Here is a 1,153,433-nt window from a genome sequence, read left to right as displayed (position 1 = left end):
GAGTCCTATGGGACTCCATGGGAATGGGGATTAACAGAATTCCGTCTCGGAATTACCAGGTCACCGGGGTTGTAATGCCCCGGTGATTCCGGCAATCACGGAGGTGGAATGGTATTACGGGTCCGGTGGAAGCCTGTCAGTTTTTCCGGCACGGCTACCGCCGGACTCGTAATAAGGCCCATTATCTTCTTAGAGCTAGACATACAGTCACTGTCGTCACTGATCATCGCAATCTACAATATCTGAAGACCGCTAAAGCGCAATCATCACACCAACTCCACTGGGCTCTCTTCTTTGCAGAATCCTACTTCGTCATCACCTATAGACCCGGAGTACGCAATGGAAAAGCGGACGCCCTGTCTCGCATGAGTGAGGGAGAAGAGGCATTCACTATACATGACCCTGTGGCCATCATCCCTGAAGGCATGATTGGTGCAACCACCACTCTAGACAACTTAAAATGTGACCTGCAACACTTGATGAGTCCACCAGTGCAACAGGAATGGCTAGTGAAGGGAGACCGGTATACGATCCTGGACAGCCTACCATACTACCAAGGACGATTATACATCCCGGATAAGAAATTACAAAATCAAATCATTGCAAACAATCACGATTCATTAGTAGAAGGGCATCCGGGAATAGCCAAAACCAAAGCTAAAATAAAGAAAAATTACTGGTGGACAACTTGGCGAAAGGACATTGTCCAGTTCATCGCAACCTGTGGCACCTGTGCACAGCACAAGTCCCAAAAACAAAGTCCCGCAGGTCTGCTACGTCCTTTAAAAGTACCCCCAGCACCTTGGCATATGCTATCAATGGATTTTATTACAGACCTTCCCTCCTGTAACAGATACAATACCATATTAGTCGTCGTAGATCTGTTTTGCAAAATGGCCCCCTTTTTTCCCTTAAAGGTCTCCCAACTGCTTCTACTCTGGCTACTGCGTTTTTGGAACATATTGTCCGACTACATGGGTTCCCATCAATATTGTTATCAGACCGAGGAACTCAGTTTGTCTTTGCATTCTGGAAAAGCTGTTGTAAAATTGCCAAAATCAACCTCCGGTTATCTACAAGCCATCACCCCCAAACCCATCGCCAGACCGAATGGACTAACCAGACCCTCGAGCAATACATAAGGTGTATGCTGCAACAAACCATGGATACCTGGAAGGACATCCTTTGGTTAGCAGAATACGCATATAACAACTCCATTCCCACCAGTACGGGACAAAGCCCATTCTATATAGTGTACGGTCGACATCCACTGACATCTGTTTTCGACCCACTCGAATCATTAGAAATGCCCGCTGTAATGACCTTACACAAAACCATCACCCAGGTTTTTAAGGAAGCAGCAGGGCATCTAGCCAGAGCCAAAGAGAAACAGAACAGTTTGCGGATTGACGCCGAAGGGAAGCTCCCAACTACCAAGTCAGAGACAAGGTTTGGTTAGCATCCAAAAATGTCCCCCTGAAAGGACCACGGGTTTTCCATCCCAGATATCTGGGGCCCTATACTATCAAGGCTGTGATCAACCCTGCGGCCATGAAATTAGAATTACCGGCCTACATGCGGATCCACCCAGTGTTTCATGTCTCCCTCCTAAAACCATTGAGACAAGATACGCGGATCGATACTCCACCGGATCCCGAAATAGTTGAAGGAGAACCATAATATGAAGTTAAAAGGATCCTAGAATCTAAGATGGTCCAGTTCAAGTTATACTACCTTATAGACTGGAAAGGTTATGGACCCCAGGATCGGACCTGGGAACCCAGTGAGCATGTCCACACTCCACGATTAATCAGGCAGTTCCACCACAATAACCCCACTAAACCAGGGCCAGGGGGGAAACCACCCATGAGAGGGGCCTTGAGGGGGAGTGCTGTCATGCCCACAGGCCTCAGAACACAAAAACCACACCATCTAGTGATGGGGAAATGGGTCACTTGACCCACTTATGTCGCTTTGGGACCTATAAACACAGGGTCCTGGCTGGTCTCAGTCCTGGCACCTTTGGTGCCAGGCTCATATAGAGATGTGAGCAGGGACACTATTTCAGTGCAGGAGTGATTTTACTTTATTTCAGTGCAAGAGTGCTTTTATTTTACAAGAACTTTCCAGGAGCTGAAAGCCTTTATTCCAGATAACATCCTCATGTGCTGACTCATCGGGTGTGGCAGGGTGTGGCAGGCAGGCTGAACCTGGTCGGCGTGGCTTCAGAAGCTCAGCTATATGAGCTGCTCCATCCTTACAGCCGGTGCTTCACGTTACTGTGCACTCGTGTGCAACGTGACGCTCACCACCGCTTGGACCAGTTTACTTACCTTTGAAACCAGGCGTTCTCCTGCATACTCACCCCCAGGAAACCGGTGCTTCATCGCTTCATCTGCAGACTCATCTCCTGACATCCAGTTATCTTGATCCAGACGCCACAACACTGCACTCGGCATCCACGAACTCGGACCCTGTGAAGAAGAAGAAAGACAAGCTTCATTCCTCATTCCCTCCGGCTGTCGCCTCAAGCTCCGCAGCTTCTGCCAGGCCGGCAACATCACCTGCAAGGGAAGAAAGCAAAAGAGCAAACATCAAAAGTGGAACGGACAGCAATACAAGACAACAAACTTTACAATACAACAAAAACAGACAAGGAAAGACAAAGGCAAACAGGAACACTTACCTGACGTATAGTGGCTTAATCGCAGCAGGACTGGACTACGACGTGCAAAGGACCAGTGAAGGAACTCGGTCCAGATCATACAAGCACCCCTGCCAGAAGCAGCAGGACTGAGTGCTCACCAAAATGAATCAAAAGGTGAGCTTTCCTGGGACAGCGCATCCCACATGTACCACGGTTTGGGAGAAGGGGTCTGGAAGGGGATCAGGTGCACAAGCTGGCATACTCACACCCCCTATTCTCCACGCAGGACCAGTCCCAAGCAGCATCACCTATTAACACCAGTCACACCCGAGGGACCTCACCCCCAGGAGGGCTGCAACCGTGCCCCAACGCATCCGCAGAGACCAGGTGAGCGTAACAGACTGTGAGTGATTGAGAAATGACAACAAAACCCCATGAAGGGAATCTGGTAGCCATCATCAGGATAGGCAGCAATCCTACCTTTTGGATGGGTCCTTTGTGGGTTCTCTGAGGACTTTGCAAATGGTTCCCTTGGATTGCTCTGACTCTGCAGTGCATACCCAGGTGCACACACATTTCCCTACCATGGCTCACCTTGGTCTCCAGTTTGCAGGTAAGCTCTTGAGATGGTGGCACATTACTTTAGAGAGCTTGCCCTGCACACCTTTTCTTGCCAGAGCTACCTCCTCCTGTTCAGTTACTGTTACGCTCACCTGACTCCCACGGGGGCGCTGGCCTGGTTCGCGCTGCTGTGACCTCGTCTAAGGTGATGCGCAGGGTTCGGAAGACGGACTGGACCGGGCCCCAGATCTGGGTTGTCTGACTCGCAGAAGTATCCTTCTGTAGGTGAGAATAGGGGGTTGACTGTCTGCGGGGTAATGCAATCGGCCTCCCACTTACCCCTCTCACCCTCCTCAAAACCCTTCTGTGCTTCCCCGTAGCGTCTCACCTTAGGGTCTGGAAGGACGAGCTCTCCATCCTGCTTCCGATGCAGGGGCGCGTTGGTATCCAGTTACTTCACTGGATTTTCGGATTGGTGAGAACCAAACTTGCTTGGCTTCCAGGTAAGTTTTTTGATAAGAGGTTCCCCTTGTGTCCATGCATTAATGTACTAATGCTAGTGTCTTTTTCCCCATAGGGGCCGGGGTACGGAATGCCGGGGAACAGGCACCGACCCGAGATGAGAGGTGAAATCCTTGTAGAAATCAGGTCAGTCTTTAATGAGCGTTTTTTGGTAATGTCTTTTTATTCGCTCATTAACGCTGATGTCTTTTTTTCCCCTTAGGGGCCGGGGTCCGGAAATGCCAGGATGCGGCGCGGACCCGAAATGAAGAGGGAATGAATCAACAGGTAAGTCTTAACATGGAAATTTAGCTTTCCTTATTCCCTTCTCTCTCTCACTTTTTGTTCTGGTCTTTTTCTCCCTAGGCGCTGGGGCGTGACTGCGAATCCGGATGATCGCTGCTGAACATGGAGGCGCCCTGTAAAGGTGAGTGGAATGCGGCGCTGCAGCGATCGACGCGGTGAGCTTTTAAATTAAAGTCTTCCTTTTCAGGATTGTCGGCGAGATGTCTCCGGGATGCGGATTTAGCAGGTAAGGACTTTTCCTTCTTCTGTTCTCTTCTTCTCTTCCTTTGCAGGTGATCCAGGATGCTGGCAGGCGTGGCAGAAGTCAGGATACAGGAGCAGACACAGTGAGCGTCCAGCTGCTAGATGCAGAACAACGCGAAGCACGTGTGGCTGTTCGGGTGGGGTTTAAATAGCCTTGGAAGAAGTTCCAGGTATGTATCCTTCCTCCAACCAGGTATGTATCCTTCCCCGACCACGCCCGGATGGTAAATTAGTCCCACAGGTAAAGTAGTTCCTTTCAGGCCTCAAGGATGCCGGGATCCTGCAGCATGGTCTGCATCAGGTAAGTGCACCCAAGCACTCCCATAATGAGCCTGGCGCCTATGGCGCCAGGACTGATGTCTTTTATGAGCCTGGCGCCATAGGCACCAGGACACTGTCCAAAGGGCCCCTATATGGGGTTGCTGGGTCCTTCCTTGGGGACTGGATGTCCGCTTTCCGGACGCAGGGCTTGAACCGGCTCCCCGGGAGCGGGCATCATGACAGTTACAGGGCAGGTCAGACGGGTGCAGCATTAGTTGACTGTTCTGCAAGGGTCTTTTGCCTGCTTTCATTGCATCATGGCTCCCTTTCGATCCCTCCCCCTTCTCACACAGGGCTGATATGCTCAGGTAGGTTCTTACATCTGGGCCTTTAGAATCCAATAATAGCTGCTCCTTCTCCAACTTGCACATAGGCATTAAGATAGTGTTTGGATAGTAAAGGGATGATGGGCTCTTCAGGGAAGGACATTACATCACCAAGTCAAGGTACACATCAACCGATGGAGGTGGTCTCCACAGCATCTTCTCTATACTTGCTCCTGGAAGTTCATTTCTCTAGCTTTGGAGCGCTGGTAGGCTGGCAACCCTGGGCTGCAGAGAGACCTTTGAGCCTGGTGATGAAGGTGGTAGTCTGGCTTCATCACAATGTCTCTAAGAGCCGTCCGTGTACTGACCTGTTTATTATTTTCTCCCATTCCTCTTTCTCCCGGGGTTCTGGAATTCCTTTCATGCTTTAACAAGTGATGGATGTTCCAGAACTGAGGGTTGACTATAGGGCATGCCGTTTCCACACTGGACGACTGGTGACCTGAAATTCTTGCTTGAACTTAATTTGCATGTTAGAGAGAGATACTTGACCATCCCTGTTCAGAACCCAAGGAAAAGATGATCTCCTCTAGGACTTGCAATAACCACAGGGACCGCGTAATATTAGTCCCACTTAATAACTATTGTTGAGCGACTCTTGGCATTGTGTAGGAAGACAAACAACAGGATCTCTCATCAATACTTGCCTGCTCCTCGCTGAAAACAACGGGGCCTTGCAAAGCAGCTACGGTTCCCCCTAGCTAACCTTCCATGTTGGCTCCTGAAACCCTTGCTACAGGCCTAATATTAGGATCCCTGGCGTTTCTAATGGCTGTTCTTCCTATCCTTCTCCTTGATTCCTCTGCATTGAGCTTAGCCACTTCTTGCTACCTGCCCTTACGCTAAATACCATATCATGCCAAATGTCCTTCCAGCGAGATACAGAGACTCCATTGGTGCAACCCCTACATCACCGAGTAAAATTAAGGCCCAATATCATTGGCTCCAAGTTCAGCTGAGCTAATCAGTAGATAGCTAGCACTCATGTTTATATTTGGACCATGCACGACTAGGTGTCTCACTTAAATTGTTATATTTAAAATATAAGTTCTGTAGACCATTATTGCCTCAGTATGTGACTCAATAAGTCACTTCGCCAGCAATTGGATTATTTGCTCAATCTGGCAATATCATTTAATAGCGTCTAAGAGGTATATTGGCTGAGAGGTGTATATCTTGCTGCAGGATCATGCCGGAAAGATTAAGTAAAAACATGAATGATTCCATCAATTCTGTATTTTGAATGTGCCTTCCTGCTGCGATCATCCTCTCATCATGATTTACATCATGCGGGATCGCCAGAGCTCAGCCCATCCCCTAAAATAAAGCCTATACAGCAGCTTAGGCTGAGAAAGGCTTAAGCAGTAAAGTGGCGGAACAGGGCACAAAACACGGGCGCAAGAGTGTGTAAGGATCGGCAGGCAGCTGCTGGAGCACCCCTCCGCCCTGGGAACGGCCAGACTTTGTCTAGCTCAGCTTTGCGGTGACCAGCCCGCCTCATGTAGCCTACAGAACTTAGAATACATTCAGGGAAGATGTGAACAGTGACAGCCAGTTCCTTTGCAAGTCCTGTGAAGGTTGAGTAACATCTCCGTGGGTTGCAATTGGAGATTTCCATACAAATCTAAAAGTAGCCCTTTATTAGTATTTTGGTTCTATATGCATTTTTATTACCCCCAATCAACAATCATGAAACTCATAAAAAGCAATGCCACGTTAGAAAAATAATTCCGATGGTTACACCAAACATAAATCAATACAGTAGCGAACACATGCTGGTATCACTTTAAAAGTCTTGTAAAAAAAAGTGTGTATGTTCCCAAAAATGTATGTCATGCCAAAAATTAAGGTATCTCTAAAACACCAACGATGACGCAGTGCAGGCAATGGAGGAGATCTAAAAGCCCCAGGCTTACTCAAGATGGCCGCCTCTGCAGTGACGTCCTATTCTGGGCAGTAGTAAAAGGGGGAAAGGTGCTGGTTTTGCTAATTTGAAGGTGCTGAGGAAGATTCTGCCTTTTCTTCCGCCTGAATCCCGTGCCACGTTAGTGACCTCTTCCATTATGGGGCCAACCATCTTTTCTGCTCCAGCGTTTGCAGATTCTGCAAAACTCGGCAGCTCGACTGACTCTGGGGACTCCGAGACATCCCTCACTCTCAGGGTCTGATGTGCCAGCTTTCACTGGCTTCCGATAAGGAGGCGGATTGAGTTTAGGATTTGGTGTATCGTGCACCGTGCCATTCGCAATGTTGGTGATAATTATTTCCGCTCTAAACTGATCCCTTCTAGGCGTGCCAGAACTCTCCGATCTTCTTTGCAAGCTCTGTTGAGAATTCCGAGATATCACAAGGTTCGGGATGGGTGGACGTTCTTTCTCAGTCCTAGCCCCTGCCTTGTGGAATTCACTTCCTGTGTACCTCCAAGATACTGCTGATGATCTACAGTTTCGCAAGCTTCTGAAAACGTATCTTTTTAAAATTCTTGGTGCGTCCCTGGCCTATTTCTCCTCCCTGTCCGTTTTTTAGCATCTACACCATACCATGCCATAATGGGAAAGGTTTACAATTCGCTTTGACCATATTTGTACTGCAACTGGGACTGACATATTTGTACCCATCCCAGGCGTGTTTCTATCATAAAGGCAGAAGCAACGATCCAAAAAGGGCAATGAAATTAGTGTTCTGGTCAAAATAGGAATTGGTCGAACTGTCCTTAGAAGATACTCAAATCATGAAATAATCCACTGGAAAAATCTACTTGAAAAAGCCAACAAGTACTTTTTAAATTCAATAAATTGGACAAGAAGGTCTGGGAGCCCGCCTACTGAGAATCAACACGTTCTGTGGGTAGGTTCCCTCTCAGGACGGTCTACAACCAAGTTCTGTGAAGGGTGCAGCGAGCTACAGCGTGGTTGTAGACCCTCCTAAGAGGAAGACATTCCATAGAACAGGATATTTGACCCATGTTCATTTTCCGTAGAGGAGCTCCTACATGCCTGTTTTACTTTAAAAAATTGCTGATCAAAATTTAAAGTGTCTTAAAAGAACACTTGGAAAAACCCAATGTTCTAAAAAGTCAAATGAAGAAAAAAAATGGAATCTAGGCATCCGTCTTCCCCCTCTGTTCCATGTGCAGTTTCTGAGCTCAGCATAGTGTCCGCTGGCAACCAGTGTATAGTGGAAATTGGGGCGCAGCCCCTACCATTACGCACAGGGTGTCATGTCACGCATTCTGTGAGTCACAGAGCTTCAGTTTCGGAGCGCTGTGCATACCAGAATGACTTGTTGCCTACAGGGACAGAGGCCTTGCAAGCCTTCATTTGGGGCACTGTCCCCAATAGAGGACTACAAGGCCTCTATCCGTGCAGGCAACAGAGGAAGAAAGAGAACGCGGCCCATCTATATGAATGCTCTGCTCCTGTGTTGCCATGGGCATGACTCAGGAAGGAAGGGAACATTATTTTCCATCCCTGTTAATGTAAGTGGGGAAACGAGGGGGGCAAAGTGTACATGTCTGTATGGGTGTTGTTTGATAAATAGACTCCACAAAGGATGCACAACAGATCTATTTCAAAAGATTTATTTGGGACTATGTAGAATGCTGGGCAACTAAAAAAGGATCAGAACCAACACGTCTTAGTTAAAAACAAGTGTTACAAAAGTCTCTCATGGACTATCTGTGGTTTAACTCACAATCTCAGGTACAGAGGAGTTGATGTGTTAAATGAAGTCTTGGTGGGTGAGAGTCCTTCTCTGGGAGGCTGAGTGAATATCATTGCCAAGAGGTGCGGGGTAGTCAGGTTGCAGCTCTTGGTGGCCAGAAGCGAGGTGGGCCAGGAGAGTTTCCTGGCGATTTGGTTATGGTTCATCTACCTGGCTTGGGGTCCTGATCCCATGACAACTCAACCACAGCATACTTCTATCCTCATCTCGTCAACAGTTACTGGTGCCTAAAGGCCTTTCACTAGCCCTCATCTCTAGCCCTTGAGCTGTCTGACCTCCTCAATTTAGCCACATGCTTGCTGCTCACACGTGCTGTCGTCTGTTGTCATACTTTCTGTGTGGCATTGCTCCTTTGCCTCAAAAGGACTTCCCACGCCCCCCTCTCACTTCCCACTTCTTTTTCTCTCCTCCAAATAGGTTTTCTTCCTTCAGCCAACTTCCCAACTTCCTCTCTTCCGATGGGTTTCTAATTATCCTATTCTTCAACTCCCCCGACCTCTTCTGCTTCCCCCTCCGGGCTGTTCACCACCTCTAACCACTCTTGCTTTCTCTTCTCCTCAAACCCCTCCTGCACCATCCAGCTCCTGCTACTCCTCCAACTACTATTCCCCCAACTTGACCCGCACACCTAGGGCGTCAATTCCTCAAAATGCTAGAGGTACTGGAAGTAACACCAGAAATCAGATGACAGCATCAATTTTTTAATTTGAACTTTGTTTGGAAAAACAAGCATTGCCATATAAATGGACATGAAATACATAATAGTATAAACAGAATTAAATGAATCAATAATTACAAATAAATATCAATACTATGGTTCCTAAGAAGCATTAAAACGAATACTGTTCTTTCTGATTAATAATGATGTAGTAAGAAAACAGGCAACAGCATTACAAATGAAGGGATCCCAAAAGAGGAGCAGGCCAGGCCTAGCTAAGCAACACTGAGGCTCATTAAGAGGTTTCCGGTATTGCCGGCGGCACACCGGAAACCTGTAGTACTGTTTCGGCCACTCGGTCTGCCAGAATAATTGGCAGATTCCAAGTGTTGCAAAAACGCAGGTGAATCCCAATTCCATGGAGCCTGATAGGACTCCATGGCGGGTCTGGGGGGGAATAGGAGGGTTGGTATTGATGGCACCGGTGTTACCGGCAGTTTTTGTCCTCTAGGGTGGAGGATATAACTCCAGCTCTTTGCTTGGGGTATAGCCTCCACATTACTGGCAAACCTGCAGTTGGCCAGTCCGGAAAAGTGCCTGTACATGTTATTACCGGCACTTTATTTCCAGATCGGCTAACTTATAATGAGGCCCTGTATTATACAATATTTCCTTAAGGCAGGAAATAAAAATGCTTATGTTAGTGCCCCCTACATATGACAAAACAACACAATGCAAAGTAGCATCCAACCTTTTAATATTACATGTACAGAGAGTACTCTACATTTAATTAATATTCGAAAATTATTTATTTACAATGGAACTAGTCCTAAACAAAGGTAGGCGAGTGGGCGCCACATGAAATCCTTGGCCATATAGTCTTGTGGTGCCAGGAAATAATACCTTTGCACCAAACCTCGTAAACATTTTTTTTGTTTTCAATGAAGAACATTTCTGAATTCGGTTTCATTTGATTACACAGTTCACATTAGAAGGAATAAACTCCGGTCTTGTGAATTAATTATCCTGTCCCAAAGCACTAAGATCCTTTCTGATACTATTCAGGCATGCTCTTTGTTATTGACAGTTTTAATATTTCCTTTAAAATGGCTCGAGTTAGACAATGCTTTTAATTGCTCTCAATTGCTTCCCAGAATAAGAGTGACTGCACAGCCAAAATATCTGCAAGATATTAGACATTTAACTCTATTGAAATTGGGACATTCATCAAACGCTGTAGAACATTACTCGGAACCTTTGGCATATCCATTTGGCGGATGTGAAAGCTGGGGTTCTCGGCAAGGCACAATTCCCAAATCCTTTTAGCCCACTAACAACTGGATAGAGTAGGGCAAGGCAGGAAGTCCCTGAGGGAGTATAGAGAGACACAGTCGAAAGCCTTTTGGTTACCATCATAGCTCATCTAGTGATTAGTGAAAATCACTAGAACTACCCTGGGGCTAAGAATGTCTGAGCTAGGAAGCAGGCGCATTTAGATGAGAGAGATGGGCCCATTGAGTCATAAATAAAACCACTGAGAGTAGCAACTGTGACACAACTTGGGTGTGTTTTTACAGTTGCAATATTATCATATATTCACCCAATGTGCATTAGAATGTCTTCTTACAGGGGCAAAGCAGGCATTATTCGACATAGGCAACATGAGGGTGTTCTTGCATTGGCAATGCTGCATCTATTGGCACAGAAAGCATGACAGCATCTTCTGCAATATCTATGCTGGAACTAACAGCACAACCAACAAAGATTCATTTTTATAATGGAAATATTGGCATGTAATAAAGTTTCTTATATTAAGAGAGGCACTGTACAGGGTGGCAGAATAAAAGCTATTGAGAAAATGTTTCCCCTTTACGAGTTATTGCTTCGTCTTTTTCCGAATCCACCAATTTCCACATAAAAGAATCATTCACTATTTAAGAACCGAATTGCAAGATCAGAATGTTCAATAATGAAACAAGCCTCGGAATAACCAGGAAGAGATTTCAAGTTGGATCATGAAATGGTGCATTGGACATCGACTGTTTCACAGGGGTTTAAAACTCTTTTAGAGCTCTTACCTCAGGTCCAGAGAATCACTGATGTGAGCTGACAGTAACACGTTTTAGAGAGAGTTTGATGAGGAAAATTAAGCTTTGAAAATTTAAGGAACTCTGTGCGCTCCTCCTGCTGCTATGCGCTTGGTAAAACAAAGAATCAAGGATATTCCTGTCACAAGAGCAGTGATATGGTTAACAGTTCTTTCCATTGTTTTAGCGGGACCAATCATTTGCGGATGTAAATGCCAGGTTAGTAGGGGTATGATTATGATTGGTCATTTATAATGCACTTAATATCCACAGGTTTCTAAGCGCGGACCCAGGATCGCTTGCTTGCTTGCTTCTCCAAGGCGAGCGCGTTGCCCTGAGCTATCCTCCCGCGACAATGCAAGTATATACGCTACCAGACCACCATCGATTACAGAGAATACGTGGTTTCATTTACACCACCGGGAAGACTGAGATGCATATGAATCTGATGATGACATTAAGGAAGAAATTGCCACCCTGATGAGTATCAAACTTTAGATTGTAGTAAGGGTTGGTCTGCGTAGAACAGGTCGCCATGAAACTCTTGAACTTGTGACAAGGCAATGTTTTGAGTGTGTGTTGCACTCTTAGTTCAAAAGGGGGGGATGTGCGTGCAGATTTGTTTCTTTTCATTCAGTCCTAATCTTTCATCATAACAATCGGTCCTTAAAAACCCACATAACCGCTTTCTATGTAATCTAATATGTACAGACATATTGCAATGCTTGATTTATTGAGGTATAGTGAGTTTCTTTGTTTTCAACTTTCTCTCAAGGACTACCTACATGGTTTGATTGGAACATAAAAACTGTTGGGTCAGTTGTGTGCCGGACACACTATCAGTGTCAAGTTGTTTTGCTTTCCCAAATCTCAGTAATTTAGATATGTTTGTTACTTAAGGGGTTCCCCTCTGCACTTAAAAAAAGTCTGGAAGGCAATGTGCTTTTTTGGAACACAAGAATTCATTCACACTCCATTTAGATTTTGAATTAGGCACTTGTATGTGTCTTTATTATCTCAATTAAAGATTACAGACTTAAGAAAAACAAAAGCAAAATACAAATACAAATGAAAAGAAAGCAGAAATTGAATACATCTTTTTTTATCTTTATTGAATATAGCTGAATAAATCAACTTTTTCAATGTTTAACAAAATTAATTTACATAGTTAGTACATTGTAATCAGCATATATGACAATAAAAATGGAATAAAAAGGTTAGAAGATAAATCAAGAGAATCATAAAATTAAAAAAAAAGATAAAAAAGAGGAAGGGAACAATTATACAAAACTCAGCCAAAAACAAAAGGAAAGTGTGACAGTTCAAATACCATCTATTTAGTAATTAGACATAATCATAACTCCTAGTTTCCACTCAAACATGAATCCATAAAGGAAGTCTCTTGATTGCTCAGTCAAAAGTATGCCATTTACTAATTTAGCATAAATTACACAGATTTTTTTTTTTTAAACACATGGACCATTCCGAAAATGACTTTCCCCAAACATTACAGATTCAATCATTGAATTTGGAAGTTCCCATTATGCGAATCCCAATAGAGAGACATAATTCTCTTTCAATTTTATTGCTGCCAGAAAATTATGCATGGCAATATGAATGCTTGTTGAATTAGTAGAGAGTAATACCGACCAACGGGTGTCAGGAGGTATCGCACTAAAGTAGGACATGTGTGAATCAAAGTATTTCCTTCCTGAGTCATTTACAGCTGGACATTCGGCTATAATGTGTTTAAGAGTTTCCTTGACAGCCAGGTTTCGACAGAAGGTGCAATAGTTCTCATTCGAAGGCAACAGTCTTCTTCTAGTCAAAACGTCACACGTCGGAAATAAATTGAACCGCAGACGTAAGATAGTAGTTCTTACTTGTGGCGATGGAGACTGATTTAAATAGGAGGCCAACACTTTGAGCCTTTTGTGTTCAAAGGCCAAAACTTGGTAATCTTTATATGAGGTAATCAGTGCGCGTATTGATCCAATCCCATCTAAAGATTTTTTCTTTCGCTCGAGTAGGATTAATAATGAGAACCTCCAAAGTCAGATCAGCTCTAGCCAAAATATTGTAAACATACGAAACCCAAGTTTTAGCAAATGAGTGTTCCGAGGTCAACATATAGGTTGATAAAATAGCAAGTATGTTATCAGGTCTTACAGAGGTCAAGCACTTGCGAAACAACGCACAAAGCCTCCAATGATATACCGCACTCAAGGATGCCAGACCTAATTCGTGTCTTAACCAAGGACCAGGTACACATTGAGGGAGATGTAAGACACCTCTCCAGTATTTCGCCTCTAATCTATGCAGAACAATTGGAGTGACAATATTCTTGGTCTCAAGGCCATACAATATAGTAGGCACTACTTTTTGTCTCCAGTAGGAGATTGCAGGCCTGAGGGTAAATTTGCCAAATTTATATAGGATCATTTTTGTTTGTGAAATAGCAGTTAAGATCTTTTGATCTAGTGTCCTGGAGTGCGAATCAATGGAGGGTGAACCATCAAACAGAATTCCTAGATAAAGATACTTTGGAACCACATCCACTAACCTATTGTCAATTTTCCACTCAAATTGTGTTCTTCTAGATGGTCTTGGGGCGTATACGACCACTTGTGTTTTGTTTAGATTAATTACTAGCTCATTTGCAGTCAAATATGCATTTAGAGCAGATAGTAATTTGTGCAGGCCTACCGGCGTTTTGGAGACCAATACCAGGTCATCTGCGTACCAGACGGCTTTAATGGTTATACCGTTCATTTTTGGCGAGTCTGACAATACTTGAAGGAAAGTTTTGCTGACATCATGAATGAAAAAGATAAAAATGGCCGAGGCCAAGACGCAGACCTGTTTCAACCCTCTAAAGGTTGGAATCGCGGCTGATAATAAGCTAGATATGGATGATCGGACCATTATGGTCGTTGACGAATGTAAGGCATGAATTATGTCACACAATGTTGCTGGACAGTTAGCCAAAAATAGCTTTTTCATTAGTTTGATTCTGGAAACAGAATCGAAGGCTGTATGTAAATCAACGAAAGCAAAATATAACAGTTGTTTTGTTGATTGAGCCTGAGCTTTTAAGGCATTGAGAGTCAGTAAATAGTCGTTCCTAAGCCAGCAACAAAACCAGTCTGACAGGGATCACGTCGCTTACAACTATCAGTCCACAGAGAGAAATCTCTTAATATCAAGCGAACAAAAATCTTCCCTGGAGCATCAAGCAGTGCTAATGGACGATAGCTAGCGGGGGATTCCCTGTCGCCCTTCTTAAAGATTGGAACCAGAAGGGATGACTGCCATGATGTGGGAATTTTTTTCGAGAAAATTATTTGATGGAATACATTATTTAATATCGCAGCCCATTTAGATGGATTTTGTTTGAGCATGAAATTGTTTAAACCATCGGGCCCTGCTCACGCGAAGACGATGATTACTTTATGAAATCTTCAATAATTATAGGTGAGCATTCTAGGTTCCAATGGTCTAAAGATGACGGAGAATAGGTAAAGTCAGCATAATTAGGGTCTGCATAGAGTTTCGAGAAATGATCTAGCAATTGCGCTTCGGAGACACCACATAATTGAAGAGTGGTTTGCGATTGATTCGTTGCGCTATTAAGCAGCAACCAAATTTGAGCAGAGTTTTTATTATTTGCAGAGCATAGAAATGCTTCACTATCCTGATGATAGAGCATGGCCCTTCTTGCTCGACACCAATTTCGATATCGACATTTAATTTTCCGACGACTGCATTCTTGTTCATTTAATGGGAGCTTGAGAGTAGCTCTTAATTCTTTCCTATAGGTACATCCTACTTTCTGAAGAGTTTGGTCGTATTGATGTTTATGTTTTAGTGCATTGGGAGATCTTCCAATGTATAAAGAACCAAATGAAGGGAGAATATCTGTGTAAAAGTCACGCTTCGAAAGGTGTAAACCTTGAGTAACAAAATTGAGAGCATTTAGCGAGGCATCTGACCACTTAAAACTCATTTTAGCAGTATTCACGTTTAGGACTTGCTTTGACCAAAATTGTGGTGGTGGGGTATGTTCACATGTTTCCTGCCATTCAAAGATCAGCATGTGATGATCGCTGATTGATTGAGGCAGGATTTCAAATTTAACAGCCCTGTGGAAGAGGCTATTTGAAATACAGACATAGTCAATGATTGAGTTGGAAGTGCCTCTCTCCCACGTCACTTCAGGGGGGATGTCACCCCCAATTGCCCCATTGGCCATATGCAGGTTATGGTCTTTAATAAAATTAAGCCATCTCACACTCTCTAGTTTTTGACAATTTGTTTTAGATCTTATGCAGTTGAGATTTAGGTCTCATCGTAGCATCTATAGAATGATCGCAAGATATCAACTCCAATACCATCGATAGATCTCTATAAAAAATTTCATCAGTCAACCCAAGAGGGTTTCGATACAGATTGATTAAGGCTATCGTTTGGGTGGCACAAGTGATTTTCACTAATTGTATAAAATTATTAGGAGATGCCCACTTAACAATTTTTAGTCCCTTACTGGTTCTTACCGCTACTAAAAGGCCAGAAGTAGGTCTCCCTCTGGCGGCTGTTAGAGCTGGTAAAAGAATGATGACATGATCGTCCCATACAGGAGTCGTCACAAGCCAAGTTTCTTGCAAGGCCACTATATCATATTTGTTAATGTGATGAGATGATGACCATTGAAGATGAGAGTGGCCTCTAGTGTTCCAGGATACGAGAGAATAACATTTTTGAGGACACTCTTTTGATGGTTATGTTTGATGTGTGGCAGAAATAGACTGGGTGGGAATGACTACTGGGCCACAATAAGAACAAGTACAGACCGCCGGGCAGTTTGGTAAAGAACTGCAGGCTTGTGACTGATCACATTTTTTGAGCCTCAGCTATTAGTCGTTCTGGATCCTGCGCAACCAAAAAACCCATCTTGAAAAGTTTCATTTTTTCTTTCCATATTGAATTCAAGACTAGTCTGGATTTGATCCATAAACGTACAATTGCAATATTTTGATTGCACACAAATTCCACTTGGTCGATATCACTTGAAGCAATATCTTGCAAGTTATTTACATCCCCAAAAATTTTTAAGATACTAGACCTACACAGATCATATATTTCATAAGGAGCATCTCTGCATTTAAGAACTAGAGAATGGCAATTAGAGAAGGTGTTTTTAGAGAAAAGGTGGCCAACTCGAGCAGACTCCTTTTTGTTTGTAGGTTTTAATGGAACTTTATAATGTTTGAATGCGGTCCCAGATTCAGGGCCAAAACTTACTTTTTTCCATGCACTCGGCAACTCATTTGAGGGGTTGCAGTTGGACTTAGCCCCCATTGTATTAATGTGGGAATTCACTACAAGCTTGTGGGACAACAGACCAAGATTTGACCCACTTAGTGCATGTGCAGAAGGAATTGAGGTTGCACGCTCGATTAAGTAAGCCTCTACTGCAGCCTTTATCGATGTTACTCGATCTTGGGTACCAAATTCATTTGAGGGGGGGTCCCATGTCCGAGCACACCTGTATGACTTGGCAGTGTCTGACATCGCTTTCCCTGGTTACTGGGGCCTGAGCTATTGAGGGGGCCGGGAGAGTCACCGGCACTGGCACAGTGTCAATGATCTCTGTGAGTGGTGCATATTCAGTTGGGAGGGAAGAGAGGCCAGAGCTTATGGTGGACACCGGCTTTTCAACAGGCATATGGGGAGAGTTCTGTGGGTGTACCGTTGGCGGAGCTAAAGGCAGTCTGATAAGATGGAAAAGTGGAGCTGAGGGTTGTGGTGTGACCTGGGAAGGATGCGCCCCGCAGACTCTCTTTCTGAGCACCGCTTTGGCTTTCGGCTTATTCAATCTTATGCCGGAAGGTTTTGACATTTTTTGAGAGTCAACAATGGTAATAGTTGGCAGTCTGGTAGAACGACTATTTTTAGGACTACTATCTAAATTGATCCAAGAATCGTTAGCAGTCAAAGCATCTGAAACAGGAGAGTGGACAGGACGATTGATATTAGCAAAATCAGGTAATGCTGAGTTTGAACAAGGCCGGCCCTTATCGCCATTTAATTCTAGCATAGGATTGTCTGGGCCCACCGCCACATCAACCTTTTCAAATAGAAATTGGGGGGGTTCAGATTGATAGCAGACAACATTACAATCCCTTCCGCAATTTGCTTAATCTGACCAGCTTGAGATGAGATTTTTATGTCAAGAGATTCAAATAGCTTATATAGGCTGGCTATGGTGGTGTTTACAGCTGCCAGGGTTATTTCAATCAGGGCCAGGTTTTCCAAAGGATTGGCAGATGTATCAGTCGGTAAACAACACCACGGCGTAGGCAATAAAAAAGAGTCATGAATGGAATGGATGGTGGAACCCATTATGCTTTGGATAGCATCTTCAAGTGGGTGATCTTCATGTGATCTGCTGAAATTGCCCTCACTGGCATGTATAGAGATAGTGGAGATATTGAACACATCAGACAAATCAAGGACAAGGGCGGAAACCTCATTTACTGTTTCTAAGGTTCGAATGCCAGGTACTCCAGTTCTTACATCCTGGCATACAGAATCTGATTGGGCATTAGCCAGAATGGTGGCATCAGAAACAATAGGTGTACAACTGGGGTTATTCGTACTCAAAGGGACTGACATAATAGGCTCAGTCAAGGGAGGCACAATGGAGGTATCACCAGGCATGCATTCCTTACGTTTGGCGCAAAAAGTGCAGATATCTTTATTCGCCAAAGGGGTTCTTAAAATGGGAGTCAAAGTGATGGATTTCTTTGACACGCGTAATAGCTTCTTTTGTTTGGGCGTAATAACAGAGGTAGTAAGCGAGGCGCTCAGGGCGTTAAGCATACTTGTTTTCAAAGTATAAAGACAGTAACGCATAAGTGACCCTTTGCTTATGTATGGATAGTGTGGATGCAGGTTATAATAAAACAATTTTCAATTTTTAAATAAACAATAAAATCACTTACAAATGATTAAGGCTATAAATTTCCCAGTCTCAGCCCACAGCGCCGCGACGAAGTGGCAAAGCGGGACTTTACCGGGGATTTCTCCGGAGCATGCACGCAGTGCGTGCGCGCTCACAGTTTTATAGTGACGTCCACACGTTTTGAAAGCACAGCCTAAAATCAATGAAAAAAGTATTATATGAGTTTGTTTTAAGTTTGTTTTAAACGGATGGTTAGAGTAGTTATTTGCACGCCGGTTCACCTTCTGGTAGTTGAAGTGTGCACAGTGCTGCAATCCAATTCAAAACAGAAAAGTTCAGAGGTCCATGGACAGAAAGGCAGCATCTGCGGGCAAAGCGGGACTTTACCGGGGCTTTCTCCGGTGCGCGCGCACAGTGCGTGCGCGCTCACAGTTTTATAGTGACATCCACACGTTTTGAAAGCACAGCCTTCTGGTAGTTGAAGTGTGCACAGTGCTGCAATCCAATTCAAAACAGAAAAGTTCAGAGGTCCACAGACAGAAAGGCAGCGTCTGCAGGCAAAGCGGGACTTTAGCGGGGCTTTCTCTACATCACCGTTAGCATTGTTTTGAAAAATCTCATCTCTATCACGCAATTCACTGGAAACTCCAGGTTGGAAGAGAGTAATTCGGCAACAGGAACAGGCTGAAGGAGCACCTCTGCTTCTGTCAGCCCAGCCGAAGTCCAAAGGAAAGAGTAGCTTGATTTTACTCTATCCGATTTCTTTTCACTATAATGTCAACCTAGTATTTTTCCAGAGAAGTTCACTGTCAGTGAAGTTCCACAGCTGATTGGGTGTTGCAACCATCAAACCGCACTGCTTTGTAAACACCCCCTGGTTTTCTCATGAGAGCCGACAAGCTTTGCTTTCAGCTTCTTGTGGAATGCACAAAAATGTAGTCTGCACTGTAAGGAACTCATGGTGGCAACAGTAAAGACAGACACAAGTGATCACAGTTCAAGGGTCTCTATTAAACTGTAAATGCAGGGTGGAAAAATGCATAATCTAAACCTAAATCTAAGATGGGAGCAAGCTTAGACCATGAAATGAAAAATAAGGCAGTCATTGTGGCTTCGTGTCAAAATAAAAGGGCCTATACTAAAGAAAGAAAAACCTATTGCCAATTCCTTACAACTAATTACAGAAAGAGTGTGGGATAGAGTTTCGATAAAGAAAGAAGTGTTCAAAATAATAAGTCAGGATGTGATTGCCAGGTTTCAACCCCACGTTTTCAGCATGGGACAAAGTGGGACCTTGGAGCACTGCACACGCTCAAGCTTTCTCAGCACGAGCTGACAGTTCTGTTCCAGCTATCAGGTTCTTCAATGGTAAAGTCTCTCTTTCAATAAAAAGTCTCTTTTCCTCGAGGGCCTGATGTATTCCACAATAAACAAACAAAAAGTTCCTTTCCAACTGGACTTCGGGTGAGGACCTTTCATCCTGGGATCTCCCACGACCAGGCTCTGACCCACTTGACAAGGGGGACAATTCACTCCCCCAGTCTTCCAATACTTCATACTTTCACAAGTCTTAAGGTCTTTTTAAACAGTTTTTTGGGCTCCACCCCTTTGTATCGGCTTCCCTCCGCCGGGTTTACTCTTGCCAACTTTTACCAAAAAGTTCACAATGGGGCTTTAGACTGTGCCCCTTCTCGTTTGCATCCCTTCACCGGGTTCACTCTTGCCAACTCTTACGAAACACACTGTTCATATACTGATTTCATCACGTGGGATTAATTTCCCTGAGCTTCACAATCATCTGTCGGTCAAAGACTTTCGACGATACAGAGGATTTTACAAGACCCCTGTATGACCACTTTGACTTCTCTTTGCCTCTTACCAAGGCCTTCTGGTTACGGTAGTCTCTAACATTGGGTAATTGCCAAGAGTTTCCTGCGTGAACAGCCACATGGTTCGGGACGCCTCTGATGCTGGTTTTCCCCCTCTTTTCTCTTTTCTCTTCCTTTAAACCTTTCAAAGTTCAAATGAGCTCTTGCTAATTTTTGTTCACACAGTTCTTCAGTTTCTTATCGACTCTCCCCTCGACTCACCGGCTGTGATGAACTGCTTGGCTTTCCTTTTCTTTGGAGTCAAGGTTGGTACCACTGAGGCAAGCGTCCCTCCCCAGCTTGGTAATAAGCGGAGAAGGGTCTTGTGTACCATTGACATCTGCTGCAACACACACTGGTCTTATTTCTCTGTCTGCAAAGTACGGGCCTTAATCGGAAAGGGCAAGGTCACTTCTCTCCTTGGTCACCCTCTCGGTATACGCCGTCTTTTGCCTCCTCTTGAACTGCTGTGCTGAGTTAGCTCTTACGTAGTGCAGTCTGCCTTGCTCGTCCTGTGCTCTTGTGCTCCACCTTTCATCCCAGGTGATCCTCCCTCACTGGCCCACCCCCAGGAACTGGATCCAATAGCAATGGCCATGTCCTGACAGATCCCCAGGGACTAGCTAGGGAGACACCTTCAGATTTCTCACAGCACACACAAACAAGCTGCCTTTCCACGACTACAACAAACGCACACTATACTCAGCAATGGGCTTTTATTTAAGCTTGGGATCAAATACTCGTTTGTGTTCCCAGTATGCATTTCACCTAGACTCCATATTGGAATCAAAGAAGTTACATTTTTTAAATGCATTGCGCACGTGATCTGGATTAGTGTAGACTGGGAACTTGTGCAAGAACGGATAGAAAAATACTAGCATGTGTGTGATTGGAAATGGCGATCTTAATCATCTTTCAGGCAGGGAGGATAGCTCAAGGGCAATGTGCTCACCTTGGAAACAAGACAATGCAGGGCAACACATGTTCAATCCCCGGGTCTACGCTTAGAAACCTCTGGGTATTAGGCACGTTATAAATAACAAATTATAATTATAGGAGCCTTTGAGAATAAACTGAGAAAGAGAAAACATCTGCATCGACATTGTACCTCTCACTCCACCAGCATGGACTGGACAGGGGAGGAAGGGCTGCTCCCTGGGACTGCTGATTGCGTTTGTTTCTGGAAAGTTCTTCTGTGGTTTTGGTTAGATCATGACAGCCTGTCCCATAAAGGTGAAGGTCGGGTGGTTGCTGCAGGATTAATCGGTTAGAGTAAACATGTATCACTCTTGATTGTCTTGCAAGACAATATAGCTGTCTCTGTCTTTGGTATGTCCTGCAAATTATATGTCAGCTTTGTTTCTGTGACACTGCCACCAATCTGGGTGGAAAACCCCTATTAACAAAATATCATTAGCTTTGTCATCAAAACGACTTATAATAAATCTTAAGAAAATTGCAGTATTCAGATTCACATGATAGACTTTTAATTGGTGGACAAGTTGTCTCATGCTACCCTCATATGCCCCTCCAGCTGCCACCGCTCTCAGGCACATAATGAAGTTAGTCATGGGAATTTATTCAAGTTGGCTACAGTATTCCACAAAGATCCTTACAGCTCAGCTGGCTGTCCGCTCCCTTCCAGACATCAAAACCCAAAGCTTAAACAGTCCCCAGGTCTATCTCCATGCTTTCCGCAAGCACCCGTCTGACTCTGCCACATTTATTCTTTCTCATTGTAACACTGATTTTCGTTTGTATGCATATTCTCCTTTACACACTTTTTGTACACCAGATAGGGCAGGCGTTCAGGTTTGTTAGTTTAGGGCATTTTGATTTCACAGACTCAACTAGGACTGTTTTTTTTTATATTTGATGGTAGAGACTACTCTCATCCTAGCTATAGGGCAAAGTAGAAGTTTTTCCAAACCCTGAAATTTGAATAAAGGATTTACAAACTGTGCCTTTTGTGTCAGTGTCATACTTGTGATACCATGCCTGCCTTACACAGTGCTGTGTAAGTCCAGGGGCTGAATAACCCCCAGCAAATCCACACAATACAGCACAGAGTTCTGGGTTTTAAGGGATTCCTGCACCCTGTTTTCCACTATTCTTGGGGTTTCTTCTCTTGAATTGTCAGTCTTGGGTTTAAGGGTCCCTGCACACTGTTTCTCAGAGTTCTCAGTGTCTTTTCCCTTGGCTCTTAGTGCCATACTAAGAGCTTGTGGGTGGATTCCGTAAGCTTGGCAGTGAGAGGCGAGCCTTCCAAGATGGTCTAAAGTCTGAGGGTGACCGGAAAGTCAATACCAGTCCAATTGGTCTACCCTTTGTGTACCATCGACAGAGTATAAAGATACGCGTTGTGTTCTTTTTTTACTATATGTGGAAAGTGAGGTAGTACAGTTATGTGGTTACTGATCAGAGATATCAACCATGGTACATTCAGTAAAATGTCACTTTATCATCATTTAGATACTTTCTAAACACTTGCAAGTCAAACTGATTTGCCCAGGACAGTACAATTTGATTCATTTAAAAGCTGGAAAATAGCAGTTTGACCAAACGCAAGTTAATTTCCAGCGTATTGTGGAGCCTGTTCAGTTTAGTAATAATCCATAATCATAATGGAATTATATCGCTGGTATCTAAGAGTCCTTCCAATTTTGGCAAATGAGGAAATACAATGAGATCTCATGATTTGCCCGGCACCAGAGTATTAGGCAAAGATAGGAAACCATGATGTGCTGAAGGGGACACAAATCATGGTTTGGTAGGCCTCAGATGGAACGATTGTGAGAACCACAGACTATAGGTCTGGTAAGGGCTAAGGGCAATGTGTAAGTTGATTGTGTATACTTTCTAGATAACACTCTTTATACTTTTCTGCACTTTGCAGCTTATTTTTCAGTCGGTCCAATATACAAATCATTAGTGACATATGATAATGGTGTGTAATTTAAAGTAACCCAGGGTAATCCCGACGTGGACCCCTTTCTCACTGTGCCTTAGAGATGCTCAGCGGCTTCACCTAACCAAGGAGGCCCAACAAGGCTGAAACATGTGTCAGGGGGTTTTGATGGTACTCTTGTTCAGAGGAGAATTGCCTAGCATTTCGGTGCTGGACTGCCCTTGTGGGTGGGGCAAAAACTGATATGCAAATATATTTTCCTCTATGAGGGATGCAGTGAGCTCAAAGGTGGTTGTAGACCCTCCTGAGTGGAAGAAATTCGATAGAACTGGGTATTTGACCCATATTAGTTCTCAGTAGAGGTGTTCCCACACTCCTTTGTAATAGTGTTATTTATAAAGCACTTTACATAGAACACATTTACATACAATATCATCCAGCCACAGTTAGTACTCATTTATCTACCCCAGAAGGATGAATGGCTGAGTTGGTCTTGCCGGGATTGGAACCAGCGACCTGCAGACAACACACAGAGGAGCTGTTTTACCAGCCTGGTTGGCTTCAGGATATAGGAGCTTGTCATGCATGCATGTAAGTTGCATTTGTCATGGCATCTGGAATGTGTATTCTCCCTTTCAAGGTGCAGTTCTGGAAGTACATGTCAATGAATGCAATGGCTCCAACATGTGTTGCAGGTTTGGGTGGGACAAGAGATTTCTGCTTAGGGCTGTGTTCGGCAATACGGCTATATGACTCTCCAGATGACACTGCAAGATGAAATCTTTGCTATATTCAGTGCCCTAGTGGGCAGTCCAAAATATATGACTGTGCAATGTACTGACAACTGTGTTCTTTTTTGTGTGTGTTTTGGTGACAAACCTTTCATAAAAATGTTCTCATACATAATATTTAGTACATTTATCATATCACAAAACATTTAAAAAGTTCATTTTCCCTACAACATTTCAAGTTTCATCTTTGCTCAATTTTAGCAATTCTAACTCGGTTATATGTATTAATTATACATACAATTTTAGCATATAGCTTATTGTCTCATATTACTGCAGTTGGTGAGCAGGTAGGTGCAAGTGGATCTAGGAAACGTGGCCTAAGCCCCGCCCACCTGTCAATTACTTTAAACTGGTGGTGATTTCCTGTTTTTCTGCACTTTTTCCCTACTTAAGCAGCCCCCAAGCCTCTTTTCCTTCGCAGTTGATGAGCAGTTGCAAGTGGATCTAGGTCACATGGCCTAAACCCCACCCTCCTTCTTAGCCCTGCCTCTTCCTTTTTGCTCTTAACTCTTACATCAAGGGCATCTCTCACCCAGGTGTCTGAAGTGAAGGGCAGATGAAGGAAAGCGCAATTCCTATTTGGACCGCGAGGACCCAGGGCCCAAACCCCTGCTTAGACAACAGGTAAGCACGTTCTGACTTGTGTTTTCTCCCTCTGTCTCCAGAGGCCATCCCCATCACTAGCCAAGGCCAACATCAACAACATCACCCCCCATCCTCTGAGGCATGGACTCCTTAATGCAGCAACCTCACCCACATCAGCCCCAAGCCCATCAGCACCCCCTCACTGTCCACAACACAGAAGTTGATGCTCGCCAACGTTCTCTCAGCTATCACCCATGCAGCAGACACCACCCCCCCATCACTACACATGACCTTGAATCCATCTTCATCACAGAGACTAGGTTGACACCCACCTCCATCCACATTCTAGATGTCATTGTCCCCGAAGGTTACAGCATCCAACACAGAGACCAGCTGAACAAAACAAGCAGAGGCCTCGCAGTCATCCACAAGACCTTGTGGCCCTGCGCCAGACGTGACATCGGCAACATTGGTTCCTTCAAAGTCCTCTCCTGCCATTTTCCCCTCTCCCTGACGGCCACAGTCACCTTTCATTTGATCTACACACCACCCAAATCCAACACCGCCTTCATCAGAGATATCACTGACCTGATCACCACCATGTCCCTCATGAACACCAAAAACATCTTCCTAGGCGGCTTCAACCTTTCAGGCAACAAGGCCACCAAACCGATGAAGGAAGCTCTCCTCGGCCTTCTCAACGTCCTCAGTCTCACACAGCACCTGAAAGACCCAACACGCGAGAAAGAAGATCCTCAACCTAATCATCAAAGCACTGTCTTCCCTCCGCTACAACTCTCCTCTCCTGCTTAACTGGTCTGACCACCTAGTCATGCCTTTCAACATACTGCACACCACCCCAGTCAAGCACTCTCAGCAGAAATCCATCAAACCTTCAAGAACTTCCCTGTGGACTCCCCTCCAGAAGACCTCGCCATCCTCCACCTTACATGGGCTGAACAGCCCAACCAAACTGAAACTCTCTACTAGAAGCACTCAATGCCACCCTCTCAGCCTCCATCGACCAACACGTGGCTCTGAAACAACAAACCTGCAAACCAAAACCATCAGACCATTGGGGTCATTACGACCCAGGCGCTAATTGCGCCAACTTTACCACCATGGTGTAAACTACGTTTACACCATGGTGGATGGCGGATTTACCGCCCCATTCCAAGGTGAGTGGGGCGGTAAATCCCCATTTCCCATTTTCCCTTCCCCATTCCCATTTTTGCCCCATAGGGCATAATGGGAGTGGGGAAGGCGCTAATTACGCCACCGTAAATTACGGTGGCGTAATTAGCATCATATCGTGTGATGCTGAAAAACCCTCTTTATACCAATAGTCTTGAAAAAATAGACCTAGTACTTATTTGTTTTTTTATAATATCAAAAATAGTTTATTTTAATAGGTTGAACCACAACCCAACTAGTTCTTTTATAAAACTAACTCTAAAACAGTATTTTCAGTAAAAAGGACCCCACAACACAACATACAGTGGATACATTTACAATACAAATTACTAGTTTCACTCACATCCATTCCTGTAACATGACAATACAATACATCAACATATAAAATTTATATAATGATTTAAACATTTCCAATCACTGAGTGTTATTAACTCAGAATAAACAGTCCCGACATGTTTCAGTTCCTCTTGGCACCAAATGCATGAACCTTCTTCAGGGGAAGACACTTTTAATTTTTTCTCCACCATGTAATCCAGGGCCCCAACAGTACTCTTCAAACCGTACTCCTATAATTATTCAATACACAAAGAAAAATAGGGTATCACTACAGATCAACATCATCACAAATACATAAGTCAGCTACATAATGCTACCTATATTCCAGTAACATTCAAATATGTACCTATATACTGGCAAGATCAATTGAACCCAATGGTCACTACATACCTCACAAGTAGGATTGCTGCAGTGTAGGTGTGCCACAGTGCACCCAAATGTCCTCCGACCTCTTTCAATAAGTCTGATCCTGTTCTATAAATGGTTCTTTGGTAACCATGAACCCGATTACAGCTGAGAAAGGAACAACAAACAAACAGTGGTGTGAACAACACAACCACTATTCCCTCACTTCATCACAAATTCACGTGACCGCAAAAACTATATAGTGCTCCGATGAACCTACTCATCTAAGTAGTGACCCCACGTGTATTCCTATCATTCACTGTGGTCATACCTTCCATCACAACCCTATAGTGCTTTTGAAACTACAACCTTCACCAAAGCATTATCACTCATTTAAAACAATATATGCATATATACCTATTACGCCATGCCACTACTCCTGCGTGGTTGAAGAGATTGTTTACATATTCTTCGTCGCTGTTAAATTGTCCAAAAAATTGTAACCTACAACAGAAGAAACCTGATCAATGTTCTAGACAAAAAATATATCACAAGTATTTTTGTAGCACGCTATGCCCAATACAATGTAGTTTACTTAATATCAACCATTATTAGAAAATCCAAATAAATGCTCGTATAAAACGATGGCCCATCATTTAATACCCAATTAGTAACGTCTGCAGTACAATGTACTAAATATCAATAGTTGTAACCTTAATTGAGGACGGAAACTTCACCCAATGCAGTTCCGGCAACCAGAGATCGATTCCAGTAAGGGCGGCGGTTCGGCTGCTAAACCCATGTTTTCATAATGAGAAGCAGTTCAAGTAAACAAATGCTAAGACACAAACGAAGGACTAACCTTCTTTGTTTCATAGAACGTCGTGCATCCTATTGCTGAGACATAAACGAAGGACTGACCTTCTTTATTTCATAAACATAGTAAACAGATTAACTCGATCATGGGTAATCGACCGATAATGTATTCAATAACAATGCATAAGGACGGGAATTACACCCAATGCAACTCTGGAAACCCAAAACAAAACTAATCCCCCAGGCAGACCAATTGTGTCTGGAGTCAACTCTATCCTTGAACCCTTGTCCAAATTTGTTGATTTCTATTTAAGACCATTTGTGGTCAAAATGGATAGTTACCTAAGAGATACTTCGGATGCTATCAACAAAATTGAAAATTTACCTTTCACCGCAGGCCAGTTCTTATTGATTAGTCTGGACATACAATCCTTGTATACAGTTATTCCTCAAAGGGCTACTTTAGAGGTTATAGAAGAAACTCTACGAGAGAGGGTAGATGGTCATCCCGTCAGTAATGCCTTCATTATGTGGTGTGCAGAGTTTGCTTTGACTCGTAATTTTTTTCAGTTTCAAGGAGCATTCTTTGAACAAATTGAAGGCACAGCCATGGGTGCTGCCATGGCACCCAATCTTGCTAATCTATATGTGGAATTTTTTGAAAAAACGGTCATTTATCCAGTCACCAACCCGTATAAGAAACATCTTTTGAAATGGCTTCGGTATATAGATGACATTTTTATACTATGGGAAGGAACAGCTGTAGAGGCAGAACTTTTTGTCGAGTGGTTAAATGCACAGAACCCTTTCTTAAGATTCACTAAAGAGATCAATGCACAAGAAATTAACTTCCTAGATATCACCATATTTCACCATGAAGGCCACCTTAAAGTTAAACCTTACAACAAGAGAACTGACAAAAATGCTCTTCTCCATTTCTCCAGCCACCATGCTAATCATATCAAGGAGAATCTGCCCTTCGGGCAGTTTTTGAGGCTAAAGAGAAACAGTAGTCTGGGGCAGGATTATAAAGAAAGTGCAGCTCTGTTGTCAAGAAAATTGTGTAATAAAGGCTATCCTGCTGAGCTGGTAAAGAGGTCTTGCAAAAGAGCTTTTAACAATAATCGAGAGGCCTTACTAGAGAAAAGACAAACAGATGATAAAGGTGATCGGATTGTATTTGTCAATACGTTTTCGAACTTGTCATACAAAATCAAAGGCATTATTAATAAGACATGGAAGAAAGTGTACAATGCTGAATCGATTCCACCTCCATTGGTGGCTTTTAGGAAAAGCCAAAATATCAGACAAATGCTCATTAGGAATGACATATCCATCAAACGTCCATTAGCACCCAGGCAAACTACTTTATGGGGCCTTCCGCCTGTTAAGGGACATTTTCCCTGTGGAAAATGTGTGATGTGCGCCACGACGAAGGAAACAAAATATATTATGTTAAATCCTGATATTAAGTGGGTTCTTAATGAAATGACCAATTGTAACACGGAAAATGTTGTCTATTTAATTACATGTCCTTGCGGATTACAATATGTAGGCAAAACCAATAGGAAATGTCGTACTCGTATGATAGAACATCGAAGTTGCATAAAAAACCGAGTACTGCTAGCTCCTATGGTTAAACATTTTGTACAGATGAAACATTCCCACGAGGATTTCAGTTGGGTGATCTTAAAGAAAATTTATGGCAAAAATAAATCAGAAATAGATGATAAACTCATTCTATTCGAACAAAAAATGATTTACAGGTGCCAAAGTCATATCATTGGTCTTAATGAAGAAATTGACTGGCTGCATACTCAGAGATAAAAGGACATTGGGTGGTGGTACATCCCTATGGAGATATAGATATATCTGATGGGTCATTAGTGAGAAATATGAAGAATTAGTAAGATACACTATGAATAGAAATGGTTTTTTCAAAAATGACACTGTTTTAGACTTTGAAAATATAATGTGATGAGTCGGATATGGTTCAGGTATTGTAATGTATTTGTGTAATGTGTTGTATGGTTGACTTCACTTTGTGTGGGCAACTTTGATTACCTAGAAACTATTACATTCAGAACTTGGTCTAATAATGGTCCCCTGGTTATGTTTTAAACCCCAGGTTTTTACCTGTCTAATGGACTAGACTTTCTCCAGCATGTAATTCTGGGCAAATTGTAATTGTGGTCACTAATTGGCCTTCCTTGGTAGGTGTATGTGAGCGGGTTTATTGTACTTATGAGAGCAGTGGGTTAGCAGCCGAACCGCCGCGCTTACCGGATTTTTGTTTTGGGTTTCCAGAGTTGCATTGGGTGTAATTCCCGTCCTTATGCATTGTTATTGAATACATTATCGGTCGATTACCCATGATCGAGTTAATCTGTTTACTATGTTTATGAAATAAAGAAGGTCAGTCCTTCGTTTATGTCTCAGCAATAGGATGCACGACGTTCTATGAAACAAAGAAGGTTAGTCCTTCGTTTGTGTCTTAGCATTTGTTTACTTGAACTGCTTCTCATTATGAAAACATGGGTTTAGCAGCCGAACCGCCGCCCTTACTGGAATCGATCTCTGGTTGCCGGAACTGCATTGGGTGAAGTTTCCGTCCTCAATTAAGGTTACAACTATTGATATTTAGTACATTGTACTGCAGACGTTACTAATTGGGTATTAAATGATGGGCCATCGTTTTATACGAGCATTTATTTGGATTTTCTAATAATGGTTGATATTAAGTAAACTACATTGTATTGGGCATAGCGTGCTACAAAAATACTTGTGATATATTTTTTGTCTAGAACATTGATCAGGTTTCTTCTGTTGTAGGTTACAATTTTTTGGACAATTTAACAGCGACGAAGAATATGTAAACAATCTCTTCAACCACGCAGGAGTAGTGGCATGGCGTAATAGGTATATATGCATATATTGTTTTAAATGAGTGATAATGCTTTGGTGAAGGTTGTAGTTTCAAAAGCACTATAGGGTTGTGATGGAAGGTATGACCACAGTGAATGATAGGAATACACGTGGGGTCACTACTTAGATGAGTAGGTTCATCGGAGCACTATATAGTTTTTGCGGTCACGTGAATTTGTGATGAAGTGAGGGAATAGTGGTTGTGTTGTTCACACCACTGTTTGTTTGTTGTTCCTTTCTCAGCTGTAATCGGGTTCATGGTTACCAAAGAACCATTTATAGAACAGGATCAGACTTATTGAAAGAGGTCGGAGGACATTTGGGTGCACTGTGGCACACCTACACTGCAGCAATCCTACTTGTGAGGTATGTAGTGACCATTGGGTTCAATTGATCTTGCCAGTATATAGGTACATATTTGAATGTTACTGGAATATAGGTAGCATTATGTAGCTGACTTATGTATTTGTGATGATGTTGATCTGTAGTGATACCCTATTTTTCTTTGTGTATTGAATAATTATAGGAGTACGGTTTGAAGAGTACTGTTGGGGCCCTGGATTACATGGTGGAGAAAAAATTAAAAGTGTCTTCCCCTGAAGAAGGTTCATGCATTTGGTGCCAAGAGGAACTGAAACATGTCGGGACTGTTTATTCTGAGTTAATAACACTCAGTGATTGGAAATGTTTAAATCATTATATAAATTTTATATGTTGATGTATTGTATTGTCATGTTACAGGAATGGATGTGAGTGAAACTAGTAATTTGTATTGTAAATGTATCCACTGTATGTTGTGTTGTGGGGTCCTTTTTACTGAAAATACTGTTTTAGAGTTAGTTTTATAAAAGAACTAGTTGGGTTGTGGTTCAACCTATTAAAATAAACTATTTTTGATATTATAAAAAAACAAATAAGTACTAGGTCTATTTTTTCAAGACTATTGGTATAAAGAGGGTTTTTCAGCATCACACGATATGTAAAGATCACTGTTGAGTGGGGAATGTATTTTCTGTCTCCTTTATATGATGATAATGTTGGTTATCCCCTAACCGTGAGAGAGAGGGAATGTTAAAATAAGGGGAACGGTAGACCTTTGTAAAGATAGGTAATTAGCATCATGGCAGGTTAGCGCCATGGATTTTAACGGCTGCTAAGAGCAGCCATTAAAATCAGAATAGGCGTTAAGGGTTAACGACGGCGTTAACCCTTAACGCCTGGGTCGTAATGAGGCCCCATGTGTTGTGCAGAGAAAAGGGACACGGGCCCTTTAAGTAAAGGAGAGGGACAGAGGGAAGGGGGGCGGGGCAAGGGGGAGGGAAAGCGGGAAAGTTAAGGGGTCGGCAGTTACTGTTGAATAAAGGAGTTGTGAAGATGTACACCCGTGTCGCTGCGTAATTTGTAGGCTGGAGGCCTCACAACAACTGGCGACGAAGACAGCCGGACCTCGCGCAGGAAGAAGACTGCCAGGCAGAGAGAACGCGAGGCAAGGAGGAGCCAACGCACCCGAAGAAGGCATCCGGAGTAGCGGAAGGACCCGACGCCGACAACAGCCCGAGGACTGAACGCGAGGTGTGGAGGAGCCTACGCGCACAAATAGAGCAGCCGGAGTTGCACAGGAGCCGAGGAGGAGCCCTGCAGCCCATGGAGGAAAGAAAAGGAGACGCGCACCGCCGAAAGCGAGGAGGAGCCCAGCGGGTCGCTGAGCAGCGCCCTGGAGTTCGAGAGGTGCCAGGTGCACACGCAGGTACCGAACAGACCCCACAGGCCTAGGCGAGGGAGTGAAAGGCATGACAACGTATAAGGAGCCACTTGAAAGCGAGGAACTTTATGCTTATGCGAATGCTTGATGAGCCACTTGAAAGCGAGGAACTTTATGCACATATGAATGCTTTAATGAGCCACTTGAAAGCGAGGAACTGTATGCACGTGCGAGTGGTTTAACGAGCCACTTGAAAGCGAGGAACGAACTTTATGCACATACGAATGCTTTAATGAGCCACTTGAAAGCGAGGAACTGTATGCACGTGCGAGTGCTTTAACGAGCCACTTGAAAGCGAGGAACGTCGCGCACGTGCGAGTGCTAGCAAGAGAAAGGTGCGACAGCGCGGAACGGCCCACCTGAGAGTGAGGGAAGTGAAACACACGCGAGCACCAGCAATAAGCCACTTGAAACCGAGGAGTCACTGGCACACGCCGGCACCAGCCACACAACCAGGGAGTGGTGGAAGCGCAGCAGTAGACACCACGGCACCTGCCACGCCTGGTGTGACTCCCACCAATCCAGTCTCCTTCCTACGCCACCCAAACCCATTCTCGCAAGAACCGCAAGAAAACCAAGGGCAAAGGTGGCAAGAATGGATGGACGAGTTTGAGGAATTCATGAGGGCAGTAGGAAACCAAGACGCCCCGAACAAACTAGACATGTTCACAAACTTAGTTGGGAAAGACATAAAAAGTGTCATCAAGACCATCCCTGCAGCAGAAAGGAATACATACCAAAGACTCATTGAAGCCATCAACGGTCGATTGATAATAGTCCCGAACAGAGACTACGAGCGCTACATCTTTAATCAGTGCACCCAGCTACCCCAAGAAACAATCGGCCAATTCATATTGCGCCTGCAAAGGAAAATAGCGTACTGTGATTTCGCCAACTTCAACGACGACGAGGCCATCCGTCTGAGAGTGATAGAGGGATGCCTGTCATCGATATTCCGCAAACATCTTCTGAAAAAAACACTCCCTCTGAAAGAAATAGCTGAACTCGCCAGAGTATATGAAAGAGTGGATGCTCAGGCTGCACACATGGAGAACCCGAGAAAGATAGACTCCGTCGCAGCCGTCACCACCAATCAAATGGGCCGCCAACACAACAACACATACAGACAAGACCAATGGAACAACGCAAGACGCCCACCACCCGAAAGACAATGTTACCGGTGCGGGTTTGAATTCCCCCACAGAGGCCAGTGCCCCGCAATTGGCCAAATGTGCATGAGGTGCGGACAAGAGAACCACTTTCAGAGCATGTGCCGGGAGAAGACACCCCCGCTATCAGCGTATATACCACACAACCAGCAACCGACCACAAGGAAGTTCGAGCCACTGAGACCTCTTAACCCAAGACCATACTCGGAACGAGAATACGCCAAGCCCGCTGGCAACCCCAGAACACCAAACAATCCTGGATTCATCAGAGCGGTCGAAAACCTACAGGTGGACCAAACCGATGCACCGTACGCCAACCAAGAACAAATATATCACATGCAAACATACCCTGAAGAGGAACCCCGAAGGGAAGATAACACCAGGGACCCATACGAAAACCCACCAGTCGAAGAACACCCAACAGAATACCTACCCTATGCGGAATACGACCGATACAGCAGGGAATATGTCCGACTTATCTCAGAGGCCTCCGACGACAGCACGGCACCCAGAGTGACGGTACACCTGGGAGGAATAGACACACCATTCCTGGTGGACACGGGCGCAACCGTAAATGTCATGAGTCACCTGGCATACAAGCATCTAGCAAACAAGTTTCCCCTACAACCATCTTACGCCCACATATTCCAATGGGGCGCAACACAGCCACTGACCTCGAAGGGACAATTCACATGTGACCTCATACACAGGGGCAAGAGAGCACCGACCGCGATACATGTCATTCACAGCCCGGCAATCGGCAGATGCCTGCTGAGCCACAAGACTGCCACAGCCCTATGCCTCATCGACATCCACTACGACGCATCAGAGGTGATCCAAGGCGTCCCGCCCAACTCCCACTTCATACAGGCCATCCACCACAGTGCCCCAAACATAGAAAACCTGAAATCGGCCTACCCGGCCCTATTTGAAGGTGTGGGCAAACTGAAGGAAACTTCATCAAGCTACACATCGATCCGAAGATACAACCAGTACCACAGCACCCCAGGAGAGTAGGGTTCCACCTACAGGCGAAAGTATCTCATGAGTTGCAGACGCTACTGGACAATGACATCATAGAAAGGGCAACAGGACCCATGCCGTGGGTTTCCCCACTTGTAGTCCCCAAAGCAGATGGACGTCTCCGCCTCTGTGTGGACATGAGGATTCCCAATACCGCCATCCAACGGGAAAGGCACCCCGGCCCGAACATAGAGGACATGCAAGCCACGAAATTCTCAAAATTGGATCTCAACCAGGGGTACCACCAGCTAGTGATTGACCCCGCATCAAGGCCCATCACAACATTTACCACCCACGAGGGCCTGTTCCGTTACAAACGACTTAACTTTGGAATCTCGACCGCTGCCGAGATATTTCAGGAAACGATCCACAGACTGATTTGCTCCGTCCCTAACGCATTCAATTACAGTGATGACATCCTCATCTTTGGTGTCACACAGGATCAGCATGACACAGCCCTAGACCAAGTGTGCCGCATTCTACAGGACGCCGGACTGACACTTAACAGCCAGAAATGCGAAATCAACACACGCACCCTATGCTTCTTCAGCCACATTTTCTCGGACCAAGGAATCAAAGCAGACCCGGACAAGATCCGCGCCATTTCCAACTTGCCCAGCCCACAGGACGCCTCTGAGCTCCGCTCATTCCTGGGCATGGCGGGATACTGCGCCCGCTACCTTCCACGATACGCCTCACTGACATGCCCACTGCGGCAGCTACTAAAAAAGACCAACCCTTCCAGTGGACGGACCAATGCCAACAGGCCTTCGCCACAATAAAACAAGAGCTAGCTGCCAATCGCCAACTGGCATACATCAATCCGAGATGGCAAACAGAAATCATTGCGGATGCTAGCCCAGTGGGGCTTGGTGCCATCCTAGCTCAAACAGATCCACAAGAGAACTCCAAAACCCATATCGTGGCATACGCCAGCCGCGCACTCAACTCCACCAAACAAGCATGCTCACAAGCAGAGCGGGAGAGCCTGGTGGCAGTATGGGCGTGCGAAAAATTTCATCATTTTGTCATCGGACAAACGTTCACCCTTGTTACGGACCACCAAACCTTGCTGGCCCTATTTGGCAACCCAAGAATAAAGATGCCTCCACGCATCGAACGATGGGGCATCCGCCTCCAGGAATATGACTATACCATCATTCACAAGCCTGGGGGCGACGCAAACCCAGCAGACTATCTATCACGACACCCGGAAGAAGCACCAGACACCGCAATGCAAGGAGAAGCCGATGGATACATCGCATACCTATCACACAATGCCCTTCCCCCGGCCATCACTGCCGAACTATTTGCGGAAAAGAGCAGAGCTGACCCCACCATCAAGGCGGCCGTCCATCTCACCAACACCAACAAGTGGCGACAGGCGGCCAACCAACACTTCGAGTCAGGAGAGTGGGGGAAGTAGACAGAAGAGACTTGGCCAGAATGGAAAAAATACACAACGAACTGGCCACAACAAGCCAAGGCACACTGCTCAGAGGGAACCGCCTGGTAGCACCCAAAAGTCTTAGAAAACCACTAGTCATGATCGCTCACGAAGGTCATCGAGGTGCGGCAAACACGAAAAAGATACTGAGAAACCAGGTGTGGTTCCCCCACATGGACACCATTGTGGATGACATACTAAGACACTGCAACCCTTGCCAAGTAAATGCGGCCGGCTCACCACCCTGCCCCCTGCGCATACTTCCGCTCCCTGATGGACCTTGGCAGCGAGTAGCACTTGACTTCTACGGCCCACTCGAAGAGGGGGGTCACCTGCTGGTGGCCATAGATGAGTACTCCCGATTCCCACTGGTAAAGCACGTACAATCCACGGCCTTCCACCACGTGGTAGGCCCAATAGACGAAGTATTTAGCGAATGGGGCATCCCCAACGTAGTGAAAACGGACAATGGATCCCCATTCCAAGGACAAGAGTTTAGGAAATTTGCGGCGCACCTCGGATTCCACCACCAGAAGATCACACCACTATGGCCCCAGGCCAACGGGACGGTGGAGCGATTTATGGCGAACATTAAGCACACATGCCAAAAAGCAGCAACAGACCAAGCCTCGATGCCACAAGCCATCTCACAAATGCTACGAAGCTACCGGCATACCCCCCATGAGGCAACTGGGTACACCCCAGCCGAACTTATGATCAAATACAAACCAAGGTCCAGGCTTCCACAACTCGAGGACTACACGCCGGAGGAGGACGACGAGATACGACAACGAGAAGCGGAGAAAAGACAAAAAGCTTAAGAATGGACTGACCGGAAGCGGAAGGCCAAGGAACCCCTGATCCCCATAGGAGAAACAGTGCTGGTCAGGCAGGCCCAACGCCGGAAAACGGACTCGAAACATCGGCCCGAGCCCATGATAGTGACGGAAGTGAAAGGACCCATGATCACCGCCCTGGGAGACCAGGGTGAAATAACCCGAAACGCGTCATACTTCAGACGAATGGTCCAAGAAGATGGACATGAAGACATGCCTCTTGAGGAAGAAGACCCTATGGACCCAGAGACCCCTCCCGATCCGCCCGAGGCGCCGCTACCGGCAGGCCAGGAGGATGAAAGGGAAGAGCGAGCCGAGCGACCCCACCGGCTAGCCAGACGACCCACTCAGCTCATTGAAGAAATGTAAAGACGGACTTCGACGATAAGTAAGGGGGGGGTGTTGTGCAGAGAAAAGGGACACGGGCCCTTTAAGTAAAGGAGAGGGACAGAGGGAAGGGGGGCGGGGCAAGGGGGAGGGAAAGCGGGAAAGTTAAGGGGTCGGCAGTTACTGTTGAATAAAGGAGTTGTGAAGATGTACACCTGTGTCGTTGCGTAATTTGTAGGCTGGAGGCCTCACAACACCATGGTACGTGCAAGAACTTAACCTCAGTAAAAGAGTAATCAGGAAAAAAGAGAAAACCTGGCACCACTCCTGGACCGCATCCAACCTGGTGCTCCTCAAGGAATTCCGAACAGCCCGCTGACAACTAATCAACACAGCTAAGGTATTCTTCTATCAAAATACCATAGCAGAAACCGATAACAAAAGCAGAGCCCACTCCAAAGCGGACAAGCATTTCCTCAACTCGCCATCCGACCCTGCCATACCACACTTCATCGAAAAATCCAGTGCCATCAACACCTTCTTCATCGACAAAATCATCAAGATTCGCCAGCACGACACCCGCTCTGCACCCACAGACTCGCCTCAAGTCCCTCCTCATGAAATATTTACACCCTGGACAACATTCAAAACACACTCAACAGAGGACCTCGTAGAAACCATAACCACCCTCAAAGACACATCGTATACAGACGTCATCCTCCCAGCATCCATCCTGAAGACCCTCCCCGCAGAAGCTCTCCTCCCCTACCTGGAGATCACCAACAGCTTCCCAACTCAAACAGGCAAGATCCTCCCTCTTCTAAAGAAACCCACTCTGGATCCAGACAACCTATGTAAATATCACCCATCTTTCTTTCCTAGGTACGATCATCGACAAAGCGGTATCCACACAACTGCAGGAACACATCAACAACAAACCTACCAATACCGGTTCCTATCCAGATGCAGCACGGAGACAGCAACCATACAGGTGGTCGACAACACCCTCAACATCTTTGACGATGGCCACCCCTGCCTTGTGATTCTACTCGACCGGCACAGTAGACCACCAGGAACCTACGGACACCCTAAAACAGTATCAGCAACCTTGTCCTACGCTGGTTCAAGTCCTACCTCACCAACCGCCAGCAGTTTGTTCAGATGGACTCCTCCATATCGCCAATGCTAACCGTCACCTGTGAAGTCCTGCAGGGTTCCATTCTCTCCTCAGTGATCTTCAATCTATACATGGAGCTGATGGGAGCCCCCGTAGCCACACACAACATCCACTAATACGCTGACGACTCATAGCTATACCTCAAGATTGACTCCATCAAGGACATCCATGGGCTCAAACCTGCCTCTCGCTGATCCAGTCTTGGATGTCCAGTGCATACTTGAAGCCCAACCCCTCCAAGACCGAATTCGTACTCCTCACCAACAACACCGACCTGGCTATCAACCATGAACTCTGAGGGCTTCACACCTGAGCTCACCTCCTGTGCCAAGTTTCTCTGGTTCCACATTGACAAACACATCTCCTTCAAGGCACACATAGCTAAGAAAACTCAGGCAGCTTGGTATCAGTTCTCCCTCATTGTCATGGCCCGCTCCCCCTCTGCAGTGTCCTTCTCTCCCCATGCCGCATTATCCAGGCTGTGGCATCTACCGTAGCGTTTGGGACACTGCGCGGTTCGCCGTCATTGTGCACTACAACTCCCAAGAATCCTGGGGCTTCAACCACGTGACAGGACACGTGTCCGATCTACGAACGCTACCCAGAAGTCGCCTCTACAAATGCATACATAACCTGCCGGGTGACGCTCCTTAACTGTAGCGTTTCACCTGGCAAGTAGCTTTTACAATTACCTCGTTTCTGATGGATTTTCTGACATCTCTGCTATAGTTGTTTTAATCTGGGCTTTGCTTCTGCCTAATTCCTGTCTGTGTTTGGCCCTTCACCCCTTTGGCCTGATCTCCTGGCCCCTCAATTGAACAGTGCTCAATCCTCGTCTGGTTCTGGTACTCTATCCCTTCAGACAGAAGACCCCATTCTTCTGAGGTTATTTCCAAAACCACTGATGATGGTCTACAAATGAGGTTTGAACCTTTGTGATAGACTAGTGAAAGCCGAAAGGGCACTGAGACAAGATCAATCTACATTGACTTAAAAAAAAAGTGGACATTCCCTTGCTTATCATGTAGCCACTGTAACAATATAGTGAAAGGCGACTACATTCTGCATCTGCAAACAGGGAAAATAATTCCACTTAAAAATGTTGCTACCTGTAGAACGACAGGAGTGATTTACAGTATAAAATGCCCCTGCGGGCTTCTATACATTGGACAAACATCACGGTCTTCCTGTGAACGCTGGACTGAACACAAATCAAATATTCACTGTAATACTGTTAAATCCCTGGTTGCCAGACATTTTGGAGCATTAAGACACTCTGTTGCCTAAATACAGTTTAACATCCTGGAAGTCGTGAGAAAAACACCAAGAGGTGGGGATTAGAATACACGGCTAACACAGAGAGAGAGATGTATTGGATTGATTTATTAGATACAATACACCCAAAAGGTTTAAATGAGAACTTCTCACTGAATTGCTTTATTTAGGCCTCAGAACCATGGCCTTGTATACACGTGTCCTTTTTATCTGTGTATGCCAAATATTGTCATGGGTTAAACCAGGAGGTTGATTCTTCCAGCCGATCAGTCCTGCATTGATCCTTTTTGAAAAGCTACTCTACATGACAATCAAAGGAACGTGTTTGCTTTCAGCTTCACATGTTTAAAATCTTGAAACCTGGTATGCCCTATGGCATACTTGCCATTGTCTATACACAATGGCTCACACAAGTGGCATCAGTGTGGCATTAGCATTGTATTTCTGATATGCAGTGTGGTATGTTTTGTTCTATTTTTAAGATCCACACTTGTTAAACTAAGAAGTTAAGACCCTAGCTGATGAGCTCTGTACATAGAAAACATCCCCCTTTTTCTAAGCTACTTTTAGCACTTACTTTTACCATTCATGACTAAACTAAGGAATGAGTCTGCTTACATTTTGACACGTTCAATTTCTTGAAACCTTGTATGCCCTTTGATATACTTCTCATGGCACACCCACTATGGTCTACATAAATTGTGTAAGTTTGGCATCAGCGTTGAAACTTTGACATACAGCACGGTATGCTTCACCCTTAAGATCCATATGAGAATTCTATGAGTAACACTCACTGATTGCCTTCAGAGCGATTAGGTGATTTTTTCGTGAGTTAACAGAATCTTTAGCGATGTCACGGGATCGCATTCTGCGATTAACACTAGACGGTTTCCAGGACAACAGGGTTTACCATATAAAAGTCCCTTTCAAGCAAGTGTAATGCACCAGCTGTTGACGGTATGTGGCACCTTTTTTTTACGTATATAGAAGGTCACGTGACTTTTCACGTGATTTGCTACTCCATCTTGGACCACTAAAGCAGGAACATCACGCAAAGCAGTGTTCGGACTCCTTCTTCGTGTACTCTAGGTAAGATATCGACTCTAGCAGTAGATATAAGAAATATATTACTCAAGCTTCGTATAGAGAAATGTTAAAATTAGTAACTACAGCATGCTATTTGTGTTACGCTCACCTGGCTCCCACAGAGGCGTCGATCTGAACTGGACAGCTGCGGTCTCCACCAATGTGACGCGTAGGGCCGAGATGACGGACTGGACTGGCCCACCTAGCTTCGTTTGCTTGGCCTGTAGGAATATTCTTCTGCAAATGGAGAAAGGGAATTAACCACCCGTGGAGTTGAGCGCAAATCCCCCCACCCCCGCTGTTCTCCCGACAGATCACCTTTGATGTCCCCTCTTATAGTCTCACCTGATGGTTTGAAAAGATGAGCTCTCCATCCTGCATTGAGCGCAGGGCACGTTGATAACCAGTTGCTTCACTGGCTCGAAGGAATTGGTGAGTTCCAGAACAATATTGACTCCGAAAAGTATGTAGTTCGTAAGAGTTCACATGTCTGACTTTCACTCTTGTCCGATTCCTTGCAGTTTGCAGCTTGACCCCAGCGAAGAGTTCCTCGTGGTAGCTGACGAAGTTCAGGTAAGGATTTGGCTTATCCTACACAGTTCAATAAAATAAGGCCAGAATGTAACCTGTTGCTTGCTCCCTTATTCAGGTGTGGAGAGAAAATATGAAGTTCGGGGAATAATGCCTCCGGCGGTAAAATTAGGTAATTCTATTGCGGTGAGAAGAGTTCCCCTTGTTTGTCCATTTGTCTCACCGTGTTGTCCTTTTGTTCCCCTTAGGGGCCGGGGTACGGCGAGGATGCAATGGAGACTGCGCCGACACGTGAAGAGGAATAGTACCCCCAGCGGTAATCAGGTAAGTCTATGGGGGTAGTTACTATTGCCTCTGTTTATTCCCTTGGCTCACCTTTGCTGTTCTTGTGTTCCCCTTAGGTGCCAGAGTGCGGCGGGAACGTGCAGAAGGATGCGGTGGATCGTGAGGATGCTGCGAAGGCCGGTGAGTTCAGCGCGGCCCTGCAGCAGGCGAGGCGGTGCGGGTAAAATGCTTCTTTCTTCCAGCTCGAAGGCACGGTGGATCCGGAGTTCAGGTAAGGATCGAAGGTTTTGCTCTTATTCTAACCTTTTCTCCTTCAGTTCCTCCCTTTTTCTAGGAACTGCAGACTCGAGGCGGGCATGGCAGAAGACTGGATGCAGGCTTGCAGACACAGTGAGCGTTACGCTGCTGGATGCAGAATAACGCGAAGCGTGTGCTGCTCTTCGGCGTGGTTTAATTAACCTTCAAATTAGTCCCAGGTAAGTATTCCTCCCCAGCCCCACCGAGTAAAAAATAGTCCCTAGGTAAAATAGTCCCTTCCAGGCTTCATTTGGCTTGGAGCTCTGCAGCATGGTCTGCATCAGGTAAGCTTGCAGCATGGTCTGCATCGGGTAAGTTCTACTCTATGAGCATGCCGCCTATGGCGCCAGGACTGACTCTCCATATGAGCCCGGCGCCATAGGCGGCAGGACTGCACCCAAACAGCCCCTAGCAGGGGTTTTTGGGCTTGCTCAAAATAACTTGATGCCTACTTCCGGGGTTGCTGGACCTGGTCTGGTTCCCCGGGGGTAGGCATCATGACAATTTGATAACTCACTTCCATTGTAGTGTAACGACTAGAGTCTTGTATGGAGAAACCTTCAAACGAGTAACCGCAGTGCGGTCATTTGAAAAACACTTTTTGAAATTTTAGATACAATAGATTGAGAACGGGCATTTCGAAATTCGACCTCCTACTGCAGCAATAGACTTACCTCAAATTGTACACTGTCCTCGTACTTTGCGAAATCTACATACTTACTGTGGCGGTATACTTTCACTAAAAGGTGGGTGTGATTGATGCATTGCATTCATTTGATCCTAGACTTAATATATGTCCCTGTAATGATTGCATTTTGAGGTTGATTCGTAGGAGTACTCTTGTCAGAACAAACTATGGGTACTGGGAAGTCCAATTGAGTCAACACGCCATGGAAGCCCATCTTTGAGCAACCATCACCATAGCTCTCTAACAGTTTTCAGACGCTACTTCTACACGCAAAGTAGGCACGCATTCTGCATCTGCTGGATTACGATACAGGCAGGACATACAACACAGTGATTCGTTCACTGGTGCTATAACTCTATAAACAACAATGATGTTTCAAGAACCAAACTCAATATAGTCTATTTTTAAGGCTAATACAGCCATTGTTGAGGCACATGGATATCCACAATGTTCAATAAGGCTTAGATGTACTTGTTTTTTTACAGTTGAACGAAAGTATTCCATTAATTATGTCTACTCATTAAGTTAGTAATATGTACTTTGTTAGTAATTTGTCTAGTAAACCAATTGGGCGTTGTACTGACTAATATACTGTAACAATTGTGCAAATTATAGAACCCTGAATGGTCTTTTTCTATGTACTCTTTCAGAATCATTTTGCTCCTGAAGAAGGGGCATGAAACCACAAAATGCATTGAGCTAGAAAATCTCACAATCAAGTTTCTCCCGCTGGCTACAGGGGTTAATTTGTTTTATGTAACTTTCTTTTAGGATTTGAATTAACTAATGTGAAAGATTTTCATTTGATTGTGTGCAACTTAAAAATACACAAGTAAAATTGTGACACTTGTAACAAAGTGTTTGACTGTCTATTCAGTTTGTTTGGTGTTCAGGGGACGGAAGTGTCTCTAGAGTTAGACACTTTTTTGTATTTTGTGTGATTCAGACCCTGTGTCAGCATCTGGATTCCTCCCACGCACGCAAAGTAGCCACCTACACTAGTTCATCCCTTATGTAAGTTTTTGTAGTTAAACATAGGTGTGTGCATATAGGTCCCCGATGTCATGACTCACAGAAAGCGCCCCTTCTGGACTTTCTGGTCCTTATCGCAGCGGGGCTTGCATTCATTGATACTTCCAACATGGCCGTCTAACGTGACACGCCTCACACCAGCTTTCACGGCAGACGTAGAACGTTCTACAAATAGACCACGCCCCCGCGGCCCCGCGCGTCTCAACGCTATCGCTAGTAGTGACTAGACGTGTGCTTCGTAGCTTGTTGAACTGTTCCTCTGCCCTCGGTTCCCGGATCTTTATTTGCCATTCCTTCTTCCTTCTCCTCTCCAACCTGTTCCTGGATTCCGCGTACCCCCTTTGTGTATGCTTCCTCTTTTCCTGGACGTCCTGAACATCCGAGTATCCTGGAACGCTGAACGCACGCTGGAGTCAGAAGAGACTCGTGCAGGCTTGTACAAAACCCGATCCGTGCGCAAGAAGATTTCCCCCACGGTGTCCTGCAAAACGAATTTGGAAAAGGCCGTTCAGGATCTCATGCATGGCATGCAAGAATTAACGACTGAGGTGCAGAATTTAAAGGCGGAGAATGCCGCATTGAAGCAACTTGTTCTGTCCTGCGATTCTGCCACAAAGGAGAGTGTTCTACTGGGTGGCATTGTAGACAAATACGATGGGTCTGCAAAAACCCTTCGTGGATTCCTTGACTCCTGCTTGGTGCATTTTACTTTTAAGCCCTATTATTTTTCAACTCCCAGGGAAAAGGTGAGCTTTATAATCTCGCACCTCGCCGGGAATGCATTGACTTGGGCTACTTCTTTAGTCAATTCTGGAGATACCCTCCTGGATGATTATGACAGGTTCATACAGGCCCTCAAGACCATGTTTGACCGCCCAGAACAGGTCTATAGTGCCCAGGAACGCCTACTTGATTTTCTGCAAGGATCCCAGGACATGCTGAAGTATGTCACAAGATTCAAACAATTGGCCAAGGAAGCGGATTGGTCTTCAGAAGCAAGTTTTACTCTTTTCCGAAGGGGGCTAAACGAAGAGATAAAAAGACGAATTAGCCAGAGTGGCCCGTCCAAGCTCATTCCAGGCTCTTATGGATCTAGCCATGCAGATAGACTTTCGTATCCAGGAAAGGAAGGCAGAGAGAAAAAAGACCAAGATGCCCTTCCAGAAGAGTTCCCTTGAGACTTCATTGAAATCTGATTCTACTCCAGTCTCTGATTGCGATCCTGAACCCATGCAAATAGGGGCCTTCCGTGGACCCATATCCCCACAAGAAAGGATGAGGAGGATCCACACGGGCTTGTGCATGTATTGTGCCTCAGATAAACACCTGGTTAGAGAATGTCCTCTAGCCCCTCCACGGCGTTCGGGAAATGCCTGCTCCCGATCCTAGATGGAGCGAGGTTTCAGGAGAGAGATGTTTGCTCCACATCAATTCCATCCTTGAACTCTCCTGGAAAGAACAACTTAGTGGTTCTACAAGCCTTCTTATCATTATCGAAGAAGGAGACCTACCCCATCCTGGCCTTGGTGGATTGTGGGGCTATGGGAATATTCATTGATCAAGATTGGGTCTTTAAGCACCATATCCCATATGAAGCACGGAGTATTATGCAACCTGTGGAGGCGATTGATGGAAGACCTCTCACTTCAGGACCCCTATCCTTACAGACCAAGGAAATCCAACTTTCAATAAACCATCACCAGGAATTGATCAAATTTGACATCATCAAGTCAACCCATTACCCCATGGTACTGGGCATGCCCTGGTTGCAGAAGCACAATCCTTACATCAATTGGGCAGCAGGATCTTTGTTTCTTGGTTCAGAGTTTTACCTGACACACTGTCTATCCCCGGATCCCTCCTTGATACCTTCTGAAAACACTCCAACAGATCCACAAGGCCCTCTCATGGTTTCAAATGTCGTACAGGTTACTAAAGTCTACCAGGACTATGCTGATGTGTTTTCAACTGCTATAGTACAGGCCTTCCCCCTCACAGGCCTGAAGACTGCACAATAGATACAGAACCTTCGGCAGTAATTCCCTTTGGGAGGATGTTCATTCTCTCCGAACTGGAAAAGAAGGCCCTTAGAGAATACTTGGACACCAATCTGGAAAATGGCACCATAAAACCATCTAAATCCCCAACTGGAGCCTCATTGTTTTTTGTCCCCAAAAAAGACACCCAAGAGCTTAGACCTTGTCTTGATTATCGTGGATTGAATCAATGCACCCTCAAGGACCGCTACCCTTTGCCCTTAATCTCAGATATCCTGGAAGCGGTGAGAGGAGCTGTAATCTTCACTAAGTTAGATCTCAGGAGTGCTTACCATCTAATCCGTATCAGGGAAGGAGACAAATGGAAGACAGCCTTTAGAACACCCTTTGGTCACTTTCAGTACTTGGTCATGCCCTTCGGGCTTGCAAATGCCCCCGCAGTTTTCCAACGCTTCATGGATAGGGTGTTTTCTGACATGTTGTTCCTATTCGTCATCGTTTACCTAGACGATATCTAAATTTACTCCAAGGATTCTCAAAAGCACGAAGAGCATGTTAAGGCAGTTCTGCAACGGCTACGTGAACATAAACTCCTGGCTAAACCCGAGAAATGCCTTTTTCATGTCACTTCTGTTAATTATCTAGGATTCGTCCTTAGTCCAGGAGGGATAGGAATGGATCATTCAAAGGTAAAAGCCATACTATCTTGGCCTACCCCCACTTCGGTGAAACAAATTCAATCCTTCCTGGGGCTTGCCAATTTCTATCGGAAATTCATACCATCCTTTTCTGAGATAGTTCAACCGACCATTACCTGATTGAAGAAAGATACCCCCTTCCTCTGGACCTCAGCCCAAGACCAAGCATTTCAACGATTGAAGACGGAATTTACTCAAGCGCCTATCCTTGCTCAACCCGATATTAATCGACCATTCCTAGTGGAGACGGACACCTCTAACTACACCATAGGAGCAGTGTTAAAGCAGGAATTCGTGGATAAACTAGAACATCCCATTGCTTACCTCTCACGAACCCTGACTTCCAGTGAGACCCATTACTCCGTCTTGGAAAAGGAACTGTTGGCAATCCGCCAAGCCTTCACTGAATGGCAGCATCTACTTCTGGGAGCTAAACATCCTGTCCAGGTCCGTACGGACCATCGAAATCTTCAAGTGCTGCAATCTATGGAATGTAGAAATAGCCGTCAAGCCCGTTGGGCCTTCTTCTTCACCCAGTACCAGTTCCAAATCCATCATGTTCCCGGATCACAGACGTCCTCACTATGAAACTCTTGTAGATCGGGCATACCCATACCCAAGTGATTCCCAGATTTAAAAATATCTGCCTCAAAAAAAAACACAAAGAACAAAAAGTAGGATATTTATTTAGTTTAGGTATTTGAAAAAGCATAGAGCAATTTGCAGAGAACATTTGATTGGAGGGGGAGAACCTTGGAAATGATATGCTTCTCAACAGACTGCAATTTACATCCTAGGATAGCATAGCTAAAACCAGACCAAAACTAAGCACCCTGGAGCACTCTCAAGCAACTAATCTCCTCATTTGGACACCAAGGCCCACTGCGGACACTGACAATTGGATATTGTCTCAACATAAATAAAGATCACATACATGGACCCAAAAGATTTTCAAGAGCAAAGAAGGGGCTAACGACCAACCCCACAAACCAAGACAAAACATAGATGGGACCCTTTTGAGTTACTCTCACCAATAAGCCCCAAGCAAGTGTACAATCCCTCAGGCAAGGAACTCAAGAGATCGGACAATGTTGCGCCAGACTCCCGTTCCCTTCCTATAAAACCGTACCTGGTGCAAAAAGCCAGCTGACTCCATGCATAATATGCATACTATGCAGTGCCACTGGACAAGCTATCTAGTAGGTAGTTTATGGTGCTTACCAATTGTTTTGTTAGTTTTATCATGCATTCTCTTAACCCGGAGTTATGATGCACAAAGTCATTGTAGAGAGTCCGGCTGTCGGCTGTGCGATCGCTTCCGATCATTCCAAGCACCGCCAATATGCAGACCTTATAGATTTAGATGACATCTCGCACCACAGTGTTTCCGATTGTGATGCCAGTCAAGTTAATCTCTTTAAGCCCGAATATCTCTCCCCTGTAGTTCCTCCTGGGATTAACATGATGCTCACTGATAACGATATGTCTGTGGGCACCAGATTGTCTGTTCAATTGCCCTCTGTTACTTCAAAGCCCTTTTTTTGGGGTCTTCTTTGAAGTTAGAAATGGCTATTTGAATTCTGACCCATTAATTCCATCACCGGACAGTGTAAAGGAACACTAACTATGCAAGTCACCCCACCCCTTCACCCCTTTTGATTGGTGATGCCAAGGGAACCTCTGCACTTAATTCATGTGCTACAGGATTGTCCAGCTTGAAATGTGCCCTTCTTAATAGAAGATTCTTGGTGCAACATGCTCCGAAATATCAGACATGAAACTCATCTTGACTCTGGTCTTCCGATTTTTGTGACTGGACATGGCTACATGAGGCCGCTACACAAGCTGCTTTGCCTGCTACCCCACTAAGTTTTAAGATCTTTCAAGCTGATAACTGTAATGTCTGGGGGGATGAGGGGATGTTGCCATTATTGCACGGAATTCATGGAAATGGTATCTGTCGGATGTAGTTGAGCTAGATAGTTTAAAGTGCAAACATCTTAAGCTCAGTGTTGAATTTAACACTACTGTGTCTTTTATTGTTCTTTATAGACCACTGCATAACACGCCATGTTTTGAAGAACAAATTCTGTCAACTTTTTAGTGACCTATTAAAAATCTTGTTGTACATGCCGGTTCTTGGTGACTTTGATGATTGGGCTTCTAACAACACCGATATAGAAGCTAGTGCTTCAATATCTGCCTTCTGTGAGAAACCAATGGGTGTCTCACTTACTAGTCCCCAGGGATCTCTCTCTCAGGTGGCCAGGGCACGGCCATTGCCTTTGGATCTAGACCCTGGAGGTGGACCAGTGCGAGAGGATCACCTTGGTGGGGGGCCTTCAGGAGTGGGGGTGAGGCAACCGATGGTGAGACGCGGTATTCCCCCCTTTTCTGTACCCATACCCAATCCTATTTTATAGGATTCTCCAACATCCCAACCCCCCCCCCCTTCTACACAAACACTTTGCCAAGGAAGAGGGCGACTGGGGGTAGAAAGGCTAACACTTACATATCTCATTGTACATGTCCCGCTAATCAGGTAAGGCAAAGCCAGGCATTTGACTTTAATCACATACATCGGATACCCATTAGCTCCCCCACACGGATAAAAGGCGTAACATAGAGACACACTCTGAGCAAGTTGAGACCCGAGAAGTAGCAGATCTTCCTGGGGCAAAAGTGAACCGACTGGAGCAGGATGACCGATCGAGGGACCAGAGCGAGGGATTGAGAGACCCTGAAGCTCCCTGCAGGAGATTGTTGTCTCTGGGAAACCGTGAAGGATACAACAAGAAAGCCAAATCCCAGATAAGAAAAAACCTGCATTATGTTTCAAGGACATCAGCGACCCTTCCGGAAGAATGACAGAGTTGGGGAGGCGAGGCAAAGACTGTGGTATTAACTTTGACTCGTGAATCAAAGCCGCAGAGACACGAAAGGAATGCACACAACCGGTGAGTTAGTGAAAGACATGAAAGGCTGGTTTGTGTTTAAAGAAAGGTTGAAGCCGCAACAGTGTATCTTGCAATTGAAGGTTGCGCACATGCTGATGAGACACGTAATGAAAGAAAATCAGTAATTAACTTTAAAGATTCCTATAACTGCGACGACAATGATACAGAGTAGCGGAGAGGTCTGGCGAAAGGAAGTAGCCGACTCAAAGGTCTCCACTAAATATTTGATGTTTTGTTATGAAGCAGCAAAGTGAACGAACTCTGAAATGGTGAAAGGGTAGATGCTTCAAGAGAAAGATTTCTTTGAACCTTTGTGCTTGTGGTATGGAACTACCAAGACCAAGCGACACTGGGGCAAATAACATAAATGGAGAGCTGAAGTGAAAGTTGAAGTGGTCCTGCGGAGGTCTATATTCAAAGCCTTGCACATTCAAAAGTCTTCAGTGTAAGGTCCGAGCCCGCCTGAGGGAGTCCTTGAATATTTGATTTATTTATTTATACATTCATACTGCGCCGAAGCCTGCAGGCAACAGGGCGCAAACATTTACACAAAGGGACAACATGATAGAGACAGGACGGCTAGATGCTTCAATACTTTATTCTTAGGAAATCTGTGGAATCTATTTAAACAATGCTGTCTTCAGGGCCTTTCCAGAAAGCCAGATAATTACCCTCTGATCTGGCGGTATTGGGTAGTCCATCCAATAGTTGGGCTGCCATTACCGGGAAAGATCTCCCTAGCCCATTTGTGCGTTTCAACACTGGGCAGACAATCTGGCCCCTATATTGTGATCTCAATGATCAACCCGGTATATATGGGCGGATCAGATCTTGTAAGTAGGCCGGAGATTGCTCGTGGATACTTCAATGGACCAGGGTCTTAATTGTCAGCCAATGCAGGGCTCTTCTGTCTGCCGTTATATGCTCTCTTCTAGTTCTCTTCCTTATGATTCTCACTGCGCTGTTCTGGATGATTGACACCTCGCGATGCAACCCTTATTTGCTGCAAACATTAAACGTTTTTCATAATCAACCCTGGATAGAATAATGGCCCTAGCAATAGTTGCACTGTTTTGCTCATTCACTAACGGCCTGATGTGACTGAGCAGATGCAAATAATATTGACAGCTATTGTTTAAGGTGTGGACATGAGACTCTGCATTGAGTGATGCTTCCAAAGTAGTGGCCAAGGTTTTACCTTTTCTTGAACCTTGACAATTGGATTTCATCCGTGCCTCTATGGTGTTATACACTGTCTCTAGATTATGGGCATCCATCTTATAGTTAGCACTCCGTTCCATCACCAGCTGCATCACCAGCTGAGTATCATCAGCGTAGTTCGTGAAGAACATTCCTGTGCCCTCGAGGACTGTACAAAGTAGCCTAAGATAGAGATTGAAAAGTAGCGGGGACAAGCTGTCCCCTGTGGAACTCCACAATCAATAGATGCCAAGGCCGAAAAGGCCTTGACCCAGTGAATGTTAGATCTTCGATTGGTAAGAAAAGATAGTTCCCATCTGGTAGCCTTTGAAGAGAAACCACCCACATGCAACAAGGACCAGAGAAGTTGTTCATGGTCTAACAAATCGAAGGCCACGGACAGGTCCAAAAGCACCAACATGCCTTCCCTGCCCTTGTCCATGATACTGAACATATGGGTCTGAAGATCGACCATAGCTGTTTTAGTGCTGTGGGCCAGCATAAATCCAGATTGTTGCCTATGCAAGATATTTGCTTCCACGTATGCTTGCAACTGCAGTGTAGCAGCTTTATCTAAGATCTTCAATAGAAAGTTGCAATTGGTCGCAGGTTATTGGGGTCCTTGTGGTCCAGGTCAGGTTTTTTGGCTAAGGTAGTAACTGTAACAATTTTAATAGATTCTGGTATGCAGCCATCACAAAAGTAAGCATTGACCAGATGTGTGAGAAAGGGTATGAAAGTGTCCTTGTTTTCTAATATAATCCTATGGGGTAGGATATTCTCTGCACATGACATGGGTTTCATGGTGGATAAAAGGGACCTCATGTCCCCTGTTGTAATATTAGAGAATAAAAATAATTCTGCCCCCCCTGCTCATGTAGGTTAGTTAGTTAGGGGAAGTGATTCCCTAACAAATGTGAATAAAGTTTGGGGAAGGGAACTCCTGAAAGTGCTCTGATTGTGAGGTCCGAGCCCGGCTGAAGGAGACCTACGTGAACTGTTGATGTGTTGAGAGGTCTGAGCCCGACAGAGGGAGACCTACGTGAACTTTTGTTGAATTGTGAAAGAACGTTTGGAAAACTGGGATAAGTGACTTTAACGTGGAAGGCCAGGCACCCACGTTTTCAACTGCCTTTTTTTATAACCTGAGCCAGAGTGTGTCATCCTGTCTACGGGGGCCTCCTTACTCTGTGCTGTCCAATGTGGGCAGAAGACCTGACTCAGCCACCTTGATCTTTTATGTTATAACACTGACTTTTCTTTGCATACACATTCCCCTTTACACACCTGTTGTATATGAGATAGGACAGGCATTAGGTGTTGTTAGTATAGGCCATTTTGATTTGACATAGACTGACTAGGATAGTGTCTTCTTTATTATTTGATGGTAGACACTTCTCCCATCCAAATCTCAAAAATGTAATAAAGGTTTTGAAACTTGTAACTCTTGCATCATTGTCATACTTGTGATACTATGCCTCCCTTACTCTTCTCTGCCATGGGACTTAACAAGTACATGGAAGTTCCCACACACAGGGATGGGAACATCTTGGAGCTGGTTGCTTACTCACAATCTTAGTATGTCCCATTTATCCGTGGTCAGATCATTTTCTCATCTCTTCTGACCTCTTGTTACCCATTTATTTGTTATAACATTTTGGTAACGCCCAACCCAGGGGTATCATGGCATTTGTACAGAAAGGCAAATTTATAACACAGCGAAAACGGGCAGGTTCAACAAGTATGGTATGGGAGGAGGTTACAGATAAAGGAACAGAGTGTCAATAGTCATATTTATGGAAAAGCCAGGTGTTCACCAGTTTCCTGAGGTAGATTAGGAGGGTTCGTCTTTGATGAATGAGGGAAGAGAGTTTCAACGCCTTTTTGAATCTCGGAATGGCAACAGTGGTGCTGTTAGCTGAGCGAAGGGCACACAAGTGGTGTTTGTGAGATGTTATTGGATAGGTACTTAGGGCGAGATTGTGAACACACCGATGTGGCAGTGTCAGAGTTTTGCACTCTATATGCGCTCTTATAGGTAGCCAGTGGACTTCATGCCTGGTGGCAGTGATGTGGTCGGACAAGTGCAATCCCAAGGCCGCATGAAGAACTTTGTTTTGGAGGAGTTGCAGCTTGGCTAAGTTGGCTCCCGGGTGTGCCGCTGAGGAGAAAGCTGCAATTAGTCAAGCTGATTGATGATTATCGCTCTAGCAAGCGTGAGGGAGTTGGTACGAGACGGGGATTGCATACTCAGGGAGATTAGTTTCGAGGTGTAAGCTGTAGAGTATGCAAGGACGTCAATGTGCATAGTCATGTTCAGTTCAGCGTACAAATGAACTCCCAGGGTTTTGACTTGTCTGAGGACAGGGATGGAGGTGCCATCAATGGAGAAAGATTAGTAGGTAGGGGCCAGATTGCTGAGGCGAAAAGGGGACTCAACAATCAATAGTTCAGTTTTATCGTCATTTAAGCACAGATTATGGGTGGCCATCCAGTTTTGGATGGTGGAGTAGATCTTGATGATGATTGAGTCCTCAGAGTGGATTCCAGTGATGGGGATGAGGATCTCTGTTTCATCAGCAAAGATGGTGTATTTTATATCAAGAGTGTCAAGGATGTCTAAAAGAGGCCTAGTATAAGTGTTGTAAAGGGTGGGGGACAGGCAAGAGCCTCGAGGAACACCCAGAGGCGCTGGGATGGGGTCAGCTGTAGGATTTCTAATGCAGATCCTTGAAACGTGATTCCCCAAAAAGGATTTGACCCAGGCAATAGCCTCTGACAAGAAGAGGCAGTGAGAGTCGAGGTGCTAACAAAGTGCGCCATGGTCGGCCAAGTCAAAGGCAGCAGAAAGACCAAGGAGGAGAATTATAGCCAGGTTAGCCGAGTCCCGGATGCTGTCTAGCTGCATTTTTAGTTCTAGAAGTGCGGTTTCAGTGCTGTGCTTCAGTCTGAACCCTGATTGTCTAGCACCTAGGAGTTGCGGTGATTCTAGGAATTGTTGGATTTGTGAGTAAGCAATGTGGTCAAGAATTTTAAGTAGAAAGGGGACAGTGGTGATGGGTTGGTAGTTGGTGGGTAGTGAAAGATCGAGAGATGTTTTTTTGAGGAGTGAAGTGACCCAGGTGGATTTGATGATGTTGGGAACAGTGCAGGTGTCGAAGGAGGCATTCACACAAGTTGTGATGATTGGAGATAACGTGGGAGCACACAGCTTAACAATGCGTAGTGGACATGAGTCACCCTTGCATTTTGAGGGTTTGAGTGTGAGGATGGTCTCCAAATCATGCTCTTCAGTGACTTGAGAGAATGAGAAGAGGGTTTTGCCTGTGTCATTAGTGTTCGAGGCAGAAGGATAGGAGGTAACGGTGAAAGCGTTGGCAGCTAGTTGAGTTTTTTTAATAGAGATTTTATTTTGTAGTAAGTTGATTTTGTTGGCAAGGGCATCCTGAATAGTGGTGGAACATTCTTTGTCGACCCTAGCTTGAGTGTTGGGGCCGACAGGGTTTTCCAACTCCCACAGAATGGAAAACAATTCTTTGAAATTAGAGCTGGTGTTAGACATTCTGGTATTATACGGGTTTGCCTTGTGGGTAAAGACAGCCAACTTGTAGCCTTTGGTGGCTATTGGGGGGTTAGTGGAGGGGAAGGCTCTTTTGTTTCTGCGGAGTGAGACAAATTTGTCAGGGAACCAGAGGTTGGTGGGTTTGTTTGGTTTGGGAATTTTGGATTTGACTGTGGCATGTTGGTCCATCCTGAGGAGGAGGATCTGGTGATAGTGGTCGGCGATAGCTTCAGGTCAGTTGTTAGCAGGAGGTGTTGATAAGAGAAAGGAGGAGAGGGTGGACATAAGCAACTCATGTGTTAGTTTACGAGTGTTGCGGACCAAAATCAGAGTGGGAGTGGTGGTAGATGGAATGCACCATGACAAATTCAGTAAGGAAATGTCCTGACCAGGCTTCATGGGAGATGGTGGAGATTTCAAGGGTGATGATGTCGGTGAGGATCCTGTCTAGTGTGCATCCCTTACATTGAGTGGGTGAGTTGACTAGTTGTGTAAAGTTTTTGTCTTGTAAGGCTTGGGCGAGCAGGGAAGCGTTGTCGATTGTGTCATTGTAACCCATATTGAGGTCACCTAGGATGATGAATTTAGTGAATGGTTTGACTAGTGGTGTACTCATAAGGGGGATATCAGCATCTGGTCTACTTGTTGAGTTTGGTTGTTGGTACAGGAGGAGGAGGTTGTAGGTTGTCTGTGGATTAGTGGACAGTTTCAGGAGGAGAGATTTGTATCCTGGTACTTTGGGCAGGCTCAATGCTCCTGACGAGGAGGGAGGATTTGGCGATGAGTGCCAAGCCACCTCCAGAAGTTCCAAAGCTGTCAGTCCTAAATATAGAGAAGTTGGCTCGGATGGCAATAGATAGGTATGGCCCAGAGGCAGAGTGAAGCCATGATTTTGTGATGGCAAGTACGTCCAAATCATGTTCAGTAATGAGGTCAAGGATGTCAATAGCGTTGGCACCAAGAGAGCGTGCATTAATCAACACACATTCGAGGGAGGAATCATTGAGAGTGGGGTGAGATAGTGGTGGGGTGATGGGGTGGTGAGGGCATTGGCATAGAGGGGGTAGATAAGGGAAAGTTCACGAGGCAGGCCCAGAATTTCTGGCCGGTCCCAAGGAATATGTGGGTCCAGGATAGCTGTGAGTGTAAACGGAGTTCTGGCACATAGTCTTTGGAGGCGTTCAGCACCAGCACACGGCTGGGAGTCAATGGCTAGGCATTGTTTGTGCTGACAAGAGGTCCGGTGACTCATCCTTTGGAGGGCATGGTTCTGAGGTTGGTAGCGGTTAGAGACAGATGTGAGGAGGCTGGTATGATCCTAGCTGACAAACACATAGCTGGGCTAGTTTTACAGCTACATAGGGTCAGCAGTAAGGAAGCAGGGGAATCCGAATCGGGTGTGGGCATGAAGGAGCTAAGTGTAGAAACAGACCCCAGAGAGGCAATAAGAAGCGGGTTTGGGTGGGCTTCTAAATTGGGTGTAGGCAGCAGAGTACAGTGTCCTAGACATAGATAGTTCAGAGCAGACTTTGAGCAAAGGTGTGTGCAAACAGCATCTTGCAGAGGAGCTGGCCTGGATGGGCTGGGCAAGAGGGAGGAAGGGGCGGTAGGAGGGGAAATAAGAGTGGGTGAGTTAGGAGTGAGATCTGGGTTGGGTATTGTGTGGGGTCAGAAATGTGAGGCGGACAACTTAGTAAAGGTTTTTCACAAGGAGCCATTTTATTAAATCATAAGGGTTTGATAAACGCCCCACTATCCCTAACCTAAATAGGATTTCCCTGCCTATTAAAATAAACTAAAGGAAAACACTCTAATAAAAATAATCTGTCCCTCACACTTAAACATACATCAAACGCATAAAGGTAATATATGGCAATTCAAATGTAACAGACATAACAGTTACTTTCTTCATAAATCTAATAACTGTGTATCCTTGTGACCTGGGTTGGATCTGCTTCCCCAGATTCAAAGCAGGATTGTCAATCAAAAGTTCACACAAGAAAGTTCTGTTTTGTAGCAAAGTTTTGATCATAAAGTTCTTCTTGCTCCAAAAGTCATTCACTTGGACTTTAACCAACAGTTCAACCAAGTGACAAGTCTTTATCTCTCCAAGTGTAGACACAAGGTGTCACAGTTTCTTCTTCTTAAGAAAACTAAAACACTTTCATAATTCTTGTGTACCCACAACAAGGTCTTGTCAGGGTGACTCCACCACAATTTATTAAACACTTTAGTATCCTTACCACTTATTCTTTTTCACAACTTTCAACCTCAATGTAGTACTTCAATGATTTATTCCTGGTCCATTAACCTGCCAAGACTACCACTAAAAGATCCCTATCCTGGTATACTCGCCTGCCAGGACAAAAGCTCCTAATGCTACTACATGTACTCTGTGGTAAAGTTTACTTCAAACCTTTTGAAAAAGTCTTTGACTTTCAACAACATCACAATTCACAACTTCTTCGAGGAAAACATGAGACACATTGGTGCTGTTTGTTCCACGGTTGTATTTGCCACAGGCAATTAATGTTATTCTCCTCCCCTCCACAATACTTTCTTCCAGGAGGGCTTCTCTCCTGCCACTCTTGTTTTCCCACTTTTACATCAAACAACTACTGGCAATGGACCTCATTCTATGTCGGCCGGTCTTGTAAAGAAATGCTGGTATTCATGGATACCGGCACTTTACCAAACCGGCCACCTAGGGTTTGCTGGTGGGGCACCTGAGTTACCTCAAGCTAAAATCTGGAGGTAAGGCAGGCTTCCTACCGGCAAAAAACAACATCATCACTGACACCGGCAAATCTGGTAATGGTGGCAAATCCCCTCATGGGGTGGTATGGGACTGCATGAATGGGGATTAACACTTTTCCACTGGCACCTGTAATCCAGTGGCAATGCTGCCAGAAACAGTAACATTTGCTGGTATCCTGGCAGCTCTACTGCAAGGATACCAGCAATGTTGGAATGAAGCCCAATGTCTCTGTACTACACTTGCCCTTCTTTGGCTTAGGTATTGCTTGTTGATATCTTCCTCAACTATTGCCTCTTCCTTGCTCTGGCAATGGTGGTTATGATTAGCTTGCTTCGATGTTGCCCACTCTTTACTTTGGCAATGTTGGCTTTGCTAATGGGTATTTCCATTTTGATTTAATATTGTTCTTTCTTTGCTTTGGCAATATTCTTGGCTTGGATAATAGCAATTGAAATATTTCCTTTCTTGTTCTTTGTCAACGTTGTCATTTAGAAAATATGGTTCTCTTTAATTAGTTCAGCATCCAAAATAAAGATAAATCACATGCGGTCGACTACGGAGCGTTCTGAGATTTCCTAGCAACTGTAAACTCACTGGATTCCTTATACACGTTTTCTCGATCCGCTGGTGGATCCAACTCTGCTTCTTCTGATGCTTTCTGTATGATCGACGGCTTTGGTCATTTTCCCCAGTGGTCCACGCCTATTGGGAAAGGAGCTCTTCACCCTCCTAAAGTGTTCCGGTGCTTTCTCCACTGGGAAAGCCTTTCGAAACAGTGCTTCCCGCTGCACGAATCTGCAAACACGAAGACTCGCTCAGAACCGGCATCCGCTTCAAATACAGCGGCGGCTCCAGGATTTTCAGCTTTCCACTCCTGCTGAAGTAACTACGGTTTGCATCTTCTGCCTCTCCACCTTCTAGTTCTAATGGCCTGCACTTGAGAGGCCCTTATATATATTCAAAGGTCCCATTCAGGTGTGCGTCATTAGAACCACTAGACTGCACCTTGCAGTTTAGTGCCTCCAAGTCCATCTTCCTCGTCCCAGTACTTAGAGCATTGTGGGACTTGAAGAGCCCAATGTTCTGGTTCGCGTTTTCCTCAGGAATACAAACTTCAATTTTATTGGATTTACTCTCTTTATTAAAAAGATCTCTAGAGAAGGGTTTTAGAGGAATTAATGTTCTGTTTAGATTTTAGGGAAGATTATACTCATCAGAATTCAGGGTATTAAGGTTCTTATTTTCAGATATATTATTATCCTGTTGGTCACAAGGGGTTTCACGACCATTAATGTGGGTAGCTTTATGAAGAGAAACCTTACTCTTACAGCAAGTAATTAAATATTCTGGTATCATACAGATCTCCTTCTTTGAAGAAGATACATACGTCGTATCTCTTAACAGAATCCTCTTGTTCCTTTGGGGGCCTTCTCCCTCAGGTGATCCACCCGGCTAATACCACTCCCAGGGTTAGGATCAGGTAGCGGCTGCTTCTCCTGGCCACCTGGGAGGAGACAGCGGCTGACTTCCCCTGGCCACCTGGGAGGAGACTTTAAGTAGGGATACTGTGAGGATTCCACAGGATTCATCACAGTAACCAAGCGTGGACTCGGATAGGGGGATTCTGCATGAAGGTCTTGATATGAAGGACATTCGGCGGATGATAGGGAATAGGAGGGTGCGTGAAGCTGGTAGGGGTTAAGATGAAAGACGGGGGTAGTAGGTGGATATGCAGGCGGATGTCAGGTGCATACAACAAAGCTTGTGGGGAGGTGAACAAAGTGTTGCAGGAAAAGTAGTTGTGCTGTGAGCACTGAGGCAAAGTTCTCAAGGAGTTGCAGGACAGCTGTACTGTGGTCAGGGTGAGGAGGCTAGCAGCTTTCCTTCATAAGGCAAGTGGTGGGGGTAGAGGCAGCACAATTCAGCTCTTACCTAGATATGCATGCTGATGTGGGCCAGGCTCTGTGAGAAGCAAGGTTTTGGCGAGTGAACTGTTCGGGAGTAGAAGGGGAGAGCACAGGAGCGGCGGCAAGGCAGGTGCAGTAACACAGCATTCAGCGTGTTTAGGGCCAGACAGCAGATGATACTGGCCTTGTAGTGGGGCCTTTGAGGGAGGCTGGCTTCGCCTGCCAGCTCCCATGGGCACAAACAGTAAGAGCTTTGGTCATCCAATCCAAAGGATGTGGAGGTGGGCTCTTGTGAGAGAAAGGCTGCATTGCAGAAGACTCTGCAAATGCGGCGGCCATTTTAAAAGGGTTTTTGGCATCAGAGCACGCTGAATCAAATACAGAGATTGTAGAAACAAGCCCAGCAGGGATTACCTTTGATGCAGCCACAGTAGCATCTCTGGAAGCAGAGTCGTAGTGCTGGTGCTCCTCAATCTTCACAGGAAACAAGGGCTAGACAGGAGGGTGCTCCTTGCCGAGTTAATTGCCTTTCCAGAATTACTCAGAGTATGTATCTTAAGTAAGGTCACCCCTGAAGCATTTGCTAACCTTGCTACACCATTACTTCTGAATAGGTCTACCTCTTTGGATACTGAGGTACTAGTGTCACAATTTCAGGAGATTACCTTAACAGTAATAAATACCTTTGCCCCTGAAAAAATTAGAACTGTGAAAACAGAAGTCAAGAATAAAAACTGGTTTAGCAGTAATATCATATTACACAGAAACGTAAAAATATCATGTGACCAAGCATGGTGCAGGGATCCCTGTGTAGAAGCCAAAACTGCATACCAGCAGGCAGCTGTTGCCTACAAAAAAGCTATCATACATGCTGAGAAGTAGAATTTTAATAGCAGAATTGCTAGCACTATGTCCCGACCTAAGGAACTGTTCTCCATTCTTAAAGAGCTTCAGGGCACTAAACATTATGATAGCAAAGACCACTGGAGTGATAGCTGGCGTGAATCATCCATCCATATTGGTTTAGCTAGGAGAATCGACTCTCACCTTCAGAATATCAGATCCCAGCAGGCTGGTGTAGTGAAAGGGTGGGAAAGCCAGCACTGTAAAAGAGAATCGGCCAAAAAGACCGAGATTAAAAGACCAAATGGGAGATTTGGCCGAATTTCGTCCGTTCGAAAATACTGAACGGCCGAAAAGTTCAACCAAATCCCCCATTTGGTGGTGGGGGATGCGGGGGTGTCCCTCGCACTCTTGCTCGCTATATTTTGAGTGCGGGTTGTAGGGGTGTCCCCCCAGCCGGTCCTGCAAAAATACATAAAAAGAGGAAAGGACCTTGTGGCGCTGGTTCCCAATCACAGAAGTGAAAGGGAACAGGCGTCGCAGGGACACAGCGAGTCAGCAGCAAGGTAAGTAGAGGGCTGGGGGCCAAGTCAGAAATGTTCAGAGAAGAAAAGACTGAAGGTTATTTCAGAAAAATAATTTTCCGTCTTTTCTCCCTCGAACATTTCCATCTCAGGCTTTCAACCCCGATCCCTGTAAAAGCAAGAGGTCTGGTTCGGGGGAAATGCCCAAGGCCAAGAAACTGAAAAGCTCACAAATGTAAAAAAAAACACTGCTTTATTAACAAGATTTTGTAAAACAGGTACAGTAATGAACATCTCAGGAATTTCCAATGCTCTCGACTGGTTACAGGTTTGTCAATGGTTTATAAAGGGTTATGATGTCAGAAATGACAAATTATTCCACAAAGGTAGTCTGGGGTTGGTTACTGGGGTAAACTACATATAGCATCCATACAGGGTTAGTGTTCCGATTGTTTACACATTATCTGGTAGCTCAAACTGAGACCACCTCTTAAATGTCGCAAATAAAGGCATGTCAAGTTAGTGCATTATAAATGGGTGATGCAACGAAGTGTGAATTGGCACGGGGGCAAGTAGGGATTGGTCAATGAGGGTCTTCTCAGCTTTGGTGCCTTGGAAGGATACCAGCCCATGAGCAACAATTCAAGGTGATGAGAACAGACCCAAAGGTGGTGCCTGTACCAATAAGGTTACCATCTCCAATCCTCTAAGCCTTAAATCAGGACATTTAGCTTTCAACTTAGTATTACTTTGTATCATTTGTCCTAAAATGGATGGCAACGATGTTCTCTGTCTGGTTTGAATGAATAGGCTTTGTCCCTCAGTCTCAGATCACGTGTGTAGAGACCACAGGCTTGATTTTCTGGCTCAGCATTTACAAGGATTTTTAGCCTTTATACATGCAGGTGTCCTACTTTCCCTGTCTTCTGGAGACTTGTTCAAGCTACGTTTTGGTAACATTCGTCTGATTTTGTGTGTCTCTGTGTTTCCTGCAACATTTGTTTCTTTATTAATCTAAGAAGACTGTTTCCAATTGCTCCATTGTCTGCAAGTGTATCTCCTCTACAATGTCCTCAGGGTAGGATCTTTATGGTTGTCTGAGTGAATAGCGTTTCTCGCATCTGCAGTACAGTGGTGATGGGGAGAAGGGGGCCAGGTATGATGTACACCTTTCATTCCTGTAACATCGGGACGAGGGGGAGACTGGCTCAGCAAGGGCCACATTCATCTGCCTCTCTTCACTGGTCTTCAGAATAACCCGCTGCCACTATCTCTTGGGACCAGGGCCTCAGGAAGAACAGATACTACTATTCCCCAATTTGAGTTTTGTCAAGTCTGAGATAGATATTCACAAGATCGTATTAGGCCTTAAATCGACCACCTACAAAGGTGATAGCTTGCCCTGCAAGCATTAATAAGGGTTCTATTAGCTGTCTTGCCCCATTAATAACATTTATAGTTAACTCGTCTTTTGCTACCTCAAGCGTGCCCATGAGCCTCGAGGAAGTATGGGTGACTCCCTTACTTAAGAAGGTGACACTTGATCCTGGGGTTGCAGGCAACTACCGTCCTATGACTAGCATCCCTTTTCTGCTAAAAACTATGGACGGCTTGCCTGCAGCTCTAGGAAAACATGGAAAACCATGGTCTCCTTGGAATACAGCAATCAGGCTTTAGGAAATCGCATGAGACTGCATCGATTGAGCTCAGGGCAAGTATCACTCAATTTGTAGAAGGGGAGCACACTGCGCTACTCATGTTACTAGATCCGTCCGCAGCTTTCGATCTTGGCAATCACCCACAAAAAGACTTGTTGGCCTTGAAAACTGCTCAGAATCTGCTACAGCATGGATCAGTTCCTTTCTCAGGCCTACAACCTCCAGGGTGTCAGCTGCTGACTTCAAGGCCTGTCTATGCGCCATGCGGTGTTCCGCAGGGATCGTGTTTATCCCGTGCACTTTTTAACCTATATATTTTCAACCAGTCTGTAACCTTCTGGACAAAGTGGGGGTAAAATATGCCAACTACATGGATGACACTGAGCTAATTTTGGAATTAACTGGTGATTATGAAATGGACTCCTGGACAATAAATCATGTGAATTCACGAGTACAAACATGGATGGCAGTCAACTCCTTGGCCTTAAATGACAGTAAACCGTAGCTGCTCTTAGTTGGGTCTGCTCAGAGATGGAGGAAACTTGAGAAAAGGTACAACCAATTTGTTATCGCTGACTGTAACATTCCAGGGGCATCATCTGTTAAAACATTGGGAGTTGTTCTGGATTCTAATCAATGAATAAACATGTTGCACACCTTAGATTTACCTGTGCATACATGACCAACTTGGCTTATTTTGCTGGTGCTTTAATACAAGAATCGACTATTGATATGATATGGCATTTATAACGTGCCTATACACAAGTATTTCAGGGCGCGACGAGGCATGGGGGGAACAGAGGGAAGACAGACAGCGATCTTACTAGGCCAGGTGACATTGAGATCGCGCAAATGCAGGTGAAGGGGAGAGGGGGAAGGGGAGAAGTGCAGGGGGAGGGGCAGTGCAGTACATTGGATTGACAGTAAAATACATAGAATAAATAAAAGCATTAAGTAAAAATTGCGGCCAGCTGGTGGCAAAGTTAAGTGCAGACATCAGGTGTCAAGTGCTGGGCTTTTGTATTGGCCTAATGGCTTGTACCTCCAAAACTAATCTAAACTCATTGCAAACCATACACAGCAGCGCAGTCAGAGCTGTAAAATGTCTCTGAAGGATGGCACATGTCACTGAGGCCAGGAGAGAGAGAGATCTGTTGGCTCCCGGTGTGCCATAGAATCTCACTATTCAGGCTATGCCCCAGGTTACCTTGTGAATCGTATACAGGAAGCAGTACCTTCCAGACTTCTCAGATCCAACAGGAATAAGAGACTCTGGAAGTAGGCAGGTTTAAAACTAAAGACTGTTGGTTGGGACAAGCTTTGATTACTACACCCCAGAGCTTTGGAACAAACTTCCACCATTCCTGCGGGATGTTACGAATTTGAGTAGCTTTAAGAAAGCCATAAAAATGTACTTGTTCACCTCGAATGACTGAGTGGCTTCTTGCTGTAACCTTCTTGGCCTACCTGGGTCTTTGAATTATACTTATCTTTCTGATGCCTTTTACAATGTTTCCTCATGCCCAGTTTGTTGGGCGCATTGAGGCCAAGCAGCCTCTTGTAAGAAATTTAAATAAATAAATGCTGGCCCAAATGCTGCACTATTTGCATAGCAGAGAGGAATGTGTGTGCTGATGACCGGTCAAGCGGCAATTCTAAAAACACTGGTGTTTCATCCTCTGACAAACGTACACCCTCATGCAGACTTTCGGAAAGACTGTTGTGAGGGAAGGTGGAAGTAACCCATAGTGTTAAAGGACAGAGCTGCAGCAGGAGGAAAGGGAGGACCTTCAGGCAGGAAGAGCCGTTAGGGAGAATAAAGTGAGAGAAAAATGTATCCTGTTGTCCTTGGTCATTTTAGTGCAAATAATTGATGTGTAATGCAAGGGAGGCATGCTATCAAACAGTAAGATGGACATAAGTGATCACAGTTCAAGTGTGTTTATTGAACTTCAGTTTGGTTTGAAAAACGCCTAGCTAATCCTAAATCTAAAGATGGGAGCAAGCTATGACCATCAAATAATAATAACGCAGTCCTAGTCGAGTCTGTCAAAATCAAAGGGCCTATTGCCAATCCTTACTTCTAAATACAAAAAGTGTGGGAAACAATGTTATGCAAAAGAAAAGTGTTCAAGAAATGATATGTCAGGATATTCAGCCATTGCACGGGATTTTGCTTGACCCGTCGCAGGTCCACTTCGATTCACAATTATTTGTTCTCTTTCTCACTTTCAATTTTGCCACTTCTCAGCTGGATACCTTACAGAGACTTTCGATTGAGCACCCACGTGGTGCTGGACCACTCCGTCAAAGATATTGTATCTTGCTTTTAAAGTTCAGTCACTCATTAGCAGTTCAACTTTACTTGCGTCTTTTATCATAAACGTTTTAACAATGTTCATTCCAGCGCTTGCCATACAATGTTGCTGCTTGCAACCTTGTCTTCAACACAGACCGGTTTTGTAATGGTCTGCCCATGTCATGAGGCATCGATGGTCTGTGTGGCAGCGCTGGAGAAGTATTTCAGTTTTGGCTCGTTTTCCCTGCAAGATGGCGGCTAGGAACGTGGAGCCCGTTTCAGTCTCTCAGGTGCATGCCATGCATTCGGGCCTGTACCCTGGAGCTGTCGGGATTTGAACAGAGCCTCGTCCAGGAGACCGACATGTAGCTACTCCGCTTAGCAAGCGCATTGCGAGTTCGTATTTCCAGCTCTCCTGCCTTCCTTAATTGTACTTTATTACTCTGCCTCTCTAATATCAGATCCTTTATTTCAGATCTCGCACGTACTGCTGCTTGTCTCGCGCATCTTCCAATGCCTCCCTTCAGATACTGCATTTTGGGTAGGAAGTTTGCGTACCCTTTACCTTGGTAACCTGACTCTGTAGGCTCATTATTAATTTTCTCTTCTTTTGCCCCCGCCTGACAGAAATCTATCAGCGTCTGTGCAGAGTATTACATGCCGTATATATTGTATCCGGCTGATGGTGTAACCACCGCTCTAATCAAATCCTCGTTGCTTCTAGCCATCCTCCTCTACAGTCACGGCGCCCAATGCCAACGGGTAGGCTACGGAGTCCACTACAGCATAGGCTTCCTCTCTTTCTTTCGTTACTCAAACATTCATGCTGCTTTCTCTCTTCCTCTCGTCCATCTAACCACAGACTATCTACTTGTCAACTTATGCTCACACTCCTTACCTGGCACAGAAAAGAATACTATCAAGATTTTTACTATTTCCACAGGACCTCAGGGTAATTCAGCTTCCATCCGGAAAGGTGCTTGCCTCATTTAACCTGGGTCCCTCTTCTTGCAGTATCCTGGACCTAGACAGAACACGCCAGTCCAGCATCCATCGACATAGACCACACAAGCCGTAATAGACTTTGAAGTTGAAGACATCAAGATCCCGGTGGCGGAGGCGTCACAGGGTTTTATTCCCCAGAGGGTTTCCCTGGAAACCCTGTCCTGTCCTTGCTAGTCATAGTAGGACGATGCAGGGCAACCAGGAGGATTCTCTATTCTTCTCGGGCTGCAAAAGTCCAGGTTTGTGCTGTATCCTTTGCTGTACTCTATGCTCTGTTGTCCTAGCATTACAGATAGCTATGCCAGTAACATTATACTAACTTAAGTATAAAGCGGCATAGGAACCAGTCACTAACATGGAACAGCAAATGCAGCAGTTAATGTCCGCATTTCAATCTCTGACTTCGTAGGTCCAGAACCTCAAGCAGGAGAATGCTACATTACGGCAACAGATGGGTCGATCCCCTCATAGTTCAGAATTAAATTCCGGACCCCTACCCAGCGGAAGATTTGATGTGAACCACCATAGGCTTAAGAATGTGTTGATGCCTGCATGGTCCAGTTTACATTCAAGACCGCATTCTTTTCCACCGATCGAGACTGGACCGGGCATGTGATAGCTCACCTTACGGTCCAGCTTTAGCTTGGGCCACCCCTTTATCACAACAAATAATCCAATATTGGATTCATATCCCGCATTTGTTAATATCCTGAAAACAATTTTCGGCAGGCATGAGATCACAGTAGCCACTCAAGAACAATTACTGGACTTTCGACAGGGATCCCAAGTCATTTTGTTTTACATTACCCGGTTTAAACAATTGGCTACTGATACCTCCGGGCCAGATGATACCTTGTTGACACTCTTCTACCGAGGGCTCAACGAAGATCTGAAGGACAAGGTATACAGGGTCCCCAGACCATGAAATCTGGCTGAAATGATAGCACTAATTATGCAGCTGGACTATCGTTTGCATGAAAGACAAACCGAAAGGCGTAAATAACCGATCCAATAGACCCTTGTCGGACCCCACATTGTACCCTGCTAAACACCAAGGAGTTGGGAAAACTCTTCTGCCCGAAGAACCCATGCAATTAGGGGTAGCACGGGGCTCATTATCCTCCGAGGAACGTACGCGAAGGAGGACTGGTGGGCTCTGTATGTATTGCGGGCCAGTGATCACTTGGTCCGAGAATGTCCAGTTGCTCCCCCTAGGAAATCGGGAAACGTCATCACCCGGCCGTAGAGGGAACCACAGTGTGGGTTAGTTCTGAGGGTTCCCCATCTAGCGGGCTGGCCTCTCACAGTACAGAATTTTCCGGATACATTAATGGTGGTGGTGTTAGTCACATTTTCATGGGGTAAGAAACTAACCACAGAAGTACCAGCTTTCATTGACAGCGAACCCCAGGCAATTTCATTGATAGCAAATGGGCACATTTACATAACATTGCCCGTTCTTCTAAGGCCATTGCTATCCCAGTGGAAAGTGTGTACGGTAGCCCATTGACCTCTGGGCCTATCTCTGAGAACACTTCACCCCTCCTTATGGTGATGTCATCGCATACAGAAGAAATACGTTTGGATATTATAAACACGGCACACTACCCTGTGATTTTGGGGTTAACATGGTTGAGAGAACACAACCCTTTCATCAACTGGTCAGCCGGAACAATAGTCTTGGGTTCTGAATATTGTATAAAGTATTGTCTCTCTCAAGGTGCAGTAGGATTTCATGTTCCTTCAACCCCACAGCCCAAGCAACAGGACACTGCAGTTCTTCATCAAGTACAAGGTATCCCCGCCCAATACGACCAGCACAAAGAGACTTTTTCCATTGCAGAATATTTCGATCTCCCGCCACACTGTAGAGACGACTGTGCCATAGATCTAATACCAGGTCAGCCTATCCCCTTTGGTAGGATGTATATCTTGTCGGCCAGGGAGAAAGAAGTCCCAAAAGAATATCTGCAGACTAATCTTAAAAATTGACTTATTACCGAATCCACATCTTCAGCCAGGGCTTCATTGTTCTTTATTCCTAAGAAAAATACTACTGAGCTCCGGCCGTGTATTGATTTCCACTCACTAAATCAGATTACCATTCCAGACAGATACCCGATGGCACTCATACCTGACATCCTGGAAGCTGTTAAGGGATCTGTTATTTATATAAAGTTGGATCTCCAAGGAGCGTACCACCTCATCAGAATAAAATCCAGAGAGGAGTGGAAGACCGTGTTTCGTACTCCCTTTGGTCATTTGAATACCAGGTGATACAGTTCGGACTCTCCAACGCCCCAGCGGTATTTCAAAGGTTCATGGATCATCTGTTTTCCGACATACTATTGCATTTTGTCCTAGTATATTCAGATGATATTTTGGCATTCGCATCTGATCCGGAATTACATACCCATCACGTGCTGGAAGTATCATACCTTCTTAAGACCAATCACCTCTTTTGCAAGATTGAGAAATGCGAATGTAACCAAAGCCGAGTGTCGTATTTAGGTTATATACTTTCTAAAGAAGGCGTCGCCATGGATTCTTCGAAAGTGGCTGCAGTTTTGGATTGGCCTCCTCTAACCTCGGTCAAGGGCATCCAGAGATTCTTGAGCTTTGCCAATTTTTACAGGCGCTTCATTCTGGGTTTTTCAGATATCATATGTCCTCTAACTCTTCTCCTTAAAAGGGGATATGTTTTGTATGGTCGGTCCTCGCCCAACAAGCCTTTGATGATCTGAAAAGAAGATTTACTTCTGCTCCCATTCTATGTTCCCTATACCAGAACAAGAGATTCATTCTGGAATCAGACGCTTTGCACTTTGCTTTGGGAGCCGTGCTTCTTCAAGAGGACAATCAAGGAGTGGTATGTGCTATCGCTTACCTCTCTAAGAACCTTACCGCATCAGAGATTAACTACACAGTACTCGAGAAAGAACTACTTGCCATAAAGAGGGCCTTTGCGGAATGGAGGCATCTGCTGCTGGGAGCCAAATATCCAGTTGAGATGAGAACAGACCACCATAACCTTAGTGCTCTTCAGTATGCCCAGGCGCGCAATAGCCGTCAAGCCTGTTGGCCCTTTTTCTTCTCCCTACAACATTGAGTTCTGCTTTATTCCATGCAGAATCAACCTCAGAGATGATGCGTTATCACGAAAGGAGCCTCTTCTGTGCCCAGGTTTTGCCCAGAACCCATCTTCCCAAAGGCAAAGTTTATTCATGCCATACAAGATTTCCTTAAGCACATACAAGCTGCGTCCCAGAACCTGGAAACGGACAAACCTGCATTTATTTGTGCACATGGTTTGGTGAAGGATCAAGGATGTTATTTCCAAGGCCAAAGGGTCTTTGTCCCTACCGAGTCACTGCAATAGGAGGTACTCCGACTGTCATGACTCCGCTGCTGCCGGCCATCGAGGAATGGCCAATACCACTGAACTTATACAAAGAGGCTTTTGGTGGCCCTCCCTACTCGTTGACGTCAAGGATTACATTTCCTCCTGTGGGTATGTTTATAAACCAAAAGTCTGCGCAGATTCCCCAAGGGGGCTTTGGTCAAAATGCCACTACCGAACTACCATGGCAGATCGTCTCCACTGATTTTATAACAGATCTGCCACCCTCTCAGGGGGCCACGTCCATTATGGTAACTATTGACACTTTGCCCAAGATGACGAGCTTTGTGCCACTACCTAGTGTACCCTCTGCTTCCTGAATTGCATGGGTATTCATTGAACACATCTTTGCCAAGCATGGACTCCCTGACGCCGTCATCTCTGATAGGGGTACTCAGTATACCTCCCGCTACTGGAAACAAGTCTGTTCAATCCTTCACATCAAGCACGCTTTGAGTTCAGGATTTCATCCACAGACGAACGGTCAGACCGAGTAACTCAATCAGACCCTGGAGGGGTATCTCTGGTGTTACATCTCGGTGGCCAAGGACAACTGGCTGGAACTGCTTCCACTAGCAGAATTTGCTTATAATAATGCTTCCTGTGCATCACTGAAGACCAGTCCTTTCTACTGTACTTACAGATTTCTTCCCTCCTGTTTTCCTACTGTCCGGCCAGTCGCATCACCCTTCCCTGATGTGGACTCTCTTATCACTGGTATACAACAGGGTCATGAGGCTGCCAAAGCAACCCTTCAGGCAGCTCAGGAGTGCATCAAGTACTTTGTGGACCAGTGTCGATCCCTGAAGACTGATATTTCCGTTGGTGATCGCGTTTGGCTTGCTTCCCAATTCCATCCTCGTCACCTGATGCCTTCGAAGCTGTCGCCCGATACTTTGGCCCTTTCCAGGTCTTGGACACTAGAGGACCGGTGGCATTCTGGTTGCGGCTTCCCACCTCTTGGACTGGGATTCACCACGTATTCCATGTCTCCCAGCTCAAGAAAGATGTTCCGAATCATTTCCGCCGAGCGGGCAGGGATCGTGCCCCTCCGGTGTCAACGATTTCAGGCCCAAAATTTGAAGTCTCTGCCATCTGCGATTCCAGGTATCGCAGGGGACCCTCCAGTACTTAGTGGATTGGAAAGGGTAATCTCCATCAGAGAGGTCCTGGGAACCCACTTCTGTTATTCATGCTCCTCGTTTGGTCTGTCATTTTCGTGCTCTTCATCCCAGGAAGCTAAGGGGGTATTCCCTTCGGAGAGGGCATACTGTCATGAGGCATTGATTGTCTGTGTGGCAGCACCGGAGAGGTATTTCAGTTTTGGCTTGTTTTCCCCCCAAGATGGCGGCTAGGAACGTGGAGCCAGTTTCAGTCTCTCAGGTGCATGCCGTGCATTCGGCCCCGCCCCCTGGAGCTGTCAGGATTCAAACAGAGCCTTGTCCAGGAGACCGACGCGTAGCTACTCTGCTTAGCATGCGCATCGGGAGTTTGTATTTCCAGCTCTCCTGCCTTCCTTAATTGTACTTTATTACTCTGTCTCCCTAATATCAGATCCTTTATTTCAGACCTCACATGTAGTGCTGCGTGTCTCGCGCACCTTCCAACGCCTCCCTTCAGATACAGCATTTCCAGGTAGGAAGTTTGCGTACCCGTTATCTTGGTAACCCGACTCTGTAGGCTCGTTATTCATTTCCTCTTCTTTTGCCTCCGCTTGACAGAAATCTATCAGCGTCTTCTCGCCCACTGTGCAGAGCATTACAAGCCGTATATTTTGTATCCGGCTGATGGTGTAACCACTGCTCTAATCAAATCCTTGTTGCTCCGAGCCGTTCTCCTCTGCAGTCACCGCGCCCCACGTCAACAGGTAGGCTATGGAATCCACTACAGTATAGGCAGTCTCTCTTTCTTTCTCTACTCACTCAAAAAACCATGCTGCTTTCTCTCTTCCTCTCACCCATCCAACCACAGACTATCTACTTGTGCACTTATGCTCACACTCCTTACCAGGCACTGAAAAGTATACTATCAAGACCCTTACAATTTCCACAGGACCACAGGGTAATATATACATAATTCAGCTTCCATCCGGAAAGGTACTTGCCTCATTTAACCTGGGTCCTTCTTATTGCAGTATCCTGGACCTAGATAGTACACGCCAGTCCAGCATCCATCGACATAGCGCACACAAGCCGTAAAAGACTTCGAAGTTGAAGACATCAAGATCCCGGCGGCGGAGGCTTCACAGGGTTTTATTCCCCAGAGAGTTTCCCCGGAAACCCTGTCCCGTCCTTGCTACTCACAGTAGCATGGTGCAGGGCGACCAGAAGGATTATATATTCTTCCCGGGCTGCACAAGTCCAGGTTAGTGCTGTATACTTTGCTGTACTCCGTGCTCTGTTGTCCTAGCATTACACCCAAACTCATCAGCTGTGTTGATTTCACTGAAGCTGCTTTGTTCTTGGAGCCAAGGACAGTACCACGGGGCTGGTGGTTCTCCCTGCCTTGATTATTGACCTGGGAGGGCCCCGGGTATCTCTGACACACAATGCAGGATTCTTTAGCCTGGTTTCCTGTCTTACTCTTCCTATTCGCAAGGTTTCTGGAAAGTAAAAGTTCCTTGTCAAAAAGGTCAAGGGAACTTCCCGCCTTGTGATCCCCTTCTGTTTTGCTGTCTTTCTTCTCTCGTTCAGCTGCCATCTGGAAACTGCTGTTTCCTCGTGTGCTTTGCCTCGCTCAGAGTGTGCTCTCGTGGTCTGCCTTTTATCCATGTGGGGAAGCTTAATGGAAGTCAGGTGTGTGTGGCGGTCAGTAACTGCCTGACCTTGCCTGACCATTATATTGGGACACGTCAGGTATACTGCTCGGGTCTGTTTTCTCCCATAGCGGGCTGTTCGTGGGAAAGTGTTCATGTTGTAAAGGGGGGGGGGGCAGAGTTCCTAAATATCCTGCCTGGTAGGCTGGGGTAAAGGTGTTATAGGGAAGGGGATACTGCGTCTCACCATCCGGCGTACCACTCCGTGAAGACCCCTCACCCAGGTGATCCTCCCACACTGGTCCACCCCCAGGAACTGGATCCAAAAGCGATGGCCATGTCCTGGCCACCTGGATGACAGATTCCCAGGGACTAATGGGACCAGTAGAAGGGACACCTTCTGGTTTCTCAAATACCCTTCCCCCTATGCGATGGACCATATCTGTTTCACAGCGAAACCGAGAAAGGAAATCGACGTTCCCCTGGTCTTTACATTTTCAGTGTTCCACAGTGAAACAGTAGGGTTGCTGATCTAGGAACCATTGCACAACTCGAGGGTTCGAGTCCTTTTGTTGGCTGATCCACACTAATGGAAAGTGATCTCTGACGGTGTTAACTTCCTTCCTAGTAGATAGTATCTTAGATAGGGGATGGCCCATTTGATGGCAAGGGCCTCTAATTCTAACAAAGAGTTTTTTTTTTTCATGTGAGACGATTTTTCAACTAGTGATTAGGATAGGGTGGTCTAATCCATAACAAACCTTTTTCTTATTTATTTATTTAATTACATTTTCAACACAACAAATCAACCAATAACAACCATATTGTGAACAATCTTATGCATCTACATTTCTTTATCAAATACCCTTCAACCTACCCAACTCATCCCCCCATAACTGCCTGTACAAAGTACTAGTTTATTATTGTACTACCATGCTATCCACAATATTGTCTTGTGCATCTGGAGTATCACCATCACTCGTTTCTTGATTAAACAATGTGTCTGTCAGGGCTATCCATTTAAGGATGTCTGTACTCAGTTCCTGTTTCTGCTCCCCCAGTGCTTTCTCCCACATTCCCATCTCGGATGCTACCCATTTCTTCAGATCTTCCCACCATCTATCTATATTTGGCATCTTTTTAGTTTTCCACTGCATAGCTATACTACGTTTGGCTAGTATATAAATCAAGTCTTTAATCTTGGCCATCGGCTTCTGCTTGTTGTTTCTCTTAAACTGGCCTTGCATACATGCTTCGGGGAGTGAACATCTAAATTACTTCCACCCCGGGGTACTTTGCTTGACACCTCCCTCAAAAACACCTGCACCACTTGACATCTCCAAAACATATGTGTCAATGCTGCATTCTCTTCCGTGCATTTGGGACATGTCTGCCTTCTTGCTCCTCTGAATTTCGCTATTGCAGCCAATGTTAGATATGCTCTCTGTGTGATATACAGTTGTATTAACATCCATCACAAACATGTGACAAAACTGCTCCTAACCCTGTAAGGGAGGTGTCAGTTTGTAACACAAACTCTTTCGAAAAAATCTACTATCTTTAGGATCGGGTTCTGGCACAGGGTTTGTTTTAAGCTGTTTTAAAATACACCGTCCTCGTCAGTCAAATGAATCTTCTGGGGTTCGGCATTCTTTAATTTGTCTGTCAACCTAGCTGTTCTGTCTGAGAAATTAGGGATAAACCTATGGTGCTAGCCTAAGAATGCTCTGAGGTCTCTCTTGGTTTTAGGCATGGGGGTATTGAGGACGGCTTTCACTTTTTCTCTTTGAGGCTGGACACTGCCATACCCTACAAAGAAGCCAAGGTATTTCACTGCTGATTGAGCCATCTTACATTTGGATGGATTGGCAGCTAAGCCAGCTTCTCTGAGGACTCTCAAATTAGTAAAGAGATGGAAAAGATGGTCTTCCCAAGTCTTACTATAAATGGCTATGTTGTCAATATAAGCCTCACAGAAATTGGAGTAGGCCTGTAATATCCTGTCCGTATGCCACTGGAAAGTGGCGGGCCCTCGGTAGTCCAAAAGGGAGGACTTTGAACTGGAATGGTCCCGGGGGCGTCGAGAACGCTGTCCTTTCCTTATCAGGTCAGAATACTGGGACCTGCAAGTACCCCTTGGTTAAGTCTAGGCTTGATAGGAAGGTGGCATTTCCAAGTTTATCAATCAATTAATCGATGCACGGCATAGGATAGGCATCAAAGTCGGAGATGGCGTTGACCTATCGGAAGTCTATGCAAAATCTCCAAGAATGATCAAATTTTGTGACCAACACAATAGGGGAGGACCATGGGCCTGAAGAGGGTTCGATAATATTTGCCCTTAGCATTTTGTTCACTTCCTCAACCACTGTCTGTCTATGCACTTCCGGGTGTCTATATGGTTTCAAATGGACCACTTTTTCCTTTGGAGTTTTGATATAATAAGTGCCATGCACTCTCCCTGGTTTCTTGCAGAATACATCGGGGAATGTCCTGACTAAATCTTTTAAGACTTATTGTTGTTCACTAGATAGCTCTTGGGGAATTCATTCAAAATTATCTATTTCCTCCAGTATCAAACAAGACTGTATCGAGGCAGTGGTTGCGGAAGGATTTTCTTTCCACTCTTTTAAGAGATTTACGTGGTAGAGGCAGGTCTTTTGTATCCCGTCAGGTTGGGCTATTTTATAGGTACAGGGCCCTGTTTGCTCTAATACTTCATATGGCCCATGCCGCTTTGAGACAAGTTTATTTTCAGAGGTAGGTAAGAGGACTAATATGTTTTTTGTCCTATTGAAAAAGATCTAGTTTACCTTATTGTCATAGGTGGACTTTTGTTGTGCTTGGGCTTTTTCCATCTGAGTATAGACTAGATTTCAAACACGTTTCATATGCAATCGCAATCGGATAGCTGTTTGTGAGAGGGAAATAGGTGCTTCTCTTCTTTCTTCCCAGGTCTACCGGAGCATGTCTAGGACATCTCTTGGTTCTCTGATATAAAGTAGTTTGAAAGGAGAGAATCTGGTGCACGCCTAAGGGGTCTTTCTTACTGCAAATAGGGCCCAGGGAATCATGAGATCCCAGTCTTTCCCATCCTTGTCTACCAACTTTCCTAAGATTATCTGAAGTGTTTTGTTAAATATTTCTACCAATCCGTCCATTTGGGGGTGGTAAACTGAGGTTCTTAAGGTGGATGCATGGAGCAATTCCTTGACTTCACCCGTGAGTTTGCTCATAAAATTGGATCTCTAATCCATTAGAATTTCCTTGGGGAAACCAACACTGGAAACATATGGCAATACATTTTTTTAAATGTGTTGGGTTGTGTTGTTCCGCATGGGAAAAGCCTCTGGATATTGGGTAGCATAATCAATGATTATGGGGACATATTTGTTACCCAGTCTAGAGGTTTCAAACGGTCCAATGGCATCCATCCCAATTCGGGAGAAAGGGACGTCCATTATTGGTAGAGGGTTCAGAGGGGCAGGCAAGTACACATGCATACTGGTTTTCTGACATATTTCACATGTCTGAATGAAGTTCTTTATATCAGCTTGGATAACTAGCCAGTAAAACTTCCCACTGATGTGCCCCTGGGTCTTAGATTGTCCTAAGTGTCTCCCTGTCAAATGAGAATGTGCAATCCCTAGCACGATCTTCCAATGGGTTTTGGGGATTACTGAGTTTTACTTGGGTCTTCTCTGGAGGTTTCCTTTCTATACAGTAATCCTTGCCTTGGGAAGAAAATTGACTTCCCTTCTCTATTCCTTCTTCTTCAGGAATCACCTGCAAGAAAACCTCAGCAAGTGCAGGATCATTTTGCTGGGCGAAGGCTAGATCAGGAAGAATGGTAGGTTCTTCTTTCCACTTTGTCTCAGTGGTAAATGGTTCATCAGCTTCCCCAAAGCCTAAGGTACCTCTCTCAGTTTCTCTGGTTCACTCTCTATAAAACATGGAAATAGAGCCTTTTCAAGAATTCCCTGTGCAATTTTCCCCACAATGTTCTTCAAGTGAAGTTTCACCATGGTTCTGTAGGAGAACCTTTATGTCTCCCCGGAGGTTGGGATCTATGACTCCCGCTAGGACATCGACCGAACTTCCAGGCCAGGCCAAATTTTGGAGCCAATCTTATATAACACCCAGGAGGGGGTATTAGGACTAAGTATGTGGAAATTATTCCTCTTTTCCCTGGAGGGATAGTAGCTTCTCTGCTGCTACAGATATCAAAGCCTATAGATTCGTTCATGGTGATAGAGGCATACAAGGCTCTATAACGAAGCTTCTGGAATTTTAGGGTTCCCCAATTTGTCTTCTCAATTGAGTCACATCCCACTTCTTACACCATCTGTAGGGAAGGCATGGTATCAAAAAGTAAGACAGACACAAGTGGTCAGAGTTCAAGGGTGTTTATTGAACTTCAATTGGGTTTGAAAAACACCTATCTAATCCTAAATCTAAAGATGCGAGCAAGCTACGACCATCAAATAATAACGCAGTCCCAGTTGAGTCTGTCAAAATAAAAGGGCCTATACTAATACACCTATTGCCAATCCTTACTTCTAAATACAAATAGTGTGGGAAACAATGTTATGCAAAAGAAAAGTGTTCAAGAAATTATATGTCAGGATATTCAAGCCATTGGCTTCCCTTCCCCACGTTTTCAGCAGAGGACAAGCGACACACTTAAGCTTAACACTCTCTCTGGCTTCTTTATCAAGAGGATGCAGTTCAAAACCTCAACACCGGGCCTTCTGTGCCAAAGTCTCTTTGCCATTCAAAGTCTCTTATTTCAGATGGCCTGATACACCATGACAAACATTAAAGTTCCTTTCTTCTTAGGATTTCACACATACAACTTCTCAGGTGATTTACTGTTCACTCCTGGCCCCCCTCCGCCGGGCTCAGACCCACTTTAACACAAAACCTTAAATTGGTGTCCCTTCGCTGGGCTTGGACCAGATTTATTTACTTTTCCAAACTTTCTCTACTTTATCAAAATCGAAGACTTTCGACTGTGCACAGGATTTTGCTTGACCCGTTGCAGGACCACTTCAATTCACAATTACTCATTCTCTTCTTGATATAACCTTTTTCTCACTTTCTCTTTTGCCACTTCTGAGCTGGATACCTTACAGAGACCTTCGATTGAGCTCGCATGCGGTGCTGGACCACTCTGTCAAAGTTATTTTAACTTGCTTTTCAAGTTCAGTCACTCATCAGCAGTTCAACTTTACTTGTGTCTCTTATCACACATGTTTTAACAATGTTCGCTCCAGCGCTCGCCAAACAATGTTGATGCTTGCAACCTTGGCTTCAACAAAGACCAGTCTTGTATCAGTCGCCCCAACTCACGGCTTTATAAATTTTGCTGATGCTGCTTTGTTCTTGGAGCAAAGGATGATACCGCGGCGGCTGGTGGTTCCCCCGCCTTGATTATTGACCCGGGAGGGTCCCGGGTATCTCTAACAAACAATGCAGGATTCTTCAGCCTGATTTCCTGGTCTTACGCTTTGTATTCGAGGTTTCTGGAAAGTAATGGTTCCTTGTCAAAAAGGTCAAGGGAACTTGCCTCCTTGCGATCCCCTTCTGTTTTGCCGTCTTTTTTCTTTCATTCAGCTGCTGTCTCAAAACTGCTGTTTCCCCCTGTGCTTTGCCCTGTTCAGTGTGCTCTTGTGCTCCACCTTTTATTCATGTGGGGAAGCTCTATGGAAGTCAGGTGTGTGTGATAGTCAGTAATTGCCGGACCTTGCCCAATCATTGTATTGGGACACGTCAGGTACAATGCTCGGGTGTTAGTCTGTTTTCCCTCATAGCCAGATATTTGTGTGAAAGTGTTCATGTTGTAAAAGGGGCAGGTGGAGTTCCTAAATATCCTACCTGGTAGGCTGGGGTAAAGGTGTTATAGGGAAGGGTATACCGCATCTCACCATCGGGCGTCCCACTCACTGAAAGACCCCTCACCCAGGTGATCCTCCCGCACTGGTCGACCTCCAGGAACTGGATCCAAAGGTGATGGCCGTGTCCTGGCAACCTGGATGACAGACCACTGGGGACTAGTGGGTGAGACACCTTCTGGTTTCTCACAGTAACAACTAGCGACGAGGATAAAAACAAAATGAACCATTCGTCCAACCGGCGTGCAGAGCAGCTGTCCTTTCATGGGCCATGCAGGAGACTCACTGCTGTCATCCAGACTTCCCCGCTCATCCTTGCTGGAGAGTGCCAGCGTCCTTGCACCAGGAGGGTGCATACCGCAGGACCCGCCAATGGCAGACCGAAGCCCCCCTGTGCAATCCATGTGTCCTTTATGGCGAGGTGAGCCGGCAGCCTTGCACGCTCACAGAGTACCAAAGCCCATCCCGCCCAGCTTGCACGTTCCTCAGTAAGCAGCGAGACCGTTAAGGTCTTGGGGAAGGCCCCACCCATGTGCGCCCGCCAGGCCCCAACCCACACCACGAGGAAGGAAGGCAGTGATGGTGGCGCACATTCTCAAGAAGGTAACGAAAAAAAAAGATGAAATAAAAAGGACTGCATAATGGAACAGTCTGCAACATTACAGCTTCCTCACCACGCTCAGAGGGCGTAAGGCCCAGGGGTGATCACAGCATGCGGAAAAGAGCAAAGCCCTCTAAGCCGATCCGGAGCATCCAGAGGCCCAGCATCACCACAGAGAACCCAACCATCAACAAGCAGCATGACAGGGGCTCACAGGTAACACCCCTACCGAGTGTGCGGCACCCATCACAGGCCCCAGTGAAGCCAAGAGACCTGCACACCGGTCATCATGATGGACCCAGCAGGGGAGCATGGTGCAGCACAACAGTCCACCAGCAGCATTGCATTTCTGAGAAAGCCCAGCCCCTTCAGCCTCCAACCGCAGTGTCAGACAGAGGATCCAGATGGACTGCGTGGGCCGAGGATTTCATCAAGGCGGCAGGAGAGGAGACGTCACCGGTGTGGAAGGACATCTTCATTAACCTTGTGGGGACTGAGGTCAATGGTATCATCAAGACCATCCGAGTGGAAGATGGAGCCACATACAACACCCTGGTGGTAGCCCTAGACAGGAAACCCATAATAGAGACAAATAGAGACTATGGGCCTCATTACAAGTACTCCGGTCCGGAATTAACACTGCCGGTAAAACCATACCGGCACTGTTTCCATGTCTGCCCAATCATGACCCGCGGCCCCGGTAATAGCACCACCCTCAACCGCCACCGCGGAAATAGGGGTCCCGTTAAGTCCGTCTGCACGGAAACCCCTCCGTTACCGTCAACACGAAACACTGTGAGCATCACAACTAGCGCGGACACGGAAATACCGGCAAAAAAATGGCGTAAATACCGTGATCACGGTTGCGGAACTGCCGCCACCGCGAACAAGGCGTTATACACTGCCTGCTGAACTGAATCAGGGCACAGGTGCACCAAAACAGCCCAGCTGGACCTAGCAGGCCACTGGGAGCCTACAAAAGGGCCAAACCCAGCCCAACACAACACAGAACCATGCAGGCAGCAGGTCTAGTAGCACTGGGACTGGGCCTACTCAACCAACAGGCAGCACTGCACATGGTGGCAGTAATGGCGCAGAGGAGGAGGCGTAGGCGGAGGAGGCGCAGGCGGCGACCAGCCAACCCTACAGCTATGGCAAACCCCATTGCCCAGCCAGCCCGACCCCACCGCCAGCCAGCAATACCACGCATCAGGGCCTCACCCTGGAACCTCACCCCAGGACAGATACACACACTATACCGGCTGGACCGTGCAACAATCCTGCACATCACCGCCATGATTGAGGACAACATCAGCAGCCAAATTGACATCCCCACCGCCACCCCCCCCCCTCTTGAAGGTTGTCTCAGTACTGCATTTCCTTGGCACTGGCACCTATCAACACACGGTTGGTGAGCTGCACGGCATATCACAACCCTGTTTCTCAAAAATCCTGGTACAGGTACTGGATGCCCTGTTGCGCCATGTGTCGGAACACATAGCCGTACCCCGCACCCTCCCCGAGGTCATTGCCACCAAGTTGGCCTTCCATGCCATAGCAGGCATGCCAAATTGCATAGGCGCAGTTGACTGCACCCACGTTGAGCTGACAGTATCACGTGCAATTGAGGCGGTGTTCCGCAATAGGAAACAGTATCACTCTTTGAATGTCCAGATGGTTTGTGATGCCATGCAACTGATTACACACTGCTGCGCACGTTTCCCAGGCTCATCACATGACTCAATGGTACTGCGGAATTCAACGTTGCCACGGTACATGGAACGCTATGCCGGACAAAGCACATGGCTATTGGGTGAGTACAGCTGACAATGCCACAACCCTGTCGAAGTGGTGTGTATGTGTCCAGGCCAAAGAGCATTGTGAGTGTGCCGCTGTGACCGCACATGCATCACCCCCTTTCCATCTACCAAATACACAGCGGATGCCAAACATCATGAAGGAAGACATGACAGGCCACCACAATGTGCCTGTGCACACGCTGGCACAGCCAATCCCGTCACTGTCCCATGAACCTTGTGCCACTGCAGACACCCACCCTCAATTGAAACACTGCCTCAAAAGGCACGAGAGGCGTGTAAATGAGACGACGTGTATTTACTACTTCCGTACAGTGGAGTCACTCTGCCATGTGTGGACAGCACTGCACCGTGACATGCACACAATCAAATGTCACCCGCAGGGCACAGTAAACATGCAAGTTAATGTGTAGGCCCATATCCAGTTAGCGACATACATCGTGATGCCCGAAACATACCTCCATACACTGCATGGTACATATGCATGAATGAATGATGATACAAGAATGCACAGCAGCAGATGAAGACATGATGCCACAAACACTGACATGTTCCCCCATCTACATCCCATGTAGGTGATGCGGGATATGCACTCATGCCATGGATGATGACACCTGTACGGAGACCAAGGAACAGGCATGAAGAGGCATACAATAGGGCACATATCCGCACACGTGGAATGATTGAGAGGACATTTGGACTGCTGAAGGCCCGTTTCCGCTGTCTGAGCAGATCTGGCGGATCACTGCTGTACAGCCCAGTGAAGACGGGTAAAATCACGCTCGTATGTGCCATACTGCACAATATATGCCTGCGCAGGAACATCCCAATGCCACCAGACGCAGATGAGGAAGATGGGGATGGGGATGGGGATGGAGATGGGGATGGGATGGCACCGCCTCCCCCTGGGGGTCCACATGATGGCCAGAGAGCACGGGATGCCCTGATTCGCATTTACTTTTGAGTCACAGCACATTCACAGAAATGCATGAACATGGTGACGACAATGAATTAATAGTTGCACTGCAAAATAAATGATCAATGTCCACACATGTATGTCTTGATTCGAAATGGTGATGTATTAATGTAATAACAACAGGGAAGGAGGTGCATTGGTTAGGGAAGCTGTACACCCGGGGCCACCCACCACCCAAACGTGCCCACCCCCACCCAGGCCCCATTGTTCAAACCCCCAAAACTACCTACCCCACCACCGAAACGTGCCCACCCCCACCCAGGCCCCATTGTTCAAACCCCCAAAACTAGCTACCCCACCACCCAAACGTGCCCACCCCTCTCACACCCTTGTAGTCCACATGTGTCTGCACTGCCCCACTCACATGCCATCACTTCCGTGTGCGCTTCTGTGCCTGTGCAACCTTGGTCTGGCAGTAGTGGAGCTGGATGGGGTGGTTGTGTTCGATTGCGCAGAATCTGGGATTGAGGGCATCCGTGCCAGATTTGCCTGTTGGCCAACCAACATGGCCTCTACAAGCCTGGAGGTGTGGTCTTTGCCCTCCCGCACATGGCGTGCAAGGGTTACTATAGTGCTTGCGAAGCGTCCGATGGACCTCGACAGGCGACGCACTGAGGCGCTATAGCTCTCCCTCTGCAGCCTGGATTCCTCTAGCTGCCTCTCCACAAGCTGGGTGAGGGTAGCCTGCTGCTCCTCCATCCGCTGCATGCGGGCATTCAGTTCGGCCATGGATGGGGTGGGCGACCTCATGGGACTCCTCAGTGATGTGGGGCTGAACTCCAGCTCATGGAAGGAGCCCAGGTTTTCCAATGTGGGCATCTCCCCCTGTGGCCCTGTTTCCGAGTGCTCTTGCGGGGCACTGTTATCGCTGCAGGCCGCCCCCTCTGCAGTGCTGCTGCCTTCGGTGTTGTGTTGGGTGGCCATGATAGGTTCCCGTGGCACCTGCCTAGACTCAGGCAGTGTGGAGACAGTGGGGATGTCGGTGGTGGTGGTGGGAGGCACATCTGTAGTGGCTGGTAATGTGGCCAGAGGTGCAGAACTGCCGGCAGCATCCTCCTGTGTGGTGGCCGTGGCTTGTGTACTTGCCGGTGCAGATTGGCTGGCCTGTTGTGCAGTATCACTGTCACTTGAAACGGCTGTGGGGACACAAAGGGCATGCAATTAGTGTTGTTGTGGTGGCAGATGGGTGCATCACATGCGTCATTAAGATTGTACATTGAATAGTGTTAGTCACATGCATCTGATTGCTGCTGTATGCATTCTGTGATATTGGTTGCCATACGGATCATGATGGGTCCTTTGGCCCACACATGCACTGCCTGGGGGGGGGTTGTTAATGGGTCCTTTGGCCCACACATGCCCTGCCTGGGGGGGGGGGGGGGGGTTGTTAATGGATCCTTTGGCCCAGTACTCACAGCTGCATATTTTCATGTGGCATTCATGTTTGGGCACTTACCGGCATCTGCAGGTGGGCTCACTCCTGCCTCAGCCTCCCCGATCCCATGGATTCCCTCAAGGTGGAGGACGCTGCTGCAACGCTCCTCCCATGCTTGCAGCCTCAGTGGGGAAGGGGGTCCTCCGCCTGTCCCAATGCTGCGTTGGCGGTGCGTGGGAATGAGGTTGCGTACCCTCAGCCTCAGGTCGTCCCACCGCTTGTGGCAGTCCTTCACGCTCCTCACTGTCACGCCCAGAGCGGTGCACTTGCGTGCAGCTTCGGCCCACACCTCCTTCCTCCGCTGCTGTGTGGCACGCCGTTGGTCGGCGCTGAACAGCATCTCCGCATTGTTCACAATGTGCTCCACCAAGACGGTTAGCTCCGCCTCGCTGAAGCGCTGTTTGCGCTGCCTCTGAGCAGGAATCCTGGCAGACAGGCTGGTGGTCCCTTTTGGCTTCTCAGAGTTAGGATTGTGCTTGTGCTTACTCTGGATGGCAATGGATTGTGCTTTTATATGATGGCCGCCTCTCTGTTTCCTGTTTTGGCGATCATGGTATTTCCGGTTCCGTGTCCGTGGCGGCGGAGGCGGACACGGGTTTTGTGCCACTTGTGGCTGCGTTATTTCCATTTCCGTGGGGTTTTCCGTGACGGCGGTAACAACGTTTCCAAGTCTGTGTGGTGCGCGCGACCGACAGCGTGTAATCGGACGGTTTTTCCGCAACCTTGCGGACACGGAAACGTTTTTACCGCCGTCACTGATTTTGCACGGTCCCGGACTGGCAGGTTGTAATGAGGCCCTATGAGTTCATCATACGACTCTGTCAAAAGTTAGTCCACTGCCAATTCTCAGCTTGTTCGGATGAAATAGTGATCCGGCTCTGTTTCATTGAGGGATGCACACCATTGGTGCTGCAAAACAGCTTCTAAATAAGTCCCTGATGATCGACGAAGTGATTGAGATGGTGAGGGTACATGAGAGGGTGGAGATTCAAGCATTGGCCATAGAGACACCAAAAAAGAAAACAGGGAGAGATGACGCAGTACCAGCTTTCACCAGCATCAGAGACATAGGAGGGGGCGCACCAGACCACCACACCCCACCAAGAAGGCCACAAACGGAAGGATACCCGCAGATGAGGTCAGGGCCATGCCCGCAGAGACTGCGCTACTGATGCAGTCAGATTTTCCCTCATGCTGTGCCCTGCCCAGCAATGAGTCAACGATGCTCAAGGTGTGGCAGGGAAGGCCATTTCCAAGCAGTCTGCCAGGAGGGGAGACCATTCCCGCCAACCAGTCAGCCCCAGTGGACACAACCACAATTCTACCCACAACAGCCAAGGGGAATGGTGAGGGGGATGGAACAAGGCATTCCCATTTGGACAGGACCCAGAATTTCCAGACGAATTTGTCAATCTCGTACACGGGGAACGAGATAGCAGTGAAACACCAAAAGTGCTAGTGATGATGGATGCAGTCACACATAATTTCCTCATAGACACGGGGGCCACTATCAGCATTATGGGGGAACATTTCCTCTTATCAGAAAAACCACTCAAGACATGACACCATCCAAGGCGAGGATCTTCCAATGGGGGGCCAGGTTACCACTCCCATCATTGGCACAATTCCAAAAGACATTGTCGTTTAAAGGAAAGAAAATCGAGATCATCATCCATGTGCATAGGAGCCCAGTTGGGGGAAAATGCCTGCTTAACTATGGCACAGCGAAGGTACTGTTACGCTCACCTTGTGTCTCCGGAGGCATTGGTGCATGGTTGCAGCCCTCCCGGGGATTAGTTCGCCCTTATCTGGCTTCTCCCTCTGCACTAATACAGTTACTGCGGCAAACGGTAGCGCTGCTCAGGACTGCTCCTGTGAGAACATAAGGGGACGCGAGTATGCCAGTCTGTGATCCAGGTCCCTTACAGACCCTTCCACCCAGGATGTGATTCCCGTTGGTTGCACTGCCCCTAGAAGGCTCATCTGATTATCTTGATGATTGAGCTCTCAGTCGTGGTACTTATGGCAGGGATGCTTGTCTGACTGGGACCAAGTTCCTTCACTGGTCCCTGCGCATGGTAGTCCAGTCCAGCTGCGACTAATCCACTTCTCTGCAGGTGAGTGTTTTTGTTTGTCTTTGTCTTTCCTCGCCTGGTGGCTTTCGTTATGTTCATATAGTTTGTTTTGTTTTCAGCCTGCTTTTGCTGTGTTTGTTTAGTTTGTTCCTGTATTGTTGTCTGCTCCTTCTTTAATGTCGTTCTTTTGCTCTCTCCCCGTGTAGGTGGTATTGCGGGCCTTAAAGCAATTGCAAGCAGTTGCGGAGCTGATGATGGCAACCCGAGCGAACAAGGAATGAACCCACGATGGTCCGGTAACAGGTGAGTGGTCTCTAGGGATGCGCGCATGGTTCGAATGCGGCGCGACCCTAGGCTGATGAGTGATAGCTATCTAACCTTGTCTTTCGTCTTCTTCACAGGACCCGACTCCGTGGATGAGGAGCGTGGCGTCGGGATCAAGATCGCTGGGTTCCAGAAGGTGAGTATGCAGATGAGATGAACGCCGGATTCCAGGAGGTGAGTATGCAGGATAAACGCTGGGTTCCAAAAGGGTAAGTAAGCTGGTCCAAGCGGCGGTGAGCGTCATGTTGCATGAAGAGGCAAAGTAACGCGAAGCGCTGGCATTAGGGATGGAGTAGCTTATATAGCTGTGCTCTTGGGGCCACGCGCACTAGTCCTGCCCTGCTTGCCATACCCTGCCACTCCTAGAGTCTGCACGTGCAACCTGGGTGTGGAGAGCCACACCATAACAGTATGCTCATGGAAAGTGTTCCTGAATAAAAGCATGTGGAAACGTTCTTGTGAATAAAGCACTCTTGCACAAAAATGAAGTGTTGCTGCTTACATCCTTTTATGAGCCTGGTGCCAAAGGCGCCAGGACTGAGGCCAGCCGGGTCCCCTGTGTATATGTGCCCTGTGACCCATTACCCCCATCACTTGATGGTGTGGCGTCTGTGTTCTTGGGCCAGTGCTCATGACAGGTACTCGGCCTGATGAACATCACATTTTAGTACAATAACACAGTGGTATGCAGTGGGGATCAGTACGTCAACAAGTTTGTGTGCCACCTGCAGGTTTCACACATCAACAAGGTGATAATCAAGGAGGCATTTCCGAACTTTTTGAAGGCCTAGGAAAACTGAAGGACACAATCATCCACCTACATATCAACAACCAAGTCAAGCCGGTCCTGCAACACCCAAGAACAGTAGGATTTGGTTGCCAGTCAATTCGTCGAAAAAAATTGGTCGACCAGACAAATGGTCGAAGCAAATTGGTCGAAAACCATTTCGTCGAAATTTTTTTTTTTCTATTTTAACCCTTTATTTATTTTTTTTTTTTTGGGGGGTCCCCCCCAACCCCCCTTTTTTGCCTTAAAAAACCTTTTTTTGCCTAAACGAACACCCAAAAAAATATATATAATTTAAAAAAAAAATTCGACGAAATGGTTTTCGACGAAATTGCGTCGACCAAATGTCATTCGACCAATTTGAGGTCGACGAATTGACTGGACACCTAGGATTTCACTTGCAGGAAGCCATGTCACGAGAACTGCAACAATTATTGGACAATGACATTACAGAACACGCAACAGGGTCCATGCCATGGATTTTCCCACTGGTCGTGGTATCCAAAGATGGAAACAGACTTCGGCTCTGTGTTGACGTGAGAGTGGCAAACACTGCCATGGAGAGAGAAAGGCACCTAGGCCCAAAAATAGAGGACATGATTGTGAATCTAAATTTAGACCTCAATCAGAGGTACCATCAGCTGGAACTACACTCTGACTCCAGAGGGATAACAACGTTTGCCACTTACGATGGTCTCTTTCAGTACAAGCGGCTGAACTTTGGAATTTCGTCAGCCACATAGATCTTCCCGGAGACCATCAGGCACTTGCTCCTCCCCGTCAAGCTGGCTTTTAACTACTCCGACGATATCCTTGTGTACGGCATCACTCAAGATGAACATGACCATGCTCTCATGGACATGTGCACCATCTTGAAAGATGCAAGGCTCACCCTGAACTATGAAAAATTCAATATTAGCAAGGACAAATCGAGGTTCTACGGCCACATTTACTCGGGGCAAGGGATGCAGCCTGACCCGGAAAAGCTGCATGCCATCAATGAACTACAGGAACCCGCCCATGTGGCAGAAGTCAGATCCTTCCTGGGGATGGCCAGGTAGTGTGCCCGATAGCTGCAGAGGTACGCCATCACCACTGAGCCGCTGAGGCGACTGTTTCAGAAAGAAGAGCCATTCAGATAATCACGGGACTGGCAGAAGGTGTTTGACACAATCGAATTGGAACTGGCAAATGCTACGCACCTGGCATATTTATATCTACAATGGCACAAGGGACTGGTAGTAGACACCAACCCAGTTGGTCTAGGTGCCATTCTGGCACAAAGTGAGAAGCCGGACACCCCTGCAAGCTGCATTGTAGCATATGCAAGCAAGTCCCTGTCCCAATGGAAGGCGCAACCTCACAGGCGGAGAAGAAGAGCGTGGCCACAGTGTGGTCCTGCGAATACTTTCACCACTTTGGGATCGGGAAGAGATTTACCCTCGTGACGGACCACCAGGCTCGCCTTTCATTATTCGGAAATCCAAGGACCAAGATGCCACCCAGAATAGCGAGATGGGGCATTCGCCTCCAAGAGTACGACTACGTCATCACGCACAGATTAGGGGGAGACAGCAACCCGGCTGACTTCATTTTGAGACACCGAATGCCAGACAATCTGCCACCAAGGGAAGGTGACGCGGAATACTTGTGTTATGTCACAGAATAGGCCCTACTGCCATGCCATCAAAACAGAATACCTGTCCAGAGTGACGCGAGCCGGCCCGTCCACCAGATGGGCCAAAGAACTCATCGCCTCAAACAAAGGGAGAGACTTCAAAAGAGTATTGCATCATCAAGAAGGGCTAAACAGGCAAGAGTTAGAATGCATGGCAAAGATCAACACCGAACTGGCAGTGTTAGAACGGGGGATTCTGTTAAGAGGCTGCTGCATTGTCATCCCATCATCCCTCCAGAGGGGGTTGGTGAAGTTGGCAAACAAGGGTCACCGGAGAGTAGAGGCAACCAAGAAACTACTCCCCACGGTCGGCATGGTTTCCGCTCATGGATGCAATGTTGGGGGACGTAGTAAGAAACTGCATACCATGTCAGTGTGTGACAAGAAACGACCCGCCACTCCCCATGCAACCAAACTGCATACCCGAGAACGCGTGGAAAGGAGTTGCAATGGGTTTCTACGGGCTACTTGAGTCCGGGGACTACCACTTGGTAAGGTTAGATGAGTTCTCCAGATTGCCCATCATCAAGCACACGTCATCCACATTGTTTACCCAGGTTGTAGGGGTAATAGATGATGTATTCAGTGAGTGGGGCATTCCCGTCACAGTCAAGACAGACAATGGGCCGCCATTGAATGGCCAGTACTTTTACAAGTTAGTGAAACATATGGGGTTCACACACCAAAGGATAACACTGCTATGGCCACAAGCCAACAGAATGGTAGAGCGATTCATGTCATCGATCAAGAGGATCATCCAAAAGGCGACCATTGAAGGCATGTCGATCCAGCAGGTCCTATGCTGCATGCTACACCATTACAGGAAAACACCACATTCAGTGACAGGAGTACCACCTAGAGACCCAATGAGAGCATATCCGGCCAAGACACACTTACATCAAGGGACCCAAAGACCCCCGAGAGAACTTGAAGACCGAGACCTTCTAGAAAACGAAATGAGAGACACACAAAGGCAAAAGAAGCAACAAAGGAAAGAACAGACTGGGAAAGCGAGGGTGAAGGAGTTTGAGGAAGGAGAAGAGGTGCTTGTGAAGCAATGGATACAGAGGAAGATTAATGCAAATTACAACAGCATGCCCTTCCGGGTGACCGAAATAAAAGGGACCATGGTAACAGCAGCCAACACCCAGAGGGCAGTTACAAGGAATGCATCCTTCTTCAAGCACTCCATGCCAGATGGAGATACCAGACAAGAACACTAGAGGAAGAAGGAGGAGAGAACAAGGACGATGTCTCGGCACCAGTGGAAACAGGAGAAGAGACTGATCCAGAGGGGCGACCCAAGCAAACTATCAAAAGGCCCTGCAGACTCATTGAGGATGTGTGACAGAGCCGTAAGGAGATATGTGAGGGGGGAGGTGTTGTGAGATAAGGTGGAAGTAACCCAAAGGATTAAAGGACAGAGCTGCAGCAGGAGGAAAGGGAGGTGCCTAGAGAGGAAGCAGCGTTAGGGAGAATAAAGTGAGAGTGAGAGAAAGACGTGTCCTGTCGTACTTGGTCATTGTAGTGCGAATAACTGATGTGTAGCAAAGACCATGCCAGCCAAGTCTTGCCACCTAGCCCCTTTAGTGCTATGAAGGCATGTTCTGCTGTTCATAGAAGGAACATGTTTGAAGGTGAGACTGGTCTGATAACTTCTGAAGAAGAGTTTCACATCTTACCTTACAAACCTTTACCAGGAGAAAACAAGTTTGTGATAGTTGGCCATCTTTGAGAAATGTGTGCCCCACCTCATGCTAGTCACTAGCCCGACACATCTATTTTGACTATTTAAGAGCAAACTCGAAGGCAATCATGCCCAACCCTTGCTCCGACCCTTCCCCCTCCCAATAGCACAGATGTCAGATTACCACAAGTGTTTACAGCCACTCTTTGGCTGCCACATATGACGGCTCAATGTGTGAGTACGACTTAAGATCACACAAAACAGAAGTACTGCAAGCCAGTGGATAGAGTTTCATTTGGACAGTTCTTAATGGCACAGTGTAAGTTTGTTTTTAAACGGGTGACAATACCTTACTAACGACCATGTCGACATCTGTTCTTGATAGGACAATGTAAATAGTTTATTGAAACAAAACATTATTTTTCATGATGAACTGTAGGACTAAGGATTTTAAATTAGATGTTGATATTAAACGTAAAAGATGGTGATTGCTGAAGAAGTTTGATTATTTTTGTGTTTTATGCTTTCTATTGTGCTTTTATCGTATTTGTGGTCTATATTGGGAGGTCTGCTAGATTTATTCTGATTGTATACACTGAAGATTCTTTTGATTTTTTTTCTGTTTTCATAAATTGCTAAAGGTTTGTAATAAACTAAATGCAAAAAAAAATAATAATAAATATATATATACTTTCTTGGATTCCGTTTTTCCCACTTTGCTGGGATAGAGGAGATCCACCCCCATCCCCTGGCAATTGATGGACCTTAGCATACATTGTTGGAGGGTTGGTATTTCATCTCTTACTCTTTATTGCCCAAGTCTCTTTGGGCCTCATTACGAGTTTGGCGGTAAGTGGAAAAAACAATGAAACAAAATTACTGATACTTTGACCACACTGCCAAATTAAGGGACACCGAAAATGGGTTTATTGCTCTGGCAGAATTACCCCAGGAAGAATTATCGCTGGCAGAATTACCAGCGTTACTAATTACCTGGGGCAAACTCCACCTGTGGAATTAGTGCCGGAAACAAAAATGGTTAATTCCTCCATATTACAAGTGGAAAAACTGCTGAAATACCACAAAAAATAGGTACTAGTTCCGGAAAAAACACAGTGTAGTTACCTATACCAAAAAGGGGGGGGTAAATGCACACAGGGGATAGAAATTAAGCTACAGGTGCACCAAATTATCCCTAAAAAGGGTATGCAAGGCTCTCACCATCCCTGAACACACTTCCCATGCAGTCACTAGCAGTAGCAACTGCGAGTTCCAGGACCTCATACTCTATATTGTACTACAGAGGCATGCACATCAGCACCACAGTGCAAGCAGCAGAAAGTGGAGGGGACACTTTGCAAGGATAGAGCCCATTCCCTGGGCCTGGCCATCACCCTGGGCACTAACTGATGGGCAGCAGATACCACTCACTGACTTAACAAGGATACCATAGCAGAGGTACTCTGCCTCATGCAGGCAGATCTACAACGCAGGGTAAGCATAAGAACAGCCATCCCACCACTGCTGAAGCTTGTGTCAGCGCTGCACTTCTTTTTGGCACATGCATTGTCCAGCACACTGTGGACATTCTGTATGGCATGCCGCAGCCCATGTTTTCCATTGTGATTGGCCAGGTGCTGGACGTGCTCATGCAGCATGCACCCCCAAACATCTCCCTGCCCACCACTCCTGCACAGGTAAATGCAATAAAGGCACAGTTCTATGCAGCTGCCCTCTTCCCTAATGCATTACAGCTCTGGACTGCATGCATGTGACATTGGTGGTCCCCAAGCAAAGGAAGAAATGTTCTGGAACAGGAAACAACAACATTCCTGTGGAAATCGTTTTGTGTGTGTTGTAACGCTGTGTGTGCAGCTTGCACTACATATCCCAGAAGACTAATAGGGCACCTACTTATTGCGTGTTCAGGCGCATTAGCGCTGGTGCATCAGTAACAAGCCGGTCTTCGCTGGTTCGCGCTCTGATGTCGTTTGGCCTACCACTCTGTCGCCTATGCACTAAAGTACATGAAGTCTCTTAACTTTTACACCGCTAATTGTGTTGAGTGCCTAGTGTGTAGTTTTGAGTGCTGGGTCGTTGCTGTGCTGCCATACATCATCTTAACCTGGGCATTTTACCAGCAAATCTCATCACTGAGATTGTGGTTCCCCTTGGAACCAGGTTTCGGCTTTGTTGAAGCATCGTCGGTACGCCGGTATACTTGCAAAATATATGGCACTAGAGGAATGCTCATTAGATGGTGATCTATGCTTGCCTAAAAATACCACCATTGAGCTAGAGAACTGTGCAGGTGGAAGCGCTGGCGGGGTAAGCACTATTGAGATAGGGATAACAAGTCCAGCGGAACCAGCTTAACTAAAGGCCAGTTTTCTGACACATCCAGCCCTCCCTGGGTGGGGCCACTTGTAGAATTGGCTCCAGGGGTAGTGAGTATGGGCGCAGTTGATCCTTCGCTAGCTCCCTTTTCTGATATTGCCCAGGACTGCGGCCTGCAGAAATCAGGAACATTAGATGTTGCCCCATCTCCCTTGAAATATGCCTTACTAAATACTGTTACTCATGATCAGGCCACTGTTGTCAGGTGTGGGACTAGTAGTGGGACAATTTCAGGAAATTACATCTATAGTATTTAGTACTTTGGCATCAGAGAAAATGAGGGTTGTTAAAATTGAGGCAAAAAACAAAAACATGGTTCAATAGTGAAATCATTTTGCACAGGGAGGTGAAAAGGTCTTGTGAGCAATGATGGTGAAGGGATCCTTGTATAGAGACAAAGACTGCATACCAACTAGCTGCAGGAGCTTACGAAAATGAGATCCTACAGGCTAAGAAGGAGAAATACAATGGCAGATTTGCAGGTGCTGAATCAGGACCCAAGGAATTGTTCTCCATTCATGGATGGAGTGCAGAAAAAACATTGTTAGTGAACATCAAGGGAGTGATGGTTAATTAGAAACTATTCAGCTTGACTTTGCTAGAAAGATAGCGCTTCACCAACAGAACTTGAGGACCTGTCAGTCGGGATTGCAGAATGATCCATCATTCATTCATATGAAGGCTGGTAGTTCAGGCAATATGCAGACTAGCCCGCCCAAATTTGATTTTCAACAGGTAACAAAGGAGGATATTATTGGGATAGTTGATTATTTCAAGAGCTACATCATGTAAAGGCAATGTCTGTCCAGCTAGGATAATTAAGGGGGCCATGAATTGTCTCGCAACTATGATCACAGACATAATGAATTAATCTTTCTCCTCTGCTAGGGCCCCTATGAGCCTGAAAGCGGTCGGGTGGCCCCTTTGCTTAAAAAGGTGTCCCTTGATCCTGAGGATACAAAAATGACTGTCCTACAACCAACGTCTGAGTTCTCTTTACAATTGTGGACAGGATGGGTTACCTACAACTTCAGGAACATGTTGAAAACAATAAACTGTTGGGACAGTAATAGTCGGGATTCAGGACATTTCATGGGACTGAGACAGCATTGATTGACCTCAGAGCCAATCTTACTGAGATCATAGATAAGGGTTGAAGTGCTCTGTTTGTGTTGCTTGATCTATCGGCAGCTTTCGACCTTGTGGGCTTAAGAGACTGACGGAGATCACCAACTTCTCTGATTGAGTTACAGCCTAGATTGGGTCTTTCTTGGGCCCAAGACTCTCTAGGGGTTCGACTGCAGAATTTAAAGCCTCACCTGTCCATGTGTCATACGGTGTGCCACAGGGGTCTTGCTTATCTCCCATGCTGCTCAATCTATATACATGCCCATTATATGACCTTCTGGAAGAGGCAGGGTGAAATACATGAGTTATGCAGATGATACCAGGCTGATTCTTGAGTTAACTGGCAATTACAATACTGAATCTGCTGCTATTGATTCCATCTATTTACTGGTAGAACTGGATGGCTTTGAACACTTTTGCCTTAATTGACAGCCTGAAAAAGCTAGAGGTAAAGGTATGAGCAATTTGTGATTTCAGATTGGAAAATCCCTGTGGTTTCGTCTGCTAAGACACTAGGGGCCTCATTACGAGTTTGGAGGTAGCCATGGAGCTATTAGCTCCATGGCTGCCTCCAGACCGGGCTCCTTTTCCGGGTTCATGCAATGGGGATTTACTGGGTCATTCCAACATAAGAGGACCTGGTAAATCCTCCTTGCAGAAACCATTCCCCATTTCCATTTGAGCCACCATATGGCTCAATGGGAATGGGGATGGAGGTAACAACGGGCACATTATGAGTGTCCCGTTGTTACCTCCTTCTTCCCCTCGTGGGACCCGGAAAGCACGCCTGGTTTTACCAGGCGTCCAATCCGGGTCCCGCGAAGGGAACCTCATAATCAGCCCTGACCGAATGAAGGGGGCCGCTCCCGTACCGGCCCCCTTCATTCTGTGAGCGCCAGCCTTATAATGAGTCCCTAGGAGTTGTTCTCGATTCCAGTCTGAATATGAAGAAGCACATCTCATATCTTAGATCCATCTGCACATATACTACAAAACTAATCAAGCATATTAGACCATACTTTTTCTGCTGGTAACCTGGCCTATCTGGCTGGAGCTCCAATTAACACCAACACTGATTATTGCAATGGTTGTTTGCTGGCACTCCCAAACCCAATTTAAGATCTTTACAGACCATTCAGAATGGAGCTATTACAGCGGTGAAGGCCTTAAAAAGACGGCGCATGTCACAGAGGCCAGCAGAACACTTTATTGGCTCCCTGTGTGTCAGAGTATTGCATAAAATCTTGACTCTGACACACAAATGTTGCACAGGTAATGCCCCCAAACATCTTGACCGCTTGCAGGAAGCTCCAATATATAAGGTGCTCAGATCGAATGGAGCCAACCAGTTGAAGCAGGCATGAGTCAGACTTAAAAACATTGGGGGTTCGAGTTTTGATCACTGTGCCCCAGAGCTTTGGAACAATCTGCCTGATAATTTATGTGATGCCATGAATCTATTCAGCTTTAAGAAAGCCATAAAAACGAATTTCTTGAATTCTAATGATTGAGCAAGTTTTGATGTTCTCTAGGTTTTACAGATGATTACCCTAATTTTCTTTCTCTTATGAACTTTCTTTTGTTCGTTTGTCTGTCTTGTTTTCTGTGCACACTGAGGCCTGATGGCGAGTTGCACGCTTTTTTACAGATGAGTGTGAATACTCTTCTCAAGATGGAGAGACCAAATTGAAATATTGGCTGGAAAGATAAATTATTGTCCAAAATATGGCAACAATAGGAACACATTGAAGGTTAGCATTCTCTTGCTCTTTTTACATTTCAGTTTAATACAGCTCATAGACACAATGGGTAAATATCAACAACACAACTAAATTGTGCCCAGATGGATAGGCAGATGGGGGAATATTTAGAATATGCATTGTTCTATTTGTTGATTTAAAATATTCTTTGGAATCTGCAATACAAGACATTGTATCATTATGAGAATGTTTTCATAATGCGAAAATTGTATCTCTACAGCAGAATATGAATATGTATTAATCATGATATGAGACTTATCAAGTTTACTTTTGAACTTTCTTTGGAGATTAAATTGAAATGTATCGCCCATTTGAATCACTATTGTTATAACAATCGTCTGGTTGAATATTTAAAAGTATCTTATGAATTGTACTGAGAGTTCAATGAGCAAAGTGGTTACCTATTCCAGGATAGCTCACTTGACCATTGTCTATATCAAGAATGTGGCGTTTACGCCATAGTGTGCATGGGACGCAAGCTCCCTAATAGGGAACTCAAATTCTGGATTCATTGTTTCACAACCTAGATGCCAAGGTTGTAGTTTTCTCCCCCGCACCTAGAAATACCCACATTCTATATCTTAACCAATCACAAGTAATCTAACCAACCACTAAATGTATCTAATTAGGTGTGCATAGTGCCAATGTTGGTTTAGTTCAAATGCTGCGTCTGACCTGGAGCTGGCATCCAAGCAGTAGTGCTTGCAGAAGGCCGAGGGCATAGCCCATGTAGTCGCCTTGCTAATTACCAGCCATGGGACGTGCCTCTGGAAAGCAACCGCCGTGGCTTTAGCTCAGATTGCGTGGGCATACATATTTGCTGGAAGAGGTTTGTGCTGCCCCTCATATGCCTCCTTGATGGCCGTAACCATCCACCTTGCTATGGAAGCCTTGAAGGCTTGACAGCCAGGCATTGACCCAAAGGGGACAAAGAGGGCATCTGATTTGCGGAAGCTCTTGGTCCTGTCCAGGTAGTATCTCAGAGCACTCAGCTGCCTCACATCCAGGCAGTGCAATACCCTCTGAACGTCATCCTTGGGGTCTGCAAAGAACGTTGGTAGCACTGTCTCCTCAAGTAGGTGAAAAGAAGAGACAACCTTAGGTAAGAATGTGGGGTGAGTTCTAAGCACCACCTTGTCCTTATGAAAAGTAGTATAAGGCTCTGAAGCCACCAGCGCCTGGATTTCACAGATCCGGCGTGCCGAGGTAAAGCCCACCAGGAGGGCTGTCTTAATGGTGACTAGCCTGATGTCCGCTGATGCCACAGGTTCAAATGGTTTAAGTGCCAGGGCGCCCAAGACCACATTGAGGTGCCACAATGGCCGTGGTTTCTTGATTGGCGGATAAAGCCTGGTCAGGCCCATCAAGTGCCTTTTAACCACCCCATTAGAGAGTGAAAATAACTCCTCCTACGAGTTTCAATGGCCACCAGATAGGTGAGGCATGTGTCTACCTGCACCCCTGAGTGTGCGGGGTGCGCAGAGAACGATAGCACGTCGTCCAACGGGCAAGTCAACGGATCAACCTCCTTTGATTCTGCCCAGTGACCTTGCCCTGACTAGCCAGTCATCTAGATATGGATAGATGTGATGCTCCTGCGCCCTGAGAAGGGCTGGAACAGCGTTCTGTTTTGGCTGAATTGAGGCCAAAGAGTAGAATTTTGTATTGTAAGTGAAAACCCATGATCCTGAACCTCAGCAAGGACCGATGGGGTTGCCAGATCGTGACGTGTTGGTAGGCATCCTTCAGATCCAGGGAGCACATCCAGTCTCCCGCACACAATGTCTCAGCTATTAGCGCTGGGGTAACCATATCGAACCTTTGGAGAGTAAGGGAAAGATTCAAGGTGAAAAGGTCCAACATAACTCTCGGGCCAGCCTGGTTCTTTTTGTGTATGGTGAAAATTCATGAATAGAAGCCCAGACCCCGCTGAGCGGCTGGGACTTCCTCCAGTGCCTGACTTTCTACAAGCAAGCCTATTTCCACCAACGGAGTTGTTTAACCAATCTGTGGGAGCAGAGGGGAGGAAAGAGAAGGAGGGATAGGGAGCCGGAAGCCCATGGATACTATGGAAAGGATCCATGGGTACGTGAACTGTGTCCGCCAGTGGTGAGCGTGAAGGGCAAGCCTTCCCCCCACCAGAGACTTGTGGATCCATCACGATTTCTCGCCCTCTGAGGCTGGGGCTGAGGAGGGGGACTGGAAAAAGCCCTTGTGAGCCGCCTTGTACTGCTTGCGCCTCTGCTGGCTCGTGGATCTGTCCGGTTGTCTGGACCGTCTCTCAGGGAAGCCCCTGAAGCCTACGAAGTATCGACCCTTGCATGAGCACCGTTGCACTTGGCTTTATGTCTAGGGCTGGACTTGGTGAGGATTGATAAAACTTGCCAGTCTGCAAGCTATTCTTTCTCTTATTGAGTTCCATGTCCGTTCTTGAATGGAGCAGATTGCCCCCTTTGAAAGGAAGATCCAGTATACGTTCCTGGACATCAGGGTTGAACTTAGTCACCCTTAGCCAAGCCGTCCTTCTCATGTCGGTAGCAATACAGATGGCATGACCTGAGGTATCAATGTGAGCCACTGTGGACTCCATTATTTCCTGTGGCACTATTTTGGCTTCAGCCAGCCCAGCCTTGAAGCGAGCCTGGCTCTGCACAGGGAGTTCAGGTAGGAAGTCTGTGATCCCCCGCCAGAGCCTCTAGTTGACCGCTGCCAGCATGGCATCCGCATTGGACTGGCGCAGATGGAGAGTGCCATTGGAACAGATTTTCATTCCCAACGCCTCCAGGATCTTCTCTTCCTTACCCAGGAGTGCTGAGGCTGATGTAGCCGAGGACGATTGAGGCTTAGAGTACATTGATGCTGCAACTATCACTGATGTGTGGCTGGGGGTACGCCAACAGTAAGAGGGGGTCCCCTTCTGTTTGTCTAAACTTAGTGCTGAGATGCTGATTGATAGGCTGGGTAGAATGGGGCTTGAGCCATCCTTTTGTTGGCAAGTGCCACCATGTCTTTCTGCAGTAGGATTCCTGTTTTAGCCGTGGGGCGTAGACTGAAAACCTCTGCCAATACCCGCACCTCCGGTTGTTCCACCTGTGGCTGTGGGATCCCCAAATACTTAGCCAGACCCGCCAGCCGTTCATGAAAGGCTTTGGCTGATGGAGTGTCGGGGTCCTCCTCCTCATTTGTGTCCACCATTGTGTCTTGCTGGGGCTGATGCAGCCGAAGGAATGCTGGGCGCAGGAAGCTGTGGTGTACTGATTATCAGTGCCGGAGACTGGGACAGGCATGGGAGCTGGTGTCGTAGGGACTGTTGCAGGCGCCTTGGGCTGCGCTGGACCCAGAGGAGCTGGACCCAAAGGCAGCATGCCGTGGGTGCTAGTGGCTGTATCAGAGGGAGCATGTCCCTGATCACATCCCTAAAGATGGTACCCTTCTGTGGAGACCTCATGAGAATAAGAAACTTCTCAAAGAACCTGTCTTCACAAGCCAGAGGAGTGCTTGATGGAATAGGCATAGGTGAGGGGCCTTGAGGTTGCTGAAACCTGGGCGGACCCTGTCTCACTATATGGGGTGAGGTGTATCTGCTCCACCAAGTCGATGGGTATGCTGTGGGCCAAGTGACAGGAGTTGACCAGTCCCACCTGGAAACTCGCTCCCCTACCTGGTCCCCAAAGGGAAATGGTGTCGGGTGAGCTGCCATTTTGTCTGGTGTGGTGGCCATTTTGCCTTGCTGCATGCCAGGTGCCTGTGTCGTGGTACTTGCTGCACTGGGTCTGGCTTCCTCCAGTACATGGAGCGAAGGAGGTTGAGGCCTACCCTGCACCTCAGGATGGAGCCTGGTAGGCGGAGTGCCCTCAGCTGTGGAGCCGGTAGTGCTGCATACAGGCACCATCTCAGACATCAGTCCAGTGTTCGGACGTAGCCCCTCGGGTTGAGACCCGGTAATAGAACCTTGCAGTCCCTCAGTGGAATCACTGGTAGGATCTTGTATCCCCTCGGCCACCAGCTGGAGAAGCCTAGTACTTGTTCTGGTCGTAGAACCTGTTAGGTCCCTCCCACTAGTGCGCTTCCTGGGAAAGGAGTCATCTTTGAGGGGTGCGGAGCAGAACAGCACACCTACCTTGGGCCTGGACTTCTGCTTCACAAACGCTTTTAGGTTCTCTGAAGGTGACATTCCGAAGAGCTCCATCCACCTGGCTAGTCTGTTCTTGAGGGCTCGCAGTGTCAGAGCGTCACAGGCGGTACAGCCGTCCCAGCCGTGATCAGCTACAAGGCAGCGGAGGCAGAGGGCGTGGGGGTCGGATGTTGGGAAGGGACCCTCGCAGGCTGGACACCTGCTGAAGCCCTCCGTCATCGACATGTGCCGGGGAGGAGTGTGGCACCAGAGGGCAAAGCGGTACCTGACAATTGAAAGAGAAAAGGAAGACCAGGGTACTTCTCCGTGGATGAGTGTGTGGAATTACTAAGTCAGAGGCATAACCCAGGAGCGCTGGTGAAAGCAGACCGTTCCTGTCGATGCAGAAAAGAGGACTTGGGAGTGGCGCCGGTGGGCAGAGTCAGGGGAGCACACGCTCTCAGGGCCGTGCCCCCGCGCACCTCTAAATTTGAAGTGGAAGAAGATTTTTCTGGTGAAAAAGGTTTCGACTCCCGTCCCTAGTGAGGGACGCCCAAACAGTATGGACGAAAGGGGACGGGACGTAGGAGTATGCCAAATTGCTTAGCATGCTTACATGCCACAGTGCATTGTAGCTGAGGATGGGGGCTGCCAGGCAGCAATCCTTCTGTGGGAATGACTGAAGTTGAAGGTTTCTGACTACTGGCCGACATAATATTATTTTATAATTCATATACAGGAAGGAACGATGCTCTGTTGATCACAAAAGAAGCTCCATCAGAGAAATCCGATTGGAAGGGAAGCAGTGAGCTTCTAATAATGGGGTGAGTTCGAGTGACATTCTGACCAGATTGTGGAGGGGAGAAAATGCAGCAGCAAACAGGGATAATACCAGGTAGGTGGTACGGCAAGCTGTGTTAAGGATGTGACCACGATGGATGAATTGCTAGAGTGGAGACAGAAAATGTGAGGGACAAACGCATGTTAGAGGCGAGGGAAAAATGCTAGCTAGAACGCAGATGAGAGATAGGTTAAGAGGGTCACTCAAAGGCTATTATTTTGGTTTTGAACACATCAATATGGACTGTTTCGTGGATCTTCTTGGGAAGATAATTTCATCCAAGTGGAGCAAGAAGAGAGAAAGAAGCAAGAGCAAGCATAGTAGTAGAGGAGGCAGAGCAGAGATTACGAGAAAGCTTGAAGAGTTGGACAAAGGAGGATAGATACGCTGGTGCCTTACCGTGGATAGGTTTGCGAACCAGGAGAAGACATTTAAATCTGGACCTGTTTTGCATCATCAGCCATCCAGCGTGGTGACGGTACGTGGAAGTAAGTGTGAGTTCAAAAGAGAGTCCTGGTAGCAAAGTTAATGATCTTGTTAAGAGGACAGAAAGCATAGTTGGAGAGACCAAAGAGGATGCTGGCACAGTAATCCAGTTTAGAGAAGAAAAGAATGGTTAAGAGATGCTTGGCAGTGTTGAAAGGAAGGATGTACCACATTTTTTTAATATATAGGAGGTTTCAGGCAAGCTGCTGTTGCGGTTTTTAAGTTGATGGTGTGAGAAGAATCCTATAGGATATTGAGCTTTCTAGCTGAAGAAGAGTAAGGGAGAGTGTGTTGTGAGGGAACTGGATAGGCAGGTGAGAGAGACTATTTGGCGTGGAAGGGCAGTGTTTGGCACCGTGGTGTTGCTGTGCCGCTTTTTGTTTTCTCCACGACATGCCACATGCCTGAGAATCCTCCCACCACTCTATAAGTCACAGCCCCTGGCCCCGGCAGAGGGGAAGCCCGGCGCAGGCGGAAGAGCAGTGTTTGGCACTGTGGTATTCCGCAACAAGGCGCTTATAGTAATTGCATCAACAGAGCCAAATCAACTTCTATAAGGTGAGTGGTGGCTGAAGCAAAACTGTGAGCAAGACTCGGAGCAGCGAGCTGTGAGAAAGTAGATTAGCAGACAGTTAGTGCATCCCGCTTGTGCTGGGAGAGGGGAGTTTGCGTGTGCTAGTTCCCGCTGCCTCAACTGTGTATGTTTTGTTTGAGAGAAGTCTATATATGGGCCGTTGTTGGGCGGCCCCCTCCGGATCACCGGGTGTGCCTCTGCGCGTGTCAGGAGCACCCGACACGGACCATCTGTGCTGCGCTCATGCATCAGACAAAGGAGTGGGGATCACCCTACTCGCTCCGGGGCACCGGAGCAACCCACGCGGCTGGGGCACCCAGCACACTGTAGCACCGGCTCTGGGGGCACCCAGGCCAGGCTTGCACCACTAGCCATGCTCACATGGCCATAGCATACACAAGGGACGGTGTTGCCCAGCAGGGTCACCATCCTCGTGCTGGGCCCCGTCCTTGGACCCACAGCACGGGGTGTGGCACCAGCTCGGTGCTCTGCAGAAACGACACCGGAGTCAGGATCACATCCACTGATGAGCCGGAAGCAGCTCGCTCTTTTTATTAACCTGGTCACATGGTTCCCCCATGTGACCAGGACAACAACCCTGGGAGCTACCATGTCTCCCAACAGGGGTGACATGCAACACTCCTCCTTTTTCATAACAACAAAATAAATGGAACACCACAACATGATACACACACTAGCACTACAAACCATAAATCACACACACACGCACCATTTATTAACCTGGGTGAGTGGGTCCAATATCACTGAACGGCACCAATGAGGGTTCCTGGCACCACATAAAGTACTCCACGCATACAGACGTTCACCACTTTATCTTGCCCACTGACTGGGCCATTTTAAGCACTTCCACGTCTGCCGGCTCCCAGCCTTCTTGGGGATGTCTCTGGTGTCCTTCTTGCGCACCCGTGGAGTAGCAGGCAACCAGTTTACATCCTCACTAACGTTCATTTAGGACGGTCACCCCAGTCAGAAAGGCCTGCAAATCCGCACCTGGGGAGGCCCAGGGGCCACATCGGCCAGGTCCACAGTCTGGGGGGGGCACCCGTGACGGGGTACTGGTAATAGGGCAGTAGGTCTCTCATCATGCTGTTGGGGCTGCCAGCACGATGACACTGGTGCAGTGATACCCCCGTGGCTCTCTACTTTGTTGTTGTGCGGCCATGTTGTGCGACCACAGGGCCTTGTGCCTTCCCTCTCCAGGGTACCCCATCTGACCTTGATACCATAGGGCTGGAAGCTGGCGGACCGATGAGTGTTCAGGGCCGGCAATACCGCACCTGGAGCCATCTCAGCCATGTTCCTGGATGGGGTAGGCTCACCGTTGGAGGGTACTGGGGTGGGATGACGCGCCACTCCTTTCACTTCCCCTCCTTTCCCGGGGCTATTGGTAGGGAGGCCCTGTTGACGGGTTGTCTGGGACCTGTAGCATCCTCCATTCGCGACTCTTCTGTGGGTCCCCTCTCTGGGGACTGCCGCCAGCAGCTGACCAGGATGCTGCACCCCACACTCCGGTCCTTTTTGCAGTTTCCATGGGTGCCGATTGTTTGCTGGCCCCTGCCCTCTCTGTTACTGCTGGAGGGCCTACCCTTCCTTCGCCCCTACCGATGCATACCCACTGCTCATTTGGGGTTTGGTCATGCTTCCCTTCTGTGAAACAGGGCACAGACACCAGCAAATCCTCCCTCCCCACACCAACCTTGCTCACCAGGACTGACCCGGGCATTGGTGGGACACGGCTCCTCCTTGCAGGCTCACTGCAGGCCTCCCTATTGGCGCCATGTGCTTGGTTACCCTTGGCCACGCCCCCATCCTTTGTTCTTGTTGAGCCCGCCGCAGGGCTCTGTTACCTTCACTGTTTTTTTTATTCACTTTTTTTTCCAGCCCTGGAGCGGGCCGCCACACGCGCACACATGGCCTCCTTTTCACGGGGGGCGGATTCAACCCTTTCTGTTGCAGCCGTCACCACATGAGGCATCTCATTGCGGTGCCGCCAGGCATTTTCTTTTCCTTGGAGGGAGGGGGGGTGCCAGGTCCACCTCTTTTACGCGGCTGATGCTGCTGTTCCATCATTCGCAGCCGAGGCCGCAGGGAAGTCCTCTCCATTCTTTGGAGGGGGTAGAAGGGGCCCGCCTCCGCCACTACTGTGTTCAATATGGGGAGCGTGGGCCTCCCGCTCTAGTTTTTTTTTTTCTCACCATCGGCGGTCCGGGAACTTTCCTTCGTTCCACCGGAGCCTTTCTTATTTCACCAGGGGGGAGGGGCGGAGGACACTGCCGCGCGGCTCTTGATACTGCGGCTCATGCACCACCCTGACAACAGCACATGGCTAGACACAGCTCAAGCAACCTTCATGAAGCCCTTCAAACCAAATGGAGCGAGAGCTGCTCTCGGATGGGAGTTATGCATACAACAATTTGAGTTAAACCTGAAGTCACACAAGGGCCCTCATTACGACCCTTGCGGAAAGCGACTGACCGGAGCGCCACAGCGTAAATAGCGTTTCCGCCATTGTACGAAGGAGCAAAGTGCGGCCCATTCCGACCCATCGGGCACGAGCACCACGCCACGGCGGAAGTGCAAAGTCCGCGATGGCGGAAATGACCCCAAAACGGCCCACACCGCCGCCGTACGGCGCCCTAGGTGCAATACCGCCACCCCTCTTAGCGGTCACCGCAGTGTGCGCCTACCGGAAAGTACGGTGCCCGGAAATATACGGAAACGGAAGTTAAAACATGGGCCCGGAACGGGAAACATCCCGGCGTACACCTATAAAAACACCAAAACCACACAACCACTAAAATCACTACCCTGAAACACACCCCAACCCGTCAACCACCCTAGCGAAACCACGAAAAATGGGAAAAGTAGCGAAGAAAGCGTGCGACCGCAAGCGGCAGGTCCACTTCTCCCGTGAGGAACTCACCGTGCTAACAGAGACCCTCCAGGAGAATGCAGCCGTCGTCTTCTCCACGCAAATGACCAGGACGGCACTTGCAAACAAGAAGGCCATATGGGCTCTGGTGGCACAGCGGGTAAGTGCGGTGGGGACCGCACCCCGCACCCCACAGCAATGCCGCAAGCGATGGGACGACCTGCGGATACGCGTCCGCAGCATACTCTCTGCCAACCGCAACATTGCCACAGCCACCGGGGGAGGTCCTGAATCACCCATCAAGTTGACCCCCTGGGAAGAAATCTGTGCCTCCACCATCGGAATGGAGAGCATAGAGGGAGTCGGAGGGATGGAGAAAGGAGTGCAGACATCCGAAGATTCAGGTAGGTGGGCCAGATAAAACAATGCCAAATCCACAAAGTCCAACCATGTGAAGTACCATGCGTCCACATAGTGCAACAGAAACACATGTCCAGGAGAACGTCCACACACATCGGCCTGAAAGCGCACGTCAAAACCCACAATAAATACATAAATAATTAAAAACCCCTAATACACGCACTACACGTGCAGCAGGCACACCCTAACTGCAGGCTGCCAAACAACTGCACCCTCACTCCACACACAAATCAAAGCACCTCCAAGACCCCGACCCAAATCACCCTCAGGCACCACCCCAATGCATGTGATACAATGCCATTCCAATTCCCACTGACCCATCAATAACCCTCGCCCTCCTTTACTCCACCACAGGGTCCGATCCAAACGACGAGCTACAGGACACCCCTACCAGCACACCTGCAAAGAGGGCCAAGACCAACGGCCAGAGACCCTCCACCTCAGCTGCACGCATCAAGACACGGCAGCAGCACAAATCAGGTGGCAGCACAGAGGAGGGAACATCAACAGGCACCCCAGCAGCCAGCATGGCCACAACACCACCACCACAGGTCCCCCCAATGGATGCCACAGAAGGCACTGCCTCTGGTGGCAGCAGCACCATAGGTGACACCCCATTGATGGCAGCATGCTCGGACACAGAAGACGGGGATGTCGAGGTCAGATCCATCCATGACCTGTCCCAATCCCCCTGTCTGTCCCCTCCCGTACAACATGAGGATACCACGCAGGTGCAGCCACAAGACGACGACTGGCCATCCCCCACAAGCCCTGTGGCAAGGCAACATGAGGACAACAGCCCCTCTGTGACACCACCGCAAATGGCCATGGCCCAGCAGAGGCAACAGTCCCTCGACAAGTTAATCGTCCAACAGCAGCAAATGGCCACACTCCTCAAGGGCCATGCCGATGAATGTGGGGGCACCAAGGCAGACATAGAAACATCAACAGAGACACTTAGGGCAGAAATGGAGAGAGGTACAGAGACGCTAAGGGCACAAATTGAGAGTAGCACCGAGAGCCTGAGAGTCCAAATGGAGAGTAGCACCGAGAGCCTCAGGGGGGAACTGCATGCGACGTCCAAAGACGTATGTGCCGAACTTGCCGCAGTGCGCCGTGTGCTCACTGAGCTCTCGCAAACCCTTAGGGACATGCATGGACGTGAGCAGGCAGACACATCATCCGTTGCAAGTTCCGTCCAGGGCAGCCCCCAACGTAGATCTGGAAGGAACCTGCGCTCCACAGGCAGGGGTGCCCCTGATACCCGCAGAGGGGGCATGCAATAGCGACAGCCCACTGACAATGAGCATCTTTGGACACTGGTGTTCGGGTGGGAGGTAGGAGGGTGGAGGGGGTGTGTTGGGCTCACTTGGGTGGCGGGTCGATAGGGTGTTCAACATGATATCACATATGCCATAAAAAGTGCACGATCAACCAATGAGAAGTGTGGACATTGATCTTTGTGTACTAGGCCATCATAGGCGTACAGTCCATATTGTGCATGTCCCAGACACACGCAGTGCCACGAGTCCCGTGTCCATGCATCAGCCACCAGGCGTGAGTGCTAGAAGCATACATCAATGAGATGCTGACGAATGTCACGGCCCTCCGGTGCCTCGCAGACTCCATGAGGTGCTGCCACATCCCCACCCTCATCATGACCATCATCAGGTGCTTGCAGTTCTGCGTCAGGGGGCATGGGCACATTTCTACGTACGCACATGTTGTGGAGCATGACACATGCCATGACCATCTTTGCAACCTTCTCATGGCGGTACAGGAGTGCCCCGCCAGACCTGCTGAGGCAGCGGAAACGAGTCTTCAGTAGGCCGAATGCCTGTTCTATGACTACACGGGTACGTGAGTGGGCATGGTTGTAGTCCTCCTCATGCTGGTCCCGTGGGTTCCGGACTGGTGTGAGGAGCCATCTCTTCAGTGGATATCCAGCATCACCTGTATGTGGACGAGAAACGTATGATGTGGAATGCCATTGATACGTACGCACCCCCCCCCCCCTTCCTGGCAGGTCATTGACAAATCACATACCCCACATCATCATGCATGTAATGAGACTCACCGAGTAGCCAGGATCTGTTCCCTGCGTGTCGTTCCATGTAGCGTGGTATTGTAGAGTTCCTCAAGACCATAGAATCATGGGTTGATCCAGGGAATCGGGCACAACAATGTGTAATGATCCTGTTGGAGTCACACACCATCTGTACATTCAGGGAATGAAATTGTTTTCGGTTGCGGTACTGGGCCTCCATGGCATGTGGGACGACCAATTCAACATGGGTGCAGTCGATGGCACCAATGCAACCCGGTATGCCGGCAAGTGCATGGAATCCCACTTTTGTGTTGGTAATTTCCTGCTCCGAGCGTGGTAGAGAGATGTAGTCGTCTGCGTGCTTCAGGAGGGCATCGAGCACTTGCAATAGTGTCCGTGAGAACAGTGGCTGAGAAATGCCATGCAACTGTCCGACTGTGTGCTGGTAGGTGCCTGTGGCCAGGAAGTGGAGTACAGACACCACCTTCAGTAGGGGTGGGATGGCGGTTGGGCTATCTATCATGCTGACAAGGTCAGCCTGTGTCATGTCCACAATGGCGGCTATGGTGTCCCGGTCCAGACGGTAGAGGGTGTGGATCTGCTCATCAGTGAGGTTGAACGGATGTGCTCGGAGGCGTTGAATTGCGGGCTGCCTGCGTGGTGGTAGTGGCTGTGCTGGTGGGCCTTGCTGGCCCTGCCTTGGCCTCCTCCTCCTCCTGCGTCTCCTCCGTGCGGCTGGTTGTAGTTGGTGTTCGTCTACTTCTTGGAGTCGGAGCACTTGCAGTGCTATCAGGTCCCCCAGGGCCAACATCGCGAGTCCTGCCGGTAGCATTTCGGTGTGGTTGTGGGAGGAGACTGGCTGTGCAATTTATGTGTTTTCAGGCTGTATGGCCTCCACCTGTGGTGATTGATTCCACCTGTGCAAACTGCTCTCCCCTTTGGCCGAGCACGTCCCGCGCACAACGCTGCAATTCGGGGAATTGTATCTTGCTATTGCAATCATGTATTAGTACCCGATGGCCGTGTAAGATTGGTTGATATGTTCATTCTGCTGTGGTCCCATTGTTTCACATACTATCTGTGCAGTCGCGAACAGACTTGTGAGGGGTCAGTGGGACGTAGTACTCGAGTAACGGTGGGCCCTCATGCATCACTGTACCGAGTTGCAACGACGGGCGGGGCGTCCCATTCGTGGGTGAAGGCAGTTGCCATTTTCACACACAGCCGCACTCGATGGGATAATTAGTGATTTCAAACGGCCACAGATGCCTTTTCGACGTGATGTTGCAAATGAGGAATTCGAAGGGCGGCGCTTTCGGTTTCCAGCTAGCGGCGAGGAGATGCCCACAGGTCTGACTGCAAATGTAACGTTCTATTGTTCTATGTCCTTGAGACAGGGCCCATGGCGAGGGAGCAATGATTGATATGAATAGTTTGGGATGCGCAATAGCTACGTGGGCGATGAGGCCGTCCGTTCCCAAATACATGTTACTTCACAACACTGGAATTACGGCCTGGGGCACTGTGGATTTAGCAGGCTGCATAACGCACAGACTCAATGGATGTTTCTAATGTCATGTGAGTAATTATTCAGGCATTTTGATCCCGGGATGAGGGAATGATGGATGGATGCATGGGCAGGTGATTTGATACAGAGTTTGCCATGTACAGGGCTTCTTGGGATCTATCCGCCTCCCCTACGCTATGTGATGCAGGGCTGCCATAGTGGGACCATCGTCCATCTGGCCTTGTTGAGCCCTCCCTGTCTCGAGGCGCCCTCAGACACTCGTTTGCGATGGTGTTTGCACCTCGATATAGATGGTTATGAGTCGCAAGTGGTTTTGGGGTGGTGATGTTCCTTTGGAGTGGGCTGGCATGCATATGGCTGTGGATTTCGTGTGATCATTGAAGTGAGTTGTTGGTATGTAGTTCTGATGGCCATTCTGTTCTTTTTCTTTTCTTTTGGTTGACAGGTATCTCCTCCCCTTTTGCCACTGCCATCTGTATGCCACTCCTGCAGATGGATTTTACTCCCGACACCTGCTGCTTCGTGTTAATGAGTGGAGCAGCATTACGATCTTATGGGACGATCGCCAATGGGCCACATGCCCTTACGCAGTACTGGTGGCTCGGAGCAACATTTCGGCCTTTCAGCTGGACTAGTGCCTCCCCATTGGGACGGCCCTGCGGTTCTGTGCGCTTCCATGTTGCCTTTTCGGACGTGAATGTGGCTCTGTGTACCATGGGGGAACAGGGCGACACACAGGTAGTGGCTGGTCATTTCTTGCGGAAGCAGCCCACAATGGTGATTGGTGTTTTGGATTTCATGGCCTGATGGCTGTATGTGCTTGGTGATTTTGATGTGCATAAATATCTATTCTGATTTGGCCCGTGTAGCGTTTTTCTTTGCAAGTGATGTGGCATATGCCTATTTGGGGGGCGATGTATTGTGAGGAGATCTGCATTGGGTTCCAGCTTCGGGGTTTAGTTGCGTGGTACTGTGCTGTGCGCGTTTGCCTACGAAGCCCAGTGAGGTCAGGGATGGGGGCTGCCAATATGCCAGTTTGAATGTTGTCATGCTCAGGGGCGGGGGATTGGGTTTTGTGTAACAGATGCCGGTCAGCCAGGTGGACTGGTTGAATGATGTGGTTTTCGGAATATTGCTGGTCACAGGTGCCTGTGTTTGCGTGCGTTTCTTGGTGGGGGACTGTGGTCATGTCCATTGGGATGGCTTCTGTATTCGTGCCATCTGTGCCCTGCAGCTCCCATTGGCCCCTCTTGTGTTTCTTTTGTTCGTTGGCATGCATGGGTGACTTGTACATTTCAATGGTTGCATTGTGGCTTCGTTGCACCTACGGGGAGTTGTACTTTGTGGGCAGGGAGCGGTGTACAGGCACTCAGTGGGGCCGTTTACGGTTGATTCGCGATGCCGTACTTCTCGCCATGGCGGAATGGTACATTCCGCCATGCCTGATGGCGTTAGGTACATGTCCGCTAGGGTCGGAATTGGCGTACCGTTGCACCATGGTGGTGTTTGCGGTTTGGCATGGCGCGCGCGCGCGTGCTTGGTGCAGTTAGCGTTGGCGTTCACTACGGTGTCGCTAATGGCTTCGTACTTTGTGGTGACGGGTCATAGTCGCACCGAGCGCTATTCGATGGCGGTATTGCATTTCCGCCATCGTTTTTCGATTTCCGCCAGGGTCGTAATGAGGGCCAAGGTCTTGGATCCCGAGGAAAGGCAGACATTCCTAATGCTCAACCTAGGGACTCTAGCATTGAGACTCTTCACCGCCTTACCGAACAGAGGCACCGAAGACAACTATGACACGGCCAAGCTAGTATTACCAAGAATATTCAAACCCCAGCTTAGCCATGACTTCGAAAAAAGATGAGCCAAGCACGCCAACGACCAAAAGTAAAATATCCATGACTTTCACAGCCGGCTATGGTAGACGGTGATTGGGTGTGCAAGTCATAAATGGCCTCTTGTCGGACAAACTCTGCAGGGTCATCCTATCAGAAACAAACCTGCCGCTAGATCAGATCCTCACCATGGTGCGGCAATGAGAACGAACTGATGCCCATGTGGCCGAGATGGAGTCCATGATCAGTCGACTGCCTCTAGACACAACCCTCAAAACAGCATGGCCATCATAAATGCATTTTGACAAGGGGGAGACAAGCCAGGCCAAAAGCCTGAACGACCAGAAACCTGCCCGTGGTGCGGAGGACCCCGACACAAAGATGAACCGTGCCTCGCTCAAGGAGTCACATGCCACAAGTACGGGAAACAGAACCATTTTGCAACAGTGTGCCTAAGTTCCTGCAGCCAGAAAGATAACAGAACCACCAGAACAGTGGTGAAAAAACACCCATCGAAAGAACAAGCAAGAGAGCAGTTGCAGAGGGAAATACCCCACCGCCAACTCCAGCGAAGAAAAAGAGGACAGGCGCGCACACTAGAAGTGGTTGAGGACGACAGTGACAACGAGGAAGAAGAGCAATCAGGAAGGGAATTGTCCCCAGACAGGCTGTATCAATACAGAAAGCCAAGGAACGAGAGGGTGCACATGATTTAAGCCATGAAACAGCATCAGAGCAGAGGGACTTGTAAGGAACTCCTGGTGGCAACAGTAAAATCAGACACAAGTGATCACAGTTCAAGGGTGTTTATTAAACTGTATGCAGGTTTGAAAAATTCCTATTCTAAGCCTAAATCTAAGATGGGAGCATGCGTCGACCATCAGTCCTTGTGGCGTTGTGTCAAAATAAAAAGGGCACATATTAAGAAACCTATAGCCAAACCTTACAACTAATACAAAAAGTGTGTGGGTTGATTTTCCAGGGAAGAAAGAAGTGTTCTTAAATAATGTCAGGATGCTATAGCTTGGATCTCCCTTTCCCACGTTTTGAGCACAGGGTAAGATGGGATCTTGAAGCACAGTAAACACTTGAGCTTCCCCCAGCACAAGTCAACAGCTCCGTTCCAGCTTATCAGGAGCCTTGATGGCCAAGTCTTGTTTCTCTTGAAAGTCTCTTGCCTTCGATGGCCTGATGTAAATAACTAATAAAAGTTCCTCAACAAAAATGAAAGCTTATTTCTTAGTTTCACTTTGGGTGAGGATTTGTCACCCATGGGTCCCCCTTTCCGGGCGTTGACCCTTCTTTACTTTCAGCCTCTCTTCTCTGGGTTCACTACGGCTTTTCCTTCGCTCACAAATCTTAATGTCTTTTTAAACAGTTCTAGTGGCCATCCCTCGGCCGGGTTCAAGCTTGTCAAGACAGTGTTTCCTGGGACTTTAGACTTGCCCCCTTCTAGTCGACATCCCTCGGTTGGGTTGACACTTGCCAACTTCATCCTTACATTCACTTTCAAGGTTTGCAGGATTCACTTCCTGGCTTTCTTTATAGTTTGTAGATCAAATGCTTTCGACTGTACAGGGATTTTGCTCGACCTCCTGTATGACCACTTTTACCTATCTTGGTGGCTCTCCTACGGCCTTCTGGTTTCTGTAGTTCTACTCAGATGGGGATCGATCAGAATGTCCCTGAGTAGCAACCACGTGGTGCCGGTCCCCTTCTGTAGCTGGTCTCCCCTTTACAATTTTACAGTTCTTTGAACTTTCTCACTTTGCGACTTTCATTGACTACAGCCTGGTTCTTATCGGCACTCCCCTCGACTCACCGGCTGTGATGAACCGCTTGGCTCTCCTTTTCATTGGATTCAATGCCGGTACCATGGAAGCAGGAGTCTCCCTCGCTCCAGATTATCGGCGTCAATACGCTCTGTGTACCATTGACATTTGCTGCAGCACACTTGGGTAATTGTCCTCGGTCTTATGTTTCGATCAGCGGAGGGTTTGCAGGGTTTTGTCGAAAAGGGCAAGGTCGTATCTCCCCTCTTCAGCCACTCGATTTTTGCCGCCTTTCTCCTCCTCTTGAAAATGCCGGACCTGGATAGCTGTCTCGTCGTGCAGTCTGCCTTGCATGTACAGTGCTTTCTTACTCAGGTAAGCGGCTCTGGTGTTAGTCCGTTCTCTGGTGTGTCATGCAAACGTGTTCATGTCGCAAAAGGGGGAGTGGGTTTGAATGTCCTACGTGGTAGGATGGGGAAAAGGTGTTGAAAGAAGGGGGATACAGCGTCTCACCCGTCAGTGTCCCACTTCCACTCCCCGAGGACCCCCCCATCCAGGTGATCCTCTTTCACTGGTCCACCCACAGGAACTGGATCCAATAGTGATGGCCGTGTCCTTGCCACCTGGATGACAGATCCCCGGGGACTAGCTAGGGAGACACCTTCAGTTTTCTCACAGACCCGAGGAACAAACACCCATCTCACATGCATGATCGTAGCTGACGGCACTCTGATGAGAATGATGATCGACACAGGAGCTACCGTCTATGTAATGCCCGTCAGCAGATTTGAAAAATTCTGCCGCTGCCTGACGCTGCAACGAAAGTCTGTGCAGCTATATGCGTACAGGTGTACAAAACCCATACCAGTGAGGGGCTTTTTCAAAACTGCAGATCATGCGTATACGTGGTCGACGCCAGCATTGAGGCACTCCTCAGCTGCAAGACGGCCAAAAAACAGAAGCTGATACATTTTCCCTTAGTAGTGCATACAGGATGCATCAATCGCCTATCGGAAAAACACAACAAGTTGATCCAGGGCATTGGCTGCTTGAAGAACCGCACAGTGAAACTGCATCTGGAGGCCACCGTAGAACCAAGGGCCGTCAGACACAGGTGTGTCCACTTCCACCTGAGGGCTGCAGTGGAAGCAGAACTCAAGAAACTTGAAGACCTCCGCATCATTGAAAAAACAACTGGACCGACCCTTTGGGTTTCCCCCATGGTAGTCACAGCAACGCCCAAGCAGCCCCAAGCCATGCAAATCTGCATAGACATGCGACTGCCAAATGTGCCCATTGGGCGAGAAAGACACATAACACTGACAATTGATGAGCTTATTGTGAATCTCACAGGGGCAACCACATGCAGCAAACTAGACCTACGCTCTGGATACCACCAGATCCGGCAAGCCAAAGAATCCAGGTACATCACAACATTTTCATCACACCTAGGGTTGCAGAGGTATCAGAGGCTCAACTTTGGGATTTCCAGTGCCGCCAAGGTATTTCAGCATGAAATCAGGAAGGTGCTGCAAGACCTCCCCGGAGTAACAAATGTCCGTGATGACATCATGGCCTACGGAAAAACAAAGAACACGACTCCGGACTCGCAGCTGTACTCCAACGCCAAGAAGATTCCGGATTAACACTGCACGTGGAGAAGTGTGAGTTTGGGAAGAAACTGCTCAGCTTCTTTGGCTATGTATTCAACGAGAAAGGAGTGTCTCGAGACCCGAACAAGGTGGCTGACATCAAGAATGCAAAAGCACCCACCAATGCCACTGAAGTCCGCAGTTTCCTCGGGAAGGTCACTGACTGCGGAAGATTCATCCCTAGTCTAGCCACCACCGCAACACTGCTTGCGAGAGCTCACAAAAAACCAACATTGCCCAGGAGTGGGAAGACACCCACAAAGCTGCATTCCAACAAACTAAGGACTCCCTATCAGGGAATGCAACTATGGATTTCTTTGACACGGCCCGCAAAACGAAACTATTAGTTGTCGCCAGCCCAGTAGGACTGGGCACCATCCTGACCCAGAAAGATCAAAAAGGGACAATACATTCCATAGCTTTTGCCAGCAGGGCCCTAGCACCCACAGAGAAGAACTATGCACACATCGAGAAAGAATCGCTGGCCATCCTGTGGGAATGCAGACACTTGTACGTGTACATTGTCGGCAACCCAGTCAAAGTCTTCACTGATCACAAGTCATTAGTGCCCATATTCAAAGGATCTGCCCCCACCCTCCTGCGCGAATAGAGTTTGGATGCTTCAGCTACAACAATTCAACCTGGAAGTCCAATATAGCGCAGGAGCTGACAACCCTGCTGATTTTCTGTCATGACACCCAAGGCCAGCAATGCCAAGAGTGTGAGGCAGCTCAAGAAGCAGAGGAACAGGTCTGCCTCGTCGTAGCATGTGTCCGGCCAAAGGCGATGCAGCTGCACGTGGGTGACAGCCTGCCAACGGCACTTGCCTTCAGCTCACAAAAGAAGCCATTCTAACAGGGGAATGGAAGAATTACCTGACAGCCATCACTCATCACACAGCCCAAGCCCAAGAGATGCTACAAAGCTTATTCTGCATACAACACAAAGTGTGTCCCCAGAGGGGCTAGTGCAAAATGGCCACCAGATTGTAGTACTAATGAGTTTGGTAGAAAGGGCTCTTCACCTGGCCCACAAAGGACACCAAGGAGTGGTCAAAACACAAGCGTTCTTAAAGTCCAGGCTATAGATGCCACAGATACAACAGAAAGTTATGGTCGATACCTGCGCATCATGTAAAGCAGCCCGTCGCCTGGGACCTCCAGAATCGATTGCCAGCCCTCCCCGCAGCCAACAGAGATAGGACACAGTCAGCGTGAACCCATCTTCTAGTGGCAGTGGACGAGTTCACCAGATACCCAGAAGTGGAGCCAGTACGCTCAACCAACGCCACATCAGTAATAACGGTCCTGCAGAAGATGTTCACCATCCACGGAATCCCATCCATAATCAAGAGCGACAATGGATCGCCTTTCAAAAGTAGAAAACTACAAACATTCCTCGACAGTGTAGGAATTTTACATCATTGCATCACGCCATACTGGCCCCAAGCCAGTGGGGATGCAAAAAGGTTCATGGCATCCATCAACAAAGTGGTGCAAATCGCCAAGGACAAGAACAGACTATGGCGCTCTGAGCTGTAGCGATTCCTTCGATTATACTGCCAGACTCCACACTCCTCTACCCAAGCAAGCCCGGCAGCACTCATGTTTGGCGTTCCCATCCATGTAGGGCTCCCACTCCACCACACCTGGAGTCCACCACCGATTGACATGGAGAGGGTGGAACACAGCGACCAAGTGCATAACCGAAATGAGAGCCTGGCGCGGCAGGCCAACGTAAGCACCCACTAGATAGGAGACACATCATTGGTGAAGAACAGGACACCACCCAGAAAGCTGGCCCTCACCTATGAGTCGCAGCCATAGACAATAATCCATAAGAAACATAGCATGGTGACGGCATCCCAGGGGAATAAAACTGTGACTCAGAATGCTTCCCATGTTTCGAAGAGTGCCAGCAACCATGTGGCAGGAAGCCTCAAGAAGTGCTGTAGATCAGAGTGGCCAGATCCCAACAGAGACAGGTCTACCACAATAAGCCGCTGAGTCACCGCCGAGTGATGCTCAACGCCCACTGGCTGAGGACATTGAGGAGACAGTCAGCCCCAGCACCAGTGCCACCCTGTGAATGGAGAGCAGCCATCGCCACCCTCTCTGGCAGCAAATGGCCCCATCCACCAGGCTCAGAGTGTTCGTGCTGCTGGAGATTTATCGACGAGCCGATGAGCTGTACAACTGTAACAAAGGGAAAAGTTGACTTTTATGTTCCTAAACTGAGGTCATGTTGCCATCCAATTTGGGAATGGAGGTGAGGTAGTCATGTGCCCTGATGCAGCAGCATGATGAGGAGCGTCATGCCATACGTGGGGAACGTTAATAAGGGCAAAAGCCCGCCAATGGGACATTGAATCCCTGCCAGCATATTGAGTGTCAGTGTTTTATTCGCAACGGGGCTGGTAACCCTAGCCCCTTGCACAGACCATCACACTGTGCACGGGCACGGGCATGGGCTGCTGGAGTTCATGTACCCATAACACGCGTGCCCAGGTTAACGAGCCTGCACAGTCCTGGCTTTTGGAGTGGTCTATAATAAACTGCCCCATGGAGCACCTCTGGTAAAACATCACGTATTTCTCGGTGGCCGTGTCTGTTACTGCTGTAAATGCAGCTGGGTGTTGAGGAACTAATAACACCAGTAATGAGTGTGGGCCGCTCTCTTCTTGGTGCTATCAGTGGTCCAGCACGCCTGTTACCCACACAAGTGCGAGTTCTCGCAAGGCACGTTGGTTGTCGAGCCTCGCCGAGGCGTGAGCTCGCAGGGGTGCCTCCAGCACATGGGCAAAGCGTGATACGGCGCAGGAATAGGGCGGGTGTTGCCCGATCCCCACTCTGTGCCCGGAGAAGCTGCTGCAGCACTCTATGTTAGCCTGCTCCGCTTGTGGGCCACTGTGCTTATCTGTCCCCAGCTGAGTGTTGGCTCATCTGTCAAGGGTACATGCTATGTTGCTGGGGCTGCAATGCAGCAGGCGTTCAGTGTGCCGTTGCTGCTATTGTGTTTAGCCATTTGTGGAGGTTTAGTGGTATAATTGTGCAGGGGCCGCTCTCATGCAGATGTTGTCAGGGGGCCAACCCGTGTTGCCACGCGCACAATAGTGAGCACTCACAAGGTTCGTTGCCAGTAGTGCCTCAACGAGGTGGGAGCCCACAGGGACACCCCCGGTGTAACGTCACTTTTTCCTATCTGTCAGAAAACCCTATTGGTAGGAAAATCTGACAGGAATTGTAATGTCATTTTTTGCTACCCGTCAGAAAAACCTACCGACAGCAGGCATTGGGCAAGCCACCCAGGGGTAGGAAAAAGTGACGGGTTAGGAAAATCTGACAGCCTGACCTGTCATTTTTTCCTACCCGTCAGAAAATCCTACCGTGAGCAGGCATTTGCCCTTGTACCAGGAAATTGGGGTAAGTGGAGTAAGGGGTTATAGAAACAATTCCTCTTTTTTCAGTTTGATGACATACCGAAGTGGATTGAAACCTCTCCTGATGCAAGATCCTCACGGAGCTCGGTGGAGGTTTCCGAATGCCCAGCTATCGTGTGTGTGCCGAGGGGGCAATGTTCAAGGCGCTTTAGGAAGTAGCAGCCTATAGAGAGATGGGGGCATTGCTTAAAGAGTCGGGGACTGAGACCCGTGAGTTCCCGGCAGTATGCTGTTACACGTGGATGGGGTGCAGAGTGCCCTGTTACGGCAGCCCAAACACTGATGTGCTTTCTTTTTTTTTTTTTTACAACTTTATTTAACTTTTCACACAGATTAAGCAGTTACATTTCCGACATTCAATTTCGGTGAACATAATACATATATTGGCTGATTTTACCTTACATTTACATCAACAGGGGCAGATGAATCTGCCAGGTATTGCTTGTACCGTGCCCATATATTCCTAGGTTTAGAGGGGGCCATTACTGAGTCTATATACAGTTCTTCGGTGTCGTTAGCCCACAACATGTCACTGTTCCAGTCCTCTACTGTTGGCGGCCCAGCATTTTTCCACCTCATCAATATGACCCTTTTTGCTAACAGCAGACTTAAAATGAGCAGTTTTCACCAAGTTGGGTTCATTTTCCCAATCGCACCTAATATACACACCTGTGGTGTCCATTCGTCCGGTTGGTCCGCCATCTTATCTAGAGCTCCGCACACCCCGGCCCAGTATTGCGTCAGCTCTAGACAGTCCCACAGCATATGGTATATGTTAGCATTTTCAGAGTTACATCTTAGGCAATTGCCAGAGAGATCAGGGTATAGACGCTTGAGTTTCACTGGCGTGTAGTGGGTTCTATGGATAATTTTATAGTGGATCAATTTGAATCTAGAGTTGCATGATATCAGCTTAGTCAGTGCACAGATCTGGGACCAATCCTGTCCTTCTATCGGCTGGTCCAGATCCCGCCCCCAACCGGCCTTTGCAGCGCAGGGTGGTTTCGGACGTGTTTGCATTATAGTTTTGTAGAGAGTGGAGGCCGTGACCTTCTGAGTCCCCCCCCCGTGAATATGTAACCAAGACCTATGTTTATTTCGGGTTCATTCGGGAATGATGGGTAGATCCGTTGTGTGGTTGCTGCAACCTTGTCGAACTGCTGTCTGTGTGTGTTTGTGTTTCCTACCGTGTCTTTAATCTCATCCCACTTCAAAAAGTGTTTATCCCGAAACATCTGTCCCCATTGTGTGATGCCTCTGGCAGTCCAGTGCATTGCCACTGCACTGTCTACGGGGAAGGGTGTGTGGGGGTCACCCCATATTGGCATGCTCGGGTGGTATAGCTTGCTGGCTCCAAACATATCATTTATTTTGGCCCATGCAGTGATTGTGACATTGGATGGATGTATAGTGTTATATCGTTTAGGTGTGGGCCTAGTGATTTTCTGTAGAGCCAGTATCGCCTCCTGTTCTCTCGCAGGAGGGGTTGGGGGCCAGGGTTGAGGAAGCATGTAGCCCAGTCGGCAGCATATTGCGCCTGCGCTGCCAGGTAATACAATTCCACGTCGGGGGCCATTAGGCCGCCTCTGGGATACGTATCTGTTAGCACTAGGGGTGTACCGAATAGTGTAATTACTATTCGGCCGAATACCGAATGGTTGGTCCAGCTATTCGGCCGGAACCGAATAGTGAGCCGAATAGTTGCTTTTTTAAACAAATATGTTTTAGAACATAATAAACAACATTTCATTAAATAAAATCAAGAGACATTCTATTGCATGAGTATTCATGTTTATTAAATGGGCATATAGATCTCACTAAGTTTATTAAAAGCTTGTTAAAAGATAAAAAGAAAAAAAACATAATGGGGAAACGCTCATGCAAAGCATGAGCATTTCTATTTTGACTAGGTCAGTGCCGCCAGGTGTCTTTTCAGACCTTTAGCAGCATTGAGCTTTCCCTGAGGCTGCCAACATTCTGGCACTGACATGGCAGCTTGATGTATAAAAAGAAATAAAACAATAATGGGAAAACGCTCATGCAAAGCATGAGCATTTCTATTTTGACTAGGTCAGTGCCGCCAGGTGTCTTTTCAGACCTTTAGCAGCATTGAGCTTTCCCTGAGGCTGCCAACATTCTGGCACTGACATGGCAGCTTGATGTATAAAAAGAAATAAAACAATAATGGGAAAACGCTCATGCAAAGCATGAGCATTTCTATTTTGACTAGTTCAGTGCCACCAGGTGTCTTCTCAGACCTTTAGCAGCATTGAGCTTTCCTTGAGGCTGCCAACTTTCTGGCACTGACATGGCAGCTTGATGTATGAAAAGAAATAAAACAATAATGGGAAAATGCTCATGCAAAGCATGAGCATTTCTATTTTAACTAGGTCAGTGCAGCCAGGTGTCTTTTCAGACCTTTAGCACCATTGAGCTTTCCCTGAGGCTGCCAACTTTCTGGCACTGACATGGCAGCTTGATGTATGAAAAGAAATAAAACAATAATGGGAAAACGCTCATGCAAAGCATGAGCATTTCTATTTTAACTAGGTCAGTGCAGCCAGGTGTCTTTTCAGACCTTTAGCACCATTGAGCTTTCCCTGAGGCTGCCAACTTTCTGGCACTGACATGGCAGCTTGATGTATGAAAAGAAATAAAACAATAATGGGAAAACGCTCATGCAAAGCATGAGCATTTCTATTTTAACTAGGTCAGTGCAGCCAGGTCTCTTTTCAGACCTTTAGCAGCATGTCAAAATGGGCCAGTATTTTAGCCAGAGTGGGCCACTTTGATTAGTTGGTTCAGTATGCAACTAGTAGTTTTGAACAGTGGTACTGAACACATCTTTTAAAAAGTGGAATTTGCAACACATTTTACCAAAAAATGCCCACTTAGGTATATTTATAAAGTGCCATAATGTAAACAACCAAGAAATCATAAAAACGAGCATTTGAAAACCTTTCGCTTACTGATTCGCCCATCATAGGCTTCCCATTGTAAGCAGCCTCACTGCTTGTTTTGGTGTTGAGGATAGTGTTCTGATGCCAGCTGCATTATGCTGAATAGGTTAACTGCTGCCACTGGCCTCGGGTCGTTGACCTTCATTAGCCTTCATTTAAAGCCCTCCACGCCCTTCACGCCTTCACACCCCAGGAAGGTGAGCCCCCAGTATGCACACATTGTCATGCAGTTTGGGAAAAGCACCAGGTGTCCCTGCCTTTGGTGCCTCTGGTGCCCTGCTGTGAAGATAGCAGGGCTGTAGCCCCCGCCTCTGACGCCCTTTCATCCTACTCCCGGGTTGTGCAGCTGCTGCAGGAGCCCTGGATTGCCGACGTGCAGACAACGTTCCCGGAATGCCCCAGGCCACCTGACTGCCTGCTGTTGTGTGATCCCGGGGGAGGGGCTGCGGGACTGGCACTGAGCTCACTGCCAGAAGCTCATGTTTCATCGGGCTGGAGCAGGCGCTTCCAATGAGAGGGGCCTGGGGAGGCTCACACTAGAGCCAAGACCTGCACAGTAGCCCGTCTGCTCCTTGCAGGATTACATGTATGCGGACAAAGGGGAGCCTATTCGGCTTCGAGTAATAATTAATTAATTATTCGGCCGAATGCCGAATAGCTAATTTAAGCCGGATTTCGGCCGAATAATTACTCGAAGCCGATTTTCGGTACACCCCTAGTTAGCACCCTCCAGCTCAGCCTCGAGTGGCCTCACCATACAAACGCTATGCATGCACTATTGATCCTGGAGAATAGTGCGTGACCCGGCCACACCGGTACTGTACTGAACAGATAGAAAAGCTTAAGCAAAATGATCATTTTAAGTAATGCTATCCTCCCCATAATTGATATAGGAAGGGCATTCCAGCGCTTTATTTTGGTGCAAAGTGCATCTGCCAGTGAGCTGTAGTTCAGTGTTCGGGACAGTTGAGCAGATCTGGCGACAGCAGCGCCTAGGTGGTAAACAATGTGTACTGGGCTCCATATGAGGCCGTGGAGGTTTTGGGGCTGCATGGTGGCATCTGTGAGCGGGAATATCTCTGACTTATTGGGGTTTAGGCGAAGACCTGAATATTCGCCGAACTCTTTCACTGCAGCCAGCACCTTGCCCAATGTGCGGTCTGGGTTCTTCAGGTATAACAAAATATCATCCGCATAAAGCGGTATAATATGTGGCTTACCTTCAAGCCATATCCTGAATGTGCTATAACGGGATCTGAGTATGTCCGCTAGGTGTTCAATAACTAGGGTGAAGAGTAGCGGGGAGAGTGGGCAGCCCTGCCTGGTGCCCCCCAGTAGTTCAAGTATGTCCGTGAAAGACCCATTAATTCTAATCTTAGCGTATGGCCGCGTGTAAAGAATTTGGATCCACTTTATGAAGTTTGGGCCAAATCCATAGTTTCGTAACACCCCGAACAGGAACGGCCATGAGACAGTGTCGAATGCTTTCCGCATGTCTAGGGAGACCGCTATTCCTTGGGTTTCTGGGGGTATCGTGGCAATGATTTGGTGGCATCTCCTTATATTCGTTGCCGTAGATCTGCCCAATATAAACCCAGCCTGATCTTCATGTATCATATATGGCATCAGTGGTGTAAGCCTTGTTGCTATTATTTTGGCCAGGATCTTGGCATCAGTGTTTATTAGGGATATTGGTCGGTATGACCCACAGTCCCCAGGGGGCTTCCCTGGTTTCAGCAGGAGTGTAATTATAGCTTCCCTGGTGGTTTCGGGGAGTTCTCCTGTGTCCAGTGCCTCCATCCATACAGCGTGGAGCCTGGGAACTAGTTCACTACTGAACTCTTTATAGAACTCAGCACCTAGCCCGTCTGAGCCCGGCGCTTTCCCGTTGGGGAGAGCTTTTATTGCATCAAGTATTTCAGGTTCGGTGATGGGTGCCTCCAGTGATTCCCTAGTGGTATCCGCTAAAAGGGTTGTGGGTATCTGGGCTAGGTAGCTCTCAATCTCGGCATCTGTTACAGCACTTTGCGGAGAGTATAGGTCTTTATAATAAGCATAGAAGGTCTCCTTCAGTTTGTCTTGGTCAGTGGATACCGTGCCATCAGGCATCTGTATGCAGGGTATGGTTGTGGGGCCATTCTCTAAAAGTACTGTTCTTGCTAATAATTTCCCCGGGCGTTCCCCTTCCCCATATCTACGGGCTGCAGCTGGTCGATCAAAGTATCTGACCTCTTGTTCTGCGGTCTCAGTGTATTCGTCTAATTTGGTCTCTAATTCAGAGCTGGGGTGACGGGGAGGATGCGTACTGTGATTGCAGGGACGATATTTGAGTTTCTAGTCTAATTAACCTATTCCTAATGTCTTTGAGGATTCTGCCCTCCACGGATATTGAGTGACCTCTGATGCAGACTTTTAACGCCTGCCATAGTATAGACTGGGTCGAGACAGAGTGTTCATTGTTATCGAACTAGTCCTGTATATATTGTTTCATTGAGTTGTTATAAACCAGGTCTTTCAAGGCCGCAGGCTTGAATCTCCAAGGTGGTCTGGAGATGACCCGACCAGGGATTCTTATTGTCAGTTGTATCGGTGAGTGGTCTGAGTACGTTCTTGGGTGTATATGGGAGTCTGTGACCCATGCCATGCTGTCTCCCTCTATTAGCCATAAATCTATCCTGGAGTGCATGGCATGGACTGTGGAGTAATAGGTGTATTCCCTACTGATAGGATTCAATGTCCTCCAGGCGTCTTTTAGTTGTAGATCAGCCATATGTAGGTGTATTGCTAGCGCTGCTTTAGTCAGTGTTCTAACTTGCGTAGATGTGCGATCAAGATGTACTAATATTGTGTTAAAGTCCCCGCCACATATCACCCGGGCTGTCGGGTATCTTGCCGATTTTTCAAACATAGCATAGAAGTCTGGTTGGTCAATATTCGGACCATAAAAGTTCAGAAAGACAAATTCTTTATCATACAGATTGCCATGAAGCATGACATATCTCCCCCCCGGATCACACTCAACATCAACACATTCAAAGGACAGTGTTTTATGAATCAGAATTGCTACCCCTCTCGCCCGGCTGGAGTATGTCGTGAAATACTGATGTGAGCCCCAATTCGGCATCAGTTGTCCTCCTTGTCGCGGACCAGAGTGCGTTTCCTGTAGGAAGACCACCCTGGCAGCATGCCTATTGAGGTAGGCCAGGATCGTCCTCCTCTTAATCCTAGATCCCAGACCCCTTACATTCCAGCTAAGCATATTAATGTTGCCTTTGTCTAAGCTAGCCATTGTCAATGGGGTGTTCACAGCCATGTGGCCCCTTATAATCTGCCATTGTGAGTTGGAATGTCGACATGTTTGATATCGGTGTGCTTTTTCTTTTATAACAAAACCCTGTAACTCCCGTGTATGGCCCTCCCCCCACCCTCACAGTTCCCCAAACTTCAACTGTGCCATTAGATATCCATCCCTCCCCACCCAACAACATTTCGAGCACCTGCTACGGGGGGGCTGCGGCTTCTCCAGAGCCCAAGCCAGCTTTACTTATAGGTATCGTGTCCAGTTTACACACGTTGCTCTCGCTCATCTTAACGACTTTTGGGACGGTGTTTCCATTGCAGATTAAACATGTACATTCTACTTTAGCATCCCAGATGCGGGCCTCCAGGGTGGAAGCCTCTGGTGTTGCTGTTCCTTTTCACTTCAAGAACAGGTGAGAATATTTAGGCCTCAGTCTTGTTCAAATCGCCCACACTTTAAATCTGTCCCATGTTTGGAGGAATATGCGTTTCTATAAAGTTCGCCGCTTCTTCAGGAAATGTGAAGAAATATGACTTGTTTTGATGCTGGATTTTGAGCCTGGCGGGGTAGAGCATTGTGTATTGAACTTGCCGTGCGCGTAGCATTTTCTTGACTCCTGTAAATAGTTTCCTTTCCTGTTGGACCGCCAGGGTAAAGTCTGGAAAGATGCGGATAACATTTGCTTCCCATTTGAGCTCCTGTTTTTCTCTGGCGGTTTTAAGGATCAGGTCTCTATCCCTGTAGTTTATCATGCGCGCTATGATGAGCCTGGGGTATGCCCCAGGTTTTGGTTTCGGGGCCAGTGATCTGTGCGCCCTCTCGACTATGAACATCGGTGACCATCCGGGATCACCCAATAGTGTGCGGAGAAGGTCTTCTACTGCCTTCTCCATTGATCCTTTCATGGCCCCTTCTGGAACGCCAATAATGCGGATGTTGTTTCTCCGGATCTTGCTTCCAAATCTTCACATTTGGACTTCACCGTTCCAAGATCAATAGCCATTGTGGATACCGTGGTTTTCAGGGCCTCTAAAACGTCCTCAGTGCCAGATATCCTAGATTCCGCCTCTGTCATGCGAGTGGTTGTCTTGTCAAGTTGTGTTTTAATGTTGGCGACACTTGCCGTGATCCCATCCAACTTGTCCGTGAGTGTAGCAAAGCCCTGTTGCATCGCCTGAAAAACGGCCTGGGGGTCCATCATTGTAGCCGGGGGTGCCTGCTTCTCATGCACAGGCGTTTTCAGGGTCCTTCTCGGGCTCCGTTTCCCTCTGCATCGCGGTCGTGTATTTGTCGATGGTTCCTCTGCCTTTCTTCGGGCCAAAGTTCTTGGGCATCGTCTCCGGAATGGGAGAAGTGGGTTATCCAGGCGCTCAATGGGAAGGCCGTGTTAGTTCCAACACAATTCGCTCTGCGCTATATCTTCTTGCCGCTTCCGGCACCCCGGTGCCCGTGGCGGTGGAATCAGTGCCCTGCCGCAGCTTTATTAGAAGGGTCAGACGTTTCTCCCCGTTCTGTTATATATGGACGAGTGGAGCGCTAGTTTCGGCATGCACAGGGTCAACAGCTCCTGGGGATCGAGGCCTGCGCAGGCGGTACAGGGAGGCCCTCCCGCGGCCCGCCGATAAGTGAAGCTCCAAGCTCTTAATAAGCTGAGTTTTTAACCACCTGTCCCGCCATCCCCGAGCCCGCAGGGGATAGCTGGGCGGCTCGCTGGTTGTGTGGCATGAGCAGATTTACACGCTGGGAGCAGGAAGGGCCTACCTCTTCAAATGCGGTCCGATCTTAGAGCAGGCCGTCAACCGTCCGGGCCTCCTAGGCGAAGAAGGCGGCAGGGGGGCCAGCAGGGGGTCCATGATGTCCGGGCAGCCGCGGCTCTCTCCTGCTGGATGGATGGCAGGAGCGGCCCGATGCCGCCACACCCGCCGCCACGGGGCGGGGCTCCTCTCTCCTCCCGCCGGTCACCGATTCCCGGGCCGCCCGCGGATCATTCGGGCCTCTATCTCTGGAATCCCCGCACCGATCAGCCTGAAATTTTGTGTGGGCAGTCTGAAGATATTGTTACCCGTTCTCCGCAAAAATCGCTGATAACCGGTGTCTGCAAATTATCTTTTCTGGCTTTGCGGCCCTGGGTCTAGCCGGAGCTCACACGAGAGCCGCCATTTTCTCTCGTGCGCAACAGCGCCCTCCCACTGATGTGCTTTCTTCAAAGAGGTGTTTTTTTTGCAGGTAATTTCTTAATGGGGGCGGGTATGTTAATGGCAAAATGAGGAAAGCAAATTATTGTGTAAATATAGACTGGGGTGTGAGAAAATCTTCCCTCTAACAAAAGGGCCCTGCCTCTCTGACTTTCGATCCTGATGAGACTCCTGGCCCAGCCCAGATCCCCCATGAATGAGGGTCTTGTGGAACGCCAGGCACCCCCTCCCTTCTCCCTGACAGCAGCATGATTTGCGCTTTGCTCTGCCCACCTCATCTTACTGCTGGCTGGGGGAGATGGCTCATCCGGGCAGCACTGAGCCTTGACCACATCAAACAAGATCTAAGGTGGGGCACCCCCTCATCCACGCCCTGGGCTTGTTTAAAATGGTTTAGGTGGGTAGACACTGCCCTAAGGGCCCCCTCCTCTGCCCCTACTGTTTCCTCTGTACAAAGATGCCTCTGCTATTTTGGCGGCCCTGACCACACTATTTAACTATAAGCCATGACTGAGCATGCACACACATTGCACACTTTATTTAGTATTCATTTTTGCAATTACATAGCGCTACAGGCTTCTGAGCACTGCTCATTACCAACAGAGTATGCTGCTCATTTATCGACCTCAGCAGGTTAAACATCAAAGCTTTCTCTGAATACGGAACATGAGGGAAGAAACCTGGGCATGTACTGCAGTGGGGGCAGGGAGGGGGGTGAGCGGATGGATGCAAGCACGCGCGCATGTGTGAAAGAGCCTAGGGGGCCATGGAGAAACATCCACAAGGGCTGAGAGGCCAATGTGGGCATGTCTGCATACAGACTGGTGCAGCAGAGTTCCACTAATGGCAGCGTTCCCTCTGGCCATTTTATGGTCACAGTAAAAAGAGTTTCCTGGGGGGGGCAAGAGGGGCTGGGGGTGGGTGGGGGTACACACAAACATCACAGAGGCAATATGCCCTGGTCTTTCTACAGCACAATCTCAACCATGGAAGTGACTTTTGAATAAGTGGCCATAAGTAAGCAAAATGGGAAACAAAAGCAAATGTAAGTTATTTAAGAACAATCTTAGCTGGAAAGGCAGCAGCAGTACTACTCAGGGACTCTACACCTTTCACCGTTCAAGTCAGCAAACAAAGAGGGCTACTACTCCCCAAACCTGTGCATGTAAGCATTTCCCTGCCTCCCACTATCCAGCCTTGCCTCTGGACAGCCCCTCACACCTTGCCCCAGTATTCAGCCAATGTCCTTCTGCCTCCTGCCATCCTCTTCACCCCAGCATGCCCTCCCTTTTATCACACTCTCCCATTTGCCAGGCGCCCCTTCCCCTTGGAGCTGCCTGCATCCCCCCCCCCCCAAGCCGGTGAATCTCCATGGTTGGTGGGGGGCTCACCACTAGGTGTTAGGTGTGGGGGCCACTAAGAGGCCAATGTTGACAGGTCTGCATTCAGACTGGTGCAGCAGAGGTCCACTGCACACTTTTAGTATTAATTTCTGCATTTACATAGCGCTACAGGCTTCTGCATTTTGGAGCTCGTAGTATTTATTATATGTCAAATTTGATATGGAACTCCAAGTTCCAGGATGCAACGCTGTAGAGGAGGTTCCAAATATAGCCTGCACTCCAGCCACCCGTTTTGAGATGCCAGCAGCATACTCGCCAAGATATGTGATGTATGAGGAGCAAATAAACCAGCAGAGAGCCACAGGAGGGCTCTGTCCAGTACCCATCAGAAGCACTTGTATACCTTTTGAAGCACAAATAACTAGACAACCGTGGGCTGCACGATATCCATTGAGGCAACCATACCAGCAACTGACACAAAATGAAGATTACTTACAAACTGTCCCGGAAGAGTCCCAAATGGCTCTCATTGGAGGCGAACACTGACATCACAAGGGTCCAGACAGACTCACAGATGAACGAACCGGCAACCAAAAGGTGATAAACAAAGACAAAATGTTGTGAATAAGGATGTAATGCGCATAAAAGAAGAAACAATGTTAAACTACGTAAAAATGTAACCAGTTGAACAGAATGGGAGAATATTAGTGGCTAAATGCCTGTAAATAGGCTTACAACACAAGAAGATAAGGAAACGATACTGCTTGCAATGCTTAGTAGGAGGATAGAGCGGCAAGCGGCAACTATATATCTACCTCAAGCAGCACACTATACAAGTGCGACTCTATTTTACACAAGCAGAAGTAAGCCTAGGATGATAGAGGACGGAAAGGCCGGATTCATAAATTAGCTCAAAGTCAGACAGAAGAGCGGAATCGAAACTCAGCAAGAAGCAGCTCATGGCTAGGAATTCGAGATCAACCCAAGGAAGGGAGGAGATCAGCAACTCCGAACAATCGAAACTTAAAAGTATAGAAGCCTGTTCCGTCAAGGTCAAGAAAAGGAGGCCCAGGCAGGTGGCGAGGCTGAACAAAGGATCTAACACACAAATAGAGAGAAATTGAAGCCGATTCACGGTGAACTGACACGTGACCAGCCTGGCACGGAGAGGTGCCGACATCTGATGTCATCCAAACCCAGAGGAGGCCATAACTTTTCTGGATAAGAAGTTACAGTCCGAGGCCACTCTCAGCCAACTAATTGGCACATAGGCCTGAAACTAGTGATTGATGGAAGGGAGGCAGGGTGAATCTTGGGCCATCCCGCACCTCGGTGTCTATTCTGCATGCTGCTAATTAAAGTGGAGATTTATGTCTAGGGGTGTAACCGACCCAATCACGATGGACCAAATAATCTAGGGCCCTATAGTAAGTAGAACCAATAAGACATTGTACTTTTAATCACGTCTATCACGAGTGATGTAGAGAATGGGCATAGACGCCCACCCGATAAGAGTTATCTAATCCCCACACTCTGATACCATATAGAGATATAGTACCTATACTTAAGTTACCTTTCCCGACCAATAAGATTGCATGTCAAAATTATGATTTTTACACGTCAAGGATGACGAAAATTTGCTATAAGAGTTATTGTGTATGAAGAATTTGGAGGTTGAAGCGAGACAGGAGATCGCATCACTGTTGATTACCATTTGTTTCCCTGTTTTCTCTACTTGTCATTAAACACACTTCCCTTTGCCAAACCATTGACTTGTCCTTATTGATTGGTGTTGGAGTAAGAGATTCCTGCACCCCATCCTCCTCAAGGTGCAGCTATCTCGTATTAAGGTGCCAGAGGGCGAGCGAGCTCTGAATCTCATGGGCCCGTTCAGAGGTCGCTCCGCCCTCCAGTACAACGCGCGGTTGGCTAAAATTATAGGATCATCCTACCATTTCATACACCATGAGGAGAAACTGTACGATTTGGTCGCAGAACAAGTGTGTTGATAATTGTCCAGTAATCAGGGTATCTGCAAAAAGAAATATGTTTTTGGAGGGGACACCATTGTGTTACCTGACTGGCATACTTTTGTGTTCTTCGCTTGTGTTTGATCCGGGATCATGACCTAATCGAATCCGAGTGATTAGCCTGCGGTTGAAATTACTGCGGGCAAATCGTTCGCATGAGAAAGGTGCGAACTACCAAAAGTTTACACCTTTCTCATGCGAACACACTTACATGCTACGGGGGCTGCAGGGGTTTCCCCTGCAACCCCCGCTCACTATACTGCAAAGTATAGTGAGCGGGGTGTTGCGGGGGACACCCCTGCAGCTCCCGTTTTGTTTTTTTTATTTTATTTTTATTTTTTTGCGAGTGTATTGCAGGGATGTGTCCGCAAAACTCCGCTCACTATACCACACAGTATTGTGAGCGGGGTGTTGCGGGGGACACCCCCGTAGCCCCTGCAGTCTTTTTTTTATTTTATACTTACCTATAATTCTACCACCAAAGGTCCGAACCTTTGGTGTTCGAACCTTTGGTGGTAGCATTTTTAGGAAGTTTTGACCATGCAAACATTTGCATGCAGTCAAAACGTCCTAAACCGACCTAATCCTGTTGAACGTTAAATAATGAACAATGTGCGCATAACTTTTAGTTTCTTCTTCAGGGCAAGATAGCTCTGGGAGCTAATGCACTCCCTACAAGCGATCAGCTAGCAACCACCTGGTCGTGCATTCACATCTTGTTTAGTTTAGTTTAGTTTATTATTTGTAATGTGCTCCAGACCCAAGGGTATTCAGGCGCAAGGCATAAGGATATTCAAAGCTTGGTTACAACATGTAAAGTACATTTGTGTGCAGGTGCCAATTGGTTACATGTGGGCACAATAAGGTTACAATATATACAGGCATATACGATGCTTGTATACAATATACGATATATATGTCAGGCTGCACAATGCTCAACTCTTGCATTCATTCCAGATACAATTATTACAACTGTTACGATGCCCAGTGCCTGTCACAACAATTCTTAATTAACATCATGCTTCATTGCACCCAGAGCTTGCGTTCTATCTATGCTGTGCCCTGTCTACTGGCACTGAAATCGCTCGCACATCAGTCGCCTGCCTCTGTTTACTGCCCTAAATTCCTTAACCTTGTGCCTTAACCATTGGACAACCTACACTATTCACCACGAGGCGTTTTGAGACATGCTTGACCTGCGGTTTGGGAGCCGCTGTGCAATGTTTTATGTGCTCCCTTATGTGGGTACCTCACCAAATGCATTCTGGTATCTGTGATCCGGAGCTAACTATCTCAGTAAACAGAAGTTGGGTCAGTGCTGTGTTGGGTTGTGCCAGGATTGGTGAAGGCTATGCTGGGGTGACCGGTGTGCAGTCATAAAATCGGGAAAAAAATGCCAAAAGTCAAAAAAATTGAAAACATAATGGCGAAAAAAATAAGTCGAATGATTAATTTTTTTATTTATATTTCTTTTTTGGCTTTCGCATGTAAAAAAATAGGTAAAAAAAAAAAAAAAAAAGGGGGGTTGGGGGAACCCCCCCATTTCGAATAAAAAACGTAATTAAAAAGAAATTCTGTTTTTTTTTCGGCATTTTCTTTTGTTTTGATTTTTTGACTTTCTACTTTTTTGTTTTCGATTTTATTACTATAAACCAGGTTGACCTAGGTGAGTGGGCATTGCAGCGAGTGAGCTGCGGTGGGTCAGTGCTGTGTTGGGGGTGGTTGAGGTGCTGGCTTGATCTGGGACATGTTGGGTGCCAGTTCTAAGCTACAGTTGGAGGGTGGAGTGCTTGGAGGAGCTAGGGTTGGTGGAGGAGGTCCTACAGTGACCTGGTTTGGGTGCAGCACTGTGGTGAGTGGGCTGCTGGGCTGTGCTAATGTGGGTGCAAATGGCCTCATTTATATGTTTGGTGTTCATTCAGTGGCCCCTATTCATCATTACCATTGCCACCACTTAGTCCCATGAGTGCACCATGGGATTACAAGTGGTGGTAATGTGGTGTAATTCCCCGTGTGTGTAGTGCACAGGACTTCATGGAGATTTGTGGTGGATTTACCACCAGCGGTTTTGTTGCTGGAGGTAAATCCTCCACTTTATATCCAAATGTATAATTCAGTGGTTTGTGAAAAATGGCAGTAATTCTGCTACCGCCCAAAAGGTGGCAATAATGGAATTACCACTTTTTGCCGTGCCACTGAACTTGTAATGAGGCCCTTAAAGTGTGCTGCTTTTAGCTCAGTTGGGTGTGTGTTGTGCTCGGTCGAGCTATGGGATGCTTGTGTGTGCTATTGGATGCGTGTGTGAGCTAGGGTTTGCTCAGTTGATGCAGTGGGCGGGCATCAAAAAGATAAATCTAGGGTGGTGTGTGATGTCTTGAGAGGAGCCTGTACTGGGATGTAATTGGGTGCTTGGCTATACAGCTCGGGTGAGTTTATGTGGGTGTGTGGGCTGCTGGGGTGAGTTACAGTGGCGTGCTTGGATGAGCCACAGTGAGGTTGTTATTTGCTCTAGTGTCCTAGGGTGGGTGGGTGATGTGCTGTGATAAGCTATGTAAGCTTGTTCAGATGCTGGGTGGCTAGGTTAAGTGGGCTGGGTGCTGGTATGAGCTTAAGTCCAGAAGGGTGATGAGGTGAATTAAGGTAGGCGGGTGGGGTTGGTGGGAATAGCTCTGGTGGGTGTGGGGCTAGGGTGAACTAGAATGGATGGTTTGCTGGGGTGAATGGGATTGCCGTGCCAGTCTGTGTCATGCTAGGCTGGGGCGTTTTACTGGTGTGAGCTACGGTCGGTGGATGTTGTACCTGATGAACTAGGTGGGTGGGTGCTGTGTTGTGGTGAGCTAGAGTGAGTGGCTAGGGGCTGAGACGAGTTAAAATGTGTGCAGTGTTTGGGGAGCTTATGGTGGATAGGATGCTTGGATGAAGGGATGCTTTGGTCAGCTTGAGTTGACAGATGGGGTGCTATAGTGATCTTGTGCTGGAGTGATCTAGGGTGCAGGGGGTGTTGCTAAGAGCTAGAGGAGGGTGGTTGTACTGCACAGGTGAGCTAGGGCGGGTAGATTGTATGCTAGTAAGAGTTAGGGTGAGTGGAATTTTTTTTGTGGTGAGCTATGTTGTGAGCTAGGCTGGGTGTGTGGTGAGCTGGAGAGAGGAAAGGTCAGGAGTGTACTGATGAAAGCTGGGATTGGTGTGTGGATTGGTTTGCTGAGGCATTTTATGGTGCCCTGGGTGAGCTACAATAAGTATTGTGCTAGGGCAAGCTAGGCCGGGAGGTGTATGTACTGGAGGGAGCTAGGGTGGATATGTATTGTGCGGGGATTAGTTAGGGTGGATGGGTGGCGTGTTGCGGAGAGCTACGGTGGGTCCGTGTTATGCTGGGGAGCTAGGGCGGGGTGACGTTGTTGGGTAAGCTTGTGTAGGATGAGGCAAAGTGGTTTGTTGAAGTTTGGTGGGGTGTGTGAAGTTGGGTGAAGTGTGAGGGAGATTGTGTCACTGGGGAGAATGGGGCGCTGGGGTGAACTCATGTTTTCTGGGGGCTTTGGTGGTGGTTGGATAGGTGGGCTGCTGGGATGAGTTATGTTGAATGAGTTGTGCTTGTTTTTATTGCATTTGCATTGGGGTGAATGCTTGGCTGAGCTAGGGTTCCTGGGTGTGGTAGGTTGTGTTGGGGTGAGGTAGGTTTGCTGGGGTGAGCTAGGGTTTGCTAGGGTGCGCAGGGTGGTTGGGGTGAGCCACACATGTTGCAATGATGTAGCCGGGCTGGGAGTGATCAGGATGTCATAGGGTATGGGGTTGGCTAGGGTACAGGAGTGAGCTTGGGTGGGTTCTTAGGGTGTGTGTGTTGGTGTGATGCTGCAACCAGCAGGGGGGATGCTAGGTGAGGAACAGTGGGTAGAGGGTTAGGTGTGATCCTGGGGTAGCAAGTGTGGGTGAACTATTCAGATGCTTGGGTGAGCTTGGGTGGGTGGACTCCTGGGGTGAGCTCTGGGTGGGTTGCTGGGGTACGCTGGGTTGGGTGGGTGGTGTGTTACCTTGAGGTGACCAAGCGTGTGTGAGTGGGGTGTTGGGGTAAGCTATGGTGTTCTGGGGCTAGTTATGAAAAATGGGTTGTTGTGCCTGGATGGGGTTGGGTGAGCAGGTGACATGGTTGGGTGGGTTGAGAGTATTGCCACACACTTGAGGAACTGCGCCACACTTGGTATTAATGAACTGGTTTGCGTTTATTGACTTGCCCTTTTAGGATAACATGTGTTTCGACACACTCGTGTCCTTTTCAAATCAGGGCTAATATCAAAGCTACATCAAGTATTCAGTACATACATACAATGATATCAACAAGTCCAATTAGTGTGTATGGTTGGGTGGGTGCTGTAGATGGGGTGATGTGAGGTAGTGGGGGGTTGGTTTGGTTGAGGAGAGGCGATGGATGGGTGGAATTAGGTGTATTAGTGGGGTGATTGTGGCCGGTCTGAGATTTCTGGGTGAGGGTTTAGGGTGCAGTTAGGTTGTTGGGACATGCTGGGTGGATGAAGTGAAGTGGGGTGGGGTTGGTTGTGGTGAGCTTTAGGCTGGCATGTGCTAGGGTACATGGATGGAGGAAGGGCAAAGCTGAGGCAGGTAAATCCTACCGAGAGCAATTTTTGACTGCGTACAAGGAAAGTGGGGGTACATGTCAACGGCTAGGCACTGGGCACATTTCACAATCTACAGGATGACCAAACCGTGACCAAAAAAACTCTATCATGTTGGATTATTCTATGCATTTCAGAGTGCTACTCCATTGCTGTAAAAGATGTCCCTGAAAATCCCACTCCACCATGGGAGTGGCAACCACTTCGTCTCTCCAAAGAGGTGTACCAGTGAAGGACATTTGCAATGCCACAACTTGGTCCTCACTCCATAATTTCTCAAAACATTGCTGATTAGACACCCTATCGGGCAAGGACGCTTACTTTGGAAGTGCGGTTCTGCACAATATCATGTGTTAATTAGACTTCCACAAAAGAATCCACTTCTCCCAACTCTATCTCCAAAACTGCTATCAGAGTCTATTAAAGATGAGGAATCTGTTGGAGGATACAATCCATTAGAATAACAAATTACTTTCCCCATGTAATGTTTTTTCTGAAGGATGTTCCTCCCACGGGTCCCTCATCATCCTCCCAGCCTACCCCTCTGACCTTTGGTGAATTTGTTATCACTTCTCTCTTTCATCGCCCGTGTGGGTTATTTAATTCTTCAAGATGGCTGAGCAGAAAGAGGGAAAAACTAGGAACTGAGACAGCTTGCGCAATGTGTGCAATTATACTATCATCGTCCCGTCCGGACGTTGGAATGGTAACTGTCACGGGATGCTGAAGCTGCACAGCTCCCCCTGCTGACAAAATATTTTCAGAGACTGCATAGGAGGATACCAATACATCAAATATGAGGAATCTGTGAGATGAACATCCACTAGAAAGAACATTACAATGGGTAAGTAATTTGTTCTTCCATCCGCTTGCATCGGTAGAACCAGGTAGTAAAGCTGTCTCTGTGAAAACACCCGGAATTTCACCAGACCAAACTACTGTTCAATGTCTTTAAAATCCTTGTAGATGGAGGCCACCAGGGGGCGCACAGGCAATGGCTGCCTGATCGCATCGCTCCCGCCGGATCCGGTCTGCCAGAGGGAATTGAGCCCCCCCCTGAGACCCCCCCGGGGCCCCACCCGCATTTTCTGGCCGATTGACCCCCCGGGGCACCCCCGCAGCGAAAGAACGGAGTCTGCGGACCCCGGGAAGCCCGAGATCGAGACCCGCGGGAGCCGCGGGAAAGCAAGATACGCGGCCCGCCCCGCCGCAGAACCAGCAAGGCAGTGCAGCTTTCCGGCGTTTCCCCCAGACGACACGCAGTAGAGGCGGGCGGAGCGCAAGCCAGAGACCAGCGCCGGAGGCGGGGAGCGGAGACGGGACGACGTGGTCCCAGAGCAAACCCCCGTCGGGGTTCGCCGGAGCCCCTCCTGCGCCTTCGGGCCCGGCCACTGCAGAGGACGGGCCCCTCCTCCCCCGCCGAAGCTGAAGATCCACGGGCGGCGGGAGCGGGCCCCCATGGGGAGGCAGTGGATTCATGCCGGGGATCGGAGGTGAGGGGGTGCGCTCGAGCGCCGGCCCCCCCTCCCGCCACCAGCAGCTACCCGGGTGAGTGGCCCCCGCCGAGGGACGGTGGGGCGAGTGCCCGCCTGGAAGGATCCCCCCCCCACTGTGGGGATCAATCCTAAGTGCAAGGGGGACAGGGGGACAGGAGCAGCAACCACCCCCGCCGAGGGTCCCAGAGGGGAAGGAAGGGAAAAAAAAAAAATAAAAAAAAAATAAATAAATAAAAGAGAAAGGACGGGCCCCGGCCGGCCACAGTGACCCCGAGATAGGGTGTGAGGCCCCCGCCGGACGACGGTGGGGCGTGTGCCCGCCCTCAGTGAGGTGAAGCTTGCTCCCCTTCCCACGGAAGCACCTGCGGCCCGTGCCGGGGAGGCCTCCCCTCCCCCCCCCCCCCCCGAGGGGGGCGCAAAAGGCGGACCCCCCGCCCTCGGGACATACACCGGATGAGCTGGAGAGAGACTTTGCAGGGGTTCCGCTTTCAAGAAGCCAAGAGGGGCAACAACGGTTCGGGCCCCAAAAAACCATGGCCCAGTCGGAGGATGCGGCTCCCCCCCATCAGGTATGGAGAGGGGCTTCGCCTCGATCCTACAAGAAATCAGGGACATGCGCTCTGACATAGCCCAAAAACTCGAGAAAATGGACCAGAGGGTGGAAAAGGTCGAAGACAGATTACTCCAGGTTGAGACCAACCAATCCTCATCAGTGACCCAAGACATACAATTTAAGGTGAGGCTGGAGGCCCTGGAAAAGAGAGAAGAGGAGAGAGCCCGACAGATGGACGATTTTGAGAATAGGGAGAGAAGGAATAACCTCAGATTCTTCGGGGTGCCGGAGTTGGAAGGAGAGACAGAGAGGGACGTCATCAGAGCAGTGCGGGACATCATCACCCTCCTATTCGCCGATGAGATGACCACAGAACCTATATTCGACAGGGTGCATAGGGCGGGGGGCAGACCGGGGGGCCCCCGGTCGATACTGGTCAGGTTCCACTACTACTCGGAGAAAATTAAGGTGCTGGAGGAAGCCAGGAAGGCCAGAAATATCACCTACAACAATGCTCAGGTCTCAATATTCCAAGACCTTTCCGCCTACACGCTAGCCAAGCGGAGAATGTGTCGCCCGCTCACGCAGTTACTCAAGGAGAAGGGAGTGCGATACAGATGGGGCTACCCCTTCTCCCTGACTTTCGAATACATGGGCCAAAGAACTACCCTGGTTACTGAAGAGGACATCCGGGGTGCCCTGCTGGAATATGCAACGGACACGAATGACCGGAGGGGCCCGTCGGGGCCGGAGAGGGCAGGACCTAGTGGACCCGGCCCGTCGGGGGAAAGGAGGAGGCGAACCGGCGCACGAAAGTTCAGGAAAATGAATACGCCATCACCAGCTAAAGACGGGGAGAGGAGAGACCCGGATGACTAGGAAAGGGATCGCTGCACACAGGTTGGGACAGCTCAGTCAGGAGCAAGTGGGTGTACCGATTCCTACGCCCCGACGAACAGCAAGTATACGGGATGTATTGAAGGGGCGGGGCCCTGGGAGGCCCGGGGGGCTCAGGAGGAACAGCTTCCAAAACGATCGGCCCGGCCAGGGGAGCGGGCTGGTGGTTCGGCCAAAAGCCAGATATGGCGGGACAACTTGGCTGGACGCCGGGGAGGGGGGAGGGGGTCAACGCGGGAGTTTGGGGGTTTCAGTTTGGGGGGGGTCCGGGGGGCAGTTGGGGAATAGTTACAGGCCCTCCGGAAGGGGTGTGGAGGGGGGGGGTGCATAGGATCCAACCATGGGAGTATCCAAACAAAGGTGGTGTAGGTGAGCCGACACGGAGAACGGAACCGCTAGATGACGGCTGAGGGTCTGCCAGCCCTGGGGGTGGGCACTCTCAATGTACGGGGCCTGAACACCCCCACAAAGAGGTCCCTGGTCACTAGAGAATTCAGAAGGGCCGGCCTTGATATCCTCTTCCTGCAAGAGACTCACTGGGCAAGAGGAAAGGAACCCACGATGAGGGGGGGAGGTATAGGAGAGGTGTTCTGCGCGTCCCACAGGTCCAAGAAGAGGGGGGTGGCCATCCTTCTGGGGAGAAACGTGGGCTTTGTAAAAGAGGAAATAGTGAAAGACCCGGAAGGCCGATACCTGCTGGTGCGAGGATCCCTACAGGGCTCACCGCTCACCCTGGCGGGGATTTACGGTCCCAATGAGGGCCAGGCCCAGTTTTGGGAGCGAGTGGCGGAGAAACTCAAGCTCTTTGTCCGGGGGGGGTTGGTAGTGGGAGGTGACTTCAACATGGTAATCGACCCCGACTTAGACAGAAGGCGTGTTGGCCCTCAGCTCCCCAGGCCCACGGACGTCCACATGGCCCGGTCCTTCCAGAAGGTTAACGCAGAGTTGGGCTTGGTGGACACACTCCCCTCCCCCGGAACGGGTACTCCTTCCTACACATATTATTCGTCCACCCACTCGTCCTTTTCTAGAATTGACTACATCCTGGTGGACGAGTCCCTGCACTCGTATGTCTCAGGCCACAAAGTTGACCCCGTCCCCTGGTCGGACCACGACCTGGTTCGAACCACCAGAGCAAGGGGCTGGCTAAACGACCGCAGAGGGAGATGGAGATGTAATGATTCCCTGCTGAAAGATGAGGTCCGTGCCCAAGAGGTGCTAGAGGCTATTACGGAATTCTTTGAATTTAATGACAATGGCGAGGTGGGCCCACACACCCTATGGGACGCCTTCAAGGCCACAATAAGGGGCTTTCTCATCAAAATGAGCGCTCAGGCCAAAAGAGTGAGGGAAGCCCAGGAGAAAGCCCTGAGGGGGAAAATTGCCCAACTGCAACCGGTGGGGCCCCGAACGGCCCCCTTGGACCACGGTCGGCTCGAATCACTAGCCGACTATCGGCTCCAGCTGCGAGACCTCCTCTTACACAAAACGGAGCGAAGCCTCCAACTGGTCAAGCAGAAGTATTACGAAAAGGGGGACAAAGCGGATAGAATCCTAGCCTGGAAACTGAGGGAGGTCCAGAGGGAAAGAATGGTAAAGGCAGTGAGGAGTGAGGAGGGGACCATGGGCCATGACACTCCCCACATAGGAGAGGCCTTCCGGAGATATTTTGAAAAACTCTATACCTCGGAATGTGACGGGCGGGACGAGGAGATAGAGGGGTTTCTCAACTCGGTTCGGATACCGGCCCTGTCCGGGGAGATGGCCGAGGGACTGGAGGGGCTGGTGACAGAGGAGGAGGTGGGCAATGCTATTAGCGGGATGAAGGCGGGGACCTCCCCCGGGGAAGATGGCTTCACAGTGTCCTTCTATAAACGGTACCGCTCTACTCTGGCCCCACACTTAGCAAAGGTTTTCAATGCAGTATTAGAGGGGGGGACCCTCCCGGACTCCATGATGGAGGCCATAATTGTCGTCCTTCCCAAGGAAGGTAAGGACCCCACTGATTGTTCCTCATATCGCCCTATATCTCTACTAAACACTGATGTCAAGGTCCTTGCCAAAATCATTGGGAAACGGATGGAGAAGATCCTGCCGACACTGATCCATGGAGACCAGGTGGGGTTTGTGAGGGGTAGGCAGGGCTCAGACAACATCCGTAAAACCATAAACTTGATCCACCACGCCCAGAACTCCGATCTTGACGCGAGCCTCCTCTCTCTGGACTCGGAGAAAGCGTTCGACCGGGTCGAATGGCGATATATGGAGCTACTCCTGCAGAGAATGGGATTCGGTGCACACATCAGGGGTTGGGTGATGGCTCTTTACAGAGCTCCGAAGGCCAGGGTACAAGTGAACGGCAGGCTGTCGAGCCCCTTCTTCCTCTCACGGGGCACGAGACAGGGGTGTCCACTGTCCCCCCTGTTGTATATCCTAACGATGGAACCCTTGGCCATAGCGGTGAGGTCGCTCCCGGAGATCAGGGGGATAATGAGAGGGGAGGTGGAATTTAAGCTTTCCCTGTTCGCCGATGACATCCTGGCGTACCTGGTGGACCCCGGGGCCTCCCTCCCCCCCCTCCTGTCCCTGGTGAATACATTTGGGCACTTCTCGATGCTGAAAATTAACGCTTCCAAATCGGTCCTTCTCCCCATGCGGGTAAACGACCCAGCTCTGGACCCCGTGGGAACCTTTCACGGCATCACAGTGGGTAGGGTTTCTATTCGCTACCTGGGAGTCCTCCTCATCAGAGACCTATCCCAACTATCCCCCGCTAACTATGACCCGGCCCTGGCTAGCATTACCAGGGACCTCAGGAGGTGGAGCTCCATGATCTTGTCCTGGTACGGCCGCATGACGGCAGTAAAGATGAACGTGCTGCCGCGCCTGTTGTATCTCTTTACCTCTCTCCCATCCAACATTCCCGACCACCTCATGAGGACACTACAGAATGCGGTCCGAGAGTTTATCTGGCAGGGTAGGACCCCGAGGACTGCGAGGGCGGTCTTGACCCTGCCGAGGGAGGAGGGAGGGTTCGGCTTGCCTGACTTCCAGCTCTATTTCCGAGCCGCCCAGTTGCGAGTCCTCCTGGAGCACATGAGGGAGGGGATGGGCACCTACTGGTCTTACCTGGAGGACATGGATGCTCACCCCCTCAAGGTACGCGATCTTCTCTGGGCTCCACACAAGTTTATCCCGAACAGATTGAAATCCCATCCCACCTTGGGTGTCCTTTGGGCAGTCTGGAGGGAAGGCCCCCAGACGGCGCACCTAACGACGTGGCCATCCCCAATGTCCTCTCTCTGGGGACACCCGTTCAGATTAGGTAACAGGGGTTTTTCCAAGGCACAGGCATGGTCTGACGCGGGTCTGGAGTGGGTGGGACAGCTGTTCCGGGAGGGGGAATTCCTGCCCTATGAGGACCTAAGGGACGCCATTGGGCGGGGGTCTCTTTCCGTGTTTGAGTATCTACGCTTGAAGGGAATCCTCGGCGACCAATCATGGGGAGAGAACTTGAGGAGGCAGTTGACCCCCTTTGAGAAGTTCCTTGATATGGCGACCTCTAGAAAGGGAGCCGTCTCCGGAATGTATAGAATCCTCAATACTGTGAAATTGGTAGAACGGAGGGGCTTTCGCTCATATTGGAACGATCTCGCAGGGGAGGTGATTTCGGAAGACGCTTGGGCAAGGATCTTCAAAATTGCTTTTCACGGTAATTTGTACACGGCAGATATGGAACATAACTTTAAGATTCTGCAGGGATGGCACAGGGACCCTGTGAAACTATCTAAAATGTTTACGGCGGTGTCCCCCGACTGCCCGAGGGGCTGCGGCCAGAGGGGCTCACGAGGCCACATGTGGTGGCACTGTCCGAAAGTGCAGGCATACTGGGCAGAGGTGAGGGGCTGGATGGCTGAGGTCACGGAGGAACTGCTTCCCCAGGCCCCCCTGACGGTGCTGTTGGGCCTCCCGCCAGAGACCTCGGACCTCTACAGGTACCCCAGAATGTGGGAAACGATGCTACGGGCGGGGAGAGTGGCATTGGCACAGAAATGGAAGAGCCCGGAGACCCCATCCAAGGCTGACTGGCTAAAGAAATTGAAAAACTTGTTTCTAATGGACAAACTAACGGCCATGGTGAACAACGATTCTGGGTCATTCCTTGAAAATTGGCAGGGGGTAAGGGAGGCCTGGGGATGGGATGTGCACTGAGGCCAGGGGGGGGGGCCGAGCGGGGCCCGGGGGGACTAAGCCGAAAGACTGGACCATAAAGTACCAGGGACCCCATGGGCGGAATGGGCGCCCACGGCCCGGGGACATTCGGTCGGCCGTCGGCCGTCAGAGAACACCGACGCTCACACTCACCACCAAAGTAATGGACGCAAAAGAAAAGTCCAAATCTCCCTATGTCATGGATCAAGTTGGTAAAACGAGGGGTGGGGGGAGGGGGGGTTCGAAGAGGGGGGCGGTTGGGTGGGTGGGGGGGGGAGTTTGCTGGGCAAGTGCACCGTGAACAACTGATGATTACAAATATTGCCTGCTTGTTATACTCTTTAAAATGCCAATAAAACCAAAGTTTAAAAAAAAAAAAATCCTTGTAGATTATTTGAGGGTGGCCTACCGGGTACCCCTTTGTTTTGTTTACAATGGATACAGCCTTCTGAAGTCATAAAAATGCCACTGTATTAGTGATGCCCCCATACAAGGCGTTTTGAGGCACCAGAGTCTGTGGAAAAGGGTGTTGCGCGATGTGCTCAGAAAGCGTTGCATCAGATTCTAGCATGGACACCGCCTCATGTTCCCACAATGTGCGTACTGTCATCCCCAGGTCTTCCAATGATACACTTTATCATAGTTCTACAATACAGGTGCCCGTGAGCTGTTATTGTTAGTGGATTTAAATCATTTTATGGGTTGCATTGGGAGCAACCGTGATAAAAGCAGCCATTGAACTTAAAGGCGCTGGGTAACCGGTCAATTACAGCATAGCCATCCAAATAATATGGGCCCAACTTATGCCTGCTGCCTGCCCGTAATGCTGTTTGTACGAAGATACCCTCACTTTCCATACAGTAGGCACTGTGTGCACAGCGTGGAATAATATTTTCTGAGTACGGTGGTAGAGGTCGTAGGCATTAAGGCAATGGTCTCTGGTATGTTCAGCAATCGCAGCATAGAACCCAGTATTCCAGGTATGCTAAGCAACCCCAGCATAGGGCCCAGTGTTTACCAAGTAACCCATAGCATAGAGCTCAAGACAGAACTAGCATCCCACATCAGTACTCAAGGTATGCTTAGCAACCACAGCATAGGGCCCAGTACTCCAGGTATGCTCAGCAACCGCAGCATAGGGCCCAGTGTTTAACAAGTAACCTATAGCATAGAGTGCAAGAGGGAACTAGCATCCCACATAAGTAGGCACAACCCAAAGAACACCAAGCGCCCCCATAACAGAGTCCACAATTAACCCAACTCCCCACAGCAAGGATCAAGATAAACAACGAATAGCATTGTGCACAAACTTTCAGCACCCTGCAACAGAGCCAACGAGTTACCCAGAAATCTATATCATGAGACCAAACTATAGCCTGCAATGAATAGCACCGTGCACTAGCTACATCCAGCACTGCGAAACAGGGCCCAAGATATACCCACCAACCCATAACATAACACCCAAGATATAACCTGCAACGAATTGCATCGTGCACAAGCTACATCTGGCACCCTGCAACAGGGCCCACGATTTACCCAGAAACCCACACCATACCAAACCCATACCATAACACCCAAGCTATAACCTGCAACGAATAGCCTTGTGCCCAAGCTACACCCAGCACCCCGCAACAGGGCCCACGATTTACCCAGAAACCCATACCATAACAAACCCATACCTTAACACCCAGCTATAACCTGCAACGAACAGCATTGTGTCGAAGCTACACCCAACACCCCGCAACAGAACACACAATTTACCCAGAAACCCATACCATAACAAACCCATACCATAACACCCAAGCTATAACCTGCAATGAACAACATTGTGTCCAAGCTACATCCCGCCTCCCCCGGGCCCACGAGTTACCCAGTCACCCATACCATAACGCCCATGCTATAACCTGCAACGAACAGCATTGTGTCCAAGCTACATCCAGCACCCCGCAATAGGACCCAAACTTTAGCCCGGGCCCAGAATGGCCTGAGATTTACCCAGCTGGCAGCAACCCATAGCACCAAAAATAGAGCTGGGGAATTACCAGGGCACACTGCAAACCATGTATGCAGTCAGCACTCAAACAAAACATGGGCCAATTCAGTTATCACACTTTTTTGCTATTTGTGTAATACTGAATATTGAAAATAGGTTTTGCAGCAGTGCATATTACATATTTTATTTCCTCTCAGACAGACAAAGTGCTGTTTCCCATGTTGGTGCCTGCATTCGAGCAGTGTGGCAATCAGAGCTTTCTACTGAATTGTGCTATTTACCTTAATAACAAGAGCCAATAAACATGACTCCACTTTTCAACTCTGGGAGATGGGAGGTTTGCTGGCGTCATTTATGAGCTGCTCTGTGTAGAGTGTAGCCTTGACAAGGAAACTAATGCACGACGCATGCACAGACAGCCGGACTTATCAGGAATATGTACGTGTATGTGAACTAAGTGCATTATTATCACATTAATAATGCACTTAGTTCACATACACATACATATATATTTGGGATGGATTCTTTCATATGTTTTGCACATTTAGTGCTTATTAGAATCCTGGGAGCTTATAAATACAGTGTCCACTGCATTTCGTCCGCTGGGTTCGCGCTTTTTGCATCTGTTTTTGAGTCGCTCGTAACGCGGCTTCACCTTGTTCTGTTACTTTAGTGAGCCTGGCTCTCGTCAAGTTACAAAAACATCACCCCGGGGACCCCAGAAAGACAGGCACACCACATTCCTGGTGTCAAAAAATCCTATCTGTTAAGTACTGACTGAGCATGCGCACGCATGCTCAATCAGCAAGATAGGATTTTCTTACAGATAGGAAAAAGTGACGTCACACCGGCCGCCGGGTAAAGCGTAGCATGGCAGGGGAGCAGAGGGGCGTTTTCTACCTCATGGGTTTGGTAGCTGCAGTTGTCCCCCACCTCTCCACCCACAGAGAACCTGTAGTTCCACTTTCTGTCAGGACGCTGCACCGGGGCACCTGCAGAGCCGACCCGCGGTGTGCTCAGGGTCGAAGTCTACGCAGCACTCCCTGCTTCAGTGTGCCGCCATCTTGGCCACCTAGGATCCAGTCAGATAGTGCCATGTTCTGCCTGTGCTTTCATATGCGGGTCCCCTCATTCGGCACCCAAAGTGTTCCCACGTGGATTGCAGTCTCAGCAGGGGTCTGGTGTACAAAGTGCACGGCACTGCGGCTCGGGTGAAGACGATCAGGCAGGAGCTGTACAGAGTGCATCCTTACTGCATGGTGGTAAGCCACGCCCCCCGTGGTGAGACAGAGTTAGGTCTGAACATTGTCCAGCCAGGGTATTTGACAGTGATGGTAGTTGGACTGAGTGAGGGTGGCCATGGAGTCGATGGGGGGAATAGAGCAGTTTTGCTGCATACCATGATCTGTGTTGCCCCTGGGTTTAGAGAAGATGGTTAGTGTCATCCAGCGATCAATGTCAGTGAGGCATGCTGCTAGGTCAGGACAGGAATCCAGAAGGTTCACGGATACAAGCCATCTTGGCATAGTTTACAATGTGAGGGACTCCCTAATCCTAACACTAGGTGAAGGTATCAATGCTCTCAACAATGAAAAGGCAGAAAAAGCACCCCTACCAGATAAGGTGCCTGTTGATTTTTATAAATCAGAAATCTCTGATTTGGGCCCCATATCTCACAAAGCTTTTTAACACGGCCCTCGTAGAAAATCTTGTTGCCCAAAAACGGACAGCAAAGACAATCCTGGGAATTACTGCCCAATATCAGTGCTTGATGCAGGGGGGAAGATATTTGCCAAAGCACTACTGATTCACCTGGAGGCCTGGATGGAAGGAAATAACATCTTACACCATCTGCATGCTGATTTCCGGGCAAGTATCAGCACAATTGATCAATGCCTAAGGTTGGGCCTCTTACGGGACAAATATGTAATTTTAAGAAAAATGGGACTATGCTATATTTGTTGATTTAAAAACGGCCTTTGACAAGGTACTCAGGGTGATGCTATGAAACACGTTGAGAGATATGGAGATCCCATTGGCCCTTCTTAGGGCAATACCAAGTCTCTCTACAGGAAATTAGGCTTTCGTAAGCTGGAGCACCTATGGGAGTTCGCAAAGAGAATCCCTGTTCAAATGAGTGTACGCCAAGGATGCGTACTGGCTCCCAAATTGTTTTGCCTTTTTATTAATGGTATAATTTAAAAACGAATGAACTTACCGTGTGACACCAAAAATGGCTGGGGATAATAGTCACATTTTAATGTTTGCGGCCAATGCTTTACTTTTATCTGTGACTCTGTGTGGCTTGGAAAACCAACTGCTGGCATTTGAAAATGTTTGTTATCATAATGGTCTTTGTATTAATCTAAATTAAAAAAAACTATGATCTTCAGGAAAAATAGAACCAAGAGAATTAACAGAATCAGCCTAACACTGAAGGGGGAGCGTGCTGAGCAAGTAAATGAGTACGATTATTTGGGTGTCCGATTTACAGAAAAATGCAACTTGACTTTCCAAGGCAGACATTACACTCATCTGCCTTGGCGGCACCATCACCAGGTTTTCCCAGGACCATGGCAATGGGGCAGTGAAGGTATCCTTGGAAGCATACTCGGCTCAGGCAAGACGCGCGGCTCTTTATGGGGCAGGACTGTGGGGAGGAACGAATTGTGGCAGATTAACCGCAAGTGAAAATAAACTCATAAAAAGCTTGCTGGGGCTCCCCAAGCACGCTGGTCTTACTAGAGGTTGACGCACACAGAAGTGGGCCATTTTGAAGGTTAAAAAAACCTTCTCTACTGGGTTGGGGTCTCCAGGACTTGCTGAGTATATATCAGAACTGGAAGAAATTTTGTGACAAGATGGAGGTCGATCACTCCCCTGGATGAAATATTTAAAAGATACATTTTATTTGTTGAGTCTTAGTGAGTGTTGGCTAGCACCCCATTTTATCGAACGCACACTAAACTACAGATCAAAGAGGCTTTTATGTATAATGAAGTGGACCTCTCACTGATATTTTAAGCAATGAGAGCAGAGAGCAGCAGGAAGTATTGCGACCAGAAGCATACCCCTGGTTATGAAAGCTATTTGGATGTTTCTCCAACATTTCCCAGGACCCTATACCTTAAGCTGCGGTTTGGCACGTTACCACTGGCTGAACTAATGCACAAATGGAACTGCGAACCTCCTAAAAAAAAGCCCTGCATGTCAAAATGAGATGGAGAATGTTATGCACTTTCTTCTATTCTGTCCCCTATATCATTATGCTAGGAAGAAATCTCAAGTCGCTATTCAGGTGCAGATCAAATACAACTGTAAACAACGCCCTAGCATTGTGTAAACTCTAAAGACGACCTAGCAGTGCACTCAGTTGTGAACTGTTTAACGAGTGCATGGAGGGCAAGATTGCATTGTTTTATTAATGTTTGTCATTTGTATATTGTCGGGGGTATAAAATGGGTTCCCCTCTGGTAAAACAGTTTCTGTGTATCAAAGAACTTATGATCACACCTAACTCCTCATTGAGCCTATTATTTTTATAAGATGCAATGTTTGATCCTGTGCCTAAGAGATCTTTTATTTTATTTATTTCAAAATATCTTTGAACTATTTTGAGATGAACTTCTTATGGTCCTGGATTACTATTCATATTAGCATTGTGCCTAATTTATTTTTGATACTCTGTACTTTTTTGCCCCATCCGTAAGAGATTTTTATGAACAATTACATGAGCTTTTTATGATGAACTATTTATGATCATATTTTAATTACTGTTAACTTTGAACTGTATTTAAGTGAAACATTTTTTGCAAACTGTTTTGATAATGTATTATGGAACCATTTGCTTGCAGTTGTGATTTGTATTTTCTTGATCTGTTGACCAAAACAAAGCTAAACTGACTTGACTATGTAGCAGGTATGAGGGCGTCCTGACTTATTTTCCCTGGAGATCCTCCTCTTAGGTGGCCAGGGAAAGGCTGTCGCTATCGGATCCTGACCTGGAGGGTGAATATGCGAGTGAGGACCACCTGGGTGGAGGAAATTGTTCAGTGGAGGTAAGGCACCCTTGGATGAGACATGGTATCCCCCATTTCCCCGATTCAGGATGATGCCGGCCATATTGTAGTTATTGTGCCACACGGGATGAAGCAGATCTACGGACTGCTGGATGAGAGCAGACCTCTCCTGGAAGGTGCTGTTAAGATGGATTTCTGAACTCTGACCTGGTGGGCAGAGGTTCAGAAGGCAAGCCTTGTTTCTTGGAACAGGGTAACCTTCTGGACAAGCCAGACCAATCACGGTAGCATTGGCAGCAGTCAAGACTAGGTCTCAGGAGGGGTGAGGATGATCGAAATCCCATAATGAGCACACACAGCAAATGATACCACTAATTACTCTCAGTCAGGTGTATATTAAAAATATGTATACATTTATTAAATGCCTTTTAGGTAAAACACAAAGTAAATATTCAACAGTGATAACAAAACCAACACAACACTAATCTAGCAAACATGTATACAGTAACCAATGGCCTAAAAGAATAGTACACAGTATTGATCCACAACCTGTAAAGAAACCCTTTTATTCTTTTTCTTTTTTCAGGTAGTATATATGCCAAGAATTGGAGTGCGCTACTCACCCCTTTTTTTTTACATGTAATTTGTGGAGATCTGGACTCCAGAGGCTGCAGCACTGGGGACATTTTTCCCTGCAGTGGAGAGTCATAGTTATGGTTTTTCCCCCTCCCCCTGCTAAGGGTAAGATGTGTGCTCCTGGAGGGGAGTCTTTCCTTGGTCACCTGAAATGAACTAATGATTTCACTACAGCTCCCATAATTCTTAGAGACTGCATTAGTAATTTAATTGGATTCACCTGAAGTGAAAGGCAACACAGCCTCCCTGAAGAGTGTTGGGACATGAAAGCGCTAGGAGGAGAACAGCAGCCCAAATGCAGCATAAGGGATCCAGCCCTGTGAATATTTGAAGGAGGAGAACAGCAGTACCAATGCAGCATAAGGGATCTAACCCTGTAAATATTTTTGCAACAATTGGGATCTAACCCTGTGAATATTTTTGCAACAATTGGGATCTAACCCAGTGAATTGGACACTTTGGGATTTAACCCATTTATTCTTTTTCTTTTTTCAGGTAGTATATTGGCCAGGAATTGGAGTGCGCGCCTCACCCCTCTTTTTTTACCTGTAAAGAAAGGGGGGTCACACAGTGCGAATATCGTTTAGGCAATCCTTCACAATTCAAACCCCAACTAAGAGGCAGTCCAGTCCCTAAAATGAGGGAAGCCTTGAGCTCAAAAGTACTTTCAGTGCTGGTGCACGTGATGGTATGGTTAAGTCAAAATGGGGCCTCTACAAGGAGGCTGTAGCGTATCTGGAAGGTGGGTGAGGCAGTGAAGAATAAGTTCCCACTATTCGAGGAGCGTCTCCCCAAGAGGGCAGAACAGGATCCAAGAGTTGGGAATAGCTACCTGGATAAAAAAGAGTGGCCCTCAGGGGATACTTGGGCGTAAAAATTGATGGATACGCCAGGGGCCACCGATAAGGGTAGCAAGTACTCACTGACCCTAGGCGCACTGCGGAGCAAACTTGGGCAGTCGGGTCCACTTTGGTCGCAGGTTCAAATCCTGCAGTTGCGCAGCTCTGCGTCTTTCAGGGGCTGCGATCCAGGAATGATTCAGTGGTGGGATACTGGCAATTTCTCCACTCCTGATGAAGGGATCAGGCCAGTTCTGCTGCAGCGAGTCTTAGGGCACAGGGGGGCATATTAGCAAGGCACCCTTTCAGTTCATCACCACAGCTGGGCAACACGGTGACCGTGTATGCTCGAGTTCAGGGGTGCTCTCCTAATTCCAGACCTAGGAATGCTAGGTGTACGAAACCCAGCGGGAGAGTGCCTTATACCCATAGCTTACAGTCTCCAAAGGTGCAAGTAAAAATTTGAGATGGCGGTGGTTCCAGGGCAAAGGGTCCTGTACAAGCTGTTCAGTTCACTAGGCCGTCCAGGTACACTTCCGAAGAGGCTCACTTACAGGTTAAATTGGAGGTGCTGAAAATAGCTAGCCCCATTATTCCAATGGGTCGAAGCGCCCTTGCAGGCTTTTAGGTTGTATCAGAAACAGGGGGTCCGACGGGACAACAGCTGGCTCAGGGTGCCAAACCTTCCAGTGGGTCCCCAGCAGTTCCACAGATCTGCTTCGTTGATTCAGGATAAGTTTGGTGTGAACTCAGAAGATTGACCTGGAATGGGTGTAAGATGCCTTCTCTAATCCAAAATCTCCTTTGCGCCAAAACTAAGAGAAACCAATAGGCGATCTGCTCACATGCAGCCATCCCAGACGTGGACCAATCACGGACCCTGGTGGCCCCAGTCATCCCAGCACACCAGATATCCTGGCACCCAGGATGTGTATTGGAACTAGACAGTTCCAGCCCACATCCTGGAGGCACACACACAAGGCATGCAGAAAGCTTCGATTTGCGCTGGGGTCTGCATGACCAAATAAGGAATTTTCCAGGTCTGCTCAACCTGGGGAAGGCAAAGGGACAAGATGGCCAAAGGACAGAACAAAGGACCTTGTGGCATGGCCGTGTTAGGCACTGGCCACTGTCCTGGGCCAAACACGATTTGGGCCCTTTAAAAAGAGTTGAAAACACATAGAAAATAACAGCTGCCACCAGCTCTGTCCAAGGCACACTTGTACATTCGCCTTAAAAATGAAAAAGGGACCCCAGCGCACTGTACTGTAAGGCACTTTGTGCACTGATAAAATGTCACTAAAGAATAGCAACAAAATGAAAGACTAAGGGAAATAGAGGGCCTCATTATAAGTTTGCCAGTCCAAGAACTACGGTACTGGTAAGCATGCCGGTACCGTAGTTCCCCGGACTGGCAACTAAGAGTTGTGCAGAAAGGCACCCGAAAGCACAGCTTGTCGGATGCACCGGCACCGTTATAAACGGTGCCGGTGCATCCAACCTCCCCATTCCCATTGAGCCCTATGGGGCTCGAATGGGAATGGGGAGTAATGGATTCCGGCCCCTGGCAATGGGGACATACAGGGTCCGCCAAGGTCGGAATGGCCCTCTACGTCCCCATTGCCAGAGGCCGGAACAAATGCAACTCTGGAGGCAGCCGTGCCTGCGTGACAGGCACAGCTACCGCCAGGGTTGTAATGAGGCCCAAAGTCTCCCAGTACTGACTGTCTTAAGGGCATGTCAGTTTTCCCATAACAAAATGAGCAAAAGTCCAGCGGAGTACAGCAGAAGGCTGGGCTCCACTGGCAAAAGTCAAGCTAGGATGGTCAGGCAACAGCAAAAAGTTGGGGGATACACAACCGGAGGGAAAATTACCCATAAATGGAAATCTTTCCTAACAGACAGTGTGGCAGATGGAACATCTAATTTTCTGCACCTACAGTAGTATGCATCATGATGTGCATTATACTGACTACCTCTCTACTGCTCTCCTAATACCCTGCTTCAAAAGAAAAGAAAACACATGATTTATAACTCTTTCTATTCTCTGGTGTGCTTCCAACTGTGGATCCACCATTAAGTAGTGCCTTTGACTGCCTTCTGGCTAAAATCGAATTAAAGTGTGCTACCAACTGCATCCAGCACCATTGTGTCCTGCATTTGAGTGCTTTTGGCTAAAATCGAATTAAAGTGTGCTAACAATTTGTTAATGATCTGTAAATCTGGGCATTTCCAGCGTACTCACTGATTTCCCTGCCCCATGGTGCTTGCAATCTCCCCTATCTTTCCTAACAGCTTCTCCATCTCCTATCCTCCCGCTCTCACAAAGTGTGGAAGGAAGAATCTAAAAAAGGCACTCCTGAGTTCCAAACCTGGTCTGCCCATCACAGACCCTACATCAATGCTACATCCAGACAGACCATCACTGACATTCTCTTTGCTGTTCCTTCTTATGACCTATGGACCCCCCATATGGTCTCTGTCTTCTCCCCTTTCTCCTCCTTGCCCATAACTGGCAACACCAGATGGGAACTGCTCTTGGCGCACTTTGCATCTTCCAAATGCACCATTAATGTCTATCATAATGGCCCTATCATAGCCCAAGGCTCTCAGCCCGAAATCCACCTTCTTGACAGGCACCTTCCTTCTCTCTTCAACACACCCCTCTCATCCTATCCCTCCATCCCTCCCCCCAGTGGTCGCACCCCACTCCTGTGCCCCGCTCACAATCTTTTAAAAGGAGGCAAGCAGCTTCACTTTGCTACCCTCAATTCTCGCTCTACCAGCAAACACTTCTCAGACATCTGCCACCTCCTTTAAGACCTTGACCTTAACGTCCTTGCTCTCACTGAGATGTGTTTTAAGGACAGCCACGTCACTGCTTTTGACCCTCTTCTCCCTGAGGGTTACACGATCCTGTCCAATCCAGGCCTAGTGGTGGAATGGCTTTGATGGTGTCCGGTCAAAGGTTCGAATCCAAAAGGATCGAATGCCATAGGGTCGAGTCAATAGGACCTAAAACAAAAGGGTCGATTTGTTTTTTTTAATATATATAGGAAAAAAGGGGTTTTACCACAAAAAAGGGGGTTGGGAGTGGGACCCCCCAAAAAAATATCGACCCTTTTATTTTCGGTCCTTTTGATTCGACCCTTTTGTCATTCGATCCTTTTCATTCGAACATTTGACCTATAACCGTTTTGATCTTCCCTGAGTGGGATCCTGCCTCCATCATCCCCACTCAATCCTACTCATCTTTTAAAAGCCTCGTCTACAGGCTGTCTGTCTCACCTACTTTCTCTCGCTACCATCTACAGACCCCCCAGACCGCCCGCCCTCTTCTTCTCAGAATGGGCCGATCTGTCCTCCTCTCTTCTTGCCTCCTCCCCCAAACTTACCTTCCTTGGGGATGTAAACAGCCATCTTGGCTCTCTTAATGTGGCCACTGTTCTCTTCCATGACCTCTGCGACTCTATCCCTCTCTATCCTACCCTCTGGCCCAACCCACTCTGCTGGACACACCTTGGATGCTCTCATCTCAGACATCCCTCTCTCTACCCCTCGACTAACCCTCTCTCCTGGTCCGACCAATCTCTCCTCTTTTCACCTTGACCTACCCTGTCCCCCGACGTCTCTGCTTGCACTGCCAGTCTCCTTCTCTGTCATTTGACCGATGAAATGTGTGTCAGTCGTTGCATTTGCCTCTTCCTTCATCCCTCCTGCGCCCACATATTAGACTCTCCTGACTCTGTTCTAGCTAACCTCCATCTCTCTAACAACCTGGACATCCTTACCTCCGTCATGAGGATTTGAAAGAAGTGAAAAGCTGCAGAGCAGAAATAGCAGGCATCTAGCTCATCCTCTGACAAACTGGCCTGAGGCCTACTACAAAGGCAATACTGTCCCTCCAAACTTCTTCAAGAAGAGGTCTCATGTTGAAGCCCGCATCTCTGGAGCCACCAATAACACGGCCAAACTCTTTAAAATCTGCAAGGAACTTGCCAACTCTACTGCAGTCTCCTCCTCTCTCACAGGCCCTCTGCTCTGCACTGGCTGCCCACTTTTACTCCAAAATTCTGCATGTCCTGTCCTCTCTGTCATCTGCTCCTCTCCCCCATTCCCCCTTCTCTCGCCTCCTTTGGCCCCCCATACACTCTTTTTTCCAATTGAACCAGATGAGATCTCTAGAGTTGTCTGCTGTATGACAGTCTCCACTAAATAGGTGCTCCCCTGCTCCTCCAGAACCGTCAAGGGCAACATTGCCTCTCTCACTCCCGCCTTGGCTGACCTCTGCAACCACTCATTTGCCTCTGGCTCCTTCCCTCAACCACTCAAGCACTTTCTTGTGCACCCTCTCCTAAAAATGCCAGCGGCTGACCCTTCTTGCCCAGCTAACTATCGCCCTATCTCTATATCCCCTTTTTTGGGCAAACTCATGGAGAAGCTGGTCAGTCCCCAACTGACCCTCCACGCAAAAAGGCCAGCTGCCCCCACGACCACCATTCCGGTTTTAGGGCTGCCAGAGGCACAGAAACCGCTCTCCTGAACACCTGTGAAGACCAACACTCTAACCTGGACTCTAAAACTCCCTCTGTTCTGATCCTCCTCGAACTCTCTCCTGCTTTTGACACAGTCAACCACTCCTTCCTCAAACTGTCTCCATGATACTCTAGACAACACAGATTGGGCACTGCCGTGGCTGACCTCCTTCCTTTCAAACAGACCTTCCCAAGTGCAAATGGGCCCTTTTCTCTCCTCCACCTCACTCTCTACCTGTGGCGTCAACATCTACCCACCTGATCTCCACTTTCTTCCCTCATTTCCAGCGTTATACAGATGCTTTCAAGCTACCTTCCTCTACCTCCTCCCTCATGCCTGACTGCTATTCAGGGATGGTGCTCTGCCAATTATCCCTGCCTTAATGCCAGTAAGACAGAGATCCTTTTCATCGGGATACCTGCTCCTTGTCCCCCTCGACCCCCCACTCTCTGGCCTCACACCCTCAGTCCTCTCCCCTCAACTACTTGTGGGGCCAGAAATCTTGGGATCATCTTTGACTCCTCTCTCTCTTTCTCTCCACACATCATGGACCTTGCCAAGAAGCACAATGTTCAGCTCCATCTCCTCAGGGGCATTCTAACTTTCCTCACCTTCCCCTAGAAGCTCAACGTCTCCAGAGCCCAGGTTCTCTTTAGTCTAGACTACTGCAACAGCCTCTTCCTCAACCAGCCACTTTCCTTTCTTCGCCCCTTCAGCAAATCTAGAATATGACTGCAAGACCTATCCTTGGCCTCAAGCCCAGGGACTGCATCTCTCCAGCCCTAAAATCTCTCCACTGTCTCCCAGTGACCGCAAGGATTACATTCTAGACCCTTTTCAACCTTCACAAGGCTGTCTGGGCCCTGGGACCTCTTTACATCCAGCTTTCCCGCCCTAAATAACTTCCGGCCAGAGTCATCCGGTCTTCTGGCTCCAACTCTCTGCAGGTCAAAGGCTTCTTCAAACTGAGAGGGGGCGGAAGATTCCTTTCCTCTGCTGGCTCCTCCAACTGGAACGGCCTCCCCCCACCGCTCAGACCTGAGCCAGATCTTCTTAAGTTCCGGAAACTTCTCAAGACTTTCCTTTTCTCCTCTTCCTTCCCCCCCTCCCTTGCTAACTCTCCATCTGCCACTGCGACTGGAGCCTGGTTCCTTCAGAGTCATACAGGGGCCAGACGACCCCTACCAGTCCCCCAGCATCCTTTGCTAGCACTTACCCTCGGCTCCCTTCCCCAGACTAGCCCAACTTGGTCCTCCCTGTCCACCAATCTTTCGCCACCTTCTCCTGGCACTTGCCCGCCCCTACCCTTGGGGGTACCCCAATCCTGCACTTTTCCCTCTACCCCCTCCCCTTTGCACTTCCCACCTTGTCATGCACTTGCACGGTAGGATTGCCACAAGGGCAATATAACCGTTTTTGTTCTACATTTTTTATTCCTATGTCCCCCGCCACCCATCCCCCATCTTGTGTTGTGGCACCTGGAAACACCTGTGTATAGGCGCCATACAAATGCCCAATAAATAAAAAAGCGTATGTAGCAGGAAACAAGACTGAAGGAAGAGGGAACCAGCGTGACCAGGCAACACTGAAGAGTTAGGCCCGGGCCAGACACATCGGTGGTGGGAGTGAAGGCATGGAGAGGTGCTGTGGAGACAGAGCTAGGCGCCGCACGAGACAGAGCTTGTGGCAGCTGGAAGCCTCGCTGGAACGCTGTAAGCACCGACTGGTGAGTCAACCTAGGCAGGGGGACACCCGGACAGCAAGCGAGCATGTCCGACCTGTGAGAACTTTAATGAATGTCGATGTACATGAAAACAAGCACTTTTGAATACTGATCCGAATGAAAGCAGTTTTGTGAAATCTCACGATATAAAGGAACAGTGTAATTTGAGAGAACAAGCATTAGCAAGAGCCATACGAATATGCGAAAGTGCAGCAAGTGAATAGTGGCAAACAACAGTGATAAAGCATCATGATGATGTGAAATGAGAATAAACCAAGTACCACTGTAGAGCTGAAACAGTGGCAAAGTGCATATGAAAGAGAAGCAAGTCAGGCGTGTCGGTTGCATGATTCTGTAATTGGTGGACCATGTGGTCTGACAACTGCGCCGAGACCAAAGACACCGACCTACGGATAGCCTCTTTAGATACCTGCAAAGAAGAGCTTTTGATTGGATATAAAGGAAATCTTGTGTGAACTGAAATGAAGGAATTTTGTGAAATTGGTAAAAGGTTACCAAACAAAGAGCTGGGAAGTAGTACAAAGAATCGTGTTTTTGGAAAAGGTTAAATACTTGAAAGCTCGGGGGAGGAATCCACTTTGCATTCTGAACTATTTTAAACCTTGGGGAAGGGAACCCCTTTACAACCAAGAGCTGAAAGAAGTTGGCAAACTGTTATTTGAGCACTTATTATTTTGATGCTGACATCCCCACACATAGCATACAAATGGATGTGAGGGCAAGTATAGGTTTTGGACACAGACAGATATTTACTTTGGACTTCCTGACATAGACTATCCTTAGTTTCGTTTAGGTAGGGGAATCCCACCTTAGCATAGGGCAAGTTAGGCCTTTTTCCACCCCTCTTTTTGGTTTAATAAAAGTGTATAGCCCACACTAGTTCGGTTGTCTGTCTACTTCATGATGCCTTCACAAATGGTGTCAAAGTGGAATTCTCTCAACTGATATAAGTTGGGGATTCCATGCACTAAGGAGCAAAGAGAACCATTATGCTTCTTGTAGTCCAACATCCTGCAGGAAAATAAACTATTGTGAAGGTTCAAGCCCAGGAGAGAGTCTCAAAAATTCAAACCCTAATTGCCACTGAGTGTCAGATTCCAGTTACGTGTTGGGATCTAGTGTATGACTGATAAATCCTTCAACACTCTTACCCTTGCTACTTACCAATTAAAACAGGGTGGCAGAATCCTCCTAAACATTCAAAAACTACAAGTATTCATTCGACAAGGGGCATTACATTTATTTGTCCAAAGCGGACAATTTGTTTTTTTATTAAGCATATAGCGTAAATAAATACAAACTTTTGCTTTAAAAGAAAAACATTTTTGTGTCTCGATTACAAGGCCAAACCAGCTGCAAGGTTTTTCCTTTTGTTCCTATAGCAGATCAGTCCGTGGATTTCAGTTCTTTGGTTGTTTTTTTTCCATCCTTGGTTTGGCCTAGGCTTTGACACATTCATCAGGTTATGCTTATTCCGCCATCAAGACATCTTTTTCCATTTGTTGACGAGTCACTTGTTTATTTTCTAGTTTGTAGAAATATGCTGAGTGCTCTTGTGGTTTTTTGATTCGGATTATCATACAAAGTCAACCACCACAGGTCTGGGTCCAAGTCACAAGTCGGAGTTAATACTGGATGTAACAGTTGGTCTCTTGCTGATCTTAACTCAGGACAGTACATTACCAAGTGTTGTAAGGATTCTTCCTCCCGCTCATAAAACCGGCATGTGGTGTCACTTACTGTGGCATAATTCTTCAGATTTATTTTTGTTCTTATGATATTCAGTCTGAATCGTAGGATTAAATCTCGATGAGTGGGGTTCGCACTCTTTTTCAAGTAGCCGGGCAGGATTTTTGGTACTGAAATGAGGCTTTTTGAGAGGGTGTGAAATTTAGAGCTAGCGCGGGCACTTTCTGTTTGCACCCAGTCGACTGAAAGTAGCAAAGTCTTCACCCTCTTAGGGTTGTTGCATAAAGTGGATTCTGTTATATGCAAGTTTTTTAATATCTCCTTACATTTTTCTTTCCAGATCGTTCAGGGCCAGAATGGAGCGTTTTCTTCCTTTAAAATTACATATTGTGGTGGACAGTCTTTTGCTAGTATCTTTCTGAATGTTGACAGTGCTTTCCATATGATTGAGACCTGCATGGAATAGAGACCCAGTTTGTGTCTAATTATATTCATTGGAACGCATTGCGGTAGCCTCAAGAGTTTTCTCCAAAATCTGGCTTCAATCTTTTCCCAGATTTCCCACGGTATTCTGAGAGCAGTGTCACCGGCGTAAGCTATCGACGGAATTACTTTTGCGTTGTAGAAGTCTACTGTTGGTTGAATGGAAAACATACCATATCTTCGTTTTAGAATTAGTGCTTGTGCCGTAAGTTGACCCATTTTATGTTGTAGATGTTCTATCCATGGTTGGTCATTCCAATCGGCACTTATTATAGCTCCCAAATATTTTGAGCTTGATGTTATCGGGATGGGTTCATTGTCAACGCACCTTTTAAAAGGCTTTTTCACTCTTCCTCTCGCTGTTTTAGTTATTATTATTTACGATTTGTCAGGATTTATTTTTTGTTTATTTTCTTTAACATAGGCATCCAGGGCTTCGAGTTTTTTCTGCAGACCAATAGGGTCTTATCCAAGATGATCAAATTCTGCATACAGTAAGTGGCCTATTGCTGAGTTTTTTCCAATACGTTTTTATTGATTTTCAAAGGTAACAGCAGAAGCATTTCAAATTCAACCTTTGGGCAAGCGCCCACAACAAGTCAAACTATAAGCCATTATTCCCTGTGTTTATTCCCCCCCTTCCCCTACCCACTTAACCCAATGTCTCGGGAGATACAGTCTGCTTATTCATGCTATGTGGCTTCGGGCATCTTCAAACAGGATTTTATCCGCCAGTGGTTAACCGGCTTTCCCAGTTCCCGATCCATTCGATCAATGTCAAGGCCTGTTTTTGGGCCGGGCCAAAGGCACCCGAGGGGTCTCAGGGCGGGTCCCCTATTTTGCCGAACACCTCTTGAAATTGCAGCCAGTCTATCTCTATCTGGGCGCTTGATCCGTGTAAGGCCGCCGTGAGCCTTTCCATAAAGTATATGTCTTTGGCTATTATCACCCATTCTCTCCTTGTGCAGAGGGCAGGCCTCTTCCACGTTCTAGCGCGGGCTGCTCTGGCTGCCAACAGTAGGGAGTGTGAGAGGTCCGGCAATTTTTCCCAGTGTTCATCCTTTTGCTGCAGACCAAACCGTATCAAAATTGGGTCCTGTGGGAATTCCCCCTCTCCCGCCTCTTTGAGCCAGCTGAGGACTTCTGACCAATAAGTTTGGACCTTCCCACACAACCACCACATGTGCCAGTAGTTGGCTCTTTCCCCACATCCATGCCAGCACAGCGGGATTACCTCCGGGAACATCCTTGATAGCGTGATCGGGTCGTACTGCCATCTATGTAGAAGTTTAATGGCATGCGTCTTGTATTGGCAGGAGATCGATGTTTTAAATGCCCTACTGCAGAGTCGCCCCCAGAGACCATCCCCGATTCTACAGCCCAGGGCCCTTTCCCATTTTCTTCTGAGGCTTTTAGTGGTTCCCTCCTGGGGGGCTAAGACGGCGGAATAGAGGAGTGAGATGAGCCCTTTCATTGCTACCTGGGTATCCAAGATTTTCTCGACTGGGGTGAGATTTCTTTGTAAAAGGGGTCTTAGTTTTGGTTTCATTAGGATTCCCTTAAGTCTTAGATAGAGGAGCGGTGAGAACCTGCCTATTCCCAGTGCCTTTTCGAGCTCCTGGATACTTATAAAGGACTCCCCACTAACCAACTGACCAACTCTACAAAGGCCTGCGTCAAACCAGGACTGATAGTGTTCGTGGCCTGGGATCTCTTCCAATACTGGCATGGACCAAATGTGGCTCAGGGGGGAGGGCCACATGGTCATCTTATCTCCATGTCCCTTCCCTTCCAGCACCTTCCACATTGTTACTAGTATCAGGTGTTCCCTGATTTTTCTTGGGAGTTTTCTCATTGGGACCCATAACTACTCACCCACCGTGACAGGGCTCAGGAGGGAGTTTTCAAGGAAGACCCATTGCTTGTTGGGGTCCTCTCTGAGGTGGGGGACTAGAGCCCTGAGTTGGGCTGCTCTGTGGTAGGTTCGCAAATCTGGGAGGGCGACCCCCCTCTATCCTTGGGGAGGGTGAGGGTCTCATATCCTATTCTGGGTCTCTGGCCCTGCCATACGAATTTCATTATGCGCTTTTTGGCTTCTTTAATGAGTACTTCTGGGGCCTCCAAGCGGAGCATCTGAAAAACATACAGGAACCTAGGGAGGAGATTCATCTTTATGGCATTTATTCTTCCCATTCACGAGATTTGCCCCCTTCCCCATGTCTCCATGTCTTTGAATAATTTATCAAACAATGGGGGGTAATTAGCCTGGCTTAAATCCTCATGGGGCCGCACAATGTTGATCCCCAGGTATTTTATCCCTTCGGTGCAAATTTGGAGACCCAGAGGGGTCAACTCCGTCAGGTTCCTATCTGTATCTGGGGCAAAGGGGAAATTCATCGACTTGCCTACGTTTACCCTGAAGCCTGAGAAGTAACCAAAGCGTTCGATGACCCGCAGGGTGGCTGGGACTGATCTAGTAGGTTCCCTCAGGTGGAGCAGTATGTCGTCTGCATAAAGGCCGAGTTTAAAGGTCTGACCCCCGGCGTCAATACCGCAGACCGTCGGGGAGTGTCTGAGGTATTCCGCCAGTATTTCCATGGTCATGGCAAACAGGAGTGGGGAGAGGGGGCAACCCTGCCTTGTCCCCCTTTGGAGGTTAAATATACGTGACAGGCGCCCATTAACCGTAACTCTAGCTGAAGGGTCTGCATATAGAGCCCTAATGGCTCGTCTGATTCCCTCGCCGAAACCCAGTTTGACAAGGACTCCATGTAAGAACCCCCAGTCAACCCTGTCAAACGCTTTTTCAGCATCGATAGCCACCAAGACAGGATTGTCCCCCCTCGGAGCTGCTTCCCTCATGAGATGCAGGGTTTTACGGAGGGTGTCCGCCCCCTGTCTCCACTGTATGAAGACCACCTGGTCGGGGTGCCGGCATATGACTGTCCAATCCCGTAGCTATGATCCTGGTGAACAGTTTCGCATCCACATTCAGGAGGGAGATTGGTCTGTATGACCGACAGTCTGCTGGATCTTTGCCCTCCTTCGGGATCATCGTTATTAATGCTTTGCCAAAAGATGGGGGTGCCCTCCCTGTCATCATAATGTTGGTAAATAGGTCCGCCAAGAACCCCGCTAGCAGGCCCCCAAAGGTCTTATAAAAGCCTGCGGTAAACCCGTCTTCCCCGGGGGCTCTACCCAGCTCGAGTCCTGATATCGCCTTTAGTACCTCCTCTCCCGTTATTGGGGCATCTAGGGCTAATGCCTCTGAGGGATTGATCACAGGCATTGTTACCCCTCCAAGGTATGCTCCAAACGCTTCCGCCTCTACCTCTCCTTCCCTTCCATAAAGAGTCTCGTAGAACCCAGCAAATTCCTCCATTATACCCTCGGGATCAGTTTTCACCCCCTCTTCCCCGCTTGAAATCCTTGCCGCCCATCTATCCATCCGCTGGCCCTGGAGTTTGGCAGCCAGCATAGCATCGGCCTTATCTCCTTTCTCATAATACCTTTGTCGCAGGTGTTGGAGGCCCGCAATGATTTTGCCCATTTCCCGTTCTCTCAGCTCTTGCCTCTTCTCTTTTGCATTTCCCAGATCCCTTTCCCTCTCTTCGTCGCACTTCCCTTCCGATCCCTCTAATACTATTATCTCTGCCCGTAACCTATGGGCGAGGAGGGTCCTGGTCCTTTTTTTGGAGGCCCCCTCTCCAATCAATTTACCTCTCCAGGTTGCCTTTGCCGCCTCCCATACTGTCTCTATGTCAACCTCGCCTGTGTTATTCAGCTCAAAGTATTCATTAATCGCCTTTCCCATCTCCTCCTTAAAAACCAGATCTCTAAGTAAGAAATCATTGCATTTCCATAGGGATTCCCTGGACTTCAGACCTGATATGCTGAGGTCTGCCCAGACCATATCATGATCCGACCAGCTAACCGGGCGGATGTCACAAGACTCCACTCTGCTCATGTTCTGGTGCCCTATGAAGAGGTAGTCTATTCTCGTTCTGGTACCATGAACCGCTGAATAGAAAGTGTATCCCTTCCCTTCCGGGTGTAGCTCCCTCCATGTATCTACCAGCCGATAGCCCCACATCAGTTCCCGAAATTTCCCCTGGGGTCTGCCCCCTCTGCTGCCTAACGGAATGGTCTCCCCACTGTGGTCCAGCTCCCGATTTGCCCACATGTTAAAGTCTCCACCCAGTAATAGGAGCCCCATAGTTTTGGTCATTATCTCTCCCATTACCTCTTTGAGAATTTCAGCCTGGCCCGCATTGGGACAGTAAATGACTGCCAGAGAGACTCTGGAGTTGTGGAGGTTACCTGATACGACCATGGCTCTGCTGTCCTCCCTCCCCCACCTGGAAACCTCTGTGAGCCTCTGGTTTCTCTGTAGGATGATCCCGCCCCACCCTGCTTCGTGAGGGCAGATGCCCAGAAGGATTGGCCCACCTGTGCTCCCGGAATGGCCCTCTCCTCCCCCGTGACCGTTCTGGTTTCCTGGACAAAAAGAACATCCAATTTAGCATTCTTCATTTCCCTCCCCAGGAGTGAGCGCTTTGCTGGAGAGTTCAGGCCCTTTACATTAAGTGAGCCCATCCTCAATGCCTCAACCCGGCCCCTATTTTCATTGAGTGCCATTGGGTCCTTGCCTTGTGTGCACCTTCTTCCCGGACCTGTGCATGCTGCCCCGTTCCCATGTGGCTTTGAGACTGTATCGATCCCAAGAATTCCTAACCCCAACCTCCTCCCTCACCTCCTCCCCCCTCTCCCTCCTCTTCGTAACGCCTGCCAACGGGCAAGCCACCAGGGTGAATACGAGTCCATCCACCGCAGTTCCCTTGAAGAGCGCAGTGTCCCCGGCCGGGGTTTGCTTGATTCACACTCTAGATCTCTCTCGTGGCGAAACTTTGTCCACTTAATCCTCTTCGGCTTCCATTGTGGGGGTGTTTAGTTTCTTAAATTTCCTTCTGCCCTTTTCTTCTTTGTGGACAAAGGGCCCACCGGCTCCCTCCTGGTGTCCGGGGTCGCCTGCATGTTCATCTCGTTTCCGTCCTCCAGGGGATCACCCTTGAGTATCTGCGGCACTCGGGAGGCTTCTTTGCCGCTAGTCACTCTATAGTCCACTCCTGCACATTCAAATGATAGGGCGAATGGAAAGGACCACCTATATCTTATGTCCTGCTTGTGAGCCACTGCGTGAGTGGGCGACACTCTCTTCTGCGGGTAAGCGGGAGGGCCGAGAAGTCCTGGCAAATTCTAATCGTGTCTCCTTCGAATGAGAAGCTCTCCAGCCTTCTTGCCTTCTCAAGGACTTCCATTTTCTCTCTGTAGCGGAGAAAGCACACAACGATGGACCTTGGGCTGCCCCCCGCTCCACCTCCCCCTTGGTGCGCTCTTTCCAGCTGGACTTCCTTGCTCCCCTCGAGTGCAAAGAGTTGGTTGATGAGGCCTTGGACTTTCCTTCCCTCGTCTGCAGCCGTCTCGCCTCTCAGCTGGGTCACCCCTGTGATGCGTAAATTGTTTCGGCGTTCCCTGTTTTCTAAATCGTCCATCTTCAGGATTATGTCCTCTTCTCTGATTTCTAAATCTGTTAGCCTCGCTTCGTACTTCATGTCCAGCAAATCTGTTTGGAGGTGGTTGTTTTCCATTCCCTCCATTTTTTCTTCCAGCGTGTCTACTCTCCCCCTGAGATCGACTATTGAGGCTTGTATGTCCGTTCGGATTGCCCTAATCTCCTGAAATATATCCTTGTGGTCGTCCTTCGTTAGCGCTGCGGGTGGGGGCTATCACCGGAAGGCATGGTGTCCCTGTGCAATTCGCCGAGGGGTGTGTGGGACCGGCGGAAACGTTGGAGAGAGCGGATTGCGCTGGTGGGCTGGGCCTGCTCCAGGGCTCCGTCCTCCTGGTGCACCCCGGAGTGATATGCAGGAGCACCTCAGCCTGTCTTGAAATTCCCCCTTTTCGTCCTGGTCTCCCTTTGCCTTCGGGATGGTGAGCTTGCGGGTGGGGGGGGCCCCCGGAGGTGGCCCGGGATTTCTCGAGGGACGCAGTATTTGCAGCTGAGGCCTGCTTCGCCGGGTGTGTTACCACTTCAATGTCTCAAAGCGGCCCGCCGTCCTCCAGGGGGTGAGGCCAGATGGACTTTGTGGGGTATGTTACTCTGGCTCGAGCCCAGAGGGCACCAGGGAGGGGGCAGGGGGATTAACCAAACCTGGTAGGTCCTCACAGAACTGCTCTCCCCCCTGCACTCCTCACCTTCTTCCAGCCTCCCCCGAGGCCTGCAACAAGTCAGTTGTGCCCGCGGGGCCTGTTCGCTGGGCCTGGGCTCCTTCTCTACAGGCTTCACTCCTCGTGGGCCTCAGTGTGGGGGAGGCATATCGAGTGACTCCCTGTGTGCTGCCGTTGGGGATCACCCAGGAGCCGCCTGGAGGCCCCACACTGTAATGGCTCTTGGTGGTGGGGGCTCGCCCCGGGCCGCCTAGAGGCCCCACAATGGAATGGCTCTTGGTAGTGGAGGCTCGCGCCGGGCCGCCTGGAGGCCCCACACTGTAATGGCTCTTGGTGGTGGGGGCTTGCGCCGGGCCGCTTGGGGGCCCTACACTGGAGTGTCTCTTGGAGGTGGGGGCTCATGCCGGGCTGCCCCCCCGCTATCGGGTTCGTGTGGTGGCAGCACACAGCATGGGACGTGCTCCGGGGCCCGTGTGGCGTCTGCACATAGCGGAGGCGTTCTCCGGAGTCCTCCTCTCGAGGCTGTGGGCAGCGGGGGGAGCACCCAAATCTCCGGTGCTGGGCCGCGGCTGTGGGGATGGAATCTCGCGGATGCGAGTTCCGCGGCGGGTCTCCCAGTGGCTGGGGGCGCAGTGGATCGTGCCACCCCGGGAGCTCGGTCGCGTGGGCTCCAGTACAGCGAGTCCTCCGCCGCACTGCGACCGGGGCTCCGGTTTAGGTCAGGGCCGTGCTAACTCCCGGGGAGCGCGTAGCTCGCCGGGCTGCTTCCACGGGGCTCGCGCCCTCGCCAGTACCGCTCCAAACTCCCGGCCGGGGATTAGGTCGGATTGCTAGGCCCTGCGGTGGTGGAGGAGCGCTGGTATTACACGTCCAGCATGCTCCGCGCCCCCTGGCGGTCTCCTCGAGCCGATCTTTTATTTCCAGAATATAGAAATTGTAAAGGATAGCTGCCAAGGGGCCCCTTGCTTTAGGCCTCTTTTTGTTGAAATTGCCTTGGATAGAGTGCCTTTTTGGTTTAACCGAGCTTGTATGGAGGTGTCGGTATACAGAGCTTTGATTGCGGTCACTAGGTCTTTCGGGCATCCTTTCTGCTCCATCTTGGTCCACAGGGTTTGCCTATCTACTCTATCGAAGGCGGCAGCCATGTCTATACACGCAAGGTAGAGCTTTTGATTTTCACAAATGGTTTTCGCCTTCAGTAGATTAAGTATGAGTAAATTTAAGCCACAATCGACTTTCTCGACAAACCATGCTTGCTGGGGATCGTAATTTCCTGACTGTTCGATCCATTCTTTTAGTCTCTTTAGGAGGATGCCAGCAAAGATTTTGCCTATGACGTCCAGCAAAGATATTGGGCAATAGTTCTCGTGCTTGGCTCTATCTCCCTTTTTATGTATGGGAATGATTATGGCTTTTGTCCATGTTTCTGGTACTCGTTTGTCATTGATTCGTGTGAATAGAGCGTAGCACATGTCAGCCCACACTTCTGGAGCTTGTTTTAATATGGCGTTTGACAAGCCGTCAGGCCCGGGTGCCCGGGAACTGCTAGCTTTATTGATTAAGATGGTAATTTCAGACTTCTCGAAAAGTATGTTCCATGCGGTCTTGTCGAAATTTCCTTGGATCTGAACTTCTTCATGCATACCGTCACTGTAAATTTCTTGAAAATGTTGGATCCATTTTCCGTCGTGGATAGGGTTGATCTGTTCCACTCCTTGTGAGACGCTTTTCTGATTCATTAGTTCCCACATGAATTTGGCATTTTTATTGTGGCTGATATCAGCATTTGTTCAGAGTCTCTCTGGAACAATTGAGCTCGATGAGATTTGGCCCAATTTCAGTAAGCTCTTTTTAGTGTTGATCTTTCGGCAAATGCACACGGAGTAATCTGTTTTTTTAGTACTCCAAGTTTCACTGCTAGTTCTGATTTTTTTTCCGATATTTTGGAGTTGTATTTATGTTGTCGAGCAATTGTGGGCTTTATGTTATTGCCTTGTTTTTCTCTGAAGATGGTCAGACAAGCTTCATATTCGACACCTGTGTTTGTTGCTGACTGCCAGCTCTCTATTGCTTTTTTAAGAGTCGGTATCATTTTTGGTGCCAGTCTCAATCTGTTTAAACCGTTATTCACTTGCACCTTATAGGACCAGCTTTTTTGATAAGCCGGACCACTTTCATGTTGGTTGATTGGCAGTGAGCATGTAAGAACAAGTATTTTATGGTCGCTTTTTGTTGTTGATATTATGTCCATAAAAGAGATGTTTTTAAAGGTTCCTCGATTCACAAAAAAAAATCCAAGGTCGCACTTAAATTATGTGAAGTCCATGTTGCTGCTCCTTGGAGATCGCCAGTTACGTTTCCATTCACCTGCAAGAGATCCCAGCTGTTCATCTGTTAACCAGTTTTGCGTACGCATCAACTTATGCAGCTTTTGACCTATTTGTTCGACTTGAGTTTTCGTTTTTATGCAGTCTATGTTAAGGTCGCCGCATATGATTATTGTGAGATTTTCAAATTCAGCTCTTAGCTCATCAATATGTTGAATCACAGTGTCCATAAATTTGTCGCCGTCTTTAGCTTTGATGTTCCAATAAAGGTTAATTATGATTTGAAACCGCTTTTCACAATGTGAGAGTCCACTACTTTGCTGTTGAATTATGGTTATCTGTATAAGTGGTGAAGGAGTCCCAACACGCAGTATATTGCCTTTGTAATCATTCTTTATGATAGTCAACAGTCCTGCGGAGGGTCTACCTTTTTGACCTTTGTATCCTTTGTTCAAATGGCACGTGGCCCCACTCATAGTTGGAGTCTCTAGGAGCCAACATTCTTGGATGCATATAATATCTGACATCAGTAGTTCTTCATTTAGTTGTTCCAACAGGTGTCGATAGCCTTGTGTGTTCCATGACGCTATTCAGAAGTTTTTAGTGGCATCTGGGCATTCGGTCTAAGGATTATTTTTTGGAGCTAAGGTCCCAGCTAACCAATCCCATGGTTTTTCTGCATCCATTTTTGTCACGAGTACGGCTTGACTAGGTCACTACTGTATGATCCACGGCCTTACTTCCAGCACTTCCTTTTATTCTCATTCGGAGTGCATTAGGGCCTCGCAGAACAGTTGGAGAAAACCTTATTGGTTTAGCATTCTGGTCGTCTTCAGGATAAAGTTCCCTTGGTGGGGTATAGGTCGATGGATGTTGTGAGATCTTAATCTGATTTATTCCATGTTAATCATTTGCAGATTCATGTGGTTTAATATCGAAACCAAGTGCTCTGAGTGCATCAGCAGCTGTCTATATTAAGTTTGTGACTGCTTTTGGGAATAAGTGGATACAGATTCGGTCAGTTTCATCTTCTCGGGGGGAAGGCCACAATTTTGATGTCTTTTGGCTCTATAACGCGTAGTTGTGGTATGCTATGGAATAGTTTCATAAGGTTAGAACTGTTTAGAATTAGACCATCTTTTGGTTTCAGTACTCGCTCAATTACGAGTTTATGGCTGGTCTGCCTCTCCTCTCTTTTTCTTTGTTCTTGAGAGCGAATGTTGACTTGCGATCAATCACTTGGAACTCTTGCCTCTTTTCTTGGAATTTCACGTTGTGGGGGATCTCTCTTTTTATAATGATGTTGATTTGAGTGACCCAACATTGCTTCAAGTAGTTGTTGTTGTCTGATTTCGTTTGAGTTTTTCAGTTCCAACAAGTCCCTTTTTTCTTGGAGAGTACAGAATGAGGGAGATGTTATCTCTCTTTGGTTTAATTCCTCACAGACGTCTTCCGATTTCTGGGTCTCCTCTAGGCCCTCCTGTTAGGCGATCCTCTGCACACCAGGCCACGACACATCAGAACACTGCCCACATTCCCCCAACATCTCCTCCCAAGCTTCGAGGCTCAAGTGATTCGGTGAACCCACAGAACCGAAAACTCCGTACCAGTGTACGGGCTCGATTGCAACCCTTTCTGCATTGGCAACTGCCTTGGAGAACGTATAGCAGAAAGGGCGGCCTTACGTCCTCACGCCAGTCACGTGATACACTACGGCGTTCCCCATGTGATCTTGGCGGCCGTCACATGATCGAGAGAAGTCACGTGACCCAGGGGCGATCAGTATAAAGGTCTGAGAGACAGAACGCTCATTGCTTCTCAGCTGGCTTCGGACACTGTTTGGCGTTACAACTTGCTCCTTGTTACCTTGATCACGGAACTCTATCTCGGACTCCCTCGGACACCCCTTGGTACTTTTGCTTGGAACTCTTTACCTGTTGCCGGATATTCTGACTGCACCTCGACTTGTCTTTGGATCATCCCTTGGTACCTTGCTGATCTTCTACGCCTTTTCCCTACTGGGGATTCAAGTCAAGCCCTGACTCCCACAGGTGGCTACTCTTCATCCACGCTGAACCTGCGGTTCTACCATTCCAGGGATTGCCGCATCTAATGAGCCTCGAACCTCCCTACTAGGTCACCTGGGTCTCCATTACACCAGATAGGTAAGACACTTTAGTTACTTGTTTACCTCATTGTATTGTGCTTGCCTGGTACTTAACCTCATTCCCTCTTGACAGCAGCATCGGTGTTCCAAGAGGCTCCGTGGATCCGAGAAGACATCTCTCACCTGTGGCCTCAAAGGTCGTACAGCGGGTTTCTATTTAGTTCCCCTGTGCGTCACTTGGGGACGGAGGTCTCATCGGTCTACACGACACTCAAGTCAGAACACCTCCTGACTATCGAGTTCTAATGAGCTGTTACAATCATGTACAGAGAGGAGCAATAGGGCGTCTTGGTCCTCACTAGTATTGATGTCGGCTTCTTCAATATATGCAGTTGCTATTTGTGTGACAAGATCCTGTTCTTTCAGTTTTTGTCGTCCTTCGTCTTCTTTTTGAGTGCTGATTGCTTGGGTGATTTTCTCAGCCTTTTGAGATGCATCAATGAAAGGTTTCAAATTGCGAATGAAATAGCGGGTTCCTTCACTTGAGGTGTGTTTAAGCAGCAATAGATTTTTTGTCTTCTTATTTTGTTTCCCAACTGAAGTTTTTTGTTTTTTAGTAGGTTTCTCTGCAATTTTTTTCGGTCTGGAACCCATTTCCTTTTCTTTAGGTTCGTTAGAGATCTCTGGGGTGAATAAAGGAAATAGTCCTTTATTTTGATTTAATTTAGATGAGTTTTCGACATGACCTGTCGTAGAATTTATTATCACTGCGTGAATGGCCAGTCTTGGGTCAAGTCCAATTTTAACTGTGTTCTCTGGTTTTTCCTTTCTACTGGTGTTTTGAGGTTCCGTTATCATTGCTGTTACCGTTATTTTTATCTGAGTGTTTATATCCGGTATTTTTTTTGCCACTTCACTGGCTTTACCCAGGCAACCCCAGGTGTTTTCTGTTGAGGTACTTTTTCAACAGTTTGGCCTTGGTACTTACGTCGGGTTTCAGAAGAGTTATTGTATCGCTGAAACAGTGAGGGAAGGCCTTTTTGGCCTCTCAAGCATCTTCCATTAGGTCAATGAGTGTTTTGAAGATAACGTTTTCCGTTTCTTTCTCTCTGGCTCCCTTTTCTTTGATGGCATCGATGTAGGATTCTACGTATATTAGTTTAGATTTTATTAGACGTTCTTTGCAGTTTTCCTGGAGAGCTTCATATAATTTGAGAAACGGTGCCATGGTTATTGTCATCCTAGATCCAACTGCGGCCTGCATGTTGGCACGTGCCTCAGAGTTTGCTTGTAAAATTGCTGGAACAATATTGTCGTGGGCAGTTTCTCTCTAGCCCTGTTTTTTGATAACTTTTATTAAAGAGAACTCATTTTCTTCGGCCAAACTTTCAATTGCAATTAGGTCAACATCTGCATCCTTTGTTTTCGGATTTACTGTCTGTTTCTGAGGGCCGTTTTTTGGTGCAATGTAGGTGAATGGTCAGGATAGAACTGTTTCTTTTGAGTTGTCGTTGCATTTATGGTTTTGGATTTATTTTCTGGGGCCATCTGTGAGATGGATAGGTATATGTCCACTTCTCCAATGCATCGTTTAGGTCTGGTTGGGTGGGGAGTAGCGGTTTTCGTGGGACTACTAAACTCTGCCACGGCCTCAACTTCTGCAGTTGGACTGTTAGGTATTTGACCTTGACTCACATCTTGTGTGTTCGAGGCTTGAGATTTGATGATGGCTATTCCGGCCGCAGTTGACTCTTTCTCTTGGCAGGGAGGGCTGCATGGGATATAATTTCCTATGGGAGAGCTCAGCGGCTCCGTATTCTTAGGCGTCGTCTGTTTCGATGCACATTTAATTAGTTCGCTGAGTCCCGTTGCTTGAAGTAATTCCTGGTCAGTAACTTCAAGTTCGGCCCGTTCTGCATCGGGTGTCATTGAGCTGAGTTTTCTATTCGGGTCTGGGATTGCTTTCAGTGAGGGACATGGGTCTTTCTTATTAAAATGCCATCTGATCGACTTTATATCCGAAAGATAATTTGCTCTTACTTTACTGGGCAGAGTTTGGAAGATGGGCCACATTACGACCCAGGCGGTAATCTGCCGTCATTACCGCCATGGCGTAATGATCGCTTACGCCGTGGGCCGTTGGCGTAAAGAGCGCCACATTACGACCCATCGCGCACGAGCATTACGCCATGGCAGTAATGCAATTAACGCCATGGCGGAAAAGGCCCCTACCGGCATCGTAGGGCTAGCAAGGTGCACTTCCGCCACCGTAAGTAGCGGCCACCGTAATTAGCGGCCACCGTAATTAGCGGTGGCCGCAATTAGCGGTCACCGTAAAAAGCAGAACCGGAAATAGCGTCATCGCGGCGGAACGGGAAACAGCACGTCGGCCATCTTTAAAAACACAATCCATTGCCATCCTACCGAACAACACCAGATCCAACTCTGACACCTGTCCCAACCAATCACCCACCCATCCAACTACCCAAAAATGCCTAAAGTTGTTAAGAAGGCATGTGACCGCCAGCGCCAGGAAAGATTTAGCCGGGAGGAACTCTGCATGCTTGCGGAGACCCTGCAAGACAACACAGCTGTCGTTTTATCGCCGGAAATGACCAGGCCAGCGATAGCAAAAAAGAAGGCCATCTGGGCCCTGGTGGCCGAGCGCTTCAGCGCGGTGGGGACCGTACCCCGCACCCCACAGCAGTGCAGGAAGTGCTGGGATGACCTTCGCAAACGGGTCAGAGCCGTCATCTCTGCGAACCGCAACCTTGCCCTGGGCACCGGTGGAGGTTCGGAATCCCCACTAAAACTCCAACCGTGGGAGGAGATTTGTGCAACCACGATTGGCATGGAAGGCATTGAAGGCGTCGGAGGGATGGAAAGGGGAGTTCCGACATCAGGCGATGAAGGTAGGTGCCTCAAACAAGACATGCCATAGTCACTGCAGTCCATTCATGTGTAGCACAAGGTTGCCCTAGAGTGTAAATGCCACACATTAGCTCCACACTGCCCATAGCCACATGCGAGCACCACCCTGTATACACTGCTGGCACCCACATACCTGCATCCACATTCCACACAAAAAGGAGACAACCTGCATGGCCCTGCCTGAAATCTGCCTCATCTACTGACCAGAATCATGTCAATCATTGTCATTCCAAAGTCTGCAGACCCATCAATAACGCCCTCCCTCTTTTGCTCCACCACAGGCACAGATTCACACCCCGAGGACCAGGACACCCCTGCGACGAAGAGAGCCAAGAAGGCCAATAATACCATCCCCGCACCCTCAACCTCAGCTGCAGTGAGGCAGACCCCACAACAAGCAGAATCCACTGCAAGCAAACCGGACGGCCCACCGGCAAGCACCCCTGTAGGCAGCAGGCCAGCAGCAGCAGCTCCACCTGTACCAACATTGCCTGCCACAGAAGGCACCGGGTCTGCGGCCAGCAGCAACATGGGTGAAACAGCTGCAATTGCTGCATGTTCAAACTCTGACATTGAGGAGCACGAAGTCAGAAGCCCCACTGACCTTCTACATTCCCCCTGTTTGCCAAACGCCAGCCCCCATGAGGATCACACACAGGGGCACACAGAGGAAGAGGAGTGGCCTTCTACCCCATGCCCAGTCCTCAGGAGGGGAGCAGCCCCTCCATCACACCACCAGCACTGGGCATGGCCCAGCAGGGGCAGCAGTCCCTCGAGGACATCATGGAACGGCAGCAACAACTGTCCACGATGCTGACTGAGCATGCCGCGGAATGTGTGGGGGCTAGGGCAACCATTGAACAGGCCACGGAGACCCTAAGGGCCGAAGTAGCGCAGAGCACTGCCACCCTGAGGGATGCCATGCAGGCCAGGTCTAGGGACATCTGTGGTGAACTTGCCGGGTTGCGTTGTGCGCTCACCCACACCCTACAGGACGTGCATGCACGGGGGCAGGCAGGGACATCCTCCGCTGCCAGTTCTGCACAGAGCAGCCCCGTCCGACGTTCCGGACGTAACCTGCGCTCCACAGCCAGGGGTGCCCCGGGGGCTGGGAGAGGGGGTTGTAACAGCCTGTGGCCACTGTCACAGGCATCTGTTGACACTTACATGGGGTGTGTTGGGGTGTGCAGGGGGGAGATGGGAGGGGGTGTGTTGGGGTGTGCAGGGGGGAGGCGGGAGGGGGTAATTGGGGTGTGCAGGGGGGAGGTGGGAGGGGGTGTGTTGGGGTGTGCAGGGGGGAGGTGGGAGGGGGTGTGTTGGGGTGTGCAGGGGGGAGCGGAGAGGGGGGAGTGGTTGTGTCACGACGTTTTATGATTGAAATACACTTTTAGCTTTCCCGAAATGAAATGTGTGGACATTTTCATTGCATATGTGTGCTTTATTGGTGTACAGTCCACAGTGTGCATGTCCCAGAGACACACAGTGCCCCAGGTGCAGTCTCCATGTGATACACACCAGTCGTGTGTGCTAGAAGCAGTGGTCGATGATAGTTTGGCGCATTGCACGCCCCTCTTGTGCATCGCCTCCTCCATGGGGTGCCGCCCCATCTGCACTCTCCTCATCCTCATCGTCAGGTGGTTGCAGTTCTGCGTCAGGGGGCAGGGGCACATTCCGTCTGACGCACATATTGTGTAGCATGACACATGCCATGACGATCTTTGCCACCTTCTCATGGCGGTACAGGAATGCCCCACCAGACCTGCTGAGGCATCGGAACCGTGCCTTCAATAGGCCGAATGTCTGCTCTATGACCACACGGGTACGTGTATGTGCACGGTTGAAGTCCTCCTCGTGCTGGTTCTGCGGGTTCCGGACTGATGTAAGGAGCCACCTCTTCAGGGGATAGCCTGCATCACCTGTATGTAGGCGAGAATGTATGTGTCAGTCATGTCGTCTGATCAAGAACATGATGTGCCACCATGGCTTGCATCCAACTGTTACTTTGGCTCACTTCTACATGCACTAATTGATTCACGCAATGCAACCAGTATATGCTCATGGCTCCCATGGCCTGTTTTGCATGCCATCACCCAATGTATGCAGAGGGGTTGAGTGCATTGTGAGTGCCCATCCACTGTGTCCGTTCATGCCGTTTGGTTAGTTGGCCTGGCACATGTCCTGTGATGGCAATGCGCACATCATTGCAACATTGCTGTGGGCCTCATCATGACCCCAGTGAGCAATGCTGATGTAGACAGGGACATTTTGGGGGCCCTGCTGTCTGTGTAATGGTGTGTTGATGTTTCTATCCGTCATGTGCCTCCTTCGTGGGCAGTTATGGGGGACAGGCCTATCGGTTGATGGTGTTTGGTGACGTGCATGTAGGTGCTTTTCATTGTTGACAATGTGGTCTGATTTGGTAGAATGCACTTGCAGATGGTTGTGTCATGGTTGGGGGACAACCTCATTCACATGGTAGGGCTGCATACATTGGCTATTGGCTTTACTGGTGTTCGGTGGAGTATGGGTTGCTTCAGGGTATCCTCTGTCTCCGTTCTCTCTGCTACTCACAGCCAGGTGGAGTATGCATCACCCCCCCTTTCAGCCAGGTGGAGTATGCATCATTCCCCCCCCTTTCAGCCAGGTGGAGTATGCATCATTCCCCCCCCCCCTTTCAGCCAGGTGGAGTATGCATCATCCCCCCCCTTTCAGCCAGGTGGAGTATGCATCATTCCCCCCCCTTTCAGCCAGGTGGAGTATGCATCATTCCTCCCCCCCTTTCAGCCAGGTGGAGTATGCATCATCCCCCCCCCTTCAGCCAGGTGGAGTATGCATCGGTACGTCATTCACCTGCCCACTTCCATGACATTGGACTCACCGAGTAGCCAGGATCTTGGGCCTGCATGTCGCTCCATGTAGCGTGGTATTGTGGAGTTCCTCAGGGCCATAGAATCATGGGTTGATCCGGGGAATCGGGCACAACAATGTGTGATGATCTTGTTGGAGTCACAGACCATTTGCACGTTGATTTAGTGGAACTGTTTCCGGTTGCGGTACGGTACCTCCATGGCACGTGGAACCACCAATTCCACATGGGTGCAGTCGATGGCACCAATGCAACCGGGTATGCCGGCTAGTGCATGGAAACCCACTTTGGTGTTTGCAATCTCCTGGGCAGTCCGTGGTAATGAGATGTGGTCGTCTGTGTGCTTGAGGAGGGCATCGAGCACTTGGATGAGTGTTCGTGAGAATAATGGTTGTGAAATGCCATGCAAGTGCCCCACTGTGTGCTGGTAGGTGCCTGTGGCCAGGAAGTGGAGTACAGACACTACCTTCAGTAGGGGTGGGATGGCGGTTGGAGTTTCTATCATGCTGACGATGTTGTTGTGTGTCATGTCTACGATGGCGGTGATGGTGTCCCGGTCCAAACGGTACAGGGTGTGGATCTTCTCAGCAGTGAGGTTGAATGGATTGGCTCTGATGCGTGGGATTGGGGGCTGCCTGCGTGGTGGCACTGGCTGTGCTGGTAGGGCTTGCTGGGCCTGCCTTGCCCTCCTTCTCCTCCTGCGTCTCCTCTGTGCTGCCTGTTGTTGTTGTTGCTGTTGTAGCACTTGCATTGCTATCAGGTCCTCCAGCCCCAACATAGCTAGTCGTATTGGTATCATTGTGGAGTGTGACTGGGTGTGGGAAGGGGTGGGGTGTGCTCTTTTTGTACTTCCTGAGTCTGTATTGCCTTCACCTGTGCTGTTTCTGTGCACCTGTGGCAGCTGCATTCACTTTACATTGCCCTTTACTGTTGGTTCGCGATGGCGTAATTAGCACCATGGCGGTAAGGTACTTAACGGGCTGGGTGATGGCGTTAGGTGCTTGTCCGCTTGGGTCGGCATTCGTGTACCTTTCCGCCATGGCGCTAAGTACGGTGTGGGAGGTCGCGTGCGCGCGCCCTTGGCGCAGTTAGCGGCAGCGTTAACTACGATGCCGCTAATGGCATCGTAGTTAACGGTCACGGGTCATGATCGGACCTGGCGGAAAACGATGGCGGTAACCATTTACCGCCATCGTTTTTCACTTAGCGCCAGGGTCGTAATAAGGTATTTTATTTACTCCAAGGCTGCCTTTTTTCACAACTGCTGGGCCAGTTTGTAGATTGTTTATTGACGCAGTTAGCTTCAATGGTAATTTCGTGCTGCTGTTTGTGTTGCTCACAAGCCCATTCTGCAAAGAAAGCTGTGTGATTCTCGAGGGTTCTTGTTCCTTTACGAGGAGGCGCATTGCCTTGAGCTTTACTACAGTTGAGCTTATTCTGAGGATGGTCAAAGCCACTCGGTAATTCTTCCATAGCATCCAAGTATAGAGGAGAATTTAAACTTCCACAGGATTCTCCGTCTCATTTTTTGCAGAGATTGTGGGAAAGTGAAGAATGCCTCTTCTTGCAGCACACAGAAGGCATCCTCACATTCACTCACTAAATCTGGATCGCCAGATCGCAGTCCCATACTTTGTCCTCCCCCTTCTCCTCCAGCCACAGAGCGCGCCACCTGCTCATTACTCAGGACAATGGTGTTTGGTTGAACGCACACGGCCCCTCTAGCCACACCCCCCCACACGCTTTGCTGGTGGTGGCTGGAGTCGGCATTCAGAGGGGCCGCTCGCGGTTCCTGAGGGAAAGCACGCGCAGGCAGTAAGGAGTGGGGGGTCGAGTCGGCGTTCAAAGGGGGACTATTTTCCCTTTCTGATTCTGAAGAAACCCCAACCAAAGACATCATGGCCACTTCAGAAACCGTGTTGGTCCAATTGGCAGCCCACTAAAACAAGCCGAGGATTGGTTCCAGATGGGGCTGGAATGATTGATCGCGACCCAAGAAAGACATAATGTTCCACAGGGGGTTCATCAACCATACACGAGGGAGATGACCTAGGAAACATTTTATTAAACTTTGAAAGACTAGCCACCCAATTCTGATGGAGTGATGATTTAAAACTATGTTATCTGGGTCCTTTATTGAAGGGGTTACAAACCTCCTACCAGTTATTGAATCTACCAGGAATGGCTACCTTTGCTGAAATCAAGGATGGTCTTTTATAAAGAGTGGGACAGACTAGCAATTTTTTTTTGCACTCGACTTGGAAGCATTAAGTTGAACCCCGGGTAAAAACCAGTGGAATTGGGAGAGCGAATTAAGAACACAATGTCCTTATGGTTAGGGAGAAAAACTTTACCTGAGGTATTGGGATCTCTGGACATAGAGTAGTTTATCAATTCCTTATCCCATTTTCTTCAAAGGGCTGTTCTACAACTTAATAAACCAACATTAGCTCTAGCTGTTGAAACTGCCCAATACTTTGCATATGCCAATAAACATTTCCATCTGTTAGACTGGGTTGAAGAGAAAAGGGAAAACCGAGGGCCCCATCACCATAATCTCCAACCAGGAGAATAAATGAACGCCACCAATAGGTCCAAGGAGTTTAATAGTGGGGAAAAGGAGAAGACAGAATGACAACCAGAAACCAGAATGCGGGAAGAAATAAGGAGAGGGGAAAGTAGACCTATTAAACCGATCGTTCCCATATGTTTCTCCTGTAGAGAGTCTGGACATCTGGCATGAAATTGTCCACAAAACAAAAAAGGAAGAACCCATGGAGATTGGGTGTATGGTAGAGGAAGAATGGGAAAGTCCATATCCTTTTTTTATGTGGGATATCGACTGAGTCCACTCACGAAACAGCCTTGGTGAATGGTATCCCAGTTCAAGCCTTGGTAGACTCTGGCAGTAAGCAAACAGCAGTACGAGCTGATCTTCCGAGAAGTTGAGAAATTACCCTTTGGTAAGAATCACCTGTGTCCAATGATTGCCAGTCCCTTCCCCACATTTCCAGTGAAACATCCCCCATTAGATAGAACACACACACACAATTTAGGTACTGGGATGAGGAGGAGGCACACAAGAGCAATGCAGAACTCCCAAGCCGGCAATGAGCAGTCTAGTCCTTTTTGGACCAATCAACCTGGCTGCAGGTTTAAAAGCAGCAAGAACTGTGACAATTGAGTCAGCTGTGGAAACAGATCTACGTACTGCTGTACAAGAGCATACCTCTCCTGGAAGACGGCATGGCAAACATAGTGGGCGAGAACCCCGGTAGGATGCAAGGTGCATGCAGCGGGAAACAAGGCTGAAGGAAGCTGGAGGCCTGTGCTGGACTACGGAGAGGAAACCGGCATGACCAGGAAAAGCTGCAGAGAGGCCTGAGCTGCATGAGACGAATCAGTGGTGGGAGCGAATCCACAGAGTGAGGCGCTGCACAAGAGAGAGAGAGCTCGTCGGGGGCCCGGAAGCCTTGCGGAAACGTTGTAAGCACCGACTGCTGAGTCAACCTAGGCGGTGGGGGACACCATGAAGGCAGGCTAGCATGTCAACCTAGGCAGGGGGGCACCGGGACAGCATGCAAGCATGTCAGACTTATAAGAACCTTTATGCCTTAATGAATGTCGATAAACATGAAAGCAAGTACTTTTGAATACCGATCCGAATAAAAGCAAGCATTTTAAATACTGATCTGAATGAAAGCAGTTTTATGAAATCCCACAATATAAAGGAACTGTGTAATTTGAGAGAACACACATTGGCAAGAGCCATAAGAATATAAAGGAACTGTGTAACATGAGAGAACAAGTATTGGCAAGAGGTAACCAAACCAGAAGAGCTGGGAAGTATTACAAAGAATCGTGTTGTGGGAAAAATTCAAAAACTTGAAAGCTCGGGGAAGGTAACCCCTTTGCATTGTGAACTATTAACCCTTGTGGAAGGGAACCCCTGTGTGCATTGTGAACTATCTCAAAACTTGGGGAATGGAAACCCTTTACAACCAAGAGCTGGAAGAAGCTCTGAACTCTTATTTGAACACTTATTATTTTGATGCTGACATCCCTACACATTGTATACAAATAGATGTGAGGGCAAGCATAGGTTTCAGACACAGACATTTACTTTGGACTTCCTGACATAGAAAATCCTTAGTTTCATTTAGGTAAGGCAATTCCAATTTAGCATAAGGCAAGCTAGGCCTTTCTACACCCCTCTTTTTGGTTTAATAAACATTTATAGGCCACACTTTAGTTCAGTTGTCTGTGTCTACGTTATGATGCCTTCACACAAGGAAGAAGAGTATCTCTGTTTCGTTAGAGTTTAACATCAGATAATGTCAAGCCGTCCAATATTTAATGGCAGGGAGACAGTTGGAAATTTTGATGGAGAGTTCAGGAAAAGAGAAGATTTAGGTGTTCTCTGCGATGAGTTAGTGCGAGAACCCAAAGGAGGAGATTAGTGCCCCAAGAGCAGAGGAGTAGAGCATAAAGAGGAGGGGATACAGTTAGAGGAGTGAGTAGAGAGGTGGTGTTGTTCCAGGAGACAGAGAACTGGCGAGGTGCAAGGTAGAATTCAATCCAGATGAGGGCTTGACCGTGAATTCCAAGAAAAGAGGGCATTAAAGAGATCACAATCTAAGGCAACAGACAGGTCAAGGAGAATTAGGATAGGGTGGAGTGCTTATCAGAGGCGATGAAGTTGGAGACATTCATGAGAGCAGATTCTATAGAGTGACAGGAGCGGAAACCTGCTTGTAGGGGGTCTCAAAGATTGTTGATGTCTAAGAAACGTGTAAGACAGTTGAACATAACCCTTTTGAGTACTTTAGAGTAGTGCCGAAGGAGAGACAAAGGGTAAAAGTTAGCCGGTAGGTTAGGGACTGCCCCCCCTTTTAAGAAGAGGGATGACTCTGGCAATTTTAAAAATGGAGGGAAAGCAAGCAGAGTCGAAGGACAGGTTGAAGAGTTCAGCGAACTGGACTAGTTAAGAAGCAAGAGAGTCTGCCGAGGCACAAGAACGGTTATCCTTCATCAGTAGAGATACAACTTCTTCACTTTAAATGTGACTAACGTGTGATATAGAGGCAGAGGATGATGGTAGAGTAGGTGAAATGAAGGAGGAGGTAATGTGAGGAAGGTCTAGGGAGAGTCTCTAATTTTGGAAAATGTTTGCAGTGAAGTATTAATCAAAGTCATTAGCTGTGAGAGTGGAGTTGATAGACATAGGTTTCGGAGCAGCGGGAACGGAGTTTAGGGTGCCCTGTAGCTGGCAAGGAAGTTAATGAGGGTGAGACAGAATTCCCTTTTTGCTCTATCAAGGGAGGTCTCGAGAGAGTTCAAAGTGGAGAGGTAGATTTCCAGGCCCTCATGTGAGTTGGAACGCCTCCTTTTGCGCATTTGTCTGCACGCATGTGCGGAGACAGTGTGTGAATGGGGTGACCTATGGTTGAGGATGCTGGGATTTAGGGGTGAAAGTTAGCAGTGGAGAGTGAGAGGAGAATGAGTCATAGTAGGGACTAGAAGCTAGAGAAGACAGTGTTAGTGGAGGACGGTATCAGGTGTGAAGGTGTAGTGAGAACTGTAGGTCCGATAGAAAGGGAGAAATGGCAGGAGGTTTAAATGACTTTTTACCAATAGGTGAGGCAAGTGGTAAGGAGTGGTCAGTGGGTGGAAAGGGAATGGTGGTGGAAACAATGCGTGATCAGATAGGGATGGTGTGACAGTAGTATTAGTGGCAGAGAGAGAGGTGGAGATGAATTAGAGATCCAAAGGGTTACCCCTATGTGGGTAGGTAGGTTATGGATAGAGTGTGGGTATGTTCACTAAGAAAAGACTGAAGTTCAGATTTCTGAGAAGTGGTTGGGGAGGGAAGGTTAAAGTCACCTAAGAGAATGAGGTGATGGAACGAGAATCACGGAGTTGCCCAGGTTCATCAAAGAATGGTCCTGTGGGACCAGGAGGGGCATATATGGAGATAATGTGAACCAAGTGAGGCAGAGCAATAGTAGCGATGGTGTATAAAAAATACACCAATAGTAGAGATGGTGTATTCAAAAGTAGTCAGTGATAAAGGAAGTTTTGTTGCATACAGTCACAACATTCCAGATTGCTTCCTGCATGAACTGAACATTGCAGAGTATAGCAGTAGAGTATCAAATAGAGAGAGGCGAGGTGGATAGGTGTTAGGAGAGGTTTGGTTAGCTTGTCGGCTTTGTTTGTCGTAAGTAGGTAGTGGAAGGTAGATGGAGTAGTGGGAGTTTCAGGATGCAGGTTTTCTGAAGATGAAGAGGCCAAGAGGCGGGCTGATGGCTGGTCTTCATCCTTCCCTGTTGTGCGCTTAACTGGGATGCACCTGGCTGGGTGCCCCCTAGGGAGTTCAGAAGTGATGTCACATGCTCTCGTCACCTGATCACCTAGTCCATCAGTGGATGACTCTCTGATTTCATCACTGGTGTTGCTGGGATGAGGCGATTTCTTCCTGATTGGTGTTCCTAGGGGAGTCTCTTGTGGTCTACAGCTGCAAGGAAGAAGGGTGGCACTGCTTATCCATAACGTCTATTGAACCTTGCACAGTATCCCTTATTGTCTTCAGGTGTAGATATTTTCTATGTGCTTCTGGCGCTGTTCAATATTGTTGAACTTTCTCCAGATCCCTTCAAGGGTGTACTGAGGTATGCCCTCAGGGGTGTGCACAGGGCTGGGAGTCTCGCTCATGTACCATTCTCCCTGACCACCTGCATCCACTGGTCCAGTACCATCATCACCAGTACCTATATCTGTGTCCAGCTGCTGGAGACATTGGATCGCTATAACAGAGGAGGAGGGGGAAAGAAGAGAGTGGCTGACAGTTTCATCCCATGGTTGGATGGTGTGATATTGGAGTGGTCACTTGTCTCCTTACGGACCTGCAGGCTTGTGGTGCTGGCAGCAGGTGTGGCTGCGGCATCAGCAGCAGTGTTGGCCGTGATGGTGTCAGTGCCCACAACTGCTGGGATGGAGCCAGTGTGGCTGGTGGGTGCGGCTGGCATGCTGTCTTGGCAGGGGTATTTTGGTAGGTGCCATGACAGTGGGGTGCATGGGTAGAGGCAGAGGTGCCTGTGGTTGGTGTTGGCCGCTCTGCTTTTAATGGCATGTCCTATAGCCTTTGATGTACTGGACCCAGCGTCATCTCCCTGGGTGGGCTGTAAACCCGTTGTGTGATGAATGATATGCAGTCACTTATCATGCAGACTGGTACATGGCAGACACTCATGAATTGTGGAGGATGCTAACCAAGGGTAACAGAGTTAGGGGATTTCATGTGCAGGACTACCTAATCATTGGTACATATGGTCCCTGAGGTGCGCACATCTTGCAGGATGAGAGAGTTGACTTTCATGTGTCATGGTCTTTGTTGTGATGTCCCCCTTGTAGTTTGCACTGTGGAGACAGCAAGGAACTGTACCATCATGGACACAGTATTTTATCTGGGCCTGTAAACAGAACATGCAAGAATGGACAAGGGCAGAGAGACATGGGTCTTGGCCTACCATTTACGCAAGCCTTCCTCAACAGATGCATTGATCAGGTGACATTTACATGAGTCAGGCCCCTTATTGGCACTGGTGTTTTATATGTGGGTTGATTGGTTGTGGTGTGTTTTATGGAGGTACGTGAGCAGAATGGGTTTCAGTTGACCGCATGGTCATTGGCTGCCCTTATAGCTGCATCTGCAGATTGCATGTGGTCACATGTGCATAGATGCAATGGTACGTTTGTATACTCATGTTGCCCTAACATCGGTCCCATTGCCTTTTGAGCAGGGTCTTGGCTAGACCATTTGATATTGCAGCCTGGCACATGCCTCGGCAAGGGAGTCTGGTCATGCATTCACATTAGAAAGGTGACAGTCATATTCACCGGTATCGAATTGACAGGCTGCTCTATACCATCTGCTCCTCCAACTAACCCAGTGCCAGTCATGAGGGCTGCTGGCCTTTTCCACCCAGGACGTGAGGTCGAGTGAATCGACTGTGGCAGCTGTCTCCTGCTGGTGAATTGAGAGTAGGCTCCGGACCCAGGCCTTCAAATCATTCCACTGCTTTTGACAATCTTCAGGGACCAGCAGTACAGTGCCAACTGCTACAACCTTCTCCCGTATCTGTCTAGATGGCATTCTTACTCTGGACAGAGAATGTGCACTGTTTGGTACCAAATAGCTCTTCTGCATGGTAGACTGCCTTGCCCGCAATCACTCAGAGCTCTGCCTCACTAAATTTGGGTTTTCTGACCTGCATTACAGGTACCTTCCTTTTGCCTTTGTCACTAAGCATGTTTGCTACAGCTTTTGGGGTTGTATGGCAACAGGAAATGGGCGATTCAGAATGGAACAGGTTTTTAAAGATGGAAGCTGCTGAACTTCCCTTTTGCGTCATGTTGCTATTTCCGCTCAAGGCCAATTCTACCAGCGCAATTACAGTTAAAGGCGATGGTTGGGGTGCGCACACGTAGGCTCATACTTTGAGCCAGATGCCTTGGAGGTAATTTTAATTCTATATGGCGGAATGTGCACCAATTTTACCGTTGTACTCATAATGAGGCCCTTTGTCTTGAAACAGGCGTCAATTCTAAAGTAATGTCTGTTGGGACAAGCAGGGCTTTGTCTCTCACTAGTTAATGTAATCCCTCTTGGCCTTCGAATTCAAACGGCTATTGTCCTTTTCTTTGAGGACAAGGAATATAAAGTAGATTTTTTCACAGATCGCTACAAAGTGCAGTCCCAACCTCATGCTACACACGATTAACACCTTGATCAGACTTGCAGATCAGATCAAAGTAGAGCTTGCAGCACACGATCAAATCTTCTTGACAAATACGGCTATTGTTGATGCTACAATAAACTTGCATCTATCAACAAAGAGGTTGACTACTTAAGAACATTTAATCTCCATATGAAATGTGATAAACTGAAGGACATTACCTACGTACATATCCGTTCCCGAGATCAGACTACAAGCCTCCACCCTATAACCCTGGACACGGGGCAAGATTACAAGACAATTTGAGATGAAAATGGGTTCTTTTCAAACACCTCAAGTTCTTCCAACAAAGAGGTTACAAATCCCAATGGTTCAGGGCCACAGGGTACATCTACCGGGCCTTTTTAGGGACAAGGTTCAGCGTCAGGACGCCAAACGTCTATACCAGACAGGACACAAGTGCAGAATCAGACCAAACAGGGCAGATCGAACCAGCAGAACCAGGCACTTTAGATGAGCGACAACAGAATTATCCTCCCTAGCTAATATGCCCATATTCAATTTTTCTTTGCAACAGCTTACTCCTGCACAGACAAGTGTACTTTCACAAGGTTTGAGATTTGTCTCTACACAAAATAACAACATGGATTGGGTAGAACTAGAGTTACGTGGCTTCTTTAGAATTTCTTTTTCTTCAACTTTATTATGCATTTAGTTTTGAATACAAACCTTATGCACATTTATTACATCATCATTTCATAAAGTTACATTTACAGCTTAAAATAGATAAAAGAAGAAACAAAGTTAAATTAATATGATGTACTCATCAGCAGATTCCTATTGCTCCAGGGTTAATCTCACCTCAATTTTCCTCATTGCCTCCCTCCATACGTAATAAGCTGCGGCGGTTCTCACCATTCATTCAGCACGAATCAAGGAGCTCCAGAATTGCTCTGACTCAATATAAGCATCAGAATTTACAAATGCATTATAACCCTTCCAATACTCGAAATTTAGAGCTGGGCAGGTGGTTAATAAATGACGGCTGTCCTCCACGTATTTGGAGCACAGTCGACAAATGCGCTCCTCCACTGGGGTCCCCTTCCAAGCCCCAATGTATTCAACTGTGGGCAAAATGTTCAGTCGAAGGCATAGGATAAAAACGCCTCAGGACCCGTGGGCAGGGCTTCTTCAGGTAGGACCCGAGTGCATCCGGCTCTAAGGCCTGATGAAAATATTCGTTGTATCTTAGTTTTGAGGCAAGATGGTCGACACTTTTTATTCGATCCCATATCCTCGACTGCTTCTTTAAAGTTAAGTCCACCACAGCAGAACTGGTTAATAGAGAAAGAGGAAGATTAAGGGTATCAAGACATGTGACTGCAGTCAGTCTCATCTCCCTCACAAACCCATTTCAGTCAGGCCCACTGGCCTCCTGCCCATTAGGGTCATCAAGGGATTGGTGTTCACATATGGGGACGTCAGTTTGCAATAGAGCAATGTTCTTTGTAAATACCAGATGGATTTCAATGATACTAGGCCATACTCCAATCAAAGTCTTCCACTGGTACTGACAAGGGGACATTTATAATAGTTTGTAGAATTTTACCCTCAATTTGGTCCAGCCAGCCCACTTGTTTTAGAGGGAGTACCACTAGGCCATAAATCATGCTTGGTATGATAAATTCTCGATATATTTCAACCATGTCCTCAATGTTATGGCCGCACCGATTTGCTATGTAGTGTTTTACGGCCAGCACATTTACGCCAGATTTCTTACGTAAGTATGTTGCCCTGGTATGTATTTGATGATTTACACTTTATTGAGAACCCCAGGTATTTGTACTCATCGACAACAGCCAGCTTTTTGCTGTTTAGTTTCTACAGGAATAGGGTTTTTCTAGGAAATCTACCTGCCAGGCACATGACCTCCGTTTTTGCTACATTGCTCACCATATGGCTGTCCTTTGCATATTGGACTAGGGCATCCAGCGATCTTTGCAGACCAATCGGGGTGGTATCAAATATAATTGTATTGTCTGCATAGGTCATGCTCAGCACTGCAAATCCATTTATTTTTGGGGGAAATTCTGTGCTCAACAGAGCAGTGTTCATGTCAGCGGCATAGAGGTTGTAGAACGCGCCCCTGCTTTAGACCCCGGTTTTCAGGCTGTTTTTACTTAAGATTCCTTGCTGGCTCAGGCGAATTGACACTGAGGTGTTCATATGAAGTGTCTTGATGAAATGTAACAGTTGATCTGCTATCCCCCAGCACTCAAGTTTGTTCCAGAGCTGTGGTCAGACTACTAAATCGAAAGCTTTGCTGAAGTTCACAAAGCAGCAATATAGATTATTCTTTTTCCCTTCCTGAGCCTCAGTCATAAAGTGGTGCACAACACATATATGGCTGATGGTGCTGTGCGATTTTCTGAATCCTGTTTGGAAGGTTTTCAGCAGCCCCTTTTCTTCAGTCCTTCTAGTATGACGTTTTAGCAATATAGCAGCAAATATTGTTCGGCTGACATCAAGCATGGCCAATAATCAATAGCTGGCAGCTTCAGATCTGTCCCCCGTTTTAAATACCGGGACTAAGATTGAGCAATGCCAGCTATCAGGGTATTTGAAGCTCTTTTCAATCCTACTATATAGGTTCATTAGTATTTTTGCCCATAATTTAGGGTTAGCCTTAGGTATGCCGTCCGGGCCTGGCGCTCTTGAGGCTTTTAAGTTTTTAATAATATTTCCTATTTCCTCTATGTTCAAAGCCAACCCATGATTTTGCGGGGCATATCTGACCATGCTTTCTGTCCCCAGTTTTTTATCTGTGTATATTTCTTGTATATGCGCGTCCCAAGCCATCTCGGTCACTGGGTTTAGGTCATTGGGACATGTTACTTTGCGATATTCGTTAAAGTAGGACCAAAACTTCCTGCTGTCATGTGCTTTTAATAGGGTGAAGACTATTGGCCTGTTTACACAGGACAATTCTTTTTTTATGTTGTTTCACCCTATTTTTGTGGCGGATTGAAAGTTGCTTTAAGCTACTCACTTTTTGGACGCTGTTTTGGCGAGGGTTGTTATGGATTGCTGCTCTCTTGTAGCTCGGTTTTTAGTTTAAGGATGAAAGCATCAAAAGGTGCCAATTTGGTGTGTCCCCTTATTTCAAAAGGATTCTTATTTAATATTTGGAGGCAGTACATATGGCACCTAACTAGCGCCTCCATGTCCCAAATCGGTTTCAGGGCCCTCCCCCTCCTCCTGGTTCTGTTCAGCCTCTAATTGGCTATTTGTATCTTTTATTTTTCCAGCAGACCATCTAATACGATTTCCCACCCCATTGATTTCAATGTCAGGGTTTATATTTGGCAATTTACGACAGGTGGATTTTTGCAGGTCCATTGACCATGTCAATGTAGCATGGTCGCTTAAGGAACCCGGGGAGTTAATTACCAGGCCACAAAGATGTTCTATTGCAGGGTTCACTATATAGTCAATGAAAGACTTTTGAGAGCCATTTGACCAGGCGTAACTAGGAGTCGCGGGGTCCGACATGGTCACCGGAAGCAGGACCAGGTCGTGTGACTTCAAAAACTGGCTCCAACTACGGGCCCTGTGGCCACCCCTCCAGTCTAACTGGTGAAGGTCTTTTGCATTTAGATCACAGGCTAGCATGATAGGATTTTAAAAACGTAGGGAACTTTTTGAGAAAATCACTCTTTAACCTCCGCGACTTTAGATCTGTGTTACAATTCCAATAGTGTCGCAATGGTGTGTGCAGGAAACGGAGACTCAGAATTCCCCTACTCCGATTGTAAGATTAGATAAGGAAGGCTGCACACATCTATTTACTGCGCCACACTTTGATTTGAATGAGTAACAATGCTTATGTTGAAAAACGATTTATTGAAAGCCCTTCTTCGATAACATGTGTTTCGGCACATTCCCTGTGCCTTCCTCAGATCGGGGCAATGTTTGTTACAATTAATATTTAGAAAACATATTCTGACGTTGCAAACATGCAAGGAGACCCGGGTAGGGCATGCAATTCAATTCAAAAGACAGAGATTGTGCAACATTTACGCATAATAGTTTGAAAAATAAATGGAGAAAAAAAATAGATATACAGTTAAATATGAAGAAAACAGGTAACAAAAGTTCATTTTGAACACGTATAGTCATGTCCCATGTCAATGCATAAAATCCATATACCGTTGAAAGACAATCAAAAGAATTTAATTGAACCATTTGTGATAAACATGATGAAATGTAACATACCAATCGGCCATCAATGAATTTTTCCATGGAAGGGGAGTTGAGGTAGGGCCCGAAAATGGATTGAAAAGAAAAATTAGACGAAAAAATTAGAAAAGATGGAAACACGAATAAATAAATCAACATAGTAACATACGTTACATCGTTGTGTGATTAAAATATCGCTCACCTGTCCACTGAATTTGTCGGCTATATATTAACGTAGTTGGCAGAAAAAGTCCCATCAGACTTTGTGCATATTTCTATGGGGATAGAAGTAGAAAGGATGGGTCACTTCACTTTTTACCTCGCTTGCACAAATCCCACTATCCTAGGTTCACCTTCCCACCATTCGGTTATAAATTGAGATCGCCGACCTATAAGTGCAATCACAGTTTTTACGCGCGTATCCGTTTAAGGATCTAACCTAAAAATGACTGGATTATGGTTAATCTTGTTGATTTGTGTTGCGGTGTGATAACATACTGTAGATCCATATAAGCGCAGGTTGATGTGGTATGCTCTGTGTAAAGGCATAATGGCGTTTTGTTGGCGCTCCAGATAATGATACCGAACAAAATGAAAATCAAATACTATACGTTATACATGTTATTTCGCTGGCGGGTAGGCTGTGAAGCCTCTTAGGACTCACCTGAATATTTTCAAGTACTCTGCATCACGCGTCGGCTTACTCTGGTGGAAGCCACCATGAACAAGCTGGTGTATACATAATGTTACCATAGTGAGAGTTAGTAGTCCTATCTCTACTTCTGTGATAAAAAACCATCGGCCATGTTTAAAGGTCAAACACTTATGTTATTGCTAATCCGTGTGTAAGTATAGCTAAGCTATATTCCTTGTGGAGAGACCCATTTTTATATTAAGTATTGAAATACATTAACTCTTTTCTTACCTACTTCACGAACCACGCAATGCTCGTCATACCATTTCACTATAATTTCGCCAATTATCTTTTGGATAGCTTTTGTGTGGATCCCTGTAAAGGGGGGGGGGGATCATAGACATTAATAATCAAAATGATGTACCCACAAGAGGGCGAAAACTTAGCACACAGCATATAAGGAGAGGATTCATATGTTATAAAAGACTTGAGAGAGTAATTAACTCTGGCCCCTATCGCCAACCCTCCGCTAGCTCTTCCATGCGGAGAGGGCACAGCGTAGTTCTGTACTAATAAGTATCCGTCAATGTTAAACATTTTTGTTAGCCATGTTTCTTGGATGATGATCCGTTTTTAATAACATGGCAAGTTCCATGGAGCTGGAGATAAAGAACCTAAAGCCCCTTGTGTTCCAAGATAGGCATGTCATACGGGTCACTGTGGGGGACAGTCAGTTTCCCCCCCTCTGGATGCACTCAGGAGCCCAGTATTCCACACCTATATGCGCCTCCAAATGCTGTCCTTTTAAAATTAGTCAATGCTTTTAGCGCAGCACGTTCAGCTGTCGTAATGTTCGTGCTCAGCTTTGATGCTATAGTATTTTTTGGAAAATATGCAGACTGTATTTGTTGTCTATGTTTACCGCAAATCGTGAGAGAGAAGCCCCATTCTTCCAGAATGCCCACCTGTGCTTTCAACAGAGCAACCATTAGTGGAGTCGAGAATTTGATTGTGCCCCAATTTTTAATCGCACCCTACTTTAGGTAGTTCAATTCCCAAAATGTCCGTTGAAGTAATTACTCGCAAGGTCAGGATTTCTTTAAACAGAGCACGAATGTTAGTGCGATTTAAAAATGGGCTAACGTTTGTGGGGTAAGTCTCTTCCAATATGACCCATTTACGCAGGTCGTTTAGTTACTCAAGTCCGTTTTTCCGCAATTGACATGGAAAGTTGAGAACATACTTGATCCTTTTGCTTGGGCGCTATTGACATTTCCTTGAGTGGCTTATTGCTAGTTGTAGAGTTTCCTGGTGCTTCAGAGTAGCATGAAAGAGTGCTGCCATCAGCAGGGTTTCCCAAATTGTCCTTCTCTACCAAGGACACATGGGAAGATGGTTTCGCCCATTTCTCCATGGGTCCCCTGCAGTGTGGTTTGCCAGCAGGTGCCATCCGCTTGATGATTCATCACTAATGTTTTTGTGATTCGCTGGCAGTTGCATTTTGTTTTGAACTGCTGGTTTGTTGATCGCACCTCATGTTGGTCGAGATTAGTTTTCTTGGGCTGCCTCCGATTGAATTTTACGTCCGCCGCCATTATGGCGGCTATCTGGGAAGCATTATCCTTTTCTGCCATTCCTGATTGTCTTTGCGGCGGAACATGGATTTCCTCAAAATCCCAATCATCAGCCGATTTAGACAGAAAGGAGGCCTTGTTTGCCATTGGAGATCAATTTGTACCCCAGGCCTTCTATCTTTTGCCCAGGCAATGCTTTGCCGAATTTCTCGATCATGCTCAATGACAACCACCATCTGTGTGCTGTAAATCTCCTCCAAGCAGTTCAGGCTCTTATTCGAGAGTAGTTGATGATCGAGCAGTAGAGCATCAACTATGCTGGCCATTAGTTGCTTAAGGCCCACTTGCTCAGTGTTGATGTCTGTAATTACTGAGGTAAGAGCATCGACCCTTGCGGTGAGGGTTTTTAGTGCCTGCTGTACCAAGCATTCAATGCCCGCCAGAGCAGTTTTATCCTTGGTTTTCTCTTCGTCATCACTTTCACTGAAGTCTTGTTCTGAGTCCTGCATCTCAGAGGAGGAGGAGTAGAGCGCGCTCAGATCAGGTGTTGCAGAAAGAGCAATTCCAATGAAGTTTTCCCTTTTTTCACCCACAGGCTGATTTAGTTCCTCACCCAGGGAGGCACGTTTAAGATCCATGACCATGTTCAATAGTAAATGGTTATCGATTGTAAGGGATACCGCCAAATCGGGCGTTTCAAGAGGACGAGTCTGCGATTCCATGTCAGATCCCCGTTTTTCCCTTGCATTGAAATAGCCAGTAATTTCTGGTTGTTGTTCCCCAATTTTTTCTTGCCGGTCTTTTGTAGTGTTTTATGTTTGTACCTGTGTGGCAGCAGGTTGTTTCGGACTGTTTTGCCTTTTCCTTTCGGTCCCACTGCAAAGACCATATTTGCGAGTGGAGGCTCGGTTCATCAATGTGTCCTTAATGAAATTTACATGTGCTTGCCTTAGTGGCCCGTGGGTTTCACTATGCGAGCCACTCGAGCACACACCACCAGGCATGAGGCACTCTACCACAGCTCCTATGCCGTAAGCACAGGGAAAAGAGGCCCAGCTCCAAGCCAACAAGCCACCACTCAGTCAATAGGTAGGTTTATGTTTTTGCGCATATCTTTGCCCTGCTCGTTTAAATCTCACCTTTCATGAGGTGCAAGTACGAAATCCAGGCAGACCTTTCTGCCTTATCTGACAGCACTGATTAACAAAACCTCCCCTGCGCAGTCTTAGGGGTTTTGCAGAAGAGCTCTGCCTCGAGGAAACAACAGTGTGGACAGACTCCTCACATTGTTCACGCCGACTGCCACAACTCAGCCACAACTCTGCTTCTTTAGAAAGATCAGACTGATTACATTTTTTGTGATAGAATGGAGCCTTAACAGACTTCTTCCACCCAGTTTTGTCTGCTTTCAGAATTTACACCCCTGATAAAGAAACCCTTGCAGAAATTCTTGCCTTCGAAAGAACGTTGCTTAGAGGGTTACCTAGAACTATACGTCCGGGTGTTCCTCATAATCATAACAATTTAAGTCTAGGAGAAACAAGGGCTCTCAAACAACTCCAAGAATGTTGAGACTTGAGAATGAAGCCTGCCGACAAAGGCGGAGGCATTGTTTTGATGGATGGACACCTCCAACTATGTCAATGTCTTACTGAAGAATTCCTCTCACTATGCCCCCATAAGAACGGGCCCTACGGATTCCATCATGCTTATACTGCAAGAACTGTGCATGGCAGGCGGGGAAGGTGGTTTCTCAGCAAGCGATGATGTTCTGGACTCCTAGGGATGTGCGTACACTGGTTCTATACACACTCCCTAAAATCCACAAAGATCAGGTCAACCCTCCAGGACGTCCCATTGTATCCTTACATGGGTCATTCCTAGAGTCTTGTGGCAAATATCTTGACTATTTCCTACAACCTCTGCTTGTGGAAAGTGGTTGCATTTTAAGGACACCGGGCCACAATCAGGTGGCTGGAGGGACATCCATTTCACAGCTCCTTTAGATCTCTGAGTTATATGAGATATGCATTGAACACTAATATTCGCCAAGAAGACACTTTGGAGGTGACTGAACATTCTTTAAACCAGCATCCACAACCCCACAAGGTCCCGACTACTTTTCTGATGGAGTTGCTCCGTATAGCCTTATGCAACAATTTCTTTGCCTTCGGCAAGGATCTGTTTATGCAAATTAAAGGCATGGCTATGGGGGTGGTTTTCGCTCCCAGCCTAGCGAACATCTACATGGTGGCCTCTGAAAACAATTACATCTTCAACAACCATCCCTTTTTGACGCACCCGTCGTCAACTGGAAGCACTACATTGATGTCCTGTTTATTTGGCATCGCGATTCAGCCACTTTATCAGAATGTATTGACCGACTGAACACTTGTAATTCCAACCTCCAATTTACCCATTACTGTGACGCGAGGAGGTTTCTTTTTTTTGGATCTACTTGTGAAGCATGATCATGGCACCTGTATTCAGTTCTTTATCGCAAAAAAACAGATAGAAATACTTGTCTCCTTTTTAGCAGAAAACATCTGCAAGCTTTACGGGAGAATCTTCCTTATAGTCAACTGTTATGGGTAAGACGTAACTGTATCTTTAAAGATGATTTTACTTTCGTGCCAATGATCTAACATCTAGACTTCAGGATAGGGGTTACCCGTTCAAACTATTACATAATTCTGCCAAATGGGACTTCTTCACAGGCCATGATGTTTTGCTTAAAGAAACACTCTAGTGCAGATCGACTAGCATGTATTACCTTTTCACCTGTCACTGCAAGACTCAACAGCCTGATCAAAAAACACTGGCATTTGGTATGCAGCACTGGCTGCACCTGCAAACCAACGCCGTTTGCCCTGAAGTGGGGGCCGAATGCCAGGGACCATTTGGTGCACTCCCGACTGACAATGGATCCACCCCGTACGAACACCTTGGAAGATTGTTGCAATGTGCCACAGCAACTTGTTTTGGGCCATTTCCTGTGTGGGTCCTGTGCCGCATGTAACACATGCCTCACAAGTCAAGTGTTTTGTTTTAAACTTGTGACTTGGACATTGAAATCACACACTAATTGCAATACCACCAATGTGGTATATATTATCAAATGCCCTTGCCCCAAAGTTTATGTAGGCATGACCACCAGGCGAGTGTCCACCAGAATTGGGGAACACAGAACCCAAATTAGAACAGGTACTGTAACTCCATTAATTCAGCTCTACTAATCTTTGAATCACACAGAGCACGACCTTCAATGGAGTGCAATCGATGGGGTTTTCCGAGATGCCCAAGGGTGTAGTACATATAACAGGTTGTTTCGACTGGAGCAAAAATTGATTTTATGGCTTAAATCACATGAAGATGGGCTCAATGATGAGATTACGTGGAGTGCACTTATGCAAGTCAGAGCCCTCGCAGTGGGTAGGGAGACAGAGATGCACTTTGGCCTGGTGTTGATATCTGAACCAGTGTGTTCTCATCCTGGACTGCAGGCCTACCCTGACAGTGTATCCATTGTGGAGAGTGGCATTCCATTAGTCTTAGCTGCCCATGCTCACCACCATTCTATCAGACACTTGCACTGGGCTTTGCACCTCAACCATTCCATCAGACACTTTAAACATGCCAACATTTTGCCACAGCTGGGAGGGAGATTTTGTGACAGAAATCGGGACAAGGGAATGTTCCCATTGGATTAAATTGAGGTCACAAATATTTTAGGAGGGAGAAAGTAAAAATTCCCAAAATTTTGGATGAAAAAATCGGAAGTCTCACGCCCAAATCGGGAGGGTTGGCATGTATGCACTGGGCTTTGCACCTCTCCTTCAATATACCCATGTTTGGTCACTGCCTGTTGCTGTAGAGTATGTATTCAGTTATGCGCTGGCTATTGAACTAAACTTGGTGGCCCTCTTCCACTACATCCATGGCTGATGACTGCCATCTCCCTGGCAACACGCTTGTAGCTCTGTCTGGCTAACGAACTTTGTGTTCACATTCTAAGTCCTTATGCTTGATTTTTGTACTGTGGGTAAGATCGGATTCACTGAGAGGCAACGCATTACAACATTCAATACAAGATGACTGAGAAAATGCACTCAGACGCGGTCCGATTCATGTCACTTCTGCATCATGTGACTCGCGCGTCAGAAACAGGAAGTGTACAAAACCCGCAGGCAACCGTGGCAGGTGTTTTCACTGCTTCGTCTTGCTGCAGCGATTTGAAGTTTTTGCAAATGCAGGTAAGGAGCAGTCAGGGTGGGACCACTACGCAGGCACGCTCCGGCGTACCAGCTCCATTGCTTTTAAATTCCAAAACTGCACGAAGCAACAGTCACCTTGAAAATGTTGGGTGACATGGCCATCCCAGTTTCTCCCCTTTTATTTTTCAGTAAATCTTTGAATACATTGATACAGGAGAGTGTTAACCAGCCAATGTGAAGAATTATTGGCAATTTGCATTTCTTCACGCAGGATCAGTTTCAATATCGTTTTGTATTGCAGTTGATGGAATGTGCTGAATCTAGGTAAGGAACAAGTTACTTACCTGTAACTGTTGTTCTCCAGCATGGGTCTGGCATGGATTCACATGCTCATGAATATTCCCCGTCAGGCTGGGAATCCTCGGTAAAGAAAAAACCAGTATCAGTTTCGTTTCTGATCTGTCTTTCGTAGTAATAACCAATCACTGGTCTCTGCGTCATACTGACCACAGCCAATGACTGCCCTCTACCTAAGCACCGCCTCTGGCAGCCATCTTCAGATTTGGAAGCACGTGAAGTGGCAGTATGACCAAGTGAAGAGCCGCAGAGGGGTAGGCGGGACGGTTCGCATGTGAATCCATGCCAGACCCATGCTGGAGAACAACAGTTACAGGTAAGTAACTTGTTCCTTCTCCAGCATGGGGTCTGGCATGGATTCACATGCTCATGAATAAAGAATACATAGCAGTACACACATGCACAACCACGGGAGGTGGCAAAGGCTCAACATTAAGCATTACATCAAACTCAACATTAAGCATCTTACCTCCTCACCAGGCTCACCTCAGGCGAACAGATTGCGCAGCACTGCTTGGCCGACCCTGGACTCCTCCCTGGAATCCCGATCGACGCAGTAGAATTTCGTGAAGGTGTGCGTCGACCTCCACGTAGCAGCCCTGCATATGTCCAGCAGGGGCACACCAGAAAGGAACGCCGTGGTAGCTGCGATCGCTCTGGTGGAATGGGCTCTCGGACGGCCAGGCAGCGGTCGGTTTGCCAACCGATGACAGTACATGATACAGCCGGAGAGCCATCTGGAAATGGAAGCCTTCGAGAGAGCCTTCCCCTGATTGACAGGTCCAAAGTTCACAAAGAGTTGTGACGTCTTCCGAAAACACTTTGCGCGGTCCACGTAGAACTTCAGCGCTCTAGCCACATCCAGCGAGTGCAAAGTCCTCTCAGCCGGCGACGAATGCGACGGGAAGAACACAGGCAACACCAAGGGTTCATTGAGATGGAAGTCCGACGGTACCTTGGGCATGAAGGAGGGGTGCGTCCTGAGCACTACCCTCGTGTTGTGAAAAGTCAAGTACGGGGCCTTGCAGGAAAGGGATCTCTCCCACCCGTCGTGCGGAGGTGATGGCCACAAGAAACGCTGTTTTCCACGACAGAATCTTCAACGGGGCCGAGTGCAGAGGCTCGAACGGAGGTCCCATGAGCTTGGTCAGCACCACGTTGAGCTCCCACGCCGGGGCCGGAGCCTTCACCGGCGGGAACGATCTGAACAGCCCCTTCATGAACTCTTTCACCAGACGATGAGACCACAAGGACGTCCGGCCCGTGGTTCTGGTGTATCGGGAGATCGCAGCAAGATGAATCTTGATGGACGCGTGTGCCAGTCCAGCTTTGGCCAGCGTCAGCAGGTACGGCAGTACCTGGGGAGCCGTAATCCGTAGAGGGTTAATCTTCTGTGCGTGGCACCAGACAGAGAACCTCTTCCATTTGTGTCCGTAGCATTTAAGAGTCGAGGACGCCCTGGCCTTTGCAAGAACCTCTCTGCAGTCGGCCGGTATATCGTATCCTCCAAACTCTAGCGCTGCAGGAGCCAGGCCTGCAAGTTCAGCGATTTCGGGTCGTGGTGGAGGATGGCGCCTCCTTCCCTGGAGAGTAGATCCGCGTCCACCGGCAGCTTGATTGGCGGGGACGCTGACAAGTCCAGAAGGTCCGGGAACCATATCTGCCTCGGCCACGCAGGTGCGACGAGGATCATCCTGCACCGTGACCTCTTGAGCTGGTTGACGAGCCGGATTAGCAGTGGCAAAGGAGGGAACGCGTAGAGGAACAGGCCCTCCCAGGGGAACGAGAAAGCATCGCCCATGCTCCTCGCCTGGGGAAACCTGCTGGCGAACCTCCGGCACTTGGAGTTCGTCGCCGTCGCAAACAGGTCGATCTGGGGTGTGCCCCACCGTCGGAAGAGGCGATCCACTAGATCCTGCCGTAGTTCCCACTCGTGGCACGAGCGCAGCTCCCTGCTGAGTGAGTCGGCGATGGTGTTTTTTATCCCTGCCAGATGAAACGGCACCAGAAACATCCTTTGGGCGACGGCCCAATGCCACAGGTCCTGCGCCTCCTTGGACAGTGCTGGGGACCTGGTTCCGCCCTGTTTCCTGATGTAAAACATGGTGGTGGTGTTGTCGGTGAAGATCCTCACCACCTTGCCCTTGAGGGACGGAAGGAAGGACCTGAGGGCCCAGAACACTGCACGGAGCTCCAGGACGTTGATATGGAGGCACTTCTCCGTCGGGAGCCAAAGGCCTCTCGCGTGCAGATTTTCGGTGTGCGCTCCCCACCCTTCCAGGGAGGCATCCGTGGTCACTGTCTCCTGGTGGTCTGGGGTCTGGAAGTCCATGCCCACCGTCAGATGCGCGCGGATGCCCCACCACTGGACCGCTCGGCGGAAACTCTCGTCGAGTGTGATCCTCTCCTCGAAGTCGCCCGTCGTTTGGATCCAGCGCGCGTCCAGGAACTCCTGCAACGGGCGCATCCGGAGCCTGCACATGGGAATGAGGTAGATGCAAGAAGACATCATTCCGAGGAGGGACTTGATGGACCTCACCTTGGCCGCGTCGGAAACCAACATCCGCTGTACCTTGCCCAGGATGGACCTGGTCCTTTCCTCCGACGGGGAGGCCAGAAGGGACACTGTGTCGAGCTTCGCTCCCAGAAACAGTGCGTTTTGCGTGGGTACCAGGTGGGACTTGGCGTAGTTCACGGAGAATCCCAGGTCCGTGAGAAGTTGGACGGTCCTTGCCGTGTGAACCACGGCGAGCTCCCTCGTCTTGGCTCGGATGAGCCAGTCGTCCAGGTAGGGGTAGACGTGGATCCCCTCGCGGCGCAGCTGCGCCGCCACCGGTGCAAGGCCCTTGGTGAATACCCTGGGTGCCGACCGTAGTCCGAAGGGGAGGGCTTTGAACTGGTAGTGACGCCCTTGGACCACAAACCTGAGGAATTTTCGGTGCCCCTTTAGGATGGGAATATGGAAGTAGGCATCCTCCAAATCCAACGACGACAGGAAGTCTCCTTCCTCCAGCTGACCCAGGACGTGCTGGAGGGTGACCATCCGGAACTTTTGCGCCTTGATGAACTTGTTCAGACGTCGCAGGTCCAGGATGGGGCGCCATCCCCCCCGTCTTCTTCTTCACGAGGAAGTATCTCGAGTAAACTCCAGAGCCCCGAAGCCTCTTTGGGACGAGTTCGATGGCGCCCTTCCTGAGCATCGCCTTTACCTCCAGGAGAAGTTGAGGGACGTGAAGTTCTTTCCTGGCCACGGGGGGGACGCGCGGACACCTTCTTTGAAACTCGAGCGCGTGGCCCCGGGCCAAGGCGTCCAGCACCCAACGGTCGGTGGAGATGGACTCCCACACGCTGACGAAGCTCGCCAGCCGGCCTCCCACCGGGGTGCTTCGGTGGGGGCCCGACCCCACGGCCGGTTCAATCCTGCTTCGACGAGGCTTTTCCGCCTTGACCTCCTTGGCGACGACGGCGGGGTCCGCCAGACTTGCCTCGTCCTCTGTAGGCCTCCTGAGCCGACGAGCGGGCCGCTTGACGGTAGGTGGAGAAACCGCCACCGGAACTTTTGGAGGCGCCCTTGCCTCCGCTGCTCCGAAAGGGCGTCCGTCGTTGTTGCAGAACTCCAAGGGCCCGGGCCGTCTCGGTGTCCGCTTTAATGGCCTGAAGGGAATCGTCCACTGTTTTCCCAAACAGGTTGTTCCCATCGAAGGGCATGTCCAGGACTCTGGTCTGAACGTCTTGACGGAAGTCCGTAGCCTTGAGCCATCCACGCCGCCTAAGGCAAACGCCGTTGCCCAACTGGCGGAACCCAGTGTCGGCGATGTCCGTCGCAACGGTAATGGCGTGGTCCGAAGCCACCTCACCTTCCTGCAGGATCTCCAGGGCCTCTGCTCTCTTGTCGTCCGGCAAGAAGTCCAGCAGGGGAGCCAGTTTATACCAGAGCTCCCTGTCGTAGCGGGCCACGATAGCCAAGGCGTTGGCCGCTTTAATCGTCGTCGCCGCAGACGAGATGACTCTGCGTCCCATAGCGTCCAATTTCTTTCCCTCGCCGTCCGGTGGGGAAGTCGATGTGGAGGCCGCACCCCGCCCCCCCGCTTTTTTCCTGGCCGCCGCGGACACGACGGAGTCCGGGGTAGGCTGCGCCCGGAGGCACAGGGGGGCCGTGTCCGGGACCCGGTACTTCTTCTCGTACCGGTCTCTTCTAGCTGGCGTCGTGGAAGGGTTCTTGAGGAGGGTGAGGCCCTCATCCCAATAGAGGCACTGAGAGGACCGTCTTCCTCTTGGCCTCACGCCGCTGATAAAGGAAACCTTCCTTCTTCTTCTCCTCAGGGCAGAGTTGGAAAAGCTCGGATGCCCTGGTGATCATGGAGTGGAACGATCCAATCTCGTCGGGCGGAGAAGCCCTGGTGGGAGGCGACGACGGTACATCCTCGTCGTATACCTCGTCGTCCGTACCCGTCGCTGCCGTGTCAGTCCCCGTATCATCCCCTCGGGTGGACGGGGAGGAGGGCTGGAAGGGGCGCGACGGCTGAAAAGGAGGCGGAGGGTGAATCCTTCTTTTCTTGGTAGGGGGAACACCAGAAGGTCCCGGTTCTGGGTCCCCCGACGGGAGAGGTTCCGTCGGCAACGGTAGTCTCGTCCTTATCTCTGAGCATAAGGACTGTATAGCCAACAAAATGGCCACCGAGTTGTCTCGCGGCGCCGGCAGAGGGGAATCCGACGGGCGATCAGGGGCCCCGTCGGTACCCTCGACGATGTCGTCACCTGCGTCGGGATCCATCCCGACGGGCCGGTCTTCTTCCACGCCGAGGCCGTGGCTTAAGACTTTGACCAGCTCCTCCTCCGAGGTTGAGGCTGAATCTACGACGACGCCCTGCCCCCCCTTTTTCTTCCCCACGGGGGATTTCACGGGGGTCCTATCGATGGGCACAAAAGAGGACTCCCTCCGAGGTGGCAGGGAGACTCTGAGCCCCGAGGTCGCCACCACTGGTGTAGCCTCCACAGGCTGAGCCAGGGCCGCCGCGACAGTTTCGATAGAGGGCTTGGCCGGATGGATTAAGGCCTTCACCACCTTAGGTGCGCTCACCGCCTTATCCTTGAGGGGGGGGACACTGCCTCGCTCCCCCTCCGCCTTCGAGCTCGACCGGGGCCTCTCCAGGAGCTTCGCCGGGTGCTCGGCCTTCCTCTTACCCGACCCAGAGCGTTGGCTCGTGGTTGATGGTGCCGGGGAGGGTGCGCCCTGCCTGGCGCCCGTAGAGCCCGACCGTTCGGCGCTCCCGGTGCCAGCGGACTCGCGGTGCTTGGCCTTATGTTGGACCCCCGTCGCCGGGGCGTCCTCAAAGGTCTTAGAAGACCGCTCGGCTTTCTTCCTCTTCTTCTCGCCGGACGGGCTCTTCCCTTCCAGCCAGTTGGCGAGACGTTGATGGCGGTCCTTCATGGTCTGCTCCGACATGTTGCCGCAAAACGCACAGTCCTTCTCCACGTGCGTCTTGTCCTCATGTAGGCAGTAAAGACAAAAAGAGTGTTCGTCCTCCTTAAAGACGTTCTGCAGCTGGCATCCAGGGCAGACCCTGAACAGCTTTCCGGGCGTCGAGCTCCCCTTCATCTGGGCCATGACCGGGCCTGAGAAACTTCTGGAGTCCTCCAAAAGCGTAGCTCGACGAAATCTTCACCCTTGAGGGGCGCAGACGAATCCGACACGGGTCCCCGTTGATCGGATGGAGAATCGGTGGAGCTTGAGGCTCTTTTGACCGAAAAAACGAAGTTTTTGAGAAAAAACGTGAAAAAAATAGCACTAACGCTCGAGAGCAATAGCACGAGGATCCCAACACATGAACGTGCGGTAAAAATCTGAAGATGGCTGCCAGAGGCGGTGCTTAGGTAGAGGGCAGTCATTGGCTGTGGTCAGTATGATGCAGAGACCAGTGATTGGTTATTACTACGAAAGACAGATCAGAAACGAAACTGATACTGGTTTTTTCTTTACCGAGGATTCCCAGCCTGACGACGGGGAATATTCATGAGCATGTGAATCCATGCCAGACCCCATGCTGGAGAATATGTATATACCATCAGTGGCTGAGTTTCCATGGGATGCTTTCTTGTAATACACACCACCTCATTGTGTTTCTGGATTTGGCTCATTTGGGCTTTTCTTTTTGCTTTGATTACAGACAATCCATGAAGTGAGTTGGGGACCCAAACCATGCTTGTGAAACATGGTTGGTACAAACATTGGTTCAGCTTTGGAGAAAAGGTCTATAAAGAATACAGTATTTAACTAAGTAAGGTTAAACTTCAATTGTTGTGTTAGTAACGGTCTCTTGTAAAATAGTCCTGTTTCAATCAATGTGAAAGTTTTTGCACTTTAGATAAGCGTACAGCACCCACCCAAGTGTTCACTTTTCTTTTCTGCTGCCACGAGGAAGGCTCGGCCCTTTGCCACACGGTTGGCCGATGAAGCCGAAACTCGAGTTGGTATTATATTGGATGCTGTATTTCAGACACCTGCTCTAGGTGCTGGACCAACACACAGGTGTGGCCTAAGGTGTATTTTTCTTGAGGTCTTGCTATTTGGCTTTCCTTCTCCTTCTTTGCACATAATTTGTTTTAGCCTGTTTGCTTAGTGCACAGGCATCGGTAGGCACTTTTTGGTTGTGCAGATTTCTTCTCTGCTCGCTTTGGTCCTTTCGGGTTGGGTATTGTTTCATTGTGGTTTGCATGAATACGTTTGTTTTTTTTTTTCATTTCAGATGAATGTGCAATTTCATGTCAGAGTTAATTTTCAACATATGTTCTTTAAAATATTTGCCGTTTTATTTTGATTACTGTAAACAATTAAAATAGGTTTCTAAAAATAAACCTCAGCTGAAGTACTATAAACTTTGTGTGCAGTATCAGACCTGTACTGACCTTTGTGTCTTTGTCTCCCACAATACAGCAGTGCAGTTTACTTAAGGTTCAGTGGTAAAGTGTCTTGGGATAATAAGATATGTTCTGCCAACATGCATTAGGTTTGTTTTTCCACGTTATTCCTGATAACTCTCAGAACTAACAGACAATAGAGCATTGTGCTGCAAAAGATTTATTTTTCAAACTTACCTTAGTTGGATTCCGTAATGAAGTTCCCTGCCTGAGCCTAGGGGTAGAGGTTGATGTAGCCATGGAGGCCAGATGCCACCACCGCTACACAATGCTGGGCCCATGGGGTGTCTGAGAAGGATGTCCTGGGCTACCCCCACAATGCCCAGAGAAGCTGGTTGGGGCGAAATTAATTTAAACGAGAAGGTTAAGTGGAGAAATATCGGGCGATTGAGAAGGTGGCAACAGAGAATGGAGAATAAAGGAGGAATATCATGAGTGAAAAGGAGGTGGGGAAGAGTTAGGAGGTCAAAGAAATCCTCAAGGGAAGAAAGAAGACCTCCAAGAGAAGGATGGTGAAGATATTGTGAGTGTAGGAGGCGACTGAACGTGAAGACTGAAAGGTTGCAAGGGAGGACCCAGCACTCCATAAAGTTGATGGGTGTTAACGGAGGAGGGGTGTAGATAAAGGCACGTGGCAACATTTCAAAGAGGAGCAGCGAGAAATAGAGGAGGGTCAGGCGTGTAGGGAAGGTTCCATTAGGTAGAAGGCAGTTGTGACTCATCAAGGAGGTAAGGATGGGGTATTTATGCCATGACCCGAAGACAGGATGATGGATAAAGCAAAGTAGCCCAACCTGTTTCGAAGGTCAGGTGGCCAACCTCATGGTCGCAGTTCTGGCACTCATTTTTACCTCACCCAGCCACCAATGCCACTATCCAGGTCCAACATGAGGGTGTATGCAAGGCCCAGACTGAGACAAAGAAGATTTTAGGAGTCGAGGACAGCAAGCAGAAAACCTGAATCTACGGAACGAAGAGCCAAGAAAGAAGAACAAATTACTTAACTCTTGGTGTTCTTTCTGATTTATGTTCCTCCCACTGATTCCTCATTCATGATAATCCCGGTGCAGCTGTTCTTAAGAACCTTTTCCGCCATGATGGCATGGCGTCTGGGTCAGTATATATTTAGGGGCTGCGCATCATGACCTTAATTCCACCCTTTTTCCCTAGCACTCGGACGCAGAGGGACCACAGAATAAAAGGTGTACCAACTATCCGTCAAGTGAGGCAGGTTGGGAGGGCAAAGAAGAATATGTGCGAGGAACATTAATCAGAAAGAACATTGAGAGGCAAGTCATTTGTTCTCTTTATGGTTTCCTTCCTTCCACAGATTCCTCATCTATGATTGACTCCTATAAAGGTGCATTGATCTGGAGGAAGGAGGAGAGCAAGAGGACACAACCTAAACCAGAAACTTTTTGGAGGACCACCTGCTGAACTGGCATCCTGCTCCAAAAGGGAATCCAAGCAGTAATGCGTGGCAAAAGTGTGCAGAGAAGCCCACATAGCCACTTGGCAAATGTCCAAGACGTGGACCACCCTGTGTAGGCTAGAAGTGACCGCCAGACCTCTGGAAGAATGAGCCCGGAGACCTTAAAGCACATGTTTTCCAGATAGATGACAGCTTGCACTTGGTCTAGCTGATAGAATCGCTCCTCTACCTTGGAAGCGTGGGGTGGAGGAAAAAGCAGTGGAAGACAGATATTTTGAGAGGGATGAAAATCTGAGACCACTCCGGAATGAAGGTCTCAATCTCAATTTCTTGGAAGAATATTGGACAAGGAGGTTGAACAGACAACACCTGGAGCACACTCTCCTGTCTCACTGAAGTGATGGCAACCAGGAAAATCACCTTAAGGTGAGCAATCTAAGAGAACATGCATGCAGGGGCTAAAACAGACCGCCCAGAAGAAATGTCAACACAAAATTCAAATCTCACGCTGGAACCGTAGACTGGCGTGGTAGACATTGATTGCACAATCCAAGCACAAATTGCATAACACTGGGAACTGCAGAGAAAGAGCCTTGCTCAACACTGAGAAAGTAGCCAGGTAGCCCTTCACAGTGCTGATATGCAGGGCTGTATGGGCCAATGATGGCAAACATTCTAAAACAGAGGATACAGTACAGGATAGTGCCCAGATCCCACTCCTGGCACCAAGCCAAGAATTTAAGCCATCTGTAGGCATAAATAGACTTCGGCCGGATTCACAGAAGCTTTTTATAATGGTGCAACCCCATAGGAAAATGCTCCATGAATCAGCCCCTTAGTGTCTGGCCTCCGAGCTGAAAGGAGCACATACAGGATGTAGTTCAACAAGTCATACTCCTTGAACCTAACCTCTTAGCCAACAAGCATGAAGGTTCCAGCTGCTGAGGTTTTCGTACAGGAGGACCCATTCCTCAAACTGGAAGAGCAGATCCAGTTTCATCGGAGAGCACCAGGGAGGGCAGATAGACATGTCCAGCAAATCCTGGTACCAGGTTCTCTGAGCCAAGTCCAGAGCAATTAAGATCAAAGGGGACCTGAATAGGTGCAGTCTTCTGAGAACCAAAGGAATGAGGTGAATCAGCGGGAACGCATAGTGACGGTCGAACATCCAGTTGACAGTCAATAACCCACCCCCCCAACTTGCCAAGAACCACAGTTACATTGCTTCTCTGCATAGCGGCACAGATCCCATACGACTTCACTTTTACAGAAAGGACGTAGGCAACCTGGGCCAGTCTGATTGCCCTCTATTCCATCAAGTTGGTTTTCCCAAGACTCAAGAAGACCACAGTCCCCTCATCGTAAAATTCAACAGATGAGTGCCACAATCCTTCAAGGGTGCATCAGCGACCTTACTTGAGGCCAGGGTTGCCAAAGCAACACACCCTTTAACAGGGTTTCTCGCCTTACCACCATACAAGCTCTTGAGAAACTCAATTTGATACCTTCAGAAGATCTGACATGTTCCCCTGACATTTAGACCACTTGCAATGGAGGGACCACTGAAGCAATGCAATTCGTAGTCTGGCCTCTGTGACCACCAGAATGCAGGAGGCCACAAGACCCAGCAAGTGGAGGAAGGCTGAGGCAGCAACTTGTCCCTGGGATTGGAAGACTTGTACCATCTGGGAGATATTCACAACTCTGTCCTTGGGCGCAAAGGCTCTCCCCAGGTGAGTGTCCAAGACCACCCTGATAAATCGGAGAGATAAGCAGGATGAAACCTGAGAGTTTTTGAAATTAAGTAAAAAGCACAAGCTGTGCAACAGGCTGCATTTGTGGAATAGATGTGTCAATGCCTGGTCTGGGGAGTGAGCTTGGACGAGCCAGTTGTCCATGCAGGGAAAGACAAACTCCTCCTCTCCTGTGGGTGCCGCAACCACTGCCAGCAGCTTGGTGAAAACCTTAGGTGCTGAAAAAAGATCCATCTGCAGGATATTGAACTGGTAAGGATGTTGACCCACAGCGAAACTCAGATACTTCCTCTGTTTCACATGAATAGGCACATGGAAGTTAGCATCCAGAAGGTCCAGTGACACCAACCAGTCCTGCAGATCGAGGGGTAGGATGATCTTGGTTATGTAAGGAAGGCATGGTATCAAAGCAAGACATACACAAGTGATCACAGTTCAAGGGTGTTTATTAAACTGTAAAATGGGTGAGATAAATGCCTAATCTAAGTCTAAGATGGGAGCAAGCTAAGACCACCAAATAATATAACAGTCCTAGTGTAGTCTAGACAAATAAAAAGGGCCTATACAAAAAAATAACTATTGCCAATCCTTACCGCTATGCTACAAAATAGTGGGGGGTAATGTTTCAGCTAAACAGATGGAAGTGTTCACCAAATGATAAGACAGGATGTTATGGCTGGGGTCTCCCTTCGCCATGTTTTTGGCACAGGACAAGGCAGGACTCTTGAGCACAGCCCACTCCTGGGCTTCTGGCACAAGCTTACAGTTCCTTGTGTCTATATCAGGGCCTTCTGTGCCCAGGTCTCTTCTCATGCAAAGTCAAAAGCAGAGGGGCCTAATATTCCAAAACCAATAAAACAAGCAGTTCTTTCTGATAACCTTCACGATGAGTGATTATTCTTCAGCCAAAACCAAAAAACAATAGCTCCTTCCGCTAACCTTCACGTAGGGTGATTAGTATTCAGCTTTGATCTCCCTCAGCCGGGCTCCGATCCTCCTCTTAGTGGTTAGCCTGCCTCAATCAGGCTCAGACCAACCATTCACTGTGGATGTCCCTCAGTCGGATTCATACTTGTCATCACAATGTTGCTCAGTTAGCTTCTTTACACTTTTTTGTTGACATCCCTCAGTCTGGTTCACTATCGTCTTTCAATCAAGTTCCTTATTTGTAATATTCAAAAGTCTCAATGTCTTTTTAATCAACCACCTTTTGTTAGGTCTCCCGCATCCTGGCTCAGACCTTACACTGCACTTGCCAACTTTAAACAAAGACTGCCGAAGGACGATCAGGTCTCGCTGGGTCACTTTGTTCAGGCTCAATGTATTATACGTGTAACAATTGATCTTCACAATTCGGTCAGTTGTAATTCAAACTATTGTAGTTCGAACAATTCGTATACAACCTATGATATGGCATTTATGACACGCCTATACACAAGTGTTCCAAGGCACGACGAAGCAGGGAGGAACAACAGAGGGACCACAAAGACAGCGATCCTCCTAGGCGAGGTGTCATTCAGAACGCATAAGTGCATGGCACGGGGGAAGTGCGAGGGGGAAGTGGGAAGGGACAGTGCAGTACATGGGATACTAGAATAAATAACAATAGGTAAAAGGTACGGCCAGCTGGTGGCAAGTGCAAGGGTAAGTGCAGACAAGTGCTGGAAGTGGGACTGAAGGGATACAGAAGGCAGTCACCAAGTGCGGGGGTTGCCCGGAAGGCAGTGCAGGAGTGCGACTGGCGAGAGAGGGGACCTGGGCCCGAGATCAGAGGGTGACCAGGTAGCCAGTGCAGTTTCAGTTTAGCCAGGAATTCTGCAGGGGAGAGCAGGAGAAAAAGCAGAAGCAAAGAGAAGAACAAGTTACTTACCAACTGTAACATTCTTTTAATTGGATGTTCCTCCCACATATTCCTCATCTTAGATATATCCTTACCTTCAGTTTTGCTGCTTCGGAAAAGATTTCTCTCCACCAGAGGGTGCTCCACTCGAGGCTACAGCGTCGATGTTCCTCAGCAGAATCTGCCAAGCGCTGACGTCATCCGCTGTATAAATGCCTCGAGCGCGCCCGTTGGCCTCAGTTCTGTTTTTTCGTATATTGTAGCCAATGAATTGTAGTTAATGGCATGTCTCTTTTGACCCAAGCCTTAAAGGAATTTTGAGTGTAAACCACGTAAATTGTACTGTGGGGTAGGCTGGGAGGGTCGATAAGGAATACATGGGAGGAACATCCAATCGAAAGAACGTTACCGTCTTCGAATGGTTTGTGTCCTCCCACATATTCCTCATCTAAGATATTCTCCCAAAGCAGTTTTGTATTGGAGACGGGAGTACAGAGATATTAGTCATGTACCGAATGAAGTACTGATTTAGTAAAGAGACCTCCCTGTCAAGAAGTCGAATCTAGGGCATAGTGTTTTATACATGTGTGCATGGATGACCAGGTGGCTGCTGTGCAAATATCTTGCACTGGGACACCCCTTTGAAGTGCCGTTGAAGTCGCCATGCCCCTGGTTGAATGAGCCCCAGCCCATCTGGAGGATCTTTCCCAGCCAATCTATAACATTCAGCCATAATTATCCATCTAGATAATGTTTGCTTAGTCACTGCCAGCCCCAATTTACGGCCAGTGTATCACACAAAGAGTTGATCACACCGACGTAATTTTGCCAATCTTGAAATATAGAAACTAAGAGCCCTCCTAGGATCTAATCTATGTAGCCTTTCCTCCTCCTTACTTGTGTGAGGGGGAGGGTAAAAAGCAGGCAGTGTTATTTTCTGTGAAAGGTGAAAATCTGAGACAATTTTTGGCAAAAAAGAGGGTTTGACCCTAAGAACAACTTTATCTTTATTAAAGATGGTGTGAGGTGGCCCGCTAGAAAGTGCCTGCAACTCACTTACCCTGCGGTCTGATGTAATTACCACTAGAAGTATGGTTTTTAAAGTAAGGAGCCTTAACGGAAAAGAATGTAAAGGCTCAAATGTGATGCATGTGAGGAACTTTAGTACTAAGGTTAAGTCCCACACAGGAACTTTAATCAAAAGGTATTTAGAAGTAAGATTCTTTCTCTGAGGAGCGCTTTAAAATAGATTACGCTGCTAAATAACCCTTTATCGTGCCAACCTGGAGCCCCAGATTAGCCAAGTATAACAGAAAAGACAATATTGTGGGAATATTACACTTAAAAGGGTCCACATTCCTATCTCTGCACCAGTTACTGAACTTGTTCCAACGACACCGGTACAGAGATTTAGTTGCTGGCCTTCTGGCCGAAAGCAAAATCTCCATGACGTCATCCGGAATGTCCCAATGCTTGTATCTCAGCCTCTCAGAAGCCATGCATGAAGGTTGAGTGTCTTAACCTCTGGATGGAGAACGTGACCTTCCTCTTGCGAGAGAAGATCCTCTCTTTGTGGAAGACGTATTGCAGGGCAGATGGACATGTCCAGAAGGTCCGGGTACCACGTTCTCCTGGCCCAATCCGGGGGAATTAGGATCATGGTTTTCCTGAACTTTCTCAACCTCCTGATTACTTGAGGGATCACAGGGACTAGAGGAAACACGTACAGGAGTGGAAATCCCCATTCCACCACAAATGCGTCTCCTAGAGCTCCTCTCTGAGGAAATTCCCTTGAGCAGTACAGTTTGCACATTCTGTTAACACTGGTTGCGAACAGATCCACTTGAGAGGTTCCTCAAAAGGCGAAGATCTCTTGAAGGACTTCCTGAGCTAGTTCCCACTCGTGGGAGACACTGCTCTGCCTGCTCAGAGCGTCCGCTGCTGTGTTTTGCTCTTTGGCTAGATGAACTGCTGAGAGAGATCCCTTCCTGTATCGCCCAGAACCAGAGCTGCATTACTTCTCTGCACAGTGACCCTACTCCTCCTCTGTTGTTGAGGTAGTACAGGGCCGTGTGGTCCATCATTATCAGGACATTCTTTTCCCGTGCAGAGGGCAGGAAGGCCTTCAAAAGCTAGTCTGATTGCCCTCAGCTCTAATAGGTTGATGTATAGTTTGGACTCCGATGGAGACCAACGACCGCTGATTGTCAACTTGTTGGTGTGAGCTCCCCACCCTGTGAGTGAGGCATCCGTCACTACCGTTATTTCCAGCCATGGTTGCCAAAAAGATTCTCCCCTGAGGATATGTTCTCTGCAAGCCCACCATCGAAGATCCTGTGCTACTCTGGCTGGAACTTGCAAAAGATCTGACATTTCCACTGAAAATTGGGACCATTGAGTCATGAGGGCCCATTGAAGGGATCTCATCCTCAATCTGGCTTCTGGCACCAGAAAAATGCAGTATGCCATAAGACCGAGCAACCTGAGAAAATTGAAGGCCGGTAGAAGCTGCGCATTCTGGAATTTTGTTATAATCTGCAGAACGTGGTGAGCTCTCTCTTCGGGAAGCAAGGCTTTGCCTGAGGAAGTATCCAGGACTGCTCTGATAAACTGGAGTTTCTGTGATGGTATCATATTTGTATTTTTTAAGTTCAGAGAAAAGCCTAGCCTGTGAAGAAAGTGGCAGGTCTTAGATAGATGCTCCTGGGCTTGTGTGGGACAACGTGCCCTGATCATCCAATCGTTCAGGTAGGGGTAGACATGAATCCCCCCGCCCCCCTTCTCCTGAGACACGCTGCCATCACCGCCATCAACTTGGTGAAAACTCTTGGGCGGAGGTCAATGCGAAAGGCAGAACTCGAAACTGATAGTGAGAATTGCCAATCATGAACCTCAGGTACTTCCTGTGGTTGAGATGCATTGGCACATGAAAGTAAGCATCCTGAAGGTACTATGATACCAACCAGTTTTGGAGTTGGAGAGCATGAAGGATCTGAGAAAGTGTGACCATCTTGAACTTTTCCTTCCGAAGGAACTTGTTCAAGTTTCTCAAGTCCAAGATGGGTCCTAATCCTCCGTCCTTTTTTGATATGAGGAAATATGGGGAATACCAACCCTTGTTTCTCTCGGCTACAGGTACATCTTCTATTGCACCTTTCTGTAGCAGGGTTAAGACTTCCTGCAACAGGAGCGGGTCTGGATGTTTGGCAGAATGGTATCCCAGTGGGTGATTCTAACCAGGTTACTCACCATAGTGACCACCTTACTCCTAGTCCATAGCCCCCTTTCTGCCATACTTATGGGACATATCTCAGTCCTGTGGGATGGGACCAGAGCACTTTGTAAAAAACATCCAAAAAATGTTTTCAAAATGTTGTCCTTCCTCTCCTTCTTACGCGGGGCCCGGCAAGGGCTGTAACCCCGCCCACCTTGGCTCAGCCCCGGGCATCGCCCATCAGTCCTTTTCTATCGCCAGGTCCAAGACCTATTAGTAATAACAGAGGATCCTTATTAGAGGGGACGCCGGGCGGGCGTTTGGAGGAAAGGAGACTATGACTAGGAGTAAGGTGGTCACTACAGTGAGTAACCTGGTTATACCCGTACGTCCCGTCCCCTTTCCTCCATACTTATGGGAGATTCCCAAGCACTCCTTACAGGAACTACGGGTGGATGGAAAAAAAAAACCCTATTGAAAAAGGTTCTTCAGCACAGCCTGACCAAACCGAGCATCAGCTCTTGAGCTCATGTCAAGACAATAATGCTTGCAAAAAGCAGATGGGGAGGCCCAAGTAGCTGCCCTAGCGATGGACTCCCAGGGGACATACTTCTGAAAAGCAACCGCAGCTGCCTTGCCCCGCAGCAGGTGCGCATGAATACCCTTAGGAGGCTTCAAACCCTGGACGGTGAAGGACTCCGTAATGCAGGTGGCGATCCATCGAGAAGTAGTCGCCTTAGAGGCCTGCTTACCCCAAGGGTTACCAAAGGTCACAAACAATTGAGAAGAACTCCTAAGCTTGGCTGTTCTGTCCAGATAGAACTTAAGAGCTCTTCTGACATCAAGACAATGCAGAACCCTTTCCGCCTCTGAGGTATGGTTAGGAAAAAAGACCGGCAGGGAAGATAGACTGGTTCAGATGGAATTCAGATACCACCTTTGGCAGGAAAGCAGGATTCGTCCGTAGGACTACCTTATCCTTGTGAAAGACCAAAAAGGGGTGCTCCACCAACAAGGCCTGGAGCTCACTCACCCGCCTTGCTGACGTAACAGCGACCAAAAAGGACACTTTCCAGGATAGGTACTTGAGGTCACCGTGGCAATTGGTTCGAAAGGCTTATGGCACAACGCCGTCAGGACTACATTCAGGTCCCATAGCGGGTGCGGACTACGAGCTGGAGGATAAAGGCGTGTCAAGCCTGCGAAATGCCTCTTAACCATTGAGTTACACAGAGTAAGAGCATTGACTCGTAAAAAGGTAAGCGGAAACCGCTGAAAGGTAAATCCTGCATGACAGGACATGGACACCCGACTCTGCTAAGAAGGATACAAAGGACAGCACCGTGTCAATTGTAGCCTCCCTTGGGTCCAGCTGCTTGCTCAAACACCAGTAACAGAACCTGAGCCATTTGCTTCCGTACTGGGACCTAGTCGAGGGTTTCCTAGCTGCCTGGATAATACGCATGTTATCTGCAGACAGGTTAAGATGTTCTAAAGACTTGAACTCCGGCACCATGCCGCCAAGCTTAGCGATTGTGGGGAGGGATGCCACAGATGCTGCTCCCCCTGATGAAGAAGATCAGGGGTCACTGGTAACCTGATCGGCGGGTACACCGACAGGTGTTGAAATTCTGAGAACCAAAACCTGGCCGGCCACCACGGGGCTATGAGTAGAAGGGAACAGTTCACTGAGTTCTTCAACTTCAAAATTGCTCGGTGAACTAGAGGCAGAGGCGGGAAGGTGTGTAAGCTCATGTTATGCCATGGAATCTCGAGACCATCCCCCAGAGAGGAGGCACCCAGCGCCCCTCTGGAGGCATACTGAGGAAGCTTCTTGTTTACCGCCGTAGCGAAGAGGTCCACTTCTGGTGTTCCCCAACGCAGGAAAATCCCTGAGAGGACCTCCGCCTTTAACTCCCACACGTAGCTGACCACTGTCCGCCGGCTGAGGGCATCCGCTGTGACATTCAGCTGGCCCGGAATGTGCACTGCAAGCAGCCAAACACCATGAAGTACAGTCCACTCCCAAATCTGGATGGACAGGTCCACGAGAGGGGGAGACTTGGTTCCCCCTTGCTTGTTGATGTAATACATCGACACCACATTGTCCGTACGTATGCGGACCACCTTGTTGGCTATGATCGGTCTGAAAGCCCTGAGCGCTAGGAAGATCGCCAGAAGCTCTAGATGATTTATGTGGAGGAGCTTGTCCTGAGGCGACCAGAGATCTGAGTCCTGAAGAAGATCCAACGTCTCACCCCACCCCAGAAGGGAGGAGTCCGTTGTGATCGTCACCGTAGGGGCTGGGTCCTGGAACCGCTCACCCACCGACAGGTTGCTGAAAGCTGACCACCACTCCAGGTCCACTCTCATGGAAGCCGGAATCATTATCAACATGGAATCCGGGTCCACAGCCTGACGCCAAGAACTCCGAAGAGCCATCTGAGCCCACCTCATCTTGCGACGGGCAAGAGGAAGAGCCAACACGCACAAGGCCATGAGACCCAGAAGCCTCTGGAACCACCAGGCTGACATGCTCTCCGACTGCACAAACATCTGACACGTGGCGAACAGATCCGCCATTCTGTCCCCGGTCAGGTACACTCTGCAGTCGATCGTGTTCCAGCGAAAACCCAGGAAAATCAAGTCCTGCGAGACAGTCATGGAAGATTTCCGCCAGTTCACTGACAGCCCAAGATGGAACAGGAGCTGAAGGAGGGACTGAAGATTGCACATGGCTTTCAACAGGCAAGGACTGCGTAATAGCCAGTGGCCCAAATACGGATACACATGGATACCCTGCAGACGAAGATAGGCCGCAATCACAGACATCTTTGTGATGACACGCAGCGCTGAGGCCAAAAGGAAGCACTCGAAACTGGAAGTGCTCCTCTCCCAAAGAGAAACGGAGACATCTCGTGGATTCCAAATCAGAATATGCATGTGCACATCCTGAAGATCCACCACGTTGAGCCAATTGCCCATCTGCAAAGAAGACCGTATCTGGCCGGGCGTGATCATCTTGAATTTCTCTTGGGGTAGGAAAAGATTGAACTGGGAAAGGTATAGGATGGTGCGCAGGCCAGCCTGGTTGGGTTTGGGCACCGTAAACAGCCGGGAGTAGAATCCCTCCCCTCACTTCCCGAGAGGAACAGGTTCTACAGCTCTGCGGTCCAGAAGTTTCTTATTGACGAAAAGTCCAGAGTGTGGTTTTTCCCAGACCCTGCAGACCTCAGCCAGAACGTCCTTCTGCAAGAACAGGCCGGTACGCTCCAGAGGAGACAGGGTGAACGCCCCAGAAAGCACGCCCTCCTGCAGAGCGGGTGCAGAACATCCAAGAAGCACATCATGTCTGTTAAGACGGATTTCTGAACTCTGTCCTGGTGGCGCAGAAGTTCAGAAGGCCAACCTAATTACTTGGAACAGGGTAACCTCTGGACGAGCCAGACCAATCAAGGTAGCGATCGCGGCGGTCAAGACTAGGTCTCAAGAGGGGTGAGGGTGACTGAAAGCCCGCAATGAGCACACAAAGCAAGAGCGCTTACAAACTACTCCAAACAGTTGTTATATCAAAAATATATACACATTTATTTTAAGGCCTTTAAAATAATGACCGTAGCGAGAAAATATTAAGCCAACACATACCATATCAACATATATATATACAAATACGACAGTCGCAAGCGTTATATGCACGAAATGTGTAGTCCACCTGAAAGGGAAGGAAAACAGGCAGTGCGATAATGCTTTAGACTCAGTTCGCCTTCAGAGGCACCTAACTAGATGGAAGTCCGAGCCCTGTGAAGAGTGGAGCCTTGTGCTCAAAGTACCTGCACACGCCGGTGCCAACGGGCAAAAGGAGAAGCTCTTCGGAGGAAGTCAGGCAGTTCGGGTTAGTGCACAACAGAAGAACAGGTTCCGCGACTCAAGCGCAGCCTCCACAGAGAGCAGAAGCAGAGCGTGAGTACGGACAAAAGGGTGCTGTTTTTACACAGCGGGGAAAAGCAATGGGCTACTGCAGGAGGGCGACCAGATCCTAGCTATACTACTCACCGGTCCCCGATGCAAGCAGACCCAGGCTTCTCCACGTTAGTTTCAGCAGCTGGCAGGTTCAGAAGAGCCGGGAATGCCTCGTCGTCGTGTAGAGAAAAAAGACGTCCCAATCGAAGAAACCTGCACAGTTTTGTCACCACAGCAGGGCAACGGAGCGGCCGTGTGTATCTGAGCCAAATGTACACTACTCACTTCAGACTTGGGAACGCCAAGTGTACGAAGCGTGTGAGAGTGACCAGGACTCGAAATACAACACAACCTGGCGGCGGTTACAGAGCAAGACTCCCTTGTAAGCTGGTCAGTCAACTGGATGGCCCAGAGACGCTTCCGAAGGCTTACTGGCAGGAGATGATGAAGTCGCCGAGAATAGCTGTTCCTGCTATTCCAAAGGTCGAAGCACCAGTACAGGCCTTCTGGTTCGATCAAAGGAGGAAAGGGTTTCACAGGACGACAGCAGTGCAAAGGAGTCCTTCAGCGGGTCACCAGCGATTCCTCAGTCCAGCCTCTTGGTTGCAGGATACTTGGCTCCTGTATTCCTTCGTTCGTGAGAACTCAGGAGATCGACATGGTAGTGGTGTTTCCAGCCCCCTCTTATCCACGGTTCCCTTCGCGCCAAAACGGAGGGGAGCCAATGGGAGATCCGCTCATCAACACACACACCATTCGTGGACCAATCACGGACCACGGTGGTCCCAGGCATTCACACTACCCTAGACTCTCTGGCACCCAGGATGTGTATTGGGACCAGACATCCCAGCCCACACCCCGGAGGCACACAAAAGACATGTAGAAGCCCGCGAAAGCATCCGTGTTTCGCGGGAAAGTACATGCCCAAATAAGGAAGGCCCCGGGTCGCTCGACCTGGGGAAGGTGAAGGGAGCAAGACGGTCAGTGGACAGGACAAAGGAGCCTCGTGGTCTGGCCATTTTGGGAGCCAGGCCACCATTTTGGGTTCAGCGCGAAAAATGCGCTCCGAACGCCAAAAGGAGCTCAAAATACACAAAACGATCGCTGCCACCATTCCAATCCCTGAATGACTTGCACCGATCAAATACAATCCTAAACGAGTATCTAGGGCCTGTAGAAGGCTAGAGACCCAAGAGAGCTGTAACTTAGCTTACAGTGCCCTCTTGTGTCATGTTGCACTAAAGCCGCAACATGATAAAAAACTACGGGAAACAGCGTTCCCCGGTACTGACTGTCTTAAGGGCATGTCAGTTTCCCCATAAGAAAAGGAGGGAAAGCCCAGAGGAGTGCAGCAGAAGGCTACACTTCTCTGGCAAAGTCAAGAACAAGGTGAAAAACAACAGCAAAAAGTTTAGGGGTTGCCACATGGAAGGAAAATTACCTACAATTACGAAATCTTTCCTAACAATGTCCAGTACCTGGTCATGAAAAGCTCTAGTAGAGCGGGGCAGGTCCTCGTTGTCCTTATCGCCCTGCGTGTCATCCGACATGTCAGGATCCTGCTGAGCCGTGTCAGGTGCTGCCTTGTCCACAGGGGACAATGGAGGCAACGGCAGGAGAGTAGGAGAAGGCACCGTAGGTAAAGGGGGCACCGGCGAAACCACCGGAGGAACGGGTGGAGCCGGAGGCGCAGGTGGACATATTTCTCTGAAAAGCGCTTTGAAATATTTCCTCATGGGGTCGGTACGCATAAGCGTCTGAAATTTGCCGAAAAAGCCTTCCTCCGAGGACTGCTTTGGAACTGGAGGAGGCCTCTCATGAGGTGGATAATTCCGGGGACATAACGGGGAAGGTTGCCACAAAGGCCCATCACCCGAAGTATCCACGAAAATCAAAGGTGTCGACCCCGCAGGCGACGAAACATTGTGCGGAAGGGGCATCCGAGTGTTCCAATCATAGACTGGCCGATAAGGATGCGCACAAGGAACCCTATGTTCACCCGCTGGGCTAAGCTCTACACCTGAGGCTGATGACGTAGTTGTAGGGGTAGCACCCAAAATTGCCGCCGCAGTTTTGGCGGGAACGGCCGCCATTGTGTCCTCACCTGAGGGGAACTGCGGCACGTGAGGAAGTGAGGCAGGGGTCCCCATCAGTGGATCAGGGGTCTTAAGTTTAGCCTTAACATAAGGAACCTCGGCAGAGCCGGTACTATGAGGCCTGGAATGTTTCTGCGACATACCAACTGCCAAATTAGCCTTCCCAGGAAGGACCTCGGCGCTGCCGGTAAAAGAAGAACTTTCCTTCTTTGCCCCCTCAACAGATCTGGTGTCACCGCAAGAGCGAGAATGGTGAGAAACAGCCTTCACCGATAAGGTCTTGCCAGACCTCTCAGAAGAGTTGGTAACTTTAGCCTCTGCACGAGGGAACTCAGACCCTGGTCTGGTAACAGCCTTACAAGCGTGGGCCTCAAACATCCGTTATGTAACACCAAGGCCTCGGGGCGCACCCCGGTCTTATTCTTGAGGGAAGCCGAAAGAGAGGCCTCAGAGCGAGCTCCGGTACTCCACGACTCAGTAGAACTGGATCTACAAGTAGCCCCCACAGGAGGGGCCTCGGAGCGTACTCCCTCCGGTATTCACAGGCCCCTTACGGAGACCCTCAGAGAAAACTCAGATAGAATTATTAGGCCCCACGGGCACCTCGGGGGAATCCCCGGTGACAGACCGATCAACGCCCCTCCCAGCTCGGGAAGAACCCGGAAAGGTGTCTCCCGGCCAGGGTGCTCTGAAAAGTAAAGAACTTATTGGGCGCTTCTTCTTTTCGTCGATAAACTCTTGAAAATGCGATGGGGGAGTTTGTCGAATACCTCCTCCCACCGCTCCAACTGACGTTGAAGAGCCCGGACAGAAAGGGAGTCACAGTAAAAACAGGAGTCCCAACGGTGATCCGGACCCAAACACTCTAAACAAAGAGGATGGGGATCCGCCCTCGTGAAGCGTCAGTGATACGATGAACAATCAGGAAAGTCTATTTTGAACGACATAGGTAGTACACGATCGCTAGCGAGAGCCAGAGAGAAAAAAGGGAAGAAAAATCTTCTGCGGATGCAAGTGCGTCCAGTCCCGATCGAGCGAAGAAAAGGACTGATGGGCGATGCGCGGGGCGGAGCCAAGGTGGGCGGGGTTACGGCCACGTGTCGGGCCCCACGTAAGAAAGAGAGGAAGGACAACATTTTGAAAACATTTTTGGGATGCTTTTTACAAAGTTCTCCAGTCCCGTCCCACAGGACGGAGAGATGTCCCATAAGTATGGAAGAAAGGGGACGGGACGTAGGAATATGAGGTTTCTTTTGAATAGGAAGGAAATATCTTGGAATACTGTTTCCAGTGCCCAAGCATCTGCAGTAATGCCCCGCCATTCTTCCAGTGGCTGTGAGATCCTGCCTCACACCGGGGTCTTGTGGGTCAAAACCTCAGAGTGGCTTTACGGCAGCTGCAGCAGTGGCTGAAGGGACAGTAGCCATTGCTGGGGCAGATCTAGTAACCTTTCCTCGCCCCCAAGAAAATTTCCTTTGTCCTCTTTGACTGGCCTGTCCCATAACTTTTCCAAATGAGGAATAAAATCAAAAGGGACAACCCCTCCAGGAAGATGAGCCTGTGTAGGGGCGTTGTTGAGGTTGTCGTGTAGCGGGACTGAGTGATTTTGTTGCCACTTTGGAGGTCTGCAGCTTCTCCAAACTTTCATCCGCCTTGCTGCCAAACAACCTCGAGCCGTCAAATGGCATATTGAGAAGCCTTGACTGCACATCCGGTGCAAAACCTGACTTCCTCAGCCAAGCAAATCTGCGTAGTACCGTACTAGACACCATGGACCTACTGATACTGTCAGCCGTGTCCAAACCTGGGTGAAAGCATTCCCCTGATGCCTCCTTTCCATCCCTTACTATGGATAGGAACCTGTCATGTTCCTCACCTTCAGGTATGTGTTCAGCTGCTGCTGTCATACAGTCCCACAGGGTGTATGTAAATATTGCAAGGGTGCAAGTTACATTTGTACATTTTAAAGCCATGCTCCCAATGTTTCGGGACCATGCATCAATCTTCTCATCATCCCTATCTGGGGGAATTGTAGGATATACAGCATTTCTGGTAGAAGTAGCTGCCTGAACTACAAGACTTTCAGGTGATGGATGTTTTCTCGAATATTCAGGATCTGAAGAACAGAGCCTTTATTTTGAAACATATTTATTTACTGCAGGAATAGATTCAGGGTTTTCCCATGCAGTGTTCACCTTCCTTTGTAAAGCTACATGAAAAGGAAGTATGGGGTCTTGCTGAGGTCCCCCTGAAAGAATGTCATTCATATCATCCTCCTGATAAACATGTGAATATCTGTTCTACCCCATAAATTTAGTTCCCCTGTTCATCAACTTTCTATATCCTGCATGAGCATGCTCAGCCAGGTCAGTCTTTTAAAATTCATATTGTGGAGATGTGTCCAGTCCACTTGCTGACTGCAAGCATTCATGCAAGTCTGCCATCTTAGATTGAGGGTCAATCAACTCCTCAGGGACTTGTTTTGTACCAAATTCCACACCAGCAGGTGAAACATTTACTTCTCCTGATGAACTTCCCTCATAAATGGAGGAGATGGTTCTAAAGAAATCCGGTCTACTTTCAGGATGAAATACCTTCTCAGGTGGCACAGACTTCGACACAGATGCCGATTTTGTAACCGGAATGAACGAAGACGTCGCCAAAAGCGTCGTTGACGTTGTAGTCATCCAGAGGTAATCTTCGACACCTTCGAAGGAATTGTCCACACTGTCGACACCATCGAACGAGTCATCGACACCGTCGACTGTGCAATCGACGTAACCTTTTAGGGATGGTTTGTCGACACCCTGTGCTCGACTGCCTTCGATAGGGGCTTTGAGGAAGTTTTAGACAAGGGTTTTGATGGCGTATGAGAGTCTGACGCCATTTTCCGAGTTCTACCCCCGATTTTTGCACCAGAAGGAATTTCTTATGAGGCATCAGGGAAGATTCCCTGGACAACACCCTCAGATTTTTTGTCAGATTTTCTTGTCTTAGATCTTCCCCTGTCACTTTTGGTATGAGCAGGGGCATGGCCTTTGCTAGACTTTTTTGAGGGGGCTAGACCACATTCTCAAAAATCTTCAGCATAGATGTTCTGAAGGCTTCCCTCTTTTTACGAGAATCATGTTTTGACGGACATGTAATAACTTCCTCAGACGACGTTGAGGAAGAGGAGACCAGTGTCTTTTCATCACCTTTTTTGAGGAAGAAGAAGAGGACTTCCTGGATCTACTCCTCGACCTAGATTTTTTGTGACGTTTTAACGAAGACTCAGCCAAGTCTTTTCTCCCCCTCGAAGAAAACTTTGAGGATTCTTCTCCCACCGCCAGTTTACCTCGCCGTTCCTTTGAGGCCTTATGGGTCATCGATTGACAGTAACCACACTCATCTATACAGTGGCCGGAACCGAGGCACCAGAGGCAATTCCGATGGGGATCAGTGAGCAGCATCTTTCTCCCACATTTCTGGCATTTTTTTAATCCAGTCTCCGGCGTGGAAGGATTAGATGAAGACAACATTTCTACTAACTGAAGCACCGTTTTCTCGATCCGAAGCGAAGCTAAAGGAAAAACGTAACTGAGGCCAACGGGCGCGCTCAAGGCATTTATACAGCGAATGACATCGGCGCTCGACAGATGCCGCCGAGGGACATCGATGCCGCAGCCTCGCGTGGAGCGCCCTCTGGCGGAAAAAACATTTTTCCGAAGCAGCAAAGCTGAAGGTAAGGATATATCTAAAATGAGGAATATGTGGAAGGACACAATCCATTCGAAAGGTTTTGAGGTGTTTCCGGAACTGAGATTATTCTCCTCAAGTTTCAGGAGGCTGTTCCAGAAGGAGGCTCCAGCCAAAGAAAGATATCTACTACCAACGTGTTGCTTGAAGAAGCGACAGACCCTGAGGGAGTTGGAGGCGGATGAGCGAAGAGCTCGAGAAGGAAGATATTTAGGAAGAGAGAGTTGAAGGTATTGAGGCCCCAGAAGGCCTTGTGGACAATGCAGAGTTTTGAACTTAATTCTCGAAGCCACTGGAAGCCAGTGCAGAGATTTCAGTCCTGGAGAGATACGAACCCTGGGCTTGAGGCCAAGGACAAGTCTTGCAGTCCTGTTCTGGATGACTTGCAGAGGGCGGAGAGTAGAAGCAGGCAGATTTAGAAAGAGGCTGTTGCAGTAGTCCAGCCTAGAGAGAACCAGAGCTTAGGAGACAGTGAGCTTCTGGAGAAAGGAGAGCAAAGGAAGAATACCTCTGAGGAGGTGCAGCTGGTAGTGTGACTTCTTAGAGACGTCGGAGATGTGAGGAGAGAAGGAGAATGTGGAGTCAAAGATTACCCCAAGGTTTTTAGCCTCACAAGTGGGGGCAGGAAGAGGGCCAAGAGAGGCTGACCAGAGTGTGACAGGAAAGGAGGGAGCGGGTGTTCCGATGTACTTGCATTAAGGCAGAGATCATTGGCGGCGCTCCACTCCTCGATGGTGGACAGGCAGTCGGAGATGAGAGAGGGAGAAAAGGTGGCCGAGGTTAGCCAGAAAATGAGCCGAGTGTCATCCGCACAGCACTGGAAGTTGGGACAGAGCGTGGCAATGCGGTGGGCAAGAAGTGCCAGGCATTGGTTGAAAAGCCAGGGGGAGAGGATAGACCCCTGGGGAACACCAAAGGTGGAGATAAAGATAGAGGCGAGGAAGGACCCAAGTTGAACCTGGGAGGGTCGGTCAAAAATGTAAGAGGTCAGCCATGCCAAGGCCTGACCGGTGATCCCCAGGTTGTCACGGAGACGGTTCAGTAGGATGGCATGGTTAACCGTGTCAAAGGCAGAGGAGAGATCAAGTAAGATGAGGACACGGGGTGTTGGAATCGAGGTTGGAGAGCAGGTCTTCACGGATGTTCATGAGATCAGTTCCCATGCTTCTGGCGGCTCTGAATCCAGACTGATGGTCACAGAGGCAACCAACAGATTCAGAGTAAAGGTTGAGCTGGGAGATGGCCAGTTTTCCAGGAGTTTGTCCAGGAATGGAGTGATGGAGATTTGGCGGTAGTTAGCCAGGCTGGAAGGGTCGGCAGAGAGGAGTGGTGTGAGGGACAGAAAGTGGAAGGTCTAAGGAGATCGGAACATCCAGAGTGTGCCTTGCAGAGTGAGTCGGGCCAGAGGAGAGAATAGAGAGAGAGAGAGAGTCGCAGAGGTCGTGAAATAGTCCATAGGAAGGACAGGAGGCATCCAGGTGGATGTTGAAGTCTCCAAGGAGTAGGAGTTGAGTGGTCGAAACCAGGAGTGAGGAGGAGAGGTCCGCCCACTCGGAGGAAGGAGGAGATCTGACCAGGTGGCCGATAGATAGTCACCACGATAAAGGAATGGCTAGGAGAAAGAGAGTCTGCAGATGAGGCATTCAAAAGAGGAGTAGGCCTTGCGTAGGAATGACAGAGGCAGGAATCCACCCAGGGAAGATCAGGGCTACACCCCCTCCGAAACAGTTGGATCTGGGCGCAGAGATGATCTTGTAGCCATCAGGGCGGAGAGTGTCAAAGCTTGTGACAGAGCTAGCCGTGAACCATGTTTCGGTGAGATAGAGGACATCGAGGTCAAGTTCCTCCAGGAGGCGGCAGATGTCGGAAGAGTGTTTGACAGCCGAGCGAGAGTTGAGAGTGGCAATATGGAGAAGGTGGGCGTCCTTGAAAGACTTCCGTGGAGGGGTACAAATCAGAGGTATGCCCTGCAGAGGTGTGGAAAAAACCAGGGGGGGGGGGGCAGAAAGGGAAGTAGGAGAGGGCAAGGTAGCCAAGGCGGAGGCAGCAGGGGGAGGCGAAGAAGCCGTGGAGGGGACGGAGGGGACAGCAGCAGAAGAAAGGAAATTGATGAGGCGCGGGAAGCATCTATCAAAGAGGAGAGGGTTGGCTTAAGGACCTTGGACCAGGACGGTACCATTGAAGTAAACATTGAGGATGACCTTAGAGGAGTGGAAGGAGGCCAGGAGGGCCTGCCACTGTGTGCCACCATTAATGGGAGAAGAAGAGAAAGGAGAGAGCACCAAGACCATGTGTAGAGTCCATAGGTCTAGTGAGGGGACGACAAAGAGGATGTCGGTGAAAGTTTGCCTGGAGGAGGCACTGGTATAGGTGTCAGCGATAGGGAGGCCTGGGTTGGAGACCAGGATGTCCTTTTCAAACTTTTTCCTACCAGATTTAGTGAGGAAAGCAGGATAGTCGATAGAGAAGCAGTTAGTAAAGATAGGACAGACAGAGCACCATAGAGTAGGTAAGGATAGGGAGAAGGGAGAGGGAAGGGGAGAGCACTAGGGAAGGACACAGGGCAGGGTGCAAGCAGACAAGACCGAGAGGCGAGGAAGTTGAACAAGACGACAGATACTCAGATTTTAAGAGACTATCACAATGCAATTTTGAACAGTGGGAAAAACACACCCAAAATTGAGAGTCCTGAATAGGGGGGAAAAGGCCTAGGTTTCACAATGCAATTTAACAGTTTCAAATGCAATTTTAAACAGTGGGAAAAACACACCTAAGTTTGAGAGTCCTGGTGGGTGGTGTTTCTTTACCAATTCTCGGTCTACTGCCGGGACGGAGGAAGGTTTCACCCAGGCTTCAAGCACAGGGGCCTCTACTGCTGCGTTAAAAGACAGCAGGGTCTTTATTTTGGCTCTTCATCTAGGATGTGTGTTAGTTCGAATGTATGGATCCGACAACCACAGCCATTAGAGCTGGAAGGAGGCCTAGGGTCTCCCCAGAGTTGGTGTCAGCAGATTTTCCAACTCCAGAGAAATGTCCAGGCCACTGGCTTCTTGTAGGCTTGAAGCAAACTCCAACAAACCCTCTCCCTTTCAATATAACTCCTTCTCTGGGAAGTCTGTTACCTCCCTCGGGCATGGGGGTTTCATCTCAAAGGAAACTGGGTCACCTTCCTCGCTGAAGTTTTGACCCATCTTCAACATAAAGGTCCCCCTACGAAGTGGGGCATATTCTAGAGGAGCTCCGATGTTGCAATCCATGATACCAAAGTAGAAGGGGTGTTGCTGGACGCCCAAAAGCAGAGCGTGTCAGCATTGGGATGACTCTTTGCCATTGGGGGCCGAGACTTTAGGCATGGAGTTGCAGTTCCTCGCAGAGTCCCTCCTGTGTTGGCCAAATGCAGTGGGCCTCGATTGCCCAATTGGCGTTGGAGCCGAAGGTCAAGCATCTTCAGCCTGAAAGCTTCCCACTCATTCCTCCAGAGTGGATGATTAGGAGGAAAATGGTACCTATAGCACTGCTTCCGGGAAGTCCTTGGGGTGGTGACTCCTCTTCTTCAAAGGGGAAGAAGAGTGGTAGCAAGAGGAACTGCTCCATGAGTGGGAACTCTGGCTGTGCTTCGTCTGCTTTCGGGACGAGGACCTGTCTACTGACCTCCGCTCTGTGCCCTGTGACCTTGATCGAGATCGCTCTGCTTTGCCTTTTTTTCTTGTGGGAAAAGGTAAAGAGTTTAGCTGCCCACTTCCGGAGAGCCTTCAGGTCCATGGATTGGCACAAGCTGCTGTCTTGAGGTTGTGTTTCTCCCCCAAGCCATATAGACACATTCTGTAGGGGCCAGAGATCTACATCTGTCCACTGCAATCCCTGCAGGGCTTGAAGCCCGAGTCCTTCTTGGGGTTTGGCATTTTTCTGCAAAAACAAAGAGGTCCCCGAAGCAAACAGTGCACAGAAAAAGGGAACAAATGTCACAGGGTGCGCCTCCACAATTCGGGTGGCCGACTTTCTAATATTTTGCAGGACATCTGCCCATACAGCGGCGATGACATCACAGCATCATTCACCATTGCCCACCTCCAATTGTTATTTTAAGCAATTGGTGAATGACTGCCAACGCGCCAACACCTGGTTTAATTCCAAAGCTAATGGTTTGTCATTGGGAGGTGATGGCTAAGTTTTATAACTGTAAACATGATCATCACAACCCCACGAACAAATCATTAGAATTGAAATTAAGCCTTGTGTCAGTGCCTTAACAATCAGCATGTCTGCCAAAGTGGTGGCAGCAACAGTACGCTCAATCTGCAGGCACACAAAGGAGGTCTGGTTGGAGACTTCTTAATGAACAGAGTCATGACTGCCATCCTGCGTGGGACAAAGTCCTCCAAAACCGGACAGTCCTACAAATATGGGAAGGTTAGCTACCTCAATATGTACTGGTGCAAAGTCATGATGTTGAAGAAGGAAGCTGACACCAAATGCCTACCTATCCCTATCTCCATTTCTATGAAGGGGGTTTCCCCTGCCTCAAAGCTAATACTAAAGGGCCCATCAGAATGTCTTGTCAAAAATAATTCTACCGTCCCGTTCACAGCCCACTTCTATCCCTCACACTATAACTAAAGGATAAACTAACAGAAAGTTCCTTCTTCAGGAGAATGACTCCCTTTTCCTGTTGCCCGGATAGTGTTGAAAAGAATGCTCTCTTACAAATAAGAATGCCTCCCTTCCTCTGGCTTGTAGGGTTCACACAACCCTTTATCCAAGGTTCACCTCCAGGAAAATTACTCCCTTCTCCTGGTGTAACTCTACACATTTCCCAATAAAGTTAGGGGGATGACTCCCTTCTCCTGGAGTCTCCAGCACAACTCCCAGTTCAGGACAAGGATAATGCCTCCCTTCTGCTGGTATTGCTTGGCACAGTTCACAAGTCCAGAGGGGGAATGACTTCCTTCCCTAGCGTCTTTATAACATCTCCTAGTTTGGTATCAGGAGAATGACTCCCTTCTCCTGGTAATGTTTGGCACAGTTCTTTCTTAGTGCTTTCGGCTTGATGTACACTTTTGTCACTCTGGTTTGTTCTTAGCAAAGTCCCAAATATTGGTGGGGTCCCAGACCCTTCTCTGAATCTTAGTGGTGCTGTCTTTCCCACTGTGACTAGGAAGATTTCCTTTAATACTCATTATCGGCTTCCAGATCCCAGACCGTTCTCTGGTGGTCAGTGGTTCGCTCTTTCCCACTGCGATGAGATGGAATTCCTCTAATGCTCTCAGTATTCGCTTTCAGGTCCCAGACCCTTCTCTGGTGGTCAGTAGTTTTTCTCTTTTCCACTGCGACGAGGAAGATGTCCTCTTATGCTCTCAGTATCGGTTTTTGGGTCTGTGACGAATCCTTTGATGTCGTACCTTCTCTCCTAGGGGGAGCCCCTTTCCATGAGGCCAAGGAGGTGTGGCCGTTACCCGATAGTCCTTCTTGGGGTGGTACCCAGTGGGTGGATCTCATGGGTAGGGATCCCCCCTGTGGGACTTGGGACGACTGTCCAGGATGATTGCGGTATGCCCAAAACACCCCTCCCCCATCCTCTTACCCTACACAGAGTCCCATAACTCCACACACTTCCATGTAGCTCTGTAGGGTAGATGACCTGACCTCCCTAAAAAGTACTTGGACGAGGAAGAGTAGGGACTACCTATGTGAGTCATATGCAGAAACTCGGATGAAGAAGAGTGCGGGTACCCGGTTGAGGATCAGAACATCAAGAATGAGACAAGGAAGAGGCACAGAGCAATGCGGAGTGCCCTGCGGAACCAACATGCACTGCCTAGACAACTTGAAACAAGTCCAAAAGGGAGGAAGGACTTCCCGAATTGTTAGACTATTCCTGGAAAAACAGGAAACTCAAAACGCGCTGGAAGAACAGATGCCTGGAGTGCAGTGGTCACGACACTTGGCTGCCGACAGGGGCGTCCCAGACGGATCTGCCGTGGTCGGACAAAAGGAGGCAGAGACCATGGTAGCCAGCCAACTGGTATAGCCGGCATATACAGAGTGCTGGAAACTTGCAGCCAAGAACACTGCGAGGCCATCGCAGCCCCTGGAGAGATTGTGCGAAGCCCGAGCAAGGAGAAGCCCATGGACAACCGGAGGTCATCAGTAAGAAGCATGGAGAGGTGCGAGGAGCCGGACAGATGGTGGGAACCCAAAAGAACAGAAAAGTCACAAAGAAAGGGTCCGGGACCTGCACCTAAAAACAAAATGCCTCCGAAGTAATCTTCATAGTCACAGTACTTGGCATGGGCTGCGAGACAAAAACCAAGAAAGACCTGGGGAAGGAAGACATTCCCCCAGGAGTTGAACACTGTAAGAAAGGCCAGGCGAAGGGAGTCATTCCCCCTTGTGTTTGTGAAGGGAGTCATTCTCTTAGCATTGCGAGAAGCCTACAAAAGGCCCGGGGAAGGGAGTAATTCCCCTGGTATTGTGAACATTGTGAGAAGCCTGAAAAATACCAAGGGAAGGGAGGCATTATCTTGATATTAAGGTTTTGAGTTGGAACCTTGCTTTATTTGTGAACCGAGACATTTTCAATCTGGAACTTTGTGTGGTACTTTTTAAAGGAACTGCAACCTGGGGAAGGGAGACATTCAGACTACTGGCATAGTAATCCGCTCTACAGAAGGGAGCCATTCTTCTGCATTAAGACTCACCAACCTTTTAGTTTAGTTAGAAGTGTAAGGGAAGGAAATGGGTTTTGACACAGGACGGTGGACATTTGGATATGGACATCCTGACATATCCTTAGTATCAAGTTGAAGCAGTGAAACCCCTTTTAGTAATAGGGTCAGATAGGGGTTTTCCTCTTTTTTTCTCACAAATACAAGTCTTTAGCAACAAGTATGCCATTTGTGTGTCAGTCTCCTCCTTCTACATCTTTACAGGCCCCACGCCCTTCTCTGGTAGTCAGTGCTTTTCTCTTTTTCCACTGTGATGAGGAAGATTTCCTCTTATGCTCTCAGTATCGAATTTCGGGTCCCAGACTCTTCTCTGGTTATACCATGTACTGGGCTTCCCACTACGAAGGGGAGAGAGAGAGAGCTTTGTGAACCAGCCTCCCTCCTACCCTTACATCCCTTCTAGACATCCTGTTACCTTGTGTGGGATCGTGGTATGTCACAGGGACTTCCTAGAAACGTGGGTCCTCTCTTTGGCTCTGTTGATTCACTACCACGGCTCCTTTGTCTGTGCGTTTCTTCTTTTGTCTGTTCTGCGGCTCTTCTCTCTTGGTTGGTCTACTAACCACGTTTGCTCTTGCAAAACCCATGGAGGACTCCCATGGCACTTTACTGGCGTCCTCTTGCACTTGTTCACCTCTACACCTGCTGGCAGACCCGGCGGGGTTGGACACGGCCACACTTGACATGGCTGAGCTCGACACATTTGATAGTCCTTTGTTCCTTTTTATACATTGTATAACGTCCCTCCCATGCGGATTGTAAAAGTCCTTTGTCTCGGTTAAAAAGTGACCTTCATTTCTCCTGTGTTCTTCTTCATCCTAGTACTTTTGGCTTCAGGATTATCTGTGGTATGGCAACAGTACATGAGTTGACTTTCAATGAAGTGGCTCTGAACAGTGGGAAGGGCTAGGGAATGTTGGGTAGTGACAACATTCAATGGGCTGTACCCCAGTTTATCATCCTTATCCCCAAAGGGGGAGCCCCTCACCATGAGGTCCTCCTGCATTTAACCACCCCTAGAGGGACTATTGGGTAGCGACTGTACCTCCCTAGCTCATGGAATAGGGCTACCCATTGGAGAGAAGTGACGATACCTTGTGAATCGTCACAGTGGGTACAGGCATTGGGACGAGAGGCGCAACACCCCTTAGTGGGACAAAAGTTGTTTCAAAAGAACAGCTGCGCTTGGATAGGATTATCATAGAGGAAGAATCCGTGGGAGGGAATCCATTAAGCACCCAAAACGGTGACTGAGAAGAGAGAATATATCCTGGAATCATGAATATTAATTTTATTTTTTCAAAGGCTGAATCAGTGGGAGTGAAACATAATTCACAAAATGTTTTCAGAATAGTAATGGGCGATTAGGATAGAACAGAGGTAGCAGACGAGGACGACAGGGTTATGTGTGGGGCAACAGGTATGTTTTGAGGATCTTTCTGAAAGTGGTGAGGGAGGGTGCAGTGCGGATGTAAAGAGGTAGGGTGCTCCATGCTCTGGGTGACTACTAGTTAAATGCTTGTTTTTGTGGGCATTTTAGTTTGAAGAGTGGACTATGCAGAAGATGCTGGCTGGCTTGTCTGGTGTTTGTGTGGGTGATAGGTTTGAGTTTGTCATGAAGGTAAAAAGGCGTTTGTGGTGGATATCTTTGATTACAATGCAATCGCCCCTTGAATGGCAACTCTTTGGGGATACGGGAAGGCAGTGCTGCTGGGCGAGAGCTGGGATGTGTGCATTTTTGGGTAGGTTGAGAAGGAGTCAGAGTACTGTGTTTTGTATGGCTTGCAGGGGGCAAGCGTGCTGTTGAAGAGTCCAGTGAGGAAAGCATTACCCATAGGCCAGCTTGGACAGAACTAGTACTTGCACTGAGGTGTGGAAGTCATGGAAAGGGAGGGGGAGAGTGTGTCTAAATTTTTATTGTTTATATACAACAAGACAGTGTTCCAAAGCGCCAAGGCATCTTGCGTTTAGGTTGTCGTTGTAGATTGAATGCTTTTGTGATAGCAGCTATGTGGTGTGTAAAGAAAGGTGTGGGTCTATGATGAAGAGATTTGACAGGTGTGGAGAGGGATATGTGATAGTTGTCCATCGTGAGTGTTTTGATCCAGGGGATGAATTCAGGTTTGTGCTTGGGGGGTGGCAATATGAAACCCAGAGACTTGCTGAACACAGACTGCTGTTTGGACTTCTAGGCAAAGAGATCCTGTTGTTCATTTACATTTTCATTAATAGGGCCTATTGTGTAACAATCCCTAGTAAAATAATGCTTAAATCCGATTTTCAGTGTCTGCTTTTTATTGAGCCAGCTTAACTGTGACAGTTCTTAACATGATTTGTTGCTTCAAAGACGATATCAACTGGATCAATAAAACAGTGTTTCTGATCGTGCATCAATTTGAACTAGCACGTGGCTTTGTTTGTACGACTTGGAATTTTTAATAATGTCTCTTTGAATCAATGAAACTTAAGTTCCCACCAAGCATCCTTCTTGACTTCGGATACATTTCGATTCAATGACATTGGCTCTAGGAATCAATGAGACTTAATTTCCAACATGTATCACAAGTGAACGATCAATGTTTGTTCTGAATACGTTGATCTTGACATTTGAGAGACTGTCTAGGAAACTGTCCTTCATTCTCTACCTTGCAACATGTCATGAAGTCTCTTTCTTACTCTCTTTGTTAAAGGAACTACACTTGCTACCATGCATTAGCTCACTTCTTGATATTCTGGTTAGTCTTGGCCTGAGAATTATACCTCATTTCCAAGCACCCTTTATTCATTCAAGACTTCTCTCTCTTTCTCCCAGTTAAGAGACTATAGTTCTCATCATGCTTTAACTTTAGGCCTCGTATTATCTTTACTCGGAGACTGCGCAAGTATTCCTCCCTTTCCCAGCTCATAACATGAATTCAAGTCTTTCGCCCTCACACTTACTGTTGAGGCAACACCATTGACCAAAATGCATTTGCTTGTTCGCATTTGTGCTTGTGCTCGCCATCTGTGAATGAGGGATGCCTTGGTGTGTTGACCCATCTCCTGTGGCGGGTCAGAAAGACAGAGATGTGCGTCTTCCATTTCCAAAAACTATTTATCAAATGAAAATGTGCAAATGGCTAAATGTCCCTAAACTACACGTTTTCCCTACCTAACACAAACGGTATCCGGTAATAAAATCGCAGCAAAAATGTCGCCGGTAAAAAAAAATGGAGGCAAAAATGCTGTGGATTGACCCGGTAAAGGTGTAGCCCATTATACTATTTCAGGGGAGCGGGTGTTGTGGGAGTGTTCCCCGCTCCCCTTTAATGGTATATTGGGTCCAGGGGTTGCGGGGGTGTCCCCCGCATCCTTTAAATTATTGCAGCGGCAAAACCACAGCATTTTTTCTGTGATATTTTGTATTCACAGCCTTTTGTGCTGCGATTTTAAGACATGGAACCACACAAACTAACTAGGGTGCTCATCAGTGAGTCCAAAAGGAAGATCTGTCCTCTGTGCAAAACGAATCTATTCTGTCCCCAACACCATCAAAACCAACTAAAGCACAGGAAAATGACTCCCTTCTCCTGTGGTTGCTTTTCAGCACAGTCACTTTAGTAACTTTTTCATAGATAGCTCTTGGCAACTACTTTAATTAGTTTGTACAGTTCAGAAATGGAGCTTGTCAATTCCCCTATCGTGTCTGGTTCCCCCTTCCAAGGTTATTCTTCTCGCTCTCCTTGTTGATCACTTTTTCTCTATACAATGTCCAGTTGTTTCCCTGGCTGGGCCAGATGGAAACACCTCTAAAGGGGTTTTCACTTTCCTCTAACACTTGATAGTTACTGGGACGAGTATGAGGGTTGCAAGAACAATGTTCACTTCTCTCCACCTCTTTAGTGTTACTGGGACAAGCATGAATACTCCAGTAATGATTCTCTTGGTTCTCTAGTGTTCTTTCCTTATTAGTACGGGTATTAAGGTTCATATAACGATTCTCAGCTTTCTCTGTTATTCTGTCTTCACTGAGGCAAGTAGGAGTACTTTCACATAACTTCCCACTCTTTTTTGATAATCTTGACTTCACGTCCTCACTGGGAAGAGTATGCTTCTTCCATTCGTTATTTTTGGTATCCCTCCTGGGTCTCCTGCCTTCCCAGTTACCTTCTTCTCTTGCGGTAAGCGTTACCGGGTCTGCCTTCAGGATGGGATACGTTCCTCCACTCGTCAGGTCGGCTTCTTGGTTCTCGGTTTCTCCCGCTGTACCCGCTCCATGCTGTGAATGGGTCTGTGGTCTCAACACTCCACCGCCTCACGGTCACAGCGCCACCAAGGCTTTCTTTGCGAGCCTGAAGTTTCCTTCTCAGCTTCAGGTTTCTCTCGTGTTGGCTTTACACACCAGCTTCCTTCTAAGCTCTGAAGCTGCGTGTCCCGGTCTCTCTCAGTTCTACCCGCACAGCCGATTCGAAACTCTCAGGCTTCTCCCTCTTCAAAAAGGACTCCTTGTCCTTTATTTATGACGCATTGCTAGGTCTTCCCTGGCGGGAATGTCAAAGTCCTTCTTCGCCGTTTCCCTGAGCACTCTGTATTACTCACACAATCTTCTACTTCTCAGTATTACATAAATATTCTCTCATATGTTGGTTTAATGTTTCTAAACCACAATAGCAAACATCAGCTTGCTCCTTATGTCTACTTCAGGTACAAGCAGCTAGTGATGGGTTGTAGGCGATGATTCAGGGTGTTCCTCTTCGGAACAGGAGCCCTTGGGAGGCGGGGTGGGGGTCGTCTCCCTGTGAGGTCCTGCTTGCCTCTACCCCTAGGGAGCGTATCACGTATTGGGCTCGCCGTACAGGGAAAGGCACCCTCTGGGGAGAAGTTACTGAATTCCACGATTCATCACAATCCATGATTTTCAGTGTAGCATGGCATGCTTTCTAGGTCTTTTACTGGTCTCAGTACTGAAATGTTGCCTGACTGCTTCAATGTTCCTCTTCTCTTCAGTCCTTCCTCCTCATGTTCCTGTACTTCTCTTGCGGTTTTGTTCACTGTCTACCTCTCATTTACCCACAAGCAAACTCTTGATGCCCAAACTGCTCAGGTGTATGCCCAAATGAGGTTTGCAGTGTTGGCTTCTCTTCTGCTGGCTTAGGCTTTCCCAATCTTTGCGAGCACTGCTATGATAGCTTGGAACCTTGCCAGCGTGACCCATTCTATGCTTCTCAACATTTATTGGCGTTCTGTGGCTCTTGGTACAACTGACTGATACCCCTTGATAGTGACGCCTTTGTCCTCCTGATCAACAATTTTGAACTTTTAACAGCAACACTCTCGGTTTGGTTGCGCTTGTATTTCTTTCTTTTTTTAGGACCTGCAGCCTAACTGGGTCTGCCATGTGTTGAAGAAAACAGGCATTTGATTTCCTACAGTTGCTTAGGCAAAGCGATAAAAGAGGACACACTTTGATTCTTTCTGTGGTTATATATACTCTCTATATACGGCAATGATATTTGTGATGTCATGTTTGATGTCCTGGGTGTTAGTCTTAGCAGTGCATGGTGGAGGCGAGAGTTATGGTTGCTTAGCTTACCATAACTGGCGAATTTCAGAGGTTTTTCGATTTTACTTGTAACCATAACATCCTTTTAACAACGTTTTTTTTACTGAATTTCATGTTTTTAGTAGCACAACTTAACCATGACGTCCCTTTAATGTAGTTTTTTCATTGAATTTCATAGGTTTTTATTAGTGCAACTTAACCACAACGTCCCTTTAACAGAGTTTTTTCATTGAATTTCAAAGGTTTTTATTAGTGCAACTTAACCATAACGTCCCTTTAACAAAGTTTTTTCATTGAATTGCATGGGGTTTTTACCAGTGCGTGCTATTTTCCTACAACTTACTAATATCATACTTACCCAATATAGCAATATGTGTCCAATTTACCAAGTGTCACCTTAAAATTCTGCCATTTTCCCACCTTCTAGAATCATTTTTAACACTTCTATACACTTTTTGCAACTTTTTCAACTAGTTTTGCATCCGTGGACGTCTATGAACAACTGACTTCCTTGCGGACCTTCCGCACAGTGCCACATGACCATATGCTGGAGCGCGGCATGATGACTTGTCTGAGAACACGTCCGAACCTCACGATAAGATCCGTGCTTCACAGATTTTCGGAACTGCATTTTCTACTGATCTAGGAATTTTAAAGGTTTTAACTTCAAAATTTCCCTTGCACAGCTCCAACACCTATTCCTACTCATTATCCATTAACAATCTAGTACACAGTACATACTTTTAGCAAAACTGCTATTTATCTTAAAATGGCATCAGCTGTAGCCATCCCTCCTCCCCAAGAGCCACCACCACTGCTTTAATCACGGAGCATAAGAAACACTACCCCCTACCTTAGAAATAACACACGCTCAACATTTTCCCCTGTCCACCTAGCCCTCCATATTAGTGTTTGGTGCCTCTTCCCTCATTCCCTCCCCGCATTTCTTTCTTAGCTCTCCTGCCAAAAACAAAATACATCCAAAAACAAAAGAAATGTTCCTTTAGGAACCACCTTTCACAGTTAAAAAAATAGAACTAAAAAAAAAAAGTATAGGTTCCATCTACTTTATATTTCTCAGTAAAGTACATAGACTCAATTAGATTTTCCAACATTTCCATTTGCATTTTGTGTTATGCTAATGGGAATATTGTGGCGTTCATCCTCCGTTCCAGGGCTGGAAGGGTGGATACCGGCCCGGCAGCCCAAGTGAAGCAAGGGTGGATAATGAGGTCTCTCGACCATTATCCCCCATTCCAGCCCCTGCAATGGGGGATGAAGGCCATTCGCACCTTAGCTTCCCAAAGCGGGAACCCGGGGTGCTGAAAAAAAAGGATTTTTCTTCATACACGGGGACGACGCCTGTGGCGTCCCAGTGTAGGAAGGAAAATACTTTTCCAAGATGGCCACCATGGAAAGGGAAGGCAGGGTTCCATACAGGGCCCCTCTTCACTTTCCATGGAAGCCTGTAGAAGGCGAAAAGAGAACCCTATGACCTTATTACCACAAGCACATTTTTCTTCCCTTTCAAATCTATCCCAATTTCGAATAACTTCACCACAAAGCCAGTCCCAGGTGGACATGGCGACTTTAACCCCATATGTTGTCCCTCGTGGTCATGGCCAGTAGCCAGATTGTCCGGATCATGACCTTATTCCATGACCTGGACAATCTGGCCACTGCCCATGACCACAGGCTACACCTCAGTCACCAAAGATATATCACTATTTTTTGTACCTTCATTATGTCAAATGTATGCACATACAATCTTCATATAACCTAGCCCCCACTTGACAAAATCCATTCAGACTTTACGAAAACATTTATATCTAGATCTATAATCTTCTTGCAAACCTTTGTATAGATTTGTCAAATGACACCACATTTATAAGCCTCATTCGGGATCAGGTCAGGGATATAATCGCTAAATTTCATAAATGTTCATTAAGTAGCGCCAAAATTATAAGAAATCCAGAAATTGGCCCCAAACATCTGAAGTGTCCCCGAACTTCTCAGGACTGTTCCGAACATTCAAACTGTTCGCAGACTTTCGCAGCGAAAAACACCTGTTTTTTTGCTTCTTGCAGCCATATTCCACCCCATCCTCATCACCCTTCACCTCCCCAGAGATTATTTGATAAGTTTAACAAGTGCTATGTTGTGTTTTTTTAATGTTTTTTACGCGTTGTCCGCGGACACCGGCCAATGTCAGCGAATCCAAGATGGCGGGCGTTTCCAAAAATCTGACGCACCTCACGCTTCACCCCAGCCAATCAGCGAACACGTCACATGTCCGTGGACATGACGCAAGCCAATTAGCCAATCGGTGTCCTGTCCGCGGAGCAAACAGGGAAATGTGTCAGCGGAGCGGACATAGATATCACATTTCTTTAGACCTACTTTTTGGTCATTTTAAAGAAAACTACTGGACGGATTTCCGGGACCAAGCCGCTGCTCCTGCTGCAAATTTGGTGCAAATCCATCCAGCGTTTGAGCTGTAGGCGTGAGCAAAGTTTTTCCCCCATTCACTATGGGAAAAAAAGAAATTTTGGGACCCCCCTATAACTCCCCCCCCCCCCCCCCCCCAGACCAAACCTCACCAAACTTTGCAAAATAATTCAGAGTGGGCCATATACTTTATTTGCAAAGTTTGGTGAGGATTCGTCCAGGGGGGAGTGAATTTATAAGCTGCCCAAAAAGTGCTCTTCCTATGGGATTACCAACTACTACACGGCCACTACCGTGGGCCGTGTAATATATATACATATATATAATTTGAGGCATAGAGAAATAAAGCACACAAACTCATACCATTGTTTGGTCAAGAGCTAAAATGGGATTAGAATGTAGGTGTCCAACTTTCCAGACTGCAACTCTATGCCAATTACAAATGACATTTAAAGTAAATTGTTACCTGTAAAATAAGTAAAATGCATTACATATCTCCTCAATAGAACATATGAACCATAAATAGGTCTCCAAATGTTTGAATCAGAGAGTACATTTCGCTAACCAAATGTCACTTGGAAACTTTGAACTAATCAATTGTGTCATGGTAATGTACTTACAGTTAATTTTGGTACCTCACACAGTGATTGTTTTGTCGTGAATAGTGTACTTAATTAAAAGACCAGACAACGGGAAAGACCATGACAAAAAGCTAAATTGTTAATTTGCGAAACATTCAGCAGCAAAACTGTATTAAGCACAAGGACACAAAAGTACCAGGACGGACACCGTGTAAACTGAGCAACATGCAATCTAAAAACAGAACATCCATCAGAAAAGGCGTCATCACTGAGCCATATCGGATATGTGAATAAACGTCTCTAGAAGAATGAAAGGTTGACTGCTAACGTGATGTTCTTTTGTGTTTTAAGAAGTGGCAGTGTGAGACCAGTATAGGAAGCAATAAAGATATTGCTAAGTGTCTGCTACACACAACGTAGCTAGGCTGTAGTGTAGTAAATTATAGAAAAGAAACTTGATTTGTACTAGAATATTTAAGATTTGTACTGGCTCCTTCGATGGTGTATCTTGACACGATGCTATTGTGATGATGAAAAACTGAAGAAAGGTGAAAGTAATTTCAGGCTGAAACATACTCAAATTGGTTTGCTGCCATAGACGTGGTATATCTATCGTGATACAAGGTATCATCACTAGGTCAGTCACTTGATCCACCCTGGGATGTACCCATCTTCTATTAGGAGAGTAGAGACAATTACTTGGTGCGGTTGCCAGCAAAGGGGTATTTATTTAAACTGGCAATCTTGCTCAACATGATCAACCTCAGTGGACTTGAGGTGTCTGGAGAGATTTTACAGCACAGAGATCAGAGACATGGTGTTCTGTCAAGAAATATTGACATTATTTTGCCAGGCTAAGTTAATCCCCCTACCCTGGGACTTTGCACCCGCCAGTGTTTCTTTACCTGTTCATTTCCTGGTGCAGGCGCTCAAGCCTGGTTCTGTAGATGTTGTCTTGAATACAATGTCTTCACAGCCATGCTTTTGTGTGGTTCTGTTTGAGACTGTGTACATGCCCATCAATAAGTCTGTGTGGCTCTGTTTGCCTTTATAGGAATAATGATGTGACCTGCCTATTGCACCAAAATCGATGGACTTGGGTGTACTGTTGCAGTTTTTGTTTGGTTAACGGCTTCCTGCGATTTCAGGTGCTTAAAACCCAATACTAACTCTGAAAGTAGTTTCACAGGGAAGTCCAATGTTGATGCATTAGACACCCCCAGTGGAAATCACATCAGGATCAGTATTCATGTTACGCTGGGTCTGAAAATTAACTCGCAGGAGTTTCTTTTTGGTTGTTTGGAATACTTAACCTCGAGTTTTTCTTCATCATTGCCGCCCCTGGTTCTCCTGGCACCAGGCAGGCTGCCTTACCCCTTCTTGCACCATACTCAATTGGCTACACGAATAGTAGCCGGTTACAGGCAGATGACTAGATACAATAGTTTGGACCAACTGCAGGTTCAGATGTCAAAGAAGCAAAGTACAATCATCATAGTAGAAGAAATGACTGCAAAATTACCACCCAAGTAGATGGAACCTATCCTGGTCACACCCTTTGATTAAACAATGCTGTTAGTGAGATTGACAATGTACACACGCCAATACAGGCAAGCTAATTATTCAAAAAATGTCGGAATTCCTTCCAGATAGGAACGTACTGTGGCATTGGCAGAATAAAACACAAAATGCAAGAAACTGGAAATGTTTTCTAAATCAATACCTTTTTAATTGATGTTTTAAAGAATTACTTCTAATATATCTTTTTCACATAAGGGTATAGGGAATGTTTTCTCATTCCATCTGTAAACATTGAAATACAGATCTGGGAAACCAGGGAAGAGACACAAAAAGTGCATTTTACAAAATCATCAACTAAAATATATTTTACAAGTATAACTTTTCAAATTTATATTCTACCGACTGCATCTTCAGTTTCAAAAAATATCTCCATATCTAATAGATTAAAAAAAGCATGAAATACTTTCATTACCGATAAGACGTAACATTTCAACCCATTTACATGCTGTTGAACAAACAGCGCAAGTAGTCACTCAATTCTTAAACGGGATGCTCTCGACTTCAGGCAGGAGCTGATGCTATTGTCAGGAAGGGTAGGATTTTACCTACCTACGGAAATGGGGCAACAGCACGCCCTCAAATCTATCAAAAGGGCCAGTTCTTCCTTCATACAAAGAAGGGTTGCGGTCCAACAACAGCCCACATTATCAAGTTTTCCTTCGGTCTGTGATCTTAGGATTTCACGGCACCTCTTCCAAAAACGATGCACGTACTTCCTTGACTTGAGTTTGATATCCCCAGACTTGAATGCTGTATGGGGCTGTTTCTTTCCATCCCTTTTACAGAAGCTGAAGCAGATTCATGTACAAGGCTATCAAGTTAACGTTGTTGTTGCAAAAATAACAAAAATACACACAAGTCACTATTCTAGGTATCTGTATTTCGAAGTACAGTGAAACTTGTTATTTAAAGATGACATTAAAACAATAACGTGTTTTCCCCCTCTATCCAGGATTCGGATGTGTTTAGGCTTTTTATGTTATATTGTAATATTCTGATTGCCACAAATTTCAGTCCTCTCTTCTTCATCTCATTATTAGAATGATTAGGGCAATAGACATGGTAAAGTTCTTGCAGACTTCATGGAACCGCTGCAGCCACTTTCAACTTTCACATTTCCATTGCTTTAAATGGTGCACCTGCATGGAACAGTATTGTGTGACCTATTGAGATAGGCAAGATATTTTCTAAAGAGTCGAACATTATTTGCAACAAGTCCAACTTCGATTGATATGAAATATGATTTTGGAATCTTTTCCAATTACCTCTTACCCATAATTAGAAAAATTCATAATATATTCCATATATTCAAGCTCTGCGTTCTACTGCTTTCATTTGCAGAGGGTATAACACTGACTATCGCCAAAAAACTCAAAGAATGTGATAAAGTAAGATGTTTAAGATTGCTAAACAAAACATTTTATTGACATTTGTATTAGAAAGCTAGATAGATCTCCAACTGGAACGGAGCCTGTTCACATCTTCAAGGCACTCCTTAATTTTATTGTATTAAATTAAATAATCTCTCTCTCATGTATATATATATATATATATATATATATATATACATACACATACACACATACATATACACAGATACACACACCCACACACATATACACACATACTACATGTGTGATTTATGCCATGTTAACAGACATGTATGAGATTAAATTGCTCTCAAGGAATGTGCTAAATTGGTTCTATTGATTGGTGGTTGCTTGTCTTATCTAGTTTAAACTGATCGGAGATTTTGGACCACATTCTCAAAATGGTTTCTGGAGCAAAGGTAAGATGTGCTAGCTAATCATATTCATTTGTGCAAGAAAGGGCATAAGAATGTGCACATCATTGACACAGGCAGCACAAAGAAGGAGGTGGTGAGGGTCACATTCCCGTGTGCCTGTTTGAAATAGATGCAAGGGGATGCACAATGCTTGAAACCCTGTCATGCATTTTTTTTAAAAGAGAAACAGCAGAGGTATGAACCACTCCTGTCCGGATTGCATTTGTATCCCTCCAACCGGGATAGCAATGTTTTTTCTTCTTCACAGTCCACTGTGAAACACACACCCAAGCTGTAATACATCCATGCCGGGAGCCGAAACAAAAGTATGCAAGTGGCTAGTCAATTAATTATTTGCACTACAGCACAGCCCCCTGGAATTACACAAGTCACCTTGGAGTATAAGGTGACCTTCACATTTCTAAAAATGGTGCATCTAAAAACAGTGCATCCTCTAGGCCGTTTTTCGATGCCCCATTTTTTGAGAATCTTAGTGTTGTGTTTTCTATACGGTGCGCTTTCAAGTGCGACATCCCTTTACCGGAGTGCCTTTAAGAGAAAAGATTACAGGAAAGAGACAACATAATGTGGATCTTCATGAGAATGGAAGAGTATGTTGAATAAAATTTGCAAACATGAAATTACAGGCGTAACATTTTTCTACTTAACTAATTAGTATTTCTAGGAATTTAAGATGGATACCAGCAGGCCATTGTCAACGGAAGGCATGGACACAGCTCTGTACTGCTGACATGGTTTCTCATTTGAAAATGTATTGCAACCCTACAATATTGAGTTCGGATTTACCTATTAGGAAAAGCAGTTAAATTATTTGGACCCCAAAAATCGGGGAAAGCTACTTAAGCAAGTGCATTTTTTTCCAATTAGGCTGTGTCTGCAGGCAGAGTGGCAAAATGTTACTTTGGACAGGTCAGTGCAAATGATGACACGGACCGAAGTAATACAATTAGATCTAGTGCACATTTCAGAAGAGGCCGGAAGACCCTGGCAATCATGGATATTAAAAAAAGCCAAACAAGGACCCAAATCCCCAAAGCAAAATCAGGAGCTTGTCTATAAGCACCCATTTTTGTGCCCGTCACCTTTAAGACCACCTGTAGAAATAAATAGCCTAGTCAATAAATAACATACAAGTTGTAGTCAAGATAATGTAATCGACCATAGGAGCTACAAGAGCAGTGCAATGCAAACTGACAGAAGGTCACACTCGTTAACGATCCCATTAGTGATACTTGGTACTGACGGCTGTCTTATCCAAGCTGTACAGTCCTCTGCCCAAAAGCAGCAGGCAACTATAAAATGTAATGGTGATCTTTGTTAACAGGTTTCACTGTATTCCCTCTTTTGGAAGTCAACACATTTGCAGATCCTGATGTACAGTACCAGGAAGAACTACATTGTAGGAGAAATGCATAAATTCATTTGGAGAGCTATATGTCTTTTGGAAGTCAAAGACCTCTAAAATGAGGTTAGTTGCAGCCCTGGACATGTCACAGCCCAGGCGTTTTTCTGTATGCCAAGCTATTTCTCTCCTAATTTAAACTATTGTTGCCTTCTTCAGCACCTATTAAAATGAGCCCATACTTGTTACACTCCAAGGAGCAATATTATCTAAACTAAATGTGGTGAATACATCTAAACTATGATGGAAGGGAAATAAAGGTTGGCGGTGTAAGATAATCATAACTTGAAAGACGTTGCAACTCAGTTTTCTGGGTAACCACTCAGGGTTAATATGCTTGCTGGGAAATTAACTGAACCTTCGAGTTTAACATCTTTTTTACTTGAAAATGCCCATCTACTTTTCCAAGTAACAAGACTTCTGACCTAGTTCCCAAAAAAGCAAGATTAAAACAAAGATGTTCTTTATAAACTTGATAAACAATTAAACCGGAGAATTCATGTTATTCGATTAAATGTCTCGTTGAAAGCATCTGCTGTCAAGTGGCTGGCTATAACACCTCTTTAATTTCCCTACAATGACCACAAAACATCCTTGTCTGATGATAGGTAATGACTCTGGTGCCCTTATGCTAATCCCCACGCTTTACGCTCTCCCTACTGCAAGGTTAAGGATTTAACTTCCCAAGCAAACACTGACCTAGTCCACACCCTACCCTCAAACTCACGCCTTTACTGTGGTTTTGTAATGTATCCATGGTGAAAATGGCTTGCCAACTCCCAGCTTTCCAATTTGAATCACATTAACATTACTCCAGTCATTTAGCCCCTATCATACAATTCTCTTTTGTATGAATTAAATTAGAAAGGTTGGTGTGGATGTTCGGTTGTTGTGGACAGTGTTTTAACTTGCTCTGAAAGTACACTGCTTTTCTCAGCAGCACACATCACCCATATATTTGGTGTGTCAGAGGCTACTTCTGCTTGGCTGCATGGGGGAGACATCGATTTCTATTTAGGCTCCAGCATATCGCTATGGACAACTAAAACAGCAGTTTTCTTGAAAATTATATGGTAAAATGCCATCATGTGGCCCACCAAATGTGCTTAAGAACTAGCCAAATATTCAACAGATGTTTTCGGTACAATTAAACTATTCATGCAGAAATATAGCTGGAGTTCTTTTGCACTGTTGGCTCCAGGTAGCCATGTCATCAGGGTAAGAAGGAAAAGTGTCCATTATCAAAATACACAAGCAGCTACGGGCAGGTGATACATAAGATCCATTCAAAGGATTGGGTAAAAAATGGCAATCTTCTAGCCTTTTCCAAACATACCAAAGCAGAACAATTCAAAATGCAGATACTAAGATTAGGTCAGTGCCTACAGCAGTCAGCAGGTACAAGTATTGATACAGTGTGATTTCATTAGTGCAATCTATAAGTGGATTCCCAGTTTGTGAACAGTTTCAATGGACTCTGGTATACTGTCCTTTGGTTTTCTTTGACATTAACTGAATCGTTTTTTGTGTTAAGATAAGCTAAGTATCTCTAAAATCTATACACATAAGGCAAAAGGCAAATATATATTGGAATCGGGTCGCATTTTCAACAAAGCAACCTTCTCATTGGTCAGTCCATGTCAGGCACCTCTAACCATAATTGCAAGCAGAATCAAATGTAGATTTCAGAATGAGCAACAAGAGGCAATTCTGGTTGTGTCAAGACCATATGTCGAACAGGTTGTGCAACTACCAACGATAAAGATCTATATTTTTTGTCAAAAGGATTACATAATGCAGTATAACCTGAAAAAGTAAATGTCATTATATTTAACCCTCTACAGACTGCAGAGTGCAAACATCAGATTCTACTAACTCCCTACCTTGTGAAGAAAGAATATGAATTAGTAACGTTTGTGATTGAAGAACTGGAGATGGGAAAGAAATGTAGGGAACCCTGAAGGTCAGCGCATTGTGGTATCCAGCGTATTGTCAGAAGGCAGCCACTGATGTCAGCTGTGAGGACTTGCTGCCAGAATGCCTGTGAGTGGTTTTACATTATAGCCTTATAATATTCACCAAGAGTGCACAATTTAACGTTCTGATGGCTATGGGAGCTCTAGAGGAAGCCTTCACAATTGGGTTACATTTTAAGTAGCCAAAATAGCTAAATGTACCAATCCATCTCTTTCAAATGAATAAATGAAAATCAAAAATCACTTACTGGAGGTTATTTTCTACAAGTGCTAGTTTGGGGTCCGAATGGATTTTTCCAAGGTTGCTGTAGGGTACGATTGCTTTCATACAAGTTAGTTCTATTATGGCCCACAGGGGTCACAAGGCTTACAGTCTGTTGTAGCAGAATTCTATGTACCTGATTCAACTGGACACACAAGTATGACTGGAGATACCGCAAGACACACTGCCAAGCTAATTTTCAAAACTGCAGCCATTAGGCACTCAAGGACACGGCAGTGAAAAAGAGTAATTTACAGGAAATCAAAGAGGTGTTAGAAAGATGAGGAGCTGTTAAGGTGGGGCTGAAACATGTAAGAGACTTACTTGTGTTTATTTTAGATTAAGGCGTGAGAACCAAACTACACTTTAACAGGCTTTAGAATAATCTCTCAAGTTTATCCCAAACTGATCCACAAAGACTGATTCCTGACGGGATTGACTGGCTTTTTTCCGATGTATGTGTATACACACACACAAATACACACACACACACGCGCACATGTGCGTGTTGGTGTGTGTGTATATATAAATAGAACAATATATACACACACACACACACACACACACACACACACACACACATAAATACACACACATACATACATCTATATACATATATATGTATTTATAAATATATATTTATTAATATGTATATATATATATATTTTAATTTATGCTCATTTCATGAAGTGCTGTGCTTAGAACTGTTGAGTTCTTCAAACTATATCTGTTCCACACAATGAGATCATTCGGTCTCTAGAAGAAGGGACTCCTATGCTCTTTTGTGCTGCTTTGTGTGTCCAAAACACTTTGGAAATATGCAGGTAAGTCATAGGTGGTCAGTCTGCTCCTGGAACACGGCACGATCGTGCCACTTGGCATTGCTGTACTTTGAGCACTTTCTATTGCGGGTTCTTCAAGATACGCCCAAGCCTGAAATCATACATGTGTCGACACAGGAATACCAGGTCTGGGTCGGTATCCTCTGGCACATTGCGGTGGGCAGGTGTGCAATACTCTTCTGAAGGAGGAACAATCGCTGCTCTCTGGCCTGGCATAGCCTCGTCGCGGCGCTTTACCAAGGCACAAAATCTGCAAAGAAAGAAAAGTGTGTTTACCATACTAGACCTTTCCACTGCAAACCTGATTTCAAAGAGGGCCGCTAGGCTCACTTTATTGCCTATTCTTTATACACAGATGCTAGCTAAAGGCCCCTTGGTATACTCATGCTCTTACCATTGTTGATGTACATTTATAGACGCCAAATTGTGAAATGATGCACTCTTTTGTAGTCACTACTTCTTGGAGTTTTTTTATTAGGACATAATGGAATTTCCAGAATACATTTTCTGGTGATTTGCCAGAACTAGCCCTTTCCCTTTACCCATCCATTGATAGTGTCGTCTTCTGCTGAAAATGTTTTAATCTTTCACATTCTTTATTTCCTCAGAGTGTTTGATTATTGGGCCTCTTCATTGGACGTGTGTTTCAAACCAGAGAAATTATACCAGAGTTCAGTCACATAGGGATGCAAGTATACTTCTCCTGATGCACCCAATTATTCTTCGGGCTCTTCGTTCGCCAACTGTGTCCCTGGTTATGGTATTTCAAAGAGACTATCAGATGCACTTTAAGACCTTACCTTCCTCACCTTACGTGTCTCAGGATTTCTGTGCCTTAAATGCATGTCTGTAAACTTGTCTGCAATTGAAAAGTTGATATACACTGGACTTGGTTTTGATGATTTTAATCCCATTAATGTTTACACTCAGTCTTTTACTATAAAAGGTACCATTGAGCACACCCCACTGAGGACATTCGTTTTACTGAGTAGAGGCTCCTACAATATCCTTCTACTCCTCTAACTACCGTTTAATATCACCTGAAAATCAAACGCAGGTCTGAGACTGCCACTCTGTGCAGTGGCACTCAGGCGTTGCTAGGGGGGGCTTAGGGGGCTATAGCCCCGGGCCTTTTGGTTATAGCCCCGGATAGAATCTCAGGGTCTACAACCAAAAGACTAGCTAGCCCTGAGTCCCGGCAGTCCCGACATTAGTGTAGCCCCAGATCTTTTTCAGACCTAGCAACACCCCTGGTGGCACTTGAACAAATTGCCACTGAGCTTGCATTCCACTATAGACCATCGTCTAGTTAGAAGAACAAGTTACTTACCCCCGGTAATGTTATTTCGACTGGATGTTCCCCCTCATCTTTGACAATTGTTGTCCAGAGCTTCAGCTGCTTTGGAATTTTTTTCTTTTCGGCAGAGGGCTCTGTGTGTTGATTCGATGTCCCTCGAAGGCTTCCGTCGAGGGTGATGTCATTGAAGGGCTATATAGCACGCGCAGCACCCGTTGGCCTCAGTTCTGTTTTTCCCTCCTCTTGCAGCAGAGATACCTGTAAAACACAGGAGTGACCGTACACCGCCTTGCTGGAACGGAAGCTGTAATAGCACTGGAAATTCTACTGAGGAGTAGGATGGGAGGGCGGTGAGGAATACGTGGGAGGAACATCCAGTCAAAAGAATGTTACATGGGGTAAGTAACTTTCTTCGAATGGATTGTGTCCTCCCACGTCTTCCTCATCTTGGACAGACTCCCAAAGCAGTGTTATGCTTTGGCATAGGGAGTAGAATTGGAATTCATAAACTTTCATGGATAGAATGAAGGACTGCCTTGCCAAAAGAACCATTCTGGCCAAGGGAGTAATCCAGGGAATAATGTTTAGTGAACGTGTGTATAGAAGACCACATTGCCGCTTCACAAGTTATTTTTATTGGTACGCCCCTCTGAAGGGCCGCAGATATAGCTATGCCCCTGGTGGAATGAGCTCTTAAACCTTCAGGAGTGTCTTTACCTGCAAGCCTGTAACATTCTGATATTGTGAGAATTACCACCTATTTGGAAACAGCCTGACCTAGATTGTGTCCTGTATATCAGATAAACAGTTGGTCATCAACTCGCAATTTAGACATTCTGGAGATGTAAAAACTTAACGCTCTCTGAGGGTCCTACCTATGGGCTCTTTCCTCTTCCTTACCAGGATGAGGAGGGGGATAGAAGGAAGGAAGAACAATTTTCTGACTTAAATTAAAGTCAGAAATTATTTTGGCCAAAAAGGAGTGTTTGACCCTTAATACAACCCTGTCCTTGTGGAAGATGGTAAAGGGTGGCTGGGATGAAAGTGCCTGCAACTCGCTCACTCTACGGGCTGATGTCCGAGCTACCAATAGTATTGTCTTAAAGGTTAATAACCTTAATGGACTTGTGTGCATAGGTTCAAATGGAGCACATCAGGAATTTTAAAAGCATATTAAGGTCCCAAACCAGAACCTGGAAAGGAGATGGAGGGAACACATTAGTGAGTCCCTTTAGGAATTGAGTCCAGTGGAATTTTTAAGTAGGAACATTTCTCTGACTAGCGCTTTGAGATGGCCAGCCCTGCCAAGTAGCCTTTAATCGTACCAATCTGAAGACCCAAATTAGCAGTAGCCTTTAATGGTACCAATCTGAAGGCCCAAATTAGCTAAGGCTAGAAGAAAGGATAAAACATCCAGAGTCTTACATAGAAAAGGATCAACATTCTTTTTGCTGAACCAGTTGCAAAATGTATTCCAATGGCAACGGTACAAACATTTTGTTGCTGGTCTTCTGGCCGAAAGCAACACCTCCATTACGTCACCTAGGAGGTCACAATCCTTGTATCTCAGCCTTTCAGATACCAAGGGTGAAGGTTGAGAGTCTTGACCTCGGATGGAGAACCAGACCCTCCTCTGGCGAGCGAAGGTCCTCTCTTTGTGGAAGACGCATCAGAGGACAGATGGACATGTCCAGAAGGTACGGGTACCACGTCCTCCTGGCCCAATCCGGAGCAATTAGGGATCATGTGTCTCCCAAACCTTCTCAACCTCCTGATTACATGAGGAATGACGGGGACTAGAGGGAACGCATACAGGAGTGCAAACTCCCAGCCCACTACGAACGCATCTCCTAGAGCTCCTCTTGGGGGAAATTTCTTGGAGCAATATCTTTCGCACTTCCGGTTGACCTTGGTCGCGAACAGATCTACTTGAGGGGTTCCCCAAAGGGTGAAGATGTATTGAAGGACTTCCTGAGATAGTTCCCACTCGTGGGAGACTGTGCTCTGCCTGCTCAGAGCGTCCGCCGCTGTGCTCTCCTATCTGGCTAGGTGAACTGCCGATCGGGAGATTCCTTCTTGAATTGCCCTGTAACAGAGCTGCATTGCCTCTCTGCACAGTGGTAGTGACCCTACACCACCTCTTTTGTTGAGGTAGGACATGGTCACTGCATTGTTTGTCATTATCAGGACATTCTTTCCCCATACAGAGGGCAGATAAGCATTCAGCGCAAGTCTGATTGCTCTCAGCTCCAAAAGATTGATGTGTAGTTTGGAATGTCAGATCGTTGGCATGGGCTCCCCACCCTGTGAATGAAACATCTGTCACTACTTTAATTTCCAGCCATGGTTGCCAAAAAGGTTCTGCCTTCAGAATATTTTCCTTGCAGGCCCACCACAGAAGATCCTTTGAGACTCTGGTTGAAATCTGAAGTTGGTCCGACATCTTTCCCGAGAATTGGGACCATTGTGTTCTTAGAGCCCACTGGAGGGATCTCATTCTCAGGAGGGCCTCTGGCACCAGAAAAATGCAGGATGCCATGAGGCCGAGCAACCTCAAAGAAATCGAAGGCCGTAGGATTCTGGGCACTCTGAAATTTGGTAACCATCTGAAGAATGTCTTGAGTCCTCACCTTTGGTGGCAAGCTCTTTCCCAAGATGTATCTAGTACAGCTCTGATGTACTGGAGCTTTTGGGAAGGTGTCATATGGGACTTCTTGTAATTGAGGGAGATGCCCAGTCTGTCAAGAGAGTGGCAGATGACTTTGGGATGATCTAGGACTTGTTCGGGAGAATGTGCCCTGATCAGCCAATTGTCCCGGTAGGGGTAGACAAATCTCTCTCCTGAGATTCGCTGCCACTGCCGCCATCAGTTTGGTGAAAACCATTGGGGCGCAGGTCAGTCCGAATGGCAGAACTCGAAATTGATAATGAGAACCGCCAACTGCGAACCTCAGGTATTTTCTGTGCTCAAGATGGATTGGCACATGAAAATAAGCATGCTGAAGGTCCAATGACACCAACAAATCCTTGATTTGGAGGGCCTGACGGATCTGAGAAAGTGTAACCATATTGAACTTGTCCTTCCTGAGGAACTTGTTCAAGTATCTCAAGTCCAAGATGGGTTTCAGTCCTCAGTCTTTTTTGGGGATAAATAAATGTGGGGAGTACCTTCCCTTGTTCCTCTCCGCTACAGGTACTGGTTCTATAGCACCTTTCTCTAGCAGGGCTAAAATTTCCTGCACAAGGAGTGGATCCGGAATCCTCAAGGAGTCGCTATCCGGTGGATTGTTCTGAGGTCTTCTTATAAAAGGAAGGCAGCCCAAGCATCCTGTCTCACCATTCTTCCAGATGCTGAGACAGTCTGCCCTCCCGGTGGCTCAAGACCAGAGTGGTTTTGTGGCGGCTGTTGCAGAGGCGGATGGGTAAGGAGGCTGCTGCTTCAGCTGGCTTTGCACCTCTACCTCGTCCACCACAAGGAAATCTTCTCTGGCCTCCGACTGGCCATTCCTCTCGCCCTTCTAGCTGAGGAGTAGTAGCGAAAAGATCTACCCCTCCAAGGTTGCCCACTAGGACAAAAAGGCTGAGGTTGCCTAATAGCAGCACTTAAAGAATTGGCTGCCGCCTTTGAGGTCTGCAACTTCTCAAGGCTCTCATCAGTCTTGTTGCCCAAAGATGAGACCCGTCAAAAGGCATGTTGAGAAGCCTAGATTGCACATCAGGTGCAAAACCTGATTTTCACAACCACGCAAATCTGCGCATAACGGTGCTTGTAGCCATGGATCTGCTGATGCCATCTGCAGAATCCAATCCTGATTGAATGGGCTTACACATGATCTCTTTGCCGTCCTTAGAAGCCGTCCCTTTTATCCCCTTCGGGAATATGCTCTGCTGCCATGGAGATACAGTCCCATCAAGTATATGAAAACTTTGCGAGAGCACAAGTAGAATTGGCAGATTTCGGTGCCATGCTCCCTGCAGAAAAGACCTTCCTCGCCCATCCATCTACGTGCTTGTTATCCCTATCAGGAGGGATGGTAGGGTACGCTGCCTCTTTAAAAGTAGCCGTAGCTGCCTGCACCACCAGACTCTCCAGAGTGGGGTGTTTCAACAGGTAGCCGGGGTCGTTACTGGAGGGGCAGTATTTTTTTGTCAAGTTCTTGTCGACTGCCGGATTAGATTCCGGAGTCTCCCAGTTCCTAGCCACCCATTTTTGCAGTGCCACATGAAAAGGCAAAATAGGATCAGTTTGTGGGCCCTTGTCCAGAATGTCTGTGAGGTCGTCTTGGTCATAGGCCAACGGGGGCCTACTCCAACCCAAGTATTTGACCACTTTCGACACAAGTTGTCTATAAGAAGAGTCTGCATGTTCCCCTCGTTCTGGCTTTCCGAACTCAAGTTCTGGCGAGGTGTCAACTGCACTTGCTGTTTGCACTTTCTCATATAGGTCTTGCATTCTGCTTTCTTCAGATATAAAGCTCTCTGGTACATTGGGTGTACCATATTGTAAGCCAAATGGGGCTTCATCATTGTTAGAATGCTCTTCCTTTTCAAAAATAGAAGAGACTTAAAGAACTCTTTCTTTGGGAGTGGAGCATGTATTTTGTCAGGTTTTGTACCAATAGGCTTCAACGTCGTTGAAGTCGTCGTATTTTCTTTATTGGCGCCGATTTTTGAGGGGCGCTTCATACTGCGGATGTAGCTGGCAAGTGTGGCGCAGCTGGCGTCGAAGGTTTCGGCGTCAATGTCTAGGGAGTCGACGGTACCGCCGGCGTCGACGATGACCTTGACTTCTCCCTATGTCTCGCATGATCCTTTGATTTTTCGGATCAAGGCCTTGAGGGCTCCCGATGCGGATCCGGCTTCTTTCAAAGGCTTGGTAGGAGGATGGCTTTGTTTTTTGAATATATTTAACATTTCGGCCCTGAAGGCTTCCCATTCAGGCAGTGTTGATTTTTTTGTAGGACATGCAACCCTCTCAGGGGAAACGTCAGACAACAAAGTCCACGAAGGCGAACTTCAGTGCCTTCTCTTCAATTTCTTCGAAAACTAAGAAGAGTGGTGGGAACCACTGCTAGACCTAGATAGCTTTGCATTATTCCTCCGAGGAGAGTTGCCTCTCGACTCGTCGGTCGAAGGCCTAGCGGGCCTGGTAGTTGATTTCTGGGGGATTTTTCCTACCATAAGTTTCGCCTTCCATTCCCTCAAGACTTTTCCCATCATGGATTGGCACTTGGAACAATCAGAGGCATTGTGGCCCTCCCCGAGGCACCACAGACAGATACGATGTGGGTCAGTTAGTGACATTTTTTACCTGCAATCCCGGCATTTCTTGAAACCGGACTTCGGCGTTGACGGTGAGAAAAAAGAAGGCATAATTATTCAAGGTTTTCTTAACGAGACGGCACTAGATGAGGTGCGCCGAATTTCATTCGAAGCAATCGCTGTAGCGGAAAAAATAGAACTGAGGCCAACGGGTGCTGCATGTGCTATGTATGCCTTCGATGACATCACCCTCGACGGAGGCCTTCGAAGGGACATCGACTCGACGCCATTGACGCACAGCGCCCTTTGCCAACATTTTTCTTTCCGAAGCAGTTGAAGCTGGACAACAAGTGTCAAAGATGAGGAATACGTGGGAGGACACAATCCATTTGAAAGGTCTTAAGGACCTTTCTTTTCCCTGTTCAATTCATCTCATTTTGAATCTGCCAGTCTAGTGTAATTCATTTAGTTTAACCAGCGATATGAAACTTGAACAATGTTAATGTTAAAGGATATTTGTACCTCGCGCCTCTGAAAAAGGAAGAACGGGGGGGTTAGTTAGTGGGAATAATCTGGAAAGTGAAAGATAGCAGTGATGTGCTATTGGCAGCCTCAGCCCGGTGGGTCCGTTGGCTGGGCTTGGGGTGTTTTACGGTCGATAGTCGTGTGCTGTTGTGCAAGTCTATGTGTGGTTTGTTTTGTTATTACAGTGTAGTGAAGTTTGTGCGGATTGCTGTGTTTAGGCTTGTAGTTGTGTTTGGTTAGAGTTTGAGAGGTGTATGCAGAGGGCAGAAGTTGTTAGTGGATTGTTTAGTTGGCATTGCTGTCCTTGCAATTGTGTTTAGGTGTGATGCTTGCTATCATTCACTATTCCATCCCAGTGTGGCACTTGTCACTCATTTTCATTTTAGTGTAGCACATGCTGACATTCATAATCCTGTCTAGATGTGACGGAAGCTAAAATTAAGGATGACATCTAAGTGTGGCACAAGCTAACATTCATATTTCTAGCTAGATGTGACAGAAGCTAAAGTTAAGTATGACATCTAAGTGTGGCACATGCTAGTATTCATATTTCTATCTGGATGTGACGGAAGCTAAAATTAAGGATGACATCTAAGTGTGGCACGTGCTAACATTCATAATCCTGTCTAGATGCGACGCAGGCTAATCTTGATCATTCTCTATTAGTGTGGCTAGTATGTTAGTATGTAATGGAATGCAACATTTACAGTTCACCCAAGAGTGGATTTAGGTTGGTGGTCATAAATCTTTCCAAGTATGCATGGTGTAAGTCTATGGCAGTCTACATTATGGAAGGTAAGGTAGAGTGACAAGGGTTTTCTGGAGTAGAGTAATTGCTCTACACCCCACCCATGCCACACTTGGTTTTGTTGGTGTCTTTCGGCTGCTGGCTTCCTTTGCGGACACCGGCAGACACAGCTTGGAGCCGCCAGTGGAAGGAGCTGCCCTTTGCCTTTGGGCCTTTAGCCGTAGGGCTGCCAGGCAGAGGGCTGCCTTGGTTGGTTCAGTTAAGACCAGACAGTCAGCCAATCACGGGAGGAGGAAGGTCCGGGAGCCGGGCAGAGGGAGGGGAAGGAGGAAGCCGGGGAGCATGGGGAACGGAGCAACACGAGGGAGACTGAGGCCGCATGGGGACATGATTATGGCCACAAGGTGGCAAGAGTGGAGTAGAGGGCCCCTGCAGCTTGCCTGGGGTCGCTGTGCTGGTAGTGGCGTTCTCCCATGGTGAAGCTGCAGGCCCAAACACAGTGTAATGCCCGAGTGGCCAATCACGGGAGGAGGGAGGTCCGGGAGGCGGGCGGAGGGAGGGGAAGGGGGAAGCCGGGGAACGGAGCAACACGAGGGGGTCTGGGGCCGCATGGGGACATGATTGTGGCCACAAGGTGGCAAGAGTGGAGTAGAGGTGCCCTGCAGCTCACCTAGGGTCGCCGTGCTGGTCCAATCAAGTCCATGCGTTCTACAAAACACTTCTAAAATGTAGCATTTCAAAAATAGCAGTATGTTGTAATGAGACTGCTGGGAAATGTAGTTTCCAGAAACACCTTCAAGATGAGAAGCAAACTAGAATGCCATGTGGGAAAATGTGGGAACAATAAAAGGAGCTTTGTGACTTCGAATTCGGGAAGCCTTTTAGGCCATGACTCAGAATACTGAGACAAAGGTGGCAGAACTTTTTACCAATTGCCTGTAGAATCTGAAGACTACCACAGAAGGAAGTCACACAGGCATCCAAATTGTGACACTCTTCTTCTTCTATGGTGCAAAATAATCTAGATTAGCACCTGGCGAGGGGGTGTGGTGGCCTCCCAGCTAGTCAGGAGGCTCAGAACGGGGTCCTTACCACACGGTAAAGCCTCTGTTCGAGCCTCCTCTGAGCGAGAGGCTGCCATCTTCCCCGGCCGGGACTGAAGTAAGTGCACACCCGCGGCCCCTTTCCCACACACCCCTTTCCACATTTCTAACCTCCACCCCACCCCACTTAACTGGTGCTCCCTTGGCTCTTACAGGCACCGAATCCCCATCACGGCAATGGCCGCCATGGGAAGGGAGATGGGACTACTTGTAGTTCCCATCTCCCATTTCATGGTGTCCATCTTGGATTGAAGTTTTGTAAGCATGCCTTATTTCAACTTGAAAAGAAATTAAACGAGTAGCATCCCAGTACGACATGCAGGGATGCTAATACCAATAAACCCCTCGCAGGAAGGGCATTACCACTTAGGTAATGCCCCAGGGCTATCGTTAAGGCCTGAGCGTTGCAACTGGCGCCCTGTGGCATTACCTGACCGGTAATGCGCTCACCCCTGCACAGGGTTTATTGCTTAGTTCTCACAAACCAGTGATTCTGCTTCCTCTCTTACAGTTAGTTTCAACCAAACAAGAGTGGACTACTGAAGAGACATCCTGAGAACAGTGGCGAGCAAACCAATCATGGCGGTTCAACCATGACACTATACAAGGCAGCATAAACCCATACTATGATGCCTAGTAGCAAATCCTAGCTCACTGCCTCGTGGTCAGCAATACAGGTGTCCCTAGGCCCTCAAGCCCTACAACCACAATGAAGAAAGTTCCAGCACGGATGCCTTACCTTCCAGTGCTGGGAGAGCTCCCATGTCATAGGAACATCGGCTAGATAAATTCCAAGTCTACTTTAGGACATGACGAGACGAAAGAATCCACCATTCTGAACGGGCTAGGCACTGAAGCCCTGTGCATCTTTAGTAACTTGCCAGATGCCGCCAAACCAGACAATGGTGGAGAAGGGGGGTCTAACGTGAGCACCCAGAAGAATAGGAGATTGCATTGGCAAAGCTCAACAAGCAGTTTGGAGGGGGGGGGGGACATAGCCCTAGAACGCTAATACTACTATTTCTTCAGAAGCAACACAAGGGGAAGTCTGTAGAGAATTACATTGTCGCACTCGAGGCCTCATAGCCACTTGCAAATTCACTGGATTAATACCTTAGAGACCAACTAATGCTTCACATATCAGAACCCAATATCCAGCAATTTTTCTTTTATTTATTATAAAAGTGTGAAAATAATGTAAAAGGTTTAAGTCACTTACTTGTAACTATTGTTCTCCAGCATGGCTCTGGCATGGATTCACATGCTCATGAATATTCCCTGTTGCCAGGCTAGGAATCCTCGGTAAAACAAAAAACAGTTTCACTTCCACTTAAAAACGGTATTGCTCCACTAAACCAATCACTGTCCTCTGGGTCATACTGCCCCATCCAATGACATGCCTCTCCCCAAACTCCTCCTCTGGCAGCCATGTTCAGATTTGGTAAGCACGTAAAGTGTTAGTATGAGAATGAAGAACCGCAGAGGGGCCGGAGGCAGGGGCTGCATGTGAATCCACGCCATCCCAATGCTGGAGAACAATAGTTACAGGCAAGTAACTGAAACCTTCTCCAGCATGGGGTGTGGCATGAATTCACATGCCCATGAATAACATATAGATAGCAGCAACATTACACAACCACAGGAGGTGGCAAGGCTCAACAGAAGCAATAACCCTTACCTCTGAAACAGACTCACCTCAAGCGAACAGGTTGCGTAGCACTGCTTGGCTGACTCTGGACTCCTCTGTGGAATCCCTGTTGACGCAGTAGAACTTTGTGATGTTGTGCGTGGACCCCCATGTAGCAGCCCTGCAGATGTCCAGCAGGGGCAGACCAGACAGGAATGCCGTCACAGCGATCGTTATGGTGAGTGGGCTCTCGGATGGCCGGGCTGTGGTCGGTTCCCCAACCGATGACAGTGCGTGATGCAGTCGGAGAGCCACCTTGAAATGGAAGCCTTGGACAAGGCTTTCCCATGGTTCACGGGACCAACGTTCACAAACAGTTTTGAAGTCTTCCGAAAACCCTTGGAGCGTTTCATGCAGAACTTCAGGGCATGAGCAACGTCCAGCGAGTGTAAGGCCCTTTTCGCCTGTGACAAAAGCTTTGGGAAGAAAACAGGTAACATCAAAGGTTCGTTGAGGTGGAATTCCAACTGAACTTTCCGCATGAAAGAGGGGTGCGTATGCAGCACCACCCTCGATTCATGGAAAGCTAGGTACGGTTGCTTGCAGGATAGGACCTGGATCTCACCCACACGTCTGGCAGAGGTGATGGCCACAAGGAAGGCCGTCTTCCACAAGAGAAACTTGAGTGGGGCCTGATGCATAGGCTCAAAGTTGGCACCCATGAGAGTTGACAGAACAATGTTGAGTTCCCACGCCGATACAGGAGCCTTCACCGGCTGGAAAGATCGGAAAAGTCCTTTCAGAAACTCCTTGACGAGTCAGTGGGACCAAAGCGGAGATCTGGTGAAGCAGGAGATAGCCGCCAGATGCACCTTGATGGAGGCGTGCGCCAGTGCAGCCTTTGCTAGTGACAGCAAGTAGTGATAGCAAGTATGGAAGGATCTGTGGGGCCGGGACCCTCAGAGGGGTAATCTTCTGCGACAGGCACCACGTATCAAAAAGCTTCCACTTATTGTTGTAGCACTTCAAGGTCGCCAACGCCCTGGCCTTGGCGAGGACCTCCCTGCAGTCCGCTGGCAACTTGTACCCTTCAAACTCTAAGTCTGCAGGAGGCAAGCCCTCAGGTTCAGCGATCCTGGGTCGTGATGAAGGATTGCGTCTCCCTCTCTGGTGAAAAGATCTGGCACCACCGGCAATTTGACTGGGGGGTGACGCTGGCAGACTGAGAAGGTCCAGATAACAAATCTGCCTCGGCCACACCGGGCGATGAGTATCATCCCTCATTGACACCGAGTGTGTTGATGACTTGTAGTAGGAGAGGGAACGGAGGAAACGCGTACAGAAACGGCCCTTGCCACGGGAAGGAGAACACGTCCCTCTGGCTCCTCGTCTGGTGGAATCTGCTGGCAAACCTCTGGATTTTGGAGTTTGCTGCTGTCCCAAACAGATTGATCTGGGGTCTGCCCCATTTGATGGTCCACCTGATCCTAACAAAGCTCCCACTCGTGGCAGGAACGCAGTTCCGTACTGAGGGAGTCTGTGAGGATGTTCTTGACTCCCGCTAGGTGGAAAGGGACAACAAACATCCCCTGTCCGACGGCCCAGTGCCACAAGTCCTGCGCTTCCTTGGAGAGCACTGGGGATTGAATGCCCCCCTGCTTCCGGATGTAAAACATGGTGGTGGTGTTGTCCATGAAGATCCTCACCACCTAGCCTTTCAGAGACGGTATGAACGACTTGATGGCCCAGAAAACTGTCCATAGCTCCAGAATGTTGCTATGCAGATCCTCTGGCATGCAAACGTTTGGTGTGCGCAGCACAACCTTCCAGGCAGGCATCCATGGTGACCGTCTCCTGGTATGGGGGATTTTCAAATCACATGTTCTGGGCGATGTTCGAGTGGATGCCCCATCACTCTATGGCCTGTCGGAACTCTTCGTTGATAGAGAGAGCTCTTGTCCTTGAAGCTTCCGGACACCTGTATCCAGCGGGCGTTCAGGAATTCCTGCAGAGAGGGACGAGGTAGATGCAGGACGACATACCCAGTAACGACTTGATGGCCCGCACCGTGGCAGTCTTCGCCGGTGACAGCCATAGCACCTTTCCTTGAATGGCTGCCAGTCTCTCCTCCAAGGGCGACGCTAGGCAAGGCACCGTATTGAGTCTGGCGCCCAGGAACAGCGCATTCTGTGATGCCTTTAAGCAGGACGTAGGATAGTCCTTTGATACATTTTTTATTGAGTTTTTGTCCGTACATACAAAACATTCAATATTCAAACAAACAAGAAAAAATAACTGTGCATACGTATGAGAGAGCATCATGAACAGTTACTGCATGCATATATATAGATATATATGTATATACGAGGAAGGGTTATAAGTCTATAAAGTCAACTTCGGCACATTCTTGGCTTTCACACCCGGGTGTTGACAGGTGGTCGTGTTGCGTTTTGGAGTGATGGCAAAGTTGCATGCTGGAGCTCGTTAGCTCGTTCTCTGCATGCTTATGACGTTTGTTCCCATTTTCCCCATATTTTATCCGCCTTGCCCGGGAAGCCACGTGCTTGGTATACTCAGCGTTCCATTAGGCTGATGGCATCTACATCTGTGGTCCATTGGTCATAGTGTGGGGTTGTTTCTGATCCCCACAGTTGTGCAATGTTTCTTTTGGAAATTCCTGTGGATGTTGAGAGTAGCAGCTTCTCGAAGCGAGACATTTCCCCTTCCTCTTCAATCCCCAGGAGGAGGAGTTTGGGGCTCGGTTGGTATTGGGCGACCCATGACCCTTGAGTCTTTCACTGCATTGCCGCCAAAAGTGCTGTATTCGTGTGCATTGCCATAGGATGTAGTAGAAGGTTCCTTCTTGTTTACAGCGTAAGCATTTGGGATCGGTCGCTTTGCCCCACTTGTACAGTGCTAGTCGCGGGTAGTATATTCTGTGAAGTATCTTCAGTTGAATGAGCCTGATTCTGGCCGAACTTGCAGTGTCTCTAGGATACATAAGGGTCGAGATCCATTCTTCGGGTAGTATTGGGCCTACATCTCTTTACCATTTCAACTTCAGACTCGATAATTCTGTCGTGGAAAATGAGGAGATGGCATGATACATGGTGGATGTGACTTTATTTTTCACACTATCTACGACTATATTTCTTTCTATTGGTGTGCATTCCGGCATGTCTGTCAGCCGATCCCTTTGTTCAGAGAGTGCATGTTGCAGCTGTCCATAGTGGTAGCACTCGGTGGCTGGAAGACCGAATGTGGCGGATATCTCGGCAAACGACATGAGTTGGTTGTTCAGATATATTTGCTGTAGGGTTTGTATACCGGCTGCTGGGGAGTTTACTGAGACCTGTGAGGTGGATGTTGTTCCAGATGGGCTGTACTGGGGTGATTCTGTTATCCCAGCAGATATGTTTGTGGGCTTCTTTCCATATTTGAGTTGCCTGCGCCATTATCGAGCTCTCGGGAGGGTGAAACGTTTTGCCGTAGAGGCTTTCGATCGGGGACATGTCATGTCGTGCAGCAATTTCCGCTTGTATATGTGGAAGTTTCGGTTGCCATGAAGTATATCGGTTACCATCACCATTTGGGTCACCCAGTAGTAAACTTGGATGTTGGGGGAGTCCTATTCCCCCCTCCCAGACTGAGCGTTGGAGGGTTTTGAGAGCTATTCTTGGGTGTTTCCCTCCCCACAGCAGTTTACGTGTCGTTTTATCTATTTTGCGGAATTCCTCTGCCGGGATGTGGACAGGGGCGTTTTGGAGGACGTATAAGAACCGGGATAGAGCCAGCATCTTCAAAAGCGCTGCTCTACCTAATAGTGTTAGTGGTAGTGCTTCCCAGTGGACCACATCTTGGGCAAATTTCTTGACTAGTGGGTGTAGGTTTTGGGAGACGTAGGTGTCCAATGTATTGGCGATTATGATAGAACAAAGAGTAAGTAGGAGAGGCCAAAGAAGAACCCACTTTGTGGAGGAACTCTGGATTATCCCCTTGGAAAGAGAAGAATCCCTGGAGGATTCAGGTAAGCAGACCTTCTCTTTCAAAAATAGGGGGCTGGGGGATCCCTCCCAAAGAAAAATGGGTCCCAAAAGACCTTGAGTGGGAGACTGACCCAGAACCAGATACTATTTCACCCCAAACATGTGAGCCAAACAGAAGTGAAACGGAGGGGGTGTCCTTTGTCCAAACAGGTTTTGAGAACTGTTGCCAGGTAATGGGGGACAGCCAAGGAGCCAGGGAAAAGGAGGATTGGCCAACAACTCCCATTGTGAGTTGCACATTATTTTATTTTTTACGAATTCCCAAACTCCGGCACAGAAAACGGCCCAATATCGCAGAGTGTCGGAGTTCAATATTAAAAAAATGACCACCGGGCTGTCAAATAACTCACACTTTGTTTGCACCTTGGAGGAGAAATGCACCGGTTAAGGTGCAAGGTCACTGTGAATGATCAGCTCTGGTGGATACTGGATCCCAAGCCACCCTCCTGTCAAAAGGGACCTTTGGACAACTAAATGCAGGATTTGGGGGGTGGGGGGGGAGTGAGGGCCACCAAATTCCACACACAACACTTCCCAGACAACTCCAAAATTTCAAGGGAAATGATATTTCTGAAGGGACTGCGTATCTGGACATAAAAATTGTACGCACCAGCTGAAACATCCGGTGATCGTTGTGACTCCAGAGGGCACACCTTGTTTACTGGGGAACGATCTCCTGAGGAGTTTATCACCTCTGATCTACTAGACTAACCGCCCTATCAAATTAAAAATGAGTACCAATTATGTAAGCCTGAATGGTACCCGTCACGTAATTGATCAATGTTGTGAGAATGTACAGTTCCATTTAAAAAATAAACAAGTCCCAGACATCACTGTCATCTCTGTCGGAGAACAAACAGGAACCCTTCTCCATTCTTGAAAATCAACCTTCCTCTCAGTTTTAAGTGGCAATCCACACTGGAAGGGAACAGCCTAAAGATTTACACCAGTCCAAAGTCAGAAGAAACCTTGAGTCCCGTGAAACCAGACAACGAAGAATCTGCTCAAAATCTGACAGACATTCAGAAAAAGGGCAAGAAGTTGTTATTCCCCTTTCAGGTAAATGAGGGGGACGAACCAGTGCTCGCCAGAGTATGCATGAATAATGGAAGGAGCTTCATCAGCGAGGAATTATTCAGAAAACTCCCAAAAGATCAGACCATTCCCACATTTAAATTGATTGACAATTGGGAAGCAGGTCTGGAAACCCTAAATTCCAAACATTTCCTGCCTAGCAGGTGTATGCTAAAAATGTCCATTGGCACGAAATGCATAGACCATAATTGTGGGGATGTGAGTGATGTATCTGCCACCTTTTATCTGGGAACTGACATTCTGAACCAATTCAGAATCAATTTGGACCCAATTAATAATAAAGCCTGGTCCCGACTTGGGAGTAATCCCATGGGCTTTGACAACACTGAAAAAGCATTCCAGTCAGCTCAATTGCTGCCTTATGCAGTTGAAGATCAAGAGCGAGAAGAGGTTACCTAGGACTGGTGAAACAACTTACTCTTCTGCTCAAAATTAAGCGAGGACAGAACCTCAAACATCAGGAAGCATATATCAATTTAAATTCCCATCTCCATCAACAAGGGTTATATTTAAATCTAACACCTGTAATAGACTTAGAACGCCATTCGAATATTGGTGGATAACAGTGACCTTCGAAGTATCACTTTGGGCGCAGACACCTTTATTGGAATGGTGGTTGATGCCCAACATTCTACTGATTTAGGTAATTCAATCATGGGACCAATCCCAAACGACTGCTTCGACATCAGAGACTGTATTGCTCCAGAAATGATTTTTACTAGGCATGGGGAGAATTTCCAAGAATACTCTCTTCCTGACCCTACGGTGTGGAAGAGGTGACCAGTGGCATTAGGAGGGAGGAGGTGGTCTTCAGAGTCAAGGACCACTTTCTCGAATCCCCTGTCCAGGTCAACAACATCAAAAGAGATATCTCCAACCAACTGGAGAATACCGCTAAAATTGTCAAGCCCGAGGTCTTTCCAGGTTTCAAGTAGATGATTGAGGAAAGGATCAATCTTGCTGAGGCCTCTGAGACTGAGGAGCAAAGACAAAAGCTAAAACAGGTCTTCCTTGAATTCCAAGATATCTTTTCAGTGGACTCATATGACTGGATGCACTTCCATTCATTCAACTAACATTCCCACGGACCCCGAGATGGCTCCAGTATGTGTGCAATAATAGCGGTTACCTCTCGCGTCCATGGAGTAACTCACAGAGATTATTCAAAATTTTGAATCCTGTGGCAGAATTCATCCGATCCACAGTACCTTCAACAACACGGTACTGGGGATCCTCCAAGCAAACAGCCAATGGAGACTATGTGCAGACCTGAGGGAGTTGAACAAATGGGTCCACATGTCAAGATGGCCCCTTCCCTACATCGATCAGGGACTGGCCCAGATCCAAGTTCAAATGTGTACACCACCATTGACCTTGACCAACAGTTAGTGGACAGTACCCGTGAGTAGGGAAGACCAGTAGAAGCTTGCCTTTACCTTCGGGGCAGAAGTACACGTGGACCCGAACCCCCTTTGGATACATAAACTCCAACAATGATTTCAAAATCTTCCTACATAAGGCCATGCACGATTTGGGCGAAAGGGGAAACCTGGCCTATGTGGGCGATGTTTAGATCAAGAGCTCAACTATGGAGGACCATATAGCAGAAATGTTCTATGTTCTTACCCAGTTGCAGAAGGCCAGAGCAAAACCGTCCTTTCAGAAGGCACAGTGGTATGAGAGCTGAATGAATTTCTTAGGGCACGAGATCACACCCGAGGGTCTTAATCCCCAGGCAAAGACAGTGGAAGCCTTATTGAAATTAAAAAGGCCTTACCACTCTGAGAAATAAGAAGCCTTCGTGGACTTGCTAATTATAGTCGAAAGTTAATTGAAGGCTATGCAGAGGTCACTCGACCCTTGGTTCATTTATTAAAGGCCAGAGTCAAGTGGGAGTGGGTTCCCGATCAATCTGAGCCAGTTAAACAACTGAAAAGAAGCCTTGCCCAGGCTCCTTGTTTGGGTTACCCCATAAAGAACAAGGAGTTCTTCTTGGAGACCGGGTTCTCAGATACTTGCCTAACAGCGGTATTGTACAAAAAGCATGACAAGGTCAACAAAGTCATCTCGTACGCGAGCAAGACTTTGTCCTCTTTGGAGGAATAATTCAATGACTGTGAGAAGGCACTCCTGGCAACTGTGTGGGTGCTGAGAAATTATTGCCCATTCATACAGGGGGAGCACATCATTGTCGAGACTCCCCACCAACCCTAGCAGTATCTACAAAGTGACAGAATCCGGGCAGGGAACGTTAGTAATTCCAGGATTACATCCTGGATTCTGTCCATGCAAGGCTTTCCTGTGGAGGTCAGATACGGCCAAAACAAGAAGAGTCCCCTAGTGAAAGGGCTGGCGGACTTACATGATTGTGCTCAAGAAAACTATCTTAAGGACAAAAGTCTAATGACCATTAGCAACATGGAGGCATACTTAAGCACACAAGGTTTAGGAAGAAGACACTTTTCGGAGGATACCCACAGTTTGTGGATGGGTGCTCCTACCATGTTGATAGCCAAAGAGAAAAAGAACTGGTGGCTGGCATTGGGAATGCCTGGGTGAATGATACCCCAGAACCCTTTGCTGGTTATAAAAGAGGACTCCAAAGTAGTCAGGTTGCAGAGTTGATAGCCGTTTATCAAGCCATCCTCACTGCAGTGCACTACCAACTCAATGAACTAGTCATAATCACTGACTCTGAATATGACAGGAATGGGTTTGTGGAGCACCTGATTAACTGGAAGAATCGAGGCATGCTTTGTGCCAACAACAAAACCCTAAAGCATGTCAAACTGATCCAGTCAATCGACAATCTCGTGGCCTCCAATGAGATGACCATCTATTGGAAGAACATAAGTCATTCCAAGATAGAGGGGCCAGATAAGACTGAGAATTAACTGGCTGACCAGCTGGGTAAAACAAGAACTCTGCAGGGGGATTTCATAGAAATGGAATCCCTGCTGGGTGAAATTCAAATGGCAGCTGTCACGAGGTCACAAACTGGGGATAAAAGCGAACTCTCAACATCCCAGTGGAGTAAAGATACCCCAGATGCAGATTTGATCACTGCAAGAAAGGGGACCCCATCATTGGGAAAATGTATCAACACATTGAAGACCCCGGAAGCATTCCTCTAACAGAGTTGGATAAAGAGGATCTCTGGATGTTGATGAAGTTTTCCGAGATGTTCTGGATCCAAGACGGTTTGTTGGTAAGGAGAGCCCCATCTGGCTGTGACCAGTGGGTAGCACCTATCTCATTCCGAAGCCTGATGTTGAACCCCGCCCATGACGTGCCTACTGACGGTCATAGGGTGTTTCATACGACATTGGAAAGTTTGCACAGGGGTTGCCTAGTGGCGACACATGGGCCAGGACCTATACACTTACCTAAAGGGGTGTCTTGTGTGTGCTCAATTCCAACCCAGTTCACTCACACACAGAGCTCCCCTACAAAAAAGGGGAATGACACTGCCTTGGTCAGATGTGCAAGTTGATTTCATTGGGCCAGTGATTCGCCCTTTTAGAGGAAACAAGTACATGTTGACTGTGACATGCTTGGGTAGAATGTCTTCCAGCCATTGTAAGGCAGCGACAGCTGCTGCACTAATGATCAACCACATCTTCTCTGGTTTCGGCCTCCCGCAAAGGAGTCGGACCGAGGAAGCCATTTTACCAGTGAGGTGATGGCGAAGATGTGGGAAATTCTAGGGGTAGAAGAAATCTCCACATTGCCTACCACTCAGCCTCAAGTGGGGGTGGAGAGATACAACAAAACAATTGTGAGTATCTTAAAGAAATGTGTGGCAGACGCTGGACCCAGTTGGGACATCCAATTGCTGCTTGGCCTGATGGCTATTTGGTGTACACCATCTTCTGCAACAAAGAGGTCTCCATTTTAGCTCATGACCGGATGAAAAATGGTGTTACCACAGCATCCACTCTATAGAACTCAGGAGCAGACACTGATAAATGCGTCCACCAATCATGAGTACATAGAAAATGTAAGCAAGCACCTTCAGCATGCTTTTCCTTATGCTCAACAGAATTTAGAAAAGTGGGCTGAAGGAATGAAGACCTACTATGATCTAAAAACCACAAAGAAAGAGTATAAAATAGGTGACAAGCTTTACCTGTACAATTTTCAAAGGAATCAGCCCAAGGCGTGGAAATGTTTCCCATCTTGGCATGGTGCCTTTGACATTGTAGATAAAACATCACCTGTTGCTTACAAGATCTGCATACCAAAAGGAGAACTGACAAGAAAAATGGGTCCAGATCAATCAGTTGAAAAGCTGTCATCCCAGACATACTTTATGACTGATTGATGAGCCAAATGAAAGTCAAGCAGAGGAACAATCTGAAGAATGAAAAGGAAGGATGAAAAATCAGATGGAAATATATATGTATAGGGAGTAATTTACTTGGTGTTATTGAACAAATGAAGAACATAAAAATAATTGGTTTGTGAAATGGAAATGTCACGTTATAACCATGTGTTGTTGTTGTAAATTCTATGTAAATCTTGCCGGAGGAAAATGTGTGTAAAAAGTACTGAAACTCCTTTTCTCTCATTTATTAGAGAACTAACCTCCTTAACTTCCAGCGTGGAGGTGAGTGCAGTCCGGTGAAAACCCCAGGGACCTGGAAACGAAGGTAGAAAGGGGGTGCTGTGCCAAGCCCTCCAACCCAAAGATCGAAGGGGAGGCTGGAATGCCCACTCCAAAAAGAAGGAAGAAAAGGGGGTGCCATGCCAAACCCCCAACACAGAGATGGAACGATGAAGGAAATTATGCCTAATGAAACCCCACTCTGCCCTGCTATTCCCTAAAAAAGAGTCATGGAAGAATGGGGGGCATGTGGGGTTCATTTAAAGGCCCCAAACAGAAGGCCCTTTCATATGAATAGCAAGATCTTAAACACTGAAACAAAAACGGCCTAAGCTTTGTTTTTGTTTTTCAAATAAAATTGGAAAGGGGCCTACCTCTCACTACCAATGGATAAGCAGCATTTTAATTTACAAAAGGAGGAGGAATCAAAGATCCCCGTCACATGGAAAACAGGATTTTTAAACATTGAAAACAAAAACAGCATGCACATGTGTGCAAATAAAAGGGTTTTAAGAATCACTGCTCACAGAAAAATGTCGGAAAAGCAAAACATGATGTGTAGGTGGTTGACAAAGAGCGATGTATATTATGTTTCACTCACAAAACTCCAGTGACATTTGAAGAGCCACTTTGTCTTCATGAAAAAATGTTAGCCCAAGGCAGACACTTTGCTTGCTGTGGGCAACACTTCACAAGGAAACTCCCACTCCCAGCCTGGATGTCACATCTCCCATCTAATGACCAACCGCAATAAAATGCCCTGCTAACGGTGTCAAAACTCAGTGTTCTCACGACCGGCTGGCTCTGAAAGCATGGACTTCAACAAAAAGTTACCTTTGGCTGGGGCATGACTAATATGTGTGAAAATGGGGGCACCCACTTCAAAGAGCAAGCTTCCAAAACAAAGGAGATTGATAAAAAATAACTGGACACAGGCTGACCCAGTGACAACAAGTGGCCAGGAGCAGGACCATTTGTCCCACATGAAGATTCACAATTAATTTAAAAGGACTATTATCATGTATGCCTTTTTCTCAGCAACCATAAGGCGGATTGATTTCATTTTTGTACTTATTTTTTAAGTCATTTCCAGGTGATTTGGGGGATATAAAATCCATCTACCTGTGAATCTTGGAACTGTAAGGGCCAGTTACACTAGGTTTCTGGCTGATTTGAACATGCTCCCAATATGAGAGTTGGTGAGCAGGTGGAAAATGAAATTATGGATATGCTTAATAACTTACATATTCATAACTGTTGTGCTTTTTATGGAAACGGCAAAAAGGTGCCACATAGCCGAGCTACATGGTACGGATTTGGTGGTTGGTGTCATGGGCATCAGGCAGGTAGTTGGGGCAAGCTGGGTGGAGGCTTGGGAGGCCTGGCATGGGCACACGAAAAACCCATAGCAAATCCCTCCTTTAATTCCTTCCTAGTGTTTGTAGTAACTTCCCGATTACCACTTCCTGTTGCCAAACATGAAGTGCATGATGCTTCATGAGCTCTCTAGTGTTTGGGTGTGGCTGGCTATATAAGCCACACCCAAGCTTCTTCCATTGGTTCGTGTTGATTACTGTGAGCTGTATCAGCAACTCACTTGCCGTGCTCTGGATCAGCCAGCTTCTGCTTACCTGCGCCGGATCATCCTACTTCTGCTTATCTGCTCCGGATCATTCTGCTTCAGCTTACCTGCTCCGGAAGAACCTCTGTTCTTACTCCACGCCGCAGCTATCTCCAGTCAAGAGGGGACTGCTACACCGGCATCTGTAAGAACAAAGAAAAACTGTTAACACGCGCACATCAGTAACGCTACGCATACTAACTGAATCTTCTCGCAACGCAGCAATCCAGGTCAGTTGTATGAGTGCACAAACCCCTGCAAAAGAAAGAAGAGACATTATTCATTGCGCTCGCCGCAATAACGCGGACACTTATTTCACTGCGCTTGCGGTGCATACTTACCAAAAGCCTTTGTGTATACTTACCCAACCACCAAGACTCCCATAGCGCTAAACCCGGACTCGAGGCACTAATACCACATAATTTCTCCTGCAAGGGAAAGGGAGAGACATTACCAGGCGCGCTCAAATTGAAGGCGCTGCGCAAACCTACCAGCAGCTAGCTTCTACACGCAGCTTTACTCACCCACAAAAATACCAGCAAACAAAGACAATACGGACAATTTTGGACACTCCACATTCTCTGTGCAACGTTCACTTGTGGGAAGGACTTTCTAGCCAGTGAAGAAACTGGCACCTTGAACACGGCCTCGCTGTGAAGGCATAAAACAGCGTTTGGCATCTGAACTCAGCCTACAGACATTGGCACCAATCACATGAGTGAATCGCGCCCCTGCGAATGCAGGATGGAGTGCACACCATACTAAAGATCAAGGTAAGCCCATAGGGGGAGGTCACAGCACACAGTAACAAGAGGGGAAGGGCCCAGAGGAATCAGGTGAATTCACGTCCGAGTGTATGCCTTGTATTTGACAGGTATTCCTCCGGGGTGAAACGGGGGAAGTGAAGACTCGGGGTCAAGGGAGGCTCGTCCATCGCTCCTGCAGAGACACAGGTGAGTGTGACAGTCGGCTTATATAATTCTCCATGATTAGCTGAATAAGAAAATATGTTTCGTATGGCTAGTAAAATAATGAAGCTGTGATACATACCTAGTTTTGCCAAAAAAGTTGTAAGGAGAACAACGTGCAATGACAAATGGAAACTGCCATATGTTGCTCAAGACCCCTAAACCAATCGAGACTCTGAGGCTGGGTTTGGGAGGGGAGAGTAGGGTAACTGCCAAATCCTAGTGGCAGGGATTATAGCAGGGTTCTTCCCCAAGATTGTTAAATGAGTGGTGCCATCGCTGCTATATAAGGGGGACTGCACTAGGACAGGTGAGAGAAAAAGGAGACACACAGACAGGAGACAGAGGGCTGCTGAAACATACCATCTGACAGTAGTAGGGAGACACCGGAGGAGATTGCTGAGAGTGCATCTGGGTGGAGCTGTCTATTTATAGAAAGGCCTCAGAGCTGACTGGGTCCTATGGTGGAGAGCGGAGGCCAATTTTGAGAATGGGTGACCAGACCCCTGCCCTATCTTTCTAGAGTGTCCTGAGATGTAGCTGGCTTTCCTGAACCTTAAACAGAGGCTTGCTATGCAAGTAGAACTGAGCCCTGGTAAACCAAAAGGTGGGCGAGTCTGCTTGCCTTGAATCCTTTCCCTTTATAGTGGGCGGGCAAAACCGTGTAGATCCTTAGTCTGTTTAACCAAAAATATTAATTTAATTAATTCCCCATTTTGCAGAACACTACGGGGTGAATTTTGTTAAAATTCAAAATTAGCAAAGCTCACTTCCCAGTGTGTGCTGAAAACTATAGCCTATAAATCAATTGTGTAATCCTTGGTGTCCCGCTGACTGCGACCTCTTTAAGGAAGAGGGGTGTCTTTGTTCTAAAATCAGTCCAACCTTTTTATCCAGCTTCCCAAACATAGGCCTTTCAGTGAGGGGGTCTGAAATCCAAAATACCCATCCTTCATCCAATGTTTGTGTCTGACTTCCCAACATAGACCAAAGCAAGGTATGGGGGTTCTAAAAAAACAAACTGATACATCACACTGTTTATTTTAAACCAAAAGTGTGGGCAAAATCATAATTACTAATCTTGAAATCCTACTGCTAGCCTTTTAAGCCGACAGGAAAATCAAAATCGCGCAACATCACAAGATAATTGCCTTTGTTATTGATCAGTGTACTTATTTTGTAAAGTGAAATTCGCCGAAAGTGAAGAATTGTGATTGTGTTCTTTTTAACTCATTTTTGTGATTTATTTATGCTGAGAAGTTGATTGTGTTGTGCCACGGATAAAGTGGTGTTTGCCATTTTCGTGCTCATTTCTATTACTTTAAATAAATACCAATATATTTCCCGAACACCAGCCTGGTTCTTGGCTCATTGTTAGCTCAGCAGAGAGGGATCCAAGGGGAATGCTGTGTCTGAGATAGGGCTGAAAAAAGAATCTGTTAAACAGTTTGATGCATAACCACTTAAGTGGGGAGGGAAGGTACTCTGTGTGTTGAGGGTGGCTTCTCAAACTGTTACAGCAACTATATACACAATAAAAAATAAAAACAATTGTGTGTTTAACAATGTATTTCAAAGTTTTCCTTTCAGGGTGATGAGGGGGGTATGGGTGGTCTGCATTTTTTTTTAACTCTTTTTCTCCATCCTCTTGTCCTCATTCCTTCATTTAACTTCTATGTTAATGATTACATTTCAAGGTGTGGGGGGAAGAATTATTGCTTGTTTTCAATGTATTGTACTACTTGTGGATAGGATGTTTCAGTTGAAATGTAGTCTACAGTGTGTTTGTAAGATGTTAAATTGAATAAACTAGTTTGAAAGAACAAGTTACTTACCAACTGGTAACGTTCTTTCGACTGGATGTTCCTCTAACATATTCCTCATCTTAGATGTATTCCATCCAGCTTTAGCTGCTTTGGAAATGTTTTCTCGGCAGAGGGTGCCGTGCGTCGATGTCGTCAAGTCTAAGTCCCTCGAAGGCCTCTGTCGAGGGTGACATTGGGTATACAAGGAGCACGCGTGGCGTCCGTTGGCCTCAGTTCTGTTTTTCCCACGCTTGCTCTGTTGTATAGGTAGCCAGGTATCAGCCTTGCAAGAGTTGAAGTGGCAATAACCCGGAAAATCTACAGAGGGGTAGGATGGGAGGGCGATGAGGAATACGTTGAAGGAACATCCAGTCGAAAGAACGTTACCAGTTGGTAAGTAACTTGTTCTTCTAATGGATTGTGTCCTCCAACGTATTCCTCATCTTAGATAGACTCCCAAAGCAGTGTAGAAAACTCTCTGGAGGAGCAAGTAGATATTTAATACTATTATATGGCCGAATATAGCACTGCTTTACCAAAAGCAAACTCCTTAGACTGGGAAGCATCCAGATTATAGAATTTAGAAAAAGTGTGCAGCGATGACCAAGTTACTGCCTCACAAATAGATTTTATGGGAACACCTCTTCGAAGGGCTGTTGAAGAGGCTATACCTCTGGTGGAATGGACCCTTAAGCCTTCTGGTGGGTCTTTTCCTGCCAATCTGTAGCATTCTGAAATGCAAAGCACAATCCAACGTGATATGGTTTGTTTTGACACAGATTGACCCAATTTCCTTCTGGTGTAGCCAATGAAAAGTTGATTATCTACTCTAAGCTTGGAAAGCCTAGGAATGTAAAAGCTTAGAGCTCTTCTCGGGTCCAGCCTGTGCAATGTTTCCCCCTCCTGACTGGGATGAGGTGGAGGGTAGAACGTGGGCAGAATAATTTTCTGATTTAAATGGAAATCAGACACAACTTTAGGTAAAAATAACCAGGTTACTCACTGTAGTGACCACCTTACTTCTACTCCATAGTCCCCTTTCCTCCATATTATGGGACATTCCTCCGTCCTGTGGGACGGGACCGGAGCACTTTGTAAAAAGCGTCACATTTTTCAAAAATGTGTACTTCTGCTCTTTTTACGCGGGGTACCGCACGCGGCTGTAACCCTGCCCTTCTTAGCTCCGCCCAGCGCATCGCCCATCAGTCCTTTTCTATCGCCAGGTCAGAGACCTTTAAGCAACAATAGAGGAACCTTATTAGAGGGGACAGTGGGCGGGCGTATGGAGGAAAGGGGACTATGGACTAGGAGTGAGGTGGTCACTACGGTGAATAACCTGGTTATACTCCTACATCCCCGTCCCCTTTCCTCCATACTTATGGGAGATTCCCAAGCACTCCTCACAGGAACTACGGGTGGATGGAATCCCCCTACTGAAAAAGGTTTTCAGCGCAGCCTGGCCAAACTGAGCATCGGATCTGGAGCTCAGGTCCAAGCAGTAATGTTTACAAAAAGCTGATGGGGAAGCCCAAGTAGCCGCTTTTGCAATGGTCTCCCAGGGGACATACTTTTGAAAGGCAACAGCAGCTGCCTTGCCCCGTACCAGATGTGCATGAATCCCTTTAGGAGGCTGGAGACCCTGAATAGTGTAGGACTCCGTAATACAAGCAGCAATCCATCTGGAGATAGTCGCTTTGGATGCCTGCTTACCTTGCGGGTTACCAAAGGTCACCAATAGTTGAGAAGAACTCCTAAGTTCAGATGTTCTGTCCAGATAGAACATAAGAGCTCTTCTAACATCCAGGCAATACAAAACCCTCTCAGCTTCCAAAGCGGGGTTTGGAAAGAAGACAGGCAGAGAGATTGACTGATTTAGATGGAAATCCGAAACCACCTTTGGAAAACCAAGAAGGGATGCTCCGACAAAGCTTGGAGCTCACTCACACGCCTTGCCGAGGTAACAGTGACCAAAAAAGACACCTTCCAGGAAAGGTAGCCATTGGTTCGAAAGGCTTATGGTACAAGGCCCTAAGAACCACGTTTAGATCCCACGTCGGATGCGGTTTGCGAACAGGAGGGTAAAGACGCATTAGACCCGCAAAGTGCCATTTAATCATTGGATTTGACAGTGAAAAAGAGCACTGGTCCGTGGATAGGTAGGCAGCCACAGCCGAAAGATAAGTCCTGCATGACAGGACATGAATGCCCGACTCTGCTAGATGAGACACAAAGGACAGCACCGTGTAAATCGTAGCCACCTTGGGGTCCAGCTGCTTGGCTAAGCACCAGTGACAGAACCAAAGCCACTTGCTTCTATACCGAGACCTCGTCGAGGGCTTCCTGGATGCTTGAATAATACGCATGTTGTCAGCAGACAGGTTGAAATGTTCTACAGATCTGAACTCAGGCACTATGCCACCAAGCTGAACGATTGTGGGGAGGGGTGCCACAGCTGCCGATCTCTCTGGAAGTATGATCGGTGCACACACTGACAGATGTTGAAGCTCTAAAAACCAGAACCTGCTGGCCACCACGGAGCTATGAGCAGAAGAGAACAGTTCACCGTGTTCTTCAGCTTGCAAATCGTCCGATGAATCATAGGCAGAAAAGCATAGGCCCTCATGTTGTGCCATGGAATCTGGAGAGCATCTCCCAGCCCATTTCTGGAGGCATACAGAGGAAGTTTCTCGTTTGCCAATGTTGCAAAGAGGTCCACTTTCGGAGTGCCCCAACACAGGAATATCTGTAAGAGGTGTACAGCCTTGAAATTGTGACTTATAAGCATGTTAACCAGATAGTTCAACTTTCTTACTTTGAATAATGACATGTTTCAACCATATCAAATTTAATTAATGATCAAATCGAGCTTTTTTAGCATTTCTGGCAACTTTGACATTTTTAGTAATGTAAGTTACATATAAAACAAATGTATCTTTAGTAAAAGAGATAAGTATTTACTAACTAATATTCTCATAACATAAAAGTGCCCAAATGTTACCCTATTTGAAAAACAACCCACGAAAATAACAATGAGGTAGAAAATGATATAAAAACACCATATGAGCCTCTTTAATATGCAATATTCTTTTACTGCCTTTCCCGACTCAAAATGGCCAAAAATTACGTGAAATCATGTGACGACGTCATCGAGCCGTGCTTGTTCACGTGAGACGCGAAGCGAGGACGTCATTACGCCTCGTTTTTTGTATAAATAGCAAGCGCCTTAGTAGCAATATGGATCACTCGCTCAGGAAACTCCGTGAATGCTTATCAAGGCATATGATTCAAGAAAGAACAAAAAGGTAAGGATTCTTTCACTTTAGAAGCTGTTGAAGCATTATGCTTTCCCCAAGCCCTATACTCTAAATGCACCTTAAAACTTTATTATTTATGGAAACAAAATTTTTCTCTCCCCTTGCCATTTTAGACAATAGAGACACAAGGGATGTCTTAAATCAAGAAACAACTCTCATAAAGAGGAAAAGGATACCACATATAGCCAGTACCAATAAATGAACAATAAGTAGAATTAACAATTTGGGTGAGTCACATAATCCTTTACTATTTTGAATAAAAAATAAGTCATAACAGTATGACTAAGAATGCATCGATTTATTAAGTTCAAAATGCCTGTTTCTGTTCCTTCATAGATAAGAAAGCACACAGCTTGTTCTCCCCCTTTTTTTCCTTTTTCTTTGTTTAACAGTTAAAAAAAGTTCCATCTCCTGAAGAACCACTATTAATAACAGTGTCGAGCTAGGAACTATAAAGCAAAACTGAATCATTAACCAATGTGCTGAAATGAGCTAGGAACTACAAAGCAAAACTGATTCATTAACCCATGTACTGAAATCATAAACTAAGCAAGAATGAGTTGTTACAAGGTGTGAAAATAACACTGAACTAGTACTGTATTCAAACTGCAGCAAGGATTGCTTTGTCACAAGGTGTGAAAATAATACTGAACTTGATTGAATTGAAGTATAAATATAATTAGTGAAGTTAACTCTATAAGACTCATTCAATGAACTGAATTTAAGTTGGATAATAAAGAAGATTTAAAGAACCAACTTACGTTTCAGACTCACCTGTGAGTACTTTTGGCGCATTTGAATAAGTTATTCCCATTTTTTAAATTTTTTTTCCATATCTGTAAGAGGACCTCAGTTTTCAATTCCCACTCGTAGCTGACCATTGTTTGTCGGCTGAGGGCATCTGCCGTAACTTTCAGCTAGCCCGGTATGTGTACTGCCACCAGTCAGACACCATGCTGAGCCGCCCATTCCCAAATCTGAATGGCAAGATCCACAAGAGGAGGAGGCTTGGTGATCCCCTGCTTGTTGATGTAAAACATGGACACCACATTGTCCGTGCGGACACAAAACACTTTGTTGGCAATGACCGGCCTGACCGCCTTGAGTGCCAGGAATATCGCCAGAAGCGCCAGATGATTTATATGAAGGAACTTGTCTTGGGGCGACCAGAGGTCGGAGACCTGAAGAAGATCCAACGTCGCACCCCACCCCAGAAGGGAGGAGTCCGTCGTGATCGTCATCATCGAGCAGGATCTTGAAAACCCGCACCCACCGACAGGTTGCTGAGAGACGACCACCACACCAGGTCCACTCTAATGAAAGCCGGAATCGATATTATCTTGGAGTCCGGATCCACAGCCTGACGCCAAGAACTCCAAAGAGCCATCTGCGTCCGCCTCATCTTGAGCCGAGCAAGAAGAGCCAATATGCACAAGGCCATGAGGCCCAGAAGCCTCTGGAACCACCAGGCCGACATGCTCTCCGACTGCACAAACATCTGAAACGTGGCCAACAGATCCGCCATTATGTCCCCGGTCGGTAGACTCTGCAGTCAATCGTGTTCCAACGAAAACCCAGGAAAGTCAAGTCCTGAGAGACCATCATAGAAGATTTCCGCCAGTTCACAGACAGCGCAAGGTGAAACAGGAGCTGGAGGAGAGACTGAAGACTGCTCCAGGCTTTCAGCGGACAAGGACTGCGCAACAGCCAATCGTCCAAATACGGATACACATGGATACCCTGAAGCCGAAGATAAGCTGCAATAACCAACATTTTCGTAAAGACACGCAGTGCCGAGCTGAGGCCAAAAGGGAGCACTCGGAACTGGAAGTGCTCCTCCCCCTCGGAAAACCATAGGTATCTCTGGTGTGGATTCCAGATCAGAATATGCATATAAGCATCCTGAAGGTCCACCACGCTGAGCCAATGGCCCTTCTGCAAAGAGGACTTTATCGGACAAGGAGTGATCATCTTGAATTTCTCTTGAGATAGAGAAAGATTGAACTGGGAAAGGTCTAGGATGGTGCGCAGGCCAGCCTGGCTGGGTTTGTGCACCATAAACAGTCGGGAGTAGAAGCCCTCCCCTCGCTCCCCTAAGGGAACGGGTTCCACCGCTTGGAAATCCAGCAATTTCTGAATTTCGGCTCGGAGGGAGGACGACCCTGACTGCTGGAAGGGAGGATTGATGGGTGGGGAAGGGGTAAGCGGAAGCCCCCCACAAGCGACTGACGAGACCCACCTGTCCTCGGTTATTGTCTGCCACACCTCCCAATGAGACGCAATGCATCCTCCCACCGGGGTCTCGTGCGAGTGCAGAAAACCCTCATTTAGCTGGTTTCTCGGTGGCAGCACCACCTGAACCTGAGGAGGAGGCTGAGGAGCAGGAGAAAAAACGACTGTTGCTGCCTTCGGTGGGAATTTCCCAAAGAGGTGTCAACCCTGCAGGATTTCAATCTAAAAAAACCCTCAAACCAGAGGTAGGCCGAGGGTTTGACAACGATCTCTGTGTCCTGAAAGGAGGTTTTACCAGGACAGACAAGGACTTGGCGGTCTGAGTGCTGTCCTTAGTTTTGGTCAGCTCCACGTCTGTTGTGGAATGAAAGAGCTCTTTGCCATCAAAAGGCAAGTCCAAAACCTTATCTTGCACCTCCTTAGAGAACTTGGTGGCGTGCAGCCAAGCCTGACGAGAGGTATCCAAGCCAAGCATAAGGCCCCGGCCCGAGGTGTCGACATGATGTGCCGCTGCCACCAGCAGATCCTGTGGCAGGACCCTGGCGTCCGACAATCCCGCTTTGAAATCTTCCAGCTTTTCAGCGGGAATAAACTCAAACTCCCAACAGACCTTCCACATTTTCATATTCGCCCCCCACTAACACCAGTTCTGCATTGGGTTCACGCAGCTGCAGTGCTGAGTTAACGAAAATCTTCCTCCCAAGGGAATCGAGAAGCTTGTCCTCTTCGGCCAGAACCTGTGTAGCCGTCGTAGAAGAGGATGACGCAGGTCTGGATTGCAAAGTGGCTGCAGCCACTACCGTGGAGGAGGGGGGCAGACACGATGCTAAGGCCACCTCTTCCGAAGAATGGAGACTGTAACGTGCGTCAATCTTCTTGTTGACAAACAGTCCAGAGTGTGGTTTCTCCCAAGACTTTACGGACCTCGGCCAAAACGTCCTTCTGCAAGAACAAGCCGGTACGCACTGAAGGAGATGAAGTGAATGCCCCCGAAAGCACGCCCTCCTGCGGAGCGGATGCCTCGGGTACTGAAACATCCAACAGACTCATCATGTCCAGCACCCGGTCGTGATAGGCTCTGACAGAGCGGGGCTGGTTCTATAGCACCTTTCTCCAGCAGTGTTAAGACTTCCTGCTGTAAGAGCGGATCTGGAAACTTCAAAGAGTGTCTCCCAGGTGGATTGCTTTGAGGTTGCGTTAGAAAAGGAAGGCAGATAACCATGGGCTATTATTTCTAGAGCCCAAACATCTGAAGTAATGGCTCGCCATTCTTGCAGATGCTGGGAAAGCCTGCCTCCCACTGGTGTCTTGTGTTGCAAGTCCTCAAAGTGGTTTTGTGGTGGTTGCTGTGGCCGCTGATGGTAAACAGGCTGCAGCTGGGGCTGGCTTTGCACGTTTTCCTCGTCCACCACGAGTGGCTTTTTTCTGGCCTCTTTGACTGGCCATTCCTCTCGCCTTTCCATATGAGGAGTAATAACGATAGGATCGTCTCCTCCAAGATTGTCCTGATGCACAAAAAGGCTGAGGTTGCCTAATAGCAGCTCCTAAAGATTTGGTAGCCGCTTTTGAGGTCTGCAACCTCTCAAGGCTCTCATCAGCCAAAAAGGTGAGACCTGTCAAAGGGCATGTTCAAAAGACGGTTTTGCACATCCGGTGCAAAACCAGACTTTCGCAACCACGCAAATCTGCACATTACCGTGCTAGTGGCCATGGACCTGCTCACATTATCTGCAGTGTCCAACCCAGACTGAAGGGATTCCTGCATGGCCTCCTTTCCATCCCTAACAATAGCTAGGAATCCTTCCCTTTCTTCCCCTTCTTCTATGTGCTCCACCGCCATTGCAATGCGCTCCGAGAGTGTACGAAAATGTTGCCAAGGCACATGTGGAATTGGCCGATTTTAATGCCATACTCCCAGCTGAAAATACCTTGTGCACCCAACCATCCACACACTAGTCGTCCCTATCCGGAGGGATGGAAGGGTATGCCACCTTATTTGAAGCTGTGGCTGCCTGGACCACCAAACTCTCGGGAGTAGGGTGTTTGGGCAGATAGTCGGGGTCGCTAATGGAAGGGCGGTATTTTCAAGTGAGGGACTTATTCACCGGAGAAATAGACTCCGGTGTCCACCACTTCTTGGCCACCCTATTTTGTAAGGCTACATAGAAGGGTAAAATCGGATCTTCAGTGGGGCCATGATCCAATATATAGGTCAAATCATCCTGGATGAACTGAGTTGGTGGTCTAGCCCATCCTAAATATTCAACCACCTTTGTCATTAGCTGTCTGTATGAGGGACTGGCATGTTCCCCTGGTTCTGGCCTGCCAAAATCTGTTTCAGGTGAAGGGTCAACTCCACTTGCATAATGCAAGGTTTCCACCAGATCCCTCATTCTGCTTTCCTCAGAAATCAGGCATTCTGGGACTTTGGGGTGCCATATTCCAGTCCAAAAGGAACATCCTTCTCCTCAGATCTCTCCTGTTCTTCAAGAATTGAAGTTAAGGATTTGAACTATTTTTTTCCTCTGAAGAGGTTTAAAAATCTTTTCTGGAAGAGGTGTATCAGTGGAGACTGAAGGCTTAACACCCTTTGCAGCTTTTTCTTTTGCTGTTATTTTGACAGCTTCTGGCTGAATTGGAGCCTTTGGAACATTTGGCGTCGAGGGCTTCGGGGTCGACAAAGGCATCGATGGCACTGACGAAATGGTGGTTGTCGACGGAGCGGGCTTCGAGGCGCTCTTCGAAGGCTCGCCCTTCGAGGTGTGTCGGATTCCGGACGAGGTGTGTCGGGTTCCGGACGGCGTCAGTGACCTTGAATGGTCGATCACCTTTTCTCCTTCGATCACCTGGGCTCGAGGGCGTGCGAGTGTCGGAACGGTAACGCTCCCGGACGGCTTCCGAAGAAGGCGCGGACCGAGGCTTAGCCTTTTCAAACACTTCCATCATTTTTATTCTAAATGCTTCCCATTCTTCGGAGGAAGAATGTTTTGTGGGGCATTTCATTCTTTTGGGGGATTCGTCTGAGGACAAGGTGGAAGGGTACCGGTGGCGTCCTTTTTTGGACTTTTTCATCGAAGACGAAGAGTGGTGTGAACCACTTTGGGACCTAGACCGATGCTTTTGTCTTTCGCGTCAAGGAGATTTCTCCTCACTGGAGCTCGTCTCGACGCTAGAGGCTTTTCGGTCGGGTTTTCGACCTACCTGTAGTTTTCCCTTCCTCTCTAGTAAGGCCTTCCCCGTCATTGCCCGACACTTCCTATATACCTCCATGTCATGGCCTTCACCGAGGCACCAGGCATTCTCGGTGCGGGTCTGTGATGGACATTTTCGAACCAGAGGATTTACACTTTTTGAACCCCGAACGCGGGGTAGTCTGGGTCGATGAGGACATTCTCGAATATCGTCTTCAGTAACTGCGTCACAAAACTACTCGAGGCGTGCAGAGTCTCCGAAGCAACACTTACTACGAAACAACAGAACTGAGGCCAACGGGCGCCACGCGTGCTACTTGTATACCCAATGACGTCACCCTCGACGGAAGCCTTTGAAGCACTTCGACTCGACATCGGCGCCCTCTGCCGAGAAACAATTTCCGAAGCAGCTAGAGCTGAATGGAATACATCTAAGATGAGGAATACATTGGAGGACACAATCCATTCGAAAATGTTTTTACAAAATAAAATAAAAACTTATTGTCAAAAGTCAGACAAAGCAGCAGTTCACGTCAATTAGCAAGTAATCAGATGGTGTTTTCAAACAAAGGTTTCAAAAAGACCCTTCACAACAATATTTCTACCAATTACATGTGGGAAGAGATGGGTTCAAGTTCCTGAATTGCAGACTGGTCTCAAATCCCATCTTCCCCAATTAAGCAATGCGTGTGCTCCTGGCCAAATGCTTTTATCACACTAGGCCTTAACTGGCAAAAGTCTGTGGGCCTCATTTGAAGTACGGCGGTGCTTGGAAAAACGGTGGTAATGCAGTCGCATTGCCACACCTCCTGCAAAATGATGGAGGTAACTTCGCCGCCTTACCATCAGTGGTGATCCCATGGAGTCCTATGGTCTCCATAAATGGGGATTAACAGCGCCATACCACCACCTCTAAGCCAGCAGTAATTCCGCTGGACCAAGTGGCAGCAACAGCAAATCTGTTTGCCAGTATTTAGGCGAACTTACCACCGGAATACCGCCAAACTTGTAATGAAAGCCATAGATATTCAGTTCACACTGTCCGCTATTTAAAAAAAGACTCACTCCGGATATTTCCACAGGTAAACATTACCAGTGGCACTTCATATACTGGTCGTCATAGTTTATTTATTTGTCTCCTGCCTTACTCATGGCGAAATGTTTTAATTTAACTTCCCATGATAGCTTTGCGTATTGAGTACTCATTCTACAATATAATTTTCTGTAACACCACCAATGTCAATATTTAAGCAAATAAGAGGGGGTCCACACACTTCGCCGCCAAGGGCCATGCACATCTTTGGGCTGGCCCGGAGTTTGAGCTAACATTTTTTTTAAAAACATTTAGCAACATAGGCAGTTAAGTTCGTTTTTTTTTTTTTTTTAGGTAGTAGCTTAGTGAGAAAAAGAGCTCGAATCTGCCAACTTGTCTAAACGAAGATATATTAGTTCACTCATGGTCATCTATTCAAGTTGCAAATATCACAATTGTTCCTAGAGGACACTACATGTACTCATATTCCATTTGCTACATACACAGAATAACCATGTAAGTTAATTTGCAGCTAAATAGTGACACAAAGCAGCCAATTCCAATTTTATCGAATATTAAATGCAGTTGAATGCAAAGAGCTGAGGTAATAGTCTCAGTTGATTAGACTTGCCGTGCTACTGTCATAAATTGTCAGTAAGACAAGCCCGCCACCTACCGGCAATACTCTGCAAATGTCAGCACATAACACTTCTCTTCAATGCAGGCAATGCTGTTCTCATCCTGATGGCGTGATGCAAAAATCTCGTTCTGAAAGGAAGAACAGAAAAGAATTTCAGAAATTGCCATAAAACGGGTCCTGCCCTTTTACCCAACAAAATCATTGCTAATTAAAAAGAGACCTATGCGGAGCAGTAATGTTCGTTTATCCCACATGTAATAACCAATTTAAACGTGCTCTTATTTATTTTATTGTTACGTTTAGTTTTGTAATGCACGCTTAATTCAAGTGCAGCTGCATTGAAGCGTGGAGGAGGGTTGCGAGAGAAGGGGGAGGAACAAGGCAGGAATGGGGTAGTCAAGGTGACACTCAACAGCAAGAGGTGTGTCAAGGTAAACAACAAAAAAACAGCCACCAGGAGGTTAGAGTATAGTTGAGGTGGAAAGGAGGCTTTCATTACTAATCACAACGCTTGAGAAAACATTTCTGGTATAAAAAAAATAAAGACAGTAGAGAGCATGGCATTTAGAGTGAGGAGACAGGCTCAAAATAGTTAAACAAGCAATCCGTTGCGCATTAGTGCTACGAGTTACAGATAAGACAATTTCAGGCGGAAATACATATAGGGGAGGGGAAGACTAATGACACCACAAAGACTGTCCTGTGTATATGGGGGGCTTGATCCTATGAGAGAAATCGGTGAACAGGAGCTGCAAATTCTGAGCTCCATGTGAAATGAACAATGTGTAATTCCGTGAAGGAACGATTATTTATTTGGGTTATATTCTCTGTCTATATTGTTAAGACGGATTTCTGAACTCTGACCTGGACGGCAAAGGTCTGGCCATGCCAGCCTAGTTTCTTGGAACAGGGTAACCTCTGGACAAGCCAGACCAATCAGGGTAGCGATGGCGGCGGTCAAGACTAGGTCTCAAGAGGGGTGAGGGTGACTGAAAAACCTCAATGAGCATACAAAGCAAGGACACTTACAAATTACTGTACACAGGTGTTATATTAAAAATATAGACACATTTATTACAAGGCCTTTGTAATATTGACCACAGTAGAAGAATCACAGTAACACTATATAAACCAACACATCACAATCAATACAATATATAAATACAAGATCAAGGGGGTCTAAAGGGTAAATGCACGAAGTATGTCGACAACCAGGAGGGGAAAAAACAGGCAGTGCAAATAGTCTTAAGGCCCAGTTCCGCATCAATTATACACCTAAGAGGCAGTCCAAGCCCTACGAAGAGAGGAGTCTTGTGCTCAAAAGTACATGCTATGCAGGTGCACGCGCTTGTGCCAATGTGCAGGATAGGGTCTCTTCCAGGGCCTCTAGCAGCTCCGGAAGGTGGATACGGCGATGCAGAACAAGTTCCTACAATTCAAGAAGGGCCCCCACTGGTGGCAGAGGCAGTTCGAGAGTGCAGGATGGGGTTGCTATTTCACAATAGCAGTGCAAAGGATAGCGACCTGCAAGGGCCACTCGTGCGTAAAAATGGGCTCTTGCGCTAGGGACCACCGGTTGGAATATGGAGTACTCACCGGTCACCGACGCAAGCAGACTCAGACTTCGCCAGTACGATCCACTTCTCTGGCAGGTTCGAATGTGGCAAAAAGGACATCTTGGCAAGAGGGTCACAAAGGCAGCAAACTTGCACAGGTCGTTGCCGCAGCAGGGCAATACGGTAACCGCGAAAACTCCGGTCCGGGCACACTCGTCTCACTTCAGACCTGGGAATGCCAAGTGTATGAAATTCAGTGTGAGGTGCCGTGGACAGAGTTTGCAGTATACCAAGTTTCGAGGGCCTCCTCGAAATGGCGGCGTTGACAGAGCAAAGGTCCTGCATAAGCTGGTCAGCCCACTGGTTGGCCCAGGGACACTTCCAGGAAGGCTTACTTGCAGGGTTTGCTGAAGGTGCCGAGAATAGTTGGACCCACTATTCCAATGGGTCAAAGCGTCTTTGCAGACCTTCTATGACAATCAAATGCAGAGGGGTCTCACGGGACGACAGCGGGCTGATGGTGCCAATCCTTCGAGCGGGTCACCAGCGGTTCCTCGACTCGGCTTCTTGTTGCAGGATACTTGGCTCCTTTCCTTCGTTCGGTGTGAACTCAGGAGATCAACATGGTAGTGGTGTTGTCAGCCTCCTCTTATCCAAAGTTCTCTTTGCGCCAAAACTGAGAGGACCCAATGGGAGATCTGCTCGCAAACACTCACTCCATACGTGGACCAATCATGGAGCACGGTGGTCCCAGGCATTCCAGACACTCCAGACTCTCTGGCACCCAGGATGTGTATTGGGAACAGACATCCCAGCCCACATCCTGGAGGCACACACACAAGGCATGCAGAAGCCCACGAAAGCATTGGGTTTCGCGGGAAAGTGCATGACCAAATAAGGACTGACCCGGGTAGACTCGACCTGGCAAAGGGGCAAGATGGTCAAAGGACAGGACAAAGAACCTCGTGGCATGGCCATTTTGGAGCCAGGTCACCTATTTGTGCCAAACGCGGTTAACTTGGCAGGAAAGGGTTAAAAATAATGTGAAACGATAGCTGCCACCAGTCCGGTCCAGGACATATCTGCACAGTTCATAAAAAGTTCAGCCAGAGTATCTAGGGCCTTTGGAAAGGACTGTAGACCCAAGTGTGCAGTATAAGATACTTTGCACACTTGTTACATGTTGCACAAAAGCTGCAACATGAGGAAAGGACTAAGGGAAACAAAGTCTCCCAGTACTGACTAACTGTCATGATGCCTACCCCCGGGCATCCGGATCAAGCCCATCAGCACCGGGAGCAGGCATCCAGATATTTATTAAAACCCCAGCAGCCCCGGCTGGGGGCTGTCTGGGTTCAGTCCTGGCGCCTTAGGCACCAGTCTCATAGACATTACTTACCTCATGCAGACCATGCTGCAAATGAATCCAAGCCAACGTGAGGCCTGGATGGGACTATTTTACTACAGGGACTATTTTTTACTTGGGTGTGGTTCTGGGGAACTTCTTACCTGGGACTACTTTGGAGGCTATTTAAACCACGCCCGAACAGCAGCACACGCTTCGCGTTATTCTGCACTCAGCAGCGTAACGCTCACCGTGCCTGCAAGTCAGCATCCAGCCACGCCCGTCTTGAATTCGGAGCTCCTAGAAGAAGAGGAAAGAAGAGGCAAGGTTAGAAAACGAACATTATTCAGTTCCTCACCTAATTCCGGATCCATCACGTCTCCGAACCTGGAAAGAAAGTTATTTCTGCACGCGTCGCATCGCCAGCTGCAGCGCCGCACCATACTCACCAGTCCTCACAGCATCTTTCGATTCGGCGCTGCCTCCATCATTTCTTCGCCGAACTCCGGCACCTAGGGGACAAAAAGAAACAACAATGTGAGCCGAGAGAGCCAACAAATACAATCTCTTTTACCACCATAGGCTTACCTGATTTACCACCGGAGGCATTATTATTTAACTCTCCACATCCTCATACGCTGCACCCGTAAACAGAGAGAAAACAACACGAGAAATACATGCATCATTTTACCGGACAGCGTCGGGTAATACAGACTTTTACAAGCACGCCATCAGCTGCCACGAGACCAACTTCTCTCGGACTCAGCTCCAAGATAAGATAGGAATGGGACAAGAGTGAACATCGGACATATTGAACTCTATGAACTGTATACTTGCTGGTCCTCGCCAGGAACCTCAGAGTCAATACTCATCCGGAACTCTCCCAACGCCTTCGAACCAGTGAAGTAACTGATATCTACGCACCCCTGCAATCCACGCAGGATGGAGAGCTCATCTTTCAAGAATATAAGGTGAGATTACTGAAAGAGAATTTCGGAGGTTATTGGTGGGGAGAACAGCAGGGTGCCATCACTACAATCCACGGGTGGCTAAACTCCTCTCTCCACTTGCAGGAGAATACTTCTACGGATCAAGCAGACGAGATTAGGAGGACCAGTCCAGTCTGTCATCTTTGCACTATGCATCACGTTGGTGGAGACCGCAGCTGTCTGGGTCCGATTGGCGCCCCTGTGGGAGCCAGGTGAGCGTAACACTGTCTTAAGGGTATGTCAGTTTACCCATAAAAAGTGAGCGAAAGCCCAGAGGAGTACAGATGAAGGCTGTGCTTCTCTGGCAAAGTCAGTCAGGTATGTTCAAACAGCAGCAACAAGTTTGGGGGTTGACACATGGAGGGAAAATGACATACAATTATGAAATCTTTCCTAACATATATCAAAACAGGCGAGACATATGAAGCACATAAGCAAAGTCCATGGCGCTCAGCCTCGGGCCCGGAGTCTGGGAGGGGATGAAAGCAAAACAATCTTATTAGTTTGAGATAAAGGACGGGGCGGGGGGAGAAGTCCTCACAGACATTACCTCTACCAAAAACAATGTAAATGCAAGGGTTTACAGTGTGATCTGTGTCCAAGGAGTAACGGCGAATGTGGACTATAGAACGTAGAAATGACGCCTGGTTCGATCAGTCATTCATGTAGTCGCTCTGCGAATATGATGGGAACATCCACTGTATGATATGAGCAGATTCTGAGATATGATGGAGATGGGTTAGGGGACCCATTTGGGTTAATATATTAGGAAAGGAGATCTGTTTGGCGATGTTCATAAGCCGTCCTCTAATTTGCTGCAAGGATGAAGAACCAAGTGCACTATCAGAGGCTAAGTAGGTGACGTTAACCCAGGTCATTTACTTATAGGTGGAGAGGGCATCTTTTCAAAAGATATCACTTGACTAATTTGAATTAGTAATCCGGATTGCCATTTCCTATCCAGCTTCGTTCCGAAAAGGCACTGCTTCTCTGCGTTTCACAAAGAAATAAAATGGCTAATTTTAGCCCTGCTCCCAGATTTTCTTAAAATGCTTCCTCTATTTTAAACCCATGTCATTCTCACATTTGTCCACATATAACCAGTGCAAGGCTTCAAGCTCTCTGTTCGGGATTTTCTGTACGACACTTGTTTTTGCGATTTTCACTTCCGTTTCCACTTTAGCCACCTGGTTAGAAATACTGCTGCAGACAGTCTGCAGGGAGAGGGGGTGGGACTTAGCCTAAGCAAGTATCCCGGACCATTTAATCTGTAGTGCTTTCCTTAGACATCCCTTCTGTGGTTATCTGGAGGCAAAAGTTTGCCATTTGGCATTCTGGGCTGTTGCAAACAGATCCACTGATGGAATGCCCTATGCTGCAAAGATATGTTTGAGTGAGTCTGTGTTGAACTCCCACTTGTGCTCTTGAACAAGTAGCCCCTTAAGGCCGTCTGCTAGACTGTTGTGAACCCCTGGTACATGCTGCGCTTAAATTAAGCTATATCTTGTGGTGTACTAGTGCCACATTCTTTGTTCTAGAAGTGACGGGGGCCTTGAGTGTGTTTTCCCCTTGTTTATGTGAAATGACAATGCATTACTTACCGTAAAAGCATTTCTGATGGTTGTATCTGCTTAGATTCACATGCTGTGCATAGGTCCGACATCCAGTGGTCACTGCGGAGTATTGCATTTTGTTTTTCGTAGTCGAAAAGGGGACGTCGACAAGGCGTGTCTGTAACACTATCCCTATAGTGACGTGCATTGTACCCACAATCCCTCACGCGTCGAGGTCCCTCTGTTTGTATTTTTCTGCCCTGAGGGAGCCTTCTAGACGTGAGTGAGTACAGAAAAGAGAGAATATATAAAAAAGGTGTCTATGTTCCTTCCATCCGAGCGGGGAGGAAGGGTGGGCGCATGTGAATCTAAGCAGATACAACCATCAGAAATGCTTTTACGGTAAGTAATGCATTGTCTTCTGATGTTTGTTAATCTGCTTAGAATCACATGCTGTGCATAGACTAGCGAGCAGTACCCAGAGTTGGCGGTGGGTTATGAGAAGGAACAGTAGAGAAAAGATGTCTTAATACTGCCTGTCCCACCTGGGAGTCAGATCTAGAGTGTGTATCTAGACAGTAGTGTTTTGTAAAGGTGTGCACAGAACTCCAGGTAGCCGCTTTGCAGATGGACTCAAGGGGAACATTTGCAATGAATGCTAAGAAGCCCCAGTGCCTCGAGTGGAATGTGCTCTTGGCTTGAAGGGTAGTTCTCTCTTAGCAAGAGTGTAACAGAGAGTGATGCATAGAACAATCCATCTAGATATAGTGGACTTTGAAACTGCATCTCCTTCTCTTCCTGCTGCCACAGAGACAAAGAACTGATTAGTCTTTCCCAGTGGTCTGGTTCTTTTCATGTAGAACATGACTGCTCTGCGTACATCTAGTGTATGCAGACTTTTTTCTCCCAAGCTGGAAGGGTTTTGAAAGAACGTTGGTAGTTCTATAGACTGGTTTACATGAAATTTTGAGATGAATTTTGGTGCAAACCTTGGGTGTGTGCGTAGAACCACTTTATCTTTGTGAACTGTTACGAAGGGGTCTAGTACAGAAAGAGCCTGTAGTTCACTTACTCTCCTAATGGAGGTGATAGCTATTAGGAAAGCAGTCTTAAGAGTGAGGTCTTTAAGAGTTGCTTTGTGCATGGGTTCGAAAGGGGGGCCCATGAGTCTAGAAAGTACCACATTTAAGTCCCATCCGGGAGCTGGGTTAGCTATTGGAGGGTGTATTCTTTTTACCCCTTCCATGAAGGCTTTGATAACTGGTATCTTCCACCACGACACTTTAAGTTGGGAAGTGGTGTATGCAGAAAGTGCCGCTAGGTGGACTTTAATAGAATTGAACACTAGACCTGAATCCAGTAAATGGGTCAAGTATAGGACAATGTCAGTAGGAGAGCAGTCAATTGGGTTGATGCTCCTATTTGTACACCAGATGACAAATCTTTTCCATTTAATTTTGGCATTGTGAGTTTTCCATAGTTGCGAACAGGTCTATTTCCGGAAAACCCCATTGCGTGAAGACGTCTAAGACGATGTTTTCGTGCAATTGCCATTCGTACTCTTCGGGCAGTGGGAAGTCTCTGCTGAGCTTGTCTGCTAGCAGATTGAGTTCCCCTGGTACATGTTGCGATAGTAGAAACATGTTGTGTCTGAGAGCCCACTTCCATATATTCTGGGACAGTTTGGACAGTCCTGGAGAGTGAGTGCCCCCTTGTTTGTTGAGGTAGTACATGGCTGTGGTGCTATCTGTGAGGACCATCACTGTCTTTCCTTGCAGGTGTTTCTGAAAGGCTTTCAGTGCCTTGAACACTGCTAGAAGTTCCAGCAGGTTTATATGTTTGGATGCTAAGCTCGGAGTCCACGCTCCGTGAGCAGTCTGATGGGATAGGTGAGCCCCCCATCCTGTGAGGGATGCGTCTGTGGTTAGAGTGGCTTCTACCGCGGGTGTGGCAAAAGTCTTCCCTATTAGCAGGTTTTCTTTTGTCCACCACCTCAGCGAAAGTACTAAGGCATGCGAGACCACCACTAGATCGTCCCATTGTCCGCTGGCCTGACACCACTGGCTGTTGAGCCACTCCTGCATTGGGCGCATGCGCAGACGCGCGTGAGGTACCAAATAAATACATGACGCCATCATCCCTAGCAAGCGCATAGCTTTGCGTACCGTCACCTCCCGACCTGTTACATAATGGGGGATCTGAAACAGCATGTTTTGGACCCTCTCGTTGGAGGGGAAGACGAGGCCGTCCTTTGTTTGAATTAGAGCCCCTAAAAATTGTTTGGTTTGGCTGGGTTCTAAGCTGGACTTCTTTTCGTTGATGGAGAAGCCCAGTTGGTACAAAAGGTTTACAGTCTTTTGGGTATTGGAGAAGCATGTTTCGTAAGAATCCCCGGTTATGAGCCAGTCGTCGAGGTAAGGGCATATTGGGATGGATAGCCTTCGCAGGTGGGCCGCTGCTACTGCCAGTACTTTTGTGAATACTCTTGGAGCAGAAGCTATCCCGAAGGGTAGTACTCTGAATTGGTAGTGTTTGTTCTCTATCTTGAACCTGAGGTATTTTCTGTGTGCTGGCAACATTAAAATATGAAAGTATGCATCTTTCATGTCTAGCGTTGTCATGTAATCCCCTTGTGATAACAGTGGGATTACTTCCTGCAAGGTCACCATACGGAACTTTTGTGGTTTGACAAAGTTGTTCGCTGGGCGCAGATCTAATACAGGGCGCATGGTTAAGTCCTTTTTGGGTACAAGGAAGTACACTGAATAAATACCTTCTGTTACCTGAGATAGGGGGACAGGTTCTATTGCTTCTTTTTTCAGCAGTTCTTTTACTTCTTGTAAAAGAATGGTGAGGTGCTCCGGTGATCTGCGTTGGTTTCGTGGGGGTTTGTACTTTGGGTAACCGTTGAATTCTATGCAGTATCAGTGGGTTATGGTTGATAATACCCATCGGTCTGACGATATTCCCTCCCATGCAGATAGGAACGACGTTAGCCGGCCCCCGACCGGTGATGCATGGGAGGGGACCCGAATCTTCGGGTCATTTGCTGGTATTGGGCGTGGAACCTCTGGGGCTGGAGCCACGACCTCTTCCTCTGCCACGCCGTTGGCCTCTTTGACTGAACTGGGTGTTACCCTGGTTAGAGGGCCAGTTGGTAGCAGAGTAACATTGTTGTTGGTTTTGCTGCTGTCTTTGGCCACGAAAGGAGCGTCTATTACCATAGCCTCGCCTGTTAGGGGGTCTAGATATTTGATCAAGAGTCTTGATGGTATCAAACTCTTTCTTAGCATGTTCTAGTGCCTCATCAACTGCCTTCCCAAACAGATGCGTCTGTTCTATGGGTTTATTTATGAGGGAGGCTTGGGTTTCGGGTTTAAAACCTGAATTGCGTAGCCAAACGTGTCGTTTGAGAAGTATTCCCTGAACCAGGGATCGGCCAGCAGTCTCAGCGGCATCTAGGGAGTTCTTAACGATGCCCTGGTTTACAAGTGTTCCCTCTGATATTATAGTTAGCAGACGTGACCGCAGGGGTTCAGGTGCGTCCTCTGCCTCGCTGCGCAGCTTGCTCCACTGTGCATCTGCGTAGCTAGCTAATAGGGAGTTGTTATTAGCAATTCTAGTAGAGAAGGCGGCGGAGGTCGTGATTCTCTTCCCAAGTGCGTACAGCTTCTTGCCTTCTTTGTCAGGTGGTGCTTCACTAGTGGATAGTGGTACCCCTGCTCTTTTCCTTGTGTTGGTAACTACAAGGGAGTCCGGAATAGAGTGTCCTCTGATGTATAAAGGGTCAGAGGATGAAGGGCTGAAGAGCTTTTCTATTCTAGGGTTGACCCCTCTTACTAAAGCTGGATTAGAAAGGGAAGGAGAAATTCTTCTCTTAATAGAAGCCAGGAGTGGAATAGACTGGCTAACAGGGGCTTTTTCTTTAATAACTCTTTCTACAAAGTCTATGTCAGGAAGAGCTTCCCCTGTGTCGAGCTCAAAATGCGCTGCTGCCTTGCGCAATAGTGCATTGAGGGAAGGTTGGTCATCTATGGGAGAGGAGTTCCCAATATGTGAATCCTTGAGAGGAGAAGGGTGAAAGGAATCAGGGTCTGAGTGCACTGATGGGGATTGCCACGGCTGCACTGACGGGGATTGCCAGGGCTGCGATGTAGCTGTATCCTCTTCGAAATTAGTGTAAGGATCTTCTTCGAACCCCTCTTCCTCAAGTTCTTCTTCTTGCCCACCCAAACACTCCTCATCTTCCTGAAGGTATTGCTCCTCCTCAGTGAGGTCATATACATCTGTGGAAGTGGGAACCAGCCTAGGAATCTTGACTCTAGGGTCATCCTGGGGCCATTCTCTTTGTCTTTTGTGAGTGGGTGGGTCTTGGTTTCCTAGAAACCTTTCCATTTTCTCCATGCAAGAATGGAGTCTTTCAAGGGTCTCATGGGGTACCCCTGAATAGTCTAGAGGGGGGAAATCTGTGTTTTCACCTTCGAACCGCTTCGAACGCTCCCACAACGTCGACGAGAGGTTACCGTCTCCTTCTGAAAAGCCCTCCGGTAGTTCAGAAGCGTCCTTAGATGAAAGGGGCAGTTCTTGGCTACCTTTGTGCTTTTTCGTCGCGGTATTCGACGTTTGTTTCGTCGTCCGCGCACGTTTGTCTTCGGAGACAATTCTCGCTAGGCTCTCGACAACGAGTTTGTCCGTCGAGGGCTCTGGTGTCGACGTTGTGTGCGTTGCGCGTTGTACCTCGACGGCCGCTCTATGGAGCGTTACGTCGGATGTTTTTGGGGTAGCGCCCGTGTTAGATGAAAGCCCAATCGCTGGTCGCGGCTGCGTTTGCGGGTGGGGCTTGAGACCTTTACGGTCTGCGGTAGACGCCGGAGTGCCCTGCGTCCCCTTCGGCGCTGATGGATCCTTCGTTCTCGACGAAGAAGAGCCGTGGGTTGTATGTTTAGCCTTATGGGGTTTATGTGCGTCCTTGTCGCCGGGGTGTTCATCCCCATATGCAGGGCGTGAGCCGAGCCCGTTGGGGCCGGGGACGGACGTCGAGGAGCGGGAACGCTCCTTCTGGGGGTTCATGACTTCCGTAACGGACGTCGAGTTATCGCCCTCCTCGTCACTTTCAGTAACAGTGGCAGCGGGTGAGGAAACTGACTTCGACATCGCGTAGTCCGCCCACCTTTTAACCCTTCGTTCTTTAAGGGTTCTAGGTTTCAAGAGCTTGCAGGCTGCGCAGCTGTCCTCTTTGTGATCGAGGGGCAAGCAACGATTACAGAGCTTGTGCTTATCCTTCCAAGTATATTTGCCCCTGCAGCGTGGGCAGAACTTAAAAGGTGTCCTCTCCATAGCTGAGGCAATAATAGCTGGCGATAACAACCCCAAGGGAAAGAAAGGGGAGAAAGAAAGACATTCTCAAAGAGAAGATAAAAGTTCGAACCCCCACTCTCCCTACTGTATGTTGGCCGTCGAGGCCAGGCCACGTGTTCGGCAGCGCCGAAGGATCTCCTCCGCTCTTCCTCTCCGTCGAAAATCTGTTCGGCGGAGAAACAGCTTCACAGCTAACGTCGAGGGGAGGGATCGTTAATAATATATTAAGTATAACAAAGGACCGAGGTCCGTGGCAAGTATTAGCAATGTCTCTCTAGGAGCTCCGCGAAAGGCGACCAGAAACTGGGCGAAAAAAACAATCTGAGGGACCTCGACGCGTGAGGGATTGTGGGTACAATGCACGTCACTATAGGGATAGTGTTACAGACACGCCTTGTCGACGTCCCCTTTTCGACTACGAAAAACAAAATGCAATACTCCGCAGTGACCACTGGATGTCGGACCTATGCACAGCATGTGATTCTAAGCAGATTAACAAACATCAGAAATAGAAATATAGCAGTGCTCAGGGGCGACCAATCTATAAAGGGAGAGGGTGCGTCGAAGAACCGCCCAACCAGTTCAGTGAAAACATTAAGAACTTCCTTAGCTACAAGAAGCAGCTGAAGGAGTACTCCTGGGCTTGTTTGAATTGTCAAATGGAAATGTGGATTCCCTTTGACAGTTCGTACTGCAGCCCGAATGCCCAATGGGTCATGTAAGGTCAGGGAATGTTTGCTTCTCCAGATTTGCATGGCCTATGGGGGATGCAGGCTGGCGTACCGCAGGTATGAATCTGCATATGGCCCGCTCCTGCCCCACCCTGCACATTCTGAGCTGATGGGGTGTACTCTAAGGGTCTCTCCAGCTCATGCTGTGTGGTTCCTCTACATGTTGCACCCGTCGCGTGATCGGGTATTCCTGAAGGCGGTGGAGAATATTCTGTACGGAGCCTGCAGGTAAGAGGTAAAAAATGTGTGTGGCTGCAAGTGTAGGAATGGGTGTATGTTTGGACAAGTGAATGTGGATGAATGCGTGTGGGCTTGCTGCATGAACAATGGACCCCCTCCCCCTGCATCCCCAGATCAGAAGCCTGCTCATCAGCACCATGAGTGGGCCACTAATTTGTGAATGTGGGGTGTATTTTCTGCTCTGCATCAATGTTAAAGCAGACATAAGTGTTAACATGGTTAGACTGAACTGCATTGCTGCATCCAATCGGGTTATGTTTCTGACTCTAGAAGGGAATTTTTTACTGGGCATCAAAGTTAAAGTAAACACGATGAGTAGTTTAACATGGCTAGACTGTACTGCATTACTTCAGTCAGTCTGATTACATTTTTCAGCCTGTGTGTCTAAAATTCGATCACTGGGACGTGGTTTTTCAGACGCCTGGTTGCAGGAGTGCAATGTCCATGCACCCTTGGTAGCAGTGTTGGTGCGTCCAGGTTGTTCAGAGGATAGAGTAGTTAAGAGGACCCAGCCCCTTTCCACCCCAAGAATAGGGAACTCGGGGAGGGGGAAGGATAGAGACTGGTTGCTCCACCTCACGAGCTCACCTCCCGGTATTAACATGGCGCAGAGGCAGTGAAACACTGGGCCAGGTAATGGATGGAACAGCAACTGCAGCAGCAGCAACACCCAGGGAAGCCAATCTGGGTGCAAGGTGGTAAAGCCAAATGATAAACTGAAGGAACGGAGGCAGGGGAGTAGCACAGAGAAGGAATCGGGTCGAGGAAGAGGACGACACACCCAGCACAATTGCAGGAGGCGGGAGATAACAGAAAGGCAAGGAGGGAACAGCAAGGCAAAACAGGGAGGGGGGGCCAGCCACAGTACAGCATGATCAGAATGGAGGCAAAGGCCGAAGGGCAACAAGCCGAGTATACATGTCGAACAACCAACAATGGAGCGTTGAGACGCACCGGGGGACGATGGGGTCAGCTGCTTATAGTAGCACGTAGCGGCCATTACTTGGGTCGTTGCCATGGTTCCATGAAGCCTCCGACATTACATTGGTACGCCGTGTAGACTCAGCAGGAAGGGACTGATGCACTTGTGACATCCGCTGAGGCACCCAGAGACCCCGGAAACGAGAAAAAGCCTGGTGACACCACTACAGCCCACCTGAGCTAAGTGAGGGCGGCGACGGTGTGCGACACTGTGGCATGGCATTTCTACTTGACATCAAGTTTAAAGGAAAGTGGCTAAACTGGACTGCACTACTGAAGCTAATTTGGCTATGCGTTCTGCCTCTGGCATGCCTTTTTCTTTACTGGTCATCATGGTTAAAGTAAACATGCAAAGGGAGTCCCTCTGCCAGCTAATAAGTCCAGTTTTCGAGAGTCTTTACCCAGATTCTTTAGCTCACTATCTCTTTCACAGACGAGAAATATCCATAACATATCAGTCTTTGTCCTGCCCTGGGGCAGTCCAGCACCGAAATGCCAGGCAATTCTCATCTGAACAAGAGTATCGACAACAACCCCAGACACGTGTTTTGGCCTTGTTGGGCCTCATCAGTAGGGTGGAGCTGTGCCTATCTAAGAGCAGTGAGCAAGGGGTTCACGCCTGGATTACCCTAGTAACTTAGGGTGAGACCCAAAGTTACTTTAATTATGCAAAAACAAGGGTGGGTCCTGCGAGTCCCCATGCCGGCAATAAATCCCGGTTTCGAAAGTCTTACCCAGATTCTTTAGCTCACTATCTCTTTCACAGAGGAGAAATATCCATAACATATCAGGCTTTGTCCTGCACCGCAATGCCAGGCAATTCTCCTCTGAACAAGAGTACCGACAGCAACCCCAGACGTGTTTTGGCCTCATTACTGATAGCATGATAACAGTTATGTCGACATGCCTAGTTTGCTACAGTCAGTCTGGCTACGTTTTATAACTGTGGCATGGCATTTTTACTTGATATCAAAGCTAAATTAAACATAAGGAGTGTTACTTGACTAGACTGGACTGCATTATTGCAGCCAGTCTAGTGATGTTTTCTGCCTGTGGCATGGAATTATTTGTTTACGGAGCAAGAATGATAAAGCAAATAGGATACGTTTTGTTACATGGCGAGATTGGACTAAATTACTGCAGCCAGATCTGGTTATGTTTTCTGCCTCTGACATGGCATTTCATATACTGAGAATCATGGTTAAAGTAAACATGACAAACATTATGTAGCTAGACTGGCCTACAGTGATGCAGCCAGTCTGGTTAAGTTTTCCCACTGTGGCAATCGCACATCTTTTACTCAGCATGAGGGCTAAAGCAAACAATGGAAGTGTTATGTGGCTACAATATCCTACGTTGCAGCAGCAGGTCTAGTTATGTTTTCTGGCATGGCATTTTAGAATGAGCATGAAGGATAAACCAAACATCATAAGAGTTGTTACGTGGCTAGAATGGCCTGCATTGCTGCAGCCACTCTGGTTAGGTTTTCTTCCTGCACCAAGGCATTCTTTTTCTGGGCATCACAGGTAAACCAAACAGGAGTGTTATTTTGTGGCTAGACTGTCCTACATTGTTGTAGCTAGTCAGGATATATTTTCCAACTGTGGCATGGCATTTTTACTGGCAAAGCCAACTGGAGCATGTCTTATAGGATGATTCTGGCATCTATTGGTGCAGCCTGCATGAACAAGTATAGGTACAGCCAGCCTGTAAATGTTTTTTCATACTGGCATATATTGTGGGCAAAGTCATCATGAAATCATGAAAATGAGTTTTAAGATGCTCTCTATGCTGTTGGCGACCTGCATCTATTGGATTTTTTCTGTGTTACCCTACAAAAACCAATGGCTTTTGACCCAATATTCTACAGATGGTATGCTGTAAAATGCACAATTTTGACCCATTATTTTAAAAATTGCCATGGGTGGAGAACTCCCCCTGGTTCAGGCTCCTTTCCTACACTTGGTCTCTTACGCATTTTTGTGCGAAAGATGTATGTCTCTCCAATTAATAAATTCACCAGCCGACACTGGGAGTGATATTTTCTGTATTGCCGAGAACACTCTTCTTTTGAATGCGGGCCCAGAAATAATTAAGTGCTTTCGCTATGGCTAAAAGCTCCAACACATTCATGTGTTGCTATCCCTGCAGTTGTGATCATGGACAGTGAGTGGTGCGTGTACGTCAATGGGCTCCCCATACAGGTTGCATCTGTAGTGGTGGTTATTTGTACTGGCAGAATGTCAAAAGGCCCGCCTTTCACCATGTCTGTTTCTGTCTACCATTGCATACTGTTTACCACCCTTTGCGACACTACCAATAAACCCTCCCATTCGATAGATACTTGAGACCATTGGTCTGCGAGCCATTGTTGAAGCATGCACATGTGAAGCCGTGCTAGAGGCAAGATGTAAATGCACAAGGCCATCATTTCCACCAGCTTCCTGTCCTGCAGGATGGATAACATGGAATCTGTGCTTACAATGGCTGCACCCCTTCTTGAGTGGGATACGCTATTGTGTTTTTTGGTTCTAAAATTGTTTGGAAGGGTATTGGACATGATATTGTCTCGTTGATAGAAAATCCCAGTTTGTTAAGTAAATTCATTGTTCTTTGAGCATTGCATAAGCAAAGTGCCTCTGTCTAGCATGTTTTGAGCCAGTCGCCTGCCCAGTATATGCTGGGATATTTTGGTGACAGATGCGCAGCCACGACCGCATGCAATTTGGTCAATACATGAGGTGTCGATGCAATTCCAAAAGGAAGCACCTTGAACTGGGAATAGCATGAACCCACTTTGAACTTGAAAGATGAAAGGATGCATATTTTATGTCCAAGGTTGCCCTGAAATCTTCATTTTGTAGAAGAGGAATTATCCTGTGAAGGGAAGTCATCCAGAATTTCTGTGGTTTTACGTACTTGTTTGCCGGATGCAAAGCTAGAACTGGCCTTTTTGGTTTGTCTTTTCTGGGTACCATAAGTAAAGAGAGCAAGTGCCCCGGTTTACCTGCTGCAAAGGCACTGGTTCTATGGTAGTCTTCAATGGAAGTGTTTTGATCTTTTCTTGTAGAAATTTAAGATTATCACACTGCATTTTCCTTTCGCACAGTGGCAGATTGTGTGGCTCGAGGCAATACCCCTGTGCCACATTTTCTAGCACACACTTGCCGGAGGTTATCCCCCGCCCATGCATGGGTAAATTATGTAAATCTCTCACCTGTGTGTGAGGCATCGGAGGGGGGTTGTATTTTGTTGTCACTAAGAGGAAGAGCCCCCTACCCCCCCACAGGGGGTTCTCCTCTTCCTTTTTCCCCCTTTGATTATGGTATTGAGAAAATCCAAAAGTGTAGGTTTGGGGTTGGGTTGAAGAAAACCATCAACTACCAGTAGCCTGGGGTGTTTGAGATGTTGAATGAACAATGAATGAAGTGGAAAGATGGGACGTCCGACCGGCTGAGGACCCTATTCCCTCAATCTGGCCAAGAGATTTGAGTATCATGGTCTTTCTTTGCTGTCTCAAGTGCCTCATCAACCTCTTTCCCAAAAAGGATGGAATCACCCAGGGATTTATCGAGGAGGGGTGCCTGAGCTTCGACTTTGAAACCAGTACCTCCAATCCATGCGTGATGCTTTATTACTGCTGGCCCTGCAATTTGACACCCCGATGTTTCGGCTTTGTCGAGTGAGTTTTTAATGATTGCATTAGCTGTCTGTGTGCCATCTTGTAAAATATTTATAAATGCTGGTTGAACCTCAGGTGAACTATCCTTACCTAGGGCTTCCGTGTCATCCCATTGTTATCTATAGTAACGGGTCATGAGAACTGTGGCATTGGCTATTTACACAGTAAAGCTGGCAATGTTGCAGCCTTATGACCGAAAGCTTAATCTTTCTACTCTCCTTATTAGAAGGTAGTCGGTCATTGACAGCAGAGTAAGTCCTCTTTCTAGCGGTAGTGACCACCAGTGAGTCTGGTGGTTGATGTCCTCTAATCAGATTCTCGTGTTTAAAAGCCACATTTTTTTCTACTGCCCTTTTAATGAAGGATTTATATTGAAAATGATGCCCAGTAGTTGACTAGGTCACTGGGTAATCCCACTCATGTTTGGTGGGCATGATGTCATCATCTGGATGTAGATAGTCTTCCCTCCACCCACCCCCACCCCTTTCCCCATATTGATTCGGATCGTCTGCTACATCTTCTATATTTTGATATTGGTCTTGAGAGTCTGAGAAAGTGTCAGGAAAGTGTTCTTTTGTTTCAACCTCTACATGTTGTCTTGCGTCTTGCCAAAGGTGCCCTACCTCTAAATGTCTTTTCTGGGCCCCGCTTTCATGTTCCTCCATGACGGAGACCATTCTATTGATGGCACTCTTGAAATCTGACATAGACCATTGGTCTTGGGACTTTGGGATATTGTTTGATGCTTTGGAAGCAGAACGTGTAGCAATGATACCTATTCGGCATGGAGTCTTTACCTCAGACCGACGCCGAACGTCACCCTCGGTTCGACATGAGGCACCGACCTCTGTTCGACCTGGTGTGTCTACTTCTTTTCAATGTGGTGTCAACTTCCATGGGGCCTGGGGGAGATCTTGTCACCCTAATTCTTGTATCTGCTGCATGTAGAGGATAGGGAGGGAATAGTCTCAGTGTATTTGTTCAGTTGGCTGGATGTGTTTTTTAGTTAGCCCTTTGTGTGGCCGAGCAGACTTGTGCGTGTACTGCACAGAGTGTTTGTCGACGTTGCAAGCCGCTGAAGAATTCAACAACCCCTTGCAATTCGAGGTGTGCTAGACAGCCTTGGAGTATAAGCTATCTGTGTGATGGTGTTTGTGTTTTGGCGATGGGAATTAGCAGCATCATGGTCGCCAGGTATTTTCTCGTGAAGAGGAGCTTGGAGCCAGCTGCGAGGCCTTTGCATGTAGGCACTTCAACACGTGGTTTAGTTGGTTGATTTCTCGCCTTCGAGAACCTGCACTTTTGTCACGTCTCCAGTTGCTCGTCCTATCAGGAATCACATGATCACACGCCCCACACCACACCTACCCACAAGAGCAGTCCCTGCACACAGAAAGAACCAGCAGTTCGCCTGGCGTAGGAGGACACCAGCCTGTAGCCCCGGCGTCTACCGTCCTTCGTTTCGCTGGCAGTTGCCATGGAAGCGTACTCACGGCTGGCCACGCCCATGGAGACTCCCACAGCAACCCCGAACATCCGGCGTCTCATGACCACGTGATCACGTCACGTCTCGCACGTCCGTGGGACAACATCACGTGACTGCTTAATCAGTTTTAAAGCATCTTGACAACGCGGGTACAGCGCTTCACAGCTGACCTCTTGAGGTTTTGTTTAGCGCTCTGGTTTACCTGCTTTTGATCACAGACTTTGCAACCTCGGACTGTTCTACGGACTTGTCTTGCCTGCTCCTCGGATTTCTGCCTCTTGGATCCCGCCTTGTTTCCCCAGCTCCTCGACCTTGGAACTCTCTCTTGGACTGCCTTTGGATTATCCCCTCTGAACCTTGAATCTTGGAACTTGGTTTTTTACCTTCTTGCCTACTGGTCCATCCACATCAGACCCAGGTGTGACTCACCCACGAGCCGTGTAGAACGCCTCTTTCACCACCATCAGCAGTCTGTGGCTCTCGCCACGCTTAGGACCTCACCTACAGCACTCCTGGGTAAGCCTTGTTACTACTGATTGTTACCTGTACCAATTGCATTGCTCCTGTTTAACCATCACCCATTGCCTTACAGTGGTCAGGGGGTCCTTCTGGCGTTCCTGCTACCTGATTGACGGCTCAACACACCTGTGGCCTCAAAGATTGCACAGGCAGTGTATCATTTCTGTCTGTGCAGTACTTGGGGACGGAGGTACAATAATCTGCACGACCATCAAGATCAGAACAACTTTCGCACTGGCCTCGTTCTGTCTGCAAGGTCTAATTTAGCCAGCATTTTTTAGGCAATCCAGTAGTCTCTTTGGCTTAAATCTCTGACATGCTCGTAAATGGTCCATGGTGTGGACTCACGGAAGACAGGTATTACAAACTTTGTGCGTGTCTTTCAGTGCAATTTTGAGTTGCACTCGGTCAGAATTTGAAAGGGCGTTCTCCATTTAGGGATTGCAAATCGATCGAAATCACTAATAGGAAATGGGAGCAGGTCTCAAGAAAATATATATAAATTCGCCCCGCCCCACTTTCCCTACTGCATGCTGAAAAAAGAAGATCAGTCAGGCCTCAACTTTTTCGGCTTTGTCTGGTGTCGTTCATCAGAAAACCTGTGATAAACGTGCGTCGCATCGCCGGATTATGGGATGTTCTTTTTGAAGTTGCGGCCAACTGGAAAATAAAAATAGGACGATGCTGACGCATGGAGGATCACGGGTCCCTGTACATGTAGTTAGGGATATTGTGACGGGAACACCCGTGTCGACACCCTGTTTTTAATTTGGAAAAAAAAAAGATTTACTACTCTGAGCCAACAACTATATGGCGGCCTATGCAAAGCATGTGCATTGAAGCAGATTCACCACACAAACACACACACACAATTGTAGGGCCAACTTAAACAATTATGGTGATCTCTTGAATGGTCTTTGAGATGTGCCACAAATCCTAATGGGCAGCTGTCTAAAATGACTTAAGGAAGATAAACTGACATACTTTAGGCACAAGAAAGTTAATTGGAGATGGCATGTGCTGGATATTGGGTCTTGTTTGCTAAGCAGATTCTGGATCACTATGCAGACTGCTCAGTTCATTTACAATAGAGACCATCATTTGATGTGTTCCAAAATATGACACACTGGTTACACTTATTTTCAAGTCTTGCCATTAAAACATAACTTTGTGTCAGCCAGATACTTCATGTTCAGTGATTTTTCTTGGATTAAGGAGGAGATACTCATTTTGTAACACGCTGAATAATATCAATAATCAGTTCATCTTAGTTCAGTCAAACATTTGCATTTACCTTTTGGTTTGATATTTTTACATTTGGTTAGAGGCATTAATACTACAGACAGGAGATGAACTCTAGTCAGACGACAGCATCATACATTTCTGTAGATTTATTATGCGCATCTCATTGGGTGCTCAGCCATGGTCAATTGTTTTAGGATTTATTTGAGGTAGACCTGCTCTTTACATCAATTCAAATGCAAATGAGAGTGCATACACAATATTGTTTTTATATATAGTCCAGACTTTTAAAGTTTGCAAACCCTACACAATTTATATCAGGAGTCATAAATGTGGCTGTTCCCAACGTGGTTTTGTCAAAACAAACACCTTGAAACCCTAGGAGTAATATTCTACTTATACACCAGCACCTCCTTTTGCATAATCGCAGTCCACTGCCCCCAGAAATCAGTAGTACATTCCTGGAGCTTCTGCCCAACTAACAAAACTCTGCTAATAAAATACTCATTATCGGGCACTGTAATCTAGGTCTTAAAATCTGTGAAAACAAGGCAGCACAACTACTACTCAGCAATTCGACTTTCCTGGATTGCAGGTACCATACTGCGGGCCTCATTTGCAGTGGTGGCCATAGTTTAGTTGCCCTCTTCTAATGGAACCTCAACATCCAACAGCTATACGTCTCCTTAGAATTTGGGATGGGCCATTTGTAGTCACCAACCAATTGGTAAAACCAACTAAACCTCTAACTTACATCACCACTCAGTGGCAGGTATTGGAGACTCCACCGCTCCACACCAGAAACCAATTTTAGTTGTAACATGCTGTCACCAACAAACAGCCCTGAAACATGAAAGCCACATCCTAGCCTCACTCCAAGAACGAGAAACCATAAACTGAAATGTCAAACAAATGGTACAAACTCGTATTAACCAGTCTCAAAAGCTTTTGCTGCAATGGCGGGGCGGGCGACTTCAGAGCCGGCCCTGACATTCAGTGGTGGCTGGTAAATTGTTTCATTGGAGGCATACACATTTTCCATAAATCTTTGCAAGCATGAAATTGGAGACTAAAGCATGACAATCTAAAGTCTTGAGAAGACGCTAAAAGACCAAAATATATATGCAAGAGAATACGAAAGGGCCATTCATAGAAGGAAACAAAAAGTATTCTCAGCTAGGCTCAGAAGAGCTAAAATCAACATCAAGGAACTCTTTTGCTTAACCACAGAACTAAAGCAATGTACACCTGGGCAATTGCCCAGCACCCAACAATCACAGGAGAGAACAGAACCAATTGCTACCTGCAGAAAAAATACTGATAAAATCGAAGCCATATTTGTATTAGTCACCCACTACCGAACCACTTAGGAGTATGGCAAACAATCATTAGCAGACTTGGGCAACTTCATTCCAGTCAATGCATCTACCATTATCAAGTTGTTCATGAAAAAGAAAGCACCAATCGGTTTGGCTTAACCATGCCCTGCATCCAGAATGAAAAAGAACACAGATGCTGTCATTACCAAGTTCCTACAACGCCCCTCCTGAAACAAGCTGGCATCTGGCCCTTGTTAAACAAATGTTAACGCAGACCAAACAGTCCCACTAACCTCCAACCCATTTCCAATCTACCTTTCAAAGATAAGATCTTGGAGCAAGTAGTTACTTCTCAAGTCTTGTATTACAGTGAAGTAAACAATCTTTTTCATGACAAGCCTTTCAATTTCAGACAGAACTGTGGTACTGAGACAACTTCGACATCAAATAAATGCTTCCAACCTGCTAGATAAGAAGTAAAAGGCAGTCCTAATACTTCTTGACCCCTCAGCGGCCTCCGGTACAATGGGCAATCAAATACTTCTCACAAAACTACACCAAACATTTTATTCAGGGTACAGCCTTCAGTTGGATGGAATAACTCCTTGCAGGGTGTTTTTAACTTTTACAAACTGGAAACTCGGTCTTCCTCATCACTGTCTAACAGCAGAGTCTCATGGCTCACCGATATTGCCATGGTTGATCATTGCTTACCTTTTCTCCTTGGCAGACATTCTAGAAACACACAGTGTGCCAAACGCTACTCCAAAAACACAGAACTGCTACAAAAGTGCAATAACTATGAAGTCAACAATATATGGCAATTATATGTCCTACTGCCGCTCTACCCTCTTGACATAACCCTGACAACCACTGCCCTTAACATTACTACTGCAACCTATACACTGGACCCTGTTGTCCATCCCTTAAGTATACGCAATGTTAAGCTTGGTCCTTGGCATGTATCTATGATCAGATATATCCTCCATGCTCTTCGAATGGCAAATGTCTGTACTGTATTATATGTTGTATGCACATGTATGTACCTGCCTGCGACAGGCACTGTAAGCTTCGAGACTTCTTGTACTGCTGCGCCCAGCTACCTAAGGATTTGGTGCGCATTATCAAATCAATAAACAAACACACACATCTCAGAAGGCTTTGTCAAGCATGGCAGAAAATAGTGTTTTATTCCAACCAAAACTGACAACATTGCTACGACATAAATCCTTCATATCTCATTCACCTTACCAAGCAACCAAGGACCTCCACTCGTAATTTCATTCAGTGCCAAAAATCCAGGAGTCCAATTTAACTATACCAAACGTTTCAATGTTCGAATCAATGCCCCGACTAAAAGGGCCAATTCCAGCTACACCTTCTGGAAAAAAGTCTTCAAAAACGGGGAACAAATCACAATACGGAGGTACAGTCTCCCTTAGTCTTCACAAATATCAGATGAAACCGATACATCCCCCCCAGAACAGGGCAGCCAGATTAAACTTTTGTCCAAAAGAAACACAATATCGACTAGGAAAAAGTATCAAAATACTCTACAACTCTTATCCTGCACTGTGAACATGCACGACAACGAGTCAGGTGCTAGTAGAATACTCCTAACAGGCCCTAACACGAAAAAGGAAAATTGGACACAGAAGTCCAGCTGTCCAAGGACCTACCCTGCGTTATAACCTCACCCTGATGCTGAAAGAATAACAAAACCCTGATCAATTCTGTACTCAACTAAAATAGAAGGACCAGTCGCCTCTACACTATGGCCCTCATTATGAGTGACCCAGTCTGGAAAAAAGTGCTGGTAACAACGGTTACCTGCACCTTTTCTGGGCCGGGTCACTCAGAGTCTGCCGATAGGGGCTCCTGCCGGTAGTTCAGACCCCTACCAACAGATTTTTCACTGAAGGACTGCCACCGTTACGAATGGTGCCGGTGCTTCAGTGTTCCCATTCCCATGGAGTCATGTGGGACTCCACAGGAAGAACAAGTAACTTGCAAACTAACGTTCTTTCGACTGGATGTTCCTCCCACGTATTCCTCATCTTAGATATATTCACCAGCTTGCTGCTTCTTTTGGAAATTTTTGCACCAGAGAGCGCTGTGCTCGAGGCTGCATAGCTTGGTCCTTCGAAGGCCGCTGTCGAGCGTCAACTTCATCCGTAGTATAAAGGGCTCGAGCCAAGCTCGTTGGTTCAGTTCTGTTTTTTCAATGTTATTGGTCGCATCAGTTGTATTTTGTGTCCGCAGATGTCAGTCTCTTAAGGAAGTACAAGTGCAACAAGCCTAAGAACTGTACGGAGGGGTAGGTTGGGAGGGTCGATGAGGAATACGTGGGAGGAACATCCAGTCGAAAGAACGTTACAGTTGGTAAGTAACTTGTTCTTCGAATGGATTGTGTCCTACCACGTATTCCTCATCTTAGATAGACTCCCATAGCAGTTGTAATTTAGGGAGTACCATAGTTCTTCAATTATGGACAGAATGCAGGACGGCTTCTGCAAAAAGGCCTCCTTGGTAAGAAGTGGTGTCTAAACAATAATATTTTGTAAAAGTGTGCATTGATGACCAAGTGGCCGCAGCACAAATGTCTTGCACTGGGACACCCCTCTGAAGAGCCCTGGAAGTTGCTATGCCCCTGGTTGAATGAGCCCTTAAACCATGTGGAGGCTCCTTACCAGCCAATTTGCAACATTCAGATATTGCTAGGATAATCCATCTGGATATAGTTTGCTTGGACACACCAAGGCCCAATTGGTGTCCAGTGTAACCGACAAACAACTGATCTGTTGGTCTAAATCATTCCAGTCTAGATATGTAGAAACAGAGCCCTTTTAGGGTCTAGTCTGTGGAATCTTTACTAGCATGCGGAGGAGGATAAAAGGATGGTAAAGTGATTTTCTGTGACAGATGAAAGTCCGAAACTATTTTAGGTAGGAAAAAGGCTTGACCTTTAAAACAACTTTATCCTTGTGGAAAACCATGTGAGGAGGCTTGCAAGAGAGCGCCTGCAACTCACTCACCCTTCGGGCTGAAGTTAGAGCCACTAGTGGAACCGTTTTTAAAATAGGGGCCTTAAAGGACAAGAATTTAAAGGCTCAAAAGGGGCACACAAGACATGTTAAGACTAAATTTAAATCCCAAATGGGAACTTGGAATGGTGTAGGAGGGAATGTATTTGTTAACCCTTTAAGAAATTGGATAACTAAAGGCATTTTGAAATATGAAACTTCTTCTGAGGAGCGCTTGAAGATAGATAGCGCTGCCAAATATCCTTTAATAGTTCCAACTTGGAGCCCCGAGTTGGCTAAATGTAATCAAAAGGAAAGCACCATGGGAGTGGTACATTGAAAAGGATCCACATTCTTATCCCTGCACCAGTTACTGAATTTCTTCCAACGACACCGGTATAAGGATTTTGTTGCTGGCCTTCTGGCCGAAAGCAAATTCTCCATAACGTCATCTGGGAGTTCCCAATCCTTATATCTCAACCTCTCAGAAGTCAGACATGAAGGTTGAGTGTCTTGGAGAACCCGACCTTCCCCTTGCGAGAGAAGATCCTCTCTTTGTGGAAAACGTATTGGAGGGCAGATGGACATGTCCAGAAGGTCCGGGTACCACGTCCTCCTGGCCCAGTCTGGGGCAATTAGGATCATGGTTCTTCTGAACTTTCTCAACTTCCTGATTACATGAGGAATCACGGGGACTGGAGGAAACGCGTAAAGGAGTGGATATACCCAGACCACTACGAACGCATCCCCTAGAGCTCCTCTTGGGGGAAATTCCCTTGAGCAATACAGATCGCACTTCCGGACGGCCCCGGTCCAAACAGATCCACTTGAGCGGTTCCCCAAAGGGCAAAGATCTCTTGAAGGACTTCCTGAGCTAGCTCCCACTCGTGGGAGACTGTGCTCTGCCTGCTCAGAGCGTCTGCCGCCGTGTTCAGCTCTCCGGCTAGGTGAACTGCCGACAGAGTGATTCCTTCTTGCAGTGCCCAGAACCAGAGCTGCATTGCCTCTCTGCACAGTGGGAGTGATCCTACGCCTCCTCGTTTGTTGAGGTAGTACATGGCCACTGTGTTTTCCGTCATTATCAGGACATTCTTTCCCTGTACAGAGGGCAGAAAGGCCTTTGGCGCTAATCTGATTGCCCTCAGCTCCAAAAGGTTGATGTGTAGTTTGGACTCCGATGGAGTCCAACGACCGCTGATTGTCAGATCGTTGGTGTGGGCTCCCCACCCTGTGAGTGAGGCGTCCGTATCTACAGTTATCTCCGGCCATGGTTGCCAAAAAGGTTCCCCTCTGAGGATATTTTCCTTGTGAGCCCACCATAGGAGATCTTGAGCCACCTTGGACGGGACTTGTAGAAGATCTGACATCTCTCCTGAAAACTGGGATCATTGACTTGTGAGGGCCCATTGAAGGGATCTCATCCTCAGTCGAGCCTCTGGCACCAGAAAAATGCAGCATGCCATGAGGCCTAGCAACCTTAGGAAGTCAAATGCTGGTAGATGTTGACCATTCTGAAATGTTGTTACAATCTGCCGAATGTGGTGAACTCTTTCCTCGGGAGGCGAGGCTTTCCCTGAGGTGGTGTCCAGGACCTCTCCGATGAATTGGAGTCTTTGGCTCGGAATCATTTGTGACTCCTTGTAATTGAGGGAGAAGCCCAATTTGTGTAGGAAGTGACAGGTCATGGCCAGATGTCCCTGGGCCAGTTCGGGTGAACTTGCCCTGATTAGCCAATCGTCCAGATAAGGGTAGATGTGAATCCCCTCCCTCCTGAGCCTCGCTGCCACTACCGCCATTAGTTTGGTGAAGACCCTCGGGCGGAGATCAACCCAAATGGCAGAACTCGAAACTGATAGTGAGATCCGCCAATTGCGAACCTCAGATAGTTTCTGTGTTTGAGATGGATTGGTACATGAAAGTAAGCATCCTGAAGGTCCAATTAAACCAGCCAGTCCTGAAGCTGAAGAGCCTGAAGGATCTGAGAAAGGGTCACCATCTTGAACTTGTCCTTCCTGAGGAATTTGTTCAAATTTCTCAAGTCCAGGATGGGTCTCAATCCTCCATCCTTTTTGGGAATGAGAAAATAAGGGGAGTACCAACCCTTGTTCCTCTCCGCTACAGGTACATGTTCTATTGCACCTTTCTCTAGCAGGGTTAAAATCTCCTGCACAAGGAGCGGGTCTAGAATTTTTACGGAGTTGGCTCCCGGTGGATGATCTTGAGGCCTTTGATGAAAAGGAAGACCGTAACCATGGGTCACTATCTCTAGTGCCCAGGCATCCGACTTAATGCCCCGCCATTCATCCAGATACTTGCGTGATTCTGCCTCCCACCTGGGTCTTGTGGGTTAGGGCCTCAAAGTGGCTTCACAGCAGCTGCAGCAGTGGCCGAGGAAGTAGTAGCCGCTGCTGTGACTGATCTAGCACCTCTCCCTTTTCCACCACAAAAGGGTTTTCTTTGTTGTCCCGTCTGACTTGCCTGCCCTCTGCCTTTTCCAAAGGAGGAATAGAAGCAGAAAGGGTGACTCTTCCAGGAAGATGACCCTGAGTAAGAGTGCTGCTGAGGTTGCCTTATAGCAGCGCTGAGTGATTTTGCTGCCGCTTCGAGGTCTGCAGCTTCTCCAAGCTCTCGTCCGCCTTGCTGCCAAACAACCTCAAGCCGTCAAAAGGCATATTGAGTAATCTGGATTGTACATCAGATGCAAAACCAGATTTTCTTAGCCATGCAAATCTATGCAAGTCTGCGCTAGATGCCATGGATCTGCTTATACTCTCTGCAGTATCCAGTCCTGACTTGAGGCACTCCTCCATATCCTCCTTCCCATCCTTTACTATCGCCAGGAAACCATCCCGCTCCTCACCCTCTGGGATGTGATCAGCCGCTGCATCTAAACAGCTCCACAGGGTGTAAGTGAACCTAGCTAATGTACAAGTCACATTTGTAGATTTAAGGGCCATACTACCAGAAGTAAAAGCCTTCCTCGCCCAGCCATCAATCTTTTTGTCATCCCTGTCAGGGGGCATAGAGGGATAGGCCGACTGTGTTCGCAGTCGCAGCTTGAATCACCAAGCTTTCAGGCGAGGGGTGCCTAGATAAATATTCTGGATCCGAGGGAGCAGGTCTATACTCTCCTACAAATTTCTTATTTACATCTGGTAGAGATTCAGGTGTCTCCAAAGTTGGCATAATTCTCTTTTGAAGAGCTTTTTGGAAGGGAAGGACTGGGTCTTTCTGAGGTTCCCTCATCAATATTATATCTTAAGTCGTCTTGGTCATATCTTGGGGACACTGACTTCCACCCCATAAAATCTATCACTCTTCCCATGAGGTTCCTATACCCCTGTTCAGCATGGTCTGCGGGGTCAGGCCTTTCAACATCTACCTCAGGTGAGGTATCTAGGCCACTGGCCGATTGTAGGCAGTCATAAAGGTCTGACAGGTTTGTTCCTCAAAAATAGACAGATTAAAAAATTCTTGCCTGGGCTGAGGGTGGACATTTTTTTCTGGTAAAGGTGGAAATGACATAGCTTTAGCCATAGTTGTCGTCTTGGGAACCGGTATGAAAGATTTCCCAGACAAAGGCATCAACGGAATCGACACCGGCTTCGACACACTCGAAGGAATCCCTGAGGTTATCGAGGAGGGCTTCGAAGGTATCGACGCCATTTTTGGCTTCGACGGCGTCATCGGACGCGTTGAGTCGATAGCTGACTTCGACGATGAGGATGCCATTTTGTCCTCAGTCAACCTCGATTTATGCATCAAAGGTTTCTGTATAGTCTCATGAGGTGCTGGAGAATCATCGTCCGAGGACGCCCTCGACTTTTTGTTGGATTTAGCGCGAGACATTTTGGATTTCCCTCTGTCACCTTTAGAGTGGACAGGTGCATGCACTTCACACAACTTTTTTTGAGGGCGTCGGGGCCACAGTCTCAACATTTTTTAGCATTGAAGCCCTAAAGGCCTCCCCATTTCTTTGGGGAGTCATGTTTCGAAGGACAAGAAATTAACCTTCTGTCGGGCAAGGAAGAAGAAGAGGACGAAGATCTAGGACGTCGCCTTTTTGATTTTTTCGATGACGAGGAAGAGGACTTCCTCGAGCGTCTTTGACCTCGATCGCCTCGACTTATGACGAGATTTAGTTCTCGATTCTCTCGAGTCTTTTAGCCTTTTTGCAGACTTGAAAGACTTCCCCCACCGCTAGCTTACCTTGGCGTTCCTTAAGAGCCTTGTTCGACATCGCCTGACACGACCCGCACTCGTCGACACAGTGATCAGGACTAAAGCACCAGAGGCAGATGCGGTGAGGATCCGTAATGGACATCTTTCTTCCGCATTTGAGACACTTTTTAAAACCTGTCTTGGGTGTTGTCGGGGTTGAGGAAGAAGGCATTTCTCGATGAGAAAAACTGACGCGCCGTTTCGATACATGAAGCAGAAGCTCGGAAAAATGGAACCGAACCAACGGGAGTGGCTCGAGCCCTTTATACGACGGATGACATCGAAGCTCGTGGGCGGCCTTCGAGGGACCAAGCTACGCGGCCTCAAGCACGGCACCCTCTGGCGAAAAAAATTCCGAAAGAAGCAGCAAGCTGGCGAATATATCTAAGATGAGGAATACGTGGGAGGACACAATCCATTTGAATGGGAACTTTCCGTTTCTGCACCGCGCATAATATCCTTGTATTACCGGGATATCGGGCGGCTCAAACAGAAAGCTGAGGTTGCCTACCGGCAACCTTAAAATGAGGGCCTATGACTGAGTTTGCACTGAGAACTAACCCACCCGCACTCACCTAAGACTATTCTCTTGGAAGACATCTCACAGCATTTCAATCGGTCAAGTCTATACATGTGCATTTGTACTTTGTTGTCGATCTCTCCCTTTTCTCGCTGTTCCAGCACCCTAAATGCACTCCTTGTTTCTATGTGGCACATGTATAAATCAAAAAAATAAATGATCGGAAATCATGTTCATCTTAATTTTTTAACCCAGCCCAATAAACAAGAATCTATTATCTACTTTACGTGGTGACATTAGCAGAAAAGTAAAAATCACTTTGCCACTAATCACATGGGAAAAGTGGAATAGAAACATAGTTCTTGCAGAGAGAATGGAAAGTTATGTGGTTTGGTGTGCTTCTAATATTTGGAGTAAGTGAATTCCATAACGCTGACATGTCACCCCATAGTATGCATTCTTTACCTGCACAGGAAACTGTCAACTCAAGACCTAGAAGCTAAAGCCTTGGCTGCAATATAACACTTCAACCAATTTAAAATCCTACTACCAATAGCGATGCAAAAAGACTGCATACCTGATGCATGCTGGGATTCCGTCCTCCCTGAGTGTGTTCTGGTCTGTAGTACCAGAAAAGACTCATCATCAGCTCTCCTGCAAAGACAAAATTCAAGGTAATCAGACAAAATTAGCAGCTGGAGAACATGTCATTTTTACACTGGACAATCTTTACAAAGTCCCATTTGTTTATTACTCAACATTAAAATATCAATTGTTTACATGCATCTTGTTTTGTTACCGCTAAAAGTGTGAGACACTATATTCCGTATCGTATAGCAGCCACAGTGATCACATCTGCACAAACTAAAGGAGAAGACAGTGCACTGGACGGTCAAGAACACAGGACATAAGGGGCCTCATTACAAGCTTGGCAGTCCGGAAATAAGGGTGCCGTTAACAACGTACTAGTACCCTTTCCGGACTGCCAGAAGACGTGTATGCTTGCAGGGGACGTTGCTCCCAGTAGTTCTGACATGCCAGGGGCATCGGCCCCTGCAGGCATTGTTTTCAAAGTAGCACTGGCATCGTTTGCAACAGTGCCAGTGCTTCCGTGTCCCCATTACCATAAAGTCCTATGGGTCTCCACGGGAATGCAGACTTACACTTTCCCCGACCTGATCTCTCGGGCCGCCGGGACTTGTAATGTCACGGTGTCAACGGGATATCAGGCAGCGAAATAGTGTTAAGAGTTCGGCGGCAACCCATCGGTAGCACTGGCAGGTTACCACCGAACCCGTAATGAGGACTAAGGTCTGTCATTACTATATACTCCTTCCAATCTGCAAAGTCATGTGAAATTTAAAAATCCAACAGCAGTCTGGAAACTTGTATAATTGAAAGACATGATGGAGCATCAGCTGACCTGGTTATGGTGTAGCAGAACCAGAAACCCACCAAAATGAAGGTTACTAGATCCCTCCAGCGTCAGTCTCGATAACGCTGCTCAGTAATCTTGCCTCTCTCAGATTTAAAACTTGTGCTATATGAAATGTCTATCAACCAGATATTAATGGCCATGGCACCTGCAGCAAATACCACAGACATACGCGTACATGCTGGTTGATTATCTATGCCATGTCTAGTGCCGACCCACAGTCTATATTAACACACTCTGATGACACCTAATTCATCATTCCGGCTATTGCGACACTGACATGTGATGCATTCCTCATCACAAAATCCCCCCTGTTGTCACTATGTAGGTTATCTAGTAGGTAGTTGTGAAACCTTTGAGGGACTCTTCTTGCCACTCGGCTTGGGCATCTCCATTGATTTTTCCCCCTTCATCTTCCCTGGATGTGTGCCCCTCTGGTAGTCGATGTATCAACCAGTAGCCAGGTATCGTCAATGCTGCCAAGTCCTTCATGCCTCACCATCATCTACTTCCACTTGACCACGATGTACATTTCTGTTCCCAGTTCCTTGAGCTAGCTCATGTTCTTCGTGATATGGCTCTTTCCATTGCTTGCACGGATCATTGATCCTTTCTTGGCCATCACCATTCATGGTTGTGATTAAGAAGGCAAACTCAATTTGTGGGGAGGGTGTGTATTTTTTGTACTTACACCCGGGCTCCCACATTGTTTTATTAGTGTTTTCAGCTATGCACTTTCTCAAGCAATTCTATGCATTTGCTTCCAATGTATCGTCTCCCTATTGACTGTCTGTGCTCACAGTGTGTGGGAAGACTGGTCTGTACAGTCCTGGTCCTGCTCGCAAATATTCCCAATGGAGACACCCGTTAGATGGATGCATAGTCATTCACTATGCCATCAAGAACCTGCTGCGGGCAGGAGTGAGGGGCCCTCCATGCTTATGGGTAACACTGCATCTCCAGTGGCTCTTGGCCAGCCAGGTGTAATGTGTTTATGATAGATGCCATAATCTGCCAAGAACCGCTTAAAATGAGCACTTTGAAACCTCACTCCATTGTCGGACCTCAGATTTTATCAAACCATGCACAGCAAACAGATGTTCTAGCACCGAACTAACAACATTTGCCACTGTGAGAGTGATGGTGATGAATTCTACTTCTAGATAGTGAGGAAACTCATCAATAATTACCAAGAAGTGCTGGTGGTCCAAAACAGTGTACAATCCATGTTGATAGATTTCCATAGGCATCCACTGCATAGCAAGGATTCAATTATGGGCTGTCTGCCTGGCAAGTTACTGGCCTGATACCACAGGTAGCCTTTAATTGCAGCTTCTCTTGCTTCCTATCCATGGAGCCAAGCCTTTTCCCACAACCGGGCTATGGCTTAAACCCCCAACGCTTACCACAAGGCTGCTGCAACTTTCAGAGAAATCTAGTCACAATGTTGATAGGCCGGGAATTTATCATTTTCCTCTTAGTTTCCTACAGCCATTCCCAGAGGTATTTTAAAATGTTCGAATTATAGCCAGGAAGAACCCGACACAAATGATTAAACAGAGTCTCCATACTCCACCCCAAGTTATCAAAAAAGTATTTCACAAACCCCTGATACCGTGCCGAACCCGCAGCACAAAATGGTTTCACCCAAAGAACTCCCTTTTTACCCAATTCCTTAGTCGTTCCCCCCCAAACACTGACCGTACTCACCTTGCTCAGCCATTTGTTTCAATTCTACTTCTCAATCTTACACAAAAGACAGCATCTTATCAAAAAACACTTTGCCGGCCAACATCTCTGAGATATCCCCACCACTAGAGCATAGGAAAGACGCAATGCTTTCCACTACAGCACTGCTGCTCTCTTCATCACTAGTACGGCCTTCTCTACTACAAAACCGTCTTTTCCTGACTACAGGAAGTTTCCCTTCACTACTTCGACTAGCCAAGAAAATCGAGGCGAGGGCTCCGCCAGCACAGCCAATACAAAAGAATGTCAAGGGCCTATTTCAGAACGGTATCTACGGTTGGACTTACCATAAGATGCCACCCCACCTTCAGGTGAGGGCTCCAGACAAGCAGACGAAAGGGATTCAGGACAAACCTCATAATGGACATGCGAGGTAGGATACCACCACACCTCTAAAATATCAAACTAGGAACAAACTATATACAATGGACTTACAGCATAGAACAGTTAAATCACTCTGTCAAAAACAGACTTTTCAATCCCTGCAACCTCAACTAATTTCACACACGCACTCCAAGTCTACCCTTACCAAACCCCATAAATCAAAGGAACTACAGCCATTTCCCCTCTTGCTTTACACCCCAAGCGTGCACTCACGGGAACCCGAAGCACTCCGATGTGATGCTCCGTCAAGTCGTCCTGCCCAGCTGTGCAAAGGCAGCACGCCTGCAGGGAGCAGACGGACCATTAACCAATACAGTTTCCGCAACCCTCTCTTTTTCACCGTGAACAGACGACTGGTCCCCGAAGTGAGGTGCCGGAGCAGAGTGGTGCAGACAGAAACTGCCAATGTCTCAGAAAGCCTGGGCTCCAACCGGGCTCACCAAATTTGTGGGTGCGGGCCTTTAATCACCTTAATCCAAGCGGGACCACCACCGGAGAGTGAACATATACTGGAATTCTGAAGCTTGAATTGTTTAATAGCAAACTGTGCATAACTTGCAATCATGCAACAGCGCAGTTAAAGTACACCAAAGATTGTGCAATGGCAAACCGAGAGGATGCTGGAAATGTGCAAACTAGTATATGCTGTGTCAGAGAGTGTGCTGATTTGAACAGAAGACACGTTTAGTCATGAAAACTAAGCACTTTATTATCCTACAGGGAGTAAAGCGGTGCAGGAAAGGCCAGCGTAGGGAAGTCACTAGCTGTAGAATGGCTGACGATAAAGAAAATAAATAAATACATCAAATTAGCTTAATGCAGGTGGGACCTTTCCCAGAGTCCTCTTGAGGGATAGTGGGGGTGGAATGTTTAAATCACCAAAGGAAACTTATAAGTGTACTGCAGTCTTTAAAAGAATCAACATTTAGTATAGAGTCACTCACAAGGTTCCAGGGAATGTCCTCGTCATGGGTGGACGTCTAGATGAACCTGTCCTTTGCCACTGGGTTGTGGTTTTGAGGGGGTCCAGAACCCTTGTCAATAGTCAACATTGGTCTAGACCTTCATGGCCAACACGTCTCAGGCTGGTGGAATGCCTGAACTTCCTCCTAAGGCTGAAGTGATAGTACCTTTTCAGATCAGACTCTGAGTTGTGGTCTCAGAGGAGAACTCTGGTAGAACCTGATCTGCTGGTCAAATCCCTTGGGCACTCCCTTGCTGTCCCCCACCTACAATATCCTCCCTCACCATCAGTGAGATTGCAATGTGTTCTATCTCCCCTTTCTTCTGGTTCTAGAGTATGCTCTGGACCAGATTGGCCCACCAGAAATTCCTTAGATTTTTTTTTCTAGTGGTACATGCCCAACCCCTTAATTCTTCTCCCCCAGCCACTAATGATAAGGGCCTTCAGTTCTTCCGGCTCACTGCACTAGTCTTACAGAGGGCTTTCCTTCATCCTCCCCACTCGCTTTCTCTCTCAATGTTGTCCACTCCGCTCCAACCTCCTCACAACTCTTCTCCACCTGAGGGGGTGTTTGGTTGTGATTGGACCCTGGATTGAGGGTTATGTGGCATGCAATGGGGGCTGAGGTTAAATGAGGCCTTCCTGACGTTTTGGATTTCAGAAGGGCTATGGGCAGGTCTGGGTCTCCCTCCCTTGACGTAGAAGCCTCGTTATTGCCCGTGAGTTTCGGTTCATCTGCTTTCATATCATGCAATTCTGAAGTCCTAAAATCTCTCGGAAAGCAAGGGAAGATATTCGCAAAAATGACTCTTCCTTTGTAATGGAGAAATTGCAAGTATGTAACCCCTGTGAGGCAGAGAGAATTGGGCAAGTTAATTTCTTTGTTCACAGATTCCACGCAATCACTTTTACATTGTTCTGACACATCTTTGTAACTGAGACTTCCGCAGGCTGCGTGAGAATGCTTCACAATTAAAAGTGTTGCTGTAGGGTTAGTGGGTGAGTGGGCCTTTAGTTTACTGTCCCCTTGGGGTTTCAACCTATCAGTAGGGGTGGAAAAGGTAGAATACCCCTCTGACTGACCCCTACCTTAATGCAGGGACGTAGTTAGGGTGGTCTAGAAACCCCCCTTACCCCTCCCCCATGTACCTTCTCCAGGTCCAGCATCAGATAGCTGGGACAGCCCTCAACCCCTTTGAACACATCACCTACTATCCCCAGGTTTAGGCAGGGAATTTCATCATAACTAGTATTATGAACATGAGAATCTACTGAAATTGTGTATACTGAAATACTATTTTATTTGTCTATGTGTATAGTGCACGCAAGCCCTGAGGCACCTGAGCACTGGAGAGAACCAGTTATATGAAGCCCGGGGACCAAAGAACATAATCAACATACATAGTGCTTACAAGAGAGTACAAACATCAGCGTACAAACAATTACAGCAAGTGGCAAGGGCAACCGGTTGGACAAACAGCCAAGCCTTTAAGGATTTACGGAAGGCCCAGAAGGATTCCTCCGCTCTTAGTTCTGAGGGGGGGCAGGAGAGGAGCATGCCATTGCTGGACCTCAATGACTGGGAAACTGGACCCACTAGCCTTGGCACGTTTGAACTCAGGCTGCACCAATCTGAGTGTACAGGATCTGGTGGGCCTAGTTGTGGGAGATTTGTAATATTTTTGAACTAGCTATGGAGGGTGGAGGGGGGCAGATTTGGTGATACACTTGTGGGTAATAGAGAGCATCTTGAACACTATTCTCTCATGGACAGTTAGCCAGTGAGATTCTCTGTGGGCAACTGCAATGCGTTCTGATCTAGGGAGGTTCAGGGCAGCGTGCAAAGCATTATTTTGAATAATCTGGAGTTTCTTTATTTTTTGGGTCGATGTCCCAGCAAACAGGACATAGCACTAGTCAAGCCTTGCACCTACTACAGCTGGCAATTGTCAGGCAACTGTCACTGGAGAGGAATGGTCTTGCAGCATTTAGTAGATTAGTTGAGTAGGCTGCGGATGAGGCTATGGTGTTGACTTGATGGGTAAGGGATAGAGTGGCATTGAGGTATACCCCAAGTGTTCTGATGAAAGGAGAAACTGGGATCAGAGGGCCATCGATATGAAATGCTGAGCAATGAGGGTACATTTTTGTCAACACTGCGTCAGGGCCAATGATGAGAAGTTCTATTTTTTCACCATTAAGGCAGAGGCCATGGGTCGCCATCCAAACTTAGGTGGTGGCGCAGATGGAGTTTAGCCTAGCAGCATCATTGGTGTAGGAACCAGAGAGGGGGAGGAGAGGTTGCGTGTCGTCAGCGTAATTTGTGTATGCTGCGCCTAGGGAGTCTAGGAGGTCGAAAAGGGGTTTACTGAATACATTGTAGGGCATAGGCGAGACGCAAGAACCTTTGGGTGTACAACAGTTGACAGCAGAGGGGGTTGCACATGCATTCTCAGCAAAAACTTTCATTACACTACCTTCAAGGAAGGAGGCGATCCAGGATGCGGCTTCCTGTGAGATGTAGGCTGAGGATGTGAGGTGGTAGCAAAGGATGCTGTGATTGACTAAGTCGAATGCTGCAGACAAGTCTAGGAGGAGCAGCAGGGCAGGTTTCCCTACATCCCTGAACTTGTCCATCTGGTTTTTCAAGTCTAAGAGTGCACACTCTGTCCCATGCCCTGGGCGGAAACCAGATTGGTGCATGCCGAGAAGAACAAGTTACTTCTTACCTGGTAACGTTCTTTCGATGGGATGTTCCTCCGACGTATTCCTTATCTTGATAGATCATCTCCAGCTTGCTGGCCTCGGAATTTTTTTTTCAGTAGAGGGCGCTGCGCGTCGATGTCCCTCGAGCCGATGTCCCTCGACAGCCTCTGTATCGGCGCCAACATCATCATGCGTATAAATAGACTCGCGCAGCGTCCGTTGCTCAGTTCCATTTTGACGTTAACAGTTGTTTTACATGAATTGGTTAGTGACCCAGAAGGAGCGTAAGCTGTAACCACAAGGGAAGTTTTACTGAGGGGATGGATGGGAGGGGCGATAAGGAATACGTCGGAGGAACATCCCATTGAAAGAACGTTACCAGGTAAGAAGTAACTTGTTCTTCGAAGGGATTGTCTCCTGCGACATATACCTTATCTTGATAGACTCCCATAGCAGTGGTGTGTAACTGGAGGTGGGAGTAAAATAGCCTTGTTTCCCTTCAAGAGTGAACAGAGTGCAACACAGCTTTGCCAAACCTAGTCTCTTGGCTAGAGGAGGAATCCAGGTTGTAAAATCTTGTGAAGGTATGTGCAGACGACCATGTGGCAGCCGCACATATGTCTCGAATCGGTACCCCTCTTTGGTCCCATAAGGGAACTTGGAATGGTCTTGGAGGTTAGACATTGGTTAATCCCTTCAGACATTGTATTACTAAGGGAAACTTGAAATACAATGGTTCCTCTGCAGTGCGCTTGAAGATCGATAGCGCTGCAAGATAGCCCTTGATAGTGCCAACCTGAAGGCCCGAATTTGCCAATAGAAAAGATAACACCGTTGGTGTACCACATGAAAAGGGGTCGATATTCTTTTCTCTACATCAGCTGCAAAATTTGTTCCAACGGCAGCGGTATAAAGTCTTTGTTGCTGGCCTTCTTGCCGAAAGCAACACCTCCATGACGTCATCTGGGAGGTCCCAATCCTTGTATCTCAACCTTTCAGATACCAAGCGTGAAGGTTGAGGGTTCTGATGTCTGGATGGAGAACCTGACTTCCCTTCTGCGAGAGAAGATTCTCCTTGAGTGGAAGACGAATTGGAGGGCAGATGGACATGTCCAGAAGGTCCGGGTACCACGTTCTCCTGGCCCAGTCCGGGGCAATTAGGATCATGGCTTTCCGGAACCTTCTCAACCTCCTGATCATTTGAGGAATGAGAGGGACTGGAGGAAACGCGTACAGAAGTGGAAACTCCCAGTCCACTACGAACGAGTCCCCTAGAGCTCCTCTCGGGGGAAATTCCCTTGAACAAAACTGATCGCACTTCCTGTTGATGCTGGTGGCGAACAGATTCACTTGAGGGGTTCCCCAAAGGGTGAAGATCTGTGAAGGACTTCCTGGGCTAGTTCCCACTCGTGGGAGACTGTACTCTGCCTGCTCAGAGCGTCCGCTGTCAAGTTTTTCTCCCCGGCTAAGTGAACTGCCGACAGAGAGATTCCTTCTTGGATTGCCCAAAACCAGAGCTGCATCACCTCTCTGCACAGCGGTAGTGATCCTACGCCTCCTCTTTTGTTGAGGTAGTGCATGGCCACTGTGTTGTCCGTCATTATCAGGACATTTTTCCCCTGTACAGATGGCAGAAAAGCCTTCAGCACTAGTCTGATTGCTCTCAGCTCTAACAGGTTGATATGTAGTCTGGACTCCGGTGGAGACCAACGACCGCTGATGGTCAAGTCGTTGGTAAGGGCTCCCCACCCAGTGAGTGAGGCATCAGCGACTACTGTCATCTCCGGCCATGGTTGCCAAAACAGTTCTCCCTTCAAGATGTTTTCCTGGCAGGTCCACCACTGAAGGTCTAGAGCCACCTTGTCCGGAACCTGAAGGAGGTCTGTCATTCTCGCTGAGAATTGCGACCACGGAGTTCTCAGTGCCCACTGAAGAGATCTCATTCTCAGGTGAGCCTCTGGCACAAGGAAGATGCAGGATGCCATGAGGCCTAGCAACCTCAAAAAGTCGAAGGCTGGGAGACGTTGGGCACTTTGAAACTTGGTGACCATCTGCAGAATATCTTGAGCCCCCACCTCTGGTGGCGAGGCTTTTCCCAGGGAAGTGTCCAGGACCACTCCAATGAACTGGAGTCTCTGTGATGGTATCATCTGTGACTTCTTTAAATTGAGGGAGAAGCCCAGTTTGTGAAGGAAGTGGCAGACGTAATCTAGCTGGATCTGAGCTTGTTCCGGAGATGCAGCTCTGATCAGCCAATCGTCCAGGTAGGGGTAGACGTGAATCCCCTCCCTCCTTAGACTTGCAGCCACTACCGACATTAGCTTGGTGAAGACCCTCGGGCGGAGGTCAGCCCAAATGGCAGAACTCGAAATTGATAATGAGAGACGCCAATTGCGAACCTCAGGTATTTCCTGTGTTTGAGATGGATTGGCACATGGAAATAAGCATCCTGAAGGTCCAGAGATACCAGCCAGTCCTGGAGCTGGAGGGCCTGAAGGATCTGAGAAAGAGTTACCATCTTGAACTTGTCCTTCCTGAGGAACTTGTTCAATTCTCGTAAATCCAAGATAGGTCTCAGTCCTCCGTCCTTCTTCGGTATTAGGAAGTAGGGGGGAGTACCAGCCTTTGTTCCTCTCCGCTACAGGTACCGGTTCTATGGCACCTTTCTCCAGCAGGTCTACAATTTCCTGCAAGAGGAGCGGATCTGGAACTTTCCGAGAGCTGTTCCCCGGTGGATGACTGAGGAATGCGTAGAAAAGGCAGGCAGTAACCTTGGGCAACTGTCTCCAATGCCCAAGCATCTGACGTAATAGCCTGCCATTCCGTCAGATGTTCAGTTAGCCTGCCCCCTACTGGTGTCTTGTGAGGAGAGTCCTCAGAGAGATTTAGAGGCGGCTGATGCAGGTGCCGATGGTGAAGAGGTACATGCTGCCGCGGCTTTTGTATTTTTACCCCGTCCACCTCGGGTGAATCTTTTTTGACCTCTTTGAACCGACTGTCCTCTGCCTTTTCCGAATGCGGAATAAAAGCGAAAGGACTTAACTCTCCAAGAGGTTCCTGAGGGGCGATATGGCGTTTGGCAGATTGCAGCACCCAGGGATTTTGCTGCTGCTTTGGATGTCTAACTTTTCTAGGCTGTCATCCGCCTTCTTACCAAACAAAGAAGAGCCGTCTAAGGGCATATTTAAAAGTCTGGCTTGTACATCTGGAGCAAACCCAGACTTTCGCAACCACGCAAATCTGTGGGTTGTAGTACTTGCCGCCATGGCCCTACTGATGCGGTCAGCAGAATCAATGCCAGTTTGAAGGGATTTGCATATTGCGTCTTTACCATCCTTAATGATGTTTAGAAACGTTTCCCTTTCTTCTCCCTCTGGGAGGCAGTCAGCCGCTGATGAAGCACACTCCCAAAGTGTATGGCTGAACCTAGCGAGCGTACAAGTAGCTTTAATATATTTCAACGCCATGCTACATGCAGAAAAAACTTTCTTAGCCATAGTGTCGTATCTTTTGTCATCCCTGTCCTGTGGAACAGTAGGGTATGCCGATCTACTGCCTGATGCAGTTGCTGCTTGCTTGGACAACCAGACTCTCTGGAGTTGGATGTTTAGACAAAAATTCCGGGTCAGTAGTAGATACCCTATATTTGGCTGATAACTTTTTGTTAACCGCCGGGATAACCTCAGGAGTTTCCCAGTTAACCAATATTTTTCTTTGTAATGCAGCGTGAAATGGAACCACAGGATCCTCCTGTGGGCCTTTGACTAAGATGTCTGTAAGGTCATCCTGTTGGAATGCAGGTGATGGTGTAGACCAACCCATGAATTCTATAATTCTTGCCATTAAAATTCCCCTGGGTCTGGTTTGGCAAATTCTATATCTGGGGAAGTATCTAACCCACTTGCCTCATGTAGGGATTCTCTAAGGTCCTTCAACCTATTTTCCTCAGAGGTAAATTCCTCTGGTTCTGGTGTTGCAGATCTCTGCACCCCAAAGGGTCTTTCTTGATCTGAATCCTCCCCTTCCTTACAGATTGAAGACAAAAGTCTGAAATGATCAGACCTTGGAAATGGCTTAAATCCCATTTCCAGAGCAGAAGGGGTTAAATTTGTTGTAATCGGTTGGGAAAACATTGACGTAGTCGGCGCGGACGTTAAAGGCTTCGAAAACACCGAAAAAGGCGCCGAGAAGATTGGAAGTAGCCTCGAAGAACTCGAGAGGATCGGGATCCTACCCGAGGTTGTCGATGACCTCGAAGTCATGATAGAGGCTCTGGGTATGACCACTGGCTGTGAGGTAGCGACGGCCGTGGGTTTGCTCTTTTTCGGCGATGTCGAAGACGGCGTCGATTCGATCGACTTATGCGTCGATGAGCCCTTTGATAATGGCATCGATGAAGCAGATTTATGCGTCGAAGGGACCTTCGACGATGGCGTCGATGGCACAGTGCCTTTGCTCGAGGGTTCGTGACGCTCTCGAGTAGTTTCTTTCGCCAGGTGCAACGACTCGCGGCGTTTAGATTTTTCGTGTCTTTCACCCAGGGTATCACCCTAGGCTGTCTTCGAGGGGGTCGAGGCTGCTTTCTTGAAGACGCTAAGCATCCTTTTACGGAATTTCTCCCACTCAGCATGAGAGCTATGTTTTGTGGGGCAGGCGACTCTTTCCGGAGAAGACGAGGAAGGGGATCTTCGACGTCTCTTACTTGAATGCTTGGATCTCGAAGAGTGGTGGGAGCTGCTTCGAGACCTAGACCGAGAATGTTTCCTGTGTCGGCGAGGAGACGAATGTCTCGACTCTGCCGAGGAAACTTTCGAAGGAGTTTTAAATGTCTTACCTCTCTCAAGCTTCCCCTTACGCTCCTTTAAGGCTTTCGCCGTCATGGACATGCAGTCCTCGCACTCCGAACATTGGTGCTCCGATCCCAGGCACCACAAACGGAAAAACAGAACTGAACAACGGACGCTGCACGAGTCTATTTATACGCATGACAGTGTCGCCGCTGATACGTAGGCTGTCGAGGGACATCGGCTCGAGGGACATCGACGCGCAGCGCCCTCTACTGAAAAAAAAATTCCGAGGCCAGCAAGCTGGAGATGATCTATCAAGATAAGGAATACGTCGGAGGACACAATCCCTTCGAATGTGTTTTTTCTAAATGATGTTGTATTTGGATGTAGGCCACTCTGTCAAGTATTTTTACGAGGAAGGGGACTGTGGTAATCGGCCGGTAGTTATTTGGCGAGGTCGGGTCGAGTGTTTTCTTTAGGAGGGGGGGGGGAGTACCCAAGCTTCCTTAAGGCCGGAGGGGACCACACCAGTAGTGAAGAATGTATTGATGATGGTCGTGATGAGCGGAGCTAGAACTTGAGCACATTCTTTAATCAGGGGGGCCGGCAGACGTCCCCTTTACATCTAGATGGCTTAAGGCTTCTTAGGATGCGTATTGTTTCTAGGGGGGAGATATTGTGGAAGCTGAACAATGGGATACCGGGGGCGAGAGTAGTGGGCGTGTAGGTGGTTAGGCAAGGGTGAGGAAGGCTGACTTGTTTTGGAAGTATTTTTTTTTTAGCAGGTCATTTTTGAAGATCATGGCATTCTCAATACTGTCACACCATGACAGTATCTTTGGTTAGATAGGAGGCCTCTGGGATAGGGGTTTCCAGTCCTCTGAGGATAGTAAATAATTCCTTACTGTCTGATATGGCATTGGAACGGCCATAGGTGATATTTTTGGGGTTTTTGGGAGTGGGGGTCGGAGGGGTGTCCCCCGCTCCTTTAAAATAATGCAGGGGTTGTGGGGGTGTCCCCTGCAGGTTCCATGCCTTAATATTGCTGCAAAAATATGTCAATATTTTTGTATGTTATGTTATGTTACTTTGCATTTATATAGCGCCTTATATACCATTGGTATGGTCTGAAGGCGCTGGTAGGTTGAACGCCCTTGGGAACCGAAGTTCAGGTCAGTAGAGAGAGTAGAGAGAGTCAAAGGTGCGTGTGAGCACCGGATATGTGTGCAGCTGGTGCTGTATTCGTGTAATAGCTGCTTCTTAGCGGTAGGCATGGTGGTTGAGAGGTCAAGAGTATGTGTTCGTTCTGGCAGGATTTATCCAGACCGATTGTGGCTGCGTTAGGCCTGAGGAGAACGCCTGGCTGGGGGGTGAGTAACCAGCAGTGTTTAGAGTGATGGGGAGTATGAGGCAGATGTTGGTATGAGAACAGTTATACCGAATGGTGTCATAGTATCTCTGTGTTCTAGCTGAATGGCGGTGTAAAGAAGAGAGTAAGTGTGGTGATGAGATATGGTGGGTTACATGCTCATCAAACGTTCCATGCGTTCCAAACCGTTCCATGTAAGTGGCGCAATTCTATGCACTCCAGTCCGCTCCACGCACTCCAGTCCGCTCAGTGTATTTCTAAGTTGTTTTATGCACTTGATCCACGTATTTCACCCGTACCATTCACATTTTTCCCAGTACCTTTCACATATTACACCAGTACCTTCCACATACTTAATTCGTTCCATCCACATATTTCCTCCTTTCCATCCACATATTTCACCCGTTTCACCTACATACGTCACTCGGTCCATCCACATACGTCACCCGTTCTATCCACATCCATCACTCGTTCTATCTACATACGTCACCCATTTCATTCACAAACTTCACCCGTTCCGTCCGCCCTAGGCACTCAACAGCTCTACGTAGTCATCCGCTCTACGCACTCGTCCGCTCTACGCACTCACCCGTTCCCATGCAGCCCACCGCTCTCACGTACTTATTCGCTCTTACACACTCGTCTGCTCCAAACACTCGTCTGCTCTACCCACTAGTCTGTTTTACGCATTCATCTGCTCTGCGCACTCTTCCGCTCTGCGCACTCTTGCGATATTTTTGCGGGGATATTCACACATGGATTGCATTGGCTATTTTGGTATTAAAGGTAGAAGCTTTAGCTTGGATGATAGCATATTGTTTGAAGAGGTTCGAGAATTGTAGTTTGGTGGCTTCGGAGGGATTAGTTTTCCAATGCGTTTTGGCCAGTCTATTTTCAGATCTGAGAGTTGAGCTCTTGGGATGTACCAGAAATTAGTATGGGCTACTGCTTTGGCATTTTTGAGAGCTAATGGAGGAATGACATTGATAGTAAAGGTCCACTAGTAGCTTAGGGTCAGGGGTGTCAAGAGTCTCTAGTTTAAGGGTGTTGAGGAATGGAAGGAGGTTCTCTTTGGCTAATGTGCGATAACTACAGTCAAGCGCGGGTGATCACCTAGAAGAAGCACTTGTGAGGAGGGTTTAATGTTGTCACCTAAGATGCAAAGGAGGTCTTTAGCAAATGTGAACATGGGACCTGGTGGACGGTATACGAGATGGTGATCGAGGGGGAGGGAGGTGGTCAGTTGGAGAGAGTTATTTACTGGTCTAATATTTAGGTACTCTTTTGCGATGAAGGCCACTCCGCCTCCTCTAGAGTTGAGCCTATCACTCCTATAGATAGTGTAACCTATTGGGAGGGCAAGGGACAGGGCTGGGTCTGAGGCTGTGTGCAGTCAGGATTCTGTGATGGCTAGGCCATCGAGGTTATTCACCGTTAGGTGGTCTTGGATGAATAGGGCGTGCGCGGTCAGTGATCTCGTGTTAATCAGTGAAAGTGAGATTGGGACGGTGGGAGATTATGCTGCCTGCCTTTGACCTACGTGTGGTTGGGAGGGTGGATGAGAAGGAGTCACTAGGAGACCTGTATGACTTAGCCTTAACTGGAGAAGCATGGGCGACATATGCAAAATACACACATTCCTAACAACACAAGCATCGGTCAGTGAGCCTTTAGCAGGCTGGGCATTGGGCGAAACTGGTGAAATGCAAACATTTCTGTCAACACCGGCATCAGTCAAGGAAGCATTGGCAAAAGGAGCAGGATGTGGGATGACAGCTGGATAGTGTTACTGTAGACAAGGTGATATTTCGTAGCATGGGCAATGGTACTCACAGTATTAGAGTTGATAGCAGGTTGGTGTGATACACTGTAGACTTTGCTTTTACTAGTCAGTCTTGAGGTAGGTCAGCCACGTTAGGTGCAGCAATTACAGTGGAGGCAGTGTTTGAAGAGTGTGGTGCCCCATTTGGATGTTGAGGTTGCATGTAGTAGGTGTAAATAGTTGTGGATCAAATTTGAGCTGGGCGAACCGGGCAGGCCTGCTGATGCTGTAACGGGCGCCCTGGCTCGTTTAGCACAGCCGTGAGTAAGTGTTGGAAGTCTTGAACAGATGCGATTGTTAGGCTGCAAGCTTTGGATATTCTGAGGCTTGTGGAGCTTGGAGCAGCTTGATCGCAGGAGGGTTGGGTATGTAGCGCCGCTGGGAGGAAAGGTGAAAGAGGTATTGAGGAGTGCGCCGGCAACGTAGCAGGAATAGTAAGTGTAATTACAGGCTTCCTACAGGAGTGCAGTACATACCGTGTTAGCAGTGCTGCCCTCCATGGTCTTGACAGGGCCAGACAGGGTACCAGTGGCCTTAAGTGTTGGCCTTTGGCGGGGGCCAGCAGAGCCAGCATGCTTCCAGAAAGTCTGGGGTTTTGGGGCATCGTCACCCTATCAGAGCGTGGCAGAGGCGGGCTGATGGTAAGGCCTGCACCTCTGTAGAAATGTGAAGACGCAGCGGCGGACATCTTATCCCGATGGCGTTCTTCGGGACTATGAAGCCTAGCAGGGCTTGTCAATTCCTTTATCTGCTCTTGGCCCGGGTGGATCGGGGCATGTAGGCACTGCAGTGTCTTCTGGGGAGTACAAATACTAAGTGCAATGGCAAAATGCAGGGGTTGTAAAACTGGTGATATACTGTGATTTTACAAATTGTTGCAAGTACCAGGGATGATAAAAGTGCAAACTAGGCATGTACTGTCGTTGGGCTGTACAAACAAATTAAACTGCGATTGTCACTCTCAGAATATAGTAGGTTGGTCAAACTGGAAATATACTAGGATAGATGCAATTAAGAATATATTTTTATTTACTGGGGTTTTGTAGTGTGCTGCATGAAAAATTGCTACAGAACACCTTGGATAAGACGTGGGTAGCGGTCGGGAGATGGAAGAAGGAAAGATCAGGCAGGGGAGCAAAGGCATACAATTAGCTAAAAAAGTTGTATTCCTGGATTTAAAAAAGTGCATATGAAAGGAAGTGAGGCTTTTGTACAGAATCCTGCTGATCCATGCTTAAAACCAAAGTTCACAATATTCTACTTAAGATAACAAAGCCTTCTAAGAGACCTGTTCATACAGCTAGAGGGCTCGGTGAGGGCTGTTACCGGCCAATTACGCACTCATGACGAGGGGGTGGAGTCCAGGGGGGTGATATCTATTCACACCCCAGGGTTTGCCCGGGTGCAAACAGCTAAAACACTTTTTACGGGAGATGGGCTCCTCACATATTGCTAGAGACCAATCTCCTATAAGAAACAAGATGGCCACCGCCATAGGAAAAGGGCCACGCTGGGACCAGAGCACAAAGCTCCAGTCCAGCAGGTAAGTCGGGAGGGGTGGCAAAAGGGAATGGGATGCCTTTGGGGTGAGGGGCCAGGGGAGGGATGTGGGGAGGCAACAGGGGGAGGGCTCCATGTTGACTTCCCACAATCAAGATGGTGCCACCAGGGGAAGGGCCTTGGGTGGCTGGAAGAGTCGGTCGGTAGACTGTGTTCACGCCCACATTTCCAGCCACCAGATTAGCTGAGTGCCCTTCCCCAGGTGTGAATGTTCTTTAAACCTAGAATAACCTTCAATGATCGTCCTAGTTAGCTCTTCCAGTAGACATTTTAAATGTTTAGGGACTGGAAGAGCGCATCTTGTTGCCAAATTGTTCTTTCTTGTATTTGCCCTGATCACTAGGTCTTTGATTGTTGAATATAATAACCGTCTAGGGAGCTAGGGTCGCATTATGCCCTGTAGACATTTTTTAAAAGGAAAATGTGCGATGGAATGGCATAAGATGCAATGGTTTTAGATGAAATGACCATAAACCGGGGGCAACCACAATTGTCAACAGGGAAGAATAGCTGAGAAGGATTGTCATTTTTGTTGTTGTTGCAGAAGAACAAGTTTCTTACCAACTGTAACGTTCTTTCAATTGGATGTTCCTCCCACGTATTCCTCATCTTAGATATATCCTTACCTTCAGCTTGCTGCTTCGGAAAAATGTTCTCCTTTCCACCACAGGCTGCTCTCCTCGAGGCCGCGGCGTCAATGTCCCTCGGCGGCACGCGTCGAACACGGACGTCATCACCTGTATAAGAGCCTCAAGCACGCCTGCTGGCTTCATTTCTGTTTTTTCGTATATTGTAGTCAATTGATTTTGATTAATGGTGTGCCTCTTTTGACACAAGCCTTAAAAGAACTTAGAGTGTAATACACGTAAACTGTACTGTGGGGTTGGTTGGGAGGGTCGACGAGGAATACGTGGGAGGAACATCCAATTGAAAGAATGTTACAGTTGGTAAGAAACTTGTTCTTCAAATGGATTGTGTCCTCCCACGTATTCCTCATCTTAGATAGACTCCCAAAGCAGTTTTGTCTCGGAGGTGGGAGTACAGAATTTTTCTAATCATGTACATAATGGAGTACAGATTTAGCAAACAGACTTCCTTGAGAAGAAGTCGAGTCCAGAGCATAAAGGTATGCATGGATGACCATGTGGCTGCTGCACAAATGTCTTGTACAGGGACACCCCTTTTCAGTGCTGTCAAAGTTGCTATGCCCCTGGTTGAATGAGCTCTCAATGCATCAGGTGGTTCTTTTCCAGCCAATCTATAACATTCTGTTATAGCCAAAATTATCCATCTAGATAATGTTTGTTTGGTTAGAGCCAGTCCCAATTTGCGTCCAGTGTACCCCACAAAAAGTTGATCACACTGACGTATTTTTGCCAATCTTGAAATGTAGAAACTAAGAGCTCTTCTGGGATCTAGTCTATGTAGCTGCTCCTCTTTGCTTGCATGAGGAGGAGGGTAAAAAGTAGGTTAAGTTATTTTTTGTGACAGATGAAAGTCCGAAACAATTTTTGGTAAAAAAGATGGTTTAACTCTAAGAACTAAAAGATAGTGTGAGGAGGACCGCTAGAGAGCGCCTACAACTCACTTACCCTGCGGGCTGATGTCAATGCTACAAGGAGTATTGTTTTCAAAGTAAGGAGCCTTAGCGGACAAGGGTGTAAAGACTCAAATGGAATACATGTGAGAAATTTTAGCACTAAATTCAAATCCCACACTGGAACCTGGAAAGGTATTGGTGGAAATACATTGTTTAACCCTTTCAAGAATTGAATTATTAAAAGGTATCTTGAAGTAAGATTCTTCTTCTGAAGAGTGTTTAAAAATGGATAGCGCTGCTAAGTATCCTTTTATCGTACCAACCTGGAGCCTCCGATTAGCTAAATGTAACAGAAAAGATAAAATTGTGGGGATATTACATGGAAATGGGTCCACATTCTTTTCTCTGCACCAGTTACTGAACTTATTCCAATGACACTGATAGAGATTTGGTTGCTGGCCCTCTGGCCGAAAGCAAAATCTCCATCACGTCAATCGGAAGATCCCAATCCTTGTATCTCAACCTCTCATAAGCCATGCGTGAAGGTTGAGTGTGTTGACCTACGGATGGAGAACATGACCTTCCTCTCGCGAGAGAAGATCATCTCTTCTTGGAATACGTATTGGAGGGCAGATGGACATGTCCAGAAGGTCCAGGTACCACGTTCTCCTGGCCCAATCCCGGGCAATTAGGGTCATGGTTTTCCTGAACTTTCTCAACCTCCCTATTACCTGAGGGATCACAGGACTGGAGGAAACGCATACAGAAGAGGAAACTCCCATTCCACTACAAATGCGTCTCCTAGAGCTCCTCTCGGGGGAAATTCCCTTGAGCAGTACAGTTTGCACTTCCTGTTGACACTGGTCGCGAACAGATCCACCTGCGGGGTTCCCCAAAGGGCGAAGATCTCTTGAAGGTCTTCCTGAGCTAGTTCCCACTCGCGGGAGACTACTCTGCCTGCTCAGAGCGTCCGCTGCTTGGTTTTGCTCTCCGGCTAGATGAATTGCCGAAAGAGAGATCCCTTCTTGTATTGCCCAGAACCAGATTTGCATCTCCTCTCTGCACAGCGGCAGTGACCCCACTCCCCCTCTCTTGTTGAGGTAGTACATGGCCACTGTGTTGTCAGTAATTATCAGGACATTCTTTCTCCGTACAGAGGGCAGGAAGGCCTTCAGCGCTAGTCTGATTGCCTTCAACTGCAAAAGGTTGATGTTTAGTTTGGACTACGATGGAGACCAACTACCGCTGATTGTCAGATCGTTGGTATGGGCTCCCCACCCCAGGAGTGAGGCGTCCGTCACTAATGTTATCTCCGGCCATGGTTGCCAAAAAGATTCTCCTCTGAGAATATGATGTCTGCAAGCCCACCATTGTAGATCCTGTGCTACTTTGGCTGGAACCTGCAACAGATCTGACATTTCCCCTGAGAATTGAGACCATTGAGTTCTGAGAGCCCATTGAAGGGATCTCATTCTCAATCTGGCTTCTGGCACCAGAAAAATGCAGGATGCCATTGGACCGAGCAACCTGAGAAAATCAAAGGCCGGGAGATACTGGGCACTCTGGAATCTTGTTACCATCTGCAGAATGTGGTGAGCTCTCTCTTCGGGAGGCGAGGCTTTGCCCGAGCAAGTATCCAGGATTGCTCCAATAAACTGGAGTTTCTGTGATGGTATCATGTTTGACTTTTTTAAATTCAGAGAAAACCCTAGTTTGTGAAGTAAGTGACAAGTCTTGTACAGATGATCTTGGGCCTGCTCCTGGGAACGTGCTCTGATCATCCAATCGTCCAGATAGGGGTAGACATGAATCCCCCCTCTCCTGAGACTCGCTGCCACCACCGCCATCAACTTGGTGAAAACTCTTGGGGCGGAGGTTAACCTGAATGGCAGAACTCGAAACTGATAGTGAGACTTGCCAATCGCAAACCTTAGGTACTTTCTGTGCTTGAGATGGATTGGCCCATGAAAGTAAGCATCCTGAAGGTCCAATGATATCAACCAATCCTGGAGGAGAGCCTGAAGGATCTGAGAAAGTGTGACCATCTTGAACTCTTCCTTCCTTAGGAACTTGTTCAAGTTTCTCAAGTCCAAGATGGGTCTCAGTCCTCCGTCCTTCTTTGGGATGAGGAAATATGGGGAATACCAACCCTTGTTCCTCTCCGCTACAGGTACATGTTCTATTGCACCTTTCTGTAGCAGGGTTAAAACTTCCTGCAACAGGAGTGGATCGGGATGTTTGACAGAGTTGTATCCCGGGGTGATTCTGAGGTTTCTTTAGAAAAGGAAGGCAGTAACCTTGGGATACTGTTTCCAGTGCCCAATCATCTGAAGTAATGCCCTGCCATTCTTCTAGATGCTGTGAAATTCTGCCTCCCACCAGGGTCTTGTGGGTCAAAACCTCAGAGTGGTTTTGCGGCAGATGCAGCAGCGGCACAGATGCCGCTGCTGGGGCAGATCTAGCACCTTTTCCTCGCCCCTGAGGACATTTTCTTTGACCTCTTTGACTGGCCTGTCATCTTCCTTTTCCAATTAAGGAATAATAACGAAAAGGACGACACCTCCAGGAAGATGAGCCTATGTAGGGGCGTTGCTGAGGTTGTCTTATGGCGGCACTGAGAGATTTAGCCGCCGCTTTGGAGGTCTGCAGCTTCTCCAAACTTTCATCCGCCTTGCTGCCAAACAACCTTGAGCCGTCAAAAGGCATATTAAGAAGTCTGGTTTGCACATCCAGTGCAAAACCAGACTTTCTTAGCCACACAAATCTTCGTAGCACCGTGCTAGTTGCCATGGACCTACTGATACTGTCAGTTGTGTCCAAACCTGATTGAAGGCATTCTCCAGAAGCCTCCTTTCCATCCCTTATTATGGCTAGAAAGCCATCAGGCTCTTCACATTCTGGGATGTGTTCAGCTGCCGCTGACATGCACTCCCACAGGGTATATGTGAACCTTGCCAAGGTACAGGTTACATTAGTAGATTTCAAAGCCATACTCCCTGATGTAAAAATCTTTCTAGACCATGCATCCACCTTTTTATCGTCCGTTTCTGAAGGGATTGTAGGGTATGCAGCATTTCTTGTGGAGGTGGCTGCTTGTACTACCAGACTTTCTGGAGTTGGATGTTTACTCAGGTTTTCTGGATCAGAATCTATATTTAGAAACACATTTTTTATTTACTGCCGGGGTGGCTTCTGGGTGTTCCCATGCAGAACTAACCCTTCTCTGCAAGGCAATGTGAAAAGGGAGAATGGGGTCTTGTTGAGGAGTTCCTGATAGTATATCAGTCATGTCATCATCTTGACAAACTGGTGAACTCCTACCCCACCCCATACATTCTGTAACTCTATTCATGAGTTTTCTGTAACCCGCATCAGCCTGCTCTGTTGGGTCTGGCTTGTCAAATTCGTACTCTGGTGAAGTGTCCAGACCACTTGCAGTCTGTAAACATTCTTGTAGATCTTCAGTTTTTGATTGAGGATTAATGAATTCCTCTGGAACAGATCTTGTGCCAAATTTAACACCAGCAGAGGTGACTTCTTGCTCTTTTGATGATTCTCCCTCATAGATAGATGACATGGTCCTGAAAAAGTCATGTCTACTCTCAGGTTGAAAAACCTTTTCTGGTAATGTGGGGTTTTCCCTTATACAGGCTTGGGCGTTGACATAAACGTCGATGGCGCCGCTGTCATAACCACATTCCTCGACGGAACCTTCGATGGCCTCAATGTAATCGTCCAGGGGGTTGCGGAAACTGTCGAAGGAGCTTTCGGAGTTATCGACCATGAACTCGACGTAGCTTCCGTCGAAGGAATTTTCGACTCGAGGGCCTTCGAAGTCTTCAATGGCGTCGATGTCGACGGCATATGATGTTTTGATGCCATTTTGTTTCCCTCTACCTTTGATTTATGCACCAAAAGGTCTTTTTCATGAGGTAATCGAGACGATTCCCTCGATGAAACCCTCAATGACTTTTTATCAGCTTTTCTTGTTTTGGACCTCCCTCTGTCACGTTTTTCGTGAGTAGGGGCATGGTCTTTAGCCTTTTTTGAGGGGGTCTGGGGTCTCAAAAATGTTAAGCATGGAAACTCGAAAAGCTTCCCATTTACACAGGCAGTCATGCTTTGATGGGCATGCTATCACCTCCTCCAAAGACGTCGAGGAGGATGAGGGAGATCGATGCCGTCTTTTCTTTGCCTTTTTGGATGACGAAGAAGACTTTCTCGATCTACTCCTCGACCTATGCTTTCTTTGATACTTTTTCGAAGACTCGGCCGAGTCTTTCCCTTTCGAAGTAGACTTCGATGAACCCTCCCCCATCGCCAGTTTACCTCTGCGTTCTTTCAAGGCTTTATGGGTTATCGACTGGCACGAACCACAGTCTTCAATTCGGTGGTCGGAACCAAGGCACCAAAGACAATTTTTGTGTGGATCCATCAGAGACATCTTCTTTCCACACTTCAGACATTTTTTAAATCCCGTCTTCATCGTGGAAGGGTTTTAAGAAGATGACATAGCTTTTTCTTCACAAAAGATTAAAGCGCCGTTTGAAACGATCCAAAGCGAAGCTAACGGAAAAACGGAACTGAAGCCAGCGGGCGCGCTCGAGGCTCTTATACAGGCGATGACATCGGTGGTCGACCAGTGCCGCCGAGGGACATCGACACCGCAGCCTCGAGGAGAGCGCCCTCTGGTGGAAAGGAGAAACATTTTCCCAAAGCAGCAAGCTGAAGGTAAGGATATATCTAAGATGAAGAATACGTGGGAGGACACAATCCAATCGAAATGCTGGTCCAGTTATGTGTATTATTTTATATGTAATTCAGAGAGATTTAAAAGGCAATTATCTTAATCAATGAGAGACAATGTAGAGAGAAAAGGATTAAACCAAAGAGGCGATGGCTGGAAGGTTTTGAATTAATCTTAACCTCTAGCATTGCTCTGGGCAACCCTTCAGACCATCGACAAGCCCTCACAAAAGGGAAAAGACCATATGCAAATCAGGCTTGGTCCTACCCCAAAAGGGAGAGCCAGCCCAAACTGCTTGGTCACATCCCTTCTGCACGAAACCACAAATATCCCCAGACATATTTCGGCTTCATGTCTGGGGTTGCTTGTGTTTCCTTGCAGAGGGGCCTTGGCCTAGCAATTCGGGCTTGCTGCACCCATTGGTGGCAGTACCAGACTGATTTGCATATGGCTGGAGCCCTTTTGCAATGGCGCACACTAGCTAAAAAACGGTGTTGTGGAAGGTTGCCCAGAGCAGTGCCAGTGGTTCAGATTTATTCAAAACCTTCCACCCATCACTTTTTGGTTGTAGTTTGTCTCCATACGTGTGAGGGTATGCCCAAACAAAGGGGTACCTTGCTAACTGTGCCATAGGGAACCAAGCTGCACCTCACTGATTAGGCCTAACCATGTCTGGCGTTGCTTGTGTTTGTGTGCAGAGGCGACCTGGCCTAGAAATTTGGGCTGGGCTGCTTCCATTGGTGGCAGTACCTGACTGATTTGTAGACCTGAAGCCCTTGTGCAATGGCAGAGATGGCCAAAAAAAACAGTGTTGTGGAAGGTTGTCCAAAGCAGTGACAGAGGTTCAGATTTATTCAAAACCTTCCACCCATCACTTTTTTGGTTGTAGAGAGAAAATGATTGGCAAGATGCACACAAAGGCATTCAGGAAGACTGGTTTTGGATTTGCTGGAGTCTTGAAAAGGGCGTTTAGGCAGCTTTCTCAAGAACATCAAGGCAGTGCTGTTAACAAGGCACAAATCTTGCAATAAAAAACCATGCCAGCTAGCACCTTCAGGAGGCTATTTGAGTGTCACTAATGAACAAAAAAAAGTAATAAAGTTTGTAATAAACTACAATAAAAAAATATATGTTTATCTTTTCAAGTTTTTCTTTGCAATCCCATTTTATTTGGCAGATGTGCTTTATGATTTCGGTAGGTAGGTGGAATATGGACAATACAAGCATCACCTAGAGACACCTTGTAGGCATTGGTTAGACACCTTATCTGTACAATGAAATCAGTTCAGACAATTTAGTGCCCTGTAGGAAAAGAACAACATTGCAATGTTAGCCCCCAATAAAAGGTACTTTTTAATCAAGAGTAAAATCTTACTGTAAACCAATTAAGACGCTTGTCATTGTTAAATCATTTTGGAGAAATCCCTTAATGGCTGCAAGCTCTTCAAGAAGTTTTAACATGGCATGTATCAAAATTAATGGACTCTCTATTTATAGATTTACATCTTGCCAACCTTGAATAGCTCGTTTGAAGTATTTAAAATATTTAAAGAAATGAGCACTCCCCTCAAACTAAGACAGCCCTTAACCCCTACTCGGGGTATAGTAGACAACTTGACCTAAGCCTTCATATAAACATTCAAAGCTCCAGATGAGCATTGATGGGGCTTTCCTATCACAACTCCTGTGAACATCCCTTACATGCTTGGCTTTAAAACATCTAGACCCACTAAAAATCACTAATACTGTGAATGGCATCTAGAGATCAGGGGACGAATGTCTATCTGGCCTGCGACACTCACTAGAACAACATTAACCCCCTGGCTAGCCTGCTATCCCTCATTTGCAATGCTTCATTCAAGAAAGGCACAATCTCAAATTCTTCAAAGATGCAACCGTCTTCCACAAATAATCTCTAGATATCAAAGACCCCAAAAACTATTAATCAATCTCAAATATACCATGTGCTCTTAATATTTCACCCCATATAATGATCGACCCGAGGACTAATGCAGCTGGTCTTCAAATTTATGCTTGGCTTCAGGAATGGGGGGAGGCGGTCTGTTCAATAGCAAGATCAAGGGTAGTATAGCTGTGTGGCAATGCGCTCGTCTTGTCAAAGTGACGCGACGCAGCACAACACAGTTCGAATCCCGGGTCTGTGCTTAGAAACCTCTTCAGTATTCAGCGCATTATAAAAAACCAATTACAATATAATATAATCACAAGCAACAAATCTGAAATTATTATTGAAAGATATGCATACAAAAACGTTGTGGCTAAGCGTAAATCGGAATAAGCCTCTCTAGCCTGGGAGGAACCATCAACTGAGGCATCTAAGACAAACTCTAGGTGTTTTGGCATCTGGTGAATCATGACCTAAGCATCAGAACATAGAAATAAGACAGTAGCAAGTGTTAAGGATATGGATTGGGTCATGCATTTTGCCAACTTGTTTTCTAACCATATTGGTGATCTTCCTACTACTGCTAATACTAATGATACCTCAGACCATTTAGATCATGCAGAATACAGTGGTCAGCTTCTCATCTGCACAATCGCAGAAAAACAAGAGGCCACAAGGAAACAGGTCTTAACAAAAGCCCAGGTTCTGATGGAGTCCTAGTGGATTTGTTCATAAGCTTAGAAAACGTATGGGTACCTCTGACAATTGGCTGCAATTCTATGCTAATTTACCCGACGCCTGGAAATCGGCAATTATTTCTCTGATATACCAAAAAGCACCGAGAGAGTTATTCATGTCCTACAGACCCATTTCTTGCCTTGATTCTACTTTTAAAACTGTTGGAAGAGCCATACTGGCCCGATTACAAACATGTGTGGACACAAATGGAATTCTGGCCCGTACCCAACTGGGATTTCAGGAGGGACTGGCACAAACAAACTAACTATGAATGTGTATTTAATTGTGTTGAACCGTATTTACTTAAAAAAGAAATGGTATGTTTTGCCATCATGGATCTCAGGATTGCTTTCAATAGGGTTAATCAAGTTGAACTTTGGCAAAAACTAAGGTTAATGAATTGCCCAGAAGAGCTCATTAGATTATTATCCTACTTGCACACTAACAATAAGGCTTGTGTACGTTCAGGCCCAAACGGAAACTGCACTCCATGGTTTCCGGTACATACAGGGGTATGGGAAAGATGCATTCTGCACCCTTATTATTCTCGTATTTATATAAATGATCAGCACCTTGTCGAGGGTACTCCTGATGTCTCGCGCTTTGGTAATATATCCATTCAGGTTTTGTTGTATGCAGATGAGTCATTTGTAATTGCTAGAACTCAGTTAGTGCTTCAAAATTTGATGGCTGTGTACGTTAATTTTATGGGGACTTTGGACTTCTCAGTTAACGGTTCTAAATTGGAAGTTTTGGTATTTCGATCAGGCCAAAAAAAAAAATGGCCAGTTTTCAAAGCAGATTAAAATTTGCACGCTCTATGATTATTTGGAAATTACTTTTAATTCAAGGTTAAATGGTGCACAGCCTATTACAAAATGGCACATGAAAATGTCGCAAGCAATAGGTGGCTTATTTAGATTTGCTAGAGAATATAAAGCATAACGGATTGAGATGCCCTTAAAAGTTCACACATCTAAACCTAAGACCATCGCCCAACAGGGTGCTTGTTTATGGGCACTGTCTAGCTTGAAATACTTGCAGACTAAAGAAAACCAACATTTTAAAACTCTCCTTGTCCTGCCATCCTCACCTTCCATCTTTGCTGTCCATGGAATTAGGAATGTCCCACCTTGAGGATAATTTATTGAGGGAACTTGCAAAGTGTGGTTTAAAATATGGTCTAATGAAAAGGTGTAACTGTTTTAAACAATATTAATTCATATAAACTTTGGTGAGACAGAGACCTAGCTACATAGCGCTGCCGGACCGGCTCTCACGCTAGCCATCCCACCAGGATACTCCATCAACAGGCAAGACCGATTCACCACCGCAGGTGGGGGTGTAGCACTCATAATGAAAGACCACTTAGAGGCTAGACAAATCCCATCTAACCTGGAAGCTAACATCAATGCCCTCGCAATAAAAATCTCCATGTCCCCTAACATCACCATCACCCTAAACCTTGTCTACGGCCACCTGACCCACTACTTGATTTCCACAAGAACCTCACACCTCTTAGCGGATAACCTAAAAACCACCAAATACTGGGCGGTGTTTGATGGCTCGTTTATATGGTTCTTGGATAAATAGGATATTGGTGAAAGTTTGGAAGACAAGGAAGAAGCCAAAGGTGGAAGAATGGATTAATGATGTGGTGATTTTATCAGATTTTGAATTAGTCATGTATAAGAGGAAAGGTAAAGAAGAGGCGTATTGGATCTTGGGGAGATCTTTTATTGATTTGTATGGTAATGGTACATTGCATATATGAATGATTAATCTAAGATGTTTACTTGTATCAGTGTTTGTCTTGTTTGTTGTAATGTATGTTTTTGTTATGTATGTTTAGTGTTTGTATGTTGGTAAATTTGAATTTTTTCTTTTGTATTGGATTGTTTTCATTTAAAAATGTATTATAACCCCAGTGTATATGAGTTTCGTTAATCTATGATCATCTCTTTATTTAATTTCCTGGGGTATGACGAATTCTAAAAGATGTATGTGTTAAGATATATTGTACTTTGTTGATTTTAGATGTATTATATCGTACATGTACTGTTTGAATAAGATGAAGGCCCTCATTACGACCCTTGCGGAAATCAACCGACCGGACCGCCATAGCGTAAATAGCGTTTCCGCCATTGCACGATGGAGCAAAGTGCGGCTCATTCCGACCCATCGGGCACGAGCACCACGCCATGGCGGAAGTGCAAAGTCCGCGATGGCGGAAATGACCCCAAAACGGCCCACACCGCCGCCGTATGGCGCCCTAGGTGCAATACCGCCACCCATCTCAGCGGACACCGCAGTGAGCGCCAACCGGAAAGTACGGTGACCGTAAATATACGGAAACGGAAGTAAAAGCATGGTCCCGGAACGGGAAACATCCCGCCGTACACCTATAAAACCACAAATTCCACACAACCATTAAAAATACTACCCTGAGACACATCCCAACCCGTCATCCACCCTAGTGAAACCAAGAAAAATGGGAAAAGTAGCGAAGAAAGCGTGCGACTGCAAGCGGCAGGTCCACTTCTCCCGTGAGGAACTCACCGTGCTCACGGAGACCCTCCAGGAGAATGCTGCCGCCGTCTTCTCCACGCAAATGACCAGGACGGCACTTGCGAACAAGAAGGCCATATGGGCCCTGGTGGCACAGCGGGTAAGTGCGGTGGGGACCGCACCCCGCAACCCACAGCAATGCAGAAAGCGATGGGACGACCTGCGGATACGCGTCCGTAGCATACTTTCTGCCAACCGCAACATTGCCACAGCTACCGGGGGAGGATCGGAATCACCCATCAAGTTTACCCCCTGGGAAGAAATCTGTGCCTCCACCATTGGAATGGAGAGCATAGAGGGAGTCGGAGGGATGGAGAAAGGAGTGCAGACATCCGAAGATTCAGGTAGGTGTCCCAAATAAAACAATGCCAAAACCACAACGTCCAATCATGTGAAGTACCACGTGCCCACATAGTGCAACAGGAACACATGTCCAGGAGAACGTCCACATACATAGGCCTGATAGCACACTTTAAAACTCACATCAAATACATAAATAATTAAAAATCCTAAAAACACCCTCTACACGTGCAGCAGGCACACACTAACTGCAGGCTGCCAAACAACTGCACCCACACTCCACACACAAATGAAACCACCTCCAAGGCCCCGACCCAAATCACCCTCAGGTACCACCCCAATGCATGTGATACATTGCCATTCCAATTCCCACAGACCCATTAATAACGCTCGCCCTCCTTTACTCCACCACAGGGTCCGATCCAAACGACGAGCTCCAGGACACCCCTACCAGCACACCTGCAAAGAGGGCCAAGACCAACGGCCAAAGACCCTCCACCTCAGCTGCACGCATCAAGACACGGCAGCAGCACAAATCAAGTGACAGCACACAGGAGGGAACTCCAACAGGCACCCCAGCAGCCAGCATGCCCACAACACCACCACCACAAGTCCCCCCAATGGATGCCACAGTAGGCACTGCTTCTGGTGGCAGCAGCACCATAGGTGACACTGCATTAATGGCCGCATGCTCCGACACAGAAAACGGGGATGTCGAAGTTAGATCCATCCATGACCTGTCTCAATCCCCCTGTCTGTTCCATCCCGTACACCATGAGGATACCACGCAGGGGCACCCACAAGACGACGACTGGCCATCCCCCACAAGCCCTGTGGCAAGGCAACATGAGGTGATCAGCCCCTCTGTGACACCACCGCAAATGGCCATGGCCCAGCAGAGGCAACAGTCCCTCGACCAGGTAATCGTGCAACAGCAGCAACTGGCCACGCTCCTCAAGGACCATGCCGATGAATGTGGGGGCACTAAGGCAGACATAGAAACATCAACTGAGACACTTAGGGCAGAAATGGAGAGAAGTACAGAGACACTAAGGGCACAAATGGAGAGTAGCACCGAGAGCCTGAGAGTACAAATGGAGAGAAGCACCGAGAGCCTGAGAGTACAAATGGAGAGAAGCACCGAGAGCCTGAGGGGGGAACTGCATGCGACGTCCAAAGACGTATGTGCCGAACTTGCCGCAGTGCGCCGTGTGCTCACTGAGCTCTCACAAACCCTTAGGGACATGCATGGACGTGAGCAGGCAGAGACATCATCCGTTGCAAGTTCCGTCCAGGGCAGCCCCCAACGTAGATCTGGGAGGAACCTGCGCTCCACAGGCAGGGGTGCCCCTGATACCCGCAGAGGGGGCTTGCAATAGCGACTGCCCACTGACAATGAGCATCTTTGGACACTGGTGTTCGGGGGGGAGGTAGGAGGGTGGAGGGGGTGTGTTGGGCTCACTTTGGTGGCGGGTCGATAGGGTGTTTAACATGATATCACACATGCCATAAACAATGCACGATCATGCAATGAGATGTGTGGACATTGATCTTTGTGTACGAGGCCATTATAGGCGTACAGTCCATATTGTGCATGTTCCAGACACACACAGTGCCACGAGTCCCGTGTCCATGTATCAGCCACCAGGCGTGAGTGCTAGAAACATGCATCTATGAGATGCTGACGAATGTCACGGCCCTCCTGTGCCTCGCAGACTCCTTGAGGTGCTGCCACATCCCCACCCTCATCATGACCATCATCAGGTGCTTGCAGTTCTGCGTCAGGGGGCATGGGCACATTTCTACGTACGCACATGTTGTGGAGCATGACACATGCCATGACCATCTTTGCAACCTTCACATGGCGGTACAGGAGTGCCCCGCCAGACCTGCTGAGGCAGCGGAAACGAGTCTTCAGTAGGCCGAATGCCTGTTCTATGACTACACGGGTACGTGAGTGGGCATGGTTGTAGTCCTCCTCATGCTGGTCCCGTGGGTTCCGGACTGGTGTGAGGAGCCATCTCTTCAGTGGATACCCGGCATCACCTGTATGTGGACAAGTAAGGAATTTTGAGGAATGCCATTGCTACGTACGCACCCCCCCCTTCCTGCCAGGTCATTGCCGCATCACATACCCCACATCATCATGCATGAAATGAGACTCACCGAGTAGCCAGGATCTGTTCCCTGCGTGTCGCTCCATGTAGCGTGGTATAGTAGAGTTCCTCAAGACCATAGAATCATGGGTTGATCCAGGAAATCGGGCACAACAATGTGTAATGATCCTGTTGGAGTCACACACCATTTGTACATTCAGAGAATGAAATTGTTTTCGGTTGCGGTACTGGGCCTCCATGGCATGTGGGACGACCAATTCCACATGGGTGCAGTCGATGGCACCAATGCAACCCGGTATGCCGGCAAGTGCATGGAATCCCACTTTTGTGTTGGTAATTTCCTGCTCCGAGCGTGGTAGAGAGATGTAGTCGTCTGCGTGCTTCAGGAGGGCATCGAGCACTTGCAATAGTGTCCGTGAGAACAGTGGCTGTGATATGCCATGCAACTGTCCGACTGTGTGCTGGTAGGTGCCTGTGGCCAGGAAGTGGAGTACAGACACCACCTTCAGTAGGGGTGGGATGGCGGTTGGGCTATCTATCATGCTGACAAGGTCAGCCTGTGTCATGTCCACAATGGCGGTTATGGTGTCCCGGTCCAAACGGTAGAGGGTGTGGATCTGCTCATCAGTGAGGTTGAACGGATGTGCTCGGAGGCGTGGGATTGCGGGCTGCCTGCGTGGTGGTAGTGGCTGTGCTGGCGGCCCTTGCTGGCCCTGCCTTGCCCTCCTCCTCCTCCTGCGTCTCCGCCGTGCGGCCGGTTGTAGTTGGTGTTCGTCTTCTTCTTGAAGTTGGAGTACTTGCAGTGCTATCAGGTCCCCCAGGGCCAACATAGCTAGTCCTGCCGGTAGCATTTCGGAGTGGGTGTGGTTGTGGGAGGAGGCTGGGTGTGCAATTTATGTGTTTTCAGGCTGTATGGCCTCCACCTGTGGCGATTCATTCCACCTGTGCAAGCTGCACTCCCCTTTGGGCGAGCACGTCCCGCACACAACGCTGCAATTCGACGAATGGCATCTTGCTATTGCAATCATGTATTTGTACCCGATGGCAGTGTAACATTGGTTGATATGTTCATTCGGCTATGGTCCCATTGTTTCACATACTATCTTTGCAGTCGCGAACAGACTTGTGAAGGGTCAGTGGAACGTAGTACTCGAGTAACGGTGGACCCTCATGCAACACTGTACCGAGCTTCACCGACGGGCGGGGCGTCCCATTTGTGAGTGAAGGCAGTTGCCATTTTCACACACAGCCGCACTAGATGGATTAATTTGTGATTTCAAGCGGCCACAGTTGCCTTTTCGACGTGATGTTGCAAATGAGGAATTCGAAGGGCGGCGCTTTCGGTTTTCAGCTAGCGGCGAGGAGATGCCCACAGGTCTGACTGCAAATATAACGTTCTATTGTTCAATGTCCTTGGGACAGGGGCCATGGCGAGGATGCAATGATTGATATGAATAGTTTGGGATGCGCAATAGCGACGTGGGCGATGAGGCCGGACGTTCCCAAATACATGTTACTTCACAACACTGGAATTACGGGCTGGGGCACAGTGGATTTTGCAGGCTGCATAACGCACAGACTCAATGGAAATTTCACATGTTATGTGAGTATGGAGACAGGCGTTTTCATTACGGGATGAGGGAATGATGTATGGATGCATGGACAGATGATTTGATACAGAGTTTGCCATGTACAGGGCTTCTTGGAATCTATCCGCCTCCCCTGCGCTATGTGATGCAGGGCTGCCATAGTGGGACCATCGTCTATCTGGCCTTGTTGAGCCCTCCCTGTCTCGACGCGCCTTCAGACACTTGTGTCTATGCACGTTACCAATCCCATCAGATGGATTCTGTTTTAACAGACGCATGCACAGGTACACTCGTTTGTGATAGTGTTTTCACCTCGATATAGATAGTTATGATTCGCAAGTGGTTTTTGGGTGGTGATGATCCTTTGGAGTGGGCTAGCATGCATATGGCTGTGGATTTGGTGTGATCATTGAAGTGAGTAATTCAAATGTAGTTCTGATGGCCATACTATTCTTTTTCATTTCATTTGGTTGACAGGTATCTCCTCCCCTTTTGCCACTGCCATCTGTATGCCACTCCTGCAGATGGATTTTACTCCCGACACCTGCTGCTTCGTGTTAATCAGTGGAGCAGCATTACGATCTTATGGGACGATCGCCAATGGGCCACATGCCCTTACGCAGTACTAGTGGCTAGGAGCAACATTTCGGCCTTTCAGCTGGACTAGTGCCTCCCTATTGGGACGGCCCTGCGGTTCTAGGCGCTTCCATGTTGCCTTTTCGTACGGGAATGTAGCCCCTGTGTACCATGAAGGAACAGGGCGTCACACAAGAAGTAGCTGGTCATTTATTGCGGATGCAGCCCACAATAATGAAATATATTTTGGAGTTCATGGCCTAATGGCTGTATGGGCTTGGAGAATTTGTTGTGCATTAAATTTCTATTCTGATATGAACCGTGTAGCGTTCTTCTTTGCAAGTGATGTGGCATATTACTATTTGGGGAGCGATGTATTGTGAGGAGATCTGCATTGGGTTCCAGCTTCGGGGTATAGTTGCGTGGTACTGTGCTGGGCGCGTTTGCCTACGAAGCCCAGTGAGGTCAGGGATGAGGGCTGCCATTATGACTGTTTTGATGATGTCATGCTCAGGGGCGGGGGATTAGCTTTTGTGTAACAGATGCCGGTCAGCCAGTTGGATAGGTGGAATGATGTGATTATCGGAATATTGCTGGTCACAGGTGCCTGTGTTTGCGTGCGTTTCTTGGTGGGAGACTGAGGTCATGTCCATTTGTATGGCTTCTGTATTCGTGCCATCTGTGCCCTGCAGCTCCCATTGGGCACTCTTGAGATTCATTTGTTCGTTGGCAGGCATGGATGACTAGTACATTTCACTGGTTGCATTGTGTGACTTCATTGCACCTACGGGGGGTTGTACAATGTGGCCAGGGAGCGGTGTACAAGCACTCAGTAGGGCCGTTTACGGTTGGTTCGCGATGCCGTACTTCTCACCATGGCGGAATGGTACTTTCCGCCGGGCTTGATGGCGTTAGGTGCATGTCCGCTAGGGTCGGAATTCGCGTACCGTTGCGCCATGGTGCTAATTACGGTTTGGCATGGCGCGCGCGTACTTGGTGCAGTTAGCGTTGGCTTTCACTACGGTGTCGCTAATGGCATCGTACTTTGCGGTGACGGTCATGATCGCACCGAGCGCTATTCGATGGCGGTATTGCATTTCCGCCATCGTTTTTCGATTTCCGCCAGGGTCGTAATGAGGCCCGAAGAGTAAAAAAAATAAAAAAATAAAAACCACCTCTAAAAGTATCCACGTAGGAGATTTCAACCTTGGATACGACGACAAAAAGGACAGACCTGCCAAAGCTCTCACTGCAGCCCTTCAGGAATTAGGCTTTGACCAAAAAATAAATGTGCCCATGCATAACAAAGGGTGCACCCTTGACTGGGTAGCCGACCACAACTGTGATATTGTTATCAGTTCTATCACCAACCACCTTCTCATACACATTCCCACCACGATCACCAAGAAAAAAAAAAACCAATCCCCCCCCCCACCCCTGGCAAGAAGTGCTAAAAACCTCAAAGACAAGATCCTACCCCACCTCTGCACTCTCACCAGCAGCCCTGATTCCTCAGACCCTTCGGTGCTAGCAGATATCTACAAATCCACTATCAGCACCGCAATAGACATTGCTCCTCTCCAGAAGAAAAAGGCCAAAATAGTGAAACACTCCAACACCTGGTTCTCTACAGAACTAAAAGAGCTCCGTTCTCAGAAAAGCAAAACGCTGAACACCTGGCAGAACTCACCTACCACTGCCACACTATCCTCATACAAAAAACTTGCTTCACAATATAAAAAAAGCTATAGTCACAGCCAAATCGACTTCCTATAATGAAAAGATTACAAATGCCAGCTCTGAATCCAAAGAGCTTTTGGCCAGCCTCCAAATCGCAAAATATCATCAAAGATCAAACCTGGTGTAACACAATACAAACCGCCCTACTAAAGAAAATCAAACTCCTGCTAGAGAAAATTCAGGAGCACCACAACCATCTGTCGCAGCACATTAAACTAACCGCCAGCACAGAGCAAGTGATCACCTCTAGCGCAGAGCCAGTGACCACTAAAGACCCCATAACACCGTTTAAATTCAGGGAAATTACAGAACTCGAAGTAATCGAGATAATGACCAGAATCAAGCCCTCCAATTGTAAAGGTGACGCTTGCCCAGCCAAACTAATCAAAGACTGTGCAGAAACACTTGCCCTGTTTCTCAAATCCTTCATTAAAGCTTCCTTCAATTCCAACGCTGTCCCAGACAGCCCAAAAGAAACCTGGGTGCGTCCATTTAAAAAAAAAAAAAAAAAAAAAAAAAAGAAAAAAAAAAAAACACCCTGGATCCTGAAATTGCCAATAACTACAGGCCCGTTACCATCGTCCCTTTCTTGCTGAAGATTCTGGACAAAGTCGCCTAAACGCAAATCCAGCAATTTCTAGAAGCAAACCACATCTTAGGCAAAAGACAGTCAGGCTTCCATCCAGGACACGGGACTGAGTCGGCCCTACTCGATCTCAAAATGCAACTAGGGGACATCATGGACAAAGGCAAACCGGCACTTCTCCTCCTCCTGGACCTGTCCGCTGCCTTTGACCTTGTCAACCATGATATCCTAGGTATGCACTTAACAAATGAGGCCCACTTCTCTCCAGAAGCCATCGCCTGGGTGGCCTTCTTCCTTAATGGGAGACTAATGAAAGTCTTCTCACACACCGCCTGCGCCTCCCCCACTACTTTCCATTGTGGAGTCCCGCAGGGTTCATGTACTGCCCCTACGCTATTCACCCTGCCATCTTCAATGATCTCGACTGTCGCAACATAGCGTATACCAACTACACTGACGACACTCAGGTTCTACTCCCTCTATCTGGTACGTATGAAGATGTGTGTGCCCTAACCAAAATCTACTTAGCCATTCAGACATGGATGGCTGCCAAGGGCCTCTGCTTAAACGGGGACAAAACAGAGATCATCATAGTAGGTACCAGCGAAACCCTCAACAAGCTCCCACCTCAATACAAAACCTTCAACATTGACAACTCCACCATCACAGTCTAAACAGCTGTAAAAACCTTAGGAGTCTACCCTGACTCCTCATTATCCATGTCCCGCCAGGTCAATGCTATAGCCTCCTCTGCCGCACTCACCACCAAGGTGATCAACGCAGTTAAGCCTTTTCTCTCTAACAAAAACTGCCTATCCATTGCCAGAGCTACAGCAGGCACCAAATTGGACTACTGAAATGCCCTATTCCTGGGCACCTCTGCAAAAAACCTCAACAAGTCACGCAAAATAATGCCCTCAGGGCGGCTCTGAGCATTCCCAAAAGGGAACACATCTCCCAAGCTAGGAAAGATGCACACCGGTTACCGGTTAAGGAACGTATACTCTTTAAATCACTGGCCAGGTGCCTCTCATCAGATGCCCACCCTACCTATAAGAAAGAATTACCCTCAACTCCTCCAATAGACCCACCAGATCCCACCTCTCTAACCAGATCTGTGTTCCCACCTTCAAAAGCACAAAAGTGGGAGGGTCCAGCTTCGAACACCCCGCACCAAAAAACTGGAATGCCCTGCCCATCACACTAAGGAATGAAAGATCCTACACTACCTTCTGCAAAATGTTATTGTTTTGCTAGGATACCTAACCAATTTGCATAAACATGCTGTTCAACTGTAACCATAGTATCAGCACAACATACGTATGCTCTTCTGTTCCTCTTCTGTTTAACTGTCTATATAAGATTTACATTCATGTATGTTATTGTTACTGTTCCAAGTTAAGCACTCTGTAACAGCACCACGATGCCCCAGGGCCGCTGTGCGCTTTACAAATGCAAATAAATATGTCCAAACCATGGCTTTTTTTGTAAAGAAAGGTTTGACTAAGATAAATGCTTTTGGCCGATTCATGACTCAAATTAACATCACTAAGTTGGTAGGTGTTGAAACCATGGGGAATCTGATATCCTTTTTATCGATTGAACAAGAAGAGAGAGAACTTGTAAAAATAGCTAATCGTGCATATATTGTGTTCTCATCTTTATAGAGTGCAGATTATTTATTATGGTCCAATTTTAAATTTGAATGGGTTGTGATCACCTGGGCCAGGCTCAATCTATTACCTATAAGTGCAATAACTCCCGTGCTAATCCCCACAGTCGCTGTGATTGGTGGCCTGGGCCCTTATGTGTCCTTCTGGGTCCTGGCCTTCTGTCCGATCTTCGCAGCATCCACCTTCCCCTGTACTTGCTTCAGGTACCACTTGGCCTGTGATGTCCCATAGGTCTGTACTTTCTTATGGTCTGGCAACCCCTCTACCATCTAGTGGTCACTTACCTGTTGCATTTGCAACTGGCTCTCTGGCACGTACCTGTTGCCATTGCAATTTGCTCTCTGGCATGATGTTTGAACATTAAAAAAAGAAATTGGTCTCACTTTTAGGAAGTATGGCTATTAGACAATGTAGACCAACACTATATTTACTTTTATTAGCTGACACACGTTTGATTGCCTGCTGCCTCCTTGTGCAGTCGAGGAAGGCACTCTAAGAGAGAGGCTGATAACCTGTATACCGTAGTGTTTTTATTAATTTTTTCTAACTAAATGATTACTCACTTTGTTGCATATTAAACTTATTGTTTCAACAATCTATGCATGTCACATGAGAACTTTATTTAGAATGATTACTGCTGTATATGGACTTATACCACTCATCATAATCATTTATTTATAAAAACCCCAGAGAAAGCAATGCATTTTGGCACAAAACGCTTACAGAATAGATCTTTGATCACAGAGCGGAGTACATGGGCTCTTTACAATAGGGTGAGAGAATGTGATTTGGAGACCAGATGTTGCAGGGCAAGGTGGAAACAATTCAGGGACAAGGACAGGGCAAAATATCATAGGAACAGGATTGTGGAGAAGTGCTGAATTCAGTATGGAGGGATGACGGATAAGTGCTGTAGGGAGTCCAAGAAGGGTAGGGAGAGGAAAACAAGGAGATGCAGTAGTGTAGAGTGCTAGGAAACAGGTTATTCAGAAAGGTGATATTTGAGGTTGGATTTAAATAGTGGCAGAGCTGGAGCAGAATGGAGAAGAGCATTCCACAGTAGGGGAGCATAGAGAGAGCGGAAACGAGAGGGAGCACAGGGGGCTCCAGTGGCCGGAAGGAGGTGAGCTGAGGATGATCTTAATGAGAGGACTAGGGTAGTGAGTGAGATGAGCAGATAGGTAGGGAAGGCAATGAAGGAGATTGGCACAATAGTCCGATCTAGAAAGGACTAAGGAGGAGATTAGCTGTTTAGTAGTATTGAAAACAAGAAGATGACAGATTTTTCTGATATTGATGAGGTTGAGCCTGGCTTCTGTGCCAGATCTGAAGATGTCCAAGAGCAATTGGAGTCATGTTTCAAAGCTTCAAGCTGCTTCAACCGTGCTTGATGCCCTTCATGCCAACATGTCCAGAGGTGCTGCTTTTGACACTCCAACCAAACTCTGCCCCGACCCATTGCCGTAGACTGGCTTGAGCAACCCAACAATAGGCTTGACCTTAGCAAATGCTTTGTGAGCGGATTCGACCTGCTGGAACCCACCAAGTCGCTGTCAACCACGCTGATTCAACTCAGCAGAAGCAGCCACCTCGCCGTCAACATGACTGCTGCTCGAACCATTGGACTTCATTCTAAGTTTGCTGGTCCGGAAACCTGGCTGCAGTTAGCTCACCGGCACCCTTGTTTCCAGACCGGCAAGCTACGTGTTTGCCTGCCATGGATGCTGTGCCCACTGTCATATGGGAATGGGGACTTACAATTTACCAGCGCCTGACTTCCCAGGCCGCTGGACTTGTAGTAGCCCGGTGGCACTAGGAAGTCAGGCGCTGGTAAATTACGGGATCCGGTGGCAACACGCCGGTAGCACCGGACCCGTAATGAGGCCCATTGTCTTGCCATCTCAAAAGCAGACTTGACCCTTCTGGATCCTGCACCATCTAACCGACTCGCCCACCAGTAGGATCCTATCATATTGAACCACCTCGACATTGGTGCGACTCCAGTTAAAGCACCAGGCCCTGTCTCCCAGTCCACTATTTTGGCCATAGTGACTTAAACCCCCTTCTCTGTCTTTTTCGTCTAAGACATTCTTGAACATTGACATTATGCCAATTAAGTGCCTGAACACCCCTGCTCATCTATCCCAATTGCCATTCTACAACAGTCTGCAATCTGAGTGTTTTCTTTAGAGGGGTGGATTTTTGCTAGCGTGTTTGGTTAGTTGATTGCATTTTATTGTTTGATTAAAAGTCTATATTTTCATAGAACCTTGGTAGAATTTAGTTTTTATGTTGGACCCATTGTACATGAAGTTTGGGTTGCTACTGTTATCAGCTCACACCCCTGCTGAAGAGTATTGTGTCCCCTCTCCCTATGCTTCCACAAAAGGAGAAGGAAGTATTCATTCCAGGCTGTTTTCATTTCACCGTTCTGATTGGGATCACTGCTGGGTTGATAGTAGTGTGAGGTTGGGGAAGCGGTTTAGCCCCTCCTCATCGCTCTACTCCTGCAGAGCAGTAGTAATTTCCTTACAAGTGCTAACTGGATGCAGATATAAATGCATAAAATAAAGAAAATAGTATTCATTCATCGAAATAAGTTATGCCTTATAGTGGTATTGCCACTTTGACGCCTACCTGTGAAAAGCGCTAGAAGTTATTTGAGATAAAGGGGTTGATTGAATCCTTCTTAATGCAAAATAAAACACTATTACTTGAGACGAACAAGTTACTTACCAACTGGCAACGTTTTTTCGACTGGATGTTCCTCCAACGTATTCCACATCTTTGACATGTAATGTGCACAGCTGTGGACATTACATGTCAAAGATGTGAATACGTTGGAGGACACAATCCATTCGAAGATCTAATGCTCATCTTTGTAGTTTTGAAGCACCAAATAGATTTAGATACTGAGGGGTGGGCGACCATTGATTTTCTAAAACTGAATACTCAATTTTCTTTGTTGGACCATGCTAATCCATGGGTCTGTGCATGAATTAACCATCATATCTAACTCTCAATTTTATTTGTTGGACCATGCTAATCCATGGGTCTGTGCTTCAATTAACCATCATATCTAACTCTCAATTTTCTTTGTTGGACCATGCTAATCCATGGGTCTGTGTTTGATTAACCATCATCTCTAACTCTCAATGTGTGTCTTCTTGTTCAGGCTCTAGCAATATCACAATTTAATTCAGGAAATGTGGTATGTTCTGGCCTCCATCCATCCATCCATCCACCCTTGCTCCTCTGAACGTTACCCATCATACTGCAGCCTGAACAGTCAATCACCTTACCATCATAACTGATGGTCTCTACTAGTTATCATTGGGGGCTAAGATGAAATTCAAAAGACCAAAAAGGAGCCTTTCATACTTCCACATAATGTTATCTTACTTCGAACTGCAGATTTCAGTTGGCTCCTGCAGACTACGGCATCATGAGATATTCCTACTGGATGTAATGGCTGTCTGACTTTGAATGGATCTTTCTCAGGCTCTCTGGTACCCAATTACATTATGAAAAACCTGGTCTTGTCTGATTTTTTGGGAAGTCTGTGAAAAACAGGCTATGTTCCCACGCATTTAGTTGATAATCTATTGGAGTTCTGAACTGCTTTCTTTGTTTAAAATTTTTTCATTTTATATTTATTGCTGATGTATGTGGAATTGGTTTATTTTGCATTGGTAGTTAAGCGTTCAGATGTAATGTTTTTAAGTCTTTTTCACACAACAGAACACATTTGAATAAATCAAAAACAAATACAAATTAATTTGGTTTCCCTGAAATTGAAATAGTATAATTTCCTCTATAGGGATGATGGATAGAAGAGACGTAGCATGTACATTTGTTATTAATACCATTCACACATTTTTTCAAGTTTTTCTTTTAGCAAAATGCATTTTTGCCACAATAAATGAAATACCCAAAGCGAAACAGCAGAGTTTGTTTGTTTATTTATTTATTTATAATGCGCTCCAGACCCACAGGTTACCGGGTGCAGCAGCAAGCATATGCGAGACTTACAATGTTACATGAATAAGTTTACAGTATGACAAAATTACATGAATGTACAAATAGCAGTTACACATTTACAAGAATGTACAATTGGCAATATACAGAGAGCATTGCAATAGTCGAGTCGGGAAAGTATTAGGGCTCTGGCCAAGATCAAACAACTAGTATTGGATAGGAAGGGCTTGCCTGCTCTTATCAATTTACAATTGTAAGCAGTGGTGGAGGCTAGGGAATTGACCTGTTTGGTGAAAGACAAGGTAGAATCAAGGTAGAAACTGAGTGTTTTTACTTCCCTCGAGACTTTGATAACATTTCCATCTATGTAGAAATGACCATCATGGTGATTCTAGCTCCTTCTGTCCTTTTTTGCCATCCTTCACAGCTGCCGACAGGTTGGGAAAGCATCTATAAAAATCACAGTCCCCAAGAGTTTTGGAATGGGAATCTGTTCGCCACATATCTTGATTCATGGTCCCCACCGCTATAAATCGAGCATCACCAACTACCACACTTTGCCCAATAGATTTTCACTCTATACCAGTGGGGCTGAATAATGGCATATGTTTGCAGGACTGAAAGGTAGTGGTTGTGAAAGAAGGTGAGCAAACACTAAGAGAACAGGAATCTCCATCAAGTTAATTTGTTTCTTTTTCTAACATCTGCTCTCCTTACTCGTCAGACTGGGAAACACATAAAATAGATTAGAATCAATGGAAGCTGGTGACAGCATATGGCTTAGGCAGTTCGTTTTCGCAGAACTTCTTGATGAAAAGATGCAACTGAGATATGGAACCCTTCTGGAGGAAGCATCTCAATAGTACTGTTTACAAAATGCACAAAAAGGTGTACCACCTATATGTCCTGAATATCTCAGAGAATGGGAAATGTCTGAGAAGCCACTGATAATGCATAAAGATGAGAGAGAGAGCGCGAGAGAGCGCGAGAGAGCGAGAGAGCGAGAGAGAGAGAGAGAGAGAGAGAGAGAGAGAGAGAGAGTGCGTGCGTGCGTGCGTGTCCGTCCACACCGTTAAACCCACTGCTACCAAATTTTCCATGGATTGCTCATTTGTCTGAGGCAAGATTGTAGTCTATGTTTGGATGCAAAGAATTCACTCCGTAGCCACCCTCATTAACTGATGCTTACCCCGATTTACCAAAGTGCCTGAAGATAACTACTGTTTACCGTTCGAAAGCACTTATTAGAGCATTTTTAAAGGGAATTAAAAAAGAAATGTACATTCTTTTGATCACGCCACTCCAAATATGGTAAATGGCAAGGTTACAGTTTACTTAAGCTCATTCACGAGAAGAGAACACAATCAATCTATCTTGGACATTTAAGTGACTGAAACAAGCAGCACAAAAAACGAAAATTTCTTAGAAAAGCTCCAACTGATGCAAAGCGAAATCAATATCAAGGGCATCTGAAACACAACAACAAACAGCAGCAGCACGACTAGCCGACCAGAGCAACTTTCTCCAGTGAAAATGAGAAACCAGAGCAAACTGAAGCAAGTCTTGTCGACAAGAGGACAAAGCAACATCCTCCAAGGCACATGAGACACCACTCTATCAGGACACAGGCAACGCTGGGTACCCCAGCTGGTGGGGGGATAAAGTTCGACAAGGCAATAAAAGAAAGTCCACTGGAAAATAAAGTATGCAGCTATGGCCCAAAGCAAATGCTTTTGGGATTCAATATAGATCCTTGCAGCTGTTAAATAAATCATGGAGCCCAATAACCAAAACTAAACCAAAACATTTACTTTTGTATGGTTTATGTGTGGACTCTTCATTCTGCACTCATGACAGCCAAGATTTTTCACTGAAAACCACAAGAAGGCATGCGCTAACTTTTCAGGAATCAAGCCCCCAAGTTCAGCAGGGGTGAATAATGCAGACGAGAAAGGATATATGTATTTGGGACGTGAGGGTTGGTCAGGATCTTAATTTCTGAGGGAGGGAGATGTGAATACTAAATCTACATATACCAGTTTTAGACTAAGGGAAACGTGGAGAAACGTACAATGACATGAATTTGAACTTTCTAAAATTTGCTTTTAGGAATTAGGGGAAATGTATACAAGATTGTGTTCAGCCATTCAGTTAGAAGGAGAACATCTCCTAGTGAACTATAGCCAAGATCCTGACTGTACATATTGCTAACATTTAGCATTTTGGTGTCTGAGTTTTTGCAGGAGGCAAAACAAATTGAACAAAGTGTTTCAGAAATGACTATCTGTGGCTAACATTTTTGTAACACCTGTAAAGAACACATGGTGGGAACAGTAAAGACAGACACAAGTGACCACAGTTCAAGGGTGTTTATTAAACTGCAAAAGGTAGGTTGGAAAAACGCCTAATCTAAACCTAAATTTAAGATGGGAGCAAGCTTCGACCGTCAAATAATAAGGCATCCATAGTGGAGTCATGTCAAATAAAAGGGCCTATACTAAGTAAAACCAATTGCCAATCCTTGCGCTAAATACAAAAAGAAGTGTGGGTTAATGTTCATAAGAAAGAAGGAAGTGTTCACAAAGGATAAGTCAGGATGCAGTACTTTTGGTCGGTATCCAGTCATAATTTCGAATACAATATATTCGAAAGTAAAAATGTCGAAAATATTTAGTCGAAAAACAAAAATGTCGAAAAACAAAAATGTAGACTTTTTTCGATTTTATGTGTTAATAATAAATATTTTATTAAACTTTTTTTTAAAAATAATTAAAGGTATTTCCATGGGGGGTGGGGGTGATGGGGAGGATGGGGGGGGTTGGGGATAGGGGTTTGGGATGGTTTTTTAAATAATTAATTAATTTAATATTATATTAAAGATTTTTTTTAAATAATTAAAGGTATATCTATGGGGGGTGGGGGGGATGGTGAGGAGGGGGGGGGGTTGGGGGGGACCCCCCCATAATAAATGTTACTATCTGGGTAAAAAAAAAAAAAAAAAAAAAAAAAAAAAAGTGTTTTGGGTTTTCAATTTTTTTTTCGACATTTTTTTTCTCGAAATTATGACTTTTCCTATTATATGTATGTTTTTTCGACTTTTTTACATTCAACATTTTTTTTCGACATTTTTGCTATTCGACATTATGTTTTCGACTTTTTGACTATAAACCCTTTTGGTCTTCCTTCCCCACGTTTTCAGCATGGGACAATGTGCGACCTTGGAGCACAGCACACGCTCGAGCTTTCCCAGCACGAGCTAACAGTTTCGGCATTCGGTGGTCAAGTCTCTTTTTCTATCAAAAAGTCTCTTGCCGCTTTGGGCCTTATGTATTCAAATAATGATCAAAGAGTTCCTTTTCACATATACATTGGGTGATGTCTTTCAACTCCGGATCCCCCTTTTCCGGGCACAGGTCCCTAGAAAGTTCTTCAACGATAACAGAACCTCTGATAGTTATTTCTCTCGGTTTCGAGGGACTGTCAAATTCACAATATCAAAACAAAAGTTCAACAAAAAGTTCTTCTTTGTATTTGGTTGGTAGTTCTTCACCCCTGGGTTCCCCCTCTTCTGGGCTCAGACCCCTCTCTAATATCACTTCTCTGTCGGTTTCCCTCTGGCATGTCAGGCATTCAAAAAGACTTTCCCTCTTTATTTTTCATTGGTTGTACTCACAGGTCGTGGGTGTTTGGCTTTTCACCCTTGGATCCCCCCTCTTTCAGGCTCAGATCTGACTGTTCGCCTCCCTCAATTGGGTTCATTCTTGTCAACACACTATTTTGGGACTTTAGACTTCCATCTCCTCTTTATTGGCATCCCTTGTTTGGGTTCACGTTTTGCAATCTGTTAAACGTACCTTTTCTTATTCAACTCTTTCGATGCAGGATTCACTTCCCTTAGCTTCATAACCGTCCGTCGGTCAAAGACTTTCGACTGTAACAAGGATTTTTACAAGACCGCTGTATGACCACTTTGACCCTTCGCTCGCCGTTCCCAAGGCCTTCTGGTTTCAGTAGTTTCCATAAATCAGGTAATTGCCCAGAATTTCCTAAATGAGCACCCACATGGTTCCGGGCGCTTCTGTTGGTTTTCCCCCTTTCACGTCAATAGTTCTTTTTAACCTTTCAGAGTACAATTAGCTGTTTGCTACTTTTCATTCAACACAGGTCAGTATCTTATTGATTCTCCCCTCGACTAACCGGCTGTGATGAACCACTTGGCTTTCTTTCTTGTTGGAGTCAAGGTTGGTACCACGGAGACAAGCATCCCCAGCTTGGTTATCAGCAGAGGAGTGTCTTGTGTACCGTTGACATCTGCAGCAAGACACGCTGGCTATTGTTCGCTTTCTTACGACTCCTTCTGCAGAAGTTTCACGTGCCTTGGTCAGAAAGGAGACTATGGACTAGGAATAAGGTGGTCACTACGGTGAGTAACCTGGTTATACTCCTACGTCCCGTCCCCTTTCCTCCATGCTTATGGGAGATTCCCAAGCACTCCTTACAGGAACTATGGGTGGATGGGAAAACCCCTTACTGAAAAAGGTTCTTCAGCACAGACTGACAAACTGAGCATCAGATCTAGAGCTCAGGTCTAGACAATGCTTACAAAAAGCCGATGGGGAGGTCCAAGTAGCCGCCTTTGCGATGGTCTCCCAGGGGACATATTTCTGAAAGGCAACTGCAGCTGCCTTGGCCCGCACCAGGTGTGCATGAATACCTTTAAGAGGCTGCAGTCCTTGGACGGTGTAAGACTCCGTAATGCAGGCAGCGATCCATCTGGAGATAGTTGCCTTAGAGGCCTGCTTAACTTGTGGATTACCCAACGTCACTAACAGTTGAGAAGAACTCCTAAATTCGGATGTTCTGTCAAGATAGAACTTAAGAGCCCTTCTAACATCCAGGCAATGCAGAACCCTTTCCACCTCTGAAACTGGGTTCGGAAAAAAGACTGGCAGGGAGATTGACTGGTTCAGATGGAAATCAGAGACCACCTTTGGCAGGAAAGCAGGGTTTGTCCGTAGGACCACCTTATCCTTGTGGAAAACCAAGAAGGGATGCTCCACCGACAAAGCCTGGAGCTCACTCACGCGCCTTGCTGAAGTAACAGCAACCAAAAAGGACACCTTCCACGACAGGTGCTTGAGGTCCACCTTGGCCATTGGTTGGAAAGGTTTATGGCAAAACGCCGTCAGGACGACATTTAGATCCCACAAAGGGTGCGGACTACGAATCGGAGGATAAAGGCGCGTCAAGCCTGCAAGCACTGGTCCGTAGATAGGTAGGCGGATACCGCCGAAAGATAAGTTCTGCAAGACAGAACGTGAATTTCTGACTCTGCTAGGTGGGATACAAAGGACAGTAGCGTGTCAATTGTAGCCGCCCTTGGGTCCAGCTGTTTGTTTTAAACACCAATGACAGAACCTGAGCCATTCGCTTCTGTACTGGGACCTAGTCGAGGGTTTCCTGGCTGCCTGAATAATACGCATGTTATCCGCAGACAGGCTAAGATGTTCTAAAGACCTGAACTCAGGCACCATGCTGCCAAGCTGAGCGATTATGGTGAGGGGTGCCACAGCTGTCGCTCCCCCTACTGAAGAAGATCGGGGCTCACCGGTAACCTGATCGGCGGATACACCGAGACAGGTGTTGAAGTTCTGAGAACCAAAACCTGGCCGTCCACCACAGGGCTATGAGTAGAAGGGAACAGTTCACCATGTTCTTCAGCTTGGAAATCGTCCAATGAACCAGAGGCAGGGGTGGGAAAGCATAAGCCCTCTTGTTGTGCCATAGAATCTCGAGAGCATCCCCCAGAGAGGAGGCACCCAGCCCGTTCCTGGAGGCATATAGAGGAAGTTTCTTGTTCGGCGCTGTCGCGAAGAGGTCCACTTCCGGAGTGCCCCAACGCAGGAAAATCCATGAGAGGATCTCCGTCTTCAATTTCCACTCATAGCCGACCATCGTCTGCCGACTGAGGGCGTCTGCCGTGACATTTAGCTGGCCCGGAATGTGTACTACAACTATCCAGACACCATGAAGAACTGCCCACTCCCAAATCTGGATGGATAGGTCCACGAGAGGGGGAGACTTGGTGCCCTCTTGTTTGTTGATGTAATACATTGACACCACATACATTGACACCACATTGTCCGTGCGGATACGGACCACTGTAATGGCAATGATCGGTCTGAACGCCTTGTGCGCTAGGAAGATCGACAGAAGCTCCAGGTGATTTATGTGGAGGAGTTTGTCCTGAGGCGACCAAAGATCAGAGACCTGAAGAAGATCCAATGTCGCACCCCACCCTAGAAGGGAAGAGTCCGTCGTGACCGTCACCATAGGGGCTGGGTCCTGAAATCCCGCCCCCACCGACAGGTTGCTGAGAGACGACCACCACTCCAGGTCCACTCTCATGGAAGCTGGAATCATTATCAGCTTGGAGTCTGGATCCACAGCCTGACGCCAAGAACTCCAAAGAGCCATCTGAGTCCACCTCATCTTGAGACGGGCAAGAGGAAGAGCCAACGCACACGAGGCCATGAGGCCCAGAAGCCTCTGGAACCACCATGCCGACATGCTCTCTGACTGCGCAAAAATCTGACATGTGGCCAACAGATCCGCCATTCTGTCCCCGGTCCGATACACACTGCAGTCGATCGTGTTTCAGCGAAAACCCAGGAAAATCAGGTCCTGAGGGACCGTCGTGGAAGATTTCTGCCAGTTCACTGACAGCCCGGGGTGGAACAGGAGCTGAAGGAGAGACTGAAGATTGCTGGCGGCTTTCACCGGGCAAGGGCTGCGTAAAAGCCAATCGTCCAAATACGGATACACATGGATACCCTGCAGACGAATATAGGCCGCGATCACCGACATCTTCATGAAGACACGCAGCACCGAGCTGAGACCAAAAGGAAGCACTCTAAACTGGAAGTGCTCCTCGCCCACAGAAAAACAGAGATATCTCCTGTGTGGATTCCAGATCAGAATATGCATCCTGAAGATCCACCACGCTGAGCCAATCACCCATCTGCAAGGAAGACCGTATCCGGCCAGGCGTGATCATCTTGAATTTCTCTTGGGGTAGGAAAAAATTGAACTGGGAAAGGTTTAGGATGGCGCGCAGGCCAACCAGTTTGGGTTTGGGCACCGTAAACAACCTGGAATAGAAGCCCTCCCCTTGTTCCCCAAGAGGAACGGGATCCACAGCTCTGAGGTCCAGCAGTTTCTGAACGTCTGCTTTTAGGGAGGGCGACGCCGACTGCTGGAAGGTAGGATTGAAAGGTGGGGTAAGGGTAAGCGAAAGCCCGCCCGAGAGACTGACAAGACCCACCTGTCCTCGGCGATGGTCTGCCACGCCTCCCAATGAGACGCAATGCGTCCACCCACCGGGGTCTCGTGCGAGCACGGAGAACCCTCATTTGGCAGGCTTTTCAGTGGGGTTACCACCTGAACCTGAGGAGGAGGCTGAGGAGCGGGAGAAAAACCGAGTCCGGGTAATTTCCGCCAGAGGCAGCAACAAAGGGGTATCCACTCTTCAGGATTTCTGGTCTAGAAACCCCCTGAAGCCGGAGGAGGGCTGGCTTTGCGACAACGGTCTCTGGGTCCTAAAAGGGGTTTTAACCAGGACAGACAAGGACTTAGCTGTCTGGGTGCTGTCCTTCGTTTTGGTCAGCTCCACAACCGTTGTGGAATGGAAAAGCTCCTTACCGTCAAACGGCAGGTCCAACACTTTGTCCTGCACCACTTTTGAGAACTTGGTGGCATGCAACCACGCCTGCCGAGAGGTATCAACTCCCAGCATAAGGCCCCGAGCCAAAGTGTCGACTTGATGTACCTCGGTCTCCAGCAGATCCTGGGCCAAGACCCTGGCATCGGACAATCCCACCTTAAAGTCTTCCAGCTTCTCGACCGGAATGAACTCCTCGAACTCCGACAGATCTTTCCACATCTTCATATTCGCCCCCGCTAACACCAGTTCCGCATTGGCCTGCCGGAGCTGCAAGGCAGAGTTAGCGAAAACCTTCCCCCCCAAGTGAGTCGAGGAGCTTGTCCTCTTTCCCCAGAACCTGAGTAGCCGTCATGGAAGAGGATGCCGCAGGCCTGGACTGTAAAGTGGCCGCCGCTACCACCGTGCACTTGGGGGCGGAGATGATGATAGGGCCACCTCTTCTGAAGAATGCAGCCTGTATCGCGCGTCAATTTTCTTATTGACAAAAAGTCCAGGGTGTGGCTTTTCCCAGACCCTGCGGACCTCGGCCAAAATGTCCTTCTGCAAGAACAGGCCGGTATGCTCCGAAGGAGACAGGGTGAACACCCCCGAAAGCACACCCTCCTGCAGAGCGGGTGCCTCGGGCACTGGAACATCCAACAGGCACATCATGTCCAGTACACGGTCATGAAAAGCTCTAATATAGCGGGGCTGATCTTCGCTGTCCTGATCGCCCTGCGCATCATCCGACAGGTCAGGATCCTACTGAACCGTGTCAGGCATCGCTTTGTCCACAGGGGACAATGGAGGCAAGGGCGGAAGGGTAGGGGGAGGCACCATAGGCAAAGGTGGTGCCAGCGGAACCACCTGGGGAGCAGGTGGAGCCGGAGGTGCAGACGGGCATATCTCTGTAAAAAAGACGCTTGAAATACTCTCTCATGGGGTCGGTATGCATGAGCGTCTGAAATTTATCGAAAAAGGCTTCCTCCGCAGACGATTTTGGAGCTGCCGGAGGAGGCCCCTCATGAGGAGGACAATTCCAGCGATGCAGAGGGGAGGGTTGCCAAACAGGCCCATACCCCGAAGTGTCCACAAAAATGAAGGGTGCCGAACCACAGGCAACAAGATATTGTGCGGAAGGGGCATCCGAGCGTTCCAGTCGTAAACTGGACAAAACGGATGTGCACAAGGAATCTTATGTTCACCCACAGAAACAACTCCTACAGCTGAGGCCAATGGCGTAGTTGTAGGGGAAGCACCCAAAATAGCCGCTGTGGTCGTGGCGGGAACGGCCGCCATTTTGCCGTCACCTGAGGGGTACTGCGGCACGTGTGAAAGTGAGGCAGGGGTCCCCAACGGTTGATCAGGGGTCTTAATTTTAGTCTTTACATAAGGAACCTCGGCCGAGCCAGTACTATGTGGCCTGGAATGTTTCTGCGATATACCAATAGCTGAACTAGCCTTCACGGGAAGGACTTTGGCACTGCCGGTAAAGGAGGAACTTTCACATCTTGTTCCCTCAACAGTTCTGGCGTCGCCACAAGAGCGGGAACGGTGAGAAACAGCTTTCACCGATAAGGCCTTATCAGGCCTCTCAGAAATGTTGGTTTCCTTAGCCTCTGTACGAGGGACCTCGGACCCAGGTCCAGTCACAGCCTTACCAGCGCAGCCCTCGAACATGTGTTCGGTAACAGCAAGCCCAACCAAGGCCTCGGGCGGACCCCAGTACTTTTGAGGGAAGCCGATAACGAGGCCTCCGAACGAGCTCCGGTACCACACGACTCAGTAGAACAAGGTCTACAAGCTGCCCCACAGGAGTGGCCTCGGAGCATACTCTGGTACAATTATTAGTCCCAGAAGGCACCTCGGTGTAATCCCCGGTGATAGAGCGGTCAACGCTCTTCCTGTCCCGGAAAGGTGTCTCCCGGCTGGGGTGCTCTGAAAAGTAAACAACTTAGCTTCTTTTCGTCGATAAAAGATTGAAAATGAGAAGGAGGAGTACGTCGAAACATCTCCTCCCACCGTTCCAATCGACGTTGAAGTGCCCGGACCGAAAGGGAATCGCAATATAAACAGGAGCCCCAACGGTGGTCCGGACCCTAGACAAAGAGGATGGGGAGCCACCCTTGTGAAGCGTCGATGAAACGAACAATCTGGAAAGTCTAGTTTTAACGACATAGACAGACTTTTACATGATCGCTAGCGAGAGCCAGAGAAGAGGAAAAAGGAAAAAAATCTTCCGTGGATGCAAGTGCGTCCAGTCCCGAACGCGCAGAGAAAAGGACTGATGGGTGATGCACGGGGCGGAGCCAAGATGGGCGTGGCTACACCCACGTGCCGTGCCCCGCGTAGAAAGAGGAGGGACTAAAATGTTTGCAAAATTTTGGATGCTTTTACAAAGTGCTCTTGTCCCGTCCCACAGGACGGAGGAATGTTCCATAAGTATGGAGGAAAGGGGACGGGACGTAGGAGTATTGATGTTTCCTTTTCAGAGTTGTACTTTCATTACAAGATTTTTGCGGCCCTCTCTAGGGTTGCAGGTTGGGATATACCCATTTTAATGCTTGCTGATGATTATGTTCTGTTAGCAAAAACTGAGATAGCCATGAAAAACGTCTAGCTGTTTTCTATGAGGAGGGTAAGGTAAAAAAATGCGTAATTAATGGAAATAATACTAAGCGGATGATGCTAGGGAAAAGAGGAATACCTACCTGTGCTTTGATGATAATGGAGAGCGTCTTGAAGGAGTTACTCACATTGACTTCCTGGGCAACAAGGAGAAGACTTCAGTATCCTAGGTCAATGGATGAGAATGAAAAGGCAGGAGGAGAGGGGAACTTCACAGGTTGACTAGCCCTTGGATGAAGTGAAGACAACATTTTCTGCATGTGCTGTAGATACTGGAGTATTGAGTCGTCAAATTTTTTATTTGGAGTCTGTATTAATATTTGTTTTTTCATTTCCTTTATATCGTTTTATTTATTAATTGCTACTCATTTGTTTGTTGTGTTTATTCAGAGGTCACGTCATCTAAGAAGCAAGAAATTAATTTGCAGGAAACAATTACAAATGGAACCACAATGTAATATATTTAAATTTGTTGACTAAAAAAGTTCAACCGATCACCAATTACAATTTTTGGTACAAAATAATTATAGTGAACAGATCATCTCTTCTGGTCAACACTACTCTCAAGAAATATAATACAGCAAATGTGACTGGTTACTATGTGATGCATCCTGTGAAGATCTGTCACACTTCATGTATTTTTTTTTTGTCCTGCCTATTCACACATTAAATCAAAAACGTTTCTGATTTTGAGGGAGGCTGCATTTACTCATTGTTGACATGCCTTATGCATTTTATTAAGAGCGGAACGTGCATTAATCAGGTTAATATACGTACCATCGTGATCAGTATTTTGGTGATATCATGCTGATTTTCATGTTTTTTATCTGTGTGTACTGGGCCAGATTCTCAAAAAAGAGCATTTTTGGCTTGGCCTCATACACACTAATAATGGGGAATATCAGTTGTACCTGATACTGTGCTGTGAAGCTATGTATGCAGCTAATGGACAGAGACATTTTGACAGCAGGTCTCCCAATATGCCTCTGGTCACCCAATTTTCTCTGAAAGTTTTCCAACCAAGTAGTCATTCAAGCAGAATACGTCTTAGAACCAAGGCCAAATGCCATTATTGCAGATTTCTGCACATTAACAGAGGTCCACTCCTGTCAACTTCTGCAACATGCAGAGACTTAGCACAATAATAAAAAATGAGTCACCTGCATATGCTCACATGGTAAGGTGGGCGTATTCCCTAATTCGAAAGCCCGCTCCCTCAGCAACCAAAAATCTATACAACTTATTTGTAAATAGATTGACAAAAAGCCTTGGCTCACCCCACGTAAAACACTAAAGGAGCACATATCCAATGAGATACAACGTTAATTTAATGTGTTAAAGTCTTGCACAAGACTTGTATGTTTTGAATTTAGGTTACTTTTCATTCATGTGTATGATGAATAGGATGAGTGAACTGTAAGTGGCGATTCCGCCTCCCCCTTCCACTCCAACATACAGATACTCTGGCAGCTACACGAGAATGACATTTCCATGCTGGCATAAATGCTGTGTATTCCTATGAATCCACCTGCATTTCACACCAGCGAAAAAGCACACAGATTCCATTGTAAAAACTGCCTGCCATGTACAAATGGTAGGCGGTTACTCCATTTGCACGACGGAGTGCAAAAAGGTGGAGTACAGGCGATAATGCCATCATTTTACTCTCCCTTTTGCACTTTGACATGCAAATGTTGGAAATTATGCCGAGGACTTGTGTACCGCAAAGTTTAAACTTTACAGGTACCCTCCAGGTAAATCACAGGGAACTCGAAAATGAGCTTAACTATTTCATCAACCTGCCAGGATCAGAAAATCTTATGCTAGTTGCATTCTGATGTTAAAGAGAAATAACCTTCAGCAGTTCCTTGGCTTCCATCCATGTCAAGAAAGCTTTATTACCAATTCACAGCACAAGTGAGAGATACTGTGAAAGTCAGAGCAGCAAGGAAATATTACACCCAGCGGCTCATTTTCAGGGGCGGAGGGGGAGGAATGCAATATAAACATTCGTAAAAGCTTTGCATAAGGCTTACGCTAATCCCAGTTTTCATTCATTTGTATGGTGGAGAGGCGAGGTAGAACGCAATTTGTGTTTGAGGTTCCCTTCATCTTTGCACCAGCATAGATTTTTATGATAAAATTGTGGTGGCACAGAAAATGTTTACGTTGCAGGGCAAAATTACGCATTTCAGGAGCACGAGCTCTGCAGTGTCTGCATAAGAGGAGAGAACGAGTTGGCAGACCAGGCGTTGGATGCATTTCTGGATGAAGCCAAGAATGCCAGGGTAGTTAATGCACTTTACCTCTGTTTTTATTGCTCCTTTTTACCCCACCGCTGTACTCGTGATGAGGCCCATTATCTGGAACTACAAAAATAAAATAAAGGAGCGGATGGGGCATTCCAAGAGAAGCACATCAATCAGCTGCTACCCTGTTTTTCCTTGCAGAGTACAGATATTCTGAGTGAAAGCACTGGATTACAAAAATGTTATCCATGTTAATTCAGAAATGAATTTAAGCAATTTTATGTAAGAGAAGGTGTTGGAACAAGTTACTTACCTGTAACTGTTCTCCAGCGTGAGTCTGGCATGGATTCACATGCTCATGAATATTCCCTGTCGTCAGGCTGGGAATCCTCGGGTAAAGAAAAAAATCAGTATCAGTTTCGTTTCTGATCTGTCTTTCTTAGTAGTAACCAATCACTGATCTCTGGGTCATACTGCCCCCAGCCAATGACTGCCCTCTCCCTAAGCCCCGCCTCTGGAAGCCATCCTCAGATTTGGTAGCACGTAAAGTGGCAGTATGACCAAGTGAAGAGCCGCAGAGGGGTAGGCGGGAGGGTTTGCATGTGAATCCATGCCAGACCCACGGTGGAGAACAACAGTTACAGGTAAGTAACGTGTTCCTTCTCCAGCATGGGGTCTGGCATGGATTCACATGCTCATGAATAAAAGTATACATAGCAGTACACACATGCACAACCAAGGGAGGTGGCAACGGGCTCAACATTAAGCAATACAACAACTGAACATTAAGCATCTCTTACCTCCTCACCAGGCTCACCTTAAGCGAACAGGGTGCGCAGCACTGCTTGGCCGACCCTGGACTCCTCCCTGGAGTCCCGATCGACGCAGTAGAATCTTGTGAAGGTGTGCGTCGACCTCCACGTAGCAGCCCTGCAGATGTTCAGCAGGGGCACACCACACAGGAACGCCGTGGTAGCAGCGATTGCTCTGGTCGAATGGGCTCTCGGACGGCCGGGCAGCGGTCGGTTTGCCAACCAGTGACAGTGCATGATGCAGCCGGAGAGCCATCTGGAAATGGAAGTCTTCGAGAGAGCCTTCCCTTGATTCACAGTCCCAAAGTTCACAAACAGCTGTGACGTCTTCCGAAAACTCTTTGTGCGGTCCACGTAGAACTTCAGTGCTCTAGCTACATCAAGCGAGTGCAAAGTCCTCTCGGCCGGCGTCGAAGGCGACGGGAAGAAAACTGGTAACACCAAGGGCTCATTGAGGTGGAAGTCCGACGGCACCTTGGGCATGAAGGAGGGGTGCGTCCTCAGCACCACCCTTGTGTCGTGAAAAGTCAAGTCTGGAGGCTTGCAAGATAGGGCCTGGATCTCTCCCACTCGTCGTGCGGAGGTGATGGCCACGAGGAACGCTGTCTTCCACGACAGGAACTTCAAAGGCGCCGAATGCATAGGCTCGAATGGGGCCCCCATGAGCCTGGTCAGCACCACATTAAGCTCCGACGCCAGGGCTGGAGCCTTCACCGGCGGGAACGATCGGAATAGTCCCTTCATAAATTCCTTCACCAGGCGATGAGACCACAAGGACGCCCGTCCCGTAGTCCTGGTATATCGGGAGATGGCAGCCAGATGTATTTTGATGGAGGCGTAAGCCAGTCCAGCTTTGGCCAGCGACAGTAGGTACAGCAGTACTTGAGGGGCCGTAATCCACAGAGGGTTAATCTTCTGTGCACGGCACCAGACAGAGAACCTCTTCCACTTATGTCCATAGCACTTGAGAGTTGAGGACGCCCTGGCTTTTGCAAGAACCTCTCTGCAGTCAGCCAGGATATCATACCCTCCAAACTCTAGTGCTGCAGGAGCCAGGCCTGCAAGTTCAGCGACTCCGGGTCGTGATGAAGAATGGCGCCTCCTTCTCTGGAGAGAAGATCCACGTCCGCCGGAAGCTTGAATGGTGGGGACGTTGACAAGTCTAGAAGGTCCGGGAACCAGATCTGCCTCGGCCACGCCGGTGCGACGAGGATCATTCTGCACCTGGACTTCTTGAGCTGGTTGATGAGACGGAGCAGCAACGGCAACGGAGGGAACGAGTATAGAAACAGGCTGTCCCAAGGGAACGAGAAAGCATCGCCCATGCTCCTCAGCTGCGGGAACCTGCTGGCGAACCTCTGGCACTTGGAGTTCGTCGTTGTCGCAAAAAGGTCGATCCGGGGTTTGCCCCATCGTCGAAAGAGCCGATCCACCTGGTCCTGACGCAGTTCCCACTTGTGGCACGAGCACAGCTCCCTGCTGAGTGAGTCGGCGATGGTGTTTTTTATTCCTGCCAAGTGGAAGGGACCCAGAAACATCCCCTGGGCGACGGCCCAGTGCCACAGATCCTGGGCCTCCCTGGATAGGGCTGGGGATCTGGTGCCTCCCTGCTTCCGTATGTAGAACATAGTGGTGGTGTTGTCGGTGAAGATGCTCACCACTCTGTCCTTGAGGGACGGAAGGAACAACTTGAGCGCCCAGAACAGTGCTCGAAGCTCCAGAATGTTGATGTGGAGAGACCTCTCCTCCGGGAGCCAAAGGCCTCTTGCGTGGAGATCTCCGGTATGGGCCCCCCAACCCTCCAGGGAGGCGTCCGTCGTCACCGTCTCCTGAAACGCCGGGGTCTGAAAGTCTGTGCCTGCCGTGAGGTGCGCACGGGTACCCCACCATAGGATCGCCCGACGGAACTCCTCGTCGAGAGGGATCCTGTCTTTGAAGCAGCCCGTTGCCTGAAACCAGCGGGCGTCGAGGAACTCCTGTAGGGGACGAATCCGAAGTCTGCAAAGGGGTACAGGCAGATGCATGAGGACATCATCCCAAGGAGGGAGTTGATGGACCTCATCCTGGCCATGTCCGTGGCTAGCAGGCGTTGCACCTTGCCCAAAATGGCCTTCGTCCTCTCCTCCGACGGGGAGGCCAATTGCCCCACTGTATCGAGCTTCGCTCCCAGAAACAGTGCTACTTGCGACGGAACCAGGTGGGATTTGGGGTAGTTCATGGCGAATCCCAGTTCCGTGAGCAGCCGGACGGTCCTCGTTGTGTGTTCGACGGCGAGTTCTCTTGTCCTTGCACAGATTAGCCAGTCGTCCAGGTAGGGGTAGACGTGGATCCCCTGCAGGCGCAGCCGCGCCGCTACTGGTGCCAGACACTTGATGAATACCCTGGGTGCCGACTTTAATCCGAACGGCAGGGCTCTGAATTGGTAGTGGCGTCCCTGAACCACGAACCTGAGAAACTCTGTGTCCCTTTAGAATGGGGATGTGGAAGTAAGCATCCTCCAGGTCCAACGACGATAGGAAGTCGCCCTCCTCCAGCAGTCCCAGCACGTGCTGGAGGGTGACCATCCTGAATTTCTGTGCCTTGATGTACTTGTTTAACCGACGCAGGTCCAGGATGGGGCGCCAACCGCCTGTCTTCTTTTTGACAAGGAAGTACCTTGAGTACACTCCGGAGCCCCGGAGCCTCCTGGGGATGAGCTCAATGGCACCTTTCTTGAGCATCGCCCTTACCTCCAACAGCAGTTGAGGGACGTGATTCTCCTTCCTGGCCATGGGAGGAATGCCAGGACACTTCTTTTGAAATTCCAGCGAGTGCCCGTTGGCCAGGGTGTCCAGCACCCAACGGTCGGTGGAGATGGACTCCCACACGCTGATGAACTTCGTCCGCCGGCCTCCCACCGGGGTGCTTCGGTGGGGGCCCGACGCTACGGCCGGTTCAGTCCTGCTTGGAGGAGGCCTTGCCGCCCTGGCCTCCTTGACGACGACGGCGGGATCCTCCTTGCTTGCCGCGACCGCTGTAGGCCTCCTGGGACGAGGAGCGGGCCGCATGGCGGTATGTAGAAGAGCCACCGCTGGATCCCTTGGAGGCACCCTGTCTGCCTCTGGAGCTCCGAAAGGGCCGTTGATGGCCTGGAGCGACTCATCCACCGTCTTCCCCAAAAAGGTTGTTGCAGTCGAACGCCATATCCAACACTCTGGTCTGAACGTCCTGGCGGAAGTCCGTCGCATTGAGCCACCCTCGTCGTCGTAGGCAAACCCTGTTACCCATCTGGCGAAATCCGGTATCGGCAATGTCCGTTGCCACCGTTATGGCGTGATCCAACGCCACCTCGCCTTCCTGAAGAATCTGTAGGGCCTCCGCTCTCTTGTCATCCATCAGGAAGTCCAGCAGGGGAGCTAAACCAAAGCTCCCTGTCGTAACGGGCTACGATCGCTAAAGCATTGGCCGCCTTAATCGTCACCGCCGACGACTAAATGACCCGTCGTTCCATGGAGTCCAACTTCTTGCCCTCGCTGTCCGGCGGGGAAGTGGAAGTTGATGCTGCCGCACCCGCTGCATTCTTCTTTGCCAATGCCGAGATGACCGAGTCCGGCGTAGGCAGGGCCCTGAGGCACAAGGGGGTGGCGTCGGGGACCCGGTACTTCTTCTCGTACCTGTCCCTCTTGGCGGGCATCGTAGAAGGGTTCTTGAGGACAGCCAGCCCTTCGTCCCAGATGTCGTCGAGCATTGGCACTGCCAGCACCGTCTTTCTCTTGGCCTCCCGTCGTTGATAAAGAAAGCCTTCCTTCTTCTGTTCCTCCGGGCAGCGTTGGAAGAGCTTGGACACCCTGGCTATCATGGCGTGAAAGGAGCCAATTTCGTCGGGCAGTGAGGCCCGAGGGGGAGGCGATGAAGGAATGTCCGTTGTATCATCGCCACCGTCGTCGTCTGTCCCTGTCCCCGTCGCCGTATCATCCCGAGGGTCAGGCGAGGGGGATGAGGGGTCCACAGGCCTTGTGGGCACGAAGGGCGGAGCGGGATGGACTCTCCTCCGCTTGTTCGGGGGGCTTCCTGGCTTAGAATCCTCCGTCGGGGTCCCTGGTAACATCGTCCTTATCTCAGTACATAAGGATTGAATTGCCAACAAAATGGCCGCCGAGCTATCCTGAGGCTCTGGCAATGGCTGCGACGGGAGGGACGGTTGCTCCACCGGGCCTTCGTCGTCATCGCCATCCACGCTATCTTCGATCTCCTCAGCAGGCTCCTTCCCCTGGGATCGAACTTTCTCGAACCTCTCGTTGAGGCCCTTCACGGTTCCCACCAGATCCTCCTCAGAGGCTGATTCCGAGTCTGTAATGGCCACCGCCCCCCCCTCTTTTCCCGCCGGGGTCTTCACGGGGGTCTTAACGATGGGCTGGAAAGAGGATTCCCTCCGCGGTGGCAGGGATACTCTGGGCCCAGAGGCCGTCTCCACTAGCGTAGTCTCGGCCGGCTTCGCCAGGGCCGCAGCGACCACTTCGATAGAGGCCTTTGCCGGCTGGATCAAAGCCCTCACCACCTTAGGTGCGTCCTGGGCCTTCGCCTTGGGGGGAGGGTCAGCGCCTCGCTCCCCCTCGGGTCCCTTCGAGATCGACCGGGGCCGCTCCAGCAGCTTACCCGGGTTCTCAGACTTCCTCTTCCCCGAACCAGAGCGCTGGCTCGTGGTTGAACGTGCCGGGGAAGTCGCGCCCTGCCTGGCAGCCGAAGAGCCCAACCTTTCGGCACTCCCGGTGCCCGCGGACTCGCGGTGCTTGGCCTTCTGTTGGGCCCCCGTCGTCGGGGCGCCCTCACAGGACTTAGAAGCCTGCTCAGACTTTTTCTTCGCCTTCTCACCTGCTGTGCCCTTCTCCAGCCAGGCGGCGAGGCGGGAACGACGATCTTGCTTGGCCCGTTCCGAAAGGTTCTTGCTGAACGCACAGTCCTTCTCCACGTGCGTCCTGTCCTCATGAAGGCAGTAGAGACATCGCAAATGCTCGTCCTCCTTGAAAACATTTTGTAATCCGCATCCAGGGCAGCACCTTAACAGCTTGGTTCCGGGCGTCGAGCTTCCCTTGTCCTGGGCCATGTCCGTTGAGGTAGGCCGCAGATCTTACGGAATCCTCCAAGAAACGTAAACTCGACGAAAACTTCACCCTTGAGGGGCGTAGAAGAATTCCGAAACGGGTCCCCATTATTGGAAGTAGAAACGGTGGAGCTTGAGGCTCGATTAACCAAAAAAATGAGAAAATCTCCTGAAAACGCGCGAAAACGCAGCAAAAACGAGAGCTAAAGCACGAGGACTCCCAACACTTGAACGTGCGGTAGAAATCTGAGGATGGCTGCCAGAGGGGTGGCTTAGGGGGAGGGCAGTCATTGGCTGGGGGCAGTATGACCCAGAGATCAGTGATTGGTTACTACTAAGAAAGACAGATCAGAAACGAAACCGATACTGATTTTTTTCTTTATCGAGGATTCCCAGTCTGACGACGGGGAATAGTCATGAGCATGTGAATCCATGCCAGACCCCATGCTGGAGCAACAGCATTTTCTGTGTAAAACATCCATCACCACAGGGAAACAATAAAAAAAGCAGATCCTTTCTCATAGTCAGAGGATCGTAGCTCGGTGCAGGCATCATTAACAAGATACTCTATTCTTGTGAAACCAAAGTGCTGGAAAGCATTGTGTGTAGGAACGCATGTAAAATCGACAATGCAGCTCTGGGGTGTACCAGCCTGAATATTTTTTGCGTTTGAAATTATGTTCCAGATTCACAAACATTCTAGTGTACAAACGCAAACATGCAAGTCTATAGCAATCTATTCAGTGTCGCCGAGACATGAGAAAGATGGTGGCATATGGGATGGTTTAGGGATTTCCACATTCAACCTAACGTTTTTTTTTGAAGATTTTTACTTTGATGACTTGATAAAGTTCTAAGCAAGAACATTTTCCAAGACTCCTTGAAAGAAAGCCTTTTGTCTTGAAAACCAAATATTACTCAGCTCAGAGATGACTTACACCAAACACAATTTCCAATCAACTAAACCATCACTGCACTCTGCTTCGAGAGACACACTAGATAATACACCAGAAAGCAACATGTTTTGGGATTTTCTACCTGTTGTTGGATCCTCCCACAGTGCTGAAATCTTTGCCACATATGGCATGGATTTCTTACGTGGGCCTGACTTCAGGAGGACTGTGTCTCGAACCCTGATAATTTCACCATCCCGCTCCACAGCTTGGTAACTTTTGCGAACAGCAGGCTCAGGTTCGTTCTAGGAGAAATAGATGAATATTACTATAGCACAAGTACACTTGTAGAGCATACATCGGGTACATAAGGCATACATAGGCTGTTCTCCGTTGACAAACATCTAAATTTGACAGGTTGGCCGTTGTGTAAGCAAAACTAGCTGCGACTATCCATTTCATTTCTAGATTTGTAATAAGAATAATGTAAACCACACATTAACCCACAATCCTACGCAAACAGGCCTCTTTTGGCTGTTAAGACATCTGGCAAATGCCAGGCTTTCTTTAAATCACTGCTTATGTATGCTCCTTCAGAAGTCTCCATTGAGCCAGGGGTGAGGTAGCGCTTAATGAAAGAAGCATGAATTTTAGACTGTAGTCTACCAAGCCACCCCCTATAAATCCCCATTGATCAGTCACATGCCAACAAGCAACCTTTTCTGTCTGCCTGGGCTCAACATAAAATAACCTGTATCAACACCAAGGCCTCCAACCTGCACTACATTGGATCCCGCGTGACAAAGCAGGAAAGTAAATCATGTACAATGTCATGCTGCCTTGCAACCATCTGTAGTTATTTTATTGTTTCAAGTAAATAAAGGCAGAGCTTACAATTCTCAAGCCATTGTACCAGTATCAAGCACATTAACAATAGCTACTTCTTGCTTCTACCTTTTGAACTCTTACACAACCAAAATTAGCTATGTATACGTATCTTACCTCACAAGGTATACATACTGTTAAGACGGATTTCTGAACTCTGTCCTGGCGGCGCAGACGTTCAGAAGGCCAACCCAATTACTTGGAACAGGGTAACCTCTGGACAAGCCAGACCAATCAGGGTAGCGATCGCGGCGGTCAAGACAAGGTCTCAAGAGGGGTGAGGGTGACTGAAAGCCCGCAATGAGCACACAAAGCAAGGACACTTACAAATTACTCCAAACAGATGTTTCTAGTAAACCAACACATACCAAACCAATACAATATATATACAAATACAAACGAGTCTAAAGCGTTAGATGCACGAAATGTGTAGTCCACCTAGAAGGGGAGGAAAACAGGCAGTGCGAAATAATGATTAGACCCAGTCCGCCTAAGAGGCACCTAACTAAAAGGAAGTCCAAGCCCTATGAAGAGTGGAGCCTTGTGCTCAAAAGTACCTGCACACGCTGGTGCCAACGGGCAAAAAGGGGAGTCTCTTCGAGCGAATCGGGCAGTTCAGTTCAGTGCACAAATGAAGAACAACAGAGTTCCGCGACTCAAGCGCAGCCTCCACTGTGGGCAGAAGCAGAGCATGAGTACGGAAAGGCGTGCCGTTTGACACAACGGGGAAAAGCTATGGGCTCCTGCAGGAGGGCGACCAGTTCCTAGCTATGCTACTCACCGGTCCCCGATGCAAGCAGACCCAGGCTTCTCCGCGTCAGTTTCGGTGCTGGCAGGTTCAGGGGAGCAGGGGATGTCTCGTCGTCGTGTAGATTCTGCAGCAGCAGAGTTGAGTTAAAGATGTCCCAAACGAAGTGAACCCGCACAGTTTGTTACCACAGCAGGGCAACGGAGCGGCCGTGTGTATCTCAGCCAAATGTACACTACTCACTTCAGACCTGGGAATGCCAAGTGTACGAATCGTGTGAGAGTGACAAGGACTCGTAATACAACACAACCTGATGGCGGTTACAGAGCAAGACTCCTGGGTAGGCTGGTCAGTCTGCTGGATGGCCCAGAGACACTTCCGAAGGCTTACGTGCAGGAGATGGTGAAGATGCCGAGAATAGCTGTTCCCGCTATTCCAAGGGTCGAAGTACCAGTACAGGCCTTCTGGTTCAATCAGAGGTAGAAAGGGTTTCACAAAGCGACAGCAGTGCAGAGGAGCAGTTCTTCAGCGGGTCACCAGCGATTCCTCGGTTCAGCCTCGTGGTTGCAGGATACTTGGCTCCTGTATTCCTTTGTTCGTGAGAACTCAGGAGATCGACATGGTAGTGGCGTTTCCAGCCCCCTCTTATCCACGGTTCCCTTCGCGCCAAAACGGAGGGGACCCAATGGGAGATCCGCTCATCAAACACTCACACCATACGTGGACCTATCACGGACCACGGTGGTCCCAGGCATTCATACCACACTAGACTCTCTGGCACCCAGGATGTGTATTGGGACCAGACATCCCAGCCCACATCCTGGAGGCACACACAAGGCCTGTAGAAGCCTGCAAAAGCATCTGTGTTTCGTGGGAAAATACATGCCCAAATAAGGAAGGCCCCGGGTCGGCTCGACCTGGGGAAGGTGAAGGGGGCAAGACGGTCAGCGGACAGGACAAAGAGCCTCGTGGTCAGGCCATTTTGGGAGCCAGACCACCATTTTGGGCTAAGCGCGAGAAACGCGCTTAAAACGCCAAAAGGAGCTCAAAAACACAAGAAACGATCACTGCCAGCATTCCCGTCCGTGATTCACTTGCACCGATCATTTACAATCCAAAAAGAGTATCTAGGGCCTGTAGAAGACTAGAGACCCAAGAGAGCAGTAACTTAACTTACAGTGCCCTCTTGTGTCATGTTGCACGAAAGCTGCAACATGATAAAGAAACTACGGAAAACAATGTTCCATGGTACTGACTGTCTTAAGGGCATGTCGGTTTCCCCGTAAGAATGGAGCGAAAGCCCAGAGGAGTGCGGCAGAAGGCTGCACTTCTCTGGCAAAGTCTAGATCATGGTGAAAACAACAGCAAAAAGTTTAGGGGTTGCCACATGGAAGGAAAATTACCCACAATTAAGAAATCTTTCCTAACACATACCACCAACAACTGCTGCCAATAGCATATTGGTAAAACTACTTGACCTTGTTTAGAATGGCCTTACTCGTTTCCAACATATTGCAAGAGATGAAATAGTTTCCTAGCAGATTAAATGCAACATTACTTAGCCTTACCCAATCCCGAATGTTAATCTTTGGATGAAAGACTGAACTGGCACTGCATGAATTCCCCCTACCCCCAACTAAGCTGCAGACAGTTTGTTGTAGGAGCTTGCACTCACAATTGGGTAACAATGTTGGTTTTCTGACAAAGAAGCCAGGTCTTGTAAGACTGATTGATGCCTTTAGCAGGTGTCGAAGACATACCATACAATAACACCATAACGGTCTCAACCATCTACTGGCTAGCATTAAAAATTAATGGCGAAAGTTGACTGAGTTATGTTATGAAGCTTTTACACCCTGCCAATCAGTTTTTCATTATTGATACCTTGTCAGAGTAATTGGCATAGTGTGCCCTCCTTCAGTATAACCAGACTACAGTCTGGTGAGAAACAAACAAGGAAAACCAGTCAAAAGTGGGGGGGGGGGGGGTGGCGGTGGGGGGCAGAAGAAGCAGGAATGGGCAGGGATGCACCAAGTTAACAAATTTGAAAGATAAAATGCGATTGTTGTAATAGGATTGTATAATTAGGAGTGCATGCTTAATCGTAGGTGCAATGGATCAGGCAGAATGCCGATCTGGAAAAAAGATGAAAAGAAGACATATGGTAATAAAAAAAACTTTCAGTGTTCGTGTTTTCGGGTACTATGGAAGAGGTACTGCAAATGGTGGAAGGATGATTGTGCAATGGCCCCTTACATGTGCCTCGGAAGCCCTTGAAATGTGTAGGCCAGACTTGTCAGGTAGTGTTATTCCCGCAGCTGCTAATTCTAGGCATAAACACCAAGACAACTATCAGACGTGACAGAGCCATGGGTAAATCCTGTAAAAAGGAGCATGCAGGGAACCAAAATGGGAGAAAGGTTACATGAAAAAAGGAAATGCGAATCACTTTACACAAGTCATGAGTTAAAGGCCTCACACCATGAAGGCGAATCACTGATACGAACTGTGGGAGATGTGGAGCTGAAGAATTAGTATGAATTAACTGCAGTGTAAACACAACTCCACTACCCTAGGTCAAATGCCCGATATAAGCGAGTATGACCCATATAAACAATACCACACTAACAGAAATTCACAGACCTGCTATGGGGGTCAGAGTACAAATAAGTTATGAAACTCATGAAAGTATAAAAGAGGTTATGCAATATAAATAAATAAGATACCCTTGGCTATTAGGCAAACATATAAACTGACGTGAGACTCGTTGATTCCGAAACTTGGCACAAACTAATTAAGTCAATGTTTCTCCTCTAAAACGATAGACACAAGGATCAAGAAAAATGATATAGTAAACATTAAATATGTACATTTTAAATAGTAAATATGACAGGTCCATAGAGTGATAAGTTAATTTACATGAATTATGTATTCAAGTGATCTACAACTTCCGCCGACATATGATATCAATATGGCTTGAATTTTCAGACAGTTTGACTCATTTTGAGAAAGTACATTTTTTAAAAATAATGCCACCTCCTTGTTAATTGTGCAACTGTCACACTTGTTAAGGTATCACTGATCATATGTACACTCCGCTGGTAGTGAGGTGCTACTTTTAGATGCTAAAATGTCATATAGAATTGTATGCGCTGTTTGTTCTGCGTTTTGTCATTAGCGAATTCATCTGTTCTTCATCGGTATGCCCTGCTGAAATTGAGTGGGTTTCTTTGGACCAATAAATACAATGTCATATTTATGGTATGTGCAGTATATGTTATGTTGCTTTGTTACTCTTGTTTTGAATGCATATTTTTAACTTTACCAAATCACAGTTTTCTTGTGTTTTTATGCAAAGTATAAAGATGAGGAAGGCCACATCATTACTTACGTTTCATGTTTTTTATAGACTATTTTAATTAGGTCCATGTACACAACAGTAAACAGACGCACAGGCACAGTAACACAGCAAGAAAGGATGGAAACTCTGCATTATACATTAAAACCAGCATATAGCAATTAATTGAGGTTCAACAGTACCTTCCTACTTCCCGCCAGTAGAGCATTGTGTCTTTCCCCTAGTTACTTGACATAAATCATCAATCACACTGTCCTCTCTTGTACCTTAGCTCTCAGGTATATCCGCCTCCCTCGTGGATAGCATTTCCTGTACCGGGCCCCACATGTCCTAAGGTCGAGAGCCCAGGGGTATTGTCCTGCAGACTCCTGCTCCATATCGCAGCACCATGGCAGGTCATTTATCCATTTGGACAGGGAAGGGGCTCTAGGGCTTGACCAGAGCATCAGTATACACTGTTCGCCAATATCAAACCCATGATTCCTTCCCTACATTCTCCGTTCCCTGCAACATTATGTGTTTTACTGACCTATGCAACTGTATTCACTCTGCCCTTTTTCACTGTTTATTCTCTGTTCTCTCCTCTCCCTTCTCCCTTTCTTTTCGATGCACTTATTCTATCAGAATTGTTCCTTGACCTAGTATGATAGCAACAACGTTTGTCTCCTCCCCCCTCCCACCTCCCATACTTGCCCCCCACCCCAGCACTATCTGAAATGCCGTCAGGACTAGTACAATAGTCGCTTGTTTTGTTCCTCTCCCTCCTTCTCATCCCTTCTCCTCTTGTAAAATTCCAGCTCTACCAGAAATGTCAACAGGCCTAGTACAGTAGTCGCCTGTCTGTTTCTCATTCCTTCCCATCACATACAACTGAGAACACTTAGTGGAACCTTACAGTTAATCATGCCCACCATTATTTCCATAACCTGTGACCAAAAGGTAACTAAATGCAGACGGCTCCAAATCATATGCATGAAACCTGCATTTTCCCCCCTTGCATTTGAGACATCTCCCCTCACCATTGTAATCGAACTTTGCATGAACCACACGAGACAAGTATGCTCAGTGTAGTATTTTAAGCTGGATTCATTTAAACCAGGAGTTAATTGCCCCTTTCTTAGACTGTACACACATTGATTCCCATGTTGCATCCCCCAGCTCCTCGCCTATGTCCCTCTCCCATTTTGCTCTATTTACCAATTCTTCATCTGGGACTTCATTTAAAGCTGTGTCATAGATTGTAGCCACTAATCGTTAATTTGCCGAGTTTACCAGGAGTTTCAGCATGGGGACCACAAGTGGCTCCTCCGGAAATAGTGGCAACAACTCTCCGAATGCCTCCCTAAGCCTATGGAATTGAAACGCCAACCCAAATGTGTCCCCAAGTTTGCTCTTAACCTGCCGAACAGATCGATTCTCGCCATCACCCCTGAATATAGCATCTTGACACAGGATCTAACGTATGGAGGAACCCCTATCTTTTCAAGAACTGCAAACAAATAATCACAAGCCACTGAATCAAACATATTTTCCATATCCAAAAGTGCTGCTATTGCCTGAACCAACGGGTCCACTTGTGCCATTACCCCAAACAATCTCCTCAAATTAAGGGACGTGCCAACGGGCTGATTGGTAGAGTGGTAGAGAGATTTAACAAAACCCTTAAAATGATTGAGGAAATTGGTAGATGAAGATGGGAAGGACTGGGATCGCATGATCCCATGGGCCCTATTTGCAGTAAGAAAAGCCCCTCAGGCATCCACCAGATAGTTTCCTTTTTAATTACTTTACGGTAGAGAACCATGAGATGTCTTAAACATGCTCCGGGAGACCTGGCAGGAGAGAGAAGAGGCACCTATTCCGTTCTCACAGATGGATACAAGATTGCGAGAACATATGAAACTCGTCCGGAGTCTAGTCCACACTCACACGGAGAAAGCTCAAGCCCAACAGAAGTCCTAGGACAAGAGGGTGAATTTCAGATCGTTTTCAGTAGGTCAGAGCCTCGTACCTACCTCTGAAAATAAACTTGTCTCAAAATGTCATGGGCCATATGAGATGCTAGAGCAAACAGGAACCTGCACCTTTAATATAGCCCAACACGATAGAAAACAAAAGACCCACCTTTATCACGTAAATCTCCTAAAGGAGTGGAAAGAAATTTCTTCTGCCAAATCCTTCTCGATATTGTCTTGTTTGGTACCCGAGGAGATAAACAACTCTGACGTATTCCCCAAGAAATATCTAAACAAAAACAAGAAGATCTGAACAACCTTATTATGGCATTCCCCAATGTATTCTGCGAGAACCCAGGGAGAGTACATGGTACTTATTATATCAGATCTCCAAAGGCAAAAGCGGTCCAATTGAAACCATATAGACTCCCAGAAGCCTGAAAACAAATAGTGGTTGAGGAAGTGAATAAAACGCTGAATGTAAACATTATCGAGCCCTCTTCCAGTCCATGGTCCTCCCCTATTATGTTGGTAACTAAACCTGATCACTCTTGGAGGTTTTGCATAGACTTCAGGAAGGTTAACGCCATCTCTGCCTTCGATGCCTATCCTATGTCACGCATTGATGAGTTAATAGATACATTTGGAAACACCACATTCCTATCAACCCTAGATTTAACCAAGGGATATTGGCAGGTCCCACTACATGGACCTGATAAGGAAAATACAGCTTTGACACCCCTGGGACTATTCCAGTTCAAAGGCCTCCCTTTTGGCCTGCATGGGGCCCCCAGCAACTTTCCGACTCACGGACAGGATATTACAACCCTAATCCGTTTTCTGTGGGGCTTATATTGACGACATAGTAATTGATAGTAAAACTTGGGAAGACTATCTTTTCCATCTTATTCTTTTGAACCCTGATTTTTTCTTTGCAAACATTTCTCCTTTTTACACTTTTTGTACAATATATAGGGCAGGCATTAGGTTTTGCTAGCATAGGCCATTTTGATTTGACAGACTCCATTAGGACTGTTTTGTTTATAGTTTGATGGTCGAGACTACTCCCATCTTAGTCATAGGGTAAACTTACCAGGTTACTCACCGTAGTGACCACCTTATTCCTAGTCCATAGTCCCCTTTCCTCCATACTTATGGGACATCTCTCCGTCCTGTGGGACGGGACCAGAGCACTTTGTAAAAAGCATCCAAAAAATGTTTCCAAAAATGTGTCCTTCCTCTGTTTCTTGCGCGGGGCCCGGCTCGCGGCTGTAACCCCGCCCACCTTGACTCCGCCCCACTCATCGCCCATCAGTCCTTTTCTATCGCCAGGTCAGAGACCTATTAGCAATAACAGAGGAACCTTATTAGAGAGGACGGCGGGCGGGCGTTTGGAGGAAAGGGGACTATGGACTAGGAGTAAGGTGGTCACTACGGTGAGTAACCTGGTTATACTCGTACGTCTTATCCCCTTTCCTCCATACTTATGGGAGATTCCCAAGCACTCCTTACAGGAACTACGGGTGGATGGAAAAAAAGAAACTGAGCATCAGCTCTTGAGCTCATGTCAAGACAATAATGCTTATCGGAAGGCCCAAGTAGCTGCCCTAGCGATGGACACCCAGGGGACATATTTCTGAAAAGCAACCACGGCTGCCTTGCCCCGCACCAGGTGTGCATGAATACCCTTAGGAGGTTTCAGCCCTTGGACGGTGAAAGACTCTGTGATGCTGGAGGCGATCCACCGAAAAATAGTCGCCTTAGACGACTGCTTACCCTGAGGGTTACCGAAGGTCACAAAAAGTTGAGGACTCCTAAGTTCAGAAGTCCTGTCCAGGTAGAACTTAAGAGCTCTTCTGACATCAAGACAGTGCAGACCCTTTCAGCCTCTGAGGCAGGGTTCGGAAAAAAGACCGGTAGGGAGATCGACTGATTCAGATGGAATTCAGTTACCACCTTCGGTAGAAAGGCCGGGTTTGTCCGCAGGACTACCTTGTCCTTGTGAAAGACCAAGAAAGGATGCTCCACTGACAAGGTCTGGAGCTCACTCACTCTCCTCGCTGACGTAACGGGGACCACAAAGGACACTTTCCAGGATAAGTACTTGAGGTCCACCGTGGCCATTGGTTCAAAAGGTTTATGGCACAGCGCCGTCAGGACTACATTTAGGTCCCACGGCGGATGCGGACTACGAACCAGAGGGTAGAGGCGTGTCAAGCCTGCAAAATGTCTCTTAACCATTGGGTTACACAGAGAATAAGAACTAATTGGTCTGTAGAAAGATAAGCGGAAACCGCTGAAAGGTAAGTTCTGCATGATAGAACGTGAACACCTGACTCTGCTAGGGAGGACACAAAGGACAGTACCGTGTCAATCGTTGCCAGCCTTGGATCCAATTGCTTCTCCAAACACCAATGACAGAACCTGAGCCATTTACTCCTGTATTGGGATCTGGTCGAGGGTTTCTTGGCTGCCTGGATAATACGCATGTTATCCGTAGACAAGTTAAGATGCTCTAAAGACTTGAACTCAGGCACCATGCCGCCAAGCTGAGCGATTGTGGGGAGGGGTGCCACATCTGCTGTTCCCCTTGATGAAGAAGAACGGGAGTTACTGGTAACCTGATCGGCGGATACACCGACAGGTGTTGGAGTTCTGAGAACCAAAACCTGGCCGGCCACCACGGGGCTATGAGTAGAAGCGAACAGTTCACAGAGTTCTTGAGCTTCCAAATTGCCCGATGGACTAGAGGCAGAGGCGGGAAGGCGTAAGCTCTCATGTTGTGCCATGGAATCTCGAGAGCATCCCCCAGAGTGGAGGCTCCCAGCCCCCCTCTGGAGGCATACTGAGGAAGCTTCTCGTTTACCGCCGTAGCGAAGAGGTCCACCTCTGGTGTGCCCCAACGGGAGAAAATCAATGAGAGGGCCTCCGCCTTCAACTCCCACTCGTAGCTGACCACTGTGCGCCGGCTGAGGCCATCCGCTGTAACATTCAGCTGGCCCGGGATGTGTACTACAAGCAGCCAGACACCATGAAGCACTGCCCACTCCCATATCTGGATAGACAGGTCCACGAGGGCGGGGGGGGGGGGACTTTGTTCCCCCTTGCTTGTTGATGTAATACATTGACACCACATTGTCCATGCGTATGCGGACCACCTTGTTGGCAATGAGCGGTCTGAACGCCTTGAGCGCCAGAAAGATCGCCAGAAGCTCCAAATGATTTATGTGCAGGAGCTTGTCCTGAGGCAACCAGAGGTCCGAGACCTGAAGAAGATCTAACGTCGCACCCCACCCCAGAAGGGAGGAGTCCGTCGTGATCGTCACCATGGGGGCTGGGTCCTGAAACCCCGCGCCCCCGACAGCTTGCTGAGAGATGACCACCAATCCAGGTCCACTCTCATGGAATCCGGAATCATTATCCGCTTGGAATCCGGGTCCATAGCCTGACGCCAGGAACTCCGAAGAGCCAACTGGGTCCGTCTCATCTTGAGAAGAGGAAGAGCCAGCACACACGAGGCCATGAGGCCCAGAAGCCTCTGGAACCACCAGGCCGACATGCTCTCCGACTGCGCAAACATCTAACACGTGGCTAACAGATCCGCCATCCTGTCCCCGGTCAGGTACACTCTGCAGTCGATCGTGTTCCAGCGAAAACCCAGGAAAATCAAGTCCTGCGAGACTGTCATGGAAGATTTCCGCCAGTTCACCGACAGCCCAAGATGGAACAGGAGCTGAAGGAGAGACTGAAGATTGCCCGCTGCTTTCAACTGACAAGGGCTGCTTAAGAGCCAGTCCTCCAAATACGGATACACCTGGATACCCTGCAGACGAAGATAGGCCGCAATCACCGACATCATCTTCGTGAAGACATGCGGCGCCGAGCTGAGACCAAAAGGAAGCACTCGAAACTGGAAGTGCTCCTCTCCCAAAGAGAAATGGAGATATCTCCTGTGTGGATTCCAAATCAGAATATGCATGTACACATCCTGAAGATCCACCACATTGAGCCAATCGCCCATCTGCAAGGAGGACTGTATCTGGCTGGGCGTGATCATCTTGAATTTCTCTTGGGGTAGGAAAAGATTGAACTGGGAAAGGTCTAGGATGGTGCGCAGGCCAGCCTGGTTGGGTTTGGGCACCGTAAACAGCCGGGAATATAAGCCCTCCCCTCGTTCCCTGAGACAATGGTCCTTGGGTTTTGAAAGGGGTCTTAACCAGGACCGACAAGGACTTAGCTGTCTGAGTGCCATCATTAGTCTTGGTGAGCTCTACATCTGTTGTAGAATGAAAAAGCTCCTTACCATCGAACGGAAGGTCCAAAACCTTGTCTTACACTTCTTTGAGAATTTAGTGGCATGCAGCCACGCCTGCCGTGAGGAATCAACCCCCAGCATAAGGCCCCGAGCCGAGGTGTCTATGTGATGAGCCGCAGCCTCCAGGAGATCCTGGGCCAAGACCCTGGCGTTGGATAATCCCGCCTTAAAGTCTTCCAGTTTCTCGACCGGGATGAACTCCTCAAACTCCGACAGACCTTTCCACATCCGCATATTAGCCCCCGCTAACACCAGTTCGGCATTGGCCTGCCTGAACTGCAAGGCCGAGTTGGCGAAAATCTTTCTCACGAGGGAGTCAAGGAGCTTATCCTCCTTTCCCAGAACTCTGAGTAGCCGTCGTGGAAGAGGATGCTGCAGGCCTGGACTGCAAAGTGGCTGCAGCCACCACGGTGGAGGAGAGGGGCGGACAAGACGACAGGGCCAACTCTTCCGAAGAAGGTAGCCTGTATCGCGCGTCAATTTTCTTATTGACGAAAAGTCCAGAGTGTGGCTTTTCCCAGACCCTGCGGACTTCGGCCAGAACGTCCTTCTGCAAGAACGGGCCGGTATGCTCCAAAGGAGACAGGATGAACGCCCCAGAAAGCACGCCCTCCTGCGGGGCGGGTGCCTCGGGCATTGGAACATCTAAGAAGCACATGTCCAGTACCCGGTCATGAAAAGCTCCAATAGAGCAGGGCAGGTCCTCATTGTCCTGATCGCCTTGCGCATCATCCGACAGGTCAGGATCCTGCTGAGCCATGTCGGGCGCTGCCTTGTCCACGGAGGACAATGGGGGCAAAGGCGGAAGTCGGGGAAGGCACTGTAGGCAAGGGAGGCGCCGGCATAACCACCGGAGGAACGGGAGGAGCCGGAGACGCGGGCGGACATATCTCCCTGAAAAGCCCTTTGAAATATTCCCTCATGGGGTCGGTATGCAGGAGCGTTTGAAATGTATGGAAAAAGGCGCCCTCCGTGGACTGCTTTGGAACCTGAGGAGGCCTCTCATGAGGAGGATAATTCCAGGGACGTAACGGGGAAGGGTGCCACACCGGCCCTCCCACCGACGTATCCACATAAATCAAAGGTGCCGACCCCGCAGGTAACGAAATATTGTGCGAAAGGGGCATCCGGGCATTCCAATCAAACTGGCCAATAAGGATGCGCACAAGGAACTATGTTCTCCCACGGAACCAAGCCCTACACCTGAGGCCGAAGGCATAGTTGTAGGGGTAGCACCCAAAATTGCCGCCGCACCTCAGTGCAATCCCCGTTGACAGAGTGATCAACGCTCCTCCCGGCCCGGGAGGAACCCGGAAAGGTATCCCCCGGCCGGGGTGCTCTGAAAAGTAAAGAACTTACTGGGCGTTTCTTCTTTTCGTCAATGAACGCCTGAAAATGCGAAGAAGGAGTTCGTCGGAACACCTCCTCCCACCACTCCAACCGACGTTGAAGTGCCCGGACCGAATAGGAGTCGCAGTAAAAACAGGAGTCCCAACGGTGAACTGGACCCAAACACTCTAAACAAAGAGGATGGGGATTCGCCCTCGCGAAGCGTCGGTGACAGGATGAACAATCTGGAAAGTCTAGTTTGAACGACATAGACAGACTAGTACACGATCGCTAGCGAGAGCTAGAGACTAAAAAAGGGAAGAAAATCTTTTGAGGATGCAAGTGTGTCCAGTCCCAAACGAGCAGAGAAAAGGACTGATGGGCGATGCGTGGGGTGGAGCCAAGGTGGCCGGGGTTACGGCCGCGTGCCGGTCCCCGCGCAAGAAAGAGAGGAAGGACACATAAAAAAAAAAGTGGATGCTTTTTACAAAGTGCTCCGGTCCCGTCCCACATGACCGAGAGATGTCCCATAAGTATGGAGGAAAGGGGACGGGACGTAGGAGTATGATATTAATGAAACCCGCTCTTATTTACCCTTCGGGGACATGTTCAGCTGAATGGGTGACAACATCACACACAATATAGATGTATTTAGCTAAAGCACAAGAAGCATTAATGGCTTTCAGAGCCATGCAACTAGCTGAAAACAGCCTCTTCCCCAACACATCATATTTCTTGTCTGTCAGCTGGGATTGTATGGTTACTGCTTTAGAAGTAGAGGTAGCTGCTTGCACTACCAAGCTTTCAGGAGTAGGGTGCCTTGAGAGGGATTCTCAGTCAGTCAATGGACGATGTTAAGTACTTTCTGACCAGCTCCTTGCTAACTGCAGGAGTGGTATCAGGTTTTTGTCAATTGTCAAGGATGTGATTCTTCAAGGCAGTACAAAAACGGAGAATAGGTTCCTTAGGGGGGTCGGGGGGGTCCTTTGTCCACAACGTCAGTAAGATCATCCTGTTATATATCCTTAGCAGGACAACCCCAACCTAAGTACTCAATACCCTTATTCATCACAGACCTATATACTCCCTCCACTAGGGTAGCCAGCTGGGTCTGTAGTGGCAAATTAACTTCTGGTGAAGTATCAAGCCCACTGGCATCTCCCAATCAAGCAGTTAAATTCTGCAGTCTGGAATGCTTAGAAATGAGTCCTCGGGAAACTAGGGATGCCAAGAGGTTGAAATCCAAAGGGTGGATAATCATCTGCATGGTCTTCCTCCTCGAGAATGTATGCCATAGACTTAAAAAGTCTTTTTATGACAAAGGTTAAAAACCCATTGATGGGTCAGAGGTTGATTTGGATTGCTTTGACGTTGAAGGTCTCGACATAGAGTCTTCGATAGGGAAGAAGAGGAAGCCAGTGGCTTCGATGTTTCTCATGTCGATGGTGCCGTTGACAGCACTCAATAAACCTTCTCCGGCTATCCACAGAGGCTCTTAGGCGTACGAGATCTAGCCTTCAATTACTCCCTTTCGGCCTGACTGGGTGCGATGGGCTCGGTAGCCTTTTTGGGCTCTTTAAATCAATGGCATCTCTTCTTGGTGGAACGGCACCCGCCAGCAGACTTTGACGCAAGCAACGGCACTGTTGCGCACAGTGCCGGTGCTGTCATCCTCCCCATTGAGTCCTATGGGAGTAACAATTGCACCGCCTGATTTACCGGACTGCCAGAGCTGTAATGCCCTGGTTATTCCGGCAAGTCAGGTGGCGGTAATTCATCACGAGTCTGGCGGCAGCCTGCCGATTTTACCGGCACAGCTTCCGCTGGACTCGTAATGCGGCCCAATCTCTTCGAAGGAGTGGATGTTGGAGATTTAGATGCCGACCGATCTACAGTGATGGTAGCCTTCCTCTCCTTCAAGGCCTTGCTGGTCATGGACTGGCACGACCCACAATCGTTGAACTTATGCTTCTCGCCAAGGCATCAGAGGCATATTCTGTGCGGATCTGTGATTGACATCTTTGTTACAGTCCGCACACCTCTTGAAACCGGTCTTCATAGTAGATACTGGAAGATTTTGTAAAACTACACAATAGAAATTTGCTGAGACGAATCGAACCGTTCAAAGCGTGTTGTGCAGGTGGATAAAAACAGAACTGGGGCAACGGGCATGGTGCATGCTATTTATACCAGCGTCAACGTCACGTGTGAGTGCGGGATGGAAGCCGCTTAGGGAGCACCCTCTGCTGTCGAAAATCTTTTCCGGAGCTGCAATCAGGATATCGGTATATATAAAAGATGAGGAATCCGTGGGAGGCCACAATCCGTGGGAGGACACAATTCATTAGAATGTTTATTTTGGACCTAATAGGTGGAAACAACCTTCAGCCGTGGCCACTATACATGTGTTTCAGGCCCCACTGTATATTTTAAAACACTACTGAACCACAAGCCATAGCCTTCGGCCGTGTCCACTGTACATGTTCCCCCAATATGTTTCTTTTCAAGCCATTAGGTGTCCACGGCTGACTTTTGGGCCCACTAGCTAAGGCTTTCGGCTCTGGCCAGCGAGCACGGTCTTCAAATAAATATTAAACCAGAATATTTGCAAATGTTTTCTCGCATCAAAGAAACAAAATATAGCAGCTATTACATTTCTGAAAAGCCTCTCTGCTAACAAAAAACATGGAAGATATCCTTATAAAATTTTTCCGTCAAATATTTTAAAAACTACTGGTCGCAATAACCCCACACTTCCTGCCCTGGAAATCGAGTCATCGCTTTGTGCCCAAGTTGATTCGTACCTGGTCCAATTCTGCCCAGCTGTTTGGGCTGGGCACTTGAGCAAAAATATGATTTTTTTCCTCTATGGCAAAATTAATGGGGACTAGGTCGAAGCTATCTTTGTTTTCTTAACGACTACTTATAGATCTTTTCCAAAATGTCCAGTCTGGGTGGCCCGTAAGGACAATTCTGTTTGCAAAATTTCAGCCAAATCCATCTTATGAGTGAGAGGTTATTAGCAATTCCTTTTTGTATTGATACTCAACCATAGAGCGGCAACGGCCATAAGGCGGCGGTTGCCGCCATGTAGTTGAGGTGAGTGACTTGATACATAGGAAATGGGAAAATTCTATTGCTAATACCTTTTGGCTTGCAGGACGGATTTGGGTGATATTTTACAAACAAACGGTTTATTACCCCCCCCAATCTGAAGGCCTTGAATATTGCAGGTCTCAGAGATACATGAAGCTATCCAAAGAGAGATGGACGCTGTCGAGGCAGGTTTCCCTTTTGGGTCACCAAACGTAACAAAGAGTTGTGAAGAATTTCTAAATTTGCTTCTGTCGAGGTAAAACTTCAGAGCTCGTCTGGGTTGTGTAAAACCCTCGCGGCATCGGAGACCGGGTTCGGGAAGATAACCAGTAAGGATATTGACTGGTTCAAGTGGAATCCGGAGACAACATTGAGAAAGAAAGAAGCATGAGTGCAGCGCACAACCTTATCCTTGTGGAAAGTTACGAACGGATGTTCAACAGAGAGCATGGAGCTCACTTATTCGTCTAGCAGATGTTACTGCAATCAAGAAGGCCACTTTCCGAGAAAGATACTTGAGCTTGGTAGTTGCCCTAGGTTCAAAAGGCTTATGACACAAGGCATTGAGGACTACATTCAGATCCCAATTTGGATGAGGAGGCCTAACCAGTGGAAAGAGATGAAGACTTGCAAAATGTCTTTTGATGACTGGGTTTTGAGGCGAAAAAAAAGAGCAACTTTCTGTAGACAAATAAGCCACAATGGTGTATAGGTATTGCCTGCATGATAAGATCTGGATGCCAGAGGCTGCAAAGTCTTATATAAAAGACAATACACAGTCAATAGAAGCTTGTCAGGGATCAAGCTGTTTAGCTAGACATCAATGACAAAATCAAAGCCATTTGTTCTTTTACTGAGCCCTCGTAGAAGGCTCACGTGCCGCCTCAATTATGCACGTTATCCTCTGAAAGTGCGCCAAGGACCAGAACACAGATATCCAGACCGCCAAGCTGAAGAATTGTGGGAGGGGTGCCACAACTGGTGATTGCTCTGGTAAAGAAGATTGGGAATCTGCGGAAACCTGGTCGGGTTGCACACCGACAGGTGCTGCAGTTCCGAAAACCAGAACCTGACTGGCCACCAAGGAGCTATGAAGAGGAGAGTGCAGTTGGAAGCACTCTTGAGTTTCCAGAGCCACTGATGAATCAACAGCAAAGGAGGGAAGGTGTAAGCTTTCATGTTGTCCCAAGGGATCTTGAGAGCATCCCCCAAGGAAGACACTCCGACACCGTCCAGGGAAGCATAAAGAGGAAGTTTCCTGTTCGTTGAGGTTGCAAAGAGGTCCACCGCTGGAGCACCCCATTGCTGGAAGATCTTGGTAAGAACATCAGTGTTCATCTCGCACTCGTAACTTGCCGCAGATTGGCGGCTGAGGGAGTCTTCCGCAACATTGATGTGACCCGGAATGTGCACTGCCTGAAGCCAGACATTGTGCTGGATCGCCCAATTCCAAATTAGCTAGATCCACCAGAGGAGACCTGATGGCCCCCCTATTTGTTGATGTAGAACATCGCTACGGAATTGTCAGTGCAAATTCGACCAAACTGTTGATGATAGAGGGCTGAAAAGCCTTGAGCGCCAGAAACTGCCAGAAGCTCTAGGTAATTTATATGGGATCATCTGTCCTGGGGCATCCACAAATTGTACACCTCGAGGTGATGCAGTGTCACCCCCCCCACCCTAGAGGGGAGGAGTCTGTAGTAACCATTACTTGTGGGCAGTGCTCCTGGAAGGAGGTTCCCACCGAAAGGTTGCTGTCGGAAGACCACCATTGAAGATCCGCCATCATGGAGGATGGAACTGGATGGAATCATCTTGGAGTCCGGATCCATAGCCTGAGACCAGCAGCTCTGAAGAGCAAGCGGATTGCGCCTCATTTTCAGTCGTGCAAGAGGTAGAGCTAACACGCGAGAGGCCATAAGGCCTACGAGTCTCCCGAACCACCAGACCGACATGTGGGAGGACTGCAGAAAATACGTGCACGTGGTGGACAGGTCTGCAGTCCTGTCCTCCACCAGGAACACTCTGGTACTGACAGTATCCCAATGGAAACCTAGAAAGATCAGGTCTTGAGCAACCGTCAGACTATTTCCGCCAGTTCACCAACAGCCCGAGATGGAACAGCAGCTGGAGGAGTGACACAAGATTGGCTGTTGCGGCTTGTTGGCAAGGACTGCGCAAGAGCCAATCATCCAAATATGGATATACATGAACTCCCTGCAGTCTGAGGAATGCTGCGATGACCGCCATCATCTCCGTAAAAACATGCAGCGCCGATCTGAGAACAAACAGTAGCACTCGATACCGGAAGTGTTCTGTTCCCACAGAGAACCGCAGATATTTCAGATGTGGGCCCCAGATCAGGATATGCATGTAGGCGTCCTGAAGATCTGGATATGCATGTAGGCATCCTAAAGGACTACCACACTGAGCCAATCGCCCTTCCAGAGAGAGGACTTTGTCTGGCTGGGCGTAATCACCTTAAATTTCTCTTGGGGTAGAAAGAGATTGAAATTGGAGAGGTTGAGGATAGTGTGCAGGCCGGCCTGGTTGGGTTTGGGCACTGTAAACAGACCGGAGTAATAGCCCTCCTCTTGCTCCCGCAAGAAACAGGCTCCACTGCTCTGAGGTTTAAAAGTTTCTGTACCTTGGCTCTGAGGGAGGGCGACCCAGTCTGCTGAAGAGGAGGGTGAGAGGGTGGTGAGGGAGGGGCAAGCAGAAGCCCGCCCGGGCGAGCCACAAAACCTATTGATCTTATGTGATTGTCTGCCACGCCTCCAGATTAGATGATATTCGTCCGCCAACCAGAGTCTTGTGAAGCTGATGGAAAACAATTTAGATGGTTTATCGGCGGGGAGACCCCAAGTTGCTGAAGAGGAGGCTGTTGACCGACAGAAAAAACGGCCACCTTGCCTTTGCTGCTTGTGGCGAGGCCCACCAGCAGGAGCTTCTGCCCCGTGCACACAGCGGTTCTGGAACCCTCTGAAACCAGAGTTGGGCCTTGTTTGAGACCCCGACCTCCGAGTATAAGCTGCTTTAGCTGGGGTTTTGGCAAGGACCAAGCTGTTTGCACGCTTGCCTTTGTTTTGGTGAGGTCCTCATCAGTGGAGGAGTGAAATAGAGCCTTAGCTTCGAAGGGAAGATCAAGTACTTTGTCCTGAACCTCGTTTGAGAACTTTGTAGCATGCAGCCACGCTTGGCGGCAGAGGTCTACTCCAACCATAAGGCCCCGAGGGGAAGTGTCAACATGATGGGCCGCAGACTCCAGGAGGTCCCGACCCAGAACTTTGGCATCTGATAAGCCATCCTTAAAATCTTTGAGCCTGTCAGGAGGAATACATTCCTCAGTATTAGTCCGTCGCAGCTGAAGAGACGAATTAGAAAATACTTTTTTCCCAATGGCATAAAGAAGTTTGTCCTCCTTGGAAAGGACTTGAGACGCTAAAGTGGAAGATGTATAGGACGGCTTAGACTGGAGCGTAGCTACTGCCACCACCAATGAGGGGAGTAGACATGCAGTCAAGAGTATGTCCTTTGACGCATGTAGCTTGAAGCGAGCATCAGTTTTTCTGTTCATGTGCTGCCCGGAATGAGGTTTTTCCCCAGACCTTGCGCGCTTCGGCTAGGACATCCTTTTGAAGGAAAAGGCCTGTGCGCTCCTGTGTCGACGACAGAGTACAGGCTCCAGAAAGTACACCTTCCAGATGCTTGGGTATTGGACTATCCAGCAATACCAACATATCCACTACCTGGTCACGAAAGGCTCTGATAGTGCGGGTTGTCGCAATCCTGGTCCGCTTGATCTTCATCCAGCGCGGTGGGAACAGACCCAGTGGGCAGACTTGACTGCGCAACGGGAGTCTTAAGCACAGGTGAAAGTGGAGGCAGCGGTGGAAGTTGAGGAGGGGCCCCTCTGGAAGAGGAGGTGGAACTAACAGAACCTGCCGAGGTGTAGCTGGAGCAGGTGGCGGCTCGGTAGGCTTGGGATAATTGTCTTTGAATAGATCCTTAAAGTATGCCTTCATCGGGTCAGAGTGCATATGAGTCTGGAACTTGCCAAAAAACGCATCCTCAGAAGAAGGCCTAGTCACCAGGGTGGGTAGAGGACGCTCTGAAGGGGCATACCCCCAGGATTTCGAAGTGGCTGGTTGCCAGGACGGTCCTCCACCAGCTGGATCCATGTAAACCAAGGGAGAGGGCGTAAGAGGGAGCGAGACTATGTGGCAGCAGAAAACAAGCACGCCAATCCATGGGAGGGCGAACGGATTCCTATTATCCACATTAGGCCCCTCAGTACCAGCCGTTGAGAACGTTGGTGCGAGAGAGGTAGTCAAAATGGCCACCGAAGACCGCAGGGGTTTGACCGCCATTTTGCTATTGCTCGAGGAGACCTGCGTCACAGGTGTCAGTGAGGCCGTTGTCACCACAGGGGTATTAGGGGACTTTCGTTCCGTTTTAGCATTGTGACAAGGAACATCAGTAGAGCCTGTGCTAGCAGGTCTAGAGAGCTTTTGCGACCCCTTAGAGTCTGCTGAAGAATTAGCCCTCAGTGAGGGAACCTCGGCAGAGCCGGTACTTGAAGATTTAAGGTGTTTGTCTGCCTTCTTTGCCCCCTCAGCAGGATCGGTTCGACCACTGAATTGTGTGTGGGAAGGCTTAGGGTCACCCCCCCACCCCCGTAGCCACAGCACTCATAGGGGCCCCTCGATCCTTCCGGTTTTAGATATAGCCTGTAGGCGGGGATCCTAAGGGGTAACCCCAGCGCTTTTAGTTCCTTTATTGGAAACCTCGAGACGAGTCTCGGTACACTTAGTTCCAGATTTGGAAAACTCAAGAAATGCTGGGCTTTACTTTAGCCCCCAGATGGGGAACCTCTGATGAAGATCCGGTCCTGACAGCCCCTTTACCGGGAACCTCGGAGGAAACTCCGGAGTGCAGGTTAGATCCCTTTCGGGACACCTCAGGGAGAGCCCTGGTACCAGAGCCACTTGGGGCCCTCCCGGAACCAGAAGACCCTGGGAAGGAGTTCCCTGGCCAGGGTGCCCTAAAAAGGAAGGAACTTACTGGATGCTTGCTTTTTTCTTCAATGAACTGCTGTAAATGCGTAGGAGGAATCTGCTGGAACACTCCTCCCACCGGACAAGCCGACTCTGGAGTGCACGAAAGGAGAAGGAGTCACAGTAGAAGCAAGAGTCCCACTGGTGTTCGGGGCCCAAGCACTCCAGACAAGAGTGGGGACCGTCCTCGCATACATTCGCTTGAAGAATAGGACATGAATCCCAGACGCTGCGGCATAGATTAAGAAAGACGACCATGGAACCGGAGCAGGAATATGAAGGACAAGAGAACGAAAAAAAAAAATGTCCAAGATGCAAGTGCGTCCGACGCTGACCGCGCTGAGAAACGTACTGGAGGGCAAAGTGTGGGCAGAGCCCAGGAAGCTGGGTTTGCGGTCACATACGGTGGCCCTGCACAAACATAAAAGAAGGACGACAAAAAAGTTAATTTTTGAATGCTTAAAAAGTGCTCCGGTACCCGTCTCGATGGACGGAATGCCCCACAAGTATGGAGGAAAGAGAATGGGACATAGGCGTATGTGCATCACACAAAGTGATGATTGATAGGCGGTAATGAGAGGGAGTTAGGTAGGGAAAAAAACAATTCAGTGGAGTGAGGGGGGCCTGGACAAAAGGGGGACTGCAAGACTTAATTCTGAGCAATGTTTGTTGTTCTCATGGGAAATGGTGACCTGCCACAATGATTACCGTTACATTATCGCAGGAATAAGGAGTTAGAAAAAAAAAGGTTCAACCTCTGCAGTGCCTACATCTACTGGGTAGGGGGCAATGGGTGTTTGGTAACAAATGAATGGTGTGACATGGCATTTTCTGCTCACCTCGATGGTTGGGAATGGGGAAAGGGTGCAGCACTTAGCCCCGTTACCTACGTGAGATTGAACACAAACACCACCCCCCCTTCTCCCTCCGAGAGGGTATGGGCAGCTGGCCAATCCTGAAAAGGGAGGAGCTATAAGGAAGTAGCTACGAAGGACGAAGTTGTGGATTACCTGTGTGAGGTGAGGTTGGTGGAGATGGAGGCCGATGACCAAGAGACCTGCAGGATCAAGGAAGGAACGGAGTATTTTGGAGAGGTGATGTGGAGAAAGTGAGGTATTGGCTTGAGGGAAATATTGATTCTGCAGTGTGAGTTTGTGAGACCGGTGTTTAGAGAGGTTAATGTATGAAGTGAATGTGTAGGAAATGTTGCCGAGTGGAAGGAGGGTGATTGTGAAGAAGAGTGGATGGAGAGTGGTCATAGGGGGATGAGGAGAGTAGAAGGGGAAGGTGAGAGTAGTAGTGAATGAGGCAGGAGAACAGTAGTAGCAGTGGGAGGAGAGTGATAGCAGCAGGAAGAGGCGAGGAAGGCGCAGAGTAGTAACAGTGATGGGAGAAGAACGGTAGTAGCAGAAGGAGTAGGAGAGGAGGAGTAATAAGAGAAGTAGGAGGAATTAAACATTGGAGAGACAGAAGAGTGGTGGGTGAAAAAAGGTGGCGGTGAAGAAGTAAGGTTAAAAGGGAAGCGATAGGCGTGAGCATAAATGAACAAGACTGAATCCAACTGAGCAAGCACAAGGATGGCACATCCCAACTCCATTAGAACACTAACAACTGGATATCTGGTAGCCTGAGACAGAAATAAACAGTAGGGGTTACTGGTCGGTAGTACTACCCTAGGGTTATGGAAGCCTGGGCAGGAGAGGAGAGTCTAAGGGAGATGAGAGATTGAGGGATGTCCCTGGGGTCTACAAAACATTTAATAAAATCCTTGAACGGCTCGTGAGACTCTTCTGCACAATCAGTGACAATTGTTTATCTGCTTGTATCTTTTAGCAGTGTCTTGTTGTGACAATTGAACTTCTTATCGATTGAACATCTGCAAACACGTCCACGAGGATAACTCTGGGCAACGCACATTCTTTGGGAACAAGGTAATTACTGTGCAACACGTGTTCAATCTCCAGTGAAGCGCTTAGATGCTGGAGAAGTATGACATTAAGCAAGACCAATGAATAAATGGGTAAAATGTTCTTGGTAACACTATATTTACGCAATTCCAGTCCATCTTTCCAATTTTCTTTTACTGTCATACTACTTACATAAACATTGAATTGTTGTCCTTCATTTTCAAAATTACATATCCAAATGTAAACATTTATCATAAACCCGCTGTATTGTGTGATTTCTATTTCCAGTGGTATGTAATCTCCATGTTTTATCCAGAAGCATATGGGATTCAAAACCTATATATTGCACCCTCCACCTCACCTGAGTACAGCTAAATTCTGACTTTGTAATTTGCCAGGATTTCCCACTTCTGCAAAGCAATGTAAAAAATAGTCCATCACAATTTGTTTGCCTGCCCAAGAGTTCAATTTAAGGTAAATCATAACATTCTAAGCACCTTTTATTTATTTATTTTTTATAGGAAGTCTATCTTGGTTGGAGACCTTGAGAGTATATTGATCAACCTCATCAAGACACTCTGAAATCGGTAACAAAGTGCTAATATTCTTTCAGTTTAAAAGTGCAATCAGTAGTACTGTTGGTCTTCAAATCAAAATTGGTGAATTACGTGAGATCTCTGTAGGTTAATTCATTGATCATAATCAGATCTAATTTATCAATGGACTTTCAGTTGGGCCCCTTTTGTATCTGCCATTTGTCCCCTAAAGTCGGGAAAAAGGATTACTTCATCAAATATCATTTGAAGATCACAATCATCGACAGTGGCTGGGTCCAGTCAGATATTAATTCCTATCAAATGATGAAAGTTAGTGGCCACAGAGTCCCGACATCACAGAGTTTCTTCTCTAACTTAAACTAATCAAACTGGTTACATATGTATCAGGGAAACCAAACACAAAAGTAAGCCTGAAAGCATGCCTGAAACAAGTGTAATTTTGGTGTGGCTTGTAGATCAGGGGCTGAGCATTTCAGATTTCTATAGCTGCAATTGTAAATGCTCAAACCTGCCAGTGTAGGATGAAACACCCTTGGCAAAGAGAAGCAAACTTCCTCCAAGGATCTTAGGTTGTGTGCTGTCAACATCTGGTTGCAGAACTTCTGTTCAAATTGTGGCAACAGAGCAGTGTGCCACAGGTGCGATCTGACAAAGTAATGACACAATAAACAGTAGTATGGACACCCTCTCTGAAAGGGGAACTCCAAATGGTGCCAAAGTCTCAGAACCTAATCCATGAGGTCCTTCAGCCCCTGGGCTGACCCTAAGTTACACCAGACACCCTCAAACAGTTCTTGAGAAAGCAAAGTCCAAATGCCAACTTAAAGTCCTTCCCCCATCTGTTCCAGTGATAGTAGTAGTCCTTGCCCTTGTAGTCGTTAAAGTGTCAGTCTCAATGTTTAGCTTCAACACTGCTGGGATATAATGGCCATCTTCTATATATGGCTACTTCTGTGCGAGATACTGGGATATATATTGCCCATCTCACTCTTTAGCTTGTATTTGCCTGGATACTAGTATATATAGTGACAATCTCGCTCTTCAACTCCTCGACTTAATTGGGATGTTGGTGGAGAGACTCTTCTTACCCTCTGGTTCCCCAAAATAGTATTGTATTTTCCTTTTCTCAGCTAAATGGGGCTGCTGGCATGTTGCCTCTCCTGGCTTTCTCCAACTGTGGGCTGCTCACTTGGCTGGTTCTCGCAGTTTCTCTCTGTGTTTGGATCGTTGGTGGAGCATCTCCTGGGTCTCTCCATTTCTCCACCCCCCGAAAGATTACTTTTTGGTCAGGGACTGGGATTGCTTAGGGAGGGCCTCTCCTGGGTTTCTTTGAGTTCTCTTTGACAGGGTTTGGTGTTTTTGGAGGAGGGATCCTCTTGGGTCTCGTTTCAAACCCTTGGATACTCTCTTTATTCTAGCTTTGCTTTGTCCGGGTCTGAAGTCACCGGTGGATCACCTTTCCTGGTTCCCCGGTTCCCCCATCCAGGCTACACTATTCTGTCTTTGCCTGGTCAAGTGTCGATGGCGGAGCTCCTCTCCTGGCCTCCCACTTCCCCAACCTGGTTGATTCTGGCAGAATCTGTCCTGCAAAGTGGCATACCGCTGCAGCTTCCATGGTTCTTCCTTACTGATGGAAGGCTGCTCTCCATCATCTATGTGGTTGTCCTTGGTATCGGGGTCTAAGGGTGCGTATTTGCTTGCTTTATGGCCGGTTGCTGTATCACTGCTTCAGTCTGTCTCCCCGTCTGTGTGCTTCATTCCACAGGCTGCTTTGGCATGTTATACCTATTTAACAAGGCTAGCCCCTCTCGTGATTGGTGGTTCAGGCTTTCCGTTCTAAGTCGGAGCCTATATCACAGAGATGTAATGCGGTGCAGAGTGGGGCAGCCATTTGCTGACTCAGCAAGGCATCTCCGTTTTCCCCAAGATAAGCGATGTCCAAGAGGAATGCTATCAGATCAGTGTGCTGCTTGCACAGTTCAAGTGAGCCCCGTGGGTTTTCCACGAGAGAGTCTGACCATGTGGGTGTAGCTCTGGGATAAGTACTGCCCTGGCTCTATGCATTTACCTAGGTGCGCCATCAAGCTCAATGCAGTTCGCTTAGCTGGTTGGTAGGCTGAGTCAGTGTTGAAGGAAGAGTAATTGGATGACATTTTTTGTTTTTATTTTTGCAGGTCAAAGAGCTTGTAGTCATATATGATTCTTGCCAACCGGTGTGATTAAGAGCAGCGTAGACATTTGGTACAGAGGGTTTCTTAGCGTAAACAAAAGGAATGTTGATAACCCATTGCATAGAGAGTTTGTGGGTGAACAGCTGCAGGCAGTGCCTCACCTGCGACCCTTGGGGCGATGCTTTGGGTAGCGAGTGGACCACCCCAGCTCCCTGGCGCTCAACTCATCCACAGTAATAGAACGGAAATTAGACTTGCCACAGCAGATAAATTGGCCCAACACCCTGCAAATATTTGAAGGCCATAATGGTGAACCTGTACTTGAGATGGAACACTAGTGGTTGCCAGTGCAGATAACATAAAATGGGGTAAATAGGCAGACTGAAAGCGATAAACACATTGCAGCACTTGAGCAGCCACGTTCTGCAACAGTAGCAGTTTCCATGTGCGTGTCAACACACAGACAACCTTGCATAATGTGCATTACTGCACCCCCAACATGTTGAGAATAAGAAATAGCATAATGTATCTAGGTTTGAAGACAACATGAATGGACAAATCCGGTCAAAGAAAATACTTTACGTTAACAACTTCGGCAACAGGCATTTTGATTTATTTGTTGTGCGCATAACCAAGCGGAATAAAACGGAATCAAGCAGGACAGAAAAAGATTAGATTTGTTTTTATGTACACAGACCGAGACACTAGCCAAATAGGGCCATGAGTTTTTAAACGTAAGCAACAGGGACTGCGGGCATGCTATTAACAAGTGACAGATGGCACCACCCGCCCATATTCAGTTTCTTTTCCGAACCCACAATCAACAATTCAAGCTTGTCAGCTACAGGCGGTTTTCCTCCAGCCAGTTAGCAACTTTATTCAGACTGTTTATCAAAATGCATCTCTACTGCACATATGACATCAAACTGATCAATGAATTTAGCGAATGCACACTTGCAGCCATTACGCCCTTTGAAGCACAGGCATATGTGTTCTGCCTCTACATTCGAGATGAAAGGGAGTGTTTCTCCAGTGGTACCTTCCGCTATATATTTGGTCCGAGTTCTGACGTTTCAATGCTGTTTTCTGGGTTTGACAAAGATCTTATAGTCGAGAACAGAAGGACTTTTGCAAACAAGAGAATATTGGCTTTGTGAAAATAAGAGTGGTGAAATTGTGAAAACTAGTACGATCCTGGAACTGTGAAACGCGAGTATATTAAAATGGTGCAATATAAACTGGGAGTAATGTAATTATGCCATTGTAAACTATAAGTATAATGTAATTGTACAGATTGGGATACTGAACAAAATGTGAAACTGCTAGACTTGCAAAATTAGTAATGTGCTGACATAACGCAAACTGGAAGTATAATAGGATTTTACAACTGTGAATGGTGAGCTTTTCAGACTGGGTGTACACTGACATTTTCTAAAACGGTAAGCATACTCTAATTGGGTAATACCAAACGGAGGTAAACGGGTATTCTGTAAATGGGATTATGTGTCAAAACGTCCTGCCCAAATAGACCGATAATCAATGCACGTGCAATTAAAAAATTGCTTGGTTACTGTGAGGACTACATAGAGAGAATATCTCTTGTACTGAAAAAGCACACCCCGGAAGGGAAGAGAAGAAAAACAGAAAAATGCACGGTACTGTTGGGTGAAGAAATTAAATCCGAAATGGTAGACCAGGTTTTTATCTTTTCCTCTGCCCACCACCAACTACCCTAACATAATTTATATAAACAGGAGGGGAATACAGGGTCTGCCCGAGTTTACATAAGTCTGTAAACAGGACAAAGGCTGATGTACGTGTAGAGAGACAGCAACATCTCATTATCTGGAAACGTGACATACTAAAAAAAACATACTAAATAACATACTTTTATAATAAAACGTTTAAAATAATGTATTGGTTGTGTATTCACTGGCTGCCACATATGGTGGCAGAGTGGGCCTGTGAGGACCAGTTAGACAGTTCTACCCAAGAGTTCCAGGGTAGTTCACACCGACTACTGTGAGAGTTTTGAACTACTAAGGGCAATGAAATGTTGTGAAGGTGAACGTGTTTAAGTTTACCATGATGAACAGTTATAGCCGTACACCTACTAGCGGTTCAGAAAGGACTGCAGGATAAAATATTAATAATGGTTATTACTGTGCAATTCTGGCACTAAAACAATTCCACATACATTTCTGTGGACTGCCTTACTTTTCGGGATGCAATTGCAGGGTGGCCCAAAGGGTAAGGGTTGGCTATTAAATACATTATAGATGTTGACACTGGGGTCAATGATGGAGAGAGAGAGCGAGAGAGAAAGAGTGAGAGAGAAAGAGCAAGAGAAAGAAAGAGAAAAAGAGAGAAAGAAAGAGGAAGGAAGAGAAATAGAGAGAGAAGAGAGAAAGATAAAGAGAAAAGAGAAAGACTATAAAAAGGTTTGGCTTTCGATGGCAGGTCTTTGAAAGAAAATACTAAAACACTGCGACTGCCTACATAAATGTGTCTAAGGCGATGATGAAGTAAATTTGGTGTGCCCAGTCTATGCATCTGCACAATAGACTATTCCAGTTCTTAAACATTTGTTTGAGCAAGTCACAAAATACGATGGCGATTTTAAGAAGGGCAAACATTATTTCATGGTGAAGAGGGGACTCCTGTACCGATTGGAACCCAACCCAAGAATTCTTTCATTTGCTGGTATCCTGTTTCATAAAGCAGAAACGGGTCTGCTTCAAGTCTACACAACAGCATCCCACAGTGGCAAAACCCCAAGAACCTATATTGAGAAGGTTCAATGTGCCAGAAGATTAGAGCAGCAACAAGAAGGATTGCAAAAATTGTCCAATATGCACATTTTCAAAGATGTGGCAAAAACACCTCTTCAAATGCTGTCTGCCATCAAACTACATTTTTTAAGATTGGCAAAGGAGCTAGTGGGCATGTAGGATCCCTTCAAGGGTGGGTTTTGCTACAATCTTGTCATCCAAGACTAGGTCACCAAGTACACCAAAGCACTTGTCCTCAGATCCAACCGAGCTGAAAATATCGACTTTCTCATGCCTTATCTCACCAGAATGGAGTTTCTAAGGGGAATCTTGATGGACCAAGGTAGCACACTTATTACCAAAGTTATGGAGTAACTCAAGATGCTTTAGAAAATGTAAATGCGTACATCTATATTTCATCCGCAGAAGGCTTTGTAAAACGTTTCAATAAAATCCACTGAAGTCCTGTTGAGGAAAATGTCAGCCAAAGATGAACGGAATCAGGATTCTTACAACCATGTATTTTGTTTGCTGTGAAGAAATCTCAACAAGCCTCCACTAAGTTCACCAACAGGAAACACACGGCCACTATCTACTGGAGTTTGTTCAGAATACACAAGCAAACATGAGGCTCGTTTGAAAACTAGTAAAATAATATCTACTGAAAGCTCAAATGAAGCAGAAGAACTCAAGTAACCAAACTGCCAACCTCAGATCAGTTAAAGTTGGAGACCAGGTTATAGTGTTCCTGCCAAACAGTGACAATCTTGTAGACCAATGGCATGGTCCTGTGAGAAACCCCAAGGGTATCCTCACTCCTACTCCCCTTGGAACCCCTTTCTCAGGTTGCCAGGGAAAGGCCACTGCTTTTGGATCCTGACCCTGGGGGTGGAGAAGCGAGAGAGGATCACCTGGGTGGAGGGGGATAGAGAGTGGGGTGCCCAGAGGAGTATTTAAGACCAAACTAACCATCCCCCAGCCTTTACAGGCTACTGTAATCCAGCTCCCCTAATTTTTCCACATTTTACCTCCGACAGTAATGAACACAACCCATTTCACCACTCTATTACTGGGAAGAGGAAGATGCCTGCCGAGTACTGTGAGGGTCAGGCATGTCCCTTTAATTATAGTCAGGCAAGCCCAATTGAGAATCCAGACCTGCAACCCGTCAAGTGGTTGCGGGTGTATTAAGGGAGAGCCAGAGAACAGCAGAGATAACAGGGAGGCCTGTGTGTGAGAGACCAGCAGGGGACCCTTTTAATCAGGCGGCAGTGGGACCTTAGGAGGAGCCAGGAAGCCGGTCACCATTCCAGTGGATCTATGGAGCCGAAGGCGAGTTGGGCCGTTAGGCTGCTACAGGTGTGGGAGCCTCCATGTTGGACGCCATCTGGGTCCGCACAGAAGCAGCAGGAGCCGTCAGAGAGGAACGCCAGGCGCTCCTAGCGGGCTGCACACAAGTAACGAAGTATTGAACTGAAAGAAAACTTAAGCATAGGTGAATTATGCATATTGAATACCAAAGTCAATGAAAACTTGAATTAAGAATACTGAATTGAAGAAAACGTTATGGGCAAACCAAATTATGATGAAAGCCAAAAGGGAAAGTGTCCATGTGAAAGCAAGCTGCAGAAAAGAGTGCAAGTGTGAAAAAGTGCCACAGAAAGGTGGGGCATGAACAAGACCACCCAAAGTGAACTTTATGAATAGAGCAAGCACGGCAAGGCCTAAGACTAGCAAGAGGTGTGTGACACGTTATGGCAAAGCGAAGAGGCTAACCAGGAGAAGGCAGAAGAGAATGAAACTGCACATAGAGCCAAGAGGATGATAAAGAGAAGCTAAGTGAATGTGACTCTGTACACGTGAGCAACTGCAGAAGAAACGGTGTGGGCTGAAGAGCCTAGGGTTCCTGGTTGCGCGACCTGTGATGGGTGGACTGTGTGGTCTGACAACTGCACCTAGACCAGTGAGCCCTAAACTGTAAAAGCTAAAGACATGATGAAAAAACATCGAGCAAGTAAAAATAGATTGGTGAGAAGGACTCGAACCAGGTGGTGCTCCGTTCTGTGACCTGTGATAGGTGGACCATATGGTCCGACAACTGCACCTAGACCGAGGAGACATCCTTAATAAAACATACAACGGAAATAAAGGAACTTTGTTTTGTGAACCTAAAGAGTTGAAACCAAGGAATTTTGAGCTGTGAATAATTTGATCCAACAAGAGGGGCTGAGACCCACTCCCCTGCTTGTTGGGAGTTAACAGTGAAGAAAAGTGTTGTGAACTGTGAACCATCAAGAAACTGTGTATTATGAAACAACCCAAGAAGGAGCACTGTAAGTGAACCGGTGATACAATCCAGAAGGAGGATCAAGTTGACCTAGAGTTGTGTTGAATTTTTAAAAAGACTGAAACAAGTACAAGTGGCTGCGTTAAAGTCCTGGGGAAGGGAACACTGAGACTTAAGGAATTGCAAAATGTTGTCTTGAGGACGTAGACTCAAGACCCTTTTCTTTTTAAACTGTCGTGATTGGAACTTGGCGGAAGGGAACCCTGGGGATTGTGTGGAACTGTATTGCATCGAACTTGAGAAAGGAAATCTTGAGACTTTTGTGGAGCTTTCTTGAATTTGGGGAAGGGGAGCTGAAAAGAAAGCTAAGAGCTGGAAGAAGCTCAGAAATGTGTTGATCACTATTCCTTTTATTATTGACATCCCTACACATTGTTCAGCTTTAGTTGCGAGGGCAAGGATAGGTTTTAGACACAGACAGACTTAAGTTGAACTCTGACTCAGACTTTCCTTAGTTTCGTTCAGGTAGGGAAATCCCACCTTAGATTAGGGCAAGTTAGGCCTTCTACCATCCTGACATTTGACTTAATAAATCATGTCATTTTGACCTTTGAATCTGGTCTATGTCTTGCTTCATGACTTCACAGTCCCTATGTCATCATTGAAAAATTGTGGAATGTTACTATCGACTTAGATATCTCGATAACAAGAAAAAAGGCTAGGTGTGTAATAACAACCTTTGAGCAGACAAAAGTATGTGATGGTGGCCGGTACCCTTGCATGCAAAAGATAAATATTCAAGCATTGGCAACCCTAAATGCTTTGGTTTTTATAGGTCATTGGGCCTCATTACGACCCAGGCGGATTTCGCGGTGCTAAATGCACCGCGAAGCATGGCGGAAAGCCGCCGATAGCGCCATGGGGGTTGGCGGATTTACCGCCCCATTCCGACCTTGGCGGGGCGGTAAATCCCCAATCCCCATTCTGCCCTTCCCCATTCCCATTCTTGCCCCATAGGGTATAATGGGAGTGGGGAAGGAGTTAATTACGCCACCGTAAAATACGGTGGCGTAATTAACAACGAGGTCCCGTAGCGCCATGGTTTTCTCCGGCTGGTAAAACCAGGCGGAGAAAACCTCCATGGCGCTACGGGAACTCGTAGTATGGCGGAGAGGTACGCCATGCACTACGCTGGCGTAAAACCCTCTCCGCCAGGGTCCTAATGAGGCCCATTGCATTTTACATTCATAGGCATGACTATGTGTCACTTGATACATTTCTTAGAGCTTGGGCTGTTCTTTATCAAGTGATTATTACTAAGAGAGCTGTTAGCTTCTACTGGCTGATCAAACACCTATAACATCTTTTATCAGCATCCGAGACACCAAGCTTGCAGCTTACACAGCTTGCTACAGAGGCCCATAAAATGTTTCTTTGTACCATCTGGCATGACATTGTCAAATCAGCAATTTTAAAACGCATCTTCAAACTCCAATTACCCAGGTTTGTAAACATTGTTTAAATGGAAAACTGAAACCCCCTAACCATCTTTTTACTATGGGACCAAACGGAAGCACATTACAACTCTGAATGATATACATGATGTAAGGTACCAGGCATAGGAGAGAACATACTGCTTGATAACTCAAGATTGCAGGAAAATGAAAATATTGTGCTGCTCTAAAACCCAGCACCAGTTTACCAGCCAACTTATCAGTAAACAGGAAACAACTATATCACAAAAATACAATGAAAACCGATTCAAGGACAGAGTACAAAAGCTAACACAGAAAGAACTGTTGAACAAATCCTAAAATGAATATTCCTTTCTCTATTTGGGATCATGGGGGGGGGGGCTGACTGTCCACAGGCAAGCCTACTTGGTGCAATCATTGGAAGACAACTGTGCTACTCATGTGCTGATCCTTTCATCTGTTCTAATGTTGTGCTTGTTTGTGGCTCCCACAAACAAGCACATACACTTGTATGTGCTTCCTTGATAGGAAGCACCAGCCCTCTAGATAAGGTGCGTATCGTGCTTATTTACGCATCTAATTATGGGAAATACGGATGATTTTTCTTTCTACTGCGTACCATGTACGCTGTGTTTATTAATTAAAAAGAGCATACTTTCCACCACTAGATGCCACTGTAGCAAGCAAGCTCCTGCCTTGAGGCAGGCAGACCCTTCCCTTGCCAGCCTCTGAGACATGTATCCTAATCCAGGGCTCAACCCACCCCCTTGGCCCTGGAAGACCTTTGCAGAAACGCACGTGTCCTTCTGCTTCGTTTTTTCATTTGCAGAGTAAGCGGAGAGAGGAGGCCACAAACGTGGGGACACCAGCCAGGTAAGCAACCCGTCCTTCTGCTGCAGGCGCTTTTCAATTGCATTTTTATTTTCTGTCTGACAGCCCGGACCGCTATCTGATCTAATCTCGCATGGTCCGGGCTGTCAGAGAAATAAAACCGCAATTTAAACCAGTTCAAAGTATTTTGTTTCTTCCGAAGCAAATCCATCTGCTCGCGTCGGATGATCAACTGCCCGTTTCCCAGAGTCACAGTCCCCCTGAGACACAAGCTGTGTCCCTGATGAACTCCACCACAGTGTTGTCGACGCAGCCTGTGTGTCTCGGGGGGGTGGGGGGGCAGGCTGTGACTCTGGGAAACAAGTTTCCTTTGTCATCAGCAGCACAGCCCGTCCCCCCTCCCTGTGACCCTGTTTCCCCCATGCCCCCATTACTGTGTCATGACTCTCCTCCCTCCCCGTGACTGTCTCTATGCCCCCTTGCCCTCCACCGTTACTGTGTCATGCCTCCCCTCCATCCCCCCAGCCCCCCTTGACTGTCTCTGTGCCCCCTTGACCGCTGGTACCGTGTCATGCCTCCCCTCCTCCACCCCCTTGACTGTCTCTGTTGCCTGTCGCCCCCTGTGACTGTCTCTGTGCCCCCATGCCCCCCGTTACCGTGTCATGCTCCCGTCCCTCCCCTGTGACCGTCTCTGTGCCCCCATGCCCCCGGTTACGTGTCATGCCTCCCCTCCCACCCCCACGACTGTCTCTGTGCCCCCTTGCCCCCGTTACATGTCATGCCTGCCCTCCCCCGCGACGGTCTGCCCCCATGCCCCCGTTAGCGTGACATGCCTCCCCTCCCTCCCCCACCCCCCTTGACTGTTTGTTGCCCCAATGCCCCCTTTACCATGTCATGTCCCCCCGCCCTCCTTGACTGTCACTGTGCCCCCACGCCCCCGTTACCATGTGTCATGCGCACAATTTATTTTGTTGTGTGTTTTTAAAGCGCTGAAAATAAAGTGACTAAATCAGGATATTTTTCTTTTGCATCTTATCGTTTTCCATTCAGTGATATTATTTTGCCCCAACATGCTGCTATAAGGATTTACATGTTTTCATGATGCTTTACTATGCAATTTGGGTATTTTGCAAGTAAACTCTATAGGACTGTATTTTTGTAGGTCTTGACACCCAAAACTTAAATATTTTTAAGTATGGAATGGAAGAAAGTGGCCATGCCTAAATGGAAAAATGGGTTAAAATCCCTGCTTCGCTGTTTAGTGTAAGTGTGTGATCCTGGGCAAATATTGTAATCTCACCCTAACTTCAACTGCAAAACATGGAGTGCTTATGAATGATTACATGTACACCCTTACTACAATAGGACAGTTTTAATAAGTGTAGGGCCACATTGGTGTACGCGGGTGCTCCTCTGCTAGTAGCTCCAATAATGCTGCATGGAAATGCATTCATTTAAACGTTTTTATAAGCCAATACATTTTTTTAACAAAAAGAAATGCATTATTGCTGCACTGGCCCCCCTCCAATCTCCTAACACTGGATTTGACAGGCAGACAATCGCACCAGCCAGTCAGTGCACCAGAAATTCTAGTATGGCAGACTGTGGTAGAACCAACATTACATTTTCTCCCCTGTTGCTTCCAGCCACTAAAGTGGTTTGGGCCGTCCAGAGTACTGCCCCACACTGCAATGTCCTGTTATGCTACAATATTGAGTCTTTCATTGCACACACACCATCTGCCATTCGGACACTCTCGAGGACCTTCAGGACCTGCAAGAAGTGGGTGTTTCAGACTTAAAGGAGAGAGTTAACTGATTGTGACATTGAAGCTGCACTAGAATAGCCTCATTACAAGTAATGAAGTTAAATGCCCTTACACAAGTAAGTTTGCACTCCTCCACCGTCTCTGAAGTTAGGGCTTCTCCCAACATTTGAAGGGTTAGCCCCATCTAAATTGTAGCCTAGGTGCACCCCTGGCTGTGTGCACTTGTACTTACAAGTTATTTTATGGCAGAATATTTTCCGCAAGTGTAATAAAATGGTTAAAGGCAAGCCAGACAACTTTGAGCTACAACTCTTTTTGTCTACGAGTCTGATTTTACGTATGCACTGGGTGTATATGTTGGATACGTTTTACTCTTTTGCAGAGGAGAAAACTAATTTTTACTCTCTTGAAATTGCATTTACTCTCCAATTTAAAGATATCATGCGTAAAATACTCCCACCTCAAAACTTATCTGGAGCACTGGGAAGCACATATATTCCTTTCACTCCCTGGTTCACAGGACGTATGTCCATATGATTCTCTCGCTTTCTGATACTGTAAACGGCTATCCCACCCTTCATAGACACTGTTAGTAATTCTTTCACTCTCTTTGCATTGGGTCGCATGCCCGTCCCAGGTTTTCTGGCTTTCACGCTCACGGCGACTTCTCCAGCCTTGATATGCAATATTCACATCTCGCTCATTCCATATAACCTAGAACTTGTGCCTGTTCCGGTTTCCCAGCTTTTCGTACTGGCTTTGGCAGTTTTGGACCCAACAGTTTACTGTCCTCATAGTGGGAGCATTTGCATCCCTGTTTGTGCTCGTCTCGCTAGTACCCGCACTAGCCTTGCGCAGTGCAGAGACTCTGGCTCCTTGCTTTCTTCTGATCTCAACGTCGGTTGCTGGGCACCCAGACCAACACTGTGCTCTAGTGGTTGCGCCACCAGGAAAGACTATCTTCCGGTTTAGGCTTTCCTGACCGGAGCCTCTTGCTTGGTCATACACGCTTCGTAGCCTCCAGCTAGAGGGTATCACTCCTACTATGCCACTGTTGGCTCTGTGGCTGTGCTTAGCTCTGTTACTGCAGGACATTTTCACAGAGCCTCGCTTCTGCTTACCATGGATTCTCCTCCCTCCGAAGGAGTGGCAGACAGCTTTTCTGGTGTTTCCACATTCACAGTTCTTATAAGTGTACGTAAGTCATCACAATCAAAAAAGGTGTGTCCTTCCTTTACGGCTGCCTTCAGATGTCAGTTCGAATTACCTGAAGCCAGCAGGGTGGAAGGAGGATTGCTGGTGATTGTAGTTAAAACCTGAGAACACACTTTCCAGTCCCATGTAGGGTGGACAATGTAGTCCGTTCAGGGAGGTTCTCATTGGACTGGGAGTCCTTATGCCCGAGAGGGGAGTCAATCCCAGTGAGGTCCCACTTGCCTAGACCCCTAGGGAGGGTCTTGCAGAGCGGGCTCACCTCCCAAGCCTCAGAAGGGGTGGCTCCCCTCTAGGGATAAGGGACACATTTTCCAGATTTGTGTCTCAGTCCACACAGATACCACAGGGGTCTGGAGGTACAATGTGGGAGGAATATCTATGGACTGTATTCCCATTGAGCTTGGTTGAGTCCTTGACCCTCTCTTGTTTAATCCATATACCACAGTGCTCACCATGCTGAGTTATAAAACTAACTGCGATGTCCCAAACAGAGCACTGCGAAAATCTCTCCTATCATTTACAGAAGACGTCCTCATACAGGCAAGAACTCTCAGGGCATTACAACTACTCACTGATGAAAACACAAGCTTTATGAGAAGTAGGGCTATAAAAGTGAACCGGTCGAAGTTCTGTTTAATAAAATAGGCAGAGCCCAAAACTGTAATATTTCTATTTAAGTGGACAGTATTTGGTATCACAATAGTTGACCTACCTTGGCATTCGCTTTAACAAATGCCCAAGTTAAAACTCGACTGCTGGAGAACTACAATACTCTTAAAGACAGCTAAATTTGGCCAAACCTACTAACAGACAGTGTGCTCGTTTGAGCAACCAAGAGCAAGTTTAACTCTATTTTGCTTTGGTGCGCTAAATCAAGTCTAACATTTGTATTATATGTTTCGATTTAATATTCTACATATTGAATCTGTTGCTGGCAAATTGTCTAGAATTGAACCCTAAAAAGGCTTTCCAGCCCAGTTCAGCTTGAAACCATCTTGCACAATGTCATTTTTTGCCGAACCTACATAATCATTAAAGTAAAGATCATTACCCTTCTGTACATTAACAGAGTTTAAGGAATGCAGGCCAGTGCTCTTGTTGAGCATTACTGCCAGGGGCCCTTGGAAATTCTGCCCATTAAAAAGCCCGAGGTGCAACTTGTGAAGAGAGAGCACGTAACAAGGGCTTAGAGTTCTTAGCACACAGTATTGCCCAGGGCTCAGGGCAGTAATTCCATTAGAACCTGGCAGTCAGTGTATTTCCCCCAAAAAGGTTTTTTTAAACCAACAGTGTCATTGTAACATGGCCGCTTGGTGGCCTGTCTGCAGGAGTCTTTTGTCTATGGCAAATCCACGGGTGAGGCTAATGAGGGGTGAAGCTCAATGGGAGGCCTATGTGGGAGCCATTGGAAAGGGGAAGGGTAGAATCAGAGGATGCGGGCACAGGTATCGGAGGAGAGGATCACTGACTCAGTGGCAAGGTAGCAGGGACCCTGGCAGCAAACTTGTGGCACATGGATTCCTGAGTCACCAGGATCCATGGCTACATTGGTGCTTAGTGACTGGGATCAATGGATCCCGATCGGCTCCCAGGACACCAACATTGAACATTGCATAAGGTTTTAACTCAAGTCTTATGCTTTATTTCATAACAGCAAAAATATGAGTATGGAGGAGTTAAAAGCTAGATGAATAAATTGGATTAAGGCTGGAGTTGCTACATTTATTAAATATGGATGGACATGTTTTCTCTATAGAACTTGATGTGCTAAGTATTGAACCAAGCTGCAATTTGAAAACTGGAACCTTCAAGTACATCACTCTGCTCGTTTGAATATATATTTTAACTAGATGTTTTTATCTGAAGTAAACTGATGCAATTTATTAATCTGTATTTGAACACTGTGTTTATAGTTTTATTGCTGTTAAATTTCCCATGGGCAATGTACAGTTTAAATTGCTATGAAGTGTTTTTATTTGATTTTTTAAAAACCTTTATTTAGTGCAGTGACAGACGTACAACCTCTAAACACATAATCTTATAATGTAGCAACAATAATCAACAAAACAGAATACATGGAGCTGGTGCCTAGTATTAGATATGTTATCTCATCTTGCATTCATTGAACCAAAGTCGTTTTCTGCAGATATTCATGGAATGGTTCCCATATGTCCTTGGGTCTGCAGCTGGGTGTAATCAAAGAAATGTAGCCCTCCTCCCGCTCATTGGCATAGGTCATTTTCCTAAACCGTACAGTAACATCAGGGATAGCTTTAGATTTCCAGTACTTCAATATGCATTTTTTTGCATATCAGGCACCCCAAATTGAAAATCTGTTGAATCTTCACAGCTACCTTCCCTATATCCCCAGTAAGTATTTGGGTGGTGATTGTGAAGGAGGGATATCCGTGATATCGTGCAGGGCTTCTGCTACTGAGCCCCAGAACAGGGCAATGAGCGGACAGCTCCAGTACATATGCACAGAGTCCACGGCCGCTGCACTGCATTTCATACAGTCGCTGCTGGTTGTTGGGGCGAACTTTGCTACTCGCGCTGGAGTGTAATGCAGTTGATTTTGTATTTTAAATTGTATCAATCTAAACCGAGCACTGAGGGAAACCTCTTTTGTTAGACGGCACCATCGTGACCACTGTTCATCATTTATTATCATGCCCAAGTCCTTCTCCCATTTCCCCGTGGCATTGTGGATGGGAATTTGATTATCCAGACACGCTTTGTACAGCCTGGATACCAGTCTCCTAGTGTCTCTACTGGTAACTACCATCCCCAGTGGTTCGCAATTGTTGGGTTCGAGAGGGAACGAGGGCCAGCGGCTACGGACCACCGCTCTCATTTGGAAGTATTGAAGTGTTCTTATTGGGTTCCTAGTTTAGCCTTAAAGTCTTCATGTGTGACAAGGGTCCCCTCAGGAAAGAGGTTGTGCAACGTTAAGGACTCCCCAGGATCCCATGTACTTAGGATATCTTGGTCAAACGTCGAGGGGAGGCTAGGACATTTCCACAGGGGGAGCACTCCGCAATATGGCGTCGTCACCCAGAGTCTCTTAAACAATCTTGCCCACGCATTTACTGTTGCTCGAACTGGATCAAAAGTACAAGTATCAGGATGCTGATTCGCAAGTATAATTGATTTTAAAATTTGAGAGGGAAGCACTGTATGTCTCTAGGGCCATGTGTAACGGGAAGTCCTGGGCAGAATATCAATAACCAGCGTACTGCGCCTGTGAGGCGACATAGTAGAGTTCGAAGTCAGGTGCTTGGAGGCTGCCTTGCTCGAAAGGTTTGGACAGTCCCTCCCAGTTCATTTGTGAAACCCCTGCTCCCAAGTGTAACTGATTGCCAAGGAGCGCAATTTAACAAAGAAAGTGCGTCCCGGCCAGAATATTATTAAAATAGTACAACAGTTTAGGAACAATGATCATTTTCAGTATTGAGAGCCTATCATGTAATGAGATGGGGAATCTTGCCCACAGCCCCAGTTTGTCTGCCAGCACCACCAGGTATGCTTCATGGTTATCAGCCAATAAAGATTGATGCGAGCGAGAGACAGGATGCAGAGATATTTACATTTGTGCAAGACCCACCTGAACCCCATAAGATCCGCCGGGACGTGTGTGGCGTCAGTCAGCGGGAACAGCTCCGATTTTGATTCATTAATTCGGTACCCAGAGTAGATTGAGACAGCACGGACCTCCTCCATCAGTGGGACCAGGTTTTGTATTGGATTTCCTATATATATAACTGTTATCGGCATAGAGGGATATAAGTTGTGCTGGGCCAGCTATATGCAAACCTCTGACTGTGGCAGTCATATTATACGTGCAAGGGGCTCAATCGTCAGGGTGAAGAGCAACAGGGACAATGGGCAGCCGTGCCTTGTCCCACAGCCCAAATGGAAAGCAGGTGAGAGCATGCTGCCAGTGCAGCTTCTGCCCGTAGGGCCAGCATACAGTAGGCTAACAAACTGTTTGAAGAAATCCCCAAATCGCATCCGCCGGAGCACCGCAAAAAGAAATTACCATGAGACTGAATCAAAAGCCTTCTTGGCGTCCAGCGAAGCGGCCACAGCTTGAGCTTTAGGATTAATTTGGGTCCAAATTTTTTATTTTATCTGAAATAATTGATTTACCAAAAAGAGGGATTAGGATGAAGGCCTATGACTGGACGAGGAAGTAGGACTAGAAGGTAGGGTGAAAGACTAGGACAAAGATATGGTATTAGGATAAGAAAAAGATTAGGACTAGAGTGAGGGGCTAGGACAAGGGAAAAAGAATGAAAGGCTGGGTAAAAGATAAAGTACTGGAGCAAGTCTGAGCTACTAGGGCGAGGGAATAGGCACAAACACTAGCGATGAGGAAGAAGGATCATGGACAAGGACATGCAACTACAAAGAGCGACAGGGACGAGGGGTGAGGACTAGGACTAGAATAAGGGACTAGAACTAAGCCAAGGAACTTGAACTAGGCACTAAAACGAGACACTAAAATGAGGCCCTAGGATTAGAGACTAGTGATAGGATGAGGACAAGGGATTGGGAAGAGAGGCTCAGACAAGAGCCTCAGATGAAAGACTAGGTGTAGGTTTTAGACAAGGAACTACAATGAGGGTTTATTTCAGGATGAGAAACTAGTACGATGGTCTAGGAGAAGGACCAGGGAGTAGGATCTGGGAGTAGGATGAGAATTAGGAGAAGAGAGTAGGGACTGAGTTGAGAGACTAAGATGAGGGTCTAGAATAAAGGATTAGGAGGAAAAACTAAGACCAGGGACTACAGATTAGGACAAGGGACTAGGATGAGAAACAAGGATCTGGGTGGGGTCTAGGAGGACAGACTAGGACAATGGATGAGGAAATAGGACAAGAGAGTAGGACGAGGGACTACAGCTAGGACAAAGGGTTTGAACAGGGTCTAGGACTAGAGCCTAGCCCCATAACATGGTCTTACACTAGGAACTAGGATGAAGCACTGACTAAATTCGGAGCTATTATGAAGGATGAAGACTAGGGACTAGGCAGGAGGACAAAGGTAAGAGACTAGGATGAAAGATTAGGACTAGAGACAAGTAGGAGGACAAGTGACCACTACAAGGGGCATGGACTAAGAGGCAAGTATGATGACTAGGATGAAGGAAAAGAGAAAGAGACTAGGACGCGGATTAGGGTGAGGGACTAGGACGAGAGAGGAGGAATACAGCATGAGGCAAGGACAACATGAACATTGATGAGGGACAAGGGATGAGGTACTAGGACGAGGGACTAGTACACAGTACAAGGATAAGCTAAATGAACTAGGATGAAGGACAAGGACTACTATCATGGAGGTTGAGACTAGTATGATAGACTAAAACTATCATTAAAGACTAGGACTAGTATGAAGGAGTGGGGACTATTATGAGAGACTAGAATAAGGATGAAGAATTAGGACTAGGAAGAAGGACACGTACTAGGGACTGGGAGAAGAATGAGGGTCTAGGACTATGAAGAGGGTGAGGAATGATGGATTAAGACTAGGAAGAATGACTAGAACAAGAGAATATGGCATGGGTATGATGAGGAACTAAAACTAAGGTGAGGATCTAGGAATCAGTCGAGAGACCTGGGCTAACATGAGGGACAGGGACTGAGAATGGAACTAGGACGAGTGACTGGGACTAGAATGAAGGAGCAGGACAAAGATCAGGCACTGCAAATGTGACTCAGACTCCATAAATGACAGGGTTCAGATTTTCTTCTGTTTACTCATGCACACGCTGAGACATGTTAGCAGAAGAAAGCATGATGAGGGGCACATCACAAAAATAACCTGTGATGAAGCCAATACATGCCAATTGCAATGCCCAATAAATATTCTTATTTGCAACACCTCAATCTCCTATTTGTAGAATTGTTTTTTGCCACGGCCAAATTCAAAAACGGTTTGCCACATCACAAAGCCTGAATCATTTTCTTGTCCTCTGATTTGGCTGCAGGCATGTTTCAATGGCTAATGTATTAAGTCCTGAAACCACAAAGCTGGAGGCTATCAGGATGATATTGTTATACATAGAGCAGAATGGAAGATTCATAGGCCACATCTAAGAAGAGTCTGTAATAGCTTCAAAGAAGGTGGTCTTGCAAAAAAAACAGTCAGGTGTCAACCTCATCTGCATGCTGCCTGGGTTACCATGTCTTAAATAGTGTATCCCAAAGAAAAAGAAGGTTCTCTGGTCATTCTTAGAGCCCAGTGGGCATTTAATAAAAGGTATGCTGACAAACAATAATACAAACACATTGAAATGCAGTCAACCAGGCTTATAGGCATTTCAACACAAAAATGAAGACTGGAGATCTGTGGTGAGCCGGGAGCCCCACGAACGGCGCTGAAATCAGCAGGAGTGGGAGAAACAAATTCTCCCACAGGGCGAACGATGCTAAACCGCCCCAGTTGCCTAGATGCTCGGAGCGACTCTGTGGCAGAGTTAGGAAGACCGCAGCAGAACAAGAGCAAAGCCGCTCTGTCTCGACGCCAGACCCCAGGATTCTAAACCCTGGGAACAAAGGTATTGGGGAAGAACAAGAGAGGAAGAGGCAACAGACTACAGACTAAATAAGAAATTAAATAAGAATGAATATGAAACACAGAGAAACCATGAGTGTGTGTACTGTGAGGAACCTTGGAAGTTGCCATGTGCCACATTTGTCAAAACATTGAAACATTCTAGGAAACAGCAGTGAAAACCCTTCGATATTAAGTCCAAATATAAAGTCCAGCATTCGAAGAGAACAAGAGAGGGCTAAACCAGTGGAAAGGTCCCTGGAGTGGTAGAACCACTTTAGGATGAAATAAAATATAAGTCAATGTGGTAACCCAGGAAGTTACCAAGTGTTACATTTGGTCGAACATTGGAACATTTTAAGAAAAGACCATGAAAATCAATTGATATGAAGTTTAAGTGCAAGGTCCAGCATTAGAATAGATGGAGGGAAAACCAGTGAAAGACCCCAGGAGTGGTGTACCCACTGTAGTAAAAAGTAGAAGCAAGAGAAACCAAGTCCTAACAGAGGCAGCCCTCAGTAAAAGGACAGCATGGAACTGAAAACAAGAAGAACAGTCATAAAAGACTATATTCAGAAGGAAAATAAAACAGAATGTAAAGTCCTCAGGAAGTCTGGCAAATACCAGGAAATATTAGCAGGAAATGTGTACTACAAGCTACCTGAGCTTATGAGAAAGCTTGTGAGCTCACAGTGGCTTCTGGTAGCGATAGACCACAATTCTCCAAGACCAGATGCCTGTCTAAAGAGGTACGGTCCAATCGTTGACAATTGTTCAAAGCAAATTTATATACAAAGGTAGGATTGTACTCCTACCTCAGGTATCTAAGGAAGCAGGGGTTGTGTGTTGACGAGTGGGGTCTGGAAAGTCAGAACTATCATATGATCGCACTCCAAGGATGGCAACCAGAGTTAAATGGGCTCATCAGAGGCTCTGTCAGCAAATGACAGGAGGGAAGGTGCATCCACTTTTCTTCATTGGATACCAATTTATTTTTAGGCTACTGACCTTCTCCTTTCCTGGGGGCAGATGACAGGCTGAACACAGAGTGCTGTTACAGCTGGTCAGATCCTTGCTATAATTGGGAAAATTGTGGCAACATTCCTGAAAGATCGGACACAACTGATAGCCATGGGTTTACTTGTGCTACTCAAGGTTTGTGCATTTTTTAAAACATTTGTTTTGGCAGACAAGGCCCTTGTGGTTAGGTCATAATTGTCTGACGGAGTGACTTGGTTTGCTAATAGGTTAAGATTGGAACATGAACTGACTGACCTTCAATTAATAGTGGGGGGGCGCATGTGCATCACATGTTAAAGCGCTACAGCTGTAGCTTTTAATGAATGCTTCAATATACCATCTCATATCAATGCTAAACTCTAGATTATTCAATCCAGTCTCATACATACCAACTGCAACCCTTTCTATCAGCTGACAACATCAAATCCTGTATCTATGCCTTCGCCTTGTGAGTTTGGAATATGATAACAGCTTTTAAGAAGAGATTCTATGTTTTAACCAATGCTTAAGCACCAAAACATGGCCGCCCCAAAAAAGAGGAAAACCTCGAATTTCTTATTACTTCCAATAACTATAGCAAGCAGTCCCAGCAAAGTAAATTCGTCATTCATGTTATGCTTTGTGAGGGGTCAGCAATGCGAGGCAGACAACTTTTGGATGATTGTTCAAAATATTTCATTAAATGTTATCAAACACCTCACTATCCATACTCTGATGAGGATTTCCTGCCCACCAAAACTAAAGGGAAACAGGCTAACGTAGGATAGCTGGCCCTCACATTTGAACATCAAATACATATTGAAAATATGAGGCAATTCAAAAAAACATCAACAATATTTGGCAATTCAAACAACATCAACAATGATATTCACAGTCTCTTCTGATAACCTCTTAGGAACCTGGGTTAACTACCCTTCCCTAGGATTCAAGGAAAACGCATCTCCAATGTTCAACAAAAAGAAACAAGGAAATCCATGTGTGTAATACAGTCTCAATTCAGTTATTGATGTCTTCAATGTCAAAGTAAGGTTTTGCTGACCAAAGTTCCAATAAACAAAACGTTTCTAATCTTGGTGTAAGACTTTCCACTTCAACAAAATAGCATAAAAGTAATTCCCGGCCACAATGATTTGCCACGACTTCCAGTTGTCCAAGAAGAAGTATCACAATTCAAAGGAAATACAAGTCGTATTTGTTGTTGTTAGGGAAACACAGTTATTTGTTAACAGTTATGGGCCTCTTTACAAGATTAGAAATCACAGTAGGCATCGGTCATTATGACTTCACAGCACTTCTACTTGCACTTCAACAACATCAGAAAGAGTTTACCATGCTTTTTAGAGGGGCAGCCTTTTTTGTCTTTCTTGTCTGTCTGCAATCAATAACAACCTAGAATTGCCTTTAGAACACACCTCTCTTCTTCCAACTGTCTTTGGCAATATAGGTTGTAACATCTTCAACAGTATATTTATAAGCAGCAAATTCCCCCCTTGCCCAACCTTGCCTTTATCCCTTTGTCTATTACATTTCAAGTGTTCCAATGTTAAAGACACAACAAACAACTTTGCCTTGCTTCTATTCTTACGCAATTGATCATTAAGCTGGATACTGTTGCCGGCAGTGCTGGCACAAGGAATCAGAGAGCCAGGTTTGACTTACTGGCTTCTGTATTCCTTTCTCCAAGTGTTGCACAACTTCTACGAATTTTGGCTTCACTTGGGACCCACACCCTTTCTTGCTGAAGGGATCACTAGTCCGGCCACTCAATTAAGGAGCCCCTCTCGTCCCTGAGACCCACAGCTTCACAATAGCAGCTTGCCTCGGTCTCCGACACGATTCTTGATGTGCAATCTCTTCAATTAGGCTCACATGGGGAAAGGCAGCCTTCCTGCAGGCCTCCCGCTCTGCAGCCTCTGGGAACCAGAGTTTGGGGGAACAGGACCCTCACAGGATAAGCAGGTGAAATCTGCTGCATCAGAATCCCAGAGTCCCTTTGTTTCTCCCACTTCTGCCTGGATTGCCAACACTGTACCTTCTTCTGTCTGTTTCTGCTACTATTGCATACACTACAGCCACAGTTCCAGCTCCTTCCAAAGGCCTGCACCCGAGGGGGCCTCTTAGCTTCCCTCAGGTGTGGGCTATACAGCATAATTGCTCAACTACTACTACAGCATGACTCTTCAGTCCTCTTCCTCGTCCCAGTACTTACAGGATTTTTAGTCCCAAACTACAAAATCAGTTCTTCTTAATAACTTCTTAGTTTTAGGTTAGATTTATTTATTTTGGAATCATTTCGGGATAAACCATTATAATCAGATGTTATAGAGGAAGACAGTGTATTTAAGGCAATATTTCTAAATTCTTTCCATTATACCTTTGGGAGTAAGGAGGATTTTTATCCTGAAATACCTTGAAGGGTCTTTCTGTTGTTAAGGGTGGTTCAGGTTTTATGGCATTTGTGCCCGGAGCCACAGATCTTCTATGTGGTTTAGATACAGCATGACAATAAGCCTTTAATTGTTCTGGCAAATTTTAAAGTTTCTCCCTTTTACGGACAAATACTGCGTCTCATCACATGGAATCTCCTGAACACCCTGGGCCTGGTCTCTGCCCAAGTGATCCTCCTGCATTACACCACCCCCAAGGACAGGATCGGGAAGTCTGCCTTTCCCTGGCCACCTGGGAGGAGACTTCAGGCAGGGATTAATGAGGGATGCGTAGGATTCGTCAAACACCTTTCCCCTAAAAACCCAACCTCCCGGTCTAGGTTCCTGTTCCTCTCCATCTGCCCATCCCTGCATTCCTAGTAGGTCCACCAGTTTTCCAGTCCCAGACTGGATCATTGGAAAAAAAGTTTGTGAGACCATGAATTATGAGGACAATTTGGAGGAATACATGGGTTGATCCACATTTTAATGTAGTTTCTCAAAAATTGGGAAGTCGGTACTAACAATAATTTCCTCTGGTAGCCCTGGAATAACAGCAACATTTATTTTAGTGGTGCTTCTCTGAATTGCAATAGTAACAGGGTTCTATAATACATTTCTTCATCTCCATGTTCACATGTGACTCAAATAGGTTTTTTTTTCTTAAGGGTCTTCCATGAAATCAAATTGGGTTTTATAGCCGTTTGTAGACTACCAGAATCAATCAAGGCCTGCACCGGAATACCATTCACCAATGAATTATAATGGGTTTGAAAAATACCTCCTCTCAAGAATGACAATGCATTACTTACCGTAAAAGCATTTCTGATGGTTGTATCTGCTTAGATTCACATGCTGTGCATAGGTCCGACATCCAGTGGTCACTGCGGAGTATTGCATTTTGTTTTTCGTAGTCGAAAAGGGGACGTCGACAAGGCGTGTCTGTAACACTATCCCTATAGTGACGTGCGTTGTACCCACAATCCCTCACGTGTCGAGGTCCCTCTGTTTGTATTTTTCTGCCCTGAGGGAGCCTTCTAGACGTGAGTGAGTACAAAAAAGAGAGAAATATATTAGAGGATGTCTATGTTCCTTCCATCCGAGCGGGGAGGAAGGGCGGGCGCATGTGAATCTAAGCAGATACAACCATCAGAAATGCTTTTACGGTAAGTAATGCATTGTCTTCTGATGTTTGTTAATCTGCTTAGAATCACATGCTGTGCATAGACTAGCAAGCAGTACCCGGAGTTGGCGGTGGGTTATGAGAAGGAACAGTAGAGAAAAGATGTCTTAATACTGCCTCCCCCACCTGGGAGTCAGATCTAGAGTGTGCATCTAGACAGTAGTGTTTTGTAAAGGTGTGCACAGAACTCCAGGTAGCCGCTTTGCAGATGGACTCAAGGGGAACATTTGCAATGAATGCTATGGAAGCCCCCGTGCCTCGAGTGGAATGTGCTCTTGGCTTGAAGGGTAGTTCTCTCTTAGCATGAGTGTAACAGAGAGTGATGCATTGTACAATCCATCTAGATATAGTGGACTTAGAGACGGCATCTCCTTCTCTTCCTGCTGCCACCAAGACAAAGAACTGATTAGTTTTCCTCAGTGATATGGTTCTTTCCATGTAGAACATGACAGCTCTGCGTACATCTAGTGTATGCAGACTTTTTTCTCCCAAGCTGGAAGGGTTTTGAAAGAACGTTGGTAGTTCTATAGATTGGTTTACATGAAATTTCGAGATGAATTTTGGTGCAAACCTTGGGTGTGTGCGAAGAACCACCTTATCCTTGTGAACTGATACGAAGGGGTCTAGTACAGAAAGAGCCTGTAGTTCACTTACTCTACTAATGGAGGTGATAGCTATTAGGAAAGCAGTCTTAAGAGTGAGGTGTTTAAGAGTTGCCTTGTGCATGGGTTCGAAAGGAGTGCCCATGAGTCTAGAAAGTACCACGTTTAAGTCCCATCCGGGAGCTGGGTTAGCTATCGGGGGGGTGTATTCTCTTTACTCCTTCCATAAAGGCCTTGATAACTGGTATCTTCCACCACGACACTAAGTTGGGAAGTGGTGTATGCAGAAAGTGCCGCTAGGTGGACTTTAATGGAATTAAACACTAGACCTGAATCCAGTAAATGGGTCAAGTACAGAATAATGTTAGTGGCAGAGCAGTCAACCGGGTTGATGTTCTTACTTCTACACCAGATGACAAATCTTTTCCACTTGCTAGAATAGCAGTGGCGAGTATTAGGTTTTCTGGCTTCCCTGAGGATGTCCATACATCTCTGAGGGAGATGTAAATGTCCAAATTCTATGATCTCAGGAGCCAGGCTGCTAAGTTCATGGTCTGAGGGCATGGATGCAGTGTCCTGCCCTTGTCTTGTGACAGCATGTTGTACGGGCAGGGAAGTTTCATTGGGGGAGATAGGGACATCTCCATCAAGTGAGCGAACCATGGCTGCCGGGCCCACATTGGGGCTACTAGTATCATGGTAACCTGCTCTTGGTGCATCTTGTGCACCACTTTGTTGAGGAGGGGAGTCGGGGGAAAGGCGTAAACAAATTTCCCTGACCATTGAATCAACAGACCGTTCCCCTTGGACTGGTTCTGGGGGTACCTGGAGGCGTAACTTTGGCATTGTGAGTTCTTCAGGGTTGCGAACAGGTCTATTTCCGGGAAACCCCATTGCGTGAAGACGTCTGAGACGATGTTTTCGTGTAATTGCCATTCGTACTCTTTGGGTAGGGGGAAGTCTCTGCTGAGTTTGTCTGCTAGCAGATTGAGTTCCCCTGGTACATGTTGTGATAGTAGGAACATGTTGTGTTTGAGAGCCCACTTCCATATATTCTGGGACAGCTTGGACAGTCCTGGAGAGTGAGTGCCCCCTTGCTTGTTGAGATAGTGCATGGCTGTGGTGCTGTCTGTGAGGACCATCACTGTCTTTCCTTGTAAGTGTTCCTGAAAGGCTTTCAGTGCTTTGAACACTGCTAATAGTTCCAGCAGGTTTATATGCTTGGATGCTAAGCTCGGAGTCCACACTCCGTGAGCAGTCTGATGGGATAGGTGAGCCCCCCATCCTGTAAGGGATGCGTCTGTGGTTAGAGTGGCTTCCACTGCGGGTGTGGCAAAAGTTTTCCCTAATAACAGGTTTTCCTTTGTCCACCACCGTAGCGAGAGAACCAAGGCCTGCGAGACCACCACCAGATCGTCCCATTGTCCGCTGGCCTGACACCACTGGCTGTAGAGCCACTCTTGCATTGGGCGCATGCGCAGGCGCGCGTGAGGTACCAAATAAATACATGACGCCATCATCCCTAGCAAGCGCATTGCTTTGCGTACCGTCACCTCTCGACCTGCCACATATTGGGGGATCTGAAACAGCATGTTTTGGACCCTCTCGTTGGAGGGGAAGACGAGGCCGTCCTTTGTACGAATTAGAGCCCCTAGGAATTGTTTGATTTGGCTGGGGTCTAAGCTGGACTTCTTTTCGTTGATGGAGAAGCCCAGTTGGGACAAAAGGTCTACGGTCCTTTGGGTATTGGAGAAGCATGTTTCGTAAGAATCCCCTGTTATGAGCCAGTCGTCTAGGTACGGGTAAACCGGGATGGATAATCTGCGCAGGTGGGCCGCTGCCACTGCCAGTACTTTCGTAAATACCCTTGGTGCAGATGCTATCCCGAAGGGTAGTACTCTGAACTGATAGTGTTTGTTCTCTATCTTGAACCTGAGGTATTTTCTGTGCGCTGGCAACATTAAAATATGAAAGTATGCATCTTTCATGTCTAGTGTTGTCATGTAATCCCCCTGTGATAACAGTGGGATTACTTCCTGCAAGGTCACCATACGAAACTTTTGGGGTTTGACAAAGTTGTTCGCTGGGCGCAGATCTAATACAGGGCGCATGGTTAAGTCCTTTTTGGGTACAAGGAAGTACACTGAATAAATACCTTCTGTTACCTAAGATAGGGGGGACAGCCTCTATAGCTTCTTTTTTCAGTAGCTCTTCTACTTCTTGAAGAAGAATAGTGAGGTGTTCCGGTGTCATGCGTCGGTTCCGTGGGGGTCTGTATTTCGGGGAACCTTTGAATTCGATGCAGTATCCGTGGGCTATGGTGGATAATACCCAGCGGTCTGACGTTATTCCCTCCCATGCTGAAAGGAACGATGTTAGCCGGCCCCCGACCGGTGATGCATGGGAGGGGACCTGAATCTTTGGGTCATTTGTTGGTATTGGGCGTGGGGCCTTTTGGACTGGAGCCGCGCCCTCTTCCTTTGCCACGACGTTGGCCTCTTTGACTGAACTGGGTGCTTTGGTTAGAAAGCCAGTTGGTAGCAGAGTAAAATTGTTGTTGGCTTTGCTGCTGGCGTTGGCCACGAAAGGAGCGTCTATTGCCATAGCCGCGTCTGTTAGGTGGTCTAGAAATTTGGTCAAGAGTCTTGATGGTATCAAACTCCTTCTTTGCATGTTCTAGGGCCTCATCAACTGCTTTCCCAAACAGATGTGATTGCTCTATGGGCTTATTTATTAGGGAAGCCTGAGTTTCTGGCTTAAATCCCGAATTGCGCAGCCAGACATGGCGTTTGAGAAGTATTCCCTGAACCAGGGAGCGGCCAGCTGTCTCTGCGGCATCTAAGGAGTTCTTTACGATGCCTTGGTTTACAAGAGTTCCCTCTGATATAGTAGCCAACAGGCGTGAACGCAGGGGTTCTGGTGCATCCTCTGCTTCGCTGCGCAGCTTGCTCCACTGTGCATCTGCGTAGCTAGCTAATAGGGAATTGTTATTCGCGATCCTGGTTGAGAAGGCGGCGGAGGTCGTGATTCTCTTCCCAAGTGCATAGAGCTTTTTGCCCTCTTTGTCAGGTGGTGCCTCACTAGTAGATAGTGGTACCCCCGCTCTCTTTCTTGTGTTAGTCACTACCAGAGAGTCCGGAATAGAATGTCCCCTGATGTACAAAGGGTCAGAAGACGAAGGGCTGAAGAGCTTTTCTATCCGAGGGTTGACCCCTCTGACTAAGGCCGGATTGGAAAGGGAAGGAGTTATTCTTCTCTTTATAGAAGCCAGGAGCGGAATGGACTGGCTGACCGGGGCTTTTTCTTTAATAACTTTTTCTTTTTCTACAAAGTCTATGTCCGGAAGAGTCTCCCCTGTGTCTATTTCAAAATGCGCTGCTGCCTTGCGCAATAGTGCATTAAGTGAAGGCTGGTCATCTATGGGGGAGGTGTTCCCAATAGGTGAGTCAGGGTCTGAGTGCACTGATGGGGATTGCCAAGGCTGCACTGATGGGGAGTGCCAGGGCTGTGAGGTAGCTGTATCTTCTTCAAAAGCTCCTGCGCTAGTGTAAGGGTCTTCCTCAAACCTCTCCTCCTCAAGTTCTTCCTCTCCACCTAAACACTCCTCATCTTCCTGGAGGTAATGCTCCTCTTCAGTGAGGTCATATGCATCTGTAGAAGGGGGAAACAGCCTAGGAATCTTGACCCTAGGGTCATCCTGGGTCCATTCTCTTGGTCTTTTGGGTGTGGGTGGGTTTTGGCTACCCAAAAACCTCTCCATCTTTTCCATACAAGAATGGAGTCTTTCCAGGGTCTCATGGGGAACCCCTGAATAGTCTAGAGGGGGGCAATCAGTGTTTTCACCTTCAAAACGCTTTGAACGCTCCCACAACATCGACGAAAGGTTTCCGTCGCCCTCAGAAAAGCCCTCCGGTAGTTCAGAAGTGCCTTTAGATGGATGGGGCAGTTCCTGGCTACTCTTGTGCTTTTTCGGCGTTTCTATTTCCTTGGGTGCGGTATTCGACGCCTGTTTCGTCGTCCGCTTACGTTTGTCCTCGGAAACAATTCTCGCCAGACTCTCGACGACGAGTTCGTCAGTCGAGGGTTCTGGAGTCGGCGTTGCCTGCGTTGCGCGTTGTTTTTCGACGGCCGCTCTATGGAGCGTTACGTCGGAGGTTTTTGAGGTAGCGCCCGTATTAGATGAAAGCCCAATCGCTGGTCGCGGCTGCGTTTGCAGGTGGGGCTTGAGACCCTTGCGGTCTGAGGTCGAGGCCGGAGTGCCCTGCGTCCCCTTCGGCACTGGTGGATCCTTCGTCCTGGACGAAGAAGAGCCGTGGGTTGTGTGCTTAGGCCTATGGGGTCTGTGTGCGTCCTTGTCGCCGGGGTGTTCATCCCCATAAGCAGGGCGTGAGCCGAGCCCGTCGGGGCCGGGGACGGACGTCGAGGAGCGCGAGCGCTCCTTCTGGGGGTTAATGACTTCCGTAACGGACGTCGAGTTATCACCCTCCTCGTCACTTTCTGTAACAGCGGCGGCGGGTGAGGAAACTGACTTCGACATAGCGTAGTCCGCCCACCTCTTAACTTTCCGTTCTTTAAGAGTTCTTGGTTTCAAGAGCTTACAGGCCGCGCAGCTGTCCTCTTTATGATCGAGGGGCAAGCAACGATTACAGAGCTTGTGTTTGTCCTTCCAAGTGTATTTGCCCCTACAGCGTGGGCAAAACTTAAAAGGTGTCCTCTCCATAGCTGAGGCAATAAAAGCTGGTGATAACAACCCCAAGGGAAAGATAGAGGAGAAAGAAAGACATTCTCGACGAGAAGGTAAAAATTTGAAACCCCCACTCTCCCTACTGTATGTTGGCCGGCGAGGCCTGGCCACGTATTCGGCAGCGTCGAAGGATCTCCTCCGTCTCTTCTCCTCCGTCGAAAACTTGCTCGGCGGAGAAACAGCTTCACAGCTAACGTCGAGGGGAGGGATCTTTAACAATAAGTATATATTAAGGACCGAGGTCCGTAGTAATTGTTTAGCAATGTCTCTCTAGGAGCTCCGCGTAAGGCGACCATAAGCTGGGCGGAAAAAAACAATCTGAGGGACCTCGACGCGTGAGGGATTGTGGGTACAACGCACGTCACTATAGGGATAGTGTTACAGACACGCCTTGTCGACGTCCCCTTTTCGACTACGAAAAACAAAATGCAATACTCCGCAGTGACCACTGGATGTCGGACCTATGCACAGCATGTGATTCTAAGCAGATTAACAAACATCAGAAAAGTCGTTTATAGTTTCTACAGTTTTATATTACTCCTCCTCTACCTCAATCTTGCTTTCCTCATCTACAATCAAGTAACCAATTTCCATAGGTTCTTCTTTCTTATTAGAGGGGCAGTGTTGTGTCAAATGTCCAGCCTGTCCACATGAGAAACATAATATTGCAGACAGTTTTTGTCCTCTAGATTCTTCTGAGCTAGGTTCATCTTTTCCTTTTACCCCATGAATTCTTCTATCCCCAATCCCGTGGTCTTTGGAAATTGGTCGAGAGAAACTCCCTTGATTTTTAGATTTCCCTACCCCATGAGGAGAATGATGTATAACTTTAGGTTTTTTCTTGACAGCTTTGTTTTTATGCAAAATTCATGCACGGTTACTAGCTTCCAAAACATATACATCTAGGAGGTAAATAAGATTTATCCTTTTGTAGAATTGCTTTGTGTAGGAAGGGAGGTACAGAATTAATAAATGTTTCTATAGTTAAGGTTTAAGGATAAGGTATTTTGTATTCTAGTAGCTAATTCTATAAGAGTTTCATCTGGGTTTAGTTCGATACTCAGGAGTTCCTGTTTATAAAAATGTTCTGTCTGACCCACCTTCTTTAGGAATCCCTCTTATTTCAGAAAAGGGTGTTGTACCTTCTGTGTTAAAAAGATGGTAAGAGTTTTGAATTTCTCCTTTTAGCAGGGTAGCCAAGTAACAGGTTTTTAGTTTCAAACTCCAATTCAACTGATGAGCTAATCTTTCAAAGTTGAGAAAAAAATCTCAGGCCTTCCACCTCCCTATAAGGTTGTAGTACTCCCTCTAATTAGAATTGTTCTTTAAGCGTTTAATACCAACGAGTGTTATCCAAGCGTGGGATCAGGATTTGAACCTGTACTGCGGGGCATTGTCTTGCTTCCAAGACAAACGCGTTGCCCCTGAGCAATCCTTCCTAGAATTACTAATCTTTGTGAAGAGGCTATAATTCTTTCCAGACCTTCCTGGAACCTAGCTTCTGCCTCAAGCTGATGTTCAGTCGGTTTTATAAAAAGACCATTTAGCGCAGCCATTATGATACTTCTGGATGGTACTTCAGCAGAAATTCCCTCGAGTTCTTCAGAAGGGGGAGTAAGATATTCCTCACTAGCGTCAAAACCGGATATTGTATCTACCGGTCATGCCGCGCTATTCCTGGCCTTTCTGGGCTGCATAGAAGGGCTTTCGTGTCATCGCGGCGGCCATTTTTCCTCCTAAAATGGCCAATGTGAGCTTCTGCAGAACGCAGAGCTGTGGTCTAGTTTCTACGACTGCTCCGGCTGAAGTAATTTATGCGCCAGAGGAGTCTGCAACCTCGCATCTCAACGCTCGGTAGCCTTGCAGGTTGGTTTGTGCTTCCCAGCTCAGCGCTCCATAGTCCTTGTTCCCATCTTCCTTCTCTGGTTTCCTACTCTTTCCTGGCTGCCTGCTATTCTTGGTCCCCGGTTCTCCCTGTTGCCTCCTTATCCCGATCCCCATTCAAATTTGTGCTTGCTGTTCCCGCTAATTACCTTGTTTTGGACACGGTTATCCATCGCTGCCTGCTGTATTCCACTACAACATCTACAAGATTTTTCCCCTCTTTGGGGTTTTTCCTATTTCTGGCCAGTATCCCCACTGTCAGCCTGCTTGGACTTCTAGTACTAGCAGGGTGGCATCAGAGGAAGCTCGCCCCTTTCTTCATGAGACCTGCACAGCAAAGAAGAAAACCAAGTTGCCATCCAATAAGAAGTCTTCCTCCAAGTCTCTTCAGGTGAGCCCTGTCTCTTTGTCCACAAAACCTGACAGTTTGAGACGCCACCAGACACTTTCATCTGAGGACATGGAGCCTTCACTCCAGGACCTGTTGCAGGGTATGTAGGAGTTGTCTACCGAGGTACAGAACCTAAAGGCTGAGCACACAGCCTTGAGACAATTGGTACTATCCAGGGAATATGTGATGCAGGAAAATGCATCCTTAGGAGTCGTGGAAAAGTATGAGGGAGCACCTAAAACTTTATGTTCTTTTCTGGATTCCTACCTGGTGCATTTTACGTTCAAGCCCTACTACTATTCCACCATCAGGGCTAAGATTGGGTTGATCATTTCCCACCTTGTGGGCAATGCCCTTGCTTGGGCCACCCATATGGTTGCCTCGGGGGACCCAATATTGGGTAACTATGACGGATTCATCACAGCATTTAAGGCTATGTTTGATTGACCCGACCAGGTATTTTCTGCTCAAGAAAAGTTGCTAGAGTTCCAGCAAGGCAATCAGGATATGCTTACCTATGTTACCAAGTTTAAGCAATTAGCTAAAGAGGCTGATTGGTCAGCCGAAGCTTGTTTTACCCTTTTCCGAAGAGGTTTAAACAAAGAAGTAAAGAATGAACTGGTGCGTGTTGCCCGCCCTAGTTCTTTCCAAGCTTTACTGGACATGGCCTTACAAATGTACTACTGTCTTCAGGAGAGGAAGGCTGAAAAGAAAAACCACCATCCTCTCACTCAGAAACCTATTCCTATCTACCTGAGTCCCAGGGAAGCCATCCGAACCCATGCATAGATGCCATCCGAACCCATGCATAGATGCCTTACGAGGTACTCACCCCGGAGGAAAGAAATCGATGAATTGATAACGGCCTGTGCCTCTATTGTGCTTCATCAAAGCATATGGTTTGTAATTGTCCCATTGTTCCTCGTAGGTGTTTGGAAAACGCTAGCTCCCAATCCTGAATGGAGCCCAGCTTCAGGAGGTTGATACCTGCTCCTTTTTCTCAGCCTCACTGGGTCCTTCCCATTGTTCTTCCTTGGTGGACCTACAGGTTTCCTAGTCATCCTCCTCGGGGGAACTTTATCCAGCCCTGGCCTTGGTCGCTTGTGGAGCTATGAGGATCTTTCTAGATGATAGGGCACGACAAAATCAGATCCCCAGAGAGGTTAAACAAATAAAAGCAGTGGAAGGCATTGATGGACGACCATTGTCCTCCGGACCCATTACTCAACAAACCAAGGGACTTTCCTTGTTCATCAATAATCACCGGGAATTCCTCAGCTTTGACATTATCAAGGCGGCACACTACCATGTGGTACTGGGGATGCCCTGGCTCCATCGCCACAACCCTTATATTAACTGGGCTGCTGGATCTCTGTTCCTGGGATCGGAATACTGCCTTTCTCACTGTTTATCTGTGTAACCCGAGACCGAGAATACTACCTTGCCATATTGGGCATATCAGCAGTTGGCAGACGTCTTTTCCAGTGCCATTTTTCAGTCGCTACCCCCACATCATTCTCAGGACTGTGCTATTGATACCGCAGAAGATGCCATTATTCCATTTGGGAGGTTGTTTATATTGTCCACTCCAGAAAAGAAGGGTCTCAAGGCTTACCTGACTACCAACTTGGAGAACGGTACCATCCGACCATTGAAGTCTCCAGCCGGGGCCTCCTTGTTTTTGTGCCTAAGAAAGACTCGGATGAATGATGCCCATGTCTGGACTACAGAGGACTCAATCAAGTTACTCAGAAGGACCGGTAGCCCCTGCCTCGTATATCCGACATTTTGGAGGCCCTCCAAGGAGTGGTTATTTTTTCCAAGCTGGATCTGAGGGGGGCCCATCGCCTTATTCGCATTCAGGCTGGTGATGAATGGAAAACTGCCTTTCGGACTGCCTTTAGCCATTATGAGCATTTGGTTATGCCATTTGGATTGTCTATTGCACCTGCAATCTTCCAGTGATTCATGGATCTGATTTTCTCCGATATGCTGTCCCTCTTTGTGATAGTTTACCTGGACGACATTTTGGTTTACTCCAATGACCCTGCCTTGCATCAAGATAATGTAACAAGGGTATTACAGCGACTAAGCGAAAACAGCTTGCTAGCTAAACCAGAGAAATGCCAATTTCACGTCACCACTGTAAAATATCTAGGTTTTGTACTCAGCCCTCAGGGCATCTCAATGGATCACCCTAAAACCTGCGCTACATGTCTTGGTCAGCACCCGCTACAGTGAAATTAGTGCAGTGTTTCCTTGGGTTAGCTAACTTTTATAGGAAATGAATTCCTAATTTCTCCTCTATAGTACAACCAATTACTTCCTTTTTCAAAAAGAACACGCCTTTTGTCTGGTCCTCCTCCCAAGATACAGCCTTTAAGTTGCAGAAGAGAAGATTCACTGGTGCTTTGTCAACCTGATGTGTCTAAACCCTTCCTGGTCGAAACCGATGCCTCAGAGTACGCCATTGGAGTAGTTCTGAAACAAGTACAAGAAGATACCTGCGAACACTAAACAGCCTACCTTTCCAGAACACTCAGTAGCCTTGCCAGTTGGTTTGTGCTTCCCCAGCTCAGCGCTCCATAGTCCTTGTTCCCATCTTCCTTCTCTGGTTTCCTCCTCTTTCCTGGCTGCCTGCTATTCTTGGTCCCCGGTTCTCCCATGTGCCTCCCTATCCTGATCCCCATCCAAATTTTTCCTGTTTCTGGGCAGTATCCCCGGTGTCAGCCTGCTTGGAATATCTAGTACTAGCAGGGTGGTGTCAGAGGAAGCTCGCCCCTTTCTCCAGGAGACCCGCACAGCAAAGAAGAAAACCAAGTTGCCATCCAAGAAGAAGTCTTCCTCCAAGTCTTCTCAGGTGAGCCCTTGACTCTACCTCAATAGGTGTTTCAGCTTCCACTTCTCTCGTTGTCACAATATCCTCAGGCCCACTGATGTTAAGATCAAGCAGGGTAGGTGAAAGGGAAAGAAAAGTTCTTGTTTTGAGTATTAGGATTAAAGTTAGCTGGGTATAGGATTTTAAATGGTAGTCAGATACTTGCTTAATGTTGGACAAAGGTCTCAGGCGGAAGAACAGTTTTTGTTGCTCGAGGGGAAGGGCGGTTTTAGTCACTATTTGTTGTTTAATCTGAAAAATGGTACACTTCGGTTTTGCATGTACCACAAATTCCTCTCCCTATGTTGGATCTATTATTAATTTCATACGGGAGTTATAAACCCCCACTTCTTTGTGGGCCTCCAGTTTGTATCAAGCTAGTTACATCCCACTACTAATGACATATGTGAGGGGTCAGCAATGCAAGGCAGACAACTGTTAGATAATTGTTCAAAATATGCAATTTTAGTAAATTATAAATGTTATCAAAGGCCTCACTATCGGCAAAGATTTTCCTGCTTATAAAAAACTAAAGGGGAACACTAACAGAATATCTGGCCCTCCCACTTTTACATCAAATACACAAAGAAATGATATGGCAATTCAAATAACATCAATGATGATATATATTCACCGTCTCTTCTGATAACCTTTTAGGAACCTGGGTGAACCCCCTTTCCCTCGGATTCAAGGCAAACCCAGTTCTAATGTCCAACAAAAAGAAACAAGGAAATCCATGTATGTAATAGAGTCTCAATTCAGTTCTTTATGTCTTCAATGTCAAAGTAAAGTAGTGTTAACCAAAGTTCCAATAACAGAAAAGCTTAAAGCTTCTCATGGTGATCAGACTTTCCACTTCACCAAAATAGCATCAAAGTCCTTCCCAGACACAATGCTTTGCCACAACTTCTAGTTGTACAAGAAGAATTATCACAATTCAAAGGAAATACAACTTCTGTAAATGTTACTGAAACACAGTTCATGATTAACAGTTATTTCTCTCTTTATGAGATTAGAAATCACAGGAGGCACCTTTGTCAGGATGACAACACAGCACTTCCACTTCAACTTCAACAACAGTTCACCATGAGGACCTACTCCTTTGCCTCATAGCATTCCACTTCATGTGTGCTGCTGAAGTCTTGCATCTACTGATAACCAAATACACCACCACAGCTTTAGTACTTTGTGTCTTGTTATGACAAGATTTACTTTCGGGTACTTCATCACCTTTAAGGCGGCAAGGCACTCTTCCTCCGAACCTTCCTTTTTAGAAGAACAGCCTCAGTCTTTTCTGTCTGCAATCAATAACAAACTAGAATTGCCTTTAGACCACACTTCCCGCTTCCTCCTACTGTCTTTGGCAATATCGTTGTAACAACTGCAATAAAATATTCATAAGCAGCCAGTTTCCCTTGCCCGACCATGCCTTTATCCCTTTGTTAGCCAGAATAATTACCCAGAAGCTTTGGTGCCACTCTCTTGGTTTCAGATAATGCTTGCACACTTGTATCTTAGGCAATTCTGAAGTTCTACGTGGCTCAGTTATGTTTAAACTGTTCCCTGGCTTTGGGAAAGGCTAGTTTCAGTCTTAATTGGGGAATACCCAGTTGACTCTTGGTTTGGGCAATGCTTGCTCTCTCCAACTTCAAATAACACGGTTTCAACACTTGACTTCTCGTTAAAAGCAATGTTTGTCTGTGTTAATAAAGTTTCAGAGGTTAATCTTCTCTGGGAATCACAATTAGGAACACACAACAACTTCTTCATAGGTTTTATAAAGTTATAAAGGTTAACAATTGCTTTCCGTGGCTTTTGCTCTTCACGCAAGTAAAATAAAATACCTAATCACACGCTACTGCTACGTTTCAAGTGTCCCATTGTTAAAGACTCAAACAACTTTGTCTCGCTTCTATTCTTAAGCAAGTGATTATTAAGCTTGATACTGTTGCCAGCAGTGCTTGTGCAAGGAATCAGAACGCCAGGTTTGACTCACCGGCTTCTGTATCCTTTTCTCCATGTGCTGCACAACTTCTACGAATTAAGGCTTCACTTGGGACCCATACCCGCCCTCGCTGAAGGAGTCTTCGGTCCGGCCACTCAATTACGAGCCCCCTCGCTCCTGAGACCCACGGCTTCACAACAGCAGCTTGCATCGGTCTTCGACATTATTCTTGCTGTGCAATCTCTGCAATTAGGCTCACACGGGGAAAGGTAGCCTTCCTGCATGCCTTCCGCTGCGCAGCCTCTGCACACCAGAGTTTGGGGGAACATGACCCTCACAGGATAAACAGGTGAAATCTGCTGCATCAGAATCCCCGAGTCACTTTGGTTCCCCCACTTGTGCCTGGATTGCCAACACTGCCTTCTTTTTGCTTCTACTGCATACACTCCAGCCACAGTTCCAACTCCTTCCAACTGCCTTCACCTGAGGGGGCCTTTTAAGTCTCTCAGCTTCCCTCATGTGTGGGCTATTAGGTTTAATTGCCTGACTAATACAGCATGACTCTTTAGTCCTCTTCCTCGCCCCAGTACTTATGGGATTATTGGACTTTTAGTCCCCAGCAACAAAATCAGTTCTTTTTAACGACTTATTGGTTTTAAGGGTAGATTTATTTGCCTTAGACTCATTTAAGGATAAACGATTAGAATTTGTTGTTATAGAGGAAGACAGTTTATTTAAGGCAATATTTCAAAATTCCTTTCCATTATACCTTTGGGAGTAAGGAGGATTTGCATCCTGAAATACATTGAAGGGTCTTTCCGTTAAGGGTTTTTGGAGTTTTATGGCATTTGTGCCCGGGGCCACAGATCTTCCATTTGGTTTACATACATCATAATGACAATAAGCCATTACCTGTTCTGTCAAATTTAAAAGGTTCTCCCTTTTAAAGGACAAATACTGTGTCTCATCCCACAGGATCTCCACAGCACCCTGGGCCTGGTCACCTCCCAGGTGATCCTCCTGCAGTGCACCACCCCCAAGGTCCGGATCAGGAAGCGCCTGCCTTTCCCTGGCCACCTGGGAGCAGACCTTGGGCAGGGATTTAGTGAAGGAGCCATAGGATTTGTCACAGCTTGCTTTGACATAATGCACTTCAAATATTATTAGGGCTAAAGTACCACCCAGTGACTAGCCTGGCTGCTCTTTCTATTTGTGCAAATTGTAGGGGGAAGAACCTGTCCAACTCAGAATGGATCTTCTAAGAACTACATAGCGCTATGTATTATAGTGTATTTGTGCAGGTTTTTATTGGAACAACAATATAAGCATGATCAAGTTACCCTCCAACTAATTATACAGATGCAGACCTCTCCAGTTTTCCAGTTGCATGCATGAGAAAGACATCCAGTGCGATTTTTGCTTGGAATTTTGGGACTTATAATCCAACATTTACAAGGGAAAAGACAAACCTACAAGACTCAGAATTTCAAGGTAAAAAAGGAACTGGATACGCTTTCTCGTTCGTCGAATTGGGAAACTTTGGATCTCTGCATACGTTGAATTAATGTAATTTTACTCTTTTGTTCTTTCTTCACATAGGTTAATCACCAGAGTAGTGTAAAAGGATAGCTTGGTGACCCTGTACTCTATGCTCTCCTCGAGTAAAGAGGCCCCAATCCACATTATAAATATCGTTATGGCTTCCTAAACTTGGACTATCAAAATACATTTGTATTCTTTTCTTGGGACTTCCAATTAGAAATACATTTTACCTCCCAGCATCCCCCAGACGACAGGCAGGAAGGGTTCCTCCAGGGGATCCACTTAGCGGAGATTAGCCGGGAGACGAGGGAAGCCTTGGATCGGGAGGTCACGGAGGAAGAAGTGCGAGAGGTGATAAGAGCTCTCCCATCTGGCAAGGCGCCAGGTTCGGATGGCTATACGGCTATTTTTTACAAACTGTTTAGTATACAGCTGACCCCACTCCTCACTTTGTTATGTAACTCTTTTCGTCTCACGAGTAGAATTTCCCCTTCCATGGAGGAGGCCAAGGTCATTAATACTGAAACCTAATAAAAACCCAGAGGAGAGGGCCTCATATCGTCCCATAGCGTTGATTAATCTTGATGCAAAAATCTACACCAAGATTCTGTCCAACAGGCTCGACTATATCCTCCCGGAGATGATACACCCCGATCAGGCCGGGTTTATTAGGGGCCGACAGACCGCAGATAACATCCGTAGAGTGGCCCACATTGTCGAAAAAGTGCAGAAAACGCACACTCCCGCTGCCCTTGTGGCCCTAGATGCCGAAAAGGCTTTTGATCTCGTGGAGTGGTCATATCTTTTCAGAGTAATGGAAAAGATGGGCTTTGGGGGTGGCTTTTTGTCAATGGTCAAAGCCAACTATCAGGCGCCATCTATTAGAGTGATGGTAAATGGGGTCGCCTCTAGAAAGATCCCTTTGCAAAGGGGGACAAAGCAGGGATGCCCTATCTCCAATACTATTTGCGATATATCTGGAGCCGATGCTTCAAGCAATCCGGGAGACGGAGGAGATCCGGGGTGTCCCGTTTGGAGGAGAGCAGCACAAGGTTGCAGCTTTTACGGACGACATGCTGCTCATGCTCGCGGCCCCACGGGAATCATTGCAGGTATGTATGGACCTCTTTGAGACCTTTGAGGCAGCTTCAGGGCCAAAAATTAACCCTTATAAATTGGAGGTGCTGAACTTAGCGTTGGAGGGGGCGGAGAGGGAAGGCCTGAGAGCGAATACTAGCTTCTTGTGGAGCTCGAGTGGGATTCGGTAATTGGGTGTCAAGATTACGGCGAAGTTGGCTGGTTGGTTCTCGGCGAATTTTCCCCCGCTCCTCAAAGCAATCAAGAGGGATTTCCAGCGGTGGAGAGATTTACGGGTGTCCTGGATAGGGCGGATAGCAGCGGTCAAAATGGTTACACTCCCGTGGCTTTTGTATCTTTTCCAGGCAGTCCGGCAGCCGGTACCGGCAAGTTACTTCAGGGAGTTGGGAGCAGTGACTAAGGGTTTTGTTTGGGAAGGGAAAAGACCTAGGGTGAGTGTCAAACTTCTGATGGCTCCTAAGAGCGGGGGTGGTCTTGCTTTGCCAGACTTTAGGCGGTATTACAAGGCAGCACAGTTGCGACTTATCAGGGAATGGCTGAGGGGGGAGGAAGGGTCACGGGACAAACTGTGGGTGCGGATGGATAGGGCTGTAGCGCACTGTGACCTAGCAGAAATTCTGTGGCTCCCGAAACCCTCTAGGCACCGGCACCTGTACGAAAGCTCCATAACTAAATTACTGGCCGATATCTGGGACAGGTTGGCGAGCTCCGCGGGGACCACCTCCTTCCCGTCCCCCTTCACCCCCATATTCAGCAATGGAGACTTCACACCGGGCATGGAGAGGGGTGCTTTTATGAGGTGGAAAGAGGGTGGGTGTCAGACATTATCTGATATGTTTGCTGGGGGGAGGGGGTGTTACCCTTTCACGATTGTAAGAGGCACTTTGCGGTTCAGGAAGGGGAGAGGCTAAGATATGCGCAGATACGCCATTGGGTATTACAACCAGGGGTTAAGAAGGCTGCCACAAGAGATCCCACAACCTTCGAAAAGTTCCTGCTCACCAATGATGGGGCAAGGGGCCTCATCTCCAATATCTATAGGCTTCTGATCGGCGCGAGTGTGGGGGCACAATGGGCCTACATGCGGGAGTGGGAGTGGATCTTGGGGTATGAAATCAGCAGGATGGACTGGGAGAGGCTGTGGAGAAGGATCCCTAAATTGGTCAGGGCCCCCCCATCTACAGGAGGCATGGTATAAGATTCTACTCGGGTGGCACTACACTCCTGCCCGACTTCATAGGTTCTATCCTACACTGTCTGGGCTCTGCTGGAGGGGTTGTGGGATGGTGGGCTCCGCGGAGCATATTTGGTGGAGTTGCCCAAGAATAGTTTCGTTTTGGGAGGAAATACGGGAGGTTCAGGGGCAGGCCTTCGGGCTAGAAGACAAAAGGTCACCAGCACAGATTCTCTTGGGTGCCCGGGGGGGGTCTGGAAGCGGGGGAACCTAGAGGAAGGGAAAAGGCCAAAATTATAATGACACTTGCCGCAATGCTGTTAATAGCCCGAAGCTGGAAGGGCTCGGAGGTCCCTGCGATCCAAGACTGGTTCTGAAAAATGTGGGAAATTGTGGCCTTGGAATGGCCGTACAATGGACGATAAGATCCAGCGCTTTGCGGCGGATTGGGGGGAATTATTGCATGTTCTCAGAGATGATTTGAAGGTGATGTGGTGTCCACAGCGATTGAGACTGCTGGATTTGATTTGACTGTAGACTCTTAACCCGTTCAGAAAGGTGGATAAAGGGACTATGATCGTCGCAGGGGGGGGGGGAGGGGTAGGTGGGCAATGTTTATTCGTTATCTGTTAAAATCAAAAGAGTTTTCAACAAAAAAAAGAAATACATTTTAAAGAAAATATCATCTGCAAACCGAAATACCATCCATTATAGAGAAAAAAATGTGTTTGCACTTACCACAACATAAACTGCTTTTTCACATGATGCCCCTACGGGTACCCAACCATTGGTTGCTCTTCTTCTGCTGATCCTTTGCTGTTTTGGATGAGCACGGCTTCTAGATGTTTTACTGTCCGCAGAATGAACACAGCTCGTATTGCGGTAGCCAGATTTTGAACCGCTCGGTGGTTTGGAACTCTGTGGGCACTCGCGTGCCATCTTTAGTGTGGCCATTATCTGAGGTTCGGAGTTGGGGGTCTGTAGGTAGGGAACAGGCTCTGCAGCAGGAGGCACACTGGGAACAGGACATCCTGAAAGAGGGTGAGCAGGAGACATAGGATGTCCTACTGGTGGAGTTGGTAGGCCAAGTTGGTCCACAGATTTGCAGCTTTCTGTGAAGGAGACAAATGTAAAATGTTCACTTTAGTAACTAAAACGAACACAATATAATATTTTAAATTCAAAACAAGAATTTACACTAGACCTGCGATTAAAGATCTCCCAATTCAGGTTTTTATATAAAGTATCACCACTTTAATTACCCTCCCGGTTAGGTGAAACTTCTGTGGCACTATTAGAACGTGACAAGCACTTGTCTCCCAATCTTAAATTAATCATGTTAAGTCAATTCTTTTACCAAGACCCATTTTCGATTAGTTTCAACCTCAAGTAAAAAAATACCAATACCTAATTTTAATCAACATAGATGAGGCAAGCAAATGTAACCCTCTGCTCTCCTTCCCGGCCACACTGTGTGGAGTTTCATATATTGGCAGTGATGGCACTATACGAAATTCATTGCAGCATATAGTGCAAGAGCGGCTAGAATGGCAAATCTCTACAGGTCTGTCCTCAGCAATAGAATTCAGACTAGAATTATGGTTGAGGACACTAAGTAAGCTTGGATTGCTATTTCCGGTCGGCTCTTCTTGGCCATACAATCAAACTTAACTAAACCTTTCACTTGCTATTGTTCAATTTAGTAAAAACAAAGTAATATATCGGTGATTTTCAAAACACTTTCTCATTCATCAGTATTAAATACATTGTTGGGACGACGTACCAAAGTAGAAACATTTTCCTGCATCCTGTACAAGAACACTCCTTTTTACTCACATATCCTCAACTCTTGAGCCAGGGTTCCTCCAAAGAATGGTCTATACTGTTGGACAAACATTCTTATTGTACCTGAATTACTTCAACACGATAAACACAAGGATAACACTGTGTTTTTCACATTTGAACTTCTGAGCCTTTAGCATCAACACATAACAATGGGTAATATGAGTATAACATATATGATTAGTATTGAAGCAGTGTGTTGAGATCATGTAAAACCATCAACACTAACAACTGTAACAAAGTGTATATTCTATTTGGATTGGAACCTACACCTGAACATCTTGCACTGTATTTCTGCCATTCTTTTGATATCAAGAGCTATATCAGGAGGTGAGAAATATTTACAGCAATACAAATAATAGATTCTATGTTAAGACTGGAGGCTCACATTATGCTTCTCTTTCTTTAATTAACCACATTAAGAAAGCTCAGCAGCAAGGTATTTTGTGCACCTTCATATTAAACAAACTCATTTCAAAAGGTGCACTAAAAATACATAAAACAGAACATTTTAATGAACATCTATAGTCCATAACATTTCCAGAGACAAAGAACGTCATATCCCATGATGCTCCTAAAGGTCATCTAGTGTCCATATGCATGGGATACTAGCCCTCCTATGGGCATGCAGTTGCTCCCATAAACAGTCCTGAAAAAGAAATAACTTGTTCTTTCTTTGCTGCTCACAGCAAGAGACTTATTCAGAACGGTTTATTAATTTGTGCTATTGAACTTGATTATTATATGAATCTTTATGTATATTTCAAGAACGTTTGACTGTTACGTTTTTCCGTGCTAGTTGAGGATTTTATTATTGTCAGGCACTTCTTTGTTTACCGACGCCAGCTGCTTCCTGCTGGTGCCGGTGTTAATGCGCTGATCGAACGTTTTTCATTTGACTTTTACTTGCGGCTTATTTTTCTCCGCTGCGGCGTCCGCCGTATCTCCGCTTACCTCCCCGGCCCAGACTAACATGCTCAGGTCTCGGGGAGGACAACGCGGATCCAACTAAGGCGCGACACTTCCCCGAGCCTCCTGTGGGAGCTCCTGCTTTGCCTGGTCCTTTTTTCAACGCTCTGGCGCCAGCGCGTGGATTTCCGCCTGAAAAATAGCAGTTAGTGCGAGCGCCGGAGCAGTTATTTGAATAATTTCCCTCACAAAAAAAAAGAGAAAAGAGATCCTTATATATGTCTGCTCATAGCAGTCAGTCAAGGACCAGGATCAGACAACTGGAGTGAATTGAGTGCTTCAGTACAACAACAACAAAAAAAACCCGAAATGTATTTATTTACCTGATTAAACTATAAACAACTGGGCTGTGAGAGAAGGCGATCAAGGATACCAGGAGAAAAAAAAAAAACCACAAGAGCAGAGAAGGTGCTTATAATCATGGCAGCACAATATTCCCCTCAACCAAACCAGGAATGGTAGGAAGGTGAGGACGATTTATGTTATATTGACGAAGTGGCTATGGAGAAAAGCGTTCAAAAAGGTATTCGGATTCGCCGTTGAAAACAGCATCAAAAAGGCAGGCATGCTCCTGCCAATACAGCAGCGCCCAGAGAACATGGAAGAGTGCATGAGAGGGGCTTCTCCGACAAGGGGAAAGAAGACCCAGAAGAGGAAGCACCTTACTCAAGGGGGATGTAGGCCGGCTCGTAAGAGCAAGAGCTCTCTGACCCCCCCACCCCCGTATGAGCCAATCGATTCCTGCCACTGCTGCCATTTCTGACGCCTTCTTCAGGCTCAAACAAGCCTTTTGAGTAGAAAGGTAACCCCTTCCTTTGAAAGACCCTCTATCCCCGAGGAGGAAAACAGGGGTGTTAGACCCTCAAGCCGGAGGGAGGCAGACAGGGCGTAGATCAACAAAATACAAGATCGTATGATGGTGACTCATCACACACTTCTTCAGAGGAAGATATTGAGATTTGGGGTTCAAAACCCTCAACCTCAGGGATTGCGGCAGCCCCCATCCCAAGAGGAAACACCGGAGTACAACCTCCTACTAAGGGGATGTTCGCCCCAAAGATTTAATACACCCCAGGTCCACCGACTGGGAACCATCAGCCAGAACAACAGACTATTTGTTTAACAGGCTGCGTAAGCCCCTTGAAAAAGATCAGGGCAAGCCTTCGGGCGGAATGTCCACATCCGGAGATTCCAGACAAAGTGGTCATGACGCCAGAACTGGACTCAAAGATGATCACATTCCTGGCGAAACACGTGAAGGATCCTAGGAAAGGAATCGACCGAGCCTGGAAGTCCTGCCAGGACAAGCTACTGGACGTTGCTGGTCCCCTAGCAAAAATTTTAGACCTTGCTGAAGAAGCCTCCAGCTCTTCGGTCCCAGTTGACCCAGTCATTCTTTCCATTTGGGCTCAAAGAGCCATCTGCCTTCTGGGTAATGCGAGCTGCGCTATCTCTACCGAGCGCAGGAAGGGCATACTCTTCAAGATAGACTCAAAGTTAACAAAGTTGGCAAACACAGAGTCTGGCGCCGTCGCTCAAGGACTACTCTTTGGCGATCCTTTTATGAAGGAAATGTCCAAGTTCGTAGACACCTTTACCGCACTAGATAAAGCCCAGGCTTCCATCAGGAAGGTCTTCGCATCCAAGATTTTTTCAGGGCAGAGGTCGAGGTCGCTCTTCCGGCCACTATGCCTTTGACAGAAGACCTCAATTTCAGCACCAACATGCCTGGCAAGAGCGCACCGATACCTTCTTCCCCTCCAGAGGAGGAGGCAGAGGTCGCTACTGGAAGAGAGGACCTAAGAGCGGAGCCCAACAACCCTCAGGTAAGTCTACGAATAACAGCACCTGTGTCGCTTGTTCCCATTGGGGGGAGGTTAGCACTTTCTACAAGTGCTTGGGACATGTCAGAAGATGCCTGGACCAGAGACACAGCGCCCGGTCTGCGACTAGAATTTTTCACGTAACCCTTTCAGACCAGTTCCCCTGCCCCCATAATAATGTCAGAAATAGATCCGAGAGCGCTAGACAGCGAAATTCACAGCCTATATCAGAAGCGGGCGATTCGCCCCTGCTCGACTCCGGCCGGCTTCTTCAGCCCTATTTTTCTAGTGCGCAGGAAGGAGAAAATGAGGCCCGTGATAAATCTGAGAGCACTCAACGATTTCATAATTTGTCGGCATTTCAAGATGGAAGGCATCCACATGCTCAGGGATCTTCTGAGACCAAACGATTGGCTCATGCGTCTGGATCTCAAGGATGCATATCTTGCGGTGCCTACCCATCAGGCACACGTGAGTTATCTAAGATTTTCTTGGGAACACCAAGATTGGGAATTTACGAGTTTACCCTTTGGGCTCTCTTCAGCTCCCTGGGCGTTTACCAAGCTGTTGAGACCGATGGTTGCTCATCTAAGAGAACAAGGCGTCTGACTGATAATTTACCTGGACGACACTATTCTCATGGCACAATCTCAGGAGCTATTACAGGAACAAACCAAGCTAGCCATTGATTTGCTCCACAGTCTCGGCTTCCTTATCAACTGGGAGAAGTCAGTCCTTTGTCCTTCCAGTAATCTAGAATTTCTAGGATTCGTAGTGGACACCCAAAATTTGCAGCTCTGTCTTCTAGCTGCCAAGATACATTCAACCAAAAGGGAGATTCGCAGGCTCCTTCAGAGGGACTTAATCTCTCTACGGGAGCTAGCGAGAGTAATAGGTCTTCTATCCTCATCCATCCAAGCAATATTTCCGGGTCCCCTTCATTACCGGGAATTGCAAAGATTGAAAGGTCACCACCTGAGGCGTAGCCTCTCCTATTCTCAATGCTCGACATTGTCCCCCCAAGCGAGGACAGAGCTAAATCGTTGGCTCGCATACATGGAGGCCTGGAACGGCAGGGCCATCTTCGGTTCCACCCCAGATATCATCATCGAATCAGATGCCAGTCGCTCCGGTTGGGGAGCGAGATGTGACACTGTAGCCACAGGAGGGACTTGGTCTCTGGAGCTGGAGATGCACATAAACTGTCTGGAGCTCCTTGCGGGATCATTCGCAGTTCCTCCTTTGCCACGAACAAAGTGAGCTGCTGTATCTTACTAAAGATGGACAACGTATCTGCCGTAAGATACATCAATCATCTTGGTGGTACCAAGTCTTGTCCACTAGCAGAACTTGCCAAAGACTTTTGGCATTTCTGCCTAAATCACCGGATTTCAGTCACAGCGCAATATCTTCTGGGTCTCAAGAATGTGGTAGCGGATTGGCACTCCCGCCATTACGTCGATTTCAGCGACTGGAGACTCAGCAGGAATATATTTCTCCGCCTGCAACAGATCTGGGGTCCAATGTTCAAAGACCTCTTTGCATCTCGTCTCAACACTCAGCTCTCTGTGTTCTACAGCTGGAGACCCGACCCAGCAGCCTCAGCGACAGATACATTTCTGCAGCCTTGGACAGGGGGGTGGTTCTCTACGCGTTTCCCCCCTTTTCCACGATAGCGAGGACCCTGGCGAAGGTCCGTCAGGACAAAGCAGAGCTGGTCCTAATAGCCCCAGTCTGGACTTCTCAGACCTGGTATCCAGTTATTCTAGAACTTTCCACAGATTCTCCAATCCTTCTACCCCAGTCTTCGGATCTCCTATTGAATCCGTGGAGACAGGCTCACGCCCTGCTAGTCTCCGGTCCCTGACTCTAGCGGCTTGGAGGATTTCAGGGCAAGATGGAGAACTCCGGGCATGTCCCGCAAGGCAATCCATCTTATTGAGGAGAGCTGGGCCCCCGCTACCCTCAAGCAGTATTCCAACTCCTGGAACACATGGAGGGTCTGGTGCCAAGACCGGGGTTTTCATCCAGTTTCAGCACCTTTAGAAGAAATTCTCAATTTTTTAGCCTCCTTAGTAGAAAGAGGTCTTGCTTACAGAAGGGTGACAGCCTATCGATAGGCGATATCTGCAGACCACAACCTCATACAAGGGGCCCCAGTTGGGGAGCATCATCTTGTCTGCAGATTGCTAAAAGGTGTCTGCCTTATGGTGCCGCCTCCGTCCCGTTATAACAAACTTTGGGACGTTAATAAAGTGCTCAATCTTTTCCTCTCATGCCCGTCTAATGAAGAGCTATCACGTACGGCGCTCTCTGGCAAGCTTACTACTTTGCTTTGCCTAGTTTCATGTAGGAGAGTTTCGGACGTTAGAGCTCTAGACCTAGAGGGTAGGTCTTTTTCCCCGGACGGTATCGTTTTTCACATACGAAGAACTAAATGCGACTCTAGAGTCATTTCTTACCCAGCTTTCAGAGAACAACCCAAGCTATGCACAATTCAGTGTTTAAAGGCCTATGAAGAAGTAACAGCTCCCCTCAGGTCCACGCCTGGTGGTCAGCTTCTCATAGCTATTCGCAGACCGTATAAGGCAGTCTCAGCCCCTACTTTGGCATGCTGAGTGCGCTGGACGCTTGCTTAAGCAGGGATAGATATACTCCAATTCGGAGCCCACTCGGTTAGTGGAGCCATGGCCTCTAAAGCTTTCCATGAGGATGGCTGATCGGGCAGGCGAGTCGATATTCAAAGAGTTCTACTTAAAACCAGTGGAACAGCCTGCTTCAGTGGTGGTAAGTAAGCTTTGAACAAGTATAATGTGACCCTCCGGTCTTGACATAGAATAAAGATTTTCCATAATAAAACTTACTAGAAATTCTTGATTCTATTAAAGACACGGAGGCGAGCATTATCCCACCCAGCGAAGAAAAGCATGAGGCATACCGCTTAAGAACGATTCTAAGCAGTGCAACAAGCTGTTGATCTAAATGCATGCATAGTTTACACTAATATAATGCTTTTCTTTCCCACCCCGTTAAGGGAACTAGGGTTGTCATACGCGTGAAGTAATTACCAGGTTACTCACCGTAGTGACCACCTTACTCCTAGTCCATAGTCCCCTTTCCTCCATACTTGTGGGACATCTCTCCGTCCTGTGGGACGGGACCAGAGCACTTTGTAAAAAGCATCCACATTTTTTTCAAAAATGTTTCCGTCCCTCTCTTTCCTGCGCGGGGCCCGGCACACGGCCGTAACCCCGCCCACCTTGGCTCCGTGCCGCGCATCGCCCATCAGTCCTTTTCTATCGCAGGGTCCAAGACTCATTAGCAATAACAGAGGAACCTTATTAGAGGGGACGGCGGGCGGGCGTATGGAGGAAAGGGGACTATGGACTAGGAGTAAGGTGGTCACTACGGTGAGTAACCTGGTAATACTCCTACGTCCCGTCCCCTTTCCTCCATACTTGTGGGAGATTCCCAAGCACTTCTTTACAGGAACTATGGGTGGATGGAAATACCCCTTACTGAAACAGGTTCTTTAGCACAGCCTGACCAAACTGAGCGTCAGCTCTAGAGCTCATATCAAGGCAGTAATGCTTACAGAAAGCAGATGGGGAGGCCCAAGTAGCTGCTTTAGCGATGGACTCCCAGGGAACATATTTCTGAAAAGCAACAACGGCTGCCTTGCCCCGCACCAGGTGTGCATGGATACTTTTAGGAGGTTTCAGCTTTTGGACGGTGAAAGACTCTGTGATACAGGCGGCAATCCATCTGGAAATAGATGCCTTAGACGCCGGCCTGCCCTGAGGGTTACCGAAGGTCACATAAAGTTGAGAAGAACTCCGAAGCTCGGATGTCCTGTCCAGGTAGAACTTAAGAGCTCTTTGGAAGTCAAGACAATGTAGAACCCTTTCAGCCTCCGAGGCAGGGTTCGGAAAAAAGACCGGAAGGGAGATCGACTGATTCAGATGGAATTCGGTCACTACCTTCGGTAGGAAAGCCGGGTTTGTCCGAAGGACTACCTTGTCCTTGTGAAAGACCAAGAAAGGATGCTCCACCGACAATGCCTGGAGCTCACTCACACTCCTCGCTGACGTAACGGCGACCAGAAAGGACACTTTCCAGGACACGTACTTGAGGTCAACCGTAGCCATTGGTTCAAAGGGTTTATGGCACAGTGCCGTCAGGACTACATTTAGATCCCAAGGCGGGTGCGGACTACGAACCGGAGGGTAGAGGCGTGTCAAGCCAGCAAACTGTCTCTTCACCACCGGGTTAGTTAGAGAATAAGAACACAAGTCTGTAGAAAGGTAAGCGGAAACCGCTGAGAGATAAGTCCTGCAAGACAGAACATGAACCCCTGACTCTGCTAGGGAGGATACGAAGGACAGCACCGTGTCAATCGTTGCCACCCTGGGATCCAACTCTTTCTCCAAACACCAATGACAGAACCTGAGCCATTTACTCTTGTATTGAGATCTGGTCGAGGGTTTCCTGGCTGCCTGGATAATGCGCATGTTATCCGCAGACAAACTCAAATGCTCTAAAGACTTGAACTCAGGCACCAATGCCGCCAAGCTGAGCGATTGTGGGGACGGGTGCCACATCTGTTGTTCCCCTTGGTGGTGAAGATCAGGAGTTACTGGTAACCTGATCGGCGGATACACCGACAGGTGTTGAAGTTCTGAGAACCAGAACCTGGCTGGCCACCACGGGGCTATCAGTAGAAGACAACAGTTCACAGAGTTCTTCAACTTCCAAATTATTCGATGAACTAGGGGCAGAGGCAGGAAGGCGTAAGCTCTCATGTTGTGCCATGGAATCTCGAGAGCATCCCCCAGAGAGGAGGCTCCCAGGCCCCCTCTGGAGGCGTACTGAGGAAGCTTCTTGTTTACCGCCGTGGCGAAGAGGTCCACCTCTGGTGTGCCCCAACACGAGAAAATCCATGTGAGGATCTCCCCCTTCAACTCCCACTCGCAGCTGACCACTGTCCGCCGGCTGAGGGCATCCGCTGTGACATTCAGCTGGCCCGGGATGTGCACTGCAAGCAGCCAGACCCTATGACGCACGGCCCACTCCCAAATCTGGATGGACAGGTCCACGAGAGGGGGAGACTTTGTTCCCCCTTGCTTGTTTATGCAATACATTGATACCACATTGTCCGTTCTTATGCGGACCACCTTGTTGACAATGAGCGGTCTGAACGCCTTGATCGCCAGAAGCTCCAAATGGTTTATGTGCAGGAGCTAGTCCTGAGGCGACCAGAGGTCCGAGACCTGAAGAAGATCTAACGTCGCACCCCACCCCAACAGGGAGGAGTCCGTCGTGATCGTCACCATGGGGGCTGGGTCCTGAAACCCAGCGCCCACTGACAGTTTGCTGACGGTTGACCACCAGTCCAGGTCCACTCTCATGGAATCCAGAATCATTATCCACTTGGAATCCGGGTCCACAGCCTGACGCCAGGAACTCCGAAGAGCCATCTGGGTCCGTCTCATTTTGTGACGAGCAAGAGGAAGAGCCAGTTCACACGAGGCCATGAGGCCCAGAAGCCTCTGGAACCACCAGGCCGACATGCTCTCCGACTGCGCAAACATCTGACACATGGCCAACAGATCCGCCATTCTGTCCCCGGTCAGATACACTTGGCAGTCGATCGTGTTCCAACGAAAACCCAGCAAAGTCAGGTCCTGTGAGACTGTCATGGAGGATTTCCGCCAGTTCACCGACAGCCCGGGATGGAACAGGAGCTGAAGGAGAGAATGGAGGTTGCCCGCTGCTGCCAACGGACAAGGGCTGCGTAAGATCCAGTCGTCCAAATAGGGATACACATGGATACCCTGGAGACGAAGATAGGCCGCAATCACCGACATCATCTTCATGAAGACACGCGGCGCCGAGCTGAGGTCAAAAGGAAGCACCCGTAACTGGAAGTGCTCCTCTCCCAAAGAGAAGCGGAGGTATCTCCTGTGTGGATTCCAAATCAGGATATGCATGTACGCATCCTGAAGATCCACCACGCTGAGGCAATCGCCCATCTGCAAAGAGGAACGTATCTTGCCGGGTGTGATAATCTTGATTTTCTCTTGGGGTAGGAAAAGATTGAACTGGGAAAGATCTAGGATGGTGCGCAGGCTAGCCTGGTTGGGTTTGGGCACCGTAAACAGCCGGGTGTAGAAACCCTCCCCTCGCTCCCCGAGGGGAACGGGTTCCACAGCTCTGAGGTGCACAAGTTTCTGAACCTTGGCCTTGAGGGAGGGTGAGCCCGACAGCTGAAAAGGAGGGTTGAGGGGTGGGGTAGCGGGTAAAGGTAAGCGGAAGCCCCATCAAGCGACTGACAAGACCCATCTGTCTTCTGTGATGGTCTGCCACGCCTCCCAATGAGACGCAATGCGTCCTCCCACCGGGGTCTCGTGCGAGCGCGGAAAACCCTCATTTGGCAGGCTTATGGGTGGCGGTGCCACCTGAACTTGATGAGGAGGCTGAGGAGCGGGAGAAAAACCGTGTACGCTGTTGTCTACAGCGGTTATTCCCCACAGGAGTATCCACTCTGCGAGATTTGCAGTCGAGGAAGCCCCTAAAACCAGAGGAAGGTTGACTTTGCGACAACGGTCTCTGGGATTTGAAAGGAGCTTTAACCAGAACAGACAATGATTTAGCTGTCTGAGTGCTATCCTTGGTTTTGGTGAGCTCTACATCAGTAGAAGAGTGAAAAAGCTCCTTACCATCGAATAGAAGGTCCAGTACCTTGTCTTGCACTTCCTTCGAAAAGTTAGGGGCATGCAGCCACGCTTGCCGCGAGGTATCAACCCCAAGCATCAGGCCCCGAGCCGAGGTGTCTATGTGATGAGCCGCAGCCTCCAGGAGATCCTGGGCCAAGACCCTGGCATCGGAAAGGCCCCCTCTGAAATCTTCCAACTTCTCGACCGGAATGTGCTCCTCAAACTCTGACAGACCTTTCCACATCCACATGTTGGCTCCCGCCAAAATCAATTCTGTATTGGCCTGCCTGAGCTGCAAGGCCGAATTGGCAAACATTTCCCTCCCTAGGGAGTCCAGGAGCTTGTCCTCCTTTCCCAAGACCTGAGTAGCCGTCGCGGAAGAGGATGCTGCAAGTCTGGATTGCAACGTAGCCACAGCCACCACTGTGGAGGAGGGAGGCGGACAAGACGACAAGGTCACTTCTTCCGAAGAATGCAGCCTGTACCTCGCGTCAATCTTTTCATTGACAAAAAATCCAGAGTGTGGCTTTTCCCAGACTCTTCGGACCTCGGCCAGAACGTTCTTCTGCAGGAACAGGCCGGTGCGCTCCAAGGGAGACAAGGTGAACGCCACAGAAAGCACGCCCTCCTGCGGAGCGGGTGCCTCGGGCACCGGAACATCTAAGAAACTCATCATGTCCAGCACCCGGTCATGGAAAACTCTGATAAAGCGGGGAAGGTCCTCGTTGTCCTGATCGCCTTGAGGGTCATCTGACAGGTCATGATCCTGCTGAGCTGTGTCAGGCACTGCCTTGTCCACTGGGGACAATGGTGGCAAAGGCGGAAGAGCAGGGGGAGGCACCACGGGCAAGGGAGGCGCCGGCGGAACCACCGGAGGAACAGGTGGAGCCGGAGGCGCAGGTAGACATATCTCCTTGAAAAACCCTTTGAAATATTCCCTCATGTGGTTGGTGCGCATAAGCGCTTGAAATTTACCGAAAAAGGCGTCCTCAGGAGATTGTTTCGGAACCTGAGGAGGCCTCTCATGAGATGGACAAATTCAGGGACGTAACGGAGAAGGGTGTCACAACGGCCCCTCCACCAACGTATCCACATAAATCAAGGGAGCCGCCCCCGCGGGCAACGAAACATTGTGCGGAAGAGGCATCCGGGCGTTCCAATCATAAACCGGCTGGTAAGGAGAAGAAACTTTCTTCTTTGCCCCCTCAACAGATCTGGTGTCACCACAAGAGCAGGAACGGTGCGCTGTCACCGACAGGGCCTTCCCTGGCCCCTCAGAACTGTTGGTATCCTTAGCCTCTGCACGAGGGACCTCGGACCTAGGCCCGGTAGAGGCCTTATCGGCACGGGCCTCGAACATCCGTTCGGTAACCTCAAGCTCAGCCAAGACCTCGGGGCGCACCCCGGTTTTGTTTTTGAGGGAAGCCGAAAGAGCGGCCTCAGAGCAAGCTCCGGTACCCCACGACTCAGTAGAACTGGGTCTACAAACAGCCCCCACAGGAGGGGCCTCGGAGCGTACTCCGGTGGACACAGGCCCCTTACGGAGACCCTCGGAGAAAACTCTGGTAGAATTATTAGGCCCAACAGGCACCTCAGGGCGAACCCTGGTAACTGAGCGATCAACGCCCCTCCCGGCTCGAGAGGAACCCGGAAAGGTATCCCCCGGCCGGGGTGCTCTGAAAAGTAAAGAATTTACCGGGCGTTTTTTCTTCTCGTCGATGAACGCCTGAAAATGCGAAGGAGGAGTCCGTCCGAACACCTCCTCCCACCGACGTTGAAGTGCCCGGACCGAAAGGAGTCACAGTAAAAACAGGAGTCCTAACGGTGTTCCGGACCCAAACACTCTAAACAAAGAGGATGGGGATCCGCCCTCGCGAAGCCATGGTGACACGATGAACAGTCTGGAAAATCTAGTTTAAAAGACATTGACAGACTAGTAAACGAACGCTAGCGAGAGCCAGAGAGGGAAAAAAGGGAAGAAAGTCTTCCGAGGATGCAAGTGCGTCCGGCCCCGATCGTGCGGAAAAAAGGACTGATGGGCGATGCGCGGGGCGGAGCCAAGGTGGGCGGGGTTACGGCCGCGTGCCGGTCCCCGCGCAGGAAAGAGAGGAGGGACACATTTTTGAAAAAAGTTTGGATGCTTTTTACAAAGTGCTCTGGTCCCGCCCCACAGGACGGAGAGATGTCCTATAAGTATGGAGGAAAGGGGACGGGACGTAGGAGTATTAAGAGAAATGGTATAGAACACTGCACCAGTTCCATTTACCACCCCAAAACAAAATGGTATAGTTGAGAGGTTTCATCATGTCAGCAAAGACAGCATGGGTGGAGCGATATCGGAAGAGAGAAAAGGATACACTGGTGGTGCATAGCTGTATGCCTCATTCCACTACAGGAGTGTCTCCTTACTAAAAGCTCAGTGGGAGGAAACCCAATACCATGTTTCGTCCACCTTGGGTTGGGAGAACTAGTATGAACAAACTTGATTTAGATGTGTGTGTGAAAGAATCAAAGAGAAACAAGAAATTAAAGCCATGGATGATTTACGCAAAGCGACAAGAGAAAAAAGATTGGAGGAAGGAGAGTTTGTGTGGGTTAATTTTCCATCAGTGAAGAGGGAAGCAGGACAGAACTGGTCCAAACCTATCATAAAACATTAAAAATAATTGTTTACATGGCGCTGTTAAGACATTTGATGGAAAGGCATGGAAAGTGAATAGAGTGAGCAAGAGTTCCAGTTTGATGAGTGGCTGCCTGTTGGAGGATGAATGTGTGAGGAGAGATGAGAAAATAAGACAGACACAGAAGGGAATGTCTCAAACCACGTTATCTTAGTGATTAAGTAGGCTGAGTGATCACCTATACATGTAACTGCGAGTGTAACGACGACGCAATCACGTCGTGTTAATTATAGGAGTAATAAGGTTTACTGTACATAGTTTTAGTAGTAGTTTTATTCATAGTTATTTGCATGGGTGATGTTCATATGCTTAGTTGTTATAGATATTCATTTTAAGGAAGGGAGGAGTGTAGCATTCTAGCTTGTTTGTCGTAGGAGAACATGGATGCCTAGGGATTCGAGTTCCATGGATGAAGGGAGTAGAGACAGAGACTGTAACAGCAGGATATCTGCACGCCGGTGGGGCAGAGTTATACATCAAGGATTCTACCAGCAAGCTAGGAGTGGCCTATCCTTCACATTGTAAGTGAAATTTCATGAAGCACTAAAATGCCACTCATCTTGGTGTTTAAGTACTTGGCGGCCTACATTCAGAGAAATTAATACATCATGTTCATGGCACATCGATAATACACAGAGAAATAAGGGAGCATTGCAAAAGGTGGTGACAAAACCACAATGCTCCTATCAATAGCTAACTTGTCTAACTTAGAATAAAAACAACATCTTCATTCTGTGCTATTGTGTGCTGGTGCATGAAGCAAACAAAGTCGATACTGAGTAACATTTTGGAGGCATAAATGATCTGAACAAGCCCTATCCTAGGCTGGTCGTGTCAACATTCAGGTCTGAATTAGATAGAATTGAATGCACCTGGCATGCCAGGTCAGAGACATCACCCAAATAAATACACAGGATACATAAACGTTCTATTCTGTTCAGTGGTGATAATTTTGGTTTTCAGCTTTTTTGTCCTTAAATCCAAAGCAGAGCTGTTCTTGTCCAGTTTTACTTGCAAAGATTTCACTATTCTCACGAAATGTGGGGAAAGATGTGTCTCAAATGGCCTTGTATAGAGAACAGCGAACGAGAAGGTGTCCCATTTTCTACTTTTAATTTGAGTTGGAGAGCGAGTTGACTGCTGTCAGTGCAGTCCCCAGTGGTTTACTATTTCCTTTGTTGCTAAAAGAAGGAGGCGAGGGTTTAAAAACCCATTTCCTAAGCGGAGTGGGGTGCGAGTTGACTGCAGTAGGTGCAGTCTGTGCCGGCCAGGCGAGACAAGCTCTCTTGTCCAGCGGTCTACGATCAGAGACTTCGCCGCACGTTCGGTGATCCATGCAAGTCCAACATCAAATTGAACACACAGCTTATTGGCTGGAGTGTGCGAAGTAGTGTGGACACACCAAGGACTTACGGTGTCCCATAGCCAGCCATGGCCTGTGTCCTTAAGTGACATTGGACGCCCGAGTACGCTGGTGCGTTCCATAAGTGCCGTTCTCTTTTTCCTGCACAACTAGTGATTGCTGTGTTCTACATGCACCTTCCTATTCATTAACTCACCTGCTCTTGATATAGTGGCCTCCACTATGAAGACTAAAATGACATGTAGCGCGGGCTTGTGTAGTGAATCACTAAAAATCAGGAAACAAGCCACGGAGCCCTTTAAAATCCTGCAAAGGCCTTATAGATGCACCCCACACGAAGAAGGGTAGAAACAAATTCGTAACTCCTGGAAGCCACCGTCTACTGCCCAGACTGCGATTACTGGCTACGATTACTGGCTACTTCCACGCCGTAAATCAGACCAGTGCACAACCCATTATAGAGTGCCCACCAGCTACCCACGTGAGAGACAGGACAACGGATAATACCAGTGGAAAATCGACGTGCGGGAGTTGGTGTACTGTGCCGCTTCTGCAAACAATAATTCCACATGCCCGACAGATATTACTTGATAATAATTGTTACTTGCTGCACCTATGCAGGACTTTGAAACAACTCTTTAGGTCCTCCCGTGGCTACCTAAGACATCACCATCAATGTAAACCTGTATAGTAACAAATCTTGAAGCACTGGATGCCAGTCTGGATTTTACAGGTGATGTAAGCTACAGTGGGTCACCCATCAGTAACATTGCCACAGACGTGGCTTCCCTAAAACCCCAGCTTAATAACATCCTCTCCAAAATTCATTATTTGTTCTTTCCACAGCTATGGCCATTTAACAACACGATTTGAAGACAATAACAGCAAAGGTAGCAGACATTATTTTGGAAAATACTGCAGAGGATCTGCACTATGTACCAGAAAACAAAGGAAGAGACAACCCAGGGGGGATCTAACTCCCACATTGTTGGGGCCTTGGAACCCCACTAAATGCACTAGCCATGGAGAGTTCCTTAGACTGTTTGGTCAGTTCACGGGCCTAATACTTCAAGGCTCAGGTAACATCTCTGCAGGTAATGAAGGATGCCTTGGAGGCACTATGCAATGAAATATCAATGATGAAAAGTTCACCCCTAGTAGATACGTCAAGGCAACCATGGAGGGTAACCACCGGTACAGCTAGTAAAAGTGTAAAGCAAGTCAGTTTTTCGAAAAAATCTTGTGGCTGACTGAAAAGAACTTCGGGAGGCGGTAGGTACAGTTTCAAGTTCTTTATTCGTATGAGCCTACCCGGAGACCCCCACACACTTTTCTCCCTCTCTAACCGCCTCCGCTGTCACGCGATGCGAAGTTCTAACAACAAGGACATCGCGTGACAGTCAAGGCGGCACGAGACATAACCAGCCTTCAATTCCCTACACATCTTCCTCCCCAACGAATACAAAAGGACATTACATACCACTATAAACTACATAGTTTTTTAAAAAAATATATTTTTATTTTATTTTGAAGTCAAACAAACACACTACAACTGTTTCAAAGCATGGAAAGCATCATAGTCCAACACATTTTCATTAGAACTCCACAACTCCCCCCCCCTTAAACTAGAGCCAGTTCTCACATGTCATTTACAGGAGCATCATTGGGTAGCACAATACTTAGGCAGTCATCATCCGGGTCCTCTGTACCGTTGTTACCCCGATGAGAGTTTGCCATAGAGGCCACCAATTGCCGCCAGGCCAGTAAGGGCCCTACTTCCTCCTCGCCCCCCCCTAGTGACCGCTTCAAACCAGACTACAGATTCAGCTTCTGCCCACCTCAAGAGGTCCGCCCACCATAGCTCCACCATAGGTCTGTGGGCTGCCTTCCAGCGCATGGCAATCCTGCGCTTGGCCAAAACACAAGCCAGGTCCTTCATCTTGCTTATGTGTTTTGAATGCTGGGGTCTAGGAAAAAGCCCAAGCATGCATGACCAGGCCGATTCCACATCCAGCACCACCCCCCCACCAGCCAGTTTCGTCTTAAACTCGTCCCAAAATCTGTGCACTTCCGGGCAAGCCCAGAACATGTGTAGCAGTCCCGCATTCACCTCCCCACACCTGGGGCATAGCTGCGTAGCTGGTCCCCCAAACTTTGCAATCTTCCCGGGAGTTAAATAAGCCCTGTGGGTAACGTACAATTGAAGCTGTTGGAATCTCGCGTTCCGGACACCTTTTTATGGTACCTCTGGGCCCATTCCCATTGCCCATCTGTCATCGGTCCTCCCACCTCTTCCTCCCAATCTTGTCTCAATTGAAGCAACTCTTTCCCTGCCCTTACTTGCAGGAGCTCGTATATCCTCGATATTTCGTGCCCGCCCTCCGATACATCATACATAGTTTCCAGGGAGGCGTCAGGGTCTTCCGCTAGCACTGTCTCGGGCCATCTTTCTCTAGTCTTTTTCACAAGCCTAGTGTAGGTTATATATTGGCCACCATGTACCCCGTCTCTTCCTACAACTTCTGAAAGTCCAATGCCTCCCCTTCCTGCCGTATGTCCCCAAGAGTGGCCAGGCCTACCTGTTCCCAGTATCTACGGACCGATTCAAGTAGTTGAGAGTCGCTCCCGCACAGCGCCGCCAAAGGGGCCTGCTGGGAGTACGGCTCCGAATCCCCCCCAATCTTCCATGTCCTGTGCCAGATCTCCCAGCCCAGCCTCAGTAGCCGCCCCCTGCCCACCAGTTTGTCTCTGCACAACCACACCACTTCCATCAGAAAGTATGGGGCTGAGTCTCCATGCAGAAGCCTAGCTTCCGCCGAGTCTTCAGCCGAAAGCCACCTGGCCACGTATTGCAGCTGCCCCGCCAGGTAATAGAGTTCAAAATGAGGCAGGCCTAGCCCCCCCTGTCACATGGGTTCTGGAGCTTCCACAGAGCAACCCTATTCCTAGAGCTGCCCCACACGAAACCCCTACACACGCTGTGAAGTTTCGCGAATAGGCTCCTAGGTATCAAAAACGGGACATTCACGAAAAAGTGCAAGAGTCTAGGCAGGACCACCATCTTGAGCAGGGCCGCCCTCCCCATCATGGTCAGGGGCAATCTAGACCAAAATATCATGCTGTTCTTGATCCCCTCTATTGCCTTTTCCGTGTTATGCTTGTGTTCTGCCTCGACCTTTTGGTAAATATTTATTCCTAAATGTCACGGGCTGCCATGGTATTGGCAGGACAGGATAGGCAGCCTCTCTACCGGGACATTCTTGTATCTGCCCAAAGGAAACAGACTAGACTTTCTAGGGTTCACCGATATGCCCGAAAGGGTGGCGTACCGTTCTATTACCTCCAGCACATAGTGCAGGTTTTCTTCTGGATAACGCAAATAAAGGAGCATATCATCCGCATATAGTGATATCAGGTGCCCTCCACTGACAGTGCTTATGCCCACCTCCCCATATTGTTGTCGCAGGCATATTGCCAGCGGCTCTAATGCCAGTATATATAGCATGGGTGACCAGGGGCATCCCTGTCTGGTCCCCCTGCAAAGTTGCCAGGTATCTGAGATTGTGGACCCTGTTTTGACTCTCGCCATCGGGGTGCTGTAAAACAACTGGACCCATCTGAGGTATCCAGGTCCCATTCCGTACCGAGTCGAAGGCCTTGACCGCATCTAATGACACTATAGCCAACTCGCCCGTGTCCTCCTCGGTTTGGTCAATGATATGGTGTAGCCTCCTGTGGTTATCGGTGATGTTCCTGCCTGTAACATATCCCGTCTGATCTGGGTGTATCAGTTTCCCAATCACCTTCTTCAGTCTATTGGCCAGCACAGCCGTAAGAATTTTGCTGTCCTGGTTAAGCATGGACAACGGTCTGTAAGACCCACACTCCACGGCCGGCTTGCCTGGTTTCAAGAGTGGGATGATCACAGCCTTGCGCAGGGACAATGGGAGTTCCCCCTGCTCATAGGCCTCGTTGAAAGTGGCAAGCAGTGGCTGAAGCAGCTCTTGCTTGTACGTTTTGTAGAACTCACTAGGCAGCCCATCCAAACCAGGCGCCTTGCAAGTGGGCAAACTCTGAATCACTACCTCCAGCTCATCCGAGGTGACGGGTGCGTCTGACTCCGCTCGTTCTAGGTCATCCAGGGTGGGCAGTTCTATGTCCTCCAATGTGTCCAGTATGTCTTGACACATGTCCTCCCCCGTGTCCTCATACAAGTGTCTGTAAAACTTAAGGAACTCCTCATTTACCTCTTTCTGAGTGTTGCATATGCAACCTCTCTCATCCTTGATCTCACTGATCAGCGAGCAGGGGGTCTCACTCTTATACAGCCAGGCCAGCAGTCTGCCTGGCTTGTCGCCCCCTGCGTGTATCCTCTCCGTATATTTCCTGTAATTGAGTCTGCATAGCCTATCCCAGAATGCGCTGCAGGACAACTGTAGCTCCTTTACTTTGGTTCTGTTATCATGAGCGGTGCTCTCGCTACGCGTGAGATCCTCTAGCTCCCTTTCCGCCTCCTGGAGTTCCCTTTCGATACCCCCCTGTAGCCCCTTGGCTTGGGAAATGGCTACCCCGCGCACCACCACCTTAAATGCTTCCCACAGTGTGCCCACAGAGCTGACGCTTCCCGTATTTATATCAAAGTATTCTTCGATGGCATCCCTCAGGCCCTCCCGAAACCCCTCGTCCTGCAGAGCCTCGGTCCTGAGTCTCCATGTAGGGATCCGCGGTCTCGGGGGCTGGTGTCTCCAGTCCACCACCAAGGGCGAGTGGTCAGATAGTACTCGGGCCTTGTATTCCGCTCCCTCTATGTCTCTCACTATCTCGGCTGACACAAACATGTAGTCCAACCTTGTGTGCAAGTCATGTGGCGCTGCGAAGTGTGAATACTGCCTATCCGTGGGATGCAGCCTTCTCCACGCATCCTCTAGGCCTAGGTCTTTCAGTAAGGTACCCAGCGCTTTGGCCGCCGGTGCCATTTTCCCTACCCTGTCCTTGGACCTGTCCATTCTGGGATTCACGGTACAGTTAAGGCCCCCCCCCCCCCCGACACTACCGTGCCCCCTGCCAGGGGGCCAAGTTTACTGTAGAGGGTCCTAAAGTAAGCCGCTGTGTCATTATTGGGGGCGTACAAATTTATTATATGCACTTCCCTGTTTTCCAGGAGACCCGTCACCACCACCATTCTACCCTCCGGGTCCACCGTAGAATCAAGCACCCGAAACGGCACATTAGGCGCCACCCAAGTAATGACCCCTCTAGCTACGCCGAGTACGCCGCCCCCACAACATTGCCCTTCCATTTTCTCCTGACCACCTCCAGTCTTTCCCTAGTAAGGTGGGACTCCTGCAGCAGGGCTATGTCTACACGCATCCTCTTTAAATACAACATCACTTTATTACGTTTCAGGTAGCTGTTAAGGCCCCGTACATTCCAGGTCACAATTCTGAGATTACCCGATGCCATCTGGTCGGGCTATCCCCATCGCATCCCTTCCCATAATGCTCCCCGTGCTAGTTTGTTTCCTGGCTCTCTCCCTTCTATTCACAAACAACACCCCCCCCCGTCCCCAACTTCACACCACTGCACACAACTCCCCCCATCCCCCCTCGTCCGCCAACCCCCAACAATAGCCCAGCTCCATCCCTGGATCTCAGGCCTACCCACGTCTGGACCTGTCTCGTATCCGAGGACAAGGACCCCGCGGGGTGTCACCTATCTAACAGTGACCTAAGTGTAATACTATTGGGTACAGAGGGTGCTCCCCAGGAGCTCCCAGTCATCCATTTAGGAGAAGTGCTTTCAACAGGACCCACCGGCAGATACCATGACTTCCTCCCCACAAGCACAATATTGTACTATATTCCAGTCCCAATGTCGTAACTATGGCCTCACGGGTGCCTCTGCAGCATGCTACTTATCTCCAGCCGCTTCTGTCTGGGCATCCAATTCCTGAGGTCGACCCTGCATATCCAGCCACTCCATCGCTTCGGTCGGCGTCTCAAAGAAGAGGGATCTAGTCTTATAAAACACCTTTAACCTAGCGGGGTAGAGCAACATCTAGCGATGACCTGCTTCTCTAAGCCTCCTTTTCACCGTTCCAAAGTTCATTCGACTCCGCTGTACGAGCAGCGTATAGTCCGTATACGCCGTTATTTTCGCTGACCCCCTTTCTATCGTACCTCCTTTCCGGAAAAATTCGAGGATCTTTTCGCGGTCACGATAGTTCAAGATCTTCGCGATCAACGGCCGCGGGGGGGCTCCTGGGGCCGGTCTCCTGGTCAGGGCCCTATGCGCCCTTTCAACCGCAAACCCCTGGGTCAGCTCCCCGCCTGTAATCTCCTGCAAGAGCATGGTTTCAAAGTATTCCGTGGGGTTCGATCCTTCCATTCCCTCCGGAACACCCACTATATGAAAGTTGTGGTGCCTGGCGCGCCCCTCTGCCTGTTCTGTCCTCCAGATTGCCCACTCGTTGCACGAGGGCATGAAGCTCCTTAGCATGTGCATTGCACGCCTCCGTGGTCGGGACAAACTCCTTCTCCAGTTCCCCAGTGCGCTCCGCGATCGTTCGCACGTCCCGACGCAACAAGTTCACCTCTTCTCGGACCACTCTGATTTTAAGGTCTAGGCCCTCCTGCAGCTCTTTCATGGCCAGGCCCAATTTCGTCTCCCAAGCCACCTTCAAGTTGGCAATTGCTGCCAGCATCTCCTGGATAGTAGCCGGTGGGTCCGTCGCCACCGCAGGGGCTCCTTTGCTCTTGCCCCCTTCCGCGCCCGAGGGTGACCTAGCATAGGCCTCCATCGTGGGCTGCTTGGTAAGGGGTCGCACCACCTTGGAGGACATCCTGCTGCGTCGGTTGGGCACCCACGCCCAGCTGTGTCTCCGGCGCTGCGACCCCTTCACAGCAAGGCTCAGCTAATCTCGGGTTCGCTCTGCTGGCACGCCACGATCCAGGGCCTCCTCAGTGGGGGCCCGCACTTATGTTCTTGCCACCGGCCAGACACGCATGCGATGCGTCCCTCTGGTTGGGCTTGCCCCCGCTCCTACCGGCTTGGTCTTCCTCAGCTACATGGACCATTTATGGCCCTTTGTCCACGGGCGGCCATCTTGGGTGCTGCCCTTCCACTGCGTGACCACCACCTTCTTCGAAGTCTAGTTCTGTGGATATGCAGTCTCGCTGACGGGGAGGGCACTCAACATGTGCCCCCCACTTTCATGCACCCTTGGATGCACAGTGGGCTCGAAAGTCCGCCGAAAACCATCACTTCTTCCCAGGATCAAAATCGGATCATCGGGAGCTCCTCCAAGGAGCGTCCTTTCACGGAGCCATCAAGCCACACCCCATAAACTACATAGTTAAACGGAAATGAATGAAAAGAGAATAAAATTAATAACAATTTCAAGAGCAACTCAAAAGTACAATACCTAGGATACATAAGAACTTTTATAAGTCTTGTCAAAAAATTTGGAATAAAAATGTTCCTTTAGATAAAACTTTCTAATACACAGTCACTCAGCCAAACAGGTTTTGACCTTAACCTTTGGGCACCCATACTTGCCATTTCATCTCTCCTGACATTGTTTCCCCTCATACTATCTGCTCGCAGGCCTCCTTCCCCATCCTCACCTTTCACATCAATGGCCCTTGCAATTCTTCCTTTGGACCACACTTCTCCGCCTTCCAAGATGACTACACTTTTCCTCACCACACATTCTCTTCAGACCCAAAAATGTACTCTCCACACATTTGTTCACTGACCTGGGATTTTTCACATACACCAATTCCCCAACTTTCCACTCACGATCCTTCACTCTTTCTCTTATATCAAAACTTTCTTTATTTTTTCCTGCTGTATCTTGATAAGTCTCATTATTTGATCTCGATCTACATTAACTACTTTCGCCATACCAAGCCAGCCTGGACAAAGCCTTGTCCCCGGTTCCCTCCCCTTCATGGACACGAAGGGAGAGACACCTGTCACAGAATGCAGCGTGGTAACATAATTCCATGTCAATAAGTTCAACACCTCCTCCACGGCAGCCTCAACCGCATGGCCATTTGCAATCCCCCTTTCAAATACCTGTTAATTCTCTCCACAAGGCCATTAGCTCTGGGATGGAACAACGCCATTCTGGTATGTTTTATACCATAACTCTTAAGAACTCTTCATCGCCTGCGAAACAAATTGTACGCCTTTATCTGATACTAACTCTGTCGGTACTCGCTCCTTCAGAAAAACCCTTTCCAGAAACAATATCAAATCCTTCGCTGTGACCTCCTTGACCGCATCCCATTCTATCCATTTAGAATTAAAGTCCACCACAACAAACAAATCTTAGCCCTTCACCTAACCCTGCAATGGGACCCATAATGTCCACTGCTAATTTGGTCCATGGCTGATCTGGAATAGTGTTTGGAACTAATGGAGTTTCCCTTATGACCTTGCTCTTATCACTTGTCTGACACGCCATACAATCCTTTACATGCTGCTCAGCCTGTCTCCATAAATATTCAATTCACTCTTGATCTCCCACCATACATCAAACTTCCTATCCAAGTTCTTTTTTTTCAGGCCATCCTTGGATTGTCCAATCCTTGATCACATTCATGTCAGAATCCAAAGTTTCTTCCTGCAACCACCTTTCTTGTCCTATGGCATTTTCTACTTCTGCCACAACTATCTCTTCCTGCTCCACACACTTGATCTCTGCTTCCCCTCCTACTGGTAGCCACGATAGGCAATCAGCCACTACATTTTTCTTCCCAGGTAGGTAACTCACATCAAAATCATAACCTTGGAGACCTGAACCGCATCTCCTTATTCTGGGAGACCCCAAAGCCCATCTGCCACTTTCGAATAGTTGTACCATCGGCTTATGGTCAGACCTAACTATGAACTTCCTCCCCCACAAAAAGTACCTAAAATGGTTGATTGCCCAAAACATAGCTAGGGTCTCATGCTCTATGACAGAGTATCTCGATTCTGCATCCTTTAGTACTCTTGAGGCAAACACTAAAAACCCTTTCAGTGTTGTTCTTATCATACTGTACCAAAGTTGCCCCCAAACCCAAAACACTCGCATCTATCACAAGTACACTTTTGTCTCTAGGATCAAACTTTCCAATTGAGGGTGCTTTACTAATTTCCTCCTTAAATTTTTGTTAAATGCTTCACCACATTCTGGGGACCACACACATCTTGACCCTTTTCTGAGTAGTAATCTCAAAGGTGTAGACACCATTGAAAAACCCTTCACAAATTTATGATAATTTTCGGCAAGTCCCAATAAGGACCTCACTTGATCTTTATCAGTCGGCATTGGTGCACTACTCACAGCCTCCACCAAGGACTTCTTCGGTCGCACCCCCTCTTTATCGATCGTATGCCCAAGAAATTCTACACTCTCCACAGCAATCTTACATTTGCTCCTTCGTACCGTCAGCCCTGCTCACTCAACCTGCACAAAACTTGTCTTAAAGCTTTGCTGTGCTCACTTCTAGAGTCTGCAAAAATTAACATATCATCTTGAAACAGTATAACATTTTTCACTCCGTCCATAACTATTTCCATAACCCTTTGGAATACAGCCGCTGCCGAGGCAAGGCCAAACAGCATCCTGCAGTACTTGAAGACTCCAAAAGTGGTTATGAAAGTAGTATGGGGCTGACATTCTTCCTTCAAGGGAACTTGATGATATGCTTGAGAAAGTTCTATTACTGAGAATATTTTATCATTGTTCAACGTTGACAGTTTGTCACCAATATTTGGCAGTGGATGTCTGTCTATTAATATATTTCTATTTAGGTCTCTTAGATCTACACAAAGTCTAGGCTTTGCAGCAACCACCACCGGTGATACCCACTCCGAACTCTCTATGATTCCCCTTTGCAAAAGTGTCTCAATCTCTGCCTTTAGTTTGTCGCTGAGATTATGTGGTACCGGTCTCACTTTGTGTATCTTCGGAACCGCTCCCACCTTTAGACGTATTTCATGTTCAAATCCTTTTACCATTCCTAATTCCTCTTGGAACAACTTTGGAAACTCTTGGTCCCATTTGTCTTTTACTTCGGCCACCGTAACTGGTTCTTCTGCATTCAGATCCCTAACTTATGTTGTTCGCCCCATCCTAAAAGGGACAAACCTTCTTGTGTGACATACACATCAGACTTGCAACTTCTACCCTTGTATTTTATCGAGGCGTGAAACTTTCCTAGAAATTCTATCTTTACATTCCCATATGCATAAGGTTCAATCTGGTGTTCTCTCAGTTGTTTGACATCTCCTTGTACACAATCTTCATAGGTTTTTTTAGACATCAAGGTCCAAGGAGAGCAACTATCTACTTTCATTGTAACAACTCGTCTATTGATCACAAACACATCCGTTGGCGCCTTTGTTTTGTGTGAAAGTTCCGACACTTCCAACACATGCTTGGCTTGTCCTTGTAGAGGAATAGAATTTTCCTCCTGTTCTGGAACTCTTCCCCCAGACTCTATACTCTGTACTTGTCCTGAATCTCGGCAATCTCTCGCGAAATGACCTCTCTTCTTGCACTTCAAACAGAAAATATTCCTCTCAGGACAAAACAAACTTGTGGATATGTGACGATTGCTGCCACATTTGATCTCTTTAGAGATATTAATCTTTCTCATTCCCTTTAGTGCAGCTACTTCTCCCTCTTGTTTATCACCTTTCGTGGAAGACATGTATTTGTGGGTTTGTTCCATGCTACTAGCTGTATCTACTGCGACCTCTAGCGGCACATCTTCAGATAGTAGTCTCTCCTGTATTTTCATGTTATTGGTGCAGCGAACTAGCTGGTCATGAATGAGAGAGTCTGCAAGTACGCCAGACTTGGAGTCCTTAATGCTGCAATGAAATTTTCCACAGGTTCATGCAGTTCTTGTGACCTCTGGAAAAACGTATGCCTTTCAAAAGTGACATTTTTTCTTTGCCTCAAAATGAATCTCCAGCTTCCTCTCTGCCACACTGTATTGGTCCATCTCTCCATGACCCTCTTGTGGAGGCTCTGGTAATCCATCATAAACGCTACGACTCTCCGTCCCTAGATTATGTAGTAAAATCGCTTCTTTTCTTGCAGGAGCAAATTTGTCTCCTCCTATTGCTACTAAATAGGTGTCAAACAACCTCTTCCACCTGTCCCACTTTATAGCGGGTGTCCCGGGCTCTGATAAGAAAGGTGGGGTTGGGGCCATGCTTGCTGTAGCCATGCCTGCTCTAATTGTACTTGAAGCAACTTCTGTAGCACTAATACTGCACACTAGTTAGTGTGCTAGTCTAAAGTTTCACTTTTGCAGTAGTAAGCTGGAAAGATCCTGGGTTTATATGTTGTGCATTTAATTTATTGCCTTGTTGTACAGAAACGTCAATATGTTCATACTACCAATGGGTTCACTGGAATTGTTACTATAGCAAAGGAAATCCCTCTTTAACACTTCGTTCCTTCTAATGTAATGGTCCTTGGCCGATTGGGCTTGTTTTGCAAAACGAAAAACTGCTGCTGCCCAATCACAATTTGAGAGAGAACAGCCAATGAGGGGAAACGAACACCGTCCTCAACATGTTTCCCATGCCACCATTTGTCGTCCATTGTCCCTCCCCCTCCCCATCCCTCCTCACCTCAGTGATTGTGTCCAAAGCTATCCGTGGAGGGGTGGGGCAAAGTTGTGGCCTCTCAGCCGTGCCACGTAGCCTCTCACAGGCGGCTCCTCCACCCGACTACCGGCACCTGCAGGCTACGTGTGTGGAGCTGTCCTCCAGAGACGCCGCTCTGCACGCACACCGATCGCCTCAGAGTGCGTCGAGGTGATGACAGCGCGCCAGAGGGAGAGACGCAGGGACGGAAGCGGCCTGTTCTGGGGGAAGGTGGCCTTGCGCTGCTCACCGCAGGACCTGCCACGCTGGAAACCGTCTCTTCCACGGTGGGCTTGTCACGTTCAAGGCAATCCCATCCTCGTCGCCACTGAAAAGATCTTTGGGAGGCGGTAGGTACAGTTTCAAGTTCTTTATTCGTACGAGCCCACCCGGAGACCCCCACACACTTTTCTCCCTCTTCAACCGCCTCTGCTGTAACGCGATGCTAAGTTCTAAAAACAACAAGACATCGCGTGACAGTCAAGGCGGCACGAGACATAACCAGCCTTCAATTACCTACACTGACCTATAGCTCGACGGACAGTCAGTGTAGTGCCCCCGCCCAAGCCAAGAACAATTACTAGAGTACAGGGTGGTGGTACAAAGCGGAAAGTAACTCTGGGCGGGCCACTGGAGAAATGGGCATGTCCATTAACGAAGCATATTCCAGTAAGGGTCCAGGCCCGTCCCGAGACGGATCCCCTCCGAGCGGTACCCAAGAGAGTGCCTGGAGGAGTTACAAAGGAAATGGTCAGCTTAGTGGCCTAAAAATGGTAAACAGCCCTAAACCTGTTGATGGTTGCCTCAGCAGGAGAGACCAAGGAACATTGGAAATCTGTCAACCAAGTGTTGTCTTTTTGACAAAGGTTCTCAACCTGTTCTTCCAAACACAGTGAATGAGGAACACAGTTTTTATAACCCCCAACCCAATGGTTCTGCCACTGGAGCCATGAAGTTGGGGGCCCTAGTGAAAATTGAAGAGATTCAGCATACTGTAACCGGTCCCTTTTTAAATCGATCATCGATTGTGGTCCACGATTCCCCAACTGCCGATGATATCCTTAACATACATTCTATAACTTGTACTTCTTAAATGGGATAGTCCAACAAACTGGGTACCGATACAATTCGTATCCTCATACCGTTATCACTGTTATGTTCAAGTGCAGATGTCTTGTACAGCTTGGGTCTTAAATTGACTTTCATTGAATCTTCAGCAGAATTCTGCCATCAATTATGGAGGGCAGCCCGTAAGAATCACAGAAAAGATTCATAAAATGGTCCAGCAGACATCGTCCAAGTTTCAAGGGGGGTGGCCCAAGAACACTGGAGATATTTGGTGAATACCGACAGGCCCTGGCGAGATAAGCATGCTGCTGTGCACATCGGAGCTGGAAGATATCAGACACCCGACCCGATTTGGAAGGGGGTAGGACACAATGGCGCCGCCGCGCTGCTGCATCTGAGGATACAGATAAAGGCCAGCACACTGACTCTTTGGGCTACACACTGGCCTGAAGAATATACATATCGCGTACCCATGGAAGACCTGCGGTGGGGGAAATAACATATGCACCCTACGTTGGCGGACTGGCCTACTGGGAGGACCACGGAAGGGTTTGGTGTGTGGCCCAGAAAGCTCCCCCATCGGCAGCCTGCAGCATCATGCAGAGCCGGTGCTGCATGAATAGACGCCTGGAAACTGCACCGGTAGGGGAGAAGTGCGGCAAGCGAGTATAGCTGCTACTACAGACCAACATTACATGAGCTGTCCGAGCACATAGAGGATAATGGCACACACTGGCCTGGAGACCCTTGGGCCATCCAGCACGCACAACTCCCGAAGGGAAACATGGCAAAACGACGGCTGGATTATCGGGTGCGCAGGACAGGCCCCGTGAATTTGATTTGAAGCAGCCCTTCACCAATGCACTGAGACCTGGGGGGGGGGGTGCACAGCAACGTATCCACCCGTGCTCACGGGTTGACCTCGCCCCGTTTAAACTCGCAGCGCCTGAACAACGGACAAGCAAGAAGGTGAAAACATGTGAAGGGAGTCCGGCTCAGCGGGGACCGCAGCCCCCCCCTCCTCTTCCGGCACAGGCACATGTACGTTTATAGCACCAGGACTTCACCATCTCGTGGCAAGATAGCCCAGCCTTAAATTCAAGGGTAAGGGCTGCTAATTACGGCATTGCCGGGAGGATACTTTGAGCTGTGTTCATTGGCATGTCCCTGTCCCCGGGCGACCTCTCGCACCCCATTTGACCATCACTCTGCAACCTCCTAGTCGCCAAATCCCAGGCAAACCACGTAGGCTTGGACCCATCCATTACATATGCGCAAGGAGTGGAAACAGTGAGGACCTGGCCTGAGGCCATTCTTAGGTGCACATTTAGGGCAGGTCAACACCAGTGCCGTGGGGCACAGTCAGTCGTGGTGTTGGGGATCTGCACGAAGGACACATTTACTGACACAACCTGGGCTCTTGGCACCCCTCTGCGGTGCAAGATCCCCTGAAGTTTGGTCTTGTGGCAGATAACAGACTAGCAGCATGACAAATCCAATGGCCATCTACTGATATCGGCCCCCCGCCACCCGTCTCAGACAGCAAGACCCATACTGTTTTGCTACATTGCTTACCATATTGTGTAGACCGGACACACTGCGGCGACCAGCATAGTACACAGAGGGGGGAGTGAGGGGGAATCCCCCAGGATCTACGTTATTCAAGAAGGCGGTCCGGATTGGCGCTCTTACATTGGGATCAAGCTTTGCCCATACAGCCTTACACAGACGTTCTGCTGAGTGACTGGTCTGGCTCTCCCACCATCTTCGACCACCTTGGGCTCCATGCCTGATAGGCACTTGTAACCTAATATAATGTCCAAGGGACAGCCTTCGAAAATAAAGCAGCACCATTCATCAAGCCTGCGCCTTAACAAATGGACATTAGTAATAAGACATCCGGCGGCCCGGAAGCAAACAACGACGCCACCGTCGCCTCCCACTGACTTGTAAAGTGTGGTAGCGATTATGCAACAGGGATTTGCATCCATAAACGACAAGCTAGAATGCATAAATGTCACCGTCTCCACTATCCGAGCTCAACTGGAAAAGGCCACCCATCGTATCACGAAAACAGAGGAGAATAGGCTCGCCAAAGGATGTCATTGAATCCTTGAAAACACGGTCACGACAATGGCAAAAGACCTGGGCAGTATCAAAATGAAGTGTGAAGACTTAGGGCCGAGATCGCAGCGTAAAAATATCTGCATCATAGGAGTGTCGGAGGATGCTCTAAAGAGTCCCGTGGAGACGGCAGTAGAAGATTTGTTACAAGACTTGTTAGGCGATCCAGGTTTGTCCCAAATGTTCGTTGTGGAGCGAGCACACAGGACTCTGGTGGCTAAACCAAAGCCAGGAGTGTTCAAGAGACCAATCATCGCCAGGTTGATGAACTACCGGGACAGGGATATGGTATTGAAAGCAGCTGGGGAAAAACAGGATCTGAAGATGGGATCGAGTTTGATCCGTATTTTCCCAGACTTCACCCTGGCGGTGCAGCAGGAGAAGCGCTCTTACGTCAGAGTCAAGAAGCTGCTACAGGAGCGTCAGATACCATATGCAATGATGTATCCAACTAGGCTTTGTGTACAATTTAAAAATAAGACCTATTTCTTCACGCTCTCGGAAGAGGCAGCAGCGTTCGTAGAAGCTAAAGTCCACAAGAGAAACGACCACCGGAGGAGGGACAATGATATTGGAAAGATGTGTAGCGTACCCGACAACACTCACTATGTCGGTAATGTGCAAGTATACTTGAGACTGGGGAAAACGGTTTGTTCTCCTAGCGAGGTTGTCAGACAGTTGTTCAATGTAAAATTGTGAGGCGGGTGGTAGAATGTGGCTAGGCATGACCGAGCGGTGTTCACATGCAGACATAGGAAGCTGGCTATGTTGATTTTTCATAATGATCACGTAATTTATTACGAGTTTTGGTAACATGAGTTTAAGTACATGCAAAAGGTTCAAGCCCATTTTGAGTTTTTGATATTTGCAAGCTGAGAGCGCTAGGCGCCACGGAAGCAGTTGCCCCAATGCAAGTGCACATGTCGGTTAATTCAGTAATGGAGGGAGAGGGAGGGACGAGGTTGGGGACGACATAGTCAAAGTTCGGGGTACTAGGAGAGGGGGGAGGCGGGATTCCAGGGAAGTTGGGATGAAAGAGTTTCGAAAACAAACAGGTCGATCACAACATGCTTGGGATTAATTGCAGGATGGTGTGCAGGGTACAATGTTCTTTCATCATGAGGCATTTCAAAGCCTGCAGTTTAAACGTGTTTGACAGTTCATCACATTTTTTGGTGGGGGTTGGGAAAGGGTAGATAAGTGGTTGGGTATAGTTAAAAATAGGTGCAGGGGGGATTACCTTAGTGATTACCTTACTTTTAAGTCCATAGTCCCCTTTCCTCCATACTTGTGGGACATTCCGTCCTTCAGGACGGGACCAGAGCACTTTTGTAAAAATGCATCCAAACTTGTTTTGTCCTTTTATTTTTACGCAGGGATACTTTTTAGAGCGGACCATGGACTAGGAGTAAGGCAGTCACTACTATAAATAACTTTGTTATACTCCTACGTCCTGTTCCTTTACCTCCATACTTGTGGGAGATTCCCAAGCACACCTTACCGGCAATACGGGTGGATGGACAACCCTTTTACTGAAACATGTTCTTAAGAACAGCCTGGCCGAATTGGGCATCGGCCCCGGGCTCTCAGGTCCAAACAGTAATGTTTACAAAAAGCTGATGGGGAAGCCCACGTAACTGCCCTGGTGATGGTTTCCTAAGGGACATACTTTTGAAAGGCAAGAGCAGCCGCTTTGCCACGTACAAGATGAGCATGGATGCCTTTCGGAGGTTGAATGCCCTGAATGCCATAGGCTTCTGAAATACAGGAGGCAATTTATCAGGAGAAAGTTACTTTAGAAGCCGGTTTCCCCTTCGGGTCTCCGAATGTGAAAAAGAGTTGTGAGGAGCCTATCGAGGTAAAACTTCAAGGCTCGCCTGACGTCTAGGTTGTGTAAAACTCTCTTTGAACCAGATGCTGGGTTAGGAAAAAAAACACAGGTAAGGAGATAGATTAATTCAGATGAAAATCAGTAACCACCTTAGGCAGGAAGGATGAGTGCGAAGCACAACTTTGTCCTTGTGGAAAGTGAGGAACGGATGCTCCACAGAAAGAGCCTGAAGCTCACTTACTCGCCTCGCCAAAGTCACTGCAATCAGAAAGGTGACTTTCCAAGAAAGGAATTTCAGCTCAGTAGTAGCCATGGGTTCAAACGGTTTATGGTATAACGCAGTGAGGACCACATTCAAATCCCATTTGGGGTGGGGGTGCACACCGGCGGAAAGAGGTGAAGACCCGCAAAATGTCTTTTAATGACCGGGTTAGTCAATGAAAAAGAACAGTTCTCCGTGGACAGGTAGGCCGCAATGGCCGATAAGTAAAATAGAACATGAATGCCTGTAGCTGCGAGGTGAGACAAAAGATAGAACAGTGTCAACCGTAGCATGCCTGGGATCAAGCTGTTTAGCTATGCACCAGGGGCAAAAACAGAGCCATTTGCTCCTATGTTGAGCCCCCGTAGAAGGTTTCCTGGCCGCTTGAATAATACGCATTTTGTCCTCAGACAGATTGAACTGTGCTAAGGATTTGAATTCAGGCACCAGGCCACCAAGTTGAACGATGGTGGGGGGGGGGGGGAAGGGGGGTGGTGCCACAGCTGGTGAACGTTCTGGTGAAGAAGGTTGGGAATCAGCTACAATCTGATTGGAGGAAGAATCGACAGATGCTGAAGTTCTGAGAACCAGAATCTGGCTGGCCACCAAGGAGCAATTTGATGTGCTCCTGAGCTTGCAATGACCGATGAAGTAAAGTTTCCAGTTTTTAAGAGTCGCAAAGAGGTCCACTTCTGGAGTACCCCATTGGCGAAAAATGTTGGAGAGAACTTCGCTGTTCAATTCCCATTCGTAACTGCCAGCCGGCTGGCGGCTGAGTGAGTCTGCAGTTACATTGATGTGACCCGGAATGTGTACAGCATGGAGTCAAACCTTGTGTTGAATGGCCCAGTCCCAAACTTGTATGGCTAGGTCCACCAGGAGAGGTGACTTGGTGACACCGTGCGTGTTTAAGTAAACATTGCAACAGAATTGTCTGTGCGAATACGGACTACCTTGTTGGCAATCGATGGCTGAAAGGCTCCGAGCGCCAGAAAAATAGCCAGGAACTCCAGATAATTGATTTGGAACTGCCTGTCCCGAGGCGTCCATAGGTCGAATACTTCGAGGTGACCCAGCGTCGCTCCCCACCCCCAGAAGGGAGGAGTCAGCGGTAACCGTCATTTGTTGGCAGGGCTCCTGAAAGGATGCCCCCACTGAAAGGTTGTTGGGTTCTGGAAGATTCTGTACCTCAGCTCTGAGGGAGGGTGACCCAGTCTGCTGGAAGGGTGGGTTGAAGGGTGGGGTATGGGGAAGGGGCAAGCAAAAGCCCGCCAGAGCGATGGACAAAACTCACCGGTCTTCGCTGATGGTCTGCCACGCCTCCAGATGAGACGAGATTCGTCCTCCCACTGGAGTCTCGTGCGACTGACCAAAAATATAATTTGGTTAATTTGTCGGCAGGGAGACTACCTGCCCCTGGAGAGGAGGCTGATGGGCGAGAGAAAAACCGGCCCCCTTAACGCTGTTGCTTACGGCGGACCCGCCAGCTGGGGCTTCAGACCGGCGCACATGGCGATCCCGAAACCCCCTAAACCCAGAGAAGGACTGAGTTTGGGACCCTGACCTCTGTGTACAAGGGGCCTTAGCTGGAGCTTTCGCCAGGAACGATAAAGATTTGGCAGTCTAAGTACTCGCCTTTATCTTTCGGAGTTCCTCTTCTGTGGAGGAATGAAACAACTCCTTGCCATCAAAAGGAAGGTCTAGAACTTTGTCCTGCACTTTTGAAAGCTTTGTCTCATGGGGCCATGCATGGCGGGAGATGTCGATTTCAACCATAACGCCTCGAGCAGAGGTATCTACGTGGTGTGCCACAGATTCCAGTAGATCCTTTGCCAACACTTTGGCGTCTGACAAATTGGCTCTCAAGTCGTCTAGCCTGCCTGCAGGGATACACTCCTGGAAATCAGCTTGCTCCTTCCACAGCCTAAGATTAGCTGCTGCCAGGATAAGCTTGGTGTTAGCTTGACGAAGTTGGAGCACCAAATTGAAAAAGACTTTCTTGCCAAAGGTGTCAAGAAGTGTATCCTCCTTGGAGAGGATTTGGGCCACCGCAGTGGAGGATGCAGATGCCGGCTTGGATTGGAGAGTGGCAGCTGCCACCACCATGGACTATGGGAGTGGACAAGCAGACAAGGCTGTATCTTCTAAGGCATGAAGCATGTATCGAGCATCAATCCTCTTGTTCAGATGCAGTCCAGTATGGTATTTATCCCAGACCTTACAGACCTCAGCCAAGACGTCCTTCTGAAGGAACAGGCCGGTGTGCTCTTGCGGCAATAGGGTAGAGGCTCCCAAAAGCACCCCCTCCTGTGGAGCAGGGGTCTCGGGTACTGGGATAAAAAGCAAATTCATCATATCCAGCACCCAGTCATGGAATGCTCTAATAGGGAGGGGCTGTCCATCGCTGTCCTGGTCCACCTGGTCCTTGTCCGGTGAAGCGGCAACAGGAAGCTGATCCGCTTGATGCGGTGCCTCAGGTTTTGAAGTGTTGTCTCGCTGTGCACCCAATGTTTTCTCCAACTGGGATAGCAGAGGCAGAGGAGGAAGTGCTGGAGGAGGTCCAACAGGTAGAGGTGGAGGAGGTGGCACCACCAGGACCTGCGTAGGAGCAACCGGGGCCAAAGGTGGTTCTGGAGGACTGGGGTACAGCTCTTTAAAAAGGTCCTTAAAGTATGTCCTCATAGGATCAGAGTACATGAGCGTCTGAAATCTCCCAAAGAACACGTCCTCTGATGAAGGTCTAGGCGCTGCATTAGGCAGAAGCCGCTCGAGAGGGGTATACCCCCATGAGTGCAACGAGGATGGTTGCCAGGATGGCCCACCGCAGGATGAGTCCACGTAAATCAGTGGTGCGGAAGCAGGAGGAAGCGATTCTGTATGAGGCAGCAGTGCCTGCGGACGCCAATCCGTAGAAGGGCAGAATGGTTCTTCTTGTCCACATGGTGTCGAAAAAACTGCTCAGCCCCAAAAGGAATGCTCCCAGCACCAGCTGTCGTGAACATTTGTGTAAGAGGTATCCAAAATGGCGGCCATGGACCACGGAGGTTGAGCTGCCATTTTGTCGACACCTGAGGAGAACTGCGTCACAGGAGAAACTGAGGCATCCGTCTCCTCAGAGGAAACGGGGGTCTTAAGCAGTATTTTAGCCTTGAAACAAGGATCCTCGGCTGAGCCGGTGGTGTCAGATCTATGATGTTGACTGGACAGCTTTGATTCTGTCGCAGAATTAGCCACCAGTGTAGGAACCTCAGCCGAGCCGGTACTCTAAGGCCTGTGGTGCGTGACTGCCTTCCTTGCCCCCTCGACAGAATCGGTACCCGCACAAGGGCGTGGGAAGGGGGAGGAATACACCTCAATGACAAGACCTTCAAAGGAGGTCCCTCGATTCTGCCGGTACTGGATTTAGCCCCAAGCAGAGGAACCTCACTTTTTAGCCTGTGACGTAAAGATCCCTTAATAGGGGCCTCAAGTCGTCACTCGATATGGAAAGCTCCAGAAATGGAGACCTCAGGGCGAACCCCGGAATCCAGAGCCACAGAAGAACTGGGCTGAACTTTAGCCCCTAAAAGGGGAACCTCTGAAGAATGTCCGATTTTGGCAGGCCCACTATTGGGACTCTTGGAGGACACTCCATTGTGCCTATTAGGTCCCTTGCGGGACACCTCAGGGATTTCCCCAATAGAAGAGCTATGCGAGCCCCTCCCAGTCCCAGAAGTCATCGGAAAGGAGTCCCCAGGCTGGAGTGCCCTAGAACGTAAGGAACTTACTGGGCATTTCTTCTTCTCGTCGATGAAGAGCTGTAAATACAGTGGAGGAACACCTTGGAAAACCACCTCCCACCGAAGAAGACGCTTGAGTGTCCGGACGGACAGGGAGTCGCAATAAAGACACGAGTGCCAGCGATGTTCCGGGCTTAGACACTCCAGACAAACAGGATGAGGATCTGCCCCTGCAAAACGACGTTTGCATGAAGAACGGGACACGAATCAAATAGCCGGTCAGATAGCACAGCGAGTAGAGCGCTCGCTTTCACATCCGTGCAGAGCCTGCTGACGCAGGTTTGAATCCCGGTAGGGCCAAACTCAGCTTTTCATCCTTCCGAGGTCGATAAATGAGCACCACACACCGTGGGAAATAAGCAGGGCTCAGATACCTGAGGGTTCGTAGCGCTACATAAATGCGCAAAAAACAAACAAAAACAAAACGAATCCCAGATGCTCTGGCATAGACGGAGGACTAGACAACCGTGGAACCGGAGCAAGAAGGAAGGACAACAGGAGTAAAAACAAAAACTCCCAGTGATGCAAGTGCGTCCAGTGCCGACCGCGTGGAGAAAAGGACTGAGGGCGATGCGCGGTGCTGAGCTCCCAAGGGCGGGGTCACGGCTGCTTTCAGTGCCTCACGTAAAAATAAAAGAAGGACAAAACAAGTTTTCTTGCTTTTTTTTTTTTTTTACAAAAGTGCTCCGGTCCCGTCCCAAAGGATGGAATGTCTCACAATTATGGAGGAAAGGGGACGGGACGTAGGAGTATAAAGATTTAAGGAACATCCGGGCTCCTCACTGTCAGTCTGGAATGAGCTTCTAGACGCTGGCACGTTACCCGAATCAATGCGCGAGGCAGTCATTACCCTACTACTGAAACACGGAAAATCACCTGAGTAATGTGGGTCATATAGTCCACTGTCACTTATAAACACAGACATGAAATTGTGTGCAAAGATACCGGCATCGCAACTTACTCCACTGATGCCCTATATGGTACACGAGGACCAAGCAGGCTTCATTCAGGGGCAATCGACGGCATCCAATATACGGAGACTATATAATATTAGGGCACCGAAGGGGTTGCACTGTCCTTGGACATACAGAAGGCTTCGGAAACATTATACTGGCCATTGCTCTTTAGGGTACTACACAATTATGGTTTTGGCTCGAACTTTATAAAATGGGTGCGACTTTTTTACACTCAACATTGTGCCAGGGTATGCGTGAACGGGGTCCGGTCTGCAGTGTTGACACTTGCTGGGGGCACCAGGCAAGGATGCCCATTATCACTGTTATTTGCCCTGGAGATAGAGCAACTAGCGGACCTCATGAGAGCCAGTCATGCTCGTGCTGGTATACGCATAGCTGGCTGGGCAGAATTGATAACACTTTATGCAGACTACATCCTAATGTATGTGAAGAGACCAGAGATGTACCTACAGAGGTTAATAACTGTAGTTCAAGAGTTTGGGACCTACTCAGACCTCCACCTGAACAATAATAAGTTGGAGGTATTTCCGCTGACAGAAGCCACGAAAGAACTCCGTAACCTGATGCGGCTAAGATGGTCCCCCACGCAGGTGAAGTATCTAGGGGTGGAGGTGGCACGCTCCACAACCATGGTACGCTCCCTGAACTATGGCACACTGATCGGAAGCCTGTGTACTAAATTTGAAAGGTGGACGCACCTCCTTATCTCATTGATGGTCCGAGTGGCGTTGGTCAAGATGATTGTCTTACCTAAACTGTTCTATCTATTTAGCACTATACCATTATGGCCGAGCAGGTCCTTCACAAGGATATCCGGAGCATGCTCTGCATTTGTTTGGAAGGGGCAGGCAAGGGTCAGCTGGAGCCGACCCACATTACCATACGGATTAGGGGGGCTAGCCGCCCCAGACAATGAGCTGTACTACCTGGCGGCTCAGGCGTATTACGCAACGCATTGGGCGGAAGACGGACCACATATATCGTGCGAAGGACTAGAAAGGCGAGGGAGGAGCAGAGCCGCACTTCTACACAGGGTGGCAACGGGAGGGCAGAGAAACGGGAACTACCTACACACAGTTCTAGCCACGAGACAGACATGGTGGAGGTTAACCCAAACACTCAATACTATAGCCCAGCTATGCCAGTATGGGATGCTCAATACCTAGGCCCCACTAGGGAAGCAGTACTCGCTACACATTGGTGCAAAGCGGGTATAGCACATTTCAGGGACTTGTACTGTGATCGAGTGTTTGTGTCCTGCGAAGATCTGAAAACACAGATAGGGGATACCCCACTTCAGAAACTGCAGTATTACTGACTCCCATCAGCAGTGGCGTCGGCATGGGCTGGATTCCCACAGGAGCCTGCATCGCACCAGAGCCTAAACTATGCGATCTCCCCAGGTCAAACCAAGAAATCTTCTTCGGCAATATATAAATTGGCATTGACGATTAGAGAGATCCGTGCATCAGACATTAAGGGCGGTTGGGAGAGAGACCTAAACGTCTTTTACAGATACACACTGGCACCAGATATGTAGGCTAATAAAAAAGGTGTCGCAACTCTAGATACAGATTAATTCACTTCAAGGTACTGAATAGAGTACACCTCACCCCAGCCAGCCTAAGCAAAATGTATGCTGCCACTGATGAGAGAAGTCCGATATGCAGTGGTGAGGATGCTGACATAATGCATGTGCTGTGGACTTGTGGAGTGCTAACTGAATACTGGCACAAGGTATGTGATGCGCTAGAGGTGATGGCAGACCAACCGATAAGCTGGGAACCAGCAATGTGTATACTGGGGTATGTGTTGAAAATGAACCTGTTGAAACGTAAGTTTATAAACATTGGTCTACTGATAGTGAAATGTGCTATAATGATTACATGGAAACGTGCTATGTCACCAACACTTGAGGAATGGGAAAGGGATATGACCTGGGCAAATGACAAGAAGCAAGAATACGCCAGTCTACTACCTATTATGAACAGACCCAAAGATAAATGTGGAGGTTTCCGACAATATCGGAGTAATAAAGGCAGTTAACTGAAGAGATGGAAATGTGGTGATGACAATGTTCATAAATGCTAGACACTGTGTACTTGTTCGCAAAAGCTATGCTCTATGTAACCTGTTCATATATTACTGCACTGATTCCGTGCGAATAGCATCTGGCTGTATGTAGATACAATGTTGTTTACTTGTGCGAAGTTAAATAAAGTTTTAAAAAATATATATATTTTGCCACATGGGAAGGGTTCCAGTATAGTAGTCATCTACTTCTTTTAGGTTGCCACCTGGAAGTCAGGTGTTTCCCGACGAACTTGAGTGTGCCACCTATCGCAACAGAACTAAAAAAAAGTGAAATGGTACAGAAGCGCAGTATCTGCCAAGGATCTAAATGGGTTAATTTTTTGAGAAATTGAATGGTAGATCCAGGGGGGATATCCTGGGGCAACATACATGGGGTGAGAACAATAGTAGAACTACTTTGGATTATTTCTTTGGGAATGACACATGTCTTATGGCAGCAGTGGAACTAAAGGTGGTTCCGAACGATTATAGTGACCACAATGTTCTAGCACTCACTATTAGTAACCATAAATCGTCAAAGAATCCCCCACAGTTGCTCTGCTATACAACCGAACCACAATGGTAATTGCACACACTGTAAGTGAAAAAGAGATCTTGGCCGTGTAGCCAGCGGTGTGGGCTGCACTCCCAAATACCAAACATGTGGTATGATTCTCTTTATATGGTCTTTCAAATGACTTTTTCAAAAAATTGTCTCCATTTCGGGTTTTTGTCAAATATGCTTATTTATTTTCACAAGAGAGTTCTGCAATTTAGTGTCACTGTTAGGGCAGGTGCAACAGATGAGCTATCATTGGCCTATGCATTTCAGATTAGTATCCTTCCTCAGGGCCAGCTCGTTTTGGTTAGTACCTTTGTAATCGATTTACCAATTTGAATAATGCCCAACCATTCATGAAAACACCAATAAATCACATGGGTATGCGCAAAATTCCACAAAATGTTCATAACACCATACAACGTGTTCATAGAATCCATCAGTCACATACTCAAAGATAATCAATATCATATTGCCAGATTCCATTTATTAACCGGCAGAATTTGTTTTTATAGGGCCAGTTCAAGGTATCCACCAGTTCGCCATCCCACATTGTCAAAACCCAATGGTCACAATCAATATGAAATGCATAAAGCCAAATTGATGTTGTCATAGTATTGCATATTCATACATTAGCATACACTGGACAGCCAGACACACCCAAAAGGCGAGTGCAGTCGTGGCCCAGCTTGCCAGGGGTGACATTGATTCATTGGGCAGGATAAACGGTAACGAAATTGAAGATTGGTTAATAATTTAGCCATTAAAACGGGAGCTTTCCAAGCAGGGCATTTAGTGACGATTGCATCACAGATGGCACTAACAAACGTATTAGTATGTTTTCCAAAGAGAGAAATGAGATGGAAACTGAGAAGGGTGTGTAGGGATTGGTGGCCCCAAATATGAACTGCGTTTTCAGTCAATGATGATTAAGAGAATGTAACACTGGCTCAAGTGCTGGAGACACTCGATTAAAAATCGCCATTGGCAAATAAGGATAGGTGCACTTACAAGTGGCAATAGTACAAACATCTGGGAGATTTTGGCAAGGGCCAAGGGGGAATCGCATGAGGCAAATTTTAAATCCTATAAAGGAAAGGGACTGCCTTAAGTATTTAAAGGATAAAGACCAAAGCCCTGTACGGGAGGCGGTCTTGCAGTACATACCGGGGGTGGCCCTTGCTGGCCAGTGAGGACAACATAGAAATATTAAAAAAGAAGTTCAGGAATTTGAGGGCCCCTGGTCCGAATGGGCTCGCCAACGTTGTCCTAAAACTAACCCTAGTAGGTGGGTCAAGATCTTAAAAATCTCATTTGACAGAGTATGTCTTACTCAGGAAATCCCAGTTTTGTGGCAACAGTCTATACTTCTTTCGGTTTACACAAAGGGAGATAGGTTGATGCCGGAAAACTAGACTGTTGTCCCTCATCTCTTCTCAACCCTTGTTTTAAAGGCCTTGCGGTCATGGGTGGATGATAAGCAGTTGCTCAAATTCACACAGACAGGGTTTCGCCTGGGAAACTCTACCACTCATAAACTGAGGGCTATGGATGGAACAAGTTACTTACCTGTAACTGTTGTTCTCCAGCATGGGTCTGGCATGGATTCACATGCTCATGAATATTCCCCGTCGTCAGGCTGGGAATCGTCGATAAAGAAAAAAAATCAGTTTCAGTTTCGTTTCTGAACTGTCTTTCTCCTAATCATACTGGGTCATACTGCCCCCAGCCAATGACTGCCCCTACCTAAGCCCCTCCTCTGAGAGCCATCTTCAGATTTGGTAGCATGTAAAGTGGCAGTAGGACCAAGAGAAGAGCCGCAGAGGGGTAGGAGGGAGGGTTCACATGTGAATCCATGCCAGACCCATGCTGGAGAACAACAGTTACAGGTAAGTAACTTGTTCCTTCTCCAGCATGGGGTCTGGCATGGATTCACATGCTCATGAATACAAGAATACATAGCAGTACACACATGGACAACCACGGGAGGTGGCAAGGCTCAACATTAAGCATCTCTTATCCCTTCACCAGGCCCACCTTCAGACGAACAGGTTGCGCAGCACTGCCTGGCCGACTCTGGACTCCTCCCTGGAATCTCGGTCGACGTAGTGGAATCTTGTGAAGGTGTGCGTCGACCTCCACGTAGCAGCTCTGCAGATGTTCAGCAGAGGCACACAAGATAGGAACGCCATGGTAGCATTGATCGCTCTGGTCGAATGGGCTCTCGGACGGCCAGGCAACTGTCGGTTTGCCAACCGGTGACAGTGCATGATGCAGCTGGAGAGCCACCTGGAAATGGAAACCTTCGAGAGGGCCTTTCCTTGGTTCACAGGTCCAAAGTTCACAACAGCTGTAATGTCTTCCGAAAACTCTTCGTGCGGTCCACGTAGAACTTCAGCGCTCTAGCTACATCCAGCGAGTGCAAAGTCATCTCAGCCGGCGACGGGAAGAAAACAGGTAACACCAAGGGCTCATTGAGATGGAAGTCCGACGGCACCTTGGGCATGAAGGAGGGGTTCGTCCTCAGCACCACCCTCGTCTCGTGGAAAGTCAGGTATGGAGGCTTGCATGAGAGGGCCTGGATCTCTCCCACTCGTCGTGCGGAGGCGAAGGCCACAAGAAACAATGTTTTCTACGACAGGAACTTCAACGGTGCCGAATGTAGAGGCTCGAATGGTGGTCCCATGAGCCTGGTCAGCACCACGTTGAGCTCCCATGCCGGGGCCGTTACCTTCACCGGCGGGAACGATCAGAACAGTCCCTTCATGAACTCCTTCACCAGGCGATGGGACCACAGGGATGAGCGCCCCGGAGTTCTGGTGTAGCGGGAGATAGCCGCCAGATGGATCTTGACCAGCGATAGCAAGTACGGCAGCACTTGAGGGGCCGTAATCCGCAGAGGGTTAATCTTCTGTGCCTGGCACCAGACAGAAAACCTCTTCCATTTTTGTCCATAGCACTTGAGAGTTGAGGACGCCCTGGCCTTTGCAAGCACCTCCTTGCAGTCCGCAGGGATATCGTACCCTCCAAACTCTAGTGCTGCAGGAGCCAGGTTGCAAGTTCAGCGACCCCGGGTCATGGTGGAGGATGGCGCCTCCTTCTCTGGCGAGGAGATCCGCGTCCGTCGGCAGTTTGACTGGGGGGACGCTGACATGTCCAGAAGGTCCGGGAACAAGATCTGTCTTGGCCACGCCGGTGCGACGAGGATCATCCTGCACTGGCACCGTCCGAGCTGGTTGATGAGTCACAGCAGCAACGGCAACGGTGGGAACGCATACAGGAACAATCCGTCCCAAGGGAATGAGAAGGCATCGGCCATGCTCCCCGGCTGAGGGGAAACCTGCTGGCGAACCTCCGGCACTTGGTGTTCGACGCCGTCGCCAATAGGTCGATCTGGGGATTGCCCCATCGACGGAATAGCAGATCCACTTGATCCTGACGCAGTTCCCACTCGTGGCACGAGCGCAACTCCCTGCTGAGTGAGTCAGCGATGGTGTTCTTTATCCCTGCCAGATGGAAGCGTACCAGAAACATCCCTTGGGCAACAGCCCAGTGCCACAGATCCTGGCTTCCTTGGATAGGGATGGGGATCTGGTGCCTCCCTTCTTCTGGATGTAGAACATCGTGGTGGTGTCGGTGAAAATCCTTACCACCTTGCCATTGAGGGTCGGGAGGAACGACCTGAGGGCCCAGAACACTGCTCGGAGCTCCAGGACATTGATGTGTAGTGACCTCTCCTCTGGGAGCCAGAGGCCTCTTGCGTGGAGATCTCCGGTGTGCGCTCCCCATCCCTCTAGGGAGGCGTCCGTCATCACCGTCTCCTGTTGTGCCGGGTTCTGGAAGTCCATACCCGCCGCCAGATGTGCGCAGGTGCCCCACCATCGGATCACTTGGCAGAAGGTCTTGTCGAGCGGGATCCTGTCTTCGAAGCTCCCCGCCGCCTGCATCCAACGGGCGTTGAGGAACTCTTGCAATGGACACATCCGCAGCCTGCACAGGCGCACGAGGTAGATGCACGAGGACATCATGCCGAGAAGGGCCTTGATGGACCTCACCCTGGCCACATCCATGGTCAACAGCCGTTGTACCTTGCCCAGGATGGCCTTCGTCCTTTCCTCCATCGAGAGGCCAATTGCGCTACTGTGTCGAGCCTGGCTTCCAGGAACAGGGCGACTTGCGACAGTACCAAGTGGGATTTCGCGAAGTTGATAGAAAATCCCAGATCCGTGAGCAGTTGGACGGTTTCGCCGTGTGCCCTTTTGCTCGGATGAGCCAGTTGTCCAGGTAGGGGTAGACGTGGATCCCCTGTAAGCGCAGCCGCGCCACCACTGGTGCTAGGCACTTGGTGAATACCCTGGGCGTCGACTTAAATCCGAAGGGAAGGGACTTGAACTGGTAGTGTCGCCCTTGGACTACGAATCTGAGGAACTTTCGATGTCCTTTTAGAATGGGGATGTGAAAGTAGGCATCCTCCAAGTCCAGCGACGATAGGAGGTCGCCTTCCTCCAGCTGTCCCAGCACGTGCTGGAGGGTGACCACCCGGAACTTCTGGGACTTGATGTACTTGTTTAAACGACGAAGGTCCAGGATGGGTCGCCAGCCGCCGGTCTTCTTTCTTACGAGGAAGTATCGTGAGTACACTCCGGAGAGGTCGAGGGACATGGTTTTCCTTCCTGGCCACGGGTGGAATGTGGGGGCACTTTTTTAGAAACTAGAGAGTGTGCCCGCGGGCCAGGGCATCCAGCACCCATTGGTCGGTGGAGATGGACTCCCACACGCTGATGAACTTCGCCAGCCTCCCACCGGGGTGCTCAGGTGGGGGCCCGATGCTACGGCCGGTTCAGTCCTGCTTGGCATCGGCCTTGCTGCTTTGGCCTCCTTGGCGACGACGACGAGATCCTCTCGACTTGACGCGTCCTATGTAGGCCTCCTGCAACGAGGAGCGGGCCGCATGGCAGTACGTCGAGGAGCCGCCGCTGAATCCTTTGGAGGCACCTTGCTTGCCTCCGGAGTTCCGAAAGGGTGGCCGTTGTTGCTGCAACAACCCCAAGGCCCGAGCGGTCTCTTTGTCGGCCTTGATGGTCTGCAGGGACTCATCCACTGTCTTGCCGAACAGGTTGTTCCTGTCGAAAGGCATGTCCAGAACTCTGGTCTGCACGTCTTGACGGAAATCGGTTGCCTTGAGCCAACCACGCCAGCAAATGCAAACACTGTTGCCCATCTTGCGAAAACCGGTGTCAGCAATGTCCATGGCTACTGTCATGGCGTGGTCCGACGCCACCTCGCCTTCCTGTACGATCTCCAGGGCCTCAGCCCTCTTGTCGTCCGGGAGGAAGTCCAGCAGGGGAGCGATCTGAAACCACAGTTCCCGGTCGTAGCGGGCCACAATCGCAAGGGCGTTGGCTGCTTTAATCGTCGCCGCCAACGAGATTACCCACCGTCCCATGGCGTCCAGTTTCTGCCCCTTGCCGTCCGGCGGGGTGGTCGAAGTTGAAGCCGCCGCCCCCGCTGCTTTCTTCTTGGCCGCCGCGGAGACGACCCAATCCAGGGTCAGCTGCGCCCTAAGGCACATGGGGGTGGAATCCGGGACCCGGTACTTCTTCTCGTACTGGTCTCTAGGAGTCGTGGATTGGTTCTTCAGGAGCGACAGCCCCTCGTCCCAGATGTCGTCAAGTAATGGCACAGAGAGGACCATCTTCCTCTTGGCCTCACGCCGTTGGTAGAGGAAACCTTCCTTCTTCTGTTCCTCGGGGCAAAGCTGGAAGAGCTCAGCTGCCCTGGCGATCATGGCATGGAATGAGCCAATTTCGTCGGGCGGGGAGGCCCGAGGAGGTGGTGATGATGGAAGGCCCATTCTGTCGTCACCACAGTTGTCATCCGTCCCCGTCGTGGCCATCTCTGTTCCCGTTTCATCCCTCGGATCAGGGGAAGGAGACAAGGGCTGCGAAGGCCGTGAAGGCTGGAAGGGCAGGGGGGGTGGGGGGGGGGGGATGAATTCTCCTCTGCTTGCTTGGAGGGCTTCCCGACGGTCCAGGCTCCGCTGGATCGTCCGTTGGGGGTAAAGGCAACCTTGGCCTCATCTCCGTACACAAGGCCTGGATCGCCATCAAGATCGCCCCCAAGCTGTCTTGTGGCCCAGGTACTGGCTGTAACAGGCGCAACGGTTGGGGATTAGAATCCTCCGCCTCCACGGGTTCCTCGTCGGCACCACAGTTGCTTTCTTCGTCCGCCTCGTCGGGATCCCTCCCGTGGGACCGGACCTCCTCGAACTTCTTGTTCAGGATCTTAGCGACTCCGGCCAGCTCCTCCTCAGAGGCTGTATCTGTGTCCGTGATGGCCACTGCCCCCCCCTTTTTCTACCAGGGTTTTCACTGGGGTCTTATCAATGGGTTGAAAAGAGGATTCCCTCCACGGTGGCAGGGAAACTCTGGGCCCCGAGGTCGCCTCCACAGGCTTCGCCAGGGCAGCCATGAAACCCTCGATAGAGGCCTTAGCCGGGTGAATCGGGGCCTTCATGCTTTGAGACCTTCACCTTGGGGGGAGGGTCACCGCCTCGCTCCCCCCTCTGCTGTCTCTGTCGGGATCGACTGGGACTTCTCCCGAAGCTTACTCGGGTTCTCCGATTTCCTCTTCCCCGAGCCAGAGCGCTGGCTCGTGGTTGATGGCGTCGGTGAAAGTGCGCCCTGCCTGGCAACCGAGGAGCCCGACCGATCGGCACTCCCGGTGCCGGAGGACTCGCGGTGCTTTGCCTTTTGTTGGGCCCCTGTCGCCAGAGCGCCCTCAAAGGTCTTAGAAGACCGCTCGGACTTCTTCTCACGTACCGCTGGGCAACCAGCCAGTTGGAGAGGCGGATACGCCGATCCTTCATAGTCCGTTCCGACATGTTCTTGCAAAACGCACAGTCCTTCTCCACGTGCGTTTTGTCTTTGTGAAGGCAGTATAGGCATCTGGAATGCTCATCCTCGAACACATTCTGCAATCCGCATCCAGGGCTGCTCCTGAAAAGCTTGGATCCGGGCGTCGCGTTTCCTTTGTCCTGGGCCATGAGCATGCAGCGTAGGCCTCAAAGATCTTCCGGAATCCTCTGAGAAGTGAAACTCAACGAAAACTTTGCCCTTGAGGGGTATAGAAAATTCCGAAACGGGTCACAGTTGGTCGGAAGTAGAAACGGTGGAGCTTGAGACTCGATTGACCGAAAAAATTAGATTAAACTCTATGAAAAATCACAAACCGCAGTAAAAGCTCGAGAGTTATAGCACGAGGACTCCCAACACTTGAACGTGCGGTAAAAATCTGAAGATGGCTGCCAGAGGAGGGGATTAGGTAGAGGGCAGTCATTGGTTGGGGGCAATATGACGCAGAGACCAGTGATTGTTTATTGGGAGAGACAGTTCAGAAACTAAACTGATTTTTTTCTTTACCGAGGAGTCCCAGCCTGACGACGGGGAATATTCATGAGCATGTGAATCCATGCCAGACCCCATGCTGCAGAATTATTGTTTCGAAGGGTTTCAGCACGGGTTGGGTCGGCTCTGTACACTATTTGTAGATTTTTGGGTTGCCTTCGATGGTGTGAACCTAGAAAAAGTATGGGTTAAAATGGAAGGCTAGGGTTGCCCCACGTGACTTATGGGTGTATTGAAGGGCCTGCATTACAATACTGGGGGTTGTGCGATACTGGATGACTCGGGCACCAAGACTGCCAGCTTTTTGATCCACAGAGTGAAGCAAGGTTGTCCACTGGCTCCCCTGTTGTATAATATATATTTGGTGGATCATCCCACCGTTTCTCCTCGGTCATCGGCTGTTGCCCCAGAATTGGAGGGCGGTTATTACCATGAATGCTTTACGCCGATGACCTAGTAATGTTCAACCACATTGGTCTCATATGCAACAGAAAAAGACCTTACCATTAACGCGGAGAAAACAAAGTTTGTTGGTAGCAGCCAAGAGGTTCAAATGCCCCAGCTTCATTTACAGTTTGGGGAGTCTGGAATACGTTGTGAAATACCCTTACCTGGGGCTTGAAATGAGCACCAGCCACAATTATAGTTATATAAAAGAGATTGACGGCTAATGCTCGACGCCGGACTCATCTGATTGAGCTATTTGCCAAGCAAACGGCAGGCTATTCTATAGAGTGGATAATAACCCTCTATAGACCGAGTTTCTGTCACATGGTTTTGTATGGATTGGAGGCCTTCGCCATGTGTGATTTAAGTTGGTTAGACAAACTTGAGGAATATTTTTGGAGAAGGTTACTGAAATTCCCCTACCCCCTCGACCCCAGTCGAATACTTGAGGCTGGAGTTGGCTCTAGTCTCCCTTAGAGGTCTTATGTTGGTTAGGCAGGGAGTCCTACACCTGAAAGTCAACTCACATCCCAAATGCTAGCTTTGTGGGTGGCCCCAGGGGGTTAAACCAAGAACACTGTGGAACTGAAATTAATCGGTTGAATGACATTGTACAAGGACATAAATTGGCAACCTGATTTTGCGCGTGGAACTAGGTTTGTTACTCTGAAACACATATTTAAGAACAAACTGGTGCAATGGGACTGGATAAACAACTATGTGCACTTTTCGACCTTAAGTACCTACAAATATTTTTCAAATGTTACCCACAGAATCCTCCACAAGGTACTTACGGCGGTGCCCCACCCCGGGAGTGTGGAACCAGATACTCCGACTACACACAAACCAACTCCCACTCTTGGTATTTAAGGGTTCCTATGGCAATATTCCCCTATCCCACAGGGTTTGTCGTATATATGCAAAGTCCCAGGTAATATTGAGACTGCAAAGCATTTATTTACTGAATGTAAACACCTGGGTCCAGCTTATATGATTACCCTTGGCAACTATGTCCATAATCCTGATACTATAAAGCATGAGGCCTTTTGGAACCATTGTCTTAAAACAGAAACCGAAAGTGTACGTATTGCCTTGTACTGGGTTATGGCATGCTATTATGAAACTCTTAACTGCAGATAGCATGGAATAGTATTGAATTACCCCCTTTTAGACTTTTGCAATATTCTAATACTGTTATCGTTGAATTCATATTTTGTCATTGCACTAGGATTAACCTGTTGGTGACTTGACTTGGAAATGAGTCGAATTTGACAAAATGTACAGGGTAATCGAGTAAGACCGCACTCTACTTTAACAGTGTATTTCCTGAACCGTGTAATTATTAAGTTATGGTTGTAAATACAATTTCAATCCTAGTTGTTTGTAAAGGTTCTTTTAGAACTAAACACAAATAAATTAATAATCATTTGAATTGGTAACAGATTCTGCCCTCTCTGGACTTCTTGTTTGAGTTATGGCTACCATTCTCGATTTCCACAATGAGTTGAGTTGAATTGTTTTGAGAAGGTTTGTTGTTTGGTCTTGTAGTGCCTGTTAGTGGATATAATGTGAGTTATTGTTCTTGGTATGGCACCAGAATTTTAAAATATGCTTTTGGATGTTGAGGAAAGGGGTAATCTGCCCGGTTCTGCTTTGCAACCACGATTTGGTCGTTTCTATGCACACACTGTACTTATTTGTAGAGCTGGCGGTACAGAATGTATGTGGGAGACTTGTCCCACTCTGCATACTCTTTGTTTATTGTTGGGCCCTCACATCTCACTACGGTAAAAGGAGGATATAAGTTAATAGTGCTGTGAAAAAGCTTTAGAATTATATAGGTGGATTGAAGTATATTTGCTTCTACCTAACATTTGTCCCATTCAAAGCTTTTAAAACTCCTTCAAGGCTGCAACAGACTAGTGCACGTTGCATCATTTAGCCCTGAATAAGACCAAATCCAAACTTATAGTCCTAAACAGACACTGGCGTTGAAAAAGATGGATGTAGCAGAAGAAAAAGTTACTTACCAAACTGGTAACGTTCTTTCGATGGGATGTTCCTCTGACGTATTCCTTATCTTTGATGTTATTCATTCCAGCTTGTTGGTCTCGGAAAATGTTTTCCAGTAGAGGGCGCTGCGCGCCGACGATCCTCGAGTCGGTGTCCTTCGACAGCCTCCGTATCGGCGCCGACGTCATCATGCGTATCGCGCAGCGTCCGTTGCTCAGTTCCGTTTTGAAGTTCAGATTTGCTTTGCATTAATTGGTTAGTAACTTGAAGGAGTGTAAGCGGCAACTACAAGGGAAGTTGTACTGCGGGATGGATGGGAGGGGCGATGAGGAATACGTCGGAGGAACATCCCATCGAAAGAAAGTTACCAGTTTGGTAAGTAACTTGTTCTTCGAAGGGATTGCGTCCTCCGACGTATTCCTGATCTTTGATGGACTCCCATAGCAGTAGTGTAAAGAGGAGGTGGGAGTAAAGATGACATTTTTCCCTTTAAAGATGTACAGAATGCAACACAGATTTTCCAAATCTTGTCTCCTGGCTAGAGGAGGAATCCAGGCTGTAAAATTTGGTAAAGGTATGTGCGGACGACCATGTGGCAGCCGCACATATATCTTTAATTGGGACCCCTCTTTGGGGAGCCGAAGAGGCTGCGATATCCCTGGTTGAATGAGCCCTAAGATGTTGAGGGGGTTCTTTTCCTGCCAATTTGTAGCATTCTAGAATGGTTAAAATGATCCATCTTGAAATGGTCTGTTTTGTGATTGGCAGTCCTAATTTGTGCCTGCGTATCCTACAAACAATTGGACTGCTTGCCTTATCCTAGCAAGTCTGCTAATATAAAAACTCAAGGTATGCCTTGGATCCAGCCTGTGTAATCTCTCTTCCTCTTTCCCTGTATGGGGAGGAGGATAGAACGAAGGTAAGGTTATTTTCTGAGTAATATGGGATTCAGAGACCACATTTGGGAGAAAATTGGGCTTCACTTGCAAGACAACCTTGTCTTTATGAAAGATTATATGAGGAGGTTTGCAAGATAGAGCTTGTAATTGTCTCACTCTTCTGGCGGAAGTTAGAGCCACTAGAAAAACTCATTTAAGAGTGAGAAATCTTAATGAACAGGAATGAAGTGGTTCAAAAGGAGGACCCATCAGAAATGTTAAGACTAGATTTAGGTCCCACAATGGAACTTGAAAAGGCTTTGGGGGATAAACATTAGTTAATCCTTTCAGAAATTGGATTACCAAGGGTATTTTGAAATAGGAAGGTTCCTCAGCAGTACGCTTAAAGATTGACAGCGCTGCGAGGTAGCCCTTGATCGTAACAATTTGAAGACCTGAATTTGCTAAATAAAGCAAGAAAGATAACACATTGGTGTATTGCATGAAAAGGGTTCAATATTATTTTCTCTACACCAGCTGCAAAATTTGTTCCAATGGCAGCGGTATAAAGTCTTTGTTGCTGGCCTTCTAGCTGAAAGCAACACCTCCATGACGTCATCCGGGAGATCACAATCCTTGTATCTCAACCTTTCAGAAACCAAGCGTGAAGGTTGAGGGTTCTGATGTCTGGATGGAGAACCGGACCTCCCTTCTGCGAGAGAAGACCCTCTCTTTGCGGAAGACGAATCAGAGGACAGCTGGACATGTCTAGAAGGTCCGGGTACCACGTTCTCCTGGTCCAATCCGGGGCAATTAGGATCATGGCTTTCTGGAATCTTCTCAACCTCCTTATCATTTGAGGAATGACAGGGACTTGGGAAAACGCGTACAGAAGTGGAAACTCCCAGTCCACTACGAATGCGTCCCCTAGAGCTCCTCTCGGAGGAAATTCCCTTGAACAAAACTGATCTCACTTCCTGTTGATGCTGGTGGCGAACAGATTCACTTGAGGGGTTCCCCAAAGGGTGAAGATCTCTTGAAGGACTTCCTGAGCTAACTCCCACTCGTGGGAGACTGTGCTCTGCCTGCTCAGAGCGTCCGCCGTCAAGTTCTTCTCTCCGGCTAGGTGAACTGCCGATAGAGATATACCTTCTTGAATTGCCCAAAACCAGAACTGCATTGCCTCTCTGCACAGTGGCAGTGACCCTATGCCTGCTCTTTTGTTGAGGTAGTGCATGGCCACTGTGTTGTCTGTCATTATCAGGACATTCTTTCCCTGTACTGATGGCAGGAAAGCTTTCAGCGCTAGTCTGATTGCTCTCAGCTCCAATAGGTTGATGTGTAGTCTAGACTCCGATGGAGACCAACGACCGCTGATGGTCAAGTCGTTGGCATGGGCTCCCCACCCCGTGAGTGAGGCATCCGTGACTACTGTGATCTTCGGCCATGGTTGCCAAAACTGTTGTTTCAAGATGTTCTCCCGACAGGCCCACCACTGAAGGTCTCGAGCTACTCTGTCCGGGACTTGAAGGAGATCTGACATTCTTCCTGAGAATTGCGACCACTGGGTTCTTAGTGCCCATTGGAGGGATCTCATTCTCAGACGAGCCTCTGGCACAAGGAAGATGCAGGATGCCATGAGTCCTAGCAACCTCAAAACGTCGAAGGCTGGTAGACGTTGGGCATTTTGAAATTTGGTGACCATCTGTAGAATATCTTGAGCCCTCACCTCTGGTGGCAAGGCTTTTCCCAGGGAAGTGTCCAGGACTGCTCCAATGAACTGGAGTCTCTGTGATGGTATCATCTGTGATTTCTTTAAGTTGAGGGAGAAGCCCAGCTTGTGAAAGAAGTGGCAGACATAATCTAGCTGGATCTGAGCTTGTTCCGGGGATACTGCTCTGATCAACCAATCGTCCAGGTAGGGGTAGACGTAAATCCCTTCCCTCTTTAGACTTGCAGCCACTACCGACATTAGCTTGGTAAAGACCCTCGGGGCGGAGGTCAGCCCAAATGGCAGAACTCGAAATTGATAGTGAGAATTGCCAATTGCGAACCTGAGGTATTTCCTGCGTTTGAGATGGATTGGCACATGGAAATAAGCATCCTGAAGGTCTAGAGATAGCAACCAGTCCTGAAGCTGGAGGGCCTGAAGGGTCTGAGAAAGGGTTACCATCTTGAACTTGTCTTTCCTGAGGAATTTGTTCAATTCTCACAAGTCCAAGATGGGTCTCAGTCCTCCATCCTTCTTTGGTACTAGGAAGTAGGGGGAATACCAACCCTTGTTCCTATCCACTACGGGTACCGGTTCTATGGCACCCTTCTCTAGCAGGTCTAAAATCTCCTGCATAAGGAGCGGGTCTGGAAGCTTCAAAGAGTTGTTCCCCGGTGGATGACTGAGGAGTGTGTAGGAAGGGCAGGCAGTAACCTTGGGCAACTGTCTCCAATGCCCAAGCATCTGACGTAATAGTCTTGCCATTCTGCCAGATGTTGAGTTACCCTGCCCCCTACTGGTGTCTTGTGAGGGGAGACCTCAGAGGGGTTTAGAAGCGGCTGACGCAGATGCCGAGGGTAAAGCGGCACCTGCTGCTGCGGCTTTTGTTCCTTTGACCCGTCCAGCACGGGTGAATCATTTCTGGCCCCTTTACTCCGAATGCGGAGTAAAAGCGAAAGGACCTTCCCCTCCAGGAAGCTCCTGAGGGGCGATTTGGAGTCTGTCGGATTGCAGCTCCAAGGGATTTCACTGCTGACTTGGATGTTTGTAATCTCTCCAGGCTGTCATCAGCCTTCTTTCCAAATAAAGAAGTGCCGTTAAAGGGCATGTTCAGAAGTCTGGCTTGTACATCTGGAGCAAAACCAGACTTCCGCAACCAAGCAAATCTGCGGATTGTGCTACTTGCCGCCATGGCCCTACTGATGCTGTCAGCAGAATCAATGCCTGTTTGAAGGGACTCGCAGATTGCATCCTTTCCATCCCTGATAATGTTTAAGAATGCATCCCTTTCTTCTCCTTCTGGGAGACAGTCAGCCGCAGATGAAGCACACTCCCAAAGTGTGTGGCTGAATCTTGCTAGCGTGCAAGTGGCGTTAATCGACTTAAGCACCATGCTACATGCCAAAAATACTTTGACATGGCATCAAATCTTTTATCATCCCTGTCCTGTGGAATAGTGGGGTATGCCGACTTACTGTTAGATGAAGTCGCTACTTGTACAACTAAACTCTCTGGAGTTGGATGCTTGCTCAGATATTCAGGATCTGAAGCTGATCCTCTGTATTTAGCAGAACGTTTTTTATTTACTGCAGGGATAACTTCAGGAGTTTCCCAATTAGAAGATATTTTTCTTTGCAGGGCAGTATGAAAAGGAACAGGATCCTCCTGTGGACCTTTATCTAAAATATCAGTAAGGTCATCCTGCTGAAAAGAAGGTGTAGGTGTAGTCCACCCCACGAATTGGATTATTCTGGCCATCAGAATCCTATAAAGAGTCTCAGCATGCTCTCCAGGGTCTGGTTTAGCAAACTCTACTTCTGGAGAAGTATCCAAACTACTTGCCTCAAGTAGAGACTCTTGAAGGTCTTTAAACCTGTTCTCCTCAGAGATGAATTCCTCTGGCATAGGTATTGGAAAAACGAACCTTTCAATCACGCATTTCCTGACCATTGGGAGCTGCAGGACGCTGCGCCTGTGCCTGGAGTAAGCGCTGGGAGTCGTCATCACTCGCGCACCCACAGGCAGCCACAGACAAGTACTCGCTTCCTGGAGGAGGCGGAGCTTTGTGGCTCACGTGACCGCTCACGTGACATCCTCTGCCACAAAAGCAGAGACAGCGCACCCTCGCGGCGTTGAGCCCGATAGGAGTAGAGGGCGCCGGCTGTTGTGTGGCTGTTTGGTGGCGTGGTGACTGCGCATACCCCTACACCTGATCCCCACTAAAAATAGTTGCTGGGATGAAATCATTCCTTGCAGCTCCAAATAAGCCGGAGACGGGGTTGAGAACAAGGCTGCAGGTAAGGCAAAGACTGGCGTCACTCCCAGGGGTGACAGAGTAATGAATATCCCCAAAAATCGCAAATGATGAAACAGACTCGCTTACCTTTCTGTAAAAAGCGAAAAAGCGGTTCTGTGGGGGATATTACAGACATGGGGAGTATTAGTCCCCCTATGAGATCAAAATTAGACACTCTTATTAGTACCAAATACGCCGACTCAACCAATGGCCTGTACGGTTCCTTCACTTGGTGAGCCAACACCCCAGACAATCGGAGGTCAAGCTCAACCTACAACACTCAAAAGATCATTAGATCAGGTAAAGGGATGTTCGCACCTTAGTGGGAAGCCAGATGGAAACCACCATTGTGAGAGGGGCACTCCTCCTAATGACTATACTATGAACCCAGCTGATCCCCATCTCCCACTGGAAGATCGACCAGGGGAGGGATAACCTAGACAATATGGGACTTGAGGAAATAATCGAAGGACAGGTTCCTGAAAGTAACCTAGAGGTGAGAGAGGCGTTACCGGAACCTCCTAGTGAAGAGACCCCCTCTTCGGGTGAACTAGGTGATGACCCGATACAAATATCTAATCAAACAGGCATTGAACTTGAGGTAAGTATGGAAGGCTCACAAGAGGTTGGGGAAAAGCCATGTATAAGTACTTCCCCTAAATTACCAAGAGAATAAGCAAATAATCTGGAGGTGGAGAGGGAAACACCCAATTACATGAGCAAGGATCCTCAAGTGTTTGAGGACTTTGGAGGTCACTGGGAAGACCATGAAATGGCCCAATGGGAAAAAGCCATCGTCGATCCTACAACTGTCAAGGAGGGGAAAATATCACAATTGAACCCAAGGGGGTCAAATTTAGAAACTTTTGACATTTTTCAACCTTATAGAGAAGATAACTGTGTTCCCTTAACTAAGGTCAAAAGTATTCAGAAAACACAAGATGGAAACCAGGTAGCCCACCAAGACTCAAAACGAAAAGAAGTCACCGAGAGGGGTTGTACATACGGGCACTTTGAAAAGTTTAATTGAAGTGCCTGTTTGTAATGAGAACTACCCTCCACAGAATTGCCTAGATAAGCGAGGTCCAATGGAAACTGAAGGGATGACCCCCCCAGGTACTCCAGGGACTAGCAGAAACTTGATGCAATCACCTATAAAATTGACTAACTTAAGCCTGGCAAATAAAATCAAGTATGATATCATGATACTGACGGGGAAAATCGAAAGGGAAAAAAGGAGAAGCTTTTCCCTAATAAATGAGAGGATGGCCGCTCTGGACAGGGATCAAACCAAAGGGGGACCCTGTATGATGGATGATGTGGAGACTACTTTGAACTCCCAGTCACCCATCAATCAACTGCAAGAGACCAACTTCGAGAAAACCAAATCCATTTCAGATAGGAGACATCAAGACCCTAAGGGACAATCAATGGTCAACGATCACAATAGGGCATCGGAAATGACAAAGACCTCGATAATGGATGAGATAATGACACCGCCAGCTTTCCTTCAAAAAGATCAAATAATACAACTTATCAGTGAGGCCTGTGCAATCGAGAGAGCTAAGGACAGTGAACATATTCAAAAAGTGGTGATGACCTCATTGAATATTTCGCTGGCTCCTTTTCTGAAACTATATGAAGTCATTAAAGATTCAGTCCAAGAGGTAACCACGACGATTCTGCAAATTAAGGAAGCAAATCGGCAAACGGGTCTCTCTCTACAGAATTTAAACTCAAGAGTAGATAAAGAAGCAGAACAAACTCAGACTTGGCAAAATCGTCTGGGTGACTTGGCCAGAAGGGACGCTAGTGATAAATCACTCCTTATGGAAGCAGTATTAGAAGACTGTAAATGGATGAGATCCCAGCACAAACAAAGTAAATTGGACCTGCAAGTTGTAGAACAGCCTAACCGAGGTAACGGGCCAATGAAATTGAAACAAGGAAAAGTCACTAAGCCCATCGAACCAGAACAGCGATGTGGAGATGTAATTCTTATCTCCCCGAGCAGTAAGGAGGGACAAAAACAAGACAATCCACCCATAAAAGAGCAATTGAGCTTTGCTATCTTCGCAGGTACGGGTAATAACTCCAAGGAACACCAACCTGAAACCTTGCCTGCAAACAATTTTAAAGAAAAGGGGAAAAAAACCAAAAACGAAATACTTAAACGAAAGGTGAATGGATCAAGAGCATTCCTGAGGAATCTAAGAACACCACCGAGAAGGGAAAACCCACAGTGTACCAAGAAGCCAAGAAGAGAACTCGTGATGGGTGTCTTGGATTGCATAGAAGCCGAGGGGGAAACTGCGTCTAAAACATCTGTGGCATCAGCAGATGAAAAAATGGAGGACTTGGAACAATCAGCCGTTTTGAGTGATTTAATCGAACTTCTCTCAAATAACAGCGATGAAGAGGGGTGGGGAAACATCACGCCGTCAGAATGGAAAACAATTGACAACTGGGATAGGGACGAGCTGAATTGCCACTTGAAGGACAAGCAGACTGAGAAAAAGGATCGATCTAGTAAACCTAGGGAAGAAACAGAAAAAAGTACGATTTCGCCTTGGAATGATTATGACATGGAAATAGAATATTCGAGGTTTAAAACACTAGAAGAAAAAAGGAGAGAGTTGGCTCGTAAGGGAAAAACCGTCCACTTTGAACCAAGGAAGCATAGTCCAAAACAAAGAAGTCACAGTAGAGGAAAAGATCGTATGGGCAGTAAGAACAGTAGAAAGATATTAACTGATAAGCAAACACCCTCCACCAAAGACCACCTTGTGAAACTGGGAACTACATCGAAGGGGCCGAGGAAGGTCCTTTTGAATAGATGCTACGTGATGTCTCTATGCAAACAAACTCCAGCGCTCAGAGTGATTTCAGCTGACGATATAAGAATTGTGGAATTCCCAAAAGAAGGAAGGATGGATCAAGTAATATTACATCTCGTCTCAAAGGAAGTAAAACAAAAATTCCTAAAGGCTGAAGATTGCCTTAAACTAAAGGGCTATCGACTGGAGGACGTAGATTGCAGTAGTCAACTGAAGAATCCAAAAGAAACAACAAGGGGCAAAGGGAGACCCAGGGAAGTGGAGAGGGAGGACGGCAATAATAAAAAATATATGGTGAAGGACTATAATAATAAAGAACGAGATATGGAGGAATTGGGGAAAAGGCCCAGAAAACTAAGTGACAAAGTGAAGGAGGTGGAAATAAAGAGTGATATTAAATCTCAGAAAGCAAATGCCACCTCGCTGAAGTTCTCAGATGAGAATTTGAAAAATCTGAGATTTACGGTGGACAACTCGGATAACCCAAAGAAGGGTAATTCTACATTGAACAAAAAAGGCCTGAAAGCGAATGAGCGGCCTGAACCAAAGAACACGAGCACCACTAAGAAGAAGCAATAGAGTGAGGAGGCCCAGCAAAGATCGGTCTCCTGTGCCTCATGGAATACCCGAGGCTTTCAACACTTATTCTCTAAGGAAAGTGATTTCCTGGCTGCCTATGACCTAATTTCGATCCAGGAGTCGTGGCTGCGTGAAGCACCTATGTGTGAAGGCTATGAAGTCTACTTTAATCCGGCTAAGAAAGGCCCTAGAGGTAGACCTTATGCAGGCCTCATGGTATTAAAGAAATTGGACTCGTCACTACAAGTTTTGGAACATGTGATCCCAAATCCCTATGTGCAGATATTAACAATCAACCTTAAAGAAGACACTAAGGAGAATTTTGAGAACATGACAAATAATCAACAAAAAAAAAAATGACGACGATGACTCTAATCAATACCTATTGGAGTGAAAATATGCCGAACCAGAAAAATTATCTAAAAACCATCATGAATGCAATAGATAAATCTATGATTGAAGACAAAGAACGGCTAATTTTACTAAACGGGGATCTGAATATCAAACTCCTTGACAAGAATGGTAAAATAAGAGATATAGAAAATCTACGAGGTAAAGAAAGTCTCTGGACAAAGGAAATGTGTACTCGTGATATGAGGATGTTAAATAGTCAGACCCAAGGTGATCTAATGGGTGCGAATACATGGCATAGCGGTAAAACAGGGGCCTGTTTAGATTACTGCTTTGTCGGAAACAACACGCTACCCTGGATCAAAACATTTACAATAATCAAACAAGCAAATAGCGATCACAGCCTCTTGAGAACTGAACTAGCATGGAATATTACATTACCACCATCGATGAAAAAATGGAAGGAAACAGAAGTATCCTGGGGAAGAAACCGACTGAGACTTAAAAATCAAGTTATACCGAAGCTGGTAAAAGACTTTAAAGAAGCGGGTAACAAAGGCGATGAGACAGTAGAATATAAATGGCTCCTGGAAGCTTTTGTAGTTAAGTATGATCCAGCAAAAGTGAATAAAATTGAAAGAAAGCATGCGTACGATGATTCTGTGGTCACTAAAAGGAAGCAATATAGAGCAGAACTTAAACGTATTAAAAAAGAAAATTCCCCGGTGAAAGAGATTCTCCTGCGGAAATGCCGGCAAACCTATAAAAACTGGCTGCGCTCGACCCGCTTCTTAAGAACTCAAAGATAAGCGGAAAAAATGCTGGCGGCACTATCTACCAACAACTCAAGAAGTACCTGGGACTTAATTAATAATAGAGATTTAAATCAGTCGGCAATTGGTGTAAATCAAGTCTCAGAGGAGGACTGGTATCGGCACTATAATGAATTGTTTAAGGGGAAAACCATGGGTACACCTCCAGAAAAAAGAAATACGAGTTCAGCATGGGATTTTGAGTTCGACAAAGAAGATATACGGATGCTTATTAAAAAGCTCAGCAGTTCCAGGGCAACTGGTCCGGATGGCATTTCCAACAAAAAGCTAAAAGAAAACTGCGGAGATTGGACTGATTTGATTTATGCCCTTTTCAAAAAAATTGCAAAAAAAAGGCAAATTCCAACAACATGGACGGAGGCGTATATAGTTCCCATCTTCAAAAAGGGGGATTGATCTAACCCCAAAAATTATAGGCCAATAGCCTTGTTAGACTCTATTGGGAAACTCTTTGCGGCCATTCTACTAATGAACTTAAAAAAATGGGCCATAAGAATCAACATCCTAGATGAAAGACAAACCGCCTTTATAAGTGGGGTGGGGACATCTCTAAACCTGTTCTTGTTAAACCTTTTGAAAGCTAAGGCTTTGAAAGACAATGTAACAACTTATCTGGCTTTCATTGATCTTCAACAGGCATTTGACAGTATCAACAGAGAGCGACTATGGTCGAAATTGAGAAACTGGGGATGCCCGAACGCCCTGTTGGCAGCAATCCAAGCGCTGTATACCAATACCTCAATCCAGGTCCAAATTACTGCTAATGGAGGGTTATCTAGAAAAATCTATACCACTCGGGGAATCAAACAAGGATGTGCTCTGGCTCCCTTTCTATTTGTTCTCTATATGGCGGATATGAAGACATCCCAAGAAAGGATCCGTGCGTTCCCTCCAAAAGTGAACGGTATGGAAGTCCCGTGGATGTTATACGCAGATGATGCAGTATTTGCAGATCAGACCCCTATTGGTCTGCAACGTAGAATTGAAGCTTTCAACAAATACCTGAAAGAAAATGACATGCAAATCAATGTAAAGAAATCAATGATACTGTGCATGAAATCGAGTCGTGGAAAAAACCTGCAGGGAAACGACAGATATGGATGCTGGATCAAGAGAAACTTGAAGAAGTGGATACTTCCATCTACCTGGGTATTAGGATAAATAAAAATTGCAATGAACAAGCACAATACACCCTTATTCGAGAGAAACTCGTAGCGCTAACTAATCAAGGAATCCTACTGCACTATAGATATGGAAAATTTTCGCTGCAGCCAATTATCACATTTTATAAGCAAAAGGTGGTTGCAGTGTTAACATATGGAGCAGAGGCACTTTTGTCTTTGGGATGGGAAAGCTGGAATCTGTGCGAGGCCTACTTTTGGCGAAGGATCTTACATCTTCCGAATTCACTGCCCTTAGTTCTGATAAGATCGGAACTTAGACTTCAATCTATGGTTTCAATCACGGTGTGGAAATCTTTCATTATTTCGGAAGTGTATTTTGGACAAACCGGCGCAGCCATTTAATGTTTTAGCAAGACCTGGTATGCCCAATGAAGATATAATTTTTCAAGAATGGAAGAAGAGATGTGAGGATACCTTAGAACATCTAGGTATCTCACTGGAAATTCTAAAGTGTAATCCTGACAAGGCCAAAAGAATCCTGCGGGAAAAAGACTGGGAGGAAACCCAGGTCACTAAATTGGCAGGAAACTGGGCTCACAACATCGTCTGGGAACGCAAAGCATTAAATATTCTCCCACCATATCTTCAGAAATTTCCATCTAAACATTATAGAGATCTGCTATTACGATGTAGATTAAATATCTGGCATTCCCGAGAGGTTAAGCTGAGAAGAAGGCTCATTGGAAAAGCATCAGCGATCTGCAGGTTCTGCAAAATGAAGGACCAACTTGAATCAGTGCGACACGTGATGCTAACATGGTTCTGATACCAAAGCGATTAGCGTTTTTGGGCAACTATATAAACATCACGATGGAAACAGAAGAAGAATACTGGGAACGCCTTCTAACAGCGGATAAGGTGGGTCGAACTATTGACGCACTAAAGTTTGTCGAATCCCTAAATCTGGACCAGGAAGAAATGGAAATGGAGGAGAGATAGGAGCCCTAAAGACTACTGGGTGCATCTGTTACGGTAAAAGGCTTCCATTGGAGGGATAACTAAACCGATTGGAACTCACATAATACTTTAGTAGAGAAACTTTGGACTCTTGTTTCTCGGACTCTTATTTGAGGTTTGTTAAAGGTTTACCTATGATTAACCAATAAAACAATAATAAAAAAAAAAAAAAAATTGTAGTTCTTTGCAAACCAAAGGGTCTCTCATTGTCAGAATCCTCCCCTTCCTCATATATAGAGGACAAGGCTCTAAAGTAGTCAAACCTAGGATATGGTTTAAAACCCATTTCTATAGCAGAAGGCGCTAAATTTGTTGTCACTGCCTGAGAAAGCGTCGAGGTTGTCGACGTGCACGTCGCTGACTTCGACAATCCTGAAAAAGGCATCGAAAAAGTTTGAAAAGACCTCGATGCACTCGAGAGGATCGGAATCCTACTCGGCGTCGTCGAGATTGTCGATGGCATTCTCAACGTCATGGTCGGAGCTTTCGACACCTCTACTGCCTGTGACGTAGTGACAGTTGTAGGTTTGTCCTTTATTGGGGTCGACAGTGGCATCGAAGACGGCGTCGATGAAACCGATTTATGAGTCGAAGGACCCTTCGACAAAAGGCGTCGATGACGCAGATTTGTGAGTCGAAGGAATCTTCGACGAAGGCGTCGATGACGCTGTCTTCTTGCTTTTACTCAAGGGTTCATGACACTCGAGTATTTTCTCTTGCCGGGTTCACGACTCGCAGCGTTTTGATTTTTTGGGTCTTCCACCCAGGGTATCACCTTTAGACGTCTCCGAGGGGGTCCAGGCCGCTTTCTCGAAAACACTAAGCATTTTGTTTACGGAATTCCTCCCACTTAGCCAGAGAGCTTTGTTTTGTGGAACAGGTGACCCTTTCTGGGGAAGTAGAGGAAGAGGAGGGAGATCTACGAAGCCTCTTCTTAAGAGTGTTTTTTGATCTCGAAGACTGGTGAGAACTGCTTCGAGATCTTGAACGAGAATGTTTCCTTTGTCAACGAGGAGACGAATGTCTCGGCCGAAGAAACTTTCGAGGGAGTAGAATTTTTAAAGTCCTTACCTCTTTCTAACTTCCCCTTACGCTCCTTCAAGGCATACAGTCCTCGCATTCCGAACAGTGATGCTCCTATCCCAAGCACCACAAACAGATCCTGTGAGGATCCGTTAACAACATTTTTTTCCCACAGTCACGACATTTTTTGAAACCGGACCATGGAGTCGATGGTTCGGAAGAAGAAGCCATGGTGTAATGGTAATAATCTTCGAAGAATAAGAAGGTTTTCCTGAAGAAAGGAACAGAGCGTTACGTTTCCGACCCCCACGAAGCGCGGAAAAACACAAATTGAGCAACGGACGCTGCGCAAGTCTATTTATACGCATGATGATGTTGGCGCCGATACTTAGGCTGTCGAAGGACACCGACTCGAAGGACGTCGACGCGCAGCGCCCTCTACTGGAAAAAAAATTCCGAGGCCAGCAAGTTGGAATAAATAACATCAAAGATAAGGAATACGTCGGAGGACACAATCCCTTCAAAAGAGCGATTTTAAAGCTTGTTAGAAATTGCACAACAATTTAGGACCCGAGAAGAAACAGTCTTTAAAGCAAAATGTGGCAGCTCAGAGCTCAGTGGCCGGTGGAGCAGAGATATAGGGTTTAAACAAACACTGTCCGAGTCAGAATAACAAGGTTACTCACCGTAGTGACCACTTACTCCTAGTCCATAGTCCCCTTTCCTCCATAATTATGGGACATTCCTCTGTCCCGTGGGATGGGACCGGAGCGCTTTGTAAAAGCATCCAAACATTTTTCACAATTTTTAGTCCTTCCTCTCTTTCTACGCGGGGCCCAGCACGCGGCCGTAACCCCGCCCATCTCGGCTCCGCCCCTCGCATCGCCCCTCAGTCCTTTTCTATCGCCAGGTCAGAGACCTTTTAGCAATAACAGGAACCTTATTAGAGGGGACAGCAGGCGGGCGTATGGAGGAAAGGGGACTATGGACTAGGATTAAGGTGGTCACTACGGTGAGTAACCTGGTTATACTCCTACGTCCCGTCCCCTTTCCTCGATACTTATGGGAGATTCCCAAGCACTTAAGGGTGGATGGAAAAAAAACGTACTGAAACAGGTTCTTCAGCACAGCTTGACCAAACTGCGCATCAGATCTTAAACTCAGGTCTAGACAATAATGCTTACAGAAAGCCGATGGGGAGGCCTGTCATGATCCCTGCTTCCAAGGGGTCAGGACTTGCCTCACATCCTTGGAAGCAGGCCCATAACCTTGATCCTGGGTACCAGGCAGTCCCTATCGGGACCTTTTGGACCTTGTCCTGGCACCAGTGGCACCAGGCTCAAAGATGACCGGTCCCGGCGCTGGAAGCGCCGGGCTCATAATGCTTAAGAGTGCTTGGGTGGACCTACCTGCAGCAGACCATGTTGCTTACTTACCAGCTCGATGGTCTTCTGATCCTTCTCTGCCTGGAACTACTTTTCCTGTCTGGGTGGGGCAGGAACCACTCCCTGGAATCAGAACACAGGAACTCTTTTCTTACCTGGGCGAGGCTGTTACCTAGACGCCTAAGCACTACAGAAGGCTATTTAAACCACATCCGATTGATGAAACGTGCTTCGCGTTATTCTGCATCTGCAGCAGGACGCTCACCGTGTCAGCTCCAGTCTTCCTGAGATTCTTCAGCTCCAGTTCCTGTGAAAACGAATTCCTTACCTGCTAGAGATCCGATCCTCAGCTGCACCTGCCAAGACAAAACAACAGGTTAGCAGAATTCAATTCGAGAGCAGCGCTCTTACTTACCAAATACGGCGGCATCTTCCAAAGCCTTCCGCCGCTTTCTTCGGCTCCCCATCGACATCTGCAAAGAAAAGGACTTGATTAAGCATTGCATTCTTGAATTGCTTACCTGCGCGCCGCACGTTCTGAACTTCAAGAAGCGCTGCATGCCGGCATCTGCAAAACAAAGGGAGACATTTTAAGGCGCATTCTAAACCAACCATAAACTTTCAACTTACGCGCTCGCACGTTCGCCGGCATCCATCTAGCAACGCTCTCTGCATCCACGATCTGCAAGGACAAAAGAGACATTAAGGCGTGCTTTTGAAACAAACAGCAGTCATTTTACTTACGTGCACCGCGCTTCATCTTCTTCGTACATACGCGCTTGCACGATTCTGGGCACTTATTCATCAGCGTCCATTGCACCTAAACCTGCAGGACAAAGAGAGACATTAGAAAGGGTGACAGCAACCGGTCATCTTTCCTACTCACCTGCTCGCCGCATCATTCCTCTACAATTTCAATCTTGACACCCTGAGACTGAGCAAGGGACTAAATTACGGGTGCTCCAATAACTATCAAGAAACCGCTCGTGCGGTAAACGGCGGTATCTTCCAACATCAACCTCTGCAATCAAGAGGATTGTCAGTGAACCAGTGAAGTAACTGGTACTTGCGCCCCTGCAAAGACGCAGGATGGAGAGCCCGGCCTTAATATATCTAAGGTGAGCAAGCCACGCCCTGGGTTCGAATAAGAGGACTGAGGAAGGAGAAGTTCAGTCAATCCAGTTCCTAAATCCTTGTTCTTCCGTCTGCAGACACCTCACTCTACACGTCCGGTACATCGTGAGAAGGGGACCAGCCCTAGGAGAAGGCCGAGATCTACGAGTCACACTAGAAGACACGGCGACAGCTCAGTCCAGCCCAGAGCCTCCGTGGAAATCAGGTGAGCGTTACAGAACGCGAAGCCCACCACAAATCCTCCACCCAGGCGCAATGGAAACCTCAGATACTGACCAACTAGCCCAGTTGCTAGGGGAATTAAGAGCAGAAGTACTAGCAGCGCGCCAGGAAACGAACGCCCTAAGGAGGGAGCTAATTGTGTCTAAAGAGCGCACAGATGATCTTGCTAGACAGTTGTTACAAACGCAGGCGGGGCAAACACCGCTTCCGACCCCAGGGGGGGGTAATATCCCAGCGACCTCCACTAATCCGATACAAATTAATCTACCTGGAAACGTGCCTTTGGCTCCACCCGAACGCTTCTCAAGCGATCCCAAAAGGTTTGCAGTGTTCATCAATCAATGTCGTCTGCACTTCCTGTGTAGGCCAGCTGCATTTCCCACTGATCAGGCCAAAGTGGCCTTCGAACTTTCATATCTAAGTGGCAGTGCTGCAGACTGGTCAATTCCCCTGGTAACCCAGGATGACCCGATTCTTCGTAATTTTCAGGCCTTCCAGTCCAGTATGGAAAGACTATTTGCCAGACACTCTCAGGGACAGGCCTTAGATAACGAACTCCTCTCTTTACGACAAGGTAATCAGGATCTTCTGGCATATATTGCATCATTTAACAGACTGGTAGTTGAAGCCAGATGGCCCGAGGATAAAAGGATTACGCTGTTTTATAGGGGGTTGCGTGGAGAACTCAAAGATGTCCTGGCCCAAGTAGTAAATCCTCCGCAAGATTGTTCTGAATATATTGACCTGGTGGTTCAACTGGATCACAGGTTACAGAATAGGAAGGCTGATCGCTCCAGATTCGATACTCGGGTTTTTTCAAGACCACAGAGTTCCGCCAAAGGAGTCGATACCGTAGAACCCATGCAAATAGGAGTCGTGAAAGGGCCATTAACACAAAAGGAACGAGAAAGAAGAAGACAGCTGCAATTGTGCCTCTATTGTGGGAATTCAGGACATTTTCTTCGTGAATGCCCGGTGAAACCTGCTAAGAAGACCGTGGGAGCTTCCGACAAAAGCATCGAAAAGCCAGAATCGGGAAACGACCTCGCCTGACAAGTGTAGAGGTCCGCTTGCCGTGCGTTAAAACCAGTTATTTGACCTCGCATTTCATCATGCCCATGGTCCTAATAAGCCCCGAGAAGCCAGATCGTTTGCATGCCATCAAGGCATACATTGACAGTGGAGCAATCGGCAATTATGTGGATCGCGAGATGGCATCCAGGATGAATCTACCTCTCTGTCCTAAAATGGTTAAAGACGTTATTACCACAGTGGATGGTACGGAAATAGCTTCCGGACCAGTTACCCATACCACCGAGGAAGTGACGTTAGTAAGCCAAAATGGACATCGTGAGGAGATCGTGTTTGATGTGATCAAGGCCCCTCAGTTTCAAATTATCCTGGGAATCCCTTGGTCAGAAAAACACAATCCTCAAATTGATTGGCGAGCAAAGACGATTCAGTTTCCGGAATGTGCCTCCACTTGTTATCTGAAGTCCGACATTAAGCTGGCAGCAATTACATCCGAGGGTCCCCAACTGCCTCCTGAATATCTAGAGTTCCAAGATGTCTTCCAGAAAGAACAAGCCAACTCCCTACCCCCGCACAGGTCATACGACTGTCAGATAGAGCTGGTACCTGGGTCCACTCCTCCATGTAGTAGGATCTATGCTCTCACCGAATCAGAAAATCTCCACCTTAGGCAGTATTTGGACCAATACCTGGCCAATGGATTTATTCGTCCTTCTAAGTCTCCAGCCTCTTCAGCTCTGTTCTTCGTTCCGAAAAAGGAAGGGGATCTCAGAACATGTATCGATTATCGCGCCCTGAATCAGATTACAGTCAAGAACAGATATCCTTTGCCATTGATCCCTGAACTTCTAGACCAAGTCAAGAATGCTCGCATTTATACGAAGTTGGATCTCAGAGGAGCTTACCACTTGGTCCGAATAAAAGAGGGCGACGAATGGAAGACGGCCTTCCGCACCAAGTATGGATTATTTGAGTATCAAGTAATGCTCTTTGGACTATGTAACGCCCCGGCCGCCTTCCAGTACTTCATGAATGACGTCCTCAGAGAACTAATTGACGTGTGTACAGTTGTCTACATCGACGATATCCTTATATATTTGTCCTCTGAGGCCGATCACCGGAAACACGTCAGGGCAGTTCTTGAGAGGCTTCGCCAACATAAACTCTTTGCCAAGCTTGAGAAGTGCGTTTTCCATGTCACCGAGGTCGAATTTCTGGGATTCATTCTGTCACCAAATGGAGTCCACATGGATTCAAGAAAGGTAGACGCTATCATTAAGTGGCCATCACCAACGTCAGTGAAAGGAGTCCAAAGCATGTTGGGTTTCGCCAATTTCTACCGTAGATTCATTCCAGAATTCTCCCGAATAGTTCAGCCCATTACTGCCCTTCTAAGGAAAAACAAATGCTTTGTGTGGTCTACCGAGGCGGAGCAAGCCTTCCAAGAGTTAAAAGCCAAGTTTATCTCCGCTCCTGTTTTGAGACATCCCCGCCCAGAGCTTCCTTACATCGTAGAAACCGACGCCTCCAGTCTTGCGATGGGTGCAGTCCTATCGCAAAGAGTTCCAGAAACAAACCAGTTACACCCCGTGGCATTTTGGTCCCGCAAATTCTCGGCTCCTGAAATAAACTACACCATTACCGATAAGGAACTTCTGGCTATTAAGTCCGCCTTCAAGGCCTGGCGACACTATCTTCTGGGTGCCAGACACACAGTCACAGTGATTACAGACCACCGCAACTTACAATACCTAAAGACAGCTAAAGCTCAATCCTCCAGACAACTCCGCTGGGCACTATTTTTTGCCGAGTTTGACTTCGTCATTACCTACCGACCAGGCAACAAGAACGGTAAAGCTGATGCCCTTTCCCGGATGGGAGTGGAAGAGCACATGGTCAAGCCTGAACCCGTACCTATCATTCCCGAACAAAGAATCCTAGGTCTAATCGGCACACAATCCATCGAAGAAGTTGAAGCCAAAGTTAAACAACTTATAACTCCAGCAGACATACAGAATTGGCATCTTCAGGGAAAAGACTTCACGGTGAAGAACGACCTATTGTACTTCCAAGAACGGTTATATCTACCCTGTGCTAGTTTACAGAATCAAGCCATCTCTTGTTATCACGACTCCCTAATGGAGGGACACCCTGCTATGGCCAAGACCTCGGAAAAGATCAAGCGTCACTTCTGGTGGCCGTCTTGGAGAAAGGATATCAGAGACTTTGTAATGTCCTGTGGAGTGTGCGCTCAAAATAAAAGTCAAAAGGAGAAACCAGCAGGCCTCTTACGCCCACTTGACATCCCACCTCGTCCCTGGCATACTCTCTCCATGGATTTCATCACCGACTTACCTTCATGTTCCGGATATAATACGATCTTAGTAATCGTGGACCTATTCTCCAAGATGGCGCACTTCTTCCCACTGAAAGGTCTACCGTCAGCAGCAATCCTGGCCCGGGAGTTTCTCGAAAACATTGTTCGGTTGCACGGCTTTCCTTCAGTTTTAATCTCGGATAGAGGAAGTCAATTTGTCTCCCACTTTTGGCAGAGTTGCTGTCGGTTGGCTCAAATTGATGTAAGGCTTTCAACCAGTCACCACCCCCAAACCGACGGACAGACCGAGAGGACCAATCAAAGTTTGGAACAGTACTTACGCTGCATGCTGCAACAAACAGAAAGAACTTGGAAGGACATCCTTTGGATAGCCGAGTACGCTTACAATAATTCAGTCCACTCTGGAACCGGAAAAACCCCGTTTTTTCTTTTATATGGTAGCCATCCTCAAACCTCTAATCTGGATCCACCTCAGGATTTAGGGACACCAGCAGTAGACCACCTGCATTCTGCAATCACCCAAGCCTTTAAGGAAGCCACTTCTCATCTGCAAAGGGCTAAGGAACAATACAAGAAAGGAGCAGACCAACATCGGAAGGAGGCCCCTCAATATCAAGTAGGAGATCAAGTCTGGTTATCCACCAAACATTTACCTCTAAAAGGACCGCGCACCTTCAACCCAAGATACCTGGGACCCTACTCAATCACTACCATAATAAACCCAGTGGCAGTCAAGTTGGACTTGCCCCCTCATATGAAAATGCACCCAGTCTTCCATGTCTCGCTACTAAAACCTGTGCAGCCAGAGACCCGATTGACTAAATCTCCAGAACCTATCCTAGTTGATGGAGAACTCGAGTTTGAAATCAAAAACATCTTAGATTCCAAAATCTCCAAATCAAGGCTATACTACCTGATTGACTGGAAAGGTTATGGCCCCCAGGAAAGGTCTTGGGAACCTGCAGAACATGTCCACGCACCTCGTTTAGTCAAGAAATTTCATCGAACATTTCCTAACAAACCAAGACCCCCGGAGAAGTCAAGCTTGGGAGGGGCCTTGAGGGGGGGGGGGGGGGGGGGGTGCTGTCATGATCCCTGCTTCCAAGGGGTCAGGACTTGCCTCACATCCTTGGAAGCAGGCCCATAACCTTGATCCTGGGTACCAGCCAGTCCCTATCGGGACCTTTTGGACCTTGTCCTGGCGCCAGTGGCACCAGGCTCATAAAGATGACCGGTCCCGGCGCTGGAAGCGCCGGGCTCATAATGCTTAAGAGTGCTTGGGTGGACCTACCTGCAGCAGACCATGCTGCTTACTTACCAGCTCGATGGTCTTCTGATCCTTCTCTGCCTGGAACTACTTTTCCTGTCTGGGTGGGGCAGGAACCACTCCCTGGAATCAGAACACAGGAACTCTTTTCTTACCTGGGCGAGGCTGTGGAAGAAGACGCCTAAGCACTACAGAAGGCTATTTAAACCACACCCGATTGATGAAACGTGCTTCGCGTTATTCTGCATCTGCAGCAGGACGCTCACCGTGTCAGCTCCAGTCTTCCTGAGATTCTTCAGCTCCAGTTCCTGTGAAAACGAATTCCTTACCTGCTAGAGATCCGATCCTCAGCTGCACCTGCCAAGACAAAACAACAGGTTAGCAGAATTCAATTCGAGAGCAGCGCTCTTACTTACCAAATACGGCGGCATCTTCCAAAGCCTTCCGCCGCTTTCTTCGGCTCCCCATCGACATCTGCAAAGAAAAGGACTTGATTAAGCATTGCATTCTTGAATTGCTTACCTGCGCTCCGCACGTTCTGAACTTCAAGAAGCGCTGCATGCCGGCATCTGCAAAACAAAGGGAGACATTTTAAGGCGCATTCTAAACCAACCATAAACTTTCAACTTACGCGCTCGCACGTTCGCCGGCATCCATCTAGCAACGCTCTCTGCATCCACGATCTGCAAGGACAAAAGAGACATTAAGGCGTGCTTTTGAAACAAACAGCAGTCATTTTACTTACGTGCACCGCGCTTCATCTTCTTCGTACATACGCGCTTGCACGATCCTGGGCACTTATTCATCAGCGTCCATTGCACCTAAACCTGCAGGACAAAGAGAGACATTAGAAAGGGTGACAGCAACCGGTCATCTTTCCTACTCACCTGCTCGCCGCATCATTCCTCTACAATTTCAATCTTGACACCCTGAGACTGAGCAAGGGACTAAATTACGGGTGCTCCAATAACTATCAAGAAACCGCTCGTGCGGTAAACGGCGGTATCTTCCAACATCAACCTCTGCAATCAAGAGGATTGTCAGTGAACCAGTGAAGTAACTGGTACTTGCGCCCCTGCAAAGACGCAGGATGGAGAGCCCGGCCTTAATATATCTAAGGTGAGCAAGCCACGCCCTGGGTTCGAATAAGAGGACTGAGGAAGGAGAAGTTCAGTCAATCCAGTTCCTAAATCCTTGTTCTTACGTCTGCAGACACCTCACTCTACACGTCCGGTACATCGTGAGAAGGGGACCAGCCCTAGGAGAAGGCCGAGATCTACGAGTCACACTAGAAGACACGGCAACAGCTCAGTCCAGTGCCTCCGTGGAAATCAGGTGAGCGTTACAAGGCCCAAGTAGCCACCTTTGCGATGGTCTCCCAGGGGAAATATTTTTGAAAGGAAACTGCGACTGACTTGCCCCGCACCAGGTGTGCTTGAATACCTTTAGGAGGCTTCAGCCCTTGGATAGTGTAAGACGCCATAATGCAGGCAGAGATCCACCGGGAGATTGTCGCCTTAGAGGCCTGCTTACCTTGTGGATTACCAAAGGTCACAAACAGTTGAGAAGAGCTCCTAAATTCGGATGTTCTGTCCAGGTAGAATTTAAGAGCCCTTCTAACATCCAGGCAAGGCAGAACCCTTTCCGCCTCTGATACGGGATTCGGAAAAAAGACCGGCAGGGAGATTGAATGGTTCAGATGGAAAGCAGAGACCACCTTTGGCAGGAAAGCAGGATTGGTCCGTAGGACCACCTTATCCTTGTGAAAAACCAAGAAAGGATACTCCACCTACAAAGCCTGGAGCTCACTCACGCGCCTTGCTGAAGTGACGGCAACCAAAAAGGACACCTTACACGACAGGTGTTTGAGGTCCACCGTGGCCATTGGTTCGAAAGGTTTATGGCAAAACGCTGTCAGGACCACATTTAGATCCCACGCCGGGTGCAAACTACTAGTCGGAGGATAAAGGCGCGTCAAGCCTGCAAAATGTCTCTTAACTACTGCATTAGATAGAGAGTAAGAGCATTGGTCCGTAGATAGGTAGGCGGAAACCACCAAAAGATAAGTTCTACATGACAGAACGTGAACACCCGACTCTGCGAAGTGGGATACAAAGGACAGTACCGTGTCAATTGTTAGCCCCCCCCCCCCTTGGGTCCAGCTGCTTGTTTAAACACCAATGACAGAACCTGAGCCATTTGCTTCTGTACTGGGACCTAGTCGAGGGTTTTCTGGCTGCCTGAATAATGCGCATGTTATCCGCAGACAGGCTAAGATGTTCTAAAGACCTGAACTCAGGCACCATGCCGCCAAGCTGAGTGATTGTGGGGAGGGGTGCCACAGTTGTTGTTCCCCCGGGTGAAGAAGATCGGGGGTCACTGGTAACCTGATCGGCGGATACACCGACAGGTGTTGAAGTTCTGAGAACCAAAACCTGGCCGGCCACCACGGGGCTATGAGTAGAAGGGAACAGTTCACTGAGTTCTTCAATTTGCAAATCGTCCGAAGAACCAGAGGCAGGAAGGCATAAACCCTCATGTTGTGCCATGGAATCTCGAGAGCATCCCCCAGAGAGGAGGCTCCCAACCTGCGGTGCGGGTGCCTCGGGCACCGGAACATCCAATAGGCACATCATGTCCATTACCCGGTCATGAAAAGCTCTAATAGAACAGGGCTGGTCTTCGCTGTCCTGATCGCCCTGCACATCATCCAACAGGTAAGGATCCTGCCTTGTCACCAGGGGTCAATGGAGGCAAGGGCGGAAGGGTAGTGGGAGGCACCGCAGGCAAGGGCGGCGCCATTGGAGGAGCGGTGGGAGCCGGAGGCGCAGGCGGGCAAATCTCCCTAAAAATACCCTTGAAATACTCTCTCATGGGGTCGGTACGCATGAGCGTCTGAAATTTTCTGAAAAAGGCGTCCTCCGGAGACGGTTTTGGAGCTACCGGAGGAGGCCTCTCATTAGGAGGATAATTCCAGGGACGCAAAGGGGAGGGTTGCCACACAGGCCCATCCCCCGATGTATCCACAAAAATCAAGGGTGCCGAACCCACAGGCAATTAGACATTGTGCGGAAGGGGCATCCGGCGTTCGTCATAAACCGGGCAAAACGGATGCGCACAAGGAATTATGTTCACCCACAGAACCAACCCCTACACATGAGGCCGATGGCGTAGTTTTAGGGGAAGCATCCAAAATGGCCACCGTGGTCGTGGCGGGAAAGGCCGCCATTTTGCCATCAACTGAGGGCAACTGCGGCACGTGAGGAAGTGAGGCAGGGGTCCCCGCCGATGGATCAGGGGTCTTAATTTTAGCCTTTACATAAGGAACATCGGCTGAGCCGGTACTATGAGGCCTGGAATGTTTTTGCGACATACCAATAGCCAAACTAGCTTTCACAGGAAGGACCTCGGCACTGGGGGTAAAGGAAGAACTTTCACCCCTTACCCCCTCAACAGTTCTGGCGTCTCCACAAGAGCGGGAACGGTGAGAAACAACTTTCACCGATAAGGCCTTGCCAGGCCTCTCAGAAATGTTGGTTACTTTAGCCTCTGTACGAGGGACCTCGTACCCAGGTCCAGTAACAGACCTACTAGCACGGGCCTCGAACATCCGTTCGGTAACACCAAGCCCAACCAAGGCCTCGGGGTGCACCCCGGTACTTTTGAGGGAAGCCGATAACGAGGCCTCAGAGCGAGCTCCGGTACCCCACGACTTAGTAGAAGGAGGGGCCTCGGAGCGTACTCCGGTATCCACAGGCCCCTTACGGAGACCCTCGGAGAAAACTCTGGTACAATTATTAGGCCCAGAAGGCACCTCGGGGCAATCCCCGGTGACAGAGCGGCTGACGCTCCTCCCGGCTCGGGAAGAGCCCGGAAAGTATCTCCCGGCCGGGGTGCTCTGAAAAGTAAAGAACTTACCGGGCATTTCTTCTTTTCGTCGATAAACGGTTGAAAATGTGAAGGAGGAGTAAACACCTTCTCCCGCCGCTCCAACCGACGTTGAAGTGCCCGGACCGAAAGGGAATCGCAATAAAAACAGGAGTCCCAACGGCGGTCCGGACCCAAACACTCTAGACAAAGAGGATGGGGATCCGCCCTCGCTAAGAGTCAGTGACACGATGAACAATCTGGAAAGTCTAGCTTGAATGACATAGACAGACTAGTACACGATCGCTAGCGATAGCCAGAGGAGGAAAAAAGGAAAGAAGATCTTCCGCGGATGGAAGCACGTCCAGTCCCGAACAAGTGAAGAAAAGGACTGATGGGCGATGCAGAGCCGAGATGGCCGGGGTTACGGCCGTGTTCCGGACCCTGTGTAGAAAGAGAGGAAGGACTAAAAATGTTGAAACATTTTTGGATGTTTTTACAAAGCGCTCCGGTCCCGTCCCACAGGATGGAGGAATGTCCCATAAGTATGGAGGAAAGGGGACAGAACGTAGGAGTATTAGTGAAACTACGTTTTGGAGGCAGCACCTACCTACATTTGCTGCAATGATTTCAGAGTGCAGCTTTGCAAGCAGATCTGGTTTCTTTTGCTCAGCAATTCGGAATAATTAAAAGTCCTGCCAGACATACAGTTGAAAGAGTAACATCGCCAAATGAAAATCTGGTGTACATGGCATAGAATGTGCAGTTCTTCCATACTTTCATCCCAATCTACAGGAAACAATTAATGGAAGAGCTTTGTACTCTAGGCATGGCGAGAATCCTGGATTAACATTTTTCTAACAGACTCTCGTACAAGTTTTTACTTGCCCAAGTAAATTCTAACCAATATGAGCTAAACAAACAAACTTGACATGGAATTGATTTGGCTAGCTCATTTAAGTTGGGTTGGGGTTTATGTATCTGCCCTAAGGCAACAACCATATTCAAAAGTTCTGTCCAAATCCCATCAGAGAAACCCATTTGCTTTGGCCAGAGCAGACAATCTGACACTTAGAAGCAATATGAAGGAATAGGACTGTGCAAAGAACCTGCAAATCAAGGTATGTTAAGGAGGGAGTGAGAATCTTTGCCATTATTTCTTCATGGCTCAGGATGACCAGGTATGATCAACTTGTCTCATATCCACTTTACAGCGAGAAGGCCTACTAGACAATCCTGAAAGCAGCAATGTCATTTTTCCAGGAAGACTGAACAGAAATCACTAAAATTATTGCTTCATTTAGTCAGGTGCTTGACGTGGAACCCTTGCTCACTGTTCTTAGGGAGTTACAGCTCCACCTCACTGGCGAGGCCCAACCAGGCCGAAACATGCGTCTGGGGTTGCTGTTGGTACTCTTGTTCAGAGGAGAATTTGAAGGCATTTCGATGCTGGACTGCCCTTGGGGAGGACAAAGTGTGATATGTAGTGGAAATTTCTCTTCTGTGAAAGGATGAGCTAAAGACTCTGGTTGAGACTCTAACCCGGTATATAGGCTGGTAGTAGAGAAACTCCCAGAACCCCCCCCCCCCTTGTTTTTGCATATTACGTAGCTTTGGGTTTTCACCCTAAATTACTAGGGTAATCCAGACGTGGAACCCTTGCTCACTGTTCTTAGAGAGGCACAGCTCCACCTCACTGACGAGGCCCAACCAGGCCAAAACACATGTCTGGGGTTGCTGTTGGTACTTGTTCAGAGGAGAATTGCCAGGCATTTTGGTGCTGGACTGCCCTTAGGCAGGACAAAGGCTGATATGTATTGGAAGTTTCTCTTCTGTGAAAGGATTGTGAGCTTAAGACTCTGGTTGGGACTCTAACCCGGGATATAGGCTGGTAGTAGAGAAACTCCCAGAACCCCCCCCCCCCCTTGTTTTTGCTTGGAAAATGTGAGAACATTTGGGCCGCAAGTCAAAGTCTAAGCAGAAAACCTTTTTGATTCTTGAAAGGTTCTCTAATGGTCCCTTGGAGGCTGCTAGGGATGTTCATTAATTGTCTGGCCCGTTTTATGGGTTCCATTTGAATAGTTGTCTATGAACTGTGTTGCATTGTTGGATGGAAATATTTTATATATTTTGAAATTCTATTGCGTTGTGTGGTTTTGAAATTGCTAATATTCTTGGCTTTATGGATGTTATTGCTGTTTCCTTTTATGCTCTGTGTAACGAAAGGCTCAAGTAGCCGAACGTGTTATTAATTTAAAAAAAAAAAAACGAATCTGTGCTTTAAAGAATAGTTTGAATGTGTTGCTGTTATTTCCTTTATTCTGCAATACCATGACATTAGTCTTATTTGGGTTCACCAATATGGTCAAGATCTGGCAGTAGTCTTCAAGGAGGTCCTTGGAATTCTTCCTCAGTGGGTGCCAGTATGACCAAATCGTCTGCACAAAACAGGCATTTTATTTATATCTGGGGCCTAGGATTCATCTAGTAACGTAGGGCGGCCTAGGATTCCTCTAATAACGTAGGAAGGTCATTGATATACAGATTGATCAGGTTTGAGCTGAGGTTGCACCCTGGTCTCTCCTCTGCATTCCCTTTTAAAGGACCCAGGTTTCATTTAATTAATCTTCACTGAATGTGCAAGGGGGTGCTCCTGAGCCTCCCTGCACGTACAGAGCTGTAGAGCATCCTCCAAGAGATGATACGGTTCCTGCCTACATGTGCAGGAACCAGGAAGTGCTCCCCGCTTCCTGGTGCGCAGGAGCTGGAGAACATTGCGGGACCTGGAGTGGATCCTAAAATGGGCCTGCAGGTAAGAAAAAGAATGTGTTGTAGATGTGTGAACGAAAAAGTATGTTGTGTGGGTGTGCTTGCGAATGAAAGAATGAAAGTGTATGGGAGCTCGAGTGAATGTGTATGTATGGGTGCATCCGCATCCCCTAATCAGACCCGCTCAAGGGCCTCCGATTTGGGGTAAGGGAGTTTCATAAGCCTTACCAGCACAGTGAGCAGTCCTTTGATTTGGGGGTACCATCAAGTCAGAGGCCTGCTCTGAGGATGTGTGGGGGGGGGGGGGGGGGGAGGGAGGTTGCATTTTGAACTGGGCAGCAAACATGAGAAGTGTTTGCAATGTTGAAGATGTTTGCTTTAACATTGATGACCAGTAAAAAATGCCATGCCGGTATCAGAAAAAAATAACCAGACTGGCTGAAGCAACGCAGTGCAGTCTAGCCACTTAACAACATTTAGCATGCATGATAAGTGCTATTAAGTAGCTAGACTGCCATTTTGCCACCAGTCTAGCCATTTCTCACTGCGACATAATTTCTTAATGGCTTTTTATGAAAAAGCAAACACAGGGAGTGTAATGGTTCAGACATGTTTTCTTATTGTGGCGTGGTGTGGTGTGTTCTTATGTGCAGGTACTGGCACGTATTGGCAGAGCCAGCTTGGACATGTTTTCACATAGTATCATTACTGGCATTATGCACAAAGCAAATATGAGTATGTTCTCATATGGGAATACTGGCATGTATTGGTGCAGCCAGCATGGAAATGTATGGGCACAGCCAGCGTGAACATATTTTTTATACTGGCATATATAGTGGGGAAAGGTATCATGAAAATGCACTGATAAATGCTCCTTTGCACTGTTTGTGACTTGCATTATTGTTTTATTTATGCGTTACCTATAAGAAATTATTGCAAACAGTTTGGCATTTTGCCCAATTTTTCACAGAAAGTATGCTGTATAATGCACCATTTTAACTTATTATTCAAAACATTTTCTCTGGGCCCTGACAAACCCCCTTGGTTGGTTTGGACTACCTTGCTATGCTCAGTTGTTTGCACTCATTTTTGGCAAATATTTACGCCCCTACAATTAAAAGAATTCACCAGCCGTCACTGGTCTGTGTAGAGATAATCAAAAGTGAAAAGATGCCCAATCCATCAAGAAAAACATTTGCACACCCTGTCACTAATCACCACACTTAATCATGCATAGGCAGGTGTGCCCCTGTTAGAGGTCCAACATACCTCCCACTACTCTGGTAGAAAGGAGCAGCATGGTGCACTGAAGGACGTCTGAGGGACTGAAATGACTAAACATAATAATGGGTATGGGTAGCACTTGCTGGATCCGTTCACTCCACACAATTCACAGGATCTTCCCTGCCTTACATCCCCTTCCCTCCACTACAGATTCTCTAGGTAATACTATCATCATACAAATATGTCGAGGTTAAGAGTGCTCAAACCAACTACCGTGCCTATCAAAATATTTTTTGACAAATGACCTTTTCCCTAAAATCAAGTGACACGTCACAAACCACAATCATGACGAATTACCACCATGAAAAGGTACCTTAATGCTGACAAATTAGAACCATAACCTGGGAAGAAGCACTTGATCCGGCTCATTTAAATTATACAGTAAACTACAATCCAGATCACAACCCGATTACATGCAAACTCTCCTAGCATGAATGTCACCATGTTTAAAAGGAATGTGTAGTGACCTGGAATGGATGTGTGCTGGGTGATTGCATTGAAAGGCCTAGTGGAATGCAGTGATGTGTGTGTGTGGAACCTGGGGGACCTGTTGCTTGGGGACTTGGAGCGAAGGAAGGAACCAGAGTGGATGCTCAGACCCTGCTCTCCCATTTCTAACCTGTAACTGAAACAAAGAATAAAGAAGCATCTTTCCTTTGGCACCTACCTGTGTCAGACTGGTTCCTGCTCCTTGTAAAGGTACTTACCTGGCCCAGGGTACATCAGTAAGCATGATTCATTTAATCAAATGAAAAGGCCAAACGGCTGTATGAATAGGCTATCAAACTTACAGTCCAACACGGCAACCCAAACATTGTACATAAACAGTGATTTTCTTACCTGCTGTAAAAGGCATTTTGTAAGGATAATTGCTGTGTCCTGTGTGTACGTTGCTAATCCTGGTAAATGGCAAATGCACAACTCCACAGAGGCTGTAACTGTTCACCCCATTATCATCCCCAAAGCAGTATCCAGAATTGCAGCTTCGTAGGTGCCGAAAAGGAGTACTCGATGGTAGAGTACTCTGTGAAACCAAGATACCTTCACAGGCTGCTGGCTGCGAAAATTCCTCTCCTTTGGGGTACAGAGAACAGCGTGAGAAGTTATTGTACTGTACTCCACTTTGGCTATAGGAAACATAGAACCCATCCAATGGGGTTATGTCTGAAGATTCAAAGAGGCAGGTACAATCCGTGGGAATGCCCGGAATAGGCAAAGTGTGGAGCTGATGCAATGGGAATGATGGCTGATGAAACTCCTGTTTGGGAGTGGGCGACTTCTCCCCTGGTCGCCCGATCTCAGGCTTCATTGCAGCTTGACCTCCCATTAGCAAAGGCAGTCTGTGATATAAAGCCTCTATACCATCATGATAGTTCGATGAAGGCTCGTTCTGGATGCTATCTATTTTAGCAGCAATTCTCGGGGGCTCCTGTTCGGTTTTCTGTAAATCATTGTTCAGTTCTTCCTGCCACCCATTCCGATCCTCTAAGGGTCCATGTAACATTTCATTTTTGGACTTCACACAGTTCTTTTTGTTTGATTTGGCCCACTTAACTTTTGGTTTGGTGCAGTGGTTCTCAGACCTAAGGTCAGGAGCCAATTTACTCCTCGGTCTCATGGGATGGACTTTTTCATGAGTCAGTCTCAGAAATGCCACAGCATTCAGACTTGCGAGTCTCTTTGGAGCTGGATGATGCACGACTTCATTCTCCCCACTTTTGCTAACCTCTTCCGAAACGTTGTCCAGTGACTGAATGGAAATGTTGCATTCCGTGCTCAATACATTTCTGTTCCTTCGGCCACACACTTTTTGTGTGGATTTTTGTAGCGAAGTGCACTTCTTTTCAGGCATTCCACTGAGACTCTTGGAAATACATTCTGAAGTAACTTTGGTGGGGTCTCTACGAAAATGTCTGGCAGAAACCCTGGGCTCTTCTCTTTGAAAGAGCAGATTATTCACTGCTTCAGCATTCAGTGAGGCCAGCCGACGCTTCCGAGGTTCCGGAGGGTCAGGGTCCAGTTCCTTCACTGAACACCCCGTTCTGCACTTTCGTCGCGTTGAATGAGCCGGGCTCATTTCCATTTTACTATTACCATTGTGAACATTTTCTGGGAAACAACCAGCAGTCGCATCACTTATCCAGCAGGTATCGCTTTGGCTATCATTTGTCATAGAACCCGTTACATCTTCCAGTCTGGTAAGGAGCACTTTACACGTTTTATCCTTTACTGGACATAGGCGTTTCCGTAATGGGTAGGATTTCTGTACTTTTTCACACCTTGTGACTTTGCCCACCCTAGAGTACAGAGGCTTGCAGGGTTGTCCCCTGATGGCTCCTTCAACACTGCGTTCTGCCTCCAGGATATCCATCCTTTCTGCCTCTGTCCACATCACAATAAGGTCAGTGGAACCAACCGGCTCCTTAAGCAGGAGAAGGTGTTTCTTCCATGCGTGGGTCATAGGAGAGGAGTGGAGGGGGGGAAATCACACAATCAAAGCGAATTTCTGCAAAGAAACGGAAAGGACAACCATTATTGACTAAGATCTTCAAAAACATCACATCAAGAACTTTCTGGGTAAAAATAAAGTGCTGTTTATCAAGGTAACATTTAACTTCAGCTCAGCCAAATCGTTTAACTGTAAATAAACTTAATCCTAAAAAACATTTTTAAAAACATGACATACTAAGTAGAGAACATGTTTTGTGTCATGATGGTGCCCTGACCTACCATGCCAATGAATCCAGTTTTTTTAACCACCTCCGTGGAGGCACAGGTTCGGATAGCAATCAACAAGAAACTCACAGAACAAGTAGGCACTAAAACCTTAACAGATGAGGATTAGGCCAATGTTAGAACATAGAACGGAATGTTTAAAACAAAATAACCAAAGTAATCAAGGAGAAAAGTCATCAAGTAGCAGGGGAAATCATAGAAGCAATAGTAAAATCCAGTTACGCTTTCACAGTGACTAGAGAACTATTTTTTATCATTTCCCTTTGGTTTAATGATCTGCAAAGTTTTTTTTCATACATATTTGCGCTATCCTGACAACTAACTATTTGATGGGAAACAACACTCAGACCACTTGTCAAGTAACGAGGACTGCTCTTCAACTTCCAGTCATTCCTTCCTCTTTTTTTCTTGCATAGCAGATACTTTTTCATCTCTCTGATCAGGCACTTCATTCTCAAATTGGCATACAGCCTTCCATTCCAAGCTTACTGGTTAGTCTACGATTCTCTGAACATCACCATGGATAATTCCTGTGTCATTGGTGTGACGGTATAGCAAATTTATGAGGGAGTTTCTTGGTCCCAGTGTCTATATCGTATGACTTGAATGCAGGATATTTCTCCAGAAATCATTAGCCTTTTTACAGGACAAATGCTCAATGAATGTAATACCACGTGAGCAAAGAAAACGGGATACAATGGTTTCGGAATGCTATCACTATTACGAGCACGGTTCTATTCTGAAGTATGGTGAAAAGGAGAAACATAACTGCTGGAATCAGGAAGATTTCTTATTTGCTTCAGACAGACGTGCACACACAACGCACACCTCCAACCTAAAACCTCTCAAAAAGCCCCCTATTCTACAATCATACTCCCCCTCTCAGACGCAAAAACTGAAGAAACAGTACAGGTCGATACTTCATATGAAGTTTTGCTCCATGCAATGGATTGCTCTCCTGGCTCAGCCAAATGAAAGACAAATCTGGAAACTGGCCAAGACCCACCTACCTGTTAATTTCGATCCCATCCTACAACTACTTCTTTGAACTACATGCCCACACTGCAAAAACGTCAACACCTGTCTACGATCTACTATGACCTGTGCTTAGCTTAAAAAAAGAATGCAGGATGTATATAATACTTGACAGAATATATATATTTATCATATATTGTGACAAGGCCAATACCCTGGACTTGTCAAAAGGGGGAAGGTGAAGTCGGGCAAAAAACCCACCAAGAGATAGTCCTTTCCCTAGGGGAAGACCGTTTTCAGAGAAAACCCCAATTCCTGTCTCTGTCCCTTGTGCCGAAATATATCTGTTTAGACCACTTTCATCTCACGCCATACCTCCATTACAGCATAATCGCTAGCGTATTTCATTTTTTTAGTCGCTCATCCATGAAAGGCATCCAACTTGTGTCCTGACCCGGCACATCCCAACCATGCGGAGGTGGGCCCAGATCCCTCGAATACAGTGGAGGACTGCTGGTGCGCGGAGTGTCTTCAGGAGAGAGAGAAAGCACCACCTCGGTAGCCCCACACCGCAGTTGAACGACCAGAGAGGCAGAAGGGAAAGCTATGGTCGGATGCAGCATTCACTAAACATCACCAGAAGCGACCAATGACCAAAAAAAGTGTCAAACCCACTGAAACACCAGGGACTGATACAGGAGATCCCATTCTGCATAGAACTCATCTGTGAGCTACCAGAACAGATCCCAAGCTCGACCCAGGACACTAAGCCACCCAAACCGCCAGTATTTCTATTCTGTAGGAAGTCATTGAAGGGAAAGTGGGCAGGGTATAGACCCATTCGGGCAGCAAGAGAGGTACTGGTTTATGAGTGAAAGGGGTTCTGTAGTGTGACTATGTGTTTTTGTGGCAAGTGAGTAGAGTAAACTAATGTAAGGAGTGATTGTGAAGCAGGAGTTTGAGTGTTTGGATAGCTGGGAGGGAGGAGTGTAGTAGTAATAGGAGGCGAGTAAGTAGTGGGAGGAGGGGAGCAATAGTAGGAGCAGCAGAAGGGTCGTAGTTGAAGGAGGGGAGTAGTAATGGGAGGGGAGTAGTAATGGGAGGGGAAGAGCAGTAGTGGGAAGTTAGTAGCAGTGGGACAAGGAGAGTGGGAGGGGAGCAGAACAGCAGCAGGGGAGGAGAGTCGTGGGAGGGCAGGAGAGTCGTAGGAGGGCAGGAGAGTCGTAGGACGGCAGGAGAGCAGTTGTGGGGGAGGAGTAATGTGGTAGGAAGAGCAGGGTTCGAAATTGCTGCGAGCTATTTAGCTCCTGCTTCTACCATTGGAGAGCTTGGTTAGCTTAAAACCAGCAGGCACCAGGAGCTACTTTAGGCTCCCCATGCGAACTGGTGCCTTTACAAACATGCAGATTTTACATTAACTTTGCTCGTTTTAGAATTGAAATGAAGAGGAGAACACATTTAGGACTCACATAGATATAATGGATCACAGACATAGTGGGCAAAAAGTTAAATTGTGCATGTCAAGATAGATTGCATTGCACTGTGTACTCCATCTTCGTTCCCCCGCGGGAGCTCCTGCCTACTGTGTAATGTCTGACACCAAGGAGCTCATTGTAGCTCCTGATCATCAAATCTTAATTTTTATCCCTGAAAAGTATGGTAGTGGTAGGAGTAGCATAGAGGAGGGAAGTCATAGTGTGGAGCAGTTAAGTGGAGTGGGATGAGAAGTAACAAATGTGTGATCGTAAGAGGTAGGAGGAGTGAAACAGAGGAAGGATAGAAGAGTGGTGGGGGAAGTACACAGTGCAAAATGTCAAGTTGCAAGCTACTAACCAGCCATAAAGCGCCACTTGCAATCTCAATCCTACAAATACACACAGCATACATGTCTTACTAGCCAAGAGACAATTATCACTTGCCAATGGCTAGGGAAGAGTGCAATATATATATATATATATATATATATATATATATATATATATATATGGGATACATTACTCACCGTAATCGTATTTCTGATGCTTGTATCTGCTTAGATTCACATGCTGTGCATAGGCCGACATCTAGTGGAAGCTGCGGAGTATTACAGTTTGTTTTTCGAAAGTAGAAAATGGGCGTCGACACAGGCGTGCCAGTAATACTATCCCTAGTGTGACGTCCACTGTACCCAAGATCCCTCACGCGTGTAGGATCCTCAGATTGTATTTTTTCTGACATGAGGAAGCATGAGGAGTAGCGTGAGTACAGATAATCCAAGCAGATAGACAGAAAAGGTAAGACTACAAGCAATCATGCGCCTTCTCTCGGAGGGGAGGAAGGGTGGGTCGCATGTGAATCTAAGCAGATACAAGCATCAGAAATACGATTACGGTGAGTAATGTATCCCTTCTGAGGCTTGTGGAATCTGCTTAGATCACATGCTGTGCATAGATTAGCGAGCAGTACCAGAAGAAGGAGGTGGGATGTGAGAAGGGTCATGAGCAAACAGGTGTCTTAGAACCGCTTGTCCCACTTGTGTATCTGTCTTGGAATGAGTGTCAATGCAGTAATGCTGAGTAAAAGTGTGAATAGAGCTCCAAGTAGCCGCTTTGCAAATGGTGTCGAGGGGAACATTTGCAATGAAAGCCAGAGTGGCACCAATGCCTCTAGTAGAGTGGGCCCTTGGCGTAAAAGGCAGAGTCTTGTCAGAAAGAGAGTAACACAGCTGTATACAGTTGATAATCCACTTCGAGATAGCGCCCTTAGAGACGCGATCCCCCTCTCTGCCTGTAGCTACGGAGACAAACAGTTGATCTGTTTTCCTTAGCGGTCTGGTTTTATTTACATAGTATAGGACCGCCCTACGCACATCTAGGGTGTGTAGTTTCACCTCAGCCGAGCTTTGCGGGTTCTGGAAGAAAGCCGGAAGCTCGATGGACTGGTTTACATGGAACTTGGATATGAATTTAGGTGAGAACCTAGGGTGTGTGCGTAAAACCAGTTTGTCCTTGTGGATAGTAAAGAAAGGATCCTGCACTGACAGAGCCTGAATTTCACTGACCCTTCTTATGGAGGTAATGGCTACTAAGAAGGCCGTTTTATAAGTCAGGTGTTTGAGACTACTTTTATGCATGGGTTCGAATGGGGGTCCCATGAGCTTAGCTAGCACCACGTTGAGGTCCCATCCTGGCGGTGGGTTCGAAATAGGAGGGTGAAGTCTCTTTACTCCTTCCATGAAGGCTTTAACCACTGGTACTTTCCACCACGAGACCTTGTTATGGGATGTGGTGTAAGCCGAGAGGGCTGCCAGGTGTACTTTCAGCGAGTTAAAAACCAACCCTGCATCCAGCAGGTGGAGCATGTATGTCACAACGTTGGAAGGAGTGCAATCAACCGGGTTGATTTGTTTATTCTGGCACCAGATAACGAATCTTTTCCACTTATCAAAGTAACAGTGCCTTGTATTTGGTTTCCTGGACTCCTTTAGAATGTCCATACACCTCTGTGGTAATTTGAGATGTCCAAACTCTATGACTTCAGGAGCCATGCTGCTAGGTTCATAGAGTTGGGTTCCTGATGCACTGTTTGACCCTGTTGCTGGGACAGTAGGTTGTACCAGGCTGGGAGTCTGATGGGTTCGCACACCGCCATCCTGCGTAGGTGTGGAAACCATGGTTGTCTCGCCCACATGGGAGCAACTAGGATGAGCGTCATAGATTCCTTGTTCATCTTGTACACCACCTTCCTGATGAGAGGAGTTGGTGGAAAAGCGTACGCAAACATCCCTGACCAGTTCATCCACAGGGCATTCCCTTGGGAGTCCGGCTGGGGGAACCTGGATGCAAATCCTGGGCATTGTTTGTTTTCGCTTGTGGCGAATAGGTCTATAGTGGGGAAACCCCACTGAGAGAAGAGATCTTCTACTACGTCTCTGTGAAGGACCCATTCGTGTTCTTCTGGGAGGGAGTCTCTGCTTAGAGCATCCGCTAGGGAATTGAGCTCCCCTGGAACATGTTGCGATGACAGGAAGATGTTCCGTCTGAGTGCCCATATCCATATTTTCTGGGCAAGCTTGGACAGATTTGGCGAACGAGTCCCCCCTTGCTTGTTCAGATAGAACATGGCTGTCGTGCTGTCCGTCCTGATCTGCACCGACAAGTTCAGTAGATGGGGCTCGAACGCCCTTAGCGCTCGGAATACTGCCAGAAGCTCTAGCAGATTGATGTGGTTCTTGGCTACTGAGTGAGACCAGAGACCCTGAGCTGTGTGGTGGAGATGGTGAGCTCCCCACCCAGTCAGGCATGCATCTGTAGTCACCACGGCTTGTACTTCGGGATCGTAAAAGGGTTTCCCCTTTGCGAGATTCTCTCTTGTCCACCAGTGTAGGCTCTGTACGAGTGTTGGCGAAACGACCACTAGATCGTCCCAATGACCACTTGCCTGAGACCACTGTTTCGCCAACCATTCCTGCATGGGACGCATGCGCAGACGCGCGTGGGGGACCAGGTAAATGCATGACGCCATCATGCCCAGTAACCGCATAGCTTTGCGTACTGTTATCTGTTGACCTGACTGATAATGCGGAATTTGCAGAAGTATATTCCGAATTCTCTCTTCCGAAGGGAAGGTCAATCCTTTCTGAGTATCTAGGATAGCTCCTAGAAACTGTTTTGAGGTGCTTGGCACCAGACTTGACTTTTTCTCGTTGATGGAGAAGCCTAATTCGTGGAGGAGGTCGATAGTCCTCTGAATGTTTGACCTGCAAATTCCTGGGGTTTCCCCCGTTATGAGCCAGTCGTCCAGATAAGGGTACACCGGGATTGCTTCCCTGCGTAGGTGTGCAGCCGCCACCGCCAGTACCTTGGTGAATACCCTTGGTGCTGAAGCTATCCCGAAGGGCAGTACCTTGAATTGGTAGTGGCGACTGTCCACCTTGAAGCGCAAGTACTTTTTGTGCGCTGGGAGCATGGAAATATGAAAATAAGCATCTTTCATATCCAAGGTTGCCATGTAATCCCCCTTTTTTAGGAGGGGGATTACCTCTTGTAGCGTGGTCATACGGAATTTTTGGGGCTTGACATATTTGTTGGCAGGCCGTAAGTCCAATACTGGGCGCATTGTCAAATCTTTCTTTGGCACAAGGAAGTAAGTTGAATAGATACCCTTGTTTACCTGGTGTCCTGGGACGAGTTCTATCGCGTCCTTTTCTAGCAGAATGGCGATCTCCTCGAGAAGGATCCTTTGATGCTCTAGGGAGTGCACTCTTTGTCGTGGAGGATGATTCCGGGGACGCTGCAGTAGTTCTATACAATATCCTGCGGATACTGTTGACAGCACCCATCTGTCTGAGGTGATCCCTTCCCAAGCCTGGGTGAAGGTGGAAATGCGTCCCCCTACTGGGGTTGCGTGGCAAGGGACCCTGAACTGAGCGTCACTGTTTTGGTGGAGGCGTGCCACCTCCCTTGTTGGGGCTGCCTCTGCCTCTTCCACGACCTCTCTTGTTACCCCTGCCGTAACTCTGGGTAGACTGCTGGTTGTTATTCCATTGTGTACCTTGTCCCTGGGCATAGTTGCCTCTTTGTGAATTTTGGCCGCGTGGGCGACGAAAATTATTGTTCCCCCTCTGGTTAGGGGGTTTGTTGGTAAGCTGGCCAAGGGATTTGAGAGTCTCATATTCATCTTTGGCATTTTTAAGTGCGTCTTCGACCGCTTTCCCAAACAATAGGTCGGGTTCCACTGGCTTGTCTATTAAAGAAGCCTGGGTTTCTGTCTTGAATCCCGACTGCCGTAACCACGCATGTCTCTTGATAACAGTACCTTCTGCTATCAATCTCCCTGCGTTGTCAGCGGCGTCGAAAGTTGCTTTTAAAATGCAACCAGACACGGCTCTCCCCTCTGCCGAGATCCGAGCCAGCTGGCCCTTTAACGGTTCTGGAGCAGAGGCAATGAGCGCCGCGACTTCTTCCCATTGATGGCAATTGTAACTAGCCAACAGGGTGGTGGAATTCGCAATCCTTGCTTGGTAGGCGGACGTTGAGGCTACCTTTCTGCCAAACCCGTAAAGTTTTTTGCTCTCCTTGTCGGGAGGAGCTTCTGATGAAGATAAGGGCGTGCCAGCCCTTTTTCTAGTGTTGGTCACCACTAGGGAATCTGGTTTAAGATGTCCCCTTATATACAGAGGGTCAGACTGGGCTGCCCGGAAAATCTTTTCAATTCTGGGGTTGACAGCTCTGGTGAGGTTAGGATTCACCAGGGAAGGATCTATTCTTCGTTGGATGGATTTGAGGATAGGGATGGTCTGAGCGACCGGTCTTCTCTCTCCTACAAACTCCTCCGCGAAGTCCCTTTCCTCCTGTACACCGTGGGTGTCGATGTGGAAGTGTTCCGCTGCTCGAGCGAGAACCTCGTTAAGGAGGGGCTGGTTATCAACTGGAGAGTCAGTAACTGGGGCTTCGCTTTGTACTGGGGAATCTACTCTGTAAATTTCCTGCTCATCTTCTCCCTCCTCCAGGTCCTCATCCTCTGCATAGTAATCTGTCCCGGTTTGTTCTTCCATAATTGCAAACTCCTGGTCCTCTTCAGGGAAAACTTGTCCCTGATAACTGGGGAGTGGAGTAGAATATGGAGTGGAGTAAGGCTGAACCTCGAAGGGTTCAGGTCTTTCGACCCGGGGCTTTTTACTTAGCGGGATAGGATCGGAGGAGCCTGAGGGTGTGGCCCCTTGAGGGTTATATGAAAGAAAGTGTTCTGGGTTCTTATCATAAAAATCAGCCAAGGAAGACATCCTAGACATAACCCTGTCTATGTCTTCACTGGACCATTCCCTGGAACAGGGTATTACTTTAGCAGGTGATGATTTATGGGACTTTTCAAGGGTAGACTTGTGTTTACTTGTCTGCCTAGGGTGAGAGGATGGCTTTACAGGGGTGGAAGGCTGTGCTTTCCGCTGTTTCCCCCCCTCCCCGTGCGTGGAAAAATGTTTTCCCTGTCCCTTGGAGGCCCCAGAGACTTTCGACGCCTGGCGCCGAGGGTCTGGAGAGGTATCTGTGTGCTTCGGGCGTGGGGCCTCACTGGTGTTAACCGCGGTCTCGGTAACTTGGAGCGCGGCCTGGGGGTGGAAGTCGTCTTCGTCTCCCGACGATCGAACTTCCGTTAATGTGTGTAGCGAGGCACTCTTGGCAAGAGTGGATGATTGCCTTGCGTCGTGAGGTGATCTCGATCGAGAGCGCCCAGAGGACACCGAGTCGGACCGTTCTTTTTGTGCCTCTTTCCGGGAAGTCGACGTCGTCGAGGTCCGGTTGGTCTTAGTGTGTTTAGTGTGTGTTAGGTGTGTAGCGCTTGCGTCGCCGGGGGTCTTCCCCATAGCCGCCCTGCCGGACGACCTTCCGAGGTCGGGGACCTGCGCTCGCCGGCTGTCTTTCGACGCCATAATGCCCTCGCCGTCCGAAAGTACGGCGTCGCTGCCATCGCTGAAGGCGCCCTCCGCTGCCATGGCCTCCTGCCTGGCGTGGTGGGCCCAACGCTTTGTCGAACGGTCCTTAAGTGTCTTAGGTTTAAACCTACTACACGCTCTGCAGTTCGCTTCGGGGTGATCCCTCGGCAAGCAGAGATTGCACGTGGCGTGCCTGTCGACCCAAGGGTATTTGCGATTGCACTTGGGGCAGAATTGAAAAGGGGTACCCTCCATACGCACCGTAAGGCAGCGGGCTGCTAAGTGTAGGAATATATAAAATGTAACTATATATCAAGAGTAAAGAGTATGTACCACCCCCCACTCTCCCTACTTGTAAGGGCCGAGGCCAGCGGCCTACTAGGCCCGGGCCGAGGCCAGCGGCCTTCCGAGGCCCAGATCCGTCGTGCAGCAGTCGACGGTCGATGACTTCTCCAGCCGTCGTCGAGGTTGAGGGTCGACGTTGGGGTGGGGAAGGGAATGAATAAGAATTATAATTATAATAACAGCAAAAGTATGGCTAAGGCCAGGGAACTCCGCAAGATGCTTCCGACCAGTATGGCGGAAAAAAACAATCTGAGGATCCTACACGCGTGAGGGATCTTGGGTACAGTGGACGTCACACTAGGGATAGTATTACTGGCACGCCTGTGTCGACGCCCATTTTCGACTTTCGAAAAACAAACTGTAATACTCCGCAGCTTCCACTAGATGTCGGCCTATGCACAGCATGTGAATCTAAGCAGATTCCACAAGCCTCAGAAATATATATATATATTACTCACCGTAATCGTATTTCTGATGCTGGTATCTGCTTAGATTCACATGCTGTGCATAGGCCGACATCTAGTGGAAGCTGCAGAGTATTACAGTTTGTTTTTCCAAACTCGAAAATGGGCATCGACACAGGGCATGCCAGTAATACTATCCCTATTGTGACGTCCACTGTACCCAAGATCCCTCACGCGTCTAGGATCCTCAGATTGTATTTTTTCTGACATGAGGTAGCATGAGGAGTAGCGCGAGTACAGATAATCCAAGCAGATAGATAGAAAGGTAAGACTACAAGCAACCATGCGCCTTCTCTCAGAGGGGAGGAAGGGTGGGTCGCATGTGAATCTAAGCAGATACAAGCATCAGAAATACGATTACGGTGAGTAATGTATCCCTTCTGAGGCTTGTGGAATCTGCTTAGATCACATGCTGTGCATAGATTAGTGAGCAGTACCTGAAGAAGGAGGTGGGATGTGAGAAGGGTCATGAGCAAATAAGTGTCTTAGAACCGCTTGTGTATCTGCCTTGAAATGGGTGTCAATGCAGTAATGCTGAGTAAAAGTGTGAATAGAGCTCCAAGTAGCTGCTTTGCAAATGGTGTCAAGGGGTACATTTGCAATGAAAGCCAGAGTGGCCCCAATGCCTCTAGTAGAGTGGGCTCTTGGCGTGAAAGGCAGAGTTCTTTCAGAGAGTGAGTAACACAGCTGGATACAGTTAATAATCCACTTCGAGATGGCACCTTTAGAGATGCGATCTCCCTCTCTGCCTGTAGCTACGGAGACAAACAGTTGCTCTGTTTTCCTTAGCGGTCTGACTTTATTTACATAGTAGAGGACCGCCCTACGCACATCTAGGGTGCGTAGTTTCACCTCAGCCGAGCTTTGCGGGTCCTGGAAGAAAGCCGGAAGCTCGATGGACAGGTTTACGTTAGATATAAACTTAGGTAAGAAACTAGGGTGTGTGCGTAAAACCAGTTTGTCTTTATGGACAGTAAAGAAGGGATCCTGCACTGACAGAGCCTGAATTTCACTGACCCTTCTTATAGAATAGCTACTAAGAAGGCCGTTTTATAAGTCAGGTGTTTGAGACTGCTTTTATGCATGGGTTTGAAAGGGGGGCCCATGAGCTTAGATAGCACCACATTAAGGTCCCACCCTGGTGGTGGGTTTGAAATAGGAGGGTGAAGTCTCTTTACTCCTTCCATGAAGGCTTCAACTACTGGTACTTTCCACCACGAGACCTTGTTATGGGAAGTGGTGTATGCCGACAGGGCTGCCAGGTGTACTTTCAGTGAGTTAAAAACCAATCCTGCATCTAGCAGGTGGAACATGTATGTAACAATAGTGGAAGGAGTGCAATCAACTGGGTTGATTTGTCTACTCTGGCACCAGATAACAAATCTCTTCCACTTGTCAAAGTAACAGTGCCTTGCGTTTGGTTTCCTAGATTCCTTTAGGATGTCCATACACCTCTGTGGTAAATTGAGATGTCCAAACTCTAGGACCTCAGGAGCCATGCTGCCAGGTTCATTGAGTTGGGTTGCTGATGCACTGTTTGACCTTGGTGCTGGGACAGTAGGTTGTACCAGGCCGGAGGTTTGATGGGCTCGCACACCGCCATCCTGCGTAGGTGTGGGAACCACAGTTGTCTTGCCCACATATGAGCAACTAGGACGAGCGTCATCGACTCTCTGTTCATCTTGTTGACCACCTTCCTGATGAGGAGTTGGTGGAAAAGCATACGCAAACATCCCTGACCAGTTCATCCACAGGGCGTTCCCCTGGGAGTCTGGTTGGGGGAACCTGGATGCAAATCCTGGGCATTGTCTGTTTTCGCTTGTGGCGAATAAGTCTATAGTGGGGAAACCCCACCGAGAGAAGATATCTTCTACGACCTCTCTGTGTAGAACCCATTCGTGTTCCTCTGGGAGGGAGTCTCTGCTCAGAGCATCCACTAGGGAATTGAGCTCCCCTGGAACATGTTGTGATGACAGAAAGATGTTCCGTCTGAGTGCCCATATCCAGATTTTCTGGGCAAGCTTGGATAGATTTGGCGAACACGTCCCTCCTTGCTTGTTCAGGTAGAACATGGCTGTCGTGCTGTCCGTCCGGATTTGCACTGACAGGTTTAGCAGGTAGGGCTCGAACGCTTGAAGCGCTCTGAATACTGCCAGAAGCTGTAGCAGGTTGATGTGGTTCTTGGCCACTGAGGGAGACCAGAGACCCTGAGCTGTGTGGTGGAGATGGTGAGCTCCCCACCCCGTCAGACATGCATCGGTAGTGACTACTGCCTGTACTTCGGGATCGTAAAAGGGTTTCCCCTGTGCAAGATTCTCTCTTGTCCACCAGTGAAGGCTTTGTACTAGTGTTGGCGAAACGACCACTAGATCGTCCCACTGACCACTTGCCTGAGACCACTGTTTCGCCAACCATTCCTGCATGGGACGCATGCGCAGGCGCGCGTGGGGGACCAGGTAAATACATGACGCCATCATGCCCAGCAAAAGCATTGCTTTGCGTACCGTTATTTGGTGACCGGACTGATATTGCGGAATTTGCAGTAGTATATTCCGAATTCTTTCCTCTGAAGGAAATGTCAACCCCTCTTGAGTATCTAGGATTGCTCCTAGGAACTGTTTAGAGGTGCTTGGCACCAGGCTTGACTTTTTCTCGTTGATTGAGAAGCCTAATTCGTGGAGGAGGTCGATAGTCCTTTGAATGTTTGTTCTGCAAATTACTGGGGTTTCCCCCATTATGAGCCAGTCGTCCAGATAAGGGTACACCGGGATTGCCTCCCTGCTTAGGTGTGCAGCCGCCACCGCCAGTACCTTGGTGAACACCCTTGGTGCCGAAGCTATCCCGAAGCGCAGTACCTTGAACGGTAGTGCCGACTGTCCACCTTGAAGCGCAAGTACCTTCTGTGCGCTGGGAACATGGAAATATGAAAATAGGCATCTTTCATATCCAAGGTTGCCATGTAATCCCCTTTTTTAGGAGGGGGATTACCTCTTGTAGCGTAGTTATTCGAACTTTTGGGGCTTGACATACTTGTTTGCAGGCCGTAAGTCCAATACTGGACGCATTGTCAAATCTTTTTTTGGCACAAGGAAGTAAGTTGAATAAATACCCTTGTTTACCTGGTGTCCTGGGACGAGTTCTATCGCGTCCTTTGCTAGCAGATTGGCGATCTCCTCGAGGAGAATCTTCTGATGTTCTAAAGAGTGTACTCTTTGTCATGGAGGATGGTTCCGGGGACGCTGCAGTAGTTCTATACAGTACCCTGCGGATACTGTTGACAGCACCCATCTGTCTGATGTGATCCCTTCCCAAGCCTGGGTGAAGTTAGAAATGCGTCCCCCCTACTGGGGTTGCGTGAGAAGGGACCCTGAACTGAGCGTCACTGCTTTGGTGGAGGCGTGCCGCCTCCTTTACTGGGGCTGCCTCTGCCTTTACCACGTCCTCTCCTATTACCCCTGCCGTAACCCTGGGTAGACTGTTGGCTGTTGTTGCTCCACTGTGTACCCTGCCCCTGGGAATAGTTTGATCCTCTCTGGGAATTTTGGCCGCGTGGGCGACGAAAATTACCATTCCCTCTCTGGTTAGGGGGTTTATTGGTTAACTGGCCAAGGTACTTGAGTGTCTCATATTCGTCCTTGCCATTCTTCAGCGCGTCCTCGACCGCTTTACCAAACAACAGATCGGCTTCCACCGGTTTGTCCAACAATGGTGCCTGGGTTTCTGCCTTAAAACCAGACTGCCGTAACCACGCATGTTTCTTGATAACAGTACCTTCTGCTATCAATCTGCCTGCGTTGTCCGCGGCGTCAAAAGTTGCTTTTAAAATCCAACCAGACACGGCTCTACCCTCTGCGGAAATTCGTGCTAACTGGCCCTTTAAGGGTTCTGGTGCAGAGGCTATGAGTGCCGCAACTTCTTCCCACTGATGGCAGTTGTAGCTGGCCAACAGGGTGGTAGAGTTTGCAATCCTTGCCTGATAGGTGGACGTTGAGGCTACTTTCCTGTCGAAACCATATAGTTTTTTGCTCTCCTTGTCTGGAGGAGCTTCGGACGATGACAAGGGTGTTCCAGCCCTCTTACGAGTGTTAGTGACAACCAGGGAGTCTGGCTTCAGATGTCCTAGAGGGTCAGACTGGGCTGCCCTGAAAAGTTTTTCAACTCTGGGATTGACTGCTCTGGTGAGGTTCGGGTTCACCAGGGACGGGTCTATTCTTCGCTGAATAGACTTAAGGATAGGGATGGTCTGGGCAACAGGCCTCCTTTCTCCCACTAACTCCTCGGCGAAGTCCCTCTCTTCCTGGACACCGTGGGTGTCAATATGGAAATGTTCTGCTGCTCGTGCGAGAACCTCTTTCAGGAGGGGTTGGTTATCGACAGGGGAGTCGGTAACCAGGGCTTCCTTCTCTACCGGGGAATCTACTCTGTAGGTTTCAGGGTCTTCCTCTTCCTCTTCTTAGTCCTCATCATCCCCATAGTAGCCCGTCCCGGTTTGCTCTTCCACCATGCCAAATTCTTGGTCCTCACAAAAGGAAGTCTCTCCTTGATACTGTGAGTATGGTTGTACATCGAAGGGGTCTGCAGACCTCATAGGTGTCTCAAACCGGGGCTTCTTACTCGGGGGGATAGGATCATTAGAGCCTGAGGGTGTAGCCCCTTGTGGATATGAAAGGAAATATATATATATCATCATAAAAGTCTGCCAAAGAAGACATCCTCGACATGACCCTATCTATGTCATCACTCGACCATTGTTTGGAACTGTGAATGACTCTCTCAGAAAGTCTAGGAGACTTATTCGGAGTATATTTGCTGGTTTTAGAAATAGCAGCAGACTTGGGCTTGTCTGTCTGTTTAGGAGGAGCGGAGTGTTTCACAGGTGCGGAAGAATGCAGTGGCTGCTTCTTCTGCTGTTTTCCCCCCTCCCCGTGAGTGGAAAAGTGTTTTCCCTGTCCCTTTGTGGCTCCGGAGGTTTTCGACGCCTGGCGTCGAGAATCGGGGGTAGAGTCGCTGTCCTTCGAACGTGAGGCCGCGCTGATCTTGTCTGCGGGCTCCGACTCCTGGAGAGCGACCTGGGGGTGGAAGTCGTCTTCATCCTACGACGATCGAACTTCTGTTAGCTTAGGGAGCGAGGCACTCTTGGCAAGAGTGGATGATTGCCTGGAGTCATGCAGCGATCTCGATCGAGAACGCCCAGAGGACACCGATTCGGACCGTTCTGTATGTGCCTCTTTCCGAGAACTCGACGTCGTCGAGTCTCGGTTGGACTTCGTGTGTTTTGTGTGAGTGGTGTGTGAAGCGCTTGTGTCGCCGGGGATCTTCCCCATAGCCGCCCTGTCGGACGACCTTCCGAGGTCGGGGACCTTCGCTCGGCTGTCTTTCGACGCCGTAATGCCCTCGCCGTCCGAAAGCACGGCGTCGCTGCCATCGCTGAAGGCGCCCTCCACTGCCATGGCCGCCTGCCTGCCGTGGTGGGCCCAACGCTTCGTCGAACGGTCCTTAAGTGTCTTAGGTTTAAACCTACTACACGCTCTGCAATTCGCCTCGGGGTGGTCCCTCGGCAAGCAGAGATTGCACGTGGCGTGCCTGTCAACCCAAGGGTATTTGCGATTGCACTTGGGGCAGAATTGAAAAGGGGTACCCTCCATACGCACCTTGAGGCAGCGGGCTGGTAAGTGTAGGAAATGTATAAGGTGTACCTATATATCAAGAGTGTAGAGTATGTCCAACCCCCCACTCTCCCTACTTGCAGGGCCGAGGCCAGAGGCCTTCCAAGGCCCAGGCCGAGGCCAGAGGCTTTCCGAGGCCCAAATCCGTCGTGCAGCAGCCGACGCTCGAATTCTTCTCCAAGCCGGCGTCGAGTGTCGAAGTTCGACGTTGGGATGGGGAAAGGATGTAAATTAATCGATATTTTAGCAAAAGTATGTATGGCTAAGGCCAGGGGACTCCGGAAAATGCTTCCGACCAGTATGGCGGAAAAAAACAATCTGAGGATCCTAGACGCGTGAGGGATCTTGGGTACAGTGGACGTCACACTAGGGATAGTATTACTGGCACGCCCTGTGTCAACGCCCATTTTCGAGTTTCGAAAAACAAACTGTAATACTCTGCCGCTTCCACTAGATGTCGGCCTATGCACAGCATGTGATCTAAGCAGATTCCACAAGCCTCAGAAATATATATATATATCTTTTTTTTCGCACTGATTGAAATCAGGCAGGATAAGTAGCACTCTTCACTTCTCCAGTGTAGATGAAGTCCGGACACAAAGTTCGAGTTGAAATAGTAATTTTTATTAGTGCCTTACAAACAGCACAATCAAGTTAAAAATCCATCAAGGTTTGGCTCTCCCAAAGTGCAAAGAATATTGTGCGCGTAGGGAACGTTAACGCGTTTCGCGGCTTTTCCTCGCCGCTTGTTCACAATAATGTGTCCCCAACAAACCAAAGAGTTTTAAAACAAAGGCGCAGAGCGAACGGCGACCATTACCGCCGAAACAGATGAGGGACTCCATTGGCAAATACACCCCTTTTGGCATAGACTCAAGGCGGACATGTTAGACTTGTTAAGATTACTGTAATGCTCCGGTTTCACTTATATATCAGTGTCTGTTGGTGTGACTCTCAGGTCCCCGTCAGTTGACTATTTATCCGGTCAACAATGTGGGGGTGGAAAGGAATAAAAAGTAAAATGTATTTATTACCCTTTACGTTCGCCTTGATCTACCGCCGTTAATGGGCGTCTGACAATGGAGCCCCTTAGTGCCGAGTATATGCTTAAATGCCTTGCATCTGTTTCCTACGCGTCATATTGAGCTCGAACGGCTGGCACCTGGAACCTATAGTGAACGTACATATCGTTCACAAGTCATCAAAATGAGGGAAACCTAATTACCCCCATTTGAGCGCATAGATGCTTACCCAGCTCCAAAGTGTAATCCAATGATGGTCAAAAAATGGAATGCAATTTCGCATTGGCATATCTTTTCCGTCCCAGATCACATCATCGATTACATCGAATAGCCTGCTGTACATAATGTGTGCAGCCCTCAGCGGTGCAAATCACTGTCTAATGGCCATAGTGCCAATACATTCACCACTTTAGGGCACACAATCAATCAATAAAGTGCAATGATCACTTCCCCATGTTAAATGCACAGGAGCTCACTAATTCTGTGTAGCACTTTCTTTCGAATATATTGTACAAGCAGCATAATACAATGCGTCCATCTTGCTAAGTGCAACAGTCATTATAAAGTGCATGGTGCAAAAGAAATGTATACCGCTAAAATGTAAACATTACAATAAAGTGCATAGTGCATAATACCGTAATCTGGGACATTGCTCATTTGGACCAGGTGCCTGCCCTCTTGACTCCCCAATTTCCTAACTCGGCATCTGTTTTCACACGCTCTGCACCACTTATTAAAATCAATCTCTGGATTAAAAACAACAATCAATTATCATATATATGTGAGCATAACAATAAACAAACAATCACCAATTAGATAAAATACTGTACAAAAAAAGTTTAAAACCATGTTAACATAAAAACAGACAAAGTTAAAAGGAGGAAAGATCGTAACATATACTCCTTTTAGTCGTAATCCATGGAAAATGAGCATCTTTCAGTATTTACAAACTGGACTGTTCCAAGACTCCAACTAACCTTTGTCTATCTTGTTTGGAAAGTTGTCTGGAACTGGAAGATAGAGAAGAAACAGAGAAAACAAGAAGGAAAAGAACCAACGACAACAAAGAGGCAGGGAAAAACAGAGGAAAAAACAAAGGAAAAGATACATGTAACATTGAAGGGAGAAAGGAGAAGCAGAGATTAATGTGTTCAACTGGCAATCACTGTCCTAAAAATGTATACAGTTCCTCATCTATATTGTGTCAATTCGGGAATTTAATTTCAAAGTTCAATATGCAGCGAGTCTCTGTCGAAGGATTTTTTCCTTATCACCTCCTCTTGGTCCTGTCTCGATTTTATGTATGCCAAAAAACCCAAATCTTCCCATATTTTTTTCATGAAAATCCGCAAAATGTTTGGCCATGGGATAGTTGGCATCATTGTTCACAATTGCCCGTACGCGTTGTTGAATGTGTGTCTTCAGTTTGCATTTAGTGCTGCCTATATACCACTTGTTACATGCACAGGTCGACACAGACAACGTATTCCATTTCACAGGTGATTTTTCTTGATATAGGCACAGTTTGGCCAGTAATCGGATGTTTGAAAGATCCTTGGGTTTTGGCATATTTGCATATGTTACAACGAGTACATTTGAAGAAACCCACTTTTTTGTTGTTGGATAACCAACTCGTCTTGCTGCTGTCCTCTTCTTGAGTCATATAACTTTGAACCAAGACGTCCCTTATGGATTTGTTCCTTCTGAAGGTTATCTGTGGGTTATTTCTGAGGTTTCTGCTGAGATCCTGGTCCGCCATGAGGATTCTCCAGTGATCGATTAGAATGCGCCTAATTTTAGGTGCCTGGGTATCAAAAGTTAAAATTAGTTGTGTGCTGTCTTTCTCCATATTCCTCTTCTCGTTGTGTTCAGTTCCTGCTAGGAGCTTAGAACGTTCCTTAACTCTGGCCTTCAAGTATGCTCTCTCGACTACTCTCCTTGGGTATTGTTGTTTGGCGAACCCTTGAGCAGTGATTCTGCTCTCCATATCATAGGATTTCAAGGTGCTGTTACTTCTTAGCCTGATGAATTCTCCGTATGGGACACTCCATATCAGGTCCTTAGGATGTCCGCTATTTGCATGGAGCGGTGAGTTTCTCCCTGTGATTTTTCTATGGAGTTCACTGGTTAGCTTGTTATTCACTATTCTCACATTCACATCCAGAAAAGTAATCAAAGTGCGGCTGTGAGTTTCGGTGAACCGGAGATTGTTGTCATTAATGTTGAGGCAATTAACAAACTCCATCCATCCTTGTTCGGTTCCTTTCCACACAATGAAGAGATCATCGATATATCTCAGCCAGAGAATGATGTTATCTGTGTGTTTCTGATTCCTATCCGTCCACACCTCCTGTTCTTCCCGGGTGCCCAGTGTGAGATTGGCATAGGTGCAAAAGTAGTACCGATGGCAGTTCCTTGTAGCTGTTTGAAGTATTCATTATTGAACAGGAAGATATTATTAGTTAAACATAAATCTATCATAGACAATACCATTTGCGTATGTTCCAGATAGTTGAGAGATCGAGTCTGTAAGAAATGTTGACATGCCTGCTTTCCATATTCATGGCCGATAGACGTGTATAATGAAACCACGTTCATACTGGCTAATAGGTATTTCTTCTCCCAGGGAATGTACTTGATTCTTGATAGGAAATCCGTAGTGTCTCTTAGGTATGATGGAAGTACTGAGACAAATGGAAACAGAACTTCGTCTATATATTTAGACATATTTTCCAATGCGGAACCTATCAGACAGAAAATCAGTCTTCCTGGGGGCTTCTTCATGTTTTTGTGTACCTTGGGAAGGAAGTAAATGGTTGGTGTAATAGAGTTGGTGATCGTTAGGAACTTGCGACTCTCCTCAGACAGAAGGCCTTTGGCTTCCCACTCTGTAAGTAGTGTCCTGATTTTACTTTCAAGTTCTTTGATTGGGTTTGAAGCAATTTTCATATAGCATTTGGTATCATTTAGCTGTTTGTAGGCTTCTTTTATATAGTCCTTTCTATTCTGGAGGACTATATTCCGCCCTTTATCCGAGGGTTTGATGATGCAGTCTTTGAGTTCATGCAACTCTTGCAGTGCCTGTCTGTCTGTAAATGATAGATTGTCATTCCAGATGCTTTTTTGTTCTTTTCTTCTCAGTTTTTTTAAATCTTCAATCACCAAACTCTGGAATGCCTCTATATTGTTACCAAGGTTAGCCACAGGATTGAATTTTGACTTCGGTTTGGCTGGATTATTTCTAATTTAGCTGGAAGGCTATTTTACCAGGTTTCCCCTTTCCTTCTATCCAAGCCAAAGTTAAAGATCACAGATGGCGTGGTTATTTTTTGATTGTTCAAAGGTAACACCTCTGGAATAGTTTGCTGCAATCTGTCTCTGAAGAGAAAAATCACTTGAAATTTCATGGATGATGATCACACTTGCTTTTAGAGGCACCTTCTACTAAATAACACACATTATTCTACTTTTTGCGTTAAGCACTGATGTTGTCCAGTTTCCTCCAATTTCTGGCGGGCCTATCCTCTGCAGCCTTTGGATACAAGCAGGGTATCTTACACATAAGTACACCCAAGCAGCCATACATAGTATGTCTTGCATGTATGAAAATGTGTGGAAAGGAATCAGCTGTATTGGAATGTGGTGCTGAACTAATTCTTAGACATGCACACGCCATCCCACAACCCCTCCACTCCCCCAGCATTGGTAAACTTAATAGTACTGGCTAGGCTGAATGGATTCCCCATCAGCCATGCTGCCCTCCTTTCAAGTCGCAGGTGGGGAGACCAGCAAGGTGACCTGAAGAGCAAAATGTGCACTCCTTAGGGAGAATACACAGTCCTTTCCATTGTCTCCAACCAGCACTGATCATTTTGATCTTTTCATATCAATTGGTAGTATTTATTGGAAAACTTTGTTTGACCTTAATCAGGCAACACATGTTACGCACAATAAAGTGCTTCTTCAAAGCCAATAACACTTAATTACAAAGCATCTAACGTGCCATTTCAGTGTAATTATGAATTTTTTTATAAGTGCAAGTTTCCGTATTCATTAAAGCTTAATAAAATCCTAATATTCATGCTCCAATTGAGAAGCCTTTGCTTTAAAAAAAGCAAAAAATATTAAGAGATCATCTTCTCCATTGCAAATACGACGATATCGGCAGACTAAAGACCCAATCGACTTTATGTCAGTCATGGGACATTATCCAAGCAGTAATTGTACAGTATCTGTTGCTTCCGGACGCTCACAGAACATTTACAAGACAATTGACAGGATGATCACAATCGTGGATCGCCTGCAGTGTGCCCCACACGCAGTATTCACCATAACAAGCTCATTTGCTTGAGGATAACACTTGTACCCACAATAGACCTTTCAAACCTAAAAATGCGAGGTCATCATTTTTAGATGCAACATTGCTGCCCCACCTTTTTTTACCACCACTAATCAAGCTAGCATCCAGCGGATTAGTGTGTAAACGGTCCCCTGATGAAAATGTGGCGAAACTGCACCTATATGTCGAAACAGGTTAGTCCTGAAATAGCTTTGGTGATGTGATCATGTTCTATGTAACTACTATAAAGATCCACTAAAAAAAAAGACAACGTACATAGAACTTGTTGAACATTGTGTATTCATTGATGTCAGTAAATGTCACCTTTCAGATGCGTGAAATTATGATTGGAGAAGTATGGTTGTTGAATGAATGATTGAAGATTGTTATTTGGGAATGATTGATGTCATTGGCACTTTTTTAGATGTGATTTTACCTGCAATTTAATTGTTGTTCTTCATTTATTTATGATTGATTTTCATTAATAATTTTTGTATGATCCTAAATAAATATTTTTTATACGGATTCATAACATTATGTCCTATGGATCTCCTTTCAGCTCATATTGATGCAGTAGTTTCCTGCTCCAGATTGTGGACACCTTCTGCTCTTCCGCATAATACGTAACACCATTATTACATGGGATTTAAACTTTTAAACTGTCCCCGTTTTTCCATTTCAATTCCATCTGTTGCTTCCATTAAATTCTCGCCGTATTATTCTTCCTTTCCTCTCTTTATAAATAATTCCCAAAATGGTCTTTAAATTATCAGCACTTCATTGGACACAATCAACCACTTTATATTTATTATCTACAGGTTTGTTCATGATTTTCATTATCAACTCTTTGTAGTGCTTTATGCCCAACTCTCATACCACACAGTATCAATTTACAACTCCCTTTCTTTCAGAACATTTTCATTGCAATGCCACTTTAGTGCACAGTCTTGTTTACAGTGGAAGCGATGCGTAACTACACTCTGCGTCATCGACATCATTTCTGTTATAGTAAAGCAATCAAAATGGCGATGAATACACATTTCTGAAACATCAGACGCTATGCTTTGGGAACGCTGAGCCATCAACACGCAACTGCCCAGTGGGCTTGCTTTTCTAAGCCACCATTTGCTATCAACACAAATGCAAACTATTCACTTTTTAAATTCATTTCAACTTTTTAGTTTTAGAACAGCTTTCTGAATTTAATATTTAGCCGTTTAAGTCATCTGTGACACTCCATACCTGTGATTTATACTCATCAGGTAATTTTTTAATTGATTTACCACTCAAGTCTTAGCTACTACCCTTTTTATCCTTTTTTTTTAAACTTTGGTTTTTATTGGCATTTTATGAAATAAACAAAAATCTTGTATTACCCTGTACCCCCCTCCGAACAGCGGGTTGAGGGGCAGAGGAGCCTCCGTTACCTCCGCTATCCAGTCTCTCACTGTCTCCCAATAGGTCTGAACTTTCGGGCATAGCCACCACATGTGGCCTCTGGTTCCTATCTGACCACATCCCCTCGGGCATCTTGGTGACCCCCCCGTAAACATTTGACAGCTTAGCCGGATCTCTATGCCACCCCTGCAAGATTTTAAAGTTGTGTTCCATGTCCGAGGTGAATAGGTTACCATGAAATGATATCCTAAAAATTCGAGCCCAAGCGTCCTCTGAGATTTCCTCTCCCGCCAGGTCGTTCCAGAACCCACGGAAGCCTCTCCTAGCCTGAAGGTTATGGGTATTTAGGACTGCATACCTACTTGATACAGCTCCCTTTCTGGAGGTTGCTGAGTCAAGGAGTTTCTCAAAGGGAGTCAGTTGTCTCCTCAGGTTTGGTCCCCATGAGTGGTCGTTGAGGATGCCCTTAAGGTGAAGATATTCGAAAATGGAGAGGGTTCCACCTCCCAGCGCACCCCTGATGCCCTCATAACTTAGGAATTCACCCTCCCTGAACAGCTATCCCGCCCATTCTAGGCCCGTGTCAGACCAGTGCTGGGACTGTTTAAACCCTCTGGTGCCCGGTTTCAGGGGGTACCCCCATAAGGAGGTCATCGGGGGCGCCCATGGGGTTAGGTGAGCTGTCCGGGGGCCCTCTTTCCAAATGTCCCAGAGAACTCCCAGGGTCGGGTGGGTCATTACTTGTGTCGGGATTGACTTGCGAGGGGCCCACAAGAGGTCACGGACCTTTAGAGGGTGGACGTCCATGTCTTCTAAGTATGACCAGTACGTTTGCAGGCCCTCCTTCATGTGTTCCAGGAGGACACGCAATTGGGCGGCATGGTAATACAGCTGGAAGTCTGTTAGGCCGAATCCCCCCTCTTCCCTCGGCAGTGTCAGGGTGGCCCTCCCGACTCTTGGAGTCTTTCCCTGCCATACAAAGCCTCGGACCCCCTTTTGTAGATCTATAAAGGTTTGGGCGGGGACTCGTGTTGGGAGTGCTGTGAAGAGGTACAGGAGCCGGGGCAGTACGTTCATTTTGACTGCTGTCATCCGACCATACCACGAGAGGATCACCTTCCCCCATCGCCTCAAATCAGATGTGATCTCGGCCATTATGGGGTCGTAGTTAGAGGCTCCCAGTTTCAATAGGTCCCTAGTGAGGAGGACACCCAGGTATTTTATGGTGCTTTTGCCCACAGTTATCCCATGAAACCTATTCAGGGGGACCAGCGCCGGGTCTGCTAGACGCATTGGGAGGAGGGTGGATTTAGTGGTGGTAATTTTCAGGCCCGAGAAGCGCCCGAAAGAGGAAATCAGTGACAGGAGGGAGGATGGGGGGGGGGGGGATCAAGTAGCCTGGTTCCACCAAATATGCCAAGATTTCATCAGCAAACAAGGAGAGCTTAAATTCCACCGCCCCCCTTCTAATACCCCTAATGTCTGGGTGTGATCAAACCGCTATAGCCAGTGCCTCCATCGTGAGGACGTATAAATAGGGGGGAGAGTGGGCAACTCTGTCTTGTCCCTCGGGTGAGGGGAAAGGATTCGGACAGCAGACCATTCACCTAGACCCTAGCAGTGGGAGCTCTGTAGAGGGCGGCCACCCAACTCAGGATGTGCGTGCCGAATCCCATTCGCTGGAGGAGGAGGGTCATGTATCTCCACTCGACTCTATCGAAGGCCTTCTCCGAGTCCAGGGATAGGATGCATGTGTCGAGCTCTGATTTTTGGGCAAAGTGTACCAGATCTATTGTTTTACGGATGTTGTCCGACCCCTGTCTGCCCCTAATAAAACCCACCTGGACCCCGTGGACTAGTTTCTGTATTATTCCCTCCATCCACCTGCCCACCACCTTGGCCAGGATCTTGACATCGATGTTGAGCAATGAAATGGGGCTGTAGGACGCACAATCCCTCGGGTCTTTACCTTCCTTGTGCAAGACCACTATTATGTCTCCCATCATGGAGTCGGGGAGGGTACCCCCCCCTCCAGCACAGAGTTGAAAACTCTTGCCAGATAAGGAGACAGGGAGGAGCGAAATCTCTTATAGAAGTAAACCGAAAAGCCGTCTTCCCCGGGGGAGGTCCCCACCTTCATCCCGCTAATCGCCTTGTCCACCTCTTCCTCGGTCACCCGACCCTCCAGCCCCTCTGCCAAGTCCCCGGGAAGGGACGGGATCTGTATGGAGTCGAGGAAGTCCACAATCGCCCCCGTCATATTCTGAAGCGTATAATGACTTAGAATATTGGCGAAAGGCCTCACTTATATGGGGGGGTGTCGCAGCCCAGTGTTCCGCTGGCGTCCCTCACCTCGTTTACCATCTTGCTTCTCTGGACCTCCCTCAGTTTCCAAGCTAGGATCCTATCCGCTTTGTCCCCCTTCTAATAATATTTTTGTTTGACCATTTGGAGGCTCCTCTCTGTTTTGTGAAGGAGCAAATCCTTTAGTTGGAGCCTGTAGTCCTCCAGTTGGGCAATGTGGTCACGCTCCGGGGTGTGTACCTGAGAGCCCCCCGGCTGGAGACGTGCTATATTCTCCCCTCAGAGTTTTCTCCTGGATCTCCCTTTCCCGTTTCTGTCGAGCTCCTATTTTAATAAGTACTCCCCTTAGGGTCGCCTTGAAGGCATCCCAGAGGGTGTGCGTGCCCATCTCCCCGTTGTCATTGAGCTCAAAGAACTCTGATATGGCATCCAGGACGGCCTGGGCATGAACCTCGTCTTTTAGTAAGGCATTGTTGCATTCCAGCGTCCCCTCCTTTCTCTACTCCAGCCCCCCCGCCAGGGAAATTCTGACCAGGTCGTGGTCCGACCAGGGAACGGGGTCTATCCTGTAACCTGCTACGTAAGGAAGGAGGACTTCATCCATGAGAATGTAATCTATCCTAGAGAAGGCCTTATGAATGGAGGAGTAGTATGAGAAAGAGGAGGCCCCTGTTCGGGGGGCGGGGATTGTGTCCACCATGCCCAGGCACTCATTTGTCCTCTGAAAGCTGCGCGCCATGGCGTCTCCCGCGGGTCTAGGATGCAATGAGCCCACCCGCTTACTATCTCTGGATGGGTCGAGGACCATATTGAAATCTCCTCCCACCACCAATGGACCCTGAACAAATGTCTTGAGCTTGTCCCCTACTCCTTCCCAGAATTGGGCCTGTCCTTCGTTCAGAGCGTATACTGCCGCCAAGGTTAGGGGTGAGCCCTGTAAGGAGCCCCGTACAAAACGGTAGCGGCCCTCGGGGTCCTTCAAAATGGTGTCCTTTTCGATGCCCAGCCCCCTAGCTATCAGGATTGCCACCCCTCTTTTCTTTCCTTTGTAGGATGCATGGAAAATCTCAATTCCTCCCCGTCGCATTCTTGGCTCCTTTCCCCGCGCCCAGTGCGTTTCCTGCACGAAGAGCAGGTCCAGTTTTGCTCTTCTAAACTCCCTGCAGATCAGGGGATCTTTTCGTAGGGGTGTTCAGGCCCCATACATTCAGGGTGCCCACTCCCAGGGCCGGTCGGTCTTTAGCCATAATCGTTATCACTTTCCCCTTTGGGCACCATCGCCGCATCAATGCTCCCCCCCTGCCTTCTGTGTTTTCTTGTTTGGACATTCTTAAAACATTTCCCCAACTGACCCCCCAACTTATTCCCTAACATAGAACCCCCAAATGGCGTTCGAAACCCCTCCCCCCACCCCGGCGTCCAGCCATGTAGTTCTGCCATCCTGGCATTTTGGCCAGACCACCAGCCTGTTCCCTACGGCCAGGCATCTGTTACCAAGCACACTGTCGTGAGACCATCCCCCTTTTAGACCCCCCGGACCGACCCAGCATGATCGCTCTTTGAGGGGATAATAAAATTGACTTCCTGACCCAGCCATCAGGGCCCGATCCGTGGATGGACAGGACTTTTCCCTCCGCCCTTCTGGGCGACCATCCCTTTGACCCAGGGTGATATTCCCCTGCCCTCCCATGATTGTGCCCCATTCGTTGCCCCCCTATACTTGCTGTTCAGGGGAGAGCAGTGATCGGAGCGTCTTTAGAGTCCTCCTTTTTCCCCCGTTCCAGTGCAGCTCGTGGGGCCCCCCCGTTGTCACCCCTCCGAATCGATAGGTTCTTCCTCCATTGATGTCGGTGGAGTATTCAGCTTTTTAAACTTCCTCGAGCCGGTTTTCCTTCTCCTGGCGCTGGACTGGCCAGGGGTGCCCCTGCTGAGTGCTTCAGGGCCTAACGGCCCCCTCCGGGGAGCGGGCTCCCCCACGTAATCCTGGATGGCACCCTTTATGTCTTCCTCCATTACCAGTGTTGTGCGTTGGCCTGAATATTCGAAGGACAGGGAAAAGGGGTATCCCCATCTATAGCGCACTCCCTTCTCTTTCAGTTGTTGTGTCAGGGGGCAGCACATCCTTCGTTTGGCCAAGGTATAGGCCGAGAGATCTTGAAAAATGGTGATTTGGGTGTTGTTGTAGGTGATCACCCCCGCCTTCCTTGCTTTCTCCAGGACCTTGGCTTTTTTGGTATAGTAGTGGAACCGGGCCAGGACCGATCTGGGGCTCCCCGTCCTTCCCCCGGCCCTGTGCACCCGGTCAAACGTGAGTTCCGTTGTCATTTCCTCTGTGAACAGGAGGGTGATAATGTCTCTCACCACACGGATCAAATCTCTCTCCATCTCGCCTTCCGTTTTCGGGATCCCAAAAATTCTAAGATTATTCCGCCTCTCCCGGTTTTCATAATCGTCCATTTGCCTGGCTCTTTCCTCATCCCTCTTTTCCAGAGCCGCCAGCCATGCGGCAAATTGTACCTCCTGAGATGTAGAGGACGATTGGTAGTTTTCCACTTGTAGGAGTCTGTCCTCGATTTTATCTACTCTCTGGTCCATCTTCTCAAACTTCTGGCGATGTTGGATCTCATTTCTCTGATTTCCTGGAGGATGGAGGCGAAGCCTCTTTCCATCGTCATTGCGGGTTGGCCTGCGGCTTCAGGGTGAGCCATGGCCCCGGAGAGGTTAGGGTCCCTAATGTCGCTCTCTGTATCTTGATAGCGGAATGCTTGCAGGGTCTTCCACCAGCTCATAAAGGCCTGCCGATGATCTGCTGTAGGGTTCGCTGCGGTATGGGGGGCCCCTCGGGAGGGGCCAGCCGGTTGTGCGTATCTCAGGTGGGGCTTGTAAGTGGAGGTTGTTCTGTGGGGGATGGGGCAGCCCCCAGGCGGGCACTCGCCCCGCCAACTGAGGACGGGGGCCTCTCACCTGAGTAGCGGGTCGCTGCCGGCGGTGCTCTTCAGGGTGGAGGGGCCGCCATTGGCCAGTTCGCCATCTCCTCCGGGAGTCTTCCGCTGTCAGGCAGGCCCCCGCCTTGTGACACGGCCCAGGGGCCTCACCCTGTTATGCCTTGGCTCGTGAGGATCCAGGTCGCCTCGGGGGGGCCAGCCGGTTATGCGTATCTCGGGTGGGGCTTGTGAGTGGAGGTTGTTCTGTGGGGGACGGGGTAGCCCCCAGGCAGGCACTCGCCCCGCCAACTGAGGACGGGGGCCTCTCACCTGGGTAGCGGGTCGCTGCCCGCGGTGCTCTTCAGGGTGGAGGGGCCGCCATTTGCCAGTTCGCCGTCTCCTCCGGGAGTCCTCTGCTGTTAGGCAGGCCCTCGCCCTGGGACACGGCCCAGGGGCCTCACCCTGTTATGCCTTGGCTCGTGAGGATCCCGATCGCTGGCCCTCCGGATGGGGGCTGTTTATAAAGTCACTGGGTGGGTCCCAGGCGGGGGCAGCACACTCCGCACCTCCCAGCTGGGCCCCCGTGGCCGGATCAAGCCGTGTGGCCTCTCCGGGGTGTGTAGCGGAGTTCGCCACCTCGGGGCTCGTGGAGGGGCTGGTCCGCTTCTTGCCCAGAGTGATGCGTTGCAGGGGGCCTCCGCTCCTAGGTCCTCCCTGGTGATGTCAGGACGCTGGCGTTGTCTCCGGGGGCCGAACCCGCTGCCTCTCGGGGCCCGGAGCCGGATCTGCGTGTCTCCCTCGATCGGGGGCGGGCGGGGGAGCTGCTGCAGGTCCCCGCCTGGGGAATGCCGCTCCGCAGTCACACACCCCCCGCTGCCGGAGCCGGGGGGGGGGGGGGGTTGGTATGCCCGCCTGGGCCTCCTCGCTGCAGGGGGCTCGTCCTCCACTACCGCCGTCAGAGCTGGCGCCCGCCCTGCTGCTTCTCCGTCACCCCCCGAACGCCGGTTCCGCTTGGGTTAGGAGCTCCGTTCTTTCGAGCGGAGGCGTCTCGGGGGGGTCACTAACTCGGCACCACCAGATGGGATCGCCTGGGGAGTCTCGGGGGAGGGAGGGGGCTCATTCCCCTAGAAAGGCCCAACCTCAGCGGGAATTCCGCAATCAGGCAGCCATTGCCTGTGCGCCCCCTGGTGGCCCGGCCCTTTTTATCCTTTTTAAATGTGTTGTGTCTATCCTTTTGACTTTTTTCTTTCTATTTGTTTTTAAGTTAGTCAGCTAAAATTAATGTACTTTCACTCAGAAATATGGAAGTTTGGCGAAAACTGCCATACCTCTTGTCAAGTAAATGTACGCCAGTATACGTGAGTGAATTTACCTTACCTAGTTTGAGCCTTTACCAACAAAATCACTCCCCCCCCCCCTATTTTCATTTTTTCTTTTCCTCAGTCAAAAGTTGAACTGCACACTTATTTTTAGTTTTCTATTCAGTTTACAGAATCTTTGAGCGAAGCCCTACCACTCGTGTTACCTTAAGCACACCCATTTTAGTCACCCATTGACCACCGACTCTCAAATTAGGCGTCCTCTCCAGCTGCTCAATTGTCTCAAATCAAGCTGCTTGTTCATTTGCTGCAGTGTCTCAAATCTAGGTGTCGGTGCATTTACTGCTGAGTTCCAAATGAAGGCTTTTCTCCATTTATCCATGTACCGTAGTTTTGAGTTTCCGACTTAATTGGACCACTGACATAGAGCCTTTGAGGAAAATGGGAAGAGAGGCATCTCAATCTCGTAACAGATGGACCGCGGAGCACAGGAAGTGCCCCCCCCCCCGGAGGATGCCAGTGGGGGAGGTGGTTGCTGCGGACCGGGGTGTGCTAAGGGAGATGGAGTGTGGGCAGCACTTGGTCTGTATGCTGTGAGTGGAAAGGTACCGCCACTGAATAGCCCATTGAGGACCTACTCTTCTGCACACAACAAAGGAGTAAGTGTAGCACACCAGAATATACAAAGAGTAGAGGGCCACGGGCCAGTCAATCAAAATAGTGAGGTGGGATAGGATAGAGCGAGGGTAGTCGCCACTAGCCAACTCTACTAAAAATAAGAACTCACCCATATGCATACACCGCTCAAACTATACACAACCATGCCTCTAAAGCACAACAAATCGCACGCACATCACTACACTACAACACAAACCATGCATAGCCTCGCACAACAGCAAATGACGGCTAAAAACTGAAAATCACACCCATAATCCGCGAACGGTGTAAACCGAACTGAATCTTCCAACAGTACATCACAGCTCCCTTGCGCTTTTCTCCCGCTTAGTCCTACTAACTTACACCACCCTTACCCTCTTGCTTTACAGATCCCCCAGAGCACCAAGAATCCACACAGGTGGTGCCTGTGCACGGTAAAAGAACCTTTAACATAACAAACATACGGCAACGACATACTTAGGTTGAGAATCTGTTCCAGCAGTTTCTTTCTCAATACGAGCAGTTGTGTTTTTAATGAAATACTTTGGCAGCTTTAGGGATGAATTGACAATATCATACCTTGTATTTTCTAGTTATAAAAAAAATAGACTGAACACTTAAGGTTGCTGGAATGTTTTGCAAATCACTCACTTTTCTCCCAGTCTTTTGCACGCTTTGACCTCTATGTTGTATTTGTCGTTATTATTAGTTCTCAATTTTATTTGTTTACTATGACGGCATGAGTTAAATAGGTTGCTTTGTAATTTACTGAAATGTAACCTTTGGATTTTGATTTTTTCTGCTATGTAAAAAGATATGTATCAATGTTCAAACTATTACATTTTTACAAGATTAGTGGGGACTACTATGTTTTAAGTTAAATTTAAGCTACTGAAAACAAAGTTATCTTTTGAAGCATATCCAGGGAGAGCATTTTTTGGTCTTTTCAAATGGAGTCCTCTGCACATTTCATTAAAACAGGGGGGTTCTCTCATAATGACAGTTGGTAAGCTAATCTATCCACTTCTATCCAAAAAAGAACTTTGAATGCTGCAATACTTATGCTTCATGAAATGAAACGTCCTTTTTCAAATGTGGCCAGAGAGTTACCTATTTATGAATGAAAAGGCTGCCAGTTATAAATGAAAGGACAGCAAAAACTATAATAATCACCTGCATGTGATCAGCACCATTCCCCCAGTGCCAAACTCTACAGATGCAGGACTTTGATGATCTCTGGGAACCTCCTTCTTGGTCCCATAAATACATACTTAATCACATGATTGCCCTGTTGATGTAAATGTGTGGAGCTCCCCAGCCTATTTTGAAAGATAGATCAAAATAAGTTTTCATAAGGTCGTAGTTTACATCCTATGAAATCTGTGCTGGAGAGGGGACACGTTTATTTGGCGACCAGACCCTTAAAAGGACCAGTAACCACTTTATGTGTCTCCTTCCCATGGCAGGGGATAAGTGAGGGTGACCAGAAGGATCTACCCCATGCTGCCCCCAGGGCTATCAATGGCTAGCTCGGGGAAACCACCGGCATCCATGTGCAACAAATTAGAAACACCCAAAATAGGACAATATATGTCACAGCGCCAAAACTATGCAGGCTTTTTAGGTGGCGCTAAAGCTTTACCGACAGGCAAAACCTATGATTCAGACACTTCATGCCTTCAGAGTACCCTCCATCTCACTAGTCTTTACATACAATATATATATATTGTATCATTAGATGGTGCCAATCATAACTTAGGAGCCAAAACTAAAAATGGACTAACGTTTCTACCATAGGAAACTCTATTATGGCAAACGTTTTGCTGTGATCTGCTTTGCACTACTTGCTTCCTTGCAATCTCGGCTATATTCCGTTCATTTGAGAAAACGAGTCTTCAATGCCTTACGTTCCTAACTAAGGGCACAAATTGCTCTGAGCTCTCTTAGAACAAAGAAGAACCTGCATAGCCCTGAGAACATGTCAATGCTATGCTCCCTCTGTGTACCCGCTGTGACAAAATCACAAACTGTGGGCCTCAAGACAGGGTAACGGGGAAGCATGGTGTAATAAAAATATATACAAACATGCAGATACAAATTCCAGGCTTAAAATCACGTTAACTATATCCTGCTAAAAGCTTCTGAAAAAGACACAGGCCAGGAAATGTTATGATGTCAGCAGCTGATTTACAACAAGAGTGCAGTAGTCCATAGTAAAGGGCAAGGCACAAAATTAAATCTTTTCTGTTACATAGAAGTATCCAGACACCTTTATTAAAAGAAACACAGTCCAATTGGGGATGAAAAGTAAAGCATTTTAATAGAAAAATAAAAAACCTGAATTGGGGCCTTCTTTGTGCATGTTTTCCATCACAGGACTGAGAATAAGCTTTGTATAAAGAAATATGCAGTGGCTTGAAATGTAAAGTTTTGGCAAGGGTTTGATTGCAAATAAAATGCTATAACAGTGCCCTAATTAAATTAACAATTACAGTGGTGAAATGGGAAAAGATATTCTACATTGGTGAATGAAGCCAGCAACATGGCATGGACAGCAAAATTACAATCCTTCCCCCCAACAGATACAAGAGGGGGGTGGCTTTCCAAGGAGAAACTAAACTTACGACCGTTGTATATGAACTATAAAACCATATGAACCATTCCTGGATTCAATGCTCTTTGTTCTGTTAACACAATCAAGGATACCATATGGCATTGTTATAACAAACATAACGCTAACATCTGGGGAGAAACATTATTTATACACCTTGTGCATAGGAGCAGTCATTCCATATGCCCATATACATCAAATAAAGCAGGACGGGGGGGGAGGGGGCGAAAGAGGGAGAAAAGGCATTGTCCAACTCAATTTGAGCCACATCACAATCCTGGTAGAACCTTATAGTGCACAAATCCACATATTCACAATCCAAGATATGGACATCGCCATATGCTCAAGGAGGTCTATCATCATACTCTGATAATCTTGCTTGTAGAAGAGCTTGCCATGCTTCCAGGTTTGTCATAGGCTCTCTGATCTGTTGCCAAAAGGTTAGAATAATCGGGCACTCGCAAAACATATGTAGAAAATCTGCAGGTTCATTGCCACACCATGGGCAATTCGGGGATGCCCATCTATTACAATGTACAAGCCTGTATGGGGTCATGTAGGTTCTATAGAGTACATTTAATTGTAATAGTTGAAAGTGTGCATTTCTAGAAACCCATTTCAGAAACACTGATGCACAATCCCATTGATCATCTTCCAGCTCATAGCCCAAATCCACTTACCATGCCAGCCTGATCCGCGATTGTGATATAGCCTTGACACTAGTTTCCAGCCATCCTCCAGGTCCTATAAAAGGGACAGTGTGTCACTGTTTGGGTTCTTTAGGCCACACTGGCCTTTGCAGTTTTGGTAAGCCTCAAATATCTTAGAAATTGCCCCTTGCGTGTCTCATAATCAGCCCTACAGTAAGGGGTGTAAAAGGCACTTTTACTCCCTAAAATAGGCAAATACTCCCCAGAAATAAAAATAGGGAGTTAAAATACTCCCAACAAAAATAGGAAACAGACAGTTAGAACCTTGTGCCCCTACTTTTCACCCACACAGCTCAATGGACATGTTTGGACCAGTAGTACCACAGGAAGAAAGAACAAGTTACTTAACAACTGGTAACGTTCTTGCCACTGGATGTTCCTCCAACGTATTCCACAGCTTTGACATGTAATGTCCACAGCTGTGCACTTCGGCAACTTTTTCGGCAGAGGGCGTCTTGCGTCGATGGCGTCGGGTCGATGTCCCTTGAAGGCCTCTGTCGAGGGCGACATCACTGGATGTTATAAATAGGATGCACGGCGCCCGTCGCCTCAGTTTATGTTTTTTCCTCCATAACATGTGACTTGCACAGCTTTGCGGGAACGCAAGCTGCAATAACATAGGAAATTCTCCAGAGGAGCAGGCTGGGAGAGCGATGTGAAATACGTTGGAGGAACATTCAGTCGAAAGAACGTTACAAGTTGGTAAGTAACTTGTTCTTCGAATGGATTGTGCCCTCCAATGTATTCCACATCTTTGACAGACTCCCAAAGCAGTACCAGAAAATGGAGGGGGGAAAGAACTTAGAATACCCAATCAGGTGGCAGAATAAAGAACCACCTTACCAAAGGCCATATCTGGACCATGGAGCGTATCCAGGGACTAATGTTTGACAAATGTGTGGATAGAAGCCCAGGGGGCTGCGTCACAAATATTCCTAATAGGAACTCCCAGCTGCAGGGCTGTGGAAGTAGCCACGCCCCTAGTGGAATGAGCACGCAACCCTTCCGGAGGGTCCTTGCCCGCCAATCGGTAACATTCAGTAACGGTGAGGATAATCCACCAGGACAAGGTCTGTTTGGTAACAGCCTGGCCCAATCAGTGTCCAGCATACCCCCACAAAGAGTTGATCGTCCACTCTGACCCTTGACATCCTAGAAATATAAAATCTCGGAGCTCTTCTAGAGTCCAACCTATGGAGTCGCTCCTCTTCCTTACCAGGAGGAGGAGGAGGAAAGATGGAAGAACCACTTTCTGGCTTAAATGAAATTCAGACACTACCTAGGTAGAAAGGAAGGACGTACCCTCAGTACATCCCTATCCTTGTGGAACATAGTAAAGGGCTGCTTAGATGAAAGTGACTGCAATTCACTCACTCTGCGAGCGGATGTAACCGCAAGCAAGAACATCCTCTTGAAAGACAAAAGTCTCAAATGACAAGAGTGCAAAGGTTCAAATGGAGGACCCATCTGGAATTTCAAGACCAAATTCAGATCCCAAGCCGGCATCTGGAACGGGGACGGTGGGAACACATTAGTGAGCCCTTTAAGAAATTGGGAAATCAAAGGAATCTTAAAATAAGAACATTCTTCAGACGAGCGCTTGAAGATAGACAGCGCCGTCAGTTAACCTTTAATGGTACCTACTTGAAGGGCCCTGTGGGCCAAGGAAAGCAAGAAAGATAGAACCATGGGGATGGAACACCGAAAAGGATCAACATTTTGTCTCCCCTGCACCAGTCGCAAAACGTACACCAACAGCAATGGTACAGGGATTTGGTTGCTGGCCGCCTGGCCGAAAGCAACACCTCCATCACATCATCTGGGAGGTCCCAATCCTCATACCTCAACCTTTCAGATACCAAGCACGAAGGTTGAGAGTCTTGACCTCTGGATGGAGAACCCCGCCCGACCGACCCCCCCCTCCCCCTCCACCTCCACCACCACCACCACCACCACCACCACCACCACCACCACCACCACCACCACCACCACCACCACCACCTGCTGCCCCCCCCCCCGACCACCCGCGCGCAAGAGCAGATCCTCTCCGTAGGGAGGGCAGATGGACATTTCTAGAAGTTCAGGGTACCACACTCTCCTGGTCCAATCCTGAGCAATAAGGATCATGTGGGATCCAAACCTCCGCATCCTCCTTACCACTTGAGGAATGACGGGAACCGGAGGAAACGCATACAGAAGTGGGAATGACCAATCCACTACAAAGGCGTCTCCTAAGGCTCCTCTCGCAGGAAATTCCCTTGAGCAAAATCTCTCGCACTTCCGGTTGGCACTGGTTGGGAAGAGATCCACTTGTGGGGTCCCCCAAAGGGCGAAGATCTCCAGAAGGACTTCCTGAGCCAACTCCCACTCGTGAGAGACTGTGCTCTGCCTGCTCAGAGCGGCCACCACCGCATTCTCCTCTCCGGCCAGATTAACTGCTGAGAGCGATATTCCTTGCTGGATTGCCCAGAACCAGAGCTGCATCGCCTCTTTGCACAATGGGAGTGATCCTACCCCCCCCCCCTTTTTTGAGGTAATGCATGGCCACTGTATTGTCCGTCATGATCAGGACACAGTTCCCCCCGCACAGACGGCAGAAAAGCCTTCAGGGCCAGCCTGGTGGCCCTCAGCTCCAACAGGTTGATGTGGAGTTTGGACTCCGACGGAGACCAACATGCGCTGGCAGTCAAATCATCAGCATGCGCTCCCCATCCTGTGAGGGAAGCGTCCGTTACTACTGTCACCTCCATCCACGGTCGTCAAAATGGCTCCCCCTTCATCAGGTTCCCCTCGTTGGCCCACCATAGCAGATCCTGTGAGACCGAGAGTGGAATCTGAACGGGGTCCGACATCTTGCCTGAGAATTGAGGCCACTGCATCTTGAGGACCCATTGCAGGGATCTCATCCTCTTTCTGGCCTCTGGCACCAGAAAAATGCAGGATGCTATGAGGCTGAGCAACCTTAAGAATTCGAAAGCCGGGAGATGCTAGGCATGTTGAAACTTGTCCACCATCTGCACAATGTGATGAGCCCTCACCTTGGGAGGCGAGCACTTACCCAAGGACGTGTCCAATACAGCTGATGTACTGGAGCTGTTGGGAAGGTGTCAGATGTAGCTTCTTGAAATTGAGGGAGAAGCCTAGCTTTTGGAGGGAGCGGCAGGTGAGACTGAGATGATCCATTGCCTGATTGGGAGAATGCACACGGATCAGCCAGTCGTCCAGGTAAGGGTAGACGTGAATCCCCCCTCCCCCCCTCTCGCCTGAGATACGCTGCCACCACCACCATTAGTTTGTTGAAGAACCTCGGGCGGAGGTCAATCCGAATGGCAGGACCTGAAACTGGAAGTGTGAGTCGCCAGCCACAAACCTCAGGTACTCTGTGCTTTGGATGAATAGGCACATGAAAGTAAGCTCCTGTAGGTCCAGAGACACTAACCAATCCTCGAAGGGCCTGGAGGACCTGAGAAAGAGTGACCATCTTGAACTTGTCCTTCCTTAGAAGTTTGTTCAACCAACCCAAGTCCAAGATGGATCTCAATCCCACATTTTTCTTTGGAATAAAAAAATATGAGGAATACCATCCCTTGTTCCTCTCCGCTACAGGCACCAGTTCTGTAGCACCTTTCTCCAGCACAGTTAAGATTTCCTGCACAAGGAGCCACTCTGGAAGCTTCAAAGAGATTCCCCGGTGGATTGTCATGAGGCCGCTTTAGGAAGGGAAGGCAGTAGTCATGGGCTATTGGTATCCAGAACCCACACACCCGAAGTAATAGCTCGCGACTTCGAGATGCTGAGACAGTCTGCCCCCAACCTGCGAACAATGGAACATAGCCTCATGATTGTTTTGGAGAGGCTGTGGCAGCGCTTGAAGGCAAAGAGGCAGCGTCCTGAGCGGCTTTGGCACCCCTACTTCCCGGGCAACTACGGGTACTTTATCGCTGACCCCTTTGACTGGCGCCTCCTCTCGTCCTACCAAAGGAAGAGTAGTAACAAAAAAAACCTCCCCTCCACTGCTGTCCCCTGGGACGAAAAGGTGGAGGTTGACACACAGCTGCGCGCAAAGATTTCGCCACAGCTTTCGAGGTCTTGAACCTCGCAAGGCTCTCGTCAACCTTGCTGCCAAACAAATGCGCGCCATCGAAGGGCATGATCAAAACACGGGCTTGCACATCCGGAGCAAAACCAGACTTCCGCAACCACGCAAATCTGCGTACAACTGTGCTCGGAGCCATGGACCGGCTAACACTGTCGGCCGAGTCCAATCCCGACTGAAGAGATTCACACATGGCATCCTTGCCATCTTGCACGAGAGCAAGGAAGCCATCCCTTTCTTCCCCTTCAGGAGTATGCTCAGCCGCAAGGGAAACAATTCCACAGAGTGTGTGAAAATCTTGCTACGGCACAATTGGAGTTGGCCGACTTCAGCGCCATACTCCACGTAGAAAATACCTTGCGTGCCCAACCGTCGAAGCGTGTCGCTTGTCGGAGGGATGGTAGGGTACACTGCCTGCCTCGAGGTGGCCGTAGCCACCTGAACCACCAAACTCTCGGGAGTGGGGTGAGATGAAAGGTAGCTGGTAACTATTTGTTAACTGCTGGAAGAGATTCCAGCGTCTGCCAAGCAGCCGCCACCCTTTTCTGCAACGCCAAATGAAAAGGTAACATCGGGTCAGAGGACGGACCTTGATCCGTTAAGTCATCCTGAACAAAAGCTTTTGGAGGACTAGACCAACCAAGATACTCAGTGACCCTTGCCGTCAGTCTCCTGTAGGACGACTCAGCATGAGCCCCAGACTCAGGCCTGCCAAACTCCACCTCAGAATAAGTGTCCAAGCCACTGGCATCATGAAGATATTGCCTTAACTCTTCCAACCGACTGTCCCCGGAAAAGACAGGAGCCACATCAGGCTCAACAGGGTCAAAATCTAAATCTGACCCCTCCTCATCCTCATAGATGTCATCCAGAGGGCTGAAAAACTCCTGCCTCGGGACAAAAGTGGGTCTGGAATCCTTAACAGGCCTCACAGACTTGGAAGTAGCCTTCCTTGGAGGATCCACAGAACCAGGGATCTCCATCGGCAAATTCCGGCCAAAAGGCCCCGAAGGCCTCAAGGGTGCCGATGACTTTGGCGTCGACAACGGCGCCAAGGGCTGGTGTGAAGGCAAAGCTTCGACATCTGTATCCAACGGACATGGCGCCGACAGAGTCAACGCCGACCATGAGCCCTTACCAGGTTTCTGAGGTCTCGCTGGGGACGAGGACCGAGACCTGGAAGCACATCTATTGTGATCATCCTGAACCTTGTCTGAATGGGGCCCCTAAGGTTCCCGATGAGAATCATGCCGAGGACCTGAGCCCGAAGGCGCACGAGCCACGGATCAAGACCGTTCCCTGCCGGCTTATTCCAAAAGGTGCGGACGGAACTGTGCCCTGGGATTAGAAAATCGCCAGCATTTGCTGCTGCAAGGCTGCCCATTCCTCCGGAGACGAGGACTTAGTAGGACAAGCCACTATCCTTTCGGCGACATCCTCCGAGGAGGACAGGGAAAGTGACCGGTGACATCGCTTCCTGCAATGCAGAGACGAGGAGGAATGACAGGAACCACTCTGGGACCGAGATCCCTGGACTCCTTCCAACGCAGAGAGTCGCCCCTCGAATCGTCAGTGGACAAAGACTTACTTGGTTTAGAACCCCTACCTACCTCGAGCTTCCCCTTACGCTCCTGCAAGGCCTTAGCAGTCAGTGACTGGCATTTGGAACAGTCGTCGGTGTCATGACTCTCGCCCAGGTACCACAAACAAATGCGATGCAGGTCCGTAATCGACATCTTAGACTTGCAGTCCCGGCAAGTCTTAAAGCCAGACTGTGGAGTAGGAGAGGGTGAAGAACAAGATATATTCACGAGGATTAGACGAGGCGCGCCGAGTCTCCGAAGCAAACACGTTTACGGAAAAAATGGAGCTGAGGCTATGGGCGCCGTGTGTCCTATTTATAACATCCGGTGACGTCGCCCTCGACAGAGGCCTTCGAGGGACATCGACCCGACGCCATCGATGCAGCCCTCTGCCGAAAAAGTTTCTTAAGTACACAGCTGTGGACATTACATGTCAAAGATGTGGAATAAGTTGGAGGACACAATCCATTCGAACTACTATTACTACCTGATCGAAAGAAGTAAACATATCTTTTAAAGTGCATGAATGCACTTCATAAGGTGCAAAGAAATAATTAGTGCAAAAACATTTCCGTTTTCCAGTTAAAACATATTTTTACTAGTTTATAAAATATACCCATTGCCATTTTATTCCCCCAAAAATCATTTTACTTCCTGCTCTAAAAAATAGGGAGTAAAATACCCCCACTTACAAATCTTATCTGGAGCACTGCCCATAATCATCAACTATTTCTGAGAATTCTCAGAAGACTCAGCCTATAAAAATATCCCCCCCACATGTTGCAAGGCCAAGTTCCTCGCACCTTCTGAAGATTCTGATCTCCTGTGTATTTAAGCTCATACTCGCTGACAAGGGAATATGCATTTCCTGAGCTAAAAATCTTCATTGATCTACTCCATATCTCCCTCCCCAGAGTAAAAAAAATAGGGTGCATCCCAGAAGCACCCTTCGGCAATTCACCGGGCCTCCTTGAGTACTACAGGCTGACTGTTGCCAGATATTTACACCCAGGTATCTAAATGAATGGATTTCCCATTTGATGCCAACCACTGTAATCAACGTCATAAGTACACATCTCTGCTAATAGGAACATACAGGGCTTTGCTCTACTAAAAGAAATGCCAGAGAGTTTAGCAAAGTTATCTAGTACTTCAAGCACCAGGGGGAGATTATGCACCCGCTTCTGAATGTATAGGAAACAGTCACAAGCATAAAAAGAAACAAGATGGCGCACCCCATCCACCAGTATTCCTGCCCCTTCAAATTCTTGCCGTAGGTATATAGCTATCGGTTCCAGTGCCAGAATGAACAGCATTGGCGATAGTGGACATCCCTGTCCTGGTGCCTCTCTGTATGTTCCACGCACAGGAGATATGTCTACCTGTACGAACTCTAGCCACAGGCTCAGAATAAATCAACTTCAGTCATCTAACGAACCCTTCACCAACGCCAAATCTGTTGAGAACTGCATAAATCCATTGCCAACAGACTGAGTCAAATATGTGATAAGCAAATCCTGCAGACCCAATAAAACTTTCTTAAACCAACAAGGTGAATCAAACTTGAGCGTTCCATAAGACTGCTTGCTTGTGCAAATGACCCATCAGCTTGACCTGGCAAGTGAAGTCAAGAATTAAGAATCAAAGTCAAATGGGTAGCCTAAAAAACTGCCCTACAAATATCCAGAATAGGCACACCTTGAAAATCTGCCCACGAGGAAGAAACGTCCATTGTGTAAGAACAGTGAATGCACCACTGGGCATGCCACAACATATGCCAGCACACTTGTCTCCTTTAGCCAATGGATGGTAGTCATGATCACGGACACCTAACCCGACCAACAGCCCCAAAAGTAACTAACTGTACGATTTTCTGAGTGCGCGGCCCTCTTCAATTTATGTTAACAAAACCTCTAACATTTAACAATGAAGATTGTCCAGGTTTAACAGCTCAGGCAGTCTTGATTCTATTAAAGACAAGGAGGCGAGCCTTATGCTTTTACTTCTTTAATTACTGCTCCCACAGCAATTCAACAAACACTTTTTTAAATTTTTTTATTTTTTAAACTTGATAACACTGTTTTACGCTTCCATGCTCTGGAAGCTTCTGTAAACTTAGGGGTAACATAGTTTTTTTTAAAAATAGCATATAAATGATATCAAATCGTTTTGAACTACTAATGTCCACAATCCTCTGTGCCTCTGTAGTCCTGCACCAGTCCCTTTGCCCAATGAGGACTCACCCCTATCCATAAGAAGGGCTCCGACTGCTCTCCAATCCTCTTTCTTTGGCTAGCGACCAATGTTCATAACTCAAAAAACCACAGTCAACATAACTAACAACTATGGGAATGCAGTCCTTCCTCCCGCCGAACTTTGGCGTAGGCTGTTGCAGTAGAACTTTCCCCCCCAAGAACTCCAAAATGTGGGAACACTGAAGACTTATTCATGTCTGCTTCTGGTCTTCCCCTGCAATTAATGGAAGACGAGAACGTAAGGGTGGGCCCTTGCTCAACACAATACAACAGTACAGTTCATGCTTTGTCATGACCCACGAGGGTGGGATATAATGCTTGCCTCCTTGTCTTTAATCGAATCAAGACTGCCTGAGCTGTTAAGCCTGGACAATCTTCATTCTATGACAAGACGGAGGCGAGCATTATGCTTGTTCAAAGTCACTAATAACTCTATTAGCAATCTGTGAGACAGGCTTAAAATAGAAAGTCTTAAAGGTACGTTCATTAGACCAATCAGCTGACTTCATAATGTCTTGCAAGGATACTCCGACGCGAATCCGCTGGATGCCATTGCCCCTCTCACGGAGTGCGCCCCAAACCATGACAAGTCTATTCCTGCCCACTGCATCACTTCTCTAACCCATCTCGCTATGGTGGCTGTCGCTAGTGCGTGAAAGGGCTTCCGACGCGCAATGAGTAACTGCGTCACACCTCTGGGCCTCAACTCTGCCGTAGCTACTTCATAGTCCTTGATGCACTGCGCTACGCAAAGCTTAGCATTATCTGGAAAATAAGGATATGAAATAACTGCAGAGTCCGACTTCGTTCTATTTGCTATGGAGAAGGACACTCCATCTGGGTAAAATATTTTCCTGTCCATTTCTAATGCCTTCACATCCGATACCCGTCTACATGCTATGAGACATAGGAGCATGGCTAGCTTCCCAGACAGTTGAGAGCGAGAAAGGTCTTTATTATCTGGCCACGACACGAACAACTGAAACACTGAGCGTATGTCCCATAGTACCGAGTATTTAGGTTCTGGTGGTTTCTTTAGCTTCACTCCTTTCAAGAGTCTAATCACTGCTGGGTGCTCCCACTTTTTCGTGACCTGCCGAAATGGCTGATCTGTAAACTCCTAAAGTTCTGTAAGCGCAACCTTCGCTAAACCTCAGTGCTAGACAGTTCAACATGTGAACTAGAGGGGCTGAAACGGGATCCACACCGACGGTTGTGCAGTACGACGACCATCGATCCCAAGCGGAACCGTAGCTCCTAATGGTGGAAGGCGCCCATGAACTTCTAATACAGTCCGCAGCGAGCTGCGAAATGCCTGGCAACTCCCAGCGTCGCCCGAAACTCTGCACGCCAGCAAGGTCAGTGTACCCTCTGCTATGAGCGGGTGAGCGTGCCCGACTGGGCTCAGCAGGAGATCCACTACGTGGGGAATCACTCTCGGGAAATCCGTAGAAAGTTCCATCACTACTGGAAACCACGGTTGGGACTTCCAAAATGGGACTACAAGAACCAGCTCTGCTCGGTCTCTCCTCGTCTGTGCTAACACTCGGGCAACATGATAAATGGCGGGACAGCGTATAGCACTCCTTCCGTCCACTTCTGGAGAAAGGCGTCTGTCCCCGCTGCTTCCGGGTCTATCCTCCAGCTGTAAAACTTGGGCAACTGTGCGTTGAGCCTGGAGGCGAACAGGTCCAGGGTCAATGGGCCCCATAGATGCTGGAGCTTGTTGAAAATGGAAGGGAGAAGCCTCCAATCGCTGGAGTCTATCAGATATCGAGAATTCCAGTCTGCTATCCCGTTCTGAGAGCCTGGTAAGTATTCTGCTGATACTGATATGTGCTGGCACAGGCAATGATGCCAGAAATCCTTTGCTAACTCTGCTAACATTCTGGAAGATGTTCTCCCTAGCTTGTTTATATAACGTACTGCCGAAATATTGTCCATCTTGAGAAGGACACAGCAGTTCACTCGGTCCTTGGTGAATGCTTTCACTGCAAAAGAACCCGCTAACAACTCTAGGCAGTTTATGTGGAGCTTGAGCTCTTCTTGGGACCACTTTCCTCCTGTTTGGAGACTTCCGCAGTGTGCCCCCTAGCCTGCTCTGCTGGCGTCTGATTCTACTACTAACTCTGGGGAGTCCCCGAAAAACACTCTGCCATTCCAGGCTTCCATATTCTGTAACCACCACTGTAGCTCTGTCATGGCTTCCTGATTTAGCGAAACTAGCTGGTGGTAATTCGGCCCTTCTCGGATGTATTTATCTACAACCGCTGAAAGGCCCTGTAGTGCAAAGGGCCCGGAAAGATTGCCTGAATGGAAGCGGCAAGTAGACCCACTATACGGGCTAGATTGCGAAGCGAAATAACTTTCCTCGCTATAACCCCTCTGAGCTCCTTCCGAATCGCTCGCACTTTGTGAGCTAGTAATTCTAGGACTGCCTTCTTGGTATCTATCACAAATCCTAAGAACTCTATCCTCTGCGCAGGATGAAGATCTGACTTCTCGGAATTGATGATGAAACCGAAAGATGTGACTATCGTGGATACACATTCCGCTTAGACCCGCAGTTGTGCTGCGCTCTGACCTAGAATCAATATATCGTCTAGGTAGATGATAATCCTTATCCCTCGCTCACAAATAGCTGCTGCTACTGGGCGCATGAGCTTGGTGAAGGCCCACGGAGCGGAGGCCAGACCAAGGGTAGGCAAGTGAACCTCCACACCTCGGCGCCCCACAGGAAACGCAGATATCTCCGATACTGAACTGCTATCGGAACTCTGAGGTAGGCGTCCTTCAGATCCATGCGGACTAGCCAATCCCCTTTCCTGAGAAGATCTCAAAGAAGATGGATACCCTCCATCTTGAAATGTCTGTAAACTACCCATTCGTTCAGGCTCTTCAAATTTATTACGGGCCTCACTTTCTCTCCCCTGCGCACTAGGAACATGTTGCTGATAAAGCCTGAATCCTGAAGTAGCTCTCTTTCTATCGCTCCATTGGCGGCTAGGGTCTGTAGCTCGCTGAAGAGCTGGGCCTTTTCGCTCTGAGATTTGAACATCGGAACAGGGGTACGTGCTTGGAAGGGAGTACCTATGAACTCTAGATGCATACCAGATATTGTCTGCAGAACCCACGCATCGCTGGAGAGCTCGCGCCAAGCCTGTCCAAAGTCTGCCGTCCTGCCCCCTATTTTGTAGGGAATTGGTGTAGTACTCACCGACGGGAGCACCTTGCTGTCTGAAAGCTCCTCTCCCCCTTCTGTTCCTAGGGAAACGGCTCCTTGTTGGGAAAAAAATTGTCTTGCTGCCGAGATTCCCAGTATTGGGACCTTTGATTCTGAGGTCTTCTGTTGGAGTAGGAGCGACCGGACGTTCGACCTCTCCGACGCCCGGTCCCGGAAAAAACACGGCTGGGGAAGATCCTTCTGATGGAGCTCTGCGCCTTCTCTAGGGCAGAGTAAGTCCCCACAAACTGATTCATTTCTTTCGCGAATGCATCTCCGAACACCATTCCCTTCGCTCCTTTGCCTGCCTCGTACGAAGCGAGATCACTTAGCTTACTGTCGATCTTCAGTAGTACTCCGCGCCTTCTCTCCGAAGAGAGTGCGCAGTTTGCATTTCCTAGCAAGCAGACAGCACGTTGGGCCCAGTTTGCTAGAACCTGGGGGTCAACCGGAGATCCTGTGTCAATGGCTCTCTCGGCCAAGTCCATGATCTTCGCGAGGGGTCTAGTGAGATCTAGTACCTTATCCTGGCACCCTCACCAAGCCCCATCTACTCCTTTCCTAACATCCTTGGCGGTTTTCGTCACAAAAGGTGACCATTTTTGGATCTAGGTCCGGAGTGTCTGTGACCTTGCCTGGCAGCTCTGGCCTGGGACATTCTGCTCGCATTTTTTACCTTACTTCTCGGTCGAGAGGCTTTCTGATGTGAAGAGTCATATACTGGGCGACTCTGGGTGAAGGCACCCAGTCTGTTGATCTAGGATGCCTGATCGCCTCTGGATCAAACATATCTCCCAATGGTTCCTCTTCCGGGAGTTGATCCTGCGCTCCAGGCTGATGAGGGGAGACCTCCTTGTCGCCGCTCTAGTCGTCCGGTGTATAACCGGCATCCTCCTTTTCCCCTAAATTGTACACCCTCGGGGCAGGGGGTCGAGAGCCTGGCATCGTTGCCCGTTTCAGAAATGCTTCTTTTAGTCTGATGGCCGGGTCAACTGGCTCTTGAGGTGTTAATTCAACCTCTTCTGGTCTGCTCGGGGGCGTCAGAGCGTCCGCTCTGCCGAGCCTTCTTACAGCCCTTCTGCTCAACCCCCGGATGGGGGTGTCTCCCGGAGGTCCCCTCGCCAGGGCTAAGCGCCCTCCTCTTCCTGGACTGGTCTTGTTCTGCTTTCTGTTTATTAAACATAGCTTCCAAATGATCAAGTCTTTGGGTGAGGGGGAGGACTCCTTCGGATACTGCTTGGGACAATGAATCCCCTAAGACCCTTTTGAAACTCAAGCTGAGGTCCTGGTCCTCCCCGATAGTCTCCTCTACCCACTCATCTGAAGTCCACTCAGGCGATGTGGATCTGGATCTGGGTTCCTTGTACTGTGCCATACTGGAATGGGACCTCAGAGTACACTATATTCTCCTATATAGTGTAAAGGAACACAATCCCTCTTTTTTTTTTAAACCCAGCTGAATGTAGAACACTCCAAATAGCCCAGACGACTCTCCTAGAATTTATCGTTCTACCGTTAGAACTCTTTAGTGTAGCTCTGTATCGCACGTCGCTTCGTACGCGAGGGCTGATGGGCGTGCCCGCCCTCTCGCCATGTCCTAAAGCCCGCGGGGGAAGGCCGCTCGACACACTCGCAAGAGTCGAGCTGAGGAGGCGGGGCCAGGGGCCTGGTGCGAGCACGATCGCCCGCGGCTCCGTCTCCTCGAGGATGTGGAAACCGAAAATAAGCGTTGGTGACACGAAAGAGGAAAAAGAAACGCAGCGTTTAATTTATATCTTTGACACCAAGAATGGCTAAGCGCTACCGCTACTAATATTAAAGTAGGACATGAAAACGTGCCGCGCCTTTCAAATAAATCACAGTACGATCACACAATGAAGAGCAACGCTCGTGAGGTACTTATCTTATGGGAGCAGCAACAAAGTAAGAGGATTGGAGAGCAGTCAGAGCCCTTCTTATGGACAGGGGTGAGCCCTCATTGGGCAAAGGGACTGGTGCAGGACTACAGAGGCACAGAGGATTGTGGACATTAGTAGTTCAAAACGATTTGATATCATTTTTTTGCAATTTATTTTTTAAAACTATGTTATCCCTATGTTTACAGAAGCTTCCAGAGCATGGAAGCGTAAAACAGTGTTATCAAGTTTTAAAACATTTTTTTAAAAAAAAATGTGTTTGTTCAATTGCTGTGGGAGCAGTAATTAAAAGAAGTAAAAGCATAATACTTGCCTCCGTCTTGTCATAGAATGTCCCTGCGTCACTCTCATATACAGAAACCTCAGTGAAAAGAGAATGGATATTGATCGCCCGAGGCATGTGAGAATAAGAAACCACATGGGGATGGAACGAGGGAAGGTGAGCTGCTACCAGCCCCAGTTGGAAACCATCCCGTAAGAATATAGACACGACAGAAGTACTGCTTTCAGAGGAAGGAATTGTCACATTACGCCAGTTGGCAAAGATCAAAGGTCCCCTCAATTCCTGGATGACTGCAGACAAGGAGGAGGAATGCCTTTCTGTTCTAGCCCTGTCCTTTCAAGTGCCCGGGTGCTCAAATTCTACTGCTGAAAGGCACAGGGCAAGATCCCATGAGGACCAGACTGGTCTCCACCTCTAACTGCAACAAGAGAGGAACCACATTTTCCTGGGGCAGAACAGGGCAATCAAGAGGGCCTCTGTTTCGGCAGTCTTTGATCTTCTGGTGTACCATGCGGATGATGGTAATAGAGGGGAAAGGCATGGGCTAGCAGGGTCCACCAGAATGACCTGGCCCAGTAATCCCTGACCTTCTGGAGAACCTTGGGAATTAAGAGTAATGGCGGGTAAGCAATATCTAAATCCTGTTGCCACTGAATCAACAGTGTATCCCCCCTACCCCCACTTCTCCTGAAACCAAGAGCAGAACAGAGGGAGAAGAGGTTTGCTCCTGGAAGCAAACACGTCCACCCTCCAAGAGTGTGTGGGGCAGCAAACTACATATAAATTTTAAGACGGCTACTGTTAAGACAATTTAAAAGTATCTGGTCATTGGAAGAAAAGGTAAGTCAAAATGTTTAGATGATTGTGTTGTCCCACAGAATATGTAGATTAATATCTCAATATCTTCAAACCACTTGAACCAAGTTTGATCGATGAGCCATTTCTGTTGGGACGGAATGCATATTTAGTTGCCAAAAGCAAATATATGGTCACTTTACAGGGCTGTTTGTCCCCATTTTGTCCAAAGTACTTTGAGAACTAGTATAATTGGCCCCCAAGCCTCAACACACTGCTTGATGTTACGTTATACGTGCATATGGAGTTGTATTGTGCAATGGTTGATTTGCGATTTTTCAGGGAAATCTGCTGAAAATGCGTGACGTGGGAGCTTATTACTGCTGCCCAACTGGAAGCGTAGTGGACATGTCAGAGTGCAAATTTATTGGTAATTAGAAGGTTGCTGGGAATGTCAAACTGAAAGCTGTCAATTGACATTGTGCATTGCGTCTATGTGGAACCCAAACATATTTAGGCATCTGGCCTAACTTAAAGTTTTCTCATCTTGGTCGATATTCGTTACAACTTCAAAAAGAATGATTCTGCGAAGAGAATACTGTACGTTTCAATTGTTTACTTTGTATGGGGCATATTTAGCAACAAATTGGCAGTTCGCGTTTTATGCTTGTTCAAGGCAGATAAGTTGTTGCACATAGCAAGTATTTTAAGGCTTGTATTAGATGTTTCTTTCAAAGTTCTAATCTTTTCTTTACATCAGGTTGTTAGGCTGCCATATGCTTCTTGGGTTGCGCTAGTAATGTATTTAGGCATTTGGCTTGCAACAGAAGGAGTGCAAATTCGGTCTCTGCTTCAGCAATAAGAGGAGTGCATATCGGTCTCTGCTCTGATGATAGGACACAAAATGTACATTGGCCATAAAGACATTCCAAGGGAGAAGTCATGTCAGAGGCCCCATTCAGACATGTCTGCTTGCAGACTGGCTGGGTGGGCTTGGCAGTTACACCCACCCACACAGCCTCCAAGCCAATAACAGACTTTGCTTCAGAGTCAATAGTATTTGTTTTTCCTACTGCTAACTGCATCCTCACTTCCCATGTTGGTCATGACTGCCATTCCGCTCATTGTCCCTCCTTTCTAGGACCAGAAACACTAGACGATAAAAGCTGCGTGGAGATGGTAGTTAAGGCAGGTCAGTGCTAGGTCAAAAGAAGAAAAGGGAAATGACCATAATGTGGTGCCTAACAGAAACCAAAGGCGAAGTGCAAATTTGGCATAACATAAATTAGCATTGTATCTACGTGCTGGGTTTAACATACTGCTAAACTAGGTGTGAACTAACAAAGCACTGTTCAACAGGGGGCTACAGTAATAATTTGTTTATTGGTTATTTATAATGCGCCTATACATCAAAATGTGTTTCAAGGCTCAGCATGGCAAAAAGGTGTTAGGGAGGGGGTGAAGATGAGGGTAACAAAAAAAGAAAAAGATCCTACTAGCCCTTGTGACATTTGGATTGTTCAAGTGCAGTTACAAGAACGGAACAGAAGAATAACAGAACAAAAACGGTCCTACTAGTCCATGAGACATTTGGATCATGTAAGCGCTGCTACAATAAATACATAAACGGAACAGAGGAATATGAGAATAACAAAAACAGCCCTACTAGTCCTAGAGGCATTTGGATTGTGCAATTGCAATGCAACATTAGGATGAGTGCACAAATGGGAAAGCGTCACCACATGATACAGCGGTGGGTGGGAGTACAATATGAAAAATTCCCTTCATGGTAATTCAGGTTCTCTTAGTTCAGGATCTCCCTCCTTCACAACTTGTTGGCAACACCTGCATACGCAGGCGGGTCGGAAAGGTTGGCTGCAAAAGATAGCTGTTACTTCAAGAACTTTGAAGGAGGTGGGGCTTACATCACGCGTGCGTCCCTCCGCGTTCCGGGCCCACACTTCACCCCCACGTCACCAATGTTCCACACTCAGTTCCTGTGGTTTCATAAATGGCGGGAGAATTTAAGTATATGCATACTGTAGAGGATGGCTGGGTGGGTGTTGTGACGGAGGGAGAGCCTGGACTAAGAGAGCCTGAATCACCATGAAGGTGATTTTTCATTTCTCTTTTGTCCTGGCTCTCCCACCTTCCCAACTAGTTGGGACCAGACTAAAAAGCCTTAGAATAAGTAAGGGTAGAGGGAGACAGCATGTACCGAATTCAGGCAAACAAGTTGCGGAGCACCTCTTGGCCTAATTTTGCATCATTTCTAGAAGATGTATCCATAGCATAGTGCTTGCAAAAGGCAAGCGGGGTAGCCCAGGTAGCCGCTTTACAGATGTCTACAATGGGAACATGCGAGCCCTTTCATGTAGTAAGCCTTAGAGATGCAGGAGACAACCCATCTAGTGATGGAAGCTTTAGCTGCCTTATTGCCAGGAGAGTGTCACCGTAAGTAACAAAGAGCTGATCTGCTTTTCTAAACGGTTTGGTCCTTTCCAGATAACATTTTAAAGTTCTTACAACTTGTAATGTTTCTTCATCCGCAGATGAATGCGGTCTAGGAAGAAAAAGTGGGAAGACATATCTCCTGGTTTAAATGAAATTCGGAAACCACCTTAGGTAGGAAGGAGGGGACTGTACGTAGGACAGCTTTGTCCTTATGGAACACTATATATGGCTCCTTTGAGGAGAGAGCCAGGAGCTCTCCAATCCTTCTAGCCGAAGTAATGGCTACTAAGAATGCCGTTTTCCAAGTTAGAAATTCCAATTCACATGAGGCCATAGGCTGGAATGGTTTTGCATTAGTGCTGATAGGACCACGTTGCAATCCCACTGAGGCGTAGGTTCACAAATAGGGGGATGCAAGCGTAGAAGGCCCTCAAAGTGCCTTTTAATGGCTTAGTTGGAGATAGAAGGACTTATGTTCTCTATTCAGGTAAGCACCAATAGCTGATACGTAGTGTTTACAAGTGTCTCCTTTGACACCAGTGGAAACTAGATAAGACATGAAGGACATGACATTATCAAGAGACACCTTTAGAGGGTTACGGTCTTGATCCAAGGCCCAGTGACAGAAACGTAACCATTTGTTACGATTATTGTTTCGTAGTAGAAGCTTTTCTAGAAGCTAACATGATGGTTATATTTTGGTCTGTAAGTGGGAAAAGGCTAGTTTTTCAGGAACCAAGCCTTCAGGTTCAGCAATTGAGGGGAGGGGTGAAGCATCTGTACTTTCTGTTGAGTCAAAAGATCTCTCGCTGATGGAAGATCTAATTGGGAAGTTCCCGCTAACTCCAGGAGGTCTGGAAACCAGATCTGGCGAGGCCAGAAAGGGGATATTGGAATCACTGTCAGATTCTGTGACATTTTGAATTTCAGTAATATTGGGAGAGGTGGGAACGCATAAAGTGTTAGGTTTGGCTAACCCAGATTTAGAGCATCTCCCAGGGATTGAAGGCCCTGACCTTGCCTTGATGCAAACTGAGGACGTAGAGAGTTGTGCTGGTTTGCAAAGAGGTTTACTTCTGAAATATCATATTTGCTACTGACGATTTCAGCTCCCATTCATGCAGAGTAGACGGTCACCTGCTTAGTCTGTCTGCTAGGACGTTCTTCTTTCCCTCCAGATGGAACGCCAACAAGATGATTAGATTCTGAATGGCACAATACCAAATCTTCTCTAGTAGAAGACACAGGGGAAGGGAATGAGTACCCCCCTGCTTGTTGACAAAACATTGCAGTGGTATTGTCGGTTAGAATTCTCCCCACCTTTCCTTGAAGTGAGGTAAGAAATGATTTCAGAGCGAAAAATATGGCTCTTAGTTCCAGGACATTTATGTGGTCCTTCTTTTCCTAAGAGGATCAAAGACTGTGAGCTGTTGGACTTAGACAATGGGCTCCCCAACCGTACACTGAAGAGTCTGGTATGACTATGACTATTTGGCAAGGAGGAGGTTGGAAGGGAAAACAGATTAACAGGTTCTCTGGGGAGTTCCACCAGAGTAGTGAGTCCTGAACTTGTGTTGGAATTTGAATTTTCATTTCCTGGGAATCCAAGAGCTAGTTCCAGTTGCGAGCAAGATGCCACTGGACCGTTCTCATATGGAGCCTTGCAAAGGGAACTAGGTTTAAGCAGGAGGAGAAAATCAAACCACCAAGCTGACAGAGTTGGGAACAGAACTTCAGAATGGTTTGTCGATTAGCTTCCACCCCTTCCAGGGGTGAAATGCTCTGTGTAGAGTAGTATTTATGACTGCTCTTAGGAAATGGATCCTTTGTGAAGGAATGAAACCTCTAGGTTGAAAAGAGTGTGGCATGTTAATTGCATCTTCTGAAGCAATTCCTCTTGAGACAGGGCCTTGAGAAGCAGGTTGTTTAGGTTAAGGGTATAGATGAACTGTCCTTAACCGAAGACAGGCTGCACTGACCCCTGAACCATATGAAAACCCTGGGGGCAGAATTTAGGCCAAAGTGAATGTGAACTGGTAATTAGACATTCCTATTGGGAATACCAGGAACTGACGGTGATCTTTGTAGATGGGGGATGTGAAAATAAGCATCCAGTAGATATACAGATGCCTTCCAATCGTTTGGACGAAGAGAAGCCAGAATCTGAAGGATGGTCACCATGTGGAAGGATTTGATTGATAGAAATTGGTTGAGGTCTGAAAGGTCCAGATTTGGACGGATCCAGACCGATTTCTTTGGAATCAAATAGTACCCAGAGTAAAATCCATGACCTACTTCCTCCTGAAGAACCAACTCTATCGCTGCTAAGAAAAAGAGTTTTTGGAGAAGAGGAAGGTGGACTAGCCGGAAGGGCAAGGCAGTAACCATGCTAAATAATATTCAGAACCCATTCCTCTTGAGTAATGGTTTTCCAAAAGAGAAAAGTTGGAAGGCATTCCTGCTACCGGGGATGCATGTTCCTTGATTATAGTAGGAGCGGATGGTATGTACATGCCCAGAAGGAAGTCAAATAGACTTTTGCTCTTGAGCAGAATTTGAGGATGGGGACAGTCCCGACTTTGACTTGGGTCTATAGCTTCTCTTTTTAGAAGAATATTCAGACTTAGCAGAAGTGGCAGAGCCATAGTTTCCTCGAGGACGTGGTTTAAAAGATTTAAAGTTTGTCATATGGCTGTTTCACTGAACTTGAGCTAAGGGGTTTAGCTGCCGTGACACTGGCCTTACATTTCTGGAGGACCTCATCTGTGGATTGGTCAAACCGTGTTTTTCCATAAAATGGAAGGGCAAGCACTTTCTCTGGCTATCTTGGAGAAGGGAAGAGGCTGACAAATATGCGTGCCTATGCATGCAGACCGCACTAGTGACTGCTCTTGATGTTGTGTCAATGAGGTCTATGACCACTTGAAGTTGCTGGATAGCTTCTCTACCCTCTGAAATCCATAAGAAATATTCATCCACTGCCTCCTGAGGGAGCATGTCGGCAAAACATTCAAGATTCTCCTAATTAGGGATATTCAATCCTGGCAAAACTGTACTAGTGTTAACCTGCCTAAGTTGTAAGGTAGAGTTAGTAGAAGAATTCTTGCCCTCAGTCTCCCATGCTTTTGCCTTTTTATCCAGAATTGAAGCTGGAGATGGAGAAGGGCCTTTACCCTTTGTGCAATGGGCAGCTGAGACTACCGCAGATTGAGCCAGAAGAGTGCCCAGGAGTATAAAGGGTTCATCCTTATGCACCTTGTATTTGTTATCTAGGGCCTTGGAGATGTGTGGATCGGAACATGGCTTTCCCCAACAAGCTAGAGCTTGTTCTAGAACAGACAATTCCATGTGAAGTGGAACTTTTGACTGCTGTAATGGCAGTTTCCCAAAAACACCAGATGTTTCAGGCTTATCCTTAGGGAGGATTTCTAGTGCCTGCATGGCTTTAGTCACAATGTCATGAAACACCTTAGATGGTGACTGAGTGGTGTCGTCATCTGAGTCAGAGTCCTTTGAAATGTTCTGTTTCTTGGGTGGAGGAGCAGAGTCCTCGTTGTCCACTGATATCATGATTGGCTCAGGATTAGGGTTAATGGGTTTAGTTTAGTTTGTTTATTTATAGAGCGCGGCCGAACCCTCGGGTAACTGGGCGCATAGTCATGTGGACAACATAGTTACATATCGTTACGTACAATCATAAAAGAATAGGTACATACATTCAATGTTGCAAAGGCAGGTACAATGAGAGTGGCAAATGCAATGGATCGTGAGGACCGGGTTACAATATGGTCCATTTCAAGATACAGTCATACGGTAGGAATTGGTGGAGACAGACAAGTGCGTGGATGAGAGGTGGCGTATTAGGTGGAGAGCCAGGATTTCACCATGGCTCTGAATGGCCAGAAGGAGGTTTCCGATCGGATAGCGAGAGGGAGTGTACTCCAGCATTGTGCTGCAAGAACAGGGAAACTGGAGCCTCCTGCTGTTTTTAGGTTGAATTTGGGGATCTTAAATTGGTGCAGGTAGGGGGTTCTGGTAGGTCTGGAGGTGCTGTGTCTAGAACATTTGTCAGATAGGTAGCGTGGGGCAGTTAGTGAGAGGCACTTGTGTGTAATGACAAGGATTCGTAACTTAATTCTGTCGCAGATGGGGAGCCAGTGGGCTTCTTTGCTGGCCATGGAGATGCGAGTCTTGCGCGGGAGGTTAAGAGCACATCTTAAGGCGTTATTTTGTATAATCTGGAGTCTATTCAGATTTTTTGCCGTAGAGCCCAGGAAGAGTGTGTTACAGTAGTCTAATTTAGACAATATCAGCGCTCTCGCTAAAGTGAGACAACTGGAGGGTACCGATCCTTGAGGTAAAACAGGTGACATTTTGTCTTTGATGCCTTGAGCCAGGACTTCTAGGAAGGGCTCAGAAAGCATGGTTTCCAGCACAGTATTGGTGATGGTCACCATTTGGGAAGGCCTACGTTGAGGGTCTTCTATTCTGATAGGAGAAGTTGAAAAGTCAGCCCTGTTGGTTAGGATTATAGATATTGAAAACCACAGGTCTAGGCAACTGGATATTGGTTAGAAACAGCTGTCGTCCAGGCTGTGCTGGTACCCGAGTAGGTTTACCCAAATTGTCCTCAGTCTGAGGAGAAAATTGTTAGGTGACTGAACCCTCACAGGAGTGCTGAATAATTGTTCTGGTTGAACCGTAAAATATTTGCAAGCATCAAAGTCTTCTGAATCAGAAATTAGAGTAGAATTATCCATCTGACTCTCCGGTACCAAGCCCGAGACAGAAGCCATGGGAGATTTCTTCTGTTTGTGCTTTTTTGGCAAATGTAGTACTGGATTAGATCTCGAATGAGAGTGCTTATGCCTCTTGTGAGAGGACTTATGTGATTTCTTCGGTACCAAGGGGATTGAAATCTCAACTGCAGTAGTAGAGGGTAAATCTTTTTCTTTCGGTACCGAAGTACCAGAGGTTTTACATGCGTAAGCCGACTTGGCTTTATCCGGTGCAGGGGAATCGGAGTGGACCGAATCAACCCCGGAAGCGCAGGCCCCTTTGCATATATCCTTGCCTATTCGGCTTACCAAGGCAATAGAGGGTTTTCCCGGTACCGTCGTTATTTTGTCTGGAAGGAGGAACTAGTGCTTTCCCACCCAGAGGTACTTTCCGGTGAATAGGCAATGGGTTTCCCCCTGAATGGTCCTGTGAAGACCCCAGAACTGAGGTGTCTTTCCTGGGTGGTACAGCCTCCCCTGAAGGTACAGTCCCTGCCTCTTACTGATGTGTGCCTCCCTCCTGTTCAGAAGCAAGTCTTCGGCCATCTTCGGTACCGGTCCCAGCTGTGTCATGGAGAGAAGACGAGTCTGCAGAGACCCCGGGCGAATCCCACAGCAAAAGACAAAAGGTACTCATTGGGTGGTGTAAATACAAACAGCGGACGCAGGCATGATGGGGAATTGGCCGCAGAGTAATGCCTCCGGCAACGGATGCACTGCTTGAATCCTGTTGCATATAGCATGCGTAGAGGGAGGCACCACAAAGTGGAAAAAAATAAAAAAAGAACCAAACACTAAGAAAAAAAAAATTATGAAAAGATGGACAACAATAAGTAACGCCCCGAAAAGGCGAGAGTCGCAGCGCAGCAAAAATTCCGACCCGCCCAACAAGGCGGAAAAACAGGAACTGGGTTTGGAACGTTGGTGGCATGGGGGCCCACCGCGTTGAGGGATGCATGTGTGGTGTAGGCCCCACCCCTTCAAACTTCTTAAAGTGAGAGCTATCTTTTCCAGCCAGCTTTTGATGCAGGTGTTCCCAACTAGTTAGGAAGGAGAGAGAGCCAGGACGAAAGAGAAATATTAATACAATAAGAAATGTGATAAGCGGCTGTACTGTAAAACTGCCATTGTGGGTCACCTGCCAATGGTCTGTTAGGGAGCAGGAGTTCACGTTATCCAGGGAATGAAAGTGTAACTACGTGCTATGGATTTGCTGGAAACTTGCAGCTATGTGCCAACACAGTGTAATGTAAACTGGTAAAATGGTGGGTTTGCTAGCTTCAAATTTACATACCTAAAATCAGAGTGATTGAAACATATTCATCAACTTATTTGGCCATTATAAGGACAATATAGCACGGGTAGAAAAGGTGAACCGCTTCAAAACTTACTGGGATATTTCTGGAAAATCATTTGCATGGGCTAATTGGTCTCCAGATCCTTCAAATCGGCTGTATTAATTCATTGGAAAAGTACGTAACTGTGACCAGAGTCAAAATGAGATTTAAACCCTAAAAAGCTCAAAAACGGACAGTAATTTTTTTAACAATTAAATGCCATCTTTCCATGCTACTCTTCAAACGTCTCCAGTTTAAGGAACATGGATACATAGCAATCAAATGTCATATACAACAAACATCCTTAAGAACTGAAAGCAATCCACAAAGAACCTCAGTTATTCTTAGTGTAATTGGGGATGTGCAGCACAGAAAACAGTTGTATGTGTTTCCACTTCCAATATCTGTTGCAAAAAAGTAAGTGATATTTGTCATAGCCATGTAAAAATCAGCATAAACCTACTTTCCTCACCTGAAACATTTTGGTTCACAAACATAATCAAAACAAATTGGGAGCCAATCATCTGAACAGGTGGTTCCATGTAAATGTCTTTAAAAAAAATAATAATTTTTTAAAACGTCCAGCGTTTGTACGAAAATTCTAAAGGAGCCACCAGCTTTCATAGACATTTTCACTTCATCAGGATGTAAGACCGAGAATGGGCCTCATTGATATTCATATCGGTTTGTGAAGGGCATCTTTTCTGGTCTAAATGTATTGCTGCAGAATCGATTTTGACTTCTGGAACCATTTAAAATGGGGACATTTACAGTATGTCCATGAATATGATTCACTTTTGTGGACTTGCTTTTAACAATGCAGCACTGCGTGTGCAAGCTATGGTTGTTGCAGAGCTGCTCTAATTATTTTGCTATCTAAAACCTATCCAGGTCCTAACTTTTAGGGCTTTTCGAGTGATCTGCACGAAGGACAAAATCTGGTGCACAAACATTCAAACCGCTCTATCCAACAAAATAGCAACCCTCCAGGACAATATCGCCCAAAAAAATAAATAAATAAAAAATAAAATAAAAAATACAGCATTAACAATACTAGCCCACAACCCAGCCTGCCTACTCACAAACCCACTCATTGTTTCAGCTTCACTAAAGTGTCTACCCTAGAGGTTGAAAAAGTCATCCTCACACAAACACTCAAACTGCCAAGGTGACCTTTGCCCAGTTCAAAGATGCCGCCAGAGACCTATCACCCTTCACAACAAAGCTCATCAATGCCTCCTTTTCTACAGGTTCTATCCCTAGTAACCTCAAGGAGTCCTGGGTACTCCCACTCCTTAAAAAACTAACTTTACACCCCACCATACCTACTAATTATAGACCCATCACCACAGTCCCCTTCCTGCTTAAAATGTTAGACAAAGTAGCATACCTCCAAATTCAGAAGTATCTTGAAAAAAATCATCTCTTAGGAGTCCGTCAGTCTGGTTTGAGGCCCCAACATGGGACTGAAACTGCGCTGATAGACCTCAAGACCCAAATCGACATACTTAGGGACAACAAAAAGACTGCCCTGCTGCTCTTACTCGACCTTTCCGCAGCGTTCGACTTGGTAGACCACATAGTCCTTTGTAATCATCGGGACTCGGCTGCGCACTTCTCAGAAGAAGCAATAGTCTGGATACAATCCTTCCTGAATAACAGGACCATGCGCGTCTTTTCCATCAGCATCTGCCGTCCCTATACCTATCACCTGTGGGGTGCCTGAGGGTTACTGTGTCTCGCCTAGCCGGTATAACATATTCGCCAATCCCCTTTTTGATGACCTCTATGATCTTTGTATCACCTACACCAACTATGCGGATGATCCCCAGATCCTCTTAACGTTGAAGGGAGATTATGATAAGGATTTGGTCTAAGCGAACAGGGTTTACTTTATCATCCAGGCATGAATGGCCACTCATGGCCTATGCCTGAATGATGACAAAACCGAGCTCATTATCCTAGGCACTACCCCCAATCTCAAAAAACTCTACCATAAATACACCAGCTTCAATATTGATGGCAACACTATCAAAGTCGCCAAAGAAGTTAAAACATTAGGTTTCTACCTAGACGCCACCTTTTCCCCTCACCAAACAGGTCAGTTCAATGGCCTCCGCCACTGCTTACACCTGTAAACTAATTAGAGCTGCCAGGCCCTTCCTCTCCGCGAACAGCTGCACTACTGTGGCCAGAGCCCACATTCTATCGTAATTGGACTACTGCAATGCCCTATATTTAGGAGCCAACAAGCATATCATCAATAAAATGCAGATTCTACAAAACAACGCCCTTAGAGCAGCGTTGGGACTTGCCAAAAAGTCCACATCTCAGAGACAAGGAGAATGAATAACTGGCTCACAACTAACGATAAAATCTTCTTTAAAACGGCTTCACTTATAAGTGCCTTAGCAATGCCGCCCCTCGCTATCTTATAGACAGATTTAAGAGACATTCGTCCCACGCCTATCAAGAATGGTCAACACCAATCTCTTGACAGTACCTAGATTCAAATTTGTCAGAACCGAAGCGTGTAGCTTCCCAGTTAAAGCCACTCAGCTGTGGAACTCCCTTCCCCCCTGCCTTAAGATTAGACCAAACCTACTCACTCTTCAGACACAAACTCTTCAGACACAATCTCATCAACTGGTTTAGAGAAAACGACCACTAACTACGGGTGCCACCTCTTAGCCCTACTCCATTTTCTCCCACATTGCACATAATGCTTCCCTCTTCCCTTCTATTTGACAGCCAATTGCTAACCTGTATATTTATCTGAGCTTAGCTACTAGACTTCACCATCATTGCCGACAGTATTTCTGTTTGTACATAATATCTATACTGTTGTAATCTGTCGTCCTATCTGTTTTGCAAGGCATAAAATAAGCAGTGCTGCATAGCAATTTGCTATGTAATTCTGTAGTTTTGCTAATCAAATTAAACACTTGTGTAGCAAAGTTAGCTATTTAAGTTGCCCTCTTCAATGAATACACAGCTCGCCCTGCATTCCTATCTAGCCGTCGGTGCTCTCTTCACCTTCTTTTCTCTGTTCTCTTCAAGTGCTAAGGAAGGGAAAGTACAACAGTGATCCCCTCCTCCACTGTTAAGTGCCAAATTCATGTGTAGGAGTGCAAGAATTTATTTTCCAAATTATTGCAAACCAGAAGTAATCAGGATGATACTTGTCTTTGCAAGACAGGATATAAAAGGCATAATAAACGTATGTGTCGAATTTATATCTTTTAAAGACAAGTCATGCAATTCCATTCCTAAAATGTAAGATGTTAAATACATAATTACAGTATTGAGACTGTAAAACCTTGCATCGATCCATGCTTTACAGTAAAGTTTAGGTTAGTGTATCTAAATTTCATAGTATCAGCTATATTTCATTTTGTTGGGGAAGATGCATCATGTTGACTACTGAACTTTTGAATGTATGTTATTACATGATCAAATGCTTTTGATGGCAAACCTATTTCTGTAACCTTCAGGTTGCATACATCTTGCAACTGGTGCTCAACCCATGATGGAACCCATACTCCTTGACATTCTATATGATCACCCTGTTGCTTTATACCAGGTACCCTGAAAGTGAGATGACCAAAGACTACAATAGTCCACCTGGTTTGGCTAGTTATCTGCCTGCTGTGCAATCCACTCTGCTTAGTCTTTCTTTCCTCTCACATAATAAATACACAAAGCTAACAAATGCTTACGAAAAGTAGTGATGAATAGAGCCATCCAGTCTGTAGATCTACAGCAATACCAATCACTGTAGTTAGCCTCTAGAACTCCCTTTGCTTTATGATTGTATTCTATATTACCACCTGCAGGAGACAGCTTATCATATCTATTTGGGTCCATTCATGCAGCTAACATTTAACAGACACTCATCTATGGCTCGCAAAGTCATTTCGCCCACTCAGTCGAGTAGATTTTATGAAGGGCGAATAGCTTTTAGAAGAGATGTTTGTGCATGGCTGGACTTGGGGTGGCAGCAGTGTGCCAAACATAGTGGGTTTGTATTGACATGCACCATTTTACAGAAATCACATTATACATTTGTTGTCCTCCGTTGCTATGGGTCGAGTGCATTTCTCTTGGGTTGAATAGGTAAACTAAGTTAACAGACCTGCAGGTCTAGATGAAGATTAAAGAATTTGCAAGGCCTGATTCCTCTCCCAAATGTCTTATTTCAGTAGTAGGCAAAACTGCTGTATTGTTGCTCCTTTCATGTCTTGGGTAAAAATAACATCCAGTGACATTTACAATATTAGTACAAAATTGCTAATCAAAAACACTTTAAATCACAAACTCTGCTAATCAATTTTTGAAAACTAATTTATGCCTTGGTTTTGTATATAACTACCATTGCCTGTATCCTCCTGTATTCTCTTGTACAGCACTGTAACCAAGCTGAAAATATTCTTCTCTTTTTTTTTCTTCGCCCTGATATCCCTGGGTCTGGCGTGCACTATAAATAATAAAGCAAACAATATTTCCAGGAATGCCAAATCAGAAAAGGTTAAGAGTATGTGACACCCCATCGCACCTAGAAACACTTGTGTACAGGTGCGTTAGACTTTTATCATACTATATCAAAACATAACATCGCAAGACTTTTGAGCTCAAGGGCGTCACAGGACCCAACATCACATGCCAGTTATTCCTGATGACTATACATGAAGTGGCATTGCTGGTGTAACTACAACCTTCAATAACTTTAAGATTATTAAAATAACAAATAGTTACTAAAGCAGACAAAAAGGTTATTTTTGTTACCATCCACATTTTAACTAGTGTGCTGCCTGGACATGCCACAGGTGCAGTCATACTATGCCTATGGGGACACAGAAAAACCAACGTAGGCCAGGGGCACTGCATTGTCTTTATATGCCAGTTAGTCGGATAGTATGCCAGTTATAATCCACATGCTAGGTATAATCATCCTATGCAGAATACAGGCTTTTCAGGCTGGTCTTGAACTGATGATGGCACTTTGCCATTTAATTCAACAACTAAAAAACAATGACTATACCTTAGCATTTACTAGATTACTGTACTTAAGATGGTTATCCTTAGCATGAGCTTTTGAAGCTGCACCTTTCATACAATGGCAGCAACAGGACATGAAAGTATGTGCCTTACTTATGATCACTAGATCAGGACTATGAGGCATCAGTCGGTAGAAGTAGACACTAATTGGATATGAAAGGCTGAATATGGCATATTATGCCAATACTGGGACATGTGAAACTGTACCTTACATACGATTATTTCTGCCCCAGCGGCTTTACTTGGTATAAAATGGACGTACTGGGACATTCGAGGCTGAACATGGCATCCAATGGCAGAGCCTGCATTTGTGAGGCTGCACCTTACATTTAAGGAATACTCCTGGCACATGAGGAAACATGGCATAACATTGCAGCATTGAGGAATGAGGCTGCACGTGTCATGTGATGGCTTTACTTGAGCATATGCATTTTCAGCTAAATATTCTTGGTATGAGAACCAATAACCGTCCTAAGAATGCTACCCCTGAAGACCACCAACTGACATCCATGAAGATTTCCCACCTTTCTACAAAAGGCTTGCAGTATGCACAGGTAGAGTTTTATTGATATATAAAGTCACATACACACAATCATGGCTATGGGATTTGGTTACATTTGGAATTGGTTCGGCCAAAATCAACCACCACCACAAAAGAACCTTCCGACCGACCTGTTTTACGTAGCCTAACAAAAGAGTGACTTATACAGTCCAGTATGCCTCTCTTTAAATTGTTATTGTGACACTGAAATTCAATACTTCTTTACAGCTCACAAACCCGGGAGGCCCCTGTTTCCATTATGTGCATATCCAACGTGCCCAACAAAAGAAACGTGGCAGTGTGCAGAGAAGACTGGACTAATGTCATCAACATGTCTAAGGAGATTGTTGGACCTGCAGGGAGACTGTTGGTTTGGTAGGGTATTTATGATGCTTTCTAGGACCCAAACATCTCAAAGTTCCCAGGGGCATATTAGATTAACTCTGTATCAATGTTTTCCTCCATTTTTCAAAATGAACGGACTTCTTAGATTGGCTACTAGAAAAACAAACATTTGTAACAAAGCTTATCAACGTTATTCTCTTTCTAAATATGATTTAATAAAATTGTAATTAACAAAGAAGCATTGGTAAATCATTTAAAAATGTGAAGAAATGGTGTGACCTTAAATATAATGAGAAGTTGTCTTTGCAAACAAACTTGATGTCGTCAACACATCTAAAACTATCAAAATTCTGGCAAAATGTACAAGTGACAGTGGTAATATGTGCTTTATTGCCAAGAGGCACAAAAGCATTTAATATTCTTGGTTTTAAACTAAGTAACTAACAGGTTTGTTAAAAATGTTAAGTGCTTCAAGCACACTGCTTCAGGGTGTTAGGCAGAATAATATGCAGTACCCTTGGGGAACACTACATGCAATTAAGACTACAAGTGTCAGTACAATTTCACCTTTGGTACAAGCCCGTACTACACAGTAATGTGGTAGCAGGTACTGAGCAGCCAGACTTATCTCAAGAGTAAAGTGAGCAGTAAAACAAGTTACACAAAGGACCAACTAATACAGTGATTCAAACAAACACATACTCAAGGTTTCTTGCTAAAAGAATTTAAATGTATTTACACAGTCAGATTGAAAACATTACACTAGCAAGAGCAGCTCAATATCATATACTAATATACTACAAATACACAACCAATAAGTTGATGAACAAGTTCAGCTCCCCTGAAGTGGGAGCAAAATGGCACTTCAGTTACTTTAAAAGGGGGTAAAAAGACAAGGTCATAAGAATCAACAGCACACATACTTTCATAGGCAGGGCAAAGGGTTTGAGTTAACTACAACCAGCAATTCAGTTCATAGGCCTGGGCCAAAGTCAATGGTTCAGAGTCTTTGTATAGGATAGCACAGTTCTGGTAGTAAACGGTTAAGTCTTTGCCACGGATCTTAGAAGAATTTGGTCGGACGAAAAAGTTAGATGTTGGTTTAGAGAAGGACAAGGCTTTAAAGTCGGGAAAATTTCACAAACTTTCACTGTGGCTGAAAAAAATGTCCGGACCGCGTTTGCACAATACCTTTAAAGTGAAGAAGAGCTGTAACTGAGGAAGTTGTTCCTGGCAGTTCGAGCAGATCTCGCTGTCCTGAGCTTCAGTCGTGGGGACAAGCAGGAGGACGTCGAGAGGTTCCTGCACTGCCCAGGGAAGAGGCCACAAGTTTGGCAAAACATTGGTTTAAGGTGCGAGTGTCTTAAAGTCCACAAACTGGTTTCCTTCCCACTGGCTATCCGGTTTTCAAAAGCACTCTGAAGGAAATTCGACCAGGATTGGGACAGTTTCCAGGTGGCTTGCGAGTTGGTTGTTCCCACCAAACTCAAGGGAAGAAGTTAACCTTGATGGGCTTCTACGTCAATGGAGTTTCAGGCAATTCGGACCTGCAGCAGGGCTTCACCAGTCGTCCAGGAGTTGCAGCAGTCGTCTTCCTTCAGCTCGTCTTTGGTTCTTTTGCTCCAGTGGTCGACTCTGCTTTCCAAGTTCCAGAGACCTGCTTTTAAACAGTTTTCCCCCCATTCATTCCAGCCTGGCAGTCAATCACACAGCAGGGTGGATGTCCTTGCCGGACAGCCAGCCAGCCTATCACACCAGAGTGCATTCAGGTCTCCTAGGAGACTAAGCACAGGGGTCGGGCACCTCCCTCAAATCCTGTCCACCCCAGACACTCAGGCGCTAGAGGAGGGTTTCAACACTGAAGCCCGCCAAAGGCCAACGAACAAATGGACCAAACCTGGTTTGGCGCGCAGAGTTAAACACAAGAAGGACCTTTCCAAAAGGAAATGGCGAAAAAAGTTAACCGAGTCTGTTTTTACAGATAGGTCTTGGTCGCCATATTGAAAAAAATGGCTGACCCGATTTTTAGCTACCGTTGTTTGCGGTCGGGACAAATCATGGTAGTTTGATCGAAACAACTGCCACCAGCCATTTCAAGTAGGAAAGGGTAACATTTGACGGTTACATGAGCGTTTTGACTCAGGGGATGCTAGGCAACCCCTCCAGCACTCTATAGGAAGATAGTGTGTGCTGGGTCTGTACATTTAAAGAGACTAGTAAAGCCAATTTAACTTTACATGCTCTGGGAGGCAGTAATCAGGCCCAGTGATGGCATTTAAACCTTGGGAAGTCTGAAAGACATCCCTGTGCCACTGCATTGAAGGTGCTGTGTGACACACAGAAAAAGATGATGCCCATGGAGTTGTTTTAGAACTCCATATCCAAAGAACACCAAAGTAAAACACACATCAAAATACATGGAAGAGTGGGAAAAAAAGGCTCACACTCTTCCCAGGTAGAAAAATCAAATCCTAGAAATCTAGCAAAGTTGCTGGGGGTCTCAAAAGGTAAGGGAAATTAGCACATTCTTAAGAATTCTCCCTAACACAGTGTATGTGATAGGGATCCGAAAGCATATTTATATAAAACCAGTTAAAAACGACAGTGTGCAATATAATGCTTTATTGAAACAGAATGGATGCTAGAATTGTTTAACAAATACATAACAATACGGATCCTGTTACCAAGATAAATGTGATGTCAAGAATGTCTACCCAAACAATATTATAGGCGAATACATATGTATGTCGGTAGAAGGATGTGTATCAAATAATATGTCCAAGCACATATATGAAGAAAATTAAGACTACTATGCTGCAGAGGTTTCACAGGAACAGTGCCAACTTGAAATTAGGTGTAATCTCATTGGAGATTCTGAGATTTGCTACTCAAACTGAGACTTGTCTCTATATTGGAACAGCTGCATGCACGAGCTGGAATCTTGGAAACACGTTTTAATGAGGTTTTGCACAAAGGGAAACCATATTGTTTTTGCTACTAATATAGTCTAAACAAGTGGCGAAAAAGACTTGGGTAAATAACTCTGTCATGAAGAGTGTGCTAAACTCCTCATTCAATCAGAACACAGAGATTATACTATTTGGACCCGACCACAGATAAATTACGAGATCAAAATCTAAGCTGGAGCTCAACGCTACTCTATGCTCAGTGTCTTTGGGACAAGGCAAACTTGTACCAATGAATGTACCGAACCTACTCCCTAACCTCAGTCACCTTCTCAAAAAAAATCACACCCAAGTTTGCATCGTCAGCATTCAGCTTCACTGTTCTATTGCACCCATACTGTGATTATGACCGATGAATGAGACAGACTCAAACTAACCCTTAGAAAGAGAAACAAATGAGATAATCCATGGCGCTATATTACCATATAATATACGGAGTTCGGGCAGAGTTCAGTCTGCGGCAGTCTCTGGTGGAGTCAGTTGTGAGGAGCTGCAGCTACTGCGACGACCGTGACCCTGTGTTACATGTGTACTGGTATACACCTTTAAGGAAAAGAAGCCCAACCTCCTTTAAAAACCTGCCTGGAGCGCGGAGTTCGGGCAGAGTTCAGTCTGCGGCAGTCCGCGGCTGAACGCAGGCTGAGCTAGGAGTGCTGGGCTTACTGCCCGGGGGAAGGTAAGAACTTTAACTTTAACTCGTAAATCTCAACCCGATGGCTGAGCCGGGGCATCTGACACGTGCCATGGCCAGGCAAACGCTCCACTCTAAAGAGAAGCCGGACACATTTTGTTTAGAACGTGCCCAGCCGCTCGGATTGGACGAGCGAGGGCTTGCCGAAGCAGCCGCTTCCATGGATTCAATCGACAGTATCTCCACTCAAGGGGACTGTCAGCCTAAAGAGGGTGTGTTAGAGGGTTATGAATGGGGAAAGCAAAGCGGGCATTACACAGAAGGAGAAACACCGCCCTCGGATAACTTATGCTTGGCAAAATCGCCCTGTCCCCTCTCGGCGTCATTCCCCCTACGCCAATCACCGAGCAATGTTCCCAGCACCCCCTTCCCACAGGCATTGCCATCGGCCTCCCTAATAGCGAGTGAGTCCGCATCTCGACGGTCTGAACTGGAAGCGGATGACTCGTTTTTGCGACCCCACCGTATAAACAGCTAGTGAAGGCACAACCAGTCGGAGGAACGTACGAACCAGCGGCTGGCGTTGGGAGAAGCCTGCATGAGGAGGAGTGCGCAAACCTACAACCCAGCGTTCCCTCCGAGTTTGAGAGTAACGAAACGGCCGTCCAGATGAACGTTTCTCTTACTGTGTCCAAAGTAAACACGCCAACGTTCCAGCCCTTGTGCGATGTGACAGACCTTGAACTCCTAGAGCATGAGGCGGTGTTGGAACCCATCAAACTCATAAGGTCCAAACCTGAGACTCCTGTGAACAAGCGAGAAGCCCCACAAACTAGGGTGAGAAGGAGCAGAGAACTAATCGACCATGGGAAAGCGATGTCAAGTTGTTTACCGACTCATGCTGTTATAGAAAGGCCGGAAGTCGCTGGGAGAACAAGTGCCGACATCGCGATTAGCTTCAACAAAGCAAAGGCAATCCGGAAAGAGAGATGCGCCGCTGCAGAGCTGCTAAACAACTCTGCGCGTAGTGCACTCGAAAACAATAGCATGGAGCTCCATCAGGCGAATTATACTAACCCGAATCATGTGCTGGACTTAACTGGGCGCGAAGCTCGCCTAGCTGAACGCTTGAAAGCTGACTTTGAGAGGATGAAGGAACGGTTGTCGGTCAGCTTTTCAAATCCTGATTTGGAGCTTATCGACAGACAAATTTTGAAGCCACCCCCCGCAAGGCAGCACAGCGCTTTAGTGGATCTTGACCCGCAAATGTCATATCATGAAACAAGGGAGGTGTCGGAGAAGGCAAATGAATTTGTAATTCCCCCTACAAGTCGACTCCCTTGGCATGAGGCCGTGAGTGGGGTCACCTTTTCTAGCGACTATCAAAATTCGAACACGAAGTCTGCATCTACATGCTCGACCCCCAAGTTACAGGCAACTTTCAATACCGCGAACAACAAGAGGGCTGAAAGTGAGGGTCCTTGTGCAAAGAAGAAAAAGGACCTGGAAAATCTAAATTATGAAAATGAATCGCCGAAAGATGTGGCGGCAGCACTTAAATCAAATTTGTCGGCAGCAGCCTTACAAATACACAATAACGTGCTCGCCGCGTCTTCGGTCGCCCTCATGCCCTTCACCAAATATATGAAAATCTACATGACGCCATTCAATCCAATGGAGGGCTACTCTCCCATATTGTGGAAAAACTAGACAAACAAGACCAACTTATAACACAGTTGCAACATAACCTTGAAATTGAAAAAACTTCACTCATTCTAATGCAAAAGCAAATAAATGAAGGCATGGCCAAAGAGAACCAGGATAAGAAAGAAATGATAACAGCGATTACAGCCTGTCTAAATCAAACATCTACAACAATGAGACTGCTGTTACCCACAGAGGTCTGTAGTTTGGGATCATCACTGGTCACTAAAGCCCCCTTGGAGGCGTCCTCCAGTGAATGCCTAAAGACAAGGATACTCGAGGACTCACGAAAGTCGCTCACAAAAGAAAAAGAAATAGTTGGAACCACATCATCCGAGTTATTAGTGCAGAGGATCGAGGTGTCAATAGAATCGGAAGGCGTGACCACTGAAGCTAGAGCAGAGCAATCATCAACAGTGTCTCTCAAACCTAGCCAAGTAGTGGTGGCAACTGAGCAAAAGATATCGGAACTCAAGAAATGCGCCAACCCAAGCCTCACCTTTGGGATCTTCAATGGGACAGCCAAAAACTTTAGTGGGGCAGACACCAACTCAAATAAAGGAAAAGCAAATACCCCGAAATCAAAAAACATGCAGCCAATAAACATCACTCCGAAAAAACGGAAAGAAAAACAATTGCGAACCTCGCCAACAAGCTAGCAAATCAAGGAAATTCATACGCAACTTAACAACTCCAGTCAAACCGAACCTCTTTGCAAGATCTATTAAAAGTAATGTACCGCAGGTCTCCAAAGGGTCGAAAAGAACTGGCAAAGATGCGGTAGAAACTGCAGAAGAAAAGGGAAATCCCAAAAAATGACAGACTGGAATCGGATGATCTGGTAAGCTTAACGGGAACTCCATCAATTGACCTTTGCAATCTATCTACATACTCAATTGAGGATGAATGGGAAGCAAACCATTCAAATGTGTTGAACAGCACGGTGAGCAGCTCCGACACAAATGAGTCCCTCAAATCTGAGATGTTAGTGCTGGAAAATCCATGGATCTTAAAAGCAAAATCAGACCCTATGGGCACCGTACCAGAGAGAAAGTACGATCATGGCACTACAAAGGCGCCCAGGACCGTTACCAGTAACGCGCGGTCAAACATCAAATTGCCAAGTGATGGCCTGCCTGCACAAGGTAAACAAGGTGGCAAAAACAACCTGAGAAGTCTGAACCCAAAATTAACAGCTGGACAGAGATTAAATGAGGCAAAGAAGCAAAGTTCAAGGGACCGTGAGCCTCGAAATGAGAGAATTCCACGTATCGCAATTATGAACATACTTAAAGATGACCCTGATGTGAATTTGAACAGAAAAAATGCAATGTGTCTTCTACACTCGGTGCCGGCACTGAGAACTGTGACCACTGATGATATTGCGATCATTGAATACATATCTGAAGAGCACGCCGATCAAGTCTACTTACATATATCTTCTTATGCAGTGCGTAAGGTAATATTGGCAGCAAAAGATGAAATATTGCAGCTTGGCTTTGAGATAAGCAAATCTATGACCGAACCACCAAGACATGTATCCCTGGGTGAGAGGAAAGCACCAAACAGGGTGGGTCACAGAGTACCGAACCAAGAGCAACGGAAATACGAATTAACAACTGAGAACGGAACCCCATCCACAGCACTCTTCGAAACCTAACAAACATGGGGTGATTACTCAGTAGCTGACAGCTGAAAAGGAACAAAAAGCGCTTTCATTGGTCTCTTGGAATACGAGAGGCTTTTGTCATCTTTATGAAAGCTTCCCAATCGAGTTGGAAGACAATTTTATAATATGTTTGCAGGAAACGTGGTTAAGGAGCCCGCCAGTGAAAGATGGCTATGTCACTATGTTAAATCCAGCAGGAAAAAATGCCCATGGACGACCGTTTTCTGGTTTGATAACCATGATGAGAATTGGCTGCGACTGGGAGGTGCTCACAAGCGAAAATCCCAACATGTTTGTGCAATGCACGCTATTGCAGCGGAAAGGATGCGGTGGGAAATCACAGCAACACCTCCTAGTACTAAATGTCGATTGGAACCCGGTGATGATCACAACTAAGAAGTTCGCAGACACGGTAGCAATCTCGCTAGAAAAACACATGCAAGAAAAGTCTAATACCATGATCATTATATGTGGCGATATGAACTTGACGTGGTTTGACAAGAAGGGTGGCCGGATGATCAACGCCCGAACTCATACAATCCAGGATAGAAGGAAAGCTGGGACAACATTATGGAAGCCTATGACTGCGACATGGTGAATGGACAAATTGATGGCGACAGGCCACCGAAAAACACATGGCATAACATCGGCAACGCAAAGGTACTAGATTACATCTGGGTATCGAAACACGCTTGGGATACAATTAAAGAAATGAATGTAATCCCATCTAAAAACAGCGACCATGAGTTATTGGCAATATACTTGAAGTTAACATCGGGACAAAAAAAGCTGATATCACCACAAGGCCTCGAAGTAAATAATGGAAAAAATAGGCTACGACTGTCTGCTGACCAAATATATAGCCTCACTGAGAAACTAGATACAGCGAATAGCATGATCGGCAGTAATGTAGATTACGTGTCGCTGTTACCTCGAAAAAATGTCCAGACTCTGTGGAAGAAAAATTCTGAGAAAGTGCATACCCACAAATGGAGTACGAGAGCAAATGATGAAAAAAAGAGACTAAAACGTGACATACGCAACTTGAAAGCACAAGGCGGTAGCGACAGCATTAGCCTGATTAAAAAACGGAGACAATCGTACCGCAATTGGTCCAAAGCATTCAAGTATCAACGTGATCAAGAACGGGGAGAAGTAATGCTGAATCTGCTGAAATCTCACAAATGCAGACACATTTGGCAAATACTTAATAACTGTACGGCCAACCAAAGCATCAGAATGGCAAACGTGGTGACAGAAGCAGAGTGGAACCAACATTTCAACAAGGTCTTCTTAGGTGATGGAGAAGTTGATGTTAAACAGTATGACCTAAAGTCCGTAAAGTGGGACTGTACAGAATCTGCTGATGACATACTATTTGCAATTGAAAGACTGAATAATTCACGAGCAGCCGGTCCGGATGGCATTACTAATGTCATGATCAAACAAGATAAATTGGAATGGTCGAAATTCATCGAGATTCTATTTGCTAAGATCGCAAGGTATAGAGAAATTCCAGCATCTTGGACATCCGCGATCATAGTGCCGATTTTCAAGAAAGGCGACTGGGCAAACCCAGCTAATTTTCGCCCGATCGCCTTGCTGGACACAATCGGTAAGGTGTTTGCGAATTTTTTGCAAAAAAAATTAACCAAGTGGGCCAACACAAGTGGAATCACAGATTGTAGACAAACTGGATTTACTAAAGGCGTTGGCACTGAAAACAACCTAACTTTGCTTAACATATTAAAACTGAATGCTTTGGCAAGAAAAACGAAGCCGTTTATAGCATTCGTAGATCTTCATCAAGCCTTTGATTGCATCGACTGGAAACTGCTGTGGGAGAAACTAAAAAACTGGAAGTGCCCTCATGAGATCTTGTTCCCTATCATAGCATTACACACGGCCACAACCATCCAGATAAGGCTGAACGAAGTAGGGCAATTATCAGAGAAAATGAAGACCCAAAGAGGGGTCAAGCAAGGATGCCCAATTGCAGCTTGCTTATTTAAGCTGTTCATCGCGGACATTCCAGCAGCCCTGAGTGATGTTCGTTGCTTTCCTCCTAAAATAAACGGATCCCAAATAAACTGTCTAATATATGCGGACGATTTAATCCTAGTAGACACCACGCAGATTGGCCTACAACGTCTGCTATACAAATTACACCAGTATATGAAGTTAAACCATTTGTCTATAAATACATCGAAAACAAAAATCGGATCACAGAAAGGTTCAAAGAAAAATCGTTTTACTTGGAGAATTGGAAACACGATGATAGAAGAAGTAACGGAAATTAGATATCTGGGCATAATGATATCTGCCTCGATATGTGAGAAGATCTGGACCAATGATCTGGTTTACCGGATGAATATCCTGGCAACCCAAGGAGTAAGAATTCACAATCTCTTTGGCAAGTTCTCTTTAACTACGATCCGTTTATTCTATCTACAAAAAGTAATTCCATCCATCACCTATGGAGCCGAATCTGGTTGGAACCTTGACTACAAAATGTGGGCAAAACTGGAAGGTCAGTTCTGGAGACATGTTCTAAGGTTACCAAACTGTTTTTCCATCTTGGTAATAAGGCATGAATTAGCTCTGGATGACCTACATACAACTGTGATCTGGAAATCATTAGCACTATTGAGAAAGACGATAATAACGAACAAAGAACCTGCCTATGCGATCCTGGCGATGGACGCCGAGCGAGTTGCTGGGGGAATACTCGCAAATTGGTCTGCGAAGCTACATGAAATCATGTTAGCAGCTAATATTAGCAAAGAAACACTGATAAAATGGCCACAAATAGCAAGAAAAAAACTAAAGAATGGGCATGGGCACGAAACATGGACATTATGGAAAGCCAGGTATCGGCGCCTAAACTTGGGCCGACAATTAACAAAATGAACAAGATGCCGGGATATCTCTTACAGTTCCCATCAAGACACCATCGTGATCGCTTTCTTCGATTACGAATGAATGCGTTAAGAACTAAGGAAATCTTACTAAGAAGAAAGGATCCAGAGACTCGTGACAACCGATGCAGATTTTGTCAAAACGAAATTGAAACTGTGAGACACTTAGTAGTTGCCTGCCCCAAACTTAGATCTATAAGATCTATACACTTTAGCAAATATGCACCGAGAAATGGAAACATGGAGGACTGGTGGTATAGAATCCTGAGTGGGAGCTTGATCCACCTAACGTGCTCAGTGATAAACTTCCTTGATGTGCTCGATGTATAAGAACTAAGGGGGGAAAAGGGCAGTCGCCATGGAGTAGAGGGATGTCTATTACAAAAAGTTTAATAAACTATGTAATAATAAAAAAATAAAAAAAAATTACCATATCTGGTTATGGTATCAGAATATAAAATCTATTGATCTCACATACCTACTGAATAAAGTAGGAACACAAGTACACCTACAATACTACAAACGTTATTTGAAAAAACGATCTGGAGGCAAGTACAACGGAACACATGATGGACCTTCTATATTCTGCACTGCAAAAGTCAGACACACTGGATAACAGTTAAGTTTGGATCTCAGAGATGATCGAGCAGCACAAGTGTGAAGAAGAATACCAAGGTGTGCAACAAAAGTGGTTAATGCACTGAGACACATTGTCGTGGCACACGTAAGGGCAACCGCAGTTCCATTAGGACCACGAAAAACAAACTGAGTTGTGCTAAAAGCTTGTAGAACAAAGACCTCTGGTATGAGGCTATCCTTTAAAATCTTCCAAAAGAAAGTCAGAATGGGCCAGAAAGACAACTCCCAAAATGGCTCTTTGGCTAGAGGCATGCATATGGCTTTTGGTGACCCTGGCACACATCTTTGTGAAAGAGAGATGACCACCAACACAGCTGGTCTCTGGGTTCCGTTTTGAGACTATGTCACATGGGCCCATTATGCAGGTAATTCCGTTTAAACTGAGCTTCTTAGGAACAGGCATTGGATGGAAGCAATCCAGGACAAGGGGGGGTGGTCCTATGTCCACGAATTAACAGTTGGTAAAGTGCATCTTCAAAGTCTTTCGTAAAAATGTTTATTGCCTAAAAAGGTACTTTACTTACTATTTTCACAGTATGAGCATTAAATACTTGTTCTACTAAATCTCATCCCAGACGGCGATCCTTCTTACAACAAAATTCTACACTGTGAGATAGGGGTAGGTCATAGGAGGATCTTTTCTTGCAATTGCCTCTTTGTAACTTCATGTAGACTTTTTCTATATTTTAAATGTTATATATAAATCATACCATCATGTCATAGCTGAAATATAACCACTCTCTGATGACAGAAGAATCCCTCCTCTGAAACACCGCTCTGAAAGCAGTGCCATCTACACCAGCAACCTCCAGAAACAGTGGCCAAAATTGTTGTGGGAGTCTCACTAACCTTTAACGTGTGGATCCCCATTCCCAACAGCTGTATCAGCACTGAAAAGGAGTAAGCAAGTTCCTTTGTAACAGCGCCCTCCTTCAACAGACATGTTGAGACAACCTATTCCCTTATTACAGCACCAGTAATATGTAGTTCCCTCCTTCAGAACATCGTCTCCACACACACACACCCCCACCCAAGCTTACCTCAACAGGTTTGCCCATAGTAGGCAGATCTTACTCTGATAACAGTTCCTGGCACCAGACAGGTGTATCAATGCATAATGAGACATACTATATCTGTTGAACACATGGAAGTACACGTCTGAACACATGACCTTTCACAAATAACCCAAATTTGCATGTTGATCCCAAACATAAAACAAAACATACCTTTTAAGCAAATCGCTCTTATGTTAGTTATCATGCATACCAAGTAAATGGCAGATTTGTCACTTAATAGTAACAAACAGTTCCCAAAAGCACAACTGTGCTATTTCTGATCACTTCATGCTGTAACTCAATGACCCCGGCCTTGCCTTACATCTTAAGGAAACCAAAGATCCATCATTTAAAACCGTTGCTCCCATTCCAAGTGCCATTGTTTCCTACTTTATAAACCGAGCCACCTGTTGCCAGATGGCCCTTACTTAATGCACCATCTCAAAGTATGTACTCCCCAACAACAATGCCAGGACCAGGTTGTAAGACAGTGTATGCCATTCCTAGTTATTCAGCAGATCTCTTCCCTTGCAAGAGGATCCCCGAGAGTGAGGCAAATCTGTAATGAACAAATGACCCGTTCCCAAAGACAAGTGGATCCTCCTACCGTTAACTAGATCCATCACTTGCTTGAACAGCTGGCTTCCTGTCCCATTTACAGGTAATTCAAGTACATGTGGATCCCTTCCCATTAACATGGCCCACCCGTCGTGTCGTTAACAGTGGATCCCTGCCTTGTCATGATTCGTCATCTCGGGCAACAGATACGCTCATTCCCAGCGACAGAAACGACACCGTTTAAAACATTAAGTCACCCACCCGTGAGGGGTGGGGAGCACCCTTTGAATATGAACCCCTCGCGCCGTCGAAATACAGATCGTTTCTCTGATAAATAAATAACCCATATTTAGAGACAGGCACAGAAGTAATGTTTTGGTGGGTTGCCCTCGTGGGCAGGCAGATGCCTCGTGTTTGCAAGATCCCGGGTTCCGGTAACTGCCAATCCCGGAACCCGTTGGTGAAAGGCGAGTAGCGGTCGGTGTTACAGGCTACCCCGAAAATCTCCAGGGGCTTGCGGGTTCGTATCTGCCTCAGTGACAGGCTCTCTCGCCCCGATGACGGGTCCACCACGCCCTCCCGGCACAGACTTAACGAAAAGATGCAGCATTCTGCCCCAGGGCCGGTGGATCTCCGAGCGCCCGCAGATGGTGCAGACACCTGGCCATCAGGGTGGGGACGGGCGCAGAGCACTGGAGACGCATGCGGGGTCAGCAGGCTTGGTAAGCAGGGAGGCCCCGCATCGCTCTTACCTGGCCATGTTCACCCCAAGACCGGTGGTTGCAAGCCCAGTCCCGACCCGGAAGTGCCGCCGCGCAGTACCGAAGCCACTGGAATCCGCTGCGCCACCGCCGACACCAGCGGTCCAACTAAACTCCCCCAAACCCACTCTTCGTCCTTCCTGCTTCCCAACCAATCCGAGAGACGCTCAGCCTCTGTCCGCGCGACGACCCCAGCCAATCGGTAGCGCGACAGAGGTGTCACACAGCAACCAATCCTGCTTCTACTCTCTGCTAGCGCAGCCAATGGACAGGCACCGACGAGTCCATCTCTTCGCAAGGAGGGTCTTCAAGACGACTCACCACTATCTCTCTTCATTACGCATAGGAAGGGTCTGGGGGCAGAAGCGGGGGTAACTGGCAGGGCCACCCCGGCTTGACTCCTGTGCATCAGGCGTGTATCCCAAAAGCAATAGGCGTGTGCACTAGAGCAGCTCCGACCGACATGGACACGTGCATAGCACAGCTCCAGGGGGAGGAGGGCACGTGCTCGAGAGCAACACCAAATAAGAAGGAGCACGTGCAACAGAGAAACTCTCAGAGGCCCCTGCTTCAGAATAGGTTGCAAGAGGATAGCTTTACACTAGAGAACATCCAGGGTCATGTGCTCTTGACCAGTTTCAAAAGAATAGAGTCCCCCGAATGCCAGTCCATGATGTGAGTTAAGTGCTCTGGAACCGCTTGAAGTCGAATGCAGACCATTAAAGCATTCCTAAATTGTCCACCCAACAATTCACAGTAAAAAAAAAAATGCACGCACAACTTAGTATCACACACCACATCAAATGTTACCACACTACGATTCAAATATACACATTCCGCTAAAATGCAAACTCAAGGTTGTCCTCAGTACCATGTACCCATAAGTGACACCCTACATATCCCTTTAAAAAATGGTTGTTTTTTGTTATTAACAATTACGTGCCTCACATGTAAAATCTACACATTATGGCTAGAAAGGGCACGGGGTCAACCTGCAATGACCCAGTCAATGTCTAAGTCGTAGAATCTTGGAATTACCCCCTCCCCCAAACCCCACTCTCGCCCACAGAATATAACTCCTTCGCAGAGAAACCTCACCACTGCAATTTGGAAAAGTAGTTTAGTCTCCTATAAACAAGTATTGAGAGATTTCTCCAAAGCCGTGCCAGCATCAGAACCTTTCAAACTTTTCAATTGAAATGGGAACACACTTTTGAGGACACCCCTGTAACTCTTGACAAAGAAAGCTTAATAGTTTTTCGTAAGCCGTCATTTAGTGTTTCAGATCCCCTGCTGGATCCCCTTTCTTTGTTCTGTTATGTAGTGGACAACATTTCTCTGATAATCTTCACGCCCCGTTTTATTATCACACAAATTCACAGGGAATACAAAAAGCACCATTAGAAACAGTGCATGCTCAAAAATACGTTTTTATACCGTTTCAATACTGGCCTTAAACTACACCAGATCAATGCATAGGTAGTGCTGATATACGCAGTTTTCCCAGCTGAAGGCAAAGTGTGTCTCGAGACATCTTTTTGAAATCAGCTGGCCCTGATCTTTAGACAGTAAAGTTTTCCATATTAAATTCAACCTTCATCTATGGTTCCTTTTGACAAATCGTTAGCGCACATAATCCCAGCAGAGAACCTAAAGATCATATGCAAATGTGTTACTTGTTGGTCAGTGGGTCTAGCTCTAAATGGGTCTGGCTCCAAACCATTCCATCCACAAGAGTAACTCAACAATGAAGACCGTACACTTCATCAGCTCCACGTCAATGGTGTAGTTCGGGGTCATGCATATTCAATACCCAGTATCAGAGTGCCGGGGCAGGCAATCATGCAGGTGACACAATCTCAGTGGCATGCAATGAAGGCACTAATCTTGTTTCTCTTACTTGTGAGGTAACTAGCAAAAGTCTCCCTAGAGTTCAAATGGTTACACAATGGTACACCAGTTGCAGTTATAGCCATTTTTTGGATCTGTGGCTTTGTATTTATTGATAAATCTGACGATCCAGCAAATTCCCCTCACTTGTATTTAAAAATAAGTTGGGTGGGTCTTGATCTCTACAAGTGTAGATTCTTGAAGCAGTAGTCCTGCTAACAGTCAGAATACTCCAGCTGACTTGAATGCAAGCAAGGATGTGCTCCGGCACCTTCTTGAAAGCCTATGACCTCAAGGGCCACGAGTTTGTTAACCGTGTCTGTTTTTTTTTTCTTTTCCTAAATCTGTTGAACGGCCATAGGCCCCAATGGGCGTCCCCCAATTCCTTTTCCTTTCCTATGTTTTTTGTATATTGGGATAAAATATATGAGTTGAAATGGTGCCCATTGGCATATGAATGGATTATAGATTCAGCTGGCTCTACTACACACAGCCATTAACATAGCAAGCACGCTCCATGTATGTGGCACAGATTACATTTAACAATGATCGAGCTGTTTTGGAAGCACTTTCCTATTAGTTGGGTAATCCACTAGCAAAGGTGCAAGACTAACAGGGGGTTACCCTTTTTTATGTTTTATCTCTCCGTTTGTATGCAACACGTTTTAATGGCACCTGAAACTTATTTCCCCAATAATATTTCTCAAACTTATTTTATTGTTAACTAGATCTGCTAATGACCTTTCTGTACTAGATAAATCACGCTTTCCTTCAGATTTAGTAAAATGAGATCCTTCAGGTATAACTCAGAGCTAGACTGGAAGATGTTTCAGAGCAATGATAGAGGTTATAATTCATTGAAAACCCTACAGCCACCAATCTTCTGTTTTGCTAAAGCCATCCTGCATGGCATGAGAATGCCCAGATCTGGGTCAGTGCCTGCTGACAATGACCAAAGAGGCTGAAACAGATCTGGGGTTGCTTATGGTGTCATGCAGAGGAGATGTGACCTAGCAGTTAGGGTTAGACTGCCCCTTTTTTTGCAGTGGGTCCAAGCCTGACTTCCATATAGTATTTCCCCTACTGCAATGGCATGGCAGCCTGAACAACAATAGTCTGGGACATTGCCGTTAGAAGTTATGAGTCATTCAAAACCTTCCAGCTAACACTCTTGTTTTGCTACAACTCAGGGCCTACATTATAGTATTAAAACATGTAAACTCTCAAGAGTGTTTCCAAGGCCAACCTGTGGTAACCAAGCAGAAAGTTTATGCGGTAGCTTATTTTTGAGAGATGTTGTATTCACCCTTTCATGGACATTAACTTCTCAGGGATACTCATAACATAGGCTAGCACACAATTCGAGACAGAGTTGTTCTCTAGGTCATTTTGGTAGATCCATTACCACTTTGTTTCTTATCCACGGAAAGGGTTCCAATTGAAAATGTAATTCTTGTAATTGCTAAATCCACCTTGTAATGCTCAGAGTTGCAGCCAGACTATTAAAAATGAAATCTGTGCTACAAATTTCTCTTTAGAAATAGGTGAATCCCCAATAACAGGTTAAAAACTCCTCCTTTGGTCACTGAGTGGTTCACCAATGCCATGTCCTACACCTCAGGAGTAGGAAGCCCTCATGCCTGCCATCGAAACGTGCTGAAACCCTACTACTCATTGCTGTGAGGACCGGCAACAGTTATAACAAAACAACGCTTAAGATGTGAAATGTACTTTGGAAGATATTCATAATGCATGTTAACTTTTTCTGAAACATTGGAAAATCCCATCCTTGGTAAACACTCCATCTTTTTTCAATTCCGTTAGAGGCACAGAGAGATCCACAAATTATTTAAAAAGAATGTACAGTACTAAAAAGCCTCCAGCTGTGTATTATGCTCTGTCTTAGGCGGCATTCCCGATTACCAAAAGAAGATCCTTTTTAGTTTAACATGCTCCGTTATTATTGCATGCCGTAGGCTAGTTTGTTCAGAGGAGAATTGCCTAGCATTTCGGTGCTGGACTGCCCCAGGGCAGGACAAAGACTGATATGTTTGGGATATTTCTTCTCTGTGAAAGATAGTGAGCTAAAGACTCTGGGTAAGTCTCTCGTAACCAGGACTAATGTCTGGCAGAGGGACTCCCAGGACCCCCTTGTTAATTTGCTAGGCTAAAGCTTGACAGACATACTTTCAAACCTTCTCTTTCCAACTGTGATAGCTAGATATCTGGCCTTAAAATAGAGCAGCACCCTCCCTCAACCGATCACCGTGTTCCTTCCACTTAGCCTTTCCCATATAGCAAGATGTCTGCCATCCTGGCTGCTTCAGATAACTCATTCTAAAAATGGTGCCATAATAGTACTGTGTATAGGGAGACTAGCAAACACGTTGACACAAAATGGAAGGTTGCATTAATGGGCAGGATGCAACAAAACCTAATGTTAGGCAGAATCAAGTCCACGTTTCTGAAAATCTTTGTGTCTTTCAGCATGACTGTCATTTTGTTTACATTGGTAAAGGATACTAGGGTTAGCCTAGCCATGTGAATTTGTTCAAGAGTAACATGCTGACCCGCAGGAACACTCGATTACTTGGCCAAAGCCAGGCAGACCGGTTATCCTGAGCCCTTAATATTTACAATGGTTCACTGCCTTTTACTGGGCCAATGATTCTTTTTATTGTCAATGTTCTTACTTTGCTTCATAAAACAATAGTTGGAATTATTCTTTTAAACGTATCTGATGGAAAAACAGAGACATAAGGGCCAGTTTGTTGATGAAAATGACGTAAAGCATTTCACATCAGAAACGTCTCTCAATGTGCTTTAAAGACCCAGTACTTGTTCTTTCAGTCTTCTCTTGTTTCCACCCCTCTTTTGCTGCCACTCAGACGAACTCTACACACCAACAGGTCATCACACAAGCTAGAGGCCATATGCACCGTCTTAATAGTGGGAAGGTGTGAGAAGCAAAAGGCCAATTCATGTTTAAAGTATTCCAAAATGAATTGAGTTACCTGCATTTTAGCTTTCATAAACCAGCCCTGACCGATGCATACCACACATGGCCCCATTTGTAGTGTGTGTAATACACTCAATATCTTCTGAATAGGAGTGCAACGTTCTGTAAGGAGGATATCCACTGGGACACGCTTATAGGAGAAACAGTGACTTGGCTAATTCCAAGAACATGTGATCAATCTATCCTCCGAATGAATTTGACGGTTGATAATCATACCAGAATATATGACCGTACGTACGACAATGCCAACAACATCTGTCAAAAGATAGGCTGCAAATGACGCTGCTAGCTGTATTCCCTTAAACCTTCACCAGCTGAACAGAAATCCCATGCTTATAGCCAATGGAGGTATCTGGGAAGGCAAGGGTGTAGCAGTTTACAGAGACACGTAATTTAGGGCATCTCACAGCTTTTTTATACAACATTCTCATTTCAGCTGTCAGCACCAACCCAACGCCACACTACAAATTTCAATTCCTCGTTATTCAGATTTCACCACCCATGTTCCAGTAACATGTTACCTATTACCCCATGGTAAAAGGAACCTTCAAGTTGCATATGAGTTCCACAGCAGCAGGGTTCTAGAGCAGCTCCTACTTAACCATGTGCTCTAGAGAAACCACAATAAGAAGAATGTGGTACAGCAGTCCCAAGTTAGTCATGTGCTCCAAAGCAGCTCTTAGTCAAGTATGTGCTCCAGAGCTGGCTCAACTGAAGCATGCGCTCTAGAGTAGCCCCAAGTGCAGTATGTGCTCCAGAACAGCTCCAAGCCAGGCATATGCACCAGAGAAGCTCTGAGCCAAGTACATGTTCTAATGCAGTTATAGGCAGGGCATTAATGAACCACGTGTTGCTGAAAGCACATTGCTGACCACGAAATACAACAAACAACTTCCTTCTAAATAAACTGGAAATAAAAAACAAATGCTACCGTCCTCACGGTCACTTGGTGGGAGCAGGCATGGCAGCCAGAGCAACAAAGCATCCCTCGAGCCCGGCCTGCTAATTGTTGTGTACGTATTACACAACAGGCGCATGCGCGGCTTGCAAGCCGGCGCATGCGCAGTTAACAATAAAGGCGGCGCCCGGCAGTTGGAGCCGGAGCGCCGGAACGAGCAGACGCCTCCGTGTCTGTTCTTGCGCGGCGTCGCTACGCGGCAGCCGCATACACCGGAGGGGCCCCCCCGACACCACGGGCCCTCCGACCATCACACTGGCGACGAGGACGAGCCACGGCCCACTCCCGTGCCCGGCCACGAAACGTCAGTTAAGTCCGCCCGCGTCTTGTACTGACGACGCACCGGCGGCCATTTTGTTTTTCCTTTGATCCGCTCGCCGTCACGCGCGGCGACCGTGGTTGCGGCCCAACAGGGTGCTCGTGCGCCACTCGCCGACGGCGCCAGGAAAAATAAAGATAAACAATCACGAACAATTTTTGGAACCCCCACAGTCTTGCTGGTGCAAGGCTGTGGTAATAAAGAAGAAAGAAGAAGATTTGGAAACCCCACAGCCTTGCTGGTGCCAGGCTGTGGCAAGCAAGAAGAAAGAAGGGGATTTCGCTCCCACCACTACCACAAGGCCATATCTACCACCTGTGAGTACCTAGCAGGAAGAAATGGGTGACGGCGCAGACGATGAGGGCGCCGCAGCCCCAGTTCCCCGCAGAGCCCGCAGCTCCCTAGCCCCCATGCCGGAGTTCGATGCCACTGGGCCCCCTTCCAAGCTAGGACCGAAGTGGCTGCTGTGGGTCAAAAGACTGGACATGTTCTTCAGGGCAGCAGGGGTTGACGACGATGATGAAAAGATTGCGACCATGATCTATTCAGCAGGCGCAGAAGTCCACAAGATCTATGACTCCCTGACCATCCCCGTGGTCAATTACGACGCCGTCAAGCAGGCACTCAAAGACCACTTCTTACCCATGGCCAATGTGGACTTTGATAGATTCGTCATGGGCGCTGAGAAGCAGTTAGACGATGAACCCCTAGACAAATTCTGCGCCCGCCTGAGACACCTGGCGTCCTCTTGCAGATGGGCCGATGAAGAGGAGATGGTCCGCAACCAACTGCTACAAGGGTGCAGCTCCGGTAAACTTCGGAGGCAGGTGTTGAGGGAGCCTGGCCTAACCCTCCAGCAAATTCTAGACCTGGGCAGAGCACACGAACTAGCGGAAGCCAGAGGCGCGAAAATGGACGCTGCCTCGCGACCAGGACACAATGAAGATGCATTTGCAGTAGGGCGGTCGTCTGCGAACAGGCCAAGATGGACGCCGAGAAAGTCTGACACCGCGTCCACCCCAAGCACCGCGCCATCGTGCTCGAACTGTGGGTATGACCTTCCCCACAGCGGTGACTGCCCGGCCAGGTCAAGAACATGCGCCCGATGCGGCGTACCAGGCCACTTTGCCAGGACGTGCCGTGCAGCTGCCCCTGTCACAACATCGAGAGGACCAGAGAGAGCGGGGCGAAGCAGTTCCCGCAGAGTGAGAGGCATCTCCTCCATTGATCAAGGCCTGCAAGACCTGGATCTCGCGGAAGAAGAAGAGGAGGAAGAGGAAGAAGTCTTCTTCATCTCCAGCATCGCGAGAGGTCCCAGCACGAAACGCCAGCCCAAGTGCACCGTCGACATCCAGGGCATTCCCACCCCCATCCTCATTGACACCGGGGCCTCAGTCTGCGTGCTAGCCACCAAACACTACGTAGCCCTGCCAGGCCCACCAGAACTGGCGACGTCAACAGCGAGGATATATGCATTCGGTGGTGACACCCCCTTACCCATCCAAGGTGCATTCATCGCCCCAGTATCGCACGGACAAAACTCCATCAAGGCAAGATTCTTCGTCACCGACGTCAGCCCCCACTCACTACTGAGTTGCGCTGCGTCAGAAGCGCTGGACATCGTGCATTTCACTTTCGGGGTATACCATGCAGATCTAAAAGGCATGTTACACAAGTTCGCGAGCCTCTTCAAGGGCATTGGCAAACTGAACGCTGACCCCATTCGATTGCACATCGACAAATCCGTAAGGCCGACAGCCCTCAAACACCGCCGAATTCCATTTCACCTGAGAGCACAAGTAGAGGCGGAATTGCAGCAGCTAATGGACCGAGACATCATCGAACGGGTAGAAGGGCCCACCCCGTGGGTTTCACCCATCGTAGTGGCCCCGAAGCCGAAACAACCAGGGGCTGTGCGCATCTGCGTGGACATGAGGCTGCCTAATGCGGCCATCAAAAGAGAACGCCACCTCACGCCCACCCTGGACGACATCGTCGGCGAACTCCAAGGCGCCAAAGTCTTCTCCAAACTAGACCTCAGATCAGGCTACCATCAGCTGGAACTGCACCCCGAGTCGAGGTACATTACCACGTTCACGACGCACGAAGGGCTGTACCAATACAAGAGACTCAACTTCGGGATCTCATCCGCAGCTGAGGTCTTCCAGAATGCAATACGAGGAGCGTTGTCTGGCCTGAGGGGTGTCATCAACATGTCCGACGACATTCTGGTCTTCGCCAGATCTGAGAGCGAACACCTTAAAAGACTAGAACGCACGTTTGAGAGACTCCAGGCAGTGGGTCTTACACTTCACCAAGAGAAGTGTGAATTCCTGAAAGATCGGCTGGAATTCTTCGGTTTCACCTTCCATGCGAACGGCATTTCACCTGATCCCGGCAAAGTAAAAGACATTAGAGATGCGCCTCCTCCCACTTCCCCTGCGGAAGTTCGGAGCTTCCTGGGGATGGTCAACTACTGCGGCAGATTCATCAAAGACTTGGCCTCCCTGTCAGAACCATTGAGGGCACTCACCAGGAATGACGTACCGTGGCAATGGACAGCGGCAGAACAAAGATCATTCAACGCCATCAAAGAGGCCCTGTCAGAGCAGGAGACGATGGCCTACTTCCACCCCAGCCGAGAATCAGAGATCGTCGTTGACGCCAGCCCCGTTGGCCTAGGGGCAGTCCTCATGCAGGCCGACGAACTGGGGGCAATGAGACCCATTGCCTACGCTAGCAAGGCCCTCACTGACACGGAAAGGCGCTACTCGCAAATCGAGAGAGAAGCCCTCGCCATCCTGTGGGGATGCAAACACTTCAGGATATACATCCTCGGCAAACCCGTCGTTGTGGTCACCGACCACAAGCCCCTGATTCCAATTCTGTCAGGCACCTCTTCAAAGCCGCCTCCCCGGATCGAAAGGTGGATGCTATCGCTCATCGAATACAGCGTCAAGCTGGTGTACCGCCCAGGCACCCACAACCCCGCAGACTACCTGTCCCGCCACCCCGGCATGAGGGACGCCCAGAATCCAGTCGAGGTGTCTGATGCAGGGGACGCTGTGCACCTCGTCGTTGAATCGGCCCTGCCTGTGGCCCTGTCGAGGGAGAACATTGCGGAAGACTCAAATTCGGACGAGGCGTTCCTGCGAGTGAAAAGGGCGGTTGCGACAGGGGAATGGCGAGAAGTCCTCCTGAACAACGCCAGAAGACACCCAGAAACGCAGAGAGACCTGCAACTGCTGTGGAAGGCTCGACACGAACTCTCAGTGTCCACAGACGGCCTGCTACTGCGGGGAGACCAGATCGTGATCCCCAGATCCCTGGTCACAAGAGTTCTCCAGTTAGCCCACACAGGCCATCAAGGCATGGCCAAGATGAAGGCGCGCCTGAGGCTGAAAGTCTGGTTCCCCGACCTAGAACACCGAGTGACCGAGTTCGTGAAGGCATGCATACCTTGCCAGGCTGCGAGTCCGGCAGAAAAGAGCCCGCCCATCCAAGCCATGCCACGGAGCGACGTGCCGTGGGGTACCGTCCACGCAGACTTCGGTTCGACCGGCAGAGGCCTACACTTCGTAGTGGTGACCGACCAGTGGTCAAGATACCCCGAGGTGGAGCTCGTAGAATCCACCGCCAGCGATCACACCATCCTGGCCATGGACAAAATTTTCGCCACCCACGGCTTCCCGCTCGAGATCTGCTCCGACAACGGCGCTCCTTTCCAAGGACAGCGTTTCGCCAGATACTGCGCTGAACGAGGCATCAAACACCGCAAAGTGACCCCACTGTGGCCAAGAGCCAATGGAGAGGTTGAACGGTTCATGCGGACACTCAACAAAATTTTTCGCATCTCCGTCAATGGAGGGGAAGACCTGCGCCATAATCTGATCGAATTCCTCCGTGAGTACAGGTCCACCCCACATCAGTCCACCGGAATCGCGCCCGCCGAAGCCCTATTCAAGCGCATACCGAGAGGGCTGATACCGGAAGCAGGAGAGCGACGTCCGGGAGTGATTGATGACGCACAAGTGGCAGCGGACAGGGCAGCGAGGAACGAGAAGGAAACAACGAGGCGGAGGCTGCCGGAAAAAGAGATAGCGGTAGGAGATACCGTCCTGGTCCGAAACCGGAAGCCAGAAGGGAAACTCTCAATGACATATGAGACACACCCGATGGGGGTCACCCACGTCAAGGGATCCATGGTCACAGCGGCGAACGCGCGTGGGACAGTGACCAGAAACGCGTCCTTCTTCAAACGCATAGGACCAGCAACCTCTAGAGAGGAACCGGACCCGGGTCGGAGGCAAGCAGCAGATGCACCACCGGAGGACGTTGACACGCCCGGAGACCCTGCGGAACCAGAGAGTGTCGAAATGGGACCGCCCAGGTACCCCCGCAGAGAGGGGCGCCGCCCTCCACAAAGATTCCAAGACTTTATCATGGACTCGGAGACCTGAGCAACAAAAGTCCGTTAAGTATATAATGTTTAGGCCACGTTGGCCCCATGTTTTGATGTTTTGTCGTTTGAGGGGGAAAAGGAGGGATGTTGTGTACGTATTACACAACAGGCGCATGCGCGGCTTGCAAGCCGGCGCATGCGCAGTTAACAATAAAGGCGGCGCCCGGCAGTTGGAGCCGGAGCGCCGGAACGAGCAGACGCCTCCGTGTCTGTTCTTGCGCGGCGTCGCTACGCGGCAGCCGCATACACCGGAGGGGCCCCCCCGACACCACGGGCCCTCCGACCATCACACTAATCATGCATGGATCAACCTCGCACTGGCTCTACTCTTCAAACATGGGCTCTAGGACACGTCACATAGGTTATGTTACTGGGATTTATACTGCTATTTGCAGGGTTTCCAGATACACATATACTCTCGAAAAGAAGAAGCAAGGCATCAGATAGGCATATAGCACTGCAGAGGTGAGGAGAACAAGGTCCACCTCTTTGATCAGTAGCTGTACAGAAACCCTACAGTATGTGGACCGAAGACCTAACCAGGCCACAGAAAGTCGCTGCGTGGGTACCGTGTAAGACTACGTTATTTGCAGGGATACTTGCAAAAGTTGGGCAGGGCGGCAGGGAAACATGGCCGTGGTAAGAGGATGTCCGCTAAAGTTGTGCATGGCAGAAGAGAAATACCCTACCTAGGCAGTACAAGTACTTAATGCTGGAATCTCAGCCATGTCCACTCAGGCGGGTAATGGCAGGGGCACATTGGCCTGGGCATGGCAGGAGTATCCCAGAATGGGGGCATCGTGAGGGCAGCACGCTGGAGTCCCTAAGGCCGGGCGTGTCTTGGTGAACCGCTGAGGAGGCGGGCTGGCTGGGCACGGCCAGGGCTAGGGTGCTCGCAGAAGCTTCACGGCAGTGGGATCTGCGTAGCAGCCGACCATGAGTAATCCAGGCTGGACACGGCACGGCGCCGCTCCGATAGTGCGGTGTCCGCGCGGCCGTGCTGCTCCTGCGCCACTCACCCGCCAGTGTAAACAACGCCTCGTCTTCCCGGGCGGGGGGGAGCACCTTCCGGGGGCCCCCGGGCGGCCGGCCGACCGGCCGGAGCAGGAAGGGCAGCTTTGGGGGAGTGCAGGCGACCGTTGGCGGGCGCCGAGGGGCGGGGCCTGGGAGTAGGTGCGCTGCGCCGCCTCGCGCTACGCCGCCTCGCGCTGCGCCGGGGCTGTATTGCTGGGCTGCACTTTCAGCACCCGCTCTGAAAATAGCTCCAGCGCCGCTGGAAGGGAAGCGCTGGGCCGAGGTGACGTCATCAACATGCAGAGCCGCACGTCACAGCAGGAGCGCGAACCCTGCATTTTCGGACGTAACACGCAGATGAGTCAGAGCGGGCATCCCTCGCGGGCAGTGCAGGCATGGCCGCCGCCACCTGCGCCTCCAGCACTCTCACCTCCCGAGGGCCACAACCACGGGGCATTCATTTGTGGTTCAAGTCAACGGCTTCCTGCTGTGACCAAACCTGCCAATGTGTTAATGAGGGTCCATAACATTAAAGTAGTAGTCCTACTTCAACTTCTTATTGCAAGTACTTAAAATAGGTTCTTTGTTGAGAAGCAGATGAATACACGGATGTTGCTGTGGGTTGGATGGATCACGCATGCATTTGTATGTCGGTTGAGAAAGGATATTGTCACATAGACTGCTCACACTCTTGCTACCCCCCCCCCCCCGATCCTTTCATGCACGCATCACAAAGTCCTGCTGTAAATGCTGACCCTTCGCCCTCGCACAATTCTGCATTTAATAGGATCACTTCTGCACACACTTATTGTAATGGCAACTTGTTTCCTTAGCGCAATCCTGCTTTTAATGGGGATCATTGTCCTGTATACTCTGCCCGATTTAATAAGGACACTTCTGCACACTTTTTTTTAAGGAGAAACATTCTGAAAACACCTATTATAATGGGAACACTTCTCGCGCACACAATACTGCTCTTGCTGCGGACACTGGTGCACACACTTCTTAATGAGGGCAGGCTCCTCTTTTTAATAAGGACACTTCTGCACACAAGTTGCAATAATCTCTTAAGAAAACCAGTCTGCGGTTGCCCAATATTTTCTAAATCAACTTTTATATATTGATTGTCAGAAGGACATTATCCTGAAACATTTATTAACCAGCTCTACCAACCTCAATCAATAATGTCCATTATCTAATTGCGAACTGTTATTGCTCAGCTCCTCACATTATAAGGCCCAACATCATCAGCCTATGCATGTTTTGCTGCAAAGTGCTTCTTCAGGGAAGTTACAGTTAGGCAAAAGGAAATTTAGTAAGAAAAGCAATATGAAATTGACAGTGAGTTCTGCTAAGTTTCATTGAACCTAACACAAGAATGTTGTATATAAATAACATGCTGCCTACTCATAAAATGTGGCATGTGCACTTGGTGTGTTGGTTCATAATAGTCACGTCCAAATGTTTGCTCTATGTACTTACTGCACTGTGTCTTCCACACAGCGCTGCCCAATGGGTCGGCTCTCAACCGGTCCAAGATCCGGCATCAGATGTCTAGCCGGATCTGGGGATCCAGCCTGTCTTAGACCCGGCAAGCAAACCACAAATCAAACCAAAGCGCACGCTGTGCTACGGTATGGAGTGGGGGCAGAGCCACCCACAGCACATTGGCGCCATGAGCACCTTTCTGGCTCTGCCCCTGTCATGCAGCAGAAGACCAGGCCAACAGGTTTCTTAATGGAGGCTGGGACTGCAGTCAGTCTGAGCCTGCGCCATCTTGAAGAGTCACCATCTTTCTGGAGGGACCCGCCATGCCATCATCATTATCATCCTTCTGGAGCTGGTGCCATCATCCATCCAGGCAAGGGTAGCATAGCTCAGTGGCAACACGCGTTGTCTTGGAACCAAGGTGACGCAGAGCAACACAGGTTCGAATTCTGGATCTGCACTTAGAAACTTCTTTGGTATTAAGCACTGCTCCAATGAAATGTTTCTGGTACTGGTAAGCAGCATCATGCCTGCACCCCGTATCCAGGTCACTGAGGTAACTTTGACCCCTCAGAGAAACCTGGGGGCTCGGTGATCTAATCTGCTCTGTGCGAGGGCACTCTGCACACAGAGCAGATTACATCACCGAGCCTGTGCAGATGGGGGGGGGGGGCTCGGTGATCATTATCTTTTCCAAATGGATTCTGGTATTTGTAGTCTATCTTGGAATGTCACAATACATTTTGTCTAACATATTTCAAAGTTTTTAAAAGATAGCTTGAAAAGCACACAAACCATACTAAGGTACACACATAAATATATAACGTGTGTGTGTACCTTACTATGGTTTGTGTACTTTTCAAGCCATATTTTTTATAAAGCAGAGCATTGTTGAAAGTCAAACAGGGGGGTGAGGAGGGGAGATGAGTGCAAGTGAGTCGTGAATATTTGGCCAGGATGTCATGTGGCAAGAATTCTTGCAATCCTGGAGACTGGAGCAGTTATTTTTTCCTGATTGTGGCGATGTGTTGCTTTTCAGGGCACACGTAAAGGGTACATGTGGGCAGACAGTGTCTGGTGCAGTGTGTGTTTATTTATTATTGACTTTTTTTAATGGCAATGATTTTTTGTCTTGTGCACTTTCTTGTAAGGGGAAAGGTCAATTTCAGTTAATTAATAGATGCTGGGATCCCAAAGCGATTTTAAAGTGGCAGTGATAACCTATTTTGGGTGCACCACTCCCATAGAAGTGGTTTGAAGTGGAATTGATATACAGCGTGGAGTTTGCAAAAGAAGCAGCATGAAAGAAATTGCACCATTTAAAAACTATTATTTTGAACTTTTCCTTTGATCGGTGGCCAACTGCAAGCTCTGTCCCCTCTGAACTCCACCTCCCCGAAACTCTGCCAATCTCCGCCCCACCCAGGCTCTTGTGGGATTCCCCGTCACATTTATTCCATTTCCACCACTGCTTCCACATCAATGGCTGCATATAGATATGTGAGCTATTGTGTCCTTTTACACTCATGAGTCATCAACATAATCCTTATGCTTGTCACTTCCATATCAGAGGCTATTTGATCGTTGGGCGCTCTCTTCCTCAGGTAGTGATCCTCTTCCATATAGCAGAGGCTATTTTATGATAAGCATTTTTGTCCATGTATGGTCCATTGGAGATCTCCTTGCTACCTTACATGGATAGCTCAGTGCACAAGTGTCCAATTTTCAGAATAGCCGCTGCCCTATGTTATTTGATATTTGTATAGTGTCTACTGCCATTGTTATGGCTTCAAAGCGCTGTATATATATATACACACAAGATGAACACTATATGAGAAGGACCACGTTAGCGCGAGAGCCCTCTACAATCAAATAGTCACTAATAGCCGGGAAGTGCCAAGCATACGGATTATATTCAGAACGGTTTAGGGCACACACCTCTTGGAGCACCATTCATGAGTGCAAAGAGAGACCAGGGCTGGCCTATCTATATGCAGCCATCGATGGTGAAGCTATAGCGCAATAACAAATGAGCGCACACATTCGGACAGGACTTGTTCAGGACTACAGCACGCCAGGTGCACGTGCCACATTACTGGGCTTGGCAGCATTTGAATGCAGACTTTACATGCACCGTCCATGAGTTAGGTTCAATGGAATTTAGGGCAACTCCCTGTAAATGTGTTTTAATTTCATACTGTTTGTGTGTTAGGTAACCTTTTTGCGACCATGCGTAGTTCTCCTGAAGAACCACTGCGGAGCGAAACAAGCCAAGCCATTCAGTGGTGGTCATTATTTATTCCAATTTGTAGAGCGGAGCATAATGCTTCGGTGTTAGATGCTTGGCATTATCTGTTGAAGGCTGCAGAGCTGGTTCATAATTGTTTGAGGAGTAATTTTCCTACTTATAGACATTATATAAAAGTTACTGCAAAAAATATTGTGCAGGCCCAGACTACCTTCCTCAGCAGAGTATTGCACCTTATTAGCTCACCCTGCACAGGGCGAAGAGCCACAACCTGAGAATAGTCCTGCCGCACAGACAGGATAGTGCAGGGAGTCTACTCACCGGAACTCCTTTTCTTAATTCTTCATTGTCTTTGCTCCAGCAGACTATGGCCTTGGTTACCCCTGGCTAGGGCACAGTACGCCAATCCATGGACAAGCCTAGACGCTCAATAGTGCTGATTTGACCCAGCATAAAAGCATATTGACATAACTTCTACACACAATTCTTTTCAAGCTGCACTTCTCTTGCACACACCTATTGCCATTGCTCTCGCACACATTTGCTGCCACATGTTACTGCCACTTCTCTGCCACTTTTCTTGGACACATTCGTTGCCACTTCTCCATTTACTGCTACTTCTCTTGCACAAATTTACTGCCACTTTTCTTGGACACATTTACTGCCAGTTATCGTGCACACATTTACTGCCACTTCTCTTGCACACATTTACTGCCATTTGTCGGGCACACATTTACTGCCATTTGTCGGGCACACATTTACTGCCACTTCTCTGCCAGTCTTCTGCCACTTCTCGTGGACACAGTTACTGCCAATTCTCTGGCACACATTTACTGCCACTTTTCGTGCACACATTTACTGCCACTTCCCTTGGACACGTGTACTGCCACTTGTCAGGCACACATTTACTGCCATTTCTCTGCCACTTCTCATGGACACAGTTACTGCCACTTTTCTTGGACACGTTTACTGCCTGTTATCTTGCACACATGTACTGTCACTTCGCTTGCATGCATTTATTGCCACTTCTCTTGCATGCACTTACTGCCACTTCTCGGGCACACATTTACTCCCACTTCTCTTGCATGCATTTACTGCCACTTGTCGGGCACACATTTACTGCCACCTCGTGGACACAGTTACTGCCACTTTTCTTGGAAACATTTACTACCACTTTTCTTGCACACATTTACTGCCGGTTATCTTGCATGCATTTACCGCCACTTCTCTGGCACACATGTACTGCCACTTCTCTGCCACTCTCCTGTCACTTCTCTTGGTCACATTTACTGCCACTTCTCTTGCATGCATTTATTACCACTCTTCTGCACTACTCTGGCCCACTCTTCGGCATTTAGTCGGAACGCTTGCACAAACACTTTTCTCCCCACATTCCTAGTTTTAATGCAGACAACTTTGCACACATTTTGTTAATGGCCACACACTCCTGTTTTTCACGTGCACACCCCAACACACGCTTTTTCTTTTAACAGGGAAAACACATATCGACAGCATACCACTTCACGTACTGGCAAGTGTTATACAGGCGATGCTTCTTTTAACGGGGCGTGTTCAGCGAGGTGTCTTTTGCTCGTAGCTTGTTTACGGGGAACACTATTTGTAATGGGTCCATCGTGGTCATTTCTTTAATGGGGGGGGGGAGTGTGCATTAACGCCGCCAGTTCTGCCATCTGCGCGCGCTCTTGCTGCGGTCAGCGTAGGCGCACCGACTCGCACACATTTCTGCCATTAATTCGGATGCTTCTCTCGGAGGGTGCCCTCGGTGCGGGCAGGTCTTGAGTGGTGTGTGCACCCCTCTGCAGCTAGGTTGCTGACGTCCACGCGCAGGCGGCTGCACACATGCCTGCGCACGGTACCGGCGCTTTTCTTGCTGTCGGCACACACTTCTCCTTGATTAAATTCGAAAACTCTGCGCACGTCCTCCTGCTGTTCATTCTGACAGTTCGGCTGCAAACACTTGTGCTTACATCACCGACAGGATTGAACGCCCCAGACTCCCCTGTGGTTCAGAGGGCCTGTGCACTCCTGCTGTTTATAATGTTGATACGACTGCAGGTTATTTATGCACCCTCCGACTTTGGCTGCTTCCTGCGCATGCTGCACACAGACCCGGCCGTTGACACGGTGACGCTGCGCCCGGGCTCGATGTTCTCCTGCGCGGTCAGATGCGCTTTTTTCACAGCTTCTCCCTCTGGCTCCTCGCAGCCCTGCTATATATCCCTCTCCCGCGTGCTGCGCACTCTTCCTCTCTGCGCCTGCTCCTGCGTATGGTGCATTTACTGCTGGCTCCACGCAGCCCCGTTGTTTAGCCCTCGCCTGCACCTGCACACTCCTGCGTCTAACTCTGGGTCCACACTGCCCGCTATGCATACCTCGCATGTGTTGCGCACTCGCGCTTTCCTTTTTGCGCCCGCTCTTGAGTGTAGCCTCGTTATGTATCACTCTAGTGCGTGTTGCGAACTCCAGCTTTACTGCCTGTGCCCCACCCCTTGCTTGTGCTGCTTCCCCTGCTGGCTTCACGCAGCATCGCTATATACCCGTTTAATACCTGCTGCGCATTCCTGCTTCCGTTTCTGCGCCCACTCCTGGCGTAGCGCTGGCTCCCTATCCCTCTAGTCACGTGCGTGCTGCGCACTCCTGCTTTCCTTTCTGTTTCCATTCCTGCTTCTCCTGCTGGCTCCACGCACCCACTCATATTTCCCTCTAAGTAATACGTGCAGAACACTTCTGCTATATTCCTCTAGCGCCTACTGCGCACTCCTGCTTCCCTTTCGGCGCCCTCGCGCTGCACCCACTCCCGCGTGTACCGCAGGCTGCAAGCTAACCTGCTTTTAATGCTACTCCCGCCCTCCCCATCTCGCGCATGCTGCGCACCGCTTGTAATGCTGCTGACACAGTGGCGGAGTTCTCCTGCTACTACATTTAGCCCTATGGCTTACTTGCTCGTGCCCGCACCCCTCCCCCACCCTCCCGCTGCCGTCCGCGGACCACGGTTGGCATAAGCGCGCTCAGGGACAGGGAAGCCGCAGGTTTCTTTACGCAGCAGCCAGAATCCCCGTCTTTCTCTTTCGTTTATGGTAACCATCCCAACACCATGACTTCACCCCCTGAACCCATGGCGCTGCACCTCTGTCCCGCTCCCTGCGCTGTCCCTCTATTCGTCTAACAGGAGCCACGTTTCCTATTGCTGGCCTGATCTCAAGTCTCAACCGACATTTCCGGGTTGAGAAGCGATGATACGAGCCCCACCCTCCTTACCACGTGGCCTTACCGAGAACCTCCACAGACAGTATTGTAGGGGGCAAGGATGGGGATGTTGGCAGGGCGGGTGAAGGGGGGGTTGTAAGTTATGAGGGAGAGGTCATTATCATGGGCTAATGACTGCTGAAGGCCATAAATTGGGGATGGGTAATTATTGCAAGCGAAAATGACCCCTACTGAGGTCTCTAAGGCTATTAGCACATAGTTGTAATAGGAATACATGTTTTGATGTGAATGTGTCTTGGGAGGATAGTCCAGGGGCAACGTGCTCACCTTGGAAGCAAGACGACTCGATTCCCCATCCGTGCTTAGAAACCTCTGGGTATTACGCGCGTGAAAAATATCCTATAATATCATATCAATAGGGGTGAGCAAAATGTTCACCAGGCAAGCAAATAGTGGGAAATCCGCACTGGATTCCACTTCAGCCCAATACGTGAAATTAGCATATCTTTTCCATCGCCACCTAAATTTCAACCGGTTTCGCACAGTGCGTCTTTTCATTGTCATGTTCGTTTCTTGTCGCGCAGCGGGAAACTTAGCACAGGTATTTTTTTTTATCCGTACTACTTTTGTGTAGCGACAAAAGAAACGTCATACAGTTTTCTGATTCGTGATTGGTTTGTGCAGTGACACGAGAAACATTGGGTGTCTTTTATCAATCCGTGCTAGGTTTGCAACACATAAAACTTCTTGTGAGTTCTTTTTCAATCCGTACTAGTTTTATGCAGTAGCACGAGAAACTTTGTGCATGTCTTTTCCGATCTGTGGTAATTTCATGCAGCAGCACAAGAAACTTTGCATGCTTTTCCAAAATACGTGCTAGGTTCATGCAAATTCGCACAGCTTTTTTGTTCGATTCGTAGTAGTTTCGCACAACAGCACACAAAATTTTGCACAGATTTTTCAAACCATGCTAGATTCGTGCAGCAGCATCAGAATCTTTGCATGTTTTTGTGTTCGATTCACGTTAGTTTTGTGCACTGGCAAAGAAGAACTTCATGCAGCTTTTTATTCAATTAGCACTAGGTTCGCACAGTGGCACGAGAAACTTTGTGCCGTTGATTTCGACTAATGCTAGGTACGCGTAGGGGCACAAAAACGACATGGCTCATTTCGGATTGCGAGATGACACAGAAAACTTTGTGCCGCCCCTTTCAGTACGCAGGGGTGGCGGAAGGCAGATTTCAGTGAAATGAATCAAGATCTTTCAGATTTCACTTCTACGGCAGGTGTAATGGAATTTCACAATTTCACCCAGCCGTTGTGGTGAAGTAAAAACATTACATTAATGGTGAGTAAAGTAAATGGACAAGCTGAGTTAGTAAATGTAACGTTTATATTTTGTAGTATTTAAATAAAGTTGTCTTCATAAGTTAAGCATTTCAATTGCAAACTTGGTTATAATGGTTTAGGTGTAACATCAGCATGCATTATGAGTCATGTAAAAGAAGGCAATCCTCTATAAGAAAGTGAAAGTGTTTTCCAATGTTTTAACTTGGTCTTGGTTTTGTTACATATGATTGTAGCAACAAAAGCTCCTCCCAGAGAGGAAGTGTCTGGTTGAAAAAAAATGGTGCATGGAAATTGCCTCGTTGTTTCTCGAGTTGCTTTTCAAGACAGAATGTTCAGAAAATAGTCAATACCAGTAGATATTGACTGCACTCTGAACATTCTGATTGGCTGAGATGAGGACAGTAACAAGCTCCATGTGCTAATGGGGGTTATTATGACTAATTGATCAACCTCAGAAGGATGAAGGTCAGATTCGCTCGTGCTGGAATTCCATGCTTGCTTCTGTAGATTTACCACAGTGCTTTGGTGTCCATGGCTGATCTGCGGAGCTATATCCGGCATAATGCACCGCCACAATGCGAACACCCCAAACCAGCATACTGCACGCCCACGAGCAGCAAAAGATTGATACAAGCATCTGAGTTGAATGTACTTCACGAAGCCCGCCAACACCAAGATCCAAGAGCAGCAATGCAAAGGCCTCTTCCCTCAGCTGTACTATAATAGCAAACGAGCACCGCAAGCCAGGGTTTACTGCTCGCAAATACACTCCGTGTGGTAAATGAGCACAATTTCATGCAGTGAGCCCAACAGCACTTTAGTGCTAAAGTATGCAGTCCCATTCACGCACTTGGCCTTTCATTTAAAATGCCCCGCCAATTTACTCAGCACCCCTCCCATCAACATCTTGACACATGTACCCCGGCCCCAGCACTAACATAATGCAACACACACCCGAACTAAGGCCTTACCCCACAGCAGCATCACAAAACAACAAGTGCCAAAGCCAAGGCACTACACCGCCAGCACTACAATAAGTATGCAAGCCAAGTACTGTACGCCCCTAGCTATACTGTAGGTAGGGGTGTACAATACAATGATATCAATACTTCAGAACACAATACAACTAGTTCCCAAACAAAGCCACTTTCCCCCAGCAGCGTCATAACACAATCAGTTCCAAAACCCCAAACCCAAGGCTCTCCTCACCCAGCGGTGTCAGAGAACAACTAGTTCCCAACCCAAGGCCCTTTACCCCCAGCACTGTTGAAATACAACTAGTTCCCAAACCAAAGCACTTCAACCCCAGCAGTGTCATAACACAACCTGTTCCCCAACCCCAAATCCAAGGCCCTCCACTCCCAGCAGTGTCAAGGAACAACTAGTTCCCAAACCAAGGCACTTTACCCCAAGCAGTGTCACGGTACAACCAGTTTCCAAACCCAAGGCCCTTTACCCCTAGCAGTGTCTCGGTACAACTAGTTCCCAACCCAAGGCCCTTTACCCCCAGCACTGTTGAAATACAACTAGTTCCCAAACCAAAGCACTTCAACCCCAGCAGTGTCATAACACAACCCGTTCCCAAACCCCAAATCCAAGGCCCCCCACTCCCAGCAGTGTCAAGGTACAACTAGTTCCCAAACCAAGGCACTTTACCCCAAGCAGTGTCACGGTACAACCAGTTTCCAAACCCAAGGCCCTCCACTCCCACCAGTGTCACAGTACAACTAGTTCCCAAACCAAGGCCCTTTACCCCTAGCAGCGTCACGGTACAACTAGTTCCCAACCCAAGGCCCTTTACCCCAGCACTGTTGAAATACAACTAGTTCCCAAACCAAAGCACTTCAACCCCAGCAGTGTCATAACACAACCCGTTCCCAAACCCCAAATCCAAGGCCCCCCACTCCCAGCAGTGTCAAGGTACAACTAGTTCCCAAACCAAGGCACTTTACCCCAAGCAGTGTCACGGTACAACCAGTTCCCAAACCCAAGGCCCTCCACTCCCACCAGTGTCACAGTACAACTAGTTCCCAAACCAAGGCCCTTTACCCCTAGCAGTGTCACGGTACAACTAGTTCCCAACCCAAGACCCTTTACCCCAGCACTGTTGAAATACAACTAGTTCCCAACCAAAGCACTTCACCCCAGCAGTGGCACGGTACAACCAGTTCCCAAAGCCAAGGCCCTACACACCCTGCAGTGTCACAGTACAACTAGTTCCCAAACCAAGGCACTTTACCCCCAGCAGTGTCACGGTACAACTAGTTCCCAAACCAAGGCACTTTACCCCTAGTAGTGTCACGGTACAACTAGTTCCCAAACCAAGGCACTTCAACCCCAGCAATGCCATAACACAACCCGTTTCCAAACGTCAAATCCAAAGCCCTCCACTCCCAGCAGTGTCAAGGAACAACTAGTTCCCAAACCCAAGGCCCTCCACACTCAGCAGTGTCAAAACACAACTAACTATTTTACAACCCAAGGCCCTTTCACCCAGCATTACCACCACTTCCATTTAAAACCGAAGGCACTTCACGCTTCAGCAATACAATCATACAAGTTCCCCAATCCAAGGTACTACACCATTCAGCGGTACAGTAGTACACCATTCAGCGGTACAGTAGTACACCATTCAGCGGTACAGTAGTACACAAAGTATCCAATGCATTGCACTCTGTCTGCCTGAAGCAGGACTGCAACACAAGTATCCCAAACCGGGGTGCTGCACTGTAAGAGAGGTGCCCCGCTCCCCCCCAGATAACCCCTTGCCCCTTAGATCATAGCATTATGAACTGGGACAGCTGCTCAGGGGCAAACTGCAACTAGGACTTCCATTGATACGTGTGCTCCTTCTCACGCTTAAACATAGGACCCTTTAATGTGAAACCCAGATCTGGGAATTTTGACATGTATGTGAATTAAGAATTGACATGTTACTGGAAATGCTCATGAAGGTGTTTACTTTTCCCAAATCACACATACTACAGCATCTCGTATGACTTTTGGTTTCCAGGGGGCGGGGGGCGCGGCAAAGTCCCCTTGTAACGTATATGGCCTTCTCTGAAGGGGAGGAGGAGGGGGCTCCCGCGCACTTTGTGCCCCTGGGGAATTAAGTGCATTTAGCAAGTACCTATACAAAACAAAGGGCCTGATTCATGGAAGTGTTTTATAATGGCACAATCCCGTAGGAAAACGTTCCATGAATCAGGCCCAAAGTGTCTATTGGGCCTGAGGACACAGAGTGCTATGGTGATCTGCGTGTAGAGACAGATATGAAAGTCGGGGTGACTGAGCACATCAAGTATTTGGATATCCCCTCAGATGACCGGTCAAGGAATTTTCTTCTGTCACTTTTGTATAAAGAACCTCGCCTTTAAAATAGTGTTTTCTCAGAGGCAAAGAGGTACTCAGAGCCAGTCAGTTACATATAACTTGGAATTAGCCCCAATCAATAAACCTGGTTCTCCTTGCAGATAATTAGCAGAAGGGGTTAATTAGACCAAAACGCCATTGAACTTGATAGTGCAGCATCAGCTCCCATACTCATAATTTCAGAGAATGTTGGATTGTGCAAGCCATTTACCTGTGTGCATCACGCATGGACCAGTGGCTCAATGTTACGTGTGATGATGCCACCTGGCGAGGGTTTGAAAGCCCAGCTTAAAAAATATATATTAATAAATAAATGTAGGTAATTCTTTTTCTGGGAGCGAGGTGTGCTACTCCTCTCATAACAAGCTACATGCTAAAAGTATAGTGCATCCAGGTACCTTTGCTGCACCAGGTCACATGCGCATTTCTGACAGTTACTGGGACACCAAGTCCCTGCAGACAGAGGTAACATCTTAAGTTCTGCGCATCAGAAATAAAATGTAATAATGATTGCCTTATCAGTCTAGAGGCAGTGTAACCTCTAAGAGTACACATTGGAGCAGACAATTATTAAAGCCGTCCCCAATTCAATTGCACGCAAGTGTCAACCCTGTAATCCCAGGCAAGTCATTTCAAGGCAATGTATATTTATAGGTAGCCACTTGTCTCCACTGCTCTAAGTGAGACACTAGTCAGGATTCTGCCTACCTTTGATTCCCCAGGCAAAAAGATAACCCCTCCCTTTATGGCACAGGAGCTCTCACCTGGAGATCACGTATATGTGTACTCAAGCAGAGAAAAAGGTGCAGGGGAACACATCCAAACCAGAGGATATGATCACTGATAAAACTAAATCAAAGGAGGGAAAAGACAAAGGTTCTCACCCTCTTGAAAAGAAAGGTCTCCAAACGATGTTGGGGAAATCCCAGCCACATGGCTTTTCAGCTCCCACAAACAAGCAGGGATGGTTTCTCTAACACTGGGGCTACTGTGTCTTTAGCACTCAAAGGCTGCTTTCTGTGTGTAGACCAGACACATTGGAGCTCATGTTCCATGAACTCATAATTTGACGGTGGGAAGCTGTTAAGTTAGCACTGTAACGTAAACAGCACCCTGCAGCCAAATTTTTATCATTTGCACAGCGGAGTGCAAAAGTGAAGCAAAAGGTGACGTACGCGTGTGTATACTGCCTTTTGCACTCCGCTGTGCAAAGTGAGTAAATGTTGCCTGGCATGCTCAAATTACAGGCAGCATTTCCTTTTAATTGTGAGCGCGCATGGCAAGCAGTGCTCACAATTACAATTAAACCCTGTCTGACATGCTCGCGTGTCGGCAAGGGTGCAACTATGCAATCATTTTAGGGGGCACTAAACCTTCGATTTTTGGAGAGGGGTTAACTTCTGAGGCTTTGGGGGAGGGGCAAGCATACTTGTGTGGGGTGCAAGGGTGCAGAGGGAGGCCAACACACACGTGGTATAGTTATTGCTATATCCTTTTATTAGCCAAGAAAATAAAGAGAAAACCTAACTTTCCCTATCATTAAGAGGGGTTTTCCAACCAGCCTCAACTTAAATACTAACAGGGTTATCAGAATGTCCTCATAACTTAAAGAGTCGACCTGTGTCAGAAGTCCCCATCCCTGTCCCTTACACTTATAACATATCAAAAGGTGTTGCCAATGTTCTTGGTCCCGGAGAATTGACTCCCTTCTTTTGGACTGGGTATCACAGTTACTGGTTGTTATTTGCCTTGCAAGTTCTTTACCGGGGGAATGACTTCCTTCCCCTGATCCCACTACTTCACAAATAAAGGTCAGCCAGTCATATACCATTCTTTATCAGAAAGTTCGCTGTTTCTCCACTCCAAGGGGGAATGACTCCCTTCCCCTGGATCAAAGGTTCCCAGAGCAATACTTGTCCTGTCAAGGTGGATGACTACTTTCTCCTGGCTTCTGGGATTGGTATCTGGCTTTCACTGTTTCACATACAACACCAGGGGGAATTACTTCCTTCCCCTGGTTGAAGGTTCTGCGGTCAGCTTTCTCAACTGTCAAGAGAATGTCTCCCATCTCTTGACTGTGGCTATTCTTTAACCTGGGGGAGTGACTCCCTTCCCCATGCTTCCCAGACCTTTTTTTGCAGATGTAGCACTACCCGGAGAAGGACTCTCTTCTCCTGTTATATTGGTTTTAGAGTCAACTTAACACTCAACGGTACCCAGGGGGAATGACTCTCGCTTTCATTTGTCATGGGTCCCAGACCCATATTTCTCTATTCAGTTTGTGGGAGAGACTTGGTTCACTAGCCTGCTAAGTACTGCCATGAAGAAGAGGGTATTTCAAGTGTTGAGAGGGAGTTGAAGTCTTCTCTCTGGTGAGGAAAACATACTCTTTTCCTTGAGTCTTGGTGGTTGGGGTCCTCAACCTTTCCCTGGTGGCCAGTGGACTTAGCCTTTCAACTGGTATGAGGTGGAGGAGGATTACGAGCAACACAGCCCTCTTGCAACACCCCTGCAGCTTTAGTGGAAGGAGGTCTAGGGTTTTCACCAGCACCAGCTCACAAGGCCTTCCTGTGCCCCCTCTGATCTTTCCCGTCACCCCTCACCTCATCTTGCACTGTGGCACGTTCCCGGGTCTTCTGCTCGATCTCCTCTGCGTCTCTGCTTTTCTGTGGTGGGCGGACAGCGTCCTTCATTGTCCCTTGCCTCAGGATGCCTGCTGGTTGCCCCCTCGTTCGAGATGGCCCCTATGGTCCAGTCTTCTTCGCAACGCAGCTAAGCCTCAGTGTTTTTTTCTCTCTGCATCTCGTTGCGCGTTTGAATTTCACGCCGGTGCCAACTGCGGTATTACCCAAATTGTTTGTTTACAACTCTCGTCCTGAACTTTGTTTTCTCATCCAAGTCCTTCTTCCCTGCTTATCCTTGTTGGTAAGCAGTGGTTGGAAAATCAGGCTGAGTCCATCGTCGATATTACTGGCTCCGCGTGGTAATCCTTTCATCTCCTATTTGGTTGCAGGCGCACCTCGCTATTCTCATGAGAAGGGGCTCCCCTCCAGGGAGAAGTAACGAGAGTAGGTGAATCGTTACAGGGGGCCTCTCACTTCTTGGCACATTCTAATGAGAGTATTTTGTGCAGCTGCAATGCTACAAGTAGTTTACTCTCTCCTTCATGTCTGAAACTGCACACTTAAGGACTGCTGTGAAAATGAGCAAGCTCCTGTGCCCATACCCTTCCAATCAATCCCCTGACATGCAATCATGACCCCATCATGATTTCAATTGCCTAAAAATGTATGCATACGAATGCAGTTGCTAACTATGAAATGCTTTTCATTAGTAATTGTTGGGCATTTGTTAACAGTGCAGCCCGGAGCACCATTTATTGTCTATGTCCTGTCCTGCCCTGCCACAGCACTGTAGGTCAGCCAGGTCAAGTAAACATAACCCAAAATTTGGGGGGTGGGGTGCTAAAGCCGATATGTCCAATTGGTCATTGTGCCACAGCATTTCAGCGGGCAGGGTTTAATTTGAAGACTGCTTAACATGCACATGGTAAGCAGTGTTCACATCTAGAATTTAACTGCATATGCAATGGATCCCTATGGGTTCTGCATGCTTTATGCTGGGGGATGGTGGATTTTCATGATGGCGTAAATGCTGCAGCATTGGTATGGCAGAGAGGAAGGGAGGCGGCGCAAATGCAAGTTGCATTCCACCCCTCCACTCTGCCATACAAATGCATGAAAATATGGTGTGGCGTGATTGAAAGGCGTGCCTTACTTAAGGCTTTCATGCCTTTCAATCACGTTACGCCACTGACCAACCAGAGCCCCATAGGAAGGGGGATCCCACTTGCAAGGCTAAACCAAAGCAGGCCATAGTAAGTGCAGGTCTCATGGAAGAGACCATAGTCAGTTTGGTCATCTTTGACGATGAATTCCCACTAGACCAGCGAGTTGCCGAATTGCCTCTTGTGACTCTTGAAAGAGAAAGGTACTGGATCCCCTGTGGAGGCTCTTTTTCCCACAAATACACATTTATTTTTGGAGCATGTCTTCATTAATGGGAACAAAGCTCCCACACTAGGCGATACAGCTAAGAGTAACACTGGTGTCCAGCGATGGCGGGTGCAATAAGACTTGTTCATTCCTGGTCCAGGCAAATTAGTCACAGGGTTTGACAGCCTTCCCCAAGGCCTACTGGCAATCATGGGGTTTAGCTGGAGAGAGGAGACCTCTAAGTGCTGTGTTGCTGTAAAGGATGCATTTCCTGTAGCTTAGATTTGGATGTTAGGGAATGACATAGGGCCAAAGAAGCAGCAGGGAAAATAGCACTTGAGGCAATGGGACCAGGTGCTCTTCCACCTGGAGAAGGCAAAACAGTGGACACCCCTGTAATATCTTCTCCAGATCCTAAACCCACTGAGGTGTCTACTCCTGCCGTAAAGTGCCCATGGGCCACCAGGGTTCCTACTACAGAACCATTGGATTTAGTGATTACAGGGTTGCGAATGGCATAGAACACAAACCTGAGGTGGAGGACACAGTAGTTTCAGACTGTAAGAGCTTTCCAGAACTGTTATCATCAGCTCAAGGACCAACTCAGGCAGACTTTCACAAGGTACGGAGAGACTGCCCCGCTCTTGCTCATCTGTGTGAACACGTAGAGAAATGGGCTCAGGTGAAGCCCCAGGGATCTCCAGAGCGTATTGGAAGAATGGGCTACTGTTCAATGAGTCCATGAATTTGGAGGAAGGGGCTAGAGAGAAGTTGGTTGCTCCCCCAATGCTACAAGGGGTTCCTACTGGATTTGGCTCACAATATCCCTTTGGCAGGTCACTTAGGAGTGACCAAGACAGCTAACATGCAGTCTGCACATGTTTACTAGTCTCAGATGGGAGTAAAAATAAAGGCGTTTGTCCACTCCTGTCATACTTGCCAAGCATCCAAGGTGACAAAGGGCCCCTTAATTCTATGACCAATGTTTGGAGGGCCTTTTGAGAGGATCGTTATGGACATTCTGGGTTCTTTTGATCCGCAAATCACCTCAGGGAAGAAGTACACTTTGTTGTAGATCACACCACCTGGTACCTAGAGGCAATACACTTGAAAATCATCACATCCCCTGTGGTTGGGAAGGCTTTGATGGGAGTATTCTTTCATGTGTGCCTTAAAGGGGTCATTTCTGACAGAGGCACCAACTTCATATATGTGTATATGAAGGTGATGTGGGAAGAGTCTGGGGTTACTTATATGTCCTCTACTACTTTCCACCCACAAACCAATGGGCTTTGTGGCAGGTCAGAAAAAGGACACATTAAGGACATGTTGCTTCTCTTTAATGGAATTCTAGGGAAATGCCTATCTTTCCCTAAAACTAATGGAATTGCCTACCTATCTATATCAAGTAAGATGCTCGTCTGTCATCAGGAAGTCCAAAAGTAACTGTCCTTCGTCCAAAAACCTAACTCTACCTGGCCCTTCTACTAATGTGAATAACTTAAAAGGGGGCCAAAAGAATGTCTCTCTTCTCTTGGTTGTTTCCTTCTTGCCTTCCTTTCAGCGGCTTTCTCTTTATATCAGTCTCTTGTATCCTGGGGTTATTGATATTCAAATGTCTCTGTTTAGAATATGTGCTTCCTTCAGTTCTCTTCGCTAATGGTCTCTCGAGACTTCCCTCATGAACTTCTGTAGCTCTTCCTTTATGCTTGTGGGGTTTGTAGTGTCTTTAATGCCAGGCTTATGACAATGTTCCTTGGAATACTTTCTACGCTTGGTGTCCTTCACCTTATAGTGTTTATATTCTTGAGGGTTAATCTTCCCTTGGGTTTTGTATGACTTTAATCCAACTATGGTTTTCCCACTCCTGGTTCTTGGTATTGGGTTTTCTCTTTTCTGATTTTGTTCACTTAACAGCCTCTTTTCATAACACGTGTCACACTGGCGTCTCCCTTCCTCCCAGGGTATTTTCCTCCACTTTTTAGAGGTTTCTCATTCAGTGTTATTGCTCAAAAATTGTTTTGGCTTCATATAACTCCAATTGTGCTTGTTTAGTTCTAAACTTTTATATGTGTGATTATGCAAAGGTTGGGATCTTGTCATTTTTTCAAAATGAAATTATCTCAAACATTTCGTCAAACATTTTTTTCGAATGTATTATTTCTTTATTTAATGTTGTTTTGGAACTAAAAAAGTGTTAAAAAAACAGGGGTTGGGGGAAACCCCCTATTAAAAAAAATAAAAAACGAAACATTAGAAAACATTTTTTAAAAAAAAACAGGGGTTGGGGCGGAACCCCCTATTAAAAAAAATAAAAAACGAAGCATTAGAAAACATTTTTTCAACAAAATGATGCAGAGAAAATGGCATTCGAAAATATGTCATTCGAAAAAATCACTATAAACTGCAAAGTTTCCCTCTTTCTCATATGTTGTTCCTGCGGCCTCCCGCCTTTCCTGCTCTCCCCAGTACCTATTCTGACACAGGAGAAGCTCACAGGGCTTGGCACACAGCTGGTCTTCTGTTGCCTGATTGTTCTTCTCTGTATCTGGGCTCATTGGTGTCACGTTCTCGGCTCTGCAGTAGCAGGATGGTGTCTTCAGATGCGCGCAGCAGGGAGCTCATAGCACTCCTTCTTCGGTCGGTCTCTGCATTATTAGCTGGATCCTTCGTCCACCACAATGCAGCTGAGGTCATGCCACCACCTGGTGCAGGGTTTTGTTTCCCGTATGGGCAACAGTTCTCCCATTGCAGGATTCTTCGGCTTTCTGGCGTCTCAATGTGGCGTTTCTTGCCTGTTCGAAAGTCACTGCTCTGCTACGCCTCTACTAGGTGTAATGACGCCAATGGGCTTCCCCTGCTTACCATGCTCTCTCCTCTTTCGAAGAGTTATTCGTCCAGTAATGTACACATCTCTTTTTAAAGAGACATTTCCTTTTTCTTTGTATGGCGGGTTTGTTTGCCGGAAGCCATATATAAGGATGAGAGATCTGTCTTCATAGCTGTCAGTCCCATAGAGGCAGATATGGTATTGGAACTAGGAGTTTCCTCATTCGAACTGGAGTCTTTGTCCCCTAAGGGGGAGTCACTCCCATTTAGGTCCTACTTGGCCTTACCCTTAGGGAGGGTCTTGCTGAACGGGCTCACCTCCCTAGCCTCAAAGGGGGTGGCTTCCCTTGGGGAGAAGGGACGAACACCCTTCCCCTTCAGTTGGTGGCTTCCATATCTGTATTGAGTGGGAATCTGCTGAGAAAATCCACATTTCTTTGTTCTTTTCCTTTTCAATGTTCAACAGTAAAACAAAAAGGTTGGAGGTTCCAGAAACCACCTCATTACACTCAGTTTAGTCTCTTTCCTGAGGCTTATCCAGGTTAATGGTGAGTGGTCGGTAATTAGATAGTATCCTAGGTGTACAATCGCCCATTTTACTGCCAAGGCCTTGTGAAGAGGCAGGAATGAAACCCAGACACAGGTTAGATGTGGTTTTGGCTAAAGACATGTATTGATAGATAAAAGGGGTTGGGAAAATGCCTTGCTGTCTGTGTACTAGATGTGTGTCCCTACCCACACTCAAAACAAAGGGTCTGTCAGTGTCAGAGTGTCCAAAACAAAACCGTCCTGTGTCCAACGTACTATTCTGACTCTCACATTTTAAAGAAATGAGCTCTAAGGTGAAAAGGATAATGTCTTTGGACTTCAGTGTTCTAGAATTGTTCAAACAGGTAAAGAAAGAAATAACTCCAATAAAAAGTCTCTCAGGGATATGGCTCGTTGCTCCAGAAGGTGCTTCCTGTCCCCTGGATTCGGCTTCACTCACCTTTGAATTCAAAAATAGCAATTATTGGGTTCTTGGATTATAACAAAGCTATTCCAAAAAAGAAGCTTCCTAGGTATCTTTGCTCTGGGGGGTGGTTCTCTTCTTCTCTTTTTCTCTCACCCTTTTGGATATTGGTGTCAACTTAAACCTTTATGCTTTCTTACACATGAGCTTCCATATAAAAAGTCTTCACTCCTCTGGATGTTGATCAAAAAAAGTCTTTGTTTCATGTTAAGTGACTTCAATTCAGCACTCCAACTGAGTCAATGCCTAGTCTGGGATGCCCAATGAATGCCCTTATTTATATATTTTTATGACAAGTTCATAGATCTGGATGATAAACCCTTGCATAACACCCCTCTCTTTGAATCCCCCTGACCACACTGAGCCAAGAATTGGGTTTGTTTTGCAAATTAAAATATTTATTGAAAAATTAAACAAGATATATATATCATACTTTTATAAATAAATTAATATTTGATAGCACACATATGAATATGACAGTGATCAACAATGGATAATATTACACTAGCACACTTTTTTAATTACTTATGAGTTGGTATAGAGAGGATAAAGTAGCTGAGAATGCTTTTATGGGTTCAAGGAAAGGCAATGATGGAAAATAATGCAGCACAGAAATAACTGAGATGGTTTCCACAAGAGATAATATGATCACTTTTTCTTTTGACAATTCACTCCCCCTATGCAATATAAGGAGATGGAAGGGGAGCAGATCATTTTCAGGAATACAATCAAATGCAATACCAATTCAGTTCCCCCCTAGCAAGCTTAGAGCCACAGGGATGATTTTAAAACACAGGCAAAAATACTTTGAATGTGATCTGCAAAGAAGTGAAAATATGCTAAAAATGATTTTAATTCCCTATAGGAGATTCAGGGTAGGTGATAGCTACTTAAGATTGGTTCAGGTCAACCCTATCAGTGATTCATGAGGGATTATCAGGTTGAAAACGGATTTCAACAATAAAAGCAAAAGACAGCTATTTTTGACAGGTGAAGAAGTTTGAGCTAGTTTTCAATTTGCGGCACTTTTTCCGAGTGCGTCGAGTGGAATTACGGAATAACTATGATGAGTAAGAAGTTTTGAGCTTGTTGGAAATCTTAGATTCTTAGCTTTAAAATGAAAGTTAAATCTCGTCCCTAGCATGTATGGTTCAAAAGATACGGACGATTTTGTGGAGGTAGATTTTCAGAAATGCAATAATGATTCAGAATGGCAAATTACACTTTCACAGCTTTAAAGTCACAGAATGAACACACGACTTCTAATGCAGTTCTAGGCAGGTTGAATTGGATGGATAAGCTTATTTTAAACTAATAGATGACTATGCACAGTTCTGGCTGGGTACTCACACTATAAATTTGAAATAGGCCGTCAAGATCTGGTCAGGTTGGGACTGGACTTCCGGCAGGTGGTTCTGAAGTCACAGCTATCTGGGTCAGCTCTGCTCTCGGGTCTGGATCTCTGGTTCTGGTCTTGGCACTGCACAGCCGTCTGGTCTGGTCTGCTAGCAGCACTGCACGGCGGTCTGGATCTCTGGTTCCGGTCTCGGCACTGCACAGCGGTGTGGTCTGGTCTCGGTTCTGGATACAGCTCTGCTTTCTGGCACAGGGTTCTAGGCCACAATCAAACAGCTCGCCCGGCTGTTGAATAGTTTGGTTAGGTTGCTGGATTCTGAGGCCTCTGAAGGATTCAGCTAGTGGACAAGGCCTCTCTGCTTCAAGTTCTGGCTTGGTTCTGGATCTGGAGTCGTCCGTCAAAGTGCTTCGCAAGAAATCAGTTTGAAGTGGAAAGTGAATGTCCCTTCCTGGGTCTCATTGGCTCTTTTTATGTCTTTTGAAAATGGGTGTGTGGGCATAACTAAGCCTGCCCCTCACAACTTATCATTGGCCAAGTTCTCCTCTCTCCCTTGATTGGGGGAAGGAAATGGAGTGTCATCGTGATGAGGTATGTTTATGGGTCAGAGGATCCTCCCCTTGTCACTTTGCACACCAATCTATTTTTGATCCAAATGCATATTTATCTATGTACAATTTTTCTAATATTATATGTCCAGTTAACATATTTTCTGTAGCACCAAACCATCCGATCCCTGTCTTTGTAAGATGTCGTGTCCACTTCTGACAGAATTCTGCCCTTTTCATCCAGAACACAACCTCTAAACTTTTCCAGAATTTACACAAATGTGCACAAGGAATATGGGCATCAGATGATGAAGCGTCAGATTTTTAACATAGACATTCCGAGGAACACCCTATTTTCCGCTACTACTCCCCAGAACATACCACAGAGTCCTAACACCTCTTAAAATGTGCACAGAAAAATCACAGGAATGATGATATTATTTTTATAATTTTGACAGTTATGTACTATGAATTATCCATCCTTTTAAAATTATTCTCTGGCCCAGATGGGTGTAGTTTAGGTTCCAAAGCACATGGGGGAATTTCTGTCTGTCCCCGACTCCAGCTCAGGTGGCTCCCAGAGGCAGCGCCCCTCTTTCCTTCCAAGAGGAATCCATTTATGACCCCCGATTTAGCATTTGCCTGAGCCAAGGAAAGTTCATTGTTCTGTTTTCCTGGAGTCCCCTCCCCTGATTCAATCAGAGAGGTGTGATCTCTTTTTGGTGGGGGCAGCAGAATGCAGCCAGGCCTGTGAACAGTAGGTGTTAAGAATTCTCATTAACCAGCAAGGCTTTGAAGTTTCCAGCTAACTCAGGTTCCTTGTCAGCTCCTGAAAGACAGGCCCCCTGTCAGAGTTTAGACCGCTAGCGCCGGTTAGTGTCGAGTACTGCACCCATTTTTGGGAGCTGCCTTGAATTAATACATTACAAAAAAGGATTTTACTTGATAGCATTTACTAACAGTGTATTGCTATAGATTCTGCAGTAGAGTAATTTTGTGGCCATGATTTTAGCAATTTTTGACATCAATTAAAACAGATTTTTAACAGCACCATATTCCTTTGCACTGATTTCGCTCATGGCGCTTCTGGCCCATCACGCTCGCACTGGTGGGTGGCAGGTCAGGCGACCATTTTGGTGTGCGCAAAACTGTGCGGTTTTCCTGGATTCTGGCGCAAATGTGGGCTTTTCAGCCATCTTGGATTTTCTAAGCCCACAGCACCAAATGTTGTAGCATAATAGTTCAAACGTGGGTCAAGACACCTGACATTCAAAAGGCAAGTTTCTTGTCCTTCTCTTCTGAATTATGTGGTCTTTGGGGGGCCCTTCTCAGGACTTATCTTTCATTTCTTGAATATACCCAAAGTAGTTCACAGTTTGGATTTTTATCTTTTTTTTATCGCGATACCTGGTACTTTCCCCTGCTAGGTCTTCTTGTTCTTTGGGTGAACTTTTTGATTAATAACAAAATCATACACAAATACTGGTTGGCCCCTTTTGTCTTGTCAGGATTTCTGGTGTAGTTTCCTGCCAGGTTTTGCTCATTAATTTCTGGGACCAGCACTACCTTATTGGTTGTCCTTATATGCTCCACAATTTGTCCTTGCCTGATATGTATCCCTACCCGGACTTTCTTTCTACACTTGTACCTGCCTGGTATACTCTCCTGCCAGGCTTCCTGGATTCACACTCTTGCAATTGCCTGGTATACCCTCCTGCCAGAGTTTTCCACTTGTGTGCCTTTGCTACTTCCACTCTTGATAGTTCACCACATTAGCATCATTCGCTAATACACACTGTGTGTTGTATATTGACTTGTTAGCTTTTCTGATATGCATATGCGGCACATACTCGCAAACCTCAAACTCCCCTTTCTTTAGAAAGTGCACTTTCACTTTCTCTCTTTCGGGTTTTGTAAACGGATCTCTTTCTCTCTCAGTTCCGTTATGTTTCATTATTCAAATTTGGCATGGCTGCCAAAACACCTTGGTGTTCCCTCTGTTCAAGCGTGGACTCACCAGCTCTTCACTGCGTTTCTTATTCCTTCTACAGCCCATCGGTAACAGTCTTTGGGTGCTTTCTTCCTCAAGACTATATGCTTTCCACGTCTCTGCTTCCCACAGCTCCAGACAGACTCATCTGCCTTGTACGTGGCTCTGGTAGGTGAACTGCAGCTCTCGGACCGCGGCGAATGCCCAGGAGTCTTGCGCTGACATCTGGTGTTCCCTCCGTGTATTATCTTCTCTGTGCCGCCTTTTGCTTCTGAGCCGGATGGCTCCAAAAACCTTCTTCCAGCCCATTGATTGCACATATAGGAGCAGCCTGCTCCCGCCAGCAGCTTCTCTGAGTTTCTTGCGGTTCTTATTTAAATGTCCCAGGTGCAGGTGTGTGCTCCCAGCAACTAGAGCGCAGCCTGTGCTCTGGGTTTCTCTTGCTCTGTATTCCTCCACTCCTCTGCCTCGTCGCAGTATTCAGTTGTTTATGGGAACAGTAGTCTCTTTTTGGCAACCTACATGAAAACGTTGGATGAATGTCCATAATGGAGTTATGACAGATGGTTTTAGCAGGTTTACAAGGCAAGTCGATGTTTGAGAGTTTGCCTAAAGGTTGTAACAAAAGGGATTCAATACTCTCCCTAGAGGGAAAAGGGAAGGAATTACAACAGGCCATTAGGGTGTTGTAAATGGGAGGTTCATCCTGCAAGGGGAAAGGGGGATACCATGTCTCACCCACTGATAACATCACCCCCTCCCGGAAGTTATCTCCCCCCCACGTGATCCTCCCTCATATAGCCGCCCCCAAGGCTGAGGTCAGGTAGTGGCCGTCATCCCTTGGCCACATGGGAGGTGTTCACCGCTGGGAAAGGAGTGATTATACCATCGGATTCATGACAGCCTCCAGCTCTACCGTGGCATAGTACTGCTCTCTGGGAAAGAGGTTCCTCCTGGTGTAAAGGACAGGATGTTTATGCCATCACACTCTTGGGAGAGGACTGCACCCAAGCCAACTTTAGAACCATCAGACTGCAGGAGAAGCTCTTTATTAGAAATGCAGCATCTTATGAACTGGCTCCTGACAGAGAATGTTTTTCAGTGGATCTAAACTAGATTGATCTTCTTTATCCCAAGTTACTTTCCGGGTCTGGGTGTTATTTATTTTGTCAGTAAGTGAGGCAGCCAAAGGAAGGCTCGAGGATCTCTTTTTGTCTTAGGGTTGGTGTTTGTTGCACCGCCTTCACTTTCCCCACCAGAGGTTGGATCAGGCCATTCCCTAGAAAGTAGCCAAGATATTTCACAGCCGACTGTGCTAAATGGCACTTTGGATTTGCTCTCAATCTGCTTTCCTGAGAGCACAGGTGATCAAATAAGGGTGGTGTACATGCTCTGGCCACCTGTTACCGTAGACCACCGTATTGTCTAGATAGGCCCCTAAGAAAGCAGTGTATGGTTTTAAGACTTTATACATAAGTTGTTGGAAGATGGCGGGCGCTCCATGTAAACTAAAGGGAAGGACTTTGAATTGAAACAGGCCTTGGGGTGTAGAAAAGGCTGTCTTTTCCTTGTCCGCTGGATTTAATGCAACTTGTCAGTACCCTTTTGTCAAGTATATTGTTGCATGAATATAGCTGAGCCTAACTTTTGAATTAGGTCATCAATTCGTGGCATGGGGTAATTGTCGAAGATGGAGATCAAATTCAATTTCCTAAAACCTATACCAAAAGCGTCAGGACTGGCTAGGTTTGCAGCCAGGACAATAGGGGAGGACCAAGGACTCTGGGGGCTTGATATGTTCCTTGAGCTCTCTATCTCTTTTGCAATGATTTTTCTCTCGGCTTCAGGGATTCTATAGGGTTTTAGGTTGATAGTATCCCCTGCTGGTGTTCGGATGTAATAGCAAGACATGTTTGATACGAAAATACTTTGGGGAAATGGAATAGTAGGTCATTAAGATCTTCCTGTTGGGAACGAGGTAATGACTGAGAAATTAAGGCGTTTTCCATTTCTGAGTCAATAAGAAGGGCTTTCATAATGACTGTGGTGGTCTCTCTAGGGTTCACCATCCACTCTGAGAAGGTTCACATGGTAGATTTGTGTTTTCTGAAGTTCATCAGGTTGAGATATTAAGTAATTCAAGGGACATTTCTTTCTAGTATTTCCTAGGGTCCATATCATTTGGAGATAATTTTATTTTCACACGTGATATCAGGTGGCATAATCTACAATCAATAGAAGGAATTTGTTTCCCAATTTAGAAGTTTCTTGTGGGCCCACTATGTCCACCGCTATTTTAGAGAAAGCAACCTCGATAATAGGCAAGGGTAGTAAGGATGCCATCGGGACAAAAGATGCTGTAGTCTTTTGGTAGATGTTACAAGCCAGAACATAGTTCTTAACATCAGCAAAAACTCTGGGGCAGTAGAATCTAGGAATTACCTGACTTGGGTTTTCCCCACCCCGTGATGAGTGGCCGAGCGGCCATCAGGTGTGAGTGTGCCAGCAATAGTACGATTCTTCGATGGCTCAGAGGAACCACCAACTGTGTTTAGGATGAGCCATAACTCTTAATGTCTCTGTGATATAGCAATTCTTTTTTTTTATGAAGAATAAAGGTACAGCCTGTCTACACCGAGTCTCTTTGGTGGTTAGCCTACCAAAAGCATCTGTAAGGGCTGGGTTGTTTCTTTGGGCAAAAGACAAATCAGAAAGGGGTGTGACCTCTTCAACCACTTCTCGATGAAGTTCTATGGGGAGGTCGACTTCTCCAAAGCCCCTCTGCCTCCTCTCCATCTCTCTTAATTCCTCTACCTCTTGGGGTATCGGAAACAAGGTGTGTTCTAGGATCCCTTGGGCTATTTTCTCTCCTTCTTTAACTGATTAAGGGTTATTTCCATGGTTATGGAGTAGGACCTTTACGTAAAAAAGCTCTATGGCAAAAGTATAGTGTATCCATATATATTTGCTGCACCAGTCTCCTGACAGTTAAGTTTACAGTTCTCGACGCGTCAGTGCAGGCTCCCTGATTGGCAATGCCTTCAGCATGCAATCTTAGGTAGCACATTCCATTAGTAATTGAGGCTTTGAAATGTGCACTGCAAAGTGCAGCCGCAACTACCGACTATACTTGAATCTGAAAAAAGGAGAAAAGTTGGGCTATTCTCTCATCGAGCAATGTACCAGTGTTACTGTTCAGAGGTTATTATACAAATAATACAAGCACCATACAAATGTGGATGGCAAAGCATGGTATTTATCTAAACGACGAAAAGACTGAACTGCTCCTTCTTGGATCTCCAACTAAACTGAACAAACTAGGGGCCTTATTCACCTCTTTTAACATCGACAGCAATATTATTAAAGTTGCCAATGATGTAAAAACCCTAAGAATCTATATCGACTCAGCACTCTTACTCACAAGACAAACTAATGCCTTTGCATCCTCCACTGCCCATACATGCCAGCTCATCACGGCCTGACGCCCCTACCTGACAACAACTAATTGCATTTCAGTAGCAAGAGTAATAGTCTTATCAAAGCTTGATTTTTGCAATGCGCTCTACCAGGGCACATCCCAACAAAACATCAACAAAATTCAAGTTATGTAAAATAACGCCATCAGATTGGCATGCAACATTCCTAGGAATCAACACATCACAACAACTAGACAGACCATAAAGTGGCTTAATATTAAGCAAAGAATAGATCTGAAGTCACTATCAAGTGCCTCTACAACCAGGCGCCTAGTTACCTATCTGAGACCTTTACATGTCATACATCAACGCGACCTACCAAAACTGCACACTGCATCTCCATCCCAAGATTTAACCGACAACGTACAGGTGGAGTCAGTTCCCCAGTCCGTTCTGCAAAGAAATGGAATGCATTTCCTATCTCCATAAGAGAGGAACCTTCCTTCTCACAATTCCGTATGAAGGTTAAAGATTGGTTCCATGAGCAGGACCTCAACCCGCCCGCTCTTTAAAGTAAACTGCATAACATTCTTTCCGCTATTCAATACCATTTGTAAATATCTGGCTTTCATTTGTGTGCCATATCTATGTCCATATGTAATGCCTGTATATTCATTCCTGTGTAACTTGTAAGATTAGTGCCCAGTTGCCTCAGGGCTCGGCTGCGCTTTACAAATAAATAAAATGCAAATATAAGAGTTAACATAGACATCCATCAGCAAGCATCGGTCAACTTGAATGACATTAACCCAGGGTGACAAAACTAAACAGAAAACAATCTATGGACCTTATGCGCTACACCCTCAAAAGTTCACAAATACACTGAATTAATGGTATTGTCCAACTTGTTTGAATTTAATTGAACGCATGGTAGATTTGGCCGAATTCGAACGAATTGGGTAATCAATACCGAACATGGGGAGAAGGGTTTGCGGGGGTGACCCCCACTCCCTATGTTTGGTAGTGATTGTCTTGGGCAGTGACAGGGTTGTCCCCCGCTTCCTGAGGACTGGAGGCAGGGGACGGGAAACAAAAAAAGAAAGGCGATGTATGGGGGGAGTTAGAGGGTCAAGGTTTGGCCGGATTTGGCTGCAGCAAAATTGTATTCGCGGCGAACAATTCTGCCACGGTCAAATCACGTTGATCCGAATTAAGTGTTTTATACACGTTGATCCATAACTACAAGGTTATACAGAAAACCACGATGATCCAAATTCTTGGTACAAATTCTTTTTACTAATATGCTATCGCCAACATGTTTTTCTACGACCTGTACACAAAGGTCTTGCTCAGGGCATTTACAAAATTCCAGAAGAAGACCCTGATGTCGACTTCCTTCAAAAACGTCCATAGGATAACTGAACTTGAGAAGGAGTGTCCGCCTGTGTTTACTTTATCATAGATCTCCTATCCTTCAGATTTCATTCAAATAAGGAACTTACAACATGTCTTAACGGTTCTGATATGATCATACACCTTTTGATAAAAAGGCTACTTGCAAAAAGAGATATTGTTGTTAATTGCACTAAATGATTCCTTTATCGCGAGCTTCAAAACGTTCTCTAGTAATTGCTGGGCACTTGTTGCCTTACTGAAGAAAGCGCTCCCTTGAGAATCTAGGGCCATGCAAAAACGACTGAAATGTATAGTTTGAGGCTGTAAACCTTCCACGTGCCTGATGGCCACATCCACGGTGGTCCGCGCTTGGGAAAGGCAAGCGGCCCAGTGATCCGCGTTGCAAAGCTACGTGCTGTGTGGTCAACCACATGCTTAAGGGTGGAGGAGACAGAACGGGATAATATGTGGAACTTGACCTTTGACTCTAAAGTGGACCAGCCAAATGCTCCTTTGCATGCTGGGCTTGTGCTCATTTCCACAGTAAGCTGTCCCACTTAATGTGGGGCTTTTAAAGAGCATCCCTCTTCTTTATTTAACCGAGTCTGAAACCCAGTACTTAATACAGCTCGGATTATTCTTGGATTAGAACATGCCTTGAAGCTATATCTTGGAGCAATGTATAGCTTTTGATCTTGCCATTACAGCGCAGGACGGCAAGTTCCAGAAAGCAAACACAAAAAGAACAGCGTGAGGCACTCACAGCTGAAATCAGACAGTCTGACACCTAGCACACACTCAAGAAAACCTGCACACCCCAAACAAATGAGCTTCGGTTTACAGCAGCATAGACGCTGGTTCCTTGTGCAGATTGGAACAGGCAAAGCATAAGAACCACAGATCGCATCTAATGACACCCAATCTTGCATCACAGCACATTATGTTTGGAGGCCAGCTGCATCAATGGCTTCAGGAAAATGCCTTCACTTTTTCTAAAGAGGTATTGAATTGAATGTAGGTGACATTATCGCTGTGCTCTAGTTTTCTGCACAGTAAACAGAGGTCGACTGCCATGGCACATGGAATGGGAAAGCAGTTGATGGGCATGCACCTGTGAAAGGCCTTTGGGTAGGCTGACCAGTTGGCCCCAAGTAAATGGGACACCACGTTTCCAGACTAGGTCTTTCCATTAACCAATAACTGGTACCATATGCACTGTTGTTCAATAGAACTTAATCAACACTGCAACTTTCAGAGTGCATCAAACGAGAGCCCAGGCAGAAGCACACAGGGCTCTTCCTGGCAAGCAACCGACCCCCCCCCCCCCCAAGATTCCTTACAGAACGAACCAGATTCTCAAGTGATTCCCCCAAATTCCAGATAGGCCAGTCCATCTCTGGCAGAAAATGGACGGTGGTTTTGTATTTCTGATCGTGTTTACTGAAAGTAGGCTACACTTCACTGCTCATTATCCATAAGATAATCAGGCATTCCTGGGGATTTTCCTCCACCAACCAATAGCTCGCTGAACTCCAGGCTGGTGCCCCAGTTACATTCTTTTACTATTTTTTTAAGCCCCACCGAGTGTTTGGTATTGGTGGGAGTTTGAGCCCCATCCAGTTATTGATGCATTTTAGGCCTCCGCAGAATCCGTCATCGGGGCATGCGCGGTTGGGTCTTTGGTCCCACTCACAGGCTATAACATGGCGGTTGTCCCTCTAAAAATCAATTAGTGCAGGGTGTTTTCCAGCCACAGTGGTTGATTATTCCCACACCACACTACTGGTAAGTGGTTGTTAGTGAGATAAATCCAAATATGGAGTTTATGTGCCATCCACAGTAGGTCATGTTCGCAAGTAGCCATTGGCTGGTTTAGTCACTCCTAGTCAGTCATTGGGTTAAGTGTTCCGGTCTTAATCAGTTATTGGAGTCTCTCCCATTGTTATATAATGAATGGTTGGTTTAGTCCCTTGGAAACTGGGCGATTTAGTCCTGCATACTCGATTTTCAAAAGAATGGTTGGGGTACAAGACACAAAGGGTCTCATTTCCAAAAATGTTTTCAATGGGACTTCACACGTTAAAATATTTTTGTAAATCAGGCCCAATGTATTATACGAAATAAAGTACTTTTACCAATAAACATGACCAATATATAACATATCAACAAGAAGCTGGTATCACCGCTCGGTGGGTTAATGTGGCAAATGTAGAACCAAGTTTTGAATAATGAGTCGTCTCTCAGAATGTCATCCTTCTGAAGTTGATCCAATGAGCACATTCGGAGCTGGAAGATACAGTTCCAGTCATTTAAGGTCTACGTAGAAACAATACAATAGCTGCGCCTAGCAGTAGCAGCATGAACTGGCCGGATGTGTACTCGCCTGCCAAGCTCAGCCAGCAGCAGGTTGAAGCCCTCCTATGAATTGCAGGGCTGTCTAGTAGGGCCGAGACCAAATCCCCCATTATGGGCAGCCTGCCACCATGGCAGAAGGCCGTGGGTATTCAGCTTCTGTCCTGGGTTATCCCCGTAAGGATCCTACTTCTGCCGTGGCAGGGTTGGCTCTTTGGCAGAGAAGTGTTGATTGTGTGTGGGACTGAGTAGAGGGCACGCAAGCCTTTTCAAAGCTACTTAGACCATGGCACACTGGCTTGGTATGTCTTTCAACCCTACGTTTAACCCCATCTTAATTTTCTGCAAACATATTATCTCTCTGTATTTTTCAATGTCTTTGCAACGCATTACATGCCACAATCAGTTAAACGATCGAAGTGCAAATATATGCACAGGGCCATTTTCACAGCATCCAGTCCTGCGGGTTTCATGTGTTTGATTTTAGACAATGGACCTCATCAGGAGTTGGACGGTATCCCGGCGGTGTCTGCCGGAATACCGTCCAATGCAATTACAGTTAACGGCACTTGGTCCGGCAGTGTTAGTGCTGGATCACAAGTGGTGGTGTAATTCCCAATTTTTTTTTGAGTCCATATGACTCAATGGGGCATTTTTGGCACAATTACCGAGGTGGTAATTGCACAGAAACTGGACGGAAAGTCAATGAGTCCTCCAACTTCCCCCCAAATCTGTGATTGGGCTATTACCACCACATTTTTACAGCACTGATTCCCCCCACGCCCCCCTCACGATGAGGCACAATGACTTAATGCTGCTGAGTCATCTGATAGTATATAAATTGTATGATATATAATGATATTTAAACCGTATTGCAAACATATAGGCAAACACCTCATTAGGAGGTTACTGGTAAATCGCTGGTAGTTCCAGCGGCCTACCTGCAACCCCTGCTTACTGTTTCCGGCGCCAGACGGGCGGCTGGCGGCAGGCGGAGCACGGGTAAGTTCCCATAGGACTCCAGGGTAATGGGAACACTGAAGCACCGGCACCGTTAGTAATAACTTCAGTGAAAGGTCGGCCAGTCCGGAAAAGGTGCTTTTTCGGATTGGCAAATTTAGAATGAGATTAATGCCTTTTGTGACACGTATATTGACCAAGAAATAAATGTATTCAATACAAACCTTTCTTCAAAAACCATCCAGTAGCAGTTTAGGCAAATAACAAGGACGTTCATGATCTTTTCTCCAAAATGTTTCCAAATGTATCTGTAGTCAGTGGCTCGAGACCACACCATCGGTGACGAGCTATTTCACGGCTGGTCTCCCTTTTCACAAACCAATGAATGAGTTTGACCCAATTGATTCAGCGGCTCTGAAGGCGGGTTACATCTCCCAGGATGCATCAGGCTTTGGGGAATTACCATCCTCTCACTGCCGACAGTGGCGTGTAGTCATTGGGAGTTAGAAAGGAATTTCCAGAGCCCACACACAGCTTGCACTTTACCGAGAGTGTGAGGGGCGAAGTCCCCTCTCGGTGTCAGTGTGCCTCAAAGCCACCGCAGCGGGTCTCAGGAACACTGCCAAAACCCATATAGACACTGGCGAATGGCAGCCATGGAGTTCAGCGGATGAAACACTTGCAGATGCTGAGGTCTGAGTGTAATGCACAGGTCGCAGGCTTGGTCACAGCGGGGTCACCTCAACCTTCGACCATTCCCTGGACACTACAAGTAATTGCATTGCGTTGGCAAACAGAAAGGCCTGCTAGAGGCAACCATTGTGTAAGACGCGCTATAAATTGCTTCAGCAATCACTGGAAGTGGTCACCGGGTCGCAACATAAAAATCAAGTTACTATTATCACTATTAGACCCTCAATCATTAATCACTATTTGATGCCAATCTGGGAATAATTGGGGGTTCCACAATGACACCCCAAATTCAACCCAGCACTAAGCCACAAATTGTGCAATAAAACTTAACGTAGCACTAAGACTTTTTATTTTCCCAATATATACTCGTTCAGATTACAGGTTTGTATTTGGATGTGATGGGCATTCTTATAAAACCACTGGGAGGCATAAAGCAGTGCTCTTTAACTGGTGCTCGTCTCTCAAATCCAACTTTCAGAAGTAACCATTGCCCCAGTTACCAGGAATACTCAGGATTGGGAGAGGGGTTTTTCTGACCCAGGCACACAGTCCTTTTGTGATATCTGCTCCCTGGGAAGTAGGCCACATTTGTTTCTTGTGGGGCAAGTGTCGTTTTTGCCTGCTGGTGCCGGCCGCGGCGGTAGCCTCCATTTTCCCTACCTTGGGGCTGGTTCTGGTATAGCAGGCTGCACTAGTGGCTACGTCACGGGTGAGTGAGCAGTGATGTAGCAAGCAGCACTAGTGGCTAAGTCACGGGTGAGTGAGCAATGATGTAGCAGGCGGCACTGGTGGCTAAGTCACGGGTGAGTGAGCAGTGATGTAGCAGCAGCACTAGTGGCTAAGTCACCGGTGAGTGAGCAGTGATGTAGCAGCCAGCACTAGTGGCTAGGTCACGGGTGAGTGAGCAGTGATGTAGCAGGCAGCACTAGTGGCTAGGTCACGGGTGAGTGAGCAGTGATGCAGCAGGCTGCACCAGTGGCTAGGTCACGGGTGAGTGAGCAGTGATGCAGCAGGGAGCACTAGTGGCTAGGTCACGGGTGGGTGGGCAGTGATGCAGCAGGCAGCACTAGTGGCTAGGTCACGGGTGAGTGAGCAGTGATGTAGCAGCCAGCACTAGTGGCTAGGTCACGGGTGAGTGAGCAGTGATGTAGCAGGCAGCACTAGTGGCTAGGTCACGGGTGAGTGAGCAGTGATGTAGCAGGCAGCACTAGTGGCTAGGTCACGGGTGAGAGAGCAGTGATGTAGCAGGCAGCACTAGTGGCTAGGTCACGGGTGAGTGAGCAGTGATGTAGCAGGTAGCACTAGTGGCTAAGTCACAGGTGAGTGAGCAGTGATGCAGCAGGCAGCACTAGTGGCTAGGTCACGGGTGAGTGAGCAGTGATGCAGCAGGCATCACTAGTGGCTAGGTCACGCGTGGATGGGCAGTGATGTAGCAGGGAGCACCAGTGGCTAGGTAACGGGTGGGTGGGCAGTAATGTAGCAGGCAGCACTAGTGGCTAGGTCACAGGTGGGTGGGCAGTGATGTAGCAGGCTGCACTAGTGGCTACGCCACAGGTGAGTGGGCAGTGATGTAGCAGGCCCCACTAGTGGCTAGGACACGGGTGAGTGAGCAGTGATGTAGCAGGCAGCACTAGTGGCTAGGTCACGGGTGGGTGGGCAGTGATGGAGCAGGCCCCACCAGTGGCTAGGTCACGGGTGGGTGGGCAGTGATGTAGCAGGCCCCACTAGTGGCTAGGTCACGGGTGAGTGGGCAGTGATGTGGCAGGCCCCACTAGTGGCTAGGTCACGGGTGGGTGGGCAGTGATGTGGCAGGCCCCACTAGTGGCTAGGTCACGGGTGGGTGGGCAGTGATGTGGCAGGCCCCACTAGTGGCTAGGTCACGGGTGGGTGGGCAGTGATGTAGCAGGCCCCACTAGTTGCTAGATGGAGGTGGGTGGCCGGTGGCATAGGAGGCCCCACTAGTGGTTAGGTCACAGGTAGGTGGGAGGTGACGTAGCAGGCCCCACTGGTGGCTAGGTCATAGGTGGCTGGTAAAGTAGCAGGCCTACTAGTCACTAGGTGGAGGTGGTTGGGCAGTGATGTAGCAGGCCCCACTAGTGGCTATATCATAGGTGGGTAGGCGGTGGCATAGGAGACCCCATTAGTGGCTAGGTCACAGGTAGGTGGGCAGTGTCGTAGCATGCCACACTAGTCGCCACATAGAAAGCTCCACTAGTGACTCTGCCGAAGGTGGGTGGGCGGTGACCATGTAAAGCTAACAGGATTACGCAGCTAGTGGTAATTTGCCCAGCCCAGCGCCGGGAGCGGGCTTGGCTGATAGTCTTGTTTCGCTGGTTCTTTATAAGCCACAGGAAAAGAAGACACGGGATTTCTGTGGATTTCCCAGTAAGTCAGCAGATCTGGCAGCGGAGAATCTGCAAAGTTTCAATTTCTTCGCTGTGACCTTTCCTTGAATGTATTCTTACTCCGTCGCTTCTGCCTGCGTTATATTGTTAGACAGTTTTTCTGTTTGTATCCTTTGCTTTCGAATGACGCCTATTTGCTGAACTTTAAAAATAAACTTACTGACCAAGTCTTCCAGAGCTCGGTTCATTGGGCTCCTACTTATTTGTTTTTAGTGCTGGGAATAACAATATCAGGTGTACAGAGAGACCTTCATGGCGGTTATCCCGCGCTTCCAGGCACTGTAATAACAGCTATTGTCATTCTCCAATGGAATGCTACTCAAGGTACCGATCACAGAAGGCTGAAGGGCTGAGTCAGGCGCGCTAGGGTTTGAACTTGATAACTGCAGGCGGAGCACATATCACAAGCAATGGTGTAGGGCACGAGCTAAAATACAGACAAGAGGAGGCAATGCTAGGCAGCATGACTAGGCAGCTTCCAGGCCTGCTAGGAAGGGATGCTGAACACATGTAGAGTGCGACTGTAATTCCACTCCCCCAATGAGGAAGGAGGTCACTAAAGGGACGCCCCTAGTGTAACGTTATTGTGACGTATACCGCCCAACGCTGCCATTTGCATGGTCTCCAGGCGCTACGGGCGGGCCTGAAAAGGACAGGGGTTGGGATGGCTAGTTAGTGGGATTGAGAGGGGAAACCACCACGAGCTTTGATGTGCTGCTGCGGTTACTGTGTGCTGGTGTGTTGTTAGTTGGTAGACGTTACGTGGCGTTTGGTGCAAGAGTGTGTGTGTGTGTGATTGGTTTAGTTTCCCGCTGGGTGTGATCTGAAAGTGGGTTCCCTAGAGATATGAATTCTGCTTCAACTATAAATTGAACAAATAAAAGAACGTACATTTTGCTGCAAAAACTATGGCTAAATAAAGTACGGAATATCCGAAAGCTAAGTACTATAAAGCGGGGAGCCTTAATCACAAGTAGTTGACGGCTAGGCGAATGAACACGATCCACGCTGGGTAAGACACTCGTTGAAGGCTAAACATACGATTGTTGCAAACGGCTAATTATCTGTGCATATTATTATCCCACTGGAACTAAAACAGAACCTTCACGCGCCAACAAAGTACTAGCCGCGAAAGGACTCACACAAACATACATTCTTTGTTATAATTGTTTTTAAATCATTTTTGGTCTTTAACACAAAAAGCACATCTACATTTCACATAAACAACGGAATTGCAGGGAAGGGGGAGAAAAAAGGCAGGAGAAAGAAAAGAAATTGAAAACATGCCGAATTAGTCTAGAGAAAACGTATCTTCCCGGTTCCACTGGCTGCCAAAAACATACATTCTAAAAAAGTTCCATCTACCCGAACTGAATCCCCTTTCGTTTCCTGAGGCTGGCAGCCCACCTCGACACATGTTTCGGCAGCGCCCCACATCTTGCCCCACAGCACACACAAGTAAACAAAAAAGTGATTCTAGAAGATGCTTTCACACACCACCTCCCCACCAGCAATCACTGTAACCAAAAGAGTGACTCTAGGTGCTTCCACGAACTATCTCTCCACTAGCAATAATGGTAAATAAAACACAGGTTTCAAGATGCCCCTCCCCCACTTACCCACCAGCAGTCACAGTAAAAAAACACTGGTTCTAGAGGTTTCCAGGCACCACTTCTCCACCAGCAATCACTGTAAACAAAGAAGTGATTCTAGAAGATGCTTCCACACAGCACCTCCACACCAGCAATCACTGTAAATAAAAGAGTGATTCTAGAAGATGCTTCCACATACCACCTCCCCACCAGCAATCACTGTAAATAAAAGAATGATTCTAGATGAAGTTTCTACACACCAACTCCCCACCAGCAATCACTGTAAATAAGAGTGATTCCAGAAGATGCTTCCACACACCACCCACCTCCCCACCAGCAATCACTGTAACCAAAAGACTGATTCTAGGTGCTTCCACAAACTACCTCCCCACTAGCAATAATGGTAAATAAAACACAGGTTTCAAGATGCCCCTCCCCCACTTACCCACCAGCAGTCACAGTAAAAAAACACTGGTTCTAGAGGTTTCCACGCACCACTTCTCCACCAGCAATCACTGTAAACAAAAAAGTGATTCTAGATTATGCTTCCATGCACCATATCCCCACCAACACTCAATGTAAACAAAAGAGTGATTCTAGAAGTTGCTTCCACACACCACCTCCCCACCAGCAATCACTGTAAACAAGAGTAATTCTAGAAGATGCTTCCACATACCACCTCCCCACCAACAATCACTTTAAACAAAAGAGTGATTCTAGAAGATGCTTCCACACAGCACCTCCCCACCAGCAATCACTGTAAATAAAAGAGTGATTCTAGAAGATGCTTCCACATACCACCTCCCCACCAACAATCACTGTAAATAAAAGAATGATTCTAGATGAAGTTTCTACACACCAACTCCCCACCAGCAATCACTGTAAATAAGAGTGAATCCAGTAGATGCTTCCACACACCACCCACCTCCCCACCAGCAATCACTGTAACCAAAAGACTGATTCTAGGTGCTTCCACAAACTACCTCCCCACTAGCAATCATGGTAAATAAAACACAGGTTTCAAGATGCCCCACCCCCACCTCTCCACCTGCAGTCACAGTAAAAAAAACACTGGTTCTAGAGGTTTCCACGCACCACTTCTCCACCAGCAATCACTGTAAACAAAAAAGTGATTCTAGATGCTTCCACACACCACCTCCCCACCAGCAATCACTATAAACCATTTCACAGCATTCAATAAATTAATACCAACACGCATTCGTTACAATAATAGAATACTGAAAAAGGCAAAACATTTTTTTACGAAAGATATGAAACATCTCTAATTTGTAGAGTTTAACAATTTAAAAAGCCAGTTTGATTCTCAATATTAGCACTTTTTAGTGCAATAAACTAACCAAAGAAATGGTCCGTCGGGTTCATTAAACTTCGTCCTCCGTTCCTTGTGCCCAGCACAAACAAAAGCAAAGAAAAAACCCACATTGTACAGGTGGCACTGTTGGCAAAAGTGATTCTACAATTGCAAATGACTTTGGAGGCAGACTCGTGCCGCCCACAGAGTCTGTAGTGACGTGGAAGACGCAGCTCTGATTCACAAAAGGATTCACACCGGGATGCACCACCTCTGTAGCACAATTTTCCCGAATCTGAATCCCCACTAGAGAGGCCTTATCAAGGCCTCCTGAGTATTGTTTGTCCTAAACAGAAACATTTCCATTTATGTGATATTTTCACACCTGAAGCGGGCGTGCAAATGAAAAATGTCATTTCCTAGAAGCCGAGCCGGTTAAGGCATGTCGCTCGCTGCCTGTATGCACCCAGCACCCAGGTGGGTGGCTTGGCCAGTGCAATGTGAGACCCTTCTTGCTTGCACGCACTTCAGTGAATGGGTGGGCGTGCTCCCTTGCAGCAGCCACTAGAGCAGAATTGGGGAGGCGCCTGCTCCCGCTTCTTATTTGCAAATTAACCACAGCAGGTATTTGCTGAGATGAATTCAGGAACGATTGTCCATGCTACAAAACAGGAGTGAACAAGGTTCTAGGAGCAGCTGGGCATTGGACTTTATATAAACTCTTTATGAAGAGAAATCAGAATAAAATACGAAACCCGTCAGTCAGGCTTTCAGCGCCCTTGTGTAAGCAGCTATTGATGGTCTGAGCTGAAATGAGATGTGGATGCTGATGAGCTAATGGGACTCCTCCACCATTCAGAGGTGATGGGGTACCAGAGGACTTGACAAGGTGAACACCATGGACGAAACAGACCACCTGTGCCGGCAAAAACGTTCCTAGTAGGGACTTACCCTACAAATAGTGGCACAGAAAAGCATTCAGACCCTAGTAGAAGGTAGCAGTGCCAAGTCCCCTCGACAATGAGATGACAGATTGATCGATGGAGCAGGCTTCTCAAAAGGAGGAAATTATGAGAAAGGTTTGTGGTTGTTGCCAAGTGGTTGAGATGGACAAACGTGGGTTCCGGCCCTAGTACGTGTGAATACTTGCCCTGAAGCATGCGGACCATACGCTTGTCCTTCAGTTACAAGTAGGGTGAAATTGGCTACATCTACAAGGCCTCTAGATGGCCATCGTAGGCTGCTCGTTGGCTGATATTCTAGGAGACTGAAATCCTGGGCTGCTTGAATGCTGATGATGTGACCTGGGGATTTCATTCGCTGTCTGCTTGCAGGGTGGTGTTCTCAGAGAATAAAATACTTGGCTGCTTGGAGAGTGGTGTTCTCAGAGATTGCAATAATGGTCTGCCCGCAGGCTAATTTTCCCAGAGATTGAAATCCTGGGATCTTTGGTGGCTCAAGTTCTGAGAGACTGAACTCATGGGCTGCTTGAAGACGGATGCTCTTGTAGATTTAAATAATGAAATGGCTGCTCAAAGGCTGATCTTCCCGGGGATTGAAATCATAGGCTGCTTGGAAGTGGATGTCCTCAGGGAACTAAAATACTGGATTACTTGGTGGCAGATGTTCTCGGAGATTAAAATCTAGGGCTGCTTGGAGGATGATTTTCTCAGAGTTTGAAATCATGGGCTGCTCGAAGGCTGATCTTCCCGGAGATTGAAATCACAGGTTGCTTGGAAGTGGATGTCCTTGGAGACTGAAATACTGAGTTGCTTGGTGGCAGATGTTCTTGGAGATTAAAATCTACGGCTGCTTGGAGGATGATTTTCTCAAGTGTTTGAAATCATGGGTTGCTCGAAGGCTGATCTTCCCAGGGATTGAAATTACAGGCTGCTTGGAAGTGGATGTCCTCGGAGACTGAAATACTGGGTTACTTGGTGGCAGATATTCTATGTTTGGTACAGAAGACCAATCAACGATGTGAGTTAACCATTAAAAGAGGACACTTGGGAGCTGAGAAGATAAAGAGTAGAATTACTCGACATGTACGCCATAACTCCTTTTGGAGGTGAAATGGCTTCTCAGCAAGGAAAACTGCATCTGTTTACTACGTTGCACAACTGAAGGTCTTAATAAGGAACATGAGATCCATGTTTTTCTGGGCTGATGTTTTGTATTTTCTCTTGGTTACCCATTTTTATATTGTTTGGAATGGGGAAAAAAGTTAAATATTTTACACTATTCTGTGTTTTGTTGAGTAACGTGACCATTACAATGATGACGTTTATCACTCCAATATGAATGAGTTCCCATGTTTCTGTGAATTATTCTATTTATTTGCTGGTCAGATAAAGACTATAGGGCATTAGGACACGTGCAATTTGCTCATCTAAAGTCTCCGCAATGAAGGATAAATCCTGCAAGGGCATTAACTATTAGGATTTATTATACTTAGTTCCCAATATGCTAAATGCTTGGAACCAGTTCCAAGTACCAAGGTATTTTTTTGCGTGATTAGAATGCATCAGCACTGCACATGGCAGGTTCAGGGCACATTTCTGTCTGTCCCGGTAAACGGTTTAGTTGCTACTGTACGACAACGCGTAATCACGTAATGGCCACGTACGTGCATTAACAGAAATACACTGCTGTAGTAAAATGCTGGCCCACGCAACTCAAAACATTCCAGACCGGACATCTGGAAATTTGAGTCCTTACAGGTATCGTAACTCTAATATTCCCTCAAGGCATTTGCATCACGTTGCAAGGGAAACTGCATGAATCTATAAACATATAACATTATTCATGTTATCCCTAGGAGATTCACTTGTTATATTGAAATCCATTGATGCGGGCAAACTTGCTGTAACAACAAACTCTTGAAACAACTTTCTATTCTATCGCGATATATTGTCACAAGGTAAGCGTAATGTTACCATAATCCCACAATTAGCCATGAGTACGTTAACAGCACATTATTCTTGAAGTAATCACCATTTGTATGTGATATTACTTCTACAGCAAAGACTATTACCAAATAGTGGGCAACTCTTTTTGAAACTATTCGGAGTACAGGGTAAGATTTTGAAATAATTTGTTAATTTGCTTGGGCCTTTTCATTAGGATACTCTCAGGAGTTATAAAAGCAAACAATTAACAACATTCTTCAAATGTATTGAATGTTTTACAGACTCATATGGCTTCGCCTGATGGCGAGTTTCCCTCTGGTATTTGGACTCGTCTATGTCACACACATAGTTTGAATTATTGCACTGGGCGTGGGAATCTAACCCGCAGTTATGGATCACGCCCGGGAGTGGGATGTTATTAATTTCAATGGGGATTTTACTCACTTTGGCCAATGCAAGTGCTTGGATGTACCAGCATGGGGATGTTTTCATATGGGCACTTTCGCCACAGTGGCCGTTTTCACCTATTATGGAGTATAATGATTGTACCAGTATAATAATTCAGTTTGTTTTCCAATTGTAATAATGTCTTTATAGTATTTAAGATTTGTATTTTCATGATCTGGAATTTTATTTCTCCGTGTTCCGTTTGTTTAATCCACCTGCATACCCATATTTCTCTCTGGTATGTACAATTCATTTATTTACTGTCCATGTTTATGTATATAATTCTGTACACTACATAACTCATGTGATTTGACTTGTTCAATTGATCATTGACTGATTGATGTTTTTATTATGAATCTGGTTTGTGGTATATTTGTGTGTGTAATAATTTGAACTAAATGATTGCCTTGATAAAGATGATGGGCCTCATTACGAGGTAGGTGGTAAGGGATTACCGGCACCGGTATGGACACAGGTGCCGGTAATCCCTTACCACCCTATTCCGAGATCCCTTAGCGGGTGCCTTCCTTAACGCCTGGTTTTACCAGGAGTTATGGAAGGGACCCGTTAAGGGACTTCAGAGCTAATAATGGTACCGCAAATTGCGGTACTGTTATTAGCCCATCCCCATTGAGCCCTATGGGGGCTCAAATGGGAATGGGGAATGGTTCCCGGAATGGGGACTTGCCAGGTCCTCCAAGGTTGGAATGACCCGGTAAGTCCCTATTTCGGGAACCCGGACCCGGAATGCGGTAAGGGGGTAGTCATGGTGTCAATAGCACCATGGCTACCTCCTACCTCGTAATGAGGCCCGATGTGTCGAAACACGTGTAGGCTGCTCAAGATTGACATGTCTGACTGTTCTAGAAAAATCAAAAAATCAGATTAAATAACCAAGTATGTTTTCTGCATAGCGTTTGTTACTAGTATTCTTTAGTGTTTGGTTTATTCTCTGTGGTATTGGGTAATGCCACTATGCTAGGCTGCAGCTGGCACAAAGATTGACCCATTATTGGTGTTTAGCGCACAGCGACTCCAGTTTACCCACTCACACAATTTCCACTGAACAGAGGCAAGTGTTAGAAATGTACAAATGGCCCAAATGCACATTGTGAATCAGGTCAGATGCTTTATATAGAGAAAAACACGTTTCGTCGAACAAAGGTCCCTCTTACTATTTAAAAAAAAGAAAAGAAAGGAGCAATGATATTACAGCACCACACTTTATAAAACATTGAAATCGGGAGGGGGAAGGTCAGAGTAAGCTCTTGGAAGTATCTTTTTTGCCGGTTCCCTAGTGCTTCCACTAGCCTTCCATCTCCAGAAATCTTTCTGATGTTAAAAAACGGCCATCACTGGCTTTAATTTGCCATCACAGCTTCCTGAATGCTTGGCGACCTGAAGGATGGTTCTTGTTAACTTTAGCCTCGTTCCATGTGGCTTCCTCACAGCCTCTGTGCCGTTTCCAGTCTCATTGATAAGCATGCAGTGCAACGGTTCTGGATTTTTAGCGCACACTTTCTCATCGCAGCTTTTATCCCCGCCGATTTGTTACCGATTATTTTACTGCAAAATGTGGGCGGAGACTCCCCATAACCCTCCTCATACCCATACCCCACCCCTCCCCCACCAGCCCCCAGTCCATATTCCCTTTCCCAAACACCCTCTACATTTAGCTTAAAAAGTCTCGATACCAGTGCGCCTGCTGTATCACACAGAATGCATGCAACACGTCTAAACGCCCAAATCCTTTTTAGTTTTCGCAATTGGTGATGGTTTACTAACTTATATACTACATTATTGCATTTGAATGCAGGTAGGGGAGCGATGGAGTGAGGAATTCGACCATCCGAATGGTGGGTGTGCGCTCGCCTGGGCTATTTTGAAATTTGATACTGTATCTTTTAGCAGATCATCTGAAGGCTTCACCAGAAGCAGAAGGAAGAACTCATTAGACCCTGGCTGCAGGTAAAGTCGGCCTTACATCTTCTGCCAGTGAATGAAGGCCAGGACCTCCAAGAGAGAAGCAAGATCCCGCCCTTAAACATCTCCCAAGGAACAGAGGGAGATACTGGCCCTCATTACGACCCTGGCGGAAAGTAACTGACATGACCGCCATAGCGTAAATAGCGTTTCCGCCATTGCACGATGGAGCAAAGTGCGGCCAATCCCGACCCATCGGGCACGAGCACCACGCCATGGCGGAAGTGCAAAGTCCGCGATGGCGGAAATGACCCCAAAACGGCCCATACCGCCGTCGTACGGCGCCCTAGGTGCAATTCCGCCACCCATCTTAGCGGTCACCGTAATGAGCGGTCAGCGCAAATTACGGTCACCGTAAAAATACGGAAACGGAAGCAAAAACATGGGGCCGGAACGGGAAACAGGACGCCGTACACCTATAAAATCAGAATCCCAACACAACCATTAAAAACCGACCCTGAGACACATCCCAACCCGTTAGCCACCCCATAATAAAAAAGAAAAATGGGAAAAGTTGCTAAAAAAGCATGCGATCGCAAGCGGCAGGTCCACTTCTCCCATGAGGAACTCACCGTGCTCACAGAGACCCTCCAGGAGAACGCTGCCGTCGTCTTCTCGACGCAAATGACCAGGACGGCACTTGCGAACAAGAAGGACATATGGGCCCTGGTGGCACAGCGGGTAAGTGCGGTGGGGACCGCACCCCGCAACCCACAGCAATGCAGGAAGCGATGGGACGACTTGCGGATACGCGTCCGGAGCATACTTTCAGCCAACCGCAACATTGCCACAGCTACCGGGGGAGGATCTGATTCACCCATCAAGTTGACCCCCTGGGAAGAAATCTGTGCCTCCACCATTGGAATGGAGAGCATAGAGGGAGTCGGAGGGATGGAGAAAGGAGTGCAGACATCCGAAGAATCAGGTAGGTGGGCCAAATTAAACAACGCTAAATCCACAAAGTCCAATCATGCGAAGCACCATGTGTCCCCATAGTGCAATAGAAACACATGTCCAGGGGAACGTCCACATACATTGCCATGAAAGCGCCCTGTAAAAGTCAGATTAAATACATAAATAAGTAAAAATCCTAAAAACACCCTCTGCATGTGCAGCATGCACACCCTAACTGCAGGCTGCAAAATAACTGCACCCTCAATCCACACGAAAATGAGACCTCCCCCAAGGCCCTGACCCAAATCACCCTCAGGTACCACCCCAATGCATGTGATACATTGCCATTCCAACTACAACAGACCCATAAATAACGCATGCCCTCCTTTACTCCACCACAGGGTCCGAATCAAACGACGAGCTTCAGGACACCCCTACCAGCACACCTGCAAAGAGGGCCAAGACCAACGCCCAAAGACCCTCCACCTCAGCTGCACGGATCAAGACACGTCAGCAGCACGAATCGAGTGGCAGCACACTGGAGGGGACATCAACAGGCACCCCAGCAGCCAGCATGTCCACAACAGCAGCACCACAGGTCCCCCCAATGGATGCCACAGAAGGCACTGCTTCTGGTGGCAGCAGCACCATAGGTGACACTGCTTTCATGCCAGCATGCTCCGACACAGAAAACGGTGCTGTAGATGTAGGATCCATCCATGACCTGTCCCAATCCCCCTGTATGTTTCATCCCGTACACCATGAGGAAACCACGCAGGGGCACCCACAAGACGACGACTGGCCAACCCCCACAAGGCCTGTGGCAAGGCAACATGAGGTGATCAGCCCCTCTGTGACACCACCGGAAATGGGCATGGCCCAGCAGAGGCAACAGTCCCTCGAGCAGATGATAGTGCAACAGCAGCAACTGGCCACGCTCCTCAAGGAGCATGCTGATGAATGTGGGGGTTCTAAGGCAGCCATTGAAACATCTACTGAGACACTTAGGGCAGAAATGGAGCGAAGTACAGAGACACTAAGGGCACAAATTGAGGGAAGCACCGAGAGCCTGAGGGGGGAACTGCATGCGACGTCCAAAGATGTATGTGGTGAACTTGCCGCTGTGCGCCGTGTGCTCACTGAGCTCTCACAAACCCTTAGGGACATGCATGGACGTGAGCAGGCAGAGACATCATCCGTTGCAAGTTCCGTCCAGGGCAGCCCCCAACGCAGATCTGGGAGGAACCTGCGCTCCACAGGCAGGGGTGCCCCTGACACCCGGAGAGGGGGCTTGCAATAGCGTCTGACCAATGACAATGAGCATCTCTGGACACTGGTGTTCTGGGGGGAGGTAGGAGGGTGGAGGGGGTGTGTAGGGTTCTTCCGGGTGGCGGGTCGATTGGGTGTGTAATACCATTTCACATTTGCAATACATATACACACATTAATCCAATGAGATGTGTGGACATTGATCTTTGTGTACGAGGCCTTTCTTGGCGTACAGGCCACATTGTGCATGTTCCCGACACACACAGTGCTACAAGTCCCGTGTCCATGTAACAGCCACCAGGCGTGAGTACTAGAAGCATGCATCTATGATATTCTGACGAATCTCACGGGCCTCCTGTGCCTCGCGGACTCCTTGAGGTGCTGCCACATCCCCACCCTCATCATGACCATCTTCAGGTGCTTGCAGTTCTGCGTCAGGGGGCATGGGCACATTTCTACGTACGCACATGTTGTGTAGCATTACACATACCATGACCATCTTTGCAACCTTCTCATGGCGATACAGGAGTGCCCCGCCAGACCTGCTGAGGCAGCGGAAACGAGCCTTCAGTAGGCCGAATGCCTGTTCTATGACTACACGGGTATGTGAGTGGGCATGGTTGTAGTCCTCCTCATGCTGGTTCTGTGGGTTCCGGATTGGTGTAAGGAGCCATCTCTTCAGTGGATACCCGGCATCACCTGTATGTGGACAAAGAAGGATGTATGTGGAATAACATTGCTACGTACGCATCCCCCCCCCTTCCTGCCACGTCATTGACGCATCACCTACCCCACATTCACATGCATTAAATGAGACTCACCGAGTAGCCAGGATCGGTGCCCTGCGTGTCGCTCCATGTCCATGTAGCGTGGTACTGTAGAGTTCCTCAAGACCATAGAGTCATGGGTTGATCCTGGAAATCGTGCACAACAATGTGTAAAGATCCTGTTGGAGTCACACACCATTTGTACATTGATAGAATGATATTGTTTCCGGTTGCGGTACTGGACCTCCATGGCATGTGGGACAACCAATTCCACATGGGTGCAGTCGATGGCACCAATGCAACCCGGTATGCCGCCAAGTGCATGGAATCCCACTTTTGCGTTTGTGAGCTCCTTCTCCGAGCGTGGTAAACAGATGTAGTCGTCTGCGTGCTTCAGGAGGGCATCAAGCACTTGGAATAGTGTCCGTGACAATAGTGGCTGTGAAATGCCATGCAACTGTCTGACTGTGTGCTGGTAGGTGCCTGTGGCCAGGAAGTGGAGTACAGACACCACCTTCAGTAGGGGTGGGATGGCGGTTGGGCTATCTATCATGCTGACAAGGTCAGCGTGTGTCATGTCGACAATGGCGGTTATGGTGTCCCGGTCCAAACGGTAGAGGGTGTGGATCTGCTCAGCAGTGAGGTTGAACGGATTGGCACGGAGGCGTGGGATTGCGGGCTGCCTGCGTGGTGGTAGTGGCTGTGCTGGTGGGCCTTGCTGCCCCTGCCTTGCCCTCCTCCTCCTCCTCCTCCTGCGTCTCCTCTGTGCGGCAAGTTGTTGCAGTCGTTGTTGTTCATCTTCTTCTTGGAGTTGGAGTACTTGCAGTGCTATCAGGTCCCCCAGGCCCAACATCGCTAGTCCTGTCGGTAGCATTTGGGAGTGGGTGTGGTTGTGGGAGGGGTTTGGGTGTGCAATTTATGTGTTTTCAGGCTGTGTAGCCTCCACCTGTGGTGATTCATTTCACCTGTGCCAGCTGCAATTACTTTTGGGCGAGCACGTCCCGCACACAACGCTGCTATTAGACGCATGGCATCTTGCAATTACAATCATGTATATGATCCCGATGGCAGTGAAATATTGGTTAATATGTTGATTCTGCTATGGTCCCATTGTTTCACATACTATTTCTGCAGTCGCGGACAAACTTGTGAAGGGTCAGTGGAATGTAGTACTCGATCAACGGTGGACCCTCATGCAGCACTGTACCGACGTTCACCGACGGGCGGGGAGTCCCATTAGTGATTGAAGCCAGTTGCCATTTTCACACACAGCCGCACTACATAGATGTATTTGTGAATCCAAGCGTTCACAGATGCCTTTTCGACGTGATGTTGCAAATGAGGAATTCGAAGGACAGCGCTTTTGCTTTTCAACAAGCGTCGAGGAGACGCCCACAGATCTGACTGCAAATGTAACGTTCTATTGTTGAATGTCCTTGGGACAGGGCCCATGACGAGAATGCAATGTTTGATGTGAATTGAATGGGATGCGCAATAGCGTAGTGGACGATGAGGCAGGACGTCCCCAAATACATGTTACTTCACTACACTAGTGAACCGGGCAGGAGCACAGTGGATTTTGCAGACTGCATTACGCACAGACTCAATGGAAATTTCAAATGTAATGTGAGTAAATATTCAGGCGTTTCTATTCCAGGATGAGGGAATGATGAATGGATGCATGGACAGATGATTTAATTGAGAGTTTGTCATGTGCATGGCTTTTTGATATCTATCCCCTTCCCCTGCGCTATGTGATGCAAAGCTGCCATAGTGGGTCCATCATCTGTCTGCCCTTGTTGAACCCTCCCTGTCTCGACGCGCCTTCAAACACTTGTGTCTCTGCACGTTACTAATCACATCTAATGGATTCTGTTTTGACAGACGCATGCACACATACACTCGTTAGTAATAGTGTATTGAGTTCGATTTATGTCGTTATGATTCGCAAGTGATTTTTTGGTGGCATTAATCCTTTTGAGTTTGCTAGCATGCATATGGTTGTATATTTAGTGTGTTGAATGAACTGAGTAATTAATATGAAGTTCGGATGCCCATGCTATTATTTTTTTCTTTTGGGTGACAGGTATCTCCTCCCCTTTTGCCGCTGCCATCTGTACGCCACTCCTGCAGATGGATTTTACACTCGACACCTGCAGCTTCGAGTTAATCAGTGGAGCACCATTACGATCTTATGGGACGATCGCCAATGGGCCACATGCCCTTACGCAGTACTAGTGGCTAGGAGCAACATATGTACCTTTCAGCTGGACTAGTGCCTACTTCATGGGACTGCCCTGCGGTTCTAGGCGCTTCCGTGTTGCCTTTTTGGTCGTAAATGTAGGCCCTGTGTACCATGAAGGAACAGGGCGTCACACAAGTAGAAGCTGGTCATTCATTGCGGATGCAGCCCACAGTGATGGAAGTCATTTGGGAGTTAGTTTGCGAATAGCTGTATGGGCTTGGTGATTTGGATGTGCATTAAAATTATGTTCAGATATTGACCGTGTGGCCTTATTCTTTACTAGTGATGTAGCATATTCCGATTTGTGGCGCGATGTATTGTGAGATGGGTTCCGGCTTCTGAGTGGAGTTGCGTGGTACTGTACTGGCCGCGTTTGCCTACGTGGAGTTGTGCAATGTGGGCAGGGAGTGGAGTACAGGCACTCAGTAGTGCCATGTACGGTTGGTTCGCGATGCCGTAGTTCTCACCATGGCGGAAAGGTACTTTCCGCCATGCTTGATGGCGTTGAGTACATGTCCGCTAGGGTCAGAATTCGCGTACCGTTGCGCCATGGCGGAAATTACGGTTTTGCAAGGCGCGCGTGCTTGGTGCAGTTAGCGTTGGCGTTCACTACGGTGTCGCTAATGGCATCGTACTTTACGGTGACGGGTCATGATCGCAACGAGCGGTATTCGATGGCGGTTTTTCATTTCCGCCTTCGTTTTTGGAATTCCGCCAGGGTCGTAATGAGGCCCACTGAATCCAGAGGACCCTCCAGCAGCTCCAGAACCTGGACCCAGCCAGCACACAGCGGGCCCTACTAAGCTCTGCAGCAAGCTTCCTATGTGAGAAGTGCCAGAGAGTCTCTGAACCAAGCCAAGGACAAACACTCTCCTTAGCATTGGGCCGTCTGCCTTAAAGGACACAAGCCCAGTGAAGAAGCTAGGAAGAGTGCATCGACAAGCATCTACCGACGTCCGCCTTAAAGGGATAGCTATAACACTAGCTATCCCCAAGAAAAAGAAACAAAAATATAACAGTATAGAGCAGACCAATCTCCAACAGCCGGTCCTGGGGACCCTCAAAGTCTGCCTACTGAATACCCGGTCCCTCAGTAAACACTCAGAGAATATCCATGACCTTATTATATAAGAAAAGTTAGATATGTTATTCCTTACAGAAACATTGCTTAAAGAGCCAATTGGACCTGTATGTTATGATAGGTTATTTATAACGCGCCTAATAGAGGTTTCTAAGCGCGGATCCAGGGATCGAACCTGTGTGGTTCCATGTCATCTTGTTGCCAAGGCGAGCACGTTGCCGCTGAGCTATCCTCCCGAGGCATGCAATAAAGCAGTCCCAGAAGGATACACCTTATACCACCAGATCAGGGATAAAGTGGCAGGAGGCGGAGTAGCCTTAATTGCAAGAGAGTCATTCAGCCTTTTTAAAGACTCAATGTCCTGCACTGGCTGTGAAACACTCCACATTAAATCCTCCCCAACCCCTAGAGTGTGCATCAATTTTATTGTACTTTATAGACCTCCCTCCCTCGTTTCAGACTTTAGCTGTGAGATTACCCAGTAGCTTAATGCACTGAAATCTATTAACTCCTCCTCAATCTTAGTCAGCGATCCCAACAGATGGTATCAAAATCCCCTGGATAAAGAGGCCATCAGCCTCGAAAAGTCTTTAAAAAACATTGACTTCTCAGTTCAGAATAACGAACCTACCACCATGAAGGGCAATCAGTTGGAATGGGTAGTAACACACAACCTTACTATTCAGAACATATTAACCCAGCCATGTATTTGGTCGGATCACTTCAAAGTTATTTTTGAGATCTGTCTACCAGACGCACCCAGCCATAAACATAGTCCTCATATTAGAACTAAGAGTAGAAATTTCAAAGGTATAGGCCCAGAACAGCTAGAACCCTGCCTCCGCCAAATAGGCAAATGCTTTCAAACTGGGGACTCATGCGAGCCATTACTACAATACTACACAAATCATATATCAGAGATGGTAGATCAATATGCCCCTCTTAAATCTAAAATGGTCAGAAAAATCAGCAACCATCAAAGCTGGTTCAACAGCACACTTCGGGACTTTAAGATAGAGAAACGACGACTAGAAAGAATCTGGAAAAAAGATCTCTCACCCGAATCCAAGGAACAATGGAATCGGGCGAATGTCAAATATAGAAGCTGCATCAGAAATGCTAAAGCAGAACACTACAATAAGCAGATTGAGGCCGCACCTAATGCAGCCAGTAAGCTTTTTGACATTCCCCAATCCCATGAGAAACCTAAATCCATGTCCCCCCATATACTCCAACGGAGGAGGACTGCGAAATCGTAAAAAAGGCCTTTAAAAATAAAACTAAAAAAGCCAGAGAAGCCATCATCCTGGCCAGAGAAACCGTTAAGGAATTTGATCTTCCTAATGCGGCCAATTTACATTCCTACGAATCAGATAATTGTAACTTTCAACCAATCTCAAAAGCTGAGATGGTGAAGGTGCTAGCCAGATGAAACCATCCTCCTGCGCTGAAAATCTTATCCCTCCCAAAATTATCGTGGAAAACAAAGAACTGTTTTCCCCAGTGCTATCCAAGATAATCAATGCTTCCTTCCACGATGGTAAGATTTCTAAAGCCATAAAAAAAGGTGACTATTACACCACTGTTAAAAAAACCAGGCCTGGATCCTAAAGATCCCAGTAATATGTGCCATATTACTAATACCAATTTTGCATTAGAAATCATGGACAAAATCTCTACAGGACAACTGCAGGCACACGTGCAAGCCAACAACATCATGCATATGAGCAGCAGTCGGGCTTCCGTGCTTCCCACAGCACGGAAACTGCAATGTTGGATCCTCAAACACGCATGCTGTCCATAGTAGACAAGGGCAAAACAGGGATCCTAATGCTCCTGGACCTAAGTGCTGCCTTTAACCTCGTTAACCATACACTGTTACAACACGTTCTGGAGAAAACAGCGGGATGCTCCAAGGCAGCCTTGGCATGGTTAGCATCTTTTCTCACAGACCGTGTATCCAGAATACATTGGGAAGAGAAGTTTTCAACATCTACCCCTATAAGTGCAGGTGTACCACAGGGTGCTAGTATCTCCCCTCTTCTCTTCAACCTATTCATGAAATATCTATGTGTACTCCTAGAATCCATCTGCGTTCATTTTACTAACTACGCCGATGATACATAGTTAGTGTTTGAGCTGGAGGGAGTATATCAACTAGATACGGAAAAGATTACAACCATCTGATAGACAAATGGATGGAAGACAATTGGATGTGCTTGAATAGCAAAAAAACTGAGCTCATGATTTTTGGCTCCAATCAAGCAAGGGGTAAGCTCGGTAAAGAATTCGAAGAGTGTATTCTTAAAGACTCATGCATTAAGGTGGTCTCCCATGTTAAAACACTTGGGATGATGCTGGAGGCGTCCCTGGGATCAGAATCCCAAACAAACTATCTTCACAAAAATAATGCATATTATATTAGGCTACTGAGAGCTATACGCCCTCTTCTAACAGAAAATAATGCGGCCACAATAGCCAGCACATTATACTGGTGCGCCTTGACTATGGCAACTCACTGTTGCTGGGAGCTTCCAAAAAATGCATCAGTAAATGCCAGATAATGGAGACTAATGCAGTCGGGGTCATAAAAGGGACTGACAGAAGAAGCCATGTGACAGAGGCTAGAAGATCTCTCCAATGGCTTAGAGTTGAGGAGAGAATCCTCTTTAAATCTATGACTCTAGTACACCGATGTTTGTATGGAGTGGCCCCATCTTATCTTAGATCCAAGTTCACACGATATATCCCTAAAAGGGCCCTAAGATCTCAAACATCAGGCAAGTTACAGATACCCCAGGCATCCCGAACTATGGGTGCTGGGAAAACTTTCCCGGTTCGGGCAGCTCAGCAGTGGAACAACCTTCCAGTAACTCCAAGAGCAGAGCCAAATCTTTCAATCTTTAGAAAAAATCTGAAGACCCATCTCTTCAAATAATGTGCCACTCCCTAGCCTTCCAGTCTCCGTTCGCCTAACATAAATTTGTCTCTCTGCGCCCTGATGCCTGCGGGCTACCGAAGCATTACAAACAAATAAATAAAATAAAAAATACAAATAAAAGGAAATTTTCGAGCCAGTCGAGTTCCTCGAGCTGCAACCTACTGCAACGCTGATTGTTACTATGCCGCAGTCGCAAAAGCTAAAACAACTCAACCAGTGCTTCAGAACCGCCGACCAGCACTGAGACAACAATTCCAGACCCCGAGCCGCTGTGCAGCCGTCAGTCCAGCTTTGCTCACCGAACTGTTTGCCTCCTGATACTCACATCGGTCTCCCGTCTGGAACTCTGTTGCAGAAGCTGCATAGCGCACTGAAAACGACTCGACCCTGTCGAGCACCAAGAACTCTGACAGCAGAAGGTACATTGTGGTTCTGTCCACCTGGTCCTTCTTCGAAGGCCCTTAGTGACATTTTATGACCGATTGCTCTCTTTGTGGTCAAACCAAGTATTCTTGAACAGTTGCGATTAATTGTATTTTTGCTGTGCTGCGACTAACCAATGATCCAAGACCTTTCGGCGATAAGCCTGTCTTCCGTCCACGTTTCCAAAATTGGACAAGGTGGTTTATAATTTGCTTGTGTTTCCAATCTGTTTTGATCCCTTCTGGTGTATTAGAAGGGGTGGGCTGATTGATGGTTTAGAAACTGATATTCATCCCTGCACCACATGTGCCCCGGAAGTTTATTAGTCACAGATGGGATGTTAAGAATGACGCACAGCTTATGGGCATTGTTTGGGTATTTACCCACACACTGGCCGCTAATAGCCATGCTTCCGCCAATGGTCACCCTCCAAGCCCCCACTACCAGCCCTTCCCAGCCAAAACGCAGCCTTCTAGGATCTCTTTTTGCTCTCTCTATCACACATCAGACTTTCTGCTGTGCACTACCTGCCATTGATATTTCTGAGCAGTCTTCTGAGAATCAATGGCTTAAATGCTACTGTAAAGGAGCTCCTTGTGTAATAAAAATGTCTTAACCGGAAGACCAACAGGGGCGCGGGCAGTAATGGCCACATGAACAGTTTGTTCTGCTTTCCAATGCCATAATGAGGGCTCCATCGCGGCCAAGACGTGGACCTTCATCCATTATCCCCTGATTTGTAAAGGCCAGGAGAGCTACAGAGGCGGCCTAGCAGTGATTGTGTGGAAGGTCAGAGCTAAAGACCTCTGCAGCTGCGTGGCTCAAGAAGAACAGGTGGAGGGCCCCCAAGAGGAGGCAAAGCCATGCTGATGCTGCGATCGTCGGAAGGGGCCGGCGACTGAAGAATGACACCAGGAGTTGTGGAGTCAGGGGGAGCCTCACTGGATCAGGCCTGGTATCCAAACATGGAGGCCCACACTTCCAGAGCAGAGGAGTCCTGGGCAGACCTGTGCCAGGGTGGTTTGGCTGGTGGTATGCGGCCTCTGGAGGCATAAGAATCAAGGTCCGTGGCCGGGGGAGAGAGACATTGCAGTGGCCTGGCCCTTTTGTGGGGAAGCCCTGGTGAGGACGGAAGTGCAGGCCAACGGTACCTCGGGCCAGCTGGGCTCATCATCAGAGTTTCGCAGAAGTCCCACTGGCCATGTGGAGAGTAGAAACTGGATGAGAGAGAGCTAGGGGACAGGAAGCGTCCCAAGTCTCCACTCAGAGGATGAAGGAGGACAAGCTTCAACAGTCAGGTGCTTCCCAGGGGAGGCAGACTTGGACTTGGACTGACACCCTCAGTTGCTTGGTGTCTGCCAATGCCCCCTGCTTCTCAGCGCACCTGATGCTAGTACGGATTCCCTCCTAGAGAATGAGGGTGAGTCGGACCGCGGCTCATAGGATATAAAGTGCTTCAAAGGGACCCACGCTGTTGCATGGGGGTGCACAGAGGGTGCTAGGCTGAGTCACACTCTGTGGGGTGGGGGCAGATGGATCCAGCCAAGGGACATCCTTGGGAGGCAAGGTGAAGGCAAGCAGATAGATGCTCAACCTCAGTCCTCCGATGGAGGGCTGGGAGCCCAACCAATGGATATGATCAAGGAACAGGTAAAGAACGTTGAAGAGAAAGTAGAGGCCCTGCAGAACAATCTGTTGTCAGTGGAGGTGTTGGGAGGCGAGGATGGAGGTGAGGATTGAAGAACAGGAGCTCAAGGAAAGGGAAACAAGGAGCCAAGTCCCACCTGCTCTCAGTTCTGAGTAGCCCACTGGCCTCTACAGATCATATTGTTTGTGCTAGGTCTCGCTATAAGAAGGTACTGACCAAAAAAAAGTGCCATAGAAGATGAGGCATGCGATACGTGTGTTAGTACCAAGGACTACGATGCAAAACTCTTTTGGGAAATTGCAAATCGTGGTCCATTTTATACATTTAATCAGGAAATTCGGGTCTGTAATTCATCGGATAAGGCTTGGCTGGATCATTTCTCATCCTTATATAGTGTATGCTGAGGGGAAGTGCATTATGGTTCCGCTACCCCGGATAGAACGGGGAATTTGGTGGTAGGTGGCGACGATGCAAGGATCGTATGCACATTGGATGAAATACTGAAAGCTATTGGCTGTCAGCGTTGTAACTGGGCACCAGGACCAGATCATGTCCCGGCCGATTTGTTTGTCATGGTTCTGGATTTTTGGGCCCCTCTACCAACTCAGGGTTTTAATGCAATCTGCACCGGGGGCACGGTACCTCCTTCCTGGTCACGTGCCATTCTCCAGCCAATATATGAAGAAGGGCTATCCCCTGCCTCATATAGGCCATTATCGTTACTGGATTCCCTTTTTTAAATCTTGGGTCATGCTATTCTTGCTAGGTTAAAGGAGAGGGTTATAGGCAATGGGGTTCTCCCATTGGTGAAGTTGAGATTGCGGTCGGGTTTGGGTACAGCCGAGCAGTCCCTTAACCTCGATTTGGTAGTCGCACATTTCATCTATATAAAGCAGGAACCAATGTATCTGGCATTCATGGAGCTGAGCACGGCTTTTGATAATGTCTATCGTGCCAGGTTGTGGTACATGCTCGTATCCATGAATTGCGCCCCTCTCCTGCCCCCCCCCCCCCAACACCCCAGCTGTGGTGAGCCTCCTGGCCAGATTGCATATCTCGACACAGGCTAGTGTCAGGAATGGTACCAATGTGTGATGCACAGGCTCCTTTGCAGTGGAATTAGGGGTGCACCAGGGCTGTGTCTTGGCCCCCCTTCTCTTCTGTTTGCATATCAATGGCTTATATGAACATTTACTCAGATCCTCGGCCGATGTACCCAGGATGGGTGGGATGGCCTCTGCCGGTCCTGATATATGCAGATAATACCGTTTTGATGGTGCGTACCCGAGAGTTTTGCAAAGACATATTTCTGATTATGGTTGTTTCATGGATGGTCTGGATCTAGTGGTAAATGCAGAGAAGTTGGCAGTGATTGCCTGTTGGAGGAGGAGGCGCTTGGTGAAAGTCAGGGCCATTTACTGCAAGAGTGCTGTGATCCCCAGAGTCAATAATTTCGACTATTTGGCAGCCAGAATCTCTTGTAATCTTGGCCCCACCCCTCATGTGAGCAAACAGGCTGTTCGATTTAAGCAGGCAATGGGAGGGGTCATTAGGTCCATGGCCATGTTTAGAGTCAGACCAATTGATTTGCTGTTCCTGTTGTACAATGGTAAAGCGGCCTTGGTTGCCAGTTTTGGGCTGGATTAGTGGAGTTATTCCAATGTCAACTGTATTTAAACAGTGGAGAACCACTTCAAGAAAATGCTGGGCCTGCCGCCCTCAACTCTGAATTTTGGAATACATCTATAACTGGGTTGCAGGCTGATTGGTGATGTGGTTTCTCTGTAGCCCGTTCTTCACTGGCTCGGGCTATAGAGTAATGAGAGAGCAACCTTTACCCATGAGCTTATTAACCTTATGATTGTTAAAGCTACCTGTGGTAAGGTCTCATGGCTGTGCTACATTAGGAAACAAACGATGGAGCTTACTATCATACATTGATTTCCGCCGCTTAATGTGTTATCTCAAGGTTAGTAAGACTGCTGACCAGCCATTTCCATGAGCATTTTGGGCTAAATAGAGAAAGCATGGAGAAGGTGAAACCCAAGAACAGAGAATTAATGCCCATTATGTCCCCAGGTATACAGAAGTATTTATTGTGGGCGGAATTCCCAGTGGACTGTGTCCTCATAACAGGGCACAGTTTGGCTGTGTTTGTTATGGGCGGTGGTGGCAGCTTGGTCTGGGGCTAATCAGTTTTGCCCTCTGTGTGATGATTCATATGAAGACCTTACCCATCTGATTTTTATTTGCCCCGCGTATGCAAGTATGAGAAGTTCTGTGTTACAACCTTTGCCTACCTTGATCTATTTACTTTGGGCGGAATCGCTGCGGGTGGGTTGGTCTCTCTTAACCTATTAGAAATCAGCACTTCATATTGGAAAGCGTTTGCTTAGGAGTATGATTTCATATGAGGATTTGTATGGCCACCAAATATCTTATGACTGGGTCATTTGAATGGCTTTTAAAGATTGTATTCTTGTCATTTACACCAATATGGGTTTCATCTCTTGCATTGTTTTTATGGAATGTTTTGTACATTTTCGAAATAAAAATGAATACTTGACTTGAACAAGGAGCACAGTGTACAACATCGAGAACAGAGAGAAGGGGAACAACATATGTCTATGGGGGCTCCCCCAGAAGAATGGTGAATCGGCAAGAAACCTGGAGTTGCGAGTGGGAAATTTTGAGGCGCTGTTGGGTCCAGAACACTCAAGAGAGGTTTTCTTTGACAGAGTCCACAGAGGTGTGGGTTCAGGGTTGGGACCCAGGTCAGTTGTGGCCAATGGTCATTATTTCAGAGACAAGGAGGATGTTCTAAGAAAGGCAAGGGATCTGAGTACTTTTAGATGGGAGGGAGCCTCCATCAAACTGTTTCAGGACCTGTCGACCTATACACTGGACCAAATAAAGATGTGCAGACCACTGACGGCCTGGCTTAGAAACGAGGGGATTAGATAAAGGTGGAGATTCCCATTTGCACTCTCATTTGAGGTCTGGGGATCAATACGACGTGAAGGAAGAAGAGATGGCTGAGCGACTCCTTCACCAGTTGCAGGGGACAAGACCTCCCCAAATGCAGTACGGACAGCAGTAGATGAATGAGAAATTCAGGAAGGCTTTTGCTCAACTAGGAGTACAGAGGAAAGTGAACACAGCTAGAAAGTTCAGGAAAATGAATGCCTCTTCATCGAAAAGCTATGTATGGGGTCAGGCAGTAGTTGAGAAGGCACACAGATGATTTCTAGATTTTTCTGATATATACTGCACCTAATCATACTTGAGGACAACTGCAAATTAGAATGTGGGGTCAGGGGATACAAACATGTTGTTTTATAAGCTGGAGGGGATGACGAACTGTAAGCCTGGTGGCCTATGGATATCTGGGCACCTCAATTGTTTCTGGTTACCTGAATCCACTGGTTTATTAGTATTGTTGTTAGGATTTTGAGGGCTAGGGATTTGAATGAGGGGACAGGGGTGATTGGGGTCAAGAAAGGGGTTTTCAGTCAATGCATAAATGTTGGGCTAGGAAGAAGAGCATGGTTTGTCACAACAGAGAACGGTCATTCAGGACCATGGGTGAGCTGAAGGTGGCAACTCTAAACGTGAAGGGGCTTAACTTATCACATAAGAGATCCCTGTTGTGCAGAGAATTTCGAAAGCTTCACCTTTCTATAATGTTCGTACAGGAGACACGTTTCAAACAGGGGAGGAGGTGCTGATGTTTAGCAGGGAGATAGAGCAAATGTTCTCGGCAAAAGTTCTGGGCCACTGATAAAAGGGAGAAAGAACGGTGCAGTGGGAATAATCCTAGCAAAAGCCTTGTTGTTGAAAGAAGCCCAAACTAAGAAAGTTTTGGGAAGTAGGCTACTTATGATCAAGGCGTGTGTGGCAGAATCCCATGTCATGCTGGCCACACTCTAAGTCCCCAATGCAGGCCAAATAGTGCTCCTCAAAATACCCGTTTGAAAGTTCGTGCTTAGCCAACGCCAGGGAATACTTTGTGCTACAGAATGAATATTGGGAATAAACCCAATTAAATGAACACTTCTAATTTAATATGCAAGAAGACGAGAATCACATTGAAATATTAGTAAGGACTTAGCCCAGATTTGAGAAAGGCTCTGCTGAGCCGAAACACGTGTTATCAACAAGGGCACTTTTTTGATTTAACATCGATTAAAGCACAGAACTTGTATTTGAATAATTGAATAGTCCTGGAGTCTCCTTTCACAAACAATTATCTAACGGGTTAGGCTTTATACTGTTGTACTCCGGTGAATTGCAACACTATCTATATTCAATGATTTATGAATATTTGGACTCTTTAACTTGACGCTGTTGTCATCAAGAAAATCAGGTATCATAAGGAGTCACCAAGCAGACCAGCTGTGACAAAAGCCAAACTTATTTGATGGATTACATAGGAGCCTCAGTGGTGGAAACGGTTGTATGGTCGACCACGACATGGCAACGACAACGTGAAAGATAGGAGAAAGGGTGAGGTGGGGCTCCAGATGGTGATGTAATGATTACCCTACTCGGTCTTCAGAGACTTCCTGAAGAAGGAAATCATATGGTTTTTTGAAAGCAATAACACAGGGAAGGCGACCCAAAGACATGTGTGGAAAGCAGCGAAAGCTACATTTAGAGGGCTCATTATTGCCGAAGGATCTAGGAAAAAGAAGGAACGGGACTTATAGAAGGGAGATTGAGAAAGGACATCTGCTCACTTTGTGCAAGTCTGCTGAGGAGCTTGGTCATTGTCAAGGCAACCATACTCTCCATAAAAGAAAAGGGGCACAAACTACACTCGTTACTCATTGCTGAGGAGCACCGGAAAATAAAACTGACTAAACAAAAGTACTATGAGGAGGGGGATCACGTGGGTAGTACCCTGGCCAACAGATTCTGTGCAGTCAGAGAGGATTGGAGAGTGGGGCACATAAGAGACAGAGGGGGGGACTTGGTTAGGACTCCAGAAGGGACACTAGGGCGACTTGCAGAACTATACACAGCCCAGTATAGTAGTAAAGAAGAGGTATCAGGCTCTGAAATTGGGGGGTATGTAGGAAAGTTGACGTCTTTTGTTCAGGAGGAAAGATAGGTTAGATCACAGTAGACGAGATTAAAGGGGCCAACATGCTTATGAAACCCAGTAAGTCTCCAGGCAAGGATGGCTTCACCTCAGGTTTCTATAAACTGCTACTGGAGGTCGCAGCCATTTCCTTGGCTAAAGTTTTGAATAATATTACACACACTGGGAACATCCTCCCCCTACTTCCTTGCAGCTATGATAACAGTGATTCCCAAGGCCGTTAAGGATCTGATGCACTGCTCAGCCTATAGGCCAATATTGTTGCTAAATATAGATACTAAAATATTCTCACAAATTCTGGCGTCCAGAGAGGAAGATGTACTCCCGAAATTGGCCCATCCTGTTCAGCCAGGCTTTGTCAAGAATAGACAGGGTTCGGACAACCTCAGAAAGGCACTATCTACTTGCCTTTGCTGTTGTGAGAGAGAAGGGAGCCCTGGAACTCTCCCTCGACGGTGAGAAGGCATTTCATCGGGTTAGTTGGCCTTTCATGAGGGCAGTGCTGAAGAAAAAAGAAACAGAAAGACGTGCTGAGGTGGATTGAGGCACTGCAGAGGTACCAGGCAAGGATGCTGCTATGCCTCCCTCCTGTGCGCGCTAGTTATGGGACCCCTTGCGTTGAGCTTGATGGAAGACCAAAGGATCAAGGGCCTTGTCGTCAGGAGAAAGGAATATAAAATGAACCCGTTTGTGGACGATGCCCTATTGTACATTTATCCAAGCCCAGGGAATCGATTCTGCATCTGCTATGAGAGCTGTCGTAATAAGGGGGACATTCTGGCTTGATAAGTAGGTGGTATTTCCGTCAGGTTCACTGCACACGGAAGAGTTGAGTACCTGGGGGGTTTGCCATTCGTGGTCCAAGAGAGAGGGTTCAAATGCCTAGAGATACATCAAACCGGATGTAGATAGGCGGGGGAGAATGAGGCTCTCGTGGATGGCCAGGCTGAATTGCATATAAAATTACCTTCGTTTTTATTTCTATTTCAAATGTTACCCACAGTTGTCACCACCTCTTTTATTTGAATGGCGAAAAAAATAAAGGCGTTTCTGAAGTTTCTCTAGGGAGGGAGCCAGACCGAGGATTGCTTACGAGACCCTCATCCTCTCCAGAGAGCAAGGGGGAGTGGCCTTTCCCGATCTCATGTAATACTATAGAGCGATGCAGGTACGAGTGATAATGGACCACCTGAATCCTCGGTCCACCAAGCAGTGGCTAGAACTGTTGAATGCTATTCTTGCCCTGGTGTCCCTTGGTGAATGGCCATGGGTGCCACAGAGTAGAATTCCCAAAGGGGTTCTTGAGCATCCCGTCCTAGCGGTACTGTGGAATAGCTGGAGGGAAGGGAGTTATAATGCGATGGTATGAAGCGGGACTAGAGAAGGCGGGCCAGTTATGGGAGGGAGAGAAATTGCTGGCCCCAGAGCAGTTGGGGAAATACCTATAGAATGGAAAACTCCCAGTATTCTGCTACCCACAGTTAAAGTGGGTGCTCTCAGATTCGAGGTGAGGGGAACATATCTGCAGGGAACTGACGTCCTTTGAGATGGCCCTGATACAAAAAAGGGAATCCAGAGGACTCGCTGCCAGCCTGCACATTGAGTTGCACTTGTTGGAACCAGTGGGGGACATTAAAGTGAGTGTCCAATGGGGAAGGGACTTCGACACGGACATCTCTGACAAACATTGGGTGAGGACTTTTTTCGTAAGGTGTCTTCAGAAACTGTGACTAGCGGTTAATTGGCTGATTCTGCCCATTTCCTGTGTTGAGGTCTAGCCTGGGTCTCCCCATGTATTCACAACCCATCCCAAGGATCTAACGGATGCCCATTGTAGAGGTTGGTTAGCCTGCCAATGCACTGCGTACGTGATTCTGGCTGCCCAATCATGCCAGGTTGATCTATATGAGGCAGCTGCCCTATGAATGGATCATGGATTGCGGCCCTCAACGTTTCATTGGGAAAGGCCTCTGTTCTGCAACAGTAGTGCCTAGAAAAGGAGCAGTGGAAGATGCAGTTAAAATAGGGGAAGATGCTAACACTGCACTATTCCTAAGAATCTAAGACCAATGTGGAGGCAGGATAGCTGTCACACACATGATACTCTCTGCCCCACCCTCCCACCCCTGACCCCGTCTCCCCGAGGTCTATATACATATGCCTGCCCAGGGCTGAGCTACAGCAATGCAACTAAAAGTGGCAAGACAGGAAGGTGAACAATGGAGTGCTCCTTTGGCGAATGCTGTGGAGACCCTGCAAGGGTAGCTATGTTTCAATGTACAGGCTGCACTGGGGAGATAGTGTCATAAGCGATGCTCTGAGAGTGGAAGGCTCGGGGATGGAGGCTCTCGCTAGGCTTTGCAGCGCCCCTGCAGTTCTCCCATCTGAGGGGGCGAGGGTGAATTCGCGAGGGTCTACCTGGCAAGAGGACGCCCTTCTTCAGAAGGTTTTGTTTGCATGTGATGCAGAAGGCCGCACAGACATGGGCAAGAAGATAAACCCAGATGCTGAGTGGGAAGTGGTAATCGCATATACATTTTCTGCAGTCATTATATCGTATACAAATTGCTTCCCAATGGGGCAGAGGCCACTGGCAATGGAAACATTCAAGAAAAGGGGTCACCCGGGTCTGGCAGCTGGAATAAAACCGACGACTTATCAGAATCTGCAGATCTGACAGGAGGAGGGGAACAGGCAGACTGGCAGCCAACCTTCGCTATATTCGACTGTTGAATATGTTTAGCTGTGGACCTGCGGTGTCTGCGAGATGGAGAGGTGGATAGTGGGTTGGGTGAGATGGTATAAAGGGGAGCACCACAGACCAGCATGAGAAAACGGATCACACGGGTAGAAACTGGTTAAGGAGCAGAGAGATGTGCACACGGGGCTGAAGAGGGCAAGAGAGACTGGGCAAGGAGGAGCGAGAGGAGATTGGGGTACTGCACACGAATTATGGCGGCAGAGCGACAGAAGGAGAGAGGCAACAACAAATAAGGCATCGGGTCAGGCGCGCAATTCCACTGGGCTCATTTGGCATGAGCATCCCCTCATGGGCTCATTTGGCGTTAGACAAACACACCTCTTTGCTGTTAGCAGTGCATTCGTTGTGTGTGAACGCCGAGGGGAAGGAGACGTGATGGGCTCATTTCCAAGTGAAGGTCCACACACTGCGGCAGTTGTACCTTTTTCCAAGACAATTCGTAAGTCACAAAATAAAACTCCTTTTTTAAGTTTAGTTCATAGCCATAATGTGTACTAGACTGACATGCAGAAAAGAGGTGTTTCTTTTTTGTGGAAATTGAGATTTTTTAAAAATATAAATGTATGTTATGTTACTGGGATGTATACTGTGCGCTGATCTCCAAGTGCCCTAGTAGATCTGAACAAGGGGATGCTGGGTGTGGTTAGTGGGGATGGAGTGAAGGTGCAAGATAGCATCGATCCCTGCCGACCGAAAGTACCCGAAGTATGTGTGCGGGTCTGTTTCTAAGTGTTCTGTGTACAGTGCATAGAGGAATATGTGCCCATACGAGGGCCTCGTGTGTCCATGGTGCTAGAAGGCATTGGCCGGGACTGCGGTGCTAAGTTGCTAGTAGATGCAGAGTTTTGTTACTTGAGGTCTGTTGGGAAGGTTATTTAATTGCCTTGTATGAGTGGCTTAGTTTCTCTGTGTGCAGTGTGTTTTAGATTAGACATTGGGAATGTATCGGCGAGGTTAGTGGAGAGCCTAGAGGGCAACTTCAAGCATCTGTCCGATTTGTCAGTGGCGGCGTCTCAGTGAGGAAGCCCTTTGGGCAACGCCTCAGTAGTGGTGCCCTTTGAGTAAGGTACTGGTGAGGGATATCCTAAGGCAGTCTGGCGTCAGCTGGTGTCTCTGGCACCAGTCCTGGATGAGGGTAGGGTAACACTGAGGGATGTGTGTGGCAAAATAGGGAGCATCCACCAGTGGGTACTAAGTAGAGAGTGGATGAGAAGAATTTCCAAGAAGATTTTAGAGTAGGGGATTCTGTTATGTTATGGTATCTGGTCTTGTACCGTGCACTGCTGCCACTTGCATGGTCTCTTGGTGCTCTGGCAGACCTGTAGTGGAAGGAGAGTTGGGGGGTTGTTAGTGGGATTGGGAGGGAGTAGCGCAAGAGAGCTTTGATTTGCTGTTGGTAGCTTCTGTTCGGAGAAACCAGTCACTGAGTGTTGGTGTCTTTTTGATGGTAGTCGTCATGTGGGGTTGATGTCATGACCCGGTCTCTTACATTGAGAAACCGTCGTCCCTCCAGACAGTCTTGGAAGTTGCCATGGCGTTTATCACAGCATTACGATTGGGGAAGACACCACAAGTCCCAACATTCCCAGAATGGAGGCAATCACGTGACTCACATGTTACGTGCCTCCCATCTTTCCCATACCGTGGCTATTTGAACTGCATTGGAACGCTTCTCTGGTGCTCCTTAACTGGCTTTCTGCTTACACATTAAGACGCACGTATTATTCTTGTTTTCCTGGTTCCGGACTTTTGGATTGTGAAAACTGACTGCTTTTGGTCTTCCCCTTGGTCTGCTTCGTGACGCTGAATTCCCTGCCCTCAATTGCTTCCTGGCTCCCTGATCTACGGACTTCCTTCAAACGCCGCTTTTGGATTTTCCTTATCTGGCAACGTTGTACGTCATAATCTTGTTCTGCCCGGAACCTCCCAAGGTAATTTGGTCCCGGCGTTCCTACTGCGGAATACCCTTGTGTTGCCTGCTATTTGTTTATCTTCTTATATCACTTTCTTTTCCTCTCACGGCATCAACCCTGTTTCTCTCCACTTCTTCATTACACTTCCTACAGAGGATTTGGACGCTTTGCTGCACTGTTTTTCATCAACCAAGGGTGTGTTTCACGAACTGTTGGATCGGGATTTGGGACGCTCTGCTGTATTCCTGATTTGCAACTATCTGGGATGCTTTGCTGTTTGCTTACATCTCATTTCGATTATTGGGACATTAATAGACGTGCCCTCATGCCGTTCGGGTTAGTTTTGTTGGGACTGTCAAGAAATCTGGATTCTGAACACCCTTTTCTTCTATCTTGGTTTTCACTGGCAAGTAGGTTTTCCGCTGTCTCAAATCACATAGCAGGTAAGAGTGGGGTTACAAAGGGAGGTGTTGTGGGGACTTGTACCATCAGAGTTTTGTTGCTGAACTGTGACATTGTTTTTTCTCCCAATTCTGTTGCTGCTCCTGACTTTTCACCCAAGCCCCTGGCCTGATGGGTATAACCTGCAAGTCGCGCTCTTGGGAGGAAGGTTTTTTTGTCATCGTTCTACTGTTCTGCGGCTGGATAGAACTAATTACGTTCCTCATCCCAGACAGGATCACGACAGTTGAGGTCTGATTGTGCATGGGTTTGTGTATACTTATTTTTGTTTGGTTTCATGTTGGGTATTGTGAGGTGTGTGCAGTTTGTGGTGTGGTAGAGGTAGAGTTGGGCTTAATTTAGAGTTTGAGGGTGAGTATGCAGAATATTGAGTTTTTAGTACAGTTAGTTAAATGCAACACATTTCCTAATCCCATAAAACCCATACAGGTCCGACACATTTCCTACCCCAAAACTACAGCTAAGGGGGACACATTGCCTTCACCCAACAATCCAAGTGCGACACATTTCCTACCCCCAGAAATCCGACTAAGTGTAAAACATTTCCTGCTACCAACAATCCATCAATGGGTGACACATTTCCTCACCCTAAATACAGCTATGTGCAACACATTTCCTGCCCCCGAAAAGTTCATCCAAGTGCGACACATTTCTACCCCCAAAAGTCCATCTAAGTGTGACATTTCCTACACTCAAGATCCATCTCTGTGTTACACATTTACTATTCCCAAAATACTGCTAGTTGAGACACATTCTGCTATCCTCAAAAATCTGTCTAAGTGCAGCACACAGATAACTCCCAATACACCCATCAGGTTATCTAGTGGGGAAAGCAGGTAATGTACACAGTCTTATAATATGATAGTGGTAGTTGTGAAGAACCCTGCGGATCCCTCACTGAAACCCTGCCTAAAGTCTCCTCCCCGGTGGCCAGGGGAATGCAGATGCTTCCTGATCCCAACCCTGGGGTGGTTTACTGTGGGAGGAGCACCTGGGTGGAGACAGGGCCCAGGGTAGTGAGGAGATTCTGTGGGATGAGATATAGTATTTCTCCTCTGACAGTGAGACTCTTACCACTATGCCAGAGGAGGTTATGGCTTATTGTCACTCTCAACCTCTAATTAAATGCAATGTGGTAACCCCTAAGGTTGTAGCAACAAAGCATATTATACAAAAAGAAAGAATCATTTTGGTCCATAAATGTCCTCCTCAATACCAAGGGTACAGTAAAAAATGAATGACAGAATGTTATCTTTTCTAAACCATCTTCCTTCAGCAAAGTTAAAACCTAAAGCCCCTCCATAAAAATTACTAAGGGAATTAAATTAAACCCTACAATTACTCAAGAAGTAGAAAAACCTAACTTTAATGAGTAAACTACATGTCCCAGAATCCTATAGGGACTGAGATGAACAAGATGGCTGAAGAGGCAGATGTAGTAGTCAGGCAATTACGCCTAACAGCGTTTACAAGGGGCAGGCAATTGAAAGTAATGGCTCACACCAGAAGCTAATTGCCAAACCTATGGGGCATAAAAAGCTGCAGCAGGAGAGAGGAGAAGGAAGGAGCTGGAGCACGAGTTGGAAGAATGGCAGTAGTAGTAGAAATAGAAGAGCACGAGGCTGGCAATTCACGAGGAAGGGAGATCACAGAAAGGAAGCCGGAGCGTGGAGACAGCAGATTTCACCTAGAAGTTCTGAGAGGGTCCTGTGTTCTCAAATACTGCAATGCCGTGGCTGCATGAGGAGGACGTGCTGCGAGTGGAGTTTTCCCCATGTGCACAGAGTGGCTGTGATTGCAGAGCCGTGACCGTGCTGAAGCCCGGGGCCCCTAGTAGAAGGCAAGCCGATGGACTGAGGAGTGAAGGAGACGCCTAATTGGCGTGGCCAGACCGGAGACACCCATGCTGCAGAAGGGCGTGAGTCTCAAATGTGCTCAAAACAGTAGAAGTTGAAGAAGTCGAGAACATGAAGCAGCCCACAACTGCAGTGTTCTTGGAGCCGTTCAGTGAAGCTCAGCATTCAGATTCACTCAGCAAGCCTGGCTGGTAACTGTGACCATCTGAAAAGTAACTCGCGTGAGTGTAGAAGCGAGTATAAACTGTTTGTCGTTGTGAAAAGAATTTCTAACAATGGAAATGTAGCACGCGCACTAACATTGTAAGCCGTAGCGTTCACGTAAGAAGAAAAGAATCTTATTTCCATTGTTGAACTATTTACTGTTGCCAGAGTGGTCGCGTGTCCCTAATTAAAGAGGCAGCGCCTGCTAAAACAATCTGAAAAACCTAACGTTGACTTTCACAGAAGTTACACGTGAATATAGCATCCAAGGAAGTTCACGTGTAGCCAATTGTTATCCAGAAAGGAGTTTGAAAGCATCTCTGTGATAGTAAGTGGAAATACAATCATTTGCAACCCTTTAAAATTAAAGAACTATCTTAACAAGTGGTTGGGTATGCCCAAATCTGTTTTTCCTTTGAAGACTGAATCTTGTAGTATTCAGAACAATTATCCTTTCATTCCAGAAGGTGTTGTATTTATGGTAAGAACACACATTACCCAAGCCAAGAGGCAAACCCTTTCTATAGTGAAGCAAGTCATATTTAGATCTATCCATCTGATCTGCGAGGTTGTTTTAGGTCCAGTCTACTCTGATACAAGTGTGGCATTACTACCTGTATCTGGAAGAGTGGTAATACAGCTTTGGGTAGTTACCGGAACTAAGAAGATGCAAACAAAGCTGGGAAAGGGAGCTGAGTGTTTGTAATAAATATTAATCTGTAATGCTGAAGACTGCTGAAGTTGAGAGAAAGTCGGTCTTGAGGTAGAGACAGGTTATACTTGTGGCAGTAAGACAGACAGAAGAGGCTGTCCTTTTCTTGAAGCATAAGAAAGAAGAATGCCTTGCCTACCTGTAGAGGCCGAAGTGTCTTGTCTTTATTTGCCTAACAGTTTTGAAGTATAAACTTGAAGCAGAAGTACCTGAACTGTGGTGGTGTATACAACTTAAATCATAAGAACGAAATGTTGCTGTGCCAGGGGTTTGTAGAGCAAGCAGGTTCGTGCAATTTTGTGACCTCTTCCTGCTACCCCTCTACTTTTGTAGAAAATAAATTAATAAAAGCACATCACATGTATGTCTTTGACAGAGAAAGGAATGAAACACCAGAAAGACAAAGTTATTGAAATGATTCTGTATTTGGTTGTACTTAAGCGTAAAACAACTGTGAAAGGTGATATTCAAATTAAACTTACAGTAAATTTGTAAATAGCTGATTAAATGAGTCGTGTAAGAAAAATGCAAAACGCCAAACAGGTAATATTGACGAATACAAAAACACAAGCAACTCAAGATACTTGTCCAGTAGTCACAAGAAAAAATATTGACAAAAGTGCTAGACAAGAACTGGGAAGACAGGGAGATACACAGAAAAGGTGAAGAGGAATAAGTAAAATAGGAAGGATGTGGGGAAACATCAAATGACAGTAGACAAAAACATAAGGGTTCAGGAACATTCCTGTCATCACATTATATTAAAGACACATCATTGCACTATGCATTACTTAAGCCGTTCAGATTTTAAATGATCACTTTGGTGAACACAATTCACATCTGAGAGTAAATTCAAAAGATGTAAACGATGAACAGGTGATGCGGCCCGGAAGTAGCTTCTTTTTCCGTAATCACATTTGCCAAGGCAGTGGGGGAAAGAAATGGGTTAAAAAACGGGATTTCTTATGTTGAAACGCAATGACAACCTACATACCCCTCACTTGTGTTGCGTTTCGGCGGTTTAAATAAACATATTAGTATGAAACATAAAATGTTCCGTCTTCATCAGGGCAGTAGTAACAAGGTCCTGCAAAAGATGGAAAAGTAAAACAAAGGAAAAAGAAAAAAGGAAAAAGGGGCAATGAATGCCAGAGTTCTCAATAACTGTTGAGCTTTGTCAAAGATTAGATGTGAACTGTTGGAATATAGAAAGAGAACCAGAAAAAATCTCCACATTAAAGAAAGTAAGAAAGTTGGTGAATATGTTAATTAAAAAAAAAACACTCTTCCTACTGAGGAAGGGTAAGCGGGAGGAGGGGAGAGAGGCGGGAAAATCGGAAGGAAGTTATATGCAAACCACTTGAATGCGGCCCACAAATGGTCCCGAAATTAAAAGTAGCAATCTCGTAGATAAATATAAAATACCTGTGCTTGTGGGGTGATTGAGACAGTATGTTGTCACATCAAAGCTTGTAAAGGCCCCGAGGGGCACGTGATGATGATGTGTGTGGATGCAGCCGAAAAATTGTCCGGGTTGAAATACGGTCCACTTGAGCTTGGCGATGTGAAAGCAGGGTGCACATCCTAGCCAGAAATGAGGCAAAGAAAAAGCATCCTGTCACGATTTAGTCACGTAAACTCAAAGGGTGTTGACACAGTTAAAACAACCGTGCCGTGCACTGGGTGAACTTACTCAGTCAGGCGGATGTTGCCGCTCGTGGGTAAAATGTTGCTCCTGTCGTGCGGCTGCGAGAAAAGTAACTGCAAAAGTGAGCTGCCTCCAAGCTGCATGAATTTGCTCGGTGAGGAGGAAGGGGGGCGGGGCCTAAAACGCTGCACAATCATTGGTTCCCGAATGTGCTGGTGCAGCGTCACGTCAAGTTGCCTAACCTTCCTGCTGAGTCATGGGTCGGAACAAAGGGGGGGCGGCAAGAATGCCTAGCCCCTATTGGTCCACAGAGTGTGTGAACGCGCACGGCCCCAGCTGTACTCGCCACCGTGGGAAGATATCTAGTGCTCGTGCCGGCTGTGAATCCGTGCGGATTAGGAATGTCTCATGATATAACAACACTGTTTGGGTGATCAAGTGGAGCCAGATCCACCACGCGTGCCGGCTACTGGTCAATGTACAACAAAAAGACCCCGGTTAATAGTAACCATGATTAAGTGACCATGGAGGGGGGGAGAGGAAGGGGAAGGGAGGAAAAGGGGAGGGGAAAGAGAAAGGGGGACAAAAACAGGAGAAACAAATTAAGAAAAGAGAAGGATTAGAGAGATAAGGAGCCTCATAGGGGTGCACATATAATGTGCGTGCACTTAGTAGTGTGCTGGAGTCCCGATCAAACGGTTGCACGGGATTATAGAGGGGCCATACCTCCTACCAATTGGGCAGGAAGAAACCCACAGAATGCTGGTGGAGCATCCTGATCAAAGTAATCCACAAGCACAGGGAAACCCCCCAGTTGGGAGAGGGGGGTTGGAGGTGCAAAGGAGTAGATGGCAGAGCCATCCCAGAGGTCCATGAAAGAAGGAGGATCTAATGGTGATCCAGCAGGGGTCCTAAGTAAGATGTGTATATATGTATATGTGTGGGGATGTATTAGTACTGAGCACTATGGAGCTCATTGAGGCCGTGCTCAAAAGTATCCATTTTGTGGATCCACCTACTTTCTAACCTGAGAAGTTTGGTCTGGATGTTGGGGCCAGTATTCACTTTTTCTAAGACACATCAGAGAATATCGTCCGCTGTGTGGCGGGTCTCCATGTAGTGGGCTACCAAAGGCGATGCTATGTGTTTGCAGCGAATCCTGGAACGATGTTCAGAGATCCTGGTTCCTGCCTTCCGCATCGTTTGGCCGACATAATGGTACCCACATGGGCATTGAATGCAGTACACCACCTGGCTGCTTTTACAGTTCGAGTGGTGTGTTAAATTCCATTGCCTTCCACCAATAGGAAAACTTTGGGTTGTCTTTGTAAACTTGCAGACCGAACAGGATCCACAGGGATAGTGTCCAGTCATCTTATGTAAGTTCCAAGGTCCAGTGCTGGAAGTATCTTGTATGAACATTGAGTGAACTAAATGTTCCTTCATATTTCTGGCTCTCTTGAATGCAAATCTTGGTGGTGGTTCATCTGGCATCTGCAATTTAACTATCGGCCAGTACTTCTGAATCACCTTTTTTACTTGAAACAAATTAGGGCCATGTGTGGTCACGCATGTGATCCTATCCGGTTGTTCCGTGTCCTGTCGTGGTGTATATAACTGTCAGTGGATGTCACATTGAAGTCGGTTGAAGTAGTGGCATTCTGTGGAACACAGAAGACTGTTCTCCTGGTAACAGTAGAAGAAGGATGGTTGTCAAGAGAAAAGCAACAACCCAAAGAGAAGCATGCTGACCATTTTACCAAATGTTCTGCAGAGGTCCTAAACAATTGTAGAGTTGTAAAAGAAGTTGTTAATCTATTCTTTGAACTGTGGAAATAATCTTGGACAGAATTTTATCCAGGATTACCATTGGTGCTATTTTCTTGGCTGGAATTGCAAGGGGATCTTTTCAACTGAAAGCTGAGGAATTGTTACCAGTGTATCTTTGTTTGATTAACTTTTGTTTTAACCTGGAACTTACAAGAACTGGTTTAAGACTTTTCTTTTCTTTTGAACATTTTGAAGAACTGATAAGAACTAGTTTAAGACTTCTCTTTTTTTTGAACATTTGGCAAGTTGACTTTGGAAACCACCGGGGAAGGGATTTTCCCAGGAAAGGTGAAGATCATACAAATATTGTTCAATTAGCCCTTATCATCTTATGTTTTTTTATTATTTGCCTTGAATGTTTTGTTGTTTAGTGTGAGGGCCAGTGTGATGTTAGGAATGGTTCCCTTAATCTTTAGACTAGGTAGGGAAATCCCTGATGGAGTAGGGCAAGCAAGTCTTGATTATCAAACTTTTACTTTAATAAAATGTCTTATCTTGAGAAAACTACAAGCAGTTTTCTGCCTCGCATTAAAGACCCATCACATAGTGTAGAAGTGGCAGGGTTTTAATTGAGCATAGTAATGGCAGTATTCACCACCCATGCCAACTTACCTTAATTGTAGCTGTAGGGTGCTTTGTCAGTCATCCATGATCGAACAGGGAGTGGCACTGCCCTTGGCCTCTGGCCCTTAACCAACTGGCTGCCTGGGCAAGGCTGCCCTGGGAGGACACTTAAAGCGTGCCTCTTCTGGTCACATGACCAAGCACATGGACCAGTCGGAGGGGAAGGGGTGGGCCGGGAGGGAGGGTCACATGCAGGGATGATGGCAAGAGAGTGAAAGGAAGAGTGTGGCAAAAGGAGGAAGGAACGACAAGGGTTCAGAACCCTGCAGGCGGGTGCCTGCAGAACTTTCCTGGATGGTCTTTCTCCGCTGGAGCGAGGATGCACACCACATCCAAAGAACTCCACCCCCCCGCCCCAAACTGCCCACCCACTTCAAACTTGACATTCTACTTCAGGAGGAGGTCCACAAAGGCCAAGAGTATTGGTGGTTCCGCTTCTCCCTTTTCCCAGAGACATCTTCAATTTCCATTTATATCCGCATAGGTAGACTCACTGGGTCTTGATACTGAAAGCCAAGGTTAAGTTGTTCTGCTGTACTGTGTGACGGGCACATCGGAATATCTGGAACACTATCTTTGTCATTCTAGCACCCATTGAGAGAGGTGAAGGGGGAAGCAGCTCTGCTTAACCTTTCTTGATAAACAACCCTATTAATCTTTATATACAGTGACAGTGAAGTTTAAAGTGTCTCAGAAAGCACTCCTGGTAGAATAATCAAAAAATGGCTTCCATGTGCTGCAGGTAATCACAATAACTTTCTTTCCTTTTTGGAATAATGCCACCATATGAGTGTTAAGCTGAAATCTTCTTTTTAATACATTGTACACCTTTTCTAAAATTAGTTTACCTTGGTCTTCCTCAGACAAGCCTTACTGTTGCTTTCTACTCTGATTAAATTCATGTGTGGGCCATATGTGTGACACTAGCAAATAAGTATTTTAAGGGTGTAGAAGTAGGAGACTGACACACAGGTGGCATGCTTTTGGCTGTAGACTTCTATTAAGGGGAAAGTAAAAGAGAAAACCCTGTCTGACCTTAGTTAAAAGAGGGGATTCCCTACCTCAACAAATACTAAGGAGTCTGTCAGTCTAAAGCAAAAGTGGTCACCGTCCTGTGTCCAAAACCTATTTCCGGTCCTTACACTACAAACTTAACTAAGAAAAAGGGATGGTCTTCTTGGTCCTAAACAATGTCTCCCTTCATCTGGAAGACAGCCATAGTCAGTTCTGGGTGGAAGTAAAAATGAAATGTTCTCAAAAAGTGCCAATAAAAAGTATCAAAATGGTTCCTTGGGTTGTTGGTCCAGTAAGGAATTCTGAACAAAAAGTATTGTATGTCCACAATGTTAGGGGAATGGCAGCCTCCCCCCTTGGCCTTTCATATGTTTTCTCAATGTCAGGACAAGCGCCTTTCTTCTCCTGACCTTTATCAAATGCAGCACAATGCCAAGACAATGATTCCCTTCTCCCGGTTCCTTTTTACAATGCAGTGTGTCAAGAGGATGACCCCCTTCTCCTGGTTCTTCATACAATGTTCAACAACACCACAGGGTATTTCTCCCTTTCCCTGGTTTCTTTCCAACTCTTCACAGTGTTCATAAACTTCACAGCCCACATGGTTCACTATCCTGCCAGGTACTGTGACTGCAGTGATGATCTTGGAGGCAGTTTGTTATTTCCTGGAGGCAGTTTGTTATTATGCGTGGGTCACCAACCATTCTTGGCTGTTCTTGTTTCTCAGAACTTGTACCCGGTTCACTATCCTGCCAGGTATTCCTTTTGTTGGGTCCCAGACCCTCTTGTCATTGATTTCCTGTCCTCTCTTGTGATCTAGGCAGCCCTGGTTTCCAGTCTGCCAGGGACTGCCTCGCCTTGTTTGGTCTGTGAAAAACCTGAAGGTGTCTCCCTGACTAGTCCCTGGGGATCTGTCATCAGGGTAGCCAGGACACAGCCATCGCTATTGGATCCAGTTCCTGCGGGTGGACCAGTGAGGGAGAATCACCTGGATGGGGGGTCCTTGGGGAGTGGAAGTGGGACATCGGCGGGTGAGACGTGGTATCCCCCTTCTTCTAATACATCAGGGCCTCTGTTTTAGAGCAGTTACGATTAAGACAACTGCTCCTCGTCCACTCCTTGAGGGCTAAGGGGCAATCCGAAAATATATTTTGTTGCAAAGCGATCATTTCAACAAAAAAAACAAGTATCAACATATTGGCAAAAAGGAAAGCTTAAGAGAGTAGATCATGACTGCGAGGAGGTGAAGATGTATCATAACACTGCTATATGGGAAGCCCAGAAACTATACCCCCACCCCTTTTCCGACAGGAAGACCTTCGCACATCACAAAAGCCAACGGACAAATACCAAAGCCGTTTACCTAACATGTCCCAACACAAGGGTCAGGCAAAGTCAGGCAATCGACCAGGGTCACACACACACCCGACAGCCCTTTCCCTTAGGAATAAAAGGTGGAGCTCGAGCGCACAGTACGAGCAAGATAGACCGCATGACGAGACAGCTATACAGGCACAGCAGCTCAAGAAGAGGAGAAAGGTGGCGAGAACCGAAAGGCTGACAAGGAGAGAAGCAACCTTGCCCTTTCTGACCCAGACCCGCGAGACCTCAGTGGAACGAATCTTAAGACAGCGAACAATAGCTCAAGTGTATTGCAGCAGATGTCAACGGTATATGGAGCGTGCCTACGCTGATAAGCAGGACCAAGGGAGACGCCTGCAACCGTGGTACCGGCTTTGACTCCAGATACAAAGAAATCCAAGCAGTTCATCACAGCCGGTGAGTTGAGGGGAGAACCAATAAGAAACCGAACTGTGTTGAATGAAAGTCACACAGTGGCACATTGAGGAAAATTCAAAGAACTGTAAATTGTGAGAAGTGTAAATTGTTAAAGGAAGACCAGCTGCAGAGGGGATCAGCACCACGTGGGTGCTCACTTGAGAGACTATGGTTAATCCTGTGTTGATTGAAACTACTGATACCAGAAGGCCGTAGGAGAACCGCCAAGAAAGGTCAAAGAGGTCATACAGGGGTCTAGCAAAATCCCTGTACAGTCGAAAGTCTTTGACCGACAAGAGGCCACCGGAAGAGGGGGGCCCAGGGGTGAAGGCATCACCCAAAGTACATTTGCAAGGAATTTTATTTTTGTTATTTCAGAGCGTTTCAGGTCCCTGAGGGAAGAGACTTTTTGTACAAAAGAGACTTAACCACTGACGGCCTTGATACCTGAAGCTGAACTGTTGTCTCGTGCTGGGGAAACTCAAGTGTGTTCTGTGCTCAGGAGTCCCACTTTGTCCCATGCTCAAAACGTGGGGATGGGAGAACCCCGGCTACCACATCCTGACTTATCATTTGTGAACACTTCTTTCTTTCTTGTGAATCCTATCCCTCACACTTTTTGGTATTTAGTTGTAAGGATTGGCAATAGCTTTTTTAGTATAGGTGCTTTTATTTTGACAAGACAACACTAGGAATGCCTTATTTTGATTTGATGGTCGTAGCTTGCCCCATCTTAGGTTTAAATTATAGGTTTTCCACCCTATCTATACAGGTTAATAAACACCCTTGAACTTTGATCATTTGTGTCTTTCTATCCTGGATACCATGCCTTCCTTACAGGTCCCAGACCCTTTTGTGTGCATTTCTTTCTCTGAGGTCCCAGACCCCATTGTATGGTGTTCTTTCTCACAGGTCCCAGAGCCATATTATGGATTTCTTTCTCTTGAGTCCCAGACCCCTTTGTATGGACTTCTTCCTTTCTCCCAGGATCTAGGCAGCCCTGGTTACCCGCTCCGTCAGGGACTGCCACAAAGATGACGACTCTTGATGTCACCTCTTAAATACTGGGTGCAGGTCCCATACCTGTGTCTCAGTGTGGTAATATCCCTCAGATTTGACAGCAATCTGCCCGGTTCCCCAACCCTTCCCTGGGTGCTCACCAATCTTTGTTCATGGCTTCTGGGTCTCTTGCCCACATTAAGATCCCTCCTTCAGCTCTGCAGTGGCTTCTTGCTTTCGGGCAGCATGCTCCATGTAGACAATGCACTCCAGCTCCTTCGTCCAGCTGGCTGCCTGGAATCCTGCTTCCTTCTGCAGTTTAACCACTGTAGACCTGTCAGTGATGCCTCTGCCAGCAGGCAAGCATCCTGTTTGTTGCACTTTCTGCATCCCAGTGGCTCACAGAGCTCCAGGTTCCTCGAGGGAGGATCTCTCTCCCAGTTGGAATTTCCCTCTTTTATTTTAGGTATGTTCTGACCAATAGGAAGTTTGTCTAGACTAGATTGCTCACTACGGTTTATGAAGGGGCTCTTCATTCTTCTGCACTTTTTCTTCGTCCAGTGCTGATCTTGCAAACTCCCAGTGGGCCAGTTGGTCTCTCCCTTGTCTCAGTACATAAGGGATACACATTCCTTTTGGAGTCTACAATCTTCCTCGTCTCAGTACTTTATACACTGCAGATATGGCAAAGGTAAATGGGTACACTAGGGGAGGTGTTGGTGGGAGGAGGTAGAAAGGTGTGTTCGGGTTAGGTGGGCTGTTGCGATACCATGTTCTCCCCAGGTCATCACTAATCCCATAGGGGGTTCCCCTCCCTATGTGTTCCACCTGCTGAGTACCACCCCCAGGGGGACTATCGGGTAGCAGCCTCACCTCCATGGCCTCACGGGAAGGGGCTTCCCCTAAGGAAGAAGTGACGACATCCTGGGATTTGTCACAGTATCCTCTGTTGAATTTAGACAATTCAAGTGAATGAAGTACCTTTACACAATGTGGCATCCATGTCATTAGCGATAATTCATTTGGTGTTATCGGCCCTGAAAAAAACAGAGCTGCTAAATTGAAAAGGTCCCTAATCTTTGTGACTATATTAAAAATGAGTTTGTGGAATTTCTCTCTATTCACAATTGTCAATTTATTTATAGAAAATCGATGAAGTTGTGATATACAATATTTTTATATAGTTTCTATGAGGCGTGTGTGATTGATTTTTCCATAGTTTATTTCTGTTCTTCCAATGGTATATTGTGCAATGCATTTAAAGAAATGTAACCAATAAAATGTACATTCTTTAAAGGACACAAAAAGTGTGTTGTTTAATAAACTAAATGATACATGAATGTATGCATATAAGGAATATTCTTTTTCCACAGTGAGCATATAAAAGCCAATACTGCCCAGACGTGTTCGTAGTGGAGATTAATATGTTTTGTTCAACTTTGCTCTTGATTACAGTGCTTCTTGTATATAAAAATACATACTTCTGGGTCCTCATTGTGCTTCTTAAACATGATTGTATGCCATTATAGGTCATCAACATATGTTTCACTGTTCTGTTATTGGGTTATATACCACGTTCCGCTGCTATTTGCATCATTTCCAGGTGCTCTGGCAGATCTGAAAGCGAGGGTGGGTGAGGTTAGAGGAGAGAGAGGGGAGAATGTAAGATAGCTTTGCTGTTGTGTTAGTACTCTGAGTTGTGCATGGGGGTCAGTTACTAGATGTTCTGTGTCAAAAGCATAGAGGCATTTGTGTCCGAAGGGGAGCTGTGTGTGCCTGTGGACTAGGATGCAGTGGCTTGGGGGGTATGTAGATTGGTTGTAGTGGTGGCATGTTCAAGATGTTTAACATCTTTTGTGCAGAGGGCTCTATGTTCTTTCATTGCCAGAACTGTGAACGCATTCAATTTAAACATGCACATAATTCCCGAAATGTACATCAATTTTATGGGGGGGGGCGGGTTCACCCCCATCCTCCATCCCTCACCTATTTTTACCTGTTGCCTACCCCCTCAACCCCTTATCTGCCCTTTCCCACCCCCCTAAAAATGTCGATGTACATTTTCGTAATTATGTACACGTTTAAATTGCAGGCGTTTACATTTCCGGCGAAGAAAGGACGTCGAACCGTGCAGAGTGTTCAAAAGCCATGTGTGGGTTTCTTAGTTGGTATGCATATTTTGTGTTGGAATGTAGTATTTGAGCAGGTTAGTGCAGTGAGAAGCAAGAGACCTCGATGGGGGAGATAAACCTGAATTCACAAAGCAGAGCAAAACATGACATAGCAAAGCATGCAAAAATGCATAAACAACATCATAGAAGCCATAGAAACACATGTAAAAGACTTTACAACCTTGTGTTCTCTCCATTCTCCTGCCACAAGCCTCTTGCAGACAAGGTCCTCTATTTTTCTTTCACATCGCCACTGTTAGACACCTCTCTCTCTCTCTCTCTCTCTCTCTCTCTCTCTCTCATACATTTTACCCTATGTGCAACAAGGATCTGGGAATTGGTAGGTGTATCTGGATCCACCATAAGCTAGGTGCTAAGGTTTATGGGAGTCGATACTTTCATTCATAGAAATAGATACTTGAGAAATATAGACCCCAGCACCCGGTCCAACTTAATTAGTAAGTAGGTTGGCATGCTGCCTGCCATTACAAACCTCACTCCAACTTGCCCAGGTGCTCTGCTCAGTGGCCATGCCTTTCGGGGCATCGGGCGGCATTTGTCAGCTGTTCAATCGGGGCAGGTGCCAAGATCCCAGGTAGCTTTTCTCATAACTCGGTCCCAGTGTTTTCCACAATCTTCTAATTCATCTCACAAAGTGCACACAGTCCCAGGCCAACATGGAATACCTGCTACCTACCACTCCTCACCTTGTTTTCTGGCCGTTCCATAACTTTAGTTTCAAAATCATGTTGAAAGAGTGTTTCTTCAGTGAAATGATGAGCACAAAAGCTCAAAGGAGGAGTCCGGATACCTCAAAGTTCCCCATGAAGCTGGGTGTACCAATACTCTGCACTAAAAGAGTGCTGCAGATTCAGGAAGGGTAAGGATAAGCATGCTGACAGTGAAAGAGACAGAGAAGGGGCAGGGTGATAGGATGGGTGCATCAGAAACTCTGCATTTTCGAAATTGCAGCATCTCCTGCCCTTTACTAGTTACTTCTCTGTGCCCAAAATTCTAGGAGAGCTTTGTGCCCAAACTATTTAATGCACCCAGGGCCGGAGCAGGGCTGCGCAATTTATCTATTTTAAGGATTTGTCCTTCCAGAGATAGAGAGAGGCTGAAGGGGATTATCATATGGACAAGGTGTAATCTGTCCCCACATGGGTTCTACGGCAGCCAGGAAAGAACTGCCTCACCCATCAACAGCTTTTTGCCCTTCAAAAGAGGGATTAAGGTGGAGAGCAAGGTCAGGTTGACTGGGTTTTACCCTAATGTTTACACCTTTGCACAAGCTAGTATGAATTCATTCTAGGATGAGTGTCAACAATGGTGCTGGATTCAGAGTGAAAGAAAGTGCTACTCAGTGTTAGCGATCAGCGGCTGATAGACCAATACGTAGGATGTGTTTAGGAAAATCTTTTTGTGGCAAATGGCTGTAAGCAGTAGTCCATGCACCCCATGATACAGCACATATACAGTGGTGATCTATCAAGCACTGTTCGCCAACATTCTGTACCACCGTCTTCCCCCTGAAGAAGCTGTTATAAAGTGAAACACTTGTTGAGGACATAGAACGATGTGTAACGTTAAACACAAGAAGCACCCACAAGTATATATTATTAAATATAATAAAGAATGTAACCTTTGAAAATGTAAAAAAAACAGAAACTTCAGGCCACTATGATTGACACCAGTGAGGTTCTTTTCTGTTAGTGGAAACCAAGCAAAGCTTTTAAAAGAACATCTTTATCTTCTTCACCTTATTAATTTATTCCTCCATTGTAGTTGCCCACACACATGCAAGTTACATATTCATAGATGAACCCTTGTGCACTTGCTGGGCCGAACATTGATGGTTCTGGCATCATAAACATTGCAGCGTGTTCATAATGGGCTTAACACATCTACTCAAGTCAATACACTTTTTTGAACCTGCTCCTGAACTCTTCCTGAACTCGTCTGCAAGGCTTGGGACACCAATGCCATAGCAGCTAGCTTAGTGGTTTCGCTGCTGACTGTTAAGAGATCTTGTGGATGACTGAAGGTCAACTGGGCTTGGAATTTAGACCTGTTGCAATTATTTGGTGGCCCTCCGATTAAGCTCCTGAATGCTACTTCAGCTGATTAAGGTTTTCCAGCCCTTGGAGCCGGGTACCTTCTGCAAATATATCAGGACTTGGTTTTGCTAGTCTGGATTCTAGGTATGGATTAAGGTTTTCCAGCCCTGGAACAGGGTACTTTCTGCAAATATATCAGGACTTGGATTTTCTAGCCTGGTTCTAGGTATTGATTAAGGTTTTCCAGCCCTTGGAGCCGGGTACTTTCTGCAAATATATCAGGACTTGGTTTTGCTAGTCTGGATTCTAATGGTTTGTTTATTTGCATATTTAGCTGGTGATGAACTGACATTATTGGGTCGTGCTCACAGCTGGTTTTGTAAAGTTGTCTTTTGGCAACTAGTTGTGACACGTGGAAAGGTTCATAACTGTGTTCAAATTAATTAGTTCATAGTCAAATGTTGCACCTTCTAGTTTTTGCTGTTGTGTTTGTATTTTGAGCTCTATTTAATAATTCCCTGAATTTATATTCTTTCTTGATTTTACACATGTTCCTTTGCGCACATACTGTTTATCATTATTTTAGTTCTGCTGCTTCGATTTGCTGCTATTTGTATTTTTTGTAAATATCAAATCACTGAATTCTAAACTTCGTTTAGTCATACTTTTTATATTGCATAGATAATTTTTAGACTCTTCTGTGTTTTTCCCACATTTGTTTGCATAGAGAGATTTAAAACAGCATGGTTCCTTGTCTCATCCTGCACGCTCTGACTTAGAACTACATTTTTTTCAGATAATTTGTAGTTCATCACGTGTTACATTCTGTTTGCAGGCGCGACTGTGCCTGGCACGTCTAAGCCGGTTAGTGCCGGTTTGTGTGAGGAGAGTGTGCGGCGACCCCTTGATTTTCCATCCCTTGCTTGATTTGTCACGACTCACAAGGTAAGCTTTAGCTGTTTGCACCATTGTTCTCTCTGCAGTGCCCTTGGATTTGACTTCTCTCCACGATTCAACCAGAGAAAAGCTTGCTTTTTGCCTCTGATCCCACGCTACCTTCTACAATTGACTTAGAACTTGTGCTAAACTCTCAGCCTCCTTTTATAAGGGAACCGTCTCTTAGTAAAATTAACTGCACTACTAGCTCCCTCCCTGCCAATGACTATAACATATCTCTCACTAATAATTTTTCTTTATCATTATTAAACACGCAATCTTTGGTCAAACACTCTTTTGAGATTGCTGACCACACAAGTACACAGGAACCTGATGTGTTGGCGCTCTCTGAAACATGGCAATCTGATTCAGCTCAGGTATCCGTAAATAACGAAGTGCCTCCTGGATACAACATTTTCAGGGCTGATCGTAAAGATCAATGGGGTTGCGCTGTAGCAATTATGGTGAAAGAACACTTTAATTGTCATGACCCTAAAATTCATCAATTGGATGGCTGTGAATAACTCATGATCAAAATGAAAATTAACCCCAACATTTCTCTCGCCCTAATCATGATATACAAACCTCCCCACTCTATTCCTTCTTTTGAAGAACAACTTCTAGGCGTATTGAATAACATTACTAAAATGAATTCACAAGTCATCGTTATGGGTGATTTTAATTTATGGGTTGACGACCCATTAGATACCTCTGCCACTTCCCTCCCATCATCTTTAGAAGTGATCGGTTATACCCAACAGGTAAAGGTACGAACGCATCAAAGTGGTCATACCCTGGACTGGTTACTAGTACATAACGTTCAAAATCTAGCTATTGGCACCCTTGGATACCCCCTGGTCAGATCATTTTTTTGGTAATGCTACGATCATACTGCCAAGTACCCCACTAAGACTTGATACCAATCCCAGGACTATGAGTACTTGTAGAAATATTAAAAAGGTAACACTGACTGCCTTCTCCTCTTTGGTATCCATTACATTGGATGCTATTGATTTATACAATGATGATATGCCTGAGCTATTCAGTCACTTATCATCTGCTATTAATGACACCATCAATATTTCAGCTCCAGAAAAAACAACATGATGAAAGCTGAAACTACCAATAAAACCTGGTTCTGTGACGATATTGTGGAAGCAAAAAAAATAAAAAAGAACATATGAACGAGACAGGAGGAAGAACCCTTGTCCGATTACTTTGGAAGAATATAAAAAATCTGTACAAAAGTATAAGAATGTTATAATGGAGTCTAAACAGAAATCATACAATGCCCACATTGATAATGCTAAATCAAACTCGAAAGAATTATTTAAAATTCTTAGAGATTTTGAAAATCATACACTCTTTTTTCCTCCTATGTCTAAAGATTCTGTCTGGTGTCAACAAATCCAGGATGAATTCACGCACAAAATAGCTGGACATCGCCTAACCATTTCTAATCAACTGGCCAATCTTGACACCAAAAAATACTATATCATTGCAGACTATCAAGATAACATCTCTTCTGTTATTGCTCCGAAATTTGAATATCTGTACCAAACAAGAGATCAATGAGGTTAATATTAATATGAAATCTAATTCCTGCCTTAGTGACTCCTGCCCACCTGATATATTAAAAGGATCCATGAATGTTTTGCTACCTTGGATCACTAAAATGATCAATTCCTGCATCCTGTCGGGCATAGTACCTGATGCTTTGAAGGAGGTATGGTTAAGTCCTCTTTTGAAAAAGGACTCCCTTGACCCCTCTGCCCATAGAAATTACAAACTCATTACCAACGTCGCATAGTTGTTTAAAATCTTAGAGTGACTTATTTACAGTTGCAGAAATTAATTGAGGAACACAAACTCCTCAATCCAAATCAGTCCGGTTTTCGTGCCCAGTATGGCACCAAGACCGCTCTTTTGGACCTTAAATCAAACATTATTGGAAATATAGAAAAAAGTCATCCAGCGCTGCTATTACTATTAACTCTCTCAGCAGCGTTTGATATCATCGACCACAATCTATTACATAAAAGACTGATGACTGTCTCCAATTGCTCTGAGAATGAAGCAAAATGGATTGCGTCCTTTCTGGGTCCCAGAACTTCCAGAGTGGCAGTTGAGAGAGCTCAAGCTAGATCTACTTTTATTGCATGTCGTGTTCCGCAGGGTTCATCCTTGTCTCCCTTGCTCTTTAATATTTATATTAGTAGAACCTTTCTTGATCTCCTCAAGGATCTAGGTGTTTAAGTTGCAAATTATGCCGACCACACCCAGATCCTTTTAGAGGTTTCTGGCAATTATCAGGAGGATGTAGTAGCTGTGAATCATGCTTATCTTGAAATCCAAGCCTGGATGGCACACAATTCACTAGCACTTAATCACAGCTGCTTACTATGGCCTCCAGTCCCTGATGAAAGATTCTCTCCCAACAGTACAAATCTTTTGAGGTGGCTGGTAATGTAATCCCTATGAGCAAATCATGGCAGTGATGTTGGATGCTAACCTCTCAATGAAAAAGAAGTTCTCTCAGATTCGCTCATCATGTGGACATGTAACCAAACTATTGCATCAGATAAGGTCATACCTCACACTTAAAAACAGATATCTCGAGGGGTGGCGCTGTTGAGCAGCCCAAGATGGCTGCTTAACTCTCAAGCTCCGTGTGGCTCTGGCGAAAATCTGCCTTCAACTGCGGCTGGCTTCATCCTACACAGTCCCTGCTTGCCTGATCGGATGCTTCTACACTTTTGGCTGCACCCTGATAAACTTTGGCCTGAATCGGTCCCTGGAAGCCCGTGAACAGACCCTCTTCAATGGCGGCCTCCGGACCTGCTGGGGCCTTGGCGCGCACCCGGCTCCCTCCTCCTCCGTGCAGGCTCTCGGAGCCCCCGCGGCTGGCACGTGGGTGCGGGACAGGGCGCCCGACTGTTCTGCCCCTGCCCCTCCTCCGAAGGCCCTCACTGTACTGGCCGCGTAGGGGTGGATCTGCGGCATCAGCCACGGTGGCACTTTCCCCTAGGAGCGTGCTGTTGCGCGAGTGGATCCAATGCGGGGGCCTGCGCGGGAGCGTGTCCCGGCCCCTTTCTGGACGTCGGCTGCCGGATCCTGCATCAGCGAGCTGCGTGGAGCGGCTGGGCTGGAGCCTGGCTGCCGCGCGGGCGGAGGTTTGCGCCGACAAGGTGAGGAGCGGTTGGGGGCCTACATTGGGGGAGCCGCTGCCCCTCCTGGACTTTTCATCGGCCCGCTGCCCGGCTGTGCCTTGGGAGTGCAGGGCCTCTCCTACCTTGCCCTTAAGACTTCCCCTGCCTGACTTGGAGAGCGCCCCCGGGGCGTCTCGTGTCGCTGGCCACCCATCTGCCTCCTCGCGCTGGGACCCTGAGCGGTGACATACCCCACCGGCTGCTGGACACTCTTGGATTGGAGCCCCCCGGGCGGACTGCAGTTAACATTCATTCGATCCCAAGTCCGCGGTGCCTGGGCTTCCAGGGCGCAGCACCCCAGCGAGCGGCTCTCATACGGCACCTCCCAATAATATAAAGGAGAGACTCCTCAAGCCATAGCTGCTGCCAGCACCGGTTAGTAGGCGACTTCTCCTACTTTACGGGTGGCCCAACACTTGCTACCCAGCTGCGCCCCCCTCGCTTCCACTGCTGCTAGAGTCTGTCCCCCGGCTCCCACAGGGGTGGGGCCCGCAGTTCTCCAGGATCTTGGGCCTTGTCTGCTCAATTTTCTACATTGTCTGCCCTGGTGGGCCCTCACCACTTTCGGGCCTGCGTCAGTAATGCCAAGTAGATCCAAGGAGGCCTCTGGGAGTGGGGCCATGGATAAATTTGCTAAGTCTGTTCCGAGGGCGGAAGTGGGGCACACACCATCCCCGCAGGAGGAGCCTGAAACTGACACTCACTCTGGTGCGAGGACCCCCGACCTGACTACGCTCATGGAGTCTATGGACGAGAATTTTGCCTCCTTCCACGAGAAATTAGACGACATTAACGCTAATGTTGCCTCCCTAAAAACCTGAGTGGATCAGGCAGGTACCAGAATTACTGAAGCTGAAAGCAGGATATCAACGAATTAAGATGAGATCCATGTGCTACAGAACACTGTCGCCTCCTTGTCGCGCGACATGAAGAGTGTGAAAGCTAAATGTGACGACCTCGAATCACGCTCTCGCAGAAATAACCTGCACATCATTGGGGTCCCTGAGAATGCTCTTAAGGGGAGCATGGAGGAAGCCGTCAAGGCCTTACTCAAAGACCTACTAGGTAATCCGGCTCTCTCCCCATACTTTACTGTTGAACGCGCACACAGAGCCCTAAGCTGGGGGATATCCCAAGGCCCATCATCGCCAGGATTCTTAATTACCGGGACACAGATCTTATCCTCCATCTGTCGCGTGAGAAGGGTGATCTACGCCTCGAGTCCCACACCATCAGGATTTTCCCAGACTTTTCAATGGCGATGCAGCAGAAAAGACGCCAATTCCTTGGGGTTAAGAAACTGCTTAGAGAACGAGGTGTCCCTTACGCCATTCTGTTCCTGGCACGTCTCAAACGTACTCATAATGGCAAACTGTACTTCTTTACTGTCCTGGGGGAAACAGTGAAATTCATCGAGGCACACATACCACTTCACAATCCGGCAGGAGACTGTGCCAATGATGACTAACCGAATGAGACTCTGCCCGACGGGTTCCTCTTGGTTAATACTCCTTGACTTTGTATGTGATGATGGCAATAATCCACTACTAACCATGCAAGCTAGGCCCCCTCTACATACATCCGGGCCATGGCCCGGTTTTGGTGCTGTGGTCATTGATCTCCTTCTCCCTCCGAGGGAGTGGAGCTGGATTTTGGCTTTGGATACCTTCTCAGTATCACCTTGCTTCTGACAACTTACTAGTTTTGGGGCTCTACACAGGCTCCGTCCTCCTTAGTAACCTGCATCTGACAGCCCACGCTGTCTTACATAAAGCTTAAGTAACCATCCACACAGCAACAGCGCACCTCACTGCAATTGCAATGCTTATGTTTTGTTGGATGTTACTACTTGTTGGCCCCAGTTGGGCCCTGGAAGGGGCATATCCCCGTTGGATTTTGCCCTCCGACCTCTACTTCTCAGTGACTGTCGCTTTAGTTGGTGGCACCTGCATCTGGGGTGGGGGGATTTCCACTGCAAATTGGGGGTGGGCAGTGAGGGTGGGGGGTGGTATTGTTGGGGGTTGGAGTAACGGTATTATAAAAGATGGGGGAAGATTGGCAGAACACATGACATCGGGGCATCCCCACGGGGGCTTTATTCACTCTCCATGTAAGTTTCGACAATGGTCGTGGGATGTACCTTAGTCTCCTAAAATGCCTACAACGGTGATGTCCTGGAATGTCCGGGGTTTGAGCAACTACACCAAGGCCCGCAAAATCATGGCCCACGCCAGTAGACACAGATGCAAAATATTACTCTTGCAGGAAACGCACTCTAAGGGCTCTCTGACCAGGTGCATGGCACCATCATGGGGTCCCCATAGATAGTCCACCTCTTACTCGAACGGTGCTAGGGGGGTATTGACAATGATCCATAGGTCACTTAAGTTTGTACTCCATAAGAGCTACATAGACCCAGAGGGGAGATACATTATTCTGCATTGCGCAATAGCTAACAGGGAATACTTACTAGTGAATACTTATGGCCCTAATGTGGACTCTCCTGACTTTGTCGATTAGGTGGTATCCATATTGCTGGGCTATGTGGGGGTGCAGATCATCTGGGGGGGACATGAATTTTATATTAGACAGCATGCTGGACAGAACAGGCACAGCCCCCAGACCACTTTCCAGCGCGGCACGCAGACTCCAAGTACACGGCACAACACTTGACATTCGAGACGCATGGCAGGTACTGCATCCACAGACGCGTGAATACACCCACTACTCCTCTGTGCATGATAGTTCCTCTAGAATTGACATGTTCCTTCTGTCCAGTACACTGATGGGGAGGGTGGTGGAAGCTCAGATATTGGCACACACCCTATAAAACCATTCGCCGATCTGGCTATCCTCGGCCCTACAGGATATAGTATTTAAAACTGACATTCTTTCCGACATCCAGTCCTATTTTGAGCTTAATACGCCCCAGTCCACCTTCTTGGGGGTCCGTTGGGAGGCTTTCAAAGTCTTCATCAGGGGAATGTCCATATCAAGGGAGGCGGGAGTCCTCAAAGCCATAAAAGCGGCCCTTGCCCACTCTGAAGCTAAATTGCGCAAACTAGAGAGTGCCAACCCTTCATCCGTTGACTCTGCCACCCTCTTCCAGATCAGCAAAGAACTCCAATTCTTTAATGAACAGGCCACCAGGGAGGTTCAATACTTCAGCCGCCCACAGGCGGCCCGTAAATATGGAGAGGGGGATAGACCCGGCAGGACGCTGACTGCATTGGCTAGGGGTGAGTGGGGCCAAACTCAGATTACTTGCGTCAAGGACAACCTGGGATCGACACGTTGGTCCGACCAGCAAATCTTGGAAGTCTTCGCGGACTTCTACTCAGAATATTATTCTCAATCCCCCGAGCATAGTGAGTCCCATATGCACGATCTCCTCGAGCAGATCCCCTCAACCAGAGACCAATTGGACTCCCCCATCCTGTTGGACGAAATAGTCGAGGCAATATCCAACTTCCCCAAAGGGAAAGCACCTGGTCCCGACGGGCTGACAGCAGAGTTCTATCAGGAGCACGTGGCCATTCTGCCCCCAAACTACTTGAGGTTTGGAACGAGTCGCTCCGGCTGGGCACCCTTCCCCCAACGCTGCGTGAGGCCATCATCACGGTCTAACGCAAACCCGGCAAACCCACTGACGAGTGCGGATCATACAGGCCTCTCTCGCTAATGAATTTGGACACCAAAATCTTCACCAAAGTAATTGCCAACTGCTTCCTCCCGGTCATGTCGTACATGGTTCACGACGATCAGTCGGGCTTTGTACCTGGGAGATCAACATCCCACAACATTAGAAGGCTGCTTAATGCCATGTCGCGCATTGACCAAGGTGCGAGCGCAGTTGCGGTCACGCTGGACGCCCAGAAGGTGTTTGACATGGTGTCTTGGAAGTATGTTTTGTTGGTGCTGGAGACTATGGGTAAAGGGCCTAATATGATCGCATATATTAAGTTGCTGTACACTTCCCCTGTGGCCACGGTTCGGGTTAACTCCCAGACGTCCGGTCTGCTCCCTTTCTTTAGAGGCACCAGACAGGGATGCCCATTTTCCCCGATCCTGTTCGCCTTGGCAATAGAGCCAATGGCTAACTACGTCAGGTGGCAGCAGGCACGCAAGGGCATACAATTGAAAGACTCCCCTGAGATCATCTTGCTCTACGCGAAGGATGTGTTACTCTTCATAAGAGACCCAGCAGTTCATCTAGACCCAATCTTACGCGATATCACCTGTATAGGCACATACTCCGGGTTCACTATAAACTATATTAAGTCTGAGATCTTCCCCCTTACCAGCTCCACGCTACAACCCTCCACTTAGTACCCGCTCCGCTGATCCCCAAAGGGGATCAATTACCTGGGAGTTCAGGTGTCCCTGACCAAATATTCGCTACTAGCGGACAACTACCGGGCTGTGGCAGAGCAGGCCGAGGCCAAAATTACGCGTTAGCGCACCCTTCCCCTATCGCTAGCCAGAAGACTCTCGCTGGTAAAGATGATTTTGCTCCCCAAGTTGCTATACATATTCGGTAATGTCACCGTCTGTCCAGGTGGGAGGTACTTTGCGAACCTGCACAAGCTCTTCGCTCAATTCCTATGGCACTCTGGCGCGGTGGGTAAAAAGTGGTCAGACATGACACTACCCGACGATAGAGGGGGCTTCACCGCCCGAGACATGCTACGATATTGGACTGCATCACAGGCACAGTTCGCATCTTATTGGTACCCTGGGCCGCCACCCCGTCCTCACGTCAAACTGGAGGCTCTTGCAGCGTCAGGCACCAACGTAATGTCCCTGATTCTAAACCAGCAGTACGAACCGGATTCTCCCATTGACCCGGTTCAAACTACGGTGCAAGCCTGGGGTCAGATATTCAAAACCTGCGCCGAAGAATACCCGTACTACAAGTGGCTCCCCGCCTGGAACCTTCCTGGGTTGGAGCCCACACATGATACCGCCCTGGTGTGACACTGGGAGGCCCTGGCCCTGGGATACCGCGCCCTCATTGACTTCTATCCAGAGGGGCTCTTTATAACACCTCAGACGTGGAGGCCAGGTCACTCGGGTTCCGTTCTGGAACTTTTGCAGTACTACAGACTCTACGTTGCTTTCCGAAATGCATGGCCTGACTTCCCCAATGAACCCCAGGACTCCCTTGGGATTGCCTACATCGGTAACTCGGGCGCCGCCCGTGGGGTGGTTTCTTCACTTTACAAACTCTTACTGACCACTGCCTCCCCCCAGCCACCCAAGGCCCGAGACGACTGGGCATCCGAGCTGGAGTTGGAACTCTCTGATCAACAGTGGGAGGGGATGTGCTCTCATACCAACAGGGTGTCCCTAAATTTCCGCTACCGCACCATACAATATAAATTGCTAAACAGGCTGTATTACACTCCGCGCAGGATCTCCAGGTTTGTGCGCTCTGGGCCCCAGCTCTGTCCTCACTGGGGCGCGGAGGATGCTGGTCATTTACACATGTTCTGGGATTGCTCGGCACTGGCCACATTCTGGAGTAAGATCATGGAAACACTGTCTGAAATCACTGATTCTGTTGTTGATCCTGACCCGATGGGGGTTCTGTTTGGGGTGTGGCAGCCTGGGGGGGCTAAAGACATTGTTAAGTTCCTGAACGTGAGTTGTGTAGTAGCCAAGAAATGTGTCTTGCAGAATTGGAAGAGCTCCATCCCCCCTTCATTCCAGAAATGGTTAAATGTACTCACGTGGTCCCGTAATTGCGAGGAAGGGAGAAACTTCATTGGCTTCCGGTGAGGCAGAGAATCGGGCATTACATTCTCTCTCTCACCTATAAATGCCAGAACTCAAATGCGCCACACTATCTCACTAATAGATTGGTGAGGAAATCATCTTGCAGAGTGCTACGCTCCTCTGATACTTTCCAGCTCAATCATCTGCGAACTCGATTAAAAAAACTTCGGCGACTGCAGCTTTGAATTCAACGCTCCACTGGAATGGAATGGCCTGCCCTTGAATATCAAAACTAGTCAATTGGTTACTATTTTTAAGAAACATGGGAAGACTTTACTGTTTAATCTATATGAATAGAACTCCTTCCTCTTTACTCCACTGATGCTTTCTCTTCCTCATCCTTGCTCTTGGAGCGCTCTGAGGCCTACGGGCATGCAACGCCTTATAAGAAAGAAAGAAATATATTAATTACATAAGGTGAATTTTAAGGGGTACTCAATTATTTGTTTTATTTGTGTAAAACAATTTTATTCCAATTTTAGAATTTGGTATTTTTGACATAAGGTGTGTTGTTGGGGTATCTTTCCCATTATAGGGTAATGCAAGGCAAGAACCTCTTAACCCCCTGCCAAATCTACTAAAACAGCTCTAAAGAAGATGGCGGATTACCAATAACAGAGCCAAATATATTACTTTATCAAATAGTGTATATTCCACACTCCGATTGATCTTGCAAGCTGTTTCCCAGATTACGGAATAGACACTATATTTAAATGTCAGAAACTTAAGACAGGATTTGATGTTAGGGACTAGTACTGTTACTGGCGTTATTAGAATCTCCAAGGATGACATGGCTCTATGTTTAGGTGATGAATGTTCTCCTGCGGTTTTAATAGATGCTTTTGAAAATCTAATGAGAAATTTTAACTCTACCATTTATGTCTCAAAAACCAAAGCAGTTGGTAGAACTGGAAAAGGGGGTGATTCAATGCACATTGTGGAATAACTAAAACTGAGCTCGTCACAGCTTTGAAATAAACCTGTTAACAGCGTTTTGATTAGTAACAAAGGACAGACATATAAATCTGTCTGTGTGTTTTGCAAAAAAGGGGAAAGCCTATGTGTACCGCTCTCATTTTGAATTAACTGTGACGAGTATGACGACATGGCAAATAAAATAGTCTAAGACTCTGGGTCTTTGGAAAGAAAATTATTTACTAAGCAAGCATAAAATAAAACAGCGTTTGAGGAATACAGCAAAGTGTTCAAACACAAATTGTTTAGAAAATCATCCCTGTGTCAATAAGACAAACGTCACACTTAGAGAGAATAATGAAGTTTAGCCTTGTGCCAGACTTGGATAGAATTATGAAGAATAGCCATGCATTCCATTCAGGTAGAATTGTGAAGATTAACCATGCATCACACTTAGATATAATTATGGGATTAGTGATTTGTCACAACTGATTTGACTTTGTAGATTAGCCACATAGTAGAACTTATCGAGTAGCCAAAGCACTAACTATCCAGTTTCTACTTCCTCAAACACACCACCCAAACACAATATACTCTCACTGGGCTGGCCGACCTATACCCTAACACACACCCAACACAAGCAACACATGCAACAAACAAACCCGGACACTGGGCCTTACCCGTGCGGACACAACAATCCAGTTCACACAACCTCAAACACATGCCAATCTACACATAAAACACATACACATCCTAACATAACAGTCACATAGAAACATCCCAAGCATTGGACCAAACCCGTACGGATACAACAAGTAAGTGCACGCAAACTACCATCTGCAAACCAACACACACAGATGCCGGTTTCTCCTGGTTCTGGGCCTATCCTATCATTCTTCCCTCACTAACCAACCCCGTCCTCTTTCTTGCAGAGCCACGTGAGCGCCAGGAGACAGCCCTTGGGTGGTATCGGTATGCGGTATAAATCAACATAACATAACAAACCTAAGGTGTACTTCACCTATTGAGTCAAAAAGGCACCCAAAGTACTAAAAACCCTAAAGTAAATTCACCTATCACAGCTAATCCTCAACTTAATATAAAGGTTTCCTGAATAAAATATTCCTAAAATAGTGAGATGTCAGAATGGCTGCTCAAATGGTAAAATGAAGAAAATAACTTAAAGTCCTTCCCTTAAGTGGAAAAGGGGAGCAGTAAATTTGCCAACGTAAAGTCCTGCCCTACAGTAATAATGTCCATCAATTCAGAGAGACCTTCACCGCTTATGTGAAAACTCAAACTGAGAGCTGTAATCGTCTTCTGGCTGCAGGACCTTATAGGCGAGGGATCAGCTGGGTTCTTTGCTTTGGTTCTTTATCTTAATCCCTTGGTTGATTGCTTAGTATTTCGCCCTAACCTCCAGTTGGGCTTCTGAATTTCTCTCTCTTACACCCTCCATGGGGTATTCTCACCTTACTTGGTGACCCTTTTCTCTGTCTCTTTGCTCTAACCCGCTCCTCTTCGGGGAACTTTGCATTTGCCCCCCTTGTCTTCAGGGAAGTTGCTTCTGTCCTGATCTCTCTTACCAGGGTCTTATCGAAGGGTTTGTCTTAGCCTCTTCCCAGGCTTCTCAGGCAGGTCAGCTCTTCCACCTCTTAGGCTTATGTGGGCTGCAGGGGTTCTCTCCTTCTTCCCCGTAGTTGAGTTTCCTTCAGGCTCTTCGGGTAGCTTCCAGGCAGGCGGTGCTACAGGGTAGTTTGGCCTCCTTCACCCAGGCAGTATCTCCTCCTTCAGGATGCAACTCATCTTCCATTCACCAGCATCTGGAGGGAACTACAGAGAACCTGTCCCTGACTAAGACAAGTTCAGAGTGAGTTGTCTCTGCTTTTATAGCTAGAACCCTCCTCCTGTTGGCTGCTCAATGGAGGAAAGCCCTGCTTACAGGATTGGTTGGTAGGGTGTTTCCACTCATGTCCTCTTCTGGTAGGCTCTCTCTCCTGATTGGTCTGTTGTTTTAATCAGGATTTCACTTTCTGTTAGGCTCTCTCTCCTGATTGGTCTGTTGTTTTAATCAGGATTTCACTTTCTTTATTTCCTTTATTTATTCTTTTTTCCTGGTCTCCTTTTAAATATTGTTTGTCTGGTCCTTCGGGCTCAGGTTTTAATTGTATTACTTTAAGTTCCCCGTACATTTTTCCAGGTTCCTCTATGGAGCCTCGGAAAACCCTGGTTCTCCCATAGGCTCTATGGTGTTTCAAACATCTGGAACTGGTCCTGGCGTGGTTGAGGGGAAAGTCTAGGGCCTTTCCTCCAAGGTCCTGCAGTGTCTCTCTCCATCAGTTCCCATCCATTTCCATCCCTCGGAGCGGAGCACTTCGCCATTGCAGCTCCTGGAGCCCCCACACAGGCATGCTGGGAGGAGGGGGGATGCACCGTGGTTCCTCTATGGGTTGTGAGCTGCGCCACAGCTGCCGCCATCCTGCTCCAGCGGGCAGAGCTGCTACCACAACCAGGCAGACTCAGGTAAGTCTCTTGTGGGGATTGCGGCACCACGCTTCGCCACATAACATTGAATAGTAATGATTCAAGGCAATTTGCGTTTATCGTGAACTAAAACTTAACACTCGGATTTTAAGACGTTTTTATTACTCCCTAATGCTGTATTTCTCACTTGTCGGCGGTTTACAATCCATGCCTTTTGGACGAGGATTCTGCTTTGGTCCATTCTTCTATTGATGTCCTAGACTTCACAGTTCTCGAGGTCAGCAATGCTACTGGGGCCCAATCTAGGAATAAAATCCTGTATCTTAATTCTATTCCATCAGGCGTTTTCAAGTATCCTCTTGATTTGCAGGCCCCTCTACTTGCTAACCTTTTTATTGCAATTTGTAGGACGGGTATAATCCTGGAAAGTTGGCACATGACAATTATTGGCCCCCTTAAAGGGCTACCATTAGTTGCCCTCGTCCTAATTTATTTATTCAATGCCTTTTCCGAATTAATCTCTCAGCTGCTATACCTTAAATTGATGGAGTGGGTGAACGATTCTAATATTATATACATTCTAATTTGGCTTTAGCAAAGGGCCTGGCACCTAAAAGCAGACTATGAATCCATATTTGATTTTAGGCATCATTTATTAAACAAATCCCCACTGTGTATGTCCTTTACGGTTCTCTCCACGGCGTTGATAGGACCAATAGACAGAGGTTGTGGAGATCCCTGGAGGCCATGGTCGTACCTTTTATCCCTTCACAGGATCTTTGGGATTCATCTGGATGAAAGTACAACTTCCTTTCCCATTACAAGAGTTGTGCCTCTGGGCTGCTCCTGGCGCCCCTCTTGTTTAATCAAATACCAACTCACTTCACACAAGGAGCTCCTCTCTGAGATACAGTATGCGCACTATGCAGGTGGGGTCCCGGCCCCTTCACTAAGATATGCAGATGACACTGTTTTAATAGTTCAGACCCCTTGTGCTCTCCAAATGTCTTATCCCAAATGTATAAATGTTATGTCCGAATTCCAGCTCCCTCTAAATATTGGTGAAAACCAAGATGTGGGAGCTAAGAAAAGTGTCAAGAATAATTTCTACGTGGCTGAACGAATTTGCATATTTCTCACTATTTTGTAATTGGAGTTAAAATGGTCTCCTACACCTCAAGAAAGAAGCAATGGCTCTCTCTCAGGCAAATGGTACCATCCCGCAATTCATGATACCGTCCAGGGGGCGCAAACAATTGAACCCATAACCCGTACGTCTCACACTACATCTTGTGCAGCATCATGCACGAGGCATTGGGGTGAATTGTGTGGAATTGAAAAGGACACAGCTTCTCAAAAACCTGAACATGCTTTTCTAACGAGGTTGTTAAAGCGCCCCCTTCTGGCCGAGTTTTGCAACTGGCATGGTGTTAAACTAGAGCTTTATGGAGGGTGGGGCGTTTCCAGTAAAGGCCTGGTATGCTACCTGAAGCACTTCTGGGCACGTCTTCACCCAGAAGCTAGTCTTCTGGTGGACATATGTAGCAGCGAGTTTCCAATGAAAATACCATGCTTGGTTTATGAAGTTTTTTGGGGTAAAACAAATTACGATGTATGGTCTCATTGTCCTTTTCTCATTACTTTTGAATTAGGATCTCATTTTAACCGCTTTTGAAATACTGATGTTAATGATATTGGATATAACGTACAACTGGTCAAGGTGCTGAATAGTGAGTACTATATGTTAAGACCTTTGACCCCCACTAAGAGTTGTTGCCTGTGAGTAAGTGATGCCGACGCCAGGAAATGGCTTGCGGTTTTAAACTCAATCTTTTGCCATTGTGGCCACCTTGGCACGGTGTTACAATTGCATTGCAACTCTTTGCCTTTTCTCTTGAGCATATGAAGAAGCCATTTTTCGTTTTTTTTTCTGGCCACATTTATTTTCATTTTGGTAACGCGCTGGATGACCACTTAAAATCTCGAGGATATGCACAGAGTGCAGGCCAGCACTAAGACACCTGCGCCAGATTCTGGATGTTAGCTACACCTATGTATATTAAACAGAGGGCCATTATGGAATAAATGGCTACATAAGCCACACGTTCTGGGTTTCCTTTTGAGCCTAGCAGAATTCCTCTTAACCATCTTTCTGTTTACAATATATTTTGGGTACTGATGCATATCGTATAGTCAGGCCTCCAGATAAGGTGCATACAAGGCCTTTTTACGCATGAAAATCTTGTAAATACGACAGCTTTATTATTTTCCCGTGTACATTTACACACATGTTTAGAGCAGAGGGCAGTGCAAAGGTCAGGTTACATGACAGAACCAGAACGCTTCTTTTGATTTTTATCTACATGGATGTAAGTGGAAGACATGGATAAATGCCTCTGAAACAGAATGTATTTCTCTGAAGCCTTTCAAAAAACGAAACTGCACACTGAGATAAAAGGAATGGTTTCTTTCCATTCAGTTTCTGCTTTATCGATGCTCATGGAGGAAACAATCACTGTGCATATTTATTTTCCTAGCATTTTAGGATTGTGAAATCATTACGATGGAAAACTACATTGCCATTGAGAATTAATATTTTGTAACAAATTATGTTTTCTTTCCCCAGTGAAAGCAAACCAGTAGCACACAATTGTATTTTTCAGAGTTCCTGTGCTCTTTGCATAATCATGCAGAGGAAGATCATTTTTACACTTATAATTTAATTTACACTCTAATTATAAAAACAATGTGTAAAATTATGACTATACACGGTCCAGTTTACATCCATTCAACCTTGCAATCAATGGGGTACATTACTATAAATGGTCAGTGGCAGCAGTCTCTGTTAAAGGGTGAGTGATTGTCATTACACCAATCGCAGGTGTTCTAGCCTCTCAAATCTTCAAGACGATTAAAACATCCAAAACCTGACTATCCAGGAAGTGCAAGTGCTGTTAAAAATGAAAGTTACATTTGTAATTGAAATAGAAACTCAGCAAAACCAGTCCCTGTGATGATCCAGATAGGTATTTAACTTTATGTAGTGCTTCATACATGGTTCATACAACATCTAGGCACAATGATTATTATACCTCAGTCGATACACAGTTGCCCGACCTCTGGTGGATGTTAGCCAATAAGATATATCAGCCGGTTGTGCACTCTCTGATCTGCGAGTGATCTGTAGGTTGCAGGTTTGAATCCCGGCAAGGCCAACTCAGCCCTTCATCCTTTCAAGGTTGATAAAGGAGTCCAGACTTTGGTTTGGTGATAATTGTGTTAAATATGTTCTATGTACAGCGCTTTGCCAAAAGCGCTATATGACTAGCCATTTGACCATTAGATTAGATATAGAATTTAGCATGAAGTCCTTGTCCCTTTGCACTGTTGTATCATAACATTGGCATACCACTAGGTTGTAATAGCTCCAGGAAACGAAGACCTTCATTAAACATCAAAAGACATCTGCCATCGAACCTTAACACACACAATACAATTCATGCTTGCTTTACTATGTAGTTGGCTAGGTTTTTGTGTTTTCAACTTTTAAATATATACAGGAGATATCAAATGGCCCCAGACCTCAGAAATAATGAAAGGTGTATTCTGTCACAATGCAGAAAGCTGCTGCATAGTAATGATTTCCATACAGTTTTTGCCCGTCGGCTGGATGCCACATACATTTTACTCTCTAGCAAAGGAGAAAAGTAATTTTTACTCTCTTAAAATCACATTTACTCTCAAAATTTAAAAATAGGGAGTAAAATACCCCCACCTCAAAATGTTATCTGGAGCACCGCGTATAGTCTTCAATTATTTGCACAATGGGATGTATTAGCTATTCGTAGGCATTTTTGGAGTTCTTTTTTGATGTGTATTGCTTTAATACGTATTGTGCATGTAATTGTTTGAAAATTCCGAGATTTTAAAAAAGTAAAAAATAGTTATATTGATTTAAAAGCATGGTGGGACACCAGAGAGAACAATCACAATCAGGCAGCAATTATTGGGGCACACCAGTGAAGGCATTGACAGTGGGGCGCCATTTATGGTGTGACTCCAGAGAGCAACTGCACCATGAGGAAACAATTACTGTAGGACATCAGGAGCAAAATCACAGCAGGGCACCGTTTATTGTGGAACTACAGGGAGCAAAATCATACCAGGGCATCAGGGAGCAAAATCACAGTGGGGCAACAGATATTGTTGGGCAACCAGAGACCAAAATTACAGTGTGGCACCAGTTACTGTGGTACAGTAAGGAGCAAATGGGGTTACATCATGGAGTAAAATCAGAGTAGGGCACCAGTGCAAGCCTCGGTACAAAACCACAATGGGCACGGATTATTGTGGGACACTATGGATCGACAGCACAGTAGTGGAACAACCACTGTGGAACACGAGAAAGCAAAATCACAGGGAGGAACCAAATATTGTGGAGGCACAAAGGAGCAAACTCACAGCGGAACACACTAAGGTAAGTCACAGTGGGGCAACAATAATTGTGGGCCACCACGGAGCAAAGTTACAAGACACGAGAGCACAAAATCAAGGAGAAGCAACCATTATTGTGGGACACCAGGGAGTAAAGGCACAGTAGGACACCAAGGAGCAAATTCACAGTGGGGCAACCATTACTGTGGTACACCAGTGAGCAAAATCCCAGTTGGGCACCAATCCAATTATTATGTAACACCAGGGAGAAAATCACTCTGTGGCAACATTAGTTGTGGGCAAAATAACAGTGGGGCAACAATTAGTGAGCGACAAAAGGGAGAAACATAAAGCACACCACTGAGCAAAATCGCAGTGGGCTGAAATGTATTGTGGGTCACAATGGAGCAGTATGACAGGACAACATAAAAAGCACATTTGCAATATATCTTTGAGAACAATCCCGGTGGTGCAACAATTGTTGTGGCAACCTAGGGAGCAAAATAACAGCAGGGCATGAGGAAGCAAAGTCAGCGTATGACAGCATTTAGCAAGATCTCAGTGGAGCAACGATTACTGTGGGCCACAAGAGAGCAACATCACAATAGCACACCGTGGAGCAAAATCACTGTGTAGCTACAATTTTTGTGAGACACCTGAAAACAAAATCACAGTAGGGCAAGATGGAGCAGAGTGACAGTGAGCAAACAATTGTTGGTGGTCTCTGGGGAGCAAAATCACAGTGTGGCACCAATTATTGTGGGGCACTGGTGCGAAGAATCATAGGATGGCAACAAATATCATGGGGCAGCAGGGGGCAAAAACCTTGGAGGACTCCACTGAGCCAAAGAACAAGTTACAAAAAGTATTGTGGAACACCAGGGAAGGGAGCAGAATCACAGTAGGACACCCAGGAGAACAATCATAGTGGAGCAACAATTATTGTTGGGTCATCAAGTAGGAAACACCACAGACTGACACCTTGGACCAAAATCCTAGTGGGTCAACAGTTATCGTGGGACACCAATGAGCAAAATAACAGAGTGACGTAACAATTAATGTGGGACAGCGAGAAGCAAAATGAGAGCTGCATATCAGAAAGCAAAATCAAAGTGGGCAACACTTTCTGTGGAAAAAACAAGAGACCAAGAAGCAAATTCTCAGTAGGACACCCAGGGGTAAAAAATAGGACAACATTCAGCAAATTTACAGTGGGGAAACAGTTATTGTAGGACAGTAGGTAGCAAAACTGCAGGACAACATAATGGAGCAAAATCACAATAGGAAACTATTGAACACAATCACAATTGGGCAACCACAGAGCATACTCACGGTATGACATGACATTGGAGGGAAAGTCACAGTAGAACACTACTGAATAAAATCCCAGTGTGGAAACAATTATTATGAGACAGATGGATGCAGAGTCACAATAGGACACCAGGAAGCAAAATAACAATGGGAGCATTGATTATTGTGAGACACCAGGGTGCAAAATCACAGCAGGACAAGAGGGAGCAAAATGAGAGCGTTCCAACCATTATGGTGGTACAATGAAGAGCAAAATCACAGTGGGGCACCAATTATTCTTGGGGCATCAGGCACCAAATTCACAGGTGTTGCAACAATTGTCATAGGGCAGCAGAAAGCAAAAATTACTGTACACTGCAATTCAGCAAAATCCCAATAGGGCAATAATGATTGCCATCGGCAACATCACAGTGGGGTTACAATAATGGTGAGGCACCAGGCAGCAGGGTCAGAGGGCAGACTCAATGTAGGGAAAACATTATTGTGGACCATCAGGGAGCAAACTCACAGTAGGGCACCAAGGAGAAAGATCACCCTGGGGCAACAATTATAGTGGGACACTAGTGAGCAACAATACATCAGGATAAAAAGGAGCAAAATCACCACAGTGGAGCAATAATGTTTTGGAGGCCCTAGGGAGCGGAAGCACAGTGGGATGTTGTCCCATACTTCATTGAAGAGTGGTTGGATCCCCTACCAAGAGGTTGCAGAAGTAGGGCTTGGGCACCACAGTGAGCAGGCAAAATGAAGTCACCGTTTGCCTTTCCACTTTGCAGACTAGCACAGGCAGATGGTGCTGTGGAAATTGTATTTGTTATGATGGAGAACTCACATGGGCCTGGGGCCAATCATACCCAAACTGTAAAGAGAAGAGTTGGAGCAGGTTGAGGGAGGTGCTTGCCGCACCGTGGCGTGGCTTGGGTGGGTTGGAGACGAGGCAGTGATTAAAGTAAATGCAGGGAAAGTTAGAGCGAGAAGTGGGTCAAAGCTGCTTAGTGATCTAGTGAAAATGTGGGCGCGGAACAGCCCCACGGTGTGGTCAATGAAGCAGTCATGTGACCCTGGCACAGCTTGAGGGTATCAAGAGGACTTGGATTACCATGCATGGAGGGGCAATATGCAATGCACATCACAAACAGAACTGTCTCCAAGTGTTGGAACAATAGGTGTTACTACTCTACACATTGATACTCACTTTCTCAACTATGGAGGCAAGGGTACATATTTAGCTCCTATCCGGACATAAAAAGTTACTTGCCCCCTTAGTTCGCAATATGCTCAACGGACACTATTTCTTACTTGCTAAGAGTCAATTATTACTAGCTAGTGGCTAGTGGCGAATACACATTTTGAGGCCTGATGGAGAGATTGAAATGTGGTCCAGGCATGATTCATGACCTACCTAAAGGTCTGTGCTAACCTCCCTGACGTCTCGAGAGTTAGATTTGTATCACTATGTACCATTGCAGCTTGGTGGTATTATGCAGCAGATAACAGCATATGCTCACATTTTATTAGCTATAGGTTGCCAATGCAACAATAGTAAATCTTGAACTGCACTGTTAACGTATAACATATTTTAACCCATTTTACCAATGTCCCTTGCTATAGTTCCACTTTCTGTAATGTTACTTTCCGTGGTGCCCTTGAGTATAGAAGACTGATATTAGTTCCAGGGAAGTCATTAGATATACAAAGTGGAGAATCCCTCGTCTTATCCGACAGAGGGCCTCGCAAATCTGAGGACCGGCCCTACCGAGCTGCATGCCAGGCTGAGGCCGTGCTCCTGTGATGCTCCTCCTAACACCTGGGATCCTCCACCAGCCCAGCGAAGGCTCTGAGAATTCAGGGATTGCCTGAAACCTTTGTGGATGTACAGCCATGCAGGAGTCATGGAGAAGCTCTGCTCTTCAGTATGTGCCCAATGGCCACAGTCAGTAATTCTACTGCCAGGGGCATGGCCTTTGACATTGGTCTTGACCCCCCCCAAACTAGCCAATGTGGACACTGGATATAGCCTGTAGGCATTGCCTAGGCCGTTTACCCCAAGCCATCAATAGTGGGCAATGGCCAAAGCCTGCAGCTATGTGAACCTACAAACGATGGACACTGGACATGGGCCTTGGTCTCTTTGCACCGGGCAGCATGTTTGGTAATGCCCCTTGTATGTCTAACTGACTCGTAGCAGGCTTCGAGAATGGATTGTAACTATTATATTCTGTGCCCTTGGCCGTTGGCACAAGGCCTCCCAAAGCCACCAAGAAAGGTCACAATCCATAGATTGCAGCCAAGTGTTGGCCACTCCTCCCACTCGCTCCCAAAGTGACCACTGGCCTTCAGTCATGCCCCAGGCTCCCCCAGGTCCCCTGTATGGGCAGTGCGCCCTTTGCTTTACCCCATGGTCTTCCACCATGCCCTGCCTTCCCCAGCGCCCCTTGGTTGGGCACTGATGAACAGGGCGGGGGAATAGCTGCAGGCCATGCACTGGAGAAGGTTGTCACTGCTCATTTCTTGCTGCCATTTCCAGAGGCATCTGTCTCCAGAGGATGGCCTTTGGTCATTCCACAACACCCCCCCCCTCCCCGGCCCCACACACCCTCTGCCACTTTGTCCTGGGAATGGCCTTCCACCATGACACATGCCGCCAAACCTAACATCAGGCGAAATGGCCGCCTGAAGTAGTACAAATGGCCAGTAGGTCAAGTTGTTTAGGTCAAACAACCCATATCCACTTGTTCTGCACTTCAGTATTAAGCTTTGTATCAGCAATACACTTACTGTAAATTGAAAACAGGTGATAAACCAAAAGTAAAGTATTTCTCACATGAACTGTTATCTTGTGGCGTTGTCGTCTTACTCCATGCCGTCATGTGTTTCGGTCCTTTACAAAACTTTTACAAGGCAGTAGTCAACTTTTTATACGAATCCAAAATCTGATTTAGCAGTCCTACAACAAAAATATATATGATTAATATACATAATGAAAACAGTTTTTTCTATAATTAAATGCATCTGTTTGACAATGAACCAAAACTCCTGAAGCCTCTTGAATCGTCACAAAATAAGCGGTATATCTAAACAAGTGCTCATGCAGCCATAAACAGCGCTGCACCCGGTGAGTTTGAATTATAGGCCCACTGATTCTAATCGACTGTTCGATTAATCTTTTGTGGCATAGCTAAGCCAGCCTCACTAATAAAAGAAAGCGAGTTTGTAACAAACAGGTCTATTATGTATTATGGTATAAGAATTCAAAAATACCTCCTTTTCCAAAATGTTGTCCTTTTAATGAAACAACAGGACTCTTACATATCAGATAATTATCAAATAATTATGAAATCATTTAAATATATATATATCGAAATATATTTTAGGATAATTATTTCCTTAGGCCCTATATTCAGATTTACTGCCAAGCAGTGTGTGATTCTTTCTGAGAGTTTTGTGGTTTTAACGTGACTGCCCGGTCTACTTGTTACGTTACTCCCACCATTGCATTTATTACTGCACACTAGGGAGTGGGGTGCTCCATACCTCCTAGTGGATCTACGTCAGAGAAACATCGATCCTTACTCTCACCATTGCATGTATTACTGCCCACTAGGGAGTGGGGCGCTCCATATCTCCTAGTGGATCTACGTCAGAGAAACATCAATCCTTACTCTCACCATTGCATGTATTACTGCCCTCTAGGGAGTGGGGCGCTCCATATCTCTTAGTGGATCTACGTCAGAGAAACATCAATCCTTACTCTCACCATTGCATGTATTACTGCCCACTAGGGAGTGGGGCGCTCCATATCTCTTAGTGGATCTACGTCAGAGAAACATCAATCCTTACTCTCACCATTGCATGTATTACTGCCCACTAGGGAGTGGGGCGCTCCATATCTCCTAGTGGATCTACGTCAGAGAAACATCAATCCTTACTCTCACCATTGCATGTATTACTGCACACTAGGGAGTGGGGTGCTCCATATCTCTTAGTGGATCCACGTCAGAGAAACATCGATCCTTACTCTCACCATTGCATGTATTACTGCCCACTAGGGAGTGGGGCGCTCCATATCTCCTAGTGGATCTACGTCAGAGAAACATTAATCCTTACTCCCACCATTGCATTTATTACTGCACACTAGGGATTGGTGCGCTCCATATCTCCTAGTGGATCTACGCCAGAGAAACATCGATCCTTACTTCCACCATTGCATGTATTACTGCACACTAGGGAGTGGTGCGCTCCATATCTCCTAGTGGATCTACGCCAGAGAAACATCGATCCTTACTTCCACCATTGCATGTATTACTGCACACTAGGGAGTGGTGCGCTCCATATCTCCTAGTGGATCTACGTCAGAGAAACATTAATCCTTACTCTCACCATTGCATGTATTACTGCCCACTAGGGAGTGGGGCGCTCCATATCTCCTAGTGGATCTACGTCAGAGAAACATCGATCCTTACTTCCACCATTGCATGTATTACTGCCCACTAGGGAGTGGGGCGCTCCATATCTCTTAGTGGATCCACGTCAGAGAAACATCGATCCTTACTCCCACCATTGCATGATTTTGTTGTAAACCGTGCACTCTAGATTGCGCACATCGGAAGTAAAGTGCACAGCGAGTTCCTATGTGTATTCAGCACCACCTTGTAATTTTCATATTTACTATTTCAATGTTCAAAATGTTCTTCTGAGTCCCATTATTTTTTAGCTACATTTAACCTATATTTTTGATTGATCAAACTTCAAACGAATGTTGTTTTTATTTTTTTTAAAGCTTTTTTTTACCTTTCATTGAAAATAGTTAATCCAAATACATTTTTGTTAATAATAAAAAAAGGGCTACAATACTTATTTCTTAAGTCCATAAGGCTTTAATTAAAACAGAACAACAATTCCTTTAAAACATGTTTAAAAATGCATTCTTTTTTTTACCACCTAGGGACGACATATTGTTAAAAGTTTTACATAAAATTGATATACATTTTATTTCATGTTCAGACAATGCATCATTAAACTAATTCAATATTTCTCAAATGATATGCTTTCATGAATTTTCGAGCCGTATAAAAAAAAAACATCTGTATCCAAATAATTGTTTTTCTTTAGTTTAACATAGGATTTATCTAACATTTATTTTATTAAGTTACCTTCTTTGGTTTGTAAATGTATACCCTTTTATGGGTGTGTGGGGGCTGCGTAAAACAGTAACAATACAACTCCCTCAGGTAAGCAAAAATGCACATTGGCGCAGATTCTCTAAAATGAGCACAAATGAAAGAAGTGCAGAGGATAAGCTTTTTTCATTTGTGCTCATTACAAAAAGTGCACAGTTCACCTTAAACTCAAAGGTGACCAGCGAATTTCAGGGGGTGGACAGTAGCACAAAGATGCGCGGGCCAGCCCCCTTGCACACATTAGTGTCAGGAACTCTGACTGGCTCCCAGCAACCACATAGGGCCCGATTCATAGAATTCTTTGCACATTTAAAAGTGACTTTGCACTACCGACACAAACCCTGATCCATGGAACTGTGCAAAGTGTATTTTTGCAGTGCAAAGTCCATACAAAGCCGTTTTGTACTTCAAAAATGACTATACACCGACTTTGCACTGCAAAAATACACTTTGCAAAGTTCCAAGAATCAAGGTTTGTGTCGGCAGTGCAAAGTCACTTTTCAGCAGTGCAAAGTCACTTTGAACCGTGCAAAAAATGCCAGGAATCGGGCCCATGGTTGCTGGGAATGCAATAAAAAAGAAAAGCCTTTCTGTCCTTGTTTGAAGGCTGCATATGCAAGAGGGAGAGCTGGCTTCAGGTCACTCCTCTAGCGCCTCGAAGACAATGCATGGAAGGTCCATAAATGAGCCTCTCCTGCCTTGCCCTTACCCCTGTGCCTAGGCCTAACAGGTGAAGGCTAAGGGCTTTCATTTTGCGCATTTCAAGATGCATCCCATTTCTGGATTCGGGGTGCGTATTGAAACGCGCAGAGACGCCTCTCATAGAATGAAAGAGCGCATGTAAGTGGCCTGGGTTATCTTTTCCAGGCGCAAGTGCGGAGATGCGCTAGAACGTCCACTCACAGAGAACCTATCCATGTGGCGCACTGGACATGGTTTGGGGCCATGGGCAGTGGTCACTTTACCTACGGCACTGCATTTGGCAACGCCCCCAGCATATCAAGCTGACCCAGAGTGGATAATGACAATGGTTTGAAGACCAAAGCAGGGGTCTCCATGACCCCTGAAATGGCCAATGATTAGAGCATGTGCCCACGGCCATGGGCCTGTGACATGGCCTTTGGCTATTTATCTGTTGATAAGCCCCTCAAAGTTGCCCCTGTACATGGTCTGCAACTAGAAGGAGCGCCCCTGTACCCCCAAACCACCCAAAGTTCCCACTGCCCGTAAACTGTAGCCAAGGGCATGGGTCTCCTCCCCTCGCACAAAGCAACTAGTAGCCTGGCGCATCGTCTTCAGCCATTCTCTGGGTCCCCAAATCTACATACAGTGGGCAAAGACTATGGCCTACAACCATGGCAGTGGTCTCTTTGCCCTAGACATGGCGTTCAACCATACTCGAGCCCACCTATAATGGGCAGTGGCCAATGGAGCAGGGCCTGGCCAGTGCTTCTCACTTGGTGAGTCAGCGTGTTCCATCTTTTCTTCTCTCGCTGCCTCCCATGGAGTTGGGGCTGCCGTATTTTTGCAGAAGAGTGTGCCCTCTCCTATGTTGTCAGTGCCCCTGGATTGGATCCCTGTTTGCTGGTGCACACTGCCCATATTCGTGTCTACTGGCTGCGGATAATATGCAGGCTACAGCCAGCGGGACCTCCAAACTCCATTCCTTTTCATGGCTCAAACACATCCCACAGGTCGGGCGGTGGGGCGGGGGGGTCGGGGTTATACAATTCGGAGCACAGCCCAGGTGAGCCGTGCACTGCGACCAGAATGCTGCCTGGCTCCTGTAGGAGTGTGGCAGCTATTGCAACTTTAATGCCCACATCCAGCGGCTGCTACAGTAGGCAACCATGCCTGTCCATGCCCAGGAAGGCGCTCTTTTCTGCATCTCAGCGCCATGTCTCTGTTCTGTCTCCTCACTGTGTCCGTCTCGAGGCCATGTTGAGTTATCCACGCTAGTAAAAGGGATCACTGTCTCCTGTTATGGAGTATGTTAATTGGTCTCTTAAGTGGTGGTCTGAACCAGTGCACACCTGCAATTTTCTGTGCATTGCCCGCCTGCATAAAGAGCCTTGGCCCACTTTAGTTGGTGAGGCGGAATGTTTCCTGTTCTCTCCAGTGCATACTGCATATTTACACCGAGGAGGGGGAACCAGCCAATCAACTCCCTTCCTCAGTAGGCGGGTTCCGGCAGTCAACACCCGCACTCAGAGGGGGCTGAGGGCGGCTTCTCCCCGCTGTCCACTAGCTCACCTCGCTCCTTTATTTACCTTCCATGCTGTCTGAAAGCTGCCACGAGGGCCCTCCTCACACATTACGCCGCCGAACACCCCCTCACGTAACCATTGCGGCCCTCATTGATTGATGCGCACTTCCCTTTGTTGTGTGGCCCAATGTCATCTGCACCTTTTGCTCAAAGAGCATGACACACGCTGTTAGCGCCGCGTGCTCATACTGTTAAGTTCCATGTTTGGGCGCGTACATGTCTGGTAACAGCTCTAAGCCACTATGAAGGTCCTTGCGGGTCGTTACAGCCGCGAATACCCAAGATTGTGGGATTTAAGTTTATAAAATGTTAGAAGGGGTTACCTGCAATCTCAGTTCTCCGTCATGAACTTGCACCTAATAAAGCTAACCACACACATACAGCACAAATACAGCATTACCCTGCAGCCAGGTTACAATAAACATTTCTGGTTTGGGCTATTAGGTGGCGCTTACTATAAGGCGACACTATTGCATAGGAGTACGCGGATGGAGGAAAATGACATGCGAGGAGGGATACACACCTGTTGGGGTTGTTTGGTTATTTACCACCCACCATTGACTGCCCATGGTCATGCTAGTCCCTATGGCCATTTCCACCCACTACCTGCCCCTCCCTGCACCAAACAGATCCTTCTGGAACCTCTTTGAGCTCTCTCTCGCAAGCATTAGCATCAAACATTAGCCTCTGTGTTTTACTAAGCCGTCTGCTGAGAGTTAGGGCTTAACTGCAGCTTTAAATGGCTTCTCGTGTCATACAAATGTCTTATCCAAGTGTGCCTTGATTACATCTCTTCCATGTACTGAAGTCCTATAAAAACAAGCAGGTTCTGGCTTGAGATATTAGATAAGCATTTGCAAGGTGCTAACATCATGTGCTCAGGTAATCACTCCATTTTCCAGCTGTTGCTGTCTTAACGCCAGGAAGTACCTTTACACCAGTGCCCAGCGAATGCATATTACAAACCTTAACACATAGTTGGCTTTGCAAATGCGTGTTTCTTTCCCACTGTGCCACTGGCCCATTGTGTTTTAGAATGCACAATTTAATGCTAATTTGACAGCAGTTCCCACAAATATTCCTTGGGGGGGGGGGGCAGTAAGTAGGCCCCATGCTAGTAAGTTTGCGCCAAACCCAGCCAAGGCTCTGCAGCTTCTGCCCCACCATAGTGCTTGGGTACTGTATGCCATTAGCATGACTGTTGGAAAAAACTCAAAGGCCGCCCTGCACAGAACAGAACATCTTAAAATCTAGAAAACATGCAGGGTGGCGCAGGCAGCATGTACCCATCATAAAGACGCTAGGGCAAGCACAAGCGGACCAAGCAGAGTCTGATGCAGAGAACCCATGAACGTTACATTAAATGTCGCAGAGCTCTGATCCATACATTTATTTATTAGCATTTGTGAAGCGCCCAAGCCCGTGGGCATCAGGGCGCTGTTTCCAACCGGTTATATTCAATTTGACAATAACATAACATACACATGGGGAATATGGGTGCCGAGAGCCCTTACAAATTGGCATGAGAGAGTTGGGGAGAGGCATTGAGGCAGAGGAACTCAATTATTGTTTTGAAATAGTGTAGGTCCCCGGCGGTCCTATACCCAAAAAGCCACATTTTTAGGGCCTTGCGAAAAGGCAGGTAAGCGTTTCTGCTCTCAGGTCATGACGGAGGGCGTTCCGCTGGGTTGCAGCTACTGTGGGGAAGCTGACCCCTCCTGCTCTCTCTCTTTTCACTTTGGTAGGACGAGCCGATGTGCCTGGGCGGCTCTTACTGGTCTGGAGGATTTGGATCGTTCCATTTTCCGGGATAGGTATTGAGGGGCTGTGTTTGAGAGACACTTGTGCATGATGGAAAGCGTTTTGAAGATGATCCTTTCTCGGACGGGAGCCAATGGGCTTTTCTTCTGGCGGTGGAGATGTGATCTCTTTTGGAGATGTTCAGGGCCGCTCGTAGGGCATTGTTTTGAATAACCTGTAACGTGGACAGGTTCTGTTTGGCGGTACCTGCAAATAGGGCGTTCCAGTAGTCCAGTCTTGCTCCAGTGATAGCTCTGACTATGGTTAGGAAGTTGGACGGAGAGAGGAAGTGTCTAACTGCATTGATAAGCTTTGTTGTATAGGCGGATGAGGATGCAATTGCTTTCACTTGTTTGGTATGGAAGAGATTGGCATCCAGTTGGACGCCTAGCGTTTTTACAGATGAGGAGCCGGGGATCTGGATTCTGCACTGAGTTTCTTAAGCATGGGCGGTGAAACTACTAGAAGGATCTCTGTTTTATCATCATTCAGGCGTAGGTGGTTCGAAGCCATCCATGTCTGGATGGTGGCATATATTTTGTTGATGGTGATGGAATCTTCTTGGAAGGAGCCTGTGAGTGGGAGGAGGATTTGGGTGTCGTCGGTGTAGTTGGTGTAGTGTATGCTGAGGGAGTCCAGGAGGCCAAAAAGGGGTTTGGTGAATATATGGTAAAGGGGAGACACAGGAGCCTTGGGGCACACTGCAGGGAATAGGGATAGGCAGGGCATTGGCAGTCTCAGAAAAGACTCATGGTCCTATTTTCCAGGAAGTAAGCTATCCACGAGGTTAGAGAAGTGGGTTGAGTCTGTGAGGTGATAAATTGTGGTGTGGTCTACCAGATCAATGGCGGCTGATAGGTTGAGCAGGAGTAGGAGGGCCGAGTTGCCGTTGTCTTTGAATGGGTCAAGTTGGATTTTGCTGTCTAAGAGAGCTGATTCTGTGCCGTGACCCGGGAGAAAGACAGATTGACGCATGCCTAAGATATTGTAGGTTTGTAGATAGGCTTGTATTTATAAGTATAAAGCCCTGTCCAGAACTCTAGAAAGAATGGAATAGTGGTGATCGGTCTGTAGTTTTTGGGTGCCCTGAGGTCTATGGAGGTTTTTTGCAGCAATAGGAGAACCCATGATTCTTTTAGGCTGGTGGGGACCTGGCTGGATGCGAAGGAGGCGTAATAAACCTTGTTAAGAATGGAGTAACTCTTGCAGAGCATTCTTTAATGATAGAGGCTGAAGCATTGGCTAGAAGCCATACAGGCGAAAGACCTTGTGATGGAATGGTCTCTTTGTGGACCATCCTGGAGTGGCAGCATCAAGTACATGACCTGAAGATGCTGCCTGATGCGGGAAATGTGGAGTCTACGCCACGTGCAAGGAATGTAGGCTTGGCAATGCGGCGCATCATCCAAGGTTAGCTGCTGTCTAGCTCTCAAGCCTACAAACAGCATTGGCTGTTTCTTGGCCCTACAGCAAGAGCTCTGCAGTACCGTACCATCGGGTTGTTTGCTCAACAATTCTTAGTGTTAACGTTTTAACAATAGTCTCATTTTTTGTTCCCTTTTTTGGGAGAGAGGTTGTTGCAAGACTGGCACTCTCCTCGCCGATATCTTTATTTTGGGAACTAACAAGCGAGAACCCATCCAGGCAACCACGCAGATCGCTGGTTTAGATGACAAAAAGAGGTGGGCAGTAGTTTTAAATAGGTTGTTGGCAGCGTTACCGATTTGGGTTGAAAAAAGGGGGCCCTGTTTGCTACAGGCAAGCATAGGTAACGCCAATGTCAAGCTTTCAGAGACAGTAGCTAAGGTAAGAAATTATGTTTGTCTTGCACTAGTTGAAAAGGGTGTAACCCCTCTCTGAACAAATACACAGGACTCTTTACTAACCACCATCTAACCTTCCAGCCCACTGCCATATCTCTATATACTTCCACAACACTAAAACACTCTATGCCAAACACTGCATGCCTAAACCTAAATCCGTCGCCACCAAACTCACGTGATATCCAACATACCCTTCACCCCTCACACCAAACTAACAATAAACCACCCCACGCCCCCCACAAACTTTAACCACAAAAATAAATAACCCAATTGGGTCTCCCGACAAACTCGCATGCAATATCCAACTTAATCCCAGAGGGACGCCTAAACCTGGTCCCACAGAGCAGTATGCCCTAATAAGCAGATACAAGCTTGCCTGCACACAGCAACACCGCAGCAACAGCAACCCTGCCCACCTCCATCCAGTTTCTCCTACTAACCTACCACCCTAACCATTTCTGCAGCTTCTGTTAATCCAATGATATTCGGAAACTCGTGGATTACTTTAATGTCCTGGTTCAATGGCAAGATCGTCAGTTTCAAAGGCCACCAAAAATGTTGCTGTAATGGCCGCCGCCCAGCTGGTGTTCAGCCCACTCTATGGCCTGGCCGAAGTCTGTAGGCCAGTTGAGCCTCAATGTTCCATTTTAGGTGGTCGGTTCCTGGCATAGCCACAGGAAATGTTCAAATAAATCAATCAGTCAATATGAGGCCCAGGGTGCCTACTTTCAGCCCAAATGGGAAGGGCCTTTGCTGGTGGAAACACAATATTTCCTGGTAGAGTTTTTTTCGCTACACTGGAGATTGTTCCTTATTGGCTGCGCCTTTTGCAGCTTCAGAGAACGGGCCATTTATTGCAAGTGCTGAATTCTCACACTCTTCAGCAGTGAGCGGTCTGTCACTAATACACTACCAGCTTCTCTCAGGGATACTTGCATTTTTGGACTCTTCTAATAATTTGCATTGCATGTCTTTAATACTTAAACAATATACTACTGGGCTGCCAACACCTCTGCTCACTCTCATGATCAAAGTATATGGCCATCTCTTGAATATACAGAACAGTACACAAGTAATGAGGTGAAGGTTAATTCTAAACCCTGAGTGGGACGGGTATGCCCAGACGTGGGTCCCGTGCCTGATGGGCCTAGAGACCCCAGCTACTCCACACTGATAATGCCCAATGAGGCTGAAACATGTCTGGGGATGCTTGTGCTTTCGTGCAGACGGGATGTGACCTAGCAGTTTGGGCTGGACTGCCCCTTTTGGGGTGGGACCAAGCCTGATTTGCATATGGTCATTCCCCTTCTGTAATGGCTTCACAGGCAAAGAACAATGGTCTGGAGGGTTGCCCAGAGCAATGCCAGAGGTTAAGATTAATTCTAAACCTTCCAGCCATCACCTTTTGTATTTTGCTACAGAAGTGTGCCAGCAATTAACGGACTTCAAGGGAGGGCCATTTTAGTAGACAGGTGCGGCCAACATAATACTCTTCAGGGCCGTTCCATGAGCCAATGTTCCAGGAGAGTTTTATTTTGCATGCAAATTTAGAGGAGGCCTGCAATTTTGTACATGTCCTGCAGCTGTAACTAAAACAGTCTAGTATAGTTTCACGCTGGTGTTTACACAGATCTTCCCGACAGGCGCTCCTGTTATTAGGTGTCTGCATCGTGGGTGCCTGAAAGAGCAGTGGCATTCCGGCTGCTGTGTTGCACCGTTGCCCTGAAGGAAGCTATGGATAAAGTACACCTCTATAACCGGGGTCTGCAAAGTAGGGCTATTCAGTGCTAGGCAGGCGCTCCCTAAAAATGCACGTTGAGCGGAATCATATGCACTGCTATCCCAGCTGCTGGAACACCTGTTCTTTTCCAGGCAGGAGCATCGAGCAGCGCAGATGACAGGCTGTGGGACTGTTCAGTTGCACATATGTATTAATTATTTCCAGGGGAAGTGCCAGTCAGACTCTAGTCTAGTACGAACAGCATACGGTCTCAGAAATGTGGCAAAACGTGGGAAAAGCAGTGCATCCATAATAGCAGGGGTGGGCCTCAATATTAAGAGCCCCGCACTTGAGCATTTCCGGAGTTGGTGCCATTATAAATAACTATCAAAAGCTTTCTTAGCTCGGTTTCAGTCACAGAAGAACTATAGATTGCGCTCGAGAAGCCTCTTTTAAGAACCCCTTCACTAAATCTCAAAGAGATGTGCAACTATCGCTCTAGTTCCAATCTGCCCTTCCCTGCCACAGCTCTTGAGAACGGAGCCAGAGCTCGATGGAAGACCATGAGTGGCTTGATGGCTACGAGGCAGGGTTTGGTAGGAGCAGCACGGTGTCCGTAATGATGTCAGTTTTGGATGACCTCAGCCTGCTAGTAGAAAAGGATGGTGTCAGTGACTGATTCTGTTAAATCGATCAGCAGTGATTACCACCATAAACGTTACAACATCCCGGCTAATAGTCTCTGCAAAGCTGCCGTTAGTGACTCTCCTGCATTTCCAACAAGCAGCGCTGCCTCACCTGGCCCTTTGCAGCATGAGCAGCAGTGCTGCCTCCCCCGGCCCCTTGCAGCCCAAGCAGCAGCGCTCGCTCTCCCGTCCCCTTGCAGCCCGAGCACCAGCGCTGCCTCGCCCAGCCCCTTGCAGCCCGAGCACCAGCGCTGCCTCGCCGGCCCCTTGCAGCCCGAGCACCAGCGCTGCCTCCCCCGGCCCCTTGCAGCCCGAGCAGCAGCGCTGCCTCCCCCGGCCCCTTGCAGCCCAAGCACAGCGCTGCCTCCCCTGGCCCCTTGCAGCCCGAGCAGTAGCGCTGCCTCCCCCGGTCCCTTGCAGCCGAGCAGCAGCGCTGCCACGGCCGGCCCCTTGCAGCCCGAGCAGCAGCGCTGCCACGCCCGGCCCCTTGCAGCCGAGCAGCAGCGCTGCCACGCCCGGCCCCTTGCAGCCGAGCAGCAGCGCTGCCTCGCCCGGCTCCTTGCAGCCCGAGCAGCAGCGCTGCCTCCCCCGGCCCCTTGCAGACCGAGCAGCAGCGCTGCCTCCCCTGGCCCCTTGCAGCCCGAGCAGCAGTGCTGCCTCCCCAGCCCCTTGCAGCCCAAGCAGCAGCGCTGCCTCGCCCAGCCCCTTGCAGCACAAGCAGCAGTGCTGCCTCCCCCGGCCCCTTGCAGCACAAGCAGCAGTGCTGCCTCCCCCGGCCCCTTGCAGCCCGAGCAGTAGCGTGGCCTCCCCCAGGCCCTTGCAGCCCGAGCAGCAGCGCGGCCTCCCCCGGCCCCTTGCAGCCCGAGCAGCTTCCCGTGAGTCTGTGCTCAGCATTGTCCCGCCTTCTGTTATGATACATCTTCACCACCTCGCAGTCATGATCTACTCTCTGAAGCTTTCCTTTTTGCCAATATGTTGATACTCAAGTCGGTTTTTTAGTTGAAATGATCACTTTGCAACAAAATGTATTTTCGCATTGCCCCTTAGCCCTCAAGGAGTGGACGAGGAGCAGTTGTCTTCATCGCAATCGCTCTAAAACAGAGGCCCTGATGTTTGGGAATTGTAGGTTTTCCACTCGAACATTTAAGCCATAGCTGGGTCTTGTCCCTTCTAATCGTGTCAGATGCAAAGCCAAAAGGACCTACATTGACGCTGAGCTTTCTTTAGAACCAGAGAGAACTGGTGGAGTGTGGATGGGCTTCAATCAACTTAAATTACCTGAATGCCTTTCTCCATATCTTGACTTGATTCACAGGACCAAAGTGGTTTTCATCATGGTTGAATCAACGCTGCGTTATGCCAAAGGCACTTTCCTTGGTTTTCTGGCACATCTAAAGAACCAGCGGCCATGTCTTCAAAACGCCAGAGAGACTTTTTTGTCAGTCTATCAGAAATGATTTACAGTCACACATTCACAGATGGTGGAAGCATTCCCACAAGGGAGGCCCGTACAACAACATAAAGATGAGAACAAGTAGTGAGCCACTTTATGAGGGTGTAAAAAATTAGTACATATACCAGGGACAAACAAAAACAAACAGACAAAATGTATAATAAAAACGGTGACTTACAAATGTAACATTACCCTAAGGATGCAAGTGCTTCAAACTAAAGCGCAGTACTATTGAAATATACAAAATTAGATTCTTAAGCGTCACTGGAGGCAGCGGTGGGATCAGGTAGGGCGGATGGGGGAGAGGGCAGGGGGAGCTCCATCTTTAGCAGGTAAGTGAAGGTTAAGCCAAGCTTTGAAGAGATCCACAGTTGGGCTGGCTTTGATTGTTATGGGCCGCAGGTTCCAGTGGAGCGGAGAGAGTAGAGTGAAAGAGTAGAAGTCAAGAGGTGGCATAGGGAGGTTATGGGAGGATGAGTGCAGAGGAGGATCAGAGGGAATGAGATGGTGAGTAAACGGAGATGCAATCAGACATGTACTGAGGAGCCAGATTATTGATATTTTTGTAGGTAGGAGAAGACACTTGAAAAGAGAGCCCTTGTGCTCAGGGGTGGACTAGCCTTTATGGAACTCAGGAGATTTCCCGGTAGACCTCTGCACGCTGGGCCTCTTTTGTGTGCTATTTCCAAATGTTTCCCATAGGAAAAGGGTTATGCTTGTTGGAAATGTGTAATATGGGGCCACTATTATTTCCAGGGCTTCTTTTGGTTCTCAGTACACCCCTGATTGTGCACGGAGAGAGTCAACCAGTAGTCGGCAGGTAGAAGTGGGAAGGATCTGGGTAGGTTTGAAAGAGTGTGGCTAGCAAAGTTCGAGGACCCAAAGACTGCAAGCCTTGGTTGAGAGAGCAAGAAGGTCAGCCGGGAAGGAGATAGGAGAGTAGGGATGACATTGCAAACTGGGAGAAAGAGGACTTCAGTTTTAGAAGAATTCAGCATGAGGCAGCAGAGAGCCATACAGTGATGAATTACATTAAGACAGTTTGTAATCTGTTCCAAGATGGCTGAAGCGAAGGACGGAAAGGAGAAAAATATTTGAGTGTCATTAGCAAAAATGTGCTAGTGAAAGCCAAAGAATGGGATAAGCCTTTTTGGGGTAGAGGTATAGAGGGGGAAGAGCAGAGGTTTAAGGACTGATCCTTGGGAGGGGGGGGATGCAGACAGGGAGAGGGGTTGGGTCGGAGGTTTGCAAGTTCAAAGAGATTTTAAAAGATTGACATTCCCGGTAGAAGGAGATCCAGGCAAGAGCAGATGTTAGAAGGAGATCCAGGCAAGAGCAGATGTGTGAAACCAAAGGTCCTGGAGAGTGAGGAGGAGAGAGGAGTGGTCGATAGTGTCAAAGGGGCAGAAAGGTCCAAAAGGATGCGTATAGAGGAGAGATTGGTGTGGTGAGCATTAGCAAGAAATCTGGAGACATGCAGGAGTGCAGTCTTGGTGCAGTGTTTACTACGGAATCCATATTGAAGTGGATTTCCAAGACAATTATCCTCGAGGTACTTAGTGATCCGGTCGAAGACCACCCACTGAAGGAATTTTGAATAATGAGGAGGAAGAGAAACTGGGCAATAATTTCTGAGATGTTTGGGTCAGTGTTAAGATGGATTTCTGAACTCTGACCTGGAGGGGCAGAAGTTCAGAAGGCCAGCCTAGTTTCTTGGAACAGGGTAACCTCTGGACAAGCCAGACCAATCAGGGTAGCGATGGCGGCGGTCAAGACTAAGTCTCAAGAGGGGTGAGGGTGACGGAAAGACCTCAATGAGCACACAAAGCAAGGACACTTACAAATTACTCCAGACAGGTGTTATATTAAAAATATAGACACATTTATTACAAGGCCTTTGTAACATCGACCATAGCAAAGAATCACAATAATACTAAAGTAAACCAACACATCACAATCAATACACAATATATATACAAGACCGAGGGGTCTAAGGAGTTAGGAGCACGTAATATGTAGACCACCTAGATGGGGAGGAAAACAGGCAGTGCAAGTAATCATTAGGCCCCGTTCGACATCCAAAATACACCTAACTAGGAGGAAGTCCGAGCCCTGCTCAAAAGTACCTGCATGCGCTGGTGCCAATGGACAAAGGAGGGCCTCTTCAAGGATATCGGGCAGTTCAGGAAGGTGAATGAAGCAATGCAGAACAAGCCCCTACTACTCAAGCAAGGCCTCCACTTGTGGGCAGAGGCATGGTGAGAGTGCGGGATAGGGTCGCTATATCGCAACACCGGTAGAAAAGAAACGGGCTCCTGTGTGAGGGGCCACCGGTTGGGGTATGGACTACTCACCTGTCCCCAACGCAGGCAGACCCCAGACTTCTCCAGTTCAGTTCACGTTGCTGGCAGGTTCAGCTGCGATGATCAGGACGTCTCGACGCCGTGTAGATTCTGCGTAGCAGGATGCAGGGTCTAGAGTGTCCCCAATGCGGCGGACGTGCACAGGTTGTTACCACAGCAGGGCAACACGGCAACCGCGTTTACTCTGGTCCGGGCACACTCGTCTCACTTCAGACCTGGGAATGCCAAGTGTACGAAAATCGGTGTGAGGGTGCCGTGGACGCAGAGCAAGCAGTAAACTAAGTTTCGAGGGCTTCCCCGAAACGGCGGCGGTGACAGAGCAAAGCGTCCTGCGTAAACTGGTCAGCCCACTGGTTGGCCCAGGGACACTTCCGAAGAGGCTTACTTGCAGGGTTTGATGAAGGTGCCGGGAATAGTTGATCCCACTATTCCAATGGGTCAAAGCGCCTTCGCAGACCTTCTAGGACAATCAGATGCAGAGGGGTCTTGCAGGACGACATCAGCTCAGGGTGCCAAACCTTCAGCAGGTCCCCAGCGGTTCCTCGACTCAGCTTCTTGTTGCAGGATACTTGGCTCCTTATCCCTTGTTCGGTGTGAACTCAGGAGATCGACATGGTAGTGGTGTTTTCAGCCTCCTCTTATCCAAAGTTCCCTTCGCACCAAAACGGAGAGGACCCAATGGGAGATCTGCTCACAAACACTCACCATATGTGGACCTATGACGGACCATGATGGTCCCAGGCATTCAGGACACTCTAGACTCTCTGGCACCCAGGATGTGTATTGGGACCAGACATCCCAGCCCACATCCTGGAGGCACACACAAGGCATGCAGAAGCCCGCGAAAGCTTTGGGGTTTCGCAGGAAAGTGCATGACCAAATAAGGACTTCCCCGGGTCGGCTCGACCTGGGGGAAGGTGAAGGGGCAAGACGGTCAGCGGACAGGACAAAGAACCTTGTAGCATGGCCATTTTGGAGCCAGGCCACTCATTTGTGCCAAACACGGTAAGCGCGGATAACATGGCGGAAAAGGGTTCAAAACACAAGAGAAACGATAGCTGTCACCAGTCCCGTCCGTGACACACTTGCACAGTTCATAATAAGTCCAGAGAGAGTTTCTAGGGCCTTCGGAATGACTAGAGACCCAAGAGCGCGGTAATGTAAGTTACGGTACACTCTTGTTTCATGTTGCACAAAAGCTGCAACATGAGGAAAGGACGAATGGAAAAGAAGTCTCCCAGTACTGACTGTCTTAAGGGCATGTCAGTTTCCCCATCAGAATTGAGAGAAAGCCCAGAGGAGTGCAGCGGGGGGCTGCGCTTCTCTGGCAAAGTCTAGATCAGGGTGTAAAACAACAGCAAAAAGTTTGGGGGTTGCCACATGGAGGGAAAATTACATACAATTATGAAATCTTTCCTAACACTCAGTAGGGGGTTTCTTCCATATCGGTAAGACAGTTGCAAATTTGAAGGAGGCAAGGAAGGGTCCAGCAGAGAGAGAGGTTAAAGAGTACAGGGAGATGAGGGCAATTTATTGAGACTATGGGCCTCATCACGAGTTGGGCGGTATCCCCAGTGGTATTACCACCGGGGCTATTAGCGTTACCGCCAAACCACCCATCGCTATTGGCGTCGGATCACTGTGATTTGATGGACCCTTAAATGCGGCAGTAATAGAATTACCTCCGCATTTAAAGGTTACCACCAAATTCGTGACGAGGCAGCATGTCTTTGAACATTTGGGGAGCAAAAGGGTCGATAGTGGTGCAAGATGGGTTGGCACTGAGAAGGATGGGTGCCAATTCAATATGAGAGGTAGGGAAGAATTAGTCGAGCATAGAACAAGTAGAGGAGAGAGGTGGTGGACAGAAGGAGGGTTGGGGAGGGAGAGAGAGGAAGGCTGTGAGAGTGTCACGAATTTTAGGAGAAAGGTAGCAAGCAAAGTCATTAGCAGAATGGTAGGAGGCAAAGGATATTGGCTTAGGAGGTGTGAGCAAAGATTGGAGGGTAGATGAAAGTTTGCAGGGTGATTGCAAAGGGGTGCAGTGCAGAGGTTAGGGCAGTAAGAGAATCTTTGTAGGCTAGGAGTTGGGACGGTGTCCATATTTTGTACCAGCATTGTAGTTCACAGCGCATGTTTGTTTTGAGGGTCTGTAGTCAGAGGTGATCAAAGGCTGAGGACGGGGACGGGAAGGTGTGAATGTGCGAGCAGGATACTGTTGGTCAAATGGAGTTATATGTGCACAGTGAAAGTCAGAGAAAGCCTGGTTAATGGAAGAGGCATGAATAGGGGTAAGAGACAGGAGAGAGGTCCTCATATCATCAAGGTAAGGGGAAAGACAGTCCATCTGAATTTCCGCTTAGTCATTGAAGAGGGGGTAGATGAGGAGAAGAAGTTGGAGGTACTAAGATGTTAAAGTGAACAATGGAGTGATCAGAGGGAGAGGTGTCAATGGAGAGGTCAGAGTAGGAGAGTGAATTAGAGAGAAAGGCAAGCCCAAGAGAGTTCCCACCAGAGTGGGTAGGCTAGTCGTGGAGGGAGAGGTCAGATGGGGGATTTAAATTCAAGGCAGGTAGCTGCAGAGGGCTTTGGATGGTTAAAGTCCCCCAGCATGACAATGGTGATGACAGCAGGCGTTGGCTCAAGGAGAAGGGTCAGATCAGGGAAGAAGGAGTTGAGAGAACCAGTGGGACAATAGAGAGTCATAAGAGTGAGAGGAGTGAAAGGGAGGAGTTGAATAGCAGAACATTTAAAAAAGAGGAAGATTTGATGCTAGTGGGTTTTGGGAGGCATTGTTAAGAAACCCAACACCGATGTCCTTCCCAACAGGTCTGTGAGAGTGGCAGAAGGTAGCAGAGTCAGTGTGGAGAGCTGAGCTTTGAGATGAGAACCTCCGAGACCACATGGTACCAGTCCTCCACAAACTACACTAATCAAGAAGCTTGTTGCCCTCAAGTCCTTGTGTATCTTGCCTCTAACAATTAAAGTGGGGGGCCGCCTTTTATGCAAAACAAAATTTCTCAACATACCTTTTAGAGCGTTCTACTCCTTTGGTCTTTAGCTTTTGACACCACCCACATCAAGTCTCTGTTACATGCGCATTAGAGCCCCCTCGGCTTTGGATGTGGCCCTGTAGAATTCTCTCACTCTGAACTTCCATCTGGACACACACTTTTCGTTGAGATGACAACCCAAAACCTGGCAACTCACACAATAATTAGCAGCTGTTAAACTCAAATGTTTAGCAGTCCAGCACCAGTAAGCAACCTTGTTGAAAACAGCGAACTTTACAAGAATACATTCCCTATACAAACACTTCAACAATACCAAAGAGGTGCAGAAACCGGGGTGGCAGAAAGTTCCCTGTCCCCTCTCCACCATAAACATTATGGAAAATGTAAAGTGGAGTAAAAATCATGTGTAAAGGTTTTACACAGAATTTTTGCCTACTCCAGCATAAACACACCCCTCCCCGCAGGTGTATTGTGTGGGTGTGGCCCTGATGTTGCTCGAGTGATAAATTGATGGCTGTTGCATCGTGACATTCATTGTGGCACTGTGTAGGATGCCTCTCAATGTTGAAGTCCTCTGCATAAAAAGCACATTTGTGAATTGAGTCAAACGTGCTTCCCGACAATGAGTTTAATACAGTAATTCTGCCCTAACAGGTACGGCCACGCCCTGTATAGGCAAAGTCAGAAAATAATATTGCTTCCTATATCCCGCCAATATGTTTATGATATGATATGGCATTTATAACGCGCCTGTGCACAAGTGTTTCGAGGCACCACAAGACAAGGGAGGGAAGACATGGGCAGGACAAGACAAACGATCTTACTAGGCCTTGTGTCATTCGGCTAGTGCAAGTGCGAAAAAGAAGTGCAAGGGGAAGGAGAGGGGGGAAGTGCAAGGGAGAGTAAAGGGGAAGTGCAAACAGGGCAGCATGGCTCTGGTAAGTGCACGAGGCGGGGGGAGGGGTTGTACGGGTTACAGTTACAACCCCCAAGTGCGCGGTAGGTCTGGAGATTTGGAGGCTATGCATATTTAAAGAGAAGTACAAATGAAGCTGTAGTTTGAACATACTCTGCTAAAGGGGATACCAGGCCAGGCTGTGATAACCATAACTCAATGCGTTCCTCCTGAGCACGTCCGACACGGTCCAGGTCTATAGTCCTCAGTAGGCACTTCAATAGGAAACAGAATACGATTCAAAATGTGGCATGCATGGTCGGGTTAGCCCTTGCCGTCGGAGTCAAGACAATGAAGAATTGATGTCCACACTGTATGCCCAAATGCAAAGGGACAGGGTTTACCTGGAATATCCCTCTGAAGCGTGCTCCGACGAGGATTTGGGTCAGATTAAAACCAATGAATAATGGAGAAAATAAGGGGCGGTGCTGAACTATCTCCATGTTTGGGTACTGCAATCTGCATCAAGCATTACAATGTACACACACACAACTACTAGGTGCCACAAAATTGACAAAACCATCACCATGTGTGCTCTGGGGGTGGGCTCCATCCATGAAACAGACTATTCACATCTGGCGTGGTGCTGCACCACGGTTCACCAATTGTAGAAGGTGGTGCTGGAAAACATTTCCAAAATTGCTAAACGGGAAACATCTGCATCTTTGGCAGGGAGTCTTCTAAGTGAAAGGGGCAAGCACCAAAACATCGAGTTAATTAGGATAGCCACGCAAGCGTGCAGAAAAATATCGCTATGGGGGATTTGGACGGCACCTGCCTCATATAGAACAATTAGGGGTATGTTGCACACAACTGGAAGCGAAGAAGGCCTCTTTGATTTGTTCAACAAACCAATGCACACCTGGTGGAAACCAGTCTTGCTTCCAGGGCAGGCTTGCAGCAACGCAAGCGGCACACTTTGAAGAGTAATGTTGAAAAGCGCAATTTATCACGCAAATGCAGGTTGGAACATGTTATCACAGATGCGACAAGTCATACCCCAGTGGATTTAAAAGACTAAGAAGAAATCAGACATGCGCTTTAACATTCAGAGGAATAATTTTTTGTAACATTATAAAGTTATGGGGGACAATCTCTACAATAGTTCCTTATCAAACACTCACTGCATGCAGAGGTCCACAGCATCAAGTCACCAGTCTACCCTTTGCAGTTGCCCCCAACCATAGCTTACCCTCTCCATACAATGGCTGAAATAGTGCAGCCAAGATGGTCTTTGTGACAGCCTCAACCATGCAGCACAACCATGTGCAACCAGGGAATGGAGTACCACTTTTTGATTACCAGTAGTAGAGGGGTGAAATCCCCACCCCGAATATGTGATATAATGCCATGTGAAGTGGTCACGAATAGCACAACTTCAGTCATTTGGTACCCCTCTTGGCACTGGGTACTGGAGGAGAAAGGGGAGTGAAAGTTAATGTTAGGCGAAGGAGAGGCAAAACGCGAAACCTGAAACATTAACACCCTCAGATGGAAAGTTGGTGTGTTCTAGGCCAGTTGTCGTGAGGGCTCTTGAGGCAGGGGAGTTGTTAGGTCTGGAAAAGACCTGGGGCTAAGCTGATGTCGGAACTGTCGGGACTGGGGGCTAGCTAGCCTTTTGGCTGTAGCTCCTGAGATTCTATCCGGGGCTACAACCAAAAGATCAGGGGCTATAGCCCCCTTAGCCCCCCCTAGCAACGCCCCTGTCTTGAGGTATGTTTCTCCAGAAGGAACCCCACGTGTAGGTACCCTACTTTGTTTACTAGGGATGAGGGCTGCCTCCGAGACCGAGTATGGGTTGAGGGTTACTAGAGAGTGGCGTGGCAAGCTGATGGGGGACGTGTCGAGTTCGGAATGAGTTACTGTTTTCAGGGGAGGCGGGTCCTAGCAGGTCTTCACCAGCCCAGTGGATATGTGCAGCTTAAGGTGACAACTAGAATGATGAGCAGCTTAATGAGAGACACAAAACATTGTGTAGAGAAAGAAGCACTCGATCAAGGCTTTACAAGCGGCAACAATGAAGAAGCATTATATAGGAAACACCACCCAAGGGGCTTAGTCCACGGGGAAGCAGTCACTCAAGCAACATGTATGAGGCAGCTATCAGGACACAATGCAGACCAGTCAGAGGCGTAGGAATGGTAGATAAGAAGCTGCAGTCACTGAGCAATACCTATGGAGCGGTTTTAGGGCAGACTTTCAAGAGTGAATCAAGAGCCAGGAGGCCCTCCAGGTGAGGCACAAGATAAAGGTTTGGCAAGCAAGGAAACTGCTACTGAGAACAACTGCTCTGGGCAAGTCTAGGCTAAGGGACTTTGATGCACATTTACATTCTTTACTTGTCACTGATTAAAACTCTAAAACGCCCCGCCATGATTGAACCAATGTGCCGCCACTCGAGACTGAACGCTTATGTTTAACCGGACCTTGCATCTAGGAACCCCGGCTCCTTAAGGAAATGTGATGGGGTCCATGGGCTTGGAGCAAGTTGTTGAGGGGGGGGATGGGAAGCGAATGGTTGGGTGACCTGTGGAGCTATTTCATCACACAATAAGTGGCATTGACTAATACACTGCCGAATGGTAGGCATTTGGTGCTTATGAATAATTTGCAAATGTTCATTAACATAACACCACCTGCAAATGAGCATACCAAATTGTTGGAATGTAGTAGACTGTCCCTTACCAGTACTTGCCAATATGCGGGTGCAATGTCGTGTGTGGTAAGCTATGTCTGTTGCTAGTGAAAAGTGCATGTCTGGCTGCACTATTTCATCACCACAAGTAAGCATGAATGATGTTGTGGTTGGAATATATATGTAGGGTGCCGGTCAGAATAGAGGCCTGTGCCTATTGACTACAAGTTGTGAGCTCTGAGTTTAAGCCCTGAAGTAGCTTTGCCTGACATTCCATGAGAGGCTAACTTTGCAGAGTTTTGCCGAATAAGGAATAACGATGGATAGCAAAGCAAAACATGGCATAGAAAGGCATTAAAAGGCACCACAAGACATGAAGATGCATAACGGGGCATATCAAATGCTCCCACCAACACACTTACCAATGCGCGCTAAACACCTGCAGGCAGCTCCCCTTTTTACTTCGACACTGTCAACTCCCCTCTCTCTGTCTCTCAAATAAATACATTGTCCACGGTTGGAAACAAGGATCTGGCAATTGAACATTAAGGCAAGGGCTGACTGTGGACACCACTCATTGCTGTAAGTGAATTGATCGTGTTTCTAGGAGCCATTTTTAGAGTAAAAGACATCTTAAAGTTCACTCCAACTTGCTCAGGTACTGTGTCCAGCGAGGCCTGCTGGCACCTTGTTAGGGTAATACCCATTGGACAATAAACTGTGTTGAATAGGTGATTGAGGGAAGGGTAAACATTCCTGATAATTTCTCTCAGAAGTCATTCATAGTGTCTCGAGAGGCATGCAGAAATTGGAAAACAAAATAGGATTTACAGGCAGTTTTGCCCACCTTAGATATTCTGATTGTTCTGACACCATGCATGCCAGTGGAGTTATTGAGAAGAGTTAAGAAAAAGGAAAGCAACCTGTTGTGGCCTACCACTCAGGCATGCCTGTAGTGCACATAGTGTGAGGAGTCAGATATGGGAGAAGGACACCTAGGTGGAGTTTTCTCGCAAGTTGCCATTTCCATTTATTAAATAATAAAGGGTGAGACAAACGCCTGACTTTCCCGAACCTACCAAGGAGTTCCCTACCTATCAAACTAAGGCTAAAGGAAAATGACCTAATGTCTGAAAAATGTCTGTCCCTCACACTAATACATACAACAAAATTCATATAGGAATCATTGGGCTGTTGTGACTTTCCAACATAACAGAAGAATTCAAACATACAAGAAAACAAGAATCCTGGTGACCAGGGTTGGATCCCCCTCTACTGGATCAATTCAGGCTGTTTCAAAAACCCTAAGTTCAATTGTAAAGAAGTTATTTTCTCTAGCCAAGCTTCACTCCAAGCAGGATATGCAGTTAGTTTCATCCAATGTGTACTTCACTTCGCGAAGTAACCATTTCATTTCCAACAAAGGTTTCTCAATCTTAAGATAATTGACCGTTTTTACAACCTTCTACTTGGCAAACCACGACTTGCTCTCCAATCATCAAGTCGAAAAAGACAATGCCAAAAGTTCCTTTCTTGAAAGACAAATCACTTTGTATCAGATTGCACTTCTCCTTCATAGGCAATACCTTAGTGAGAATGGTTCATTCAAAAAATTACGTTTTAGTTAGTATGGTTATACAACAGTTTATCATAACACAACAGTGTAATTGCCACTTCTTTTCCACCACAATCTTCCACCACATTCACAGTACTTCAAATCATCTTCTTCCTGGTGCACTCGCCTGCCAAGACTAACCACTATTTGTCCCTTTCTTGGTATACTCGCCTGCCAGAATAAAACTCCTACCAATTCAACTTGTACTCTGAGAGGAAGCGTGTTCCAAACTTTTCACACTGCAATGCTCAATAGAAAAGTGGAACCAACATCAACTTCTTGAATAAGTCTCTGACTTGCAACACAACTGGCTTCAAACAATAGATAATGAGTCTCACATTGGACTGCAGATTCGCCTGTTTGCCACAGCCAATGCAGGTTACAATTCTCTCCCCCTTGATCCTTTCTACAAGAAGGGTTTTTCTCCTGCAGTCTCTAATCTACACAACCTTTTGGCTGTTGGCAATGGTGTTTGTAACTTTCTCTCACAGGGATATTCGCTCTGGGACTGTCACCTTCAAATTGCCCTGGTTTAACTCTCAACTTTCTTTGGCTGTGGCAATGTAAGTTACAGGATCCCCTTGCAGGGTTTCCCTCTGGGCAAACTGTATCCCTTCTGTTTTATTCTTGCCATGTTTTGGCTGTGGCAATGCGTGTCACAATAGTTCCTTATTATATAATATTTCCCTTTAGAGAAGTTGCATTCACTGTTCATGATTATTGCCCCCCTTTGGCTATGACAATATGGGTTATAATATTCGTCTGTTTGACCTCTGCCCTTAGAGAGATTGCCTTTGTTTGCTTTATTTTACAGGTTCGGTATTGAAAAAGTGTATTTCTGCACCAGAGTCTATTTCGGAGCGCCCCATGGTTACCTATGCCAGGCCAACTAACTGGTCTGTTCTGGCGTCTCCTTTGGACCCATTTATTCTGCTTCTGGGCTCGTTGGAATTCCCCTTGCATTTGACAGCTCTGACCCGCCTTCGGCTGCTTGCGCCGTCTTTGAATGGAGATCACTCTGCTCCACACGCGCTCAGGTGAATTTATTACACGGGAGCAAGATGCAGGACTCGGAGAGCGTCTCTCTTCTTCAGGACAGCTAGCCTTCACACTGCTTCCCGCTGCGCATCCTCTGCATCCCCTAGGCACCACGAACTCCACCAGTTTAGCTGCATGGCGTCCAGCTATTGGAAAAGAGGCTTGGCCAAACTCTGCTCTCTCCGACTGCTTCTGAGGCTCCCTCTCCTGCTTCTTATCTCCGTTTTTTCTTTTTTTGTGTTTATTGGTTAAAACAAACCTTATAGACAATTAATACTACCACATAAAATACAGTATATATAACATAATAAAAAGAGATAGTATTATTTATCTGCATAATCTAAAATCTTCTTAATGGCCCACACCTGAAAGATCTTTTTTAAAGGTCCCGCTCAGGTGTGGATCATTATGACAACTAGATTGCACACCACACTTTACAAACTCTTGACCCCTCTTCCTCGTCCCAGTATTAGGAGTATTATGGGACTTGAAGTCCACAATGTTCCTAGTTGAATTAAACACAGAATTATCCACATTGCAATAGGCCATCAGGACTGTAGGATCACCATTGAAATTATTAAGGGGATTATCCCATTTCTCATGACCCGAGTCCCCTCCCATGTGATCCTCCCGCAATATACCGCCCCCATGGTCAAGATCAGGTAGCGGCTGCCTTTCCAGGGCCACATGAGAAGGGGTCCAGGCCAGGATTTTTGCGATGATTGACCCTGATTTATCACAATAGTTAAGGGGTCCCAGTTTTGGTAGCTAAGAGAAATAAAGCAAAGTGAGGTTACGTGATTTGCTTAAGATCACATAATGAGTGATGCCTTGATATGGGCCCCAGTTTCATGTTTCCATAGTTTACAGTTTAGTCAGCAGAACTACATCGTCTCGTGTTTCATCTTCAGTTTTAGAACCAACATACAAGGTTTTCTGTGTGTCTTTCAATGGCCAATCTGGTACTCTCTCTAGCAACTCTGATTTGCAAAGCACCAACTCAGAGGATGCATCAACATGATAATATATAAGAAATCACAATAGAAACCAGTCACCAAAAACAAGTATGAGCTGAGTGGGTTCAAACAGGTATGATGGGAAGCACATAAGTTACAGATCACAAAAGTCACTTACCCTCGACAGCTAAATTTCCCACCTTGTGCCTCATGACTCATCACTCATGTTTTATTTTAAGTAATTCAGCATTGAGCCATTCCAGCCCTTGGGAGGAGGGCTGTAACAGTTAGTATCAGTCCACACCTGATTTAGGAAGCCGAGGGCGCATAACGAAGGCAGTGGAGGCTAGAACCTGTTACAGCCCTCTCCCCAGGGTTCCAATGACATTACAATACACTCACATCACAAACAAGTTAAAAACAGGTTTGAAGAAAATAACAAAAATTGGAGAGGGTGCTCAGAACTTTGTAGTGAACATTGTCCTGATGCCATGTTGTCTAAGAGACACTGAGCATCGAGGTGGAATGGTCAGATTTAAAAATACCTGTTGCAGCCTTTCCCCCGGGCTTTAATGTCATTATACTATGCAAAATAAAAACACAAGTTGGAAAAAAAGGAAAACAGTTGGAAAGACTGTTCAGCACCTTGCAGTGAGTATTGTCCTTCTCGGATGTTGGCTGAGGAAGATACTAGGCATTGTGGCAAATAGTTCAGAGCAAAAGAATCATCAAGCTTTTTAACACTGGCTAAGGCCCTCTATTTGGTGCACTTAACCTAAGTATTCTCTCAAAAGTCCCTCCGGAAGCTTCATGAAGCTCCACCCACCTTTCACCAAATTTTCTAGAATTGGAATAGTAAATTATTCTCTCCTAGAATGTTTAGGGGAAGGACCAACATATTTTACTTTTATTGTTTAAAGCACAGACCTAGCTCAAGAGCAGCAAAGCGCTGCACAGAGTGTGGGTAGCAAGCATTTGGGCTGGCATCTTTTTACAGTAGCGCAGTACTGTGAGTTGAGATCTGTGTGTCGGTCTGTGCGTCCATTGGAATTAGTGCTTGGTCAGGTGTTGTTGAAAGAGATTTGTGAAATTGGAGAATTGTGGGGGCATTCAGAGGCAACACCAAGATCAAGTTCTAGAGGGAGGGTGTTTGACAAGAGAATGATTGTTTGCAGGTAATCTCTGTTCAGGTGTGAATCAAGCCGGTTGGTCTATTTGATGCGCGAGGAGCATCTGCCATCAGATATGGGGAGATTAGCCACCAGGTACTCTAGTGTGATACTCTCGACTGCTTTGTAGAAGATACATGCAGTCTTCAACAGTACACTGGGGCCTTGAGAGGAAGCCAATGTAGTTTGCATAAAACAGGGGTGATTCTGTCAAATCTCCATGCACCTGTAATAAGATGTGCTGCAGCGTGGTGGACAGCTTTTAGGGGGGCTAAGGACAGGAGCAGCTGGGAGCCCTGTCAAGAGAGCCTTTCTCCCATCCATGAGCGAGACCACAAGGGCCTCCACTACATCCCGGAAAGTCCTTCGGCGGGATGAAGGGTTTGATTTTCCGAAGAGTGGAAATTCAGAGCCAGGCTGTTTGGGCCTTCTTTTTCCAAGTTGTTGCCAATAAATGGGAGGTTTGTAATGGCCGGTAGTTGGCCAGGTCGTCTGGATCTAGGATTTGTTTTTCAAAAGCGGTCGTATGAGACCAGTCTTGAGGGTGACCGGGCATGGCCCTTCTGTGGTGTAGGCCTTAATGATGCAGAGGAACACGTGAGTGCTTGGCCAGTCAATTGTTTAATGAAGGAGGCCGGGATAATATGGTCAGATTAAGAAGTAGGCTTGAGGGAGACAATCATTTTTAGGAGATCCGGGGGAGGAAAAGGAGAATTCGGCCCAGGTGGGTAGTGTGCATGCTGGAATGCAGAGGGTGCTAATGCTGTGAGAAATTCGTTTGATGGTCTCTCAGATTTTTTTTTGTTGATAAAAAAAGTGTTGATTCCATTGCACTTTTCCTGAATTGCTGGTACCTTAGGGTCAGGTGAGGGTGTGGTACAATGCTTTACCTACTTCACAGAGGGCTTTTCTCCAGTTTGAGGCTGCCGCAATGGTGGTGGAGTAGTAAGCAGCAATGTTGTACATAACTAGGATCCTACAGTTGGTGCAGAGAGATTTTAGGTTGGTGAGGTCTCCTTGGTTACGGTTCTTGCACCTCTGTTTCTCTAGGGCTCTGATTAAGCATTTGTTGGAGGTGAATTTAGGGCTTTATAAAGGGGCAAATGTTTTGGTTTTAGCCCAGCTGGTTTTTAGGGGGGCATAAGTCTCCACCATTTTCATAGCAGAATTGTTGAATAGTTGTAGGAGACCTGAGGCATTCCCTGTAGTGGGGAAAACTCAAAGTTTGCTTCTAGCTCATTGACCGGGAAGGTTTTGAATGAGCGGCGTTGAGTGAGGGGCCATTTTACCTGACCTTTGTGGGCCGTAGTCGAGTGCGTGACTGATAATGGGATGGTGGCATGGTCAGACCAGTCGAGTGGGATAGGATCTGCATAGGTGGATGAGGGTGGATGATGTGAAAACTAAGTCAAGGGTGTTGCCTTTGTTGTGCGCGGGGGAGAGCACAATATGCATAAGGACCATGGAACTGGTCAGTGCAAAATGTGTGCTTCGAGTATGGTCGTCAGCCTGATACTCGGGGACGTTAAAATCTCTGAGCAGGACATTATTTGAATGTACTAATTGGACAGAGGTGAGAAAGTTGTGGATGTCAGCAATAAAAGAGTCACTCCTGTGAGGTGGTTTGTAGATGAGGTGTAAAGTGATGGATTCCTTGTCCGATAAAGGGAACCATCAGCCGAGTGATTCAAATGAGCTTGTTCTAGGAGAGGCGATGATGGAGCATGTCCAATCGCTCCCGTGGATGATTGCCACTCCACCCCCTGCCCTTCCTGGCCAGTTGGCATATTGAATACAGTAGCCCTGGGGTTGAACGATGTCAAAATCATGGAGGGAGGATGGGGTAAACCATGTTTCAGTGATGAACCGGGCATCAAGGTTATTGAACAAGATGTCAGCGATCTCTGCAGCATGAGTGACTGCTGAGCGAGCATTGATCAACATAAGAGGGTGTGTGTGTGGTCCGTGGGTGTTGGATGAGGGCAAGGGCGATATTGATGAGGTTTCCTAAGTTAGCTTGCCAGGGCTGCACAGGGTGCTTAGTCATTCAAACCCTAGTAAGAGTGGGGATGGGCTTTGGAGGGAAGAGACACATGGCAATGTCTTTTGAGGAGTAGCAATAGTAGGGACTGAATTGTAGGTGTAATGCAGGATAGCGGGACTGTCATTTGGCCCGAACATGCACAAACAAGTGAGGTCCTGGTCTAGTTCCGTCCCTTGCTGAGGACACCGGTAATGAGAATGCCTAAGGAAGAATGGTTGAATAGGTAGTGGGCAGAGCAACTGAGCAGCCCACACATTTCTGTCTGCCTGGAGCTGGCTTACAATCTTAGGCATCTTATGGAGATGCCAAGAAAGCACAAAAACTAGTGGTGGGCGCAGCAACTGAGTTGCAGGGTCTGGTTGCATGACCAGAAGCCCACTCAATGCTGTCTGCCTGGAGCTGGCATAGAGTCCTTAAGTAGAGACATGGAAGAGGCGAAAACTTGTGGTGGGCCGAGCAACTGAGTGGCAGTGCCTGGTCATGTGACCAGCAGCCTATTCAATGCTGTCTGTCTGGAGCTGGCCTAGAGGTGTTAAGTAGAGACTTAGAAGGTGCAAAAACTGTTTTTTGGTGGAGCAACTGAGTGGCAGGGCCTGGTCACATGGCCAGTAGCCTACATATCTCCAGGATTTTTCCTTTACTGTTTTTGCGTCCTTTTTTTAAAACATTTGAAATGCCCCTAGCGTATTTGGTCTCTCTGGCGGCTGTAGTGAGAGAACACTTAAGTCGTTGACAATGGCTGGCCAACATTACATTACTATGTAAGTGAATTCACTTATACGGGCTAAGATCACTGCCTTACCAATAGTGCAGTTCCTGTAATTAATCACTTTAAAGTAAAATGATGCTTCATCTGCAGAAACATCAACCAGGGCTTGAGTCCTAAACAAAAGTGTGGAGGGATTTTGATGCTTACATTGGAAAGTGAATTCACAGGAATTGAAGATATCCTAAAGATAAATATGCACATTTAATTCATCTTATCTTTATAATTGAAGAAGGTGCTCAAGGTAAGCATTTGCCAAAATACCAGATTTTCCTATTACATTTCTGGCTAAGTGTAAAAGGTACACACACACCTGTTGGATCTTAATATCTGTAAAAAAAAAAAAACATGTCTCATAAAGCAGTGTTCCAGTATGTTGCACTCCTGCATAATAAGCAATTTGGATGGTCTTGTGTCTCGCCTCACAGCCAGCAGGACTCCCAGCTGTGGCTCTCCCCCACATCAAGTGGGTGCAGCAAATTGTTGTTACATATACATATATACATATATATATACATATATATATATATATATATATATATATATATATATATATTTTAATCCTTAAACCTACAGGGTAGGACTGCGTTCCCCCCCTCAAATAAATGGGCAGATGCCATCCACATGCTTGGCCCCTCGACTACTGCCCCGACATCAACACTGCACAGTCAAAAACCAAAACCTGCAAACTTCTCTATGTGGGGCAAAAGGAGGTTCCAGCTCTCGTTGCTAAAGAGCACGGGGCAGTTACTCTCTTTGCCCCAGTGTACTCAGGCCATGATTAGGGCTGGTGCAAAGATTTAAGCCAGCCTAAAAAAAGTGACATTTTGCTGCACCTATTTCAGTGCATCTCAGTAAATCCCTTCGTTTCTCCCTTAATTCCTGTTGTTACCATAGCTATTACCCACTTGTGCCACACTTGTGGTTATTTTTGTGGTTTATTACGTTTGTTGCAGAAAATGCAAAATAAATGTACTGTGGTAATTCCCTCCTCCTTAGGGGAGGGGGGAGTTGCGGAGGCATGGCCCTAAGCCAAGTCATGCAACATGGTATCTCTTCATGGAAACTGGGCCTGCCGATTTGCATAAAAGCAAACAGATTTTGAGACTATTAGAATGGCCTCAATTTTAAATTTGAAACATGTCTGTGATAGTGATTCAGCAAGAAACCCTTTTGAGGAGTAACGGAAGTTGGACTTTACTAGTTTCATTGACCACACTATTCACACTAGCCAACACATTTCTGTAAATTGCAAGGCATATAAACCAAGTTGTCCAGTATGCAAGGCTTTGGCTGATTCTTGCATTCAGTCTTCTGTGCAAGTTCTTATGAATCGGTGCGTGAGAGCATAGCTCAGTAACAGACGTGGGAGTTTCCTTGGGTAGCAGAGCTCTCTGGCAGTGTTCCGGCAAGACAAGCTATCCCGGAGCTATTCCCTGTCTTGTTCCGGCCCATTTCCTACCCTGATTGAGTTACACCTTGAGGTATCATTGCACATGGCCTGTAGCAGGCTGTGGAAGCATGCAAGGCACCCCAGGCGTGCCTGATAGAGCAAATGCGGATCGGAGTTTAGCTAACCCTGCCGCCTGAAATGTTAGACAATGTTAACTTTACCTGGTTCACCTACAGAGCCAGGGCAGGACAGAACACAGACAATAAGCGATGGTTGTGGCTGCACAGTTTCAAATGCACAGCAATTACTAATGTAAAACGTTTCATTGTCAGCACCTGCATTCTTATGTATACATTTTTAGGCAATTGAAATTGGGGTTAGTACTTGCATGTCAGGGTAGTGATTGAAACGGTGGGGGGGGCAGGAGACGGCTCATTCTCACAGCAATTCTTAAGTGTGTGGTTTCAGACGTGAAGGAGAGAGTTCACTGCTTGTAACATTGAAGCTGCACTAGACAAGTCTCATTAGAATGTGCAAAGAAGAACAAGCCCCCATACAAGTAAGTCTGCCACTCCCCCAAAAGTTAGAGCCTCTTGCTATTTTTTGTCATTATTGGACTTCGATCGAATGGTCACTCTGTTGTCATAGTGATACAGATTGCTTTTGGGAGGTTGGGGTTTGGGGTGCATGGGACCCAGACACCAGCATAATCGGTGCCCCTTATAGCGGCGTCTCAGTTCAAGATTTAACGATGGGTATGGGTAACGCACCTTCAGCTCACAACACAAACCCCTTCAGTTCCTGTCCATTCTCTCAGGGAGAGAGCGAGGTGTTGATGGGGTCAAGCACCGGGTCCTAAATGCTCGAGTTGCCCTTCAAGAGAGACCTTCCAGTGCAAATGGTTCCATGCTCCGAGCATGCAGGTTGCATGTGCAAATGCGCGCTCGCGGCGGCCTTGGCCCTGAGCCCCGGTGCATGTTCGTCGCTAAACCACACTCCTGGGGGCGGGGACCGAGGCTCCCTCACAGGGGAGAGACACTAGCGTCGCTCGCGCTTCCCCCTCACGAGGAACCATTTGTGTACCCACCGCGCATCAAAGCCGCTTTTCATCCCCGGCCTCGGGCGCACGTGCTTTGAAGCGAGTCGTGCAGCAGCGCCACCACGCCCCGCCCCGCGCACGCGCGCGCGACGCGGTCCGCTACACGCCGGCAGCGAGGCCTGAGAGAAGCGCGAGCCGCCCCGCCGCCCGTGCAGTGTCAGCACACCTGCTCTCCACAGCAGCAGCCAGAAGTAGCAGGCGGGAAAGCCTCTCTCTCTCGCTCTCTCTGCCTGGCTAGGCACGCTCTTGGCGGATTCAGAACCGGATAATGCAGAGGTGGTCGGGCGAGCTATCGCGAACACGATAGCTTTCCGACAGGCTGGTTAGTGGCTCCCAAGGGCCGAGTCGGTCGCGTGCTAGCCAGACTGTGTCTCTGGACGCCTCCCTCGAAGGAAATCTTCCAATGTCGCTATCTTGTATTCTATCCTTACATTAACCCATGCCATTCAATTGCATGACACAAGACAACTCCCACAATGCAAATAATATAGAAATGAAAGCTCATGGGTATGGTGCCCCTGGCGATATGCAGGTATTTGATAACTTGTACCAAAGCTAAATTGAAAGACTTCCCTGCGCTGTAACCATGACTAAGTGGCCTGGGTCCTAGACTCCTAAATTACCTACGTAACAACAAGTCCCAGCACTCTGTCCCAAGTTCACTGCTTTTAGTGTCAGGAACCCTTTGAATGTTCTCCACTATCCGTGGAGCTGCATCTCCCAGGGAGCAGAGAACCACAAAGGAGCAATTACAACACACTTAACACATCTGTGATGGTAAAACACTACTTTTATCCTCTGGTGCCAAGTGGAAAAACTGTGAATTATTGTGTGTGAGTGCTCCGATTGAGGGCATGTTTATCCATCCCTCTCCAAAACAGAGTGGGGGGCAACAGAGAATTACAAGGCAGACACATGAGCCAAAGAGAAACAGATCCCAAAACTCTGAAGCACAGCAGCAGAACGCCTCATCTGAACCTGCAGCATGTGTTATGGGAAAACTGAAAACCCTTTCCCTCCCGCACGCTCTGCTGGCCGCTGGAGGTGCACCCCATCGCCCCGTGTATCCAGTGCTGGTTGCCTCTGGCAGTGAATGGTGCAGAGCTTCAGCAGTTTTTGGGAACGGCCATGTCATGGTTATTCCCATTTCTAAATATCAGGGCGAGTGAGAAATAAGGGTGTGGAATGTCCGTCGTGATGTGCATCCGGGGAAAACTCCGACAAGGACAAAGCCCATTAAATAAGGGTGTTCACGTGCACCCAGGGCACAGCCACCAATTGTACGTTGAGGAAGTTAACAGTGCAAGCCCCTTGAAAAAAGGTGCACAAAGGGAGGGCTATGGATTACCATCGAACGGCATCACATGCTTTCACAGCATCTCTCTTCTTCTCAAGGCCGCAAATGGGTAGATTTGAGTCTTTCCCTTTGAACACCTTTTGTTTTCCAACAAGCGGGAAGCCCAAATCAGAGGCCACTTTGTGTAAAGTACGTACCAATGTTACAGGTAATTCTGACCCCGCTTGGTCAGGCCTCTCTAAAAACTGATTAACACGATCCAAGGACGCCCAGACAGTCCTACCAGAAAGTGGACTGTCTGCAAGACCATGGGTTGTTGCATGATCCATCCTGCATGCAGTACAAGCATTACCGAGGCAGACGGATTGAGGCAAACCAACAGCACTGATCTTCTTGGGCTTGTTAGCTGCATTTGACAACATCGATCAAGGGATCGAGCTCGAACGTCTCGCTCAGGCTCGGACTGGCCAACAGGACCATGCCCAAACCAAAAACACAAAATGCTAGGGTGGTCAGTTTCTTTGGTCGAAGTGGGCCACTTTGTTTGGCACATGTGGGCCCGTTTGAAGTTTCTTCACCATGCGGCTAGTAGTTTTGACCAGTGTTACTAAATACATATTCTTTAAAATGTACAATTTGCATCACATTTGATCATAAACCTCCCCTTTGGGTACTACTGAAACAGTTTTTACAAAAGGAGTGAATTGCCACTTTTGGATCTGGTATACTGGATGAATAGTGCTGCTATGACTAGATTACACTAAATTTCGTTTCATTTCTACTATGATCAGAGCACAACCTCCAGGCAAAGGAAGTATTGTTACTGCACACATTATTCTTGCAGTCTTGAAGTCTCTGAGGGCCCAGACATATAATCTGACAGAGTGTGTGGGGCCTGAGCCCTCTCTTGATCCGATTGATAGAGGTGACAGAGATGGATCATGGCAGGTTTTCGGGAGGGAAACAGTGACAACAGCTAAAGAGAGAAAACCAACATACCAGTTTACTACAGAGAAAAGAGGCCGAAAGAATTTGGGGTTATCTTTTTATTTTATTTGTGGCTTAACTTTATGGACTCTTTGCCAAATTATTTTCATTTTTCATATTGTGAGAAGGTATGGTATCAAGAGATGACACAGACAACAGAGTGTATATTCAACAAAAGGAGTTTTATTCATTATCAGGATGGGTGTAAATCCTACTCTTGCCCTATAGCTATGGTGGGGATTTCCATACCTAAAGAAACTAAGGAAAGTATAAGGCCCTGATTTACAGAGCGTTTTTCAATGGGGTTTTGCCATTATAAAACTCTTCTGTGAATTAGGCCCCATGTCTGTAAATCCAAATCAAAACTCTGTCTATGTCAAAACCTATGATTGCCCTCACATCTAGTACAACAATGTAGTGTAGGGTTATTCTAACTCAATAATGTTCAACATAAAGTCTGGAGCAGTCACAAGCTTCTTTCCCCAAGTTCAGGATACAGTTCCAACAATTATAGGCTTCAAATGTTCTTTCAGGACTTGAGTGTGCCTTCCCCAAAGCCCACTTTCTTCATCCTAGCGTTGTTTCCTATAGGTGGTCTGTATTACTCTTTGAGGTATCTTCCTTGTCTCTGTACTTGGTGTAGTTTCAGGGGGAAAATGAGGACATGGACAGCAATATCCTACAAAGGCTGAGCAAGGGTAGGTTAGGCTAGTTTCAGAAAAGGGGGGATACCATGTTTTTTTCTTGGATGGTTTCTTCTACTTTTTGGAAATTTGTGGGAACAAATATGAATTGGCGAATTCGGAACTACCATAGGAAGGGTCTGTCGTAATGATTTCTCATTTTTCCCGTTTCCAGACTAATTCCTGGTATATGGAGTATATATTGCTCCCTTTTGTTCTTTTCCGACCCTAACATTTTGAAAGTCTAAAAAAGGGAGAATGTCACAGGGTTGACAATAACCCATAAATTCAGATAGAAGGTGGCGCAAGTCATCACTGTTATGTAGGGAATACTGTGTCTCGCCATCAGTCACTCTTTCCCCATTCAGCAAGGACCCTCCACCCGGGTGATCCTCCCTCGCTTGTCCACTCCCAGGGTTGGGATCCAAAAGCAATGGCCTTTCCCTGGCCACCTGAGCAAATCCCTGGGGAGTATGTGTGAGAGCACCTTCAGGTTTCTCACAGTATGGACTTTTGTTTAGGATTGCACAGCCTTATAGATCAGTAATGCCGATCACTCTTCCATATTTAACCTTTATACAGCCTATGGAACACGTTTCTTGGACCACCACTAAAAGTTGGCAACCAAAAAACTCTGGTCTGAGAAGACCACACAGCAAGAGCAGGACCTGGGGGTACATGGCTTGCGATTCAGATAAATGGATCATGAGGTGGTAAGGATCAGGCAAGGGGGTATCCACCTTGAGAGGTATTAGAGGAGGGAGCCTAATCTGGAGTATTTGGGTGGGTTAGGGCGGGAGATGAGTAAGACAAGATGAAACGGGAAAGGTAGGGTTTACAGGTAGATGCACTTGGCCTGGGGCTTTCGGTTTTGGTTGGGGGTGGTTTTGAAACCACCCGATGGGCTCAGAATCCCAACCGTTGGAGACAGCTCTGAGGTGGACAAAAAAAGGCAGTCTTTTGTAGTAGGGGATAAAAACATAAAATAATGTATTCATAGATTGACTTAATATCTCCCAATATTTGGGTTATCAATGAATATTCATGCCAGCGAATATGTTTGTGTAACTTTCTTTTGTTATTTACATCATTTATAGTTTAATCCCCACTGCATCTCGGAATCGTACACAAATGTCGACCTGGGAATTGCTACGGCTGAAAATGCCGACTTTTTGTTTTTTTAAACACCCCCTTTACACCACATATATATGTGGGGGGTAATGGGATATTATAGAAATCTATGCAGCGTAAAGGGGATTTAATAAAATAAAAAAGTCACCATTTTCGGCATTTACATGTGGTCACAGTGATCACATAGATCCCTGCATCTCTGTATCCTTCTTATAACTAGGAATGTATTATAAAATATGTCAGTCTCACTGGGTTCTAATCACATTTACCAATTTATCTGGCAGGGTCGTGGGGGAGTCTTTGGAGAAGACTCCTCCCGAGGGACAAAACCCATTTAGCATAGTTAGCCCATGATCACTCCCACTATTATAGAAGGTTTCAGCATTATTAGCAGCCGGCGAGGGACAATGACATTGCAACATGCAATCTCATTGGCCCTCGCAGGGGCGTTACCCACCTGGAAATCCCTCCCCCCACAACGTTCCTTCCCTTCTTTCCCCGCCGGGGGGGTCATGGGGGTGGCAGCCACTCAGCCAATGAGGAGGATCGAAACGGGGTAATCCCTGCTCTGAGCCACCACACAGCTGGAGGCTGCCATCTTCCCCCACCGGGGATCGAGGTAAGTGTTGTTTCTCCCCCACCCCCACAATACAAAGAATTCCCTCCCCACCCTCCCAACCCTACTTACCTTCTTTTCTGTCCATTTCAGGAGCAGACGCTCTGGGAACACATCTGTCCCGAGCGTGTCCGCTCCTGATCCGCGACAACCCGTCATGGAAAGGAAGAAGGGATAGTCCCTTCTCTCCTTTCCATGGCGGCTGTTTTATTTGTTTACATTTTTCCCTATTTTTCTAATGGCCCCAAGGAAAGGGAGAAGGGACTACTTGTAGTCCCTTCTCCCCTTTCATGGCAGCCATTTTGTTTTTTTACTTTTTTACATTCATTTTCAGTGGTCGCCATGGAAATGGAAATCGGACTTGATTTTTATTTTTAGACATTTTATTTGGAGCGTTTCAGAACAGAAACGAAATGCTCTTAGTACCCCGGTCTTACGGGCCGGGGTACTAATAGCAATAGGCCCCTCACAAGGGAGGCATTACTACTTCAGATAATGCCCTGGGGATTTGTTAACTATGGGCCCCGATGCATTACCTGAAATGGTAATGCCCCACCCTCTGCTCAGGGCTTATTGCTGAAGTATAGGTTCATACATTGAACACATTACTATATTATATGATAAACTATCAAAAAAGGGATCACTCAGGCTCATACAGTGGTTAAGCAGTTTGATATTCAGTCTCTTACCTCCTCTAGTGACCAAGCTGGTTTGGTTCAGGTGGTAGGGATTGGGATCCAGCCCTTTCTCTGTTTCCCTTTTGTGCCCCCCAGTGTCACCTGTGCACTATCAAAGCTTGTTACTGCCACTAATGCCAGTTAGCTTGGCACCACCAAAATGCTCCCCGGGATTATCAGGAGTTCTATTTAACAACCTTATCTGGCAAAGAAGCCTACATACTTGAAGGGCAAGCTTAAGCAAATCTCAAGGCCATCAGACCAACACGCTCTGACGCTAGTACCACACATACAGTGTACTAGAAGCAGCTTTCATGAAAAATTGCTGGTCAGTATGAACAGATTTGTTGTCTCTTCTCTTGATCAATGTTCTTGTGATTCAATTTACCAATGACTACACATACACCCCTAGTGGCTACTATCACTCACCCTTCTTCATTTAACCCCCTTATTGTCTTTGCTCACCTTTTTCATGTATTTCACACTCCTGTTTTTCTTTGCCTTAACTAGTCTCCTTTTCATTTCCACCCACACATCACTATCTGGTTTACCTCAGGTGGGATCCTGAGGTGTCAATATCTGGAGAAGGCTTGGTTCTATGTTGGTGATGCATGCAGTATAAAAGACTCTTAATAAAACACAATACACTCATCAACTCAGTTCCTTTTCCTTGCTCATCGTCATCTTTTGCTAGCTCAATTACTCTAAACCCTCCCAAAGTTGGAACACTACCCCTCCAGACAATCTCAATTTCTACCCAGATCATTTTTCAAGGTAAACTGAAACACAGCTCTTCTTTCCTTGGACCTTTCTTAATCATTCTTAAATCCCCCTTTTTACTGCTTTGGTTCCCTATTGTTTCTACATCAAATCTGGTACTGCGTTTGTGGTTATTCTTGTGGTTAATTACGTAACATCCAGAAGTTTCACTGGACATGGACTGCAGCAGGCAGTGGTAACATCTTCGGCATACAAGAGGAGCATGATTGAGCAAGTTTGGATGTTGAAGTTGTGAGCGCCAGACACAATACCACCTCTCACACCCAGTCAGCTTGCACAAGTCACTACAGTTCATAAGTAGTACCAATGTGAAGGGGGTGAGCTAAAGGAACACAATAAACACAATTCCCAATTCTGAAAACATTTTACAGTGCAACTAGTGGGATGCACCAAAAACTGTGCAAAATGTACAAAGGTTATCCGAATGTGTGCATATGCGATGCCCACATTCAGATGAACCGGAACCAAGTCAATAGTTTTTCATCCCCTTTGCACATTTCCGTAAATTGGGGTCATTTTATGAAATATTTTTTATCCCCTTCATGCAGTTCTGTAAATCATGGAGCCTTGCGCCTGTCACTGGTGGCCTCAGTAATCGAGGAGATGTTTTCCACTGGATTTATTATGAATAAAATTAAGCTTCTCTGCAGGTTGTGGTGGACACGGTCTAAAAGGGTACCCGGTCTATGCTCCTCCTTCTCGTGAACTCTCTCCAACCTAGCCCAGACATCCCTATTTTGCACTGCAACTTTCTGAGACAGGAATCTAAAGCATGGTAATCCCTACTGCCTAGGTCTAATCTGTTCCCTCGCCCTTCAGGGGATTTTGTAAAGGGACTCTTACTCTAGGCTGATCTTGATATTCAAAACAAAAAGATTTCTCAGATCTCTCTCCAGTCTCACTCCTGCTCCGTCTCTTTTCTCCATCTTAAACACCTTCTCCTTCTTTCCTGCCACCTTCTCCCCTATTCTTACAGTTCTTTCTAATCTCCCTCTCTGATTCTACTAGTCTTCCTCTCTCTCCTCCCCCCTCTCTTCCACCTCTTTCTCCCCGTCTCTCCTTCTGCTATTACCCTCGCCTGCTCCCTCATGTCCCCCTTGCTTCTCCACCTCTTCCACGCTCTCTCCCTCTCCTCCACTGATACTCCACCCTCCTTCTTCCTACGAATACTATCTCATCTCCATCACCACCCTACAGTCTCTCTCTACTTCTCCCTATCTCTTTCTCTTTCTCTTAGAGCTTGATTCTGCCATATTACACACCTCTCTACGTTCTGACCATTCACTCCTTCTCCTCTCACGTGCCCCTGACTATCTTTCTCTCTCTCTCACCCTCCCTCCAAATCCCAGTCACACACACTCTCATTCCCAGAGCTACTTTAATTGGTACCACTCTCTCTCACACACAACACCTTACCGGACAATGTCACCCTCTTTGCAATACTTTTCTCCACCGTCCGCTCTTGACCCACTGGTCTTTGGTCCACCTAGTCTGCCCTTGACCTCACTTGAACACCTTTCATTTTCCTTCTGTATGGCTGTGCTCTCATAGCCCAGCCTGATCTTGTTCAGTCTTCCCCTGGGGTCCCACCGTTTTCTGCGGTCACGTAGCTCCAGGAGCCAGACTAATCTTTTCCCCAGGCGGTTGAGTGCTCACAGTACAGCTTTTAACAACGGCGGTAAGACATGCCTCCTTTTCTGTCTTCTCTGCAGTCTCCAAGCAGGCAGGGAATAGTTTGTTCTTGCTCTGTGGGTTTTCGCCACCATGTAGTTTGTCAAAGTTCTATTTCCTTTTCCCTCTGGTGTGATAAAGGATGGAAGCTTCTGCACAGCTTTTTGATGGATTCTCCCTGCAGCCTCACAGGGTGTTCTGAGATAGGTTGTTCTGAAGGGAAAAAAGAAGAGGCCAGCCCAGAAAGGAGGTTGTAAGGTACTGTGGAAGAGACAATGGTACCAATGAGGGTACAACATACTCCCAGGGGAGTCAGGGACTGGGGCCACAGCTCCCACACCCCACCTGTGGGGTAAGATCAGCTCTAGCAACTGCTCTGATACGCGGTCTACTCCAGGTTGGGAAGGTGTGAATATTCTGAGAGCATTCTCCCATTTGCCTCTGTTAGGAACCCCTCTCAGATGACTGAGAAAAGGTCTTGCCCCGTTGTTTTCCCTGATGTCCCCCAAAGTACTGTGAAGAAGAAGAGGGTGCCAACAGTAATGAATATTGCCTTTGCAAAAAATATATATGTATTTTTAAAATTAGTACTGAGACGAGGAAGAGGGAAGTAGCAGTAATACACTCTTCCTATGTAAAGCACCACTAAAGTACTGGGACGAAGATGACTAAAGAGGCACACCAGTATAGTCAATGGACATGTCCCAATAGGTTCAGGCAAAGTCAGGCAATTGAAACTAAGTGCCCACCTGCAACCCATTAACCAGTCACAAGAGTATTACAGTAGTACTACAGTAGTAGTCCTCGGAGTGACAGAAGACATGGTAGTGAAGCCAGAAGAGAGGCTGAAAGGAAGTGAGGCTCTGAGGGGAGAAGCTGAAAGGAAGAGAGACTATGAGGGGAGCATTTGTGTGCAGTGCTGCAGCCTGGAAAGCGCCCACACCCTGGGGACTACGAAGGCTGTTGTTCCTGGCAGGTGTGGCTTAGGAGCTGAAGCTCCTTGGGACAGAGGCGAGGCAAAGAAAGGAGGCCAATTGAGGGGCCATTCTTCCACCCACCAAGAGGAGCGTTCGCCCTCCTGGGGCACTGTGATAGTGCAGGAGTGACTGAGGGGTAGAGGAAGAACTTCTAGAGGCATTTCCCAAAGTTTGTGGTAAGCCCAATAGAAAGGAAAGTCTTCAAAGGGGAGCCAGTGCATGTGAGAGGCTAAAAACCCCTGTGTGACTTTGATCGCAAGCGCCAGAGGAAGAGCATCTATCCAGTTTTAAAGTATACATTGTATCGGAGTGGTCGGGTTCCTTCAAAGAAAGGAAAGAACGTTTTCTAAAGTCTCCATGTGAAATGTACTTTAAAGTAAACAGCCTCTGTTTCAAGAAGGAAGAACTTTATAGAAAAAGAGGAGCTGTGTGAAGCCGTTAAGTGTGAGCAAAAAGGCATTGAGAGAAAAGGAGCTATGCAAAGAGATGAAGTGTGAGCAAAATCACCAAGAAAAACTATCAAGAATAATTAAGCATTGGGGTGGCCACCAGGTGGGAGAGTGATGCAGGAGGGCAGCAGAGACCCCACCATAAAGAAGTATAACAGGAAGGTTTGCAGGTAGGAGTGACCCAGGATAACCACAGAGATCCAACAAAAGATTACTTAAGCATTGGGGTGGCCGCAGGCGGAGCATGATCCAGGAGGGCCGCAGAGACCCCACCTTAAAGACATATATACTGGGAAGGTTTCCAGGCAGGGGAGCGACCCAGGAGAACCACAGAAACCCAATAAAGAAAATATGAAGAAACTGTCATTTATACAGAAAGTGAATGTTGAAAGAGAATATTATTCTGGCTAATAAACTTTAACAGGATGGCACAGCTAAAGCCCAGGGCACCTGGTTGCACAACCTGTAATGGGTGGACCATGTAGTCTGACGGAATCGTACAAAAATGTCGACCTGGGAACAGCGACGGCCAAAATGCCGACTTTTTTTTTCTTTTTAACCCCTCCCTTACACCATATATATATGTGGGGGGTTAAGTGTATCATATTAGTATGGGGAGGAGTCGGGGTCTCCCCCCGCATATATTTGGTGCAAAGGGTTAAAAAAAAAAGGCATTTTCGGCCGTCGCAGTGATCACATAGATCCCAGTCTGACAACTGCGCCACGACCAGGGGCGACCCCATTGAATAAGTGAACTGTGTGGCAAGTTGAAATTGAATAAACCAAGAGGAGTCATTGACTATGGGGAAGGGAACCCCTAAGGATTCCAGATGAACCTTTGTGTTAACAAGTTGAAATGTTGTGTCCCATTGAATATGGGGAATGGAATCCCTACAGAAGCAAGTTGAAATCTTGTGTTTTGAAAAGTGGAACTTGACAAGATGTACATTGGTGTGAAATAAAAAGTGTTTAAACTTGGGCAGGGAAAGTTTGAGAAACCCATTGAAGAGTGTGAACCAGAGGGTTGTGAGTTTGGGAAAAGTGAACCAGTATAAACCCAAGGAACTTTGTGAACTTGAGATAAGTGAATCCTGAGAAATCTTTGGAACTTTTGTGAATCTGAAAATCTTGAACTTGGGGAAGAGCTAGAGCAGAGCTCCATCGACAAGTTGTTTTACTTTTGAACAATATTTCATTTATTAAGATACAGACATTCCCTACACATTGTTATTGTATAGAAGTGAGGACAAGCATGGGTTATGACACACTTAGACTCTCTCTTAGTTTTCTTTTATATAAGGAACATTCCCACCTAATAGATCAAGCAAGTTAGGCGTTACAGCATCCTGACCCGTAAAATAAAGGTTTTTGAACTACACTTCAGTTGTCTGTGTCATCTCTTGATACCGTGTCTGTTTCACAAGGGGTCACTGCTCCCTCTTGACAGTGTTGAAAACCTGACCCTGTCAAGTACCACAATTCAAAATGCATTCAGCATTAAAAAACGTGAAGCTTTTGAACATGCACAGAAAAAAAGCATTCCGCTGCACCTTTTTGAACAGGCCCAGAAGGATAAGCAATGCATGAGGGGGGTCATTTCTGACCCTGGTATATATATATATATTTTAAGTGAGACAGCAGAGGTATGAACCACGGCTGTCTCACTTGCATTTCTAACCCACAAGCAGGAACAAAAATGCATTTACATTTTGTAGCATTATCAATGGCAGGCCTTTTAAGGCATGTTTCTGTGAAACGTTGTACCCCCAGTGTCGCACTCCCAACAAATACGTATGCAAGGGGGTGGCCAGCACATCATTTGCACTGGGGTGCACCCCCTGGAATTGTGACGATCAGCTTGTGAATAAGGTGAACCGAGCATTTCCGCGTTGGGCCTCTAAAAAAAGCGCTTCCTCAGTGCTATTTTTAGATGCCCGCTATTTTGTGATTCAGGCTCGTCTGTTCATAATTATGTGTGCAGCAAACACTCAGTCTTGCCAAACCTGCTGATTTTATGACTGGGCACATAGTTCTAACATCTAGGAGCCTCGTGGATGCAACTGCGCCCTTTCCTGCTGCACGGTGCTATTTATTAATCGATGTGTAGTGTGAGCACAGATAGCGCCCCACAGCCACTTGCTTTACTTCCACTGGGCGAGTGATCTGTCCCCGGCACATTGTCTTCTGCGGAGGGAACACGTACAGCCGCTGCCCCTTGTTGGGCCTTTTCTTTTCCGCTTGATTTGTACGTTTTGGTTGGAAAGGTGGCGTCTCATTATTGCGCATTCCCCTGTGTTCATGTATATGAGTATTATTCACGTTTCTTCATAATGTTTAAATCTTTTAATACCCAACTTTAAAGCGGCAACGAGAGATGCTTCTCAGAGGGGACTCTAGAGTTCAATTCATTCTTTTTCTAGCATATGATAAGATATGATGATAAGTTATTTATAACGCGCTTAATACCTAGAGGTTTCTAAGCGCGGACTCAATGATCAAACCTGTATTGCTCCATGTCGTCTTGCTTCCAAGGCGAGCACATTGCCCAGGAGCTATCCTCCCTGGACGATTAATAATTATAAGTCAGATCAAATGCACCATAATATACATATGATGAATGTAAAATAATATCTATCATCTTATAGGATGACATCACAACGGTGTGATAACAATTTAATTTCAACCTCACAAAGTGGTGGGTTTATTATAATTATCTAGTCATAACTTCACAGCGTACTAATACACAATCCTATACTTGTAATTGTGGGGCTGGGTTAAGTTTGAACTGGGCTTCCCTTTATTTTCTTTTTCTATTTGTTTTTTCTTTTTGGGGTAGTCTCTTTGCATTGGATGCAAAATTTTGATGCCCAAGATATGCTGCAAGGTTTCATAATTGAGCCAAGTCACACATTGGTTATGCACAACGCCACCTAGTAACCATCGCTGGAAGTACACCTCCAGTTCAGAGTCACATAAGCAAGGCATTGTGGGTATGCAAATTGGCACAAAGGCAAGCCGTGTGCTTCCGAAAATGTCCTTTGTCTTAAAGAGCAGTGCTACTTTTTACATAGCTTAATCAACCCAAGACAGTCATTTCTGAAGACTGCAGACAACTACATGCATGGTCTTTGGTTGATTAAGCTATGTATAAGGAGTACATTTCTTACCTGTAACTCTTGTTCTCCAGCATTGGTATCTTTCATAGATTCACATGCTGTGAATATTCCCCGTTGCCAGGCTGGGAATTCTCAGTTACTTTTTGATTCCCCTTGCCTAGGCAAGAAGAACCTGCATTTTGTAGCCTAACACCCTTGTAATGGGTGCTTTTGGTCCAAACCAATGGGACCTCGAGTAGCCCTAGACTAGACCCTACTCTTTCTATTCCCCTTAGATTCTGACCATGTGGTAATAGATGTCCATAGGGTGTGAGTGGGTTTACCTGCAGGGCAATACAGAGAGCGCATGCACATCTAGGAAAGGTACCAATGCTGGAGAACAGGAGTTACAGGTAAGAAACGCCCTTCTCCAGCATTGGATCTTTCATAGATTCACATGCTGTGAATAGACTATGTAGCAGTATACAGGCACAGAAGATGCATGCAGGTAAAAACCCCACTAGCACCCCGTACAGCAAATCCGTAGGATCGTACCTTATTGGAACATGCGCTGTAAGACTTCTCTCCCTGTATGCACTTCTTCGGCATGCTGCTTCTCCAGGAAGCAGTGCCCTGTAAAACGATGTGGCACCGACCAGATGGTGGCTTGGCAGAAGTCTGATCGGGGCCCCGGACTATCATGCTGCGGACGCCACTGTAGATCTTGTTGAATGTGCATGTGGGGGAGCCTGGAGGGCATCCCCGTTGACTTGTGGCAGAAGACAATAGCCGATGAGATCCATCTTGCTATGCTTTGTTTGGATAGAGCATTGCCTTTATTCGTAGGGCCATATGACATGAAAAGTTGTGTTGATTTCCTGAAGAACTTTGTCCTGTCAATGCAGTATTTTAATGCCAGCTTGAGAGTGAGCGAGTGCAATGCCACCTCTGCTGGAGTTGTCGGCTTGCTAAAGAAAGCCAGTAAGGTTATCGTGGAATTCTTGTGAAAATCCGTTGGTACTTTGGGAAAGAATTGTGTGTTTGTTATGAGAAGTAGAGAGTCTGGAGAACTGGGGGTCGTTAATGAGAGCGCTAGTTGGTACCACAATAGTAAAGGGGTATGGCCTGCTGCAATGATACACTTCCACTGGCGTCCCCTAGTAAGCACCAGTACAGGTAAGCATGAAGATGAGGGAAGTATAGGTTCAATGCGCAGATCATCAAAATTCTTGTACAAAGTCCATATGACAAGTGAATCTGGCTTCAAATCCAATTTAATGGTTACTAGACAGCCGACACGTGTTTCGACCTGTCAGCTCGTTCTCAAGGCTGTACATCAATCCAAAAATTATAATATCATCAAATATGCAATACAGAATCATGAGCCGAAACCAAAATTGTAAATAAAACATCCCAATTGCAACAGAACCATGAAAAATAATGTTGAATAAAAAATAACATACCAGTAATGAGTACATGGTTGGAGTCAATAGCAAAAGAAAAGAAATAGAAAAACAGCAAGTTATAAAATATACAAAAGAAGGAAAATCCGAATTATCATGGGCTAAGCAGCTTAGCTAGGAGTGTCAAAAATTGACATAAATGCTAGTGATGAGCATGTGGGAAGTTGCTACATACCGTGATTCAGAGTGTAAGGTGAACAGTTTGGTATTTTTCGCAATCAGTTATTACCTGTAATGGTAATGAGAGAGCCCATTTGGGTAAGTCCATTGATGAATGCAAATGGCTTAGGGATTGTATTGAGACAAATCAAGGTCAGTATCAGTAGGAAGTGCAATTATCTCACCCTCCAGTGGGTATGTGTCCTTAAGAATAGGTGGTAATCTACAAAAATAAAATATCACAAGTCTAAGTGATGTTATATATTGTAGGTGGCTTAAGAGAAGATATAATTCAGGAAAAATACTATACCTGAGGCTGAAATAGCAGGTACTTGTTCAGGGGTCAAATCCCCATGATTTTTCGTAAGCAAATAATCCACACTGGCGCCGTTGGGCATAACCAGTGTAAATGGCGGTAAAACGAGTGACGCGCATGCGCGCGTGATGTCACGTGCACGTTTTTGCGGATGACGTCACGCACGCACGGCCCTTGAGTGATGTTAATCTGCGTCATGATATGCGACCCGTTAGGTAATAAATGTAAACAGAGGTAAGTATGAGAAATATTACTCAGCTTCTATTTAAACAAATTGACATCTGATGGAGTCATAGTGCTTAACTAAAAGGTGCGCATTGCTGAGCTGTTCATGTGTCAATAGACACTTTTAATGTGTTACTGTTGTGTGCCACCATTATAAAAATGAAATGTGCAAATTCGCACAGCTATTTTAAGTTAAAGAGAAAAAATCCCTCAGCATTATCAGTGTTAATAAAACAAAGTAAAAAGCGAGAAATGCAGGGGCTGCTAGGGTGAATGTTTAGCATCTGAAAAAAAACACCTTGTTCCTTGGGTTCAACATTTTTTACAAAGACACAGTATGAGTTTTTCACAGAGAGGAAAATAATAGAGTAAACACTTATCGGATGTTTGGCCATTGTCGTGTACATAAGGTTCAAATATGATACATCTGTGTTATATCAACATTATCACAGCAAGTGTATGAACAATCATAGCTAACAAAAACTACTGAGAATTAAAGTATGTGTTATCAGATGGCAAGACAAAACATTAGCAATAATATGTGGACTGATATGCTGAACAGAATCATTGACTACATCCTCAAAGAAAGACATGCATTTCATGGTCGGAATTCAATCCAACTAAGGTCCATCTGAAATGACAGATCAATTTACATTCAAGCCTCCTAAGTTTCATGCAAAGGTTACCACCACGTTTATTAGTGGCTGCCCCGGCCAATCCCAAAAACCATATATATGATTTGTTAGCTAATTGGTGCTCTGTTTGCCAATGTAAGGCTAACGGTAAATTGACACCGGTTTTATTGAGACTTGACAGATGTTCTCGTACTCGAATCCTCAACTGCCTAATTGTACTTCCTATGTATAATTTCTTACAAACGCATTTGAAAAAACCTTTTGTTTTGGTCAACCATGTAGCTTGCCTTTCTGTGTCAGGAAGATCAAGGAAAGGAGGGCTAAGTCTGTTACGAAGAGTATTCACCTTAGTGAAAATGAAATTGGGCCTGCCGGAGACATATGGCATCAAGCCTGGATCCAATTTTAACAAATTCCAGTGTTTCGAAGCAAGTTTGTACAAGGTAGAAGAATCACTAGTATATTGTGTGATTAAAGAAACAGGTCTCTGTTGAATGTTCACATCGGGTTTGGTACCCAACAAATCCACCTGTTTAGTGAATTGGTATTTATGAGATGCTTTTCATAGTGAAGAAGCTGGGTAGCCTCGTTGCTTAAAACGAGTAGTAAGCCGTGTACATTCGGTATGAAAATCAGTATCCTTAGAACAATTTCTCCTTGCTCTGTAGAATTCACCACAGGGGATGTTGTGTATAGTTGCTTTTTGGTGACAGCTCTTCGCATGTAGGATGGCATTAACAGATGTAGGTTTACAAAAAGTTCTAGTATGTAGTGTATTGTCCTCAATAAAACGAGGCTACCCAGCTTCTTCACTATGCAAAGCATCTCACAAATACCAATTCACTAAAAAGGTGGATTTGTTGGGTACCAAAATGGATGTGAACATTCAACAGAGACCTGTTTCTTTAATCACACAATATACTAGTGATTCTTCTACCTTGTACAAACTTGCTTCGAAACACTGGAATTTGTTAAAATTGGATCCAGACTTGACGCCATATGTCTCCGACAGGCCCAATTTCATTTTCACTAAGGTGAATACTCTTTGTAACAGACTTAGCCCTTCTTTCTTGATCTTCCTGACACAGAAAGGCAAGCTACATGGTTGACCAAAACAAAAGGTTTTTTTAAATGTAATTGTAACCAGTGTCAGTACCGCCTATCCTAGTTGTCAGAATGTTGTAGATCAGAATGGGATACAAACTGCAATTAGAGATCTTATTATTTGCAAAACAAAATTTGTAATCTACGCAATTATTTGCGTTTGTAAGAAATTATACATAGGAAGTACAATTAGGCAGTTGAGGATTTGAGTAAGAGAACATCTGTCAAGTCTCAATAAAACCGGTGTCAATTTACCGTTAGCCTTACATTGGCAAACAGAGCACCTATTAGCTAACAAATCAGATATACGGTTTTTGGGATTGGCCAGGGCAGCCACTAATAAACGTGGTGGTGACCTTTGCATGAAACTTAGGAGGCTTGAATGTAAACGTATCTGTCATTTCAGATGCACTTCAGTTGGATTGAATTCCGACCATGAAATGCATGTCTTTCTTTGAGGATGTATTCAATGATTCTGTTCAGCATATCAGTCCACATATTATTGCTAATGTTTTGTCTTGCCATCTGATAACACATACTTTAATTCTCAGTAGTTTTTGTTAGCTATGATCTTTCATACACTTGCTGTGATAATGTTGATATAACACAGATGTATCATATTTGAACCTTATGTACACGACAGTGGCCAAACATCCGATAAGTGTTTACTCTATTATTTTCCTCTCTGTGAAAAACTCATACTGTGTTTTTGTAAAAAATGTTGAACCCAAGGAACAAGGTGTTTTTTTTCAGATGCTAAACATTCACCCTAGCATCCCCTGCATTTCTCGCTTTTTACTTTGTTTTATTAACACTGATAAAGCTGAGGGATTTTTTCTCTTTAACTTAAAATAGCTGTGGGAATTTGCACATTTCATTTTTATAATGGTGGCACACAACAGTAACACATTACAAGTGTCTATTGACACATGAACAGCTCAGCAATGCACACCTTTTAGTTAAGCACTATGACTCCATCAGATGTCAATTTGTTTAAATAGAAGCTGAGTAATATTTCTCATACTTACCTCTGTTTACATTTATTACCTAACGGGTCGCATATCATGATGCAGATTAACATCACTCAAGGGCCGTGCGTGCGTGACGTCACCCGCAAAAACGTGCACGTGACATCAGGCGCGCATGCGCGTCACTCGTTTTACCGCCATTTACACTGGTTATGCCCAACGGCGCCAGTGTGGATTATTTGCTTACGAAAAATCATGGGGATTTGACCCCTGAACACGTACCTGCTATTTCAGCCTCAGGTATAGTATTTTTCCTGAATTATATCTTCTCTTAAGCCACCTACAATTTATAACATCACTTAGACTTGTGATATTTTATTTTTGTAGATTACCAGCTATTCTTAAGGACACATACCCACTGGAGGGTGATTTAATTACACTTCCTACTGATACTGACCTTGATTTTTCTCAAGACAATCCCTAAGCCATTTGCATTCATCAATGGACTTACCCAAATGGGCTTGCTCATTACCATTACAGGTAATAACTGATTGCGAAAAATACCAAACTGTTCACCTTACACTCTGAATCACGGTTTGTAGCAACTTCCCACATGCTCATCACTAGCATTTATGTCAATTTTTGACACTCATAGCTAAGATGCTTAGCCCATGCTAATTCGGATTTTCTTTCTTTTGTATATGTTTTAACTTGCTGTTTTTCTATTTCTTTTCTTTTGCTATTGACTCCAACCATGTACTCATTACTGGTATGTTATTTTTTATTCAACATTATTTTTCATGATTCTGTTGCAATTGGGATGTTTTATGCACAATTTTGGTTTCGGCTCATGATTCTGTATTGCATATTTGATGATATTATAATTTTTGGATTGATGTACAGCCTTGAGAACGACCTGAAGGGTCGAAACACGTGTCGGCTGTCTAGTAACCATTAAATTGGATTTGAAGCCAGATTCACTTGTCATATGGACTTTGTACAAGAATTTTGGGGATCTGCGCATTGAATCTATACTTCCCTCATTATCTTCATGTTATGAGAAGTACCCTGTCCTTTTGGAACCGTAAGTAGGGTTGGTTGACCGTGAGGGCCTGCAGCTCCGACACCCTCCTCGCCAACGTAATCGCCACCAAGAAAGTGACCTTCCACGACAGGTATCCCAGCTGTGAAGAGGCCATAGGCTCAAATGGTTTCCGCATGAGCCCTGAGAGCATAGTATTGAGGCTCCATTCTGACGATATTCATTTTACTGGAGGAAAGCTTCTAAACAAGCCTTTGAGGAAATGCTTTGTGAGTCTGTGTCCATAGAGGGAAACACCTTTCTCTCATCTAGTGTACCTAGAGATGGCTACCAAATAGACTTTAATAGAGTTGTGGGTACAGGCTCCATTTGGCCAGGACTAGTACATATGACAGCACCTATCCGGTGTCATTCGGAATCAGTGGAGTGCTTCCTGGTGCTGTTGGCGTTGGGTTTCGCACCACTTCCAAAAGCGTGTCCACTTCAAGTGGCACAATTTGTTAGTGGCAGGGGTTCTCACTGCTGCTAGGACCTGCCTACATTCTTGCGATATGTTTAGGCTTCCAAACTCTGCAAAGTCAGGAGTCATGCCATTAGGCAAAGTGATTGGAGGTTGTGGTGTAGGATTTTCTCCTTGCCTTGTGTTATGATGTCTGGTTGATTGCTGAGTCGGTTGGGCTTGTCCCTGGAGAGCTGTACTACATCGAAGTACCAGGTCTGGCGAGGCCAGTCTGGGGCAATGAGAATCACCTTGCAGGTTTGTCGTTTGACTGTTTGTATGGTTTTGTGCAGGACTGGGACTGGAGGGAAGGGGTACGTGAAGAGGCCGTCCCATGGAAAAGCAAACGCATTTCCCATTGAACACTTTTGGGCGTCCTGCTGGCGTACCTGGCACACTTCTTGTTGTGGATCGTGGTGAACAGGTACATTGTTGGCTGACCCCCATCGCTGGAATAGGGACTGCAGCATGGTGGAGTGGAGATCCCATTCGTGGTTTTGGGACATTTGCCTGCTCAGGCTCTCCGCTGTCTGATTCTGTATACCTGGAAGGTGGAAAGCCTGAATGCTTATCCCAAGGGCAATGGCCCAGTGCCATGTCCATTGGGCCCCCTTGGACAGTGTCCTGGATCTTGTTCCTCCCTGCTTTCGCAGGTAATACATTGTGGTGGTGTTGTCTGTCAGGACTTTGATCGCTTGGTTCTTCAGTATTGGGAGGAATGATTTGAGTGCCCACCGAACCGCTCTGAGTTCGAGCACATTCATATGTGGGGATGCTTCCTTGGGTGTCCATAGCCCCTTGAGGTGAAGTTTGATCCACGTGAGCGCCACACTCTTGGAGGGAGGCGTCCATAAGCAGCGCTTTGCCCGGTGTTGGTTCTTGGAACGTTTTCCCCCTGCATACGTTGGCTTTGTTTGCCCACAACTGAAGCTGTGAGTTCAGCTTCGGAGGGGTATGCACCTTGTCCCCCCATGATCCAGTGGTTTGCGACCAGTTCGCTGCCAGGAACTCTTGTAGTGGTCTCATAGGAAGTCTGCAGTGCGGGACCAGAGGTATGCACAAAGTCATCGTCCCAAGCAGCTGCATGCATTTTCGCACTGTTTTTACTTTGTTTGGCATGAACGTCAACAGCAGGGCCGCGATGGTGTTTATTCTGTTGCTGGAGGGGCGCACCTTGGGTTCCTGGGTGGAGAATTCCGCTCCTAAGAATGTGAGCTTTGATGGCCATAAGCAGGATTTCTTGTAATTGATGGCAAAGCCCAATGTCTGTAACAGGCCCACTGTCGCTGCTATAGAAGACTGTGCTGCCTGTGTGCATGGTGATAGTACCTGCCAGTCGTCTAAGTAAGGATAGACGTAGTGTTCTTGCTTGCGCAAGTTGGCTGCCACTGGCGCAAAGCACTTTGTGAAGGTGCATGGAGCCGACTTTAGGCCGAATGGCAAGACCTTGAACTGTGTGATTCTCCAACCATAAATTGGAGATATTTGCGGTGCTCCGGATGAATGGGTATGTGAAAATATGCCTCCTGGACAACCAGCAACGCGAGGTATCCGTGGTGCTGCATTGCTTCTATGACCTGTTTTAATGTGACCATAGTAAACCTCTGGCGCTTTATGAATTTGGTTAGCCTCCTTAGGTCTAGAATGGGCCTCCATTTTCCATCCGATTTGCGGACGACGATGTACCAGCAGTAGGCTCCCTTTCCTCTTTAATCACTGGGGACTTTTTCTATGTCCCTTTTTTGCAGCATGAGCTGCACTTCTTGTAAGAGTGCAGTCTTGTGCGCCTGCAGCTGGTTGTTTGGAGGTATGGTAGGGGTTATATGCTTGAACTCTAGGTCGATTCCCTAGAGTACTGGCGTCCCTTGTTGGATGAGGATGTAGATGCTCTGCCAGCTGCTCCCCTGAACTGATGAAAAGGCAGGCAGTTTTGCAGGGATGTTAACGAGCTGACGGTGTCAGTATCTGTTTTGATTGTTTTTAGAGCTTTGTCAATCTTGGGTCCAAACAGCTCATCACCCTTGAAGAGCATGTCCACTACTTTGTGGTGGATATAGGTCTGGAAATCCGTACATCTGAGCCATGGTGGTCTACATAGGACCACTCTGTTGGCCACCTGTTTGAAACCTGTTTCTGCAAGGTCCACTGCCATGCTGATCCCCACGTCAGATGACCCTTCTCTGCCTCCTTACGCTTCTTCTCTGAGAGGTGTTACAGGATTGGCGCATGTTTATGCCACATTTCCCTATCATATCTGGCTATGATGGCTAGGGAGTTGGCCGCTTTAACTGTCTTAGCTCCAATTGCAAAGACCTTTTACTGAATGCGTTAGTGCTTTATTGTCTGGTGGTATTGCGCATTTCTGTTTTTTGGACTTACCTTTCTGCCACTGAGACCACTGACTCAGGAGATGGCTGGGAAGTTAGACACTTTGGTGCATTTTCCAGCAGATTCTATTTCTCTTCAAGACGGCCTTTCACTGCTGGAACCGTGAATGGGCGGTTTATTGTCTTAAGCCCCTCTTGCCAGACATGGTCGAGGATGGGGCTTGAGACCACTGCTTTACGTCTCTTGCCCATATTGTCAAATAAAAAGCATTCCATCTCATCCTCTGACGCCAGGAGACCGAACTCCTTGCACGCCCTCATGACCGTTGAATGGAACCTGTGATGTCGTCTGGGGGAATGGTTTGCCGATTCCTCATCCCAGAGGAACTCCTGGGGCGAATCCGTGCCTTAATCGTCATCCCTTCTTGGAGTGTTTGAGGAGAATGTGGTATTGCAGAGATCTTTCCGCCCCTGTATCCGTTAGTTTGCTTTCTTCCGGCACCAACCGTGCTGGTGGTGAAACGGTACGGACCCTCTTAGGTAACGGAGAGGTTAGTGTTGGTCACATACTCCTGCCCCTGCAATTTGGTTGAAGAGCAGGGAATGCGGGGGGGTGGAGAAGAACAAGTTACTTTCTTACCTGGTAACGTTCTTTCGATGGGATGGTCCGACGACGTATTCCATATCTATGACAGTAATCACCACAGCTGTGCTGCTTCGGAAACTTTTTCGGCGTCTGCGTCCTGCGTCGATGACGTCGATGCGCCGCCGTCGAGGACCTCCTCCGACGTCCGACGTCATCCGATGTGATAAGTAGGACGCACGACGCCAGTAGCCTCAGTTGTAGTTTTTTCCCCCAGAACGTGTGACAATAGTCAACTGCCAGTCCGACACAAAGCCTTGCGGAACGTAAGCTGCAAACGCAACAGAAATTCTGCAGCGGGGAAGGCAGGGCGGGAGCGATATGGAATACGTCGTCGGACCATCCCATCGAAAGAACGTTACCAGGTAAGAAAGTAACTTGTTCTTCGAGGGGATTGGGTCCTCCGACGTATTCCATATCTATGACAGACTCCCAAAGCAGTACCAAATCAAGGAGGAGGGAAAGAATTTAGAAACAAAATTTAGAATAGCCAATCAAATAGCAGAGCAAAGGACCGCCTTGCCAAAGGCCAGATCCTGCCCTCTGATGGAATCGAGGGAATAATGCCTCACAAATGTATGCACTGAAGCCCAGGTGGCAGCATCACAGATGTTGCGAATAGGAACACCCCTCTGCAGGGCAGTAGATGCAGCCAAGCCCCTGGTAGAATGGGCCCGCAAGCCAGCCGGAGGGTCCTTGCCCGCCAAGCGGTAACACTCCGAGATGGCCAAAATAATCCAGCGGGACAAAGTCTGTTTCGTCACAGCTTGCCCCAAGCGCTTACCAGCGTAACCAATAAAGAGTTGATCGTCCACTCTGACCCGGGACATGCGAGAAACATAAAAGCTCAAAGCTCTCCTAGGATCAAGCCTATGGAGCCTCTCCTCTTCCTTACCAGGATGCGGAGGAGGATAGAATGCCGGAAGAACAATCTTCTGGGCCAAATGAAATTCCGTCACTACCTTCGGAAGAAAAGAAGGACGAACTCGAAGGACAACCCTGTCCTTGTGAAATACAGTGAAGGGTGGCTTAACAGAAAGTGCCTGTAACTCACTCACTCTGCGAGCGGAAGTAACCGCAACTAAAAACACAGTTTTCAAAGTCAACAGCCTCAAAGGGCAAGAATGTAACGGCTCAAACGGAGCACCCATAAGAAACCTAAGAACAAGGTTCAAATCCCAACCGGGCACCAGGAAAGGCGACGGAGGGAACACATTAGTGAGCCCTTTCAGAAACTGTGAAATTAAAGGGATTTTAAAGTAAGAACATTCTTCAGATGAGCGCTTAAAGATGGACAGCGCCGCCAGGTAACCCTTAACGGTACCCACTTGCAAGCCCCTGTGGGCCAAAGAAAGCAAAAAGGACAGAACCATGGGGATGTCACATGCAAAAGGATCCACATTCTGAACTCTGCACCAGTCGCAGAACTTACGCCAACGGCAACGGTACAGAGACTTAGTTGCGGGCCTTCGGGCCGAAAGCAACACCTCCATCACGTCTTCAGGGAGGTCCCAATCCTTATACCTCAACCTTTCAGAAGCCAAGCGTGAAGGTTGAGGGATCCGACCTCTGGATGGAGAACCTGACCCCCCTCCCGTGAGAGCAGATCGTCTCGGTAGGGAAGACGACGTGGAGGGCAGATGGACAAGTCGAGAAGGTCCGGGTACCACGTCCTCCGAGCCCACGCCGGAGCAATGAGGATCATCCGGGAACCGAACTTCCGTAACCTCCGCAGCACTTGCGGGATGACGGGGACCGGAGGAAACGCGTACAGCAGCGGGAACGACCACTCCACCACGAACGCGTCTCCTAAGGCTCCTTTTGGAGGAAATTCCCGCGAGCAAAACCTTTCGCACTTCCGGTTGACACTGGAGGCAAAGAGATCCACTTGAGGGGTCCCCCAAAGGGCGAAGATCTCCAGGAGAATCTCCTGAGCCAACTCCCACTCGTGAGAGATCGTGCACTGCCTGCTCAGAGCGTCCGCCGTCACGTTCTCGACTCCGGCCAGATGAACTGCCGAGATCGAAACTTCCTGCTGGATGGCCCAGAACTCGAGCTGCATCGCCTCCCTGCACAGAGGAAGCGACCCTGCCCCCCCCTTTTTGTTGAGGTAGTGCATGGCCACTGTGTTGTCCGTCAGGATCAGGACATTCTTCCCTCGCACAGTCGGCAGAAAAGCCCTCAGGGCTAGCCTGACGGCCCTCAGCTCCAACAGATTGATATGGAGTCTGGACTCCGACGGAGACCAACGACCGCTGACTGTCAGCCCGTTGGCATGAGCTCCCCATCCCGTGAGGGATGCATCCGACACGATCGTCACCTCCGGCCAGGGAAGCCAAAACGGAGCCCCCTTCATCAAGTTGCCTTCGACGGCCCACCACAGAAGGTCCCGGGCGACCGAGGGCGGCACCTGAATCGGGTCCGACATCCTGCCGGAGGACTGCGACCATTGCATCTTGAGTGCCCACTGCAAAGATCTCATTCGCAGGCGAGCCTCTGGCACCAGAAGAATGCAGGACGCCATGAGGCCGAGCAACCTCAAGAACTCGAACGCTGGGAGCGTCTGGGCATGCTGAAACTTGCGCACCATCTGCTGAATGTGAAGAGCCCTCACCTGGGGAGGAAAACACTGCCCCAGGGAAGTGTCGAGCACTGCTCCGATGTACTGGAGCCTCTGCGTTGGCGTCAAATGGGACTTCTTTAAATTGAGGGAGAAGCCCAGCCTGTGAAGGGAGTGGCAGGCGACGGACAGATGATCCAGGACCTGCTCGGGAGAGCTCCCCCTGATCAACCAATCGTCCAGGTAGGGGTAGACGTGAATCCCCCCTTGCCTGAGATGCGCTGCCACCACCACCATGAGCTTGGTGAAAACCCTCGGGGCGGAGGTCAAACCGAACGGCAGGACCCGAAACTGAAAGTGCGAGTCGCCAACCGCGAACCTCAGGTACTTCTTGTGCTTGGGATGGATCGGCACATGGAAGTAAGCATCCTTGAGGTCGAGTGACACCAACCAGTCCTGAAGCTGAAGGGCCTGGAGGACTTGAGAGAGAGTAACCATCTTGAACTTGTCCTTCCTGAGGAGTTTGTTCAAACCGCGCAAGTCCATGATGGGTCTCAATCCCCCGTCTTTCTTGGAAATCAAAAAATAAGGGGAATACCATCCCTTGTTCCTCTCCGCTACAGGCACCAGTTCTATGGCGCCTTTCTCCAGCAGGGCCTGAATTTCCTGCGCAAGGAGCGGATCCGGACACTTCAAAGAGAGGTTCCCCGGTGGATTGTCGCGAGGCCTGTGCCGAAAGGGAAGACAGTAGCCGTGGGTTATGATCTCCAGAACCCACACATCCGAAGTAATGGCACGCCACTCTACAAGATGCTGCGCCAGCCTTCCCCCAACCGGCGAACCATGGGACAAGGCCTCATGACTGAGTAGGAGCGGCTGCGGCGTTACCTGAGGGCAAAGAGGCAACTGCCCGAGCGGCCTTGGCACCACGGGTACCCTGTCGTCCACCTCTGGTACCCCTGCGTTGGCCCCTTTGACTGCCAGCTCCTCTCGCTCTACCAAAGGACGAGTAATAGCGAAAGGAGCCACCCCTCCACTGCTGTCCCCTAGGACGAAAAGGCGGAGGTTGGCAAACTGCAGCGCCCAACGACTTCGCTGCAGCTTTTGAGGTCTGCAACCTCTCAAGGCTCTCGTCAGCCTTGCTGCCAAAAAGATGTTCACCATCAAAGGGCATGTTGAGGAGCCGGGACTGCACATCAGGAGCAAACCCCGACTTCCGCAACCACGCAAACCTGCGTATCACGGTGCTCGCCGCCATGGACCTACTGACGCATTCAGCTAAGTCCAAACCCGACTGAACGGACTCACACATGGCATCCTTACCATCCTGGACCAAAGCAAGGAAACCATCCCGTTCGTCCCCTTCGGGAATATGTTCAGCCGCTAACGCAACACAGTTCCACAGAGTGTGCGTGAAACGTGACAAGGCACAAATGGAGTTGGCCGCCTGAAGCGCCATACCACCAGAAGAAAACACCTTCTTCGCCCAGCCATCAAAACGTTTGTCGTCCCTATCAGGTGGGATGGTAGGGTACGACGCCTGCTTTGCCGGGGCCGTGGCCGCCTGCACCACCAAACTTTCCGGAGTGGGGTGCCTGGTCAAGTAGCAGGGGTCGCCACTGGCTGGACGGTATTTCCGCGACAAGGATCTGCCCACTGCCGGGAGACTCTCCGGAGCAGTCCAAGCCGCCACCCTACGCTGTAAAGCCATATGGAATGGCAGAACCGGGTCAGATGGGGGACCAACATCAAGGATGTCCGTCAGATCATCCTGCACAAACTCCCCTGGGGGAGCAGACCATCCCAGATACTCAGACACCCTAGCCATAAGGCGCCGGTATGAGGAATCGGCATGGGAGCCAGGCTCAGGCCGACCAAATTCCACCTCCGGAGAGGTGTCCAGACCACTAGCATCATGCAGCGACTGCCTCAATTCGTCAAATTGACTATGGCCCGAGACAATGTCATCCGGCACCTGACCAGGAACCAGGCCAACCGAATCCTCATCCGCCTCCGAAATATAATCCAAGCGGTGGAAAGGCACCTGAGAGTGCCTGCTCTTAGCCAGAGCCTTCCTAGGGGGTACACCCGAGACACGGGGCACCTCCGACACGAAAGGCGTCGATGGCGTCGAGCGAATCGGCGCCGCCGTCGAGAAAACCGGCAACGGCGCCGAGAGGATCGGCGTCGACGTCGAGGAAATCGGCGTCGACGTCAGATGCAGCGCCTCCAATATCGGCGGCGTCGACACAGCCCTCGAAGCCGGAGCCCCGAGCGTGTCCCTCGACGACCTGAACGTCGACGGCTTCGACGACTTCCTCGGAGCCGGAGCCTCGAGAAAGCCTGTCGACGCCCTCGACGCCTCAGACGTCGATGTCTTCCTCGAAGACATCACAGGTGCACACGGTCTCGATCGCGTCGAGGACCGGGACCTGGAACGGGTACGGCGAGAACGAGCCTCCTTGTCCGAACGGGACCTCTCCCGTGACTCGTGCCGACCACTCTTGCGAGCGGCGTCTCTCGACCTCACACGGCCGACCCCACTCGGGGGCGCGGACGGTTGAGTACCCTGCGACTCAAGAATCGCCAACATTTTCTTCCCGAAGGAAGCCCATTCCTCCGGCGTCGCACGGCTGGTGGGATAACCGACGTGCCGGGCAGAGTCCTCGGAAGAGGACCTGGAAGGCGACCGGTGACGGCGCTTCCGAGAACGCCTCGAAGAGGCAGAGGAGTGGCGAGACCGACTCCTAGAAGAAGAACGACGAGACCTCCGACGATGACGCGGAGAGTCACCCCTCGAATCATCCGTCGAAAGCCCCGCCGACTTCGACTTCCGGGGCTTGGACACCCGACCTACCGACAATTTCTTCTTACGTTCGCGTAAGGCCTTGGAAGTGAGCGACAGGCAGTCGACACAGTCATCCGTGTCGTGGGCCTCCCCGAGGCACCAGAGGCAGGCGTCGTGCGAGTCAGTCACCGACATCTTGGACCCACACACCCCGCACTTCTTGAAGCCCAGACGCGGGGTTGAAGACGAAGTGGAAGACATCGCTGCGAAGGAATATTCACAAACGAACAGGCTCGAAGAACCAGAAAGAACAGAACTCCAAAGAGTCGAGGCTAGAACCGAGAAACACGAAGCAACACGTTCGCGGAAAAAACGGAACTGAGGCTACTGGCGTCGTGCGTCCTACTTATCACATCGGATGACGTCGGACGTCGGAGGAGGTCCTCGACGGCGGCGCATCGACGTCATCGACGCAGGACGCAGACGCCGAAAAAGTTTCCGAAGCAGCACAGCTGTGGTGATTACTGTCATAGATATGGAATACGTCGGAGGACCCAATCCCCTCGAAATTGGGAGGACCATGTTGATCTTCCCCGCAAAGTAGACCTGGGTCTGGAAGGGGAAGAGCCCCTGATCTGCCCCGAGAAGTAGACCAGGGTCTGACTGGGGCCTGGTGTGGTACCACCGTTTGAGGTGGTGGGAAGGTCGGCATCACTGGTCTCATTAGAGTTGCTTCAAGTTGAGTGATAACTCTCTCCAGTGATGAGAGCACCTGCATGGCTAGTAGGGCCTGTGGGTTGGATAAAAGTGCCATTAATTCCCTTTGTCGTATTTGTAGGTGGGTGGGAGCAGTAGGCTGAGCTGGGCCTACCCCTTGTGGCTGTCACAGTGCTGGACCTGCCTCCTTTTGTGGCTGTCCACCTGTTAGATCCCCTTGCTGACTGTGACTCTTTGGTGTTGATGTCTATCTGGAGTCTCATCTTGAATAATCACTGACTGTTCCGAGTCCGACTGTTGGTGCTTTGCTTCGACATCCATATCCACCTTGAACTGTGATATCTCCTCTGGCATTACGTCTGAGAACTGGATAGGTGAGACCTGGCTGATTTGTGTGTGCTCGGCTAGTTGAGGAGGCTGCTCATCGACGGGGCTGTCGGTGACGGGCCGTCCTCCCATGGCTTTTAAGAGCTTGGGGGTATCTCTTTACCCACTGCTGAGGCTGTAGGCCAGGGTGACATTTTCATTGACAAATCCAATTAATGGTGTGATGTAGACGAGCTAGGTTTGTGTATTGCCATCGACGAGCTGGACTTCGTGGACAAAGTGTTTTTTTTGTGAGATGTTTTCGATGAGGTCATTTTTGCCGTCGATGAGCTGAACTTCATGCACAAACTGGGCTTGTGAGGTGTCGTCGAGGGAGTTTTATGCGGCATTTTGGAAGGGTCAGGCACCCGGTGCTCCGTTGCTGTTGGCGGGCTGACTTAATGCGACTTCTGCCACTCGCTCTCCGTGGTCGCGGGGGGTGCTTGTGCGCCTTCTACACCTCGACGGCTTTCATTGCCCTGTCCTTTGGAGTGTTTGGCATAGTGAACAACAACAAGGAACTTATGCCTCCAGTCACTGTGCGTCCCGGGTGATCTTTGTGCCCCCCTCTGGGCTCAGTGACTTAGACAGGGCCTCATCCTCTGTTACTGACCTTGCCTTATGTTTGTGCTTTCGTCCTTCCCTTGTTTTGCCGCCTTCTGCTGCTGACTTCCACCCTGGCGATGACTGTGTGGGTGATGTTGGCCGGTCTGGCTCCTTTGGCTTTTCGGATGACGACAATGGCTCATAGCCATAGGGGACCCTGTACTTGGTCTTCTTTACTGGCTGTTCCTTCGATCTGGTCCTCTCCCTCGACCGCAGTTATTTTCCTGCGGGAGCAGCCATGCTTTTACTCGATTCAAGGGATATTTGGGATAATTCCCCTCATTGAGCCAGCAGACAAGCCTTCTATTTCTGTCTTTGAGAGTCTTGGAGCTGTAAGAAAGGCATGGCATCAATAGTATGACAGACACAAGTGAGCACAGTTCAAGGGTGTTTATTGAACTGTAAAAAAGGTTTGAAAAACGCCTATCTAATCCTAAATCTAAAGATAGGAGCAAGCTACGACCATCAAATAATAATAACGCAGACCTAGTGGTGTCTTGTCAAAACGAAAGGTCCTATACTAAAAAACCTATTGCCAATCCTTAACTCTAATTACAAATAGTGTGGGAAACAGTGTTATGTAAAAGAAAGAAGTATCCAAAAAATAATCAGTCAGGATATTCAGGCCGTTGGCCTCCCTTCCACACATTTTCAGCATGGGACAAGGTTGCACACTCTGGGTTCTCTAGCACGAGGGAACAGTTCAAACATTAGCATCAGGGCCTTCCGTGCCCAAGTCTCTTTGCCTTTCAAAGTCTCTTCTTTCAGAGGGTCTGATGCACCAAACAAACAATAAGTTCTTTTCCTCTCAAGATTTCATGCGCAATCAATTTCTCAGGTGATTCACTATTTCCCTCAGATCCCCCTCAGCCGGGCTCAGATCCCCATTAACACAATGCTCGTAGGATTTTCATGTATCCAATTCTTTTGGTGATTCACGATTCACCCCAGATGCTCCTATGCCGGGCTCAGATCTGTTTCAACACAATGTTCAATCAGTCTCCCTCTGCCGGGCTCAGGCCAATTTTAATTTTCTTTTACACAAACTTGGTTTAACCCAAAGTTCTCAGCTGATCTCCCTTGTTTGGGCTCGGACCGACTTTTAATTTACTTCGTCATCAACTTTCTTTACTCTATTAACATCAAAGACTTCAGATAGTGCACAGGATTTTGCTTGACCCGTTGCAAGACCACTTCGATTCACAATCCTTTGTCATTCTTTCACTTTTGCCGCCTCTCAGTTGGATACCTTAGAGACCTTTGAATGAGCATGCACGCAATTGCCGGACCACTCTGTCCAAGGTATCGTATCTTGGTTTCAAAGTTCAATTACTCATCTGTTGTCCAATTTTACCCGCATTGGTTATCACACGTGCTTCATACACTGTTTCCGCGTTCACCATAAAATGTTGCTGTTTGCAACCTAGGCTTCAATACAGACCGGTCTGGTATCGGCCTACTCAACTCACCGCCTGTGTTGATTTCACTGGCGCTGCTTTGTTGTAGGAGCCAAGGATTATCAATGCAGGAGAGCCTCGGGTACCTCCGACACACAATGCATGATTCTTCAGCCTTGTTTCCTGGGTGTATGCTTTCTATTCTCAAGGTTTTGTGAAACTAGCAGTTCCTCATCGAAAAGGTCAAGGGCACTTCCCTCCTTGCTATCGCCTTCTGTTTTGCCATCTTTCGCCTCGTGTTAAACGGCCATCTTGGAACTGCTACTTCCTCTTGTGCTTTGCCTCGCTCAGAGTGTGCTCTGGTGCTGTGCCTTTTAACCATGTGGGGAAATGTAATGGAAGTCAGGTGTGTGTGATGGTCAGTAATTGCCTGACCCTGCCTGACTATTGCATTGGGACATGTCAGGTATACAGCACAGGTGTTAGGCCGTTTTCTCTCATAGCGAGTTGTCTGTGAGAAAGTGTTCGTGTTTTGAAGGGGGGGGTTGAGTTCCTAAGTATCCTACCTGTTTGGAAGGGATAACGGTGTTACAGGGAAGGGGATACTGTGTCTTGCCATCCAGTATCCCACTCCCACTCGCCGAAGATCCCTCACCCAAGTGACCCTCCCGCACTGGTCCACCCCCAGGAACTGGATCCAAAAGGGATGGCTGTGTCCTGGCCACCTGGATGACAGATCCACTGGGACTAGCGGGTAAGACACCTTCTGGTGTCTCACAGAGCTCAGATCTCGACAGATAGTGCAGCTTTCAACGGTGTGGTGGGGGTAAAGGCAGTATATACAGTCAGGGTGCTTCTCTCCTTCATATCCATTTTTGATGCCACAAGTGGCACATGGCTTAAAACGGAGTCTCCTTTGGCCTCATCCCCTGAAACCTCCCCACCTTGAAGAAAACCAGTGGTAGTTGTGATAGAGAAAGGGTTTACTTTCGCAATTGTTGTTTTTGAAGAGTTTCACCTAATATTCCGACTGTGGAAAACCAGAGGACTCCCTCAGCTAAACATGCAGTTAGAATCTGAAGGGAATAGAAGAGGAGGGTCTAGTCTATGGCTACTTGAGGTCCCATTGGTTGGGACCAAAAGCACCCACAACAAGGCTGTCAGGCTACAAAATGTAGGTTCTTCTTGCCTAGGGCAAGGAGAATCAAAAGGTAACCGAGGATTCCCAGCCTGATGACAGGGAATATTCACAGTATGTGAATCTATGAAAGATCTGATGCTCGAGAAGGTAGCACTGCCCTGTAAAACAGGCCATTTTCTGGAGAAAACGGGTTGCCCTTGAGTTAATTTGCATACCAACAATGCCTTGGTATTGGTGTTTTTGGATATAGTTTTCTTTGTGGAACAAGGACAGTTGCACAGCAAATTGTTCAGGAAACCCACTGCCTCCAATTCTACAGTCAATGTAAAAAGTCATCACACCATGTCATTAATAAAGAGTATCTCCTACGGTGAGCGACTTGGAGCTAAGCGGAATTGCTCTGGAGATGAGGACTATTGTAAAGAAGCGTTGAACATCCGAACAAGGTTCTTGGCTAGAGGTTATACTCCTCAAAATATAAATGTTGCCCTTGAAAAAACAAAATCTAAAAAGAAATTAGTACTTTTGAAGTATCAAAAGAAGAAACATGATGATCAGGGTGGACTAGTGAGATGCATAACTACTTTTAATAATAGAGCTTATGAATTGAAATCTATTTTAAATAAACACTGGTCAGTTTTGCAATCGGATGTAGATCTGAAATCATGTATCGGACCACATCCAATGATTACCTTTGCAAAGCTAAATCGGTAAAGGAATATATAGCCCCGAGTGATCCTTTCAGTACTAAAAAAGACAATTGGCTGACCATTAGAAATGGCGCTTTTAAATGTCAAAACTGTAAAATATGTGAACAGGCAGAAACTGGTGCAATAGTTCACTATGGGAGGGATACGAAAAAGGTATAGTTTATTAATCACAACATCAAATATACCACAAGCTGTGTGATATATGGCATAACCTGCCCCTGTGAACTCATGTATTGGATCAACCATATGTTCCTAGAAGGTTAGAATGCTTCAGCAATACAGGGCTATTAGGAATAAAGTTGCAAGTTACCCATTAGCAGTACATTTTGAGGAAAAGCATTCCAGCGACCCAACATTGCTTAAATATAAAGTATTGGCACACATCCCTGAACATAGAAGGAAAGGAAACAGAGAAAGTCAACATAGACAGTTATAATCTAAGTAAATTATCAAGTAAAATACTCTCAAACCAATGGGTCATCATTCAGATGAGGTACCTGCCGTACACTTGTTGAATAATTAAAAGACTGATAACAGATATATCAGTAGAATGTTCAATTGAATAATTAGAACACAATGAACATTGGCCATATTAACCCACTGGGGCAGTGATCTAAACTAACTGAAACAATGAGTGCTAGATGAGCCTTGGTTGTATTACGTGTTTCCTATTCACAACTCAAAATGAACGTGATTGAAAAGTGAATAGTTGGCTCACTGGGGCAGCACCCACAAGACAGAATTATTCTGTAGATGAGGCACCATAAACTGTAACCACTCCAGTTTTGCGCTCCAAAAAGTTGATATGGGTGCCACCTCAGACACACTTATTTGCACAAGTATTTTAACATTATGAGTATTTACCGGGCATTCGCCGAAATGTTTAAGCTAAATTTCAATAATAATATTTAAGTTCTATGGCATTCTCATGAGAGTGAAAAGACATGTTTAAATAGGAAGTTCTATTACGATTATTTTTGAGAGATACACGTGTTAAACAGAGAACACATCGTTCTAAGATGTTGCTCAATATTGATGGTGATGTAAGTTTAACCTAAAGTGGGATCACATGATCAGAACAAATAACCGTGTGACACATTGCATATTTGAAAATGGTGGGCAACTTTGTTTGATCGAATTTCACCTGACAGCGTTCTTGTTAAAGGAGGCAACGCGTGGTGTAAGGAATACTGACTCAAGGACTTTGAACTTCACTAAGTTCATCTTTTTATGAAATGCACATGTTTTTGGAATAAATCATGAATGCATGTGCCTTGGACTTTCTTATTTGTCAACCTTAAAACGCCGCTAACCACTCGAGGGGCGCTTGAGGTGTATATTACTCTGGTAATGGTTGAAAAGTGGCTTCAGACTTCTTGCCCACTCAGGAGAGCGCCGGCTTAGAGAAGACGATTTGTTACTATATATATATATATGATACATTACTCACCGTAATCGTATTTCTGATGCTTGTATCTGCTTAGATTCACATGCTGTGCATAGGCCGACATCTAGTGGAAGCTGTGGAGTATTACAGTTTGTTTTTCGAAACTCGAAAATGGGCGTCGACACAGGGCGTGCCAGTAATACTATCCCTAGTGTGACGTCCACTGTACCCAAGATCCCTCACGCGTCTAGGATCCTCAGATTGTATTTTTTCTGACATGAGGTAGCATGAGGAGTAGCGTGAGTACAGATAATCTAAGCAGATAGATAGAAAGGTAAGACTACAAGCAACCATGCGCCTTCTCTCAGAGGGGAGGAAGGGTGGGTCGCATGTGAATCTAAGCAGATACAAGCATCAGAAATACGATTACGGTGAGTAATGTATCCCTTCTGAGGCTTCTGGAATCTGCTTAGATCACATGCTGTGCATAGATTAGCGAGCAGTACCTGAAGAAGGAGGTGGGATGTGAGAAGGGTCATGAGCAAATAAGTGTCTTAGAACCGCTTGTCCCACTTGTGTATCTGCCTTGGAATGGGTGTCAATGCAGTAATGCTGAGTAAAAGTGTGAATAGAGCTCCGAGTAGCTGCTTTGCAAATGGTGTCAAGGGGTACATTTGCAATGAAAGCCAGAGTGGCCCCAATACCTCTAGTAGAGTGGGCTCTTGGCGTGAAAGGCAGAGTTCTTTCAGAGAGTGAGTAACACAGCTGGATACAGTTAATAATCCACTTTGAGATGGCACCTTTAGAGACGCGATCCCCCTCTCTGCCTGTGGCTATGGAGACAAATAGTTGATCTGTTTTCCTTAGCGGTCTGGTTTTATTTACATAGTAGAGGACCGCCCTACGCACATCTAAGGTGTGTAGTTTCACCTCAGCCGAGCTTTGAGGGTCTTGGAAGAAAGCCGGAAGCTCGATGGACTGGTTTACGTGGAATTTAGATATAAACTTAGGTGAGAACTAGGGTGTGTGCGTAAAACCAGTTTGTCTTTATGGACCGTAAAGAAGGGATCCTGCACTGATAGAGCCTGAAATTCACTGACCATTCTTATAGAAGTAATAGCTACTAAGAAGGTTGTTTTATAAGTCAGGTGTTTGAGACTGCTTTTATGCATGGGCTCGAAAGGGGGGCCCATGAGTTTAGATAGCACCACATTAAGGTCCCACTCTGGTGGTGGGTTTGAAATAGGAGGGTGAAGTCTCTTTACTCCTTCCATGAAGGCTTTAACTACTGGTACTTTCCACCACAAGACCTTGTTATGGGAAGTGGTGTATGCCGACATGGCTGCCAGGTGTACTTTCAGTGAGTTAAAAACCAATCCTGCATCTAGCAGGTGGAGCATGTATGTAACAATAGTGGAAGGAATGCAATCAACTGGGTCGATTTGTCTACTCTGGCACCAAATAACGAATCTCTTCCACTTGTCAAAGTAACAGTGCCTTGTGTTTGGCTTCCTAGATTCCTTTAGGATGTCCATACACTTCTGTGGTAAATTGAGATGTCCAAACTCTATGACCACAGGAGCCATGCTGCCAGGTTCATTGAGTTGGGTTGCTGATGCACTGTTTGACCTTGGTGCTGGGACAGTAGGTTGTACCAGGCTGGAAGTTTGATGGGCTCCCACACCGCCATCCTGCGTAGGTGTGGGAACCACGGTTGTCTTGCCCACATGGGAGCAACTAGGACGAGCGTCATCGACTCTCTGTTCATCTTGTTGACCACCTTCCTGATGAGAGGAGTTGGTGGAAAAGTGTACGCAAACATCCCTGACCAGTTCATCCACAGGGCGTTCCCCTGGGAGTCTGGTTGGGGGAACCTGGATGCAAATCCTGGGCATTGTCTGTTTTCGCTTGTGGCGAATAAGTCTATAGTGGGGAAACCCCACTGAGAGAAGATATCTTCTACGACCTCTCTGTGTAGAACCCATTCGTGTTCCTCTGGGAGGGAGTCTCTGCTCAGAGCATCCGCTAGGGAATTGAGCTCCCCTTGAACATGTTGTGATGACAGGAAGATGTTCCGTCTGAGTGCCCATATCCAAATTTTCTGGGCAAGCTTGGACAGATTTGGCGAACGAGTCCCTCCTTGCTTGTTCAGGTAGAACATGGCTGTTGTGCTGTCCGTCCGGATTTGCACTGACAGGTTTAGTAGGTGGGGCTCGAACGCTTGAAGCGCTCTGAATACTGCCAGAAGCTCCATCAGGTTGATGTGGTTCTTGGTCACTGAGGGAGACCAGAGACCCTGAGCTGTGTGGTGGAGATGGTGAGCTCCCCACCCCGTCAGACATGCATCGGTAGTGACTACTGCCTGTACTTCGGGATCGTAAAAGGGTTTTCCCTGTGCAAGATTCTCTCTTGTCCACCAGTGAAGGCTTTGTACTAGTGTTGGCGAAACGACTACTAGATCGTCCCACTGACCACTTGCCTGAAACCACTGTTTCGCCAACCATTCCTGCATGGGACGCATGCGCAGGCGCGCGTGGGGGACCAGGTAAATACATGACGCCATCATGCCCAGTAAACGCATTGCTTTGCGTACCGTTATTTGGTGACCGGACTGATATTGCGGAATTTACAGAAGTATATTCCTAATTCTTTCCTCTGAAGGAAAGGTCAACCCCTATTGAGTATCTAGGATTGCTCCAAGGAACTGTTTGGAGGTGCTTGGCACCAGGCTTGACTTTTTCTCGTTGATTGAGAAGCCTAATTCGTGGAGGAGGTTGATAGTCCTTTGAATGTTTGTCCTGCAAATTACTGGGGTTTCCCCCGTTATGAGCCAGTCGTCCAGATAAGGGTACACCGGGATTGCCTCCCTGCGTAGGTGTGCAGCCGCCACCGCCAGTACCTTGGTGAATACCCTTGGTGCCGAAGCTATCCCGAAGAACAGTACCTTGAATTGGTAGTGCCGACTGTCCACCTTGAAGCGCAAGTACCTTCTGTGCGCTGGTAACATGGAAATATGAAAATAGGCATCTTTCATATCCAAGGTTGCCATGTAATACCCCTTTTTTAGAAGGGGGATCACCTCTTGTAGCGTAGTCATAAGAAACTTTTGGGGCTTGACATACTTGTTGGCAGGCCGTAAATCCAATACTGGGCGCATTGTTAAATCTTTTTTTGGCACAAGGAAGTAGGTTGAATAAATACCCTTGTTTACCTGGTGTCCCGGGACGAGTTCTATCGCATCCTTTGCTAGCAGAATGGCGATCTCCTCGAGGAGAATCTTCTGATGTTCTAAAGAGTGTACTCTTTGTCGTGGAGGATGGTTCCGGGGACGCTGCAGTAGTTCTATTCAGTACCCTGTGGATACTGTTGACTGCACCCATCTGTCTGATGTGATCCCTTCCCAAGCCTGGGTGAAGTTGGAAATCCGTCCCTCTACTGGGATTGCATGAGAAGGGACCCTGAACTGAGCGTCACTGCTTTGGTGGAGGCGTGCCACCTCCCTTGCTGGGGCTGCCTCTGCCTTTACCACGTCCTCTCCTATTACCCCTGCCGTAACCCTGGGTAGACTGTTGCCTCTTGTTCCACTGTGTACCCTGCCCCTGGGAATAGTTAGATCCTCTCTGGGAATTTTGGCTGCGTGGGCGACGAAAATTACTATTCCCTCTCTAGTTAGGGGGTTTATTGGTTAACTTGCCAAGGGACTTGAGTGTCTCGTATTCGTCCTTGGCATTCTTCAGTGCGTCCTCGACCGTCTTACCAAACAACAGATCGGCTTCCACCGGTTTGTCCAACAATGATGCCTGGGTTTCTGCCTTAAACCCAGACTGCCGTAACCACGCATGTCTCTTGATAACAGTACCTTCTGCTATCAATCTGCCTGCGTTGTCTGCGGCGTCAAAGGTTGCTTTCAAAATGCAACCAGACACGGCTCTACCCTCTGCGGAAATCCGAGCTTACTGGCCCTTTAAGGGTTCTGGTGCAGAGGCTATGAGTGCCGTGACTTCTTCCCACTGATAGCAGTTGTAGCTGGCCAACAGGGTGGTGGAGTTTGCAATTCTTGCCTGATAGGCGGACGTTGAGGCTACTTTCCTGCCAAAACCATATAGTTTTTTGCTCTCCTTGTCTGGAGGAGCTTCGGACGATGACAAGGGTGTTCCAGCTCTCTTACGAGTGTTAGTGACAACTAGGGAGTCTGGCTTCAGATCTCCTCTTATATAGAGAGGGTCAGACTGGGCTGCCCTGAAAAGTTTTTCAACTCTGGGATTGACTGCTCTGGTGAGGTTTGGGTTCACCAGGGACGGGTCTATTCTTCGCTGGATAGACTTGAGGATAGGGATGGTCTGGGCAACAGGCCTCCTTTCTCCCACTAACTCCTCTGCGAAGTCCCTCTCCTCCTGGACACCGGGGGTGTCAATATGGAAATGTTCTGCTGCACGTGCAAGAACCTCGTTCAGGAGGGGTTGGTTATCGACAGGGGAGTCCTTTTCTACCGGGGAATCTACTCTGTAGGTTTCAGGGTCTTCCTCTTCTTGGTCCTCATCGTCCCCATAGTAGCCCGTCCCGGTTTGCTCTTCTACCATGCCAAATTCTTGGTCCTCACCAAAGGAAGTCTCTCCTTGATACAGTGAGTATGGCCGTGAGTATGGTGTGAGTATGGTTGTACTTCGAAGGGGTCTGTAGACCTCATCGGTGTCTCAAACCGGGGCTTCTTACTCGGGGGGATAGGATCATTAGAGCCTGAGGGTGTAGCCCCTTGTGGATCATATGAAAGGAAATGGTCTGGATTTTTATCGTAAAAGTCAGCCAAAGAAGACATCCTTGACATGACCCTATCTATGTCATCACTGGACCATTTTCTGGAACTGGGAATGACCCTCTCAGAAAGCTTTGGAGATTTATCTTGAGTAGCTTTGCTGCTTTTTGAAATATCAGCAGACCTGGTCTTGTCTGCCTGTTTAGGAGGAGTGGAGTGTTTCACAGGTGTGGAAGAGTGCAGAGGCTGCTTCTTCTGCTGTTTTCCCCCCTCCCCGTCAGTGGAAAAGTGTTTTCCCTGTCCCTTTGTGGCTCCGGAGGTTTTCGACGCCTGGCGTCGAGATCGGGGGTAGAGTCCCTGTCCTTCGAACGTGGGGCCGCGCTGATCTTGTCTGCGGGCTCTGACTCCTGGAGTGCGGCCTGGGGGTGGAAGTCGTCTTCGTCTTCCGACGATCAAGCATCTGTTAGCCTAGGGAGCGAGGCACTCTTGGCAAGAGTGGATGATTGCCTGGAGTCATGCGGCGATCTCGATCTTGAATGCCCAGAGGACACCGATTCGGACCGTTCTGTTTGTGCCTCTTTCCGAGCACTCGACGTCATCGAGTCTCGGTTGGACTTCGTGTGTTTAGTGTGGGTGGTGTGTGAAGCGCCTGTGTCGCCGGGGGTCTTCCCCATAGCCGCCCTGTCGGACGACCTTCCGAGGTCAGGGACCTGCGCTCAGCTGTCTTTCAACGCCGTAATGCCCTCGCCGTCCGAAAGCACGGCGTCGCTGCCATCGCTGAAGGCGCCCTCCGCTGCCATGGCCACCTGCCTGGCGTGGTGGGCCCAACGCTTCGTCGAACGGTCCTTAAGTGTCTTAGGTTTAAACCTACTACACGCTCTGCAGTTCGCTTCGGGGTGCTCCCTCGGCAAGCAGAGATTGCACGTGGCGTGCCTGTCGACCCAAGGGTATTTGTGATTGCACTTGGGGCAGAATTGAAAAGGGGTACCCTCCATACGCACCTTGAGGCAACGGGCTGTTAAGTGTAGGAAATGTATAAGGTGTACCTATATACCAAGAGTGTAGAGTATGTCCAACCCCCCACTCTCCCTACTTGCAGGGCCGAGGCCAGAGGCCTTCCGAGGCCCAAATCCGTCGTGCAGCAGCCGACGGTCGATTTGTTCTCCAGCCGGCGTCGAGTGTCGAAGTTCGACTTTGGGATTGGGAAGGATGTCAATAAATCAATATTTTAGCAAAAGTATGGCTAAGGCCAGGGGTCTCCGCAAAATGCTTCCGACCAGTATGGCGGAAAAAAACTATCTGAGGATCCTAGACGGGTGAGGGATCTTGGGTACAGTGGACGTCACACTAGGGATAGTATTACTGGCACACCCTGTGTCGACGCCCCTTTTCGAGTTTCGAAAAAACAAACTGTAATACTCCGCAGCTTCCACTAGATGTCGGCCTATGCACAGCATGTGATCTAAGCAGATTCCACAAGCCTCAGAAATATATATATATATATATATATATATATATATATATATATATATATATATATATATAATACATTACTCACCGTAATCGTATTTCTGATGCTTGTATCTGCTTAGATTCACAGGTCTGACCTGGAAGGCCATGCGGCACCCGCGAGCACAGCGGTGCCGGTGCATCCGAGCTCCCCATCCCCATTGAGCCCTATGGGGCTCAAATGAGAATGGGGATCTACTGGTACCGGCACCTGCGAAAGGGCAATTATCAGGTCCACCTAACTCAGCATGACCTGGTAATTGCCCATTCGCGGGTGCCGGACCCGGATGCAACTCCGGTGATAGCCGCGCCGTTTTTACCAGCACAGCTACTGCCAGGGTTGTAATGAGGCCCACTGTTTCAATAGTACCCAAGGGGGTGCTGTGTGTTAAAATGTAAGTAAATTGTGATATATTCAGCAACAATGGTCAAAATTACTAACTGCATAGTTAAGTAACTCATCAAACTTTTAACATTGGCCAAAATGGTGGCCCATTTTGACTGGCCCACACTAGCATTTTACATTTTTGGTGCAGGCATTGCCCTATAGGCCAGTCTGTGGACCGTTCTGTGTGTGCCTCCTTCCGAGAACTCGACGTACGTGTCGAGTCTCGTGGGACTTATGTCTGGTAGAAGTGGTGTAGGTAGCGCTTGTGTCGCTGGGTGTTTTCCCCATAGCCGCCCTGCCGGGCGACCTTCCGAGGTCAGGGACTTGCGCTTGACTGTCTCTCGACGCCACATTGCCCTCGCCGTCCGAAAGCACGGCGTCGCTGCCATCGCTGAAGGCGCCCTCCGCTGCCATGGCCTCTTGACACCTGGCGTGGTGGGCCCAACGCTTGATCCAAATGGTCCTTTAGTGTTTTCGGTTTAAACCTACTACACGCTCTGCAGTTCGCCTCGGGGTGGTCCCTCTGCAAGCAGAGTTTGCACGTGGCGTGTCTGTCAACCCAAGGCTACTTGCGGTTGCACTTGGGGCAAAATTGGAAAGGGGTACCCTCCATACGCACCTTGTGGCAGCGGGCTAATGATTGTAGGAATATATAGAAGATGTACCTATATATTAAAGAGTGTAGAGTATGTGCCCCCCCACTCTCCCTACTTGCAGGGCCGAGGCCAGGGGCCTTCTAAGGCCGGACCAAGGCCAGAGGCCTTCCGAGGCCCAAGTCTGTCGTGCAGCGGTCGACGGTTGATTCCTTCTCTGGGCCAACGTCGAGTGTCGAACTTCGGTGGCTCGACGTTGGGGTGGAGAAATGGGGTTGTATTAAGATATTTTAGCAAAATTGTGGCTAAGGCCAGGAACTCCGCAGGATGCTTCCGAAGAGTATGGCGGAAAAAAAACAATCTGAGGGTCCTAGGCGGGTGAGGGATCATGGGTACAGTGGACGTCACACTAGGGATAATATTAATGGCACGCCCTGTGTCGACGCCCATTTTCGAGTTTCGAAAAACAAACCAATACTCTGCAGCTTCCACTAGATGTCGGCCTACGCACAGCATGTGATCTAAGCCGATTCCACAAGCCTCAGATGTGTGTCTCTCTCCTTTTCTCCTTTTCTTTTGTTCATGGCTTCTTAATGATATGTTTGGAATTACCCTAGACCACTTTATGAAGCAGGGTACAACAAATGTATTTCTATGCATATGGCATTCGTGTGTTCATGTTAATGAATTCAGGCATATCTGATCATTATTTTTGGAAATCGACATATGGTTACAACAATACTATCAACACACTAAAATGTCAATCATAAAGATTGTACTAAATATCTATCTGTAAACCTAAGATAGATCATTCAACTAAAGGTCATATTTGTTTTGGAGCCAAAGCCAGACAATTCGGCTAAAGTTGGAATATTTACTTTGGGAAGAGCATCATTAAGCGTTATGCTTCATATACCATTTGTTATCTCTGATATCAGAGGATCTGTCCTTGATCCTCAGGAGTTGGGTTGATTCCACTAATTTGTGAAGGGTTTCTAATCAACCTCAGCTAGATCACATCTAATGATATTCATTAATTAAATACATATGATACATTTGACACTGTGAAACAGATGTTTTTTATACCAAAATCGAACAAGCAACTACAATTAGACACATTTTATTTGTAAAAGTTGCACTAGTGTCAGCGCCCCCAATATTCTCAAGAATTTAAGGTTTGCATCTCCTTAAATCTAGTTAGTAGAAATAAGTATTAATGTTTAGGTTTCACAAACACACAGATTTGAAAAGTGCTTAAATTGCAAAATGAACAATCCTGGCAAAAATATAAATCTGTACAGAACTATGTTGGGCAAAGAGAAAATTGTGGTTTCCTGAGCAATCAATTAATCAACATCAAAGATGTGCTCCATCGAAGCTAGTAGAAAATTCTTGGAAATTATTCCGGAGTCCCTGAGGATCTAAGCATTAGAGAGACCTATGGAAGTACCTTCGATGGAGGTGTGAAAATCGAGCATATACCTTAACGATGAAAGACCCTTTGGATGGAACATGGGCTAAACAAGCCAGATTGAACCAGATCCCTTGGCAGGCTGCAACTGGGATTCGGTCACTCATCACGATATGTGGGAGGTAAGGCCTCCTAGAAGTCCTGCCCATTATCCTGTCTCAGGAACAACCACTGATCTCTGGCTAGACTTTGAATCCAATTGGAATGCATGGCCTTTGCAACATTTGCAGCGGCAATGTCTTGGGAAATAAGGTATGCTGGGATGGTCTTGCGATAGGGTTATCTTGCAAGGTAGTGGTGGACAGTTACAGGTCAGTCACGGTCCTCCATTCTTCTGATCTCAGCTTTGGTGTGATCAAGTGCTCCGAGGCCATGTGCAGCAGCACAAATAGATGAATATTTACATTTGACCATGCTTTCTGTCGGCCTTCCCGTACCTAGCGCCTTTCCTCTCCTCCACAGCACAACCCGCCTACCTGCCACTCCTTGACTCTATCCTAAACACAAACTCTATTTGGTAAATTGAACCTTAAAAATCTCTGCATTCTACAGGTGTACTCTTTGAGGAACCTGAGGGCAACCTCCTTCTACTCCCCTTGGATCCTCTTCTCAGGTAGCCAGGGAAAGGCCATCGCTTTTGGATCCTGACCCTTGGGGTGGATATGCAAGGGAGGATCACCTGGGTAGAGGGACCTTGGGGAGTGGAGAGAGAATGTCTTCAGATGAGCCATGGCATCCCCCTTTCTCTCTTCAGAATACACCCGGCCCTCCCCCTACCTTTGTAGGTTATCAGTCTGCCCCTCTTTCACACACACACACACTGGCCCACATTCATGCCTTTAAGGCTGGGATGAAGAAGTGGCAACTAGGAGTAATGCACACTTCCATTTGTGCACACCACTCTGGTACTGAGACAAAGAAGAGTACTGTGGAGTATCACTACTATGGTCAGGCATGCCCCACGAATTGGGGTCAGGCAAAGGACTTACACCTGCAGCCAGTTGAAAGGCTACTGGTGTTTATAAGGAAAAGAGACCCACCAGAGGGGTGTGGGGAGGGAGTCCCGCCTGGAGGAAGAGACCCGCTTGGGGAGAAAGACGCAGCAACCCGGTACAGAGCATGCTGGAGAGGGGCCGGTGAAAAGGACGCCGAGCACTGCAGGTGAGCGAGAACGACGCTGCAGCCTGCATGAGCTGTGAATACAGTCAGGGCCCTGCACAATCCAGTGCTGTGTGTCCCTCGCTGGGGCTGGGGGATACTGAAGACTCCAAGCAGCCACCAAAAGAAGCAGGAAGGTTTGGAAGAGGCGAGCGCTGGTCATTAGAGTTCCCGGCGAGTGAAAGGGGAGAGAGACACTGCAGAGTAGAAAAGCAAAAGCACCAATAGGAGCTGCCAGATACAGATAACTTGGGGAAGGGAACCCAGAGGTATTTTGTGTGGAACTGTTTTGAACTTGGGGAAGGAGCTGAACCGCAAGCTAAAGAGATGCAAAAAGCTCAGAACTTTATTTTGAACACTGTTCCTTTGGTTGCCGAATCCCTACACATTTTATATCTTTAGTTGTGAGGGCAAGTATAGGTTTTGGACACACACAGACTTTTGAGTTGAACTTACTGACACAGACTATCCTTAGTTTCTTTAGGTAGGGAAATACCACCTTAGCATAGGGCAAGTTAGGCCTTACTCCATCCTGACAAATAAGAAATAAATCCTTTATTTTAGAAAAAGTGAATCTGTTGTCTGTGTCTTACTTCATGAAGCCTTCACAACTCTTAAGATTGAAAAAAATGCAATGACAGAAAACGCATTGTCTGATTACCTTCTTGTGTTGTGGTTGTCTCCACCAGCATGTAGCTTAGTGTACCCCTCCTCTTATTAATCAACCTTCCATTCGCACTACTTAAGGACATGCCAAGGGGCATAACACCCCAGTTGCTGCCACAGCACACTAACTTTAATCAAGCGAAATAAATGTGTTAAATGTTCAAGGTATTTGTACCGCGCACAATAACAAAAAACATATATAAACCTGACCAGATCACTATTGAGTTCAGAAGTTGGATGTGAGCTACAGCAAGTGTTCTCTCCTGCCAAACTCCATGGACGCCAGAATGAGGATGACCGATTTATTGTAGGAAGTATTTCGATCTTTAGTTAAATTCCATGCATGGTGTGATGTGTGCTGTGTTGCAATTGGGTGTCTGCTCGTAGGATGTCCCTCTGGGCACTAGAACTCAGGGAAACATTTGACCAGACTTCGTTGAATCCACTGAAGTGGCAGCAGCAAGTGGCCCTTTACCGCAACAGCAATTGGAAATGTTTCAATGCCCAGTACATGAGAAAAGATGCCCAGTACATATCTGCCAATACTGTACATGTGGAGCTGAGGATAGTAGACTGCTTGGGACAATCTATCCCAGAGGAGAATCCACTACCTTTCCACTCTTCCCTTCCAACCAACAAGGTTGTACTCCCTTCCATTCTCTTCTCATCTCATCTCCTTTATAGTAGCCATTGGGAACTTTGGCCAGCTACACAATTCACTAAGACCCTCGCGTGATGCACACTGGTCACTTTTCATTTTTCGGTCACCCCACCCACCTCTGTGTTTTTTGTCCCCCTAAATTGAATCTAATAAACCATGTTACAATCCTGAGGAAGTGCCATTTCCAGACACAAAACACGTGCAGAATCTTTTTAATGACTGTATTTAACTATACATCTGCTCACAATTAAAAACGCGCTCTGCATATAAGCATCTGCTTATTTGGTTCACTCTAGCAAGCCGACTATGTAGATACAGGCCGCTGCTCCATCACATTTTATTTTTGCGCAGGCTGTTGCATTCATCTATTTACATATCTATCCTCAGGTAGCTCCAGCAAGAATCGCGAACTTATGACCCTCTCCACTGTGCAAAGGTCTAACCTGTTGAGTGCTGACCCTTACAATTATTTGGAACTGGGTGTCTCTTTTCAGAGACTCTTTTACTCTGGGTGTTGCCTAAAGTGTAGTCTACCTAGACCCCCGATACTTCTGAATGCTGTCGTGTTGGCAAGTCATTTTGCATGCACGCTGCCCAGCAGGTGACCATTTAATTCTACATAGTGCCTTGTCTTGTTCCTGTGCACCCAGAATCCTCACGTGTGCATTAAATACCTCACGGGAGTTCATAGGCGTCCCTAGAAGGGGGAATAGGGGGGAAATTGCCCGCCTCCATATTGGCTGCTTCGCCCCCTCTAAATGGTGGCCCGCCCCACGCCCCCTGCCCCCGCCTCCTCTGACAAAGAACTCTTTCCAAGGGCCTTAAAGGCGCTCCTTGACTCAGCTGTCACTCGCGTGTTTGCAGGGTTTATCTGCTTATCCCGCGTTCTTTCTTCAGCACTGAAAGGGACACCACAGGAGTCAATGGGCCATGAATATCACTGGGGTGGGGGGCTGGGCACTCTATTGTTTTCCAAAAGTGCATCGAACACTTGTCTAGGGAAAAAAAAGTATGTTTCCAAATTGAAACACGCTCTTAAACTTACATTCACTAGTTTTCTTTAAGATGTGTTCATTTTTTTGTCAGACCACCACACACATACCCTGTGATTTGTGGGTCCCTTATCGCAGGATATATTTCTAAAGAGGTTATATGCTTTTCAACCTGCTTAATCGCATATAAACGCTTCTATTGTGCAGACAGCAGTTATTAGGAAATTAAACTGCTACGGGTTCATGGGTGCCAGCTTTTGATTTCCACTATGGGGGCAGACATTCCCCATCCCCACACACTCCCAGAATATAAGTAAACTACCACCCCAACCCATTCCATGGCCGAACACATTTTTTGTAACACTGGTTTAAAAAAAAAAAGGAATTGCAAAAAGTCATAAGGTTTACAGCCAGTTTTAAATATATAACATTTTAGCAAGAGTCACTCAACCTGTTGAGCTACCCTGGTAAACCTTCTACTGTAGGACATGTCTATGGATCCCTTAATGTGTTCAGAATTGCTGCATTAACAACAGTGCAGTTCATGTGCATGACTTCAAAGTCAACAGTATTTAATCTTCAGCTACACCAGTGGTCTTCAAACTTTTTTGGCCTGGGCCCCCCTGAGCAAAGTTTGGGCAGGCCCAGCCCCCCCAAAAGTGCCAGATGGACAGTATGTAGAAATCGCTATGAACTTTTGCGTGCCGTCACCGCATCCTACTCCCAGTACAGACCCTGGGCTCTCCCCACCCTACTCCCACCACTATCCCAGTGCTGCCGCCCATCCTGCTCCCACCACAGTCCCATAACACAACCATACACACATCCATACACATTTAAATAAAAAATAAATCATCATAAATGTACCTTCTACAGGGGCCTGCGCGTGGTTGCTAAAATGCCCCGCTCCAGGTTGCTCTGCCCGTATGTGCGAGGAGGCGCAGGAGCACCCCCTCGCACATACATACATGCTGTGCCCCAGCCAGCATTTCCAATGAGCTATGCAAGGCTGGCGAAGCAAAACACCCCCAGCGTTGCATGGCTCAGTGATCATGTGCAGCTGGGGAAATGAACTGTCAAAGGCAAACAGTGTTTCCCTTTGACAGTTCAGCCAGCCCAGGAGTACTCCCTCAGCTGAAAAATGCAGCTGTGGGGGTGATCAGTTTTTCACTGGGATGGCTCCTCGGCTCCTCCATATTGGGTGAGGTGGCCAGTGGGTGGACGTCCCCTCACCAATTATGGATGAGCAGGCAGGCTTGGACTGGCCTATAGGGCAATAGGGCAATGCCCGTACCAAACACGCAAAATGCTAGTGTAGACCAGTCAAAATGGGACACTTTTTTGGCCAATGTGGGCCAGTTTGAGGAGTTACTTCATTATGCAGCTAGTAGTTTTGACCAATGTTGCTGAATAAATATTCTTTAAATATCACAATTTGTTTACATTTGAACAAAAAACAACCTCTTGGGTACCATTCAAACAGTCTGTGACTAAAGGACTGAATATCCATTTGCAACTGCTGGCCATTTTGTTCATTGGTGCCTAAGACCGTTTTATGGTCCAGTCTGACCATGTGAGCTGCCCCTTCCCATTTCCTCCAATCTAAAAAATATATATATATATATATATATATATATATATATATATATATATATATATATATATATATCTTTTTTTAAATATTTCATGCTGGGCTCTGGCGCCCCCGCCCCGGTATGCGGCCGCGCCCCACACTTTGAAGACCTCTGAGCTACACTGACCCTATGCATAAATTCATTGACAGTGTACCAGTGGCGGCTTCTCCATAATGGGCGAAGGGCACCAACCCACTGGCACCCTTGCCTTTATGGAGAAGACAAGGAGCCAGCCCAATGTAAACAAGGAGCACGCCCTAAGCTACTTTTTGCAGCTAATTGAGGGCTCCTTAGCTGGCTTGAACTGTTAAAGGAAAATGCGGTTTCCGTTTGACAGTTATGTTCCCCAGCCTTAGATATCCAATGGGTCATGCAAGTCTGGGCGACGTTTTGCTTCTCCAATATAGCATGGCCCATTTGGGATGCTAGCTGAGGAACTGCATGTTTGTATGTGGAATGGGAAGCGCTATTGTGCCTCCTCGCACGTACAAACAGAGCAGGCTACTTTGTCATCAGCGCTCTGGCTCTAGCGTGCATGTGCACGAACCAGGAAGCGCTCTTTGTTTCCTGTTCATGCCACCTAGAAGCTGGAGCACTGGGAGGGAACATAAGGGCCAGGGCAGAAGGTTTGTTAATTTAAATATGTCTATGTATGTGAATTGCTTGTGTTGTGTGTAATGAGTGAGCGTATGATGGGTGAGCGTGTGAGTGAGCGTGAGTAACTGCATGCTGCGTGTGATGTTTGTGTAAATGTGTGTGTATGTGTGTTTGTAGTGGGACTTGGAGATTATTTTGGCAGGAGGGGAGTTGTGCATCAGTCAAAATCAGCTCCCCGTGCGAGGCAATGGGGAGGCAAGGGGAGCAAGCATGGTCTTTTTTTTAAATGGGCATCTATGATAGATGCCCAGTAAAAATACCATGCCTACTTGGGCCCCCCCGAGCACCTCACACGCACACATAATCACATTGTGTGCTTGTGAGGGCTGGTATGACATTTATTTTTTACTGGGCATCTGTATTAAAGCAAGCATGATAAGTGCTATTATGTAGCTAGACTGGCATTTTAATGCAGCAAGTCTAGTCATTTCTTACTGTGGCGTGCCTTTTTGTATTGAGCTTCTTTGATAAAGCAAGCATTGTAAGTTTTATTATGTAGCTAAACTAGCATTTTAATGCACCCCGTCTAGCCATTTCTTTCTGTGGGATGATATTTTGTATTGGGCATCTTTGATAAAGCAAGAATAAGTGGCATTGTGTAGTTATACTGGCATTTTGGTGCAGCCAGTCTAGCCATTTCTTGGTGTCCAGTCATTAATTCGAAAACAAAAGGATTGAATGCAATACATTCGAGTCAAAAGGACAGAAAAAAAACACTGAATGCCTTTTTTTAATGTATTTTTATTTTTTTGGTTTTGGTATATGTAAAAATAATGTTTTCTGGCCAAAAAACAGGGGTTTTGGGGGACCCCCCCTCCAAAAAAAAGTGCATTCGATTTTTTTTTGGTCCTTTTGTTTCAAGAGTATTGCTATTCGAACCTTTGTATTCGAATCTTTGACCCTAAACCCCATTTCTTACTATTGCATTATATTTTGTATTGGGTATCTTTGATAAAGCAAGCGTGATAAGTGTTATTACGTAGCTAGCCTGGCATTTTGGTGCAGCCAGTCTAGCCATTACTGTCACACGACATTTTGTAATGGGTTTCTTTGATAAAGGAAGCATGATATGTTTTATTATATAGCATGAATGGCATTTAATGGGAAAGCCAACTGGAGTATGTTTTTACGTGGGGATACTGCCATATATTGGCAGAACAAGCGTGGACATGATTTCTTATAGTATCACTGGCATTATGCATAAAGCAAACAATATTATGTGCTTAAATGGGAATACTGACATATATTGGTGCAGCTAGCATGGAAATATATGGGTGCAGCCTGCATGAAAATGCATATTGTGGTCAAAAGCAACCTGAAAATGTGTTGGCAAAATGCTCCTCTGCACTGTTGGTGACTTGCATCTATTGGATTTTTTCATGTGCTACCGTACAAAACCAATTACAAACTGGCATTTTACCCAATGTGTGCCCCATGTTAAGCCATTATTTCTGCGTGTGAAGCTCCCCAATACCTCTTAATTGGTTCGGGCTCCCTCGCTACGCTCCATCACACTGGCATATTTGGGGGAAATATTTACACCCCTCCAATTAAAAAAATCACCAGCTGACAGTGGGGTGTACAGCCAGAAACTGAAAACTGTGAACAATTCTACGGGGACCAAGTTAAATTTCTGCAACCATTGCTAAACCTTTTTCTACACTTACTTCTTCTACATTCAGTTCTTTAGCCATTTACTTCTTCAGACCTTTACTTCTTTTGGCACTTTACTTTGTCTGCATCTTCACACTGTCATGGTGGCAATGGATATGGTAAGATTACCTGCAAGGTTAGGGTTGGGGTCAAGGGGGATATGGGTCAGAAAGGAAGCAGGTGCAGAGGATCTCCCCTGTAATGATCACCAGACTGAATGTTAGAAGAAGTGAAAGACAGAGAAAAGTAAATGTAAGAAGAGGTAAAAGTGACAAAGTGAATGTGTGGAGAAGTGCATGCAGAAGTAAAGACATACATCCCCCTGTGTTGTATGCTGCGTTCCAATGACAATTACTTTTGGAAGGCACGTTTCCCCTTGAAGTTAACAGTCCAGTGCTCATTCTCACAGTGATGTCAGTGAACAATTGCTGTCAGAAAGTGATACTCCTGAGGCACGCTGCAGCCCTTGGCGTCCCATTTTGTAGTCTAATAAAAAAAGAGCAGTGTTGAGATATACTGCAGGTGTTTAAAAAGGTAGCCCTTCTGAACATGGAATCATTTTCTTAACCTCTTATGCGCTAAGGGTGATGCAACGAATCAACTTTCGGGGCACCAGTGGTCCAGGAGTGAATATCGGTTTCTAAACAATCAATCAGCCCCACACCTCTAGTACACTAGAAGGGATATGAACAGATTCGAAACACAAGCACATTATAAACCTGTCCAATTTTGGTAACGTGGACGGAATGGCGGGTTTATATCTGCAAGGTCGTGGATCAATGGTTAGTTGCAACCCATCGAAAATAGATTTATTTATTACCCAATGATAAAAGGGACTGTCCAGTCAAGGTTATATAAAAATATCTACGTTATTATTATCAAAACAGACAGTTCTAGCACACTACAAAATACAACCCACCCAGTAAAGGAATGCAGAGGACAGACAGTTTTGAAAGAAAGAAAAGGGATGCACTCTGGATACTAACAGGAGGTTAGTCAGTAAAGTAATTAATCGCAATAGTTCAAGGATACTTGGTTTCAACACAAAAGGAGCAATGGGTCGTAAAATCTCCCTACGTGCCTTCAGAGAAGGACCAGGGGGGCAGAACTACAATGTACCTTGTACTTGTAGACGTTCTTGGTACTCAACAGGGTTGAGTTGGAGTTCAAGATGGGAGACAGCTGCGGGTATCAGGCGGCAGGTAGTTCAGTGAGCAAGGCTGAACTGATGGCTGCAGGTTGGCCTGCACAGCGGCTTGTGGTCAGGAATCGTTATCTCAGTGATGGTCGGTGGGTATGAAGTACTGGTTCGTGGTGTCTAGGACAGCGTGAGTGACTGCGGCGTAACAACAGTCATCGGTCAGTCGGTTGCAGCTCGATGGGCTCGACTGCCTCGAAAATGTCCTTTAAGGCAAACATCGTTAGATGCTTGTCGATGCACTCCTCCTAGCTTTTTCACTGGGCTCGCGTCCACCTTTAAGGTGGACGCCCAAAGCTGAGGAGAATTTTTCAGGCACCAGCCTTGCCGTTGGTTTGGTTCAGAGACTCTGTGGCACTTCCTACCTAGGAAGTTGCTGCAGAGCCTAGCAGGGCATGTTGTGTGCTGGGTGTGTACTGGCTCTGGAGCTGCTGGAGGGTTCTCTGGATTCAGTATCTCCCTCTGTTCCCTGGGAGATGTTTGGGGGGGATCTTGCTTCCCTCTTAGAGGTCCTGCCCTTCCTTCGCTGGCGGAAGATGTTAGGCAAACTGTACCTTCAGCCAGGGTCCAATGCTGAATTCTTCTTGCTATTCCTTGTGAAGTCTTCAGATAACCTGTCCATAAGAGGGGCTCTGCCCTCTTTTAAAGCCAGTGACTAGTGTACGCTAAGTCTACCTTAATGAACCTAACCTGGGTCCCCACCAACAATCTCCTGTATGCATGAGGTCACAACCAGAGTGCTTTACAACAGAAAAGTTAAAGGGGTGAAAACATGAAATACTAAGTCCCACCCTTCTTTCTGCCTGTTGTGGATCAAAGTTTCTTTCTAGTTAATGGAGCTCTCTGTGATTCCTGATTAAAGCGACAGGTCCCCTTGAAGCTGCGGCGAGAACAGACTGTCTGTCTCCTGCATGCCACATTCACGTACCTTCTGAATAGGGTCCACCTGCAGGGGTTGCCTACTGTGAACACATTGCCCCAGGCACAACAGCTCACTGTCACTAATACTTTAGGGTGGGAGCTGGCTTAGGGTTGACACATTGCATATGAAAGGGGTGTTGGGGTTTCCTGTCTCCTTTGTTTAGCCTCTGCAGCCAGGCCTAACTTTGATTAGTATGCGAAGCTGCCACCAGCAGCAAAGCTTAAACAAAGGGAAAGGGTGGATCCATGGAGCCTTTGTTAGTTAATTAGGCTGGCCATGGCAAAGGGAAGGGTTTTCCCTCCACCTTCTGAGATGCATTGATGTACTCTTGGCTGTCATGCCCCAACTAAATATGACAGGGGGGGTGTGCCTGTAAGCTATGTCCACCTGGAGTTCACAGGTCTTATGTGTATGTCGTGCAATGAGCATAGGAAAATGTGTGCGGATTAGCCCCACACATTTTCCGAAGGTTCATCTACCATCATTCAATTTATTTCAAAAATTAAAAAAAGCCCAGGCGAGCGCTAACACACAGTGCGGATGGTCGAATTCCTCACAAGCAAGTACGTTCATCCTTTTGTATAGGAATGCATATTAACAGTTAAGACACCGTTCTACTGGTTCAAAACAGAATACCCAGAATTACATCCACTAACATCCCCCCAAACAGGTACCTCTAAAGGACGCTATAAATCACCTTTCCTGGCATAGGAATGATGGGTAGGGAGGACAGCACATGAGGGACACCTCTTCCAGCCATTGGCTGCAGGGATTCTCATTTCATGGAACTCAGCCCTTTTCCCGCGTTTGCGTGAAAGGCTTCTTGATGAGTCAGCATGATGGATGAGGTTCCCACCCCCCTCTCCCGCTGGCAGTCAACAACGTTGAGATCAGCTCCCATGCAGAGTGCCTTTGACCTAACCCGGCATTCTGCAGTCCCAGAGGCCCTATAAAGTCGCCACGCAGGCCGCCACACACCACAGCAAACCCTAAAGAATTAACAACGTGGGCACGTACTTGATAGAGTATTAGGTACTTAATAGCAAGTATTAAGGTGACTGGCGATGTGAAAAAGCATTTTAAAGCGGAGCTAAACTTAGCTGAGAATAAAAGTGCTCTTATCAATATTGAAACAGCGGCTATAACAAAAATCTGGAACGGGGGAGAGTGAACCAAAAACACAACCACAACCAAGCAGGTGCATAGAAAGTTAGAAAGAAATACATGCACAAATGATTTCCAGAGAAATGGCAAGATTTCACGACCTTGCACCTGACCCATTAGACCCTTCACGCCCCTCCCCCTTCAAAGATATGTTTTTATGGTCTTTCAATAGCACCATCCTTCTGGATGCAATTCGGGGCCTACTCTCTTCACCCGCGGGACTGTAACGTATGCAGTTTCCCTTTGCTGCAGACATGACTCCAACTTCCACACGTTTTATAGTGTTGTCTAAATGCTCAACGATTCTGTCTCTGGCCGCAAACCCAACGTTCCCAAACCGAGGACGGTAGCTCATTTACTGCGCTGACAAGGAAACATTACTCTCTCTTGCTGGGCAGATGCTTTGGACAATCCCCTGCACCCACCAAGCCACGGCAAGTGCTGGGACTCTGCAGGATTTGGCACATACAGACTTTGCCATTGATCAGGGCTTTAAGTGGGCCAGGGCTAGCCCAAGCCGTGTTCCAACAGGCTCAGTTCAAACCTCGTTCTGAAGCGGGGCCTGCTGGGGCTCCCTAATCTCCCCTGGCATCCCCAGCAGCTACAGGACAAGGCTTTTTTCGTAAAGCCTGAGCTTTAGCTCATGTGCGAGAGCTTCAGGCTTCAGAATAAAATGCCTTTAATCCATAATGGTTACGCCGCAACTGCGAGGCATACCCGTGGGCCGGTGACACCATTATTGAAGAAAAGGTGTGGCAGCTGGAAGCAGAGGCCTTTTTTTCTAAAGCCTGAAGCTTCGGCTCATTCGTAGGAGTTTCAGGCTTTAGGATAAAAGGCCTTTGCTTCCAGCAGCTTCACCTTTTCAGCCTTAATGGTGACGCTGCCCCCCCATCCTCGCAAGGGGTAGCGCCACCAATAAGGCTGAAAAGGTGAGGTGCTGTCCCATGCCAGGCAAGCCATTAGAAAATAAATGCAGCGATCAGCACCCGGTCCCCCAAAGGGGAGAGAGAGTGTGCTCATCTGTACAAACGGCTGCTTGGCGGTGCCTGTAGCCCACTGAGCCAGGGCTTGTCAAGGGGGCGTGGACTAACGAGACTGCAGGCAACCCCCTTTAGGCCACACCACGTTGATAAATGAGCAAACAAGACATTTCCTTAAAATAAACATAGTGCACAGCCTACATTTAATACAGCAGCGCATATTCTAATGTTCTGTGCTTGTCCCAAGGAGGATTCTCAACCTACAGCGTATCCGCATAATTTAACCAGTCCCCCACCCCTGTTCATCATGGTCTCTGAGGCAATGCCTCAATGTAAACAGGGACATCATTTAGGGGTTGTAATTGACACCCTGATGTGCTGTGGAGCAATACAAAATGGCTGGTGTCCCCTGAAAAAATGTCCCTGGGAGGCAAAGAGGGAAGGCCGAGAGGGAGGAAGGGAGGGAGGGAACGATGGATGGAAGGCAGGGGGAAGGGAGGGAAAGAGAGAAGAAAGGGAGGTGAAGGGGGGAATAGTGGAAGGGAAAAAGGGGAGGGAGGGAGGGAACGATCGATGGAAGGGAGAGAAAGAGAAGAAAAGGAGGGAAAGAGTGAAGGGAGGGAAAAGGGGGTGGGAAAGAGGGAAGGAGGGACGAGAAAGAGGGAAGGAACGGAGGAAAAGAGGCACAGCAAAGAGGGAAGAGGGAGGGAAATATGGAAGGATGGAAGGGGAAGGAAGGGAGGTGAGGTGGGTTAGTTGAAAATACACTATAGAATATACCAAATTAGAGAATGCCAAAACAAGTAGAATAGTCTGCCTAAAAGACAGCAAAGTAGCCTAAATAACCCACTCACTAGTATAAGAATCTAGAAGGCTCCTCAGAGAGTGTGGCATTCATGAAATAGGCAATATCTAACCATCTCAGCTCCTGGCAAGCCTGCACCCCCCACCAGGAATATTTCCTCAGAAAGATAAGGAGTATTTTGCAAGGCTTGCACCCTGCCCCTGGAGACAGGAAGGCAGTGAGATGGTTGGGGTTGCAGGATATGTGATGGAATACCATGTGTAAGGGCATACTAGCCTGAGCTTTTTTGATATTTAATATACATTGATATTGGTAATTCTGTCTCAGTAAGGGAGATCTGCTAACCAGACCTCACTTTCCCAATGCTCCATGCTGAAAAGTATAGTGCAAACATGTAACTCAAAACTAAATACGGGACGGACCCCCTAAAAAAGCTACTACCAAACCTTTTAAATAACACTGAAGATTTATACTGGAAGCTATAAATGTGTACAGTCCGATGTTGACAGGCAAGTAGAGGCCTAAATTAGTAAAAAGGCACAGACCCCACAACCTTAAATAAGAGAATGCTACAGAAAAACTAACTGGCCACCTGTGCTACTGTCCATTCATTTTCACTGACTTTGCTAGTCTAAAGAGAACACTCATTATTTTACAATTTTAATTATTGTTGCAAGATGCACATCTTTACACGCAAGACGCCACGGAGGGGCATAAAGAAGGAAACATGCTCCTTTAACTCAATTTTAGGGGTGGGTGTATTGAAACAGCCTCCCATAATTTACACCTACTACCACAAGCAGGAGATTAACTAAAGATCTTTGGAATTGAGAATACCACGAGATTTAGAAATCAGTTTTGAACAGAGCCCCAACTGGGATGGCCTAATTTGATCACAAGCAAGACATTTATTAAAGAGTGTTGAAATTGGGAATACCACAAGATATAAGAATTAAGTTTGAGCAAGAGTCCCACCTGGGATGGTTTATATTGATATATAGAAAGGACATATTGGAATAAAGAACTCAGAAGCCCAGAGGAAGACTTTTTATGGAAGGTTGAAACACGTGTCGGCTGTTTGCAACAATTAAAATTGTAAAATAATAAGGAGTGTCATCTCTTTTGACTAGCAAAGTCAGTGAAAATTAATGCACAGTGGCGCAGGTGGCCAGTTAGTTTTTCGGAAGCAAACATGTAACTCTGCTAATCATGCCTGTTGACTCCTATGAGCACCAGCATTGTAGTTTGTCAACATGGCAGTTACAGAGAAATATGTGCATTCCTGCAATCAGCCGGGTGGTACCCAGAGTTCCAACAGTGAGTGACTGCTGTCAACCGCATCCCTGATCCAAATGATGTATTTGTATACTCCCAGTGCCTGGTGGCAGATTAATATCAAAATATAAGCCATGCCTATTTTTGACATGGTGGCTTCTGGTATCTAGGATTACAATGGTAAACACCTGTTGGTGTCAATGTATAGGACCTTGTGTATTCACTGTCTGGAACTGCGTTTCACCCAAAACAGAACATTTTGGCTCAGCCACTGCAAAATCCTTTGTTTTCTATGGCAACGACGTGTCACCAAAAAAGGACCCCCATTATCCGTGGAGATCTTAGATGGGGTTCCCCACAACTCAGAAGCCAAGGAACAGCTCTGGGCGGTTTCCTGCCTCTATCTGCTTTGATACAACTTAACCACTTTTGAGTTGAGCCATTTGTAAGCAGATGGAGGCCCCCATAGCTTCTTTTGATAATCATCACATTTTCAATTGGATTCCAGCCATTGCCCTGCCGACCCAAACATCGTCTACCTGCACTCCAAATATTTGAGCCGATCATCACTGAAGAACAGCAGTGCATAGTTAGACCGCGTCAAACCGACTTAACTGCTTTGAGATGATGACCAGACCATTGCTTGCCCGTTCTTCACTCTGATTCTAACCGATCACTGCATCACAAACATCTTGTACCCACTCGACCCCATGAAAGTAATCGTCTAGCCCGTATCAGATGCCTACTCAACAAATTGGAATGCCCAACTCAGTCAGTCTCGACACAGTCTCATACTGCGGAAAAGCACCTAGAAGCCTGTCCCAGCACCAAAGAACCTCAAGAAAAGCCTAAAAGGTATTTGACTAGCCATAAAGAGCCCTAGTGACATTTAATGATTAATGTATATAGCGCCTTAAGCCAAAGCACTTTACAGAGAACATATTTACATACACGACTCCACTCCTTACTTTTGTAAAGACATCCTCATTGAACTTCAATGTTGCTACTTACAATATTGCCCGTCACCCCCAAACTTCAAACCCAGAATGTGTCTTCTCTTACAGGGATGGGTTATGGTGTTTTCAATTAGTGTGTTCATATTTTTAGTTTAATTAAAGTCTATTTTTATAGACACTTGGTTAGACATGGTTTTATTTTAGTAACTTAGTACTATACTTGTTTGCATGCATATGTACTAGGGATGTAACGGTATAACGGTATACCGTTAAAGATACCGTGAACCACTCAATTGAACAATAATAACCGTCACATTGTTTATACCGGTATACCATTTATACCGTTAAGTGTGCTTTTCAATCTGATTTGGAAAGGCTGCAGTAAGCAGCCCCTCACTGTGCACCCGATGCACCTCTGCTATCCTGCCGACCTACATCAACACGGTCTGCTGGAGCAGCCGTGCATCATCTGTAGCCCTCCTTCTGCCCATTGCAGGTGAGCCTGAAGCCCACCGGCGGTGCGCTCCACCCCGCGCATCCGCCTAGCAGGCACCCGATCCTAAGATGGCCGCCGCCATCATTATTTATCGCGTTGCCTAGCAACACGTTCATTTGGCCCAGAAGGCTCGAGGAAGGCCCCTTCCTGTTTGACCCTGTTCGCCTCTGGAGCCGTGGAACCAGTACTCTTTACCTGCATTGTCTGGACTCAACCCACTGTGAGTGCATTGTCTGGACTCAACCCACTGTGAGTAAAGCATAATACCCTTAGTCGCCTAGTCTACCCACGGTCCTCATGGGAATGTCTACTGCTTATTGCTAGCATAAACACACAAACTTGGCGAATTCACTCTTGCTAACTTTTTGTTGCTCATGTGTATGGTGCGATTGCTACCGCTCTTATGCGCCATATCGCGCTGCACTTCATTAATGCCGTTGCAACCGTGTTGTGCCCTTTGGTCGCTCATAGACCACAGCAATTGTGTTGTGCCCTTTGGTCGCTCTTAGACCACAGCAATTGTGTTGTGCCCTTTGGTCGCTCTTAGACCACAGTAATTGTGTTGTGCCCTTTGGTCGCTCATAGACCACAGTAATTGTGTTGTGCCCTTTGGTCGCTCATAGACCACAGTAATTGTGCTGTGCCCTTTGGTCGCTCATAGACCACAGTAATTGTGTTGTGCCCTTTGGTCGCTCTTAGACCACAGTAATTGTGTTGTGCCCTTTGGTCGCTCATAGACCACAGTAATTGTGTTGTGCCCTTTGGTCGCTCATAGACCACAGTAATTGTGCTGTGCCCTTTGGTCGCTCATAGACCACAGTAATTGCGCTGTACCCTTGGTCGCTCATAGACCACAGTAATTGTGCTGTGCCCTCTGGTCGCTCATAGACCACAGTAATTGTGTTGTGCCCTCTGGTCGCTTTTAGACCATAGTAATTGTGTTGTGCCCTTTGGTCGCTCATAGCCCACAGTAATTGTGTTGTGCCCTTTGGTCGCTCATAGACCACAGTAATTGTGTTGTGCCCTTTGGTCGCTCATAGACCACAGTAATTGTATTGTGCCCTTTGGTCGCTCATAGACCACAGTAATTGTGTCGTGCCCTTTGGTCGCTCATAGACCACAGTAATTGTGTTGTGCCCTCTGGTCGCTCATAGACCACAGTAATTGTGTTGTGCCCTTTGGTCGCTCATAGACCACAGTAATTGTGTTGTGCCCTTTGGTCGCTCATAGACCACAGTAATTGTGTTGTGCCCTTTGGTCGCTCATAGACCACAGTAATTGTGTTGTGCCCTCTGGTCGCTCATAGACCACAGTAATTGTGTTGTGCCCTCTGGTCGCTCTTAGACCACAGTAATTGTGTTGTGCCCTTTGGTCGCTCAACACAGCAGACTTAGCAGCTACTCTGCCTGCACACTACCCAAAACTAGAACTCTAGCCATCCATCTAGATACAGGACTCTCACACATTATACAATGCTCCTTATACTATCCTATCTAGTATACCTGGCCTCCTCACTCGCCCTACTGGAACGACTCATCATGTCGCCTCTTATAGCAACCACAATACAACAATCCACCATACAATGTAACATAGCCGACAGAAACCTAAGACTACGAGCAAGACTACCCAGAATCTTTGATCCGCTCATCAAATACGAAACTAACACCATTCGAGCCAAAAAGGAACCCACTCGCAAACCTTTCACCCACAACTACATTAAGCACAACAATTACCAAACAAACAAAGAAACAAATGCCACTCCTAATGCAGCAATAAATACTGTTACACACCCTAACCGCACACCTAAACTTAAAGGAGCCTTAATAAACGCTAGATCCTTAGTCGCCCATGCCATAGAAATATCTGAAGTCATCTCGACAGAAGACTACGACTTCCTAGCCATTACAGAAACTTGGCTGCATGAGGCATCAGGCCCAGCACTATCCCTAGCTGTGCCCAACAATTATACTATCCTCAGAACGGATAGGTGCGGAGCTCGAGGTGGCGGACTAGCCATCATCGTCAAAACTATACTTGGGATGAGACTCACCCCCTCACCAACCATTGAATCTTGTGAGATAATGTCCACCAAGACATCAACAGCTAACTCTCAAACTCTTAACCTTCACTTGATATACAGACCTCCAGGTCCTATCAAGAATTTCATAGAAGACTTAACTACCATCCTATCAGAAAACCTCAAAGATACTACTCAATCAATACTACTAGGTGACCTCAATATTGGCTTCAATGACATCAACGACTCACAAGCCACAGCAGCATTCAACACCCTAACAGAACTGGGATACACCCAAAGAGTGTTTGAGCCCACCCATATCAAAGGGAGAACCCTTGATTGGATTGCTGACCACAACTGCAATATATCTACTCTCACCATCTCACCCCAAATCTGGTCAGATCACCATCTTATCTCATTCTCCTTGGACACCGTCACCCCTAAACTGCAACAACTGTGTGCACCACCCGCACTTACCAGAAACAAAAAAAACATGACACTAGACAAACTACTCCCTGGCATCATGCCCACCTTGGACGCTTTACCTGATAACCTTAACCCTAACAGCCTAGTGGAAGAATTTAACAACATCATGAACAAAACCCTTGATGACATCGCACCACTCAAGCTCAGAAAAAGCAAACCACAGAGCCACCTGAACAACTGGTTCACCCCTCTCCTAAAAAATCTGAGATTAGAAAAAAGGAAATGGGAAAATACGTGGAAAATTAGCCCCACTCCAGAAAATAAACTAAAACTAGTTAATATCTCCTCTCATTATAAAAAAGAAATCATCTTAGCTAAACAAGAGACCTACAATAACAGAATTACACAAGCTAAATCAAGCACAAAAGAACTGTTCGCCATACTCAGAGAACTGGAAAACCCAATAACACCTCAAGATAACTGTCTTAAAGACAAAAAGTGGTGCTCTGAAATCCAGCAAGCTCTCTCTAACAAAGTCCGAAACCTTCAAAAGAAAATAGAACTAAAACGCGAGACCTTAGCATCCAATATATTACCGCCTACTAAGACACTTGCTAACTTCAAACCCACTACGCAATTCCACTTCTCCAAAGTCTCCATACTAGAAGTAGAAAAAGTAATACTCGGCCTAAAACCGTCCAACTGCAAAGGAGACCCATGTCCAGCACAACTCATCAAAGATGCCGCACGAGATCTAGCACCATTTATCACTAAGTTAATTAATGCCTCCTTTACCACAGGCATTATCCCCAGTAACTTAAAAGAGTCTTGGGTGCTCCCACTCTTAAAAAAGGCTACTTTAGACCCCACTATACCCACCAATTATAGACCCATCACTACGGTACCGTTCCTTTTGAAGATACTGGACAAGGTGGCATATATCCAAATCCAGAATTTCCTGGAACAAAACCAACTATTAGGCTCCCGACAATCTGGCTTCCGCCCTCTTCACGGCACAGAAACTGCACTGATTGACCTTAAAGCCCAAATAGACAAAGTACGAGATTCTGGAAAACCAGCACTCCTCCTGCTACTAGACGTATCGGCCGCTTTTGATTTAGTGGACCATAAAGTCCTATGTAACCACCTAGATTCAGCAGCACACTTCTCCACTGAGGCCATAGCATGGATACAATCCTTCCTTAGTGACCGCACCATGAGGGTTTTCTCACCTACAGCAGCTGCAGACCCCATCCCTATTACCTGCGGTGTGCCACAGGGATCGTGCGTTTCACCAACGCTATATAACATATTCACTAAGCCCCTGTTTGATGATTTGGACCATCTGGGTATCACGTATACTAACTACGCTAAAGATACCCAGATCCTCCTCCCACTCACGGGGGTTTACGAAAAAGATCTAGCACTGGTGAACAAAATATACAGCATCGTTCAGGCATGGATGGCAACCCACGGCTTATGCCTGAACGATGATAAAACTGAGCTTCTCATCCTAGGCACCACACCCCTCATCAATAAACTAAGCACAAATTACTCTTCCTTTATCATAGATGGGAACTGCATACAAGTTGCTAAAGAAGTTAAAACATTAGGGATCTACCTTGATTCTACCTTATCATTTTCCAAACAGGTAAATTCCCTAGCTTCCTCAACAGCCTACACATGTAAGCTCATTAGAGCAGGAAAACAATTCCTATCCCAGCACAGTTGTCTAACACTAGCCAGAGCCCTTATCATCTCTAAACTAGATTATTGTAACGCACTGTACATAGGAGCCACTAAATCCATCATCAACAAAATCCAGATACAGCAAAACAAGGCCCTCCGAGCGGCTTTGGACATCCCCAGGAGAGAACACATTACAGAAACAAGAAGGAAACACAAATGGCTCTCCACCCATGAGAAAATCAAACTTAAAACTGCATCTCTCACATACAAATCTCTACACAACAAAGCCCCTCAATACCTTAAGGACAGATTCACCAGTCACACTCCACAAGACAAACCAGACTTGCCTACACCAATCGCCTCCAAGTACCTCGCTTTAAACTGACCACCATAGGCGGAGCTAGCTTCCCAGTCAAAGCTGCTCAATTGTGGAACGAATTACCCACTACCGCGAGGCTAGAACATTCTCCTTCCAAATTCAGGCAAATTGTAATTAACTGGCTGACGACAGCTATTGCTAATTGAAATTATGATAATGCTCACGCCTGTTTTGCTACACAGCATCTATACCATATGATTGTAAACTTGTATTGTAAACCTGCATCTGTAACTTGTAATTATCTGTAACATGTAACTGTAACCTGTAATTTATGCTCTAAGCTGTACATCTTCTTACTTCCTGCGCCCTTATACCCCAGGGTCCGGTGCGCATAATAAATACCAAACAAACAAACAAACAAACAAACAAACAAGTGCTGCACAGTCTTGGTCTTGCACTGTTGGATGTGCCATCTGCCAAGTAGTTTTAGTTGGAGCAGTTTTTAATGCCATTCCATAAACCACACGTGCCTGACACAAAATCAATATGTTAGCAATAAGAAGAATAAATACAGTGCCAATACGGGAAAGGGTTTACTTTGGGTTGGTGGCTTTGGGGTTTATAGATTTATAATGGATAATGTTTGCTAAACATATGACAATGGGGGATTTCCCTGGTTCTATAATTGAATTTACATATAATAAGTCACACTGCGAAATTCACTAATCTCTGTGGGTATTCCCTGCTGCCATACCAAAGGGTAACATGTCCGTGATTACATGAACACCTTTTGGCCCGCAAGTAAACTAAAGGCTGTAACGTAAAGAGAGCGTGCGTGTGCGTGTGTGTGTATGCGCACAAGCTTATACTACCATGCAGGTTATAAAGATGGCAACATGTTCATCTTCACCAGTAGCCAGTAGGGGATCTAAAAGCCAAAATGACCACTTAAGAAAAGCTATTCAGTTTGCTTTGCCAGTCGCAGCAGGGCTCCCCCCCCCCCACCTCCTCCTCTCCACATGTGTTTGGTGGAAGCAAGGGGTGGCATTTCAGTAGAAAGTATCTTGAAAAGCCAAATTCTGGCCCTGGGTGCCTGGTTTTATTTGTGATGATAAATCTGACAATTTGTGACCTTTTAGAAAATATTAAGATTGGTTAACTCCACCTGCTATACCGCGATAACCATGATATACCGTCATTTGGCAGGAAGGTTATCGTACCGTCATAAAACTAATACCATGACACCCCTAATATGTACCCCCTGAAGAGTATAACCTGCCCTCAGACCATGTTACCATAGGAGGCAAAGGAGGTGTGCCTGTCTGGCTGTGCCTGTTCACCTCTATGATTGAGATCACAGATAGTTGATTAGTAGTGTGGGGCTGAGTAGAAGGAGTTTCATGCACTACTCATCCCTGTATTCCTGCAGAGCAGTAGTCATTTAATGGATTTCATTTATTTATACCGCGCCATTGGACCATAGGCATCGAGGCACACAAATAACAAAGACAAATATAGGACAAAGGATAGCAAGCCCTAAAAACAAGACTGACAAACCTCAATATATTAAGCCAGACCCGGAACAAGATCATAAACAGTGCAAAACGTAGTGCAGCCCTAAGCAGGATTATCAAACAAAGCTCATTTCAAAAAGAAAGCCTTAAGTGTTTTTTTTAAAAAGAGCAAACAGTGAGCGCATTGCCTGTAAATTGGGGGAAGATCATCCCATAGCCTGAGGGCAAAGGCTAATCCGCCCACTCTTTCCAGCTTGACTCTAGGTGTTATCAACAGATTAGCATTATTAGAAGGCAGCGCACGCACACAGGATTTTACAGAAATTCTGGACTTCAAATATATCCGACTTATTCCATAAAAACCTTTATGCGCAATGGTGACGACTCAAAACGGTGAACATCCCTCACAGGAAGCCAGTGCAGCACACATTAAGCTTCCATCACACGATACCTCCGATCCAATTGATTACCAACTCTTACTGCACCATTTTGCAGTACTTGAAGCTTCCAAATATTACTCTTGGCGGATCCATGTAAGAGGCTACCACAATAGTCAATCTTTGAACCTACAATGCCCCGAGCCAGCCCACTGCAATTCTCTTTAGAGAGAAGGCTTTATGAGACATAACAATGTTAAGAAGTAAGAGGTAGAAAAAACGATGAAGTTAGTTTGGGCCTGCATAGACAGTGTGGCATCCGTTTCTGCCACAGGGATGGTACAACACGCAATAGTGAACTTTTTAAATTTCTGTAGGAGCTTACCCAGTTTTTTCTGAGTGCACACAATCAGAAGTTCTGTCTTCGAGTTATTTAGTGCCAGCCCGTTAAATGCCATCCAACTCTGAATGGTATCGTAGATCCTATTAATATTGGTGGAATCCAGACTATAATCCCCAGTTAAGACCAGCAGGATCTGCGTGTCATGCACATAGTTGGTGTAGAGCACACTAAGACTGTGCAAGATGTCAAAAAGCAGTTTAGTAAAGAGATTTATAGAGTAGGCGACAGGCAGGAGCCCTGAGGGACTCCACACACTAGGTCAACAGAGGGGGCTAGTACAGATTCACAAAAGACTCTAGCAGAGCAACCAGAAAGAAAAGAGTGGACCCAATGTAGTGCATTAATCAAGAAATTAGCCGTAGACCTAAGTCTATCAGTCATGAAGTCATAGTCTACCAGGTTGATTGAGGCTGAAAGGTCCAAAAGCATGAGGAGAGCTGTGCTACCCTTATCCATAATCTGAAGCATAATGGATTTTAAATCTAAGAAAGCGGTTTGTGCTCCATGAGCGGCTCTAAATCTGGATTCCCTACAACAAAGTAGGTTATATTTCTCCAAGTAGAGCTGTATCTGTAAATATGCCATCTTATCAATGATCTTCAGTAGGAAAGGCACGTTTGTTATGGGCTGATAATTAGTCGCTAGGGTACAGAAAAGGCTTTTTTTAGGAAAGGAGTTATCAAAGCTTGTTTAATGGAAGTAGGCACAGAAGCAGAGCTAAAAGAAACGTTCATGCATTTGGTGACAGATGGAATAAGAGAGGCAGCACACTCCTTAACAATAGCAGCTGGACAAGGCTCTCCTTTGCAGACTGTGGGTTTCAACAAGGCTATGACTGCAACCTCATGTTCTCGAAAGGTGGAGAATAATTTAAAGGAAGGAATATCAAGCATCACACCATCACTGCATTTAGGAGGAAAAAAAACAGTCGTTTTTTAGCGACAGCAAGCTTCAGGGTGTGTATTTGATCCATTTGTGCATTCTGAATGGATATTCAACAATCCCTATCCTAAAGGATAGGATTCTGAGATTTGACATCCAGGGAGTTCATATCTCTGAGAATATTTAACAGCTCTTTAGAATCAGAGCTTGCAGAGTTAATGTGTAATGCATAATGGTCTCTCCTAGCTTTAACTAAAGCTGCTTTGTACCGACTAGTTACTTCAAGATACGAGTCTTGTCTTTTCTAGTAAGAGATTTCTGCCAACACTTGCAACATTTATTCTTTTCAGATTTTAACTCATGCAGAACAGGCAGGGACCAAGATTGTTTGTTGACAGTGTTATAGATTGTATGTACTCTTAACGGAGCAATATTATCCATAGCAGATGTTAACATTTGATGATAATGGCTAGCAATATCCTGAGCAGCATCAAGAGGAGCTAACCCCTCTGAAGTGGTACATAACAGAGAATAAGAATCGTTAGTAATCTTGCAGAGAATTAGTTTGGTTACCGTGACCTTGGAAGCATGTACCATCATCAGAGAGAGTCCTATGTTACTTATAGCCCTGCAACTGTTTGTTCCTGGGACTCTCAGCCTTGAGGTGGGCCTTTTACGGAGTCTCTAGCAAGCATGTTAAAGCAGGTAAGGCTGCTTTTCTGCACGCCCCCCCACCCTCACCAGTGAATAGGAACCAGCAGGGAATTGAAAGCCATGCTTCCTGTGGCACAACAAATGAAGGCAAGGGTATTACGAAGAGCTCACAGTCAATCAAACTGTATCTGCTGCTAAAAGGTTTTGAGGTTCTTCATTAGTTTCACGTGTATTGCATACCAGAAGAATGGACTTGTGCAGACTTGAACTAGCGGGTGCAGGAAGGAAAGAACCAGAAGACAGGTCTTCTCTAGATATGCCCTAATACTCTGGAACCTTAGCCCGGTCAACACCAGACCTGCCCCTCGCTCCTACATCTCAAGAAGGAGCTCAAGACACTCCTATCCAAGCAATAGCTCCTCCCTAATGCCTAAGTCCACATACCCTCCACCCCACCTGAGAAGAGTGATCTATTCTCCACTGTTTCTGCCCCTGGTTGCTTGTACATCCCTTGCTGTCAAATTGGCGGACCTCCCCCATTGTCAGTGCCCTGCTCCCTTGTCTCTATGCTTCCCTCACTATGCCCTTCCTACTATGATTTGTAAAGTATTCAGTTGCGTCCTGAAGCTAGGTCCGCCTTCAATTGGGCTTGGCAGGGAGGCAGTGCTAACGCTAACAGCGGAGAAATGACATACACCATGTTCTGTGGAGGTTTACGGCCACATTTATTCTTAACATTGTAAAACCATGAAACACATTAATCATAAATACGACCCAAGAACATCCTAACACATTATTCAACTTTAAGTATATACATGATTGATTCTCCTTTGTCAATTACATTTCATAAAAATTACATACACACATTGTTTTCCCCTGACAGGTGGTCCAGGTGATACTGCCAAAATTCTGCCCCTTATGCACGCCATATAGTAGTGAGGTCCCTCTCCTAATGTGGTCCTCCCCGCCATACCCTGGGGGTGGGGGGGTGATCCCAGGAGGCACCCTCGTCTTTCTCAGCACCATCTGCCTCTTGCCCCCCTTGAACCCTCCCTGCTGGACCCCCATCGACCCGAAACAACCCAGTGAGAGACAGACCATGCCTTCGCCAATGCACCCTACTGGCCTCAGGGTCCCCCGGAAGGGGCTACTCAATGTCCACCTGGTCCTCCCCCACCTGCCCCCAATTCCATTTAATTCCAGGGAGGGTGGGATGGGAATTTCACTATGGTCTGCGGGCTCCCAGGGATGCAAGCAACAGGTTCACGATGTTGATGCACGGCATGAGCAGCGGGCAAACCCATGTCCCCCCAAGAAAGGTTACAACTGAGAGGATACCCGGAGACTGACCTAACAGTGGCTTGTGCTAAAACTAATGCACACGAGCGTAGGCAACTTCTAACCAAGAAAACGGAATGCAATAGTCCAGAGTTGGTTTTTATAACCATATTTTCCATTCAAAGTAGACAAATCAAGAAAAGCATTCAAAACAGATGGAATATACTCACTAGCGATGAAAGAATAAAAGAGTTTGCCTAACAGACAAGTAACAATCTGCGCAATGTGTTAGTCAACACCGGAGGCAAATCGTTTACAATCAAACCAGAACATATCCATGCATGAGCTGTGGCAATTGCAATAATGTCATAAAAGGCAGTGTGATGACGCACCCACGAACAGGAGAAATAATTAAACGTATACAACACGCCACATACTTATCAGAAAATGCTATTTATGCTATTAAACATATGAATGAGCACAAATCAAACATTAGAAACAGAAATCAGGCCTCAGCAGTTGCGAGACATTTTAAGGCCTACGAACACTATTACGCAGTTACGGCTTTTGATATTAGAAGTGATACCAACCAAAGGACAGAAAAGAGATATGAAGAAATGGCGGGCACAGAAGGAAACCTTTTGGATAGAGCGATTAGACTCATTAGCACCAAATGGAATGAACAAGGAACTGGACCTAAGCTGTTTTTTGTAATGATTCTTAACTTTTGTCAAATTCAAGTCCAGGAACGAGGAACTTGACCTAAGCTGTTTTTTGTAATGATGCTTAACTTTTGTCAAATTCAAGTCCAGGATTAGTACAGACACATTAATGTGCAGACTTATCTATGGGTACCCTATTACAAATGTACACCAGAGTCTATATACCAGATTGTCAATTTGTGGTATTTCATGATAAAGAATATGGTACCCTATTGAAGGTGATTGCATGAAAAGTCAAATTTTGATAATTATGTTTATGATCAAGACGGACATAACAATGGGAATACCAATCCATAGGTACCCCATTGCAAAAGCACACCGGAGTCCATATATTAGATTGTGAATATGTGAAATTTCATGATAATGGATATTGAACCCCTTGAAGGCGACTACATAAATACGTGCATACAGGATGTTAATATGTGACACTGTCTAATATCACAGCAAACGGTTCTCGCTACATGCGTCTCGATAGATGCCAGTTTCCATGGGAAGGACTAGGGTACTCGCAATATGAGATTAGGTGAGGACCTTGATTAATCGAAAGGTGGTTCGCAGGATTCCTTTAAAAACAACCTAGCTGCAATTTTTACATTTACCTGATTTAGCCTTCTAAGGTAGTACATATCTCAGATGCAGCATGTAACACATGGCGAGAGACCTATACACCACTACACAACATCTTATTTTCACGAGCCAAGTTTACTATATATTTTTTACTATTGGACCATATTCCAGGAAGTTCTCAGGTTGTTCGATCCTTCGCGGCAACATTATGTTACGATTACCACATTTAGCATTTTGACCTCTGATGTATTGACAGTACCAGAAGATAATCGTAGGAGAGCACTGCATTAATATTCTTTATGAGCTACGCGCAAGTAGTAGGAGCGATGTTCATACACACATTTTTTCCCATGGGTTGGCCTTAATACAAAAATAGCCTATATTTTTGTTCCTAAAACGTTCTGGTTACTATCTCCTGAGTGGTACTATTGATAGTGCAAGTTGTTGAGCGCTAGCATATGTAGTTGATAGCTAATAGACATGTTTTTAACCAGCTTAAGATGGCTGCCGGCTTTACCTGCTTCTAGCGTTTCCATGGTTACCTCCCCACACTTTATCAACATAGCAACGAAGCATGCATTCTCACAGCGTCTCTACAGTCAGCAATTGTGAAAAGCTAAGAGAACACTGCTACACGATAGCAGCACATGAGTGTTGAATGAGACCAGCACTCTGATCACGACTTTCTATCATCTTTTACAGCGCACGGTTCGTGCTTATCACAAACAGAAATTTGCGTTGCAAGTCTACGTTAGAAGTACATGGGTAAGATACACTACGAGTCCAGTTGTACATTGGGATCCAAACTATGTTTTAACAGTAATTAGGACTTACTGTCCCTGTTTATATTCTCATCTATCCAATTTAGATTTATTACTGGCAGAACCAGACACAGGTCCGTGCGAATGGGGGACATTATATCAGTGCATGTGGAGAATATTGTAGCAAAGATTTTTTCAGAATTAACCTGCCTTGTTAATTTGGGTCACCATTTTTTTCCCTGTACTCTTAACATTACACGTGGCTAAATGAAAACACGTATGTACATGTTTATATTTCATACTAATGGATAATGACTGCTATTGTTTGCATATGCAAAATTATGACAATAATGAATTGTTTTCTGCATATTACCTCGACTGCTACTTTTGGGTTTTGGCAATGTGGGATGGTGAACTGGTGGAAAACTACGCACTGACCCTATGCACATGTTTATACAATGGTATTTGGCAATAGGTTACTGATTATCTGTGAATACATGACTGATGGGTTCCATGAATATGTCGCTTGGTGTTACGAACATTTTGTGAAATTTCACGCATACTTATGTGCAAATACTGGTGTTTTCACGATCGGTGGGTCATTATAAAACTTGGTTAATTGGTTATAAAGGTACTAACCAGCACGAGCTGGCCCTGAGGAAGGATATGAATCCGAAATGCTTAGGCCAATTGTAGCTCATCTGGTGCATCTGCCCAAAACAGTGACTCTTAACTGTGGAACTCTAATGTGAAAATAAACTAGCATTTTTTTGAAAAACCACCCAGTCTGATGACAATTTTTTGAGAAAGTTATTTGAAAGACTATATAAATATACCACATCTGTGGTATCAGAGAGTGCAGCCCACACCGCTGGCTTCACGGCCAATGTCCCTTTTTTAGCTTACACTTTGAGTGCCATTTCAGGGAGGCACCCTACCAGTGGGTTTGCACCCCATTGAATCTCATCAAACATCTGATTAAATTAGTTCTAACAGGAATAACAGCAGATTGTGCACGTTCACCTCGACCAGATCATAGGAAGTGATGTCATTTGACCCCACCCCGAAGAGGCATCACAGGAAACGGTGGAACATGACCTTTCACCCCTTGAGAAAACAGGAAGTGGCATCAGATAGCATTGTTCCTAAGTACACTACGAAAAATATGGTTACGATATCACTGTAATGTGATGTACATTTCATACAAGAATGGATCACCATATGTATCATTAATATCAGTGTGTATAGGCCCATATTACCAAATTACTGTGAATGCATGCAGACGTCCAAGGTCAAATGATAATGTTAATGTTGAAGGATATTTGTACCGCGCACTATCACCACCGAAGTGGTCCCCTGGCGCTCTGACGACTCTGAAAAAGGGAAAGGGGGTTGAGTTAGTGGGAATAAGCTGAAAAAGTGCAAGAGAGCAGTGATGTGCTGTTGGCAGCCTCAGCCCGGTGGGCCCGTTGACTGGGCTTGGGGTGTTTTACGGTCGGTAGTCGTTGTGTGCTGTTGTGCGAGTCTATGTGTGGTTTGTTTTGTTGTTGTAGTGTAGTGAAGTTTGTTCGGATTATTGTGTTGTAGGCTTGTGGTTGTGTTTGGTTAGAGTTTGGGAGGTGTATGCAGAGGAGTGAAATTGTTAGTGGATCGGTTAATTAGCATTGCTGTCCTTGCAGTAATGTCTAGGTGTGATGCTTGCTATCATTCACTATTCCATCTGAGTGTGGCACTTGCTAATCTTCAATATCCTATCTAGATGTGAGGCAGGCTGGTGATCACGATTCCATCTAAGTGTGGCACTTGGTAACATTCACAGTTTCATTTAAGTGTGGCGTATGCTAACATTCACATTTCTATCTAGATGCAATGCAGGCTAAAGTTAAGAATTCCATCTAAGTGTGGGGCACGCTAACATTCATAATCCTATCTAGATGTGACGCAGGCTAAAGATAAGCATTTCATCTAATTCCATCTAAGTGTGGCACATGCTAATATTCACAATCCTATCTAGATGCAATGCAGGCTAAAGTTAAGAATTCTGTCTAAGTGTGGCGCATGCTAACATTCACAATCCTATCTAGATGTGACGCAGGCTAAGGATAAGCATTCCATCTAATTCCATCTAAGTGTGACACATGCTAACATTCACAATCCTATCTAGCTGTGGCGCAGGCTACAGTTAAGAATTCCATCTAAGTGTGGTGCATGCTAGCATTTACAATCCTATCTAGATGTGACGCAGGCTAAAGCTAAGCATTCCATATAATTCCATCTAAGTGTGGCACGTGCTAACATTCACAATCCTATCTAGATGCGATACAGGCTAAAGTTAAGAATTCCATCTAAGTGTAGCGCATGCTAACATTCACAATCCTATCTAGATGTGACGCAGGCTAAAGATAAGCATTCCATCTAATTCCATCTAAGTGTGGCGCATGCTAACATTCACAATCCTATCTAGATGTGACGCAGGCCAATCGTCACAGTTCTCTCTACGTGTGGCACTAGTTAACATTGGCAAGTAAGTTAGTGTGTAGTGCAATGCAACATTTACAGTCCAGCCATGAAAGGATTTATGCTGGTGGTAACAAATCTCTCTAAGTATGCATGGTGTAAGTCTATGGCAGTCTACGTTATAGAAGGGTATGGTAGAGTGGCAGGGGCTTCTGGAGTAGAGTAAAAGATCTACACCCCACCCATGCCACACTTACAGTTTTTGTTGGTGTCTGTTGGCTTCCCCTGCGGACACTTGCAGACACGTCTTGGAGCCGCTATTTGCCTCGGGACCCTTAGCTGCAGGGGCTGCCGGGCAGAGAGCTGCCCTGGGGATCAATTAAGACCAGGATAACAACCAATCAGAGGCAGTGTGTGCGGTGGGAGGTGGGGAAACTAGGGAGGGCATGCTGCGAAGTATGTAGGCACGCAGAGCCTGGAATACTTTAACAAATGAAACGCTACATTTTTCACCAGGCTTGCAGGTGGGAAGTGGGGGAAGCGTCAGCAGCGCGGGTCAGTAGGCCCAGCTGTGTTAAGGAGAGTGTTGTGGGCATGGTGAGCCAATCAGGGATGGTTGGAGGCGGGCGATGGGTGCATCAAGGAAGTGGGGGAGGGAGGCTGTGGGAGAGCACCGAGGGGACTGGGGCACCAAGATGGGCAAATTCAGGCACAAGTTACAGGCCCAGAGGGTCTGAAAAATAACGAAACTCACCAGGCTTGCAGGCGGGAAGTGGGGGAAGCGCCAGCAGCGTGGGTCAGTAGGCCCAGCTATGTTAAGAAGAGCGCCAATCAGGGCCGGTGTGGTGGGCATGGTGAGCCAATCAGGGATGGTGGGAGGCGGGCGATGGGAGAATAAAGAAACTGGGGGAGGGAGGCCGTGGGGGAGCACGGAGGGGACTGGGGCACCAAGATGGACACATTCAGGCACAAGTTACAGGCCCAGAGGGTCTGAAAAATAATGACACTCACCAGGCTTCCAGGCGGGAAGTGGGGGAAGCGCCAGCAGCGCGGGTCAGTAGGCCCAGCTATATTAAGGAGAGCGCCAATCAGGGCCGGTGTTGTGGGCATGATGAGCCTGGAATACTTTAACAAATGAAACGCTACATTTTTCACCAGGCTTGCAGGTGGGAAGTGGGGGAAGCGTCAGCAGCGCGGGTCAGTAGGCCCAGCTGTGTTAAGGAGAGTGCCAATCAGGGCCGGTGTTGTGGGCATGGTGAGCCAATCAGGGATGGTTGGAGGCGGGCGATGGGTGCATCAAGGAAGTGGGGGAGGGAGGCTGTGGGAGAGCACCGAGGGGACTGGGGCACCAAGATGGGCAAATTCAGGCACAAGTTACAGGCCCAGAGGGTCTGAAAAATAACGAAACTCACCAGGCTTGCAGACGGGAAGTGGGGGAAGCGCCGGCAGCGCGGGTCAGTAGGCCCAGCTATATTAAGGAGAGCGCCAATCAGGGCCGGTGTGGTGGGCATGGTGAGCCAATCGGGGATGGTGGGAGGTGGGCGATGGGAGAATAAAGGAACTTGGGGCGGGAGGCCGTGGGGGAGCACGGAGGGGACTGGGGCACCAAGATGGGCACATTCAGGCACAAGTAACAGGCTCAGAGGGTCTGAAAAATAACGACACTCACCAGGCTTGCAGGCGGGAAGTCAATGATGTGTTATTATATAGAACTTACGCTTAAGTGCTTTATATAGAACAAATACACATCAAATATCACCCAACCTGTGTTGGTACTCAAATATAACCCTCAGAAGGATAAAAGGCTGAGTTGGCTGGGCCTGGATTCAAACCTGCATATCACTCACATCGCATCAGTGAGTGCGCAATCACTGAGCTATCTTACCGCCTATTGCTATTTTACCAGCTATAGTAAAAGGAGCAATCCCATGTCTGAATATTCTCAAAATCAGAAAGCAAATTACACTCTGTAGTGGATAACATTAAACTAGTAACTGAGATTTAACAGCAGACCAGCTCATCTGTAGGTCTGGTGCAAAGTTGGCTACATGTCAAGCCTGCATGGATCTACTGTTCAGGCTTTAGAGGTTGGCAAATACAAACAATTAGGAGGGTTTATAACTGTGTATTAAAGAATTTAGAGTAGAGCAGGGAAAGCAGTAAGCTCACACAGCATCCAGTACTCTGGGCACTCATTACCAAATACATGCAAACAAACATCCTGAACAGCATGCCAGGGAGATAGGAAAGATAGACACATTACAACAAAGCATCAATTGTGGCACAATGAAATCAAGGGCCACATTATGTGCTATGGTCAAACATTTCTACACTGTACACAAGCTTTTAGGCACAAGGATGTTGTCAAGTGACCGAGACACCAAGGTGGAATGCCTTGTGATGATCGTAACAGAGAAAACAGAAGAAAAAACATGATATAACTGCAATTTGTGAAAAGCAAAATATACAGTCCGAAATGGATGCTTATTCTACTCTAAATGCTTTGTGGAAGTGTTTGTCTGCATTGTGAATTTGAGCTGTTTAAGAACAGACTAAATCAGTAACTCACCCCCTGAAGTGTGCCTAACCTTTACAAGTCTAGCAATTATTTATAGAATTCCAGAAAAACCAATTATTTGTTATCCCTATTCTTTCTTATTTAGTGTCACTGCCCAAAGTGTTACACTTGTGGAAACCCCTGTTTTCTTTTTAAGAGGCATGAACAAGAAAGCCAGCCACTCCAGAAACAAAGAGCCACGTGGCACTGGCCACAGCCCAGGAGAAAAACAAAAAAAACCTTTTTTTAGGGGTAGCAAGGGAGACCTCAGCAGTGTTTCTGGAATTCTATACAATAATTGCTAGACGCATTAAAGGTTTATTTCAGGCACACTTCAGGGGGTGAGTCACTGATTTAGTCTGTTCTTAACCACCTCAGCTCAGCGTTTCATCCTTCTGAGGTGATAAATGTGTACCAACACAGGTTGGGTGATATTGTATGTATATTTGTTCTACATAAAGCGCTTAAGAGTAAGTGCTATATAAGAACACATCATTATCATTTGGCCATTGAAGTCTGCTTGCATTCACAGTAATTTCGTAATATGGGCCTATACACACTCATCTTAACGATACATATGGCTATCCATTCTTGTATGAAATGTACATCACATTTAGTGATATGGTAACCATATTTTTTGTAGTGTACTTAGGAACAATGCTATGTGATGCCACTTCCTGGGTGAAAGGTCGTGTTCCACCGCTTCCCGTGATATCACTTTGGGGCGAGGTCAAATGACATCACTTCCTGGGATGTCATCATAGGTCAAGGGTTGTGTGATGTCACTTCCGCTACCCCTGGCATTCTGGTGAATGACGGAGTGTGAAGCCACTGAAAGTAGCCGTTCAGTTTTACTAAGAAATGAGTGTAGTGAGCAGCATTGGAGAGCAAGAGGCCACGAGAAGCGAATACTGCACTTTGATGCCCGGCTGCGGGGGTCTGCTTCCACTGCGTCGGCGTCACCTGCCCCCTTATCTCTGTGTTTGAACGTGTTTAGGTTTGCCTTTAAAGGAGGAGCGTGAAAGCTTTTTTTAACCGTGCAAACAAGACCTGTCTCTGGGTGTCTCGCATAGAGTTTCTACCGCCATGAACACTGCGCCTGGGGAGAGGGCCAGTGGACCACGCTGCAAAAATGCACGACATATGGATTTTTCTCAACAACGTAGTTTTACTGCTGCTCTCAGCGCCTGAGAAGCGAGGCGTGTGATTGTGAGCCTGCTGCCGGTGCTTCGACATAGCTCTGGCCCACACAGCAAAGTGCAATTCCACAATAAGAACGGCACAGTGGCCAAAGACCCTGACAGATCCCGGGCGCTAAAAGCTGAATGCCCCCTGGTGGCTATTTCCAACATCACTGGTCTCCAAAAAGAGCAGACTTTCCTTCTTCAAACGTTCGGCTGACTTCCCCTTAACACAGACACGGTGGCGAATAAGTGCACTGGTCCAATCGAATGCCAACGCTGGTGGGGCTGGGGCAGAATCAAACCATTGCTAGGTGCACCCTGACATGTGACACATCCAATCCATTACCTGTCAAACTGCAAGTGATTGCTCATAATCGTCTATGCAGAAGCATCTTGAAAATTTACTTTTCCCCGACAAACTGTGTGATCTTTGTTTTTCCTTCGCTGATAGAGCTGCGTTTTTTTTTGCAGGATTGCTCGCTCCCTTTTTAGTGTGTGTTTTTTTGCTGTATTTTACGTGCAGCGGTGCGCGGTATAAATCCCAATACCATAACGTGTTGTTACAAAGCGGCCCAGTTCCTCTGTTCAAGAGATCCATGTTCTCCAAATAGTGCTTGTTCCCAGACCAAACTGCCAGCGGTAGCAGCAGTGGGCAAAGCTTAAAGGGAGCCTGGCACGGCAGGCCAGATACGGGTTTGCAATTGGGTTCATTTTAACACAGTTATGCTACATCGCTAATAATGTTATGTTATAGTCATATGCTTTGATTCTGCGACAAATCACCACCGTGCCGGTGTCAGATCACCTACGCTTGTCCATGGAGTGGCGCACTGTGTCACCACCAGAGGTATCCAGACCAGATGGCTCGACCCTATGGCAGAAGAAAAACGACCAAAGGGAAGAAGATACACGAATGGGAAAGTGGGAGTAGATGCTACAAACACATGGAGGGAGAGATGCAGCCGGGGACTGCATGCCATTCCTATAAAGACTGAATTATGTTTTAAATGTGCAAATTAATGCATTCATTTTAAACCCGGAGTTCATACAGTGTTTGCCCAAGGTCTCATGGCTGCACTATCACGCAATCTTTCCAGCTAGCAGGTTTGGACTGGCCTATAGGGGAATGCCCATCGGGTCGAACCATATGGAATTTGTAGGCTGCTTTCATGGGACAATGTGGGACACTTTGTTGAGTTATTGCACTGGGCAGCTTGTACTTTGTTGTAATTGACTTTGGTGTGTGAGGCGGAATAGTGTGATGTCATGAGAAATGCTGGAGTGTGGAGGGTGACGTTGCTCGAGGAGTGCGTGGATACGTCACCAGGCACCTCACAGCAACCACGGTGCCCCTGAACTCTGGAGCGCTCCTAACTGCTTGGCGCGGATACAACCTTGGTCTGCATGGCAACACCCCTGGCCACACTCCGTCGCTGTGACTGCACTGCTGCGTGAGGTGCCTGGTGACACGTCCACACACTCCCTGAGCGATATCACCATTAGTCTGCTGCCTGCGGCCGTGAGCAGAGCTCTGAGCCACCACCAACGGGACCAACTTGCCACCATTCTCCATCTGCAGCCTCCTCCTACCAGTGTCGCCCGGCCACCTGCAGAGAGACTGCTCCACTGGGCCAACATTCTCCTACTGCAGCCTCCTCCTACCAGTGCTGCCCAGCCACCAGCAAAGAGACTGCTCCGGTGGGCCGCACTGCACCACACAGCCCCGGACCTCCCGCAGACACTGTGTCTGCACAAGATCGACACAGATCACCTCTGGGGAAAAAAAAAATTCTTCCTGCGCCACACAGACAACACCACAAGGCCGCCTCCCGTGCTCAGCACCTCACCTCGCCTCCAAGCCTGGGCAGCCTCTTATGCCCAGCACCTCCAGGCCTGCAGCCACTGTCTACCCCAGGCCCCTGCACACAGGCCCACAGACACCGCGTCTGCCCCAGACCATCACCATTCGATAGTTCATGTACAATGTTGCTGTTCACATGTACTCCACATGGACTCCTCAGGGATCCTGGCCACCTTCCTGGGACAGGACCACCAGCAGCTGTAACAGCACTGCAGCTCCTGAACCACCCTGCCTGCAGGATTCCCCAGGACCAACTAATTCTGGTCTCAAGGTTAGCTGGCACCTTGCTGGATGGATGCCACACCTGGAGGGCAGTACCTTACTTATCTCTTGCTGCCCCTCCTAGCAGCCAAGACATCCTCGTCGCCAGTGAAGTAATGGGGTTCGCCACCTCCTCACACACCAAACTGGATTTAAGAGGTAAGTTACTGGTGAGTTTATTCCCTGACTGTGCACAGGTAAGATTGATGGATAAGAGTACTGAAGCACCCATCCTTGCCAGCTAGTCTACTATAACTGTCACTCTCAGAAATGCAGAACCTGGTCACCCACCTGGTGTGATGTCATGTGGCATGCTGGAGTGTGGTGGGTGACCAGGTTTTGTAGTTCTGAGAGTGACAGTCATAGTAGACTAGCTGGCAAGGATGGATGCTCCAGTGCTCTATCCATCAAGCTTACCTGTGCTCACAGTCAGGGAATAAACTCACCGGTAACTTACCTCTTGACTCCAGTTTGATGTGTGAGCAGGCGGTGAACCATATTACTTCATACTTTTGATCAGATTTATTTGCCAAATATGCACTAAATGCCACCATTTGCAATAAATGGTACCAAACATGCCTCTTCGAGTATTACTAAATATAGTTTCTGGAAAAGTGATTGTCCATTGCGATCCTGGCAGCCAACACCTGTTCCCAAATGCATTCCTCCCCAGGGGCTATGGGTAACGAAACTCCAGGTGCATTCGCTGTGGGTCTCTGGGCCGCAGCACAGAATAATACACATTGTAAACTGTACATAAGCATGCAGCGGCTGTGCCCCCATCATTCCGGGCCTCTCTGAACTCCACCCCTCCCCCTCTTCCATTAGGGCCAGTCAGCCTCAGTTGTTGCTGTCACCCAGGGGCTACTAGCAGCACTAAGAGCCACTTTGCTCTTTTCACGAAGCCCCCCTCCCTCCTACACATTGACTTGCATCGAGGCTGTTTTCCGCGGGTGCAGTTCAGGAGGCTCCTCACAGGCCACCGTCCTTCAGATCTTCGCATGGACTGCAAGATCACAGCGCATGGTGTCAAAGGCTGAGTGACAGGCCGGGTCACCGGAGGAAGCCGGGGTCAGGCCGCTACCACAATATGAACCGAGGCCGTCGGAGGGCTGCTCCTTTCCAGCAGTGCCGGAGGCCCTCCCCCGGTGGGGACTGGTAAACACGCATCCTGTTTGAACCAGATACTCCGAGCGTTAGCGGGACATCGGATGAATTGAGGTGTGCCCGTGCGAGGCAGAAGATGGCGTCTCATGGAATATTCTCCAAAATTCCAGGCGCGCATGAAAACGTGCCTCCTGTTTTTCTAGTATAAGCACTCCACAAAAGAAACCGTTTTACTTGTAAGCACCTTCATTCAGCAGCACTGTCTTTAGTGTCAGGGCCGATTTGAATAGACCAGTGGCACAACGTGCGCTCTGGCAAAACAGCGAGGTAATCTTTTTGCCATCGTTATAATGGTGACGTGTTTATTATATAGTTTCTGCCACAGAGTCTTCAGCCGAACAATGCACTAACTCAACGCAAGATTTGGCAGAATGAGTACCTAATTTGAGCTTCAAGTGTTTAACCGTGAAATTCACTCTGACATTCATTTTACACACTGGTCTTCTTTACAGCGGCTTCATTTATGGTGGCCAACTTTCCAAAATGGTTTCGCAAGACACTTTGGATGTGGTACTGCATCATTCGCATTCTCCAGCATTCGCACAGTTCCAAATGGCGTCAGTCACGCCCAATACGCACTTTTGATAACGTTAGTGGCAGATGGCATTTTAACACAAACAGCACAAAAATGAACATTTTAGGATCAATATACATGCAGGCCACTCATCTGTTAGAGTTCTGCCCAGGCAATGTGGGGCCAAATATATGCAAATGTTCCAATTTGCATATGCATTGACACCAACATAAGTGACTTCTCAGTAAGGGCACTGCAAGAAGCATCATCCATCTTTGCTACTTTGAGGCACCACGATAAGTGACATTGCACAAAGTTGCCACGAGTAAGCTGAGAGATAAGTAACTATGTGCTGTTACATAAATTAAACATATATATAATACATGCCCGCCTGCAATAGCCATCCAAAAGCCTGGACATCATTTTCTTATTAAATGCTAGTCATGACATCACAACGGACATGTAATAAGAACATTAAATCACAAGTGCACTGTAATCAGTTATTATAACATCACAATGCCTGCTCCTCAAGTCATCAAAGGTCAGAATTCCAGCTGCCACTGCAGCAGTTAATTAAAGCCATTACACACTTTTCAAATTCCTTCCTTGTTAAATAGTTTTCTGTGACACTTTACAGCGATTAATTGCCAAGGAATTGTTTATTGTAGAATGTTTAATTTGTGCACTGCTGAAGTTTAACACATGAGCAAGAAACTGCATGTTATGACACTCCTTAAAGTACAAAATGAAAATGTTTTTTTCAATGCATTTTATTAAAATGTTAAAATTATTTTTCTGCAACACATTCAAAGCTGTATTCTTTATTGTTTTGGTTCATTTAAAACCTTATAGAAAGTACATTCAAAATTGAACATAGATCACACTCCTCAAAAATAACAAATTTCATAATTACATGTAAAAAAAATCAATAAAATACAAAGTTTTGATGGCAATACATTTTTCCAATAAAATATAGTTAAACATTCTCAATTAGTTTCAGTTTGGTTAAAAAGGTTACTGCTTTAATTAATAACTCAGTCGTCTGACTGGATAAAATAAGTTCCCAAACTGCGAGAATAGTGAGAAAACGTGCCTCACAGACACACTCAATACAAAATTGAATTCTTAATTCTTGGAGAGAGCAGTAGTAAAGAAAATAGATTTACCGACTGACAATATCTACATAACGGGCTAGTAGTTTGCTCTCTAATATACAAGATCTCCTGGGTATGTATCAAGTTCAATCTTATCAAAGGTTTTCATGTATCACCCATCTGGGCAACACATTAAGTAATTTGGGAGAGCACTTCTTATGCTCTGTACAAAAATCTCTTAGCAGTCTATATGAGGTTCGCTTCTCGCACGTTTGTATCCAATCATTCTCAAAAACATTCCTCTTTAATAAAACATAATTTAGACTACTTGTCTTTTTTTTAATTTGTATAGCGCACACCGCCCTGAGGTACCTTGGCACTTAGCATAAACATTTGGTTACAGTAAGTGCAGTAAAAACAGAAGCAGGCCTGGAGTACATGATGCCAAGGAAGTGCAAGAATTACATACAAAATTGAGCATATTTAGGTACAATATGTATAGGGCAAGCTCACCTCATATAATAGAACTCTATTACGGGTACATGTAAGTCGACATAATTAAAGCAATGATATACTAGGCAAGTTCGCCATATAAGGTCAAGATAGGTAATGCAAGTTTAAGGTCTAAATAGGTAAAGCAAAGATACACTAAGCAGGTTAACCTCATGTTATGGGGAACTACAGCAGTGAAATAGAGGGCTCCAAGACAAGAGCATGCAGATGTAATAAGGCACACAATTAGGAAGGCTCAAAACCTTCCTCCATATACACCCGTCTAATTTAGCAAAATCAGTTTTCCACCAGCGTGGTTACCTCACAAACATATAACAGAGTGGATGCCACTTTGTGTTTATAGAAAATGATCAGCAGTCATAGGGTCAATTAGCAGTACTTATAAGACATTTGTGACCTCAGCTGTATCGCTTTCTCTTGTATACAATTAGACCATACAGATCCATATGGGGTTCTGAGAAGCATGAAACCTAAGTATTTCACTGTGTGCTCCACAGCCAGTGATTTCCCTTCCATCCACCAAATACATTTGGGGGGCTCACTCCTGGGTCCCCCAAAACACATGATGCCGGTATTTGTCGGGTTCACTTTCAGTCCATTCGCTGACATGTACTCTAGGGGCCTGATTCACAGAAGCCTTTTAGAATGGTGCAACCCCATTGAAAAATGCTCTGTGAATTAGGTCCTATACGTTTCGACAATAACATTTGAAGACCCAATTGGGTCCTGTCTAGCAACAGAATATCGTCAGCATAGCTCAACTAGCAAAATCCCGCGTCATCTACTTTTGGTGCAAAAAAAGGGGCCAGGGCCAAAAACTCTCCCATGTCTGGTAGGTAGAGGTTACAGAAGCAGGGGGTCACCTGCCATAGACCTCTTGCAGTTGGAAAAGGATTGTGCCACATGGCCCTCATCATTTAGCCACACTTTAATTGTCGTATTTCTATGTATATGGACTCAAATATTCAATAGATGTTTTGGAGACTGTTTCTGCCACAAGATGTTCCTGTCCACCAAGTCAAAAACCAGGCCAAGGTCCATAGTTGCTACATAAAGGGGTTGGCACCTTTCCATCGTGCTTGCTTTATGAAAGTGTTTATAACCAAGCCGTTGACATCCGTGCCGGTCCCCCTTCTGAACCCTGTCTGGAATTTGGACAAGATGTTGGACGACTCTAACCACCTCTTTATTTCCTGCAATAAACGTAAAGTGAAGATCTTACTCTCAACGTCCAGTAACACAATTCGGCATTAGTTTGATGGATTTCGATCAATCCTCTTTTTTTTATAAATTAGAACTATGTTAGAAAAGCACCATGATGCAGGGTGTTTTTTAGTTGACCAAAATATTTACAAAAAGCAAGAAGAGCACCAGAGCCCAAACCCGAGGGTCTGTTTTAAGAACCATGTTACTCAGTCCATTAGGACCTGGAGCTCCTGAGTTTGATGCCACTGATATAGCCTTGTAAACTTGCAGTAGAGATATGCTAAGCTCCCAATTACCCTTCTATTTGTCTTGCCATATTTCTGTTTGCGTCGCCTGATATAGTTTGCCAGTGTTCCGACCATTTGGCTTCCAGAATGGGATTCGCTAAAGCTCCTCCTCGACCACCTTCCTTACCATTTACCATGTCACAGAATGTTCTGCCATTATTTGCCATTAGAGCGTTCGACATGTACCCACTGTCTTGGGTTGGACTTATGCCAGTTTTTAAAAGACTAGTGTAATTTACTAATTTCTTTCAGTTTTTGCACCGACTCAAGTTCACAAAGGTTGACCTTTCTGATATCTGCTTTCATTCGTTTTTTTTTTATTTTGTACTTCTACATTGTAAGTTGCGGTTCGCAATGCCACATTTTTATTATTAAAATTTAAGATGCCTGCTTTGACGGCCGTTTGATCAATAAATGGTTGGAAATATTCCACCAAAAAGCGCAGAGACTTATACGAAAAAGAGGTAGACCAGACTGAAGTAAAAAAAGAATACTATAACACTCAAGTTACCAGCGCTTCCAACGCCACCGGAAAACTGTTCCAAATCCTTAAATCCTTCGAAAAACCACCCACTCTCTCTTCACCCTTTCAACCAACCCTGTCTGACTGCAAAGCAGTCCAACTGGCTTTCTCAAATAAAATCAAAAAGGCTAGAGATTCCATTATAAATCGCAAAATATCAGATCCGCCACCCGTGCAACCTAAGATGACACATCCGGCTCTAGACATTCCTAAATTCACATTCTTGCCAGTTTCTATTGAAGACATGAACGACACCCTCTCTTCCATAAATTGCACTACCTGCGCCGAAAACATCGTACCTCCCAAACTGATTCTTGATAATACTGAAATCTTCTCCCCTTTTCTTTGCCGTATGACAAATGCTTCCTTCAGGGACCGGAAGGTACCGACAGAAATCAAAACAGTCACAGTCACCCCCCTAGTCAAGAAACCAGGATTAGATCAACAAGACCCTGCCAACCTTAGACCCATTACTAATTGCAACTTTCTTCTGAAGGTCCTTGACAAAATAGCGACCAGGCAACTACAAGATTATGTAGATCATCACAGCTTGCTACACCCCCAACAATCGGGCTTTAGAAGTGCCCACAGCACTGAGTCAGCATTGCTGGACTTACAGACAGAAATGTTGAGCATCCTGGACAGAGGTAAAACAGGGCTGTTAATCCTCTTGGACCTCTCGGCGGCATTCGATTTGTTAGATCACGGAAAGCTCCGAGAGGCCCTAGGCGCAGCTGGTAACTGCTCCCATGATGCAATAGATTGGGTGTCTTCATTTTTAGAAGACAGGAACTCAAAAATCAATTGGGCAGGTCATTCCACCTCACCCAAACCTGTAGATTGCGGCGTCCCCCAGGGAGCCAGTTTCTCACCCTTGCTCTTCAACTTATATATCCGCTGCCTTTGTACTCTTTTATCTCAGCTCGGAATTTTTTTCACCAACTTCGCTGACGATACACAGCTCATTCTAGAGCTGAGCGGAGACCATCACGCAGATAACGAGAAGCTATCGGCTATTTACGACATCATCGAAAACTGGATGATTGCACACTGGATGTGTCTTAATAGCTCCAAAACGGAACTCATGACCTTCGGAAGCGCTAAAGCCTTAAACAATCTTGGTTCGGATTACTCCACATTCACCATAAAAGATTCTACCATTAAGGTATCTAATAAGGTTAAAACACTAGGTATTTACTTACAATCCTCCTTAGGTGCAGAAGCCCAAACCGCTTATTTAAAGCGAAACTGTCAATACTACCAAAGGCTTCTATGTCAGATAAGACCTTTTCTTAATACCAAGAACAGCACCACGATAGGGAGAGCCACCATACTATCCCGCTTAGATTATGGGAACGCGCTAATGCTCGGCGCCAGCAACAACTGCCTGAAACAATGTCAGATTATCCAGAATAATGCTGTTAGGTCCATCACTAATAAATCCAAACGTGAACACATCACCAAGGACAGAAAAGATCTTCATTGGTTGGCTGTAAAGGAACGGATCAAGTTTAAATCACTGATCCTAACCCACCGATGCCTATATGGCACGGCACCTGCATACCTTAAGAATAAATTCAGCTGGTACGAGCCGAGCCGTAGCTTGAGATCTGCAAAACAAGGATTGATCAATCCCAGCCCTCCAGGTAAAGCCACTGGTCTCGGCCGAGCCTTTCCGAACCTGGCGACTTTCCACTGGAACAAACTGCCTTGCAGCCTCAGATTGGAAAACAACCTCCAACGCTTTAGGAAACAATTGAAGACCTTTCTCTTCATATAATTAGACAACCTCCACACCGCTTCTAGTTGCCATCGTTCTGCTTCCTCCCTCTCTATGCTCTCTATGTGTTGTCCCGTTCTTCTTCGTCCTTGTGTCCTTGTCGCGCCCTGATGCTTGCGAGCTTCGGCGCGTTACAAATAAATAAATAAATAAAATAAAATAAACTGCCAAATGATATCCAAGTCCTGATTTAGTAATTTCGATGTACCTGGAGACCAGGAAATACGACTGTTTTGCATATTCGAGATAATGTTTGTACACGTGGACTGGACCAATGGATTAATTGAAACCTTTAAGTCCGTTTTTTTCAGGATAGAATGGTCACTTGCACTATACTCGTGGACTACAAAGCTCGAAAAAACAGAATTAAAAAAATTATAAGAAAGTGCAACATAATATGTGCAAGGTTTAGAGACATCCCTATGCCAAATAGGTGAGGCTGAGATGTCCCCTTTTACCTGGCCGTTAAGACTGTGCAAATCCCATTCCAAACAAACATTTCTCCAACGTTCTCCATATTCCCTGTTTCCCCAGACAGCCTATATCATTCGCAACTCGCAGCTTAGCACACATTTCACTGGACAAACAATTAGCGTTCGAATCCACAGCCATAATAATGCCTCCTTCCGGGGCCCTGTATAGAAATGATTCTAGGATCTCACTGATTTATTCGATAAGGTCAATAAGTACAGAATGCAAAGGGTGCCAATATATATTAATGACCAAAATCTTGGTCAGTCTGCTACCTTTTGCTGAAGGGAGTTTGACGGCTAGCATTCTTCTGGTACTGGTGGGCAAGATTTTCCTTATAAACCCTGAGGTATTCCTAATCGCCGTCAACAGGCCTCCTGCTGGCCTTCCCCCCAGGATATTTATTGCCAGTTGGGTAAATGTCAAATATCCATTCCAAATGAAGGGCCCAAGGGCATAGGTCTCCTGGGGTAGGATTATAGTGTCTGAAATGAGGATGGGAGTGATCGTAATATCATTCAAGAGTTTTACATTCCATGACGATATTAACAAATTAGATTCTTGTTTTAAAGCAAGATCTAGATTTTGGCCTAGTTGAGCGCTTCAATGGTCCTGTAAATAGTCATCCTGACTAGGGTTCTGATTAAGGGGAAATGCTGGGAGCCAATTACACTGTTCATCAGCTTTTGGAATTACTACCTGCGTGTTAGTAAAAAAGGATTTTCCTAGAATTATCACTCCAAGCACTCAAAATTCTCAAGTCACTATCCATGACAATATTCCTTTTCTTGCTTTTAGAGTTGTTGCTTTTGAAGCACTTGTTTACACACTCGGAATCAGATTTACAGTTAAATAAATGCAAATCAAATCCTAGTAACACAAGTGCTTCCATTTCTTCTAGCAGCATTGAAAAGGCAGCTCAAGAGGGAATTTTGATTACAACAATATCATTTCTTTTGTCGTCACAGAACTCGACTAACGCTATATTTCCTTCGTAGATATCAGTCTGAGCCTGTGGATCTCACTGAACAGGGCTAGAATATTCAATCTGTTCAGTGTGATCTCCCTGCTGTATGCTGGATCCAATACGTATTCCAAAATAAAAAATGGTTACGAATCATCCGACCCTTTGTTTGCAGCGGTCATCTTTATATTTCCACCTACATTTTCTCTCCCAACTAAATGCTGTGAAAAGTTACCAATAACTCCCAGTTTAGGATATTTATAAACACTACCTTCTCCGAACGATATTGAGGGACTGTGATTCTGAATTTGGGGGTAAAACCGTCACAGGGAGCTTAGATTACTATGTTTTCCCAGACATGTAAGTGGGCTTAATTGATCACAGAAATATTGCGTTTGCAGACCGCTTTCACAATCTTTTTGAATCGTAATGGGCATAGCACTTCTCTCACTAAGTCTACTTATACTCTGTGAAACTTTACCAACAGCATTAAATAAAGAGGTGCTAGGTCCTGGTTGGGAGATCTCAAGTTATTTTACCCAGGTCACACCGACTCTCTGCTAAAGGCACCGCTTTCACACTCTTTTTTATCGGGCGGTTGAATAGTGAAGGTACAGGGCAAGGCGTCTTTTACTCTCCTATCATCTGTAACCATGATCCTAGAATGGAAATCAGCCAAGATGCATTCACCGATTTAAAGACCACCTGTTGCGGACACCCACTATCTATTGCGGCACCATCATTATAAGGTTGGGTTTCAATAACACCCACCACTAATATTGGGCCAATTTGGGTACATAGGGCCTGGTCAGGTGTTTTAAAAACAATGTTGATCATTACAAATGGGCTCAAGCGCCTTCCTTAATTAGCTACAGCTCAATTCCAGGAATACGTGGAAAAGCATGAGATCCTACATCCACAACAATCTGGGTTTAGAGCTGTACATAGTACTGAGACAGCAATGCTAGATTTACAAACAAAAATGTTGGAAATCATGGATAAGGGCAAAACATGCTTACTAGTACTCCTTGATCTAAGTGCTGCATTTGACTTGCTAGACCATCAGCTACTACAACAAGCACTCGCTAAAATTGCTAACTGCTCTAAGGAAGCAATAAACTGGTTTACCTCCTTCCTCGAGAATAGAATCTCTCGTGTTCATTGGGGATACATTTTCTTCTGAACATAACATCTTACGTGGGGTTCACACAAGGAGCTAGCCTATCACCTTTGCTTTTCAACTTATACATACGACTCCTGTGTGAGTTATTAGAACAACTCCAGGTGTTTTTCACCAACTACGCTGACGACACTCAGCTGGTTATGGAATTAAGCGGGGACTACGCAAAAGACAGTTTGACATTGAACACCCTCTACAAGAACATTGAAGAGTGGAGGAACAACAACTGGATGTGGCTTAACAGCAATAAGACTGAGTTAATGGTCTTCGGATCCACTCAGGCGTGCACCAAACTCTCGTGCGACTACCAGGCATTCCAAATCAACGAATCCCGTATAGAAGTAGTGAGTAAAGTCAAGACTCTCGGCATGACCTTGGAAGCATCCCTCAACGCAGATGCTCAAGCTATGTATGTCAGTAAAAACTGCAACTCTTAAAGCAATCAGACCCCTATTGAGTGAAAAGAACTGCACTATTATTGCTAGAGCTACCATCCTGTTGCGATTAGATTATGGAAACGCACTCCTCGCAGGTGCCAGCAAGCAAAGCTTGCACAAGTTACGACTGATTCAAAACCATGGGATAAGAGTAATCAAACAAAAATCCAGGAAAGATCATATTAGCGATGCCAGACGTGATCTTCACTGGCTGAAAATGGAGGATCGCGTACAATTCAAGTCCTTATGCTTAGCCCACAAGTGCCTATTCGGTAAAGCGCCCGCCTATTTAAAGGATAAACTTACACTTTGCAATCCCACCAGGACTCTAAGATCAGAAGCCAAAGGCCTGATAACTACATTGAAACCTAAAAAAGAACTTGGATTAGGGAGAGCCTTTCCAAACCGTGCGACAGCTAGTTGGAACAAACTGCCGACCAGTCTCAGGCTGGAGACAAATCTCTACTCCTTTCGCAAAAAACTTAAAAGCTTGCTCTTTAAATAATTCCTGATAAGTATGCCCAATCTCCTCTGTCTCACACAACTTTGTAATTGATTGTCCCGTCGCTTGTCCGTCATTTCTCGTCTGTCCTTGTCTCTTTACACGCGCCCCGATGCTTGCGAGCAGTCGGCACTATACAAATAAATAAATACATTTTAAAAAAATAATGGTGGAATAGTACTCATATCGGTGGTCTTAACTGCCTCCTCTTCTGTGTTGTGAACATGGCGCAAAAACTTACAGGCACTTTGTCGATGTTTTCCCTTTTTCTGGACTTTTCACACAAGTTTCCTCCTGCCCCCACCCATGGGAGCTGTATCCTGTTTATAAGTATAATACTAGGAATCTCTCTTATGCCACTCTCGCTGTCTACTGCCTTCCCTGCGAGAGTTATCATGTCACTACCCTCCTGCCCAAGATGGGGTCGAGAGTTCAAAGGTGCGGAGCTTGTATTCGGTAATGAAACCATAGGGATCGGGTTCACAGTTTCCAAAGCCGACCTGGTCTGCTGCAGTTGTTTCACGCCCTTATTACCACTGCGAAGGCTTCGATTATGTAAATCCTCAATATGTATGGCAAGCACATTCAGCATCAAAGTGTGAGCCCGCACTTCGTCCTTAATGCTTTCATACAGGTCCAGAAAGGCACTCCGTACTGAGTTCAAGGCCGAGGAGATGGAAGGCGATGTTAACTCGTCCATCTCCCTCAGGTTGGGATGCATTTCGGGTCTGCTCCTCTCCATTGAGGATGCCATGGATGTAACACCGCTGCTCGGGAGGCGCCTCGTGAGAAGGGTCAGTGTACCGGACTGCAGCTCACCTTGGATAGCAGATATAGATTAATTCAACAAGTGGTCTGAGCCGGTTAGATCCACATTCATCTCAATGGGGACCACATGTACCAATAGCCCCTGGTTGCATCCAGGATACCGTGGTCATTTAAGACTTCCTCTATGGCGGCCCTTAAGATAGGGGCTATATGTCGAACATCTGTGCTGGTTCCGGATTTGGGGGAAATAGAAGTTTTTTTCTGGCCAGCTATTGCAGTCATATATGCCTCTCCATCGTAACCACTGGATGCGGGCAATCATGCGAGACTCCCCCCAATCCGGCCCGTATGACATAAACCACGTCTTCTGTTCGCCCCACCATTTCAACCAGTTTTTTTCCCCTTATTACCGGGCGTAACTGCCCCCAAAGATACCCCATCCTCACGAGTTAATAGGCTTGGATCGGGGCCTAGTCCCCGACCAGGTGTGATTAATGAAACTTGACTTTTTAACGAGTACAGTGATTTGCTCGTCATTATTACTTGTGTCACTATACGTTACAAAATGAATTACTGAAAAATGTTGGAGACCTGTGTAAAAACAGCGGGAGATAAGCCTGCTATTTTAAACCCCAAACTATCAGGTTTCAGAAAGTTAGTGTCACAGCTTGCACCACTACTTTTACTTCTTCAGTCTTTTGCTCCTGCTCTTAGGAATTAGGTTTAATTCGCTCATCACCGAGCCCGATATTAGCAGCATTATTAAAATGCTGGTAAAGTGCTGAAGACACTAAGATCACAGAAGACACACAAGTGCTCACACCGCACGACTTGCAGAGCTAGCCAGTGATCGAAGTGAGCGGGAACGGTCAGGAGTGGTGTTCTGTTTACCATTCCTCTTTTTACGACCATATTCACCATTCTATATAGAGGATTTGTCCACTCATGTCCCTGGGCAACTGCAAAGTTGTAATAGGAGCCTTAGTTACTAATCACTTAGACTATTGCAATGTCCCGGCTGCAACACCTGTCACATGTTGCACTATACTTCTGCCTACCCTCTCCCCTGCTGAGACCACAGTTCCACTACTTTTTTCGGCACACTTCTACCACTGAATATAGTCAATGTAAAGTCATTATAAAATTAGTGTAAGATCCAAGAAGAATCAGGAATTCAGGAAATGCTATAATAAAGTCAAGAGGGAGAAAGGAACTACAACTTCAGCGCATATTAGCTTGTTAAAATCCAAACAGATTCTCCACTGATTATTTGGATCTGCAAATGGAACATCTCTTACATTAGATTAAGCAAGTGGGCAGGTATTAATTGGGATGTCAATGTGTAGCCGTGTGTAATAAGGAATAAAATACCCCCTACCGTATGTAAAAAGGATTTTGCCATTCAACTTGCAGTTCCGTGACCCTATAAAGGAACTCAGCCTTATGCTTGGTTACTCTTTTTGGTCACGGAACTCCTCTGTGACTTGCAGCATCCTTACAACAGACACCAGGGCATTGCTTTATCCCATATAGCATACATAGCAGCCTGCAATATCTGTATAAAAAAACGATAATTTTCTTATCACAGGCTAGTTGTGACATCACAGCTGACCTGTAATAAGAAAATGGCATCACAAACGCTCTGTAATCAGTTATGACGCATCAGTTGTGATGTCACAATGCATGCTGCTTGAGCCAGCGCAGAGCAGAATTCCAGTGTCTCTACAGCAACTCATTAAAACCGTGACAAGCATTTCAAATAATATGCTTGCAAAATAGCATGCTGTGACACTTTACAATCATGAGTTGACAAACACTGTTATGGTAGAATATTTCATGTGTGCACTGCTCCAGCTTTACACGTGTGAGCAAGCATCTTCATGTTGCTGCTTATTTTCAAGCACAAAATGAAAACATTTTTTCAATGTGTTTTATAAAATTGCTTAAGCTATTTTTCTGAAACACATTAGAAGCTGCATATTAGCTTTTTAAAATCAAAATATATTCCACATTGATTACATGGATCAGCAAATGCACAATCTCTTACATTAGATTAAGCAAGTGGGCAGGTATTAAAAGGGATGACAGTGAGTGGCCACGTATGATAAGGAATAACATAGCCCCTTCCATAGGTAAAAAGGATATTGCAAGCCACCTCAGACACCCGTGAGCTTCGGCATCTTCCCTCTATTTGGTCAGGGAACTCTCAGTGACTTGCAATGTTCTTATAAAGTACGCTATGGAGTACATCATCCCATATATATATATATAAAACAACTCTATAGCCATTAAAGCACAAGTGAGGATTTTTTTTATAATAGCATACAATAACATAATAATATAACCATCTATGAACTAAATCACTTACAGGGACACCAGATAAGACAGTGAGATTAAATGATTTGCCCAGGATCACACACCTTGGATAGGGGGCGAAAAAGGGGATGTGGGTAATTTAAGTAGATGACCACATATCCTGTGTTTAATTGATATATTTATTCATGCCTTGTTTATAAAAAATGCCTTGAAAAGAATGCACACAACCTAATAAACTAGAATATCACAATTAACTAACCTTACACATTGTCATAGAAACATGTTGACAAAATGAGTATGGGTTTAGATTTATTTTCCCCATTCTGCATGGAAAGTCACAGTGGCACAGGCAAAGTAATGTGAGCCAAAACAATTCTCTTAGGGTTTTAAAACAGTCTTAATTCACACACCATGCTGCATTATGCACCCTTCCCATTTCTCCCCATTCACATTTCTTTTTTAAAACAAGTTATTGATTTTTCAACAAACATAAGAATATTTACATAAATCAATTATACAAGAACATAAGATGTACGTAGAAGCTATAACTTGTCCCTTATATATGAAAGAAGAAAAAAAATCAGAATCATACAATTCATTCAAAGTACTCCACCTTTCATTATACTAATCTTGTTGCTGTTTAAGTTGAATAGACACCTTTCCCCTGCTAGAAAGGACCAACAAACTATGCTGCCAGTCTTCAACACAGGCACATTTCCTAATGGGCAAAAGTCCCTGCCAATAATCCCCCCCTCCCCTCAGTGTCTAATTGCTCCCCTTTGTAATGCTCTGTTGACACAGATCAAAGTGTTAAGGTGCTGCACAGACCCCTGGGAGGGCCGTTCTGCTGCCCACAGCTCCACCTATGCCCCAGGCCCCGGGCCGTATGAAATACGGGCCGATGGAGGGCCTGGGAGGTTAGGCGTGGGGTGGAAACGGCGCGAAAGCCGTGGGGAGGAGCCAGGAAGGGCAGGATATGGCACCTGGGAAAGGTGCGAAGGGCAACAGCAGGGGGCCAGGAAAAGCCCAGCCCCCAAGGGAAGAACAAAGAAGGCTAGGGGTATAAGTAACCCCAGGAAAGTACAACCAGGACAAACCAGGTAGGAGCGCACCTCTCTCGGGTAACCTCCTAGGGCCTGGAAAAGGGGGGAAAAGGAAAACGTTTGCGTTTGCTCTTGCGGGTTTATGTCTGACTGCTTTTCCCCTGCAACAGCACGGCCAAACTTGCGTTAGCCGGGTACAGCGGAGAAGAGCTGCAATTTCAGCTTACCTCATCCGGAAGAACAGTGAGCCGCGCCGGGTGGAGTCAACAGCAACGAACGGAAACCGCACAGGAAGGAGCAGCCAGCGCCGCGCACAGAAGGAAGCCGGAGGACGTGCAGGATCGGGAGCTGGGTCGAGGACCTTGTGAAGAGGCACCCCGGATATCCGAAAAGGTCCATCCAGCAACAGTGCCGTCTCAGGAAGCCGAGAAGTAAAGAAGATCTCAGCAAGGTTCCATCCAGCGGCAGCTCAGTCGCGGGGAAGCCGAGGGAAAGAAGATCACACGTAAGCAAAGAGATTCTTCGTCGAGGGAAGCCCGTGAACAGCGGGGGGCGTGGCTTAGCAGCAAAACACGGAAGCGAAGGCCCTTAAAGGGGCAGGCAAACATTTTCTTTTAAAGGCGCAAGCATCCCCTGACTAACACGCACCACCAGAGCAAGGCCCGGCTGGGGGGGGGGGAGGTCACAGATTACGATTAAGCCAAATAAGCACACACAGGCGCAGCTGGAGAAGTAAGCAGAGCGCCAAGGAGGACATTTTAGCCCAATCACAGCCAACAAAGAAAGCACGGGCTAAAAGAAGGATTGGAGCAATTTTGGGAAACAAAAACCAAAGAGAAGGAAGCATTCAGACCAGAAGAATGGCTGAGGAAAGGGCAAGAAAGGCCCAGGAGTTCAGCGAATGGGCAAGGAAGGCGGAGAAGGAATATGAAGCACAATGGGTGCTCGATGTAATGCAAAAGGAGGAGAGGGCAAAGGCAGTGTCACCTTTGCTGTTTGTGGAGCCCAGCAGCAGTGAAGGGGAAGATGAAGTGCCGACGGGACAGAAAAGGAGAGAAGAGCCGAGGAGTTCGCAGGCGCAGCCAGAGGCACCTAAGAAGAACAAGGAGAAAAACAAAAGGTACTGTGAAAAACAATGTGGGGGATAGAATTGTCGAAATGTTGAAATCTTGTGTCAAGGGTACGGGTAAGTCGCCCAGAACCAATGGCAGAAGGGGCAGAAGCAAGAGGACACAAGGAGGAGCAGGATGTTTCTTCATCAGAGGGAGGGAGCAGCAAGGATGAAGAAAGGGAGCATTTAAGGGCCTGGGTAAAGTGGAGGGGGTTCGTAAGCAAGGAGAAGCGGAGAGGATCAGGGGGGGCACGGAGGGAACACAGGGAGATTCTGGTCCCAGCGCCGCAGGGGGCACCGGTAGTACCATAGTCCGAAGGGGCACCAGCAGGAACCAATCCACAAAGGGTAGCAATAAATGGGACAGCAGCAGTGCCAATGGCAGGGAACCCACCACAAGGGGTGGTACCACCAGTGGTAGCAACTGCAGTTACAACAGAAGGGGGCCCAATCATTACAAAATATGGCAGACCAACAATGGGAAAAGATGTGCAGGGCAGGTCCATGAAGGCAATGGCTTGGTATATTAATGACAAAGTAAAAGAAAAAATTTGGAGGAAAGAATTGATTGATATTTATACATTGCTAGAATGCCAAAAAAGAGGGCTGAATGTGGCACTGGATGACAAAGGAGGATGAGAAAGGATTATTAAAGAGGGGGCCAGTAGCAAGAAATTTTGACAATTGGATGGCGGCCTTTAATATAATGTCCACGATCATATTGCAGAAATTCCCAGAGGATGGGGTAGCCTTAGTGGCATACCAGCAGAAGGTGCTAAAAGTGCACACAGCATTCGGGGGAGATGCATGGCAAGAGTATGATCACGAGTTCAGAAAGGAGATGGACTGCTTTCCAGACATGGGGTGGGACGAAGAGAATTTTAACCTCTACATATTTAATGTGCTAAAAGAAAAATGGGAAACCAGGGAACGAACTCAGGAGGGCAGCAGAGGAGGCAGTATTGGCAGAATGATTACAGAGCTGAGTATAGATACAATAACAGAAGATATGATTATAGCTATGACAGAACGAGGGACCAAAGTTTTTGGAGCCGGAACTATGGTTTACAGAGAGGGTGGCAGAGCAGCTTGCCCCCAACTACGCAGGGGGGCGGGGGGCAGTGGGCACTCAGGGATAGCAAAAACAGAGCCAGGGCTGTCAGAATTTTGAGAAGGGAGTACCATGTAGCTGGGGATGGAAGTGCAAGTTCAGCCACAAGTGCAAGAGATGTAAGGGCGACCACAGTAGCTCCAAGTGCACAAGGGCCACGGCCCAAAGCAGCAGGGGCAACGAAAAGCGGAACTAGGAGCTGGGGCGAGAAGGGAGTCACACCGGTAAAAATTGAGAGGATGGAAGGGTGGCTCCAGAAATACCCAGACCAAGAGGCGGCAGATATGATCAGGCAAGGTTTTAGAGGAGGTTTTAACATCCCATTTATCGGGCAAGGAGCGCAGGACACCCCCAAAAACCTAAAATCTGCCACCGAGAACAGGGACATAGTGACCAAAAAAATCCGGAAAGAGATAGAACTGGGGAGGGTTGCGGGACATTTTTCAGCCTTACCATTCAAATGATTTATATTCTCACCACTGGGGTTAGTACCAAAAAAGGAGGAAGGGAATACAGGCTAATCCACCACCTATCATACCCCCCAGGGACTTCGGTGAATGACGGCATTGCGCAAAGCAATGCGACAGTATCCTACTCAGATTTCCAGGAGGCAGTAGAACTAGTCAGGAAAGCAGGAAAAGGGGCATGTATGGCAAAGGCGGACATTAAGTCAGTATTCCGGCTGTTGCCAGTCGACAGCAGTTCCCAGAGTTGGTTGTGTATGCAGTGGGAGGGGGAATACTTCATCGACAAATGTCTTCCTATGGGTTGTGCCATTTCATGTGCATACTTTGAGAGGGTAAGTTCATTTTTGCAATGGGCAGTCACAGAAGAGATGAGGGGAAGCCAGAATAGTACATTACTTGGATGACCTCTTATTTGTGGGGCCCAAAGGGTCAAAACTGTGTAAGGCAACCCTGGATAAATTTGTGGAGATGACGAGTGAGTGGGGTTTCCCACTGGCAGGGGAAAAGACAATGGGCCCAACACAGGTTATCCAATTTCTAGGGATAGAAATTGACTCAAGCAGGGGGGTATGCCGGATCCCAGAGGACAAAGTGACAGATCTACTGAAGATAATAAAAGAGCTAAAAGGGAGGAACAAGGCGACAGTGAGGGAATTGCAGGCACTTGCGGGTAAGCTAAACTTCGCAGGGAGGGTCATATCACAAGGGAAAGTGTTCCAAAGAAGCATTGAGCTGAGAACAAGAGGGAGCACAAGGGGACACCACAGAGTCAGGATAGGGGGAGGAATTAAAAGAGACATGGAAGTGTGGGCAGAATTCCTGAGGTCTTTCAATGGGTCGGTCATCTGGCGGTCACCCATAAACGATGAAGAGAAAAGGGTGTTGTTCACTGATGCAGTAGGGGGCTTTGGCTTTGGAGCAATATTGGGAAAAGTTGGTGTGCAGGAAAATGGCCAAAAGCATGGCAAGTGGCAGAATGGACGAAAAACATAACACTGCTGGAACTCTTCCCAATTTGGGTAGCATTTTGTGCATCGGGGGAAGAGCTAAAAAACAAGGAACTGGCAGTATGGTCGGATAACATGGCAGTGGTGCACGTGTTGAACAAAGGGAGTGCGTCATGCCCAATACTTCTAGAATTGATGAGGGCAATCACACTGGAAAGCCTAAAAATGAATACATGCATAAGGGCGAGGCGCATCGCTGGGGAAGCAAATGTGGTAGCTGATGCACTATCTTGTTTTCAGTGGGCAAGGTTCAGGGAGCTGAGACCGGACACCGACAAGGAAATGACGCCCACGCCGCAGAAGGCATGGGTCCCGTTGAAAGCATTGGAAAGGAAGGAACGGTTGGCTACAAGGTCAACCCTAAGGAAACGGGAGAACCACAGAGAACGGAACGGGTCATTGACAAACTGACCAGGAACGCCTTTGCTTACAAAACGGGTAAGCAGTACGAAAAGCATGTAAAAGATGTGTTGGGCGATGCAGGATTGCAGGATGTGGGGGAAATTTCAACGGGAAAAATATGCGAATTTTTGGAAGGGGCATTTGCCAGATGGAAAAAGAAAAGCTGGGCAGCAGCACACCTAGCCGCAGTGGCTTACACCACAAAGGTGGCCGGCGTGCCAGTCCAACTGACAGCCCTAGAATAAGATATGCCATGAAAGGTTGGGCAAAATTGGAGGGGAAAAAACCAGACAGCAGAAGGCCACTGAACTTTGGGAAACTAGTGATTCTGTTAAAGGTATTACAGGATACATGCAGTACAGCTTTGTTCAGGGCAGCATTCGCATTGGCGTATTACGGGGCCTTCAGGGTAGGGAAGCTGGTAGCCAGTAACACGGCAGCAGGAAATGGCCTGGTACGGAGAGATATTAGTATAGGAAGCAAGAGTATGTCTATAATGTTAAGAAAATCTAAAACTGACCAAACAGGGAAGGGGAGGGCTATTGACCTAAATTGCATCAAAGAGAAGGACCACTGTCCCAGATGCATCACCCAGGATTTTCTAGAGATCTGACCAGAGGTCGACGGGCAACTATTAATACATAGGGACGGCAGCGCACTCAGCAGATACCAGTTTCATGCTGTACTGAAACAGGCAGTGGCCAAGGCAGGATGGGACCCAGCCGAGTTTGGAACACACTCATTCAGGATAGGAGCTGCAACCTCGGCATGGGCAGGGGGCCTGGGAGCACAAGGGGTGAAAAGAATTGGGGGGTGGAAATCTCAATGTTTTAAGAAATACATAAGAGAGGAACTGATATGAGTGCTTATCTCCCCTATTTCCACAGAGACGGGTCCCTACAAATCAGCATGGATAGTGGGGCACTCCTTTGTGACCCGGGCAGGCAGGTGGCTGGAGAAAGTGAAGCAAGGGCTACACTTCAAAAACACAATTACATCTTGGTGGGCCCTCCCGGGAATGCACTGGCAGGACATCCACGACAGGCTGTCGGACCTAATAGGTTTCAGGGACCCACCAGAGTACCTGGTGATACACCTCGGGGGGAACGATTTGGTGAGCACGAATAGCGGAGAGCTACAGAGAAAAATTTGCGAGTCCCTGCATAGCATAGCTCACAGTTGGTGGAAGACTGAAATCTTTATGTCCGAGGTAATTCCTCGACGGGTGTGGTATGGGGCGCATAGGAGACAAGCAATCGACACAGCCAGGAAAAAGTTAAACAAGGCAGTGGAGAAGTACTGCAAGAGCACAGGGCTCCACTTCATAAGACATGGGCTCTCCCAGAACAATCCAGAAATGTTTCACCAGGATGGGGTGCATCTGTCAACCAAGGGCATGGGGGTTTTCTCAACATTTTTAGGGCACTCCCGGAACGGGGTTGTAGGTAGAGGCGCTTTTGGGGGGGACCTGAGCGGGTGGGGTAGCACCCACTCAGGTGTGGCGGCATGTGCCCAGGAACGGAGGCCCAAGGGTAGCAAAGACTCGGGAGGAGCCTTGGGCAACTCCAAAACTGGACACAAGGTGCCCAAAAGCAAATGATTATGTTATTGTATTTGTTATGTATTTCCTGTAAGACAATAAAATGCCTATGACCTATAATTTTTCCACAAAACAAAATTGGTCTGCTATGTTATTGCTTGGGTAGGGATCAAGTAATAAGGGCAAAGGGAGCCCACACTACTCAGCCTATGCCCCAGGCCCCGGGCCGTATGAAATATGGGCCGATGGAGGGCTTGGGAGGTTAGGCGCGGGGTGGGGGGGAAACGGCGCGAAAGCCATGGGGAGGGGTGTCCGTTTGGCGCCCACAACACAAATGGCCCAGGAAGGGCAGGAAATGGCACCTGGGAAAGATGCGAAGGGCAACAGCAGGAGGCCAGGAAAAACCCGGCCCCCAAGGGAAGAACAAAGGAGGCTAGGGGTATAGGAAACCCCAGGAAAGTACAACCAGGACAAACCAGATAGGAGCGCACCTCTCTCGGGTAAGCTCCTAGGTCCTGGAATAGGGGGAAAAGGAAAACGTTTGCCACCCAACCCACCCTACAAGGACAACGGAAGAAGGAGGAAGCAGGCAGGAGCCAGAACGTCGAGTACTTTCTTTCGGTACACAGTACAAGGTAGTCGTAGGCGGCATGTGCCCAGGAACGGAGGCCCAAGGGTAGCAAAGACCCGGGAGGAGCCTTGGGCAACTCCAAAACTGGACACAAGGTGCCCAAAAGCAAATGATTATGTTATTGTGTTTGTTATGTATTTTCTGTAAGAAAATAAAATGCCTACGGCCTATAATTTTTCCACAAAATAAAATTGGTCTGCTATGTTATTGCTTCGGTAGGGATCAGGTAATAAGAGCAAAGGGAGCCCACACTACTCAGCCTAACACACGTTTTCCTAACTGAAAATGCTTTCATCTGACGGGGACTTTCCGCTTCCTTCAGAGGGTGTGTGCCGAACGCAGTGCAAACACCATCAACACAGGAAAGTCCCGCAAAATACGGGACGGTTGGTCACCCTAGGCGCATTAGTCCGCTAGCCATACATTTAGGGTTCTGTTCACAAAAATGAAGGCCAGTGAGAGTCGGATGCAAATTTGTAGCTGTATCTGTCTTTCTTCTAATTTGCAAACGGCGTGTTTTAGAAAGATTTGCCACGTAGTAAATCAGGAGGCCCTGTGAGCGTGTGTGATGTGCCCATTCTCCCTTATATCTGATTCACAAAGCAAAACAAAGTGTACTTGTGTACAGTTCGCAAAGTGGGCATGGTGCCAGACGCACCTAGAATGTATCCGATTGACTGCAAACGTGTTTTTGGTGCACAAGCGCAGTTCCCGCACGGTCGCTCGTGGCAGAGAGTCAAGTGAAATGTGTCTTATATTTTTACGCTACATTCAAAATTGCAAGGATCTTTTTCAAACACACTCTCTCTTAGGAAACGAACAAGAACGTCACTGTTGTCCCGGGCAAATTTCATATTTGCCCCTTGCTTGACACAGGGACATTTTGTGACCAGGGTAAAGGGAAACAAACCCCCCCCCCACCTCTTCCCCAGTGGTCACTCCTGGGCAATCCATGCTGCATATTCATCGTGCAGAAAACGAAACGTGCAAGTCCTAGTCGCGAGCACATTTTATTTATACAAATTGGAGCCTGTATGTGCACAATCCACTGAAGCACTCGTTTTGTGTATAAGCGCTTTATAAATAAACAATACCAATTGCTATGGGATCTATGTGCTTATTGCGACCCTCACAATTGCGACGGCCGAAAATGCTGACTTTTTCTTTTTTTAAAACCCCTTTACATCAAATATATATGCGGGGGAGACCCCCGGATGCCCCAATATTAATATTATATTCTATACTCCCTCCACATATATATGTGGTGTAAGGGGGTCTAAAAAACAAAAAGAAATCACGATTTTCGGCGGTCGTAATTGTGAGGGTGACATTTTGGTACGATCCATTGCTATGTATATCCTGTACGTGCATACAGGCAAATAGGTGCGCAGCAGGCTGACCAAGACTTCACTTTCAGGAGTTTGGTATTTCACTGTACTAACCCTAACATAACAGCTCACCAGACTACTTAACACCCTACACCAAACACAGAGGCTAGTAACACCAGAAAGCGAGTCTTAACAAGTTTGAACTCATGTGGGGCACCACAAAAACAAGAGTTAGAAGCAAAAACACAAACCCACTGACTCCAATACATGGCCAACACACTGAAACGTGCCAAAGCAGGCATTGACTAGACACACAACTTGTGAGTCCACCTTAGGATACAAACATGCCACAGTCCAATGCCAAAAGCAACTTGAAGCTTACACTACACACCCACTCCCACGTACAGTGCCCGGTTCCTTCCGATGTGCATGCGTCACCCCAACAGCAAAGCAATCTTGCACTGTGGCTGGTTTTGTGCAAAGCAATCTGGAACGCTCAGTAGTGCCATTTGTCACATTCCCCTTTCTAATAGGATGTAACAGAATATTTCCAAACAATGACATTTGCACCGTGCATCAATACATTAGGAAGCAACATGCAGAGGGTGTATGTGGAGTGAAGATATAGACATCCCAGTAGATCCACCAGATCCCCAGGTGAGAGGATACCTCACATGTATGGGCTTGAATAGATGATGTGACCTCTGCAACAAGTTAAGCAATATCAGCACGTGCATGCTCTTTTGCCACAAGGGCTGCAATGTTCTTGATCAAGCTTTGGGATCTGCCCAATAGCTCACCTAATACCCCAGTACTTCTTGAATGGGTTAACCTCATGGTATAAAACTAGATATTTTATTATATTGGGTTGAAATGTGGGCTGTTGATATACTCAAGCTCCCAGTTAGGGGCTGAGCCAGCCCCAACATGTTTGGGTGGCTGGAAGACGTTTTGAAATCTGGTAGTGAGTGGGCTAATTTAACTCATTGCAATGTAGAAACACCTCCCCCCGCCTGAGCCCTGGTGGCTGAATAGGCATGTCCCCTTCCTATGTCACCTTCCTTTGGCCTATTAGATGCATCTTATACCCCAATTCAGATGCTATTTATTTTTACTCTCCGATGCTAATCACTGGAGACGTGAACCATCCAAAAGCTAAGCCCAGCAGTTAAGCCTTTGGTTTCATCATAGGGGGTAATAACTCTGCTGTATGCAAGTGCACGGGACGTGCCCCAAGCTTTTATATTGCAAACAAGAGTATCCATGTTTTGGATTTCATGCATTGCCACAAAGCAATGATAGGTTTGGTCCTGACTTGAGCCGATGCAAACCATTTGCAAAAGGAAAAAAGTCCTAATGCACTACTTTGACTGCATTTGCAGAGGCACCAGAGCTCAGGGGAGTAGCCCATGGTCCCGGAAGTACTGCCAAGTACCCCTCTGATCCCTGCTTCTGATCCCCTGGTGCTGTCCAATGAAAACATCCAGACAAGGAGGCCTTCTATGCTGTGGAGGAAAAGTATTCTTGGATTTGCATACTTATAGCCCCTGCCTACTGGATATTTATTCCCCAGAGAGTGGCAACTCGTTGCATATACATTGTTTGTGCATCACCTGCTATGCAGACCAAGCAGTGGGACAAGAAATTGCAAATTGCAGAGCAAGGTTATGTAGGGACAGCATTGGGCCATGACAGGTAACATTAATAAAATCATACCCTTGTCGGGGAAAGATAATGCAGTGAGACAGGAACAGCAGAGTTACTGTGGGACACAACAGGATGCAGCAATACTTCATACAGACATGACGCCACATGCCGAGGTATCTCGAGTAGTATGGCACGGCAACTGTCTAAGTAGAACGGATGAAGCCGGGTACTGCAGAGGTCCCAGTTGACCAAGTAACCTGTGGCATCATTCTCCATCCTGATTATAATTCTTGATGAAAGTTAGTATGTGTTGGGTACTGAGCACTGAAACATTCACAAACTCACAGAAAAAACGCAAAAGACAGTTCCGCTACATTTCAGGAACTCCGACAATTGCTTGAAATGTGCGTTGATCTGCATTCATAGCACTCAAGTTTCACAATGAAAGACATGGTTATACTCAAACATAGGAGGGCAGTGTTTTTCTGCAACATGCACTGCGCACTTCTTGTTTCTACAGTACACGAACCATCAGCATATGTACACAGTCCAAATACACCCGTGCAGAAGCAACAGTGCATGAAACTGCCTTTCATCTTGGGACGTGATGTGCTCGTGCCATGATTGATGTACCTGAAAATGAGCAAATCATTTTCTGTGCAATTAACAATAGACTAAGCAAAAATGCAAAGAAACCTCCTTAGGTTACACGCAGAAGTCCTGGTAAGCTGGGCACTCTTGACTGCATTTCAGTTATTTTGCCAGCTTTTATTATACCAATTATCTGGCAACTAGGCACACAGCATGCCATATGGATGTAAGAGATCAGAAGGGCAAGATCACGGCACTAGGGCTGAGCGGGAGGGGCGTGGGGGGCGGCTGCTTGATGCAGCAGGGTGGGGCTGGAAGGCATCACAATATGGGACAACAACTGAGACTGCACGACCTTTCATTTTACAGATTAGCAAAAAGCGTTCATTTTCAACTTCCCATGTATAAGTGGCCCTGCCCGGCAATGGTCAGAGTGGAAGAGGGAGAGATGATCAACTTGCAGACCAGGCTCTTGGAGGAAGTATAGAGTTGGCTGGGTACATTGGAAAAAGGAACCCACTCAGGATAGATTAAGGCGACCCCACCGCCAGCACAGTGAGGTTTGGAAATTATCTTGAAGCCGACACGGACAAGGGAGTCAAAAGCAGTGACTGAGCTGGCATTAAACCAGAGAGCGAGAAAGTCGAGGTCAGTATCTTCAAGAAGGAGGCAGATGCCAGCAGAGTGTTTGTTGGCAAAGTGGGCGTTAAGAGTTGCCAGGTTGAGGCACTCTTTGTCTTTGAAGGTTTTCTTAGGAGTAGTACAGGGGCGTGATACTCCTGTCAGGGGAGGAGGGACAGTGAGAGTGGCGAGGGGAGAGGCAGCTGAAGGAAGTAAGTTAATGAGGGAAGGCAGGATGCGGTCAAAATATAGGAGGTTGGGTTGAGGACCCTGAACCAGGATAGTGCCAGTGTGGTAGATATGAACAATGCAGCATGAGGATGAGAAGCCAGCCAAGAAGACTTCCCACTTGGTCCCACTGTTAATGGGAGAGGAAGTGAAAGGGGAGAGAGTAGAGATGAGGAGTCCAAAGATCAGGAGAAGGGACAGAGAAAGGGATGTCTGTGAAGCCTTCCCTGGAGGTATCGCTGATGTAAGTGTCTGCGATGGGAAGGCCAGAGTTTGCATTGAAGTACTGTGGTGTGGTTAAAAGTGTGGAGGAAAAAGTGGCAAGACCACAAAAGCACATTGTGAATAGTTGTGGAAGCATCCTGACGAATTAATATTACTGATGCAAGCATGCTGTGAACTATTACAGAATTTCCCTGACAGGAGTCTTTTTTTTTATACTGATGAACTGTGGAAATATACTTATTTTCTGAGGAGAGGTTGTGTAGAAGTATCTGCCACAAGTGAAGAGATAAAAGACTTGTTGAACATTTTGAACTGTTGGGCAAGTCCAAGTGAGAGACTTACTGGAGCAAGTGGAACTTTATTAGAACGTTGTTGCAGACAGGATTTCCTTATTCTTTTTAACTGTTGATTGAAATCCTGGTTGAATCTGGGAAAGGGGAACTCACCCAGGTTGCAAGGAGAAACAGTTACCTGGTTTTAAACATAACTTATTTCTGTAATATCTGAATTGCCATATATCACCTTGTTGAGTCTGTTGTATGTACAAGTTTGAGGGACATGCACCCCTAAATCCAACACCAATCTTACCTCTGTGTGGTGAATCCTATGTGCAAGTGTCTGTATGCCTGCCTTCTGGTGGCGGATAGTATGAGGTCTTTGCGTGGCCATTTCCCTGCCGAGAGGTTGCTTGGTCGGATCCATGAATACGTTTTGTTCCATGCAATAGTGGCCATGCGATGGACTGCCTGCGGCCTGTCCCTCCTAACTCCCACATTTTCCCTTATTCTTCCTCATTTTACGAGTTCCGCCCCCTTCCCTGCCCCCTGCGCAAGCAATGCCCATGCTCTGCATGGAGTCTCGCGCAAGGCACTCGTCCGCTCGCATGGACATGAGACATGCGGAGCCCGTGCGATTTCCCGGCCAAATACGAAAAAGTGCTGTGCAGTTGAATTTGGCATGCAAATTCCCTGTTTACCGTGCAAATAATTCCATGAATCGGCCCCAAAATCTTCTGATGTTTTTCTCGTGCAAGTCAATGAAGTATCTTTGTGCCTGGGACATGTGATTATCTTTAGCATTACTGTTTTTGGAGTCTGTACAAGGAGTTGTGTCAGCTTTACAACTGGTTAGCAGTTTTTTGTTACATTTTGTGGCAATTTCCTGCTGATGTTTCAGGTTCACTGTTACTTCTTTCAAAGAATTCTAAACCAAGTTCGCAAATGCAGATTGTGTATGTCCGTTGCCAGTCTGATCTCCCTAAAATACATTCTCCAGTGGGTCTTCATGTTGCAATTCAAACAGGTTTATAGCAGTGAATAACTTGTAAAGAGCGGGCCAGTTACCCCAATTGTCATAACAATGGCACAGACTATGCCCATCAGAAATATGCTGCTGCAAATTTCAATTTCTGCACAAAACAATACGCTGAAAGGTTAACCTGCCAAGTAATGTTCCCACCAGAATGATGATTCTGAAATATATCAACCAAAATTACTATGCCACAAAATATGCTTGTACAACGTACCCTTCCTCAAAATAGGCCCTTTAGAATAACAAGGAAATCATGTACCGGTGAGAATAATCATGCCAACGACTATACAGATCATAATGGCTGCGCTACCTAGCATGCATATTATAATCACAGTGCCACATGAACACCACAATGACTGCAACCAGAATATGCAGATCACCATTGATATACACAGAATGTACTTATCCACATTACTATACGGTTGCACGTACCACAATCACTGTGCCAGATAATACGCCACTCACAATTATTGGTCTGCACAACCTTTCATCAGAATCAGAAATGCCCACCAGAAGCGCAATGGTACAGAATGCCTGCATCAGAATCATCAGAATAACGGCGCCGCGTGACATATCCTACATGTCATGGCTGTTACAAAATGTACCCATCTGAAATGCTGTGCCACAGAATGTGTCTTCCCAAAATAATGTCCTTTCTAAAAAAAATGTTTTAAAGGGCTCCTCTTAGGACCAAGAGGAATTAACACATTTTACACACAATTTTGCTGCCTTATTTATTGAAAGCATTACACTTATTCGGTCATTGCACATACCAAAAAGTATTGTGTTTTGTTTAGTTCAGATCGAAATATAGCTCGCTGCATGTTGTTTGTAATTGTAGGTTCAATTATGTAATTCATTCGCATAATTGATAAATTGTGTCCCTTCTGACTACTCGTAGCATGATGCTTCCATTCCTCATGCTCACGTAACCACACTCAACCACACACACTTCCCTGAACACTCCTAATTAGCAAATATGAATTGCTTAACTTTTTCTACACTCAGTGTAGCTTTGTCTCATTCTGAATCATCCTTCCTTCTTTTGGGGACAAGATATTTTACAAAATTCATGGATATAGTTTAAAATATTCATTTAACAACCGAAAATATCCAGTTTCTGAATGGCCATCTGCCAATGCAAAACTTTGTTATTTTGTGAGGCCTGGATATTGCCCATATGCATCCTCCTAGGGCAACCTTTATTTTTAGATGGATGCCAACTATCACTAAAAGCGGCAGCCATTTTGAAGTGCAGAAAAAAAAAATTGAACGCTTTCAAAAATATCTGCACGCTGGAGATTTCTGGCAAATATTCATGATTTAGGTAGGGCTGCAACAGAGACAACTGAGAGATAGTGACACAGAGAAAAAGAGACAGAGATAGAGACAGACAGATATATAGATATATATATATATATATATATATATATATATATATATATAGAGAGAGAGAGAGAGAGAGAGAGAGAGAGAGAGAAAGAAAGAAAGGGAGAGCTAGAAAGAGAGCGAGAAAGAGAGGGACGGATATAGCGCGCGAGAAAGAAGCAAAGACAGTGGATGGGGTCGGTAGACATTGGGCCTCATTACAGGCGCCGTAATTAGCTCCGAGGTCCCTTAGCGGGTTGGATTTTAACGCCTGCAAAAAGCAGGCGTTAAATCCCCCAACCCGCAAAGGGACCTCGTAGTAAGGCGGTAGGGATTTACCGGTACCGGTATTTTACCGGTACCGGTAAATCCCTACCGCCATCCGTGTAATGAGGCCCATTGTAATCTGTTAATGTCTGTAAACTACACCACAAACACGTTAACATTGTCACACTCAATCCAATTTTGCAAAAGGATTTTGAAGAACATTTTTCAATCCATAACAGATGTATATCAAATCGTATTTGTTTTTACCAGTCTACTTGGCCAGAACTGTTTTAAATAGCATTTTACCACGTTTTTAGAACTGATTCTGTAAATGATGGTATCTTTCAAAATCTTGTTCAGAAATGTCTTGCTTTCCATTGTATCAACTGAAAATTGTGCTACGGAAATAGTTATTAGGTGGTTACATGAGTTTCATTCTCCAAAGATTGTCATACACTGTACAGAACTTCAAAATGTTTTTGTCCAAAGGCTGACTTTCAATTATTAGCACATGGAGATCATTATTGACCTCCTGTCAGCCAATCAGAATGTTTACCGTGCAGTCACCGACTACTGGTATTGACTGCAGTCTGAACATTCGCTCTTCAAAAGCAAACAGGGAAACAACAATGCAATTTCCATACACTATTTCGTTCATCAACACACTTCCTTGTTCATCAGTACCCCTTTCTTTGCTGCAGCATCCCAGTTAACACACCAAAGTTAAAGCTAAACTATGCTAAAATGCTTTCGCTTTCTTATACAGGAAGCCTTTACTTTTACATGACACCTAATGAATGCTCATGTTAAACTCTCTCCAGTTTTACCAAGTTTTAAATTAAATTCCTTAAATTATGAAGACAACCCTACAAATAATGTATTAACTTAGTTTGTCTATTTACTTGACTCACAATGAATGCAACAATTTTTACTTTACCACTAAAACTTCAAAACATGTATTGCTACCACCACTATGTGCTAGTAGCCTTATAGACCTCGGGAGGGGTCATTATCGCTTAGGATGATGGCCCCTCCCCAATTTATGGCCCTTGGCTTTGCCTCGGGCTATAACTTGTTGGAGGGTCATTATCCTTCAATAATGACCCCTCTCTTGGTCTAAAAGGCTATACATTATTCCTAAATTGCGAAAGCTGAAAGTCGAACTTACAAAAGAGGACATTCAAGTTTTAAAATACAAGTACCCTTAAAAGTCGACATTTGTAGGTCCACCTTTTCCAAAATCAGGGGATTGCCACATATCTCCAGGGACAGTGTCAGTTGAAAGGAGCCTCGAGCCTCAGAGAAGCCCGCAGCAACTGCCCCCAAGTTGCCAGTCAGCGGTGTTATAATGCAGCAATATATTCCTTTCTATACTTTCGTTCTGGGGGTTAAAATGTACATTTTTCCAACGCTCGCATTACAATATGCATTTGCTGAAGCCCTTCCGTCATCACTTCCGTGGAGGTATCCAGAAGTGTTATCACCTCATTGCCTTTTAACACGGGTTCCTCCCACATCAGACACTTGCTGACAAAGAAGGATTTATATCTTTCCAGGGTATTTAGTGTTTCAGCTCCCAGCTGGCTGGCCGTCTCCTGACAATCAGCCTCTATTAACCCCCGGCTGTATTTCTTGGTCTCCATTATAATGTACACACACCCCAGGTGCCTCAGACTGTTTTCCACTATAAGGAAAGCCTCCCTCTCAACCATCATTGAATTGGGCCCCACACATCCTATGTCCTATGAGTAGCGCAGATCCTCACTGGACGGTCACAGTTCTGCCCCTTTCACACAACGCTTCTCCTACACACTGTGGGGCACAGAGAGGAAGAGGAGATAACCTCCTGCTCAGCACGAGGCAAGGAGAGGAGGAGAATAGGAGGGAACATGGAGCAGGGCATAGAGGAGGCAGGTCAAAGGGAGGGGGATGGCAACTGACAGTGTGGGGCACAATGAGGAGGAATAAAACACGAGGCATGGAGAAAGAGGAGGTGAAAAGTGGGAAACCCCGAATCAGAGCAACGAGAAAGGCAAGAAGAAGGGAGGGGAGTAGGATGGAAGGGCGAAACAAAATACAACACACATATACAAGCCCTTGTCGCATGAGCTGCCTAAGTCACCCCACCAACCACCCTCTGCACACAGGAACATCTGCTTAGCCATGCCAGCCGGACGGGAGTACTCAGCCAGGCCAAGCACAAGAGCAGGCCCCAACCTCTGTATTTTACGCAGCAGCCATGCCAGCTGGATTCATTTGGTAAGTCGACCTTTAGGATGGACACCTAATATTGGGGAGTCTCACAGTTGGAGGTGGTCCTTTGCACCCAACACCTTTTGTTTCAATTCTTTGAATGTGCTGCCATTGTAATCCTGATCATACCAGACTCGTGTTCTACAGTTAATGAAACGTCCTGTATTATGTGGCGGCAACTGCACCTAATCACCCTGAACCTCTCTATTTACCTTCTCATTGTAGTGCACTTTACCCGTACTCAGCGCAGGGCCAGAACAAGACAGAGCGGCGCGCCAGCTAAAAATGTCTTGCTGTTGTGCTGCTCGGTACCCCGGACCCAGGACCCAGGACATGACTCTTCCAGATGGAGACGCAGGGATCGCTGCCTAGTTTTCTGAAAGCAGTCTGCTTGTTGAAGCGCAAATTGCTCAAGTGTGCTGTAGCTCCACACCACTGAGTGCAGCCCGAGCCAGCACAGAATACTACCAACCAGAGCGGTTTCTGAAGCTATATTTTTATTATTGCACGCAATAAGCTTTCAGAAGACTCAGCACTGGAGACTGCGTGTAGAAAATGCCATAACCTCACAATGTGGCAGCTGTCCAAACTGGTATGTATGTCCTGCAAGTTACAGACATCTCTTTGTTATGGTGAATGGCGCGGCCAATCAAAACAGAAGAGTCCATTATTCACTTAAAAGGATTTCTTACTGAATCACTATAAGACATGTTTAATATTTAAAATTGTGGGGACATTACGATGTTCCCATAATGCTCTTTGCTTTTGTGCAAATCGCCAGGATTGGGTTCTATGAAGAGAAACTGTGTTGCGCAACCTGGCTCCTTGGCCATGCCCTTTCCTTCCCACGGACCGGCTCCTCCAAAGAGGTGACAGTTCCCCCAGTAAACCTTTTTCTCCCTTTCCAGTACTGCCCGTACTGCCCGTACTGCGTGTGTCCTCCTTTGGATGTAAATGCACGCCGCGTCTGTTATGGGTACCATTAGTTTCTTTGTTTGAATTATCATGTACATTGTTCTATAATCGAAAAGGACTCCTTCACAAGCACCTTATGCTACATAAAACTGCTCAAAAAGTTCTCGTTTTTTTACTGCGCACTGTGCGCTCCCCTGCCCCTCTGTTGTACTTTTCTCGTGCCCCTCTCTTTTACACATACCTTGTTGCTATTAAAGATGTGAATAAAGTGTCGTGCCCACCTCCCAAAAAGTAGAATTATAAAGACGTGTGAAGTTTAAAAAGGCTGCTAAATGTTGTAATTCCGTCTAACTTTCGACTTCTAGGGAGTGGGACAGTTTCACAAGTGAAGAGGGGCTTGGTAGGGAGAATGGGCAAAACATTAACACACAACAGGGGAGCTTGTGCCTTGTTCCTTGACAATGAAGAGGGTCACTCTCACAAGCCACGCTCTTGCTGTGTCTTCTATAGTCTGTATAAGCCCACTTAATGAAAGGCCCACATATTACAAATATATTGCTAAAAAAAGTCTCCCACTACACTCCCCAGCCCAACCTACACTCCCCCTCCCCCCTAATATCTCTGTCCCCGTTCTCCTTGCGCTCACTCTCGCTTCTACTCCTGCCCGCCCCTGTCGCAGCTTCACTGAAACTCCCCTCCACTCCTCATCTATGCACTCCTTCAAGGCATCGTTAAGGCTCCACCTCCTCCCACATCACGCATCCTCCCCGAGTTTCCGCTTTCCCTCCTTACGCTACAATATACCTTTTGTAACCTGTGTTACTTGTCTGGCCTGTCACTGGTTTCTGTACCATTATCGCTTAATCCTTCATCAGTCCTTCAAGTATTAGTCTATCCCTATAGTGTACGGCCCCCACACTCAGATACGTTCCTCTCTCTGATATTGGCAAGGTATGCGGTACTGGTCGAAACATGTGGTCTCATGAATAACTATAAATACAAGAAAGACACAATGAGAAAAGGGTCATTTCCAGCCCAATCCCTGGCTCTGCTGGAGAGCCAAGAAGGGCAGAGTTAATGTGTGCGGACGAAGGGAGTGCTATATTTCTGGGTCTATGCACACGTGCAAACCTTCCTTTTCCGATATGCAGGTTTCCGATTGCATCCTCCCAATTCGCCCCCCCTTCCCCCTTTTGCCCTATGGATATTTCCCAGAACCCACTGTTTTCCCCCTCGTCTCCCATCGCTCTTCGTACTTCCCTAAACCCTCCCCAACGCTCACCCCTGTTCGTTTAGTCGGTTTTCTCGTTTTTAACTAATTTAACTTTCGCAAACATGTATTGAGAACATGTGATCAGTAAAACCACAGTACCCCTAACGCTCGAGTTCCCCCAATGATGGATTTTGGTTTCTATTGAGAAGGTTTTAAGATGTGAAGAATCTTCTTTGCAAGCACATTTATGGCTCCCTTTGTAAAACTCTCGCCAAATACCTGCCATTATGTTGTACTAATAACATGTATAAGATGGAAGTTGATAAATGTGTGCATCCCGGCCCCACCCATCAGCCAATCTGTGATTAAAGCTATAATCTAATCTAGATAAATAATGACCTAGATGCAGCTTTGCGCGTGCAATGTGGATCATAGAGTTATCCCCAGTTTTTTTAATTCAGTTATAATGTGAAGACACATTTAATATTTTACAATCCTGTCGTGCCTGAGGCAGGTCAGGCCTGTTCTTGTAATAGGTTGTATTTACAAACTTCAACAAGGCAAAGAAATGTGTTGAGGGGTAGAACAGACAAGATGTGTTTCGACCAAAACGGTCTTTATCAAGGCAGGAGGGTTTGGCTTTGGGGTCCACTGCTTTGAGATGATACCGGGGGTCAGGGGAGCAGCAATAAAATGTGATATTGAATCACGAAGATCCGTTTGGTTACTGCTGGGGTAGTGACTGGGATCTGCAAATTCCTGTAAAAGGCCTCGTGCATCTGCAGCCTGGCTTTTTACTGCATTTCCTAATGTTCATAAGTCTTGTCTGTTGTTAAGCAGAATGCTGTCTTGCAGTGCCGGATCGAGGTGATCACAGATGACGGATCTGGTTCCCCGTGCGGGGCGGGTGGAATGTTCATTCCAAATATAAACTAATCCATGTTCACGCTTTAACAGTACTGCTTCGCTCCACACGTGGTATGCTTTAGCTGACGGATTGACAGTCTAGCATGCTGTGGACATGTTCATACCATTTAAACCACATGGTATCCTGTGTTACTACATTTATGAAACTCACCAAGTCGCGTGCCCTCTACCCAAAAGATATAAGTTTTGAGAATATTCACATTGGAATAGAAGTGTTCATCAGTGGTGTTCCTTATTCCATAGAGTGAACTACTCACCAAGTAGGTATAATTACACACTCATTTATTTATTGGTGTTTATACAAAATTGTATTTTGTATGCCAACACATGTTTCACCCTCTCTGGAATGTATCAAAGCTTTTCCTAGTGATAAATAATCTTGTGGCTGTTCAAGCATATTGAAGATTTCCTGCATGATCCATATTTATTCTTGTAACCAGCCCTACCAGCCCTCCAATTCTTCCATTGTGTACCACACACAGGCTATTTATGGCAGCACCCCCTAAATCATGAAGGTCACTGGTGACAACATGGCCAGCAGCAGCTTGCAAATCCACTCTTTACTTCAGTAAAAACCCAGCTCCTTGTAAGAAGCAACTAGGATGAGTCCTGGTCAGTTTCATTTTTCTAACACTCTCCCCTGTTAATGATTCTATCAAGTTAATACTTTCTGAATAATGGAAAAGGGAAGGGGTGTTTTGTTCACTTTGTTCAACTGCCTGCAGTTTGTAGGTTACAGTGTTATTAACGCATCTTGAATCATGAACATGCTTTTCACTTTGCTTTAGGACATTGGTAGTTTTGTGTAAAATGAAAATGGTCTTGAACAAGGGATGCATTTCTGCTTAATTGGCTTTAATAGGTGCAGCGCAGTTCCCACAACATAGGCATTTCATACTTTGTTTTCTTTTCATCACAAAAGCACACCAATTGCATAGCTAGTCATGTGGTCTGAACTTTACCTCCCTTTCTGATCACCCACTGTAAGCAGGTATAATGGATACAGGTAGAAGCATGCTGTATATATTTTCAGTGGCACATATTGTACCTATACCTCTCAAAGGGACTGCTATATATTCAGGCAAAGTAGCCTAATTTATCAACGGACCTGCTATACCGTACGCATGTCATGGCACAATGCCAAATATTCACAACAGGGCTGATTGCATCATGCCCACATTTCTTAGGAGGACTGCTATGTTTTGGGACAGTACCCACATTTCTTAACAGAGCTGCTGTTAAGAAAGCACGAATATGTGTTGGCATGTTTTGTAGCAAGCTAAAGTACAGAGCAAGAACAGTGTCCGAGCTCTTCCCACCAAACTCTGACAGTGTGAGAAGATGGCATTGCTATCATATACTTCAATCCCTTCTACTCGGTCTTGCGCTTTTCAACACCTCTGCTTCTCCCATGTCCGATTACTGAGTCGCAGTGCCAAAACTCTCACACATTTCAAAGCCTCATTATGAATGGCCTGGCTACTATGGGATAGTCCAAACAGGCTTAGAGCTTTTGAGAAGCCATTTATGCCAGCCAAGCCTCACCTGGAACTGCCAGTGCCCTAACCCTATGTGCCTTTCAGTGTCAATAGCCTGTTGGGAAAGGCGGCTCAGTGGGTCAATAAACCTGCTGCAGAGATTATTTTGTAACCTGTTAGTTCACATCCTGTTAATAGGTGAGTTAATGAGTCTGCATCAGAGATATGCATTTAAGATGCATGTACCATTTAATTGTAACACAGTTGACTTAACATTCAATTTATCAAAAGGACTACCAAATGTTCAGTGATTCAGAACACACACATTTCATCTGGGATGCTCTACTTGTAATGGCTCATAACACACAACCCATCAGGGCTGCTATTTCTGTCATTGCCCAGAACACAACTCTTTTGGGCGGCAATGCTTGTAATGGCTCAGAACACAAACCTCACCAGGGCCGCTATACCTGTGATGGCTCAGAAGACACAAATCATCAGGACTGCTATACCTGTGATTGCTCAGAACACATCTCTTCAGGGCTGCTATGCTTGTAATGGCCCAGAACACACATCTCATCGGGTCTACTATACTCAAAACAGACACATGTAATATGGGCTGCTATACTTGTAATGGTTCAGAAGCACATCCCACGAGGACTGCTATACTTGTAATGGCTCAGAAAAGACATATCATTTAGGCTGCTATACTTGTAATGGCTCAGAAGCAGCACATCCCACGAGGACTGCTATATGTGTAATGACTCAGAACACACAACTCTTCGGGCTGCTATACTTGTAATGGCTCAGAACAGACATCTCATATGTGCTCTTGTACTTGTAATGGCATACAGTGTTGGTAAAGCATCTGCATTCAAGCAAGTGCTACATCTGGTCAGACAAACCTCTAACTCTATAATTCCCAGCCTAATGGGCAACAGAAGGTTTGCACACATCTAAGAAGGAGCACCCAATGGTAAAGCTGCACTAGATCTTTAAATAGAAAAGGAATGTTCAGCTTTTTGCATATTTATTGGTGCTATGTTAAAAGACAAACATAAAAACAGGAGAGGAAGAGCAACTCTGAACCTAAGCAATACAGAAGAAAAAAGGTGTGCCGGGGGTGGGGGGAGAAGGCGTAGGGACAAAGAACATCCTGACAATCCAAAACTTGGAATTCGAGCAACAGGAAGAGAGAGCAATGAGCTACATGATAGGACAACAAAAAAGTGAGAAGGGAAACAGAGTAAATGATAGGACAAACACACAATAGGAGTAAGGGATACAAGCAGAGCAAACAAGACATTTGGAGACAGTAAAATAAAACACAGATCAACAGCAGGTGGGGAGAGTTGGATTTAGCAAATTAAGACTAGAAAAAGGTAGGCAAATAACATAAGAAACGGTGCAAGAAAGATAATCAAAAGGAGTAGCACACACAACTGAGAACATGAAAAAACAGATATAGCCAGAGAAATGACATGAGAGAGGAAGAGGAGTTATATCAACCGATACAGTGAGATATGAGGGAAAAAGCAACAATAGAATACAGAGATGGTAGAGACAGAGTCACAGACTACAAAATGTGGCATCGGAACACTTAAGGGTGAGCGGCAGAGCGGCAGAAAGTGAGACAGGGGAAAAAAAGTAGCAAAGGGAAGGATAATTAGAGTGGCTGTCAAGCAGCTAGTGCCAGGCACCAACAGTAGGCCTGAGAGGCAGAGAAGTAATGCTGGTAGAGTGAGGGACTTGATTTATGAATCACCCGATGTAACTAGCTGGCATCTGTAGCAACTGTTAAAAGCGCTTGTGCCCAAGTATCATGAAGATGAAGCTGGGTATATATGATAGGTTATTTATAACATGCTTAATACCCTGAGGTTTCTAAGCGCAGACCCGGGGATCAAACCTGTGCTGCTCCGTGTCGTCTTGCTTCCAAGCGAGCACGTTGCCGCTGAGCTATCCTCCCGAGAGTATGCATCTACAAGGATCTTGTGTGTGAAAAATGTTTTTCACAGTTGCAATACTTTAAAACCACTTTGAAAAACAGCTGTTTTGTCACGAACAAAGGTTTAATTTTACGCACAAATTGGATAGTTGTCGACACTTTTTACTCTCTTGCTGAGGAGGAAAATCATTTTTACTCTCTTGAAATTGGATTTACTCTCTAATTCTAAAAATTGAGAGTAAAATACTCTCATTACAAAATCCTATCTGGATCACTGCTTGTAACCTATTGGTGAATGGGTAAGTCTGGTCCATGGTTTGTTATTTCTGAAAATCGCATGATGTGTTTCCAATGGTGAAATGAGCGCTACAGGACTCTTTTTTGGGACACAAGAAGAAACAGGCTGAGTACCCTGGATCATTGATGACACATTGTTGCACAAGCATGGGATTCTAGAGACCCAAAAACAGTGATCCAATCAGGAGGCGGGAGGCGATTTAAAACTAGACAGCTAAGTCCGAATTAGAGTATCCAGTATGTTAACACCCTTCAGGGGGGCAAATGGCCTCCCGGCCAATAAGGGAGGGTGAGATGGCCTCCCACACAATCATGGAGTTCGGAAGGCCGGCTTTACCTTATGATAAATCCTATGTTCTGAGACCCTTGAGCAGTGGGCGGCTTACATTTCCCCCTTTCCGCCCAGGAAGCAGATAAGTCCTTCTGCGCCCCCTCCATTGTCCACAATTTCCACCTCCCATCACCACCCAAAACCCTCCCCTACTTACCTGAAGCTTTTTTTACTCACCCTCGCCGGCACCCTGAACATTCAGTGTTCCGGCGCTTCCCGCCACAGCAATGGCTGTATGGAAAGTGAGAAGCAGCGTCTACATGTAGCTCCCTTGGCCATAGCAGCCATTTTGGTTAGTACTTTTTTTTTAAGTTGAGAAATGGCATCCATACCTTTTCTAAAATTAAACTATTCGCATCCTGGAAAACCTTGACGGGATGTGTGATTAATCAAGGGTATGTGTCCCTTCTCCCCAAGGGGGAGCCACCCCCTTTCAAGTTAGGGGGGTGAGTCTACGCAGCAATACCCCCTTAGGGGACTGGGCAAGGGGGACCTTGCTGCGAGTGACTACACCTTAGGGGACAAGGACTCCCGTTCCTATGAACCTAGATTGCCCAACATATCTTCAAATATGGGCCTGCCTGCCGGGAAGAAGAATGTAACATCTTTATATTTGGCTACAGACAATGCTTAACTGAATCTATTAGAAAAAAGAAAAGAGGATGTCTTTTTAAGAAGAGATGTGTATTTAACTGAGAATAGTGGAGGGAGGAGGAGAGAGAACAGTATGTATGGGAAGCCCCCTGACGTAATTAAGGCTCGGATGGGTGGAGCAGAGACAACCTGCAAAGAACTGCTACTTTTGAATCAGCGAGGAATGCCACAATGAGATGCTGGGAGGCCAGCAAGAACAGCAATGGGGAAATCGCTCCCAGAGAAGAGAAAAGTATCCAAGAGCTAGTGGTGGCGTGACCACGAACGCCTCTTGGTGGGTTGACGCCCGCTGAATGACTCTGATCCATCACAGCTGAGAGCATGAGGAGCGCTCTGTCCCCCACGTCCGTAGGCAGCTGCAGCCTGAGGGAAAGCCGAGAACAAGACGCAGATGAACATCCAGAACGGTATAACCAACAACGGAGAAGAATACCTGAGTGCATACGTTGCTCTATCTAGATGAAGGAACCGTGGAGAATGGGAAAAGTGGGAGGCCGCCGGGGCAAGACTACATGAAAAGTGCAACTCATCCCAGTCATAAAGACAAAATACGAGGAACAACTTTTTTTGATTGCCAACGTGAAAGGCTCATAAATCATGTAACAAATAACCCTGTGAGGGACTGGAGACAATTACCTGGGAAGATGCTAAAAGGTCTTATGAACAAAGAGACAAAGAGTGGTGTTACCAATTGAGGAATTCTGTCACTTTTCCATGGGGGGGGACTTTCCCTGTGAGGCTAAGGTGATGACCCTACTACGCAATACTCTCCCTATGGGTAGAGGCAAGCAGGGCCTTCCCGGGAGAGACTCCCCCTCTGGGACAAGGACTCCCGTTCTAATGAGGAACTCCCTACACAACATAACCCTAACTCATCTTCAAAACCAGCTAGTGAAAGACAACATGAAGAACAAACTAAAATGTGTTATTGTCAACCAAACACTCTGATTGTACCTATGAAGAGGCATCTATAGGGTACTGAGATGAAGAAAACCAGTGGAAGGATACCAAGTGAAAATAGAACAAAGAAGGACTTTGACACTACGGCAGCGTCATCAATCTTGGAGGCAGTTACCTTGGAGAGAGGGGAACCCGCGAGTTTCAAATCAGCTGGGAGAGAGAGGCTGAGAAATACTCGGACGCACAGCGTCCAATGGTAGAAAGAAGCCAGAGTGCAACTTCTTATGTGTGGCACTGGAAGAGCAATGAGACGCGAGAGACTGAGCTGGATGCAAGGCGTCCTGAGACAGAGCGAGTAGGAAGTGGTGGCGGCCTGGCGTGACCGTGGCGCAGTGGACCTGGGAGCCCCTAAATGACGCTGATACCATTCACAGAAGGGCATTGCGGAGCGAGCTGAATTAAGGAAAACAAAGGAGCGAGAAGCCAACCTGACATCTGACAAAGAGGGTCCCAGTCTACCAGACACCCCAGAGACTTTAACCCCGAGTATCACAGGTAACAGGGAGAACTGGTGACCCGTGAGGGGGACCAAAGATAACTGCTGTAACGTGCATACTCGTCCGAGTCGAGCCGAAGTGTCGCGAACATATGCGGAAGGTGAAAAATATTATTGGAATACACATAATCATTCCAATTGAGATAACCTTGCAAGAACACCTGAAGAGGGTGCGAATCCTCATTGGAAAGTTCATACTCGTCCCAGTCAAAACCAAGTGTCAAGAGTACATGTGGAGAGTGAGAATCGTTGATGGAACACTCATACTCGTACCAGTCAAGATACATTATCAGAAATACAAAAGGGGAGTGGGAATCATGACTGGAAGGCTTATGCTCATCCCATCCAAGATAAGGTTGGATGAGTCAATGTAGAGAGGAGTGAGATCCATTACTGAAAAGCTCGTACTCGTCCCAGTCAAGATGCATTATTGACAGTGAACAAAGTAGAAGAGTATCAGTATTTGAATTGGCAAACTAGTCCCAGTCAAGATAAAGAGTGGACATTGAGTAAAGAAACAGTCTTACGTTGGATTGAAGAGAGAGGAACAGAGTTGTCCCGTGGACGGAAAGGGATAATCCCAAATAGGATCAAACAAGAAGAAAATAGAAAGGAAAGCCAGAAGCCAGAAGAAGAGAGTGAAAGAGACTGTTGAGATCATGAAGGACCCAATATCTGCACTGTACAATTTGATAAAAGTTGTTACAAAGAACTATCTACGAACACTTTAATAAACTGCACTTGTTGAGGTATTCTTATAGTGGTAGGGTCTGGATATATTAGTTTGTACAGTAGACATAACTTAGTTTGGGACTCTCACTGATGAGCATGTTAGCTTTGTTAGGTAGGGAACACACTTAGCTTAGGACAAGCTAGGAGTTTTCACCTTTTGTTAAATAAAATACAACAGTGAGAGGAAAAACCGGAGTCCTAGTTCTTCTGACTCGCCACAGTGAGTACACAAACCCCAAGCATGGCTTCTGAGGAATATGATATAAGCCTATCAAGAGAACCAGATACTAGAAGGTAGAGTATAAAAGAGAGAACCCAGGAGTGGAGGAATCTAAAAGGGAATCAAGCCCATGCAAAGTAGAGAAGGATGAATTGAGAGACTGTAAAAGGATCATAAGTGAAGACAAGAGTGTAACAGTATCTCAAAACAAGCTGTAAGAAGCATAACCTTAAAGAACGCACCAAAGCCGGAAGTGTTTTACAAGAGCTACAAGAGCTCATGGAGGAGATATCCAGAGCTTACCAAAGAAAGTTGTATAAAGAAACTCAAGTGGGAGAAAGAGACATTTTCATACAGAGACTATTAACTATGAGAAGCCCAGAAGAAAGACCTTCTCTTGGCTGAATTTAAGTTGATTAAACTAGTGGTAGGGTCAAGTTTGGACCAAGGACATTTTACTTTGGGACTTCCTGATGGCAGAGAAGCACCCTTATTTTCTTTAAATAGGCAGGGTAATTAGTTCCAAAATAGGGAAAGTTAGCCCTTTTCATACAATTTCCTTAGAGTTCATAATGTTCTAAATGTGTCAGACTCCTTCTTCTGACCCACCAAAGATGCTAATCACAATAAACTCCTCAGTGCGGGGCACTTTGCCGGGTGCAGTAATGGCCAGGACTCACATTTAGGCCCTCACATCAATAGGGCCTGTAACTCAGCACTGGGCATTAGCTGATCTGGTAAAGCCCCGGCCCGTCTGGGTTATAGCTTAAAAAAGTAGATTCCTACAGCCCCTTCACCAATGTATCGGTGACTCTAGATTTTCTGTGAAATGATCTTCACAGGCTTGCTAAATTTCCCATTGCATGGAATTTCCCAAGCCACCTTCTTGCAAGCTGCTTCCCATAAACGTTTAAGTCTGCCAGCAGCTCTACACTTTCCCTGGGTGGATAAATACGACAGGTGCCAGTGAAAAGGGGGCAAACAAACCCCCGGAAAACATACTTACCTTCAGTGGTTAATAGGTTTTCTCTCCAGGCTCATTCAACAGATATGTCCCCCTTCTTGTGGCCACTGACGGCAGCATCACGGGATGGGCATGCCTCACTGCAGTCTCTGGAAACGCAAGTGCTACGGCCTTCCCAGGGACTTTATTTGCATGAATCCAAGGGGGCTTGCATCTATTCTCAGTGCAGTGAAGAGGTCTACGTCTCATCTAATGGGGACATTCTCTTGTCTTTGGGACAGTCCTCATTACACAAAGGCCTGTGTACATACTTTAGGCAGCACAATAGTTAAGTCTCTGGGGTTTGTGGTGTTCATCCTTTTCATTTAACACCTGCTTCTTTTTTCAGGCAGCAAAGAAGTTTGTACTAATGGACCTTATGAGCTCTTTCCGCTTAGATGGGTTCTCCCTTATCCCATGACTAGTTGCGTTGGTAAAATGGAGGACCAACAGTCCAATGATGGTCCAGTTAACAGCAAAGAAACGCTCTGGTTTAAACTTTCTGATCGAGGGGCAGTATTTCACAGGCTTAGAGGGAGAACATGCTGTTATTTCCACAGTCGAGTGTCTTCATAGGTGCTTCTCCTGCCTCGTTTCATTGCAACGAGTATATACAAGAGTTGAGAGATATTAGGTAATGCTGGTGGTGGGCCTGTCACGAGGCGTAGCATGCTCCCTCTGCTTCTCATATGGTAGTCAGGCACACCTCTTTTTCACTGGACTTCCAGGTCGCTGGCACTTCCCTTTCACTTTCTCCTGTGGTTGCTATCTGGTGTCTGCACAGGGGGTTCCTCGGCTGACAAGGATATGTTGAAGTGGCTTAGTAGCAGGATACATTAGTGGTGGCCAATGGGATCCCGGGAGGTTTACAGGCTTGGGGAGCAAGAACATAACCCCTCTAACTCATTAAGGCAATTAATATATTTATACCACCCTCTCATGCAATCCATATACCTCTAAGTATTGGCGCGTTGGGCAGGTCAAAACCAACCATGATATCTCAATAATGCCACCAAAGTAGTGTTATCATAGTATTAGCATTATAGCACCGGCCTCATAGTATATTGCAGGGACCTCCAATTGTAGGACAACAGGTCTTTACCAAGACTTGCTTGCTCCCACTGCTTGCTGCCAACAGTTACATCTTTAGTAGGATGAAGCCTAAGCAGTTATTCATGCCCGTCCATGCCTGCTTTTGCCTCTGTCGTTTTTCTCCGGGCTCATCACCACAGAATCCTCTCTTGTTTCTGGTGGATAGATTTGCATTTCTCCATTTCTTGATCAATTTTGCCTATTCACTGGTATTATCTTCGAGTAGGAACCTAAATAAATGTAGGTTTAGCAGCAGAGTTTTTTCGAACATTAAAACTTGCTACACAAAACGCATCCTAGTTGTAGTTTAGTTGTCTCATCAGAGTCTGGCATGCTTACAACATAACAGCCATGGCTCTGCCGACACAATGAATAACTACTGTTAATTTGTTTAGCGTTCAACATGATTTAGGGGCCCACAACCCCCAGTTTGGCCCAAGTTTGGGTTCTATAAAGCTATCTTAACACACATCACTCTTTCATGTCAAAGCAAAAAAAAGATTTAAAAGAGCAGAAAGAGTGCTCCAGGGTAAGATTTTGAGGTAGGAGTATTTTACTCCCTATTTTAAAACTACGAGTGTAAATGTGATTTTAAGAGAGTAAAAATAACTTTTATCCTTTGCAAGAGTAAAATGTATGTGGACATCCAGCCGACATGTGCAAAAACTGTATGGAAATCATACTATGCAGCATTGTGACAGAATACACCTTTCATTATTTCTCTAAGGTCTGGTAATTTGATCTCTCCTGTTATTTAAATGTTGAAAACACAAAAACCTAGCCAATTACATAGTAAAGCAAACATGAATTGTATTGTGTGTTTTAAGGTTTGATAGCAGAATTGTCTTTTGATGTTTAATGAAAGTCCTCATTTCCTGAAGCTATTACTACCTAATGGTATGCGATGTTATCATACAACAGTGCAGGGAGGCAAGGAGTCCATGCACAATTCTATATCTAATTTCATGGTCAAATGGTTATTTATATAGTGCTTTTGGCAAAGCGCTGTACATGGAACATATTTATCCCAATTATCACCAAACCAAAGTCAGTACTCCTTTATCGACCTCGAAAGGATGAAAGACTGAGTTGGCCTTGCAGGGATTCGAACCTGCAACCTATATATCGCAGCGAGTGCTCAACCGGCTGACCTATCTTATTGGTTGACATCCTTCAGAGGTCGGTTAACTGAGTATCGACTGAAGTATAATAATCACAGTGCCTAGATGTTGGACGAAACATGTATGAAGTGCTACTAAAGTTAAATACATATCTGCACTATCACAGTCACAGGTTTTGATGAGTTTCTATTACAAATGTAACTTTCATTTGTTTGTTTTTGAACAGTGCTTGCACTTCCTGGAGAGTTAGGTTTTGAATGTTTGAATTGCAGTCTTGAAGATTTGAGAGGCTTGAACACCTGTGATTGGTGTAATGACAATCGCTGACCCTTGAGCAAAGATTCCGCTGCCTCTGACCATTTATAGTCATCTTTCCCATTGACTGCAAGGTTGAATGGATGTAAACTAGACCATCCATACTCATTTTATACACTGCTTTCATAATTGGAGTGTACATTAAATTATAAGTGTAAAAATGATCTGCCTCTGCATGATTAAGCACACAGCACAGGAACTTTGAAAAATACAATTGTCAAATATTGGTTTGCTTTCACTGAAAAGAAAAGCATAATTTGCTACAAAATGTTAATGCTCAATTGCAACTTAGTTTTACATCTTATTAATTATACAATACTAAAATGCTGGGAGAATATGCACAGTGCTTCTGTTTGCTGCATGAGCATCAATACAGCAGAAGTTGAATGGAAATAAACCATTCCCTTTATCACAGTGTGCAATTTCTTTTTTTGAAAGGCTTCAGAGAAATACATTCTGTTTAAGAGGCCCTCTGCTCTAAACTTGTGTGTAAATGTACACAGGATAATAATAAATCTGTCGTATTTACAAGATTTTCATGCGTAAAAATGCCTAGTACGCACCTTATCTGGAGGCATGGCCAGAAAGGGTGGATGTAAATCATTCCTTTATCGACTTATTTAACAGGTGGACACGTTTTTTCTACCTCCTGATGGTAAAGCCAAGCCGGCTTTTGTTATTAACATTAACATGGGCAGGTAAGAGCTATTATTACATTTTAAATCTGCCTGGGCCGTCATGGGGAATTGCCGTCAGGTGCATAGGCAGGAACTGTTGACAGTACAAAAGTCTGCCTGGGCGGTTGCATGTAATTGGCTTTAGATGTGGGCTCTACCAATTCTTGGGATCCGCATATTGCCCATTAGCACCCTGGGCGGGGGCGCTGGCCAATTAGACGGCTCAGCACGCAGGCTGTACTGTATGGTACAAACCTGCGTTCCGATCTACCTGGGCAGCCAGCGCCCCCTTCCCTTCCCTGCTCCCCCTTCACCACTTAGCACTCATGTAGGTTCCTGGTGGTTATTTTTGTTAGATAATTTGTTAGATAAAAGCAAAATCCTTTTTCCATGTTGAGGACATCACAGTCATCAACATGGAAAATCGACTGCACCGACAGCAGCACTGCACAGCTCCAAGCCGCACATCAAAGATAAGTTTCTTTCTTTATCTAAAAATAAAAACACCATTGGCACCCGTCTAGGGAACTACACGGGTTCCAATGGTGATATAAACCTCGGTGGCGGTGCCGACCCGGTTGGTAACGGTACTACCACCCTCGTTAAGGTACCATCACTTCGCTCACGCCCTTAACTTGGGTGGCGGCCCGTTACTGACAGGGTCGGCACGACACCTCGGTTAATATTGCCTCATTGAGCATGTCAAAAGAACATTTTGAGGGTTATAATTAAAGTTACAGTACTATATCATTAAGACTTCCGGTTTTATGATATTTATCTGCCATTTCCGTCTTTATTTATCCATATTTATCCATAAGAGACATTTCCACTACATATCAGTCTTTGTCCTGCCCAAGGGCAGTCCAGCACCGAAATGCCAGGCAATTCCCTTCTGAACAAGAGTACCAACATCAACCCCAGCCCTGTGTTTCAGCCTGAATGGGCCTCTTCAGTGAGGTGGAGCTGTGCCTCTCTAAGAACAGTGAGCAAGGGTTCAACATCTGGAGTACCCTAGTAACTTAGGGTGAGCACACATAGCTTCTTAATATACATAAGTAAGGGGAGTTCTGGGAGTTTTTCTCTACCGGCCTATATCCCGGGTTTGAGTCTCCACCAGAGTCTTTAGCTCACCATCCTTTCACAGAAGAGAAATGTTAATTTCCACCACATATCAGTCTTTGTCCTGCACCAGGGCAGTCCAGTACCGTAATGCCCGGCAATTCTCTTCTGAACAAGAGTACCAACAATAACCCCAGATTTTTCCTCCATGTTAGACCCTGTTCCATGTGCTTTGCCTAAATGTTTGTGTGCAGTAGCAGCTGCAGCTTTGTCAGTAAAACAATGTGAAGGTATGGTTTTAGGTCACTCTTTAACCGTGACAGTACCTCACTCGCTCGATGTCCTTATAAGGAGGACTCAGATCCAATATATGACTACGGCCCAACTTAACAGATATGAATTAATATTGTTTGCACCACACATCAAAATTAAGCGCTGCAACACACTCAACCCTGCTGAGCTATTACCCATACCAAATCAGGGTATCAGTGACAATGAGGCAGCCGACTATGATTGTATCTTCGTAACTGAAGAAGACACAGAGCACCAAATTGATTTGCGAGATACCCCACTTCAGCAGGCGGAAGGAGAATTATATTGTGATGGATCATGTTTTAAAATGCCTGATGGAACTACAACCGCAGCTTGCGCAGTTACTACTTTAAAAGCTATAGTTGAAACCAAATGAATACCCTTTAATCCAGCACAAACAGCAGAAATCATAGCTTTGACCCGTGCTTGTGAATTATCGGAAAACCTTTCTGTAAATATTTCTACTGACAGCCCGTATATACCTACGGAGTAGCACATCATTTCAGAAAACTATGGGCAGAAGGGGGATTTTTCACTTCACATGGAACCAAGATACAGCATGGTTCCTTAATATTGCGACTGTTGTCATCTCTAACGCTACCAAAGAAACTAGCTATAGTTAAATGTGCTGCCCATCAGAAAATAGTGACTGACTTCATAAAGGAAATGATTTTGCTGACTCCATAGCTAAACAAACAGCGCTAGATTGTACCTTAGGATGTATAATGCTAAGCATATTAGAAGGGCTCAGGATTTAGGATGTATTGAAGAAACCTATGTTAGCATTAGAGAGATACAAGCAGTGGCCACTGATGAAGAAATAAGGGGGTGGGAAGACAGTGTTGCTATACAGGATGAAGAGGAGTGTTGCGTCACAGGGTCTAAAAAACAATGGATGTTACCTAATGCCTATGTACCTTTGGTTGTGCGTATGACCCACGGGCTCGCCCACATACACACTAAAGCTATTTGCAAACAATTGGAGAATGTTTGTTATAATTCATTGATTACTACAACAGCTGAGAAAGAGGATAGACATTGAATGATATGCTTAGAACATAATACAGCCCAAGGGACTACAGTCTTTGCGGGACATTTTGACCCTCTTACATTACCATTTTGACTTTATTGAATTAGAAAGATGTAATAATTTGAAAGATGTGCTAGAAATGATTTGTGCTTTTAACAAAGGGGTAGAGGATTTTCCCTTGAAAGATAATACAGCCATCTCCACTGCGAAAGTCATGTTGAAAGAATATTTCCTCAGGTTTGGATTATCCAGGGTAATCTGGTCTGACAATGGCCCCTACTTAATTTCAGAAGTAATACGAAATGTGTGTAATGGATTGCAGATCAAAACGAAATTTCACATGGCTAACCATCCTCAAAGTGTGGGGTTAATTGGGTGCCACAATGGAATTTTAAAAAACAAAATAGCTAAGGTTTGTGCGCACACAGGACTTAAATGGCCAGACGCTCTACCTTTAGCATTACTCTCTATGAGGACTACAATTATGTCCATATCAGGGTCATCCCCTTATGAAATTGTTATGGGCAGACCAGCTAATGTTTGGGGTGCTCCTAGACCAGGATCATTGAAGGACATTGAGCACCCACTGCTTGTTGATTATTGTAAACAATTGACTGAACAATTGTGTTCTATCCACCAGCAGGTGAAGGATAGCTTGATGGACAAAAATGTGCAAGGGAGATCGGGTAAAACCCGGCAACCTGGTGATGGTCAAAAACTTTCAAAGAAGCACTGCACTGGAACCACGTTGGCTATGACCATACCAGGTATTGTTGGCTACCCAAACTGCGGTTAGAGTAGAAGGGAAAAGGCATTGAGTCCACACTGCTCACATCAAATTGGTTCCTTTGCCCTCACCCTTTGATGGAGATCATTCTTCAGCATCTGAAATGAAGGATTCTTGCACCCCTGTGAGTCTGTCAAAATCCGATATAAAGTCTTCAAAAAGACACTCACCTTATTCAAATATCATACTATGCCAGGAGAGACAGGATACAATTTGAGACCCAGCAAGAAATAGGATTGGCCAACGGAAACCTACAACTGCAGATCTAGTACTGATGTCAGTCTGTGCCCACCGGAAACCTAAAAGTGCATATCGGGTACTGATGTCAGTGTGTGCCCACCGAAAACCTACAAGTGCGGGTCTGATTATGAGGTCAGCCTTGTACCCACGAGAAATCAACACCAGGAGGTAACGGGGTATCTAAGGACTGAAGAAAACCCATATTATGACGTTGCATCCACTTGGTGATCAAATTCAAATGAAAAACAATGAAGTAACTCTACCTTCTCGCTCACAAAAACTATGGACAACGGAAGACCGAATTGCAATATTGACATTTTGTACGATTTTAGTGATAGGACTTTCTGCCTTCTTTTGGTTCCTTGGAACATGAAGCTGTACATCTTTTAAAGACACTTCTTCCCAATGACACTAAAGCCACTACCGAGCTCCCTTTTACCCCCATGTCCTAACCCATACTCATCCCTTGGATGTATTTCAGAGATATGGTTACCGAAATAATTCATAAGTACAGGTTTTGAACAAAGTTTAAAAAGCTATTAATAGGACAAATTGTTGGCTTTGTTCACATGTCCCGCAGAGTGAGATGGCATAGGAATACCCTATTATGCAGTCCAAGTTAATCGATCAATATTACATGCTGTACTTTCTCGGTCTCATAGCAGGTTGATAAATGATTGAGATAGAGCATGTGCCCCTCCTGGAAAGATAATGCTTAACACTCTATTAAAAACACTGAAATATGTAATAACACCCTTAAATAGCAATCGTTCAAGTCTTAGTATGGTGTCTAACCTTACATGGCGGTCCTATACCTCTTATATGAATGTTACATATCCTTTATTCCAGGTAACTCATAGGATAGGAGAGCCCCCATTTCCTATAGGAAGGGATAAATATAATATGCAATCCTTTGATACAATCGTTCACTATACTAGGGGTGTACCGAACTTCGGCTTCGAGTAAAACTTTGGCCGAATTTCAGCTAAAAACTAGCTATTCGGCTTCGGCCGAATGTTACTGGAAAACGTACTTGAAGCCGAAGTTAGAAAAAAAAAAAAAATTAAAGTCCTCTTTCTATGATTAGCAATCGTCTCTCAGTGTGAGAGACGATAGCCAATCCTAGAAAGTAGGACAGTGGGGAAAGCAGCCGTAGCCAGTAAGCTGCTAGCTTACTGGCTACTGATAAAATACCCTGTGGCCGAGACCGGAAGAAGACGACGGAAGATAATGGCAGAGGAAAGACGGACGTTGAGGAAGCACATCAGGTAAGTTTAACCGTTTTTTTTTAAAACAGGTCTTTGAGCTCCAGGATGTGTGAAATTCTTCTCGACACCTGCCTTGCCTCATGAAATGGCCCATTACCCACCCAGGTCACTGGAAAGCACGGGCACAAATTTACAGCACTCTCATGGGGCTGTGGGAGAGAGATCGCCTCAGGGCGCTTGAAGCTGCAACAAAACACAACCGTGCACAGGATTAAAACAAGTCCTTTGTTTTGAACGGGGCAGGGGGCACAAATCAATTTGAAGTGAATAAGCCCTACTGCCATTAGTAAGGTTTGGTTGTGGGATGGTGAGCCGGCTGTAAGATGCGCTTCCTTTGTGAGGCCTGGGAGCCCCCACCCCAGTGTGCTTGCAGGGGGCGGGGGGCACAGCGAGCAAGGCTGAGCGCAAATTTCCATCATTAGCTGGGTGTCTGGGTCTTTGCAGAATTGTTTGTTATGTATGTATTTGCAATAGCATATTAATAGGACACAGAAGCGTGTTAGTGGTGTGAGACTTTCCCATGGACGAGGAGCCGTGTTCTCACATTCATTGCCCCACTCTGAGGTTGAGGGATTCGGTATTTACCATGAGCACTCCCAGCAGGCGGCTCTTTGAGGCGGTGTAGTGTTTGTCATTGTGTAGTAGGTCACTGAGAGCTCAGGGCAGTGTCTGTAGATGGCATAGTGTTGGTAATTGAGTAGGAGGTCACCGAGAGCTCAGTGCAGTGCTTGTAGGTGACATAGTGTTTGCCAGTGTCTAGGAAGTCACTGGGAGCTCAGTGCAGTGTTTGTAGGTGGCATAGTGTTAGTAATTGTGTACGAGGTCACTGGGAGCCCAGTGCAGTGTTTGTAGGTGGCATAGTGTTTGCCATTGTCTAGGAAGTCACCTACCAGTCCTGCCACTGTGCTACCCAGCCACAAATGCACCTCTTCTACTCCAGAACCCATCATATCCACATACCCCTACTCCTGCATCTTTGTATCTTTCCACTGATGCACACATCTCTCAATCCCGCACCTTCCCCAGTCCTGCACCTATTACACCCCTATCACTATCCTTGCTTCCTTCCCTTGGTTCCTACTCTCGCTTCATTCCCTACCCACGCTTGCTTTCCTTGCTACTCTCGCTTCTCTTTCCTTGGCACCCTGGCTAGCTTTCCTCACTGCCCTTGCTAGCTTTCCTCGCCACTCTTGCTTGCTTGCTTTCCTACTGTTACACCTGCTTGCTTTCCTTGCTACACCTGCTTGCATTTCATGGTGAAGACCCCTTTCTAGCCCTCTTTCAGAGATGGGATACAAATGCCAGTGGCACACTGGGCCTCTTCTGTGTGGTATTTGCACATTTTCCCATAGGAAAAGGGTTAGGCTTGCTGAAAATGTGTAATATGGGGCCACAATTTAAATTATTTCTAGGGCCTCTTTTGGTTCCCAGTGCACCCCTGAGTTTGACAGCAGCATTTCAAACCTCTGCTCTTACACTAAAAAAATACACAACAGCAAAAATGGTCCATACAGACTAAGGGGAAAGCGTTTCTGTTTTTACACATTTACATGCGTATCAATGTGAATTTAGGATGCATATTGAAATTTGTAGAAATGCCTGCTTATTTGTGCAAATGCCCGAATGGGGTTGAAAAGGGCATCTGAATGTGTGCATCCATGATGCGTGCATTCACATGCTCTTTACTGTCTTGCGAAGAAGTATTTCTCATGTGCTGGAAAATGTATTTAGAAAACCAACTATTCGGCTCACTATTCGGCTTTGGCCGAATACTTTGGCTAGCTATTCGGTATTCGGACGAATAGTAATTTCACTATTCGGTACACCCCTAGACTATACCAATTATACTAATTCAATGTTTCCTTATGGGAATTGGTATTATGTTTGTGAGGACGGGAAAGCATATCCGTGGTTGAAGAAGGGTTGGACGAGCATATGTTACCTTGCTAATGTATTTCTGGGAATTTAGGCGACCTCCGCAGATAATATATACCAGCATGTAAAACTACAGAGAAGAAAAAGAGAAGTGGAGCAGACTCCTACTGATGCCCAGGTAGCAGCAGATTTCGGGAAAAGGAATAATACCATTGTTAGGGGTTGCCCTTAACTTCAGAAGCATTCGTAGACTCAGTAGAGTGGTAGAAAGTATGTTGAATGAGACTGCGAATATATTCATGAATTTAACAACTGAACAGAACGCTATTGGACTGGTGGCACTTCAAAATAGTATGGTGTTGGACATTCTCACGGCCGCGAAAGGAGGGGTCTGTAAAATAGTGGGCTCCTCTTGCTGTACCTACTAACCTGATAGCTCTAGAGATATCTTTAATGCTATTGATCAACTACACGTATTAGAAGAGGAAGTACATTATGAGTTTGGACAGGAGAACAGCTGGTCCCAATGGTTTTGGAACTTGCTAGAGGATTGGTGATGGAAATTGCTGTATGTATTGTTAGTGGTATTAGGCTTAATGTTAGGTTGCTGGTGCTGTCTCCAGTACAGTCCTGTATGTTGTTCCCTTATATCTCAGAGCTGTATTAGGGAAGTAAAAGGAATGAAGCCCCTCCCCATGGATAGTCATAAAATGAATACCATGATCATGGAAGAAATGCAAATTCAGGATGTAATGGACATCAATATTGAAAGTTTAACTGATTTAGATTTTCATCCGAAAAATGAATTAGCTTAGGATAAAAAGAGGTTTTGTCAGAATATAATAATATGTATTTTATTAGCCCTAAACTAATCCCTTTTTATGATTAAAACCCTGTTCTCTTAGCAATGGTCAAAAAGGGGTCACAGTTGTCGGTCTCACCGAGTAAATCAAAGTGGAAATGTGTATGTGGCTGGGTCCACGTACAGTGCATGTTTTAGTCGCCTGACCTTCAATGATAAACTTAGGTTAATTAACATTTAAGTCAGGTCCCCCCATTTAGCAAAGTAAGAAAAGCTGTTTCAGTATGGTTTCATTCTCTTAGCTAAATGCTATGTAAAGACTGACTGCACTAAGCAGAGATAGTTACACACTGAGTCATAGTGTTCAGCCCTATCATTTTTGTTAAAAGCATGAGGGGTGTCTTTTTAAGGTTTTGCAAATAGGGTGACCATTGTTGGAACAAAGGGCAGGCGGGTTCTGTGTTTAAGGACCTAAAACACAAGTCACCATCCATGAACTGGTGGATAAAGCATATGATTAAGCCATAAGCAAAGTAGAGACTCTTGACATAGCAATAACATCTGTTGAATATGCAATATTGTCCTGCCCTCTTGGGATTAAGTGAATAATTGTGTATGTAGTTTAAGTATATTCACGTTATTATCTTTTGCAAATGAATAACAAATGACCTAGGTTGATGCAGGCTCTGTTTCGTATAGAAAGTGACACGGTGAACCATTCAGACACTTCACTTCTCCTCTCTCCATGAAATACTAGTCGTGGATGAACCTGAAGTCTGATCGAGTGTATGATTTGTTTGGATTCAATTTTACTATGCAGTCTTGAAACTCTGTCTGTAAGAGGATTCAATTCAACACTACAGCTAAGTCAATGCCTAGTCTGGGATACTGAATGGAAACCCTTATTAATATATCTTTATGTCCAGTTCATGCGTTCTGGATGACTACCCCTATATAACACCCCTCTCTTGGAATCCTCCTGACCCCACTGAGCCAAGAAGTAGTTCTGTTTTGCAAGTTAAAAGGTTTAATTGATAATTTAAACAATATATATATATATCACGCTTTATAATAAATTAATAATTGAATATCACACTTAATCTGATCAGTAATCAATAATGGATAGTCTGGCACTAGCACACTTCTTTATAATCAATGATGAGTGGTTATAGGATGGATAAGATAGCAACAATACTTTTATGGTTTCAAATGGATGCAATGTGGAATGAAATGCAGTACAGAAAATAACTTGATAGGATTTCAGCAAAAGACAATGTAATCACTTTCTTGGACAATTCACCCCCCCCCCCCTTTTATGCAATGCAAGGAAATGGAAGGAAGGCACACAGTTCTCAGAAATGCAATCAAATGTAATTCAGTTCACCCCAGCAAGCTTAGACTACATTAGTTGAAAACACAGGCCCAACATGCTTTTATATGTGCTGGCAATGAAGTGAAAAATATGCTAAAATGCTTTTAATTCCCTCTAGGAGGTTCAGGGTGAGTGAAATCAAGTTAATATTAGTCCAGGCTCACTTTAGCAAGGATCTAGGAGTAATTGGTAGGTTAAACGAATTTTTGGCAAATGAAAGCAAGAAAACTGCTGTTTTCACACGTTGAGAAATTTGCAAATCGCGGCAAATTCGCGAGTGCGTTTTTCGCGATTGCGGCAAAAGTATCGGGGGTAGGAATGCGGTACTAGGTTCGTAGATACAGACAACCCACTCCTGTCAACTATACACACAATTTATATTTGCTCAAAAAACATATTTGCACAGGTACACATTTGTTTAAAATTACATGCACCCATCATGCATTACAGGAGGTATCCCCTGTTCAAACTCTGCTCTTCCTGGGGGCTTGCATTCAGAAATGGCAATATTTGCACTTTTTAACTGATTTTGCAATTTCGGACATTAACCCAAATTTATACACATGTGCGCAAGGGGTATGGACATTAATTGATGAAGTGTCAGATTTTTAACATGCACACATTTTGAGTAATATCCTCTTTTCCGCTAAAACCCCCCTGAACATACCACGGGTCCTAACACGTCTTAAAATGTGGGCAGAAAAATCACAAGAATTATGGTATCATTTAAATAATTTTCACAAGTCCGCTCTATGAATGATCCATCTTTTTAGAGTTATGTTCTGGCCCCAAAGGGGTGTGGTTTCCCCCCAGCACAAGGTTGAATTTCTGTTTTTTCCAGTTCTGCCAAGCCAGCTTGCTCTCACAGGCAGTGCCCCTCCCCTGTCCTTCCAGGAGGAAGCTCCATTTACGACTCCCGCCAATAAAACATTTGCCTGAGTCAGGACAGGGCTTTGTTCAGAGCTCCTGTATTCTGTGGGGGCTCCCCTTAATTCAATTATCAGAGAGATGGCATATCCTTAGTGTGGCCAGCAAAAGGCAGATAGGCCTGGGAACACAGCTGTGACTCTAGTTTCACTCCTGATGGGGGGTAGTTGCCAGGCAAAATTGGAATCTCTTTAAGCCAGTTTTTAGCTACATGTCATTTCTGTTCCCCAGTTTTCTGCATTCAAATAAAACTAAACATTTTTACATATGCAGCTAGAATGCTGATTCTAAGTTTAAAACTATGACATTTAAACAATTGAAACCTATGTGACACTCAAAAGTAGGTCACTCAGTCAATTTAAACATTTAGATTTTTAGTGTCTTTCAGTCCAAATTTACTTAAACTGCTGAAATCCACAGCTCAGCCAGTCTTGTTATAAACCTTCAAGTCACTTCAGAATATAACTTTACATTGGATCCACCTCTCAGTAAGTCTTTCTTTGGCCTGCTTTGGGTTCATTTATTCAGTTTTATACAAAAAGTAAAATCTGGTGTTGTTTTAAAACGCAGGCTTTTGGATAGTGGTGAGTACTGGTACTGCACCCCTTTTTGGGATTTAAGAAAATGAATTCCCAACAGTTATGGGTTTGCTTTTGGCAATCAGCATTGCCACTCCCAATGGTTTCAGACTACTGTGTGGGTAGTCCAATGGTGGTTTTAGGCAGTGTCCTTCTGTGCCCATAACCATCGGCAAAAATGAGTGGCAGCCTATTCTTCATGCATTTCCCTGTGCATTTTCTGGGAAGCTCTGGCCATCATGATGTTTTCCATGTCAGTACTGCACAGTTTTGAGATAGGGCTCGGATGCATGGGTAAATACATCCCACATGTCTCAGATGTTCTATTTTGTTTGAATTATAGCGCTCAGAAGTCTCAAGGCAAACATGAGCTGCGGAAGACGTGGAAGCACTGCTTCCTTTTTACCACGAGGGAGCTGAAAAACTCAGGGATACTGTGACACCAGAGCACTTCAGCAACATTACCGAACACAGCAAAGTCAAGTTTGCAAGTGTATAAAGGGAATCAAATAAGAACAATCTGAAGTACACCAGGTAAAACCAAGTTTGTGTGTGAAGTTACGATAAAGTTGAGAAAAACCTGGTTGGGGAGTTACCAGGTATCCTACAAAGTTGGGACTTGCGTCCAATTTGTTTTGTATACAAGTTTTCTTTTTTTTTATTGACCAGAAAAGCCCAAGGAAGGCTCATATCCTTAAGAGTTTAAATATCAAAGAGAAAACCAGGGTAAGGGAGCAATGCTCTGGAACTGTGAACCTTATCTATTGGGAACTTTTGTGTTGGGGTTACATCTTTCTTTTGAGACTGAACATTCATGCACTTTAAAGCCCAACAACATTACCTTCAACACCTTAGAGTTACTTACTTTTAGAATGTGAGGGATAGGATTTCGGACACAGGACGTTTTTGCTTTGGACATCTTGACATAGGACAGATCCTTCGTTTTGGTTGAGGGCGGGAAACACCTCTTAGAAAAGGCTCAGCGGGCATTTTCCAATCTCTTTTTTTTTTAAATAAACGTTTTTATCCAAAACTATGAATTCTGTGACCGTGTCTCATTCCTGGCTCCTCACAACTGGGATAAAACAGTACCCATATTTTATCCAGTCTCCATCATTCGATCCTAGCATGTCCTCACCCTGATATTTGCTGCCTCCTGATAAAGTGAATACATAGCAGCCCTTATCACTAGCAACTATAATCACTCAACATGCTCTACTTCCATTTCTCTTTGCTTAACCAGCCAATCCAGTTTTGACTTTGTATCCCCTCCTATAGATCTCAGTACAATAACTGGCAACCAGACCTCATAGAAAAGGCCTCCGGGCATCTCAGACTTAGTAGCTCTTGCAGATCCCAGTTTATTTGTCACAAATGCCTTCAGCTCGCCTCAAATCCAAGCACAGAATTCCTCATCTGCCCACAACTTGCAGTCAAAAGACAATTCTTTTTTTAAACCTTAACACAAAATTATGCAAACAATAAAGTATCATATAAAATATAAATTATTTCATTATATAATCAAAATTAAAGAAGATCTATCTTAATTAAATAACGATATACAGCTATTAAAATGGATCTAGGGCAATGATCCAAATAAAATCGCTCTCATAAATATCCCGACGGGTTTAATCTAATCCCTTGAATAACACGTTCAAAAATAATACATCTCGTGTTAGCAAAGTCTAAGCACTCAAGCAACAAATGACTTAAGGATTCAATGTGTGTATGACTACGACAGGTTGGCCCAGTCAGATCTTTCTCCTTCCTGAGAAATCTATTCCCCATCATCAGTAAGAGGTTCAGACGGAAGCGCAATATGGTTCTAGAAAATTTCCAAGATGGATACAGTGCTAAACACAGAGCACAACGTTTCCTATGATTCATACACTGGTCTTTGTATCTTTTATATTGATTACATGTTTTGCAAGTTTGAGACCAATCATAGCACCATAACCTTCTTTCCACAAGTAAGATGTTACTTACGGCCTATTCCATACTTTCCATACTACCCATAATATTACCCAACTGGGTTCCACAGGATTGAACGAAAGAACTCTCAACTCTGGTTTTATTTCCATTCAACCGCTCATAAATGGAATTTGATGGTGGTTGAGAAGAAAAACTTCCTACAGAATTGAATTTTCTTCCACAAGACATTTGTGTTTAAAGATTTAAGTCCCAATTCCTTAAGATTGTCATTGGCCCCGCTTTAGGAAGGCCCAAAGCACCTTTCCATAATAGACCATCTATAAAATAAAAGTTATAATCATTTAACTGCTGATGTACTTCCAGCCCATAATAAATAGTTGGAATCACTTTAGATTCCTACAATTTCATTAAAGGTTTAAGGGAAAACATTCCAAAGTGCTTATGCAGGTCCTTCATTTGGCACAACATATGCTTGGAATTTGTAACTATATGCTATGCTCAATCAATCGTAGCTTAGCTTGTGTTCCATATACATTAAAGTCCAAATATTTTATATGATCGACCTCTTCTATTTGATGTGAATTTACCCTCCAACTAAGGCTATCCCTTCTACGACCGGCCTTAAACCCCAACAATTTAGATTTTGTGGTGTTAATTGACAGACTATACTTGGCTGCATCATGTCCAAAGGTTCCAAGGAGATGAGTAATTCCCACCCTGCTACCGTCTAGGAGCAAAATGTCATCCGCATAAATCAACCAGATCAATTAGCATCCAAACACAACAGGAGAAACAAACACAGATTTAACAAGTTCCTCTCCTATGTCAGACAAATATATATTTAATAATCATGGCACTGGGACACAGCCCCGGCCCAACCCATTAGATCTAATAATGGGCTTAGTCATGTTACCTCACTGACTGAGCCGGACTCTTAGGGTTGTATTTGAATGCAAATGGAACAGAACAGACAACATGTTATTAGGAATGCCCCATTTTTTCAATTTAGACCACAACAGATTTATCTCTATTTTCTCAAATGCTACAGGTAAATCAATGGACACAGCTACATATCAGGAGTACATTTTAGCCATCTAATATGTTGTAAGTGATCAATAATCTGAACCCAATTTCTTTATGTTTAAGCACGCCCAAAGACGTTGCCCAAGAGGATAATTCAGCCAGCACAAGAGGCGCAAATATTTTGGAATCAGTATGTAGGAGAGCTAATGGCCTATAATTAAACAGATTATACTTATTGCCTTTTTGAAAAATAGGTACGATTGTGATAGTATGCCACAAGGCTGGTAGCTCCCACTGATTCAAAATCGAGCTGAGCACTTTATATAATCGCAAAGCCCAGAAAGTCGGATCAATCTTAAGGATCACATTACAAAGGCCATTTGGGCCGGGGGATCTAGATTGACTTGACTTTCATATAATCATTTCGATATCCATGCAATCAAAATTGAAATCCCAAGAGTAAATTGCTCCTTCAAATAGACCTGATTCAAGCTTAGAGGAGTATCATTGGGAACAGTGGGCAATCCAAATATCCTCTCCAATGTGGTTCTCTTGTAACTCAATTTGGGGATTCTCTTGCTCCTTTATTAATTTCCAAAAACTCTTATCCGAGTTCTGCAAAATACTCTGCAGCATACTTTCTCCTGTGCTTTGTGGCCTGAAGCCTTTCACCCCTCTTATTTTATTCATATACTGTGAGTTTACTTGTCTTATTTGTGCAGAGCAATCAGTCCCATTCTGGGCCATTTTCCTAAGATTTCTAATATTCCTCCTCATCTCTCTTAATCATCTGCACCTCAAGCACATAATTGCCCCTCCTGGGTGTTGCTCTAATCCCAGAAACCTTTCAGCCAGTAATTATATTATGTAATGTTAAAAAAACAAACAGTGCATGGTTACTAATAGCATTGTGTCGCAAGGTTGCTGTTCCAGACCAAGCCTCCATGAAGGTTCATAAAGCTAATTATTGCCCTCTCATTCCATACTAGCCTGTTTTTAGTGTCAACATTCAAGCACAGGACTCTGCCCATAGCATTTACAGACTAAGGACATACCTACTAGGCTTCTCAACAAGGGGACCACCTAATCTTAGTAGAAAGAGGGAGGGCAAGATCTAATTGTCTGATCCCTAAATAGTCAGTGTCCATTAAATCCAAGAACCCTTCTCTTGCATGGAGAAGGCCAGTCCTGCTATAACGTCTATGGGGTGGGAGTAGCATGTATAGCCCCTTGTATTACAATGCTTGACCCACCATACATCAACTAAACCATATGGCATGATTAAGCTGTTAACAGCTGCCGTTATCCCAGGGCCGGCTTTGCCAACTTTGACTAGATCTGGCCCATGCAGAATCAGAGAGACAGCAATAAAGGCCCTTCACCAATCAGGAGGATCAGCCAGTAACTCAGTCCCAATTACAAAGTTTCCAAATGTTTTGTCTCATCTGAGTTGGTTGCATAGAGCGAGACTAACATGAACACGTGCCCGAGAAGCTGCAGTTTTGCTACTATCCCTCTCCCCTGTGGGCAAGCAAGCTAATTGTTTGCATATCTGGGTTACATATTCAAATAGCTTCCCCTCTCATTTGCCTAATTTGGTGGGTAGGTAGCATGCTTTATTCACCCACTCATCACCACTCAAGTTCAACATAAACAGTGCAGGTCTCCTGTATACATACGATATATAGTTTTAAGTCATAACGCTAAGAGCTGATAGCCTGCATGAAGGAAATAGCCGCTCAGTTATCAACATTCCAGCTTCCTATATTCATCCCACTTGTAACATTCATCATATTCCCACTTCCCATTTTCAAAAAAAACCAAAGATCTGGCTTCTCTTTCTGTACCTAAGTGCATTATTGCAACCTGATCCATCTGTTTCATGATCCACTTCAACTTCAGTACACAAACATGATATACTCATCCCCACCCATGCCCTCATCCCCACCAGCCTTTCCACTAAGTACTAAGCAGAGCCCTGTCCCCTTACTAATTATACTCACTGCTAGTCCAACTTTCCACTACCTTAGTCATGTACTTTCCCCACTCTGAACCTGCCTAGTATTTATTTATTTATGTATTGTACATTTGTTAGGCACTTATACAACAAGTAAACTGTGTTTCAAAGTGCCTGCATGGCAACAGGGAGGGAACGTGGGGTTGAAGACAATATACACACTGGGGAATAAAGACGAACCTACTAGGCCTTGTGAGTATTCAGAACATGCAAGTGCAAAGAGAGAAGAGGGGAGGAGGGAGTGGGGGTAAGTGCTGGAATGTCCATGCTCGTGGGTGAGCAGCAGATGTAAGTTGCAAGTATAATAAGTGCTAGGGAGCGTTGAGCTAAAATAAGTGGGTAAGTGCAGGCCTACAGTGGGGGTTGGCCAGAGGGTGCCAGGGCAAGCGCTGTGTATAGGTAGAATCTGAGGCGATTGGGTGTGGGAGGCCATGATGCAAGACTCAAGGTGACATTGCAGAGAGTATATAGATCTACGATGGCTCAACCTCTGCTTCTCCTGGTGATTCTTTCCAAGAACATTATACCCTCAATCCACACTTTACCTGGCTCTTTGCGTATGCCATGCACTCTTTTTGCACATCTCTTGGATATTCATTGTCGAAGGTCCCTTGCACAAGAATCAATGTTACATTGTGACTCAGATATTAACTGGGACCCAAATGAGCGTGACATGGATATGGCTGGGTCTCTGGCAATGGATAACCACATTGCTGTTATATGCCTCTCTGCGATTATACACCAATTACAACAACACAGGTCGGTAAAAGCTGGGGCTACAAAATACGACGAAAAAAACGGGACTGGATAACCACCTACAGATTGGAATGGGTCATGTTGGCAAGTATGCTACACCTCTAGCAGTTCCGTATATGGAGGCTGATATTCCAGCACAGAGCAGTGGTTGTCCCCATGAGATTGGCGACCATGGCAGTGGCAGACTTGATTGAACCTTTGAATTCCGGTTTGGGAAAGTGATACCCATACCCACAGTGAAGGCAGTGGTGGAGCAGGAGAAGTGGAGCGAGAGCAAAAAACTGTAAAGGCGTAGGAGCAAAACGGCTGCTGCTGGAGTCAGCAAGTCAGACAGAATTGGTGTTGGCGACAGCCTAGGTGAAGCGAAAGATAGAGTTCTTCTGCATGGGCCATCCTCTGAGCTCTGGACCATTCCCATTGAAAGTTGTGCTTTTCCAACATCTGCTAGAATAAAGAAAAAGTTAAGAGCTGTGATGGTGAGCAGTGAAAAGTAAAGAGAATGTTCTCACACAGACATTTTCTCGATTCTGCAGCCAGGTGAGAGGCACGACTGAGGTCAAATACGCCAACGAACAGGTAAGGCTTGGGTCTTGGGGGCCCAAAGTCGAACCTGTTAAGAGAAACAGTTTAAGAGACGAATCAAAGCCTTTTACAAAATGAATTCACTGGTAGAGCTTTTAACAGCGGGGGTAAAAACTAGGGTAGGGTTCTAGCGCAAAGTGTATTGGAGAGCCAGAGTTTGGTCACCTGAGTAAATGGCCAGCCAGTCCATTTAAACCCTTCAGCATGGCCAATAATGGGGATGCAAGACTGGAGGTCTTTAGAGATATACGTAAGGTGAAGAAGCCGAGACAATAAAGTCAAAGGGGAGGCATTTTGGTTCAAGCCAATATTGCTCACGTTAAGGGTTCACACGCCTCAAAGAGAGGATTGGGGGTTACAGATAACTCACATTGCCTCATAGGACACCATTTCACCTCCAACTGCAATCTAAAATCTTGACACAATGTAGAAGATAGAGTAGGCTGTGCAATGTGCCCCAACTTGGGAGGATAGCTCAGCAGCAACCTGCTCGCCTTGGAAACAAGACGACACGGAGCAACACAGGTTCGATCCCTGGGTGAGCACTTAGAAACCTCTGGGTGTTCAGCACGTTATAAATAAACTATCATATCATATCATAACGGATTAGAGGCAAAGGTGACAGACCCAAATCCAAGAGCACGTGGGAAGCTACTCAATATATTGTCACACTCTGCAGGTCTAACTAACCTTTCTGTTTCTGATGGCTTTGAAGATTCTGGAACTCTGCAGATTCTGAAGAGTTTCACACCTTGCAAATTCAAGATACAGATGTTCTATGGAAAACCTACGCTGGTGTCTTCCGAAAAAGATAGTATTACAGCAATTGCCGCTATTGGGTGCAACATGCATTGCACCTATTGCTAGGGGTGTACCGAAAATTCGGTTTCAATGAAGTATTCGGCCGAATTCCAGCTGAATATAAGATATTTGGCTTCTGCCGAATACTTAAATAATGAACACTCAAGCAGAATATTTTTCACTTAAAAATACATTAAGTACTGCTTTGACTTCCTGCCTGGAATCAGTCAAGAATGTCATGTTTATCCTTTAAAAGGCTAATTAAACAAATGTTTCTGCCACATTTTCAATTGAGTGCAGGCAGAGCAGAGGTGTGAAAGTGCAAACAAATTCTGTGCCCTTCATGTCCTGGACAGGCAGACTTTCATCCAGTGGTTTGCTCGGGCGTGATGAGCTGAAGAGCAAAGCTCACAATATTTTGAATGTATTTCTAATCTCCACTCTACTTTGTAGTTGAAAATCATTGAGATGGTACAATAGTTTATGAAGTGGCTATTGAAAAATTATATTTTCATTAGGCTTGTATCGATTTGCTGATGACTTGTGTGAGCAATCTGAAAGTGATACGTTCCAATCCCACCAATTCCCAATGCAAATAATATAATTAAGTGGATTAATATAGCTGTTGCAGAGATCCCAGTAAGTTCCAAACTCTGGGTAAAATAGCTCAGGAGGTAGTGCGTCTGCAGCAAAGCACTGTATTCAGCCTGCAAGCCAAAGTTATAAAGCAAGTAAGATGGCTGAGTGGGAAGTGTGCCTGCGGCAGAGACATGCGTGTAATATCGAAACATAGGTTGCAATTCCTGCCCTCCAACTTTCTCATGTTTGTTTGTTTGTTTTAATATTTATAATGCGTGCCGGATCCGGGGGTATCTGGGCGCAGAAGGCATAAGGCGTTGTTCAGCTTTGGTTACATTGCTGTAAAGTCACATACATTATATACATGCACATTAAAGCAGTAAAGCTTGTTTAGCTTTGGTTACATTGCTGTAGGGTAGCATACATTATATACATAAATAGACAGGTTACATCAAAAGAGCAAGTAAATGCAGTATATACAGATAAGGAGAGTAGTGTTGACTGGATGTAGTTGGGTGTTAAATGTCATTTTCCTTGATCCAGTGAATAAGGTTAGATCTAAAGCGTAAATATGGTAGGTCTTCTCTTAGTGTCGGTGGGAGCGAGTTCCTGTATTGGGCAGCTTTGACTGGGAAGCTGCTTCCACCAGTCTTTGTGCGACTGAACCTAGGCACAAGTAGGAGGTTGGAGTTTGCTGTTCTCGCAGGGCGATTTGACAATTGTCTGAAAGTATGTTCCCAAAATGAGTCCCTTTGAATTGAGTAAATGTGACAGATGCTACAAAAGAGTGTGGCTATATTCTGTAACCAAAATGCCCCGGTGTGTGGCAGGAGAAATATTCCTCCCAACATTAGAGAGTCAGAAAAGAGGAACATGTGCATAATAAAGATGAGGAGATACAAGTTTACAATTTTGAAACATCAGGCCAAATGTATGTACTAGTAAAACCAATAAGTAAACTAAACATGCACCTGCCAATCAAAGGTCTGAACATCAGCACCGTCTCTTCCCTATAGGGTCAGTTGAGAACATTGGAGGACTCAGCATTCCCCATATATTTTTGTCTGGTGTCTTTTGCTATGTCCCAAAACACCACAAACATACCTCACCCAAAAGATAAAATAAATACTATGTATTCATGAAAAGACATTTTTCAAATGCCTCATCCCCACTCATTACCACAGGGAGAAAGCGCCACTTTAACATCCCAAAAGGTTTGTATTCAGTAGCACTCCAGCAGTCAGCAGGGTGCCAATTGATGTAATCACTCCTTTTGTGTTTTAGTGCCTTGCTGGAGCCAGAAGGCTAAAGATGGGCCCAAAATGAACATTTGACAGTCCAAGTAGACAAATGCCAGTCTCCCTGCACAATGATTGCATACATGAATACTATAATTTGGGGCTAGTCTTAGTTACTTGGACCCTGCCCAACAGGAGAAAACAATGAACGCATAACAATAGAAACTGTGCTCTTACTGAACAGTTTCTTTTCTGGCGATTTATTCTTTTCATGGTTTACACAAACATCTTCAGTAGAAAACAAAGAAAAGAAATGCAATAAAGAATGTATATACATATTTTAAAGTGTGTTTTCTTGTCTAGATAAGGCAACTATTCGGCTCCGTATTCAGCTCTGGGCGAATACTTGTCCAACTATTCGGTATACGGCTGAATACCTAAATCTACTATTTGGTTCACCGGAATAGTAGATTTAGTTTATTTAATTCAAATTCGTAAGAGCTCTAGAATAAGCAACTACCCAATGTATTGGTTTTATAGAAAATATAATTCTTATATAAGTGTTAATTGGTATATTACTTTCAATTATCTATGAATCACCAAGTCCACATTTTAGATTCCAGGCTCTCGCCTTTCAAATCAAATAGTTGTGATCCTTGATTTGACCTAGTTCATGTACCATGCTTCAATAGAATGTCACAAGGTATGATAGCCTATAAACCAGATATATGCGTCGAGCAACTCACGGTTTCCTTTTGCTAGGAACAAGGTATTTAGGTATATCATTTGTATTTTACTGCATGCCTAATACCTAGTCCTTCCTAGGGATGCACCTTGTTGTCGAGCCGTCTGGGATACCCTGCAATCTAAGCATGTCTCCTTGTTTAAGAAAATTAAGCGTTTTAAGATGGACACCTCTATTTAATAGTTCGCTATTTGTGGATAGAGAAATGCACCAGAATATGCCCCAGCTTGGGCTTACAAACACATACTTTAAAATTGCAACTGTTGGTAATTCCCTGTGTTCCGCTACGTATCTTTGCAAACTTTACTTATAACTATTTATATCTTTGTTCTTATGACGTTCTTGGAGTTATATGCTTGAAATGACATTTTTTTGTGCAACTTTCTGTTTACCTGATTGCCATTTGGCCTCTCTATGAGGTATGTAAGATTTTGTGTCAGCGCCACAGCCGCTTTTTCTCTGTTGAGAAAGCGCACGTATTTTGAGTTTTCTATGTACTAAATTACAAAGCTTCCCCGCTCCCATGGTGATTGTCCCGCCTTCTGTGATGTCATGAAGGTGGGACCCAAGGCGTACGTGCACCTACACGACGCCGTTGGGTCACCATGGAAACATTCAAATACGGAAATAGGCATTTGCGAATGCAGTTGTCACTGACACAGTGTTGCTGACAGGTAAGGTTGACTCCATTTTCCCCGTACTTACGGCCTCAATTAATGTTTCATGTTATTGATAAGTTTCCCTGTGGGTTTTACAGGAGCCCGCACCTCGACCCGTTGCTTCTCACACATATGGAATAACATTTGAGAATTATTTGAAACTTAAGGTATGGGAAGTTTTTCATAAACATTGTTTTGCTAATTAGCGTTATAAACAGATACTCAGTCATTGACATAGAGCTTTTTTGCTTTTTTCTTTTCATGTTTTCTCCGTTGTGGAACACTTGGATCTGGTATGTCTTTAAATTTGTTCATCTGAAACATTGTTGTTACACTATGGTTGACTATTGTTGAAATGTTGGTTAATGCAGATAGATCACTGAATCAATGTACCGCCCTGATGAAGGTTTTTTGTAACCGAAATGCATTGGCATCTGTACATATAATCCTAACCTGATTTGGTGCAGCCTCATTGAATATGATAGAATAATATTCAAAAAGAGCTACGAAAAAGGGATGTGAATAAACATTTCCATTAATCATCACATTTGATGGCGATAATTTATAATTATAAATGCTGTGGATAAACTATTTGATACATAATCTTCCGAATGTGCAGCCCTCTTTAGGGCCAACTGCGAGCACCAGTTTTTGATAGAGAAGACTTACTCTATCTTTTTGTTCATAATACCTAGTCCTTACCTCGCAATTCAGCGACTATCCGCAGTAAAACCCCTGCATGTTTTCTGGCGTCCTGCACCATCAGGTGCCATTTGGAATTACTTATAAGTAATTCCCCACAAATAAAAATAAAAGAATGGATAGTTTTCTCTTTATAGTTCAGCCATCTTTTAATATATATATATGGTATTCTAGTTACAATATTATTACCAAGATCTACTTAGTAAATATGTGATCTCTGTGCCTTATTAGTGGCAATGATTATATATATAATATCAATATTATTTCATAGTTTTGCAAAGGTAGCGGGCGCCCCTCTCTCGAAAGAACAGACTTGATAACCTGTTCAGTGGTTATTAACCACTTGAGAGTTCGCAGCCACTGCTTTTACTCACTGTGCCTTTCACAGATGGGAAATATCCATTTGCATATCAGTCTTTGTCCTGCCCAGGGGCAGTCCAGCACCGAAATGCAATGGCAATTCCAACCTGAACGAGAGGACCACCAGCAGCCCCATACACGTGTTTCACCCTTGTTGGGGATCATCAGTGAGGTGAAGCTGATGCCTCTCTAAGCACAGTGAGAGGGAGACCACGTCTGGTTGCCCCCAGGAGACCTAGGGTTACCAATCCCAGGTGCTGGACTGCCCCTGGGCAGGACAAAGACTGATATGCAAATGGATATTTCCCATCTGTGAAAGGCACAGTGAGTAAAAGCAGTGGCTGCGAACTCTCAAGTGGTTAATAACCACTGAACAGGTTATCAAGTCTGTTCTTTCGAGAGAGGGGTGCCCGCTACCTTTGCAAAACGATATTATTTCATGTTGCATCCCTTAAAGCAACCATCCGCGATAAAATTCCTGCTTGTGTCCTGGCGTCCTATAGAGAATGCAAAGAAAAAACCATGGCTGGATAAGCACCTACAGATTGGAATGGGTCATGTTGGCAAGAATGGTGTAGGCACCAAGCTGTCCAGGGTCTTTAAGGTCAACCCTCTCTGCTTCGTTGGCACATCACACTCCAACCCCCATACAGATATGGGAGCACAACAGCGATACCCTATTGAAGATGGGACAGAGGTAAGAGCGGAGTCCACTAAGGTCCACATTTCCTTTACCTGCTACTTTGGTATTTTCTTCCACAGTATAGATGCCAACATTCTGAAGCACCTGGAAGGGAGTTTTGGTCAGAGAAAACCGGAGGAATGATTTTTCCCATAGGGCTGCAATTGGGGTTAGAATTATTTTAGGCGTAAAAAAGAGATAAATGACAATATTTTTACTTTCAAAATCAGGAGCCTTTTCGAGTAAATCGGGAGGCTTGGCATGTATGCCACAGTTTTACTGATGTCACCATAGCAATATCATACCATTGTCAAGTTTCATTTAGGTTTTTGAACAGTAGTGACAAGTGGACCCGAGATGTGTGCCAAGTCTCTCAGAACACCGGCACACTCGGTGGTAACCTTCCCCACCCCGCCATCCAAAAAATCCTGGGTTCAAGAGAAATGCAGCTGCAAAGCTTTTGTAAAAATATTCGAAATGTGTACTTTTAATGACAACAACTAGTGTAAACTACAAGGAACGCGTTCTCCAAGTTATCGGTGCTTAGAACCCCCTGAAAATCATAACTCAGCACTGGGTGATTCTGTGGTGAGGACGGATGACAAAATCAGCTCTGCTTCCCACAATTTGGTTTACCACCTGCACTAGTGTTCCATTGACCTGCCCTGCCTCTCGTGAAACATGAGTTACTTTGTCAGTCTTGGTCATTGACGCTTAGCATCTCCTACCATGCAAGTCAAAGGCACTTTGCAATTTGCTTACAAAATCTTCACATTTATTCCAAGGTATACCTGAAAACACATGTTGGGAAGTGGCAAGCCCAACAGCAATGGGCAACTGATCGCCATTCAAACGTCGAATTGCAGTGCTCGTGCCGGGGTGTCGCTGGCTGGAGGCTACACAAGTCTTCCTCTTTATCAAATGCGTGCTTTTCTAGATGTTGCTTTCCTTCTTTCATGATCACAGGCATCATCCTCCCTCTAGAGCAAAAATATCAGACTGCACCAGGACCTGCATTGCCAAAGCAGCTGCACTTCTTCGTTCTGTTTTGCTGGGTTTGTTGAGAAGTGGCTTCTTCAAGACACTCTGTACCATTGGGACTAATTGTAAAAAGCAACCGAGTGATCACTGTCACAATTTATTTAGCATAATTTTAGTCAAGTACAGTAGGTATAGAAGTTAGGATGTGTTAACTAGGAGCAAATAGAAGCTCCTGTTTATCAGGTATCACCTGTTATGCAGGTGATACCTGTGTGGAACCAGGAGCTAGTACTTAGTGTGTGCTAATCTAACTTGTGTACAAGATGCATACTAACCTTGTTGTCCATTAACTTTCATCGAATAGCCTTTAAATGGTCCCTCTCGGTATCCTGTTCATTCATCAATAGTAATTACTTTGTGGTAATGTAATACAAACTAATTACTTCGAAATGATTCAACTAATATGGGTATTTAAGGGGTAGAAGCGGGGTGGGGAGGGTTTTAGGGAGTAGTAGTAATGAAGGGGAAGGTGAGGCATGGGAGGAACCCCCCAAAATTAAAAAGAAAAACCCAAAGTAAAGTTTGAAAGTAATCAATTCATAGTAAATTACAACAAAGTAATTACTGTCGATAAAATGACATGGAACCGTCCCTTAGCAGTGTCCTTTATTCTCTTCAATACACATTCCTAAACATAGACCGTTAACATAACATCGCTATGCTTGTATGGCATCACTTGCATGTGGAGTCAAAAGTAGCTCTTGGTAGCTGTTGGTTTCAAGCTAACCTTGCTTCCCTTGGCTAGAACTTAGAGCCACATAACTCCCAGCCCCTGGCAATTTTGAAACATGTACAATTATAAACTGTCATACTTCTGAAACAACAAAGTATAATGGTTACTTTGCTCCACTCCAGTTGAAGCAGCCCTGAAAATTCTACCCCATACATAAAATGTCACACATGCCATGGATACCTACACTGTTTAGCTAATGAAATGCAGGCATTGCAAATTCTTAAAAGTCCCACTAGACCTGCCAGGCGAGCTCTTTAGTTTACATACTCGAACTAAGAGAAATGCACTTGCCCCAACGAGACTGGTGACAAAATAATTACCAGTACTTTTTGTAAAATGGTGTATGTCGCTATAAGCACACGTCATATTTGGTGCAATGCTGTCAAGCATGCACAGTGAAACTTGTATTTGTCACTTACTGCAAACAAAGTGTCTTTGCAGTAAATGAAAAATACGTTTCTAACATCCGCATACTCGCCAGCAAGGTTGAGTATCATGCAAATGGTACTTGCCCTTTATAAAAAAAACTACTTGCCAATGCTATTGGGCTAGTGGAGTTTGCAAGCTCTGACATGGGACTGACAGGAATGGCCATCAAACAGGATTAGGATTAAGGTTCATCAAGCAGAGTTTGCAATATTGACCAGCAGGGAAGTGGTCGGCACTGACAGCAGGCAAGAGTTAGCAGTGCGGGCACGGTTAACAATAATGAAGAGCAGGTAGAGGAGTTGATGTAATGATCAACTGGCTGATGCTATGTTCCATTATCAATAAAGACAATGCAACATCAGATACAGTGAGATACATTAGACAAAAAGATCTCATGCAGGATTGCCAATAATTACATATCAAGCAGATCAGACTGAATTATTTACAAATTCCATGCCTCATCTGCAACCTGCAAATATAGCCCCACCCTCACTATCAACAGCCATGGGCATCTCCACACTCCCCGCCCCCCACTAAAACATTCCCAAACTCTCTCCAATCCCTTAATCCTTTAATCCTACAGACAAAGCCCAAGCCCCTCCTCATCCCTTCAAAGGCACATTCCCAATCTCCATCAGCATCTCCACCCAGACTATCCACCCAAACACCCTACATGTAAAGTTCCACACACCACCTAGCATCCAACGGTAGGTCCTTGCATTGAGTCTCCACCCCAGACAGGCTTATTTCCAACCCCATTCATCCTGCAATATGCCCTGAAAGAGCACTGCCTGTGGCATGTACATGTCCACCATCAGTCAACAGTACCAGACCCCGACCACAGGTATAGGGAAGCAGGGGAAATCAGAAGGAAGGGGAGATAGATGGAGGAGAGAATGGAAAATGCAAGAAACTAAAAGACCAGTCCTAGTGGATAAAATGAAAAGTATGGAACCAGAAGATCAGAGCTTCCCTAATTTGGTCAACATTGTGGAATCTTCCTGTTCTTTCCTCTGCTTAGCTGCAAAAAGGGTGTTTCCTTATATATATATTTGACACCATAATAAAATTTATTATTAAACAACTAGACTAGACAAGAAAAGAGATTGGTGGTTTAATGGCTCATCTCCAGCATTTGCAACCAGAATATATGGATTCTGAGCCTGGCTTCTTCACTTAAGTTGTGTGAACTTGGCACATCAGTGTAGCTCGAAGCACTCCATTTCCATATCTGCCAAAGTGTGGGTTCTTTGAAATAAACCAAATAAACCAAACACTACCTCCAACAGGTCTCTCCCCTATTTAGCAATCTGGTTAGTGATCCGCTAAGTGGGTATGCCTTTTAGATGTTGGTAGTTTTAATAGCTGGAAGATGGTGCCCATTATCAATAACTTGTTATTATATTGTCAAAATCTCAGGTGTCCAATAACAAGCAGACTCTGGTTCATCACCAGACTTGAGGATCATTTGATGTCGCGTATGGGGCTGTCATTGAGGAGTCCGTGGTCGTGCAATGCATTTTCTGGGACCCTTATGATTTTGTGGACATTTTGAGCACAGACTCTAATCTCACTTTCACTCCTTGTCCAAAATAACAAGATCTTCACCAAATCGTTTCCATCTGCTTCAGCGTTCCTATCTAACCAACGTGGGAATGCTTAGAAGTCCACTGGCACCTGGATGAAGAGGCATCCCGTAACATGAAAGGCAAGAAGAGGCCACGGAGGACATGTATTGAAGTACCAAGTTGCTGACATTGGAACAGAACACCTCTATCCTAATTGCTGCATTCCTTCTTGGCAAATTACTTTTTCGTCCTATGCGTCACTTCTCTTATGTGTCAAGTGTTTATATTTTTCTCCCACATATAAATGTAAATGCTGTCAGTGCACATTAATGGGTAAACGTAAGCTCTCATCTTGTAAATGTGCGAACTGGAGACAGCCTGCACTGTCACTCATCTGTCGCATTTTAATTGTAAGAGTCAATTGCAAGGAGGGGACCACTTCAGATTTGCACTTCAGTGCAAAAGGTCCTCCGTGTGCCATTTTAACAATTTCTAACACGTAGTGGAAAACAATGAGTGAAAACGGGCACAACTCATGGCATGCTTGTTTTCCACATGTGTTGGAACAAACTGGAAATTCCTCTCGCAATAAACAATGTCCTGACACAAATTACAATTTACAATAGATTCCTATGCAATCCACCTGCGTGCAACAGGTGCACAAAGGTCCGATTCCATAGAAACCCTTTAGCATAACAACGTCCTGCTGGCTAAACCATGTGTTCATTTAAAGCGGAGCGCGGATGCTTGACAGACAGGGTTGTTCTTTCAGTGCCTGCCTCTCTCTCAAAACATCAAATCTGCTGGATCGGACGCCTTGTTTTTAATCGGGGGGTCTTGGAAAGTGACACCCACTCATCTGCTGACTTGAAGTGGTGACACAAGGCACATGGCACGTGAGCACAGCCACCGGAGCTGGTAGTATCCAGCCCGGCTGGCAGGATTTTCCTGAAGCAGGCCTTTGCATTTTGGAACCCCGCACTGCAAGGGTTGATGAGCAGGAAATACATTCACACAATGCGTGGGTTTTCGCACGAACCTGCCTCTCTGGTTGGGGTGCAATTTGCACAGCTGAGTTGGCGGAATAAGTAAACGCACAGGACTTCCGCTCGTCAGTGCCATGATGTGCATAGGACTCCCGATTGCAATGTATGTATGGGCTTATATTGTTGGAGGGAGAGGCCCGAATAAAACCAGTGCTGGATGGTGTAGCCGAGTGTACTTTATTCTGTATACTGTATAACACACAGACAGCAGATAAGACTGTTGTCGCCCCGCCAAGTTTCTCATTGCCTCACCTGTAGATGATGGCAGAAGAGCCATGGAAATAGTCTTCTTGGGTTTCAGATGCAGCTTCAACACTGCCCCTAGAGTATTGGTACACAGGGCTCCCTATTCGGTCTACAACTTTGCCATCTTCACACTTCTGCTATTCCTCTGTGTCTAACCCCTTGCATTTTGGATTTTGTTCTCGCATTTGCACCCACTGCTGCTAGAAGGCAACTCGGAGCATTTACCGCCCATCTGCATAGAATCTTTGATGAGGCACCCACTACCATGAGCCACTTTAGGACTCCTTGTTCTGTAGCCAGGCAACCGGCAGCGAGTGACGTCTCCTCTTTTATAGTACTCATATATTAGAGGTCAATAAATCCCTCTATCGATTGCGTGTGAATATTTGGAAAGTATAAAGACAGAATGGGTAAAGTTGCATTCCACAAAAAAGAATTATCTATTACATTAAAAGTCCAATGCAATCAAGATGTGAAATTGTGTGGTTTCATTGGGTTTTTATAATGCGCCTAACCTTATACTGTACCTGAGTTCCATTTCTATGCGCGGATCCGGGATTCGAACCTCTGTTGCTCTGCATGATCTTGCTTCCAACACCAGCGCGTTGCCCCTGTGCAACACAGAATGGTTCACCTACACCCTACCTTCCATAGCACTTCCTTTCCTGGATCTTTTATAAACCAGCTTCTTCTCAGCGGGGTTGCACCCCTCCCCCCCACCCCCTCAGAGACACATCTGTTGGTCTTGGCTAACACCCTTATGCAACAAACCTGTTCAGGACTACCTCATCACTCTTCCCACTTCATCCAGCTGAAGAATAGCTATGCCAAAGTTCAACTTCTTTCTTTAATCTGCATTTTCAAATTCGAGATTTCATGTTTTTTCTCATCATGACACTTTTTGAGCTTTGTATCGATGTAATTCCTTAATGTCAGTAACTACCTCTTGTATGCATGGTATATATGTAATAGAGGGCTTTACATGGGGTACACACCGAGGGGGATACAAGTCCATTCTCTGGATTGTCTGCCCCAGTCTTTAAAGATGCAAGTCTCTCCGACTTGATTCCCAGTGCAAAGCTTGCAACATGCTCGCCTCGCGGCCCACATGTGGGCTGTCTGTAACAGTACAATACTCTGTGGGATTACATGGTGGGGGCTAAATGGCAGTGTGAACAGCAAATAAGCTATATGGCAATGCCCACCTGCTAGTTCTACTGTGCCAGACTCTTGCCACCATTTACACATTCCCGTCCGCAATTTTTGCCAGACTCTTTGCTTGGCTGAATCGAATCCTGGTCGACATCGCTGTGATCCCTCCGTGGATGACATCACTCGGAGTCCTCTTCCTGTTTCCTTAAATTCATCCTCATTGTTTGACTTCCTGCGCAAGGGAATCTTTTTTGCTGTTGAGCAATAACTTCGGGGCACTCTGCTGTATAGTTGCTAAATGGTTTGAAAAGGAAAGACGGGGAGATGTCGCTGTGCCCCTCCCCCCAATGATCACGTGTCCCGCACAGCACATGTCATTCGCATACCATGCAGATGCGGAGTTGCTTGCTCAGAGGTTTATTGTGTGGGACAGTTTGGAGGCTTTGCTGAAATCCAACAAGACCAGTTCCACGACTCTGCTGTCATCATCTCCCTCTCCAGTCACGCAGTCAATAAATCAATGACCTGGCCGGCATGAGCGTACCATTAAAAAAATGTACCAAAAGCTTCTCACAATGTGATATGCTTTTTGTGGGGAATGTGTTAGGTTCATTTACTTATGATTTCCAGTACGTATTTGTATTAATACACAATGAGAGGTTTGTTATAAACACTATCAAATTGTTTGTGTGTTCTATTGTATAACCGGGGCCGCCCTGATCAATTGTCTGTATACAGTTCCTATGGAATCTGCCAGTTTGTTAGGAAGTGCCAAGGGGAGAAGGATTCGGTAAGAATCTATTTGTTTTACGCCTGATCTCATGCAGGTGTAAAACAAAGAGCACTAAGATGGAGGGGCTTTAAACTCCTCTCGGTGCTCGAAAATGGGGGAGGCATAAATGCATTACGCCTCCATTCCCCGCACTGCCCCATTTAAAGTGTGCCTCTTAATATTGCTTCCAGTGTCTGCCTTGACTCATGTGATACTTCATCTGTGTCCCCACAACCTCAATGCCTTTTCACTAGTTTCAGCCATGGCTATTTTTCTATAAATATAGCATTAGTCGTGTTCACGGTGTAGGGCATTTCTTGTTCAATTTGAATATTTGCTTTCCAGACCAAATTCGCTGAATCGTTCAGCGTTCCTTCTGATAAACTCTTCAGTTTCAGTTTGAATTCTGTCTTACATCAACTGCTGAAATGAAACTTGGCAAAAGACGGCATCCTTGAAACGCTTGCTTTGCACAGTGATAAGTCAATTAGCCGGTATTCCTCCCACGTGCACACCAGGCTTGATTCTGCCAGTCCATGTCATTTAATCAAGCCTACTGCCAATGTTGCCCTTTTTGCCCTATGTTAAATAGTGCATGACTAGCGCGCATGTGTGCGGAGTTCCACCTCTTTGTGGATGTGATGCGGCTCGGCTGGAGGCTGTCCTTAAGGCTGCTGGCTCTTCAACAACAGCAATTAACGTCAGTAAAGCAGCACACGCGCAGTTGCGTCATAGACTGCCCAGGTACACGTTTGTAAACGTGCTACTCCCTTTCATAGGTGGAATAATATCGCAATAGGCGCTGTGAGCCCACTGGTAATTCGCTAGACTGCGCATGTTTAACGTTATGCGTTTTGGATCCTGGGAAGATTTCCTGAGCTTGCTCAAAAGCCAGCCCTTTTTTCTCTTTCATGCACGAATAATGGCGCCTTTTATCTATCGCTTGTCATCATATCTCCACACGTTCACAGCCACCAAAAACCGCCCCACCCCATCAGTTACATTTACTATCCATGTGGATAGCTCACAGGTTAATTGCTCGCATCTGGTGGGAGCAACACCTGCACTTTGTAAGCTTAATTTTCAGACGGGCAGATTCAGCCTTTTATCCTCCTACGGTCTATACATTGAATACTATTTAAGTAGGTAATAATAACACACATCATTACGGCGTTTAGAAGCAGGAGGAATCGGACATGAAGCACTAGATTCTTGATATTATTATAGCATATCTCAACAAGCCAATCCAAGGCTTGTTTGGCCTTTTTCCATGTTTCTGGGGTCCCAGAAGGTGTGTCTGATTCTGCCAGGGCATCCTTGGTGTATAACATAATAGCTACAACGTTAGCTGCCGTAAAGTTCTCAGGCTTTTCTTTTGAATGGATCAGTCCAGTGAAAATTGGAAGTATACTCGTGTGTATTTTAGATAGAGCTGTAGCTCAGTTAAGTTGTATAGGACTGTAAATAACAGGTATTACTATCACTAACTCAGTGCTACCTATTTTATTGATATTGAAAAAACCGATGGCACTGTTCTTAGATCAATGAAACACCAGTGAAGAACCAAGGAAGAACCAAGAACCAAAGTGAGAGCAAAGATCAAAGAATCAAAGACTTAACCAAGAGCTAAAGCGAGAACCAAGAACCAAGACGCATGAGAGAATCAAGACGAAGAAAGAGAGAATGAAGAACCAAAGGAGAACCAAGAGCGAAGGAATCGAAAAAACAAGAAGTGCCAAGAACTACAGGGAGAACCAAGAACTAAGGGGAGAACTAATAGCAAAGAACCCCAATACAATGATAACCATTAATCAAGAAGAGAACCAAGGGCAAGGAACCAACATAGACTAAGGAAGAACCAAAGGAGAAGCAAGAGCTAAAGAACCAAGATAAAATATAAGAAACAAAGAGAACAAAAACCAAGACACACTATGAGAACCAAAAACTAGTGGGAAAAAACGATGAACAAAGAACCAAAAGAAAACCAAGAACCAATAGGATAGTTTAGGGGCTATCTAACATCAAAACACCGCAGAGCAACACCATTTCGAATCCTGGTCCTGTTCTTAGAGACTGGTCTCTAGTGTAAAGCGCATTATTAATTAATAACAAAGGAAAGAACCAAGAAGAGCCAATAACTTACACCCAAAAACCATACAAGAAGAAAGTGAGGGTCCCTAGAGCCCAGGGGTGCCCTCACCTAAAGATCGATTCTCCTGCCGATCCCCCATGGAGCCTTACACCCCTTTAAAAAGTCTTCAACTTTACCACTTGCACCCTGTTAAACTTTCCCAAATCCACACTCTCCTCATGCAGACTAATGAATGGTGTGAAACAAGTCCTACTATGAATGCCTTATGGTGTTAGTGAAACCGCCATGACCTTGTGCAGACTATTTGCCAATCCACATCTGCTTGACACAGCCTGCCCGATCCAGCCTGCAAATAATGTTTACTTCACATCTGTGTACCCTGCATAGAAACACCTTTTACCACAATCTCAGACCTGCCACCCATAAGAGCAGCTACAAAGGAACACTTTAAAACACAGCTTCTTCAATGCAAAGGTTCACCTGTTCCCATGGACCACCCCACAGATAATGTTACTTGGGCAAAATATAACATCGCCACTGTGCAAACTAGCATGTACATGATGTATTACAGTGTAGCGGAGCAGTTAGACACGGTATGCAGTGTGATGTGCAGAGCACTTGCTTGGCACCACCCATTTCATGCACAACATGCATGAACACCTAAATCTAGATAACATCAGCCCCCATACCTGCACTCAGGATGGAATCTATGAAACCAGCATCACTCGCCCGGCATGGGAAGACGTGAGGCCCAAAATACCACAGTCTTTATTGGCACAACACCAGGAAGCGCACTGGTCTTTGCACAGCTTGCCCCAGGGCAAATTTGCACCCGAAATAAGCTTCTAGCACGAGTGCAGAGCACCCCGTGTCCCTATGTTACGCTGGCACTCACCACATATAGACACCTGAGCTGACTGGTGTGTCCTACACCTGGGTTGGCTTTTGGACTTGGATACAGTGCTCTGAGGAGGGCGCCGGGCCAAAGGGGCGTGGCCCCTAGGCCAGGTTGCAACATTGTCTCTCTTCATAGAACCCAATCCTGGCATTTTGCACAAAAGCAAAGAGCGTTAAAGGAACATCATAATGTCCACAATTTTAAATGTTAAGCATGTCCTATAGTGATTCAGTAAGAAACCATTTAATGAGAATAATGGACTCTTCGGTTTCGATGGGTCACAATATTCACCCCAACAAAGATGTCTGTAAATTGCATGACATATATATCAGTTCGGACAGCTGCTTCACAGTATGTGAGGCTTTGGCAGTTTGTGTATCCAGTGCCCAGTGCAGTCTTCTGAAAGCCAGCGCTGATCATTGGGCCGGCTCTCGCCGGATCAGAGATCTGGCACCAGATGTGTAGCCAGATCTCTGGACACGGCCAGAGTCAGCCGCCCCAAACCCCTGCTCTGCACTGGGAGAAGAAGAAAACAAAGTGCATGCGAGCAAACTGTAACTTCCTCTGGTGACCCCATGCAAGAGGTCACAAGAGGAAGTTACAGTCCTCTGCCACGACCCGGTCGAGTCACGACCCAGTTTATTTATGCATTGTTTGTCAGATACATGGACCCGGATTATTTATTTATGCAGTGTTTGTCGGATACCTGTATCCAACAAACATTGCGCAAATAAATAAATATAGTTATGTGACAAATATTGAATAAATAAATACCCCTATTAACATCACACACAGTGCAGCCACCCAACTGCTTTCAGAGGGGAGCTGCATCACCGTGTTCGAATAGTACCCAAGGGAACTTTTTTTTTAAATAAAATGGAATTCAAATTGTGCATGCATTTTAAAGAATGTTTACTCAGCAACACTGGTCAAAACGATTGCACAGTGAAGTAACTCATCGCCAGTGGCATGCAAGTGGTTTAAAGTGGAATTGATATATAGTTTGGAAAAGAAGCAGCATGAAAGAAATAGTGCCGTTTTAAACTATTTTTATTTTGCACATTTCCTTTTATTGGAGGTCAACTGCCAACTCTGCCCATCTTAACCCTGCCTCCTCGGTCACCGACCCCAACCCGGCCCTTGTGGGATTCCCCCACCATTTGTTTTCTCCATTTTCACCACTGCTCAAAGCTGATTGGGCAGGTTACTCGTGCTCGAGAGCAACCTGTGCTATGACAAGCAGATTGCTTTCAGGAGACTCTTCTGAAAGCAGATCTGCTCATTGAGGTGCAGGATCTGCCACAGTCATGTGCTAGCCCCTGGGTCTGGGGGACGGAACGGCGCTCGGGCAAACCATTGTTTTGGACGAGCGCCGTTCCGTCTTGTTCCGACCCATTCCCTGCGCTGCTGTGTGCTATATAAAGCTCCTTTGAAGTCCGCAGTCTTTATGCGCACCTCGCCTTAGCCTGGGTTTTGTTGCCAAGCCCTTGAAACGCCCTATGTATGCTTTTCGGTGTGCCATCAGTGCAGCGTTATGTGCAGATTTCTAAACAAGTTGAGAACCACAAGAACATCATTTTGCATCAATAGGGAAGACAAGTCAAGCATTCCTCCAGGACAGGGATAGAGTTAGAATGATGGACGTTCGTGATACTCCCAAGGAAAACATTAGATTCGGGCAGAGCAGTGCAGCAGCAACAGTCTGCCTACACCCGGAAGTGAAAGGAAAATGGAGAAACGCGGGTTTTTACAGGAGAAATATCATGAAAGGGACCGTGACAATAAACGGTAGAAGGATGCAACAGTACATACGTGAAGAGACATGGACACGCCACGCTTGCAGCAGAGCAGCTCTGGTTTAAGCGCGTGCAGCTGCGCCCGGTCTCTCCTGCCGGGGTAGGAGCACGTGTCTGCAGAGACTCGAGGGCGAGATTGGCCTCAGCACAGGAGCACATGGGCGGGAGGGGAGTTAGAACGGCTGGCACGCCCCGCCCCCTTCCGTGTGATTGACCTCTCTGGAGTTCCATCCAGTTCAGGCGGCATCCAGGCTTTACAGCCTGTCCCATGGTGATTGCGTGAAGATCTCATGAACATGTCTGCCATTGTGAACTGAGCCAGGGAAGTCAGCGGGGGACCCTGGACTCAGACGACCCACGAAAACGGCATTTCCTTTCCTAGCCTCAGCCGGCAACAGACCCATGTACACCTTAACGTTAGGTTCCCCACGTGCCCTTCCTTACAGGGCTCGACTGCATATAAAGAACGTGGATATCTGCAAAGAAAGGCTCAGTGGGGAATGAATCTCAGGTGCTGCCACTTAAGATTTAATTTTGGAGCCAGGCAAAACTGAGATAAAACGTATTTGTGGAGAAAATGAAGAGGTTTAAACTGAAGTGAACATGTAAAAAACTTCTCTTCTGTGTGTAGTAACTTGGTCTCTAGATGAAGGGACTGTAAAGGGGAACTACCCAAAAGCAGATGTTAAAGAGGTTCTACGGTATCAGCCTATAATAGATGCAGATACTTAAGTCCCAAGAACTGGTCCAGCCAGTGAACTCTCGACAAGACCGCTTACCACACGCACTGGGGAGTACTGATGCAGAGGCCACGGGAGCAAGTGAACGAGGAGACACTGAGGTCACAGAAGAAAACGAAAGAGGAGCTGAGACACCCAAATCCAGTAAACACAATAAAATGTGGAACAAGGAGAGCGCAGTGCTAGTTCGCCACTAGGTCTGCAAAACAAAATTGGAATTTATGATGAAAGCAGGCCCGGCCTTAGGGGGGGTGAGCCGGGCGACCGCTCGGCGCGCCGTGCCCACTAGGGCACCATAAACCTCCTCAACGCCAGCTCGGGGAGTCTTTCAAGGGCTCCCCCGAACTGGCATAGTGGTAGAAGGCGCAGCAGGTGGGCGCATTCAATGTCAATCGGGTGCTGAGCACCTGACTGACACCAAATACGCCCCACTGCCGCGGGCGCCTTCACCGACAAAAGGCACCTTAGCCCCCCGCCACGCCAGCTCTGGGGAGTCTTTCAAGGACTCCCCCGAGCTGGCGTAGAGGCGGCAGGCACCTCATTGTTAGGTAATGCGCCCGCGGCAGCAGAGCGCATTTAGGAACAATAGGGTGCTAATGCACCGTATTCATAGAATTGCCTCCTCGCAGGAGCGAGGTTTAAAAAAAAAAGTGTCACTCTGTGGCCACGCCCCCTGTTGACCTGGGGCGCGCTGGGAAGGGGGGGCGCATATCCGCCCAGGGCGCTGCTGCCCCCAAGGCCGGCTCTGGATGAATGATAAGCAAAGAACCAGGGACAGCTCGATGGGGCGTTGACCCACCACTCATTATGGACGAGCAAGACAGCCAGTGAAGGGGGGCGCTGTCGAACAACTGGCTTATGTGGACTTGAGCCCTGTCCGCTCCGCCGATCCGCCGACATTTCTTAAGTAAAAATCATAGCAGCAAATCAGTGCAGGAGAACCCTGCTTTGATGAATCCTTTGAAGTATGCAAAAGCCAGTCGCCATTCTATGAGGCAGCTGGGGGAGCGGAGGCTGTTGCTGGCATTGGAGATGAGGTGCAGGCCCAGACAATGGACCTGCTGGAAGTTGGGAGGTGCCGGGGCGTCGTGAACAGCAGCGGCGAGCCCACAAGCATGATGACAACCACAGAACACGGCGCAGCGGGTGCATCCGAGCTGTAGAGCGGAGAGCCTGACCTGGGCGCTGGCGATGACAGAGGTGCACTTGGGGGGTGCTGGTGAGCAACCCAGGGCCTGCTGTGTGCATGCAGTGGGAGCACCGGAGTTGCAGAGAGATGACCCGGATCAAGCCGCAAGCGGTGACAGAGGCAAGCATCTATCAGCTGGTAAACAGATAGGGTGCGGGAGGCCCAGGGAGCACAGTGTATGAGAAGGCGGCACGAGCGGGGACCCGGATAAGTGGAGCAGAGGTGGCCACTCCAGAGAGCAGACACAGCCAGGAGACAGGGCAACCTCTGGAAATGTGATGCCCCCAGTCCCCTGGAGACAGCAGCGTATGCAGAAATTTTGCCCACCTCCTCCTGCAGAGTGTGCTCGCCTGGCCTTTTCTGATATTTTTAAAAAATGAAAAGGAATGATGGGAGACCAACCTCAGAGGACTGTGTGAGGCCATTCCATACATACAGTGCATTTGCTTCCCACACAAAATGCATAGGTACATGTACTCCGGGAAGACACCCTGTCATCAGCTGGAATGTGACAGCCCCGGGTACATAGAAGCATCTAAAGGTGGGGGAAGCCACACCTTCCTCCAGCATGGGTAGCCTAATTTCAATATGAAAGGCCCCATGGATCTACTTTCCTTTGTCCTCCGGCTTGTGGCAGTGCATACCAATGAGAGATAATGGAAGCAAGCCCCTGAAGGGGTGTGGCTGCCGGAATAGACAACAGGAAAGACGTGGCTAACACCCCTTTGGTATGCAATGTGTCAACTTGAAGCTAGTTCTCACCCCTCTGTATAAAAGGCAGTGAAACCTATATCTGGGTCCACTATTTACAGTAGGCAAACCCCTGCAGAGCTGACCCCTTTCAGAGGCTAGAGATATGTGGTTTGGGGGGGGGGGCAGGAAGTCTGCTCCCAGCACAAACTTCATGGGAACCCTGCACTTTAATCAAGAGTCACAGAGGGCTCAGTTAACCAGAGAGACACTTTGATCTCCAACAGACAGGGAGATGGGCAGGCCATAGGTATATGTTGTCACCCCCTTGTCTGTCTACCTTACATCTTCAGCCAGTGAAGGAAGGCTAGGAGTTCCAAGAGGGAAGCAAGATCCCTTCCCTAAACATATCCCAGCGAACAGAGGGAGATACCAGACTCAGAGGACCCATCCAGCAGCTCCAGAACCGGTACCCAGCCTGCACACAGCATGCCCTGCTAGGTTCTGCCAGCAAGCTGCCTAGGTGGGACGTGCTAGAGAGTCTCTAGACAAAGGACAATGCCATTGCCTGCAAACACTCTCCTGAGCTTTGGGCCATCCACCTTGAAAGGACACGAGCCCTGTGAAGAAGCTAGGAGGAGTGCCACACAAGCATCATCCAGCGTCCATCTGTCATGATGCCTACCCCCGGAGCACCAGGCCCGGCCCAGCACCCCCGGAAGCAGGCATCATGCCCTCGGGTAAAAGCCCAGCGGCCCCTTATAGGGGCTCTTTGGACTCAGTCCTGGCGCCTTTGGCACCAGGCTCATGTTGGACATCAGTCCTGGCGCCATAGGCGCCAGGCTCATAAAGGGAGGTGTTTTGTGCACTTACCTGATGCAGACCATGCTGCACGCTTCAGGCCTCCCTGAGACCTGAAAGGGACTATTTTTTCATAGGGACTATTTTTTCACTCGGGCGTGGCCAGGGAAGGATACATACCTAGTTGGGGAAGGATACATACCTGGGACTTCTTTGGAGGCTATTTAAGCCACGCCCAGACAGCAGCTCATGCTTCGCGTTGTTCTGCTTCCTGCAGCTTAACGCTCACCGTGTCTGCTCCTGCTCCTGGACTCCAGCCACGCCCGCCTCGAACCTGGAAGACCTGTAAGGAAGGAAGAGAAGAGAAAGGTGAAAACCAAGGACTATTTCAAACTTCTTAACTGCATCCAGAATCTTCTCGCCAGCATCCCTGAAGAAAGACTTCCATTTAAAAGCATTGCGTTGCTCGCTGCAGCGCCACGCTTCACTCACCTGTCCTCGAGACATCTACCGGCTCCATCGCGGCTGTCAGCATCGGACGCCACATCTCTGCACTTAGGGGAGAGAGGAAGAAACAAAAGGTGAGCAGAAGGAACACAGAAGGAAAGCCTGATTAACAGCCATAATACTTACCGGCTTTTCTTCCACATTTCGGGTCGGCGCCGCCCTGTTGGCAGGTACCGTACCCCGGCCCCTATGGGGAAAGGACAAGAGACATTTCTGGGGAATGATAAGGACATTTAGAGGGATCGCCCTCATCACTACTCACGTCGGCAGTCTAACCCCTCGACGCATCGCCTTCATTCTGCACCTGTAATAAAGGACAGATCACAGGTTAGAAACACAACATAAAAGGGGGCCTCACTTGAACTTTGAACTTTCATACTTACGGCGCATCGCTCAGGAAAGTCAAGTGGATTTTGCCAGCGCCATTCTGAAAACCAGTGAAGTAACTGGACGAACACGCGCCCCTGCACCAGAAGCAGGATGGAGAGTTCATCCTTCCAAACCATAAGGTGAGCTTCAACCGGGGTTTGGAGGAAGTTAGAGAGGAACGAAGGGGGAAGGGGGAAAGGGGGGAGCTAGCACACTATTCTGCAGACTGTTAATCCCCTTTCTCATCTGCAGAAGGATATTCCTACGGGCCAGGCAAGCACGATTTGGAGGTCCTGTCCAATCGGTGTTCCGGGTCCTGCGCATCACGCTAGAAGAGGCCACAGGAATCCAGACTAGACCAGCGCCCCCGTGGGAACCAGGTGAGCGTTACACCATCTTTTAAGGACCTTTTGAGACAGTCGAGTCCTCGAACCGCATCCGGCTGCACCGCTGACTGTTGTCACGTCGCAGTCACCAGGGCCATCCAAGATGCCTAGACCAGCATTCCAGATCCGCGAACTAGCACAGAGGCAATGATTCTTGGCCCAGAGCTGCTGCGTCGGACAGCCTGCAGACCTCCGTCCAGCCTCGCTTGCCAAGCTGCCTGCCGCCTGGTACCCGCAGCGGTCTCCCGCCACTAACTCTGTCTCAAGGGCTGCAAACCGCCCTGGAATCGCCTGGACGCTGTCAAGCACCAAGAACTTCTTCAGCACCATGTTCATTGTGGCTCTGGCCCCCTGGTTCTCAGCACCTAGAGACAGTTACGACCCTTTGCCCCTTTGGTGATGGAACCAAATAATCTTGAACAGTAAGACTGATTACTTTACCAACTACCCTCCTGTCAGTATCCAGAGTGCATCCCTGTCCTTCATGAAACTGTCTGTCCTCTGTGGTCTTTTAGAGGGTGGGTAGTATTTTTTGGTAGAATTGTCTATTTGTAGTAATAATAAAGTATATATTTTCATACAACCATGACTGGATAGTACCTTTTATCATTGGTAATACTTGTATTTTCTCTGTGTTGCAACTAACCAACGATCCACGACCTTGTAGAGATAAGCCTGCCGTTTCGTCCACGTTACCAAAATTGGACAAGTAGGTCTTATGATTCACTTGTATTCCAATCTGTTTGGATCCCTTGTGGTGTACTAGAGGTGTGGGGTTCAGTGATGGTTTAGAAACAGATATTCATCCCTGGACCACTGATACCCCGGAAGTTGATTCGTCACACCCACACAGTGAAAGTTGCCCACTGAAGACACTGTTGCGGGAGCTTGCTTGCATGAGAACCATCCTCTGTGAGGAGAGGGTAAGACAGCCCCCGTGGGCCTAATACATCCACAAGAACATTGGCAGTGGCAAATCCCTGGCATTTGGTCCCCTGCTCTGGGCCCTTCGCAGACATGGGCAGATAACATACAGCAAGGAGGGCACTGACCAACAGGAGCTGTGTGGTGACCAATGCCTGGGTTGCACCAGCCTGGAAGGGCTCCACTGTAACTTTACTTGAGGGTGCTGAAACAGGGGCAGCAATCCAGCGTTTTTGAGACCTTGGGCACTGCCCTCCCTGAAATTGGTACGCTAGAGGACTGGCAGGTGCAAGGAAGCTGTCGTAGGTGTGGTGGTCCCCTAGGTGTGAGATTGTTTGGAACTGGAGACTGCTGGAGGAGAGGTGGACACCTGAGGTTTAGTGGGTGCACTCTGTAGAATCTTGGAGGTGCTGCATCGACAAGGAGTGTGGCGTCAAGCACTGCAGCTGTGATCGTGCCCTGAATTATTGGTGGACCGGGTAACCGTGTGAACATACTGGCTAGACTCTAGTGGGTGCAGACGGCTGCATCTGACAAGGACATTGGAAGTCCAGTGAGAATGCCAGCTGTCGCTGAGGATTAACTGGGCACAAAAGATCCCTGCAGGGATAGCAAAAGACAAACCCAAAGGGGAGCCTGCAGAATAAGAAAGAATGCTATATGGTGAGTGCCCCTCCACCTCCTGCCGAGACGCAGGAAGCAGCGGTGACCTGTGTGGGCACTTCAAGAGAAGAACAGAGAGTATCGCTCAGGGACATCATGAGTGCAATAGGGGACTCCAGGTCCTCAGTAGAGGCGTAGATAGATAGATGGATTGGCCTCGGAGGTGTCTTCCTGCGGCAGGATCTTCACAACTTGTCCTCGCAGGTGGTCGAGGCAGAGCAACCTATCTGATAACAAAGACGTGCTCAAGAAAATGGAAAGGCAGTTGGCATCGGTATCGCAGAAACTTAGCATCCTGGAAAACCGAGCTGAGGACAGTGAGAGCAGGTCCCGACACAATAATCTGTGCCAACTTTGGCTGCCGGAGATGGAGGAGGGGCTCAAGGTCTACCACAAGGGCATGCTCCATCTGTTTCATACCCCTAAAGAAGCTTGGGACTGAATGGAGACGCAAATCCTGCCTGGGCCAGTTTCTGGATCACCTAAGGATCGGGCTAATACGAGCCGCGAACGGGAATAGTCACCGGCCTTGTTTGATATGCAGAGGTCCGACTTGGGTGGGCCCGCTGGTGGTGTGCAAGAACATGAGCATACTGGCTGACTGGGGGGCAGTGGTCAGCCTCTCTTCAGTTGAATAGAAGAGGACAGTCTATGGACAGTATTAGTGTTCAGTTTTGCAACGGAAGCTCCTATGTACAGCGCTCCTGGCGGGGGCTCAAAGAGGTTTGGGATGCCTCTCGTAGGTACCCCTGACTATGTTTGTTAGGGTTGTTGTATGTTTTGGTTCTAAGGGTTTCAGGCGACAGGTGCTACTAGTCGGGGGGTATGGGGTGGAGGAGCTGTTTACACACAGGGTTGTTGGGGGAGTGGAGGGACTGAAAGGGTTCTTTCGATGATTGGGACACTAAAAGGGATCACAATTTGGGAGGTTTTTCTGTCACATCTCCAGACAAGGGTGAACGGGGCGAGTCCTCTGTTGTAATACATGCTTGTCTCAAACGTTTGGCTGAGGGAATAGACCTAGGATACTTTCCTTTTTAACCTGGAATTTGAATGAGCTGAGGTCAAGTATTAAGAGGCGGATGGTTCTACAATTTCTTAACCAGAACTCCTACAATGTTGTTCTCTTGACCAAAACACATTTGGCTGGTCGGAGTGCTTTTTCTCCAAACGCACCAACTACCGAACAGCGGTACATGCCAGTTTCTCCACGGGGGGCGAGGGGCCCTCTGATATTAATGCACAATTGGGTACCCTTCCGGCTCCTGGATGTGACACAGGATCCGTGACAGTGATTTGTGTTGGTGATCGGGGAGGTTTGTGGGGTGGGTTGTGTGTATGCCCTTCCACCTTTGGCGCTGGACATACCGAATGAAATCCAGGCAGTGCTTTGGTGTAATCAGGGGGATAGGTGGGCCCTGGGGGGAGATTTCAACTATGTTATGGACTCAGCACAAGATCGTAGGCAGACTAGCGGTATTATGGCTGGCACTCCAGCAAAACTAAACACATTGGCCCTCATTACGACCCTGGCGGAAATCGAAAAACGATGGCGGAAATGCAATACCGCCATCGAATAGCGCTCGGTGCGACTATGACCCGTCACCGCAAAGTACGATGCCATTAGCGACACCGTAGTGAACGCCAACGCTAACTGCACCAAGTACGCGCGCGCGCGCCATGCCAAACCGTAAATACCACCATGGCGCAAGGGTACGCGAATTCCGACCCTAGCGGACATGTACCTAACGCCATCAAGCATGGCGGAAAGTACCATTCCGCCATGGTGAGAAGTACGGCATCGCGAATCAACCGTAAACGGCCCCACTGAGTGCCTGTACACCGCTCCCTGCCCACAAAGTACAACTCCCCGTAGGTGCAATGAAGTCACAATGCAACCAGTGAAATGTACAAGTCACCCATGCATGCCAACGAACAAAAGATTCACAAGAGGGGCCAATGGGAGCTGCAGGGCACAGATGGCACGAATACAGAAGCCATTCCAATGGACATGACCACAGTCCCCCCCCCAGAAACGCACGCAAACACAGGCACCTGTGACCAGCAATATTCCGAAAATCACATCATTCCACCAGTCCACCTGGCTGACCGGCATCTGTTACACAAAACCCAATCCCCCGCCCCTGAGCATGACAACATTCAAACTGTCATATTGGCAGCCCCCATCCCTGACCTCACTGGGCTTCGTAGGCAAACGCGCCCAGCACAGTACCACGCAACTAAACTCCGAAGCTGGAACCCAAAGCAGATCCCCTCACAATACATCGCTCCCCAAATAGGAATATGCCACATCACTCGCAAAGAAGAACGCTACACGGCCCATATCAGAATAGAAATTTAATGCACAACAAAATCACCAAGCCCATACAGCCATTAGGCCATGAACTCCAAAACACATTTCACCATTGTGGGCTGCATCCGCAAGAAATGACCAGCTACTACTTGTGTGACGCCCTGTCCCATCACGGTACACAGAGCCACATTCACGTACGAAAAGGCAACATGGAAGCGCACAGAACCGCAGGGCCGTCCCAATGGGGAGGCACTAGTCCAGCTGAAAGGCCGAAATGTTGCTCCGAGCCACCAGTACTGCGTAAGGGCATGTGGCCCATTGGCGATCGTCCCATAAGATCGTAATGCTGCTCCACTGATTAACACGAAGCAGCAGGTGTCGGGAGTAAAAGCCATCTGCAGGAGTGGCATACAGATGGCAGTGGCAAAAGGGGAGGAGATACCTGTCAACCAAAAGAAAAGAAAAAGAACAGAATGGCCATCAGAACTACATTCGAACAACTCACTTCAATGATCACACTAAATCCACAGCCATATGCATGCTAGCCCACTCCAAAGGATCATCACCACCCCAAAACCACTTGCGACTCATAACCATCTATATCGAGGTGTAAACACCATCACAAACGAGTGTACCTGTGCATGCGTCTGTCAAAACAGAATCCATGCATGTTAACGTGCATGGACACAAGCGTCTGAAGGCGCGTCGAGAAAGGGAGGGCTCAACAAGGCCAGATAGACGATGGTCCCACTATGGCAGCCCTGCATCACATAGCGCAGGGGAGGCGGATAGATTCCAAGGAGCCCTGTACATGGCAAACTCTGTATCAAATCATCTGCCCATGCATCCATTCATCATTCCCTCATCCCGGTATAAAAACGCCTGAATATTTACTCACATAACATTAGAAATATCCATTGAGTCTGTGCGTTATGCAGCCTGCAAAATCCACAGTGCCCCAGCCCGTAATTCCAGTGTTGTGAAGTAACATGTATTTGGGAACGTCCGGCCTCATCGCCCACGTCGCTATTGCGCATCCCAAACTATTCATATCAATCATTGCATCCTCGCCATGGCCCCTGTCTCAAGGACATTGAACAATAGAACGTTATATTTGCAGTCAGACCTGTGGGCATCTCCTCGCCGCTAGCTGAAAACCGAAAGCGCCGCCCTTCGAATTCCTCATTTGCAACATCACGTCGAAAAGGCATCTGTGGCCGTTTGAAATCACAAATTGATCCATCTAGTGCGGCTGTGTGTGAAAATGGCAACTGCCTTCACCCACAAATGGGACGCCCCGCCCGTCGGTGCAACTCGGTACAGTGATGCATGAGGGCCCACCGTTACTCGAGTACTACGTTCCACTGACCCTTCACAAGTCTGTTCGCGACTGCAAAGATTGTATGTGAAACAATGGGACCATAGCCGAATGTACATATCAACAAATGTTACACGGCCATCGGGTACAAATACATGCCATTACTCGAATTGCAGCGTTGTGTGCGGGACGTGCTCGGCCAAAGGGGAGAGCAGCTTGCACAGGTGGAATGAATCACCACAGGTGGAGGCCATACAGCCTGAAAACACATAAATTGCACACCCAGTCTCCTCCCACAACCACACCCACTCCGAAATGCTACCGGCAGGACTCGCGATGTTGGCCCTGGGGGACCTGATAGCACTGCAAGTACTCCAACTCCAAGAAGAAGACGAACACCAACTACAACCGGCCGCACGGAGGGGACGCAGGAGGAGGAGGAGGCCAAGGCAGGGCCAGCAAGGGCCGCCAGCACAGCCACTACCACCACGCAGGCAGCCCGCAATCCCACGCCTCCGAGCACATCCGTTCAACCTCACTGATGAGCAGATCCACACCCTCTACCGTTTGGACCGGGACACCATAGCCGCCATTGTGGACATGACACAGGCTGACCTTGTCAGCATGATAGATAGCCCAACCGCCATCCCACCCCTACTGAAGGTGGTGTCTGTACTACACTTCCTGGCCACAGGCACCTACCAGCACACAGTCGGACAGTTGCATGGCATTTCTCAGCCACTGTTCTCACGGACACTATTGCAAGTGCTCGATGCCCTCCTGCAGCACGCAGACGACTACATCTCCCTACCACGCTCGGAGCAGGAAATTTCAAACACAAAAGTGGGATTCCATGCACTTGCCGGCATACCGGGTTGCATTGGTGCCATCGACTGCACCCATGTGGAATTGGTCGTCCCACATGCCATGGAGGCCCAGTACCGCAACCGAAAACAATTTCATTCCCTGAATGTACAAATGGTGTGTGACTCCATCAGGATCATTACACATTGTTGTGCCCGATTCCCTGGATCAACCCATGATTCTATGGTCTTGAGGAACTCTACAATACCACGCTACATGGAGGGACACGCAGGGAACAGATCCTGGCTACTCGGTGAGTCTCATTACTTGCATGATAATGTGGGGTATGTGATTCGGCAATGACCTGGCAGGAAGGGGGGGGGGTGCGTACGTAGCAATGGCATTCCACATAATCCGTTTATCGTCCACATACAGGTGATGCTGGATATCCACTGAAGAGATGGCTCCTCACACCAGTCCGGAACCCACGGGACCAGCATGAGGAGGACTACAACCATGCCCACTCACGTACCCGTGTAGTCATAGAACAGGCATTCGGCCTACTGAAGGGTCGTTTCCGCTGCCTCAGCAGGTCTGGCGGGGCACTCCTGTACCGCCATGAGAAGGTTGCAAAGATGGTCATGGCATGTGTCATGCTACACAACATGTGCGTACGTAGAAATGTGCCCATGCCCCCTGACGCAGAACTGCAAGCACCTGAAGATGGTCATGATGAGGGTGGGGATGTGGCAGCACCTCAAGGAGTCCCCGAGGCACAGGAGGGCCGTGACATTCGTCAGCATATCATAGATGCATGCTTCTAGCACTCACGCCTGGTGGCTGATACATGGACACGGGACTTGTGGCACTGTGTGTGTCTGGTACATGCACAATATGGACTGTACGCCTATGATGGCCTAGTACACAAAGATCATTGTCCACTCATCTCATTGGTTGATCGTGCACTGTTTATGGCATATGTGATATCATATTGAACACCCTATCGACCCGCCACCCAAGTGAGCCCAACACACCCCCTCCACCCTCCTACCTCCCCCCCGAACACCAGTGTCCAAAGATGCTCATTGTCAGTGGGCTGTCGCTATTGCAAGCCCCCTCTGCGGGTATCAGGGGCACGCCTGCCTGTGGAGCGCAGGTTCCTCCCTGATCTACGTTGGGGGCTGCCCTGGACGGAACTTGCAACGGATGATGTCTCTGCCTGCTCACGTCCATGCATGTCCCTAAGTGTTTGTGAGAGCTCAGTGAGCACACGGCGCACTGCGGCAAGTTCGGCACATACGTCTTTGGACGTCGCATGCAGTTCCCCCCTCAGGCTCTCGGTGCTTCTCTCCATTTGGACTCTCAGGCTCTCGGTGCTACTCTCCATTTGTGCCCTTAGCGTCTCTGTACTTCTCTCCATTTCTGCCCTAAGTGTCTCAGTTGATGTTTCTATGTCTGCCTTAGTGCCCCCACACTCATCGACATGGTCCTTGAGGAGCGTGGCCAGTTGCTGCTGTTGCACGATTAACTGGTCGAGGGACTGTTGCCTCTGCTGGGCCATGGCCATTTGCGGGGGTGTCACAGAGGGGCTGTTGACCTCATGTTGCCTTGCCACAGGGCTTGTGGGGGATGGCCAGTCGTCGTCTTGTGGGTGCCCCTGCGTGGTATCCTCGAGTTGTACGGGATGGGACAGACAGGGGGATTGGGACAGGTCATGGATGGATATGACTTCGACATCCCCGTCTTCTGTGTCGGAGCATGCTGCCATCAATGGGGTGTCACCTATGGTGCTGCTGCCACCAGAGGCAGTGCCTTCTGTGGCATCCGTTGGGGGGACCTGTGGTGGTGGTGTTGTGGGCATGCTGGCTGCTGGGGTGCCTGTTGATGTTCCCTCCTCTGTGCTGCCACCTGATTTGTGCTGCTGCCGTGTCTTGATGCGTGCAGCTGAGGTGGAGGGTCTTTGGCCGTTGGTCTTGGCCCTCTTTGCAGGTGTGCTGGTAGGGGTGTCCTGATGCTCGTCGTTTGGATCGGACCCTGTGGTGGAGTAAAGGAGGGCGAGGGTTATTAATGGGTCTGTGGGTATTGGAATGGCATTGTATCACATGCATTGGGGTGGTACCTGAGGGTGATTTGGGTCGGGGCCTTGGAGGTGCTTTCATTTGTGTGTGGAGTGAGGGTGCAGTTGTTTGGCAGCCTGCAGTTAGGGTGTGCCTGCTGCACGTGTAGTGGGTGTTTTAGGGGTTTTTAATTATTTATGTATTTATTGTGAGTTTTAAAGTGCGCTATCAGGCCGATGTGTGTGGACGTTCTCCTGGACATGTGTTTCTGTTGCACTATGTGGACACATGGTACTTCACATGATTGGACATTGTGGATTTAGCATTGTTTTATTTGGCCCACCTACCTGAATCTTCGGATGTCTGCACTCCTTTCTCCATCCCTCCGACTCCCTCTATGCTCTCCATTCCGATGGTGGAGGCACAGATTTCTTCCCAGGGGGTCAACTTGATGGGTGATTCAGGACCTCCCCCGGTGGCTGTGGCAATGTTGCGGATGGCAGAAAGTATGCTGCGGACGCGTATCCGCAGGTCGTCCCATCGCTTTCTGCATTGCTGTGGGTTGCGGGGTGCGGTCCCCACCGCACTTACACGCTGTGCCACCAGAGCCCATATGGCCTTCTTGTTCGCAAGTGCCGTCCTGGTCATTTGCGTGGAGAAGACGACGGCAGCATTCTCCTGGAGGGTCTCTGTTAGCACGGTGAGTTCCTCACGGGAGAAGTGGACCTGCCGCTTGCGGTCGCACGCTTTCTTCGCTACTTTTCCCATTTTTCTTGGTTTCGCTAGGGTGGATGACGGGTTGGGGTGTGTCTCAGGGTAGTGTTTTTAGTGGTTGTGTGGATTTTGTGGTTTTATAGGTGTACGGCGGGATGTTTCCCGTTCCGGGCCCATGTTTTTACTTCCGTTTCCGTATATTTACGGTCACCGTACTTTCCGGTTGGCGCTCACTGCGGTGTCCGCTGTGATGGGTGGCGGTATTGCACCTAGGGCGCCGTACGGCGGCGGTGTGGGCCGTTTTGGGGTCATTTCCGCCATCGCGGACTTTGCACTTCCGCCATGGCGTGGTGCTCGTGCCCGATGGGTCGGAATGGGCCGCACTTTGCTCCATCGTGCAATGGCGGAAACGCTATTTACGCTGTGGCGGTCCGGTCAGTCACTTTCCGCCAGGGTCGTAATGAGGGCCATTCTCTTTTGCGCTGGGGTTGGTGGATGCCTGGAGAGCGGTGCACCCATTGGATAAAGGTTTCTCCTTGTTGGGTGTGCATGGCTCCTTATCTAGGCTAGATAACGTTTTTATCCAGATGGGGATATGCATAGGCTCAGGTTGGTTACTTTCCTGGCCAGGGGTATCTCGACCACTCTCACTTTGTTATGGAACTTGATGCTGGCAGAGAGAAGAGGAGGCCTGCATGGCGTATGAAAAACTATTATCTTTTTTTTTTTGGAGGGGTAGCCTCCAAGACAAATCAGTATTTTCACATAAATGCAGGGTTGCTACACAGTCCAGAGGTATTATGGGAAGGATATAAGGCGATCCTACGGGGTGAGATGATTTCCCTAGTTGCAGCTCACAGAACTGCTCAAGAGGGTACCCTGAGCAGGCAAGAGAAGCTCCGCAGAGCACAAGATTGACTATGGAAACATAGCCCTGGATAACACCAGACAAGCGCACTGGCTCAAAAGAGGCCAGATCTAGAAGTTAGGGGACCGTGCCGGCAAAATGCTTGCCTGGCTGGAAAAGAGGGAGGAAGGGCACAGGCATGTGAGGGAGGTTGCAGGCCTAGGAGGGGTGCGGATTGTGGAGGATGTGGGGATTGCAGAAGCATTTGCCACATACTATGAGGAGCTCTACCACTCCCTGACCAGACGGGATGCTTTTCCTTCCTGGAAGTTACCCTGCCACGGCTGACCCCCACCCAGAGAGCCAACCTAGAGGCGGCTATCACTGGGGAGGAGTTAGCGACTGCTGTCTCGCACCTAATGTTAGGGAAGGCCCCCAGGCCCAACAGGTTTCCGGTTGAGGTCTGGAAAAGACTGGCTGAAACGACATCTCCACACATGCAAAACTTATTTAACCACTCGAAGACCACTGGCATGCTTCGCCCGGAACTCAAGAATGTGCATTGTTGTCATCCCTAAAGCAGGCAGGCCCTCAGAGTCCTGTGCCTCCTATAGGCCTATCTCCCTGATTAACTGAAACGTTATGATACTGGTGCAGGTGCTGGCAGAACGCCTCACTAGACTGGTCGCCTTCCTAGTCCACCCGGACCAGTGTGGATTTATGCCCGACAAGTCCACTCAGATGAATATTCATAGGTTATTCATGGCCATATCTCAGGCACATGTGCTGGAAGATCCACTAGTGCTTCTCTCGGTGGACCAGGAAAAGGCCTTTGATTCAGTGGAATGGAGGTTCTTATGGGAGGGGCTGTCTCGCATGGGGTTCGGGGAGAGTTTCCTGGTCGGTGTGTGCCTACTATATGTGTCTCCAAGTGCAGAGGTCTGGGTTAATGGGGTGACCTCGGTTACCAGACATTTGGTCGAAAAAAATTGGTCGACCAGACAAATGGTCGAACCAATTTGGTCGAAAACCAAATGGTCGAATTTTTTTTTTTTTTATTTTCACCTTTTTTTTTTGGGGGGGGTCCCCCCCCAACCCCCTTTTTTTTCTAAAAACCCATTTTTGTAAAAAACGAAAACCCAAAAAATAAATATATAATTAAAAAAAAATTTGACCATTTGGTTTTCGACCAAATTGCGTCGACCAAATGTCATTCGACCAGTTGCAGGTCGACCAAATGTCTGGATACCGGTGACCTCCCAGGCCTTCCCCTTGGAGAGGGGGACGAGGCAGGGCTGCCATCTCTCCCCCCTCTTATTTGTGCTGGCTATTGAGCTGCTGCCCATCCGTCAAAAGGACGGATCAGACTTAGTCAGGCTTCTGTTACAGACATGGGGGTGAGGACAAAGTCTCGCTGTATGCGGTCAATCTTTTGGTCCATCTGAGTAAGCCGCAAGAAGCCTGCGCCCGGTCACACATATCCTGCAGGAATTACAAGGGGCTAGTGGGTTGCCCACGTCAGGGGACAGATGGTGACCTTCCCCAGGGCTGTCTATATCAGGCCTCGGTCGAGGAATTGAAGTTTTTGAGGGTGTGGATGGGCCCTGTCCTTAATGACTATGTGCGTTACAATCTGCATGCTATTACTAATGGGTTCCTGCGGGATGTCACTCTCTGGCGGTCCCTTCCAATGGCACTACTCGGGAAGGTGGCCCTATTAAAGATGTTATGCCTAGCGAGGTACTTGTGTGTCCTCCAGAATGCCCCCCTACAGATCCCCAAGGTTGAATTTGACAAGGCAGATGCCACACTCAGGACTCTTCTTTGGGGTTGCGGTGGGGTCAGCCCCGTATTGCACTGGCTACACCGCAGTGCTCGGTGTGGGAAGGGGGTATCGGGCTCCCTAACTTGCGCAACTATTACTGGGCAGGCCAATTGGCAGTTGTAAATCATTGGCTGCATGCGGATGTGTCATTGCAGCAATTCGGGGTAGAACGGGGATGGATGGCGGGTCTCCCTCCCCCTCAGATACTTTAGAGTTGTCGGAGAAGCGGCCGCTCACGCCCATGATGAGCATACTATACAGGTGTGGAGGGACTCCCATTGCCATGTGGATTGGGGAGGCATGGCTACTCTTGCTCAACCCCTATGGGATAAGGCCCACATCCCAGAACTCGGCAAGATCGGTAGACTTGGGGTCTGGGAGAGATGTAATGTATGGCGTGTGGCAGATGTGGTGAAGGAGGGGGAGCTGGTCCCATTTCTTGAGTTGTGTGACAGGTTTGGCTCGCCGGAGACGGAAAGATACCATTATTTGCAGCTGTCACATGCCCTGTCGACCCAGATTCAGTCACTCCAGGATATGCTGACCTGCTCCCCGCTAGAGGCAAATCTTCTTCCAGAGCGCATAAGCACGAAGGTTATCTCCACCCTTTGCCAGGTCCTTACCGCCTTCGCCACAAAGGAATTGGTTAGCCTTAAGACACATTGTGATTTTCCCAATGAAAATCTGTTTGTGAATCAGGTCCGGGGTGTATCCTAGAGGATTTACACTACTTTTAGGTGAGGCCGCAGGGTCATCTCCCAACCCCCTGCAATGTTTGATGCAAATGCCTCCCATAAGCTCAGGAGACATTGCAGACCAGGCCCTGCCAGGCACTTATAAATAGTTAACACTCTTTTTGTTTTGGAGGAGCTTTTAAAATGGAGGCCATTTAGAGTTGATGGTTAATTCAAGTAGCCATTGTACAGGACAAGACTACAAAAGGGCATTTTGATCCTGAACGCACGAATGAAGCAACAAATAGCTGCCCACATAGCGCCTTCTTCATTAAAATGTGACCCAAAAGAAGTTTTAAACTATTTCCTTTATTTTCATGTGCTCCGATTTGACACACCAAAACGGCTGAATTCTTTTACTGAATATCACATTTTCCTTGCCTCATATACAACACGCTTCTGTCAAGCAAAAGAAAAAGCTACAAAGTTCCCTTTTCACACATTATATTTTGTTTTTAGTCTTTAAGTCTTGAAAGTACATTTACAAAACCTATGGGTCATATTTTGTAAGCCTTCACAGAACTGCATTCTGGTATTTGTTGTCTTCCATTAAAGAGGGGAGGAAATAATAGTCCACTTTTTGCTCAACACATTTCTATACGGACTTCTATATTTGCCTGAGTACTTCATTATGACTTGTGTACTTTTCAAGTCTTCTTAAGAAAACAGAGGGCCTCATTACGACTGAGGCGGAACGGGTTAACGGGCTCCGCTAAAAGAGGCGGGCCTGTTAAACCCGTTCCGCCTCATTATAAGCTCCCCTCGCGGGACCCGGTAAGTAACGCCTGGTCAAACCAGGTGTCCTTACTGCGTCCCTCGAGGGGAAGAGGGAGCAAACAACGGGGCGCTCGTAATCGGCCCGTTGTTTGCTCCCTCTTCCATTCCCATTGAGCCCTATGGGGGCTCAATGGGAATGGTGAAGGTCCGGGCCCGGGTTCCTGGAGGGAGGAATTACCGGGCCCTCCGAACTCGGAATGGCCCGGTAATTCCCCATTCAGGGAACCCAGACCCGATTTTTGCGGCAGCTATGCCGCCAATAGCGGCATGGCTACCGCCAAAGTCGTAAAGAGGCCCAGAGTATTGTTAAAAGCCAAACATGGGAGTGGGTAGAAGAAAGGAGGAGAGGAATGAAGAGTCATGATGATTGCAATTCACCATAAAACACCATTAAAATAAAAGCAGTCATGAAACTTACCAAAACAACACTTTACTTCAGTTAGCAAAGGACAGTCACATTTGTTTGCACTGCATTCCAAAGTCAGGTGAAGTTTTCAAACCCAAGTTGCAATTGTTGTAAGAAAAATGACTACCAACTATAACTGGGAAAATGTGTGCAAATACTCGAGTTGCAAAGTGGCCTCAATTCCCGACTTCGTCACCTAACCAAAGTGTGTGCTCACGGGTAAATCATTTTATCTCAGTGTGTCTTATTTGCAGTGATGGCTCGTCCATGATGGGAAATGGTAGGCCGACCTATCTATCGCCTGGCCTTCCCGTTATAATTTGCTGTTGCTTAGCATGCATGCAGAGTCAGCCATTCAAGGCATTCAAGACAGGCCGATTGCTCAGCCTTGCAAGGCGCATTTCGGCAAGCAGGCTGGGGAAGTGCCCGGTCACACAGGGGTAGGGTCTCCCCTGCATCTCCCGCACAGTTCCTGGGCCGTAGGCGTAGGCATAGGTTCAAGGCCCTACGGCTCCACCGTGCACGTGCAGGAATGAGGACACTAGCCCTGCTTCCTGTCTCCTCTCTGCATGTTGCGCGAGATCCGGACGGCCTGGAACAGCTAAGGAGGAGGCCTAGAGTCCACAGCGGATGCAGAACTGCTGTGAATGATATTTGTATGTGCCCCTGTGAGAGTGTCCATGTATGTGTGCATGCATGGAAAGGGTTGTCCGTCTGCCTCAGTTCACGTGTGAACGAGGGTGCCCTATGAATGTTGTGTATGATGAGAATGCATGTGGATGTTCTGTATGGGTGTGCATGTCCACGTGCATGCATGCAGGTGTGTGTATGTCCGTCTGCCCAGGAACCTGGGCATTGGGGAACTCAACATGGACATTTCTTTACAGAGGCATGTCATGTTTTACTGGTATTATGTGGGCAAAGCCTACTTTATGAGTGTTCTTACGTGGAGATGGGGCTGGGATGGTAACACTACATTGGGGCAGCCAGCATGGACTTTTCTTTATAGTGGCATGGCGTGTTTTACTGCCATTATACAGGCTAAGCCATCATGGTGAGTGTTCTCATCGATTGGAGGGGATGAGGAGCAATGGTTACATTGAGGCAGCCAGTGTGGACCTTTCTTTACAGTGGCTTGGCATGTTTTATTGGCATTATATGGGCAAATCCAACTTGATTAATGGTCTTTGTAGAATATTGGCCTGCATGATATGTGCTCTTATACGATAAAACTAGCCTATATGGCATTTTTAAAAGGCATTACATTCTGGGAAAAATCAACAGGAGTAGGTTCTTAAGTGGGGATACTGTCATGTAATAGTAGAGCTAGCATGGATATGTTTCCTTAAATTATCATATTATCCTCTTCAACCTATACGTTGAACACCTTGGACAGGCCCTTAAACGCAACATCCATTTCCACCAGTACGCAGATAACATGTCATTACACATCCAAATCTCATGCCCTTCACCACTTCACACCCTCAAAAGCTGGCCACGCACTTCCTCAAGCTCAATCCTTCTAAAGCAGAATACCTCCTCATGTGCCCCCGAGACACAACCCGATCTCAACCAGTATCAAAGAACCCACCACTGCTAACTCACACATATTCCTCTCCACATCTGTCAAATTCCATGCCTTCCCCATCAACCCCCACATTTCGTTTATGCACCACATAGCTGCTGTCACCAAAACATGCAACCTACAGAGATCCTAATAGTAGGATCCCCAGACCGGCTAAGTAAGCTACACCCACAGTATTCAGCCATAGTCATTGAGGGTACACCAATGTTAATGTTAATGTTAATGTTAAAGGACATTTGTACCGCGCACTATCACCACCAAACTGGTCCCCTGGCGCTCTGGCGGCTCTGAAAAAGGAGGGGAGGTTGAGTTAGTGGGAGGAAGCAGGAAAAGTGCAAGAGAGCAGTGATGTGCTGTTGGCGACCTCAGCCCGGTGGGTCCGTTGGCTGGGCCTGGGGTGTTTGCGGCTGGTAATCGCTGTGTACTGTTGTGCGAGTCTATGTGTCTTTTTTGTTTTGTTGTTGCAATGTAGTGAGGTTTGTGCGGTTTGTTGTGCTGTAGGTTTTGGTTGGATTGGTTAGGAATTTGAGAGGTGTATGTAGAGGTGAAATTGTTAGTGGAGTTGGTTAGTTGGCATCTCAATCCTGAGTTGAGGCGCTGGGCTTGTGTAGTCTCCTCCGATGCGCCTGTCCTGATCTGGGTCCCTCTGACATTCAAGGTACCTTACTCCTCTGGTCCCCACCTCTATCAGGCTCTCTCATAGCCCCACCTGTACTCCCTTCATACTCCTGTGGCCAGTGCACCTGCCAATGTTAACAAGTAAGGCAGTGTGCTAATTGCCAATATCTCGGGAATTCCACACCACTGTGGTACCTGGTGGTAACTAAGGGGTGGGTGGAGTAGTTGACTCGATCTCCGTGCGTGTTGCCCGAGTTCCTGTCTATCCGGTGTCAACCGTTCAGGTGACGTGGGAGCTCCCCTGTCATTTCTGGGGTTGTCCATGTCTTTTCCGGTTTAGTCATCCTTTTCTCTGTTTCGGTTTTCAATTTGAGTCAGTGGTGTTGAAGAGCCAGGTTTTTAGTGATTTCCTGAATTGTAGGTGATCTTCGGTGTTTCTTATTTCTTTTGGGATGTTGTTCCAAGTTTTTGCAGCTAAGTGGTAGAAGGAGGTGCTTGATCGGAGGGGTCTTGTTAGTTTGTAGATTATTTTCTTTTGTAAGAATTCTGCTCCTTGTCCACTGATTGCCCTGTGCGTTATGCACATTGTTTTGAAGGTGATGCAATATTTAACTGGGAGCCAGTGTAGTGTTTTTAGGGCTGGGGTGATGTGGTCTCTTCTGGATAGTTTGAGGAGTAGTCTTGCTGCTGCATTTTGGATCTGTTGCAGTTTCTTCAGGAGGTGTTCTGGTATTCCAAGGTAGAGGCTGTTTGCATAGTCGATTCTTGACATGATTAGGGCGACGATGGTGAGTGTTTTGTGCGTGAAGGAGAGGAAAGGTAGAATTCTGTTTTTCCTGGGTTGATTTTTAGGTTGTTTGCATTCATCCAAATGAAGACTTCTTTTAGGCAGTCGATGAGGGCTGAATGATCGGCATCAGTGTCTTTGATTTTGTAGATGATTTGAGTATCATCTGTGTAGTTGTAGCATGTAATGTTGTCGTTTTTGAAAATTCTGATGACCGGAGTCTGGTAGATGTTGAAATATAGTGGAGATAGTGAGGATCCTTGTGGCACTCCACAATCGTTAACTCGTGGGGTGGATTTGAATGGTTTAATCCATACGGTTTCTGTTCTTTCTGCTAGGAATGATTTGGTCCAAAGTAGGGCTGTGTCTGTTATGCCTATGTCTTCTAGTCTTTTGGTCAGGGTGTCGTGGCTCACTGTGTCAAAGGCTGCGGAGAGGTCGAGCAGAATAAGGGCTGAGGTAGTGTTTGAGTCTGCCTTATTTTTTAGGTCGTCCCAGATGGATAGTAGTGCTGTTTCCGTTCCTCTTGCTGGTCTGAAACCGACTTGAGCTTGGCCTAGCAGGTGCTGTTTTTCTATGTGTTCTTGGGTTAGTTTGTATACGTAGGTTTCTAGAAGTTTTGCCGGGTAGGGGATGTTAGAGATCGGCCTGTAGTTGGAAAGGTCTTCTACGTCGCCACTTGTGTTTTTTGAGAGTGGCTTGATATATGCTGATTTGAAGATCCTCGGTATAGTCCCTGTTGTTAGTGATAGATTTAGAAGGTTTCTGTAGTGTTCTGCTGGCGTTCCTTGCGCAAGGATCGATTTGTAGATGTCTGGGGGACATGGGTCCATGGGTGATTCAGCTTTCTTGCTTCGTTTTACCAGCATTGCGAACAAGTCAAAACCTTAGGTGTCTATCTAGACTCTAGCCTCACCATGTGCAAACACATGAGTGCTCTCTCATCCTCCACAGTGTACACAGCTAAACTTATAGCCCTTATTCCTCACACCTCAGAATTGCATTACCCTCGCCCGAGCCCTCATACTGGCTAAAATGGACTATTGAAATATACTATTACTCGGGACCTCAACAAAAAAAAAAGAAACAAACTGCAACTAGTCCAGAACAAAGCCCTCCGAGCAGCCTTAGGCATAAAAAAGAGAGACCACATCTCGCAACACAGAAGAGAGGCCCACTGGCTACCCATACAAGCTAGGATCTTACACAAAACCCTCACCATAGCACACAAATGCATTGCAGGCATAGCACCAAGTTACCGCAAACAATGCCTAACCCGCAAAACCTCAGCCAGAACGCTTAGATCAAACACAGATACACAATTATACATCCCCTGTTTCAAAAACGTTAGAACAGGTAACTCCAGCTTCCCAGTAGCAGCCCCCAGAATTTGGAACTCTCTCCCAACCTCCATCTCGAATGAGCCATCCTTCCCCAAATTCAAATAGAACTCAAAACCTGGTTGTTTAATAAATACTAGATAAACCCAGCTCCAACAGAACAACATATAGCTAAACCTAATGAACGGTCAAAAGGTAGTTCTGCCCCACGATGCCATTGATGAAACCTTGCTTTACCATGTAGTGCCATACAATTGCCTTGTGTAAATTACCTAATAAAACAATGTTTATATGCTAATGCCTAAGTAACATGCCTGTTCTGGTAACAAATTTACTAATATGTACTAAGAACTAAGTAATCTTGTAACAAATTTACCAAAATGTACCAACTAAGAACTAAGTAATCTTGTAACCTACGCCGTGATACCCGAGGGTTTGGGCATATAACCAAATGAAATTATAAAAAAACAACTACACCTCCCACAAAAGATCAGACAAATCCTTCCTCCTGAATACTTCCACACTGCGATCTAAGCACTGGTTGTCTCCAAGCTGGACTACGGCAATGCTCTCTTCACTGGTCTGAACATATTGCTTTGCTCTGGAATAGCATTTTTTTTACTGGTAATCAAGGATGAAGGCAGGATGGTGAGTGTTCGTACACAGTACGGGCCCAAAATGATGGGACTGGTATGAACATATTGCTTTACTGTAGCATGCCATTTCTCTAAACTTTTACTAAGCACCAAGGGTGAAAGTAGCATGTTCCTATTTGGTACTGGCATATTTGTTTAGTGTAGCATAGCATTTTTTCTCTCGGCATTAAGGGTGAAGGCATCATGATGATTGCTCCAACATGGATCTGGCCCACATTGGAGGGGTCAGCATGGGCATCTTTTTTTTTACTGTGGCATGGCATTTTTCACTGGGCATCAAGGGTGAAGACAGAGTGTTCCTGCTTGGTACTGGCCCACATTGGTAGGGGCAGTCAGGACATATTTGTTTACAGGATGTAACAACTTATATTTATCATACTAAAGCAGGAACCATAATCCCTTTTTAAAGAGCGTTGCACACCCCTGACATCCTTTGGGCATCCCTAGGGGGGCCAGCCCCAAAGTTTGAAGACCACTCCTAGGAGGTGCAAGAGGCCTAACAAGCATCACTGAGCGCGTGCCCGAGGAGTGCATGTGTTACCATGATAGCAACATACATGCCTCCGAAATGAAACAGGGCTTTATGCAAGTGGTGAATTTGCCAGATGCAAGTCTACAGCCTAAGGGCTATCCTGTAGCAAGCGTGGTGGAACGATAGTTGTCTTTCTTGTCTGCAGAGGCAGTCAGTGTACACGTGGGGCAGAATGCAGCAAAAGCTTGACTGTCAGGGAGCCTCATGAGGTGGTCTCATGACTGCCCCATGTAAGAGCAGCCACGTTCTTAGTGACAGATTGATATCCACTGCCGTGTGCCATGACATGCATGAACTCTCGGAAAATAACTTAATCACCAGTTCCCGGCATTTTGATTTCAGCCTGTGCAATGGTGCATCTCTGGGAGGACCCGCTTTGCTTTTGGAATCGATAATTGTAAACTTTTAATGCCGTTGATTTTGCCTCACTGTGCTCTAAGGGACCTTCATCGCTCATTTCTGCTAACAAAGGTAACCTGCACCCATGGGTGGACTGGCCTACAGACTCTTTACAAATATCCCAGTAGGCCTCTTCAACAAATATCCCAGTAGGCCTCTTCACCTTGAGCCTCTTTTGTGTCGTAACCTATGTTATTTCCAGTGCTGGTCATTGGGCCGACTCTCGCCGGATCTGAGATCCGGCACCAGATGTGTAGCCGGATCTTGGGATCCGGCCAGAATCAGCCACACCCAGCCCAGCTGCGCTGGAATACTTAAAAATAATAATAAAGCGCCCGTGACGACAGCATTGCCTTTTACTTCCAGCTTTGGCACTGGACTTTAAAGTGCTCCTGGGACCTACTGTCACCCACTGTTCCTGTCAGAGCAGCGAGATAGCCGTGATGGGCCCAACGTGTCTGATCTGACGCCTTTATTGACACATGGGCCAGTCTTCAAACCCTTGTGCAAAGGTAGGCGCGTTGAGATAGTAATGTGTCAGTAATGGCCTGCCAGGTTGCCTCCATTGTTTGCGCCCAGATCTGCGCCTCCTAAAGACCCAACAGCTCCCCACACAACTCCTACAAATTAACACCACACAGAGATCAAAGCGCCCCCCTTTCTTTCTGCATTGAACTGCTTGTAGGGCTGAGCAAATGAGACTTGCTTAAGCTTTCAATGTCCAGCTCGGATCTTTCTTTTGTGCAAAACAAGAGGTGAGACTTAACGCTCTCTCGGCAGGAAGGAAGGGTTTCAAAGCAAACCGTTTTGTCAGTCCAGAGATTTAAAACGGTTTGAGAAATTAAGAGAATGGTGTGTAATGCACAACGCTCGCTACATGTACAACTGAAAGGAATCAGTTGTACATGTAGCGAGCATTGTGCTTTACACACCAGTGCCAAAGCCGGCGGTAAAAGGCAATGCAGCCGTGTCGCGGGTGCTTTTTATTTTTTAAGTATCCCAGCATTGCTGGATGCAAAGACTATTCTGTCACACTGCTTTGCATTTTTCAGGTTCTAAGGTATCCATTTTTTTTAGCAACCCGGCCATGACTGTTAAACAATTCTTCCTCAGAACAGTTATAATCCAAATAAATGCCCCAATTCACAGAAGCGTTTTATAATGACAAAACCCCTGTGGGAAACGCTCTATGAATTAGGCCCAAAGATTCATTTGATTGGAGCTCCACTACCAGCCCCGCCCCCTCTAGACCAGGCCCCCTCGGGCACTGCCCCACTGCCCCCAGCTCCTCCCCCTCCCCGGCCCTTGTGGGATCCCCCACCACATTTTTTCCATTTCCACCACTGGTTATTTCCACATTTTCTCATAGGAGGGGGAATGGGCTTGCTGAAAATGTGTAATATGGGGCCACTTTGAACACTATTTCATCAGGGCCCCTTCTGGTTCCCAGTCCACCCCTGCCTGCGTCTTTTATAAACATACTAGTGGACGCACAGATAGTCACACCCTCAAGAGGTAAATCCCCTCCATGTTTCCAGGACATCTACCAACAATACAGGTACATTCAGTGTATGTTTCTGGCAGTTAAATAGTCAGGGACTATCCTGAGAAGTTGCTGTGTCTGGGCCTCTCGAAGACCCTACCTGGAGACAGCTGCTCCATAGTAAGGTCATTTTACCTGTGTTTTTCGCAGAGACAGAGGCCATTTATCAGACGTATGAGTCCTTGACCCATAAACAAAGGAATTACTTTAGCTACCGGCGCACATCAGACATATTCTCTATATAAAACGTGTGGTAAATAAATGAGCGCCTGCGTCACTGCAGCCAACGCATTATACTGCATAATTCCTCTCACAGGAGTCGGCGAGGGGGGTAGAGAACTCTCGTGGGGATTCCCCGAGGAATGTAAATTAGGGAGGCAGAAGCCTGTCACAATGCACACAAAAAATGCAAATACAAAACGCAAGGGGAAAACGAAATAAAAAGGAAATGGAGGAGCTGCAAATAAGTGGGAGACAAAGAGAGTGCATTTCAGATGCTGATGACCACAAAGATAAGACGGCGCGATGGATGCACTGAAGCACGCGGACTCTAGGGTGGAGTCTGCAAACGGTGGCTCTCCTGCTGTAGGGATACACGCATGCCGGGTGCAATGAAGCAACCACACTCTAGGGTGGCTCTCCTGCTGTAGGGCTGTACACGCATGCCTGATGCAATGAAGCAACCGCACTCTAGGGTGGAGGCTGCAAACTGCCCTGGGGCCCGCAAGGGCCGCGGCCCTGGAGGTAGAGGTCACAGGTAACTGAGCCTGTGTGTGGTCAGAGAACAAAGAAAAAGTTCCCAAATTTGGGAACTCACTAGCCTATGTCTGGAATACCAGACCAACAGCTTGTGATATTTTAGCTGCTCATATATACAAGTAGTCAATATTAAATGACAACACACTGTTATATGTGGTAATTAGTCAATAAGTATATTTCTAGTTGTCATTTAATATTGACTACTTGCATATATGAGCACCTAAAATAACACAAGCTGTTGGTCTGGTATTCCAGACATAGGATAGTGTGCAGGGCACGCGAGTTCCCAAATTTGGGAACTTTTTCTTTGTTCGCTTTTACTGTACAACCTAGGTGTCAAGGTTGTCTCTCTCTCCTCTGCACCTTTAACTCTACCTTAAATATACCATACTAGCAATACACAAAATTACCTAACTTTCCCAAATTGGACAGCATTGGAATAGGGTTTGCTAATAGTGTTTATCATTTTCCTGTGTGTGGTAAGGCAAGGACAAGGGTGAATCACATAACAAGGGAAGTGGCCAACAGGCCGACACTTCCCTTGCCACTAACACCTAGCTGGAAGCAAACTCATGGGCGCCCGAGTGTAGAGTGGTTGGGCACCAGCCCGAACATGTACCTGTCAGATGCAAACAAGTACAAAGGAACAAAGAAAGACCAAAGGGAAGCCGCCAACTGGACAGGTTGGGGCCTATGGTCTATTCAGTTGCCCCCTGAGGTGTCTTCCTGTCCTCAGGCATTTTTTGGGCTATAAAGAGTCGGGCAGGCCCAGCCATTCTTTCTTTGACCCTCCACATGGAGAGGGAATACACGAGAGCGCAACTATAAAACTAAAAACACCCACCCTTTCCCGCCCGTTATTCATCGAACAGTGATACAACCTTACTCGAGGGTGGAGTGTCAAACTGAGGCTCTCCTGCTCTAGGGGTATAAACGCATGCCTGGTGCATTGATGCAACTTGACTCTAGGCTTTTTATACTGCAACGTCGTAGGTGGGACTCACTACCCCGTTTAATCCTCACACAAACCACCTTCCCTTTAGCCATCCCTGCTGAAACCCCTGCATTATATACATGCCCCAGAAAAGCAATCAATGTGTTCCTGTGGAACACCTCTCCGCTCCCCATGTCCCCACATAATTCACAATATTCCTGAAATGATTTCTCATATGCTGCCTTGGTCTTCTTGTTAAGTGAGCCAGCGATCAGGGATGCAAAACTCCATAGTGTGTCGGGAAATGGAGTCTCCATTGTTTCTGCCTATGGCAACTGTGAAGAACCCATGGTGGCAACTGTGAAGAACCCATGGTGGCAACAGTAAAGACAGACACAAGTGATCACAGTTCAAGGGTGTTTATTGAACAATGTTCATAGGGTGGAAAAACGCCTAAACTAAACCTAAATCTAAGACGGTAACAAGTGTCAACCATCAAATGAAAATAAGGCCGTCCTAGTGGGGTTGTGTCAAAATAAAAGGGCCTATACTAAGAAACCTATTGCCAAACCTCACAGCTAATACAAAACGGAGTGCAGGATGGTTTTCAAGAAAAGAAGTGTTCTAAAATAATATGTCAGGATGCGGCAGCCTGTGTCTCCCTTCCCCCCGTTTTAAGCACAGGGTAAGGTGGGATCTTGGAGCACAGCACACACTCGAGCTTCCTTGACACGAGTTAACAGTTCTGTTCCAGCTTATCAGGAGCCCCGATGGCCAAATCTTGTTTCTCTAGAAAGTCTCTTGCCTTCGAGGGCCTGACATGTTTAAACAACAAAACAAAAAGGTCCTTCATCAAAATGAAAGTTTGTTTCTTGATTTCACTCAGGGTGAGGATTCTTCAACCCTGGATCCCTCCCTTCTGGGCGTAGATCCCGCTTTCGCAAATCTTAATGTCTTTTTAAACAGTTCTAATGGACATCCCTCTGCTGGGTTCACTCTTGTCAACACACTGTTTCTTGGGACTTTAGACTTTCCCCCTTCTCATCAGCATCCCTCTGTTGGGTTTTCTCTTTCTAACTTCATATTCACAATTGCTTGCCGGAATCACCTCCCATGCTTTCACACAGCTGGTAGATCAAAGTCTTTTGATTGCACAGGGATTTTACTTGACCCTCAGTGTGACCACTTTGTCGATTTCCCTCTGCAGCTGGTCTCCCCACGGAACCATCAAGGAAGAAAGCCTAAGACTGGGAACAGTAGCACAAGTGTCTCGCAGCAGATGTCAACGGTACACAGGGCAAGCCTATGCCGATAAGCAGGAGTGAGGGAAGCCCCTGTAACCATGGTACTGGCCTTGACTCCAATGAAGAGGAAAGCCAAGCGGTTAAACACAGCCGGTGAGTCGAGGGGAGAACTGATAAGAACCGGGCTGTGTTGATTGACACTTGGGCGACAGACACTCGGGTGCCAAAGGCGGTCTTCAGTCCTGAAGCCCACTAAAGGCAAAGCAACAAAGGGACCAAACCTGGTTTGGCGCGCAGAGACAAACTCTAGAAGGACCTTTCTAAAAAGAAATGGCAAAAAAAGACTGGGAACTGTTTAAACAAAGGGGGTCAGACGCCATCTTGAAAAACATAGCTCCTGCGATTTAACGCTACTGGTGTTCACGGTCGGGAAAAATCATGGTAGTTTGTTGTAAAACCACTGCCACCAGCCATTTCGAGAGGAAAGGGTAGCATTTGACTGCTACATGAGTTTCTAGACACAGGCGATACTTGGTAACCCCTCCAGCACTCTGTAGTAAGATCGGGTGTGCAGGGTCTAGGAATTTAACTAGTTAAGTCAATTTCACTTTACTTTCTCTGGTAGAAATGAGTTTATCCCAGAGAAGGTATTTAAACCTTGGGAAGCCTGGAAAGGTTTCCCTGTGTCACTGCACTGAAGGTGCTGTGTGCCACGATGTAAAGATTATGCCTATGGAGTTTGTACACTATCTTCCGCAAAATGTTGAAAACCACTCTGTTTAAATAATCTGTGTCTGCTCAAACTGTTTTGACTGCATGCTCCTCAAATTCATTGTTCCACTGTAACCAAGGAACGTGCACCTTTGTCTGTACTCCTTGGGAATGTTGACCAAGTGCTGTATATGTAAATTGCAGTCCTTAAGCTTTTTGTAACAAGCACCATGATGCCCTAGTGCTGCTGTGCGCTATATAAATTAAAATAAATAAATAAAAATAAATAAATTGAGAATCGCAAAGGGGAACATTTGAACCAAGTTCAATTAACTGTGAAAGAACTTGTAACAAGTGGTAAAGGGGAGACCAAATGCAGAGGGAAATAGGCACCATGTGAGTGCTAACTCGAGAGACTCTGATCGATCCGCATCAGAGGAAAACTTTAGATACCAGAAGGCCCTAGGAGGGCCACCGAAATAGGTCAAAGTGGTCATAATGGGGATCAAGTAAAATCCATGTGCAATCAAAAGACTTTGATCTACAAGCTGGGTGAAAGCAAGAGAGAAAGCAAGGGAAGTGAATCCGGCAAGCAATTGTGAATATGAAGAAGCGTAAACCCGACAGAGGGATGCTGACGAGAAGGGGGAAAGTCTAAAGTCCCAAGAAACAGTGTGTTGACAAGAGTCTTAGGGATTTCCATTGGAACTGTATAAAAGGACATTACGTTTTGCAAAAGAGGGGTCCACACCTGGAAAAGAGGGATCCAAGTGTGAAAAATCCTCACCCTAAGTGCAATCAAGAAACAAACTTTCATTTCGATGAAGGATCTATTGTTTTGTTATTTGAACACTTCAGATCCTTGAAGGCAAGAGACTTGGAAAATTAGACTTGGCCATCGAGGCTCCTGGTAAGCTGGAACAGAACTGTCGACTCATGCTGAGGAAGCTCGTGTCACAGAGTTCCCCCCTTCTCACCTGAGACCGATCCTTGCTGGACTCCGTGGGCGGTGTCTTCTTGCGGACAGACCTGGATCTTGAATAAGGCTGAGCGAGTCTCTTCCGACTCCAGCGTGCGTTTAAGATTCCGGGATGCAGCAATCCGGGTATCCGGGAAACGAAGAAGGCGTGCAGATAGCGCACGAGTCCAGGAAGCAAGAGGAACAGGGAAAGGGGCAAGGAAAGGGAGTAGAAAAACTAGGAACCAGGAAAACAATACAGCGAACTACGGAGCACACGTCTGATCGCTACTTGGCAATAGCATTGAGCCGCGCGGAGCCGCGGCGGTGCGGTCTATTAGTAGAATACGTTACGTCCAACGTATAGACCGCGGAAGGCATGTCACGCTGGACGGCCATGTTGGGAGTGTCAGGGAATGCAAGGCCCGTTGCGATAAGGACCAGGAAGACCAAAAGGGGTGCGTCCTGTGGGTCATGACAGCATGCCTCCTCCGAAAACCTGTTCCTCCAGGTTTGCCTGGGTGTATGAGGTGGTATCTTCTGAGCAGTCGAGGGGTATTCAGATTAGAAAGTGGTTCCCAAGTTCTTTCACTGGGGGGATATCCTTTCCATTCAACCAGGTATTGAAGCTGACCCCGTTTATACCTGGAGTCGCATATCTGGGACACTTCATATTCCAGTTGATTGTCCACCACCACAGGAGTGGGTCTGCAGGATTTCCGGGAGGATTGAATGTAAGGTTTCAATAAGGAGGTGTGAAAAATTGGGTGAATCTTTTTCCAGGATTCTTGTAGCTTGAGCCGGTATGAGACTGGGTTTATAATTTCCTTGATGGAAAACGGACCATAATACCAGGGGGCCAATTTGTTTGGCCGTAGATGTCGGGGTAGTAATTTCGAGGACATCCAGACTTGATCTCCAACTGAATAAGAAGGCCCGGGTCTTCTTTTGGAATCCGCATATCTCTTGGTCTGTGTTCTGGCCTTCTCTAAGTGCTCTTTGGTCTCCTTATGTATGTTGATGAGTGTTTCAATCCAGGAGTCGACAGTAGGTACCGGTGTGGGTTGTGGAAGAACTGAGGGCAGAACTGATGGATGGAATCCTTGGCTGCAATAAAAGGGACTGGTCTTAACTGCTGAATGATTGGAATTGTTATAGGCAAATTCAGCCACGGGTATCAGGAGCGACCAGTCATCCTGAACCTTATTGGCAAAACATCGAAGATATTGTTCCAGAGTCTGATTAGCACGTTCTGTGGCCCCGTTGGTTTGAGGGTGATAACCTGATGAAAGAGCGCATTGGATTCCTAATATTTGACAGAGGTGTTTCCAGAATTGTGAGACGTATTGAGGTCCTCGATCGGAAATTATCTTGGAAGGAAGTCCATGAAGGCGGAATATGCGCTCCAGGAAGATTCCAGCCAGTTCAGATGAGGATGGTAGCTTACTGAGGGGTGTGAAATGAGCCATATGAGTGAACAATTCAATGGTGACCATGATGGTGGTGTACCCTCTGGAAGGCTGTAATTCCACAATGAAGTCTGTCGTGATAAATTCCCATGGCCTTGTTGGCAGTGCGGGTTGTAGCAGAAGACCCGCCGGCCTCTTGTTGTCATGTTTATTCTGACTACAGATTTCACAGGCTTTAATGTATAGTTGTACGTCAGTCTTCATTTTAGGCCACCAAAATTGTCTTTGTATGAGGTGGAGGGTGTTGGTGATGCCACGATGTCCGGAGTGAAGGGTATCATGACAGATGTTTATTATCCTTTGTTGTAATTTTTGTGTAGGCATGAGCAGAGCGTTGTCCTTGAACAAATATCCTTCCTTGACTCTCAGGTTCCATTGATTCTTTCTTGAAATATTCTTCCAGAGTTCAGAGGATTGGGTTTGTACTCGGATTTCTTCCAGGAGATTGGCTGCTTGAGCTACAAAAATCGTGTGCGGAAACATCTTAGGATAGGCCTTATCTTCGGTAGTTTCATAGTCAGGCCGTCGAGATAAGGCATCAGCAATCAAGTTTTGTGATCCAGGAACATGAGTGATGTGGAACTGGTACTGGGCAAAGAAGAAGGCCCAACGAGCCTGACGGCTGTTCCGACACTCTAATGACTGTAGAATTTGAAGATTTCGATGGTCCATGCGGACCTGGACTGGATATCTAGCTCCCAGGAGTAGATGTCGCTACTCAGTGAAGGCTTGGCAGATGGCTAAAAGTTATTTTTCCAGGACGGAGTAGTGTGTCTCACTGGGAGTCAGGGTTTGGGAAAGGTAAGCAATGGGGTGTTCTAGTTTATCCTCAAATTCTTGCTTCAACACCGCTCCAATGGCGTAGTTAGAGGCATCCGTTTCCACAAGGAATGGTCGATCAATGTCGGGTTGGGCCAGAATGGGGGATTGAGTAAATCTTGTCTTCAAGAGTTGGAATGCCTTATCTTGCGGAATAGACCAGACAAAGGGGGTGTCTTTCTTCAGGAGAGCAACAATCGGTTGAACAATCTCAGAGAAGGTGGGTATAAACTTCCGGTAGAAATTGGCAAGCCCCAGGAAGGATTGAACTTGTTTCACGGACGTGGGAGCAGGCCAGGATAATATAGCCTTTACCTTTGAAGGGTCCATGCCAGTTCCCTCTGGAGTAAGGATAAATCCTAGGTAATGAACAGAAGCAACGTGAAACAGACATTTCTCGGGTTTGGCCAAGAGTTTATGTTCACAGAGTCGTTGTAGTACTGCCTTTACATGCTCTTCATGCTTTAGAAGGTCCTTGGAGTAGATCAAAATGTTGTCCAGGTAGACAATGACGAAGAGGAATAGCATGTCAGAGAACACCCTGTCCATAAAACGTTGAAAGACTGCTGGGGCATTAGCTAATCCAAAGGGCATGACCAGATATTCAAAGTGAACAAAGGGTGTTCTGAATGCTGTTTTCCATTTGTCTCCTTCCCGGATACGAATCAAATGATAGGCACCCCAGAGGTCCAGTTTCGTGAAAATCACAGTGCCTCTGACCGCTTCCAGGATATCCGAGATTAAGGGTAAAGGGTACCGGTCCTTGAGGGTGCATTGATTTAATACACGATAATTGAGGCAGGGTCTGAGTTCCTTAGTGCCCTTCTTAGGAACAAAGAACAATGAAGCTCCGGCTGGAGATTTTGAAGGTCTTATGGTGCCATTCTCAAAGTTGGTATCCAAGTATTCTCGGAGGGCCTTTTTCTCAGGTTCGGAAAGGTTGAACATCCTGCCAAAGGGAATCACTGCTGGGGGATCCGTGTCTATGGCGCAGTCTTCAGGCCTGTGAGGGGGTAAGGCCTGGACTATGGCAGTTGAGAACACATCAACAAATCCCTGATAGGCCTTAGGAGCCTGCACGATATTGGAAACCATGAGAGGTGCTTGATGGTCTATTGGTGGTTCTTTGGAAGGGGTCAAGGAGGGATCCAGGATTAGACAGTGCGACATACAAAACTCTGAGCCGAGGAATAGTGATCCTGCTGTCCAATTGATATACGGATTTTGTTTCTGTAACCAGGGCATGCCCAGTACCATGGGGCAATGAGCTGACTTGATAAGGTCGAATCGAATCCGCTCTTGGTGGTGGTTAATTGAAAGCTGGATCTCTTTGGTCTGCAGGCTTATGGGCCCCGAAGTGAGGGGTCTTCCATCGATCGCTTCCACCGGCTGCATGATGCTTCATGTTTCGTATGGGATGTGGTCATTAAAAACCCAATCTTGATCAATGAATATTCCCATAGCCCCGCAGTCTACCAAGGCCAAAACAGGATAGGTCTTATTCCCGGAGGTTGATAGGAAGGCCTTTAGTATCACTATATTGTTTTGTCCAGGAGAGTTCAAGGATGGAATTGATGTGGAGCAAACATCTCTCTCCCGAAGCCCTGCTCCATCTAGGATCGGGAGTTGGCGTTTCCCGAACGCCGAGGAGGGGCCAGAGGGCATTCTCTAACCAAGTGTTTGTCTGGGGCACAATACATGCATAACCCTGTATTAATCCGTCTCATCCTTTCTTGCGGGGATATGGGTCCACGGAAGGCTCCTATCTGCATGGTTTCTGGTTCGGTGACTGATCCTGGGTTTGTGTCAGATTTGGAGGTACTCTCAAAGGACACCTTGGGAGGGTTTCCTCTAGATTTTTTCTTCTCGGTCTTCCTTTCCTGGATGCAAAAGTCTATTTGCATGGCAAGGTCCATAAGAGCCTGGAATGAGTTTGGTCGGGCCACTCTGGCTAACTCATCTTTAATCTCCTCATTTAGTCCTCTCCTGAAAAGGGTAAAACTTGCCTCCGGAGACCAGTCAGCTTCCTTGACCAATTGCTTGAATCGAGTTACATACGTGAGCACAACCTGGGATCCTTGCTGAAAGTCTAAGAGGCGTTCCTGGGAACTAAAGACCTGCTCTGGGCGATCAAACATGGTCTTTAAGGCCCGTATGAAACCATCGTAGTCATCTAGGAGAGCGTCGCCAGAGTTAACTAGGGGTGTAGCCCAGGTTAAAGCATTTCCGGAAAGGTGAGAGATTATGAAACCCACCTTAGCCCTAGGAGTGGAAAAGTAATAGGGTTTAAATGTAAAGTGAACCAAACAGGAGTCCAGGAATCCACGAAGGGTTTTTGCTGACCCATCGTATTTGTCAACAATGCCGCCCAGTAACACACTTTCTTTTGCAGCTGAATCACGGGATAGAACTAATTCCTTGAGAACTGTGTTTTCCGCCTTTAAATTCTGCACCTCGGTGGTTAATTCTTGCATACCTTCATCAGGTCCTGGACGGCTGCTTCCATGTCGACTTCGAGTGCGGTCGGTAGGCGTCTCAAACGGTCACGGAGTTCCCCCCTTCTCACCTGAGACCGATCCTTGCTGGACTCTGTGGGCGGTGTCTTCTTGCGGACAGACCTGGACTTGAATAAGGCTGAGCGAGTCTCTTCCGACTCCAGCGTGCGTTTAAGATTCCGGGATGCAGCAATCCGGGTATCCGGGAAACGAAGAAGGCGTGCAGATGGCGCACGAGTCCAGGAAGCAAGAGGAACGGGGAAAGGGGCAAGGAAAGGGAGTAGAACAACTAGGAACCAGGAAAGCAATGCAGCGAACTACGGAGCACACGTCTGATCACTACTTGGCAATAGCATTGAGATGCGGGGAGCCGCGGGGGTGCAGTCTATTAGTAGAATATGTTACGTCCAACGTATAGACCGCGGAAGGCGTGTCACACTGGACGGCCATGTTGGGAGTGTCAGGGAATGCAAGACCTGTTGCGATAAGGACCAGGAAGACCAAAAGGGGTGCGTCCTGTGGGTCATGACAGCTCAAGTGTGTGCTGTGCTCCAAGATCCCACCTTACCCCGTGCTTAAAACGTGGGGAAGGGAGACCCAAGCTGCCGCATCCTGACATATTATTTGAGAACTCTTCTTTCTTTTCTTGAACACCATCCTGCATCCCTTTTTGTATTAGCTGTGAGTTTGGCAATAGGTTTATTAGTATAGGCCCTTTTATTTTGACACCACCCCACTAGGACTGCCTTATTTTCATTTGCTGCCCGACGCTTGCTCCCATCTTAGATTTAGGCTTAGTTTAGCTGCTTTTCCGCCCCTCATACAATAAACACCCTTGAACTGTGATCACTTGTGTCTGTCTTTACTATTGCCACCATGAGTTCTTCACATATGGTGTCAAAGTGGGATGTGACTAAAATTGAAACAAATTGGGGAACCCTCCAATTTCAATAACTTAGTCAGAGAGCCTCTAACCCTTCCATCGCCACCAAGGAATCAATAGGGTCTGATATCTGTAGCAGTAGGGAAGCTATTATACCGCCTGGGAAAAGAGGAATGATTGCTGCAAACCAGGTTTTGATACCTCCTCCAGGGTGTTGTATACGAATAGCCCCAAAATCTGGCTTAGCATGGAAGTTTGGTATAGATGTCTTAAGCGGCGCTATTGACCCCGACTACGGGGGAAACATTAAAGGTTCTCTTACAGAATCATGGCAAAGTCCCTTTTGAGGTACGTTGGGGAGATCAAATTGCACAGGGACTTTTGGAAAGAGCTCTGTTCCCTCAGTTTAAAGAAAGCGAACCAGATAAAACACAAAGAGGTAACTTAGGCTTTGGCGAAGCTGATAAACATCTTAACATCGAAGACAGGAACGGAGAAGAACCCACCATCTATCCTGACCTAGCCTTTGCCCAGTGAAATGATCCAGCCCTCGCTGAAGCTTTTTTTACAATCAATCCCAGAAGAGGAAGGCACAGAGAATGGAAGCCCTTTTTTCTTCTTAAAACGTGGGTTACTTTCCCAAAGAGAAACCTCCTCAGAAGGTTTTATAAAGACCCAACCAGTAATATCTAAAAGCCACCAAAAGGTTGTGCTAGAGATCGCATATTCCCTTCTCACAGGAGGGCATTTGGGACACATTAAAACCCAGGCACATATTAGTGGAAGGTTTTACTGGCTAGGTATCCACGCTGATATAATAACTTTCATACAAACCTGCGAAATGTCAGAAGACCAGCCCGCACATCCCAGTACCTGCCCCTCTGAATCCGCTGCCGATCATAGAAGTCCCCTTTCCTAGAATTGGTATGGATATAATAGGACCTCTAGAAACATCTAAATTGGGTAAAAAGTATGTCCTGGTGATCGTGGATTATGCAACTCTGTATCCAGAGGCTTTCCTCATACAAAAAAATACCACTCAGCAGATCCTAAAACATCTTCTACCGTATTTCTGTAGGGTCAGTTTTCACAAAGAAATACTAACAGATCAAGGTTTGAATTTTATGAGTAAGCTTATGGCCGAAGTCAAAAAACTACTCCACATCATCACCGTACGAACTTCAGTGTTCCATCCTCAAACCAAAGGTCTAGTAGAAAGATTCAATAAGACCTTGAAACTAATTCTACGGAAACTGGTAGATAAGGAAGGGAAGGACTAGGATCTAATGATCTCATGGGCAATATTTGAAGTGAGGAAAACCCCCCAAGCTTCCATGGGTTTTTCTCCCTTTGAGCTACTCTATGGAAGAGAACTGAGAGATGTCTTGGATATGCTCCGGGCAACCTGGGAAGAACGAGAGGAGGCTCCCATTCCAATATCACAAACTGCTACTAGAATGCGAGAACAAATGAAGTTGGTTCGGGACTTAGCTTGTACTCATATAGGAAAGGCCCAGAGCCAACGAAAGGCCAATTATGATTTTTTAAAAGTAAATTTACGATCTTTTTCTATTGGACAGAAAGTACTAGTCATTCTACCCACCTCACAGAACAAACTTGTTTCCAAGTGGCACGGACCTTACGAGGTAATAGAACGAGCATTCGAATGCCTAAAGGTAAAGTAGTTCATTTAAAACCCTATCATTTACCCGAGGCAAGAAAACAGATAGTGATTGAGGAAGTCCACAAGATTTTAAAGGCTAATATTATTGAGCCCTCCTCAAGTCCATGGTCCTCTCCTGTCGTGTTGGTCACTAAACCAGAACGCTACAGGAGATTCTGCATTGACTTCCGTCAAGTTAATGGCATATCAGACTTCGATGCCTATCCCATGCCACGCATCAATGACCTAAAAGATGAACTCAGAACAGCCACCATTCTATCCACCCTAGATTTAACAAAAGGGTACCGGCAAGTCCCTGTATATGGGCCGATAAGGAAAAAACAGTCTTTTCAATGCCCATGGGATTATTCTAGTTTAAAGTTCTCCCTTTTGGCCTACATGGTGCACCAGCTACGTTCTAACGCCTTATGGATAACATCCTACAGCCCTATTCTGATTCCTGTGGTGCTTACATTGACGATATTATCATTTATAGTAAAACCTGGGAAGAGCAGCTCTTGCATCTTTATACTATCATAAAAGTCCTCAGGAACGGGGGCCTAACTGCTAATCCAGCTAAATGCAGATTGGCCCAATCAGCCGTGAACCACCTTGGCTTTTTTTCGTAGGGAATGGGAATGTACAACCCCAAAATGAAAAGGTAAAGGCTGTCTTAAATACTCCAACTCCCAAAACCAAAAGAGATCTCAGGGCTTTCCTTGGTCTAATAGGATATTAGTATATTAATTGTAGGTTTATCCCAAACTTTTTGGATAAAACAGCCTGGCTAAAAGACAAACTTAAAAATGCCGAACCTCCGAAATGCCACTGGAACGATGGTGACGAGATATGCTATAACATCTTAAAGCAGACATTATGCCAAAACCCAATCCTAAAGGTAGTCGACTTCTCGAAAGAGTTTGTGCTTCAGACAGATGCCTCTCTTACAGGGATAGGAGCCGCCTTGTCACAAATTTGCAATGGACTAGAACACCCCATAACATACTTCAGTCACAAGTTATTCCCACATGAAAAAAATGACTCTGATAGAGCTAGATGCCCTAGCCATCAAGTGGGCCATTATCCATCTTACATATTACTTATTGGGTCAAAGGTTTACACTGGTCACCGACCACCCACCCTTAGTTTGGATTAACTAACGTAAAGAGTCCAACCCTCGGGTCATTGTTTACTTACTTTTATATGGACTATTGTGGAATAGACCAGGTCAGTAGCTCTCTGCTCTTTGGCATTCCTAGTTTGGAGATCATTTAGACATTACATTTCCTGACAATTCTTTTAAATTTTGTCATCAGGATGGTTTATAGGACTCGGTTCTTGGGTATATTCTTTCTCATTTCACCCATTGAATTGGATTTATTTATTATCGGCTAGGTAGGCCTTTTACGTTTTTGTTTGGTCTAATATTCTTAACTTTTCACTACATGCATGGCTTGAGCATGCTACACAAGTGTGACCATTTTTCAAGTGCCATTGCTCTTGCTTCATTATCATTTTCCTCTGCTAAGAGCAAGGTCTGCAACATCTTCATCCCGGCCGCCACCTTCCCCCTTCAATACCGGCAGGAGCCCCAGCGCTGTCTTCTGACAGACCTTGGATCTTCCCCTCTGAATAAAACGTACACCCAAACCACTTGGAACCATACTGGCAATCAGGACATGGGTGCTTGACGACTGCGCTCATGAACGCCAGATGTTTCACACCTGCCTACCCTCTACCCCAATAACCACGAACTGTTATGAACTCCAATTTGTGGGGCAAAGGTGAATATAATTAACATGTCTGAATCTGTTGCAGCACCCCACCTTCGCAGGGGGTAAGCTAGGGGCTGGGGGATTAATGCATCTGTTGGGTGTTTTTAACTTGCTACAGCAGCAGCTGTTGGCTTTGAGAAAGCCAAGATAGTGTGTGGGTTTCTGCACCGGCAATGCCCCTCAATTGGTAGCTGCAGATCTCTTCCTCTGCATAGAGCATGGACATCTGTCTCAAGTGAATATTGTACATTGGGAAGAAATGCAATTATGCAGTCACTGCTGTTGCACTTACAGAAGGGGCCAGAGGATAGAAATCCAGAGGAGCAGGAAGAGTGCCTCTAACATTTAAGTCACAAGGAGGGGAAGAGGTGACAGCATCCATGTGTGAAAGGAGTTGTGCCATTTAAGAGTTCTATTTTGTACGCCAAGATGAGTACAACCTTTTCATCAAACTGTAGAATGCTGGAGGCCTCCATAATCACATTGGTTTATTACATGCAACCGCACCGGTTTCTGTAAAATCCATTCCTAACATAGGGACGGACACACAGCTACTCGCCATCTTGATTGCAATCCCTGCTGTGAAAATGTGGACATTGTGAGGCTTAAATGCAGGTGTGCTCACATTGCAGCTCTAAATACACTGGGTGATCATGAGTAAAACGATGGCCGAAGTCAACAGATGCCCATGAGGAGGGGGAGCGTGGGACCCCTTGCTTTAAGGGGTGGACGACATCCCGTTTCTTGTGCCGCATGCTGTCGCAGAAAATTGTAGCTCCAAGTAATAGCCAAGACTTGACACACCGATGTGCTTGTTCCCTGTGGAACTACGTGAAGAACATCAACGTGCGGCGCAGAGAACGGGTCACAACTTCTGCTGCCACTCCTGCTCGGGGACTAATACTTCTGGCCTTAGGAGGCCATTACGGGGCTGCCAACAAGGCACACCTTCTCAAGCAGAATCCCAATCAGGCTTTTCGGTCCTCCTTGCAGGGACCACCAGAAAACAGCAAGTGCAATGTCAATGTGATCACTGGAGGCCAAAACCAAACCTCAACAGCTGTGTGGATGGTGTGGTTGGCCCCAAAACCGCGCAACAAGTGGAAAAGATTATTAAAGATCCCGCAGAATCTGAAGGGATCGGTAAATGTGGGGATGACGGCTACCAACCATGCATTTTGGCCAGTGAAGGTCATCTCGAACTTACGGCTGTCTTTGGGTCTTAAAGCAAAGTAGGTCCAGCCCTTTCTCGGCAGCGCTAGAAAAGATGTACCTGCTCAGAATGTGTTTTGAGAAAATGAAACGGTACCCCAATGCCTGCACCAGTGTAGGCGTGGCTGTGCTGGCGCCTACAAGAAACGGTGTGTAGCAGCGCAATGACTTATGGCCAGTAGACACTCGCCAAATCTACCCTCAGACACAGAGCCGGCCTTAGGGGCGGGGGGGTGAGCGGGGCGACCGCCCGGGGCGCCACGCGCCCCAGGGCGTCTTTTGCCCCCGCCACGCATGCTCGGAGGAGTCTTTAAAGGGCTCTCCTGAGCTGGCGTTGTGGGAGAAGGCGCAGCAGGCGGCCTTTTACTGTAAATTGTGCCCGCGGCAGGGGGGTGCATTTAAATGCGCCCCTCTGCCGCGGGCACTTTTCACAAGAAAAGGCACCATTAGCCCCACACCACGCCAGCTCCGGGGAGTCTTTCAAGGGCTCCCCGAGCTGGCATGGTGGCAGAAGGTGTGGCAGGCGCCTCATTGATATTGAATGAACCCGCAGCGGCGGGCTCATTCAATGGCAATGGGGTGCTAACGCGCCCTATTTAACCTCCTCACTTTGGCGAGGAGGTTAAAAAAAAGAAAGTGGCCCCTCCTTGCCCCGCCCCCTTCTGCCCAGCCCCCTGTTAACCAGGGGGCGATGTGGGCGAGGGGGGGCGCCAATTCGCCCAGGGCGCTGCTGGCCTTAAGGCCGGCCCTGCTCAGACAGTGCAATATGACCTGGCTTCAGCTGGCAACGTGTATCTTAAGGGAGAATGCAAGCGAGTTGCAAGGGATCTTCAACAGCTCCTCCAACCCCACCCCCCACGCTGCAGAAGCCAGTCTAACTACACAACCACTGAGAGTGCTGGGAAGATTGCCAACTCTGACTTTCGCTACTATGGCGGAGAAGGCGTCATGCACCCGAGGGCCTCTCAAAACACCAGTATTTCAAGGACTAAGACAGTCCAAAAACTCATAGGGCCTCATTCCGAGGTTGGAGATAGTCATGGCGCTATTGGCGCCATGACTACCTCCAATACCGGTACCGAGTCCGCCCTCGTTCAATGGCGATTTACCGGTCTATTCCGACTTTTGCGGGACCGGTAAATCCCCATTGAAAAAGCCATTCCCCATTCCCATTTCAGCCCCCATAGGGCTCAATGGGAAGGGGGAAGGCACTAATAACGGTACCGCAAATTACGGTACCGTTATTAGCTCTGAAGTCCTTTAACGGGCCCCGTCCATATCGCCTGGTAAAAGCAGGCGTTGAGGAAGGGACCTGCTAAGGGACCTCGGAATAGGGCGCAAAGGGATTACCGGCACCGATGTCCTTAACGGTGCCCGGTATCCCTTTGCGCCCACCTCGTAATGAGGCCCATAGGATTTTTGTTTGATGTGACCTTTGATTTCCTGTAGTAAAGTGTACCTTGAAACACCTGTGTATAGGCGCGTTACAAATACCATATCATATCATAGCAACCTTATCATGGCAAATAATGTGCCTCATACACAAGATGTTGGTGGACAGCAGTGCTATTTTTCCAAACATTGCTTGTCACACCCACAGGCTATGTGACTTGGTTATTTGTAAAGCGCTAAACGGCCACCTGGGTGCATAGTATGACCGAACAGGCAAGCTTGTGTTTACCATCAGTTCCCGCTCAGTCTCTCTTCCTTATGCCTCTGGCACACACCTACGCATAGCGGGAAAACAGAGTACACCTTTTGATTTACAGTCGCAGACGCATTCAGTTTATTAGAGTCTGAACTCGTGAAAATATGCTGAACCTGGGACGTGCGCAGCAAAGCGCTCGTCAAAGCCTGCGCCTGCGCCCAGCTTGTCCCTAACAGGATGCGCGTGAACCGGCTGACAGCCCTCTCACGAACATGGACGTCGCGCCCGCGTGCTGGGTGACGTCAATGGGCCCCAGCAAGCATGTGCATGCTGGGAACACATTGCCAGGCAAGGGCTGTAAGGCTTCGATCGCTGGCTGTGCTAGTCTTACATTCCTACCCCTCTTACAGGGTGGCAATATTACAAAATATGGAAACCCTCAGGCCTTGCAAAGTGTAGCTTTTTGGGACACGTCAATGCAGGCAGGAGTCTCAAAGGCGGGTCCAGCACAGGCGAGCTGCCGCAAGGAAAGCACACCCCTTAACGGGTAACCCCTCCAGTCCAGTATGCGGGCATCACTGGCGGGTGGACTTCTACTCCGGCAACACCTCCCCAATACACGCGTTTTTAGCGTGGGCCGAAATCGCACGCACAGTGGCCAGTGCCATTTATGAGTTTGGTTTTGGTGTTGTCACTTACCGCAGCTGCAGAATGAATGTCTTCAGCCACCCTTACGCAAATTTAGGGGATGCAAGTGAGAACACATGCAGATTAGTGTCTCTAGGCATAACAGAAAGTAAAAGGTGCAATCAGTCTTCATTATTTGTTATTCGAGTCGGAGTAACTATACATACAAACACAGTTGCGAGGTTTTTCATTTCCCTGCAAACGCATGCGCGCCAGCGCGCGACTCCCTCCTGCCATATTCTACAATTACGAGCAGTCATGACCACGCGCTGTGCACTAGAAAGGAATACATTCCAAACTGGGTTTTGGGGTTGAACAAGTGACAAAGTCAAACTTAAGGTAACCAGGTAAGAAGTATTACCAAAAACAACAACGTTTGACGTGTCGCCGAAAGTATACATTTTAATTTGATGTAATTCGTCCTTGTATAGTGCGTCGTCTGCCATTTGTGGGGCCTCTTGGCGCTAGGTTCTGTAAATCATGAAATACACGCATTTCCGACACGACGGCCTCGTAATTAAAATGCTCTTCCATATTCAGTTTGGCATGACGCTGAATCGTTTGTCTCTTACAAGTATGATATGCCACCCCACCCCAGGAATAAGGTTAGTAGGTGTCTGTGTTGGAAAGAGTTTTGTCAGTTATTGTATTTTGGTAGAACACTCTATAGGGATAATAATAATAATAATAATAATTTAGCATTTATATAGCGCTACGAACCCTCAGGTGTCTGAGCGCTACTTATTATTACCCACGGTGTGTGGTGTATTTGGTCTTGGATAGCAGGACCCAAACAAAATACACAGACTAGCAAGACCAGATTTTAAAAGTGAAAAACAGGGACTGGCTACAGACATAAAAGTAGGACTACCATTTGACAGTGGCTACCATGAGGACACTTCAGTGGTGGGGAAAAGGGATGTGTCTGTGGGGGAGGAGGTGCCAGTCATTCCCCTGTATCTACACTGTTCAGATTTGGCTGTGACTGTGTAAGCGTTTTCAAAACAAAGGAACTTTTGCTCCGATTGCTATTTCAGGCCTGGCCGTGAAGCTTTTTCTGAAGCAGTCTCTGCGGCAGTTAAATGCATGTGACTGGTAACTGAAAGGATGGAATCCACTCAGGAACGGCTGCCTTAATGTAAAGTTACCAAACTAAAATACCATTGTTGCATTGCAATGTTAGCAAATGCAGTGCTGGAAATGGACACAATTAACTGCTGGGAACCTTGCGGTTGATAATAATCAGACCCTCAGTGGTGTTGTAACCTTGTATTTATTGCCAAGCACAAGAGGCAGCATAAATAAAGGTTATTACAGAACACAGTTAGCTTCGCTGCATTGTAATATCCAAGTCTCTGGGCTTTCTCATAGTTTTCAGGACTAGGACAAGTCTCTGACTCTTCATGCAGGAGGAGTGCCGGGAGCTGCTGCTCTGTGGCTCTCTAACCTTCTCCCGAGCAGATGACACTTCCTGCAGCCTTCCACGCCTCTCCCATCAAATCTCGCGAGATCTCGGCGTTGCCAGGTCTCAGGAGTAGTCCTACACTCCCCCAACCCCACCGGATCCAACCTGCGTGGGCGGATTGTCAGTGGTGTGGGTACCCTGAATATAGGATGCTGGCTGTGTTGCATAAAAACAAAGTGCATTTTGGAAATTTTGGAAACATAATAATGAACACCAATTTATGAAACATGTCTGATAGTATTCAAATGTGCATTCCTTCTGAGCATGCAAAGCACAATTGGTATTCTCATTTCATCTGTCAGAATAGTGACCATGACAGCACATTTGTGCAAGCACAAGACAAATACAGCTTTGGAATGTTTCATTGTTTGTGCTTGGGCTGTACTAGAGACCAAAGTACCACTTTCAGATGCAGGTTGTGAAGTTGTTGCATATGGCTCTTGCATTGAGACTCCAAATATACAGTGTTCAAGAGTCTTGCGGCAGTCCGGGCCAGAGAGCTTCTTCAACTTGGGGGAGTTGTGGCTTCAGGTCTACACGGAACGGCATTCCGGCAAGTCAATTTTGCTGGAGCGCAGCTCCATCTTGTTCCAGCCCAATTCCTTCCCAGAATAAATGTGCATTGTGGATGTGAGGTTTTATACTCTCCCTGTAGTCAGAGCTGGAATGCTGCCAGGGAACACCCTATCCTTGCCTAAAAACAGGAATGGGTTTTCAAATTTAAGAAAACGCGGGTCAAAGGTCCCAATTCTGGGGCAGTCCTGGCAAATTCTGGGACGTCTGGTCACCCGAGTTCAGACCATGTATCTGCCGGTCTTGCTTTATTCTCTATTAAATAACTGGCACTCCACTGGTTAACTAAACCATAGGGTAGCCTGAAGAGAAAGTCTAGCTACTTATTACACCTACGTGTGGATTTCCCTTATCCTGTGTGTGCAGTTAAGGTACCAAGGCGAGATAAACTAAGATTTGGTTACGCTTTGTACGCTGTGTGATACTGGCAATTTGGCACCTCCACCTCTTGGACGAGGGAGTCAATTGCAGCGGTATTGTACCCTGTCAATTTAATAAACATTCCCACAGGAGGGCTGGCCCAAGGAACACCTTGCGCTGCGATTGCTGTGTGCGACAGGTCGCTGAGGCATTCAGCACAGAGACAGACATAATCCTGATGTTACCTGTGGGCATGGTGGCGACAGAAAAAAGGGCTGTGGAGAGTTTTTGGAAAGAGGTTCTGTGAAGAACGGCGGGGAGGCTGTTCGTCCACTAGCACCACAGACAGCACGTTTTCTGCCTCCTCTCTACGCGTATTTCCTTTTTGGAATTTTCTGGAACTTCACCCCTTCTGCTCAAATGTGTTCAGTGGCGACTTAACTTATGATTCTGAAAGGTACTTATGACTGAGGCGACCTGGCAAGGTGGATAAATTGACTACCGTTAAATTAAGTGATAATGACAGCTATCATCACAGCACTTAAAAGCAGGAGGAACCTGGCACGAAGTCCCATGTAAAAAGCTGATACTAAGCACTTGACCCGACAGTTGTCCCGACAGGCTCTCATAAGCCAGGTCCAGGCCTCTGAAGACGCATTTTCCTGTGTTGGTAGCCAGCGAATGCTTTCCATAACCTCGGAAAGAGAATCATTGCTCCGCTGCCCAACGCAGAAATGAGCTGCTCGGGTCTGGCTTGTTCTGTGCTTGCCTACTGAGTCCTCAATACAATGCATAGCAGCACTTGAAGCAGAGGTTGCTCATGGCTGCCACCATCACTTTGATCTATTTGGATAAAGGGGAGACTCCTCCACCGCCTTCTCATTACCACAAGACAGTTCATTACCTCCTGACTAACCAGAGAGACCACAGCAAATCTAAGTTCAGGCCAAGACTTCTTCTCTTGCCCAGAGGTTGCCAACTCGCCTGGAAAACAGGTGGCATTTCGTGAGGTTCCCCCTTCCTTCTAGATGTATGACCTCGCCTCGGGAGTGTGCATAATTGTTGAAATCGTGCGCTTGTTACGGCATAGACAACTACATCCCTTTGTCCACATTGTTGAACAATCTGGTCTTTGTGGGTAAATCAGTCTTTGATCAACATCCTGAGGCCTGCTCACTTCATCTCTAGGGTTGTGCGGCAAGAGAATTACTGAGGGCAGATGTACCACGGTACCACTAATCCATAATGATGTATGGATAGCATCCAGACTGGTCCATTGTATCAGGGCAACCTGGACAGGTTTAGCAAATTGCTGATGTTTTGACAATGTCTTCATAGAGTGCATTGCTGGTGGTGGGGGAATAAGATCATACAGGCATCCCAAAGTGGGAATGTTTGGTTTTTCTTACTTTGCATTCTACTATGGAGGGATTCCTGCTCATCCTCTGACAAAGGGGCCTGTCGCCTACTCCAAAGGCAATACCGTCTCTCTGTCCGTACCAAGAAGAGAGTCCACATTCAAGCCTGTGTCTCTGCGGCATCTAACAGCTCGCCCGAACTCTTTAAAATTTGTAAGGAGCTGGCCAACCCTGCTGCGTCTCTACCCCTCCCCTTGCCTCCCATGCTCTTTGCAATGCCCTGGCCTCACACTTTATCTCAAAAGCCCAGGACATCCTGTCCACCCTCGCCTCCACTCCCTCTCCTCTCCCCTCTCTGTCAGTACTCACTGACCCTCCTCCAGCCATGCCCCCACCCTCCTTCTCTTCCTTTCCTCTCTTCTCCCCTGATGAGGTCGCTAGACAAATCCGATCTATGAAACCCTTGTCAAAACAGGTTTATCCCTGTTCCTCTAAAACTCTCAAGGACCACATTGATACCCTCGCTCCGGCCCTTGCCGACTTCTGCGACCACTCGTTTGCCTCAGGATCCTCTTCCCTCCCCTCTGAAGCACTCCCTTGTGCATCCTCTCCTCAAGAAACCCACAGCGGATCCCTCTTGTCCAGGCAACTATCGCCCAATTTCCATTACCCCCTTCTTGGGCAAACTCCTTGAAAAGCTGGCCATCTCTCAGCTAAACCTTCATTCTGATTCTGTTGGCTGTCTCCATGACCATCAGTATGGCTTCAGATCTGGCAGAAGCATGGAAACTGCTCTCCTGAACATCCGTGAAGATCTGCTTTCCAACCTTGACTCCAGCATTCCCTCTGTTCTCATCCTACTCGATCTTTCCGCTGCCTTCGACACGGTCAACCATACCATCCTGCTCAACCATCTGTGGGATAACCTGGGCCTCACCGATCAGGCTCTGGCCTGGCTGACCTCTTTCCTCTCTGATCGACCCTCTCAGGTCCAACTTGGGTCCTTCCTATCATCTATCTTCCTCTCCACCTGTGGGTTCCCCAGGGGTCTAACCTCTCGCCCTGGCTTTTCAACCAATACCTGGCAACTCTCGCCCACTGTATTGCCATTTTCTACTTAAACTTCCAGTGCTACGCAGAAGACACTCAACTCATTTTCATGCTGCCCTCGGCCACCTCCTCCATCTCTCTCCTCACCGATTACCTAACTGCCATTCAAGATTGGTGTGCCACCAATGATCTTTGTCTGAATGCCACCAAGACAGAGATCCTCCTCATTGGCACACCATCACCTTCCTTTCCCCCTCACTCTCTGGCCGGCCTCCCTTGGCCCTCCTCCTATCCCCACCTGCGAGGCCGAGAACCTTGGTGTCACCTTTGATTCCACACTCTTCTTCTCTGCCCACATCGCTGATGTATCAAAAAAGTCAAACTTCCTACTGCACCTCCTCAGAGGTATTCTTCCTTTTCTCTCATTCCCCCAGAAGCTCACTGTCTCCCAAGCTCTGGTTCTCTCTAGGTTGGACTATTGCAACAGCCTCTTTCTTAATCTACCTGCCTCTACTCTCTGCCTTTTGCAACTTATCCAGAACAGGACTGCAAGACTTGTCCTTGGCATCAAGCCCTGGGATCGTATCTCGCTAGCTCTGAAATCTCTCTATTGGTTCCTAGTGGATGCAAGGATTAAATTCAAAACCCTCTGCATTGTCCACAAGGCTTTCTGGTGCCTGGGTCCAACATACCTTCAGCTATCCCTCTGCAAATACCTCCCATCTCGAGCACTCCGCTCCTCTACCTCTACCTCCCTCAGGGTCAGTCATTTCTCAAAGAAACAAGCTGGGGGTAGATCTCTGTCTTTGGCTGGGGCCTCCCTCTGGAACAGCCTCCCTGCCACTCTAAATCTTGAGGATAACCATCTCTGTTCCGGAAGCACCTCAAGACCTTCCTCTTTGCTTCTGCCTTCTCCCCTCCTCTCCCCTGCTGATTCTACTCTCCCTCGGCACCATGCACCTGGGCACCCTCTGTCCTCCGGGCCCAGGTACCTGCTCATCTTGCCACCCTCACGCACTGCCTCCGGGCCACCCCTTGCACTGGGGTCTGTATCTGTACGCATACAGCCCTCCCCTTTTCTTCCTGCACTTTCAGACCTACCCAGCCTGCTGCCTTAAACCCAGCAGTTGCCACTTGCTGGCTGCATCCCATTGTTTGTTGCCTTTTTATTTATTAATTTATTATTATTTATGTTTTTTCCTCCATGCTATATGATATGATATGATATGGCATTTATAACGCGCCTATACACAAGTGTTTCAAGGCGCGACGAGGCAGGGGGGGGAACAAGGGGAGACAGACAACGATCCTACTAGGCCAGGTGTCATTCAGATCGCGCAAGTGCAGGGGAAGAGGGGAGGGGAAAAGTGCAAGGGGGAAAGGGAGAGGGGAAGTGCAGTAAAGGGTTAGTAGAATAACAAAATAAATAATAAGGGCCAGCTGGTGGCAAGTGCAAGGTAAGTGCATGCAAGTGCTGGGAAGGGGGGCTGTAGGGATACAGAGACAGTCCTACAGTGCAGGGGTTGCCACGGAGGCAGTGCAAGGGAGAGAGGCTGGGCCAAGGACCGAAGTTTGGTGAGTGGCCCGGATTGCAGATTCAGTGCAATTTCAGTAATTTTAGCAAGGGGAGAGGGGGAGAGAAAGCGGAGGCAAAGAGGAAGGTTTTTAGGTGCTTCCGAAACCGGAGATGGTTCTCCTCAAGTTTCAGGAGGCAGGAAGGCTGTTCCAGAGGGAGGCCCCAGCTGCGGAGAGAGATCTACCCCCAACTCGTTGCTTGGAGAAGCGGCTGACCCTGAGGGAGTTGGAGGCAGATGAGCGAAGAGCTCGAGAAGGAAGATATTTAGGAAGAGAGAGTTGAAGGTATTTTGGCTCAAGGCCCCAGAAGGCCCTGTGGACAATGCAGAGGGTTTTGAACTTAATCCTCACAGCCACTGGGAGCCAGTGTAGTGATTTCAGTCCTGGAGAGATACGGTCCCTGGGCTTGAGGCCAAAGGACAAGTCTCGCGGTCCTGTTCTGGATGAGTTGCAAAGGGCAGAGAGTAGAAGCAGGCAGATTTAGATAGAGGCTGTTGTGCTCTGCGCTCTCCTTTTGTTCCCCCTTCTATGCACTTCTCTCCTCCCTCTCTACCCTGCACTTGCGCATACTCAATGTCACTGGGCCTAGTAAGATCGTTGTTTTTGTTCTCCCCTGTTCCCCTTCCCTTGCTGCGCTCTAAAACACTTGTGTATGAGTGTGATAGAAATAAAATATCAACATCAATATTAGAAGTAATATATTGCGTATTTCTGCATATTCTCTTGTTGCTGTTCATTGCTCATGGTGACCTTGATAACACTGGAAATCTTCCACTTGACGTTATCCAGATAATATCTAACACAAGAGGAATTCATCAGGATGATATCTTAAACGTTACAATGTCATGAAAGATAACTCAGAAGGCTAAGTTGCTTTATACATACAAGATCAATCATTTAACAATATGTATCATACTATTCAAACTGTAGCATTGTTGTTTTCATCAAATAGTACAGAAAATGTACACAGAGCAAAACAAATATCTAATTATTGGGCCAGGAGGATAGCTCAGGGCCAACTTCTTTCTCTTGGAAGCAAGACAACGCAGAGCAACAGAGGTTGGAATCCCAGTCCCACGCTTAAGAGACTGGTCCCTGGTATTAAGCGCATTATAAAAGATTAATGAATTTAATGAATTAAGCAACGTGCAGTGAAATGCATGCCACAACATGATATATGCTGTGATATATTTCACTCACACGTTCTATAGCACCTTCACCCACTCAGACCCTGGGGTCACATTATAACATGGCAAAGGAAACTGTGGAGCCCAATGTATATATTGCGGAGAATCACCCCTCAAGCTTGGTCTTTTATACAAACTCCCACATACGCTCTGCCTACGCAATCCAAAGAGCCCATGGTCGCAATGAATGTTCTAACACTCTTACCGAAATGGACGAAGACACAACAAAAGCAGCCAGCATCGACGGCACAGAGAAGTTAGGCAAGCTCGGTTCCAGTCAGGCTGTCTCATGGAGTCGGAGAGAAATTGGGGTCTGCGCTGACCAGGACAGAAATCAAAATCTAAGATGGCAGCAGGCCTTCTTATTCGTTCCTGTCTCTGCCACCATGCCACCTGTCTGCCTCGGCTCACAAGGGCCTATGAACAACCATGAAACTGCAGAAGCTAGAAAGGAACCAATGGCAAGTGGAGAGAAGAGAGGGGAGGAGAAGATTCCTGCCTTTAAAAATACAGACCACAAAAACAAATCTCTAATGGAGCCTGGGAGGCGATGCTCGGACTGCTGTTCCTTCCTAGACGCCTGGCGAGGGGCTGTAAAGCGACAAGGAGTCTTACTTCTACAAAGAGCTTGTACAGAGGCTGGGAGGACTCCTGAAGCCTGCAGAATCTCATCATATGCCATCCTGCTCAACCGCCACCGTGACAACCTGGGTATCACCGATCAGGCCCTGGCTTGGCTGACCTCTTTCCTCTCAGATCGACCCTCCGAGGTCCAACTGGGGTCCTTCCTCTCCTCTATCTCTACCTGTGGTGTTCCCCAAGGGTCTAACCTCTCTCCCTGGCTGTTCAACCAATACCTGGCACTTCTTGCCCACCGCATTGCCGCTCTCTGCCCCAATTTTCAGTGCTATGCGGATGACACTCAACTCATTTTTAGGCTCCTTCCGCCACTTCTCCTTCTCTCATCTCTGACTGTCTGTCTGCTATTCAGGGGTGGTGTGCCGCCAATGATCTCTGCCTTAATGCCAGTAAGATGGAGATTCTCCTCATCAGCACACCTACTCCCTCCTTTCCAATCGCTCTCTATGGCCGGCCTCACTTGGCCCTCTTCGTTCTCCCACCTGTGAGGCTGAAAACCTTGGGGTCATCTTCAACTCCACACTCTCCATCTCTCCTCACATTTCTGACATCTCTAAGAAGTCACACTACTAGCTGCACCTCCTCAGAGGTATTCTTCCTTTCCTCTCCTTCCCCCAGAAGCTCACTGTCTCCAGAGTTCTGGTTCTCTCTAGGCTGGACTACTGCAACAGCCTCTTTCTAAATCTGCCTGCTTCTACTCTCCACCCTCTGCAACTCATCCAAAACAGGACTCGAGATTTGTCCTTGGCCTCAAGCCCAGGGATTGTATCTCTCGAGGACTGAAATCTCTGCACTGGCTCCCAGTGGCTGCGAGGATTAAGTTCAAAACCCTCAACCCTCTGCATTGTCCACAAGGCCTTCTGGGGCCTGGGGCCGCAATACCTTCAATTCTCTCTTCCTAAGTATCTTCCTTCTCAAGCTCTTCGCTCATCCGCCTCCAACTCCCTCAGGGTCAGTCGCTTCTCCAAGCAACGAGTGGGTGGTAGATCTCTTTCCTCGGCTGGAGCCTCTCTCTGGAACAGCCTCCCTGCCTTCCTGAAACTTGAGGAGAACCACCTCTGGTTCCTGAAGCACCTCAAAACCTTCCTCTTTGCTTCTGCATTCTCTCCTCCTATCCCCTGCTGAACTCCTGGCTGAAACTGCACTGGTCAACTGGCTACCCTCTGATCTCTGGCCCAGTCCCCCGCCAGTTGCACACCTGCACTGCCTCCCTGGCAACCCCCACACCTGGGACTGTTTTCTGTAACCCTACTGTCCCCTACCAGCACTTGACACCTGATGTCTGCACTTACCCTTGCCACCAGCTGACCGCACTTTATTATTGCTTCTTTATTCTATTATTCTATATTTTTACTGTTGATCCCATGTACTGCACTGTCCCCTTCCCCCCGACCCCCCCTGCACTTTCCCCTTCCCGCTTCCCATGCACTTGCACAAGCTCAATGTCACTAGGCCTAGTAAGATCGTTGTCTCTGTCTTTCTTCTGTTCACCCTCCCTTGCCTCGTTGCACCTTGAAACACTTATGTATAGGCATGTCATATCATACCCATTGAGGCTACTGGAGTCTCACACATACCATGACTGCTGGTATGGCTGAAGAAGCCGTTGACACGGCTGGAGTCTCACATGCCACCCATGTCCTAAGAGTGTTGACACCACTGAGACTCTTGGAGACCCCACCTAACCTGCATCTTGAGATGGCTGAAGATGCTGTGAGTCTGCTGGAGCCTTACCCCTAACCCTGAAAGTTCTGAAATAGTTTTTTAAAGTGCTGGAATCGCACACCGTTGTAGGAGGGGTGAAAAAGACATGGGACTGCTGGAGCCTCACACCTATCTTGCCTCCAGAGAGGGCTGAAGAAGCCATTGAAACTGCTGGAGTCTCACAGCTACCCTTCATCCTGAGAGTGCTGAAGAAGTCATGAGACTACTGGGGGTTCACAGCTACCCTGCATCATGTGAGGGTTGAAGAAGCCATGAGACTGCTACTATGTCACAGCTACCCTGCATCCTGTGAGGGCTGAAGAAGCCATGAGACTGCTACTGTGTCACAGCTACCCTGCATCCTGCGAGGGTTGAAGAAGCCATGAAACTGCTACTGTGTCACAGCTACCCTGCATCCAGTGAGGGTTGAAGAAGCCATGAGACTGCTACTGCATCACAGCTACCCTGCACCCTGAGATGCCCGAAGAAGCCACAAGACTACTGGAGTCTCACAGCTGCCCTGCATTCCGAGAGGCCTGAAGAAGCCATGAGACTGCTACTGTGTCACAGATACCCTGCATCATGTGAGGGTTGAAGAAGCCATGAGACTGCTACTATGTCACAGCTACCCTGCATCCTGCAAGGGCTGAAGAAGCCATGAGACTGCTACTGTGTCACAGCTACCCTGCATCCTGCGAGGGTTGAAGAAGCCATGGGACTGCTACTGTGTCACAGCTACCCTGCATCCTGCGAGGGTTGAAGAAGCCATGAGACTGCTACTGTGTCACAGCTACCCTGCATCCAGTGAGGGTTGAAGAAGCCATGAGACTGCTACTGTGTAACAGCTACCCTGAATCCTGCGAGGGTTGAAGAAGCCATGAGACTGCTACTGTGTCACAGCTACCCTGCATCCTGCGAGGGTTGCAGAAGCCATGAGACCGCTACTGTGTAACAGCTACCCTGCATCCAGCGAGGGTTGAAGAAGCCATGAGACTGCTACTGTGTCAAAGCTAACCTGCATCCTGCGAGGGTTGAAGAAGCCATGAGGCTGCTACTGTGTCACAGCTAACCTACATCCTGCAAGGGTCGAAGAAGCCATGAGGCTGCTACTGTGTCACAGCTACCCTGCATCCTGCGAGGGCTGAAGAAGCCATGAGACTGCTACTGTGTCACAGCTACCCTGCATCCTGCGAGGGGTGAAGAAGCCATGAGACTGCTACTGTGTCACAGCTACCCTGCATCCTGCGAGGACTGAAGAAGCCAGGAGACTGCTACTGTGTCACAGCTAACCTGCATCCTGCGAGGGTTGTCGAAGCCATGAGACAGCTGGAGTCTCATAGCTACCCTGCATCCTGTGAGGGCTGAACAAACCATGAGACTGCTACTGTGTCACAGCTAACCTCCACCCTGAGAGGCCTGAAGAGGCCATGAGACTGCTGAATTCTCATAGCTACCCTGCATCCTGTGAGGCCTGAAGAAGCCATGAGACTGCTACTGTGTCACAGCTACCCTGCATTCTGCGAGGGTTGAAGAAGCCATGAGACTGCTACTGTGTCACAGCTACCCTGCATCCAGTGAGGGTTGAAGAAGCCATGAGACTGCTACTGTGTAACAGCTACCCTGAATTCTGCGAGGGTTGAAGAAGCCATGAGACTGCTACTGTGTCACAGCTACCCTGCATCCTGCGAGGGTTGCAGAAGCCATGAGACTGCTACTGTGTAACAGCTACCCTGCATCCAGCGAGGGTTGAAGAAGCCATGAGGCTGCTACTGTGTCACAGCTACCCTGCATCCTGTGAGGGCTGAAGAAGCCATGAGACTGCTACTGTGTCACAGCTACCCTGCATCCTGCGAGGGTTGAAGAAGCCATGAGACTGCTACTGTGTCACAGCTACCCTGCGAGGGTTGAAGAAGCCATGAGACTGCTACTGTGTCACAGCTACCCTGCATCCTGTGAGGGCTGAAGAAGCCAGGACCCTGCTACTGTGTCACAGCTAACATGCATCCTGTGAGGGTTGAAGAATCCATGAGACAGCTGGAGTCTCATAGCTACCCTGCATCCTGTGAGGGCTGAAGAAACCATGAGACTGCTACTGTGTCACAGCTAACCTGCACCCTGAGAGGCCTGAAGAGGCCATGAGACTGCTGAATTCTCATAGCTACCCTGCATCCTGTGAGGCCTGAAGAAGCCATAAGACTGCTACTGTGTCACAGCTACCCTGCATTCTGCGAGGGTTGAAGAAGCCATGAGACTGCTACTGTGTCACAGCTACCCTGCATCCTGAGAGGCCTGAAGAAGCCATGAGACTGCTACTGTGTCACAGCTACCCTGCATTCTGCGAGGGCTGTGGAAGCCATGAGAATGCTACTGTGTCACAGCTACCCTGCATCCTGAGAGGGTGGAAGAAGCCATGAGACTGCTACTGTTGCAGCTACCCTGCATCCTGCGAGGGTTGAAGAAGCCATGAGACTGTTACTGTGTCACATCTACCCTGCATTCTGAGAGGCCTGAAGAAGCCATAAGACTGCTGAAGTATCACAGCTACCCTACATCGTGAGAGGCCTGAAGAAACCATGAGACTGCTACTGTATCACAGTTACCCTGCATCCTGCGAGGGCTGAAGAAGCCATGCGACTGCTACTGTGTCACTGCTACCCTGCATGGGTTGAATAAGCCATGAGACTGCTACTGTGTCACAGCTAACCTGCATCCTGAGAAGCCTGAAGAAGCCATGAGGCTGCTACTGTATCACAGTTACCCTGCATCCTGCGAGGGCTGAAGAAGCCATGGGACTGCTACTGTGTCACAGCTACCCTGCATGGGTTGAAGAAGCCATGAGACTGCTACTGTGTCACAGCTACCCTGCATCCTGAGATGCCCGAAGAAGCCACGAGACTACTGGAGTCTCACAGCTACCCTGCATCCTGAGAGGCCTGAAGAAGCCATGAGACTGCTACTGTGTCACAGCTACCCTGCATGGGTTGAAGAAGCCATGAGACTGCTACTGTATCACAGCTACCCTGCATCCCGAGATGCCAGAAGAAGCCACGAGACTACTGGAGTCTCACAGCTACCCTGCATCCTGAGAGGCCTGAAGAAGCCATGAGACTGCTACTGTGTCACAGCTACCCTGCATCATGAGAGGCCTGAAGAAGCCATGAGACTGCTACTGTGTCACAGCTACCCTGCATCCTGAGAGGCCTGAAGAAGCCAGGAGAATGCTACTGTGTCAGAGCTACCCTGCATCTTGAGAGGCATGAAGAAGCCAGGAGACTGCTACTGTGTCAGAGCTACCCTGCATCCTGAGAGGGTTGAAGAAGCCATGAGACTGCTACTGTGTCACAGCTAACCTGCATCCTGCGAGGGCTGAAGAAGCCATGGGACTGCTACTGTGTCAGAGCTACCCTGCATCCTGAGAGGGTTGAAGAAGCCATAAGACTGCTACTCTGGTACCGCTACCCTGCATCCTGCGAGGGTTGAAGACGCCATGCGACTGCTACTGTGTCACAGCTAACCTGCATCCTGCGAGGGTTGAAGAAGCCATGAGACTGCTACTGTGTCACAGCTACCCTGCATCCAGTGAGGGTTGAAGAAGCCATGAGACTGCTACTGTGTCACAGCTAACCTGCATCCTGAGAGGCCTGAAGAAGCCATGAGACTGCTGGAGTCTCACAGCTACCCTGCATCCCGAGTGGGTAGAAGAAGCCATGAGACTGCTACTGTGTCACAGCTACTCTGCATCCTGAGAGGCCTGCAGAAGCCATGAGACTGCTACTGTGTCACAGCTAACCTGCATCCTGTGAGGGTTGAAGAAGCCAGGAGACTGCTACTGTGTCAGAGCTACCCTGCATCCTGCGAGGCCTGAAGAAGCCAGGAGACTGCTACTGTGTCAGAGCTACCCTGCATCCTGCGAGGGTAGAAGAAGCCATGAGACTGCTACTGTGTCACAGCTACCCTGCATCCTGAGAGGCCTGAAGAAGCCAGGAGACAGCTACTGTGTCAGAGCTACCCTGCATCCTGCGAGGACTGAAGAAGCCATGAGACTGCTACTGTGTCACAGCTAACATGCATTCTGCGAGGGCTGAAGAAGCCATGAGACTGCTACTGTGTCACAGCTACCCTGCATCCTGCAAGGGCTGAAGAAGCCAGAAGACTGCTACTGTGTAACAGCTACCCTGCATCCTGCGAGGGTTGAAGAAGCCATGAGACTGTTACTGTGTCACAGCTAACCTGCATCCTGTGAGGGCTGAAGAAGCCATGAAACTGCTACTGTGTCACAGCTACCCTGCATCCTGAGAGGCCTGAAGAAGCCATGAGACTGCTACTGTGTCACAGCTAACCTGCATCCTGCGAGGGCTGAAGAAGCCATGAAACTGCTACTGTGTCACAGCTACCCTGCATCCTGCGAGGGTTGAAGAAGCCATGAGACTGTTACTGTATCACAGCTAACCTGGATGCTGCGAGGGCTGAAGAAGCCATGAGACTGCTACTGTCTGCTACTGTGTCACAGCTACCCTGCATCCTGCGAGGGCTGAAGAAGCCATGAGACGCTGGAGTCTCACAGCTATCCTGCGAGGGTTGAAGAAGCCATGTGACTGCTACAGTGTCACAGCTAACCTGCATCCTGCGAGGGTTGAAGAAGCCATGAGATTGTTAACGTGTCACAGATACCCTGCATCCTGTGAGGGTTGAAGAAGCCATGAGACTGCTACTGTGTCCCAGCTAACCTTCATCCTGCGAGGGTTGAAGAAGCCATGAGACTGCTGGAGTCTCACAGCTACCCTGCATCCTGCGAGGGTTGAAGAAGCCATGAGACTGCTGGAGTCTCATAGCTACCCTGCATCCTGTGAGGGCTGAAGAAGCCATGAGACTGCTACTGTGTCACAGCTAACCTGCACCCTGAGAGGCCTGAAGAAGCCATGAGACTGCTGAAGTCTCACAGCTACCCTGCATCCTGAGAGGCCTGAAGAAGCCATGAGACTGCTACTGTTCCACAGCTACCCTACATTCTGTGAGGGCTGTGGAAGCCATGAAACTGCTATTGTGTCACAGCTACCCTGCATCCTGAGAGGGTGGAAGAAACCATGAGACTGCTACTGTTGCAGCTACCCTGCATCCTGAGAGGCCTGAAGAAACCATGAGACTGCTGGAGTCTCATAGCTATCCTGCATCCTGTGAAGGCTGAAGAAGCCATGAGACTGCTACTGTGTCACAGCTAACCTGCATCCTGAGAAGCCCGAAGAAGCCATGAAATTGCTACTGTGTCACAGCTACCCTGCATCCTGAGATGCCCGAAGAAGCCACGAGACTACTGGAGTCTCACAGCTACCCTGCATCCTGAGAGGCCTGAAGAAGCCATGAGACTGCTACTGTGTCACAGCTACCCTGCATCCTGAGATGCCCGAAGAAGCCATGAGACTGCTACTGTGTCACAGCTACCCTGCATCCTGCAAGGGTTGAAGAAGCCATGAGACTGCTACTGTGTCACAGCTACCCTGCATCCTGAGAGGCCTGAAGAAGCCAGGAGACTGCTACTGTGTCAGAGCTACCCTGCATCCTGCGAGGCCTGAAAAAGCCAGGAGACTGCTACTGTGTCAGAGCTACCCTGCGTCCTGCGAGGGTAGAAGAAGCCATGAGACTGCTACTGTGTCACAGCTACCCTGCATTCTGAGAGGCCTGAAGAAGCCAGGAGACTGCTACTGTGTCAGAGCTACCCTGCATCCTGCGAGGGTTGAAGAAGCCATGAGACTGCTACTGTGTCACAGCTACCCTGCTTCCTGCGAGGGTTGAAGAGGCCATGAGACTGCTACTGTCTGCTACTGTGTCACAGCTACCCTGCATCTTGTGAGGGCTGTGGAAGCCACGCGACTGCTACTGAGTCACAGCTAGCCTGCATCCTGAGAGGCCATGAGACTGTTATTGAGTCACAGCTACCCTGCATCCTGAGAGGCCATGAGACTGCTACTGAGTCACAGCTACCCTGCATCCTGAGAGGCCTGAAGAAGCCATGAGACTGCTGAAGTCTCACAGCTACCCTGCCAGGGCCTATGCTTTCGACAGCGACTGCGCGGTCTGTCAGCGCAGTAGCAGGGGACTATAAGCCATATGGCTCATGGCCACGTGGGAATTATCACACTCCAATCACTGGAGTGGCTGAGAACAGCTCATGCGATACTTATCTTCACAATGGCCATTTTCAATTCACACACATGATTTATTGCGCCACTACATGTTGATTAAAACCATGACACCAAGCAGTGTAATGTTCCATTAAGGGGTCGCTTTGACCTGCTTGGCTATGAATCGCAGCATTGCACTTTAAGTCCTCCCCGGCCTGTAATCGCAGGTGTCAATGCTGAGCAGACCGTGGCCTGTCTGATTACACGCTGTCACGTGAATACATCATCACAGCGTTGCGTTGGTAACATCCCTGTGGCTTTATGACATCACTAGTTTTCGAACATTTAGAGCTATGGCACTGTTTAATGTACATTTGATATAGCAATTGAATTGTACATGGAGTTTTAAATGAATTCAGCACTTATTAAGATGCATGTATGCACTTCCAACCCTGCCCCCTTTTCTGATTTTAGCGGTTAGAATGTGGTCGTGATTACGAATATGTCTCAGTTTCGGAATGTTAGCTCAGGGGCAACGTGCTCGCCTTGGAAGCAAGACGACACGGAGCACCACAGGTTCGATCCCCAGGTCCGCGCTCTGGGTATTAAGTGCGTTATAAATAACCTATCATATCATGTCGCTGTGGCACAAAAAGATGGGAAAGTTGCAGTCATATTCCGTTCGTTATGGTCACTATACTGCACCATTTACTATAAAGGTGCCAGATGCACGTCCAGCAAAAAGCTAGCGGTAAATCAGCCACCACCTTACCACCAAACATCAGCAGAATCACCACTGCAGTATTAGGCCTTGAAGTCATTCTGAGAAAGTCCCCATGGAGTCCAATGGACCCCAGAAATGATTGGGCCGTGAGCCCAGCTGTAAGGGTCTAGCAACCCTCCTCGCACCGGCCCCTGCATTCATTGCAGGCAGCCGACGCGAGGTAAGGAGGCCCATCCGGGCATGCCGCCGATTTCCGGGCGCCAACTGGGCCCCCAGGCCCTCCGAGCGTCCCTCTCCCACCCCGCACCCTCTTCCTGCATCCCGCTCCCCTCCCGCCTCCCAACCCGCCCACCGCCGCTCTGATTGGGCCGTGAGCCCTTCATCACTGGTCCTCCCAGGGCAGCCCTCTGCCCGGCAGCCCCAGCGGCTAAGGGCCCCAAGGCCAAGGGCGGCTCCAGGAAGTGTCAGCAGGTGTCCGCAGGGGAAGCCAAGGAAGCCACCAGACACCGACAAAACTGTAAGTGCTGGCTTGGGTGGGGGGTAGAGCAATTACTCTACTCCAGAAAGCTCCTGCCACTCTCACTTACCTTTCAATAGCCTGCAGTCTAATGTTAACCAGCACCATTGCCCTAGAGAACCACACTGATTAGACTGCGCCACTTCTAGGCAGTAATGTGATTGTAAGCATATGCCACACTTAGATGACATCTCTAATAGCCTCTCTGTGAAAAATAGAATTTAGATATACATTTAGAAAGTTGCATTTAGATGTGTACCCAATAGCTGTGAAATGTTGCATTTAGAAGTGTGCCCAATAGCCTCTCTGTGAAAAGTTGAATTTGGAAGTGTGCCCAATAGCCTCTCTGTGAAAAGTAGAATATAGAAGTGTGCCCAATAGCATCTCTGTGGAAAGTTGAATTTAGAAGTACATTTAGAAAGTTGCATTTAGAAGTGTACCCAATAGCTTCTCTGTGGAAAGTTGAATTTAGAAGGGTGCCCAATAGCCTCTCTGTGAAAAGTTGAATTTAGAAGTGTGCACAATAGCCTCTCTGTGAAAAGTAGAATATAGAAGTGTGCCCAATAGCATCTCTGTGAAAAGTTGAATTTAGAAGTGTGCCCAATAGCCTCTCTGTGAAAAGTTGAATTTAGAAGTGTGCCCAATAGCCTCTCTGTGAAAAGTAGAATATAGAAGTGTGCCCAATAGCATCTCTGTGAAAAGTTGAATTTAGAAGTACATTTAGAAAGTTGCATTTAGAAGTGTACCCAATAGCTTCTCTGTGGAAAGTTGAATTTAGAAGGGTGCCCAATAGCCTCTCTGTGAAAAGTTGAATTTAGAAGTGTGCCCAATAGCCTCTCTGTGAAAAGTAGAATATAGAAGTGTGCCCAACAACATCTCTGTGAAAAGTCGAATTTAGAAGTGTGCCCAATAGCCTCTATGTGAAAAGTAGAATTTGAAGTGTGCCCAATAGCCTCTCTGTGAAAAGTTGAATTTAGAAGTGTGCCCAATAGCCTCTCTGTGAAAAGTAGAATATAGAAGTGTGCCCAATAGCCTCTCTGTGAAAAGTAGAATATAGAAGTGTGCCCAATAGCATCTCTGTGAAAAGTTGAATTTAGAAGTACATTTAGAAAGTTGCATTTAGAAGTGTACCCAATAGCTTCTCTGTGGAAAGTTGAATTTAGAAGTGTGCCCAATAGCCTCTCTGTGAAAAGTTGAATTTAGAAGGGTGCCCAATAGCCTCTCTGTGAAAAGTTGAATTTAGAAGTACATTTAGAAAGTTGCATTTAGAAGTGTACCCAATAGCTTCTCTGTGGAAAGTTGAATTTAGAAGGGTGCCCAATAGCCTCTCTGTGAAAAGTTGAATTTAGAAGTGTGCCCAATAGCCTCTCTGTGAAAAGTAGAATATAGAAGTGTGCCCAATAGCATCTCTGTGAAAAGTCGAATTTAGAAGTACATTTAGAAAGTTGCATTTAGAAGTGTACCCAATTAGCTTCTCTGTGGAAAGTTGAATTTAGAAGTGTGCCCAATAGCCTCTCTGTGAAAAGTTGAATTTAGAAGTGTGCCCAATAGCCTCTCTGTGAAAAGTAGAATATAGAAGTGTGCCCAATAGCATCTCTGTGAAAAGTTGAATTTAGAAGTACATTTAGAAAGTTGCATTTAGAAGTGTACCCAATAGCCTCTCTGTGAAAAGTTGAATTTAGAAGTGTGCCCAATAGCCTCTCTGTGGAAAGTTGAATTTAGAAGTGTGCCCAAGAGCCTCTCTGTGAAAAGTAGAATTTAGAAGTACATTTAGAAAGTTGCATTTAGAAGTGTACCCAATTAGCTTCTCTGTGGAAAGTTGAATTTAGAAGTGTGCCCAATAGCCTCTCTGTGAAAAGTTGAATTTAGAATTGTGCTCAATAGCCTCTCTGTGAAAAGTTAAATTTAGAAATGTGCCCAATAGCCTCTCCCTGAAAGTTGATTTTAGAAATGTGCCCAATAGCCTCTCTATGAAGTTGAATTTAGAAGTGTCCCCAATAGCCTCCCTGTGAAGTAGAAGTCTCTGAAAGGGCATGAAACCCATCATATCTCACCAACACGCTTACTCTCTCCTTACATCACCACTCAACTAGAACACAGAGATACTATGACACCATTCGGTATAACTGTTCTCATATCAACATTCGCCGCTCTCTCCACATCATTCTAAATAATCACTGCTGGTTACACACCCCCCAGCGAGGCGTTCTCCTCAGGCCTAACGCAGCCACATCCGATCTGGATTAATCCTGCCAGAACGAACACATACTCCTGACCTCTCAACCACCACACCTACCGCTAGAAAGCAGCTATTACATTGATACTGCACGAGCTGTACACATACCCGGTGCTCACACACACCTTTTTGACTCTCTCTACTCTCTCTACTGATATGAACTTCGGTTCCCAAGGGCGTTCAACCTACCAGCGCCTTCAGACCATACCAATGGTATATAAGGCGCTATATAAATGCAAAATAACAATAACAAGTAATGCCACTGTGCCCCACTCGTAATCCTGTGGTAAATCCACGGGACCAAGTGCCATAACTGGTAATCGATTTTAGTGGTAAACAGCAGCTTTACCGCCAAAGTTGTAATAGGGCCAAAACCCTAAACTGGTGGTGGAAAGAATGATTTTGGTGCCCGTGGGTGCTTGGATGAATAAATGCTTACATGGGGTGGACTGGGAACCAAAAGAGGCCCTGGAAATAAATGTTCAAAGTTGTCCCATAATTCACATTTTCAGAAAGCCCAACCCTTGTCCTATGAGAAACTTTGGAAAAGAAACAGGTAGGCTGCACCCCAAGACTCTCGCTCTGCCCATGTCCCAGTGCACCCCATTACCTCCTGCTGGCGCCCTAATACCCGCCCCGCCCCCCCCCACACCAAAAGCTGCCTCTGCTGCACTGGGCTGTTGTAGGTGAAGCGTGTTGTAGGCAAAACATGTATAGAATCGCATCTCTGGGGGAAGCTGGGACATATGTTAAGCACGGGAAGGCAGCCATCTTTTTTTTTAACCAGAAGCCAATTTGACTTTGTGATGAAAGGCAGATTGTAGGGATCTGTGGAGTGATTTGGTTAGTCCACTCGATGCACGGGTAGCCAACCTGTCACCCTGCAGATATTTTGGCATGTGTTAGGCAGAAACCTGTGCAGTTCCCTCTGGGACCACTGCAAAAGATTTAGGACTACAGGTGTTTGGCAGTAAACCCACTTGGTAGCAGACTGTACCACACAGATTCACTTGGTAGCTGTGGCTGAGCAGTCAGCCTTCCCTCAAGAAGAGTTAGGCAGTATACAGAGTATTCACAATAGGTCAAGAGAACACAGTAGAACAAGTAAACACTGACCAAGGCTTGGTGTAAAAGAGATATAATTATTTATTTAAAACCACATTTAGAAAAACACACAGGCACTAATAGTAAGCAATTCAAAAACCCGGTCACTAAAAGATATATACTCCCTTAAAAAGAATATTAGACAAGTCTTAAGTAAAGCTCCACTTATTTTCAGACAGCGATGAGCGCTTAACGTAGATGGCACTCTAATAGTTCGTTTTAAAAAGGGAGAGAAAAGCAGAGAACAAGTTCAAACAGATTCCAACACTTTTATCAGAACATAACAAGAGAGGAAGGCAAAGTAAAACCGTGAAGTTAGAGTTCAAGAAGCCGGACCCACTTTCAGAGGATCCAAACGAAATGTGTCCAAGGTCACACGGTTGCAGTGCACGAAAGTCTTGTAGAGGTTCAAAAAGGAGTTGGACCAAAGAAAGGGACCAGTTGGAGGGTCAAGGCGGCCAGCCCAGTCCAGAAGGTTAAGGGGTTATTATAACCTTGTAGCAATCTTTAGAAAGGGAGGCCTGGCGGACACGGTACCTTAAAGTGGTGAGAACGCTCCAGCGGGGGCAGTTGTTCCTGGCAGCGGATGCAAGTCGGTGCTTCGTCCGGGGGAAGAGAGGATCTCGTCGTGGAGGAAGACAGGAGTCTGTTGCACTGCCAGGGAAGAAACCAGCTGTGGAGTTTCTCAGGTACAAGGAGCAGTCCGGTGATTCGCGGTTCAGTGGTGAGTGGCTATCCGGCTGCCGGGGTGCTTGGAACGGGCAGATCTTCTCTGTCGTCGGGAAGTGGTGAGTCGGTTCTGCAGGGCTCCACCGGTGGTGTCGTCGTGGTAGGTCGGCTCAGCTTCTCAGGTCCTGTGGCGACTTCTGAAGTTCCAGTCCCCAAAGCCCTGCTTTTATGCAGAAAACCCCCATTCACTCAGCCTAGCTGTCACTCAAACATGCTAAGTGGTGAGCCGGCCGGCTCACCACTTGGGCCAATCACACAAGAGTGCGACTTGAGTTACCAAGGTAACTCAGTCCAGGGTGCCTAAACCCCCTCCCACACCCCCTGTGGTACCCAGACAGAGTGGCACCACTTTTGGAGGCTTCTGTGGAGAAGCCCACCAAAAAGTGGAACAAAGGGCTCGACTTGGGTTGGAGTCACAGAAGAGAACACAAATGCCATTTTAGAATCGAGTCTTGGCAAAAAATACCAAGCGGAGAATTAATATTAATTAAATAAACCGGCGGTATGTTCGAGGCTATGAGAATTAAATAATTAGTTGGTAGCCTCGAACAATGGGAAAATCCCATAGGAAAATATTCGCGGTCGAATATAAAAAGTAGTTTCCACTGCCACCAGCCAAAACTCGATCAGGGGGGACGGAGACGTGCCCCCTCGACTAACAGACCCCGGGGCAATCGAATTGCCCCGACCAGTACGCCCACAATATGATGGTTTGTACTGGTTTCTGTTAATAATTTGGGACTAGTAAAGCCAATGGTGACTTTACATGCCCTGGGAGACAGTAGTCAGTCCCAGGGTATGGAGTCTATGGTGGGGTGTCACTATGACACCCCTGTGTTACTGCACGGAGGGTGCTGTGTAACACACATAGGGCCTCATTACGACCCAGGCGGTAAGTTACCGCCTGGGCCGTGACTTTACCACCATGGCGTAAACTACGTTTACGCCATGGTGGTTGGCGGACTTACCGCCCCATTCCGAGGTTGGCGGGGGCGGTAAGTCCCCAATCCCCATTTACCCTTCCCCATTCCCATTTTTGCCCCATAGGGCATAATGGGAGTGGGGAAGGCGTTAATTACGCCACCGTAAATTACGGTGGCGTAATTAACTCCATGGTCCCTTAGCGCCATGGATTTTAACACCTGCTAAAAGCAGGTGTTAAAAGCGCCATGGCGCTAAGGGACCTCGTAATTGGCGGTAAGGGGTCGGCGCAGCTAACGCTGGCGTTAACCCCTTACCGCCAGGGTCGTAATGAGGCCCATAGTAAAAACACATGAGACCCTATGGATTAAAGGACCCCATAGCCCATAAAACACATTACCAGTCAAAGAAATACCATGAATCATGTCCAAGAGGGGGAGAAAAAGAGTCTCACTCTTGGCAGGAGGAATAAAACAAACTCCAGAACTCCAGCAAAGCTGCTGGGGGACTCACTAGGTTAGGAAATTCAGCCTAAAGAGAGAATTCTCCCTAACAGCATGCCACTCCCATGATCCCTCAGCACTGACTATGCTCTCGCCGGCAGATGGGGGTTGTAGGCTTGCCACCCTGGTGACCATCCATTCATTCCCTTGGGTGACCAGACGGGGAAATCAGCCTCCCTCCCGGGTCCTGGGAGAATCCTCGTCAGGGGTTTGCAGGGATGGGTGGCTAAGTCATTAAAATTGTAATTTAACACTTTCAGAATTTTGATGTGGGAGGATTGGCTTGAACGCCCAACCTTTCAGGCACAAGTCACACTTACTGACTGTGCCACAGAGACTGGCTTGGAAATGGTTGCACGGAAAGCCATATCATATCACGTAGAGCAAACGCTTGTTTTGAATTAAACAGGCCAAGACTCACAGACAAAACTGCACAAATGGGATCATATTCCCTTTATAGAAAGGAGAAGTGCTGGAAATGCGAGGGGCAGTAATTGGTGGGCTGCGATGGGGTAGTCCCTCTTTTATATTGTTGGTCGTCCCAGTTTTTCGTTTTGGAAATCTGGTCACCCTATCATTCCCTCAGCCCCTGCCCAGGGTCGGTGCCGCTCAGGCCTGCAGTGGGAGGCTTTCACGCCAACCTGAGGCTGCGGGAGATGTCTGTGAACCCCTGACAGATGTGCACAGTGGGGGCCCCTTGCTCGGCTCCTGCCAAGCTCGCACAAAAGCACAGTCGGTCGTCTGAAAGCAGACATCGGTATCTCTCGGCTTAACAGGATATAGGTGTCACGGTGCCCTGCCCTGGCGCGCATGTACAGATGAGTATCGCTTTCCTGCTCCCCAGTCGCCCTCCTCCGAACCGCGATGGCATCATACCTCCGCCTCGCCCATCCACCGCCAGACGTGTGTGCGGTTTCCCTTGCGATGGGGGCCCACCCCCGGCTGGCATCGCGCTCCCGTGCCCGGCTGGATAGTGCAAACTTTAGCAGGATCACTTCCTGCTGAATGAACAGGTGTAGGTGCCAGGGCCTCCCAGGGCTGGCAGCTGAGGTGTTGGCACGCAGCTTCAGGCGCCGGGTGATGGGCACCCCGATAGCAAAGGGAGTGTGACCAAGCACGAAGTGGCAGAGAGCAGTATTCACACAAACAAGCAAAAGCAACAGCCCCTTCCCGCTTTGCAAAACACCAAAATGCAACCCCTTCTTTACCGAATCTCGCCTGGATCAAGTGTTGCTTGTCAATTTTCTCAAATATCAGACTCCAATTGTAAAAAGACATAACCTTCCACGAACATCAGCACAGACGTGCACAGATCTGCATCCCAGCAATACATCCAACTGTTACACGGCAACAAGGCAGCAGACCTAGATGTTGCTAGCCTAACATGGAATGAGTAAAGTCATCTTTGAATAGTCATCAACTTTTCTTTCTGTCAATAAACGTCAAATACATTTTCTGGGCTGCATGCCAACCTCTGAAAGCTTCAAAGGGAAGATTGTGGGGCTGGAGGGGGATATAATTGTGAATTATTACCCATTAATATGTAGTGGAAAAATGAGGTTATCTATAAACACATGTAGCAATACCTGACAAGCAGTGCAACAGCTGATCTAATTCTAAAATGTCATTTAATGGGTTATGTCTATAGGGCTCTTGTTCAGTTTCTAAGCGCTTCAGATGTAGGCAGAAATCGAAATGACGTGCAGGAAGATAAAGCAATTTACTCAAGATCCCGCACCACCGTCACTTGGAGAAACAGGGACTAGAACCTATGCATCCCGGATCTGAAGATGGTGAAAGGGTGAGTCTAGCACAGCCAACAATTGGATGATAATGTTTCAGCCAAACCAGTCTCAGAGGTAGCAGCCCAGGATATTACATCTACCCATTTAATATCAACCACCGCAATTGTACTGGTCATTGTCTCGATCCTATTCTAGCACGTGGTTCTGGCACTTCAATGCTGAACACTCAAACCTTATCCTGGTCTGACCACTTTCTTAGAAGTTTCTCTTTTAATGCTGTTGGCAAGACTAGGAGAACCGGCCAAACTAAGACTATGTCTAAGCTACGGAGAAAGAAAGACCTTCTTCTGATTCATTCCTGAGTCGAAACTAGCCCATACTCACTCGAGCGTCCATTAACCCCTCAACAGGATGGCTGAGGTTTTGTAACATGGAACTAAAGAGCTGAAGACATTTGTGAGACTTATGCTCCTTATAAATCCAGATCACTCAAGAGACCGTCTAATCCATGGTATTTTCTACCTCTAGGCTTGTTCAAAAAACACTGGCAGAAACTAGAAAGACTATGGAGGAAATCTAGAAACACCTTCTCCCTCAATGTGTTCAGACTTGCCACTAAACCATATACAATTGCTATTTTCAAGGCCAAAACCGAGTTTCTCCACTCGAAAAATTCAATCTGCTGTGAACAAACCCAGAGAGCTCTTCTTGACCATGTCAACTTTTGTTAAGCCTAGTTGTTTTTCCGGGGGTCCCTCGCCCTCTTTGGCACAAGCTAATGCGCTTAACACATTTTCTGTGGCGTAAATCACCATTATTCAGGAGACGATTGATCAGGCACCTAAGCTCTTAGAATCCAGAACAGCCATCTCCTCGCAGGCGGTAGCACACTTCTGTCCAGGCTCGCAGGCGACGATAATGTCCCTTGAGAAAAAGCTGAAACCAACCAATGACATGTTACACGCCATACCAGCTTGGGTAGCACAAAAACATGCCAGCGTTATTTTTCCATTTTTTACTGTGTTTGTCAACCATTCCCTAGATCAAGGCATTGTTCCCCCGAAATTGAAACTGTCAACGGTCTCACCACTGTTAAAAACGCCTTTGCTTGATATCGATGACCTGTAAAATTACCGTCCGATAGGTGGGCTTTCTTGGCCAGCCAAAATTCGGGGAAAAGTTGTAACTGGCCAACTCCACACACATGTAGAAAAACATGCATTGCTTGATACATTTCAGTCGGGATTCCGCCCAACTCAAGGAACTGAGACTGCCTTGTTAGCGGTTTGGGGCAACATCCTCAAATTAGTTGATAACAGTGAATTATGTTTATTAGAGATGCTTAACCTCTCGGCGGCCTTTAATGCGATGGATCATGGGACCCGGCTGCCTCAATTAGCATTGTTGGGAGGAAGTAGCTGCCCATACATTACAGTGGTTTGGATCTTTCTGATCTCATCAGGTTCAGCAAGTTAAACTGTAGAGTTACCTGTCAGACGGTCTACCTCTGTACTGTGGACGTTCTACCTCTGAGTTCCTCAGGGATCTTCTCTATCTGAAATTCGATTTGAGTTTTAATATGTATGCTGATGATATACGGAGAACAGCAGAGTCATCACACAAGGTAATACAAGATCTTGAAAAGGCAGGTTACTGGATGTCAACAAACCGACTTCAGTTAAACTCTATAAAAATGGAGGTGATTTTGTTTGGGTCAAAACATCTAGTGACAGAACAAACTAAATGTCCATCACTCCCATGTTTTCTCGGCTCCCGGCTGACATATGCTTCAAAGGTTAAAAACTTTGGGTGTATATGGCAGTCTCATTTTGGTAGCGAATAGCAGATTGGAGCCAAGGTGCAGACAGTGTTTTACTCCTTTCGTCTGTTGTGCCTTACCCTTCCTTTCGTTCCTCAGCAGGACCATGTCCCAGTGGTTGGAGCCCTGATCAATTCCAGATTGGATCATGGCAATGCGTTGTTGCCGGTATCCCTGATGAACAACTTTCTCACATTAAGAGTGCTCTGAACGCAGCAGTGTGACTTATTCTTAAATCATCTAAAGCAGCTACAATCTCGTCACCTAGAAGATATGGTCACTGGCTTCCTGTCAAGCGGGTGATCGAATTCAAGATTATTTCCCTTCAAGGCTATCCATGGTCTATCCTCAAGATATATCTCTGAAAAACTGAAGCATTATGAGCTCAGACGCACCTTGCGATCCACTGAGAAATTCTTATTGGTGGTACCCCCTGCCAAATGTGTATTTCGAAGCGATAGGTGTTTTTTTCGGTGTATGGTGGCCCCAGACTGTGGAATTCATTGCCATTTGACATTCGAAGTATCACAGAGTTCCTTCAGTTTCGGCAAACCTTGAAGACATATCTGCTCAGCCAAATCAGGTCTCGTGTGCAAGGTTTAACCAGTTTTTATATTGCGCGTTATGACCCCTTTAGTCTGAAATATTTGCATCTGCGCTTATAAACAGGTCGTTCTGTCTAAATATGTTACAAATGTCAAAATAAATAAATATTCAAGTTATTGCCCTTGGGAGAATAAAGGGCAGAGCCAAGAAGAATTGACATATGGCTGACTCTGCCCGGCAATTATCAGCCTTTCAGAAGTGCTGCCATTGCAATAGCACCCACTTCAATAGTACAATTCATAATTCTTAGATAGCAAAAAGTCTGTGTCTGGCACATCTGGCATCTCGCTGGCTCAGCCCTAGCACAACGGGACGTTCACACATGTCAGCATTTATTCAACACCTAATATCCAATTCAAAATGACTCCTTTGATTATCCCCCACAAGATGAAAGGCAGACCCAAGTGTACCGGATATTCCGCCGACTCAGTTTTACCTGCTTTTCAAACATACCAGCATGAAATATTCCTGATTGCAAAGCTTCTCTGTGAAAATTGGGACACGTGCGTATGCCTTAAGGGTGGTGAAAGGGTTAATGTTATCTAAATCCAAGGGGCTCATCTCATCACACTCAGATAAAGAGGAGAGTGGGGCACACTTAACATGCGACTGGCTGTCCTAGAACTAATGTCCTTTCACAGGTACTTAACTTCAATGATATTGCCAGTATAATATTAAAAACCACAGTAGTACTCATTTTAGCCCTCATAACATGATGAAAGGCTGAGTGAGGCCCACCTAAATCTGACACACTCCTCCCCAGCTGTACCGGCCTGGATAAGGATGCCCACACTTCATCCAGCTTATGTTATAACCCTAGGATGGATGAAATGCATATCACACATGCCTGGCATGTGACAGACTCCGCCCCAGCCTTATTGGTCTTTGAGAGGTACCGGGATGTCGTGAAAACTTCTTATTTTACCATTCCTTGGGCCAGCGCTAATCATCTTATTTTAGTCAGAAGGATTAAAAGTGGTGCCAGGAACACCTTGCACATGTCTGCCTGCGCCACAGGCCTAAGGGCTTTTTAGATGCACTGACCTATCATGAGCTCTCGTCCAATTGAATATTCCTCCCGTCAGTGGTACTCTTCATCACCCTGAGAAGGATGAAAGGCTGAGTGAGCTACGCTTGACATGCAACTGAATTTGCTACAACCCTCTCCATGTTATACGTGTACCAGCGTGATACAAAGTCTCCCCATTTTCAACTCAACTCATTTATTTCATCAGCTGGGTTGAAGGATCAGTCAGTCACCCATGACTTGTGACTGACTTTTCCCCACTCTACTGGCCTCTCAGAGGTACAGGTATTTTGTGAAATGTCCTCACTACTATTTTCTAGCTTAATGATGCTTATTAATCCCCCCTTCAAAAGCATACAATGTTGAGAAAACTGAAAACAAAGTAGCTGTGTCTCCTTCTTTAGGGTGATAATAAAACTGTAACACAGTGCTTAGAAGCTAAGAGGAATCGCTATGAAAACCTACATAAGAACTCAAATTATCATTATCTTTGCCCGAACCTAAAGAAACCACAGAAAAACCATGGCTTCCCAATTTTCATTACACAATGTTCATTCAACAGATGGATTTTTATCTATAGTAAAAAGTTTGCTTTAGTAGTGCATGAAAAAGACATGTTTTTTCAAACCGGGAAACAGTTAAAGGGAGCAGGTAATTGTGCCCCGTGTGCCCTTTCTGTAAAGGACGGCTTCTGATTAAACATAGGGGATTCACTGCACTGGGCCCCAGCAACTCTGAGCAATGTCAAGTTTACAACATGCAGGAGCGGGCGTGCACTGGCAAGGAGAGTTAACCTGCCACCAGGGTCGGATTGGGCCCACAGCATCTCGGCCCGTGGCTGGGCCGAAATCGTCCCTGGGGAGTGGGGGCCGGTTTGGAAAGAAAATAAAATGTGAAAAAAATATTGAAAAAAAACCCACCTGCATCGGCATAATTCATCAAAGCAAGGTAACACGTTACCTTGCTTTGATGATTGATTTGCATGCATGATGTGTGCAACATAGATTATGATGCATGTATCATTGACATGCTGCTGCAGCATGCAAAGTTGAAGGGCCGCCGCGCCGGCAGCTGTCACCATGGCACCACTCCAAGGGGCACGTTGCCCCGTATAGCGGCTGTGCTGTTGTATTAGTGATAAATATGTATTGGTGATATTAGTGATAAAAGACCAATTCTAGAGTAGAATAAACATCCATTTTCAGACTATGTATTTTGTCTTTTACAAGTTGCAGTAATAGCATGTTTTTTTTTCTGCCTTTGTCTCTGTTACGATCATCACAAGACATTCCATTTCGCTGTCCTCGGTCACATGACAAAATCCTTGTGCCTAAAAGCTTCTGTACAGTGTAAAAATATTTGACCATAGCACATTAGGTAGCCATTGACTTCATTGTAAGTGCGCTGCTTTCCCTATTTTGCCAACCTCTGAACCCTGAAAGTAGATCCATGCAGGCTTGACATGAAGCCAACTTTGCACCAGACCTGTAGATGAACTTAACTGGTCTGCTGTTAAATCTCAGTTACCAGTTTAATGGTATCCACTACAGAATAATTGCTCATTTTACTATGGCCGATATGATAGCTCAGTGGGTTGAGCGCTCGCTGATGTGATGTGTGTGTAATCTGCAGGTTCGAATCCCAGCAAGGCTATCTCAGCCTTTCATTCTTCTTAGGTCGAAAAATGAGTACCAACACAGGTTGGGTGATATTGTATGCATAGCTGTTCTATAAAAAAGAGCTTAAGCGTAAGTGCTATACAATAACATATTATCATTTGGCCTTGGACGTCTGCTTGCACTCACAGTAATTTGACAATATGGATCTATACACAGATATTAATGATACATATGGTGATCCATTCTTGTATGAAATGTATACCACATTAGTGAAATCATAACCATATTTTTCGTAGTGTACTTAGGAACAATGCTATTTGATGTCACTTCCTGTTTTATCAAGGGGTGAAAGGTCGTGTTTCATCACTTCCGGGATGTCACTTTGGGGTGGGGCCAAATTAAATCACTTCTGGTGATGTCATCAGAGGTCAAAGGTCGTGAGGCGAGGGCTGGGCCACTGATTTTCAGGTGAGGGGTGGTCCACTTTTTTTTGGGTGTCCGGGCCTATTTCTTGTCCCAGTCAGACCCTGCCTGCCACTATGGTTTGATGGTCAGGACTATAGAACTTGAGTCTAACAGGGAGAGTGGCCTTCCACTCTTCCAGTTGGTTGAAATCCATAGTTCAGAATTCCTGTAATGCTTGCAAAATAATGCACGGGTCTGCCACTGTGCCCCCAAATTATGGGTTTTTAAACCAATGCTTTTTTGCAATAACTGACCAGGTGTCTGTTACGGGTAAGATGCCGTGGTTACCGGAGTGCCGGGTCATGAGCATGTGTTTTCTGGTGTTCCCTCTGTGGTTGTACTGTTGTGATCAAGTCCCGGCTTTCCCGGGGTGTTCTACAGATGCATGGGACCACAGGTTCAATCCTGAAGCAAGTCTCGCCGAATTGGTCCTTCCACGTTCTTGCGCTCCTAAGCTCTGAGGAAGTACACTCCATTATGTGCTTCGTTTAGCGGCCGCTCTGGGGTTCCTGGTGTTACTTAGCGTGCTTTCTGGACTGCTCTTGCGCCCACCCTTTCGTACCTTTACTGCCATACGGCTACAATGACCTCTGTATGTTTTCATGACTGCTCTTCCCTGACCTTTGGGCACGGGATCTACCCACTAGTTGCTTGACTGTGCCTACGTATGCCCAACTACTTCCTTAACCCAGGTCCTGTTCCATATTTTGCCTGCCTTGCCGACCCTGGGTTTATTCCGTTCCATCTTTCTTGTGGTTCTGTCCGGGCCTTTGTAAACTTCCAGGCTACTTTTGGACTGCTAATGTTATCGAGGTGACAGAACCTCTTGCCAGACCTCCTGTTAGGTTACCCATTGGTTCCGGCACATGTTCTGCTCTCCCATTTATCTCCTGGTCCTCGGCCCTTTACTGGTATTCGCTTGACTTTACTTCCCATCTCTTTCTGTTTATTTTCTCACGCTTGGGATTGGGCATCTGGGGTACTTTCCGCTCTAGGTGTTCCTATATCACTTGGCTGCGTTCGTGTTTCAGATTCCAGCAAGTAACGATTAGGGTCCATGGGGAAATCCTCGTGGAAATCTTTAGAAATACTGACGGTAGGATCTTCACAATGACTTTCACTATATCTAACTATAAAGCACTTCTCACTTTACAACTATATTTGTGTGGTGTGAGGGGATGCCCCATTATTTTATAGTAAAACTATATTATTTGATAAAGAGTTCTTTAAGGTATCAGGTAATATTATCCCCACTAATAATATCGCCATATATATGGTAGTCGGGAATGGCCATAGGCGATATTAGTGGGGATAATTTTTGGGGTAAATGGGAGCAGGGGTGTCCCATGCAGTTTCAATGGGTTAATATTGCCGTAACAATACGGCAGCATTCTTGTATGGCGATATTTATTTCGGGGATATTAACACATGGAACCTTCTTTAAGACACTGCTTTAGCATGCAGGGGGTGTGCCCCCACTTAAGCATGTTCCTTTTTCAAACAAAATGCACAAAAAAAAGCACAGGATTAAAAAATGTTTTTAAATAGACCGAGAGAGGAGTAGTTTTCATGGGATAATGACTTGCCACCAAGTTATGGCCCAGAGGCAGAGGCCCATAAATTAGGGAAGGGTCATTATCTCAAGCAATAATGACCCATCATAAGATCTATAAGGCTATTAAGGTCTTTAAGGCTATTCGCACACACTGGTGGTAGCAATACATGTTTTGAAGTAAAAAAATGTTTCATTCATATAAGTAAAGTAAATAGACAAAGTTAGTAAATTAAATGTGGTTTATGCTATTTAAAAAGCAGGGTTGTCTTCAAAATTTAAGCAGTTTAACTGCAAACGTGTTAAAACTGGAGTGGTGTCACCTGAGCATTCATTAGGTGATATGTAAAAGTAAACAGCTTCTCTTTGAAAGTGAAAGAATTTTCCCTTAGCATGGCTTTCTCTTTAGTGTGTTAAATAGAATGTTGCAGCAAAAAAAGGTGTTTTGTTGAAAGAAATGTTGCCTGGAAATTACATTTTTGTGTGCCTGTCTGCTTTTGAAGACTGTTCATAATCCAGTCAATACTGGTAGTAATATACTGCATTCTAAACATTCTGATTGGTTGAGACGAGATCATCAATAATGATCTCTAATAAGGCTCATTTCACTATTTTTACTTTATTTTTATTTTCTTTGTTGTTTCTTTTGGCATTACTTTTAATATTCCTATATTAACCTTGGGTTTTACGTCTTTTTTTTTTTTTACTTCTGAGTTATTTTCCATGCAATACTTAACATACTTAACAATAAGAGATCTCAGAAGTGCGTCACAGCAGCCTGGGCACAGTCTAGCTGGGAGAAGCACAAAGTTCCAGCAGCAGACTCTTCAAAGCCGGGGAAATCGGAGCTATAGAAGGGAGATCCCATTGAAGGCAATGGTGACGACTGATCTTTAGGGAGTGTGGATAGGATTCCAAGAAGGCTGACCAGAGGGGTGGGAAACAAGGCAATAGGAAACGTCCTTATGGGATGCGGATACCAAGTACAAGTTCCCCCGTCCCTCCCATGGCTACATACACCTTCAAGCTCCCAGTATCAGCTCCTAACACACACTTACAGCCTGTTCACACGAATGCCACATGTCTAAAGAGGGCGGGCCAAGGGGTTCCGGACAAGTTACAGATCATATCATTGGAAGGCAGATCAAGATGCATCATTGGCTGCGACCCGCCCTGCCTAACAATGGGCACCAGATGGGCTGTGACCAGCTAAAACATCCTACTAAAGTCCACTACTGGTGCAATTCCATACCCCACCCAAGGTATACGAGGACCATATCAACGCAGTCTCCAGAAATGCACGAGCTGTTCATGGGTCTGGCTAACGATATCTGTGCACACGCGCCTTCCAAGTCCAGACGGTGCAAGCCGCGCAGAAAATGGCCGCTTTATGGTCTTATTAGAAGTTTGAGCAAGGAAATTCTTGAACCATTGAAGCTACAAAATTCCTGCTAAAGGGTGTACGTTTGCAAATTAAACAAAGAAGAAAAGTCCAAAGGGCTCCGCAGGAAACAAAAGGGCGGGCTCCCCATTAAAATGTATGTGGGGGAAAAGAGCAAAGGTCTCTTGGATTTCAGGAAAAGTGGAAGAGTTGGCAGTGGTGTAACTGGGGGTCACCAGAGGATGTCCTTTAGTAAACAGACCTAAAATAATAAAGAAGACGACAAGGAAGGGGACGAGAATAAGAAGATAAAGGGGTGACGGGTGAGCAGAGGAGATCTAAACACCTAAAAGCAAATAGTGAGAAAACAAGAGGAAGAAAAACAAAAAATACACACCAACTTTTCACACCTTACAACTTAAGCAATGCAAACTGTAAGAAAATCTATACCTGGAATTCAAGATATTTTTATCTAACTCGGAAGGATTTGAAGTACCCCGACTAATAAACTACTGGGAACATCAGCCAGGGTTGCGCAGTCTTTGTTGACTGCCAAAAGGAGGGCATTCATCCAAATGCCCTGTTTAGTAAGGCCCATCAAAAGACTTGGTACTGAAGGAGAAAGCCCATGCTACCATCCCCAGCCTGGGCAATGCACTTCACCATTAACACACTTCTTAAGTTCCTTGAGTAGGTGGACATGCTGCAATGCACTCAAATCGAATCTATGCACCAGTTTCACAAAAAGGAACCCCCTCCTCCTTCCCCTTGGGTTTCCCCAAACTCCATTAGACTGCCAATACGCACACTCTTTCATTCTACACAAACGCCAGCACTTCCCTCATACTACTAATCGAAAGCAGACCTTGAAAAATGCAGGCTTCCACAGTGTGGTTCTAGCTTAACACATATATTATATATATATATATATATATATATTATAATGTGCAGCAGTCACTGCACTATAGTTGAGGTGAGTAGCATGATCCATAGGAAACCCAAAAATTGAATTGCTAATAACCTTTGACTTTTAAGATGGATTTGGCTAATATGTTGCAAAGAAAGGTTTTGTCAAGGCCCCCCCCCCAAACTGAACATTTTGGGGACAATTTGTTAAAAAATGAAAATGAAAAAATCATGAAAAATGCAGTTTTTGCCTATTTCCATTCATTTTCCCATAGAGAAAAGGTGCTGTTTTTTTACAGCCGTAGCGCGAAAACCAAGGAGCAGATTTTGACCAATCTTTGGAATGAACTCCTGCACGACCTTACAGAGTCCAATAACCTTCTAGACATCAAAAAGAGACTCAAAACTCTTCTGCTTATGTTGTCTCTCCTAGGGGAACACTGAATGTTTTGAATGAAAGCGCTTAGGTGGCGTGCCCGTAGCCGCTATATAAATACCAAGAGGAATCACATCAGGCTAGAGGTCGGGAGTGGCATGTGAAGTTGGGGATTTGGGGGTGGGTTGGGTGCCAGTTTTGGGTAGACCGCATGAATCTCAAGAGATTACAGCAGCAACGCTGCAACACCTGCTCAGAAATAAATGTGGTCACGCAAAGTGATGAGCGATAGGGGATAATGGGAGCAATTGAGTGGAGTGGGGGCGACTGGAAAATAAGGGGAGCACATATTGAGTGCCTGTGAGGACGTGGAAGACTTTGTAATTCTGAGCAATTTTTACTGTTCAACGCAGGAAGCAGAGAACCACCGCTCTACGCCAGGATTTTCTGTTATGGGAAATTATTACTGTGAAATTATCGCAGGAATAAGGAGTTAGGAAAAAGGTTTAACATCTGCAGCACCTACATCTACTAGGCAGAGGGCAATGGGTGTTTGGTAACAAATTAATGGTGTGACATGGCCAGTGTGCTGAAAAGAACGATATTGGAGCATCACGTACAGAGGCATGGCTAAAGGCCATAGCTAGCGAGACCTCAAGAAATTATGCAACATGTTCACCACGGCTAGTGGGCCTGAAAGAAAACTATTGGTACACCATGTACAGTGGCGACGACAGAAGGCGATGGCTGGTGGGACATGAGGAAACTAAGGTATAGCAAAACCCTTGAGTCACTGAAAACACATTTGTTAATACAGAGTTAAGATGATAATATTTAATGCAACAAAACCCTTGAAATTCAGCAATTACATTTCAATCAAGTCCACCTCTGAGAAGAAAATGCATCACATGAACCAAACAGTGATAGGGAGTAATGGGAAGGAGAGGGACAGGGAGGAAAAAAGCAATTGAGAGGGCTGGGGGGACCACAGAAAGAGGGGACACTTGCTGAGTGTAGTTGAGGACAGGGAAGAGATAGGGATTTTTGAGCATTATCAGGAGAATACCACGGGAATCCCACAGGCATGGGTAGTTCAATGCCGAGTATCACATCTCCTAGGCAGGGGGTGATGGATCTCTGTGACAAAGGTCATGGCTAGTGGGCCCCAAAGAAACATATTGGTGCAACATGTGTAGTGGCCATGGCCAAAGGCCATGGATAGAGGGCCCCAAACAAACCTATTGGTACAATATGGCCAGTAGCCATGACCAAGGGCCACGGCTAGTGGGCCGTGAAAAGTCCCCTTGGTGCAACAGGTACAGTGTCCACAGCCGAAAGCCATGGCTAGTGGGATCAGAAGAAACATACTGGTGTAATATGTACAGTGCCCATGGCCCAAGGCCATGGCTAGTAGCCCAAAGAAATGCTACTAGCAACATATACAGAGTCCAAACTCAAAGGCCGTAGCCACTGGCCTTCGCCAAAGGCCATGGCTAGTGGGCCCCAAAGAAACCTATTGGTGACAGAGAGGCCACAGCCGAAGCTCATGGACAATGGCCATGGCTAGTGGCCCCGGGGAATCTATAGTATAAAATAAACATTGAAATTCAGTGAAAAAAACTTTACTTAGGATTAGATTTAACACGAAAATTACATAGCAACCTATTGGTACAACATATACAGTGGCCACGGTGCGATAGCTAGTTGGCCCCCGGAGAAACTATAGTGTTAAAAAAACCTTTGATATTCAGTGAAAAAAATCCTTGGTTAAGAGAGAGTTAAGATGATCAGATTTAATGCAACAAAACCCATGAAATTCAGCAATCGCATTTCAAGCAAGTTCACCTTAACTATTCACCCCCTGTTGCGCAGCGTATGACCACAGTGTTGACATCACTGATGACCTCACTAATTACATCATGCATGACTTCACTGATGACTTCACTGATGGTGTCACTAATTACATCATGCAAGGCATCACTGATGTCACGGGTTTGATTAATTACATTTTGAAATATGGCAACTTTGTTTTTTTACATAAAATATGCCATACTTACAATGTACAATGTATTGTGCCCCTTGTTTCTTTAAATGTAAAGCACGCTATACAATTCCGTAGCATAAGTGATTTTGTTTGCATATTAACCAAACTTCGAATTCTTAGATGATATATTATCACAATGCACACGTGCACCTACTTTCTTTTGTATTTAATTATTTTTTTAAATTGTAATCATAGAAATAATGTGTAAATGTAATGTTATGACAATGAGGAGAATTGTACTTTTAATGTGAACATTGACTATTTTCAAAACACTTACTATTCAGCATGTTTCTACTTGTATCTATTCTTATTTGTTTTATGACTACATATACGTATTATATTATGTTTGAAATACCTGAAATAGATTGACCAGAATCAGGCACTTTCCCTGCAATGAAGTGTTGTAATTGTTTACTAATACATGAAATTCAAATCATTTTTATAGTGTTACATATTTTCATTTTAAAGTTTATAAGTTGATAAATACTACTACAAACAAATGTGCCACATGTAACCATATCATAATTTAGCATCAGTGTATTATTCCATGTCATGTTGTTATTATTATTAAGTGTAATAAAATAATCTATCATTTGATTTAATTATTGATCTCACCACTGAGGTCATGTATTATGTAATTAGTGATGTTATCAGTCGGGTTTATTAGACATCGAGATATGAATGATACCATTCATGGGTTTATTGACTTGATGGACTGGGGGTATAGGACGGACCAGCATTGGCATTGCAGCACTTAACATCCATATGGCATTTCATTCCATAGATTGGGCTTACAACCAACAGGTGCTGGGTGCCTTTAGCTTTGGTGAAAAGTTTAAGAGACGGCTCTAAGAAGGTTTCCAAATGCCGACTACTAGAATTAAACTAAACAGGTACTTCTCTTTCGTGATAGCTATTAGTAGAGGAACACAACAGGGTTGCCCCTTGTCAACGATAATTTTTGTGCTTACGGTCAAACCACTGGCGTGTGCCATTAGGGCTCATGAGGATATTCAGGGTGTGGTCTGTGGTGGGTAACAGCATAAAATCGCGTTATATGCGGATGACATTGTGCTCATCCTCAGGCAACATTAACAGCAACATTAACATTTTCCGGTGACTCTGGGGGTCCTTAGGGAATTTGAAAGGGTCTCAGGTTTATCGATTAGTGGGGATAAATCTCAGGGTTTTAATATTTCACTTTCACCGGAGGTAAGAGGAGGGACTGTCCCATATTCATTGGACGAAGGATCCCATTACCTATTTAGGAGTCTGGTTGCCTCTCGTCGTCCATTCTATATACAAGGTGAACATCCCTGCCTTGTGAACAACATGTGTTGAGGATTTGAAATGATGGAATCAGCAATGGGTTTCGTGGATGGGGAGGATTACAGCCCTGAAAATGACCCATGCGCCAAGATTGTTATACGCATTTCAGACATTGCCTCTAAAATTGCCTATGTCAAAGTTAAATGAACTTCAGGGCAAGATAATGGCTCGTGTGTGGGGGGAAGATCCACACATCTAGAGGAAGATAATGTTGTGGGGTCAGAAGTTGGGGCATCTGGGGGCTGCGGAAGTCAAGAAGTATTTCCGTGCAGCACAAATAGGGCAGTTGTTTGATTGAGGAGCAGACCAGAGGCAAAGGGATGGCAAGATGTGGGACAGACTGCTACGAAGTTACTGCTGATGCGTTTGCAGTTTTTGGGTGTTAAAGCTAGAGCGGCATGGGGCGAACTCCAATATGCAACAAAAGTTTCACTTGAACACTGAGATCGGGGTTTGAGGTTGATTGGAGTACCCCTCGGTGTGGGTCCTCTTTCTCCGGTTTTATAGAACACCGATTTTACTCCGGGCAGGTCCGGCACTGGTTTTAAGGTATGGGAGTGGCCGCGCCCATTGACTCTTCGGGCTGTATACTCTGATACCAGACCACTGACATTTGATGAGTGCAAATTGAGATTTGGGGTGGATGAAGGAGATCGGTTTCACTATATTCAGTTGAGGCACTGCGCATCACATGTTAGGACTCAGGAGTTGGGTGATCGGGCTCTGAGGGGGCTGGAATTGACTCTTAGGGAGGGCTTACAGATGAAAAGGATCACTAGGGTTTATCAGCTCTTGCAGGGAAACCCGCTGTCCGATACAGTTCACTTACATGGGAAAATGGAGTGAGAAATTGGGGGTGCCAATAGAACAGGAGAAATGGGAACACATATGGGAGAGGGCACTGAAGTCCTTGAAGTGTGTCACAATCAGAGAAAATGCATTCAAGATTTGCTTTAGATGGTACCTGATACCACAAAGATAAAGTAAAATGGGCTTTCTCCGATGTGCTAGAGGGGCTGTAGCTTGGAAGGGTATTTGGGTCATATGTGGTGGAATTGCCCTGTGTTAACGATATTTTCGAATGAGATCTTATCACACATCAGGGAAATCACAGGGTGGTCTCTTCTTTGGGATCCGTTATGTTTGGTTTTGGCAGGGGGGTTATCCCATGTCTGGACCGAAAGCGTCCTTCATCACCCATATCTTGCAGGTGGCCAGGTTGGTAATTGCAGGCCAGTGGAAAGACCATAAGGGTCCAGCGATAGCTTATTGGTGGGCGATAGTCTGGGAGGTATTAGCAATGGAAACGTTTTTGGCCCTTATGGTGGGGACATTTTTGCAGTATGTGGATGCATGGTCCCCCTTTAGTGACTTTTTGATGGCCAGAGAGCAGTTGTTTTTTAGGCCGCTCTTATTGAAGTAATTTTCCTTGCTCCGAGTGGCTATGATGGCACAAGGTGAGGGGGGCTTGTCGTGGGAAATGATGTATTTGTTTACTGCTTAGTGATAATAACAGTTATATGCTTCGTTTTGTGATGCTATGGAGTTGATGTGGTGTTTTGTTACTTCTTTCCAGCGGTTGACGTTTTTGTTTTTTATCGTTTCTTTTTGTTCTGTAAGCTTCAGCATATCTGCCTCTTAGAAATATCAGAGATGTTTTATAAAAGCTAAATAAAGCTAATTTAAAAAAGCAGTTGTGTACAGTGCATTACATTTAAAGAAACCAGGGTAGAATATATTGTACTGTGTGAGTATGAAATATGTACACATGTTCTGTTAGGAAGGAGAGTTGACATATTTCAAAATGTCATTAATCAAACTAGAGATATCAGTGAAATCATTAGTGACGCCATCAGTGATGTCATGTATGATGTAATTAGTGATGTCATCTGTTATGTCATCCTTGTGGTCATATGCTGCGCAAGAGGGAGCGCATAGTTAAATGGACTTACTCGAAATGCGATTGCCAAATTTCAGGGGGTTTGTTGTGTTAAATTTGATCACCCCAATTCTCTCTCAACCAAGGATTTGTTCACTGAATATAGTCACAAAGTGAGATGTGGATGCTACCACATTTATGTGTCAACCTCTCAAAGCAGCGTATGATGTCTCGGAGGGTGGGCACGAAATATCTAGGATATATGAGCTCCTGAGGGCGAAGGAGGGGAAAGAGCTGTTCCAATTGAGGCATGACTTGGAGGAAGCGGTGGGGGAACCCGTGACAGAGGGATAGTGGGATAGAGCCCAGAGGTACCATAAAAAGGTGTCCCGGAATGCGAGGCTCCAGCAGATTCAGTTGTATGTCACCTATAGAGCTTATCTGACTCCCAGTGGAATAGCTAGGTTTGGAGGCTCGGCTGTACAAAAATGCCCCAGGTGTGGGGAGGAGGAGGCAGGACTATTGCACATGTTCTGGGCTTGCCCTGAGGTGCATAGATTCTGGGAGGAAATAAAGACGAAAATGGCTGGTGGGGGAGTGGTACTGGACATAAGGTCTGCTTGAGCTTGCATGCTTGGGAACTTCCCCATGCCACGTCATTCAAAGCATATCAGTAAGATGAAGGACCTGGCCTATATTTTGTCCAAACGCAGAATCGCAATGTGTTGGAAAGCGCCCACAGGCCCAGAGTGGAGATATGGTTGGCGGACCTCTTGAGATGGGCGGAAGCAGAAACCGCGGTATGGTCTGATGCTGTCACCAAGGGGAGAGAGGAGGAAGTGGGCCCCCTGATAGCCTGGAGGCAGCTGGTGACCTCGATGGCAAACCCCCACCAGGTCAATCATGACACAGAAGACTCAGATGAGTCAACAAGCACAGAGATTCCTGAAAATGCTCATGTAGATGATGTGGCTGCGACGGCTCGAGTTTGTGGGGAGGGAGGGGGGGAGGACGGAAAACGACACTGTATAACGTGATGTTTTGATACTGATCATGTATGTCCTAAAAAGGTATTATGTTTGGTGTGCTTGTTGTAAAAATTAATAAAAATTGTTTAAAAAATAAAAACTCCCAAAGCAGCAACGCAGATCCCTGGTATTTCCTGTATTGGTTAGGGCATTCCTAGTGGTAATTTGACAAATGCACCGACTGATAGAATAGATGTAACTCGAAATCCCTGGAGTACCAATCTCTCTGGGCAGGGCTTTCTGCATCGTGTCTTGCACATTTTGCAAATCCGGAGGGATCTTGGAAGCACACCACAGGGAACCAGGGAAACCCCAAGCAAGGACCAATGGCAAGAGAAGAGGCGTTACAAACAACTTGGGCGAGTTCCAAGTATTAGTGCTTTTTTAAAGGGCACTGACACTTATTCCCAGATTCAACAGGTCCAGAAAAGGTTTTGCTCTTCCGTCTCCACCTTAAGAATCCTCAGGAGTACCCCTCGTTATTTACCGTCTTCTTCCTTTTTCTCTGACACCAGAAACATGCCATATGGTCGCGCAGATACTACTGCTGTGCAAAATGTGCAAACAAACGTAATTAGAAGCTCGAAAACAAAAAATAGAGAATTAACCAAGAGTGTACGCCATCGTCTGAGATATAAATGCAATGCACATGCACCAAAAACCTGCAAAATTGCAAGACAATTTCTGTGTACTACATGTTCACAAATTAGAAAATAAGATCAATCGGATGCAATTACACAATGTATGCACATTTCCACAACAGTAGAAACACCAGAGCAAGTCCCTGGCATGGCTGTGGCTAATTCGACATGTGCAGTGTGCTGTATGGTCTGTCTTGGGTTCCAATCAGGGGACACCTTCAACAGCCTGCTTGACATGATCCAAATCAATGTTGCCTTCCCAAGGATTCTGTGCCCTCAGGGGAGCGCTGCCAGGGGCGCTCTTTCCTTCCAGTATCTTTGGCCCTTGACTGCCTAAGTGGCCAGGCATCAGTAATGCAGATGAGACCTTGTAATGGCGGCTAAATCCAAGATGAGAACCATCTGTTACGTTGCGGATCGGATCCTACGCAACTAATGCATTTCATGTTCACCGACCTCTTTTGCTATGAATATCTTGCACCCACCAGCACAGCGGCGGTTACTCACGCGACATTTAAATCCTGCCCCGATTTCAGAGGGACGTCATAGAATGACAGCAGCACAGCGCATGGAAGCGCAGTTCGCGTGTGGGAACCTCAATGGTGCCCGTTCATTGTTCCTCTAAATGCCATCAGTCAGCGTGTCCATCAGATAGAACCATTTGATGACTCAATGCCGAGGTGGACCATTTATCAGCGCAAATGGCCTCCTTTTCCTGGCTGATGCTTTTGGAAAGACCTGAAACTGAAATCAATGGCAGTTCTGATGAACATGTATCCGCAATAATAGGCACCTCAGCTTCTCGCCTTCATTAAATGCTACAAAGACCCGAATATTTGTTATCACTGCCCAAAGCAGCATCAACAAAAAAACAAGGTCTTCAAAAGTGTGCTGAAAAATAAATCTGGGGTTCGCCTCGTTCCTGACAGTGTTGCAACTCACCTCCTGAACACAAGAGGTTCTCATCTTTTTGGTAGAACGGCACCACACCCTGTTAGGAAGGACCTGCTGGCCGTTGACTGGGTTGGCGGTCTCTTGGAGGGCTCAAGCTCTGTCAGAGGCAAGCCATACAGGCAGCTTTCTTGATGCAGGCCTAGATGATGGGGGAAGAGCTATCACTGCCCTCGGGCGTGCCTTTTCTTCACATTCACCCATCTCTAGTTTAGGCCACTTCTGGCAAGCCGCGAGTCATGACCGCTGCACACATCGTTACTCTGACCCGCTGGGCACTCTACCGCTCGCTGCGCTCGTAACCGTGGACAGGCAAAGCACCTCTACTCGCCATGCGTCTTCCAGCGGTGGCTACAGCAGCAGCCTGTTCTATCAGGGTCCCTGACAGACCATCATCTAACCTGACATCTCAGCTACATGTGGGTCTTGAATTGGGAACAAGCAAGTAATTAACTCTGCAGCACGCTTCTTCCTTTGGTAACATGGGTAGCAGGTGTTAAGCAGGACGCTCAGGGTATACAACATCTTAGTGCACCAATTATGAGGGAGGTCCATAAAGTGCTTAAAAAGCACCATCACTAAAATGTGAAGTAACCCTGCCTCTCACTACACTCCATCCACATATAGGAAGTGTAGAATTGCCACAAATAAGACAACCGTTTTTGGAGGCAAAGTAAGCTACTCATTGGCGACCCCAAGATACAATAAGGCACCTCGGCCTAAATCACATAACAAACACATATAAACACACACGCATGCACATGAGGCAAAGTAGGCTACTCATTGTCAATCCACAGGTACAATGTGGTATTCAGTCTAAGTCACATAACACAGTACATATATAAAACACGCGCGGACACCAACAAATGCACACACAACTACACACACGCACATAAACTGTGCAGGACAGACTACTGCATGTCTGTTGTGCACCCTTTAGTGCACCACATCTTCAAGCTCAGAACATGTTCTTGAGTCTGCCATCTGTCTGTTCCATTAGTGAGAAACCTTTGACTAAGACCTTATTCCAACATCCCAAACCAGCCCAATGTCAGAAACCTTGTTTTCTTCTTTTTATTCCTCTCCTTTGATCATCAAGCAGCAAAAGGTAACCAAGTGACCTAATCCCATGTAGATTATGGAAACAGAATCCATGTTGGGATCCTTGCCAACCAGGTGGATTGTCCCCAGCGGGCCCAGAATGCCAGAACCCAGTGGTAAGTGCAAGGTGGTGAATTTAAGAGATCACATCGCCTTGACCACTGATTTACTACTTTGGCTTCCAGATCAAGGCAGAATAAACAACAACTCCTAATGTCTTATATAGAAAGTCATATACTTTTGGTATACACACCATTTGCTATATGGGGCATTATAAATACCAAATAAATAAATAAAATCACATCAATGGAAATCAAATGTCATTCCAGCCTGGCAGTCAGAACTTGGGAGTGCGTGCGTGTGTGCGTGTGCGTGTGTGTGGACTGCTCGTCACTTTTAGGAAGGTAATATTTCTTGCCCGTCACATTTAATAACTTTCTGCTGCTAATGACTAAAGTAACCCACAGGCTATTCAGAAATCTCTTCAAAACCTGGTTTTGGTCAATTTAGATTTGTTTGATGTCTCCACATGAAAATAATTCGCCCATCACTTAATCTAAAGCCACATGATTGCCATATATTCTCTACAAACAATTAGCAACAAACCTGTGCTACCGAACCCAAATATATGCTTGCTGAAATGGAACTCCAATCGGATGTCAATATGGCATACACCACCCCATGGCAACAAGTGTGTTATGCCACTAAAAGATACAGAAATAGCAAATAATTTAGTGGACAAGCATTTGTAAGAGTTTGTGACAAGAAAGTAATTCCTCTATCTTGAAAATAGACTGCTATGTTATTATGTTACATTAATGAGATGTATACTGTGCACTGCTGCCATTTGAATGGATCTGAAGGAATTTATTGGGGTAGGTGCTAACAGCTGTGTAAACAAAGAGGAACTTTGGAAAACAGTTGGAATTGAAAACTCAATTCATGGTCTCTATCCCAGAGCTAATGACAAGTGACAAGTTACAGGTCCATCCTTGTTCCTCTAAAACCATTAAGGACCATATCGATAACCTCGCTCCAGCCCGCGCCAATTTCTGCAACCTCTCCTTTGCCTCTGGATCTTTCACCTCCCCTCTGGAGCACTCCCTTGTGCATCCTCTCCTCAAGAAACCCACAGTGGATCCTTCTTGTCTGGTTAACTATCGCCCAATTTCCATTACTCCCTTTTTGGGTAAGCTCCTGGAAAAGCTTGCCATCTCTCATCTTAACCTTCATTCAGAGACTGTTGGCTCTCTCCGCAGCCACCAATCCGGCGTCAGTTCCTTCCTTCTATCTCCCTCTCTACCTGTGGTGTTCCCAGGGGTCTAACCTCTCGCCCTGGCTTTTCAACCAATATCTGGCAACTCTCACCTACTGCATTTCCATTTTTTACTAAAATTTCCAGTGCTATGCTGACAACACCCAACTCATTTTCAGGCTTCCTTCAGCCACCTTCTCTCCCTCCCTCATCTCTGGCTGTCTAATCGCCATTCAAAATTGGTGTGCCACCAATGATCTTTGTTTACATGCCAACAAGCTGATATCCTCCTCATTGGTACACCCTCTTCTTCCTTTCCCCTCACTTTCTGGCCGGCGCCCTTTGGCCCTCCTCCTGCCCCTACCTGTGAAGCCAAGAACCTCGGGGTCATCTTTGACTCCACACTTTCCTTCTCCGCACACATCTCTGACGTCTCTAAAACGTCAAAATTCTTACTGCACCTCCATAGAGGTACTCCTTTCCTCTCCTTCCATCAGAAGCTCACTGTCTCCCAAGCTCTGATTCTCTCTAGGTTGGACTACTTTAACAGCCTCTTTCTAAATCTACCTGCCTCCACTCTCCACCCCTTACAACGAATACTGAACAGGACTGCAAGACTTGCCCTTGGCTTCAAGCCCAGGGATCTTATCTCTCCAGGACTGAAATCTCTGCACTGGCTCCCAGTGGATGCAAGGATTAAATTAATTTAAAACCCTTTGCATTGTCCACAAGGCTTTCTGGGTCTTGGGTCCAACATACCTTCAACTATCCCTCCATAAATACCTCCCCTTCGAGCCCTTTGCTCCTTTACCTCTAACTCCCTCAGGGTCAGTCGTTTTTCAAAGAAATGAGCTTGGGGTAGATCTCGGTCTTCGGCTGGGGCCTCCCTTTGGAACTGCCTCCCTGCCACCTTGAAACTTGAGGAGAACCATCTACGGTTCCGTGAGCTCCCCAAGACCTTCCTCTTCGCCTCTGCGTTTGCCCCTCTTCTCCCCTGCTGATCTGCTTTCTCTCTCGGCACTGCTGCACCTGGCCACCCTCTGTCCTTTGGGCCCAGGTTCCTGGTCACCCTGCCACCCTCCTGCACTGCCTCCTGGCCACCCCTTGCACTGAGGCCTGTATCTGTACCCATACAGTCCCCCCATTCTTCTTCTGCACTTATCAGATACACCCTATCTGACCAACCTTGCACTTTGCCACTCACAGGCTGCACTACCATTGTTTTTGATCACCTTATTGATTTATTTACTTATTATTTATCTTGTTCTCTCCTATGCTCTGCACTTTCCAATTTCTCCCCCCTCCCATGCACTCTCCCCCTTTTCCCTTCCCCATGCACTTGCGCGTTCTCAATGTCACTGGGCCTAGTAAGATTGTCGTTTTTTGTTTTCTCCCCTGTCTCCCCCCCCCCCTTTGCCTGGTCACGCTCTGAAACACCTGTGTACAAGCACGATATAAATAGAATATCATATCATATCATACAGGAGACTGCCACATGAGTGAGGGGGCAGAGTTATACCTTCTGCTCAAGGAAGAGAAGGGCAGATGGGCATTAGCCCTTGGAGAAAGAAACATTAAGTGCTTTTATGGCAGACTTGGGTCAACAGGGGCCAGGCCTACATACACATCTTGGTGACAAAATATGGTACTTAATTGAAGGGAAAAATATGCATATACCCTGAAATTACCATACGTACTATGGGGAAATGTTAATTATCTCGAGAACCATAATTCACACAATAATGGTTTAAATATCATTAAAACGATTATGATATTACCTATCTGTTGAGACAACTTTGATAGAAATTAGACCTTGGAAACTAAACTAATTATATGCTGAACTGTGATGATAGTTTCTCAGAAAATTTCCCTAAGTGGAGATTCGGCAGATGATAGCTTGTTGAATTAAATACCTGTATATAAAATCTTGTAACATTGACTTTTCCCCGGTTATAATAAATCCTGAAAATCTGTAATTTGAACCTGCAACATCGTGCCAAAATTAAATACATTTCATTAATTTCGGCATGATTAGACCATTTCCGAAACATATAGTTTGTGGCTCTTGTTTGTACATTAAAACAGTTTGCCATGTTGTTGTTTTTAAGGTTATAACAGAAGTGGTCAAAAATGCAAGTTTAAAGGGGTGGGGTTATAATTCACTGGGATCATACTAATTAACTAAAGTAATGAATGGTCTGTAATCATCTGAGTAGGAAATGCAGCAAAATAAATTGATGGCGAACCAACATTGCCTGGGATGAAGACTAAAATCTGGAGGGAACTTGGAGTGGCAAAGGGATGGATTCTGGAGTTATCCATCACTGAATCTGGAGAGACCATCTAACCAAGTCCCTATGCGACCATGTGATGATTCAGGAGCCCTGATGACTTTTCCTGAGCACAAAACCCAGAGATATTCTATGTAAGTAACATGTTCAACCAAACCATATCTTGTGGGGATCTGTTTGATTTAATATCTTCCCATTATTGATTGAGTGGGCAGAGCAAGTAGATCCTAGCATTTTTACTAAATAATAATTCAATTAACTGCCACATAGTCAAAAAACAGGGTGAACATGGGGAGTTTGAAACCTCTGATCCCTCCCTTAGCACCGAATAAAGGTAAAGTTATTTAAAATAAGTGAGTATCCCCTACCTTGTTCTGGCAATGCTAAAACCCCCTAAAGGGAAGTGGTGTATTTATCAAAACGAAACTGTTCACCATTGCCCAGACCCTGCTATAAAGCAGAAGGGTGCTAAATATAACCTGAATATCTAGGTTTGTGCTGGGGCAGAAAAGTGTCTTGCCAAATTAAATATAGTGAAGTACACGATTAAAAACATACCCTCTACAGAGAGTGAGAAACTCTTGATAGAAGAGAGATGTTTCAATGCATAGTGGTGGAGGAGGAAGTGTTCCATATATAACGTGTTTTGTTCTTAAAAGTCTGTTGTGCTTCAACGCTGCTGGCATTGCGAAGTGAGCAGGGAGATTAAAATACAGAGAGCTCTGCATGCCAAATTTATTTTTCATCAATAGAAAAGTGTTTCATGTTATTTAAATGAAACTTCATGTAAAGTGTATTGCCAAGCGTATGATCCAGGCAGGTCTCAAGCTGCTAAATGTTATAAAGTAAACCCCATGCAAAGCATATTCCGAAGTTAAATTGTTCTGTCATGTCCAAGGTGCTGCACAATTCTGTACATTAAGAATATTTTGTGAGTGACCCAGGTATCTGAAGTATTCTGTAGACCTGTGTTTCTATATAACCATGGTGGGAAAGAACCCAAGAAGGAAAACTGTACATGTTGTTGGGTTAAAAAGTCTTGAATCTGTGTTATCCTAAACCAGCTGGTGCTTTCAATTTGAGTAAAAAGTGAATTGTTAAGAAAGAAAAGCATTTGGGCCATGTAGTGAGGTGGCATGACTTGTGATTTTGTGCAAATATTAATTTTACATATTGATATGATATGATGTGGCAATTATATTGCGCCTATACGCAAGTGTTTCTAGGCGCGACAAGACAAGGAGGCGGAAACAAACAAGGGAGGACATTTTAATTAATAGATACATATTCTTTCTACCCACCGGCCTGGTACTTGGCTTACCTACTGCTAAAGGGGGAGGGAACTATGTGGTATGATGTGGGTCATAGACCGGGCTAGATTGAATTAGATAAACAGGTATATTGCTGGGGCGCTTTTGATTGGGGGTAGGTTGAACGAGCTCCCTGCATTAATTGTTGCCCTATAAACATACCCCCACAAAACTTTATTCATAATGATCCCAGCGCAGTATATGGATGCAGGGGGGCGGGGGGATGCACAAGATAGCCGGAATACGGGGAACACCAAGGTGTTGTTGGAAGTGCCGGCTCTTCAGTTCTGACGGGAAATCAATAGAATCCCTATCCACGTGAGCTCAATCCGCTGGTATTACAGATCTCAACATTTAAAAAATCAAGACATCTGGAAGTCTTCACGCGGAGAACAGGAATCAGGATAGACTAGGAAATGATGCTGCTTCTGTTGAGTGATGCGGACAAAGAGATTACAGGCAACGCAGCCACAATCCTCTGCGCTCACTCCTAAATCCATCTTCATTTCCGGTTTTTCGCCACTTTCTGAAGGAGGCACGTTTTAATAGTCAGGAGCACATTACAACCCTGCAACTGCTAAGTGAAATTGGACCTAAACTGCGCAACATTCTCATAATCTCGATCCGCAATATGTGTAGAGGAGACTCTTAAAGTCTCGGGCAAGGCCACTGCAGCCCAATGAGCGCCCAATGAGTGCTCAAAGCAGTGCTAGAAAAATCAGAGACACACACGGGGAAAGTAACTGAACTTGACCACAATAACCACCTTTTGGTAATTTCAAAAACAAAGATCTTAGGCTGCAATGATGTATGTGTTATGTGTGTATCACTTTACACACAATAGTTATTCGAAACCTGCGACCTGCAGATCAAACACAGATCGCAGCAGCGAGCGCTCAATCCGCTGAGCTATTTTATCAGCCTTAGTTTACAGACTTCACCTTTTTATATTCTGCAAGCAATCCAGATTTTGCCTTGACTCGTCACATGGCACTGCACAGCTCTTTGCAGTGGTAGCCCTCATGAAAAGAGAATAGTGGAAATCTCTTTCGCTTGCAGCTCCAGTCCTTCGTCCCTAGCAAGAAAAATGTCTTATGTTTACACTTCACCTTTCCTTCCCCATTAAACGGTTTAAAATACCTAAATGATGTGTTTAAACAACACTGCTGGGGTGCGGGAGATTTTGACATCCAGGTAAGTGTCCCCACGGCCAGTATAGCTATCGGTATTCCAAACATGCTCTCAGAGAAGACCGAAGTCTCTGGGGAGGTGAAAGATTCAGTGATATGCAGTGTGGGGCTCATTGATCAAGATTATCACCCCGTCTGCATGTGCAGTAACAGAGACCCGAACCTGGGGGCACAGGAAATGACCGACTATTAAAAGTGAACAGCATAGCTACCAGCAGAAGCTCTCTATATCGCAAGTAAGTAGAGGGGATCGGCAGCCCCCCTAGCATGTGACACCAGGGTCGTCAATTCACCAGAATGTCAGGGGTCGTGGAAGTGGCTTCAGCCTCTCAATGACACCACAGAAAGAAGCAATAAATATCCTTTGACCCCGATTACATCACAGACATGTTACATGACCCTTGGCCCTGGATAACATCACAGGAAATGACATCACTGATTTGTAGAGACTCCACAGCAAGTGCAAGTTGAAAAGAAACTTAAAATAAAGAAAAGGCTGTTTTAGTTGGCAACCATATCTAAACTAAGGTGCTTCCACCATTCGCCATGAGGGTAGCTATGCCATGTTTGCTGAGAGTGAATATAGACTAGGGGCACTGCCTAGATAGGCCAGTCCAGCTGCACATGACGAGATGCAACCATATTTTGCCAGTTGCAGCCTCACATACAAGGTTTGGTATTAATATGCGGAATAAATACATTTTATGCCAGGTGCACTCTCACACAACTACTGCCGTTCTATGCCATGTAAAGCCTGATATGCCAGGAGTGGTCATCTTATCTAAGGCACAGTCTCAGGTGCCCATGTAGTCCAAGTATCGGGTCACATGTAGGAGATCTGTCAAATTGTCCTGGATTGAGTGGGCCTACACAGGGGACACAGGTGGCAGCAGAGCAAAGCATTGACGCCTGGGAAGCTGTGCTTCACAGTAAAGAAACCCAATGTGACAGGGGCCTTGTCAGCATAGACTGGACTGGCTCCTGACACAGCGGGATGGTGTAACAAGCCAGAGCCAAACTACATTGGCAAGAAGACCGGGTGGGAAGGCGTAATTTATATTCGAGCACTTGGAAGCGAGACGAAGCAACACAGGTTCGATCGCCGGTCCGCGCTTAGAAACCTCTGGGTATTTAAGTGCGTTATAAATATGCAACTAAGACAACAACAAACAAAAAAAATCTGTAACAGCGCTTTGATGCCCCCGGGCTGTGTGAGCGCTATAAAAATGCAAATAAATAAAATATCTTATATAGGGCACATGTGTATGGTGAGCCTCATAATGACACCCAAGAAAGACATTGGTGAAGGCAGCAGGTGGACATAATAATAACACCTTGCTTCCTATACACTGTTTAATAACAAAGATCTTATTGCCAACGAACTCGGCGATGCTGGACATCAGAAGGGTGATGGGCTGCGGGGGGTGGGGGGGAGTCCCTGCTGATATGTACAGCTGCCGAATGAATAGACACCAGCAGCGTGTGCTCAACTCGCTGAGCCATGTCCTCCCCTTCCTAGAAGCTGCACAGAACGAGTACATTCTGAAATATGCCGTGCAATGCACATAGAAGTGCTCTGCGTGGCTGTGAGGCGTACGCACGCTCCAAGCATTGCCATGGGAACCATGTGCCTCACTCTGGCAGTACAAGAATAAGCCATTTCCACGCTGCAAGACAACTCTCAAGTTGAGTACTTTAACGTTGAGCTTCGTAATGCCATGGGATTTCAACATCGCCGCACAAGCAAAAAGACAGGCGGGGGGTCATTATTTCAATGGGAGAAACAGCACACGCTTGCAATGCTAAAACACAGTTCTTACTGCTAGGCCAGCGCGTGTTTACTGTCAATTGAGCAACAACCCACTTGTTGAACTCACATAAATCACTTTTTGAGTCACGTTCCCTTTGATTTTGCCGTCAAAGGGTTTTGTTTTCTCTTTCCCAGTTGGATCGTTTTAAACGGGGGACTTCGACCATGTAAAACGATTGCATGATAAGCTCTGTGCCCCCCCCTCTCCGTTCACTTTCACCTTTGCTATTTGCCACTCCCTCTTTCTTCCTGCCTAAGCCGATTTACACATGCTACGCTCTCCTTATCTTCTCAACTTCGGCCTCTTTCACGTGTTCTCACGTGTGTGTGTGTGTGTGATCATGTCCCACACTTCCACCCCCGGCTGCCTCGCGCCAAAGCTTCCAAACTTTCAGTGGCTATCTGCCAGCCTCTTTACCTCAAGCGAGCGGTTGATGCTGCGCCAGTTCCTGGCCTCAGAGTGAAAGTGAAAGTGAAAGAGGAATTGACGGTTATCTGCCAACAGGAAGCACATCTCCCGGCACTGCTAGCTCCCAACGGGGAGCAGCTTTTCAAGACATGCCCTGGCCCCTGGCTCTAGGCCGAACTGCCAGGGGTACCAGGAGTTGCCAGAGGTAAAAGGCGCTCTCTCTGCTGGCAACCCCCCAACACCTTCTGGCTTAAAGCTAGCCGATATAGCTCCAGAGAGGACTGTCTAGGCGGACAGATCACCCTTTAGTCTGGCTAAAGTTGCTAAAGCTAGCTAGAACTCTGGGCCGGGCGCTACCCCATCAAGACGCTTGGAACATGGGCTGGTTTCTCTGGTATAAGCCTGCGTTCTGCGCTTCCCAACTGCTGCGCGCCTCTCACGCACAGGATGCTAAAGCCAGCTGATATTAAAAACACAGCTCATTTACCTTTCTTCCTGCGCACACCAATTCAATTTTAGGCAGTCTGCTTGAAAATTGACTCTCTCACACGGAATTGGCCTCGCAGGAAAAAAGCTAAGCAAGTGTTTTCAAAAATAGTTTGTGTAGCCTGTAGCACCCGCGTGTGCTTATGGTGCGTGATAATGGTGATCTAACCCTTAGCGTTGGGCGAACCCTCTCGGTAACTACACCGCCGCCCGTGTTAAGGGGGCCTCGCTTTGCTGTAGGCTTTAACTTGGGCAGCAGATGGAGTAGGCCGCAAAGGGTTATATAGCCTCATTTTAGCCAGCTCTAAAAAGGACCATACTTTCCCTCTACTGATCCTGCCAGGTTCCCATTCTAAATGCACAATAATGGTAGAATGCCCCGTTCGGATCATTAGCAATGAAATCACAGTGGGGATTGAAAACATTCACACTAGCCTGACTCTTTGTGGTCATGCGCATTGCAGGACTACACAGGGAAACTATGCGCCCTCTTTTAGGGCAAGCAATAATGGATTCAACATTGAAGTTGTAGCAGGTGCAATATCCAACTAAAGCGACCCAATAAAGCAGGCAGGAATGGAGATGCCATCACATACTGCCTTTCTGAGGGCAGTGCAGGCCCAGGCACGAGTACTCAGAAGGCAATGCAGAGGAATGCAGGCAGGGGAACGACTGTCAGGTTTACTGCAGAGTCCAAAATGCCCTGTGAGGTGCACCACACCTGTGTACATAGATCAGAGCTCCGCGAGCCGGTGGCGCGTCCGGGAAAGGCTCCTGCTCTCCGGTATATCTTTATCAGTGCTGGAATAACGAGATGATTAAGAGACTCAGCACATAGAGTGAAGTGCACGACCCCATTAGTGCCCACCCCCCACCCCTCTGAGTGATGCTACACCCGGTGATTCTGGTCTAGACTAAAGTAGATGCTCACCTAATCACCCAGGCAAAACCCGAAACTAATAGCTCCATGGTTTACGCCATGCAAGTGTATTTGCACGTCCAAATAATAGCAGACGGAAGTCTGGCAACGGAAAAACCCAGCCTCTTTAGAAATGAAGCCCTATTTTGGGAACACTTTAGCAGCGTAGGGAACAACTGTTTCCGTGACTGCATGATGACACGACTGCAGAGCAGTGGCGTCGCTAGGGAGGGTGGGGGCGGGGGGCTGGGCCCCTCCTCTGAAATCCTGCCCTCCCCCCATTGCGCCCACCTACATCAGCTGGGCTACTCACTCTGCACCGTCTGCAGTGCTGTGTTCCACCACACAGCACACACACAGGGCTGCGATCAACAATGAAGAGGTAAGTTCTCTCTGCTGTCAAGACCAGTCCCTCCAATCAGAGTGTAGCGCACAAAGCTGTCATTGATGGGCCATTAGTGACTTAATGGTTTTGTGCCTATATTCTGATGGGGGCGAGGTGCAGTGGGGTTGGTAGTTGGTGTGCACAAAATGTTCACTGCAAGAGTGCTTGTGACGTCACACATCCCCTTTCATAGGCGGCCCCCCTACACTTTTGTCTTTGGCCCCCGTGTGGCCCCCCTATATTTGATTCCTGACGAGGCCACTGCTGCAGAGCGCACACATGCTATTTTGCAGAAAGACTTGGATGATACCACTGCGAAATTCCTCTCGAACCCTTTGACCCAGAGTGCCAAAAAATGTCGACACAATCATTGAAACACAAACCATGAAAAAGAGAAGCTGAAAAAAGCCATTCAAGAGAAGAGGAAGGGTGCACCAGTATTCCAACGCGTTTTCTTCTTTTATTTTTACAATGCACAGAACACATCTTGAAATACAGACGCTCAAGGGTGAGGGTCAACATATCAAAAGAAATAGATAACATTTTGGAAACCTCTGGCAGTAGACATCTGGAACATTAACCAGTTGTGTTGCATGTCCCTCTTGAAGAGAGAGGAATCGGGTGCAGGTATTGGTAGCGATCGAGCACCGTTTCCCAGGATGTTGGATCATGAGCCGCAGATGATGGTTTCACCCCCCCCCCACCCCCGCAAATACATGGGAACCCGGCAGAGAGGCCGAGGACGACAACAGGGAGGAGGTGATCACCTAGCGTTCACTAGCAGGACCTGAAATCATCCTGCTAAGAAATGACCTGTCTTCTGACCTGGCCAAAATGTTTCACCAGGAACATCCTCTTAGCGTCTGCACGAATGGTGGTCAATAATTCCAGCAGTGACCACTGTGTTACTATTACAAGTTATGGACACCACCTTTTACAAGGCTGCAATTATTCCACAGTTCTCAAATAAAGACCCCCAGCAAGACCCCACACATGAATTGCTCCTGGAAATCAGCAGCATAATGTGTGCAGGAAGGGAGAATGAGTGGTTGAGCGGTTATGAGAGGTTTGGACCCATGCTCCCCACCCTCTACATCCCGCCCCAAGAGTCTCAAGCCCCGCACTGGTCCACCAGGACGCCCCATCGCTTCGGAGGCAGGTCTAAATTGGAACCACTGTCAATACTTGCTGACTATTTTATTTAAATATTTGAGTCAAGGATCTGGCCTACATTCGGAATTGAGAGCCTACACACCAACGTACCCCAACAAGGAGGCCCATGTGTGATTTACCCTCCCTTAGTTTACACCCAGAACAAGGATATATGTATGAGGGTTAGGTTTGCCTCGAGCGTGGCAAATGTATACAGCACACTATTTGGAAAAACAACTGTATGCTGTCTGAGAGGATTCTGTTCAATACATGGAGGCTGAAAACCAAAAAGTGGAAATCCTCTTCTTCCTGGATATCCGGGGATGGACCTATTACCAAAAACCAGATAGGATGCCTCACGGAACCACGATTAAGTCTAAATTATTCTGAAAAGAAGGACTAGAGGCCACATCGGGGGGGGGGGGGGGGGGGCTGAAAGCGAAGGCTCAGTGTAGGCTATTCATATATCAACATTGTTTGCCATCAAATTCTTTATTAAATTGATGCTTATTTTCATTAAAACCAGATAAACAGACATATCACAAATATAAACGTAATGCTACAAAATTCAACATCACTTTCTATTTCGATTTCCATTAAAACAATGGCACACATTCCAAAAGACCATCAAATGATTTAATGTACATGGGGTAAACCCTTATTCAGTGCAAACATTGAATGTGTAATAATGGAACTGGTGAAAACAACACCATAAGTCCTTTAGCCTACGAGTTGTATTACTAGACCAAGATTATTTTCACCAACACTAAATCGTTCCACCAAAAGAAGCACCATATAAGTAATAGCTGTTACTTGTATGGTGTTTCTAGTGAACAATATTTTAAGGGAAATCAAAACAGAAATTGATGTTTAATTTTGTAGCATTCAATTTATATTTATGATATGTCTGAATGTCTGATTTGAAAGAAAATAAGCATTAATTTAATAAAGAATTTGATAACAAACAATGTTGATATATGAATAGCCTACACTGAGCCTTCTCTTTCAGCACCCCCAAAGTGGCCTCTAATACATGGAGGCTGCCCCTGGGTGGTAGCGGTGCGCGGTGTTAGGTCGACACAACATAACATAACTACCACCTAGCTGAAATCGATGGATTGGAGCACAGGATCAACTTAATGGTTTTGACAACTGGGTCAATCAGTCTCTTAATAACTTGAAAATGTTCCTGCCTGGGAGCAGCAAAGAGATTGCATTACTAGATATATTGATCCAAGCTGTGCATGGTCAGCTGGACGCTTATCTGTACTCTCAACAAACATACACACATACTCGATGACATGTAAACAGCTTCCACCTGCATAGTTTACAGAGCACTTCCACGTGGGCAGCCTTTGAGAATCCCTTGCTAAAGCACGAATAGCACAGATTGCATGAAACATTCCTCCAGTCTGAGGCTCAGGCTAAGAAAATGGCCGCTACCCTACAGAAACCACGAGTCCAGCCGCTAAGTGGCCTGATTAATGGACAGGGAACAGACAATTACCCCTTGCACAAAAGAGGAAGAAAATCAAATTGCGCCTGTTATTACATTTTGTACAATAAGTAACCATATAGGCAAATTGACTAAGCATAACTGTCATCATCAAGTGCGTGCAGACAATTCAGCTGCCAGCCCTTTTTTACATTTAAAAAAGGGAAACGCATCAGACATTTGCTTGTACAAACATTTTGGGAGCCAGGCGAGATAGGCATCGCCCAAATAGGAGGGCCCCCAAGCATCCAATAACACTAGACATGAGGGTCTTGCATGTCGTGCCTGGTAGCAACTGCATGCAAGGAATTTGCATTAAGTGAGAGGCCTTTGGGCCACACGAACCGCCACAGTACTAATGTAAAAGACGCAGTTCTGTGCCCTTGCAACTTGATCTATGCTGGCAACGGCGCTGCTGGAATAGGAGAGGCTAGGCACGCACTCACCCCCCCACCCCTCACACCAAAAGAGTGAAACATTTTTTTGGGAGAGCAAAGAACGAGGCAGTCATCTGCCTTGGCTTATTGAAGACAAATCAAGACGTCCAAGCTGAGAGAGGCAAAGAGTCTATCAATAGGAACAAACAGGACAACTGGATCACAACACTTAGGACAACTGTGGCATCCCCCCAATGACCAATGGGATCTCTTATAAACACAGGCGCCGTCCAGTAGATGCAGTCCCATCTTCTTACAACTCATATGTGAACTACAATACCCAGGGGCAACAAGCATACCATCATGACCGCTCACAATCCACCTGTGAACTAAAACCTCTGGTGCAATTGCTTTGTAGTTCTTGCTTGAGCATGCTCAGAAAAACTACATATCCCACAACGTTCTTAAGATTTCTGTAGTCCTTTTAGCTTCAGACATCAACTTGCCACGGGTGCGGTCCAATGCCATCCTTCAAAGCGGTAAAGGCCGTGTATGTTCGTCCTGAATTCCCATAAGGAATCACTGTAGGCTCCACCCATTCCAACAGTTAAGCGTTGAGGTTGAAAATTGTTCAAAAGTGGCAGTGAAATGGGGTCTAGTGAAAGCGCAGGTGTTGCACACGCTGCCCGCGTTCCCGGACTGCTACCGCATTCTTTCGTGCAGCAGCATGTGAAGCCACCAGGTAAGAATTGTCCTCTGGTGGTGCACCACTCACCCAGATTCCAAAACACATACCCCGCTTTTTTGCAGGTGCAGTAAAACCTCTGAGAGCCATTGTTTAAAAAAAAATAAAATCCCCTCACACTTCTGTTTCCCCCAACAGCTCCTCACGTGCAGTTGATTCCAGTAAAATAGAGGTCCCAGTGAATTGACTCTGAGAAATGTGTCTACCGACACATATTACTTTGTGTAGACAGCATATTTTACACCCGTTTTTTTAAAGCTGGGAGTGCAATTATTTTTAGGGAGTAAAAAAGTATGTGCCACTCCCAATGGGACAATTTAATAAGCAGGAAAACACGTTTAACTGTAAAACAGAAATGTTTTGTAATAAATAATTATTTGCATCTAGTTATTCTTGCAAATTAAAAGATACATTGTTATGTTTTCATATCAGGCAATAATAATAATAGAGTTTCTTCCTGTAGCTCTACATGTACTACTGGTCCACACACGAATGCAAGAGGACAGGCTCCTTTGTACCTTTTTCCTATTTTTTGCTGCAAGTATTTTTTTCCAGTGCATTTTGCCATGACTTATCTATGGGTCCTGCATTTAATCCGCGGATCCAAGATGGCCGATGTTTGACCATTTTGATGGGATCATCAGCCAGTCAAAACACACACCATTCTGACATGGCGGGTCCGCAGATATAAGCAGACCTGGATCAATCACAGCAAAGTGTCCATAATCCAATCCAATCAATTTTTAGTGTTTTTAAAATTTCAGATCCTTGGATCTAACAGAAAATATATATAGAAGTAAAAATGCTCCAGAATATTTTTTTTAGAAGACTAAACATAGCACTCAAGTTGACACAGACGCTAACTCCTCATGAAGGTTTTGTTTAAATACATCCAGTGGGTTTTTCTGTAGGTACGAGCAACTATTACTTTTGGGAGTTGAAATGGGAAATGTAACTTTTGGCAGGAATTCCAAATACATTCAGAAGAGTAGGTATACCATTCTGCAAAGTTTCGTGCACATTTTACTAATGGTTCCAAATGTATGAGCATCTCAAAGATGCCTCCTCTTATGGAAACACCAACTTAACCATTTGCCTGGTGCAAAAAAGATCCAAGAGGGGTTTCCTTCTAAAATGAGATCCCACCAAGATGCCATCAATGCCCAGCATGTAGATCCTACTATCCTGGGTAAACCCCTGTCACTATCAATGTCCTTCTCACTCATATCTCTGACACGGTTCCCATCTTTTTTCTTAGCCTACTTACCAATGATGATTTTTTTTTTATATCGTGGTTGGGTTAAAACCCACGGTCTGTTGCAGGCGACGCATGTCCAGCCATAATTATTAAGGTATGTATTCACCACCTTGCCCCTTCAATCACTACTATCATCAATTCCTCATTCTCTTCCGTCCTAGTTCCTCAATGCTTGAAAGAGGTGTGGATTGCACCTATCCTTAAGAAGGCCTCCCTCGACACAGAGATTGTTGGAAATGACCGTCCTATTACAACTGTTCCCTTCTTACTGAAGGTACTTGATAGGGCCGTTTATCTTCAGTTTATAAAGCTATCATGGATAACAATCTATTGGGTGTTCACCAGTCTGTCCTTGGGGCAATGCATGGCACGCTATGTTGAATTTAAGAGATAATCTGGTTGGCATTGCTGAAAAGGGTAAAATCACCCTTCTCATGTTGCTAGACCTATCAGCAGCTTTTGATTTAGTCGACCACTCTTTGCTGCTGAAGGGGCTACGCACACTTACTAACTGCTCTGAGCATACAATTGCCTCAATGGCATCCTTTCTGAGTCAGAGACTACCCAGGGTTGCCAGTGGGGGCTTCCAATCACAATCAGAGACATTAGTGTGTGGCATCCCGCAGGAAGCATGTTTACCGCCCACTCTTTTTAATGTGGACAAACGGCCCCTTTTCAATCTTCTTGATGCCATGGATATAAAATGCACTAATTATGCTGATGAGACCCAGCTTGTCATCAAACTTACAGGCAATCATAAGGTGGACACAATCAGTGTCTACAACCTTATCCAAAATTGGATGGGCATAAACTCCCCTGCCCTTAATATTGCGAAAACAGAGCTCATGCCGGTTGGTTCAGCTCAACGATTAAAGAAGATCGACGTGAAATATAGTTACTTGAAAATTGGTAACTGTTCCACCCAAATCAGCGCCCAAGTAAAGACCCACTTGGTGTCCTCCTGGATTCTGGGCTTGACATGCAGAAGCATGTCCTATAGGTGAATGCATCCTGTGCCTTTGTTAGCAAACTGATACAACAAATCAAACCATACCTTACCATCTCCAATTTGTTGTCAGTTGCTTGGGCACTGGCTCCCGATCCGTCGTCGCATTACACATAGCATTCTGACCATCACTCACAAGTGTATATCAGGGAAAGAGCCAGAATACCTCAAAGAGCGCATCCATATAGCCCCCACACGGAGAACCCTGCACTCTAATTGCACAAACAAGTTGGTTGCCCCAATGGCACAAGTTAAAGACCTTGGGGGCACACGTTTTAATGTATGTGCCCCTTCTCTCTGGACCCTGATCCCTCAAAGTATAAGTAATATACCGTATCTCGCTAATTTTAAAAAGGCATTGAAAACACATCTTTTTTATTCAAAGTATTAAACCCTGATCTCTCTCGGCCTATTATCCTTCAACCTTGTATTGCTTGTGTTATTTGTTTCCTGTCTGTTTATTTGTGCGAAGTGAGGCCTACGGCGCGTGCTGCACATTAAAAAAATTAAATAATAATAATAACTATAGGGTCGTTATTCTTGATGCAATTCTAAGACAGCCAATTTGCCTAACAAGGATGCATTACTAAGCGGCTCTGAACTGGAGGTGAACTTCCATGGATGGCTTTTGGATGGTGCTGAGAGGTATGTGTGGGTTGCCAGCTCAAATGGCTTATTCTACTCGAACATTTCAAGTAGAAGGGCTATTTTGCATGCATTTTCTAAACCCACTACAACCTTGATGGTGTTTGCTAGGAGGGTGGCACAGGGGCAACATGCTGGGCAACAGAGCAACAGAGGTTCGAATCCCAGATCCGCACTTAGAAACCAAACTCAGGTATGGTATTAGGTGCATTATAAAACACCAATTAAATTAAATAAATACACTAATGCTCCAATCACAAGGATGTCATACTGTGTTAAACCGATATTCTCTTAAGAGCGTGAAATGCATATGTGCTTGCCTCTATCTTTGAGAGACGTAAAGCTGTGCATAAAATAGTGCCGAGTATATGACAGAGGCAATTTTCAGAGCAAAAATGCATGCTTTTCAGATCATTTGCATACGCATAATGCATTGCTCATTTGGTCAGAATTAAAAGGTGAACTTTCAGAGATGAATGCACGGGATGGCGCTGTAACTTGTGTGGCTTATTTGCTAAAATGGCCTATTCGAGGGGATTGGGTCCTCTGACGTATTCCATATCTATGACAGGTAATCACCACAGCTGTGCTGATTACCTGTCATAGATATGGAATACGTCGTCGGACCATCCCATCGAAAGAACGTTACCAGGTAAGAAAGTAACTTGTTCTTCTACTTTTCAAGTAGCAGAGTTTTTTCATGCATTTTTTAGAACCACTATAACATTGATGGTATTGGTTTATTTACATATATCTAATATTCTGGAAATAAATGGCCATATGCATTGTTTGGAATAACAAAATGACGACAGAGTCATCATTAAATCATTAATTATTGAAATGTGTGTGCGTTTATTCTCTAAAAGCAAAAGGTAAATAAAATGACCCTTAAAGCAGCCATCATGAAATAAATGTGCATTGTCTGCATTAAAACATGGCTTAGCTAGTTTTGGGCGGCAATATTCAATGAACTGGCAGTGCATGTCCTCTGAATATAAAATGTGAGCTAATAAGTCATTTGAGGAAATGTGCAATTGTTGTGTGTGTTCGCTAAAAAGACAATCATACTAGACCGGGGTTGTCGTGTCTCTAGATGATGTGACCTCATTCATTATCAATGGGGACTACGCTGATCCTTTGGGAAAGCGTTACTGAAACAGTCATGGCCATTCTCTAAATCCAAAACTAGACTGGTATTTTCAGTGTGCATTAACTAAAAACGATCACTGATCTAGATGTAAAGCTGAATCAAGGGCAATAGACCGAGACTAGACTGCCGCATTAGATCATGTGTTCATTTGATTTCCAATTTAATTAAATAAAACAAAATAAATCTGTTTTGCAGTCAGTGAAAGCATTGACATTTTATTGTTAACTAGCAGTACCCATTCTCTGAACTGGTTCTGTAGACAGACAGGATTACACTGATCCTGTAGTTCGCTGTTCCGATTCGCTTATCACTTGATGTGCTTTGCACCCAGAAGTAAACTGCACTGAGAATCGGCGCGTGTGGCTGGCTGACATACCACAGAGCAGACGATGGGGGTGAGGCGAGAGTTGGTGTGCTGTTGCATACTGGGTACTTTTGTGCTCTCTCCCCACAGGTTGCCTCACCCTGATGTGATGCAGTCCATTGCAGTGCAAATATCTTTGAAACCGTGCATCCTAGGGCCCGGACCTCGAGTTTTGTTCCTTGTGTCGGGACCGGTCCTTCTACGACCACATTGATGTTTCGCCGATTTCAGGCAACCGTCGCGTGTGTAACAGTGCTGAAATCTGGCAAAAGGGGAGGGGTGTCCAAAATGTCACATAGCTAGTAATGTCTTGAGGGTTCTAACAGATAACTATGCACATTTTGGTGCAGATTGGTGAAACGGTGTGGAATTGTATAAGGAACAACGCTGTGCCAAGCCACAAACACATTTTGACTTTTGCTGAAATCCGGGGAACAGGGCGGGGTGTCCAAATGTCATGTGGCCAATAATGTCTGCAGGGTCCGAACAGATAACTATGCAAATGTGGTGCAGATTGATGAAACGGTGTGGAATTGTATAAGGAACAACGGTTCACCAAGCCACAAACCCAATTTCTTTTTGACTTGTGCTGAAATTCTGGGAAAGGTGTGGGGTGTCCAAATGTCATGTAGCCAGTAATGTCTGGAGGGTCCTAATAGGCAACTATGCAGAATATGGTGCAGATTGGTGCAACTGTGTGGAATTGTACAAGGAACAACGCTTTGCTACAAATCCCGCCACAAACAAATGTTGATATATATATATATCTTAGAACACAGCAGAGGAAAAGAAACCACACTCCAGACATGAGGTACTGCTAGTCCCAAAAATGACAAACTTGAATCAATGTAAAGAAACGAGTTTTAATGATGGTAAAAAAAAGAGGCAAAACACACACAGCAAACAAAGCAGGACGCCAAGGATGGGTCCTGAACGACGCGTTTCACGCTTCCCTGAGAGCTTAGTCACGTTATATATATAGATTGTCCCCAAAGATAGCAGCTTAACGTTGCATTTTGTGATGGAATCATGAAGCAAGACACAGACTACACATTCAAAGCTCAAACAAAATACCTGTATTAGGTCAAATGTCAGGATGGGAGAAGGCCTAACTTGCCCTATCCTAAGGTGGGATTTCTCTACCTAAAGAAATTAATGATCGTCTGTGTCCTGGAATTCAACTTAAAAGTCTGTCTGTGTCCAAAAGCTATGCTTGCCCTCACGTCTAAAGATACATAAAGTGTAGGGATGTCACCAACCGCAAACATAGTGTTCAGAATAAAGATCTGAGCTTCTTCGAGCTCTTCGGCTTTTAGTATTACCCTTCTTTATTTTATGTATTTATTGTTCACTTGTTACAGCAAGTAAATAGTGTTTCAAAGCACATACACGACACAGGGAGGGAACAAGGGAGTAAACACACTAAAAACACAAAAATATTAAAAACAGTGGAGGGAAAAGGAAAAAAGGACGAACTTACTATGCCTTGTGAGTATTCAGAATGTGAAAGTTCAGCAAGGAAGAGGGCAGAGAGGGTAAGCACTGGAGTGTCCTTGCTCGTGCGTGAGCCACAGATGAAGTGCATGGTTGAAGTGCATGGTATGGTGTGTGCTACACGGCATGGAGCTGCGATGGGTGTAAGTGTGAGCCTCCAAGGTGGAGGGTGTGCCAGGGCAAGTGGTGAGGGTAGACAAGAGTTGGGGCGACTGGGTGTGGGGGGTCAGGGGCCTCAAGGATGCAAAAGGGCACCAATCACAGCAACTGTGAAATTAATTAGCAGAGGAGAGAAGAAGGGAAGGAAGAGGCAAAGACGGTAGACGCGCAGAGCTTCTGGAATTAAGAAAGTCCTGCTCCTGGCTGCAGGATGGGGAGGCTGTTCCATATGAGGGAGCCAGCTGAGGAAAGTGATCGACCTCCTACCCTCTGTTTAGCAAAACGATTTACACACAAAGGGTTGGTGCCAGAGGAACATAGAGGTCTAGAGGGAGAGTGTTTAGTGAGATAAAGTTGCAGATGGCGTGGTCATCGGGCCAGACAGCCTTGTGGACGATGCAGAGGGGTTGGAATTTAATCCTTGCAGCAACCTGGAGCCAGTGAAGACTTTTTAGGGCGGGAGAAATGTGGTCCCTGGGTTTAAGGCCAAGGATAAGTCTTGCTGCCCTATTCTGGATTATCTGGAGGGGTCACAGAGTGGAAGAGGGTAGATTCAGGAGGAGGCTATTGCAATAGTCAAGCCTAGAAAGAACCAGGGCTCGGGTAACATTGAGCCTCTGGGGGAAAGTGAGAAAATGGAGAATTTCTTTGAGAAGGAAGTGCTGAAGGTGGGACTTCTTGGGAATGTCCTGAGTGTGAGGGAGGGAGGAAGGAGAGAGAGGCGTCAAAGATGACTCCAAGGTTTCTTGCTTCAGAGGAAGGAGCACGGTGAGAGCCCATGGAGGAAGGCTAGAGAGAATGGACGAAGGAGGGAGCAAGGATCCCGATGGGAAGGATCTCAGTTTTACAGTGCTGAGAGAGAGATCGTTGGAGGTGGACCAGTTGAAGTTCAAAGCACCTTCGCAAACCAAACCTCAGAGATCCTTTCCCCAAGGGTAACACAGTCTCAACAAGGATCTTGGGGTTTCCTTCCCCAAGTTCAACACAGTTCCAAAATAAGGCCTCTGGGTTAACGTTCCAAGTTAAACACAGTTCCAACATGATATTCAGTTCTCTTGGTTTCCAGTAAGCTTTCCACACTAGCTTTGCAATTCAAATAGGGCTTTTCGGTCCAGGCTCAGTTGTCGGACCACACAGTACACCCATCACAGGCCACAGAACTGAAAACCCTTGGCACTTCATTATAGAAGCTGGTTCTCTTTAAAGTTCCTTGCAGGCACAGGCTCCCTCTTTATGTCTTCACCATCTAGCTATTTGCAGCCCTTTCCTCTTTGGCAGCCTCCTAGGCTATGCCTCCACGTGACTTGAACAACGTTCACTTTGGGGAGACTTTCCTTGCATCCTCAACACACTCTCACACTTGGCAATAGTGTTGTATTCCTTGTACTACTTGTTTTATTGTTTTAAAACTGGTTACTGGCTCTCCTTTAATTCCTATTCTCACAATGTTCATTGACTTCTTGATTCGACTTTCATTTTTGCCAGAATTGAATTTCACTTTCCTTTCATTCACATGCTTCACACAACTTTACTTCAGGTCGGTATTAAAAAATTGCAGGTAATATTCAGCAGCTTGTTCGGGTTTCACAAAACTCCTTTTGTCTCTTGACCCAACAAATATTCACCTTTCTCCAATCAGCATACATGCATGCCAGAACCCAAGCCCATGGAGTACCCCGGCGTGACTTTCGTCACTCATTGGTATCTGGCAACTCCTCTGGGTGCCTTCGGTTCTCTCCTTGGTGTTTGCTCGCTCCCCGTTGTGAGCGTCGGCAAGCCCGGCTCGCCTTATCCGAACCTTCCTGCTGTATGATGCGGTTCCCTGGAGTCTTCATTGTCCCCCAGCTCCAGCGGGGGACACACAGCCTCGTACCTTGGAGGATTCCGACCCTTCTCAGAGCCTGGGCCGGCTGCAGCGTCTCTCTGCTTGTCCTGCAATGGTCAGCACCTTTCACAGCCCTCTTCCTCATCTCAGAACTAGAGTGGTAAAGTGACATGTCAGTTTGTACGTTTCTTTTCCTCGTCCCAGTACTAAAGTGGGTTAGACATGGGGAAATGCTTTACTATAGCCTACCAATGCCGGGGGAGGGGAGGGTTGGTTCTCAGAAGTAAAAGGGGGATACCATGCCTCGCATGTGGATATCGTCTCCCCAATGCCCAAGGTCCCAGGGGGCAAAGTAAGTCATGGTTCCATTAAAAACAGTTAATCCATTATGGCCTCGTCTCTATATGCCCAATTGGCCTCGGAGGACATGGGCCAGGAACATATGGTTTCATTTGGTGCGCTCAGCATATCAATGCCCAATTCAATTGAGAGCAATTTGATTGGATTGGCCAAAATACACTATGACCAATTAGCACATCAATACCGTATTCGAATATGATTATTCAGCACATCAAGGTATGTTCCCATTACAGGTATGTGCCCACTTCTTCTTTTCCTCTATATGTTCCCATTATAGCCCATTAAAGCCGGAAAGCACAACAAGGCCTGATTTCATTATGCCCAGGTAACACCGCAAGATCAGATGTCATTCAGTTAGCACATAATTGCTAGATTATATTATGACCAGATAGCTAGGAAAACCACACCCTGCTAAGCCGAGTCACAAAGGAATAGCAATAAAAGGGCACATTTTTAGTCCCAAAGAACACACACAAACAAAACCTACTGTGCCCAATTAGCACATAATTGCACGATTCCGTTGTGCACAGTAAGCACTGCAGGTCTTGATTCCATTATGTCCATTAGCACAGCAATACTTGTTTACAGTGTAACTATTTGACAGGTGTGGTCTTCCTAGCTATCTTGTCATAATAGAATCTAGCAATGCTGTGCTAACACCAATTGTACCAAAAGGATGTATTAGGATTGCCCATTCTGTGCTTAAACATCGATCAGGATAGCTTGCCACTGCTCTGGGCCCTTGGCACTGGACCGGACAGTCTCTTGATATTAACCTGCTCATACACTTACAATACCTCCAAGGACAGCCATGGGTTTGTACCGAGATATGCGGGTAGCCTGGTATTGCAACTAGAAGAAAGCACATGCAGGTTAACACTTAAAGCATTTACACCTTATAATGATTAGCCCATCGATGACGCTCGAAGATATATGTTGGTAACCCTGCATGGCACTTAGAACTGCTTAGGTTAGCCATTGTAACACACAGTTGTTATTTGCAGGTATCCTTGATATCGCAGTTAGTCAACTCTTTTGAATAGCGCTTGCAGAACCTGGAAGATAGGTATTAATACTATAAAGGTAACCTGTACTTAGAGGATACTATTATCCTAGCTTCTATGGTAGCCTGTCTATCCTTGCTAGAAGATGTTCTAGGACAGCCAGTCTATTGCACTTGGTAGACGTGAGGGCAGCCTGTTGTGAAGGCATCATGAAGCAAGACACAGACAACAGATTCAAAGTTCAAACAAAAATGGTTTATTCATTTATAGGTCAAGATGGTTGACGGCTTAACTTGCACTATTCTGAGGTGGGACTTCCTTACCTAAAGAAACTAAGGCAAGTCTGAGTCAGTGAGTTCAACTTAAAAGTCTGTCTGTGTCCAAAACCTCTACTTGCCCTCAGAACTAAGGCTAAACAGTGTGTAGGGATGTTAACAATCAAAGAAACAGTGTTCAAACTAAAGTTCTGAGCTTCTTCCAGCTCCTGACTTACTTTTCAGCTCTCCTTCCCCAAGTTCAAGACAGTTCCACAAAGGCTTGGGAATCCCTTCCCCAAGAAGATACCAGTTCCAAAAAAGGGCCTGGAGGTTCCTTTCCTCAAGACAGCAACAAAGTTCATAAAGTCTCAGCTTTCCCCTCCCCAAGACATCAGCTTGCCGACTTTTACCTGCTCTCAGTCTCTTAATGCTCAAAACAGATCGCAGGTCAGCTTTATACTCCTTCTGGTTTCTTGACAATTCATACAGATTGCTCTTCTTCCGTTTCACTTCAGCCAGCTCTTTCATACACTTGCTTTTATTCTCTGTATATTTCTGTAGCTTTCACAGATAGGGTAACCCCGGTCACGGCGCAGTTGTCGGACCACACGGTCCACCCATCACAGATCACGCAACCAGTAACCCTAGACTTTCTTGCCCACACGGGTTCTTCTGTATCTGTACCCGTGTACTGGTTCACATTCACTTGGCTTTCTCCTTGGCAGCCTTTTGGCTTTGACATAATGTAGTTTCCTCTTTGCTAGGCTCTTGACTTTGCCACAATGTGTTTTCTCGTACAGTTCACTTTGTGGTGCTCTTGTTCCTTTTACCACATTGTTTCATACTCTTCAGCAATATTCCATAGTTGCTTTTCCCTGTAGTTCATACAATTTGTTCTGTGCTTTCAATTCACTGTACTTGTAATTCACACAGACTTAGCATTGTCACAAGCTTTCATTTAGTTTGGTATTCAATGATTTGGATCTTTTATTCTGATGCTTATAGTTAGTCTTGTCCATATTATTCCTCACAACCCATTGCTTTTGGTTCATTGCATCTTGCACATACTATTTCATTAATTCTGCATTTAATTTGGCTTTCTAACAGCCCCAGGAGCACTCAGGTTTGAGTGCTCTCTTTTTTTCCACTCACCGACCCTTAGTGCCTCCTCCATGCAGCTGCTGTCTCAGCTTTTGCCCCGCTGATATGTTTTCTTCGTGTGCAAGCACCGCTCGCAGTTCGCCTTTTGCATTTGGGTTGCCTGAAGCGCTGCTCGCTTCCAACGGACGCTGCTGCTAACTTTTAGCATTCGGATCTTTCCATGCCCGCAGCTCCTGCTGCTGACACCCGACTAATGAGGCTCCCACCTCTGTGGTTCTCTTGCGGTCCACCGTGTCCTGGCTGCCCAGCAGGTCTCAACTTGGCCAACTCCTTCTACACAGGATTCTCCCATCAGGACCACAACACTCGGCCCGGCTTCTCCCCTGCTGGTCTCTCTTTCTGCCTCGTCAGCCCCACTTTTTTTACACCTGCAACAATTTGACAGATTGCAGGTGTGAGTCCTAATGCCCAATTGCCTGACCATAACTAGTGGAGCACTTTGGACATGCCTGACCCTTACAACAGTCTGCATGGCTCTTTCTCGTTTGAGTATTAGAGTGGTGGAATGACGTGTTAGTCTGCACTACTCCTAGTCGCCTCTTACTCATCACAGTAGTATAATGGTTTGAATGAGGGGAAATGAGGGAAGATGGTTTACAACAGCCTATAAAGGAAGGGTGAGTGTGAAATTGATTCTCACAAAGAAAAGGGGGATACCATGTCTCGTCGGTGGACCGCCTCTTCTCCCTCTTCCTAGTATTTTTATATTGATAATGTTTTCTGGGGTTATCCCGGCCAGAGGGAAAATTAGTAGCAATATCCCATAACGACGGCTGGGACTGACAGTTCATCATGGAATGAAAATGGGGGATACTGTGTCTCACCCAAAGACATCCCCCTACCACTCCCCAAGTCTCCCCTACTCAGGTGATCTTCCCTCGCATCTCCACCCCCAGGGTCGGGATCCAAAGGTGAGGGACCTTCCCATGCCACCTGAGCAGAGGATGTTGGGGGAAATGAAGTGAGGCACCCTGAGGTTCCTCACAATGTCCTTAGTGCCTAGAAAAGTCTATGAAGGTAGGTGGGTTTTCTTCCCCACAGAAGATTGGATGGCATGGTGACATCAAATATAAGCTTCCTCCGAGTTTAAGGTATGTATAAACGCACTTCGGTGGACATCTGCCACAGGCACGGCTATCCATCCACACACTTTGGAATGCAGCTCAGACTATGAGAAATTCGGTCTAGCTGGTCACATAACCGCCTCACACTGAAACACCAGACTTGCCTCAACACCTTTGCCATTAGAATACAGCAACAACCTATGACAAATTTCAGTCTAGCGGAGTACATATCAAGTCTCCTGCACTAGCACTCTGTCATGACCTCCCTCAGCATCCAGCCGCATGCCTGACCTCTTGGGTTGCTTACTGAAGCCTAGCCAGCCCTTCTAAGTCCTAATCTTGGCCAAATGCACACACGCATCTTAAGGCTACTCTGAGAACTTTTCCATACCTGGACTTCGGTCCCTTGAGAGCGTACCTACCACAAAGCGCTTTGAGGCCATAAAAGTGGGAAATGGTGCTATATAAATGACTACTACAATACAATACAATAGCAGAAAACCCACATTCTACTGTGCAAAGTAAGCCCAGTTAAGACAGCAAGACCGGAATCTGTCAGACCAAGTTATCACAGAAAGACAACATTCCATGAATGTACCACACAGCAAGACCACATTCTAGCATACCCAATTAGCATAGCAATCCCAGAGTCCAATATGCACAACTAATGTGGTAAGGCCGATTCCATTGTGCACACTTAGCCCAGAATTGCCTTATTTGATTATGCCCAATTAGCATAGCGAGGTCAGATTTTGCTGGAGGCACATAGTGCAGGAAGGCTAGATTCCCTTGGACCGAATTAGCATGCCAAGTCCATATTCCTTTGGGCCTAGTTAGCAGTGCAAAACTGGATTTCATTTGTCCAGTTAGCACTTCAAATCCTCATTCGATTATGCCCAGTTATCATTGCATGGCCTAATTTCATTATGATACATTTGCATAGCAATGTCACAACACAATACACCAAGGTAGCAATGCAAGAACTAATTCCACGTTTTTAACGCAAGGCCACTTTTTAATTTGTCAAGTTCGCACAGCAAGAGCAGAATACATTAATCTCAGTTATCACAAGAATCCCAGGTCTCAATAGGCCAATTCAGCAGAGCATGGCCAATGTATATCACACACAATGAGGATAGCAACGCCAACACCTATTATGCCCACTTACCACCAAAAGGCTAGAAGAGCAAGATTGTATTCCATTAGGCCCCGTTAACATGGAATGGCCAAATTCCATTATGCACAGTTATCACAGTACGGCCTGATTTTATTCTGCTGTTAGCGCACCAAAACAAGCTAGCACAGCAAGGTGAGAGTCCATCTTAGCAACAATCCATTAGGCACAGGCTTCAGGGAATGTTCAGATTTCACAATATGCAATTAGCACAGCGATTCTTGAATGCATTTTGCCAAGTCAGCTCATGTTCAGGTATGCCCGAAAATCCAGATAGCATAGCGAGGTCTGATTTAGTCATCATGGCAATGCTTCCTTTAGGCACAGTTGCCACATATTGTCCAGCATAAACTAAGCCCAGTAAACATAGCAAGAAAAGATTAAATTATGCCCAATTGGCACAGCTAGCCCTACTACCATAGTGCACAGCAGTTCTTTGGTGTTTCTTCACAAGAATATTACTTTTGGGAGGGGCATGAAACCCTTCTTCTCACTCAACAATGCTCAACAGTGCATAGTGTGTAGCTTCCTTTCACGTGTCATGACTCAATGTTTGGCAGCCCAGCTGCTTTCCGCATTCCCAGAATCTGCATAGTGGCACCCACGGCCCAAACCTCCCATTGTCCATTAATTGGCATCAGAACACGCTGCATACATTTGCTGTGGTGAGGAGTCGGCTGGGGCCCTGTAGAACAGCAGCCAGTCTAAAGGGGTGGGTGCTTTCAAAATCCATCAAGGAGCTGCATGTGCTATTTTGGCAGTTCATGGGGCTCGTGCCCAGGTGTAATGGGCCAGGAGTGCACATGCCCATCACATCCCTAGCTCCCTTACGAGTGGCATGCACATAAAGGGCGCCCAGGGATCAGGGCAAGCACGGCTGGTGGACTCTCTTGCTGTATCAGTGCAGAGGTTCTGGGGTTTCGTATTCCAGCGAGCTCCTGATCCTGCCATCCTGTTGTTGGCCTTTCTGCAATGCCCGACTGGCGCTTCCTTCCTGCTCCTGTCTGTCCTCGCGCAGCCTGTGCCATTCTCGCAGCCCTCCTCATCTTCAGACAACTTATTGAGGGTTCAGTTTTCCCCCCCAACATCTGGTGAAGTCGATCATCGTCCCTATGCCAGTTATCCCCTTCATCTGGCACCATGCAGAAGAATACACACAGCACACAATATTGTGTAATGCCCGGAGGCAGGTCTTAGTCCAGTTAAACGTTGAGCCCCTCTAGATGGACTAACAACAAATCGGCCAGAACTAAAAATGGGGAGAAACGAACTCTTTCAATACCAATAGTTCTGGAATGTAGACTGACCCTTTCTCTATTTCTATCAGTTATAAAATGGCCGTGTACATTTAGTAAACACAAACGGCATTTCAACTCGTCCTTTGGGCTAAATAGGTAATATGTATGCTCTCCCGAAACAATAACGAATCAGGGTCGGACTGGGGCAGAGCATTGTCTCGGGCACCAAAGAAAAAGTGGCCCACGGTTGCAAATGGCAATTCATTCCTTTTGTGACCCATGGTTTGAGTAGTACCCAAGGAGGAGGTTTTTGATCAAATGTGATGCAAATTATGTATGCTAAAGGATATGTATTCGGTAACACTGGTCAAAACTACTAGCCGCATGGTGAAGAAACTCATCAAGCTGACCCACAAGGTCCAACAAAGTGGCCCACTTTGACCAAAAGAACCGGCCCACACTAGCAATTTGTGTTTTTGGTTCGGGCATTGCCCTATAGGCGAGTCTGAGCCAGATTCTCATCCAGCCAATGTCCTTTCCTCTCCACGCTTCAATTTTAGCATGAACCAAATCCCTACACTGTGTAAACACTACATGATTCGTATCAACTGCTTTGAGAAGCCAGCGACTGTAAACATGTCTATATATTTGTATCACATTTTCACTGCAGTGTGTACAGTCTAGCACCCTCATTACGAGGTAGGAGTAGGCAGCGGAAGCCCGCGGAAAACGCTGTTTTAGTCTGATCTATATTCCCTGCACCAACTGGCAACTCCGGCAAAAATCTGTACCGCATGGTTTCCCTCTCCATGCAATCGCCACGGAGAGGGCTGATTCATGCCGACCTGAGCGCATTTTTAGAACCTGCAAAAAATCAGCCAGAGTCCACACGAACCAATGATAACGACAATCACAATCGCCATGTTTTTTTTCTTCCATGAGGTCCACCATTCCAGATCTCTGCAGTGCACTGTTACAGTGCTTAATTTGTGGAGGGTATTTGCCAGGGCTCAGACACGGCACTTACTGTTTCAGACTCACTTCAATTATGAAGTAGTAATAGAGCATCTGTCAACCACAATGAGCAGGTGGGAGCTGCAGTGTAACCCCAAATATGTCGACATTGTGGGGAGCAGCTACGAGTGGTGCCAGCAGTGTTGGGGAATTGCCTACCCGCAGTGTCACAGGAGTGCTACTGTACCACAGGTGGCCAAAACTGAGGCGGTACGAAAAGCACCATCACTAATCAACTCCACTAAAAAACTCCTCTCTCTGCTTACACTGCTCAAAACTCTAAACAAAGCACAACCATACCTACACAGCACAACAAACCGCATGCACTTCACTACACTGCAACAAAGAAAACAAGCCACACATGGCTCCGGACAACAGCACATGACAACACCCGACCAAAAGTTCAGACCTACGCTCAGCAAACGTTGTAAACCGAACTGAAGCTTCCAACAGCACATCAGAGCTCTCTTGTGCGTTTTTCCCCCTTCAGTCCTAACTTACCCTCTTGTTTTTCCAATCTGCCAGAGTGCCAGGGGACCACTTAGGGGGTGATAGTTTTGGGAGGATAGCTGAGGGGCAACCCACTCGCCTTAAAAGCAACACGACAGGGAGCAACACAGGTTCGATCCCCGGGTCCGCGCTTAGAAACCTCTGGGTATTAAGCGTGTTATAAATAACCAATTATTACAATTGTTATCATTATAATGAAAGTGCGCGGTATAAATATCCTTTAACATAACTATAGCACACATGAGTTCGAAGTGGATTTACTGCATGAGGGGCAGGAACTTGGGGGCTTCCCCGATTCCTGTCCTGGCCACTGCATCATGCCGCATATCCCAAGTGTTTGGCAAGAACAGCATGCGGCAGACCACATGCTGTTTCTGTCGGATTCTCTGTGGGGATCCGATTAGTTCTGCATGTGTTTACCGACACTATTGGGATCCGATGTTTAGTGTAGGCAGACAGACTGCTAACAATGATCGAGTGACGTGAAATGTTTAGTAAAAATAGGCGCACAGACTGATTACTGCACCGTTTATATGACATGCTCAGTGCCACCAACCAGACTTTAAACACTGCAATACTTGCACGGTGTGATAAGAATAGGAATACAGCGTATGAACACTGCTCTATTAATATCAAGCATCTCCTGCTCTTTTCCCTCTCAATATTACTAACTCCCACCCCCACGCCCTCCTTGCATTACAGATCCGCCAGAGCCCAGGTGGCAACAGTGCACGGTACAAGCACATCTAACATGCCATAACATGCTCTACATGGGAAGACGCACAGGCTGTAAAGACTAGGGTGCTTTGATCGCTGCCTAGTTTGGGAATGCGTACTGTAAACAGTGTTCTATTTATAGCACGAATGTGATCAGTGCAAGACGCCGTACAGACTGTAAACACTGCACCGTTTGTATCATGTGTTTAGGCTGGGCCGTGGCACATACAGGCAGGATGGCTTGCTGTACTGAAAGACTTCCTGTGACATGCAGCCGTGCCTTGCAGCACTTCCTCTCGGGCCAAGGAGAGCGATTCCGGCCAGCCACTTTAATTATTACCTTATCTTTAGCCTTTGAATGAGTTAAAACAACTTCTAGCTGATGTAAAAACAACTATAAGAAAGATCACATGGAAAATAAATAAATATGTGCGAAATGCGCGGCAGCAATTCAAGGGGTGGGTGGGTGATAAGAAATGCACACATGTTTAGCGATTGCAATGTAACCACATTGGCCTCGGGTGGAGAAGAGAGAACGAGCATTGCCCTTACATGTAGTGAATTGGCAAGTAACCCACTGGCGCGCAGTATGAGAGAATTAATTTAGAATTAAGAGTGTGAAATGATCCATGACATGGAACTAGGTTAAAGGAGACATTCAACATTCAGATCAGCCCTCTAGGAGGCCAACTCTCCATCAGTCGATACTAACATTGCAAGAGGTGTACGTCCATGTAACAATGTAAAGTGGACTTGTATAGGCCAACCTTTGCCATGTTGAGGGACTGTACGTGAAACAATACTTCTCAGTCAAATCCAACAGCGACGTAACAGTGAAAAAGTACAATGTGCTGTAGAATTTTGGTGACATACATAATGTGCAATGCAGGGCAGCAATATGTCAGAGTGGCATTCCACGAGAGAGATCTCACAGTGGCATTCCATGGCAGAGATCTCAGAGGGCCATTCCATGGCAGAGATCTCAGAGTGAAAATCCAATACAGAGATCTCGGAGTGGCATTGCATGGCAGAGATCTCGGAGTGGCATTCCATGAGAGAGATTGCGGAGTGGCATTCCAAGGCAGAGATCTCAGAGTGCCATTCCATGGCAGAGATCTCAGAGTGAAAATCCAATACAGAGATCTCGGAGTGGCATTGCATGGCAGAGATCTCGGAGTGGCATTCCATGAGAGAGAGATCGCGGAGTGGCATTCCATGGCAGAGATCTCAGAGTGAAATTGCAATACAGAGATCTCGGATTGGCATTCCATGGCAGAGATCTCAGAGTGGCATTTCATGGCAGAGATCTCGGAGTGGCATTCCATGGCAGAGACCTAAGAGTGCCATTCCATGATGGAGCTCTCGAAATGCCATTCCATGACAGAGATCTCACAGTGGCATTCCATGAAAGAGATCTCACGAGTGCTATTCCATGACAGAGATCTCGGAGTGGCATTCCATGACAGAGATCTCGGAGTGGCATTCCATGGCACAGATTCCGGAGTGGCATTCCATGGCACAGATCTCGGAGTGGCATTCCATGGCAAAGATCTCAGAGTGGCATTCCATGGCAGAGATCTGGGAGTGAAATTCCAATACGGAGATCTCGGAGTGGCAGTCCATAGCAGAGATATCGGAGTGGGCGTCCATGGTGGAGATCTCAGGGTGACATTGCATGGCAGAGATGTCAGAGTAACATTCCATGGCAGAGATCGCACAGTGGCATTCCATGAAAGAGATCTCAAGAGTGCTATTCCATGACAGAGATCTCGGAGTGGCATTCCATGGCACAGATCTCAGAGTGACATTGCATGGCACAGATTCCGGAGTGGCATTCCATGGCACAGATCTCGGAGTGGCATTCCATGGCACAGATCTCGGAGTGGCATTCCATGGCACAGATCTCGGAGTGGCATTCCATGGCAAAGATCGCAGAGTGGCATTCCATGACAGAGATCTGGGAGTGAAATTCCAATACGGAGATCTCGGAGTGGCATTCCATAGCAGAGAATTCATTCTTCACTCTGATGAGTGAAATTCCAATACAGAGATCTCGGAGTGGCAGTCCATGGCAGAGAATTCAGGGTGACATTCTATGGCAGAGATCCCGGAGTGACATTCCATGGCAGAGATCTCAGAGTGAAATTCGAATACAAATATCTCGGAGGGGCACTACATGGCAGGAATCTCGGAGTGACACTCCATGCCAGAGATCTCGGAGTGGCATTCCATGACAGAGATCTCAGAGTGACATTCAATGGCAGAGATCTCGGAGTGGCATTCCATGACAGAGATCTCGGAGTGGCATTCCATGACCGAGATCTTGGAGTGGCATTCAATGGCAGAGATCTCGGAGTGGCATTCCATGCCAGAGATCTCGGAGTGGCATTCCATGACAGAGATCTCAGAGTGACATTCAATGGCAGAGATCTCGGAGTGGCATTCCATGACAGAGATCTTGGAGTGGCATTCCATGACCGAGATCTTGGAGTGGCATTCCATGACTGAGATCTCAGAGTGACATTCCATGACAGGAGTGACCTTCCATGACAGAGATCTCAGAGTGGCATTCCATGACAGAGATCTCAGAGTGAAATTCCAATACAGAGATCTCTGAGTGGCAGTCCATGGCAGAGATCTCGGAGTGGCATTCCATGACAGAGATCTCGGAGTGGCAGCCCATGACAGAGATCTCGGAGTGACAGTCCATGGCACAGATCTCGGAGTGGCATTCCATGGCACAGATCTCGGAGTGTCATTCCATGACAAAGATCTTGGGGTGGCATTTAATGGCAGAGATCTGGGAGTGAAATTCCAATACGGAGATCTCGGAGTGGCATTCCATGGAAGAGATCTCAGAGCTGCATTCCATGGCAGAGATTTCAGAGCGGCATTCCATGGCAGAGATTTCAGAGCGGCATTCCATGGCAGAGATCTCAGAGTGGCATTCCATGGCAGAGATCTCAGAGTGGCATTCCATGACAGAGATCTTGGAGTGGCATTCCATGACTGAGATCTCAGAGTGACATTCCATGACAGGAGTGACCTTCCATGACAGAGATCTCAGGGTGACATTCCATGGCAGAGATCTCGGAGTGGCCTTCCAGGGCAGAGATCTCGGAGTGAAATTCCAATACAGAGATCTCTGGGTGGCAGTCCATGGCAGAGATCTCAGAGTGAAATTCCATGGCAGAGATCTCGGAGTGGCATTCCATGGCAGAGATCTCGGAGTGACATTCCATGGCAGAGATCTAGGAGTGGCAGTCCATGGCAGAGATCTTGGAGTGGCATTCCATGACCGAGATCTTGGAGTGGCATTCCATGACTGAGATCTCAGGTGACATTCCATGACAGGAGTGACCTTCCATGACAGAGATCTCAGAGTGGCATTCCATGACAGAGATCTCAGAGTGAAATTCCAATACAGAGATCCCTGAGTGGCAGTCCATGGCAGAGATCTCGGAGTGGCATTCCATGACAGAGATCTCGGAGTGGCAGTCCATGACAGAGATCTCGGAGTGACAGTCCATGGCACAGATCTCGGAGTGGCATTCCATGGCACAGATCTCGGAGTGGCATTCCATGGCACAGATCTCGGAGTGCCATTCCATGACAAAGATCTCGGGGTGGCATTTAATGGCAGAGATCTGGGAGTGAAATTCAATACGGAGATCTCGGAGTGGCAGTCCATGGCAGAGATATCGGAGTGCATGTCCATGGTGGAGATCTCAGGGTGACATTCCATGGAAGAGATCTCAGAGTGGCATTCCATAGCAGAGATTTCAGAGCGGCATTCCATGGCAGAGATCTCAGAGTGGCATTCCCTGGCAGAGATCTCAGAGTGGCATTCCCTGGCAGAGATCTCAGAGTGGCATTCCATGGCAGAGATCTCAGAGTTGCAGTCCATGGCAGAGATCTCAGAGTTGCAGTCCATGGCAGAGATCTCAGAGTTGTAGTCCATGGCAGAGATCTCGCAGTGGCAGTCCATGACAGAGATCTCGGAGTGGCAGTCCATGACAGAGATCTCGGAGTGGCATTCCATGACAGAGATCTCAGAGTGGCATTCCATGACAGAGATCTCAGAGTGAAATCCCAATACAGAGATCTCTGAGTGGCAGTCCATGGCAGAGATCTCGGAGTGGTATTCCATGACAGAGATCTCGGAGTGGCAGTCCATGACAGAGATCTCGGAGTGGCAGTCCATGACAGAGATCTCGGAGTGGCAGTCCATGACAGAGATCTCGGAGTGACAGTCCATGACAGAGATCTCGGAGTGGCAGTCCATGACAGAGATCTCGGAGTGGCAGTCCATGGCACAGATCCTGGAGTGGCATTCCATGGCACAGATCTCGGAGTGGAATTCCATGGCACAGATCTCGGAGTGGCATTCCATGGCAGAGATCTGGGAGTGAAATTCCAATATGGAGATCTAGGAGTGGCAGTCCATGGCAGAGATATCGGAGTGGGCGTCCATGGTGGAGATCTCAGGGTGGCATTCCATGGCACAGATCTCGGAGTGTCATTCCATGACAAAGATCTCGGATGGCATTTAATGGCAGAGATCTGGGAGTGAAATTCCAATACGGAGATCTCGGAGTGGCAGTCCATGGCAGAGATATCGGAGTGCGTGTCCATGGTGGAGATCTCAGGGTGACATTCCATGGAAGAGATCTCTGGGTGACATTCCATGGAAGAGATCTCAGAGTGGCATTCCATGGAAGAGATCTCAGAGTGGCATTCCATGGCAGAGATTTCAGAGTGGCATTCCATGGCAGAGATCTCAGAGTGGCATTCCATGGCAGAGATCTCAGAGTTGCAGTCCATCGCAGAGATCTCAGAGTGGCATTCCATGGCACAGATCTCGGAGTGGCATTCCATGGCACAGATCTCGGAGTGGCATTCCATGGGACAGATCTCGGAGGGGCACTCCATGGCAGAGATCTCAGAGTGACACTCCATGGCAGTGATCTCGGAGTGGCATTCCATGACAGAGATCTCAGAGTGACATTCAATGGCAGAGATCTCAGAGTGACATTCCATGACAGAGATCTTGGAGTGGCATTCCATGACTGAGATCTCAGAGTGACATTCCAAGACAGGAGTGACCTTCCATGACAGAGATCTCAGAGTGGCATTCCATGACAGAGATCTCAGGGTGACATTCCATGACAGAGATCTCAGGGTGACATTCCATGACAGAGATCTCAGGGTGACATTCCATGGCAGAGATCTCAGAGTGGCCTTCCATGGCAGAGATCTCAGAGTGGCCTTCCATGGCAGAGATCTCGGAGTGGCCTTCCATGGCAGAGATCTCGGAGTGGCCTTCCATGGCAGTGATCTCGGAGTGGCATTCCATGACAGAGTGCATTGTCTAATACTACGTCCTAAATCTTTTGTCTCCAGGGCTACCGTTGGGCTCAGGAAGAACGATAGCTGCTGAAAGTCCGTTTTATTTAATTGAGGTCGTATGTTTGACCTTGCTATGGTTTCATTTCAACCTAAGTGGGCCAAGCAATGGGCAGAAGCAGAAAGAAATAAACATATGGCAGAACATGTTAAAGAAAGCCATTCTGTATGGAAACCAGTGACTGAGCAGGTTATTCTGCAAGCTAGTGGAAAGAACCAGCAGGGAAATGCCTTATTCAACACAGTATTTTGTGACACAACACATTAGAAAAACACAACATGTATGTTAGTACAACTCTCCCTCAGAGCCCATCATCCTTCTCCCCACATTTCCAAGAGCCTGCCAGGCAGCTCACAGACCTATTTGCTTCCTGTAGGTACAGGATCGAAGCCCCACAGGGCTGAGACACCCCTTTATTCCAATTAGGATTATGCTTTAATCCATCATAAAGTGCTGCATAATACATCACATATCCCCCCACCCCAGCTCTTCCCCATGTACTACTATCCTGCTGTCCACTCCCATAGTCACTATCATTACTCCCGAGCTCCCCGTCTTTACTACCCTCAACGGCATACTCTGCTCTCCCCAAAGTCACAGAATAGCCAAAAGATGCATGGACAGCATGCTACTAAATACTGCCACAAAACGAAAGCAAAACCTCAACTAAAACCTCCAACTGCAATGTTACTTGGCCCCACATTAACCTACTGCATAGGATGCACACGTGCTTACTTTCATCTTACGCACCTTCATTTTTAGTGCTAGGCGGCTCTACACAATCAATTGCCACTATGTGCCAATCCTGGCCCTCTTGTCCGGTTGTAACACAAACCTGGAATCAATTTGTTCAGGAAGTCTTGTGAAGGTTTCTATAGAGCTGGATCTATTATTTGCGATCAAGCAAAGTCTCCGGTGCTCTCTCCTTCTGCACCTAACTCCAAGCATCACTAGAAGCACCCACAATCTAGACCTCACCTTACAATTCTGGCGTACACTGCGAGATGGCATCACTAGAAGCACCTACGATCTAGACCTGACCTCACAATTCTGGCGTACACTGCGAGATGGCATCACTAGAAGCACCCACGGTCTAGACCTCACCTCACAATTCTGGTGTATACTGCGAGATGGCATAACTAGAAGCACCCACGATCTAGACCTCACCTCACTATTCTGGCATATACTGCGTGATGGCATCACTAGAAGCACCCATGATCTAGACCTCACCTCACAGTTCTGGCGCACACTGTGTGATGGCATCATTAGAAGCACCCACGATCTAGACAACACCTCACAATTCTGGCGTACACTGCGAGATGGCATCACTAGAAGCACCCACGGTCTAGACCTCGCCTCACAATTCTGGTGTATATTGCGAGATGGCATAACTAGAAGCACCCACGATCTAGACCTCAACTACCAATTCTGGCATATACTGAGTGATGGCATCACTAGAAGCACCCATGATCTAGGCCTCACCTTACAGTTCTGGCGTACACTGTGTGATGGCATCATTAGAAGCACCCACGATCTAGACAACACCTCACAATTCTGGTGTATATTGCGAGATGGCCTCTCTAGAAGCACCCACAGACTAGACCTCACCTCACAATTCTGGCGTATACTGCGAGATGGCATCACTAGAAGCACCCACGATCTAAACCTCACCTCACTATTCTGGCATATACTGCGTGATGGCATGGACAGCACGCTACTAAATACTGGCACACAACGAAAACAAAACCTCAATTAAGCTTCCAACTGCAATGTTACTTTGCCCCAGAGTAACCTACTGCATAGAATGCACACGTGCCTACTTTCACCTTATCCACCTGCACAATCAATTGCCACTATGTGCCAATCCTGGCCCTCTTGTAACAGAAACCTGGAATCAATTTGTTCAGGAAGTCTTGTGAAGGCTTCTATAGAGCTGGATCTATTATTGCGATGAAGCAAAGTCTCTGATGCTCTCATCTTCTGCATCTAACTCCAAGCATCACTAGAAGCACCCACGATGTAGACCTCACCTCACAGTTCTGGTGTATACTGCGAGATGGTATCACTAGAAGCACCGACGATCTAGACCTCACCTCACAATTCTGGCGTACACTGCGAGATGGCATCACTAGAAGCACCCACGATCTAGACATCACCTCACAATTCTGGCGTGTACTACGATCCATGCCACATTTCCTAGTTTGCACTCTACTATGAGGTGGCATGCCTTTCATGTGTCAGACCTCCTCAGAAATGCATTCATGAATGGTGCAGGAGATCTTTCATATGCTCTTGGAGCCAGTGGGTCGATCTACAGAGATCTGTGACATGTTGCTACTTCTCAGCCCCATAGTCAAATCCTGGCCCACATCACGTGTTTTCAGGCAACTCTCCACAGCAGTGTAGCTAGTAGACACCCGAAGCATCAGCCACAATAGGCCCTTTTCCCAAAGGAAGGAAAGGGCTTATTTGCCTGCGTTTATTGAGTTGGTAGAGTCAACTTGTGCCTAAACGAATAATGTGTTGCTCCAGAGTTATCCCAAGCATTTACCATAGAGTATCTGGTTGAAACCCTGAATAGTCTTCTGTGTAAAGCCCAGGGAGCAGACTTGGGAGACGAGCCCAGCCACCTCTGCCTTGGGTCGATTCACCTGAAGGCAACTCTCTTGGCATTTTTGAACTATGGTGGAATACTCTTGCTTAAAATTCCTCTCCTCTGAGATATTCGAACCACGGGACATTGTTGAATGATTGCAGAATGCTCTTGTAAATCCCTAACATCCAAGACATTGTAACCGCTGGACATTTCTGAATTATGGTGGAATGCTCTTGTTGTAAATCCCTCTATCCATGACATTATAACGTCTCGATATTTCTGGGTGAAGGTGGAATATTCTTGTTGTAAATCCTTCTCATACAAGGCATTATTACTTCCAGAAATGTATGAATTGTGGTGGAATGCTCTTGTTGTAATTCCTCTTCTCCAAAATACTATAACCTCAAAACATTTGAGAATTATAGAGGAATGCTCTATAACTTCAAGACATTTCTCAAAGGTGGTAGAAAGCTCTGATTGTAAATTCCTCTCCTTTGAGATATAACTTCTATACATTATATACATTCCTACAAGACAAGATCATGCCCTACCTCCTGACTCACACCCTTAGTTCAAGCTCTGCCCTCCTCCTACTGGTCCTCACCACCAATTTGACCAGGATCAGAGGGTCAGCCTACTCAACCCTGGCGCCAACCTTGTGGAATTCACTCAAAGAGTACATTGCGCTCTGGAAGGCACTCAAAACCTGGCTCTTCGCCTAACCGCCCGACCTATCACGCAGACTGGCACCTGGCGTGGTGCCACAGCTGAATACAGCTGAATACAGACCCTGCCACAGACCGCCAAGCCGTGACGATCTCTAACCCCACTACCTTGGGCCTCTGTCCAGATGTAAATTCCAATCGTAGCGGCATCCAGACACAACGTATTCATCACAGCAACTCGGCACACACTAAGCTCTAGAGCAAGCTATCGCCCTTAATCATCGGCAATTGTGCCAGACTTGTAACCCAAGCACCAACACTCTTGAGCTTGATCAAGGCAACGCAACTATGCATCACGCAATCAGCCCTGGAAGGCACCTGCCAGCTAACACTACACCCCTGCTAATAACTCATAATTCTATCTGGCAGAACTAGAAACCCTTGCACAAATCAGCACTTACAAACTTAATCACTGGCCTGCAAATTGTACTATGCCATCAACTCAGGAACTGCCTCACTTGCTAATCCTCACAAAGAACTATAGCAAGAAACACACCAGCACTTATTTGTTGCTAATCTGGGTATATCCAAGTAGAAATACCTATCAGGGATCCATTTTAACAAATTGCCGACCAAGGATAGCGCTAGCAGCTATGCAAAAAGAATATGAGTTTTGGGACTGACCTGTTCTCCACCCACTAATTTCTTCACCAAACAACGTGGCCAACCAAGATACAGGCGGATGCCACACCCTTCACAGGGACTGGAAGCTGAACAGAAACAAGGTCCGCCTGGAAAACACACAGACACTCAAACACACCACTATGCTAACTGTTGCCTCTGCACCAACAAATAGAATGCAGCTACACCCCTCAAATAATTTTGCCTAGCTGCACAAATACTTACACACTGCCACCATCACCTAAACAGCCTTTAGAATGCAGGTATACCCCTCGAATTCAGCAATGTCACCCTCCAGTACCAGTGCCGCCAGAATGCAGATACCATTTCCATTGGTCTTACTGCACACATTCTACTGACCTTACAGAGCCACCGCACCACTGCTTACGCTAGTATGCAGCTGCACATCACCCACTGCACACTGGCTGCACACATACCGGGTTCACCCATGTTCGTTTTACTACACTATTCTCTCCATGGACCGGGACTGCAGTCCCCAATGGCGTTCAACCCACAGAGCTTTGGAATCATAACAATGGTAAAAGGCGCTATACAAATACCAAATAACATGACATGACATAACATTTCTCAAAGGTGGTAGAAAGCTCTTGCTGAAAATCCCTCTCATCCAATTTAACTTCTAGACATTTCTGATGATGGCCGAATGCTCTTGTTGTAAAATCCCTCATCCAAAATATGGTAAGATCTAAACATTTCTGAAAGATGGCAGAATCTCTCTCATGTAAGACATTATCACCTCAAGACATTTGAGGCGGGAAGCTCTTGTTGTAAACAATTTAATTGTGAAATGCTAGAAAGGGTATCATGCAGAGGAAACAAGTAATTCCTCCCCAACCCCCTTGAAATTCACTGTGGCATTGCAGCTTTCCAACAGCGGATGCCACTTTTCACCTTCGGAGATTAGAAGCAAAGGGTAGAATAACAATCAGTGGCTTCTTAGCCATCTAAACATGTCCTTCAACTAGAAGCCCTTCTCGTTCTCTTGTTGGATCAGCTGTGTGATCAGTGTGATGCAGGTGACTTGCTCTGAGAGCAATGTCCTTTGATAGGTGACTAGTGCTACCAACCCCAAGGATACAGTGAGAATAGGCAATAGGGGAAAATACCCACTATAAAGCCTACCAGTAAAAATATGCTGCATATGACACGCTACACAAGCCGTCTGTGTTCCTTCATCACAGGCTACCACACCAGTACCACCAGCTGCAGGAATGCAAATGTCTCGAGAGATGGGGCCACTTTTTGGGTAAAGAGATTAAAAGCTAAAGCTGAGGTCAAATGCATTGATGGTTGCTGTTAAACTTCTTTCCAAGAGGTCCAGATGATGACAAGGTCGCACTACAAATTGCATTTTTGTTAGTATATTAATTTGATAACAAGTTTGACTATACGCACATATATATTTTTGGGGGGACTTAAATTTGGTGATTATGGTTTATGTCTATGTTATTTCTTCTTTTGCATTTGTTGTCTTGGCGTAGGTTTCCTCTGTTGGTAATTTTTTCTCCCAATTTATTATATCCTTGGCCTGTCTGTATTACTTCACACCTTATTTTATCGGTGTTTTAGTGTCCAGATTGCTTATGTTCAATTATTTTATTTCTTGCTGTAGCACGACCCTTAGGGACTTAAGCTCTTTATTGTCCTTGTTTATTTTTCTCTTATTTTTTTCTTTCTCTTGTCTATGTAACTCGGCCTTTTTTGTGTCAGTAGTGTTGTAGTGGATTATGGTTTTTGAGTTTTGTATTAGTATTCACTACTATTTTTGATATTGGCTAATAGTAGTTAATCTCTATCCTTATAGCCCATGTTAGATTCGTGATCTCTAGGTATACATAATGTTTTTACATCTTTTCCTCTTAATTGGTCAGCTATGGACTTTGTCATTTTATGCAATTTTATTTTTGTCGCTCTGGTTCCTGTATAATTGCATAGTATTAAGGCTGTTAGATAGTTTTTAATGATGCTGACATTCTGCATTTTAGGCCCGGCATGTTTGCACAGTATTACACTGTTATGCACTTGCACTTTATTTCATCTTTCAATGGGGCCAGAATACTATATTATGTATTTTTTTATCTTTCAACCATTGTATTTGTACTTCATTATGTTGTTGCAAATGTATGCAATCGCATTTCATTCCATCAGCCAGAATGTTCAAAATTTCTTTTTGTATATGCAATTTTACTGTGACCATGGCTTTGCATTTTTGCACATTACTTTGCTGCTACTATTGTGTGTATATGCATTTTGCATTATTTGCACTCTAATTTGCACATTACCTTGTTGCTATTATTTCCTGTGTATGCACTTTGCAATGTTTTGCACTTCCATTTTGCTGCTATGATATCTTGCATTTGCACTTTATTTCCAGTTAAATGTAATTACAAATGTATACCTTTTTTGAAGAGGATCAAGTTTTATGCCATTCGTTTTTTCATGTGGCTATTTAATACATTGCGCTTCCACTTGGAATTATGTGTCCTTATATACACTGCTTGGCTGTTATTACTGATATTGGAATTACAGTGTTCCCTGCCATGGAATGTGTACATTGGAGGCCTTTTATTTTGCTGTTTCCATGATCCTGTTTTCAGCGCTTTCAATTGTTTATGTGCTGTTTGATTGTTGGTGTTTTATTACAGCATTTCATTCCATCATGGCCGCTGTTCTTTCCACCTGCTTAGGCACTTTTTTGAGTTTCATAGACATAGTTAAAGGACTATATTGGTTAACAACTATTAAAAAGTTTTAGTCCCTTGTCTTTTCACGTGACCAAGCACTCAGTTGAGTGTGAAACGCGTTGTATGCGGGCCGTTTTGACAGGCGTCCTGCCTCTGTTTTTGCTACTGTTCCAGCTATATTTTGTATTTTTTGTTTATTTCAAACAAATTCTTTGTGCAACATTAAATAATTTTTTATGACCTCTCCAGTGTTGTGCACTGTGCTTTTTCCGTTTGGAAATTGGGCATTTATTGTTCTATTTTGACTGCGGAGAGTGCGGTTCATTTTCCTCTTTCTTTCGATATATATATATATATATATATATATATATATATGTGCGTGTGTGTGTGTAGAGAGACAGAGACAGAGAGAAGGAGAGGGAGAGATAATTAAGATACATATTATGTTTATATGCTTCCATTTGTGACATCACAACCACTGGCTCGTTATCAGTTGTGAAATCACAACTGTCCCATTTTACAATCCTCCTTTAGTTGCGACATGGACATTGGCAGTGTTGGAGTCCTTGAGTTTGGACTTCACTACAGCCCGACATAATCTAATCGCCCAGTTGTGAGGTCAGTTCATCCTCACTGCAAGCCTCATAGCATATGGTTGAAGCAATGCTACCCAATCCTGCACTACTTTGTTGTGAACGGAACAGCTGATCTTTCCAGAATCAACAGGCAGTTGTTATGTATTACATTATGACGTGCTCATGGAACCCCGTGAACGCATCCATGCCAGTGAAAGGTAAACCTTCCTTAGTTTTCAGTTATTGTTGGTCCTTCCTCCGGGGGCCTTGCATTAAAGCTCCTGTTACTCAACTCGCTGCGTCTCGCCTCCTTTACTTCAGCAGTCATTATACACCTTGCTACATAATCCTAGTTACAGAAGGAACATTGAGATGAAGGAGGTGGTATCGTTCAGAAGGGTATCCCTTTTCACATTCATTTTAAAGCTAAACGTCACCTGGGAGCTCAGTGCCTGTGGCCTCGTGCTTTCTAAGGCGCCAAGCTCCCCTCTGACATATATCCTTATAAAGAAGCGACCGAGGTATATTGTCAGCTGTCGCATAGTCTACTTTACTCTATAAACGGGGTGCTCCTTGTTGGACACGCGCATCTGCACAGCTTCGGGTTTGGCATCATTCTAGGATTAAATCCCTCGACAAAGCAGGGTCTGGAGTCAGGCTGCGCGTAGTAGACGGTCAAGCGGCATCCACCAATATGACTGCGCTCTGCCACTTTCCCACTGTTTGCAGCTCACCATATCTCCAAGGTTTTATAGTGCAACACCATAACAACAATATGTACTGCCTGACAATGCAGATTAACTATGTGTAATGTACATGTAATTATACTACAAGGGGGCGCAGATTAAGGAAAGATTAAGCAATACAAGGCCTGGTCAAAGGAGTAGGCAGTCTAGGAGAGCACCGTAGGGTAATAGAAATGACGGGCAACTGCATGAAGAGAACCACAAATCAACGGGAAAGAGGATAAAGGAAACCGTTTGATGGCACTGGCCAAGAGTAGGATGTGGCATGGCAACGGGGGTGAAATGGTAACATGCAGCAGGATAAGTAGATGGTATGATGATGGACAGCAGGATAAAGGAGGTGGCATGGTGATGGTCAACGGGATAAAGCAAGTGGCATGGTGATGGGCCGCAGGATAAGGGAGGTGGCATGGCGATAGGCAACAGGATAAGGGACGTGGAATGATAATGGACATTATAAAGGAGTTGGCATGGTAAAGGGCTACAAAATAAAGGGGGGCATGGTGAACGGCAACAGAATAAAGGGGCAGCATGGTGAACAGCAACCGAATAAACGGTGGGCATGGTGAACGACAACAGAATAAAGGGGCAGCATGGTGAACGGCAACACAATAAAGGGGGTCATGGTGAAAAGCAACAGAATAAACGGTGGGCATGGTGAACGACAACAGAATAAAGGGGAGGGCATGGTGAACAGCAACAGAATAAAGGGGGGGCATGGTGAACGGCAACAGAATAAAGGGGGGGTATGGTGAACGGAAACAGAATAAGGGGGGCATGGTGAACGGCAATAGCATAAAGGGGGGGCATGGTGAACGGCAATAGAATAAGGGGGGCATGGTGAACGGCAACAGGATAAAGCAAGTGGCATGGTGATGGGCCACAGGATAAGGGAGGTGGCATGGCGATAGGCAACAGGATAAGGGAGGTGGAATGATAATGGACATTATAAAGGAGGCGGCATGGTGAAGGGCTACAGAATAAAGGGGGGCATGGTGAACGGCAACAGAATAAAGAGGGGGCATGGTGAACAGCAACAGAATAAAGAGGGGCATGGTGAACGGCAATAGAATAAAGGGGGGCATGGTGAACGGCAACACAATAAAGGGGGTCATGGTGAAAAGCAACAGAATAAAGGGGGGCATGGTGAACGACAACAGAATAAAGGGGGGGCATGGTGAACGGCAACAGAATAAAGAGGGGGTATGGTGAACGGAAACAGAATAAGGGGGGCATGGTGAACGGCAATAGCATAAAGGGGGGGCATGGTGAACGGCAACAGAATAAGGGGGGCATGGTGAACGGCAACAGGATAAAGCAAGTGGCATGGTGATGGGCCACAGGATAAATGAGGCAGCATGGTGATAGGCAACAGGATAAGGGAGGTGGAATGATGGACATTATAAAGGAGGCGGCATGGTGAAGGGCTACAGAATAAAGGCGGGCATGGGGAACAGCAACAGAATAAAGAGGGGCATGGTGAACGGCAACAGAATAAATGGGAGGGCATGGTGAAGAGCAACAGAATAAAGGGGGGGTATGGTGAACGGAAACAGAATAAGGGGGGCATGGTGAACGGCAACAGGATAAAGCAAGTGGCATGGTGATGGGCCACAGGATAAATGAGGCAGCATGGTGATAGGCAACAGGATAAGGGAGGTGGAATGATAATGGACATTATAAAGGAGGCGGCATGGTGAAGGGCTACAGAATAAAGGGGGCATGGTGAACGGCAACAGAATAAAGAGGGGGCATGGTGAACAGCAACAGAATAAAGGGGGTCATGGTGAACGGCAACAGAATAAAGGGGGGCATGGTGAACGGCAACACAATAAAAGGGTTCATGGTGAAAAGCAACAGAATAAAGGGGGCATGGTGAACGGTAACAGAATAAAGGCAATGGCATGGTGATGGGCAACATGATAAAAGAGATGGCAATGGGAAACAGGATAAAAGTCATGGCATGGTGGTGGCCAACAGGATAAAGGACATGGCATGGCGAGGGGCAAAAGGTTAAAGGAGGTGGCATGGTGAAGGGCTACAGAATAAAGGGGGGACATGGTAAACGGCAATAGAATAAAGGGGGGGCATGGTGAACGGCAACAGAATAAAAGGGGGGCATGGTGAACGGCAACAGAATAAGGGAGGTGGAATGATAATGGACATAAAGGAGAAGGGCTACAGAATAAAGGGGGGACATGGTGAACGGCAACAGAATAAAGGGGGGACATGGTGAACGGCAACAGAATAAAGGGGGCATCATGAACGGCAACAGAATAAAGAGGGCATGGTGAAAAGCAACAGAATAAAGGGGCGCATGTTGAAAAGCAACATAATAAAGGGGGCATGGTGATGGGCAACATGATAAAAGAGATGGCATGGAAATGGGCAACAGGATAAAGGTCATGGCATGGCGATGGCCAACAGGATAAAGGACATGGCGATGGACATTATAAAGGAGGTGGCATGGTGATGCGCAACAGAATAAAGGCAATGGCATGGTAAAGGGCAACAGGTTAAAAGTGGTGGCATGGTGAAGGGCAACAGGGTAAAGGGGTGTCAAAGTAACTCCAGGCAGCAGTGGTGAGGATACATTTGGTCGCATGTGGATTGCCAACAGTTTGTCAGCGATAACGAGGCAAGAAAGAACAGGAGAAAGGGGGTAGTATTCGTTTAAAAGCAGCAATTGAATTGCCATTGAGTGACAGGAAAGCCGCCCTCCTTTCCTAGTGCGTCTAGGCGCATTTCTTCCGGCGCGCTGCACTGCTCTGCACTCGCGCTCCAGCTGAGGAACCGTGCAGTTCATTGATTTCCAGGCCCTCCGCGCTCTACACCAGCCATACACCCTGCTGGAGAAAGCACTACAGATGCAAGAAGGCAACCCCCAGCTCCCTCCCAGGAAAACATGCGAAAGCGCTGATTACATGGCCATGTTTCACCTAATCCCTTTAAATACCCAGTGCAAACGCCGACATGTTCTTTCCTAACCCAAAAGACATATATTAAAAAGAGCCCACGCAGCAGAAACCGCGCGCTCTCCAAAACACGGATGACATGCAAAGGCCGGGTAAACTGGGGTGTTCTGTCTAGAGCGCTTAGCCTCCCCCCTCCTCCTACGCCCCCAGCCCCAGACTCTTTCCAAGCACTGCATATGTTGGCAGATATGGGAAACGAAACACACCGAGATGGTGTAACTAACCAAGGGCGAACAAGCTCGCAGAGATGTGTAGCAACCTTTCCCGGATCACACGCGTGAAACAATCTGGCAGGGATTCCATAGGGGACTGGCATGCGAAGAGATGAAGCAATTCACCCAGGATGACACAGAGGGGTGAATTAAGTCACCCAGGACCACAAAGGGAACTGTAGCGCGGAGTGGGGGCAGTAATTAACTCAAAATGGAAAGATGAAATGGTGCGCTCAGGACCACACAGAGACCTGACGCGAAGAGACCAAGTGATCTGCCTAGATGCACACAGAGAACTGAAGTTTACAGAGATTCAGAGCATCTGCCAGGATCGCATAGAAGTATTCATTTGTGTAAGGTCAGATAAGGAACCAAAGCACACCTACATTGCCCCAAGAGATGAAACGGTCTACTCAAGATTACACAGAGAGCTGGAGTACAGAGAGATGCAGTAGCCTTCCTAGGGTTACACAAAAAAACAGAATCACACAGAGATATACCGAGCTAAAGCATGAAGAGATGAAATAGTTCGCCCTAGATCACACAGAGATCTGAAGCAGAGAGTGATGCTGTGATCTACTCAGGGCGGAAGCAGAGAGAACAAATTACATCTACCTGGATCACACAGTTCAATGAAGCACAGAGGTTAAAGCAAGTCACTTAAGCATCCAAAGAACAGAGTGATGAATCAATCTGCCCAGGGTCACATGGCGAGATGAAACAGAAAGAACAGAAGAACAGTGCACAGAAGCACACAGGGGAGGGAAGCATACAGGAATTTTGTTATTCTCAGGATCACACAAAAAGCTGACGCACACAAAGATTAAACAATTCACCCAGGATCGCTAAGGGAACTGGAGCGCAAAGAAAAGCAATACTTTGTTAAGAGTCATATGGAGATGGAGTCATCTTCCCAAAATCATCGGGAGAGTAGGACACAGAAACAAAGTCACCTCCTCAACCCCCCAGATAAACACATGGACCAGACACACACAGAAATATTTTATCTAAGGCCACAAAAAGAGAACGCATAACCCTGGATCATGAAGGCCACAGAAGCACAGAGGGAGGGAGACAGAGGCACACAGAGAGAGGGAGAGGGAGAGAGAGAGAGTGGTACAAAGGGCGAGAGGGGGGCACAAAGGGAGTGGAGGGGTGTGGGAGAGAGAGAGGGTGAAGGAGGGAGAGAGATTTCTGTTAATCACTCCTAGAGTCCCAGCCCCCACCCATTCCCCAAACCACACCTTCACATTCTCGACGTCCTTCTTTCCGATACGAGACGGGTCCTCACAGGCAGAAGGAAATCCTATTTTTATGAACCAAGATCTTGTATGTTCCAACCAAGGTAGTGACTCGGCACCCCACAACCCATTAACTTCAAGTACACGTGTTTCGTAGACGGGGAACCCCAGTCTAGCCCAGATCCTGAGTCACAGAAGTGCAGGCCGCAGGGCAGCGATATGTTGACTGGACCTTACCCTCAACTCCTCTCTAGCCCTCAGGACAACGAAGATTTGAGGACATGGTGGAGGGACTTCCAAGCTTCATGACTTGCTGCGCATCAACATGACCCCACAGATGGCTCCCAAATGTTCCAGCTAAAATTGCATTCAAAATATATACTCCCACTTCTTCAGACCGGCAGGAGGCTCCCAAACCATCATGAAACCAAAGCACACCCCACTGCCTGGGATAAGCAAAGGTTTGCAAGATCCAGATGGAGAAGTAATCAAACCACGGGACAGGCTCAACCTTAGCTCCCTCCACCATAGCGCTTTGTCTCATGAGCATCAGCTCTGTTTTGGATTGGTTAAGGGGCAGCATCTCCTGCTGGCAAAACTCCCGAAACCCCAAAGTAGCCCGATAGCCGCCTCTTCTTTAAGAGACAATAAAAGGGCATCATCAGCAAAAACACAAATTGGCAAGCTCAGACTACCCATTTTCGGCATCTGCTTTTACTCTCTTTACCCAAACCTCCTCATCATTTACAAATACATTAAAAGCAGTTGGGGCAAGCACGCAACCCCATTGCTTCTTCCCCTGCTGAATGGGAAACGCTTGAGAAACCGGTATCCCTGTGGCGCGCCCTCGTGAGCCTCGGGTAGCCAGGGTCTAGGAGGCCAGCCTGCTGAGACACAGCCAGGTGAAGGCATCTGCGGAGGTCTCATGGGTCCACAGGCCACAGCCCAGCCACTAAACCACATCACCCACCCTCCCAAAGCCATGGCAAGCGCAATAAGAAGTGGTCTCTCAAGGTCCACACACATCATGGCCATTAATGCAATGGGGCGGCCGCAATATAGAGGTGCCACACTGGTGCGTCAGCCTTCACGTACTGTGACGTGATAGATGGGTCCATGATGCATTGCTCGTCAGCGGGGGGTGGGGGGAGGGACGGGGCTAGGTAAAGCCTGACCTGCCCTCGCAAGTAACTTTTCTCACCAAGAGTCTGTTGCTTGATGTAGCCACACTCTTGATAGTAAGCGGCCAATGCCCTCCTGCCTTTGCCCAGTGCCCCTGGTGCTGCCTTGGAGTCTGGGGGTTCCTTTCCTTTCTTCTTTACAGCACTGTGCTTTCGCCTATTGCTGGGGCGCTGGGGAGAGTTCTCTTCCCTCCCCCATCCGGTCATTGGCACATCCAGAAGCCATTTCCTTTCCGATGCTGCTTGATGGTTCAGGGTGGCAATTGCCCCACAGACTGGCATCCTGGTGGTGGCCTGGCACGTGGTCTGGCGGTTACGGAGACACCCAGATGCTGGGGCTACCCTTGCGCTGCTGTGCCACTGACAGGGGCGATGGGTCCAGTGCAGGTGCTTGCTCAGCGTTAGCAGCAGTGAAGTGCTGTCCCCCTCATCAGTTCAACCCCATGCCCCCTTTCCATGAGCATGCGCAGCACCTCAGGGAAAGGGCCCTGTAAATCATCGCATATATACCCCATGCCCCCTTTCCACGAGCATGCGCAGCACCTCAGGGAAAGGGCCCTGTAAATCATCACATATATACACCATGCCCCCTTTCCACGAGCATGCGCAGCACCTCAGGGAAAGGGCCCTGTAAATCATCGCATATATACCATGCCCCCTTTCCACGAGCATGCGCAGCACCTCAGGGAAAGGGCCCTGTAAATCATCGCATATATACCCCATGCCCCCTTTCCATGAGCATGCGCAGCACCTCAGGGAAAGGGCCCTGTAAATCAATGCATATATACCCCATGCCCCCTTTCCATGAGCATGCGCAGCACCTCAGGGAAAGGGCCCTGTAAATCATCGCATATATACCCCATGCCCCCTTTCCATGAGCATGCGCAGCACCTCAGGGAAAGGGCCCTGTAAATCATCGCATATATACCCCATGCCCCCTTTCCATGAGCATGCGCAGCACCTCAGGGAAAGGGCCCTGTAAATCATCGCATATATACCCCATGCCCCCTTTCCATGAGCATGCGCAGCACCTCAGGGAAAGGGCCCTGTAAATCAATGCATATATACCCCATGCCCCCTTTCCATGAGCATGCGCAGCACCTCAGGGAAAGGGCCCTGTAAATCATCGCATATATACCCCATGCCCCCTTTCCATGAGCATGCGCAGCACCTCAGGGAAAGGGCCCTGTAAATCAATGCATATATACCCCATGCCCCCTTTCCATGAGCATGCGCAGCACCTCAGGGAAAGGGCCCTGTAAATCAATGCATATATACCCCATGCCCCCTTTCCATCAGCATGCGCAGCACCTCAGGGTAAGGGCCCTGTAAATCAATGCATATATACCCCATGCCCCCTTTCCATGAGCATGCGCAGCACCTCAGGGAAAGGGCCCTGTAAATCATCGCATATATACCCCATGCCCCCTTTCCACGAGCATGCGCAGCACCTCAGGGAAAGGGCCCTGTAAATCAATGCATATATACCCCATGCCCCCTTTCCACGAGCATGCGCAGCACCTCAGGGAAAGGGCCCTGTAAATCAATGCATATATACCCCATGGCCCCTTTCCATGAGCATGCGCAGCACCTCAGGGAAAGGGCCCTGTAAATCATCACATATATACACCATGCCCCCTTTCCACGAGCATGCGCAGCACCTCAGGGAAAGGGCCCTGTAAATCATCGCATATATACCCCATGCCCCCTTTCCATGAGCATGCGCAGCACCTCAGGGAAAGGGCCCTGTAAATCATCGCATATATACACCATGCCCCCTTTCCACGAGCATGCGCAGCACCTCAGGGAAAGGGCCCTGTAAATCATCGCATATATACCCCATGCCCCCTTTCCATGAGCATGCGCAGCACCTCAGGGAAAGGGCCCTGTAAATCATCGCATATATACCATGCCCCCTTTCCATGAGCATGCGCAGCACCTCAGGGAAAGGGCCCTGTAAATCATCACATATATACACCATGCCCCCTTTCCACGAGCATGCGCAGCACCTCAGGGAAAGGGCCCTGTAAATCAATGCATATATACCCCATGCCCCCTTTCCACGAGCATGCGCAGCACCTCAGGGAAAGGGCCCTGTAAATCAATGCATATATACCCCATGGCCCCTTTCCATGAGCATGCGCAGCACCTCAGGGAAAGGGCCCTGTAAATCATCACATATATACACCATGCCCCCTTTCCACGAGCATGCGCAGCACCTCAGGGAAAGGGCCCTGTAAATCATCGCATATATACCATGCCCCCTTTCCATGAGCATGCGCAGCACCTCAGGGAAAGGGCCCTGTAAATCAATGCATATATACCCCATGCCCCCTTTCCATGAGCATGCGCAGCACCTCAGGGAAAGGGCCCTGTAAATCATCGCATATATACCATGCCCCCTTTCCATGAGCATGCGCAGCACCTCAGGGAAAGGGCCCTGTAAATCATCGCATATATACCATGCCCCCTTTCCATGAGCATGCGCAGCACCTCAGGGAAAGGGCCCTGTAAATCATCGCATATATACCCCATGCCCCCTTTCCATGAGCATGCGCAGCACCTCAGGGAAAGGGCCCTGTAAATCATCGCATATATACCATGCCCCCTTTCCATGAGCATGCGCAGCACCTCAGGGAAAGGGCCCTGTAAATCAATGCATATATACCCCATGCCCCCTTTCCATGAGCATGCGCAGCACCTCAGGGAAAGGGCCCTGTAAATCATCGCATATATACCATGCCCCCTTTCCATGAGCATGCGCAGCACCTCAGGGAAAGGGCCCTGTAAATCATCACATATATACACCATTACACAAAACCCCCTTTCTGCATTGGGACCCGCCGTATCGTTGGGGTATGAAAAGGAATAGGGGCAGGGGCACACCACAAATGGGGGGTTGTGAAGCAAACCCCCTTTTTGTATCAATAAAGGGGGGTTGTGGTTAGAGTAGGGAGCGATGGGCCTGATGTGTAGGTTTCACACACCCCACCGCTACCCCGAGTGGGGTTCTTTTTATCCAGTGAGTTTGGGGTGGATTGGAACTATGACTGCAGAGGTGCACTTTTCCCAGGGCCTTTCATTGGAGTCCGCGTTGCAGGAGCTCCAGCCAAGAGGGCTCCTTCCACACAGGCTCCGAGTAGATCTAGCAGGCGTGGGGTTCGAGTTCCTTGGGAACTCTGGCCTCAGTGTGCAGATTCTATCCGCCCACCCCACCGCCAGTTTTCGGGTCTTCACGCTGCCCTCCTCACCTCTCCCCGGTGACGCGACACAGCAATGGTACACAGCGGAACAGTAACACAGCGGAACAGTAATACCAGGAATTGAAATACAGGTTTGATGAGCGGCAAATGAAAGCAGCCCCTGGGTAGCCGGCATCAGCCAGTTAGCAGGAATGACCTCTGGGTAACGAGGAGCTACTGCACACCGCCCCACGTGGCTAACTTCTACATGGTCCCTTCTAACCATTACCAAACACACACAGTTACTACCACATAGGCATGTTTGTATGGCAACAGTTGGCTTGGGGAGTAAAGGTAGTTCTTGGTAGGTACTGGTATGAAGCTGCCCAGGCTCTAGAGGCTGAAAAGCTTCCAGAATCTTCGATCCCTGCAACAATAAGAATAGACTACATTTCTGAGTTGCTCAGCATACAGACAGCGGGCCCGACTGAGCTCACTTAGTGGTGCTTTGGCGATCTTCCTGGGCTGGCTTCCTGATATACATGTTATATTAATTGCAAGAAAGAAGTCCTTTTTTCTGTAACCTCTGATAAGTGTCCAACGCCATGGTCGGTTTTCAGCAGAAGGACTGTGCGGGCTGTTGCTGTGCCGGATTTGGCCCAGTGGTTTCCACTAATGACTTTGGGGTGTGGGACACTGGGCGGTGTCCAGGCATTTCCACCTTCCATTAGGGGCACAATGTTGCTTTGTCTTAAAAGTTGCCTTCTCCGTGAGGTGCAATGGCATGAATATTCCGCCCACAAGGTCACCTGTGGTAGTGGCATCCGCTCTGCTGTTTTGGAAATCGGGGGTGCTGGTGGTGGTGGTAGGGGAGGGTTAAGGGAGCCACTGCAGCAAGTTTAAACTGGCTTAACAATAGGAGCACTGTCTGTTGAGTACTGGTAGACGCAGCCTGGCAACAGGAAGCTTAAATCCAGCGATGCCTCCTAGGCCTGGGTTTCTTTGTAACGCCACAGTTCTAATTGTGGTTATGTTTGCTCGAGACTTTGGCCATGATGGATTTTTCCACCCCATTCGTACAATCAACAATAAAAAGAGGTTTATTATCTGAACACATTGAGTACCTTTCTGGCAGCATTTCGCTTGGACAGGATAACACCTTATTTGTATGTTCACTGCTGTTCCGTCTTCTGCAAGAGCTTTTCCTTTCATGGATTCCAGGAGCCTGCAAACTCTCCACATTATGTGGTGTCTTACGGTAGCAGGGGGTAGCTTATTGACGTGTCACAGCCCCATCAAATTCTCCCCAGACCCAACCGTGCATGAGGCCCAAACCAGAGTTAGGAAAATAAAAGCCATGTTTATTATGACAGAGATATGACATCCGTGAATCTTGAACGAAGTAGACAATAAATGTTCATTAAATTGCATGCCAAATCCAAGCGACAATAACTGGGCGACTTGCACTTGCTGCAACAGAACCTGCTGTGAAGGACTGCGATTACCAACTTCAACAATGATGTGCGGGTGTCTTCATCTGACTTGCTGACCCTAACTGCCACACCTGCACCCTTGGGAGCTCTCGGGCCCCGAGTACTTCCAGGCCAATCCAGCCAACCCGTGGCCATTGGTGCGAGGGTGGCGCGAGCTGGCATACCGGACCCCTGACTCCTTCCCGTGGGACAAATCTTTACAGAATCCAATGACAGTAATTTTCCTCAATGCAGGGACGTCAGGCCCTAGTAAAAATTACCCTGCCACTGCCTGAATTTAGCTACCAATTGTTCAGGACCCCCAACCGCTGCAAAACAGTCTGCACAAAACCCTTGATGTCTGCAATGAACGAATACGTGTCCCAATTGGCCAAATACAAACCACTCTGTGGAACCACAGTTCTCCTGGAAAACCATGATGTATGTTCCGTACTTTCCCATTGGGCATCAGCAATTTGGCCCTTTCGCCATTTCATTTCCTAACCGATGCATTGAGGACCCCATATTGCCACCTCGCTCCTGGAGGACCGTGTAGTGTTCCCGGAAGTGCCCACCACCATAATCGCGAGCAAGAGCTTCTAATTGACAACATCATTCTCGGTCACAGCGGGAGTTGCTAAGCGGTCAACGCATGGCATGATGGCCCTGTATGCTTCACTTCCGTGATGGTGGGGCGTCCCCCTTAGCGCTGCCAGCCTCACAGAGGAGTGTCTGATAACTGCTCCTATTCATACGCAACTCTGTCTGCTGGAGGACGGCCACCCATGCCACGACACAGCAAATGTAACCACATCCACATCAGCGGCTGCCATTAACCGCTCAGACCTTGACATACATTTGTGCATGCAATCCCTCAGACAGATGCTCTGGTCATAGAGATCTTTCCATCATTCCGAGATTGCTGTAGCACCAACATGAATTCCTCTGCACTCTCTTGGCATCCTTGTAATAAACTAGCAGTGAAGCAGGGACAATGGCCGAGGAAGATGAACTTAGTCTAAGGGCCCATTATGACAAGGCAATGATCACATGTCCTGGAATTTTCCAGCCCGCTTCCAACATCCGAGTGTCCCCCAAGCACCGGACGCCTTGGGAGGTTCCAGTGCCCGAGGTGCTACCCTGCCCCAGATGCCTTGTGAAATGTACTGCTACATTGTATCGCTAAGTGCTAGCCTCATGACCACAACGAGAATAGCCTCGGACTGACCTCCATGCCCTTCAATCTGGTCAAACCAAAAGGCAAACCGTATTGGGTGCACTACACACTGCGAGAGCGTGAGTTCCTGTGGCGCCATTTGCAAACGCAGAAATGGCTCCTGACCTGCAAACATTATGGAACGGGGGGGGGAGCGTGTAGAAAAGCGTACACGCAATCTCTTAATTGTTTTTTTTTATTTGCATTTAATTGTAAAAAAAAAATCGCAAAACATAAAACAAACAATCCGATACCTCCGAATTGCATCAATTTGTCATGTCTTCGAAAAATCCAAAATGTGAAAAAAACGTTTCTCACTTTTTTTTCTTTTTTATTTGTGTTTAGTTTATTACAAACTTTTACAAAACTTTGGCATGTAGTATACCGAGTTCCAGCATTCCATCTCAGTTTTGGCAATTTACAACTTTTCCAACTCAAGCACATTAGCAACCTATTTCTCCACCCCCTTTGTTGCCACCGTTCCATCTCTCCCTGCCTCGCTGGTGTTGTCGGAAACGGCCCTCCGCTGGATCATTCGCAACTCCTGGTCTTGTCTGCGCTGGCTTCCGGGGCTAGGTAGGTCCCTAAATGTCGATTGTAAGTGTGGAGCTTTGTGAGGGAGCTGGGAGCTCTTGCCCATCGTCAGATCGTTTTCCCTTTTTCATTGTGAGCTTGTGTCGCATCTCTGAGAACCAGAGACCTGCCGTCCACACGTTAAATAGCTCCGTGTCCACAGGGCAGAGACCCTGCGATGGTAACCAGCTCCCCCTGTATCATGCAGTCAAGGCCTCGAAAAATGATCTAAGCTCCTGTCTACGCAACAGTTCCACTACCAAAGAATCTTTCACTTAAGCAACGCTTCCGTTCGAGACCAACAAGAAATTGCCTCCCTCAGCGTGAATATTCAATTCCAGTAATACCTGCAATTCTTCTGCAAAATAAGTCCCTACACAATTGCCCTATCGCCCTACACAATTGCCCTATCGCTGGCCTCTTTACTGAAACCATAGTGTTGCAAATACTCCGACTCTTATCTTATTCAGCGAATATAGGATTACTATCTAAGCCATCCTCCCAGTCCTTAATAAACTGCAGCAGTACAGATCGAATGCTTGACGTTAAGTCTGAGGATACACAGCTTGGCAATCCATTCTACACTGCACCGAAACCAGAAGAGGCAAACTCACCCCTCGCGGTACTGACTATGCCAGACCGCTCTCGCCAGACCATCAGTTGGCAAGTCGGCCCACATGCCTGTTCGATAATTGCACATAATCCCAGGAATCCAACTGAAATAGTGGGCTTGCAACCAGACATATAACCCCCATACCCTCCAGAAAACAGTGCAATGTCAAGCAGCTGATAAAAATGGAGTCGCAACAGACCACACTGCCATTCATGTTGTGCAAGGCGCCTGCTGCACTAGTAAACAGCAAAACAAGTGAAGGGATTTCCTGACCCCCCCCATTAAGTGCTCAGGGCGCCTATGCTTGTCCTGAACTCCCATAAGGAATCACTGTATGCTCTGCCCATCCCAGCATTGTAACCATCAAAACAACTGAACTGATTTCCGAAGGCTCGGGAGAATGAGTATATGCAGCCGGACTTCAAGACTGAATTCTCAAAATCGCCCACTGTCCTTTTCTTGGCTCAGTAAGAGCTGCGAGTTAAGTTAGAAATTCTCCTTATCCAGCCCATAACCATGACCCAACCAACCTCTGCCATCAAGGTCCTTCATGCTAATAAATTCCCTCACTTCTGGAAGAGTCAACCATCCTTCCATAACACGGCCTGTTCACCCCTCTAGAGCTCTGTTTTCACTCCTGGTAACAACCATGGCCTCGATCCCATTAACGCCCAATCACCGGCTGCACCCTAAGAAAATATTCTGCTTTTTATGCGCATGCTTCATTTTGATACTTCATGGCTGGCCTTCCGCTTTATTCGCAACAGAGACTTAACTCGTGTACTTACCTGCGCCACTAATAAATGCAGGACCCTGAAGAAGGTCTTGCACAGCGAAACGCCAGTGCCGCTTCGGAAAATTAATCTTAAACGTGCCCACAGACACCCGCATCTGCCCCCTGGCACGTTTGGGCCCTTTATCAGCAGTGCGCCAAAGGCCGTCGCCTTTATTGTAGGCCCACGCGCGCCTCGCGACCTTAATGTGGCTTGCTCACTCTTGGACACACTAAATGGAAGGAAATCGTATTATCACGTCGAGTTCTTCCCAAAAACCTCTACTGTCCCGCTAAATGATAATTGCCATATCATTGCACATTCCCCAAGAAGGCCCCACGGATTACCAAAAAGATGCAGATTCCAACCCTCCGCGCCTTCCCCAGGGTCAAATTATAGTTGCCATTACTGATTATGTTGTCTATTAAAAGCAGTCACCCGTACTTCCTTTTTGTAGAGTCTCGTGCTCCCCCCATCCCTCTGCACATCCTTCGTACCCCACTGTGGGGCCAAGCTGCACAGTTTGAAGACCACTGCCATGAAGCAATTCAAGCTTGCAATCACACCTGCCAGCATTCAGAGAAGAGGCACAATGTACCCAACCCTGAGAAAGTACACTCCTTAGTACTCCCGTAATTCCTAGAGCTCATGAGCGGAGCATGTAAAACTGCAAGCACTGTCCAGACTTCGGAACCTGGAAGCGCGACCACCCAAAGTGAGAATGATCCCCCTACATCAGCAACCCACCAGCTCTCCTAGCAATCAGTGCTGGAGCCAACTTCACAAACCGCTCTGCTACTCACTGGGGCCTGTTCAATCCTCCAAGGAAAGGCACGTGAACATCGCACAATTCGATTGTGTGCCAAAGGCTCGATTATGAACCCAATCGTCACCCTCAAAGGTAAGGCCCCTCGCACCACCACTACTTCTTCAGGGCCACAGGCTTTACCTCCAACAGTGCCCACTTATGCAGAGGACAAGACTATTCTACACCATTGTGGCAACAAAGTGATCTGTAATTTGCTGTAAGACCCGCTCTTTCTCTCGAACAAAACCGGAAACCTCAATCTGGAGCAAAGCCTGAACTTTTGCTCTGATAATTCGAGGAAACCTTCTCTGAATTCACTACTGGGTTCCAGTGGGCTGAAGCAAGAGTGGTGCGAAAGAGACACTGCGCCACTTCGGGGCCCAGTCCTTTTATATCGCCCAGGTCTGCCCCCCCCCACTAGACCCAGAACTCTCGTATTCCTCTACCGGCATCAGCCCACACCGGAAACTCGCCACAACCGGCACCAGGAGATCCCAGCAGATGGAGGGGCTTTAGTGTGCGGGGGGCGGTAGGGGGTGCCAACAGAGCGTCTAGCATCACTGTCCTCGAAACGGGGAAGCCTTCTCATTCTTGCTTCTTTCGCAGGAATGTCACTTTTGGGTGCTTCCATAGGGGGACAGTGATACTTTCTGCTGTTTCTCCTTCTTTTCAAGGTTTCATGAATGTAGGTACAAGCACAGTCAAAGTCCTTCGCCCACTGCTGTGCAAGCTTGATGTATGTAACCTGATCATTGCTGTTACTCCATTATAAAACAATTCTTTTCTTCTATCATTTAATGCTTAAGAATTAGGCTGGTTGTTTTTCGAAGAACTGAGATTCTGTTTCAGTAATATAAGTATTGAGAAAATTCACCCTGTATCAACGTTATGCGTTAATTGCATGGCCTATGACAAAGGATTCTCTGGATGTTTGTGATCTTGGTCTTTGGGAGCAGATTTGTACACGACCCAGATTCCTCATCTTCTAAAATTCAGACACATGGAATGATAGATGTGGCAGCCATTTTATCCTTGCATCCAAATCCTTAGGCTATTGAAATGGGAATGTATAGTTCATAGCTACAAGCCAAACTAATGTTAGTATGAGTACACTGAAACATTAAATGAGCATCAAGTGCAGTGTGCATTATGTACAAGCAATCAACCCTTATATCACATGCATATTTGTCAAATATTATCATCTGTAGGCATTTTTATGGCTCCAAACTTCTCTTTGATTTTATGCAAAGCAGTCAGTAATTCTTATTGGTGCTATTTGTGCCTTCCTCCGACATCATAGAGGTATTTTGAAAACATACAATATGAGTGTACCAGTTGGTCCATCTTGGAATGATAACCTTTTATCAGAAAATATTGTTTATGTTGTTCTAGATTTTGATAATAGCTTGCTCTCAGTAACACAAGTGTAATGTTCTTATGTCTATAATATAATCTGGAATTGATCATTAAAAATGAACACTGTAAGTGTTAAAAAGGGCCAGCTTACAATGGATGGTGTATTGCTGTAAGATACATGTTCATGGTATAGTCCAAAGATATGTGTTTCTTGACTGATTAGCAAAGAAGTATTGTTTCTGGGTCAAATCACTAGGGACATTGTTGCATCTGGATCTGGTCCACACCTGGGGATATACACATGAACCCCTGCATGCTTATCTTGCAGGGGGGACCATGACAGCTGCAACCTGCATCCTCAAACCCTTGCATGATGTGTTCCTTTTCGGATTTCCTAACATGGGAAGTCACTTCTTTAGACGTACATTTTCCATGCTGTAGCTGTTTCTCTAACCAACTTGTACTTACTGTTGTAAGTGCTGTTCGCAGGTGGAGATAAGGAAATGTGAAACCTTCACTCCCACTTTGCACGAATTACATGGGCGCCCTTCCCAGCTGGGATCTGGTTCAAAACCATGTGACTCACCTACAAGGCACCCAATGCCGGTGCACTGGCCTACCTGATGATCGAACAAAACACATCAGGCGGCACACGGTCACCTCGCAGTAAGACCATCACTAGACTGGAAACTAGAATGGCCTGCTAGGAGAAAACTAAGAAGCCACTCTTCTCATGTCACCTTCTGGTCCTCTAAAAGTCCATCCGAGCAGCAATCTGAACTGCTCCAAGGTTCCTCAGTAAGGGAAGAACGGAGGACCTGGCTCTTCCAGCAACACCTCGGTGTGGCCTAGATTACGGCTAGCTTCTGTATACTGTCATCTGAGAATTATTACTAATTTTCACATGATGACTTGTTAAGTTCTTGCTAATAATGTTTAGCTCTATCGCGCTGACCACTGCTGCAGTGCTATGTTTGTGCTATACAATTATATCATAATTATAGTAATAAAAGAAAGACCAGTAGAGTGTTGGTTCAGAATAATGGTGCAAACGCAGAGGACTGGTTAGAATGAGCCATTGTTTAGAGCTGCTGCATAAAGGTTACAGACTTCATTTAGAGGATGGGCTTGGATCCTGCTTTTGACATAGCTGTGTAGAGATTCATCATTTCGCCCACTCTCTGCAAGATTGGCGAGAAGTGTCTCTTTGCCGGAGCCGTCTTAATGTGGTACCACGCTTATTGATTTAGCAGCATGTGGCACATTGCTCTATCAATATTCTGGCCTCTGCATTTCCTTCTCGGATGTCTATTTCTTCATCCAAGCACCTGCATTGATCTGCAGTACGGGCGTGTCCATGCACAGCTGCATTCTTATGAGTCCAGGGTGGTGTTAATTACCCACTCCACTGCTGTGTGGGACCGGCTCTGGTAGCCGGGGCCTCTTTTAGGTCATATATTGCAAGTCATCTTGAATGGTCAATGGTTGCCTTTTTGTCTCCTCTTCGGTACATCATTCCAATGCGGTGATGTTATGGTTGCACCGTATGAGCCAGTTTGAGCAGTTCTTCTATGATCGTAATTGATGGTTACTCTATCAGTTGCTGCCTGGTTTGTGTCTTTTCTAAGGGGTGGTGATTTTGGACTGACTTATGGTCAGCTGCAGGGATGATTGGCTAAGTCTTGGCACCGCCTGGTAAATCCTATTACTATTAAGACTCTGATGAGAAACAGGGGCTAAATGGCAATGTTCTGATTACTTAGCTCTACTATACTGAGCATTAATTAGTCGTCCTCGTCACTGTGAGGAATTTGTGGGTGTGTGCTCGCCTGGGCTTTTTTGAAATTTTAAATTAAATTGAATGATGGTAGATCAACCTCTGGAAAATGTGTGGGGCTAATCCGCACACATTTCCTATGCTCACCGCACAACATACACAGACCTGTGTACTCTGGGTGAACACCGCCTACAAGCGCCATCCCCGTCATATGACAGCCAAGAGTACATCAAGGTATCTCAGAAGAGGGAAGGCAAAACCTTCCTCCAGCCATGGCCATCCTAATTAACTATCAAAGGCTCCAAAGATCCACCCTTTCCTTTGTTAGCTGCTGGTGGCATCGTCGCAATACTAATCAGAGTTAATTCAAACAGGCCCATGGGAGGCCTTGTCCCTGGACTAACAAAGGACAGGAAAACCCCAACAACCTTTGATGGGCACTGTGTCAACATAATACCAGATCCCGCTTCTCAGTATCAAGTTCAGTGACCTGTTATGCATGGCACAGCTGTTTACAGTAGTCATCCCTGCAGGGGGACCCCATTCAGAAGTTACTAGTATGTGGTTTGGCAGCAACCAAAAGTCTGGTCTTGCTATAGCTTTGCGGGAGACCTGCCGCTTTAATCAGGAACCACAGAGAGCTCAATTAATCGGAGAGACTCTTTAATCCACAACAGACAGGAAGATGGGTGGGACTTCGTATTACATGTTTTCACCCCTTTACCTTTTCTGTTGCAAAGCACTCTGGTTATAACCTCATGCATACAGGAGATTGTTGGTGGGGACCCAAGATTGGTTCATTAAGGTAGGCTTAGCCTATTTGTATTTATTTTATTTATATAGCGCAGCCAGGCCCGAGGGCAAGCGGCGCATATCTTATCAGTACATTACAACAATGGCAAACAATCACAGTGGAAAAACAGTTGTGGCAGAGTTACAATTAGCGTTACAGATATCATATACATCGACAAAACAATAATGTGAGGGAGCAGTACAGTGTCCCAGCAGGCACGCAAGGAGTCATGTTATGAATAATCATAGGAGGATAGTTGTTATTGTGAGGTGGCTAACCAGAGCTTAGCTTTGTGTTTGAATAGATTGAGTGAAGGTAGATTTCTGATGGTGAGTGGTAGGGTGTTCCAGAGCTTGGCAGCAAAGACTGGGAAGCTAACGCCTCCAGCTGTTTGGAGCTTGTATCTGGGGATCACGAGACCTTGAGTTTGAGCGGATCCGAGTGCCCGTGATGGGATGTGATGAGTGACGCGAGAGGCTAGATATAAGGGGGCCTGATTGTTTACGCATTTGTAGGTGATGGCTAATGCTTTCAAAGAGATCCTTTGGGCGACTGATAGCCAGTGAAGGCTCTTCCTAGTTTCAGAGATGTGAGCTTATCTGGGGATGTTAAGGGCAGCTCTAATAGCATTGTTTTGGATAATCTGAAGTTTGTTAAGGTTACACTCGTTGGTGCCTTGATACAATGCATTACAATAGTCCACTTTGGACATATCCAGGGTCCTAGCCAGGGTGATGCAGTTCTGGGTGGTGAGAAATGGGCGGCAGGCTGTGATCAGCTTGCAGGTATACGCCGAGGCGGCAGCCACTGCGTTGGTTTGTCGAGTAAGTGTGAGTGTGGAGTCTAGGTAAATTCCTAGGGTTTTGGTGTCTTTGGATACTTTAATGGAATTGCCGTCAATATTGAAGGAGCTGAACATAGGGTTCAGTTTGCTGAGTCTCTGTTGCGTACCCAGGATGAGAAGTTCTGTCTTGTCATCGTTGAGGCACAACTCATGTTGGGCCATCCATGCTTGGATGACTTGGTAAATGTCATTAAGGGCTTTAGAGTCGACAATGTAGTCACCAGTGATGGGAATGAGTATCTGGGTGTCATCCGCATAATTAGTGTAGGTGACGCCCAGATAGTCAAGCACATCAAACAGAGGTTTGGTGAATATATTGTAGAGTGTAGGGGAAACGCAGGACCCCTGAGGGACTCCGCAGGGAACTGGTGTAGGATCTGCAGCTGAGGTGGGTGAGAATACTCTCATGTGCCTGTTATCAAGGAATGATCTAATCCAGTTAGTGGCATTGTCGGAGAAATGGGCAGCGGATTTCAAGTGCTGGCAGAGAATTTGGTGATTGACCAAATCGAAGGCAGCAGATAAGTCCAGTAGAGTAGAAGGGCCAATTTGCCGTTGTCTTTTATGTCCTTGATTTGAGTTTTGAGGTCTATAAGAGCTGTTTCTGTCCCGTGCTTGGGTCTAAAACCCGATTGTCTTGTGCCGAGAAGGTCATTGGTTGCCAGACAGTTCTGTATCTGTAGGTATGCTGCTCTGTCTAATATTTTTAGAAGGAAAGGGACGGTGGTGATAGGTCTGTAGTTGGTTGGTGTCTCCGGGTCTAAAGTCGTTTTTTTTAGAAGAGGGATGACCCATGCATCCTTCAAGTGGTTGGGTACTGTTCCAGTTAGGAATGAGGAGTTGATGAAAGTGGTTATAAATGGAGCAAGGTCATGTGCCGATTCCTTGATGATAGGTGCCGGACAGGAGTCACCTTGGCAGTTAGATGGTTTTAAGTTGCGAATAATGTTTTCAACCTCAGAGATAGTGAGTGGAGTGAAGTTGAAAGGGGTGTGAGAGAAGGAGGCAGAAGTGGCCGTGAAGGGTTTAGTTATGGAGGAGGTGTGTAGGGTGGTTTGTTTGGCATTCATTTTTGATTGCAGGGTGGTTATTTTGTTGTGGAGTGCGATTGGATATTGTTGCACCATGTACTGTCTTTACTGCAGGTATCGGGTGCAGGGGAAGGGGATTCTAATTTCTTTAAGAATTTTAAATAACTCCTTTGTGTTGGATTCCGCTTGGGAAATACGCTGGTTGCAGGGTTCCTTTTTGGCTTGTAGGATCGCTTCCTTGTAATTGAAGGAGGTGATGAGAAGGCAGTCTTTGTTAGCATCACAGGGATGACTTTTCCAGAGAGCTTCAGCCTTGCGCTTTTCTTTGCGCAGTGCTCTTAACTGCAGAGTAAACCAGGAGTTCAAGTGGGCTTGTTGTTTGGCTTTCCGTAGTTTGAGCGGTGCTATGGTATCAATGGCTTTGAGCAAGGTTTGATTGACGGTATCTACTAAAACGGTGGGGTCATTATGTTGAGATGCGCAGTTGTTCAAGATAGGAAGGATGAGGGGGAGTAGTTTGTCCCTAGTAATGTCTTTTTTGTTCCTCGTAGGAATGGCCGGAGCTATGCTAGGTTTGGTGTGAGGGTTGGTGGCTGGTAAGTGGAAGATGATAATGTGGTGGTCTGACCAGGCACAGGCGTAATTGGAGCTTATATTAGTGTTACACTTAAGATCAGTGATCCAGTCAAGCGTTCTCCCCTTGATGTGGGTAGGTTTGCCAATGTGTTGCTGGAAGCCTAGGTTAGCTAAGGTGGTAGCGACCTCGGTCGCCATGTGGTCCTTAGGGTCGGATAAGCCAAGGTTAAGGTCACCTAGTAGCAGCACCTGAGAGTTAGGCTTGGTATTGTTGGTCAGGATGGCCGTGATATCATCTGTGAAGGAGCCAAGTGGTCCTGGAGGTCTATAAATGAGGTGTATCGTTGCAGTATTAGTTTGAGAAGGGCGAGTTTCACGGAGAGAGATTCTGCAGAACTGAGATTGATGTTAGGGATGGTTCTCAGAGTGATGGTATCTCTTTGTATAAACGCAACTCCGCCTTCTTTGGAGGTGGACTGTCGGTCGACTCTGTTGATAGTGTATCCATTCGGGATGGCGAGGGCAAGAAGAGGGCCAGAAGCTGCGTGTAGCCAAGTTTCGGTAATGGCAATGAAATCAAGGTTTTGGGCGGTGATGAGGTCAGAGATGTCCAGGGCATAGGCCATGAGGGACCTGGCGTTGATGAGGGCGCCCTTGAGTTCTTTGGAGGAGGTGGAGCTATCAGGGTGGTTAGGGTGGTGAAGTGGTGTGTTCTGTGTAGTAGGTTGTGTGCCTACATCAATCACTGTGGCCTTTTTGGCTTTAAAAGAGAGTTCACCCCCTCTTTTGGGCAGATCACCTGAGGACAGGGAACAGAGGGAGATACTGAATCCAGAGAACACACCAGCAGCTCCAAAACCGGTACCCAGCCAGCACACAGCATGCCCTGCTAGGCTCTGCAAGCAAGTATCCTAGCTGGGAAGTGCCACAGAGTCTCTGAACCGAACCAAAGACAATGCCGTTGCCTGCAACACTCTCCTCAGCTTTGGGCCGTCCGCCTTAAGGGACAACACAAGCCCAGTGAAGAAGCTAGGGGGAGTGCATCGACAAGCATCAACCAGCATCCGCCTTAAAGGACATTTTCTAGCCAGTCGAGCCCCACGAGCTGCAACCGACTACACCGCTGAGTGTTGTCATGATGCAATCGCTAACGTCGTCCGAGATGTCTTGATCTGTGCTTCAGACCCACCAACCAGCATTGAGACGATTCCAGACCCTGAGCCACCCTGTAGGCCAGCCTGCAGCTGTCCGTCCAGCCTCAGTCGCTGAACTGCCTGCTGCCTGATACCCGCAGTTGTCTCCTTTCTTGAACTCTGTTGCAGGACATGCAACGCGGCCTGAAACTGACTCAACCCTGTCGGGCACCAATAACTTCTACAAGCACAAGGTACATTGTGGTTCTGTCCCCCTGGTTCTTCTCCGAAGGCCCCTACTGACATTTTACGACCCATTGGTCCCTTTGTGTAAAAACCAAGTATCCTTGAACTATTGCTATTAATTACTTTACCGACTACCCTCCTGTTGGTATCCAAAGTGCATCCCTTTTCCTTCTTTGGAACGGTATGTCCTCTGCATTCCTTTACAGGGTGGGTTGTATTTTGTAGTGTAGTAGAACTGTCTGTTGTGATAATAATAAAGTAGATATTGTTATACAACCTTGACTGGACAGACCCTTTTATCATTGGGTAATAATTGTATTTTCACTGTGTTGCAACTAACCAAAGATCCACGACCCTGCATAGATGAGCCTGCCGTTCCGTACAGGTTATCAAAATTCGACAAGGAGGTTTAAAATGTGCTTGTGTTTTCTATCTGTTTGTATCCTTTCTGGTGTTCGAGAGGTGTGGGGCTGATTGATGGTCTAGAAACCAATATTCATCCCTGGACCATTGGTGCCCCGAAAGTTGATTTGTCACAGTCTTGGATTCTCTATCCCCCTTGTTCCTAACATATGTCTTCTTCTGTTTTGTTGCTGATCGGCTGTTAGTAACTAGATTATGGTCGATTGGTCAGGTGTCTTATACCAAGCAAAAAGAAAACGGTCCCACAATAGGGGAACTCCCGTCCCCTGCAGGCCATCGATGGCAAAAAACAGCCAAATACTTAAGAGAAAGATCTCAATTAATTTGACATAGAATAATAAGAACTAGAGTGGTAATTAGATAGGACTGTTTAGTACATATATTGTCAGCCATTTAAATGACACTGTAAGAATTTTCCAAACATAATTCTGTGTTTTCCACATATTTCTCTTTAATAAAAGTACCCAACACGTTTTGAGATGGAACGCTCTTCATCAGGGGTTCAACATTGAGCCGTATAACTGCAGTATAACAGAGAACAAAAAATAAATAAATAACGTTGTCAATCTGTACCATTCACGTACTAAAAGACTCCAAAGTATAAAACTCAAAAGTACTCAAAGCTTGATTAATCACCTTTAAGGCAAAAGGGTTCCACTGATGTGTAGCTAAGAAATCTATCTTGTAAACACGGTCCAAGGAGAATAATCCAACAAATTGCAAAAAAACAGATAAAGAGCAGCTGCTTTAACACTGTTAATCTATTTTATACCTGGGCTGAAAAAATGCTCTGTGCTGTATCCCACCTCCCCTGGTTGTGTGCTATGCAGCCAAGTAGAGGACTTTGGATTCCTCGTAATCAGTTGTGTTACTCTACATCAGTGAATCTTCATTCTGTGAAGTAAGAACATTGGAGGGTGTTGGATGGACAAAACCCATCCTATATTAGCTAAGTGTAAAAAGTGCAACTTATATATTACACTTACTTGGCATTCTTTATACAGCATGCGCTGAATGCCGCGCTTCAACAGTTTCTTGCCGTACGGTGAGGGATGGCTTTGGATCCCTGTGTGTACCCAGGCCGATCCAATCTGCAACGTGAAAGGTAGTATAAGCCGATCTGTCTCTTAATGTAAAGATCTGTGTGTCAGCAATCTAAGTGTGGACACTTACCATGAGTTAAGTCATTGCTGCTCAACGCAGTCTGCAAGTAAGCAAGTGCTTGCAAAAGGGGGGCACCGGGGGGGAACGCGAAGCGTTTCCCCCCGGGGAGTTTTTTGGCGCTGCACACGGCCAGCGAGTGGCCGTGGGGGTGCAGAGCGCCTCCCTAGGGGTACTTAAGGGCTCAGGGAAGGTTCGGGTGGCAGGCGACGGTTAGGACTTGGTGATTGTCAGGTCCTGTTGCCTGCTCCCGAGCCTTCCCTGTGTAGCTGGGCCTAGGAGTGTGCTGGGTGGAGCAGGTGAGGTAGGGGATTGTTAGTATAGTGGTAGTACAGTGGGCGGTTAGGTAGCTTTGTTAATTTGTTAAAAAATAAAATTAAAAAAAAAAAATAATAATAATATAGATATATACTGTTGGGAATGGATATTTAGGGGTGCCGTAGATAAGACACCCCTCGCTACTTACCGTAGCACCTGTTCCGCGTCGTGGTAGAAGGGATATGTTGGATCGAGGGCTCGGGGTGCCATGGGCGTGCAGGGGAATTTTGTTTTAGGCGCATCCGTGCTCCGTTCGCTCGCCGGCGGGGGGCGGGGTGTGGAGAAACATCGTGCTGCCACGAACGGCATCCGCACGGGAGCGTGTGGGGGACAACACATTTTCTGTGTATACGGGATTGGAGTTCCCGTGTTGTTTCGTCGGGGAGAGGGGAACTGTGAGTGCGGTGTCCGTCGTGGGACAGAGGGGGCAGAGCGCTCCCATTTAAAGGGGCCTCGTCCATTTGTGGGCCTGAGGTGCGGTGGTGCTCACTAGCCGCCAGGGGGCAGTGTGACAGGGAAGAAAATAGTCCCTTATATTAGTTAGGTTTATTGTTGTTGGGGATTTTCTTTATCTGGTGGCACTTAGTTGCCTGGGCAGGGGGCTACAGGGGATAGGGCAGTATTTAGGAGGTAATTAGAGGGGCAAATAAAAATAAAAAAAATCCTAGTTTAAAAGTTATCAGTTTCATTTTTGGAATAGTTCCACGGGTAGTTTCGGCTCGGGGGCTTAGGTTTGCTAGGTTAATTTTTCAGGGGGCATATATATTGTGGTGCACAACCAATTTATTAGTGCACGATGGTGGGCCAGGGAGCCAACAGGAGGGGGTTGGTTGATGCCAAGGCTCTTAGGGAGGCGTTGGAAATTATTAGTATGGCGTCCAGGGCCCAGTTAGAGGGGGAAGTGGGGGAGGTCACTAGGGGGGGGGCACGAGGGAAGGGGAGATAAGTGATGGTAGGCCGCAGCGGCAGATGGGGCTCTCGCGGCAGTGGTGGCTTGCACCCCATCGGCGGGAAAAGGGGAGGTTTGGGAATCTAGGGGTAGGAGGTTGAGGAGGGAGATAGATAGGAGGGCGGCAGGGGGAGAAATGATCGCGGGTGGACAGCCATGGAGGGAGGGAGCATGTCAGAGGGCTAGGGAAGATAGGAATTTGCAGATGGAGGGGGCGCAAGGAAATCAGAGTGGAGCCGGTGAAGGGGTGCAGAGGGGGGTGACAGGGAAGAGGGGAAGAGGGGGTAAATACCTGCGGAAGAGTGCAGGTGGGAGAAGGGGGAGAGGTCACCGTCACTTGAGGAAGTGGGAGTGGGGCGCGGAACGGCCCCTTTGGGTAATAGGTGTGAGGGCGGAGGGTGCTGCGCAGCTCCCGCTGGCCAGGTGGAGGGTGAGGGTTTCAGTACGGCCCCTCCTCGGTCAACGCAAGGAGAGCCTAGAGGGCGCAGCACAGCCCCTAGCAATGAGGATTCCAGGGTGGAGGTTGGAACGCCTCGCCCGAGAGAAGAGGACCAGGCAGGGGATTCCACAACCCCGCCGAGAAGACGTCAAAGGAGTGGCGGGGCGGACGCCACGGGCTCGCAAGAAGATCATCAACTGAACTCGGGCATGAGCTCGCATCCGCAATGGTATTTAAGGGGTGATGAAGTTGGATGGGAGGAATATGTGGGGCAATGGGAATTGGAAGATTACAGGGCAGAAAGGGAAAGGGGGGAGGAGAGAAGAAGTTCAAGGTGGGATATGCAAAGGGAAGTGCAGGGTGGACGGGGTGAAAGGGGTCAAGGGAACTATTGGCTGGGTGAGTGTGCTGACATGTTTTGTCCCCGCAGTAGGAGCCCTCTAAGAAAGGAGAGGAGGAGCATCGGTGTGGACGCCAGACCGCAGGTGGCAGGTGTGGAAAGAGGTGAGCGGGAAAGGGAATGGTCATCTGCATGGCAGAGAGGGGTTACAAATAGGTGGACAGGGGAGGAACGGGCTGGTCTTCAAGGTGTAAGGAAAGAAGTTGGTGTGCAGGCCATTGGAGCCGAGGGGGTTGAGAAGAGCATTTGCTCAGTGGAGGTCCAAACGGACAAAGTGGTGGAGCCATTGGGGCTCGAAGTGCAAGCTGGTAAGGATAAGGAGGTGGAAGTGAAAGGAAAGGAGAAAAAATTGCCATACATGGGGATAACAAAACCATTGGGGGCGCACTTGATGGCAGCGACCAGGGAGAAGATTCAAGCGGGGGAATTTGTGGATGTCTTCAAATTGCTCCATAGGGAAGTGAGAGCGAAGGAGGGGTCTAAGGAGGAAGAGAGGGAACTGGCTTCACGCCCGAGGGTCTCGGTGACCATTGAGAATTGGACGTCGGCGTTTATCATTTATGCCAGTGTGTATTGTGAAAAATTCCCGGAGCGTTGCGGGGCCCTGCTAAAAAATATGGATGTAATAAGGAAGGCTTTCACAAGCTTTGGGGGCTTTGCCTGGGTAAGGTATGATGAGGAATTTAGAGCGAGAATGGCAGAGGACAGTCAGGCGGTCTGGGGGGAGATAGATATGGATCTCTGGCTGCAATGGATGGCCCCAACGAGGCCTGCCCCGACATTACACACAGCAAGTGGGCTGCCTGTGCCATTCCGGCCCTTTCTTGGTCGCCCCGCCCATGAGGGGGCAGGGGGAGGAGGCAGGGGTCAGTCCTCAGCAGCGTGCTGGGGGTACAATAAGGATAGCTGCGCAAGGACCCTGTGTAGGTTCAGGCACGAGTGTAGCAAGTGTGGTGGAAAACACCCTCTCACGCAGTGTTTCCAACAGGGAGACAGGGGGAGGGGGAGAGGTTCAGGAAAAGGGGTTGGGGGGAAAAGCTTTTACTCCAATTAAAGTGGGTGTGTTGGAAAAATGGTTGCAATTTTATCCAGATAGGGAAGGGGCTAAGATTTTGGGTGAGGGGTTTTGTCAGGGGTTCAGATTAGGTTACCAGGGTCCTAGGGTGCGTCGGTGGGCAGAAAATTTGAAGTCGGCGAGAGCGAATGTTGAGGTGGTAAGACAAAAATTGAACAAGGAAATAGCGGCAGGAAGGATAGTGGGCCCATTTGATGACGTGCCGGGTGACTTAGTGATATCCCCATTGGGGGTGGTGCCCAAGAAAGCTCCGGGGGAGTTCAGACTGATTCATCATTTGTCATGGCCGGAGGGTATGTCAGTTAATGATTTCATTGCCCCGGAAGAATGTGGGGTTGTGTATGCAAGTGTTGACCAGGCGGTAGAGCTGTTAAGGAAGGAAGGCCGAGGGGCCTTCATGGCCAAGTGCAATATCAAGGCGGCTTTTAGGTTATTGCCGGTGCTCCCGGAGGATTTTTGGTTGTTGGGTTTGCAGTTTGAGGACCATATATACATAGACAAAGCATTGCCAATGGGGTGCGCAATTTCCTGTGCTTTGTTTGAACGGTTCAGCTCTTTTCTACAGTGGGTTTTCTCATTCAGCTCGGGGTGGGAGAGTGTGCTGCACTATCTGGATGATTTTCTGTTCATTAGCGGGGCAAAAAGAGAGGAGGATTGCAGAGAAATGCTAAAGTTGTTTCAGGAGTTGATGGAGGAGCTGGGTGTACCATTAGCCGAAGACAAAACAGAAGGGCCGGCAGTGGTGTTTACATTTCTGGGAATTGAATTGGATTCAGTGGCCATGACCTCACGCTTGCCGCACGACAAGGCGAGCAAATTGGTGGCACTGTTGGAGAAAGCGGTGGGGGCCAAGAAAATTATGCTGGTGGAGATGCAGAGATTGGTTGGGCATCTGAATTTCGCATGTAAGGTGGTGGCCCCAGGGCGGACGTTTTGCAGGAACGTGGCAAGGGCCATGGCGGGAGCAAAGTGCCCACATCATCAGATAAGAGTATCGGGGGCAGTGAGGGAGGATTGCAGAATTTGGCTGCGCTTCTTGGAGGGTTTCAATGGAGTGTCAATGTGGTTGCAGGGAGACCCGGTGACATTGGAAGTTCAGATACTGTCGGATGCAGCGGGGGCCGGTGGTTTTGGAGTGTTTTGGGGGGGGAAATGGTGTGCGGAAAAGTGGCCAGCGAGGTGGTTGAAGGAAGGGAGGAGTATAGCATTTCTTGAATTTTTTCCATTACTAGTGGCATTGGAGTTGTGGGGGAAGGAGTTGCAAAACAAGAAGGTGAACTTCAATGTCGACAACAAATGCGTGGTCCATGTGGTGAACAGACAGTCTGCTAGGATCAGAGGGTGGCAAGACTGATGAGAGAATTTGTCCTGCGTTGCATGGAATGGAATGTGGTGTTTAAGGCAACACATGTGCCGGGGAAGGATAATGGCATCGCTGATGCATTATCTCGTTTTCAATGGCAGAGATTCCGTGGATTGGCTCCAGATGCAGATCAGGAGGGGCAGCAGATTCCGGAGGAGCTGTGGAAGATAGGAAGCTGAGAGGGCTTGCTCTGGTGGAGGGTTCATTGGCCGCGGCATCTAAGAAGTCATACAGGAGGGCCTGGGAGGATTTTATTAAGGGAGGAGCTTGTAGTTGGAAGGGTAGATGGGATGCGGAAGAGCAGAGGAGGGATGATGTCACGAATTTCCTTCTGAGGTGCATGGACATGGGCTGGTCAAGGGCAACGATAGCAGGAAAGCTAGCAGGGATTGCTTTTTACGGGAAATGGTTTTGGGGTTTTCAACCAAGTGGGGGGGAGATGGCGAGTAGGATGTTAGAAGGATGGGCTAGGAAGAGTAAGAGGGACAAGGATAAGAGGAGGCCGATATCGGCGGAATTGCTGCAGAGGTTGATTGAAGTGGTGGGGGGAGTTTGCTGGTCGGTATGGGAAGGGGAACTGTTTGCGACTTGTTTTACATGGTTATTTTTTGGGGCCTTCAGGGTTTCTGAGTTGGTCGGGGGAAGAGGGGGGTAGGGGGACTGCAATGGGAAGATGTTCAAATTACGGAAGAAGGTTTAGACATCAAGATTAAAAGGTCCAAGACGGATCAGAAGGGAAGGGGCTCTTGGGTTCTGCTGGGTCGAGGGAGCAAGGTTTTATGCCCAGTTCAGGCAGGCAAGGTGTGGAAGGAGCACTGTGGGGGTAAGTCAGGCTTGGTTTTTCAGCATGCGGATGGATCGCCGGTTACAGCGGCACAGGTGCTAGGGCTATTGCGGAAGGCGCTGGTCACGGTGGGAGAAAAGGCTGAGGAGTTCGGGACTCATTCTTTTAGGATGGGCGCAGCATCTGAGGGTACCAGACTGGGTTTTTCGGAAGACAAAGTGAAAAGATTGGGGCGTTGGAGGTCGGGGAAATACAAGGGTTACGTCAGGGATTTTGGGAAAGGGGATTGTTGAAGAAAGTTGGAGGAGGACTTTGTGGGCAAGATGTTGTTGTTGTAATAATTTAGACTTGTCAGTAATTTTGTAATTTCTGTTTCAGATGCTGCGCAAAAGAAGGGGGAGTTGGCGCAAGTTTGGATTGTTGGCCATTCAATTGTGAAGTGGGCTGGGAAAGAGGCGGAGAAAAGGGTGTTTGGAAGGCAGTTGGGGTGCAGTTACAAGGAAGTGGTGGTGAGATGGCACGGTTTGGGGGGCCTGCGGTGGGATCAGCTGCTGCCCATATTGGCAGGGATGAGGGAACGCTATGGAGTTCCAAGGGTGGTGATGCTGCATGCTGGGGAGAATGACCTGGTGAGAGATACGGGGGTGGCCCTGCTAAAGAAAATGAAGAGGGACTTAGTGTGGATTAGGAATATGTGGCCTCAAGCGGTGGTGGTGTGGACTAAGTTGTTGCCGCGAAGAGTGTGGAGGGGAGCAAGAAGTGAGGGAGCAATAGAGCGGGCCAGGAAGGGGATAAACAGGGAAATGGAAAAATGTTGTGCCTCACTGGCGGTGTGGGTCATGGACCATAAGGAAATAACATATGAGGGTTTTCTTATCTTTAGAGAGGATGGGGTACACTTGTCCGTGTATGGGAATAATCACTACCTGGCGGACTTGGGTTCTTGGCTGGGAGACTGGGTAAAAAGTTTGAGGTAGAAAAGTTGGGGGGGTTGGGGCAGAAAGAACTCCTCGGGGGAGGGTTTTTCTGGTGCCGGGGGCATGGCCCCTTTTGATGTGGGGGGAGGGAAGCACAATGGGGGAATGACACGGGAAAGGAGGGGGTGGCGCTGTTTGCACAAGCAGGTCACCCCGGGGGAACAGGTATTGAGCCTGGAGGGGCATGGCCCCTGGGAGAAAGCGGGACGCCTGGAAAAGGGGCAATGAGACGGTAGGATCCAAGGGATCATTAGGGAGGAAATTGGTTATTTAATTATTTAATTGTTGGGGGAAAATGAAAATGTTTAAGTTATTTAATTGATTGTTCAAATATCTCTTTAGCTTGTTAGGCCTTGGAGCCAGTTAAGCGTTTTGATTGTAAGCTTTGGCCTGTCACATTAAAGCGACCTTTTCCACTTTTAAATGAGTCTGGGTTTTTGTGCAGTAAGCCAAAACGGGGGCCCCGGGGGGAACGCGAAGCGTTTCCCCCCGGGGACTTTTTTGGCGCTGCACACGGACAGCGAGTGGCCGTGGGGGTGCAGAGCGCCTCCCTAGGGGTACTTAAGGGCTCAGGGAAGGTTCGGGAGGCAGGCGACGTTTAGGACTTGGTGATTGTCCCGCCCTCCCACCCCTTCATTTTGGTTTTAGGGTAATGTCAGTTATGGAATAGGGGGGGTCCATTGTTCATGGGATTATGCGGGGGGTTTTCTAGATGTCATGGGGAGTTTTTTATGGTTTTTTGGGGTCTGTTATGAGGGTAGGGTTGGTAGATTCGTGTGACAGGTCAGGGCATTGTGAAAGTTGTGTGTAATATATGTTGCTGATGTGGCAGGTCAGGCGGGCTGCAGGTCATAGGAAGGGGGAGTTTGGTGTAGAGGGGAGTTTAAAAGGGGTCGAAGTGGGTCGGGGCGCCGGGGGCATGGCCCCTTTTGATGTGGGGGGAGGGAAGCACAATGGGGGAATGACACGGGAAAGGAGGGGGTGGCGCTGTTTGCACAAGCAGGTCACCCCGGGGGAACAGGTATTGAGCCTGGAGGGGCATGGCCCCTGGGAGAAAGCGGGACGCCTGGAAAAGGGGTAAGGAGGGTAGGATCCAAGGGATCATTAGGGAGGAAATTGGTTATTTAATTATTTAATTGTTGGGGGAAAATGAAAATGTTTAAGTTATTTAATTGATTGTTCAAATATCTCTTTAGCTTGTTAGGCCATGAAGCCAGTTAAGCGTTTTGATTGTAAGCTTTGGCCTTGTGACGTCCCAGTGGTGTTAGTGCGCATGCACGGGCCTCGTTACGGTCCCGCGCATGCGTGGTTCAATAAAGTGCGCCCGTGCGGCAGTTCCCGCCGGGACGCGGAGCAAGCAGCATCGCGTCCCGTGTCTTCTTGTGTGGGTCTTGTGTCTGCGTGTGTGAGAGGGCCCCGCGGCCATATACAACATCTGGCGACGAGGCGGGATCGGCACCACAGCGCTCGACCCACGAACGGGGGCGTGTGACACACGTCTCCGGCAGCACGAGAACGCAGGACGAAAACATTTGGTTGTTTCAAGGCAGTAGCGGCCTGCACAGGCGCTCGTGCGCTGCCACGGAAAAAAAAAAATCAATTTTTGGAACTCTTGTTGTTCCCAGCAACCTGGGGAAAACCCGAAAAAAAAAAAGAAGAACCGGACACGCGGCCAGTGACGGGACACAGCGGAAGGTGTGCGGAACAGTGCGCCAACCAGGTTAGCGGCCTCTATTACACCGAAAGGTGCCTGTGCGACCTGTGAAAATGTCAAGCAGTGAGGACGATGCAGCGGTGGCGACAAGAGCGGTGAGGACACAACGGGGTTCGCTGCTGCCCATGCAGGAGTTCGACATGTCGGGGCCCCCGTCCAAGCTGGGTTCCAGGTGGCTCCTATGGGTCAAGAAGTTGGAAATGTACTTCACTGCGACGGGGACGTCGAATGACGACGCAAAAAGGGCGACCCTTCTGTATTCAGCTGGCCTGGACGTTATGCGAATCTATGAATCATTTGCCCTACCAGTGGTCACGTATGACACGGTCAAGACCGCGCTGGAGAACCACTTCATCCCACAATCAAACATCGACTACGAAAGATTCCTCTTCTGCAAGGAAAGGCAGAGGGAGGAAGAATCTCTCGATCAGTTCTGCGCCAGACTAAGAGTGATTGCCAGCACGTGCCGCTGCGACAACGACGAGCTGATGATAAGAAACCAGGTGCTCCAGGGTTGCAGTTCGGGCAAATTGCGACGTCAAGTGCTGAGGGAGCCAGGATGGTCACTACAACAGATACTTGACAGTGGGAGGACGTACGAGCTAGCAGAGTACAGAGGTGCGAGCATGGACGCAGCGGTCAGGCCAAATGTGAGGGAGGAGGCCTTTGCCGTATCCAAGAGAACAAAGCAGAAAGAAAAGTGGGCCTCGAAGGCATCGGAGACCAGGCATCCGTCCGTGCCTGGGACGATTTGTCCGGACTGTGGATATGATATACCGCACGTGGAGGAGTGCCCCGCCAAGATGAGGTCGTGCGGGCGATGCAATGGTCTGGGGCACTATGCTCGAATGTGCCGCGCACCGGCCCCTGTCCCCACGCAGAGAGGCCCCGCAAGAGCGAGAGGCGGCGGATTCAGAAGGCAGCGCAACATTGCTGCCCTCAGACAGGAGATACGGAGACTGCAGCTCGCGGAGGAAGAGGAGGAAGAGGACGGGGACGAGGAAGAAGTTTTCTTCATCTCTAACATTGCCTCGGGGAAAAAAAGAAGGAGGCAGCCCAGGTGCGTGGTGGACATATTAGGTGTGCCGACCCAGATACTGAAAGATACAGGCGCTTCGGTGTGTGTGCTGGCTGAGGAAGACTATCAGAAACTTCCAGGCCCGCCGTCACTGGACATGTCCACGGCAAAGATATTTACTTTTGGAGGGGACACCCCGCTACCACTCAAGGGTGTGTTCGTGTCACTGGTGTCAAAAGGGGGCAGGAACATCAAGGCCAAATTCTTTGTTACGGATGTGAGTCCCCACTCACTTCTCAGCTGCGCGGCGTCGGAAGCCCTTAACCTGGTTCATTTTGCATATGGGGTATACCAGATTGACATTGAAACACTGCTGGACAGGTTCTCGAGCATCTTCGAAGGTATTGGGAAACTCAAAGCACCCCCAGTGCGCCTCCACATCGACGAGTCGATCAGACCGACAGCCCTCAAGCACCGCAGGATCCCATTTCACCTGCGGGAGAAAGTGGAGGAGGAGTTCCGATCACTAGTGGAGATGGACATCATTGAGAGAGTGGAGGGGCCAACGCCCTGGGTGTCCCCGATAGTGGTGGCCCCCAAGCCAAAGCAACCAGGGGCCGTGAGAATCTGCGTGGACATGCGCCTCCCAAACGCCGCTATTAAGAGGGAGAGGCACCTTACACCCACTCTGGATGACATCATCGGAGAGCTTAGACCTACGAGGGGCTACCACCAGCTCGAACTACACCCGGACTCTAGGTTCATAACTACGTTCACAACGCATGACGGCCTCTTCCAGTTCAAACGTTTGAGTTTCGGCATCTCATCAGCCGCCGAAGTTTTCCAGAACACCATTAGAGGAGCGTTGGCTGGTCTCAAAGGGGTGCTGAACATGAGCGACGACATTTTAGTCTTCGCGGACTCGGAACGGGAACACATGAAGAGGTTGGAGGACACGCTCCGGAGGTTGAAGAACTTGGGGCTCACCCTCCATCGGCAAAAATGTGAATTCTTCAAAGACCGCCTTGGGTTTTTCGGGTTTATATTCCACGCAGCTGGTGTGTCGCCCGACCCAGCCAAAGTGAAGGACATCAAGGAAGCACCCGCCCCCCAGTCACCTACGGAAGTGAGGAGTTTCCTGGGGATGGTAACTTATTGCGGGCGCTTCATTAAGGGGCTGGCGTCGCTGGCGGAGCCACTCAGGATGCTGACAAGGAACGATGCTGAGTGGAAATGGGGGGCCAACGAGCAGGAGGCGTTCCAGACTCTAAAGAATGCTCTGTCGGATGGAGACACCATGGCCTATTTCAACCCCAAAGTAGAGTCCGAGGTGGTGGTGGACGCTAGTCCGGTGGGAGTGGGGGCGGTGCTAATGCAACCTGACGCACGTGGAGACATGCGCCCCATCGCGTATGCGAGTAAGGCCTTCTCGGACACGGAAACGAGATACTCACAGATTGAACGGGAGCGCTAGCCATCCTGTGGGGCTGTCGCCATTTCCGTTTGTACATACTGGGCAAACCCGTAGTGGTGGTGACGGACCACAAGCCACTCCTGCCCATTCTGGCAGGGGGAGCCTCCAAACCTCCCCCCAGGATCGAGAGGTGGATGCTGGCCCTAATGGAGTACGGGGTGAAACTCGTATACCGACCAGGCACAAACAACCCGGCCGACTACCTGTCGCGCCATCCCAACAAGGAGAGCGCTGTCACCGACATCGGTGCGAATGAGTGCCACGGGCTGCTGTGTCAGGTGGTGGAAGGGTCCCTTCCGATGGCAATATCGAGGCTAGAGATGGCAACGGAATGTTCCAAGGACGAAGTATTCACCATTGTCAGGAATGCCGTGAGAAGAGGCGAGTGGAGGGAAGTGCTGCAGGACAACTCCCGCCGGCGAGCGGAGGCGCAGAGTGACCTTCAAGCGCTCTGGAGGGTCAAGGATGAGCTCTCAGTCGCGGACGATGGACTCATTCTTCGAGGGCGGCAAATTGTAATCCCGCGAGCACTGCGGTCAAGGATCCTCGAACTTGCCCACATTGGACATCAGGGGATTGTCAGAATGAAGGCTCGGCTGAGAAACAAAGTCTGGTTCCCGGACCTGGAGGGGCGAGTGGAGAGTTTCGTAAGGATGTGCATCGCATGTCAAGCGGCGGCCCCGGGGGACAGAGCTCCGCCGATAAGGTCGATGGAACGCAGTTGCCGTCCGTGGGAAACCGTCCATGTGGATTTTGGCTCGACCGGTCGGGGGATGTACTTTCTGGTGGCAGTGGACCAATGGTCCAGATATCCCGAGGTGGAGGTGGTACACTCGACGGCGACAGAGTTCACAACGAAGGCACTGGACAAAATGTTTGACACCCATGGATTCCCAGACCTCCTGTGCACGGACAATGGACCACCTTTCACTGGCAGCCAATTCGCGACCTACCTCCGTGAAAGGGGGATCAGGCATCGCAGGGTGTCCCCGCTCTGGCCGCGGGCCAACGGGGAGGCCGAAAGAATGATGAGGACTCTCAACAAGGTCCTGAGGATCTCCGCCTGCGGCGGTGAAGACCTGGAGAGGAAGCTCGTGGAATTTCTCAGGGAGTACCGCACGACGCCCCACCAGTCCACGAGAGTGGCCCCAGCCGAGGCACTATTTGGGCGATGCCCACGGGGAATGTTGCCGGAGGAGGATGGCCGGCTGCCCGGAGTAATAGAAGATGATGATGTCCGGGACGTACGGGCCAGGCGCAATGATAAAGAAAATGAAAGGAGGGGCCTGCAGGAGAAGGAGGTGCGAGTAGGGGACGCAGTATTGGTCCGGAACAGGCACCCCGAGGGGAAGTTGTCCTTGCCCTTCGAGCCGCGCCCGTGGAAGGTAACACACGTCAAAGGCACCATGGTGACGGCGGCCTGCGACCGAGGGACAGTCACGCGCAACCGGTCGTTCTTCAAACGCATTGAAAGACCGGCAGAGAATGGACCAGCAGAGGAAGGCGCAGGGCAGGCTGGTCCACCAGAAGATCTGGAGAGCGGGCAGGCGGGCCCGACAGGCGGTCCGAAGAGGGGGAAAGATGAGGAAACATCGAGGCGGGAACATGAAGATTCTCTTCCGCCCCCCGCCTCACCAAGGTACCCCACCCGCCGTGAAAGGCGATTGCCCGGGCACCTCAAGGACTATGTCCTGGACTCACGTGACTGGACTGAATGAGGCAAGGTGAGACTCAGGCGGTCATGTGGCCGCCCGGAATACCTGGCGTGCAAGGTGATGTGAGTTTGAACTGTTTACGTTGTTTTGGTTGAAGTTAAAAAGGGATGTGACGTCCCAGTGGTGTTAGTGCGCATGCGCGGGCCTCGTTACGGTTCCGCGCATGCGTGGTTCAATAAAGTGCGCCCATGCGGCAGTTCCCGCCGGGACGCAGAGCAAGCAGCATCGCGTCCCGTGTCTTCTTGTGTGGGTCTTGTGTCTGCGTGTGTGAGAGGGCCCCGCGGCCATATACAACAGGCCTGTCACATTAAAGCGACCTTTTCCACTTTTAAATGAGTCTGGGTTTTTGTGCAGTAAGCCAAAATGAAATCTAGTGGAACTAGACTGCCTAATGTGCGCCGGTGTGGCGCCTCGCTCGTTTTCCTTGCAGACTCGTGTTCTGGTGCACCCACAGCCCTTCTTATTTTCAGCTCGTTCTGCATTCGCCTGTACACACATTCTACGGAGGGCGCCGAGAGCACGACCGTCTCTGTTTCCCATCTGTGGCAATGCTGGGAGCGGGCAGGGCTGTCTGGGAGGCGGGTTCCCTCGCGCTCTGCTCCTTCAGCCCTTTCTGGGAGCCACGTGACTACTTCCGCCCACGTTCCGCTTTACACGTGCGTCCAGTCTTCGGTACTAAAGGTCCCGGCCGCACTTCTGGCGCGACCTCCGACCTCGCGCCTCCCTCGGGCCTAGCACGTCTCGCGCATTGAAGTAGAGGAGATAATGGCATTTTAACAAGGCGTTTTTTAGATCAGTGTTAGGGCGAGATAAGGATTAAGCGACCCGGCCTTGTGCGGATTACGCCATCAGTTTTGTCAGGGCGGTCCCAGGGGTCAGCGGAGCAAGGATTCCCTGGTTGTTTTTAGGAGTGTCCTCCTATTATCAGAGAGGCATTTGCCATGTCGTGAGTGCACACTGGTTGGAAAGTCATTATTTGTAAGCCTCCACATAAACACAGGCAGAGGAGGTTATGTTTTGAGTAACCCTAGTTTGAATATCAATACTTAAGTAGGCAAAATCTGCCGCCTCGATGCGCTTTATGCAGCCGCCACGCCAGGTCAGCATGGGATCTTGCCAGCACGCCTTACTTAGGACATCTTGCTTCAATCTAGCATAACAAAATGGAATACACCCTCAATGAAGGTGCGTCCTACAGCACCGCAGCGCGCCCCAGAGAATCACCAGGTAACTTCATGTAGCAGATCTCGCATGGACCCGGGGGAGGAATCCAATCGCCCCCACAGGGGTGGACTGGTCTATAGGCAACTCTGGAGATTTCCAGGTAGGCCCTGGCACCTTGGTCCTCTTTTGTGGGCTAACTTTTCTTTTTTTCAAATTGTCTCATAGTACAAGGGATTGGTTTGCAGGGGTTAAGTCATAAAATAAAAGTGGGTGAACTCTTTGCATACTAGTTGAATGTGGGGTCACTAGAAATTAGCATATCAAGGTGCCCTCTGAAAAAAGTGGGGGACTCCATCCACCCGCATGTGCCCTTGACTTGAGCCTGTGCTGAAAATGTGTAATATGGGGCCACTTTGTAAATCATTTCCAGGGCCCTCTTTTGGTTCCCAGTCCACAATGCAGAAAACCAGCGACCCCCTCTTACACCCGACCTCAACCACTGTAGGCCCGGAAGCCGTCCATGCATTGTTCCAGCACCAGTCTGGCAATTAGCCTGCCATGCCTAATTTTCAACTTCTACCTAGCTCATCCGCAACCATATTCTCGACCTGCGCTGAAGAATCTGAATAGTCTGGCACGTGTTGGTAAGTTTGTGGTGAAACCTCGTAGTAAAAGATAACAGAAACTCTTGTTATGAAATAAGCTATTTCCATCAGCCACCGAGCCACTGCCCTTTACTTCTGCAACCTGGGTGTGTCAGTCAAACAGTATACAAACTATATCAATGATACTGGAAAAACAATGCTTTCCTAAATGGTGCTTCATGTCAGGGTTCCGGCTTCTAAGCGCTGTATGAATAGTTGTAAATATTAGTCAGTGTAATGGTCCTCAGTGGCTACGCACGTGCAGTATAAACCAGGAAGTATATGGCTATTTTGTGGTGGACCTATAGTGTATAGGGATTGTGTTTAATTAATTTAAGCAAACACTCGTGCGCGCTGCTGCTAGTATTAGGCCCACTTTTGACCTCAGTAGGAGGGCGGGATGATTTGCTCTCAACGATAATGAGACCTATCACAGGCTCTGTCACTCCCATCACTGCACCAAGGCATTAGGACGTGGTGGGCCACAGAGGGGAAATCCCTGCTTCCCCCAACATCCACACCTCCTTCTCGCCCCCACCCCAACAGAAAATAATAAGAGGGAATATGTCACACTGAGGGAACGGTCATTGGTGCGCTTCGCAAGTTTACACCCCAGTCAAAGGCAGAGCAGGGACAATTAATGGCACGTGAAAGGGTGCAATTTTCAGCTTATCTCTGCAGACACGGGAAGGCATGTTCAGTGTACACAGACAGACATGCGGCTCCCAAGACAGAAATCGCTCACGTGCAGACTGACAAAAGAGCATGCACCTGTTGTGCCACTGTCCTCCTTACACACAGTGAGTGAGCCCACGTGACCCATGTACCACTAGCAGGGGTGTTGCTAGGTATGGAAAAGATCCGTAGCTATGCTAGTGTCAAGAAGGTTGGGACTCGGAGCTAGCTAGCCTTTTGATTTTTGCCTCTGAGTTTCTATCCGGGGCTTCAACCAAAAGAGCGGGGGCTATAGCCCCCTCAAAACACCCCAACAACGCCCCTGACAACTAGATCTAAGATATGAAGACCTGACCCATCCCCTTTTTTCCCTTCATTCTGGCTCTTGTTGTTTTGCGCCCATCCCCTCCGTTATGAAAATGGCTGCCTACAAGTAAGTACCAGTGTGGAAAAAGTTGATACGAGGACGGGAGGATTGAATGCTCCCTGGAGGAAGTTCCAGTGGACCCATTTCAAGTGGTTTCTACTAGATCCAATTGACAGCAGGTGGGGTTTAGGTCATGTACTGTTTTTCTATGTGTAGAAACGTCTAGTGAATTCCATTTTAAATGTCCTATTGGTGTCTATGGGTGTCCACTGGACATACATAGCCCAATATTCAATGGCACCATATGGTCCAACCAATAGCGTATTTTGGCTGTCTGCTGCACTAGGCCCAACTAAGTGCATTGCCCCCCCCCCCCCGAACTTTCCTCTACCTCTTTGCTAGGCTCTGCACCGATTCCACCCCTTCACCAGACTCTGCACCCCTTGGCCAAACTGCACCCCTTTACCACGATCTTGTCCCAGTTTGGCTACATAAGACCATAAGCACGTTTTTAAGGCAGGGGGATTAAAATGTCCTCCTTCCACTCTCTTAATTCATGCCTGTTACGTTAGTGTTTTCAGATCTCTGCTGCCCAGGATTTTAGAAGGCAGGGTATTTTACAGTTGAGTGCACTAGAGCTACTTGTTGAGGCCAATGGGCTACTTTCGGTTAGGTCAGAGAACAATCTGTCAGAGGAAGCCATCAGAACACCAGTGGTCTGCCAAGTGGAGACTTGTTGGTTACAGACAGAGGTTTTCTACGGTCGTTGGAGATACTGTTTCACAGTATAAGGGCTACCTTGAATTTAACATTCATAGCCGTTACTAATAAATGTAAAGGTCACTTATAAAAATTATTGTTATGCCTTGTGTGGCAAACAGTTCTCCTAGTACAGGGGTCGGCAACCCGCGGCTCCGGAGCCGCATGCGGCTCTTTTGCACCTTTGCCGCGGCTCCACGCATACTTGCCAACCCTACCGATTTAGGCGGTAGGATACCGCTTTTTAAGCAGGTCCTACCGCCTACCGACATTCGTGGTTGCACTACGCTTTTTCAGCCTCTGCCTGAGGCCCCAGAGCACTGGGGGCGTGACGGCCCATTTCCGATTTTTTGAAAATTTTGCATTGGTATAAAACAAATGTTGCCGTCTATTTGAAGATAAAAGTGATTGCTTAACACTGTGTATGTGTGTGTTGATTAGACAGAACGCTAGTGAGAATGGGCATTGGCACAAATAATGCCAATGAGGTTGACTGCTTTGCATATCAAGGAGCATTTTGGGAACATAAGAATGACTTCAGAGCTTTATATCAGTCATATTTGTCTGTAAGAGTTGCAAGTTGCTTGACTGAATCACTAAATACCTAATGTATGCTGGGTTTGGTACACATTCCTTTTGTTTAGTCACCCTAACAACAATGCTTTTGTACATATGAAGCATTTATACAAGATTAGACAGCAACAGGTTTGGTTGTCAAAGTCCATGACTGCTAATAGCATCTATTAATTTGGGACTGCTCTCTTCTGCAGATTGCCTTTATTCAGTAGAGCAGAAAGGCCAGCATCTCTGTGGGCTGAGCCTCTCCTGCTGAGAGGAACAGTAATCATCATGAGCTGAAAGGATGTTACTCACCTGCTGACATCATTCATTGTTGTGCATCAGTCAGACTCTGAGAAACAACATCAATACATACAACTTACCAGTAAAATAATACAATTGAAGCACGACTATCTACTAAAAGGTAAGATTCTATGCCAAAAGAATAAGTGTTAAAGAGTCACACAAAGGTCCATAGCATGCCAACCCGGAAGTACATTTGGGGCCCTCTTTGCAGTGGGCACCCTTCTACCCTAAGCTCTCCATGGTGTTCTACCCAATACAGTTCAGCCAAAATAATCTGAATATTTGGGAGAGGGAGCTCAAAAATACAATATGAGCAATGGGTTCAGCAGATGTCAGGTTAACATTGTATTTCCCCCTCTTTATATGCCGAGTTCTTCCAAACTCCAGGAACAGTCTCCAGATGCCAGAAATCTATCCTAAATCTAACATATGAATTCCTTAATGCTGCTCACTCCATTATACAGGAGATATTGTTCAGACCCCGTGAGCAGTTTCTTCTCCAGACAGGCCCACCCACTACTTAGGTATTTGAAGATTTGCAACACACCAAGTTGCTGTGCAAGCCCCTTCTCAGCGCTGGTGGGTACTACATTTAGTAGTCTAATTATATAAAATCCCTCACTTTCAGATCATGTAGTCCCTTTCCTCTTCATCATGTCCCACTCATCCATGTCCCCTCATTCCCAATACCTCACTTTCAGAGCATATATATACCTTTTCAAGGGTCACACCAAAGGTCAAGTCTTCTCTAGGGATCCAGTATCCAGGGCATACGTTTAGTCCAGCAAACCCTATCCCCTTTTCTAGCAATTTCTTTATGTAGGCTTTTACAGGGCCCCTTGGATGTCAGACCAAATGCAGGCGAAGTAGAAAACTAGCCTGAACACTGCCTTTGCATCAGTTCTCCTTAGGCTCATTTCACTTTTCAGTAGGATCATTGGGCAACTCTTAGGTACCCAACTAGGGAATGAAGAAAATATTTTCTTCCACTTGGAGGGTATTACACATTACGTGTCCGAAAGCTCTGAGTTATACACATTTGCAATGAAAAATTGTGTCTGACAATGTGTAGGGGACACTGATTGGGAGAGAGCTAGTGATGTAGGAGTAGGCAGAGCATGTCATCTCCCTCGCCCAAGTATTTATCATAGACTAAAAAGATGTATGCATCTGTAAACCATCTGTAAACCACACACTGGGCCTGGTTCACAGAACGTTTTCCTATGGCATAGCGCCACTATAAAACACTCCCAGAATCAGGCCAATTGTGTTTTGCCAAAATTGTATTCCTAGGTAATTGACAACCTTAATGACTTATAACTTCCTCTCGAAAACATAGCCCAGGCCTAAGCTTTGACGTATCCCCAAAAACAACCCTTTTGTTTTGTATGTGCTGATTAAGACCCAAAGGCTGAGGCGATCTTTCTCAAATTTAACCAATAGAATGGCATCTTCTGTAAACATGAGGAACATCACTTTTTCACCTCTCGCCTGCAGTACATCCACTGCTTATGCTACTAAACGAAGCCCATGTCGCTTAAGGAGTGTTCCATGAGATTGGCTCCACCATCCACCCTTTCCGTACGCCTTTGTCTATTGAGAAAAGTGGGGTTAACTCTCCTCTTAAGCCAAAATGTAAGTTTGCAGAACTATTTTCATGAACACTTGGGAGCTCATTTTGCTCAATTTGTAACAAACACAAAATGTGTAATAGACCGGTGTAAGGCTTTTACACATTTTGTTTACATTACGCCTCATTTTCATTCATGTGTATTGCAGAGGCGGGACAGATCGTAAGGTGCGACCCTCTCTCCTCTTTCTGTATTATATTGTAATGATTTCAGCTAGTTTCCAGTCATTTTAACTATGACCTTCAGGACTTTCAGTAAAACATGCCCCATTTCTCAAGTTTGTGTTTCCATGAGTCTAAAAGGCAGGGCGCAAAATGTGCACTTTCCACTAGGCATTGAACAGTGAGAACAATATACCCATGGTACCAAGCACAACGGGCATAGGCAAAGCCAACAGTTTGGGCTTGCTAATGAGAACTTATGCCAGACTGGACCCCACCCAGATAGAAAACGCAGGGGTCAGCTTTTATGACCAAAGAATCACCAAAGGGATGGAGTGCAGCATCCCTCTCCATGGTGCCACCCCCCTCCAGATCTCAAGTCATGGTATCTTCCAGTGTACTCTCTCTTTTGTATGCCATGTCACATGATACGAGTACCTTTGGGTACATTTGCATCATGCTAACATACTACATCAGAAACAAGCCCAATGGTGACTAAATCCTCAGCTAGAAGCCACAACTAAACAACCATGGTAGGCTGGACGGAAAAGCCACATAGAAGCCAAAAATATGTAGCAATAAACGGTGGCACTAAAGCGCCACCTATGAGCAAAAACATACAGTGAGGCTAAAGTGCCATATATGAGCCCAAAATAGGGTGACCAGATTTAAAAAGTAAAAAACGGGACAGGGCAACTAGCATAAAGGTAGGACTACCTCTTGAAAGTGGCTGTCAAGGCACTACACTTCACTAGCGGTTGGAGGAGAAGGGGGTTTAAGCATTACTGGTCAAATAAACACATATTAGAATTAATGCATCACAAATGTATCACAAACTAACACTATGTTAAATTGTTAAATTCAGCATTTCTTCTGTGAGATTGTGCATTCCTGCCTGCCAGCTATGAAGACCTATTACAAAAAACCGGGACCAATGCAGTTTCCAATGGGAACATAATCTTGAGAAAGGGTGACCGAGCACCAAATACCGGGACAGTCCCGGCAAAACCGGGACGCCAGGTCACTCTAACCACAAGGGCTGTGGTTTCAGCTTCCCCCACCACTGGAAGATAACCCTATGGCCGGGCCCTACGCTCATGCAACAGTTCCTGAGGCCGCCATTTTGAGTACGTCTACCGAGGCTGTGTTTAAGTACAAGAAGACATGGGGCATGGTTTTGCGCTTTTAATATGTATGCACGGCCATGCGAGTACAGCACAGGACGACGCCTATAACGCATTTTTTAACGTCAAAATAGAGTGGGTTATCTCAAAAAGCCAATGCTGAGGGTAGAGGTATCGACCTATTGGCACGTTGCAAAACTAGACGTAAAATGGTCAGCGATTGGCGTCGCGCTTCTTTCCCACCATGTCAACCATGACACGCGGAGTGATATACTGCGCGCGTCCCTTGTTAGTCCATTAAACCTGCTGTAAACACTCCCGCGGTGGCAAGGGAGCACGGCGCGGGATAACCGACACTAATTAAAGGGCTGGCTGCTGGGAAATGCCTTGTTAGGTGGGCGGTCAAGGGTGCAACGGGAAGGGATCTCACGCCATGCCGCGTCAGGTGTGAGCGGCTCGCCCACACCCGCCTGTTGTCTTTGCATTGTGGTAGTTGTAGTTGTGTTTAATAATAGAACTGCAGGACCAGATCATTAAAAAGCACAATAAGGCTTTTTATAACTGGCATGAGGGAACATTAAAAACAGTGAAAATGTTACGTTGGGGGGTGGGAAGAGCATTCTCTTGGTTCCTTGCTCTTCGGTAAGGGGCCAACGCAGACCTGATCGTTGCAAAATAATATTTAGTGGCGGGGACAAACCCCTCTGCTCTCGTGTTCGCATTTACACATGAATTGTAAAACTGCTTCGGCCACCTTTTCAAGCGCGTGAGTGTGTCTGTCCGTGGAACCCTGGGAGCGAGGGAATATTTGGCTTTTCATTTGGCCAACATGTTGGATTACAAGTTAATAGAAAGTCGACAAACGTGTGGAATTTACTATATTAGGGTACATTTAAAAATAACATTCTAACAAAGCCAGGGATCAAGTCTTAGAAATTAAAGCGGGAGGACTCATCAACAAACGCAGTGGGATGTTAAGTTGCCAGAAATTAGCATGTCAAGGTGAAATATGCAGATTTCATCAAATTGCCTTTGCATAACCACCCAAATTGCACAGGACGAATGGCATTTGCCTTTCATAAAATCAACACACACACAAAACCAAGAAGAGATATTTTCTTCCAATAATGTTTTTGGAAACGTTTAAAGGTGGGCAGGTTTTAAACGCCAAGAACCAATACACATGTTTTCCCTGGAACTTGCAGTATCGAGATGAGACATTTCACCTGCAGTAGTTTGTTATTTTTCATCAGTTTATATAGTGCAGTGGTGAGGTGTCCGGCCTGCAGACCTGCGGCTCGATCCCGAGGTCGGCTTTAGTCAATCCATTCGAAGAGAACATTCTATGTTTCTCATTTTAACTGTGGGGGGGACTGAGTCCATCCTGCGTGTCCCCTTGACTTGAGCCCTAATTTAAGCTATCGCCTTGATATTCATGCACATTTTTTAATAGAATTATAGGTGATGCGCAGGCATATACCATGCGCAATACCAACCATGCCACGTACACAGGCCATTTATAAACACCCCCTACATTGACACCAACCAGCACAACTCCACCCCTTCTCCAATAACTCACACGATCTCAACACGGCCAAATGCATACATACGCAATGGGCACACAAAGCCACCCAAATGGCCTCAAGGCACTGCACGCCCATTAATCCAGACCACCTACAAGCAAACCCACACACAGACCATTTTTTCGAAACTGAAACTTCGAACACCACAGCAAAAGCACTACTGTACTTACCCCCCTCCAACTTATAAACTCACCCCCCGGACCTCTGTCTTATTTTCAGAACCAGCAAAGCACCTGCTGGAGACCATGCAAATGGGAGCGGTGCATGGTATAAATCCTAATAACATGACATGTGATATTACAGATATCTCCTTGATATGCACGTATATTCTATTACAGGCATTCTTGATACACAGGCATATTTGCACGTTCATTCAGATACTTCACCTGCATTCGCTCCACCATACATTGACTTAGTCACATTTACTTCCCCATGCCTTTACTCCTCCTGTCTTTCACTTTTCCTGTACCCCTTTCCGTTTTACCCCATATTCTATGCCACTGCCATCCCCTGACCCCAGCCCTAACCTTAACCACATGCACTGCCACCTTCACAATGGGAAGTTGCAGACAAAGTAAAGGTGTGAAGAAGTAAATGTATGACAAAGTAAACATCTGGCGAAGTAAAGGTCGATTCCGTAAATGTAGGGGACGTGTTCTAGACAAAGGGCCTCATCACGAGTTGGGCAGTATTCTGGCGGTAAATCCACCGGAACACCACCCAACACAATTACATTTACCGCCACTTGGTCCTGCAGTAATTTCACAAGTGGCAGTGTAAGTCCTCATTTTTTTTAGTCCATAGAACTCAATGGGGCATTTTCGGCGGAATTACTGGGCCGGTAATTGCTGATAACTGGAGGTGAATCTTCCAACTTCCCACAAAACTAGTAGTTGGGTTGTGTGGTAATGCAGCAGCAATGCTATTACCACTGCATTTTTACCGCACAGCCCAACTCGTGATGAGGCCCAAGTAAAGTCAACCAGTGTGGCATGGAGCGAGCGCTGCCGCTCTGGGGCCTGTATGGTCAATTTATCTGAGCTATTGGTGGTCCAGACCCACAAGGAAGACTGTGTGGGGGTGGGGTTGGGGAAGGGGTGGGTGAGGCTAAGCAGGGATGGTGCATTTGAAGCTAAGATTCCATTTGAAGTTCTGTTTTTTTATTTGAGTGATGGCCGGAACATTTCTTTGATGTATACATCCCCTCCTGTGCAATGTAACGGGTTTCTTGGTTATATTTGCCTCTTTCTAATGACACGTGGCCATGGGATGGCAAGGGGTGGGCTTTGTGGCTGTGTAGGGAAGGACACTGAAGGGTGGATTACGTCAAATGCATCCACCGCAAATACCCAATAGACCCTCCCATCCTGTTTTGCTTCCGTGAGCTATCTTGGTCCTCCCAAGCTGTATTGTATGTTATTCTATTCTATTACTGTGTTCAATGTAGGACTGCTTTATGTTAATAAAAAAAGATTGATTAAAAAAAATTAAAGGAAAGGGGCCACTGTACATTCTATTACAGACATCTCCTTGAAAAGCAGAAACATTCTAGTAAATTTGTACCTGATTTGCAGGTACATTCTATTAGAAATAGCTCCTCAAGAAGCATTTAATTAGAGTTATGTTTTAAAAGCAGGCGTATGATTTTACAGATATCGCCTTAAGAGGCAGGTATATTCTGTTGCAGGTATGGCTTGATATGCAGGCACATTCGCAAGCACATTTGATCACAGATGTCTCCTTAATATATTAGAACACTCTTTTGGAGTTATGCTTTGATCGCGGGCATATGATATTAAAGATATATCCTTGATAGGTCTGTAGATTCTATTGCAGGTACACTTGGCAGGCACACTTGCATGTACATTCTATCGCAGATATCTCCTAGATAAGCAGGCACATTCTATTTGAACTGTTCTATTAAGATATTACCTTCAAACAGATGCACAATCTATTGCACATATCTCCTTCATACACAAACAAATTCTATCCCCGGCATGGTTGGTACACATTGTATTGCAGATATATTTGCTACACAGACCCTTTATATCACAGCAATCTCCTTGATATGAAGGCATGTTATATTAGAGGTATGCTTTATACACATCTGATATTGCAGCTATCTATCTGACAAGCAGGCACATTCTACTACAGATATGTTTGATATGCAGGCACATTGCAGGTACATTTTATTACAGCTATCTCCTTCTTAAACAGGCCCATTCCAGTAGAGTTATGCTTGATACGCAGGCCTATCCTATTACAGATATCGCCTTGAAATGCAGGCACATTCTATTAAAAAGATGCTTGATACGCAGGCATGCGCTGTTACTGATATTTCCTTCATACGTATGCACACTCTATACATACATCTTTCATACAAATGCAAATCCTATGACAGGTGTGATGGGTGCGCAGTGTCCATTCTGGGACATGGATCTCCTTGATGAGCCGGCAATTCCTAATGCAGGTATGCTGGATGCACAGGCACATTAGATTACATTTCTGTCTCTAGCATGCAGGCAATCTATTGCAATTCTTTCCCTAAAACACAGCCATGTCTCCGAAACACGCATACAGCCAGAAATACATGCATAATGTCATGCAGTTCTCTTCCCGCCACGCAGGCCCGATCTAGTGTAGTGTACTCCACTGTATAAAGCGTGGGGTACATTCGACGTACAGTATTGTAGTTCAACACCGACAATGCAGGCACACTGTACTAAAGTTCCCTCCCTGAAACAAATGCGTACGTCTGTCTTAAATACAGGCTCAATCGATTATGTTATTGATTAAATGAAGGCCTGATCTATTTGTGATCATGCGACATGCAGACACACTTCCAGTACTCCTTTACACACAGGCACAATCTGTTGCATTTTTGCATGAATTGAAGGCATGTTATCCTACTGTTCTCCATGATGCGAACACACAAGCCGTTGCAGTTCTGCATGCATTGCCGGAAGGATATGCTACGGTTCGCCTGCTCCGACATACTCCCCAGACCACCGCTCAGCACCCTTCCAATGCATGCACTACTCCAAGACACATTGCACAACACTTCTGCCATTAGAATGCAGCTACCCCCCCACGGTATAAAGTCGGTCTAGCTGTACACATGTTTTCTCGCATACTCTCCAGACTACCTCTCTACACCAACCCACTTGCCTCCTCGACGTGGGTGACTAACAGGGACTTGGCCACCCCACTTACTTTTGCATTCAGTAAAATGCACACACACATTGTAGAATTCTCTGATGAATTTCCCACACCTGGACTTCTGTCCCCCAAGGTCTTTGAACCTACAGCGCTTTGAGACCATACCAATGGTGAAAGGCGCTATAGAAATGACAATTACAGTACAATGCATTGCATTCTTCTTAAATGCCATATCATAAGCCGTTGTAGCACTGCATGCATTGTGAGCAAGGTATGCCCTAGCACTAGGCCTCTGGAAGGCCCACACTAGTACATAGCTGCATGAATTGCATGCAGCGTTAAGTCTCCTTGATAAATAGGCGCAAGGTATTACAGATCTGCCTGCATTGCAGCCATGCTGTGCCACAGTGCTCGTTCACATGCAGGCACAAGCAATTACAATTCTCTGTGAACTGCAGATAAAGTAACAGCTCTGCGTGAATTGCAGGCTCCTTCTGTTACAGTTCTGCACCGGTTAGAGCACATGTCTGCTACACGGTTTTAAGAATGGCATGCACAGTGTGGTGGGGTATCGTTCTCTCGCGCTCCTTGCTGTGCAGCCACGAGGCGCTGGCGCTGCAATTTGCGGGTGCAGGCCCCATTTCATGGTGCAGGCTCATCTGCACTGAATCAGCACACACATTTGAGCCTCGCATGGCAGGTTCTCTGCCCAAGCCCCCCGCCCCCCCGATTCCGAACCGCGAGGTATTTATCGACCACAGCCACTTAACGCGCGTGGGCTGTTTTGAAAATATCGACGAAGCATGCACAGGTTTAAGCGATGACAGGGGCGTGGGGGTGGGGGCATTTCAACAAGAAAGGGTCTGTGGTCTAAAACTTCACCCCAATGGGGAGATCTGGGGCACACAAAGCTCAAGAGTCCAATGGCACCCGTGAACCCCCAAATTCAAGGCAGAGCGCACAGGAATGGCCTGTGTAGTACTCCTGTTCGCAGCGGATTGAAACCCCCTGACCGCCGCTTGGAGCCCCACACAGCACAGTAAGTAACGAAATCCTAGGCGAGTTTACAAAGCATGGCACCCGGACCCCCACCAAAAACAACCCCCACCAAAAACAATAACCAGAGAGGCAGCCTGCAAAGCATGGCACCCGGACCCCCACCCCAAAACAATAACCAGAGAGGCAGCCTGCAAAGCATGGCACCCGGACCCCCACCCCAAAACAATAACCAGAGAGGCAGCCTGCAAAGCATGGCACCCGGACCCCCAGCCAAAAACAATAACCAGAGAGGCAGCCTGCAAAGCATGGCACCCGGACCCCCACCCAAAAACAATAACCAGAGAGGCAGCCTGCAAAGCATGGCACCCGGACCCCCACCCCAAAACAATAGCCAGAGAGGCAGCCTGCAAAGCATGGCACCCGGACCCCCACCCCAAAAACAATAACCAGAGAGGCAGCCTGCAAAGCATGGCACCCGGACCCACCATCCAAAAGCAACAATCTCCTGAGACTGACCTGCAAAGCATGACACCAGGATTCCTATACAAAAACAACAATAACCAGTTCGGGAGACTGCTAAGGATGGCACCCAGACCTCCATTCAAAAGGAATAATACCCTGAGAGGGAGGCTGCAGAGCATGGCTCCCGGGCCCCCATCCAAAAGCAATAATACCCTGAGAGGGAGGCGGCAAAGCACAGCATTCCCATCCAAAAGCAATAATACCCTGAGAGGGAGGCTGCAAAGCATGGCTCCCGGGCCCCCATCCAAAAGCAATAATACCCTGAGAGGGAGGCTGCAAAGCATGCTACCCGGACCCCCATCCAAAAGCAATAATACCCTGAGAGGGAGGCGGCAAAGCACAGCATTCCCATCCAAAAGCAATAATACCCTGAGAGGGAGGCGGCAAAGCACAGCATTCCCATCCAAAAGCAATAATACCCTGAGAGGGAGGCGGCAAAGCACAGCATTCCCATCCAAAAGCAATAATACCCTGAGAGGGAGGCGGCAAAGCACAGCATTCCCATCCAAAAGCAATAATACCCTGAGAGGGAGGCTGCAAAGCACGGCACCCGGACCCCCATCTAAAAGCAATAATACCCTGAGAGGGAGGCTGCAAAGCACGGCACCCGGACCCCCATCTAAAAGCAATAATACCCTGAGAGGGAGGCTGCAAAGCACGGCACCCGGACCCCCATCTAAAAGCAATAATACCCTGAGAGGGAGGCTGCAAAGCACGGCCCCCGGACCCCCATCCGAAAGCAATAATACCCTGAGAGGGAGGCGGCAAAGCACAGCATTCCCATCCAAAAGCAATAATACCCTGAGAGGGAGGCTGCAAAGCACGGCACCCGGACCCCCATCTAAAAGCAATAATACCCTGAGAGGGAGGCTGCAAAGCACGGCACCCGGACCCCCATCTAAAAGCAATAATACCCTGAGAGGGAGGCTGCAAAGCACGGCACCCGGACCCCCATCTAAAAGCAATAATACCCTGAGAGGGAGGCTGCAAAGCACGGCCCCCGGACCCCCATCCGAAAGCAATAATACCCTGAGAGGGAGGCGGCAAAGCACAGCATTCCCATCCAAAAGCAATAATACCCTGAGAGGGAGGCTGCAAAGCACGGCACCCGGACCCCCATCTAAAAGCAATAATACCCTGAGAGGGAGGCTGCAAAGCACGGCACCCGGACCCCCATCTAAAAGCAATAATACCCTGAGAGGGAGGCTGCAAAGCACGGCCCCCGGACCCCCATCCGAAAGCAATAATACCCTGAGAGGGAGGCGGCAAAGCACAGCATTCCCATCCAAAAGCAATAATACCCTGAGAGGGAGGCTGCAAAGCACGGCACCCGGACCCCCATCTAAAAGCAATAATACCCTGAGAGGGAGGCTGCAAAGCACGGCCCCCGGACCCCCATCCGAAAGCAATAATACCCTGAGAGGGAGGCGGCAAAGCACAGCATTCCCATCCAAAAGCAATAATACCCTGAGAGGGAGGCTGCAAAGCACGGCACCCGGGGGCTGCAAAGCACGGCACCCGGACCCCCATCTAAAAGCAATAATACCCTGAGAGGGAGGCTGCAAAGCACGGCCCCCGGACCCCCATCCGAAAGCAATAATACCCTGAGAGGGAGGCTGCAAAGCACGGCACCCGGACCCCCATCCAAAAGCAATAATACCCTGAGAGGGAGGCTGCAAAGCATGGCTCCCGGGCCCCCATCCAAAAGCAATAATACCCTGAGAGGGAGGCGGCAAAGCACAGCATTCCCATCCAAAAGCAATAATACCCTGAGAGGGAGGCGGCAAAGCACAGCATTCCCATCCAAAAGCAATAATACCCTGAGAGGGAGGCTGCAAAGCATGCTACCCGGACCCCCATCCAAAAGCAATAATACCCTGAGAGGGAGGCTGCAAAGCATGACACTCGACCCCACCCGTCAACAGTATTAAGCACAGAGTATGGGCCTACAAAGCAACCACGAGAACAAGCACCCTGCTATTAGACAGCTGCAATTCACAGACACCACAAGGGCATGGCTCAGCTCACTTCAACAACCGGAATGTGAACTCATGAAGTATCACTCCCCAAAGTCAAGAGCACCATCTGATTGCTGCATTAAAGACACAGGAAACCCATGAAGAGTCACAATATGAGATCAGGGCACTGCAATAATCCGGTAGCCAGAGATGTCTTTATGGGAGGGTAAAAGGGACATGAGGGGGGCACATGGCTGCCTGGTGCAGAGAAGGCTTTCACCATTGTTCTCAAATCATGATTAACGTCTCAGGATATTTTATAGTGCACTGGTGAAGCTAAAATCCTGCTGCCTTGCTGTTATTGGCAAGTATATTCCATTTAGATCAATGAATCATGTAATGCTTCCTGTGTTCACTCTGGTGTATGCAGTTTGTGCGTTTACTACAGTACTCAGGTAGCATTTTTACAGTTTTGTGGACAATATATTGATCACTTGCAAAAGCTGAAATGCATATTTATTTATATTTATTTGTAATCAGTTATAAAACTTTTACAAAAATAAGAATGAGCTAATATAAAACAATTCACAGTCAATGACAACATATAACTTTTCACTTAAGACATTATCCTTGCATTAGGAGTTAAACATACACCAAATTGGTTTGACATCAACATGAACACACTTTAGAATCTTGAATAAAACACAGGGTATAGATGCATGAAACTAAAACTTTTAAAACAATAAATAATAATAAAAGCTAGTCCAACGTCTAGACAATTAAAACACCTTTAGACTCATTGTCAAAAATCTTAAACATTCTATCCATAGACATTGGCCCTCATTACAACCCCGGCGTTAACCAATGGCACTATTAGCACCATGGTTAATGCCGGTAACTTAACGATTCCGCCATGGTGAAATGGCATGGGAATTACCACCCCATTCCAAGGTTGGCGGGCGGTAATTCCCCATTTACCATTGGCCCTTCCCCATTCGCATTTTTGCCCCATAGGGCTCAATGGGAAAGGGGAAGGTGGTTATTACGGTACCGTAATTACCTTCAAGGTCCCTTTGCGGGTCCCTATCTTAACTTCTGGTCCAGACCAGCCGTTAAGGTCGGGAGCCGCAAAGGGACCTTGTAGTAAGGCGTTAGGGGGTTAATGGCGCCGCAACCTTTTACGGCACCGTTAACCCCTGGGTCGTAATGACCCCCATTAAGTGGAGTTATTACGCTCACTCATTACTACCATATTTCGGGAGCAATTTACTTATTATTCTCCAAAGCCTAAATAAAGCAAGATACATTGTCACATTATCCGTGTTCAGGCAATGGGTCCAGAATGCATCCGTATGGATAGTCTCATAACTATGCACTAGGCTACCAAAGGTTTTCATTATCTCTGGGCCAGCCCCGCACATTCTTTAAGCAAGTGTTGTGTCGTCTCCAATTGTACACTACTCTTACAGATCCTACAAGTAAGTGCCACATGGGCTATCTTCTACCTAGCTCCAAGGTTAACCTGATTCAATCTTAATTTCAAACGTAAATTCCTAGCTGCAATGCTAGGACATAATATTAGATAGCTCTGAGCTTTAAGATATCGGTGGGTAACCCTTTCCACATCTTTATGGGAGCTTAAATGACTAAGGTACTCACCATTAGTCCAGTCCCTTAGCCATATTTTATTTTTTAACATATGTTTTAACACTCAATGCTAGTTCCCCGATTAAATTCCGGTGCCCAGTCAATATTCTCAAAACACTTCATCATGAGATTTTTAAAGTCTTTACCTTTATGCCTAACACGGTCATGATCATGTATAGTCAACAGTCCCAGAAGCTGACATTTTGGATTGATGTGGATTTTCAAATAAAGCACCCCCTGGTTTATTCTAACATGGCTGTTTAAGCACACTAAGCCCAACTCCAGCCTTATATACTCTATTGATGTAGACTGTGCCAGGCCCAGTATCCTTCTCCAGAAATAACCCTCGATGACATCCAGCCACCTGAGATCCACCATCGCCAATGCATCCAAACCGTATACTAGCATTGTACGAAAACATTGATTATACAATGTCTACACCCCTTCCAAGGAGAATCCAGCAGTACGGTTTGCAAACCTGTATATCAAATATGAAATGCATACTGATAAATATGAATGCCACTATGGTTCAGAGGACTGCTCAGTGTGTTAAGCACTTATTACAGAGATCTTTGTTCGTATGTCCGATTACAGCAGCAAATTCGGGAAAGGCCGACTCTGCCTTTCCAATGTCTGAGTTATAAACTCAGATGTATGTATACATTGGGGATTGCAACACCTACAATGTTAGAAAACAGTGTAACTGCACTAGATCACACTAGCTATAAAAATGAAGAAGGCCTCAGTACACTGTCCTTCTAGACCTCTGTTCCTCCTGAAGAGGGTTTAAAAAGAATCACAATGAAGAGCAGAAAGTGGTAGCTGGGAGAAGTAATTACGTAGCTAGATTCAAGACTCTGGAACCTATGTGTTGAGGCTCATACTCCGGTTCTACCACCAGATGGTACTGTGATCCTGGCCAAATCATTTCATCTCACTATATAGTACTGTGCTGTCTTCTGTGAAAATGTTTGCCCTCTCACATTCTACTGAAATGGTTTAGACCATTTCCTGCCCTTTCCTTTTATGTCAGGCATTTGATAGCTGACCCAATATCACAGGTCTGTGCCAAGCTTTTTGTCAGGTCTGCTTACTTGTCACAATAAAATGGTTGATGTTTTTGTACAATCTCAAATGTTCTTTGGCACATCATGAATAACAATCCGCAAGACTGTCTGTTGGGTGTATGTCAAGTTCTAAAGTGCAACGGAAAAGCCCAGATGACATTTTTTAGTCTCATATCCATTAGTATTCTGGTTCTTGTATACTCCGCTTGATGATCAAGAAAATTAAGCTAAAATCATTCACCTTTAGCATAACATTATTCTATAAAGTCGGTGTAATGTTGGGTTAATGTGTGATTAGAGTACTTTCTAAGATAGGTCTATAAAAGAGTATTATTTTAGTTCATGCAAGTCATTCTTGCTACATGACAAGAACTGAAAAACAGTTTGGTCAAGTGCAGAAATTGTATACTGAGTTAAAGTCCCAGCTTCACCTCTTAATCAAAATGAGTGTTCCTAGGCAACTCACTCCACCTGTCACATTTGCCAGTGCTTAAATATTTCAAAACTGTCAGCCCCTATGAGGGATTTAGTTCTCAGGCTACACTTAAAAAAACTTCACTCATAGTTTCATTAGCTATCGTGTTGATTTATATATAATATTAGTTATTTGTATTTATTTCTATTTATATACAGGGAAGAACAATGCTCTTTTGATCATAAAAGAACTTACAATAAATGAGAGATCAGATTTGATGGGAAGCAGTGAGCTTCTTACAATGGGGTGGGTTTGGGGGACATTCTGACCAGGTTGTGCAGAGAGTAAACGGAACAGTCACCAGGGACAATACATGGGTGGACAGACATAGATTAAGGACAATCAACAATTGACATTTTTAAGTGCAGGTAGGTTGTACGGCCAGATGTGTTAAGAATGTGACCACAATAGATGAAGTGCTAGAGTGGAAGCAGAGAAACTGAGGGGCAGAGGCAGGTTAGAGGCAAGGAAAAATATTAGCTTGAAGACCGATTAGAGGTAGGTTAAGAGGGTAACTCAGAGGCAAGGAGGTAGGCTTTCAGTTTGGTTTTGAACAAATCATGTGTGGACGGTTTCACGGATGTCCAGGGAAGAGAATTCCATGCAAGTGGAGCAAGAAGAGAGAAAAAGTGAAAGCGAGAGGAAGCACAGGGAGGGCGAGGTGCCACAAGGGTAGACAAGGAGGCAGTGGGGAGATTTACGAGAATAAGCTTGGAGAGGAGGATAGATACTGTGGTGCCTTCTCGTGGATAGATTTGTGGATTAGGAGAAGACATTTAGATATGGCCCTGTTTTGCATCATCAGCCATTCCATTCCGCCTGTTGACGGTAAGAGGAAGTAGGTGTGAAGGGAGGAAGTTCAAAGAGTTCGGATTTGCCAAGTTAATGATCTTGTCAAGAGGACGGAAAGCGTGGTTGGGGAGACCAAAAAGGATGCTGTGACAGTAGTCCAGTTTAGAGAAGGTAAGAGTGATTAAGAGATGCTTGGCAGTGTTGAAATGAAGTAGGTGCCTGATTTTCCTGATTTATTTTTTACATTTATAAAGCGCTCACACAGCCCGCAGGCATCGGGGCGCTGTTACAGGAATTGTTTGTTTTTCTTAGTTGCGTAATTGTGTATTTTTTTTTTGTCTTAGTTACGTATTTATAACGCGCTTAAACACCCAGAGGTTTCTAAGCGCGGACCCGGGGATCGAACCTGTTGTTGCTTCATGTCGTCTTGCTTCCAAGACGCGCACGCTGCCGCTGAGCCATCCTCCCGCGACGATAGGAGGTTGAGGCGAGCCGCTGTTGCAGTTTTGGAGCTGAAAGTACAAAAGATCTGAGAAGGGTCATAGATGATGCTGAGGTTTCTAGCTGAAGAGGAGTAATAGAGAGTGTCAAGTGGGAACTGGATAGGCAGAGGAAGAGATGAGAGTATTTTACAGGGAAGAAGAGCGCCTCTGTTATGGTAGAATTTAACATCCGAGAGAGTGAAGCTATCCAATATTTAATGACGGAGAGACAGTTGTGAGCATTGATTTATCGCACAACACAAAGTCATTAGTTGATTTGCTCACTAAAAGCAATAGCACTTGAAAAACCAGGGTCCTTTTCTAATCACAGTTGAAGTCCCTATATGTGCACCTTGCTGGTAGCTTCTAATCAGTCACCACTGTCTATGGTATGATATGTGTACCTTTCTCGTTTCTTCCCATCTGTCTGCTCTGTCAAGGCTTGAACACTTTCATATTCTATGAGACTGCTAATACGAGCTCTGTGTCTGGGCTGGGGTATGTGTACCTTTCTCGTTTCTTCCCATCTGTCTGCTCTGTCCATGCTTCAACACTTGTATATTCTATGAGGCTGCTAATCCGAGCTCTGTGTCTGGGCTGGGGTATGTGTACCTTTCCGGTTTCTTCCCATCTGTCTGCTCTGTCCACGCTTCAACACTTGTATATTCTATAAAGCTGCTAATCCGAGCTCTGTGTCTGGCCTGGGGTATGTGTACCTTTCTCGTTTCTTCCCATCTGTCCGCTCTGTCCACGCTTGAACACTTGTATATTCTATGAGGCTGCTAATCCGAGCTCTGTGTCTGGGCTGGGGTATGTGTACCTTTCTCGCTTCTTCCCATCTGTCCGCTCTGTCCATGCTTCAACCCTTTTATGTTCTATGAGGCTGCTAATCCGAGTTATGTGTCTGTGCTCAGTTAAAAGTTCCTTTTTCATACAGGTACCGATGTGTGCCCTGCATTTATGCTACGGCCAGTATACTTTACTTGTGGCTGCTGCTGGTAAAAAAGTGCCATATGCCTATATAAGAACACAAGTACCCTGGTCAAAAACCTCCAATGTTGCCTTAGATATGAATGCCACTTGTTTATTACTCCGATTCCATTAGGCAGGGGGGATTAAAGGGAGTGCACTAGTTTATTGCATTAACAAAGATTCCTTAATTTCTTTAGTACCATGAGCGAAGGTGTCTGATCCGTGGATACTTTAAGATGGCCATGTAGGTAGCAGACTATAGCAGAACATAGACAATCAGACCACTAAACGGAGCCAACGGGGGACATGGCTACAGCAGAACACTTCAATAAATAGGAGAAAGTACAGTGAGTGGCATTCAGAGCTCATGGCCCCAGCAGATCCCTAAGAACAGAAACATACACCGGGTGTTGCCAGCCGGTAACCCTGTGCTGCACTCTACATGGGATATATTCCCAGGTACATTTATGGCCAATTGGGAACAGGGGCCTCCCTGGAAACAGCAGTCCCAATTGATCAATACAACAAAAACATTTGGCTGTTTAGATTTCAAAATTAAATTTCCTCACGTTAATCAAGTGATGCACATCTGTGCATAAATAAGCCTGTCCTCCCGATTTAGCACACTCAAGAGCCAACAAGACTGCAGATACAGGTCGAACAGGTAAACAAAATATTAATTTATAACAAAATTCAAAGACAACACACTGGTTAAGCGACAGTGTGCAAAACACAAGATAATGAAAAGGCATTCATCAATACAGTTGAATACAGTGTCATGTCCAAGCTGCTAGTCTACTCTAATAAACCAAAACATTTAATTGAATTCATGCATTCAGGCGAATAACAGAAAAGTACTTCATCAAATTAATATATATGCATCTCATACATATGAGCAGCAAAATTCCTTCTGCCCAGCAGATCCCTGAAATACATAGACTGAGAATCCACGATAAGTGGCACCCACAGAGGACCCGCGATAAGTGGCACCCAGAGCACAGGGCCCCAGCAGATCCCTGAAATAAATAGACTGAGAATCCACGATAAGTGGCACCCACAGAGGACCCGCGATAAGTGGCACCCAGAGCACAGGGCCCCAGCAGATCCCTGAAATAAATAGACCGAGAATCCACGATAAGTGGCACCCACAGAGGACCCGCGATAAGTGGCACCCAGAGCACAGGGCCCCAGCAGATCCCTGAAATACATAGACCGAGAATCCACGATAAGTGGCACCCACAGAGGACCCGCGATAAGTGGCACCCAGAGCACAGGGCCCCAGCAGATCCCTGAAATAAATAGACCGAGAATCCACGATAAGTGGCACCCACAGAGGACCCGCGATAAGTGGCACCCAGAGCACAGGGCCCCAGCAGATCCCTGAAATACATAGACTGAGAATCCACGATAAGTGGCACCCACACAGGACCCGCGATAAGTGGCACCCAGAGCACAGGGCCCCAGCAGATCCCTGAAATACATAGACTGAGAATCCACGATAAGTGGCACCCACAGAGGACCCGCGATAAGTGGCACCCAGAGCACAGGGGCCCAGCAGATCCCTGAAATAAATAGACTGAGAATCCACGATAAGTGGCACCCACACAGGACCCGCGATAAGTGGCACCCAGAGCACAGGGCCCCAGCAGATCCCTGAAATAAATAGACTGAGAATCCACGATAAGTGGCACCCACACAGGACCCGCGATAAGTGGCACCCAGAGCACAGGGCCCCAGCAGATCCCTGAAATAAATAGACCGAGAATCCACGATAAGTGGCACCCACACAGGACCCGGGATAAGTGGCACCCAGAGCACAGGGCCCCAGCAGATCCCTGAAATAAATAGACCGAGAATCCACGATAAGTGGCACCCACAGAGGACCCGCGATAAATGGCACCCAGAGCACAGGGGCCCAGCAGATCCCTGAAATAAATAGACTGAGAATCCACGATAAGTGGCACCCACACAGGACCCGCGATAAGTGGCACCCAGAGCACAGTGCCCCAGCAGATCCCTGAAATAAATAGACCGAGAATCCACGATAAGTGGCACCCACAAAGGACCCGCGATAAGTGGCACCCAGAGCACAGTGCCCCAGCAGATCCCTGAAATAAATAGACCGAGAATCCACGATAAGTGGCACCCACAGAGGACCCGCGATAAATGGCACACAGAGCACAGGGCCCCAGCAGATCCCTGAAATACATAGACTGAGAATCCACGATAAGTGGCACCCACACAGGACCCGCGATAAGTGGCACCCAGAGCACAGTGCCCCAGCAGATCCCTGAAATAAATAGACTGAGAATCCACGATAAGTGGCACCCACAGAGGACCCGCAATAAGTGGCACCCAGAGCACAGGGCCCCAGCAGATCCCTGAAATAAATAGACTGAGAATCCACAATAAGTTGCACCCACAGAGGACCCACAATAAGTGGCAGCCAGAGCACAAGGCTCCAGCAGATCCCTGAAATAAATAGACCGAGAATCCACGATAAGTGGCACCCAGAGCACAGAGCCCCAGCAGATCCCTGAAATAAATAGACCGAGAATCCACGATAAGTGGCACCCACAGAGGACCCACGATAAGTGGCACCCAGAGCACAGGGCCCCAGCAGATCCCGGAAATAAACAAACCAAGAATCCAGGAGAAGAGGCGTCCACAGAGGACCCATGATAAGTGGCACCCAGAGCACAGGGCCCCAGCAGATCCCTGAAATACATAGACTGAGAATCCACGATAAGTGGCACCCACAGAGGACCCGCGATAAGTGGCACCCAGAGCACAGGGCCCCAGCAGATCCCTGAAATAAATAGACTGAGAATCCACGATAAGTGGCACCCACACAGGACCCGCGATAAGTGGCACCCAGAGCACAGGGCCCCAGCAGATCCCTGAAATAAATAGACCGAGAATCCACGATAAGTGGCACCCACACAGGACCCGCGATAAGTGGCACCCAGAGCACAGTGCCCCAGCAGATCCCTGAAATAAATAGACCGAGAATCCACGATAAGTGGCACCCACAGAGGACCCGCGATAAATGGCACCCAGAGCACAGGGGCCCAGCAGATCCCTGAAATAAATAGACTGAGAATCCACGATAAGTGGCACCCACAGAGGACCCACAATAAGTGGCACCCAGAGCACAGGGCCCCAGCAGATCCCTGAAATAAATAGACTGAGAATCCACAATAAGTTGCACCCACAGAGGACCCACAATAAGTGGCAGCCAGAGCACAAGGCTCCAGCAGATCCCTGAAATAAATAGACCGAGAATCCACGATAAGTGGCACCCAGAGCACAGAGCCCCAGCAGATCCCTGAAATAAATAGACCGAGAATCCACGATAAGTGGCACCCACAGAGGACCCACGATAAGTGGCACCCAGAGCACAGGGCCCCAGCAGATCCCGGAAATAAACAAACCAAGAATCCAGGAGAAGAGGCGTCCACAGAGGACCCATGATAAGTGGCACCCAGAGCATAGGGCCCCAGCAGATCCCTGAAATAAATAGACCGAGAATCCACGATAAGTGGCACCCACAGAGGACCCACAATAAGTGGCACCCAGAGCACAGGGCCCCAGCAGATCCCTGAAATAAATAGACCGAGAATCCACGATAAGTGGCACCCACAGAGGACACACTATAAGTGGCACCCAGAGCACAGGGCCCCAGCAGATCCCTGAAATAAATAGACCAAAAATCCACGATAAGTGGCACCCAGAGCACAGGGCCCCAGCAGATCCCTGAAATAAATAGACTGAGAATCCACGATAAGTGGCACCCACAGAGGACCCGCGATAAGGGGCATCCAGAGCACAGGGCCCCAGCAGATCCCTGAAATAAATAGACCGAGAATCCACGATAAGTGGCACCCACAGAGGACCCACGATAAGTGGCACCCAGAGCACAGGGCCCCAGCAGATCCCTGAAATAAACAGACCAAGAATCCAGGAGAAGAGGCGCCCACAGAGGACCCACGATAAGTGGCACCCAGAGCACAGGGCCCCAGCAGATCCCTGAAATAAATAGACCGAGAATCCACGATAAGTGCACCCACAGAGGATCCACGATATGTGGCACCCAGAGCACAGGGCCCCAGCAGATCCCTGAAATAAATAGACCGAGAATCCACGATAAGTGGCACCCACAGAGGACCCACGGTAAGTGGCACCCAGAGCACAGGGCCCCAGCAGATCCCTGAAATAAATAGACCGAGAATCCACGATAAGTGGCACCCACAGAGGATCCATGATATGTGGCACCCAGAGCAGAGGGCCCCAGCAGATCCCTGAAATAAATAGACCGAGAATCCACGATAAGTGGCACCCACAGAGGATCCACGATAAGTGGCACCCAGAGCACAATCGGCCCAGCAGATCCCTGAAATAAATAGACCGAGAATCCACGATAAGTGGCACCCAGAGCACAGAGCCCCAGCAGATCCCTGAAATAAACAGACCAAGAATCCAGGAGAAGAGGCGCCCACAGCACAGGTAAACCACAGGGCGTGGAAGGAGTCGTGACCCGCCCACAGGGCACCAGGCGACTGGCGCAATTGATGAAAGCGGGGACAATCAGTTTAATGAACGATGTTTTGTCCCCCCTCCCCCCACCCCCGCCCGATCTTCCAGGTTGCATTTTCCGATCTTGGTGACTTGGGCAGCTGTCGAATGATGCGAGGGGACTTAGGAGGCACAGATGGATGGTAGTGAGCCCATTTTGAAACAAATGTCTGTGTCAAGGAAGGGGGCAACTAAAAATCCCCGACTTACAAAGAGCGACACGCGCCGCAAAGTGGGGATTTGGGTGGGAAACACCGCTATCACGTCAGTCATTTTCCAATGGCCTAAAGGAGTGGTCGCAGATCGCCACTCCCGGCGTCCCTTGGTGTCACGCGGGAGCGGGAAGTAAAGCACCGGGGCTCGTGGGGGATCTGGGAACATGACAGTAACTCATTAACCCGGGGCCAGGAGGCACGCGGGCGCCGGGGGTCACGGGGCGGGCGAGGGGTGTGCAGTGAGTGGGGCGCAGAAGCTAGCAAGGCGGGCTACACGGAAGCGGCCCTCGAGTTCAGCACAAGGAGAGGGGGTCGCTGTGGAGGGACACGGTGCACTGGGCTGCACCATGCTCGGGGTGGGGGGGTACACAAGTACGCTTGAGTTCATCACTCTGAGCTTCTAGAGGTTATGGCGCAGTTAAGGGGGATAGGAGGGTACAGAATATACGGCCTGGTGGACAGTGGGTGGCAATGGCAAGGGCGATGTCCACCAGATCCGAATGGGGTGTGCTGGCATAATCCTAAATTATAGCACGGGCACCATGCATGGGGGAGCAGGGGCGTGCTGCAGAAATACTGCATGGCAGCCAACACAGCAGAGCCCCAGAAACAAAGGGGGCGCAATGTTCCCGAGCCGCACATGCAGGGAGATGGAGAGGGGCTCGACACCCCACGGAGGGGATGGAACACTTCGCCGGCTCGTGCTCACCAACAGTAAAGTTTGACGCTTTGTGGCAGATGGAGGGGGCTGCACTGTAGTTTAGTGGGGGGCGGGAAAGGGTACAGCTCCATAGGAGGCCGGGACGGAGCAGATGGCTAGCACGCGGAGGCCAGGGGCACTAGAAGACACCCACCACGATGGCTCAGAAGGACTGGCAGCGGGTGTGCCCTGGAGGGAGCCCTGCAAACCTTGAGGGGAAAGCAGACTAAATAGGTGCGGAAGCGCAAAAATTCCGCGCACGGAATGGTAAATATGACGGACATGAACAACGGCTATGGCGCCCAATTCAAGTAAAGGGAAAAACCGAGAAGGGGCACGGAGTGGGCGTATACATTATAAGGAAGCAGGTGGGGAGTGGGCACGCATAAAGTGGACGTACAACAGGTGGTAGGTTCTTAGAGGAGGCTCAGGTTTATGTCCCAATTATTGGCACAGGAGGAAGCGTTGAGCTGCATGTAGTGAGTGCCACGGTGGGCACGTGATGGCATAAAGAGTAGCCGATGCTGGGTAGGGGCGGCATGGAGGGTGGCTGCCTCTGCATATGACGATATGTATCCAGTGATGGCAAGGTAGGAACCTATTGGCGTTATGTGATGACACAAAAAGAGCAGGTAGCGCACCATGCTGGCATTGAAGTGTGTGAGGTGGGCGACTGGGGAAGACGCTAGAGAGAGGGGGGCGGGGGACGGCAGAACATAGACGGCGTGACACAGCAGAAATGGGAATGTTACGGGTGATGGATGGCACACAGAGAAGGAGGTAGATTCTACCTAATGGCATAGCAGAAGGCCACTGGTGGCAGGCGTTGGCAGGGGAGGACAGGGGTGTGTGCAGTACAGACAGGCGCGGTGTGATGGTGGAGAGACAGGTGTTAAGTGGTGGCAGAGGCGGACAGCAGCTTTAACTTGTGGCAGGTGATGGTACAGATGGTATGCGATGGCATAGCACCTGGCAGGATGCGCGAGCCTGGGTGGCATGCGCCCATAAGTGCTAGACGGCGCTTTACAGCCAGCCCTCCCAAGCCGCTAGAAGTGCCGCCTGCTCTGCGGGGGGTGGCATGTGCCCGCGGGCCGCTCGCTCGGCCTCATGCAGCCCCTCGGTCCCCGTGCACGTGTTGCGGAAAGCCGCGCAGGCCGAGCCCCCACCACCCCGCAGCCCCCGCCTGGCAGCGCCTGGAGCTCGAGTCCAGTCAGCGCAGCAACTTATCAACTACGCAGCGACAAATGCACGGGCCGGAGACCCGCCGCCCCCACCCAGGGGCGGGCACGCTGGGGCCGCGCCCGGGGAGGAACCAAACTTGTGCCGGGGCTGAGAGGGCGCGACTCATTCCGGGGGTCTCCTTCAACCTGCTGCGCGGAGGGCGCCGGACCACAGTGCGTGGAGCACACCCACAACACCAGCCCCCCCCCCCACCCCCCCTGCCCCCATAGGCTGCACCCCGGAACCGGCAGCTAGTCCCGGGCGCCGCTGCTGACCCGCACGCCGGGGGCTCAGCGCGGGCACTGCCCCGGTGCCAGCCGCGCTGGGCACAGGCGGAGCCGCAGCCCTGCCCGCCGCTGCGGGGGCACCCGGGGAACTGCTCCTAGGAGGCTGGGCGCCACGGACGCTCCTCTCTTACCTGCGGCCGCAGACCCGGGCCACTCGGGCCCCTCAGCTCGGGCACCGCGCACATCCCAGGTGTCCCGCAGGCGCCATCTTTCCGGGTGTTTTTTTTCTGCTCGCAAAGTCAATTTGCATTAAAAACAGAGGAGGGAAACGAGCTGCGAGCAGCTGCCATCTGGAGGGAGGAGGAGGAGGAGTGAGGAGCAGGCTCTCGCAACCAGGGGGCGGAGGAAGCTCGGAGCCAGCGCCGCTGCTGCTGCTGCAGTGTCCCCCCACTGGCGGCTGCCACGGTGCCCCCGGGTGCTCGCGCAGAGGACCGTGCCGGGGCACTGCCACCACAGTCTTGTCTATCTGAGGGATTGCTGACTGTCCACTGAACACCGGCTGTGTGTGTGTGTGGGTCTCACCGGACCTTCTGTCTCTAGTACCCCACTCTATATCTCCCTCTCGCGTGCACACACCCCGAGATGTGTTCCTCACACACCCTCCGGACAGTGCACCTCACTGAGACGAGGCTGCCGGACACGGTGGGAAGTGTATCTCGCTCACACATACACACACACACACACACACACACTGAGATATGCATCTTTCATACATCTCACACACACACCCTGAAATGTAAATGGCACCCACTGCACAGCCTATCGCCCGCACACACCCCGAGGTGTGTTCCTCACACACCCTCCGGACAGTGCACCTCACTGAGATGAGGCTGCCGGACACGGTGGGAAGTGTATCTCGCTCTCACACACACACTGAGATATGCATCTTTCATACATCTCACACACACACACCCTGAAATGTAAATGGCACCCACTGCACAGCCTATCGCCCGCACACACCCCGAGGTGTGTTCCTCACACACCCTCCGGACAGTGCACCTCACTGACACGAGGCTGCCGGACACGGTGGGAAGTGTATCTCGCTCACACATACACACACACACACACACTGAGATATGCATCTTTCATACATCTCACACACACACCCTGAAATGTAAATGGCACCCACTGCACAGCCTATCGCCCGCACACACCCCGAGGTGTGTTCCTCACACACCCTCCGGACAGTGCACCTCACTGAGATGAGGCTGCCGGACACGGTGGGAAGTGTATCTCGCTCTCACACACACACTGCGATATGCATCTTTCATACATCACACACACACACCCTGAAATGTAAATGGCACCCACTGCACAGCCTATCGCCCGCACATACCCTGAGGTGTGTATCTCACACCTCAGTGAGATCTTTCACAAACCGGACAGAGCATCTCTCTCACACTCTGAGAGGTCCTTCTCACTTATTAAAAAGTGTATCTCACTCACACACTGGGATGTGTATCTCTCAAACACAGCACAGCGGGTGCTCAAACGCCCGAGAAGTGTATTTTCCCCGCACTAAACAGTGAATATCACTCACACCCGGAGCTATGTATCTCGCACTCCCCAGGTTGAGCATGTCGCCCACACAGGTCTGTTAGATGATGCATATCGCACTCTGCTGACCGTGCATTCTCTCCCTGTCACTGTATTTATCCCCCGGGAGATCTATCGCAGAGAGTTCTGCACATTCCCCCGAAAAGGCAGTGTGTCTCCTCGCACCCAGCGCCGCGCTTCCCTCACGCGCATGCCTGTGTGCCTCGCGCGTCGGGCTGTGTATTGCGGGCACAGCGGTCTGTGTATCCCGCACACAGCAAGCAGTCTGTGTAGGTGTCCACACCAGGCTGTGTGCTCCTCACCTTCCGAACGGTGTAGCTCTCCGTGAAACAGGGCTGTGTGTATTTCACAGAGGGTCGTGTAACCCTCGCACCCCGCCCCCGCCTCTGTATATGGCTCACAGTGTGTTTAGGCGTCAGAACCCGACTACATATGACTCACACCTGTGCTGTGTATTATACAGCCGCCGCTGTATCTGCTACACGCCGGCGGTGTATCACTCACACACTAAAGCGTGCCCGTGTCACACCACGACGCCCCAGGCACCCCACACCTCCAACACAGAAACACACACACATCGGGCTGTATCTCTTATGCAAATATATGTGCGGCTCTCCCACACGGCACGGTGTATCTCACCCACCCGCTGGTGTACCTTCTACATGACGAGGGATGTACATCACACACAAGAGCGCATGAGGTTGTGTATCCGCTGCACACCAAGCTGCATATAAAAGCACCGAGCTGTGTAGCCAGTTGTGTATCTCACAAGCACCAACAGCCCGACACTCTGTCACACACAGGGCCACGCATCAGTCTCATAGCAGGCTGTATCACACACCGATCTGTGTATCTAGCTCCCAGTTTTGTGCGTGTGATCTTCAGGCATTGAACTGCACAGGTCTCCTACTGCAAGTTGTGTATCTTTCGGAGTGTGCACCTCTCCTTCAGTGAGCTGCCTCCGTCATAGCATGCATCAGTCACGCAGCAAGGACGCAGTGTACCTCTCTCGTTGTGTATTTCTCACAGATTGCACTGGTGAGCTTTCGCACACCTAGCCGCACAGCTCTCACTCAAGGGCCTTGCATCTCTCTCCCAGATAAGGCTGTGTCTAGATGCTGTGTGGTGTGTCACACAGTGGATGGGTATCTCCTCCTCACTGAGCTGCTATGTAACTAACTGTCATGAGACTGGCCAAGAGGACTCCCCCTTCCCAGGTATCAAATCACATGGCTCCTCCCATTTTCTCTCATAATCAAGCTGCAAGGAACGCCATTGATACGATAGGTTATTGATAACGCGGACCCGGGGATCGAACCTGTGTTGCTTCGTGTCGTCTCATCTCGCTTCCAAGGCGAGCACGTTGCTCCTAAGCTATCCCGCCGAGAGGCAAATACGAAAAAATGTCATAAAATACACATGCCATAAAAACACATTCTTTGTTGGTTCAAAATAACTAATATAGAAAATCTCCATTTAAAATGAACCATAATCTCAAAATCACCATGTAAAATTAACAATAATTATAAAAATATATGTTCTCGTTCACATCTCAGATATTTAATTTGACGTCCTTAAATGAGTGCTGAGTGGTGTAAAGTGGCCCTGGACCCTGCTTCTCCCTCGCCAGGCCCTCTTCCTGTTCAGGGATGAAGACACGGCAACAGCACTGCATTCCCAGCCAGGCCGGTTACATACATGGAAGGAAGGCATTCACTGCAGCACTCACTTTAACACTTTTAAAAAGAGGAATGAGACATGCATGCCTTAACAATCCGGGGTTATAGGGCAGAAAAACAGGACATTCATTTTATCCAATTTTGCGTGTAAACACACAGGGCAGTGACTGGAATCTGACATGCTCCATGATGAAGTAACATTATTTAACGCAATATCTCAGAATCTTAACTGAAAAATGAGACATTTGACATATAGGAACACTGAAATTGTTCACCACACAATACATAGTAAGCAGGTAACAATGTTTGGTGGCATCTGTAGAATACAGGGTGAGGAAAAATGTGAGAGCGGCACTCCAAACACTGAAAGACTGTATATTTCACAACAAGGGAGCGAGACATATTGAAATAGTGCACGGGGGAGAGACTGCACAAAGATTTTTGGGCTGACTGCACAAAATTCGCCGTGAGTGTAAAAGATCGCTTTAATGTGACAAGCCTTGGCTTACAAAAACACGCTAACCTAGCTTCCTGGCCTTACACAATAATAGATCAATTAACAATAGGCAAAAACAAATAACTAAATAAACAATTCAAATTCATCACTTCCTGTCCCTTGCTCCCTCCCTTCCCCCTCAATTCCTCTCAACCTTCATTCCCTCTTTCTCTCATCTTCTCCCAGAGGCCACGCCCCTCCTTCTTCAATAACTCTCCCCCATCTTTGTACCCCTGGGGTAGCCTGTAAGTGCAAACAGCACTACCCACCCTCCTCACCGCGATAATAATCCTTCGGCTTCAACCAATCATCATTTAACCAACTGTGTCCCCAGCTACCGCTCCACTAGCCCCAATCTCCCCAATTTCTGAAAACCCCCAAACTTACCACCAAACTCTTCCCTGAAAGGCAGGCTGACCTGCCACATCAGAAACAAAGAACATTACAGTACAAATATTCCTTTCTCTCTAGCGCCCTGACCTGCCACCAAAAGGAACCACCTGCTCTCTAATATTACACACTGCCCCTTAACCTGTGCACCCCTAAACCAACGTTAACAGGGGCATGGGTGGGCAACACGGAACAGCGTTAACCACCAAAAGTTTGAGGACCTTCACCGACACCTGTATATATAAACACAGGGCGCAATCTATCCCTGCCTGACGCGCTTGCCGGATGCAGTGAGTGCCCAAAACCTCACCAGGGAGCAACACGTACCGCATGCTCCCCGGGGCTCCCCTTTGGGCTGACTGCACAAAATTCCCATATTCGCCATTAGTGGAAAAGGTCATTTTAATGTGACAGGCTGTGGCTTACAAAAACACACTAACCTGGCTCCCTGGCTTTACAGACTAATAGATCAATTAACAATCGCCAAAAATGACGGGGCGTGGCTAACCGCGGGATGCAGTAGACGTGCCTCTGCTCGGCTCCCGCGGCCGCACTAACATCCTGTTATAAAAAAGCCTGTTTTCCGGGGTAACGAGAGCTGGAAATACCCCGATGTGACGGTGAACATCCATGCGCACACCCGGAGTGAAGATCGAAGAGAACCGCGGTCAGATTCACCGGAGACGACCATGTGAAGTTCTGTGGCGACTTCATCTAGCCCGTCTTCGAAATGGCCACGGGCCCACACAGCTAAACATCCTGTGCATATCCAGCGAGGCCGCGCTGAGGCAGTGTCCAGCCTGCAACAGACCGGTCGATCACGGCAGAAGAAAGGTGCGGACCCAGCGGGGTCCCGGAGAGGTCCCGATCGGCGGGCGCGCTCTCGCAGGTCAGCACAGACAAGAGGGCGGCGGGAGAATCTGCCGAGGAGTGGAGTCCGGGCCTCCCGCGCCGGCTCCCGCCCTTCGGAGGGTCCGGCCGGAGCATTGGACTAGAACGGCGCCGGCAGGGAAGCCAGGAGGGCCAGCAAAGGGAGAGAGGGCCATGCACCCGTGTGAGTCCTGCCCCCCGACAACAGTCGAACAGGGAGTCCCGGAGAGAGGCCCTTCTGCCTTTCCGCTCCTGCGGGTGCCACTGATCCGGTGACATACGCGCAGACCCGTGGGCCGGTGCGGGAACTGGCGCGCCCGCAGCGGGGGATACGCCTTGCCCCGGAAGGTGTGCTGCTGCTGGGCAGCGGGCGGCTGCGACGGTGAAGGGCTCTGAGGAAGACTCCCTAGAGGCGCAGAGCTGCGTTGGCCCAGGAATAGAGGCACAGCAAGGACATACCCCCGGAGTGCAGCAGCAACAAAGGGAATGACTTACCAACAAGGTAAAAGAGCCAAGATGCACACCGGGAAGCGTGGTGCTCAGGCAAAAGCTGGCTGGACAGGCGCCCACATCGGCCCATATAGCTTATAAGGTAGACTTGGCGCCATGGGGAAGGATAGGCCGAGGAAGCTTCATGCCCAGAGCAGAATGGATCAGTACACCATTCCTCCACCCCAGCCCACTGACCACCACCCGCAATCCTCGGATGACATGGAGACGGACCAAGGAATCTCGCTGAAAGACATCATGGCCGCCATAAACGATTCCCGCACGTCCATGGAGCAGAAAATGGACGGAATAAGTATGGATGTTTCCCTCCTCAGGCACGACCTCCAAAAACTAACGGCACGCACCGGGGAGGCTGAGCAGCGCATTTCCAACACGGAGGACAGGATGACCACCATGCAACAGCAGCTCCATAACACGATATCCAAATTGAAGGTGCTGGAAGACAGAATTGAAGAGGGAGAGGGCAGGTCCAGACGCAACAATGTGCGCATCCTGGGTATACCCGAAAAGGCAGAGGGCGCCTGCATGGAACTTTTTCTAGAACAATGGCTTTCCGACCTGTACGAGCCCGATGCCTTTTCCAAGTTTATTTCCATAGAGAGGGCACACAGGGTACCCGCGGGCAGACCACCGCCTGGCACCCCCCCACGAACTGTAATAGCAAGATTCTTAAATTACAGAGACCGCGACGCCCTACTGCAACATGCGCACACCAAAGGAGCTGTCACGTTCAATGGCTCTAAAATTGCCTTTTTCCCGGATTACACGAGGGAAGTGCAAAGGGCAAGGCAATCCTTCGACTCCCTGAAAAGGCAACTACACACGATGGGAGTGAAGTACGGCCTGCTCTTCCCTGCACAACTCAAGATTTATCACAAATGCACAACAGTCAATTTTAGTGATCCTAAGGAGGCTTGGCGCTGGGCCGATCAAAACATAGAGGGAGATTGGTCCGCCCCCACGAAAATAGGGGAAGAAATCGAAGACCTCCGCCAGACCAACGGCGAGAACCCCGACGACCACCACCGCAGGACCCACCGGAAGACTTGGGGGGGTGATAACCCCCCCCCTCACCACAGCTGACAATATCCTGTGGCCACGCTGAGATACCCAAGTCAGACCATAGATCTTCCTACAGTACACACACACACACAATGATAGGCAGCACATACCCACCTGTAGCTGCCACGGTATGCCCCAAGCCCTACAGTAAAAGGAGAACCCCCCCCACCCCCCGAGAGTGCAACAAATTCCAAGCGTAGTATACGCATGGACTCCCTCGGGGACCACCTTTAGAGGAGTATTACCTTCCCCCCGGATCCCACCTAGGGGAAGGCCACTTTTATTTGATATCAAGTTCAGTGCATGTTAGGTGTCCAGTTGACACCATAGATTCTTTGTTCGGGCGACCGATGCTTCTAGTTGGGAGGAGTATGGGGTGGGGGGTTTTGGGTTTGTTAAGCACAGCTTCATTAGGGACCAGTGGAACTAATAGAGGAACATGGCCAGAAAGGATGTCAGTACACCACGGGCATATTTCCAACAGGCGCATAACGCTGCCGGTGACAATCAGGGTAGCCACCAACACATGCTCACATAGCAGAGTATCGTAGTAATGTCGATGCTCTCAGAACACTGAGGCTCATGTCGTGGAACGTCAATGGCCTGGGCAATGCAATCAAGCGCCGCCTGGTGCGCCAATTTCTGAAGAGACGGGGGGCTGATATAGTGTTCCTATCCAAGACACATCTCGCAGGTACAGAATGTACCCTATTTAGGCGTACAAATTATAAGCTGACATTCCACTTGGGCTTCACGATGGGCTCAAGAGGCGTCATGATCTTAGTACACAAAAGCCTCCCCCTCCACCTCTACACAGTGAAACATGATACAGGCGGCAGATACATATATGTGACGGGCGACTTATGGGGGCAATCCATCGCACTGATAGCTATCTATGCACCACCGACCCTTCTAGAACCACTGCTCACTGACATTACCCCGCTAATCGCTAATGAAGTCACCACCTAGTATCATCTCCAACTGCATGATACTAGGTGGTGACTTCAATGAAGTCATGAATGTAACCCTGGATAGATCGCACATACGGAACAGGAACCCCAATGTCCCCACTAGGCTTGCCACGTTCGCCAACGCACTCGGCCTGTGCGATGTATGGAGGGAACTTCACCCAGACACTAGAGCGTACTCTTTCCACTCGGGGGCCCATGCCTCGCTCTCCAGATTAGATTACTTCTTCACTCCCGCAACTGACCTATTTAGGGCACAGGAAATAAACATGCTGCCTAGAGGCATCTCTGACCACTCTCCGCTGGAAATGTTACTCATAACATCCCGGAGGATCCCACCGCCATGTTGGCACCTGAACAGTTACTATCTGGGAGATCCTGAGCTGGTGGACAGACTACATGAGACCACCAACACATACTTTGAGCTAAACACACAGACGGCAACAAACCCTGAAATGCTATGGGAAGCCTATAAAACGGTGCTAAGAGGCGAACTAATATCATGGACGGCGGCCAAAAAGAGGCAGCACATGAGCAATATTCTTGAAGCGGAGCTTCATGTCAAACAGGCAGAGGAGGGGCACGTAAACGAAAATACGCCGGCCTCTAACAGACGTTGCTACTAGCACAAAAAAGATTGCAAAGCATAGCGATGGACAACGCTCGCCAAGCGCACACTGCTATGAGAGCAAGGATCTATGAAACAGGCGACAAGGCCGGCAAGATGCTGGCATGGCTGGAAAGGAAGGAGCAGGGACCCAGCCATGTCCGGAGACTCGGAGCGGACGGATCAAACGCAAGGGTGACGGACCAGGAAATAACCCATGGCTTTGCGGAATATTACGCAGAGTTATACAGTGAATCCACAACCCCGATGGACGCTACAATTATGGACCGAATTGAAACCCCTACCCTAAATGAGGCGCAGCGACAACGGTTGGAGCAGGAGATCACAGAGGATGAGATCCTAGCCGCCATTTCTGGTCTCCAGACCGGTAAGACCCCTGGTCCAAATGGCTTCCCGGTGGAGCTATGGCAAAGGGTGGGTACCAACGTGATAGCCCCCCAGCTACTACAAATGTACCTCCATGCACGTGAAAAGGGCATTCTCCCTCCAGATCTCCGAGAAGCAAGGATAGTAGTGATACCCAAGCCGGACAAGCCCCCGTAAAGATGTAGCTCGTACAGGCCCATTTCACTCATCAACTCTGAGACTAAAATACTGGCAAAGCTTTTAGCGGACCGCCTACAAGAGGTAATTCCCTCCCTGATTCATCCGGACCAGTGCGGTTTCATGCCACAAAGATCAACTCGCATGAACTTCCGCACACTCTTCTCATTTTAGGAAAGAGCCAACAGCATACAGGGGCCACTAGCCCTGTTAGCAATTGACTTTGAAAAGGCCTTTTATTCGGTGAGATGGGAGGCTGTCTGGACCGTAATGCGTTGCATGGGCTTCAGTGAGAACTTCATGAGTTGGGTGAGGCTGCTGTATGAATCCCCGGTTGCTAGGACCAGGGTCAATCAGAACTGTTTGGTCTGGGAAGGGGTACAAGGCAGGGCTGCCCACTATCAGCCATGATCTTTGCTATTGCGATCGAACCCCTGGCGATCCTGCTGCGAAACGACCTAACCTGGGAGGGCTTCCGGTGGTCCGAGACTTGGGAAGACAGAATATCCCTCTATGCGGATGACCTACTCATCTACCTGAAGGACCCAAACACTTCCTGCCCCAGAGTTATGCAACTGCTAGGCCAATATGAGGCATTCTGTGGATTATGCGTGAACTGGTCCAAATCCATCCTCTTCCCTATAGGGGACACCTCATTGGTGAATCTGGTGACCGGCCCCTACCAGATCGAGAAGGAACAGTTCAAATACCTGGTGATACACATCATGATGCACCTTACTGACTATACAGCCTTAAACCTCTCCCCCTTGGTAGCAAGATTTGCAGATGACACTCACCACTGGATCTCCTTGCCACTGACGCTGATGGGTAGGGCAGCTTTGTTCAAAATGATTGCCCTCCCTAAATTCCTATACATCCTGCAAAACACACCATTGTACATCCACCATCGGGACTTCCACAAAATCGAATGCACCCTCCAGAAACTGCTTTGGAAAGGAGGCCACCCAAGAATTGCTCTTGCCACCCTTCAGAGGTCCGTCTGGGAAGGGGGGATCGGGCTGCCCAGGCTGCAATTACTGGGCCAGCCAGATGGAGGTGGTAAACGATATGCTTCACGGCGATGGGAGCCTCCCACACATCAAGGGCTTCCACTGTAACACTACAAATAAGCCAATAGAGCACCTCTACAGAGACTTGGATCACCCTCCGATATCTGATATGGCATCCCACATAACGAGAGTTTGGAAGGAAGCGCTTCGATACTTGGGGTGGGGTGGGAAAATAACATTGGCCCAACCGCTGTGGAACAATTGCAACCTTCCCGAAATACGAAAACTACTGAGATGGCCCGTGTGGACCCAGCGTGGAATTTCTAGCATTGGGGATGTGGTACATGAGGACAACCTGGCAACATTCGAGATGATGCAAGAGAGGTTCTCCCTGCCGGACACAGAGAGGTTCCACCACATGCAGCTAAATCATGCTTGGACGACCCATCGACAGATCACACAAGACCTGCCGGAAAGCTCTCCGCTTGAATGAAACATAGTCCTGGACGGGTAGTGCGGAACATGTACACTGTGATAACTTCCTTCGCGACACCGGAACTATCCAGTCTGAAATCAAAGTGGGAACGAGATGTGGGTCCACTCCTTCCGGAGGACTGGACGGAGGCCCTGATGTACCCGCGTGAAACCACCATCTCCTCGAGGTTCCGACTCGTCCAGTTGAAGATCCTGCATCGCACCTACTACCCGAGAGTGGCCCTCTTCCATTGGGTCAGGGCCGCGGACACAAAGTGCCTACGCTGCAAGCGAGAGGAAGGTACCTTTTTTCATATCCTGTGGAAGTTTAGTAATATTCAGCTGCTCTGGCAGAAATGCTGCGATAAACTGTCTAGCGTTCTGGGAAAGACGACACAGAGGTGCCCGAAACAATTGCTTCTGGGGGTCTCCGGAGAATCTGACTTATCCCGCTATGAGAAACTGCTGTGTCAACTGCGTTTGCAGTCCTTAGGCGGAACATTGCACAACTGTGGGGCTCAGAGCGCACACCCAGCTATGACCAGTGGGTCACGGACGTGGACATATGTGCTGTAATGGAGCACCGGGTGTACAAAGCAAGAGGTTGCCAGCAAAAGGCGGGGAAAATATGGAGACGATGGGAGGAGGATAGCTGAAGGCCAAGGGCGACCCTGTAGCCGCTGAGACTGTGTGAGACCCACCGAAAGGGAAATATTGACTCTGTTAAGAGAACCCTGTGTCATGAAGTCATCCTATGTCAAATTCGACGGTCTGTCGGACCATGGTCCCTGAAGCTGAGTTTGTCATTGTTATTGTTTCTTCTTTTGATTGTTTTGGTCTCACCCCACCACTACCTTTCCCTGGCATTTGCCCCCCCCCCCTCTTCCTTCTCTTCCCCCTCTCCCCCTCCCGTGTCCCTTCCCTGGAATGTAGAGAGATAAATGTAATGTTGTTTTAACCTTGAAAACCAATATAATCTTTGATAAAAAAACAATAGCCAAAAACAAATAAATAAATCAACAATTTCTTTTAAAATGTTTATTTTATTTTATACGGTTTATACAAACCTTTAAAATCTTTTACAAACACATTAACAAGACAACATGAATCATGTGTCAGTTTACATCTTATCGTAAGTTCCTCCCAACTTCCTCCTCCCTCCATCATCCGATTCGCCCTGCTCTCCTTCTGGCCGTTTCTTGTTTAAGCGGCATCAACCAGACTTAGACGCTCTTCGATTATTCTTAAAAAGAGGGTCAGAGGGATTAACAATTTGAAATCAGTTCCATTAAACATGTGGTTCCACCAGTCATCCGCATCCAATGAGGGGTGTTTATCCCACCAGGGGCCCAGATGTAAAGTTCTTTCATTGCGGAAATTAGTACAAAACAGAACCAGATGCTTCAATGTTTCCGGTTTACATTCAAATTCATCACTTCCTGTCCTTTGCTACCTCCTGTCCCCCTCAATTCCTCTCAACCTTCATTCCCGCTTTCTCCCGTCTTGTCCCAGAGGCCACACCCCTCCTTCTTCAACACCTCTTACCCCTCTTTGTACCCCCTGGGATAGCAAACAGCACTACCCACCCTCCTTACCACAATAATAATCAGTCAGCTTCAACCAACCATCATTTAACCAACCGTGTCCCCGGCACTCAGAAAAACCCTCCCCAGAGGTGTTCTTTCTGCCCACCCCCCTATAATATTATATTTAACTCTTGTTTAATTGTTCCTTCTCCTTCCTGTCCTTTCTCTTTTTTTAAACATTCCCCATGAACAACCCTGCTCCTACACATAAAACCCCAAACTGAGAGTACCCTTCTTTATTTCCTCTTGGTTCGCAATTCACCCTACTTCCTTTCCTCCAAGACTACCTCTTCACATTGCTCGCCATGCCAACATCGCTTTTCTCTGCTCTTTCTTCTACCGATAGCAACTCTTCATAAACCCGTCATAGCCGGCTAACCCCTTCTGTAACTTTCATAACTAAAACTTCCTCCAAGTGCCATGGCCACCTTACTTCTCTACTTAATCCTAATAGCCCGTAGGCCCTTAATGCCCAAAACCAACTGCAGTAAAACCTTTATACCCCTACATTAACAGACAATCTATATATATTGACCGGTCCCATATAATCCTCTTCAGAATACCACCTCCTGCTGCATCTGTGAAAGAAAAGACAAATTAAGCACCACACGTAATTGAACTCAAGCCACCTTTACTGCACTCTGTTACTCCCCCTCTACCATATCGCTTGCCACCCTAAACCTAGCATTACCCTTTGCCCCCAATATTTTCTTGCACTTCAGAACCCTGCTCCTCCTTCTTACTATCTTCAATTTCTGGCAACTCCCCCACCCACCGTAACGTTTCCTATACTACCCATACTCTCATAACCCAACCCCTTACCACCTTTCTGGTGTCCTATTCTCCCACCTGACCAGACAACCAAAACCTATTCTTATTCTACCTGTTTGCCCCATGTTCTGTTTCAGGACAGGGCACCACTGTCTCTCCCTTCCTCCTAGCAGCCAAATAACTTCTTTTCCCCTTTTCTTTTCTTATTTATCGAGTTTCTTTATTAATGATCTATTATTTTTCATACCTGCTTTCCTGTCCAAAACCTCCACAATTAAACCATTGTAACTCTGCACCAGCACCCTTATTATGCACCACCCCCACTGGACCCCACGCTGAACACTTTGTTCCTCCAACCTCGTTCAACCGCTCCCCCTCTAACCTGCTAAACCCACCACATTTTCACCAAAACCCTTCCTCTACTTCCAATCCATCTACTCCATTCACTCCCCCGCCAAAACGTCTTCAGAGCCCTAATAGGTCCTTGTCAACAGATTGGACCCTTTGACCTAATTTCCTATATCCTTTTAGAATTTTTTTTACATTTATTTATTTTGACCAGCATCATATGGGCATCTACCAACCAATGTACCCTTGCATGGGTACTCCCCTGTACTCACCCTCACCAAACCCATTTGCTCACCGCTCCTTACCCAGCACCCTTCCTTGTTGCTCCCCTGCTGCACCGGGGGCCGTACCTGATCCCTCCATCCATGCATTTTAATTCCCCCCCACGCAGTAACTCAAACCCTCCTCATTTGTGAATGAACCCCTGTGTTCACCCTCGTCAGTACTTGTTCTCCTGCTCACTGCTATGCACCTCAACATGCTGCCCCCCCCGCCCATTTGCCCGGCTTCCACACCTGCATCTTCTGTTGGTGGAGTTCAATGCCCTGTGTGCACTGCACGCTGTGACACCACATCCCTCCACCTAGACCACTGCACCTCCATGCTCACCCTTACAAATGTTCCATACATTGCTGTTTCCTCCACTGCACCGGGGCCATCCGTGCACCCCCGCCCATTCAGTTCAATCTACACCACCTTCTACTTCACGTAGCAACACTGCCCATTTTATCCTCTGGTATGCCACTCTGCTTCGCTGCTTCACCCGAGCGCCCATCCTCTGATATTACCCTTCTTTGCACATCACTATTTTTCTTTCTTTTATAAATCCTTGAAACCTGTCCTTTCTTACCATTTTATTTTCTCCTTTTTTGTTGTTGAAGCCATCCTTTCCATCCCTGTGCCGAGAATGTATAACTCCACACCGCTACCATGTTCGTCCCTTCCCATTCAACTCTCCTGCTCCCTATCCAAACTTTCCAGTAAATTGACATTCTCTCCCTCCTTGATCCTCCGATTTCCTCATTAGACTAAACTGCTTTGTTGTAATACAAAGAAGATAGTACTGCTACTGAAGAAGGTTCATCTTGATTGTTTGTCATTGAATAAAGCATGACCATTTTGTAATATCAGGGAACCTTAACTGTATTTACTAACAAAATATATCTTGGAACGATTGACCGAAAGAAAATGTCCAGAAGGAAAACCCACATACACATCAGGGGCTGTGAAAGCAAATGACTTGTATTGAAAACGCATACTTACAAATGTGTGCACATTTTTTTTTCATTAATTAGAAACGAAGACCAATCATAATATTTAAAAAACAATACAACTTAAACATAGTGTTATAGAAGAGATTCTAGAATGAAACATGTAACAAGAAAAAAGCAAGAGAAAAGTCCCAAAATAATAATAATTATTTTTTTTTATAATGTGCAATGAATGTAGCACATATCATATCTATGTTAATCCACAACTTATGTTCTTTAGAAATGTTATTTGTGGAGAAAGAATTCCTGGATCGTTCCAGTAATTTTAAAGCTGTCTAATTGGATGGGTTCTAGCTGAATCCCAATGGACAAATGTCTATTTTGGTAAGTTCTATTGGGACAAAGTAAACCCAACTGGTTATATGCCACTGCTTTGTTGACCTGTAGTCTAACTCCACACCGCTACAATGCTCGTCCCCTTCCCATGAAAACTTACTTCTTCTCCCTATCCCCATTCTCCCAGTAAATTGACATTCTTCCTCTCATCAATCATCGATCTTAACTTTCACAAAAATGAACTGTCACCCAATAAACACCCCTTTAAGCAAACAAATCTAAAAGAGGTATGGAAAATTATTCCTGTAGTGCCGTTCACGCACCCCCTGCAACTTCTTCACCTGATATGCTTATCCCCACTATTCCTTCTTGCAGGAAACCTTTCTACCTTGTCGCCACTACCCCTCCCGCTGCAACCCCTCTCCCAGAGATTGCTGGCTACCCTCTGCCTCCTGTCCCACCACCCTCCCCCCAAGCACTGTCCGGGTGGGGGCAACCAATAATGAGCCACACAAAGGCCCCGGGGTGGGATGCAGTATCAACAAGCTCTTAATCGTAAGGCCCAGACGGGCCATACAACCACAACACCCTCATTCTCGCTCTATGCCGGACCTGGGCCCGATACCTCATGCCCTCTAACCTTAGAGTAGGCCACCCTCTATTTCTCCTTAACTACTTCCCCTTTCTCTCACTTAGCCAATCACCCTTTACCTTACCACCCAATCCCTGTCCTCACTTTAAAATAGAACCAAACTATCTTCACCTTCCCTCCTCTTGCTCCTTCCTTCTCGAGCCCTTTCATTAGATACCTCCAAATATCTGATGTTCAGACTCTTCGCCAGTCGAGAGTGGGGTGTAGATCTCTCCCACCTGCAGATACCTCTCACTGAATGACCTCCCCGTCCTTCTCAAACTTGAGCCAGACCACCTGAAGCTCCAGGACAGCTCAAGACCTTACTTTTCTTCTACTGCTTTTCTCTCTCGCTATCCCCTGCTGATCCGCTTGTATAATGCGCTGACTAGCTACTCTCATAGTCTCATGGGTACCAGCCCCTCCCATTGACCCGTATCCCTGCGATGCCTCCAGGCCTACCGCACACTAAGGGCTGTATCTTACTTGCAGGATCTGACTGACACAATCCTTAGAAAGATGGTTGTTTTGTACTCCCTTTGTGTTCCCTCCCTCATCTTGTCCCTCTTAGAAACACTTGAGTACAGGTGTGTTATAAATGACTTATAGGGCCTCATTACGACCCAGGCGGTAAGGGGTTTACGGCAGCGTAAACAGCGCCGACCCTTATCGCCTGATTCCGAGGTCCCTTAGCGCCATGGAGGATTTAACACCTGCTTTTAGCAGGTGTTAAAATCCATGGCGCTAAGGGACCTTGTTGTTAATTACGCCACCGTAATTTACGGTGGCGTAATTAACGCCTTCCCCACTCCCATTATGCCCTATGGGGCAAAAATGGGAATGGGGAAGGGTAAATGGGGATTGGGGACTTACCGCCCCGCCAACCTCGGAATGGGGCGGTAAGTCCGCCAACCACCATGGCGTAAACGTAGTTTACGCCATGGTGGTAAAGGTACGACTCAGGCGGTAACTTACCGCCTGGGTCGTAATGAGGCCCATAATGTCATATCTTCCTCCCCCGCCCCCAGATCATACCAACTGTTAGTCTCTTTATCCTCATCATTCCTTTCAACCACCCTTCCTGGCCCTCCAGTTCTCAAATGTCATTTCTTTTATTAATATTACCCGTCTAATCCTGTATCAAACTGGGATATCCACTCTCCCTTTATAATTATTCTTTATTTTCCTTTATTCTTTGAATGTGTATTATATTAATTTAATCACATCCTTTACCCACCAAATACATCTCCCATGTCATCATCACACCACCAACCTCACCCTTCCCAAACACCAATGCACCTTCAGTTCAAATCCTTCTCACCCCTTGGTCCATACCCTTGTAGCGTGGAGTGTACACCATTGCTGCTGCACTGCAGCTGGGGGCAAGTCGTCCAAATCTCTCCCCACTCACTGCAAACTCTATCACCGCTGCACAGCGGCTAGGGGGGGCAGTCCAAAGTCTCTCCTCACTCTTAGTGCAGGTGATGGCTTTCCAGCCATCTCCCTACACCAAGATATCCAGCCCAGGAACGTACTATTCCCTTCTGCTCCTGATGTAGGGGATGGGGAGGTGCCCTAGCCGCTTCCCCTGGGGAGCCATTCAAATCCCTCCCACTCAATGCAAACTCCATCACCACTGCACAGCAGCGGGGGGGGGGGGGGGGGTTGACCGTCCAAAATCTCTCCCCACTCTCAGTGCAGGTGGCGGCATTCTGGCCATCTCCCTACACCAAGATATCAGGCCCAGGGACATACTATTCCGTTCTGCTCCTGTTGTAGGGGGGCCGCCCTAGCCCCTCCCCCTGCTGCTGCACCCAGGGATGATGGCATTCGCCAACTCCCTTCACACTCGTGGACAAAACTGGGGGCATACTGAGCCCTCCTACCCACCCCAAAGGTGACCTCCTTGGGCAGAGCCCGTCTTCTCCCACCCTGAACCCTCTGACCACACTGCCGGGGGTACTGCCCTTTACCCCTGAGGCTCTTCTCGGGTGGTGCCCCCCAGCCATGCCCACTAGCTGCTTCATCCCCGCTTCCAATCCACTGTGGCTCCCTCCTCCTGCTAACTCAAAAACCCCTTGGGCAAGGGGCCAATCTAACACCCCCCTCTCTGGATGACCCACACCAACTGCCCCTTGGGGATCCCTGCCCCGATGCACCCCCCCAAGAGCACCCCTTTTCCCGACTACCCCATGACAAACATGGGAGGGGATGTGCCCCAAGCAGGGACAAGGTAGAGCCCTGCGATGCAGATCCCCTAACATGAATGGTCCTTAACATTATAGCATTGTTTTAAAACATTATTTTTTAACCCCCCCCTACTTAAACCACACACAGCCAAATGGCTTCTGTCCCCGGCCTGCTGGAAAAAACAAAGAGGGCCGCGATCCACACTGCCACCTGGTGGTGAGCATTGGGTAACGCAGTATGCACTCCCACAGAGAACCGACGGCAGGCTCCCCGCACTAGCCTCCTTTCACCCACCCACTACAAGAACCAGCATGGACCCAGCTCTGCAGTGCCCCCTAGTCCAGACCATCTTACCGTGACCAAACCGCATCCGAGGACCGAGGGGCGAGCTCCCCACTCACTCCCAACCAGAGTTACGAAGACAATAAGGCTGTGGCTAGGAGACCCGACTGGATGGAAAGGTGAGTAAAGTTATACCCTCGCTACCTCCTACCTCCTAGCCCACCTGCGGTTAATAAAATGTATAATCCTTCGCTTAATAAAATATATATTATTTTATATATATACATATATATTTTTTTAATACCGCAGAGATACCCCCTCCCCCTCCTTACCCTCTACTCCCCAACCCTGCCTACCTCCGAGTGCCCCCGAGGCCACCACCACGGCAGTGGGTGCCGGCGAAGGTCCAGGCAACACAGAACAGCGTTAACCGGCAAAAGTTCCAGGACCTTTGCCGACACCTGTATATATAAACACAGGGGGCAATTTATCCCTGCCCGGCTTGCTGGCCGGGTGCAGCGTGCAAAACTTCCCTGGGGAGCAGCGCGTACCGCGTGCTCTCTGGGGCCCCCCTTCATTGTATCACTCGGTGGAGAGCCATCATTTAAAATAATAGATGATCGTCACCCTTGTATTGACTATAGGCATTAAAATTAGAGATTTGTAAATAGGCTATTCAATTCAGTTTTATTTTGATCAACATCATTAAAGCTTGCCAATGTCACACATCTTATAAAAGTCAGCACTTGAATACATCTTGGCCTAAACATCAATATATATTACAAATAATCTCACAATCGCTGACACCTCTTACAGCGTCACACACAATTCTGTTTGAGTCAATAGTATATTAAAACAATATAGTCATAACATTGGCAACTCTCATACACATTCTTTTTAGTGAATCAAACAATAATTAATTGTCAAACAGACAATTCTCCGCATTTTTACAAGGAAGATGATGAGGAATTAGCCAAATTATGTGATGAAAATCTCTCGCATTCATCATTTGAAATTATGAAACTATTAATACAGAATGCAGAAAAATGTCATGCTAAAGTAGAACAAACCAAAATCAAAAAATAATGTCCCCACAGGGTATAAAATAATGGTGATGCGGTATATCCATTACCGGTACTCACCTTATTTTCTCTAACCTCAATTTTTGTACAAGATTGTTGTAAACAAGGATTACCACAGACTGGATATGTTGCTCCTTAATTCCAGATGGTATATTAACAAGTCTAGCACAAAACAATTTCCAAAAGGAGAAAAGAAAAAGAAAAAGGAAAGATCACTCTTGCCTGGATACACTACTCCCTAATTCCAGACAGTGTCTTGATTTTCTCTATCTATGTGTGTTTAACCTCTTATTTGCATATGATCGTGTCATTAATGTTATCAGAGGATCATTGCTTTAATATTTACATTTGACTCGATACAGGATCTTGACCATGGACAAAACAATATTTCTCGTTGTTTTAATGGAAAACATAAAACAATCTTTTGTGCATGAGCCTCAATACCATTTTACAAAATGTTATCTAGAAACGGGCTCAATTTTGAATACATAACATATTTCAATCATATTATCAGCATCTGAATAGATCATGCACCATAAAAGACATTAATAATTGAGAACAAATAAAGTAAAGAAAATATACAAAGATTTAAACAATTCAAAAAGACAGACCAATGAAAAAAAGACTTTCCATTTAAACAGAAGTTCTGAGTATCACAGGACATAAATTCTATCCTTATAGCAGAAAGATATTATAAGATTATTCTGTTTTCACCCTATTTTAGTTATGGAAGTTCACATGTGCACATTCCAAGGGTACCCAGGGAAAGAAAAGACAATTATAATTCCTTGTAGGGTTTGAAAATATATGGCTAGTGTAAACTTGGTTTGTACATTCACACTTGCCAACCGCTTCTTACAGTGCTGCTCAGGTCTACGTATATGTGGACTGGCCTAACATATGTAGGCACAGTGGCCACCGCTGTCAGCCAAAGAAGGTCAGTCAGGTGTGGTCAAATACGTTTTGGCGTGGAGATCTAAACAGAAAACGCCTTCCTCAGGACCAAAGGTCAGATGTGTACGGGTTTTAACCCCTATGGAAATAAACAGAAAAGGAAGGGGGGAGGGGGCAAAAATTAAGGTTAAAAAGGCCACCCATAGATGGCTGATGAAAGATTAAAAACATTCCAGTTCCTATCGGAAGTAAATATAAAGGAAAAGAAGCAAGTCGTGAACAAAGTGATCAATGCCTCAACTGGGGAAAGAGAAGAAAAGTGGAGATGAACACCCAAAGCCAGTGAAAAGCCAAGTTCTAGAGAGTGTTGCTTCTGGCAGAAGTGTGTGCACATAATCCAAAGAATAAGAAGTAATTCAATCTGTGCATAGTTGAATTAAGCCAAGAAAAGCCGTGTTGGAAAAATGGCAGAGAAACAAATGTTATATATACTAGGGCTGCTTGGTGGATACAAGCAAGGAAACCTAAGGCGTTAACAGTGTAAAAACAACACCAGATCTGAGTAGTGTTCCCTGACACCAAGGGGGGTAAATTTACCTCAGATGGGATAATAGGAGAAGTGCCTGGAAGCAAATCACAGCTTTGCTGGATTGGAATTCTGTGGTATCAGCTAGCTTGATGGCACTGGGGTGCAGTGGGCCCAATATGGTGTATACGCACACCACTTTTCGAAAAAGGAAACAAGAATTCAAACCACAAAATGTGTCAAGCTCTCTAACTTCATGTTCCTAAAACCTGAATGGTAAACAATATATAGAAACTAAACAATAAATATAGTAAAAGAAGAGGCTGTACCTGAAGCCGTGGTATAGGCTGGTCATTGAAAATAGCGCATGTTCATGTATGCACGTAGCTATTAGATCGCTAATTGCTCATCTTTAATATATGCATCTGAAAATGGAGGAAAACAAATGCCAGGATAGTATATTAAGGCAACATCCTCACAATATGATGCCCACAACTAAGTGTGGGCTGGGAACAGCAGGGAGCAACAGCAGCAAGTGTGTACTCACCCGGATCCCATGAGAGAAGGAAACTCAGGTCTACTCTGCAGGGCTGTCATGTGAGTATTCCGGAATGGAAAACGGCGTGTGCCGTCGTCGTGTAGTTCCAACAGTCTCACCAGTTGAGCTGTGCGTCGCTAAAAATCCTCACAGCTATGGTGTCCAAAGTTTAAGTAATGCAACCCTGGTTGGGTTAAGCGTGCCCTGGTTGCAATCACGTTGATGTAAAATCATCGAGTTGTGTGGCGTGCTTCGAGACTGGTAATACAGTCCGAGTGCCCGAAAGTGCGCCATTGTTGTGGTAGTGGCCAAAAGGGAGAATAGCACCCTGCATATAATTGTAGCACAGCGGTCAAATAGGCCACTTAATTCAAACTAGAAAAGTAATTCACATCTCGGGCAGAAAGCCATGTGATCTGTGTTATAGCTGCCTGGATGAATTAGGGCTATTACTTCTGATGGGCTTCTATAAGCACTATGCAGTCATTGTTGGTAACACAAGGAGGAAAAAAGAAGGGAGAGACCGCATGAAAAGGGCAGAGCCTAGTCTCATATTGTTGCTAACCCTCTGAGACCGAAGAGGGAATAAAGGAACTATCTAATAGTTTAACAGAGCTAGGAGGGGAGGGTCCAGGGCCAGTACTAATGCCGTCTGAGCTAGAACGGAAGATGGATAAACTCATGCTGACTATAACATGTCCGGCCTGCAGTAACAGTTGATAATAACATGTCCAATCTGATGTGCTGCAAAAACATGGTAGGTTGGACATCTAAACAGGGAGGCTGGAGAAGGCACTACTGGAGTCACGCAGAGTCAAGCGGAGAACCGGATCCAATCTTGAAGACAGCGACCTGGGGGGACAAGGACTGGGAACAAAGTCAAAATGGGGAGATAGGACTGAGCATCGGAGTGGCCCACGACAAGGTGGAAAATGAAGTTAGGGGGTACCCAAAATCAATATAAAGATTGATAGGAGGGAGTTTCCTCATTAAGTCCTCTCAGTTTATCAAGAGTTCGCAGTCGATGGATCCATCTAGACTCTCTGTCATTCAATGCTCTCTTAGGATTGGAGCTATTTTTCACAGTGTCCAATACCCACCATTGAATGTCCTCAGACGTATGGGCAAAGGCCACATAGTGAGACACCATTGGCGCTTGGTGATTCTTGCACTTAATCCTGGATCGATGTTCATTGATCCTTATGTGGACTGGTCTTGTGGTCTGACCCACATATCTCAGTCCACGTGGACATTGGATGCAATAAATGGCATTGGCTGTTTTGCAATTCGACAGAAAGGGTATGTCCCATATTCTCTCCTGAATTTTGAAATTGGACATTTTCTTTGTATATTTGCATGCCTGGCAGTTTCCACAAGGGAAGTGTCCTAACAAAGGTCTAAGAATTCTGTGACTTGTGTTGGGTTTGCCGTGGCTAGTAGAATGCACCAGTTTGTCTCTCAAGTTTCTCGATCTTTTAAATGCAAACAAACATTTTCCTTTATCTTGGAGACAGTTACTCACCATTGACCAATATTTCAAAAGTGTCTCCTTGATTGCAAATGATTGTGTACTATAAGTAGTGACACATGTTATGCGATCCTGATTTTGTGTTCTCGAGTTGGGTTCCAGCAGGTTTTCTCGGGGCATGAATCTTGCTCTTTTGAGGGCATGGGATAGAAGTAGAACAAACCATCATTGATTTAGAAGCAGCTTTACATAAAATTGATCGACCAGACACCATTAAAAAGAACTTCAATACATTAGATCAAGTATTACGGAAATTTCAAGATGAAATTGAGCTAAATAAATCAGGAAAATTCTTAAGAGATTTTCAAGCAGATAGGGTTTGTACATATCAACCGTGATATGACTCTACAGGTGAATCTATTAGGAATATGCCAAAAACCACCCCAGTTAGTTCAGATGCTGAAAGCACAGATAGCAGGGAAGGTCCGAGTGAGACCAGCACCTTAGTAACGAAACCTATCAGGAATTATTTGTCAGAAATCAAAAGATTTAGGAAAGGCAACCGCGTATGGTCTTATGTGAATAATACGACCAAAAAGGTATCTTTTTTAGTACCTCCCTCACAAAGTGGAGGTCAGACAGTCAGAGGATCTGGAGGAGAGGCACAAGAGGAAATGTATTTAAACAGAACAAGAATAAACCCAAGAAGCATACTAACAAGATCACAAAACAAATAGAACCTAACATAATAGTACAGTCTAACACTATAGTGAATCAGTCAGGCACATTCCTCACAGAATTAGAAACACAAGTGCTATGTAAAGGATTAACATTTGCACCTAGTACTTGCTGGAAACTGATTGATGTGTATGTTGATACATATACATTTTGTCAAAAACTGAAGTTACATTTTCTTTCACTAAATTAAACGTGCATGTGGCACCAGAAAGTAGTGTGGCCACTGATGTATCTTCACATTCTTTGAATGTTCTGGAACATAACACGTACATGCACCTTTTAAGTGTATTTTAGCTTGTAACATATTTTAATTCTATTTTGTATAGGTTTTATTGAAACCAAGAACACATTTTAAAAAAAAAGAGAAAACAAAATAAAATGTGAAATTGTTGTTGTCATTAGAAGATATGTCACAATTTTACACAAGTACAATTTTTAAAGATTTGGACATTCATCAAGGTATGGTAAAGGATTGATCAACAAAAAAGAGCATTATCGTATGTTAAGAAAATATCCTAAAAACATGTATTTATTTCTTACCTAAAATTTACAAAACCTATGACAGAAAACCTACTGGGAGACCAATTGTAAATGGTATAGGCTCTTCCCTGGAACCCGTATCTGAATTCATTGATAGTTTTCTTAATCCTATAGAACTGACATTAAAATCATTTACAAGAGACAGTGGGCCTCATTACGACCCTGCCGACCCGGAAACAACGGTGGCGGTAAACCCGCCGCCACCGTTGTTTCCGGACCTCAGATTACGAGTTCTGTAGGCGGGTAGTGTCACTCCCGCCAGTTCTGACCTGGCGAGAGTAACGCCACCCACACTGCAGGCGGAAATGGAAACACTGGCTCTGTCATAGACGCAACCAGTGTTTCCATTGTCCCCATCGCCATGGAGTCCTATAGGACTCCATGGGAATGGGGCTTTACGGAATTCCGCCTCCGGAATTACTGGGTCACCAGGGTTGCAATGCCCGGTGATTCTGGCAATCACAGAGGTGGTAATTCATTCCAAGTCTGGCAGCATCCTGCTTGTTATTCCTGCTCGGTTACCGCCAGACTGTGAATGAGGCCCAGTATTCATATTCTACAGAGACTACCTGAAATAAAGTAGCAACCTTCATTTTGGTTCATGACCCTTGATGTTGTCGCCCTCTGCACAGCTATTGAACACAATTTTGCTTTAGAAGCCATTGAATATTTCTGTAACCAAAAATTAGCAACCTTTTTTGAGGAGCAAAAGATGTTGCTACTGTTAACCGATATAGTACTGAGGAATAATGATTTCATTTTTGATGGGATCATATACCAACAACTATCTGGGGTAGCCATGGGCTCAAAATGTTCTCCATCAATGGCAAATTTATGTATGGGAACATTGTGCGCCAGCCGCGTGCACCACTTTTGTACGAATTTCTATGAATTACCCCCTTAATAGCATGGATTACAAACAAGCTTTTACAGTTTATGAACTTTGATTGCATATGTGTGGCTGTATGTATGTGAAAAATATTTGCAGTTTTTTGTGAATTTGCAATATCTGCAATTTCCACATTTATGGAATCCTTTCGATTTGGTCACTAACCAATCTGACCCTGTTCCTAATTTAGTTGGAGCTTGTAAGAAATTTAGAGTGATGGTGTTACCAATCATAGGAACCTTTCTGAATACTACTTGCGGAGTACGATTTACACATTCTTTAAGATCCTGATCCAGCATTAAGATATTCCAGTGTTTCCTCACTAAATTGTGTACCAGATGACTGTGAGATGAATACATAGTTATAATTCTGCACTTGTTTTGACTGTTGCTAACACATCTTTTAGAAACCAATAATTCTTGTCTTGGTTAGAGTGTTGCTTTATTTAGTGCCTTTGTAATTACAGTATCTGAGCATCCTCTTTCTCTGAATCTGTTTGTTAGCGTGTTACTTTGTTTCTGAAAAAAATCCAATGCGCTGCAACTTCTTTTTGTTCTTATGAATTCCCCATAAGGGAGATTTCGAGTAATGCTTTTTAGATGGAAACTGTCTGCCCGTAAAGTGGTATTGGCTTCTGAAGGTTTCCAATAAGTTTGAGTCTCATTGCAGTTATTGCTAATGGAAATTTCTAAATCCAGAAAAGGGATTGAAACCGGGTTGTAGGTCACAGGGAACTTAATACCCTTGCTGTTGTTATTTACAAATGTGATATATATTCTTTTAAATCTGATTCGGTACCTGCCCATGACATCAATATGTCATCAATATGGCACCACCATTGAACAACAAATTCTGACTGCTTGGGATAGAAACCCGAAAATTGAATAACGTTTGACTTGAATGACAGATTTGGCTGATTTTTTTGCAAATTGTTTGTCACGGCCCCTTCTCGTCCCACCCCCAATGTCCGTGCTCACTAGCCACAGCCGAAGAAGGCCCTGACTAGTGGGCCCAAAAAAGGCAAGTGACCGTGGCCACCAAGAGAGTCCAAACAAAATAAACATATTGGGGGAACATGTACAGAGAATACGGCCTTCAGTCATTGTTAGTGTCCTGCTAGTGTTTTCAAATATTTGGCCAAGCTCACTGCCTAGGGCCATGGCCACCTAGTGGGTCCAATAGAAACATATAGCGGGGAACATGTAAAGAGTACACGGACGAAGGCCTGTAAAAAAAAGATGGTATAACAAAACCCTTGAAATTCACTGGAAAAAACATAGTTAATAGGCCATTAAGATGAGCAGATTTAACGCAACAAAACCCTTGAAATTCAGCGGATGTGGGAACTCATGACCAGCTAAACTCAGAGCGTTCCCGTTGCAAAGCCCATGAGCACATAGGAGAAGGGATTCACAATAACATACGTAGTGGCATTATGCGGGACATGGCATAATGGAGGACATCAACAGGAGCGCGCCGAGTTGGTCATGACGTCCCGCATTAGCTGAATTTCAAGGGTTTTGTTGCGTAAAATCTGCGCAATTTATCTGCACCTTAACTAAGGTTTTTCAGTGAATATATAACATATTTAAAAGGATTAAAGCAGTTTTCAAAATAATGCAGTCATCTACATAAAAATACTGATTTAACTGTCAAAAAGTGCTATATATATTATAGTGCAGCGACTAGTTAAGGTGATTGTCTGGATCCATAGGAAATCAAATATGTTATTGCTAATAACTTTTGACTTGCATGAGGGACTGGGCAGATAGTTTCCAAACAAAAGTTTTGTCACTGACCCCCTCTCCCCACAAGACTGGACATTTTGGGAAGGCTTTGTTAAAAAAAAAAGTTATTAAGAAAGAAAAAAAACACTGTTTTTGGCCTACTACCATTTAATTGAGAACAAATCCATTTGTTATCACACTGAAGCACATACATTGATGGACAGAATTGGACTAAACAAGAAACTAGTGGGGTACGAAGAGTTGACTTAATTTCCAGGATAGGTTTGGGGTTATTCCATACAGTCGGTTTTAAAATATTTGACAGGGCAGGTGGAAGAATGTTGTAGCAGAGAGGCCTTTCAGAAATGAGAAAGCTGCCAATTTTTAAACCAGGGTTATCCAAAAAGTGCAAAAAAAGCTATCTGGGGGGGGAAAAGCATGAAATTGCACAAGGCAAGAGATGGGGAGGGGGGAAGAGGATACCATGTGAAATAGGAGAGTTGGGGGTGGTCTAGGGACCAAGTTACAGTTTAAACATTTTCACATTATCGTGGTAATACCACTGGCATCCTTCAAGGTAACCACAGCTACAATGGAAGACGCGATCTGGAATTAAAGTGCATAATACAAAACAAGTATTAGGTGGTAACTGGTGAGGGCTAGGGAGGGAAAAAGCACCTGAGGTGTGTGGGGCCCATGGAAGGAGGAGGGGCCACTTGGTGAGTGCCTTTGAGGGGAGGGAAGAGTTTGGGATTTTTCTAGCGTTTTAAGATAGCCGCAGAGATACCAGGGGAAACCCACGGGCATGGTTAGTTCATTGCCGCGGCACGTGTAGTTTGTTGACATTAACACAGAAATAGGAAAAGAGTTCAAAATAAATGAATGTTACATCTACAGCGATCACATCTATTAGGCAGGGAGAAATGGGTCTATGTGCCACTGCACATGGTTGAAGGCAGGGGTCAAGTCCTAAAACAAAAGTGGGGTACTCAGTGACATACGCACTGGGATGTAACATCACTGGTCTATTTTTCATCAGCTTATCTGGTGCAGTGGTGAAGTTTCCGACCTGCTAATGTGGCTACCGCGGTCCGAGTCCCGAGCATGGCTCTAAATGCATAAGTGCAATGAAAACGTTCAAAGGTTCTTATTTTACACATGGCTTCTAAAATAACAGGGGTATGGCGTCCAACCTCTGAAAAAAGTGAGTGGATGCCGTCCACCTGCGTGTACCCTAGACTTTAGCCCTGGTTAAAGGCCATGGCTAGTGCGTCCCAAAGAAAAGAAGCTTTTGGGTGCAACATGAACAGTGGCCGTGGCCAAAGGCCATGGAGTCATCACTGTGGTCATACGCTGTGCAACAGAGGGTGCACAGTTAAGGTGGACTTGCTCAAAATGCGATTGCTGAATTTCAGTGGTTTTGTTTGCGTTAAATCTGATCACCTTAACTGTCCCTCAACTAAAGGTTTACATATGACTGTATATATACATATATATATATATATAACAACATAATCTTTGATTAAAAAGATTGTTATTAGTGATTTAGATTCATTGTTCACGTTATATATATTATGGTTTCTGATTTAATTGTTAATTGCTTAGAATGATGGTTTTACTTTGCTGTACTACATATGTTACTTATGTATTTGTTGCTTATTTGTTATCGCTTTTCATAAACTTTAAATAAAGTGTTTTTAAAATAAATAAATAAAAAAGACTAAAGAAGTTTTCAAAATAATGCAATGGTTTACTTCTAATTACTGGTTCAACAGTCAAACAAAAAGTGCCTTGTACTCTAAGATAAAGCGTCTATCATTGCATAACCAAAAATAATCACATTTCTTTTAACAGATTCTCCTCTACCAAGCCTTATGAAAGAAAGTGGAGACCACGAATATAAAACCCAAATACATGTGGGTCTGTTGCACAATTTAAATGCACTTTTCATATCACACATCCCATAATTGTTTAATAAGATTCTTAAGCCACTTCTCCCGATGTCTAAACCTGATGGGCAGAGACATAATCAGTGTTGTGGCAGTTGTCTACGTTTCCCATACCTCCGGCGTATATCAGCGGTATATCAGAAATCCAGAAGTCAAAACTGTAACATAAAAAGGCAACCTTCCAAAGCAAACCTTTACATAAAGAATTCTCGCTGAGTGGTTCGTTATCATGTCAAGATAGGCTTCGTAGCCATGATGCGTGTTTATTGCCAGATATTCTATGTTCGATGTCCTACGGAAGTCAATATCTAGTGCCAATTGAACAATCTGGTTACTGCGCAGAAGAAAGCACACCAATCTTCTCTGCAGTTACCAGATTGTTCAATGAATTTTATTGATAGTAGGGTTTCAGTAGCCACACTGCGGAAAGTGTGACCGATCAACTTGTTCATTCATTGCAGATTGGTGCAAGGCTGAGACCGATTATCTCCCGCCTCTTTTTAGTACTGCTAGTGATGATCTAAGCTGGCGTTAAGCACATTTCTCTTTGACTGATACACATAAATCCTTATTTATGATATTCGGGAAATCCCGACATTGTGACAGATCTAGCTGGCTCAAGATACTCCAGATGTGACCGAATCACGGCAGGCTTCAACTACCCTCCTGTGTCGGGAAGTCACCCGTCCTCCCTGCCGGTGCTTAGATGAAAATTGCTTCAGAGTTTAAGTCAATAAAGAATTGGTGTTATGCGATTGTCAGCTGTGATGATTGACCAGCCTAATTCTAGGTCAATCATCATATTGGAGTGCAGGAGGGGACACTCAGAATTTCATTGAGAAATGTGTTCTCTGTTTTGGTTAAGTTTTGATTTGGCTCCAGACCTATATTATACCCACTGCATTGGATTAGTGATTTACTTGACCACTTACAAGAAGTTTTGATGCATACTATATTGAATCTTCAAAAGCAGAGGTTAACATTTGGTTAGACTGCATGCAGGTAATGGAGGAAAGCCTCTTTCAAAACTTTTACATTTGATCAAATTAATTATAACAGGACAGTTTGTGGAGGGTGCAGTCCTGCTCCTTGATCCCAGAGTTTTCTGCATGTGTTTCAAATTCTCATGGTATTCTTGTGGGGTACAAAATCCTCTCCAAACCCAGGCTCCACCGGTCTGGAGGCAGAGTGGCGCTCATCTTCCATGAGTGGGTCCCTGCCTCTATCATACCTACACAATCCTACCCTTCTTTTGAATACCTTGTCGGTAACATTGGGGTCTTTCTTACTTCTTCTCCCACCCTCGTTACCATCTACAGGTGCCCCAGCCCTATCGCTCTCTCTTCCTCTGTGAATGGGCTGACCTCATCTCCTCCATCTTGACGTCTTCCAAAGTCTTCCTCCTTGGCGACTTCAACATTGACCTCAACTCCCCTGAATCAGCCACCTTACAATTCTGCGACCTCTGCGACTCCTTCTCCCTCACTATCCTCCCGGTCTGACCCATTCAGTCAGACACGCTCTGGATGTCTTCATCTACGGAGACATCACTATTTCCAACCCGGTCACCAGCCTTCTCTCCTGGACTGACCACTCGGTCCTCTCCTCCCGGTTGGGGCCCCTCACCTCACTACCAGAGCCTCCCCCCACACTGCTGCTTTTGCTTCCACTTTCATCCCCCCTCCTATCCCTGCCTCTGACTCCCTCTCTGGCGCTGTCCTCTCTAACCTGCACCTTTTTATCTCCAACCCCCTTGACATCCTTGCCCCTGTCATGAGGATCCGTCTGAAACCTGCCTCCAAGTACAACAGCTGGTATGATTCTGATCTAGCATCTCTGAAACGTAAGTGCAAAGTTGCAGAACAGAAGTGGCAGACCTCAGGTTCATCCAACAAACTGGCCTTTCGCCTGCTCCAAAGGCAATTTAATGTCTCTATCCGTTCCAAGAAGAGGGCCCACATCCAAACCTGCAGCTCTGATGTCACTAACAATACAGCTGAACCTTTCAAAATCTACAAGGAACTTGCCAATCCAATTGCAGTGTGCACCTCTCTCCCTCCTTCCCAGGCTCTCTGCACCACTCCCATTTCACATCTAAAACTCAGGACATCCTATTCTCACTTTCCTCCACCCCCATCCCCAATCCTGTTCCTGCTTCCCTGCCTCCCTTGACTCCCCTCCCTCCACCCCCTGGACTCTCCTCCCTCCTGCCCATAGCGCCGGGGAAGTTCTGTAAAGCTGTCCACTTTATGAAGGTCTCCTCCACCAAGCGCTCCCCTGCTTAAGGACAACAGCTCCTCCTTCGCCCCATCTCTTGCTGACTTTGGTAACTACTCCTTCACCTCCAGCTCTTTCACTCCCTCCCTCAAGCACTCCCTTGTTCACCTTCTCCAAAAAAAAGCCATCTGCTGATCCCTCCTGCCCTGCTAACTATGTTATTAGGTTAAAAGACCTTTTTAAAAAAAAATTGAAAAAAAGATTGATTCAGAAAGACACTTTGCGACCGCACAGAGCATTTAAATAAAATCAAACTTTCATGCCAGTACCGCACACGAGTGTGCGCAGGGGCTGACCGGCTCACCAGGACCCGGAAGCACCGTCATGGGAGAAACTGTAAGTGTGTGTGTGTGCTTGTGTGCATGTTGCGTGTTTGTGTATTTTTGGGGTAGGGGAATTCTTGTGTGGGGAGTCAGGTGGTGGGGACGGAGGAAGGAGAGTTCGGGGGTAAAACCTCCTGATTTCTAGCACATCCTGCCTGAGGGGGTGGGGATGGGGGCAAAGCTATGTCATGCTTTTGCTTTTCGCAGGCCGCTTAGAATCAGGCAACAAAAAATCAGTCTTTTGGTTAAGCGACCTGCAAAAGGCAAAAATATGACATAGAACCCTACCTATCGGCCTATTCCCACTACCCCCTTCCTGGGCAAACTCTTGGAGAGGTTGGTCCTCCCCCAGATGACCCTCAACACTGAACTTGTTGGTTGCCCCCATGACCATCAATCTGGATTCCGGGCATCTAGAGGCACCGAAATTGCTCTCCTGAACACCTGTGAAGACATGCTCGCAAATCTTGACTCTAACTCTCCTGCTTTTCTCATTCTCCCAGATCTCTCCTCTGCCTTTGACACAATCAACCATTCTATCCTCATCATATGACTCCGCGATACCCTCGGCATTAAGGACCGGACACTGGATTGGCTGACCTCTTTCCTCACTAACTGCCCTTCCCCCAGTTGCAACTGGGCCCTTTCTCCTCCTCCACCACCACACTCTCTACCTGCCTCGTCCCTGTCATTATTCCTGCCCCTCATGTCCCCAGCCCTCCAAGATGCCAGGCTGGAGCCAGGCCACGATCACCTACATGGCCCTCAAGGGCCTCTCCATCCCTCCAAAGACTCACTTGGAGTCAGACTTGGCGCTTGTGGCACCAGACTCACTCACTCCCATAGGATAACATTGGGGATTGGACTTGTAGTGCATTGATGGGGACAAGATGGATGCCCCCACATATTTCGGTTCCCAGAACTGCATGTGCAGTCTAGTCTTTTGGGTGTGGTTCAGCGCCAGAGACACCTGGGATACCCAGAGACTATTTAAGCCACGCCCAGGCTGAGAAACATGCTTTGCGTTTTCTGCACCTGTAGCGTGACACTCACTGTGTTCGGATCGGTCTCCAGTAGGCCTGCATCTTTCTTCTGCGCTCAGCTCCTGCAAGAACAAGAACACTGATAGGAACAGCCTTACCTTGCAGCGTTTCTGCCCATCATTCATCGCTCCTTCTGTTCTGCGGGCATCTTCGGCGGTGTCATTCCCATCCCGGCACGCTGCTTCCTAAGGAAAAGGGAAAAGAACAGAAAAAAGGCATTAGTAAGCATTCAGCAAATCTTCGCTTATTTTTAAAGACTGTACGAGCTTCAAACGCTTACCTGAATCCCAGCCACTCTGGGGGAACTCTCTCCCCGGAACTTCTCATCCATCTGCATGAGGGAAAAGACACTCCAGGTTAGCGTGGAAACATCTAGAGGTGCCGCATACCGCGCTTACTTACCGCATTTCTTCTTAATAACCGGCATTCATGCTGAAAACGTCACAGCACCTAAAAGACACAGAAAAAGAACTCAGTTCAATGCAAATACGAAAGGTTCGCATCGCGCATTATGCTCTCACTCACCTTCAGCGCTACTCATCTCAACAGCACGTCGCCATCCCTGAACGCCAGCCATCATCTAAGGAAGGGAAGGAATGAAGTTAGAGAACTGTTCAAAAGACTCCTACTTACCTGTCGGCCTCTTGCCAGTGATGTAACTAGGAAGCAACGAGCCTGCATCAATCAACGCGCCCCTGCGCTGAAAGCAGGACGGAGAGCACACTTTCCAAGAAATAAAGGTGAGCTGTGGATCAAGGGGAAGGGTTGTTGGACCCCGGGGAAGAAGGGGTTCAAGCAGCACACAGAGACAATAGGGAGTTAAACTCTACCAATCCTGTGTTTCAGGCCCAGTCTCCAGTTGAGTAGACTCCAGGGAAGGGTTCGAGGTCGTAAGGGGTCAGACCAGGCTGAGTGACGTCCCCGTGGATACCAGGTGAGCGTTACAGTCCCCCAGGGCTCTATCCTATCGCTATGGTTCTTCAATATCTATGTCACCCTCTTGCTCACCTGATCTCCTCCTTCTCTCCTCATTTCCAGTGTTATGCTGATGACACACAGCTTTCCTTCAAACTTCCCTCTACTAGCTCCTCTTACTCCTCTCTCATCACGCATTATCTGACTGCCATCCAGGCTTGGTGTGTGGCTAACACTTTCTGTCTTATTGCCAGTAAGAGAGAGATCCTTCTCATTGGGACCTCTGATCCCTGTTTTCCTCCCTACCCTTTGGCTGCCCTCCTTGGGTCCTCTTCCCTCACCATCCTGTGAATCCAAAAACCACAGAGTCATCTTTGACTCCGCTCTCTCCTTCACCCTTGACATCTTCACCTTGTGAAGAAGGCCCAATTCCAGCTTCACCTCCTTAGATGCATTCTCCCTTTCCTCATCTTCCCTCAGAAGCTCAACGTCTCCAGAGCTCTCATTCTCTCTAGGCTGGACTACAACAACAGCCTCTTCCTCAATCTCCCTCGTTCCTCCCTACGCCCCCTTCAACTAATCCAGAATAGGGCTGCAAGGCTTATCCTTGGCCTCAAGCCCAGGGACTGTATCTCTCCAGCCCTAAAATCTCTCCACTGGCACCCGATGGTCGCAAGGATCAACCTCAAGACCCTCTGAATCATCCACAATGCTTTCTGGGGTCTGGGACCACGCTATCGCCAACTTTGTCTCCCTAAATACTTCCCTACTATAGCCCTCTGCTCCTCTAACTCCAACACTCTAATTGTCAAACGCTTCTCAAAACAGAGAGTGGGGGTAGGTCTCTCTCTTTGGCTGGTTCCTCTCTTTGGAACAGCCTCCCCGCACCCCCTCAGACTGAGCCTTGTGGCGCCTGGAAACGATTTCTTGTTGTATAGGCGCCTAACAAATAATAAATAAATAGTTGTTCCAGTTTACTTGCGCCATACCTTGATATATTTTTAAGAGCTGTAGCAGTTTCAACAACCCACGTAGAAAGTACCACTCCTTCAACATTATTTGTTTTTATTTTTATTGAGTATCATGGTTTCTACAAAACCTTTAGTTCTTTATCCATCCAAATTTAAAACGAACATCAACACCTGTCAAATGTCATAACATTCCATACTACCCATTCAGTTGCCTAATTTCAAATAATGTTTCTGTAACATACACATATCCTCACAAATTAATTTAACTTGGTCTCCTCTGATATGTCTCAAAATTCTTCTATTTGTTGCCATAAGTAGCAGTTTCGGTGCTCAGTATCTTCTCTTACTGGGCCAGTGGTCTCACACTGCAGTAAGAGATGGCGCATATTCTCTACTAAGCTCAAGTCTTTACATAGACGATGCCCAGTTAATTCAGGAAGATTTCATCCAAGCACCAGCGAGTTCTCTTGGCCACTTTAAATTATAGTGAAGATACATATATTGTCTTTCTATTATGGGGCAACAGATTGTATTCATAAATGGTGCACTTTGTCCCTTCTCTGCCAGATATTCCAGGCAATTAATTGCATTTTTCTTTGTCTCTGTATATCTGGAGGGTAATGATTGCTATTTGATTCATTGTGTTAAGGCTTGTGATTGCCAAGTTTTAGTGACTGTGAATGTGTACATTAATCTGTGAGCTATAATTATTATTGTTTACCAATTTGTATTTCTTTTGTTTATTTTACTACTGCATGCTATCTCCTGTTCTATTTTCTAATAAACGAGATGGTTAATTCTATAGCTGTATTATACTAAAACTAGAAATCTGATATGTTGTGCAGACTTTTGTAAGTAATATCTGTCAGACACGTTATTCTTGGTTATTCTTGTAACCATGTGTGGCTATAGTCCTCCATTTACATCTAACTCTATTATAGCTTCTGTTAGTACAATTAGCACTGCCTCAATTTCTTCTACTCCAGGAAGATTGACATAGCAATCTAGTTCAATGCAATTCAATATTAGTTTATGTCAGATATATACCAATTTCTAAAACAAATGACATAACACATATAACACAGCTGCCTAATCCATTACATGAAATATTTTTCAAACACATAAATTGCATGAGAACACAGTAACATTATAAAATGTTACACTCTTAGAATTAAAAGACCACAAGTTATGATCATTACATGCTTCCCACATTGAGGAACATCTATCAGGCCTTACTAAGCAATTGGAACATTCTGAACTAATGAATGCTCTTGTTATTGACTTTGAACTAATTGAGACAAAGCACAGGTCCAACAACAAATACTCATTAGGCAGAATTTTTGAAGAGGCCCAAGGCCTCCAACATACCCCTTCCCCTTTTTTAATCCACTCTCTGTAGTCTCCCCCTCATGCTAGACTCAAATAGTATAACTGGCCCCTCTATGTGCCTGTTATCTGGAATCAATGGTTTCACAGAGAAACCTCAATTTTGTCCATGTGAACCCATCTCAATCTGGCAAAGGAGGCCTAACATTATGTTTACTAGGCCCTGCCTTGCCCCCGGGGTGGAGTGTGGGAGTTGGGAGGGCCCCAGTCTCTTTTCCTTCTACCTGTGCCTGGCTGCACATGTCAAGTACCACTATCAATCGCTCCAAACGTGCTGTGCACAATGCTGGCCAGTCTGTTTCTCTTAATCCCTTAGGACTACAGTTTACAGGAGTCATTCCAGTGAATACCCGACTTTAGCACTCACCAGGGAGAGAGGCGGCAGAGAGCGAGGAAGGAGCAGAAAGCCACGCCAGTAAAACCAACCCTTTACAAGCTCCAACCGGTGGGCGTAGGGGGTGAGGTACTGGCTGGTGAGAGAAAGTGGTACTTGGGTGTGAGTGTGCATGCAGGTTGAGTGAGTGAGACTAAGGGAGAGCAATGGGGTGTGAGTAACAGTGATTGAGAATGGAGACGGGAAGAGTGAAAGGAGAATGACCGTGACTGAAGGTGGTTGGAGTGTAGAGTAGGGGGAAGAGAGTGTAGTATTCCCCCTACGTCCTGGGAGGATAGCTCAGCGGCAACATGCGTGCCTTGGAAGCAAGACGACATGGAGCACCACAGGTTCGATCCCCGGGTCCGCGCTTACAAACCTCTGGGTGTTTAAGCGCGTTGTAAGTTAAAAATACGCAACTAAGACAAAAAATGCAAAATAAATAAATAAAGTATTAGGAGGAGAGAGTGGCTGAGAGTAGTATGAGAGGAGAGTAGAGGAGAGTGGGAATGGTGAGTATTGGAGATTAATTGGTGAGGAGAGTAAGAGTAACAGTAAAGGAAAGTAGTGGAGAGAAGCAGCAAAGGGTAGTAGATAGTTTTGAGAAGAGAGAGTAGTGGGAGGAGAGAGTAGTGGAGAGTAATGGTAGAGTGTAGTGAGAGGAGCGAGTAGTCTGAGGAGAGAGTAGTAGAGTGTAGTGGGCAGAGAGAATAGAGTATTGTAGTGAGAGGAGAGGGTAGTAGCAAATATAGCAGAGGGTAAAAGCAAGTAGTAGAGGAGAGAGAGAGAGATAGTTCATCAGAGGGATAGAGAGAGGGAAGAGTTAGTGGGAGGAAGAGATAGTGGGAGGAGGAACAGGGATGAGTGTAGGAGGAAGGGAAGAAAGATAGGGAGAAGATCAGGGCGAGGAACACAATGGCGTGAGAGAGAAGGACAAATGGAGCTTGGGCAATAAGAAGGCACCGATTCCAGTTGTAAAGATCATTTCTATTCTTGTGAGACCCCTGGATAGGATCCACCTAGGAAGTCCCATAGGGAGACAGTTGGATAAGGCATTTGCCTTTAGGCCATCAGAACTAGTCAGGCAGCTAGTAGACTGTATGGATTACCGATCTCTAGTGACCACCTTGGGATGTAGGGATGCTTGGGCTAGGGATAGAAAAGCTCATGGGAGATGAGAGAGGAAGGTCCGCCCCTTGGTGAGACACTTCTCAACAATTCTTAATAAAAGCCTTTGAACCTTCTTTGAGAGTTGATGTGTTCCTGAAGCATCTCTGACAACTATCATACCTTTTAAGGGCTATCATTTGTTGCTCCATTTTGAATCTCATTACTCTCTGCATTCCGTTGTTGGTCAACTTCTCATTTACCTCTCCTACCAATTCCTTATAGCGTCTCACTACACATTTCTTACCCTCTAGGAATCAATTATTGGGACACTTATTTTGTGAGAAGCACATTATTTTGGTCTTGGAGATGTTAATCTGTTGATTTAAGTTCTTAGAATATTTGTAGATGCTGCACACGGGTTCTGTAGCCCAATGTGGGTGTAGGCCAGTGCCACCAGATCATATGTATATCCAAAACATTGGACATGTGCATCCCCTAGCTTCAGGGTGTGTGTAGGGGAAGGGGGAAGGGGGGCGCTACATCCACTTTCCCCCAGCAGAGGCTAGATCTTCTTTCATCCAATGCCTCAAAGATGTCGGAAAAGTGTAAGTTAAAAAGCAGGTAAGCAAGGACACACCCGTGCTTCACCCCCATAATTGTTCCTATCAGGTAGAAACTTCCCCATCTCTGTTCATGCTGCCTTTTACAGTAGAGTCTGTATACAAAGTCACTGTCATTTTAGGCAGTCTTAAACATTTACAAAATGTTGACCATAGTTAATGACAATGACCTCAGTCATTAGCCACTGTGTAATATACAAATAGTTGTCACATTTGGCACAGGAATCACTCCCAGTTTCAAAGACTATTCAAGGGGTTTTATTGAGATTTTCATGGGCCATAGGGCTGTCCCTCCCTCTGTCGTCTGATAACGAACCCCCTAACTAGCCCAGGCGTCCTTAGTGCTCCTGAATGTTGAGCCCTACGGTCTAAAATCTGGCTTGCACTACAGGGAATGCCCTACACGCCGTCTCTCTAAACTCCCTTAGGGATTTCCTACCTGTCTCTACTCTATTGTTTGCTAGTATTCTAGTAGGAATATGGGATTGGACCTTACAATGACTGTTACATTCAGGCCTATTGTACCACGCCCACTCTCACCTCTTCCTTTCTGCTCTTACTTTACAGTCCCTCCACCTTACTCCTCCCACAAGTCTTCTATCGCTCTGTTTCACTCCTCCTACGTCTCACCTCTACCCTTTGCTGCTTCTATTCCTTCCTCCCCATTTTTACTATTCACTTCTCCAATCCACTATTAATCTCTCCTTATATCCTCTGCTCCAATACTACCCTCTTCCCTCTTCTACTCTACTCCTTCCCCCACACTACTAATACTACTCCCTTTTCCACACTACTACTCCTCCACCTCCTCCACATTACTACTACTCCCTCCTCCCCATTACACAAAGACCCTCCTTTCACTCAGTAACATTCGCTTGCCGAAACACTCCATACGTTGCTTTACATAACCACTCGCCACACAAGCATATACACTCAAACTGCAGAACGACTTTCACTCCTAAGCCAAAACCTTAACTGTTCAATAAATCGCCTTCACACTCCAAAGTTCCTTCCTTCTTCCTGCTGGCCTCTTGATTGTCCTCAACCTGTGACCTCAGCCTAAAAACCCACACTTCCTACTTACTGCACCTCCTTTTATCATCCTACTCCCCTAATTAGACTGTGCCCCTGTCCACAGCCAATCCTGTCCTGTGTTCCCCTCCCATAGCATGTATGTGCAAGAAAGAGTCTTCAAAAGGGGGCGAAGGCCCATCCATTGTCTCTCTGCGAGGTCAGCGGAAAATGGGTGTGGCTGTCCGGGAACATCAGTGCTCACATCTCTTTTCTGGGCCCTGTTTTGGTGGGGTCGAGCAGAACCTTTTTGGTCTTTGGTGGGCCAGGGGCTTTTTGCGCTTCGGTACAGGCTTGCCGGCTCCCTCCTGCAGCTTCCTGATACCTTCTGTGCTGCGGCATAGGAGCGCGGCTTCTCCCTCTCTGCCGTGCATTGCCATTGTCTCTGGCATTCTTCAGTGGTGGTGCTCTGCTTCCCCTTGTTCCACACCCAATCTTGTCGTGGGATGCTGCTGGTTTCTCTTCTGTTGGGGTTGCATTCTTGACATGGGATGCAGGAGGTCTGGATGTAACAGATAGACACTGGAAAGTATCCACTAAGGGAGGTAAGAATGGAGGAAAAAAATGGTCTGGAAGCAAGCATTTCCATACAGGGGGCAGGGATAGAAATTGGGGCCCTCTCTGCTGCCACCGTCCTCCACAGGGGTAGGACTGGCTCTGGATCTCTCCCTGGTAGGCTTCGACTGAGAGGGATTCCCGCCTCTTCTGGACAGTGCATGTATCATCTGATCTTTGCCTCTCATGGCCTCTTTTCTTCTGGTTGCTTAGGCTAACATATTTACAGTTTTCAAATGCACTGTTCTAAATGTTTTTTGCAATGTTGATAAAAGTTTTATCAATTCAGCCCAATTTGAGAAGTCTTCCAATAAAATCTTGTCGAGGACCTTCTCAGGAGCATTTAGCTTAGCCAGTATAGTTAGGCAGGTTGGTGTGTCTGCCTTTCTTACATATAGGGGCTTGGACAGCTGTCCCATTTCACTTATGATCATCATTAGCCAGTATAATACATGTGCCCACTTCTCAGGAGCTTGTCCAAACACGATGTCACGCAGGCTATCCAGCCCTGGGACTTAATACCATTGACACTTTCCATCATCTTAAAGGCATGGTCTAGTAAAAATTTTTATTGTCCCTACGGGTCGGCCATGTTTTTTTAAGCCTAAGTGGCTCGATTTTAGAAAACTTCCCTATGGACCTTACCCGAGTTGTCGTCCATTAAACGCACGCGAAAACAAGCACCAGGGAGCCACCATTTTCTGATAATCCTATCTTTTCCCCGATCGCCCTGGCTGACCTGCTTTTGCGGCACTAAATCAATTCCCCCGCCCCTGAGCCTGACATTATCAAAACATTCATATTCCCCTCCTCTCCCCGTGACGTTACTGTGCTGCGTAGGCAAACGCGCCCAGTCGTCTTCTGCGCGACTCCACACAGAACCCGGAAACCAACACAGATCAACTCACAACACAGCTCGCCACAATTCGGAATATGAAACTGTACTTTAAAATGAAACAGCAACACGGTACATTTGGTAAAGTACATTTATTTGACATTAAATGTTTAGAGAATATTCAGCAATTGACATATGAACTACGGAAGCCATTTATTTTCTTTTATCTGTATCCGGCATTAGCCGGTCAAGTGGCACAGCGAGTAGAGCGCTCGCTTTGACACCCGTGCAGAGCCTGTTAACGCAGGTTCGAATCCCGGCGGGGCCAAACTCAGCCTTTCATCCTTCCAAGGTCGATAAATGAGCACCACACACCGTGGGTAATAATAAGCAGCGCTCGGATACCTGAGGGTTTGTAGCGCTATATAAAAGCCTAATTATTATTATTATTATTATTATTATTATTATAACTGTTGTGTTTCATCTTGAGTCACGCGCTGTTCCTTTATGGTACACATGGTGTTCATTTTCGTAAAAAGAATCACTTTGGAAGCACGGTGAACCGCAAGGCTGTTCCATCAACTAGGCACTAGTCCAGCCTAAAGGTTGATATGTTGCTTCTAGCCACTAGTACAGCGTAAGGGCATGTGGGCCCTTGGCGATCGTCCCATAATATGGTGATCGTGCTCCAGTTGTTGACACGAAGCTGCAGGTGTCTGCTGAAGAATCCATCCGCCGGTGTCTCAAACAGATGGCAGTGGCAGAAAGGGATCAAATACCTGTTATTAAAACAAAAAAATTATAATTAGTCTCGCTAGCCGAACTTCATTAATATTACTCATTTTATTTATTACGGCCGATCAGAAACTATTTGCTTGCAAGGATAGTTCAATGGAGTATGTTCGTCTCTAAAATCAATGCGAAAAGTAACGAGATAAATCGAGGCCAACACACAATGATAAACGACAGTCGACATGCGTGAGGAATGATATGATATATGATATGGCATTTGTAACGCGCCTATACTCAAGTGTTTCTAGGCGTGACGAGGCAGGTGGGGAACAAGGGCAGACAGACAACGATCCTACTAGGCCAGGTGTCTTTCTGATCGCGCATGGAGAAGGGCTGTACATGGTTAGTTGAATACAAATTAAATAATAGGGCCAGCTGGTGGCAAGTGCAAGGTAAATGCCGGGAGAAGGGGCTGAAGGATACAGAGACAGTCCCGTAGTGCAGGGAAAAGTGGCTGGGCCAAGGACCGAGATCGGTGAGACCAGTGGACCTGCATGCCCATGTGCCCACTACGAACAGTTTTACTTGCTTTTCCTAGCTCTTCATTCATTCATTTATTCATGCATCCATTCATTAAATCTTCATTCCGGTATAAAAGCGTGTAAAGATTTACTTACATTATATTTGAAATTTCCATTGTGTCTCTTCGTAATGCAGTCTGTAAAACGGACCGTGCTCTTGACATTGATTTTTCGTATACTGACCTAAAACTGAAACTCGGTCTAGTTTCTGAATTTTCTGCCTTATCGTCTCTTACGTTATTGCACACTCCCTTCAAATGTAGTTCTTTCGGCATGGTCCTTGTCTCAAGGTAAAAAAACAATAGATCCTTATACTTCCAGTGCGACTTGTGGGCCTCATCTGGGCGCTGTCCTTCGCATTCTTTATTTGCAACATCACGTAGTATAGGCATCTGTGAGAACTTGAAGTTTAGAATCCGTCTATGTAGTGCGCCTCAATGTGCAAATGCGAACTGGCTTCTCTCCCAAATGCCACGGCCCGCTTGGCTGGCGCGTTCTAAGTGCCCCAATTTTGTTCCCGTTGTCTGCGAGCTTTGCAGCCCAAATTGAGACATTTAATTTTTGGCGGAAGGTCAGGGAAAGTATAAAGTACCACAGGAGCTGAGTTAAAAGTGAGATTTATTGTTTGTTTGTTTGTTTTATTATTTGCAATACGCAAGCCTCCCCTCCGTTAACAGTGCGCAGCATTTACATTTACATGAGATGAGACATGAGAAAAATATATACATACACATATGTTAGGTGAATAGAGAGAATTCAAAGATGACACCTAGCTTGTTCACCACCCATGATGGTGAAGGTAGGGGTTAGGTTTACAGGTACACTGTACAATAACATTTATTTACAAAAAGACAATCGTATTGCAATTATTTAAACTGGGATTTGTACTTCACAATCAGCTGTGCTTCGGGTGGGCATGGCACAGTCGCAATGTTCGGTGGCAATGGATCACTGCTCTGCACAGAAATGTCCAAAATTCCATATCTGTGCTTCTCTAACACAGCAACAATAAGGCCTTTCACAAAGTCGAACTGCATTTCATCATAGACTGGTTTGATCACCCATTGCTTACTTCGTTTTCAAAACACCTTAGTGTAGCGAGGCATCCTTACTTTACCCCTAGTCCTAGATTGTTCACGTCCGACATTGCTGTTATGGGCCAAGACCGCTAGTAGAGTGCGATGTTTCATGCCCCGAAAGCTAAAATGCAAGCGCTTTGGCCTGTACTTTAGGCACATATTGTGGAACACCTCCAAATCTCCTGTGTGACAGAATTCTGTCAGTCCTCTCAAATCTCTTGATAGAGTTTTGTCGAAAACAATCTTCTCAATGGCTTTGTGTGTCGGTGAAGATGGAATCAACCACTTCTTCTTCCGTGCCTCCTCTGGGGACAAAGGGCCATGTTCACATTGGTGGAAATGTTCATTTTCTGTCCAGCGGTGAACGTTGGTACAGTGTTGCATCAGTGACCGCCATTTTTCAAGTAGTATTTCCACTGACCCCTCACAAGTTTTTGAGCTCCACCAAAGATGGTTGGTGATAGAATATGACCACTGCAAAATACATTCAAAACCTTTTTTTTTTCCCTGCAGTCGAGATTTTCTTATTGATTGATTTAGCAAGATGCCATACGTCAAATTGATGTTTAATATGTGGGAACTGCTCTCTCATTGTCTTGGCAATTGAAACGTGTCTATCCGTGGCTATGAGGTTGATGTGCATTCCCCTCGATTGTAGATATTCCACTGATTTTATAAAACCTAGTTTCTCCATGGCCACTGAGGATGTACATTGTGTTACCTGCACGACCACCGTACTCACAATTTTCTTACTATCCATGTCCTGAAAGTGGTAGGTGCAGTACTTGGCAGAAAATCCAGGGCTGTCGCACAGTCCATCGCCAGCTAGCCTGAATCGTTTGCCTTCGAATGTACTTGCTAGAGACAATTGTTCAATTTTCCAAGCATCACTAATGGCCGGAAACAGATAATCATGTTGGTATGTGTAGTACAGCGCTTTAGAAATGAAATGGAGTCCCACAAACTGAAAGAAAGCCTCTAACTTTCTAAAACTGGAGCCACTAAAAAGTGATGCAGCTGCACACAGTAGATTGCCTGCTGGCAGTTTCCCCAGCATCGGTTGTGCAGACCATGAGAACCTATGATTTAATCTAAGGCGGCATTTATTTTGACGTTACTGCCTTTTATTTGACGAGTCACATTAATCAATGGCTTCCCACATACTTTCCCTCTAATGGAATGCACACATTTCAGCATACTTATAATTTCCATCAAACAACTGTTGAATACAATGTATTTGCTCTCTTTCATTAGACTGTCATCCTGCGTCAACGTTGTTTCGGCCTTTGACGTTGTGGAGATTTCAACACATTGGAAAGTAATATCGCTGATATCAAGTTCTGATGCGTCTATGGATGCTGCGGCTGGTTCATTCTGTAACGCTCACCTGGTTCCCACGGGGGCGCTGGTCTAGTCTGGATTGCTGTGGCCTCTTCTAGCGTGATGCGCAGGACCCGGAACACCGATTGGACAGGACCTCCAAATCGTGCTTGCCTGGCCCGTAGGAATATCCTTCTGCAGATGAGAAAGGGGATTAACAGTCTGCAGAATAGTGTACTAGCTCCCCCTTTCCCCCTTCCCCCTTCGTTCCTCTCTAACTTCCTCCAAACCCCGGTTGAAGCTCACCTTATGGTTTGGAAGGATGAACTCTCCATCCTGCTTCTGGTGCAGGGGCGCGTGTTCGTCCAGCTACTTCACTGGTTTTCAGAATGGCGCTGGCAAAATCCACTTGACTTTCCTGAACGATGCGCCGTAAGTATGAATGTTCAAAGTTCAAGTGAGGCCCCCTTTATGTTGTCTTTCTAACCTGTGATCTGTCCTTTATTTCAGGTGCAGAATGAAGGCGATGCGTCGAGGGGTTAAACTGCCGAGGTGAGTAGTGATGAGGGCGATCCCTCTAAATGTCCTTATCATTCCCCAGAAATGTCTCTTGTCCTTTCCCCATAGGGGTTGGGGTACGGTACCTGCCAACTGGGCGGCGCCGACCCGAAATGTGGAAGAAAAGCTGGTAAGTATTATGGTGTTAATCAGGCTTTCCTTCTGTGTTCCTTCTGCTCACCTTTTGTTTCTTCCTCTCTCCCCTAGGTGCAGAGATGTGGCGTCCGATGCTGACAGCCGCGATGGAGCCGGGAGATGTCTCGAGGACAGGGGAGTGAAGCGTGGCGCTGCAGCGAGCAACGCAATGCTTTTAAATGGAAGTCTTTCTTCAGGGATGCTGACGAGAAGATTCCGGATGCAGGTAAGAAGTTTGAAATAGTCCTTGGTTTTCACCTTTCTCTTCTCTTCCTTCCTTGCAGGTCTTACAGGTTCGAGGCGGGCGTGGCTGGAGTCCAGGAGCAGGAGCAGACACGGTGAGCGTTAAGCTGCAGGAAGCAGAACAACGCGAAGCATGAGCTGCTGTGTGGGCGTGGCTTAAATAGCCTCCAAAGAAGTCCCAAGTATGTATCCTTCCCCAACTAGGTATGTATCCTTCCCTGGCCACGCCCGAGTGAAAAAATAGTCCCTATGAAAAAATAGTCCCTTTCAGGTCTCAGGGTGGCCTGAAGCGTGCAGCATGGTCTGCATCAGGTAAGTGCACAAAACACCTCCCTTTATGAGCCTGGCGCCTATGGCTCCAGGACTGATGTCCAACATGAGCTTGGCGCCAAAGGCGCTAGGACTGAGTCCAAAGAGCCCCTATAAGGGGCCGCTGGGCTTTTACCCGAGGGCATGATGCCTGCTCCCGGGGGTGCTGGGCCTGGCCTGTTGCTCCGGGGGTAGGCATCATGACAGCACTCCCCCCAAAGCCCCTCCCAAGGTCGTTCCTTCTGGAGGTTTCGGTTTGTTTGGGAAATTCCGATGGAACCTTTTTACCAGCCGAGGTGCATGTACATGATCACTGGGTTCACAAGACCTTTCCTGAGGCCCGTACCCTTTCCAATCAATTAGATAGAAAAGTTTTGATTTTGAGATCTTAGAATCCAAAATGTTCTTCACCTCGAATTCAGGCTCCCCATCTATCTGAATCGGTTCTGGTGGCTTTGTTAATCTGGTTCCTGGGTGCACTGGTTTCAAAAGTGACACATGAAAAACGGGGTGAATCCGCATGTTAGCTGGTAGATCGAGCTTGACTGCCACTGGGTTGATTATAGCTTTGATCGAGTAAGGGCCTAAATACCTTGGATTAAAAGTTTGAGGCCCCTTGAGTGATAGGTGTTTAGTAGCCAACCATACTTGATCCCCTATTTGGTATGGAGGCGCCTCTCTTCGATGCAGATCCGCATTCTTTTTGTATTTCCATTTAGCATGTTGCAAATGTGCAGTTGCATCCTTGAAGGCTTGAGTAATCGTAGAATGCAAATGGTCCACTGCGGGCATTTCAAGGCTCAGAGGTGAGTCCAAGTCTGAAGTACGAGGGTGATGTCCATATAGGGTATAAAAGGGGCTCTGACCAGTTCCATAGTGTATCGAGTTATTGTATGCATATTCTGCCACCCATAAAATGTCCTTCCAATTACCCTCCGATTGGTGCAACATACATCGTAGATATTGTTCAAGGGTCTGGTTCGTTCTCTCCGTCTGACCATCGGTCTGTGGGTGGTGGCTGGTCGAGAGACTTACGTCGATTTGTGCCAGTTGACAACACTTTTTCCAAAAATGAGAAATAAACTGGCTTCCCCGATCGGAGACTAGTATGGACGGGAATCCATGCAAACGGATGATATTTTCGAGGAATTCTTTGGCAAGAACAAAGGCTGAAGGTAATCCTTTCAACGGAATAAAGTGGGCCATTTTGGAAAATAAATCCACCACGACCAGAATAGTATTGTAACCATTACAAGAGGGCAGGTCCATGATAAAATCTAGTGACAGGGTGTGCCAAGGTGCTGGTGGAATGTCTAAGGGCTGAAGAAGACCGGCGGGTCTTGTCTTTTGACCTTTGTTTTGGGCACAAACTCCACAGGACATCACGAAAGATTTAATATCCTTTCGCCAGGAAGGCCACCAGAATTGTCGTTTAACCTTTTCCTCTGTTTTGGCAATGCCAGGATGTCCTTCCATCAGGGTATCATGATGATGGGAAATAACCAGTTCTTGCAATTCTTTTTCTGGCAAAAATAAGCGTCCTTGGAAGTAAGGTAAGCCATCCTTGACTGAAAAGTTAGACCCCCTTTTGATCCAATCCTGCAAGGCTGAAGAGTCCAGGAATTGTTTCACTCGTGCTTGAATGTCTTCAAGGGTTTGTAAAGTGGTTATCCCCAAAATTCTTTGTTTGGGAATTATCGGCACAGGTTCTGAGTTTGTGTATATTTCTTCCATTCCAATTCGGGATATAGTGTCCGCCTTACCATTCTTATAGCCGGGGCGGTAGGTATTACAAAATCGAACTCAGCAAAGAACAAAGCCCATCGGAGCTGTCGAGACGATTGAGCCTTGGCAGTTTTTAAATATTGTAAATTTCGGTGATCAGTGATCACGGTGATGGTATGCCGGGCGCCGAGGAGATAATGCCGCCTAGCCTTGAAGGCGGACTTAATGGCTAATAGTTCCTTATCGGTGATCGCATAATTTATCTCCGGCGGCGAGAACTTTCTGGACCAAAATGGTACGGGGTGCAGTTGGTTGGTTTCAAGGTCTCTCTGAGACAGGACAGCTCCCATGGCTAAGCTGGACGCGTCGGTTTCGACTATATATGGGAGAGAGGGACGTGGGTGCTTCAAAATAGGTGTGGACGTGAACTTAGCTTTCAACTCCTGAAAGGCCTGTTCGGCTTCCTCTGTCCATTCAAAACGTTTATTTTTTCGCAAGAGTGCAGTGATGGGTTGCACCACACGTGAAAACTCTGGGATAAACCTGCGATAAAAGTTGGCAAAACCAAGCATGCTTTGGACACCTTTCACCGAACTAGGTGATGGCCATTTGAGGATGGCATCCACTTTCCGTGAATCCATTCGGACCCCTTTAGGTGTCAGGATGAATCCGAGAAACTCAACCTCGGTGGTATGGAAAACACATTTTTCCAGCTTGGCAAACAGTTTGTGCTGGCGCAGTTTCTCTAGGACGGCCCTGACATGCTTTCTGTGATCAGATTCCGAAGAGGAGTACACAAGAATGTCATCGATATACACGACAACACAGACATCGATGAGTTCCCGAAGGACATCGTTCATGAAGAATTGGAAGGCTGCAGGCGCGTTGCACAACCCGAAAGGCATCACCTGGTATTCGAATAGTCCATATTTTGTACGGAAGGCCGTTTTCCATTCGTCGCCTTCTTTTACTCGTACCAGATGATAAGCCCCCCGGAGATCTAACTTGGTGTATACGCAAGCGTCCTTCACCTGGGCAAGGAGTTCAGGGATCAGAGGCAGAGGGTAACGATTTTTAACAGTTATCTGGTTCAATGCGCGGTAATCGATACAAGTTCTAAGGTCGCCTTCTTTTTTAAGCACGAAGAACAAAGCTGAGGATGCCGGGGACTTTGACGGGCGAATGAAACCATTGGCGAGGTATTGATCTAAATATTGCCTCAAATGCAGATTCTCTGGTTCAGTAAGGGCATAAATCCTGCTACAAGGGGGTTGTTCACCGGGCACCAGATCGATTTGGCAATCGTACGATCTGTGGGGAGGTAACGTGTTGGCCTGTTCCTTTTGGAAGACGTCCTGAAAGTCTTGGTACTCTGGAGGTAGTTGCACGGGGACAGAGTTTACTGATGCTAGATTGATATTTGGATTTTCTGGGTAGCAGATTTGTGCACAATCCGGGAAGGTTATTCTCTTCGCTCGCCAATCAATTCGAGGATTATGTGTCTCTAACCAAGGGATTCCGAGAATAAGCTGAAACTGTGGAGCCTTGATTACATCAAACACAACTGCCTCCCGATAGCCATCCGGACCTACAAGTGTCACCTCAGCTGTGGAATGTGTTACCGGTCCAGAGGCAATTTCGGTTCCATCTACTGTGGTGATGACATCTTTGTTGGTTTTAGGACGCAGAGGGAGGTTTATCCTAGAGACCAATTCTCGATCCACATAGTTTCCTATAGCCCCGCTATCGATGTATGCCTTTATAGCATGCAACTGTTTAGGCTGTTCCGGATCTACGAGGACCATTGGCACAATGAAATGCGAGGTCTGAGAGTTAGTTTTCAAGCTCGGCAAGCGGACCCCTACGCTTGCCGGGCGTGGTCGTTTCCCGATACAGAGTTTCCATGGATTTTATCAGCGGCTCCTACCACCTTCTTGGGCGGCTTAACCGAGCAATCTCGTAGAAAGTGTCCAGAGGACCCACAATAAAGGCATAATTGCATCTGTCGTCTTCTTTCCCGTTCTTTTTGAGTTAGGGGTCCTTTAACACCTCCAATTTGCATAGGCTCCGAGGCATCAGCCCCCTTGGGGTTAGCGTGGGTCTTGGCCAACACCCGGGTTTCAAACTTGGACCGATCTGCTTTTCTGTTTTGCAGCCTGTGATACAATTGGACCACTAAGTCTATATATTCAGTGCATTCTTGGGGCGGATTTACAACTTGTGCCAGGACATCTTTAAGTTCTCCGCGTAGACCTCGATAGAATAACGTGATTCTTTTATCCTCTGACCAACCAGTTTCCACAATTAGTCTATTGAAGGTTGCAATGTCGGATAGAAGGTCTTGATTGCCCTGTCGCAGAGATAGAAGTTCGTCATCCAGAGCCTGTCCCTGGGAGTGTTGAGCAAATAACCTTTCCATGCTTGTTTGAAATCCTTGAAAATCACGAAGAATCGGGTCATCTTGAGTTACCAGTGGGACTGACCAATCGGCAGCACAGCCGCTGAGATATGACAACACAAAGGCTACCTTGGTCTGATCATTAGGGAAGGCCCCAGGTCTGCATAGGAAGTGCAAACGACACTGATTCATGAATACGGTGAATCGTTTGGGGTCCCCAGCAAAGCGTTCAGGTGGGGCCAGCGGCATGTTTCCAGGTAGATTAATCTGCACCCGGTTACTGGAAACCACAGGAGCGGGGTTCCCCCCGGAACCGGGTAAAGGAGTTTGTCCAGCTTGACCTTGCAAAAGCTGTCTAGCCAGGTCATTAGCTCTATCCTTTATTACAATCACTTCCATCCTGAGGGCACTAGTCTCTTGATGAGCGGCGTGTACTTCGGCCCGTAATTCCCCCAGTAATTGGGCCAACTGGTCAGTTTCGGAAGTTTCCATAGCGCCTGGGTGGGAATTTGTAGGAAGACTTTGCGTTCTGTAACGCTCACCTGGTTCACACGGGGGCGCTGGTCTAGTCTGGATTGCTGTGGCCTCTTCTAGCGTGATGCGCAGGACTCGGAACACCGATTGGACAGGATCTCCAAATCGTGCTTGCCTGGCCCGTAGGAATATCCTTCTGCAGATGAGAAAGGGGATTAACAGTCTGCAGAATAGTGTGCTAGCTCCCCCCTTTCCCCCTTCCCCCTTCGTTCCTCTCTAACTTCCTCCAAACCCCGGTTGAAGCTCACCTTATGGTTTGGAAGGATGAACTCTCCATCCTGCTTCTGGTGCAGGGGCGCGTGTTCGTCCAGCTACTTCACTGGTTTTCAGAATGGCGCTGGCAAAATCCACTTGACTTTCCTGAGCGATGCGCCGTAAGTATGAAAGTTCAAATTTCAAGTGAGGCCCCCTTTATGTTGTCTTTCTAACCTGTGATCTGTCCTTTATTCCAGGTGCAGAATGAAGGCGATGCGTCGAGGGGTTAAACTGCCGAGGTGAGTAGTGATGAGGGCGATCCCTCTAAATGTCCTTATCATTCTCCAGAAATGTCTCTTGTCCTTTCCCCATAGGGGCCGGGGTACGGTACCTGCCAACGGGGCGGCACCGACCCGAAATGTGGAAGAAAAGCCGGTAAGTATTATGGCTGTTAATCAGGCTTTCCTTCTGTGTTCCTTCTGCTCACCTTTTGTTTCTTCCTCTCTCCCCTAGGTGCAGAGATGTGGCGTCCGATGCTGACAGCTGCGATGGAGCCGGGAGATGTCTCGAGGACAGGTGAGTGAAGCGTGGCGCTGCAGCGAGCAACGCAATGCTTTTAAATGGAAGTCTTTCTTCAGGGATGCTGGCGAGAAGTTTCCGGATGCAGGTAAGAAGTTTGAAATAGTCCTTGGTTTTCACCTTTCTCTTCTCTTCCTTCCTTGCAGGTCTTACAGGTTCGAGGCGGGCGTGGCTGGAGTCCAGGAGCAGGAGCAGACACGGTGAGCGTTAAGCTGCAGGAAGCAGAACAACGCGAAGCATGAGCTGCTGTCTGGGCGTGACTTAAATAGCCTCCAAAGAAGTCCCAGGTATTTATCCTTCCCCAACTAGGTATGTATCCTTCCCTGGCCACGCCCGAGTGAAAAAATAGTCCCTATGAAAAAATAGTCCCTTTCAGGTCTCAGGGAGGCCTGAAGCGTGCAGCATGGTCTGCATCAGGTAAGTGCACAAAACACCTCCCTTTATGAGCCTGGCGCCTATGGCGCCAGGACTGATGTCCAACATGAGCCTGGCGCCAAAGGCGCTAGGACTGAGTCCAAAGAGCCCCTATAAGGGGCCGCTGGGCTTTTACCCGAGGGCATGATGCCTGCTTCCGGGGGTGCTGGGCCTGGCCTAGTGCTCCGGGGGTAGGCATCATGACACATTCTCTATCATTTCAACATCTATTACTTCAACATTGATGGGAGAACACAACAATGTCGACAGGTTTTTTGGTGGCAAATTTTTGGCGGGTGTAGATTGTGTAAATTGATCTGCAACTACTTCAGAACTATCTTCAATACATTCAATAACATCTTCTTGTGGTGGTGCGGTCGCACTGTAGCTATGGTCCAATGCAACTTTGCTGTAGTCTCCAAACACAATGAATTCATGTTCTGGCCATTGGACATGAGCATCTCGAGCCTGAACACGCCTCGCCTCAATTAATAGTTCCTCCATAGTGTACACGGTCTGGCAAGCCACATCTCTCATTCACTTCACTGTCTGTGTGCGTATAGTTCCGACACCCACGGGTAACTGGAAGAGAGATTGGAAAAGGGATGTTCAGTTTAAACACAAGATGGAGTGTAGTAGAATTGACTGGAAAAAAACATAAAATAGTCCCCAGCACAAACATTTTTTTAAAGTTATGAACTGTTTGTAACTAACCTTTTTTTGTTTTTTTTTCTTTTCAACTTTTTTGACTCGACCTTCAACATCTGCACGCTGTAGCTCTGATTCCTCTTGCGCTGCAACGACTATATTTTCTGTATCCGCATAGACAGCACGGAATGAGGCTCCATCGTCTCCCTGAAACATAGTACTTTCATTACTATGTATCAAAATATTGTTAGCATAAAACACACGTGAGGACGAACACACAGGTACATCTCAATAGCCAAATACGATTTAAACATTGTGTGCAACAATCAAACGACAAGTATTCGACCAGTGATGATCTATTTCGATGGAACTGTCAGTATCCATACCTCTGGCTCTGCATGGACTGCCATGAATGGTTGTATTGGAGAGGAGGCATCCGCATCTCCCTGAAACACAGTACTTGCATTAGTATGCTTTTCAATATTGGAAACACAACACACACTTGGGGTCGACGGCACAGGTACATATAAAGAGATAACCGCGAATGATGCATTGTCCAAAAGAATCAAGGAAAATCCAAATATGATCACATTTCATCGACTTATTTCAACGATTCCTTTACATCTGCATCATCTAAATGAGATGTTGTGATTGTGGTGGAAGCTCCGTCGTCTCCCTGAAACACAGTACTTGGATTAGTATGGTTTTCAAAATTGGAAACATAACACACACTTGGGGTCGAACGCACAGGTACATATAAAGAGATAACCGCGAAAGATGCATTGTCCAAAAGACTCAAGGAAAATCCAAATATGATCACATTTCATCGACTTATTTCAACGATTCCTTTACATCTGCATCATCTAAATGAGATGTTGTGATTGTGGTGGAAGCTTTGTCGTCTCCCTGAAACACAGCACTTGCGTTAATAGGGAAGAAAGTATAGCAAATGGAATCACGTTATATGATCACGCATGATGGAGCTGTCATTATCCATACCTCGTGCTGCTGAAGAATATCTATGTATGTTGCAAATGTAGTGCGCACTTCCGAAAGCTGTTGCGCCGATTCGTATACTTGAATGTCAGGCTCTGCATCAAGTGCAGGGGTTGACGCTCCATCAACTGCCTGAAACATAGTACTTGCATTAGTGAGGATTACAATTGTGAAAACATGACACACACCTGGGGTCGACAGCACAGGTACATATCAACGGCTAACCACGAATGAAACATTTTGTAGAACAATCAAACAACAAGAATTCCAGCTCTGATGATGCTCGATGGAGCTGTCAGTATCCATACCTCCTGATGTTGAAAAACATCTAGAAATGTTGTAGATGTGGCAGACGCTTCAGCATCTCCCTGAAAGACAGTACTTGCATTAGTATGGATAACACTAATTATAACTGAAAACAAACACCAGTGGACGATAACTAAGGTGTATATCAATTGGAAAGCAGTAACCAAACATTCAGTAAAATAATTACACGATAGAATAAAACTATTACTTGACATGCATAAAACAAGTATGTAGCGGATTAGCCTAGTAAGATTATCTGATACGCGCTAGAAGTGGTTGATAACTGCGACCACGTCAAGGATGTAGAATGTTCTTGCTTCAGATTCAAGGGATAGTCAAGAAGTTGTAAAGGTCAATTAATGACTGATAATGAAATGCCAATATTCAAAATAGCCATGTAAGCTGACAGAATACTTGAAAAATGCTCAATACAGCACAGTTCCCTCTCCCCATATATATATACATTCCGTTTGTGGGTTATGAAATCGAAAAAGAATATATTGATAAATGTCATTATTCAAAAAACTATACACTCATATCAATATCAAAATTATTACAAGGGATAGAACACCTACAATATCAATTAATCCATTTGGCTGCACACTACCGCAAGGCCGAAAGCTAAATCCAGACACTTGACTCACCGGTGGCGGAATGTGGACGAATAGAATGGGAATAGCGTTTTCGCGCAATTTCCGTGTCGTTCGCCGTTTATTCTTCTTTGTTACCCAAGAAGTTGTGTACATGTCCAAGGAAAAGTGCCGGCTGCAGATGCGGTATCGATCACCCCTCTTGTCCTCTAAGACTTGTTGGACTCTACTTTCCAGCTCATCCAGTGGATATCCGCAATGTCTGACCCATTCTCTTATTCGATCAACAGTTTTCGGGAATACATGCATTGTAGTTCCTTCAGATTTCGCATGGGTCTTCGAAGGGCAACCGCTAATCGAACAGGCAGGCATTGTTGATAAATCTGAAAAGTAAATATCGACATTATTATACAATCTTCAAGAGTAAAGATTTGATACAAAAGTAAATGAATCATACAATGATCAATGCAAGATTTGTTTTGGTCGCAGGAACTATACCAGTTCATTATGTGCTGCTTAGTATTTGCATAAATTGCAGAAATGTATAATTTATGTGACTGAAATCTGAACATGTGACTCGTCCCTTGGATGTTCTGTCTTGCACGAGAAGGAAACATGCTTACATTATAGACTGGACCCCCGAAGGATGCAATTCAATGACAATAGACACAGATGAAAATAAATAGATCTATTGATAGCATAGCAATGGAAACTCAAGTCAATACCAATGAGACGAATGAACATAGCACTATTGTGTACTCTACTCGAAAATAGATAGAAATTTAAAAATCTGCGAAATATGACCAGGATACATGGCCTTACCTTGACCAACAAACAGTTGGATTCAGCAAGCAGAGCAGTATGTTGCGGGAGAATAGGTGGATGGCCACAGGTAGCGCACTGATGGGTATGCTCGAAGCGGTCACAGAAGTTCACGGATAGCACGACGACAAGCAGATTAGCATAGATCTCAGTGGTTCCCAGGTAGCACGTTCAGGAGTTGACTTGCAAAGCACAAAGATGTTCTCATGAGACATATCGAGTGGTTTATAAAGTATTAGAAACTGGGGTGTGTTTGTGAATGAATGACGTATGTATGTCGTGGTATTAGGGGGGCAGCCTGCTTGAAGGGGAGGCCTGCCTGGAGATACGGGGTCTGAGGAGGCCATGTGACCGATGGCCCCTTGGCGTGGGACACCTTTTGAAGTGTACATGCAGTTTGGCACCTTGGCCTTTCGCGCCCCTGACAGCCCCCCATGCCAGCGCTCATCCCCGGGTGTGAACCGCCTTTGATAGAGGGGGGTGGGATGGATGGGCCTGGGGCGTGTAGATAAGGCACAGGAAGACTGCTGAATGGAGACACACTTATGTGTATTGCAGGGGGGCGGCCTGCCTCAGCGGAGGCCTGCCTGGAGACACGGGGTCTGAGGAGACCATGTGAACAATGGCCTCTTGGCGTGGGACACATTTTGAAGTGTACATGTAGTTTGGAACCTTGGCCGTTTGCGCCCGTCACAGCCCCCCATGGCAGCGCGCATCCACCGGCGCGAACCGCCTTTGATACAGGGGGGTGGGATGGATGGCCCTGGGGCGTGCAGATAAGGCACAGGAAGACTGCTGAATGGAGACACACTTATGTGGATAGCAGGGGGGCGGCCTGCTTCAAGGGGAGGCCTGGCTGGAGACACGGGGTCTGAGGAGGCCATGTGAACAATGGCCCCTTGGCATGGGACACCTTTTGAAGTGTACATGTAGTTTGGCACCTTGGCCTTTCGCAAACCCTGACAGCCCTCCATGCCAGCGCGCATCCACCGGCGTGAACCGCCTTTATATCAATATACAGTATATCGCCTTTATATCAATGATAGTATATCGTTGCTTATCAATAACAAATGCCACATACCGGAGATTCTTGTGAGCACAGACGCACACTTCAACCGGTGTATTATAGTGGTCAAGACTGTATAATCCAATGGTAAATGTTAGTATAGATATATGTGTGACTTTTATAGAGACATAACCTACTGAAAGACTTTGAACAAGTGTGTTTTAGTGCATGCATTATCGAGAATATGTTATGTTAGCTTAGATAGATAGTGACCACCCTGCTTCACAGCAACCAGACCTTCACCCATTCGGAGCACAGATGTCTGACGTCCATCCTTGAATGGAGACACACTTGATTCATTTAAAAAATCGAGACAACCGTTGTTAAAATATATGTGGTGTTTTATTTTGTATCTTATTTTCATGACACAATAATGCAAGACTTTAAAGATTATACAGGTCAGGTTGCAGCACAGCGAGAGAAAATCCCCTGTACTGACCGCTGTCACTCGGGAACGTTTCTCTAATGGCACGAACGGCACAGGCAGGTATCACCTCTTCGAACGCGGTGTCCAAGCCTCCCGTGAAGCCACCATGTAAAGGAACGATAGGCCACCAGCCTGTACCACCTGTGAAAGGAAAGAAACAAACTGTTTTTAAATTACCAAGTTAAGTTTAATAAACGTTTGTTGTCAATGACAATTCTTGTAACTAATGGCATTTTACACGGACAAATGCTATCTAGACAATGCACTCTATTCAACGACTTACCTGCGTTACAATGATATGTAGATGTAATTCTGGATATAGTAGAAAACCATGAAATAGGAGTGGCATGACAAGCAGAGTATACTTACTTGTTACTCGGATTACGAGGACGAACAGTTGCTCGAAGTTCGTGCATAAGCACCATCATTATTCTCAACACGGCCCGTGTGAGGCAGGCTGCCCTGAAGTCTGGCAGCTCGGTGATGCATTGCGGTCGTGGCTCGCCTTCCGAAATGTAGGCCAGGCATCCCGAGTTTTCTCGGCAGCAGCAGTTCTCGTCCTCAGTTGGCATTAGCTCGCACCGATTGCTTGTGCACCAGGTGGAGACGCCGTCCATTCGACTAGGCCCAGGCTCTTCATCTGTTGATTCGTCCTGCCAACTGCCGTCCGAATCCCCATCGTTTTCGCGTGCTTCCCTTTCCAGTAGTTCCTCCTCGGTATACTCGGGCTCGTACATGTAGGGCATTATTGTAGCCATTGTGTGTTAAACAAACTAAAATTATTTATAGCGGTGGTACTGGTATCTGTTCACACGGGCTACAAGCGGCGAAGGTAGCTGACCAGAGCACTGAAACGAGTCACAGAATACTCAAAGTAACACAGAGAGAGGAATGGAATCGAAAATCGGCTGCTGTGTGTTGGGAAATGGTCTGTTTATACTTATTGAGGAGAGAGGCGTCCTGCCATTTCCATGGCGACACGTCATTAGCTGAAGCGCAGCGAATGTTGACACGAGACGTGCTTTGGCGTTGGGAAATGGGCGGTACGAGTCTGCTGATGACAGGCTCAGGGGCGGGGGAATTGATTTAGTGCCGCAAAAGCAGGTCAGCCAGGGCGATCGGGGAAAAGATAGGATTATCAGAAAATGGTGGCTCCCTGGTGCTTGTTTTCGCGTGCGTTTAATGGACGAAAACTCAGGTAAGGTCCATAGGAAAGTTTTCTAAAATCGAGCCACTTAGGCTTAAAAAAACATGGCCGACCCGTAGGGACAATAAAATTTTTTACTAGACCATGCCTTTAATAATATCACTCAATGTCCCTCTATATATCACCGTTATTTTCATCAACGTTTCCTAGAAGTTGCCCTTCTGTGTTTCATTATGTAAAATATCAAAACTAGGACATTGGGCCTCATTATGACTGCGGCGGTAGCCGTGCCGGTAAAACCGGCACGGCTGCCGCCAGAGTCATTTTTATTCCCGTGTCCGGGAATGGGCAATTACCGGGGCATTACAGCCTCGGCTGACCCAGTAATTGCCCATTCCCGGACGCCGGAAAATGTTAGTCCTCATTCCCATTTGAGTCCTATTTGACTCAATGGGTATGGGGAGCCCGGATGCACCGGCACCATTCGTGAATGGTGTCGGTGCATCTGACATGGTCTGCTTGCGGGTGCCGGTACGCCCGCCAGGTCAGACCTGGTGGGCGGTAAGGCACCAGCGAGCAGAACTCATAGTTTGCCGGTCCGGGAACAACAGTACCGGCAAGCTTACCGGTACCGTTGTTACCGGACCAGCAACCTTATAATGCGGCCCATTTTGTTTGTGTAGTTCTCTGTGTATTATTATTATCATTAACGAGTTGGCAGAACCTTCTAGAATCTTTTTCAGCAATTACTGACAACATTTCTTGCCACTTTGCTCATTTTCCCATATTTTTCATGAGACTTTACCCAGTTCTTATATTTGTTTTCGCTTCTTAATTTTCACCACAAATTCGCCCTGAGATATGTCTACATTTCTCGCATGTTTACGAATCTCCCTACTGTGATAAAAGGCACATAAATCACTCGAAGACTCAGAGGCAGTTCAAGGGTTTTTAATTGACATTCTTGTGGGCCATATGGTCATCTCTCTCCCTCTCTTTCTCTCGTCTTGGCTCACACCTCCTCCCTAACGCAGGTGTCCCTAACCCCCAGGTTAGTAGATACCAAAGATTGTCCCTTACTGTCTAAAGCTGCCTTCGACTAGACATGAAGACCTACAAGCAGAACGCCTTTTCGCACTAAACTCCCTATGGGTCTTCAAAACTTTCCCTACTCAATCCAGCTGTTAGTGTTCTACTGGGATTGGGATGTGTGCCTTCCAGACACCCTATTGTATTCAATCCTCTTCTTATCACGTTCACTCTCACCTTTCCTTCTTCAGCTTCCCTTCTTCAATTCCACCCACTTCTCTTCACTTCTCCCTCCACACTTCTGTTCCCCTGATAGCTCTCATTCGTTCTATACCTCGCCTTCCCCCTTTGATGTTACTCCTCCCTCCTTTCAACTACCGCCCCTCCTTCACACTACTAACCCTTCCTCCACACCACACCTTCATCCACACTACTACACCCTTCGGCCCCAACTAGTACTCCCTCCTCCCCAACTAGTACTGCCTCCTCATTCCAACTACTCTCTCCTCCCTCCAACCACTATTCCCTCCTTCCTCCAAACACTACTTCCTCCTCCACACTGCTACTACTACTCAGTTACCCTCGTTTCACCCTGTACCCTACACTTCCCAATCACTCCATACACTGACAATTCAAACCACATTTGCCACACACACTGTCAAAGGACACTGACATGTATCTTGATGCGGAGGCATGGCTGCAGACAAAGATGTACTGCCTAGATAGAAGCTGGCCAGTAGGGGGGGAGACAGCAGTTGGGCCCCTAGTACCGTAATAACGGCCACCACCCTCTTCAGGGTAGTAACTGGCTCTGGACCTTTTCCTGAGAGGGTCCCCTATTCCTGCTTGACAACACTTAGGTGTCGGTCTTGTCACACTAGACATTGGTACTCTTTTCTCCAAAACAATTCTATTGTACTTATCATAATGTTTACCGATCAACTAACCCTCCGCTACCTCTTCTGACTATAGCCTCCATAAGTATGTGCACATTTCCAAACTATACCCTCATATAGATCCATGGGGCGCTCATGCTGATGCATTCCTTCCCTTAAAGCTTTGCGAAGATGTCCCAGGAAATTATCATATAACTCTTAGCTTACAGTCTTAAAATATATATATCCCTTTGGCTGTATGATGTTCAGTTTCCACAAAGCTCTTTATTCCCGACGTCAGTCTTAAAGCAAAGTGGTCACTTTCCACTCGGGGTAGTACTTTTAAAAGTAGTTCCTCATTGATGCGTTTCTCTGATGCAAAATATTTGTCAATGGGCCTCATTACGAGTTTGGCGGTAGCCATGCCGCTATTTGCGGCATGGCTGCCGCCAAACCGGGCTCCTTTACTAGGTTCCCTGAATGGGGAATTACCGGGCTATTCCGAGTTCAGAGGGCCCGGTAATTCCTCCGTCAGGGAACCGGGGCCCGGACCTTCCCCATTACCATTTGAGCCCCCATAGGGTTCAATGGGAATGGGAGAGGGAGCTAACAACGGGCCGATTACGACCAGCCCATTGTTAGCTCCCTCTTCCCCTCGTGGGACCCTGTAACGACGCCTGGTTTTACCAGGCGTCCTTACCGGGTCCCGCGAGGAGACCTTGTAATCGCGCGGAATGGTGTTAATGGGTCCGCATCCATTACCAGAACTGTTAACCCATTCCGAACGAGTCGTAATGAGGCCCAATGACTTGTTGGCAGCTCGTGTGAATTTTTCTGGATTATTGTCTCCAACGCGGCCATTGAACATAGAAAGAATCCATGCCTCTGGGAATTCCATCTATTGGACACCGTTCTTATTTGCACTTGTTTGTGTTAAATATAGAGCAACTATATCCCCTGCGTCATCTAACAGTTTTCTATTGCTGTCCCGTTCGATCATGTCAGGGCATGTAGCATTGAGATGACTAATTTAAATTGAAATAACTTGTGCATACTTTGCTATCTTGAGCCAAATATCTAGAGTCTCATCCATGTATTTATTTATTTATTTCCATTTATGAAGCGCACAACTGCCCTCAGGCATCGTGGCGCTGTTACAGAATATTCACTTAGGTGCTAGTTAACATAAATAACGGTCTTAGGTACAGCTTTACATGATTACAGCTCAAGACAGTATTCGTGTTACATGGTTACAGGGGAACAACAGAGAAGGTACAGTCTACTTGAAAAGTTTGGCTTCCAGTGCTTTTCTAGAAGCCATGAGAGAGGTGTCTTTTCTAAGGTTGAGTGGTAGTGAGTTCCAGGCTAGCAGTGCTGGGACTTCAAAGCTGGACCCCTCCGGCTTTGGCTCTTTTGAAAGCATGGATTGTAAATTGGTGCGAGTATAGGTCACGTTTAGGTCTGTGGGATTGAGCTTGATGTATTCGTTCTGTTAAGTAGGGGGGTGCCGACTGAGACAAACATCTGTGTATGATGGTGAGTGCTTTGAACATTATACATTCTTTAATCGGGAACCAGTGGGCTCTTTTCTGGCTTGAGAGATATGGGGATACTAAGAGCAGCTCTGAGAGCATTATTCTGCGTGATTTGTAACTTGTTAATGTTTTGGAGGAGGACATTACAGTAATCCAATTTTGCGCCTATGGTAGCTCTGGCAATACTGAGACAATTTTTGGAGGAGAGGTGGGGTTTTTTACGGCATTAATGATTTTAGTTGTAAGCGCTGCTGATGATGAGATATAACTAACATGTCTATCCATGAACAGGGTAGAGTCCAGGTATACTCCCAGTGTTTTTACTGCAGCAGAGACTGTGATTACAGTGTTCTCTATGCTGAAGTTGTAGTATTTGCTGTCTAGTTTGTTCAGGGTCTCTTTGGGGCCTACCAGTAGGATTTCCGTTTTGTCCCCATTGAGACAAAGGCCATTGGCCGCCATCCATGCCTAGATGATGCATATGTCTTCTGTAAGGTATTGAGGTCCTGCTCATAGTCACCAGATAGTGGGAGAAGAATGTGGGTATTGTCGGTATAATTGGTGAAAGTTATGCCAAATTCTTCTAGGTCATTGAATAAAGGCTGGGTGAATAGGTTATAGAAGGTAGGGGATGTGCAGGAACCTTGTGGCACTCCACAACCAATGGGGGATGGAGCGGTTGATGCCAGGTCTGAGAAGGCTCTCATGGCTCGTGATGCTTACCTCTGCTTGGAGACTGGTGACTCGGGTCTATCGTAAACATTTATAAGCAACATTTCAGATTGGACCTTTTCCCCAGCCATATACCCACTAATATGTTTGAATTGTTATTATCTAATTTTTGTTCTGAATGTCTGCTTTTGACACCCAATATTTGGTTCCTTTTGGTCTGCCCAATTTACTTTGTACAGCCTTTTCTATTATGACATTGCTGCTGTCTACAGAGGGGGCTCTCTAAAACACAAGTTTCCTGTAGGCAACAAATACCATTCTCTCATAATATTTCCAGAAGGTCCATCCACCAGGAAATAGGCATGCCTCCTGGTGTACCATGGAAGTGCTGTCATGGAGCTCCATTGTTGCCCCAGGCTAGGGTCTCTGAAGAGCCTTTGGCTGCAGTGTGGTTGATAGCCACCCACACTGTGATAGCTCTGATCCTATTCTGCTGCCATGTTCTGGTGTCTTGACTATCCAAGTTTTCCTTTCTCCATCTGCAAACCTCTTTATCGTCTACATTAAACAAGCAATCTATACTCAAAGTTAGATAAATGCGAGTTTCACATCATCTCTGTTGGATTTTTGGGACAAGTATTGACCATGGTAAAACTGCAAAGGACAATACCAAAGTACAACCTGTTCAAGACTTACAACCGATTAAGAATGTGAAAGAAGCGCACTGTTTTCTCAGGTTTTATCCCTCCTACTCAAGGTTTATTGCTGAGGAATCTACATGAGTAAGTAACTCCTATGACATATTTGATGAAGGATGTCAATTTATTTCAGATGAAAAAGCCACATTGAAATTGCAAGGGTTAAAAAAAAGTTTCTACTTGAGTTCGGCATTTAAGCAGCCCGATCACACGCAAACATTTCAGAAACTGATTCATTTAACATTGAAATGTGAGTGGTTTTGGCATAGATGCATGACAGTATTACACTGTAACCAGTGACTTACTTTTATTGTATTGTATTTGGTTATTTATACAGTGCTCTTTCCCCACTTGTGTGGCCTCAATGCGCTTCATTCTGTTGGCACACCCTCGATGACCACAATCAGTGTGGTTGAAAATACAAAGGAATTTAGTTTAGGAGATGCATCTGTGCATGTTGCCGGTCTAGGGCTTGAGTGGCTGGGGAGGCTCGACTAAGCAGCCCAAAGAGGGGCCAGGCACGTGGGTGGGTACTGTAGAGGGTTTGCGATAGATTGCTATTGTTGAGAGAGTCAATGTGTGGCCAGCTATACTGAGTTCCTTTTGGACGGTGTGTTCACTGTATGCTAGTAGCAGAGGTGTTGAGGTACGCCAGGTGTTTCAGTCTGGACGGCTATGTGTGGCGTTAGACTGGATGAACATAGCCATAGCAGCATTCTACCATGCATGGATGCTTGGCCATGCCTGTGTCCACACTGGTGGTGTGAGATATACATACCGCAAGCTTAGAAATTGTTTGGCTGGGTGGATCTTTGTCCAATGCAGCTTAGGAACAGGCCTAGATTTGAGAGTCTTATACCAATGGGGGAGACAAGGTTTCGAATACATTTTGTTTACAGTATAAAGGAATTTATTGGTGGGTTGGATTCGTTTAAGGGATCCTGTATGTAGGGTTTCACAGTAACATTTGGGTTAAGAGGCTACACCTAGACCTGAGAACCCTGCGTAGTGGGAGAGAGGCCTCTGTCTCACAATGCAGTATGTTTCGCCATGTAATAAACAAAGATGGAGGCTACACCCATACCTGAGGATCCTGCACGGTGGGAGAGGTGCCCATGTCCCGCGATGCAGTAGGTTCCAGCATATAATAAACACAGATTGGGGCTGCACCTACGTTCAAGGGTCCTGTATAGTGGGAGAAAGGCCCAGTCTTCGGGAGAGATGCCTAAGTTTCACAATGCAGTTTGAGTACAAGATAGAGCACAAGAGGATAGTAATCACAATATTGTCCCAGTGTAGTTAAGTTTGGTAGTTGGCCGGGCTTCCAGGGTAGAGTGATTGCTCTACTCCCCACCCAGGCCACTCCTTCCTTACTAGTAGCTGCTGGTTGATGACTGGCCACTGGCTTCCCCTACTGATACCTGCAGACACGATATGGAGCTGCCTCTTGTAGGAGCCACCCTTTGCTTTGGGGCCCTTAGCCACAGGGGCTGCACGGGCAGAGGGGCTGGCCTGGGAGGGTGAATTAAGAGTCGAGGTCTGGCCAATCAGGGCCCTGGGGCAGGATGGGAGGCGGGAGGTGTAAGGGAAAGGACGCAGCAGTGGATGCGGAGAAACCCGGGGATGGGGCTCAAAATACACTAAACAAAAATGGCAAAATAAAGGACCAGGAGGGTCAGGGAAATTTGCCACTTACCTGCACTGCCCAGATAGAACTGGCGTGCAGGTCGAGGTGCCGGAGCAAGGTTTTGGAATACACGGACTCAGGCAGCCAATCAGGGCTGGGGGGGTGGGAAGGTAGGCGGGAGGTGGAAGGGAAAGGACGTGGCAGTGGACGGGGAGAAACCAGGGGCTAGGGCTCAAAATACAATAAACAAAAATGGCAAAATAAAAGCCCAGGAGGGTCAAGGAAATTTGCCACTCACCTGCACCGCTCAGATGGAAGTGGCATGCCAGTTGAGGTGCCGGAGCAAGGTTTTGGAATACACAGACTCAGGCAGGCAATCAGTGGCGGGAAGGGAGGTGGGAGGTGGAAGGGAAAGGACGCAGCCGTGGACGGGGACAAACCAGGTGCTGGGGGTCAAAATACACTAAACAAAATGGCAAAATAAAAGCCCAGGGGGGGGACAAAGAACATTGCCACTCACCTACACCGTCCAGATGGAGGTGGCGTGCAAGTCGAGGTGCCTGAGCAAGGTTTTGGAATACACAGACTCAGGCAGGCAATCAGGGCCAGGGGGTGGGAAGAGAGGCGGGAGGTTGAAGGGAAAGGATGCGGCAGTGGATGGGAAGAAAATACACTAAACAAAAATGGCAAAATAAAGGCCCAGGAGGGTCAAGGAACTTTGCCACTCACCTGCACCGCCCAGATGGAAGTGGCATGCAGGTTGAGGTGCCGGGACAAGGTTTTGGAATACACAGACTCGGGCTGCCAATCAGGGCCAGGGGGCGGGAAAGGAGGCGGGAGGCGGGAGGTGGAAGGGAAAGGACGCAGCAGCGGACAGGGAGAAACCAGGGGTTGGGCTAAAAATGCACTAAACAAAAATGGCAAAAAAAAGGCCCAGGAGGGTCAAGGAACTTTTCCACTCACCTACACCACCCAGATGGAAGTGGCGTGCAGGTCGAGGTGCCTGAGCAAGGTTTTGGAATACACAGGCTCGGGCAGCCAATCAGGGCCGGGGGGTGGGAGGGAGGCGGGAGCTGGAAGAGGAAGGACGTGGCAGCGGACTTTGAGAAACCGGGGGCTTGGACTAAAAATACATTAAACAAAAATGGCAAAATAAAGGCCCAGGAGGGTCAAGGAACTTTGCCACTCACCTGCACCGCCCAGATGGAAGTCTATATAGCAATCTAAATGATGCAAAATGTAACTATACAATTTTTAAAAACAAATGGCTGGCTATGCACCATGCTTGTGGTGATGGCAACCCAATCTGCCTGATATTGAGCAGCCAATAAAAATAATTACACTATCTCAGTCTGGGGCCCCTAAAACCAGTGAAATGTGTTAAAGTCAAACTAGCTACACTGGCTGCCCGGCAAGAAAATAATACATTTCAAAAACCACTGGATCGACTTTGAGCATACCAGTACCCAGCTTCCTTCACAAGGAAATTCCAGTACTACACACTGGTCAGGGCCCCAAAGTCCAATAACACAGCACTCGCCCTAGTTTGTAACTTCAACAGGAAACAACAAGAATGTTCCTCATGCTCCCCGCTGGCTACCAAACTCAAACTCCTTACCGAAGCATCCTCAAATTAAAGAGAAGCACCTGATGTTTCAACTAACTGAATTGGAAAAACAGCAATTAACCTAGACTAACAAAACAATACATTACTCAATCCCTGTATAGGGCAATCGACCCCAAACTGGACCACCATCCTTGGAAACCAAGGAAGGACTTTCATCACCAAACCCCAGAGGAAGTATTTGAGCCCTGACCCCAACTCTCGTTCTGACTCTGTTCCTCCCTCCGTAACTTCTCACTACTAAAATGTTGCAATGTTACACTGTTAAGATGGATTTCTAGAAGCTGGCCTGCTGGACATATTTTAGGAGGCCACCCTAGTTATAGTGAACACAGGAACTCTGAGAGGTTAACCAAACCCAATGAAGGTACGCGGGGAGAGTGGCAAAGGTTTAGTCTCAGCAGAAAGTGAGTGGGTTCAGGGGTCTAAAATGAGTCCACACATTGAAGCACACAATAATTCAATTTAGACAGGTAATTACAAAAATACTCTATTTATTATAGACCAAAACATACAAACTAGTAAAATGAATCAAGCAAGTAGTAATATCGCACAATACTCAATTATCAAACATTTATACAGTCACCTTTAGGCTTTTAGAAATGCATACCATAACTCACTCACCTAAAATAAGGTAAGTAGTGATGCAGTAGAATGAAACCAGTTCACAAGAATTATGCCCTAGCTTTATACATCCAATCCATATGATGTATGGGGCCTTGTGCCCAAAAGTGAATAAGCTTTTTCTTAGCAGAGTGAATTGAAGTAGGAGGAGTTCTTGTGGTGGTGAACCTGTTCCAGAAGATATTCAACAGGTTACAGGTATGTAAAATATTTGTTTAAATTTAAAAAGAAACATTTTATTAAACATTTTAACAAACAATACAAACCAAACTTGCAGTGTATACAATGATATTACACTTATGCATCATTCGACCATGTTTATTGCTCCCCTTTTCCCACCCCCCCTTCCGAGCCTACTTCTAATAATGTTCTGTTCCTGCATCTTGTGGTGAGGTATCCCTTTCCGTGAGATCCGAAGGGTCTTGCATTGACCCGAATAATTCTGCTATGAGCAATCTCCAGGCCATCAGGGTCTCAGTTTCCTCCTCCCCCCAGTGCTGCTAGCTTCTTGCCATACCATGGTTTCCGCCTCCACCCATTTCTGCAGATCTTTCCACCATATCTCTAGTCGTGGTTTGTGGCATGTCTTCCACCCCATAGCAATCTCTGCTTCGCAAGCGCATATGCCAGATCCTTCAGCTTGCTGACATGCCTGAGTTTTCGTGGTCTAGGGAACCCCCCTAGCAGGCAGGCCCACACAGTATCCACCACAAACGGAATACCCTTTGTTGCTAGTTTGTGTGGACCTCACCCCAAAAGCACTCAATAACCGGGCATGACCAGAACATATGCACCATGCCCGCGTTCTCCTCATCACACTTAGGGTATGCCTGCCGTCCTGCATTTTTGAACTTAGCTATCCTTTGGGGTGTCAAGTACGCCCTATGCGTAATGTACAACTGCATCTGTTTAAGTCTTGTATTTCTCAACACTTTCTTATGATACTCTTGTACTTGTTCCCACATCCAATCCTCCATCGAGATACCCACTTCTTTTTCCCATTCCAGTCTCAGTTGCACAAGCTCCTTTCCCACCCCAGACATCATCATCTCGTATATTCTGGATATCTCGTGTCCCCCTTCTGCTATATCATATATGGTGTCTATAATAGCATCTGGTTCTTCTCCAAGCACCAATTCGGACCACGTTCTCTTAAGCTTCCGCACCAGTCTATGTTACGTGATATACTGGCCAGTGTTCAACCCGGTTTCCGCCCCCAGCACCCCAAATTCTGTTATGGTCCCTTCCTGCCAGATAACCCCCAGTGTTACTATACCCGCCGGCTCCAAATGATTTCTGATTATCATCCTAAACTGCTCCTTCCCCCCGGCCAGTGCAACCAGTGGGACCTGGGGGGAGCATGGGCATGGGTTTCCCATCAGTTGGCATGCCCTTCGCCACATTTTTCATCCCAGCACCAACATCTTAGGGTGCCAGTCCATTACAGCCTGGGGTAACCACATTATTTCTTTCAAGTAAAATGGGACACAGACCCATCGGAACAGCCTGGTTTCGGTGGTCGCATCTTCTGAGAGCCATTTGGCTACATATTGCAACTGACTCGCTACATAATAGACTTCATAATTGGGCAATTTTATACTCCCCTCTCGTAAGAATTCTGGAGTTTCCAGAAGGATTCTAGGCAAGACCACCATATTCAACATTGCGCTCTGTCCCATCATTGCTAAGGGCAATTTAACCCAGAACCGCATGCAATTCTCAATTTTCGTAATAGCTACTTCTGTGTTGCGCTTGTGCTCTTCTTCCACTGCATGGTAAATATCTATTCCTAGGTAATGAAATGTGCTAGCTGCCCACGGTACCTGTAACACTGGTAGCTGTTCTAGGGGGATCCCTTTATACCCACCTAGTGGGAACATGCTAGACTTCTGAGGGTTCACCGCTATACCAGACATACCCGCATATCTTCCCATCACCTCCAAAACATACTGGAGGTTCTCCTCTGGGTACCGCAAGTACAATAGTATGTCATCGGCATACAGTGATACTAGGTGTCCATCACCCACAGGGATGCCTATTGTGTCATATTGTTGCCGCAAGTAGATCGCTAGGGGTTCCAGAGCTAAGATGTAAAGCATAGGAGACCAAGGGCAGCCCTGCCTGGTTCCCCTGCAGAGTTTCCACCTTTCCGATATCACTGACCCAGTTTTAATCCTGGCCAGAGGTTCACTATATAACATTTTAGCCCACCGCAGGTGTCCCGGACCCATCCCGTAGCCTCCAATGGTCGCCAGCAACCACGGCCATTTGACCGAGTCAAAGGCCTTTATTGCGTCCAACTACACTATTGCCAGTTCATCATCACTTCCGTTACCATGTTCAATGACTCTATGGAGCCTTCTGAGATTATTGGATATGTTCCTGTTGGGGACATAGCAAGTCAGATCCGTGTGTATCAGTTTGCTTATGACTTTCCTTAGTCTATTTGCCAAGACAGCTGTCAAACTTTTACTGTCTTGATTCAACATCAATCACCAGGGAACTACAGCTGTGCCCTGTCTTATTAGGTTTGGGGAGTGGTATTATAATCGCTTCTCTGAGTGATTCCGGCAGTCTGCCCTGCTCATGCACCTCATTTAGCATGTAAAACAATGGGGGGAGCACCTCGTCTTTAAATGCTTTATAAAACTCACTTGGGAGTTCATCAGCCCCGGGGTCTTACTCGTCGGCAACTGTCTCACCACCTCCTCTAGCTCCTCCAATGTAATCGGTACGTCCATCTCCTCCCTTTCCTCTGCACTAATTTGCGCCAATCCTATGTCCTCCAGTGTTTCCTTTATCATCTCGTGATTATCTTCCCCCTCATCTCCATACAACAGCCTATAATAGTTTGCAAATTCTTGATTAACTCCCTCTTGGGTATCCACCACTCTCCCATCTTCCCTTTCTATCAATCTGATCGGTGGTCTAGGGGTTTCACTTTTGTATAGCCATGCCAAAAGTCTTCCTGCTTTGACACCTCCCGCATGTTGCCTCTCTATATACTTTTTGTAGTTAAGGTTACATAATCTTTCCCAATGCCCTGCACACTTTTGTTGCAGTCTCAGTATTAGGTCATTGTCTTGGTTGATATTGTTCCCTCCTCTAAGCGCCCTCTCCAATTGCCTTTCCGCTTCCTGCAGTTCCACCAGGATCCCCCCTGCAATCCCTTGGATTTCGCTATAGCCACTCCTCTTAACACAACTTTGAAGGCTTACCACACAGTTCCGGCTGAATCCACACTACCTGTATTCATCTTAAAATAGCTAACTATCTCTTCTCTCATGTCCTCCCTAAAAAGGGGATCTCTGATTGCCTCCGCCCTGAGGCGCCACGTTGGAATTCTTGCCCTTGGGGGGCATTATTGCCATCTAAGGATCAAGGGCGAGTGGTCCGAGAGGACCCTTGCTTTGTATTCAATTTGCGTGATTTCTGGCAATATCTCTGAAGTAGCAAAGACATAGTTCAGCCTCGTGTGCAGTCGCTGCGGGGCAGAATAATGCAAGTACTGCTTCTCTTGAGGGTGGTGCACCCTCCATATATCTTCTAACCCAAAATCCTTCAGCAATGTCTGTAACGCCTTAGCCGATGGGGCAGGCCTATCCGGTTTCCTGTCTGACCTGTCCAGACCAGGGTTTAGCACGCAATTAAAGTCCCCTCCCCAAATCACAGTACCCCCCGCACACATGCTAAGACACAACGTTTTAAAATATGCCCAGTATTTTGGTTCGGGGCATACGTGTTTACCACACTTATTTCCCTATTTTCTACCAGTCCCTTCACCACTACCATCCTCCCGTCAGTCTCCACCAGCGTCTGCAACAGTTTAAACTGGACATGTGGCGACACCCAAGTAATCACTCCCCTGGTGTAAGCCGGATATGGCGAACCCACCACCGTTCCCTTCCATTTCCTCTTAATCACTTCCATCTTATCTCGCGTCAGGTGCGTCTCTTGCAACAAGACAATATCTATTTTCTGTCTCCGTAAATATAGCATCACCTTATTCCTCTTCAGATAACTATTCAGCCCCTGACGTTGCAGGTGATTATTTTAAGGTCTCACATGGTTTGACGGAGTCCCTCTACCCCTCCCACCCACGCAGTCCAATTTTAGTTGCTTAATTCTTCTGTGTAGGCCCATATCCAAACTTAAACTCCCCTTAACTATATACACAACAAACCCTCCCGCCTCCCTCTCTCCCACCTCCCTACCCATCCCCAACAACACCCTCCCCAACTGTTGCCCAGCTCCATCCCTGGATCTCAGGCACCCCCGCATCTAGCCCTTTCTGGCAAAGCCTATACTCGCGGCTCAGCAGGGTAAAGTCGCCCTAATGGCCACTTACTACTAAACGTTTGTGGTGGCCGGCCGCTTACTACTAATACTCCGGGGTGGGTTGCCTCCATCCCTTTGTTCCAAATTCCAATTTGCTAAGCTTATTCCTAATGTTATCCAGCTCACTCATGCATTATATTCGCTATATTCAAGTCCATCAAAGTCTTAAAGTCCAAAGGCCACAAGAAATCAATCAAACGTCCCCTTTTTCTATACCAGGACCCCCCCCCCCACTTATCCCCTCAGCGTTCCTGATACAGACTCCTCACTTGTCATGTTCCTGGCGGTCCTTCTCCGCCTCCTACTCCGGACAGCCCTGCAGGTCCAACCATGACACCTCTTCCTCTGGGGTGTCAAAGTAATCACTCTGCCTTTGTGCAAAACATTTAGCTTCGCAGGGCACAGAAGCATATACTTGATTCCAGCTGTGCGCAGCCTCCTCTTGACCACCACGTAGCTGTACCTCTGTCTTTGCCCCAGCATCGTGTAGTCCGAGTATGCCGTGATGTTGGTGGATGCTCTCTCTATCGTTCCGCCCTTACAAAAATACTCCAAGATCTTCTCCCTGTCTTTATAATTCAGTATCTTTGCAATTATCGGCCGCGGCAGGGCCCCAGGCCGTGGTTTCCTCATCAGGGCCCGATGTGCGTGCTCAACTGTAAACCCCTGCGAAAGCTTGTCTGCCCCTATCTCCTGCAGGATCATGTTCTCCACATAGTCCGTGGGGTCTTGGCCCTGTTCTCCCTCCGGCAGGCCAACCACCCGTATGTTATTCCTTCTCGCCCTTCCTTCCGCTTCTTCCATTCAATTTTCGAGGTTGGCAACCTGCTGTTTTAGCACATGGACCTCCTTTGCATTGTTTGTGCTGACATCCGTGTTGGTCTTCACCGCGCTTTCCAGGCCACTTGTCCTTTCCGCCAGCACCCTTACATCTTGTCTCAGCAGGGTGACTTCTATTCCTACAGCATCTATTTTATTCTCCAGGGCCGTCCGTAGATCCGCCATTGCTGTGCCCCATTTTGCGCTCAGTTCTGTAATGGCTACTAGGACCTGATGGTTTTCTCCTTCTGTGGCACTGTCCGCGGAGGCCGCCACCGCGCTTTGTGCCGGGGTTGAGGGAGTCTGTTGTGCCTTGGCAAAGGTCTCCATTGTGGGTTGTTTACTTTTGGCTCTCAATCCTTTCACTGACATTGCGCAGTCCTTCCTGTGTGTCTAGCTCCAGCTATGCAATACTGTTGCGGCTCCCCCAAGTCAGTCAGGCACTGGTGCACCCTCTTCGATAGGCTGCGCCGCGCTATGGCACGTAAAGTTGCGTTTACAGTGGACTGTGTCCTCCCACGTCTCTCCTCTAACTATTGTTGGTAATGCGCCTTCAACGTGGTCCTGGGGGCCAGCAAGCTCGCCTTGCCCGCCACTACCACAGCGATTCAGGTCTCCGGAGGATTCAGTGCTTGTGTCCACTTGAAGAGAAGCCTTTCCAGGGCATCCTGCATTTGGCCTGCTTAATTCCTTATCTCTTGTTTTATTGTCTTTTGGCAACTGTCCAGGCCAGGCCAGGCCAGGTTCCAACCCCTGTTTCTGTTCTAATGCCAGTATGTCACACTTGCTGAGCCGTTCATTCCACTTTATGTTCTCACGTCCTCATGGGCCCCTCTGGCCTAGCCATGCCACCATCTTGCCTCCGTTATCCTCGTTGTCGCAGGTCATAACTCCTTCAGTAAGGCACCAGATCTTGCAAGCGCCGGGGTCGGTCTGCCTAGAGGCACCCCCTTATTAACACACTTGTTGTGCCACTGAAACACTTGTGTATAGGCGCGTTACAAATGCCATATCATATCATATCATATCATACTGATCGCATACGGATTTTGAGGGGTTTCAGTTATGCTCCTGTTATGCTGCACGCATTAGCTTGTCGGCCATCATTTGTCTTAGTTATCTCCCCCTGCCGTGTCGGGAGTACGGCAGCACTTTGCTCACCAGCCCACTTTCAGACCGCATGGTCACTTTAAATCAACTGCGGTCTGCCTTCCTTGTGCCATGGACTCCCCTCAGCCATAGTCTGGGATACACTTTTCAGTGGGGATGTATCCGCGCACTGTGCGTTACACAGCTCACTTTTGCGTTCGCGAGCGCTCGCCAGCCCGCTAACTTATTTCTGCCCCATGCAGCAGCAATTTGTTTTTGCCAGTCGCGGCCCTGTGGGTCCGGTTGGTCCGCGAGGGACGCTGCTGTGATCAGCGCCGTATGTGACACCCTGTCCCAGGGACTCACGCTCCACTCCACGGATAACATCAATAGCTTGTTCGCCAAGACGGCCCTTTGTTCTGCAGGGCCCTGGCCGTCACTCGTGACTTTTAGTCATTCCGCGCTGTGTGCTTTCCAGTCCCTTGTTGTATTGAGCTGTTGGGGCTCTTCGTGCAACGCTCAGGGGACCAACATCCATTCGCCACAATGCGACCTGCCAGTTTGCAGCAGTTCTCAGCTGCGTTTTCAGGGGGCTCCCGTCCGACACAGCCGCTCTCTTTAAAGGGTATATTATTCTGTGTGATGGCACATTCCTTCCGCTGCTGTAGCCGTTCTCTGGTGCCGGCTGCTACTTCTCAGGGGTGAGCCTCTCGGAATCCCTTTGTTTCAGACGGCCGCCATTTTAGAATCCGTCTCGCGGCTGGGTCCAGGATACAAAGTATCCATCCCGCTATTATATTGCTTCAAACGTTCCACCGACTTGCTCAAACTCTGCTCAGCACGTTTGCACGTTTTTTCATGAGTTTTGGAGTTGCTGACAGTCAAAATAATACGCGTTTACTGTCGGATCAGGTTGCCGGATCTCACCGCTCTCCCAAGCCACGCCCCCTATGTAAAATATTATTTCTATCTTTCAGATACCAGCATTAGATCTGACGATCAAAAAGCGATGGAATGGAATAACCAAAGTTTATTCTAAGTTTTATTCTTCGGAGATCAGGTGGCGGGGGGTGAATACGTGGCAATAACTTACCCCCTGACTCCAATTTTCCCAAGTGACTAGGTAGGTGGACTAGTGGTAGCTGGTGGTAGGTTTTCCCACTGTTGGATCCATTAGAAGATCCCTAGGTGCTGCAGGTGAAAAGATTCTTCTGGTTGGTTCCAGGAGCAGAGTGCAAACCTTTGCGAAGAAGAAATGCATAAGGCACCAATGCAGACCTCTTCAGGACACTTCACCGGACAGGGGAAGGTGAGTTCCAGCTACCGCACATGGTTGACAGCAGGCGCCTCTCCAGTCACGTTTGAAGAAGACCTTCCAGAGCAGGATCCCTTGATGCTGGGAAGCTGAAACTTGTCAGAAAGGTGACAGATTAATGTTGTTTCCTGCTAAAACACAGCAACATCAAGATCCAACAAAAAGTCAAAACACTGGGGGTCCAATTGGAAGCGTCTCTAAATGCAAATGCTCACACATCCTGTGTGAAACACACATGCAATTATCACCTTCGCCCCTTAAAGGAAATCTGCCCCTATATATATCTGAGCGCAACTGCGCTACAATTTGCAAGACCAACCATTTTACTACTGTAATTCTCTCTTTATCGGCGCCTCCTCCTCCAACATATCAAAATGTCAGGTAATCCAGAACGATGCGGTCAGAATTGTGACAAATACTCTCAGAAGATATCACATTTCAGATCGCAGATCACAGGCGGCGTTTGCATTGGTTACCGGTCAAGGAGCGGATTGCTTTTAAAGTTGGCTCTATGGTTCACGGATGCCGCATTGGCTCCTCCCCTGTATATCTTAAATCCCTGGCTCAGCCTTACATACCTGCATGATCCCTTCGCTCCTCAGGGTTGGGACTGATTCAAAGCCCGACAGTGAAATGCACCAGGGTTCTCAGAAGATCCTTCCCTGTTAAAGCTGCAAGCCTCTGGAAATACCTGACTCTCACTCTTAGACTTAACCCTGACTTGCTATCCTTTAGGAATGCCTTAAAAACCCTTCTTATTAACTGATTGACCTCTGCCTGATTAATCATTGGGGTCTTTCTGTTGCATTTCTAGTATTTTCATCTCTTTTGTCTATGCTTGCACCCCATGCCAGCCGAGTGCCGACACAGTACAAATGCATACATACATACATGCATACATATGGCACAAGCCGATGACCACTAAGTTTCCAGGAATGAGCACAGAATGGCAACATCTCTACTGAGGGACCCCCCTGGATAGCTGGTCAGTTCACCAAATGGTCGAGGGACTCTTCCAAAGGCTCAGGACGGCTGGATCATCGACAATATATCGAGACTGGTTGGTCCCACCAGTCCAAGGGTTGAAGAACTGCTCAGTGACCTCGCAGATCAGGTAGTCCTGCAGTACTTCCCAGGCCCAGTTAGAAGAAAGGATGCTGGATCTCTTCTGGAGTCATCCACAGATTTTCAGTTATCTGCTCATCTACCCGGGATACTTGGCTCCAATGCTGCTCTGAAGAAATGGCTGTAAGAGTCCTCTTCTTATCCTACATTCTGGCTGGAGGCAAGTCCAAGCCCACCAATGATAAGGATTTGCACCATTCAAACAGCCAGCAGTGGTCCAATCAGGGACCACTGTGGGTTTCACTCATGCCATACCACCAGACCTTCTGGCAACATGGATGTGTAGTGGGACCACACAGTCCCACCCACTTCCTGGGCCACACACACACAATACATAACTAGCCTGCGAAAGCAGCAGCTTTCATGGGCAAGGCCTTTTATGGGACCTGAGAAGGCAAGAATAAGACCAGACAATAATATAGTCAAAGGACAAGTGAAGAATTTCGTGGCACGGCCATTTTAGGGAAATAGTCACACTTAGTAGCCATACACAATAAACGAGAATATGCACACTAGAAATAATGAAAACATTGTAAAAATGTATCTGCTGCCACTAGCTTGTCTTTAGCCACAGTGGTGAATCACAGTGCCCCGATCCACACAAGAGCCGTACCCAGGATTGCCTGACAGCAGTAGTGACGCTTCCCACTGGAGCGGTATGGCGGCAGCTGTGGCGCAGCTCACGGCGTGTGGAGGAACAGATGTGCATCCACCCCTTGGCATACCGGTGCTGAAACACTCGGGAGCTGGAATGGTGGCATTCTCTGCTCTGAGGGATGGAAGTCAAAGAGAGAAGTAGACAAAGAAACACTGCGGGACCTCAGAGGAAAGGACATTTGGATCTCCATAGAGCCCAGGGGAGGACCCAGGCTTAAATCCCCATTGAGAAACCAGGGGAAATGTAAGAGGTACTTACATTAATAAAATAAAAACCTGAACCCCAAGAATCGGACAAATAAAATTTAAAAAGAGCCCAGTATAAAACAAGAATACAAAAAGCAAATAAAGTGAATCTACAATTGAAGTAATAGAAGTCCAACTGGTCAACAGAAAGACAGCCTAAACGCAGGAGGACCACAGTGGAAACACCCTGGCAGCCAATCCTACAAGCATATATTTCCACCAATCAGCAGTCAACAAGATAAGGATGAGTCTGGCTACAAAAGCAGAGCTTATAGTCCTTAGTAGTCATTCTGAGCTTGTCTCAGTCAGGAACAGTTTCCATGTACTTCACTCCAGACACTGCTACAGGAAGAGCAGCAGTATCCCAAAGGAGGAGGTGTTGCCTGGTTGAAGGAGCCTGGACAACCCTGGAGCACTACCTGGAAAGCCTGGAGGGAACTGATTGGCCCAGAGGGAAGAAGTAGAGTACCCCTGCAGCATACCTACCTACGCCAAAAGTGTGGAAGGCCTGACCTGCCTGAGAAGCCTAACAAGAGGCTAAGGAGACCAGCTGATCCAGGGGGAAGAAGGTGAGCACTGCTGCAGCCCAGCTAAGTCAAAAGGTTGGAATGCCTGATGAAGCTAATAAGAGTGTGCAGTAGCACCTGGAACATTCCAGGTACCGAATGCGATTATCAAATAAACTATCTGAGGCCCAAATAACCAGACAGATTCAAAGAATATGGCAAAATACTACTTTATCAATTGAATAAAGTAGGGAAACCTGGCGCACAAACAGATTGTAGCTCACACACTCTCAAAACCTTTCCATTATGCAAAAGGCTTTATACCTCGATGTATGTCAGCTATGACATCATCCGATGTGGCAAACAGGAAAAAACTATCGGGCAGAGGGATTGGTTAAGGGAACATATGTATAATATATGTATTTTATTGACTATGTATTTTATTTCCTGTTTGATATAATGCTGTATATTATATTGTATCGAAGTAGAAGTTTTGATATACACAATAAAAAAATAAAAAAATAAAATAAGGGAACATATATACCTATATTTCATATAAGTGTTAGCATCATCATTGACTGCCCCTTATCTGGTAGGCACAGCTTGACCAACCTCTCACTACGTAAAATACTGATAGTAACATAACAGCAGCGGATAGGCTTCTGCAACAATGTATAGTCCACCATTGCATAGGCCCTTATGATTGGTTGGCACTCATCTCCAACCTTGGACATTCGGCTCATTAGCAGCACATGAGCAACGAAACCCAGGTGCAGGGGAACAACGTCAGGCAACTGCCCTCCTTAGCTAATTAGCCTACCATCTCTCCTCAGTTAGTCCCTAAGCCAAGACGTCTTCTCTGTAGTTGACCTTGCTGACTGTTCTCTTCCTCAGAACTTTAAAAGGGAGTGAAGGTACATTGCTATCTTCGTGTGGAGCTTTATGTATAGGCCTTGTATTCTGGTCTTTCTCACACTTGTGAGGAGACTATGATTTTGTCCATTCTGTCCTTTTATTTACTTCTATTTGATTCAATTATATTGGGTGTTATTACTCTCCTCGGCCTCTGGAAACTTGGTTGCTCCATCTTGCATATGCTTCCTGCGCATCTTTGATGGTTCAATACTTGGCACTCACAAATGTTCACTCCTTTACTTAATCTAAGAGAAATATGTCCTGCGTATGTAGGTTATCGTCTTCGACTCCTTTTGTGCATTGCATTTGCTTCTTACTGCAGCATCATTGATTCTGAGCCAAGCAAATATCCTTGGTTTTTGCACAAATCTGTATTCCAGCACCTGTCAGCTCTGCAGCCTTGGTCTCTCTCCTCGAGGATTCTCGCTTAGTATTATACGATGCTGGCACCCATTTTCTCAACATGGCAGCTTTACTCACAATGTATTTCCTACATTAGCAAGCATCTACAGTGTTTTATCTACCTTGCATTTCTGTGTGTATACATCTATTGATACTTATCTAAGTGTATATGTTTTTTCTTCATCTTCGCATACATTTACTACATTCCTTTAGTCACATCTTCATTCTCTAGATATCCGAATATCGTTTCAGTGCATCAATGTGTCTTATCTTTATGACGTCACTTTGCATCTGTCAGACTTCACTTATAGTTCTTCCATGTCAGTGGTGTCTGCAGACTTCCTTCTACCACGTCAGTTTGAGGGTACATTCGATACGGTTGTCTCAATGCATAACGTCTCTCATATCGTCAATGCAGTTTTGGGATGAGACAAGGTGTCGGGCATAGTGCTTTCTTGCTATTTTTCCAGTATGCTAGAGGTGATGGGTGGGCTCCATGAGTGACGTGTACATCTGCTTCTCTACAGGGGGAAGGAGAGTACCCCTGAAGCCAGAAAGGTGTAAGAGCTGACCCACTGGGGAAGCCTAGGAAGAGGCTAGGGTGAAACCTTGCTAAGAATCTAGTATAGAGAGATCGGGACCGAAGTAGTACCCCTGAGGAAAAGGGGGGCAAAAGCAAAGGTCCCCTGAAGAGGAGAGGGGCAACAATACAGGTTCCTTGACGATGTGAGGGGACAAAAGAGAGAAGGAAGGTAAAGAAGATAGACTTGTGAAGGAGTCACTCAGAGAGACAGAGAGAGAGAGAGAGAGGGTGGATGAACCACTTCAAGGACAGAGAGAGAACCAAAGCACAGGACCCAGCTGATCCCTCACCTAAGAGGCCTTGCACCTAGAAGACAACTACAGGTCCCAGTTTGATTGCTTCATGTAAGAGGTCCTGTTTGTCTATCTGAGAAAACCGTAGGAGAAATGCTCCTTTGAATTGCTGGTCTTTTGGTATTTAGGGAAGGGTTTTAAGTTAGATATTCTACCCTCAATACCATTCCCCCAAGGGAAGGACTTTAAGTTTATATTCGTCATTGAACCATTTGGTTTTGCTATTCTGACAACTCACTTTCATGGAACGTTTGATTCAGGAAACCTTTATTTTAAGTTAAAGGATTAGTTGTGATAGGTAAGTTCACGTTTATGGGTTTTAGTACTTTGGGGCACCTTTTCACTTCATAGGTTATGTTCCCTTTAAGTTTGCGTTATTGACTAAGGGATGGACTGCCAAAGCATTTACGTTTGAACATTTTGCATTATTCTTTAAACCCTGTTTTGATTACACCTGCTTTTCTTTTTATTGTGTTCTGGTTTACCTAAAGCCCTACAAAAAGTAAAATTCAAACAATGAACAGAAACAACATGAGCACATAAATACAACACATTAATCAAGAAACTGAACAAATTTCATAGTGTTGAAATGTGTTTCCAACATCCAAATTCACAAACAGGAGGACAACCCCTGCACACTTCTTCCATGCGGGCTGCTGTGGAACAGTAATGGCGGCATTGGTTCCTTCGATCCCATAGGTAAGTCCCAGTGTTGGAAGGCATTGTGTGTCCTGTACCAGTTCCTGGTGTCTAGGGTTACTTCCAGCGGCTCGTTGAGCTCACCTCATCTGCACGTCTGTCGTGTGGCTTCTTGGACTGCAGTGTACATTTGTCACTGTGCCAATCTCTCTTTGTTGATCTTCCACCAGTGCTGTTTGAGTGCAGGGCGTTACAGGTTTTGCCCTTGATAGATGGCTCTTGGTCTGCTCGCGGTAGATGTCTGGTACCATCATATTTTCCATCAGGTGTTTCTCGCTGGTTTCTCTTGGTTTTCAGAAAATTAAAGGACACTGACACGTATCTTGATGCGGAGGCATGGCTGCAGACAAAGATGTACTGCCTAGATAGAAGCTGGCCAGTAGGGGGGAGACAGCAATTGGGCCCCTAATAACGGTCACCACCCTCTTCAGGGGAGTAACTGGCTCTGGACCTTTTCCTGAGAGGGTCCCCTATTCCTACTTGACAACGCTTTGGCAACAGCCTTGTCACACTAGACATTGGTACTCTTTCCTCCACCACAAATCTATTGTACTTATCATAATGTTTACCGATCAACAAACCCTCCTGTACCTCTTCTGACTATAGCCCCCATAAGTATGTGCTTATTTCCAAACTATACCCTCATATAGATCCATGGGGGAGCTCATGCTGATGCATTCCTTCCCTTAAAACTTTGCAAAGTTGTCCCAAGAAATTATCATATAACTCTTATTTTACAGTCTTAAAATATGTATCAGGCCAAATAATCTGTGACTAATTTCAATCCCTTTGTCTGTATGATGTTCTGTTTCCACAAAGCTCTTAATTCCCGACATCAGTCTTAAAGCAAAGTGATCAATTTCCACTAGGGGTAGTACTTTTAAAGGTAGTTCCTCATTGATGGGTTTCTCTGATGCAAAAAATTAGTCAATGACTTGTTGGCAGCTTGTGTGAACTTTTCTGGATTATTGTCTCTAATGCGGCCATTGGGCATAGAATCCATGCCTCTGGGAATTCCATCCATTGGATACCGTTCTTATTTGCACTTGTTTGTGTTAAATATAGAGCAACTATATCCCCCGCGTCATCTAACAGTTTCCCATTGCTGTTCCATTAGATCATGTCAGGGCATGTAGCATGAGATCACTAATGGAATTTGAAATAACTTTTGCCTCCTTTGCTCTCTCGATCCAAATATCTAGCGTCTCATCCATTGATGCTTGCATCTGCTTGGAGACTGGTGACTCAGGTCTATCGTAAACGTTTATAAGCAAGATTTCAGATTGGACCTTTTCCCCGGCTATATACCCACTAATATGTTTGAAATTTTATTTTTTAAATCTAATTTTTGTACTCAATGTCTGCTTTTGACACCCAATATTACGTTCCTTTTGGTCTGTCCGATTTACTTTGTACAGCCTTTTCTGTTATGACATTCCTGCTGTCTACAGAGGGGGCTCTCTAAAACCCAAGTCTCCTGTAGGCAGCAAATACCATCCTCTCATAATGTTTCCAGACGGTCCATCCACAAAGAAATAGGCATTCCTCCTGGTGTTCCATGGAAGTGCTGTCATGGAGCTCCATTGTTGCACCAGGCTAGGGTCTCGTCGGAGCGTTTGGCTGAAGTGTGGT

General features: G+C 47.0%; 1 protein-coding gene across 6 annotated transcripts; it reads right to left on the bottom strand.

Annotated features, from left to right (window-relative positions):
• Positions 1-232,485: 232,485 nt before the first annotated feature.
• BAHD1 (bromo adjacent homology domain containing 1) lies at positions 232,486-1,074,322 on the bottom strand. Of its 6 annotated transcripts, XM_069637539.1 has the most exons (9): positions 1,074,086-1,074,322; positions 692,708-692,830; positions 628,209-628,278; positions 504,269-505,934; positions 426,632-427,005; positions 362,872-363,031; positions 303,106-303,182; positions 273,800-273,891; positions 232,486-238,900 (listed from the first exon to the last, which is right to left on the bottom strand). In XM_069637539.1, the coding sequence occupies exons 4-9, from the start codon at positions 505,887-505,889 to the stop codon at positions 238,711-238,713; spliced, it is 2,514 nt and encodes an 837-aa protein (XP_069493640.1). In that variant the 5' UTR covers positions 505,890-505,934; positions 628,209-628,278; positions 692,708-692,830; positions 1,074,086-1,074,322; the 3' UTR covers positions 232,486-238,710. The 6 variants fall into 6 exon arrangements, with proteins under 6 accessions (XP_069493640.1, XP_069493639.1, XP_069493642.1 ...); XM_069637538.1 differs by lacking the exon at positions 628,209-628,278 and having other exon boundaries at positions 1,074,086-1,074,320; XM_069637541.1 differs by lacking the exons at positions 628,209-628,278; positions 1,074,086-1,074,322 and adding an exon at positions 880,502-880,627.
• Positions 1,074,323-1,153,433: the final 79,111 nt, after the last annotated feature.

Source organism: Ambystoma mexicanum, chromosome 14, assembly GCF_040938575.1.
Source record: "Ambystoma mexicanum isolate Mex_15411 chromosome 14, UKY_AmexF1_1, whole genome shotgun sequence".
Classification (NCBI taxonomy): Eukaryota; Metazoa; Chordata; class Amphibia; order Caudata; family Ambystomatidae; genus Ambystoma; species Ambystoma mexicanum.
The sequence above is the reverse complement of the archived record's forward strand: the minus strand, read 5'-3'. Positions and strand labels throughout refer to the sequence as shown.

What these genes read in the sequence shown, in the direction of transcription:
- BAHD1 (XM_069637539.1), bottom strand. Translation starts at nt 505,889, where the DNA reads ATGACCCACGCATGGAAGAAACACCTTCTCCTGCTTAAGGAGCCGGTT. An exon ending in CAAAATGCCTTTTACAGCAG is followed by an intron (nt 427,006 to 504,268) that starts GTAAGAAAATCA and finishes TCTCCTTCACAG; the next exon opens with AAAGCTGCAAATCTGTGGAC. An exon ending in ACATTTGCAGAGTATTGCCG is followed by an intron (nt 238,901 to 273,799) that starts GTAGGTGGCGGG and finishes CTTTCTTTGCAG; the next exon opens with ATTTTGTGCCTTGGTAAAGC.